This window comes from Schistocerca americana, chromosome 1, assembly GCF_021461395.2.
Source record: "Schistocerca americana isolate TAMUIC-IGC-003095 chromosome 1, iqSchAmer2.1, whole genome shotgun sequence".
Lineage (NCBI taxonomy): Eukaryota > Metazoa > Arthropoda > Insecta > Orthoptera > Acrididae > Schistocerca > Schistocerca americana.
Genome location: NC_060119.1, coordinates 792,573,243 through 793,726,675, shown reverse-complemented (window position 1 = coordinate 793,726,675; position 1,153,433 = coordinate 792,573,243). Strand labels below are relative to the sequence as shown.

The 1,153,433-nt window shown below is 42.8% G+C and overlaps 3 protein-coding genes and 4 non-coding genes across 9 annotated transcripts in view; 3 read left to right on the top strand and 4 right to left on the bottom strand.

Moving 5' to 3' along the window:
* Positions 1–205,137: 205,137 nt before the first annotated feature.
* On the top strand, positions 205,138–876,258 carry LOC124612495. The gene is made up of 9 exons (XM_047140735.1): positions 205,138–205,404; positions 654,878–654,947; positions 818,535–818,660; positions 860,889–861,197; positions 864,958–865,072; positions 867,545–867,667; positions 868,795–869,009; positions 872,256–872,462; positions 874,562–876,258. The coding sequence occupies exons 2-9, from the start codon at positions 654,909–654,911 to the stop codon at positions 875,081–875,083; spliced, it is 1,656 nt and encodes a 551-aa protein (XP_046996691.1). The 5' UTR covers positions 205,138–205,404; positions 654,878–654,908; the 3' UTR covers positions 875,084–876,258.
* Positions 360,723–360,796, bottom strand: Trnat-ugu. Its single transcript has one exon. It is a non-coding gene; the product is annotated as a tRNA-Thr (tRNA).
* Trnat-ugu lies at positions 361,373–361,446 on the top strand. The gene has a single exon. It is a non-coding gene; the product is annotated as a tRNA-Thr (tRNA).
* On the bottom strand, positions 429,906–429,989 carry Trnas-gga. The gene is given in 2 exon segments: positions 429,906–429,940; positions 429,950–429,989. It is a non-coding gene; the product is annotated as a tRNA-Ser (tRNA).
* Trnas-cga lies at positions 738,469–738,543 on the bottom strand. The gene has a single exon. It is a non-coding gene; the product is annotated as a tRNA-Ser (tRNA).
* On the bottom strand, positions 873,938–1,104,735 carry LOC124612477. Of its 2 annotated transcripts, none has more exons than XM_047140715.1 (14): positions 1,104,604–1,104,735; positions 1,076,775–1,079,141; positions 1,048,787–1,048,844; positions 1,039,952–1,040,063; positions 1,020,341–1,020,574; positions 1,001,722–1,001,955; positions 978,466–978,669; positions 965,959–966,173; positions 945,694–945,892; positions 937,753–937,875; positions 925,210–925,428; positions 887,015–887,143; positions 886,790–886,918; positions 873,938–875,057 (listed from the first exon to the last, which is right to left on the bottom strand). In XM_047140715.1, exons 2-13 carry the CDS (start codon positions 1,078,996–1,078,998, stop codon positions 886,805–886,807), a joined length of 4,065 nt encoding a protein of 1,354 aa, XP_046996671.1. In that variant the 5' UTR covers positions 1,078,999–1,079,141; positions 1,104,604–1,104,735; the 3' UTR covers positions 873,938–875,057; positions 886,790–886,804. The 2 variants fall into 2 exon arrangements, with proteins under 2 accessions (XP_046996671.1, XP_046996678.1); XM_047140722.1 differs by having other exon boundaries at positions 1,039,952–1,040,060.
* A 46,200-nt stretch (positions 1,104,736–1,150,935) lies between these two features.
* LOC124612464 overlaps positions 1,150,936–1,153,433 on the top strand; it is a 134,966-nt gene continuing 132,468 nt past the window's right edge. The window contains exon 1 of one of the 2 annotated variants that reach the window (XM_047140695.1): positions 1,150,936–1,151,106. In XM_047140695.1, the coding sequence (XP_046996651.1) occupies positions 1,151,031–1,151,106 (76 nt within the window). In that variant the 5' untranslated portion in view covers positions 1,150,936–1,151,030. The remainder of the gene's footprint in view (positions 1,151,107–1,153,433) is intronic. The other variant, XM_047140703.1, reaches the window with a different exon arrangement.

Sequence of the window (1,153,433 nt, the reverse complement as noted above, 5' to 3'; positions counted from 1 at the left end):
GACAGGCCACCTGAATAACTCAGCCACTTTTAGTGATAGAAGAAATTCCTTCAAACAGAACCTGCTTAGCTTGAGAGCGGACATATGTTGTGTTCATAATTTTTTCGTACGTGGAAGGGTAGAGGAGATATGATAGTTAAACATTGTTATTTTGAATAGATTGGCCTGTTGTATTACTTACCATTTTTATTAATACATTTGGAACAAGTACAATGCATTAGATTGCATTGGGTTTGATTGTGTACGAGGATCCGTTAGCCATCCAGTATCAGTGACAAGGAACAGATACACAACGTGGATGCTTTAGTGTACGGGATAGTGTTTTTATCTGTTGCACGGTGGTGGTGGTTAGTGTTTAACGTCCCGTCGACATCGAGGTCATTAGAGACGGAGCGCAAGCTCGGGTTAGGGAAGGATTGGGAAGGAAATCGGCCGTGCCCTTTCAAAGGAACCATCCCGGCATTTGCCTGAAACGATTTAGGGAAATCACGGAAAACCTAAATCAGGATGGCCGGAGACGGGATTGAACCGTCGTCCTCCCGAATGCGAGTCCAGTGTGCTAACCACTGCGCCACCTCGCTCGGTCTGTTGCACGAAGACCATCGAATGTAAACAACATTCCACTCACCCAGCTACGCGTATTTGCTGCATGAAGACTATTAGCCTGTAGTCTGGCGCCGTAGTGAGTGACGACGTCTTCGTAAAGTTATCAGATCTTCACAGTGCTCAACGCAAAACCAGAGATAGTTGATATTCTTTATATTTACGGCAAATGTCACCAAAATACGAGAGAAGCAGTGCGCTTGTACGCTGAGAGATATTCGGGCGGTTCTGTTAAGCCAAGTAGCAGACAAGCTGATTGTGAGACAGACAGGGGATCTCAATTGGGAATTAATGGGATGGGGTTACAAGTTTCGGCATACACCTTACAACTAAGTGAAACCTTCCGAAAAGCTTAGTCGCAAACGGGGGACTGGAACCATGTTAATTTATTTCTAGGACAACGTACATCGATTAGAACGTGCAACACGTTGGCGATCTACCTTTGCAAACGTAGTACAAACATTTCAGGAAACAGGAGACGTCGATAATAAAAGGACGCAAGCAGCTTAAATCGACAACCGAAGAGCGACGTGCAGTTGACATCTTGGCGGCTGTAGCACACATTCCACATGCTAGTACAAAACAGATCGAAAGTGAAGGCGGAACCAGTCAACGAAGCGTTCTGCGAATACTAAATTCCAATAATTTTCACCCATACCATATATCACTTCATCAGGAGCTCCGTGGCAATGACTTTCAACGGGGGGTACAGTTCTGTGAATGGGGGCTACGGATACTGCGAACAGATGACATATTCTTCACGAAGATGTCATTTACAGATAAAGCGCTATTTACAAATCATAGTAACGTTAATCTTCGCAACATGCATTACTGGTCGTCTGAAATGCGACAGTGGTTGACAGAATGGACAAACAAACATGTTGGTCAGTCAATATTTGGTACTATAATAACCGAATTATTGGTCCCCATTTTATTGATGAGAACTTAAATAGTACGAAATATTTTGACTTCTTAACAGGTGCACGGCCGCTATTGCTAGAAGACATCCCACTGGACATACGAAAAGACACATAGTACTAACACGATGGATGTCTTGAACATCTTGTACGGAGAATCCCAATGATTCTGAATAACGGTTTTGAAGATCGTTGGATTGGTGGTACGTCAACAGTATATGGCCTGAACATTCGCCAGACCTAACGCCTCTAGATTTTTATTTGTGGGGTGAACTGAAACGGCAAGTTTACAGTGAAATTTCAACCATTCGCGAAGGAATGAAAGATCGTATTGTAAGTGCTGATAGCAGAACAACGTGGTCTGAAGTAAAATAATTACCGTGAAATCTAATGCAATGTACATGTCTTAAAACATATTATTAAAAGGTAGATAACATAACGTGCCATTTCATTTAAAATGAGAAAGATAACTGTCATATCACCTCTACTCTTCCTCCTACGAACATTTGATGAACAGCACACGGTGTCCTCCTTCAAGCTAAGCAGACCTGAAAGATATTCTTCTGTCACTAAAACCGGCTGAGTTACTCTGGCGGACTGTTTTAGGTGCCTCACTCTGTATATCCTGGGTGAGCCAGAACGCCACCGACAGTCTTTCAGAGGCTCTTCAGGGACAGTTTCTGCATATTTTTATGTAAGAGCGGCTCACTACAGAGTTACTGCATTTCATTTTGTTTCAAGCCCTAATTAACTTTGCAGCTGCATTTCACTGAAAATAGTACACAAGCATGCGGAAGTCGACGGTATGCACCGTGTTTCTTGTTTCTTATTGATGACGAAACCTGCTGTTAACAACAGGAATGTCTTCCTTGCATTCAGTACTGCTCCGTTCTGCTAGGGTTTTGTTTTCCAGCGGTGTTCGTTGTGCATTAACATGGATGCTTAGCAGTGCGATGGATAGGTTTATTGATAAAGAGTTGGCCGATTTGCACCTCTTGTGAGTTCACTGAACGCAACGGAAGAGCAGCATAATGACGCAATGCCCCAACTATTCCCGAGCCAATGGGAATCACATTACCGTACTTTTGGCTTTGTTTGGGGGTTGTTGCGTAACTCTGGATTGTCTGTTACACGTTTTGTTTGTTGCTTATTACAGGCTTCTTTCTGTCATAGTATTTTCGCAGAAACAAGGGTGACATGTAACAAACCGAATAAATCAATTGCATTATTACTCGCTAACGAGTCGACGGAGACCGTGAATCCCTTATACGAAAATTTTCACGAGGTGTTCCTGAGCAACCTCTGAAGATTTGTCGGTGCAGTTCTGGTTCACCCTGTATACGGGGTTTTAAGGGCCATTAATGTGTACCCAGTTCAGTGTGTTAGTTGCTTTTCCTCTGCGTCTAACAGTCTTCCCACAGACACATCACATAATTCATTACCTGACGTTTTCCGCAGGGTCGTAACTTAGCCGCCAAGTGGACTACGCCTGTCAGTATAGACGATCCGTTTTGCGTCCACACTTCTAACCTTCACTGGCTGACCTGCGACACAGAGGAAAATAAACTTTAATGGCTTGTTTCTGCCAAGCGTACTTGGAGGTGCCTTGCAACGTAAGAGCATACTACTCATGACAACTATGATTATTAATTTGCAAATGAAGTGAAGACTGATGTACGTCGTTCAGTACACAGTCCTCAGTCATCGATAAAAGTATCTGCACTTACACTCAGAACAGCTTGTACATACACAGCCTAGTAACATTAATGCGACAGCCGCCTCTGTTCGACGACTACGTGCCGTAAACACTCACAAACGACCAGTGGCAGCTCAGGGAGTGGCGGATATACAGGGTGTAAATTTTAAGTTGACAGACCAGAATAACTCGAAAAACAAGCTTCACACGAAAAAATGTGTAGACTCCAAAGTTGGTTATATTCGAGGGGGACATCTTCTGGTGCTAAAATTAGCCCGCCACCCCAGCCCGCTGGGAGTGGGGCGGGAGGCAACTTCAAAATTTCAAATGGGAACCCTCATTTTTTTTATTGCAGAATCAGATTCTACACAAAAAGCTACATATATTTTGTCTTAAACATTTGTTTTGATTCTTGGTGGTTGGCGCTGTAATTCAAGAAAATCCATATTCTCATTTTTGCGTGGAAAATGGTTACGGATAAATAAAAACTACTTATTTACTTCGTAAGTTTTGATTCGCTGAAACTAAAAGTCTCCCTCTCTCTCCATAGCGTAGGGTTTGAGAGAGAGTAATTAGAGTTTTACAAATGTTGAACATGAAACAAATAAAACTTATCCGAATCTGCGGCAAAAAATTATATGTGGGCCAACATTTTTAAAACTCTAATTCCTCTCTCTCAAACCCCACCATATGGGGAGAGAGGGAGAGTTTTAGTTTTAGCGAATCAAAATTTACGAAGTAAATAAGTATTTTTTATTTATCCGCAACCATTTTCCACGCAAAAATGAGAACATGTATTTTCTTGAATTACATCGCCAACTACCAAGAACCAAAACAAATGTTTACGACAAATGTTTTTTATGTAGAATCTGATTCTGCAGTAAAAAATGGGGGTTTCCATTTGAAATTTTAAAGTTGCCACCCACCCCACCCCCAAGGGGCTGGGGTGGCGGGCTAATTTTAGCACCAGCAGATGACTCCCTCGAAAATAATTAACTTTGGATTCTACACATTTTTTCGTGTGAAGCTTATTTTTCGAGGTAGTCTGGTTTGTCAACTTAAAATTTACACCCTGTATAAAGCGTGTTGTGGGGACGCGCTAAACAAGGCAGCTTTTGTTATAAAGCGGAGCGGAGCGATTTATGTTACGTCCAAAAGGGCATGATCATTGGCTTTCGTGCCAAGGGTGAAAGCATTTGAAAAACGACTAAGTTTGTAAACTGTATACTAACCAACATGATTAAGATACACCGTTCATGGCAAAATGCCGCTATCCAAAAACGGCGCTGAAGCAACTATGGTGCAACAGTGACCATAGATGACAGGGCTATACAACGACTGTGGAGATGTGTCTGAGCGAACAGACGCGCAACTGTTGGGCAACTGACGACCCAGATGAAGAAAGGGGCTACCATCAATGTTTCCTCAATCACCATTCAGCAAAAGTTGGTGCATATGGGCCTCTGCAGCAGGCACCTGGTTCTGCAATTGGATGTCCACTGGCGACCGTTGTCCTTTTTAGATTAATAACGTTCTGTGCTCCATCTAGCAGATGGTTGTTAGCGTGTACGGCTTGAAACATATGAAAACAAGCGTCTCGTAAACAATCGTTGGAGGGTCCCAGGTCAGACAAGGGAGCGTTATGGCCTGGAGAACGTTTTAGTGTCATTCGCTGGGTGATTTCTTCATTCTGGAAGCCACAATGAATCGTCAGAACAATGTATCCATCCTTGGGGAGTATGTCCATCCCTACATCCACTTTGTTTTTCCTCGGCGTGATGGTATCTACCACCAGGACAATGGAATGTGTCACACAGCTCGCAGTGTGCGTGCGTGGTTCAAAGAGCACCAGGATGAATTTACCGTTCTCTCTTGGCCACCAAAGTTGCCGGGTTTAAACCCAATGGATACTCTGTGAGACCACCTCGCTCGGGCTGTTCGCAGCATGGATCCTCAAACGAGAAACCTAGCGCAACTGGCCACAGGACTGGAGGCGGCGTGGCTCCACATTCCAGAACCTCATTGACTTTCTTCCTGCACGTCTCGCAGCGGTTCACGCTGCAAAAGGTAGTTATTCGGGCTTTTGACAGATATTCACATTAATGTGACTGAACAGCGAACATACAATGGTATGTAAGACTTACGGACAAAAGTAACTTTCGCATGATGTGTCACATAGGTGGATGAGCATCTGAAAGAAATACACAATGACACGAACAGAAATTACACTTACATACAGAAACATTAATACTCGTATATACACTACAGGCCATATAAATTGCTACACAGTGAAGATGAACGTGCTACAGAAGCGAAATTTAACCGACAGGAAGAAGATGCTGTGATATGCAAATGATTAGCTTTACAGAGCATTCACACAAGGTTGGCGCCGGTGGCGACACCTACAACGTGCTGACATGAGGAACGTTTCCAACCGATTTCTCATACACAAACAGCAGTTGACCGGCGTTGGCTGGTGAAACGTTGTTGTGATGCCTCGTGTAAGGAGGAGAAATGCGTACCATCAAGTTTCCGACTTTGGTAAAGGTCGGATTGTAGCCTATCGCGATTGCGGTTCATCGTACCGCGACATTGCTGCTCGCATTGGTCGAGATCCAATGGAATATGGAATATAGAATGGAATATGGAATCGGTGGGTTCAGGAGGGTAATACGGAACGCCGTGCTGGATCCCAACGGCCGCGTATCACTAGCAGTCGAGATGGCAGGCATCTTACCCGCATGGCTGTAACGGATCGTGCAGCCACGTCTCGATCCCTGAGTCAACAGATGGGGACGTTTGGAAGACAACAACCATCTGCACGAACAGTTCGACGACGTTTGCACCAGCATGGACTATCAGCTCGGAGACCATGGCTGAGGTTACCCTTGACGCTGCATCACAGACAGGAGCGCCTGCGATGGTGTTCTCAACGACGAACCTGGGTGGACGAATGGCAAAACTTCCTTATTCAGATGAATCCAGGTTCTGTTTACAGCTTCATGATGGTCGCATCTGTGTTTGGCGACGTCGCGCTGAACGCACATTGGAAGCGTGTATTTGTCATCGCCATACTGGCGTATCACCCGGCGTGATGGTATGGGGTGCCATTTTTTACACGTCTCGGTCACCTCTTGTTCGTATTGACGGCACTTTGAACAGTGGATGTTACGTTTCAGATGTGTTACGACCCGTGGCTCTACTCTTTATTCGATCCCTTCGAAACACTACATTTCAGCAGGATAATGCACGACCGCATGTTGCAGGTCCTGTACGGGCCTTTCTGGATACAGAAAATGTTCGACTGCTGCCCTGACCAGCACATTCTCCAGACCTCTCACCAATTGAAAACGTCTGGTCAATGGTGGCCGAGCAACTGGCTCGTCACAATACGCCAGTCACTACTCTTGATGAACTGTGGTAGCGTGTTAAAGCTCCATGGGCAGCTGTACCTATAGAAGCCATCCAAGCTCTGTTTGACTCACAGCCCAGGCGTATCAAGGCCGTTATTACGGCCAGATGTGGTTGTTCTGGGTACTGATTTCTCAGGATCTATGAACTGCGTGAAAACGTAATCACATGTCAGTTCTAGTATAATATATTTGTCCAATGAATACCCGTTTATCATCTGCATTTCTTCTTGGTGTAGCAATTTTAATGGCCAGTAGTGTATTACTAAAATGATCGTTGGGTGGAAGAGAGAGGGTGTAATGACACCCTATCGCCTTCCCTTGGATCCTCGCCTGACTGGGTATCGTGCCAAGGTGGCTGATGAGAGAAAACAACCGCATATCGAGTGCGTCATGTGAGAGAAGTGCAGGAGATGCGAACACCTAGTGTCTCCGTGAGCCATTAAGTGTGTGGCAGACTGGTCCGGAGAGGAGCCCGGCAAGGACGGCGGCGGCGGTGAGGCGGGCAGGTGCGTGCGGCGGCGCGTCAGCGTGCGTGTCGCGGCGGCCGCGGGGTTATCGGCCCCTGTCCGGCCGCCTGCCGCCTGCCGCTGCCGTGGCGCTCTCTGCCCGCTGTTTAAGCCGCCGCCGCCGCGGAATGCGCCGCGCGCGCCGCCCGCCTTATTACTCACGCACACGACGCGTGTTTCCCGGAAACAAACAATAGCCGCGCCGGCGCCGGTTCGCTGATTTGCGGTACAGTTAGCCGCCCGCTACCGCTTTCGCTGGCCCGCCCGGCAAAGACGCGCCCCCACCTGCAGCTCCGAGCCGCCGCCAAAAAGGACCAACTGCAGGGACCCTGCCCGCTATCACACTCCCCTCCCCTGCAGCTAGGCGCCGGCGCCACAGATTACTGTTACTGAAAGTGAAAACTCCAGTCCGCCACTCTTAGGCAACCCTCTTTAACAGAAATACGGGGGGCGTTAAATAAGTAATGCAACACATTTTTTCTTCCGAAAGTAGGTTGGTTTCATTCAGTATATCAGTACACCATGTTATTCCTCACTCTTTTAGCTACAATATCCAATTTTTAACGTAACCTCAGTTCAGTGCGACGGCCTTACTGCACCTCGTATTGTATGATAATCGGGGGCCTAGAGACGACGAAGAGGCTCCGTCCCCTTCGCAAACGCAGTGGACCACAACCCCACGACGACTACCGCAGTCCACTTCACCCCTCCGCCGCCCCACACCGAACCCAGGGTTATTGTGCGGTTCGGCCCCGGTGGACCCCCCTCCGCAGGGAATGCATCACACCACACGAGTGTAACCCCTATGTTTGCGTGGTAGAGTAATGGTGGTGTACACGTCCGTAGAGAACTTATTTGCGCAGCAATCGCCGACATAGTGTAGCTGAGGCGGAATAAGGTGAACCAACCCGCATTCGCCGAGGCAGATAGAAACCGCCTAAAAACCATCCACAGACTGGCCGGCTCACCGGACCTCGACACAAGTCCGCCGGGCGGATTCGTGCCGGGGACCAGGCGCTCCTTCCCACCCGGAAAGCCGTACGTTAGACCGCACGGCTATGCGGGCGGGCTACTCCACCTCACTGTCAGGGCCTGTATGCCCGTGTTGTCAATATCGGAGCCAACATCTTTCTGTATCAATAACCTCCCCATAATCCACATACTGCTTCCCGCGGAATGCATCCTTCATTGGGCCAAACAAATGGAAATCTGAAGGTGCGACGTGTGGACTGTAGGGTGGATGAGGCAGAACAGTCCAGTGAAGTTTTGTAATCTCCTCTCGGGTGCACAGACTTGTGTTACGTCTTGCGTTGTCATTTAGGAGAAGTTCGCTCGCATTTTTGTGGTGACGAATACAACGCAGGAGTCACAGCGACCAGCCGGCACACGGGAAATCGTGAAGATTTTCTCGACCTTGTCGCAATTACGACAGACGCCTCTTCCAACGATTCACCGTGCTTTTGTTCAATGCCAGATCTCAGTAGACATTCTGAAAGCGCCCATGAATATCTGGTTTTCCGCCTAAAGCAACTCTACGACAGGACCCTGCTTAGAACACACGTCCGTTACAGACTCCATCTTTTAGGCTGCGCATAGCACCGCCATCTATGGGAACTTCATGAAACAATAGGTGCTGACGCGGAATTATTCCACGATGTTTCACGGCAAATTTCGCATTTTTTTCAGCCGAAATTGGTCGCGAAAAAAGTGTTACATTATTTATTCAATGACCAAAAATGGTTCAAATGGCTCTAACCACTCAGTCCCCTAGACTTAGAACTACTTAAACCTAACTAACCTAATGACATCACACACATCCATGCCCGAGGCAGGATTCGAACCTGCGACGGTAGTAGCAGCGTGGTTCGGGACTGAAGCGCCTAGAACTGCTCGGCCACAGTGGCCGGTTATTCAATGACCCTTGCACGTGATGTCCGAGGAGTACATTTGGTACAACTGGGAAACAAATAGTAGTTTTATTCGTATCTCTACTTCGAAGCTTGTACGAATGGATTTGAAACAGTAATTTACTTATTATTATGACAAGCGAAGTACCTTTAATTGGAAGCTGAGCTATACTACAAAGTGACACATATACATGACACTAACATTCAATATCACTACCGAGCCGCCGGCCGGAGTGGCCGAGCGGTTCTAGGCGCTACAGTCTGGAACCGCGCGACCGCTACGGTCGCAGGTTCGAATCCTGCCTCGGGCATGATATGTGTGATGTCCTTAGGTTAGTTAGGTTCAAGTAGTTCTAAGTTCTAGGGGACTGATGACCTCAGCAGTTAAGTCCCATAGTGCTCAGAGCCATTTGAACCACTACCGAGACTCTGAAAACAAAGATCGGAACAAATACAAAATGGTTCAAATGACTCTAAGCACTATGCGACTTAATATCTGAGGTCATCAGTCCCCGAACAAATACACTTCTCGGATTTACCGCCGAATAATATTCTGCAAATCCAACCATATTTCATTGATACAACTGCTCTACATCTTCAGGTGGCGGTAATTACTGCAAGACGCCACTGGTGATAATCCTGTTTTTTTGTGTAATTTTCGCTTTATTGTTATGTCGTGCCCCTCGCTGCGTATGCGAGGGAGGTTGGATGTCAGCGGATACAATTTGCCGCTCTTCAGCCACATGAGAGTAAAACTTTTGAAAACATGGTATAAAAACTGGACATGGCAGCTGGCAAAAATGAATGTTTTTCATAATAAAACACAGATGTCAGTTATATAAGTTAAAATATAAAAGGCTGAGTTGCTGATGCGTTAAGATATAGACACAGGTGAACGGAAATTGAGTGTTGCGCACGAACAAACTAACACGGGCACACAGTTGCATATGGTAATAGGCCAATGTGTTGACTGCTTAAAATAGATACGAGGGTTGGAACTTAAATAGTGGAAACTATTTTTTCACAACCAATACAAAAGAGTTGCATGTTTGCACCAATTACTGCCCTTCAAAGTAGTCACCAGCGTTGTGTAGAACCCGTTGCCAGCGATGTGGAAGGCGTAGTATACCGTTAGCGGAGCCTGTTCTGTTGATAGTGCAAATGGAGCGGTCTTAATTTATGGTGATTATCGTGTGCGACTGTGATGGTGTTATCCTAACACATTACGTTCCTCCACGGCAGACCGTCAATGCACAGTATTACTGTTCGTTTTTGGAGCATCACCTGCGACCTGCTTTGCGAAAGAAGCGGCGATACTTTCTGCGCAGCCCACTCATCATTTTGCACAACAATGCGCGGGCGCATAGAGCACAAGCTATGGTTGCTCTGTTCGGTTGATGGGGCTGGGAAGTACTGTACCATCCACCATACTCCGCGGACGTAAGTCCTTGTGACTTTGATTTGATTCCGAATATGAGGGAACCACTTCGTGGCATTCGCTTCAGAGCTGTTCCAGAGATTCGACAGACAGTAGACCGCTCCATTCGCACCATCAACAGAACAGGCTCTGCTAATGCTGTACTACGCCTTCCACATCGCTGGCAACGGGTTCTACACAACGCTGGTGACTACTTTGAAGGACAGTAACAGGTGCAAACATGTAACTCTTTTGTATCGGTTGTGAATAAATAGTTGCCACTATTTAATTTACAACCCTCATACATAGATAAGTGAGGTGATGAGTGGATGTAGACTCAGGATAAGGGTATCATGGGAACATATCATTCAAGGATAGTTGTGTAGGAGGGGATTTGTGTACATGGATGTTTGGAGGAGGTATTTGTGAAGAGTGAAGAGAGATGCGGTTCCGAACAAAGACTTACGAAATTGGTGGAGAGGAGTGGAGGTGAAGATAGCCCCGACAAGGGGAGGGCAGTAGCGATCTCCCAGATCTGGTAGGACGGGTATATAGTCACGGCGAATTTCTTGGCCGGGTAAGAGAAGGCGATTAAAGTTTTGTTGGGAGCGTCCGTGGAGAATGAATTGTTGCGGAAATGTGATGGTAGGCGTGGGGTGACGTGGGAAATTTATCAGGCCTGGAGCAAGAAGTACGCAAACGTGAGAAGGTGCTCATAGTTAATGAAAGCGGGGCGCATATCGCCTCCTGCCGGGAGCTGCAGAAAGGCCTTTGGCGCGTGCGCTGTGGGCAGTGGCTGTGCTGCCAGACGCTCCTGTGGTTAAAAGCTGAATTAAATCTCTGCAGTGCGCAGTGTCCGGCTATGAATCGGACGTTCTTGTTTTACCTCTTTTAATTTAAACGCAGCAAGCCTGGATTCCAAATGGCACTTAATCAAAAATCTGCATCTCTGTTGATAAGTCTGTCCACAGAAAATAGACCCAGAATGATAAGGCTGAGGATAAAACTTCAGCCATCTCGTAAAACAGGGCATGTCCCGTATTCAGCAAATGTTGCGCTTCCGTTGATTTATAAAGTTGGCCCAGGTGTGTATGGAGACGGTGTTCACCACCATAACATTCTTCCACGGTTTGAGATATCTGCCCAATAAGATTTCTCAAGTTGGCATGGGATATTATATCGTCACGTTTCCTTTGGCCAAGATCGTGTGCCGCCACCTGAGGATACCGAACAGCTCTATCGTTAAATATTGTGGGATTTGCACAAAATCATCCGGCGGAAAACCCGAGATGTGTGCTTGCGACAGATCAGTCGGGAAAGCCTGAAAAAAGCCGCAACGATCGGAACGTTCTACCAATCGTTCAATTGTTCGACGACAGAAATCCACTCATAGACCACAGATCCATTCGATAACCACTTTGTGAGCGTCTTTATCATTGGAAAATCTACTTCCTACAACTGTTCTTTCTGTTTGCCGAAGAAATGGAAATTGATTGATGTGAGATCTGAGCTTCTGATCAGCATAACCAACATCTGTGTGGCCTTTTTTTTCAAATTGATGGTACTATTTCACTACAGCTATACATGACACTGTATTTGCTCAATTTACCGCCAGAATTTCACGCTGTATCCATAGTCTAGTATATACATTCACGACACACTCTGTTGCGAAAGTTGTTATCGCTTGACAGCTGGAACGACACTAGCGCTCCAAGCGGTGAGAAAGCAGACAGTCGCATGCGTTGTAAAGAGAATGCCTGTTTTTAATTATTTTCTACTTGATAAACGAAATAGATGTTATATTTTTGCCTTCCATACTTTAGTCATTGTCATCGCAGACACTTTCCTTGACACTTAAAAACTTTTTATGTAGTCTAATGATTCACCTATTCTTACAGAGACGAATGTGCAAAACGCCGGCCGGAGTGGCCGAGCGGTTAAAGGCGCTACAGTCTGGAACCGCACGACCGCTACGGTCGCAGGTTCGAATCCTGCCTCGGGCATGGGTGTGTGTGATGTCCTTAGGTTAGTTAGGTTTAACTAGTTCTAAGTTCTAGGCGACTGATGACCTCAGAAGTTGAGTCCCATAGTGCTCAGAGCCATTTGAACCTATTCTTACACTTCTCTCGACTTTCTAATACACGAATATTTTTTAAATGTAATTGCTTTTCCTTTAAAAGCGAGTGTGTTGAAGATTCTTGCTGCTTGTGGCTCAGGTTCAGTTATGATTTCTCCGGTGTCGCGAAACAAATTATTGCTTATGACTACCTATTATCACGTCTGTGTGGTTTTCCCTTAAGCTAAAGTTGCGGTGGTTTATTTGGTACGTTAAATAATGAAGGTATTACGTTCTATGTAGGTTTCTTACGTTCCACATTCACTATTTTGTCTGAAAGTCTAGCGAGTAAAATTCCACTTCATTGGGTAATGGTTCAAATGGCTCTAGGCACTATGGGACTTAACATCTGAGGTCCTCAGTCCCCTAGACTTAGAACTACTTAAACCTAACTATGGACATCAACACACATCCATGCCCGAGGCAGGATTCGAAACTGCGACCGTAGCAGCAGCGCGGTTCCGCACTGAAGCGCCTAGAACCGCTCGGCCACAGCGGCCGGCTCTGATGTTTATCAGTAATTTTTTGTTATTAAAGGAAAACGACACGATTCATTAAATATATGTACGTTAAAATAAACAGTCCTGTAATGTACCGATTCATACCTCCCAGGGCCTTTAGGAAACTAAATAGTGGCAAATGTGGTATCCTTTTTTAGGTAGTGTCGATTTTTATGGCACTACACACACTCCTTATTGTGAAAACTATGTTACAAATCAATATAAACGTTAGTATTCGCACTCATCCGATAGCGTACTCAGAACTCTGTCACTTGCTGGCCGGTTGGGGCGCTGCCATCGTTGTGGGTAACAAAACCGAGGAGGAGTGTCGCGATTGTTTTGTTAGACTGTGGTGCATCTGTGTTCAGTTTACACCTATTGCCCACATGAATCGTACTGTTCCGCCTATTTCAGCCTTGAAGTAAGTTTCCAGTTGTCACGCCCTTTCAATCGCACGCTGTGACGCACCTGTTACACGTACTGTAACATCCTCTTAGAAAAATTTAGTGACAGTGCTGGAAAACCTCTACGTTATTTGATTTTAAAACAGCTGAGCAAAACTGAACATACTCAGACATTTCTCTCTTTACTTATTCTGATCAACACTAAACTGACACAATATTTTTAGCGCAACGCAGTCTGACTTTCAATAATCCCTACAAAATAATGGCCCTGACTAACAATAACCTATACCTCTCATGAATCACTTACCTCACAAAAATCTTCGTCACTCAAACTACTGCAATACAGCGAGCACCAATACTGCCAACTAAATGAAAGATTCTAACTACTGAAGGCACTAACTACTGATAGACATAGTTAGCAAATGAAAGATTTTGATGGTGAACAAACAATCTATTTACCTTAATAGTGTTCAAAAGTCATAATATACATATCAGTTCATGACATCCAGTCTTACAAATTTCCTTTTTTTGACGGACACACGTCCAGATCGTCTGCTTATAGCAACCTCTCAAAACTCTGCCATCTCTCTCCCCACATCCACCACTGCTAACGGCTCACCTCCAACTGCGCAACGCTACGTGCTGTTCACATCCAACTGCCCAACACTACAGTAGCGAATATTCCAACAATGCAAACCAGCCGCAGACTGCACACAGCACAGTCAGTGATTTTCATACAGAGTACTACGTGGCGTGACCAACACAAAAACCTAAACAGCCTACTTACAGTACTACAACAGAAATACGGCTGCAGGAAACCCGGAACATCTACTGTCTTCTGACAATGTGCCACTCTTTTTTCGCAATGGTCTTAACGTGGGATGAGATGACTTCTGTAACTTACCTTTCTGAAGTGCGCACGTAATGTCTCGCATCTTCCCTTCCCCGTGTTCGCTGGAACAAGTTACAGACTTTCGCCTCTAGCCAGCCCTGTGTCCGCCCCGGTAGCTGAGTGGTCAGCGTGACAGACTGTCAATCCTAAGGGCCCGGGTTCGGTTCCCGGCTGGGTCGGAGATTTTCTCCGCTCAGGGGCCGGGTGTTGTGTTGTCCTAATCACCATCATTTCATCCCCATCGACACGCACGTCGCCGAAGTGGCATTAAATCGAAAGACCTGCACTAGGCGAACGGTCTACCCGACGGGAGGCCCTAGCCACACGACATGCCCGTATCTCGTGGTCGTGCGGTAGCGTTCTCGCTTCCCACGCCCGGGTTCCCGGGTTCGATTCCCGGCGGGGCCAGGGATTTTCTCTGCCTCGTGATGGCTGGGTGTTGTGTGCTGTCCTTAGGTTAGATAGGTTTAAGTAGTTCTAAGTTCTAGGAGACTGATGACCATAGATGTTAAGTCCCATAGTGCTCAGAGCCATTTGAACCATTCTTTCTCACCTTAGATCCGAATGCCTACAACGGCGTATTACGCAACTTCCAGCTGCCGCAGAACCACCCACGTCGCAACCTACAGTGCTACCGGTGACCTATGCCGCTGCTCTGGCTTCTCCTACCACTTTGCAACGTCGCCCGGTCACCACAAACGACGCCACCAACGAGCCCGACCAGACACTGACGGAGAGCGCCTCGGACGACCCGCCGCCTCGGCCGGCCATTGACGCCGCTCCGAAGATGCCGACGCAACCAGACGCTGACCCTGATCTCGGAAACACGATGGAGATCGACTCGCTCATCGTTCCTACAGCGGCCTTTCTGCCAGAACGACGTGACTCCCTTCCGTCGTCGGACACGGAGGGTCGCACAAGGAAACAACGTTCCCCGAAACGTCGCAAGCGAAGACGTCGCACCGTTTCCGGCCAAGAGGAGACGTTACAAGTCGAGGAGGACGTACCCGTCGACCAGCACGAAGCCTCAGAACCCGCTACTGCTGACGAAGACGTCATGAGCGCGGAGACATCTATCGGTGTGCCTGCGCCCCGTGCTGACGCTGAACTAAATCATGAACGTCTCACAGGCGACACGACACCACGCACAATTACCACATCTTCTGAAGACAAAATGGACGATACACCAGTTTCCGCTTCCACGGCGTGGCACGAGGAGGAGGTCACGGAGCAGGAGCCGTTACGGGACCCTGCGCCGTCACGGCCGCACCACTAATCATACTCTCCCCAGACTCCCCTGCGGGCCAGCGGGATAACGTTCCGCTGCGACGCCCACACCCTTGCGCGGACGGCGGAGTGGACCAGCCACCAGCAATCCGACACCAGGCCTACCGGATAGCAACCATCAACACCAACAACATCCGTTCCAGGGTGAAAATCCGCCTTATGCAGGAGATGTTCTGGGCTTCGGATATTGATTTCGCCCTTCTGCAGGAAGTTCACTTGGCTAGTCTCCCGGATATTAATGGCTATACCGCCCACACCTCCGCGAGTGATCCTATGGGCCGCGGGGTGGCCATCTACGTCCGCCACGGGATTTCTGTGACCGATGTCGCCTTCCTTCCATCAGCTCGGGGCATGGCACTCACTGCCATGGGGACACGGATCATTAATGTCTACGCTCCCTCAGGCACCGACCGACGGCATGAAAGAGCCCAGTTTTATTCCGAGGAAATCGCTCCCCTGTTTTTAGGGCGTTATGACCATTGCCTACTAGGAGGTGACTTTAACAGCGTTCTGCATCCTAAAGATCAGATTCCCCACTATACTACATGCCAGGAGCTACGTATAGTGGTGCGAGACCTCCTGCTTCACGATACCTGGGAAGTACAACACGGCGACCTTTCTGGCCATACCTTTCTTACAAGTCATTCCGCAAGCCGACTAGACAGGATATATGTCTCACAAACTCTTAGATCTGCGATACGGGGCGCCGAACACTGGCCGCTGGCCTTTTCCGACCATTGCGCTTACATCTGTACGGTCCTCCTTCCGCCGCAATCAGTATGGCGCAGCCGTGCGCCATGGAAACTCAATACCTCACACTTGCATGACCAGGCGTGTCGCCAACAAGTCACTGACACGTGGACAGCCTGCGAACGACGCCTTCCCCGCTACCGCTCGACATTGACATGGTGGTTGGACTGCGCCAAGCCGGCGATCCGGAGGACACTGATGAGATACGGGAAGGACATGGCCGACTGGCATCGCACCACTGTTGACTTCTATTACGCGATTCTCCGAGATCTGGATGCTCAACCGCCAACCCCGGACAACCAGTTGGAACGGCAAAGAACTAAGGCGAAGATAATTGCGCTGGCACGCCGGAAATTGCAAGGGGTCGTGATACGGACGCGGCGCCACGATCACGCGGATTTAGAAATTCCATCCATGCATGATATAGTGTCCGACAACCGAAGGCGTCGTCGGCAGATCATCAGCACTTTGACAACGCCTCATGGAACGCAGGTGACCACTCAGAATGACATCGTCCGCGCATTCGTCGAGCACTACCGTCGTACTTATAGTGATGACGACTCTGAAACTGCAGAAGACGACTCCATTTTGAATTACGTCACGCGCACCCTCCCCCACACGGAGGCGGATGCTTTGACAGTGGCGGTCACGCTAGACGAAGTCAACAACGCAATCGCCAAAGGTGCAGTCAACAGATCGCCCGGCATTGACGGCTTACCGATTGAGTTTTACCGTACCTTCCGGGACCTCATGGCCCCACGGTGGACGACTATGTATCAAGAACTGATAACATCTGACCAAGCAATCCCACCCGCCTTTGCTGAGGGCATCATTATACCAGTCCACAAACCAGCCCGTGGTTCGATGGTCACGAGTTACAGACCGCTCACCCTCCTCAATGCCGATTACAAGATTTTCGCGCGCTTACTGGCAATGCGGCTCCGAACTACACTCCCTCATATCCTCTCGCCAGAACAAACGACGCCTGGCGGACAGATTAACATACAGACTGCCACAGGGGAATGCCGCGACTTAATTGCGATAGCGGCGGCCTGCAGGCTCCGGGCAGCGGTCGTCGCTATAGACTTCGACAGCGCCTTCGATAAAGTGCGTCATCGTTTCCTGTTTTCGGTGGCAGCCCGAATGGGCATCCCCCCTCCGTTTCTCGACGTCATCCGGCGTCTTTACGACAGTGCCAGTTCACGTGTCCAAGTCAATGGACGTATAGCAGGGCCGGTACCTATCTGCCGTTCGATACGGCAGGGGTGCCCCCTCTCTACCCTCCTGTATGCTATTGCCCTTGAGCCCCTTATTGGGGGCTTGACGATCAAGCTTTCTGGCCTCACCCTACGCCAACACACTTTTCGCTGTCGGGCATATGCTGATGACCTCCTCCTCCTCATTCGCTCCGGCTCTGAGATTCGGGATGTCCTCGACTTGATTACCCGTTATGGGGCTGCCGCTGGCAGTGCCATGAATGTCGCCAAATCTTCTGCAATGCACATTGGACGAGGCCTCCAGGAGGGTGAAGTGGCACCACTGCCGCTTGTGCGGACTTTCCGGTACCTGGGCATTACCTTTACCCCCACGGTCACACGCACGGCGGCAACGAATTTCCGTCGCCTGTTACACGTCATCCGCAACGACGTCCGCCAGAACCTCTTGCGCCGCCAGGACACACTTCAAAGGGTTGCGTTTATTAATCTTTATGTGGCATCAAAATTGGTTCACATCGCGCAAGTTCTCCCTCTGCCAACTGCAATTGGGCGCAACCTTCAGGCAGCTTTTGGCTATTACCTCACAGCTGGTTCAATGTTTAAAGTCCGTTATGAGACACTTACCCTGCCCACACGGTATGGTGGCGTCGGGCTCGTCAATGTCCGTATGCGATCTGCAGCCTTGTACATGAGTACCATGAGAAAACAGTGGATGGGCCAGGGTACATCTCTAACACGCAGCTTGCTTGAGGTCCTCCTACCAGCTTCCACCTCACCACCAGTGTCTGTCGGCCATATCGTGCCTCATTTGTCCCATCTTTCGACCTTTTTCGTCGACTACAGTTATATACATACCAGTCTCCCAGATACACGGCCACCTAGGACTAAGGATTTTTACAGCCTGTTGCTGCGCTGTGTTCCCCGGAATGTGATGGAGACCAAACACCCCTCCATCCAGTGGCCCATAGTGTGGACTACCGTCCACCAGCCCTTCCTCCCTGCGAACGTCCGGGCGCTGTGGTATCACATAGTCAACAGGAAATTTGCCACGAAGCAGCGCCTGCACAACATTGGCTTGTCAGAATCCCCTCTTTGTCTCCTTTGCCAGCAACTGGACACTGATGAACACCGTCTGACATGCGCCTCATCGCAAGATGTATGGCGCTTCGTGCAGCAAATCATTGCCTGCTATCTCCGGGTGCCACCAGACACAGTCGAGCCTCGAATATTTCTATACCCGGAGGACCGACATTTTCCCGCCGCCAAATGTCATGCTATTACGTGGGTCAAAGGGTGGGCGGTCGCTTATCTCTTTAATGAGGGACCTAAATCCCGCCTCGACTTCTGGACCTATTTACGAACAGCCCATGCAGCTCTCGAAAACACGCCACGTTACCGAACATTATTTGCTAACTATCTTCGAGCGGTCCTTGTTAGACCTCCACTGAGTTGGGGGGTGCCTGGCACAGACGGCACTCTCCCCTCCTCCCCCGGCGGTGTCTGAGTTTCAACCGCCTACGATCTATTCTACTTCTGACCTCCGCGGATGGGAGAGCGCGTCGCAGATTGCGCGGATTTTATTTCTTTTTGCTTTTCCTTTTTCCTTTCTTTTTCTTTACCTAGAATTTATATTTCTTTTATCTTTCGCATATGTGTTCCCATAATTAAAAAAAAAAAAAAGTAAAAAAAAACAAAAAACAAAAAAAAAAAGTGGTCAGCGTGACAGACTGTCAATCCTAAGGGCCCGGGTTCGGTTCCCGGCTGGGTCGGAGATTTTCTCCGCTCAGGGGCCGGGTGTTGTGTTGTCCTAATCATCATCATTTCATCCCCATCGACACGCACGTCGCCGAAGTGGCGTTAAATCGAAAGACCTGCACTAGGCGAACGGTCTACCCGACGGGAGGCCCTAGCCACACGACATTTCCATTTTTTTTGCCAGCCCTGTAATAGAAGCTTAATATATTTTCGTATTCCATTTTTAAATGACAGAATTCGGTTTGTTTCTTTTACAGTTTTTTTCTGAAATTACAAAAATTACTCCGTATGACAAGGTTTTTCCAAATATTCTGTGGTCTTGTACCTTGCAACAAATATTCGATTGAAATTTAAAAGCGATGCAGTCGACAGAATCTCGTCAATACTCTATTTAATAGTCCACCTCCTTCGTTACTCCTCCACTACACACCATGAATCACTAAGTGAAATCGAATTAAGCAGGACTATTATCAAAAAACAGTTACAAGTTCAATACATTTTGAAACAGAAACTATTGGAAATTAACACAAATTTCCACTTTCAAGACAGGTAAAACTGCTAAGATATTAAAGAAACTCAGTTCATTTGGAAGTATCAGACATCCTATGGGAAAAGACCTTTCTTCTGTTTCAAGTTACAAGACAGTGCACGACTGATGAATTATGGCTTTACTATCCACATATGGTATAAATAGTTCTACATGTATCGGTGAGTCGATGAAAAATTTAATTCATTTATTTCAAGAGCATCCAATCTTAATCCCGCTCAGAAAGCAGAAACCGAATGCGAAGAGTAGATCGCAGAACTGAAAACTTAGAGATTTTGAGAGAACAGGGAAAGATTTTTAAAATATAAGCTGAAGAAAAGCATTGTTATGAGTATTCTTTTCTTTAAGTGCTGTATATATTTAGAGGCCAACGCTGATATGAGCGAACATAGTTATAGACCGTCCAGGAGCAATTATTGGCGCGTATGCGTGTATGAGAGTGCACGAACGTCCAAAGACGAGAGAAACAATGACAGAGATAATTGGTTCGTTTAGATATCTCATTGGGAAGGCTCCTCCTCGTAAAGCAAACCTGCCTGATTAGGAGAGATGTATATTTATGTCAGTCTGTGTCAAGGACAGGCGTAAGCAAACGTGAGACAAGACGCGTGCCACCATCGCTGTCAGTTGAGCAGTCTCCGTTGTAACTCATACGCAAAAGGTCTGCTGAACTTCAAGTACCGCGATCAAGAAAGCATCACCACATTAAAAACGATTTTAAAAAGAAAGGATTTAGGCCGATGTATGCGAACGAATTATCTGGCAATGACAATGAGCCTGCTGTGTTTTCATGGCACAATTTCCAAACGCCGCGTCTCACTTAGGACTCTCATTTTCGGGTGAATGTGCGATCTATCGCAGTTTCGCAGTTCGCATAAGAGGACTGTTATTTTGTGGTCCAAGGAAAATTCCCATTCAGAGCATGAGACGGAAACGAGCCCGCCTCATGTTACGATGTGGTTTGCCGGCCGGGGTGGCCGAGCGGTTCTAGGCGCTACGGTCTGGAACCGCGCTACCGCCACGGTCGCAGATTCCAATCCTGCCTCCGGCATTGATGTGTGTGATGTCCTTAGGTTAGTTAGGTTTAAGTAGTTCTAAGTTCTAGGGGACTGATGACCTTAGAAATTAAGTCCCATAGTGCCCAGAGCCATTTGAACCATTTTTTTTTTTTTACGATGTGGTTAGAATGTCATCGCGATGCCCGTTCGGATTCTTTAAAAGGTACGTCGATGGAAATGTGTGGCTACAGCAGGAAGGAGTTCCAGCACACCTTGCTATTCAGGTACTTTAGTTCATTGTCGAACAATGTCGAGGCCAGTGGACTGGGCGCGGTTCAACAATGTCTCTCGTTCCACTAAATTACTACTATGAAGTCCCGACTTTACTATGTCAGACAGCTCCTTATCGAAAACAATAGAGTTCAACATTGATCAATGTCGGTACAAGATTAATGAAGAAACGTGAAAAAGTTTGAGGAAACCTTTGGAAACATAGCTCTTGAGATGTCCATAATGTGTCAAGGAGGACATTAACTCACATAGAACGATTAAGATTGCGTTGTGATGCGTTCTTATTGCACTTAGTGGCAGCTGAAAGCGTCTTTGGTGAATTATTGCTATTTTGTTCAGGATTTCAATGCCTCTCTTGGAATCGACAGCTACATGTGCGTGAAAGTATCGATTTTCGCCGATGCTTATACCAAGGTGTGCTTCTTTTCAGTTCACGGGCTGCTCATTTATTCTGATTGTGGGGTTTCTCGGTCTTTATATATTACTTTTAGTAACATATAAACTGTTTTATGTGCTGCTAGCTAAAGTTAATTTATTTTGTATGCGCCGATCACTAAGTGTTTCGAGAACTGTTCTGCTATTTTCCACTAATTTAGCCCTTGCGTAAGCAGACACTACAATCAGTGTACCGTCCGCAAAGGCGATGCAGTCTGTAGTGTATCCTATTCTGAAGGTGGTTCAGTAATGGCTCAGTGCCAGCATTCCAGGACTCTAGACCACAATCAGAACCCTGAGAGCAGCTTTTGCTGTTTTTTTTTTTCCACCGTTTCTCTCCGAAGCCATATCTGGAAGAAAAAAGCTGAGAAAAAGGAAGGTGTTACAGAAATTAAACGTAAACAAGTACATTTCTCATTACATGTGTTCATGGTGGTAGCTATGTTGAAGGCTGTTCTGCGCTGAGTTGCAAAATAGCACCTTGTCCTGCATTATGAAAACCTGTACGTTTCTTAGATATATTATTGCTCAAGTGTGATTAATATCTGTGAAAATAACTGGATAAATAGCAAGAAATTGCTTGGCATCCGACGTTTGAGGTCCAATGTTGCGACGTTGTCGCAGGTACTTTCTACAGGCAGCTCAAAATGGCTCTGAGCACTATGCGACTTAACTTCTGAGGTTGTCAGTCGCCTAGAACTTAGAACTAATTAAACCTAACTAACCTAAGGACATAACACACATCCATGCCCGAGGCACGATTCGAACCTGCGACCGTAGTGGTCTCTCGGTTCCAGACTGCAGCGCCTAGAACCGCACGGCCACTCTGGCCGGCTCTACAGGCAGCCACCACAGCTTCTCCATTCCCCGCGGCGATAGAAAACCGCTTTAAACTCATCACCCCTCTACCGAAATAGTGATAGATTTGTAGCACGTCTAGCTTTTATGTAGTGCGCTCATTCACCAAACGTAAGGAAAACTGTACTAAAATAAACAGTCCAGTCACATTAATGTGACTACCGCCTATGTCACGTGCAGTAACCACGCTCAAATGGTATCTGACAGTTCTAGCAGTGGAGGGAATATAAAGCGTGTCCGGGGAACGCGGAAAACAATGCAGTCCTTGTCGTAATCCAGAAACGGAGCGAGCTATCCTACGTACAAAATATCATGATCACTAGCTTTCGGGCCAGTGTCGAAGCATTCCCGAAACGGCTAAGTTTGTAAACTGTTTACGTGCCGCTGTGGTTAAAGTTTACCATGCATGACAAGGTCTGCTATCTAAAAAACCGCGCCGGGACAACTGTGTTGCACCACAGGCTGTAGATGACGGGGGTGAACGACGTCTGCGATATGTGTACGGGCGAATAAACGTGCAACAGGTCAGGAACTGGCCACTCAGATCTACGTCTACATGATACTCCGCAAGGCACCGTACGGTGCGTGGCGTATGGTACCCTGTATTACTGCTTGTCATTTCGTTTTCTGTCCCATAAAACGACTGTCTGTGCGCCTCCGTATGAGTCCTAATTTCTCGTATCTTCGTAGTCCTCACGCGCAGTGTGTGCGGGCGGTGGTGGAATCGTTCGCCATTCAGCTTCAAATGCTGGTTCTCTAAATTTTCTCAATAGTATTTCTCGAAAAGAACGTCGTCTTCACTCCATGGATTCCCATTTCAGTTCCTTAAGCATCTCCGTAACACTTATGTGTTATTCCAACGTACTAGTAACAAATCTAGCAGCCGGCCTTTGAATTGCTTCGATGTCTCCATACTATCCGACCTGGTACGGATCCCAAACACTCGAGCACTACTCAAAAATGGGTCGCACCAGCGTCCTATATACGGTCTCCTTTACAAGTGTACCACTCTTTCCTAAAATTCTTCCAATAAACCGAAGTCAAACATTCGCCTTCTCTACCACAGTTCGCAGATGCTCGTTCCAACTCATATCGTTTTGCAACGTTACGCCCGGATACCTAAACGACTTGACTGCGTCAAGCAGGACACTAGTAATACTGTATCCGAACATTACAGGTTTGATATTACTACTCATCCGCATTAACTAACATTTTTCCACATTTATGGCTAGTTGCAATTCATCACACCAATTGGAAATTTTGTCTAAGTTGTCTTGTATCCTCCTGCGGTCACTCAACTTTGACACCTTACCTTACACCACGGCATCGTCAGCAAACAACCGCAGATTGCTGCCCACCCTGTCAGCCAAATCATTTATACATATAGAGGACAACAGCGGTCCTATCACACTTCCCTGGGGCACTCCTGACGATACCCTTGTCTCCGATACACAATTGTCGTAGAGGACAACATACTGGGTTCTGTTCTCATGGTGACTGCTGTCCATCGACGATTAAGGCTGAAATGGGCACCCCAGTACCGCACCTGGATGCCCTCTGAGGGGCGACTGGTGGCCTTTTCAGATGAATCACGTTTTATGCCCTACGACAAACACCCTGCTATAATCGTTGGAAGGGTCCAGGCCGGTGGAGAGAAGTTATGGCCTGGAGAATGTTTTCGTGGCATTCCCTGGGTGATTTTCTCATTATGGAAGCGCAATGAATCAACAGAAGTGTGCATCTACCCTTGGAGACCATTGCAGTTTGTTTCTCCTCGACACGATGGCATCTACCAGCAATACAATGCAACGTATCACACAATTCGCAGTGTACGTGCGTGGTTCGAAGTGCATCAGGATGAGTTTACCGTACTCCACTGTCATCAAATTCCCCATATTTTAACCCAGTTGAAAATATATGGGACCACTTCGATCGGGCTGTCCGCGCCATGGATCATCATCCGAGGAACTTAGCATAGCTGTCTGCGGCACTGGAGTCGGCGTGGCTCCACATTGCTGTCGGTATCTTCCATACCTCACTGACTCACTTCCTGCACGTCTTGCAACGGTCCATGTCTCAAATGGTAGTTATTTACGCTTTTGACAGGTGGTCACATTAATGTGGCTGGAAAGTGTAACTTGATGACACTCTTACCGAGTTTCTCTGAAATCGGCCCTCTCGCAGCTAGACCTAAACACCAAGTCAATACTGTCCCCATTCGCACATGTGATGTATGAAATCACAACTGCACTTGAATCTGCTTCAAATTTTCGATTAGGTGGATGTAGCGTGGTTGTACATTTTTCATTGCCCATCTGTGCTACTACGTCAAGGTATGTCGTATTTGATGGAACTGTTCAGAGACCATACTCAAGATGATTCGTCGGACTAACAGTTCCTTCGTATGAAAATTGTTTCAGAGTTTCCGGACATATTATGAAAGTAAAACATTTCAGTTTACTTTGAAGGTTTATTAGGGTTGACCATGCAATGTTGCTGCTTATTACATTTGAATACTGCGGTGTTGTTAGCCAAGTAGTCACGAAACGACACACGGCAGAGGTGTAATCCCAGGGGAGATCGACACAGCTCTCCCTAGTCATTGTCGAGTCTGGCCACTGTGCACAACGATAACGTCATCACAGTGAGAACAAGAAGCTTATCTTCTGTGCACCAGGTTATGTTTATTATTAATTGTTCGCCTAACCATGGAAAAGATGAGACCTGGTACTTAGGGGGAGAGACAGGATTCGGTGTGGACGTGGCCGCAATCAGTTACCGTTGGTTGCTCGGTTTTTTTTTTTTTTAAATCACGTACACTTTATTTAGAAACAATTGCAAATAAAGCAGACAATAAGGAACAATTATCAAATTTGACTGTTAAGATACAATGTCTAATAAAAAAAAATCTTAAGCAAATTGCACCCACGGCTGAAAGCCTTATTGACCAGAAATTCAAATTATTTGTCGGCTGAAAACCCCAATAGTAATAACTCAAAAAACAATTTGACCGATGAAGGCCTGGATAGTAAATTCGTAAGAACCAATTAAACTTCTCCAAGAGACACTAAAATATTTTTAAAAAAGACAATCATCAAAATTTCACTATTAAGAGACAATATCTAATTAAAAATTCTTAAGACCAATTGCATTCGTGGCTGAAGGCCTTATTGACAAGAAATTCAAATTATTTGTCGGCTGAAGGACCCAACAGTAAAAACTTAAAAAACAATTTGACCGCTGAAGGCCTGGATAGCAAATTTTTGAGAAGCAATTAAACTTCTTCGAGAGATATTTAAAGAACAGTCGTCAACATTTCAGTGTTAAGATATTTTGTCTAATTAAAATTTCTTAAAACAAGTTGCACTCACTGCTGAAGGCCTTATTAACAAGAAATTCAAACTCTTTGTCGTCTGAAGGCCCAAGCAGTAATAATTCAAAATTAAAATATACATATATATTTAAAACACAATCATCACAATCTGACCAAATCAAGAGAGAAGTAGGCCTCAGACAGTGTTCCAAGGATCGACCTGGGAAGGTCACTCAACTTCGTAAACCATGAGACTGGCGACCAAAAGTTGTATTCACTTAACTGGATGGCAACTTAAACTAGTGACAGTTCAAACGCAGACCAACACTCTTGCAAAATCTACCTAACGTCTGATAACCAATACAACGATGCAATAAACCAGGCAAGGCGGAACCGGCGGACAGCACTGCGTCTTCAGAAGCAGGTGTTTAGAACATCTAGAAGCAGAAGGAACCACCACGACCAAAATAGTCCAAAAGAAACAAAATATCCGAACCACAATCAAGGAGACTGTCGAAGTACGCGCCTTACCGAACAGCAGCGGCAAGGCGAGGAAAGGTACACTGCCGCGAAAATACGCTAACCTCCAGGGCAGGTAACTGGGGCGTTAGCGGTCACTGGGCAGAAAAATACCGCAGGTTGAACTTCGCCAATAATAACACAAGGAATTCAATGATTATTAATAAGAAGTGGAGGACAGCTAATTAATTTCGCCAACGCCAAACACTCCGCTCGTTGCTCTTTTTCTCAGCAACCCTGCAAGAAGCAACGCGCGAACAAACGACGTGCTCTCAAAATAGTGGCGGTTTCACTACTGGGTTAATGTTCACTCAACTCAAACGTCCTGGGTCCAGTGGACAACGAGGTTGTGGCCCTCGCAACTACAACCCCTCGATCCTGCAGTGCCTGCGTGCTGCCAGCAGTCCTGGCATGTCCTGGCGCTGCCGGACCTCAATGCTGCCTGTCCCAACTGAACTCGCTCAAATACTCTGAACCGGAAAACACTTGACGTCCCTACAAAGATAGTACCACTGTACTAGATATCGATAACCTCTGCTGCTGCCACTCGCAAACAGACAACGCTGGCAAACGTAATGGCGCCAGTAAACACAAGAAGAAAACGAGACGCCACTCTCCCTATCACACGATGCCAACCTACCAACGGGACCAACGCGAGCCGCAACATGGCTCAAAAGTTATAGGTCAGTGTAAAGGATCTTGAGATCGAAGTGAAAACTGAGTTTAACAGATATTTATTTGTTATAATGACTGCCATAAATCACAATAAAATTACTCGAGTCAGGTTACTGAATTATGCTGACACTATGATGAAGTACAAAAAGTGTGAACCACTGTGTGAAGAAAGCGCAACAGGTTGCGAAATCATAATCAGCGATACACTGGACGCCACAATTTATAACCAAATTAAGCACCACAGTTTGGGTGGCAAAGTAAGCAAGCAATAAGCTGCTCAGACTGTAGCTCACGCTACGGCAGCTGCGATACATTTCTAAAGCAACAACTAGTATGCGCGAATCAGCAATAGATGGCTGCCCGCAGAGGGCCAGCGTAGGGCCACAGAGCAGAGTAAAAAAATGGTTCAAATGGCTCTGAGCACTATGGGACTTAACATCTTAGGTCATCAGTCCCCTAGAACTTAGAACTACTTAATGCTAACTAACCTAAGGACATCACACAGATCCATGCCCGAGGCAGGATTCGAACCTGCGACCGTAGCAGTCCCGCGGTTCCGGACTGAAGCGCCTAGAACCGCACGGCCTCCGCGGCCGGTCCAGAGCAGAGTAGCCCAAAATCTTAGTTCACGGACCTCAGATGCCTAATTTTCAAAAATACCATGTGGAGGGGACGACCCGTTGCTACTGTCGATGTGACAGACGCGAATATAGTTTATTTCGTGAAAAAACAGGGACTGCATTGGAAATTTCCAACTCTTCACATACAGAATACTCCAGGTAGGTACTGGGCTGTAGCAGTGTCTTCTCGATTGGTCTGCTTCTTCGTGGCAAGAACTGTGGTAGAGCGGCTCAATTCGTGTGGGTGCACACAGTTTTGAAACGAAAGCAAGCGTTTTTCTCAGGCTAGTAGGGCGCCACTGTGGCGTCTCGGCCACTGTGGCGTCTCGGCCTCTGGTGATCATGCAGGAAAGGCGAAAATGTCAAACTCAATTATTCCGTTGCGTCGGTAATGGCAACGTGCCGCCAACTGCCGTCAGCTGGGTCAGGTTCCGGCGCTACTCATGAAAGCCCAAGGCAGTCCGTAGCCTCACATCCCTGGAAACTGCCTGTCTCCGTGGGGAATGCCTTCAGTCGACAACATAACCCCGAGGCCAGACCAGAAACTCATTTGCTCACACAGCTTTCGCCCAAGCCCATACGTCCAGAACTCTTAATAAAATAGCCATCGAATAGTTGCAGAAAGTGAAATAATATCTTTTAGCGATAAGTGACCGCTATGTATGTCACAACTTGATAGACAAATTAGCAGATGTACTTGCATTAAAGCAAAAGTGAATGCCTATTATTTAACATTTATTACTAACTAGAAATATACCTGTTTTAAATTTTTCGCATGTAAGTACACAAAATACACCTAGGATACAGTTTTCACATCTTATTTCACATTATCTCTCTATTCCCATATCACGTTTTCAGTCTTTTGTAGAGGCCATGTATATTAATAAGGTCCATGTTTTTCTAGAAATAAACAACAATATTTCAGCCAATCGTTGCTCTGCGTAGAATCGAAAATCCGCTTCCAAGATTTATTCCCCTGGTTCTGCTGGGGCTGTTTGCTGGCAGTATCATTATTAACTATTCACCTGCGACTCCATCATATAATAACAGCATCTTTCGACAATAACTGCCCATGCAGTTATATATCAAAGAAAAAAGTAATTTTATAATACTATAATATATTAGAACATTCATTCGTAACTCATTCCCGTTAGTTTACAAAATACGCTGGATGAAAGAAAAAACTGGCAAGGTGTGAGTAGGACTCGCGCACTCACGATTCCGTAGAAATGTAATTACGTCTATAGACAACTTATCGATTCTGGGTATCGAGGAGCCCGACGCTCATAGTATGTTGTCGACATTTATACTAATAAGATATCGGTCGCAGGGATACCAACGTTTTCGAGAATGTTTTAATTTCAAGTATGGCGTCGGGTAACAAATGACAAAAGAAATAACTTTTCGTATGATATAACTACAAATAAATAGATTTCTGATTTTTTCCTTTACTTCCACTGTGAATGTTTCTTCTTGCCGAATTTAATGATTCTACGTCAAGGGAAAGTACCCTGTAGCTTCTGATGAGTGAGTTTGCGAGTATAGACATATGTGATGTAACTGGCACTATCTTTTGATTGCATTGACTTAGAAGCTAACGTTTATTATACCGGCAATGGACCTTAGACGGTCTTAACAGCCGTTAAGAACAGATAAGAAATTACAAAAGAAATATGAGTATTTTTTCGTGTGATATAATTATAAGTTAACAATATTCGTTTTTTTCCTTTTATTTTGTAGTGTGAAATACCCTGTAGGTTTTTCTGTGTGAGTTTGCAAGTATCAAAATACGTGACATAAATGGCTCCTATCTTTTGATTGCATTGACTCAGAACCTTCAATTTTTGCACTGCCACGGGAGCGTAGACCATAATACGTGACAAACTGCAACTTCATACGTCTACACATTCCTGAGAAAAGGGTTCTGAACAGTTGGAGAGACAAACTGGCAGGCAGACGGACAAACAGACAGACAAGAAAGTCATCCTACAAGGGTTCCTTTTTTTACCGATTGAGGTAGGGAACCCTAAAATGAAAGAAAAAAATATGGTGAGTCATTATGTCAGGAGAAAGTACGCTCTGACAAAGTGTCTATCTCTTGCAAAAATCACGTAAAATTCCTGAAATTGACGTATGGAACAGATCTCTGCGGCGTCTCCAAACATGTCAGCAATCGGTTCTCCGTGTGAATTGCAGCCATCGTTGCGATTTTTTCTCTAAGTAGGCCAAACGTTCGCGTCCTGAAAAATTTCCTACTTGACAACTGGCAGGCACAATACTTTGCGCAGTGGAAGTGGACACAAAGAGGAAGCCGACAGCGCTAGACTGCCGTTGGTGTACTGGTGATGGCTGGGAGCTGCACAGCCCGATAGCTGTCAAACGCCAGCTGCAGGTACTTTAAGCAGGAGCGGGCGCCGCGGCCCGGAAACGGAGGAGCAGGCCGGCGACTGCACGCGGCGGCCGTAGAGCAGCGAGCCCTGCGCTGTGGGCCGGGCGCGTCCGACGGGACTCTGCCAGCGATGGCCTCGCTGCTCGTGAAGCCCCCACTGGCGGAACTTAGCGACAGCGCCCTTTCTAAGGGAACCTCACGTCGTACCCCGAGTATTCGCTGTGTCAGTACAGGAATGTGGTAGCATGTCCCTACGAGCTCCAATTCCGTATCCAACTGGGCCAGGCGGGGTGCGGGGGTGGGGGTGGGACGGGGGGAGTGTTAGGGACATGCTACCACGCGCGGGCACACACACACACACACACACACACACACACACACACACACACACAAACACAACAAGCACGCTCGTGCAGAATACATTATAGTGGAACCGTTTATAACTTCACATAAGTCAATTTCCAAAGTTCATTACCAGCTGTCGCAGAATAAAGCAACGTGTAAACTACACGAACTCGAAAATGACAACGAATTCTATAAATTCCCCCCCCCCCCCCCCCCTCATGAAGCATGGACTTTGCCGTTGGTGGGGAGACTTGTGTGCCTCAGCGATACAGATAGCCGTACCGTAGGTGCAAACACAACGGAGGGGTATCTGTTGAGAGGCCAGACAAACGCGTGGTTCCTGAAGAGGGGCAGCAGACTTTTCAGTAGTTGCAGGGGCAACAGTTTGCATGATTGGCTTATCTGGCCCTGTAACACTAACCAAAACGGCCTTGCTGTGCCGGTACTGCGAACGGCTGAAAGCAAGGGGAACTACAGCAGTAATTTTTCCCGAGGGCATGCAGCTTTACTGTATGGTTAAATGATGATGGCGTCCTCTTGGGTAAAATATTCCGGAGGTAAAATAGTCCCCCAATCGGATCTCCGGGCAGGGACTACTCAAGAGGACGTCGTTATCAGGAGAAAGAAAACTGGCGTTGTACGGATCGGAGCGTGGAATGTCAGATCCCTTAATCGGGCAGGTAGGTTAGAAAATTTAAAAAGGGAAATGGATAGGTTAAAGTTAGATATAGTGGGAATTAGTGACGTTCGGTGGTAGGAGGAACAAGACTTTTGGTCAGGTGAATACAGGGTTATAAATACAAAATCAAATAGGGGTAATGCAGGGGTAGGTTCAATAATGAATAAAAAAATAGGAGTGCTGGTAAGCTACTACAAACAGCATAGTGAACACATTATTGTGGCCAAGATAGACACGAATCCCACGCCTAGTACAGTAATACAAGTTTATATGCCAACTAGCTCTGCAGATGACGAAGAAATTGAAGAAATGTATGATGAAATAAAAGAAATTATTCAGATAGTGAAGGGAGACGAAAATTTAGTAGTCATGGGTGACTGGAATTCGGTAGTAGGAAAAGGGAGAGAAGGATACGTAGTAGGTGAATATGGATTGGGGGAAGAAATGAAAGAGGAAGTCGCCTGGTAGAATTTTGCACAGAGCACAACTTAATCATAGCTAACACTTGGTACAAGAATCATAAAAGAAGGTTGTATACATGAAAGAAGCCTGGAGATACTGATAGGTTTCAGATAGATTATATAATGGTGACAGAGATTTAGGAACCAAGTTTTAAATTGTAAGACATTTCCAGAGGCAGATGTGGAATCTGACCACAATCTGTTGGTTATGAACTGTAGGTTAAAACTGAAGAAATTGCAAAAAGGGTGGAATTTAAGGAGATGGGACCTGGATAAACTGACTAAACCAGAGGTTGTACAGAGTTTCAGGGAGAGCATAAGGGAACAATTGACAGGAATGGGGAAAACAAATACAGTAGAAGAAGAATGGGTTGCTTTGAGGGCTGAAGTAGTGAAGGCAGCAGAGGATAAAGTAGGTAAAATCACGAGAGCTACTACAAATCCTTGGGTATCAGAAGAAATACTGAACTTAATTGATGAAAGGAGAAAATATAAAAATGCAGTAAATGAAGCAGGCAAAAAGGAATACAAACGTCTCAAAAATGAGATCGACAGGGAGTGCAAAATGGCTAAGCATGGATGGCTAGAGGACAAATGTAAGGATGTAGAGGCTTATCTCACTAGGGGTAAGATAGATACTGCCTACAGGAAAATTAAAGAGACCTTTGGAGAAAAGAGAACCACTTGCATGAATATCAAGAGCTCAGATGGAAACCCAGTTCTAACCAAAGAAGGGAAAGCTCAAAGGTGGAAGGAGTATATAGAGGGTCTATACAAGGGCGAAGTATTTGAGGACAATATTATGGAAATGGAAGAGGATGTAGATGAAGATGAAATGGGAGCTACGATATTGTGTGAAGAGTTTGACAGAGCACTGAAAAACCTGAGTCGAAACAAGGCCCCGGGAGTAAACAACATTCCATTAGAACTACTGACAGCCTTGGGAGAACCAGTCCTGACAAAACTCTACCATCTAGTGAGCAAGATGTATGAGACAGGCGAAATAACCTCAGGCTTCAAGAAGAATATAATAATTCCAATCCTCAAGAAAGCAGGTGTTGACAGATGCGTAAATTACCGAACTATCAGTTTGATAAGTCACGGCTGCAAAATACTAACGCGAATTCTTTAGAGACGAATGGAAAAACTGGTAGAAGCCGACCTCGGGGAAGATCGTGTGGGGCGGCGGATAGAATTAATGTTGTTAAATGTTCCTATTATTTAGAATGTTGAAACACTTCATTTCCTGTTATTTTTGCTGTCTTTCGCCGTTCTCAACACTGGCTCTCTAACTACAATATTGGCTACCAGAAAGTGATTAGCAAAACGTGAAGCCTGTAATTAGAATTCCTAGTGCCCACTTCATCTGAGAATACACTTATAGTTACAGCTTATAGCTCTGAGGAATTAGGAGATTGTGCGGGATTTATAATCAAAAACGATTTTCTAAATTAGCTGAGTATATTCTGAAAGTTACAGATGAAAAACAAAAGAATCCACACAACCTAACTAACAGAGCAGTTCAGAGCCTAATGCGCTGATGCAACTATAAATGTCCGAATTAAATGTTTAAATGAATGCTCGCCATAATTTGATGATTAGGTTCATCAAACGCCACGCTAAATAGTGGTAGAATGTTTGTCCCGCGACGGCACGTGAAAATACGACAATACGCAAACTGAAGATCGATAATTAAAGTCAACCCAGAATTAACAATTCACTCGCAAATGATTTCATGGTTACGCGTATCTCGAGTAACTTAATACAGCAATCGAGGCTAAGTTAAATATTTTGGGCGAGGGAATTAATTTAATTACACTGCACGCAGTAGACGAGCTCTGAACTGGCCCTTTGGAGATACGCTATCGCTATAGTTTTATAGGTATTCAAATGAAACTTTTCACATCTTTATAGTTATAGCGGATCTCCAACCTACTTAGATATAAACATCCTAGCCTCATTTATTAGCCTACTTAATCTATCTTGCTTCCTTAAGTTTTGAGACGAAAACCAGAAAATCATGAATGTCCACTAAAATTTTAATTTGTAAAATCCAAAGAACTGTTTTTATGAAATTATTATGAAAGATGAATCTACATATAGATTTTTAACACTCTAGCTCTTTTCTGTTGCGCCAATGATTTTTACAGAAAAACGTCCAAATTTCGAAATTGGCTAAGGTTATCGAACTGATATTCAACACATATTAATTTAGTATTATTCCTGACATGCTAGAACCGTTTCAGGTTATTTGCTTGATTTTTAAAGTATTGCGCAACATTTATGACGTCAGAGCTAGTTACAGTGGACTGGCTGGCACACAAGGGAAAGACTGATGTGCATTTATTACGGCGTGAGTAGGCTGCTTCCCTAGATCACCTTCTACTTAAATTTTTTGTTTTTGAATGTTAATGAATGAAAAAAAATTTAATTACGAAAAGGGAAGCAAGAGTACAGCTTAACTCCTTATGAAAAATTAAAATTGAAATGCAAACATGTAGAAACATTAAAAGGAAAACCGATTACCTACTTCAATTATTTAAATTACAGGCATGTTCACTGCCTCTTACACAATATTATTGCTCAAAATTTAAGCAAAATCAACGAAACACTTTGGCATACATATTGCCTTAGCAAACAAACACATAAAAATATGTAAAATTATGAGAATCTTAAATCCATTAAATACATTTTTACATACACAAATTCAAAGAAAATAACAGTTATTCAAGATACATAAACAGATGATAATATCTTAGCAGTCTTTTCTAAACCTGAAAGAAAATTTCACAAATAATTTTTACACACGTGGTTGTAGCCGGTTTGGCTGGCGTCCTACACTTCCATTCACAAGGGTAGAGGAGGGGAAGTTGCTATGGTGTGCGTCCTTCACGTTCACTCTAAATTACATGGGGAAAGGGGAGGGGTCACTGTGAGTTGCGTCCAAGTCACTCCACACTTTCACGCAGCTACCAGGCTGCCATTATCTGGTTTGTCCTGTAGAACAAACGAAAAGAGTGCCTCAGATTCTGTTCACTTAACATCTAAGGGTGGGTCACAATGAAATGGGGATATATACATTTTATCTTTCAAAATTTTGCTGCAACAAAGTTAACAGAACTTTTTCAATTTTACTCTCGACGTTACTTAATTGTCAAAATCGATAAACAAATGGCTCAAAACGCCGTTAGCCACTTACTATAGAAAATCTATGCTCAAGGCATACAATCATAAATCTCAATTTATTATTTCTGGGCCGGAACACTGAACCAATGCTCGGTACATTCCTGACAAATCTGTATTTTATTCACTCAGCTAACTCATTTTTGATTACCTTATTCTCAGAGATAATATGAGTATATTTGATTAGTAGTTTTCTCAGCTTCTTTGTACATATGAGTAACTTTTGGTAATAGTACAATTCTGAGTGTTCAAACACACTACGTTTAGTTGACTACAAAATCCACTTATTGGTCCTCTGCTGTTGTGTCAGTTCCACATCTGCAATTATGTACTTACATACTCGAAGTGTATTTATGCTGAGCTATCAATAATGTTTCACGTCTGTCATTATGTTACTTATTTACTTTGCTAGTGTATGAACTTAAGTAATACTCTATTAATATTTAAAGCATAGGATAGCACATTTATAGTATACCTATAGTGTACTGCAGCTGATCAGTTTGCTCACGTGACAATCCATTTCCACTCGATCGGACGCTGAAACCTCAGGTAGTCTCTCTCGACCTACCACTAAAGTGCATCAAGTACTTATGGACGAGCGTAATGCTAAATTCCTTAAACCTATAGGACAGCATGAGCTGCTGTGTCTCATCTAACATAGGGGTACCTATGGTCGCATTCACGCCTCCAACTCATAACCTCAATACGTGTAGGTGTGTCCTGTCACACACTACACCAAAACAATGGCCAGCTCTAACCTTATAAATACTTCAGGGACGTGTCCTTCACGTCTCAACCACAAACACTGTTCAATTCTATTACACTGCCATTCCTTGCTACACAAGGTGAGTTCATTCTTACAAATTGTCTGCATATTTTTCATAACACTAAGCAATCTCTTTCACTATTAATTAGTTAGCTCTACAGCATACAATAGGTTTCACTGCCACTTCAGATCCTGCTTATACACGAATTTGTATATCTTTTTAAATTACTGTTGGTGGACCATTTCGAATAAAGCAACACTTTGTACTTACAATATTACCAGGGTGCATTACATAATTGTTACTCAAATACATTTGTATCTTATTTACGTCATACTTCTCTATTGTTTACGTCGCTGTTAGGTTTGTCACATTAGGTATTTTCTTCACTAATCGGTGGATAGAATGGTTACAGAACTCATGGCTTGATAGCCATGACGGAAAATTTTAGTATTGGAAAGAAGGGGTCGAAATTTTTTTGTAGATAGGAAAGATGAAGAATGAGTGAGACCTGAAATGGAAAGAAGATCTCACACAGCTGGGACAGCACAGCTGCCACACTGTGTAGAGGTTACAGAACAACCTACTCCCTACAGCATTCATTACTTTAATGCTGGCTTAATAGTCATAACGGAAAATTTAATGTGTTTGAGAGTAAGAGCCGAAATTTTGGTGGATAGGAAAGATGAAGAATGGGTGAGACCTGAAAAGGAAAGAAGATCTCACACAGCTGGGACTGCACAGCTGCCACACTGTGTAGAGGTTACAGAACAACCTCCTCCCTACAGCATTCATTGGTTTCTTATTGACTTGATAACCATACCGGAAAATTTTGTGTTGGAAAGAAGAGGTCGAAATTTTTGTGGATAGGAAAGATGAAGAGTGAGTGAGATCTGAAATGGGAAAGAAGATCTCACACAGCTGGGACTGCACAGCTGCCACACTGTGTAGAGGTTACAGAACAACCTCCTCCGTACAGCCTTCATTAGTTTCAGAAAATTTTCGTATTTGGAAAGAAGAGGTCGAAATTTTAGGTGGATAGAAAAGATGAAGAGTGAGTGAGACCTGAAATGGAAAGAATATCTCACACAGCTGGGACTGCACAGCTGCCACACTGTGTAGAGGTTACAGAACAACCTCCTCCCTACAGCATTCACTGGTTTCAGAAAATTTTCGTATTGGAAATGTAAGTAGGCTGCTTAGGTTTTTTTATTGGTAACGCCACCTCTGTATGAAAATCACTGGCTGTGCTGTGTGCAGTCTGTGGCTAGTTTGCATTGTTATCTGCCATTGTAGTGTTGGGCAGCGGCAGCTGGATGTGAACAGCGCGTAGCGTTGCGCAGTTGGAGGTGAGCCGCCAGCAGTGGTGGATGTGGGGAGAGAGATGGCGGAGTTTTGAAATTTGTCATGAACTGCTATATTTATATATGATGATATCAAGGTAAATACATTGTTTGTTCTCTATTAATATCTTTCATTTGCTAACTATCCCTATCAGTAGTTAGTGCCTTCCGTAGTTTGAATCTTTTATTTAGCTGGCAGTAGTGGCGCTCGCTGTACTGCAGTAGTTCGAGTAATGAAGATTTTTGTGAGGTAAGTGATTTCTGAAAGGTATAGGTTAATGTTAGTCAGGGCCATTCTTTTGTAGGGATTATTGAAAGTCAGATTGCGTTGCGCTAAAAATATTGTATGTCAGTTTAAGGACAGTCGTGTATAATTCTTCTAAGGGGACGTTTCATATGTTGACCCTTAGCCGAGGATACCTCACTGGAATCTTCTGATTTTTTCCTTGTACTTTGTGTAATTAGTGTAGCTTTTGTTTATTGCTAGCGCGTAATTATAGAGAAAATCTCCTTTGTAGTTGCAGACTTTCATTGTTGTACAGTAAAACAGTTGTGGCATGCATGTAGATTTGCACCAAGTATTTCGCAGCTGCAATTAACTAGATATTATTTTCAGTGCTATGTTAATGTGTTCTCTTATTTTTGATCTTCAAATTGTGTTTTTCTGTGTTGTCGTGTGAAATACTGTGACAATAATGGCGTGTGAAAAACGTAATACTAGGCTCCAAAGTAAACTGAGAAATGACAGTGAAAATGAAAGCAGTGTGTTAGCGCCACCGAGTAATGAATTAACTGATGTTCAAAGTAGTAATTTGGTAATTGTGCATAGGGAAATGGAGCGGGCGGCAAACAATGGCGTAGGCAGTGAAACAATTAGTGAACAGGGAAGCATTATCGATCGATCGATCGGCAACAGCTCGCCTCAGGAATCGGGAATGACAGAACACAATATTGCAAATACTGTAGACTCAGGTTTTGGGTTCTCACCGTTTTCTCAAATGAGTCAAGAAACATTTTCTGCTTGTCAAAATGTGAATGTTGAAGGTGCAACTTCACTGCCGAAAAGCACTGAGGAACATGTTTCAGACACCAGTGCATTGTTATTAAATTAATGCAACAAATGGGACAAAAGCTTGAAAAGTTAGACACAATGGAACAACACCAGAGACAAACACAGCAACAGTTAGACACAGTGGAACAAAATGTCAAAAAGTTAGACACAGTGGAACAAAATCTCAAAAAGTTAGACACAATGGAACAAAATCTTCAAAAGTTAGACACTACACTTGAACAAACATGTGAAGATTTAACCACTGAGTTACATAACATCGAATCGAAATGTCAAAAGGTCTGTAATGACGTAAAAACACAAATTTGTGAGCATTTCCAACCTATTTTTTCGCGTCATGAAAATGTATTACAGAATCACGAAGCAGCCATAAAAGAACTGCAAACTATTGTTCATGAAAGTCATGAGATCTTGCAAGCTAAAATTGACTCAGTTGCATCTACCGATTCGGTTACGCAACTTGCAAGAACTCAGGAAAACTTAAAGGACACAGTAGATACCCTGAAAATTGGTTCAGAAAGACACATGGAGGAAATAAGTACACTATCGGAGAAAGTAGCCGAACTTTCGGATCAGGTCACTAACTTATCTACAAAGGTAGATGATGATCTGAATGACACAAGACCCGTAGCCTTCACTGACACAGAAGAGTATGAACAAATTAGAAAATTCAAACAAAATCAAAATCAAATCAATACACAGTACAAAAGAGAAATCCGGGAAGTGCAAGATCAGTTGGCACAAGTAGTACAAGAATTACGTGTTTCAGAGGACACTCGCGCCCCAATACGGGAAGAGGGACATAGAAATACGGAAGAGCCACAAAATAATAACACAGCGCATTTCGGAAATTATGAAAGAAATTGGCAATGTGCACCGAATTTTGAGATTGAACAGCCGACACGACGTAACAATGACTGACATGCGACTCGCCGACATGATGATTTTGACTATAAGCTGTTCATTACTACACGTAAATTCAAAACATTTAAGAATTCCGGCAACGACATTCATCCACAAGCGTGGCTCCATCAATTCTCTCATTGTTTTCCTCCCAACTGGTCATTGGAGCACAGGTTAGAATTTATGTGTGTCTATTTAGAGAATGAACCAGCTGTAAGAATGCGATCGGTCATTCACGATTGTCACAGTGAAGGAGAATTTTACCATGCCTTCCTCTCAGCATATTGGTCTCAAGCTACACAAGACCGAGTAAAACATGGCATCATAATGATGAAACATTTTGAACAATCTGAATTCTCCAGTCTTGTGAAATATTTTGAAGACATGTTGCACAAGAATCAGTACCTGTCAAACCCATACAGCCCCTCAGAACTCTTCCGCATTTGCTTAATCAAATTACCCGAACATTTACGACATATTATTTTGGCAGGACGTTGCAAAGACGACATTGAAGCTTTTCAGGGACTCTTACAAGAATTAGAAATTGACACAGACAGTCGCGGGATGCGAAAACAGGAAAACAATCACTACAGGTCACATCCATCACAATTCCGTGACGACAGAAACAATAACTGAACACGACAAGGCTATTCTTACAACGCAAATCGTGACCAAAACAGACACCACCCATATGACAACCACTGGCAGAGTAATAATAGTTACAGAGAAAGATCGCATTTCCATAGTAATGAATATGACAGAGATTACCTTAGAAACAGACAATATGGGAACCAAAACAATTATTATCAAGGGAGACAGAATAACTTCAGACGCAACAGTTCAGTGCGCAGGTACGATTCAGGGAGAAGTTCTCCACCACATGACCGACACGAAAGAAACTGTGTAAACTACCGACAAAACGACAGACCTGAATTCCATCAGAACTGGCGAGCTTTAAACAGAGCTGGGCCCTCTCGGCAAGGCGAATTTGTGGAAGTTAGGCCTCCTAATCCCAGTAACGACGCGCGGCAACAAAGAGACAGACAATGACTCGCACCGCAGGCATACACGTGCGCCGGCTGGCTCCGAGAAAAATAACATTATATCTGTTACTGCTAATGAGATTTTAATGCAACATTTTGGTTTACTTGAAAATATATTCTGGATTTAAAGTACTTTCTGTGAGATACCAGATGACACAGTGGTTAGTTTATGTGACAGCTACGCGATTTTATCGCGACGCTACTAATGAGTGACAATATACAATGTTGCTTTTGCGGTGTTTCTGTTTTATATCTGCACAGTTTTTCTGTTTTATTCTGGAAAGTAAAACATGTTTTAGTAGTAACTTTTGTGGTATAGCTACAATGAGACTGCCTTTTCCGTAGCACAACAATACGTTACAGCACAGCAATTTCTTCATCACGGCAATAAGCGTAATAACTAAGATATCTATACGCAAAGCATTTCACTTTTGTTTATCATGAGGTAAGTACATTGACTTCTGCAGAACTTAGCTTTCAGAGGACAATAACTACGACACTTTCACAGAGATTATCTTACAGCAAGACGCACATTTAGCGCTACAGGACATGTGTTTGAGTGATTAATTTTATACTTAAATCACTTATTTTTAAAGATATTTGAAGGACAATGATACAAAGGTTTTCCGTAATACATTTCATTCCATTGTTGTAATCTGTAACACCTGAGGGTATAATTACATTAATCCTCAGGGGGGGTACACGTTTACTTTGTGTACCATGTGTTTGGCAAGCACAAGGAGCCCTAGCTAATATGGTATTTGCTTATACAACTTTACACATCGGTACCATATTTCTCTAACACACAAATTACACAGCTATCTGATCATGTAACTGAGAGATAAACTTTTTTTTATTACATCAGTGACAGATGTTTACGCAATTACACAGTTGGATAATTTCACACTTATGAAATTGTATTTTGTCTGTACTTTGTGAAATGCTCATATTTTTTCGGAACCATTGTGATACTATGAGAGCTTTGAATGATATATTTGGTATGGGATCACGATTTTTAAAGTACGTTTGAGGCAGATGACACTTTTGACATGAGCAGAGAATTTTTTTAGGGTTTGAAATTATTGGAGGAAGCTACAACGATTTTGAGAGTTGACTGAGGTGTTATGATGTTATTATTACGATGACTATGTGTATTATGCTGTTGCGGTATGTTTATGATCAGTAAGCTGATGCTATATGAGTTATTTGAGTATGCTACGTATCTGTTATGATGAAATATTGAAGAAGTGTCGACGAATAAGGTAAGGAATAATGAGTAGTGGTTAGGGACTCTGGTTTGTGAAAAGGTTGTTGGAAACCAAGAATCGTACTTTAAGAGTTATGAAATGTATGTAAATGCATGAATGTATAACAATGCCGACGAAAATTTTTTGGACACTGTTATATTTATAGGATTTTGTTTCTATAGATTTGTAACGCAAATTCTTGACCTGTGAAATATTTTTATATGAGACTGTCACTGTAGCGGAAACTGCTGTCATAAATATTTCCGTAAGAAAGTTAAGTGTCCACCTGCACGTACTGAGTCGTGGGCACCCAGCTGTGTCAGATGCCTGGAGAAAAAGCCGTTAGTGTGTGCCTTTTCAGAGGCACAGGTAAAAAAAAAAGGGGGGGAGGCCATTATCCTCGCTATTGACATTTCTTTGTAGAAAGCATCGCAAATACGACACACTCAAACTTGAAAACATATGATTACACTGTGGAGCTCTTAATTTATGATATTTACTGAAATGCCTAATGAAATGATGAGAAACATTTTACATCTATTGTCTTTCTAGTTGAGAGTTTGCTCATTTTGTTTAATATCTAGTTTCTAGCCGCACTGCAGCATTGGTTAAAATAAAATTTAGTAGATGTACTAATATAAATATTTTATGCCTACAGATCCAGTAAATAATTTTATGATCTATTAAAAAAAAAGAAGGAGCATAAAAAGACATTTCCCTTCACAGGAATTGCATCGGAATTTTCTTTTCAACTACTTGGTAATTTTTTTGGTAGCATAACTTCTTGTGGTGTACCACTTTAATTACATAGACATTAAGATGTGAATATACATTTCCCTTATCTGCATTGTTGTTTTTACTGTAATATTTTTTCTGCTTGAGCTATGTCATGTTTAGGTATAAGTTACTGCTGTTTGCCAGGCGTAGTGTTACTGAATTTGACTTTGTGTTACTCTGCTAAGCCAATTTTACTACTCATTTATTTTTCTTGTTGCTGCACATTGGCTCATATTAGTTGTAATGTTGCATTGCTTGGTAATTTAGATTTACTGTAGCTTGCTTTGCAATTTTCCATTTTTTTGGTCATTGCTGTTTGTGTTGCTTATTTTGTGCTGCTGCATTGCCTCGTCCCTTAGTTTAGCATCTGAGCTCAGTAGATTTAAGTTAGCTTAAGAGGGGGTAGCCTCTAAGAGAATGAGTTGCGATGAATTGGAAGAAATGCATTGAGAAGTTATACGAAAAAAAGTACAGAAAACAGGTTTAGGTAGGATTTTCTTGGATATAAATGTTGAGGTAAGAAATGTGTGAACATATAAATACAGAAAGCATGCTTAGATAGAATTTTTTTGGTGGAAACAAAGGATGAAATAAGAGGAAAGATATATGAAGTTTTGGGTTGGACTGCAGTACCAAATGTTACACTGAAAACGAACCCTGTCCTTTCCTATTGGTGTACTCTTGTATATTTGTGTTCTTCCTGTCTTTATGTGTTTATCTGATGAGAGTTACATCGTAGAATTTTTCTGATAATATGTTATTTACTTTGAAAAGATGTTTAGACATTATTTATTCTGTTTTGTTGCTCATATGTGAAGGTGATGTTTCAAAAGTTATTCTGATCTTTATGTACGTACTTATGTCATAATTCCTGTAACACTGATGTATATGTTTATTTCTATTCTTTTGTAAAGCCTGTACTACAAATGTTATCTGTTTTTAATGATGTATTTTGTACCTTTGTAATTATATTTTCGTGTTATAATATTGTAATTGACGCCAGTTAATCAAATTAAGTAACTTGTAAGTTCCATTTCACTGCACACGTTTCTGTTGGCCATAATATATGCACAGTATGTGAGAAGTTGGGACTGTTAGTGTTTGCACGTGTGTTAATAATTCAGCAAGGGACTGGATAACAGCATTGCTGGTTCTAAGGACAATTTCAAAAACTTTGTGAGTGCACGAGTGGTGGTTTATGGACTTGCTATATTGTCCGCAAGACTCTTCGATGGTGATTGTGCACCTGCACAGTCGCAACAGATGGCTGCTGGCCATCTCTACAAGGACTACAGTGGGTCTGCATCTTTGATGGCACACCAGTACCGTAATCTCTACCAGGACTACAGTGGGTCTACTCTGTGATGACCTACCTACCAATATTCTTCAAACCTTTGACTGACTCCGCTGTGGGTTTGCTCTGTTGTGGCCCATTACCTGTCTGCAAGTCGAGAGTCAGCACTGTCTTTCCGTTGGAAGGACAACACTACTTCTTCAAGACTGCATGGAAATCCACTACTTCCGTGTGCATTTTCTTCTACTGCTCAGACTTTGAGAAAAACACTACTATTTTACCATAATGAACGATCAAGGCTGTCTTTATGGACTGTGAGAAAATATGAGCTTTTGACCAACATTGTATCAATAAGTGTGTGCATTTGATATCTTTGTTATTGTAATTATGAAAAATTTTATCAAATCATTATTGGCCACTGGCCAAAACAATTTGTAAAATTTTTTGTGGGGAGCATGGGGGCTATGTAAGTAGGCTGCTTAGGTTTTTTTATTGGTAACGCCACCTCTGTATGAAAATCACTGGCTGTGCTGTGTGCAGTCTGTGGCTAGTTTGCATTGTTGTCTGCCATTGTAGTGTTGGGCAGCGGCAGCTGGATGTGAACAGCGCGTAGCGTTGCGCAGTTGGAGGTGAGCCGCCAGCAGTGGTGGATGTGGGGAGAGAGATGGCGGAGTTTTGAAATTTGTCATGAACTGCTATATTTATATATGATGATATCAAGGTAAATACATTGTTTGTTCTCTATTAATATCTTTCATTTGCTAACTATCCCTATCAGTAGTTAGTGCCTTCCGTAGTTTGAATCTTTTATTTAGCTGGCAGTAGTGGCGCTCGCTGTACTGCAGTAGTTCGAGTAATGAAGATTTTGTGAGGTAAGTGATTTCTGAAAGGTATAGGTTAATGTTAGTCAGGGCCATTCTTTTGTAGGGATTATTGAAAGTCAGATTGCGTTGCGCTAAAAAATATTGTATGTCAGTTTAAGGACAGTCGTGTATAATTCTTCAAAGGGGACGTTTCAGAAAGAAGGGGGTCGAAATTTTTGTGGATAGGAAAGATGAAGAGTGAGTGAGACCTGAAAAGGAAAGAAGATCTCACACAGCTGGGACTGCACAGCTGCCACACTGTGTAGAGGTTGCAGAACAACCTCCTCCCTACAGTAATCATTCATAACCTTTGACCACGCGACATCGATCTGAAAATACCTTATGATACCTTTTTAGAACCTGTCTCAGTTCTTCCTTCTGATTAGCTGAAATTTTATCGATTTCGTGCACTTTAGCTTCTATAATTGCTTCTTCTTCTTCTGTGTTCAGCTTATTGTTACTAAGATTAACACCTTCGTCCCAATACCTCCTATTTTTCAGAACTCGTATAGGCAGCTCCCAATTGTCATCATTAGTTACTACATGTTTATCAATAAAAGGTACCGTAATTACTCCGGTTATTGGCAAGACCATTTTTAATTGGCTTCTTTCAAAGTCAACAACACTCTGATATTTTGACAAGAAATCTATGCCAATTAAAACCTCAATACTGAGATTGTTTACAATTAAATATGGATGATCAATTAAATTACCATTAATGTTAAAGGGCAGCAAAGCTTCTTGCTTTACTGTTTTTGACACCTTGCCAGTAGCACCAATTATTCTTAGTCCTGATACCCTCATTACTGTAAGTTTGTCTTTACCAGGCAATGCACCAAAGAAGGACTGATATATCGCACTGACTTCACTTCCACTGTCTAGGAGACAACGTACATTGATACCCAACGTATTCACTATTATTATAGGGTGGCTTATTCTAGGTTGTACAGGTGGTTCCTCAAACTCATCCAATAGCTCCTTTTGGATTTGTCTCCAACTAAAGTGATCGACATCTGTCTTCACTACATTTAGGTCACAGTGTGTAGGGGTTTCCTGAATTACATTTTCAGCTGCCTTTTCCAGTCGGTCTATTAATTTTAAATCGAAACACCGCACGACTTCATTACATTTAGTTTGCTGAACATAGCCCAAATTACTGTAGTCTGAGCGATTCTGTGCCTCCAGACCGGGCATAACACTAGTTACAGCTAAACCACTTTCACCATTATCGTCGGTTTCCTTCTTAAGTGACAACTGGTCACAGCTACTGGGTTCATCGACCCCCAACAGGCTATCCTCTACATTCTCACTTATCTCCTGTCCTAAATCTATTAGTACATTATCAACATCCTGCACAGGCACTTAAGATAAGAGCACATCATCCTCATCGTAAATATAAGCATGAATTTCTTCTGCTTCTTCACCTGACAATTCAGTATTTTGTTGCTCTTCCCTACTGTTACACTGCTGCGCCTTCTCTTTCTCTTCCCACTTAGAAAGCGTCTCTAACACGGTATCTATCAAATACTGTGAGTGATCTAATATTTCTGTTTTATCCTTAGATGCTACCGACACTTCATCCACCTGTTCAGTTTGAGTATTCTGATTTGTCTTACCAATTCCCGTAACTACTGGCTTAGGAAAAGTAACCGCCTGGTGAGCGCCAGTGTCTTCATAGACGGGAACTAGTTTTCCTGCCTCGGCCTACTACTGTTTGCTTTATTTTCATTATAGTTAACTGGCACAGCATCACTTTCCGTACTGTTGTTTCCATGCATAATTCTGTTCGGAACAAAATTATTATCACTTGAATGCCATTGTTGGTTCTGATAATCATTTCTCCAATTCCTACCTCTCTTAGGATGACGAACACCTATTGTTCTGATGTTTACATTGCCATTCTGCTCGTTCTTAAAGTTACTACTATTGTTATTAGCATTTCTGTTATTACGTGCTTGCTCCTCATTGGCAGCAACACGTTCTACACGTTCCAAATATTCAATGAAACGATCCAGATTGTCTCTAGGGCCAGATATAATTCTAGTTTGCCAATACCATGGCAGTTTGGCTTCAAGACCTAGTATAATCATTTCCGGTTTTAGCTTTTCGCCCAATTGTGACAAACGTGAGATCCATGACCTAGGAAACTCTTTAATAGATTCCTTGCCTGCATTGAAGCGTTTCCACTCCAAAATTCTCTCAACACTTCATTTTGCTTATTGCTAGACCAATACTCATTAATGAAAGCTGTTTTAAACTCCGCTAATGTTTTACAAAAAATGGTTCAAATGGCTCTGAGCACTATGGGACTCAACTGCTGCGGTCATTAGTCCCTTAGAACTTAGAACTAGTTAAACCTAACTAACCTAAGGACATCACAAACATCCATGCCCGAGGCAGGATTCGAACCTGCGACCGTAGCGGTCATGTGGTTCCAGACTGCAGCGCCTTTAACCGCACGGCCACTTCGGCCGGCAATGTTTTACACTTCAACATAACATCAGCTGACCCACGCATGGCGTCACCTGCTAAATGGCTTCTAATAAATGAGATTTTCTCTCGTTCAGACCAAGTTGGTGGAATTACATCTTCAAAATCGTTCCAGAAATCTAGCGGGTGGATATTTTTATCGGGATCGAACCGCAAGAACTGTGACACCCGATAAAAGCGGTATTTGCAGCTACAACTTGTTGTATATTACCATTACCAGAAGTTACTGAAGCTACGTTACTCTCAATGTTATCAATGTTAGTACTGATATTTTCTACTCTCATTTCAACATTATTTACTCTTTGCACAATATGAGTAGTGTCAGTTTTGATTGCATCTACTTCTGCTTGACATATGTTTACTTAACATCTTTAAACCTATCTGAACACAGTTCAGATTCCGCCTCGATGTTTTCTGTTAACTTGTGCTCCAGCTTCGCATCTTCCATTTGGAAGTCTTTGCGAACCTCAGCAACTTCGGATTTTATTGTTTTATACATTTCAGAAAACTGTTGAGCAACCTTTTTCTTAATATCCTCATGATTGTAATCAATTTTATAATTCAAACTGTCTAGATCCTCTTTCAACTTATTGCAACCAGCCTTGAAGGTATCGTCCATTACCTCCAATCGTTTATTAAAATTAGTTTGGCTGGCCATAATCTCATACTTTAATTCAGCATTACTGCTTTTGACCTGTTCACTTATTTCAGACTTTAATTCAGCTGTCATTTTTGCATTACTGGCTGACATTCTTGCATTACTGGCAGCTATTGCTTGTAATATAACATTTAAATCAATAGCCCCAGCATCTTTGGGTTGCTCACTAGCTGGCTTTTTATCACACTCAGGTGACGAAAAACTAGCTCCAACACCAGAATCATCAAAACTAAATGAAACTCTGATTGATCAGTCATATCTAACTTCTCCTGTTTAAACTCTACCACCTCTGATGACTGTTTCGCTTTTAATTCATCAGATAAACTATCATTCGATAAATTAACAATTTCTGATTTCTGCTTTACTACAGGGGTCTCTATTATTGAATCATTGCCCCTTTTCACACTACTGTCAGGAGACAATACTTCATATTTCACTTTAATATTACTACTTTCATGCATATTCACACTTGAACCGTTGTCTGGATTTACAGTCCCCTCAACAGACATAGGTTCCGATTTAAGTTTAACCTCAGTTTCTTTTGGCGGTTCCATCGCCGACAGTCTTTTAGTGCAGGTTAGTAAAATTTTTAACAGCTTTTCACTTAACTTAGTTCCTTCAGCACGACGTATGGCGTCGCCGGCGTGGTGTACCAGGATTACTGATGCGACGCAGCTCGCTGAATTGCAGACGGCACTCCGACGGCTGTTGGGTGTTTGCGTGGCCCGCAACTGCAGGCGCGGCTCCGGCTACTTTGGCGGACGACTGCGGTGTGGCGAAACTAGCTTCTAGCGATGCCGGCAGCGCCGCTAGACTCAGTGCCAGCTCCGTCAATCCAGATACGTCGTTAATCCAATTGCATCGTCCACATTCACATGTAACACTTTCACTGTTCTATTACTCAGTTGCGTGTCGCATTTCACTCGCGAATCCGAATATTTAAAAATCACTTTCACTTTTACTCAGTTTATCTTTCCCGGCCGATGCACCATATGTGGGGCGGCGGGTGGAGTTATTTACTGTTTATATCAATGTTTGAAGAATGAAACACTTCCCGTTCGATGCACCATATGTAGGGTTGCTGGTGAAATTAATTGTTTGTATTATTTAGAATGTTGAAACACTTCGTTTCCTGTTATTTTTGCTGACTTCGCCGTTCTCAACACTGGCTCTCTAACTACAATATTGGCTACCAGAAAGTGATTAGCAAAACGTGAAGCCTGTAATTAGAATTCCTAGTGCCCACTTCACCTGAGAATACACTTATAGTTACAGCTTATAGCTCTGAGGAACTAGGAGATTGTCCGGGATTTATAATCAAAAACGATTTTCTAAAATAGCTTACTATATTCTGAAAGTTACAGATGAAAAACAAAAGAATCCACACAAGCAGTTCAGAGTCTAATGCGCTGATGCAACTATAAATGTCCAAATTAAATGTTTAAATGAATGCTCGCCATTATTTGATGATTAGGTTCATCAAACGCCACGCTAAACAGTGGTAGAATGTTTGTCCCACGACGGCACGTGAAAATACGACAATATGCAAACTGAAGATCGATAATTACAGTCAACCCAGAATTAACAATTCACTCGCAAATGATTTCATGGTTACGCGTATCTCGAGTAACTTAATACGGCATCCGAGGCTGTTTGTAGCAATGATACCGACGCGACGCGGCTCCCGACACAGATGACGTGCTATTCAGCGTCTGGAGAGAACTGGGGCCTTGCTTCCTTGCGCAGCGTTCTTATATACACTCCTGGAAATGGAAATAGAACACATTGACACCGGTGTGTCAGACCCACCATACTTGCTCCGGACACTGCGAGAGGGCTGTACAAGCAATGATCACACGCACGGCACAGCGGACACACCAGGAACCGCGGTGTTGGCCGTCGAATGGCGCTAGCTGCGCAGCATTTGTGCACCGCCGCCGTCAGTGTCAGCCAGTTTGCCGTGGCATACGGAGCTCCATCGCAGTCTTTAACACTGGTAGCATGCCGCGACAGCGTGGACGTGAACCGTATGTGCAGTTGACGGACTTTGAGCGAGGGCGTATAGTGGGCATGCGGGAGGCCGGGTGGACGTACCGCCGAATTGCTCAACACGTGGGGCGTGAGGTCTCCACAGTACATCGATGTTGTCGCCAGTGGTCGGCGGAAGGTGCACGTGCCCGTCGACCTGGGACCGGACCGCAGCGACGCATGGATGCACGCCAAGACCGTAGGATCCTACGCAGTGCCGTAGGGGACCGCACCGCCACTTCCCAGCAAATTAGGGACACTGTTGCTCCTGGGGTATCGGCGAGGACCATTCGCAACCGTCTCCATGAAGCTGGGCTACGGTCCCGCACACCGTTAGGCCGTCTTCCGCTCACGCCCCAACATCGTGCAGCCCACCTCCAGTGGTGTCGCGACAGGTGTGAATTGAGGGACGAATGGAGACGTGTCGTCTTCAGCGATGAGAGTCGCTTCTGCCTTGGTGCCAATTATGGTCGTATGCGTGTTTGGCGCCGTGTAGGTGAGCGCCACAATCAGGACTGCATACGACCGAGGGACACAGGGCCAACACTCGCCATCATGATGTGGGGAGCGATCTCCTACACTGGCCGTACACCACTGGTGATCGTCGAGGGGACACTGAATAGTGCACGGTACATCCAAACCGTCATCGAACACATCGTTCTACCATTCCTAGACCGGCAAGGGAACTTGCTGTTCCAACAGGACAATGCACGTCCGCATGTATCCCGTGCCACCCAACGTGCTCTAGAAGGTGTAAGTCAACTACCCTGGCCAGCAAGATCTCCGGATCTGTCCCCCATTGAGCATGTTGGGGACTGGATGAAGCGTCGTCTCACGCGGTCTGCACGTCCAGCACGAACGCTGGTCCAACTGAGGCGCCAGGTGGAAATGGCATGGGAAGCCGTTCCACAGGACTACATCCAGCATCTCTACGATCGTCTCCATGGGAGAATAGCAGCCTGCATTGCTGCGAAAGGTGGATATACACTGTACCAGTGCCGACATTGTGCATGCTCTGTTGCCTGTGTCTATGTGCCTGTGGTTCTGTCAGTGTGATCATGTGATGTATCTGACCCCAGGAATGTGTCAATAAAGTTTCCCCTTCCTGGGACAATAAATTCACGGTGTTCTTATTTCAATTTCCAGGAGTGTATAAAGCCGCGGTGCGGACGGCTAAGGGAACGCCTGATCAAATCGGCTCTCCCGACTAGCCGCTGGACTAGTAATGCACCACATTAAGTTACCGAATAAATCATAGCTTCTTTTACTGATGGCCGATGAAGCTCTCAATTTAAATGTGCAGTCAGCACACAGGTAAGTATTGATAATAAAATTTTGACGTGGCTAAGTTAAATATTTTGGGCGAGGGAATTAATTTAATTACACTGCACGCAGTAGACGAGCTCTGAACTGGCCCTTTGGAGATACGCTATCGCTATAGTTTTATAGGTATTCAAATGAAACTTTTCACATCTTTATAGTTATAGCGGATCTCCAACCTACTTAGATATAAACATCCTAGCCTCATTTATTAGCCTACTTAATCTATCTTGCTTCCTTAAGTTTTGAGACGAAAACCAGAAAATCATGAATGTCCACTAAAATTTTAATTTGTAAAATCCAAAGAACTGTTTTTATGAAATTATTATGAAAGATGAATCTACATATAGATTTTTAACACTCTAGCTCTTTTCTGTTGCGCCAATGATTTTTACAGAAAAACGTCCAAATTTCGAAAATGGCTAAGGTTATCGAACTGATATTCAACACATATTAATTTAGTATTATTCCTGACATGCTAGAACCGTTTCAGGTTATTTGCTTGATTTTTAAAGTATTGCGCAACATTTATGACGTCAGAGCTAGTTACAGTGGACTGGCTGGCACACAAGGGAAAGACTGATGTGCATTTATTACGGCGTGAGTAGGCTGCTTCCCTACAATCGGTTTGGATTCCGCAGAAATATGGGAACACGTGAGGCAATACTGACCCTACGACTTATCTTAGAAGCTAGATTAAGGAAAGGCAAACCTTCGTTTCTAGCATTTGTAGACTTAGAGAAAGCTTTTGACAATGTTGACTTGAATACTCTCTTTCAAATTCTGAAGGTGACAGGGGTAAAATACAGGGAGCAAGAGGCTATTTACAATTTGTACAGAAACCAGATGGCAGTTATAAGAGTCGAGGGACACAAAATGGAAGCAGTGGTTGGAAAGGGAGTGAGACAGGGTTGTAGCCTCTCCCCGATGTTATTCAATCTGTATATGAACAAGCAGTGAAGGAAACATAAGAAAATTTTGGAATAGGTATTAAAATCCATGGAGAAGAAATAATAACTTTGAGGATCGCCGATGACATTGTAGTTCTGTCAGAGACAGCAAAGGAATTGGAAGAGCAGTTGAACAGAATGGATAGTGTCTTGAAAGGAGGATATAAGATGAACATTAACAGAAGCAAAACGAGGATAATGGAATGTAGTCGAATTAAATCGGGTGATGCTGAGGGAATTATATTATGAAATGAGACACTTAAAGTAGTAAAGGAGTTTCGCTATTTGGGGAGCAAAATAACTGATGATGGTCGAAGTAGAGAGGATATAAAATGTAGACTGGCAATGGCAAGGAAAGCGTTTCTGAAGAAGAGAAATTTGTTAACATCGAGTATAGATTTAAGAGTACAGGAAGTCGTTTCTGAAAGTATTTGTATGGAGTGTAGCCATGTATGGAAATGTCTCAGACGTCAAAATGGCAACCCTTCACGCTCGAAAAATTTCCACCGCTAACAGTCAAAGGTGAAACTGACGATGATCTTTGCGTATGACCTGCATGGCATCATAGCTACAAACAGAGTGCTCTAGGGGACGTGTGTGGCAGGTGCGCACTTCGAGCTGTTTCTGCAAGATGTTTGTCGCCCGAAAATTCGTCAAAGAAGGCCTGGCGTGCTTGCAGCTGGTGTCCTCATTTTTCACGATAATGGAAGACCGCAGACTGCCCTACAGGTGAGAGAAATGTGGATGGGATGTACTTCTCCAAGCACCATAGTATCCTGGTATGGGCCAACCAGACTTCGATTAGTTTCGCGAACTGAAGGAGCAACTCCGTGCGAAACGTTTTGATACAATTGATGAAGCTTTTCGTGAGATCACTCGAGTAATCAGACAGCTCGACAATGAAAGTGCCCTATCCGAAATACAGAAGTTGGCAAAACATTGGGAAGCTGTCATAAACAAAAATGGAGATTTTATTGAAGAATTGTAAAGATATTCTGTAAAACAAATTATTTTCTTCACTTCCGTCTTACAGTGTACAGAACTATCTAAATGACCCTCGTAGAAACTACTTTTAACACAGGGTACTTTTCAGCAGCTTGAGTGAGGGTCTGCCCACGTGGATGAGATTTCGGCGTGACGGATATAGGCTGAACGTGCCTGTCTTCAGCAATAATGCTAACATCGTTGGTGAGTCCAAAGGTAGAATTGGCAAAACACAGGACGTAGAGTAACGGAAGACAGAAAGAACCTCCACCTAGGAGAAAAGAAAACTAAGGAAGGCTGACTTTCCAAATGTAGATGTACACCGGCAGAAACAGTGTTTCCGTCATTTACGCGCTTGCATAGCAATATTCTGCAGACCTTTGATCATAATCCTGGTGCAGACTGAAATGGTGGTAATGACGATTGCACATGCCAATTTTATGTCGTGCAAATTATGACATTATCAGAGCTATGACAGTTTATTGCTGTTAACCTGCATGACATATGTGGGGTAAAGGAAGATATTTTCGTAATACAAGTAATGTCGTGATTCTTTTTTTTTTTATTAACTCAACAGCAACCACTCACCTGGTGGAGGACAACACGCGACTCCAGCTTGTAGTTCTGTGGTACATCACTGTTGGTAGCACGTTGTTGATATGGCTGCAGGCGCTCAGTCGATAGAAAAAAGTTCGTACTTGTGTCTTTGTGCGCCTTGAGATTCAATAGTTGTAACGCCCAGTGGGCTATTTCCGAAAATTTGATATATCCAGTCAATGTAAGAGCAAAAGCTAATTATCAGTTTCTTAGCCAAGCATGTGGCTGATTCGTTATGTATCGCACTTAGTCTTATTACTGACGTGACAGAAGATCCAGCTTAAGTTTTCGAAGGAAGTCTTAGCGTTTGTAAAGGCGAAGTTAACACGTGGTCGACCGTTTTGCGCTTTGTACTTTATGAACACAGTGTACTAAGCAAAATTAGTCGGCTACGTACCTTCACGTTCATGTAAATATTTCTTCGTTTCAGCATATCACGAAATTATCTAACTTAAAGTACTTTCTTCGTATTTCAGGCCATAATATGCCTATGGGGAGGACCAGAGAGAGATACTTGAAGCAGAATAATGTAGGCGGTTAAGTGCAGACAATGTGCAATTTATTGCCGATTGCTCGATACACTGGAGAGCGCATGAGCACACAGCTAATATTCAGAAGACAGAGCAGTATCGGTACTCTGTCCCGGTGACCAAAGGCAATAGATGGTTGCGTAGTCACAGAGCCGAGCGCAGGTACCTCATGAGGGGATGGGAACGGAGGTAACCGTAGGTCGCTACGGATGACATCTTCGCACAAGCGCGTGTGATCTGCCGTGATGTGGCTGCCTGCTGGCGCAGGCCGTTTATTGCCCAGTGCTGCAGAGGACGCGGTGCAGCAGTCTGCGTCGCGTCTTCATACAGTTGATATTGTCTGAGGTGAGGAAGGAGAAGGAGCGATCGGCATCAGCTTCATAGTTGGTCTGCATTGGGGGGAGGTGGGGGCGGCAGGGCGCCAGGCTGTGGCGGTGACGAGATCGTAGTTGGATTTGTATCACTGAAATAGAAGTTGTTTCCTTGCTGCCGTGACAGAAAGGGTTCCATCAGTGGATGTAATCTCTTCTGGGTCGACGTTATTTGGGAGTTTGTAGCTGCAAGTGAACTGACTAGGAAGACATCGTTCGTCAGTCTGCCATTCCCTCTATTATCCTAAGATGACCTTTACCGGCATATCCTATGCTTAATGGTGTGGCTCTCGTCCGATGTATCAGACGCATTGACATCGTCTCAGGCAGTGTGCGAATTGCCATCTGTGTGGGCGGTATCGTCGTCAATTGTACCGGTGCTGTCATAGAGAATCCTCGTGACCTTGAGACGATTCACTGTAACAGTTGTCAGTTTTGTTTGGAGTAGAATATCAAAGGTGTTGTCACGTCGTTTTATAAAGTTGTTGCAAAGTAGGCAGGACTGTTTCATCAATCAGAATGACGTAGTCGCAGTCTTCAAGAGCTTGATGTACAAAGATTTTGTGTGATCTGTGTGCCTGCACGGGTGGTAGCTTGAGATGAGCGATGTTCTGCTTGGCCTTGCGGGCGAATGGGGGGAATTCCTTGTCCATTGGCGGTTGTGCTGGTGATACAATTTCTGCCATTTGTGTGAGAGGCTCATCCTGTAGGATTTCCACTAAGGAGATGTGGAGGTCTGCCTTACATGCTGAACGCAAGCCTAAGAGTACTCCCGCCAGGGGTGCGGTACAGTCAGCTTCTTGAAACATTAGCGCTGTTTTAAGTATGCAGTACCAATGCTCCAGTAAGCCATTGCTTTAAGGGTGATGGAACACCGCACAAGTCGCAGAGTTCGGTGAAGAGTGCCGATTCAAAATGGCGGCCTTCATCAGTCGTGAGAGCGCAGACAAAATGCGAAATTCATGTGTGAACAATGTCCTCGTCGTGGATTCTTCCGTGAGTTTTCGTGCTATAGGTTCACTATCATGCGAGATCATGGTCATCGGAACCTGTGGCAGTAACTTGACTGTGCAGAGTGCATGGTCTGGCATGAGGGATGAGTCGATTAATGTTCGAGAAGGTGTTATGGTGCCTAGTCGCACTTTGTAAATGACTTGGCGTAATTGATGCTCTGGTGTTCTCGCTAACCGATGAAGCCAACCTGCCTTCACCATGTCATATTTGCCTGTAGTTGGAGATGTGTCAGTGATGTCACTGAGTTGGTCAGCGTGCTTACCTATATGGCTCAATAGAATGACGAACTTGAAGCTGTCATCGAAAATGCCTTAGTTGTGTAGGATACACTCGACAACAGTAAGCCATGTTGCTGGTTGTTCCGAACGAAAGGGTGGTATTTGGGAGTTTGATCCCAGTCGATGCGGTAGCTTGCATATGGTGACACGGAAGATCGGAGATTTCAACGGCGGACTAGCTACCCTGTCCAAATGTGGATATTCTAATCCCAAGAGAATGTTGTCGCATGACGTAACTGATGGGTTCGCTAGAAATGTTCCCGACGATAAACTCGGATAGGTGTCTGCGACAGTCCGATGAACAGTGTCTTGTTGGTAGGGAAACGTGTTACACCCATTAACAAAATCATTCAGAAGGTAGGCAGTCACTACATGTAGTTCGTGTACACAAGCGTCATTGGTGCCAACTGTACGGCACAGCAAAGCTTCACTTTCAGGTTTCACAGAAAAAGTAGATTGGTCCTTCTGATTTGTAGCACTAAACAAAACACTACGAAGGCTACTGCCTTGCACTTGGAGTTCACCAAGACTGCAAATGCCTGACGACTCCATTGCTGGCGTGTAGCTGTTGAGACAGAGTATCCTGGTGTCTGTCGCGGGATCGTCAGTGTGAGGAGGATCCAGATAGGGATACTCGAAGCAGAATAACGTAGGTGGTATACTTTATTGCCGGCATCTCGATGCACAAGGGTTCCGTGCGCGCACACGTACTGTTCAGAGTGAACTGCCAATCAAAGACAGTGCCGTAGCAGAACTCTGGCCCCTTTACCAAAGAGTCTGCTAAGGCAATTGATGGTTGAGTCGCCACACGTCAAACGAAAAGACACTATGTCGAAAATATCAGATAAGCGTCCATGTGAGATTTTACCACCCAGCATGGAGTAAGGTGAAGGGAGGTATTTTCTTGATACAGGTAATTTCATAATATTTTTCTGTTAACTCACTGTGACCACAGCTCTTAGATAGGCAACGCATGACTTCAGCTTGAAGGCTCATGAGACATCATCGTTGGCAGAGATCGTTGACCTAGCAGCACTCAAGTAATCTTCTTACAACTATCAAGAAATTTCCTTACACCTATCACGAAATTACCTACACATATGACGAAATTCCGTACCGTGGGCCAGGCAAATGCCCACGGACATTTATAAGTGAGTACTTGCCCGGAAAATTGCTCAAAGCAGTTTTATGTGCCAAAAATCTGTGCATTTATAAAAAGGACTAAAAGTTTTTACTCCTAGAATATACATAATTTATCAGTCAAAGTAAAGAATGGGACGCTACTCCCGATATTAAAAGTTAGTAAATGTTTACATTTAAACCTGCAAATATCATTCATTGCCTTTACCGTTATTAGTATAAACGAAAGGAAAGAGGAGAGAAGCTTATCGTTTATAATGTCCTTTTCCTTTTTACCAGTTTCACTCTTCACTCTCTCTCTCTCTCTCTCTCTCTCTCTCTCTCTCTCTCTCTCACACACACACACACACACACACACACACACACACACACACACACGCACACGCACAGCGTTGAAAAGCTGTATAGTAAGAAGGAAAAAAAAAATAATACAAATGATCGTGTGGTATTGTTGGTCGGGAGACCCCATCTGGGGAAGTTCAGCCGCCGAGTTTCACGTCTTGTTTCAGTCGACGCTGCTTTGGGGGACTTAACGTGCCGGTAACGATGATGAGAACAACACAACACCCAGTCCACGAGCAGCGCAAATCTCCAACCCAGCCGGGAATCGAACCCAGGCCTGCTGCATGGTAAGCAAATACGTTACTACTCAGCTAAACAGGCGGACAGCTGTTTAGTGTTAAGCCGGTAGAAAAAAAAATCCTTAGGTCATCACATCCTAACGTAACACACTTTATAATCTGTATCAAATCTCTGATTGTCATTGATGTATGATTATTGGCGACAAAATTATTACTGAATGTATTAAACAGCGGGCATGTGTTTCTTGATGACAAATGTGTTCCTAAATGTTCAGCTATTTTCAGGGAAGAAGTTTTACTGTCAGATGTAGCGACATTTGAGACGGACTATACTTTAAGTGAATTTTATCCATAGTGGATGCTGTTGAACTCCGTGACTGTTCCTTTATAGGGAGTAGTAAAAGTTCTGCTACCAGTCACAATAGAAGATCATTTATTCGTTACACGACCGGTTTCGGGCTTGTGCCCATCCTTGGGTGTTTATATATTCATGTAATTGTTTATATAGCTGGAGATCACTATTTAAATATAAAGAAAATTGACATCTTGGGTTGTCGGGTGTTCTGCCGGATATCAGCGTCGTACTTGCACGATATTTCGGTCACGCAGCTCGTGACCTTCATCAGGTGCGACCTGAGACTGCTCCTCGAGTGGACCTGGTCCAGTATTTATGCCTATGGCCTTCCCCCTCCACCAACGGCTGCAGGCGCTTCCTCTGTGGTCCGCGCCCATTCCCTGCGACCTGCTGGAGCGTTGCTGCTCCGTTTTCCGTCCGCTGCGCTTCTAGGTGTTCCCTCTGCGGTCCGCGCCCACCAAACCCGCTCCTGGGGGTTTCATCTACGGTCTGCGGTACCAAGCGTTCCCCCTGCTGTCCGCGCCCGTTCACCACGACCTGTTGGAGCGTTGCCGCTCCGTTTTTCGTCCGCTGCGGCTCTGGATGTTCCCTCTGCAGTCCGCGCCCACCAGTCCCACTTCTGGGTGTTCAATCTTCGGTCTGGTGCGCCTGGCAGTCCGTCAGGGGCTCGTTTTCCATCTCCATGTCTCTGGTTCTTCTGTTTGTGCAGTGTTGCAGCTGGCCCCGTTGCTCCTTTAACAATTCCAGAGCCGGATCCCAGGCTCTGCTTAGCTGGTACCCTGTGTCACGGTTCATAAGATCGTCAGTCATTTTAATTTCTATCGATTCTCTTATAACACTGTCCCAAAATCTGGGTGTTTGTGTTAGAATCTTGGTATCCTCATACTTCATGGCATGATCTAGTTCTAGACAGTATTCAGCAATGGCTGACTTAGTCACCTGTCTTAATCTAGTGTGCCTCTGATGTCATTTGCACCTGATCTCCACAGTTCTGTCGTCTGGCCAATGTAAGACATGCCACATTGACAAGGTATATTGTAAATCCCTGGTTTTCGTAACCCCAGGTCGTCTTTGACACTCCACAGCAGTCCCCCGATCTTGTTGGATGGACAGAAAACACACTTGATATTGTGTTTACGGAGGATCCTACTGATTCTGGCAGAAATAGAGCCAGCATAGGGCAGATATGCCACCTTCTTTGCTTCATCTTGGTCTTCTTCAGGAACCTGTGGTATAGTGGCTGGTTGGAGTGCCCTCTCAATCTGTCTGTCCGTGTATCCATTCTTGGAGAAAACTGTTTTGAGACGTTCTATCTCTCTAGGTAGATTCTCTTGGTCTGACAGGGCACGTGCTCTGTGGACCAAAGTCTTCAGAACCCCATTCTTCTGTGCAGGGTGGTGACAGCTGCTGGCCCGCAGATATGAATCAGTGTGTGTTGGTTTTCGGTACACACTGTGGCCAATTGATCCATCTGCTTTCCTCTGGACTAGTACATCCACAAATGGCAGCTGGCCATTCTTCTCCAGTTCCATGGTGAACTTGATATTAGGGTGGCATGAGTTAAGATGTTCAAGAAACTCATTGAGCCTGTCCATCCCATGTGGCCAGATCACGAAGGTGTCATCCACATACCTAAAGAAGAATGTGGGTTTAAATGTGGCTGTCTCCAATGCCCTCTCCTCAAAACTCTCCATAAACATGTTGGCAACCACAGGGGACAGTGGGCTGCCCATAGCTACACCTTCAGTTTGCTCGTAATATTGGTTTCTGTACAGGAAATACGTGGATGTCAGTGTATGACTGAACAGGTCCAACAGAGCACCGTCAAATTTCTCTGCAATCAGTTCTAGTGAGTCCTTCAGTGGGACCCTGGTGAACAGCGATACCACATCAAAACTAACCATGGTGACCGAATCTGTGATGTGCAGTTGCTTGACGCATTGCAGGAAATCTTCTGAGTTGCGGATGTGGTGAATACATTTCCCCACATATAGAGACAGGAGACCTTTCAAGTACTTGGCTGTTGTGTACGTAGGTGCCCCAATATTACTGACAATAGGACGTAGGGGCACGCCCTCCTTGTGTATTTTAGGCAGACCATACAGTCTAGGTGGCACTGGCGCTTTTTCCCATAGTTGTCTGATGATCGTATTGGGAATCCCTGCTACCTTCAAGAGAGCACTAGTCTTCTTGGCCACCTTGTCCGTGGGGTCACACTCCAGAATTCTGTATGCAGGGTCCTCCAGAAGTCGGCGTACTTTCTCATCATAATCCACCCGCTGCAAGATGACAGTGGAGTTCCCTTTGTCTGCTGGCAGTACCACAATGCTGTTGTCTTCCCGGAGTTTCTTGAGTGCAAGCCTCTCCTCCTTTGTGATGTTCGATTTCGGCGGCCTGGCCTTGGTGAGGGCCCTGCAGGTCTCTCGGCGGACTTCCTCTGCCACATTAGGTGGAAGTGTGGCTGCAACTTGCTCTACTGCACTGACGAAACCCGAAATGGGTACGTTTCTAGGGGTCGTAGCAAAGTTGAGACCCTTGCTGAGTACGTTTAAGGTTGTATCATCAAACTGTATGCCACTCAGATTCGTCACAGTGCGTGTCTCTTCCATCTGCTGTGCTTTCTTACTCATGCGGTCAAACTTTGCAGATTGGCAAGATGAGGCATTCCTTCTAGCACACTCAGCTAAAGACCAGGAGGCACGGTCTACCCAATCCCAATCTTCTCTTATTAAGGAGGCTGCCATGTACAGATGAATGTGTAACAGCTCCCTGGCCACAACATCTAACCTGTGGCGCATATCTCGAATCCTCTCTCTCACCAGTGCCATGCTGACTCTGCGTTTTATCTTGTTCGTCGCTCTGGAGTTGATGTGATGTTTAATTCTGGCAAATACTGGTACCACTTCTCCATCTCGTCACCTCAGCAAAAAACTGAGAGAACTCAGCATCTTCCCTTTCTTCTGCCGTAGCTTGTCCAGCTTCTTGGTATTCTGATACATCTCCTCCCCGTAGAGACTTTTGATGTAACTCTTCAGGCTTTCCCGGCGATCTAATGACATCTTGGGTTGTCGGGTGTTCTGCCGGATATCAGCGTCGTACTTGCACGATATTTCGGTCACGTAGCTCGTGACCTTCATCAGGTGCGACCTGAGACTGCTCCTCGAGTGTTTTTTTTTTTTTTTTTTTTTTTTTTTTTTTTTTTTTTTTTTTTTTTTTACTTTATTGTTATTTTAAAACCTGTACAACTCTGCTCCTCGAGTTGACGCTGACGCTGACGCTGCACTGGTGAGGGTTGACCCTCGGCTTGAGACGGAAGTTCTAGCGCCGGGGCGCTTCGCCTTCCTCATGGCGGTGTGGTGAGTGGAGTCGTGGCGGTAGAGAATGGCTTGGTGGTGTGCATGTTGCCTTTTTTTTTTTTTTTTTTTTTTTTTTTTTTTTTTTTTTTTTTTTTTTTTTCACCCAAAGAAGACAGGAGAGAGAGAGAGAGACAGTAGAAGTGGTGGAAATCGAAAGGCCTCATATAGCTGGCCTGGTGTGGTTTTCTTTTTTTTTTTTTTCTTTTTTTTCTTTTTTTTTTTTTTTTAATATGTATATAAAGATAAAAGGATAGTAGAAGGGACAGTAAGAGAAGCAGGAAGACGAAAGGCTCAATTGACAAGCCGGTCGTTGATGAGGTGGAAGAGAAGAAGCAGAAGTGAGAATGACAGATGAAGATTATAAACATGAAGACCAGCAGAGCCGGTTGGCGATTCTGATGGTGAGGCAGACACTCGGAGATGGAGGGGTCGCAGGCAGGAGCAGGTGGCAGGGAAGGGGCAGGAAGAAAGGAAGGGGACACAGGGAGTGAGGAGGGGTAGGGAAAAAATGGAGGGCGACCAGTGATCAGGCGGCAAGGAGGTCAGGCCATCGGGTGGTGGCCAGACGGTGGAGGCGAGTGCCGAGGGAAAGGATAAGAGGATTGGCAGACTGGCGGGAGTTGTGATAGAAGGAAATGGCAGAGGAGGAGACGCGTTCGTGAAGGAGGGGGATTCCAGCAAGAAAATGAAGTTCACGGGTGGGGAAACGGTAAGGGAGGCGGAGGGCAAGGCGGAGAGCACGGTTCTGTACCGTTTGGAGACGGTGGAGATGTGTAGGGGCGGCATTGCCCCACACAACGGAAGCATACTCAAGGATAGGGCGGATCAGGGATGTGTAAAGGAGGACGCCAAGATGCCGGGGAAGGGAGGAGGATGGGTTAATGAAGGGATAGAGCTGACCGAGATGCCCCAAGGCCTTGCGCCGTATGTCCTCGATGTGGGGACGCCAGGTGACAGCCCTGTCCAGGGTGACCCCCAGATATTTGGCGGTCCGAGCCCATGGGGCAGGGGTGCCAAGGACAGTGACGGGGGGATAGTTGATGGGCCAACGGCGCCGACACATGATGAGAGCCTGCGTTTTAGCAGGGTTAAATGCCAGGCGCCATTTTTTGGCATACTCCATGAGAGAGTCGATGGCTGATTGGAGATGCTGTCGGAGGAGGGCCTTGCTCCGGGAGCGAGCATAAACAGCCGTATCGTCAGCATACAGGGCGAGATGAACCCGCGGAGTGGTGGGCGTGTCGGCCGTGAAAAGGCTGTACAGGACAGGGCCAAGCACACTCCCCTGAGGTACGCCCGCCCTGATGCGCCGCCTGGTGGAGGTGCCACCCGGGATTCGGACATGAAAAGTGCGGCCTTCGAGATATGTGGCGATGAGACGGACATGGGAGGTGGAGAAGCCATGCTGAAAGAGCTTGTACAGCAGTCCCTCATGCCAGACTGAGTCGAAGGCCCGGGAGACGTCGAGGAAGATGGCCCCGAAGTACTCCCGACGCTCGATGGCGTCCAGTGCCTCCTCAACGAGGCGGAGGAGCTGGTGTGTGGTGGCATGGCCACGGCGGAAGCCAAATTGAACGTCGGGGAGCACGCGCTCCCGGGCGACATGTATTAGGACTCGCTTGAGGTACAGCCGCTCAAACAGCTTGGAGAGGGCGGGAAGGAGGCTGATGGGACGATAGCTGGAAGGGGAGCGAGGGTCTTTACCAGGTTTAGGGATGGCAATCACCTCCGCATGTTTCCAAGCGGAAGGGAATTGCCCGGTGGAAAGGATGGAATTGAAGGTGGAGGTAAGGATGGGGACAGAGGGCGGGGGAAGCTGTTTGAGAAGCTGGTTGGTCAAGGTGTCAGGGCCGCCAGCTTTCCGAGGATGCAGGTGCCGAAGCTCCCGGGTGACCTCCTCATCGGTGACGGGGGTGATGAAGTCGTCAGGGTCATGGGTGCCGAGGAACCGGTGGACATGAGCCGTGACCAGGCGGACGTGGGCGGGGTCGATGGGATCATCGACCGGTGTGAAGCTGCGCGCGAAAACGTCAGCCAAGGCGTTGGCCTTAGCGTCAGGATCGCACACAGCCTCAGCACTGACCAGGAGGGGGGGAAGATGGGGACGCGCCCGGAGGAACTGAGAGACCAAGCGCCAGGCAGATGCGTCTTGGAGATTGAGAGCAGAGAGCTTTGCTTCCCAGGCAGCATTGCAATGGGCCTGAATGGCGGCCCGTATCTCGTGCTGCATTCGGTTCACTTGCCGCTTGGTGGCAGGGTTGCGAGTGCGTTGCCAGTCGCGGATGGCCCGGTTCTTAGTCGTGATAAGGGCACGGATGGCCGGGGGTAGAGGACGCAAGTGGGAGGGAGGATGAGGGGTATGGGGAGGGGTGGCAGCAACGGCAGCGGCTAGGGCAGCATCCGTGAAGTGCGCGAGGGTGAGGTCAGCCCCCACCCTAGCAGCGTCGGGGATAGTGGGCAGAGCCGCCTCGACGCGCCGCCGATAGGAGTCCCAGTCTATGCCCCGCAAGTCCAAGGAGGCACGGGGGGGCTCCAGAGACCCGACAAGGTCGATGGAGTAGATGACAGGGACGTGGTCAGAGGCTAGGGCGGCTCGAGTGGTGGCGTCAATAGGGAGGGGGAGACCTTTGACGAGGGCGATGTCGAGGACATCCGGAGGGCCACGATGGGGGAAGATGGTGGGGTCGAATGGGCTGACGACGCGGGCACCATGGGCCTCGACCACCCGAAGGAGGCGACGGCCATGGGTGTTGGTGAGGCGACTGTGCCAGGCAGTATGCTTGGCGTTGCAGTCGCCCCCAACGAAGAGGTCGCCGCCTAAAGATAGGACTGTGGCGAAGTCAGGGGCATGGAGGAGGCCACGGGGCCGACGGTAAAGGGCCACAAATGTTATAGGGCCGTGCACAGTGTGCACGACGACGCCGGTGGCCTCAAGGGTGGCAAGGGCGGGGAGAGTAATCGGGTGGTGGCGGAGGGATGCGCGGACATACACTGCGGTTCCGCCAAAGGCGGTTAGGCGGTCGGTCCGGTAGCAGCAGTAATTGGGGACCCGGACACTGACCCCCGGCTTAAGATGGGACTCAGTGAGGAGGCAGATATCGACCCCTTCATCAAGCAGAAACTGCCGGAATTCCCCTTGCTGGCGGTGGATGCCATTGGCATTCCAGACGAGGACGGTGAGGCCATGGAGTCTAACAGCCATGACGGGGGGTGGGGAGGGTGGCGGTGATGGGGGAGAGGGAGTGGGAAAGGGCGGCTGCAATTTGTTGGGGAATGGAATGGAGGAGGGCGTCAAGGGCTCCAGTGATCGCAGACGTCAAAGCGTCCACGACACTGGAGATAAGGTCTCCAAAGACCGGGGGGACAGGGGTGGAGGGGAGAGGGTGGGGGGAAGGACCAGGATTGGCATGGGGAAGGAGGGGAGGGGGCTGGGCGGGAGCTGGGGTGAATGGGACTGTCGGCGGCACGGTAAGGTGGCGGCGAGGCGCCGTCTTGCGGGGGATGGTGAATCCTTCCGCGTCATATGCTGCCTTCTGCTTCTTTCCCCGGGCAGCGGCAGTGGGGGTGGCTTCAGAGTCGGAGGAGGCCTCAGCAGGCTTCCTCTTGCGCGACTCCTGCTCGACCTGCATGACGTCGTCGGCTGCGTCGGCGGCAGCGGCGTGGGGGTAGAGAAACCGCCGAGCTCCCAAAGCGGGGTCAAACGGGAACTCCCCCTCCTCGGCAGCGTCACGGAGAGCGATGAGGTGCTCCTCCAGGCCCTCCACGATTTCGCTGTCGTCCATGTCGCCGCAGTGCGAGTCGCAGTCCGAATGCTCGGAAACATTGACAGCGTCGGAAATGTACGGCATGTCGAGAGCGGACGAGGGACGAAGGGAATTGGAAGCCTGCCTTTGCCTCGGCGCGCGCGGGCTGGTCCCACGTGAAGGGGGCCCTGACGCGCCATGTGCCCTATCTAACCGCCTAAGGGCGGCGGCATCGATTCCTGAATCGATGCCACATCGCCCAGAAGAATCAGCAGAAGACGTCGGCGTCGGCGGCAAGCCGCCAGCGGATGAGGCAGCACTCTCAGGTGAAGGTGCAGAGTCCAAAGAACGAGCCATCGCAGAGTCCGGGTGAATGGGCCGGGTTGTCGTTGGTGGGGGGCCGGATGGGGCCGCTGACGAAGCTAGCTCCGCCAGGCGGCGATCCGCCACACCCTCAGCTTCAGAACACACAACAGTCGCAAGAGACATCGCAGCTCGGAATGCTCCTCGAGTGGACCTGGTCCAGTATTTATGCCTATGGCCTTCCCCCTCCACCAACGGCTGCAGGCGCTTCCTCTGTGGTCCGCGCCCATTCCCTGCGACCTGCTGGAGCGTTGCTGCTCCGTTTTCCGTCCGCTGCGCTTCTAGGTGTTCCCTCTGCGGTCCGCGCCCACCAAACCCGCTCCTGGGGGTTTCATCTACAGTCTGGGGTACCAAGCGTTCCCCCTGCGGTCCGCGCCCGCTCACCACGACCTGTTGGAGCGTTGCCGCTCCGATTTTCGTCCGCTGCGGCTCTGGATGTTCCCTCTGCAGTCCGCGCCCACCAGTCCCACTTCTGGGTGTTCCATCTTCGGTCTGGTGCAAGTACGACGCTGATATCCGGCAGAACACCCGACAACCCAAGATGTCATAAGATCGCCGGGAAAGCCTGAAGAGTTACATAAAGAAAATTATTTGCTGGTGACTAAACAGATACAAGTGGAACAGTTGTAATGGCAAGATAGTATTTTGTCGAAAATATATTTGTACTTACAAAAAGGTGAAGCATCCTTATTATAATTATGCTGTGGTGACAGTTTTTCTACTTGGCTGCACATGTTTTCATTTTGACATCCATGTTTCAGTTTTTTTTTTTTTTAACTAGCTTCATATTTCACTACTATGCACTCGTGATGTACACTGTGTTTACATTCAAGCATGTAGGCTATGCTCAAAGAACTTAGATGTAGGAGAGAGAAAGATGTTCCTCGTACAGAAACATATAGGTTATGGTCAAATAACTTAGCCACTTACGATTGTTCCACTTGTATCTGTTTAACCACCAGCAAATAATTTTCTTTGTATTTAAACAGTGATCTCCAGCTATAGAAACATGTACATGAATGTATAAACACCTGCGGATGGACACAAGCCAGAAACCGGTAGAGTGACGAATAAATAAGCTTCAATTGTGACTGGTAGTGGAATTTTTCCTAAAGACTATACTTTTCTATTCTGCTGCTTTCTGTATCTACTTTCCCATGACTGCACAGGTGTGAAGATAAAATGAGAACACTAACATAAGAAAGATTTAATAACAAAGACTCGATGCCCAAGACGTTCGATTCCGATACTGGTCGATTCCTAGAGAATTGGCGATTCTTGGAATGTGGAATAGGCGTCGACACATCCTTTTTTTTTTACTCTAATTCCAATTATTCTAAATAAATATTAGTGCTATTGCTATTATTGCAAATAGTAGATCAACTTTTGAGTGAGTGACTGGTAATTTCAAGTAATTCATGCAATTCTGTCGGTTGTTTAGTTACTTGGAAATGGCAACAACTGTCTGACTGTCTGACAGCCATTTACGTCTATGTGGTTGACTGAGAAGCAACCTATGCTCGTCTTTGTGCTATTTAAAGTGCTACAGATATCATCTGCAGTGTGATGGTTGGAGCAAACTCAAAAATTAATCCATTATTATCACCATAGTTTCAGAGCCATAACCAGTTTTTGTTGGGTTTGCAATGACTAAAAGCAACAGCCACAATGCCGACTACCTTGGTCACCTTATAACAAGTGATTTTGGATAAGCATGGATGAGAAAAGTTTCTGGTGGTGATAGGTGACAATGCTGCGAACATGAAAGCTGCAGTGAATCTGGTAACGGATGAAGCCCTTCACATCGTTCCACCTGGGTGCCTAGCTCATCTATTAAACTTTTTGTGCTTAGGTATTTTAGGCTGTTAAACAATCAAAACTTTCATGGCAAATCAATAAAAGTTGTCAAAACATTAAAACACAACCACATTAGACAAGCAGTGTTCGATGAAATATCAGCTGAAAAGAATTTCAAAGGTAGGATGTAACTGAAGTATCCAGGAAAGACAAGCTGGGGTAGCCATCTTTTTTGTCTTGAAAGTTTGCAGTCAAAAAAAGTTATCTTACAAACCTTAGTTGTAAACGAAATGTCGCAGTCATATCTGCAGCCTGAAATAAAGAAAACTCGACGATCATGATGATGTTTTTTTTCGGGTTAGAGATGGGAAATTGATAGAACATTATCGTTCATTTACTTGCAGCTTTAGAGTTAAATGAGAGTCACGTTCACAAAAAAGCCACAAAGTTCAATAATTTGGAAGAAGTTCTCATCGAGAAACTGCAGTCCTCTCCACTGCAGTCTGCAGGAGAAAAATCAATCTTATCTAAATTCCAAGCTAGAAAGGAATTCAGTGGGTCTTCTATCCACCTTGCAGCTAATCTTCTTGATCCAGCAGTACACGATAGTAACCTGAAGCTTATCGAGATCGTTGATGCAATAAACTTTGTTTGTGGCACAGCAAAGAACAATGGACAACATGTTATTCAGGTTAGAGAGAACTTGGCTAATTATTGTGACAAACAAGAAATTTGGCTTAAATAATTTGTGTCGAAAGGAGTGGTTCCTCACTCCCAAGAAGATAAAAATCTTGTGTAAATCTTTTTTTGTGTTGGTGAGGTTTTAGAGGAACTTAGGAATTGGGAGAAGTTGTCACAAAAATTGTGGGCACATCAGCTACAACTGCTGCTACAAAGCATTCCTTTAGCACATTGGATGGATCCACAGTAAAAAAGAAATGGGCTCACATCAAAGACAGCTGCAACATTACCTACCTCTCCTGTAACTGAAAGTTTAATGGAGCAGGAACACGGCCTTAGCCTGTTGGTCACAAGGAAAAACCCACACTGAACAGCCCAAGGAAAGGCAAAATGAAAAGGAACCCAGTAGTCATGAGGAATTAGACACAGGAGAATCTGAGGCATAGTTGGAACTTTATGACTCTTCTTTAGCTTATGAAGATCAACAAACTGACTGAGAAAATTTGTACATTTTTTTTGCAATCGTATAGTATAAGTGAAAATACTACCTACAGGCTACTATTTAATGAAAACTATACTTTATTTCAAAAATTAGTTTTAAATTTGAATGTTGTTTTCCTATTTTAATACGTACTACCCCAAGAACTGGCATCATTAAAACGTAAATAGTTGCGTTTACAGTCCAATTTATTTCCCATAATAACTCTCCCCTACCTCTCAAGCAGCTTTTTCAACGTAACCACTAAAGAAGCAGTGTTGCAAAACACTTTTTCCGATACAAAATATCAGCTTAAAATTTTCTTATTAGCGCGGTTTATCAATTAATCTTTAAAATACATAAATGCCCTGACAGTTACGATTTTTGGGCATTTGCCCAGGCATTATTCCTAGGAATTCGTCCGAACTTATAAATGCCTAGGCATTTTACATCGCTACCTGTGTTACTTGGTTCAAAAATGGTTCAAATGGCTCTGAGCACTATGGGACTTAACGTCTGAGGTCATCAGTCCCCTAGAACTTAGAACTACTTAAACCTAACTAAACTAAGGACATCACACACATCCATACCCGAGGCAGGATTCGAACCTGCGACCGCAGCGGTCGCGCGGTTCCAGACTGTAGCGCCTACAACCGCTCGGCCACTCCGGCCGCCTGTTACTTGTCATCATTTTAAATTTCACTTTTATTTGTAATATAAAAATTGTTATATTTCTATTTGTAGTTGATCCTATTAATATGATACACAAGCCATCTCACATAACTCTGCGAACTCATATATTTTCGACATGAAACAGAAGTGAAAAACGCAATCGGCCTAAAATGGACCTATGTCAGAGACTCACACAATGGGCTGGAGCGCACAAACGTAAACAAACATCACTTTCAACACAAAGCTATGTTTCTTTAAATGACAAATGAATATTTTTGTACCGAAACACAAATTAGAGGTACAGTAAGTGATGACAGACTTGGTTTCACTGTACTAAACCTCTTATCCTGACATTGGTCTGTTTACAGCAGGCTTCAGGGCAGGGCAAACAACCCATGTAATGCGATTTACGGCAGAAACTGCGGCACCATTGCCATCCTTTAAAGTCTAAATGTTTCAGAAGATAAAGAGTTTTGGAATAGTGAAAGCAAGTCTTCCATCGCTAATTATACCTCTAATTTGTATTTCAGTAGAAAAAAGTACTTGTGCCATTTAAATAAAGGTAACTTTGTGTTGAAAGTGACATTTGTTTACTTTTATGCAATATGCATTTATGCCCATTGTGTGAGCCGCTGGCATAGGTGCATCGCTGGACAACTGCATTTTTCTCATTTCGAAAATATATAAGGTCGCAGAGTTAAGTGGGACGCTATGTATATAACTGGATCAAATGCTTTCATGACAATGCGTCAAAAATGTTCTAAATGTAAATCTGTCATGGAGATGTTTTTGTTAGATACCTCTTTCTCAACACTCGTTTGGCCCCAGGAACTCGCTACGTACAGTCAACTTTGTAATGGAAATAAATACACTGAAGCGCCAAAGAAACTGGTACAAGCATGCGTGTTCATATACAGAGATATGAGAACAGGCCGAATACGGCGGACGCTGCGGTCGGCAACGCCTATATAAGACAAGAAGCGTCTGGTGCAGTTGTTAGATCGGTTACTGCTGCAACAATGACAGATTATCAAGATCTAAGTGAGTTTGAACGTGGTGTTATAGTCGGCGCACGAGCGACAGGACACAGCATTTCCGAAGTAGCGATGAAGTGAGGATTTTCCGGTACGACTATTTCACGAGTGTACCGTGACTATCGGTCGCCCTGGCTGGCCGAACTGTTCTAGACGCTGCAGTCTGGAACCTCGCGACCGCTCCGGTTGCAGGTTCGAATCCTGCCTCGGGCATGGATGTGTGTGATCGCTCCCGGGATGGCCGATCGGTTCTAGGCGCTGCAGTCTGGAACAGCGCGACCGCTACGATCGCAGTTTCGAATCCTGCCTCGGGCATGGATGTGTGTGATGTCCTTAGGTTAGTTAGGTTTAAGTAGTTCTAAGTTCAAGGGGACTGATGATCTCAGAAGTTAAGTCCCGTTGTGCTCAGAGCCATTTGAAACAGTTGAACCGTGACTATCAGCAACCCGGTAAAACATCAAATTTCCGACGCTGCTGCGGCCGGAGAAAGACGCTGGAGGAACGAGACCAACGGCGACTGAAGAGGGTCGTTCAACGCGACAAGAGTGCAACTCTTCCGCGAATTGCTGCAGATTTCAATGCTGGGGCATCAACAAGTGTCAGTGTGCACACCACTCAACGAAACATCATCGACATGGGCTTTCGGAGCCGACGGCCCATTCGTGTTGAAAGGTGGCTACACTGAGCCACAGCGCCAGAGATTGCGCCAAAGAGTATTCAGCCGTCTCCACTGGCAGTGCTTGTTGAGAACTCGTAGTAGGTAGTGCAGTGCTTGTCGAGAACTGGTAGTAGGCAGTGCTTGCTGAGATGTGGTAGTGAAAGGTTCTTGTAGGGATGTCGCAGTAGTGAGGGCTTGTTCCATGTTTTATGCACTTATTTGATGGGCTAGATAGCAGATGTTGTTCTAATGGAGATGTTGTAATGATTAGAGTGCCTTTCGTCAATATATATGAAGGTAACAAAACTCGGTTTTTTTCTCATTATTTCAATGTCTTGAATAATGCGTCATTACAGGTTCAGTCAACAAAGCATCTGGCTTGTGTTCTTGTATTAGAGTGTGATTCTGGTTTTCTTGCGCAATTATAGTATTTCTATTTTTTAATTACTTCAGTATAAATGATATTTAAAATTTCTTGTCTTATTGAAGAAGAACCGTGCCAGATGCGTACGTTGAATCACACTTCCACACACAGAACAGTTATACTTGTGCTTTGTTGGGTTCGTAGGTTTTATAGTTGCTGGGGACTTAATTAATTAATTGTATTAACGAAAATTTTCTTTCATTCTTTGTTGTTGTTCTATGCAGTCAGATTGCGTACAAAAACTAGTCAGGGCCAACCGTTTACGAGACTTCGTAATCGGACAGACAGCGACTAAAAAATTTTAAAAATTATTTGCAAAAATAATAATTAAGCCCCCATGCAGTGTACCCTCAATGAATGTACGAAACAACGATTTACGCCTCACCTGGGCCCGTCGATACCGAGATTGGACTGTTGATGACTGGAAACATGTTGCCTGGCCGGACGAGTCTCGTTTCAAATTGTATCAAGCGATGGACGTCTACGCGTATGGAGACAACCTCATGAATCCATAGACCCTGCATGTCAGCAAGGGACTTTTCTAGCTAGTGAAGGCTCTGTTCTGGTGTTGGACGTGTGCAGCTGGAGTGATATGGAACCCCTGACACGTCTACATACGGCTCTGACAGGTGACACGTACGTGAGCATCCTGTCTGATCACCTGCATCCATTCATGTCTGCTGTCCATTCCGACGGACTTGGGCAATTCCAGCAGGACAATTCGACACCCCACACGTCCAGAATTTCTACAGAGTGGTTACAAGAAAACTCTTCTGAGTTTAAACACCTTTGCTGGCCACCAAACACCCCAGCCATGAACATTATGGAAAATACCTGGGACGCCTTGCAACGCGCCGTTCAGAAGAGATCTCCTCCCCGTCGTACTCTTATGAATTTATGGACAGCCCTGCAGCATTCATGGTACCAGTTTCCTCCAGCAGTACTTCAGACATTAATCGAGTCCGTGCCACGTCGTGTTCTGCGTGCTCTCGGGGACCCTACAGGATATTAGGCAGGTGCACCAGTTTCTTTGGCTCTTCAGTGTATAAACCTGTACTGTCAGTGCAGTTTGGCAGAGCACGCTCACTGCCGTACACGGGATAATACGCTTGGGCACACTGTTCGAACTCGCAACGTGCCTCCAAGGATCACTTTAAACTCATGACAGTTCGCGCATCGTCACTTTGCTGCAAAAAGGATTTGTCAGGACGCCTACTTGACGTCCACTCAGCGACCTTATTCGAACATTAAATAGCTGTCGTGAGACACAAAACATTAAAACTCTTCCTCGTAGTGAGCACCTGTAGTGAGCGACACAAGCTGATAACTGTTACCTACAAATTATGGGACTTGGGAACCCGAAGAGAATATAAAAGAAAGATGCACTACCTTCTTTGGAGGCAACTGTGACGGCTGTTTTATCAGATATTTACCACAGAGATTTTAGTGGTGGTTAAGTCTGAAACCATCAATGAATTCATGTAGCCTATCCAGAAAGTATTTTTTAGTTTTTCCAGTGCATAAGGTAGAGCTAGTTTTTCTGTGTACTGTACAGATTCTATTAATTCTCTGACGGCGGTGGTTTTATTTATTTCATGAAGGAGGCGATCACCCAGTTTCTCTCTCTCTCTCTCTCTCTCTCTCTCTCTCTCTCTCTCTCTCTCTCTTTCAGTCTGAGATGGACGACGGACAATTATTCCTGGTTCCATCCAAGGAAACGCAAAACAGTGGTTCTAAAGGGATGTGGCCAAATTAAGGAAGGCTGAAATCAGGCAAGCGTCCATATCCAGAAACATCGACACATCGAATTTTCGATAAATCGTGAGTGATATCGAATTTGACGATGTATCCAATGTAAAAATCGACATTTTTGTTCAATCGGACTTTCGGAAAATCGGAAAGACAGGTTACTATTTGAAAAAAAGTTAATAGGTTCGATTAGTATTTAAATTAGTTCTCTAGGAGGTCTGTCGTTGTTGATTTACACCAGAGTTTTTTCTGTAAATTAGTTTTAAATAATTTCATAGGCTGTTAAATGCACTAAACATTAATAATACAGATATCAGAGAAATTTACTCCTGAAATTCAGCTTAACTGTGATAGGCGTAGATGTATACTTAAAGTGCAATGTGGTAATTTGTGCCGGACTAGGACCCGAACCTGGATTTCCCGCTAATCGCGAATGGTCGCCTTACCACTTAGGCTACCCGAGCAACAACCCAAATTTCTGTATGTCACACACCTTTTTATTTCTTCTGACAGATTGTTAATTCATTTACCCACATTCCCATGCAAGGACTTAGAATCAAAACAACGAGAAGTCAAAGACTGTAGTTGTCATCTTCGTCATAGGCCCGTTCTTTGCCTTACATATATTTACATCTAGATGACGAAATACAATATCAAATATTGAAAGTGAAAAGGGATCGATCCCGGTAGGCGGACAATCCGGGTTCGAGTCCCGGTCCAGTAGAAATTTTCATGTGTCGCTTTACGTAGTAGGTCTACACCTGTTACAGTTAAGGTGAACTTGGGAATTAATTCCAATATTTGAAACTCTAGTTGGTCATCGAAATGTATCACAGAGAAAACCGTATAATATTCCTAAGTAAGGGGGTAGGTTGATACAAGACATCCAAAGACGTCAAGAAATAGTAACTATGGCAGTGGATAAACGTGTGGTGACAAAATGTGTAGGAGGCCAAAGCTTGAATACAGTAAACACGGATGGATGTATGGCGCAGTTGCTGCGCACAGATCAAGGGACTTGCACGAAGGAGAATAGCTTTCAGAGCTGCACCAAATCAGCCTACAGACTGAAGACAACATTTTTAACACGATGTATGTGGGTGAGTCAAATGAAAACCTTAAATATTTTTTAAAATATTGTTTATTGTACAGAAGTGGTACAAAGCTGTATCACTTTTCAACATAATTTCCCACACACTCAATGCAAGTCCTCCAGCGCTTACAAAGTGCATAAATTCATTTGGTAGTCTGCGCAATCACTCATGCACCGCGTGGCGTACCTCTTCATCAGAACGGAACTTCTTTCCTCCCATTGCGTCTTTGAGTGGTCAAAACATATGCAAATCACTTGGGGCAAGGTCTGATGATGAGGAATGGCGCCTTTCCTTGCTCGCTCTCTTCGTTTCCGGTTGGTGGAAGTGAACCCAGGTTTCGTCCCCAGTAACGATTTTTGCAAGGAAGCCATCACCTTCTAGTTCAAAGCGCCGAAGAAGTTCTTCATAAGCATCAACACGTCGTTCTCTCATTTCAGGAGTCAGCTGCCGTGGCACCCATCTTGCAGACACTTTGTGAAACTGTAGCACATCGCGCACAATATGGTGTGCTGACCCATGACTAATCTGTAAGCATACTGCAATGTCATTCAGTGTCACTCGGCGGTTTTTCTTCACTATGGCTTCAACTGCTGCAATGTTCTGTGGAGTCACAACTCGTTGTGCCTGACCTGGACGAGGAGCATCTTCCACTGAAGTCACACCATTTGCGAACTTCCTACTCCATTCGTAGACTTGCTGCTGTGACAAACATGCATCACCGTACTAAATCTTCATTCGTCGATGAATTTCAATAGGTTTCACACCTTCACTACGCAAAAACCGAACAACAGAACGCTGTTCTTCCCTGGTGCAAGTCGCAAGTGGGGCGGCCATCTTTATACTGATAACTGCGGCGGTATGAGTGCATCTGCACTATGCTGCCACCTACAGGCCATTCTGCATGCTATTTGTAGCTCGCTTACCAACTTACAGGATAACGGCGCGAAATTTCGATTTGTTATTATAAATTTAAGGTTTTCATTTGACTCGCCCTCGTATAAAGATCGGTAATTACTAACTTTTGGTGTACAGTAAAGACATACACAAACTATAATTAAAATGCACAATATATCGAGTAAATGCCCTGATAATGTTGATGTATAGACGCAAGTTATCGATGTATGAATATTGTTGCTATTTCCTCGAAGTACTAGTGCATCAATTTATCGTCTTTATCTCCAGATGTAGCGAACGGGCTGTCACACGTTGCCAGTAATGTTCTAATGTTCTTGTGTTTATAATAAAGAGCGTATGTGTGTGTAGGGGGGGGGGGGGGGTCTATGGTGTACCTATTGATTACCACGGTGCGCAGTTGTGGAGAGAATCCGGTTTCCTCGTTCTCCCGTAATTAGGAGGTCATGAACGTTCCGGTCGCAGGAAGTCACTGCCTTGCATGATTCTCCCACTGGTGTCCAACAGTCACGCATCACTCTGACAGCAGCTTCTCAGCTGTGACACCTACTACAGAGATTCCTGAGAAGCAGATTTATTTCCCGGCAGAGTGCCGTAATTTTCATCGAGCGAGAGGGAAACAGTATTAAATTATAACTTGCGTTTTTCTCTGATATATTTTAAAGTTGAATTATAAGGTAAAATATAACAGCAGTCTCCGGAGTGCATAATTTTGCTCATAACCGTCACTCACTCTGTATGTGAAAGTTTTGAGGCATCCCACCGCCGGTGGATTAGCGTCCAATTTGCATACTCGTACCTACTTAAATCTTGTTAAAGGCTCGACTCTGAATGAGATGGCGTCTGCTTGTTCGCCGTTTCCCTTGTACGGGAGCCCATCCGGGCCCACGGCGGACCGCAGGCTGGGAATTAACAAAGCTCCCGACACAATGTTATGAGTCAGCGGGACATCACTTCTCATGGAGCCGTCGCAACGATTTGTTTGGGACACTATCTTGAAAAAAAGCTTGGTATTTTTTATCAAGTGCGGCCCACCAATCAAAGTCTCACAGCTGGTAGAGGCAGAAGTATATTCCTTTCATTAATTACCATTTCGGATCCTATACTTACTAAAAAAAAAAAGTTAATCTACTATAAGGTGCGGTTTGTGAACTCGTCGCTTCAGTGACTGGAAACATGTCAACATTCCTAGCGACGAATGGTTGTGATTAACTGAATGATCGAGTCCTTTGCTTTAAAACATTTAAGCTTCATGCCTCCTACTTCGTGCTTTGTACTTCTTCGCCAAAGTAATAATTCAGTTCCTTTGCCAATAATGAAGTGCGCTGTTTTGTTTACGTAAAGTAATAAATTATATTATTGCATTACCAACATCCGCCACCGACAATTATCCAGAAGCTGTCGTACCACCATGAGAACAATCGCAAAGATTTTGTGCTTTACGCCAAAGAGCCTTAAGTGTGGTCTTACTGCTTTTACTGCCATTCTCTATCCCTATGCAGAAAGTTGCGCAAATATTCAGACATATCTGATAAAATTTCAAAGCAGTGCTAAGACTGGCAGCTTTCTTTAAGTATATAGAAATGCAAAATTGTGCACTTAACAAGACATAGAAAATAGTATCCTGTCGGTGAGTCACGGCTGGGATCAGTCAATTCATTGTAAGGAGGGGGTCGCCATGTAAGGAGGGAGCACTAATATTGGATGTAAATGCAACGGTCTGTGGATAAATTTGCATCTGACCCTAATATGCGCGTAAACTCAACGGAAGTAAATAAGCATCTGACCTTAATAAATATGGAAACACAACGGAAATAAATATAGCATCTGATCCTAATGAATATGTAACACAACATAAATGTGCACATAGATGTTTTGTGACTGCATTGGAGGCAATACTACTATCTGCCCTATTATGCTGTAATCAACCTCATATTGGATATTGCAGCATGCCTGCAAATTTCGGACTCAATGTGGGCTCACCTCTGACCTTGATCCTAACAGTTCATACAGTAAAAAGAAATAAAAAGAGTGATTCCTGATCATGTAATGAACTTAGTCCTGACTACGTGGTTACCAAAACAAATAATGGAAATGTTTGGTAAAATTTCTCGACGCAATTGTGCACTGTTCAGATGGAAGGTCTGTTTTAATGAAAATAATAGAAGCTACTGATATAGACGGCTCCTGATGAACAAGAACATTACAGATTCTTATAGGTTAGCAAACATGAGGAAAATAAGTTAGCAAACATGAGGAAAAAATGTGGGATAATTCATTCTGAAAATGCTTTCAGCTGAATGACCTCGTGTTCATTACATCTCACACATGGATCTGCCGGAATAGGACAATCCAATCAAGGGTAAGGGAATCACTAACCAAAATTAACGAAATCTGTATTCATTTTAAGTTTTGTATAAAAAGTCCTACAGACATTTGTCACAAAGGCCTTGGTCATCGAAAAAAAAAAAAAAAAAAAAAAAAGAGAGAAGCGAACTTCTTGAAACTAAATCAAACAGGTATTATTTACGATAGCAGGTAAAACAACATTTGTATCCTCTGAAAGTTAGAAGAATTTTATCGTCTTTAATCAGATCTAACAAAGGACCTTGAGCTCTCTAGCCACCATGCGATATGCAAGCCCATGAAATACGTAATATTTTGCCTTACGGGATGTTATTAATAGAGGTCCGACCAGCGGTAAACTGTCAAATTTTAATTAATTTGATTTTCTACCTGTCAGACTTCTATGTTATTTGGCAAAGGATCTTTTGTAGCGGTGTTCGTAGCGACAAGCAATTCGCTGTAGAAACGGCTTACGAAGTCACCGCCACACTTTTAATAGCGGGCCGACCGGTCCGCTGGAACAGTGAACAGAAAGATGAAAACCCAAACACTCTGATTAATTAAAAGTCGGTACTTATCTTTATTAACGAAGATACAGGAACAGTAGTGAACTCCGTGTCTACAGAGATCTGTCTAGTTCGAGTCGGAGCGGCTAGGTCAGCGTCGGCTGACGACAAACAACAACTCTGCTGCGATGAACACACGACTGACTAGCAAGTACACAATTCGGTGGCGAGTATACAACTGAGCGGCGAATACAGAACTGTCCTAGCGCTCGCGACTCCAGCGCTTGAGAAGCCAGAAGCCAGCGGTGGCGCGCGCAGACTTGCGGCGATTTCCTGTACCGCTGGCGCTGCTTATGCGGACGGCGTCCGGACTTTGATGCTGCCAACCTTTTGGCAGCGGGCTCGGGTGGCATTACTGGCTAGGATATAACAGGATCAATAGTTGTTTCTTGCAGAACACAACTCCTTCCTCAGCCACCAACAACTTTAAAAATGGGTAGTTAATGGGTATTTTTCGTACAGTGTTACAGATATGCACCTCACCGTTCTTCTCAAATTGTGGTGGATTAATTATGACGAATTTCATTAGCGAATATATGAAATGTCATGGTACAGTTAAAATGCGTAGTTCCTTGAACATGTATCTTATGACAACTATGGGTGAACACCATATATTGTTCTTATTGCTCGCTTTTCTGTAATCAGTACTTTCATTCTAAGCGCTGAGTTACCCCAGAAAATTATTCCATAAAACATTATTAAATGCAGCAAGCCTTTTTCATGCCGGTTATATTAAGAATTAGTTATCATTACAACAGGGAAATTTGATATGGAAAATGTTATTGATATCACACAACTCGGTGACTGGCAGTTGGGTGCCCTGTACACTTTGCGTACCTCTCTTTATTACGTCGGCGACAGTTTTAAATGGATTATGAATATCTGGGGTGCGTGTGAATGTGCAGAGGATTGAACTCGAGACAGAGCGAAATGAAACGCTGCGGCGCGCAGGTTCTGACCAGTCGACGGGACCGCAGTTGGGTGGCGTGAGATTAAGGGAAGTGAGGACGAACCAAATTCCCAGAGGTGGCAAGTAATGTCCTCCCACAATGACTGTTGGTGGGTGAGGTTCGGTCATGGTAGGTGTGGGATCACGTGCAGGAGTCAGGGCCACTTTCCTATGTTTTCTGACTCCTTTTGAGGATTAGCAGATGCTGCTCGTATAAAGCGAAGGCCACCAGAAAGAAACACTAGTCCTGCAGTGGCCCTGTCTGAAATTCTCGAACCCGGTTGTGAGGCTATGGACATTGACAGGGGCACGTGCAGTTGGCGTAAAGAAGTGTGATGTCGAATCGCAGCGTTAAAATGAATGTGTTTAGGTGGTAGGATAGAGTTTTCATGTTGTCATTTGAGGTTGGAAAAAACGAGCACTTTTTGGCGGGATCCACTGCTGCAGGGAATCCTCGTGGTTGAACCGCATTGGTGACTGGCACCTTTTTGGTGACAAGGAATACACAGGGCATAAGTGAGCACTGCATCAGACGTTCTTGCCGACAGAACACGAAGGCGGCCACTTCGAAGAAATCCTTTCGTGTAGGACACGAAGGCGTTCGTGTCAGAGAAGCACTTGCGGGTGGGATGCGAAAGTGTCCGGATCAACTTGGCGTAGCAGCGTGGTAGAGGGTGTTGCATCTTGGAGTCTACTCAGGTGCTGCTGATTCCATCTTTGCGAAGAGGACTGCATGTCTGCACCCTGCAGCTCGGTGCATTACAGTTGTGCTTACGGTTAGTATAATTGGCAGCACTGGCAGAGTGCAGAAAATTCGACTGTCTCATCACTTTTGGACTCGTAAAAATTGAGAGGTCTTCTGGATTTTAGTCAACAACATCCATTCACAGTTCCAATCAAGCATTATGAGATTTAATACAGTGAAACGCGTAAGAAACTGGTACAGACAAGCGTATTCAAATACAGAGATATGTAAACAGATCGAATATGGCGCTCAGGTTGGCGACGCCTATATGACAACAAGTGTCTCGCACAGTTGTTAGATTGGTTACTGCTGCTACAGTGGCAGGTTCGCGAGATTTAAGTGAGTTTGATCGTGATGTTATAGTCGGCACACGAGCGGTGGGACACAGCATCTCCGAGGTTGCGATGAAGTGGGGATTTACCCGAACAATCATTTCACGAGTGTTCCGTGAATATCAGTAATCCGGAAAAACATCAAATCTCCGACATCTCTGCGGCCGGAAAAAGATCCTGCAACAACGGGATCAACGACGACTGAAGAGAATCGTTCACCGTGACAGAAGTGCAACTTTTCCGCAAATTGGTGCAGATTTCATTGCTGGACTATCAACAAGTGTCAGTGTGCGAACCATTCAACGAAACATCATCGATATGAGCTTTCGGAGCCATAGACCCACTCGTCTACCTTCGATGACTGCACGACACAAAGATTTACGCCTCGCCTGGGGCCGTCAACACCGACATTGGGCTGTTGATGACTGAAAACATGTTGCCTGGTCGGACGAGTCTCGATTCAAATTGTATCGAACAGATGGACGTGTATGGGTATGGAGACAACTCCATGAATGCATGGACCCTGCATGTCAGCAGGGGACTGTTCAAGCGGGTGGGGGCTCTGTAATGGTGTGGGGCGTATGCTGTTGGAGTGTCATGGGACCCCTGATAAATCTGAGTACGACTCTGACACGTGACACATACGTAAGCATCCTGTCTGATCACCTGCAACCATTCATGTCCTACGGCTGGTCGCAGCGGAGGTTCGAGTCCTCCCTCGGGCATGGGTGTGTGTGTTCGTCCTTAGGATAATCTAGGTTAAGTAGTGTGTAAGCTTAGGGACTGATAACCTTAGCAGGTAAATCCCATAAGATTTCACACACATTTGAACATTTGAACATTCACGTCCACTGTGCATTCCCACGGACTTGGGCAAATCCAGCAGGACAATGCGACACTCTACAAGTCCAGAATTGCTACAGAGAGGCTCCAGTAGCACTCTTATGAGTTTAAACACTTCTGCTGGTCAACAAAATCCCCAGACATGAACTTTGAGGAGCATATCTGGCATGTCTTGCAAGGTGCTGTTCAGAAGAGAACTCCATCACCTCGTACTCTTACAGCACTGCAGGATTCATGGTGTCAGTTTCCTCCAGCACTACTTCAGACATTAGTTGAGTCCATTCCACGTCGTGTTGCGGCACTTCTGCGAGCTCACGGGGGCCCTACACGGTATAAGGCAGATGTAACAGTTTCTATGACTCTTCGGTGTAGTTGTCAGTTAACACTGAACATCGGGAGATAGTAATTTCTTAGGAGGGCAAGAAGTAATAACTGATAGAGGTGTGACACTGCTTTCCATTTAATCTTTATATAAATTCGGATAGAGCTAATTATCATAGGTTTTTATTATTTGTTAATATATTGATCCCATAAATGTTTTATAAGTAAATGTGAATATTGAAATTAATAATTATTTTCTGTTTCATCCTTTCACATACATTAATTTGTAGGCTTATAATCTATATTTTAGAAGATATTAGCAATCAGCTCAAAATCATCACCAACACATTAATCCAGTCTGATAGCGGTAGTCAGAGTGAGATATTTGTTTTGCAAATACACCACTCTAAGAACTATGCCTAGGGCAGTAATTTTCGCATTATTCATTTACCCTTGGGCTCAAACATTTAGAGGTTAGTTCTTAAAGAAGTGGCCTGCACACAGTAAATTCTGGAGGGTTAAGGGAAATTCATCACACTGAAGGTTTTGCAGTTATTGAGTGGAAATATGTAGATTATACCAGTTGGACGATTGGTTTGTTTCCAAGACTAGCAATTATATAAAAAGAGCAAATGTACATCAACTTAATTGTTTGAGAAGATCGATAATATGCTTCTTCCATTTCAAGTTTTCATCGACATGTACAAGCAAAAATTTGATTATTCTACCCTGTTTACTGACTCCTTTTCATATGCTGCATCCATTTTTGATATGACTATGTGTTCGTAGAGTTTCAAGAACCACTGTTTACTGAGAATTCTATGTATGTACTTATGCCCCTACGTGTCGGTGCCGTAGTGACCACAAGAATGCGGTTATGTTTGCTACAGTGCACACAAAGGCATTTAAGCAATCATTCTGACCGTGCTCCACTCGCGACTGGAACAGGAAGAAACCCTAACATGTGATGCAATGTTAAGAACTCTCTTCCATGTTTTTCATAGTGGTTTTTCAGAGTGTTATGTAGACGTAGATGACTGAGGTCTAATTGTATATGTAGATGTAACTGTAGACGATTGATGCCCTCTTGTACACTAGTTGAGCTTGGAGTGACAGTGGCAGGGAAGGTTAATTGGCGTCAGTAAGAGAAAACAGGAAGCAGAAGACTAGGCAATACTTCTCTACATGATGGTCTTCGTTCTAAGTTACAGTGGAATCATTTGTGAAGGAAAACAAATTAACGGTTGAGAATGAGGAATTATTTGTGCTGACACTATAAGTAACGACAGCAAATAAGCAACAGGTCACAAGTGCGCTTTGCAAAAAACTATCTCATACATTCGGAACTCAGAAAGCGTTGTATGCGAGGCAACAGAAACTGATTTCTCATGGTACTTTCCAAACCAGTCCGAGTCATTTAATTGTAGCTGACCATCCAAAGTGTTTGATTGTTTGCCCCTTTAAAAAAAATAAAAATAAAAAAATAAACCGTTGTTATGTGCTTGGGCTGTTTTAAGTCGTGGAAGAGTTTAAATAGTTGACGACAGCCGTAGCTGGGAAAAGAATTTGCTGAAGAGGAAACTTCAATATTTAATTTGATGGTACATTGTGCGTTGCAAAGCGTGGTACAATAATAGATCTTAAGTCATCGACAATGTGCTTTAACCTGTAATTTACATCAGTGGTGCCAATATAAAAACCATACATATTTTTATTTTAAATATAATAGAACGACTGAGTTACGACAGCAATGTCACATGTTCTTTCTGTTCGAAATCTTTAGTTATTTTGATAAATAATTATTACCTGTAAAAATCGAATTTATGTTCACAATCAGAGACCTGTAATTGTGCTCTCATGTTACGATAAGCAATCTGCATGTGTTTTGTACTCAAAATCTTCATGTATGTGAAAAACAAATTTATTTTGATTCAAAGAGCGTATTTTAGAGGCATCTGCTTTCCTCTCTGTGTGTGAAACCTTGCCCATTATTGTGGCCATCTTTACATTCATATATCGTACTCATGAAGATCTCCTGGCGTATTACGAAAATATGTAGAGTAAGTGATACAATCCATTAAAGATGTCCAAATGCCTTCTTCCCCTCTAAAATAGTGCTTGGTCAGTTCGTTTGTCTTCGTCCATGTTGTTTGTGTCCATCTTTTACTTGGGACTTTGCGATTACATCTTGGTATTATTTACAGGTTAATTATGGAATGAGCTTCGCGATTAACTCTTGGTATCATTTAGAATTATGGAATGAAAAAGAAATGCAGTCTGCATACTTTTTAAAGAGTCTTTGCACCACAGTTCTGGTCAGTAAATTTCACCAGCCATCCTTCGAAAGTTCGTTGTTGAGCTACCATCGAAACATATCATTAAAAGCCCTACATCAAATATAATAAAAAGCAATATTAGCGAATCAGTATCATCAATTGTATTTTTCTAGTGTAGAACATGATTCACTATCTTTATGCTCCCTAAGATGGTACTTGGTGAGGTGGCTCATTGCTGAAAAACTTTTAGAAATGCAATGTGCCCATAGTTCAGTCTTTGTGCCACGACTAACATAGCCTCAAAAAAGCCAACGATTAAAATCCCATCACCCTTTATGTTTTTCGATAGATATTTTAGAGGTGGAAACACTATTGTAACATTAAACATAAACATTGAGTTTGTTTTTTTCCTCCTACCTAAAATGGTGCTTGTCCAAGTTTGGTTTTACGCATAGACTCATTTAGGTATAGGATGAAATATCAGCTGCCTATTTCGCATACTACTTCAGCAGAGCACGTGTATTTTGTTCAGTTATAAAAGAATTTAGATGTGAAAATGCTGAAAATTACACCATTTATGCATTTTGACACAGATTTTAGATATGAAAATAACACTTTGTCACTTCACACAAGTAGTGTGTTGCTGATGTATTTTTTACTTACATATTAGATGCTGATTTGATGTGGAAATAGTATAAGTTAGTATCATCATTTACTTTTTTCATGAATACCACAGATCGTTTGGTTACTTTGAACATGACGCCAATTTCTGCAATTTAGATCAAGTTTACATATTTCAATAAATACTAGAAGCCGCTGAGCTACTTTTGAACAAGGCACAAAATTCAAAAGAGTGTGGGGAGGGTTGGGGAGAAGGGGACGTACTTAATTTGATGGCCCATTGTTCCTTACAGTAAGTATATTCACTGAACTAGGCTCACTGATAATTGCAGTTTAAGCTATAAGTTAGTTAACTGGGCCAAGTCACACTAGCTTTGTCAATGTCTTTACTTATTTTTGGTGAATAATGGAATGCATTTCAGCATGGAGCAAATGTACACAAAAGTAAGGTGAAGCTTATGTACTTTTGACATGGAATTCTGTGTGGACTATGATAGCATCTAGACCTTATCCTACAGTAGTACCTACGCCTTGAGCTACAATATAAATTGTCTTATTTATACATCTTATATATTGCAATAGATACTACTTGTCACCTGTAGTGTATATTATTATACTGTTTCATACAATGTTATTAATGCTGTTGCTCGTTTTGTAAGTAGTACGTAAACTTTGGACTACTACGTTGTTTACTCTTATGAATACTCATTAACACTTATCTCATTTTAACTCAACAATTAATTTCAGTTGTTTGACATCAGGTTTTAATTCAAATTTTTAAGTAAGACTCCTAAATCTTCAATTTTTTCAAAAAAGTTTTAATGGCTATTTCAAATTTTTGTGGTGTTACTGATAGATCCCAAAACGATTTGTTTGTATTCGAACTGCAAGTACATCTAAAAAATATTTGAAATGTGGACTGCATGAGGAGCCATGGCTCACTGACAGCTGCCAGTCTAGTCAAGATAGTACCTATCAGAAACCTGCATGTGGTGAAATATTAGCAAGCTACACTGACGGCAAGATAAAATACAAATTAAGGTTTCCATAGTGTCATTTGATCCAAGTGCCCCAAAAAACATAAGGACTTCAAGATTTCTGGCGTTGGTTTGCGCTGACAACACAACCTGCAGAAGTCAAAGCGTGATCTGTTTACGATGAACAGGTGAAGGTCTAAAGAACTTGGGATTACGTATCAAGCTAGAGCTTTAAGAAAATCACTTTATCAGATGGATGAGTACCGACTGTATATTCAGGAGAGGAGCTGGGAAGGTAAAGGAGTGACAGAAAGGAAACAGCATATGATATTCTATAGCAGCCAAAACAAAGATCACATGATTGCTATTGGTTTTATTGCACATAAGAAGAAAAAATCCTATTATTACAGATTTCCAGGCGAAATAACACAGATTGTGGAGACTCAGGATCAGAGAGTGAAGAGTGAAGAAGAGAAGGATGCTTTTTTTAAGAGTTAGATGAAGTATTCACTGGATGTCCAAGAGGAGAAGGAGACTGTAAGATAATTTTTGAAAATATGAATGTTAAAATATGAAAGTAGGTCTTTTATTGGAAAAATGTGCTCTACATGACAATTCAAATGACAAGCGGTCATAATTGTAGACTTTACTTCCCCGAGAAATATGGTAGTGGGCAGTACAATTTTTAACCACAAAGACATACAGTACATAAAATGACGGAGAAATCTTCAGATGTGAATACAGTTAATCAAACTGTCCATCATTAACAGATGTAGGACATCTGTCAAATATAATGAATGTTAGAAGCTATGATGATGATGAGGTCCCATACTTCGAGGAGCATAGGGGACGATGCGGGAGACCGACACCGCCGTACGTGCTAATGTTGGTTGCAACCACTGCCTTGTAAATAACAAGAATCAGAAGTCGAATATCTGATACAAGAACAGTACGTGAATCTCATGTAAGAAAATTCGATACGGATAAGCGCAGGGACCCCGAGACAGCTCACAGATTTTCTGAAGCACTCAAGGAAAAACTGACACACTTTCACGGCAGTGACTGTATCAAAGAAATATGGAAAAACCTAAAAGACATCCTTACCAAAAGCTACTGACGATGGTATAGGGAGAGAAGATTGGGTCATACACAATGGGTGGTTCGATGAAGAATGCAAACAATTGCCAGCAATTAAAAATGAGGCCTTCATGAGAATGCAAAAGGCAAGTCATACCCGAAAACATGTAAGAGGTTTCAGGATAACAAGAAGAGAAGAAAAGAGGTTACACAAAAAGCAAAAGAGAGAACATGACAGGAAAGAACTGGAAATGAAACAGCTGAAAGAGGTGGATGAAGTGAGAGCTTTTATCAAAAGTTGAGTAAGAGCCAAAAGGACTTCCAGCCCAGGGCGAATTTATGTATAAATACAAATGGCTCACTTTTGAGTAGTGATGATTTTTTCCCAAAGCTGCATTATGACTACTATGGCCTGCCATTTTATTACTTTATGCAGACCATCGTGTTCCACACAGACCTGTTAGCCAGTACCCATCATCCCCATCTTCCAGCAGACTTGTGCCACATAGCTGAGGCCGCACACATGGTTGTCCATGTAGCACCATGTGGAGGTGGGGCTGCATGGAGTCCTTTTTTCTGCTCTTTGGCATTATCTTTTATTTAGTTGTAGTAGTTATACTTATCTTTTAAAGAAAAATACGTTAATTTGAAACAAGGAAATTATAAATTTATGACATATTTTAAGAAGAGAACAAAAAGAAGACAGAAAAGAACAGAAAAAATCTCCCTTCACAATGGAAAGAGGGCTTGATATTGAATTACAAATCTGGCATCCAAATGTGGTACTACCCATGTTAGTCTATTATCTGCATGAACATAACTCTTCGGGGAAAACTCGGTATGTTCAGTCCATGTGGATCTAATTTAATCCAGATCAGTGTTGTTTGTTAATGTGCTGTGTGTGTTAATATTTATTAGGCTAAAAAACAACAACTACTGCTAGTTTGGTAAGTAAACAAACTTTACGTGGCTTTGAAACAATATCCTGCAAGATCTACTCTTATTAAGTTACAGACAGAAGTTATGCAGCTGTAGAAAAATTAAATGCCACAACTAACCTGATTATTACACTTGTAAATGCACATTTGTGTAAAAAAATTAGTTTCTCTGAGTAGTGTACTCGCTAATTTTGTATATATTAGTAATATCAATGATGTATCACTGCTGCCTATTAACACTGAATTACTATTGTGTAATTGTATGTTACATTATATTACATGGTTTTGAAAATTATAAATGGTTTCTTGACACCTTGCAACTATGAAGACAATGGGTTTGTTTATAAACAACTTTCCTGCTACCAGTCACGATTTTCTTTCATTCAACTTTTACTTGATGCATTTCGGTATGTGACCCCCATTTTCAAGTGTATTTTCTCTGTGTACTGTGCCATTTTTAAGTAATGTTTTCGACTTGTGCAGTGCTGCTTTGTTTTGTAGACTTTATTGAAATGTATAAAAAACTCACAATTTTTAGTTAGTTATTTATTTTTAGAGGTGAAATTTGGAATAACATTTAACTACAGTTTTTTTTGTTTTTATTTTAATAATTAACAGCCTCAGTTGGACCGTTTACCTAGAATTTACCTAGGTTTCAGTCGGGATAACCCAACCTTCTTTAGAATAACAGTATCTACAGTTTTTCCATAGTAGACATCGTCAAGTTAAAACTACAAATCCATAAACTATCGTCTGACGATAATTTATGGATAATTTAATAAGGTTGGGTTATCCTGACTGAAACCTAGGTAAATTCTAGGTAATTGGTGCAACTGAGGCTGTTAATTATTAAAATTATAATTAAAATTTGCACAGTTGCTGACAGGGCCGCGATATGTTGAAGATATTACAATTTTTAGCGACACAGACAAAAACCGTACATTAGTAGTGATGAAAGAAAAGGAGCACACAGAAAAAAATACTCATTGCATTAATAAATAACGGCCAAAACAATTTCAAAGTAAAATTAAGAAAAATCTAAAGAACAAACATTTCCTGTTGACAGAAACTGAAAAGGAATATTTGACATACATGAATCCAAAGGCACCGTGTCTATAAGCACAGCCAAAAATACACAAAGAAGGTAATCCAATACTCCCATGTTAAACTCTATAAATGACCCAGTACACAAACTGTCGCAGAAACTGAATAACTTACTAATGAAAAATTATACATATGAAAGAACATACTCTGTAAAAAACAGCAAGATACTAGCTGAAGAACGAAAACGCAAAAACTTTCCCAAGCTGCTCAGTTCTTATCACTTGACATTACCGATCCTTACTCAAACGTAATCCAGAAGAACCTTATAAAACATAAGAAACTTGCATACATAGGGGTTATTGAATTTATGAAACTTCTCTATCTAAGGCAATTAAAATACCTTTGAACCAAAAAAAATTCAACAATAAATAGTAAAACAGATTGCAGTTGCCGATTGTTATACTGCTTCCATGGTTGACACAGTCCTAGACAAAGTGCAGAAAGATTCAAACACAAAGTGCACCACAGAAGAAAAAGAAAAAACAATTGTATATCTAGTATCCCATACATTCGCAATATATCACAGAAGATTGCAAATATTTTCATAGATCCCAAAATGAAAGTTTGGTCCTCTACATCTAATAAACTACAACAAAAACTAATATATAATATAAAGTGTAACTGTGATCCATATTCAGACTTTTGAATATACAAAGTAATATGCCAAGAATGCTCCATGTTCTGCCTAGGACAAACAGAAATTCCAACGCCAGCTATATAGAGCACATTAAAGCCTACACATACAACAGACACACAAAATCAGGAATAGCCACACAATACGTTACACAGGACTTTCATTTACAAAAGTAGATCAAAGAGTCAAAGTATTCCATCGACCGAATAAATTGCATAAAATGGATTTGTCAGAAGAGCTGGATATATGGTCACATTACAGAAAATATGAAGAAAAAGTGTTAAATGAAAAACTTGCAAGTGGGTTTCTTCAGATGCTTTGACAGTATAGTTAGATAAAAACAGCAACAAATAGAAATAATCTCCATTTTAAAATAGATATAAGCAAAATTATCATCCAGATTGTTGAGATGAGCATATCACAGTCTGTGGAAGGCCTGTTACATAATCTCTGTTGACATCTAAAAACGACTTTGTAACTGTTTGTTTATATAAGTTATTCTCGATGTAATATGCACTACATCTAAAAACAACTTTGTAACTGTTTGTGTATGTAAGTTATTCTAGCTGTACATTGTGCACAGAATGTGATGTTTACATGAGACTCGGCCAAATATGCCATAAGAAAACTTTAAGTACAAGTAATTCCAAATTTCGCCACTAACTACATATAAAAATGGATAATAACTAAAAATTGCGCGTTTTTATATATTGTGATAAAGTCAACAAAACAAAGCAGATCATCACAAATCGTAAACATTACTAAAACGGCAAAGTACACAGAGAGAACGCACTTGAAAATAGGGTTATTTTCTGAAACGCATCGTATAAAATAAAATCGTGACTAGTACCAGGAAAGTTATTTATAAACAAACCCACACTTTATATTACATTTATATTACAATCAAAACATTTAACGAACTGCTGTATAAGTGTTTAGCTGTGAACCAAGAATCTTACTCCCTGTAAATACAAGGAACTCAGAAGCAGACGGGCCAGCACCAACTTGGGGGCAGTGTTCAAGATACTGAAGAATAATAAAGCTGTAGGAATCCATATAATACTAGGAAAAGTTAAAAACGTGGGAAATGAGTTTTTGAAACATTTCCCATAGCTTCTAATTAAGATATAGACACATGAAAGTACCAGTGTTGAATGGAACCTAGGTGTCATATGCCCAGTACACAAGAAAGATGATACTACAGTGCGGTCTAACTACAGGGGAATTTTTCAGTTCTCAACGGGACTCAGCAGCAGAAGCAGCGTTCTCCTGAAGGTGGCGAACAGTTGGATCGCCGAAATATTGAATCGAGTTGATTTCAGTATCCGACAGGAAACCCAAACAGACTTTCAAGATTTATTACTCCAGGAAAGCCTACGGAGTCACTACAGGGGAATTTGCCTATTAATTACCTACAACATATAAAATATTTCATAGTCTCCAGTATCCTCTTTAGCAGACATGCACCCAATGACGAAAATGCTTTTGGTTACTGTCAATATAGATTTCATAGAGGAACATCCACTGTTGATGAGAGCTTCTCGATAAGGTACGGTACCGGAAAAATGTAAGGAATTTGGGATTGAGACAAGTTACCTCTTTCTAGACTTCAGACCAGCCTATGACGGTGTTGAAAAAAGGGAGCTGTATATAGCAATGGAAAAGTTAGGACTTCCTAATAAATTGATTGCCTTACTGAAAGCTACTATGGAAAACAGAGTCAAGTTAAAACACAGAATTTGTTATCAAGTGCTGTTACCAAAAAAAGGATAAATTGGATAGATACATAATCCTGCCTTTTCTTTACTACAGCCTCGAAAAATGTTGTAAGAGATGTGGGCATCAATATCAGAGGTACTGACTGTCCCATACAAATCAGTTCAGGTGCTGTCTTATGCAGAAGATATTGATATAATTACAACAACGCCAAGAGCAATGAAAGAGACGTTTACAAATCTTGAAAGAGCTGCTATGAAGATGGAGGTACAGATGACTGAAGGCCCAATATGTATCTGTCCATAACTAACAAAGGTTATGCTAATGAGCCGCCATTTATAGAAATTAGTAAACATAACTTTCATGTGTGCACTTTCATTTACCTTGTATCAGAAGTAAACTGTGTGAACACTGTCATCTCTTAAATACAATAAAGCATATTTTCCGCCAGCAAGTGCTACCATGGCCTCAGCAAACATTTGAAATCTAAGCTGATGTTCTGAAAAATTGAAGTTATGATGCATCAGAATTTAGTGAATCCAGTGATTATATACAGTGGTCAAACATGGACACTAACGAAATTCAATAAAAAGCAACTTGGCATATTTTAAAGATGGATCCTGAGACAAATTCTTGTCACGGTGGAAGAAAATGTGGTGCCTGGTGGAGTAGATTCAAGTATGGTTTATATAATCTGTGTAATGAATTAGACATTGTCAGTTACATTAAGATTAAAAGGTTGGAATGGGCAGGACATGTATTGAGAGCTATGAAAGAACGATTAAGAAGATATTAACATATAATTAGAAACCAGGAGATGAGGTAGAAGAAAGGCGTAAGAGAGAACATAAGGAATATAGAAATTCAGAAACGAAGGAGTTTGGCACTAGAGAGGAAAGAATGGAATAATCTTCTGCAGAAGAACACGGCTCACAAAGAGCGATCGTGGCATTGATGATGATGACGATGATGATGATGATACTGATTATGAATTACAGTGCTGCCACTACACGAAAAGCAAGCTGAGGAGCCGCTACGAGCTCTTCTTGAGCTATGACGTTGCATGGGAACTGGAGGATATGGGCGTGCCGTGACGGCTCATCTAGGCTGCGGTGAATTCGCACAGCCCCAGTGCGAGGTCGTCGACGTCGCTTAATGCACTAAAGACGTCTTTATGACCTGCTCGCAGTCCGCCGACCTCTCTGTTCACTCCAGGGCTGATTTTCCATTTGCCGTAATCTGCGTCCCATCTCATCCTTACTTCTTTGATGAGTTTAAAAGCGACCAGCCTGCTCCAGAGGCTCCGAATGCTTGACGCAACAAATGACACGATCCACACGGATAAACTTGTCCATCCAGCCGTAGCGAGCAAACCTTGCTCATGAACTACGACAAACTGCTAATATCAAAGTAGTCAGATTCTCATTAGATGTAATCTATTCTCTGTATGTGGTTTTTCGCTGAGGACAATTTCAAATGTCCGTTTTCTGATAGTGGAGTGGGTAGGGGAGATTGTTGCACCCAGGAACATTTTACGGACTTCCACCTCTAACCAGATTTGTAATACACTGGTGTACGAAACTTAAAGTAATTTCGCGTGTGACCCGTGCGTGGCTCGTGTTCCCGCCATCTCTTATTTTACGTCCTGTTTTTTTTCCCACACTACCACCTTGTTATGATAGTTTCAATTTCTGTTGTCACTGAGTTGCTGCTTTGCCTGCCCGTGAGCGGCAGCAGCAGCGCTTATCGATATTGCCCTGCCGTATTATCTTTGCTGACTGCTATTACTTCCGGGTTGACGTCTGTCGTGCAGCAAGTTAGAACGCGCCTGCAGTGCATTTCGGACCTGGCAGTCGTAGAGTTGGGACGCGGCGGAAGTCGGTCGGGTTGGAGCAGTCGTGAGGCTTGGATAGCCATGACTCACCCGACCGTCGCCGGCACGCATGACTTGAAATGGGGACGGTCTTGGTTGATCGTCGGTTGGTCGTCTTACCAGACGACGTGTATTTGCTCGCCGGTCGCTTATGGATTGGCGGTGTGTGTCTCAACTTGTGGTTCGGCCGTGTCATCGCTCGGTCACTGCTTTTAGCATTGGTTTGTTCTTCGTCCTTGTGTTTGTGAAATTGTGTGTAGCTTGTGATGTTAACTACTCAGTTATTTTAGTGCTGTCTCTGTGCTGGTGTGCGAGGAGTCGGTCAGTTGGTGTGGATCAGCCAGGAAATCTCCGCGCTGCTCAGTGGGCCAGGCCCGCTGGCGGTCTCTACGCAGTGTCGGAGTGTGTGGGAGCTGTTCCGATTGCTACGAGGTTCGTGGCTCAGCGACCCAGGACATTATGGTTGAGTGGTGATTTAATTACCGAAGCCAATCTGTTTACATTGTGCTGTTGGTTTGTATGGTTGGCTGTTGGGGGTATTCCCGTGAGCAACAGCGAGTGTTTCGAGGTGGCGAAAGTTTGGCCACCATCTGGTGGAGTTTAACTGTATTTTGGTTATTTGAAGTCCAAGTGGACCAGCGGAATTTTCTGCCTTCTGGCCGTTAGCGTTCTGGTTACCTGCCCTGGCCGCTGACGTAAAATTCAGGCAGCGTCCTTTCCTCACTGTGTTGTCGCTGTCCAACACGTGTGTATAGTTTTGCCAGTTTATGCATACTTGGTTGTGGGCGGCTACGCCTGTTACGTTTTGGCATTGGAGTTCCTTGTGTACTGATCGAGTGGAAAGCAAGTCGTCTTGTCGGTGGGTCCGTTGACTGTCTCTTGGTTGGGTTGCCGGCCGATCGGATATAGTTGGGCCGACTACCTGTCTCCCCTAAGCGAGGGTTAATATTTCAAGTGCAGACCGACCCCCGGAAACATCTGAGCGCCGCTGTCTGTACTACCTTTTCTTATTGGTGTTCGTGTATTTTAATAGATCATAGCCGATGGTTTCAATTTCTATGCTTTTAGTTGGGTGTTAAATAATGGGCCTGCAGCCGTTTTAAAATTGAAAGTTCCATACTTGTCAAGTCTTGCATTGTTTGGGCCTTCAGCCTCATTTAATACACACACACACACACACACACACACACACACACACACATATATATATATATATATATATATATATATATATATATATATATATATATATACTCCTGAAAATTGAAATAAGAACACCGTGAATTCATTGTCCCAGGAAGGGGAAACTTTATTGACACATTCCTCGGGTCAGATACATCACATGATCACACTGACAGAACCACAGGCACATAGACACAGGCAACAGAGCATGCACAATGTCGGCACTAGTACAATGTATATCCACCTTTCGCAGCAATGCAGGCTGCTATTCTCCCATGGAGACGATCGTAGAGATGCTGGATGTAGTCCTGTGGAATGGCTTGCCATGCCATTTCCACCTGGCGCCTCAGTTGGACCAGCGTTCGTGCTGGACGTGCAGACCGCGTGAGACGACGCTTCATCCAGTCCCAAACATGCTCAATGGGGGACAGATCCGGAGATCTTGCTGGCCAGGGTAGTTGACTTACACCTTCTAGAGCACGTTGGGTGGCACGGGATACATGCGGACGTGCATTGTCCTGTTGGAACAGCATGTTCCCTTGCCGGTCTAGGAATGGTAGAACGATGGGTTCGATGACGGTTTGGATGTACCGTGCACTATTCAGTGTCCCATCGACGATCACCAGTGGTGTACGGCCAGTGTAGGAGATCGCTCCCCACACCATGATGCCGGGTGTTGGCCCTGTGTGCCTCGGTCGTATGCAGTCCTGATTGCGGCGCTCACCTGCACGGCGCCAAACACGCATACGACCATAATTGGCACCAAGGCAGAAGCGACTCTCATCGCTGAAGACGACACGTCTCCATTCGTCCCTCCATTCACGCCTGTCGCGACACCACTGGAGGCGGGCTGCACGATGTTGGGGCGTGAGCGGAAGACGGCCTAACGGTGTGCGGGACCGTAGCCCAGCTTCATGGAGACGGTTGCGAATGGTCCTCGCCGATACCCCAGGAGCAACAGTGTCCCTAATTTGCTGGGAAGTGGCGGTGCGGTCCCCTACGGCACTGCGTAGGATCCTACGGTCTTGGCGTGCATCCGTGCGTCGCTGCGGTCCGGTCCCAGGTCGACTGGCACGTGCACCTTCCGCCGACCACTGGCGACAACATCGATGTACTGTGGAGACCTCACGCCCCACGTGTTGAGCAATTCGGTGGTACGTCCACCCGGCCTCCCGCATGCCCACTATACGCCCTCGCTCAAAGTACGTCAACTGCACATACGGTTCACGTCCACGCTGTCGCGGCATGCTACCAGTGTTAAAGACTGCGATGGAGCTCCGTATGCCACGGAAAACTGACTGACACTGACGGCGGCGGTACACAAATGCTGCGCAGCTAGCGCCATTCGACGGTCAACACCGCGGTTCCTGGTGTGTCCGCTGTGCCGTGCGTGTGATCATTGCTTGTACAGCCCTCTCGCAGTGTCCGGAGCAAGTATGGTGGGTCTGACACACCGGTGTCAATGTGTTCTTTTTTCCATTTCCAGGAGTATATATATATATATATATATATATATATATATATATATATATACAGGGTGTTACAAAAAGGTACGGCCAAACTTTCAGGTAACATTCCTCACACACAAAGAAAGAAAATATGTTATGTGGACATGTGTCCGGAAACGCTTACTTTACCGGTATATATATATATATATATATATATATATATATATATATATATATATATGAAGGAAACACAGTAGGTGAATATGGATTGGGGCTAAGAAATGAAAGAGGAAGCCGCCTAGTAGAATTTTGCGCAGAGCACAACATAATCATAACTAACACTTGGTTTAAGAATCATGAAAGAAGGTTGTATACATGGAAGAACCCTGGAGATACTAAAAGGTATCAGATAGATTATATAATGGTAAGACAGAGATTTAGGAACCAGGTTTTAAATTGTAAGACATTTCCAGGGGCAGATGTGGACTCTGACCACAATCTATTGGTTATGACCTGTAGATTAAAACTGAAGAAACTGCAAAAAGGTGGGAATTTAAGGAGATGGGACCTGGATAAACTGAAAGAACCAGAGGTTGTACAGAGTTTCATGGAGAGCATAAGGGAACAATTGACAGGAATGGGGGAAAGAAATAGAGTAGAAGAAGAATGGATAGCTTTGAGGGACGAAGTAGCGAAGGCAGCAGTGGATCAAGTAGGTAAAAAGACGAGGGCTACTAGAAATCCTTGGGTAACAGAAGAAATATTGAATTTAATTGATGAAAGGAGAAAATACAAAAACGCAGTAAATGAAGCAGGCAAAAAGGAATACAAACGTCTCAAAAATAAGATCGACAGGAAGTGCAAAATGGCTAAGCAGGGATGGCTAGAGGACAAATGTAAGGATGTAGAGGTCTATCTCACTAGGGGTAAGATAGATACTGCCTACAGGAAAATTAAAGAGACCTTTCGAGATAAGAGAACGACTTGTATGAATATGAAGAGCTCAGATGGAAACCCAGTTCTAAGCAAAGAAGGGAAAGCAGAAACGTGGAAGGAGTATATAGAGGGTCTATACAAGGGCGATGTACTTGAGGACAATATTATGGAAATGGAAGAGGATGTAGATGAAGATGAAATGGGAGATATGATACTGCGTGAAGAGTTTGACAGAGCACTGAAAGACCTGAGTCGAAACAAGGCCGCCGGAGTAGACAACATTCCATTGGAACTACTGACGGCCTTGGGAGAGCCAGTCCTGACAAAACTCTACCATCTGGTGAGCAAGATGTATGAAACAGGCGAAATACCCTCAGACTTCAAGAAGAATATAATAATTCCAATCCCAAAGAAAGCAGGTGTTGACAGATGTGAAAATTACCGAACTATCAGTTTAGTAAGTCACAGCTGCAAAATACTAACACGAATTCTTTACAGACGAATGGAAAAACTAGTAGAAGCCAACCTCGGGGAAGATCAGTTTGGATTCCGTAGAAACATTGGAACACGCGAGGCAATACTGACCTTACGACTTATCTTAGAAGAAAGATTAAGGAAAGGCAAACCTACGTTTCTAGCATTTGTAGACTTAGAGAAAGCTTTTGACAATGTTGACTGGAATACTCTCTTTCAAATTCTAAAGGTGGCAGGGGTAAACTACAGGGAGCGAAAGGCTATTTACAATTTGTACAGAAACCAGATGGCAGTTATAAGAGTCGAGGGACATGAAAGGGAAGCAGTGGTTGGGAAGGGAGTAAGACAGGGTTGTAGCCTCTCCCCGACGTTGTTCAATCTGTATATTGAGCAAGCAGTAAAGGAAACAAAAGAAAAATTCGGAGTAGGTATTAAAATTCATGGAGAAGAAATAAAAGCTTTGAGGTTCGCCGATGACATTGTAATTCTGTCAGAGACAGCAAAGGACTTGGAAGAGCAGTTGAATGGAATGGACAGTGTCTTGAAAGGAGGATATAAGATGAACATCAACAAAAGCAAAACATGGATAATGGAATGTAGTCGAATTAAGTCGGGTGATGCTGAGGGAATTAGATTAGGAAATGAGGCACTTAAAGTAGTAAAGGAGTTTTGCTATTTGGGGAGCAAAATAACTGATGATGGTCAAAGTAGAGAGGATATAAAATGTAGGCTGCCAATGGCAAGGAAAGCGTTTCTGAAGAAGAGAAATTTGTTAACATCCAGTATTGATTTAAGTGTCAGGAAGTCATTTCTGAAAGTATTCGTATGGAGTGTAGCCATGTATGGAAGTGAAACATGGACGATAAATAGTTTGGACAAGAAGTGAATAGAAGCTTTCGAAATGTGGTGCTACAGAAGAATGCTGAAGATTAGATGGGTAGATCACATAACTATTGAGGAAGTATTGAATAGGATTGAGGAGAAGAGAATAGAAGCTTTCGAAATGTGGTGCTACAGAAGAATGCTGAAGATTAGATGGGTAGATCACATAACTAATGAGGAAGTATTGAATAGGATTGGGGAGAAGAGAAGTTTGTGGCACAACTTGACCAGAAGAAGGGATCGGTTGGTAGGACATGTTCTGAGGCATCAAGGGATCACCAATTTAGAATTGGAGGGCAGCGTGGAGGGTAAAAATCGTAGAGGGAGACCAAGAGATGAATACACTAAGCAGATTCAGAAGGATGTAGGTTGCAGTAGGTACTGGGAGATGGAAAAGCTTGCACAGGATAGAGTAGCATGGAGAGCTGCATCAAACCAGTCTCAGGACTGAAGACCACAACACACACATACACAGTCCAGCCACATTAATGTGACCACTGCTTATGTCCGACGTCAACGCACAGTGCCCAGGTGGCAGCACTAGCAGTGAAGGATGTATGAAGCGTGTCGGGGGGACGTTGTCGTAATGTGGAAATTTATCTAAAGTCAAAATGGACATGATTGTTGGCTGTCGGGCCAAGAGTGGAGGCAACGACTAAGTTTGTAAACTGGTCGCGTGCCGACGTGGTTAAATTATACCATGCATGGCTAAATGACGCTATCCAAAAGCGGCGCCGAGGTAACTGGTGCACCATGGGCCACAGATGACAAGGGTGAACGACGGCTGCGGAGATGTGTACGGGCGAATAGACGTTCAACTGTTGAGCAATCGACCTCTCAGATGAACCAAGAGGTTACCAATAGTGCCTCCTCAACGACTATGCGGCGAGCGTTGCTGTGTGTGGACCTCGGCAGGAGATGCTTGGTTCGTCCACCCAAGCTGACTGCTGTTCGTCAGCGACGAAGGCTGGATTTGCACGCCAGAACATCAAGTGGATGTCCACCGAGTGTCGACAGGTGGTCGTTTCAGATAGATCAAGGTTTATGCTCCATCGGACAAATGGATATTGGCCTGAACGGCATGAAATGTCTGAAAAGAAACTACCTGTAACAGTGGTTGGAAGGGTCGAGGAGGTTGGAGGACATTTCTTGTCGCGCGGCTTCCCCCCCCCTCCCCCCCCCCCTCCCGTCGGAGGTTCGAATCCTCCCTCCGGCGTGGGGGTGTGTATTGTCCATAGTGTGTAAGTTAGTTTAAGTTAGATTAAGTAGTACGAAAGCCTAGGGAACGATGACCTCAGCAGCTTGGTCCCATAGTCCTTATGGTCCCATAGTCCTTACCACAAATTTCCATATTTTTTGCCATTTCCTGGGTTATCTCGTCATTATGAGGGGGCCAATGAATCAAGACATGTATGCATCTATCCTTGAGGACCATGTCTACCCCTACGTACCGTTTGTTTTTCCTCGACACGATGACATCTACCAGCAGAACAACGCAACGTGTCACAGAGTTTGCAGTGCGTGGTTCAGAGAGCACCAGGATGAGTTTACCGTGCTCTCCTGGCCACCAAACTCCCAAGATTTAAACCCAATCGAGAATCTATGGGACCAGCTAGATCGGACTGTTCGCGCCATCAGTCGTCAACCGAGAAACCTAGCGCAGCTGGCCACAGCACTGGAGTCGGCATAATTCCACATCCCTATGGATACCTTCCAGAACCTCACTGACCCTCTTCCTGCAAATCTCGCAGCGCTCCGCACTGCAAATGGTGATTATTCAGGCTTTTGACTGATCACATTAATGTGACTAGACAGTGTATGTAGAACTAAAAATATTTAGAAATGACGCACAAAAATGGTTCAAATGGCTCTGAGCACGATGGGACTTAACTTCTGAGGTCATCAGTTCCCTAGAACTTAGAACTACTTAAACCTAACTAATCTAAGGACATCACACACATCCATGCCCGAGACAGGATTCGAACCTGCGACCGTAGCGGTCGCGCGGTTCCAGGCTGTAGCGCCTAGAACCGCTCGGCCACCCCGACCGGAGAAATGCAGCACGCAATACAGCTTCACATCTCACAACGATAACAATAGTAGAAAATGCTAGAAAGTGCTTATGGCGGTCTCTGGTGTGCATTCCTTCAAACGATTCTAATATCGGTCACTAGGCTGGCCGCTAACCAAGAAACATGGTGTGTTCATCGGTACGTTATCCTCGAAGTACTATATTCCCTTTAGTACGTCCCACTAGCAGTTACAGCTACAGAATCTGGCGTTCATTTGTTCACACAATAGTAAAGGTACCGAAAGCGAGAAGGAAAAATTGCTCCTGACCGACCTGTGAGCGTTAGGAATTTGAAAAATGAGAAAGTGTTGCGGAGAAAAGAAAGTTGACGTGCAAGAAAACTACATACCTAAAAGAGCCTTCAGCACGTTGGATTCGAATTCGCTAATGCTCTTAATATCTAGAATAGAAACTCGACTGCTTTCCTAAATAGTCGATCAAGAGAAGCTATACAGAGCGCGAACCAGATCGGCGGCCTGACAAAGCGCTAGCCGAACCCGCGCTCTCCTGCTGCACTGGGTGCACCGCCGCCCTCCCACAGTCTCGCTCCCTGCCTCGCCTCTCGTTCTTCTCCATTACGCTGTTTCATAACGACTCTGTACCCGGTATGCAAGTGGGTACTTCTTAACAAATTCAAATCTGCGAACAGAATTTATTGGTCAGGAGTACTTCTGGTTACTGTTCACAGAGATGGGGATTTTTTACGAGGGTCACTCCAAAAGAAATGCACACTATTTTTTTTAAAAAAATGCAGTTTTCAGTCTGCATGTGTGAAAGTTTTACATTGTGTAGATACATCCTTCCCGCTTGTTTTCATACTTAGTTCAACCTGTTTCCGTGAGTGGCGCCGTCAAAGTCTAACATTCTGCGTGGTGTCTCCCTACCACTTTCGCGCAACGACACTCTGAGCGTGTTTTTTAGGAAATTGACTAGTTTGAACCTGGGACCTGTTGCTGGTAAGGAGACGCCAGACCACACATGACATGTAGAGTTCAGAAGAGTTCAGTGAGACTAGCGATGATATAGCCAAATACTTAATGATTTCAGCGTCAGCTCCACTGCACTCCCTGTAAAAGACTGTTAATACTAACTAAATTTAGTGGAAGGGGTTCAAGGCTTTCCTATTTTTAGTTAGCTGGTAAAATAACGTCGAAAAAGCAGTTAAGTTTACCATTGGAAATTTTATTCTACTCACAAAACATTGTTTATAAATTGCACTATTGATAAAAGGAAGTGTTTTAATACAGGATGATAAAAACCAACTGCGTTCAACAAAAATGTGAGCGAATATTCCCTGAATGGGTTTCCAAGTTCTACAATGGATCGAAGGATGACCTATACCATATCACATCTATAATCTAGTTTTAAATTAAGTTTCGCAAAAGAGAAAACTATCAAAATGGTCTACAGTGACCCTCAATTATCTTTAATTACTTATGTAACTTGTCGTAAATTACAGTGACTGATGTGGCTTCTCAATAATTATATAACAGAAAAATCATCGCGTTTCAGATTTTAACTTACGTAGCAAATGTGAATACCATGAGCTTTAATTGACGATCGACACTAGTAATACGTAAAAAGGGGATGTAACAGATGAGACTTCTGCAGTTCTGAGTGAAGCCTTATGCGCTCAAAACTGCGGCATTGGGTGCGTTCATTACGTTGTCGGTGTTCGTCAGGGGGCGGCGGACGCCGCAGCTTTATCCAGCTCGCCGTCTCGGAAGCAACTCCCTCCTAACTTCTCCTTACTACGATTTACCGAAGTTGGTTTTAAAAAAAGAAACTATCTGGCTGTGTTTTCATCTGACCAATCAGGGTCTCAATGTTAACCTTAAGCTCCGCCTACAAAAATTCTGTCTATCCAATGAGAAACGTTATACTTTTCGTGGTGGGGCAATGTTTTTAAAGTTTGCAACGTAACACAGACGCGAAAAAGTCTCACGCTAAAACTTGCGGCTGGTGTGGCCCTTTTAGTGTTATCGTAAAATCTATACTGTTCTTCTGGAGGGCTCTAGCTTTTAACATGGGCTGGGGGGTGGTCCTGGCGGTTACTTTTCGTGGTGGGGCAGTGTTTTTAAAGTTTGCAACGTAACAGAGACGCGAAAAAGTCTCACGCTAAAACTTGCGGCTGGTGTGGCCCTTTTAGTGTTATCGTAAGATCTATACTGTTCTTCTGGAGGGCTCTAGCTTTTAACATGGGCTGGGGGGTGGTCCTGGTGGTTAGCTGGTGACGTGGGTGTCCGTCCCTTATCGTAGGGCCTTCTAGCTTAACACGGTTCTGCTCTCGGCTTCTATTCTCGCTTCTCCCCTCAGAACTGCGTCTGTCTCACGGTGGGAAGGTATGACATGCATTTAGGCATTCTTGTGTTAGTCTGTGGTATTCCATTTGCTCACTCGTTACTCGTATTATTTTGGTTAATTTAATGCCACGATTTATTCGGAGCTATGTGACATACTACTGGATTTGCTTATCATGTCAGGGTTTTCATGGAAGGTGTTGGATTTGCCTGACACCTTACAAAAGCATGTCTTCAAGATGGCTGCTACACTTGACGTTAGTCAGAAGCAACGTGCTGTCATAGAATTCCTGTGCTGTGAAAACGAGACAATGGGAAACATCCACAAGAGGTTGAAAAAGGTGTATGGAGATGCTGCTGTCGATCGCAGTACAGTTAGTCGGAAGGCAAGCAGGTTATGTGATGAAAGCGGGCACGGCAATATTGAGGATTGTCCTCGCAGAGGCAGGCCTCGTACTGCACACACTCCAGACAATGTGCAGATAGTTAACGAATTGGTGACTGCTGACGGACGCATCACAGTAAACGAATTGTCACGCTACGTTGGGATAGGCGAAGGAAGTGTTTGGCGAATACTGAAAGTGTTAAAAAAGGTTTGTGCCAGGTGGGTTCCCAGGATGTTGACAGTGGCTCACAAAGAAACAAGAAAAACGGTATGCAGCGAACTTTTGGAACAGTACGAGAATGGTGGAGATGAATTTCTTGGAAGAGCTGTGACAGGTGATGAAACATGGGACCATCATTTTTCACCAGAGGCGAAGAGACAATCAATGGAGTGGTATCATGCAAATTCACCCAAGAAAAAAAATTCAAAACCACGCCTTCTGCTGGAGAAGTCATGGCTACCGTGTTTTTCGATTCCGAAGGACTCTTGCTTGTGGACATCATGCCAAGTGGAGCCACCATAAATTCTGATGCATATGTGACGACACTGAAGAAACTTCAAGCTCGACTGAGTCGTGTTCGACCACATCGACAAAAGCAGGATGTTATGCTGTTGCACGACAATGCACGGCCACATGTCAGTCAAAAACTCATAGAAGCGATCACAAAACTCGGATGGACAACACTGAAACACCCGCCTTACAGTCCCGACCTGGCTCCATGTGACTATCATCTTTTTGGGAAACTGACTCTTTTCGTGGAACAAGGTTTGAACATGATGAGTCCCTTGTCTACACTGCCAAACAGTGGCTCCAACAGGTTGGTCCAGAATTTTACTGTGCGGGTATACAGGCGCTGGTTCCAAGACGGCGTAAGGCAGTTGAGAGGGATGGAAATCATGTGGAGAAATGAAAATATTGTTCCTAAAGTATGCATCTACACACTGTAAAACTTTCAATCATGTAGAATAAAATATGGATTTAAAAAAAAAAAATAGTGTGCATTTCGTTTGGAGTGAGCCTCGTACATACGTCTTAAAGAAGGCCTCTAGGGTGCTTTACTCCACAGTGAAAATAAAAAGCCCAATTTCGTACGCTGGCTTAACTAGGTATACAGATAACTTGAGACAAATCAGTATCTCGAAAACTCCATGTCGTTCCAAGCGAATGTTCTAGGTATAAAGTGAATGGTAGTAAATGGGAGATCTGTCCGTTCTACAACCGGCCACCCCCTACCCACTTCTCCTGCGTGCGCGGGATCCTGTATTTTCAAACGGACCCCCCCCCCCCCACCACCACCACCATTTTTATTGCGCATTCGGATTCTGCGCCAAAAAAATACGTACGGTTCACTCAAACCATTGTTTTCCATTCGTGGCAGACGGCGCTGTAATCGACAAGTATCAAGTCTGATTTTTTTCAATTAAGAACCAACACATTTGACTCTACATTTCACTTACGATATAAATGTAAATCTTCGTGTTCTAATCGTTGATAGAGTTGTTCAAATGTTAGCTGAGTGTTGCAAATATGACTGTGCAGTAAAAATAATATGGCTAGACGTTGTCATTTCTGGCAAATACGCTACTTGTACGGTAAGGTAGTTTTCTGTTCCCTACGGGAATACTAGCTTTCGATGGTTTCCATCGAATCCCGCCATCAGGGGGATTGATTTCGTTGTGTATTTGCATCCAACTGTCATAACTCTCGCGCTAACCTCCGGAATACAAACTACAACTATTGTAATAACGCTATGAAAAGGTTAGTTGCTACTCACCATACAGCGGAGATGTTGAGTCGCAGATAGGCACAACAAAAAGACTGGTACTTTTGTGCCTATTTGCGACTCAGCATCTACGCTCTATGGCGAGTAGCAACTATCCTTTTCACAATGGAAAATTATCCATCCTGGATTTTCCATTGTTTATCTGTTGTAACAAGATACAATGTCCAAGAAGTGATAGTGACAGGCGCACCTGCCAAGGATACTCACCGAAATCAAGCATCCCATTGGTGAAAGGCAAGGGTACTTAACGAAATCAAGCATTCCAGTGGTGAGAGGCAAGAGGAATCACCGACATCAAGCATCCCGATGGGAACAGAAAACTAGTGCATCCACGTCATATTTCCTAGATAAAGTTAAATGTAGTTTCTAACCGGACATTGAGACGATAACCATATTGTACTGTAAAATCAAATTTGCAACATTAAAGTAAATTTCGAACGCAAATACCAACCGTTAGAACACAGAGGTTTACGTTTACATAGTAAATGAAATGTAGAATCAGTTACATCAGTTCTTAATTTAAAAAACAAGGCAGACTTGATATTTGTCGTTTACAATGGTTTCAGTAAACCATAAGTGCTTTTTGACGTAGAACAAAAATATGCGATTAAAATGGGGGGAGGATTCCCATTTGAAAATACAAAGTTGTCTCTGCCCACGCAGGAGCTGTGCTTAGGAGATGGCCTGTTGCAGCACAGACGAATGTCCCCTTATCTAATGTCAAATTTTCACCTACAACATTTTTTTTCCATAGATGCGTCGTTATCGAGATATTTAGTTGTTTCAAGTTAAAACAAACACCCTGAATGCTGATGAAGGATGCGACGAATTCAGGTATTTGCTATGATGTTGGGAATGCTGGAAGGCTATATGAAGTTAGATGTTTCCCATGGGAGTGGGATATTCGCGACCATAAATCTCACTACATTAAAAGAAAATGGCTGTAATAAAGGTGGAATGTATGCGTAACACATGAGCATGGCAAGATTCTGAATGTTCTTGAAGAAATACTGCTTCCATCGTTTCACACGAAGCTTGGTCTAATGAACCAAGCTGGATATGCCACGAATTCAAGAGGGAGAGTTTCTGCATACCCAGCTGATAAATACTATCGTCTCACAGCTGCACAGATAACAGAAGATTTGTCTCTGAGTCGGAAATTCAAGGAAATTAAGGACGAGTGTGATTTTCAGCAGGCTTAATTTCAAAAGAGAATAGAGGATGTGTTTGTTTCAACAAGGTGACAGGAAACGCCCTTCGAAAAAGAGTTATCAATTAAAATTGGTGAACAGTGATATAATCGGAAGATATCAACGTCTGTGGTCCAAACATTTATCTAAAAGTACTTCGGACTGTTTAACAGAGAGCTATAATGACATATCGTATGAGCATGCTGAAAGATTCGTTAAAGACTTTTTTCCTATGGAAAGATGGAGTGATGGCATGTGATTCAAGAAAAGAGGTACGAAAGAGAAAAAAGAACATGTATAATGCTCTTTATCATGTAGATAAGAATGGCTATTATTCGTCGTTTCTCACTGAATTTTATTTTTGTTTTGTTTTTCGTAACCAAACACGAGTTTTTCAGTTGTTTTAGCATTTGCAGTGGTTTTTTTTTCTCTTAAGTCTCTTGTGTGACCATTGCTGCTAATTTTTTGTAGTAAAATGTTCGCTGACCTGCATTTCACAACAACGAAGTTCCTTCTATTGAGGTTCGTTGTACATGAAATGCAGGAACCGTGGTGTTGCGAATTGCAGTTCGTCTATGAGGTGGCTTGCGTTACGGATGATGTCTGTTAGTATTACTTCATCAGGAGTCCCTCTCTTGCCTCTTGCTTCCAAGAACAGATCAGGTTCATCCGAGATGACCATTTCCGTTTATGTCTTCCGCTATTACTAATGACTGCCTAAGCATATGCATAACACTCGGCAAAATACAATTGTAAGAACAAAGATTTTATAAATGGCGATTTGGAGAAGTTCGGTCACTCACCCGCCTAATAACACTGTATTGTCTGAGCATCTTGTTACGAATGGGAAGAACCTGCAGCGATAGTCTACGTGTCACTGAGGGGAGTAGCAGACAGATAAGTGTACTAGAACCTACGGCAGAAATGTTTCCAACGTTTATTTAACGCGTTTATAGTCATACCTCAGTAGAATTACAGAAATCAAATTATAAAATTAAATGTAAAATGTGTTCTTATTAATAATATTCTAAAAGTAACGATTTGTAAGAAAATATCATTATATGGGGGAGACCGTAATCCCACGGACAAAATTTTGGAGGTTATCCCGGGTTATTTTTCGAGTATTTTGGTTTAAGGGACCCCTCGTTTCCAGTGGTTCGTTAGACAGGAATTACATTTATATGTTTGTTCTGTCACTGTTCATAGTTAAACGTGGCTATGTTACACGGATATGTACAATCTTGACATGGCTCATATGCTATGTCGGAAAATACCGTTTTGATTGCCTGCATGATTTGGAAATGGGTTCAGACATATGTACAATCTTGACATGGCTCATATGCTATGTCGGAAAATACCGTTTTGATTGCCTGCATGATTTGGAAATGGGTTCAGACATTTCTAAATCAGTCATCAAGTAAACAAAAATTGAACCTTACAACTTTGGCTGTTTCTATACCGAAATACATTTCTTATCAATTGAAGACATGAAATCTGTTTATGAGTCCGCGATCATTTTATTTTTAGCACCTTTATTTTTACAAGTCCGCCTTGATCACATAGATTTCTTTACACTTTATGACCGGTTTCGGCTTATCACCATGTTCAGATCTGTTGTATTTATATTGTTGTATTTATATTTACAATAATAATAATAATAATAGAAATACATTTCATTTGATTTTTTACCCATTGTATCGGCATTGCACTGAAAATATCTGCACAACAATGCAAATGTCAACGATATGCACTGTGTGTCTTGTTTGGAGACAAACTTGTTCCGTTCACTCGAGGTACTTGCTGTTGACAACAGTAAGACGTATTTTACTATTTGTGCTCAAGCTTGCATTAAGCACTGCTCGGTCCAGCTGGTTATTTCAGCAGTGTTAGCTGATCGTTAACAGTGTTGGTCAACGGTATGGATAGGTTTATTGATGAAGAATCGAGCGACACGGATCTTGTCTATGGAATCACTGAATGAAATGGAAAATCGGCTTGATGACGCTATGCTCAGCTGTTCCCGCAGCGACGGCAACCAAATCACAGTAGTTTTGCATCTGTACATAGGCGCTGACGAATAACCGGATCCTTTGGTGTTACTCCGTTTTGATGATAGCGTGTTACAAGCCTGTTGACTGTTGTGAAAATATCTTCACAGTAGCATAGATTATTTTGATAACAAAGCTGAAGAAATCACGATTACATTACTACTCCATTACGAGTCGTTGGAGATCACGGGTCTGTTATACCAAAATATCCAGAAAATATCCCTAATAACATCCGAAATTTTGTCAGTGCAGTAGTGGTTTACTCTGTATATCTGCGATATAAAATTAATCTCGTACGCTTTTCAAGAGTGAATCTGGCGATGGTTAATCTCTGAAACAAACGAGTACGAACGAGAAACAAACGATAAAAGTAATTTATAGTGGCGTAATGTACAGTATTTTTTAAATGTATGTTGTTTCATTAGGGACACAAGTTGAAATTTGAAGCGAAAAATGTCGGTTGTAGTTGTGTGTATTTGTGGAAGTGAAATAGTAATCGAGAGTTCCGTTTATCGAGCTGGACAGAGGACAGAAAGTTGGACTGAATTTGTCGCCAGTAAAAGGTGAGCATATTTATAACAGTCGCCAGAACACATTTGTAAGCGCGCTAGTTTATATTAATGAGTGTGTCGCTTGGTGCCAACAAATCCGCAACGCCCAGTGATAAAATCGGCGGCTGCCAACTTTCCAGAAGTGCACCATACGTGAATGAACCAATTAAGCCCTTATTCCCGCCTCACACCGACTGGTGTATACTGCTATACTTTTGGTATATCGGAGCAGTGGTTTCAGTTTCTGTAGGTCCGGGAGACACGCAGAAATGATATTGATCGAATTTATTGAAAACGCGAGATCAAACCTCGCCATACTGCCGTACAATTGTAACGTTTGATAATAAATTGGACCGGACACTTCATTACGTGGACAGCTTATAGCTTCACCAAACTGGTACGCAATAAACACCTGCTGAACACCACAGCACATCTTTGCCCGGCGTGGATTAGCATAACAGGCAACGACGAATGGTGAATTGGCGTATGTTGCAAATTCGAAAGAATAGTTCATCTTTTAATAATTCAAACAATAAAATTAGTTAAGCTTTCAGCATAGTTAAACAATTATGCAACATATATTCAACATTATCCACCGAACTATTTGGACAATGTTAGTCACGGAAATATATTACCCTCTGCCAGGCATTTAAATGTGTTTTGCAGAGTATCCATGTAGATGTAGGTTACAAAACTCATCCTTCTTCTTAGCTTGCTATCTTCAGATAAACTTAAACAAGTGACTAGAAAGAAACGAGAAATGGGATCAGTTTTCAAGCAGCCCGCTCTTTCCTTCGGATTGAGGAATGAGAAATTACAAATTTTAAAAAATGACGACTGTTAAATAAACATCGATTTACTCTGTTACACACACTAACAGATTCACATAGACACATCAGATGTTAATATTTCTGTCCTGTACACATTCTCCCACCTCAGATAAAAGATAACTTCAAACCCATGATTAGGACCAAGGTTTACGGGTGATTTTTGTTGGCTGAAAAGCAAATACTGCAATCCGATATTGCTTTCCCCTAAATATTTCCGTATTGGAAATCACTCTGTCCCAATCGCAGTTCATTCTGATCTGGCATTGAAGTTCAGTCTCAGACAGCCTACATTGCATACCAGGATACAGAATAAAACGTAAGCAAAAACTCGGCCAAGGTAAATATTGTCGACTGGGAACTACTTTGAAATACAGCCTGCTTGCTCTGATTTGGATCCGTCTGGCCTCATGTGAAGGTATCAAAGACCCAGAAACGTTTTGGGAGGTTTTCTTTGGTTATGAGTTAATTATCGTAATTAGAAATCCCCTCTCAAATATTCCTCATTGAAACTTCATCCTCACTCTCTGCTCACTGATATTTGGTCGAAAAGAACATCTTCCATCACAAACAGCTCACCATGTCTTTTCAGGTGGTCAGTGAAACGTACTACAAAAAGGTAAATTGTACATTAAAGAACAATTTATAAATAATCTATATAGTCAATGTGCTCATATTTATTTCGTGTACCTTAATGTTCATTAAATAACGAGGATAACGTAACTTAAATCACATTGCAGTAGTTTTGCAAAGCAAAAGCGAGCAAATTGTAGTGTTTAACAGCAAGTATTTATACGAAGAACGATATACAAAGCTTTAAAGTTAGCAATGCATTCATGCGAGAAAGCTGTACTACTGTGAAAACTGTTCCGAAGTTTGAACCTGACTGACAACATGGACTGTACCCAGTAATCATTTATTTCATAACACCACAGAAAATTCATGCCTACATCTGACTCAGAAATAATTTTTTTCTTTTAGCGCCCTCATTCAAATTTGTGCTTGTATAACTTCGTATTGGTATTCATGTGTACATTGAATACACTAGAAAGTTTCACACGAAACGATCTTGATCTAACTGGTACTCTTGTAACACTATTGTTGATATTCTCTGTAATGGACTTTTCTGTTTGTTTTTACTTAATGTGGCTTCTCTATAACCATGCTCTTTGATGTAACATTCACGTAAATGTTTTAATCATTATTTATGATAATTTAAGTAGTTAATCTATCGAAGTAATTTCAAAATTAGTATATTATCAGAGAAAGAAAATGTTGTAATACTGGTTCATGCATAGAGAAAGTATGTTTATAATCATGTAAAACTTGTAGGGAAGTCCCTCCGCAACTGAAGCGGCTAGGCAGGAATAGAAAAGGTAGATCTGGCAGTGGAGCTGCAAGGCTCCTGTGAGGCGCGAATCAGCCGCTGGTTAGTAGGCGAAGTGGGCGCATCGTGTGATCCTGTGAACTGAACGAGGCGAGGAGAACTGCAACATTTATATATATAGCCTCAGATGTGGACGCAATTTGGCTTATTATTCATGGCATACTTTGGCTGGCTCTGTACCACGAAAATCCGACGCTAAGAAGAGAATTTTCAGAGCTATTTACACAGCAACAGCCATGGATACTTTTTCCGCCTTTTTTGAACAGCACGGGAGACCTACATTGCCATCACCCCCAACTCAAATTACCAGCTAAGTACTGTATAACTGCAAGGACCAGTTACGTGTGTTCTATAAACTTCATGTTGAGCCACCGTATTTTATCCTTAGTAGTTTACCTATACATGGTCCTATTCAAAGTGCCACGGTAATTCCGAGTATCCCATATCACTCAACTGAAAAACAGTTACCTCCCTTAACGAAGGTTAACAAACTTTGTGGATGTGTAAAGAACATAATTGTTCAATGAGCATAAGTTTTGAAATATTCATCATAATAATCTTACAAGTATAGTTAAAGTTTCATCAATTTATAACTGCTAACAGAAGGTTTAAAGTATTGAGTCTAAAGATTGTTTTTATTCAATATATAGTGTTTATAACTTCACATGTCTACATCTACATCTACATCTACATCCATACTCCGCAAGCCACCTGACGGTGTGTGGTGGAGAGTACCTTGAGTACCTCTATCGGTTCTCCCTTCTATTCCAGTCTCGTATTGTTCGTGGAAAGAAGGATTGTCGGTATGCCTCTGTGTGGGCTCTAATCTCTCTGATTTTATCCTCATGGTCTCTTCGCGAGATATACGTAGGAGGGAGCAATATACTGCTTGACTCTTCGGTGAAGGTATGTTCTCGAAACTTTGACAAAAGCCCGTACCGAGCTACTGAGCGTCTCTCCTGCAGAGTCTTCCACTGGAGTTTATCTATCGTCTCCGTAACGCTTTCGCGATTACTAAATGATCCTGTAACGAAGCGCGCTTCTCTCCGTTGGATCTTCTCTATATCTTCTATCAACCCTATCTGGTACGGATCCCACACTGCTGAGCAGTATTCAAGCAGTGGGCGAACAAGCGTACTGTAACCTACTTCCTTTGTTTTCGGATTGCATTTCCTTAGGATTCTTCCAATGAATCTCAGTCTGGCATCTGCTTTACCGACGATCAACATTATATGATCATTCCATTTTAAATCACTCCTAATGCGTACTCCCAGATAATTTATGGTATTAACTGCTTCCAGTTGCTGACCTGCTATTTTGTAGTTAAATGATAAAGGATCTATCTTTCTGTGTATTCGCAGCACATTACACTTGTCTGCATTGAGATTCAATTGCCATTCCCTGCACCATGCGTCAATTCGCTGCAGATCCTCCTGCATTTCAGTACAATTTTCCATTGTTACTGATGTGTCGACAGAAGTGCCGACACAGTGTGGTTTGAGGGGACCGCAATGCACGCTATAAGCTCACGAAGGATGGCGTGAGGTCTGAAACAGGATACGTAATGAATGCTATAAAGAAAAGTACGTAGCTGCTGGAATACTTAACTTTAATCCATCCTTGTTGTACATCGCTATTGACGATACAATTGAGACTCTGTAGATTCAGGCAATAAACTACTAATGGCGCCTTGCTAGGTCGTAGCCATTGAATTAGCTGAAGGCTGTTCTAACTATCTGCTCTGCAAATGAGTGAGGCTTCGTCAGTGTGCATCGCTAGCTACGTCGTCCGTACAACTGGGGCGAGTGCTAGTCCGTCTCTCGAGACCTGCCGTGTGGTGGCGCTCGGTCTGCGATCACTAACAGTGGCGACACGCGGGTCCGACATGTACTAATGGACCGCGGCCGATTTAAAGCTACCACCTAGCAAATGTGGTGTCTGGCGGTGACACCACAGTTACAACCTCTTGATACACCACAGCATCATCCGCAAAAAGCCTCAGTGAACTTCCGATGTCATCCACAAGGTCATTTATGTATATTGTGAATAGCAACGGTCCTATGACACTCCCCTGCGGCACACCTGAAATCACTCTTACTTCGGACGACTTCTCTCCATTGAGAATGACATGCTGCGTCCTGTTATCTAGGAACTCCTCAATCCAATCACACAATTGGTCTGATAGTCCATATGCTCTTACTTTGTTCATTAAACGACTGTGGGGAACTGTATCGAACGCCTTGCGGAAGTCAAGAAACACGGCATCTACCTGTGAACCCGTGTCTATGGCCCTCTGAGTCTCGTGGAAGAATAGCGCGAGCTGGGTTTCACATGACCGTCTTTTTCGAAACCCATGCTGATTCCTACAGAGTAGATTTCTTGCCTCCAGAAAAGTCATTATACTCGAACACAATACGTGTTCCAAAATTCTACAACTGATCGACGTTAGAGATATAGGTGTATAGTTCTGCACATCTGCTCGACGTCCCTTCTTGAAAACGGGGATAACCTGTGCCCTTTTCCAATCCTTTGGAACGCTACCCTCTTCTAGAGACCTACGGTACACCGCTGCAAGAAGGGGGGCAAGTTCCTTCGCGTACTCTGTGTAAAATTGAACTGGTATCCCATCAGGTCCAGAGGCCTTTCCTCTTTTGAGCGATTTTAATTGTTTCTCTATCCCTCTGTCGTCTATTTCGATATCTACCATTTTGTCATCTGCGCGACAATCTAGAGAAGGAACTACAGTGCAATCTTCCTCTGTGAAACAACTTTGGAAAAAGACATTTAGTATTTCGGCCTTTAGTCTGTCATCCTCTGTTTCAGTACCATTTTGGTCACAGAGTGTCTGGACATTTTGTTTTGACCCACCTACCGCTTTGACATAAGACCAAAATTTCTTAGGATTTTCTGCCAAGTCAGGACATAGAACTTTACTTTCGAATTCATTGAACGCCTCTCGCATAGCCCTCCTCACACTACATTTCGCTTCGCGTAATTTTTGTTTGTCTGCAAGGCTTTGGCTATGTTTATGTTTGCTGTGAAGTTCCCTTTGCTTCCGCAGCAGTTTTCTAACTCGGTTGTTGTACCACGGTGGCTCTTTTCCATCTCTTACGATCTTGCTTGGCACATACTCATCTAACGCATTATGTACGACGGTTTTGAACTTTGTCCACTGATCCTCAACACTATCTGTACTTGAGACAAAACTTTTGTGTTCAGCCAACAGGTACTCTGATATCTGCTTTTTGTCACTTTTTCTAAACAGAAAAATCTTCCTACCCTTTTTAATATTCCTATTTACGGCTGAAATCATCGATGCCGTAACCGCTTTATGATCGCTGATTCCCTGTTCTGCGTTAACTTTTTCAAATAGTTCGGGTCTGTTTGTCACCAGAATGTCTAATATGTTATCGCCACGAGTCGGTTCTCTGTTTAACTGCTCAAGGTAGTTTTCAGATAAAGCACTTAAAAAAATTTCACTGGATTCTTTGTCCCTGCCACCCGTTATGAACGTCTGAGTCTCCCAGTCTATATCCGGCAAATTAAAATCTCCACCCAGAACTATAACATGGTGGGGAAATCTACTCGAAATATTTTCTAAATTATCCTTCAGTTGTAGTTCAAAAAATGGCTCTGAGCACTATGGGACTCAACTGCTGCGGTCATTAGTCCCCTAGAACTTAGAACTACTTAAACCTAACTAACCTAAGGACATCACAAACATCCATGCCCGAGGCAGGATTCGAACCTGCGACCGTAGCAGTCGCACGGTTCCGGACTGCGCGCCTAGAACCGCGAGACCACCGCGGCCGGCCTCAGTTGTAGTTAACAGTGTTTCTAATACTACGTTGCGACTAAAATGTTCAGCTTAGATCCGAGTCTAGTGATAGTTTCTGTGTCCTCATGCTAATAGTTGAGGCAGATTTAAATTAGATGTTACAAAAACAGTACTCAAGAAGTGCAGCTTTCACTCTTATAACTGGTGTCTACCACAGTAAGCAAATAGCTACTAAAATTCAAACTATACAGTAGAGTCAGGTATCACATGACCCATCAGAGTTAAATAGTATAAGGAAGTGAATCTCTCTTGAGAATACAAATAATAATCAGTACAAATGAGTCAGGTACTTGAAATCTGTTTGGATGGCAGTAATTTATAATAATCAAACTGACAAAAGAACCTCTTGTCCAAGTTAGTTGTGCTCCACCATTAGTTATCATTTACCTGTAATGATCATTAGTTTCCTGCTGTAATGTACAGATAGTAAGTGTTATTAAAAACCAGTTATTGACTAAATGTATTAATGTTCCTCTTGTGTCGTTCATGTCAAACTACCGTTACATTACTTGCTACATTGCGTTACTGCGTTATATCCTATCAACAAAACAGAATTTCAGTATTACGTAAAGTTAATTCCAATAGTTAACTTTCTTTATGAGCCCTGCTAGTACTTGTTACAACTTTGTCTAATTCGGCTGGCGACCGTTCCCTACTGCATAATTACAGTTTATTTTATTGCTAACAGAATCTTGGTTCGATTCTGATTATTTTGCTATTGTTTCCTCTCATTAGCAATCTTTACAGAGACGAAAACAACCGATACCTTTCCATTGCACACAGTCACATCAAAAAATAAAAATTCTTTCACCGGAGTAAAGTTATAGCGGAATTGCTAATTTAACAGTAGCCGGTAGTGTTAAGTTGTTGTTGTTTCAAAATGCTGAAATGTGGTGTACGTAAAAGCAATGCTTCATGATAAGGAAACAGTAATCAATTGGAATCTGGAAGGACAGAGGATTGTGACTATCGTGAAAATTAAAGTCTCTTTATGTATAAATGTATTTATGTCTTTATGTAAAGTCTCTTTATGTATAAATATTTACAAACTGAAAAATATGTGCACATTTATTTCGCAAACAACTACAATTTGAGAGATGTTAGTGGTAAACAGCCGAAGGCTCACATTACTCGGATGTGTGTGTGTTCACTGCCCGCCTCATGTGTGATGTACAGAGCTAAAGGGACATACGCATTCCATAACTGAACAATAAAGGCAATATGTAAAGTACGAAAAGTGCAGTTTAAGTTCTATTAGGGAACAGCACACTGAGGGGGTCGCCTGGGCTTCCAGAAAGGATTGTTATATACTGAGCTGACAAAAGTCATGGGATACCTCATAATATGGTGTCGGGCCTTCTTTTGCCCGGCGAAGTGCAGCAGTTCGACGTGTCATGGACTCTACAGGTCGTTGTTGTAAGTCCCGTGTAGAAATGCTGAGCCATGATGCTTCTATAGCAATCCATAATTGAGAAAATGTTGCCGGTGCAGGATTTTATGCACGAACTTACCTCTCGATTACGTCCCATGAATATTCGATGTAATTCCTATCTGGCAATCTGAGTGGCCAAATCATTCGCTCGAATTGTCCAGTAAAAATTCTAGTTTGGAAACATGAAGTCCATAAATGACTGCAATAACCATTTACGGTCAACGATCGTTTCAGCTGGACTGGAGAACCCAGTCCATTCCATGTAAACACAGCGCTCACCATTATGGAGCGACCATAAGCTTACACAGTACGTTGTTGACAACCTGTGTAGATGGATTCGTGAGTTTTAAGCACACTCGAACCCTACCCCTACCATCGGCTCTTACGAACTGAAATCGGGTTCATCTGACCAGGCCACGGTTTTCCTGTAGTGTAGGGTACAACCGATATAGTCACGACTCCAGGAGAGACGATACAGACGTGTTAGCGAAGGCACTCGCGTCTGTCGTCTGCTGTCGTAGCCCATTAACGCCAAATTTCCCCGCACTGTCCTAACGGATATGTTCGTCGAACGTCCCACATTGATTTCTGCGGGTATTTCACGTAGTGTTGCTTCTATGTTAATACTGACAATTCTACGCAAATGCCGCTGCTCTCGATCGTCAAGTGAAGACTGTCGGCCACTGTGTCGTCCGTGGTGAGAAGAACAGCCTGAAATTTATGATTCTCGGCGCACTCTTAACACTGTGAATCTCGGAATACTGAATTACCTAACGATTTTTCTAGCGTCAACTACCATTCTACGTTCAAAGCCTGTTAATTCCCATCGTGAGGTCATAATCACGTGTGAAGCCTTTTGACATGGATCACCTCAGTACAAATGATAGCTCCGACAGTACCTTTTATACCTTGTGTACGCAATACTACGGCCATCTATACTGACGCGCCAAAAAAACTGGTATAGGCATGCGCATTCAAATACAGAGATATGTAAACAGGCAGAATAAGGCGCTGCGCTCGGATAAGCCAGTATAAGACAACAAGTGTCTGGCGCATTTGTTAGATCGGTTACGCCTACTACAATGGCAAGTCATCAAGATTTAAGTGGTGTTATAGTATTCGGAACAAGAGTGACCTTCCACGAAGGACCAGACAACTGAAGCTACTATGTCCTGCCTCATGCAGACGGAGCAACGCTAAAGTTGTTTTGGACATATCTGTCGTTTGCAACTGAAAAAGAAAATACTTTCAACGATTACTTGGGACTGCATTTAATCGTCACACACTTGGATTAGAATACATGGCGACAGATAGAACTGGGCCACGCACCACGTGCTAGTGACAATTTGCCACAAAAATTGAAAATTCGGCAAACCAAACTGAAAATTAAATCGCAGAAACTGAATCTGAGAACATCGTTTACTGCTTCGCTACTTTTATACTATGTGAATTACGCAACTGCACTCGATGGAGAACGATGGCCTTTGTAGTCTAGTCCGTTCAACCTCCCATAAACCAACCACTCGATGGAAACTGTTGCCGTGCTTACTAGAAGCTGGCTGCCTCCAGCTTGCCCGAACATCCAGCCACTGAAGAATGACCTTCCATCCGCAGCACAGAACTGTGTGCAAAGAGGGATGGAAGTTCCCTGAACGCACGTCATATGGCTGGCAGAAACTACATTGCTTTCCTGCAAAATTAACACGTACTCTATCGTCCTTTTCTGCAGTTCAAAAGATTCTCCAGCCTTCTGTATGGAAACCATTTCATCTCCAAAGCAACTCTGTCAGTAACTGCAAGAAAGAGAGAGAAAGGGGAGAGGGGGAGACAGAGGTAGGTCGGTGGGGAAGCAGACATACAAATTTACTGGTGCGCAAAAATGTAGACAGCTACCGCGTTTCGTCTGCCACTTGCCTGACGTAAATATTGTAACTATTCGTCACACTGAAATATTGCAGAACTTAAAGGCTACCTTTCAAGCTCTATTAAGCTTTTGTATCACTGTCGATGTACAACAAATTTATACCGTTCTCAGATGTCTGATATATCAGTAAAAGTAGTAAACCACCAATTTTGGTTACGCGTTTTAATCTGGTATTATTTTTCTTGAGTCGTACGCATCCAGTCAAGTGGCAAATGCCACAGTCAATTAGTATAGCAATATCATCAACAGTATACACATACATAACACCGCCACTGCAACTAAATTAAATTTCGTGAAAAATCGACATCTTAAAACGCTTCATCCTGAAAAACCTTTGAAGGACGATTTATAAAAGCAGAGTGACTCTTCGCTGGCTTAGTACTTACACTATATTTTGAATTACAGGGGTCTATCATTTCTGTTGCTTTTCTCCCGTTTTTGAAAAAAAAAACTTGGTTATCAATTCAAATGGCTCTGGGCACTAAGCGACTTAACATCTGAGGTCATCAGTCCCCTAGAACTCATAACTACTTAAATCTAACTAAACTAAGGAGATCACACACATCCATGCCCGAGGCGGGATTCGAACCTGCAACTGTAGCGGTCGCGCGGTTCCAGACTGAAGGTTATCAGTTTTAGATATAACTATTTGTTTACACTGCTCTTAACTGCCTTCTGTAAATTTAGATACTTAATGCCTGCGGTCTCTTGAGTTATCAAGTAGTTCCCAGTGCGTCTTACTATATAACAATGCCTTTTAGTGTGTATTTCGCTTGAGGCAGCAGGTCCTGTCATCTAGTTTAAGTTATTGTGTCCGTACATTGCGAGAAATGAAGCTAAATCATTACAACAACACGGAAAGACATCGTCACGTTCATTACATTGTCTAATTGGACTTCTCGGTTCTTTCATAGATCATTACTAAGGCGATGAATTAGAAGGATGTTCATTTCGAGCTTTCTCTATCACTAATAGAGGATTGTCCAAAGTTGAGGAGACTGCTCCTATGTTTTAAATCGATAAGGTGTGACTAGATGATTCAGATGCGACCTCAATTACCTTTTGAAGACTATCAACGTGAATGAAGGCCAAACGCGCGATCACATTTGAAATCTTCAGGAAGAGCACAATACGTCATTGGATGATCAAAGATTAGATTTGTAAAATATCTGATGTCATAAGGAGCTCAAAGGAAAGAGTGTCATACATTACCACTTTAAGAATATTAACATAAAGAAAATTTTGTGTAAGAGGTATGTCTCAATTTTGGACTGCTGACCAAAAGAAAATGTGAAAACGAATTTCTAAGCAGTTTTAAACCTTTAAAGAATTGCTAAAACTGCTTTTGTGCTTCAATTTGTTAGTGCGTCCACAGACTTACGCCAGAAACGAAAAATCATTAAATTATTGTGTGATACCCAGTGCCTTTGTAACATCGACCGCAAAGTCGTTTTCGCCTGTTGGAAAGATTATCGTCAACACTTTTTGAAATTTTTCTTCTAATTGTCTTGCAAAACGCAAAAATGTAGCTGAGGAAAACTGCACTTGGTTTCTGTTCCACCTTGATAAACTAAGTAGGATGGACTTGCACTAAAAAAGGAAAAGAGAAGAACGAGCACCGTCAAATATCAAGCATCTTCCATTTCTTGCTGACTTGGTTCTTCATCTCCTTCGAATATATATATATATATATATATATATATATATATATATATATATATATGCCCTTTTCTTGTTTCTTATTTTCTCTTCTACTTCTTGATTTTATTCTTTCACGCCTTCTGGCTGATCCATTTAATGGTAACGAAGCGTACATTGTCATCTCCTTTCCTCACGACGTATGTTTTTTTTTTTTTTTTTGTCATTGGCAGTTTATTTGCTCAAAGTAGTAGGACACTGTGTTACACATAAAGCTTCAGATTCCTCCAGATTTAATGCCTAAAAAGTGCCTCTCATTACTTTTACCACACGACTTTCATTCGTAATGATAACTCTTAAACGTATATTTTCATCGCTGTTTTCTCCAGAGTCTCTTCTTAAGCGCAGTTTGCTTCTCCCTTCCAATAAAAAGCATTTTAAAATTTTGCATCTCTGAAATGCAGAACTCAGTAGCTATAGTTCTTTTATACCAAAAACATTTGTAAACCTTACACTAAACATGGGGGAAGTTGGGAGGGTTGATATTTCCCCTAGCTGTTGAGAGAATTTTAATGGCTTAAGTAATATGTCACATATCAATCAACACATTAGTTTTCAATCCCCGCTCGCTATTTTTATAACAGACCTCTGCACCTGGTCAGTCACCATCTTTTTCTTGTAGATTAAGCATTTCGGGCTATTGTTTACTTAAGAGTGAGCGGTACAGTTGACCCACCTCTGTGATCTAGTCGATCTGGGAGTCTCATCAGAAGTTTCCACCAGTTTGAATATACTTCCTTACCTTACCAATGCTCTATCATATATTCGTTTCTTCTTACTGTAATGAGCAGCACATTGGTCTCTTCAATGTTCTATCATATATTCGTTCGTTGTTACTGTAATGAGCAGCCTACTGTCTCTTGTGATTAAATCACTTCTCTCCTGTTGGTGCCCTCTCTCTCTCTCTCTCTCTCTCTCTCTCTCTCTCTCTCTCTCTCTCTCGCTCTCTCCAGAACGTTGTTTATTTCTCCTTCAACTACATTACTGAGCTAGAAGTAAGGATCTTTATTTCTCCATATTATTGCCCGATCCGTCATTTTATGTTGAACATCTTCCTGTGGAACCGAAGGCCGATCTTTCTAATTACTATAGTCAGTCATAAAATAAAAAAAATATCAGCCAACTTTTTATCTTTTGGAAGATCCTCCAGATATGAATTTTTATTGCAGGATAGTCTTACATGTACATTTATCGTGACAATATTACATGAATATTGTCCTGGAGTTAATAATGTTGATTTTACCGCTCACTGTTTGGCCAACGACATCACAGCTCCTCATTCAGAAGTATGAGAATCTTTGCATCTTTTCCTCGTGTCTAGATACTTCATTTATCGCACAGACGTGCTCCCTATTTCATTAAGTTTGCTCCCTTCCACAAATTCTGGATGCGACGTAAGTCCCACAACATTTTCAGTATTTTCCGGGATCTCTGGTTCACTGCCTATTTTTACATATTGCTCTACTTTAACCAAAATCATTACCCTAAATAGTACTGCCACTAGCCGTTGTAAGTGCAGCCGGTTCAAACGCGGCCGCCAGAAGTTATTTGTGATTCTTGAAATATATTTGTAATGTTACTTCCTGTGGGTTAGTACGGGCAGAAGTCATTGTTGGCAACCGGAATAAAATTATAATTGGATCCTTTTACCGACCTCCCAGTTCAGATGATACAGTTGCTGAAAGGTTCAAAGAAGACTTGAGTTTGATTTCAAACACGTAACCGACTCATACGATAATAGTTGGTGGTGACTTTAATTTACCCTCGATATGTTGGCGAAAATACATGTTTAACTCCGGAGGTACGCATAAAATATCATCCGAAATTGTGCTAAACGCATTCTCTGAAAATTATTTCGAGCAGTTAGTACATGAGCTCACGCGAGTAGTAAACCGTTGTGAAAACACACTTGACCTCTTAGCAACAAATAATCCTGAGTTAATAAAGAGCATCAATACGCCTATAACAGTTTCCACAATGAAACTTTGTCTCAAAACCTGGCAGAAAATCCAAAGAGATTCTGGTCGTATGTGAATTTTGTTAGCGGCAAGAAACATGTGTAACGTAGAAGTAAATATCCTCGGAGTAGTGAAGCAACTTAAACCACTTAATAAAAGCAAGTCTTCTGGTCCAGACTGTATACCAATTAGGTTCCTTTCCGAGTATGCTGATGCATTAGCTCCATAGTAAACAATCATATACAACCGTTCGCTCGACGAAATGTCCGTACCCAAAGACTGGAAAGTTGCACAGGTCACACCAATATTCAAGAAAGGTGGTAGGAGTAATCCACTAAATTACAGGCCCATATCTCTAACGTCGATATGCAGCAGGATTTTAGAGCATATATTTTGTTCGAACATTATGAATTACCTCGAAGGTAACGGTCTATTGACACACAGTCAACATGGGTTTAGAAAACATAGCTCTTGTGAAACACAACTAGCTCTTTATTCACACGAAGTGCTGAGTGCTATTGACAAGGAATTTCAGATAGATTTCCGGAAGGCTTTTGACACTGTATCACACAAGCGGCTCGTAGGGAAATTGCGTGCTTATGGAATATCGTCTCAGTTATGTGCCTGGATTTGCGATTTCCTGTCAGAGAGGTTACAGTTCGTAGTAATTGACGGAAAGTCATCGAGTAAAACAGAAGTGATTTCTGGCGTTCCCCACGGTAGTGTTATAGGCCCTTTGCTGTCCCTTGTCTATATAATCGATTTGGGAGACAATCTGAGCAGCCGTCTTCGGTTGTTTGCAGACGACGCTGTCGTTTATCTACTAATAAATTCATAAGAAGATCAAAACAAACTGCAAAACGATTTAGAAAAAACATATTAATGGTGCGAAAAGTGGGAGTTGACCCTAAATAACGAAAAGTGTGAGGTCATCCACATGAGTGCTAAAAGGAACTCGTTAAACATCGGTTACACGATAAATCAGTCTAATCTAAAAGCCGTAAATTCAGCTAAATACCTAGGTATTACAATTACGAACAACTTAAATTGGAAAGAGCACATAGAAAATGTTGTGGGGAAGGCTAACCAAAGACTGCGTTTTATTGGCAGGAAAATGCAACAGACCTACTAAGGAGACTGCCTACACTACGCTTGTCCGTCCTCTTTTAGAATACTGCTGCGCGATGTGGAATCCTTACCAGATAGGACTGACGGAGTACATCGAAAAAGTTCAAAGAAAGGCAGCACTTTTGTATTATCGTGAAATATGGGAGAGAGTGTCGCAGAAATTATACAGGATTTTGGCTGGAAATCATTAAAACAAAGGCGTTTTTCGTTGCGAAGGAATCTTCTCACGAGATTCCAATCACCAACGTTCTCGTCCGAATGCGAAAATATTTCGTTGACGCCGACCTACATAAGGAGGAACGATCACCACGATAAAATAAGGGAAATCAGAGCTCGTACGGAAAGATATATGTGTTCATTCTTTCCGCGCGCTATACGAGATTGGAATAATAGAAAGTTGTGAAGGTGGTTCGATGAACCCTCACTTAAATGTGATTTTCAGAGTATCCGTGTAGATGTATATTCTGGAATATTCGATGTTTGTATAATCGACGAAATTCTGGATTTATTTATTTATTTATTTATTTTAATTTACGTCAATGTCAGTTCCGTACTGGCTGTACTTTGATATCAGCGATAAATGTGCTTTCAGTTCTTAAAGCTCAGCAGCAATTTATTGTTCTTCGCTGACACCTCGTCCTTCTTGTCGAAAGATGCTGTCACATCTACGTCATTTGTCGCCTGGAGATGTCGTTAGGTTATGGTACCGTCGTCTTCCTGTCACAGACGTCAGTTACGAAGTTGTCGAGGTTATTAGGAGTTTCTCACATTTTTTGGAGTAACCACACTATTGATATACACTTTCGCGCCAAGTCTCTTAGTTGCTACCGCTTTTCATAGGAAGCCGCTGTGCGACGGTTTTGCCGCGTTGCCGGTGGCGCGAGGCCTTATCCCCGCTCGGCCACCGCCACGAGCTAGCTTCTGGCGGCTTGTGCATCGCACCGTTCGGTAAGCTCCTGCAGGATATATTGGCCATGTGCAGAACACTCATTTTCGGTCTTCAATTACTTATCTGAAAGCAGCAGTCATCTCAGCTGACTATGGGCTGCAGACCAGTGCAATACGAGTAGAGTATTGTTGCTACTTCTACCGTGCGCAACATGGTATCGAAGTTTTTAAGTAGATGCAGGGAGAGAAGTTCATTGGTATGCAAGTTATAATCGGAATGCCGGCCGGAGTGGCCGTGCGGTTCTAGGCATTACAGTCTGGACCGCTACGGTCGCAAGTTCGAATCCTGCCTCGGGCATGGATGTGTGTGATGTCCTTAGGTTAGTTAGGTTTAATAAGTTCTAAGTTCTAGGCGACTGATGACCTCAGAAGTTAAGTCGCATAGTGCTCAGAGCCATTTGAACCATATAATCGGAATACTTAAATGAGAGAGTCCAGTACTTCCACCACCACTCTGTAGCTAGTCTCAGCGGAACCCTCACTACTACCATCGTTCCCTCCAATGTCCCATCATCTGCCCAACTGTGGTCTAAGCTATTCTGCACGCTCTCTTTCTATACAACGTGACTTCACAACAGGGCCGGCCAGACCAATGAGCTTAGGGAACTGGACTGTGTTTGTCAGAATTTGAGCATTCCACAATGCCTTTTTCTTTTCAAATGTATCCTCATCACATCACCAACATGTTGTTTCTCAACGTGCAGAGTTTTACTGTGGGCAATGCAGAGTCAAGTCCACTTAAAGTGCTGAGTCTGCAATCGATTCTGGGTACTCTATTTTTCGTGCCTGCACTCCTTTTTCATTCATAAATTCAACACTAGGGGTTTTAAATCGAAAAATCGTTCGAGGTGTGCCCCTTGACTCAACCACAGCATTTAGCAGTAATATACAAAGTCTCCTTACTCTTCGTTCGGTTCCTATGAACGTTGCAATTGGCAGGGGATTAATGAGTGCGACTTCAGAAATTTTACTATATTTACCACCAATTACTTCACGTGTTCGATGCAAATTTGGCACAAAGTGCTTCTTGATATACAGGACAATGAATACCGTCTGTTGATCGATATAATTTTTTGTTCACACTGTCAATTAAATCTTTAAAGTCCTTCTACCCGGTATTGTAATGTCGTTTCATAGCAGATTTTCGGTACTCATCTATTATGCGACTGCATAATATTGCGAATTCTTATTTTTCTCTTCTATCAGTTTTAAATGATTGTAACGATAGATCGCTGGACTGCCTCCTGCCTCTTTACGCGCAAACAGCCACTGGACCTGTGAACGTTCTTTATACCAAAAACAAATAGCGAAGGGTAAACAGTGCTGACCCCCCGATTCTTTCGAACTGAAGAGAGTCGTGTCAACCGAAAAATGCCACACCGCAATACTGAATAGAATTCCGCACTGTACCAGTTACTTCCGAGAAGGACCGAACAATTTTCAACTCTCTACAGACAGATATAGGGCTTTATTTAGAGATCTCTCAAGGTACGCTATGCTCACCTGGGGTCTGCGCTCTGAGACACTAGGACTATTTACAAGGGAGAAGTTTCACCTGTATTATCGTACTCCGGTCTGGATAGAAGCCCTAGAGCAACAATACAACCACATCAAAATTAACAGTGCACATTGACTAATCAGTTCAAAGATAGTGAAAGCCCTACGGCTTAGAAGCTGGCCGCAGCCAGCAGATTTATTCAAAGAAACTGAGAAGGGTGAACATAAGTATTGGAGTGTACACGGATGGAAGCAATTCAGGTAGAGGAATGGGTTCAGGAATAGCGTTATTTATCATCCAGAAGGATACTCGACAGTTGTAGCTCGAATTATGCAGTCAATGCTAAAAAAAACCAAGCATAATAATTTCTAGTCTAAATCCCTTTGCGTCAATAACCAACCTAACGAATATTGACAGAATTGCAGCAGTAGACCGACAGAAGGATAACGTTGGGCTAGTTACAAAATACAAATAAGCAGGTATTCTTGACTGAAGGAATATGATGCAAAATTAGAAGATCACAGAAGCCCAACTGGCATGTACATTTCGGATGCCTTGAAGCTCATACAGGGGAATGGGACAATTAATTTGCTAATAATCTAGCTAAGAAACCAGCCTGATCACGAAAAACAGTTACAGCAAATTACTCTAAAACGCATTAAAGAAAGAACTAAGAGAAGAATTTAGAAAGAAATCGGAGATTGACTGGCAACGAACTAAAAACGCGGAAACCGAATATTCCTACGACCAGCCAACGTTTATGAACGAAGTTAGCACAATCGTCGGATTCTACAGCCATGTTAACTGGTCACGGAAACTAAAAACCTGGTATAAACGATTCAAAACAACTGGAGACGCACTGTGCACGTATGATGGAGAAGACAAAACTATTGACCGCCCGGTTTCAGATTGCAGTAATCTGACGATAGAGAGGGAAGCTCTTAGGAAGGAAATAACTGAAAAAGGAGGACGATGGGCTAGCAACAAATCAGACTTAGTTCATAGTTCACAGTAGATTTGTACAACTTATGTCATTCTACAAGATTCTCAGGTGTATGACAATAATTGGTATCGATTACAATTTCATATATGACCTGAAAAATCTGAGTGTATGCTGGAAGCCTAATAGATTTGTACTGCTAACTCATACATTCATGGATTGAGTTATTAGACTGCTTCACAACACAAAGTACACTTATCCATATTTCAGAGCTAATTAAAGTTGTAAATATGTTGAAGACTAAATCTGTATACGTAAATATAATTGTGATCTTTTAGTTACTTGTTAAGTTTTGCCACAATCAAATTTTGTATTTGGAAAGAAAGGCACTTGATAAAACCGCATGAGTTATATCATCCTTGTTGCTCTCAAATTCTACAGATAACATTTCATGTTAACCTTCAGATACATTGACGGAAAAAAAATTAGTACGCCTGGAAAGACAACGTCGCTTTTGATCTGATGAAAGCAAATGCCACCAAAGTGACAATAAATGTAGGGATTAATGGTTTCAGTATCGTCCGCCAACATCTAGCGTAGTGGCACGGCTACCATAGCGCCATCTGTGTCTACCCTTTAACAGAGAAAGCTCACAGCCAGAAGGCTCAGTGTAGTGCAAACATGTCAAGCAAGCAGGCATCGATGCCACAGAGACGCACTCGTACATCCTACAACCATCATCCTGATTTTCGTGTGAATTAATTATCAGGATGTTATATGGCAGCCCATCCACAAACTCTCATGCAACACATTTCATATAGTTGTAAGTTCATACCCATGGTGAATTTAGTCGACACTTTTACACTGCATCACAACTGCAGACAGCATCCAGTGCTACTTGTGACTGCCAAGCTCATTACTTCGCCTCTTCTTTTTCTTTTGTTAGAGTGAGGGGTATCTTTTTTTCTGCAGTCTTGAAAACTTCTTAGCAGGATCACATGATATGAAAGTTTACTTAAAGGAACAGAAGGGGCTATAGGCATGTTCAGAACTGAGACCTGTCCCCCAGAGCAGATTGATAACGCGGAATTCGCTGCAGCCAATCTCTACACACTGCGTGGCCCAAAGGTTGGCATGTCTGTCATAAAACTCCCTTGTAGAACGCCTAAACAAATCCTTTTGGAAAGACAATGTGTGTAGCCAGGTGCAGACGCCAAAGTACGGGATGTGCCGTTACCCTCAGGTCTTTGCAGCAGAGAATGTTAGTTTAAAATACTTACAAAAGGTTCTCTTGTTGGTTCACAAAAATTATTTCTGTAGAACGCCCACTTTCGCGCATATGTATGTGTACGCCATTTGATAATCCAGGGCTTGAAACTTATCATGGATTAGGAGAGATTTTGTGCCTTCCTCCCTACTCCAGGCAGTCATTGGTGTTAAACATGACAAAATTTGTGGGAGTAGAAATTTGTTTAACTTATTTACAAAATCATCATTTGACAGAACTCGCAAGGTCTGACGCAAATGGCCGGTGTGATTGGTACACTGGCAGAAAGAGACGAGTTTCAGAAAGCTAAGTCAGAGGAGACTTGTAGGAAGACGATCCAAGAGACTACACTGGCTGCTGATAAATGGAGAAATAAAGACCTGCTACAGATGTTAGATGGGACGTGACTTGCTGTCATACAGGAGGCTGTCTCCATTTTAATAACGAGTTCAGAGAACAAGCCAGACTCAGAATTTCCAGCCGTTACTGCGGTCGCTTTCCACATTCACTCGTATGAAAATAATAAGAATGAACTGAGAATATAACTGCACAACTTTGAGCTTCGCAGCCAGTTAGGCGTCACTGTGAAGCACTTTGTTGATTCTACTAGTGTTTTTAAACTTATTTTTGCGGGTTCTTTTTTTAATCGACTGACTATACTTGCAGTCATTGGCCGTATCCGTGATTTAGTTTCATGTTTATCCCACCTGTGTCAATTTTAGATTTCACAATTACAATCCTTGCCCATTTGTTAATTGTTCACATGTTTATCTCAGTGGGTAATTCATATTTTGATGCTTTACGGTAATAAGCCAGATTGTTACAGCAGTGACTACTTGTTTCTTTTGTACACATACACCTTAATGTAAAAAGGTAAGCTAATTAAGCTAATGGGTTCATATCCCATTTATAGAGGTAGACAGATGACCCCCTTATTAATATATCCATGTATGGTATGGTACATATTTTCATGCTTGATTGGAACCTCCCTATTAGTTTTCTTTCAGTAAGATGATTCCGTTGCATGACATCATAGTTTTCTTAAATTTCTATGATATTATGGGGAACTCTATGGATCATCAGAGATCGAACTTATTACACGTTAGGGGAATGCTGAAACAGCACCTGAGAAGTAGTGTACAATCCGTAGCTAAAACTACTTTATGTTTACTGTATGATCAAGGAGGTGTCAAAGTAATGACGTGAAAAGTGTATGGTATCAGACTTTACTTGATACATTTATTCCTCCCCCCCCTCCCCCCCAACAACGTAAGCACGCATGCAGAAAAACGTCGTGTTGCATGTTATTACAATATGAACAACAAGTGGCTATGTGACCTGCAATGCATAAATGATAACGGAACTCAAGCCGTCATTAACTATTATCATCCCTACCCTGATCGGTGCCTACACTGGAATACTTTCAAAGACGTAAGTGGGTAGTCCTACATTACCGGTGTTACTTTGAGTACTATGTCTCGCTATTTTAACACGTTATAAGGCAACCATAAGAAAACCTACGTTTGGAACAACTTTGCAATGAGCCTCTTCAGTGTGGCCAAACTGCTAGGCTTTGAGGTCAATCTTCTCCACATACCGTCCCATTTCAATCATGAGGTACAACCGATGCGTCTATTTTGCAAAGTCATTTGACAGTCCAAAATCAAGATAGCTGTCGAGGGCTAGTTCTATGGAAGGCTATCCACTGTGCTACTCTTGTGCTATTGTAGTAGAATCAAAGGCTGCTGAGACAATTAAACACCCGGAGCATACGAACAAGGTAGGATGCTTTCAAGCAGCCGGCGATCTATTTGCATGGTCTCCCAGCCCAATAGCCAGCCGCGTGTTTACCAGTCAGCAGCTCTACAATGCGCGCGTTCAACAATATAAACAAGCGAAAACAAGAGAACTGATGCCACCCCACTGTACAACCTGTTGATTCGCTGTTGCCTGCAAATCGTCTTCTAGAGTATCATAGTGTTTTGAATAACTACCAGTCCACGGGCATCCTGACGTGGGGCTGTTCAGTCATGTTCCAGACTGGGAACGCCGGTTGCCACGTGACAACCGATATAAGATGGCGTGTAGAAGACCATCGCCAGAATCCAACAGTTTCGTCACACTGAAAAAGACCCCTCCAAAGATTGTGGAAACGTCTGTTTTCCTTCTAATTGGTTCAAATGGCTCTGAGCACTATGCGACTTAACTTCTGAGGTCATCAGTCGCCTAGAACTTAGAACTAATTAAACCTAACTAACCTAAGGACATCACACACATCCATGCCCGAGGAAGGATTCGAACCTGCGACCGTAGCGGTCGCTCGGTTCCAGACTGTAGCGCCTAGAACCGCACGGCCACTCCGGCCGGCTCCTTGTAATTACCCGAAGGATTTCACGTACTACAGAAAATGTTTCCTTATAAGAATCGGGACTAATCAAATATGCGATGAAGTGTACGATCAACTGACACGTGTCTGTAAACGTATAGTGTGTTCCCAACAGCAACAGGATCCCCACCAGGTGCGGTGCCGGCATTTCTGTGAGCCGTGTTCCGGAACAGGCTGCTAGCGGCGTTGCGGGTGGTGCGTCTTCCAGGAGCAGGCGTCCCCACTGAATGAGCCGTCGGCCATGACAGTGGCACCGATAGGATTTCACAGATCGCGTGCTCCCCGCTTCACAGGCGAGCGAACAGATTGTGGGGCTTCGTTCTGTGTCAGCTGGTCCAATGATCTGCTCTCTAGGCGAAGCTCCGTCAAATTTGTTGTGGACAGAGTTTCTTGTACGATCACACGGCTACAAGGCGAAAAATACAGGGCAAGAGTCCTGATTGCAAGAGAAAACAAATAATTTAATTAAGTATCTGCAAAGTTGCTTTGAAAGTCAGACACTGGTAAATTTGAAGCACTACGAAGGTAGTCAGGAAATTTTCCGACCTAACAGAGAAATAAGACATTTTTTCTTCAAATTTCTTTTTATTTTCCAATATAATCTCCTTGTAAGTTTATACACTTCTGCCAACGATGCTCCCGTCTCTTTAACCCGATAAAATAATATTTAGTGGCCTCATCTGTAAAATAGTTGCTTATGAAAGTGATGACCTCTTCATTCAATGAAAATTTATGTCCTCCGATCTCAATTTTTAGCCGAGGGAACAATAAAAGTAGCTTGGGGCAAGATAAGGTGAATATGGCCGGTGGTCAAGAAGCTCAAATCGCAGTTTGTGGAATTTTGCCATGGCAACAGCTGAGGCGTGAGACGGCACATTCTTTTGGTGAAACAAATTTTTTTTCTTCTGCTAATATGCCTGTTTTTCCTCAATTTTCACTTTCAGTACGCTAAGTAATGCCACGTAGTGTGGCTCTGAGCACTATGGGACTTAACATCTGAGGTCATCAGTCCCCTAGAACTTGGAACTACTTAAACCTAACTAACCTAAGGACATCACACACGTCCATGCCCAAGGCAGGATTCGAACCTGAGACCGTAGCGGTCGCGCGGCTCCAGACTGTAGCGCCTAGGATCGCTCGGCCACACCGGCCTGCCGCGTAGTATGGTCCTGCAACACTGTTTCCTTTTTCCCTAGCAACGTTTGAGGAACTTGAGCAACGTTATCGTCATTGGTTGCAGTTTCTAGTCGTCCTGAACGTTCATTGTCATCCAAGATGTTAACGCCACATTTAAATTCAGCTGCCCAGAATTTCACGGAGGTAAATGATGATGCAGAATCCTGGTAAAAAGCGTCCAACTCGTGTTTAATCTGTGTAAGCTTACTGCCTTTCAACAACAAAATTCTAATGACAGCTCGATACTCGATTTTGTCCATTTTCACAAAAACACTAGCGTCGACTCACTAAAACGGCAGTCAGACAACAAAGGGCTGAAATTTTGGTGAGTGCCTTACTACGCATGCGCGAACACATTCACTAACTTTTGTTGATAAGTACTATTACCTTCCTGTTGAGGTTGAAAACTTTTCAGACTACTCTCCAAGTGGTTGGAACATCCACCTCATTCATTAAACGTGGCGCTCCGTAAGCTACTCCCATACAAAATTTTGAATCCAATGAAAAAATTGTATCATCCGAATACGATTATTGCGTTTCTAAAATGTGACACCCATACGAAAAAATAAATACAAATAAAAATATAGAAAAAATAAATACAAATAAAAATATAGAAAAAATAAAAACACTCGACAAAGTACATTGACGCAAAAGTGCATTACGTTGAAAAGGGCGTTTATAGACCAAGTCGTGTGGAATACGGGGAATTCAATAAAAAGAAGAGGAAAGACGCGTCAGCGAACATTTCGTCTCTAACAAGAGTTATTTCTCATAGCCATAGACGTGTGATGCGAACTCTATGTACAGGGTGAATCCGTGATGATGTTATAAACTGTCAGAGATGATGGAAAAGAAAAAACGTATCAACTTGAGGCAAGGGACCCCGGTACAGAAACGACCGAGTCGGAAGTTATAAGGGAAAGTCGTTCTGATACCTCCGACAGTGGACCTCTTCTACTGAATGCGCTTTGCTTTCCACGCTTTGGGAGAAGATACTATGGACCAAAACAAGAAAAAATATACGATAAATATGGGCTAAAAACGCACATCTTAAGAGGTATGAGCACATATTCGATAGAAGAGATGTGTTTCATATCGTAAGAGGTGTAAACACTTGTTCGCTAGAAGAGTTGGGCTTCACAATACCGAATACGAATAAGTTCTCACGATATACACGTTAGAGCCCAAGTTTACTCAACTGCCGGCCGCGGTGGCCATGCGGTTCTCGCGCTGCAGTCCGGAACCGCGGGACTGCTACGGTCGCAGGTTCGAATCCTGCCTCGGGCATGGGTGTGTGTGATGTCCTTAGGTTAGTTAGGTTTAAGTAGTTCTAAGTTCTAGCGGACTGATGACCTAAGATGTTGAGTCCCATAGTGCTCAGAGCCATTTGAACCATTTTTTACTGAACTTTTTTCCTTGTTTGGTCCATACTACTACCTCTCAAAATATGGAAGCAAAGAGACTGCAGCAGAAGAGATCCACTGTCGGAGGTATTAGAACAGTTTTCGCTTATAACTTTCGACTTGGTCGTTTCCGTACCAGTGTCCCTTTCCTCAAATTGATGCATGTACACTTCTCGATCATATTTGTAACGTCATCACGGAATCACTCTGTATATACGATGGGTTTTCAAAAAGTAAGTTACACATTGTTATCGTAGAGCAAGTAACTTTCACTGAATGCTGTACTACACTTCATAGTGTAGAAGAATCGGTTCCTTGATCGCATAACCGTCCGAGAACCGTTGTATGAAAGCCCTCATCGTTGGAAAATCTACTTCTCGCAATTGTTCTTAAAGCTTTCTGAAAAGATTGCTGGACATCGTCACCGGTGGCCGATGGTGATGGCCTTCGTTCCCGATCAGTACCACCCAGCTTTACGCTGCCATGATCGAATAGCGGTTTTTTTTTTAATTTTGTTTTTAGTGAAAATTTTGTGTGAAAAATGAACCGTTTTGGCAATGACTTTTATATTATTCAATGAATAGTTATGTGCTCTACAAAACAGCGTGTTTAGTTTTTAATGCGGATTGAACTTTTTTTTCCTTTCAGATCGTTAAAATGGAATGTCAAATTGACACAATACAGCATTTTCGACACCTTTTGCGTTCCACAGAATCTGCTCGAGAGATCTGTGATGTGTACGTCGAAGAAGCGAGGCCTCTTAAGATGGTTCAAAATTGCTTTAAGCGTTTCAGAGACGGCAATTTCGACCTCAAAGACATGTATGATCACCCACGATAAACAAAGCTACCCAGCAGAAACGACCCGACCGGCGACATGGCGTTCTTCTACAGCATAGCAACGCTGTCACATCGCTATAGAAGCCATTCAAATGCCAAGAAGCCAAAGAAGCAGGGAAATGCTGTCGCACCCTATATATTCTCCCGATTTGGAGCCTTCGGATTTCTGTCTGTCCCCATCCGTCCCGAATGCGTTACATGGCGTTTCCTACAATAATGACGTGGAATAGAAGGTTCGGCTGGGCGATTTCTTCGAGTGGAAACCAAATGATTTCAATAGTCTAACACTGAACAGCTTGTTGGACGTTAGGAATAGGTTGCTGACAACAACGTTAAAAAAATATTGATTGATCTGTGATCATTTCTTGTTTATTTTCGTGCAAACCTAAATTTAAAAATAAAACAAAACACTATAACTTATGAGACAACAAAATAATTTCCTCTATTCGACTACTTCTGTAGGCGATATTGCATGTAACCCACATACCCCCAGAATTTCACGGATGTTTGCAACTTAGATGTTTTGCCCGCAAGAATCGTATTGTCCCGAGCACTTCAAGTTTGGAGTACGTTTTCAGTTGCTAAGCAATTTCTCCCGCACACTGTGATGCATCTGTTGTCTGCACTACAACAGAACTGTATCTGAGGGCACCCGACATGTACTATGACAGTGTCCCACTCTTGTTTCGCAGTGGCCTTCACGTAGAATGACATGTGTAACTTACTTTCTAAAGTCCCTAAGAATGTTTCAGAATTCCGAGTAGTGTAGTCTGTAACCAACATATTTGACTTTGGCTCAGTGTATTGCGGTTGGCCGTTGGGTCTTCCTTATATGACCATTGTTCTTCCTTAAAGCATTCTCCTATAATAGTCAGCAAGTAACATGTTCATATAAATCTCTGCTACGCTTTTGCTACCAAGACTGTAAACTCAAATCCTTTCGCTAGAAGCAACATTATTATACCATTGTAGAACGGATATCTGTTTCGCCAAATATTCATCTAACACGCACGTAGCTGAAGGTATTAATATATAATTCTAATTTCGTTTTAGACGGCTGCAGGTCATCAATGGTGTCTGTTCTTTCGGACATGTCCGAAAGAACAGACACCATATCCATATAAGTATATAGTTCTGGCAATACCGGCCATGACTTTCCTCTTCTTTGTGGATGTACACATATTACCCGAACTCTTACGGGACTTGAGTGTGTCGGGTAGAGACACTGCGAATGTAATGTGTGGACATGTAAGGTGAGAATCCGGGTCTCGCGGGAGGCATGCGCGAGATAGTCCCTGCAGTCGCGCTATCCTTTGTGCCGCCGGTGGCTCAGCTGGATAGAGCGTCTGCCCTGTAAGCAAGAGATCGCGGGTTCGAGTCCAGGCCGGGGGCACACATTTTCACCTGCCCCCGTTGGTATATATATCAACGCCCGTCAGCAATTGAAGGTATTAATATATAGTTCTAATTTCGTTCTAGACGGCTGCAAGTTATCAATGGTGTCTGTTCTTTCGGACATGTCCATATAAGTAGATAAAAAGAAGTTCGGAAAGAACATGTAAATCCTTAATAAAAGTTTGCAGTGCTACGTACCACATTTTATGGCTAACTGTAAGTGTAGTTGTTGTTACATGTAACACATAGTCTCTTGTTTATCCTATTTGTACTAAACAGTAAAGAGCAATCAAGTATTACGCCTAGATATTTAGGTTACGGGACGTTGTGTAACAGTGATCCACAGTAATCTATGGTAAGTCTTATGGCGGCGGGCCTGCTCCTAGCGTCGAATACGTACACCTTTGTTTCACTGGTGTTGGGATAGTGCCTCTATTGTAAAAAATATCTATTTAGTGTATCTAGATCCTCTGAGAAAACTTCTCCACCTTGTTCAAAAATTTAGTTCCTGTTTCTACAGCAGTATCGCCTGCGTAGCAAAACATGTTGCTGCCGGTATGTCGCTTATTTATAATTTAAACACGAAGGGCGCCAACTCGGGTCACTGGGGAAGTTCATTTTTGTTGTCTTACATGATTTACTTGAACGTTTTCACACGACGGCTCAGAACGAGCGATTTTTAAGAACAGTCTCCAGTAATTTAGAGAGCTTAGCGAAGCTTATGGTCAGTTTCATCTTAGACAGTAGCCCACCTAGCCATGTAGTGTCGTACGCTACATGTAAATAAAAAAAAAGCAACAGTAGTATTCTGACTTCTTTGTACGCCCGTTTCAATGAATGACGTTAGAGCTAAGATCTGCTCGTAAGAACATCAGTGTAATCTAAATCCAACCATCTCCAGGGAAGCACGCTGCCAGTAATTATTTTGTTGTATGATATGCTCAACAGTGCGATGGGGCGATAAATTGCTAGGCTATTGCTGTGTTGCCCCGGTTTTGTAATCACTAGCGTTTGAGCCATTTTAAACTCTTGTGGGATTCATCCAACAGTGAGGCAGTGGGAGTAGAATTGTGTGGGTCATCTTGTAGCCTGCGAGCCCAAATTTTTAATAAACTCCGAATGAATTGCATCATTTCCTGCAGCCTTTCTAATTTTGAGCATTTTTATTGCTGTTTTAATCTTATCTTCAGTAAAGGGGCGACCAAGATTTTAATTTTGCTTAATTCTTTGCCAATATCTTCCAGTTCTTGCTTAACTATTTTTAATGCAGATCGAGCGGGATTTATACTGCACATTTTCTGATGTGATGAGCTACTTCAGTGGGGGTAATTATATGCTTGGCTTAGCACTGGCTTTAGTGTGTCGAGGCTTCCCGAATTCTGTGGGTGAAGTTTTTGGTTTTCGTCATTCCATCCTATCTAGCTTTCCGAGACTTGTTTATCACCAACAGATTGCAGTATCTGTGTCACTAAATCTTGGTTAAGTCTATGCTGATATATATTGTAAATATTTTACACACTTTGATTTCAACAAGGAGTGTCTGCCTCTCTACATCGGGGAGACATATGTCATTTTGCACAGCACTTATGATGCCTTGAAAGCGATTACAAATTTCTGCGGCTGGTGTCATCCTGCGTAAATATGAGTCAAATTTTGTATAACTCTCCCAGTTTGCCTTTCTAAAATTCCATATAACTTCTAAAATGCTATAACCAAAAACAGTTGAATTCGAATGTTTAACATAACTAGCCAGTAATGAGTGCGTCTGATGGTAGCGATAGATTGGAGCTATCAGTTGTAACACTGCATACATCCGAGTCTGTGACGCTCTGCTACCTTACTGACATGAAAGTAGTTCTGTCTTTGGTAATAAAAAAGAAACAGAACCGTCGCTGTTCTGTCCGGGTCACTAGACGTCCCCCATTTCGGTCATTTATTGCCTGTTCCCATTTTTTGTGTTGTCAACTCATGATTCCAATGTTGATTAAGAGTCTGGAGAGGAATACACAGCGGGTGGTTTATATACTGACGTTATTGTAACTTCAGCTGTCTCAGTGCTGATGATTTTAAACTTGGTGTTGATGAAAGTAGTTAGTTATTTCATGTTCTTCTAAGTCTTCATGAATGTTACTAGGGAGCCATGGATATTTGCTGTAAAGTAATTTGCCCTGGCAGTGAGTTTGATCTATAACTACCATGCTCATACGTTCATTCTTTTCTTTATTCATGCCATCTGTGTTTACCCGCAAGCAGAACCGTACCAAAGGCATAGCGAGATAGGACTCCTTTAAGAGCGCAGCAAAACTCATCAGAAAGTTTAAGAATTAGCCTACACAGCTTGCTCGTGTTCGACAACGGAGTTCTTGCAGCTACTTCGCAACGGTATTTTAGGTTTTCAAAGATCGGCGTGCAGGTGCTGAAGCACATATGCTCTTTGTACGAAGACTTCTTATTTTTGTCGCTTTGTGCCGACTGATGACTGGAGCGAGACGCGAGAATGGAGGAAGCAATCAGAAAAGATGGCGTTTATATGATGTGTACTAATCTCTCCAGCCAGTGCATCTGCTCTGGAACTTGAGCTTCTTGTGTGTCTAATGTTCAAATAACTTACCGGAGCGCAGACGGATAATGTGCTTGACAACTTACAATATTTCTAAAAGTGCACACGTCACTATTTTGAAGGCACAGCACAAACGTGAGAATACTGTGCATGACAACTGGTCTACAAAAGAATGCTGAAGATTAGATGGGTGGATCACTTAACTAATGAGGAAGTGCTGAATAGAACTGAGAAGAAAAGAAATTTATGGCACAACCTGACCAGAGGATGAGATCGGTTGATGGGACACATTCCGAGACAGCAGAGGATCACTAATTTAGTTCTGGAGTTAAGCGTGTGTGTGGACGGGGAGGGGAGGCGGAAAGAGGTGAGGGGGAATCGTAGGGGAGACCAAGGGACAAATACAGTAAACAGATTCAGAAGGATGTTGATTACAGAAGTTATTCGGTGACGAAGAGGATTCTACAGAACACAGAACAGAGTATCTTGGCGAGATGCCTCAAACCTTTCTTCGGACTGAATCCCAATTCCTTACGAGATACCGTCGATTCGTGCAGTCGTTATTGCAAAAGATGTCACCAAAGGCAATCCCTTCGTTAGCGCCACGGCGCTTGGGCTCAGCGTTTAAACCTGTTTACTGTGCGGGAAGGGATGGCACACCTTCGGTAGATCCACCAACGACGCAGCAGAGTGATTCCCGGATTATACAATGGTGCAGGTTGTCTAAACGCCACACTCCAAGATAATTTAATAAAGATTGAGAAATGTCCCTTATGTACTATTCAAGCTAATTTGTAACTCCATCCACTTTGAATGTCTTCTTTGAACGCAGCGTCACAGTATTGGACTTATGGCTGAGATTCCTGTGTACGACAAAGATTGTACAGAGAGATCCAAATCAGCCACAAATGGCGGTGAAAAGCATAACGATTTTCTTACACGATATTTAGACCATATTTTCTTCACAACTTTGTTCAATATAAAATCTTTATCTACGAACGAAGACGTTACTTTTGAAGTACATTGCTGATGGCGAGACAGTGTGATAAAAACATAAAGTGTTCCGGTAAGACATTTAAAAGCGGAGTGTGAGGATGTTATTCGTTGAAACTTCCTGGCAGATTAAAACGGTGTGCCGGACCGAGACTCGAACGCGGGACCTTTACCTTTCGTGGGCAAATGCTCTACCAACTGAGCTACCCAAGCACGACTTACGCCCCGTCCTCACCGCTTTACTTCTGCCTGTACCTCGTCTCCTACCTTCCAAACTTAACAGAAGCTCTCCTGCGAATCTTGCAGAACTATCAAAGGTCCCGAGTTCGAAGTCTCGGTCCGGCACACAGTTTTAATCTGCCAGGAAGTTTCATATCAGCGCACACTCCGCTGCAGAGTGAAAATCTCATTCTGGAAACATCCCCCAGGCTGTGGCTGAGCCATGTCTCCGCAATATCCTTTCTTTCAGGGGTGCTAGTTGTGCAAGGTTCGCAGGTCACACGTCATCCTTATTGTTATACCCATTCCGATCTCACAAGAGCACGTTCAGGTTCAACGTTTTCGTCTATTATTTAAGTTGACGGCCTCCCTAAGCGAGGTCTATCTTCAAAATTTGTGCCAGCGAGAAACTAGTGCTCTTCACAAGGAGTATTCCCTGAAGGCCTGTTTCAACTTTTCACACTTGCAGGTTCGCCAAGTTTAACACAAAACTTGATGGCATTACGTTGCTTTAAGTTATGCTGTTCTTCTTTCATAACACCCAGCAAAAGGCAACTTCACTGATGGCGTTTTCACAAGTCGGAGCTAAAACTTGGACTGAGCATCTGCAAGGGATGAACGCTGCGGTCTATAGAAGTATACCAACGCAGCTTTGCCATATCGCTGGCACTGTTGTCAGTCTCATTACTTTTCTCACACACCTCGTAAGTCTATTATGGTTCGCGTCGCCCACCTTCGTGTAAACGACATGATATGGATTCCACATATTTGGCCAGTACTCCAGTGTTGACCGTACCCCTGTTTCGTAAACAACCTTTTTTATGGACAGATTTCAGTCTTCTTGTCTAATTGGTAAGAATCGAAGTTTACCTTTCTCTGTGCTTCATTGTACCATTGAGCCTTTTCTCATTCCTCCATCTTTGTCATCGCAGGTACTCGTGCCATTTGCTTCCTATCCTAGGCACCATAGGTCCGAAATGACAGATTTAAGAAATCCACAGGAAACACAAAGTTTCGTTGTGATAAGCCTCTGCACTCAGTTTAAGGAGAAGGGGCGACTGTCCGCCTTACTGAAGCCGTTTCTGCTACATTTGCGCCAATGTTCTGTACGAAATACTTGATACTTATAATCCTACGATGAAATCTGTACCAAAAGATGTTCAGTTAATACCAGTCGATACTTCAGCTGGTTGCGAACCAGGTAAATATTATCTACACTCCAGATGCGTCTTACTTCTTAAACTGGAATCGACGTCTGATGATGTTGGAGCCTGCAACAATACACATTCCACAATAAGCCCAGCCTCCTGCAGGTTTTAGCGCTGACAGGAGCTTCAGAGCTCTCGTCGCAGATCCGACACTTTGAGCTAGTCCCAAGCAGCGAGGCTTTCCAACTTTTCCGAAGACTCAGACACGACTGGACGAGCTACCATCAATCCATTCCACACACGTGCGTACCGTTTGTCTGTCTGACATAGAGTGTTACAAAAAGGTACGGTCAAAGTTTCGGGACACAGTACCCACACAGAGAATAAGAAAATGCACTCCCTGACGACCAATTGAAGCACAGGAAAGGGGATGAGAAAACTAAATGAAACTTCGTGGGTTCATATGGAATGTTACGTTATTGCAGTGCTTATAAATCGAAGCACTGTGAACCCATGCTGTACCCTCTATGGATAGATACACTGATTCGCTTAGGAGGAGAGTCATAAAACCGTTGTACGCCCTCCCGAGGCAAGCCGGCCCAGAGCTGTTGCAAGTGGTCCTTGAGATGCTGGGTACTGGCACTGGGACAGAGCTGACGTCCGAGCTGCCCTCACACACGCTCTATCGGGATCAGATCTCGGGCTCTTACGGGTCAGAAGAGTACCTCAACATCACGCAGACAGTTCGTAGAGACACGTGCCGTATGTGGACGAGCACTGTTCTGTTGAAATATGGCACGTCACCGTCGCATGAGAGGTAATTCATGAAGATGCAGAACGTCCGTGACGTACCGTTGTGCCGTCAGAGATCCCTCCATCATTCCTAAGTGCGGCCTGAAGTCATACGCGATAGCTACCCACACCGTGACACGAGGAGTAACACATCTATGTCTCTCGAAAAGCCTTGGAAGAATAAGACCTATTTCGAAGTCGCCGCAATATTTTCCGAAAATGGTCATCCGGGGCAGAAGAGAACTGCGATTCATTTGTGAACACAGTGTGACGTCATTCATCAGCATTACATGCTTTCTGGTCACGGCAACACTTTAAACGTAGCCGTTTCTTTTGTGATGATAACGGCATTCTACGCATGGGACAGCAATTCCATAGTCCGGTTGCTGCTAGTCTCTGACCAGAGGTGCACGATGACAGAATATTTCAGGGCGTACATTACTTGTTCGCGACTGGCAGGCGCAGATGTGAAGGCGCGGCGGTGTGTTTGGTACACCAGATACCAGTCTTCCCTTGTGGTGGTCAGACGTGGTCAACTGGAACTTCAACAACGACTATGCCTGCCATCGCGTTCGCATGCAGTCCAACATCAAACAACTGTCGCTTCCGAATGCTCCACAAATCCGGATATTGCACGATTCGACGAGCCAGAAAAATGATGGCCCAGGAGCTGATAACGCTGTCTCAAACGAGTACACGACATATCCGTATGCCTCACAGTGATCATTCAACATCTCTGTTCAGTCTGCTTGTATAGCCTGCTAACGCTAAACAGAAACAACGTTAATGCACACTGGCGATCATCCCACCTCTCACATATAATTACAACTGTTAATCGTTTGTATACTCACTGATGGTGTATACGTGTACGAAGTTACATTGACATCCGATTATTTCTTGTGGGTCTTTCACTTTTTTGTCATGCAGAGTGTGTTACACAGGGTGTCTCAAATCTTTTGGGTCAAATTGAAGCAGATGGTAGTTGGTCCGCAACTGATTTTATTGAGATAGGGAACCAATGCTCGCAAATGCATATTTAATGAGTTGATCGGAAATGCATATTTATTGTGTTATGGACGTACACTTGCGAGGTGCCGGAGCTAGCAGTGTATTTAACACTAAATTCTTCTAGAACCTACATATGTAAATGATGCTCTAAGCCCCCCCTATTCTAACTCCGACTTTTGCTGGAAAATCCCTATCTGCCAGTGCTGCGGACATACATTACCAAACTGTCTTCTTATCTGCCAGAACACGATCTGGCGTACCGTAGGCGATGGCTGGTTGCTTCGACGTCCTCGACCGAAAGGCGAGAGCCGACCACTACTGAGCACCCGTACAGGCCGAACACAGAGCATTCCCGCCCCCACGACAGTGGCCGTGGTTAAACGTTCCAATCAGCAGCTCGAAAACCGGCGGAAAATTCCACTCCATTGCCGGAGCACTACCATTCCACCAATGGAGATTCTTGGCGCCAATTTCTGCGCTGATTTTGCTACGTCACGGAGCTATGCCCTGAGCAAGCCAATCACAGTAACTATTTTGCAGAAAGCGCGGGAATTTTCCCGCCACAACTGCCTGGGTACACAAGTCATTCCCATGCCTCGCTGGTAGCCCGCCAGAAAGTGTTTTCGCTAAGATTCTGCGAAGTAACGGAACCTCTAGCCCAGCCGCTACTTCAGACCCCTCCGGGCGTGTCTTTTGACAATGTCGGCGTCTGCAAAGCATTCACTTGACTTCCTCACACCCGTCGGCTTAACCCTTTCCAGATGCAGCAGAGCCCGCCTGTCACCGGACCACCCGGGTGACGAGAGACGCTGCGTGGGAAGTCCGCGTGTGAAGGAACAGCAACTTTTCACCGCATGCAATTAGAGACGAAAATCGTAAGATAGAAATATGAGAGGGTCTCATGCCACCTCTCATTGCCCCTACGCCATTTTAGATTGTAAATGGTGAGCGGTTGGCTCACTTAGGAGCAAGGTAGTGAGTCAATCGCCCAAGAACAATCTTACAAACTGACTCCACATGCCGCACTCTATAAAAGAATCACTGCAACCGAAAAATGCAGCTCATAGAGGGAGGATTATTTATGATGTAGCCAACTTCACCTTCTTAATATGGAACACTAACACTCACATCACACATCCATACCCAGGGAGCCCCTTCCAAACATCGATTCACACAGACATTCACGCTCTAAATATGGCTCGGGCATGTGAGCCAAATATGGAGCAGTTTATTCTTTACAATCAGAGTTGGAGTGCTCCGCAATTAAATGCCCAAGATTTTACAACAATTTGAATCATGAAACTAACCTGAACTCACTCACACATGATACTATTTAAGTTAACAATCTCTTTGTGAGCTTTCAGAATCTAGTTACAACCTCCGATTCATTCTGTCTCCCTGCAGCAAGAATAACCTTTAAAAATGTTCCCTGAACTGATGGTCCATTCACAATGACAGTGGTGGTATCAGCTTCAGTTTATGGGGACTTCAGGCACACTGTTTGCATACACACAACAATAAATACAAAATACAAAAAAAACATGGTGTGGAGAACAATACAGTAATTTGTAATAAGAATTACAGTGTAAAACACAAACACATACAAGGTATAACATACACTACAAAAACAACACTAGAGAAAGAAATTTAAGGAAAAAAACAAGGTTCATGGGGCATCAAGCTGTGCATACACATTGCACAATGTTCACGACTGTGCTGAGAATGAGGCACTAAATCACATTGTTAGAAATATTCGAAGCACTTCACAAATTACACATTACTGACATCACATAGGACTAAACGTCGGGTGTTGTTGCTACGTTGTTGCAACGGCAATAGGGTATGCTGGAGCATCTGCAGTACTCTGTTGAGATTGGACCAAGACCCACGCATATGATGACGGCAATATGGTAGGAAAACACAGTGATAGGCTCTCCTCACGTCGATTAATTGTCTCTGAGGTCTACTTGTTGGGATACATCACTAGTCTAGGCCTCTTCTCTCACTGGACAGTACTTTATGTTTCCCAATATTGCAGTTCGACAAGGGATGATGGCACGTGGAGTGACTCCACAAGTGTGTGAGGTCATCCTTACAGGATCGAACTAGGAGCGACGATTGCTAAAACTGCTCTCTAATAGAGAGGAGAAGTTAGAAATGAGACCATACATTTGTTAGTGTGGCACGATACTGCTTTGTGTATGCAGATCGGCCAGTGCTAGTGAGTTGCAAAAACCAAAACAGGTGAATATAGAGCGTCCCTTTCTGTCCTGAGGCACATGAGGCGCAGGTTCTGACATGATATGTGATCTTCTTCGCGTACTCACGACAACGTGGTCTGCCGCAGGGAATCCCTCCAAACGGCTGCCGCGTCCGGAGAGCTAGCAGGCTGTTGCGTGTGGGTCGCGTGTCAGGGTCAACGGCCAGCCTCACTTTCGCTTGTGGCCCGGCGAGGATCCCGCCTAATCCCTCAGGTATACGGCCCGGTGACTGTCAGCTTGCAGGACCGGACGCTCGCCCTCCTGCAGGTAGCCGAAGACCTCTTGTTTTTGCGCTGGCTGGCCTCTGCATTGCCACGATACCCGTCATCTGCACAGTTCTGACAAGAATCTTATGCCTAACTTTTTCCCATGACCTTCTATGTTATAATAAATTTACATCACGATACATTGATGGTCTGTCATTTCAGACACTCTAATTTTAATTTTATAGTTATTTATCTGTAGCTATCATAACAAAAATCATGGAAATAATTTATCTTGATATTTGTGTAGAGACCGATCTCACTATTGTACATGGTGTGTGACGCTATATTGGATGAAGAACTAAATGTGCGGGCCCTTCACTAATATTACTATTAATTATATAGATCGACAGTAGACATGCTCAAGAATTAACTACCATTTGCCAACGGCCTACATTCTATGTCTTTTAATTCAATTATGTTGTTATGCAGGTCTAAGTTTTACTGTGCTATAAGGAACATGCAACTATGCTACTTTCGCTCGCCCGTCGTCCCTCCATCTCGGGTCTGTGGTTTGGTGACCTGAAAAATAGCATCTCAACAGGCGCGCGCCACACTTGGGGTAGAAAACCCCCACAATAATAATCTAGTTATTGTTAAATCCTACAGTTTAACTTATTCTAGTATATCGTACTTTCCCTTTTATTTATTTATTTATTTTATTTTTGTTTGTTTGTTTACCTTATACAATACTCTTACATAATTCCTGTTACGCTGAGATGTCTCGCTGCTCGCCGCTATTGACGACAGTGATGTGCGCGCCGTACGACATGGCCTCCGAGTTCTCACTACGCCTCACTGAAACTCCAGAGACTGGGTTAGCCATGGCTATACAAGACAATAAATTTATAGTTGCAACTTCTTTTTCTATGTTATGCAGTATTCGCGATCAAAGCACACCTTTCCAGAGGCAATGTAATATGACGAAGCCAGGACTGGTTCCTGTTGAGGATTCCGTCGCCCACCACACATCAGCTACACAGTATGTCACGAATTTCCAAGTATAATTCCTTGGTTATTCATCTGTGACAGTCACGAGCAGCACGCTTAATCCCCAACCAGCACATTGGCATGGTAGGCTTTATGCCCGCATTTCTACCGTCTAGGCCCTAGGGCACCACTGGAGTCAAACGCTCACAGGTTCACCCCGACTTGCAAGCCAACGATGCTGGCGCAGCTCTGCAAAAAACTATACTGCCCATATTCATCCTCGAAATCACGCAATATACCACAATCTTGCAGTGCACTGACGCGTGCCTGCAAGCATTGGTATGAACGTCTCACGAACTGGTTGTGGCCGCTATGGAGCGTATCACGACTTCTCAGAACGCTTCTAAGAGCACGTTCTTGTATGCGCCCGTTTGTGCGACATCTCGTCACTCATATTTACCCCTTAACATGGACACCAGATAGGAAAGGACAAAAACATTGCTCATGGAAAGGTAGTGCCTCTTATCGCAACGACAGAGGAGATTCCGAACATACATAAAAAAAGTTAACAGCAGTAAATTCTTATGCGAGAAAACGCAGCGTGTTAATACTTTAACAATCTTAATCTATTAATGCAACACTTATTGTTCCCCGAAGAAAGGTTCATATATTTACCTATTCTACTATGTACACCACTTAAACTACTATTATTCCACAAACTCCTTTATGTGAGAGATGTGGTGGAGTCCTATGGACTTCTTTCCTTTCAGCGTCTCCAATTCATAAGCATTGTGGTGAGCTGCTCTCCGTATACGGTACGGGCCGTTGTAAACAGAATAGAATTTTTGGCATTTCATTTTTTGTTTGTTCGAAAGTCGGAAAGACTTCACGAGCACCTTTTGTCCAATTTGGAAGTGTCGTAGACGAGCTCCCCTGTCGGCACGTCTCTTCCTGACCTCTGCTGCAGCCCGTATCCTCTTGAGAGCCAAATCCACTATGGCTTGGTGCTGCGTTCGCGCCCTTGGTGGGAAGTTTACGACCTCGGTTATCAAGTCCTTAGAAATCTGGTTTTTCAGTACTGTAATGGGTGCCAATTTTGTTATCCCATGGGGTGCCTCATTGATCACCTCCTGGAAGTCTTTAAGGAAAACGTCCCATGCCGTGTGCTGTTTGTTACAGTACAACCGGCACAAGTTTCCGAGTTCCTTAATAACCCGTTCTGCAGCATTCGAGCTCGGATGGTGTGAAGATATAAAAATGGGATCAATTTTACATCCACGCAACGTCTCCTTCCATGTTTTTGACTTAAACTGTGGCCCGTTATCAGAAATAATTTTACTCACATGACCAACCTGTGGTAGGAAATCACGGATTAGGGCTCGTGATACAGTTCGTCCTGTCGCCCTCTTCAGTGGCGTAAAGGTAACGTATTTGGACGTTAGTTCAACAAACACTAATACATAAGTATATCCTCTTCTTGTTCTTGGCAAAGGTCCCATCAAATCTGTTGCTGCTAATTGTCTTAATTTGGTCGGTACGATTGGGTATAATGGTGCCTGCATGCTCACAGCGGTGTGCTTAGCCTTTTGGCAGTCTTTACATACCGACAGTGCCCTCCGTATTCGACGCTCCATGTTTCGAAAGTAACACATGGTTCTTAGCTTGAGATTGCACTTGCGTGGTCCGAAGTGTTCATAACTGAGGTGAGTACGCCATATAACCTTGTTTATTAGGTGTTCAGGGATGCATACCCCCCATTCAGTGTCATTGGCATAATTTCGGTGGAAAATTATGCCTTTCCGCAAGAGGTAGAACTGCCTGATGGTGGCGTGTCTTCTGTCTATCCATTTCTGTTTCAATAACACTAGGGCAGGGTCCTTGTCTTGCTCCTTCTTGATGTCCTGCATACTACAGGTAATAAAATTTTCAAAGGCTACTTTCTGCATATAGAAAAGGCAGTAGTGATTTTCCTCCAGATCTTCTTCCATGTTGTGCTCAAATCCTATCGGTGACCGTGATAAGGCGTCTGCAATAATGTTCTGACTGCCGGGGATATATTCTATCGAAAAGTTGTACTGCTGCAGATATGATGCTCACCTAATGAGCCGCCTGTGATTAAGCTTTGCAGTCATCAAGAACTCGAGTGCCTTGTGGTCTGTGTAGACCCTCGTCTTGCGACCAAACAGAAGGTATCTGAATTTTTCAAACGCCCATACAATAGCCAGCGCCTCTAACTCGGTTACTGAGTAATTCCTCTCACTCTTGGCTAGTACTCTGCTACCAAACGCAATTGTCTTCCACACCCTGTTTCCTTCATGTACATAGTCTTGGAACACCATGACACCCAGACCTGAGTATGAACTGTCCGTTACTATGCAAAGCTTTTCTGCTAAATTAGGGTGTGATAGGATGGGTGCTTGTAATAATGCGAATTTTAATGCTTTCCATTCGGATTCGGCCGCCTCATCCCATTCCCAAGGAATCTTCTTTCCTGTAAGTTGATGCAACCTAGGACTGCTCTGAGTTTTGACATGTATAAAGCGGTTGTAAAAATTTATGATCCCCAAGAACCCCCTTAACTGCTTCTTTGCCGTAGGAATGGGAAACTTTTCAATCGCTTCGATCTTTTCGGGATTTGGCGCAATGCCCTCACCCGTGATGATATGTCCTAGAAATTTGACAGAGGACGTCCCAAAATTCGATTTTCCGATATTGATAGTCACTCCGTATTCCTTGAATGTCGCAAGGAGTTCACCGAGGACCGCATTGTGCTCTCCCCAAGATTTCTCCGCAATCAGCAAATCGTCCACATAGCTGGTGACATGACGTTTCAAATTATCGCTTAGTATGCCGTCCAGCCCCCGAATGAATGCGGCAGATGAAACGTTCAAACCAAATGGTAGACGACGAAACCGGTAACATCTTCCAAATGCTAAAAAGGCTGTGTACTGTCTGCAATTTGGATGGAGCTCGATCTGCCAGAAACTCGATTTTAGATCAACTGATGAGAAGATTGATATTCCATGGAAGTTTTGTAAGAGTTCCTCTAATCGTTCCGGTCTGTCTGTTTCGGGTTCTATTATGATATTAATTTGTCGCGAGTCCAAGACTAAACGAATACTACCATCTGCCTTCTCGACTACTCTTAACGGGTTATTATAGGCTGAAGCCGTAGGTTCTATTATTCCTTCGCTCAGCGTTCGCGTAATTTCAGCTGCTACTTTCTGTCGATATGCCAAGGGGATTGGATAGGGTGGTACACGAAACTGGTTGTGCGGACGTACACGAAATTCATATTGGAAGTTCTTTATTGATCCTGTCTTGGGAAGGAAGACCTCCGCATGTTCTACTAGTAATTTATGAAGTTCTTTGCGGTGGTCGCACCTTATATTGTTTATTGTTTCCACTTTTTCTCCTATTTTCTCCTTTATTTCTCCCATTATTCCGACTTCATTCTCATCCGTGTCCTCTCCCCTACCCGCAACGTCGACCTGTTCTTCCTTTCTGTCTTTCAGTCACGCATAAATGGCTCTGAGCACTATGGGACTCAACTGCTGAGGTCATTAGTCCCCTAGAACTTAGAACTAAGGACATCACAAACATCCATGCCCGCGGCAGGATTCGAACCTGCGACCGTAGCGGTCGTGCGGTTCCAGACTGCAGCGCCTTTAACCTCACGGCCACTTCGGCCGGCTCAGACACGCATAGTTTATCCGTACACAGTTAGACGGTAGTTGAGGTGGGATCAGCTGGTCGTCGAACTTAATGTGGACGGGATTCCCTTTCCTCAAAACCACTTCACCTCGTCCTAGATCAACTATTGCTTCATGTTCATTTAGGAAGTCCGTTCCTATTATCATGTCTATCGACAGATTTGGCACGATCCAGAAGTTAGACTCTATTTTGTGTCCTTGGCAGGAGAATTCCAGTCTTGTTTGTTGGGTGACCTCCGTACATTTACCCGCTAATGCCCCTTTTATTTTGGTTTTCTTAACCGATAGAACAGGCCAGTCCATCTCCTGAGAGCATCTCTTGTATGCTGCCTCAGATATTGCTGTTATGTAGCTTCCACTATCTATTATCGCATTCATACTCTTTTCAGCTATTGCTACTGTGATAAGAGGCTGCCGATCTTGTCGAGAAGTTGCTTTATGTTCCTCGAGCAGGATTTCTGATAAATCTTCGTAATGTATCATCCATAGTTGGCCAGGTCCGAGATTACGTGCGAAATTCCGGCGGCCTGTGTTCGCACTAGTCTGGCGTCAATCCCTTGTTGAGCTCCCCCTCCTCTGACGTGCATTAGGATTTGCGGGTCTAGTTTCAATCTCCTGGTTCCACTGTTGTCCTTGGTTTCGCTCTCTCCAGTTACGGTCGCTTTGCCGTTCGTTATTCCTCCTATCCCAGATTCCTTGTCTAGATTGACCCTGGTCCCTGACGTTCTGGTTTCCGTGTCTTTGGTTTCCATAACCTTGAATAGCGTAACCTTGCCTTCCGTAACCCTGGTTTCCTAACTGACCAGTGCGATTATGCGATCTGTTGTCGTCTTCCCTTCCTGGCCCGTGGTATTTGTTACTTTGCCCCTTCTTCCTGTCCTTTGCGTCTTGTTTATCAAAGACTACTTCGAGTTTGCGCAATAGACTCTTGAATGCTTCTATGTCAGATCCACACTTGCCGACAAGTGTCTGTTGGTACCTAACTGGCAATTTGGAAAAGCAAAATTTAATGATTTCTCCGTTGCTATATGGACGATCTAAAAATTGATTCTTCTTGAGTAAATCATCAAGAAATTTGGTTGCGCTCCTATGCCCGGACACTTCCAGTTCAGGACAAAATATTATTTCCTCTTTAATCCTGTCTTGCGTTTCCTTTGACCAGTAGGTCCGCAGGAATGCACCAACAAATTCCTGATAAGTCCGACACGTCACTGCCACACCCCGCATCTTTTCCGCGGCTTGGCCTTCGATGTGTCCACACATGAATTCTAATTTTGCCTGGGTTGGCCATGATGCCGGTAATGAATTTGTAAACTGCATCACCCAGCTCTTCGGATGCATCGACCCTCCATTTTCTTTGAACTTCTGGAATTTTAGTATCGACAGGAAGTGATTGTGATCAAAATCCTGTCTGATCCTCGCACTGGTGTTGTCACTCGTTTCCGATACTTGCACGTCTGCTGAGTGTCCTGTTCTATCTTGCTGATAACTGTGATGTGCTACCTCTGTATCACAGTGGAAGTGGCACTCAGAATTCACTCTCCTAAGTGGGCTATAATTATTGGAGCTATTACTCGCTGCTTCTGCGTGTGCATTGTTAGTTCCGCACTCGGTCATTGGGCTAGAGCACGGCGGGCTTTTCCTCGGAGACACAATTCTGTGTATTCCGTCACTGGTATCCGAACGCGCAGTGCTCGTGTGCCCGTTTTGCTCTAGTTTTGCTATCCGACTCTCTACTTCTTCCATTCGTTTCGTGGTGTTCGCAACCGCGATATTACCTTGAGTTTTTAAGAATGCTAGGGATTTTGAGTGGGATTGTGTTGTACGTCGCAAGCGCCCTGCGAGTTTAGAAGTTGCTTCCGCGACTTTCATTGCCCCTATTGCTGCCGTTTTGGCCAGGCCTGCTACTTTTTGTGCAGCCATTGACATTTGTTTTGCTTCTCCACATTCTTTCTTTATTGTTAGTAATTCCCCACGGATTACCCCTATATGCGAAATTATAGTCTGAGTGTCCTTCTTACGCTGTTTCTCATCTTCTTCTTTCATTGATCGTAGGAAGCTCAGTGTTGGGTTTACGTCATCTTTTTGATCCTCTTCAAACGTGGGAGATGTAACTCTGGACACCTGGGCGCTAGAGCTCTGACGTGGCCGAGCTAGCCGCTGTCTCCTCTCGTTCGTTTGATTATAAACTTCTGCTACCGTCTCGACCTGTGTGCCTGTCTCTGTTTCATCCTCTACTTCACTATCATAATCACGGCCGCAACGCTGCTCTGAGATCGCGTCCAAATCACCTTCCTCATCAATGACCCTGGCGTCCTGTCCTGCTAAAAAGTGCCCATCTCATCTCCGAACCCATTCCCGTCAGTAAACTGCCCCTTATCCATTATGCGATCCTCTTTTGTTTTAGCATCGCTCGATAATAGTTGTGCCTTACTTCTCGTTATCATTCATGAAAAACAAATTTATCTAAAATGCACACTAAAATTAATCTACTCCACATATTTTTACACATAGACACAAAATTTCAACAACGCTGTTCCAACGCTGTAATTACAAGCACAATTTGATGTGGTACAGAAACCGCACACAAATCCGACAAAGTGCGATGTGGTACGGACACCACATCAACGAAACACAAAAATCAATGAACAAAAAAAATATATACACTGAAAACAAAAACTGTAATCATGCGCCGCTACTTAAAAACTAAACGCGGAACTACCAGAAAAAAAACTTGGGTATTAATCAATAAAAAACTAAGCAAAAAAAATTCTGAGTGTCCCTACTACTAATAATACTTGCTTATCAGCGATTCACAGGAAAGATCCGAGGCTAAGGGTCGCCATTTTATGCGAGGTGCCGGGGCTAGCAGTGTATTTAACACTAAATTCTTCTAGAACCTACATATGTAAATGATGCTCTAAGCCCCCCCCTATTCTAACTCCGACTTTTGCTGTCGCACAAGGATTAAAAAATATACGCGAACTGACTGTAATCAACCCTGCCAGTGGAGCAGAAGAGAGTTTGGCACCTCCAATAATTTAATTTGATAAATAAGTCAAATAAACGAAGGTTTCATTAACATAGTGATGAATGATAGGGTTGCTCTACCGATTAACAGAATGAAAGTTCTGTCCAAAATAACAATATGATTTATTAAGACTAAACACAAAATAATAAACAAAAACACATGAAACATTTACAATACATCAAATTGGCTCAAATTGGATACTCATACAAACACTGTAAAGGTGAAGTTGTCCCTAAACTAGATTGTGAGGTTTAAGACGAAGTGGTATGTGGAGCCAATTCCTTGCCACTCAAATCTTAAGAGAGACCCACAGCTAACCCATCATTAATTGCTGCTACTCAAGACAGAACAACGTTAGAAAAAGACGAACAGGCGCGCTCTGCTGAGCTCTGATTATCACCTAGGAAAATCCCTATCTGCCGGTGCTGCGGACATACATTACCAAACTGTCTTCTTATCTGCCAGAACACGATCTGGCGTACCGTAGGCGATGGCTGGTTGCTTCGACGTCCTCGACCGAAAGGGGAGAGCCGACCACTACTGAGCACCCGTACAGGCCGAACGCAGAACATTCCCGCCCCCACGACAGTGGCCGTGGTTAAACGTTCCAATCAGCAGCTCGAAAACCGGCGGAAAATTCCACTCCATTGCCGGAGCACTACCATTCCACCAATGGAGATTCTTGGCGCCAATTTCTGCGCTGATTTTGCTACGTCACAGAGCTATGCCCTGAGCAAGCCAATCACAGTTACTATTTTGCAGAAAGCGCGGGAATTTTCCCGCCACAACTGCCTGGGTACACAAGTCATTCCCATGCCTCGCTGGTAGCCCGCCAGAAAGTGTTTTCGCTAAGATTCTGCGAAGTAACGGAACCTCTAGCCCAGCCGCTACTTCAGACCCCTCCGGGCGTGTCTTTTGACAATGTCGGCGTCTGCAAAGCATTCACTCGACTTCCTCACACCCATCGGCTTAACCCTTTCCAGATGCAGCAGAGTCCGCCTGTCACCGGACCACCCGGGTGACGAGAGACGCTGCGTGGGAAGTCCGCGTGTGAAGGAACAGCAACTTTTCACTGCATGCAATTAGAGACGAAAATCGTAAGATAGAAATATGAGAGGGGCTCATGCCACCTCTCACACTGTCTACGCCGTATTACAACAACGTAGTTCATAGTAACTGTTCTCAACGCATGAAGCTCTGCCGCACTCTCTCAAAGATTCCTGGTTTCCGCTGTACGAGGAGACAGGCAGCTTGGATCCTAGCAATCAGGTCTTAATCTATTTCCAAGGGGATTTCATACAGCAAAAAGTTGACATAACCCCAGAGAAACAGTCCAGAGGTGTGATATCCGGCGATCGCTCTGGCCGTGGGACAGGGTCTCCCATTCCATTTCAAAGATGAGGGTACGTGTTATTCAGCTGTTCGTGCACAATTTTGTTGAAACCACATCCTTTCTCAGGCAACAACGGGTACACTCTCCAAGAACTGCATGCATTATTGCAGCACAACCATTGAGACTGGTTATTGTCGCTTTGAACAATTACTGTGAGCTACATTGTTGTTATGTGGTGTACACTTTGTATGTCCATATAAATATGCATTTTCGAGTTCTGGTTCCCTATCTCAATATAATAGGTTGTGAACCCACTATCACGTGTATCAATTTGACCAAGAATATTTGAGACACCCAGTATATATGTGGACCAGGAGACATTCTAAATATTTCCATGTACAAGAACATGGCCACATGATGTTCTTTCTTATATCTAATGTTCAAAATGCTCTCCCTTAGTATTGATACTTGTGCTGAGGTATTCGCGGAGGATCGCATTTGGTTTTACAGTCTTTGACAACACGGACCCAAGAACCCTCTGCCTATTGTAGTGGGGATCTATACACTATAGCTTTGAAACGCCTCCACAAATAAGAGGTTTGTGATTTTAGGTCCTGGAGACGTAGAGGCTATGGAACTTGTCTATATTTGTCTATCCATTTGTCACATAATCTGTTATTTTGAAGCAGACTGGTATTAACAGTGAAATGAGGAAGACTCTATCTCGCACGAAGTAGGTGCTTCGTTGCATCGGTGAAGGCACGTGTTGCAGCAAATCAACGTCAGTATCTCTGGCAAAGCACTGCAAGTTCATTCGTCGAGCCTAGGTGACGTGTGGCTGATATGCATCATTAAAAGAATGTTATGAGACGGTCACTGTGTTGTCCAGAGCCGTAGCCTCTAAACGTGGGTGTAAAAACATGTCCTAGCATCTGGATACAATGCCTGCTCTAACACAGAAAATATTCGTTGAATACGTGTTTTAGCAGACGCATGGTGACTGATATCAGCCAACACATGCTGATTGTGCACATATACAATGTGATCAAGCTAAAACGACGTCTCATCCATAACAGCCGCGCTTGATAAGACTTGGTGTTTCATTAAATAAATCATGAGCAGAAGTTTAACCTTGCATGAAAATCACTTGCTGAAAGTGCTGCAGACACTGTAAATCGTGCGGGGAAGTTGGTTATGATCATCTTGCCAGACAATCATACGGTCAACATTTTGCAGCCATTCGTACTTGTCTTGCGCTGACACAAGGATCGTCATTAACTTCATGATAAATTATCTCTTCCGGCTACGGCGTTCTCATCCTTCCATGCCTTCCCCAGTAGCAGGTTCAAATGTCTAGTACTCTTTTAAGATGACTGTCAGTTGCTTTGAACGTCCTCCTGCCGGGACATTTTCAATTTACACACCTCTTACGATACAAATGTCGAGTGGCATATCCATTCGCATGCTCTAATCCATAGATGAAATGGCTATCGGCTTGTCAGCTCCGCAACTGTGTACATTCTATTGCACTGTACTCACAATATCACCCCCGTGACGAACGTTAGTATGCAGTTATGTCCTACCGTAGTGATCACTTAAACCGCTGATGTTACATGTAAGTAAGGCTCTCAAATAAGTCATATGTTAACGAAAACAATTGCGTGGGTCGCAAATTAACATTGCCTTCCGTAAAACGTAAAACAAAACACTGGAGGTGAAGATAAGAATTACTATTAAGCCACATTCTGTTCCTGTACAATTCCCATGGAAGATGCGCTATGAAGAGTTGTAGAAAATCAGTTCTAACTTGTCGCACGTTTTGTAAATGTAGCAGACTGTAGTTCACGGTAAAAACGTGTACATTTTAGATTTTCGTCTTTTCGGTTATTCGTGCAGTATCGGGTCCGTACTAGCCAGGAGAGTCGTAAGCTTGCTCTACTGTGAACAGTAATGGCCCTGATCCAATAAATTTCGGGTGTGGAGGCGCATAAACCGTATTTATTCTCCTAATACTTGGGCTTACATTGACTACCAATTAATCCTAAAGTGGCCACAACGAACAAGGAATAAGGCGTAGAGGGTTTTTAATGCGCATATGCCTAGGACCGCCTGTCAGGTAGACCCGTCTCCCAGTGCAAGTCTTTTTTAGGTGACGCCACTTTGGCGACTTGCGTGTCGTTGAGGAAGAAATGACGATGAAGACAGGACAGCACCCAGTCCTCGAGCAGAGAAACTCTCCAACCCAGTTGGGAAACGAACCAGCGCCCCTCGCATGGCATTCTGCCGCGCTGGCCACTCAGCTATGGAGGCACACTAAAGTTTCTAGTGCACGGCTTTCCTGCCACATGCAGGAAGCCCGTCATCAATATAACAGGTCGGGTCCTCGCCAAGCTCAAAGTTAAAAGTGATTTTTCGCCCTCCACCAAATACGTCAGCACTTTTTGATTCGATCAAAGATGAGTTAGTACTCCGCAAGACTGGGATTTATAACATGCCCTGCGAGTGTTGCCTTTCGTAGGTCGAGCAGGCGACTCGTATAGTCCACGAAAGATGTACCGTACGACGTAGTAACACCCGATTCCTAGTGCTCAATAAATCGGCTGCGGCAGAGCACTGTATCGACACGGGCCACTCTATGCGATGTGCAAATGTCGCAATCATTCGGGGACTAGCTGATAAAATACGCAGTAACAGCTCCTCTGTTGAAGAATTTACGTAATAGAGACAGCGGTTTCAGCTTGGAAAAAGCACGGAATCCGGTGGGCGCCTTCTACCACTGAAGCGCCAAAGAAGGTACGCGTATTCAAATACAGAGACATGTAAACAGGCAGAATACGGCGCTGCAATCGGCAGCGCCTATATAAGACAATAAGAGTCTGGTGCAGTTGTTAGATCGGTCAATGCGCTACAATGGCAGATTATCAATATTTAAGTGAGTTTGACTTGGTGTTAGAGTCGGCGCACGAGTGATGGCACACAGCATCTCCGGGGTAGCGATGAAGTGGGGATTTTCCCGTATGACGATATCACGAGTATACCTTGAATATCAGGAATTCGGTAAAACATCAAATCTCCGACATCGTTGCGACCGGAAAAAGATTCTACACAGAACGGGACCAACGACGACTGGAGAGAATCGTTCAACGTGACGGGAGTGTAACCCTTCCGCAAATTTCAGCAGATTTCAATGCTGAGCCATCAAGAAGTGTTAGCGTGCGAACCATTCAACGAAACATCATCGATATGGGCTTTCAAGGCGAAGGCCCACCCGTGTACTCTTGATGACTGCACGACACAAGGCTTTACACCTCGCCTGGGGCCTTCAACACTGACATGGGACTGTTGATGACTGGAAAAATGTTGTCTGGTCAGATGATTCTGGTTTCAAATTGTATCGAGCGGATGGACGTGTACGGGTATGGAGACTACCTCATGAATCCATGGACCATGCATGTCGGCAAGGGACTGTTAAAGCTGGTGGAGACTCTGTAACAGTGTGGAGCAGGTGCAAAAATGGCTCAAATGGCTCTGAGCACTATGCGACTTAACTTCTGAGGTCATCAGTCACCTAGAACTTAGAACTAATTAAACCTAACTAACCTAAGGACATCACACACATCCATGCCCGAGGCAGTATTCGAACCTGCGACCGGAGCGGTCGCTCGGCTGCAGACTGTAGCGCCCAGAAGCGCACGGCCACTCCGGCCGGCTGAGCTGGTGCCGTTGGAGTGATATGGGAGCCCTGACACTACTAGATACGACTTTGACTGGTGACACTTACGTAAGCATCCTGCCTGATCACCTGCATCCATTCATGTCCATTGTGTATTCCGACGGACTTGGGCAATTCCAGCAGGACAATGCGACAACCCACACGTCCAGAATTGCTACAGAATGGCTCCCGGAACGCTCCTGAGTTTAAACACTTCCGTTGACTACCACACTCTCCATGCATTATTGAGCATATCTGGGATGCATTGCAATGTGCTGTTCTGAAGAGATCTCCACTCCCTCGTACTCTTAAGAATTTATGGACAGCCCCGCAGGATTCATGGTGTCAGTTCTCTCCAGCTCTACTTCAGACATTAGTCGAATCCATTCCACGTTTTGTTGCGGCACTTCTGCGTGCTCACGGGGATCCTACACGATATTAGGGTTGTCGCATTGTCCTGCTGGAATTGCCCAAGTCCGTCGGAATGCACAATGGACATGAATGGATGCAGGTGATCAGGCAGGGTGCTTACGTAAGTGTCACCAGTCAAAGTCGTATCTAGTAGTGTCAGGGCTCCCATATCACTCCAACGGCACCCGCTCAGCCGGCCGGAGTGGCCGTGCGCTTCTGGGCGCTACAGTCTGCAGCCGAGCGACCGCTCCGGTCGCAGGTTCGAATACTGCCTCGGGCATGGATGTGTGTGATGTCCTTAGGTTAGTTAGGTTTAATTAGCAGTTTGTTTGGCTCTTCATCGTATAATAATCTCGTAAGGATGTTGCTACGGTGGTTCTCTTAATGATACTATGATAAACCAGCATGGACCGGCCGTGTAGCCACAGAGACAAGTTTTGCATACTTTTTTGCCGCCAATGAACGTCTCTGGCGCTTACGTATGAATATGCGGCCGCATGGCCAGTGGACCGGTCAGCGGGTTTAAAAAGACGGAGCGACTGCTGTAGCTTCAGTCTGTCGACTCACTCTGAAGATGACAGAAAGGCATACAGCCAAAATATTAGGTGAAGAAATAGGGTTTATGTGGCTGCTCACCTCCTATTTAAAGTATCGTTTATTGCGCCACAAAAACATGAAGATGCACGGTAGTAAGCGAGATATAATTTAAGTAACAGATTGTTGATTACTGAAGCAAAGTCGATCATAACACCTTGCAACAGACTCTTTAATCCTAACCTAACATGATATTAAGTAAATTCTATTTTTGTTATACACAAGACATGTTTCTAACAGCAGCACAACATTGCTGACTGTTTGCTGATTTTTTAGGCATCATACAACATTTCAGAAATTGTATTTTCAGATCCCTGCAAGAAATCCAAATATCAAATGTGAATCCAGTTAAGTTCTTTGACTCATGAACTGAGGATGTATAAGAAGTAAGTACCGTGGTACGATAAAAGGTTTCGTGGGGGATTTACTCTTTGGCCAATTACAAAATTGTATCACATATTGACAAAGGAACCTGTTACGCAATATAAAAATTCAGTTAAAAGAAGTTTTGATAAGTTAAGTTCATTCAACTAACGTTAGAGTGGAAAAAATAATATTTTAAACATAACGGGTGGTGATTATTAAAGAGCAGCTGCTCATGGGGGTCCTTTGTTGGTTGTAATTATCGTATGGCAGCGAAACTTGGTGGATGTGCTAATGCGACAATGCGGAACCAATTTACGCTGCAGAAACTTTAGTTCAAATTTTGGCCACCAGGCGCAAATCTGCTTCTTATCGACGTCTCCGGTGCTAATATTGAAGAATTTTTGTAAGCAGTGGTTGATAATATAATCAACATTATGCCTTTCTCGCTCTTTTAATCTTTTCTGCCCACGTCCCGTTTATAAAGTGACGTAGCACAGAGAAATACGGTGTAGAGTGTCTCCATAATCTGGGAACCGCATGATGTGGCAAGGAAGCGCATGCAAAATTTTTGAATGTAAAATCCGGTTTGAGGTGTAAAATTAGTTTTGAGTTGTATCAGTTTTCACGTACGTAATCTAAATTGTACTGAGTAAAACATTTCTTTTCATATGAGTTACATGCCCTGATACCGCAGGAAAAGGAAGGAAAGCTGTGAAAAATGCTGGTGCCGGAGCACAAAACATGTGGATATGTTCCTATTTATTTCAAAAAAACTATGGCTGATAAGTGGGATGCAAGCTGCCTCATTCTACCTTTGTCAGCACCTTTAAAAATTTGGCCAAAAATGTTGGCATAAGGACATGTTATCGCTTTTGTATAATAAGACAGTAGAAGACAGTCGTAACGGCAAAGAGATGGAAAAGTACAATAGTAAAAACTAGAAGATAGTAGACAGTAGCTGTTTTATAGAAAGAGTGAAGGAGAGACACTGGCAGTGCGAGAGAAATAGGACACTGGCAATGGAACATAGTTGACAGTGACAGAACAGTGCTAGGAAAAGAGTGAAGGAGAATGGTGCAAATGGCTCTGAGCACTATGGGACTTAACATCTGAGGTCATCAGTCTCCTAGAACTTAGAACTACTTAAACCTAACTAACCTAAGGACATCACACACATCCATGCCCGAAGCAGGAATCGAACCTGCGACCGTAGCGGTCGCGCGGTTCCAAACTGAAGCGCCTAGAACCGCTCGGCCACAACGGCCGGCAGTGAAGGAGACAGTGACAGGAGGGGGGGGGGGGGCAATAAAGAGAAAGTCGAAGTGGGGGAGAGCCAGCTATAATAAGAGACAGAGTGTATGACAATGACACCGAGGAAGAGAGAGTTAGTGACAGTGAGAAAAGACAGCAGCAGTGGGAAGGAATGAATGAGATACAACGAAGCGCCAAAAAAACTAGTAAAGACATACGTATTCAAATACAGAGATATGTAAATAGGCAGAATACGGCGCTTCGGTCGGCAATGCCTATATAAGACAACAAGTGACTGGCGCAGTTATCATGTCGGTCACTGCTGCTGCAATGGCAGGTTACCAAGATTTAAGTCAGTCTGAACGTGGTGTTACAGTGGGCTCACGAGCGATGGGTCTAGACATCTCCGAGGTAGCGATGAAGAGCGGATTTTCCTTCATGACCATTTTACGAGTGGACAGTGAATATCAGGAGTCCGGTAAAACATCAGATCTCCGAAATCGCTGCGGCCGGAAAAAGATCCTGCAAAAACGGGACCAACGACGACTTCAACGTGACAAAACGCAACCCTTCCGCAAATTGCTGCAGACTTCAATTCTGGGCCATCAACAAGTATCAGCGTGCGACCCACTAAACGAAACGTCAGCTCGTGTACTCTTGATGACTGCACGACACAAAGCTTCACGCCTCGCCTGGGCCTATCAACACCGACATCGGACTATTGATGGCCGGAAACATGTTGCCTGATCGGACGAATGTCGTTCCAAATTGTATCGTGCGGATGGACGTGTACGGGTATGGAGACAACCTCCTGAATCCATGGAACCTACATGTCAGCAAGGGACTGTTCAAGATACTGGAGGCTCTGTAATGGTGTGAGTAGTGTGCAGTTGGAGTGATATAGGTCCCCTGATACGTTTAGATACGGCTCTCCCAGATAACACGTACGCAAGCATCCTGCCTGATCACCTGCATCCATTCATGTCCATTGTGCATTCCGACGGACTTGGGCAATTGCAGCAGGGCAATGCGACACCCCACACGTCCATAATTGCTACAGAGTGGCTCCAGGAACACTCTTCTGAGTTGAAACACTTCTCCTGACCACCAACATTATTGAGCATATCTGTGATGCCTTGCAATGTGCTGTTCAGAAGAGATCTCCAACTTGTCGCACTATTACGGGTTTATTGACATCCCTGCAGGATTCATTGTGTCAGCTCCCTCCAGCACTACTTCACACATTAGTCGAGTCCATGCCAGTCGTGTTGCTGCACTTCTGCGTGCTCGCGGGGGCTCTACACGATATTAGGCAATTGTATGTTTCCTTGGCTCTTCAGTGTAGTAGCAGTAAGAAAGACCAAGTTGGAGACAATGAGTGAAAGGCGATTGCTGTAGTAGGACAGAACGAAGGGGATGCGACTGCGACACAGCCGACAATGACAGACACAGTGACAATGAGGGAACTTAATGAGTGAGTGAGATTGGGGAAGTGGGAGGGGGTATGAGTTTTTTACAGCGATGGTCCGCAGCTCGTGATCGTGCGGTAGCGTTCTCACTTCCCGCGCCCGGGTTCCCGGGTTCTATTCCCGGCGGGGTCAGGGATTTTCTCTGCCTCGTGATGACTGGGTGTTGTGTGATGTCCTTGGGTTAGTTAGGTTTAAGTAGTTCTAAGTTCTAGGGGACTGATGACCATAGATGTTAAGTCCCATAGTGCTCAGAGCCATTTTTTTTTACAGCGATGGGAGTGAGTGAGGGGAGCTTGTGGGAGTTTGAGGTGAGCTGCGTGTTAAAAAAAAGGGGGAGTATGTTCGCAAGGCAAAATTTTTGGGAAAACTTTTAAAAGTGCTGAGGATATGACAGCTGGTACACAACCTTTCAGTCGTTCTCGTAAACAGGAACCTATTCGCATTTTTTGCGCACTTTTCCGCCGGATGTTTATAGCCTCGAAGTGGTAGGTAACGCCACACGGTCCTGTAACACTTGCTCGGTGTGCCGCAGAGTGGCGAGTGGGCGCTCCGGCGTCGCGGCGGTGCGTAGGTCAGAGACCGCGGCGGCAGTCAGGTGCAGCGCGGCGCGGCGCGTCCCCGCCCTAATCCGTAATGACGAATGCGTGCGCCGAGGCCGGGCCGGGCCCGAGCGATCCTGCGCGTGCCGAGTGCGGATGGCCCGTGGCGGGCCCCCGGCTGCCCTCTGCCTGTGCTGGGGCCTCCGTCGAGGGGCCGCGCCAGCGCCCACCGCTCACCGCGCTCCAGCCGGCGCTGCGTCACCCGTCACAGCAGCTCTGCCGGCCCGTGAAGCCGTCGGCACAAGGTACGAGGCAGCTTACGACGGGATATCCAACGTCACGAGACTCAGCGTCTTCGGAACTCGGCACGAGCCACTTAACACGATTTTGTGTTCTCAGTGCTGTCCAGCGAAAGCTGTCGGCTTTATTTGGCTTGCAAACCGTATAGTTTGTTCACGAAAATGGGCGCGAGTCGGATTCCTCCTTAAGCTCTATGAAAATGCACAATTCCTTTCTTGAACATATATTACTCAAGCTCTTCTGCCTGTGAACTCGTAATAGGGCAAATATGAGAGACACATGTACGTGCAGTAAGGACGTAAGCTTATAAAAGTTCACCAAATCGAACAAACTTTCTCCCAACAAGGAGTGCACTTATATTTACGTATCATCGCATATTACAGAAATTATTTGTATTAATTTCATAGGAAAGTCCCACAATCTTTTATATAAGAGGACGCAAACCTTCTACCGACCCCCCCTCCCCCCCCCCCCCTTTCTGTAACGGGGCTTCACAACCAACTCTGGAGCCGAGCGACCGCTACGGTCGCAGGTTCGAAACCTGCCTCGGGCATGGATGTGTGTGATATCCTTAGATTAGTTACGTTTAATTAGTTCTAAGTTCTAGGCGACTGACGACCTCAGAAGTTAAGTCGCATAGTGCTCAGAGCCATTTGAACCATATGAACCACAACCAACTACGCTATGCTGTAACTCTGCATCTTGCGAGCTCGTATTTTGTTTCAGTTTTCTAAGCGCTTCAGTCTCCAAAAGTGTTATTAATCGACATTTAATTATAACAAATCCTGACCAAAACGAGACGTTTCCATGAATCTTCAACGAAGCGTATCCTTAAAATCGATCTGTCGCACAACACGCGAGTTACAACGCCAAAATAACTAATTATAACAGATAGTACTAATAAAGATTCGTTCTCGAGACAATCAATGCGCTGGTTCAAAAATGGCTCCGAGCACTATGCGACTTAACTGCTGAGGTCATCAGTCGCCTAGAACTTAGAACTAATTAAACCTAACTAACCTAAGGACATCACACACATCCATGCCCGAGGCAGGATTCGAACCTGCGACCGGAGCGGTCACGCGGTTCCAGACTGAAGCGCCTTTAACCGCAACGGCCACACCGGCCGGCTCAATGTGCTGGTGCTAAGGCTGCACATAGGGTGTAACGTATGACGAAAAAACCACGATTATGGGCTTCTGGTGACCACGAGAACCACGGTATGGCGTCTTGTGCTCTTGCTTCCTATTGGTTCCACTATACGTGGCACGTTGCCCAAACATTGCAGAACTTATTTTGTGTTTCATGTGACGAAATGGCTCCTCACCGTGAAGTAGCTGGAACTGACGTCATGAAACACGTAGAGCGCCACGTCAACGGTAGCCAACTCGCCCCCTCGACTCAGGTGCGGTCTCTTATGGGCGGAGCATTCCGCACGTTTCTAAAGCGTACACCAGGCTGCGCGAGACTGCCGTAGCCGACATGTTGCTCTTCGTATCAGGGTGACGTGGGAACTCTAGATGTGTCCGTTGACCATACAGTAGCGAGCATACGTCAGTTAACGTTTGCGACGGGCTTCACTGAGGCTACAGTACTTTGTAGCTTCAGGTTTCCAGTACTTCCACAATAATCTTTAATTAATGCATTTCATTCTCGTGTATTTTTTGAAGATTCGATAATTTTGGTAATTTTTTTCGCGGAGTACTGCTTATTCTTCAGGTTTTCCTGTCCCCGTTAATACATATCCGTAAAACAAACATCGCACCAGATTGATTTGGGGCCGTTTTGTACAACGGGCACGTAAAACTCCGGTTTAAAAATAATTTTGTTTCTAACGATAAACAATCCGACGCCTTACGTCAACGTTTGGCATCGCATGAAAGACTTGATAAGCAGGATTTGTTTGAGCTGACTCCTGCTACACATTTCCAAAAAGAAATTGCAAATATCTGACGAAACATCAAATAAAATGCGCCTGTTGAAATAATTATACGTAGATACGTAGAAGTATAAAAAGCATTATTTCGTCACACCCGCGTTATAACCCGAAAACCGACAAATAGACGGCTTTATCGTCAGAGCAATGAAATGAAGTCTGACATCGAAAAATAACAGTCTAGCCCTTCCTTACCTGTAATTTCCTCTCCTCCCCTGGGAGCACCATTCATTTACCCTCAAATCTCAGAGAAGGAGGTAGAGAGTGTAACAATAGTTAAACCAAGACAAAACTCAACCCACACCGATAATCCCTACAACCGGTCTCATATAGTTACTCGCTACCTTAAAGGTGTAATTCGTGCAATACAAATGGTTTTTCAATCTGTATCCTAATAAACTAAAAAGATTTAAACTCGGGTATTATCTAATATCGAAGTCTTAGTCACTGCAACAATATGCCTTGAAGTTCCGCTGCAACACGAACTTACCCGGCTAGACTAAATTTCATTTAGAAATAATTAAGTGCCATCACTGCTGAAGTCAGATTATTGTCTCTCTGTTTGAAATATAGTGCTAGGGAAATCCAGTTCCATCGAGAACGTAGTTCTTAAATAAACGCATGTAAAGATTCGAATAAAGATCGCCGCGCGGGATTAGCCGAGCGGTCAAAGGCGCTGCAGTCATGGACTGTGCGGCTGGTCCCGGTGGAGGTTCGAGTCCTCCCTCGGGCATGGGTGTGTGTGTGTATTTGTCCTTAGGATAATTTAGGGCAAGTAGTGTGTAAGCTTAGGGACTGATGACACCCAGCGAGGTGGCGCAGTGGTTAGCACACTGGACTCGCATTCGGGAGGACGACGGTTCAATCCCATCTCCAGCCATCCTGATTTAGGTTTTCCGTGATTTCCCTAAATCGTTTCAGGCAAATGCCGGGATGGTTCCTTTGAAAGGGCACTGCCGATTTCCTTCCCAATCCTTCCCTAACCCCAGCTTGCGCTCCGTCTCTAATGACCTCGTTGTCGACGGGACGTTAAACACTAACCACCACCACCATCACTGATGACCTTAGCAGTTAAGTCCCATAAGATTTCACCCACATTTGAACATTTTGAATAAAGATCAGAGGAATGAAAACTATATTCGCAAAAATACCACATTATATCAATACTGAATATATTTTATTCAAAAAAATGAATACAGAATCTCATGTTTCACATGCAAGTTGTGATATTCGCTATTTTTGGCTTCATTAAAACAGCAAATAGTTAATACTTTCAGCCAGAAGGCAAATACTTGTTTATAAAGAATGATTACTGTATAATAAGGCGTCGCATAGCGATGGTGGAATGTCCTAAATAATGTAATTCGTCGTCTATGGGCGGCAACATAAACAGAACAATACGGATAGATATGCGATCCTTCACTGTTTTGTTCGCTGGAGAACAAATGAAGCCTTGAGCGCTAAACACTTGTACTGTTTTTCTTAAGTAAGACGGACGCAGATTTGTGGCAGTCTGATATAATTTTTACTAAATGTATAAAAAACGTGTTACGTCTAAGTTTCAGTGAAGTGTAAAAAGAAGAACTGTTATAACTTATCGTGACGACGCACGGGTGACTCAAAAGGACAATGTCTATATAAAAGAACGCTCAATGGACATGAAACGGACATAAAAATTTACCGTCATTGTAGTACTAAGCATAAAGTACGATATATGTTTTCGTTATAATAACTATTTGTTCTGAAAATATTGAATCATTTAGCAGTGCTCATTCGTATCATCTCCTCAGTATTATTTTCATTTTAATTATGCAGTTTTCTAAAATTACAGATGTGGTGTCACCGCCAGACACCACACTTGCTAGGTGGTAGCTTTAAATCGGCCGCGGTCCATTAGTACATGTCGGACCCGCGTGTCGCCACTGTGTGATCGCAGACCGAGCCCCACCACAAGGCAGGTCTCGAGATACGGACGAGCACTCGCCCCAGTTGTACGGACGACTTTGCTAGCGACTACATGGACGAAGCATTGCTCATTTGCCGAACAGATAGTTAGAATAGCCTTCAGCTAAGTCAATGGCTACGACCTAGCAAGGCGCCATTAGTAACATTGCATGCATCTAAAGAGTCTCACTTGTATCGCCACAATCTCCAGATGTACCAAAAGGATGGATTAAAGTTAAGTATTCCAGAAGCTACGTACTTTTCTTTATAGCATTCATTACTTAATCCTGTTTCAGACCTCACGCACCCTGCTTTGGCTTAGCGCGTGCCTTTCGGCTTCCTCTCATTGTGTCTAGGCTGTCTTGTCTAGACACAACAACAGATACCACGATCAGCAGTCCAATGTGCGTGTTACATTGACAAAAAGAAAACTGTTTTATCGTCTTCTTGCATCAGCTTTAATATTGAATTTCCCTTTTGTGTGATGTTACAGTTGTTTTTGCGCCCTTAAGAACTTTCTGGTCCCTTAGGAAATTGTTTCCTCATAACAATAACTTCACGACCGGGTATGATCGTATCTACGATCATGAAGTAATTATAAAGACGATAATGCAATTTCTTAATCAGTAGCACGCTAGCTGTGACTGCTTCAAGCCACGCGAAACTGCAAGTAAAAACTATTCACATTTCACAATGCAATATTTTATGACAATGGTCGATCCATGATTCTTATGCCAATTGTGATTGATAAAACAGTAAGCAAAATCTCAATTTCCAACTTTTCTATTGAATAACAACATCACTTTTATTTTGTTACATCACAAAGTGCCCTTCGACAGACCGGTGACTTGACATGACCATACATATACAAAAGACAAGGAAAATCACCCTGTATTGGTATTAATGCCCAAATTATTATTTAATTAGTGGAAAAGCAATGAGATACTCAACTTGCAACCCAGATAACTGAAGAGAAACTGGATATTGGTTCCCACGCATTCTATCGAAACCGTGAACTCGACCAAAGAACTAATGTTAACCGCAGTGAATACCACTGCAGATATATCGCGTAAATAAATCTGACGTTACACAATTCAGAAAAAAGAAAATGCAGCGGAAGCAAGCAACCATCTCACCATAATCCACAACCATGTATATTCAAGATGCTCATTTCTTTATCACAAGGCAAAGCCTCTGTACTAAAATGATCAGTACGTTCTCACAGCACCGAATGGAAGAACAGAGTGTGTTGCTTTATCTCCTGACCATCCGGCCCTCGCTAACCGATTCTGTTCACATGGCATTTATATTGCCCCGCTCACATCAGAGTTCCCATCAAAAGATAATCTACTCTAACAGACGAATAAGTGATTAAGTTTCTCTGAGACAGCGAAGTGCTTATCGATGGGCACATGAATACATGGCATGAAAGATGTCCAACAGCAGCCGAGTTTCATACTTCCGCCATCGTCAGTTGTTCGCCTGCTATATTCAGTGTCTCATTTACTAGTCTAATTCCTTCAGCATCGCCTGATTTAATTCCACTACATTCCACTACCGCTGAATCTTGAAGGAGGTGGGGGGGGGGGGGGGGTGCGGACACGTAGGCTATCATTGCTTGTGGAAGCTGAATAAACTTCGCAGTAAAAGTGTGAGATTTCAATATGCACTTTCACTTTAGTTACGGAGTCAAGACCGTAATGTTGTTCCAACAACTACCAAACCACTAATAGCATCAAGCAACGGGCTCTTGTTCGTGAGAAGATCCATTGTAATTTCTGACTCTAGGATTTCGTTTCTGAGGAGTTAGTTCGATTGCAGCTGATGGCTCCGTGGACAATTTCGGCATTTTCTTGGGACTGGCTGGACGGTGCTTCTTGATCGCAGGCTGGCTGAGAATTTCGTTCTGTCACTGTGCAGCACTCGACTACGTTTGAGCCTTTCCATAGCTTGGAATGTGATGTTACATCTCGACGATCTGTGATCAATCTAACGGAGAAACCTTTTCGCGACGTAGCTTTATCCGTGACAGGGAAAGGTATGAACCTCTCTCCAACGCCTAGACTTTTACTAGTTGATGATTTTATAAGTTCTGTCGCAGAGGCTGTTTTTAAATTACCTCCAGACTCTTGACGTTAGGAGAGAATCATGTCGTGTGTTGACTGGGTAACGTTTACCCAAGGGTAGCTTTACAGCGGCTGAGAGGGATGCTTTGCTTTCGCTCAGGGTGGATCCTGATATTATTCTACCCGCTGACGAGGGTAGCGCTGCGATTCTGTTGGACAAGCAGGAATTGTTGAAAAGTTGTACTCATTTGATTTGGACAAACAGGATATTGTTAAAAAGACGTTCTCACTGGATTTCTGAATTTACAAAGCAACCATTTATGCACGTTTGTTGAAGTACACAAAGGTTTTCTTTGTCATTTCTTTTCAAGATTAAACTATTGCGGAGTTTATTCGAATTTAAACATTGAAGGTCAGCTTTTTGAAATTTCAGCCACCCTGTTTTCGTCTAATTGACACTCTCTCCTTGTATGTGCACTTTCGTGTTAGTTATGAAATTTCCAGAGTTATGGTACTTAATAACTCATTGCTAGACATTAGAACTGCTAGACTTCTTCCTCTTCGCTGTGTTTATGACTTTGATCCAATCCTCTGGCACGTAAGGTTCTATACTTTCCTGTTAACTTTTTACGATTATACCAAAATTCTATGATCTTCAAACGTATGGTTTCCGTTCTCAGGTTAGGAGCTTGAGCTAATTTTAACAGAATCAGAGTCATTTAATATTTCGATTTAATCCAATGTACGTGTCTAAAATCAGTGTTACATACTTGATGTTTCGAACGTTATCTTTTACATGCTTGCCGAAACAATATACTGTTGACTTTGCCACCATCTCATTAGACTGTTAAACTCAAAGACTAGTCTCGCTGCGTATTTACAGAACATTTAAACTAAAAAGATATACAATGAATCTTTTAGCGTCATGAAACAAGACTATTGTGGAGTTGGTTCACTTTTGTTGTTGCTATTGCTGTTGTTGTGGTCTTCAGTCTGAACACTGGTCTGATGCAGCTTTCCATGCTAGTTTATCTAGTGCAAGCTTCATCTCCGCTAACTACTACATCTTACACTCATTTTAACCTCCTTACTGCCGGCCGAAGTGGCCGCGCGGTTCTGGCGCTGCAGTCTGGAACCGCGAGACCGCTACGGTCGCAGGTTCGCATCCTGCCTCGGGCATGGATGTGTGTGATGTCCTTAGGTTAGTTAGGTTTAACTAGTTCTAAGTTCTAGGGGACTAATGACCTCAGCAGTTGAGTCCCATAGTGCTCAGAGCCATTTGAACCATTTTTTTTTTTTTTGAACCTCCTTACTGTATTCATGCCATGATATCCCTCTACAATTTTTACTCCCAAACTTTCTTTTATTACCAAACTGAAAATTTCTTGATGCCTCAGGACACATCCCTTCTTTTAGTCAAGATGAGTGTTATGTGGAAGTTCATGCCCAAACTGGCACATTATCAATTTTTGTAATGTAATATGCAGATCCTAATAGTCAGTATAGTCAAGTCTTTAACGCTACATTAAAGCTGCAGACAATATTCGCCACTACCAATGGTGGCACCACTAAATACTCCTTCTCCTTTCTTTCTAATACAGAGAGGAGGACCTGTTTTTTCTGCAACCTTTGGGGCTTCCTTTAGCTGACTCGTGACAGGGAAGCTAATTTTGAAGGACCAGGGTGTCGTAAACTTGTTTGGTGCTGAAAATTGTCTCAGTGGTGAAACAGAACAGGGAAATCCCAACCCTCGTTGGGAAAGGGTGGACTGTGGTCTACAAAAACTGCATTATACAAGATGATAAAAGGAATCTTTTCGGCTAGATAAGATCTGACGGCCAGGAAAAACACACAGCTTCAGACTGCGGGTGTAGCCATTGGATGCTGTCATACTATGCAAGGTGTTTTGTGATTGGCTCGAAGTAATTATTTCGATAAAGGCATGATTTCCCGTGTGTGTCTATATGCAAGACTTTTGACTGGCTGTCTCTGGAAATCTGTCATGTCGTGGGAGAGATTTTCTGCCTTCTTTCCCACGCTGCACATTTATTGATTAACTATGATAAAATCCGTTAGAATAAGAAACTGCTGTCTATAAAATTACTATTAGTCGAAACGCACAAGGTCTGCTGCAATTAGCTCGCAATATTCTGACACTGGCAGAAGCAGCTACGTTTCGTAAAGTCAGAAGACACTTGCGGGAGACGCAATGACTAGTACACTTGTTTCAGGGATGCCATCGAGACCGTACTTCAGCTTACGCAGCTGTAGAAGATACTCACAAGGAGAGGTGCATCTGCCCCTTTAGCTGAGTGGTACAGTCGGCCTTTGGCTGTGGAGCGGTGCGGTGCGGTACGTCCCGGCTACTCCGTGTCGCGTTTCCGGGTCTGTTGTTGTTTACCGCGCCACTGCGTTGGTGTTGAGTGTTATAGTTACGGTCCTGACATTCGTGGGCTCTTTCGTATCAGAAATCATCAAGCTGCGGTTTGACGAAACGTACTCAAGGTGGTTCAAATGGCTCTGAACACTGTGGGACTTAACGTCTGAGGTTATCAGTCCCCTAGACTTAGTACTACTTAAACCTAACTAACCTAAGGACGTCACACACATCCATGCCCGAGGCAGGATTCGAACCTGCGACCGTAGCAGCAGCGCGGTTCCGGACTGAAGCGCCTAGAACCGCTCGGCCACAGCGGTTAGCAAACGTACTATAGACACAAGACCATCGAGTAGAGAAATTTTTACGAGACGTGATACGTGTTGACCTGAAAGAGCTGCTGGTATCCACTGCCTATCGTCTCCAGCGTTGTATATCGATGAAGACTCTGACGATGAAGACTCTGATAAACTTCACAGACGCTCGACGGGAGGTTACAGGTTCTGCCACTCTGACGAAACGTGCATGTTGTAACACTTGAACGTACTGGAGTGGGAATACAAAATGTGCGCGTGTCTGAGCTACCATTTGAAGTTCAGCCATACAGCTGAAAAATGGAAGATCTTCGAAACTTACCCTGTCATTAACGGGGTGTGAAAGGCCGTCTTCAACTGCACCGCCATATACCTTCGTATCTCACGATCGCCGGGTGGTGGTCGATAACTACTTACAACAGTCAGCCGAGGACCTACTCCAGGTCTGTATAGGTGGGCCATGTATGTACAAAATATCTGCAACGCCGTCTTGTACAGACGCCGATAGCGACCTCTGTGCCGATTGTGTATTTTGCGGCGGCGAGACGGGAAACGATCCTTCTCTGTTCGTGCAAGCCTTGGAGGCGCCTGCGACAGTTCCTGAGGAGTCCTCAGCGTCTTGTAGCGCCGATACCTCTGTTGCCCTCTCGTCGAGCCCAGGCGGAACGCACTCACCGCTGCAACGACAAGACGACTTTGTGGTGGTAGTTGAAGATCAGGATACCGCATCCACCCCCTGCTCTTCGTCGAGGTAAGATAGCGTAAACAGAAATCCTCGAAGCGCCAGAAGAAAGAGCGCGTAACTACCGAGGCAGTAGAACGGCCCAACGAAGCAACGATGGTTATGAGGTGCGTCAGCCGGAACACCGATCCGGCACGGCCGATCCTAACGATCCACATGGGCCTATGTCTTCCCCCGCTACTGGCGTGACAGCGCTTTGTGGGGATGCTGGAGATCATCGAGGCTCCGCCCCAGGGATGCACCCACTACTACGTCTCTCTCTCGAGATCCAGTGTCATCGACTTCCCTGTGAGACTGGGCGCAGGAGATGGAGATGCATGATGCTTTTCAGGACCTTGACGACACACCGGTGCCGTTGGCCGCGTCTGCGATGACGGCGAAGGAAGGTGTGGTTTATGCATGACGGAGCTCCTGATGGACAGAGTTTAAAGCATTTTATGTAAATCAACTGTGTTATCAATTTTGAAATATTGTTCTCGTGGCTGGGGCCAGTGCGGAAAGATATTGGCAAGAGAGAAATGATTGTAGAACATAAACACGTGCATTCCTAAGACTACATGGTTCTGCACTTAGTAACGCTGTAATGTTAAAACCACGTTGTTCCCGAAATATTAGTTGTACAAAGTGCAACGCTCTTAATATTCTAATGCAGGACATGTATGTCCAACATCTGGCATATATGCACCCTCCAAGTTCTCTGTCCCTTTCACTACAGTGACAAACTTTAAGATGGTAAAGCTCCATTCTACACCATAGAAAAACGTAGATTCTTTGTGCTACGTGCACAACATAGCTCTCTGGAGGCGGATAGCACCCACGGCTCACATCCAATTACAGTTCACATACTATGCTTGCATCAGTCCTGCCAGCCTGCTCCAATGGACCAATACCTATACACACACATCAAAAAAAGTTTGCATCACCTCAGTTCCTAGAGTTACGGAATCTGTACAGAAAATTGGAATAGAGATCAACATAAACATCGTTTCCGCCCTTTTTATTGCTCATGAAAACCACACATTGCATTTTGTACCACCATACAGCGAGACCTTCAGAGGTGGTGGTCCAAACTGCTGTACACACCAGTATCTCTAATACCCAGTAGCACGTCCTCTTGCATTGATGACCGAGGGAGTTGGTGTAGTGGCTAGCACACTGGACTCGCATTCGGGTGGACGACGGTTCAATCCCGCGTCCGGCCATCCTGATTTAGGTTTTCCATGATTTCCCTGAATCGCTTCAGGCAAATGCCAGGATGGTCCCTTTGAAAGGGCACGGCCGACTTCCTTCCCCATCCTTCCCTAATCCGATGAGATCGATGACCTCGCAGTTTGGTCTCCTTCCCCAAAATCAGCCAACCAATCTTGCATTGATGCATTCCTGTATTTGTCATGGCATACCATCCACAAGTTCAAGGCACTGTTGATCCAGATTGTCCCACCCCTCAATGGCAGTTCGGCGTAGATCCCTCAGAGTGGTTGGTGGGTCACATCGTCCATAAACAGCCCTTTTCAATCTATCACAGGCATGTTTGATAGGATTCATATCTGGAGAAGATGCTGGCCACTCTAGTCGAGCGATGTCGATATCCTGAAGGAAATCATTCACAAGATGTGCTCGATGAAGGCGCGAATTGTCGCCCATGAAGACGAATGCCTTGCCAGTATGCTTCCGATATGGTTGCACTATCGGTCAGAGGATAGCATTCACGTATCGTACAGCCGTTACAGTGCCTGTCTTCCAAGACCACCACCAGCGTACGTCGGCCTCACACAATGCCACCCCAAAACAGCAAGGAACCTCCACCTTGGTGCACTCACTGGACAGTGTGTCTAAGGCATTCAGGCTGACAGGGTTACCTCCAAACACGTCTCCAACGACTTATATGGTTGAGGACATATGCGACACTCATCGATGAAGAGAACGTGATGTCATCCTGAGCGATCCATTCGGCATGTTGTTGAGCACATCTGCACCGCACTGCATGGTGTCGTGGCTGCAAAGATGGACCTCGCCATGGACGTCGGGACTGAAGTTGCGCATCATGCAGCCTATTGTGCAGAGTTTGAGTCGTAACACGACGTCCTGTGGCTGCCCGAAAAGCATTATTCAACATGGTGGCATTGTTGTCAGGGTTTCTCCGAGCCATAAACCATAGGTAGCGATCATCCACTGCCGCCCTTGGGCGGCCTGAGCGAGGCATGTCACTGACAGTTTCAGTCTCTCTGTATCTCCTCCATGTCCAAACAACATCGCTTTGGTTCACTTCGAGACGCTTGGGCACTTCCCTTGTTGAGAGCCCTTCTTTGCACAAAGTAGCAATGCGGACGCGATCGAACCGCGGTATTGACCGTCTAGTCATGGTTGAACTACAGACAACGCGAGCCATGTACTTCCTTCCTGGTGGAATAACTGGAAATGATTGGCTGTCGGACCCCCCCTCCGTCTAACAGGCGCTGCTCATGCATGGTTGTTTACATATCTGGGCGGGCTTAGTGACATCTCTGAACAGTCGAAGGGGCTGTGTCTGTGATACAATATCCAGAGTCAACGTCTATCTTCAGGAGTTCTGGGAACCAGGGTGACGCAAAACTATTTTTGGTGTGTGTATGTAATAGGATTGCAACATATGCTCAATGTCAGCACACAGACAGTGTTTGTCTTTGATATATTTGAAGAGAGGGATGCAATAATATCTTATCGAATTCTGAGAATTGCGAAGTTTTTGTAGCTCGCAGTTTTTGTGTTGTATGGGACAAACTAATGACGATAGAGAGAATGTTTGGGTGACAAACATGAATGAATTGTGAGGGAAGCATCTGCTTAAGACTGCAGTACCTATATGTAGTTAGGAAACGCACTGCAATGCAGTAGCAAAATCCTCGTCCTTCTTCCAGTCCTCATATGATGTGGAGGCTTCCGCCGTCCGGTGTAGCCGAGCGGTTCTAGGCCCTTCAGTCTGGAACCGCGCAGGTTCGAATCCTGCCTCGGGCATGGATGTGTGTGATGTCCTTAGGTTAGTTAGGTTTAAATGGTTCTAAGTTCTAGGGGACTGATGAGCTCAGATGTTAAGCCCCATAGTGCCCAGAGCCATTTTTTGTGGAGTCTTCCTAATTTTCCCGATAAGAAACACCACCATAACTGCTTGTACTGTCTTTTCTGCTGCCTCTGCGTGTATACAGTTGGCTGAGCTTTGCTAACATGATCCCGTTTCCACCAAGTGGTCTAAACATGGTGCTATCACATAAGTTCGTCCTTTCTCTCCACTGGATGTACAAGTTGGTAGATAGCGCTCTCCTGCTTCCAACTTCGTTTGGCCTGGTCTTACACGTTGTACACGATTGGCTGAGCTACGACAACATGTTCCCATTTCGAAAGAGTCGTCAAAACACAGCCATATTGCATTAACTCAGTTCATCTGCATCTCCATGGGACTCAGAAGGTGCTAGATATAGCACACTCCAACTTCCGCACAGTTCCGACTTAAACTTAAACGAGCACATGGACAAAGCCGTAGGAAGGGTGGAGCAGAGACTGAGGAACAGTTAGAAGATGCAGAGTGACTGTCTAGAACCGTGCTGAAGTTTTGTTGCATGGAGCTCTTAGCAGACATGTTCTAAAGAGGTGAATCGTTTCGAGGCATGAGCGTGTCACTAGTGGATGCAATCATTACAAGACATCTCCACAGTATCCAACACAAGAATGTGGTTGAATTGACAGACTTGAATCCAAATTGTAGAGAGCATTTTTACCCGAAAACGTAACACTATAGATCTGAAAAGCCAGGATCTTGTACATTTCTTATGACTTCAGTCTAGCATTGCATTTTTTAAGTGATTCCTGACATAACGCACCATCTACTGTATGTGATCATTCTTAATCAACCATCGTCCTCCCTCGTCTATAGCCCAGTCGATATACTGCAGAACCTCTGTCACACTGCCTACATGGCATCAAGGTAGTGTAGGGAAGCAGCCTACTCATGCCTTATAAAATTATCATCAGTCTTTCCATTGTGTGCCAGCCTAGTCCGCTGTAACTAGCTCTGACGTCATAAATGTTGCGCAATACTTTAAAAATCAAGTAAATAACCTGAAACGGTTCTAGCATGTCAGGAGTAATACTAAATCAATATGTGTTGAATGTCAGTTCAATAACTTTAACCATTTTCGAAATTTGGACGTTTTTCTGTAAAAATCATTGGCGCAACAGGAAAGAGCTACAGACTTAAAAATTTATGTTTAGATTCCTTTTTCATAATAATTTAGTAGAAACAGTATTCTGGATCCCACAAATTAAAATTTTAGTGGAAATTCATGATTTTCGTCTTAAAAATTAAGGAAGCAAGATAGATTAAGTAGGCGAATAAATAAGGCTAGGATGTTTAAATTTAAGTAGAAGGGAGATCCGCTATAATCATAAAGATGTTTGAATTGAATAACTATAAAACTATAGCGATATCGTATCTCCAAAGGGCAAATTCAGAGCTCGTCTACTGCATGTAGTGTAATTAAATTAATTCTCTCGCCCAAAATATTTTACTTAGCCACGTCAGACTTTTATTATGATTACTTACCTGTGTGCTGATTGCACATTTAAATTGAGAGCTTCCTCGGCCATCAGCAAAGGAAGCGATGATTTATTCAATAACTTAAAGTGGTGCATTACTAGCCCAGTGGCTAGTCGGGAGAGCCAATTTGATCAGGCGTTCCCTTAGCCGTCCGCACCGCGGCATTATATGTAAGAACGCTACGCAAGGAAAAAAGGCCCCAGTTCTCTCCAGACGCTGAATAGCACGCCATCTGTGTCGGGAGTCGCGTCGCATCGGTATCATTGCTATAAACAGCCTCGGATGCCGTATTAAGTTACTCGGATACGTGTAACCATGAAATCATTTTCGAGTGAAGTGTTAATTCTGGGATGACTTTAATGATCTATCTTCAGTTTGCGTATGTCGTATTTTCACGTGCCGTCGCGGGACAGACATTCTACCATTATTTAGCGTGGCGTTTGACGAGCATATTCATCAAATTATGGCGAGCATTCACTTAAACATTTAATTTGGACAGTTATAGTTGCATCAGCGCATTAGACTCTGAATTGCTCCGGTAGTTGGATTGTGTGGTTTCTTTTTTTTTTCATCTGTGACTTTCAGAATATAGCGAACGTTTTTACACGATCGTTTTTGATTATGAATCCCAGACAATTTCCTAATTCCTCAGAGCTTTAAGCTGTAGCTATAAGTGTATTTCTCAGATGAAGTGGGCACTAGGAATACTAATTACAGGCTTCACGTTTTACTAATCACTTTCTGGTTGCCAATATTGTAGTTAGAGAGCCAGTGTTGAGAACGGCAAAAGACAGCATAAATAATAGGAACATTTATATAACAATTAATTCCACCCGCCACCCCACATATGGTTAATCGGCCAGGAAATGCATCTACACTACATTACAAACCAAACATTATACAACAACAACATATAATTTCCACCCGCCGCCCCACAATTGGTGCATCGGCCGGGAAATGCATCTTTTCTGCAGTTACATTACATTCTATTATTAACAACAATAAATTCCATCCACCGCCCCTCATATGGTGCATCGGCCGGGAAATGCATCTACATTACATTACAAACCAAACATTATATAACAACAACATATAATTTTTTCCCGTCGCCCCACAATATGGTGCGTCGGCCGGGAAAACAAACTGAGTAAAAGTGAAAGTGATTTTTAAATATTCGGATTCGGGAGTGAAATGCGACACGCAACTGAGTGACAGAACGGTGATAGTGTTACGTGTGCATGTGGACGAAGCAACTGGATTAACAACGCATCTGGATTGACGGAGCTGGCACTTAGTCTAGCGGCGCTGCCGGCATCTCGAGAAGCCAGTTTCGTCTCACCGCAGTCGTCCGCCGGCGCAACCGGAGCCGCGCCTGCAGTTGCAGGCCACGCAAAAGCACAGCAACCGTCGAAGTGCCATCTGCAGTTCTACGCGCTGCGTCGCATCAGTAATCCTGGTACGCTGCGCCGGCAACGCCACACGTCGTGCAGAAGGAACTAAGTTAAATGAAAAACTGTTAAAAATTTTCCTAACCTGCACTAAAAGACTTTCGGCGATGGAACCGCCAAAAGAAACTGAGGTTAAACTTAAATCAGAACCTATGTCTGTTGAGGGAACTGTAAATCCAGACAACGGTTCAAGTGTAAATATACATGAAAATAGTACTGTTAAAGTGAAATATGAAGTATTGTCTCCTGACAGCAGTGTGAAAAGGGGCAGTGATTCAATAATAGAGACCCCTGTAGTAAAGCAAAAATCAGAAATTGTTAATTTATTGGATGATAGTTTATCTGATGAGTTAAAAACGAAACAGTCATCAGAGGTGGTAGAGTTTAAAAAGGATAAGTTAGATATGACTGATCAATCAGAAGTTTCATTTAGTTTTGATGATTCGGGTGTTGGAGCTAGTTTTTCGTCACCTGAGTACAATAAAAAACCAGCTAGTGAGCAACCCAAAGATACTGTGGATATGGATTTAAATGTAATATTACAAGCAATAGCTACCAGTAATGCTTGAATGACAGCTGAATTAAAGTCTGAAAAAAGTGAACAGGTCAAAAGCAGTAATGCTGAATTAAAATCTGATATAATTGAGGTAAATAACAGGATTGTGGCCAGCCAAACCAATTTTAATAAACGATTGGAGGTAATGGACGATACGTTCAAGGCTGGTTGCAATAAGTTGAAAGAGGATCTGGACAATTTAAATTATAAAATTGATTACAACTATGAGGATAATAAGAAAAAGGTTGCTCAACAATTTTCTGAAATGTATAAAACAGTAAAATCCGAAGTTGCTGAGGTTCGCAAAGACTTCCAAATGGAAGATGCGAAGCTGGAGCACAAGTTAACAGAAAAGATCGAGGCGGAATCTGAACTATGCTCAGATAGGTTCAAAGATGTTAATATAAAAGTAAACATATGTCAAGCAGAAGTAGACGCAATCAAAACTGACACTACACATATTGTGCAAAGAGTAGATAATGTTGAAATAGGAGTAGAAAATATTAGTACTAACATTGCTAACATTGAGAGTAAAGTAGCTTCAGTAACTTCTGGTAATGGTAGTATGCAACAAATTGTAGCTGCAAACGCCGCTTTTATCGGGTGTCGGCAGTTCTTGCGGTTCGATCCAGATAAAAATATCCACCCGCTAGATTTCTGGAACGATTTTGAAGATGTGATTCCACCAACTTGGTCTGAACGAGAGAAAATCTCATTTATTAGAAGCATTTTAGCAGGTGACGCCATGCGTTGGTCAGCTGATGTTATGTTGAAGTGTAAAACGTTAGCGGAATTTAAAACAGCTTTCATTAATGAGTATTGGTCTAGTAATAAGCAAAATGAAGTGTTGAGAGAATTTTGGAGTGGAAAACGCTTCAATGTAGGCAAGGAATCTATTAAAGAGTTTGCCAGGTCATGGATCTCACGTTTGTCACATTTGGACGAAAAGCTAAAACCTGAAATGATAATCCTAGGTCTTGAAGCCAAACTGCCATGGTATTGGCAAACTAGAATTATATCTGCCCCTAGAGACAATCTGGATCGTTTCATTGAATATTTCGAACGTGGCGAGCGTGTGGCTGCCAATGAAGAGCAAGCACGTAATAACAGAAATGCTAATAACACTAGTAGTAATTTTAAGAACGAGTAGAACGGCAATGTAAACATCAGAACAGTAGGTGTTCGCCATCCTAAGAGAGGTAGGAATTCGAGAAATAATTATCAGAACCAACAATGGCATCCAAATGATAATAATTTTGTTCCGAACAAAATTATGCAGGTAAACAACAGTGCAGAAAGCAATGGTGTGCCAGTTAATTATAATGGAAATAAAGGAAACAGTAGTAGGCCGAGGCAGGAAAACTAGTTCCCGTCTATGAGGACACTGGCGCTCACCAGGCGGTTCTTTTTCCTAAGCCAGTAGTTACAGTAATTGGTAAGACAGATCAGAATACTCAGACTGAACATGTGGATGAGGGGTAGGTAGCATCTAAGGATACAGCAGAAATATTAGATCACTCACAGTATTTGATAGATACCGTGTTAGAGACGCTTTCTAAGTGGGAAGAGAAAGAGAAGGTGCAGCAGTGTAACGGTAGGGAAGAGCTACAAAATACTGAATTGTCAGGTGAAGAAGCAGAAGAAATTCATGCTTATATTTACGATGAGGATGATGTGCTCTTATCTAAAGTGCCTGTGCAGGATTTTGATACTGTACTAATAGATTTAGGACAGGAGGTAAGTGAGAATGTAGAGGATAGCCTGTTGGGGGTCGATGAACCCAGTAGCTGTGACCAGTTGTCATTTGAGAAGGAACCCGACGATAATAATGAAAGTGGTTTAGCTGTAACTAGTGTTGTGCCCGGTCTGGAGGCGCAGAATCGCTCAGACTACAGTAATTTGGGTCATATTCAGCAAACTACATGTAATGAAGTCGTGCGTTGTTTCGACTTGAAATTAATAGACCGACTGGAAAAGGCAGCTGAAAATGTAATTCAGGAAACCCCTACACACTTTGACCTAAATGTAATGAAGACAGATGTCGATCACTTTAGTTGGAGACAAATCCAAAAGGAACTATTGGATGAGTTTGAGGAACCACCTGTACAACCTAGAATAAGCCACCCTATAATAATATCAATGTACGTTGTCTCTTAGACAGTGGAAGTGAGGTGAGTGCGATATCTCAGTCCTTCTTTGATGCGTTACCTGGTGAAGACAAGCTTACAGTAATGAGGGTATCAGGACTGAGAATAATTGGTGCTACTGGCAAGGTGTCAAAAACAGTAAAGCAAGAAGCTTTGCTGCCCTTTAACATTAATGGTAATTTAATTGATCATCCATGCTTAACTGTAAATAATCTCAGTATTGAGGTTTTAATTGGCATAGATTTCTTGTCGAAATATCAGAGTGTTGTTGACTTTGAAAGAAGCCAGTTAAAAATGGTCTTGCCGATAACTGGAGTAATTACGGAACCTTTTATTGATAAACGTGTAGCAACTAATGATGAAACTTGGGAGCTGCCTATACGGGTTCTGAAAAATAGGAGATATTGGGACAAAGGTGTTAAGCTTAGTAAAAGTAAGCAAAACAAAGAAGAAGCAATTATTTTGGACAAGATAGAAGGTAAATGGAAGGAAATCGATAAAATTTCAACTAATCAGAAGGAAGAAATAAGACAGGTTTTAAAAAGGCATTTTCAAATCGACCTGGCGTGGTCAAAGGTTATGAATGAATGCTGTAGGGAAGAGGTTGTTCTGTAACCTCTACACAGTGTGGCAGCTGTGCAGTCCCAGCTGTGTGAGATCTTTCCATTTCAGATCTCACTCATTCTTCATCTTTCCTATCCACAAAAAAATTTCGACCTCTTCTTTCCAACACATTAAATTTTCCGTTATGGTTATCAAACCAATAATAAACTAATGAATTCTGTAGGGAGGAGGTTGTTCTGTAACCTCTACACAGTGTGGCAGCTGTGCAGTCCCAGCTGTGTGAGATCTTCTTTCCTTTTCAGGTCTCACTCATTCTTCATCTTTCCTATCCACCAAAATTTCGGCTCTTACTCTCAAATACTAAAATATTCCGGTATGACTATCAAGCCAGCATTAAACTAATGAATTCTGTAGGGAGGAGGTTGTTCTGTAACATCTACACAGTGTGGCAGCTGTGCAGTCCCAGCTGTGTGAGATCTTCTTTCCATTTCAGGTCTCACTCATTCTTCATCTTCCCTATCTACAAAAATTTTGACCCCTTCTTTCCAATATGAAAATTTTCTAAAACCAATGAATGCTGTAGGGAGGAGGTTGTTCTGTAACCTCTACACAGTGTGGCAGCTGTGCAGTCCCAGCTGTGTGAGATCTTCATTCCCTTTCAGGTCTCACTCACTCTTCATCTTTCCTATCCACCAAAGTTTCGACTTCTTCTTTGCAATACAAAAATTTTCCGTCATGGCTATCAAGCCATGAGTTCTGTAACCATTCTATCCAGCGATTGGTGAAGAAAATACCTAATGTTACAAACCTAACTGTGACATAAACAACAGAGAAGTATGATGTAATTAAGATGCAAATGTATTTGAGTAACAAGTATGTATAGAACCCTGGTAATACTGTAAGTACAAAGTGTTGTTTTATTGGAAATGGTCCACCGACAATATTTAAATTTAAAAAGATATACAAATTCGTGTACAAGCAGGATCTGAAGTGGCAGTGAAACCTAGTGTATGCATTAGAGCTAACTAATAAATAGTAAAAGAGACTGCTTAGTGTTATGAAAAATATGCAGATAAGTTGTAAAAATGAACTCACCTTGTGTAGCAAGGAATGGAAGTGTAATAGAATTGAACATTGTTTGTGGTTGAGACGTGAAGGACACGTCCCTGAAGTATTTATAAGGTTGGAGCTGGCCATTATTTTGGTGTAGTGTGTGACAGGACACACCTACACGTATTGAGGTTATAAGTTGGAGGCGTTAATGCGACAGAGCAGCTCATGGTGTCCTATAGGTTTAAGGAATTTAGCATTACGCTCGTCCATAATTACTTGATGCACTTTAGTGGTAGGTCGAGAAAGACTACCTGTGGTTTCAGCGGCCGATCGAGTGGAAATGGATTGCCACGTGAGCAAACTTATCAGCTGCAATACGCTATAGATATGAAATAAATGTGCTATCCTATGCTTTAAATGTTAATAGATTGAGTGTTAAATAAGTACATACACTAGCAACATAATTGAGTAACATAATGGCAGACTGGAAACATTATTTATAGCTCAGCATAAATACACTTCGATGAAGTAAGTACATAATTACAGATGTGGAACTGACACAGCAGCAGAGGACGAATAAGTGGATTTAGTAGTCAACTAAACGTAGTGTGTTTTGAACACTCAGAACTGTACTATTACCACAAGTTACTCTCATGTACAAAGAAGCTGAGAAGACAACTACTAATCAAATATACTCGTACTATCTCTAAGAATAAGGTAACTGAAAATGAGTCAGCTAAGTAAATAAAATACAGATGTATCAGGAATGTACCGAGCATTGGTTCAGTGTTCCGGCCCAGAAATAATAAATTGAATAGAATTTATGATTGTATGCCTTGAGCATAAATTTTCTCTAGTACGTCACTAAAGGCGTTTATGACAGTTAAGTAACCACGAGAGTAAAATTGAAAAAGTTCTGTTAACTTTGTTCCAGCAAAATATTGAAAGATAAAATGTGTACATCCCTATTTCATTGTGACCTACCCTTAGATATTAAGTGAACAGGGTCTGAGGCACTCTTTTTGTTTGTTCTACAGGACAAACCAGATAATGGCAGCCTGGTAGCTGCGTGAAAGCGTGGAGTGACTTGGACACAACTCACAGTGACCCCTCCCCTTCCCCCATGTAATTTAGAGTGAACGTGAAGGACGCACACCGTATCAACTTCCTCTCCTCTACCCTTGTGAATGGAAGTGTAGAACGCCAGCCAAAGTGGCTACAACTACGTGTGTAAAAATGAAATTGTCAAGAGTTGTGAAATTCTCTTTCAGATTTAGAAAAGACTGCTAATATATAATCATCTGTTTATGTATCATGAATAACTGTGTTATTTTCTTTGATTTGTGTATGTAAAAATGTATTTAATGGATTTAAGATTTCATAATTTTATATAATTTTCTGTGTTTGTTTGTCTAAGGCAATATGTATGCCAAAGTGTTTCATTGATTTTGCTTAAATTTTGAGGGATACTGTTGCTTAAGAAGCAGTGAACATGCCAGCAACTTAAATAATTGAAGTAGGTAATCAGTTTTCTTTTAATATTTCTATATGTTTACATCTAAATTTTAATTTTCATAGGGAGTTAAGCTGTACTCTTGCTTCCCTTTTTGTAATTAATTTTTTTTCTCGTTCATTAACATTAAAAAAAAATTTAAGTAGAGGGTGATGTAGGGAAGCAGCCTACTCACGCCTTATAAAATTCTCATCAGTCTTTCCATTGTGTGCCAGCCTAGTCCGCTGTAACTAGCTCTGACGTCATAAATGTTGTGCAATACTTTAAAAATCAAGTAAATAACCTGAAACGGTTCTAGCATGTCAGGAGTAATACTAAATCAATATGTGTTGAATGTCAGTTCAATAACTTTAACCATTTTCGAAATTTGGACGTTTTTCTGAAAAATCATTGGCGCAACAGAAAAGAGCTAGAGACTTAAAAATTTATATTTAGATTCCTTTTTCATAATAATTTAGTAGAAACAGTATTCTGGATCTCACAAATTAAAATTTTAGTGGAAATTCATGATTTTCTGGTTTTTGTCTTAAAAATTAAGGAAGCAAGATAGATTAAGTAGGCGAATAAATAAGGCTAGGATGTTTAAATTTAAGTAGAAGGGAGATCCGCTATAATCATAAAGATGTGAGAAGTTTCAATTGAATAACTATAAAACTATAGCGATAGCGTATCTCCAAAAGGCAAGTTCAGAGCTCGTCTACTGCGTGTAGTGTAATTAAATTAATTCTCTCGCCCAAAAATTTTACTTAGCCACGTCAGACTTTTATTATGATTACTTACCTGTGTGCTGATTGCACATTTAAATTGAGAGCTTCATCGGCCATCAGCAAAGGAAGCCATGATTTATTCAATAACTTAAAGTGGTGTGTTACTAGGCCAGCGGCTAGTCGGGAAAGCCGATATGATCAGGCCGTCCCTTAGCCGTCCACACCGCGGCATTGTATATAAGAACGCTGCGCAAGGAAAAAAGGCCCCAGTTCTCTCCAGACGCTGAATAGCACACCATCTGTGTCGGGAGTCGTGTCGCATTGGTATCATTGCTATAAACAGCCTCGGATGTCGTATTAAGTTACTCGGATGCGTGTAACCATGAAATCATTTTCGAGTGAAGTGTTAATTCTGGGATGACTTTAATGATCTATCTTCAGTTTGCGTATGTCGTATTTTCATGTGCCGTCGCGGGACAGACATTCTACCATTATTTAGCGTGGCGTTTGATGAGCATATTCATCAAATTATGGCGAGCATTCACTTAAACATTTAATTTGGACAGTTATAGTTGCATCAGCGCATTAGACTCTGAACTGCTCCGGTAGTTGGATTGTGTGGTTTCTTTTTTTTTTTTCATCTGTGACTTTCAGAATATAGCGAACGTTTTTACACGATCGTTTTTGATTATGAATTCCAGACAATTTCCTAATTCCTCAGAGCTTTAAGCTGTAGCTATAAGTGTATTTCTCAGATTAAGTGGGCACTAGGAATTCTAATTACAGGCTTCACGTTTTGCTAATCACTTTCTGGTTGCCAATATTGTAGTTAGAGAGCCAGTGTTGAGAACGGCAAAAGACAGCATAAATAATAGGAACATTTATATAACAATTAATTCCACCCACCACCCCACATATGGTTAATCGGCCGGGAAATGCATCTACACTACATTACAAACCAAACATTATATAACAACAACATATAATTTCGACCCACCGCCCCACAATTGGTGCATCGGCCGGGAAATGCATCTTTTCTGCAGTTACATTACATTCTATTATTAACAACAATAAATTCCACCTGCCGCCCCTCATATGGTGCATCGGCCAGGAAATGCATCTACATTACATTACAAACCAAACATTATATAACATCAACATATAATTTCCACCCACTGCCCCACAGTAGTATGCGTTACAATGCTGTTCGGTAGTGTGAGAAATATATACCGGTGGCACGAGGGAGCCGCAAATATCGGCTTAATACAAATTCGGTGAGAAGGGTAATTTTATCATCAGCTTACAGTCATGGGCTTGCGCTTCCGCGTTCTCCATCTATATGCAGTGTAGTAGTACTTGTGTGTAAGACCACTTTGATTGGAAGCAATATCTTACCTTGATTTATAAAGCTTGTATAGTTTTTAATCTTGATTCGTTAGCGATACTTGTGTGCATCTGTACAACCAAGACCACTTTTTTGCGGGGTGACAGTAAAGTAGTCGTTAATAGCCAGTTGCTTATCAAACGATTATGTCTCTCCTCCTAAGACACAGTGGTACCAGCCGGCTGCTGTGGCCGAGCGGTTCTAGGTGCTTCAGTCCGGAACCGCGCGGCTGATACGGCCGCAGTTTCGAATAGTGCCTCGAGCATGGATGTGTGTGATGTCCTTAGGTTAGTTAGGTTTAAGTAGTTCTAAGTCTTGGGGACTGATGACCTCAGATATTAAGTCCCATAGTGCTTAGAGCTACTTTTGAACACACTGGTACCATTCGTAAGAAAAATAAACGAGACATGTTCATCCATCACGGATTTGAGCTCAATATTTTTTGGTATCACTGGCATTTAGTTATCGGCGAAGTTTTATACTTAGTAGGTGATGTGTGATAGATTCGCTGTGATCAGCAGGCTTATAAAGTATGTGTTGAGGTGAAAAGTTACTGTGGTCAGTGTTCCAACATGAACAAGGAAAATTAGTATGTCCAATTAAGGGAGGTATGGATTTGACATGGAGAACTGCAATTTTAGCATATAAGTAGTTGTAAGGTAGATGAAAGATTTTACATAGAAAGTTATGTCCAGTCATAAGGAGGATATAGATGTTGATATTTCCAGAGCCACAGCCACAGGAAGTGGTATTTCCGATACTTTGTTCCATTCGTAATATTTAATTGCAATTACAGTAATAAATACGTATCTGCTTTCCTGTGACGACACCGTTTGGAGTGCAGGGCGTGTGGTAGAGGTAGCCGGTGCCCGGCATACATTGACATTTCTGGTTTAAGGTTCGAGCCGTCACAGCACTGGCTGAACTAGACAGGCTGGTGTACAAGTGGGCAGCTGACGTAACCGTGTCGTCCTCTTGGTGGGTGAGTAGCGAAATGATACTCAGTGTGTGTTGTACAGCCTTCTTGATTGCACGTGTTGCGAGTATTCTTCGATGTTTATGTGGAAATTTGGACATATTCGATATGCCGAGTGTTTGCGCTGGAGAATTATTCCCTCCCAAGTAAACCGACCAGTTGACTGCTTGTACTGCCATTCTACACGCTTCCCGTCTTCATTTGGTTGAGAGAACATCGACTGTGATGTGTGTTGTTTGCATCTAGATGGTGAAAAATAGGTGCAAGAAACATTTTCTGGTTCTCTAGGCTTGAGAGACACATACCATTATGAATACTGAATCCATAGCTGATTTTGTAAAGTACAAGATGATCTGGAATCTGTCATATCATTGACATCGGTGCGTGTTAAAATATTCGAAAGGAGGTACCAGTTTCCTCTATTCTCAAGAATTCATGTAGAGGTGTTCACAGACGAGAGAAGTTTGTACTTACTCAGTGGTTTGCAATGTGTCCCACATAATGATCTTGCTAAAGTTTCGGGTTTCTAGAGACATAATTTCCACTCTTTATCTTCGGAATAGTACTGTGCAAACGATCGGTTGGTACTGCTACGTGGTTGATATCTAGAACAGTTGTGTAAATGGTGTGATATTCTGGCTAACCGTGTGAATATACATGAAATTGCGGAAATTTTTGTATGCTGCTCGCTGATTTCAGCATAAAACTGTCATAAATACGTGGTTTTTTACCGTGTAAAACCGGATATTGCAGCTGATATGGATTTCGAGATCGGTAAATGAATTCGCGATTGATGAATCATTTCTCATCGGCAGTGCTCAGAAGTAAATGTCCTGGTAATTCCAGAATCTGGGTTGATTCATTGATTTGTTGGGGGGTTGAAGGGACCAGTCTGCAAAGGCCATCGGCCCCAGAAACTGGGGATGATTGCAACACGTTGCAGAAACCATAACAGCAAGCAGGCCAGATCAGAGACAGTATCGTTAGTGGATGCTTTTGTGCTGGGAGAACGAGTCCAGCCCTTATACACCAGTTTGGAGAGTGACCACTGCCGACAGAGGGTGCTCTGATCACGCATCAGGGCAGCATATGCAGTGTCAGATGCCTCATGACCGTTAGCCATGGGGGATGACTGATTGGCCTCGTGGGAAATATCTAATGCTGCGACTATATACGGTGCATGTGCTTTTGGGATCTTTCTGTCTTCGCAGTATATGAGTGAGTATCTGGTTGTCGATAGCTATACACAGGATGTAGAAGTGATGGTTTTGTATGTGCAGGGTACGAATGGTGTTTACTAAAATGATATGGTATGGTGGTAAAATCTTTTATGGTAATATAGACTGGTTGGAGATCCGCTTCACACCTAAATATTCAATCATTCCTTGACAGCAACCGAACAGTGCAAATGAGGAAATTGTCTTTGGCGATAGTTTCCATATTTCAAGATCTGTAGACCACTTTTGCAGGGTTTAACTGTCACTGCAGTATGACTGCTTATGATTTTCGATCTATGTAAGTTAGTTTGCCTCTGAAATTCTCGTAATTTGTCCACCTGCAGAAAGTGATGGACAGTGTCCCACACCAGCAGCAGCAATTTGGTGGGTAAGTTCAGTGAGGATCAATCGAACAAGACAGGGCCAAGGTATCTACGGAAGTTCCGACATTTGAGGGTTACATGATGTTTTCTTTGTTCGAGTGTTCAGAGACAAGTCCAAGCAGACCAGTATCCTCGAGTTCAGACAGGTGGGATGCTGTTCCCCACCCGGCATTGTGGCTTTAGAGCATCTTCAGACCAGCAGATGTAGGACATCGAAAATTCGTGGAAAATTCCAGCCATTTTTCTGATCTGTAGGATGTTGCATCGAATTATGTTTGTGTTTCTTTTCACGATCTGTTGTGAGTTTCGAAATGTTATGAAATTTTAGATAAGTAATTACTATAATTTTAATGCCATTGCTTAGACACTAGTGTTCTTCGAAAAGCGAGGAAGATAAAACAATAACAGCCTTATCCACCCTGACTCTAGCAGCAGATATAAGCTAAGCCCAGTCAGTGTTTCAGAAAAGTGATGAACACCACAGCAGCTGCAGAACTCAGAAATTTTTCTCTCTCTGGCAGTGCCTTCAAACAAGCAGCTAAAACTGGAAAAGTGGTGAGCATCCTATTTATAGACACTTATCTCGACTTCCAAATACCGTCGTTTTGGCGTATAAAATCAGACACTGCAGCTGATATCGGTTTCGGGATCAGTAAATTTATTCGTGATTGATGGTTCATTGACATAGTTTAAAAAGTAAATATGCACGTAATTTCAGAGTCTGGAGGAGGTCACATGTACAACTACAGCTCTCACAGTGTTTTGTGAAGCGAATTGTTTAATTAATATTTTTTGTGGCACATCTTCTGAAACAGCAGCATTTCGAGAGTTCTGTGATATCTTCAGGATATGTGTGTGACAGTGTACCACACATTGCTTGAACACCAGACATAAGCAATTTGTGTTCAACGACAAGGGGTATCCGCGTGCACAAAGAAAGAAAGTGCACCAGGGGAACGGAAGGCTGGGTTATTTCTCACACGACAGGAAGTGCTTAGTGCTGCCCTGCGGTTGTCACGTGTCAGACCCCGGCCTGTGCTGCAAGCCAAGCGCACGGCTCCTAACAGAGACCGTGACTCCAGTGGGAGAAAGTTTTTCGGATATGTTGTGTTCTGTGACAGTGTAATCACATGGTTCCTTTCGCTATCGCAATAAAAAATGTACCGCAATTGTTTAACTTCATCTACATTGTTTAAACACCAGTGTGAATTTCGAGGTGTACTGCGATTTCAAAATGAAATAAACAATATTCTTAAAAAACTGTTGAAAGGTTGCCTTATGCACGCAATGTTAGCCTATGGTTTTGAGGTCTTACCAGTCTAGCAGCTCAGCAGAGACTGACAGAATTTTCGGCATTTTTTTCCAGGCAGCCATCTAAGATTACGTGCCGGGAGGGAAGGTTGGTGAGGGGGAGAGGAGAGCGAGAGGAGGGGGAGGCGAGGAGGCAGGGAGTTCCCTGAGGGTGAACCATGTGTCAGCTGCGGAACTCCCTTAGCTTCAACAGGGATTGTAATGTAAGTAATTGATCAATTAATTAATTTGCATAATTAATGCATAATAAATATGTTATCAAAATTGCACCAGAAGCCGCTTTGTCCCACTACTAGCGCCACCTCGTCGAACGATCTGTATCAAACGACTGGAGAGTTGCTCATGTCACATCGACACCCAAGAAAGAAAATAGGAGTAATCCACTAAATTACAAACCCGTATCAGTAACATCTATTTTCAGTAGGAATTTCGAACATATACTGTGTCTGAACATTATGACTTACATTGAAGAGAACGATTTATTGACAAATAGCCAACACGGATTAAGAAAATATCGTTCTTGGGAAACACAACTAGCTATTTATTCACGCGAAGCAATGAGTGCTATCGACAGGGATGTCAAATGGATTCCACATTTATAGATTTCCAGAAAGCTTTTGACACTTTTTGTCACGTGCGACTTCTAACCAAATCGCGTTCCTATGGAGTGTTGTCTCAGTTCTACGACTTGATTCGTGATATCCTGTCAGAAAGGTCACAGTTCGTAGTAAATGACGAAAGTCGTTGAGTAAAGCAGAAGTAATGTCTAACTTTCCCCAAAGACGTGTAAATGTCCTCTGTTATTTCTGGGGTATGTCATAGATTTAGGAGGCAATCTGACCATCCCTCTTAGATTGTTTGCAGATGATGCTGTCATATATCGTCTATTAAAGTCATCATATGATCAAAACCAATCGCAATATGATCTAGACAAGATGTTTGTATGGTGCGAAAAATGACAAATGACTCTCTATAATGAAGTGTGAAGTCATCCACCCAAGTACTAAAAGGAATCCGCTAAATTTCAGTTACCCAATAAATCCCACAAATCTAAAGGCTGTGAAGTCAACTAATTACTTAGGGATTACAGTTATGAATAACTTGAACTGGGATAGTCACATAGATAATGTTGTGGGAAAGCTAACCAAAGACGGCGATTTGTTGGTAGAACACTCAGCAGATGCAACAGGTCTAATAAAGAGACTGCCTACAATACGGTTGTCCGTCCTCTTCTGGAGTACTGCTGCGCGGTGGGGATCCGAATTAGATAGGACTGACGGAGGACATCGAAAATCTTCGAAGAAGCACAGCTCGTCTTTTATTACTGTGAAGTAGAGGAGAGAGTGCCACGCATGTGATACTCGAACTGGAGTGGTAATCATTAAAACCAAGGTGCTTATCGTTACGGCAGGATCTCTCATGACATTTGAATCACAAAATTTCTCCTCCGATTATGAAAATATTTTGTTCGCGTCCAGTTAGATAAGGAGAAATGATTACTGTAATGAAATAAGTGAAATCAGAGCTCGCACGGAAAGTTTAAGTGTTCGTTTTTACCGCGCGCTATTCGAGAGTAGAACGGTAAAGAAATAGCTTGAAGGTGTTTCGACGAAACCACTGCCGGACACTTGGTTGTGAATGCAGAGTAATAAAGTAGAAGATAGACATATGCCCAACATTCGCCACTGTAGCACAAATTTATACGCTTACTAGCTCTGCAGATGATGAAGAGACTAAATTAATGTATAATGCAATAAAAGAAATTATTCAGATAGTTAAGGGTGGCTGAAACTTAATTGTGATGGGCGACTGAAATTCGATTATAAGAAAGAGAATGAGAAGGAAAAATAGTAAGACAACAAGAAATGAGGAAAATGAATGAAAGGAGAAGCCGCTCGGAAGAGCTTTGCATCGAGCACAGTTTAATCATTGCAAATACGTCGTTCAAAAGCCACGAAAGAATATTGTATACGTGGAAAAGATTTTAAGATGCCGGGTTTTAAGTAGATTACATAATGATGAGACAGAGATTTCGAAATCATATTTTAAACTGCTAAACATTTCCGGAGACAGATGTGGAGGCTGACCATAATTTAATGGGTATGGAATGCAGGTTAAAACTGAAGCCATTACAAAAAGGTAGGAATTTAGAGAGATAGCTAAGTTGAAAGAACCAGAGGTTGTTCACAGTTTCAGTGGGAGCATTAGGCAACTATGACTGAAACAGGGCAAACAACACAATAGAAGAGGTACCCTCGAGAGACGTAATACTGAAGGCAGCAGATCATAAAATGGACAGAATAACAAATCAAGTACAAATCCTTGAATAACGCACAAGATGTTGAATCTAACTGAGGAAAAGAGAAAATGTAATGACTCAACAAATAAAGAATGCAAACGGAATGCAGCTGTCTAAAAAGAGAGACTGACCGGAACGACTAGACAGAAATTTTGGAAGAGAGTCACTTTGTGTTGGAAGATTGCTGTGCGTGATTTCTTTTAGGGTGAGAGTATTGTCACACTTCAACAAACACACTTTTCTTGATGACCTACGAATTGTGTTCAGTGGCAAGCAGATGCAAAACAAGTGAAGTATTCCTAGCCACTGCAGCCTCCATCCGTCATTCCAGCCTAGATTAGGCTTACTGTCCTAATGCTTGTCCGCCGCCGGGGACTTTCTGTGCCACTGACTATATAGCTGGTTCATCTGTCTATAGGAGACGTTTCCCGCCACAAGTGCGTGCCCTAACCACTATCAGCTTATCTGTCTCTCTCCAAAGCCATTGGCATGGCAGCGAGGGTCTCCCCAAACACTGCAAGCGCTTCCGTGGACAATTTTAATGTGCAAAAGACGTCTCGCCTGAAGATCCTTCGGTAGACAATCTTAAGGTGTTGGTCTGAAACCAAAATAAGCCAGTTAAAAATTTCTCAGTGTGGCATTTGTATCCTGTGAAACGCGATGATTTGCAACTTTCGTATTCTTAAGACAAATCAAAATATGCTCCGTTCTTCAAAATAATTGGCAGCACTTGCCTTTCTGCTTGTTCTATTTGAGCACGCAGTTTATGACTCATACCTCAAGACGCGAGTCATCTGATTTCAAAGTCCAAAAACAAATTTCTCATGTTCGAGCTGGTTATATAAAACGATCTGTAGAATTTTCGTTCAGTCTCGGTGCAAGACACAATGTCTAAATGCAGATCCATAAAAAACGCCCATTATACCCATTGCGCTGAGGCTCGCTCTTCAATACGTGTTGCAAGCAGCAGGTCTTATACAATAGGTTGTAGCGTGGCGGACAATTTTCTCTAGTTTCAAAACAGTTGGAAGAAAACTTCAAAATCGCTTCTGTCGTGTTTTCTAAGTGAAATACGTCCAGCAATCTTATTAAAACGTGGGTCTGAGTACATGCAGTTTGTCACTAACAACCTTCAAATCTTGTGGAAGACCATTTTATGTTGGATGCTGCAACCTCTTTAGAACAGTAATTAGGATGTGATCGCAACAACTGTTGCTTCGTCTGCCGACATTCAGTGACTATATGCTAGAGTTCTTTTAGAAGCCGGCCGTTGTGACCGAGGGGTTCTAGGCGCTTCAGTCCGGAACCGCGCTGCTGCTACGGTCGCAGGTTCGAATCCTACCTCCGGTATGGATGTGTGCGATGTCCTTAGGTTAGTTAGGTTTAAGTAGTTCTAAGTCTAGGGGACTGATGACCTCAGATGCTAAGTCCCATAGTGCTCAGAGTCATTCGAACCATTGAACTGTTCACAGTAACTTGCTGCCTGCCCTATCTTCCTACTCGTAACGAATCGTACTGCCGTTTTACTATTTTCTGCTGCTGTTGATATTACACTATATTCATTTTACCGGAAATCCTTGTCTTCTTTCCACTGCACTTCACAGACACCCACTATATCCAGATTGAGCCCTTGCATTTCCTTTTTCAGATATTCTAGCTCCCCTACCAGGTTCGGTTTTCTGACATTCCACGCCCCGACTCGCTTAACGTTATCCTTTCGTTGGTTATTCAGTCTGTTTCTCATGGCCACGTCCCCCTCGGCAGTCCTCTCCCAGAGATCTGAATGGGGGACTCTTTCGAAATCTTTTGCCGATGGCGATATCATCATGGCAGTTTTTCAATTACAGGCAACATGTCCTGTGGATACACGTTGTGTGGCTTTAATGCAGTGGTTTCCATACTGCATTCTCATACTTCTGATCACTGCTGATTCTTCCACCATTTAGGAGCAGTTTCCCACCCCAAGGGCAAGAGTGTGCCCTGAACCTCTGTCCGCTCCTCTAACCGATTTAACAAGACCGTTGAGAGAATGCGGGTGAATTCTTATGCTGGAAATCTTCGACCGCCGTCTCCGATGATTTTTATTCAAAATTTCAGCAGTGGCGGCGTTCGAATGCAGGACCGATGAAGTTTTGATTAATAAACAAAGACGCTACAAATAGTCCTCTGGTAAATGAAAAATAAACATGTAGAATGTTAATAACGTTTGATTTTCTTAAAAAATTTTAAGAATTTTCACATTGAAAAATTCGGATGCATTGCTTTTCAGCGCGCCCTCGTAATTTGTTACAAGATTAGACTTTCTCAATTTTGCGAAAGTTAAGTCGTTCTGGTTATATCGCTGACCATCTACCAGCCCTTCCGAGTCTCAGTATAAGAGCCAGTATTACAGCGTCCGCCCCGATAGGTGAGTGGACGCCGGCACGGTAGCTCAGCGTGTTCGGTCAGAGGGTTTAGCTACTCTCTGTAATAAAAAAAAAAAAACTGCGTGAACGGATCAACGAACAACCTGAACGAGTGTCATCGGACATCCGCCACGAAGAAAGTCAACAAACAAAACAAAATGAGATTTAAAAAAATAAAAGTGGTCGGCCTGACGGGTTGCCGTCCTACGGGCCCGCGTTCGATTCCCGGCTGGGCCGGGGATTTTCTCCGCTCGGGGACTGGGTGTTATGTTGTCTTTATCATCATATCGTCCCCATCTGGCGCACAGGTCGCCCAATGTGGCGTCGAATATAATAAGATCTGCACCAAGGCGGCCGGATCTGCCCCGTAAGGGGCCTCCCGGCCAATGACACCAAACTCTCATTTCCGTTATTGTATTGAACATCTTTCCTATTTTTTTAATTTCAGTTTTCTTTTCATTATGTTTTGCATCCAAGATATTTTCGCAAATGCTAAGTACAGCAGATAGCGCAAGAAGTTGCATTCCAAAGTTGAATCACTGAAGAACTACGCTACGATAGGTGCAGATCTGTAAGGTGAGCACAGAAAAAATGCGATATTGTCATCCCACCAAAAGATTCAGATTCAAAGTAACTCGAAGACTTCTTGTGGAAGTCATTCATTGCTTCGCTACCAAATACAGTGCGCTTCAGTACTGCATAACGTATTATTACCTTTGATCAAAACAACTAAGCTGAGCTGCACCTCGGGAACCTAAAATATAAAAGGGGAAATGGTAACTGGTTCGCACTGTGTAACATTAAGAGTATGTGGACGAGTTATTTGCGCTCCGAGGCCTGGTATTAAGTAGAATTTTTGTTGCACGACTGAACAATAACGGTCCCGGGGCACAGAGCGCTGTGCAGCAGCGTAGCTAGCTGGCCGGTCTCAGGTGCAGAGACAATGAGCGCTTTGCTGGAAACGGGTAAATCCCAGAGTTGGGGATTTGGACCGCTGACGCTCGCATTGCCTGCATAACATGCTCCAGGAAATGGTGGAATGTCAGACACTCTTAAACATGGCCAAGTTACAGCTCTTTGAGATTCGACAATAGCTCACATCAAATATTGATGCAAATCTGAATACCTTTCCGACCACAGAAAAATGAGGCGCATCCAGTGAACATAACAGTATCTAAATATCTTTGAAATTACAGAACATAGTATTTTACAGTGAATACACATTTTCACAATGAACTTCTGAGTTAATAACTTTTAATAGCTTCATGCTAGTTCAACAAACGATATCTCAGATAATAGCATTGCACTACAGCTATCATCCCTGAAAGCTACGTATCTGTTTCTATTCTATTTATTGATTCGCGACCTCTTTTATGTCTGTTTCATTATGTAAATGTTTGTCAAAACATCGTATCCACCACAATGTCACAGCAAATGAATACAACATGAATACTTCATACTTTGTCATACTTGTGTTTATATTTAATGAGCAGTTTACTGTTTTGCCAGTACCTTTATTTAAAAGTTGATTGCAAGTGCTGTTATAGACTGTGCTAATGTAAAAATGGTCAATCACATGTGTTAGTGGACACCACAATTGAAAAGAGATCAAAAAGGCTCTTCTGTGACACAGGCCTAAATAATTGTTTAAACAATATGTAAGGACAATCTGTAGTCGTTTAACATGAGCTCAGTTACACAAGAATATTGGCTAATTAATTTACGTACAAATCTTTATTTATATTCATTGTGCATGGTCTGAGTATGACAGAATGTTTATAACATTTCTTTATTTAAATATTGTTGTAATATTAGTTTAGTCTGGAACTGGTCAAGATGAGTCAAATTATGTTGGTAGAACCTGAGAACGATGTATATTGGTGGTGACGGCATTCAGCCAATGAGAGTTGGACAGTGGCGTAACACTGGTGGAGTCAAGAGGGGACTGTGACTTTTCGAGTGAAGAGCTCAAGAGAGCGATGGGGACACTTTGTGTCGAGTGCTGGAAGAGCGCAGACCTGGCTGTGGTAACGAGCGTGATTCCATCGTGGAGGTGATTGATTCTAGGTGGTGAAAGGCCGCTACAATACTTTTAACTTCTGAAAGGGCTTTATTCTCGAGAGATTTGAAATTGCTCCAAATTCGACTCAAAGTTCTCCCGCTTGTATTAAGGAACTGAAGATAGACAGTGTGTAAGATGGCAAGAACTATGCCCCTTACATGAAGTCATTAAAGATCACCTAACTCACGCTGAGCGAACAGTAGGGCTGAACAAAATGACTGACAAGGCACAATGCATCCTGTAGAGGGTATAGTAAGAACGTAGTGGAATAATTAATGTTGGGTGATGGTTTTAAAGTAATTCACACGACATGAAAACTTTGTGGAAACGAGTCGATTTACTGGACGCTAGTTTACCCCAGGGAAGTATTTAGAGTTGACCATGGCCGGCTGGGGAACGGCAAAGGGAAGCGACAATAGGCAGCTTAGGGCGGCTCAAGCTCTGAGTAAGCAGTAACGCGGCGCGGCCTCCAGCCACCTTAAGATGAGTGACAGCATTGGTGGTTGACCCCGACCCCATGCTGATGTACCGGGAAGCAGACGGAGAATTTGTACGCCTGTTGATAAATGTCCGTCATTCCGTTTTCAGGGAAACATGCGAGAAAGCCACGTAAAGCTACAGTGGAGCAGTCAACAGAGGTCAAAATATGCGTGTTTGTGACTATAGTAACTTCACGCTGAATTCACGGTCTGCAGAGTTTGAAGTAAATCAGGTGAAGAGCGACAGAATGAAATACGCTGGCCTCTGATGGGAACGAAGGACCAAGGAATTTGAAGTACTCTCCTGGGAGTCAGAATACTGGAAAACATGGTGTTTGTGCAGACGCTAACCTTGATGGGTGGCCTGGCGGGAGCTAGGTATAAGAAATTGAGAGGAAGGGAAATTTTATGGGAATTTGTTCACTTCCCAGAGCAGGCATTGGTCAGCACTGGGAAGCGACACATAATTAACGCGACTTGCGCTGCAATTGGAGTATGTGATTTTGCTGGAGGGGAAACCGAGGCAAAGAGCGGACTGGCAGTAGTCTCAGTAGAGGTCTTCCGTTCCCAGCTTGCCTAGAGTGCGGACGTGGCGTTCTTTACTCAGCTTGCCTGAGAAAGAGTGAGCATCTCTGCAGTTTAGGACTTAGCAAATGGAACGATTGAGCTTGGAGATAGAATGTTTTGGTTCAGCTATATACTGAGCAAGACAGCTAGGAGTGAATGGACGAGCGCAGCCTTGCAGCACCACGAGGTCGGCCGATGTCCGCACTACGACGCCGCTCTGCCACGCTGTATTTGGTGATATTGCACCCGCTCCAGCCACTGATTAATTTGTTGGATCACGTCGGCAAAGTTTCCACGAGGGTTTCATGGTTCATGGGCTGTGTATTGTAGAATTCTTCTCGCACTTCGCACTTCGCATTACGCCTGGGTCAGTCGATAGGAATTACTTTTGAGTTATCACACTTTACTCCACGCAAACGGAATTTATTACCACTGCCTGATAGGAGAGTCATGTAATGTGATGATTGAAGGTCGTGAGTTAAAATAAATCTGTGCTAATCGACTGCATCTGTTTTCAATCAAGTAGTTGAAACCCCAAGTCACTTTCTTAATTAATTTTATGTTCAACATTTGCATCTGTGTTCAATAGTTGAATATAACATCAATGTGCACCCTTTTTTAATTAAAAGTGATCAACTCTGAATAAATTAATGTCAACACTGCCACCGCAGTTCAATCAGGAGTCACAGGGCCATATTACTTTTTTGCGTTATCCGACATTGCGGGAGTTTTGCACTCTCAGTTGATCTGTTAGTCAATTAGTTGGGGTGAACACACGCCAAAACCAGCTAAGTGACGGGTGCGATGTTACAAGTGTATGAGTTACAGTTCTTGATATCGTGAGTGTTAATTTGTGAATCATCTTGTTGATCTCCGAACTGTTTTGAGCTGGTCAATATTTCGTGTGTTGCGATTGCGAAAAGCACTTATCTTTCGTCTATCTTTGATGACCCTTTATGTCGAGTTCTGGAACAAGACATATCGACGTGTTGTGAGGAGCGTGATTCCATCGTGGAGACGTTTGATTCTCGGCGGTGAACGGCCGCTGTCATACTTCTGACGGGACTTCATGATTTAAGAGGAGTGAATCTGCCCCTGCGTAGGACCCTAAAAACATGGCTCCATGCAGTATGGGACTTAACATTTGAGGTCATCAGTCCCCTAGACTTAGAACTACTTAAACCTAACTAACCTAAGCACATCAGACGCATTCATGCCCGAGGAAGGATTCGAACCAGCGACCATAGCAGCAGCGAGTTTCCGGACAGAAGCGCCTAGAACCGCTCGGCCACGGCGGCCGGCTATAGGACCCTTACTTTTTCCTCTTGCAGTACGGAACTGCGCATAGACAGAGTATGAGCTACTGCTCTTTGTATCGCGTGTGTTAATTTGTGAATCATATTGTTGAACTCTGAACTGTTTTGAACTGATGAATCTTTCGTGCATCGAGATCACGAAATGAACTTAGTTTTCGCGAGTCTTTGTTTAGTCTGGGGATTCTGCTACCATTCTCTTAAAGCCCTCAATGTAACTTTACTGCATTTGATAAGGGTATGTTCTGTCTGTCTGTTGTCAGAATATCAAACGCCACTTCTCGTTTTTTTCAGATGTCGTTTCTTGAATAAACATTACTCAACATAATTCTGTCGTCTTCATCAATTCCAGACGTTAGAATAGAACCCATGTTATTCAATTATTCATTTAACTTTTATTTTGTATTTCCGTGTATTTTATTAACCAGCAATTCTAGCCAATGCTATTTGACTACAGGATCACAGTTACATGTCATTATCTGCAGGCAGTTAGCTGCAAGGCATGAAAGCAGACGAGCGCGACTCGATCCTATGACTACATCGATCTATTCTTTTCAAACAGAGACGTGCACAGCCCAAGTACCTAAAGTACGAGTAACCAGAAGTAAAGACGCAGTTGGTTTGCTCGTATGGGATGCTGTTTAGGAAGAACAACTGCACAAGCAGTAACCGTTAGGTATAGTCACAACTGTTTCATTACTTTATGACGAGTGGAAGTCGTTTTAATTTTAATTTTTTATATGCTATCAGCCTGTTACGCACTGGAACATAACCAATGTTGGGAAAACGCAAATAATTTTGTAGTTTTTTTCTACTCGTGGATAGGTTTATGTGAGATCAAAGTCGTCTTCGATTTCACTGAAAATATTCCTAGTAGGAGAATAAAAGTAAAATATATGCCTGTGAATGCTGTCCTGCCTCGAGGGAATTTACTTTCTGAATCTGAGCGGAATAGATCGTACTCTTCTGAATCTCGTAAATATTGTTTTCTACACAACAAGAATTACATGATAATGTGAGACATCACAGCTTTACAGATAAGTGCACCAGAAAGTTATTGGTAATAATTTTAATACTGGAAATCTCAGTTATTTACATGTTTTTAAACTGTATGCAGGGTGGTCATAAACAGTCTGAAAAGTTTGTAAGGCTATTGCAGGATGAACTGTGCTGAGAAATAATTGTTAAGAAAAAATTCGATACGTTGCGCCGTTTCCAAGTTAATTAGCATTAAAGTTAGCCTATCAGGCCGTCGCGCACGCAAATTCAAGTGGGCCACCAAATACAATATGTCTCAATAGTTCTCGTAGCGTATATGATAGCACACCAGATGCTCGGTTTCGATGCTTACTACCGTCCGATGTCCAATTTTTGTATCGCTCTCTCGTTCGGTTTTAGGAAACCAAACGAAGAACACGTTTGGCGACACTGCCTCTGGCGGGCCACGTAAATTTGAGGGTGCAAGGGCCTGACTGGCTAACTTCAATGCTAATTAACTCGGAAAAGGGGCAACGTATCAAATTTTTTTCTTAATAGTTATGTCTAAGCACAAACTGCTTCGCAATACCCTTACAAGCATTTGCTACTGTTTCTGATCACCCTGCACATCTAATTTTAGACGGCACATAACTTATTTTAGTCACAAAGTGCCTTCACTTCATGGTTTCCGCGCAGATATTGCGATATAAATGGCATAGCAGATTTCCATAACTGAAGAATCGGTATCTACATCGTTTTCCCGATCCCGCATGAAATACCAGTGGGGAAGAAGCGAGAACAATGTGCATTGTTGTACACTTAAGAATAAATTCACTAGACTCACTGATAACTTTGCTGTGGAACGAAAGTGGTCATCCAACAGCTATAATCCGTGGACGTGACTCCAAACGTGAAAAACAAAAATGTTTTTAAGTACTTTATCATAGTATCTACTTCCATTTGAAATCTCTAAAAGAGAGCAAGAGATATATTGCATATAAGCTGGCATCACCGGTAACATTTCGCAAATGACATAGAACTCGTGTCTTACACTGCCCTGAACGTACACTGATGAGCCAAAACATTGAGACCACCTGCTTAATAGCTTGTTTGTGCGTCTTTCGAAAGAAAAACGTCACTGATTTTGCATATCAGGCATTCAACTGTTTGTTGGTTGGTTTGTGGAGGTATGTGGCGTCAGATGTCTACCATGTCAGGCCGTTGCAAGCTCAAATTCAAGTGGTGCGCCAGAAGCAGTGTCACGTAGATAACGAGCTGCTGATTTGTTTACGCGACGATGGCGCCCGATAGCGATCCAGAGGGGTTCCATAGGGTTTACAGCAAGCGAACTTGGTCTCCAAGACGTCAACGTGAGTTTACTATAATGTTTCTCACCACAGTAGCAAGATTCTGGCACCGAGATACGGACAATTATACTGCTGAAAGATGACATCGCCTTAGGGGAAGACATCAGTCATGAAGGGATGCAGCGGTCACCGTGTCTTCGATTAGTGACATATGGCGCGCTCCAAGTTTCGCGCCGCTGTTCACCTCGATAACTGCGTTTGTGGAGACGACCATCGACTAAGTATAGCAAAAACCCCAAGAGCCGACACGTTTCCCTTGACTAACGTTCGGATCCCGATGATCTCATGCGCACTGAAATCATAATTGACGATGTCATTGCGTCAGCATGCGAACACGCAGGGGCTGTCTCCTGCAAAGCTCTATATTCAATGTTGTGCGATGGTGTTCTCCGGAACACTTGTGCGTGCACCAGCATTGTGCTCTTTCGGCAGAGATGGCACAGATCACCATCCACCCTAGTTTACTTTATCCTACTATCCGAACTCCACGTTCTGTGAAGGGTCGTGAACTTCCATCCGTTTAGAGGCTAGTGGTAGTTGCACTGTCCCTCTACCTCTTTCTGTAGACGCTCACGATAGTAGCACGTGAACAATCGACCAGCTTCGCCGTTCTCGAAACACTCGTTCGCAAGCTCTGCGTAATAATAATCTGCCCTTTGTCAATGTCGCTTATCTGAATGGATTTTCCCATTTGCACCGCATATTTTCGCTAGCGTGATCCCTCGTTCGTGTCTGCTCCGCTTATACTTTTGTTACCGCGTCATACGCGCGCCATGCCACCAGCCGGCATCCAACGTTGCGATGGGCAGTGATCATAATGTTTTGGCTGATCAGCGTATATTGAACAAGTGTAGTTCAGAATAAAGAAGTCCATAAAAAACTCATTATGCGCCTGTGGGTTACCCAAATCTCATTAGTCACGTGAATGCAGCTCTCTCTCTCTCTCTCTCTCTCTCTCTCTCTCTCTCTCTCTCACACACACACACACACACAAACACACGCACACACACACACACACACGCATTGAAATCATAAAAGAATAGATCTCTAGAAAATATTGGCGGGCGACTCTTTCGCAAATAAATCAACATTCTTCAAGTTTCTGAAATTACTTTTCATCTACTAGTTTTATATGGCAAATTCAATGCGTAGTTCTCCGAACTATCAGAGCAGGATGCTTGAACAACGACATTGATTCATGTTTGGTTCCTCGGATGGTGTGGTTCAACCAGTAGTACAGAATCTAATTAATTTTATCTCGCTAATACTTCAGACGAACTGCGAACTATTGCACCACATACTGTTTTATTTGTTTTTTATTTCTGATTTTCTGGGATATTTCAAAAGACCATAAATGTCTGAGCTACAATGTAATCTGTGAACACTTGCTTCGTAAAACGGTAGCTTTTGTTATGAATAACAACGGCTCCGCCATTTCCCTCTAAGGCACAACAAATCTTAGATGAGTTTCTGAGTACGTATCCACATAATCAAAAGCTGTTTCTTGTTACCATGTTCATTGTAGGCGTTCTTCCACCCAGTGACTTTGGAGTAAACTGAGTGTATCTCAGGAAGAAACAACACTAGCCCGTGACATTACGCCAAAGAAATCACGCACTTTTTTAAATTCAGTGCGACAGGGCCGTTACTGTTCACAATATTTATATAAAACATGTATTGGGTAACGCCGGAATCTCCAAAAGGCTGTTCCCAGGTGATTCAGTTGTCTATAAGAAGGTAGCAACACCAGAAGACTATAGCAATTGCAGGAAGACCTGCAGAGAATCGATGGTTTGTGCAGGGACTGACTGTTCATCGTGAACGTAAGTAAAGGTAGCGTGTTGCGCATAAGTAGACGAAGATTGGTTTATTCGGTGGAAGGGGAACAAAGAGCGAGGTCATCGGTCCCATTGGATTATTGAAGGAAGTCGGCCGTGCACTTGCAATGGAACCATCCCGGCATTCGCCTGAGGCGATTTAGAGAAATCACGGAAAACCTAAATCAGGGTGGCCGGACGCGGGTTTGAACCGTTGTCCTCCCGAATGCGAGCCCAATGCGCTTACCACTGCGCCACCTTGCTCGGTGATAGGAGAAGAAAGCCACTGCTATCCAATTACACTATTGGCGAATAATCGCTGGCAACACTAACGCCAAAGGAATACAAAGTGGAATATCCGCATAAAACTAACTACACTCCTGGAAATGGAAAAAAGAACACATTGACACCGGTGTGTCAGACCCACCATACTTGCTCCGGACACTGCGAGAGGGCTGTACAAGCAATGATCACACGCACGGCACAGCGGACACACCAGGAACCCCGGTGTTGGCCGTCGAATGGCGCTAGCTGCGCAGCATTTGTGCACCGCCGCCGTCAGTGTCAGCCAGTTTGCCGTGGCATACGGAGCTCCATCCCAGTCTTTAACACTGGTAGCATGCCGCAACAGCGTGGACGTGAACCGTATGTGCAGTTGACGGGCTTTGAGCGAGGGCGTATAGTGGGCATGCGGGAGGCCGGGTGGACGTACCGCCGAATTGCTCAACACGTGGGGCGTGAGGTCTCCACAGTACATCGATGTTGTCGCCAGTGGTCGGCGGAAGGTGCACGTGCCCTTCGACCTGGGACCGGACCGCAGCGACGCACGGATGCACGCCAAGACCGTAGGATCCTACGCAGTGCCGTAGGGGACCGCACCGCCACTTCCCAGTAAATTAGGGACACTGTTGCTCCTGGGGTATCGGCGAGGACCATTCGCAACCGTCTCCATGAAGCTGGGCTACGGTCCCGCACACCGTTAGGCCGTCTTCCGCTCACGCCCCAACATCGTGCAGCCCGCCTCCAGTGATGTCGCGACAGGCGTGAATGGAGGGACGAATGGAGACGTGTCGTCTTCAGCGATGAGAGTCGCTTCTGCCTTGGTGCCAATGATGGTCGTATGCGTGTTTGACGCCGTGCAGGTGAGCGCCACAATCAGGACTGCATACGACCGAGGCACACAGGGCCAACACCCGGCATCATGGTGTGGGGAGCGATCTCCTACACTGGCCGTACACCACTGGTGATCGTCGAGGGGACACTGAATAGTGCACGGTACATCCAAACCGTCATCGGACCCATCGTTCTACCATTCCTAGACCGGCAAGGGAACTTGCTGTTCCAACAGGACAATGCACGTCCGCATGTATCCCGTGCCACCCAACGTGCTCTAGAAGGTGTAAGTCAACTACCCTGGCCAGCAAGATCTCCGGATCTGTCCCCCATTGAGCATGTTTGGGACTGGATGAAGCGTCGTCTCACGCGGTCTGCACGTCCAGCACGAACGCTGGTCCAACTGAGGCGCCAGGTGGAAATGGCATGGCAAGCCGTTCCACAGGACTACATCCAGCATCTCTACGATCGTCTCCATGGGAGAATAGCAGCCTGCATTGCTGCGAAAGGTGGATATACACTGTACTAGTGCCGACATTGTACATGCTCTGTTGCCTGTTTGTATGTGCCTGTGGTTCTGTCAGTGTGATCATGTGATGTATCTGACCCCAGGAATGTGTCAATAATGTTTCCCCTTCCTGGGACAATGAATTCACGGTGTTCTTATTTCAATTTCCAGGAGTGTATATACAAACCAGATGCCAAGCTGAGTTTCACTGGAGGAATTTTAACGAAATGTGCGAATAATTCATCTACGAAAGAAGTAGCTTACAAAACAATTGTTCGACAGATTCTTGAGTATTCTGATCCGACTTGGGTCGTTACCAGATTGCCTTAAGAGACAGAGAAGATCCAACAAAGAGCAGCACGTTTCGTCGCAGAAGAGAGTTGCACTCTATCGAATCTGCGGTTCGGTAGTGTTGGTATGTAGTAAATGGTAGGATTAGCTATAGTACTGGTAGCGCGCATAATTAGAACCGATGATGTAGTAAATGGTAGGATTAGCTATAGTACTGGTAGCGCGCATAATTAGAACCGCACATCTTCAGTGTTGGTCCATTGTGTATGTTGTATCCTTAATTGTGCTGTTACTCTGCACTCACTAGCACGAATACTCTTGAAGGAAATTGGTTCTGCTGTCGTGACAATTAATCACTTAGTGCCCGGACACATCTGTCCATCCGTCAGAAATTAAAGCGAGAACATTTCAGAGTTAATCCTACCTGTGACAACAACGTGAACACTTTGACAGTCAGCGTTGATCGACGTTGTACCCACACTGTGGCGGCTAGTGGCTTGTATGCAGGACGAATTGAATTAAAAGCTTTTCTCCAGTACTGGGTCTCTGGCATAACGACGCTTCGAAAGCGTAACCAGTTCTTCTACGTCTGTCAGAAATTCTTGTAGGAATGAATGTGTGCCCGATGAAACAGATGATGTGCTATTCAAGAGACTAGTTCTTTTTTCTTGATCTCTGGTTCCTGTGTAACACGCTTGGTAGATTGTGGACAGAGTTTGCACTACTGAAGGTGATCTCGTAGATGATAAGCTACTGCATTATGATATATAGTTCTACAGTAGTCTCACGTGGCTTCTGACTTGTTTTCGATGGTCATTGTATTGTACAATTCCCATACTTCCAAACGATGACACATGCAGAAGACCGTTGGTCCCTTACTAATGTTCCGCTGGTTACACGATTCTTTATACATCCTCACTTAGTTTCTAGACGAATCTGCGCTTCCGGTTGCTAGGGGAATCTAGTAAGACACTGATCGCACGCGTAAGCAAAGCGATCGAAATGAGGTAACGCCCGATAGATATACAATACATCTAATGTACAGGTAACGCGGACATGGTCTTAGCTTACCAGGTGTATTGGGAAACCTACCGTAGTCTACACGTTCGTCTGATAGTCCACGGTCCGCAGCTCGTGGTCGTGCCGTAGCGTTCTCACTTCCCGCGCCCGGGTTCCCGGGTTCGATTCCCGGCGGGGTCAGGGATTTTCTCTGCCTCGTGATGACTGGGTGTTGTGTGCTGTCCTTAGGTTAGTTAGGTTTAAGTAGTTCTAAGTTCTAGGGGACTGATGACCATAGGTGTTAAGTCCCATAGTGCTCAGAGCCATTTGAACCATTTTTTGATAGTCTACGGTAGACTACGGTCGTTTTATTACTCTGTCACGAAATCACTCCGTCGGTGCCCGTGCGTTACGGAAATGCTCAACGTACTGCAGTGGCAGACACTACAAGAGAGGCATTGTGCATGACGCGGAAATGTTTGCTATTGAATTTCCGAGAGAGTCCTTGCTGGGAAGAGTAGGGCAACATATCACTTCCTCCTACGTACGGCTCGTAAAATGATCACAACAGGAAAGCCCAAGAAATTACATCTCATATGGAGGTTTACCAACAATCGAGTTCCCACAAAACTGTCGCGAATGGAACTGGAAAATGGGGACACACAGCGTTAGGTGGCTTGTAGAGTACAGAAGTAGCTGTAGACGTTATTTTTCCACGTTGGTATACAGTTGAGTCTGTCGGTGGAGACCAATGAATCGCTGCAAACGAGAGACTATTTTAATTTACATCGCTATCTAATGCAGATGTCACCATCTGATTAAGAGCTTGTTAAGGCTTAACAGCTACCTAACTGACTAATAAACGTTTCAAGAGTGAAATAGGTACCGGTTTCTGTCTCCTAGGTAATCATCCTCATACTGTAGACACAAGTTTTGATTTTAGTTAAGAAACTGTGCAAGAATATCAAAAGAAATAAATTTCATTGGTGGGATCTTCTCAGCGCTCATTTGTCAATGTATGAAGAATTAACATATGTGGCTGTAACAGTATCCAGACTTAGTGGTCGGAAAGACGGGGACGCAAACACAGGCAGTGACTGTGTAACGGTAAGCAACGGCATCACATAACCGGAGCCGCCTTTTACGAACTCTGGTAGCGTGTGTGTTCCTCATCCAGCCCGCTGAGATGAGGACGGTTGAACTTGTATTTTGACGGACGAGATACTTGTTAAGTGACATTGACGCCAAATAGGAATAATATCACCGTACGGCATGTCACTTGTGGAGACTTCAACGCACGGTAGGAACAGGAACATTAGCTTCGCACCCATAGTCCGCTCGTGTGGAGAACAGCCCTGCGACGCACATTTCGGGCAAGAACTATCAACATTGCTACGCTGCGGGGCGTGGGGGGCCTCTGGGTTAGGCGGCCTGCCGTGCCCGTGTTGAGTCAGCCGTCGGCGCTCTATTAACCTGCAAGGCAGAAGTACGACCGCGTCGTTGAAGAGCGATAGGGGGGGAGCAGGTGAGAGAGAAAGAGAGAGAGAGAGAGAGAGAGAGAGGAGCAGTAGTGTGAGGAAGGTGGGAGAAGTCTGTCTGTGCTGGGGAGAATGTCTGGAATCCCCTCCCAGCCTCCCAGGGCGCCGAGGTGGGGCAAGGCGTCGTCGACGTGCGCGTTGTTGACGACTCGGCAGCACGGAGGGGGCCGTGCGCGTCTCGCTGTGTGTGTGTGTGTGTGTGTGTGTGTGTGTGTGAAGCCGGCGGCCAGGCCGGCCTGCCGGACGGACGGACGGCCGGAATAATAATTGTGAATTCCTTTCCCCTGGTGGCGGCTGGCTGGCCGCTGGTCGTTGCCCCCTCGCGGCGGGCCGCCTATTGGTCGCCCGCTGGCCGCTCGGCTTCCAGCGACCGGCTCCCGGCTGGCGGCTGGCGGCCGGCGGCTGCGACTGTGCGCAGGCCGCGCCGCGCTCGGCCGCTCAGTCTGTGTCGCGAGCACATGTGGGCCAGTCGGCAGCCGGGCTCCGGGCACCGCGCAGCTACCGCCACCAGTCACTGGCCGCCCGTTATGCGGCACCGCAAGTAGCACACGCAGCTCGCCTCGCACACAGCTCGCGGACGCTCCGCCACGCCACGCGACGAGTGCCGACCACAGCGCGACGTAACGAGCCGACGGAGCAGCAGCGAGCCGCTAAGGACCCAGCCATGCGCCGCAGACATCAGTCGCCGTGCTTCTAACAAGGTAAACTACACATGTCACACGCAGGCGCCCCGCCGGATGCGCCAATACGTGTGCCGACTGCGCAAATAGCTGACACGGCGACGCTCGTCGTTCTCGGTACCGATGACAGCTGCTTCGGGAGTTATTAGGCACTCGAATCACGAACGACACCTAGTTCTGTGGCACCCAGATTGTTACGAAAGTGTTTCCTATATGACCGTGAATTGCACGTGTTAAATACGTACTGAAAAAGCGCCGTTAAAAAGCTAGTGTCTTGCGGGCTGGATCAGTTTGTTGTAAGATGCCATGTGTGGTTTTGTCGTTCACTGACCTCCGCTGCTTACACACTTTCGAGTCACCGAAGCGTACCGTTAATACTTATCGATTTCTGAAAACAAGTTTCTTTGACGTCTTTGGAGCGTTTTACACGCACAGTAGATGTAGTAGCCCACAACACGTTTCACGTCACAGTTTTGTCCAATTTGAGAGCTAGAAAATGTGAAAATAAATTGTAAAATAAAATAGCAGCAGCAAATAGCTCAAGCGGATATATATTTACCTAACTAACGTCGCAACATGTTCCCGTGGAAACTTTTACACTCGTCACCATAGATTCTTGCGTTTAAAATAATGGTTTATGCTTTCTGTAATAGTGATTCACGAGCATAAAATTTCCGTGTAATTTTCGTTTTCAGTCCACCAAGCGGTATGAGCAGCTTCCAACAGTTCTCAAATTTTTACTTTTTCTGTTTTTATCATTGAAATTCGCAATTAAATGTTTCTTATTCCAGTCTTTGATCACAATATCAATTCTTTAATCGATGACCGGTTTCAGTCTGTAATGACCATCCTCAGATCTTTTTACACCATGTCCTAAAGTGATAAGGCCATAACGGCATCGTCAAACCATATAAATATAATCAGCATAGCATCGTCACATAGATCTAAAATAAGGTGGCGATGCTGTGCTGATTGTATTTATGTGTTTTGACGATGTCATTATGACCTTATCACTTTCGAATATGGTGTAAAAAGATCTGAGGATGGTCATTACGGAATGAAACCGGTCACCGTCTAAAGAATTGATATTGTGATCAAAGACTGGGATAAAAAACATCTGACGGTATTGGATGACTGTGCGTATACGCGATTATGTCGCAGTTGATGAAAATCGCAGTTAGTTCTCTGGCCAAAATGATGCGTGTCTCTACTTATCCGTTGACGGTGTTCGTTTTGTAATTTTCTGTGAGGAAGGCTGCAAATTTTGTACTGTCTTACGCCAAAGCAATTCACGAATCTGATATTTCATATTTTCATTTACCTGTGAAATAATTATAAACTTTTAATTTTAATTCATGTACATTAGGTCTCTTTTGGCAGTCCACCTCTTTCTGAGAAGTACCACACTACGTGTTCCTGACGATGCAAACGCAATTTTGGTACGCGGTTTTCGTACAGTCCTGTAACATGTTTGGTCCATTTGTTATGGTAAACATCAGTTTCCGTCGTAACGAATGTGTACCTAATTGTCTTTCGATGTTATAATTTCTCCTCTTATCTCTTTCGGAACAGTCCTTCAGTTCACATACAAACCTCACTTCTGTTGCCTAAATACACACACTTCATTTTCAATAGATTTTTTTTCTGGATTACAGACGGCATCATACTATCAGATGGTCCAGCATTTGAACGCTCTTTCAGGTGGCCTGCATCAGGGACGCTCTCTATACAGTAAACGTAAGTGAAGCGGTAGCAGGTGCTTGTATTGAAACTGACAAGCACGTATGCATCGACTTCGTGCCCAGTCCATAGTGTTCGTACCGTTAATTTCCTCGTGTCTGAATTAAGCGTTTTGCTACCAGAGGAATAAAAAACGTGTAGAGTCACATTAATTCGTTTATTAACAACGGAAAATGTTCCCTCGGCACCGGTGCGACAAGAACATAAGTACTGTGCTGCCAATCCCTTCGCGTTTGTTTCGTGAATTAGCTTATTCGTAAATTGTTTTGCAGCCAGAGTAGTCAGGAAACACTTAGTCACCTAACTTCGGTTGTTAATAATTGAAAACGTGCTTCCGGAACCTATGCTACAAGAACCTACACACCACACGTACTTTTAAAAGCAACTGAGCTGATGATCTGGTCCTGCGGCCCAGTAGCCGTATTAGTACTTGCATTCAGTTATTCGCCGAAGGCACAACTGCCTGATACCGGAGAGGGTGGTGAATGCATAATTCGTCGAAGTGACACGTTTAAGATCACGAATACTGTTGCGCAACGCGGGCCTCCGGAGACGCGTCGGTGAGCCGGAGGGACAGGTGCACGTACGACGTGCGTGGCACGCACCCAGCCGCCAGCAGCGATCCGGCGATTATCGCCGGAGCCCGGAGCCGGAGCCGCCAGTCGCTGTGGGAACGGGCGGCCGCGCGGACGCCACCACACGGCCAGACAGCCCTCGCCAGCACGCGCCCCCGCCGTCTTCACTGCGTACACCAGTCTCGCAGTTGGCAACGAGGTCAGGATACCACACGTAACAACACACTCTGTAAATACCGTTCCGTAATTCAGCGCTGGCGATCTTGTAGTTTTTCATTCTTTGTCTTCTCCGCCGTGCACAGAGTGGCCCGTGGCTGTGTATTCAAATGTCACTATTTTGTTTTTATATCTTTGCTCTGTACGAAGCGATGCGTGGGAGTGCTCTTATCATCAGGTGCCTTTACATTAAATTACGTTTACACGAAAAATGTTTCTGTAACTCAATTCAGTAGCTATGTATCACTTTCGTCCAGTCTGAAGACCATACTGGTCGGAGAATGAAATCGGGTGATCAGCAATGTACTCGTTGTGGCTGACTGTTTACTTTGAAATGTCATAGAAATGGGCTTTCTTATGCCCTGCGCGATCTTGAAACGCAGTATGGCTCTCTTGTCACACATTTAAAAAGGCAAGAACATTATTTGTTTATAATAAAAAGTTACGAATGTGGTAGTTCTTCTTTAGTTTCTTACACTGAAGAACTTCATCGTCTTCAGATGCTTTCGCACAGCTGAAAGTCGCACGTAGTTACGAAAGCAATTATCAAATGGTTCAAATGGCTCTGAGCACTATGGGACTTAACATCTGTGGTCATCAGTCCCCTAGAACTTAGAACTACTTAAACCTAACTAACCTAAGGACATCACACAACACCCAGTCAACACGAGGCAGAGAAAATCCCTGACCCCGCCGGGAATCGAACCCGGGCGCGGGAAGCGAGAACGCTACCGCACAAGCAGTTATCAAGTAAATATAATTTAACGTAGAACCAATTGATGATCACGGAGTGTCAATTAAACGCATCCTACTGATCAAGGAATTAAAATAAAATAGTGCTTCATACCTTTCTCCAACGGCTTCTGTTCTAATACAGTTCAACCTTCAGTCGATAAAAAATATCTCCTCTAATCTCTCTCTCTCTCTCTCTCTCTCTCTCTCTCTCTCTCACTCACACACACACACACACACACACACACACACACACACACACACACACACACACACGGAGAGAGAAAAGACTCATAAGACTGTGTTCTTTTTCATATCTTTGCTGCACGGTAAATGATAACAGCCAAACAGTTGCAAGATAAAGATTTATTAAAATTCTTGACCACGGTTTCGGTATATCTAAATATACCTTCATCAGAAGTAAAATACACCTGAACAGGAAGACACTTTCATTAGCAAAAACTTTGCATCGGAACTGAGAAAGAAAACACACTATAGCTTAAGTAACTGTAAAATTAACAGAGTATTATAAGCACAAAAACTTTTAGTCACTAAAATCACATCCTGCACTGGAGATACATTAAAACAATTGTGCCAAATGCGTTGTCAGTAGTTAAAACATCACCTCCATTTATGCAACATAATTATGGACAGAGGGCTGATGCGAACACAGCATAACAGCATTATCTCGCCTGAACTAGCGTGAAGAGGGTGTGAAAGCCCTAGGGCAGACAGTTTCACCGAGAGAGAGCACTTGTGGCACAATTGGCACAATTGTTCTTATGTATCTCCAGTGCAGGATGTGATTTTGGTGACTAAAAGTTTTTGTCCTTATAATACTCTGGTAATTTTACAGTTACTTAAGCTATAGTGTTTTTTCTTTCTCACTTCCTATGCAAAGTTTTTGCTAATGAAGGTGTCTTCCTGTTCACGTGTATTTTACTTCTGATGAAGGTATATTTAGATATACCGAAACCGTGATCAAGAATGTTAATAAATCTTTATCCTGCAACTATTTTGCTGTTATCATTTACTGTGAAGAATTTCAACAGTTGCTTCCTGCAACTATTTTGCTGTTATCATTTACTGTGAAGAATTTCAACAGTTGCTGTTTCAGCCATGTTTAAAATCTTGCCATATCTTTGCAACTGAAATTCCTACTAAGAACAGAGTGATTTCTTACGCATACGTTCTGATGTGTTACTAGGCCAATTGGATTGTCGAATGGCGAAATCTGCCAATGATCTTAATAAGCAATGTTTTTATCGGCCTTTCCTATGTACCTTTTGAAGCACTGTTAGATCCTTTGGATTTCAGTTACTAATCAAAGCCCTTCTTTGACTTGTTAAAAAGTCTCAAAATCCACATATGTGAATGTTTTGCTACGTCCTCGTACACAGAATCGCAATGTAGTTCTTTCACATGTTTTCCCTGTACATAAACTGGAGGCGCAGTGCTTTGTACAAGCCGAATTTAGAGCGGGCGTGCGGATCTGTGAACACCAGACACACTGCGGTGTCATGGAGGAAGGGGCAGCACGTCATTCACAGATACGCGAGCCTCCGTTTTGACAGCTTAATTAAGCCGCTACAGTCGCAATCTAATTCCCTGGCGATAAAGTTGCGCTTCGAAAAGTAGACTGAATGTTAATAAAAACTCAGTTTTCAAGACAGCTGACAGAATTTTTCAGTACACTATATATCCCATTGTACTACAATGCCGAAACGTGCAATAGATAACCGTAGAATGACTGTTTGACTTCTCCAAATAAATGCAGCGCTCTAACCGTGTTGTTACTGAATACTGTTAAACATGTTTGAGACATCATCTTGTCAGTATCAACATGGATACGTTCCTAATATATTTTCCCTCGTAGGTTCAGTGTTTTCTTATAGTCACATTATTGATGTCATGGCCGAAAGACTGTACTCACAATTTTTCACAAACCAACATTCTGTTCTTGCAAGATGTTGTACGTACTCTATATCGCTCAAATATTGCGCATTTTTTGCGTCCTCCAACTTCCATTTTTTTCCAGCAGAGTTGTAACTCACTTTATTCTGTAGAATTATAATACATTGCTTACAGTACACACACGATATTGCGGCTGTCGATAATCTTCGTTTTCCTCGTTCGATCAGTATCTCCTCAAGATCTCAAATAATAATTCGATTTTTCTCGTTCTATTATATTGTTTCCCGTTACTGTTTGTAATCTTAACGATACTCATGGAACATATTCTAATAATGTCGGTCATTTCTTTAGATAATATATGCGTCACAAAACTCGCCTCAAGCACTATGTCTAGAATCTCACGTTAACAACTGCTTTTAGTTGTGTCTGCTACAGAAATGGTCACGTGATCGTGTTAGACGAAACAAGTGTATCAGAAATTGATTTTGATTTCGTTCGATGCTACTTGTTTAGCTACTCAGTTCAGTTCAAATTTATTTCGTTAAAGAAATGTATTATGTTCACATCTGAATTTTTCAGAACCATTTACTGTTGAAAACTTACGTAGTAAACTATTTGGTATTATTTTAACAGTCCAGATTGATGCAGATATGATTTCAAAGTATTTTTTAATAAGATATAGTTTCGAAGCCAAATCACGCGCATTACGTAACTCGAATTGTAGATGAAATATCACCAGTGGGGTGTTATAAGGGAAATTTGGCTACAGACAATACAGCACTGAGATTTCCAATTGTTCAATCTAAATCTTAATAGGAGTAAACTGACTGCGTAGGGCACGCGACGGAAAATAATTAACAACGCTTAAGAACGGTTTATCTCCATGTTGGACATACATAATTGTTCAAATTCGTCTTTTACACCGTAAGAAGCAGACACCTTCTCTTATCAGTCTAAAAGATTTTGTTACTAAGTTTTATTGTTACCTCTGTTAGCTAGACTTCAGTCACAATAGTTTTATATGCTGATGAGGTAACAAACTTCTGGAAATTTTCATGCATTATTCTCTATTAAATTGTAGCGCAACAGTGTTGAAGATTCTGAAAGAATCGGTACACATTTGTGATCACAAGGGATTACAAGTACGACTGTAATTTTGTACTCTCGGTTTATTGTGGATTTTTCTAAGAAAGTAGCAATTTCTAGTATCTTAATACGTGCACAATGAATATTTCCGAAGCTGTCTACTTGTTTACGACTAATACCACCGACGTCATTATACGGAGTATACGAAACACCGTGCTCTCGCTGTTATGACATTTAGCATCTAGACATCTAGATGCGTATGTTTCGTCAACTCCAAGCAGGAACACCAAAGTCAGCTAAAGACACATAAAAATTACCTGAAGTGGTCCGTACCTGAGAAAGGATATAGATTTGATCCCGTTTCGATGATCTTCGAGTCATTCTGTTTGTTTCGTTATTTGAGTAGCTGCTTAGATCTCCGCAGAAATCTGATCGCCATCCTGTCTGTTCGTCAGCAAGTATCGCCACAACTTTGTGAAATAAATGAATTGTGTCACTTGAGATAAATGCCGCTGGTGTTTTCTGCGGAAGTGTTTTATATAAGCTGTCGGTACAAAACGAATCACAAGCCGGGTAGATTTTATTTTAAAATTCTGTCAACATGACATTGGTTTTCACGTGATATAAAAGATGCAACAGTGTTTCTCAACGCTCATCATCTCGTTTACTTTTGGCTCTTTGTTCAAATTTCGAGACCCTTGTGTCACATTAAGCTATCATTGGGTCTCTCAACGCTGATTGCAGTTTCCTTCGACAGATTCCGTGCGTGTATTGTAAGGAACTTACAGGCATTTACAAAATAAATCTGTTATTAAGATGGCTGAATTGAGCACCACAGAAGCGCTGTCCTATGCCCTTATCTCCCTCTGACTCTAAATCTGACTCATCCAGATGGACCTATAGTCTAGCCTACTGCAGATCTTAGTAATGAGACAGCAGTTTCGATCGTTTAATCGTTTCATATAAGGTTAGTGCTGTTTGCATGATTACCCGTATGTATTTGCTGAAACTGCGGATTCAACGACGTCGGCAAGACGTTAAGCTTTTTTCGAAACGATAATTTTGTCGAATAGTCGTCTAAATATCTTAAAAACTGCGACTGGGGACCTACAAAATGACTACTGAATGAAAACGAGGCATTCCTCGTCATTAGGACCTTAATCCACCGCATTTATCGTCTCGTAAACCGAACAGCATCTTATTATGAAAGTATTATATGTTTTGGCGATGTTTAATGTACCGTATATGTATTTATATAAGTATATTTCAATAAGCAAAACAGCCACAAAGCACTATGCGCGTTATCGAATTCCTAAGACGTTGTCTAATACCTCTTATAGCTGCAACAGTTTAGCGTAATACAACATTTTCAGTGTCAAAAGTTCTTTCTCATTTGATCGCTAATTTTTGTTGCGTGCGCTTACATGAGGATAATCCTTTTTGTTGACAGCTCCGTTGAACACAAGAAGGAACGAGTAACTATTAACATTACTGACGCCAAGAAATACTTCTCCGATCATTTGCGTGTTGTGTCCGTTTTTTAAATCGTTGTTTTCTTTTTAATGCCAATAGCGCAATACTTTAATTGCAGTTGCGTGTCTGTTGTGTTATGATCTTTAAAAGAGGATGAAACAAGACAACATTCAATTTTCACTTTAATTAGGACGAAAACTGAGAGATTTTAAAACTTGTAATAAGTGAAAAAGCTAAAATTAATCTCGAGTGGCAGCAGATCGATTTCCGTCACGCTGTCCACAGACAACGATATATTGTTAAGTATTGGTTTGGTGAACTGTTAGCAAACATACTAGTTGCAGAGCTTTGGACAGCCTGCGACTTACGCATAGTTAACTGGGTTAAAATAGTCACCTGTTGCCGGGAATTCGACGCCGAACAATTTCTCATCGGAAGAGTCAATTGTTGTCTGTGGAATTAAAGGTTATGACTAAATTAAAATACTTTTGACTCCTGCAAAAATCTACCGTATTAATTTTATCTTCTTCCCGTTCATATATTTTGTTGTTATCAGAAGTGGATCACTTAAGTGATGTTTTCCGTAGTGCTTGTGTACGACTCGAAATAATGATTTCAGATTCTGCTAAATCGTACATTGGATTATTCTTTAGTATACGAAACTCGTGAGTTCTGATAGGAAGAGTGCTATATCGTGTTTCCTAAGAAAGGGTAAAAATTTGCGCTACTCAAAAAACGATTGACTTATAATTACTGATGAGAAGCTGGGCGCTTGTAATGTTGCAATAGCTGTTCCACTGTGAGGTCTCGGGATTTATCTCATTTATCAATTCTAGTAATGCCTATATGCGCTAGGAATAGGAAGCTAACTGACACTAGAAGTGAACAGCAGCGAAACCCTAAATTCAGATTGGAATACATTTATATTCGCAGTAACAGGCTTGAACCCAATGTTGGCGGCGTATTTATTACTGTAAAGAAGGCGATGATATCTGGTAAGGTTATTATAGATCCGAATGTACTGTGAATGAAGGTAAGCATCAAAGGCGAGTCATACATGGTAATCGGGTGCTTTTCAGAATACCTGCCTCTGGAGCTATAGGGACAGAATGGTTCAAATGGCTCTGAGCACTATGGGACTTAACAGCTGTGGTCATCAGTCCCCTAGAACTTAGAACTACTTAAACCTAACTAACCTAAGGACATCACACACATCCATGCCCGAGGCAGGATTCGAACCTGCGACCATAGCAGTCGCGCGGTTCCGGACTGCGCGCCTAGAATCGCGAGACCACCGCGGCCGGCAGGGACAGAATCCTTTAGGTAATACCTGAGGAATATAGCGGGTAAATTTCCTGCTCTCCTGTTGCAATAAAGGAAGGCTGCCATGTGCCAGCTACTAAAGCTAGTACAACAGTCGAGAATTCGTGTAAGATTGTTCTGAATGTCGTATATATAGTGTTACGAGTTACGATTTTCTCGTCACCAGAATTTTTATTGTCTGTGCAGCAGTGATCTTTTGCGCCAATGCGTATTGCTCTCTTTCTCTGCTGCCAGTATTTTGTTCATTATCGATTACTCTAAGAAGGGATGAAATATTGGAGCTCTGTATCGATTACTGAAAGATGTTAGATGTGTCCTTACTTGGGCTAGGAGATTGTCCCTTTGATTATTAAAACATCGTATCGAGACTTGTGGACTATAACTGAAAATATCAATAGATGTCTACACTACACTTATGGTGAGACTTATCCCTGTATTACAGCATCCGCATAGTTATTCCGAGATTGGAGGATTACCTGTTTCTATCCTTTCAGGATTAACATTTTTGTCATGATTCATATTGTCAGTTAATGGTGCAGGGATGTCGAAAACCTGCATTCGGTGACGAGTTTAATAGTATTATACCTACTGTTTCCAAATTTTATCCACGACAACCATTACCAGCACAATCGAGCGAGCACTGCACGACACCAGTGACTACAGGCGTTAAAATCAATGTTGAGAAAGGTAGGAAAAAATTTTTGCTTGACATATGTACTAGAAAACAGAATACAGATTATCTGAGCAGTCACATCAAACATTCATCTCTGAGGATGAACTAGTGGAGCACAAATGGACAGAATTCAAAATTTTTGTGCAATATCTTTCAGAGATGTCTCTGCCGAGGAAGACTGCAAGGTGTGAGAAAGATCCGCCGTGGTTCAATAGTCGTGTTAGAAAGTTACTACAAACAAACGAGAATTTTAGAAAGTATTTAAACGAATTCAAAGTCGAGTTAAGAAGGAAAGGCTAAACGAAGGCAAAATTAGAATAAGGAGATCGCCGCGAGAAGTGTTCAGTGATTTCGAAGATAAAATTCTGGTACAGTTCTGCGGTTTTGGTCTCATATAAAGTCAGAGAACGTATAAAAATAAGTTATTCAGTCACTATGTGATCATACTAGTGCCAAAAAGGAAGATATCTGGTAGTGGACAGTAATACCGAACTCCTTCCGAAGATAGTAAATCTATTCCTCCTTTCAGTGTTGGTACAGATGCCGAAAATATTGAGATAAGTGGTCGCGGAATAGAAAATTAATTAAAGTTGCTCAATAGAAGAAATGAAATTGCAACTGATGAAATATCTATAACATTCTACACATATAACGATAAATAACATCGTATGTAGCTGCGGCACTGAAGTCTCCCAAGCAATTGGAAAAAAAACGCAGGTCATTCCCGCTTTCAAGAAGGGTCATCACACAGATGCACATAATTAATATTGCTGACGTCAGCAGGTTCCAGAATTACTGAACACGTTTCATGCTCGCGTGTTACGACGTTTTTTGGAGGACAAAAATCTTCTCTATAGTAAACACATGTATTAAGTAAAACATAAATTATGCGTAGCTGAGCTCGCTCGGATAGAGAGGACGGTAGACAGGTGCGAGTAGATGCCAAGTACCTTGTCTCGTGGAAGGTGTTCCCTACAGTTCCACACTGTCGTTTAGTGAACACAATACGAGCCTTCCGACTGAATTAAGAATCTCCTAGCAGAGATAACCCAACACGTCGTTCTTAACGGAACAAAATCGACACATGTAAAAGTTACCTCGTAAGTAGTCCTAGTGAGTGCTGTTGGGCCGCTCCTATTCATTATATACCAAAGTCCCGTAAGGTTCTTCGCGGATAATTGTGTGGTATGTGGTAAAGTTGCACCAACAGAAAATTGGTAAAATGCAGAAAGACTGCAGAGACAGCAAAATGACATGACTACGTAAAGAAATGTAATATATTGCATGCAAATACTTGGAAAGAGCCATTACTCTGCAGCTGCCATTACTCTGCAACTGTGATAGTTAAATGTCTAGGAGACTGTATGGAAAACCAATGGCAGACTGAGACTCATTGGAAGAATCCAGAATTCTTCTTGTTCGCCGGCCGCGGTGGTCGTGCGATTCTAGGCGCTCCAGTCCGGAGTCGCGCTGCTGCTACGGTCGCAGGTTCGAATCCTGCCTCGGGCATGGATGTGTGTGATGTCCTTAGGTTAGTTAGGTGTAATTAGTTCTAAGTTCTAGGGGACTGATGACCACAGCAGTTAAGGCCCATAGTGCTCAGAGCCATTTGAACCATTTTTCTTCTTGTTCGAATGATCCTCGAATATTGCTCGTCAGTCTTGGACCCCTACCACCAAATACTAATAGAAGAGATAAAGAAGATCGATAGGAAAGCGAGGTGTTTAGTCACGGGTTCGTTTACCAAGCGTTGCGGAGATCAAGCTTCAAACTCCAGGGATAATACAGAACAGACGCTGTCCATCACGGAGAGATTTATCGTTAAAACTCCTAGAGGGTAAGTTACAGGCTGACACCGACAATACACGTCTCGTGAAATAACAACGTAATTAGAGAAATTCAAGGTTTACCGCTGGTCATCCTTCCACGTAGTACTTCGAAGTGGAATAGGAAGGAAAGGAAATGACAGGGATTTCGAAATACCTTTCACCGCACATTGTAAAGTGGTTTGTGGAGTGTTGATACAGACATAGATGTTCTCCTTGAAAGCATGTATGTACCGCTCCGAAGGCCATTGATTGTTATTCCCTAATGTAAAACTAGCAGCTTCTCAAAAGCAAAATATGTCATGAATCTCTTTTTCTGCGGAACTGTTTAAATACCTCATTTGAAGCAGAAAAATGTCACTTCTCTTACGGATATGCTTCATCACGGACGTACCCGTAGATGTTTTAGTAATACTGCGTCTGCGGTCGGTGATCATCATACTATTACGATACGGCGGCGTTTAAATAGCAAATGGCCGTGTCTCCTAACATACCGAATAAGAAATCAAATACATCCAACGCAATTTTCACTGCAGTCGTAAGTATAATCTAGTTGATTTGACAGCACGTGTACGTGCATTTTACGACTTTTTACTTGATTTCATAGTAAAATTGATTCCGCATTGAAGTGAGTAACAGTTGATTCGTATCGAACACCTTCAGCTCATTCAACGATGCGGGTCTGAACAGACGTATATTTAATTATTGTCTGCTCTCAAGTGTTACACGAAATCTACTTGCCTATACACTAGCTTTGTCAGTGGGTTTATGTCTCAAATGTTTTGGTCAACAGCTATCTGCTGATTGACAACAATTATGTTTTCAAAATGTATTATGTCGATCATCGTCGAAAGACAGGTGCTCTACGTATCGGCACTCACAAAACACTGCTGAACGGGTACTGTAGATTTTGTTTCCAAATTTATGTCTGATGTTGATGTAAGTATCTCAGAGATGATATTGTATGCCGAATGTGTCCAACATTAGATCAGAAGCCGGATAAAATATATGATTCCGGTCTCTGAAGTATGTATACCATGTCTCGTATGAGATGTAGTGTTGTTCAATGAAGCTAAGTAATTATAGCATTTATGGGATATTCTGTCAATACATGGAGGAGCATAGGTATATTAAAAACTATAATGCACAGTGCTAATGTACCACAATAACGATTTATTTTATATTTTGTTGTTCTCGGACACACTGATAGCTTTCCTGGCTGCTTATGTGGTATATCTCAACTAGTGATCTTACGTTGAGTTCTAAGATTTACGACTGAGCCAATTGTGTTGTGTTGTGTTTAAACTTGTTCATTAATTTTCTGTAAATGACGGACAGTTGAGCTACGTTAGCAAATTTGATAAGATTTATGAAACATTCTGTCGATACTTGTAGAAGCATATAAGTATTGATAACTGAAATACACAGTATTAGTCTTAATATAAAATAAATATTATTGTGGAATATTAATATAATGTATTTTAGTTTTTAATAAATGATTATTGGCTCTGAGCACTATGGGACTTAACTTCCGAGGTCATCAGTCCCCTAGAACTACTTAAACCTAACTGACCTAAGGACGTCACACACATCCACGCCCGAGGCAGGATTCGAACCTGCGACCGTAGCGGTCGCGCGGTTCCAGACTGTAGCGCCCAGAACCGCTCGGCCACTCCAGCCGGCAATAAATGATTATTGTTTTGTTGCTTTTGCAATAGTTCAGGGCACCTAAAGTATGTAATCCTCGATTAGCAAAATTATTCCAACAGCAACCAACCGTCGTTTAATGCTTTATTAAACTGGTGACAGTTTCGCTCTTAGGCTTTTAAACAGAGGTAGCGAATAGAATGGTCAGTAATATGGAGTTTCTTTTAGCTAGGATACCAATTTCCATTCATTCAGGTAACCGGTAATGTTCATTATCGTGCGTAAACCTTCTTCCTGGTCTTCCTGCATTCGTTCATTCGAGTTAAACGTAAGCAAGATACCGGTATCGGTTAGGTAAATTAACTTTATAACATGATGGTGATTGACTGCTGGAACACCTATCACCTTCACTGTATGTGTGCCATGAAGGTCATCGTACTGTTTCGTAGGAAAACTACATTGTGCTATTATGCACTACAATGGATGGACATACACCCAACGTTGAGTTGAGCGAAAGATTGCACTTGTGAAAATCCAAATGGCCCGTACTATAAGAGGACAATTGACTGACCATAACACATAAAAACTTTCAGCCATGGCCGAGGTCGCTACTACACGCCTAAGCAGTGGCGTTCGACTCGGAGGTAAGTGGGTTCGAATCTTGGTGGTGGATCATTTTCACTGTCAGTATTTGGCCGGCAAGGGAAGGAGAAGTGATAGTGTAAAGTTTCCGATCACCAGGCTTTGTGCGAATGTCCTGGATTAAATTCCAAAGATCTTGGCAGCGTCTCATAAAGTGAGGGCATGTGATACTGTTGACGGGCATCCGTCCGTTGGAGGGGGACGTTGAGCTCGACGGCACCCTTGGTGTTATTCGAGAGGAGTAGGATACCTGCCGGCATCGGATTTCACCTTCTCCCTCCCCTTCAACCATAATAACACTAAAGCATCTCTACACTATACAAGCACTGATCAGCAACACACACACACACACACACACACACACACACACACACACACACTTACTTTATACTTAATAACAGAGCAGATGAAGGCAACGCCAAACAATCTCCACTAGGACCTTGCCTAGAACTGTGGTGCAGATTTCTTGCATGTTCTCTCTTACGCTCATTCCCTGACCATTCGACTACTTTGACTTGAACGTACATAAGAGGAAATTTACGCTTGCGGTAACACCTAAGTAGTTAATTTATTCACTTTGCATGTTCGTCATAATGGATTTCTTCACAGAAGTAATTTTGTGAGCATCGCATTGACCTAAGCAGTTAAGTCCACATTTATACACTGTCGTTTCTCTTAATTTCAGTATCTCCTCAGCAAGATCTCCGGCCTCGATAGCATCCTTTATTTTTCGCAATATCCCGTTGCATAAGAAACGTTCACCGTCTGCGTAAACTGTGTCTTATTAAAGGTGCTTACTTTTCAGTGTGGTCTGTGTACTTTATATAGCCTTGCAGTGTAAAAGCCGTTGGCACGTCTGTAACTTTGGAAGCAGTGATGTTCGCAATCTTATTTACAGCCACCCCACACGGAAGCCATAAATTTAAATGAAACGTGTAGAGTATCCTGCCTCTCCGTTTTATGAGTTTACCTAAGAAAGTGTAAGATATAGTATTTATATGTAGCTACAGCTCTAGAAACAATCTTCAGGTAATACACTGTTGCACAAATCTTGATACATCTACATCTACATTTATACTCCGCAAGCCACCCAACGGTGTATGGCGGAGGGCACTTTACGTGCCACTGTCATTACCTCCCTTTCCTGTTCCAGTCGCGTATGGTTCGCGGGAAGAACGACTGTCTGAAAGCCTCCGTGCGCGCTCTAATCTCTCTAATTTTACATTCGTGATCTCCTCGGGAGGTATAAGTAGGGGGAAGCAATATATTCGATACCTCATCCAGAAACGCACCCTCTCGAAACCTGGCGAGCAAGCTACACCGCGATGCAGAGCGCCTCTCTTGGACCACACATAGAAAGAACTACTAAAGTATGTGCAGACGGAGAGAATGTGAGATAGATAGATAGAGAGAGAAAAGGTAACTGAAAAAAATATGGAATCATGAGAACAGAGATTACACTTTTATTCAAATACAGTAATTACATTGAAGTCACCACGATTTATGATGGTCCCCTGGACATAACAAAAGGTGTGGTATAGTTCTTAATAGAAGGTGTGACCACCACGGATAGTAACGCATGTTCTGCAACATGCTGCCCTGCCGGCCACATTGGTTAGCAAGCAGTTCTTGTGGTAGAGCGTTTCATTCCTCCTCCAGCTCGCGCTCGCATACGTCATCCACATATGTGAAGTCAGAGCCGAATGCACCCCTGAAAGACGCGCACGGCGGAGGGGTACTGTGTCATAGTAACGTTGACCGGTGAATGTACCGTGGTCAAAGGTCTGGAGGTCAGTACATCCATGCAACATTATGCCTCCCCACACTTGTACCCAGCCGGCCGCTGTGGACGAGCGGCTCCAGGCGCTTCAGTCCGGAACCGCGCTGCTGCTGCGATCGCAGGTTCGAATGCTGCTTCGGGCATGGATGTGTGTGATGTCCTTAGTTTAGTTAGCTTTAAGTAGTTCTAAGTGTAGGGGAATGATGACCTCAGATGTTAAGTTCCATAGTGGTTGGAGCCATTTTTTGAACATTTGCATCACCAAAAGGATCATGTAAATTCAACTAAATACCTAGGTATTGCAATTATGAACAACGTAAATTGGAAAGAACACATAGAAAATGTTGTGGGGAAGGCTAACCAAAGGCTGCGTTTTATTGGCAGGACACTTAGAAAATGCAACAGACCTTCTAAGGAGACTGCCTACACTACGCTTGTCCGTCCTCTTTTAGAATACTGCTGCGCGTTGTGGGATCCTCACCAGGTAGGACTGACAGGGTACACCGAAAAAGTTCAAAGAAAGGCAGCACGTTTTGTACTATCGCGAAATATGGGAGAGAGTGTTACAGAAATGATACGGGATTTGGGCTGGAAATCATTACGATCACCACGATAAAATAAGGGAAATCAGAGCTCGTACGGAAAGATATAGGTGTTCATTCTTTCCGCGCGCTATACGAGATAGGAATAAGAGAAAATTGTGAAGGTGGTTTGATGAACCCTCTGCCAGGCACTTAAATGTGATTTGCAGAGTATCCATGTACATGTTCGACAGTGTTCCTGGGTGCATTACGTATCCCCACCTCTCGCCATTAGAGGGAACGTCCACAATCACTACTGAGACTGAATCCGCTCTCATCCGCGAAGAGCACGCAACTTCACCCCTCGTTGGCTCAACCCCGACGCTCTTCGCACCTCGCAAACGCTGCGGACGATATGTGGGTGTTAACGGAACATAACACACTGGTCGCACAAAGAGAACACCCGCATGGAGCCGGCGTGCCACTGTGCAGCGTGATATTGCATGCCTGTTAAATTAGGTTGCAATTGCACCAGCTGTTTCACGTGGGTCCCTTCTTGCCGGCAGCATAACGTGAAGGTCATCTGCTGCTGTAGCTGGCGGTCGTGAAATACCTCATCTCCTTCGGACAGCAGTGCCTGTGGTTCGCCACGCTCCCTATACACGTGAAACAGTGCTGTGAGCAATACCAAACTCTCCTGCTACATTCCACACACTTGCGGAGCGGCACGTTTCTTTTTACCGCCCTGCCAGTGTCCAGCAATGTTCATTTGTCTAGCCAAAAGCTGTAGTAGAAAATACTAGACCACTACTGTCTATTGCAGGTCGCAACATACATAGAATTGTCCGGTAAACGGGATATGGTTAGTACTGAAATAACAGTTTTAACTTGGCAATGTAAATTTTCAGTTGTATTTTTACGATAAAGATCGCAGTTAATACTGCAAAGTCCGTACTAAGTGTCTACACAATGTAAAGTTCCCACGCACACCACAATCACACACGTAGCCAGTTTATGGTTTTTACACGCGTTACCGAAGTTAATAGATATCACCGGATCGTTTAGTTATGAGAATGCTCGCTCAAATGTTGTGCACTCTGCTCCACACGTAATACCTGTTCCAGTCTTGGATCGCACAACACGCCACGCGGTTTTAACTAACAGTAAAAAGCAATAATTTTGATATTCCGTCCGAAATTGCACACGACTTCCACTATACGGTTCACTTAAATACGCTTTGTACTACTTCGCGACCTCGTAATTAGCATTTTTCCGCGATTTTACAGTACTTTCGTCGGAGCTGCTTTCATTGACTTGTTACTAGTTCGAACCCTCAGCCCCGACTTCCCTAGATAACACCAAAGGCTTTGTTCCCAGCATAGATTGGCGCGAGCCAGTATTTTTCCTATTGGCTGATATCACAAACAGCAAATCAGGTTGCAGTATTATCCCGCGCTAACCCGCGCTTTACTTCAGTGACCAATCATAATGAAACATTTCTTTCTACGGCAATTCTTAAATAAATAAATTTAGAAAAGTATCAAATATCAAATTACTCCTTCTGAAATTACCGATTAATTTATGGTCTACTCACGATTTATTATTACCATAAGTTGACTGCACATTTAATTATAGTAAATCCCCTGTATAGTTTAATTGGTACTTAGTGAATAAACAAAAAAATTTTCATTTACTTCTGTTTTCACTTATACAACACTCACACTGCTAATTACTACACATATAAAACAATTATAATTATGCAAATACATTAAATATTCATCATACATAACTTTACAACATTGTTTTGACTACGACTGCTAGCACTGTCCGTCAACTGCTGACCTCTGCCACCTACTAGTACAATTACATGCAGCTCTGTAACTCAGGTCCATGTCAGCTGGTGACATCTGTCGATGACTCATGCCTATTACGATATCGTCCTAACAAGTGACAGGAGCGATGCGAAGGCGCAACGCCTCACACTTGTCCACCTTCCGTTTTCACGGTGATTCGTCTCCGTGTGAAGTCATCGATTGTTGTCTCCGTGTCATGCTGTAATGAAGAAAACCACCGCTGTGCACAGCAACTGCTCGTTGATTGGCACACACTGTCTTTTCCCGTTCCTTCAACTACCTCGTGTTGTGAGGCCAGGCTCATTTGGCGCTTTAGTCTCCCCACGCGACGTCTAACTTTCTGTGCGCGACTGGGAGACATGTGGCAACATGCTCCCGCACATTTCTATGTTTCCACCGAGTAGTGTGTTAGTTACTTTATCTAGTTCGTCTTTAAGTGTTGCAGTACAGTGTGCATGCGACCTTTACATTCATTTAAGTTATTGCTACATGTCACAGAAGTTCCGAAAAGAACATTTTCTTTCGTAGAGAGAAATCAGCCAATTCAAGTAATGACATGTGTTAACGAAAATGAAATTTGTTTTTCTCGTCACACTGCTACGATTTGCTACATAGCAGTTACTAAAATGACCACACCTGATCACACAGTCCTCCGAAGCTGAGTAAAAGGATCAGACGAAAGCAACAGTTGAGAGTGCGGTAAAATAGCAATTTGCGGCTAGCGTTTGAATCAAGTCTGGCGCCTCAGTTGCGTCTTTGTGTGATCACATAAAAAGTTGACCAATGGCTGTTCACAGTTCGATAGCGTAATCGCATTCGTGATAAGTTTTCATTCGATTATTTTTGTTGGCGTAGACGGTGGACAAGACTAGATTCAGATGCTCACCCAGCCTTCTGACTGTACGTATATATTTTTTCCTGAAATGATTTATGTCGAAATATATTGTGCGTAACTTTCACACGATTTCGGTCAGATCCTTCGCTCCGTTAATATGTGAGTGAGATAGAGCAATGAATTTGTTGTTGATATAACATTACATACATGTAACAGGCTGCCTTTCTGTAATTATACCGTTCCTGCAAATAAGTTATGTATGCAGTAGCAAAATATTCCCAGGTTTATTACTGGAGTGAAATCCGCGACGGCTTTAAGACGCTAACTCAAGTGGAATTGAGTTCTTCAATGAAAGTCGGCGGCAAGGTCATTATCATTATCGCCGCAGCGCAAGCTGGACCAGAAGTGGAGAAGAAAAGCGGAATGTTCTTTTCAAGGGAATCGTGCCGCTAGTCATCGTGGAGGGAAACCAAGAAAAAGCTTTATTTGGATGACTGCTCAGAGATTTGAAACTCACTCCTCAGGAATAGCAGTCCAGTGCTTGGTGTTGGACGACTGCTCTCCTCGGCCCTGGCGAGCTCCAAGACGAACAACCAGCAGCCTATAGCTGTTCTTGCGCCTTTCATTTCATTTCGAAACTAGTAATAACACGAGAAGCAGCTGTGCCCAGCGTAAAGAAACTATCCGGGTCATGTTTCCTAATTTGGATACTGTAGTTATACAATTGAAGTTACGTTTATTTCTTTGTACGATTGTTTCATAATTTCCAAGGAGTTTTCGCGAATACACGGAAATAAAAAAAAATTCCATACTTCACTAAAAATCAGGTTTATTTTTTTCCGTTATCTAACAGAAAATTGGAAAACTGAATATCTGTTCAGCGCCGAGTTTGTCATCTAGTCTTCATATAACTGAGAGGTGCAGGCTAGGTTAAAGACTGAAATGTATGTGGTCCGACCAAGATTCGTGCCGTAACATTTCGGTTTCCAGGCGCGCACCTTACCAGTAGATCCCCAGGCCCCACTCCGAACAGGTACTTCGGTGTCTCGCAGCCACAGTCATTCTAATATTGCGTTTCGACTGTTTCGGTAGTGGCTGAATTAGTCGTCTTTCTGCAGCTGTTTTGTCTTGCTAGCGAAAGTTGCTCTTGTTTACTTGCACTCTGACAAGGGGAGGCCAAGACGGTGAGATCACAGACTTACTTCAAACTTTGTACACCTTTAGTCAGCTAGTAAGGTTCCCTGCTCTGGCAATTCCGAGAAAATCGCAAGGGAAATTTTACTCGTCTATTATGTAAGTGAAGTACCTGTGCGAAGATACTTCCCGTACGAAGTTATTGTGGTCAAGTAGTAACCGGCACGGTAGCTCAGCTTGTTCGGTCAGAGGGATAGTTGCCCTCTGTAATAAAAAAACTGAGTGAATAGATCAGCGATGAACTTGATCGGTTATCATGGGGCGTCCGCCCCGAACAAATGCGACGAACAATGACGAACAAAATGAGATCAACAAAGGAAAAAAAAAGTGGTTAGCGTTTGCGATGTGCAAAAGTGTCTTGGGCGAGACGACGGTTCGAATCCTGCTAGCACTTACTTTTTAATCTGCTATTTTTTCTCCTAACATTTCGACAATAGAAAGTACTTCTCCAAATGTCATTGTATCTGCAGAAATCGTAGGTGATTGCTCTGTATCAATAAGATCATCCTCTTGAAGAATTTCACAGTACACGAACGCTTCTTTTAACAGACTTTTTGTAACTGCATCATGCATCGGATCCTCATGACATTCATGAACTGCAATAGTCGAAGAGCAGGGAATCACCTTCATTTTTGTTGTACAAGTGTAAATTCTGTAATATTCAAAAAATTTGCACCTACACCATTCGTTCTTGCTACGCTAGCAACGTCTCACCGCTACGCATGTTAACTGCTTAATGGGGGTCTGCCTCTGTATCTGCAACTCGAAGCGTCGAGGTGCAAAGTAATTCCAGGTGCCTTACCAGACAGCATATATAAGGGATTTTGCAAATCACGACAGGCATAATTTTTCAAGAAAAATCTATGCGTGTCTTCGTTTACATCTTTACTTGTCGATAATTATAAATATATTTGTTCTAATATATACATTGAATTAAAAATAATAAGTTATCAAATAAAACGAAATTCATTGTAACTTCATCTAAATACACGAGTTTTTTTAAAATTATATTGCCTCTCAAATGAAGTATAAATTAAAAGATAGACAAGTAGCGCAGAAAATATAGGTTAAAAATTAAGTCTCAGGGAGGGTCGAACTGTCACCACATCCACATTCGCTTTACGAATCTCGAACGCTAACCGCTTCACCACCATAAACTCTAAAGCCCGGCACCGCCCACAGATACATTAGTTAACACATAGTAGCCGCGTAAAACGTCTCTCGTGATTTTCTCGGAATTGCCAGAGTAGTGCACCTTCCTACTTGCAGATTATGTTGTTTTAATGGCCTACTGAAGCTTTACAAAGTTGAAGTAAATCTGTGATCCCAACATTGTGTTCTCCCCTAGTGAGATAAATCTGATAGGGAAACCGTCCTTTCGTTAGGTCAGCGTGGTTTACCTCTCTTCTTATCTTGCGACTAACTTAATTGTTTGGACAAATCATTGATGTTAGAACAAAAAATGAATTCTCCGTATTTGAAGAGCCCTCCTTTGTGGTCCTATAAACAGGCTCGATAGAGAAACAGCACTATGTGGCTAAGTATCTTTTCAGTATCTCACAAGAATGAAATCACTCTAATTTCTCTTCAGAAGAGTCAGAAAGCGGTTACGGATAGGAATCGGTTGCCATAAATTTGTTGTTTAGGACATCGCCTTAATAAAGGCCGGAAATGATTCGTTTGCTATTTTTGTTTCGGGATTGCAGGCGGAAAACGTCGACTTCTTGCTACAATATTTCGACTGACAACCATTTTGCCATCTTCAGGTGAGTGTTTAGCACTGGAGGTTGCTACCTGACATCGAAAAGTTCATACCAACAAATTGGGCGGAGACGAATGCGCAAAGGCAGCCGCTAATTTCACGCGTTCTCCGAATATTGCTACATGTTGCACAAACATATTTGTAGGCGTGTAGGGTTCCCATTCTCTACCTTACGTGAACTGCCAGCCATGTAGTGTCTCCAGCCAAGAACCAGCCTAGCCTGCGCTGTCAGGATTATCCGAGGATGGGTTTACCGTTTTTAACCGTTTACCGTTCGCGGACAAAGCCGTTTCCTGGACGGACTAATAGTGTTTTCCAGGTATCCTGTGACCGTATATGTTTGTGTTCCCTCTCTGTTTTGGCAATTTCCTCCGAGCAGTAGCAAGTACGAGTGGTACAAGGGAGAAGTTCCACAATAGATGTAGTCGCAACTCTAGCGGTATACTATCTTACAACCACTCGTTCAGAGAAAAGCTCGTTCCAGCTCAAGTCTATCACGTGGTGATGACATCTGTAATATCGTGCGACCCAAGTGTGACAACATATAGCTTCGACAATTTGTGGATGTAGGAGATCATCACACTTTTACTTCTTTGGGAAAAAGAGTAAATCGCGTTCAAGAGAAACTCTTATCATATTTTGTGAATGGTAGATCGTAAAGGCGTACACTGGATTCAGTGGAGAGATTTCTTGGAGTATGACCGCACTAGTAATCTATAAGTCTGTACACAGCAAACCACCTCACGGTGTTTGGCGGAGCGTATGTAGTGAACGGCATCACCTCCGTCCCTCCTTTTTTCGTTCGCAGATGGCACTCCGTAGAGATACAATCTGTACTCCTCTGTATGACCCCAAATCTCTCTTATATTTCCTCCGACGTCCTCGTTACGTGAGATGTTTGTCTTATCTAATACTTCAAATAAATCAGGCAGCGGTTCTAGGCGCGTCAGGCTGGAACCGACTGCCCGCTACGGTCGCAGGTTCGAATACTGCCACGGGCATGGATATGTGTGGTGTCCTTAGGTTAGTTAGGTTTACGTAGTTCTAAGTTCTAGGAGACTGATGACCTCAGAAGTTAAGTCCCATAGTGCTCAGAACCATTTGAACCATTTTTGTACTTGAAATAAATCATTTATGCAGAATACATTATCTTCTTAGGCTAAGGCCTTGTTGCAGTGGATACACCGGTTCCCGTCAGATCACCGAAGTTAACCGCTGTCCGGCACTTTGATGGGTGACCATCCGGGCCGCCATGCACTGTTGCCATTTTTCGGGGTGCACTCAGCCTCGTGATGCCAATTCTACTCGACCGAATAGTAGCGGCTCCGGTCAAAGAAAACCATCATAAAGACCGGGAGAGCGGTGTGCTGACCTCACGCCCCTCCTATCCGCATCCTCAGCTGAGGATGACACGGCGGTCGGATGGTCCCGATGCGCCACTTGTGGTCTGAAGACAGAGTACGCGTTACACCATCGTATTAAAAGTATCCGGTCACTTATTAGTGGACATTAATGTACCGTCTGTCTACTATTCGCCTTTATGATTACTTGAAGTCTGCTGGGGACACTTTCAGTGAGGTGCCCGAATATCTGTGGAGGAGTGGCAGCCCCTTCTTTCTCAAGAGCCGAAAACAGAGGAGGTAGTGATGTCGGACGCTGGGGTCTGGAGCAAAGCCTCTGTTATAACTTATGCCAGAGGTTTCCCATTGTGATCTGGTCGGGACTTTCGAGAGAGCAGTACATTTCAGGGATGCTATTGTCCACACAGCACTGCCTTACAGATGCTGCTTTATGGTGGGCTGCACTGTAATGCTCATGTAAGTAGTCTTCGTCTCTATACTATTCATCTACTATACACAGTACACAATGCTGTAAAATGTGTTTATATCCGTCCGCATTTAGCGCTTTCTTAAGCACAAAAAGGGAACACAACCATACCACGAGAAAAAAAAAATGAAATGATCGTATGGCATTGCTGGCCGGGACGCCACACTGGACGACTCGCGTGCCGCCGATGAGGATGAAATGACGATGAGAACAACACAACACCGAGTCTACGAGCAGAGAATATCTCCAGCCTGGCCGGGAATTGAACCCGGGCCCGCTGCATGGGAGGCAAGCACGTAACCACTCAGCTAAGCAGTCGAACATTACCACGAGAAACACCTTCATGCTGTAACACCACGGCCTTAGTACTTCATTATTGGCAACGGGGAACGTTCTCCAGACATTCGCCAAACCCAGACCCTTCCATCGGATGCCACACAGAACACTACTGGCAATTAAAATTGCTACACCACGAAGATGACGTGCTACAGACGCTACGTAACCGACAGGAAAAAGATGCTGTGATATGCAAATGATTAGCTTTTCAGAGCATTTACACAAGGCTGGCGCCGTTGGCGACACCTACAACGTGCTGACATGAGGAAAGTTTCCAACCGATTTCTCATACACAAACAGCAGTTGACCGGCGTTGCCTGGTGAAACGTTGTTGTGATGCCTCGTGTAAGGAGGAGAAATGCGTACCATCAAGTTTCCGACTTTGATAAAGGTCGGATTGTAGCCTATCGCGATTGCGGTTTATCGTATCGCGACATTGCTGTTCGCGTTGGTCGAGATCCAATGACTGTTAGCAGAATATGGAATCGGTGGGTTCAGGAGGGTAATACGGAACGCCGTGCTGGATCCCAACGGCCTCGTATCACTAGGAGTCGAGATGGCAAGCATCTTATCCGCATGGCTGTAACGGATAGTGCAGCCACGTCTCGATTCCTGAGTCAACATATGGGGACGTTTGCAAGACAACAACCATCTGCACGAACAGTTCGACAACGTTTGTGGCAGCATGGACTATCAGCTCGGAGACAATGGCTGCCGTTGCCCTTGACGCTGCATCACAGACAGGAGCGACTGCAATGGTGTTGTCAACGACGAACTTGGGTGCACGAATGGTAAGACGTCATTTTTTCGGATGAATCCAGGTTCTGTTTACAGCATCATGATGGTGCGTGTATTCGTCATCGCCATACTGGGGTATCACCCGGCGAGATGGTATGGGGTGCCACTGGTTACACGTCTCGATCACTTCTTGTTCGCATTCACGGCACTTTCAACAGTGGACGTTACATTTCAGATGTGTTACGACCCGTGGCTCTACCCTTCATTCGACCCCCGCGAAACCCCACATTTCAGCAGGATAATGCACGACCGCATGTTGCAGGTCCTGTACGGGCCTTTCTGGATACAGAAAATGTTCGACTGCTGCCCTGGCCAGCACATTCTCCAGATCTCTCTCCAATTGAAAAGGCCTGGTCAATGGTGGCCGAGCAACTGGCTCGTCACAATACGCCTGTCACTACTCTTGATGAACTGTGGTATCGTGTTGAAGTTGCATGGGCAGCTGTACCTGTACACGCCATCCAAGCTCTGTTTGACTCAATGCCCAGGTGTATGAAGGCCGTTATTACGGCCAGATGTGGTTGTTCTGGGTACTGATTTCTCAGGATCTATGCACCCAAATTGCGTGAAAATGTAATCACATGTCAGTTCTAGTATAATATATTTGTCCAGTGAGTACCCGTTTATCATCTGCATTTCTTCTTGGTGTATCAATTTTAATGGCCAGTAATGTAATGGCGGCCGGAGTGGCCGAGCGGTTCAAGGCGCTTCAGTACGGTACCGCACGGCTGCTACGGTCGCAGGTTCGAATCCTGCCTCGGGCATGGATGAGTGTGATGTCCTTAGGTCAGTTAGGTTTAAGTAGTTCTAAGTTCTAGGGGACTGATGACCTCAGATGTTAAGTCCCATAGTGCCCAGAGCCATTTGAACCATTTAGTAATGTATTAGCGAGATTCGTCAGACCAAATCACTCGTCCCCAATTGTCCGCTGTCCACAGCCATCGCTCTTTATACCAGCTCCACCGTTTCTTAGCAATGACTACTGAAATTTGTGGCTTATAAAGAGCTGCTCGACCACGTAATGCGGTCTTTTTAACTCCCTGTGTGCAGTCATTGTACTAGCTAGACTACTGGTATCGCTTTGAAACTCACTACTGATTCATTCCACCGATTTCGTGGATTTTTTACAACCACTCTCCGCAGTGCCCGACGGTACCTGTCCATCTGTAAATGATGTATGCTTGGTATTGGTTTATCTGTGCTGGTTCCGCCGCGCCTCGACTTAGCAACAGTCAGTTTGGGTAGCTTTAGAAGGTTTGAAATGATCTGACTGATTTGTTTATCAGGTAACGTATAATGACTAGTCCACGTTCGAAGTCGTTGAGCTCTCACCACTGACCCATTCTACTGTTGCTCCTGATAACATAATAACTTCCGCCTCATTTTATACTGTGCGGACCGCCTCCCGTGACATCTACTTGTCAATTCCACATTGCATAGCAGTGTCGGATACTTTTGATCAGATAGTCTATCTGTCCAACACAAGTATTAGACTGACGCTGAATTCACACTCCCGAGTCTTAGTATTCAGGTAAATTGGTAAACTGTGGAGCGAGTAGCTAGTGAACTGTGCTTTTAGTTTGTTTTTCAGTATTTCTAGATTTTAAATTTCCTACCTGGTGTCCATCAGCAACCTATTATAGATTTTCGCATCGGAATATAGAAAACTCCATTTGAACCCTAGTCAGGAATGCATAACTTATATCGACATTACTTTCCCTTTTAGTGCTGTGATCGTGAATTGCAGATTTCATTATAAATTCGCAGTAAGTAAATGAAAGCTGACATCGTAGTAAAACGATTTCGGATGACTTCGAGTGTTTACGCTCATTACAGTAAATTGATTTATGCTTAAAGTCAGCTGCTAATCATTGTACCAGGCTCTGCAGACCTATCTGCATTTCGTAACTTTGTTGTCGATGGCAGTTCCCTGTACACAGTTGTGGCGTATGCTAACAGTGTCTCAGGGTATCCCAGGAGACGAAACAGTTCACAGCAGCCTACTACACTGTAAATACTCCAAATGCCAGTGCATAGTCCTACTAAAATGGTCTCGACAGATTAGACAGATTATACGGTGGCATGGCGATACAAAGCAGGACAAATTATCCTACCGTTCGTGTTTAAGTTTGGAGTATCGTGATAACCGATAAGACGGGCGGCTTTTAGACGAAACAGCTATTTCCAAGTGTTCAGTATGCGGTGTCATACCAGTGTGATACTGTGGAACGCCATCAGCTACCAGTGGATTGTGATTAAAATTGAGGCGCATGCACCTTTCAGATAAACCTCTGAAATGGAGCCATTTCAAACAGTCCACTGAAATATATGTGTCTTTCAAAAACGTACCTCAGAATTTAAATTAGTAAGAAGCGTTTAGAATATTTTCCACGTGAATTTAAATACTAGCACTCAAATTTTTTGATACTGTTTACATCGAGTGATGTATTTCAAACAGGTAATAGCCAGTCATAAGACTGCGCCTTGAAATAATGATTAGCTCCATGTAGCAGAGATTTGTTGGCGTGACTTCTACAGACAACAGTTCTTATGTGCTTGTAGAAGGTTCAGCTAGCTGAACATAAGGCATCATAGGATTTTCACGTTCCAATGTTTGAAACGAAGGGGAATCAACAGAGAGGCTAGACATTCACTCGCGAATTCTTGTCTCTGTATGTCTCTATCATACAGGATGTTTCAAAAAGAATGACCCGATTTCAAAACTCCATATTTATGGATAAAAAAACTACAACCATGGGATGGATTGCAAAATACTCACAAAATCGTAAAGTTTTAGCTATGCTGTTACAAACGCTGTATATGTCCACCAGCGGCAGCATGAACAACATCTAGACGATAGCTACATCTACATCTATCTACATTGATACTCCGCAAGCCACCCAACGGTGTGTGGCGGAGGGCACTTTACGTGCCACTGTCATTACCTCCCTTTCCTGTTCCAGTCGCGTATGGTTCGCGGGAAGAACGACTGTCTGAAAGCCTCCGTGCGCGCTCTAATCTCTCTAATTTTACATTCGTGATCTCCTCGGGAAGTATAAGTAGGGGGAAGCAATATATTCGATACCTCATCCAGAAACGCACCCTCTCGAAACCTGGCGAGCAAGCTACACCGCGATGCAGAGCGCCTCTCTTGCAGAGTCTGCCACTTGAGTTTATTAAACATCTCCGTAACTCTATCACGGTTACCAAATAACCCAGTGACGAAACGCGCCGCTCTTCTTTGGATCTTCTCTATCTCCTCCGTCAACCCGACCTGGTACGGATCCCACACTGATGAGCAATACTCAAGTATAGGTCGAACGAGTGTTTTGTAAGCCACCTCCTTTGTTGATGGACTACATTTTCTAAGCACTCTCCCAATGAATCTCAACCTGGTACCCGCCTTACCAACAATTAGTTTTATATGATCATTCCACTTCAAATCGTTCCGTACGCATACTCCCAGATATTTTACAGAAGTAACTGCTACCAGTGTTTGTTCCGCTATCATATAATCATACAATAAAGGATCCTTCTTTCTATGTATTCGCAATACATTACATTTGTCTATGTTAAGGGTCAGTTGCCACTCCCTGCACCAAGTGCCTATCCGCTGCAGATCTTCCTGTATTTCGCTACAATTTTCTAATGCAGCAACTTCTCTGTATACTACAGCATCATCCGCGAAAAGCCGCATGGAACTTCCGACACTATCTACTAAGTCATTTATATATATTGTGAAAAGCAATGGTCCCATAACACTCCCCTGTGGCACGCCAGAGGTTACTTTAACGTCTGTAGACGTCTCTCCATTGATAACAACATGCTGTGTTCTGTTTGCCAAAAACTCCTCAATCCAGCCACACAGCTGGTCTGATATTCCGTAGGCTCTTACTTTGCTTATCAGGCGACAGTGCGGAACTGTATCGAACGCCTTCCGGAAGTCAAGAAAAATAGCATCTACCTGGGAGCCTGTATCTAATATTTTCTGGGTCTCATGAACAAATAAGGCGAGTTGGGTCTCACACGATCGCTGTTTCCGGAATCCATGTTGATTCCTACATAGTAGATTCTGGGTTTCCAGAAATGACATGATACGCGAGCAAAAAACATGTTCTAAAATTCTACAAGAGATCGACGTAAGAGATATAGGTCTATAGTTTTGCGCATCTGCTCGACGACCCTTCTTGAAGACTGGGACTATCTGTGCTCTTTTCCAATCATTTGGAACCCTCCGTTCCTCTAGAGACTTGCGGTACACGGCTGTTAGAAGGAGGGCAAGTTCTTTCGCGTACTCTGTGTAGAATCGAATTGGTATCCCGTCAGGTCCAGTGGACTTTCCTCTATTGAGTGATTCCAGTTGCTTTTCTATTCCTTGGACACTTATTTCGATGTCAGCCATTTTTTCGTTTGTGCGAGGATTTAGAGAAGGAACTGCAGTGCGGTCTTCCTCTGTGAAACAGCTTTGGAAAAAGGTGTTTAGTATTTCAGCTTTACGCGTGTCATCCTCTGTTTCAATGCCATCATCATCCCGTAGTGTCTGGATATGCTGTTTCGAGCCACTTACTGATTTAACGTAGGACCAGAACTTCCTAGGATTTTCTGTCAAGTCGGTACATAGAATTTTACTTTCGAATTCAATGAACGCTTCACGCATAGCCCTCCTTACGCTAACTTTGACATCGTTTAGCTTCTGTTTGTCTGAGAGGTTTTGACTGCGTTTAAACTTGGAGTGGAGCTCTCTTTGCTTTCGCAGTAGTTTCCTAACTTTGTTGTTGTACCACGGTGGGTTTTTCCCGTCCCTCACAGTTTTACTCGGCACGTACCTGTCTAAAACGCATTTTACGATTGCCTTGAACTTTTTCCATAAACACTCAACATTGTCAGTGTCGGAACAGAAATTTTCGTATTGATCTGTTAGGTAGTCTGAAATCTGCCTTCTATTACTCTTGCTAAACAGATAAACCTTCCTCCCTTTTTTTATATTCCTATTAACTTCCATATTCAGGGATGCTGCAACGGCCTTATGATCACTGATTCCCTGTTCTGTACATACAGATTCGAAAAGTTCGGGTCTGTTTGTTATCAGTAGGTCCAATATGTTATCTCCACGAGTCGCTTCTCTGTTTAATTGTTCGAGGTAATTTTCGGATAGTGCACTCAGTATAATGTCACTCGATGCTCTGTCCCTACCACCCGTCCTAAACATCTGAGTGTCCCAGTCTATATCTGGTAAATTGAAATCTCCACCTAAGACTATAACATGCTGAGAAAATTTATGTGAAATGTATTCCAAATTTTCTCTCAGTTGTTCTGCCACTAATGCTGCTGAGTCGGGAGGTCGGTAAAAGGAGCCAATTATTAACCTAGTTCGGTTGTTTAGTGTAACCTCCACCCATAATAATTCACAGGAACTATCCACTTCTACTTCACTACAGGATAAACTACTACTAACAGCGATGAACACTCCACCACCGGTTGCATGCAATCTATCCTTTCTAAACACCGTCTGTACCTTTGTAAAAATTTCGGCAGAATTTATCTCTGGCTTAAGCCAGCTTTCTGTACCTATAACGATTTCAGCTTCGGTGCTTTCTATCAGCGCTTGAAGTTCCGGTACTTTACCAACGCAGCTTCGACAGTTGACAATTACAATACCGATTGCTGCTTGGTCCCCGCATGTCCTGACTTTGCCCCGCACCCGTTGAGGCTGTTGCCCTTTCTGTACTTGCCCAAGGCCATCTAACCTAAAAAACCGCCCAGCCCACGCCACACAACCCCTGCTACCCGTGTAGCCGCTTGTTGCGTGTAGTGGACTCCTGACCTATCCAGCGGAACCCGAAACCCCACCACCCTATGGCGCAAGTCGAGGAATCTGCAGCCCACACGGTCGCAGAACCGTCTCAGCCTCTGATTCAGACCCTCCACTCGGCTCTGTACCAAAGGTCCGCAGTCAGTCCTGTCGACGATGCTGCAGATGGTGAGCTCTGCTTTCATCCCGCTAGCGATACTGGCAGTCTTCACCAAATCAGATAGCCGCCGGAAGCCAGAGAGGATTTCCTCCGATCCATAGCGACACACATCATTGGTGCCGACATGAGCGACCACCTGCAGATGGGTGCACCCTGTACCCTTCATGGCATCCGGAAGGACCCTTTCCACATCTGGAATGACTCCCCCCGGTATGCACACGGAGTGCACATTGGTTTTCTTCCCCTCTCTTGCTGCCATTTCCCTAAGGGGCCCCATTACGCGCCTGACGTTGGAGCTCCCAACTACCAGTAAGCCCACCCTCTGCGACTGCCCGGATCTTGCAGACTGAGGGGCAACCTCTGGAACAGGACAAGCAGCCATGTCAGGCCGAAGATCAGTATCAGCCTGAGACAGAGCCTGAAACCGGTTCGTCAGACAAACTGGAGAGGCTTTCCGTTCAGCCCTCCGGAATGTCTTTCGCCCCCTGCCACACCTTGAGATGACCTCCCACTCTACCACAGGTGAGGGATCAGCCTCAATGCGGGCAGTATCCTGGGCAGCCACAGTCGTAGTCCGATCAGGGGATGCGTGGGACGAGCTGGCCGTCCCCGACAAACCCCCATCCCGACCCCCACAGTGATGCCCATTGGCAACAGCCTCAAGCTGTGTGACCGAAGCCAACACTGCCTGAAGCTGGGAGCGAAGGGATGCCAACTCAGCCTGCATCCGAACACAGCAGTTGCAGTCCCTATCCATGCTAAAAACTGTTTTGCTAAGAACGTCTGAACTAATCTACAGAGAGCGCAAACAAATCGACAAAATTTAAACGGTTATTAAAATACAAGATTGCCTAGTAAATGCAGTAATGCTGCTACTTGCGCACTGCTGACACTGCTCGGCGGCGGAAGGAGACTAAGCGAAATTACACTATTCAGGTACTAAAACACGATGCTACACTCTCAAATACTATAATACGCCCGAAATTTATGAATTAAACAATGCAAGTACGAAAAACACGCAAAGAAATTAAGAATTAAACTATGTAACAAATGAGTGAGCTAGGAGTATACGACTTGCTGCTCAGCTGCTTATCCAACGGCGGCAGGGAGCACACTGACTGCGACCAACCGACACTGGCCGTTCAAAACAAAACAGTAGACAAACGACTACGCGAATTTACACTATTCAGGTACTAAAACGCGATGGTACAACTCTCAAATACTATAATACGCTCGAAATTTATGAATTAAACAATGCAAGTACGAAAAACACGCAAAGAAATTAAGAATTAAACTATGTAACAAATGAGTGAGCTAGGAGTATACGACTTGCTGCTGCAGCTGCTTATCCAACGGCGGCAGGGGGCACACTGACTGCGACCAACCGACACTGGCCGTTCAAAACAAAACAGTAGACAAACGACTACGCGAATTTACACTATTCAGGTACTAAAACGCGATGCTACAACTCTCAAATACTATAATACGCCCGAAATTTATGAATTACACAATGCAAGTACGAAAAACACGCAAAGAAATTAAGAATTAAACTATGTAACAAATGAGTGAGCTAGGAGTATACGACTTGCTGCTGCAGCTGCTTATCCAACGGCGGCAGGGGGCACACTGACTGCGACCAACCGACACTGGCCGTTCAAAACAAAACAGTAGACAAACGACTACGCGAATTTACACTATTCAGGTACTAAAACGCGATGCTACAACTCTCAAATACTATAATACGCTCGAAATTTATGAATTAAACAATGCAAGTACGAAAAACACGCAAAGAAATTAAGAATTAAACTATGTAACAAATGAGTGAGCTAGGAGTATACGACTTGCTGCTGCAGCTGCTTATCCAACGGCGGCAGGGGGCACACTGACTGCGACCAACCGACACTAAGTTCTTCATGAGCTTTACATAATGTAACACCATTTACAGAAGCTACGGTGGCTGTTATTCTGTTCTTCAGTTCTTCAGTGTCTCGAGGTAAAGGAGAGATGAACACACTTTTCTTCACATATCCCCACAGTAAAAACTCGCGTGGTCTCATGTCTGGCGAATTTGGAGACCAAGAATGCAAGGCTGTGCCTCGGGGTCCCGTGCGCCCTATCCAGCAGTGTCATTGAGAAACTGACATACATTGTTGTGCCAGTGTGGTGGAGTTCCATCCTGTTCGAAAACGAAGTCATCGGAGTCCTCCTGAAATTGTGGAAAGAGCCAGTTCTGCAAGCAATTGAAGATAACTCATCCCAGTGTTTTCCTCAAAAAAGAAGGAACTGTACACTTTTTCATGAGAAATGGCACAAAAAGTTCACTTTAGATGAGTCTCCCCCACGCTCAGTAATATGAGGATTCTGGAGTCCCCATATGCTCACATTATATTGGTTTACTTCACCACTAACATGAAATGTTGCTTCATCACTGAAAATTAACCATGATACAATTGTGTCGCCTTCCATGTCTTCTTGCAGAGCACTCCTGACAACAACCCATTTCCTTTTATCGTCAATCTGAATACTTTGCACTGTGTATAGTCTGTATGGTTTATAGACCAAACGATGCCTTAACACTCACGAAACAGCTCACCAGACAGTTGTATGAGGCACTGCCAGTTCTCTGCTTGCGTGATGAGTAGATTTTCTTGGACTCCGCTCAAACGTTTACCGAATTCTTCCAATCATGTCGTTAGAAGCAAGAGGTCGACCTATACTCTTACCTTTGCACAAGCATCCTTGGCGATACCAACGACAAATATTTTTCGCTGCAGGCGGATCAGTGCCAAAATGCCGATGAAAAGTTTGCTGTACCGAAATCATTGACCCACGCTTTGCGAACTGCAGCACAGAAAACGCCTTCTGTTGAACGGTCGTCATCTTACTTCTGACTGACTCCAAACTGAGAACACGCTTTGAGTGACATCTAACGGCGATTTTATGAAACTCTAGGTCACGCCCATACAAGCAACACACATTTCCTTGACGGTACGGCCCATGTTTCGTAATTATTACCGTCCAAAATCAAATAATTCTTTTTGAAACATCCTATACTTTTTCATGTTTCTGGCACTGGCAGATGTCTGCTGCAATAAAAGCATGTTAAGTTTGGAAATGTCTCGCTGAAGTTCTCTAGAATGCAGTAACATATTGTAATCGCATTCCGAAAGGATTAGATGTAACAAGGGCGTGAAACGTTTGTATACTATCGTTATTTTCAGTTACCAGCAAGTTCCTCGCTTGCTAACGGCCTTTGCTTGATAAATCGCATTATTTTCACGTTTCTTTTTCTTGCTTTGTGCATTTTGACGTTTTTCGCAACGTGTGCATTTAATGGAACTCTCAAAAACACAAATTTTGAAACAGAATTGAAGGGGACAAAATATCTCTCCAACATTCGCGAATTCGACTATGTTGGTAACGGATTTGCACCGTTCCCCAGGATGGAATCCACGAGCTGCGTCTGTAAAAATTTGTCCATACAAAAGAAGTAACCGTATAGAGAACTATATTTACCTCAGATTTAAAGCGTGGTCAGCTACCGGTATGATGTTTTATTTTGTTGATAAAAAGCAACAAAAAATTTGGTGTCATCTATTTGAGCTACCAGCGCGTCTAATGGTAGTCAGTTCTTTTAGTTTGTAACGGTGTACATTATTATTGTTTTTGTGATGGGTTACTTTATCTGATTTCATTAGCAAATGAATAGTTTGGAAATTGCTATTGGTATATATAACTCTTCGAATCTAAGACCGTCAGAGTACATTTAATGTTGAAACGGTAGCTTAAATATTGATTTTAGGAAGGGTCTTGTAATAATTTTTATATTTTTGTAGGTTTAGTTCCGTCTTTGTATCACCTGTTTGCTTGCGGCAGTTGGTACGGCGTGCACAAGTGCGTAATTGCTTTGTTCAGGTAAGCGCGCAGCAGTAGCCATGGAGGCTCCACAGCAGATGTTGTGTGTGCTTTCTCTCGCTGGGCTAAAGTTTGTTACACTGGTACAACATCGTGAGTACGGACTACGACCAACTGACGATCTTCCCACTTACGTAACAGTCAAGAAATGGGACAACCGTCTTCGGGAAACTGGTAGTTTGCTTTCGATGTCGGGCCACGAGGCCAAGCACGCAGTTCCAGAGGCTGTTGCTGAATTAATCCGTACGTCCTTCCAGCGGAGCTCTCGTAAGTCATTCCGACAAGCAAGTAGGCAGTTGCAGGTACCTTGTTCGACAGTACACGATGTAACCCATAAAAGGCTGCAACTAAAAGACTACAAAATGCAGTTTCATCACAAAATCAAGTCTGAGGACAGGACACGGTGAAGGCATTCGTGGACACAATCCTAGCAAAAATGGATGAAAAGGAGGCGTTTCTCGACTTCATCTGTTTCTCGTTGGAGGCAACATCTCAGACGTCCGGCACGGTAAACAGGCGCAATTGTCGCCTTGGGGAACTGAGCCCCCTACCTAGTTATAGAGTGCGAACGTGACTCTCCGAAAGTGAACGAACGTGAATCTCCGAAAGTGAACACGTGGTGTGAATTGTTGAAGGACGGGATTAGAGGCCCATTCTTCTTCACAGAACCGACAGTTAATTGCACAACGTACGGAGACACGTTGGAGCTATATAATGTGCCATAATTCACTCGTGACGTATGTTTCAACAAGATGTTGCACCATGCCATTGTGCGAACATTGTGAGGCGCTTCTTGGGTCATGAGTTCCCAGATCGCTGAACTGTCAAAGGTATTTCATCTATTGCTTGACCCCTAGAAGCCCAGACACTACACTGCTTGGTTTTTTTTATTCTGTGTATCAATAATCAGGTGCACCAGACACCAGTTCGTAATGTACCAGGTGTGCGCCATTGTGTTCGAGCAGCTATCGCATATGTCACGACTGCTGTGTTGCAAAACACTGGAGAGAAGTGGAACACAGAATCGATATCCGTTGCGCCACTAATGCTGCGCATATCGAAGTGTTTTAGGTGTGTCAAAAACGTTTTGAGTTACCATACTTGTAGAAACATACCGTTAATAAATACACTGACGGAAAAAACATCACAACACCGAGGAGGAGTTGTGCGGCATTAACGAAAGCTGTTAGATACGTTTCTACATCTGAAAGAGGATGTCCACTCAAAGTTCGCGCCAGTCGTATAACAGTAGCGCTAATAGCGCCACTATGAGGATGCAAATCAAGTTTGCTTCAAATATACGGTGTAACGGCTGCGAGCGTTAGTTACCTTCGAGATTGGACGTGATTATTTAATGTTAGTGGAGAATGCTTTGAAGGCGACAAAGACACCGTTGTCAACACCTCACTGAGTTTGATGGTTCAAATGGCTCTGAGCACTATGGGAGTTAACATCTGAGGTCATCAGTCCCCTAGACTTAGAACTACTTAAACCTAACTAACCTAAGGACATGACACGCATCCATGCCCGAGACAGGATTCGAACCTGCGACCGTAGCAGCAGCGGGTTTCCGGACTGAAGTGCCTAGAACCGCTCGGCCACAACGGCCGACACTGAGTTTGAACAAGAAGCTGGATGTTCCTTCTGCGATATTGCAGGAAGACTTGGCAGGAAAGTAGACACTCTACATGATTTGTGGCAGCGGCGGTCACGAGAATGTAAGGTCGCAAGCGGACCGGTCTTCGGACTGCGAATTGGCATGACCGACAGAAAAGACTATCGTGTTTGGCACATGGCTCCGGCACATCGTGCTGCAGCTGCAGCTGCAGCAGCAATTTGAGATGTTACAAATTGCTTACCTCAAGGACAGGTGCTAGCCAGACGCCCTGTAGCGTTCATTCCACTGACCCCAAACCAACGCGATTTGCGACTTCAGTGGTGTCAAGCGAGAGCTCATTGAAGGGCAGGGTGGAGGTCAGCTGTGTTTTCAGATGAAAGCAGGTTCTGCCTCAGTGTGTTGGTTAGACGGAGGCCAATTGAGGGCTTGGAATCTACCTGTCTATGTGCTGAACACACAGGACGTAGGCCTACACCTGTAGTTATAGTTTGGGGTGTCATTTCTGATGAGTATACTTATGGCTATCCCACCAACCTGACTGGAAATTTGTACGCCAGTCTGGTGATTCGACCAGTTGTGCTGCCATTCATGAATAGCATTCCGCTGGGTGTTTTCCAGCAGGATAACGCTCGTCCACATACCCCTGTTGTCGACATGTTGCCTTTGCCTGCTCGACCATCAGACCTGTCTCTAATCGAGCACATACGGAACATTATCGGACGACAACTCCACCGTCATCCACAAACAGCATTAATCGGTCCTGTACTGACCGACCAAGTGCCACAGGCATGGAACTCGATCGCACATACTTCCAGCACCTGTACAACACAATACTTGCACCTTTGCATGTTTTCATTCAACATTCTGGTGGTTACAGCAGTTATTAATGTACCAGCACTTCACATTTGCGATGGCTTTTGTCGCGCTAACATTAAATTGTGATCTTGCAATGTTAATCACTTAAATATGTTACCTAGACATACGTATTCCCGGAATTCCATTAACTCTAAATTAATAATTTTTTTGGTGTTGCGATTTTTTTTCCCGTCAGTGTACTACAATACTAGTTTCCACATTTTATATTATTGTATGTTTAACCCAGGCATCCCTTATAACTGATTTTGATCGTTCTTGAATGGAACTGTGATTCACCCGCCGCGGTGTGAATACCCAACCTGGAATTCCATTCGTAAGGTCAGTATTTGGCCCCGAGGTGTGAGGGGTTATCGGCCCATTGAGGTGCCCACACTGGAAGAACCGTTGGGTCTGACTGACCATCCAGCGGAAAAAAGAAAGCTAACTCGGGGCAAAAAGAAGAGCAAGAGCGCCCCCGGAGTCGGCGTTTTCGCCGCTCCCAGGCGGGCGGCCGGGCACGCCAGCGCCAGACACCGTCATCTCGGCCGGCGCAGCCCGCGGCAAGCAAATTTTGTGGTCGGCGCTTTTGGTGCCCTTATTGGCAGGCCGGGGTGCAGCCTCTGCACCGCGGCGCGCCGGCCGCCGGAAGTGCAGCACCGGCGCACACACAGTCACCTCTCTGCGTCGCCTCACCTGTAGCTGACCGCCAGGGAGCAGGAAAAAGCAACTACCTTGCTCACTGCTGCTAACGATTCGGTACCGCAAAAGTCAGGGGCCGACAGCTGTAAATACTACCAGTTTAAAACAGAAGAATAGAAAAAGTGGTAAAAACTTACCTCGAAGAAGTCCAGTTTGTGTTTCACGTAGGTACAAGCGAAGCAATACTGGCCCTACGGCTTGTCTTAGAAGATAGGTTGAAGGAAGCTAAACCCATGTTAATAGCATTTGTAGATTTAGATAAAGCTTTCTGTCAAAAGCATTTTCTAAATTTACAAAGTTCATTGCGTTGATTGCACCACAGTCTTTGCAATTTTGAAGGTTGCACGGAAAAAATGCATGGAGCAAAAAGTTACTTGCAGCTTGTACAAAAAGCAGATTGCTGTTATAAGAGTCGAAGGAAGTGGTAGGAAAGCAATGTATGAGTACGGAGACAGGGTGCTAACCTATCCGCGATGTTAGCCTATACACTGAGTAAGCACTAAAGATAAACAAAGAGAATAAAAATTCAAAGAGAAGAAATAAAAACTTTCAGGTTTTTCGATGACATTGTAATTCTGTCACAGACGGCAATGGGCTTGACGGATTAGTTAAACAAGATTATAAGATGAACATCGACAGAAGTAAAACAAAGGTAATTGAGGGTAGTCGAAATAGGGTTGGACCCTAAAAGTAGTAGATGAGTTTTGCTATTTGCGGAGCACGAAAATAATTTCTGAAAATAGGATTTTTTTTACATCTAATATAAATTTAAATGTTAAACAATGGAAAGTCCGGGTTGGAATATGAACGATATTATGAAAAAGATAGACTGATACCATAATGATGACACGTTGAGTTGCAGACAGGCACAACGAAAAAACTGTAACAGACTGAGCATTCGACCAAAGCCTTCTTCAGAAAATAAAATAGAACACACAAATCTTCACAAAGGCAAGCACACCTCACGTATACGTGACTGCTCCCTCCAACCGCTGCTGCCAGAGTATATGAAGCCACACACAAGACAGTGCATATACAGTATAGCTTAAGGACGGGAACACCGTCCGTTCACTACAACACCTCATCATACCATGTGCGAACCACAATTACTGTGGTTCATCACACGGTATGATATGGTGTTGTAGTGAAAGGACAGTGTTTTCGTCCTTAAGGTATGCTGTAAATGGTTTGTTTCGTGCGTGGATTCATATGTGGATTGATAATTTATTTTGTATCTCACATTAAGTGGCGATGTGGTGCATATTGTTAAGGTATACGTGCTAGATAATAAGATGGTAGTCGAAACTGGCCAATCGAACAACAAATAAATGAAGATACAGTCTACAACGAACACTGTTTCTTGTTCATTTATAAAATAAGAGCGTCTAACGCAGAACGTTGTCTCTATTGTGCGTTTTCAATGAGACCAAGTCCTAGCATAACAGTTCATTACAGATATAATAAAATTTGTTCTCGCATTACGTGGGAACAGAGAAAATTTCTCTGTCCAGTACAAATATGGCGTTATGTAAATGAATTATTTTAGTTGTGTCGACAGTTGTCGCGCAGTAGTGTAAGTCAGGTGCCAATTCGAACTGTGGAAAAGTTTTGTTTAAACGGCTTTTGAAAGTATTCCTATTGTTTCTCAATCAAGTTGATCACCTAAAATACAGTCTCGTCACAAAATTATTTCTTTTGAACAGTTTAGCGTGAACAGAAGTACATCCAAAGATGTCAATTTACGTCCTCCTCACTCCAACAGTGAAGAAACAGGTGGCTGAACTCAAACGTAATAGCAGTACTCTTGACGGTTATGACTTCTCTAGATGGGTATCTTGAAGAGCTGGAGGACTGGCCGTTGATGGATGCGATCTGCCCATAGAAAAATTATTGGTCGAAGTACACGTGTTGAACAAAAATATGTAAACACCACGAGACATTCGTACTTGAACACAATTGCAAGATGCTAGGCCAGGCTGCAGACTGCACTGTTGTATTTGATAACGAACTGCACCTGCGCAATGTCCTCAAAGCGTAACAAGTGCCAGTCGTGATCAGTTACGAGTGCACTGCGTCGTAACTAAGTGAATTCGAACGTGGGCGATCTGTTGGTGCTCGAGTGATGAGGACTTCCGTAACCAAAGGAGTCAAAGTGTTTCGTGTTTTAAGAGGCACCGTACCTAAGGATTATACCGCATACGGGGAAAACGGTAAAACATGATGTACTAAATGACAACGCGGTCGAAAGTGTGTGCTGTGTGATCGTGACACATGGTCATTGAAGTCGATTGTGACGAAAAATTAGAAGACGACAGCTGCAAAATTGCTCTAAACTGAACGTCGCACTCGCGCACCCTGCCACCACCAAAAAACTCGAAGCGACCTTCATGAGCAGGAAACCGCTGGAATTTTGAAACCAGTCATCAGTGATGCAAATTCCCGTAACCGAAAACTTTGGTGTCGAAACAATAAAACCTGGACTATGGAGCAATGGAAGAAAGTCATATGGTCGTATGAGTTTTCTGTTGCACTGTTTCCAACTTCTAGCCGAGTTTACGTCTCAAGAGTGAAATACGGCGGGGGTTCGGGTGATGATTTCGGTAGGCATATCGTCGTATTTCATCAGCCCCATCGGTATACTGCAAGGTAACATTACTGCCAAGGTTTATGTAACCACTTCTGCTGATCAGGTCCATCCCGTAGTACAACTTTTGTTCCGCAATGGAGATGCTGTGTTCAACGTCGACAGAGCCCCTGATCTAACAGCTCGCATCGTCCAGGGCTGGTTTCGTGAGCACGAGGATGAAGTCCTTCACTTCACGATTTAAAATTTGAAATTTCCTGGCTGATTAAAACTGTGTGTCGGACCAATACTCGAACTCGGGACCTTTACCGTTCACGGCCAAGTGCTCTACCGAGTGAGCTCCCCAAGCGCGACTCACGACCCGTCCTCACAGCTCTACTTGCCCCAGTACCTCGTCTCCTACCTTTACGACTTTTCCAGACTGTTCCTAAAATGAATATTTTTTATTAATGAAAAAATTGTGTAATTAATGACATTGCATAAACACATATGAAGAGGGCTTTTAAAGCTCAAAATATTGAGCTACAAAATTTCGAAAATCACCATAATAAAATCCGTATTATCCTCGTGCACTGGACTCTGAGTAAAATATCCTGAAACTGGAAGCCATCTTTACGCTTCTGTGTAGCTGTGAAGTCTATAACCACGTATTTCACAACGTTTCCCTGTGAGCATAAATAAAGATAGCTTTTAAACTTCAAAATAATGAATTACAAAATTTTGAAGATCTCCAATAATACGTAAAATCTCGCGTATACGAGTGCACTGGACTTTGACTAAAATATCCAGAAACTTGAAGTCATTTTATAGTTTCTGGGTAGTTATGAAGTCTAACCACATATTTAACAACAGTTTCCTGTGAACAACAAGCTTGTAGAAGGTGGCTGAGAACAGTGGATGTATTTATCTCGTACCACTGGCGAGCACTCATCGCGCAACTGACGAATTGTCGTCCCTTTCAGCCTCTAATGAAGAAACATCACATCCTTCTTCCTGCGCTGCTAAATTCGATGTCAAACTCAGGACCACTATAGTAACCAGTTTTTGAAATGATTACATAAAAAACAATAACGGAAATAATATTAAAGCGTTCGTTTTGCTGTCGAGTATCCAAAGCTGTCCACAGTAGAGAAAATATGATGGCAACCTCCTCAACACGTGACAGCCAGGCTACAAATGTAGTACCAGATGCTCTCTGGCAGCCGAACACGTAATTAACACTGCTGCAAAAGATTCAAAAGAGGTTTTATCTTTTCTAAGGTCTCTTGTTAAGTTGCTCGAGTATACAGGGATTTGAAGTTTCTGTCAAAGTAATAAAAACGAGGTAACTCGGGGTTTTATGTCAAGGAGTTAACTGTCGCATCTCTCCGGGCCACCACAGTTATCAGCTCAATGTTCATCTACATCTACATTTATACTCCGCAAGCCACCCAACGGTGTGTGGCGGAGGGCACTTTACGTGCCACTGTCATTACCTCCCTTTCCTGTTCCAGTCGCGTATGGTTCGCGGGAAGAACGACTGTCTGAAAGCCTCCGTGCGCGCTCTGATCTCTCTAATTTTACATTCGTGATCTCCTCGGGAGGTATAAGTAGGGGGAAGCAATATATTCGATACCTCATCCAGAAACGCACCCTCTCGAAACCTGGCGCGCAAGCTACACCGCGATGCAGAGCGCCTCTCTTGCAGAGTCTGCCACTTGAGTTTGTTAAACATCTCCGTAACACTATCACGGTTACCAAATAACCCTGTGACGAAACGCGCCGCTCTTCTTTGGATCTTCTCTATCTCCTCCGTCAACCCGACCTGGTACGGATCCCACACTGATGAGCAATACTCAAGTATAGGTCGAACGAGTGTTTTGTAAGCCACCTCCTTTGTTGATGGACTACATTTTCTAAGGACTCTCCCAATGAATCTCAACCTGGTACCCGCCTTAACAATAATTAATTTTATATGATCATTCCACTTCAAATCGTTCCGCACGCATACTCCCAGATATTTTACAGAAGTAACTGCTACCAGTGTTTGTTCCGCTATCATATAATCATACAATAAAGGATCCTTCTTTCTATGTATTCGCAATACATTACATTTGTCTATGTTAAGGGACAGTTGCCACTCCCTGCACCAAGTGCCTATCCGCTGCAGATCTTCCTGCATTTCGCTACAATTTTCTAATGCTGCAACTTCCCTGTATACTACAGCATCAACCGCGAAAAGCCGCATGGAACTTCCGACACTATCTACTAGGTCATTTATATATATTGTGAAAAGCAATGGTCCCACAACACTCCCCTGTGGCACGCCAGAGGTCGCTTTAACGTCTGTAGTCGTCTCTCCATTGATAGCAACATGCTGTGTTCTGTTTGCTAAAAACTCTTCAATCCAGCCACACAGCTGGTCTGATATTCCGTAGGCTCTTACTTTATCAGGCGACAATGCGGAACTGTATCGAACGCCTTCCGGAAGTCAAGAAAAATAGCATCTACCTGGGAGCCTGTATCTAATATTTTCTGGGTCTCATGAACAAATAAGGCGAGTTGGGTCTCACACGATCGCTGTTTCCGGAATCCATGTTGATTCCTACATAGTAGATTCTGGGTTTCCAAAAACGACATGATACTCGAGCAAAAAACATGTTCTAAAATTCTACAACAGATCGACGTCAGAGATATAGGTCTATGTTACTGAGCTTTCGTGCTCTACTTTGCAGAGAAAGGTGCATGACTGCTATCCACCTCCATGATCGTTTCCTGCACTTGTCACTGTTTTGCAAGATTAATGGTACACGACTCCCTTGAAAACAGAGGACCTCTTTTTATCCAGTCTCTGTACGTCCATCTTTTCAGATATGGTTGCTGGACTCGCTGTTCGATACAGGATGTCATATCAAACACCTTTCAGCCGTCTAGTTTCCAAACTTATTTTATTTGGCTACCAGTTTTGGCGATTTACTTCACCATCAATAGGCCCCTGACCGACGTGTAGCAAGATTCCCCCTCGGTTCTGGTCAAAACAGGGGCCAGCAATGCTCGTATTATCAGATCTCTGCTTCCTATAGCGATCACTTCAACCATCATCTGCCGACTCGGCAAGATTCAACCTCGGTTCCGATCGAAACAGCGGCCAGCAATACTGATATTAGTAGATTTCTGCCTGCTATAGCGGCCACTTCAACCATCATCTGCCGACGTGGCAGATGATGTTTGAAGTGATCGCTAAAGCAAGCAGAAATCTACTAATACCAGTATTGCTGGCCGCTGTTTTGACCAGAAACAAGGTAGAATCTTCCTACACGTCGGTCAGGGGCCGGAAGATGCCGTAGTAGATCACCGAAACTGGCAGCCAAATAAAATAAGTTTCGAAACTAGATGGCTGAAAGGTGTTTGTTCGAGTTGACATCCACCTTTTCTCCATTCCGAGGCGTTTGGAAGCTACATTGAAGCGCCAAAGAAACAGCTATAGGCATGCGTATCGAAATACAGAGATTTGTAAGTAAGCAGAATACGGCGCTGCGGTCGGCAACGCAAATATACAAGTGTCTGGCGCAGTTGTTATATCGGTTACTGCTGCTACAATGACAGGTTATCAATATTTAAGGGAGTTTTAACGTGGTGTTACGGGCGGCACACGAGCGATGTGAGGCAGCATTTCCGAGGTAGCGATGAAGTGCAGATTTTCCCGTACGACCATTTCACGAGTGTACCGTGAATATCAGGAATCCGGTAAAACATCAAATCTCCGACATCGCTGTGCAGGGAAAAAGATCCTGCAAGAACGGGACCAACGACGACTGAAGAGAATAGTTCAAAGTGACAGAAGTGCTGGACCATCAACAAGTGTCAGCGTGCGAACCTTTCAACGAACATCATCGATGTGGGCTTTCGGGTTTGACGCCTCGTCTGGGACCGTCAACACCGACATTGGACTGTTGATGACTGGAAACATGTTGCCTGGTTGGACGAGTCTTGTCTTAAATTGTATCGAGCCGATGGACACGTACGGGTATGGAGACAACCTCATGAATCTATGGACCCTGCATGTCAGCAGGGGACTGTTCAAGATGGTGGAGGCTCTGTAATGGTGTGGGGCGTGTGCAGTTGGAATGATATATGCGCCTGTTAGTCTAGATGCGACTCTGACAGGTAACGCTTACGTAAGCATCCTGTCTGATGAACTGCATCCATTCATGTACATTGTGCATTCCTACGGGCAATTCCAGCAGGACAATGCGACACCTCACAGGTCCAGAATTGCTAAAGACTGGTTCCCGGGATACTCTTCTGAGTTTAAACACTTCCGCTGGCCACCAAACTCCCTAGATATGAACATTATTGAGCATATTTGTGACGCCTTGCAACGTGCTGTTCAGCAGAGATCTCCACGCCCTCGTACTCTTACGGATTTGTAGACAGCGCTGCAGAAATCATGGTGTCAGTTTCCGCCAGCACTACTTCAGACATTAGTCGAGTCCATGCCACGTCGTGCTGCGACAGTTCTGCATGCTCGCGGGGGCCGTACATGATAATAAGCAAGTGTACGAGTTTCTTTGGCTCTTCTGTGTATTTTACATGCCAACGGTTTACTAACACCGTATTAGGCGTGGTAATGTGTTGTGTTTTTTATTTTTCCATCTTTTTGTCCCACTCCTATACACTGACTAGAAAACTACGTCGAAATATAAGTCCTTTTCACCTAAAATCGACAATCTTTCTGTGCGTGGTACATCATGTTCAACCTGTTGTAAACCTAGAGGTGCTTTCGAATACGAATTGTAGTGTAACACGAAATTTTTCTGATACGAGAGATTAAGTGGCGACGAGTAATAGAAAGAAATCGTCGCATTGACCGGAGGTCGAAACACGAACTTTGGACATTCTACCCCGTTGTAATCAAGTTGATGTTGTGGCGATGATGGATGGAAGCGTCGTAAATCCATCCATTCCAGGCCCCGGTGCAAGAAGCTGCTGGTCCGTCTCCCGGTAACAGCAAAGAGGAGAGACCGGCGGTGATAGTGTCGGGTTCACGGTCGCCTCGACTTCTTTGGCGGCTGGCTGGCCGTGCCGTGTGGGAACTGCGGCCAGCCGGTACGTCCCGTCGTCTGCGGCGCGCCCGCCTGACTCGAATGCGCAACGAGCGCTACCGGGGAAAGCGACCGTCGCCTCCTGCTCAACATTTCCTGCGCACTGCTCGTTCGCGTCTAGTGCAAGTTTTTCCCTAAATATTACCATTTCCTGCTGGACGTCTGCGTCGAGAATATCTGAAAGTGATTAGCGACCGCGAAGTCGCCTTCGCTCGAGCGGGGCGCTGCAGCCCGTAAGTGCGTTTCTGTTGTCAGTATCTCGCGTTATACTTGTCTAACATCATTATCTAAATAACAGAGCTGTCAGAAACGAAGTGCCAGAGGAAAAGGCCTAGATTGAAAATTACCGCTAAGCTAGTCCGCTGCAGCTAAACAAAATAAAGCTACGATATGAGGCGGTATGCACCGTCTGTCCGGAGTGTTTCGCGACTGGATTAACAAAAATAGATAAAGTTAACACGATGATTTTAAAGCTTCGCCCATTCTACAGAGTCTCTTCCCACATGTGAACATCTCACAGAACTATCATTCAAACATCTGAAACTGTCAGAAGAGTCGTTCTTCGGGATTTTGTTCAACCCTCGCGGCACACTGTTTTATACAGCGTCTCCAGGGAATGAGTCCCACATTTCAAAATTAAATATCTCGAACACTGAGATCAGTAGATGAGTGTAAGAAAAGATGTGTTTATTGTGAAAGCTGTAAGAATTGTATACAGAAGTTATACAGAAGTACTTCGAAGAGCCACAAGCAGATGGCGCTGTGCGATGTCCTGGTCGTACAGAAATGTCCACCACTCGCAGTACGGTGGTAGCGCAAGCAGAAAATGAAATTTTCCATCTGATCCCGTGGTGTCTCAACCGAAATGGATTCAGACGCCACACAAATTGTCGATTCAGGTTCGTCCAGGGTCGTGGGACGGCTCTGGTAAACAGTGTCTTTCAATGTGCCCCACAAAAAGATAGTCACAAGGAGTCAGATCGGGCGAGTATGGTGGCCAATCCATCCCTGCACCAGAAAATTTGTAATAATCCAAGGCAGTACTCATCGAGAAAGTGAAGTCTTACAATCACAGAGAGTCTCTGTGCTCTTTCAACGTTTTTGAAGTTGCGTTCCGTTTTGGAAGTCTTGACTCTTGAATTCCTTTGTTGTAATATAATTCACAGCCGTTAATTTGTTGTTTTCATTTCTATGAGACGTTAATGTGATATCTCGCCTGCTCTCACTATTCATCACATTTACTTGCGATGGTAACGTTTTCTTATCACGTGACTCTTATTCTATAACCAATGTACAGTATGACAACTGCCAAGACTACGGAAAGAGAACAAAAATTTCAGTGATCAGAGTTCATGGGGAATGACCTGGAAATTAAGTTCCGCATTTGTAACTGTCGGTTATATAGAATATACAGTAATGAAAATTTTTTTATCATGGAGATTCAAAGATCCTTTGAGCTTGACGTGTCCCTTGAACAATGATCTCCATCTCAGAGTAGGAAATGCTTCATTGATAAAAAATGCTCGTTTTAAACCAGCAAATGCAACGACAAAGAATCGTCTAAGCTACGTTTTAAAGAAATGAACTGAACAAGATGAAGAGAAAACTTTTTCATTTGGCTATCGTTCCTACTAACGTACTCGTTGACAAATAGAAGCATCTTAGTTTCTTGGCAAGCTAAAAACAAGACATGTTTTCGAAGAGGTTTAGTTACTCATTAATAAACAGTTAAAAAAGACCGTTGTTAACAATGAGTTAATTATGTAACTAAAGTTTTGTTGTTTACCTATAAGGAAAAAATAGTCACGTTAAGGCCTCTCACACATTCAGCCGTACAAAGTGTGCTGAACGTTTGTCTGCTACAGCATATTCCAGAATCTGGGCTCGCAACATTTATCCCGCTGATCAACACAAGACGCGTGGTATTATTACGTAAGTTAGTACAATGCTCTCCTCCCATTTGTAACCAATATTCTTCTAACGTTCTATTATCAGTCAAATCACCATTTCATGTCAAATTTTAGATATGCAATATAGCGAAAGCAATACAATCACTGAATAACCAACTTTTTTTTTTTTAGTCGATGTTGTAAGATCGCTGCCAGTTGAGAGAAGATTAGCAAGATCGCTGGTCTACCGTAACAAATGAACGTATTCTTTGCCTTTTTCAGAAGTGTGATCTCGTGTTTAGTATTTAATTTATAAGATCAGAACTTTGCGGCAGAGTTGCTGCTCTAAATACATAAGCTGCACATCAATACCCAAAATACATGGTGGTCTCGAAAAACATTGTGATATCAAGGCGCGGATTAGCTTGCGCTTCTGAATGGCGTACACGATTTCTTGATGAACTGTTACGTTAACGAGGAACAAGGAACACAGATTATTTATGATCGACTTATTTTCATGGCCAAGTGATGGGACAGATACATAACAGGGAGGATAGAGGATACGGAACAGAAGATGGGATTCTGTAAGTTTACTATGTTGTTTTACATTTTTGCTGCCATTCTATTGGAAGCTACATGTCGGGTTAAAGAGAGATATTCGATAAGAGTCGTCGGCTTTGACGCGTGCCATAGGAAACATGCGGCAAACGGTGTAAATAACGTGGCGATTAAAACATGTTACCAGGTGCGATTTGTTCATAACATTCTGTCACCACAACTCGTATTTTTAGCTTCACATTCGTTTGCTTCTCGAACTCACAACCAAAGTGTCATCTTCCCACCTATCCTAGACCTCTGGCTAAGCTACAGTTCAGTCTGTCACCACAACCAGGTTTTTATGCGTTCACACTCGTTGGCTTCGCCAACAACAATACTGTGAATGTACCAAAATATGACGTCTCAGCTGCCATTAACATTACGTCACTGGACAAAGCCAACAACTCGTATCGAATATTCCTCTTGACCCACATTTCGAACGATTCAATTACTATAATGCTATTTCGTCTCGAATTATGTGATCCGGTGAACGTGTTGTCCCTGTCTAAGAACCAGAAGGAATCCTTGTTTCTTTCTTTCTTTCTTTCTTTCTTTCTTTCTTTCTTTCTTTACGATCAATCTTAACGGAAAGCAGAACCATTTTTCTCGCAGGTAATAAGGCGATCTACCATATAAAAATATTGTTTTTTGTACGTTATTCCCCGTCATTAGTGATCTGTACAAAGCGTGTTTATAGTTCCTTTCAGTCTTTTTTTCGGATTACTTTAAAAAGCTTCAAGATAATAACTACAACAGTCAAGATGGCTGTCGGCGACAGACGTCGCATATGGCAGGACTGGTGCAATGGCAATGATTTATTCTGTGTATGTTACTAGTTGATTAATCACTTAGTATGAACGAGTCGTACAAATTTCGTCTTTCCTATAACAATTTCATGAATCTTTTTGCCCCTCACTCCAATTATTAAGCTTACGCTCTCGTGCAAAGTCTCATCAAACATGAAAACTTAGTCCTGGCAGTAGTAACGCGACCACATTAGGAAACAAATCTGGTGAACGTTCTGTGAAGCGAATAAGCTAAGTAAATTCTAGATAATACTTGTCAGGATTGTATGTAACATTTGAGAAATGTTACATACCAAATAGCGTCTTGCGTAGCAAAGTGATTATTCGAGAACATGCGCGAGCGGAAGATGAAAAGAGCTTGGGGTCTGTGTGAAACTGGGAAGGCAGCAACCGGCACTTGTGTAGGCACTCCTGAATGAAATATGTAATTGCCTTATATTACTGGCGCGCAGGTCGGAGCATTATATCTCAGCTGTCATTGGGAGCTGGTCTGCACTGAAGTTCTTTGCTTACTATATCTACGGAATAATCACTCGCCCTCTGACGCACGATATTTCTTGCGTCCAGTTTACATGGATGGCTGACGTGGGCGAAAACTGTGTTGAGTGAGATGAAAGCCTGCCGACACTCTAACTCCTCGCCTCTGTTTCATGTAGTGTCGTGTAACAAATCGTGTACTCCGTGCTTCATTCAGCAGCAGGCAATTCCTCCATTGCGTGTGATAAGCTCGACTAAGAGGGGACATGGCGCACGTGTCCTGTTTCAGAACGAATCTTTCACTCTGCGGTAATGGAAGTTCCTGACGGATATCACCGTGTGCTGGGCATAGGCTACTTTATGGAGTGGGCTTCTATTTCGGGCAAGGACGCGGAAGTCGTGTTGAATAATTGAGCCTGTGAATTGAGCGCCGATGATTTCTCCGATAGCTCAGTTGGTAAGAACGTCGCCCGCGAATGCAAGCGTCCGTTTTTCAGTTCCGGTCCAGAAACACATTTCATTTCTTAGATTGGCGGCTCAGTGGTCAGATACAAGACTCGCTTTCAAAGCTTCTGAAAGGCTGTATTACCGTAAACGGGCACATCTGGACGAAAGCTAACGACATTAGTGAATTGCTTTCTGACGTTTCAGTGGACGATCGTCCTACACGCACCGACGAAAACAGGAATGTGAACTTATGAGGAAAAGGTTGTCAAAAAAAAACAGAAACTAACATGGCGAGGCAGTCATGACGAGAATGACGGAGAGACAAGAATATCACTCTGCTTGCAAGTGGATTTCCTTTATTTATTTTATTTATTTATTTATAGCACTTACGCTACACCCACGACTAAGAAAAACCAGGAGAGATGGTTACGCTAGCAGAATATGCAACGTTATGAATATCACGAACGTAATGCGAACATTTTAGGTTAGGCTTTATCGTGACTGTTATTGACATTAAATGAAACAACAAGTTTACTGTTACCAGTCACCGTTTTATTTATTTCCACGACGCAATTCAAAGTTTTAAACCTCCATCATCGGGTGGATTTACATTAGTTAGTATCACATTTGTGTGTGTGTTGTCTTACGATCCTTTGGAGGAATTTGTGGCACTGTCTAGTGGAGAAACAAGACACTATTTCAGAAAATGGTTCAGAAGAAACCCAAAACCATGTTCTGAAATAGTGTCTTGTTTCTCCACTAGACAGTGCCACAAGTTCCTCCAAAAATAAATAAAACGGTTACTGGTAACAGTAAACTTGTTTTTTCATTTAATCACGAACGTACCTTTATTTCATCTCTTCCAATAACGAAAAGATACAAAAGTGGCGCAAGACGCTGGTGTTAGGAGTCAGTGTAGAACGAGACTTTTAAAGTAGAAGCATAATATTTTACTTTTTATTACTTTTCTTTTTGCAGCAACTCAGTTAAGTTCCAAGAAGTCGCTTTCATTTACCTTACATTACGCCTGTAGTTTGTTGTCATTTTCGAACGAGGTATCGGCAGAGGCTCTTCGGTTCCAGTTAGAAGGATTTCTGCACATGCCGCGCAAGTAATGTAAGTGAACGACGATGACTCCAGACCGAAGAAGGCGTCTCTGGGGAACGAAAGGAAGTGCTGAAGGGGAGTGGGAACACAAAAAAAGGTGATAAAGTGTCTGACTATAGATCCAAAGCTCTCGGGTTCGATACCCAATCATTCCTACCGACCGAGGTGGCGCAGTGGTCAGCATACTGGACTACCCAGATTTAGGTTTTTCTTGGTTTCCCTAAAACGCTCAAGTCAAATGGTGTGGCGGCTCCTTTGAATGGCACGGCAGATTTCCTATCCCATACTTGACACAGTTTGAGCATGTGCTCCATCTCTAATGACTTCGATGTCGACGGCACGTTAAACCTAATCTCCCATTCTTCCCAGTCATTCCTACGATTTTTGTGTTTCGCTTAACACTTTTTTCACCTCTGGAAATGTTTGTTGATGTGGAAAATGTTAGGTTGCATCACGGTTCGAAGAAGACGTTAATATAATGTCTCCTTATAACCGGCTGTGTATGTCAGTTGGAAGGTCGGAGGAAGCAATGGTATTCCACCTCCTGTTAGAGCATGCTTCGTAAAGCAGTGGAAGACACGGTAAAGCAATTTTATTCAAATCACTTCGTGTCGCCAAGGCCTAAAAAATGGCCAGGTGCGAACGGATTCTCAAACTGAGGGCTCCGTACAAACTAAATTATGTATACATACTGTTCATCCACTCCGGGAGTCCAAGATCTCGGCAATTTTTGCCTGTTATCGGCATTCATGCTAGTGAGATACCGGTCCCATGGATTCTAAGACTTTCGAGGATGTTTTAATTTCAAGTTTGAAGCCTGATATCCAGTGAAAAAAGAAATAGTTTTTCGTGTGATATAGCTATAAATTAACAGTTTTCGGGTTTTTTCCTGTGATTGTATTAATAAACTTTGCTTCTTGCCGAATTTCATGATTCTAGGTCAACGGAAATACCCTGTAAGTTTTGATGACTGAGCTTGCGAGTATCAAAATATGTGATAAATGGCCGGGTCTTTTGACAGAATTCGCTTAGAAGCTGACGTTTATTACACCGCTAAGGGACCGTAGGCCTTATTATGCGACGTAAATTTCAACTTCACACGTCTACCCTTTCCTGAGAAAAGGTTTTTGAACAGTCGGACAGCCAGACAGGCAGACGGGACAAAGTGATGATATAAGTGTCCCATTTTTACCTGTTGAGGTACGGAACCCTAAAAATATTTGAAACTAGTCAAGAAAGTGTCTTTTATTATTTATCTGGAGATACGCTCTGCAGTGATACTTATCGTACGTAAACTTTTCTTACTAAAAATCAATTTTTTATATTTAAAGCAAATGAATTATTTCTTCTAGGCTTGTGAGAAGCGCCTACATCTCCGTATATGTATAATGTTCTCCAGCCACAGTATATGCCATGGTGCAGTGTTTTCGGCACCACTATCAGCCATTCACTGTCCTATGCCATTATCTGTGCATAGAATGAGGAAAAAGTAACGGTTTACTTTCTCTGTGCGCACCCTAAGCCCTGTTGTGTTATTCTGTTACTCCCTAGCCGCGATATGCGAGGAAACAGCAGAATTCTTGCACAGTCTCTCTCGAATATAGATCTTTTAAGCTTACGCAATAACGCTTCGTTTCAACATCGCAGTTTTTTAGAGCTCACCTTTAAACGTTACCTGAGATTTGTTACTACGCTTTCGCTTGGACTACATCGCTATGCTGTGATGCTAGAATCTGATACACCTTTTCCTTACCATACATCCTGAACTTTCCCAGAAACTTCCGACCGTTTTAACCCCTATAGTTGCTTTCCCTATTGCTGACTTTACTTAGTTTTGTGGCCTTGACTCTAGACATTTAAACTACGAGGCGGAACCAGACGTTTATCCCTGATCTTGTAATAAAATATTATCAATTTCTTTCTCTTTTTTATGGTTCACCATTCTCACTTTAAGAATATTACTATTCAGCACACAAAATGGAGATATTGTTTCCGTCGTTCTGCACTTCCTCAAACCCAATTACGCTTTTTTGTGACAAAGCTTTGTTACTTTCGTTTGTATAGTACATTGTTCAGTATGATGAATTGAGATATATATGTTAGAAATTGGAAGTTATGGCCGCGCGGGATTAGCCGAGCGGTCTCAGGCGCTGCAGTCATGGACTGTGCGGTTGGTCCCGGCGGAGGTTCGAGTCCTCCCTCGGGCATGGGTGTGTGTGTTTGTCCTTAGGATAATTTAGGTTAAGTAGTGTGTAAGCTTAGGGACTGATGACCTTAGCAGTTAAGTCCATAAGATTGCACACACATTTTTTTGGAAGTTATGCTGCTGTTGATGAAATTCGAAACCAACGAGTACGTGACGTCTCCGTGTTCTTCACAGTGATCACGAAGCTTCTGACTCTGCTCGCACTGCTAAAATCACTATACACGAACAATACAAATGTACTCTGGTGAACGATGTTTTGCCACTATGTCTGTATTCAAGCAAGTAATTTATCTTTTAGATCCGTACAAGAAAAAATATTAATAGGAACAAGACCTGTTTTCCATATATGGTCAATCTTAGTGTTTCCCGACTTCGACGACTCACCGCATCATATATAAAATTACTTCATTGAAAGTTCTCTGCAGTTCTGCGTAGAGTTTTGAGAAATAACAGCATGGCGTGTGTCAAACTAATCCGTCGATGCCAGGCATACGAAAAATATTTCCCCACCTGTGCACCTTCTCATAGTTTTCCTTGGCGGTTTCTTCGGCCGTTATTCTATCGTGCCACATGGGATAGCGAAGATTTTTAAGCGTGTTTCGGATCACAAGTACGCCTAACTTATTAACACAAACGCACACAGTACAGCGAACAGTATATGAAGAGGATAAACTTTTTGTGAATCCCAGAATCATAACTGAAAGCAGAGTAAGTGCGTATTAGTTCCATTCCGAACCTAGGATAGTAACATGTGGCCTTTAAAAGCAGAAACCTCGTGTTCCGTCACTTTTACTTGAGACGAAAGTCGTGCCCAAGTAATGGATCGTAGTAATTACTGTTCATACTATTATTATGTAGAGAAAATTAATTATATTCATCATGTGGACTTGTTCATGTGTATGCCGTGTTTGCAGTTAAAATTATTGGATATAAGGTCCACTTCTTACGCGAAACACTGTTTTTTTTGCGTGTCCACGCGGCTCACAGGAAAAACCCTTGTTTTGCATGGCAGACGGACCTTATACTCAGTAAAATTAATCATAACGTTTCTACAATTTTTTGATTTTGTATAACTTTGAGTCTTCATGATCATGGTCACCACCATATTAATTTGAGGAGTGCCGCCTTTCAGCCGAAGTAATCCGCAGTTGCTGATCACCAGCTTCTACGGTACAGAATCTGATTCCCCAGCTCATCCAAAATAGCGCTGTGTGTACTATTGTCTCGTCTCCATTCCTCGAGTATACTGTGTGAACAAAGCTCTTGTCCAAAGACACCAGCCACGGAAATATTTGCACCTAGGACAACGTTTAGTCTTCGGAGCGAACTTACAACTAAGTTCTTAAGACGGAATTTGTAGACTTTTTCTTGTACCGCGAGGAACAGCTTATTGGTTTTGTACGTCATCAACGCTGTAGATATCTCAAAACTGCTCGGTGTGCTTCAGATCCAGGCTTTAAGCAGGTACATCCAGTTAGCCTACATGAGTTTCATAGAACCGTGTTGAAAAGGATGGAGAAGTGTATTACCATGCTCACGCAGAAAATATCTGATTCGAGGGGTTGTCAGATTTCAGCAAGTAAACCATTATCTGAAATATCCTAATGCATCTAAAACGGTTGTCATTCAGAAAAACCATTGTTCCGGGCCCAAGCGAAGCATCATATCAGATCCCACTCGCCGTACGAAAGCTCCGTCGTATACTATGATTCGTGAATTTGCATAAGCTTCGAGTGTTATTTACTTCACTTAAGGGACGTTAATTCTTCCTTCTTATACTGCAGACATAAAGCTAAAAAGATTTAATAGGAGCTTTGGAAGGGAAAACTACTGCTTGAGCTAGGAAGAGCATGTGTCCGGAAACACATGGCGAATCGTGAAAAAAGTACTATTACGAATATCTTACAAACAACACCCTGACTGAAGGTCGTTAGCTGTTCTATGAACTGCGAGACAGAATAAAAATTCATCTTGAGGTGAAAGCTCACTTTTTGTGTCCGTGTTTCCTTTAACAAATAAGGATTGAATATTTCGTATAGAGGGGCATAATGTGCGTTTGAAAGTACAGTTTGACAGTCGTGTCAACGTCGAAAACACGTGGAAGACATGGAAAAACAAGAAATAAAGAAACCCTACTGATGATGGTAAATGATCACTGAAATTTGAACTGGTGAAAAAAAGATGTGTTTTCCAAGGCGGAACGTTTTCAACAAAAGTTTATTAGAGTTAAACTGTTTTTACTGCAACTCCAATGATAAAAGCCTGTAACAATCAAATTCCCTTCAGAATTATTCCGAGATCTAATCATGGAACTGATGTAGCCCCACTTCTGGAAATACTCTGTGTTACTCTGATGAACTAATAGCGAACTAATGACTGTTTTGGTTGAGGGAGTGAACGCGGCCTCGTTTGTTAATGTAGGAATAAACTATTTGATTGTTGTATCACTTTTTGACTCTTGTACTTTAAACCACTTTTCTTTCATGAAATACAAGGAAGTTCTAAGAACTTCTAGGAGAATTAAGTGAAAACTGTTAGAGACCTATAATATATACTCTAGTGGGCGGATGTGACGTTCTGAGTACAGCCAGATAGTAATGGGTCGCACATCAGCGGCGTAGAATTTGAAACTGATTAACCTTCTCTCTGTGTCAAAGCGAGGCTGGCGGCACTTACTGAAGTAATTTCACTAGAACAGGCGGATAGAAAGAAATTCCAGAGGCGCCAATGAAATATTTCCCGTGATGAATTTAGGTTAATTACGCGCAATAAGAAGGGAAGAATCGCAAGATAAGAATTCAGCATGTCTGGTTGACACGCGGATGACCCGATTCGATCGTAGGTACTAAAATATACTTTTCCTTGGTGAATGAACTGGAACGGCCCCATTCAGCTCTCTGAGCAAGAGTGAGGAACTATGTGAAGAAGAACAGTTAAGAAGAACAGTAATGCCGTCGTCCATTAACGTCCTGGGGCTGAGGATGAGGAAGCGTCGTTCCTCAGCCTTGATCGCAAACATAGTAATATATATATTTTTTTTTACTACTGTGCTATACTCCACTGACAGAAAATAAAACTATGACCGTTCTTTCTGTGTATGCAGTTATATATTATTTTTATTCGTGGACAGATTATCAAGAAATAAATATAGTTAATGCTATAAACGTCTACCGAAGAAGGTCCGCTTAACATGTCCACGTGTCGTACCCTGAGTGTCGAGTATTCAAACCGTAGGCTTAACACAGATGTGGGCCTTGAGAACTGATTTATACGCTGTGCTGGGTACGCCTGGCGTGTACGCAACTGTTTCTCCCCGTCTCGACGAGCTCACTCTTCCGGTCGTAAAGCCACGTCTTCTTGTCCCGTTAAACGAGGCGGCGGGAAAGATCGTGGGCCCGGAATTTACGGAGAGGAAAATTAAAAGTTAAAATAAACGTAGACGAGAGAAAAATCATAAATCCTGGTTGCCCAAAAGCACGTCCCCTTGGGTAAACACGCGACGGCGTCGGGAATCCGGGTTCGCCTGCGCCGATCGTCAAACAGCGGCGCGGTCTGCGAGCAAACAACGTGACGAGCGAGTTGCTCGCTGCTCTGTCTGGTCTGCCGCGCTGGCTTCCAGCACCTCCACCCTGGCCGGGAATGGCTCATATACTGCCTAATATCGTGTAGGGCCCCCGCGAGAACGCAGAAGTGTTCCGGCGAACGCGACGTGACATGGTCTCGACTAAAGTCTGAAGTAGTGCTGGAGGGAACTGACACTATGAATCCTGCAGGGCTGTCCATAAATCCGTAAGAGTACGAAGGGGTGGAGATCTCATCTAAACAGCACGTTGCAAGGTATCCCTGATATGCTCAATAATATTCAGCCGGCCGAAGTGGCCGTGCGGTTAAAGGCGCTGCAGTCTAGAACCGCAAGACCGCTACGGTCGCAGGTTCGAATCCTGCCTCGGGCATGGCAGTTTGTGATGTCCTTAGGTTAGTTAGGTTTAACTAGTTCTAAGTTCTAGGGGACTAATGACCTCAGCAGTTGAGTCCCATAGTGCTCAGAGCCATTTGAACCATTTTGAATAATATTCATGTCTGGGGTGTTTCGTGGCCAAAGAAAGTGTTTAAAATCAGAACAGTGTTCCTGGAGCCACTCTGTAGCAATTCTGAACGTGGGGTGTCGCATTGTCCTGCTTGAATTGCAAAAGTCCGTCGGAATGTACAATAGACATGAATGGACGCAGGTGATCAGGCAGAATGGTTATGTACGTGTCATGTTTCAGAGTCGTATCTAGACGTATCAGGGGTCCCATATCATTCCAACTGCACTCGCCCCAGACCATTACAGAGCCTCCACCAGCTTGGAACAGTCCCCTGCCGACATATAGGGTCCATGGATTCATGAGGTTGTCCCCATACCTGTACACGTCCATCGGCTCGATACAATTTGAAACGAGACTCGTCCGAACAGGCAACATGTTTCCAGTCACCAGCAGTCCGATGTCGATGCTGACGGGCCCAGGGGAGGCGTAAAGTTTTGAGTCGTGCAGCCATCAAGGATATACGAGTGGGCCATCGGCTCCGAAAGCCAATGTCGATGATGTTTCGTTGAATGGTTCACACTCTGACACTTGTTGAAGGCCCAGCATTGAAATGTGCTGGAATTTGTGGAACGGTTGCACTTCTGTCACGTTGATCGATTCTCTTCAGTCGTCGTCGGTCCCGTTCTTGCAGGATCTTTTTCCGGCCACAGCGATGTCGGAGATTTGATGTTTTCCCGGATTCCTGATATTCACGGTACACTCGTGAAATGGTCGTACGGGAAAATCCCCACTCCATTGCTACTTCGAAGATGATGTGTCGCATCGCTCGTGCGCCAACTATAACAACACGTTCAAAGTCACTTAAATCTTGATAACCTGCCATTGTAGCAGCAGTAACCGATCCAACAACTGCGGCAGGCACTTCTTGTCTTGTATAGGCGTTTGCGACCAAAGCGCCGTATTCTGCCTCTTAAAATGTCTCTGTATTTGAATGCGCATGCCTATACCAGTTTCTTCGGCGCCTCAGTGTAGCACTTCCCATGCGAAGTCCGCAGCTCGTGGTCTTGCGGTAGCGTTCTCGCTCCTCGCACACGGGGTCCATGGTTCGATTTCGGCGGGGTCAGGGATTTTCCCTGTCGAGACGACTGGGTGTTGTTGTGTCGTCTTCATCAAGATCATTCATCCTCATTACGGTCGGAGGAAGGCAATGGCAAACCACCTCCGCTAAGACCTTGCCTAGTATGGCGGCGCGCGTTTCCCGCAATGTCCCCTACGCTCCTCGGAGTATGGGATCTCATCGTCATTCCTTACGAACATGTGACCTCTGGTTAACTAGTTCAGGACCACGTATCAATGAGGTCATATCAATTTCCCAGGGAACAGCGGTCAAATCTAGCGAGGTGTCACACTGTTTAAGACACAGGATTGCAGTTGGACGTATGGTGGTTCAAAACCTCGTTCAGTCTTCCAGGTTTAATTTTTCCGCAGTTTCGCTGAATCTCTTAAAGCAAGTAGATGGTCCTTTTGAAAAGAACACCGGGCGCTTTGCTTCCCCACCCTTTTTCTAACCGCGCTTGTCCTCCGATTCTCATTATATCCTCGTCGACAGAATTTCAAATCCTTATCTTTCCATATCTTCATCAGGTTACCTTCCATTAGGAAAGTGAGTGTACTCAGCGACTGTTATGTGATTTATAAATGATAGAGCACAGCAATCAGTCGTACTTTTTTTTTCTTTACAGGTTTTACTACGCAAATCCAGATTTCGGCTACTGTCTAGCCATTACCAATGCACTATTTTTTAAACTTGATGCATGTTAGTTCCCTGTTGTTCGGGCGTCAGTCACAGTTCTTTGAATACTACTGTCTAGGCACTCGCCGAAATTTGGATTTGCGTAATAAAACCCGCAAAAAATAAAGAAGACGACTGATTGCTGCGCTCTATCATTTATAAATTAGATACCATATCTTCCTTCTTTTCCCCTATCATTTGACAGGATGATGTGTTGCTTACCGATAGTTCCTCTGTCATAGGTAACAAATTCTCGAAAAGAGTACTAATCAGTCATGGTACTGCAAATACACGGCCCAGTAACATTAATGTGGTCAGTTCCTATGTTCGACGTCAATGTACAGTAACCGCTCACGGACGGCAGTTGGCAGCAGTAACATTGGAGGATATATAAAGCGTGTCCGGGGGGGGGGACACGCGGTAAACCACGACGGGCCGTTAATGACAGGGGTAATCGACAGCTGCGGAAGTGTGTTCGGGCGGTTAGAAGTGCAGTTGTTGAGCACATTACCACCCAGATGAACCAAGGGGCTATCAACAGTGTCTCGTCAATGACCGCACAGGGGACGTTGCTGTGTATGGGCCTCCGCAGCAGCCACCTGTTTCATGTGCCCATATTGAGTGCTGTTCATCGGCGACGAAGGCTAGAAGTTCCACGCCAATACCGCAACTGAACATCCACTGCTTGGCGGCGGGTAGTTTTTTCAAATGAAACACATTTTATGCTCCATTGGACAGTTGAATGTTCGCTGTGCGGTCTCAAATGTCTGAAAACAAAGGCCCCAGCCGGAGGAGGATACAATCTAGGGAATGTTTTCGTGGTATTCCCTGGGTGATCACGTCATTCTGGAAAGCACAATGGATCAACACAAGTAGGCATCTATGCTTGGGGACCGTGACCACCACTACAAGCAGTTTGTTTTTCCTCGGCATGGTAGCATCTACCAGCAGGACAATGCAACTTGGCACACAACTCTCAGTGTACGCACGTAGTTCGAAGAGCAGCAGCCATCGAATTCCCCATATTTGAAGCCAGTAGAGAGTGTGTGGTAGCATCTCGATCACGCTGTTCACACCATGAATCCTAAACCGACAAACCTAGCCCAGCTGTCCACGGCACTGGAGTCAGCGTCGCTCTACGTCTCTGATGATACCTACCAGAACCTCACTCACTCTATTCCTGCAGGTCTCGCAGAGGTCCGCGCTGCGAAAGCTGGTTAAGGTGGTTATTCAGGCTTTTGACAGGTGGTCACATTAATGGGACTGGAAAGTGTAGTAGTGTCTAGTACTCCTCGTTTAAAGTGATAGCTTATTTTCTAGGAACACCAGACCACCTCTGGAGATTTCCTTGTCACGTACCGTCCACAACGTTTGAGATGTGGAAAGTTTTGTTATGTGCGTTTAAGAAGGCCGAAATTTCTCGCGCAGTTTACATATTTTCACAATCGCGTCTGTAAGCGACTATGTAGACTGGCTGCGAGTTCCTCAGGATAACCCGTTCCGCCCTGGGTGTTGTCTCGTTAAGAGTAGGAAGCCTGTCTCAGTATGCAGCCTGGAAGGTGACGTCACTGTGTCTACAGTGCTCTCTCTGGCGGTGCTCGCGAAGGAAAAGAAAAAGAAAGAATGTATGTCATGCCTGTAAAAAAGGAGGGGTCTCAGTTACCGCAGAGACCTCCAATATTTTGCAGACAGTTGAGCATATATTTGCTTTTAGTAACGATATACACAGTACGTAACTCAAAATTTCTCGACCTCTAGCAGAACGCGGCCTGCATGAATCATGCATAGCGTCCGCGCATATATTAAACGTTCGACTAACAATTGTTCCGCGTACTTGTTTTAGCAGCCGCAGAGCATTACTGTGTTCTACCTGCTGTGTACTGCAAGGGCTTTTCACAGCATTTTAAATAGAGACACCCAAATCCCAGATTCGATAGATTATTTGGTACCGACGCGAATACCTAAAATTGTATCGATGTCTTCACAATACCGTAACAAAAGTATCGATACAGACGATATTGCAAAGACCTGGCTGATTGTGTGTTTTTAAACTATTCGTGAGTACAAACGGGCTTACTTTTAATACAAGGCGAAATGTGAAAATTACGCTACTCATACTTCAATATGTCCGAGCTAGTGGTCTCGCGGTAGCGTTCTCGCTTCCCGAGCACGGGGTCAGGGATTTTCACCTGCCCCGAGATGACTGGGAGTTGTCGTCTTCACCATCATCATCATTCATCCCCATTACGGTCGGAGGAAGGCAACGGCAAACCACCTCTATTAGGACCTAGCCGCGTACGGCGGTGCGGGTCTCCCGCATCGTTCCCCTACGCTCTGTCAAGAAGCGTGGGACTTCATTTCCATACTTCAATATAAAAGTAAATACAAACGTAGAGAGTAAAGGACAAGTACTTCTGCCGTAAACAAAATAAGGCCCTTGACATAAAATTTATGGCATCAATACGCGCTATTATTAATTTAAATCGTCAGCAGCTAGTGGTCTTGTGGTTAGCGTTGCTGACTGTCAACTCGGGGCCCCCCGTTCGATTCCCAGCCGGGTGCGGGATTTCTCCGATAGGGACTGAGTGTGTGTTTTGTCTTCATCAGTATCATCGATGCGCAAGTCGCCGAAGTGGCAATAACTAAAAAGACTTGCACCAGACGGCCGAATTCCCCGGAAGGGGATCTCAGCACAAATCCCATAAGCACATCTCATTTTTCTGTACACCAATACGTTCTCTTTTAGACAAAAGCTTTATTTAAAATAATTTATTTATTCAAAAAACGCTCATTTTGAATATGAGGGAAAATATGGGAAGTTTGCTATGTTTGCATGTACCGACTCGGTTATCAAGCCGCGAGCCATTTCCCCAAGACAGTGCACTCACACTTAATATTATTGTTGTGTGTTGATGAAATCTGCTATGTTCGTTGTAGACTGGGCACGGTTTGTATTTTTGTTGTAAACTTTTTTCCTGTATATTACGTAGATGCTGTATACACAGTTCTCGTTGAACAACAATTATCATTGAGATATTATTAATTCCCAAACTTCATTAGTTACTTTCTTTACCGGTAATGTGATATTTCTTACCACGTTATGAAATTATAGAATACTTGATATCCATACCGGTCCAAAGGTGTGGAATTATTAACATCAATATTTCATTATATCAATAATACCCGTGTTTCTATACATAACGACAGGGTGGGGTGCATTCACAATAAACATTCTGGAAACTGATAAATACTGCGTGTCTTTTATGACAAAGTTTACACAGCTGCAGCTGCATTTTTCATAACATCCTATCATGCTAGTTGGTACACATCCATTATTCTCTTTCCACTAAAGCCAGAATCGACGAGTCTGTCGATTTTGTTGCCATGGCTTTTTACGTAAGTTACAGTTTTAATAAAATCCGCCCTGATTCAGTTATCACTTTATTTAAATGCGTCATTAGTTTTACGACACTTTAATCGCTATCGCCCGATAGACGATAGCAATTACTTCAAGCTTCGCTTCCCCGTTTTAACACTCAGCCGATTGTCGTACTCTTTAACTCGAACTTTGACGAATCTTTCACTTCTATCGTGAATATTAATTGCCGATACTCCCGTATAGGTATTCGTTTCAGATGTTTCTGTCAAAACTTTACAGCTATCTCCTTTTTCATCTTGCCCGGCGGTTTATGCGTCTCACGTTTCCGACCGTCGATTTTGGTTTACAATATTGACCTACGAATAAATCACCCGTGTCCTCGCGTCATATGATCTGTACACTAAAAACTGTCAGTTCAAAATACAACAGCATGCTCGTAACTCCTCAGAAATGCTTCCGCTATTTTTAGGGATTCAGTCGATTCACTCATTCGCTTGCATTCAGTCCTACCGCTAACTGACTCTCAGTGACGTAAAATCATCGTGAACTATAGTGGAGATCGACTAGTAACTGGTGATTCACAGAAAAAAATTCTTTTACTCGTGATGGTGTATACTTTGACGGATTAAAAACTACAATGGTGTGCGCATGATGTCTCACTGCCAAGTAACATAGCTCGATGAAACTTGGACTATACAGGGTGGTCCATGATCGTGATCGGACCAAATATCTCACGAAATAAGTGTCAAACGAAAAAACTACAAACAACGAAAATTGTCTAGCTTGAAGGGGGAAACCAGATGGCGCTGTGGTTGGCCCGCTAGATGGTGCTTCCATTGGTCAAAGGGATATCAACTGTATTTTTTTTTTAATAGGAACCCCCATTTTTATTACGTATTCGTGTAGTACGTAAAGAAATATGAGTGTTTTAGTTGGAGCACTTTTTTCGCTTTGTGATAGATGGCGCTGTAATAGTCACAAACGTATAAGTACGTGGTATCACGTAATATTCCGCCAGTGCGGACGGTATTTGCTTCGTGATACATTATCCGTGTTAAAATGGACCGTTTACGAATTGCGGAAAAGGTCTATATCGTGTTGATGTATGGCTATTGTGATCAAAATGCCCAACGGGCGTGTGCTACGTATGCTGTTCGGTATCCTGGACGACATCATCCAAGTGTCCGGACCGTTCGCCGGATAGTTACGTTATTTAAGGAAACAGGAACTGTTCAGCCACATGTGAAATGTCAACCACGACCTGCAGCAAATGATGATGTCCAAGTAGGTGTTTTAGCTACTGTCGCCGCTAATCTGCACATCAGTAGCACACAAATTGTGCGAGAATCGGGAATCTCAAAAATGTCAGTGTTGAGAACGGTACATCAACATCGATTGCACCCGTACCATATTTCTATGCACCAGGAATTGCATGGCGACGACTCTGAACGTCTTGTGCAGTTCTGCCACTGGGCGCAAGAGAAATTACGGGACGAAGACAGATTTTTTGCACGCGTTTTATTTAGCGACGAAGCGTCATTCACCAACAGCGGTAACGTAAACCGGCATAATATGCACTATTGGGCAACGGAAAATCCACGATGGCTGCGACAAGTAGAACATCAGCGACCTTGGTGGGTTAATGTAGGGTGTGGCAATATGGGAGGAAGGATAATTGGCCCCCATTTTATCAATGGCAATCTAAATGGTGCAATGTATGCTGACTTCCTACGTAATGTTCTACCGATGTTACTACAAGATGTTTCACTGCATGACGGAATGGCGAGGTACTTCCAACATGATGGATGTCCGGCACATAGCTCGCGTGCGGTTGAAGCGGTATTGAATAGCATATTTCATGACAGGTGGATTGGTCTTCGAAGCACCATACCATGGCCCGCACGTTCACCGGATCTGACGTCCCCGGATTTCTTTCTGTGGGGAAAGTTGAAGGAAATTTGCTATCGTGATCCACCGACAACGCCTGACGACATGAGTCAGCGCATTGTCAATGCATGTGCGAACGTTACGGAAGGCGAACTACTCGCTGTTGAGAGGAATGTCATTACACGTATTGCCAAATGCATTGAGGTTGACGGACATCATTTTGAGCATTTATTGCATTAATGTGGTATTTACAGGTCATCACGCTGTAACAGCATGCGTTCTCAGAAATGATAAGTTCACAAAGTTACATGTATCACATTGGAACAACCGAAATAAAATGTTCAAATGTACCTACGTTCTGTATTTTAATTTAAAAAACCTACCTGTTACCAACTGTTCGTCTAAAATTGTGAGCCCTATGTTTGTGACTGTTACAGCACCATCTATCACAAAGCAAAAAAAGTGGTCCAACTGAAACATTTATATTTCTTTACGTACTACACGAATATGTAATAAAAAATGTGGGGGTTCCTACTTTAAAAAAACGCAGTTGATATCCGTTTGACCTATGGCAGCGCCATCTAGCGGGGCAACCATAGCGTCATCTGTTTTCCCCCTTCAAGCTAGACAAGTTTCGTTCTTTGTAGTTTTTTAGTTTGGCGCTTATTTCGTGAGATATTTGGCCCGGTCACTATCAATGGACCACCCTGTATATGAAGATAGATGTGGAACTACCAGAAGACCATCATTGCAATCGAGGGCGTGCAGTAGTGTACGCAGACTTCTAGTTGTTAATTCCAAGTACTGAGAACGTCGGCACGGGTGTTCCCAGCGATAACAGCTTACTTGCAGCCGTGACAAGTGAGAGCCGTGTGTACAGCCTGCGCGGTGTTACTGCAGGCCGCACACACAGGATAGTGCACGGCTCTTCCTTTTTCCTCTCCGCTAACGACGGGCGAGCGCGCTGTTTCCTGCGGCCTGCTCTTAACAGCCCAATTTGCATTTTGGGCAAACAAGCCGCGCAACACCGCCTCCCGCCCGCGTGTTAACGCCGCGCCGCACAGAGTCCTAGGCACGGATTCACACCGCACCGGGCTCCACACTCTGCGGTATCCGGCATCAGACCAGCACACACGCATCTTCACGATCACTGTCTGCTTCCGCTCGGGAACAAATTTCCTGCTGACATCGGCGTAAACTGTCACTCGTATCACAGATGGGTCTGCAGATGTCGTGACAGCTTATAGCGGTATCCGCATCATGAACTAGCAACATACCTTAAGTAATACGGTAGATAGTTGCCGCTAGGACTTTGTTACTTGTGTTGCGCCTGCGCAGTGGATACATTCTTCTTACCGTGCCCTTTCCGTCTGACAGCCAATGTTTTGAAAGCGACCATAGTATGTCGTTGTTATGCCTGGTTGTAGTTGCAAATCGTAGCTTACAAGATACTTGAGCTGTTTGTCTTCGCGTACTACTCGTCTGACAAGCTGAGACTCTGAAAAGTTCTCGGCATGGAAGGATAGAAATAAGTTTGTTTTTAAGTAAAAATGCACTTACCTTTCGGCAAACTCTTCTTTGAGACGTAACGTTTCTCCAGAGACTGTAAATCCATTCGAAAACATAGATTGGGTAAAATCTGCGACATACCTATGTACGAGGGCTATCCACAAAGTACATTACGTTTTAGAATTAAAAATAAATAAAGTATTGGAATTTTTTTTATTATATACTGATGAAAGCCACACTTAAATACTACTTTTCTACATAGTTGCCATTTAAATTAAGGCACTTATCGTAGCGATGGACGAGCTTGGAAATTCCTTCGTCGTAAAATTCGGCTGCCTGCGCCTTCAACCACGTAATGACTGTCTTTTGGGACAGAAAAGGTGTGATTTTTGTGGATTTACTGGAAAGAGGCACTACAATAAACTCTCACAGGTATTGCCAAACTCTGCACTACCTCAGAATAGCAATACAAAACAAGCACAGGGGAAAGTTGGGCTCAAAGATCTTGCTGATTCACGACAACGCCAGGGCCCACACGGCAAATGCCACTCGTGAAGTTCTCGAATCTTTTAAGTGGGAGTTGTTTCCTCATCCGCCGTACAGTCCCGACCTGGCACCGAGCGACTTCCACTTATTCCCAGCAATGAAGAAGTGGTTGGCTATGCAGCGTTTTGATGACGACGCACAGCTTCAAGAAGAGGTAACCACGTGGTTGAAGGCGCAGGCGACCGAATTTTACGACGAAGGAATTTCCAAGCTCGTCCATCGCTACGGTAAGTGCCTTAATTTAAATGGCAACTATGTAGAAAAGTAGTATTTAAGTGTGGCTTTCATCTGTATATAATTAAAAAAATTTCCAATACTTTATTTATTTTTAAGTCCAAAACGTAATGTACTTTGTGGATAGCCCTCGTATGTTGCCATTACCTTTTCAGCTGCCTGAAAAGATGTTCCAGGCACAAATTTCGTCACATGTGGGGAAAGGTGGAGGTGTGTCAGTACCATGTCTGGTGATATATCAACAACCTGAACTTCAAGTAGGTTGCATCGTTTTCTCATTTGCGAGGTACCCATTCGGCAGCTGCACTGCTCTAAAGAAAGATGTCTTTTATTATTCGTTTGTCAATTCAAATGCCTTGTTCTTGATACAGTATAACTTGTATTTACGTTCCAGACGCATCTCACCTGTTATAAAAAAGGCACCGTCAACTGATTTAATCTGGAATAATGCAGGTTTGTTTTTACGTGTGATTCTTATATATACGAAACAATTACACCATAATTTGTCCTGTAATTAAAATTTTATTCGTGTAAAAATCATGGTGAGAACTGTTTCGAAGTACGACTTGCAAAATAAAACTGCATTATCGCAGATTAACCCTAGCAATACCTAGGCATTTCCCATAACGTGCATTGCGAAAGGGGGGGGTGGGGGGGGAGGGAGTCCTTCATACCCAACCTAAACGAAATTTTAGAAAAGGAAATTCGTGAAATTTTGTTGAACTTTGTATTAACAACGTGATTTTTAAAGAGGTACTGATGTGTAAGTAGGACCCCGAACCTGAAGACAGCTTTTAGCACAGTCTTAGCAATATCAAGTACTACCGACTTACGACCACCACAAAAAAAGATTATTAAAAATGCAAATTTCATTCACTGGTGTTGACTTACTTCCAGCATACTTGCTAAAGAATTCTGATGTATAAGTAAGCCGTGGAAATTCTGAATACGGCATTTGCTGAGGAAAGTGACGTCTACTAATTAAACTTAAATTTTTGTGTTGGATTTAACTGAAAAATTTAAAACATACAAAGAATTTGGTAGTAGAATTCATTAAAAACGATAAATATGATTTCAGAATTTTAAATTATAAAGTAGCCCATTATATGACAGTAGTTTATAAAAAGTGCGCATAAGTATCTTCCCACCCCCACCCCTTGATACTGCGAGGCTTAAATCCACTGAAGATGCCTTTATTACGAAAGACAAAATGCGTCCGCAATGTTCAAAAACGGCTCTGAGCACTATGGGACTTAACTTTTGAGGTCATCAGTCCCCTAGAACTACTTAAACCTAACTAACCTAAGGACATCACACACATCCATGCCCAAGGCAGAATTCGAACCTGCGACCGTAGCGGTCGCGCGGTTACAGACTGTAACGCCTAGAACCGCTCGGCCACACCGGCCGGCGTCGTCCGGAATGTACGTAAACACTGTATTGCAGTAGTAAAATGACGTTTGAATTTACAAAACTAATGCTTTTTCTCTTATTGCAGAAAATGGCCATGTCAACAACGGTGTCTTTGCTTTCTCATTCGACGCCTTTTCTCAAGTTTTCTTCAGCCAATTGTTTGACTCTCGTAATCTTACCATTTTATGTACTTTCTGTCATTTTTCGTCACTAAATTAATTATTAGTATCTGCTTAATGTGCCAACGGCCATGCCGCAGTGGTAACATCAGTTCCCGTCAGATTACAGAAATTAAGCGCTGTCGGGCTGGGTTAGCAGTTGGATGGGTGACCATCCAGTCTGCCGAGCGCTGTTCGCAAGGGGGGTGCACTGAACCCTTGTGAGGCAAGCTGAGGCGCTACTTGATTGAGAAGTAGCGGCTCCGGTCTGGTAAACTGACATACGGACCAGAGAGCTGTGTGCTGACCGCATGCCCCTCCATACCCGCATCCATTGACGCCTGTGGGCTGAGGATGACACGACAGCCGGTCGGTAACTTTGGGCATATATGGCTCTTGCGAGCGGAGTTCAGTTTCAGTTTTATCTGCTTAATGTAAAAGTTTCGTGTTGCGTCTAAATAAAATGCTTTTTGGTTGCCAGACGCGTTTTGCTTTTTTCCTGTACCGTAGTCAGTTGCCTCTGTGGCAACTTCGTGTGGTCCTTTCTAGAGATACGTGCCGCGATGGAACTGCGTTTCGATGTCTTTTACCGAGCAGGGTGTCCTGTTCTTGGTGTTTGCGTATTCAGTTCACTACATATACTTCGCGTTTTCACAAGCATGTTTTTAGAAACGTGTATTTACTCTGTGTTCCACCGCCAAACACAGTTCCATCGCGCTACATGTGTGAAGAAATGACCACGGTGAACGATCTCTGAGGCTGCTTCGAAAGTAAAAGAGCGAAACGTGTCTGGCAATCAACGAGCAGCATCTCATTTTCTCGCAAAAACAGAATTTATACCCCAAGCACGTATTACTAATTAGGTTGCGTAATGTTCTCTATACATTGTTCATGGAAGTGAATCATGGACTTCGGAAAAGCTGGAAAAAAGGAAAAGCGAAGTGTTCGAGATGTGGTGTCACAGAAAGGTGCTGAAAATTAAATCGCCTGATAACGTAAGAAATGAAGAGGTTCACTGCTAGCACTGCCTAGAATCCTGTATGGATGACAGTATATACACTGATCATCCAAAGCCGTAAGACAACTTGCTCAGCAGCATGTGGGTCCACCTTTGGAACGTAAAGTAGTAGCATTTCGGTGTAGTATGGATCCGACAGTTCTTTCTATGTATACGAAGGTATGGGACATCAGATATCTACTCACAGGTCACGTAATTCCCGTAAATTACAAATCAATGACTTTTGGGCCTGGAGCTGACGCCCGACAGCGTCTTAGATACGGTCCATCAGGTTACGATTAAGCGAATTTAGCGGCTATGTCACCATCGTAGTTCGCTGTCAAGCTCCTCAAACTACCGTAGTCCGTTTCTGGCCTTGTGACGAGGGCAGTAATCCTGCTAGAAGATCTTATCGCCGCTGGGGAAGACATCAAGCATGAAGGGATCCATATGGTGTGCGATAATGTTCAGTAGTCCACAACTGTCATGGTGCCTCCGACTACTGCTACGGTTTCCACAGAAGCCCAGCTAAATGTCCATCGTGGCGTAATACTACTTCCACCGCCCTGCATCCGTAGCGCGTTGTGTTTCAAACAGCACTTTGCTTGAATAACGGCATATCCAAACACGATCATCGTTATATTGTCTTTTGATGGACGCTCCTATTTCAGTGATCTTGTGCCCGCTGCAGTTGTAATTGACGATCTCGTTGGGTCAACATGGAACTGGGAGAGTTCGTCTGCAGCGTAGCTCTACATTCAACAACGTGTGCTTAACAGTCTGCTCCGAAACTTTGGGATTGTGCAAGCACTGTCATGTCTTCCACAGATCGTCGCCTATCCTAGTTTACAGAGCGGGAAAGACTCCGAGCTCCACATTCTGTGACCAGGTGTGGACGTTCAACGTTTTATTACCTCCTCGTGGCTTCGACGTCCTTCATACTCTTCCATTGATGTTCACGACAGAAGCACGTGAGCAGTCGATCAGCTTCGCCGTTTCCGAGATGCTCCTGCGCAGGGGCCAGAACGTAGAATTCTGGTTTTTGTGAAAGTCTTTCTCGTCAGTGGATTTTGACGCTTACACAGGGTGTCCCACGTTGCAACAATCTTCGAATAGTTGTAGAGGGCGTCAGGAAGTCGAGGATAGGAAACCTTTTCTGGAAACGTCATCCAGCGACGCTACAGTGCGGCGAAATTATAGGTGCCTGCTGCTGCCATTAGGCCATCTCTTCGGCAGCAAATGTGACTTCGTACGCTGGCGGACGATAAACGGAAAGTCTCGCATTGTTGTTTTTCAGTGATCGCAACTGATTGCCAGTGACGGGCAGTGGAGAAATGGAGCCAGCTGCTGCATAGAAAGGCCTTGTATCCTATGAATGCGATGCTCTGTTTCCATGGTGAATGACTGTTTTTTTTCCTATTTACCGAAAATGCTGGAGATTTTAGATGGTTCCAGGAGAAAAATAAACTGCAGATGAAAACCCGTGTCCAAAACCGTCATACACCAAGGCAACGGAGCTTCGCACTAGGATACAAGGCCTTTCAATCTAGCCCCGATGACCATCGACGATGTAACTGAAGACGCCCCGGAAAGCGATGGGTAACAACTTAACTGTTACCCACTGTACGAGCTGACAATCAGGAGTGGTCAGGAGTGGTGGTTTGTGGTACCATTTCACTTCATAGCAGGATCCCTTTGGCTTTCATGCACAGCACAGTTACAGCACAACGGTACTTCGACGATATCCTACAGCTCGTTTTGTTGCTCTAAATGGCTAGCCATCGTGGGCTTAAATTTCAGTACACAGCTTGTATTTGTGCTTGCAAAACCCTACATTGGCCAGCAAGGCCACCAGATCTCTCCCCACCTGAAAAAATTTGAAGGATTATGGGCGGGATCTTCCAAATAGTTCGGGATTTTTAACATTCTGATGTGTCAATTGGACAGAATTCTGTATGATATTCCTCAAGAGGACATCCAACAACTCTGTCAATCAAGCCATGCTGAATAATTGCTTGCTTAGGGACCGGAGGTGATCCCATGAGTTACTGGCTAGTTCAATTTGGGAAACTCTTTCTCTTAAGTATATCATACATTTTTTTCTGAAATTGTTATAATTTGTTCGTCTGAAAATGTACATCACGTCTATCAATTGCTGTCTCATTCAAGTAATTCCTTTGTTGATGATGTTTGGTTTGTGAGGCGCTCAACTGTGCGGTCATCAGCGCCAGCACAAAGTTGCAATTTTTAACAAAGTTTAATTTTTGCTCAATCCAATCTAGCCACTGTCACGAATGATATGATGACATGATGAGGACAAAACAAAGACCCAGTCCCCAGGCAGAGAAAATCCCCAACCCAGCTGGGAATCGAACCTGGGACCCCGTGATCCAGAGGCAGCCAATGCTGGCCCCTAGACCACGAGCTGGGGACATCATTCCTTTGTGGTGCATTGTTTTCTTTTTTCTTTTTCTTAGATTGTATTATTCTAGTATTTTTATGGTTGATTTGCAGACTTACTTTCAAACTCCACTTGCTGAACTCTTCCATCGATGGCAGTTAGCTCCATCTTCTCTACTGGCAATCGCAGCAATTAGTCGCGATCACTGAATAACAGAACAACACTGCGAGGCTTTCCACCTACTGTCTGTCAGCGTACAAAGCCACGTTTGCTGCCTAGGGGTGGCCTAATACCACGCGCCGGCGTCTATAACTTCGACGCTCTGTAGCGGTGTTGGACGATATTTCCGGAAACGGGTTGCTATTCTCGATTTGTTCCTCAAGACACCACTCTACTACCCCTCCAAGTCTGTCGCAACATTTCTGGGACATCCTGTACACCTTTCTTATTGCATGACGCCCTACAATGCCACCAGGCAGCATTCGGTCTCGTGTTTGGCGGTAGTCATAGCATTCGCTTCAGAATTGTTCCAGAGTTTCGAGGCAGCAGACCGCTTCATTCGCACCATCAACAGAACAGGCTCTGCTAATGGTATACTACACATTCCATATCGCTGGCTACGGGTCCTACACAACGCTGGTGACTACTTTGAAGGACAGTAACAGGTGCCAACGTGTAACTCTTTTGTATCGGTTGTGAATAAATAGTTGCCACTATTTAAGTTCCAAACCTCGTATAAGCTTCCGAATTGCATCGCTACCAGTAATTGAACTACGTGTTCTCTATAGAACGAAGTCTGTAAACAAAAAAAGAAGGGGCAAGAGAAAAGAAACACAAACTGAGAACAGCTTTTGCTTTGTTACAGCTAGGATAATAATTTTGTAGCTTCTACGTATACAACAAATCAAATCGACAAAAGATGTTCGCCAACATTTGTCGACCACTTTTGGGGTATTTCCTAACATTTGCGGCCCCAAGTGTCTTATATTAACTTATTTGCCTCAGCATCACCTACATCGCTTCGTGAGTTTTTAAACGTTAATAATAATCATCCTGTTTACATTCAATATCCTCTGTTAGTCGTGTTCGGTATAGGCCCCACACACTTTAGCAAAATCATACCGTAGGCTGCGTCACACAACTATTTTGGTAGCAGTGTTCTTTTAGACTAATTGGAATTTTGCAGTATTCTGCGGTTGTGCCGAAGTCTGCCACCTGCTTTGCCTACATTTAAGTGTATGTACTCGTTTCATTTCATATCCCTACAAATGATTGCACCCAGTAATTTGTGCGAATCGAGTTTAATAGTGACACGTTGATATTGTAGTCATTGGATTTCACATTCTTCTGTTTTGTGTAATGCACTCTTTTACATATCAGAGCATTCAAAGGAAATTAACAATCTCTGCATCACTTCGAATTTTTATTAAGATCTGACAATGCCTGTGCAGCTTTTTTTTCAGACAGTTGTTCGTTACAAATAAATGTACCACCTGTGAACAATCTGGGGGTACTATCTATGTTGTACGCCAGGTAATTAGCATACGACATGAACAGCAACGGTGCCACCGTCACGCCTGAGGTTACTTCTGCTTCTGTCGGTTACTCCACATCCGAGACGGTATACTCTGTCCTCCCTAACAAGAACTCCTCAATCCAGCCACGAATTTTATTTGCCATACGATCAAATTTCCGTTAATAACCATTGGCGTATTATTGAGCCAGAAGCTTTACGGAAGAAATATCATACCTGCCAGACTGCCTTGATCAATGGCTTTCTGTCCGCCCGCGGTAGCTGAATGGTTAGCGTGACGGATTGTCAATCCTCTGGGCCCCGGTTCGATTCCCGGCTGGGTCGGGGAATTTTATCCGCCCAGGGATTGCGTGTTGTGCTGTCCTCATCATCATCCTATCGACTGCAGGTCGCCGAAGTGGCGTCAACTTGAAAGACCGGCACCCGGCGAACGGTCTGCCCGACGGGGAGCCCTAGCCATACGATTAAATAAATTAAATGGAAATGGCTTTCTGGATGTGATACGAGAAAAGAAAGGGCTGGGTTTCACATGTCCGATGTTTTGCAAATCCATGCGGGTTGAATTGGAAAAGGTCATTCTGTTATACTTCGTTATCTTTGAGGTCAGAATAGGTTACAAGGTGTACAATAAAATACGATCTCATTCTCCACGTGTGAAGTGCACCGCAACAGCCATTGCTAAATTAGGGATGTCTTAGAAACAGGAGAATTGTCTCCTTCAGGCAACTACACATTCCTCAATTTAGTATGATGGTCACACGCAGTGAGTACAGCTTAGCGTCGTGGCCTGTTCGTTCGTCCGACGTGTCACTTACAGAATACGCTTATGTTATGGATGGTCACCACCTCGTTCGCCACCGTCGTCCAGGAACCAGTTTGATTCATTGTGGGCAATCTGCGTGAACGGACATTCCTCAGGGATGCACAAGCCCTCTCTCATTCAGCTCTCGGTATTTAGAGGCTGCTCATTGTAGCACTTGACAGCCTCATATTGTACTGAATTCTCAGAGTCTCATATAATATACAATTGTGACATCATTATCATTTCTGTATTATCATAGACATAATCTATAATGTAAAGGTCATATCGGTTACAACCATCCTTCTTGGTATTGAAATTTTCCAAAATTTCCATGGATTACTACAGCCACAAACAAAATACGTCCTCACATCTAAGGAACCAGCATGTCGAAACTAATACGTGTTTTAAGATTTAGGCAGTGTGGTTCCGTGAAAACTTTAAATTAATCAAATCGATATGCGCCACGACGTTCGACCTGTGGACAGCGTTTCTATTTGAGATAAACCTTGAGGAGAAATCACTTCTCTGTTTGTAAAGGAGTCCCAACGATCTCGCCAACTCGATCTTGAACACGTGTATTCCGAGCTGGAGCTGTGCTAAGTGCTGACGAACTAATGCGTCTTGATGATGAGAACCTACATCCCATGCAACTTGTTGCCTGCTCAATACTTTAAACTCACATGTCCTAAGTGTGTCTCTGTGATTCACAGTGCTTCATTTGTATTTGACTGTAACAACGCCAATATTCCACTATATTGCGTCCGCCTGGTTGTATAAGTTGAAATCACGCTGGATATGCTTTACAGCTTGAACACAATCGAATAAAATAGTTGGGATTTTCAATGTCAACACATCTTTTCGTTTCTGTACAATTAGTTATGCGTGTAACCCTCTCCGCGCAGTATCAGTGAAGGTATTGGGCAGAATGTTACATTGTTACACCATACGATATATTCTGGAACATATTGTAGTGTCATCTTGGCTTAGTTTCATATTAAGAAATAGTTAACTAAACTAAAACGAAGTACAGAACACATCCATCTATGTTCCCTAATCTCCCTGTGTTGCCATTGGTGTCAATAATCTTACATTGTCCTACGATCATTGTCACGATACGAATAAGGCCAACAGAAATAGTATCTCCGAAATTGTAATGATGGGCTACAAACAATACAGAACGTCCTCGATCGTAACTTTGAAACGCAGCATTTGAGATCTCCCTTTCTATATACTATGCAAGGAATGTTATCTTGCTCATTGCTTTTAACCGTGTGCTGCAAAAGATTTTCCAAGAGTGATTTTTATTCTCTAGATGCTTGGTGCAGCTGTCGAACAGAAGGTAACATAAACCATCCACGCAAGTTTCTGCACGAAGGATATATTACCGGCCAATGAAAAACACAGAACAGAGAGACTTCCCCGGGAAGAGCCATTAATTGCGATCTCAGACATCTGGCGACAAACGCTTCTTATGTCAGTCACGTAGTTAGTACCACCTGCCCTAAGATACATCGACTCAGAAAAAACCGTTAGCTGTGGTTCCCTCAGCGCTGTCGTCTCTAACGGAACAGTGACTTCTGCGTAAAAGCCAATGAAGGAAACCATTCCCCGTTATCACCATAAGCTCCTTGTTCCCCGTTCTCGTTCTTGCTTTGTAGGACCTAAGGCATCTTTCCGGAAGTCTAAATTGGAAATTCCGAAGAAATATTGCGACCATTTTACAGTTTTTTTATTTATCAAAAGTTCGACGACTACATATTGACTAGACGGCCTAATGAAAGTTCCTAAAATGGCTAGAGAAACTCCACAAGGAAAAATTTCTATACTAATACACACATTTTAACTAGGGGAAAATATAAACTCGCATTTGGATCTAGAATTCTTGTTTTTACAGTTCTCGATATCTATCACCCCAAAGCCGTCCTCTCACGGGACGTGGAAAAAGCAAGTCAACGAGGAGCTGATGACAGTACATTGTGGAGCATGAAGTAAAGAATCGGGCACGACCGATTTTTACCTCGTGCAGAGGAATCCGGCCAATGAGATGCGATATAGTTTTCCGTAACAAGCAGAACAAAGGATCCGCCATATTGTAGGACTTTAAGCATCGTGTTTTGCGGGTTCTCTATGAGAAAGAGTATTTGGTATGAATATAAGCTGCTCCAGAGCATTAGCAAATTGAGGATCTCTCGATAATGCATCGTTTTAGCTACGGTTCGTTATGATAAAATAACAGAAAAACTACACATCGCTAGCTAAAGGCTTCCTGTAGTTGACTTTTTTAGTGTTATAACTTATGTGTTACGAAGTATATCTTTTCAATGCTAGGGCATAATGATGATCTATCAAAACCGCGTCTTTTTGGTACAATTTGCGTATTAAATACTAGTAATGATATTTGTTGATATTGTCGTTGGACGCTGTATATTATATACGGAAGGGTGGAAGCCGTGTTGAAGCTGTAGCTTGGTTGATAGCGTCATGAGTTGAAAGGCAAAATGTTGCAGGTTCGCGTTCATCTCCTTCCAAAACTTTTTTTTGTTTATCTTTTGTTTCGCAAAAGATTCTGGATCTTTCTTATTAACGTAATAGAAGTACTACCTGCAGCAGCCGATGTTATTTGTTATAAATAGCGTATTTGCTTTCATTCCTCTTGGAAAGGTCAACGACTGGGATGTTTCCCCAGTGGAAAGAAATTTTCAAATGACTGCCAGTCTATATCAGAAAGTAAACACGAGTTACACAGTGGAAGTTTTTGGTATTACGAAACATTCTGTAAAGTTTATATACGTATCTCTGGGTTTAAGGAGTGGACCATGTTTGCACCTTGCCGGTAATTATCTTTTTCAGTGATGGTGAGCAGCTTCAGAAAAATCTCCTCTACCATTCGAATGAAATTACGAAACGAATCTTCGATCTTTATGTATGTTACTGATGTTACTCTTTTCATTCTCCACTCCCAGGAGTGGAGCGGACTGTTCGAGATGCGGCCCATTAAGAGTCGCGTTTGTATTCAGCCAGTTATCAGACAAGCTGATAGTGAAGCAATGGAGGATCCCAACTGGTGTGTAAATGGGAAGGGCTTACCAGTTCCGCCATACGCCTTACAACCAAGACAATCCTCCCGCCAACCTTGGTCGGAAGTGGGGTAGTGCAACTATATTATTTTATTTCTGGAACATCATCCTTCGTTGAGGATGTTGTTCCAGCCAAAAATTAAAATGCTGTGTATGTGTGAGGAGTTCGTGTGTGTGTGTGTGTGTGTGTGTGTGTGTGTGTGTGTGAGAGAGAGAGAGAGAGAGAGAGAGAGAGAGAGAGAGAGAGAGAGAGAGTTTTACTGATGTGTTGTTGGTGTGAAATATATATGATGAAGCACGTTATTTCAGTGTTGTTAGTCAATGCAACATTGAGGATATGGATATTACGCATGCCAAACTGTCATTAGACGCTATACCTTAATTATATTACATTTAAAACTGAAAATGGGATGAAAATTCAGTTAAGTCAACGAATCACCTGTGTTATTAGTATGTATCTCAGATCACTATACAGTGTTATGTTGTATTCCTCTATCAGAAATTCGATGTTTCTAGCCATCCAGTTCAGACTGTTCTAAGAGGTTTCATTCGCCCTTCTTCGACAATCGCTAACAGAGTTGACGCACCCATTTCATGCGTGTTCACTTTCGTAAAGAAAACTATATATATTTATATCCATATACAGAGAGTTTCCACCCGTGTCCTACCCTAACGAGAAATACAAAACCACGTCAGCGTGTTTCATGCTATACGCGCGTACGTGTTAAACGAGGCAGTCCACGTGTCGTACTCTCATTTGGATGTGATGCTGCGCTCGTGTCTGCAGTGACTCAGTAATTCTTTCAACCGTCGCTGGATCGTATTCTAAATCTTAACAACACTGCATAATTCGCTGTTTCAGCTCTTTAACTTTTTCATTAGGAGTGCTGTACAATTCGCTTCTAATATGACCTCAAATATAATAATACAGATGATCATGAAGGCTAAGATCCTGCTCGACCTCCCATCTCGGACTATACCGTCGTGTTAGCTGTCGTCTTACGTCAGAAGCAAAATGTGCCGGAGATCTGATATACATGTTCCACATTCCGCAACCAAGGACCATGAGTGCAATATGAGTCTGATTCGACGGTGACTTAATCTGAAGGTATACGTTTCAAACACATTTGTACTACCTAGGGCAATACTTTGCACTGAAGTCAATGGCGGCGAGTAACCACAAATTCGTAGTTATCGCGCAAACAGCTCGCTCTGGACCCATGTTTACTGGAACATCTGTGCTTCTATTAACGTATACTTCCAACAGTGTCAGTTTTATGATATTAACTGTGGTTCAAAGTGTGTGTTCTGTAAGCAACTGTAATGATACTTTGTACCAACATTAGCCTCTTTCTTCGTTGGTATTTCTTCGTCTGTATCTTCACATTACAGTGCCCTTCAAACGTGTATGGACGTCGTAATGTTGATACAGACACTGCATAAACATAAGCATTGTAACCATCAATGATGTATCCATGAATCGAAGGGCTAAAATGACGATAAAATATTTGTCTCCCTCTGTGAAGGAATCACGAAACGTGTGAAGGTAAGAGTTATGGACGCCGTGACGTCTGTCCTGGTGGTGTGCACGGGTAGCCGAAGTAATTAAGTTGAACGCTCGCTGTAAGCGGGATATCTGTGTTCGAGTATGGGTGAGACACAATGTTTCATCTGCCACAAACAGCTGACGTCAATCCGGATTTGCAAAATTCGAATCAATTTCGTAATACTCTGAAACCGCTCTGCATTAGTACCTTCTTGATAAGAACACCAAATATTGGAACGCTATTGTAGAGCAGGTCGTACTTATGCATGTATTACCCTTAGCAGGTGCACTGTACTTTCCCCGAGTCTTCCTAATAAAACTGTTTCTTCATTCGCTTTCTCTGCTACTGATCTCGCTGTAGGCTGCTTTTCGCCTTGTTGCATTACCCTCAAGTTTCTTAACGATGTGACATAGTTTTACCTGATACATGTTTTTCTCTTGTCTGTTGGGTTGTTTGGGGGGAGGGGACCAAACAGCGAGGTCATCGGTCTCGTCGGATTAGGGAAGGAAGTTGGCCGTGCCCTTTCAAAGGAACCATACCGGCATTTGCCTGTAGCGATTTAGGCAAATAACGGAAAACCTAAATCAGAATGGCCACACGCGGGATTGAGTCGTCGTCCTCCCGAACACGAGTCCAGTGTGCTAACCACTGCGCCACCTCGCTCGCTTTTCTCTTGCCTGTGTGAATTGTCTTGCATTTCTCTACATTTAAAGTGTAGAAACACTATGTCGTTCTGCATTTCCTTATTTTTACACAGCGCCTTGTATGATGGGATTGAGATTCGACTGAAACACTACTAAAGTTGTCATTCTTGAATTAAATATTCTCAGTTCATCTTTTAACCATCACGTTAGCGACTCCTTGTCAGTTCTGCCAAACCCAAGTACTCTCCTAGTTTTCTTGATGGGCTGTTACCTTTGGTGAACGTCGTCCCTAACATATGGATACATCTGAGAGTTGGAACTTAAATAGTGGCAACTATTTACACACAACCGATACAAAAGAGTTACATGTTTGTACCTGTTACTGTCCTTGAAAGTTATCACCAGGTTGTGTAGAGCTCTTTGCCAGCGATGTGGAAGGCGTAGTATACCGTTAGCAGAGACTGTTCTGTTGATGGTGCGAATGGAGCGGTCTACTGCCTGTCGAATCTCTGGAACAGTTCTGAAGCGAATGCCACGAAGTGATTCCTTCATCTTCGGAATCAAATGAAAGTCACAAGGACTTAAGTCCGGGGAGTATGGTGGATGGTACAACACTTCCCAGTCCCATCGACCGAACGGAGCAGCCACAGGTTGCGCTGTATGCGCCCGCGCATTCTCATGCAAAATGATGGGTGGGTTGTGCAGAAAGTGTCGCCGCTGCTTTCGCAAAGCTGGTCGCAGGTGACGCTCCAAAAACGAACAGTAATACTATAGTTTGAGCGAATCCCGTGACGAATCGAGCCGTTCGTCTTTGGATCTTCTCCATATCTTCTATCACTCCCACGTGGTACCTATCCCAGATAGATGAATGATACTCAAGAATAGGTCAAACAATCGCCTTGTATGCCACTTCCTTCGTGGATGAGTTCCATTTCCTTAAGCTGGGATCTGCTTTTCCTACTATTTGTTTTATGTGATCGCTCCACTTAAGGTCGCTCTGGATAGTTACTTCTACAAATTTTACTGTAAATGCTCTTTCCAGGAATTTGTCATCAATAGTGTAGTTGTGCAGTAGTAGATTTCCTTTCCTATGTATGAGCAATACGTTACATTTATTTACGTTTACGGTCAGCCGCCGTAATGTCCTTGTAACGTCACGGCGATAACGAAGTCAGTATACACTGGGTACTAGCTGAGTAAGTTTAAAAAAATGGTCAGAGCCATGGTTGAATCAAGCATACCGGTATTAACCGAGGAAAGCATGAAATGGAAGAGTTGACACAGCAATCGAGTTCTGTATGTATTCAGCTCGACTCTGCTGTCTCAACAACTGAGCCACATCGCTTGGTGTATTTTTTCAGAAACGTTATAACGCGGTTGTAGCACAAACGCTCTTCTGTTACATGGTACCTGCCGGTAGGAAAGAGAATCGACGGGAGAACCGTTCACCATTCACCGTTGTCACACGCTTTATTCCCGTTAGGTGACAAAGACAGACAGACAGAGAGAGAGGGAGAGAGATGGCGTTTAGGACTTGTCGTGGCGGTGGCAGGCGTGGCCTGGGATATTCTTCACTTGCTGTCGCGCAGGAGCCGCCCTAAGCGCAGCGGACTCCCTTCTTACAGTGACCGTTCGCGGAAGCAGACTGCAGCCCGAAAAACTGAAGTCGCCGCAAAAAGACTCCGTCACGCGTGTGAGTACTGTGCGTCGTTTTGAGCTACCGCGAAATTTCCACTGGTGGCATCTAAATCGCGTAAGCAGAATTAGTAAATGGCACTTTTCTGGAAACTGCCCCTTCTAGTGGAACAGATCGGCAGATTCTTGCGCTTCCGCAAAAACTCTCAGGACTATTTACTTTACAGCAGCGGTCCATTCGAAGCGTGGCGTAAATTTACTGCGGGAGGAATAAACTGCTTGATACATGATCGGATTGAGAGAACTACGGTGTTTGGAATGTTCTTTAACACACATCAATTCTGATCAAGAATCATTCCTCAAACTTAAGGAGAAACAGAAGTTATTGTTCTTCCCTGTATTCAGTAGCCTGTCAGTGCCAAAGTCACATTAGTTTTAACGCTGGAACCATCGTTCCGACATTTACGACATGGGGACGTGCATTATCATTAAGCAGCAGCACGGAACTTGGCACACATCATTCCACAACTGTGATTTTGACAGACATGCTGCCCCATGCACATTCTTCATCCTCCGATGGATATCTACAGGTGTTCGTACTAATAATAATAAGTTTATTGCAGCCAAATAGACATACAAATTCAATGTACAGTGATAATAACAAGATAAATTAGAAATTTCACATATTGTGATTTGCATAGTCACTTATTGTTCGTGTCCTTTTGGTACAGAGCTCTATATGGTAACGTTTCCAAATTTGGTGACACAGTTTACACTCACACATTTCGTTTGGTTCATGATATGACGTGTTGTAGCAAATAAGGAGGCGGAAACCATGGACTGCCAATCTGGTGATCACGTGTCTCATTTCGAAGTTTTCCTTTGTCCATGTTCGGTCAATCATGTCACCTGTGCTGTAAAATTCTGGAGGTATGTCTTCCCTTTTTTCCTTCAGTGTTTTAAGTAGACTTTCCAAGGCGCTGCTATTGGGTAGCATCAGGATTGTCCGAAGGTCTTCAATGAGTTAGGGTTCCCTCGCCAGCAGGTATATAAGTCTCGATCGTGTTGTTTTGGACACTCCTATTGCTTTCTTTATATAGGTCGCCTTCACTCTTTCTAGTGTTGTTAGGTTGTTCACTGTAAGATGTGGTCCAATAATTTCTACGCCATACGTCAGTATTGGGAAGATTTTGGCTCTGAATAGTGCCATTGCTGTCTCTAGGCTAAGGGATCTGATGTATTGTATTTCATGTATTGCCATTATCGCTTGCATTGCTTTCTCTGTTACATGTTTGGTGAAACATTTTGCAGTTGTTTGTATTGTGACCCCTAGGTACTTGTAGTCCGGTACAATCTTCAGTTTTCTCTCTCGTATGAAGATCTCAGCTGACGCAGGTGTTCTTCCTCCATTTCTGAGTACCATCATTTCTGTTTTCGCCACATTTATTTCAAAGCCGTGTTCAATAAACCAATCTTCCATATCGTTTATCACTTCTTGTAACTTTGCAATATTCTTTGCACCTATTACAATATCGTCTGCATATGCATATGAGACTACATCCTCCCTTTGGGGTATTCTTACAATTTCTTCCGCTGCAAGGATAAATAACAGAGGACTCAGTGTGTCTCCCTGTAGTACTCCGTTTGATTGGAGTATCGGCTCCGATAGGGAGAGATTGTCTGATATTCTTACTCCGTTCCATTGCAGTATTGCGCTTATAATTCGTGTCCAGATGTTTTTTCCCAGGGTTTCCTCTAGTTTTTTGGTCATTAATTTTCTTTTTATAAAGTCAAAGGCTTTTGTAAAATCTATGAATACTACATAGAACTTTTCTCTGTCTTCAAGGGCTTCCCATATGCTCTTTAGGTTCTAAGGAAGTGAAAAAAAGAATAATAGCACGTTGGTCGTGTTTGGACGCCTTTGGTAGTAACGTCGCCATAGTTCACGTTTCTGCACTCACCGCACGCGCGTCGGAAAGACAAGAGTGCCACACTGATCCCGTGCCAGTAAGTCGGTGCACATATACCCGCATCGGAGTCGCGTTACGTTGCATGTACGCTGCAGAAACGAACTCAAGTGGAAACTCTTTGACCGCCCCTTCTTCTGAAATCGCTTCGCCATCTGCGTATGTACACTGCTGATTGCTGTGAGGTGTCCGGCAGAGCGTGTATATTCCCTTAGTGAGGACGGCATGTAATGTTTGTATGCCTGTGCGAGAGCTGTCACTGGCTGGATTATTTCAAATGGACTAAAGAATATTTCTGCACGGATTCCTGATATATTCTTGGGATGTCGAACGAGCTGTTCGGAAGGTAATTGTTCATTCTTATTCAAATTCTAGCAGTCGAAACTGTTCATCATTTCTATGATACTCACTTTCGAGACAAGTTTTGATGGTTCTGTTCATACAATCACTGTTTCACAGTTACAACCTAATGCTTACCTACCCATTCAGTCAGTATTTCATTATAGGCCACGCATTGTTCTCATCGATACTTGTATGATAGGAGCGATTCAGTGACTACTGACGCGATTCACTCATCCTCTTGTCAGTACTTTACCACCATCCCACAACAGCTTTACTGCGCATTAGATCTCGGACATCATTTGTAGCTATGAGCATTAGACTCCATTTGTATCAAAATGGAAACAAAATGTGTGAGTCCCTAAGGGACCAAACTGCTGAGGTCATCGGTCCCTAGACTTACACACTACTTAAACTTACTTCAACTAACTTACGCCAAGAACAACAGACACACACACACACACACACACACACACACACACACGCCCATGCCCGAGGGAGCACTCGAAACTGCGGCGGGAGGGGCCGCGCAATCCGTGACATGGCGCCTCAAACCACACGGCCACTCCGCGCTGCAAATGGAAACAATTTTAACAACAAAAAAGTAGTGATTCAGTCTACCTAATCTTCTTTTGTGCTCTGTGAATTACTACGAAATTTACGGCAGAGTTGAGTCTTCTTTCATTACATGTAAGAGGTTTTTCGCGTTGCACTCACATCTGGTGTGTGGAGAAAATGATTACATAATATGTTTCAGTGTATGTTGATATCAATCTCAATTTTTCTTCGCGCTCTCTGCCGGAAACTATATTTGGGGGCTGAAGCACATTCGTAGACTGCGCTCTGCAAATCCGTTATTGAAACGTCTCCACAGCCAAAAGTGCAGTGGATTAGGTTCGGAAGACTTCACAGCCTAATGTCTGCCCCTGGTAGCTGAGTGGTCAGCGCCACGGAATGTCATGCCCACCGGTCCGGGTTCGATTCCCGGATGGGTCGGAGATTTTCTCCGCTCAGGGACTGGGTGTTGTGTTGTCCTTATCATTTCATCCCCATCAAGACGCAAGTCTCCGAAGTGGCGTAAACTCGAAAGACTTGCACCAGGGGAACGGTCTACACGACGGGAGGCCCTAGCCACAAGGCATTTCCATTACAGCCTAATGCACTGGATCTCTGCACTCGACCACCACATGGAACAGTGTCGTCTAAAACCCGGTGAATACTAAGGTGGCAAACTTCATGGGATAGCGATACGCTCGTATATAGACGGCGGTAGTATCGCGTAGACAATGGATACAAAGGCAGTGCATTGCCGGAGCTGTCTTCTGGACTCAGGTGATTTATGTGAAAAGGTGTCCGACGTGATTATGGTCGCATTAACAGACCACTGGAATGGTAGTTGGAGCTAGTCGCATGGGACATTCCATTTCGGAAACTGTAAGAGAATTCAATACTCCGAGAACCCACAGTGTCAAGAGTATTCCGAGAACGCTAGATTTCAGGCATTACTTCTCACCGCGGACAACACACTGGCAGACAGCCTTCATTTAACGACCGAGAGCAGCGACGTTCGTGCAGATTAGTCATTACTAACAGATGAGCAAAACTTCGTGAAATAACCATAGAGATCAGTGTGGAACGTACGACGAACGTATCCGTTAGGACAGCGTGATGAAATTTGGCGTTAATGGGTTATGGCAGCAGATGACCGACGGGAATGCCTTTGATGACAGCACGACATCGCCTGCAGCGCCTCTTCTGGGCACGTGACCACATCGATTGGACGGAACACGAAGCAATGGACCCAAGTTGTCAACAATGCACTGTCCAAGACGGTGGTGGTTTCATAATGGTGCGGGCTGTGTTTACGCCGAATGGACTGGGTCGTCTGGATCTTCGGCTGTTTGGAGACCATTTGGTGTCATTCATGGACTTCATGTTTCCAAACAAAGGTGGAATTTTGTACATGACACTGCCTCATGTCATCGGGCCACAATTGTTTGCAATCGGTCTGAAGAACATTCTGGACAATTCGAGTGAATGGTTTGGCCACCCACATCGCCCGACGTGAATCCCATCGAAGATTTATGGGGTATAATCGAGAGGTGGAGAGGTCAATTTGTGCACTAAGTCCTGCACCTGCATTTATGGACGGCTATAGAGACATTGTGGCGTAGTATTTCTGAAGGGGACCTACAACGGCTTATTGAGGCCGTACCACGTCGAGTCGCTGCAGTATGTCGGGCGAAAGGAGGTCCGACACGCTGTTGGGTGGTATCCCATGACTTTTGTCATCTTGGTGTGCATCCAAACCGAAGTGCGCTGAGGCCCTGTCATGCATGAATCTCATAGACTGGACCACCGAACTGCTGAGCGCACGTGATCGAGTAGTATAGGAAACGAGAATACAGTCGATTCATTCGTCGGTTTAATATACATGGGCAATGAAGTGGTAATGGATAACAGCTCATCACAGATACAGTCCGAATGAGTATTGATTAGCGAAAGCCACAATGCTTTAGATAACATAATCAGATCGAAATAGAAAAAAACTTTAACATCAGCATGACTCGATGTACAGGGATTTATCCCTCTACGGCAAATGACCATGGTCATTCTCCAGTTGAACGTGGAGATTATATCCCATTGTTAGTTTAAACAAGTCTTAGCAACGTGACTAAATATTAAACTGCAACATAAAAACAGTGAAACATTTAAGTTGCTCTGACGTCGATACTTGCAATTCCCCCGTGTGCAGTGACTGCGTTACATGCGACACCTCATCACACCAGAGCCACGCGATGCAGCCACAGCCGGTAGCACGCCGCCAAAGATTGCTAGCGTGACTGTCAACTCAAAGAAGTTTGTGTACCCGAGCTCCTTCCATTGTTTCCTTTTCTCGATCCTGTTTTTGAATTTCAACTCTTTCAGAAGGTTCCACAATATTTCACTCTTTGGAACTCGTTCAGTGTTCAGTCCATGAGATTCTGACTCTGCATTTAGTTATTTCGCTCCGGTTTCGTTCAGTGTCCGTGAACTCGAATCTTCTCGTTTTGCCGTCATGGGCTTTTTATAAGACACAGACACGGAGAAGTAATACATTGCTTGGATGTTGTAGCAATGTACGCTCTCAGAATTTAAACGATAAACCACAGTGTGATTGACAGTTCCATGCCTCTAGCGCCTGCCTCTGGAGTTGGCTGAACATCTCCCTGACGCCTTCTAACCGAGTGCACGACGAAGCATACAGCATATCTTTGGATCTTTTCACTTTCTTCTTCTGTCCTACATGGTGAGGGTCCCAAACAGTGAAGAAGAAGTCAAGTATCGATCGAAGGAGGGTTTTATAAGTTATTGTACTTCTTTCGTGGGTAGACTATCATAAGTGCTTACAGCCCATCGTCGTTAATTCTGAGACTGTAGCAGGTATGCATGCTCTTGACACTGTTGAGCTTTCCGTGAACCAGCTTTATCAATGCTGTACACCTACATTGTATATATAGGTATGAACATTTTCGAAAAGCTATTTCGCCAATTTATCTGATACTCATCTCCATCTGGGCCCAAAGCACAAATTTTCATTGTTGTAAGAACTCTCACTGGTTACACTGACGCCCATTTCTTCATAAAAGCTGCACGCTCTCGTAGGAACGCCCATCATAATCTGACGTTTCATGCTGTCAGCATTCCAGTCAGTAAAATGGGCGCTGCAGATTTCAGATTTTTTAAGAATGTTATGGTCGTCACGATCAAACCAGAACTTAATGTTCGTGGCAAGAATGCACATTTCAGGAATTTTACATTGATGAAGTGTTCACCAAGTTGTCGGGGACTGTTGTTTATATTAACATATTCTTCTTTAAAGTTGTGGGAGGCTATCGTTTTCTTCAAGTCACATCGAAGGAGAACACAATTTGTTACATCCTCACAATTTATAGATGCCTTGCAAAATCAAGCGCCCTAATACGAAAGTGGAAGAAAGTATCAACCTTGAAATACGAAGACCTAACAGAACTATTTGATCAAGCTTGAAACAAATAGACTTAACAGAACTACCAGATTTTATGCCTGAAGTGAACAGCCATTTCTATCTGAACCTCAAGCCAGAGAATGTGCTTAATGTAAATAATGATAACGACGACCATGAAGCATTAGGATATGTCATGATTGTGTGTGTGGTAGATTTAGTATCCGTTCTTTACGCTGTGATTCTAGTTGCACATTAATTGCGAACTACGTCGCAGTAAAAAAGACGCTATTTCCACTGTCCTATATAAGAAAATTTTGTGGAGTAACATTAATAATAATAATCCTGAATATTAACTAAAATTTCATAACATAAAGTGGGTCAATTATTTTTTGTAGGAAATATAGGGTGTTGAACTTGGTTGAAAAACAGGTCAAGCCTGTGGCACAAATTTGATTATCATAAGCATCTATTTTTCTCAAAACTCTGTGTCTATGCTTTTGCCCCTCGTGGTTCTCACAAGGGAACATCCCCATCGCACCCCACTCAGATTTAGTTATAAGTTGGCACAGTGGATAGGCCTTGAAAAACTGAACACAGATCAAACGAAAAAAGGAAGAAGTTGTGTGTAACTATGGAAAAAATAAGCAAAATATACAAACTGAGTAGTCCATGCGCAACATAGGCAATATCAAGGAGCGCCGTGGTCCCGTGGTTAGCGTGAGCAACTGCGGAACGATAGGTTGTTGGTTCAAGTCTGCCCTCGAGTGAAAAGTTTAATTTTTTTATTTTCAGACTTATCAAAGTTCAGGCACTCAGACATAATCAACTTTGCTCTCCAAAATTCCAGGACATGTTCAGATTTGCTTGGACATATGCAGGATTTGACGGTCGACACACGGAAAAATTTGAAAACGTTAAAAACACATGTTTTGACAGAGCACAGGGAAAACTGTGCGACTGTGAAACTGTTGCATTCATTTGTTACAGTTTATGTGACAAACTCTTATGTTTTCATAACTTTTTTGGGAGTGATTATCACATCCACAAGAAAACCTAAATCGGGCAAGGTAGAAGAATTTTTTTACCCATTCGCCAAGTTTACAAGTTAGGTGGGTCGACAACAAATTCCTGTCATGTGACGCACATGCCGTCGCCAGTGTCGTATAGAATAAATCAGACGTGTTTTCCTCTGGAGGAATCGGTTGACCTATGACCTTGCGATCAAATGTTTTCGGTTCCCATTGGAGAGGCACGTCCTTTCGTCTACTAACCGCACGGTTTTGCGGTGCGGTCGCAAAACACAGACACTAAGCTTATTACAGTGAACAGAGACGTCAATGAACGAACGGACATAACATAACTTTGCGAAAATAAAGAAAGTAAACTTTTCACTCGAGGGAAGACTTGAATCAAGGACCTCTCGTTCCGCAGCTGCTCACGCTAACCGCGGGACCACGGCGCTCCTGAGCTCACACTGTCGTTGATGTTGCCTATCTTGCGTATGGACTACTCAGTTTGTATATTTTACTTATTTTTTTCATAGTTCCACACAACTTCTTCCTGTTTTCCCCATTTATCTGTGTTCAGTTTTTCAAGGCCTATCCACTGTGCCAACTTAATCTGAGGGGGGTGCGATGGGGAGGTTCCCTTGTCAGTGTCTCAGTTAGTTTTCAAATGGCTCAAATGGCTCTGAGCACTATGGGACTTAACATCTATGGTCATCAGTCCCCTAGAACTTAGAACTACTTAAACCTAACTAACCTAAGGACAGCACAGAACACCCAGCCATCACGAGGCAGAGAAAATCCCTGACCCCGCCGGGAATCGAACCCGGGAACCCGGGCGTGGGAAGCGAGAACGCTACCGCACGACCACGAGATGCGGGCTCAGTTAGTTTTCTGAGGTCATTCCACCGCAGATCGCTTCATAAGCATACGCTCAGATATTTGGCAGATGTGAGAGTTTGCAGCGATTGTTCTGCAATCGTATAATCAAAAATAATGGACTTCACGCCAAGACTGTGGCAGCTTTGAGTTGCCTTAGTAGCATGCATCTTACGACTGAGATCGATAGGCACCTTACTGGCGTGCGTTGCCAGAGTTCTGTGAATGAGGCGGCGTAGTGAGCTACAAGGCTCAGTAAAGGGAGAGCTGTTCAGAACGGTGTACAGCTTGACAGAGGAGACATGTGGTGCGTGGCGAGTGCGGCGAGCAGCGAAAAGCGGCAGATGGCGGGATGCAGGTGAGGCGGGGCGGGCTGAGGAATGTGGGACAGGCCTGGGAGCTGCGGCAGCATTCCTGGCGGCGCACACACGGCCAGGCCTCCCCTCTCTCACACACACACCGGGGGCCAGGCCGGGGCCGGCCCATTTTTTCTCTTTGGCCGCAGCGCCACCGTAGCGCCTTGCGCCTCTGCAGCCTAGACGCTACACGCCTCATTACTCTATAGCCACCGCTGCTGCGGCCGCGGCGTGGCCGCGTGAGCCGCGCCGGATCATTCTGACGCGAACCCGCCTTCCAAATCACAGCGCCCCCACAGGCATTTCACCAGTCATTCTTCCCGCACCGCGTACGCGAAGGGAATGGAAATATACCCTAATACGCGCTACAATGGGAAGTACCTTCTGCCATCAACTTTACACTAGTTTCCTGGTTACGAGTGCATGTCTAAAGAGCCGGCCGGTGTGGCCAAGCGGTTCTAGGCGCTGCAGTCTGGAACCGCGCGACCACTACGGTCGCAGGTTCGAATCCTGCCTCGGGCATGGATGTGTGTGATGTCCTTAGGTTAGTTAGGTTTAAGCAGCTGTAAGTTCTAGGAGACTGATGATCTCAGATGTTAAGTCGCATAGTGCTCAGTGCCATTTGAACCATCATCTGGGATGGCCTGATACAGCTTAAACCTTTTCCACAGCGGCCGAAAACGAATGACAGCGCGATACTGCGCTTTATCGATGACCTGCGTCATTTTGTTTTTGCTGCTCTAATGGAGTATTAAGGTACGTGTGGCGTAGGGATTTTAGTGTGTACCAAGACTGTAGACATGTAACTGGAAACAAAGAATTGTGATTCTTGAAATATTCCTTGCGTAATGCCAACCTTGAAATACGAAGATCTAACAAAAGCTTGAAACTGATAGACTTAACAGAACTACCAGATTTTATGCCTGAAGTGAATAGCCATGAAGTATTGGGGTTGTAGCCGGATGACATCGACTCGTTGCCACGATATTTCGGCTGACAACCATTCAGCCAGCTTCAAGTGAATGTTTTGTGCTGGAGATGCTAGCCTTTTTTTTTTAATGTGATTTCATCCCTCTCGGCCCACATTGGCTGGAGATGGGGGGTGGGGAGGGGATCTACCAGCGGTACATTCAACCCATCCTTCAGCCAGGGGACTACACACACTTAGCCGCTGATACCTAAGCATGAACACAGAATGACAACGATTTTAAAATGCTGGTGAAATATGAGAATTGTGAAAGACTAACGCAATAAGGGTGGTGAATAGTGACATGCTATTTCACATCCCTGATTTTATACCAAGAATTGGAGCGAAGACGCATGCGCAAGGGCAGCCGCTCTGTGAGTGACCTCTATCGAGTTACTCGCCCTCGTAGCATTCCAACAGCGCGCACATGTAGAATCACCATTACGCATGCACCTGCGCGCAGTATTCGAAGAGTGCGCGAAACTCGGCGGAGGTCGCTCACGTAGCGGCTGCCATTGCGCATGCGTCTCCGCGCCAGTTTTTGCGATGTGAGCTAGCAATCTCCAATGCATAACTTGCCTGAAGATTATTAATAAGCTTATCCATGCCCGCCCGGTTAGCCGAGCGATCTAACTCACGGCTTTCTGGGGTGGGAAGGAGCGCCTTGTCCCCGGCGCGAATCCGCCCGGCGGACTTATGTCGAGGTCCAGTGTGCCGGCCAGTCTGTGGATGGTTTTTTGGCGGTTTTCCATCTGCCTCGGCGAATGCGGGCTGGTTACGCTTATTTCGCCTCAGCTACAATATGTCGGCGATTGCTGCGCAAACAAATTCTCCACGTACGCGTACACCACCATTATTCTACCACGCAAACATATGGGTTACACTCGTCTGGTGTGAGGCGTTCCTTGGGGGGTCCACCGGGGGCGAACCGCACAATAACCCTGGGGTCGGAATGGGGCGACGGAGGGGTGAAGTGGACCGAGGTAGTCGTCGTGGGGTTGTGGATCACTGAGGCTGCGGCGGGGACGGAGCCTCTCCGTCTTTTCTAGGTCCCCTGTTAACACGCAATGCAATACAATACAAGCTTATCCATTAGGGATATTTTATAACCCGTGACTGTTAACTGAATGTACATTCGAATAACTGCAACCAGTCACTTTTTTTGAATAGTTATTTATTATTCCATAAACTGGTTTTAGAACCTTTCCAGGTCCATCCTCAGATGGTTTATCGGAAGTTACATATCCATTTGTAGTAGCACCCAGCATTATGTTAGAAATAGATATGTAGCTTCCGGAAAACCATCTGAGGATGAACCTGAAAAGGTTCGAAAACCGGTTCATCGAATAATAAATAACTAGTCAAAAAAGTGAATGGTCGCAGTTTCATGTATTTACATTCACCCGAAGATGGCTGAATGGTTGTCAGTCGAAATATCATGGCAAGAACATGATACCATCCGGCTGCAATCCCGAAACTTCATGGAATAAACAAAAAAATTAATTACGTAACTTCATTTTCTCGAGGTGACAGTTGGAAATGGACATGGCGTGTGGCTAGTGTTCGCCTGGTGCAAGTCTTTCGATTTGACGCCACTTCGGCGACTTGCGCGTCGATGGGGATGAAATGATGATGATAAGGACAACACAACATCCAGTCCCTGAGCGGAGAAAATCTCCGACCCAGCCGGGAATCGAATCCGGGCCGTTAGGTATGACATTCGTTGCTCTGACCACTCAGCTACCAGGGGTGACAGAGGTGGGAGTTAAAACTGTATGACTGCCCTTCGTACGATGGTCAGGGATTGCAGCACGCACCATAAAATAGCACCTTCCCAGTGCCGAAAATGGTGAACAGGACAGACGTTTCTACAATTCGTACTTCATTCGAATTATCAAAACACTATTCTTTCTCCTTTTAGAATATTTTATTTTGCAATCTTAAGCTCTCCTATTTCTTTGCCCTGTTTTTGTTTTACCATTTGCAAGGTAATCGGCAAACATTTTTTTTCGTCCTATTAAATGCCGGTCATCCTTTCTTTCAAGTAAAATGTATTTTTCAGCACCATTCAACAAATCCAGCATTCAAGTAGCAAAAACTTCTCTAATAGTTTATTCTTCATATAAAACGCGCCGTACTCTTTCTCAACTACAGTTCTGTGGACAAGTACTTATTCTATTTTAAACACTCAGTGCCCATCATCACAGTTTGCACATCCTTGATATTTTCATCTGCAGAACTTCATGAATGATAGAGACGGGCTTGAACGTACATACGTGTAGACTGTAGAGCATGTCGACATTCCCTAAATGACCTCAAAATAAACAAACAAAGCTTTGTGATAGCAACGCAACATGTAAAAAATTTCTAGCAATGAACCTAAAACGCAAACGCAAAAGCCAGAAGTAACGGTAGAATTCGTGCAAATACAACGAAAAAATTACTGGATACAAAGTCCGCCTGTTATCCGAAACACTGGTTTTCCATATATACATATCGCGACACCACTGTGACATTCTCAGTCGATCATACTTTATCACAACACTGTGTAATTTTTGTTGTATGTCTGTGTAATTTTTGTTGTGCGTCCAGTCTGAGACTGTGCTTCTCAACAACTCAAGAGAATGCACGTTAAAAAGGTATGCGACAACTAAGTATGAAAAGCTAGCAGTACACGATAATGTACAGCCTATAAACACCCTATAAAGTAAAATTAAGATTTAGATAAAGAAAACCCACTGAGGGTGACTCAAACGTGATGAAACATGTTTAGGTCTATATGAAAAAAAAATATTTTGCGTAACAGGCGGACTTTATGCCCAATAATTTTCACCTGCAAACACGGGCAAGGCAGGAGCAGCAAAACCTGACGATGAATAAATACAACAAAGTATTAAGAATCGATACTCCCGAAGACTACGCCTGCAAAACGAATGGGAAAGCTACTGGAGTGCTGCGAAACTGAAACAGCAGGAGTCAATGGGGAGTCATTGCGCACTAACAGCTCCGCGCGTGCGACAGGTGTAAACTAGGCGACCAGTTCACAGACAGGCAAGCGGACGCCTGTAAGAGCCAGAAACTTACTAAACACAAACATAACAATAACAACCGGTAAGTCTGTCTCATCATTCGACGTGTTTCGTGCACCCAAAAAACTACCGTACCAATATACTACGGGAACGAGCAAAGAAGTGTTGTTCGTGTGGCGGCCTGTGCTTTCTACGGAATAACAGCTGCTGCATTGCTGGTTTACCCGTAAGAGCATTTCCTCACTGTAGTCTACAGATGTCCTTCACGTGAATCAAATCCAAGAGGAACAGCCTTGTCTGAATTCAGTCGCATGTTTCTTAGCTGTTGAAAACGCAGACTTTTTATAAACCGCACCATTTCTGGTTGCATATTCTTTGGTGATAAATAGCACAAAACAAAATGTTTTATTATAGCGTGCGGGCTTTCGCGGGCGGTATTTGTGATGTTGCTGATATCTGTATTATACCCATTCGGCCGTGATCCAAAGGCATAATTCGCTTCCTAACGTTTCGTCTTCCAGTGCTGGAGACGTCATCTGAGGCAATGACGACTCAGAAAGCAGTTAAAATAGACCGAAACAGGCTTGCTGAGATTGTTGGAGACTGTACCTGTTTTCTGAGTCGTTATAGCCTTTGATGATATCGCTGGCATTGGAAGACGAAACTTTAGGCAGAGAATTATGCCTTAAAGGACGGCCTAATGCCCTCATACAAACATCAGCAATGAAGTATTTCATGTATCCAGACATCCACCTTGACGAAAAAAAAGATTTCTTTATAAAGCCATATTAAACCTAGCACACTAAAGGGGGAAAAATGTTACCATCAGTACTAAGCCATCGTAAATATTACAACTCCAAATTTTATTCAAAGAAAGACATTCCTTATAGGTTATGCATTACTTAACTACAGTTATTAGATGTCCAGTGGTATGTTACATACGACATTAACTACAAAATGTCCCGTCTTATACCCTAATGCAATCGTAAATTTTACAAGGGTTTAGTAATCTAGGGTTAAGAAAAGAGTATGAGACAGTTGATGGAAAAGCACTGCGAGTATGGGAAAGATCTGCTGATGACATTTCTTGACTTAGTGAAGGCTTATGATAGCCTCCCCAGAGAACAGGTTTGTGAAACCTTGGAGAGAAAGAGTGCTGGAAAACAAACAATTGAAATGCTTCAAGCGATGTATGACAAAAGCTTCAGCTGTGTCCAGACCCAAGTTTGAAGAATTGATTGGTTTAGGAATGTTACGGGGTTGAGGCAAGGAAGTGTAGTGTCTTCACTATTATTTGTAATGGCGACGGGTGAAATTGTGAAAGAGACAAAGGAAGATCATAGAGCAAGGGAGATGAAGTTATTGCTATTTGCCGATGATGTTGTGGTGTGGGGAACTAACACTAAGGAGATGCAAGAACAAATAGACATTTTAAATGAAACAATCGAGAGTTACGGAATGAAATGCAATGTGGAGAAAAGCAAGAGTATAGTGGTAAGCAGAGGAGAGAGAGAAGGCAAGGAAGAAATCAACAATAAAGGACAGGATACTAATATTGTGTATAACTTTAAAGATATAGGAAGTGTGATGCTGAAAAATGCAAGAATAGAAGCAGAAGTTTGCAAAATAGCGAAAGAATACAACAGAGCAATGCATTTTACTAGTGTGTGAGGGCTTAGTCTGAGGAAGGGAGGTGCCAATTAAGTGCAAGGAAGCGCTGTACAAGACATCCTTTACACCAATTCTGGTATATCATCAGAGACCTGGACAGTGACAAGAAGAGAGGAGAGTAGACTCCAAACCAGTGAAATGAAATTCCTAGGAAGTATATTAGGGAAAACGAGAAGAGGCAGAGTGAGAAATGAAAACTTTAGGAACGAAATTGAAGTAGAAATTTAAAGTGGTGTGGACATGTAAAGCGAAAGGAAGATGGAAGAATACCAAAGCGAACCATGGAGACCAAGTTTGAGGGCGAGAAAGAAAATTACAGCAAAATGGATGGACCCAACAAAGGTGAGTTTGAGAAGAAGAAATCTGGACTGGAAGAAAACAGTTATAGGATAAGAATATTGGGAAGACATAAGAAAGTGGAGAAGTACCATGAATGTCCAACCTGGCCTAATGCTGGATAAAGGAAACAAAGTAAATGACGATTAAGAAAACCAATCGCAGTTCAAACATGTTTTTGCCAACATAATTAACAAACTTTCAGTGATATCGAATTCATCTCTGTTCCAAATGAAAAATTTCCTCGTTTTTCTGTTGATAAGACTCCACAGCACCCGTTCGGGTAGCCACCTCAGCTACATGATTCGCAAACGTTTCGAAAACGTACTCACAGTTCCACGTGGAATAACACTAGACGCAGACGGATTGGGTACACAAAATTCAATCCCAGTAGGGAATGGGTGGGCACAGGAAGGACACTCAATCACACTTTGCCACTAACATTGCCAAATCCAGAATGAAATGCTGGTCCCTTGAAGACACGGGATTTTCCCAGGAAAACCAAGAAATATTTAGCAACCAAATCGTTTTTGTGAACTGCGCGCTTCTAGTTCTGTAATTCTTTCGTGTAGTTTGTAGCCGCTGGCGGATAAGGTAGTAATTTCACGTGTTCGTATCGAAAGACCGCCCTGTATATAATAACTAGGATCATACTGAGTTGTAAGTAGCTCGCTAATATGCTTCACATAATATGTGATTTTTCACATTTGTTTTATAATTCTGTAACTTTTATTCATAAAATTTTAATACGGGCAGTGAGCTCTATAGGGTCATATTTTTTATGCTCACTTGACTTGTCGGCTGACAACAACTGCTTGAAACTGGCGCGCTAGCTACCGAATTTTCATCATAGAAGAATCTATAGCATTCGGAACCCAAAGAGATAGGACAGACTTGTTCCGTTATGTTTATAAGCTTGTTTGTCGGACTCGTATCCATTAATACGTGGATGGCATGTTTCTCCCTCGTCAGAGATCTAATACATGTTTCCAGTCGACCAATACAGATTACTGGTTAGGCGCCTTATTAATACTGCAGCGTTCCATTAATTCTCATGTACGTGTATTCAGAACTTAAAGGAACCTCCCTCCGAAGCACTATGCTCTCGCACGACTTTCATTTATACTAAAGTCTCTCCGTTATTAGAGGCTCGCTTGTCTTTCTAATAATAGTTTGCAGCCATTTCTTGTGGCTGCCGTTAAGCGATTGCGCGCGAAAACAGGTACTTCTGCGTATTACTAATGCCACAGCTATCACTGCACCCGTCTGCTATTACAAAACGCGCATAGCTGTTGCGCAAGGACGTGACCCTGCTTAGCTGGCTGAACTTGTTCCTAGTCTGCTGAAAGTCAGCGCGCCATTTGACTCCTAGGAGTTTCTCTATTTGTAACTCGGACGTGAGGAAAACGTGCCGCCAGCCGCCGTGTTACAACTTGTCTAATCTTTTACATGCCGCATACGCTGCTGGAGCGCGCGTGTTTGCAAACGCGCCGTTAAGGAACAAGAAAAGATGTTGAATGAGCGTGTCTGTGCAGAGGCAGCAGACGGCTAAATGAAAAACAAATGCCCCACGCAGTTAACACAGACGCCTGAGCGCCGGCGGTAAGTAAATAATGCGGAGAACAGATGAATGCGAACGTACTTGTCCGAGACGCGGCTGGATATGAATGGGAAATTCCATGCTGCGCGCGCATCAGCCGAAGCTGCTGAGTCTGCGTGACAGATGGGTTTAGCTCTGTTCCTGGTGCGACCGGCCGCCCCCTGAATTCCCACGGTTATCCCAAATCTTTCAAAAATAAAAAAAATCATAATGGATAGTTCCGATTAATGTGGCGTGGCGCCTCGACCCTGCTGTGTTTGTCAAGTTCGCTTCAGAAAGGGAATTCGGAATATGTAAGGAGTAGCAAAAGAGCTAAAATAAGCTGTAGAAAACATATTTGCAGATCAGATTGTCTAAATTACACCTTTTTTGTGATACTGATAATCCACAGATTACCAAGATGGCAGTGGAGTTAATGTTTCATCATTTTTCAAGATATTTCGCCAGGCTATCTGTCCATCTCCTTCATGACTGCTCGATTGTCTCCACCCCAGTCACACTGCGAATTTAGTCCACTCCAAACACCACCTTTTACAACAACGATTGTTCTCCGGTGTCGAAATAGCGTTTTATTTCAAACCTGCGAACGAGACTTTTTTCCGTTATAATAGTGATGTGGTTTCTGACGAGATCCATGTAATTTAGCGCTGGATACCACGCTTTCCTTAAACGAACGTCTCCGACACTATTGATTAAATAATCCAACATCAGAATCTCGATCGACTCCTATATTAACTGTGTCAGGCTTTCTCGTATTGGAAATAAAACTGTTAGTTAAATCATTAACTCACGAATAGTGATGGTCCTATAACAATTTTCTTCGAGGAAATACCAAATGTTATTTCTACATGTAAATCTACATTTATACTAAGAAAGCCACTTTATGGTTTCTTGGATAGTACACCGTGTATCCTCTGTTGCTTATCTCTGTACCGAGTCCAGTTGGGAACGGTTTTCGGAAAGAACGATTGCTGGGAAGCCTCGTGATTCAAGCAAAAGGACACAATATGTTGGTCGACTCTTCTGGAAACGTCAGATCTGGGTATTTTAGCAGTAGATCAGACACTGATGCACAACATCACTCTGGTCGACTTTTCTGGAAACGTCAGCACTGGGTATTTTAACAATAGATCACACGTGATGCACACCACTCTTGTAGTTTCTGCCAAATGAAACTGGATGAGCATTTTCGTGACACGTTCGTGCTTATTAAACAAAAATTTGACTAAAGGCGCTACTCTTCTTCGGATCTTCTGTTTCCTCCACCAAACGTATTTGGTACGGATCTAAGAGTGGTGTGCAATACTCAAGTAACAATCGCGAAATTTGTGCTAAAAAAGAAAAAAAAAAAGAAAAACCCTGTCTTCATTTAGTTGCATAGACGGAATATACTTCCACGAATTTTCAAGCAACTAAGGAACTACGGAAAACAGAAAAATTGACGAATATATTTTCTTTAGTAGAGGTCGGTGTGGTATGCGGTCGGAAGCCTAGGGCACACAGTTTGTCTGGTTACTCTGTCTTTGGTATCTACAACGTAGTTTGCGGGGAACGAGAGTTAGGCATCGAACACTCAACGTTTGCAGCACTACTTATACTAATTAATACATCGAAGAGCCAAAACGTTACGATCACCACTTTAACAGCGTGTTAATCCATCTTTGAAACGCAATATAACAAAGATTCCCGAGGTATGTCGTATTAAATGTCTACTAAAAGGCCACAAAATTCCCGTAAATGGCGGGTTGGCAGTTTGTGGGGGCGGAGCTGGCGCCCGATAGCTTTCCGGGTGTGTTCTATCGGCTTCAGAAATGCAAATTTGGTGTCCAAGACGTCGACATGAGTTCAGTATTATGCTCCCCTAACCAGTAGAACGATTCAGGCGTTGTAACACGGGGAGTTACTCTCCTGGTAGATGCCACTGCATTCAGGCAACAAAGTAACCTTGTAGGGATGGAGGTGGGCAGCAATAATATTCATGCAGTCCACTACTGTCACGGTGGCTTCGATTAATACCACAGGTCCCAGTGACAGCCAGATGAATTTCTCCCATAGCATAATACTGCCCCCCATCAGCCTGTCTGTGGAGCAGTGTATGTTTTGAGAAGTCGTTCGCCTGGATCGTAGCATATCCGGCCACGATCACCAACCTGGTGCAACTAGAATTATGGTTCATCCGACCAGGCGACGAGTCTCCGTTGATCGCTGTCCAATATTGATGTCGCGCGTCCACTGCAGTCGTTACTGACAATATCGTTGTTTATAGGGGAGGGGGTTGCAAGTCTCTGGCTCCCACGTTCTGTAAATACTTCCAATATCTTGTCACCTACGTCTGGTTTCACCGTTCTTCAGCCACTTTCCGTAGATGCGCATGACGGCAGCATTCAACACAGTCAATCAGCTTCGCCCTTTCCGAGATACTCGCTCCCAGGCACCGGGACATAACAATCTGCCCTTTGCCAAAGCCTCTTTTGCTGGCAGATTTCCATATTTCTGACCTGTTTTGTCACTACAAGAAGTCCCAATTGTTTTCTGCTTCGTTTATACAGGGTGTAACTGGTATAAGTGGAGATATTTGTATTGGTGACTGAGGATGGTATACTGAAAACATTACATCATTATTTCCGTCATTTACAGACTAATAATTGTTACTAGCTATTACAAAACGTACGTTTTTAGGTTGGTTAGTACTTCCAAATAGCCGGCCGGGGTGGCCGAGCGGTTCTAGGCGCTACAGTCTGGAACTGCGCGACCGCTACGGTCGCAGGTTCGAATCCTGCTTCGGGCATGGATGTGTGTGATGTCCTTAGGTTAGTTAAGTTTAAGTAGTTCTAAGTTCTAGGGGACTGATGACCTCAGAAGTTAAGTCCCATAGTGCCCAGAGCCATTTTTGAACTTCCAAATACTTGTACCAAGAGCAAGTCATTAATGCTTATAATTATTCCCCTAGATAGCAGGTCGCTTGTTAGACCCGCCAGGGTACCAGAGAACGCTGACGCATTGCTTCCTGGACTCGGGTAGGCGCGCCGGCCCCGCATCGAATCCGCCCGGTGGATTAACGACAAGGGCCGATGTGCCGGCCAGCCTGGATGTAGTTTTTAGGCGGTTTTCCACATCCCGCTAGGTGAATACCGGGCTGGTCCCCATGTTCCACCTCAGTTACACGGCTCGCAGGCATCTGAACACTTTCGCACTATTCCATGGATTCCACTCGACGCAGACAGTTTGGGTACACTAATTCCGTCCCAGGGGGTATGGGGTGGTGGCAGGAAGGGCATCTGGGCACCCCTTAAACATTAACATGCCAAATCCGATTAACGATGGCTGACCCTGCGTAACTGCAGGACAAGGCTCAAGCGATAGATAGACAGCTTGTTGAAGTGTGTACATGTGGATACAAAAGGGTTAGCTTATACTGACAGATGTAGTCCACTTAGGGTTGCAGCTATGACTGTGCAGAAAACATCAGGTAGTAACTTACATGACGCGTGTGCGGGAGGACTGTTAGACACAGAGGAAAAACAACCAACACACTGCTGTGGGAACATATTAAGATACCACTCATAAAAATATCTGTAGTTATACTTGTTATATCCTGTACACTTCCTTTACCACATCACGTGCTTTTAACGCCACCAGGCGGCAGTGTTCACAGTATTCTGACTGATCAGTGGGTGCCACTTGTATTTGTAACAGCGCGTCAGTTCAAGGTGCTCACTTCTATTGATACTGCTTGCGTAGGTACGTTCAACATTTGGAACACCATTCCTGAAACGTGTAGAATAATTATGCAAGTGACAAAGCAGATTTTAATTATTCACTCTTTGTTTTCTTGTGGAGTGGTTCTACTGATTTTTTCAGCTTCAGTGCTAGATTTTACCATTACTGGAAGACGTGCGTTTGCTAAAAGCCGAGGCATAGGTTAACATAGGTTCCACTCTTCGAGGGGGTATACATTGCAGTGCACATTTTTGTTGCAAGTTAAAGCTGTGTGCCGAATCGGGACTCGAGCTTTGGATCACTGTCTTTCGTAGACAGTGTACGACCTGCGGGCCTACTTAAAGCTTCATCTACTTGTTATCTTTCAAAATGCACACACGTCATGTCGCAGTCTCCCCATACTCTTTCTCCCAAAATTTTAGCAGCATCTTGGGAGATGCTCTCGAACATTGAAAGGTAAGAAGGTGTACTGGCAATTATCGTCTGTGACACGTGATAGGATGACGCAATGTACTGCGCGCGAAAGACAGGGATCAAGTTTTGAACTCATTCCAACAGACAGTTTTAATGGTCACAAATATTCTACTCTAATCATGTTCTCCCAGCATGACGACTCATCCTGTCATTCACGTCAGCTAAGTCTAAAATTCATGGATCAATAATTCGGAGATCACACCGACTGGCCATTTAATTTCCCAAGTATTTCTGTATTAGATTTTTTAGTGGGAGAACAGATAATAGCTATATCATACAAAGACAAACGAAACACGACACGCACTGGTTGTTTCCTGTTCTCACAAATGAACTTCAGGAAAATTTCGAAAAGGCGCCCTAACAACGTCAGAAAATTTCAGAACAGCATCAGAGGCTGTAACGAACTACAAAAGAAATTAATTTAAAATACTTTGTAAATACTCGACACTACCTGGATCAATGAATAATTTCCACAACTTTTTCAAAAAATGGCTCTGAGCACTATGGGACTTAACATCTAAGGTCATCAGTCCACGTGAACTTAGATCTACTTAAACCTAACTAACCTAAGGACATCACACACATCCATGCCCGAGGCAGGATTCGAACCTCCAGCCGTAGCGGTCGCGCGGTTCCAGACGAAGCGCCTAGAACCGCTCGGTCACAACAGACCGGCACAACTTTTTCAACATTTTATAAAATTTCCTTTTATTACAAAGTTACCGTGTTTTTCGAAAGTTGTCTACATATGCATCTGAAGGTTTATAAGTAATGGAAACTAAATATTTAGCCCTGTTAGGTGCATGAAGGACCATTCCGTTTTTACTGCTCTCGTATTCGTCAGGAAATTATCAAAGCTGCTTGATACTTGAATTCTCCGACAGTAAACCGATTTTTAAAGTGAGAGACAAACAGCATTTTTATAACAATTTAGTTCTCATATTCAGACACCATATCCTTTCTTTGCACAGTTATCGAAGCCCAGTTCGAGGTAAAATACTTTTATAGCTATCATGAGTCCTCAGACAGCTGTAGAGCGACTATTGTGTCGAATTAAGGAACGAAGAAAAAAAGATTTGACTTTAGCGTCCCGTCCATGAAGATATCATAAGGGGCGGGACGCAAGTACAGAGTGGTAACCACTGTGTCTTTCTGTTCAGTCACCACTGTGAGAAGAAACTTTCTCAAGGAGATTGTTTTTAAGCTTGTACGTTGACTGCCACTTTTCTTCCTAACGCAGCATGATAATGATTTGGATACGAGTAAGAACAATGCTCGCTGTGATTGTTTTCTTTGGCTTTAGTTACATGAATTTGACTTCCCTGCACGTGGTCAGAGAATGATAGTTCCATATATCGCACACATGTTGTAAAAGAACTCGTTTCAGAGGCCAAACTTTAACTTTCCGTCTTTTCAGACGCGAGCAGGTGTCACTTCGTGACGGGGTCTGCCCTGACTTTGGCAGAACATTGCGTCTGCGCAGCAGCCAGGTTCACTCTAGAGTCTAGAACTTATCGCGAAGTAAACGAAGTCCTGAAGGCCTACCGCTGTCCAGGAAAACGAGTTGTGGTGAAGTCTTAAAGCTTTCCATAGCCGCCCTGTTAGATTTGTGAGATCTCAAAATGCTGAAAAGAAGATCTGTGGAAGATTAGAGGACCTTTTTTCATTTCATTTGGATTTGAGCTTTGAGGCTGTGTGTATCTACGGTTTCATAACTTCGATACATCGGTATGTGTGTTCAACTGTTACATTCGTCCCACCTGATTCTTTAACAGGATTTACCACTGCGTCAGGAAGGAAAACAAAAGCAAAAGATTGTTCACGCTACTGGACGTATACCCCCACGGTTAAGGCAACGGCAGAAACTACTGACGTAGAACGGCAAAATCTTAGACAGACGTAAGACTTCGAGAACAGAAAGTGGTCGTTGCCTTTAGACGTGTGTCTGGAAATAAAATCTAGAGAAGTTAACACGTCTACATGTATACTCTATAAGCCATCTTACAGTGTGAGGTGTACGGTACTTTTAGTACCACTGTATGATCCGCTCTTTCCTGCTCCATTTCCGAATGGCGCGTGAGAAGCATGAATGTCGGTAAAACTTTTTTTATTCATATTGTGCCATATATTTCTTTTTTCACCAAATCGAATCACTACTTCTTCATTAGTTACTCCGTCTGGTTGTGTAATCTCCAGCATTCTTCTACAGCATCAAATTTCAAAAGTTTTTATTCTGTTCCTATCTGAATGCCTTATCATTCATGTTACACCGCCGCGAAAGGCTTCAATCCAAAGAAAATACCTTCAGAAAAGACTTCCTATCACTTAAATTTATATTAGGGTATCGACCAGCCCCGGCTTCGCTCGGGTAACACTAGGAATCTGGCTTGTTTATAATATGTAGTGATGTACACATACCTTATTCGTGAATCATTCTATCTCTTAGTGAAAACTGAATCAAAATCTCTACACTAGTTCCCGAGATTAGCACCAACATACAGACAGAAACTGCAGTGGGGGACTTTAATTTCTAATACGTATAGGTAGATATAGAAGAAGACATGTGTAGAAGACAGATGTTAACAAATTACTATTTTTCAGAAATGCTTTTCTTGCTACACCCAATCTGCAAAAGCTTCCTATAAATCTACAGATGCCATTAACATAAGATTGCCTTTCTTCAGCCTGTCTTCCAAGACGAGTCGTAGAGTCAGTATTGCCTCGCATATTCTTCTGCTTCTCCAAAACCCAAACTGATCTTCCCCGAGGTCGGTTTCTACGAATTTTTCCATTCTTCTGTAAGTAATTCGTGTCAGTATTTTGAAACCGTTGACTTATTAAACTGACGATTCTGTATTTTTCACACCTTTCAAGACCTGCGTTCTTTGGAACTGGTGTTAATACATTCTTCTTGCAGTCTAGGGTATTTCAGCTGTCTCATATATTCGGCGCACTTCAGCTGAGACCTAATTTCTCTGATTTTCTCTTTGTGATCATTTCTTGGAAACGAAGAATTTGGAGCAAATAATGTCTTGCCCGACTCTTCCCGGAACATACTCTCTTGGAACTGCAAAAGTAAACCTCTCCGTGAAGTGCAACGCCTCTTCAGCGGCGTCTGCCACTGCAATCTGTTGAGTATCTACGTAACACTCACGCGACGACTAAACGGTTCTGTCGCTAAACTTGCGGCTCTTCGTTGGATCATGTCTATCTCTTCAATTAATCGAATCTGCTGAGGGTCGCAGACTAATGAGCAAGACCAAAGTTTCCGCCGAACAAGTGTTCTGTAATCCACTTCTTTCATGGATGAATTACATTTCTTTTTAAAATTATTCACCTTGGCGTCTGCTTTTCCTAAAATTTGTTTTATTTTGTCATTACACTTTAGGTCTCTCCCGACGTATGATTTTCCTATAGTTTGTTTTATGTTCTCATTACACTTCAGGTCGCTCCTCACTTTAGGTAACTCCAAGATATGTTACTGTAGTTACTTTTTTCGCGCCGGCCGGAGTGGCCGAGCGGTTCTAGCCGGCACGGTAGCTCAGCGTGTTCGGTCAGAGGGTTACGTGCCCTCTGTAATAAAAAAACCGAGTCAATCGATCAACAGCGAACATAAATGGATGTCTTACGGCGTCCGCCCCGAGCAGACACAACAAACACAAGCGAAAAAAAAAATGAGATTAAAAAAAAAAAAAAAAAAAAAAGCGGTTCTAGGCGCTACAGTCTGGAACCGCGCGACCGCTACGGTCGCAGGTTCGAATCCTGCCTCGGGCATGGATGTGTGTGATTTCCTTAGGTTAGTTACGTTTAAGTAGCTCTAAGTTCTAGGGGACTCATGACCTCAGAAGTTAAGTTCCATAGTGCTCAGAGCCATTTCAATCATTTTTTTTTACTTTTTTCAATGATCTGTTGCCAAACGCGTAATCGTACGGTAGCGCATTTCTTCGCTTATTGATGCGCAACACGTAACATTTGTTTACGTTCAGGGTCACATTGTAGCACGTCATTTCGAAAGAGCAGCTGCTGCCCTCTCTCATAATAGTTATAACATAGATATCAGTCTGCTAGTTAAATACATTAACTGTAATTTGACAGAGCAGCTAGTCATCCCAGTAAACTCTCCCTTATTTCTGCTGTGTTGCGTGTAGTGCGATACTGACAGAGCATCTTCTGTAAAGTAGCAACGTTGCGAATAAGGGCGGGAAATGTGCCTAGGAAGGCTTACGCCAGTAAAAGCGGCCCAGGTTTGGCCGTTAGGCTGAGGGAAGCACTACAGTTCCAACAACGTGGCGTAATGGGCCCCAAACACTATACCCGTCCACTGCCTTTGGCACTGCCTGGCCACGTATTCCCAGCCGTAGAGGATGCTAACCATTGGCTTATGGTAGGGAAGTTGCCGCTGCGTTTCTCTCAGGTCACGCCCCTCTTGTTTTGGTATTAGAGCCGGCGGTGGAAGTCTGACTCAACGGAAAATTCTAACCTAGAGCAAATTCGAGCCACAGACAACTGTTGTCTCTCTCATTTTGTACCAGTTTTTCGCGCAGACGAAGTCGAGTTACGTGACCGTCCACGGTGCGTCTCCGTCCCTGGTGCGGCAACTTGTGAACAGCTTCCAAGAGGTGAGCCTTCCCGTCATTACTCTCCTTGCAGCATAGCAGCATATTCAGTAATTTCCAGTAGGTTTAGACTTTTCTTAAAGTGATTCACAGGGTGACTAGCTACAGTGGGGCAAGTGGGGCTATGTGCTGGATCTAGTTTCTGCTGTTCAATCTGTTCGCGCGCGCTCATCCTAATGTGTGCAGGTGCGCTCCTTTGTAATGTTTTATTCAGATTCAAAGCACCCTTTGCCAACAGCTAGGCGCTAACGTAAAAGAATTGAACTAGGTTCTTTTAATACAATGATTTACTCATTGCTAAACTCCGTAATAAACTTCAGGTACTTGTTTCTTAATGACAAAGTTATCTTCTTACTGTGTTCAGAAACGTCGGTCGGAAGTAGTTACCTTATTCCTTGCAAGATACGGTCACTAACAGTAAAATGGCAGGACGCGATCATCTCCTGCTAGCAGGAAAACAATTCCGCATTGCCTGTGCAAGGGATACATTACACTGACAAGGGAACCTCCCGATCGCACCCCCTTCAGATTTAGTTATAAGTTGGCACAGTGGATAGGCCTTGACAAACTGAACACAGATCAATCGAGAAAACAGGAAGAAGTTGTGTGGAACTATGAAAAAATAAGCAAAATATACAAAGTGAGTAGTCCATGGGCAACATAGGCAACATCAAGGAGGTTGTAGGCTCAGTAGCGCCGTGGTACCGTCGTTAGCGTGAGCAGCTGTAGAACGAGAGGTACTTGGTTCAAGTCTTCCCTCGAGTAAAAATTTTAATTTTTTATTTTCAGACAATTATCAAAGTTCAGGCACTCACACATAATCAACATCGCTCTCCAAAATTCCAGGACATGTTCAGATTTGCTTGGACATATGCAGGATTTGACGGTCTATACACGGAAAAACTTTAAAACGTTAAAAACATATGTTTTGACAGAGCACAGAGAAAACTGTGCGACTGTGAAACTGTTGCATTCATTTGTTGCAGTTTATGTGACACACTCTTATGTTTTCATTACTTTTTTGGAAGTGATTATCACATCCACAAAAGAACCTAAATCGGGGAAGGCAGAAGAATCTTTTTACCCATTCGCCAAGTGTGCAAGTTAGGTGGGTCGACAACATACTCCTGTCATGTGACGCTCATGCCGTCACCAGTGTCGTATAGAATACATCAGACGTGTTTTCCTGTGGAGGAATCGGTTGACCTATGACCTTCCGATCAAATGTTTTAGGTTCCCATGGGAGAGGCACGTCCTTTCGTCTACTAATCACACGGTTTTGCGGTGCGGTCGCAACATACAGACACTAAACTTATTACAGTGAACGGAGACGTCAATGAACGAATGGACAGATCATAACTTTGCAAAAATAGTAATTAAACTTTTCGCTCGAGGGAAGGCTTGAACCAAGGACCTTTCGCTCAGCAGCTGCGTACGCTAACCACAAGACCACGGCACACTTATGCTCACTTTTTCCTTGATATTGCCTATGTTGCCCATGGACTACTCAGTTTGTATATTTTGCTTATTTTTTCGTAGTTCCACACAACTTCTTCCTGTTTTCTCGATTGATCTGTGTTCAGTTTTACAAGGCCTATCCACTGTGCCAAATTATAAGTAAATCTGAGGGGGGTGCGATGGGGAGGTGCATTTGTGAGGTGACAAAAGTCGTGGGGTACCTCCTAATATCGTGGCGGACCTCCTTCTGCCCGGCGTAGCGCAGAAACTCGACGTGGCATGGACTCAACAAGTCGTTGGAAGTCCCCTGCAGAAATACTGAGCCATGCTGGCTCTATAGCCGTCCATAACCGCGAAGCCGTTGCTGGCGCAAGGTTTTGTGTGCGAACTGACCTCTAGATTGTGTTCCGTAAATGTTCAATTAGATTCACGTGGAGCGATTTAGCTGACTAAATCATTCGCTCGAATCGTCCAGAATGTTCATCAAACCAATCGCAAACAACTGTATCCCGATGACATGGCGCATTGTCATCCATAAAAATTCCCACATTTTTTGGCAACATGAAGCTCATGAATGGCTGCAGATGGTCTCCAAGTAGCCAAACATAACCATTTCCAGTCAATAACCGTTTCAGTTGGACCAGAGGACCCAGTCCATTCCATGTAAACACAGCCCATGGAACTACCGCCAGCTTGACAGTGCCTTGTTGACTACTTGGGTCCATTGCTTAGTGGGATATGCGCCACACTCGAGCCCGACCATCAGCTCTTACCAACTGGAATCGGGACTCATCTGACCAGACCGCGATTTCCAGTCGTCTAGGGTCCAAACGATGTGGTCACTAACCCAAGAGAGGTGCTGGCAGGCGATGTCGTGCTATTACCAAAGGCACTCGCATTGGTCGTCTGCTGCCATAGCACATTAACGTCGAGTTTCGCCGCACTGTCCTAACGGATACGTTCGTCGTTCATCCAACACTGATTTCTGCGGTTATTTCGTGCGATGTTGCTTGTCTGTTAGCACTGACAACTCTACGCAAACGCCTATGCTCTCGGTCGTTAAGTGAACGCCTTCGGCCCCAGGGTTTCCTGTGGTGAGAGATAATGCCTGAAATTTGATGTTCTCGACACCCTTGATGCCGTGGACCTCGGGATATTGAATTACCTAACGATTTCGGAAAGATAATGTCGCATGCGTTGAAAGTGCGTTAATCCCCATCGTGCGGCCATAATCCATAAACACGTCGTAAACCTTTTCACGTGAATCGGCTGGTTACAAATGACAGCTTCGCCAATGCACTGCCCTTTTATATTTTGTATGCGCGATGCTACCGCCATTTGCATATGTGCATATCACTATCCGTGACTTTTGTCAGCTCAGTGTATTTCATCATACTAGCTATGTGTGAGTTTATTCCACTTGCACAACATCTTCATCAGTACCATCCATCTAATCAATTCCCTCTCCTCCCACGCTCGCGCTACTGCTATCCTTTGCTGGTCTTCCTGTAATTCGATTCGGTCTCATGACGTTGCTACCTTCTCCGAAGTAGCTGCATCGCTTAGTGTAGATACTGTTGCGGGTATTACACATTTTGTAGTGCACTCCAGAAAAACATATGCTCTCACCGCACCAGTGGTAACCAATGTGGCGAAGAATGCCAGTGCTGGGCACTATGTAGCGTTTATCCAGAGGAGCGCAGCCGGCTCCCCTGCGCGTTGTGCACGTGCATTACCTCCGACAACATTGGCTGACTCATTCGCTATGCATACTAACAGGCCGTTCTTGCGCTGGTGCTTATGCGCGCAGCGAAATATCCATTATCTAGTTCGTTGTAGACTGCAAATCAGCTCGTACTGCCAAACAGTAAAATTACAGTATTCGGCGACAATAGATCACCGACAAATAGTCATTATCGACCTTGAAGAACGCGGGCGCGTAGGGAAAGTAACTGCCGCCAAAGTCATTAATAATACTTGACAGCAGCTTTACAAACAGCTTTAGCATCACGAGGAAGTGTGTGCTTTACGTCGCCTCTCTATGTGCTTATCCTCAGTAATTGTGCATTTACGTTGGCTGTGCGCTAATTTATGCTCAGTCTCGTTACAAAGTGATACCTCCGATATTAACACCAGCTCGTTTTGTTACACCGTCGTTGCGCATACCTTATTGGCAAAGGGTCTTTCCAGGTGAGCAAAAGGAAGCAAATCAAAATAGATGGCTCTTTAGTCTCGGATTTTCGATGATTATCAATTCTTTCCCACGGAAATATGGCGCAAATGGCTGAAAATTGCCGTAATGCATAGCGATCCATAACTAAGCGTATCCCTGACTCTTTTTCCATGCACTAATCAACAGCTGGTTCAGAGATTCGCAACATGACTGCATCGTGTCTTATTGCTAAGATATGGCGTGTTGCACTTTTCTGTGCACGGCGACGTTGTGCAATGTTTAAGACGTTCGAGTCGTATTTAGATTTCGAATCTCCTTTCTGTCCTCCTGATTTATGTTCTCCATAGTTTCCCCTTCAACAGCTCGCGACAGTATTCATCATTCGTTATACAAAGTCAACGAGCGAGTTGGCGCAGTCGTGAGTCACGGGACTCGTACTCTGGAGGACAACGGTTCGAAGCCCATCCAGTCATCCCAATTTAGGTTTTCTGTAATTTCCCGAAACCGCTTGAGGTAAACTCTGGGATTATTTAGTTCAAATCGCCACAATTGGTTTCCTCCCCCACCTCCCCTAATTCGATTACTTCTTTATTTTGAAAGCCAGAGCCGATTTCCTTCCTCATAAATGGTTCAAATGGCTCTGAGCACTATGAGACTCAACTGCTGAGGTCATTAGTCCCCTAGAACTTAGAACTAGTTAAACCTAACTAACCTAAGGACATCGCAAACATCCATGCCCGAGGCAGGATTCGAACCTGCGACCGTAGCGGTCTTGCGGTTCCAGACTGCAGCGCCTTTAACCGCACGGCCACTTCGGCCGGCTCCTTCCTCATATCGCGTGGTTATAATTATGATACTCACAGAACTCCAGTGTGGGCTATAATTATCGCATGGCAGCGAAACTTGGTAGGAATGGTAATGAGTTAATGCGGAACCAATTTGCCCTGGAAAAAATTAGTTCCAACTGTGGCCACCAGGAACAAATCTAGCGCTGTACTCTGTGTGACGGTCATTTGACAAGCCATAACGTGAGTGGGCAGCATAGCTAGCGAGAAGAGAGACCATACGCTGTTAGTGAGACTGTTTTATGTGAGCGGCAGGAACTACAGTGATGCATTGAGAGAGTCTCGCCAGCTGAAAGGTCTGAGGATTGACCCGAGATCATCAAATGCTTTAAAGAAGGTGACACGTAAATTCGAAAATGCGACTGGTCTTGTTGTGGCACCTGGAAAAGGAAGTAGTCCTGCCCTTTGGAAGTTATTGACGATGTCGCTGTTGCGGGAACTGACCATGCAGCACGTGTCTCGGGTAGCGCTAGTACTCTGCTGTGCCACGAGAACTGCCCATTCCACTGTCAACAGTACGGAAAGTTTTGCGGTCTATTTTACACTGGTGTCGGTACAATATCCAGACGGTGCAGAAACCTCATGATCCGCAGCAATGTTCTGGATTTGCTCTCCTGTCTCTGGTACGGATCGGATTGGCTGGGCAATTTTCTTAGGAGTGACGTGACGCATTTTACACTACTGACTGCAGTGAATACACAAAACTGCCGAATTTGAGGTAGTGTTAAATCGCGTGTTGCACACAAAGAACCATTGCACCTGCCCCACGTGACTGTACACAAGTACTTTTATTCGCGGTTCGTTCTTCTTTGAAGAGAATAGGACCTGTCAGGCGTACCGTGACGTCTGCCCGTTATCGAGACCTCCTTGTACCGCATGTGGTTCCTGCTTTGGAAGAATGCAGCTGCGCGGAAACCACTGTTTTCGTGCGCCTCCTGTCGCTCACCATAATAGACGTACTTAATACAGCCTGCTACGGACGTGTTATCTCCAGGAGTTTTCCATATGATGGCCTGCGACATCACGTGACATGAATCTGTGTGAAGTTTGGTTCTGGGGATACCTAAAAAAAAACGCGTTACCAGGTACACGTTCGATCTCTACCTCATCTGAAGGCTAGTCCGTATACGGGATTACGTTGCACAGATTCCACCGGAAGATCTTATTGAACAAAATGTTTAAGCAGCGATTAATAACAATATCAGCCTTTCTCAAATGTTTCACCTTGTCTGCCCACATCCCGTTCCTACTCCATTACATATGAAAACATTTCTATACATCTTTCTTGCGTTCACAGCGCCAGATATGCACCTGGTGTCCAAAACTGGAAGTAATGTTTTTTTTCTTTTTTTTTCAGCGTAAATCGCTGAAATAGTAAGAAGTTTCGCTGTCATGCGGTTATTACAGCCTACACTGGACCTCTATGAGTAGCTGCACTTTAATTAGAACCACCCGATACGTACCGGAACGAGCTATCTTCTTCGTTACAGTGTTATGTGCGAAAATGAGACGCCTTGACAAATTGCATAGTTTGGTGCTCCTAGGTTAACCTAACTTCGTACGTTTCAGCGACCAGTGTGCTCATCATAGACAAGATCCCTAATCGAAGCAAACCAATCAGACACCTAATTTTCGACTTCTTCGTAGGAATCGAAGTGTTCCTCAGCCAATGCGTGTCTCATTGATGAAAACAAATGGTAGTCGGAAGGGGCAAAGTCTGGTGAACACGGCGGGTGGGGTAGCAGCTCCCAGCCAAATATTTTGATTGTATCCTGAACCAGTTTTGCTTTGAGTGCAGGTGCATTATCGTGTTAAAAATTACTTTGCCATGTCTTCTGGACCATTCTGTTCTTTTTTCGATCAATGCATAGTTCAAATTGACCATTTGTTGTCTGTAGCGATTAGTATTCAGTTTCACCGGGTTTTAGAAACTCATGATACACCACACCTTTGCAGTCGATGTTGATGGTTGTCCCGGATTAACCCATGATTTTTCCCGTTTAGGATTCTTAAAATAAATCCATATTTCATCGCCAGTAACAATTCGATGCAAAATTGATTTTCTTTCATGTCTTTGAAGCAAAATTTGACAAATGGTTTTTCGGTTTTCCATCTGTCTTTCATTCAATTCATTTGGCACCCATTTACCACACTTTTGGATCTTTCCCATAGCTTTCAAACGGTCAGAAATTGTTTGTTGTGCAACATAGAGCATTGCTGCCATTTGCTTCTGACTCAAAGTATCATCTTCATCCAATATTGCTTGCAATTCGGCGTCTCCGAACTTTTTTACCCGTTACAAAATTCTAGGGCTTGTAGAGGGGAGTGAGTAGATAATATTTTGAATTGGAACTCATGTCCGGAAACGTACAGATTCCGTACTACAACTATTTGAATTAACCTGACAAGTAATTGATTGGGAATGACCCATATATCACTTGTTTAACAGTTTTACTCATTAACAGCCAAAGAAATTGCACTTGTACTCGTTTACGGATTCGTTTCAACGTTATGCAATACGGCCACATCCAATTCGGGTGTGCGGCGTCTCCTTGGAGTACCACAGTCACGCCTGCTGATGGTGAATGTACCCCTTCTGGAAACCGTTCAGTAATTCTGGCGAAAAGGGTATGTGATGGAATCTGACGTTGTGGAGAACTATCTTGATAAAGGCGACGAACAACACTTCCATTAACGTGAGCTTCGATATTCAGAAATGTGATGTTGGTGTATTCTGTAAACATGTGCTGAACTATGCTCCGCTACCACTAACAGGCATGTGAATAAGGCTCCAAACACGCCAGAGAAGTAGGATAGACGTTAAATTGCATCAGCCGACGTAGCCACCCACCAACGTGACTACCCTGTTGGATACCTACGTAACAAATGTCTTCCCAATCGACTGTATGACGAAAAGAGTATGTTTCTGGAGATGGGTTTCTATTCTAATTATTATGTACTCTCTTCCCTCTACAAGTGCTAAAAGTTTACAACGGGAATTTTCGAACAATCTGTATAGGGACTGAAAATTTTATGTGAAACGATAGATAGTTCTGGTGGCTGTCGTACAAAGTGACTAAACTCCAATAATTCTCTCCTGTGTTGTCTTATTCCTTAAGAGGATGCAAGACAAGCGCAACTTCACCTCCTCGCTTATTCTCTAATTTGTTTCAATTTTTACAGGTGGGGAAAAATGGACAACGTTTCGTGCATTCTCGATAAGTGAATTTTAATACAGCTCACGGTGAAAACACACACACACACACAGTATGAACCACATCCTGAGACTTCGTGTGACAGCAGCCACTCGTACCAAACAGCGCATCCGCTGTGAGACACACCGCTCGTCAGATTACATGTGTATTGCTGACCCACTGCTGCTCAGGAGCAGGATTTGCACAGAATTCTTCGTCGAAAACTAGCTAATGGAGAAGAACCACGTATAAGTGAACTGCATGATGGAGCACGCAACGGGTAGCCCCACATACAGTATCATGATTTAGAAGAAATAGTCGATTTAGGGATCTTGTCTATGGTGAGCACACTGGTCGCTGAAACGTACGAAGTTACGTTTACCTAGGAGCACCAAACTAGGCAATTTGTCTGAGCGTCTCATTTTCGCACATGACACTGTAACGAAGGAGATGGCTTACATCCAAAACTGTATTTTAAGCTGTGTCACCGTAGGCAGTAAAACATGACTACAGTATGTCGAACGAAGGAGTGGCACTGCGCCGAAGAAACTGATATCGGAACAAATCGTTCCAAGCAGGAAAATTATGCACTCACTTTTTATGAGAAAGAGTACTGTGGATATTTTTTTTAGATGAAAGCACTTGAATATTTGCGACATCTCAAAACTTTGTGAACGGAACTCTTCGCCCTAGTTCTCTTCAATACTGCGAATCTCGCAAGAGGCTCTCCCGCCATTCAGTGAGGATACAATCCCCGAAAGAAGCAAGAAACGTAGAGCCGACCGCACGTTCAGTTTATTGTTCTCTGAGGCGACGCAACGAGGTGTGACTAGTAGCAACAAGTAAAAGATATGTGTGCGCTAAATTCAGCCGTCCGAGTTAGTTCCCAACTCGCCACACGGTTTCCAGGCGTCACAACTACCGAGCGCGTGCTACGAAACGGAAACAGGAAGGTAGATTACACTGCAAAGTCTTGACTCTCTTGAAATCTTTGGGGACGGTTCAGTGGCTCGTTCCGGTACGTATCGGGTGGTTCTAATTAAAGTGCATTTCTATTGGCGTGGTGTCCACAAATTGTCAGAAAGGTGGTCAAAATGTATAGAAAGTAATGGTCAGTACTTTGAATAAAATGTTTTTACTTTTCAAATCAAAATTAGTGTTTCATTTTCACAAAAAAACCCTCATTTCATAACGGTACACCTGGTAGAAGACATGTAATAGTGACAGAAATTGTGAATTCTCGATTCACGAACAATTCCTAAAATCCTCGAACTTATATCAGATCAGCAGCAGTGTGGAGTGTTAAAAGCCTGGTATGTAGCATAAGCTAAAGCACTGAATGCATCCGTAGTTTACATAATTCTCGTACGCAGGCAGTTCTAGCATACGGTATGAATGTATGGACATTCTGAAGGACATCAAGTTGCTAGAGCTTAGTTTATTTCTATTTTCGTGATTGTGTCTTTGATTAGTGAGATAATCAGAAATTTTTCGTCGCCCGCAGCTGTATCGGCCTTCCTTGGATAGCTGTTTTGCGAATGGAAGAAATCAGAATGTATTTACGCTGGTCAGCGCAGCCGTGTCCTTTTGATAAAACTCTGTCTTGAAAGATTGCCTTGGGCGCGGTACATAATTTTGAATGAGACGGGGACCTAGGGGTCTATCATTCATCCAGAGATTGGAAAATGCTGCTAACTTGTTCCAAATCGATATCTGTTGCCGTAAAACATACTAAAATTATAACGTATCATTCACCTTATTCCTCAGTGTAGACTGCAGAGTGCTCGTTTGTGTAGTGTAGAGAGTTGCGCGGAGTATTGTAGTATTTGATGGATGATTATGCAAATGAAGCGCAAGAAGAGGATGAAACCGTAACCAGGCACACGGCGTCTCGAACAGCTCGGTGTGCCCACGAAGCCTGACATCTCCCTGCATCAAACGGGCCGCCATCAACAGTATCTTATGACCTCACTCCGTGAGACGCTATGGAGGCGATTGTGATGTAACCCAACACGCTGACGCTCAGCACTTCTCCCTTCTCACGCTTACTACATTGAAGAGGCAGAGAAACTGGTACACATGCCTAATACCGTGTAGGGACCCCGCGAGCACGCAGAAGTGCCGCAGCACGACCTGTCATGGACTCGACTAGTGTCTGACGTAGTGCCGGAGGGAACTGACACCATGAATCATGCAGGGCTGTCCATAAATCCGTAAGAGTATGAGGGGGTGGAACAGCACGTTGCAATGCATCCCACATATGCTCAATATTGTTCATATTTGGGGAGTCTGGTGGCCAGCGGAAGTGTTTAAACTCAGAATAGTGTTCCTGGAGCCACTCTGTACCAACTCTGGACGTGTGGGGTGTCGCATTGTCCTGCTGGAATTGCCCAAGTCCGTCGGAATGCACAATGGTTCAAATGGCTCTGAGCACTATGGGACTCAACATTTTAGTTCATAAGTCCCCTAGAACTTAGAACTACTTAAACCTAACTAACCTAAGGACATCACACACACCCATGCCCGAGGCAGGATTCGAACCTGCGACCGTAGCAGTCGCGCGGTTCCGGACTGCAGCGCCAGAACCGGGAATGCACAATGGACATGAATCAATGCACGTGATCACATAGGATGCTTACGTACGTTTCACCTGTCTGAGTCGTATCTAGACGTATCAGCGGTCCCATATCACTCAAACTGCACACCCCCTACACCAGTCTCCACCAGCTTAACCAGTCCCCTGCTGACGTACAGGGTCCATGGATTCATGAGGTACACGTACATCCGCTCGATACAGCTTGAAACGAGACTTGTCCGACCAAGCAACATGTTTCCAGTCACCAACAGTCCAATGTCGGTGGTGAAGGGCCCAGGCGAGGCGTAAACTCCGTGTCGTGCAGTCATCAAGGGTACACGAGTGGACCTTCGACAATTATAGTTGGTGGTGACTTCAATCGACTCTGGATATTATACGTTTAAAGCCGGCGGCAGGCATAAAACATCATCCGAAATTGTACTGAATGCTTTCTCAGAAAATTATTTTGAACAATTAGTTCATGAGCCCAGTTGAAGCGTAAATGGTTGCGCTTTCGCTTGACCGCTTAGCAACAAATAATCCTGAACAAATAGGGAGTATCATGACGAATACAGGGATTAGTGACCACAGGGCAGTTGCTGCTAGGCTGAATACCGTAACATCTACAACCATTAAAAAGAAATCTATTTACGCCAGCCCGGTTAGCGGTGCGGTCTAACGCATGGCTTTCCGTATTGGGAAGGAGCGCCTGGTCACCGGCACGAATCCGCCCGTTGGACTCGTGTCGAGGTCCGGTGAGCCGGCCAGTCTGCGGATGGTTTTTAGGTGGTTTTCCATCTGCCTCGGCGAATGCGGGCTGGTTCCCCTTATTCCGCCTCAGCTACACTATGTTTGCTGCGCAAACAAGTTCTCCTCGCACGCGTACACCACGCAAACATAGGGTTGGGTTTACACTCGTCTGGTGTGAGACGTTTCCTGTGGGGCGGCGGAGGGGTGAAGTGGACTGTGGTAGTCGTCATGGTTGTGCGGCTGGTCTCGGCGGAGGTTCGAGTCCTCCCTCGGCCATGAGTGTGTGTGTTTGTCCTTAGGATAATTTAGGTTAAGTACTGTGTAAGCTTAGGGACTGATGACCTTAGCAGTTAAGTCCCATAAGATTTCCCACACATTTGAACATTTGAGTCGTCATGGGGTTGTGGACCACTGCGGCTGCGCCGGGGACGGAGCCTCTCCGTCGTTTCTAGGCCTCTGGTTAATATACAATACAAAATCTATGTAACAAATCTGATAAAAATGCTCTTAATGCGTTTTTGAGAGACAGTCTCCACTCCTTCAGACCTGATCACGTAAACGCAGGAAAGATGTGGAACAGTTTCAACGAGATAGTATCGACGGCAATTGAGAGATATGTACCACATAAATTAATAAGTGATGATACTGAACCCCACATGGTACATAAAACGGATCAGATCGCTGTTGCAGAAGCAACGAAAAAAGCATCCCAAACTTAAAGAATCCAAAATCTCGAAGATTGGCAAAGTTTTGCAAAAGTTCGAAATATAGCGCGTACTTCAATGCGAGATGCTTTTAATAAGTTCCGCAACGGTACTCTGTGTTGGAATCTAGCAGAAAACCCAGAGAGATTCTGGTCATACATAAAGCACACAGGTGGCAAAACGCAATCAATACCTTCACTGCGTGATAACAACATTAAGTCAGTGATGACAGTGCCACTAAAGCAGAGTAATTAAACAAGGTTTTCCGAAACTCCTTCACCAAAGAAGACGAAGTAAATATTCCTGAATTACAATCAAGAACAACTGCCAAGATGAGAAACATAGTAGTAGATATCCTCGACGTAGCAAAGCAGCCTAAACCAATTCATAAAGACAAGGCTTCCGGTCCAGGTTGTATATCAGTCAGGTTTGTTACAGAGTACGCTAATACAATAGCTCCATATTTCGCAATTATATACAACCGCTCGCTCACAGAAAGTTCCGTACCTAAAGACTGGAAAAGCTCGTCACACGAATACCCGAAAACGGAAATAGGAGTAATCCGCTGAATTACAGGCCAGTATCACTAACATCGATTTGCAGTAGGGTTTTGGAACATATACTGTGTTCCAACATTTGAATTACCTCGGAAAAAAAACGATTTATTGACACCTAGTCATCAAGGATTCAGAAAACATCGTTCTTGTGAGACACAGCTAGCTCTTTATGCTCATGATGTAATGAGTGCTATCGACAGGGGATGTCAATTTGATTCCATATTTTTAGATTTCCAGAAGACTTCAGACACCGTTCCTCACAAGCGTCTTCTAACCAAACTGCGTGTCTATGGAATATCGCCTTAGTTGTGCGACTGGATTCGTGATTTCCTGTCAGAAACGCCACAGTTCGTACTAATAGATGGAAAGTCATCGGGTAAAACAGAAGTAATATCCGGCGTTCCCCAAGGAAGTGTTATAGGCCCTCTATTGTCCCAGATCTATATTAACGACATAGGAGATAATCTGAGTAGTCGTCTTAGATTGTTTGCAGATGATGCTTTCATTTACCGTCTTCTGAAGTCATCAGATGACCAAAAACGAATTGCAAAATGATTTAGATAAGATATCTATATGGTGCGAAAAGTGGCAGTTGACCCTGAATAAAGAAAAGTGTGAAGTTATTCTCTTGAGTACTACAAGAAATCGGCTAAATTTTGATTACGTAATAAGTCATACAAATCTGAAGGCTGTCAATTCAACTAAATACTTGGGGATTACAATTACATACAATCTTAATTGGAACGATCACATTGATAATGTTGTGGGTAGAGCAAACCAAAGACTGCAATTCATTGGCAGAACATTTAGAAGGTCCAACAGATCTACTAAAGAGACTGCTTACATTACACTTGTTCGCCCTATTCTGGAGTATTGCAGTGCGGTGTGGGATCCGTATCAGGTGGGACTGACGGATGAAATTGAAAAAGTTCAAAGAAGGATGGCTCGTTTTGTATTATCGCGAATTAGGGAAGATAGTGCCATAGACATGATACGTGAATTGGAGTGGCAATCGTTAAAACAAAGGCGTTTTTCGTTGCGACGGGATCTTCTCATAAAATTTCAATCATCAGTTTTCTCCTCCGATTGCGAAAACATTCTGTTGGCACCCACCTACATAGGGAGAAATGATCATCCCAATAAAATAAGAGAAATCAGGGCTCGCACAGAAAAGTTGAAGTGCTCGTTTACCCCGCGCGCCTTTCGAGAGTGGAACGGTGGTGAGACAGCTTGAAGGTGGTTCATTGGACCCTCAGCCAGGCACTTTATTGTGAACAGCATAGTACCACGTAGATGTAGATGTTTCGTTTAATGGTTCGCACGCTGACACTTGTTAATGACCCAGGATTGAAATCTGCACCAATTTGCGGAAGGGTTGCACTTCTGTGACGTTGACTGTTTCTTTAGTCGTCGTTGGTCCTGTTCTTGCAGGATCTTTTTCCGTCCACAGCGACCGGATTCCTGATATTGATGGTACACTCGCGGGAAGGTCGTACGGGAAAATCCCCACTTCATCACAACCTCGGAATGCTGTGTCCCATCGCTCGTGTGTCTACTGTAACACCACGTTCAAACTCGCTTAAATCTTGGCAACCTGTCATTGTAGCAGCAGTAACCGATCTAAAAAAACTGCGCCAGACATTTGTCGCCTTGTGTAGGCGTTGCCGACCGCAGCGCCGTATTCTGCCTGTTTACATGTCTCTGCATTTGAATACGTTTGCCTACACTAGTTTCTTTGGCGCTTCAGTGTATGTTATAAAAACGTTTTCCATCTCGTGTATTCACATCGGCTACCCCCAGTTCGAGGGTCACCACGTTATCGAAGGCGGCAACTCCGTCAATACAGAAACAGAGTTGAGACCGTTACCGTACCTGTTCTCAGACAGAAATTGTAAAAATAATTAAGATCTTAGGGTAAAATCCAGATATTTGAACACAACTATTATACCTACCGAGGTGATCCAATGGTTTATACGATGGCCTCGCGTTCTAGAGGATGAAGGTTGACATGTAAATCTACATCTATATTGCGCAGGCCTGTCACTGTCGACTTTCACCTGTTGCATTCGGGAATGGTGCACAAGGAAACTACTCCGTAATGAACTAAAATTTCTGATTTTCCCATCATAGCTATTTCGAAAGCTATTTGTGGGAGGAAGTAACATGTCGCCCGACTCTTTAAGTTTCTCGCGATGCGCAGCACCTCTCTTGCAGCATCTTTCAGAACGCGTGCCTAAACGAGCCGCTACTCTTCGGACCTTCTGTATTTTAACTTCTAATCCTGCCTGGTAGAGGTCCCAGATTGCCAAGTAATACTATATAATCGGTTAATTACATTGTTCTAGAAGTACTATAATGAATCAGTGTGTCACTTTTCGAGTCTATTGCACTTTAGCTCGCTTCGCGCTTTCTCTTCCGTCCGTACAGATTTGGATTTTCGTGGTAAAAAAAAAAAAAAAAAGAAAAAAAACTGTGATGCTGGGTCTTATGTTTCGAAAAGGACAGGGTTTATTTACTTCTCCATCCTTGTCCATTCCGCCCTATGTCTCACAAACGATAGGCGCTGATGAATAGACTGATATCGTCTTTCTGCATTTCACAAAGGCGTTCGACATTGTGTCACAATACTTATTGATAGTAACGATGCATCATGCGCCAATGTTATCTCAGATATGCGACTGGTCACAGTTCAAGGGGGCGTTCAATATGAAATGCAATATATATATATTTTTGGTCAATTTCAGTTGAAAATCGCGGTTGCGGAGGAATCGTGGATTATTCCCGCTTGAGCCCCTATACTTTCATGGCGTTCCGGTAGGTGGCTGCGCTATACATAGTCTTCAAAATGGCGTCTGTAATAGAGGTGCGTTCCAAGCGGAGAGCTGTCACTGAGTTTTCTTTAGAGGAAAACCAGAATGTCGCAGGTATTCATGGACGCTTGCATAATCTCTACGGAGACCTAGCAGTGAACTAAAGCACGGTGAGTCGTTAGGGGAGGCGTCTATCATCATCGCGAGAAGGTCGCGCAAACCTGTCTGATCTCCCGCCTGCTGGGCGACCACACACAGCTGTGACGTCTGCACTGTTGGAACGTGTGGACACTCGCATTCGAGGTGATCGACGTATCACAATCAAACACCTCCCTTCTCAAATGGACGGCTATGTTGTTAGTGCTCACACTCTCGTCGACCATAGGGCACGCAGGATTCTTCTCTGCCCAACAAAAGACCATAAAGAGCCACGAAGACATCTGTGCGGAATTGTTTGCGCGTTACGCGGCTGATCGTGAAAATTTTTAGTCGATCATCGTCACAGGCTCCGACCAGTAGAGTGGTACCATTCGGGCATAAAGGCCCTCCCAGTAAGGTGGCGCAAGGCTCTCGCGTTGAGCACACATTATGTGGAAAAATAGGGTATTCCAGCCAAAAGAGTGAGGAATAATATGATTTATTGGAATCCTGAATAAAACCAGCTTTTTTTAAAAGTCTTCCATTACTTACTGAACGCCCCTCGTATTTAGAATTGACAGAACCCGTTACTTAAAAGTGGGCAACAAGTTCAAGAACAGTAAAAATAAAATCGTGTGTGCCCTACAGAAGAAAAATAGAACGACAGATGTACTCACCATAGATAAACAATTTGTAGGATGGATACAGGAGCGAGGAGCGCGTCCAGATTGTTCCTTGACGATGCTGTTACCTTCGGGAGAGTATTTCCAATTGACTGATCTGAGGAAATGACGTAACATTCCGAAATCCAAATGAAAATATTCTCTCTCTGTCTTAATAAATGTACGTAAAGCCCATAAAAAGTCAAAAAGGCAGGCAGTATGGGATTACAAAATCGAAGCGTTATTGAAAGAACTCGTGAATTCGGTAATAGGGAAGTCGAATGGAAGATATTTACCAGCGGCTTGTTGTAGACTACTGCTTAATTTTTTGAACTTCTCATTAAGTATGCATGACAACAGACATTGTAGGAGACCTGCTAGAACAGTAATAGTTCAAAGTTCAACGCAGCCCTCACAAATGTGTAAGTACAGTTTTGTCTCTGCATACCAGCAGCCGGCCGGGGTGGCCGAGCGGTTCTAGGCGCTACAGTATGGAACCGCTACGGTCGCAGGTTCGAATCCATCCTCGCGCATGGATGTGTGTGATGTCCTTAGATTAGTTAGTTTTAAGTAGTTCTAAGTTCTAGGGGACTGATGACCACAGATGTTAAGTCCCATAGTGCTCAGAGCCATTTGAACCATTTTTTAAGCCCCATAGTGCTCAGAGCCATTTGCATACCAGCTAATGGAAAAAGTGGTAGAATCTGAACTCAGGGAATGATCAGTTTGGATTCCGTAGGAAAAAGGAAAACCTACGTTTCCAGCATTTGTAGACTTAGAGAAAGCTTTTGACAATGTTGACTGGAATACTCTCTTTCAAATTCTGAAGGTGGCAGGGGTCAAATCGTCGTCGTCATCGTCGTCGGCTGATACTCGTATCCGAGTTTTCATTTCTCTCCTGAGATTTCCTTTGTCACGGTTCAGGCGTGGAAGTGTCGTTGATGGCTTAGCAATCCAATCCTAGCGTGGAACAGGCAGCCACAGACATTACAGCTGATGGAAGGTGGAGGGCGTGGCTGAGCCTGGAGGAGTTTACGTCTCTGGCGTTTGTCATTCTCCATTCTTCGACGTTCCAGCTCAAAGTTTTGAAGAGCATTTGAGGTAACTGAGCGCCAGCGACTTCGGTCTTCTGCTATTGTGGACCAGTTACTCGGATCGATGTTCAAGTTTTTCAGATTTTTCTTGTACTGATCCTTATAACGTTTGAGAGGGGCACCTCGTGACCTTTTACCTGTGCTCACTTCGCTGTACAGCATTTGGCGTGGAAGTCTGTCATTTTTCATCCGCTGGACATGTCCGACCCATCTGAGTTGATGCCCAATGATAAGAGCTTCCATGCTATGCATTTTTGCTTTCCCTAGAACAGCCGTGTTGGATATGAAGTCATCCCATTTCAGGTTCATGATATATCTTAGCTTCTGTTGGTTGAAGCGTTCTAGTTTCTTCAGATTGCAGCGATATAACGTCCAGGTTTCGCAACCATATAGCAGGGTGGAAATGACTACAGCTTTGTACACCATCAGTTTGGTGTACAGTGTTAGGTCTTTATTCAGGAAGACACGCTTTGTAAGACGACCAAATGCTACATGTGCAGCACGTAATCTATTCTCCACATCTTTTCTAGATGAGCAGTTGGATGACAGTATGCTTCCCAGGTAGAGGAAATGGTCCACTTGTTCCAAGGGTGTATCATAGGTGGATATGCTGAAGTCAGGAACGGAGGAGCCAGGAGTTGGCTGCGCCATCACCTTTGTCTTTGGAATATTGATGGAGAGACCAAATCGTTCGTACGCCCTGCTGAAGGAATCAACTGACAGCTGCAACTCTGCAGGTGAATGAGCTGGAGAGGCATTGTCATCAGCATACTGCAGCTCTGTCACACGAGTGGTACTGGTGAACCTTTTTGAATGGAGTCTGGACTGGTTGAATAATCCTCCATCAAACCTGTACTTTAGTTCTATTCCTGCATTGTTTACGGTTGTCTCGTAAAGCATAGCTGCCAGATACAATGCAAATAATGTTGGTGCCAGAACGCATCCTTGTTTAAGCCCACTTGTTATTGGGAATTCACCAGTCATTTCATTCTGGCAGAGGACCTGTCCAGTCATATCAACGTGGAGAGCTTCAATCAGGTCAACAAAATGTTCAGGGCAGCCGAAGCGTTTTAAGACCATCCACATGGCTTCTCTGGGAACTGTATCAAAGGCCTTTTCTAGATCGTAGAAAACAAGTAGTAAAGGCTTTTGCTGTTCTCTGCACTTCTCCTGTAGTTGTCGTGCACAGAAGATCATGTCAGTTGTCCCTCTTGAAGGTCGAAACCCGTATTGAGACCCAGGTAGTATAGTCTCTGAAAGTGTCTGGAGGCGATTTAAAAGGACTCTTGCAAAAAATTTTCCAGTGACAGAGAGTAGAGATATTCCCCGGTAGTTACCACAGACGCTTCTGTCGCCCTTTTTGAAGATGGTGACAATTGTGGAGTTCTTCAAGTCAGCTGGTACCTTGCGGGTTTCCCACATTAATATAATAAGTGAGAAGAGTCTAGTTTTTAGAGGCAAGCCGCCACCCTCAATAAGCTCCATCGGGATGCTGTCAGGTCCAGGAGCCTTCCCAGGTTTCACACTCTTGAGTGCCTTGCAAAATTCTTGAAAAGTTGGAGGATCAGCCAGCCAGGGTTTTGGAGGGTGCTGTGGGACATTTTTGAGAAAATCTCCAGTGGCAGTAGAAGGGCTGTTTAACAGTGAGCTGAAGTGCTCTTTACAACGATTTAAGATGTCCTGACTTTCAGTAAGAATGGTGCAGTTGTCAGCAGCTTTCAGTGCTCCTGATGAGGAGCGGATAGGTCCATACAGCTCTTTAATACCAGCGTAAAAGCCACGCAGGTTCCTTGCATCAGAAAGATTTTGGAGTTCTGTGGCTTTCTGTTGCCACCATTTGTTCTTGATTACTCGTATTTCACTTTGACATTTCTGCTTGAGTTCTTGAAAGTGTGCTTTCTTTTCTGCGCAGGATGGATCTTGAGCAAGGGATAGGTAAGCATCCCGCTTTGCATTGATGATGACTTGGATTTCTCCGTGGTTGTCATCAAACCAGTCACTTCTTTTCCGTGCACTACAACCAACAACATTTTCAGCAGTTTCTTTGATGATGTTCTTTAATGTGGTCCATTCTTGTTCGACGTCATCTGTGGTTGCTGGAGCTTTGTTAAGTTGTTCAGACAGTATGTCTTGGAAGTGTGAGCGAACGTTTTTGTTGTTCAGGTTGCTTATGTTGAATTTTCTGCGTGGTGGGTTTGAAAAGTGGGATCGTGGCTTGCGATACTTTGGTACTCTCAAACGGCTGACTAAAAGTCTATGGTCCGTCCAGCACTCATCGATGTTTAGTGCTGCTTTTGTGATGAGGATGTCTTTCTTGTCACGCTGTCGCGTAATAACGTAGTCTATAAGATGTCAATGTTTGGAGCGTGGGTGCATCCATGTGGTCTTATAGCGGTTACGCAAACGGAATTGGGTATTGGAGATGAAAAGCTCGTGCTCAGCACATAGACCAAGAAGTAGCAACCCATTTGCATTGCAGTTTCCCACCCCTTGTTTACCCATGACATCTCTCCAAAAACGGTTGTCCCTTCCCACTGGCATTGAAATCACCAAGTAAAATTAATTTATCTTGAATGGGTATTTTAGAGAGAGTACTGTTCAGTTGGTGGTAGAACTGATTCTTTGTGTCTTCATCACTGTCTAAAGTAGGAGCATATGCAGAGACGAAGGTGATGAATCTGTGTGAACCAAGGGGTACTCTAAGAGTCATCAGTCTTTCATTAATTGAGGCAGGTGTAAGTCGAAGATCTTTCACTATTTTCGTTTTTACGGCAAATCCTGCACCATGGATGCGTGGTTCTCCTGCATCCTTTCCCTTCCAGAAGATGGTGTACCCTGAACGTACCTCACTAATGTGTCCCTCACCTGAGAGTCTTGTCTCACTCAAGGCAGCTATGTCTATATCTAGACGGGCTAGTTCTTGGGTGATAAGAGCGGTTCTTCTCTCTGGTCTGTAATTGTTCACGTCCAGGAGGGTCCTGACATTCCATGTCCCTATTGTCATAATCATTTCATTCTTCTTTTGTTTACGTCCGCAGTATAAGGAGTGACCTACTGGGTGCGGATTCCCAGCCCGGTTCAAGTGTGACTTCCGATGTTTAGCCCACATTTTCTAGGGCCTTCCCCATTCAGGGTGGGCAGCGGTCATCCTAAATAGGCCTGCCCAGTCGCAGATGCAGGACCGGATTCCCGAGTAGTCACACGGGTTCTCAGGAAGGCGACCATCACACACCTGCCGCCAGTGTGCAGGTCCAGACTAGTAGCTTCCAGCCTCACTCGGAGCCTGCTACCATCGTCCTTATCCCATCGCCATTGGCCTTTAGAGAAAATGACAGGAGAAATTGCCATTTGCGTGAATTTCTTTAAGGTGGATTACAGCTTGCGAGGAAGTGACCCACACACTATGATTCTAGAACAATTCATCACGGCACATATGTATGTGACATGTGACTTCAGGTATCAGAACTGCAACGAACTGCCGCGAGCTCAATGATGGCTGAGCGGCGCCTTTACAGCCAGTTCGTCTGGCATGACCTCTTCCGCCTCCACGATCTTTGAGAACCTGGGATATAAGATTCTTCTTCCGCTCGCTTCGCCGTTGGGTCGAAGGGTAGATAATAGATACTAGAGAGGAAAGTGAAAGACACCCTTGGGCCTCGGAAACCTAATACCGTTGGGGTCGAAGAAACCAAGAGTTGGCCGAGGGGAGCCGGATAGGAAAGGAAACAGGAGAAGCCTGACACAAGTAAGTGGAAGTAATGCTAGGCTTAGCTAAGGGCTCGTGTGGTTGCCACCCACATACTCCCAAGACGGGAGCCCCCTGCGGGACAGGGGTCTAATACAGAGAGCGAAAGGCTATTTACAATTTGTATAGAAATCAGATGGCAGTTATACCAGTCGAGGAAAGCAGTGGCTGAGAAGGGAGCGAGACAGGTTTGTAGCCTATCCCCGATTTTATACAATCTGTATATTAAGCAAGCAGTAAAGAAAACAAAAGAAAAATTCGGAGTAGGAATTAAAGTCCAGGGCGAAGAAATAAAAACTTTGAAGTTTGCCGATGATATTGTAATTCTGTCAGAGACAGCAAAGGATCTGGAAGAGCAGTTCAACGGAATGGACAGTATCTTGAAAGGAAAATGGGACACTTAAAGTAGTAGATGAGTTTCGCTATTTGGGGAGCAAAATAACCGATGATGGTCGAAGTAGAGAGGATATAAAATGTAGACTGGCGATGGCAAGGAAAGCGTTTCTGAAGAAGAGAAATTTTTTAACATCGAGTATAGATTTAAGTGTCAGGAAGTCTTTTCTGAAAGTATTTGTATGGAGTATAGCCATGTATGGGAGTGAAACATGAACGATATACAGTTTAGACAAGTTGAGAATAGAAGCTTTCGAATTGTGGTTCTACAGAAGCATGCTGAAGATTAGATAAGTAGATCATGTAACTAATGAAGAAGTACTGGATAGAATTGGAGTGAAGAGGAATTTGTGGCACAACTTGATTAGAAGAAGGGATCGATATGTAGGACATCTTCTGAGGCATCAAGGGATCACCAGTTTAGTATTGGAGGGAAGCGTGGAGGGCAAAAATCGTAGAGGGAGACCAAGAGGTGAATACACTAAGCAGATTCAGAAGGACGTAGGTTGCAGTAGCTACTCGGAGATGAAGAAGCTCGCACAGGATAGAGTAGCATGGAGAGCTGCATCAAACCAGTCTCTGGATTGATGACCACAACAACAAAACATCGGCTAATCCACATCTATGGCTCTTGTCAAAAGATATTGTTGATGATGAGCCGTACTGTTGAGCGAAACGGCAGGATTGGCGGCGACACAGTATTGTTCGATTCGCTGTGTGCCTGTATGGCCTTTAAGTGTAATCATCAACCAAAACACTACAGTATTCGTCTCATGACAATTATCTATGTTCACAGCTGCGCACTCTACAGTCTATGCTGGCAAACGGTGGTCTCTGAAGAGAGCCGACGGAACAAGAATAGGCACGAACGGCTACAACAGAGAGATAGCTACGCACTCAGTAGTACGTGAGGATGTGCGTCTAGTACACAGAGAGCGCTTGCGGAAAAGGGAGCACGGCAAGCGATTTGTGACATGGGCACCAACGTAATCTTTGGTCGTATGGGGAGCAACCGCGTCCGTTAGTCCGAACGCCATAGACGGACTCCCTCTAGCTTCGTAATCTCACGAAATTAATTTACCAATTGTTAGCTATCTGCCGGCGTAAAAAAAAGATTATTCGAAAGATTCTTTTAAAGAAATGATACGGAACGAGCACGTTTACATAATATGTATAACTCTTGAAAGCCTGAAGTTTTATGAAGAGCAATGAATATCGGGTTGCGATAGATTTCGTGGTGATCTGACAACATTCTATAACATGTCAATTGTCGCTTGTGCTGTGTTCTTTCGATTTTGCAATTGCTCATAATCGTTCAAATGGCTCTGAGCACTATGGGACTTAACTTCTGAGGTCACCAGTGCCCTAGATCTTAGAACTACTTAAACTATCCAACCTAAGGACACTACACACATCCATGCCCGAGGCAGGATTCGAACCTGCGACCGTAGCGGTCGCGCGGCTCCAGACTGTAGCGCCTAGAACCGCTCGGTCACTCCTGCTCATAATCGACAAAGCCTAAAATAGTTTCTCCAGAAACATCACATACGAGGTACTGCGTCCGAAAGCACTGTCCGTAGATGTAGTTGATTATTCCAATATATCTCAATTTATTGATGAGGTAGATAATTGTTTTTCTAGTATAAATAGTACATTTGACTTCCGATCAGAGAGATTGATATAAATCAAGAAAAACGACTCCAGTGAGACACCCCGCATTGTTGGGACACTAGGACGTCTTTTCTAGACACTGACGTTTAGTGCTAGAATATTTTGACTGTTTTTAAAGGTTCGATACCCGACGCATTGTCTTAAATGTATTTGCTACAGTATATTAATAGTGGTTTTGCAACTTTGTTAAGTTTAAGCATCAATCCACGGTAAGGTAACAGGAGTCTCACTAAACAAGTAGCTTTATTTCTTTTCAGTTCAATATGTTGACGAAGTGTCACGTCTTAGGTACCAAATGAACCAACGCCACAACGCTTTGAAACAACATTGTTGCCTTCCTTTTTACACTGAAGAGCCAAAGAAACTAGTATAGGCATGCGTATTCAAATAGAGAGGTATGTAAACAAGGAGAATACGACTGCGGTCAGCTGCTTCAATGGCAGGCTATCAAGATGTAAGTGAGTTTTAACGTGGTGTTATAGTTGGCGCACGAGCGATGGGACACAGCATTCCGAGGTAGCGAGGAAATGGGGATTTTCCCTTACGACCATTCACAAGTGTACCGTGAATATCAGGAATCCGGTAAAATATCAATTCTCCGACATAGCCGCGCCCGGACAAAAATCTTGCAACAACGGGACCAACGACGACTGAAGAGAATCGTTCAGTATTGCGTAATGGAACCCTTACGCAAATTTCTGCAGATTTCAGTGCTGGACCATCAACAAGTGTCCAAGTGTCAGCGTGCGAACGATTCAACGAAACATCTTCTATATGGGCTTTCGGAGCCGAAGGCCTACTCCTGTACCCTTGAAGACTGCACAACACAAAGCTTTATGCCTCGACTGGGACCGTCAACACCGACTTGGGACTGTTGATGACTGGAAACATCTTGCGTAGCCGGACGAGCCTCATTTCAAATAGTATCGAGCGGATGCACGTGTACGGGTATGCCAACAACCTCATGAATCCATGGACCCTGCATGTCAGCAGGGGACTGTTCAAGCTGGTGGAGGCTCTGTAATGGTGTAGGCGTGTGCAGTTGGAGTGATATGGGATCCATGATACTTCTAGATGCGACTCTGACACATACGTAAACATCCTGTCTGATCAGCTGCATCCATTCATGTCCATTGTGCATTCCGACGGACTTGGAAAATTCCAGCAGGACACTGCGACACCACAAACGTCCATAATTGCTACAAAGTGGCTACCGGAACACTGTTCCGAGTTTAAACACTTCCGCTGGCCACCAAACTTCTCAGACATGAACATTATTGACGATATCTGGGATGCCTTACAACCCATTCGTACTCTTACGGATTTATGAACAACGCTGCAGGATTCATGGTGTCAACTGTCTCTAGTACTACTTCAGACATTAGTCTAGTCCAGGCCACGTCGTGTTGAGGCACTTCTGCGTGCTTGCGAGGGACCTACACGATATTATGTATGTGTACCAGTTTATTTGGCTCTTCAGTGTATATTAAACTGAGACGTCTACATTTCAAATAAGTCTTATCTTAAGCGGTATAAACGAGACATGTGTTAAAACAAACGTAAACTGATAGCACTTACAGGCGTTCTGAATCGCATATGTGTCTCATAATCTTTGCTGGATAGTGGTCATCAACCGTAGGCAATGTTGAACTCTGTGGGCGTCAAACAAGCGTGTTATGTCCGTGGCAGTGCGTGTTTGCCTTCCTGCACATGAAAACTGGCTGATTCAAGCATTTATAAGAGGGTTTAAATTAACAGGGAACTCGAATCGCGGAGCAAATTAATGTTTTTACACACAGGAAATATTGCCAGGATAAAAGTGATATTAACTACCAGAGAAGAATCGCACCGAAGACGAATAGATTTGTAGCCCACATTAAACCGTGCAGCTTGTAAGACGTAGTAATACGAGTATTAAGCAGATTATTGCTTCCAGTTCTTGCCGGAGGGGGATCTGTTATGTTTTAGTACTGCATCCGCAACGCCAGTTCTTCAGCTGTTTTCAAAGTATCCTGTCTAGCGACATCAGCCTCTAATTGGTCAAGATCTATGTGGTACGTGGTTCAGTAATTATCTTGTTACAGGCCATCGACGATTTGCTGAATTTGTGCCCTTAGCTCCTGTTTCTGTTTCTACAGTAAATAAGCGTAATTGGGCAGTTATAGCGAACTCTGATCATGAGTGTACGCTGTGTGTTTCGTGATCTGTACACCGAGCGAGGCAGCGGAGTGGTGACACACTGGAAACGCATTGGGCCTGGGGGCGGTTCGATTCCCCGTCCGGCCATCCAAATTTAGGTTTTCTGTAGTTTCAGAAAATCGCGCAAGACGAACATCGGAATGTTTCCTCTGAAAACCGTCAGAAGCAGAACCACGGTTGGATTCTGAGGGGTCACAGTTTCTTACTTCCTTCTCCTCTTCCCCTTTCTACTTCTCCCCCCCCCTTGCCCCTCCTCCTCCCCCTGCCCCTCCTCCTCCCCCTGCCCCTCCTCCTCCTTCTCCTCCTCCTCCTTCTTCTCCTCCTCCTTCTTCTCCTTACCCTCAATGTAATTTCGTGTCATCATTACTGTACCTAGCGGCTTAATATGAGATGTTTTTTAATATAATAATAATAATTTGTTTATATTAACTTGCAAGAAATTGCAGTTCAGAATAACATACTGTTTTAAATGTATAGTATATTTAGCTTGCGGTGGTAAGCGCAGGATATTACTGAACCTGCTAGTGCCCGCCTTGCTAGGCAGTCAGGTTTTACATCTGTTTGCAGCGAAACTTCCATAGATGGCTGCATCGCTTAGTTTTCCTCAATTTGGTGGCTAGGCGATCGGCTTCACAGTCTCTATATGGTGAAGTGGAACGTCTACTGCTTGTTGGAGAGTGACATCGTGCAGGGTATGGTGTTGGACTTCGTCGCATAGGTCGACTACAGTAGTCTCCAGCTGACTGGCATGAATAGATTATTGTGATGATTGACACTTGGTGGTGTAGAAGTCGTCGTGAGCATCCACACTGACAACTGACTGGCATATTCTCCCCCGTCCTCCAAATGTTCAAATGGTTCAAATGGCTCTGAGCACTATGGGACTTAACATCTATGGTCATCAGTCCCCTAGAACTTAGAACTACTTAAACCTAACTAACCTAAGGACATCACACACATCCATGCCCGAGGCGGGATTCGAACCTGCGACCGTAGCAGTCGCGCGGTTCTGGACTGAGCGCCTTAACCGCGAGACCACCGCGGCCGACCCTCCAAATGTCTTTTCTTCTGTGGAGCGTTTTTCTTGGTTGAGGAAATGGTTCTATCTGCGTAGGTCGGTTTCTCGCTGGTCGTTTGTCAGCAGCGTTGATTCCGTATTGGCCAAGTCCATTGTTCTGCATTTGACTGATGGTGGAGACTGGTGCCAAAGATTGATACACCTCTTCTTCGACATTCTCTATTACCTCCTGACGTATGGCATTCGTGGTTGTTGTCCCTTATGTACTCGACCTGACAGTTCTGGCTGCTATAAAATGCTGTATCACTTCCGTTGCAACCTCGCGTACGAGAGAAGCGAGATCATGGTGTCCCACAACTGCCATAAAGCCCACATTCGGCAGACGATCATACTCCTTTCAGCTCACTACCTTCTGCTGCATTACCTCGATTCGCTGCCACCACCTGATGATTCTTCTGTTGTCGAGACATCCTTTACCATAAGAGTTTGGTACGTGTCAAATGTGACTTCTTTCATCAAATGTTAGATTTAGTTGATTTCTCATATGAATTCACAATATTGTAAAAAGCCAAAGTATTTTATATGCATGAGTGCGTTGTTTCGCCATGACAATGGGCCTGTTCTTCAATTGTTGCTCTGCTAAGCAGACTTGCTATAAAATGTCACCAAATGTTTTCTTAAGTTCGGCCAGGAATCTGTCTCAGCTATTGAGCTTCTCTTCCTTGTTTATGAGGAGGATAACGCATGTTTCAACGCAACTGTTTGAAGAGCTATAGTAATAAAATATCACAACACGGGCAATCTCATAATTTACGCGACACAAAATCGAAGTGTGCATTAGCTGTTTTCAGTACTGCACTTAACATTGCGATTGTGGACACAGGTGTGCAGACTATGGCTATACTTACGTAAGGTACGTGCGTGAGCTCAGTCCACAGGCTTTGGCGACCCTTCGGTACTGACCGACCGCCGTGTATTCCTTTGCCAACAGCGTCATTGGATGCGGTAAGGCGGGGTGTGTTGTCAGTTTTTGTGACGAGCAGCCGCTGCTACTCTGTCAAGTAGCTCCTCAGTTGACATCACGAGGCTGAGTGCATCCTGTTAGTGCTCCCACAAACCCTTGGCAGATCTGGGAATCAAACCCGGATCCTCAGCATGGCAAATGGAAACGCTGACCACTCAGCTACGGAGGCGTATAGAGTAAGGCTATGTGAGCGTGTAAATTTGGGGGGGGGGGGGGGCGGAGGGCATGCTGCTTCTTTGTGAACTTCCGTTCGAGAAAGGTAGTGTTTCTCTCTCTCTCTCTCTCTCTCTCTCTCTCTCTCTCTCTCTCTCTCTCTCTCTCTCTCCTGCTTTTTTTGCGGGCTTTCCATTTTGTCTGCTTTTCTCAACTTGCTGTGTTTTGTTGGTTCTGTCTGTGGATTCACGAATCGTGTCCTATTTATTGTTGGCGGCAGCTATAGCCAATCTGTGAATGGGCGCCTTTCCGTGGCTGGGATGTTCTCTGCAGCCGGCCAGGACGCAAGCGCGTCTGTGTATGCTAGCAACCGGAAATAATACCATGTTAAAAGGAGACTACAATTTTCTAGTACTTCTTGCCACTGCAGGTCTCTTGGTTTTCATACTACTTTCGTTTCTGAGTATTAGCTCAGAAACTTGAAAACTGATATTCACTGAGGTGACAAAAATCATGGGATACCTCCTAATATGGTGTCGGACCTCCTTTTGCCCGACGCAGTCCAGCAACTTGACGTGGCATGGACTAAACAAGATGTTGGAAGTCCCCTACAGAAATATTGAGCCATGCTGCCTTTATAGCCGACCATAACAGCGAAAGCGTTGCCGGTGCAAGATTTTGTGCACGAACTGGCCTCCAGATTGTGGCCCATAATGTTCAATAGGATTCATGACGGGAGATCTGGGTAACCAAATCACTCGCTCGAACTGTCCAGATAGTTCATCAAACCATTCGCGAACAGTTGTGGCTTGCTGACGTGACACATTGTTATCGATACAAATTCCAGCGGTATTTGGGAACACGAAGCTCATGAATGCTGCAGATGGGCTCGAAGTCAATAATCGGTTGAATTGGACCAGAGGACCCAATCCATTCCATACAAACACAGCCCACACCATTATGGAGCTAGTGCTACCTTGCACAGTACCTTGTTGAAAGCTTTGATCAATTGCTCAGTGGGGTTTGCGCCACATTCTAACCCTACCATCAGCTCTTACCAACTGAAATAGGGGCTCCTGTGACTAGGCTACGATTTCCAGTCGCCTAGGCAGTGCAGCCGATATGGCCACGAGCCCAGGAGAGATGCTGCAGGCGATATCGTGCTGTTAGCAAACGCACTCGCACGGTCGTGCACTGCCGCAGTAGATTAATGCCAAATTTCGCGCTCCGGGGCAAATCCACAGCCCTTATTCGGTCACATATTATGTTAGACGGCGAGGTGTACACGCTACAGTGTTGGACGGGAGACGGGCGTTTGTTGACGGGCAGCGGCAGTGGCGAATGTGTGAAGGCGCGCCGCGGCCATTGAGCGCAGGTGTAGTTGCCGCAGGCGGCCGCCGCGGGCGCGCAGATCGCGCCCGATACCCGGCCGGCCCGTGTAATGCCCGCGCTAATCGCCGCTGACGTCAGCCGCCAGCCCACTACAAACAAACCGCGGCCATTACGGACCGCTAGCCGCTACCAGGACCACGTGTGCCTTCAGCAGCCCGTACTCGCGATGTACGCCGACACATTTCATAGAGCTGTTTCCAAGCATTCCTTCCGAGGAACTCTTATTCAGAAATGTCTGTTAAGAGACTTGAATTCCACTTCTCTTTGCACGAGACAAAAGTAAAAAGTACGTAAAAGGTGACGTTCTTTTACTTAACCATTTTATATTCTTTTGAGAAGACAGTTTTCATGCCTGAATTTAAGAGCTCCGCGCTACGTAGTGCGCTAAAGTGTTGTCTTACGTGACCTACAGAACAGGCAAGAACGGCGTGGCACAACTGAGATGGAGACGTCTTCGACGGAAGTGCCCGTTCCTGGAGATACGAACTATGTCGCCGACTTTGTGGGCGCTTAGTATTTAATATACACTGAAGCACCAAAGAAACTCATATAAGCATGCATATTCAAATAGAGAGATAGGTAAACAGGCAGAATATGGCGCTGTGGTCGGCAGCACCTATATGAAACAAGTGTCTGGCGCAGTTGTTAGATCGGTTATTGCTGCTACAATGGCAGGTCATCAAGATTTAAGTAAGTTTGAACGTGCAATGGAGCACAGCATCTTCGAGGTAGCGATGAAGTGGGGATTTTCCCGTACGACCTTTTCGCGAGTATACCATGAATATTAGGAACCCGGTAAAACATCAAATCTGCGGCCGGAAAAATACCCTGTAAGAATGGGACCAACAACGACTGAAAAGTGTCATTCAGCGTGACAGAAGTGTAACCCTTCTGCAAGTTGCTGCACATTTCAATGCTGGGTCATCAACAAGTGTCAGCGTGCGAACCATTCAACGAAACGTAGTCGATATGGGCTTTCGGAGCCAAAGGCTCACTCGTGTACCCTTGATGACTCCACGACTCAAAGCTTTACGCCTCACCTACCCCCGTCAAAACACCGATATTGGACTGTTGATGACTGGAAACTTGTTGCCTGTCGACTTCATGCATCATCATCTTCTCTACGGGTGAAGTATTCATCCTGTCTGAATTCATCGTTACCACTGAAATTACTATATAATATGTTATTCTCTGAAATTTTTGGACCGAGCGAGGTGGCGCAGTGGTTAGACACTGGACTCGCATTCGGGAGGACGACGGTTCAATCCCGCGTCCGGCCATCCTGATTTAGGTTTTCCGTGATTTCCCTAAATCACTCCAGGCAAATGCCGGGATGGTTCCTCTGAAAGGGCACGGCCGACGTCCTTCCCCACCCTTCCCTAATCCTATGAGACCGATGACCACGCTGTCTGGTCTCCTTCCCCAAACCAACCAACCAAATTTTTGGGCCTACCCTTGATGCATTTTTTTCATCCCTAAATTAGTGTCGGCAACAATTTCGGCTTCATGACACAACTTGTATTCTAAAAACGCATATAATGTGTTTCTATAGACAGTGAAATTATATTCATTTTAAATGCTGTTTCATGTTGCTGCCGGCCGTGGTGGCCGTGCGGTTCTAGGCGCTGCAGTCTGGAACCGAGCGACCGCTACGGTCTCAGGTTCGAATCCTGCCTCGGGCATGGATGTGTGTGATGTCCTTAGGTTTAAGTAGTTCTATGTTCTAGGGGACTGATGACCTCAGATGTTAAGTCCCATAGTGCTCAGAGCCATTTGAACCATCTTGTTGCTGCTGATGTGTTTCAATATGTCAGTAAGATACTTTTTCCTCCTTTTTCCTTTACTTACAAAATTCAGCAGCTCACTGAAATTCCTGTACTAAACCGAAGCTACAAACGTCACCGTAGCATGAGCTTAGGACTAGTAGCGCTAGACGCACATAGTGTATAAAAATTTCACCTGCACTGATGATTTCCATTGCAATGGAACAAATGCGTCGTTATGGTTATGAATATAGCTTATGGTAGTAACAGTCAGGTTATTTCGGTACTATTTATCTGGAAATACGTATTTTATCGACCCAGACAGGTGAAATATACACATATTTGTTGGCAGGCGTATGCATCCATTTTGTTAACTGCAGTAACGTAGTGGAGATGTGTACTTCAGCAAGACAATGTCCGCACCCGGTAGATGAGTGGTCAGCTCGACAGAATGTCAATCCTAAGGTCTCGGGTTCGATTCCCGGCTGGGTCGGAGATTTTCTCCGCTCAGGGACTGGGTGTTCTACTCATCATCATTTCATCCCCCTCGACGCGCAAGTAGCCGAAGTGGTGTCAAATCGAAAGACTTGCACCCGGCGAACGGTCTACCCGGCGGAAGGTCATAGTCAGACGACATTTACATTTTAGCAAGACAACGCACGTTCCTACCTCTTTGTGCCGGAGTTGAGCTTTCCTGCGATAGTTGCGTGGTATTACATATCTTCTGGCCCCGAAAAAATTTAGCTCAGGTATAGGCGGCGCGTATGCGTTGCGTCTAAACCGATGTACCTCTGTGAGTTAGTGGAGAGCACACGTAGAGCAGTGGTATTAGACGATTCTGAACGTACGCTCATATAGCAAGAGTTGGGAACACGCATTGAGCCCAGGAGCATTGTCGAACTTGATAGTTTTGGTGGCCAAAGTGTTATGGTGTGAAGGGGCATAATGTTGCATCGGCGTACTGACCTCCAAATCCCTAAAAACGGAATATCGCTGGTCAACGTTATTGTGACACCGCACTCCCCGTATGCGCCTATTAAAGGTGCGTTGGGTCTTGGCTTATATGGACGACAAAGCGCGGCCTCGTGCAACGGCGCAGGTGGAGCAGCTCTTGAGACGAGAGGATTTTTGGCGAAGGGACTTGCGTGCCCGTTCCCCCGGCTTCAATCCCATCGAGCACGAGTGGAATGCATATTGTAGCACGCCCACATGCACCAACGAGCGTCCAGCAGTTGTCAGCTGGGGGAGAAAGGAAACGCCCGACCACAAGAACTTCTTACCAAGCTGTGGCTGGCGTGAGAGCATGTTGCAGAGCATAATCTGCCGTCCGTGGTGATCACACACACTATCAAGAAACATTTATTACCTTTTTTAATGTCCAGGGGACCATCATAAATTGGGGCGACTTCAGTGGAAAAATTGTCTTTGAATGAAAGTATCATTTCTGTTCGTCTCATTGAATATTTCTTTCAATTACCTTCTATGTTATATTGTAGCAGTTCTTTATATGTATGGTCCTAAGTTTCATCGAGCTCTGTTACTTGACTGTGACACAACATGCGAAAGGGAATGCAGGCTTCCTCGACGGATTTCATTGATGAAATTTCTCGGGTTATTAGCCGAGTTGTGGCGTCCTGTTGTTGCGAGAAGATTTTTATCACCGAAGAATTTAGTAAATTTTAAGTTAACAAGTATGTCGAGCCCAACACGAGTACGCTGGTGTCCAAAATTAAAGTAACAAATGGAAATTTTGCAAGGTTGCGTTGATTTTCCTACAAAACGGTATAAAAAGGTATAGCAAACTAGAACCAATATAAAGAATACAGAATGTAAATATCTACAACATGCATAACAGTAGACGAAAATGTTCCTCTTTTTTCCAACTTTACAGATTTGCACTCTGATTCCGACAGCTGAATGTGCTCACTAGTCGCCGAAGTGGCGTCAGATCGAAAGACTTGCACCCGGCGAACGGTCTACTCGACGGGAGGCCCTGTGAATAACGTCATCAATGTCATGTTGAGGTAGTAACGCCCATTCTTCCTGCACAGTTGGTCGCAAGTCTTGAGGAGTGTTTGGTGGATGCTGTCGTGATGCAACCCGTCTCCCAAGTGCAGCCCAGAAACGCTCTATGGGATTCAAATCGTGAGAGTGAGCAGGCCACGCCATTCATGCAGTATCTTCCATTTCCAAGAAAAAGCCGACCACTCATTCTCTATGAGGTGGAGCACGATTGTCCATTGGTACGACGTCTGGACGCACAGCATCTCGCAACAACCATACACGAGGTCCCAAGACTTCGTCACGATACCTGACAGCAGTTAAACCTTTCCGGTTCACCCGTACAATATCATGATGGGGTGTTCGAGCGGTCAACATAATCCCTTCGCACACCATTAGCAATCCTCTTCGATATCGGTCTCTTTCCACGAAGTTTGGGTCTCTAAATCGTGTTCCATGTTCTCTTCAGATGCTAATACGTCCAAAATAACTCTCCATACCAAATCGGGACTCATCCTTGAAAAGAACGTTGGCCCACTATTCGACTGTCCACGTGGCATGTTGACGACTCCATTCTAGACGTTCTCTTCTGTGAAGACGCTTCAGAGGCACACATACACCAGGTTTCCGCCAATAAATGCCACTCTGTCAAAGCCTTCTCTACACAGTCTGTCTCGATGCAACACGTCCAGTGGATACTGCGAGGTCAGATGCCAGATGCTGCGCAGTACTACGGCTGTACCGTCGTGCCCTTACAGCAAATCAGCAAATAACTCTCTCTGATGTCACACGTGGTCGGCCATGCCCTGCTCTTCGGAATACAGTTTCGGTCTCTATAAACTGTCGCCACATTCAAGAAACGACAGGGCGATTCACGTTAAGCCATGGGGTCACATGAGTTTGCCACTGACCTACTTCCATTCTTCCTATGGCGCTCGACAACAATCCTGACAAACACTACACCGTTTGATAGGTGCCCTGAAGTCATCGTTGGAGTGGTTTTCCGGTGACCGAAATGCCATTTTCCATGCAGAACACGATCGTACGACATCAGTTGGCATTTTGTGTGATTATACAGTGAATTATACACAGGACGGGGAAACAGCGGTTTGTTGCCTTAATTTTGGACACCAGTGTACATTACTCTCTGAGTAATACGTGTCACTCTCTCCTAAGGCTCCAGTAAATTTGCTGCTTCGTAATGCAGTTATTTAAGCATAACAGTAAAATGCAAAAATGGGGCGCCCATGCCCCAGATGACATGCTGTATGAGGAAACGGACCATGTAGCGAAGCAAATCTTATTTGTATCCCGCAATAATGGATGATATGTATTGCTCAACAGAAATTATGAAAAGAATTGCAATGGCAAAAGAAGGATTGAAGAGGAAACAGAAATTACTTTGTGGACCACTAAACAAAGATCTGAGGAAAAGACTTGCCAAATGTTACATCTGGAGCGTTGAACCATATGGTGCGGATACTTGGACATTGAGGAAGGAATATGAAAGAAGATTGGAGGCACTAAAGATGTGGTATGGAGAAGAATGGAAGAAGTGAAATGGGAAGACAGTGTTAGGAATGAAGAAGTATTAAGAAGAGTTGGAGAAGAAAGAAACATGCTGAAAGTTATCAGAAAGAGGAAACGGAACTGGATTGGACATTGTTTGAGGAGGGACTGTTTATAGAAGGAATGGTGGAGGGAAAAAGGGGAAGAGGAAAAAGAAGATATCAAATGCTGGACAATATGAAAGGAGACAAATATTCAGAAATGAAAAGACTGACTATGGACAGACAAAACTGGAAGAGGCTTAACCTACCACAAGACCTGCCGTAAGGCAGAATACCATACTACTACTACCAAATGGCATAGAAGCCAAAATTTAACATGAATTAACTTACGAAATTTGACCAAAATGGTGCCTTTTTCGGTTTCAAAACACTGAGGCCATGTTCTTTTTTGCCCGAATTGTGATTTTGAGTGTTCTGGAAGATAGGGAATATGTGTGACGCCACTGTGAAAACTGTCTTTTTGCCTCAGGCGTGTACAACAGAGCTCAGAAAATCCTCCCTTTCAACTGAAGTCGCTCAAGGAACTCGCGAGCACTATTGACGCGATTTTTCCCGTGCTTCTCTATCAGCTGCTTTGGGGCCCGCCTCGCGCAGTTTCCGGTGTCCCAGCGTTGCTGTGAGTGTCTCGTATGAGAGAGTCCTGTAGACTCGTGGAATAAACACTGCAGAAATTTTATCCACTTTCAATCGGCGGTCTTCACGAACAGTTTCCTCGAGTTTTTGCATCAACTCATCAGTTAAAATGGAATGTCTTCCACTCCTCTGTTCGTTATGAACATTTGTTCTGCCTCCACTAAACTCCCTACACCACTTAAGCATACTCGTTGTGTTAATAACATCTTCGCCGTAAACCGTCCTGATTCGCGAAAAACTTTCGGTAGGTGTTATTCCTTCCGCGAGTAGGAAGCGGATTGCAGCACGTGGCGCAAAGTTCACCACAGCGTGAGTGTACCTACTGCTGTGTTCCTGCGATTCTCGTTGTACTCGGGGGATCCCCCTCTACAACTCATTATTGCCAAACCTCAAGAGACAAAAAACCACAGCCCATTACGGTCACAGTACGCTCTCTTTCTGAACATGCCTCGTACTATTTTTGAGTGCTATTCAGGTAGCTACCCTTAAAACTAGTTTTTTGCAGGCCACCAGCTGTTCAAATAAAAATTCGATTACGAACAGATGGAGTTATCCAGAAGAAGAGATTTTAGGTTACATTTAAAAATTGCTTTACTACCTATCAGCCATTTTATGTTGTTGGGAAAATGATCAAAAATTTTGTTAATGCAATTGAACTCCTTTGTGAGCTATAGACATCTTTACTAATAAGTAATACGAGTAATTTTCTTTCTTCTACCGTTGTACGTATGTTCCTTTAATAACACACTGTTGCTGACATAAGCAAGTCCGTCCCGACCCAAGAATTTCTAATTGAATTTAATCGCTCTATTCAACCGTTTCGATTCGGCAAATAACTCAAACAGGTCGCGAAGCTCTAGGATAAATGATCTAATAAGATATCTTCACGATTCTTCATCTGTTCCTTTGTCTATCTGTGGCATTCGGTGTGTCGTTACATTGGAAAAAGCATTTAAATGTCGTCGCCAGATATTTGATAAAAATGTGTGCCTTTGGTTTTTTATCGCAGGTTTTTCGGTCAAATGAGTCAAATGTTGTCGGATCTTTTCATTCGTTCACTCTCCTTAAATTGTGCTTTTCTATACTTTTTTTACATTCATAGTCAACTGCTAGACAGTACATCATGATTCTTGGATTCATTTAAGTTTCCGTGTGAAAGTAACGCTGTTCTATTAAGGACGAAATTATCTACAACTTACCTGTATATTGTCTACCTCACTTGTATAACGAATGAATGAATGCACTCCTTTTGTCACTCTTTTATGCAGCACGTTTGTAGCATTATGTTTGTTGTCAGCGGCATACTTACTTCTTCCCAGCGATAACCCTTCAGTCCAACAGCTAAGTTGGCCACATATACCGCACTCATATTTCTTTAGTAGGCTACAGTACGGATTTAGCAGAAAGACATTCCAGATAACTCAGACTGAACTCTCACATCTGCAGCTGTCTCAAACTACATTCGATGAGCAGTCCTTAAATATTTGCAGGGGCTCCTCAAGAAATTCTCAGACCAATACTGCTGAGGAATTGCTGAATGCTGTCGAATAGCGGGCATGCCTCGGATCGTTTGCGCAACTAGCTACAACTCGAGCAATGTCATTTTCACCAGATTTGTAGAACACTACGAGGTTGATATCATAGGAGCGAAAATTGTCTATCGCATGTCTGCAACAAGTTGACTAATTGATAAAAGGTCTGCAGCTGAGCATCCATTCGCAAAGTCGTGCTACAGCCCAGGTTATTAATGGGTACCGTACGGTAAACTGCTGTTCAAAAGACGGCACGCTATGTTACTTACTCAGCGTAAATCCTTACAGGGGAGCCCAGGTAATCTGCAGGTTCTCTCTGCTAGAGTCTTTGACCTTGGCGATGTTCATGCTGTATCCATGGTAACTTACCCTTACAATGAGGGCGATAAGTAACTTTGACGTCTTGTTAAGTTTTATTTGTTATAGTGCTAGCATTGCGGTGTCGACCACATGTTAAGATTAATTTCTAGTTTGCTGATACTATCGCGAGTAACTTATTTGTGTTCATCATTACATAGCAACTCCAGTGGTTACTTAACTTCACCTTGGAAATCACACAAAAAGGAAATTGGAACTGTCATTCTGTCACAAATAAGTTTATAATTGGTTACCTAAAACTGACAGACAGTTCACTGTGCAGCTACACTGAATGGAAATTATTGTTGGACGAACAATGATTATGAATTAATGTTTCCCGCCTCGCACCAAAGACTGAATGTTATTCACCTAGCACCCTTGTCGTTAATATAGGAGTCAAGAAATTAAATTGGGCCATTTCATTATTTCATTTTCCTGTTTATAGTGTTAATGTTTCTATTCTTGCCTCCGTCCAGGTTTTATTACTTTGTTTCTCTCGAAGCTCAGGTAAACTTGTTTGGAAACACCGTTGCCGCTGCAACACGGACGTGATTCAGATCTTCCTTTACTGCTAATGTTGCTACGTTGTCAGCAAGCGGTATCGTGTCGATCTGTTCTTAATGAACCGACAACCGCGTGTGTAAGTTGCCCTAGGCTGTGGCTCGACTCTGCTCTGCCAGTCTGCATATTTTAAGCAAGTGCTGATGATAATCACCTGCTTGTAACGCCTCCGTCCGGTTTCACCCGGACTGCATTTAATGGCACGTATCTGATCGATTTATTTCGTTTCATCTCAGAAGTAATAGACACCACGAGCCGCGCCGCCGTTCTGTTTTCAGTATAATTACATTTGAAAATGCCTGCGCCCGCGCCCCACTCGGCCGGCGTCTTGCAAACGAGTTTGATTCGTATTCCGACGTAGCTCGGCTCGAAGCCAGTCCCTGTCCAACTTATTTACATCTTACGCGAAATTTCTTTGCGTTGCTTAATGAGAATTCCGGAATGAATTCGTATCAAAAGCAGCCACAGATTTTCTACTTAGCGCAAACAAATTGTCTCGTTAACACCCCCCCTCTCTACCGAACCCGTCCAGAACACTTGCGGAAATCCTGCAGTTTCAGTGTAAGCGATTGATCTGGAAAGGTGATCTGAAGGTGCAGAGATAAGGACAAATCCGCCTGGATTTCTAGCAAATTGCTTTCGTTCGCAGCTATCTTATAATGCCGTTCGGCTGACTTGCTGTTTTTTTTTTTTTTTTTTTTTTTTTTTTTTTTTTTTATCATGAGATCCATTTCTGTAAACTTATGTATTTCTACTATACATATTTTCGGTTTTATTTTGTGTGATAGTGATGTGGTGTTTGTAGAGATGTTTCACAGAGTTTATCGATTAAAATAACAAAAATATACATTATACTCGATCTCTACATCAACAATGAACAGTCCAGGCTAACTACTGACTTGGAGGTCTTAGCAAAAAACAGTTCGCCCTTAGTCACATCTTTTTAGTTGATAATGTGATCAAATTCCAGAGACACCGTCACTGTAAGTCGTTGTTTACGTAGACAATGTAGACAAATTTGTCCACATTAAGTTGTATATGGCTGCAGATGACAAACTGTGAAAGAAAGCAGGCACTATAAAAAATAATACATCAGGAAAACCACACCCTATGGTATAAAGGTATGAATACATAATTTTATGTGTTCTTGAAAAACCTGTAATTACTATTTTAAGAACTAATATTTACATGTATTCAAACAGTAAAGAACATCCTTTATGTGGTTCAAATGGCTCTGAGCACTATGCGACTTAACTTCTGAGGTCAATCAGTCGCCTAGAACTTAGAACTAATTAAACCTAACTAACCTAAGGACATCACACACATCCATGCCCGAGGCAGGATTCGAACCTGCGACCGTAGCGGTCACGCGGTTCCAGACTGAAGCGCCTTTAACCGCACGGCCATCCTTTATGTTTAACAGCCATATAATAAAAGCCCACTGATGATGTTGCAACTGCAGTGAAACATGTTTGAGATAAAAAACATGCTAAAGGCGGACCCCCTCCAAAAACATACGTATTGTAAAGCAAACACGGACAAAAGAGCTTCAACCTCGAGATCATTATGTCATGGCGAAGTTCGTTTGCATTGTTGTGGTGACGAACACGCTGAAGTCGTTTCTCCAATTTGCTGAGTGAGGGTATCACGGTACACTTCAGACTTTATCGTTGAACTATGACGGAGGGCATTTAACAAAATAATCCCTTCAGAGTCCTAGACGACCGTTGCCATGACTTTATTGGCTGAGGGTGCGGCTTTGTACTTTTGCTCTGGAGGAGAGATGGTGTGGCGCCACTCCGTGAATTACCGTTTTGTTTCCAGTTCGAAGTGATGAATCCATGTTTCATCGCCTGTGACGATGTCTGGCAAAAATTGTCACGATTGGTCTCGTAACGTGGAAGCAACTCCGCACAGACGACCCTCCGTTGCCCTTAATAGTCTTCTTTTAAAATGTTATCGGTAGTGCTGAGCCACAATCATTTTTTGAAAGAATAAACCGCCATTTGACGGTATATCACTATATTTTTCTTCTGTATTATTTAGATTTAAGCTTTTACGCCACTATCGAGTACAATGTTAAAAGTTTTAAAGGTCTAAGAACTATTAGCATTGTACTCGATAACTGCACAAAAGCCGAAATCTATATAGTATTTAAGAAAAATACAATAATATACAGTCAAATGGCAGTGTAATTCTTTTAAAAAAAACTCTTCTGTTTTGCGGTGTCGAACCTAGCGGGCATACACATATGAATACCCCAACTGGTGAATGAGTGTGTCAGCATTACCAACAGAGACGTCCAACTGTGCAGCCACATCTTTGATTGCGATCCGTCGATCACCTCGAATGAGTGTGTCCGCACGTTCCATCATTGCAGCAGTGCCAGCTGCGTGCGGGCGGCCGGCATGTGGGTGATCGGACCTTGTTGCGTTGATGACAGACGCTTCACCCAACGACTCATAGTGCTTTTGTTCACTGTCATGTCTACGTAGACAGTCTGCAACTGACTATGAATATCTGCGGTGTTGTGGTTTTCCGCCAAAAGAAACTCAACAGCAGGTGTCAGGTTGGAACGCACTTCCGTTCAGACGCCATTTTTAAGACTACGTATAGCGCCGCCACCTATCGGAACTTCATGAAACTGCGGGGCTGAAGCTGAAGTATTCCGCGATGTCCCACCGTAAATTCCGCATTTGTTCAACCGAAATAGGCCGAGAAAAAAAGTGTTACATTATTTATTGTTGTCCGTAGCTCGTGATCGCGCGGTAGCGTTCTCGCTTCCCACGCCCGGGTTCGATTCCCGGCGGGGTCAGGGATTTTCTCTGCCTCGTGATGACTGGGTGTTGTGTGATGTCCTTAGGTTAGTTACGTTTAAGTAGTTCTAAGTTCTAGGGGACTGATGACCATAGATGTTAAGTCCCATAGTGCTCAGAGCCATTTATTGTTCAAATGTGTGTGAAATCTTATGGGACTTAACTGCTAAGGTCATCAGTCCCTAAGCTTACACACTACTTAACGTAAATTATCCTAAGGACAAACACACACACCCATGGCCGAGGGAGGACTCGAACCTCCGGCGGGACCAGCCGCACAGTCCATGACTGCAGCGCGTTAGACTGCTCGGCTAATCCCGCGCGGCTTTGCATTATTTATTGAACGTCCCTTTTTTTGTTAGTGTATATTCCACGTGTGTTCAACAGAAATATACATTATGAATAGTTAAGAGCCGGTCTACTGGCCTAAGGTCTGTTGTTCGACTCCCCGGTCAGTTCTTGGATTTTTATCTGTCACGTTACTTGTTTTCTTACTCGCCATGCTTATTAATGAAAAATACCTAGTTGCGTCGTGATAACAGGTTCTCTTTAAACTGTAGGTCCCTCTATGACTGGCTCTGTAAGTAACTTCAGAGGTAGGAGGAAGGTGAGGGAACACATTGTCCTATAGGACCATGCCTAGTACAGAACTGTAGTGTCCAAACCAACGTTCGGCTTGATGACAGCTGTAGTATGTATGAGTAAGAGTAACATTTATTTGGCGACATCGTTCTAGAACAAAACATCCTTAGTTTTCTTGCAACATTTAATTTTCGAGAAATGTCTATGTGAAAATGATATCTCCACAATTTTGAAGGTACAAATGTAAATCGTTTACAACATACAACAGTGGTGTAGTGGAAGTCGAGACGAACGTTTTGATATAGAACACTTGCAGTCTATCAGTCTGGGAAATAACCTCAAACTAACTTGCGAAAGCTGCAGAGCGAATGCGCGCTGCGCAAGATTTTCAGCTCCCTCTTGGCGCGATCACTCAGGAGACTTGAAATAATACATACACAACTTTTCGCATTCGTAGCATTGTTTCCGGCTGAGAAAAAAAAATGCGGTGCATTACTTTCTGGGCAACCCTCGTGCTATTCACTGAAGTAAACAGATAATCGTCACGGAGGAAAAGAAAACCCCACGTAATAGTCGACCGACCGCCGTGTCATTCTCAGTCATTGATCATCGGACTTGATATGGAGGGGCTTGGGGTGAGCATACCGCACTCCCGCCCGTTGTTGGCGTCACGACTTTGGAGGCGCTGCCTCTGAATCAGGCACCCTCTCAGTTGGCATCACGGGGCCGTGAGCACACCGGTACAGTCCACCCACTCGTCGCAGTACCAAGAATCGAACCTGGTTTCTTCCTCCCGCACATGAGGGTCTTTTGCGTTGATCACTCTGCTACGGAGGTGGGCAAAGCAGTCATAATTATTATTTTTAGTATTTTATTTACACGTCAAGTTCTGTAGGACAAAATTGAGGAGGAAAGCTCCAAGGTCATGGAACGTGTTAGTACATGAAATTACAACATAAAAGTAATAACAGATAAAAATAAATGTTCATGAACTTGAAAAAAGTTAGTCTATAAGTTTAAGTAAACGCTATCATCAATACAATAAGAATCAGCTTAATTTTTCAAGGAACTCCTCGACAGAATAGAACGAGTGACCCATGAGGAAACTCTTCAGTTTCGATTTGAAACCGCGTGGATTACTGCTAAGATTTTTGAATTCGAGTGGCAGCTTATTGAAAATGGGTGCAGCAGTATACTGAACACCTTTTTGCACAAGAGTTAAGGAAGTCCGATCCAAATGCAGGTTTGATTTGTGCCGAGTATTAACCGTGTGATAGCTGCTTATTCTTGGGAATAAACTAATATTGGTAACAAGAAACGACAATAAGGAATATACATATTGAGAGGCCAATATCAAAATACCCAGACTCGTGAACAGAGGTCGACAAGAGGTTCGTGAACTCACACCATTTATTGTCCGAACTGCCCGTTTCTGGGCTAAAAATATCCTTGTAGAATGTATCCTAGTTACCCCAAAACATAATACCATACGACATAAGCGAATGAAAATAAGCGAAGTAGAGTAATTTTCGTGTCGAAGTATCACTCACATCTGATACCGTTCGAATAGTAAAAATGGCAGTATTAAGTCTTTGAACAAGATCCTGAACGTGGGCTTTCCATGACAGCTTACTATCTATCTGAACACCTAGAAATAGAACTGTTCAGTTTCACTAATCATATGCCCGTTCTGTGAAATTAAAACGTCATTTTTTCTTGAATAGTGTGTTAGAAACTGTAAAAACTGAGTCTTACTGTGATTGAACGTTAGTTTATTTTCTACGAGCCATAAACTGAGATCATGTACTGCTCTATTTGAAACCGAGCCAATGTTGCACACATCCTTTACTACCAAGCTAGTGTCATCAGCAAACAGAAATATTTTAGTTACCCGTAATACTGTAGGGCATCAAAATATTTTACATTGTTCATGATAACTAACAATTTGTTATTATTATATTTTAATATTGGTTGTATTTTTATTGTTATTATTATTAAAATAGTTCACATCTAAGATAGGTTGAAAGTGAGAGGGTGGTGGGAGGATAACCGACTCCCCCCCTTCCCCCCGTCGAGTACACTAACCCAAAAAGAAGAACTGACACCTCCAGAAACGTCTTTATCACAGATGTTGTCCGAGCTCAGCTTGCTGCTACTATCTCGACGCCAATGAACGAATGTGGCCTTCCCAGTTGTTTCCTCACACGCGCCTTAAGCGACCCTACTTTCACGCGTTCAGTTGTCAGATACGTCCTGATAAGGAAGCGGAATGTAGCGTTGCATGTTTACGCGTGACAATTTTCTGCAGGAGTGCCATGATAACAACAGACTGAGCTTCACGCCAGCCGCCATTTCCTTCCCCAGGGTAATGCTGTTCCTTTGATTGTTTCTTATTTACGTGATCAGTGTGGTATTACATCTGTCTAGTCGCAAGTGTGTCGGCTATACTAGCAGCATAGCCCGTAGAACAGCCAAGTTTGCTGCCGGAAGTATCTCGTGCTGAGCATCGACATGACTGGAGCAGGGGCAGCGGCCGGGCCGCATTCTTGCGCCAGATAATTGTGGGAGCCGTCCTCCGTTCTCCCCATGCGCGCCGCTGGCAGCAGCACGAGCCGGCCTGGACGCGTCCTCGCACTCAGTAGCGCGGCGACAATGGTGGGACGCGCTCACAATTCCCCGTGCCTCACGGTATGATTAACACTGCGCTGACAAGGCACCGAGCACACCACGGCTGCACCCGCCGCGGTCTCCATCGCACGCGCACGCTGCGTCTATGCGAACTGCCGGACGTACATGGTGGTTCTAATTAGTCTTTCGCTACTTGAGACAGTGGAGACGGAAAACTATTCACCGTATTCAACGTTATAGGAATGATGTCCAGACTGTGCACTGCAGGATTTCGGCTGTTAATGGTGTTAGTGTCATCACTTTCCGCCGGGTGCCGGTGCTGGTTGAACACAAGCATCAGTGTGCATTGCAGTAGCAAACAGTCAACATGCGTCTGGACAAGGTTGGCAGGGCCTCACTCGTAGAACTGTTTTATCAAAACAACAGCCGTAGTGCTGCTACTCTTCGCGCGTATCCGCGAATTAAAGGAATATGGAGACATCCTCTTCCCGTACCGAGGGTTGACGACATTAGTCCTGGGAGAGGCCGACGACCAATTGCGCCACAAATTGTTCAAGAAGTTACTGTTGCAATAGCTGAAAATGCTGGACGCCGAATGCGATCTTCAAACCGTGCACGAGCCGTGCCGCACAACTGAACTTTGCATCGTCCTCCGTTGCTTCGGACAGCAGTAGAGTAATATCTGGTACGGTTCAGGGCTGTTGTGGATGCAGGTAGTCATCTTACTGAGCAAAGTTTGTAGCCTGGAACGTAAACATGGTAAGCAATTAACAAATGTTACCCTTTTGTGTTTTTTATTCGTTATTTCTCCTCTGCATGTCCTTACAAATGTTTCATTGTCGGCCGGCCGCAGTGGCCGTGCGGTTCTAGGCGCTTCAATCTGGAACCGCGCGACCGCTACGGTCGCAGGTTCGAATCCTGCCTCGGGCATGGATGTGTGTGATGTTCTTAGGTTAGTTAGGTTTAAGTAGTTCTAAGTTCTAGGGGACTGATGACCTCAGATGTTAAGTCCCATAGTGCTCAGAGCCATTTGAACCATTTTTTTGCTCAAAAAATTAATACAACCTTACAGGAAAATGTCTAAATCACAAAAGTTCCTGAAAGTAGCTTCCATTACTTGATTCGTATAATTGAAAACGACGTTGCATGTTCTTAAACATATATGTACTCATCTGTAGAGGAATTATCGCAACACATCGTTCGATTTATTTTTGCAATTCGAAAATAGTATGAGCGTCAGCACTGGAAGCAGCATCCTTAAGGCATCTCGTCAAGAACAATTCGCATGGAGATAAATAGAGAGAGAGCTTCAGCCCATTCGAAAGCAGCGGTGACGAAAACACCGATTCAGCACAGACACGGTGTAGTTCAAATGATTCAAGCACAATGCGACTTAATATCTGAGATCATGAGTCCCCTAGACTTAGAACTACTTAAACCTAACTAACCTAAGGACACCACACACATCCATGCCCGAGGCAGGATTCGAAACTGCGACTGTACCAGCAGCGCGGTTCCAGACTGTCTAGTATTTTGCGGATGAAGCCACGTGTGCTTCAGCTGCTATTCGCGTGTAGTTCTTATACATTGTAACATTTGCACGTGGCACTCGGTGTTAATCCTGCACTGGAAGAATGTGAAGAACATTCGTCTACGTGAGAATACACACCAAACATTTAAATTTCATACCTGCCATCGATGTGAGTCAAATGGCTCTGAGCTCTATGGGACTCAACTGCTGTGGTCATTAGTCCCCTAGAACTTAGAACTACTTAAACCTAACTAACCTAAAGACATCACATACATCCATGCCCGAGGCAGGATTCGAACCTGCGACCGTAGCAGTCGCACGGTTCCTGACTGCGCGCCTAGAACCGCGAGACCACCGCGGCCGGCCTGATGTGAGTCGCCGTGTCCCAAATGCGTCAGTTCTGCCATTCACATCTCTTTCAGAAAACGCATGACATAAAACTGTGACGGTCTCTCTTTGTTATTGCTACCGGTTTCGGTAGTAAAAAAACCGACTTCCTCATGTCTGCGTCAACGAAAGGATAAAACCATCTATTGAAAAAACGTGCATAAACATTGGTAGGTTAATGGGTAAAAACAGAGTATTACAAAAAAGACTAATATTACTCAGCTGACATGGAGAATCACATTTTAACTCTCAAATCTGAATAATGGTGTATCTTTACACAATAGTAAATGTTCTAACACAGGAGGCTATGGAGTAACTCATTAGACATCAATAACAAATGATGGTAATGTAGTGAGCATAAAAGTCAAATCACATACCAAAGATGATCGATCATGGAAGTTAACAGTGCAGAGATGTAACATATAATAGTTCACAAAGTCGATTTTACACTCTGCATGATCGATCACTACATTACGATCAGTTTTAATTGTCATATAATGGGTTACTGTTTACCGCATGTTAAAAGATTTACCATTGTGGCGAAGATGCGCCATTATGAAGAGTTCTTGGCTAAAATGTAGTTCTACATGTCAGTATGTATAACGACAAAAATGGCTCTGAGCACTATGGGACTTAACATCTTAGGTCATCAGTCCCCTAGAACTTAGAACTACTTAAACCTAACTAACCTAAGGACATCACACACATCCATGCCCGAGGCAGGATTCGAACCTGCGACCGTAGCAGCGTATAACGACATCTGGGTCGTTTAATGTGTTACTTTGTATTTATCACTTAATCTAACGATGTTTGTATATATTTTTTCTGTGATTGGATTTCTCTTTATCGTTGATACAGACATCGAGAAGATGGTATTTTACCGAAACCTACAGTAACAATAAAGAAAGATTAACATAGCTTTGTGTCATGCGTTTCCTCAACTATATTATGGCTGATGGAAGTCAACTGAAAAAAAGTACCGTCACATGTCCATCAAGATGGTACCGTGTTTCGTCAGATGAAAAGAAACCACATTGTTCTTCTCCTTATAGTGTTACGGATGACATCAGCCATTGATAGAAAGCTACTCATTGTATACTGTCTTAAAGTAATAATTCATAAACAGGTCCTAATCTACGGATGCATCTTTAAACACCTGCACTGTACCTTGTCGGCATTATCAACGGAGACACCACATTAGCTAGATAGGGGCCGTAAAGACTTCACGGTACGCACGGAACATGTTACTTGCACGTCGATCAACTTTTCTGTCGTTAGCACTTTCGGTCGAACACTTTTGGCACCATCTGTTAGGAGTACATTTTCTGTCCTCTGTAACTTCTGGAGGAACTGTTTCGTGCGTTCTTACCAGACTTTTCTGCGAATCCATTCCGAGCCTTAGCATTAATGTCAAATTTAATGTGCCGGGGACCAAAGGATTCGTTCTGCTCTAATTTGCCACCCATTTGTTTATCAGTTAATCACGGTATCGTACCTATAAAACAGTTGTTCTTTAGGAACTTCTCTTAAGGCTGTGCTCCCCTTATTTCACCATGACCATTTTTTTGTAGCCGGCGGGATCACCGTTCAGATGCCTATCTAGCCTACCCAATTTGAGCATTCTGTACTTTCCTTATATCACTTCAGGCGGACATTGTAATCGTTCCTCGAGCAAGGCCGCGCTCCATTACCATCCATGTCCTTGTCCAATATGGACTTATATTTTAACTCTAATGGGTTGACGGAAAATTAAATTATGCAATTGCCCCTCTTTTATCCTGTTTCATATCTAACAGCAATGTGAAGCTCCTGTTTGTTCTATGAAAAACGTTTCACGAAACGTGCCAAACGATGTCGGCAAACTTCAGTGCAGGTGGATTGTGTATTACTGCCGTTCCTGTTTTATCAGTTGACTGGCTGCCACGGGTTACGTATTCGGCGCTTCAGCTTTAAATGACCTTCCCTCACCCTAAACAGTCGACACCCATACACGTATTTCCTGCCGTGCGCCTCTCCGCCCCCCTCCCCCTCCCTCTCACCGATAGCCTTATCCGGTCGTGTGCTTTCGCGTTTTACAGAATAGTCCCTTCATGCAGTCGTTGTTTTTACCTTCTCAGGCACAACGAGCCATTTCACTATCTGCTCCGTAACATTTAAAAATTTCTGATTTATGCTAACTACTGCCTTTATATGGATTGTATACTATAACTTCAACATTGCTAATTCTTACTCTCGTTCCTCGAAGCCCTGCTGTTTCTGTCACACATGACAAGCTGGTATCTTGCTATTACTCTTAATAGTTCACATATTGCAACGCTGTCTAGTCTTATTGAGTCACATATGTTTTGGGCACAAAACCGAAACTCAGAATAATAGCCGGCCGGTGTGGCCGTGCGGTTAAAGGCGCTTCAGTCTGGAACCGCGTGACCGCTACGGTCGCAGGTTCGAATCCTGCTTCGGGCATGGATGTGTGTGATGTCCTTAGGTTAGTTAGGTTTAAGTAGTTCTAAGTTCTAGGGGAGTGATGACCTCAGATGTTAAATCCCATAGTGCTCAGAGCCATTTGAACCATTTCCAAATGGATGTCTCACCTGATACTGCGGCCGTTACATTACTTCAAAGAATACAATAGTTGTTGATGGTATAAACTGAAGTAACTTCTGGGAACTAAAGTGCAACAAAATGTGGTTGAGGATTCATCAAGAAGTGCACTTGTGTGCAGTACTGTAACGTACACTGTTCGTGTCTTAAAAAGACGCAATATAGCAGCGATTCTGCGTGCCATGGATTCTACAAGTCGTTGGTAGACTTCCGGAGGTATGTGGCACTTAGTGTCTGCTCACAAGTTTTGTAGGCATGGAAGTTGTGTCCCATGGTGTCCCAAATGTGTGCCATCGGGTTCAGATCAGGCAAATTTAGTGGCCAAAGCATCAGCGTAAGTTCACTATAATCCTTCTTAAACTGGTGTAGCATGATCCTCGCCTTGTGATACCATCACCACCCACCATGCACAAAGATGGTTGGAAATAAAATTCAGGTAATCCACAGCTGTTCAAATGGTTGAAATGGCTCTGAGCACTATGGGACTTAACTGCTGAGGTCATCAGTGCTCTAGACTTAGAACTACTTAAACCTAACTAACCTAAGGACAACACACACATCCATGCCTGAGGCAGCATTCGAACCTGCGACCGTAGTGGTCGCGCGGTTCCAGACTGCAGCGCCTAAAACCGCTCGGCCACTCCGGCCGGCCTCCACAGCTGTCATAATGCCCTCAAGTACACCCTATTCTACGTGTCTTACACTATTTTTCCACACAGTCCCCACACCGGTTCACACATTTTTCCTATTACAGAACTAAATTTGAGATGCCCCTGTGGTATACTTCGTCCGGCTGACTATGGAACCACCGCCGGACTGCTGTCTTGGTTTCATCGCTACTTTTGAACCGCTGTCCTGCCAAGAACTTCTTCAGCAGTCCGAAAATATGGAAATCACTAGTGGTGAGGTCTGGACTGTATGATGGGTGGCCAAGAAATCTCCTAGTATAATGCCTGGAGCTTCTCGGCAGTCTTGATTGCCACATGTGGTTTCGTATTGTCATGGAGCCGAGTCACGTTGTCCACACAGAGAATCCCTCGTTGCCTTCGCCTGATGGTACCCCTCAGACGGGACAGTATGGAACAATAACAGTCGGCACTGATGATTGCACCTTGTCGCATGAAATCCAGCAGTAGTGATTCACAGCTATCCCAGATGGTCGTTAACATCAGTTTCCCAAAAGATGGCGCCGAACGGCATTTCTTTGTCAAAAAACCCATATGTTTGCACACCATGCTCTGCTGCTTGGATTCCAGCGGGAAATGCAGCGTCAACGTTTCATCGCCAGTAACAATGCGGACCAGGAAACCTTCACCCTCCCTGTTCCAGATGATTCAGTGAAAACATCATTCATTTGCCTTTGATCATGTCATAAAACTGCTTAGGTACCCACCAACCTGAACATTCCGGTACCCTAAGGCCCAGTGAACGATGTCGTAAGCACTCCCACACGATATGTCAAGCTCCCGGAAATGGCCGTGATGTACACACGCTGATCTGCTTTCACCATTGCATCCACGCGCGCCATGTTGCCGTCAGTCAGCAACGAACGCGGGCTCCCCGACCTCTCATTGTCATGCGAGACTTCAAGGCCTTTGTCAAACTCACAACACCACCACTTCACAGTTCTCAAAGGAAGACAGTTTACCCATATGTGAACTGCATTTCCCTGTAGATCTCCATTGGCGTTCCTCCCCTGCTCCATAGAAAACGAATCACACTTCGTTGCTCAAACGCCATGGACGTGTGAAGCACAACCGCGTTCATCTTTAATAACTGGCAGCAGCGCCGTGTAGCGGAGCTACCAGCAGATACGGCCGGCACGATGCTGTAAATGGAAATGTTGACTTCGCATTTGCAGCCTTAATTTGGCTAAAATAAACAGGGGCAAAAACTTTCTGATTTGCCCTCGTATTACCGCAGGTCCCATGGAAACCCAGGTGAATGACCCCCGAAGTATAGAACTGCGCTCATTGGCCTCCGTCAATCGCGCGGAGCTTATTTCCAGCAGCAGTTTGCCTGGATGACGACGTATCTGGACACAACCATCGAACTGGAGTGAGAAGAAACGTGGTTCTCACGACTAGGCGACACACATACAGTGATCCACGGTCTAATCTTGAGGATCCAATGCCTACTCCAATCGTAATTGACAGTATATACGAAGACAGTAACTATTCTCGAAAGAACAGAATACTGTCGATGACCGTGCAGCTTTCCCCTGGAATAAATGATGACTAACTGAAACCCTCAGCTGCCGACAAGTGTTGTTGATATACCTCGATGTGGACAGCTGAAAATGTGTGCCCCGACCGGGACTCGAACCCGGGATCTCCTGCTTACATGGCAGACGCTCTATCCATCTGAGCCACCGAGGACACAGATGAATAGCGCAACTGCAGGGACTTATCCCTTGCGCGCTTCCCGTGAAACTCACATTCGCAACTGTCCACAATTCTACATATGTAATGTACCTTATAGACATTTGCCCATTCACTCATTACTCGCCCACGATTTGGCGATTCCCGTAAGAGTTTGGGCAACCTGTGCGCATCCGCACAGATCCCGGGTTCGAGTACCGGTCGAGGCACACATTTTCAGTTGTCCACATCGAGGCATATCAACAACACCTGTCGGCAGCTAACGGTTTCAGTTAGTTATCATTTATTCCAGGGAAAAGCTGCACGGTCATCGACAGTATTCTGTTCTTTCATGAACAGTTACTGTCTTCATATATATAGTTAAAGGCTACCCAGCCATTGACCTTCGTCTGTGCGAATGCGCACAGGTTGCCCAAACTCTTACGGAAATCGCCAAAGCGTGCGCGAGTAATAAGTGAATGGGCAAATGTCTATAAGGTACATTACGTATGTAGAATTGTGAACAGTTGGGAATGTGAGTCTAAGGGGAAGCGTGCAAGGGATAAGTCCCTGCAGTCGCGCTATTCATCTGTGTCCTCGGTGGCTCAGGTGGATAGAGCGTCTGCCATGTAAGCAGTAGATCCCGGGTTCGAGTCCCGGTCGGGGCACACATTTTCAGCTGCCCACATCGAAGTATATCAACAACACATGTCGGCAGCTGAGGGTTTCAGTTAGTTGTAATTGACAGTGTCATTGGGACAACACGGAAACGCGTAGAAGTCGTTCGCTGCGGAATGCTTTGAACGGTGTGTTCCGAAACACTATCTCTGTACACTGTCGCAAGATATGCTATACAGATTGTTGTCTACCCTGTTTCACGGAGCGGCCGAGCTTCCAACCTCCACCTTCTGAGATGAGTCGTGGACGTCCAACTCCTTGTCGCTTACTCGAGGTTTGACAGCGCTACTACCACTTTTCACAGATGGTCACGACAGTAGCACTCGAACAACCGATCACTTCCGCACTTTCCGAGATGCTCGTACCCAGGCGTCGAGCTATAACAATTTGCCCTTTGTCCAAGTCGGTAATGCCAGTAGATATTCCCATTTGCGGGCTGTAACGTCTCTAGAATGATACCCCGTTGGTCGCTGCTGCGCTGCTATGCTTTACTTATTGTGCTTCTTTCTCTCAACGCCACCAGGCAGCATTCAGATTCGCGTTGGGCAGTGGTCATAAGGTTTTGGCTCATCAGTGTACATTATTCATAGAAACTGGAACAGGCATAAATCTTTCATGAACCAGTGTTTTTGTTGTTTATTGAAGTAATAATTTAGAAAATTCGTTTGATGTAATTTTTACGCTAGTCTATCCTGTGAAAGTCACTTCATACCTTCATAGCTACCTCAACCAGAATCCACTTCATCGTGCTTGCTGTAGTCAAGCTTTGGACCACTTTTCAATTAAATTCTCCTCATTCTATCCTACATAACCCAGATTAAATACTCCTTGTTTCGCACAATCCGCCCATTTTAGTCAGTCTGTTACACACAGCTCTTTTCTCCGCATTTCGATTCATTGCCTCTTCATTGTTATTCGAATCAGTAGATAGGCCCATACACGAGGGGGGTGCAATTAGTAATACAACACGTTTCTTTCTCTAACAATTTCGGTTGAAAACGCAGAATTTGTTGTGGGATATCGTGGAATATTCCCGCTTCAGCCCCCAGTATTTCATGAAGTTCTGATACGTGGTGGCGCTATATGTAGCCTTCAAAATGGCGTCTGTAAGAGAGGTTCGTTCGAAGCAGAGAGCTGTCATTGAGTTTCTTTAAGAGGAAAACCAGAGTATCGCAAATATTCAGAGGCGTTTGCAGAATGTTTACGTAGACCTGGCAGTCAACAAAAGCACGGTGAGTCATAGGGCGATGTGTCTGTCATCACCGCAACAAGGTTGCGCAAACCTGCCCGATCTCTTGTGTGCTGTCCGGCCGCACACATCTACGACTCTTGCACTGTTGGAACGTGCGGATACTTTCATTCGAGGTGAGCAACTGATGACAATCAAACATTACGCTGCCGGCCGAAGTGGCCGTGCGGTTAATGGCGCTGCAGTCTGGAACCGCACGACCGCTACGGTCGAAGGTTCGAATCCTGCCTCGGGCGTGGATGTTTGTGATGTCCTTAGGTTAGTTAGGTTTAACTAGTTCTAAGTTCTAGGGGACTAATGACCTCAGCAGTTGAGTCCCATAGTGCTCAGAGCCATTTGAACCATTTTTTTTGAAACATTACGCTGCCTAACTGGACGTCTCTATTGGTAGTGCTGACACACTAATCCACCAGTTCAGGTACTCAAAAGTATGTGCCCGCTGTGATCCTAGCACCCCAACAGAAGACCATAAAAAACAATGATGGATCATCTGTGCAGAACTGCTTGCGCGTTACGAGGTTGATCGTGAAAATTTTTTGTCGAACATCGTCACAGGCGGCAAACATGGATTCACCACTATGAATAGGAAACACAACGTCAGTCCATGGAGTGGCACCTCACAATCTCTCCTCTGAAGAAACTATTCAAAGTCGCACCCTCAGCCGATAAAGTCATGGCGACTGTCTTCTGGGACTGTGAAGGAGTTACTATGCTTGATGTCCTCCCTCTGCGTGCAACTATCAACTGTGAAGTGTTTGTGCTACCCTCAGGACATTGAAGAAACGACTTCAGCGTGTTCGTCGCCACAAATGTACTTCTCCTTCTCCAGAACGCACTGTTCTTTCTCATCCGCCTACCGCCCGGATTTCGCACCTTTCGACTTCCGTCTGTTTGACCCAACGAAGGACTCGCTGTGCGGGAAGCAGTACGTTTATGATGAGGAGGTTATTGATTTAGTAAGATGTTGGTTCCGAGGTTTACCACTAGAGTGGTACAATGCGGGCATAGAGGCCCTCTCAGTAAGGTTGCGTACGCCCGCCGCAATTAACGGAGATTATGTTGAAAAATAGGATTTTGTGGCCAAAGGAGTGGAGAATAAGATGGTGTAGTGGAATGCTGAATAAAACCAATGTGGTTTCAGAGAAAAAGTGTTGAACTACTTACTGAATGCCCCTCGTAGTTACGTGATCACCTCAGTCGGCATAGTTACTTTGTACTATTGGTTTCCAAGCGCTACCTCCTCGTGGAGTATTATCAGAAGTACTTAAGTCAAGCAGACAGGACTTATTCGGACTGTCAGTTATTCGTACTGTTTGCTGGCGAGCCGACCTACTGCTCCAGTGACGACCTCTTATGAAGGTCGCCAGCACCATACGCCATATCTACCTGCCCGTGCAATTTCAGTGTCGCTGCTTCCTGGTGATAAACTTTCTGCCTATTGGGCTCGCTACCGCTCTTTGCACGCTAACCTCTCACGGGCTGTCACTGTGAGAATGGTATGTTTACCTCTTATAAAAAATTGCCTCATAAAAATTTGCCTCTGTGCTGGTTAATGAATTAATACTTCACGGGTTAAGGCACTTAAGTCGTAACTCCACTTTAATTTTTATGAATGGTAAGCAAATTTTATTGCATGTTTAATCGTTTCAACTCTTCTATCAACTGGGCTAATGAAGCAAGTACTTTACAAGGCAATATATCTCTTTAACACCATTCGAAAGCTCTTTAAAAGACGAGTACACTGACATACATACGCATCTACTTTTATATCATACTCCGCGAGTCACCTAATGGTGTGTGGCGGAGGGTACTTTTTGTACCACTAACTGAGCCCTCCAACCCTCACCCAGTCGCGAATAGCGCTTGGGGAGAATGATTATCGGTAAGCCTCTGGCTCTAATTTCTCGAATTTTCTCCTCATGGCGTGTTTGGGGGAAAGTAATAAGTTGTTCGACTCTTCTCGGAAAGTGCTCTCTGAAATTTCAGTAGTAAATCTCTCCGTGATGCACAACGTCTCTCTTGTAATGTCTTCCAATGACGATTGCTGAGGACCTCCGTAACGCTCTCGTGCCGACTAAACGATCCCGTGACGAAACGTGCCGCTCCACGTTGGACCTTCCCTATCTCTTCTGTCAAACCTATCTGGCAGCGATACCAAATAGAACCATATAAGCCGCTTCCTTCGTGGATGAGTTACATTCTCATAAGGATTGTTAATGTCGGAACTGAAAAGTTTAGCAAGAGTATCCGAGAAATATACCAAAAACTGAAAAGTGAGTGCCGGAATCGACTACTGCAAGTCTACGTTATTATATGCAATAAGAAAATAAGGCATAGGCTATCAAGGCAAAAGACTGGCCCTCTTTATACGACATAGATACTGCGTCAGCATCCATTTTTGTAAGTGGAACTATATGCTAACTTCTGGCGTACCAGAACGAACGTGGAGAAATTATTTAAAATGAGTGTACGTACTCATGCTTAAGTGAATAGCTTTTGCGAAAAAAAGTAAAACAATGGAGGCTCTAGCTGGCGGTGTTTACACCACAATAGCAGTTTCCGACCGTCTTGTCTTTCAATTTTAGCACATTTATCGGATATTTTTGTATGGAATTTCAACGGCAACATTAATAAGCCTGGCGCTTACTCATGTTTTCAAGCGCTTTCGTTTGCTCTTAAGAGATGTATATCGTTCCGTTTAAAAATACCATACGTGCTTTAGTATCTCGGTTGATATAAGGGTTAAATCGGCTAAACATCCAACACAGTTATATATTTCGCTGTGTTTTGTGATTTACCGATAACCTAATCACATTACTTCAAATCGTTCACGAAAGAAAAGGCGAATTGCGTATTACGCGACTCACCTTGCATATTATAAAGGTTAAAGCCTGCGTATATTGCTTAATACATAAATCTTTTGAGTTTTTCCCATTGCATCATTTTTTGAAACATGTGAATTTCAAAACCGGTTCAACATACCCCAGACAGTCACACTCTCCGAGTCTTTCATAGCTTCGACGCATTAATATACTCGAAATTATATGAGAAATGAAGTGTTGAGATGAAAAGATAAAACTGTTCTTTTCTACGCACGCAACGACGTCAAATAACATTTAAAAATCGATGAAGCGTTCCAGTTCGTTCACAGTGGTTTCTGGAAATAGCTCGCAGTTCCCAGCGAGAGGCATAACAGTTACCAACGTTATAATGTCACTATACTTTACCGAGTTATGAATGACTAAAGTAAAATGATTTGAAAGTTCTGCTTCAGTGTAATGTGGTGACAAACAAATGAGACCTGAATCGCCGTCACAAGACAGTCTTTCTTTTTTGAACGGGAGGAGTCGGCTCTAGAACATGTCTGGCGCCAGCGCGATCGGCATAAGTTATCCCGGGAAGCGGAAGGGAGCCCCGCGGCGAAGCCGTGGGAAGCGTGGAATCTTTCGTCACACAGCTGTTCTCAAACTGTTACAGCTCTAGCAGCGGAGCTATTCTCTTTGCTGACGTTATGATTCTTTCACTGCTCGTGAGGTAAAAACAGGAGACGACAGACACGTCTATAATCTCTTTTCAGAATAAAAGCAGTCTTAGTTCTAAGTTATTTAATATGAATAATGCATTTCGCTTCTTTTGGGGCATCATCAGATTGTGTAAAAGTCGCTGGATACCTAACCCATTCGTCATAAAATTATATAGAATGGAAACTGGACCTTAAGCACACCAGGAGACTGCGCCATAGCGTCGATTATGTCGGATACTAACTGAACTGGGAGTTATCTGTTGAGTGTGCATATGTTTATGTCACTCTATATTATCCGGAAAAGTGTTCATTGTTCAGGAATACACAGTTTCAACAACTTGCCATCATCCGTAAAATTATCAATAGAACACAGTTTAAAGGGAGACTTAATGATTGTTTAGTGGTCAACTCTTACTACTCCGTTACTGACTTTTGCAGTACAACGAACTGAATGTATACTTTATTACTCAGAAGGGCCAAAGAAACTGGTACACCTGCCTAATAGCGTGTAGGATCCTCGCGAGCACGCAGAAATGCCGCAACTCGACGTAGCATGAACTCGACTAACGTCTGAAGTAGTGCTGGAGGGAATTGACGCCATGAACGACGCAGGACTGTCCATAAATCCGTAAGAGTGCGAGGGAGTGGAGATCTCTTCTGAACAACACGTTGCAAGGCATTCCAGATATGTTCAATAATGTTCATGTCTGAGGCGTTTGGTGGCCAGTGGAAGTGTTTAAACTCAGAAGATTGTTCCTGGAGCCACTCTGTAGCAATTCTGGATGTGTGGGGTGTCGCATTGTCTTATTGGAATTGCCCAATTCTGTCGGTATCCACAATGGACATGAATAGACACAGATGATCATACAGGATGCTTACGTAGGTGTCACCTATCAGAGTCGTATCTAGACGTATCTATCAGGGGCCATATATCACTCCAACTGCACACATCCCACACAGTTACAGGGCCACCACCAGACTGATCAGTCCCCTGTTGTTACGCAGGGTCCATGGATTCATGAGGTTGTCTCCATACCTATACAGGTCCATCCGCTCGATTCAATTTGAAACGTAACTCGTTCGACAAAGCAACATGTTTCCAGTCATCAAAAGTCTGTCGATGTTGACGGGCTCAGGCTAGGCGTAAAGCTTTGTATCATGCAGTCATCAATGATACACGAGTGGGCCTTCGACTCCGAAAGCCCATGTCGAAGATATTTCGTTGAATGTTTCGCACGCTGACACATGTTGATGGCCTTGCACTGAAATCTGCAGCAATTTGAGGAATGGTTGCGCTTGTCTCACGCTGAACGATTCACTTCAATCGCCGGTGGACCCGTTCTTGCATGATCTTTTTTCGGCCACAGTGATGTCGGGGCTTTGATGTTTTACGAGGTTCCTGGTATTCGCGGTACACTTGTTAAACGTTCGTATGGGAATATCCTCGCTTCATCGCTACCTCGGAGATGCTGTCTCCCATCGCTCGTGCGCCCACTACAATACCACGTTCAAGCTCACTTAAATGTTGATAACCTGCCTTATATAGGCGTTGCCGACCGCAGCGCCGTATAGCGCCTGTTTACATATCTCTGTATTTGAATACGACTGCCCTGTACCAGTTTCTTTGGCGCTTCAGTGTAGCTATGTCACAGAACGTAAAAGTTATTTAATACTTAATTTCAGCACAGCTCCACTGAACTAATGCGATCTGTTTTATACACCACATAATGTTGTTGCGAATTCGGTCCGACCTGTAGCTCTCCACGCCACTCACATTGTTATCCCATACAGAACAGCTGCCTGTTCTCCGGGAAATTTTATTTGATGGTTGATTTGCGCGTAGCTTCATTGCAGCAGTACGATCTGTGTAAGTAAGCCTTGACTAGAGGCTTTCTTGAACGATACTTGACTACAATAGCCTAAGAAGCATCACATGCACTGAAAATATTTACATTAAATATTTCTTATGAACGTTTTAATGAACCATAAATGAAAACATGTTTAAAACTATTCACATATTGATAACCACCTGACATAGGGCCCATGAAAGAGTTACGAGCTTATCTGTTCTTTTGTAAATGTGCTTCACGTGTTTTGTGTTGGTCCACATTCCCAAGGATCTTCTCACTGGGATTATACGGGACGAACTATGTATCTAACCAAATTCCAGTTAATCCGTTCTATTTTACGGTAGTGTCTGTCCAGTGATTGTCCACAGATTTAAAATTCTTTGTCCTGCTGATTACATCACCAATCTCCATCCCTTGTGTACTAGTTTGTTCCGCAGTAAAATATGCTTGGAAATGTTAGAAATGTTCTGAATCACACCGTATCCTTAACGAAGCATTTCCTCACTCTGAACCGGTCTGTTTCCCTGAGATTTTGATGGGAGGGGGGGGGGGGGCGCCCTGGAGATAACAGTGGAACAAGGCAGCCGTTTTTTACCGGCTAGTCGGCGAAGCCCGGGAAGCTATTGGATAGAACGTGTCGTGTTAGCACGTAAAAGCCTTTCCGTGTCACTGTCCGGTAACAGGATTCTTGACGTATCGGTCCACTCTTTTTTATAAAACTTGTAAAAGAAATCTTGTTGCTATTCTGCCTGTTGTCTCCCAGATATTTCTGTCAGCGAGTGTTCCGATGACGCCTTCATCGACCCTCGTATAATGAATGCCCTGTGGCATCCGTGGCAGCAGAGGGTGCTGTGGCGCCACAGGCAGACTTTAATCTCATTATTATGTTTATCTCAAACTACACACATCACATTTTCCTAGGACTGGTGTAAAACATCCCGTTTCCACAGAGAACTGCTCTTTGTCTGAAAACGATGTAGCGTCCAAATGTTTGAGTTATTTTGATTATCGCCAACTGCGACATTTTATGAAGCCAGTATATCTTTTCTCGTATTAGTGTGTAGTTCATTTCGCAACCGCTACATCTGGCTTCGTGGACCACCTCTTGCGATCACGCTGCAATGTTTACAATATGTTAGCGAATAAATGCGCCGATCGCACTTCACTCCGCTGTCTACGTAGAAGATTCTTATACAACTTTTATCGCATTACAACTGTCTGATACAGGCTACAAGTTACAAGCAAAAGATAATGTTACATAATTATTGTAAATACTATCAACGGTTATTTGGTAATTACAGCTACAGCCACGAAGAATTCCTTTCAGTATTCATTGTTTGAAATAAAGACTATGATACGATTTAACAAATAATTTGTCTTTCTTTTGATACTGGAACACATGAATCAAGCTGTTTGTACTTGTTTCTGTAACTATTCCAATTATTTTCAAATTCATACAGTTATTATTTTCAAATTCATACAGTTGTTATGGTTCTAGTTTCGATTTTCTAGTTATTTTCACTCAAAAATTTCGAAACACATTAGACAAAAATGGTTCAAATGGCTCTGAGCACTATGTGACTTAACATCTGAGGTCATCAGTCCCGTAGAACTTAGAACTACTAAAACCTAACTAACCTAAGGACATCACACACATCCATGCCCGAGGCAGGATTCGAACCTGCGACCGTAGCGGTCGCGCTGTTCCAAACTGAAGGGCCTAGAATCGCTCGGCCACACCGGCCGGCCACACATTAGACAAAGGGGAAGATATTTACATAGCAATTCGTAACGTTTCAGTTATGAAAAGTCATAAAAATCAATTCTGATGGGACGTTTGGCGACAAAAACGTTGTCTGTTGTTTGACATGTGCAGTACTACTGCTATTGGAGTTTGCAGCAAATCTACTGCGAGAAGTACTAGTAATATCTATTGCGTGAATTTAATCGTTGTCCTAACAGCGCAGCGTACCGATTCAGTCACACAAAAATACGCTTTCTTTAAGTGCAATACAGTCATTAACTCTGCAGCTGTCATGACTAAAATATGTATTACAGTAGACGGTGTGTCAGAAGGAATAGTAAATAGTTTAGGAGGTGATAGCATGGACTAACTAGAATAATACATTCCATAAAAGATATGCCCATTTTTTATTGGTTACAGAGAAGCAGGCTACACTGATATGTGTTCATTTCGTATGTTAGTACTCTAACTGCTATGGGTTTATTCATCCATTACCATCGGAATTGTCACGTTCTGGCCCGATTAGAGAAGTTAACCGACGGGTCCGGTTAGAACTAGGATGGGTGACTGACTGCGAACATCGAGCGCCATTGGCTCAGGACAGGCATGTCGCCGTAGTGGCGTGCAACTGAAGGACTTGCACGGGGCCTTACAGCCCTATCACATTACTAATAATTAAAGATTGTATTTTTGTTTTTGTTCAAGATGTGAAGCTGTGCTTGAGTTTACGTAATTGAAATTCTAACTGCGATTCTGATTTGTTGGCCAATTCTACTGCATCGTTTACGCATGCTTCAGGTATCTACAAATGCTGAGTACGAAATGCCAACATGGTATGTGTTTACGGCTGTTATAATGGAAACGCTGATGCTTGGAGAGAATACAGTAGACGATTTCATAACCGCAAAATACTATATTCGAGAGTGTTTATTCGTGTTTTCATGTGTTAATTGATGTAGTGCATCAGAACGTGCACCTGGACAGTGTGGGAGGAAGCAGATGACTTTATTCAGTTGCCAGGGAGTAGTCTTTTAAGAATCTCAGTCGGAATTTCCATAGGTATTGGTGCCCAAAATACAAGAACATAGCAGACATTACATGCGCACGGCATCTATACTTATCGTTCACCGCATCACCTCCGAGAAGGAGATGAAAAAGTAAAGGGAAGGAAGTAATTTCTTTAAGTTTACTCGTGCAGCCGCGCGGGATTAGCCGAGCGGTCTATGGGCGCTTCAGTCATGGACTGTGCGGAGGTTCGAGTCCTTCCTCGGGCATGGGTGTGTGTGTTTGTCCTTATGATAATTTAGGTTAAGTAGTGTGTAAGCTTAGGGACTGATGACCTCAGTAGTTACGTCCCATAAGATTTCACATACATTTTGACATTTTTTTCTTTTACTCATGCAGGCGTGAAAGTATCAATAACAGTCGTAACTCACGTCGGTGGTCCAACGAATACCTACACGTCTCTGCGGAGACACATTTTCAAGAACTCTCTTAAAATGTGGGGTGCGGTATGATAGACAATCACTTGTTTGGGAATTTTGTGTTACCGCATCGTCTTACAAGACCCAGACACTTATTCTTGAAAACAAGCTTCCATCATTATTGGAAGAGGTTGCTTTGCTACATGGGTTGCTATATTCTTCCAGCATCACGGAGGCCACGCATATTCTTGTCGTCAGGAGACATTTAACTCTGACATTCCCTGGGAGATGGATCGTCAGAAATACTCGCTTTTCTTGGCCACCAAGGACCCAGATCTATTCCCATGTAGATTTTTGCCTATGGCGATGGATGAAATTCGAAGTCTACAAAGAAAAAGCAAACACAAGAGACGAACTGATCGATCGCGCTATGAATAATGGTGTTCTTAAAAAAGAACACCAGGACGATCTCAGAAGGTTTTGTCAAGAAAATTCGAAAAAGCATTGAGGCCGTGAGTGGAATATATGAAAACCAATTCTAAAATTAATAACTGCCTTTATTTAAGGCATTCTGCGAGTGTTTGTTGCGGTTTCATTCTATCGGTTGTGTCTTTATATTCACTAAAACCAAGACAGATGTTATATGGAATGTTTGATTGTATTTGTTATTCTTCCTTAGACATCACGTACAGCGGCTTTCTTTCTTATCTCCGTCTCTAGTGACACAGTACCGCAGCAACCCGAAGCAATGGTTAGACCAATAAGAAAATAAAAAAGGAATCAACTTACCCTATGGTTCAGAGTCCACGATAAACTATAGGTCTCCTGCAACATTGTGTTTAAGTGTAAACTGATTTTAAAGTTAGCTCGGATTACATGTGATTTGGGGAGCAAATTGTATGTGGCCTTGTTTGAGGAACAGGCCTGCCATTCCACCGCAGTAGTTTAGAAAACCATGGAGAACCTAAATCTGGATGACCAACCAGAGATGTGAACCACTCCCCCACAGATAACGACTCCTGTGTCAGCCACCGCCCCAGGTCTACCAGAGTCTCTCTCTTTTTTTTTTTTTTTTTTTTCTTCTTCTTGGAAATAAGACGAAATATTAGTACGGAAAGCTGCTTTATTTCTGACGAGAAATCCGAGATCTGTCACATTCTGTGCATTTAATTTTTGTAGCTCAGTCAAGAAAGTGTCGACATTGAGTTGTTACCACGGACATACTTAATACGTCAGGAAGGTTACTAATAACACCGTTTCACGACAGGAAATGTCAGATTACTCTCTGAGAAACAGCTACGTAATGCGAGTGAAATGGAAGACGAATAAGTGCACGGTCACCTCTTTATGCTTGCTAAGGGAAGAACTGGTGCACCTTCTCCCAGAGGCCTTTACTGCAGTAAACTACACGAACAAGTACCCGAACGACATAAAGCAACATAGTTCCTTATATCGTTTATGTTGCCTTCGTCCAAAACGCCTCTGATGACAGTTGCTTCTGTGAATGTGGAGGTTAAAGAAATCTACTTATGCAGAAACATTTGTTATTATAATAACGAAGTTGCTTGAAGATCGTGACTGCATCAGCATATTCTTCTGTTAGTGAGCGGCAAGTATAATGCAGCCAATTTTCCTATGGCCACTATGTACGGATCGCAATGCATTATCTCTGTCACTGCGTTATCTCTGGCCCGCAGCAGCAGCTAGGCCTAGCAAAACGTCCTCTCCTTCGTAAAAACAATAAGTTTCTGTCGGATTTCAGAGACGACGATGTTGTTAATAAAAAAAAAGGGAAACCATCCAGAAGACACGTACACACTATCGAAGAATATGTAAATGATACTCTAGCGGTTCTAGCGCTCAGTCCGGAGCCGCGCGACTGCTACGGTCGCAGGTTCGAATCCTGCCTCGGGCATGGATGTGTGTGATGTCCTTAGGTTAGTTAGGTATAAGTAGTTCTAAGTTCTAGGGGAGTGATGACCATAGATTTTAAGTCCCATAGTGCTCAGAGCCATTTTTTTTGTAAATGATACCAGTTGAAATTCTCTGTGACAGGTAGAACGACCACTAGAGTGGATTAGTGTCGATAGTGCTTAGTGTTGTTACCAGACCTGGTAGAACATATAAGGGACGTGAGCAGCGTCAGATGTTGAGTGATCGCTGTGAAGAACACAGACATGCCACATATTGGTGTGAGTCAGCGATAAAAGCACGTGGCAGAGTTTGAAAGCTGCGTCATTGTGGGTCTCTGTCCGTCTGGCTGGTCGAACCATGCAATATCAGATTTTTGGGGTATTCAGACGTGCCAGGGGCCCGATGTTGAACTGCTTGGGAATCTGAGAGCAGGCAGGCATACGCGTCTGACCACCACAAGGCAAGGGAGGACCGCCCTAATGTGCACAAAGCACACCGTAAACTCTTCGCATTTGCACGTACCGTCCGAGACAAGTAACGGACACGATACGATATGACATTGTCTGTATTATTCCGATTTACGACGCAAATCCGGGTTCTAGTCCTAGTCCGGCACAAATCTTCATTGTCATTATTCGCCGGCCGCGGTGGCCGTGCGGTTCTAGGCGCTGCAGTCCGGAACCGCGGGACTGCTACGGTCGCAGGTTCGAATCCTGCCTCGGGCATGGATGTGTGTGATGTGCTTAGGTTAGTTAGGTTTAAGTAGTTCTAAGTTCTAGGCGACTGATGACCTAAGATGGTCCCATAGTGCTCAGAGCCATTGTCATTATTCCATTCTACAACTGATGGTTGTCAACATACGCCATTACGAATACATTTAATGTGCAAGTAATGGACTCCCTACAACATGCGTCTCCATTAACCTACCCCATATTCTTTAAAAAATCGAACTTCCATGTGCAAAAAGCTTCCAGCGCCTGATTACTTTACGAATGAGTTATTGCGTCAAACGTTAAGCATGTAAGGTCCATTTTAAGAAAAGCTAATATTTCACGCAGCATAGCAATTGAACTATGTGTCGTGCAATGATTTAATTTTGCAGCTACATTCAGAGGTATATCTAGATACGGTCAGCAAAATTCCTTGCGAATCTACATCTACATGGATACTCTGAAAATCACATTTAAGTGCCTGGCAAGTCTCTATTATTCTAATCTCGTATAGCGCGCGGAAAGAATGAACACCTATATTTTTCCGTACGAGCTCTGATTTCCCTTATTTTATCGTGGTGATAGTTCCTCCCTATGTAAGTCGGTGTCAACAAAATATTTTCGCATTCGGAGAAGAAAGTTGGAGATTGAAATTTCGCGAGAAGATTCCGTCGCAACGAAAAACGCCTTTCTTTTAATGATTTCCAGCCCAAATCCTGTATCATTTCTGTTACACTCCCATATTTCGCGATAATAGAAAACGTAGTAGTGAAGAAGTAACAAATTAAAACGTCAGCCTGATACTGAAGTTTTATTGATGAACAGCGAAAATGTCATAAGCGACAATTTTTTTTTACTTTCATTATTTTGTGGTAATTGCAAGCAAGAAAAAGTTTTAAAAAGGTTGGAAATTATGTCTAAATTTTGCAGGAAGTCGCAAAGTGCTCTCATTCTCAAATACTTGTTGACTGTAGACTGGGAAACTTGTACGCCCGAGATACACTGCCTTAAGACAAGTACACAGTTTCTACCTTCAGTACTTGTTACGAGGGTCACTCCAAAAGAAATGCACACTATTTTTGTAAAAATACAGTTTTCATTCTGCATGTGTGAAAGTTTTACATTGTGTGGATACACCCTTCCCGCTTGTTTTCAAACTTAGTTCAACCTGTTCCCGTGAGTGGCGCCGTCACAGCATGTCTTCAAGATGGCTGCTACACTTGACGTTCGTCAGAAGCAACGTGCTGTCATAGAATTCCTGTGCTGTGAAAACGAGACAGTGGGAAACATCCAAAAGAGGTTGAAAAAGGTGTATGGAGATGCTGCTGTCGATCGCAGTACAGTTAGTCGGTGGGCAAGCAGGTTACGTATGAAAGTGGGCACGGCAATATTGAGGATTGTCCTCGCAGCAGCAGGCCTCGTACTGCACATACTCCAGACAACACGCAGAGAGTTACCGAATTGGTGACTGCTGACATATGCATCACAGTGAACGAATTGCCAAGCTACGTTGAGATAGAGGAAGGAAGTGTTAGCAGAATACTGAAAGTGTTGGCGTTAAAAAAGATTTGTGCCAACTGGGTTCCCAGGATGTTGACAGTGGCTCACAAAGAAACAAGAAAAACGGTATGTAGCGAACTTTTGGAACAGTACGAGAATGTGGAGATGAATTTATTGGAAGAATTGTGACAGGTGATGATACATGGTTCCATCATTTTTCACCAGAGACGAAGAGGCAGCCAATGGAATGGCATCATGCAAATTCACCCAAGAAAAAAAAAATTCAAAACCACACCTTCTGCTGGAAAAGTTATGGCTACAGTGTTTTTCGATTCTGAAGGACTCTTGCTTGTGCACATCATGCCATGTGGAACCACCATAAATCCTGATGCATATGTGATGACACTGAAGAAACTTAAAGCTCGACTGAGTCGTGTTAGACCACATCGGCAAAAGCAGGATGTTTTGCTGTTGCACGACAATGCACGGCCACATGTCAGTCAAAAAACCATGGAAGCGATCACGAAACTTGGATGGACAACACTGAAACACTCGCCTTACAGTCCTGACCTGGCTCCATGTGACTATCATCTCTTTCGGAAACTGAAAGACTCTCTTCGTGGAACAAGGTTTGAGAATGATGACTCCTTTGTGCACGCTGGCAAACAGTGGCTCCAACAGGTTGTATACCGTGCGGGTATACAGGCGCTGGTTCCAAGATGGCGTAAGGCAGTTGAGAGGAAATGAAAATATTGTTCCTAAAGGAAGTATCTACACACTGTAAAACTTTCAAACATGTAGAATAAAAGATGGATTAAAAAAAAGTGTATTTCTTTTGGAGTGACCCCCGTATCTTAAACCTGCAACTATAGACTGTACCTCTGAATGAGCGGAGTGTGAAAGCATTTTAAATTTCTAAATTCGGTCAATAATTATATGAAATACTGAAAATCAATTTCTTTCTGCCACTGGAAACAGGTAGTTGGACATTTTGCACTTGAGATAGTGTACCGTGCATCGGGTTAGCCATCTATTGACACAACGTGCGTGATAATAAAAATCCTTTTTGGCGCATTAAGATATTTTATGCAGTAGTTAAATTGCCGGAATCTGGCAACATCTGGATTCCGACCCTACCTGCGTGAGAATGATAATATCCTTGTCCACCTTTTTCAGCATGGCGCTACGAAATCAGGTGGGTTTGATGGATGTGGATCCGAATCACACCGAGCGGTTTTGGATATGTACACGTTCATCATGTTCAAAACAGGTACCCTGCTCATCGCGGTCCAAGAAAAATGGATATAAATTCCGTTTTCTGACTCTAGTGAAAGGCTGCTCCGAAGACTAAACGCTGCTGTAGGTGCAAATAATACCGTGGTTGGTGTGCGTGAACAATGTATCTGCGGACACTTTTCGTCATTTCGTACGCGCGGGTGATGATGAAGGGACGATGAGACTCTGAGCAACATTCTCTACGCGCTAGAAGTTAGTGGACGCCAGCTGCCTAATACTTCGCTGAAAGGCGGTACTCCTCAAAATAAGATTATGATGACGATGACTGAAAGTTAGCCAAAAGCAAAAAGTGGTAGAAACATTATCTAAGAAACTTTCTTTGGATGGTAACAATGTGAAGAGTAATCAATAGGCTCCATTACTCACTCAGGACTTTCGGTTCAGTAAATCTGATGGAAAAATGTGGTTTCTGTTTTTAAAGAATCTAAAACAGCTGTGCTAGACTAGGAAAGGAACTAATATACGTTTACTTTGCTGCCAGTTGTAATTCTTAGATTCACAGAACATTTATTCTCTTCGTATAGTATTCGTTGTACTGTTCACATATCTTAATTAATTAGGCGTACTTGAAACCTGGATAGCATTAAAACTGTTCGTTACCCCAATAGGACTTCGGCCGAAGAGATGGCCAATGCAAAAATACGAGAAGGCAGCAACAGCGGAGCAGGTGGAGAAATATTTTTCAGTATTCCGGATACCACCGGATTAATTTCACACACACCGCGCTACAGGTTTTTCTTAAAACTCTACGCAGAATTGTAAAAGATTTTAAATGATGTAATTTAATACACGACACGTTGAGACGCCGCAGACCAGAATCACTAAAATTGGCCAAATGTAACCAAGTCATGTTCTCGATTAGTATTTGGATCTTGCACATGTCTAGAAGCTAAATTATTTGCGTGAATACATACTCAAAGGCAAATAAAATTAAAGCACCCAGAAGTTATAGTCTGATGTCTATATACACTGACATGACAAACAAATGGTACACCTGCCTAATCTCGTGTAGGGCCCCCACGAGCACACAAGTGCCGCAACACGACGTGGCATGGACTCGACTAATGTCTCAGGTAGTGCTGGAATTGGCGCCATGAATCCTGCAGGGCTGTGCATAAATCCGTAAGAATGCGAGGGGGTGGAGATCTCATCTGAAAAGCACGTTGCAAGGCATCCCAGATATGCTCAATAATGTTAACGTCTGGGGAGTTTAGTGGCCAACGGAAGTGTTTAAGCCTAGAAGAGTGTTCCTGGAGCCTCTGTGTAGCAATTCTGGAAATGTGGAGTGTCGCTTCGTCCTTCTGGAATTCCCCAAGTCCGTCGGAATGCACAATGGACATGAATGGATGCAGGTGATCAGGCAGGATGCTTACGAACGTGTCACCTGCCACAGTCGTATCTAGACGTATCGGGAGTCATATATCACTCCGACTGCACACGCCCCATGCCATTACAGAGCCTCCACCAGCTTGAATAGTCTGCTGCTGACATGCAGGGACCATGCATTCATGAGGTTGTCTCCATACCCATACACTTCCATCCTCTCGATACAATTTGAAATGAGACTCGTCCGACCAGGCAACATGTTTCCAGTCATCAACAGTCCAATGACGGTGTTGACGGACCCAGGCGAGGCGTTAAGCACTGTATCGTGCAGTCATCAAGGGTAGAAAAGTGAGCCTTCGGCTCCGAAAGCCCTTATCGATGATGTTTCGTTGAATGATTCGCACTCTGACAATTGTTGATGACCCAGCATTGAAATCTGTTGCAATATGCGGAAACGTTGCACTTCTGTCACTTTCAACGATTCTCTTCAATCGTCGTTGGTCCCGTTCTTGCATGATCTTTTACCGGCCGCAGTGATGTCGGAGATTTGATGTTTTACTGCATTCCTGATATTCACGGTACACTTGTGGAATGGTCGTACTGGAAAATCTTTGCTTCATCGCTACCTCGGAGATGCTGTCTCCTATCGCTCGTGCGCCGGCATAGCACCACGTTCAAACTCACTAAAATCTTGATAACCTGCCATTGCAGCAGCAGTAAACGATCATACAGGCGTATTCTGCCTGTTTACATCTCTCTGTATTTGAATACGTATGCCTATACCAATTTCTTTGGCGCTTCAGTGTAACTTCGTTTACACGTGTACAACATCGACGCGTGTGTAAACGATTAGAGCTACAATTCTCTGTGACTGGTAGGCAGGCTACCAAAGTACCGTAGTGGTGGTCGTGTTCAGCGTTGTTATCTTTGGTATATAAGGGGCACGAACAGAGTCACATGTTGAGTGACCACTGAAGGACACGGAGATGCAGCGTACTCGTGTTGCGCAGCGTTATCAGTACCTGGCATAGTTTGAAACGGGCCTCACTCTGGGTTTCGATTTGGCGATCTAGTCGAATCGTGCAGTATTTAGATTAAAGGGGCATTCGGATGTGATAGTGGTCTCATGTTGAGCTGCATGGGAACGTGAGGGCAGACACACTCGTCGTCAAGGTTCCGATCGACCACGTCTACTCACCACAATGGAAGACCCCCGTATTGCGCACCGAGCACATCCTCACCCAGTCACATTTGCAACGTCCAGTCGAGAACAAGTAATGAAAGTCTGCAACACTGTGACATCTCGCACCATTGGTGGAGACCAGCAGCAGCCGGACTAGGAAATCACCGTCCCATCGTAGGTTGCCGTTAACACCACAACACAAACGGCAGAGTTCGGAGTTCGGAGTTCGGAGTGCGGAGTGGTGAAGGAAGCACGGTCTGATGTTGAATGGCGTCGCATTGTGTTCAGCGAAGAATCACAGTTCTTCTCTACTCCGGTTGACTATCGTCAGCGAGTATTGTAACGACATGAGATGAGGTCCCATTCTTCCAATTTTTTCGACAGGTACAATGTTACCCCTGGTGCCATGGCGTGGAGAGCCATCGCGTATGGCTTCAGGTCGCGGAACTTTGACGGCATAACGGTACGTCGCAGAGATCTGCCGTCCTCGTGTGTTACCTTCCATGTGACGGTATCCTCATACCATTTCTTACAAGGGAACCTCCCCATCGCACCCCCCTCAGATTTAGTTATAAGTTGGCACAGTGGATAGGCCTTGAAAAACTGAACACAGATCAATCGAGAAAACAGGAAGAAGTTGTGTGGAACTATGAAAAAAATTAGTAAAATATACAAACTGAGTAGTCCATGCGAAGATAGGCAACATCAAGCACAATGGGAGTTTAGGAGCGCCGTGGTCCTGTGGTTAGCGAGAGCAGCTACGGAACGAGAAGTCCTAGGTTCAAGTCTTCCCTCGAGTGAAAAGTTTAATTTTTTATTTTCAGTTTATGTGACAAACTCTTATGTTTTCATCACTTTTTTTGCGAGTGATTATCACATCCACGAGAAAACCTAAATGAGGCAAGGTAGAAGAATCTTTTTACCCATGTACAAGTTAGGTGGGTCGACAACATATTCCTGTCATGTGACGCACATGCCGTCACCAGTGTCGTATAGAATATATCAGACGTGTTTCCCTGTGGAGGAATCGGTTGACCTATGACCTTGCGATCAAATGTTTTCGGTTCCCATTGGAGAGGCACGTCCTTTCGTCTACTAATCGCACGGTTTTGCGGTGCGGTCACAAAACACAGACACTAAACTTATTGCAGTGAACAGAGACGTCAATGAACGAACGGACAGATCATAACTTTGCGAAAATAAAGAAAGTAAAATTTTCAGTTGAAGGAAGACTTGAACCCAGGACGTCACGTTCCGCAGCTACTCACGCTAACCACGGGACCACGGCGCACCTGAGGTCACTTTTCCTTGATGTTGCTTATCTTGCGCATATATATGTATATATATATTTTGTTTGTATATTTTATTAATTTTTTTCATAATTCCACACAACTTCTTCCTGTTTTCTCGATTGATCTGTGTTCAATTTTTCAAGGCCTATCCACTGTGCCAACTTATAACTAAATCTGAGGGGGGTGCGATGGGGAGCTTCCCTTGTTAGAAGGTTGAAGCTCGTCCACAAATGGCACGTGTCTCTATGAACTGTGTACGTGATGCTGAGGTACTCCTATGGCCAGTAAGATACGCAGATCTTTCCCCTATATAACATGTGTGGGACCAGCTCTCACGCCAACTCCGTTCCAGGGCCAGTAACAAGGATGTAAAGAGCCAGATATAGCGGTTGTGGGCCGGAGAGTATACAACGGCTTTATGACATTCTTCCCGCGAACCAGTGCATGCATCCAGATCAGAGGGGGGTCTAACATCATACTGATATGTGGGCTCGTACAGCAAAGGTTTCTTTGTAAATTCGACTCGATTCTGTAATCACTAAAATAACATCAAATACCTTCTCAACCCGTGAAGTTTCATTTCGTTTCCTCCTCCCCTTCCGGGTGCTTTACTTTTTCGTTAGGTCGCACGAATCCGTCAGTTAAATTCTGCGCATCTTACGTTTTTACTAAGAAAATAGTTCTGACGAAATTTCTCTCTCCTGTTAAGATCGCAAATTTTGTACACCTTACGTGAACAGAAGCTTATGTTGGAGTTTCTGCACCGTTTTGTTCAATGATAGTCTGAAGGACACCGAGGGAATCGAAGAATGTGAGAAAGTTCCAGTCACGATCACCTGTCATCGCTCGCAGTAACTACCACGACGATTACATAGAGATCTTCAGTGAAGACTGTAAAGTCATCAGGTAGATGGAACCTCAACACGCTGCCAGAGAAAAGGTCTGTGATGCTTGGAACCGTCAACGTTAATGACACTAAAATATTGTGTTCATTTAAAAATGCACAGAACTTAATCAGAGTTGCATATTTTTGGTAGTTCGGCAAATTAAAAAATTACCTGGTCCTCGCTAATAGCCAAGGCGGGTGGTTAGTATGTTGTATTGTACAGCCTTAGTATAGTGAGACCTAAGTTTTCGTGAAACAATAACAAGGAAGACCCGGTTGCATTCAAAACGCTACCACTGAGACACTTAGGAATGCTTCCAGTTTCTAAGTGTTCTAACCATCTAAGTTTCTCGTTAATACGGGGTCGAGTTCTCTTTCTTGTCCTGTAAATAGAAAACTGTGCTCCTCAGTCGCAACGTTGATTTTCTGTAGCAAGAAGTGTGACGCTTAACACACACACACCCTAGAAGATATTGTTTCATGCGAGCATTTTTTTGAAACCACAGTGCCGTCTCGAGATCGGAAATATTGTTTGGGAAGGAGATATTGCTATTTAGCTGGATGGCAACCACGAAACCTCTGATTATGTATTTTTCACAGAATGTTACACCGCAAGGTAGTATCATAGAACTTTTCAATAAAGAAATAAATAAACATATTAATTGCTGTCAGCGCACAAATGCCGCCTCTAACAGCGCCGCGTTGTCAAGTGTTGAGTGATCTCTTCTAAACATACACTGAATATTGTTTTATTAGCTTCCTGCTAACAAGGCCTCCATGCTAAATGACAACAAATCATAGGCGGCGCTGTTATATTTAGAATTTGGCGAACTGAAATTAAGATAGCTTTTACCAGTCGATTCTCCATGAAAAACCTATATGAAGAAGGACCGATGTTCGTATTTTATGTCAGTTTATGGAAGTTCCTATCCATTATATAGGCGACATCTGTGGTGTGATTGTCTTATCAATTACGTGGGTGGATGACGTTACCTTATCTCTACATCTAATTTTTTTTAGTGACTCCCTCTTACTTATTGATTGTGCGGAACTGTTGATGGACGACTTTCTTTCACTGTCCTTAACTAACTAGACCTGTAGTAATCAAGTAGCTTGCGTTGTTCCCGTCGTTGGATAGTCTTGGAAACAAAATAGCGGCGTCTATCTTCCTGTGATCACTGAACGGCAATCGTCATTTTACCAGAGTGGCACGGTAGCTGAAGAGTGTTCTTAATGACTTCGAAATGAAAGACCCTCCACAGTCTATTGAATCACCGTACAGCCATCACTAGTCTCCATCCCAACGTGTTCCGGCGTCAGCGGAGTCTGCTTCATCAACTCTTAGAAGGCGAATTTTTTTGCGATTTCTTCTGTCTTCTTGCCAGAGACCAACAATATTATAGCCTCACTTAAGGATTTAACTTTTTTCACGGTAGTATATTAGACTATTCGAAGGAACACTCGTCTCCATAAATACGTAGTGATCTTTCACGTCCGCAGCTCGTGGTCGTGCGGTAGCGTTCTCGCTTCCCACGCCCGTGTTCCCGGGTTCGATTCCCGGCGGGGTCAGGGATTTTCTCTGCCTCTTGATGACTGGGTGGTGTGTGATGTCCTTAGGTTAGTTAGGTTTAAGTAGTTCTAAGTTCTAGGGGACTGATGACCATAGATGTTAAGTCCCATAGTGCTCAGAGCCATTTGAACCATTTTTTTGATCTTTCACGCACTGTATTTTTCGCCAATAGCTTTTTAGATTTTTCTGTAATATGGAACATGTTAAATCTACTGGTGCCATTTCAGACAATGATGTGGGAGAGTGACTACACGGAATTAAATCATACAGTTCATGCCCTATCAGTTCCTTTCATTGCAGCTTTCAACGCAGCTCACGTACTCCGGTTCCAGACTTCAGAAGCTACGTCTGAACCTACATCTAAAATCCGCAAGCCACCTCAATGTGTGTGGTGAAGGGTACTTTGTGAACCAGTGCCATTTTTCCGTTTTCCTTTTCTAGACGCATACGGTTCGCGGGAAGAACGATTGTCGGTAAGCCGTCGTGTGGACTCGAATCTGTCTCATTTATCTTGATGGCCTTTTCGAGAGATATACGTAGGAGGAAGCAATATATTGGTCAACTCTTCTAGGAACGGACACTCTCGGAACTTTAAAAGTAGAACATACCGTGATGCGGAACGCCTCTCTTGCAGCATCGCCACTGGAGTTGGTCGAGGATCTTCGTGACGTTTTCGTGTTTACTAAATGAACGGCCGGTCTTCGTTGGATCTCCTCTATTTCCTCTGTCAGACCTGTCTGGTACACATCCCTCACTGACGAGGAATGTTCATGTATTGAACGAAGGAATGTTTTGTAATATGCATCCATTGTCGATGGACTACATTTTGAGACTATTCTTCCAATGAATCTCACGTATCTCAGTGTAGCATCTGCCTTTGAACACGTTGCTGGGAGTGTGAGAAGGGGGGGGAGGGGGAGGCAGCGACACAGCTTCCATTACACAACGGACTGTGTCGCTGTCCTGATTAAAGCTAGCTGAAGCTATCTGCAGACAGGTTTCTATTTGATCGGTTGGGGAGCGCGTCACAGATGCGAGATAAACTCCAGCGGGAGAGTACGAGGAAGGCGTCGTGCATGGCGTGAGGAGCTGCTTGCAACGCTGCGACAGTCTGTCTTCGAAACACTTGTTGGTCACACAAACACACGTAACGCGGTGACGTTCGATGTTAACATCGGAGCGTACGCATTGGCGCCCACTTGGTCGATTTCCCCGTGCAGCTCACTAAGGAAGGAAGATTAGAGGTCACCGTTCCGCGTTCAGCAAGGTCATTTGCGACAGGACATAAGCTCGCTTCGGGAAGAATAATAGAAGAAATTAGCCTTGCTGTTTTCCAGATGACTTACGGAATCCCCAGCTTAAGGAGGATGCCAGGATAATGGTTTAAATGCCGGTACTTCCGAAAATGAGTCTAATGTCAGTTGGCTCACTTTATCACAGCATCTGAGAGCACTTTACTAGCACCAGATACTGAAAGTGGAACACCAAGGTGTGCAGTGTCAGTGCACAGGTGTATCATTTATAATGAATAATTCCACTATTCTCTATTTTTTTCTTACATCTCTAACGTAATTCTTCCTTGGCGAGAGAGAGAGAGCTATTGTGATGTTTAAAAAAGCATAAGATTTTGGCAGATCTGAAGCTGCGAAGGCATGTTGTAACTCTTTCCTGGATTCTCGAGCTGGTCGACGTCCAAAGCGCGATGTTACAACTGACGCACTCTTGCCGACGCTGGCAGTTCTGAAAATGGCCCACTTCGAGGGAAATCGATGATTACAGTTAAATAAAAAAAACATGATCGAGACGTTTTTGTTCATAAAATTAAAAACACCAGATTTGTGTCACAATGCTGCTTTTCTGTTAATACATTCTATGGTGGTGGTGGTGGTTAGTGTTTAACGTCCCATCGACATCGAGGTCATTAGAGACGGAGCGCAAGCTCGGGTTCGGAAAGGATTGGGATGAAAATCGGCCGTGCCCTTTCAAAGGAACCATCCCGGCATTTGCCTGAAACGATTTAGGGAAATCACGGAAAACCTAAATCAGGATGGCCGGAGACGGGATTGAACCGTCGTCCTCCCGAATGCGAGTCCAGTGTGCTAAACATTCTATGAAACGGTGGTTAATTATTGTATAAACGTAATGAAAATTTCCGCCTTTATTTGAACGACAAGTTTCTTCCGATGCACATTTTCAATTAACCTAGCTCTTTCCGAACTGTTGTGAACAAATTTGTATGAAAAAACGTACCAATGAACAAAATTACCACAGTATAGAAAATATAAAAATAGAAAAAAAATTATATCTGAAGGAAGGAAAGACAAATGGTTCAAATGGCTCTGAGCACTATGGGATTCAAGTTCTGAGGTCATTAGTCCCCTAGAACTTAGAACTAGTTAAACTTAACTAACCTAAGGACATCACAAACATCCATGCCCGAGGCAGGATTCGAACCTGCGACCGTAGCGGTCTTGCGGTTCCAGACTGCAGCGCCTTTAACCGCACGGCCACTTCGGCCGGCTGAAGCAAAGACAACACTAACTACATTAAATATTGTATGTATATACTCAGCTGTAGATCGAGCCACTGCTGTACGTAGTCTGTATAGCGATACCCACGTTGAAAAGGTCTCTTCGCTTCCGGGTGGAAGTTCTTCGGAAGGCCCCAACCAATGTATCAGATGATCGTTGTATGTTCGCAGCAGTTCCAACCTGATCTACTGGACTGACTGAGGCAGATGTAAATTTGAATGCATAAACCTTGCGCTGCTTCAACCCAAATGTCAGGAAGTGCTTCTTCGACGTGAATGCCATGGTTTGTGTTGCTTACATGTATTTTGTTGTGTGGTAGTATTCTGACTGGGTTCAGTCCCTTTCATTTTGCAGAGTTCTTGATGTTTGTTTGTTTCTTAGTTGGAAAACACAGCAGTGGGTTTTGGGATGGATGGTTTGGAAATAGTTCATTGTTCTAATAGCACGTTGTCCGTTCTATTAAGGCTTCGTACAGCTTTTTTGTCGACACTTTCGAAATTTTCTGCCCGTGCTGTAATAGTACGATCGTCTGCATAAATGAAGCTCTGCATCTACACTCCGAAAGCTACCTTACGCTGTTTGGCGGAGGGTACTTCTGTAATCACTATCGGCCCCCCTTCCCTGTTCCATTCGCGAATGTCGCGTCGGGAGAACGATTATCTATAAACCTCTGTGTTAGCTCCAGTTTTTTTGATTTCTTCGTTGTAGTTATTTCGCGAGACGTATGTGGGAGGGAGTAATCTGCTTCCCGACTCTTCCGGGAATGCACTCTCTTGTAAGTGCAGTAGTAAAAGTCTCCGTGTTGCACAGTGCCTCTCTTGTATTCTCTGCCACTGGAGTTTTTTTCATCTACGCAACGATATCGCGCCGACTGCCGACTTCACGATCCTGTGGTGAAAGGCTCCACTCTTCGTTGGATCCTCTCTGCTTCTACTACTAGCCCAATCGGTAAGGGTCCCAGACTCGTGAACAACATTCAAGAATAAATCGAACAAGTGACGAAATGATTGATGTTTTCGAGCTGCAATAATTGGCCAATTAAATTTCTGGAAAGCAGCTGCATAAACTCTATTTATTTATTTTTTCTAATATTTCCACCTCTCAGTTACAGTTCGCTACAGTACTTGTTTCGCCGACTTAAACCACAGAAACACAAGAGTCAGAAACGTTGAGCAATGTCAAAGAATATGCATAAATTGAATCTGTGGCTACGCGGTCGATCCATGTTGCGATTTCGATGTGTCAGGGTTTATTACAGAAATCTACGGATTCCATAATTAATGTAAGTTGAAGCCGTTGTCTTTGCTAATTAATACCTCGCCAAATGGATTTCAACTGATTCTTTTGCCACCGAGTCCCAGAAAGATGGAAGTCGATGCTAGAAATCCGACATTTTCATACCGTATAGAGTGACTAGTATCGATGAAATGCTCTGCTACAGCTGATTTATTGGGCAGGAAGTCTCGAGTGTACCTACGGTGTTCCATGCATCTTCCCTGGATCGTAAGAGTCGTCTGCCCGATATAAGGCCGAACTATTGGAAGAAGAAGAAGAAGAAGAAGAAGAAACAGTGTTTATGCGGCTGAAATCCCGAAATTTAAATGATCAAATGTTTTGTAAGCTACTTCCTTCTTGGGGAATTACCTTTATTCAAGATTCTTCATGTGGATCTCACGCCAGTATCTGCTTTTCCTATAAATTTTGTGTAGTCATTTCACATCAGTTCACTCCCGTTAGTTGCCCCAGGGTATTGTACAGTAGTTACCGTTTTCAGTGATTTGTCGTCTGTAATAATGCCATATAGCTCACTGAAAATTTTTCAGTTGGACACTACTTCGGCGACTTATGTGTCCCTGAGCTAACGGCACCTGGCGCACCCAGACTGTCGCAGAGCAAAGTAGATACTAAACAGGTCAGGCGTTGCTTAATGTTTGTGATCGGGCGGTAATCGGCGTTTCCAACGAGGCAAGGCCGTTTGTTGCCAGTAGCGTAAACGTACAGTAGTGGATTTCTTTGCTTATCTAGACGCAGTACATTACACTTAGTGACGTTGAGTTTCAGCTGCCAGTCCGTTCGTCAACCATCGATCCTAGGTGTTCTTGCAATTCGCGACTGTTGTCAGGCGCTACTGCCGTCTTATTGACAATTATATTGTTAGCAGACAGCCTCATAGAGCTTCCGACGTTGTCCACTATATCGTTTGTCATTCAGCTGCCCCTACCACTGGATTTTATGCAGCCCGCAACGCCTTCCAATACCGAGTGCAAGATCTTGATACTCTCTCGCTTACTACGTGCAAACTATTAGTCGTATAGGAAAAAAGAAGAGACACTTTTTGTAGGAAATTTAATGTAGTTAAATTTTGTACTGGGTACTTTTTCGCTGGAGGCCGTGGTTTTAGAGTTATTCAAGATAAACGTTTTTGGAGGTCACTTTTGTAGGTTTCTCTTGAATAACTCGAAAACTGCGGCCTCTAGCGAAAACATATCCCCTTACATTAAATTTCGTACAAAAGCGTCACGTTCATTTTTTCTATAGGACTCATAGTTTGCACATAGCGAGTAAGACAATACGAAATTCTTAGGTGTGATATTTGAAGGCGTTGGGGGCTGCATATATCTCAGGGGTTGAGGGATACCTAGTCACCCAGTATAATATATGCAGTAATGGTCCTATCACTCTTCCGTGGGAACTGCTAAAATTATTTTTGCATCTGTGATTTCATTATGTTAAGAGTGACATATTGAGTTCTACGTGCGAGGAAATTCTGTGTCGGGTCACAAATCTGATCTAAAACTCGGTAAGTTCGTACATCGTTCTCTGTTCAGTTTCCGACGGTGCAGACGCTTGACCTGAACGCCATATCAGCGGAAAGTGCCAGACACGCAGAAATTCTAGTTACGCCGCACCGCGTCGCGTCGGCGCAGGAAAAGCGAACCAGAAGGGGAGAAGGGTAGAGAGACGCGCGGCTGCTTCTGCGCCCGCCGTGCCGCCATTACGGAAAACAACGAGGCACCGCCATTACGGAAGCCGGTAATTGCTCGAGTCCGAGCACATTACTCAGTTATGGGCTTAATAACAGTTTCGCACGCCGGCTCGCTAATGAAGCTATTTTCCAAACCTGCCGCTTGTAATCAGCTCCCAAACAGAAAACAAACGGAGGAAACATTTACCCTCCGCAAATTAAGTTTCGTAACCGCCGCTGCCGCCGTCGCCGGCTTCGAAAAACCACTGGCACGGCGCGCCTGACTCTTCCGTAAGTTCTTGTTTCCTGTAAGTGTATTCATCACGCGAAGCAGTTCCCAGGACCGACATATATGTTTGCTTCTTGGAACCCCGCGTGTTCAACATTTTCCGATCATTTTAACCGAGGTAACAAAAAATAACGAATTTGCGGCCTACACCGCAGCATATAACTTGATTCTTGTTTCAGTTAATTAGGGACTAACATCGAAAAATTACTTCGCAATTTTCGGCGCGGGATGTATTTGGATACGTGTGACCTCACAGTTCGAGGAAGAAGCGCGAGTGTCTAGCGTGGTTGCCCTCGGCAAAATACAAGCAGAAATCGCCTATAGTTACTTCATCGGAGCATTGGAAACGCCGAGTCATGATTGTTTACATCTGCCTGTGGAGTCTGAAAGCCACTGTGTGGTGTGCAGGCGCGGGTCTTCCAGTGCTCGATTCCGGGTGGAGGGTGCGAGGGTACTGTTTCTTACTGCCCCCCCCCCCCCAAGTATAACTTCCCGTCATCTTGGCGTTTAAATCGACACATATACGTAAGACTTTAAAATAATAACAATACGCCAATATACTATTATTAGTATTGTGTTAAACAGTTTACATAGTTTTTTTCGACCAGTACGTAGTACACTGCTTAAGTATAACTTCCAAGAAATTGCAATTGAGCTACTTACACTATTCATCAAAAGTATCCGGACACTCATTAGTGAGTATTCAAAATGGTTCAAATGGCTCTGAGCACTATGGGACTTAACATCTATGGTCATCAGTCCCCTAGAACTTAGAACTACTTAAACCTAACTAACCTAAGGACAGCACACAACACCCAGCCATCACGAGGCAGAGAAAATCCCTGATCCCGCCGGGAATCGAACCCGGGAACCCGGGCGTGGGAAGCGAGAACGCTACCGCACGACCACGAGATGCGGGCTAGTGAGTATTAATTTGGGGTATGTCCACCGCCCTTATGACGGCTTGAACTGTGCTGAGGGCACAGTCAGTGAGGCAATAAAGTGTTTCAATACCTGTGGGGGAATGGCAGCACATTCTTCCTCAAGAGGATAAAAAAACAGAAAAGGTAGTGGTGTAGGACAGTGTGGTCTGGAGCGAAGTCTGCGCTCTAAGTCTCACCAACGGTACTTGATTGAGTTCAGGTGGGCAGGTAGGTTCATTTCAAGAATGTTATTGTTCAAATGGCTCTGAGCACTATGGGACTCAACATCTTAGGTCATAAGTCCCCTAGAACTTATAACTACTTAAACCTAACTAACCTAAGGACATCACACACACCCATGCCCGAGGCAGGATTCGAACCTGCGACCGTAGCAGTCCCGCGGTTCCGGACTGCAGCGCCAGAACCGCTAGACCACCGCGGCCGGCAATGTTATTGTTCACAACACACATTATTGCCTCACAGATGCTGCTTTATGACAGGGTGCATTCTCATGCTGATACAAACAGTTCTCTCCGAACTGTTTCTCTTCTATAAGCAGTTCATAGAGCTGTAAAATGTGTTTATACATGGCGGCGTGTAACGTTTCCAAGGGCCCATTAGAGAACGGCAGTGTGAACGTCCTTATCATTCGAAAAATCTCGTTCAGTCCCAGATGTTCTTTCAGTTTGCCGAAAAGATGGAAATCGCATGGCGCGAGTTCTGGGCTTCCCGACCGGCTCCATCCATGTTTGTGCAGCCTTGGCCAAACTGTACGCATCATCTCACTACGGATGGGCGCGACGTTGCATTTGTTACACACCGCCTGAATTTCAAGGTGAACCTGTCCACAATATAGATTTTTTTCCCACAAGAATCTTACTGTCCCACGCACCTCCAATTTGAAGTTTTTTTTCCAACTGGCATGCCATTTTACTTGCTAGAGAACTGTGTCGGCAGTAAATGTTGAACACGTATTATTTTCTGACACACAACCTGGGCTTCGCTATCTAAACCTATTTGGCGTTTGTGATAAAACTAACCAATTTGAGTTTCACTCAACGGATGCTGACGTAAAACGAAACTCCGTCCGAACAGGCCTTGGAAGGGCAAACGATACCGACCGGCCGCCGTGTCATCCTCAACCAACAGGCGTCACTGGATTCGGATATGGAGAAGTATGTATCAGCACACCGCTCTCTCGGTCGTAATTCTGACATAATCCGTAATAAATATGTTCCATAAGTCTACAACAAATACACTATGTGAGCAAAAGTAGTCGGACACCTGGCTGAAAATGACTTACAAGTTCTGGAATTCAATATGGTGTTGGCCCACCCTAAGCCTTGATGGCAGCTTCCATTCTCGCAGGCATACGTTCAATGAGATGCTGGAAGGTTCCTTAGGGATGGCAGTCCATTCTTCACGTAGTGCTGCACTGAGGAGAGGTATCGATGTCGGTCGGTGAGCCCTGACATGAAGTCGACGTTCGAAAACATCCCAAAGGTGTACTATAGGATTCAGGTCAGGACTCTCTGCGGGCCAGTCCATTACAGGGATGTTATTGTCGTGTAACAGCTCCAGCACAGGCCGTGCATTATGAACAGGTGCTCGATCGTCTTGAAAGATGCAATCGCCATCCTCGAATTGCTCTTCAACAGTGGGAAGCAAGAAGGTGCTTAAATCATCACTGTAGGCCTGTGCTGTGATAGTGCCACGCAAAACAACAAGGAGTGCAAGCACCCTCCATGGAAAACACGACCAAACCATAACACTACCGCCTCCGAATTTTGCTGTTGACACTACACACGCTGGCAGATGACGTTCACTGGGCATTCGCCATGTCCACAACCTGCCATCGGTTCGCCACATTGTATACAGTGATTCGTCACTCCACACAACGTTTTTCCACTGTTGAATCGTCCAATGTTTACACTCCTTACACCAAGCAAGCCGTCGTTTGGCATTTACTGGCGTGATGTGTGGCTTATGAGCAGCCGCTCGACCATGCAATGTTATGTTTTCTCACCTCCCGCCAACTGGCATAGTGCTTAAAGTGGATCCTTATGCAATTTGGAATTCCTGTGTAATGGTCTTGATAGACGTCTGACTATTACACACTACGACCCTCTTTAACTGCCGGCGGTCTCTGTCAGTCAACAGACCAGGTCGGCCTGTAAGCTTTTGTGCTGTACGTGTCCCATCAGGATTCCACTTCACTATCACATGGGAAACAGTGGACCTAGGGATGTTTAGGAGTGTGGAAATCTCGCATACAGACGTATGACACAAATGCACCGAATCACCTGACCACGTTCGAAGTCCGTTGAGTTCCGCGGAGCGCCCCATTCTGCTCTCTCACGATGTCTAATGAGGTCGCTGATATGGAATACCTGGCAGTAGATGGCACCAAAATACACCTAATATCATAAACGTAGGTTTTTGGGGGTGTCGGCATACTTTGGATCACATAGTGTAGTTCTAATGAGAAAAGTTTGTAATGGCCCTTTTGTATTGAGATGTTTTTGAAGATGGAACGACCAGCGGCTTCTTGCAATCAAATGACACGATCCTTGTTCCAGTGACGTACAGCTGGCTGTTGCTAGAAGAGGAGCCCATTCCTTCGCATTTACGGCACACAAATTTAAAGCAGAGTGGCCTTCCCACGACTTCACCCGAATTCTGAATTCATTCACCTCTAAACAGTTTTCGCATTTGTCCTATGGGTAGATGAATAAAGTATCTTTCTTTCTCTCTATAGTGAATTGTGATAGGTACATTTCGATACAACACTGTACCTCATATGTGTTGTTTTAGATAAGAATGAAAATCGGGATGAGAAGATAAGTGAGTCCAATACTGGTATGCAGAGCATCCCTGCTGAAAAGCACAGAACCTGCTCACCGATGAAATATCCTCATTTGAAAAGTGAAGTGCCACTACCAGTCATCCATGCGCGTACTCTACGATATGCTGATTTAATTCGTGTTGCCGGCAACAATATAAGTATTAGCAAGTGTCAACCAGTGGTGTTATCTCCCAGGCAAATAGCAGTGCCGCCTTTCTTCCCCTTTAAGAGTATTCCGTTGTCCTGTTTTCGTGGTAAGTGTCGCATTGTCTCAGTGCCTACGCAGGTCTCCCGTGTTCGCATCCCAACAGCAATTTCAGAAATTCTAGATGATGAAATGCTTTGTTAGACGGAAAACACGATTTTTTGAGGTCTACCCCAAGTGGCAGTGGTTAGAAGTATAATTCGCTCAAAGTAATGTGTTTCGAATCTAATCGCGAACAGTTCCACTATGTAATACATGAACAACGTTCGTCTACTTATCATACAGCAAAACAAAATGTCAATACTCTGAGAAGGGTCGATAAATTGAAGTGCCATCTCTTTCCCTACTTAAAAACAGAGTAACTGTTGACGAAAGACGTCTTCCTCTCTCTATCGTTTTCTCGGTTTTCTTGTTTCTTTAGCCTAATGGTGTGATGAAGTATTGGTTCCCAATTTAGGAATAAGCGGGTCGAATTCCGACACAGCCAAGCTCTTGACGGAAAAACCTGCCAACTTTTATAGGTTCCGCATAGTTCATTCAGGAACTTCTCTGCTGGATCCGATTTCTATTCTTTTCGAATGTTCCCACTTATCGCTATTTCCTGTTTATAATTTGTCATTATGCCGATAGTAAAGTTTCTAATAATGAAACAACCATTCATGTATCCGAATCAAGTCTTCCCACCGTGGCAATGTAGATGGGGACTCATGTGTTGTTGCGCGAAGGTGGTGACGTAATCATATGTAACCCAGAGAGTTACACTGTCATTACCTACATCTACCAATTCACCTCCTTCACCAAACCTCCGCTGTGGATTTGATATGAAGACAGTTTTGACGAGAATATTTTCTTGTCTCCCAGCAGAGCATTTTCACCGCTGTCTATAAGCTGTCTCGAAATTTAAATCGTGTAGGCTAAAACAATTATTAAAATTGTGTGATATTTATTTTATGTACTACCAAACGTTGGCAGCAACTAAAACTTTATTCTGCTGCATAACTGAAGTTACGCAGACAACCAGAACTCCACCGATAAAACTTCAGGGGTTGTTCAGGGGTAATTTCCGAATCATTTGATACACTATGTGATCAAAAGTATACGGACACCCCTAAAACATACGTTTATCATATTACGTGCATTTTTCTGCCACCTACTGCCAGATAGTCTATATAACGAACTCAGTAACCATTAGACATCGTAGGGCGCTCCGCGGAACTCACGGACTTCGAACGTGGTCAGGTGATTGGATGTAACTTGTGTCATAGGTCTCTACGGGAGGTTTCCACGCTCCTAAACATCCCTAGGTCCACTGTTTCCGATGTGATAGGGTGGTGGAAACGTGGAGGGCCACGCACAGCACAAAAGCGTACAAAGCCGACCTCGTCTGTTGACTGACAGAGAACGCCGACAGTTGAAGGGGGTCGTAATGTGTAATAGGCAGACATATATCCAGACTATCACACAGGAATTCCAAATTGCATCATGATGCACTGCAAGTACTGTGATAGTTAGGTGGGAGGTGAGAAAACTTAGATTTCATGGTCGAGCGGCTGCCCATAAGCCACACATCACGCCAGTAAATGCCAAACGACGGCTTGCTTGGTGTAAGGAGTGTAAACATTGGACGATTCAACAGTGGAAAAACGTTGTGTGGAGTGACGAATCACTGTATACAATGTGGCGAACCGATGGCAGGTTGTGGACATGGCGAATGCCCAGTGAACGTCATCTGCCAGCGTGTGTAATGTCAACAGCAAAATTCGGAGGCGGTAGTGTTATGGTTTGGTCGTGTTTTCCATGGAGGGTGCTCGCACTCCTTGTTGTTTTGCGTGGCACTATCACAGCACAGGCCTACAGTGATGATTTAAGCACCTTCTTGCTTCCCACTGTTGAAGAGCAATTCGAGGATGGCGATTGCATCTTCCAAGACGATCGAGCACCTGTTCATAATGCACGGCCTGTGCTGGAGCTGCTACACGACAATAACATCCCTGTAATGGACTGGCCCGCACAGAGTCCTGACCTGAATCCTATAGTACACCTTTGGGATGTTTTCGAACGTCGACTTCGTGTCTGGGCTCACCGACCGACATCGATACCTCTCCTCCTACGTGAAGAATGGACTGCCATCCCTAAGGAACCTTCCAGCATCTGATTGAACGTATGCCTGCGAGAATGGGAGCTGTCGTCAACGCTTAGGGTGGGCCAACACCATATTGAATTCCAGCATTACCGAAGGAGGGTGCCATGACCTTGTAAAAGTCATTTTCAGCCAGGTGTCCGGATACTTTTGATCACATAATGTATAAGGGACCCGTGGCCTCCGGTGACTCATTACATAGTTAGTAAGCTTTGTTTTACTTCTACCCCCATTTTATCTTGTTTTGTACTGAAAATATATACCCAGTAGCGCAAATGTCAACATTATGCTTAAGTTATAATTCACCCCATTTCTCTAAGCTCACCGGACAAAATTACCCACGGACTTGAAAGAGTACACTGATCGCTTTGGTGCCAGGAGATAATATGACCCTCCAATGGCAGCGAAGTGGTGTGCGTCCTTTAGTAGATTGTAACGAATCAGCTCAGTAAAATGGGCCTGTGTAGAGATTTGATACAATGGCAGAAAGGAGGTATTGTGTATCGACGTGCGGAATTTCTCTTTTCAGTGGATGTGTAACACTGTTATTCAATCAGTCATCTAATTTATAAAAAATCTGTTTGCTTTAGTTTTTCGTAATATAACTGTGATATGCAAAGACTATAAGGAATGTGTGATATATATGATGTTAGAGTGCTTTGGTAATGTATGTTTGTAACTTAAGTAAAGAAATATGTGAAATATATCATTTACTTACTAATATTTTGTCGTGGATTAAGGAAATCAAAATGTTCGTGTATGTAATTTTGTATATTTGTGCAAGTTGTCATTTGTATGAAATGGTACACGCTTAGGGAAGAAGTATAGCCCTTTTGTACTGTACGGAAGTCACTGTGGGAAACGTAAAAGGTGGCTTGGGTTTTTGCCGCGCTACCTGAAGAGCGAGCGGGAACGAAAAGACACAATCTGTAGGCAGAAGTAAAGAGGCAACACTCGGACGGAGTAGCTGATGCCTTGCCTGGAAATTGTTGAACAGTAGCTTTGAATGGCGATTGCTGAATTTTTACGACTTTGGTATAAGTTGATGAGCTATGTTAGGGACGTTAAAACGGCGCCAAGAGGAATTCATGGGTAGTATAGCCGCCATTACTATCCGCCACACACAATTACCACAGCCAACAGGTTATGAACTGCATAATTAGAATCGCAGAAGCGTGAACCTTTAACTCAAAATTAACTTTTTTTGAATAATTATCGTGATAAACATATAATTTGGTTCACTTATTTTATTCCTAATCATTCACTTATATAGGGTCCTTTCCTGTTTCATTATTGAGAGTAAACCTGTTATAAAAACATTTGAAGTCCTTTACTCAATATCTACAAGCACTAATTTTCGTCTTTGAATAAATGCCTGAAAATAATTGTTGTAGACTTACTTTTAAAGCGTAGGTGAAAGTACTGTATGATTTACATAGTAGAAGTACTGCAGTGAAATTCTGCTTAAGTACTGAAGTAGATATTTTCAAACAAATTTAACGATTTTAATAGTCTTACTCTCTTTGTGGTAATAAGTAGTGTGAAAGTGAGGAAATAATTTTTGCTAAAAAGATGAACTTGTCACTCACGAATACCGAGGTTGTGCAAGCTTAAGTTTTGAGTAAAGTAAAGATAATATTTTATTCAGTTATGAATGAAATTCAATAAAGTACGAAGCGTTATAAAAAGGAAATTACTTGTGTGGCTCAGTAACACTGAAGTGGGGTTGCAAAAAAATACTGAACGACAATATAGAGTGACCGCACCCTACTTATGGCTTATGACTGATCATTTATTAAGATGTAATATATTGATTATTCCTTTCTACTGTAGTGTTATCTTGAAGCTGTGAGAAAGGAGGACCCTCGCTCCAAGACGCGGAAGCAGAGACGATGCTGAGGGCTGACGAAACTAGGAGAGATATTGTTACATCAAGTAAACCGTAAGCCTTGTGAAAATGCAGACGCCCCCAGACGCGGTCCCAGGGCGCTAGTTACTCTTCAAGGAATTAACATGTAACTTCATATGTCGTCTAGATGCTGTGGTAGGTTGCCACCGTAGAACTTTGTAACCAACAGGCACGTATTAACGTATAAAGGCAGCTTGATTCCAGCCCTGAGAACAGCAACGTCAGTAGGCTCACAAGGGTTAGAAAGATAGCGACAACGCCAAAAAACTGTTGACCTAGCAGTCCCTACTCCGGGGAGCCCGAGGGACGGGGCTAAGTGACGTATAACAATAATGTTGCAAGCCTTATTTGGCAGAGCAGTTACGTTTAGATTTCAGCTGAACAATGTTGATACCAAATACAGACTTAGTTAGTACAACTGTATTAACAAACCCGTCTTAGGAGCAGTAGAGGGAACGTAACTAAACCGTGTTTGGCAGGCGCCTGCGAGAGACCTGCGAGATTGGCTGGGTGGCTTTAAGTGGGAAAAACAGTGCCCCTACGCGACTCTTTAAAACCCCTAGATTCCGCATATTGGCTGAGTTCTCAGTCAGACGATCTAGGCGCCGAATCCGCGTTCGTCGACTCCAGCCTCGGTCCAGCTCCGCGTTAAGTCTGCTCTCTCACTTGGAGTGCCTCAGTGAGCAGTGTCACATTCAGTATGTTTCATTTTGCAGATAAGTTGTTGCCTTAAGATGCTGCTAGTGTTTGCTACTGTAGTTAGCATCCACTCCTGGGACTTCTGCACTGGCTTCTATTGTAACAGTGTTATTCATGCTTTTACGAACCCTAGAACTAGCCTCCAGTATATTAGTTAGTCCTGTCTGGAATAAATAACTATTTCAAAATCTTGTTTGTCCAAGAGTCTCCACAACGAGTTCTCTACCATGTCTCACCACCTGCATTTCTAGTGAATGCCTGTACCAATGTTGGCTCAGATAGAAGAAAACAATAAAATGCCTTCACTGTGAATTGTCCTTCTGCCTTCTGCTCTGTACCGCTCGGGGGCGCAGACTGACCAGTAACCCCTTTTCTCCCTCTCCCACCTATGTCAGGACACGAGAAAGAGAAAGGTATAAGCAAAGTGTCTTAATAAATTTAAATGTGTTTTTATGATATTAGAATTTTCAAGTATTTGTTGGTTATACAAAATGCAAACATAGAAGTCCCCTCCCACTGGCAAATTCTTTTTAGCACATAGTGATGATTAGAAATTCGTGGCCTTTCTAAATTAAAACTACGTATGTATGTGGGTGTAGTAGCTAAAAAATTCCTGTATCTTCTTCAGAACATATCCTAAAAAGTCATATTTATTTGTGAAGTTATGTTAGGCAGCAGCAGGAAAGAAGACCACATTTACTTCTCCAGTTTTGCTGAAATATAATCATTTCTTTGCCTACGCCGCAAATCCATTAGGCAAACCAATTAATGAACTTGATACAGAAAGGTCCTAGATTAAGTATCATTCCATTTTTGCTGCATTTCTTTATAACAGCTGGAAGCCTCTTAGGAAAGAACTAATAGTCTGATTTCCATATCCATTAGTCATACATCAAGGACAAATCCTGTAAAAGGGGTAACATTATACCACACTTGTGGAAAGTAGGCGCGTTTATGACGGGTATGCTACACGCACCATTCCCCGTATAACAGTGTTATATGATGCTTTTTCCACTACAGGACTATTTGTTATAAGCATAGGTCCGTCTCAACTAGTTTCCAAACGAACATTGCCCAGGTAAATGTACGCAATGGACGTTTGGAACCTTGTACCTCGCAAAAGATCAGGGCTTTTTTTTTTTTTTTTTTTTTTTAAAAAAAAAAAACTCGAGTCCCCTCGTTCAGGTTAACGTGAACATGAACCAGAATGTATATTCCAACATTCATAGTAGCTAAATGTTGCACATAAACACGAAAACAACTCCGTCTGTTACGTTTTCACCGCTAAAGCACAGAATCAATTTGGTTGAAATTTGATATGAAGATAGCTTGAACCCTGAAGAAGGACACAGGCTATTTTAGAATGTATGTAGTATAAGATATTTACTGATTTCAAGAATATTACACAAATTAGGGAAAAATATTTAATCGTTGAAAAAGCTATTCACTTTTTGCCTTTTGAAGTTTACCATATTTGTGAAAACACTTTCGTTAGTTGATTGTTCTCATTCAATGTAATGAATACAATACTTATACGAGGATGAGTCAAATGAAAACCTTAAATTTGTAATAACAAATCAAAATCTCGCACCGTTATCCAGTAAGTTGGTAAGCGTGCTACAAGCAGCGTGCAGAGTGGCCTGTAGTTGGCAGCATAGTGCAACTGCACACATACCGTCGCACTATCATATAAAGATGGCCGCCCCACTTGCGACTTGCACGATGGTAGAACAGCGTTCTGTTTTTCGGTTTTTGCGTAGTGAAGGTGTGAAACCTACTGAAATTCATCGACGAATGAAGGTTCAGTGCGGTGATGCATCTTTGTCACAGCAGCAAGTCTATAAATGGAGTAGGAAGTTTGCAAATGGTGTGACTTCAATGGTAGATACTCTTCGTCCAGGTCAGGCACAACGAGTTGTGACTCCACAGAACATTGCAGCAGTTGAAGCCATATTGAAGGAAAACCGCAGAGTGACACTGAATGACATTGCAGCATGTTTATAGATTAGTCATGGTTCAGCACATCACATTGTGCTTGATGTGCTCCAGTTTCAAAAAGTGTCTTCATGATGGGTGCCACGGCAGCTGACTTCTGAAATGAGAGAGCGACATGTTGATGCTTGTGAAGAACTTCTTCGGCGCTTTGAACGAGAAGGTGATGGCTTCCTTGCAAGAATCTTTATTGGGGACGAAATCTGGGTTCACTTCCACCAACCGGAAACGAAGAGAGCGAGCAAGGAATGGCGCAATTCCTCATCACCAAACCAAAGAAGTTTCGAACAGAACCATCAGCAGGGAAGGTTATGCTGAGTCTCTTTTGGGACGAAAAAGGCGTCATTTTGGAGCATTACATGCCTAGAGGGACCACTGTCACCAGTGCATCATACACAGATCTCCTAAAAAATTCATCTGCGGCCTGCAATCAAATCAAAGCGACGTGGATTGCTGTCAGCAGGTGTCCTTTTGCAACATGACAATGCAAGGCCCCACACTGCCCGTACAACAGTTGCAACAATCACAAACCTGCATTCTGAGTGTCTTTCTCATCCACCATACTCACCAGGGCTTGCCCCAAGTGATTTCCATATGTTTGGACCACTCGAAGTCGCAGTGGGAGGAAAGAATTTCTGTTCTGATGAAGAGGTACGCCACGCGGTGCATGAGTGGTTGCGCGGACTACCAAAAGAATTTTTTTTCTAAAGGAATTTATGCACTTTGTAAGCACTGGAAGACTTGCATTGAACATGGGGGAGATTATGTTGAAAAGTGATACAGCTTTAAGGTTTTCATTTGAATCACCCTCGTACAATCCACAACTTGTTTAATCCATATCTTGATACTAATATTATTAAACGCGAAAGTAACTCTGTCTGTTACGTTTTCATGACTAACAAGTAAAGCGCTGAATCGATTTTGATGAAATTTGGCATGGAGATAGCCTGAAGCCTGATCAAAAAGATTGGCTATTTCAGAAAGTAGAGCTATATAGCGTGAACATTAATAAAAACGACAAACAGCAGGGTCGGATTCTTGACTGAAAACGGAGGAGAAAAGGTCCTATGAATGTGTTTCCGGAAATGCATCGTTGCCACGGTAGACGGCGCTGACGAATGACTGTTCCTTAGACTACGTGCCGTGTGTTCCTTGTGTGCTGCAGGCTAAGTGATTGACGCATATTACTGTAAGTGGCAGAATGTTTCGATGGAAAAGAGGAATGATGATAGAAATCTCATTATGGTAACGGTCTGGTGCAAACACTATCGACAAAATCTTTCCTGCAGAGTGAAATCCGCTGCTGATAACCTTTGCACTCGTTGCGGTTGTCATGCATGACACTCTAATCGTACTTCGGCGTACACCATGTTCGTGGGAGACTTGCCTGGAGGTTGTACTAGGGTTCGTCTCAATATCCTGTAAAATCTGGTCCTCCATATCTGGTGTACTCGCATTCCGCCGCCTCCCTGCAAGGATCCATGATTCCACAAACACCCAAAAAGGACTTAAAATGTTGTGTGTATAGCTATACCGACCGTTTCCACACCTTCACCGTACACAAACACCATTTTGGCTTGTTTCCGACACGAATAGCGGACCATTCTGTTGCTTATAGTACGATGTGTCAATCACACAACACGCAATGCACAAGGAACACACGGCACATGGTCAGAGGAACTGTCATTCTTCAGCGCCAGTTACAGTGGAAACTATGCACTTCCGGACACATGTTCATAGGACTTATTTTCTTTCATTTCCAGTATGAAAACCGTCCCTGGAGTTTGTCGATTTTATTAATGTTCGCCCTATATATACACATGTCGAATCGCGCTTTTCGGCAAATGTTAGAGCGTCGAGGGGCATGTGTGTGTTTGGTTAATGTTTTTAGCGCTAGTATCAACTGAAGTATTGAAATAAGTACTGTTTTTTAAATGGAACCGTATACTTTTTATAACTGCATTCGATAGCTCTTGAGAAGACAAACACAGTGATATAGCGTTTGTTAATGTTGACGCGTCGCAAAAAACATTCGAGAAATGTGCTAGAATGTGAGAGGACGGTGGCTGGAAACGGCATTTGCGGTGCAAACGCTGCCAGGCAAGCGTCTCGGACCAGGCTGCGCAGTTGTTTACCGAAAGGTAGACCCGCGCTACGAGAATAAAGCTTTATTTCTCGTTAAACCAACTTACTGCCTAGATGTAGGTACACCTACGAATGTTATATATGAAAATACGACATAGGCTAGACACTAGTGTATCATAAAGGGCTTAGGAAAACTATTTCTCATTTGTGTGTCCTCCCAGTTTCACGTGAGCTGAAAAAGAGAAATCAACGGTTCATTCCTCAGAAATAAAGAGGCTTTATGCGCAGCAAAAAGCAACTGATATATTAAACATCTAAATGTTAGAAGGAAGATATGACCTATTTTTTTCTGCACATTGCTGTATGCTTCTTATAGGTAAAATATACGCTATCGGACAACTGTCTGTACCTACACTGCTCTAAATTTTATCATATGGGATATATTCGTTGAACTAAACATTTTGTTAAAAATACTTTGGTGACCACCTGTACACCGCAGAATAAATATTCTTCTTAAGGAAACGTCGTTTCATGCTGAACGTAAGCGCGTAATGACAGTATTACCAGCAACGTGCAATACACGCTGTCGACTTATCTGATACTGCAATGAAACTTCGTACACACGTAAATGAAATAAACAGTTTACTACTAACATTGATTTGGTAATCACACAAATCATATAATATAAATTTTGTTTTCTAATGCTTTTTCGCTCCCTAAAACCATAACATAAATTTTATTTTCCAAGTCGTATAACAAAAACTTTTATTTGCAAAAAAAAAAAAAAAAATAAAAATAAAGTAAAATAAAATAAATAAATAAATTGTTCTTTATTTAAGCGTGTGTTCAGATTGTCGATCATGGATTCAAAAGCCACATCTGCAATCGCCGTTCGAAAGAACGATGAACAGCTTTAATTACAGTGGATGATATGGTTGAGCATGCACTGGCGGTTCGACGACATATCGTCTGGCGTAGTGGGGACTTCGTCGTAAACTGCATCTTTGAGTGATACCCAAAGAAAGAAATCAAGAGGAGTGAAATCGGAGAACCTCGCACGCCATTTGACGACACAATTTCGTCCTAGTCATGTCCAGAAAACTTCTTGTTCGGTATTAACTGAAGGGCAAACAGACAAAATTCTGTACGATCCTCGATTGCCTGATATAATGAGAGACGATAGGGATGGAAATTCTGTCGATGCAGGAAGCGAATGACACTTGTCTGGCTAATTTCACATTCCTTGGAAATATGTCTCGTAGTGCGGATTTATTGGCGTTTCAGCCAAAACAGCTTCTTTGTGTTCTCTGTAAGTTGCAGTCTTCTTTCCAGTCCTCTTTTTGACGTTAAAGAACCCTGTCCGCACTAGCGTCTTAATAATTCGTACAAAGCCGGCCTCCGTGGCCAAGCGTTTCTAGGCGCTTCAGTACGGAACCGCGCAACTGCTACGATCGCAGGTTCGAATCCTGCCTCGGGCATGGATGTGTGTGATGTCCTTAGGTTAGTTAGGTTTACGTAGTTCTAAGTTCTAGGGGACTGATGACCTCAGATGTTAAGTCCCATAGTGCTCAGAGCCATTTGAACCAATAATTCGTACAAATGAATTCGGGCAAATAAAAGTGGACCGGAGAACATAGTTCCAGGTACAAAGGAACGCAGCAAAGGGAAGGAAGTACCTTATAACGTGACTGTAGCAAATGTTGAAAGCGACCACCATTTATCTCTAGGCACTTTTGGGCCTTGGTCAGCAAGTTGCTGAACGCGGATCGAAGCTGGACTGTTGGAATTGCTGCATTTCTTGAAGACTACGAGGATTGTTGAGATAAGCCTTAGACTTGAGAGCTCCCTATACAAAGTAATCGCGCACTGACAGATCAAGTGATCTGGGTGGTCAGATAGGACCGGACCAGACAGCTGGTCCAAGTGGAGTATTCGTCTCTATGGTCGACGTGATATGCCAGTCTCTTGCGATAGGCGTCATGCTGTTTTGGTAGAGCTGTGAAAGATTTTCTCGTGAACTGCAGCTACATTTTCTGATGCGCAGGCATGTTGCGGAATGTTTCTTGAATGTTCAAAACAGATCCTGTCTGGCGCCATTTTCGGACCAAGCCTTGCATGACACTCTTTGTTATTTTGACACTATTAAACTTTTCAGCAAACAACTGGTCGTACCGTTTCGACAACTATTTTGTCAGGTAACTTTCCACAGCGACCGTCCGTTGTTCCACTTTGAGTACGATCGTCCCCTTTGCAGCACTCTAGTCACACTGACACAGCCCGTACTACTTTCTGATCCGGTGTGGGTCACGTGGAGGGTGTACACGTAGTGTGCGCGTCACGCCCTTAAGAGGGTGAAGTCGGGAACGGAACATGTTTTTTAGATCAGTCAACGTATACCATGATAAAAAATTATTAATTTGTTGCTTAATGTACACGTTGTATAAGGTACAGCTACACTACTTGCCATTAAAATTGCTACACTACGAAGATGACGTGCTACAGACGCGAAATTCAACCGACAGGAAGAAGATGCTGTGATATGCAAATGATTAGCTTTTCAGAGTACTCACACAAGGCTGGCAGTGGTGGCGACACATACAACGTGCTGACATGAGGAAAGTTTCCAACCGATTTCTCATACACAAACAGCAGTTGACCGGCGTTGCCTGGTGAAACGTTGTTGTGATGCCTCGTGTAAGGAGGAGAAATGCGTACCATCACGTTTCCGACTTTGATAAAGGTCGGATTGTAGCCTATCGCGATTGCGGTTTATCTTATCGCGACATTGCTGCTCGCGTTGGTCGAGATCCAATGAATGTTAGCAGAATATGGAATCGGTGGGTTCAGGAGGGTAATACGGAACGCCGTGCTGGATCCCAACGGCCTCGTATCACTAGCAGTCGAGATGACAGGCATCTTATCCGCACGGCTGTAACGGATCGTGCAGCCACGTCTGGATCCCTGAGTCAACAGATGGGGACGTTTGCAAGACAACAACCATCTGCACGAACAGTTCGACGACGTTTGCAGCAGCATGGACTATCAGCTCGGAGACCATGGCTGCGGTTACCCTTGACGCTGCATCACAGACGGGAGCGCCTGCGATGGTGAACTCAACGACGAACCTGGGTGCACGAATGGCAAAACGTCATTTTTTCGGATGAATCCAGGTTCTGTTTACAGCATCATGATGGTCGCATCCGTCTTTGGCGATATGACAGTGAACGAACATCGGAAGCGTGTATTCATCATCGCCATACTGGCCTATCACCCGGCGTGATGGTATGGGGTGCCACTGGTTACACGTCTCGGTGACCTCTTGTTCGCATTGACGGCACTTTGAACAATGGACGTTATATTTCAGATGTGTTACGACCCGTGGCTCTACCCTTCATTCGATCCCTGCGAAACCTTGCATTTCAGCAGGATAATGCACGACCGCATGTTGTAGGTCCTCTACGGACCTTTCTGGATACAGAAAATGTTCGACTGCTGCCCTGGCCAGCACATTCTCCAGATTTCTCACCAACTGAAAACGTCTGTTCAGTGGTGGCCGAGCAACTGGCTCGTCACAATACGCCAGGCACTACTCTTGATGAACTGTGGTATCGTGTTGAAGCTGCATGGGCAGCTGTACCTGTACACGCCACCCAAGTTCTGTTTGACTCAATGCCCAGGCGTATCAAGGCCGTTATTACGGCCAGAGGTGGTTGTTCTGGGTACTCATTTCTCTGGATCTATGCCCCCAAATTGCGTGCAAATGTAATCACATGTCAGTTCTAGTATAATATATTTGTCCAATGAATACCCGTTTATCATCTGCATTTCTTCTTGGTGTAGCAATCGTAATGGCCAGTAGTGTACTGTAATAGCACGATACACAGATGCGTGCTCCTGCCCACGCCGCAACGCGCACCGCTGGGCAACGACGCTGCGCGTGCCACCGCGCCGTGCGCTGGGGCAGCTGGAGGGCGCACATCAGGAGCTACGATTCCCTGAACAGACGAACGCGCGAAGGCAGCTGACATTATTGTACATACAACAGTTTACTTATTCACCATCTCTTATCATAATAAAACTGTTGATATACGAGCTAAACTGCAGGTAACAGCTGGTCGTAAGTATAATATAACAGTTCCTGCAATAAATGAAGGTATTCTTTTTCCACCTACTCTTCTTAGTATTCTCGAAAAATAATCTCAAGGTTTTCTAAATGTATTGACACTTAAAGGCCGCAGCTGCAGAGGCGGACCAGTAATTCAGACGCTGAACTCGTGCTAGGGAAGAGCAGGATTGTAATCGCCGACCACCAGTCTCGATTTACTTTTACTGCGATTTCACTAAATCACTTCAAGTGAATGCCGAAGTGGTTGCTTCAAACGTACTCCGGTTGATTCCTTCTTTCTCGATATAGTGCTCCGCTGCTAACGCCGTCTCCATCGATGAGACGTTGGGCATTAACTTCCTGTCCTGCTCTCTTTCATTACACATAGTACGATGTAATTTTTAATATCGTCTTTTCAGCATTATTTCTCTGTAACACCTTTTCTTCTTCCTTTACAGGTGAGCATTCGGAGACAAATGGCAGATTTCAAGCAACTTCTAATGGTAAGCATAGGAGAAAACGAAACATAGTCAATAACTAATTTCAGAACTACGTACTTGATCAGCAGTTGGGAAATTTATTCGAGTGACATCCATTACAAAAGAAAAACTCATCTTCTTCTAATGAGCTCTTAAACTGTCGACATAAATCATCTATATTCATTTTATTGTTTCTACAGGCACAAATAAGAAACTGGCATCCATGTACGAAGTAACTTCCTCTAAACGAATTTCTTTCTAATGATACACAGCGCTTACGGTGGGGAGGGGGGTGGGTGGGGTGGGGGGTGGAGAGGAGGTAACGGGATATTAAGACCATGAAGTAATTATCGAAACAGAATGAATTTTGTAACAAATACGAGTAAAAGTTACACAAATACGTGGTTAAATAAGTATTGTCACAAAACTAGAACACTTTTACGTCATCTCTATACAAGACATAAACGGACCCCATCGATAAAGTTCCGGAGGCTTTTCGAGGATATTTTCTGAACATTTTGGTGTAAGGCACAAGTGATCATCGGTGGCTCGTTACGGAGTAGTTGCTCTTCATTTCATTCGTTATTTCAACTTGTCTTTGTATCAGTTTTTCGCGGAAAATATGGTATATGCACAGCAGTGCAAATGTATACTTGTTGCCGACAACAGTAAGGCACAATTTGCTCTTTGCTCAGTCCTGGGTTTCCTTGTTAATTTTTCAGAGATTGTTAGTTGTACGTTAAAAGTGATACACAGCAGTGCAGGCAAGTTTTTGATGAAGAATTGGCTGATATGCACCTCATGTATGGGTTCACTGAATTTAACGGAAGAGCGGCACAGAGACGCTATCTATGTTCAGCAACAGGAACTGCAGGTCAGTGCTTCTGCATCTGTACATAGACGCCTAGTCCGGACAGCCAGTGAAAAGTGAGGTGGTGCTCCATCATGCTGAAACCACATTTCCTAACGAACATTCAATGGCACAGCTTCTAAGAACAGCCGGCCGCGGTGGCCGTGCGGTTCTGGCGCTGCAGTCCGGAACCGCGGGACTGCTGCGGTCGCAGGTTCGAATCCTGCCTCGGGCATGGATGTGTGTGATGTCTTTAGGTTAGTTAGGTTTAAGTAGTTCTAAGTTCTAGGGGACTGATGACCTCAGCAGTTCAGTCCGATAGTGAACCATTTGAACCATTTTTGACAGGACACACATCCATGCCCGAGGCAGGATTCGAACCTGCGACCGTAGCGGTCACGCGGTTCCAGACTGAAGCGCCTAGAACCGCACGGCCACACCGGCCGGCTTGCCTTGTACTCCATAATTCTGATTATTCGCAGATATTGCTAAGTATTCGGAGAGCTGCTATCAAACAGTCCCGCAGAAAGATTTTTTGAGCTACGCCAACAACGTAAAATGTATAAGGTGGCCAAAACAATGTGAATCGACTGTACGTAAGTGGCTATGCCCTAGACGCACGTGTAAGATTCAGTCAGGGGTAGGCCCGTCATTATGACACCGAAATGATACAGAAACAAGTAGGAACACGAGCGGCGCCGAGATTGCGGTCAGGCTGGTGCCGCCTGTGACGTAGGCACTCCTCTCGCGGAACCAGCAGGCCCTGTAGGCGTGACACGAAACCGTGCCGGCGCTGCTGCGCGGCCAGCGTCGCGTGTCGGGCCAGACGGTAAGTTACCTTATTTACGCCGAACGGCGCGTCGCATTTGCGCCGTGGGGCGGAACTAATGACAGGAAGCGTACCGCAATAAACGTAATTGGGGTAACAAGGCACACTCGCCGAGGAACGATTTCAATTTGGCATCCCACAGCGCAAAACGAAACACGCAGACGGCTCTTCCGTCTCGCCGAGGCGCGAAGTCCAGGATAGCGGGAGCTGCGGGCTGGAAGTGGTCTTGTAGGAACTGATGCTGCACAAACGGCGCTGACCCTCAGTCTGGGATCCTGACTGGGTTTAGACAGTGGCGGCTGTCGAGCGAGAGCAGAAGAGCACGTGAACACCCCCAACTTTTGATACCTTCCAGATTTATTGGCTATTTTTCTTTGACTCTTAAACGTAATGTAGATGCGGTAATCTGAAATACACGGCACCATATCCACCGCGCTGTGCTACATATTGCTCCACTATACTCGGTGAAACTTGGCATCAGGGTCGTGAGCACACCTTCACTTGTGCACGTTTTACGGAGATTCTGCGGATGCAGCCGGCCGGAGTGGCCGAGCGGTTAAAGGCGCTACAGTCTGGAACCGCACGACCGCTACGGTCGCAGGTTCGAATCCTGCCTCGGGCATGGATGTGTGTGATGTCCTTAGGTTAGTTAGGTTTAAGTAGTTCTAAGTTCTAGGGGACTTATGACCACAGCAGTTGAGTCCCATAGTGCTCAGAGCCATTTGAACCATTTGTTCTGCGGATGCGCAAATGGCATGACGTAATTGCCTTACAGGCCAAATACATACAGATTTGATAAACGATGTGCACGGTTCATGGCATGCACTACTGGCCTTTACCATTCAACTACTAGTTTATGTCAATGCCACCAGGTGGTAGCACACTCCACAGATCTGCGAATTCACACACTATATACTAAAATTAGATCGAACATCAGTGCATGTTACACTTATACTGAGAGAAAAGCTTATTTCGTGGGATTCTGAATATGGTACATGTAGTTTTGGATTTTATCACAGAGAAATCCATTTGAGGTTCCTCAAGCACATCATTGACGATTGTGAGACTGTAGCATTTTTTCGTGGTTCTGACATCTATTTATCTTATGGTTTATCTGTACTGTAGGCCCACATTCTACACATATTTGAACATTCACGTAAAACTGTCTCATTGGTTTCTCTGATATTAAACTTAAAACAAAGGGGGGCATCGAAGAGGACGTGCTTTTTGGCCTTATGTCTCTCCGCGCCTCATTTGTGTTCTAGTCGAGTGACCTTTCTGGTAGACGGTACTACTTGAATTTAACCATTTCCGCAAACGGCAGCTTGTGTTTGGAGTTTGTGTGCAGGAATCCGATTTCCTGTGCAGTGTCAACGTGAACTCTGTTGAACATTGTATTAAGCGCTAACCGAAAAGAAAATTACCAGGAAAAGTTAGCCGCAAAGAAACTAGGGCATTCCAGACCAGATTCGCAGTCTGAGAAAGTGACGAAATCAAATAAGCGTCATTATAAGCGAACATTTAACAAATAAGTGTATAGTAAACGTAGGAATGCCTTTTCTCCAACCCAGACGTTAATTCGTTAACTAATATCATGAATTAGGGATCTTGTGAATTTGTTCGAATAAATAAAAAAGCACTAAAAGTCCCACTTACACAAAAATGCGAAACGGAAAATAGCGAAAGCTTAAACATCATTTCGTTCTCGCCATAAACTGTATTTAATTATGTGCAAGACAACAAAATTCCACAAAATCCATAGCTCTTTTTTTCAGACAACTTAATATGCATATTATTATTATTATTATTATTATTATTATTATTACTGCTATTATTGACAGCGGCTGAAGATGTATAAATATGTTGATGAGCATAACTGTTATTCAGCAGATGCTATTAATTTCTGTCTCTCATATTTATCTGAATTTAAAAATTTGTGAACATCCAGAATGTATATCTGCGCGCCGCCACTGGGCTTAGACTCTGTAAATAAACCGATTTCGAGAGATATACTTTGCGAAATATTCACCGTGAATTTATGCAAACTTTTTGCGTGCAAAAACGTGATGAAGTAAATTTTGATTATTTTAGACTCAAAAGAACCGGTTCGCCTACTGAAGCTAATAAAATGAACTGTATCAGAAGTTGGTTAGCAAACTCGAAAGTATAAGTAGTACTTTGTAAAGGACAGTGGAACAAGCTGCTCAAATGTAACTACGAGAAACAAATAAATCCGCATGCGGTCCTGAGTTTGCTGTAGTACGAAAATTTATAGAATGGAAAAATAGCCTTCGTAGCTACACAGCTGTGAAATTTGAAGTTCCCACCTACTGTCTGCCTGGAATGAATGGTAAGCGAGCAGCTTTAGTTTTATTGGCTGGCGCTCGGAAATTAATGGCGGACGGCAGAGATCACACAACCTACAATATGTCGTAGCAAACCATGTAAATTCTTCCAATGGAAATACTGCGCATATATTGATCAAGTGCTTGTAAGACTCGCGGTCTGAGGGTTCCGTACAGACTTATTTATGTTAATTCAAATGGCTCTGAGCACTATGGGACTTAACATCTGTGGTCATCAGTCCCCTAGAACTTAGAACTACTTAAACCTAACTACCCTAAGGACGTCACACACATCCATGCCCGAGGCGGGATTCGAACCTGCGACCGTAGCAGTTGCGCGGTTCCGGACTGAAACGCCTAGAACCGCTCGGCAACACCAGCCGGCATATTTATGTTAATTCAAATAATCAACAACCAATTGCAAAAAAATGAATTTTATTTTATTTTCCTATTTTAGGCATCTACTGCCCTTCTTCAAAAGGTTTTAACCATTGCATCATCTGCTAGTGTCAAAAATACGATGCATGCAGCACATTTCTGTGGTCATATCGTTCATATTGCCGGTGCAAATATGATGACACCAAACAACAAGGACAAACATGGCTTGAGAGCTGTATACACACAGTTCACCCATCCCGGGAATCGAGAAAATCATGACGATTTTTGCCTGTTATCGACACTGACACTGGTAGGATATCGGTCTCGGGAATTCCAATACTTTGGAGAATGTTTTAATTTTAAGTTGGAAGCTGGGTAACAAATGACAAAAGAAATATGTTTTCATCTGATATTTTCACAAATTGACCTTTTTTTTGTCTTTACGTGTTGTCTGAAACCTTGCTTCTTGCCACATTTAGTACCCTATAGGTTTTTATGTGTGTTTGCATCAAAATATGTGACATAAATGGTCGTATCTTTTGATTGCCAAGGGACAGTAGACCTTAATCTATGATATAAATTTCAACTTGATATTCGTACCCTTTCCTGAGAAAGAGGGTTTTTAACAGTCGGACATAGACAAACGCATTACAGAGTGATCCTGTAAAGGTTCCGTTTTCATCGACTGAGGTACGGAACCCTAAAGACACATGCAATAACAACTACAATAAAATAAAAGAGAAAGGTGGAAGAGGTAAATATCAATGACTACACTTCATAGAATTCAGCAGTTTCAACACTAATGATGAACACCCTCACCGAGAACTATATTTATTTACAGAAAAGCCTATGATTGCCAAGGTTCATTACGAAGAGAAGAAATTACAACTGAAACTATTTTAAGAGTCTTGACAGAGAGAGTGAGCGAGAGCTTTGCTTGCAGCTTAACTGCTCGTGTGGTCGGCGAGATGCGACGCCAACGGCGGGTCGTCGGTGATGGCGGCTTAATTAAAGTAGTTCCATCAGTCGTGAAATTGCAATGGATACATCCTCTCGCTTGGTATACGACTCTCCATGCGGTAATATCATCCTCCATGGGGTAACATTATCCTTCGCGGCACTCCTTTGGTAACAAATTGGTCGAAGGCAATTGTTGCTGTATGGGTGTAAGATCGAATGTGTACGACTATAATGCACACGTTGCTTCTATTAACATCCAGTACACAGTTTTGTAATGGTGTAAAATATACTTTAACTCGGCGATCGCGAAACTACAGTCAGTCTGCTTTCAACATGCACGTCACGATCGCGAATACATAATTTTGGCGAGCCAGCTTCACATATATTATACAGTTTCAATGTTTCGAAAATGTCGGTTAACGTTCAGCTCCTTAAACTGCAAATAAAGTAGTTTGTGCAATTCGATTAGATGGAAACAATATCATTCTAATAACAACAATCACAGTTCACTCAAGTGTACATTGTCACTGCTGTTTATAGCACTCAACGAACCTCGCAGTATTCATTCTAACATTTTCCTTCATATCGTTCACCTTCGTATATAGTCCAAGCTCAATCCGAAACAAAAGAACTCAACCGTAGCTTTTCATGTGGTTCTGTCCGACACGTTATATAAGGGACGATCCAAAAATTATCGTTAGAGGTGCAGCATATATGCAACGTAGCGTGATTCAGATGTGGGTATAAAAGCACCGACATGTAGGTAAGGGATTAGTGAATTACTGAGGCAGAAAGATTAACTATGCATCACCAAATGCATCCCAATCGAACCAACGTGCAGTTATTCTTTCCTTGGCTGCCGAAGGGTAAACACCGGTTGACATCGATCGGGCGGTAGACATCTATCGGACCAATGAGGGCAGCATGTCTGTCGAAAACCATCGTTCTGGAATGGTGTGCCAAGGTTCGTGCTGGTTGAGACTCGAGACAAGACGCGGGCATTTCTGGAAGGCCATATATTACGGACAATAACTCAAGTGGGATACACACGAGCACCCTCCCTATACACCTGATCTCTTCCTATGATATTATGGCGACTTCGGTCTCTTAAAAAAGAACTTGAAGGATCGAAGATTCCTGTCCGACAAGGATGTGCAGCAGGCAGCTGCGGACTTATCCACGCACCAGGACACAGTATTTTACCAAACGGGTATCTTAACCTGGTGCGTCGGTGAATGATTGCCTCAGCGCTCACGATGATTTTGCCTGAGGTATATTGGCTTCTAACGAAAACTTTGATCGCCCCCTTATACTAGCACGTTACCCTATGTTCTCGTCTATCCACGCCACTGCGCGCACACTGGCTCTCTTTGTCCTACTGCGACTATCAGTATCGCTCTCGCATCGCAATTCGTATAACAGTTTTGCATATTGCGTTTAATTTTACGTGGTCCATTTTACAAAAGCATTACAAAAAAGATAAAAAAGGAATTGAAATTTTTGCGCACTCAATTAGTAAGAGGTTCGCGTAGCAACATAAACAAAGTAAAACGTAGTTACATTTCATACTATAGACCAAAACAAAAAGTGTTCTAAACCATCAAAATTATATAAATGAAGTTAAAAGAAACGAAAGAAAAAGAAAGGAAAAAAAATCATTATCATACAGAGTTAGCAATGTCTTCACGACTGGCGGAGTAGCGAGAGCGTATCTGTACGACTCGTCACAGATCTGTTTAGCCAACGGAAGACACGGTCATGATTTCAGGTAAAGAACAGAAGAACAGGCGGGGTAGCTACCAAAAACGTGATTCTCCATAGGGTGCAATAAAGCAACGAAAATCGGCCCTCGGTTTTATACCCCACGTAGAATGGGATACACAGGGAGGAGACAAACAACCCGATGATAACGTCAGTGGACGGCCAGCAAAAGCGAATCGAGCAAAATTTTTCAAATAAGTATCGGCTGGAAATGTAGCGTTGTAGAGCTACTAACATCAATCTACAGCCAATCAGCGATATTTGTCCGGTAAGCGAGTGTGTTTGGGTCTGACCAGCAGTGTGATTTTGTCCGACTAAACTGCTGCTACCTTATGCTCTTGGCGATTCAGCAACGTAGCGATGTTAGGAGACACGCATTTCGTACGTTTACTGAAAAAATGCGATTTGACAAAAAAGACGGATTAAAATTTAATTTCTGTTCTCTTCTATCATTATTGCCGTAATTGACACATACTAGTCTTCACTACTTGTTACATTAAAAGTTCATTCACGTTCTCTGTACATTATCAAAATTTAAAACACTTGGTATTAGATTTCATTATTAACACCATTCCGTCTTAAAGTTCTATGTGTCGACTGCCATGCTGTTGTTTCTGTAGTGCAGCTAATCGTCTTACAAAATTTGTGGCATTACGGTACTCTGAGCACAGTTCAGAGTAATTGCGAAGCTTTCCTAGTAAACATCACGTAAGATTAGCGTCTAACGAAACTAGCCATGCATATGAATGTAATGGTTGCCTAGCTTTGACTTTTCAGCTGAAACCAACATCATCAGCGAATTTAATTAGTGATTGCGGTCCTTATCATAACAAATATTAGCTAGGACACGCCAGTCCGTAACTGGCTGTAGTTACAAATTATTACCAAGTTGTTTTTCTCCAACCTGCATAATCAAGATTGTCACTCGACTCGAAAATTGTAAGAGTTTGGAAAGGAAACCCTATAGATTTACGCATTCGCCACTAGTATATCAGAATTGATACAGCCAAATGAATGCATATACATATAAATTCAGCATTCGTCACCGAAATGATGAAATCAAGTCCCCAAGTGTTTTCAGCATCCACGATGTCCTTTTGTGATTTATAATTGGAAACCTATACTTAAATGCTGAAAACACAAGGGCACTTGAAAGCGGATCCTAAATGTTATCGCACACTACTTAAAATAAAGTTATTTTTGTGACTGAAGGCTGTATTTGTACACACATTAATCTGATTACTTTAGTCATTGCTGTTTGTAACATAATGGATAAAGTTCACAATTAGTTCAGCATGAAGGTTTTCAGTTACGAATGTAATACTGAAGTGGAAAGATGAATTTAAGAAAAAATTTTTTTGTAGAGGAGTGTCAGAGACATCGAATTTGGGGGGAAGGAGACGGTGATCATACGCTTTTCGTTTAGTGAAATGAGCAGGGATAGGCTCTTGGAAGAAATCGTGGATTTACCCTAAAGCTGCTTACCACGTCAGTCCAAAAAGTTTCGAGGCTGCATTAATAAAAAAAAAAAGAGAGAAAAGCTACGATGATGGTTTTAATGCTTCCCCTCTTGATTACGAAGCACTGAACTTTCGAACAACTAAGTCAAAATGTCAGAAAAGTCCTTCTTTGGGATGTTGTACAACTCACGTGTCACATGTGCTTGAATATCGATCATATCGTCAAAGTGAATTTCTGCACTGCGTCGTTCTGTGATAGGTTCGTATCGGCAACACCAAATCACGTCACCCGTGATGATTTTTTGCACACAATAACTATCCGAGTTTTACATTTCACTCAATTCGCGGCAGGCGTCCACATGTTGTTTTTGTTCGGGTGTCAAGGTGTCAGGTACAAACTTCATAGGCGCTTTTCTCTTCTTCAAAACATTCTAGAGAATGACTTGAATGCTCCCAACAGACTGGTCGAATGCGCATTTATAGTTTGCAGTTGTTAGTTCAAACTGCCACCGTAGTTATTGCGCTGAAGTCGCACATACGCCAGGAATAAAATGTTATGAGCGGACCGTGTAAAAGCCCAACGACGATACTTGGCTTCATTGATTATCATCAAATGTACAAATAACTAAACAACAGATATCTATTGTGTATATGTTTATGTATAGTTCCTAGTAAATGTTTCTGAGGGGAAATATGGGAACCGGCCTGGTATTCACCTAGTGGGATGTGGGAAGCCGCCTAAAAACCATATCCAGGCCCGTCAGCACATCGACGCCCTGTCGTTAATCCCCCTGGCGGATTCGATCCAGGGCAGGCATGCGTGAGAGAGAGAGAGAGAGAGAGAGAGAGAGAGAGAGAGAGAGAGAGGGAGAAGAAGGCTCACCAATTAAAAGTATGCTTAGTTGTAAGGATAGTAGTGTACATCACAGAATGGGTTATCTTTAAAATTCTAGAACAGAACGAGCCAGGAAACATTACTTTGTGCCATAAAAACAACTCCCTAATAGCCACGACAGTAAAAATAGACAAATCTTGGCGTATAATTTGAATTTCGTACGAACTATCCGCGAACGGAAAAGTAAGGTTGGAATGTTATACTGATAAACATCGCACCCTCCAACACTCCATACACGATGACCTATGGACTACAAATGTGGTATCGAGAAAGTGCCATAAATCTCGTAACCGTTCGAACTCGTTCGAATCACGGTGTTGGAGAGTAATTGGTCTGTGAAAACAGGACATAATGAGGAATTAATAGCACCATCTGTGATTACCCTTAACAACCTTTTCAATCCTATGGACTAATACGAGGACAGAGTGAGAAGTTCTCGGCTTGCCAGTGAAGTATTGTGGCCCTCGTTGGGCAAAACATTCAGCTATTTTTCGACATGTTACAGTACAATGCAGTTCTGCCAGAGCTGTAAAATAACTAGTTATGGCTGCCATAGCTCTTTATTCGACTCTGAACGTTTTCTAACCGCAAATCGCTTTCTAATGTTGGATGCCAAAAGGTGGGAAATGTGCGGCATAAAGTGTGCCGTAACTAAATTCCCTCAGTTTTCTCGTTGCCCAATCACCTCTCTGGCAGATGCATTGTTCTGATGATGCGCTTTTTCCTTTAATCAAGGGCCCCTTTAATGCATGTTCCCCTTTAATGTATGTTTTCATCCAGTTAGTAGCAAGGAGTCACACAGTATTCGTCGGTTATAATTTTTCCATTTACATGGAATAAGTAATAAGAAATAGTTTATCCTAACTGAAATCGAGACTCACGACACAGTTGATGGACAACAGCGATAACAAAACAGCTACACTTGCAAGGAATTTTATTAGTATAACCAGTATTTACCTTAACAAGATAATTTCAAATGACAGCAGATACCAGAACAAGAAATAGGGAACACATGTAGTATAAATAAACAAAAACATAAGGGAGATTGAGATATACAATCGGAATAACAAGTAAAAATCCACAGCATGTTCAGACTAGCGGTAAGCGCCAGTAATGTAAAGTACGTAAAATTGAAAAAGTATCGTGATATGCTTAAAACTGCGAACTAAAAATAGATTAGAAATATCTTGCACCTAACTTCGAGGAGTGCTACTCCGAGCCCCAGTTCAGCACATAGTTTGAATTTGACAGGAAAGTATAGCAAGAAATTATGTTAAAATAAGTTGCAATCAACTCACCAAGATAATGCATCAAGAAGTACGTCTATAGCGCAACGGAAAGTGCAAATCTTCGCCATTTTAAGGGGACTGCTGATCAACAGGGAACTGTACTTTTTCTTGTGGATCTATCTGTGTCTTCATACACACTACCTGTCAACAAAGGGCAGCAGGATGTCAATTTAACTTCGTACACGTACATACCATTGACGGGTATGTAAATGATCCGAGTTACAACTCTCCGTGACAGGCAGAACGGCCGCTAGAATGCCTTAGCTCTGTTCGCCCGTAATATTGCTACCAGGCGTGGTAAGGGTATGGGGGCATGAACAGTGTCACATGTTGAGTTTCGCTGTGAAGGGTGTGTGAGACAGCGTTGTCAGAACCTGAAAGGGGCATCATTGTGGGTCTTCATTTGGCCTGCTGGTCGAATCGCGCAGTATCCAAATTTGTCGCGTGTTCTCACATGACACTGACCCGATGTTGGACTGCATAGGCATGTGAAGGCAGGCGCACTCATCGTCGAGATTCCGTTCGACAACGTCTGACCACCACAAGGAAGGATCGCCACATTGTGCACAAATCACATCGTAACACATTCATTTCTGCAGCTGCCATCTGAGAACAAGTAATAGGCTTCCAGCAAATTTCTGTGTCATCGTACACCATTGGTTGGAGACTAGAAATAGCCGGTCTAGGCAATTACCTTTACCTGTGTAAACTGCCATTAACACCACAACAGAAACGACTGCGTCTGGAACTGTGCCGAGACTAGATAACATGGGCTAGTGACAAATGGCTCGCATTGTGCTCAGCGATGAATTGGGGTTCTGGATCATCGTTGGCGAATATGGTGATGACCTGGGAAAGGTCGCGTTTTTCCAATGCTTTCAGAGACGCACAACTGTGTTACATCTGGTATCGTGGTGTGGGGAGCCCTTGGTTATGATTTCAGATCACGGCTGTTTGCTATTGAGATAACTCTGACGACAAAACGGTACGTTACGGACATCGTGTGTCCCCATGTGTTACCGCTCGCTCAGCAGTATCGTGCTGCCATTATTCAACACGACAGTAAGAGTCTACACATACCACAGGTCTCTATGAAATGTTTGCATGAGTCTGAGGTACTCCTGTGACCAAGAAGAACCGCAGGTCTCTCCCCAATAGGACGGGTGTTGTACTAGCCCCTCCTAGTGCCAGTATCAACAGCTGCGAGCCTTCTTGCCTCAGGAGTGGAAGCTCAACCGCATCAGTGCATTCATCCTGGCCATAGCAGGTATAACGCCATATTGATAAGTGGGCGCATACTGCCAAGTTATTTGTAAAACTAACTCGATTTTGTAATGACTGCAGTAACATCACACACCCATTCAACCCGTGAAGTCTCATTTCGTTTCTTCCTCTCTTCTAGCTGTGCTTTTTTTTTCAGGCAATGTATATTCTGCAAGACAAGCGCATTGCGTGACCGAGCGTACTTTGTCGCAATTTAGACACCTTTCGCCAGTTTGTTTCTCGTTTTAACCGAGAGAAAACGCCTCCGTACACTTCATAATCTCTCTTACATTATTTCCGCGATCCCTACGCCAGATACACGCCAGCGGCAGTTAAACTGTTGACAGTCTACCTCAAATACCGGTTCTCTAAATTTATTTGACGTGCTATCGCAGTAACTTAGTCCGCTATTCAGAGTTCCCTTTGTAAATTCCCAGAGGATCTTTGTTACATCTTCATATGAGCTACACTGACCTGTTACTATCGGAGCTGCGCTTCCTACAATGGATACGGTATCTGCAGGACTTGGTAATGACTCCAAACATTGGGACACAGCCTAGGAAACGTATCACTAGCGTTTTACCACCATTTCAGTAGATTATAACTTGCCCTCTGCCAGAAATCCCCCAGCAAATCTGTTTCGCAATCATCTTCTTACGACTGATATTAGGTATTCGTTCAGTTTCGTATCGCTTCGCAGTAGAATCCTTGTTGCTGTTGCTGTTGTTGCTGTTGCTGTTGCAGTAGCCTTTACTCCGAAGACTGGTATGATTCAGCTCTGCATGCGAGCGTGTCCTGTGTAAACCTCTCCGTCGCCGAATAATTATTGTAAGCCACGCCCATTTGAACCTACTTACTGTGTTCATCCTTCGTTCTTCTTCTCCAATTTGTATCCTCCACACTTGTCCCCATTTCCTTGCAACCGCAGGATGAGCCCTGTCAGCTGATCCCTTTTTTAGGCAGGTTGTACTATGGGAATTACTTTTTTCTCTAATTCGATTCAGTATCTCCTCATTATTAATCCAATCTACCCATCTAATCGTCAGCATTATCTTGTTACGCCACGTTTTAAAAGCATCTATTCTCTTCTTGTCTGAAGTGTTTATGGCCCACGTTTCACTTCGCAACGAGGCTACATTCCAAACAAATGCCTTAAGGAAGTGTTTTCTAACTTATTATTATTATGCGTGGGTATTTAAACATTGTGACAAACCCCAGAAGCTTAACATTAGTGGTACAACCTGATACTGGCTCATTCTTTCTCTTGTTCGTGGTCATCATCTTGCTTTTATCCACATTAAGAGACAGCTGAATTCCCATATATACTTTCATGTAAGCAATAGCGTTGTAAAGGTAAGCGAGGACAGACATACCAAACTTCACAAAGAAAGGTCGTTGTTATCTGTAAGGAATGATCTACATCCGAATCTCTGTCCAAACTCCACAAGCCACGTTATGGTGTGTGGCGGAGGACACTTTGTGTACCAATATCACGTCCCCCGTTTCCCGTTCCAGTGGCGATTGGTCCGCGAATGATAAGCCTCGGGGTGAGCTCGAAGCTGAATAATTTTACGTTCACGACCTTTTCACGAGATATACGAAGGGTAAAAATATTGGCTGACTTTAAAGTACGCTCTCGGAACTTCAATAGTAAACCACACCGTGGTGCACAACACTTCTGTTGTTGCGTCTGCCACTGAGTTTTACTGAACACCTGCGTGACGCTTTCTCGCGTTCTAACTGAACCCGTAAGGATACACTCTCGTCTTGTTTGCGTTTTCTCCATTTCCTGTTCGGTTCTATCTGGTACGGAAGCAGTATTGAAGTATTAGTTGAATGACGGTTTTGTAAACTACTTCCATTGTGAATGGACTAGCTTTTCTGAGGATCCTTCCACTGAATCTGTCTGGCATCTGCCTTACCTGCGATTAGTTTCACGTAGTCGTACACTTATATTATATTTAATAGTTGTGACTGATTACAGTTCTTGTGGTCATACGCTAATTGTTGTTTTGTCTATTTACGGGCGATAAGTGACTTGTATTTACGTTGAGGGTCAACCGCCAATCTCTACATCTATCTTCTGCAGGTCTCTGCGCATTTCAGTACAATTTTCTAGCATACCGACCTCCCTGTATGCAACAGCATCATCCGTGAAAAGCTTCATGGGACTGCCGATGTTATATATATACATACCCTGTCCGAACAGGACTCTGAAAGTGGAGTGATACCGACCGACCACCGTGTCATTCTCAGCCGAAGGCGTCACTGGATGCGGATATGGAAGGGCATTTCCCCGGTCGCTGTCAGGTTTCGTGACTGGTACCGCTACTTCCCAACCAAGTAGCTCCTCAATTGGCCTCACAAGGGCTGAGTGCACCCAGTTTACTAACAGAGCTCGCCACACCTGAATGGTCACCTATCCGAGTGCTAGCCTCAGCCAGACAGCGCTTAACTTAGGCGATCTGACGGAAACCGGGGTTACCGCTACGGCAAGACCATTGTCACCCACATTTATATATCGTGTGGAAAGTAATGATCCTATGAAAATCCTCTGGAGTACACCCAAAATTACTTTTACGTCTGTCGGGTTTACTCTGTTAACAGTAGCGTAGTGTGTCCTGTATGCCAGGAACTCTTCAATCCAGTCACACAGGTGGTTTCATATTCCGTAAGCTCGTATTTTGTTCATTAGGAGGCAGTGCAGAGCTGTATCGAACGCCCCTGCATGGGGTCTATATTGGGCTTCGCCGGCCGTTGTGTCCGAGCGGTTCTAGGCGCTTCAGTCCGGAACCGCGCTGCTGCTACGGTCGCAGGTTCGAATCCTACCTTGGGAATGTATGTGTGTGATGTCCTTAGGTTACTTAGGTTTCAGTAATTCTAGGTCTAGGGGACCGATGACCTCAGATGTTGAGTCCCATTGTGCTCAGAGGCATTTTAACCATTTGAACTGGGTTTCACACGACGTTTGTCTGGGAATACATGTGAATTCGTACAAATGGGATTTTTGGTCTACAGAAATGTCATAATGCATGAGCGTAAAACAGGTTACAAGTTTCTACAACAGACCGACGTTAGTGATGTAGGCCTGTAGCTCTATCCATTTATTTGACGACTCTTTTGGAAATCAGGAATGACCTGCGTTTTTTTTCCAGCCATCAGGAACGCTTCGCTTCTACAGCGACCTACAGTACACTTATGCCAGAAGAAGAGTAAGATATTATTTCACATAATCCATTTAGAACAGTACTGGTGTCTCATCAGGCCCACTGGCCTCTCCTCTGTTCAGCGATTTCAGTTGATTTTCCATCCCGTGTTCAATTATTTCGATAGCTGTTATTTTGACGCTCCTGCTACGATTTAAAGGAAGGACCGTATTACGATATTCCTCGGTGAAACATTTTTGGAAGAAGGAGTTTGGTATTTCTACCTTATGCCATTAACAACGTTAACTGTAGTACCAGGGATGCAGTAAGTGGTATGAAGCTTGGTGGAATACTCGGAAGTATGAGGTATTCCGTGTATAAGAGTGTGATCAAAAAGTAACGGGAATTTTTGTTTCTCTTAAAAAATCTTTGTTTATAGATCTACATCAGCTTTGAAACTTCCTGGCAGATTAAAACTGTGTGCCCGACCGAGACTCGAACTCGGGACCTTTGCCTTTCGCGGGCAAGTGCTCTACCGAAGCACGACTCACGCCCGGTCCTCACAGCTTTACTTCTGCCAGTATCTCGTCTCCTACCTTCCAAACTTTACTGAAGTTCTCCGCAGTTTGGAAGGTAGGAGACGAGATACTGGCAGAAGTAAAGCTGTTCCACCAAGATAAAAATTTGAAAATCCGATGTATAAAGCCCGCGAAATTAAAACATTCCCCTTACTTTTTGATCATATCTCGTACGTAGGGGATATTGTCCTACTTTCCGAAAGAAACTCTTCATGAAGACGATTCAGAGATAGTGGGATGATTAAATGCTGCGGCGCCACTGCGTGGTTTTTATTGAAATGGTGAGGAGTAAGCGGTGTAAACTTGTAAGAAGTTCTGCGCAGCCAGCGCCCACGCGTAGGACGTCGACGTAAATATCCTACCACAGAATAATTACAGTACTATACGCCTAAATGTCGAAACCCTATACTGTTAAAGGAAATCGATAATTTTATACGTATTACCGTTAGCTGAAATAATCAGAATCTGCCTTTACTAATATTCCAGATCATGATATTGTAAGAAGAGAAATACGTTAGCAGTTCGTTTGAAGTCCTGTTCTTGTGTTTAAAATATTATTTTCATGGTCATACAAACAGATGCAGTTCATTAAAAATACTGTAACTTTTATACATATGTATTACCTTTAGCTGAAGCAAGCAGAATCTGCCTTTACTTACATTCCAGATCATGTTCTTGTAAGAATAAAAATAAGTCAACAGTTCATTTGTAGTTTTTTTTTTTTAAATATAAAGTTGATGGTCATACAAACAGCAGCAGTTGACGTTAGTTCTATAACCTTGTATTATTTTATTCCTGGGCATTCATGTTAATGCCACTCTTGATTAACGTATTTGTCCATAAACAGACTGTGTTATACGCACATAAAAAAAAAGTTTTGCATCACCTCGGTTCCGAGAGTTCTGGAACCTGTACAGAAAACTGGAAAAGAGATCAACATAAATTCCGCCCTTTTTATTGCTCATGAAAACCACACATTGCATGTTGTACCACCATACAGCGAGACCACCAGAGGTGGTAGTCTAGATTGCTGTACACACCGTTACCTCTAATACCCAGTAGCATGTCCTCTTGCATTGATGCACGCCTGTATTCGTCGTCGCATACTATCCACAAGTTCATCAAGGCACTGTTTGTCCAGATTCTCCCGCTCTTCAACGGCGACTCGGCGTAGATCCCTCAGAGTGGTTCGAGAGTCACGCCGTCCATAAAGAGCCCTTTTCAACTTATCCCAGGCATGTTCGACAGGGTTCATGTCTGGAGAACATGCTGGCCGCTCTAGTCGAGCGATGTCGTAATCCTGAAAGAAGATGGGGGCGCGAATTGTCATCCATGAAGACGAAAGCCTCGCCAATATGCTGCCGATATGGTTGCACTATCGGTCGGAGGATAGCATTCACGTATCGTACAGCCCTTACGGCGCCTTCCATGACCAGCAGCGGCGTACGTCGGCCTCACATGGTGCCACCCCAGAACATCAGCGAACCTCCACCTTGCTGCACTCGTTGGATAGTGTGTCCAAGGTGTTCAACCTGACCGGGTTGCTCCAAACACTTCTCCTACGATTGTCTGGTCGAAGGCACATGCTACACTCATCGGTGAAGAGAACGTGACGCCAGTCCTCAGCGGTCCATTCGGCATGTTGTTGGGCCCATGTGTACCGCGCTGCATGGTGTCGCCGTTGGAATGATGAACTTCGCCATGGACGTCGGTAGTGAAGTTGCCCATCATGCAGCCTATTGCGCACAGTTTGAGTCGTAACACGACGTCCTGTGGCTGCACGAAAAGCATTATTCAACATGGTGGGGTTGCTGTCAGGGTTCTTTCAAGCCACAATTCGTAGGTAGCGGTCATCCGCTGCAGTAGTAGCCCTTGGGCGGTCTGAGCGAGGCATGTTATCCACAGTTCCTGCGTCTCTGTTGTCTCCTCCATGTCCGAACAACATTGCTTTGGTTCACTCCCAGACGCCTGGACACTTCCCTTGTTGAGAGCCCTTCCTGGCAGAAAGTAACAATGCGGACGCGATCGAACCGCGGTATTGCATAGGAGAATGGAATCGTCAACCTGAAAATACGCCTTCAACCACGTACATTAGCAAACTCTTAGAAATCCCAGCTGTATCTAAGTTTAAAACGTCTTAATTACTCACGATTACACTTTTCGTAAGCTGGATGCGAGTTTCTTTCTAAATTTGTTTCATAAAGATGTTACGCTGCTTTATCGTCGCCGCCTCAACTTTGTCGTCGTCTTCACTTACAGATGCCGGCCGGGGTGGCCGAGCGGTTCTAGGCGCTACAGTCTGGAACCGCGCTACCGCTACGGTCGCAGGTTCGAATCCTGCCTCGGGCATGGGTGTGTGTGATGTCCTTACGTTAGTTAGGTTTAAGTAGTTCTAAGTTCTAGGAGACTGATGACCTCAGAAGTTAAGTCCCATAGTGCGCAGAGCCATTCACTTACAGATATTCTTTCAATTACTCAGAGCAGTGGAATTCAATTTGTGTGATATTTCAGTCGTACTGTGTCGGCGCTTAGCGGATCTCACGAGAAGAGTTGGTAGCAATTCTTGTGTCCTTCGCCCCGTTTGCGGACGGACGTCGGCATGCACCAGATCCTTTTTGCTTACTTTGGCCTATCTATTAGGCCAAATTTAGCTTAAGTTGATACTTCATTAAAGACATATCTTTAATCTCCACTGCTAAAACCACTTAACCTTGTGCTGAATCCTTGCTATTGTCACTACTGCTGAATCTTTTACGGGAAACTGTTTCACCGCACTCGAAAAAGCTACTTTCTCGATAAACTCCCTTTAAACTGCGTAAAATATTTACATTCATACGCTTATTCGAATTCATGACAAGATTACTAAATGGAATTGTGACAGAATGTAACCGTATGGTAATTTGCGTATCGAATGCATGCAGTAACGGAGAATAAAAACTATTGTGTCTGGAATTAAAATATTATATTAATCATATATTTCCCCGCATTCAGTTACTTTGAAATCCAAGCGAACAGTCGAGATCGTTGCTTGGATGTAACGTTAGATACTAGTATAAACCAAGTTTTGCCTGCGAGAAAGCTCTTTGCATCCGGTGTAGCAGACCAAAGGTTTAAGCTAGTTACAATACCTTCTACTGCTAAGTCTCTCTTGAAATAGTTAACTGACTATAATAAATAATTCGGGCAGCATATAGTCAACTAAGCACTTCCACTAGATTAATAATAATTTTCACTAGGAAATATAATAGCAATATTTGCGTCCATTCTGTGACAGTTTGCTTTTCATCCGCAATGTTTTCGTTATTATTTTGACTGGGTGACCGGCAATGTAGTTTTTTACTTAGCTCACGTCACTGGTTGCTGTGGCGTAAAGCTGCGTTATCATTGGTCCTCTTCGGTCGTTGTCCGTTACAAATGACGGCCTTTGGCAGCCATTTTACACAAATTACGTTTAAGATTACAGCATACGAAAATCTTGCTCCTGGATGACAAACATATGCAGAATAAGAGTTTTAAATGATCGAAAGGATGAGGTTAAATGAGATGTTACTAGAAAAACATAAGGTTGTACACGCCTGCTTGTATTTATTTGTTAAAAGATGTGAACAATTCGGTTGGTAGCTCTCGTTCAGTACAAACCTCCGCTGTCGTTGCTCCTAAGAAAAGCAAAACGTTAGGGCGGACTACAGCTAGGCATAGTAGTCTGGACAGGCAGGCTTAGGGATTGATCCTTAAAGGTACTCTCTAGGCGTATGTCGAGTCGAAATTGCACTGCGTGCATTGAATCCGGTGATAACTCAGTAAAGTTTGATCTGGAAATCCAACCAATAATTGTTGTTGTTGTTGTTGTTGTTGTCCTCAGACTGAAGACTGGTTTGATACAGCTCTCCATGTTACCTTACGTTGTGCAAGCCTCTTCATCTCCGGATAACTACTGTAACAAACATCTTTCTGATTCTGGTTACTGTATTCACCTCTCAGTCTCCCTCTACGATTTTTACCAACCACACTTCCCTCCAATACTACATTGGTGATCCGTTGATTTCTCAGAAAGTGTCCTCTCAACCGATCCCTTCTTTTGATTATGTTGTGCCACAGATTTCTTGTCTCCCCAATTCTATGCAATACTTAATCATTAGTTACGTGATCGACCCACATAATCTACAGCATTCCTCAATAGCCCGACATTTCAGAAGCTTCTGTTCTCTCCTTATCTAAAATGTTCATTGTCTATGTTTCACTTCCATACATGGCTAACCTCCAGACAAATACCTACAGAAAATACTTCCTAACACCTAAAAAAATCGTTGTTCGGCGTTAACAATTTCTCTTCTTCAAAAATGCTTTTGTTGCCATTGCAGTCTACGTTTTATATCTTCTCTACTTTGGCCATATTTTGTTTTCCCTGATGACATCCTCCTGTGTAGTCAACGCCCGGAGATTGGAATGGGGGACCGGAATACTTACTCAAGAGGACGCCATCATCATTTGATCATACAGTAAAGCTGCATGTCCTAGGAAAAAATTAAGGTTCTAGTTTTCCCTTGCTTTCAGCCGTTTCCAGTACCAGCACAGCAAGGCCGTTTTCGTTTATGTTACAAGACGAGATAAGTTAGTCATCCAAATTATTGCCCCTGCAACTACTGAAGCAGCTGCTGCCCCTCTTCAGGAACCACAAGTTTGTCTGGCTCCTCAACAGATATCCAGGCACGCAAGCCACCCCGCCGATGGCCAGGACCTTGATTCATGGGGGGCTGCATGTATTAGTTTTGATATCTTAAGGCCTTACATCATGCGAATCTCTTATTCCAATACTTCTTAAGACTTTCTTCATTCTAACAATTAAATTGATGAAATCCGTCCGAGCACGCCACAGAAGAAAGGTATGTAGAGATACTGTGATAAGCTTTGCATATTACTTATCACGGACACACCTGTTTGTAGATGGACCATCATGTATTATGTCACGTTCGGCTTCATTTTCTTGGACATCGATGGTTCTACACATTTTTTTCCCCTTTGGAAACGTCACGTCACCAATTGTGGATGTGAGAACAATTTTTTTGTCTCTTCATATAAACTTCCACATCGGGAATTAATATCTATACTGTTCTGTTTAGAGTAAATCGACTACACAGACGCCCTTGTCAGCCTATGCGTACTGTCACATGCTGTCTTTATGATACACATGGTATGTTTGTATCAGATAGGCGTCCGTTTCCCTATCGACACACTTACAGAATTACAGACCGCGTGGATAGGTTAAAATTTTATTATATAGACGAAATAGAATAATGCGTTACCAAACAAAATTCAGAACTGGTTATGACTGAAAACCACGTCTGATACCATAGCATAACATCATTAGTCCACTGAGTGCCTGCTTGACTACCCCAAATGTTCTTGGTCTTGTCAGCTGTATTGGAGGCGACCTCAGAATATAAACACTGGTGTTCTTCTTGTTACAAATGATCTGAAGATGTCGATTTCTTTTCGCTGTAACTAGTAATCACTGTGTATTTTTTGTTCGATCTGGGGAATAAACTTCTGTAATAAGAAGAACAACCGTGTTCTAACTGTCAAACACCTTCTGACTTCACACTTAGACACCGCCTGAGGTATAACCACAATGAATTATGTGTACACATGTATTTGCATTGTATGGCTAATGCCAGTATAAAATTTACTCTATGTCGCGTTGTCATTAATAGGCTCTCACTGTTACGCTTATACGAATCCCACTTCTATCAACTGGACGAAGTGTGTGTAGCATCTTAGGCAGCCATGGGTAACCTATTGAATTCAAAATTATGCTTCTGCCCTATATAAGTTTACTTTTTACCCATTCAAATGACATCTTGTCCACTACAGCATTTGAGTGTTTCATGTGATCAACACAACAGGTCCTTAATAGAGTATAAACTTTTAGGTTTCGTAATAATTATTACAAATTTGTTAAGTGGAAATACGATCGATAAATGATGTCTCAACAGTTTTTAATACTATACTGGTCACATACAGATATGTAATGATAATTATTTCAATGTAACGCAGTTGAACATCTGGCTTTTCAAAAAAGTAAATATAGATATCGTAATGTTACATTTTGTATAGTATGATAAACTATGTGTCTGCTGTATCTAGGGGCCGAAGATGGTGAATTGTATCACCGAAACCGGACGTAAACAAATAAACCTAATCCATGCACCTGAAGCTATTGTCATTATTGCAGATGCAATGTAATGTGATCGATTGTGGAGAAAAGCAGACCTTACATGAAAATTAAACGAGATTTTAACAAGAAACAGAAACGAATTTGTTTTAGTGGTTGCACAACTGACTAAAACAGGAGTGAAAATCCTAGTATAGAATTTTAAAACCCACAGGCTCGTTTTTCCTTCATTCTGCAAGTGAAAATGGTATTTAATGAACATTGCAGGCCATTAGGATACGCCGCTGCCAGCCTGCGTGTCGTTCTTGACGCTTCGCTGGTCATGCGCCAGTCTTTTTCTGGGGTTTCTTCTTCCTTCGACAGTCGTCAGCTTTGTAACCGGGTTATGTTCACATAATCACTGACCGTCAGATGCGCGCTAAATCTCCGAAGATAATAAAATAAAATGGTTAACGACCTAAGGCACAACCGCCAGAATGTTGTAAGACACGCTTTAGGTACGTATGTGTTGCTGCTTAAGGCTAACATATTTAACACTTTACTGCGAGTTCAGAGGGAGCTTCGTCGGAGATTCAGTCAGAGCCGAAGCCTTGCTGGAAAATGGAAGCACAGAAAAGTTTTAACGAGCATCGGGACGCTCTTGTCAGAATCCTTTAATAATTTCAGAATGCACTGAAAAAGGTTTGATCAGCAGTGAGGCTCGTTAACAGGTAAATATCATCCATCCAGTAGTGCATTCAGCATACCGGAACAACAACGAAACATGACAGGAAGCTCAAATACTAAACTCTGTGTTCGGAAATTCTGTTGTTGAATAACATGACATTGTAATTGCACCTTCGTTACGTACATAGACGCAAAAGCAACACAGAGGTTGCTATTAAAAAATCGAAAACAACTCAATTCGCTCGATAGGATATGTGCGAGGGGCCTTGAATAAGTAACGCTACACTTTTTTCTGAAATCAGATTAGTTTTTTCAGGTTTTCAGTACAACATATTATTCACAACTGTTTTGGCTACAAAACCCTATTTTTCAACATAATCTCCGTTCAATGCGACGCCCTTACGACGCCTTACTGGAAAGGTCTGTATGCCTCCACGCTACCACTCTATTGATCGACGTCGAAACCAGCGTCTTGCAGCATCAATAACATTAGCATCTTCCACGTTTTGCTTTCCACGGAGTGCATCCTTCATTGGCCCAAACAGATGGAAGACCTTTATAGCCTTCTGTTAGGCCGTGAAGAACCAAACTGGCACACACCTTTGAGTACGCTAATTGGTGATCGCGTGCGACACAGACGTCCAGTTGAGTAACGTGGTGTTTGATTGTGATCCATCGATCAACTCGAATGAATGTCCGCACCTTACATCATGTAAGGACTGTAGTAGGGAAGGCGAATGGTCGACTTCAGTTTATTGGGAGAATTTTAGGAATGTGGTTCACCTGTGAAGCTGATCGCATATAGAACAGTAGTGCGATGTATTATTCAGTACTGTTCGATTGTTTGGGAACTGCACCAAGTCGGATTAAAGGAAGACATAACATTTATGTGATTGGATTAATATGTGTGTTTTCCTTAACGTTATATTATTGTCAGCGGAGAGTTTAACACCCCCGAAATCACCGATCCAAATAAACTTTACTTTTCCTTACGAGCGGCTGGATGTTAATCCACCTCCAGAAATCGGGCAGTGGCAGTTTGTCGAATTTCGAGGGTAATGTTATTTTAGTTAAATGACGTAGAGGGGCGATCAGTAAACATTTGAGTGTTAAATTGGTTCAAATGGCTCTGAGCACTATGGGACTTAACTGCTGAGGTCATCAGTCCCCTAGAACTTAGAACTACTTAAACCTAACTAACCTAAGGACATCACACACATCCATGCCCGAGGCAGGATTCGAACCTGCGACCGTAGCGGTCGCGCGGTTCCAGGCTGTAGCGCCTAGAACCGCTCGGCCACTCAGGCCGGCATTTGAGTTTTAAAATGAATGTTAAGGCAGGAAACAAAATATTTCTCTTTTGCAAGTGCGACCAGAAACAAGGAAGACGAAATCATCGTTAACTGCCGCATAAGTGACTTTTAGGTATTACCTGAACACTTGACGTGAACATTTGTCTGGAGATAAAAAGTGGAGTACTGACGGATAAAATTCAAGCGTTTTTCTGTGTCAGGTAGGTTTATGAGAAATGGGAATCATCCGCTGCGATTTAATAGCCGTGTCATAAAGTTTTTTTGAAATCAAGAAGAGCTGCTACACAAATTGAAACGACATTGACAAACAAAAACTGAAATAAGTCGAAATTAGCGGAAGAGGAATAATACGAGTAGCGATCAATGTGTTCGAAATTAAAGCACTGGGCCGGTGTGGCCGAGCGGTTCTAGGCGCTTTAGTCTGGAACCGCGCGACCGGTACGGTCCCAGGTTCGAATCCTGCCTCAGGCATGGATGTGTGTGATGTCCTTAGGTTAGTTAGGTTTAAGTAGTTCTAAGTTCTAGGGGACTGATGACCTCAGATGTTAAGTCCCATAGTGCTCAGAGCCATTTGAACCATTAAAGTACTGTCTACCAATGCGACGAAAATAAACAGACCGAAGTTCTACATATGGCCGCTTAATGATCACATTGATACCGAACCAGAGGACGAAACACGAAATACTGAAATACAGAAATTGTCCTTCGTCACTTTTTTCAATGAAAATCCTATTACAGTTCCTCATTTAATTCGTCACACGAACCCCGAAGTGACGGGTATTGTTATAAAAAGACACGAAATAAAGAAACACAAATAAAACGAAAACAAAAAACAAATTATCGCTCAAGAGGAATGGCAACTGGATCTGCTGTGATGCTAGTACGATTCTGTATAGATGATTAGGAAAGAAATTGCTTTCCTTTCCAGCAGCAGTGTTTCGTAGGTCGCTTAAACAACGAAACGTTCAGATCGATTGAAATAAGTTGCAGGTCAAGTAGGGTCGTCGGACAGTTTCACAAAACTATTCGTCTATGTCGCTGATGTCAATAAGTCGTATATTTACGAAACAAGCTTTACGTTCTTGTCTTAAGATTCTTCTAAAGAGTGAAAGTCACCTCTTCGGGAATGGACATGAACTCCACAAACAGCAGTCTCCTGAAGCTCAGCTCACAACGTTCGTACGTGACAGCCAACGGCAGCAGACAACGGCCCCAAGCTCATGACGCATTCCTCGTCTTTTGGAAGGTGTTTGATACATTTCTGCACTGCCACCTAATTAGCAAAATAATTGCGTACGTAATATCACTCCATCTTTGTGATTGAACTGAAGACTTCAAGACTCCCTATCATACAGAGCTTAATATGTTGTTTTTAGCGCGGAGAAATCGTCAGATGTAAATACAGCTTCGGGCACATTCCAAGTATTATAGCAGCTTTAAGGTTGACGACGTATTGTTCCAATGGCTCTGAGCACTATGGGACTTAACTTCTGCGGTCATCAGTCCCCTAGAACTGAGAACTACTTAAACCTAACTAACCTAAGGACATCCAGGCTGTAGCACCTAGAACCACTCGACCACACCGGCCGGCTGGTTCACGACGTATGTAAAAGGTTTGGTGGACTACGTTACAGTTTGCAGGAGACTGTCCACTGAAGATGCTGTTGTGTGTTGGTAACTCACAAAGCGTCAACGTTGTGGCAAAATGCAGTAAGATGCGAAAGGGAGTGCTGTTTTGTGGAAGGACGGGCGACGTGAACATAATTAGTATTAATCACAAGAATTTCAATCGTTTAATATGTAGCAGTATCCGTCAGGAGAGATACATTGTAATTTGAATGAAGCAGTTAATAAAATTATAGATATCACACCAGACATAAATGCAGATATTTCTTAGGGAAATCAAAATAGCCTGTTCTTGACATTAGTAATTTTATGCAACGCCTTTGTTCCTTTTCTTCACACTTCCTCTATATGATGCCTGAGTTACAGCGTCCATCTAGGAACAAAGGCGAATTACTCCTTACTGCGCATCTTTAAAGCGTTACAGCATTTAATATTATTTTAGGATTTTACTGAGAGGCTGGTTGTTGCAGATGGTACGCAATCATTTGACGTGCTACTGATAGTTTGATGTTTTGCACCGCCATTTGAGTCCAAGAAGTGTAACGTTACATACATCTTCTACAGTTACAGTCGACTAGAGAGTGTCAGGTTTATATCTTGCCATCGGTCATTTCTCCTGTAGGTCGTTTCCCATGTTTGCAAAGTGTGCAAGAGTCCAGCATACCTCGACTATAAGCTCAGCAGGTAACTGACTGAAAAGAAGAGGGCTCTTCAACGGCTTGAACCTTGAGCAGCCTGCTCTAACATTTGGGGTAGAGAATGGAACATGATTAAAGTACATGACGCAAAGCAATGTCAATAATGCTCGACGCTGCCAGCGCGTTAGAACTGCGGCGATTTTAGAGTCCCGTATTCTTCGTAGAATCAACGCCCGATTTGCAGTATTATCGACGGTGCATTGCTAGTGCTTTTAAAACGAATCACTAAACGCAGTTATCTGATATAGAACTTTTATTGTTTGTAGAGGAAATGTAAAGCTTTAAGAGGGTTATAAGTGAAGGAGCAAATGGACTCAGAGACATGTAGTATTAAAATTTTATATGTATTATAAGGAGCAATCGTCTCACTTTCAATGATCTTAATGATTCTGGGGGAATGTTTGCTGTTCAAGGTGCCCTTTTACGAACAGATGTTTCAATGATTTGTAAAATTCTTCTCGCAGTATACATCATCCAGTTCCTCTCCCCTTCCCATAAAACTGTTATGAAGGCTGTGTCCATTTTTCTCGTATATATTCCTTTCACCATACTGTCTTCTTTTCCTTGCTTAATACTTGCTCTCCGTCTGTTTACACACACTCTTCCCTTTCCTCAAAAGTTTCTTTAATTTTCTTTCTATAGGGGACATCTACCTTTCCTACATTCACGCATATTTCTACAATTGTGCATTTGTCCTCTAAACAGTCCTATTTTGCAACTTTGCACTTCCCATCGACGTCCTATTTTAGGCATCCACTCGTGTATTCTACTTTTCCTGTTTCAAATCGTGAATTCTTATATTTTCTCCTTTCATCAATCAAATTTTAGTAACTCCCACGTCATTAACGGTTCCATCATGGGGCTTGTCTTTTTACTTAGTTCTTCGTATGCTAATTTTCCTAAACCTCTTAAAGCTACCCATTCCTCTTCTATTGTATTCCTTTTTTTATTCCAGTTAATGGTTGCCTAATGCACTGTTTGATACGCTCCACGGTCTCTGGTTCTTTTAACATATCTAAGTCCCATCTCGTATTAACTAAATGAAACACTTTTTTGCGTAGTTCCACTAACTTTATTATTATTGTACGACCTAGGTTTCGCGTTACAAGCCCATTTTATAGTATATAACTGATCCCAAATATGACAGCCTAGAGGAGATAAACACGTCAACTTCTTGATATATTAATTATTGAGTTAAACTATTTAAGTGAAAGATTATTGTTTAATGTCCCAGCGACAGCGAGATCGTTGGAAACGGAGGAGCACAAGCTCGGATTCGGAAAGGACGGAGAAGGAAACCGGCCGTGACCTTTTCGAAAGAACCGTCCCGGCAGTTGCCTTATGCGAGTTAGGGAAATCACGGAAAATCTTATCTGAATGGCCGGATGGGGATCTGAACAGTCGTTCTCCCGAATGCGGGTCCAGTGTCTGAACCAGTACGCCACCTCGCTTGTTACTGGTCCATGTTTTCTTATTTCTCCTTCCTTTTTCTTTCCAACTATCGAATTTCTGTTCCCCGTCAAGATTAAAGCTTCGCCTATTTTAACGTAGCGAGCAATTTCTTTATTTCCTGATGCATTTTTAATCTTTTCATCGTCTGTGGCGCCGACAGGGATGAGTTAATGTTGCGGGTAGTGACCTTGTGCCTGTTCTGAAGGTGATAAGCCTCTCACTGCCTCTATCGACTCTGAAACTGAATATGTCGAATGTGATTGCGCGAGCTCCTTTATGCTTCAATTACGCTAAACGGTAGGTGTAGCGAGATGTACGGAATTGGCAAAACAAAACTGATCCAGAAAGTATTTATTAGACTGATGAGGAATTGACCCTTGTTAATGAGCAAAATTCTGGAAACCGAGATTTCGATACACCAATCAGTTGCTGTCAGATAAGCATTCGCATCCTCCACACGCTTTGTCCCGAGCACTTCGCTGTGTCACTGCGTTTGAATGAGTGAGAGGCGGAGAGTGTTTCGTGACCAGTTGAATGCAACACAGAATGATTCTCATGACAAAACTTAGCTTGTTCATTGAGAAATGTTATGGAAAGCCCAGTTCGTGGGAAACGTGTGCGGAACTGTGTGCGCAAGCGTTTAAGAATGAAAGTGATTCGGCAAAACCTCCAGCAAAGTCTGCAGTGCTAAATTTAGAGCCGTAATAGCGCGAATAGGCTCAGTATCGAATATAAACCGTAACTATTCGAAAAGATCTATTGATCTGGTGTAGTTACATTTTCTTGGAGAGATACTGATCCTCAACTGTATCTGCGATAAGGGTAAAAGCTGCAGTAATGAATTGAAATCTCTGCCAAGGCTGGGACTTGAAACCAGGTCTCGTACTTACTAGGCAGATGCGCTATCCACCACACCACCCTGGCATTATTCCTAATGCAGCTGCATAGAATACACTAGTCCGGTGCCCTCCGTAACACAAACTTCAAATCACATCTCAGCCCATCTTCACTTTTCCCCTTCTTAAATCGCCAGTACTGCTGAGGCTCTTCTATATTGGAATAGCTCAAAATGTTCAACTGTGTGTGAAGTCCTAGGGGATCAAACTGCTAAGGTCATCGGTCCCTAGTCTTACACACTACTTAAATTAACTTATGCTAAGAACAACACACACACCCATGCCCGAGGGAGGACTCGAATCTGCGACGGGACGGGCCGCGCAGTCCGTGACATGGCGCCCTAAACCACTCGGCCACTCCGCGCGGCATTGGTACAGCATTGTACGTAATGAGGAAATTCTACCTGTACATTAGGGTGCGTAATCTATTGATACGATGTAATTACATTTACCGTGAGGCATATTCAGTCTCAATTTTATCTTCAATGAGGATGGGAGCTGAAGTAGCGATTCAAAACTTGTGCCAAGGCCGGGACTTGAACGTGGGTCTCCTGTTAAGTTAAAAGTTGTATTAGGGAAGGCACTGGACGAAGCTATTCCCTGCAGCTCTCTTAGACACAAAGCCAGGGAGGTATAGTGTCTACCGCTTCTGCCTCGTAAGCAGTAGCCTGGGTTAAAGGCGCAGCCTTTGCACAAATTTTAATTTATTACTTCAGCTTCTATCCTTGTCCCGAAAACCGTTTGAAAATATGAGAATACGACTCAAGTGAACGAAAGCCTGGAACAAAACCCGATGAATTCTTGGCACATCGGAAAATTAAGAGGTCATCGTGTCGAAACATTATCAAAAACGACCAGTAACTACGTCTTTACAAATTTACTGTTGTTCGCGAGTTAGCGTTCAGACGAACTTCCACATGTTAAGTTGTGCCTGTGATTTCTGAGTGAAGTTGAACCAGAACTTTTTGATCCACAGTTTTTTTCTTCAAATGAGGCCCGGTTCAGCCTGTCAGGGTATGTGAACTCACAGCTTCATTACGTAACAGAAAATTCCCATCAGTACTTTGAAGAACCATCGCATAGTCTCGAGAAAGGTGTTTGGTGCGCAATGTCTGGTATCCACACCGTATACGACGATTCTTTCACCAAACTTTTAATGCTAACCAATATGCCCAGAAACTGTGCAATCCATATGTGGATCGACTCGCAGAAGATAAAACAAAAAGCAAATCTTCACATTCTGGCCCAGATGGGTCAATCGCAACCGATTGGCCGCCACGTCACCATTTGTCAATAGCGTCATTTAGATGCGGTATGAAGGTGCGTGGGTCAGCACACAGCTCTCCCGGCCGTTGTCGACTTTCGTAACCTTGGAGCCCCTACTTGTAATTCAAGTTGTTGCTCAGATGGTATCACGAGGCTGAGTGCACCAACTTCCAGGCCCCCCACCAAGAAAAAACTCCCTGGCAGTACGGTGTATCGAACCCGAGTCCTCGATTTAGCACCCAGACGTGCTGATCACAGAGTTAGAGAGTCGGCCACAGAATTTAAATGACTCAATGGATGTCTTCAGCATGACAGAGCAACAGCGCACACCATCTTGTCAACCTTGTCACGAGTGCGTGAGGTATTCCGTGAGGAGAGGACAGTCAGCAGAGGGAGTGCAGTCTCCTGGCCAGCTTGATTGACTGATCTCTCTCCATGCTGATTTTTACCAGTGGAGAAAGTTGAAGGGTCGGGTGTACTGAGTAATCCTCACACACTGGAAGAGCTACGTGACATTGAAAACACTATTGCTGCTATCCCTCTGTCGGCGTACTACGCGTGTCTCACAGTTTAATAAATCGAACACAGTGCTGCATCGACTTCAACGGTGAGCATTTCCGGCATCTTCTGTGATGATAGTTAATAAGAGTCAGTTCTGTGTCAGTCTAATTGTAAGTATTTTCCGGGCGAGTTTTATATTGCCCAGACTGTACAAAAGTGTTCCAGTGCGGAGAAGAGCTGGCAGGGTAACGAACGCGGCCAGCCCTTATCGGGGCGCGCGCACGCGCAGACACGCGTGACGACGGTTCTTCCGGAGGCCTAATGACTTGGGCTAATTGCCGCCGTCGCTACGGAAACAGCCGCAGGCTGCGTAGTATGACCGCGGCAGGCTTCTGATTTCCCGTCACAAAAGGACTGTGCGCGCTAACAACCTTGTAGGCTTTGTGGCTTATATTGTCGAGTCACATTATAATCCCTCCCCCCCCTCCCCCCTCTAAGTGGGCCGTTTACGGGTTGCAGTCGAGACGTCCACCGTCTTGCAAGAGGCACATAGGCAGTCAGTAACGTTCAAAACCAACTTGCAGGGATTCGGCTCGATCACCTCTTCGATAACCACCGACTTTTCGACAGGTGAACCCATTGGCATTTTCAAGACACAAATGACAGGGTGTTCAGTTATAGAAACACACGGTCGAGTCACATTAATGTGATCTTCTGCAGCGCTGACGAGCAAGAAGAGAGTCAGTGAGGTTCTGGAAGGAAGTCATGCCGCCTCCAGTGTCGTACGTAGCCAGCTGCACGTTTCTCGTTTGACGAAACATGACACGAATCGGCCGATCTAGGTGGTCCTACATATCCCGATTGGGTTTTAATGCGGGGATTTTAGTGGTCAGGTGAGTGTGGTAAACTCATCCTGATGTTCTTCGAACCATTCACGTACTCTGCGAGCTGTGTGACACGGCGCATTGTCCTCATGGTAGACGCCAAACTGCATGGAGGGGTTAGACATGGTTCCGAAGGATAGATGCATGCTTGTGTTAATCCATTGTGCCTTCCAGAATGACGAGATCACTCAGGTAATGTCAGAAAAAAAAATCCTTTCCTGTGGCCTGGACTCCCTTGCTTCCAGATGTTGCACGCCGTACACCCCAACGGCCGTCAGTCCGATGGAGCATAAAATGGGATTCACCTAAAAACGCCACCTATGGCCAATCAGTGGACGTCCAGTTGCCGTATTGGCGTACAAATTCCAGCCGTCGACTGTTTTCTGTTCTTCCTCCAGTCTTGTCACTGCTAGTCGGCAGCTGCAGCTTACGATAAAGCGATTAGAGGCAAGGACTGAGAAGACGGGTTTTACCTTTTCTGCAGACAAATGTGTGTGTGTTCATTTTAATCGTTCTCGACGTGCTTTTACCTCCCCTGAATTGCGTCTGAGGGACACCATTCTTCCTTTTAGAGACACTGTGAGGTTCCTGGGCCTCACTTTTGATTCCAAGTTGTCGTGGTTGCCGCACCTTAAAGACCTCAAAGTGCGGGCCCTCAAGGCGCTGAATATTTTGAAGTGTCTGAGCCATCGGTCCTGGGGAGCAGATAGGGCGCGTCTGCTGCAGTTTTATAGGGCTTTCGTCCGGTCGCGTCTTGACTATGGATGCACTGTGTATGGGTCAGCGAGGCCTTCGTGTCTGAAGATTCTTGACGCAGTACACCATGAGGGTATCAGGCTGACTACTGGTGCCTTCCGTACCAGTCCCATCCTCAGCCTGTGTGCTGAGGCAGGGGAACCGCCGCTCGCCATCCGGCGGAAAATCCTCATGGTGCGACGGGTGTGTCAATTCCTTGCCTGTCCTACCTCCCCTGCATACCCTACTGTTGCCCGACCGCCTATGGAACGTCTCTTTTCCAGTCGTCCAAGGGCAACGAGACCATTTGGGATTCGTGCCAAGCATTTGCTTGAGTCCCTTGGTGTGGAGCGGGCTCCAGAGGCCCAGCGTCTTTTTAGACTTGTCAGAGTACCGGAGGAGCTGCACTCCTGCGTTTGTTTTTACCTCCTTATTTTATGATATTTTAAACCAGCATGCCGACCATGTACCAGTATTTACGGATGGCTCTAAACAGGGGGACTCTGTTGGTTGTGCTGTTGTTTTCCCTGATCGAGTCGTCAAGTTACGGCTTCCTGCAGCGTTTACCATCTTTGATGCCGAATTGTTTGCGATCTTGCGGGCATTGGAGCAGATGAGATGTGTTCCCAGTCTTAAGTTTCTCATCTGTTCTGACTCCCTGAGTGCCCTTCAGACCATGCAACACTTGTACCCAGCGGATACGGTCGTCCAGAACATCCATGATGCCCTACTCCACCTGCAACGGCAGGGGAAGGAGGTTTCTTTCTGCTGGGTGCCGGGGCACGTGGGTATTGGGGGAAACGAACTGGCGGATGTGGCTGCCAAAGATGCATGTTCCCTCCCTCACGTTGTTGAATGTGCCGTCCCCCTCCATGCTGTTACCTCCCTTTTGCGTTTTCGTGTTATGCGTCAATGGGAAGAGGAGTGGCTGGCAGTCGGTGAAAATAAGCTGCGTTTGGTCAAGGCCACCACCGGTCATGGCGTACGTCCTACCAGTCATGCAGGCGGGATGAGGTTCTCCTCACTCGCCTCCGCATCGGGCACAGTCCCTTAACGCACGGTTTTTTACTCCGGCGGGAGGACCCCCCAATTTGCAGTGCTTGTGGCGTCCAGATAACTGTCCGCCACATTTTACTTGACTGTCCTTTATTCTCTGACCAGAGGGCGGTGGTTTCCTTGCCACCGGATTTGCCCTCTATTTTGCAAGACGACGCAACGACTGTGGTTAAGGTCTTACGGTTTTGTGTCCTGTCCAATTTGTTGCCTCGGATTTTAGGGAGAGGATTTTAATGTGCTGCTGGGTGACTGGCTCACCCAGGCTTTAGGTAAGAGGTCCGCCAGTCACGATTACCTACTTGTTTCACTTCGATTGCTGTTCTCTTTTCCTTGTGTTTCCTTTCCTTTTTTAGTGCGTTTCTTCTCCTCTTTTTTTGCCTCTGTATGTGAGGATTTCTAACTGCGTCAGGCCTGTGTCTTTTAGCCGTTCTCCTTGTTCGCTGTCCGTCTTCGTCCCTTCACCGCATGTGTTCCTGTTTCTATGCGTTTGGGCGCTGATGACCACGCTGTTTAGCGCCCGAAAACCTCAAACCACACACACACACTCCGATAAGCAGCAGTCATAATGGGTGCATGAAGCGGACGCCTGTTGCAGAGGCAAGTGTGCACAACATTCGCTGAACGGCTATTGAGGCGACACTGTTGGTAATTCCTTTTTTCATCTGGGGGTCAGTTGCTCTACATTTGCACGTCTGTTCGCCCGTACACATCTCCGCAGCTATCGTTCAGTCCCCGTCATCTGTGGCCGGTGGTTTGCCACATTTGCCTCGACGCCGGTTCTGGATAGTGCCATATTGCCATGCACGGTGTATTTCAACCACGGCAGCACACGAGCAATTTACAAATTCAGCCATTTCGGAATGCTTCCAGCTTTGGCCCAAAAGCCACTGATGATGCCCATTTGGACGACAGGTAAATCGCTCCGTTTTCGCGTTACGACAACGACCCCACTGTTTTCCTAGTGTCCCGGACACGCTTCATGTACCCTGCACTACTAGTGCTGCTACCTGTCACCTGTGAGTAGTAATTGGCGATAGACGTCGAACATAGTGACTGGACCGTGTAACAGCGGTTGTCGAAGACTTCACCCATTTGCATTCCCGTAAGCTGTTTCAACATTTTAACTCAAATCAATACATGTCTTTCTGCGCCTCCCATATTGTCGCTTCCTGCGTCACGCTCTTCGTCTCGTATACTGCTTCCGCGTTCCCTCTGCCACACTCATTCGTTATCAGCTAATTAAGCTCCCGCCCCTCCCCAAATTCTCAGAACTACTTCTTTATCATCAACTTTTTCTTCTTTTTCTTTTTCTTCTTCTTCTTTTGCCTTTTCCATTGTCTCTACGGGGCAGTATATTTCGGTTCTGGAAATGTTGGAGTTGGTGGCCGAAAACTCTCAGATTCCCGGAACATCTCAGGGTATCCTATACAATCCTCAAGCACGAACAGGGAAACCTCGTCGTTGGATCACACTTAATGTAACCGAGATCACTGACGCACCTCTGCGAACATTAAGACATACGGAGGTTTATAAGATGACGCTCCACTCGGAGGTGATGGCTTTGAGGCCTGGTGTTGAAATACTTATCGTCGTCAGTATTTGGGCAGTAATGGGAGGAGAGGTGGTGGCAGAACTATTGGAAAATTTCGTGATAAATGTAAATTCGCCAATCGAAATTTGTGCACCATCTCTAATAATCTCAGAGTCACCTTCCTTAACTGTAGAATTTGAGTAGACAGAATCCTTCTAAGCCTTGACTAACTTTTTGATGACTATCGATTGGTGACACACTGCCCAAAACAATAAACTTTATGACTACATGTATTTTATTTTATTGATTTCAACTAAACACACCCGGTTATACTACATTAAAAGGTGTTTAAACGGACGAAACTGACACGTGACTAGTGTATTTTTGCAACGTATGCCAACACGAACTTTTATCGACATCGGCGCCGTTACTGTATGAGGGCGGGAAGTTTTCACATTGTTCGCGTGGTCGCCTGTAATCTGTCCCCTACGCACGCTTCAACTGCTCACTGTAACTGAAGAATCCGATCCCGAGCGGGAAATAATTGTTATAAAAATCCTTGCGGAGGCTATCAGTGAAATCCCATTGGCTAATAAAGCATGCTTGTTTGCTGTAGAAACGTTCTGTAAATTAACGCTCACGTCAATGTACATTTTTGCGGCGGATCGGTAGCCGCGCCTATAGCCCTAGCTTCCACTTATTTTCCTTTTCACAGTACATTTTGTGCTAGTTTATGAGTGAGAAAAGAGACTCTGAAGTTCCTGCAGTGTTAATTTTTCGTGTTTATAGCTCCAACAATTGAGACGGGTCTGATATACGTTGAACTTCAAAAAGTAAGTTCTGGATTATTATAGCAGGCCAGGAAACTTTAATTGAATGCTGCACTACACTTCAAAGTAACACAGACTCATAACACCATTTTTCGACATAAATACCAAGACCCTGCAGATTATGGCCGGAACCTTATGTCAATCGTCCATTTTCTCGACAAATAATTCTGCTCTACAGTCACCGAGCCATTCCAGAACCCGTGTGTGAACGTCCTCATTGATGGAAAGTCTGCGAGTGCTGCGAATCATTTCCTCGATTGCTGAACGTCGACGTCTGTGGTCGGTGTCGATCGCTTTCCTTTCCGATCACCGTCACTCATTCCTGTGGACCCTTGGTTAAATTGCTGACATCATTTCTCTACGGCTGGATGTCACATTGCATTTTGTCCACGCACTGCCAAAATTTCACAATGAATCTGTGTGAAATTTGGATGTTTTGCCCACAAGAATCGTATTTCCCGTTACTTCAGCTTCGGAGTACGTTTTCAGTTGCTGCTCCATTCCATTTCCACACTGCGATGCATCTGTTGTCCGCCAGCAGCGGAACTGTTTCTGCAGCAAACCTGTAACATGTACTCTCATCTGACAACGCGCCATTCTTGTTGCGCAATGATCTTAGCGTGGGAATTCCCTTCATACATACTGTTCGTCACCTTAGTCAATCGCTGTTCCATGAGGACCGTGTGTGCCGTAAGTCGGTTACCAGATAAAATGACAACGCTTGGTTCTCCTGCGCTGCACATGTATCTTAGTATATCGTTAGAGTTATCTGAAAATATAATTGTCATTATGTAGAAAAATAAAATCCATTTTCAGAATTACCGCAATCACTGTCGCATCCGGATGCTAAAATGTCGTACTTTAAAAAATGTGTATTGTAGGACATTCGGAAATATTATCTTGTTCGACCAACCAGCGACAAACGAATACTTTCATATTATTGCGAAACCTATTTTACCGACAAACTCCGATTTACATTTTTATGAATATTCTACGTGATGAAGTTACTGTAGGTATGTACGACCTTTTTTTATGTTCCATACGCTCGCGAAATGGTAACCATAGCGAAAATCAAAACTATTTCATTTGCAACATTTAGCTATACCTTCCAACTACTTCTCTACATAGTTACCACTCCGACTCAAGACAGTTGTTGTAGGGTGGCACCAAATTTCCAATACCGTCATCATAAAAGGCAGCCGCCTGTGCTTTCTACCAACTCTCTACGTTGGTCAGCAGATCGTTTTCTGTTCCAAAATACTGTTCTCGGAGCCAGAGGTTCACGTGATCAAAGAAATGAAAATCAGAGGGAGCCAAGTCTGGGCTGTGTGGTGGACGATCACTAAACAACGCAAACGCTGCAGGAGCGTTTTTGTTGCAGCTGCGGTGTGCGACCGAACATTTTCATGAAAAAAAGGCAGTACCTGATGGCAACACTCCTCTTTCCTTGCCCTGAATTCGCCATCGTAGACAATTTTCTCGAATCTCCCGATCCACTTGCTGAACGAGGTCGTGGGGTGAGACTCACTTCCTTCTTTGGCCGCCTACATCATGAACGTCTGTACGTTCTGCACCATTCCTGCAAAATGGCTCAAATGGCTCTGAGCACTATGGGACTTAACTGCTGAGGTCATCAGTCCCCTAGAGCTTAGGACTACTTAAACCTAACTATAACCTAAGGACATCACACACATCGATGCCCGAGGCAAGATTCGAACCTGCGACCGTAGCGATCGCGTGGTACCAGACTGTAGCGCCTAGAACCGCTCGGCCACTGCGGCCGGCCATTCCTGCACCATTGTCACACTTTTTGTCACGCATGACAGTTATGTAGACTGCATGAAACCAGGCGGAACCACTCATCCTGAAGGAATCGAATGATTGTACGCACTTAAAACTTACACGCTCGCTGCTCGCTCGGAACTGAGAAGTCGTACGTCATGCGGTCGACGGGCAAACGAGTGACACTGTGCAACACATCCACGCAGAGCTTCGTCGGATTTTCACTGTAGTACCGTCATTCTTGAAGCGACTTTACGTCACACACCTGTATCGAAGCCACATCATGCCGTTAAGGAGACCAGGTTTTCAGAGTACGTAAAAAGAGCAGTCTTATTTTCCCGGCTTAACAATATAGTCACGACTGATTGCTTGTAGTATTGTACTATAGTTTTATCCCAAAGCAACTATGTACCCTGTTGCACAAAAAGGATCGTGCTAAAGGAGTGTCACGAACGTTAACGGGAAGCCATAAACACTATTTACTAGTTACGTAGCAGAGGTTACTGCAGCCACGGGTAATTATGAACACCATTAGATCGCCTCGTTATTGGTTCCCACCATTCGCACTCACTAATAACTTTCGTCATGCGGCACTTAGCTTAATGAGGGTTCCAAAAGGACTTACTTACCTGGCACATCGATGCTTATTTTTTTCCTTTCAGCTACCGTTCTTTGACTCGCTAAGGCTGGAATGGGTAAACCCATTATAGGAATTGGTTAATTAGTTTATTACAGACAACAGGTAGGTCTCAAGTGTCGAGACGCCCTTCATACGGAGCAGCCTCAAGTAAAGTGTGGCCGCTTACGAATTCAGTCGCCCACTTCATAACTGTTGAGAATGAAGGAGCGCGTCCTTAAGAACCTTCTCCAGGTATTGATGAATTTCCGTAGACGACAAACAGTCAAAAACAAAATAATTGATGATTGCACGGTTTTCAAAAAATCTACTTCAACGAAACACGCACACAATGATTGGAAACAGTAAAATATGGCAGTATGTCTAGGAATGGAGCAAGGTGAATTAGAACTAACACACAAAATTTCTTGCAGGGCAAGTACGTGCTAGACTAAGATTAACTGAAAGAACACAATGAAATGTAATTTACCCATGAGAGTATTAGTCATCAAAACCATTGATAAATCAATGCTTCAGTATTATTCACCAATCTGAGTCCTTTAAGAGGAAGAGTTAATAGGGTAGATACATATCTAAAGAAGAGCTGCTTGTTTTGAGATCGTGATGAACGCGAGAGAACGTTGCATAGACGCTTATCTAACTCCACTAATAGAAGCCATAAGAAAGGGATTATGCGTCACGGAAAAGGTTGAAGTGATTCCTTTCGTGCCACTCATTTAATTTCCAAGGCAACAGTATTTTTAAAAGTACACATCGGAAGAATCCACTTCAGCAGTAGTGGAACAGAAATGCTTTACTTTCCACATCTAATCAGGAATTGGAATTTTAATTAGTTTTCTTAAAATTTCTTGTAAATTATTTATGTATTTCTTTTCGATCAAAAGATTGAAATTACAGGCCAGATGTCAATGTTGGTTGTCGGTATGTATAGAGATGTGTGACCCTCTAAGTAAATTAATATTCACACGTAGGAAAATGTTTTGAAAAAAGATTATCGGACTCCGTAATAAAATTGCGGGCTCGACTTTCAGTAATGAACTAGCTAACGACAGAGCATTGATCGCGCTTGAAATGTCAGCCCAGGAAGGCTTGCCACGGAGGGCAACAAAACGGAGTGTAGAATAACGTTGACGTACCACTGTGTTATAAGGGTGCCATGGATGACAATCAAAGTGGTCCTGCTATGAAACGAAATGGCACACCAGGACACCACTTCTGAATGTGAGGCCGTAAGGCGGGTGATCCAGGTTGGTATCCCACAGGTGTCCGGACAGCAGTGGGGTATCAATCTGTCACCCGCCATACGGCTAGAAAAACAGAAGTGACGCGCAGGTGTGCCATCTCTTTTTGTAACAGAACCCCCCTGGTTGTCATCCGCAACGCACTTAACATAGTTGTATGCCGACGATACTCCACGCCCTTCATGAGAAACCTTCCTGGGCTTACATTCCAGCAAGACAATACCCGCCTGCTCGCAGCGAGGGTTTCCACTGCTTGTCTTCCTGCTTGCCAAATCCTACCTTGGCCAGCGTGATCACTGGATCCCTCCCCAACTGAGAACGTTTGGGCATTGTGGGCAAGGTTATCCAACCAGCTCGGGATGCTGACGACCCAACGCGCCAATAGGTTAGTTTGGCCCCTCAGGAGGACACCCAACAACCGATTTCTCATACACAAACAGAAGTTGACCGGCGTTGCCTGGTTAAACGTTGTTGTGATGCCTCGTGTAAGGAGGAGAAATGCGTACCATCACGTTTACGACTTTGAAAAAGGTCGGATTGTAGCCTATCGCGATTGCGGTTTATCGTATCGCGACATAGCTGCTCGCGCTGGTCGAGATCCAATGACTGTTAGCAGAATATGGAATTGGTGGGTTCAGGAGGGTAATACGCAATGCCGTGCTGGATCCCAACGGCCTCGTATCACTAGCAGTCGAGATGACGGGCATCTTATCCGCATGGCTGTAACGGATCGTGCAGCCACGTCTCGATCACTGAGTCAACAGATGGGGACGTTTGCAAGACAACAACCGCCTGCACAAACAGTTCGACGACGTTTGCAGCAGCATGGACTATCAGCTCGGAGACGGTGGCTGCGGTTACCCTTGACGCTGCATCACAGACAGGAGCGCCTGCGATGGTGTACTCAACGACGAACCTGGGTGCACAAATGGCAAAACGTCATATTTTCGGATGAATCCAGGTTCTGTTTACAGCATCATGATGGTCGTATCCGTGTTTGGCGACATCCATGTGAACACACATGGGAAGCGTGTATTCGTCATCACCATACTGGCGTATTACCCGGCGTGATGCTACGGGGTGCCATTGGTTACACGTCTCAGTCACCTCTTGTTCACACTGACGGCACTTTGAACAGTCGACGTTATATTTCAGATGTGTTACGACCTGTGTCTCTACCCTTCATTCGATCCCTGTGAAACCCTACATTTCAGCAGGATAATGTACGACCGCAAGTTGCAGGTCCTGTACGGACCTTTCTGGATACAGAAAATGTTTGACTGCTGCCCTGGCCAGCACATTCTCCAGATCTCTCACCAATTGAAAATGTCTGGTCAATGGTGGCCGCGCAACTGGCTCGTCACAATACGCCAGTCTCTACTCTTGATGAACTGTGGTATCGTGTTGAAGCTGCATGGGCAGCTGTACCTGTACACGCCATCCAAGCTCTGTTTGACTCAATGTCCAGGCGTATCAATTCCGTTATTACGGCCAGAGGTGGTTGTTCTGGGTACTGTTTTCTCAGGACCTATGCACCCAAATTGCGTGAAAATGTAAACACATGTCAGTTGTAGTATAATATATTTGTCCAATGAAAACCCGTTTATAATCTGCATTTCTTCATGGTGTAGCAATTTTAATGGCCAGTAGTGTATGAAGCTCTTTCTCTTGAATATCCAGTTTTTTGAAATCGTAATTACTTGTTTCTTTTTGTTTTTTTGTTTTTTTTTGTTTTTGTTTTGGTTTTTATATGTACATCGCATATACCGATTTACGTCTCTATCGGGTAATCCCTCTGCAATGTGTCGTTTCTTTGTCTTAGAGCGAATTCTCATTACTCAATTAGCATAAAGGGAATGCACATAATGGATGTACGAATACAGGTCATAGACGCATGGTTGACGACAAATGAAAGTTTGGGTTTCGCCGTGGGTCGTGCAGGGATAGCCAAATGGTAAGGCGACCGCTCGCTATAAACGGGAAATCCGTATTCGAATCCCGGGCTATCACAAATTTTCACTGTCGTCATTCCATTCTACAGCTGACGGTAGTCCTTATTCGCATCTGCCAATTCATTTGGTGTGAAAAGCTTGACTGGTTTGCGAAGTAATACAGACTTGAATTAAATAGAACTTTATTATTCATAAAAATCATATACCGCCAAGAAATTATTTATGTAGCATTAAGCGTCGAGAAAGAGAAGTAGGAATACTTAAAAACAATCTAACAGTGTTTGTTCTCTCTTTTTTACACAAATAATCATTACTCGAAAATGCGGTTGACGTAACATCGCATACGCTACTAGCTTACTGTTGGAATTCCGAGAGCGTACATCCTAGTAGAAGAGTCAGACAACATATTACTTTCTCCCATATAAACACTGTGAAGGTAGAACTGTCGAAACTAGCACAAATACAGATGCTTACTGACGGTCGTTTTTCCAGCTCATCATTCATGAATGGATCAGGAAAGGGGAAAATTACTGAAATAAAAATTAATTTTTAATATAACACGTTTTTAAACTGGACTGAGAAGTATAAAATAATTTAATCTAGTCTTACATCGATTTCAAATCCCGATCAGATACTCCTGAAAATTTATGATTGTTAATTTTCGTAGCCCCCCCCCCCCCCCTGAACCATGGACTTTGCCGTTGGTGGGGAGGCTTGCGTGCAACCACAACGGAGGGGTATCTGTTGAGAGGCCAGACAAACGTGTGGTTCCTGAAGAGGGGCAGCAGCCTTTTCAGTAGTTGCGGGGGCAACAGTCTGGATGATTGACTGATCTGGCCTTGTAACACTAACCAAAACGGCCTTGCTGTGCTGGTACTGCGAACGGCTGAAAGCAAGGGGAAACTAAAGCCGTAATTTTTCCCGAGGGCATGCAGCTTTACTGTATGGTTAAATGATGATGGCGTCCTCTTGGGTTAAATATTCCGGAGGTTAAATAGTCCCCCATTCGGATCTCCGGGCGGGGACTACTCAGGAGGACGTCGTTATCAGAAGAAAGTAAACTGGCGTTCTACGGATCGGAGCATGGAATGTCAGATCCCTTAATCGGGCAGGTAGGTTAGAAAATTTAAAAAGGGAAATGGATAGGTTAAAGTTAGATATAGTGGGAATTAGTGAAGTTAGGTGGCAGGAGGAACAAGACTTTTGGTCAGACGAATACAGGGTTATAAATACGAAATCAAAACGGGGGAATGCAGGAGTAGGTTTAATAATGAATAAAACAATAGGAGTGCGGGTAAAAAAATAGGAGTACGGGTAAGCTACTACAAACAGCATAGTGAACGCATATTGTGGCCAAGATAGACACGAAGCCCACGCCTACCACAGTAGTACAAGTTTATATGCCAACTAGCTCTGCAGATGACGAAGAAATTGAAGAAATGTGTGATGAAATAAAAGAAATTATTCAGATAGTGAAGGGAGACGAAAATTTAATAGTCATGGGTGACTGGAATTCGGTAGTAGGAAAAGGAAGAGAAGGAAACGTAGTAGGTGAATATGGATTGGGGGGAAGAAATCAAAGAGGAAGCCGCCTGATAGAATTTTGCACAGAGCACAACTTAATGATAGCTAACACTTGGTTCAAGAATTATTAAAGAAGGTTGTATACATGGAAGAAGCCTGGAGATACTGACAGGTTTCAGATAGATTATATAATGGTAAGACAGAGATTTAGGAACCAGGTTTTAAATTGTAAGACGTTTCCAGGGGACTCTGACCACAATCTATTGGTTATGAACTGTAGATTAAAACTGAAGAAACTGCAAAAAGGTGGGAATTTAAGGAGATGGGACCTGGATAAACAGAAAGAACCAGAGGTTGTACAGAGTTTCAAGGAGAACATAAGGGAACAATTGACAGGAATGTGGGAAAGAAATACAGTAGAAGAAGAATGGGTAGCTCTGAGGGATGAAGTAGTGAAGGCAGCAGAGGATCAAGTAGGCAGAAAGACAAGGGCTAGTAGAAATCCTTGGGTAACAGAAGAAATACTGAACTTAATTGATCAAAGGAGAAAATATAAAAATGCAGTAAATGAAGCAGGCAAAAAGAAATACAAACGTCTCACAAATGAGATCGACAGGAAGTGCAAAATGGCTAAGCAGGGATGGCTAGAGGACAAATGTAAGGATGTAGAGGCTTGTCTCACCAGGGGTAAGATAGATACTGCCTACAGGAAAATTAAAGAGACCTTTGGAGAAAAGAGAACCACTTGTATGAATATCAAGAGCTCAGATGGAAACCCAGTTCTAAGCAAAGAAGGGAAAGCAGAAAGGTGGAAGGAGTATATAGAGGGTCTATACAAGGGTGATGTGCTTGAGGACAATATTATGGAAAATGAAGAGGTTTAGATGAAGATGAAATGGGAGATATGATACTGCGTGAAGAGTTTGACAGAGCACTGAAAGACCTAAGTCGAAACAAGGCCCCGGGAGTAGACAACATTCCATTAGAACTACTGACAGCCTTGGGAGAGCCAGTCCTGACAAAACTCTACCATCTGGTGAGCAAGATATATGAGACAGGCGAAATACCCTCAGACTTCAAGAAGAATATAATAATTCCAATCCCTAAGAAAGCAGGTGTTGACAGATGTGAAAATTACCGAACTATCAGTTTAATAAGTCACGGCTGCAAAATACTAACACGAATTCTTTACAGACGAATGGAAAAACTAGTAGAAGCCGACCTCGGGGAACATCAGTTTGGCTTCCGTAGAAATATAGGAACACGTGAGGCAATATTGACCGTACGACTTATCTTAGAAGCTAGGTTAAGGAAAGGCAAACCTACGTTTCTAGCATTTGTAGACTTAGAGAAAGCTCTTGACAATGTTGACTGGAATACTCCCTTTCAAATTCTAAAGGTGGCAGAGGTAAAATACAGGGATCGAAAGACTATTTACAACTTGTACAGAAACCAGATGGCAGTTATAAGAGTCGAAGGACATGAAAGGGAAGCAGTGGTTGGGAAGGGAGTGAGACAGGGTTTTAGCCTCTCCCCGATGTTGTTCAATCTGTATATTGAGCAAGCAGTGAAGGAAACAAAAGAAAAATTCGGAGTAGGTATTAAAATCCATGGAGAAGAAATAAAAACATTGAGGTTCGCCGATGACATTGTAATTCTGTCAGAGACAGCAAAGGACTTGGAAGAGCAGTTGAACGGAATGGACATTGTCTTGAAAGGAGGATATAAGATGAACATCAACAAAAGTAAAACGAGGATAATGGAATGTAGTCGAATAAAGTCGGGTGATGCTGAGGGAATTAGATTAGGAAATGATACACTTAAAGTAGTAAAGGAGTTTTGCTATTTGGGGAGCAAAATAACTGATGATGGTCGAAGTAGAGAGGATATAAAATGTAGACTGGCAATGGCAAGGAAATTGTTTCTGAAGAAGAGAAATTTGTTAACGTCGAGTATAGATTTAAGTGTCAGGAAGTCGTTTCTGAAAGTATTTGTATGGAGTGTAGCCATGTACGGAAGTGAAACATGGACGATAAATAGTTTGGACAAGAAGAGAATAGAAGCTTTTGAAATGTGGTGCCACAGAAGAATGCTGAAGATTAGATGGGTAGATCACATAACTAATGAGGAGGTATTGAATAGGATTGGGGAGAAGAGAAATTTGTGGCACAACTTTAGTAGAAGGGATCGATTGGTAGGACATGTTCTGAGGCATCAAGGGATCACCAATTTAGTATTGGAGGGCAGCGTGGAGGGTAAAAATCGTAGAGGGAGACCAAGAGATGAATACACTAAGCAGATTCAGAAGGATTTAGGTTGCAGTAGTTACTGGGAGATGAAGCAGCTTGCACAGGATAGAGTAGCATGAAGAGCTGCATCAAACCAGTCTCAGGACTGAAGACCACAACAACAACAACAACAATTTTCGTAACTCTGACAGTACTTGTAAGATTTATAACGAAAAACATATATAACAGCTTGTTAAACGAAGCTTCGCTAATGTATGCTTATGTTACATATAATGAATACACAGCCTCCTAACCTTCTCTTTGTGTATCTCTGCCGGCCGCGGTGGGCGAGCGATTCTAGGCGCTTCAGTCCGGAACCGCGCGACTGCTTCGAATCCTGGCTCGGTATGGATGTGTATGATGTCCTTAGGTTAGTTAGGTTTAAGTAGTTCTAAGTTATAGGGGACTGATAACCTCAGGTGTTAAGTCCCGTAGTGCTCAGAGCCATTTCGTTTTGTGTGTCTCACCTTTTCCCCATCCCTCTGCGCAGCCGTACCTGTCTGGTCTCATACCATTTGGAACGCGTTACCACACAACTCGTACGACAAGCCAGTCCTGTAGACTGATTCACTGACTCATCATCGCCCAGCCCAAACCACTAAGGATAGAAACTTGAACTTTGGAGAGAGTGTGAATCGTATACTGTAGGCGTCGTTTAAAAAAGGGATTGAAAGGGATTGCCCGGAATTCCAGTCTTAAGAGAGTGAAATATGGGAATCGAGACGTCGGGCGTTAACCATCTTTTTCAACCCTACACACACACACACACACACACACACACACACACACACACACACACCGAACATACTGACAAGAAATCGAGTTAATATTACATTCCCATCTAGTTCCGAACTATATTTTAATTTTCAGGTCCCTAGCTCATCGGAAATTTAGCTTAAAATCAACTGCAAAATTTGTACCGAGCAGACAGATGGAAAAGAAAGCGATAATAAAAATTTGTTAACATGATAGTGGTCGTAGACGAGGTACTTTCTGACAGCAACTGTAATTTGGCTTGCGGAACTTAGCTGTAGATGTAGATAACGGCTGTGTTTTTATTTCTCGAAAAGGCTCGTGCACTCGGGACTGAGCCTGTGTCTGACTACAGGTAGTTGTCACGTAATGCACACGCCGGGGGAAGCGTTTGTCGGTGTGCTGGAACACTGCGCACTGCAGCGTGGGCTGTCGTGCGCCTGGGAAGTGTCCCGCAGGAAGGCGGCCATTAATTTCGCAAAGCGGGCTTCATGGGCGGCGCGACTTAATTCGCCGTCGTTTTGTCGACTAGGCGTATCGCGGCGCGTCTGCAGCAGCGCCCAGAAAAACGACGCGGTGACAGCAGTGGCAGCGGCAGCGGCAGCAGGAGCGCAGACGGGCTGGCCGGCGCGCCGGTCTCGTTAGTCTAGGGCCGGGTAATAACTGCGGCCAGACAAAGGCCAGACGGAGACCGAGGCGCAGGTCACCCGCAAAAAGTTGAGTCTCCACTCGGCACACCGGCTGCGAGGCGTTCTCACCAGCGTCTGGCCGGTCGCCGCCGCCGCCGCCGCCGCCGCCGCACCACTTTCCTCCGTTACGCTCCCAGCCGTCCTCGGGGCCTGCTTTCGTCCTCCGTTCCAGAGAATCTCGCGCTCGACCCTGCGACGTCAGCACAATTCTCATCTTACGAGGGCTCTTACGGACTGGCTCTCTTCGATTTCCTTCGCACTAGCAGAACCTTAAGGCTACGCCCGAACATCAGTTTCGTAAAGTCATACACACACTTTAAAATAATAAATTTAAAAAAATCGAAAAAAACGCATTTGAAGTTTTGAAGATTTCGAAGCACTGTTGATTACAAAATACTTATAATTAAATTTTTCGCTACTTCATAGAACCCCAATGAAAGCGAATGATCGTAGGACAATGATTTTTTGTTGAAACATCTACATACAATTCGACATCTATATCATATTACGCAAGCCACCTAATGATGTGTGGCGAAGTGTACATCTACATCTACATTTATACTCCGCAAGCCACCCAACGGTGTGTGGCGGAGGGCACTTTCGTGCCACTGTCATTACCTCACTTCCCTGTTCCAGTCACGTATGGTTCGCGGGAAGAACGACTGCCGGAAAGCCTCCGTGCGCGCTCGAATGTCTCTGATTTTACATTCGTGATCTCCTCGGGAGGTATAAGTAAGGGGAAGCAATATATTCGATACCTCATCCAGAAACGCACCCTCTCGAAACCTGGACAGCAAGCTACACCGCGATGCACAGTCTGCCACTTGAGTTTGCTAAACATCTCCGTAACGCTATCACGCTTACCAAGTAGCCCTGTGACAAAATGCGCCGCTCTTCTTTGGATCTTCTCTATCTCTTCTATCTTCTCTATCTTTAGTAAGAGGTAGCAGGAAATGAATACAAATTTGAGAACTGTGGTCTCAGTTTAGTCAATGGTAATGAACACACACATGAGGATAAAAAAGCGAGATTTTGAAAAATGAAGAAACTGCAGGACAAGTGCGTAATCCACAACTTTTTCTTGGGTACACGACTGGTTTTGGAACACTTGAATTTCCGTCATTTGATGTTAAAGTGAGATGGTACCACTAACTGATACCCCCAACCCTCCACCAGTCGCGAATGGTGCGTGGAAAGAATGAATTTGGTAAGCCTCTGTATTGGTCTATTTTCTCGAATTTTTTCGTCGTGGTCGTTACTCGAGATGTAAGTCGCAGGACGAAATATTTTTTCCGACTCATTGTCGCTGATGTAACCTAGATTTTGGCTGGAAATTCGTCTGATCCCAAGGGAGGGTTTCTCTAACCTAAAAAAAAAAAAAAAAAAAAAAAAAAAATCCCCATGTGCACGCCACACGTACACGGCTGTTCTAGTAGCCACTTCCTGCATGTCGTGCACACCTGACCTATTAAGGGGAACCGTAAAGTTCTGCAGCCGGTAGCGAAGGTTGACAATTCGCATCCGATACCGTCGCAGAGTCGTCTGATCCTGTGGATTAGACTCTCCACGCTGTTCCAAACTAGAGGACCGCGATCAACCCTGGGTACGATGCTACAAATAGACAGCATTGCCTACACCCAGCGTGCGATGCTAGTTGCCTTCACCATATCAGCCATCCGTTGAAAGGAAGTGAGGATGATTCGTGCTGACTTGTGCCACTGTCTGCAGCCGGTTGCACTTGATTGCAGCCGATTGCATGCAGTGCGCTCTATTTGTAAGTACATGCGGAACAGAAATATTGAAAAATCATTAAAAAACACATTTTAATTTCCACATAAGAGTATAACATTTGTTAAATGTGCGTCACGTTTTCGATCCGGGTTGGAAACGTTGTTCATTGCGACGACCATCCGCATTGACGACTGCTTGAAAGTGCACTGGAGATTTGCAGGATAATCGCTCGTAGCGCTTATCAAACAGTGGGCCATGTCACAGCTTGTGCACTGCTTAAAGGTCGCACTTTGCGTCAAGCATTCTCAGCCACGGCAACAGTAACTTCTTCAACAGTTCGCGGCGCAATTGGCCGTCGGCTTCTCCCAACAGCAATTTCCAAATCGCCAGATAATTCTAACTCCCGAATCACATTCTTCAACCCCGGTACAAAAAAATGACCTCTCCGTATAGCTTTAATGCATCGAAAATCGCGAAGAGCAGCAACATTATTGGTCTTGTTTTGATGAAAAAGCTTTACGAGTAAAGCCCGGCTCACCTTGTTTCCTCCCATGTTGACTGTCTGTAACAGTTTTACACATTTATGCTTGTGTTTCATTCCTATGTCGCCGCACCTGTCACGGCACCTAACGACGATTCATGAGACTAACACTGCTAACGACACAAATCGTGCAGCGCACAATCAACATTGTTCCTATAACGTTGCGTACCCATACCGTAAATATTTTTCCATCTACATTGGCTCAAGTAGGGAAAGTTTAGTTATAATCTTGTATTTCGAACATTTTCTATCGCCGCAGGTATTCTGTCACAGTACAGTTCTCCTTTTGGCTTTCTCTAACTTACATCCAAAAGCAGTTCAAATAGAGCACAAAGAAAATGTTCTGCAAGAAGAACTTAAATCAGTTTATGTTATATAAAAAAATTATATTCTACGGATGCAAATATACACTGGTATTGGCCCGCTTTGTTCTTGCTATATGTCTCGAAATCTGGTAGAAAACCCAAAGAGATTCTGGTCATACATAAAGCACACCAGTGGAAAGACGCAACCAATTCCTTCACTGCGCCAGCCGGGGTGGCCGAGCGGTTCTAGGCGCTACAGTATGGAACCGCGCGACCGCTACGGTCACAGGTTCGAATCCTGCCTCGGGCATGGATGTATGTGATGTCCTTAGCTTAGTTAGGTTTAAGTAGTTGTAAGTCCTAGGGGACTGATGACCTCAGAAGTTAAGTCCCATAGTGCTCAGAGCCAAACCGCCAAGATGAGAAACATAGAAATAGATATCCACGGTATAGCTAAGCAGCTTAAATCGCTCAATAAAGACTCCTCTCAGAATTTTCTGATACAATAGCTCCATATTTAGCAGTTACATACAACCGCTCGTTCACAGAAAGATCCGTACCTAAAGACAGGAAAATTGCTCAGCTCACACCAATACCCAAAAAGGGAAGTAGGAGTAATGAGTTGAATTACAGGCCCATATCACTAACGTCGATTTGCAGTAGGGCTTTGGAACATACACTGTATTCGAACATTATGAAGTACCTCGAACAAAACAATCTATGGACACACAGTCAACACGGATTCAGAAAATATCGTTCTTGTGAAACACAACTAGTTCTTTATAGTCATGAAGTAATGAGTGCTATCGACCGAGAATGTCAAATTGATTGCATATTTTTAGATTCCAGAAGGCTTTCGATACCGTTCCTCACAAGCGTCTACTAACCAAACTGCGTGCCTATGGAATATCGATTAAGTTGTGCGACTGGATTCGTGATTTCCTGTCAGAACGGTCACAGTTCGTAGTAATAAACGGAAAGTCATCGAGTAAAACAGAAGTAATAACCGGCGTTTCCCAGGGAAATGTGATAGGCCCTGTATTGTTCCTGCCGGCCGGTGTGGCCAAGCGGTTAAAGGCGCTACAGTCGCAGGATCGAATCCTGCCTCGGGCATGGATGTGTGTTATTCCTTAGGTTAGTTAGGTTTAAGTAGTTCTAAGTTCTAGGGGACTGATGACCTTAGAAGTTAAGTCCCATAGTGCTCAGAGCCATTTGAACCATTTTTTTGTATTGTTCCTGATGTATAATAACGACATAGGAGACAATCCGAGTAGCTGTCTTTGTTTGTTGTAAAGTCATAAGATGACCAAAACGAATTGCAAAATAATTTAGATATCTGTAAGGTGTGAAAAGTGGCAGTTGACCCTGAATAAAGAAAAGCCTGAACTTATTCAAATGTGTATTACAAGAAATCTACTAAATTTCGATTATGCGATAAGTCACAAAAGCCTTAAGTCTGTAAATTCAACTAAATACTTAGGGAGTACAGTTACAAATACCCTAAACTGGAACGATCACATAGATAATGTTGTGAGTAGAGCAAACCAAAGACTGCGATTCATTGGTAGAATACTTACAAGGTGGAACAGGTCTACTAAAGCGACTGCTTACACCACTCTTGTCCACACTATTCTGGAGTATTGCTGTGCAATGTGGGATCCGCATCAGATGGGACTGACGGATGACATCGAAAAGTACAAAGATAGGCAGTTCGTTTTGTATTATCGCGAAGTAGGGGAGGTAGTGCCACAGACATGATACATGAATTGGAGTGGCAATCATTAAAACAATGACGTTTTTCGTTACGACGGGATCTTATCGTGAAATTTCAATCAACATTTTTCTCATTCGATTGCGAAAACATTCTTTTGGCACCCACCTACATAGGTAGAAATGATCATCACGATAAAACAAGAGAAATCAGGGTTTGCACAGATAAATTTAAGTGCTCGTTTTCCCGTGCGCTGTTCGAGAGTGAAACGGTAGAGAGACACCTTGAAGGTGGTTCATTGAACCCTCTGCCAGGCACTTTATTGTGAATAGTAGAGTAATCACGTAGATGTAGATGTTGTTTCTTTCTTTAATTTGTTTAAAGTATATGCTTCACTAATGTAGTAATTTGAAGGATATGTTGATAGTAATTGAGTTTTGGGCAAACATTTGTACAACGTAATAATTCATTGCATTTCAGCTCAATAAAAGCTTTTAGTTTAAAAAAGTAGCTGAGAGCATAGCCTATAAGTCTTATAATTATCCGAGTGGGACTGAAATGGGTAGATTTGATGTAAAAGTACAGAGAAACAAATGATTACGATTTCAGAAAAGTTGGACGAGTTATTTGTGGTGTCACCGCCAGACACCACACTTGCTAGGTGGTAGCCTTTAAATCGGCCGCGGTCCGTTAGTATACGTCGGACCCGAGCGCCGCCACACGGCAGGTCTAGAGAGACTTCCTAGCACTCGCCCCAGTTGTACAACCGACTTTGCTAGCGATGGTTCACTGACAAAATACGCTCTCATTTGCCGAGACGATAGTTAGCATAGCCTTCAGCTACGTCATTTGCTACGACCTAGCAAGGCGCCATTACCAGTTACTATTGATTCTGAGCCATGTACAGTCAAGAGCGACGCTCATCATTAATGGATTAAAGTTAAGTATTCCATCAGCTACGCCCGTTTTTCTAAAGTCTGATTTCCTTGTCCTGTTCCAGACCTCACGCCAGCCTGCGTGAGCTAAAACGCGTGCCTTTCGGCTTCCTCTAGTACCCGGTGTTGGCTCTCCTGCCAACCCACAACATTATTCAAGCGAAACAGCTTCACAACACGAGCAACTCAATAACGTGTTGGTCCACCTCTAGCCCTTATGCAAGCATTTTGTCATTGATTAAGAGAGTTGCTGGATGTTCTATTGAGGGATATCGTGCAAAATTTTCATATTGGCACGTTGAATCGTCAAAATCGCAATGCTCTCAAAACGTTTCCAGTTGGGGAGATATGCCGCGACCTTGCTGGCCAAAATAGTGTTTGGCAAGTACAAAGACATGTAGAAGAAACTCTCGCCATGTGCGGACGCCCAATACCTTGATGAAACGTAAGACCAGGATGACTTGCCGTGAACGGGAACAAGACGGGACGTAGAATATCGGGCACGTACCGCTGCACTGTAAATATGTTAAAATATTCGAACTCTATTTTACTTACCTGTGCGCAATCAAATTATATATGATGGGTAAAAAAATGGCTCAGAAAATTTTTATCTTACAGCAGGCAACCCAATTTACACCATCCGCATCTAGGACAAATGATGTAGGATGGGTTTCCAACCTTAAGGTGCACGAAATTTCTTCTGGATCAGCTGCATTTTGCCAAACCTCTGTAAACAATAAGTAAATCGAAGGTAGCCATTGACATGGTGCCTTCAATACTGTCGCCCAGAGAGAGGGCAGTCATACGGCACAGTTGCTCTTCCTCTGTCGAGTTTTTTTTTTCTGTTGTTTTTCCAGTTGGCAATGTCTTCACTCATTATATGTCGTTTCGGCGATCGTTGGTTGATGCTAATGTGTCTCCTTATTGTCATCTCAAGCAATGGCTGTAGGAGAAGTTCGATTATCACCTACTACCTGGTGTCCATCTTCCTATTACACCAGCTGGCCACGTTGGCTCTGGAGATTATAGCAGTATGTTGCCTTCCCGACTACCGCTACATGTGAATGCGTATCCGCATACATGGTGTCAGCGGTATGGCCTTACCATCCAACCTAATGATACTGTCGCCCGCATCTCGTGGTCGTGCGGTAGCGTTCTCGCTTCCCACGCCCGGGTTCCCGGGTTCGATTCCCGGCGGGGTCAGGGATTTTCTCTGCCTCGTGATGGCTGGGTGTTGTGTGATGTCCTTATGTTAGTTAGGTTTAAGTAGTTCTAAGTTCTAGGGGACTGATGACCATAGATGTTAAGTCCCATAGTGCTCAGAGCCATTTGAACCATTTTTGATACTGTCGTGTCTGTCATATGGTCTGACCCCAATCGTACTTTCAATTCCCTAGTGTCTTAATCTTTGCCGTTGGGCGAAAATTTTCAGATTTTGTAAGGGCTATCAGTTACCCATCATTCTACATGAGAATGATTACTTTGATTAAAAAAGTAAACTTATATTGTCAGTTTTACTATTTGTTCCCAAAGCAGATCAATGATACTTATGGGTCTGAAGTCGGCGGTCTAGCAGTAAAGCGCGTACCTGAAAAGAAGCCGCAGGATCTAAGCCCACCTTCAATCTAGCCTCCACAACAATGTGTGGAGACGACAGGAACGAAACGTGGTTGGGATTCGGCGTTAAACGGTAGGTCCCTTTTCCTCCGTTGGATGAGTGGGGTAAGTTGTGGACATCCAGTCAGTGAAGTGGTGTCCAATAGAAAGACTTGCACTGGCCCTTGAGCACACGCTAGTATTATTATTATAGTTGTAAAACATTTTTCCTTGTTTAATCAAAAATAACTCTCACTTTAAAGGTGTCCTGTACGTTATTCGAGTCAGAAGAATCAAAAAGACTGGAGAAATATTAGGCTTCAGCTTTATTCAGCAAATTAACTTATATTTGATGTGTTTTATAGTAACAGAAATTGGTCATTGTTCAAGTAGTAAATATAATAGCGACATGTGTATCGATAACACTTAAATATTAAAAAGAAAAGAATAAAAAGCTTTGCGATCTCTTGCTGCTAAATAAAATCCTGCCATACTGTACGGAGTAGCTATGTGTCAGCTACACAATGGCTGCAGGTGGGAAATTAATTGAAACCCTGCTATGTACACATCACTATTATTATTATTATTGTACAGCGAAAAAGAACACATGTAAGGCGAGATCAAAAAGTTTCCGTTTGAGGGCTTTCCTGCAGCGTGTATGAAACCCAGTGCAACTCCTATGCGGGTATGTAAGCACAGACATATAGACAAGGAGTCTTCGAACGGAAACTTTTTGATCGCCCTTCGTACTTACACAATGAATTTATATAATAACTAGCGACCCGCCCTCAGCGGTAGCCTTAAGTAGCTATGGCGGACGACCTTTTTGTAATATAAAATGATATATACAAACCTTTTTTGTGAATCAGTCTATGGATTAGTGAAGACGATATCAAAATCTCTGTAGTAGTTCTTGAGAGCAGCCTTCACACAGAGGCAGAAAAATGCAGCGGGGGACTTTATAATACGTACAGATTTTAAAATTTGACAACCAGAATGCAACAGTCCGTGTCAATTTATGCAAGGCTTTCAAACCAGCTTCAAAAGCGCGGAGCGGGCAGTACTCCTGAGTATGTATCGCTGTCTGCTCGTCCTCACCATTGTCACACACAGCACTTTCGCAGTAATCTCACTTCTTCAACATGTATCCATATCGCACTTGTCCCGTTCAAGTGCGAAAGAGCCTGGTTCATTCGCGACGGGGAAGATGAAACCCTACAGCCTTCCTTGAGATTTGAATTAGATGGGCGTTAGGGGGCGGATGTTCAGTTTAGCGTTTTTTCCACTTCTCGTGACGTCGTAAAGGTCTGTGACACGGGGAGTGACTAAAGGTGACTTGCCTTACTTCAGGCCTATGGCTGATTTATTCTGAGAAGTGTCATTTAGAAGAAAAAAACTTACTAGACTATTTTCTTAAAAATTTGCGTCTTGCCAGTCTTTCTTCTGAGGTCTGTAAGAATAATATTAGACAGAACAAGCAACCACTGAATATGAGTAGCTCACAGGGCCTGTAATGGTTCTCACGGTCTCATTCGTATGTACGTACGTCCGCTGTTTTCCAAGCAGGTGGACAATATTCTTCTGAGTACATAAGTGAAACTGCATCACTGCGTAGCGTGTCAATATTTGCTCCCAACCTGTTTTCAGCTTTTTATAGAATAGAGTTACTCTTGAGCCTAGCTTCTTTGACAGGTTCATGCAGAACGACTTAAATGAAATTAAAAGTTTCTCGGGCTTCCAGCCGTGTCAAGTGGTTTAAATTCCAGAAACTTTTATTAGTACATTTCGCCGTGAAACTATGCACTCCTATATGACATTGTCTGTTCGTGGGTCACACATCGATAGTTAGGGAAGGATTTATGAGAAATTTCGACCCCGTCAAATAACACGCGTGACTTTCTGTGTGCCTCCTTGTTATGGAAATGTAACGCTGTTACCTCACGATTTCTGAGCCAAAGTGACACACATCATTGATACCGACATGAGCCACCACCTGCAGTTGGCTGCACCCTGCGCTCTTCATGCCATTCGGGGGGACCCGTTCCACATCTGAAATGACTCCCCCTGGTATGCACATGGAGTGTACATTGGCTTTCTTTCCCTTCTTGGCAGACATGTCCCAAAGGGACCCCATAACGCGCCTAAAGTTGGAGCTCCCAACTAGCAATAAATCCACCATTTGTGATTGTGCGGATCTTGCAGGCAGAGAGGTTTCCTGTGAAACAGGAAAGGCGACGGCATCTGACTCAGCGACAGGCCGGGTTCCCGGGTTCGATTCCCGGCGGGGTCAGGGATTTTCTCTGCCTCGTGATGGCTGGGTGTGTGTGATGTCCTTAGGTTAGTTAGGTTTCAGTAGTTCTAAGTTCTAGGGGACTGATGACCATAGATGTTAAGTCCCATAGTGCTCAGAGCCATTTGAACCATTTTTTTCAGCGACAGGGTCAGCCACAGACAGCACCTGGAACCTGTTTGTCAGACTAACCAGGGAGGCCTTTCGTGCAGCTCCCTGGGAAGTCATTCGCCTCCTGCTACGCCCTGGGGCGACCTCCCACTCGACCATTGGTGACGGGTCAAACTCAGTGCGAGCAGTAACTGGGCTGGCCACTGGTGAGGACCAATCGGAGGACGTCCATTGGATCCTCATGGCCGGCCCACAACAGTGGTGACCGTCCTCTACAGCTTCAAGCTGTGTAACCGAAGCCACCACAGCCTGAAGCTGAGAGCGAAGTGTCACCAACTCGGCTCGCATCCGCACACAACAATCACAGTCCCTATCCTTACTAAAGACTGAGGAAAACTAAACTACCCAGATAAACAGACTATCGCCACGTGCTGCGGAACTCTACTGTAGACACTAGTGAAAACATAGGAACTGTGTCTGATATATTAGATTAATACGCAGAGATTCAAAAACCTAACTACGAAGCAGTCAGGTGAAACTAAATAATTCCCCCCGATTAGGAACTTGTAATATGTCACAAAATCGGTTTACCTTCTGACACAAAAGAAGACACGAGAACTGGGGCCATTATATATTAAATTAACACTCATAAAATTAAGAAACCAAATTATTAATTCACACAGATGATATTATAAAATTCGCTCCTAGTTATGAACTCGTAAAAATCACAAGATCGGTTACTTCCTTGTCGCTGCTTCTCTCTCGGCCGGCTGCTGCTGCCCGACTGAGTCAGTTAACGCTATTACGTTTCCACATACCTGTCTTAGTTGTCTTGATATTCTTGCTCATATCACACGCAAACTGATTCAGTGACGTCCATTGTATCCGGTGCATCAATAGTCGTACAAGTATTAATATATATTACTCTTTCTAGATGTCTTAACACTTGAAGCGAACACAGACAGAGGCGGTGCAGTAGTGAAGATGCTAGACTATTACTAGGAACGGGTGAAACTGAAATCATCGAACGGCAGTCTCGCTTTATGTTCACCTCACTTTCATTAAATCGCTTCAAGTGAATGGCGGATTGGTTTCTTCAAATATACCGAGCGCCATTCCCTCTCCCCATCGCTGTTCATCTGAGTTCAAGCTCCCTGTCCAGCGCCCTCTACACAGACGAGACGTTGAATGATACCATCCTATCTGCTTCCATTCTCTAGATATATTACGATGTAACCTTTAACATTGTTATTTAAGCATGAATTTTTTCTAACATCTTTTCTTTTTCTTTTACAGGTGAGCATATCGAGACAGGCGGCAGACTTCCCGCAACTTGTTATGGTAAGCAAAAGAGGCAACGGAACTCAATCAATAACTAATTTCAGTTCTACACATTTAGTGAACATTTGGCCAATTTTTCGAGAGTCATACATTAAAAGATATCATACGCTTTTAATCAACGGTTTAACTGCCGACTTGAATCCACAATATTCATTTCAGTGTTAATGCAGCAACTAATCCTTGGATCAAATCTTTGGATCAATTCGTATTTGTTTAAACGCACTGGGGAAATGAATTGCAACACTAAGAGTTAATTAATGAAACTGAGAGAAAAATATGGCAAATATTTCACACAATTACAAAAATAGATGCTTACAATTTTTGTATATCGTGGAACAGAGATAGAGAGAGAGGAAAGGAGAGAGAGAGAGAGAGAGAGAGAGAGAGAGAGAGAGAGAGAGAGAGAGAGAGAGCGAGAGGGAGGGAGATCACAGCACAGATTTCATACTTGTTCTACAGACGGTTGCGAATGTGTAGGCAGTTGTAAAAGCCGTACCTGCAAGACAGCGAGGAATGCTTGATTGATTGTGCTGTTTGGTGAAACCTAACACCAGTCATGTACAGGCTAGGCCTTTCCCCTATCGCAGGAATTGTTTTCAAATTATTTTGATACATAAAGATACTAAACAGAGCCATAGTTGCCGATCATCCTGTACGATGCCTCAAAACCTATACTAACACGCAGCACTCTAGCTCGGACGTGTCACACGGCGATGTTATGTGATTAAGTTGTAAGTTCTACTAGCGAGGAATTATCTGGAACTCGGAGTAGATAGTCGTGTCTCGTCCAAATGAGTCAGAATGCGATTGCAATTTGGACAATGGTTTTGAACAATCAGAACATCTTACATCACTGTCGCTGGGTACTACCGCTTATGACAGCTATCACAAATTACGTGCCGGCCGCGGTGGTCTCGCGGTTCTAGGCGCTCAGTCCGGAACCGCGAGACTACTACGGTCGCAGGTTCGAATCCTGCCTCGGGCATGGATGTGTGTGATGTCCTTAGGTTAGTTAGGTTTAAGTAATTCTAAGTTCTATGGGACTGATAACCACAGATGTTAAGTCCCATAGTGCTCAGAGCCATTTGAACCATTTGAACAAATTACGTCTTCTCTCACCAGCAGGATACTCTACAGGCCACAGTAATTGATAACCTTTCTTCATCACATTTGTGGGGACATAGATTAGAGTGTTTCCTGCGAAGTGCTCTGATGAATGACAGACGAGAAATACAAACGTTCAGAGTTCGATCCTAAGCGGGCTATAGAGTTTTTCCCTCCAAGGAACGTGACATTGGTTTATGTGCGGAAAAGTGAAGGCATTGTGGTTTCGATTCCAAATTAAACTGTTGAACCTGTTGTAAATTATCCAGGGTACCAGTTAACCGATCCAAAGAGATTCTGGTCGTATGTGAAGTATGCTAGCGATAAGACACGATCAATGCCATCTCTGCGCGATAGCAATGGATATACTATCTAACACAGTGCTGCCAAAGCAGAGTAACTAAACACAGCCTTCCAAAACGCCTTCACAAAAGAAGACGAAGTAAATATTCCAGAATTCAAATTAAGAACAGCTGCCAACATCAGTAACGTAGAAGTAAATATCCTCAAAGTAGTGAATCAACTTAAATCACTTAATTAAAGCAAGTCTTCTGATCCAGAATGTATACCAATTAGACTCCTTTCAGAGTATGCTGATGCAATAGCTCCATACTTAACAATCTTATACAACCGTTCGCTCGACGAAAGATCCGTACCCAGAGAGTGGAAACTTGCACAGGTCACATCAATATTCAAGAACTGTAGGAGGAGTAATCCACTAAATTACAGGCCCATATCGTTAGCGTCGATATGCAGCAGGATTTTGGAACAGATATTGTGTTCGAACATTATGAATTATCTCAAAGAAAACGGTCTGTTCACACACAGTCAACATGGGTTTAGAAAACATCGTTTCTATGAAACACAACTAGCGCTTTATTCACATGAAGTGGTGAGTGTTACTGACAAGAGATTTCAGATTGATTCCGTATTTCTGGATTTGCGGGAGGTTTTTGGCACTGTACCACACAAGTGGCTTGCAGTGAAACTGCGTGCTTATGGAATATCGTCTCACATATGTGACTGGATTCGGCGCTTCCTGTCAGAGAGGTCACAGTTCGTAGTAATTGACGGAAAGTCATCGAGTAAAACAGAAGTGATTTCTGGCATTCCCCAAGCTAGCGCTATAGGGCCTTTGCTGTTCCTTATCTATATAAACGATTTGAAAGACAATCTGAGCAGTCGTCTTAGGTTGTTTGCGGATGATGCTACTGTTTATCGACTAATAGAGTCATCAGAAGATAAAAACAAATTGAAAAACGATTTTGAAAAGAATGTACTTATCTCTTTCAATAGACGTATGCCTAGAAAAGTATTAAGGAGTTGAGAGCAGTTGTAGAGTTAAGGAGTCCTATCCTCATCTCACTTGATAATAAATTAGAATGGGCACTCATCTTCCATTGCAGCCTAGCAGATTGCGTTCATACTGGCTCTCGACTGGTCGAGCACATGTGTGGGGTACAGTGACGTGACAACTGCTGGTTAAGCATATGGGTGGCGTACAATAAAGTGATAATTAACTTACACTCTAACACAAAAAAACAAAGGGCACAATATCGCTGACGTAGCGCTATGCTGCAGGGATGACGCAGATGACAAACAATGGGGTCCTACTGTGAAATAAAATGTCATCGAACACCGTGACTCGTGTCAGGCCATATGGAGACAGACAGACAGACAGGCAGGCAGGCTGGTAGGTATCCCACAGCCGTCCGGGACGTCTCCAGACACGTCATCGGGACATTTCGAAGTAGGCCTCATCACTGAAGCCAGTTATACTCAGTCAATACGATTCCAGGACGAATATGCCCAACAAACACTTAAAACAGGCTTATTGGCGTTTATAGGTCAATGGTAGTCGACCCAAGAGCCGGCTTATTTGAGCCCAACTACACCTTCTCTCTCAAATGCTGACATCTATGTGTATTAGAATTATATACTAATACCTTCACCTGCTGACGGGAGTTGATATATATCAACGGGGACAGGTCAAAATGTGTACCCCGACTGGGACTCAAACCCTGGATATCCTGCTTACATGGTAGACGATCTATCCAGCTGAGCTACCGATTGCACAGAGGATAGTGCGACTGCTGGGACTATCTCGCGCACGCCTCCCGCGAGACCCACATTCTCACTTTATATGTCCACACACTACACTCGTAGTGTCCCTACCCAATACACTCATTACTCATGGAAGACATTCTTACCGAGTTTGGGTAATATGTGTGCATTCGCACAGAAGAAGAAGGTCATGGTCGGTATTGCCAGAACTATATACTTTTCTAATTTCGGACATGTCCGAAAGAACAGACACCATATCCATATAAAGTATATACCGAGTGATCAAAAAGTGAGTTTAAATGTGAAAACTTAATAAACCACGGAATAATGTAGATATAGAGGTAAAAATTGACACACATGCTTGGAATGATATGGGGTTTCATTAGGACAAAAAAAACACCCCATATTGCTAGACGCATGAAAGATCTCTTGCGCGCGTCGTTTGGTGATGATCGTGTGCTCAGCCGCCACTTTCGTCATGCTTGGCCTCCCAGGTCCCCAGACCTCAGTCTGTGCGATTATTGGCTTTGGGGTTACCTGAAGTTGCAAGTGTATCGTGATCGACCGACATCTCGAGGGGTGCTGAAAGACAACATCCGACGCCAATGCCTCGCCATAACTCCGGACATCCTTTACAGTGCTGTTCACAACATTATTCCTCGACTACAGCTATTGTTGAGGAATGATGGTGGACATATTGAGCATTTCCTGTGAAGAACATCATCTTTGCTTTGTCTTACTTTGTTATGCTAATTATCGCTCTTCTGATCAGATGAAGCGCCATCTGTCGGACATTTTTTTAACGTTTGTATTTTTTTGGTTCTAATAAAACCCCATGTCATTCCAAGGATGTGTGTCAATTTGTACCTCTCTATCTACATTATTCCGTGATTTATTCAGTTTTCAAATTTATACTGAGTTTGTGATCACCCGATGGTTCTGGAAATACCGATCATGACCTTCTTCTGTGCGCATGTACACATATTACCCGAAATCTTACGCGACTTGGTAAGAATGTCTTCCACGAGTAATGAGTGTGTTAGGTAGGGACACTACGAATGTAGTGTGTGGACATATAAGGTGAGAATGTGGGTCTCGCGGGAGGCGTGCCCGAGATAGTCCCTGCAGTCGCACTATCCTCTGTGCCCTCGGTGGCTCAGATGGTTCTGGTTGGCCTCTGTAATAAAAAAAAACTGAGTGAAAGGATCAACAATGAACTTGGAGGGATGTCATGTGACGTCCACAACGACCAAACACAACGATCAACATCGAACAAAAATGAAAAAGGAAAAAGAAAAAAAAAAAAAGGTGGATAGAGCGTATGCCATGTAAGCAGGAGATCCCGGGTTCGAGTCCCGATCGGGGCACACAAAATGGTTCAAATGGCTCTGATCACTATGCGACTTAACTTCTGAGGTCATCAGTCGCCTAGAACTTAGAACTAATTAAACCTAACTAACCTAAGGACATCACACACATCCATGCCCGAGGCAGGATTCGAACCTGCGACCGTAGCGGTCGCTCGGTTCCAGACTGTAGCGCCCAGAACCGCACGGCCACTCCGGCCGGCTCGGGGCACACATTTTCACCTGTCCCCGTTGATATATATCAACGTCCGTCAGCAGATGAAGGTATCGGACATGTCCGAAAGAACAGACACCATATCCAAATAAAGTATCTGTGAATATTCTTCACCCTCCTGCCTGCGAGGCATAGTTGCTGTCCAACTCAGCACATGAAACGAAATTCGCAAGAACACTGGTATCGACTTGTCCCCTGATTATTGTCCTTTCCAGCTGAGCGGCGAAATTGCTCTGCAGCGTTAATGTTCATCCACCGAACACCAAAGTTCACAATTTTACATTTCCCGTCGATGCCTGTGTGAATATCAGTTCGTGACGGATTTGCATAACTCCATCATGGTGCGTCGTTTTTTTATCTCAGAGTGTGCCAGTAACATTTCTGGCTCTGTATTATCGAAGCTCACCATGTCGTACTGGAGGAGGGAATTTGTTGCAACTGAGAGACAGTGCGTTAGATCTGCAACAATCAGTTCGCGACAGTGATCCTGCGATGTTACGTAGGACTCTTCGTAATAAACAAGACTTAATCTTCATGAATTATTAGTATACAATTATGCAACTGACTCCTTCAACGACTTGGCTGGACGACAACAACAAGGTAAGAGAGTTTCGTAACGTTAGGAGGCACTGGATAACAGCTGTTAAGTATTCTTTGAATGTCATGGTTTATCACACCTCTTGATAGGAAATAATCTTTATTACACAACCGGTTTCAGTCCGCTATCGACCTTCATTAGGTGTCATAAAGAGTCCACATACTTATCTGAGCTCTAAAGGTTTATTGCTACTATTAGTAAGTGTCGAAATGTCCAAAGAAGTGATCATATATGTGAGTTGCAATAACATCCTAATCAGCACTGTGCAACGTGGAACGTGTTGTAAACAGTATGAAAAACTAGGGTCGTGTACGTGAAGATGCAGACAGCCATTTTACGTCACTCAATTTGCGAATCTAACATAAATACGTAAGATTTTTCAAATTTTTCGATTCGGTTTTACAGCGTGAATAATCGCATACCTCAGCATACAGTGGCATCACGAAGTCCTGATTTTGTAACGGGTGTGTGATGTTTTAAGAGTCCACTAAATACATAACCGTTGTAAGGTTGAGAACAGAGCGCAATCATTCCGATTTGACGCCACACCAGTGGATAATGTTACAGTTGGCGAATTATTTACTCCTATTCAGTTTTCCACACGGGGCCACGAATACCGTTTTCCAGACCTACCAATTCCAGAACCGTCTGGACTCCATAAATCAAACCCGCGTGCTCCTCCTCTTCTTTACCGATGGCTGACTTTATCACTAGACTACGGAGTTGCTGAGTTGTTTCTTTACATCAGTTGGTAATGTGAAGCATTACCTCATTGTTCTCTACAGGCTGTTTCATGTATGATCTGTGCATGGCTTTGATCGTTAACCAGCACCGGGCAGGCAGATTCCGAGCACCGCATCGCTCCGATGGACTCCTGGGACTTTTGACAGGTGGAAATGGAACTTTCGACGTGTTAGGAGCGGCTTTGGAAAGATGTCGTAGAGAATTGTTGTGCCATTTATCACTTCAGACTGGTGAGTCGGCAGTGTATCCTCACAGTGACACGTTCAAGTGCAGATTGAAACCTTACAAAACAACGGTAGTGCGTCGACTAACCAACTCAGATACTGTTGCTCGATGTGAGTATTGTAACTAGCGACTGCATTCTGTGCGTGATGGATAGGTTGACCCTGAAAAGCACGTTTTTCTTCGAAACACGACTGCATTTCTCGTGGTACATGACTCCCAGAAGAATGGACGCTGGATTTCTGAAAATCACCATAAGTTATACCAAGAGTGCTGTGTGCATTTAGTGCAACACGAAATACTGGAGCTATCGTTTTCCACCGAACCATAAATTCTGATAGACATGTAAACAATGAACTGCAACTTTTTTTCCCTGAGAACTAACAACTAACGAAAATATCTGCAGGTACTTTATACCGGACAATGCAAAGGTTGAAAGCGCCAATGCAGGCGGGTAGCGAAGGATTCAGTTCTTGGATGGGGGTTTAAACTCTGTTACGATCTCTGCCTCCACTCCCCCCCCCCCCCCCCCCCCCCCGACTCCCTCCCCCAATATAATTTGCAGCGCCCTTGCTTCCAACATGCCGTAGTTCTGTAACTATTTAATAATAACAGTATACAACAATAATATTATAATACTATGTTGCTTAGGTACCACAGAGTACATAAAATATTTCAATGTAATAGTAAAAATTTGCTTACATCAGTAAACAGAACATTCCAGAATGAAATTTTCACTCTGCAGCGGAGTGTGCGCTGATACGAAACTTCCTGGCAGGTTAAAACTGTCTTTCGGACCGAAATTCGAACTCGGGACGAAGTTCGAATCTCGGTCCGGCACATAGTTTTAACCTGATAGGAAGTTTCAAATAGAACATTCCTTTAGTATAATGTCCTAGAAAAAATAGTTTAGAAAAATTTAGCCTTTGAAAGACATACGTCCGAAAATTTCACCGATTTACTTCATATTTTCACACTATACTCTAATAAACACCCGGACGGTCATAGGCTACATTTGTTTTAATACATTTTGTATATAAGTATGAGTAAATGGGCAGAGTTGTTAGCAAAAATTTCGAAAAGTCAGTGACCGATTTACTTCAGATTTTGACACAATCTTATAAACCTTCGGACGGACACAGGCACACTATTTTTTTTAAATATATGTGGTATATAAACATATATTCAAAATCTATACTTCTGTATAAAGACATGTTGATGTTTAACGTTGTTACCAAAAATATCGATTTACTGACATTTTTGTTCTGTATTCTAATAAACATTCAGGCAGACAGAGGCTCCATATTTTTAAAATATATGTGGTATATAAATATATATTCTAAACTTATAGTACTTTATAAAAACAAGTTGATGGACATAGAGAGGCGGAAGGAGGAGTTGGACAGAGAGAGGAGAGAGCAGGATATGGAGAAAGATACGGGGAGGGGGATATAGACAGGGAGAGGTGGGAGAAGAAGATCAGGGCGTGTTCAGCAATTCCGAAGTGCGCACTCACAGCTGTTAGCATTTACGGATGTGAACACTTGTCAGCTAAGGGAATACGTTCGTATAAATGAGGAGAATGCTTTGTTTCAGATGTCTATGTTCAGTAAGACAGATTTTTCTTTGATGTTAGGTTCACGTATAGCGCGCACAACGAACAAATTTGTTAAACCGCAGCTGTATTCATAAGTTATTATGAGCAATTTTCACGGTGTGTGAACTGAGAAATGAATGGGGCAGAGTTTAGCACGTGCGTGGCCCCCGTGAGTCACGGAGCATCCGCAGCGCGAGGCACGTCCACGCCGCGACGTCGCTGCCGTCCACCATACGGTATGTCACGCGGGGTAAACAGTGTGCAAGATTAATTTTCCTCTCTGCCTTTTCTGTAGGAGGATACAAGATGACTTAGACAGAACTTCTTTTAGCTGTGATGAATGGCATCTTGCTCTAAATGGGGGAAAGGCAGATAAGTATGAAAAACAACCCTGTAATGTGTAATACATTATTAATAGTTTACTTATTGACACATGACGTCTGTTAAATAGCAAGGCGTAGTAACGCTGCAAGGCGATATGAAACATAATGAGCATGTCCGGTCGGTAGGAGGGAACGAGTATGCTCAACTTCTGTTAATTGGAGGATTTTAGGAAAAGGTAGTTCATCTATTAATGAGATCGCATATACAACAACAGAACCATTACTGAAAAGTGAAATAATATTTGGGATGCCCTCTATGTCGAACTGAAGGAAGACGGGGAGGCCGGCCGAAGTGGCCGTGCGGTTAAAGGCGCTACAGTCTGGAACCGCAAGACCGCTACGGTCGCAGATTCGAATCCTGCCTCGGGCATGGATGTTTGTGATGTCCTTAGAACTAGTTAAACCTAACTAACCTAAGTTCTAGGGGACTAATGACCTCAGCAGTTGAGTCCCACAGTGCTCAGAGCCATTTGAACCATTTGAAGACGGGGAGGTGTCGTCGTTGAGTGACTGTAGGAGGATACAAGATGACTTGGACAGGATTTGTGTTTGGTGTAAAGAATGGCAGCTAACTATAAATATAGATAAATGTAAATTAATGCAGATGAATAGGAAAAAGAATCCTGTAGTGTTTGAATACTCCGTTAGTAGTGTAGCGCTTGACACAGCCACGTCGATTAAATATTTGGGCGTAACATTGCAGAGCGATATGAAGTGGGACAAGCATGTAATGGCAGTTGTGGGGAAGGCGGATAGTCGTCTTCGGTTCATTGGTAGAATTTTGGGAAGATGTATTCTTGAGTACTGCTCGAGCGTTTGGGATCCCTATGAGGTCGGATTGAGGGAGGACATAGAAGCAATTCAGAGGCGGGCTGCTAGATTTGTTACTGGTAGGTCCGATCATCAAGCGAGTGTTACGGAAATGCTTCAGGAACTCGGGTGGGAGTCCCTGGAGGAAAGGAGACGTTCTTTTCGTGAATCGCTACTGAGGAAATTTAGAGAACCAGCATTTGAGGCTGATTGCAGTACAATTTTACTGCCGCCAACTTATATTTCGCGGAAAGACCACAAAGATAAGATAAGAGAGATTAGGGCTCGTACAGAGGCATATAGGCAGTCATTTTTCCCTCGTTCTGTTTGGGAGTGGAACAGGGAGAGAAGATGCTAGTTGTGGTGCGAGGTACCCTCCGCCATGCACCGTATGGTGGATTGTGGAGTATGTATGTGTAGCTGTAGATGTAGACATCGAAGCATTCAGAAGCATGGTTTTAGATTTGTTACCCGTATTTTCGAACAAAACTCTAGTATTACGGAGATGCTTTCTGAACTCAAATGAGAATTTCTGGGAGAGAAGATGACGTTCTTCTAGCGAAACGTTACTGAGAGAGTTTGGACAGAACGATCCCACCACCATCAACTTACATTTTGCGTAAGGACCGAGAAGGCAAAATGGGAGAAATTAGGACTCGTACCGAAGCGTCTAGACAGTCGTTTCTCCATCGTTCCATTTGTGAGTGTATCACGAAGGACTTCACAAATCCTGGCACAAGGAACTGTCTGTCGCGCCGTATGGTGGTTTGTGGAATACGCACGTAGATGTAGATATTCCACTTGTAGCTGGTATGCGGAAGAAAGTCTACCGGTAGCTCTTTGTGCGGGCCCGAACCTGTCTAATTTTGGTGCCGTGGTCATTAAGCGAGATGTATTATAACTATTTCGCAGATCATGGGCAGTAGGGATGAAAAAGAACTCCTTTCTTATGGTGTACGTGACGCTGAGACAACTCCAGCGTGTTTTTTAATTAGTAACATGGTCCAAAGAATATTTCACGATTTTTTGTTGAAATAATATGGAACGAGTTGGTTTATGGGATATGTATGCATTACTGATATCTGTGATCACTGGCAATTTACAAGTCCCTAAATGGCTCACTGGCTGAATTTAAGCCTGTGGCGCATAGCGTCCACTACAGTGGACAGCTGTTAATGGTCACCTCTTTGGCATTTTCAATCAGTCAGTGAGACTGCAAATGCACACAGTTCACTGCAGTGAGCACTCCCTACTGGTGGTGTGTCCTGCATGCATTTTCAGCCTCATGACTGACTGAAAACGCCAGAGAACTGACCGTTAAAAGTCGTCCACTGCAGTGAAATTCGTGCACCACAGAGTTAACAGTAATGAACACATTTTTCAGTCCTCTTCATGCAATTACACTTAAAATAAATTTTTCCCTCAACCTGCCGGCGTTTATTCTGTGAAGTAGGAGGAGTTGTTCAGAAAAAATGGTTTTAGGTTAGACTTATTAAAATATTTTGTGCTGATTGGACTACTTGTGTCGCTCCAGTGGTCAGACAGGAAGACCAGTCACAGGAGTGACAGTCGCGAATGTGTGTGAGACTACGCTTGTAACGAAGCTTTGCCGATCCCCACCTGCCGGCAGGTTGGCAACACTGAAGTGTGATAAATATTCGTTTTAGCTATGTGTATCAACAGAGTCAGTAAAACACGAAGACTAATTAGTACTCCAGCAGCAACAGCACCACCCTAACCTGCGCCGATCGCTACCGCCTTGCAGCAGTGCTGCTCAGTCGCTTACAGAGTACTGTTTATTCTCTGTGTTTTACTGTCCATGTTAATGCACATAGATAAAACAAATATTGCGCTGCAGTTATTTGGGATGGCTCTATCGAATGGGCACGTAAAATTGTTTGTAACGGGAAACAGAGGCTTTCCAGCGACGTCGAAAACAAAATGAGAAGTGTTTATTTAGGCTGACTCCAGCTACACATTCCAAAAACGAAATTGCAAGTAGCTGGCAAAATAAGAAGAGTGAATGCACCGGACGACTTCTTGGAGGAACACCCTCAGTTAACTTTCGGAGAACAAAGTAGCATGAAAACTAAGTGTTTCGAAAAAAGCTAGCAATTGTAGAACTTACAAGCTGCGTTAAGTACGAGATACTTTTCAGTTGCTTGCTTGAAGACTCTTCGACGTGGACGGCCTCGCGGCTTAACCGCCTCCTGCGATCATTTCAGCCAGGAAAAGGCTACCATTTACGGGCTGACCGTACATGCTGCCAACAACAAATCCGACACGGTTTGAGAGGCCACAAGCAGAGAAGACAAACCACAACAATTTGAGTAAGGGAAGCCAGAACGCGACAGATCCTACACACATACACACACACAAACGCTCGCGCGCACACATACTGACTTACCGGACGGAGGCGGACACACACACACACACACACACACACACACACACACACACTCGCGCGCGCACACGCACTGACTTACCGGACGGAGGCGGAAACGACTGAAAGATATAGCATTCCCCACATATCACATATACAAGCTCACTTAAGCCGTAGTCTTTAGATCCGAGTTCACAAACGTAGTGCCAGAGGAAATACAAGGGTCGCACAAAAATATGGAAACACAGCGAGAGCCGGCCCTTTGTGGCTGAGCGGTCCTAGGCGCTTCAGTTTGGAACCGCGCGACCGCTACGGTTTCAGGTTCGAATCCTACCTCGGGCGTGGCTGTGAGTGATGTCCTTAGGTTAGTTAGGTTTAAGTAGTTCTAAGTTCTAGGGGATTGATGACCTCAGATGTTAAGTCCCATAGTGCTCAGAGCCACTTGAACCATTTGAAAACCGCGAGAGATGCACGCTTGAACATAACAGCAGATGCTAGCGAAGCCTCTAGATTGCACTGTTACATTTGATGGCGAACATCGCCTGTGCAGTGTTTAATACATTGGAAGTGTTCTGTGTAGTTGTGAGTACATTATATAGGAGCTAACTGACTCTGAACGTAGGGAAGTTGTTGGCGCTTATACGGTGAGCGCTTTCGTAACGAAGGTAACCGTAGTGTTTTGTGTTTCAAGAGGCACCATATCGAAGATTTATACCGCATACAGGAAAAGCGGAAAAAATGTCACCTCCTAACTCACGACGCGGGCGACAGGGTATGTTGAAGAGGACTGTGACGGAAATTAAGAGGACGGCAGCTGCAAAAGTCGCCGCAGAACTGACTTCTCACTAACAGTATGGGAGTTCCAGAAGCACGGAATTGCAAGACGAGCTGCAATTCCAAAACCACTCATCAATGCTGCAGACGTCCGTAACAGCAAAATGTGGTGCCGACGCCATAAAACCCGGACCATGGACAATGAAGGAATCTCATTTGATCGGATGAGACTTGTTTCAGACTGTTTCCAACTTCTGGCCGAGTTTACATCCCAACAGTGAAACACGTTAGCTGATTTAAGCAGCCATTTCGTTGTACTCTTGGTTTCTCTGCAAGATCGCATTACTGCCAAGGGTTATGTGACCATTTTCGCGCCGGCCGGAGTGGCCGTGCGGTTCTGGGCGCTACAGTCTGGACCCGAGCGACCGCTACGGTCGCAGGTTCGAATCCTGCCTCGGGCATGGATGTGTGTGATGTCCTTAGGTTAGTTAGGTTTAATTAGTTCTAAGTTCTAAGCGACTGATGACCTCAGCAGTTAAGTCGCATAGTGCTCAGAGCCATTTGAACCATCTTCGCTGATCAGGTCCACCCCAAGATATAATGTTGGCCCCCCGTGCTCACGCTGAATTCCAAGACTACAGGACCCCTATACACACAGCTCGCGTTGTCCTGCACAGGTTTTATGGGCACGAGGGTGAATTGTCGCAGCTCCCATGATTACCACTGTCACCATATCTCAGTATTATGGAGTCTTTGTGGTCTACTTTGGAGAGCAGGGTGCGCGATTACTAATCAATTCCATGAGCGTTACCTGAACTGCATATATTTTGCAGGTAGAATTGCAAGTATGAGATTCCCTTGAAAACCGAACACGACCTGAATTTATTCGCTCCGAGGAGACTTGTTAGGCATGGTAATATGCTGTCTTTTTGGTGTTCCCATATTTTTGTCTTCCTCCTGTAATAATAATGCTGAGTGAACAATTCCAAATTATGTCCTGTAAATTAGGACGTAGTCAACAGTGACTGTTTGTTGCTATTACATGACTCATGTATTTCTCAAATTTTCGGGTTTCTCTGAAGTGCAGTTTCTCAGAACTTCTACTAAAGCGATGTACTGACTGTTATATTGCTAGAGAAGGCCGAAATGCACGCTATAAGCTCACGCAGGATGGCGTGAGGTCTGAAACAGGATACGTAATGACTGCTATAAAGAAAAGTACGTAGCTTCTGGAATACTTAACTTTAATCCATCATTTGTATACATCGTTCTTGATGAGACATGCTTCATACGATAACTATCAATTGCTATGGCGCCTTGCTAGGTCGTAGCCATTGACTTAGCTGAAGGCTATTCTAACTATCTTCTCTGCAAATAAACGAGGCTTCGTCAGTATTGCATCGCTAGCTAAGTCGTCCGTACAACTGGCGCGAGTGCTAGTACGTCTCTCGAGACCTGCCGTGTGGTGGCGCTCGGTCTGCGATCACTGACAGTGGCGACACGCGGGTCCGACATGTACTAATGGACCGCGGCCGATTTAAAGCTACCACCTAGCAAGTGTGGTGTCTGGCGGTGACACCACACTGACTAGTGACGTAAACAAATTATCATTATCACATTAAAACAATTTATATATTATATTGTAATTAAACAATTTATTATTATTGTATTAAAGAATTTTACGTCTTATGCTATCATTACGATCGTCGACATGTGTGGCACATTAGAAAAAATTGGTGGGAAGTTATATTGCGAAGGGAAGAAACAATAACAAACTGTAGCCCCATTATTCCCAGAAACAAGTCCTCGATCCGTGCCCCTGATGAATATTGCTACTGCCGCTGTCCCCACTTCTGCTACGTAAGCAGTCTCGGTTTGTGCTGCCTCTCCCCAGGAATTCCTGTTGTTATTGTTTATAACACAGCACCCTCAAAAGTTCCCCCAATGTCATGAGAAACCTATTGAGATCTAGACCAGTTTAGAAACGCTCTCTTTGGCACTCGTTTTGGTTGCCAGGACGCCTCAAATGAACAAACTCTACTCGCGTTAGGGAAAAACCTCGTCTTCTAACATTAGCCGAAAAGCAAAGCATCCTACAACCGGAAAGGGCTTGAAAGCGTTCTTGCCGACCATGGCCGTTCGCAGCCTCAGTCACAAGAAAATGTGTCCTCATTCCGGAGTATTCACGGGCCACACTTTGTGTAAAATCAATCCTCAAATTAAAATTCCGATCGCACATTTCCTACTACGTTTACTTGTTCCCACAAGGCTTGAAAATGAGTTACTTTGCTTTGGAGTAGTCAGGTGCTGTGTCTTGCATTAAATTATCAGGACATATCTCCCTCACGACGTTAAATGACGCCTGCTATCGTCAAGTCTCCGTGAAATTGCAGTCTGAGCGCGGTAAAAATTTGCAAATAGCCCAACTACTCCTGCATGCATCTGTTATCATCGTGCTTGGTTCCGTATGTTAGAATATTCCATCATAACCGTTGATACCAGTGTGCGATTTCCTTTCGGTAACGGTTAAGGCGGTTCTTAAACTACAGAATCGCTGATGTGAACTGCAATAATAATAATGATAATAATAACCTGAATGAAAAATGCGCCTATCATACCACAAGAAAGGCAAAAATGGCGTGTCCTGTACAGATTTCGGAATGGAAAGGAAAGAACTAGCTTTTCGATTTATCTTGCACCTTCAAAGACATTTACATCAAAACATCCTGACATATTGGCGCTTTTGTACTTGTAGGTATCAGTACCCATGTCATGTAATATAATGCTTCGTGTCGCGTAAATTTAACATGATACATTATATCATGTCGTATAACATGACATATGCTATCGCGTCATGCTTACTAAGGATGGAGAATCCTCTGGATTTTGTGTACAGGAGCTTATAAATTACAAGAAGCAGGTTGCCAACACCTTGCAGCTAAGAGAGCTCACTGCGCTCGGGAAGTAGGATTAACTCTTAAAAAAGCGCCAGTATGTCAAGCTGTTTTGATTTAAATGTATTTGAAGCTGTCAGATAAGTCGGAAAGCTCGTTCCTTCTTTTACATTCCTAACTCTGTCCATGAGATATTCGCCTTTTTTGCGCTATGATAGGAGTATTTTTCATTCTGGTTTCCAACTTTTACTCTGTCATAATTTTAACTTTAGGCCGCCGTAGCTTGGTAACCGATGTAGATTTTCGTTGACTCCAGCGCGATTGATCCGGTACGCGATTGATCCAATATAGACTTTTTTACTATGTTTTGAAATATGTTCCTTGTTTAAAGTTTTCACAAAATGACAGGATGACCATTAATTACATGTATCTGCCTACCGTCTTACAAAATTTGAACTGATTAGCACAAGTTTGGAAAACAGAAGTGGCGCTTGCAAAAAAGCTCATAAAAACGTGTTTTTTCAAGGTAAATCCGAATCTAGATCTCTGAAAGCGAATTTCCAATTTTATCGTAAAAATGAATTTTTTTTATTTATTTGATTGACTTTAAATCGTTTCCGCGGATTCAACTCACGTAACAACGAATTTTATATGTTACACTTAGCTCGACTTTAAACCATCATAGCTCGACAACGGATAAAGATTATTGAATAAAAAATATGCTTTGATTTTATCCATTTATCTGCCTTCGAGCAAATTTTGAATCGACTCGTACACGTTTAAAGTTTAGAAATGGCGCCCCTCAAAAACCACCCAAAAGACGGGTTAAATCCAAACGAAGCACGATTTTTTCAAATGGTTATAACTCATTTTAAGCCATGGTCTGATACATCGATGGACCAAATTTGAACCATCATTCCTGCGCGTAAGTTAAAATCTATCACAAATTTCTATTTTCGTTCATGAAGAAGACACGATCTGAGTGAAAAAGGATGAACCAGAAAAATTTTCCACTCCCAGTTTTATCAACAATCGAACTTCCATGGCCGGACACGGTGGCCGTGCGGTTCTAGGCGCTGCAGTCCGGAACCGCGGGACTGCTACGGTCGCAGGTTCGAATCCTGCCTCGGGCGTGGATGTGTGTGATGTCCTTAGGTTAGTTAGGTTTAAGTAGTTCTAAGTTCTAGGGGACTGATGACCTAAGATGTTAAGTCCCATAGTGCTCAGACCCATTTGAACCATTTGAACTTCCACGTATAAAATGTCATATCTTCCGGACTTTGAGTCGTACAACGATATACTTTTGGAAGTACATTCACTGGCATGCAAGTACACTCAGTGGCACATGTGAATACTGTCTGGAAACTGTGTGGCGAGTCGAGTAAGTAGTAAAGAAGTGAGAAATTAAATGTCATGCCTAATGCAGCTATTTTACCACATGAACGGAGAAAATGTAGTAAGCGATGAACTTCTTTCCTTTCTTCATTTTACGGCAACTTTCAGCGAGAAAAAGATTCTCAAAGGTTTGAAATTATGTGTAAAGTTAGTTGGAAGTCGTTAGGTGCTGTCATTCTCAAATACTGGGTGAATATACTCTGGGTAATTTGCGCGCCATCAATACCTACAGGGTGGTCAGAAACAGTGTAAAAGCTTTTAAGAGAGTTACAGGGCCAGATGTGCTGATAAGTAATTGTTTCCGTAGCGTTTAAGATAGCCAATCAGGCCGTTGCAAGCGTATTTAAGCGGTTCGCCGGAGACAGTCGCCAAATATGCCCTTCTTTTCGTTTCCTAAAACGGAACAAGAGGCCGATATAAAAATTGGACGTAGAAAATGTTCTAGCGTAAAGACAAGCGCCGCCACGAAGACCAAGAACGATACAGCAGAGACGGCTGTGAGACGACGTCAGCCAGGACGTCACCACGACAGGAGCGGCCTCTACAAGAAGAGAATGAAAGAGACGTGCTGCCTAGCTTCGGCCGCACTTGAAGACGAACAGTGACTAATGAACTTGCTATTTATTGCTTACAGGGAAACTGTATACATCGAAGGACATAGATAATTTGCATGTCAAAATGGTTCAAATGGCTCTGAGCACTATGGGACTTAACATCTGAGGTCATCAGTCCCCTAGAACTACTTAAACGTAACTGACCTAAGGACATCACACACATCCATGCCCGAGGCTGGATTCGAACCTGCGACCGTAGCGGTCGCGCGGTTCCAGACTGAAGCGCCTAGAACCGCTCGGCGACACCGGCCGGCCATTTGCATGTCAGTAACTGCTTGCGATACATAATTGTACATCCGCTAAGTTAAATATTATCTACTCAGTTACCGTAATAAACTCCATTAATGTGTGTTGTTTAGCTATCCGAGAAAACAGCTTCCTAGGCACCCTATATTACACGAGTGGGCAGGATTTCACAGAAGGTAATAAGAAATAAACCCCAGGCAAAAGCTGAGCAGTCTCTTACTCTATCACCTGCGCTATGAAAACAACTGACACAAATTGTATCTGGCAGGCTGCTTTAATTTGCGCTCGCAGCGACCTGATTGGCTAACTTTCACGTTGAATAGATCGGAACCGGCGTAACGTATCGAATTTTTTCCCTAACAGGTACTTCTCAGCGCAACCTTAGTTCCAACACCCTTACAAACTTTTGAGAGTGTTTTGACCACCCTGTATACACATTTTCTAAATGTAATACTTCAGTTATTGTGGTCAGCCTCTAAGGTCAGCCTCTAAGGTCTCAATGAGTATACTATGAGAGCATTTTAGATGGATGTATATACGAGGAGCGTTCATTAAGAAGTGCAACACATTTTTTCTGAAAGCAAATTGGTTTTATTCAGGATCCCAGTATACCAAATTATTCCTCATTCTTTTGGTTACAAAAACCTACTTTTCAACGTAATATCCGTTCGATATGACGGCTTTACGCCACCTTACTGGGAGGGCCTGTATGCCCGACTAGTGCCATTCTACTGGTCGACGTCCTCCTACACCTTACCATCATCCAAGTACTGCTTCCAGCAGAGGATGGAAGTCGAATGTGGAATATCCACTCTGTAGGATAGATAAGGAAGAACACGCCAACGAAGTTTCGGGTGTGCAAGCTCGTGTAAGGTCTAGTGTTGTCATGGAGAAGTTCGTTTGCATTTTTGTGGTGACGAACACATGATGTCGTTTCTTCTGGTTCCTGAGGCTAGCACAGTATACCTGAGAGTTGATCGTTCCACCTTAACAGAGCACACGGAACAGAATAACCCCTTCAGAGCCCCAGAAGACCGTGTCCATGACCTTACCGACTGAGGGTGCGGCGCTGAACTTCATCTTCGGATGAGAACATTGCAGGAGTCAGAACTGTGTACAACCTGCCGGCACGCAGGAGATCGGACAGGCTTGCAAGAACCTATTGCGATGATGACAAACGCCTCGCCGACCGACTCGTCGTGCTTTTGTTCATTGCCCAGTATCCGTAGAAATTCTGAAAGCGCCTGCAAATATTTGCGATACTCTGGTTTTGCGCCGGGAGAAGTTGAGTGACAGCTCTATGCTTGGAACGCACCTACGTTATAGACGCCGTTTTGAAGGGTACGCTTGGAGCCGCGAACTATCGTAACTTCATGAAATAATAGGGGCTCATATTCCATAATGTACCACGAGAAATTCTGTAAATTTTTCAGTCGAAATTGACCGAGAAAAAAATGGTTTGCGTTACTTTTTGGACGTCTCTTTCATATACTACTGGCAATTATAATCGCTACACTACGAAGATGACGTGCTACAGACGCGAAATTTAACCGACAGGAAGAAGATGCTGTGATATGCAAATGATTAGCTTTTCAGAGCATTCACACGAAGCTGGCGCCTGTGGCGACACCTACAACGTGCTGACATGAGGAAGGTTTCCAACCGATTTCTCATACACAAACAGCAGTTGACCGCCGTTGCCTGGTGAAACGTTGTTGTGATGCCTCGTGTAAGAAGAAGAAATGCGTACCATCACGTTTCCGACTTTGATAAAGGTCGGATTGTAGCCTGTCGCGATTGCGGTTTATCGTATCGCGACATTGCTGCTCGCGTTGGTCGAGATCCAATGACTAAGCAGAATATGGAATCAGTGGGTTCAGGAGGGTAATACGGAACGCCGTGATGGATCGTATCACTAGCAGTCGAGATGACAGGCATCTTATCCGCATGGCTGTAACGGATCGTGCAGCCACGTCTCGATCCCTGAGTCAACAGATGGGGACCTTTGCAAGACAACAACCATCTGCACGAACAGTTCGAAGACGTTTGCAGCGGCATGGACTATCAGCTCGGAGACCATGGCTGCGGTTACCCTTGACGCTGCATCACAGACAGGAGCGCCTGCGATGGTGTACTCAACGACGAACCTGGGTGCACGAATTGAAAAACGTCATATTTTCGGATGAATCCAGGTTCTGTTTACAGCATCATGATGGTCGCATCCGTGTTTGGCGACATCGCGGTGAACGCACATTGGAAGCGTGTATTCGTCATCGCTATACTGGCGTATCACCCGGCGTGATGGTATGGGGTGCATTGGTTACACGTCTCGGTCACCTCTTGTTCGCATTGACGGCACTTTGAACAGTGGACGTTACATTTCAGACGTGTTACGACCCGTAGCTCTACCCTTCATTGGATCCCTGTGAAACCCTACATTTCAGTAGGATAATGCACGACCGCAAGTTGCAGGTCCTGTACGGACCTCTCTGGATACAGAAAATATTCGACTGCTGCCCTGGCCAGCACATTCTCCAAATCTCTCACCAATTGTAAACGTCTGGTCAATGGTGGCCGAGCAACTGGCTCGTCACAATACGCTAGTCACTAATCTTGATGAACTGTGGTAAATGCACCTGTAAACGCCATCCAAGCACTGTTTGACTCAATCCCCAGGCGTATCAATGCCGTTATTACGGCCAGAGGTGGTTGCTCTTGGTATTGATTTCTCAGGATCTATGCACTCAAATTGCGTGAAAATGTAATCGCATGTCAGTTGTAGTATAATATATTTGTCCAATGAATACCCGTTTATCATCTGCATCTCTTGTTGGTGCAGCAATTGTAATGGCCATATATATGCCCCTGAAAGCCGTTACAGACGCAACCTGCATCTAGGGTCGTGCCCCTGTTGAGTAATATGGATGTTTTAGAACTGCGTTGTACTTCCTACACGAGAGTCGCTTCGAGAGCGGAACTAGGTTAGGGACTGGCTATGGTGACGTTTCTGCGTCGCCGGCCGGGAAGTGGAGGGAGGGCGCTGGGAGCGGAGCGGTGCCGGACAGTACAGTACAGTACAGTACGGTGCCGTGGTGCGGCGCGCGCGGGGCCGGAATGCCACGAGGTCGGGGGTCGCAGTGGCCAGCGGCGCGTCACACGCGCATGCGCGGCCGGGGTCAAGGGCACGCCGCCGGCCGGCCTCGCCTCACCTAGCCTGCGCGCATCCGGGAAGGCGGCGCGACACGCCGCGACACTCCACGGGGGCAGAGCGCTCTGCCCTGTCGTACTGCGACCGGAGCGGCAGCTGCTGCGTGGCTGTCCGGAGCTACGCTGCTGCGACACCTCCCACAGCTGTCGGGGGTATCTAACGGAGGCGCCCTACAGCAAACGCAAACAACAGATGCATATATCTGTGGATGTATTTTCTAGCTTACCCACCTGCGCCAATATGCTGACGACACAGTTTACCTAACTACACAGTACACCTCCCAACTCTGGGGTGGCTGCCTTTAACGTCACGTGTGCCTCCTTGCCGAGTGGTGTAACAAATGGAAACTACAGCAAACTCTCTGAGCAGCCATGTTACCTTCCTTAGCTGTATCACTCGGCTATTCCGACGTCCCAACTTCCACTTCTCCATGTTCAATCAGCTCAGTAATCTCAGTAACAAAATCAGCACTTGGAGCTAATCATTCATAGAAAATTAACGTCCGCAGCTCTTGGTCTTGCGATAGCGTTCTCGCTTCCCGCGAACGGGCTCCCGAGTTCGATTCCCGGCGAGGTCGGGGATTTTCCTTACGTCGAGATGACTGGGTGTTGTTGTGTCGTCTTCATCATCATCATTCATCCCCATTACGTTCGGAGGAATGCAATGGCAAACCACCTCCGCTAGGACTTGCCTAGTCGGCGGTGCAGGTCTCCCACATCGTCCACTACGCTCCTCGGGGTATGGGACCTCAACATCATAATCAGAAAATTAACCTGGGATGCATACTGCCTCACCATCCAACACAAAGCCCGAACTGGCAGAAAGTACTAACGACCTGCATCTAGAGTGTACATCGCTGGCGGCTGGTTATCATGAGCTAATGTACTCAGCACACTGTAAACATAGCGCTAAAACTACGCCATTCCTTTTCGAATGAGAACTGGAAACCGCACTAAAATCGCTCAGTTTATCTTTGAACGCGAACCAGAAATCGCACTACAGTTACCCCATTTATCTTCAGATGCGTGCTAGTATGCGCTGTCTTTGCAATAACAAGTAACCAGTGTCGAGTGGCGAAATGATGGACAGTCGTGCTACGATCAACTCAGAGAGTAGCATGGTCTGATGTGACGTCATCCCTTCCACCACAGCAAGTCCTAGGTTGCTCGCAGCACCAAGTCAGTATTTTTCTTTGCAACTGCGTGTAGCGTATTATGCAAATGTAGATTATGTGGAGTTTGTGAGGAGCCTTTGTCATATTGGTGCCATGACCAAGTGCTATAGTGCACTGACTGGCTTTTCGTCGACTCTGTTCGATTCCCTCCGTTACCAATATTTCCCACTAATTTATTTTATTCCACGCAATGTTAAACTATCAGTTACAAAATTTGAATACACATGAGAAGTAAAGTTTATACACATAAAATCAAAAAATTCAATTTAGTTACGATTAGTAGCGTTGTCAGTCATAAGGCTCTAGACCACCAAATTGTAGCGCATTGATAAAATTTTGCACGAGCCGCCACTGGCTTACATCCTACTGATATCTCAGTGGACGCCTCAGAATACAACTACATAACGGTCGGGACGAAGATGCAGGTTGAGTTTACGGAAAGCCATTTGTTGCTTCACAATAGTTGGTAATCCTATATTTAACAAGGTATACTAAAAACATCAATAACATATAAATCAATAGTAACTGTTTGATTTCAGGTTGACAAACCAGAGAGACAAGAATTACAATAAATATTTTTTGTCTTTTTCAGGAAAAGTAATGACTACTTAAAATAACAAGTTCTACATCCATAAAAATACAACTCTAGAGCCCTTTAAGCACTCGTAAAATTTCAACCAGGCAAGTGTGACTTCTCCACAATTACAGAAAGAGCATTATCATAACAATTTGAGAACACTCATTAGACAGTAAACTTGAGACAGGAAGGTGGCCCTTGTTTAGAAAAATTTTACAAGTTCAAGTTTACGATTAAAATAACTTAGTGCGCTTTTGGCGCTAGCAATTTGCAAACTGAAGGATAACCCCTTTCTTTTTTAAAAAAAATTTACAGGTTCAGCGTTTCACAAAACTGGAGGCGCTCTTTGACATCAGCAAATTTTCAAACAGGAAGATAACAATATTCAAAATTTTACAAGTTCAGCAGTTGACAATACTTTAAAATTTACAGGCCCAGAATTACGATAAAAGATTTGTAGTGCCCTTTGGGCACTGACAGTTTTGGAACAGAATGGTAACAACGATTCTATAATTTACAGCAATCTACAAATAAGAATTGAAAGATCTTCAAATCAAGCAAACGCTAAGGCAGCAATAACAAGACAAGAATGGACAGGCGGAAGCAAGGCTTGTCTAGAATGGTTTACGGTAGCGGTCACTTTGAATTAAGTCCGGATGCCATATTGATTAAGAATTTAACCTATAGAGAGATGCTGTAGCAAGCATGGAGACCGCCCCGCCTCAGTGTCTACCGCAAGACGATACGCGGAACACCACGCCGCACACGCGTACACAGCCGACGTGGACGCTCCACGCCCGGTGGATCGGCAGGTACCAGACAACACGCCGGAGCCAGCGGCTCCAAGGCTACGAATAACTCGGGAAGCCGAGGGCAAACAAACAGACATAATTCATGCAAGACTGAGCAACAAAATAAGTAATTCTCCAGGCCCGATCCAATAATACAAAACGCAAACCCCTCCAGATATCGACCAAAATCTAGGTGTTACGATGACTGCATAAGTCAAACAAAGATTAACCGGTTAATCGTTTAAGAGTAATAACCAAACACAGGAATCAATTTGATTAAACATCCAACTGCTAACAAGACCCCCAAAAAAACAAATTCACGTAAGTAAGTTTAAAAGTAAGAAGAAATGCTTAAACGCTAAGACGTAAGCAAGAAATCACGGTAGTAATAATGAATACAATAGTAAAACAATAAATTCCTTCTTTTAAGTGAACTACTGGGTCTCACCAAGACCTTCCAAAGTGATCACAGAAAACGAGCCAACATTCAGCGGGCCGCTGGCGTTTGCTTGTCACGACCATGCCCGATGTTACGATTCATACTTAAGTCGGGCAACCATGAACTTCCCACCTTAGTCAGGCTCGATATTCGACCTCAGTAGTCGCTAATACAGTCCTAGAACATATTGCAACCAAATTAATTTAATACCTAAGCAACAATGACAAGATTACCGGAATGCTGAACAAATTACATTAAAAGGAAAACGTAGTTTAAATACACTCAAATGTATACTGCATAAGGGGAGATCACACATAGAGGGGAGACAAATTTAGTAGCTTGAGTACAGAGTGACGGAGAACAGCGGGCAAACCAGCCTAACGGGAGCAAGTCCAGCACCGGAGCACACACGTGGCAAAATACATAAAAAGATGTACCCTACCCAGAAGTAAGGTAGGGCGGGCTGCTACCAGAGAAAAACAACGTGATCACAACGCCCACGTCAGCAGATGGCAGCTCCCAAATCCAGATAGTCAATCGGGCGCAACAGCGTACAGTCCAACTCTCCACATCAACACGGCCCCGTACAAGTAGCTGCTGACTTGGACGAGCGACCGCCGATCTGGCTCCGTAATCGCACGCTCACAGTTCGTCACCCGTTCCTCTCGCTCACTGCTCCACAATCCGTCAGCAATGTCCTCCAACCAAAGAGCCAACTACAAGGCGATCGAAGCGCCACCCGGTGGCGTGACAGGAAAACGGATTGCGCCAGTACGAAAGATATAACAGCTCGGAAACCAGCCGACACGGCTCACCTACCATTATCCTCATCTATACAAGGAGTAGTCAAAATATTTTTATTATCACCACAAAGAATTACACTTACGTAATCAATGTTTTGCGTTTTTGCATGTACGTGAATGCAGTCCTGATACGTATTGAAATCCCCGTGCCACAGTACTGTAGCACGTTTATAGAACAGCCGAAATAAAATGTTTCAGCTCATACATGAAATGGAATTAGCTTCTTCATAGCGATAATGCCATCTAGTTCAGGGTGTGTTGTAGTCACGATTTGGTAAATTTATTTCATTTAACTTTGCTCCCGGATATGCCGCGCGGGATTAGCCGAGCGGTCTGAGGCGGTGCAGTCATGAACTGTGCGGCTGGTCCCGGCGGAGGTTCGAGTCCTCCCTCGGGCATGGGTGTGTCTGGGTTTGTCCTTAGGATAATTTAGGTTAAGTAGTGTGTAAGCTTAGGGACTGATGACCTTAGCAGTTAAGTCCCATAAGATTTCACACACATTTGAACATTTTGAACTTGCCACTCTTTATTCATTAAGATGCAAAGTAATTCGTTTTGCTGACCATACAAGTATCGTAATCACACTCAACAAACAAGAATCAGCTGAGGAAATTGTAAATAATGTCTTTCAGAGAATTATGAAGTGGTTCTCATCAAATGAATTCTCACTAAATTTTAAGAAAACACAGTTCATACAGTTCTGTACAGTAAATGGCATAACACAATTGATAAATATGGACTATGAGCAGGAGTCGGTCGCTAAGGCAGAATATTCAAAATTTCTGGATGTGTGCACTGATGAGAAATTGAACTGGGAGAAATACATCGATGATCTGCTGAAAGGGTTAGCTTCAGCTACTTATGCTATTAGGGTTATTGCAAATTTTGGTGATAAACATATCAGTCAATTAGCGTACTATGCCTATTTTTATTCACAACTTTCGTATGGCGTCATATTTTGGGGAAATTCGTCATTAAGAGAGAAAGTATTCATTGCACAAAAGCGTGTAACCCGAATAACAGCTGGAGCCCACCCAAGATCACTTTGCAGACATTTATTTAAGGAACTCGGGATATTCACAGTATCTTCGCAATACATTTATTCACTTATGAAGTCTGTTATTAATAACCCATCCCAATTAAAAAAAAAAAAAAAAGCAGCGAAGTGCATAGCTACAACACTAGAAGAAAGGATGATCTTCACTATTCTGGACTAAAAGTCACTTTGGCACAGAAAGGGGTGAAATGGAAATTTGTGGTAAGGTCTTATGGGACCAAACTGCTGAGGTCATCGGTCCCTAAGCTTACACACTATTTAATCTAACTAACACTAAGGACGACAAACACAAACACACACACACACACACACACACACACACACACACACATGCCCGAGGGAGGACTCGAACCTCCGACGGCAGAAAGGAGTGAATTATGCTGCCACAAAACTCTTTGGTCATTTGCCAAATAGCATAAAAGTCTGACAGATAGCCAACCAACGTTTAAAAGCAAATTAAAAGAATTTCTGAATGACAACTTCTTCTACTCAATAGGTTAATCTTTAAATGTGAAATAGTAACAGTAAAAAAATTAATTAATTAATTTGTGTAAAGAAAACTTATGTTAAAATGACACGTTCCACATCATTACAAAATGTCGTATTCATGATCTATGTCGATAAGCTCTATAAAAGAAAATTATAACTGGGCGCTACTCCAGTTTATTTGTTTTACTGAACACATACATCGTACTTCCTTTAAAAAAAGCAGAATAAACGACGAATTCTGCAGACTTAAATTATTGCACAACGTATACACACATAATAACACTAAACCTAACTGGCATCAGTCCTATCTCTGTGACGGACCGAGAAGTTTTCAACGTTCCGCCGTAAACCTGGCTGTTTACCTATGAAAGGGAGAAATCTAGAGGCAGATTCCTTCAATAGGACCGGGTTCAGCAGAGCAGCTGAGAATTAACGTGTTACGCGGAACAAAACCAGAAGCGTTTCGCAGACGACCGATGTCTGCGCCGGAGTATTCGTCGTATGACGCATCGCGACCCCGCCACCTCCTATTGTCCGGCGGCCACAAAGACGCACGTGCCCCCAAACGTGCTTCACTTCTCTTCTCTTGCACGTAGAATAGAGAAAGCATCACCTGAATGGGAGAGAGCATCCTTTGCACTTGGAATCGGAAAATCCGAACTGCAATATCCCGCCGAAATGAATGACAATGCCGGATTGTATAGAGTAATGTGACAAACGGGAGATCATGACGCCCACTAGCACTATTCTGAACGTTGAGAGGGACTGTGAGCTTTCTCTTCAGAGATCGGGAGAAAGAAAGGTGCCGCCCACGCGTCTTTTTTCGATACCGGAGTCAACATTTTTCCACAAGTAGTCACTGCATTTGCGCAAGTGTCGTGAATACGTTGTTAATGTTTAACGCTTCACTAGTAAGGAAACGTTCCTGTTAAGTAGTGATTACTATTCAGTAGCACGGCTTTTTCTTAGAGAGAAATCATAGTCTGAGACGATAAAGCTCCTATAATTCTCTTAATTTCGGAAAAATAGTACCGAATACGAATAGCTACCGCCCCTGCTTACAAAACTAGTGTGTACGGCGGCGCCGAATGCATAGCTTCTATACAGATTCTAACACAGTGGTACTGTTCTCCGTCTGGCGAGTGCTAATCGATGCCGCTGTGGTAGGACAAATTTATTTTCTTGTGATCCATTCTTACCGAAAAAAATGGCTGTAAGCACTATGGGACTTAACATCTGAGGTCATCAGTCCCCTAGACTACTTAAACCTAACAAACATAAGGACATCACACACATCCATGCCCGAGGCAGCAGTCGAACCTGCGACCGTAGCAGCAGCGCGGTTCCGGACTGAAGTGCCTAGAACCGCTCGGCCACAGCGGCCGGCTCTCTTACCGAACCTGTACTTTCTATAGCTGATACAAATTTTAAAACGCTTCTAAAAGAGAAGTTTTATTGCGCAGATCGCAGGTGATACGTACCCCGATTACAGATTTCAACAAAATTATATTGCTATCTTCAGGTCATCGGTTACTTGAATTATAATGCCCCTACGTGTTGCACATTGCCATCTGGTCATTGAAAACATGGACGTAAACTCATAAAAAAGACACTCCCGTGCAATACTAAGTACACTACAATAAAAGCCATAACTGTATGAGCAAGCCTTAGAGTGCCAAACACATCAGATAGAGAACATCCACTGCTCTCAGATGTGTGTATTTTGATAACCGGTAGAGTTACTTTGCTGAAACTGGTAATCAGGATATGAATTAACTGCGATGTGGGCAATACAATTTCTATTCTGGATGCTTTTTTACACTGATACAGAGATCTTTCTCCTCCTGGCAACGTCAGGTAATGATCGTGAAGAGGATGTAAATATTATTGTTGAAGAAAGAAAAATGACGAAGATGACACACGATCAGAAGTTATGTTTGCAACACGATACTTCTGACTTGCTTGCCAAAGTGCCTCTACAATTGAATGCGCTTGCGACCTGGCCGCTTGCGGAAACCATTCCGCCATTTAGCGTGACACATCCAGCAATTTATACACACTGTCGTCTGTTAACTACACCAACACAAGCAGCTTCTGGATTCTTCCAGTTAAATATGTATTAAACCATTTGTGCACTGTCCCACTCATACCACAATACTTCAGCCTATCTAGAAGAATTTCATGATTCCCACAATCAAAAAGCCTTTGAGAGATCACAAAATATCCCAATGGGTGATGTTCGGTTATTTAATGCATTTAATACTCGTATTTGATCAGTGAAAGCATATATCGCATTTTCTGTTGAAAAGCCTTTCTGAAAATCAAGCTGACATTTTATTAGTAGTACATTTTTACAAAAATGTGATGCCACTCTTGAATACATTACTTTTTTAAGGATTTTCTATAAAGCTGTCAGAAATGAGAGTGGGCGGTAATTGTTAGCATCATATCTATCCCCTTTTTTATGCAATGCTTTAACAATAGCGTATGTCAGTCTATCTGGAAAAATGGCCTGTTTCAGTGAGCTACTGCATATGTGACTGAGAATCCTACTTACTTGTTGCGAATAAGCTTTTAGTACTCTGTTGAAAATGCCATCAATTCCATGTGTGCTTTATCTTTGGGTGAATTTATTATTTTCCTAATTTCAGTAGGAGAGCTGAGTTGAATTTCAATTTTATCAAATTGCGTAGTATTGGCTCTTCCATATGCTGCCTTGAACTTTCTAATGAGAAACTGGATCCAATTTTCTCCACAACACTTAAAAAGTGATTATTAAAAATGTTTTCTACTTCTGACTTCTTGTTAACAAACTTTTCATTGAACTGGCAGCGAAAATTTGCCCAAAGCTGAACAAATCTTATGAGGATTCTGGTTGTTCATCTCTGACAATTATGAAATTCATACGTGGGCGTAATTCTCCTGAAGATGATCAACAAGAAGTACGTCCGAAAACTGCAAGCACGTATGAAACCATCCAGGAAGTGCGCAACATGAAACTTATCCGCTATGAACACTGTTGAATATCGGCTGTGTTAAGTGACTTTTAACTTTAAATATTTATGACCTGTCAGTTCTGAAATATTGCGTTATTTTAGTTTGCTAATTTTCGATCCATTTCAGGCTCATCTTTAGACGAGGCATAAAAAATTCCTATAGCAGGCTTTTTTAGGGGCTGTAGAGAGGACTTAGTAGGTAAAGTGCTGATAGGGAACCCAAGTCCGGAAACATACCGTTTCGATTAAAATAAGTTTGAAGATCGCTTCGCAGTACGCACACAAACTGAGAAGAGGGCGCCATCGTCTGTCCCTGTTGTAACTGAAGGGTTATCATGCTAACGCGGCTGAGTAACTTCCTAAGTTATTCACAATAACCTTCATAACGTCTATGTAAATATGCATTAACTCCAGGTTAACACTTACTCTTTGACTTTAGGAAAGTAAGCTATCACTTGAAATGATCCAAATAAGAAATAAACACTGACTTTTCTAAATAAATTTGCACTGAATTGCTAGACGGGCTAAGTCCACCAAACAAGTTTTGTGATATTTCTACGTCTAGTAATCATTTTACTGTTCAGTCTTGGCACAATTCACTACACTGTTTGTGCACCTTAGGCATGTATTCCGTCCTACTTTTGATGTCTCTTTTCTTCACTGAAGACAATCGTTTTGGACCAATGGCCACATTAATGAATGCAATTTTTTTGATACGTACATTTCGCCACCATTTTTTCAACATTCTTACCATTTTCCATCCATTGCACCAAATGTCATTTTTATATGACTTACCCTAGGCATGGTTATTTTAATCCATGAATTAGAACTTATATTAACCTTAGTTATGTAAATGATCATATCAGTCGCTTGCCAAAAGTCCGTATAATAATTGCCTCTAATCTGAATAAAATGGCTCTGAGCACTATGGGACTCAACTGCTGTGGTCATAAGTCCCCTAGAACTTAGAACTACTTAAACCTAACTAACCTAAAGACATCACACACACACACCGAGCGAGGTGGCGCAGTGGTTAGACACTGGACTCGCATTCGGAAGGACGACGGTTCAATCCCGCGTCCGGCCATCCTGATTTAGGTTTTCCGTGATTTCCCTAAATCACTCCAGGCAAATGCCGGGATGGTTCATCTGAAAGGGCACGGCCGACTTCCTTCCCCATCCTTCCCTAATCCGATGAGACCGATGACCACGCTGTCTGGTCTTCCCCAAACCAACCAACCAACCAACATCACACACATCCATGCCCGAGGCAGGATTCGAACCTGCGAGCGTAGCGGTCGCGCGGTTCCAGACTGTAGCGCCCAGAACCTTTCGGCCACTCCGGCCAGCGTAATCTGAATAACTTTAAGTGGTTGGTTACAGAAACAAAATGCTTGCCCACTTTTTTTTCAATGACTGACCTCTTTAAGAGTTACCAATTTGTCTGTTTTCTGAATTATTCATACTGTTTACAGCCAATGAAGACACGCAATAGACAGGCCAGAAAACAGCAGGGTTAACAGAAGTGTATATGCTCTAAGTTCGGTATAGCCAACTCGTGCAATGCATTCTACACTCAACCCATTTACCATGAACAAGCCATAGGGACGACCTCTCATGCCATCTACTGACATTCTTAGCACTTACATAAGCTATTTTTGGAGACAGCCTTCTGGTATGTAAAAGCCATGTTCGCATACCACCTTACGAAGTAGGAAACACATTTTGTTACAAAACTGGCGCTTAGCCCCCTTAGTGTGATAAACTTCCAATTATGATATCACATACCATATACGTCCGATTACAAGTGGTACGTTCGCAACTAGGAGGGTCGGTTGACTGTGGTGCTGCACGAACGAGCCGCATTCCCGACTTTGAAGAGGTCGTACTTCGTCACATAGAAAAGAACTCAACAACGAATACTCGAAAGACTGTAGATGCCATGGACTCCGTAGAGCGCACACGCCGGAGTTCATTGTCTGACTGTCAACCATCTGTGATTACTTTGCAAAGCACTTACTGCCATGTTTGTTATAAAGCTCATGCACTTTCAATGTCGATAACCTCAATTCAAATAATTAATTTCTTTTACATTTGAACTGTTCATATAGTATTTCTGCATTTTCATTCAGTGTTCACTATTAGTATTGTTTGTAGCCTCGGTAGGTCAGGCTTGAGAATGAACCAGTTGGTTCGAAACCAGTAGCTAAACATACAGTTGTATTCCAACTGTGACAGATTTGTTAGTAAACGATTCATGAAATATTAAGAAAGGTTGCTGGGCCTGTGTTAGCAAAATGTTGAAACTTAAAAAAAATGCGTTTACTATTGGCGTCATGATGTAGGAAGCCACTGGATATGTTTTCATTTCACGGCTGATAGTGTCTGGAATAACTCCGACAGTAAAATGGTAATCACGAACAGCCTGCGTTCTTATGTGTTTTCTGTCATTTGACAGTGCTGTGATACCATTTTTCAACCGGAAAATACTCTTTCACACAAGGCACGTGTCTCTTTGAACTGTATACGTCATATTGCAGGACCCTCGTGGCCAGCAATACGCTCAGATCTCTCCCCGATAGAACATCTGCACGACCAGCTCCGATATCAACCCTGTTGTATACGAGTATCGAGGATATTAAGGACCATGTACAACAGTTGTGGACCAGGTTACCTCAGGAGAAGATACAACAGCTTTGTGACACCCTTCCCAACCGAATGGGTGAGTGAAGTGATACGTCATAGTGATAATTGGGCTAATACTGCCAATTTCTTTATAAATTTGACTCTGTTATCGCAACACGTGAAGTTTCACTTCGTTTCCTCCTTCCCTTCCGCTTGCTTCACTTTTGTGTCAGGTATTGTGTATAGATCCAGTCGAGACTATAGAAAGAGGGGTGGAGTCCCGCAAGACTCAAGAACGATGGCACAAATACGGTGAAAAACATTTCGGTGAACGTTCAGGTGGTATTTGTGTTTTGCAAAACCAGACGAATTACGTTTTTAAGTTGTTATAAATGGCAGTCAGATGAAAACCGATCACCCACCACAAAGGATCATCGAATGGTTCCATTGAAACGTAATCACCACAAGCGTTAAGACATTTACTCCGCTGGCAAACGAGAGAATCAATTCCTGCTTCGTAGAACGCGGTCGGCCACTGACTGATCTACAACCATACCCAGTTATGCACTTTCTCGTCCGACTGAAACCGACGTCCACGAAAATCTTTCTTCAGATGGTCAAAGATGTGAAAATCACACGGTGAAGTACGTAGGACGTTGCAGTGTTTTCGGGCCACATTGCTGAAACGTAGCCTCGTCCGATAGGCAGTGTGGGGGCGGGTTTAATCATCTAACTTGATGATTTCGTCAGACAGCATTGTTGGGCGCCTGCTGCGCAATGTTTCTCGGTTGAGTATCGGTGGCATGCACAGAATCATCGAGATGGTCCCACAAATTCTCGATGGAGTTTGATGGCCAGGGTAGTACAGTAACTCATCCTGGCGCAGATCTAAGCATGCTCATACACTGTAAGCTGTGTGACACGTTGCATTGCCCTGTTAGTAAATCCCATCGTCCTGAGGAAAAAGAACCTGCATGTAAGGGTGGACGTTGTCCCCAAGGACGGACGCATACTTTTGTTAATCCACTATGCCTTCCAGAATGTTGGTTGTTGAGTCCCCTCCCAGAGGTGAAACCGTCAATGCAATACGATACTATGAAACACTGAGAAGACTTCGGCGTGCGGTTAGAAAAAAAATGCTTTTAATTTACTTACTTTCGGTTCGTGCCCATGCAGCCATGTCAGTAGTGGAAAGACGATACGACAGTGTTTCTGAGGCAACTTTCGTGTCAGTAATGGAAATATGAGTGTAGGGACAACGCCCAGTCCCTGAGCGGAGAATATCTCCCACCTACCAGGATTCGACCCCGGGCCCCTTCAGCTAGCGACCTGCGGCGCTGACCCCGCACCTCCCACGGTGGACTGTTGTGTTTCTTCACGAGAACGCCCGTCCCCGTTCTGCTGGTGTCACGCAAAACCTCATTCAGCATTTCGGTTGGGAGCAGTTGGATCACCCACCGTACAGTCCCAGTCTCGCACCTTCTGACTACCACTTGTTCTTGAAGTTGAAGCGTGATTTTGGAGGAAGCCGCTCTCACAGCGATGGAGACGCAAAAAAAAAAAAAAAACGGTGTTCAGGAGTGGCTGGCAGCATCTTGGTGAAATGAACAGGCTGACAAAGCCGCGAAAGAGGCCATCAGGGAACACACCGTTACAGAATGCGCCATTCGCTTGGACTGAGTCATTTCGCTAGTGGGTCATAAATCCCTGCAGTCATGGGAGGAAGAGTGGGAGGCGGTGATGGAAAATAAGCTGCAGTTAGTGACGGCAACTGTCCGGCCATGGAGGTCGTGCCGGTCGCCCCGGTGCGGTGAGGTGACCCTGACCCGCCTCCGCATTGGGCACTATCTCATCACGCATGGCTTTTTACTCCAGCGAGAGGACCCTCCTGCCCGCGATGACTGTGACGTGCAAGTCAGCGTACGCCACATTTTAAATGAGAGATTTTATTTCATGATGGAAGGGCAGACGCAAATTTAAGTGGGGGACCTGCCCTGTATTTTATCTGATGATGAGACGACTGTGATGAAGATTTTAAAACTTTCTGACATACCGGGTGATCAAAAAGTCAGCATAAATTTGCAAACTGAATAAATCACGGAATAATGTATATAGAGAGGTACAAATTGACACACATGCCTGGAATGACATGGGGTTTTATTAGAACAAATAAATACAAAAGTTCAAAAAATGTCCGACAGATGGCGCTTCATCTGATTAGAATAGCAATAATTAGGATAACAAAGTAAGACAAAGCAAAGATGATGTTCTTTACAGGAAATGCTCAATATGTCCACCATCATTCCCCAACATTAGCTGTAGTCGAGGAATAATGTTGTGAACAGCACTGTAAAGCATGTCCGGGGCTATGGTGAGGCATGGCGTCGGATGTTGTCTTTCAGCATCCCTAGAGATGTCGGTCGATCACGATACATTTGCGACTTCAGGTAACCCCAAAGCCAATAATCGCACGGAATGAGGTCGCGAGGCGGAGCATGACGAAAGTGGCGACTGAGCACACGATCATCACCAAACGACGCACGCAAGAGATCTTTCACGCGTCTAGCAATACGGGGTGGAGCGCCATCCTGCATTTTAGTTCTAATAAAACCCCATGTCATTCCAAGCATGTGTGTCAATTTTTACCTCTCTATCTACATTATTCCGTGGTATATTAAGTTTTCAAATTTATACTGACTTTTTGATCACTCGGTATCTAGACTCTGTCCCAAACTTTTAGGCTGTAGACTTTAGCGTGTTGCAGACTAGCTCGTTCGCACCCTTTTCTCCCAGCAATTAGCCAACAGCAGTTATCTGCTGTGTTCTTTCAATTCTTTACACTGCTTTCTCCCTCTTTTACCTTATGTTGGATTTGACACTGTGATGTGTGTGTGTGTGTGTGTGTGTGTGTGTGTGTGTGTGTGTGTGTGTGTTTAATTTTACGTTTTTATTCATAGTTCTCATGTTTGTAGTTTTATGACATTCCTCCACACTCGTCTCATTACGTTTTATTACAGGCGCTAAGGATCTCGCTGTCGTGCGCTCTCAATCTCTTATCATCATCATCATCTATGAAGAGGACGTAGAAAAGTTGCTTTCCCGCTATCACAGATGTCTGAACAGTAGTGGCAACTATGTAGAAAAATAGTTTTAGAAATGTTCTTTCTTCTAAAAATAAATTTTGGTTTGGTAAATATTTTTGTGAGGTTTTTTTTCTCAAAACGGTATTTCCTTTCCGGACATGCCTCGGAATATGATTCCGGCGCTCAGAGGCTGTTCATTGGTCGGGCGGAAGCTGCCCAGTGGGTCCCGTTGAGCTCGCGTGCGGCTCGCCTGCCAGTAGCCGCTAGCCAGCACGCGCCACCGGCCGCTAGCTCGCCCGCTTATCACCGCCACTTGCTCTTACCGGCTGACAGCGCCACGCACTGCCCATTCTCCCGCTACGCGAATAGCGGCCCACACATCCGCCCCACAGGTGGACACTTCCGTACATCCTACAGCCTACTAACAAAGTCCAGTTTTAACCTACTTATTTTTTTAACATAGTTCGCGTATTCGCAGTTTCTAGGAACGTTGATAAATGACCCAGAACTACCGTACACAATAACTCAGAATAATGTACTGATCCAAAAGGCTTCCTCTCCCTTACCAGCGTCCCGGCAGTAACACTAAAAGCCAAACCGATTAATCTGTTCTAGCGAGAAATGCCATGGACAGCCATGTGCACATATACAGATGGTGTTAATATAGTATCGTCCACACAAGGTATACAAGGACGATGCGTTGGCAAAGCAGTCATTTGTACTCAGGTAATTCATGTGAAAAGGTTTCCGACGTAGTTATGTTCAAATGTGTATGAATTCCTAAGGGACCAAACAGCTGAGGTCATCGGTCCCTAGACTTACACACTGCTTAAACTAATTTATGCTAAGAACACACACACACACCCAACTCGAACCTCCGGCGGGAGGGGCCGCGCAATCCGTGACATGGCGCCTCTAACCGCGCGGTCACTCCGCGCGGCGACATTGTTATGGCCGCACGACAGGAATAAACGGACTTTGAACGCGGGGACATTTCATTTCGAAAATCGTCAGAGAATTCAATGTTCCGAGATCCACAGTATTAAGAGTATGCCGAGAATATCACATTTGACGCAGTGGCGGACGGCCTTGACTTAACGACCGAGAGTAACGGGTGTTTGCGTAAATTTGTAAGTGCTAACAGACAAGTAACACTACGTGAAATAACCGCAGAAATCGATGAGGGGTGTACGACGAACGTATCCGTTAGGATACTGAGAAGAAATTTGGCGCTGGCCGGGGTGGCAGAGCGGTTCTACACGCTGCAGTCTGTAACCGCGCGACGGTTACGGTCGCAGGTTCGAATCCTGCCTCGGGCATGGATGTGTGTGATGTCCTTAGGTTAGTTAGGTTTAACTAGTTCTAAGGTCTAGGGGACTGATGACCTCAGAAGTTAAGTCCCATAGTGCTCAGAGCCACTTGAACCATTTTGAACGAAATTTGGCGTTAATGGGCTATGGCAGCAGTCGATCGACGCGGGTACCTTTGCTAACAATGGGACTTCGCATGCAGCGCCTTTCCTGGGCTAATGAATATATCGGTTGCACCCTAGATGACCGAAAAACCGTGGACTGGTCAGATGACGCCTGATTTCAGTTGGTATGAGCTGATGACAGGTTTCGAGTGTGGCGCAGACCTCACGAAACCATGGACTCAAATTGTGAAGAAGGCACTGTGCAAGCTGGTGGTGTCTCCATATTGGTGTTGTCTGGAACGGACTGGGCCCTCTGGTCCAACTGAAACCATCATTGACTGGAAATGGTTATCTTCGGCTACTTTGAGACCACCTGTAGCCGTTCATGAACTCGATGTTCCCAAAAATGCCATCGGGTTATAATTGTTCACGATTGGTTTGAACAGTCTGGACAGTTCGAACGAATGATTTAGCCACCCAGGTAGCCCAGCATGAATGCCATCGAATATCTGTGGCTCGTAATCGAGGGGTCATTCGAACACATAATCCTGCACCATTAATACTTTCGTAATTATGGATGGCTGTCGAGGCTGCATGGTTCAGTATTTCTGTAGGGGACTTCCAGTGACTTGTTGAGTTCGTGCCACCACGTCAAGTTACTGCACTATGCCGGACTAAAGGTGGTCCGACATGATATTAGGAAATTTGGAAAATAAGGTCTTACGGGACCAAACTGCTGAGGTCATCGGTCGCTAAGCTTACAAACTACTTAATCTAACTTAACTAACTTACGCTAAGGACGACACACACACCCATGCCCGAGGGGGGACTCGAACCTCCGACGGAGGACCGTGACAAGACGCCTCAGACCTCTCAGCTACCCCGCGCGGCCCATGATATTAGGAGGTGTCCCTTGACTGGCTCTTATCGTGACATGCTCGGCCTACAAGTGACTATTTCAGTTACGGTACATGCAGAATTGCCAGTTTTCAGCATTACAGCAAGCATAAGTACAGCCTGGGTGAATTGCAAAAAGCCCAAAATTGCTACAAACCTGGTTGTCGGAAAAGCTCAGCAAAGCTAATGATCGTAACAGTTGGATGACAGCGTCTAAGTGACTGAGAAACTATCACAGCCACCAAACAAAACAAAATATTCAGAGTTACTGGTACCCCAAGAGCTTAGCTGAACATCACCACAAGCATCAATCATTAATAACATAACTGATAGTTTGAAACTTACCGGAATATTAAAATTCTATGCCAGACCGAAACTCGAACTAGAACCTTTGCCTTTCGTGGGTACGTACTGTCTGTTCAAATGTTCAAATGTGTGTGAAATCTGATGGGACTTAACTGCTAAGGTCATCAGTCCCTAAGCGTACAGACTACTTAACCTAAATTATCCTAAGGACAAACACAGACACACCCATGCCGGAGGGAGGACTCGAACCTCCGCCGGGACCAGCCGCACAGTCCATGACTGCAGCACCCTAGACCGCTCGGCTAATCCCGGCTGTCTGTTATCGAATGGTGGTACAGTCTGCCATTGTCCACTTGTGACAGCCCCCTCAGCAGCGCAGGTAGCTGGATAAACTCAAAGTAAACTCGCACTCACACCTGTAGCAGCGCTTTAGTCCACATTCCCACACCACAAGAAGATATCGTATTAATTGGAAATATTTTATAAGATGCCTTGAAAGTCCATTAAGATAATTATCGCAAATAGCTTCAGATACTCTATCTGAAATAACAACCCTGCGATTATTGTGCACTGCAACGTATTAAATGTTAAAGAACAGGTGATAGTTTGGAAGCCTGTGACAAAAAATTGGCAACTATTCTATACTGCTTGGTGTTTTAATATATTTTTACTGACGACTTAACCAACAAAAGCCAGTTACCAGAAAGGTTGTATTTTGGGACATGCAATACCCACACAGTTTCAAACCTGTCATAAAATGAATGTCCGTTAACTACCTTTACCATTTAAAACTGTTTGTATGCTTATTAAAATTATAAATCATTGATATAAATAGTCAGCAAGCTGTATACTAGTCAAATAATATGCATTCTAACGAATGTTACTATTAATAGCAATACTGCGTTGTAAATCTTAAAAAAATATGTTGATAATAGATTTTTGTTTATTATCATAAATATTTAAATAATCAGCTGAGAAAAAAGTACTATATAAATAAAAAACTTAGAATAAAAAGTAGGAAAACTTAGGTGCGGCCGGTATCGAGCGCTCATTTTCACATCGGAATCCCAAAAAATTTCTGTTTCGTAATTTTTTTATAATAATATGACGAGAAAAGAAGCAAAAGACAGAGGTTTCGCAGAGTATAAAATGGTTGCACTACATAAATTTTTGACTCACAGGGTGCTGACGGCTTTAGCCGCAGTTAGGTGCTTGCTGACTTATCAATTTGTATTGCGAACAATGCACAAAAAAACGTTTTAGCTAGTGTAAAGCAGCTTCGGAACATTACATTTTACGACACGTTTAATGTGCTTGGGGGTCGCATGTTCCACAATCCAAACTTTTTGATGATAGCATTTTGTGTTTTAATTAGTCAACAATAACATATAAAACACCGTGTAGTACAGTAGATCTGCCAAGCGCTATCGGCAGGCGAGGTGCAGTCAGCCCCTGTGAGACCAATTGAGGAGCCACTTGACTGAGAAGTAGCGGCTTCGCTGATGAAAACTGACAACGGCCGGGAAAGCCGTGTGCTGACCACAAGCCTCTCCATATCTGCACCCAGTGATGCCTGTCGGCTGAAGATGACACGGCGACCGATCGGTACCGTTGGGCCTTCCGAGACCTGTTCGTACGGAGTTTTATTATTGTCTCGGAAGTCTCCTTTGGGTCTTCTAGCTAAGATGAATCTCTCTTTTGCTTTCTAACATCGAGACTTATAAACGATACAACAAAGCTTAAGGCCACTTCTTGGCGTTAAAATACAGTGTTACGTAAAACAGAAATATGCAGTAAGAAAACATTAATAAAACTCTTTCGCTTTGGCTTAGTCAAAAGAAAGTTTTTTTCGTATTGAATGTGAAAAAAGAAGGGTTTTTGTTTTCAAAAATACTTAATTCATGATTTAGTACAATTTTCTATCTTAAAAAAACTTCTGCCTTACGACAGGTTTTGTCATGGGGGAAGCCTCGTCTGCGAGGTCCACCGCAGGAGCGTCTAGGGAAGTGATTCCAGTGGTGGTTTCCTGTTGCCTACCACTGATGATGATGTAATGATAATGAGGACAACACAACGCCCAGTCCCTGAGCGGAGAAAATCTCCGGCCCAGCCGGGAATCGAACCCGGGCCCCTTGGCGTGACAGACCGCCGCACTGACCAGTCAGCTATCGGGGCGGACTTCTATCTTAAAGTTACTTCAAAAATTTGTTATAGTTTCTCTTGTAGTTTTCGGCCTTTGGTATTAGAGGGAGTTGTCTTGCAATATGCATTCAGAACTCCTTCTTACTTTTGGTTACTTCTGAGACAAAGTAGCGATCGTGTGAGACCCAACTCGCTTTATTTGTTCATGAGACCCAGAAAATATTAGATACAGGCTCCCAGGTAGATGCCATTTTCCATGACTTCCGGAAGGCATTCGATACAGTTCCGCACTGTCGCCTGATAAACAAAGTAAGAGGCTACGGAATATCAGACCAGCTGTGTGGCTGGATTGAAGAGTTTTTAGCAAACAGAACACAGCATGTTGTTCCCAATGGAGAGACGTCTGCAGACGTTGAAGTAACCTCTGGCGTGCCACAGGGGAGTGTTATGGGACAATTGCTTTTCACAATATATAAAAATTAGCTAATAGATAGTGTCGGAAGTTCCATGCGGTTTTTCGCGGATGATGCTGTAGTATACAGAGAAGTTGCAGCATTAGAAAATTGCACCGAAATGCAGGAAGATTTGCAGCGGATAGGCACTTGGTGCAGGGAGTGGCAACTGACCTTTAACACAGACAAATGTAATGTATTGCGAATACATAGAAAGAAGGATCCTTTATTGTATGATTATATGATAGCGGAACAAGCACTGGTAGCAGTTACTTCTGTAAAATATCTGGTAGTATGCGTGCTGAACGATTTGTAGTGGAATGATCATATAAAATTAATTGTTGGTAAGGCGGGTGCCAGGTTGAGATTCATTGGGAGAGTCCTTAGAAAATTTAGTCCATCAACAAAGGAGGTGGCTTACAAAACACTCGTTCGACCTATACTTGAGTATTGCTCATCAGTGTGGGATCCGTACCAGGTCGGGTTGACAGAGGAGATAGAGAAGATCCAAATAAGAGCGGCGCGTTTCGTCACCGAGTTTTTTGGTAAGCGTGATAGCGTTACGGAAATGTTTAGCAAACTCAAGTGGCAGACTCTGGAAGAGAGGTGCTCTGCATTGCAGTGTAGCTTGCTGTCCAGGTTTCGAGAGGGTGCGTTTCTGGATGAGGTATGGAATATATTGCTTCCTCCTACTTATACCTCCCGAGGACATCACGAATGTAAAATTAGATAGATTCGAGCGCGCACGGAGGCTTTCCGGCAGTCGTTCTTCCCGCGAACCATACGCGACTGGAACAGGAAAGGGAGGTAATGACAGTGGCACGTAAAGTGCCCTCCGCCACACACCGTTGGGTGGCTTGCGGAGTATAAATGTGGATGTACATGTAGATGTAGATTGAATCCCAAACGGCACTGTCTTCGTTTGCGGGATGCTTCCGTGGTCCACATTGCAACGCAACCGTGGAGAGCTGCTTCCGCGGCGAGCAATCTGCTCGAGGTGTCCCATTTCCAGGGTGCTGCGTACGTATGTCCCGTTGAGCGAAAAGCAGCGGACACGGTTCCGTGAGTTCCGTTTGCAGGCGCGTCCGTCACGTCACGGGGCGATGCCAGGAATAGCGAGCAGCGAGCGGCGGCCGGCGACTCGCGAGCGCGCCACGGGCTGCGGCCACAAGCTGCCTCTGCCGGCCACACGACGACAGGCAACTGGGCCGAAGCCTCCCAGCCGAGATCGCGACCAGGTAAGCAGCAGCCGTCGTACCATTACGTTAACGAGCTGTGCGTCGTCAGGCGTGTGGCTGCTGTCCGTAGAAAGCAAAGGGAGGCCGCTCAGTGCTTAAAGTCTGGTTAACAGCGCGGTAACAGACGAGTGCAAAATCTAATCGATAAGCGTGGGGATCGCAGTATTTCTGGAGGAACCATACAGGTTTTTACCTCGTGTAATTTAGGGAAACCGTTAGAAAATCTAAATTAGGAACACCAAACTGGGATTTATACCACATATCTCTCGAATACAGATGCAGAGTCTTAACTAAAACACCAACCTGTTCGATGAGGGCCTGTAAACGCAATTCCATTCTCTGAGGAGTCATCATTATACTTATTCAATGACAATTTCTTCAAAATTTCCGTAATATCAAATTCGTACGCATGTATTTTTTGTCTCTTACACTCTACTTCGGGTGAAACGTGGTCGAGCGGTTCTAGGCGCTTCATTCGGGAACCACGCGACTGCTACGGTCGCAGGTTCGAATCCTGCCTCGGGCATGCATGTGTGTGATGTCCTTAGGTTAGGTAGGTTTAAGTAGTTCTAAGTTCTAGGGGACTGATGACCTCAGATGTTAAGTCCCATAGTGCTTAGAGCCATTTGAACCATTCGGGTGAAACATTAACATAACATTCGTTTTGATGAACATTCAGACGGCTCAAAAACCAGCTTGTCAGATGGGCTCATTGAAACCGGGCCTCCTGAGAACTTTATCTTCATCCAACTCATAATTCACTCTCGCTGTCAGCCAACAGCGAACTCTGAACGCTACACGCATTCTCCCTAGTACTACCTTGACACTGCATACACCAAACTTGGAATGGTATTAACAAGATGTTGTCGTAATGGCCTAGTGATCAGAGGACTAGATTTTGGCCCTGCAGCTTCTGGGTTCCATCCAGGATAGGTGCAAAGAGTTTTCCTCGTTCCAGTCCCTCCAGGACGGTCCCACGTGTAGTCAGCCTGTTATCGAATGAGTTCCGAGGTAAAACGCGACCAGGTCGATGAGTCCGTGACTCTATCCCTCTTAGTGCCGCAGCGAAGAGAGGCTGTATTCTATCTAGTTAGGCCAATAACCAGGACACGGTCTTCATGCCTCCATTTTTTTAACGTATTGAGAACATTAGGAGAGCTCCAGTGCAGTGATAGTTCAGATGGCTGTGAGCACCATGGGACTTAACATGTGAGGTCATCAGTCCCCTAGAACTTAGAACTACTTAAACCTAACTAACCTAAGGACATCACACACATCCACGCCCGAGGCAGGATTCCAACCTGGGACCGTAGCAGTCGCGCCGTTCCAGACTGAAGCGCCTAGAACCACTCGGCCACAGCGGCCGGCTCGTGATTCGTGAACTGTTACTAGTTTTTGCTAAGCCAAACATAGCGCGTACAGTTACTTATAAAAGTTTTCGTCAGAACTCCGTCCGAACAGGCCTCGGAAGGTCCAACGGTACCGACCGACTGCCGTGTCATCCTCTGCCAATGGGTATCACTGGATGCGGATGGAGCAGCATGTGGTCTGTACGCCGCTCTCCGTTGTCAGTTTTCGTGACCGGAGTCGCTACTTATCAATCAAGTAGCACCTCAGTCGACATCACAAGGGTTCAGTGCATCCCGCTTGGCAACAGTGCTCGGCAGACCCGGACGGTGACCCATCCAAGTGCTAGCCAAGCCCACCAGCGCTTAACTTCGGTGATCTGACGGGAATCGGTGTTGCCACTGTGGCTTGGCCGTTGGATTTTTGTCATAACGCGATGCCGATATACACATTGAACATTAACAAAACCGACAAACTGCAAATACGTATTTCTGACTGGAAATGGAGGAAAAAACACGTATTCGGAAATGCGTCGTCGACACAGTATATGGCGCTGATGAATGACTGTTCCTCTGACCACGTGCTGTGTCTTCCTTGTGTGTTGCAGGCTGTGTGTCTGACGTAGCGCACTGCAAGCTGCTGAATGATCCGGTATTGATGTCGGGAACAAGCCGAGATTGTGTTTGGGTACGGCCAAGCAGACGGAAGCGGTCGAGAGGCAGCATGACTATACCAAAACAAGTATGTTCAGACAGCATCCACATCACACAACATTTCAAGCCCTTTTTGGGCGTCTGTGTGATCATGGGGCCTTTGAGTAGGACGAACGTACACGGAGGTGGCAGACGGTGCGTGCACCACATTAAGAAAACGGGGTTCTGCAGGCCACAGAAAAATGGCCCGGCAACGTGGTGTTCGCCAAAGTACGATTATGTGTATGCTGGATGACAACCGCTACTATTCCTATCATCTGCAATTGCATGGAAGCCACTCTGAACATCTGTTGTGACGTGGATGCAATGCAGCTCTGTACTGTTTTCTGTGAACGATTTGTTGTCGTTGCACGCACACCGTCCATTTCCGGAAAAATGTTTATAGGACATTTTCCTTCCATTTACATTCAGGAATCCGTCCCTTTGCCAACAGCCTTGCCCCAGTGGTAAAGCCGGTTCCCGTCAGATCACCGAAGTTAAGCGCTGTCGGGCTGGGCTAGCACTTCGATGGGCTACCGTCCGGTCTGCCGAGCTCTGTTGGCAAGCGGGCTGCACTCAGACCTTGTGAGGCAGACTGAGGAGCTACTTGATTGAGAAGTAGCGGCTCCGGTCTCGGAAACTGACATACGGCCGGGAGAGCGGCGTGCTGACCACATGCCCCTCCATATCCGCATCCAGTGACGCCGGTGGGCTTGAGGATGACACGGCGGCCAACCGGTACCTGTGGGCCTTTATGGCCTGTGCGGGAGGAGTTTAGTGTTTTAGTTTAATCCGTCCCTACAGTTCGTCGGTTTTATTAATGTTCACGTTGTATGTTTGATGTACGTCTCACGTTATAATGTGCATTACCTCTTGTGTAGGTAGTTTAAAAAAAAGAGTAGAAAGTGCCAGGAACGATACGGGTACTGACTACCTGCTGCTCGGAGCGGTTCAAATCACCCTAGTAGGTCAATGACTCTATAATAATCCAGGGCCAAACCTCCACTCACTGAAAAGCTGACTATTTCCTAAGACCTGTAGCAGGAGGTAACTAACACCGCAAGACGTTTGGATGCCGCAAGGGCTCTTTACTGGGAGATTATAACCTCCCCCCTCCCTAATCCTAATAGCAAGACTTTTTCTCCTTCGTATGACACAAATTCAGTCTCACAAAAGTTGTTTTGTTTCATTTGGCTGGAGAACATCCCGTAATTACGTTCAGCACTGATTCGTAAATAACTTTAATTAAATGTGATAAGTAGTTAGATGATTCGTTGTCGGAGATGATGTGAAATTCAGTGGAGCTGACGCTGGGAGTTATGATCGACAGCTTTTATAAGGTGAGAGGGCCTTTTACAGAAGAGGGATGTGGAGTAAGAGGACCACAGGCAAGAGAATCAGTTTGTCGGTAGTAGAGGTAGAGGTCAGAAATTATAAGATACACAGAGGTGCTTTTCTTCAGTATCATCGGCATTGGCTTAACGAATTAAGACTACATTTGTGACACTTTGTCCGATAACCATGATACCTTGTGCAGGCACATTGCCTATGCTACTTTCTCAATTGAGAATTTCGACGATCTTGACAATTTTGATAACGTATTTTTAGTCGATGATATACACTTCCCTGTGGGTGGTCAAACACGTAAGAGATCCTTAAATGTCTTATATCTGTCATTATTTAACTTGAATGACGGGCGTATAAGTAATGCTATGTTTCAGTGAATAGCTTCGTTATTATACAGAGAGTGTACTGAACGGTATATATATAATATATATTATATATATATATATATATATATATATATATATATATATATGTATATATGTGTGTGTGTGTGTGTGTGTGTGTGTGTGTGTGTGTGTGTGTGTGTGTGCGTGCGTGCGCTGTGATTCGTATTAGCATTAAGTGTATAAAGAGGCTAAATGCCATATTTAAGAAAGATTAGATATTTCATTAGGAATGTGTTGTTTGTCCATCAAAATGGCTATGGCTAATGGTGGAGGATGCAATCATGACGATCTCCAGGTGGCAGTGAGATCAAGTCCCTTGACTCGTACCTAAGAAAGAATCGCTTCTATTTGTTTGTTGGTTTTCCTCGTCATTTCAGATAATAAGAACGTGAAAGAAGAATCTGCTAGTAATATTTCTTTGCCTCTTATAAGAAGGTTGGAACAATTGCTTTCGTCGTTGCAACTCTGCTGTCGTCTTAACAAAGAGAACAATGGTAGTCACGAAGGTCTTTATACCAGGCGATTTAGATGTATCGGAGAAGGATCTTTACATTGTTAAATCATTTAAAGTCATTTACAAACACGGCAAAAATTTCTTATATGTCCAGTTCTTATAATTACAGGTTGCACCTGTAGTTTGTGTCATCATCAAGTTTCACTGTTAACCATCTGCTCCGTAGTGTCGCATCGAATTAGTTCGCGCCTGCAGATAGGCAACCCACTGAAAAATTCCGAAGAGCAAGCTGCTGTCGCGCCTTCGCGGACAATTAGTGTCAATGAATTTCATGCACGTACTCACACTTGTCGCGTAACAAACGGTTCCCATAATGAGTAACTGTAACGCGCATTACAAACCTATACAGACAGTCTATCCACTATGTGTGTCCGACTTCTATACGCCATGCTTTCGCGCAGTCGCCTTCTCTCACCCAGGAGATTCCTGTGAATATCTCCCTCACTCCCCCCCCACCCCCCCCCCCCCCCCCACCCCGCATGGGAAAAAGAAACGGTGAGAAATAGCTTTTTTTCATATTGTTACTTCTGTTACGACATTAATTGAAATAGTTGTACATTAATGGCTTTTATATTGAAAAAAATTGTTAGTGAAAATGGCTACAAAAGATCTAATAATTTCCAAAGCCATCATCAGCATCATTTATGAGCCATGAGATTTATGCAGTGACGTATACTGTCTATAAGAGTCGTTTGGAGATAAAAGCACTCGAAATATATCAGAACACCTGAAGCTTTTTCATCACTAAAGTTACTTACAAACAGAAAAATGCCCTTGATTCCCTAGATGCCCCGGAAAGTGCACTAAGGACTGTGGTCTCTGAAATGTGGGATGTAGTTGCGGCACACAACAGATATTACAGTTCACGTTATAGCTTTGATAAATTTCAGTATTTGGTTCAAATGGCTCTGAGCACTATTGGAATTAACATCTATGGTCATCAGTCCCCTAGAACTTAGAACTACTTAAACCTAACCAACCTAAGGACATCACACAACACCCAGTCATCACGAGGCAGAGAAAATCCCTGACCCCGCCGGGAATCGAACCCGGGAACCCGGTCGTGGGAAGTGAGATCAGTATTTGGATTCTGATCGGTGATAGCACACTGTAAGACAAAAAAAAATCGACGCACCAAGAGGGAATTATTCGAATGGGACGGAAGTCGGTAGATGCGGTATACATGACCGACAAACAAATGATTATAATTTCATAAAAACTGGGAAATTTAATCAAGAGAAAAAGCTTCACAAATTGGGCAAGTCAATAAGCCGTTGGTCCACCCTTGGCATTTATTCAACTTGGTATTGATTGGTATAGTTGATGGACGTCCTCCTGAGGGATATCGTGCCAAATTCTATCCAACTGGCGCGTTAGATCGTCAAACTGCAAAGTTGGTTGGAGAGCCCTGCCCATAATGCTCCAAAGGATCTCGGTTGGGAAGAGATCTGGCAACTTTGCTGGCCAGGGTAGGATTTGACAAGCACGAAGACAAGGAGTAGAAACACTGACCGTGTGCGGGAAGCCATTATCTTGCTGCAATGTAAGCCTAATATGGCTTGCCACGGAAGGCACTAAGACGGGGCATAGAGTCTCGTCGACGTACTGCTGTGCTGTAACCAAAGGGGTCGTGTTATAAAATGAAGTGGCACCCCAGACCATCGCTCCTGGCTGTGGCGCCACACGGAGGGCGACAATGAGGCTGGTACCCCACCACTGCCGGGGCATCTCCAGATGCTGGTCACCTCAGTTCGAAGCGGGAGTCTTCACTGAAGACAGTTTCACTCTGCCGGTCAGATTGCAGATCGATGACAAAGCAGCCTTACAGCATAGCGGTACGCCGAGGATATTCTACGGCCTGTTTTGTTGCCTTTCAGGGCAAGCCGTTGTGGGCTTACGTTTCAGCAAGATAATGCCCGCCCGCACACGGTGAGAGACTTTTTCTACTGCTTGTCTTCGTGCTTGCCAAACGTTGCCTTGGCCAGCAAGGGAGCCGGATCTCACCCCAATTGAGAACGTTTGGAGCATCACATCTATCGATTTCCGCTTCATCGGATAATACTTCTGTGGCGCGTCATTTTTCCGTCTTGGAGTGTATATTGACTTCCTCAGACCGTGAACAAAGTTTGTTTATGTATCTATTATTCAGTCTCAGAAAATTACTTAAAAAAGCACTCCGTCTTCAGTCCACAAGTGGCCCATCGGGACCATCCGACCGCCGTATCATCCTCAGCTGAAGACGCGGATAGGAGGGGCGTGAGGTCAGCACACCGCTCTTCCAGTCGTTATGATGGTTTTCTTTGACCGGAGCCGCTACTATTCGGTCGAGTACCTCCACAATTGGCATCACGAGGCTGAGTGCACCCCTAAAAATGGCAACAGCGCATGGCGGCCCAGATGGTCACCCATCCAAGTGACAGCCACGCCCGACAGCGCTTAACTTTGGTCAACTGACGAGAACCGGTGTATCCACTACGGCAAGGCCGTTGCCTAGAAAATTACGAAACGATAAAATATGCAGGGTTTCCAGAATAACCGGTACTCAAACCCGGTCCGGCACAGAGCTTCAACCTGCGAGGAAGTTTCGGATCCACGACTTGTTTATTGTAACTTACAGTGATATTTTGCAACTTTTTATCGTGATTAGTACCTTTACGTGAACCTCGGTTGAAATCTATTCAGGGAAAGAAACACTAATTTTACATAACTGCTGCGTTAATGATCATAAAGTTCCTAGGTTCTATTGAGTCGTATCTTGTTGCCAAATTCCCGAGAAGTCCCTAAGGTGGTTTATCGCTTAAATTGAAACACATGTTCTGTTCGAAGGCAGTTGCACTACCTGACTCTGCTCTCTTGCACAGCTGTTGCACTAGAAGAAGCGTGCCCCAGTTTTAGGGAGCGGTAAATGTTAACTGGCCGCCAGTATTTAAAATTGATTTCCTATTCATTATCAGCTTCGTAAGGCTTCAGCAACGTTGGTACTTGAAGGGAGCTCCTGATTTGTTTGGATACTGGCAACCACCAATAATAAATCAGAGGTGAGGAAAATGGAATATTGGTTCAAATGGCTCTGAGCACTATGCGACTTAACTTCTGAGGTCATCAGTCGGCTAGAACTTAGAACTAATTAAACTTAACCAACCTAAGGACATCACACACATCCATGCCCGAGGCGGTCGCTCGGTTCTAGACTGTAGCGCCTAGAACCGCACTGCGACTCCGGCCGGCAAAATAGAATATTAAGCCGAGGGCAGTGTTCACTGATGTTACACGGCGACGAACGACTCAAAGAACGTGTATTGAATCAGATCTAAATACAAAGGACTGCGATCTAATCTGAGACAGAATGTTACTCTATGAGAAACAGATGAAGGTGACAGAGGAGGAAATTTTGGTGAATCTTAGCACATGACTGGCGCCACTGGTTTGTCGCGTAGTACTGGAGTGGCGTTATTGTTTTCTGAACAAAATAATGAATAGCTATACTGAGCTTAAACTGATTGGGCCAGATTCGATGACCAGTCCTGTTACGAGCTGACTAGTGTCGCACTCCGATAGTTAAGAAAAAGAGCCATTGCCAACTACGTGGGATGTCAAGGGGCCGATGCTGCCTGCTGAGGCATAGTAGATGACCACATCCCCTTTTTCTGATAGAGGTTTCCTACACTGGCCAAGTTTCTTATACTGTCACCGTTTTGAGTAATTTATTGAGTCCTCTCAGAACGACAGCAGCTAAAATTTGTTTCCAGATTTCGGTTCTATGCATGTTAGGAATATTTAACATGAAGTTTCTTTTCTCTGGGAATTTTGCTAAGGGGGGTAGGACGTCAAACGGGACGACTTGGAGCAGGAGAGAGAACACAGGAATTTTCAATTTCCATTGTTTATACTTTTAAAAATAAATTCATAAAACTTTGTCAGAATGACCAGAAAGGAGTCAGGATTTACCCTTATAGTGGTGGAAGTTCAAAAATAAGAAAATATTTTTTTCTTTTTTACATTTGTATGTCACCATTTGTTCACTTACCATTGGCAGCATTTGTTGCTATAGGTACACTTTTCTTCATAAGCAAGGGAGATTCTTCGATGAATTTTGCACAGCATACAAACCATACTTACAGGTGTATGAAACTCTACAATTTTCCAAACCTATTAAAAAGTGTGGTAAAAATTGAGATAATTAACTATAAAATTTGAGTTTTTTCTAAGCATGAAGTTTAAAATGTAACAGCACATTCATTTTTTCATAAATTAAATAATTTCTAGAGTTTCATACATCTGTAAGTGTAGTTTGTATGCTGTGCAAAATTTATCGAAGAATCTCTCTTACGTATGAAGAAACGTGTTCCTATAGCAACAAACGCAGCCAATAGAAGTGAAAAAATGATGAACTTTCACATGTAAAAAAAATTTTTTTTGTAATTTTTTTGAACTTCCACTGCTATGATTGTGAATCCTGAATCCTTCCTGGTAATGCTGACAAAGTTTTATGAATTTATTCGTAAAAGTATAGACAGTGGAAATTGACGTACTACTCCCTTAAAGGTTTAAATCGCGACTGAATTTTCAAATAACTCGAGATAAATTTTAAAGGGAAATTGTGGATACACCAGTAGGTGGTTCATTACCGAAGGGTCTTGAATTTGTCACGTGATTGATTACTTATTCATTGTTATTCAACCCTTTCTCTGCATTCGGCCTCGAGCGGCCACCCACGCGGTTGTCTCGGCGTTTGGCCGGTTCGGAAGATTCGTGATATCTGGTGTTACGAAGTGTTGGAGCAGGCAGCTTCGGTCTCAGAGAAAAGGCCTTCCTGGCGTCTGAGTGCGGGTAGCGTTGGCGGCTTGCGCGCGCGCCGGTTAGCGGTGCGCTGCGTGTCGTGTCGCGGCGTGTGGTGGCGTGTGTCCAGCAGCGTGCGCCGCGCCGGCTTCCGCTGGAGCGACGGAGGGAAGTCGCTGCGCCAGAGGTCACGCGGTCGCGGCCCGCGCTCCTCTCCCACCACTTCCTCACACACTCTTTCTCTCCCATCACTTCCTCACACACTCCTTCTCTCCCATCATTTCTTCACTCACTTCCAGGGCTACGTACTACCCCTGCACCTTACGTCTGCTTTAACGTTTACATCGCAAGCCACCTTACCACAATCGTGTTCTTCTTTTCCTTTTCCGTCAACGTATGGTTCGTGGAAGAAACGGCTATCGGCAAGCCGCTATCTCCTTATTTCTTTAGTGTATCTGTCTTATGACAGGTTTCAACGGGAGGCTCTCCACCGTGTCGTCTTCCTTCATCTCTTTGTATATTACGGCAAGAAAAAGGAATAAAAGTGAGATAGTGGTAATACTTTCATCCTTCTTTACCTCCTCTGCATTACTGCAGATGATGTGTCACTGAGCACATTTGTACTGTGTGGAATACATCAGTTCTTGTACACTTCACTAACCTGCTGTCTTCATGATGATGATGTCCCCAGCGCATAAAACAGCACGCAGGTCGTGGATTCTTTTTCTTGAGGCTGAAATTAACTTCGCAAGGAACTGCTGCTACGAATAAACTATAACTCATTTGGGATGCCACTCGCGTTTTTATTGATATAGACTCGAGAAACTATTCTTGGTCACAACGTATTGAACATATCTTTCCACGGTCATTATATCTGGCTAAAATAACACGAAATACATCCTGCCACAGACAACATGTCTGTCTACTGGAACCATCAGAACTGGAGAATAAAATTACATGAATCAAATATTACTATTACAGACAACATGTCTGTACCTAGCGACGGTCGGAACTGTAGTAAATAAAATTGCATGAAACAAATACTGCTGTAACAGACAACATGGCTGTCTACTGGAACGGTCAGAACTGGAGATCCGGACTGCTCGAGACACTTCGCTCGCCATGCCAGCAAGGCGTGACCCGAACGCCACCGAAGTGCATCGGCAGTAATATCGTCAGTCTTTTGTTTTAGTAATACTTTGATTTTAATAATTTTGAAATGACTGATTGATAGCTGGCTGTTGAGAGATGTTTATTTAAAAAATGAAGTAATTTGGATGACAGGTTTAATTAATAATAGCAACTAAAGTTTAACGTTTTGGCACCCTACCGCCGAACACAGCAGCCAATCACAGAGCAGCAGCATCATGCAGGCGGTCTTTCTCACGGGAATGGTATCGAATCTAACATCTGTCACCGGTACCTCATCCCACATTGCGTCATCTCTATGCTTCTTGCATCTCCACTGCCCTGGGAATAGCTTCCTCGAGCCTAATATGATGGCTGAATAAGCCAGAAGTATTACAATATTCGTCCTCTTCTAATATCGTCCATCATTTCAGTCGTCTTCCCATCTCCTCCTCTTATACCGTCCATTTTTCCCTCTATAATTCTTTGTTGCAGAGAATTCCTACACAGTACATGTCCTAGGCAACATTTTTTCCTCTTGCTGATCACTTTCAGTAATCTTTCTTCCCCTACTTTGTCCGCCCCAAGGTTACTGAGTGATCAGCGCCACAGAATGTCAATCCTCAGGGCTCGGGTTCGATTCCCGGCTGGGTCGGAGATTTTCTCCCCTCAGGGACTGGCTGTTGTGTTGTCCTAATCATCATCATTTCATCCCCATCGACGTGCAAGTCGCCGAAGTGGCGTCAAATCGAAAAATTTGCACCCGGCGAACGGTCTACCCGACGGGAGGCCCTAGTCACACGACACTTACTTACTTCCCCTACTTCGTTCGTTAATTCTTCATTATCAGTCTGTCAGTCCACTTCACTTTAAGCAGTCCTCTCCATATCCACATTTCAATACTTTCTAAATATTTTCCTTATTTCTTTTTAACTGTCCATGATTCACTGCTGTACAACACTACTCTCCAAACATAACATCTAGCACATCGCTCCATTGGAATTTTTATAGCTGTTCTTAACTGCCTCACCTTTTCAAATGCTCTTTTTCCCATATACTCTCCTTCTTATTTCTTCTGTACAGCTTGCATTCCATGTCATTAAATTTCCCAGGGGCAGAAAGGATTTTACTTGTTCTGTCTTTTTTCGATTTAAGAAAATGTTAAGTGGCACTTCCTTCTTGCTTATTCTCATCGCTTTTCTCTTTCCTGTATTTATCTTCACAACATACTCCTCACCCCTTTTTGTAATACTTTTCTATATCTGGTGTTACTCCTGATTCCCCTAGTACTGTTTGATCATCTGCGTATTTCATAGTCTTTATCCTTTCTCCTCTATGTCCTATGAGTTCTTCGCCATGTATGTTGATCGGTTTGGTGACAGTGAGAATCTTTGCCTTACACACTTCCAGTGCTCATCTGTTTCGTCTCCTCATACCCTACATCTCCTTCGCAAATTTTCTAGCTTTTCATTCTACTCTGACATCTTTTAAAATTCTCAATAGTATACTCCAGTTAACTCTATCGAATGCCTTCTCCCAGTCGATAAAACCAATATACACCTCATTGTTAATTTCCATCATTCTTTCTCTAGTCGTCCTCAGAAAGTCTATAGCATATTTTATTCCTTCCATACGAGCTGTAATGTCTCTGGCTATCCTACCATCGTCATTTTACGAGATTTATGTACGAAGAAGTAAAGTGGAGCCACACTGTTTTTGGAACACAGGTTCCAGTAATTTAAACAGTAAACATCTAAGAGCTGCATTACGCCTCCCTTTACGTGTCTACCAGTGAAGTTCGGTGAAATTTCTGTAACGCTCACTCACTTACTTAATAAACGTGACTCTTATGTATTTCTTGTATTAATCCTACCTGGAAGGCTACCAGACTGGCGGCCAATTGAAGCGATTCCGCCAGTTTTTGGCTGGCTCGTTTCACTCAGATCAATCTCTACCTCTGTTCCTTGAGGAATTCCCACCTCTCTGAATAGGAAAAGAGGGAGCAAGGTAATAAAAAATAGGAGAAACAAATGATAGCGATCATTAAGTATGACTTTCCTCAACCCATCTTCCGACTGTTTTTTAGTTGCGTCACCTGTGTGTACAGTTCTTGTAAATGAGGGCGCAGTTCTTATTACTCGCTATAAAAGGAGTTTTGTTCTCGTAACTAGATGACCGCTTTCGGCTTTACACTAACCCCGGGGTTAACCCACGGCTGGCTCAGGACAGGGAGGAGGTGGGCGGGGGAGGGGAGGGGGTGAACCGAAATGTATTCCTCCCACACTCTGTGCAGAGAATATACCCCGGTATCTCTGGCATGCGCCATCCTCAAAGGGGTTCATTTCACAACCGGCGGCGGAATGTCTCCCTTTCAGTATCAGTGTTGAGTGAGGTGGCTCGGGAAACAGACATTCTCCAAGTGTCTTGCCGACCGACGCTAGAAAGTCGCGAGGCAAACGTTTCAGGTCACTCAGGATGGTTGTTCCCAGACAGTTTACGATTGTTTCTGTTTCCAGTTGTTACAGTTATCAGTAATTTATCGTCTATAGTATAATCGAACAGAAAATGACCTTTCCGCCTATTTACAAACAATACATTTAGGATCAGTTGCAAGCCTCTGCATCAGCTGTCGATGCTCTGCAGGTGTTCCTGTATTTTGCTACCGGTTTTTTCACGTTGGAACTTTGCTGTAGACAACAGCATCGTAAACGAGCAATCTCACGGACATTGTGCCGTTACGCACTCGATCAAATCATCTGCGAAACTGTATGGAAGGCCGCTCCCTATGGTTTTCTGGATATCGTGCACGAATAGAGCGAGCTTAGTTTCGTATCATCTCTGCTTGAGAAAAGGATATAGGGTCCAGTAGAGAAGATTTTCTTTTTCCGAAAACGTCATTATAATTGAGCAGAAAATTTGTTCTACAATTCCTCAGCAGACCGATGTCAGCGGCATAGGCCAATAATTATGTACATCTTTCCGACGGCTTTTCTTGGGAAAGACAATGACCTCAACTTCTTTGCCGAAAGCTTGGTATTTTTAATTGCTCCAGCGAACTAACCAGTTTCCTTCACGCAATCTGTATAATACTGCAGTTGGTCGTTTACCAATTGCCGAGCGGTTCTAGGCGCTTCAGTCTAGAACCGCGCTGCTGCTACGGTCGCAGGTTCGAATCCTGCCTCGGGCATGGATGTATGTGATGTCCTTAGGTTAGTTACATTTAAGTAGTTCTAAGTCTGGGGACTGATGACCTCATATGTTACGTCCCATGGCGCTCAGAGCCATTTGAACCATTTGAGTTTACCAATTCATTTTAGCAAACATACAACACTACTGTGATTCAAAATGGGATTTGAGTAATAGGATGGAATTGAATACCTCGGAATGGTGTTTTGTTATAAAATTGGTAAAATTATTAATATTCTAATTGATAGAAATAGTGCAATATTACCAGATATCTCACCAGATCCAAATGACTTCCCTCTGTTAAATGATTTTAATCGATTTTCTATACTGCGACTACTTATACATGCAATTTCGACATTCGTGCAGTGATCATCCCTATAGCAAGCAGAAATCTACTAATACCAGCATTGCTAACTTCTGTTTTGACCAGAACTGAGGTGAAATCTTCCTGCACGTGAGTCAGGGGCGTAGTAAATCGCTGAAATTGGTAGCCAAATAAAATAAGTTTGCAAACTACACGGCTGAAGGGTGTTTATTTTGACATCCTGTATCGAACAGCCGAGTCCCCCAAACATCACTGTGTGATCAATGGTAATGGCAGATCAGTGGTGGCGTGGACCTCTCGGTGACCACATATTTTCAGTGGCCGAGAGATATGGAGAACGTGTTGACCACAGCAACAACCGAGCAACCTCTGTATTCAGACAGGTTAAGACAGCGTGGGCAACATCCGGTCTTGCGTTAACTTGTTGAAAAACGTCACAGAGACCTCCAGCTAGAGCACAAGCTCCAACTTTAACATGTCAGAATGGAACGACTGCTGTCCAAATCACTGGCTATACGAAACAGATGTAATATTGTGTATCAGGTACCACCATGGCAAGTGCTGAGTCTGTATGGAGATGACAAATGCAATCTGGGAACGTTCGTTCCCCACGCAGGTTCCACACACATGCCTGTTGCGATGTTGTACGCAGAACTAGGACTCAACTTAAAAAAATAAAAACAAAAAAATAAAAAAAATACTGCTACTCATCTGTCCAGTGTTGTAGAGCGGACGACTGTCGGCGTGCTTCTCTCTGCGTTCGCGTCAGATGAACAAGCAACAAACAATATTGACCATCCCAACAATCGGAGGTGATCCAGCCGACTTCGCATTGTCCTTGCTGCAAACGAACCCAGATCCTGGCTCAAGGTACGTGACGTATTTGTACGACCCTGCACAGCAGATGGAACAATACGTTTCTCCCCTCGGGCGCTAGTCACGTGTGGCCGTTAAGGTCCTGCATGGCAGTGAGTATAGCCTTTCTGAACCCATCGATACGAATTGGAATAACAGTCATGGGATCCCGACCAACGCGAGCAGTAATATCACGGAACGATAAACCGCGGTATCAATGTGCTACTATCCTGTCTAATTTCGATACGACATGGTAGACGTTTGTTCTTCTGACAAGAGACATAACACGATCTGTCACAAACAACATTCAAATCCGACTTCTGAATTAGAAACCTGCTGATTAATCTTCCTTTGTATACCGATTGTAGATAGTGTTACTCGTATCTACTTTATGCAATTGCACTGTAATGCTAACCATTCCCATATCCAAGCATGTCGTATACTTCGTTACGATTTAACTGTTGCCACATGATTCCTTTATGGTGTTGGTATTTTAATGGCCAACGATGTAATAACCTTATATCCAGTAGAAGGTACTGTAGTGGCGCGCAGCTGTGAGTTACCACAGTCAAAGCTTCCACCCTGTCAAGATTAAATGTTCGAGGGGCATTCAAGATGTAACGCAAAACATTTGTTCTGAAAGCAGGTCGGGTTTATTCAGTATTCCAATAAACCATATTATTTACCATTCTTCTGGCTACGAAACCCTGTTTTTCAACATAATCTCCGTTCCATGTGACGGCATTACCCTACCTTACTGGGAGGGCCTGTGTGCCCGCATGGTACCACTCTACTGGTGGATGTTGGATCCAACACCTTGCTGCATCAATAACCTCTCCATGATTCACGTACTGCTTCCCGCAGAATGCATCCCTGACTGCGCCAAAGAGAAGTCAGAAAGAGCGAGATCCGGGCTGTAGGGTCGATGAGGAAGCACAGTCAATGAAGCTTTGTGAGCTCCTGTGTGTCAGCACTACCGACAGAGACGTCCAGTAGAGTAGTGAGGTGTTTGATTGTGATCCGTCGATCACCCTGAATGAGACTGTCCACACGTTCCAACGTTGCAGGAGTCATAGATTTGTACGGCTGGTCGGCAAGCGGTAGTTCGATGAGGTTTGCGAGACCTTGTTGCGACGATGACAGATGCCTCGTCCAACGAGTCACTGTGCGTTTTTCACTGCCAGGTCTCCACAGCCATTATGCAAGCGCCTATGAATATCTGCTACGGTCTGGATTTTCGCCAAAAGAGATGACATGCGCCTCCGTTACAGATGCCATTTTGAAGGATACCCGCCACCTGTCGGAGTTTCATGAAACTTCAGTGTAGAAGCGGGAATATTCAACGGTGTCCCATAATGAATTTCGCATTTTTTTGAGCCGAGTTGGCCAAGGAGAAATATGTGCGGCATCATTTGTTAAACGCCCCTCCTATTTCATCTCCGGTGACAGATTAATTAGGAAGAAAGCATCAGCCCACTTAGACGAGGAGTCAGTCTCGACGTTGTCGAGAAAGCCGACGCAACAGTCACGGCAGGGGGGATTAATGGGTATCGCCGAGAGGAGGCTCCCTTCGAAGGCGCCGAGGCGACGACAGTGTTTTAACCTCCGCGCCGCGAGGGTCAGTATCGGACGCTCCATTCAGGCGGTGTCAGCCGGCGTGCCGATTTGGCGGTGACTGCAGCTGGGAGCGCGCACCGTATTTCACGGCGGACAGGGCGCCATACATTACTGTCGCGCCTCGACTGCCGCCGCCGGCCGCCGGCCGCGCTCGCCGCCAGCGCCGCACTGCGGCCGTGAGCGGCCCGCAATCGGCGTGACAGCGTAATGACACCGTGAAACGCCGTAACCACCGCCTGCGCCGCGACTCTGCGGCGCGCTAGCCGACGCCGCGCCGCCACAATCGCGCGCGCCGCGACCTACGCCAGCCGCTCGCGCAGTCCCCTCCTGCCGAAAATAAACATCGCCGACAAACCTGCAAACGCCTCTCCACACGTCTCGCAGCAATGGCGCACCAATCCGTTCGCCAAAGAGATCTACAAAAAAATGGTTCAAATGGCTCTGAGCACTATGGGACTTAATTACTGTGGTCATCAGTCCCATAGAATTTAGAGCTACTTAAACCTAACTAACCTAAAGCCATCACACACATCCATGCCCGAGGCAGGATTCGAACCTGCGACCGTAGCGGTCGCGCGGTTCCAGACTGTAGCGCCTAGAACCGCATAGCCACTCCCGCCGGCCTGAGGTCTACACTGAAGCGCCAAAGATACTGGTATAGGCATGCGTATTCAAATACAGAGATAAGCAAACAGGCAGAATACGGCGCTGCGGTCGGCAACGCCTGTATAAGACAACAAGTGTGTGGCGCAGTTGTTACTCGTAGATCGTTTACTGCTCCTACAATAATTATTTAGAATCTTATCCTTTGATTCTCGACATTCTGATGAGCCCAGGAGACGAACGTTTGAGATTGATTGCTCAGGTAATCTACAGTCTGTATCATACGCTCTTGTTGAGCAGAAATATTGTCCTACAATTTTTTTACATTCTTTTAAACATACACTACTGACCATTAAAATTGCTACACCACGAAGATGACGTGCTACAGTCGCGAAATTTAACCGACACGAAGAAGATGCTGTGAAACGCAAATGATTAGCTTTTCAGAGCATTCACACAAGGTTGGCGCCGGTGGCGACACCTACAACGTGCTGACATGAAAACCGATTTCCCATACACAAACAGCAGTTGACCGGCATTGCTTGCTGAAACGTCGTTGTGATGCCTCGTGTAAGGAGGAGAAATGCGTACCATCACGTTTCCGACTTTGAAAAAGGTCGGATTGTAGCCTATCGCGATTGCGGTTTATCGTATCGCGACATTGCTGCTCCCCTTGGTCGAGGTCCAATGACTGTTAGGCGAACATGGAATCGGTGGGTTCAGGAGGGTAATACGGAACGCCGTGCTGGATCCCAACGGCCTCGTATCACTAGCAGTCGAGATGACAGGCATCTTATCCGCATGGCTGTAACGGATCGTGCAGCCACGTCTCGATCCCTGAGTCAACAGATGGGGATGTTTGCAAGACAACAACCATCTGCACGAACAGTTCAACGTTTGCAGCAGCATGGACTACCAGTTCGGAGACCATGGCTGCGGTTACCCTTGACACTGCATCACTAACAGGAGCGCCTGCGATGGTGTACTCAACAACGAACCTGGGTGCACGAATGGCAAAACGTCCTTTCTTCGGATGAATCCAGGTTCTGTTTACAGCATCATGATGGTCGCATCTGTGTTTGGCGACATCGCGGTTAACGGACATTGGTAGCGTGTGTTCGTCATCGCCATACTGGCGTATCACCCAGCGTGATGGAATGGGGTGCCATTGGTTACACGTCTCGGTAACCTCTTGTTCGCATTGACGGCACTTTGAACAGTGAACGTTTCATTTCAGATGTGTTACGACCCGTGGCTCTACCCTTCATTCGATCCCTGCGAAACCCTATATTTCAGCAGGATAATTCACGACCGCATGTTGCAGGTCCTGTACGGGTCTTTCTGGATACAGAAAATTCCAGCACATTCTCCAGATCTCTCACCAATTGAAAACGTCTGGTCAATGGTGGCCGAGCAACTGGCTCGTCAGAATACGCCAGTCACTACTCTTGATGAACTGTGGTATCGTGTTGAAGCTGCACGGGCAGCTGTACCTGTACACGCCATCCAAGCTCTGTTTGACTCAATGCCCAGGCGTATCAAGGCCGTTATTACGGCCAGAGGTGGTTGTTCTGGGTACTGATTTCTCAGGATATATGCACCCAAATTGCGTGAAAATGTAATCACATGTCAGTTGTAGTATAATATATTTGTCCAATGAATACCCGTTTATCATCTGCATTTCTTCTTGGTGTAGCAATTTTAATGGCCAGTAGTGTATGTAGCCATGGACGTTACGGAAGGCAAATGGTCGTTAATTCTCTTTCCGACGTTAACTGACTCGAAAGTTTCTTTCCTGTCAAAATAATCAGAGAAATGTAAATTGAATAGTAGCCCTGGGCAACCTTAGACTGGTTGGCCTTTTTCCTATGAATGTACTTATAGATGCAGTATTGTTGAGTTTCAGCTTGTGTTTATTCTTTGTTGTTATCCTCTGATGCAACGTAACTGTGCAGACAGCAGACTGAGACCGAATACGTATCATTCCGAGCCAATGTGCTGAACTTATTTAATGCACATCTTACGTGTGCATTAAATTCTGTCTTTCTAACAATTTACATTATTGAAGGTTTCAAATACGTTCTTAATAAATAAGTTAGAAATAAAAAGTTTTCGTCATCTACGAGTACACGAGGAAAACGTATGTGTATACCCGCCACTTGCTTCATAGACAGAATACTTTACTTTTTACAGCAATGCTGAATTAACAGAAACAACTATCTTTATCTCTTCACAGTGACATTAAGACATGTCATTTTACAGCACTACAACGATGTATTGTTCCTCGTCTGAACTACACACTTTTGTACGATATTAGTACTTTTTAACTAAAACGGAAGCCAGACTGCACTAAAACTAGTGCAGCATGTTTCTAGAAGAGAGCAACCACAAAGGATCGTACACACAAATCTATCACGCCCTGCGTCACTTTGGGACATCGTCAACCACCGCGATAATCGATGCCAGTGTGGACACACAAGGAGTATTCTATGGGTGATGTGCATAAACGTTCCACGAGGCAACTTCTTTTTCGATGTTATAAAAATTATAAACAACAGCAAGACGCACCAATACTGTGTTGAACTACACAACTTCCTTTGAATGAAGGTAGACTTTAAATATAGGAGGAAACAATAAATTACTGTGTCACTGGGATCCAATCTGACGACACAGCAGAACAGGGATGCGTCCAGTCACAAATAGAGGAGGAGGGGGGGGGGGGGGGGGAGGAGTCATAGTTTCTAAGCCAGAGTTTTACAAGAAAAGATAACGTCAGAGTTAAAACAGCAGAATTAACGTTTTACAATAACAATACTTAAGTCTTCTTGGTCAGCCACGGTTTTATCCAGCATCAGAACCGGAGTTGCTTATTTCGAATCTTGCATTTGTTCAGCACTCTTCTTTTTAGCATTTAAACAAGTAATATCGTAGGCCGGCCGCTGGTGGCCGAGCGGTTCTAGGCGCTTCAGTCTGGAACCGCGCGACCGCTACGGTCGCAGGTTCGAATCCTGCCTCGGGCATGGATGTATTTGATGTCTTTAGGCTAGTTAGGTTTTAGTAGTTCTAAGTTATAGGGGGCTGATAACCTGAGATGTTATGTCCCATAGTGCTCAGAGCCATTTGAACCAAGTAATATCGTATGATCTCTGCTTAAAATTTTAGCTCATACTATAAAAATGTGAGAGAATGTCTGGATGACATTCTTTGATACCATGAAACGTCAAACATAGTAATCTCAAGGGGCAGTATCAAACAAAATAATTACAATTTGTGCCTGTCCGAGGAGAAGACATGTCCACGGTTTCACTTCCTAATCTAATTCCTTCAGCATACCCTGATTTAATTTGACTATATTCCATTACCATTGTTTTACTTTGGTTTATATTCGTCTTATAACTTATTTTAAAGACACTGTCCACTGTGCTGAGCTGCTCTTTCAACCCTTTGACGTCTCTGACAGAATCGTTATGTCATCGGCAAATCTTCATTTCTTCCCCCTGAATTTTAATTCACTTTCCAAATTTCTCTGGCTCAAAGTACAGAATCAAAGGTTTAGGTGATAGACTACAGCCCTATCTCAGTTCCTTCTCAACAACTGCCTTCCTTTGACTCTTACAATTACAGTCTTGTTTCTGTACAAGTCAAGAGCAGTTCATCAAATAGTTTTCTATATACTGCCGCTTACTCGTATTGTCGTCCGATTATCTTCTCTTTTCATAAAACTATTTACAAGAGCCTGCAATTGGCGTTTTTACTGCTGTGTCAAATAAAATAAAAGCCATACTACGTCACATCTGTCAGTAGTGAAACACATTATACCGTCAACACTGACGCGGTTACTCAGTTTTCGTACACTGTCATAATCAAGTTCCACGTTTCCGTGTGAGGTGTGCTCTGCATACTGATGCATTTTACTAGTGGAGGCAGTGACGCAACGTGGCTTTTATTTTATGTAATGCCACAGCAAAAATGTTGCTATACAGGATGTTGTAAATAATTTTATGATGCCTGAATATGATAGAAATCGGTAGTTTAATTCATGAGATACTTTGAATTTTTTAGTCTCAATATTCCAGTCAACATTCTGAAACGCTGTCTCTAAATTTTCAAGTGCTACAAACGTAGGATGGGTATTGGCTCCTGTGTTGTTACATATCTCTGCAACTCATTACTGATCATCCCCGGGGTTGGTTTTTGTCAGTCTTCCGTTGTCATATCGCTACAGAAACTGTTTCTGGATAGTGTCGATTTAATACAGCAGACAACAGAGAAAAACAGTCTATTTTCATTCTTGAAGCAACAAGGCAGCCACTAGTGCGATCATTTACTAGAGTAGCGGTTGTTGTCGATACCACTGTGTAGCTTGCCCGGATGGTCACCGATTCAAGTTTGTGTTCGAAAACTGTTATGACAAGAAGACACGTACACGAACTCAGACCTCTCCCAGCGGCAGACGTCCTGCCGGCTGAGCAGAGGTGTCCGGGAACGACTCTCGGAAACACACAACTGTTCATCCACGTCTCTCGCGGCTAACCGCAACAGCCGTAACCATGTGAGGAGTGAGTTTTACAGCTAAGCCTTCATAGAAGAACACCTGCCACTGTGTACACAACCGTCACTCTCACTCTCACTGGTTGCCTTAAGGGGTTCCGGAAAGGCTCAAAATCATGAAAAGTTCAATTTTTACTTTTTTGCGTTTTCTGAATCTGCAGACTATTACCTTTTAATAGATATATAATTTATTCAATTCCGAAGACTACAACTATTTTTAAATTTTTTTTGAAATGTGTTCTACATGGGCGTGACCCACTGTGGCGCTGTTAAACTGCTCTCAAATGGTGTTATTATTAACTTCCGTGTTCATCAGGTACATTTTAGTGATGTGAGATAAAGTATGTGTTGTGGCTAACCTGTGATGGTTCAATATATATCGCTGGTGTGATTGTCGATTGTTTCATGTTTATTTACTCTGTCGTTATCTCGAAAATATTCGTAATTAATTCTGTTTCTCGAGTCTCTGTTTTGTTGAAGTATAATAATGAGTAAAAGTAAAGTTATTAGAAATCCTCTGAAGGCTTTTAAGAAAAGGAGAAATGTTGGAAAGCCAAAGGTATGTGTTATTACTGTAAACAATAAAGACGATAGCCAAGTGAGTGAACCTAACCTCTCAAGTACACCTGCCCATAGCAGTCAAAGTGGGAAAGAAAATACTTCACAGAAGAAGCTTGGTTCAATGAGTGAAAACTATGAATGTTTTGTGGGCGAATCGGATGTGAATGAAATATTTGATATGTCGGTTCTCAAAGGAATTTTTTCAAACTGTGTAAGATGTATTCATTGTAGTGAAGTTGGTCTGGAACTCTCCATAATAAAGCACGTAGGACTTGCTAGTGAAATACAACTGAAATGTGATAAGTGTTCATACATGACCACCTTTTGGAACAGTGTTGCAGTGACTGCAACTGAAGAAGATGGTAGCAAAATCTACGAACACAACAACGAGCGATGCTTGCTTTAGACAAGGAACGCCTTCGGGCTGCAGACAGGGCTGTAAAGAGTCTAGAAATACAAGCAAGAGTAAACAGGAGGAGGAACAAGAGGAAGCTGGAGGAGGAGTTTGCAGAGGATGAAGATAATCCATCCTATGGACCTGGAATGCACTAAAAAGTTAATCCAATCTTTGTCGCTCGATTCCCAAAACTTTTATTTTCTCATACTAATTACATGTTTTCTAAGGATCTTCCAAACATATTTGTTTCAAACTTTCAGTAAATGTTACACAGTACCTTCTGCATAATTTAACACAGCCTTTTTCCAAAAAACTGTATATTTTTGAATATATAAATAAAAAATTGCAAAAAAATGTTGTGAATTTTCATTACAATTGAAAAAAAATCATCTTTAATAACTGAACTAAAATTTTGTAAAATCCCTGTGTTAAGTTGTAGCCCATATTCCAATAAATAATCTGTAAAAAGTTCAACTTCCTACCTCAAATACTTTGTGAGGAAAGATGTAATTTATAAGCGTTATTTTAATATTGCAAGTATAGGGCGTTCCGGAGCCCCTTAAATCCCTAGCGCCAGCTATTTACTCACTACGTTTACATGCGACACATCTTCCGAAAACCGAACTTCGGAAACCGTTTTTCGCTGTCGCGTTTACTCGCTAAGGTCTGAAACGGGTTTACTAGCCTAGTTAAATATGGCGCCAGGAAAACAGCTCTTATAGTTTATAATTTAGTCAGCACAATCGCTGTTTCTCTTCAATTGGACAAGGTGTAAACGGCTTCAGTCTACTATTTCTATTTATCCTCCACTGTACAAAAAGCCATACCGTCCGTAGCAGCAGAAAATTTTTAAAAACCTGACAGACCAAGCACGTCTCAAAATCGGTTTCGTTTACGTGGGAGCTAAAATCGATTGCGGAAAACCGGCAACCAGATGCGGATTTCCAAAATCGATTTTGAAGTGACTACAAGACCACCGAGAATCGATATAGGGAAGTGGTTTCCCGAAATCCTGTTTTTATAGGAGCCCCATATAAACGGGATGACTGTGTGGTGTGGCGTCTAATTGCCGTTCCTATGTGTTTAAGCGACACGATTACGATTGATTTTATTCCTTGAGGAATACGCTAGTGAAAGTTATGAAAAATCAGTTGCAGTGGCCATCACTTTGACTTTCCGAGTAACACACCGCGTTATATGGCAAGCACGCAGTGCCCAAATCAGCCTCTATTGCCCCTTAAAACCAACTGAAGACATTTTGTGTCCTAGAATAATGGTCCAGATGTTAAAATGAAGGTTATGTTACAAAAGGACAACAAGGGTTTTAAGTAAACATAGCCGCTTTTGAGAAGGGTACACATCAGGCAATACTGGCCCTACGACGTATCTTAGAAAATAGATTAAGGAAACGAAACCTACGTTTCTAGCATTTTTAGACTTAGAGAAGCTTTTGGCAATGTTGATTGCAATACTCTCTTTCAAATTCTGAAGGTGGCAGTTGTAAAATACAGGGAGCGAAAGGCTATTTACAATTTGTACAGAAACCTAATGGCAGTTAAAAGACTCGAGGGGCATGAAAGGGAAGCAGTGATTGCGAAGAGAGTGAGACAGGGTTGTAGCCTATCCCCGATGTTATTCAATCTGTATATTGAGCAAACAGTAAAGGAAACAAAAGAAACATTCGGAGTAGGTATTAAAACCCATGGAGAAGAAATAAAAACTTTGAGGTTCGCCGATGACTTTGTAATTCTGTCAGTGACAACAAAGGACCTGGATGGGCAGCTGAACGGAATGGGCAGTGTCTTGAGAGGAGGATATAAGATGAACATCAACAAAAGCAAAACGAGGATAATGGAATGTAGTCGAACTAAGTCGGGTGATGCTGAGAGAATTAGATTAGGAAATGAGATGCTTAAAGTAGTAAAGGAGTTTTGCTACTTGGGGAGCAAAATAACTGATGATGGTCGAGGTAGAGAGGATATAAAATGTACACTGGCAATGGCAAGGAAAGCGTTTTTGAAAAAGAGAAATTTGTTAACATCGAGTATAGATTTTAGTGTCAGGAAGTCGTTTCTGAAAGTATTTGTACGGAGTGTAGCCATGTAGGGAAGTGAAACGTGGACGATAAATAGTTTAGACAAGAAGAGAATAGAAGCTTTCGAAATGTGGTGATACAGAGGAATGCTGAAGATTAGATGGATAGATCACATAACTAATGAGGAGGTATTGAATAGAATTGGAGAGAAGAGGAGTTTGTGGCACAACTTGACTAGAAGAAGGGATCGGTTGGTAGGACATGTTCTGAGGCTTCAAGGGATCACCAATTTAGTATTGGAGGGCAGCGTGGAGGGTAAAAATCGTAGAGGGAGACTAAGAGATGAATACACTAAATAGATTCAGAAGGATGTAGGTACTGGGAGATGAAGAAGCGGAGAGCTGCATCAAACCAGTCTCTGGACTGAAGACCACAACAGCAACAACTAATCCGGACGTCGTTGACTGTGAACAGGATGCCGAATCCCCTACGCTGTCAGAATTGAGCTAGCAGACCACTAATAATAGGGAAAATGTTCTGTGGCCCTCGGTTACATAGTTTGTTATATACGACGGTGTTCATCAACTGATCACGAACGGAAAACTGTAGCGTAGTATTATCCGAAGATCACCAGAAATACTCCCCATCTTCTCTTGTCCTGTCTTTTTTTCGCGGCGTTGTTGCCCGTTGTATTGTTGGCGAACACAACGCGTTACGAGCGAATCCACCTCCTTAAATTACCTGTGCATGGCTGTATCTGCGTTTTGCAAGCGATTAACTTGCGTTGCTATAAGTAACTACGTCGCGAATTAATTTTTGATTCTGCCGTTTACACTTCCTTAAATTCTTATTATGTATCTCAGCCTGACGTTTTTGGGCCGTGCGTGGAACCCTTCCGAAAGGCATTTTGTGTTTTCCTGACTATGTGCCCCTCTGATGGAGTCGGTGGTGGTACAGATTCCCTTCGCCAGAGCGGCACGAGAAAGGTGGCGAGCCAGGTCGGAGCTCGGAACATCGGTGATCGTGTCGTAAAATGTCCTGTCTGTACCCGTAATGACAGTGCGGCGTCGTTGGGGTTGAGGGCCGTTTGTTTGAAAAGAACTCAGCATCCAAAACGTATGCGTCACGCGCAGTCATCACTTGGTCAACCGCCGTTTCGAAGCTAAAATTGCGAAACGTGGTTCCTCGGTATGTTCTTGAGCTATCGCAGCAACAATCTATACACTAGAAGCGTCTCACTTCAGTCAGGCGTTTGCATACGTTATTGAATCATTCTCCCGACTGTGCGCGCTAACTTGGCATTATTGTTGTTTACTATATTCATTCGTTGCTGTCTTGCTTAACACTTCGTCTGTTAAAATAAGCTCTCGCAACACGAAAGGCCATCGCAGTACTGGTAGTTGGCGTTATGTTACGATTATATGGGAACTTTTAATATTTTTTTGTGGGATCAAAAATTTTAAAAAGAATCTCTCACACCGGCCTGATTTAGCTTCACTGATCAGGATAGTAAAAACATGCGTATGTTAAGGGAATTTTCATTCACAAAGCAGGCTTATCACATTCATACAACTAAATATTGTTGTATCCTGATTAAATTGAGCTTAACTTAAATTCCATAAGGCAGTGAAGCAATTTCGAAGTCTCGGTGCGACGAAAATTGTCAGTCAATCTCCTGGAAACGTTTGTAATAATTATTAACTTTCGGTGATCACATGGGGAAGACCGGAGATCTGCCGGTAAGACCGTGTTAGCCTATTTATTTGAAGTAACTGGATATCTTGAGCATACAAAACGGCAGGTTCGTCCAGTGTAAATCAGACGTTCCCCACTGATCCCGTGCAGCACAGCGTAGTAAGCAGACGCTGTCAATAATAATCAGTTAAATAATACGCGAACACACTTACTTTAGTTTAGTTCATGTATTAAATTCCTTCTCATACCCAGAATCTCATCAAGATGGCGACTAGCTCAACAATACATACATATACATCCTCTTTCTTTCACGACTAATCGGCAAGAATTCCTTCATTCTTTTCATAAGAGAAAACATAGATAGCAGAGAAGCTATTCCATGGAGTAAATGGACGCTCCAAGGAATAATTGGGCTTGAAACTATTTTGCATTGATAATCGGTAAGATAAGAAGAGATATTTCGAGATATGTACTGAGTTATATAATTTATAAAATTTCGGAAAATATCGCGGAGAGACCGCTGCAAGAGACATTACAAACTGATTTAGTAGGCTGGTTCATATGGCTCTGAGCACTATGGGACTTAACATCTGTGGTCATTAGTCCCCTAGAACTTAGAACGACTTAAACCTAACTAACCTAAGGACATCACACACATCCATGCCCGAGGCAGGATTCGAACCTGCGACCGTAGCGGTCGCGCGGTTCCAGACTGAAGCACCTAGAACCGCTCGGCCACCAGAGGCCTGATTTAGTAGGCATCTCTTCTTTGCATTAGAACTCGACGGAAATACTATCTTCTCTGTTCTTAAAGAGTGTGAAAAGTTTAGTTTTGTCATTAGCAACATCTTGAGTTTCCTGAAAAGTTGTCAGTTGCTTTTTCTTCCTGTCGTCTCTGATATTCTCTTTCTTCTTCGCTTAGTCGATGTTTGAGCTGATGTGGTAGAACTTAAAACGTTCACGGTTACGATTCTCAGTCTAATCTGTGAAGAAAGAATGCTATTTTCATAACTAATTTGCTGGTTTTTGCTATAACTGAAGTATTTCATAATTTTTTTAGCTTCAGGATAGAATGTAGAAAACGTAGCGTCAGTCCAAGAACGTAGTGGCAGTGCTGCTCTTTGCATTAATTGTGTTGACTTAACTGGCTGACCTGACAGACCTTGCGATGTCCGGATATTCAATTTGGCAATTTTCTGTTAGCAACTAAAACAAAAACTGAACAGTGTTTCTAGTGAGATACGGAAAAAATTTCATTTCCGTGTATTCGTACAAACACCTTTCAAATTTATGAAACAATCCTACAATGAAATTGCAGAATGTACAAATGTATAAGTGCAGTATCCAAATTAAGAAACATGATCCGGGGCCGGCCGAAGTGGCCGTGCGGTTAAAGGCGCTGCAGTCTGGAACCGCAAGACCGCTACGGTCGCAGGTTCGAATCCTGCCTCGGGCATGGATGTTTGTGATGTCCTTAGGTTAGTTAGGTTTAACTAGTTCTAAGTTCTAGGGGACTAATGACCTCAGAAGTTGAGTCCCATAGTGCTCAGAGCCATTTGAACCATGATCCGGGACAGCAGCTGTTTTGTTCGTCTGCAACGCGATTTTGTCAATGTCTTCACAGCTCTATAGGCAGCTATCGTCTTCGTCTACAGCCGTTAGCGCTTCGCAGTTGAAAGCTGTCGTAAACGCAACCAGATGTCGGGGATTTCCGTAAGTTGAGTCTGCTGCAGGGGTGTCTTAGTAGTAAAGAATAAATGTATTAAAACTTCAAACATGCTGCACATTTTTTTCACATATCTCAGTGTTTATGACCTCATATCTCCTGAGGTATGCGTGGTCCATGATATACTTTTGTAGGTGAATTTAGCGGCGCCGAAGTAATACATTTAAACTCCAAGCATGATACAGCATTTTCTCACGTATCGCATTATTTACGACGCCATATCTTCTGAACTGTGATAGGTAGGTGGTTCTTACCTTCACAAAGATTGTTGCCTGACGGCTTTGTTTGAAATAGGTCCAGTGTTTTGCATAGACACTTACATACGTTGTTTATAATACGTGTAGATGTTAGGGTTTTGCGTTAGTACAGTTTGCAAGTGCAGCCTGGAGATACAATTCTCGGTAAGGATGTGGATCCTGGACTGATTAAAAACAGTCCACAATGGTCACCTCCAGCTGAAAAGTCTACGGGCACCCACTGCCAATGTCCGATTTTTACGAAGAGCATTTCTACAGCTCCATGTTGTAGTCTAGTGAATTACTTCTACATGGAACATCTGCCAATGTGATGCCGTACATGTTGTCTCCGAGAAGGCCTTCAATACAGTTCCATGATGTCATCTGATAAACGGAGCATATGCTTACGGAATGTCGCGACACTTGTGCGATCGTAATAAAGGCTGCGTAGCACTCGGTTCGTCGTACGTAATGGGGATGCATCGCCAGAGTAAATAAATTACCGGACAGACAACGTTTGTAGCTCTCTGGAGCTGTTACGAAGCTGCTGTCTAAAGCGAGTGCACATAGTTACAAAATTGTAAAAAATTACGAAAGGGCATGCAAAAGACAAATGTCATGTGCCAAGACTAGCAGCTTCAACAAAATTAAATCATATCTAATACATACCAGCAGACGGGAGGTATCGATTCTGTTAGAGTACACGATTGTTGATTAGTCACTGGACTCAGCCACAGTCTCCAAATATGTAAAAGCACCTATTCAGAGCGACTTGAAATGAAAGAACAGCATAAATCAACCCGTCGGTAAGGCAAATTTGACTAAATGGTAAAACACTCGTCATTATCGCCAAAATGTTTTTTTATCATCTGATAACACGTCTCTGGAGAAGCCTATCATCAGACCTATTAAAATCAATACAGAGTATATTGTCGCTTCCTACTCCCACCACCCAAGACGCTGTTATGGAATGGAGTAGAAAGCAACAACTTGCTCTCTATTGATTTTAACAGAACTGATTATGTGGTTATACCAAAACACGTCATGAGATGACAAAATTGTTATAGATATCAAGACAAGTGTTTCATCATTTAGTGCCACTATAGTCGCAGATCTCCTTTGGAGGCTTTTAAAGTGCTATCACTGATATGGTAGAAGCTGTAGAAAATGGCAAGGCGGCGGGCTAACATTAATTGAGACATTTTTTTAAAACAAATTTATTAACAAGAAATTCCGATTTAACCTTAACAAAAAACATATATTGCCCAACCCCCTCCCCCCTTTCCTTTAGAGGTAACCAGTACGCTACCCTGTATTAAATACTAACCCCGATGCAATATTGATGGCAAATTGTAGTGATACAATGATATCGAATTTAAGCTCAAGACAATTATGACGACATCAGTTAAATGTTTTAACTGAAACTAGGTAAGTACTTGAAATTAAAATTTAAATCGCCAAACCTATCTTAAAAATGCATATAGTAAATCCTGAAACAAAATTTATAATGGTAAACTGACATCAGTTCTAATTTCAAAACAATCTTCAGATAAAATAAATTTAGCAACAGAACTTAAAATACACAATAACAGTTAAAGCAAGAGCCCTACTCACAAGTTTCATGCACACCAGTATCACTCGTGGCACAATTTTAGATTTCCTAAAGGACTGTACGGAAGTACCAGACAGCTTCAAAACAAGCTAAGACACGGAGCGCCTTCAGATGAACGCCAAATAAGGAAGCGCGAATTGTTCAATTACAAAAGGTGATTAGTTTTGCAGTTCATGCACGGCTACCTCAGTAAGTTTACAGTGAAGTAAGCTTGGGATCATATTTTATTTCACGCTTCAGTCCCGCGTACACTTCTTGGCTACACATTATACACGTCATTAAATTCGTATGATAAAACCTGGAACATAAATCAGATATCACTGGTCTCACACATACACACAAGTGGCGCCTACATGAGCAGACCCAATAACAGCCTTCACAGCACGAACAGATAAAATAAACATATCACCGGCTATTGAATAGTAGAGCTACTCGGTTTGGCGCGGGGTGAACGAGTACTCTTCCATAAATGCTACCAGGGTACAGCGACAGAGAAGTGAAGGCTGTACGAACCTTCGAGCTTTGCTTTGACCAACAACCTCTCCCGTGCAACGGATACAGGATCCGAAAGTGTAGACACTGTTCACTATCAACACGTCTACGAAAAGCAAAACAGTGCGACCAGCGAACACTTGAATCTAAGACATTTAGAAGTATTACTTCTGTGCAACTGCATTCGCAATAAATTTCACAGGCAGAATCGACATCTGCTCCTAAATACACCTACAAAAGTATATCATTGTACCACACATAGCTCAGGAGATATGACGTTATAAACACTGAGATATGTGAAAAAATGCTGCATCATATATGAAGCTTTAATACGTTTATTCGTTACTACTAAGATCTTCTAAAGCAGATTCAACTTAAGGAAATCCCCGACATCTGGTAGTGCTTCTGACAGCTTTCAACTGCGAAACGCTAACGGCTGTACGCGAAAACGATAGCCGTCTATAGTGCTGTGAAGACATTCACCAAATCGCGCTCTAGGCCCACGAAGCAGCTGCTGTCTGTGATCACGTTTCTTAATTTGGGAACTGCTCTTGTACATTTATACATCATGCATATTTCTTTGTAGTACTGTTTCATAATTTCAAAGGTGTTTCCAAGAATACACGGAAATGAAATTTTTTCCGTATTTCATTCCAAACACTGTTCATTTTTTGTTTTAGTTGCTAACAGAAAATTAGCAAATTGAATATCCGGGCAGTGCCATGTTTGTCAGCTAGTAAGTCAACACAATTCGTGCAAAGCGCAGCACTGCCGTTACGTTCTTGGTCTGACACGCTACGTTTCCCACATTTCATCTTCAAATAAAAAAAAAATTGTTAAATACTTCAGTTATAGCAATAATCAGCAAATTAATTATGGAAATAACATTCTTAGTCCACAGACTACACTAAGAATTGTAACCGTGAACGTTAAGTCAGTTCTACCAGATCAGCTCAAGTATCGACTAAGCAAAGAAGAATGAGAATATCAGAGACGACAGGAAGAAAAAGCAATTGTCATTTTTTATCTTACAACCTCTCAGCATTCTGAAATAGTTGCTAATAGTAAAATAAACCCTTTGACACTTTTTAAGAACTGAGAAGATTGTATTTCCGACGAGTTCTCATGCAGAGAAGAGATGCCCACTAAATCAGTTCCCACATACTCGTAACATAACGCCAACTACCGGGACTGCGATGGGGTTTCGTGTTGCTAGAGCTTATCTTAACAGACAAAGTGTTAAGCAAGACAGCAACGAGTGAATACAGTAAACAATAATAATGCCTGGTTACAGCGCACAGTCAGGAAAATGACGCAATAACGTATGCAAATGCCTGACTGAAGTGAGACGCTACTAGTGTGTAGATTGTTGCTGCGATATCTCAAGAAAATACCGAGGCGCCACGTTTCGCGATTTTAGCTTCGAAACGGCGGTTCACCAAGTGATGACTGCGCGTGACGCTAACGTATCGAGCGCTGAGTGATATGCAACAGGACATGGCGGGTCGCTGCTGAACTCGTGGCTCCTCATGACACTGCACGTCAGCGCGGATATACTAAAATACTCCAGATATTAGCCCATCTCAGTCAGCTGAGTTTATGTACACGCCTCGTCTAGTGTGGCTTTCCACCCTACTAGACCGCAGCGTTTGAAGATTCAGGGGATCAACGGCGAGACTATTAGAGTCCTGTTTATCTGTGACGTGTGGTATGTACTGACATACATATCCATATGATCGTTTTTAGTTCAGGTCTTAAGGACATGCGTGTGATATAACATTACTTAGAGAGTGCCACAGAAGATGGGCTATATGACAGAACAAAATTTTAAAAATAAATTGTTAATTTATATTTGGTCTTCATCCAACAATACCGTCCGTGTAAATGCCCTTTGATTCATGAATTATGACGTAGACAATGAATTTTTTAAGTAGAACCAATTTAGACACAAAGGGGCTATTGTTGCTGAGTTCTGGTATAAGCTCGGAGTGTGTCTTCTATCGACGTCTGTTAGGTGAGACTTCTTGGTAATTTTAGGTTGGAGAAATGTTAGAGCTGTTGTACTGTACTGGAGTGATTTGTTGACTTACAATATAAATAAGTAAAACGTCGATGGTTTCCTTGGAAGTGATGAATCACCATCCATCAAAGAAGTAATTCTCAAACGGTGAACCTATGGACTTGAAAACCTGGACTGGGCGTCTCAGCTCAAGATACATATTGTTACCTGTTGTGCAGGCGGACAAATCTGCACTTGGAGATTTACCAGATATGTTTCGTCATTTCGAACATCATAGTTCTGATGCAAATTATTATCGTTTTAGAAAGGCTGCATTGAAATGTACAGTGTAAGTAAATCCCGTGAGATTGCAATAGTTCGCGTAATTCCTTTTTTACATCACCGTGGCTTTGATTTTCAAACATGACACACAGTCATCCAAGTAATCTAAAGCCCATGTAGGTAAATGTCGAAAATGGGTTATCTTAATCTTGGTAGAGGGGGGATTGGTAACGAATGCATAGCCACGCTTCTCCTTTGTCCTGTCCTTGAGGATTTCGACGCTGCATTAAATTCTGACATCAGAACTGTCTGTAAACATCGCACCGAAGAAAAAATGTTATTCCACCTCATTTTCAAATACTAACAGCCTGCATCTCGTCTTTGTACCATACTGACAAGGGAAGTACCCTAACTCGAAAGAGTTAAAACTGAGTTGCTTTTAAGATACGTAGATGTGTCTGTTCTGCTACCCATCAAGATCTTTACTCTGTACATCTCTCCATTTATGTGCAATCGGTGTTTGAACGTTAAAGAATCTAAAGATAATAGATGCAAAAGTCGCTGGAGAATGAAACGGCGTCACAACAACTACGACTAGAGGATTCACGAGGCTCATAACGCAAGCACTATTTACCAGAAAGCAAAACACGATGTACGTCAACAATGGGTCATGAGTTCAGAGTTATATTTCAGCAAACAGACGTTCCTGTGTTGTTGTGCATTCGTCCCTCATTCATCGAAGTCCATAGGGACATAGATTGCAGAGAGTCGGAGTACATGCTCGCCAGGCATCGCCCCCTCTTAGATGATCGAGAAGATCATTGCAAGCAAACGAAATCACTGAATATCAGTTGGGAGTATCCCCAACTAAAGTTTATAGAGGACCATTATTAATCAAAGCATTTACACACTTTATTTCTTTTTTTTAATTTTCTTATGCCAAGTGTAGTTTCAAAAACTGGTTCAAATGGCTCTAAGCACTATGGGGCTTAACATCTGAGGTAACCAGTCCCCTAGAGTCAGAGCTACTTAAACCTAACTAACCTAAGGACATCACACACATCCACGCCCGAGGCAGGATTCGAACCTGCGACCGTAGCGGTCACGCGGTTCCAAACTGAAGCGCTTAGAACTGCACGGCCACACTGGCCGGCGTTCTCAGAAATGATAAGTTCACAAAGGTACATGTATCACATTGGAACAACCGAAATAAAATGTTCAAACGTACCTACGTTCTGTATTTTAATTTAAAAACCTACCTGTTACCAACTGTTCGTCTAAAATTGTGAGCCATATGTTTGTGACTATTACAGCGCCATCTATCACAAAGCAAAAAAAGTGGTCCAACTAAAACATTTATATTTCTTTACGTGCTACACGAATATGTAATAAAAATGGGGGTTCCTATTTTAAAAAAACGCAGTTGATATCCGTTTGACCTATGGCAGCGCCATCTAGCGGGACAACCATAGCGTCATCTGTTTTCCCCCTTCAAGCTAGACAAGTTCTTTCTTTGTAGTTTTTTCGTTTGACGCTTATTTCGTGAGATATTTGGCCCGGTCACGATCAATGGACCACCCTTTATATTTAAATTGCACCACATGGGCTATAGCACCACACTTAATTCTCGAAGTCAGAAGTCATGTACAGTTTCGTAATCCTACATCTTACCTGTACTAAAAAGTTCATTTCAGATACGTGAATCGTCAAGAAATTAGATCTCCGTCATACTAACGATATGGCAAAATGTACATTTAATGCTTTTTCATTATTTTATTTTTTTCTTCCGTTAATACGAACTGATCGGAGCGGAACTTCTATATTGCTTCCCTATAGACTGTCCGCTAAGATCTCGAAATGTAGCTATCACAGCTGTGTTTGATCCATTCATTCTGATTTGCGTACGCATTTCATAAACGACTGGAAGCTGGCAAGATTGTACCGTCAACAGAGTCAGCAATAGCTGCTTCTCCATTCTTTGTAAGGATGATCTCGAGATCGAGAGTTACGTACAACGTGCGTTTTACTAGACCTCTGAAAACAAACAAGTCGTGTAGACACCTATAAAAGTTCTGCTCCTTGTCTAACTATCTTATCGCCAAAGCGATGTCGTGACCCAGTCATCTATCCTCCATTTCATCGCCACATCTGGATACTGCTGCATAAACGCCAACGCTGCTCCCAATGGTTTTGTTTTGAGGACGGTCGTCACGTCTTGACATTCACCTGGCACTCAATTTTCGAAACAACGGTAAGTATCTGCAGAACCTCGTAATTTTAAAGAGGTGGTTCTCTATAATGCGAAATTGCACGTGCTTCTTCGTTTAAAGGGACGGCGGCACGCTGCGCTTTTGATTGTGGACAGTTTGTCCAAACATTGCTCCAACGACCCAAAAATTCGATCGATGTTACGATCTATAAATTGAAAAAACTTTATAGCACACTTAACCTCACAGGTGGCCGAAGTAGGCACGGTTTTGTTTGATCGCTGTCCTTTTGTTTGTGAAGAACAGTGATTGGGTAATCCCTACTGGTTAACATTATTTCTATTGTATCAAAAAAAAAAAAAAAAAAAATGGTTCAAATGGCTCTGAGCACTATGGGACTTAACTGCTGAGGTCATCAGTCCCCTAAGAACTACTTAAACCTAACTAACTTAAGGACATCACACACATCCATGCCCGAGGCAGCATTCGAACCTGCGATCACAGCGGTCGCGCGGTTCCAGACCGTAGCGCCTAGAACCGCACGGCCACCCCGGCCGGCTCTATTGTATCAACAGCATTTCCAGGTAGCAAGAAGAAGCAGACAGTTCAAAATAAGAACAGGGGAATACACTATCTGACAAGAAATGTGGAGCACCCAGAAGTGAGGAGAAATAAAATGAAGCTTCAAGGCGTGAGAAGATATGTGATGTTATTTCAATGATTAGATAATCTACATGTAGTCATACTTACAAAATAAGTTGGCAGTGTGAGGTCATTTATTAGCATGATGTACCACCCCCTCTGGTCTGGGTGCATGCACTTAATTGGTTGGAAAATGTGTCATAAGGTCGTTGTATCCTCCCCTAAGTCAAGCTGGCACACGACTGTTGATATGCTGGATATTGGGGCTGGGACGGAGTTTACATCCGATCAGGTATATAATATATATATATTGCCGGCCACGGGAGTACATCACGAAGACGTTTCACAGAGACACGTGCCGTGCTTGGATGAGCAATGTCCCGTCCAAGTACGGCACCACAGTGCTACCGCATGAGAAGTAACACATGAGGATCCAGGATGTACGTGGGTACCGCTGTGCCGTTAAAGTTCCCGCAGTCACTACCATCTGTGACCTGAAGTCATACCCGATTGCCCACCACACCATGACTCTGGGAGTAACACCACTACGCGCTCCAAAAATATTCAAGTTGCTGTTATAGTTGCCGACGATGATCATCCTGAGTTGTTCAGAACTGCCATTCATCGATGAACTCAATGTGACGCCATTCATCGGCAGCCAGTGCTTCCCGGTCGCGGCACCACTCCATAGGCGTCTGTATTGTGGTGGTAACAGCAGCCTGTATATAAGACGGTTCTTGCAGAGTACAGCTGCTGCCCATCTCTGATCAATGAGTTCTGCACGCAGCCCATTAGTTGGTCTCGGAGGGCAGGCGCGGATGTGAAGGGTTACGATGTGGTTGGTACACAATACCGCTATGGTCTTTGGTGGTTGTCAGGCGCAGTCAACTGAAACCTTCACGACGAGTATGACTGTCCTCACGTTACTGTACTGTCCAATATTTGGCCACGGTCACGTCCGAATGCCCCGCGAATATGGATATTACACTATTCTTCCAGGCGGCCGTATGGAGACTTACAATAAAGCGCCTCTAATACACTGTCAGATACTAATAACGCTATCTCTCAGGAGTAGCGGCACCTCCGTGTCCTTCACAGGGGTCACTCCATATCCGATGCTGTTCACGCCTCTTCTATACCCCATCAGGGCTGGTAACAACACAGAACACGAGTAACTATATAATGCACTCTGGTGAGCGCTGTAACTGTCCCAGAGAAGTGCGACTCTATCATTTACTTATCCGCCGATGGCGTGTAGGTGTACGAAGTTACACTGACGTCTGGCATTGTCTTCTGCGCGTTTCACTTCATTTGCTAGACAGTGTAATTAGAAGTATTAAAAGTTATGCGATCAGAAAGCTAGAACAGTACACTTGGGATAGGTAGAGAAGAAAAGCAACATGTGTGCTGCATTTATGCTAGCATATCTATAAAAAATATTTAAAAATGCGAAACGAGAAAATTTCAGTCAAGACAGAAGATCGCTCCGAATGACGCATACGAGTCTCTCAGCTGAGTGCTCTCGCCTTCTTAAAGCTGTTCCCACTCTGGACGAGTTAGCTAACTCTGACGTGGAGCTAAATAACTGGTGGTGGCTCCAAAATGTGGTGGGATGTATTTAATTGGAATGCACTGACTCCTATGGTCGAATTGAACCTATTATTGACTGGATGTGGCGACCCAGATCACCCGGCATGAATTCTGTCGAACATTTATGAGACGCAATCGAGAGTTCAGTTCGTGCGCAAAATCCTGCACCGGCAACACTTTCTCAACAACGAACGGCTATAGACGCAGCATGGCTTAATACACTATGTGATCAAAACTATCCGGACACATGGCTGAAAATGACTTACAAGTTCGTGGCGTCCTGCATCGGTAATGCTGGAATACAATATAGTGTTGGCCACCCTTAGCCTTGATGACAGCTTCCAATCTCGCAGCCATACGTTCGATCAGCTGCCCATTCTTCACGGAGTGCTGCACTGAGGAGAGGTATCGATGTCGGTCGGTGAGGCCTGGCACGAAGTCGGCGTTCCAAAACGTCCCAAAGGTGTTCTACAGAATTCAGGTCCGGACCTCGTGCAGGCCAGTCCATTACAGGGATGTTATTGTCGTGTACCCACTCCGCCACAGGCCGTGCATTATGAACAGGTGCTCGAACGCGTTGAAAGATGCAGTCGCCATCCCCGAATTGTTCTTCAACAGTGGGGAGCAAGAAGGTGCTTAAAACATCAATGTAGGCCTGTGCTGTGATAGTGCCACGCAAAGCAACAAGGGGTGCAAGCCCCTCCGTGAAAAACGCGATCAAACCATAATTTTACTGCCGGCCGGTGTGGCCAAGCGGTTAAAGGCGCTACAGTCTGGAACCGCGTGACCGCTACGGTCGCAGGTTCGAATCCTGCCTCGGGCATGGATGTGTGTGATGTCCTTAGGTTAGTTAGGTTTAATTAGTTCTAAGTTCTAGGGGACTGATGACCACAGATGTTAAGTCCCATAGTGCTCAGAGCCATTTGAACCATAATTTTACTGTTGGCACTTCAGACGCTTGTAGATGACGTTCACCGGGCTTTTGCCATGCCCATACCCTGTCTTCGGATCGCCACATTGTGTACCGTGATTCGTCATTCCACACAACGTTTTGCCATTGTTAAATCGTCCAGTGTTTACGCTCCTTAAACCAAGCGAGGTGGCGTTTGACATTCACCGGCGTGATGTGTGGCGTATGAGCAGCCACTCGACCGTGAAATCCAAGTTTTATTGCCTCCTGCGTAACTGTCAAAGTATCTGCACTGGATCCTGATGCAGTTTGGAATTGCTATGTGATGGTCTGGATAGATGTCTGCCTATTACACATTACGACCCTCTTCCACTGTCGGCAGTCTCTGTCAGTCAACAGACGAGGTCGGCCTGTATGCTTTTGTGCTGTACGTGTCCCTTCACGTTTCCACTTCACTACCACATCGGAAACAGTGGACCTAGGGATGTTTAGGAGTGTAAAAATCTCGCGTTCAGACGTATGACACAAGTGACACTCAATCACCTGGCCACGTTCGACGTCTGTGAGTTTCGCAGAGCGCCCCATTCTGCTCTCTCACGATGTCTAATGACTACTGAGATCGCTGATATGGAGTACCTGGCAGTAAGTAGCAGCACAATGCACCTAATATGAGAAACGTATGCTTCTGGGAGTGCCCGGATACGATTTATCACATAGTGTATTTCCGCAGGGGACTTCCAATGACTTGATGAGTATATCCCACGTGGAGTTGTTGCACTAAGCCGGGCGGAAGGACACGGTGTTAGAAGGTACCTCTTGACTTCTGTCAATTTAGTGTATACTATACGCAAGAGCAACATGGCCAGCATATGGAAATGGGGGAAAATGTGCGCTTTAGTAGAGCTAACGTAGGAATTTTACGAGCATCTATGTTCGTAAACTGCCGCGCGGGATTAGCCGAGCGGTCTGGGCCGCTGCAGTCATGGACTGTGCGGCTGGTCCCGGCGGAGGTTCGAGTCCTCCCTCGGACATGGGTGTGTGTGTTTGTCCTTAGAATAATTTAGGTTAAGTACTGTGTAAGCTTAGAAACTGATGACCTTAGCAGTGAAGTCCCATAAGATTTCACACACATTTGAACATATGTTCGTAAACAAACTGCACATTTTGAGAGCCAGATACAGCAGCCGCTTGATAGCGCTACAGCGGCAAATCACATTAATTAGCACGCCCCGTGTGACGATAGCAACGTGTCTGGTGAGGTCGACTTCCCGCCGGTGTCCTAGCCAACATTAGCTGTCTCGTCCCGTTTGAGGACGGCTTAACGAATGGCCTACCATATTTTGCCAATGTTTGAGATTTACTTCCCGGACAATTGGCGTATAACGCATTCGATGCGGGAGGGATGTTACTTGTGGAAGAGATGGAGGTGCGCGAGCCGGTGTGTGGGTAACCGTATGGAGAGGGGCGGAGTGGGCAGTGGGCAGCGGGCTGCACCGTTAGGGCCTCTTAGCTTTGCGGCGCGTGGGAAGCCGCCCGGCGCCCACCGCGCCAGCCCGCAGGTCGTGCTCGCCGGATAACATCGCCGCCAATAAGCCCGCCGCGTCTATAGCCGCCGCTCTAAATTAATGTGTGCTCCTCTGCCGATAGGCAATTACTCCCGCTGCGAACGTGCAAAGTCAAGTGACGGTGCCGCGCCACTGTCCAGTGGGGATACCCCCCGTGGTAATTCGGCGTATCACCTGCGAAGCTTCGCCCTCGCTCGAGCGCGCTGGAATCTCCCCTTCGCCAGATGTGCGCGATACAGTGTCCCACGTGGATCTGCCAGAGTAGATTTCTATCAGCGGCTGATCTCTACTATGTACTCCAGGTCTCTGACGCTTGCCTGTGCGGTGGCGCTCGATTCCAAGATAGCTGGTCGGTTCGTGGTAGTGGAATAAATTTTCAGCACAGGCCTCTGACTGGCAAGGAGAGGAGAGACGATGGCGTAAAGTCTATGATTCCCCGACTTTGGCCGGCCAGTGTGGTCGTGCGGTTCTAGGCACTTCAGTCTGGAACCGCGCCACCGCTACGGTCGCAGGTTCGAATCCTGCCTCGGGCATGGATGTGTGTGATGTCCTTAGGTTAGTTAGGTTTAAGTAGTTATAAGTTCTACCCCTGACCTCAGATGTTAAGTCCCATAGTGCTCAGAGCCATTTAAACCAATTTGAACCCCGACTTTGCTCCAATCTCCTGGATTACACTCCACACCTCGCCGCAGGATCTTACTGAGTGAGGGCCTGTGACTGCCAATCGGGATCTGTTAGCTGAAATCGGACGTCACGCTAGGGATGGGAAAAACCGACCGGATGAAACCGATACCGATATTTTAGTCCTGAATAACCGGAATATTTCCGTATTTGTTTAGTCTCGGTTACTACCGCTGATTTTTTAAAAAAATTTTCCTGATAATAGGGTAAGAAAACCGAAATATCAGTTACCCACATGAGCAGAGCTAAAAATTTTCGTTTTTAAATAAACCTGTTTTTAAAGTAAAAAAGAGTAATTTTTATCCCTGAAATCTGCATTGATTTGAAATATTGCTTCATTATAGAACATGGGAGAAGCGATGAGTGCTATTTTAGTAACACTGCCGACAGAAACGAGCAACAAAAACGCAGCATAAGAATTGGTACAGCGTTGCTGAGACAATAATGTTCCTTTTTCCGTGCGTCGTGGCGTCCTGTACGCGTTTACGTGCTGTGTTCGAGCTTTGCCCCCACCTGATATACGCGGTAGTTCTTCGCTGTAGTTGCCGGACATCCGTCGTATTGCAGAATGGCAGCAGCCCTAGTTGCGAAATATTTTTATCAAGCGTCGTAACGATGAAGTACAATACCTCATTTGCTTCAAGAGATTAAAGATTTGTCTGCATTTCTGTGAAATAATAGAAAAAGGAAACTGTGGTAGCAATAACAAATTAAATATATAACAATTCATTCAAAGTATACAGTAAAAATAGAAAGGAGTAGATCTGCTGCCTGTGTTTATATAATAGGCCTTTAGCAGCTTGTAGCCCTTGAAAACGAACGACTTAACAAGAATAACAGAGTTTTACCTTACTTTTCATCCTTGAGCAAAGAGTGTTCGTAAGACTCAAATAGAGATATGATGCCCGATTCCATTCTTAAACAGAATTTCAAAAATTATAATCAATTGGAGATTTTTTGTAGCATTCGGCCACTTACTACTTTTCGAGAAAAGCAACGAGCAGTGGCAAATTAAGTTTCATTCCATTTGCTTATTTAATTTAATATTTTACTTCAATGCATCTTGAGACTGAAAGAGCCGAAATTTTTCAGTCTTGTTCAATTTATACGTTTATTCAGGAAATAACAGGAAAAACCGAAAATCTGTTGTTTCGGAAGCCGGTTATTTTGAACAGTTTTAATAGTCACATTAAACTGGCTTCGAATAATACCGATATAACTGAAAACCGGTATTTCAGCGATAGCAGCAAATCCTACGCTACGGCCGCCGGTCACTTCGCTGCTTTCCGAGAGAGGAGTGTGCTATGGTGTTTTACACTCTCCCACTCACCACAGTCACCTACACTTGCTAAAAAGGCTTGGGACACGACTCTCATACACCGCGAGAAGAAAAGCCATTGCACGTCGAAGAAGAAACGTCTTTCCGATTAACCAACAATGCCAAACATTTCTGTCTTTATCGGTGCTTATGAAGAGTATAAAAAAAACGGCTCTGAGCACTATGGGACTTAACATCTGAGGTCATCAGTCCCCTAGAACTTAGAACTACTTAAACCTAACCAACCTAAGGACATCACACACATCCATACCCGAGGCAGGATTCGAACCTGCGACCGTAGCGGTCGCGCGGTTCCAGACTGACGCGCCTAGAGCCGCTCGGCCACCTCGGCCGGCTGAAGAGTATAGCTCATCTTATGTTGTTACATGATAAAACTGGATTTCATACTGCTAGATTTCCAGAAGGCTTTTGGCACCGTTCGTCAAAAGCTACTTCTAATCAAATTGCGTGTCTTCGAGGTATCGTCTCAGTTGTGCGACTGAATTCGTAATTTTCTGTTAGAGAGGTCACAATCCGTGGTAACTGATGGAAAGTCGTCGAGTAAAACAGAAGTAATATTTGGTGTTCCCCAAGGAAGTGTTACAAGCCCTCTCCTGTTCCTGGTCTATATAAAAGACTTAGCAGACAGTCTGAGCAGCTCTCTTAAATTGATTACAGATGGTGCTGTCATTTACATCTCGTAAAGTCATTAGACGACCAAAACCAATTGCAAAATGATTTAGAAACGATATCTGTATGGCGTGAAAAGTGGCAATTGACACTAAATAATGAAAAAGGTACAGTCATCCACTTCAGCACTAAAAGGATTCTGCTGAATTTCGGTTACGCGGTAAGTCACACAAATCTAATACTTACGGACAAAAGTTACGAATAACTTAAACTGAACGATCATATAGACAATTTTGTGAGGAAAGGAAACCACAGACTGCCATTTATTGGCAGAACACTTAGAAAGAGAAACAGGTCTATTAAAGATACTGCCTACATTTCGCTTGTCCGTGCTCTTCTGGATTATTGGTGCTCGGTGTGGGTTTCACATCAGAAAGGGTTAACAGAGGATAGCGAAGAATTCAGAGAAGCGCAGCTCACTTTGTATTATCGCGATATAGGGAAGGGAGTGTCACAGATATGATTGAGGCATGAGGTGGCAATCATTAAAACAAAGGCGTTTTTCGATGCGGTAGGATCTTCTCATGTAATTTCAATCATCAACTTTCTCCTCCGAATGCGAAAATATTTTGTAGGCCTCCACTTACACAGCGAGAAATGATCGTCTTCATAAAATAAGAGAAATAAGAACTCGAGCGTAAAGATTTAAGTGTTCGTTTTCCCCTCGCGCTGTTCGAAGGTGGAACGGTAGAAAAAATGGTTCAGATGGCTCCGAGCGCTATGGGACTTAACATCTGAGGTCATCAGTCCCCTAGAACTTAGAACTACTTAAACCTAACTAACCTAACGACATCACACACATCCATGCCCGAGGCAGGATTCGAACCCGCGACTGTAGCGGTCGCGCGGTTCCAGACTGAAGCGCCTAGAACAGCATGGCCACTCCGGCCGGCTGGAACGGTAGAGAAATAGCTTGAATGTGATTCGATGAACCCTTTATCAGACTTAATTACTTACCTGTGGCTTGGGCCTTTGTGACCATACGCCTGCTCCACATTCCTCCTCCATCGTTCCCGGTTGCGAGCCTCCTGCCACCACTCGGCCGCTCCTAGTCCCATTGTCTCGGTGTCCTTGTCAATATTGTCCTTCCATCTTGTCCGCGGTCGTCCCCGGTACCTCCTTCCAGCTACAGCTCCCAAAAACACATCATGGGGTTTTCTCGCTTCATTCATCCTTGCTACATGTCCAGCCCAGGTTATCCTTCTTCTTCTTATTCTTTTTATAATATCAGGCTGTGCGTAAAGCTCTTTTAATTCTTTGTTTTTTCGAATTCTCCATTCCTCTGTTTGTGAATCTATCACAGGACCATATATTTTTCGGAGTATTTTTCGTTCGAAAACAAGTAGTCAGACATTTAGCTTTAAATTGTAGAGTAATCATGTAGATGTAGATGTAAATGCATTGCGTAAATGTATGAATTTCTGCTTAAAAGATCCAAAAAACAATAATTATGTTGTTAATAAACAGTAGTCATCAAATGATTTAAATCAGTAAGTGAAAGGCGGCACTAGTTGCGCCAACTAATACAGAGAGCGTATACATATTTTTGACGTTATGCATACCGAATAGCGAACAGCTGTATCAAAAGATAAATTTGTAAACGATCAGCATATCTTGAAACTAAATTTTTTTAAGTGAATGTTATATGTTTCTGTTTTAAAAGCACAATAGCACCTTTTTTGCTGAAGAATCGTCCTGAGATTCCCGTGATACCGCTGAGAATCGTGCTCACCTCTGTTACTGATATTCTTGTGTGCTTGTTTCGAGCTTATGCACTCGCGTGTCGTTTCGAGACTTCCGGAACACGCTGCTGCAGTAGGAAATATTATCCAGGTGCGGACGGCATTCTTTTGCTATTACGTATTGAATAACAGATCACCAACAAGCGAATGTTTTGGATGTATAACTGTATCTGCGCGTTTCTTCGGCGTATTCTTTTTTTCCTCAGTTGCGAGCAACCGCATGCGAAAGGATTGGATTGCTAGGTGGTACTGGAAAGAAAGCGCGCTGTAGTTTTATGCTAGCCGCACTTTAGAAGCTTCAGTTGCCCTTTATAAGGTATCAGATTACCGAGACTAATGAGTGGGTGCACGTTGGAAGAAGGGAGTGGACGGGGCAGGAGGGAAATGTGGTATGTCGTAAATTCTACAATAAAACACATTACATTGCTTCTTTATTTTTTCAATGAGGAGGATTCGCATTACAAAACATGTTTATTAGTGTAACAAATATAGAAGTTCTTGAGTGACATTTGTAAGCAGCCTGTTTTACATGTTACGGTCAGCGGACTTCTCGTAAACCCTGTGCCGGCAGTAGTTAAGCCATCCTATATTAGGTACGTCCAGAAAAACAGAATATTGTAGATAACATTCACACCTGCACGAAAACAATAAGTTTTAGTAATGTATCTCAGTTTTCTTTATTGTTTTGAAGATGGTCTCAAATATATGGCAACTTTCAAATATGTGGCAACTCTTTGCCAGAGGTACACATAATTGCAGATAAATAAATGACAATTTTATAAATTAACATATTTCTGCAACAACTGAGTCAAGGAAAATGCAAAATGTGAGGCTCATGGCTCATACTTTGTTCTTCATGTACAGATCAACCTCGATTCATCAGTAAGTCGGTTGTTAAATTATCTTATACCAATTCATTATATGGCGACATTATTAACACATGCTTACGAAGGAATTACCAAAATTTTCGACTTTACTAGTCATTAGGAGCAAATGAAATCCATAAAAATTAAATATTTTTATTTTATGCCAGATAATAAATGCCATAACTGTTTTCGTGTTTTCCTCTTCAGATCTCTACAACTGAAGCGAAAGAGAATGAACTGAAAAAAGCATAATTAACATAATAGTGATAAAATGTAGGAGCAGGCCAGACGTTTAATTGTTACCGAATATATTTAAAGTCACTTTTAACAACCTCCTTCAGTGCTTTGTTCCCTGTATTTCCGGCACTATGTGTAATTTATTTATTTTGCTAAGACATAAAACGCACTCGCTCAAGTGCGCTGGCAAAGTAACTGCTTTTCGAACAGTTATCAGAATAATTTACGAACCTCAAAGGCTCCTAAATGGCTAAGATCTGGAAAGTGGTTTGATCGCATCCAAAATGAAGTCATTTGGCTTAAAATAACACAAATGTTTGAGATACTGACAGTAATGTTAGAGTTATCACCAATATAACAAATCAGAAATAAAAGGCTCACATAGATTTATGTGCACTGGCCAATCTAGAAGGAACGAAAGCAGAACTGAGGCTGGAAGGAATCCATGACATGTAGAATAAATAGTACGCGGCTTTAAAAGTACCAATCTAAATGGCACTATAACATTACAGTAATATCTTTCAACTCATAGCAGATAGCATAGCAAAGGCTCTGGAGATCCCAAAGATATTAGGTGCACATGTCATACGACTCCACCGGAAATCTGAGCTTTTAGGTACAGTATGTAGTCACGTTAATGTGACCAACTGTCAGATGTCTGAATAATCTCCGTTTGCAGCGCGGACGTACAATAAGAGAGTCACTGAGTTCCTATAAGGTACCAATACGGATGTGGAGCCATGCAGACTCCAGTGTCGTGCCAAGCTGCTATAGGTTGCTCGGTTAAAGATCCATTGCGCGAACAGTCCGAGCGAGATGGTCCCACAGATTCTCTATTGGGTTTAATTTCGGGGAGTTATTGGCCAGTTGACTTTGGTAAACTTATCCCGGTGCTCTTCGAGCCACGGACGCACAGTGGGAACTGTGTGACACATTGCAGTGTCCGGCTGGTAGATGCCATCGTACCGAGGGAAAACAAATCGAATGTAGGAATGGACAGGGTCCTCAAGGATAGATGTACAGTTGCGATGATCCACTGTGCCTTCCAGAATGACGAGATCATCCAAGGAAAGCCACCAAAACTTTCCCCAGACCACAACGCTCCCTCCTCCAGCCTGGATCAATCCGACGATTGTTGCAGTGCATGTTGCTTACAGACGTTTCACGCTGTGTCACACAGACAAGAAGACGTGATTCGTCTGAAAAGGCCATGATTATTCTGATAACTGTTCGAAAAGCAGTTACTTTGCCAACGCACTTGAGCGAGTGCGTTTTATGTCTTAGCAAAATAAATAAATTACACATAGTGCCGGAAATACAGGGAACAAAGCACTGAAGGAGGTTGTTAAAAGTGACTTTGAATATATTCAGTAACAATTAAACGTCTGGCCTGCTCCTACAGTTTATCACTATTATGTTAATTATGCCATTCGGTGGACGTCCTTGCGATACTGGCGTGCAAAATCCAGCATTCGCCACCAATGAAGAGCAGGATCAGGCGCCTTCTGCGGAGACCCAGACGCAGCAACGTTCGCTGATCGATCATTGAGGAGACACTGTTGTTAGCTCCTTGGTTCATCTGCATGGTCAGCCGCTCAACAGTTTCACGTCTGCTAGCCCGTACGCATCTCCGCAGCCGTTATTCACCACTGTCATCTATGGCTCGTAGTGCAGTGCAGTTGCCTCAGTGCGGGTTTTGTATAGCGCCACTTAACCATGCACGGCGTACTTCAACCACGGTGACACGCGAACGGTTTACAATCTTAGCCGTTTCGGAATTGCTTTCACGCTTGGCCGGATAGCCACTGATATGCACTTTTGGATGTCGGATAAATCGCACCATTTCAGCATTACGAAAACGACTGCAGACTGCACTATTACCCTCGTCCCCCGACACGCTTTATATAGCCTCCACTACTAGTGCTGCCAGACGTGAGTGGTTATTGCACGTTGACGTCGAACATAGGTCGTGGTCACATTAATGTAACTGGGCCGTGTGTGTTATCCATCCGCCACATGACATTGTGAGCATGTTCGTATACATACCTCACTCATTGTGTAGAAATTTCTGCACCGAGTTTATATAGAATAAATGTATTTCATTAAGAACATTTAAAGTAACATTTAAGCTCGTGATGAATCACTTTATAATGCCAGAATGCATGAAATTTATAGCATTATTGTTATTTTTGAGGGGCTATTTTATATTGGGACTGTGGCGCAAACAGTCATGAATGAAATATAGAAAAGTATATCTACATCTACATATATACTCCGCTAGCTACCAAGCGGTGTGTAGCGGAGGGCACAATTCTCGCCAAAGTCATATTCCTCCCCCCCCCCCCCACCCCCCACCCCCCTCTCTGTTCCACTCGCGGGTCGCACGAGGGAAAAACGACTATCTGAACGCCTCAGTACGAGCTCTAATTTCCCTTACCTTTGAATAGTGATCATGGCGCGATTTGAAAGTTGGTGGTAATAATATATGCTCTACATCCAAGGCGAAGATCGAATTTCGGAATTTAGTGAGCAGCCCTTTCCGTTTAGCGCGTCGTCTGTCTGCAAGTTTATCCCCCTTCAAACTTTCTATGAGATTTGTAAGGGTCACGCTATGGCTAAATGTACCAGTCACGAATCTTGCCGCTCTTCTTTGGACTTTCTCAGTCTCTTGAATCAGACCCAACTGATAAGGGCGCCATACAGACGAACAATACTCTAAGACTGGACGAACTAACGTATTGTAAGCAATTTCCTTTGTTGAAGGACTGCATCGCTTCAGGATTCTACCAATAAACCGCAATCTAGAGTCCGCCTTGCCCTTTACTTGTGTAATCTGATCATTCAACTTGTGATCATTTCGAATAGTCACACCCATATACTTGACGGATGTTACCGCTTCCAAAGACTGGACATTTATTTTGTACTCGTACATTAATGGGGATTTTCGCCTTGTTATACGCAGTAGGTTATACTTACTAATACTGAGAGATAACTGCCAGTGGTTACACCGTGCCGGCCGCGGTGGCCGTGCGGTTCTGGCGCTGCAGTCCGGAACCGCGGGACTGCTAAGGTCGCAGGTTCGAATCCTGCCTCGGGCATGGATGTGTGTGATTTCCTTAGATTAGTTAGGTTTAAGTAGTTCTAAGTTCTAGGGGTTTTATGACCTAAGATGTTGAGTCCCATAGTGCTCAGAGCCATTTGAACCATTTTGATTACACCGCGCATTTATTTTCTGCGAATCCTCATTGATTTGTTCACAAGTTTCGTGTGATACTACTTTCCTATAGACTACAGCATCATCGGCAGACAGTCTAATTCCGCTGTTAATACCATCAACCAGATCGTTTATGTAAACCGTAAAAAGCAGCGGATCTATTACGCTGCCCTGGGGCACACCTGAAGTTTCGCTTGTTTCTGTTGAAGTCACCCCATTCAGGACGACATACTGCTCTGTCTCTGTTAGAAAACTTTCTGTCCAATCGAATATGTCAACGGATAGACCGTAAGCTCGCACTTTTTGGAGCAAGCGACAGTGCGGAACTGAGTCGGACGCCTTTCGAAAGTCGATAAATATGGCATCAACCTCGGAGCCGGTATCTAGAGCCTGTTGTACATCGTGCACAAAGAGAGCCAGCTGTGTCAAGCATGACCACTGCTTCCTAAAACCGTACTGGTTTCTGCAGATGAGCTTCTCAGAGTCTAAAAGGTCATTATGTCTGAACACAAAATATGTTCCATGATTCTACAACAAATCTTATGTCAGTGAAATTGGCCGGTAATTATGTGCATCCGATTTTCTACCTTTTTTATAGATTGATATGACCTGGGCCTTCTTGCAGTCCCGTGGAACTTTCCGCTGTTCCAGTGATCTCTGATAGATGATGGATAAGAATGGTGCTATATTTGTAGCATAGTCAACATATAATCTTACGGGGATGCCGTCTGGGCCAGATGCTTTCCTGGCGTCTAAGGGTCTTAACTGTTTTACAATCCCAAATACACTAAGTACTATTTCAGCCATCCTTGCGTTTGTTCGATAATTGAAAAGGGGAATCGGGTTGCAGTCCTCTACCGTAAACGAATTTTTGAATGCTAGGTTTTGAATTTCGGCCTTCTGTTTATCATCATCCGTTACATTACCCGTAGTGTTAGCAAGAGGAGGTATTGAGTTATCTTTAGACAGTGAGTTTTCTTCGCCACCAACCGCAAACATTTCAATAAGTCATGATTTACACTAAAACTGACAAAGAACTGAACCATTACATCAGCGACCAGAGCGCGAAAAGTGCACTAAATTTTATGTGCAGATTTTGCAGCTACCAGTGTTTTTACAATATAGGTGCCAACGTGTTATATGGTGCCAGAGAATATGTTGCTATATAAACTGTTCCAATATCGACATAGAGGAACGAGGGACTTAAGAAAGTCATATCTCTGTTCCTTGGTTTGTGCCATTGCCCGACGCTCACTCAATATAATGGAAGATGAGGACGACACGACACCAAGATCCCAATGACGACAGCACATCTAAATATATCAGTACACATACTCTGGTGAGCCAAAGCGTTATGACAAATTATACAATCCACGCTTTCAGGGCCGCATTTGCGCCCAATTCCACCAAATTCCTTTCTCCGGTACTATGGTTTTATTTAGATACAGTAATTAGATGGGGGGAGGGGGGAAGCATACAAGGATGTACAGAGAGATCATAGAAATTCAAAAGCAGTAAAATTACTTCAATAGAAAAAAAGGCCTGACATTAGACAAGTTGTAGACCTTAGTGCTGAATAAAGTTAACAGCTCCACACACACGTCGGCGCTATTCCGCGATCTTAATGTGGCCACAGACGTAATTTCATGCTTGACAAACACGCGCGCACAAAGATTGCTTGTCTTAGTATGCCTGAGCGTGTGCAAGATAAATTTGTGCAAGCATCAGGCCTGTGCAAGCAGCTTGATTCTTGATCGAATTTCGGTTAAGCAAATGCGGTTATGCTTACGCAAGCGTATGCATACTTGAGTGTGTGTACCGAGAATAGAAAGGCTTTTGAATGTATTGTTCAGTGATTTGATTCGATTCAATTTTTTATTTGGTCCTGTTAAATTACATTCTGTATGGAGGATGTACTGTAATGTTGGACAAGTCAAAGAATACAATATTACACGAAGAAAAAGTAAAGTAAAGCAGCAATACTGTGAGACAGCTTCCGTAGCTTATCTATTGCAAATAGTTACTATGGGAATAATATTTTCGTTTCTTAACGAATATTTATTCCATCTGTCCTGTTTCCCCCCTTTTTATTCGTGACATAATCAAGAAGGTTGCGAAAGCCAGCGCGTTGTCGACTGAACTCTACATTTTCTGGTTAACAGACTGATACTTGTGTAGTGTTGGCAGTTAGCCAACACTACGCACACTAATTGAGAGGGGAGGCCGAAATGCACGCGTTAAACTCACGCAGGCTGGCGTGAGGTCTGAAACAGGATACGGAATGAATGCTATAAAGAAAAGTACGTAGCTGTTGGAATACTTAACTTTAATCCATCATTTGTAACATCGTTCTTGACGGTACGGTATAAATAATAGCAACTGTTAATGGCGCCTTGCTAGGTCGTAGCCATTGACTTAGCTGAAGGCTATTCTAACTATCTTCTCTGCAAATAAGCGAGGCTTCGTCAGTGTTGCATCGCTAGCTAAGTCGTCCGTTCAACTGGGGCGAGTGCCAGTAAGTCTCTCGAGACCTGCCGTGTGGTGGCGCTCGGTCTGCGATCACTGACAGTGGCGACACGCGGGTCCGACATGTACTAATGGACCGCGGCCGATTTAAAGCTACCACCTAGCAAGTGTGGTGTCTGGCGGTGACACCACAACTTGTACATGCATGTTTGAGCCGTGTGAAGGCGCAAGAAATTTGTGAGTGCTTGCGCAAGCACGTCTGCGCATGCGTGCTTGTCAACGTGTGTGGCCACTTTTAGGCAACGGTCTGAATGCACCGTTGCGTGGATTTGTTTGGCTACTGAGTTTGCTTAAGACTGTTTGGGTTTTCTGAGTTGTAGTAGCCCCTGATGATGTCTCCAGCACTGGAAGGCGAAATGTTAGGCAAATAATATGCCTTGGATCACGGCCTTATGCTAATAAAATAAAAATCATTATGAGCACTGCCCATCACGAGAGAGAATGTCGTCTGGCCTAGCTGCGGGAACGTGGCGCTTTAAGGGAAGTATATAAGCGGAGCAGAGAATCATTATAGCAACGATACAAGCCGGAAACGTGGAAATCCACCGAAATAAGAGACTTTGACAAAGGGCAAAGTGCTATGCCTCAGGGCCTGGGAACGAGCATGGCAGAAACGGCAAAGCTGAGAGGCTGTTTGCCTGCTACTGCCACGAGCATCAGTGGAAGGCGGTTGAAGGACGATAAAACTACGAGTAGTGGAGAGGGTCTTGGACGTCCATGGCTCGTCACAGGACGTGGAAGTCGGAGGTTTGCGTGCTCTGTAAATTAGGAAAGGAGCTATGAGTGGTAGAACTGACGACAGAGTACAGTGCTCATATAGGTAGAAGTGTTTTGCAGCACTCCGTTCAGCACACGCTCAGACAACCCCTACCTGTTCCCATGTTGACACAACGACATCGTCAGTCACAATTGCAGTGGCACAAGATCATCGAGATGGGATGGTGGGTCTACATCTACATGTACATGGTTACTCTGCTATTCATATTTAAGTGCCTGGCAGAGGGTTCATCGAACCATTTCCATACTACTTCTCTACCATCCCACTCTCGAATGGCGCATGGGAAAAAGGAAGACCTAAATCCTTCCGTTCGAGCTCTGATTTTTCTTATTTTATTATGATGATCATTTCTCCCTACGTAGTTGGGTGTCAACAAAATATTTTCGTATTCGGAAGAGAAAGTTGGTAATTGAAATTTCGTAAACAGATCTGGCCGCAGAGAAAACCGCCTTTGCTTCAATGTCTGCCACCCTAACTCGCGTATCATATCAGAGACACTCTCACCCCTACTGCGCGATAACACGAAACGAGCTGCCGTTCTTTGCACTTTTTCGTTGTCCTCCGTCAATCCTACCTGATAAGGATCCCACACCGTGCAGAAATATTCCAGAAGAGAACGGACAAGTGTAATGTAGGCTGTCTCTTTAGTGGGTTTCTGGCATCTTCTAACTGTTCTGCCAACAAACCGCAGTCTTTGTTTCGCCTTCCCCACAATGTTATCTATGTAGCCTTTCCAATTTAAGTTGCTCGTAATTGTAATTCCTAGGTATTTAGTCGAATTGACAACCTTTAGATTTGTGCGATTTATCGTATACCCAAAATTTATCGGATTTCTTTTAGAACCCATGTGGATGACCTCGCACTTTTCTTTGTTTAGTGCCAATTGCCACTTTTCACCCCATACAGAAATTCTCGCTATATCATTTTGTAATTGGAATTGATCGTCTGATGGTTTTACTAGACGGTAAATTTCAGGGTCATCTGCAAGCAATCTAAGAGGGCTGCTAAGATTATCACCTAGATCATTTATGTAAATCAGGAACAGCAAAGGCCCTATGACACTACCTTGCGGAACGCCAGATATCAATTCTATTCTAATCGATGATTTACCGTCTATCACTACGAACTGTGACCTCTCTGAGAGGAAATCACGAATCCAGTCACACAACTGAGACGATACTCCATATGCACGCAATTTGATTGATAGTCGCTTATGAGGAACAGTATCAAAAGCCTTTTGGAAATCTAAGAATTTGAAATCGATCTGAGATCCCTTGTCGACAGCACTCATTGCTTTATGAGAATAAAGAGCTAGCTGTGTTGCACAAGAACGATATTCTCTGAATCCGTGTTGGTTATGTATCAATAAGTCATTTTCTTCAAGGTGATTCATTATGTTCGAGTACAGTATATGCTCCAAAATGCTACTGCAAATTGAGGTCAGTGATATGGGTCCGTAATTCGATGCGTTACTCCTATTTCCTTTCTTGAATATTGATGTGACCTGTCCTACTTTCCAGTCTTTAGGAACAGACCTTTCGTCAAGTGTGCGGCTGTATATGATTGCTAAGAAAGGCGCTATTGTGTCTGCATACTCTGAAAGGAACCTGATTGGTATACCATTTGGACCGGAAGACTTGCCTTTCTTAAGTGATTTGTTTCGCAACACCTAAGATATCTACTTTTATGTCACTCATGCTAACAGCTGCTCTGGTTTCGAATTCTGGAATATTTACTTCGTCTTCTTTTGAGAAGGAATTGCGGAAAACTGTATTTAGTAACTCCGCTTTAGTGGCACCATCATCGGTAACATTTCCATCGATATCGCGCAGTGACGGTATTGACTGTGTTTTACCACTGGTGTACTTTACATACGACCACAACAGAAACGTGTAGCCTAGTCGGTTGAATCAATTACATTTCTTGTTACACCAAGTCAGAGGCCGTGTCCGTCCGTCACGGAAACTACTCCTCGAGACATCCACCGTGCCACAGGCTCCTGGTGGCGGGGACAGTATTATGCTTTGGCAGAACTTCACTGGGGCTCTCATGGGACCTGTGGTAGTAATCCAAGGCACCATGACAGGTGTGACTATATAAACATTAAAGCAGACTACCTGCATCCCTTCACGTTTGAAGTTTCCCCGACGGCTATGGCATCTTCCAGGAAGACAACTGTCTATGTTTCACCGATAATCGTGCGACAGTGGTTTGAGAAGTATGCTGGTGAACTCATGTTGATGTTTCAGCCATTAAATTCGACCAATCTGACCCCATGGAATACATCTGGGATACTGTCAGGCACCAGCTTCGCTCCCACAAACCACCGGCCCGCAATCCAAGAAAACGGCGTGAGCTGAGTGGACATGTGACGCCTCCTACCTCCGGAAACCAAGCAAACACTTGTCGAATCCACGCCACCTAAAATCGCTGCCGTATTGTATTTCCAAAGCCTACCAATACGCTGTTAAGCAGGTCGCCATAATGTTTTGGCTTATCGATGTGGTTATGCAAAATGCAGAAGCAAAAGGCAGTTATTCACGTTAGTTTACACAAATCAGAACTCACAAAAGAGATATGCTACCTGACAAAATTTTTCGATCGCTTATCACAACTATGGATTTGTCACTGAAATAGGAATTTCTTTTTGAATATTCTATCATATTCCCGTTCTGATAATAAAACGAGCATAAACATATAAAGACTGAGTGCCCCTGTTGTGTATTTGACCGGTTGTACGCAATGAGGGGTGCGAACGTGCCTTTACCTACGACTGTTCTATTCAAGTATGACAAGCTGTCTGTGTAGAAACCAGATCGCATTAGTTTACAGTACACTGTGTGCATCTAGCAGTGTGTTCGTATACACGATCAGCTTCATACCGTATTATCTCATAATGGGACGGAAGTAGGAGAGCTGAATTGAAAAAAATCTTGCTGTAATTGTAGCTCTGCGGCCGGCCGAAGTGGCCGCGCGGTTCTGGCGCTGCAGTCTGGAACCGCGAGACCGCTACGGTCGCAGGTTCGAATCCTGCCTCGGGCATGGATGTGTGTGATGTCCTTAGGTTAGTTAGGTTTAACTAGTTCTAAGTTCTAGGGGACTAATGACCTCAGCAGTTGAGTCCCATAGTGCTCAGAGCCATTTTTTTGTAGCTCTGCATTAGGAAGACTATTCTAGTAGGACAGTAGCAACAGAAAATGCCATAGCCCAATTTACAATGATGTATACATTGCATCGGTTCAAGCAAACTGGCGCAAATGCAAGTGTTTCACGAGCTAGAAGACCAGAAGAGCACAGTACAGGGAAGATCAGTTCATATGTGTACAGAGTAAACATAAGAGGATTCGTACTGCACCTGAAATTCGCAAAGAAATAAATAATGTGCTAGTGTTCCTATATCTGTCTCAACAGTGCAACGACGTCTTCGTGAACAAGTTTTAAAAGGATGGGGCAAGAAACCTTTATTACGCAGACAAAATAAAGCGAAAAGTTTGCAGTGGGCTCTGTAACATAAAAATTGGAGTGTGCAGCAATGATCCAAAGTATTATTTACGGATAATTCTAAGTCTGAGGTTTTTGGAAGCAATCGTCGAACATTTGTTCGTCGACTTTGTGGAGAACATGTGAAGAGACAGTGAGTAACACCAATGGTGAGGCATGGTGGACGTTCGCTCATGCTGTGTGGAAGTTTTACGGGTGATAAAGTCGGTGATCTAGTGAGAATTAATGATACATTAAAAAATGAGGGATACCACATAATGCTGATCACAATGCAGTTCCTTCTGCCAAGGGATGTCTTGTCGTGGGTTTGTTCTGCAGCTGTAGAATAATCAAAGACTTACTTACAAATTATGATATGAATAGAAAAGAGAAATATGGTGAACTGAAGAATATGTTAAATCCCATTGAACTCTTATGGGATGACCTTGGCAAGGAGGTCAGAAAACTAAGTTCATCTAATATTGAACATCTATAGAATATTTTACAGACATATTGAACTTCAGTATCTGCAAAAACACTACAAAATCTTGCCTCTAGAATGCCAAGAATTCGTGCAACTGTTCTGAGGACTAAAGGTGGATACTTTGTAGAGACTAAAATCTAAACCATATTATACCGCACTTAATGATAGGGAGAGAAAATATTTATTTCCTTGGTTTATTTAATCTGTGCGATGCGTTTGTACATTGAAATAAAGTGTATAGTTCTATCATGGGTGGTGGAAAACTCGTGACCGCTAGTGTAACTCTAATAATCAAGACATCGAGCTGGCAAATCAAAGAGCTGTCTGATATTCGGCCGTCGAACTTCTTGAATAAAAGCGTCATAGACTGTAGGGGCATAACGACCTACGTATAAAACAACTTACGTCACCTCCATTACACTTGTCTGTCACGTTTCTACGTAAGAAATAGTGGATGGCTCCGTCTACTTATACGTTAAATATCTCACACATGAGGCACCCATTCAACAGGTGTTTGATGGATGTTAACGGGCCACAACATCTCACTAAAACAAAACACGTCCATTGACACTTTGCTAGCTAAACCGGAGCAGATTCACGAAGAAACAGTTATCCATTGACCTGCACCCGACAATACAAGTAAGTTCGCCAACTGTTAACGATTCCTGACGTGAGGATCAGTTAACGGTACACACGTAGCTGGTCATTACTCACACATATCACCTTCATGAAATATTCTGAACACAGTGCTCGACGATATCGACATTCCGGTGGCAGGTGCAGGGTAGTCAGTAGACGCGAATAGATCACAATTCAGCTGATTCGAATGCATAACGGCAAATACGGGTCACCCACGAATGCTATAGGCCTTTGCCAGCCCTCACTACGTATTCTGAATTTACACCCAGGTTTCGGTATGGTATGTGCACCGCTCGCTGCGTCAGGACGGTAAATATTGTATAAGAATTACAATTAGGTAACAAACGTCATGGGATAGCAACATGCACATGTACAGGTAGTGGTAGTGTCGGGTACGTAAGGTATAAAAATGCCGTGCACTGGCGGAGCTGTTATTTGTCTCAGTTGATCCGCGTGAAAAGATTTCCGACGTGATTGTCTGCACGTCGGGAATTAACAGACAGTGAACTCGGAATGGTAGCTGGAGCTAAACGCATGGCACGTCCTTTATCGGAAATCGTTAGGGAATTCAATATTCCGAGATCCACAGTGACAAGAGTGCGCCCAGAGTACCAGATTTGAGGTATTACCTCACACCAAGGACGACCCAGTGACTGATGGCCTTCACTTAACGACCGAGAGCAGAGGCGTTTGTGTAGAGTTGTCAGAGCTAGCAGACAAACAACACTGCATGAAATAACCGGAGATATCAATGTGGGACGTACGACGAACGAATCTGTTAGGTCAGTGAGGCATAATCTGGCGTTAATGAGCTATGGCAGCAGACGACCGACCGACACGAGTACTTTTGCTAACAGCATGACGTCACCTACAGCGCGGCCCCGAGGCTCGTCACCATACCTCTTTTATCCTGGACGACGGGAAAACCGTGGCCTTGCCAGATGAGTCCCGATTTCAGTTGGAAAGGGCTGATGTTAGGGTTCGAGTGTGGTGCAGACCCCATGAAGCCATGGACCCATCTTGCCTACATGGGACTGTGCAAGCTAGTGGTGGCTCCATAATGGTGTGGGCTGTCTTTACCCGGAACAGACTGGGTCCTCCGGTCCAACTGAACCGGCCACTGACTACAAATGGTTATATTTGGCTACTTGGAAACTATTTGCAGCCATTCATGGCCTTCATGTTCCCGAACAGCTACGGAGTTTTTATGGATGACAATGCGCTATTTTACCGGGCCATGATTGTTCGCAACTGGTTTGAAGAACATTCTGGACAATTAGAGCGTATGATTTGTTCACCCAAGTAGCCCGACATCATCCCTTCGAATATTTACGGGACATAATCGAGAGCTCAGTTCGTGCACATAATACTGCACCGGCAACACTTTCGAAATTATGGACGGCTTTAGAGACAGTATGGCTCACTATAATATTTTCTGCACGGGACTTCCAAGCCGGTTGTGGTGGCCGAGCGGTTCTAGGCGCTACAGTTTGGAACAGCGCGACCGCTACGGTCGCAGGTTCGAATCCTGCCTCGGGCATGGATGTGTGTGATGTCCTTAGGTTGGTTAGGTTTAAGTAGTTATAAGTTCTAGGGGACTGATGACCTCAGCAGTGAAGTCCCATAGTGCTCAGAGCTTTTTTTTCCGAATGGCTTGTTAAGTCCATTGCACGTCGCGTTGCTGCACTACGCCAGGGAAATGGAAGTCCGACAATTACTTTTGTCACCTCATTGTATTTACTACGGGATATGAATGCTGGAAGAAGTAATGAGTTCCTAGATTCGTAATCGAATGTGGATTCTCGATAATTTAAGAAGTAAAACACCTTCGTGCAACGCTTTCTTTTGCAGCGTTTTCGATTAGAGTTTGTTGGACGTTTCTGTGGCGCGCTCGAACTGTCCAAATAATCACGTGTCGTAATGCGCAGCTCTTCGTTTATTCTTCTCCATTAGTTCCGTCAAACTGGCTCGGTAAGCGGCCACAAAAGTAGTCAAGAGTTAGTCGAACAACGATCTTGTAACGGGACTCTTTGTGTATTTTGTGAAGTAATGCTCTTCGCGTTGTACAACGCCATTTTCCCTGCGTTTTTATGAGAGTTTGTTGAACATTTCTTAGCCGCCCTCGCGCTGTCCAAATAATCACGTGTCGAAGTGAGCGACTCTTTATTGATTCTTCTCTTAACCGTTAAACCAACTGGATACGCGTGCAGAAATCAATCGTTATCCGAACAAGGATCCTGTAATGGACCGTTTTTTGTCAATTACAGCTCTCTTCGATTGTTCCGACAAGTCTGTCTGGTATTTTCCTTGGTCACGTAAGTTTATATAATCGTCCCACTGTAATCGTAGACAGTCGATGGCACTTCTTGTATGTTTATACGCATTACATCACATTTATTTTATACAACCATCCATTTCTGGGTTAACTTTCCACCAATCTATCCTCGGGCCCCCAAATGGAGTTTCTTCGGTAGATGTCTCTTTGATGACATTCGACCACACTAGCTTTCAGGCTAACAACGCCGGCAGCCGCCCTTCTCCCAAACGTGCCATGTTCAGTTACATATAGACGCTGCATGTAGATTATATCTATATTATGTTTTTATTTAGCACTACTGAAAAAAATGAAACGAATTTCTGTGTTAAGTGCTGTGTTTTAGAGGAGATATTCGACACGTATCTGTCCCACCCCAGAAAAGACTTGCCATCCAATCCAGCTAACATATTTCTTCTTGTTTTCCCTTTTCCAGCGTCACAGGTTTGATTTCTGTTTCTTTTATGGCATGAAATAGGGATCAGATCTCATCCACTGTGCTAAATCAGCGTACGACAACATATTTTTACACATATTGCAGAGAAATTGGGTTTTTTCAGTTACTTTGGTCAGTACTGTGACATTAATTTTAGATAAAACTTGCTTCTGATACGACGTCCGAAAGAACTATTTCTTATAGGTTTATTCACTCTTCGCACAATTCCACACTGTGCGCACAAAAATTGTGTAAATCTAGTTGACGTCTGACTACCGCTATTGCTAAGCACCTGTCAACTTAATTTCATTTCATAACTTCATTCTTATCTTCGCCATTAGTGTGCCCTGCCTTGTTAAATACAATTCTTATTTCCAGCATTGTAGCACTATTCTCAATATGGTTACTAATCTATTTTAACCAGCATGTTAAGGTTCGAGGGTGTGCTAAAGAGTAATGCCTCCGAATTTTTTTGTGAAAAGTTTTACAGTTTTTAAATAAAACTAACGTTATCAACATTCTACATCTTTATTCTCCATGTCTACATGTTTGCAGTTCTCTGCCACTAGAGGGCTTCATATTGAAGCATGTAACATGGCGGTGTGCACGTAACTATATCGTTGCGCGAAAACAGAGTGCTGTAATCGAGTTTCTAACGACAGTAAACGTCCACACATGAAGCGCCATCTTCTTCAGTGTGACAATGCCAGACGACACACGGGGGCTTCGATATCTATAACGTTCCGACGCCTTGGGTTTACTGTTATCTATCATCTTTCATGCAGTCCCGACTTGGTCCCATCCAATTTTCATCATTTTCCAAAACTCAAAGAACACCTACAAAATCTTCAAAAATGATTCAAATGGCTCTGAGCACTATGGGACTTCTGAGGTCATCAGTCCCCTAGAACTTAGAACTACTTAAACCTAACTAACCTAAGGACATCACACACATCCATGCCCGAGGCAGAATTCGAACCTGCGACCGTAACGGTCGCGCGGTTCCAGACTGTAGCGCCTAGAACCGCTCGGCCACCCCGGCCGGCAAAATCTTCAATTTGGTAATGATTAAGCGATGCAAACAAAGGTGAGGTTGTGTCACCGTCAACAAAGTTTAACATTCTACAGTGACAGCATCAACAAACTGGTCTCTCGATTAATAGAAATATGTTCGTCGCCAGGGTGACTATGTGGAGAAAGTACAAACATGCAGAGTGTTAAGAATGTTTGTTCTATTTAAAAAGCTTTAAGATTTTTCACATAAAAATTCTGAAGCATTGCTTTTCAGCACGCCCTCATATGTTCATTATTGGGTGTCAGAAAGTCCTAAAGTCATGGTTGGTTGGTTGATTTGGGGAAGGGGACCAAACAGCTAGGTCATTGGTCCCATCGGATTAGGGAAGGATGGAGAAGGAGGTCGGCCGTGCCCTTTCAGAGCAATCATCCAGGCATTTGCCTGAAGCGATTTAGGGAAATCAGGGAAAACCTAAATCACGGTGGCTGGACGCGGGTTTGAACCGTCGTCCTCCCGAATGCGAGTCCAGTGTGCTAACCATTGCTCCACCTCGCTCGGTCTAAAGTCTGGTATGAAGAACGTCGCCTACCAATGGAGGTGTGAGTGGATGCTGGTTTCCGTGGATACGTTTGCGCTATTAGGGTCAGTGAGTTGTTATAAGGTCAGTGAATGTATCAACGTTCTTCTGAAGTGTGTTAACAAGTACACACTGCAACACTTATTACATAGGAAAGTACAATATGTTAAAATAACCTTAATTTATGGTGAATTAATATATACACTCCTGGAAATTGAAATAAGAACACCGTGAATTCATTGTCCCAGGAAGGGGAAACTTTATTGACACATTCCTGGGGTCAGATACATCACATGATCACACTGACAGAACCACAGGCACATAGACACAGGCAACAGAGCATGCACAATGTCGGCACTAGTACAGTGTATATCCACCTTTCGCAGCAATGCAGGCTGCTATTCTCCCATGGAGACGATCGTAGAGATGCTGGATGTAGTCCTGTGGAACGGCTTGCCATGCCATTTCCACCTGGCACCTCAGTTGGACCAGCGTTCGTGCTGGACGTGCAGACCGCGTGAGACGACGCTTTATCCAGTCCCAAACATGCTCAATGGGGGACAGATCCGGAGATCTTGCTGGCCAGGGTAGTTGACTTACACCTTCTAGAGCACGTTGGGTGGCACGGGATACATGCGGACGTGCATTGTCCTGTTGAAACAGCAAGTTCCCTTGCCGGTCTAGGAATGGTAGAACGATGGGTTCGATGACGGTTTGGATGTACCGTGCACTATTCAGTGTCCCCTCGACGATCACCAGTGGTGTACGGCCAGTGTAGGAGATCGCTCCCCACACCATGATGCCGGGTGTTGGCCCTGTGTGCCTCGGTCGTATGCAGTCCTGATTGTGGCGCTCACCTGCACGGCGCCAAACACGCATACGACCATCATTGGCACCAAGGCAGAAGCGACTCTCATCGCTGAAGACGACACGTCTCCATTCGTCCCTCCATTCACGCCTGTCACGACACCACTGGAGGCGGGCTGCACGATGTTGGGGCGTGAGCGGAAGACGGCCTAACGGTGTGCGGGACCGTAGCCCAGCTTCATGGAGACGGTTGCGAATGGTCCTCGCCGATACCCCAGGAGCAACAGTGTCCCTAATTTGCTGGGAAGTGGCGGTGTGGTCCCCTACGGCACTGCGTAGGATCCTACGGTCTTGGCGTGCATCCGTGCGTCGCTGCGGTCCGGTCCCAGCTCGACGGGCACGTGCACCTTCCGCCGACCACTGGCGACAACATCGATGTACTGTGGAGACCTCACGCCCCACGTGTTGAGCAATTCGGCGGTACGTCCACCCGGCCTCCCGCATGCCCACTATACGCCCTCGCTCAAAGTCCGTCAACTGCACATACGGTTCACGTCCACGCTGTCGCGGCATGCTACCAGTGTTAAAGACTGCGATGGAGCTCCGTATGCCACGGCAAACTGGCTGACACTGACGGCGGCGGTGCACAAATGCTGCGCAGCTAGCGCCATTCGACGGCCAACACCGCGGTTCCTGGTGTGTCCGCTGTGCCGTGCGTGTGATCATTGCTTGTACAGCCCTCTCGCAGTGTCCGGAGCAAGTATGGTGGGTCTGACACACCGGTGTCAATGTGTTCTTTTTTCCATTTCCAGGAGTGTATTTAAGTAACGCCCTACATGACTAACATTTAACAGAATGCAAGACGGAAAATTGTAATATGACTTCATCTGACTTTCCCGTGCTGTGAAAATGAACCAAGAAAATTTCGCAAATTCTCCTTCAGTAATTACGACAGAAAACTGTAACCTACGAAGTGTATCAAGAATGTGACACCTTTTCTGCTCCACCTTTTCTGTTGTCACCTACACGCTGCTTGCGACGAATTATTTAACCGTTAAGGACTTTTACTTCTTGTCTATTTGCTGTTGTGGCCTTGTGTCGCCACGCCGGAGGTGCAAATCGAAGTCTAACCAACAACTACACGAACCCGCATAAATCTTCATTCACTTAAAGTATTCTATTAAATACTATTGTTCAATTGCAGATTCTTTTCGCTAACAATAACGAGACACAGGCATAATTTTGGAGGTGAAATGTTGAATTCCGTTCGTGGCACAAAGTTTGCTGTTTTCTGAAACACAGGAAGTATCAGTCAATCCACATTCACACAGTCCATTAATCTCTGGAGGCAATGTCGTACTTCATGCACATTTCGAATAAAAGTTCCTTTCGTAAAGCCTTATCGCAGTCCATAAGCGTCTAAATAACTGCCCACAATTTAATATAACTATTTGAACTTCGTTAGTATAGGTACAATACCTACATTCACTTCAGATACGAATCTTAGAGATAACACGCTCACTAAGAATCAGGATAATAACAGTTAAAAATCTGTTATAGTGGGTTTTAAGGATAGCAGCAAACATATAACAGGCACGGTTCGATTGTATACGTTCTTCACCAAAGCGTAACTACGGTTAATAGGTGAATTCAGATCAGTCGGTGTAACTCGCATTTACTAAATTCATAACTTCCGTAAGATAGTTTTTTGGTTTCCTTTTACTGTTAATTCTCTATTAGTGAGTGTCACTTCTTCGAAAGTTTAGTACATGACTGCATACTGACGTGCAAAATAAGTAAAAATTTTGTGGTAATTTGTGTTAAGTTCCTATGGGACCAAACTGCTGAGGTCATCGGTCCCTAGGCTTACACACTACTTAATCTAACTTACGCTGAGGACAACACACACACACCCACGCTCGAGGGAGGACTCGATCGTCCGACGTGGGGAGCCGCGCGAACCGTGTCAAGGCTCCCAAGACCCAGCGGCTACCCCACGCGGCGCGAAATAAGTAATCGAGTTTTGTTACTAATAACCGTCAAGACATTATTTTCACTTCCGAACACGCACAGTGTGTAATAGCATTGTAATAGCATTTACTGTCATTAAACTTCCATTTAGCTTCTTTACGGCTCCATATGAGCTATGAGAATTTCCATTAAAGTTTCTTAGCGAATCTTCCTGCAACTAGAAACTCTCAAAATTAAATATCCTCCTATTTCGTACCTCTCCTATCCGAGATATCACTATATTTCTTCTGAGCAAATCTCATGTACATTCAGCATACTGGACTCGCATTCGGGAGGACGACGGTTCAATCCCGTCTCCGGCCATCCTGATTTAGGTTTTCCGTGATTTCCCTAAATCGCTTCAGGCAAATGCCGGGATGGTTCCTCTGAAAGGGCACGGCCGATTTCCTTCCCCATCCTTCCCTAATCCGAGCTTGTGCACCGACTCTAATGACCTCGTTGTCGACGGGACGTTAAACACTAATCTCCTCCTCCTCCTCCTCATGTACATTGAATTACCAATAGACACATATTTGGTAGAATGTAACTTTTTAATGTTCACCATTAGGCGTCAGATACAACAGTGGCTACAGTTCCATCATTCCATTTATTTAGCAAGACATTTTAATAATCAAGAGTGAGACTCGACAACATCTGCAGATCGTCTGCCGTCCAGTACTCGTTGGTTGGACTCCAATAGCGCCCAGTATACCCGTTGCCGCATCATCAGAACAGCGCTGGAACACCTTATCTGAGCTCGATCGTTGAGCATGAAATACAGAACAAACACGGCATTTTAGTTCAACAATTCATGCGACGTCTATAGTGCAAAATTATAACACCTATTTATATTTATCTGACGTCGCTCAGCGGACCATATCAGCATTTACATCTACATCTACACTCCGCAAGCCACCTGACGGTGTGTGGCGGAAGTGTGAGCTCTAATCTCTCAGATTTTATCCTCATGGTCTCTTCGCGAGATATACGTAGGGGGGGGGGGGGGGGGGCAATATACTGCTTGACTACTCGGTGAAGGTGTATTCTCGAAATTTCAACAAAAGCCCGTACCGAGCTACTGAGCTTCTCTCCTGCAAACTCTTCCACTGTAGTTTATCTATCATCTCCGTAACGCTTTCACGATTACTAAATGATCCTGTAACGAAGCGCGCTGCTCTCCGTTGGATCTCCTCTATCTCCTCTATCAAACCTATCTGGTACGGATCCCACACTGGTGAGCAATATTCAAGCAGTGGGCGATCAAGTGTACTGTAACCTACTTCCTTTGTTTTCGGATTGCATTTCCTTAGGATTCTTCAACGAATCTCAGTCTGGCATCTGCTTTACCGACGATCAACTTTATATGATCATTCCATTTTAAATCACTCCTAATGCCTACTCCCAGATAATTTATGGAATTAACTGCTTCCAGTTGCTGACCTGCTATATTGTAGCTAAATGATAAAGAATCTTTCTTTCTCTGTATTCGCAGCACATTACACTTATGTACATTGAGATTCAATTGCCACACGGGATACGTTATTATTAAGTGTGGTCATGATTGCTCTCTACTTTAGTCATCAGTGAGACATAAATTACGTCAGATTTCAGTAGACGAAAATATAGGCCTGGCGGAAACTTTAAGCTGGTGTTCCGGCGTACTGAAGGAGATTAAACTGGTTCACAAAATTTTTAATATCCGCGGATCCGCGGATGCGTGCCCGCAAATGTCTACCCATAGAGTGAACGGAAGCGTCACAACGCGGCCTGGTAGCAGACAGAGCCGTAGGTGCGCTGTGACAGAGCAGAGGTCCCAACACAGTCCCCCGAGGAGCAGCGGCGGCAGGACACGTAACGGCGCGGGTCGGCCGGGCCGCTGCCAGCTGGCAAACCGCCGCGCCGCGATGCGACGCTCTGCGGTCACCCGTGCGCTACTAGGGGAGCGCGACGCGAGGCATTCTGCACACACACTCACACACACACACACACACACTCGGCCAATGCCCTGCTCTCGGGCGCGCAGCTTCCGGGAGTCTCATCCCGGATTACAATGAATGTCATACACACAGCGGTTCTTCAGAAAGTAGCGTCTCACCGTAACTGTCAAGACCGTAAAGGATGCATGTGACTGAAATGAATCGCACGCTGCAGATCCGGTTCAAGACAACAGACACACGCGTAGGATTACAGGACTTCCGACTTCGTGAACTCGGTGTAGTGTGACGAGCCCCACATACTGCAGTCGGAATCTCTATTGTGGCATGCAACGGATGAGGTCCTCGATGTGTTTCCTTCGCGTCGTTTACTTGCGTCTCCCCACTGATGTTGCTAGAGGTAGTCACTGTGATTCATTACAACAGTGGTGGAACCTTTGTCTGCAAGTAGGATGATAAGGTCAGGATCTTTTTTTTAAGATGATGTATGGCTGTTCTTTCTTCTTCTGGAAGTTTAATGTAAGAATAAACCTGGGGAAGGCTAGTGAGGGCCACCTGGAGGTAAGAAATTCCTGGAAGGTGACCAGTGGGTGGGTCGTTAATTGGGAGGGGGACGATACGTCTGGATACTGGTATGAATTGGTAGAGGCAGGATTCAATGATGGAAGTAGGTTGGCTTTGGTTGAAGAGATTGGTGGCAAGAAAGTGTTTTCTTTGCAGGGATCGGAAGAAGGACAGTAGGTCTCTGGCAAGTCTAGCATGGTTTAATTTTGGTTTAGAGCTAAAGGTGAGGGGTAAACATGCAAACCAGAACAGTAGTTGTACCTGTATTCGAAGCTGTGCATGTTACTCGTCATTGTTGGCCACGCATTATCCTACTGAAATATGTCGTGTGCAGTTACCTCGTAGAGGAGTACCACCCCCGTCCTCTAAAGCCAAGTAGATGCTTCGGTTGCTGTTCACATTACTTTTAATACGTAGAAATCGTGGGCATATATTATATTCCACGATATCCTGAAATTATCACAGCGCTTGTATGCTGGGTTCCAGACACCATACTTACTCGTATGTGGACAGTACCACAGAACTGGCTGTATTGAGACTCGCCCTAAACACTATGCTTAGGCACTCAGCACGCTGGGGACGGTGTTCACATGCCCGCCACAGCCAGTTGTTAGTTTTGGTCCGTGGAGATGGTGCAATGGCATATGTACTACCAACCCAGCGCGTATTAAAACCGTCAATATAGACCGGTTCACATACGGTAAAACTTTCGAACGTCGAGCCAAGTGTGTGGAAGGAGCTATAGAATCTGTAATAGCTATCACGTTCAATGAGGTTGGGGCCCCATAATAACCTTAGAGTGGGGTTGAATCGTCCGGGGTGTCAGTAGTCTAAAAGGATTTCGAGTACGTCGTCCTGTTGCACATCGCATTGGAAACTATCGTTTTCGATAGCAAAATGTGTGAAAATGGAAAGCGTGGTTTCATTGACATCCTTTATGCCTCCTCCTGAGGCCTTTCGTCTCGATTCTGAGCGGCAGGAGTCTAAAATTTTTTCCTCAGTCACCCATAAGAAAAGATTTCAACACTGGTCGTTGCTTTCTGACCTTAAACGCAGAGGTGTCAGAAGAAGGGGTGAAGTGATGGTAAGAAGAGGTGTGACGACCTTCCAATCGTGTGACTCGTCCACGGTGGTGTTTGGCAGAACTGCGCTAAAATTTGGTGCCAATGTGATATCATTAATACCCCTTACGCCTGATATGAGCTTCTGAGCTCTGACCTTTTCTTCTTCTTCTTCTTCTTTTTTGCATGTGTCGACAGTTTGCTGCCTGAAACGTTACCGAGCCAGAGGATGACGTCACAGGACGTCACGCTTTTGCATCGTTACAGAGAAAGGTTTTAGATAGATTTAACACTTCTGCGTCGCAATGAGAGAAAATTACGGGGTTTCAAACAAGTTTCCCTGTAATTGCGTTGGGTAGTGTGTTTGCTTAATATCAGGTAAAAGCATGATGGTCATTTCAAATGTTCTGCACAGTGTAAGAATTTATGAAAACCATTTATTTTACAAGATACTTCTAAAGACCTTCAATACAATCTCTATTCCTGCTCATGACAGCTTCCCAACGTTTTGGCAACTTCTATATTCCGGGTAAGGCATCTTCATTGTTGAGCTGTCTGATTACTCGAGTCACGACACCGAAAGCATCAGTTGTGTCAAAACATTTTCGATGGAGTCGTTTATTCAGTTTAGGAAAAAAACATAGTTTGGTGGACAGATATCAGGGGTGGATGGGAAAGTATTTCGCATCCATATTTGTCGAGTGCCTCTCACACTGGTAGGGCAACATGCAGTCTTGCATATAGTGCAAAATTAGGGTACCAGCAGCAAGCGCTTTAGGTCTTCTTTGACGAATTTTCGGGCGCAAAACATTTGGCAGAAACGGCTTGTAGTACGCGCCTGTTACAGATGTCACTTGGGGCGCTCTATTTGTAGCTACGACTCCATTCGTGTCATACGCAAATATCATCTTCAGTTTCTTGTTTGAGTATTGGCGGCGGATGTTTCCGGGTGTGGAGACGCGGAAATTTTCAATTGCGAACACTGGGACGTCAGTTCTGACTCAAAATCTCGCATCCAGGGATCATCAAGTGCAATAATCCTTTTCAGAAGCTGTTCTCCTTATGTTCAATAACCTTGAAGCATTTCCTCTTTAACTTTTCAGTTATGGTTCTGTAAACTGAAGTGACAGACATTCTGGCATCATATGCAATTTCCTTACACGTTTTTCGTATATTTTCCCTCAAAATGTCATTAATAATAACGTGAGAGGCGTAGTCTTTTGAAGTTGATGGGCTTCTACTTCTTGGGTTGTCCTCAATGCTTACTCAACACCCACGGACACGAGCAGACCACCGTGATACTGTGCTAAGATCCACTACACTATTCCCACACATATCTCTCAAGGCACTGTAAATTACCATTCGCTTCTTTCGATGTAGGTATTCGATTGTGATATAAGTACGCTGGCGACTACAAGTAATCCGATCTGACTGGATTTCCACTTCCATTTTAAAACTGAATTACTCACGACTTGCCACGCGAACCAGGAAATACATATACGACCGCCACACATAAAGTCCTCGCTCACAGTTGACATGAATTTCAACTTTATTTCGCCACCATGACGGTCGCGCATTCGCAGTGTGCAGGACTTCTGAAATGATCCCCGTAGTCTGTGTTTTAGCGCCCTCAATGGTGCTGGACCATAACTATGGTGACAGTTTGAATGATGTATGGCGGAAGCATACTACAGTCCGTAGTATGTGCGACCTCTATAACATCTATGCGTAACTACACGGTGGCACACGGTTGAGTGGCTTTGCAGTATGGCGATTTCTGTGTGTGCGTTTGTATACCTTATTTACTGATGGACGCAGTGCACTCTGTTCATGGTACTCCACAATTTAAAAGCAAATATCACTGACAACTAAATTACGACTCAATTACGGTGCTGTTTACATGTAGCGAGTATCAGATCATGAAAATCTGGCAGCCAAATCAGCAGGTCCAGAACCGACGATAGAATGTTTACATTACCATCCAGAAACGGTATTGGCACATCGGTTCGCACGAGGCTGTTCGGAAAGTAAGATCCGATCGGTCATGAAGACCACATTGGAAATCAAAAATTTTTTATTCGCAACAGTTAGCCACACCCTCCAGCTGGTTTTCTAAATAGTCGCTGCCCCGACTTAAACATTCGTCGTGGCGTTGAACAAACTTTCCAGTACCCTCTTCACGGAAAGGAGCCCCCTGTGCTTTCTCTCAATTCTCTACGCTGGTCTGCCTTTCGTTGTTTGTGCCAAAATTTTGTCATCGTAGGCAGTGGTTCATGTGAGCAGAGACGGCCAACAGAGGGAGCCAATTAAGGGCTGCATTGTGGGCGATCAAACACTTCCCATCGAAAATGGCTCAGGAGCGTCTTCATTACCCCTGCAGAATGCGGCTGAAAATTATCTTCAAGAAAGAAACGCATGGCATTTATGTTATGTGAGCTACATAGCTTCAGGCGCAAGCTCTTACCAGATCTGCATAGTTGGCAGGGGACACTGTTGTTTTAGACATTTCTGCATGATCACTTCGCGCTCAGAACTGAAAAGAGCGACGTGAAGCGATCTACAGGCATACTAAAGACACTGACCAACACATCTGTGCAAGGTTACATTGGATTTTGACAATGGTTTCGAATTCGCACCTAATCAGACCTTACTTTCCGAATACGCCTCGTATGAAACATTAATCGTTGCGAGTAGAGTTGCGATCTATCAAAAATAGGATTTGGTAGTTTTGCCACAGTACATAAAAGATGAAGTAAACAGTAGGATTACCGGTGGTATTGGCAGCGTTGGTAGGGAACCAAAGGATAGTGTAAGAAAGAAACTGGGAACAGACGACTTGTCCTTCTTTGTTTGGTTCATAATTAAAACCGTACATCGTTCAGTAGTAGTCCATTGTGTATTTTATATCCATACGAAATATAAATTGCATTTCGTAAGGAATAAAAATTTTATAATCACGTAACTTCCCCTTTTTTATGCAACCAATTACTTTTGTTTTTCAATTTTTTTGAGGAAATTACGTTTGATATCGCTGTTTGATAACTACCTGTTATTGTTTTTATTGTTACTTCAACATCCACCTGCTTCACTTTCAGATCAACAATTTTCGAATAATATCTGAATGAAACATTGACAATTTCAACTGTGCTATAAATACTGTTTATTTTTAAGAAACAGACAGGAAGAGAACTATGTAGAACAGAATTTTTCTGTACGTTACAGAGCCCTTTATACACTGAAGAGCCTAAGAAACTGGTACACCTGCCTTATACCGTGTAGGTCCTCCACGATCACGCAAAAGTATCGCAACACGAAGTGACATGGACTCGACAAATGTCTTAAGTAGTTCTGGAGGAAACTGACACCATGAATCCTGCAGGATTGCCCATAAATCCTTAAGAGCACGTTGCAAGGCATCCCAGATATGCTCAATACTGTTCACGTCTGGGGAGATGGTGGCCAGCGGAATTGTTTAAACTCAGAAGAATGTTCGTGGAGCCACTCTGCAGCAATTCTGGACATATGTGGTGCCACGTTGTCTTGCTGGAATTGTCCAAGTCCATCGAAATGGACAATGGACATGAATGGATTCAGGTGATCAGACAGGATGCTTACGTACGTGTCACCTGTCAGAGTCGTAAGTAGATGTATCAGGGGCCCAATATCACTCCAACTGCACGCGCCCCACACCATTACAGAGTCTCCACCACTTCGTACAGTCTCCTGCTGACATACAGGATCCTTGGATTTACGATGTTGTCTCCATACCCGTTCTCGCCCATCCGCTCGATAAAATTTGAAACGAGAGTCGTACGACCAGTCAACGTGTTTCCAGTCATCAACAGTTCAGTGTCGGTGTTAACTGACCCAGGCGAGGCTTAAAGCTTTGTGTCGTGCTATCATCGAGGGTACACGAGTGGGCCATGGGTTCCGAATGCCCATATCGATGATGTTCCGTTGAATAGTTCGGAAGCTGACACTTGTTGACGGCCCAGCATTGAAATCTGCAGCAATTTGCGGAAGGGTTGCACTTCTGTCACGTTGGATGATTCTCTTCAGTCGTCGTCGGTCCAGTTCTTGCAGGATCTTTTATCGGCAGCGATGTCGAAGGATTGGTGTTTTACCAGATTGCTGATATTCAAGGTACACTCGTGAAATGCACTTCATCGCTATCTCGGAGATGTTGTGACCCATCGCTCTTGCACCGACTATAACACCACGTTAAAACTCACTTAAATCTTAATAACCTGCCATGGTAGCAGCAGGCACTTGTTGCCTTATATAGACGTTGCCAATCGCAGAGCTGTATTCTGCCTATTTACATATCTCTGTATTTGAATACGCATGTTTGTTTTGCGCTTCAGTGTATATCCTCATTCAGTTTCTAGATTGTTCATCACTTCCGGTTACTCGGGGAATTAAGTAAAGCACTGATCGCATACATAAATAAAGCGGTCGACATGATGTAACGCCCATTAGGTATGCAACACATCTCTCGTGCAGGTAATGCGTGTACGATCTTAACTGATCAAGGTTATTAGGAAAACTACCTTACGCTATGCTTACTACACTACTGGCCATTAAAATTGCTACACCAACAAGAAATGCAGATGATAAACAGGTATTCATTGGACAAATATATTAAACTAGAACAGACATGTGATTACATTTTCACGCAATTTGGGTGCATAGATCCTGAGAAATCAGTACCCAGAACAACCACCTCTGGCCGTAATAACGGCCTTGATACGCCTGAGCATTGAGTCAAACAGAGCTTGAATGGCGTGTACAGGTACAGCTGCCCATGCACCTTCAACACGATACCACAGTTCATCAAGAGTAGTGACTGGCGTATTGTGACGAGCCAGTTGCTCGGCCACCATCGACCAGACGTTTTCAGTTGGTGAGAGATCTGAAGAATGTGCTGGCCAGGGCAGCAGTCGAACATTTTCTGTATCCAGAAAGGCCCGTACAGGACCTGCAACATGAGGTCGTGCATTATCCTGCTGAAATGTAGTGTTTCGCAGGGATCGAATGAAGGGTAGAGCCACGGGTCGTAACACATCTGAAATGTAACGTTCACTGTTCAAAGTGCCGTCAATGCGAAGAAGACATGACTGAGAAGTGTAACCAATGGCACCCCATAACATCACGCCGGTTGATACGCCAGTATAGCGATGACAAATACACGCTTCCAATGTGCGTTCACCGCGATGTCGCCAAACACGGATGCGACCATCATGATGCTGTAAACAGAACCTGGATTCTTCCGAAAAAAATGACGTTTTGCCATTCGCGCACCCAGGTTCGTCGTTGAGTACACCATCGCAGGCGCTCCTGTCTATGATGCAGTGTCAAGGGTAACCGCAGCCAGGGTCTCCGAGCTGATAGTCCATGCTGCTGCAGACGTCGTCGAACTGTTGGTGCAGCTGGTTGTCGTCTTGCAAACGTCCCCATCTGTTGACTCAGGGATTGAGACGTGGCTGCACGATCCGTTACAGCCATGCCTATATCTCGACTGCTAGTGATACGAGGGCGTTGGGATCCAGCACGGCGTTCCGTATTATCCTCCTGAACCCACCGATTCTATATTCTGCTAACAGTCATTGGATCCCGACCAACGCGAGCAGCAATGTCGCGATACGATAAACCGCAATCGCGATACGCTACAATCCGACCTTTATCAAAGACGGAAACGTGATGGTACGCATTTCTCCTCCTTACACGAGGCATCACAACAACGTTTCAGCAGGCAACGCCGGTCAACTGCTGTTTGTGTATGAGAAATCGGTTGGAAACTTTCCTCATGTCAGCACGTTGTAGGTGTCGCCACTGGCGCCAACCTTGTGTGAATGCTCTGAAAAGCTAATCATTTGCATATCACATCATCTTCTTCCTGTCGGTTAAATTTCACGTCTGTAGCACGTCAGCTTCGTGATGTAGCAATTTTAATGGCCAGTAGTGTAAATAAAGTCGTCGGTATGATGTAACGCCCATTACGTATGCAACACATCTATCGTGCAGGTAACGCGGGTACGATGTTAACTGATCAAGGCTATTAGGAAAACTACCTTAGGCTACTACGCCTACTAATTATAGTCTACGGTAGCCTACGGTAGTTTTACAACTCTAGTTGCGAGTTATACCCAGGATACGACTACAGCGAATGAATGCCATCGTGATGCTGTGGGTGGTTTCTAAGTGCTAGGTGGGGGCCGAGTGGGCTGCTGGGAGGGGGGGGGGGGGGGGGGGGAGGCTGGGGCGGTCGCGTGCCGCGAAACCTGAGTGGATCGGGCAGGCGGTCGCGAAACCCGAGACGTAGCGTCACGCACAGGTGCTGCCACCGCCAGCTGTGGCGCCCCACTGGCCCACAGAACACACCCGCACTCCGTCGTTGCTGCCTACTCCCGTCCTCCGTCCACTGATGACTCACTTCTCGTCTCCTCAGCTCGTATTCCCTGCCCGATCAGTACAGGGTGAGCCAGAAAAGAAAGAACATATTTCAATCGTTTGTTACAGACAAACTGCGAAAGACAGAAACACATTGCACTTACAGCTGGATAGAGGAAGGTTCAAAGTTTTATGTTCGCACAGACACTATAACATACGTTCAGAATGAGCACCATGCGTTGCTCGAGAAACATCGAAGTGGTAGTCCGTTCAGAGGCAGAAATAACCTTTTTTTTTTTTTTTTTTTGAAATACTACAATGGTGCAAATTTGCAACACACCAGATTACTTTAAACTAAAAATTTTAACAACTAACACAAACACATAAACTATGCACCCCGTAGGAGGGATGGAAATGGTACAAAACACATCAAAAAAAATTACTTTCCACCGAAAGTGCAACTTGTTTTTAAAAGAAAACTCTTACGGCCGGCCGCGGTGGCCGTGCGGTTCTGGCTCTGCTGTCCGGAACCGCGGGACTGCTACGGTCGCAGGTTCGAATCCTGCCTCGGGCATGGATGTGTGTGATGTCCGTAGGTTAGTTAGGTTTAAGTAATTCTAAGTTCTAGGGGACTGATGGCCTAAGATGTTAAGTCCCATAGTGCTCAGAGCCATTTGAACCAAAACTCTTACGGTGGAAGGGTAGCAACTTTGTATACTAAAATGACCATTTAAATAAAAACCCATGAAATGCAGTCTTACATAAAATATACAAACATGCTCTATATTACACGTATACTGCCTCTCAAGATGATAGACAAGATAAAAACATATTTCAGGAATTCGGCCTTTACACCTTAAGCAATAAATTCGTTAACACCGAATCCGACAAACATGACAGAGGCAGCTATTAACGTACGGCAGACCGACAGACAGACAGACAGACAGACACTAACTGCCTAACAAATGCGGACGAGAGACAGACGAGGAAGCAGACGACGATAGACTGACCAAGAAAACAAGTAGAATTTAACAAGTAAATGAAACAACATATCACGAATCACTTAACGTCTAACAAACTGCGATGTCTGGCGAAGACCTGGCGTAGCACCCCCGAAATGCTCTCCAGAACCGTCCAGTGCCAGTCGCTTCAACGGACGCAGGAAGGCGCGCAGATCTTCCGTCTCACGGCGTCGCAGCTCGCGCCGGCCAGGCCGATGTCGTGGGTTGACTCCTGTTGCTCTCGTGTCGGCCACGAAGCCACTACCCCTCGCTGTACGGCGCGGCCCACTGGACTCACGTGGCGACCTCACATGCGCCGACAATCAAGACGGACCAGTCATCTTGTGTCCCAGTGCGCGATAGATCCAACCGCCAATGACCATTGCCTGAACAAACTCAAGCAGACTGACGGCCTAACACATACTAGCACTCCTGACGACAGACAGACACTGACTGCCCCACAATGACCCGGCTGACCAGCTGACCAGACTCGCCGAGACTGACAGACTGACCAACTGCCGAGCTCATAGCGCACCTTAAATGCACGTGAACAGGCAACCTTTCCCCTTTCCCACCAGGGGGAGACACCAAAGCTGCGGTTGCCACAACGGCACCACCGCCAGAAACGGAGGGCGACTGCTTCACACTACGCGCTGCAGCGCGCACTACAAAACAACAAATTTTACCACGGCTCAAGCTCCAGCAATTTGATTTCTCAGAAGAGCAGCTACAAAAGGCGGGACAAAGACTGTGTCTTTTATGTACCCACACAGAACCAAAATCGCAAGGTGTGAAGTCTGGTGACTAGGGAAGTCAAAACCAATGAACAAGATCTTGTTGTTCACCTCTTCCAATCCAACATAGTGCGGGGATGTCGTTAAGACAACGCCGCACCTCAAGGTAAAATTGAGGCGGGGCTCTGTCACGCTTAAAAATGAAATCATTGGAATCTTAAGTGGAGTTGAGGAATCGAACAGTTTTGCAGAATGTCCAGGTATGACACTGTTCCCGCCGGAAAAAGGATAGATTCATAAACTTTGTGAACAGAAACGGCACAAGACACATTCAGTTTCGATTGAGTCTCTTTCATGTTCAACGACGAGACCAGGATTTTGTGACCTATAAATTCTTACATCATGGCAGTTTCCTTTACCCTATACATGAATCGTCGATTTTTCCGAAATGATGAGTCGTTGGGAAAGTGTCCTCTGCCATATCCTGGAGAAATGAAATGCAAAATTCGTACCTTCTGTTATGTCGTCGGGACGCAACTGCTGCAGTGAATGCAACTTGTATGGCTTCATATGCGGACGTCTTTTCAGAACACGCCACGTCGTTGAGGGAGCTGAAGTTCCTGGCCTACCCGTCTTGTGGACTTTCGAGGGCTCCGTGTGAACACATCTAGGATATACTGACATTTTCATCAGAACTTGCGTGGCGGACCAGTGCTTTGCGGTTTCTTTTAATTTTTTTTAGGAATTTGCGTTTTTTAGCGCTATATCATAAGTGTGATTCTTCAATTTCTCCAGGCGTATTTTATGACGAAATAAATCTCGGGTGAAAAGCCTGGTATGAGTATGCATAGGACACGCTGTATCATAAATCTGTATTCTTGTTTTATTTTTACTACATCATCCCTCCGTTCTACGTTACAAATCAACAATGTATGAAACATATGCAACCAACTTCCAAGAAAATTTTTTGCCACCCACAAACCTGCTTGTGCAGAGGCGGCTCGCTGTCGAATCGCAGAGGAATGCACGTTGTACTTGAACAGTTGACTGACTTCGTGCAAACTGCAACACACAAAATGATTTCTCTTGTGGTGTAATCGCCATGATGCTACAAACAACAGCGCAGCTTGTGTCAGAACTTTGGACCTTCCTCTACCTAGTGACATACGCAACGCATCTATCTTCTATAGTTTGTCTGTAACAAACAACTGAAATGTGTTCTTTCTTTTTGAATCACCAGGTTCTGTGGAACAACCTGTATACAGTGTGAGGCGCTAAGGCGCCCAACTTCTTCAGCTCAAATAACTTTTGACTGCTTACAGATACTTCCAATGTTGAACGTAGAGGAAGCAGGAAGCGAAGCGTATCCCCCCCCCCCCCCCTCCCCCCCGCTACAGATGAATACCTAAATAGAAGTTGCCTATTGGTTCAAAGTGCAATTAATATCTCTGAAACAGACAAACTGTACTAGTCGTCACTAGACTAGGCCAGCAAGCCAAGGTCATCTCACCTTCTAACAGTATTGCCAGTTAGTGATGGTTTCAAATGTTATACAAAATTCCGAAAAAATATGTGGAAGCTCTATTTTTAGTCTGGTATGACGGAGTACTTTACACCTGAAAATCCTTAACAGTCGTTTCGAAAAAAAAATAGAAACTAATGTTACAAGAAATTTCCAAGAAAAATCTTTTTTTTACTTCATCGCGTGCGAAAAAACGGAAACACTAACGTATTTCGACTGAGAAAATGTAACGAAGTTCTCAAAGTTTATAAGTGCATGTGATACATGTTTTGCCATGGAAACATAAAAATATTCCGAAGTACGGTAAAAAATAAAATAAAGTAAGATGTGTGAAACAGTTATGCTTGTATAAAATATCCCTCACGAATTTGCCGTCTGTTGGACTTTGTAAAAATTTCTGGCAAGAAAGTTATAGGACTATAAAATCAATCTTGTTAACATCTGAGACATAAATCCTCGGAGTTTCGTGGCGATCGGAGTACGGTAAAATCATCCTGGTGCTCTTAGAACCACCCACGTAGACTGCAAGCTATGTGACAGGTTCCGTTGTGCTGCCGGTAGACACCAGCGTGCCGAGGAAAACCAAACTGCAAGTAGGGGTAAACATAGGCTCCAAGAATAGGTGCATACTTGTCTTGATCCATTGTTCCTCCCAGAACGACAAGATCACCCAAGGAACGCCAAAAAAACATTCACCGTACAGTATTGCTCCCTCCTCTGGCCCAGTACGTTTGCTTTCACCCGTTTCATTCCTTACAGGCCAATGACCATGTCCGATACAGCATAAAACGTGATTTATCTTATAAGGTCGTCTTTCGCCACTCATTAGAGTAGCGTGCAAATTCCAGCCTTCATCGCCGATAAACGGCAGTCAGCATGGCTACAGGAACCAGGGGCCCACTGTGCAGGAAGGTTCGCTGAATTGTCATTGAGGAGACATTGTTGTGTGTTCAAATGTGTGTGAATTCCTAAGGGACCAAACTGCTGAAGTCATGGTCCCTAGTCTTACACGATACTTAAACTAACTTATGCTAAGAACAACACACACACCCATGCCCGAGGGAGGACTCGAACCTCCGGCGGGAAGTAGCCCCTTGGTTCATCTGGGCGAACAGTTGCTCAACAGTTGCACTCCTAATCGCCAGTACACACTCCGCAGCGGTCTTTCATGCCTGTCATCTAAGTCCCGTACTGCACCACAGTTGCCTCAACGCCCGTTTTGGCTATCGCCATTTTGCCATGCACGGTATACTTTAATCACGGCGGCACGCGAACAGTTTACAAACATGACAGTTTCGGAAATTCTTCCACCCTTGCCTTAAATCCAATGAAAGGCCCTTTTGAACGTCACATAAATCACTTCTTTTCTGCATTACGACAACGAATACACTGTTTTTCGCGTCGTCCAACACGCTTTATATACCCTCCACTGCTAGTGCTGCCACCTGCCGTCTCTGAATGGTTGTTGCATGTTGACGTCGAACACCGGCGGTGGTCACGTTAGTGTGACTGGACCGTGTACTTGCGAGACATTCCATGCGCAGCAGCGCGCGAATACTTACACTACGTGATCAAAAGTATCCGGACACCCCCAAAAACATATTAGGTGTATTGTGCTGCCACCTACTGCCAGGTACTCCATATCAGCGATCTCAGTAGTCATTAGACATCGTGAGAGAGCAGAATGGGGCGCTCCGCGGAACTCACGGACTTCGAACGTGGTCAGGTGATTGGGTGTCTCTTGTGTCATACATCTGTACCCGAGATTTCCACACCCCTAAGCATCCCCAGTTGCACTGTTTCCGATGTGATAGTGAAGTGGAGACGTGAAAGGACACGTACAGCACAAAAGCGTACAGGCCGACCTCGTCTTTTGACAGACAGGGACCGCCGACGGTTGAAGACGGCCGTAATGTGTAGTAGGCAGACATCTATCCAGACCACCACACAGGAATTCCAAACGGCATCAGGATCCGCTGCAAGTACTGTGACAGTTACGCGGGAGGTGAGAAAACTCGGATTTCATGGTGGAGCGGCTGCTCATAAGCCACACATCCCGCCGGTAAATGCCAAACGACACCTCGCTTGGTGTAAGTACTTCAAACATTGAACGATTGAGCATTGGAGAAACGTTGAGTGGAGTGACAAATCACGGTACACAATGTGGCGATGCGATGGCAGGGTGTGGGTATAACTAATGCCCGGTGAACGTCATCTGCCAGCGTGTGTAGTGCCAACAGTAAAATTCGGAGGCTGTGGTGTTATGGTGTGGTCGTGTTTTTCATGGACGGGGCTTGCACCCATTGTTGTTTTGCGTGGCACTATCACAGCACAGGCCTACATTCATGTTTTAAGCACCTTCTGTTGAAGAGCAATTCGGGGATGGTGATTGCATTTTTCAACATGATCGAGCACCTGTTCATAATGCGCGGCATGTGGCGAGTGGTTAGAAGACAATAGCACCCCTGTAATGGTCTGGCCTGAACAGAGTCTTGACCTGAATCCTATAGAACACCTTTGGGATGTTTTGAAACGCCGACTTCTTGCCAGGCCTCACCGACCGACATCGATACCTCTCCTCAGTGCAACACTCCTTGAAGAATGGGCTGCCATTCCCCCAAGAACCTTCCAGCACCTGAGTGAAAGTATGCGTGCGAGAGTGGAAGCTGTCATCAGAGCTAAAAGTGGATCAACACCATATTGAATTCCAGCATTGCCGACGGAGGGCACCACGAACTTTTAAGTCATTGTCAGCCAGGTGTCCGGATACATTTGATCACATAGTGTATATGCCCCCGAAAAGATTTTTGTCTCGACAACTCGCCTAAGTAGGTCCGAGGATATTCCATAGCTCTCGAAAATTTTTTATTTGAAGCTGTTAAAGATTCTTCATCATTGAACTATCACCCAAAACCAGATATAAGCTGCACAAAAGTAACTGCAGTCCACTATTTCTGCTGAAGTCTAACAAAATATATTTGTCCGTAAAATTTAGTAAAACCCAAATTTTATAGGAAAGTACAACAGGACTATTATCCTCTGCATACAATAAGTGCAGTTTACGCAAAAACTCTGCTCTTGCTGTTGCAATGTCTGTTCATTCTATTAAAATTTTTCGTCCATCATTGCACTGTCTGAATCGAAAACCAAGTGAGCGGAGAAGACAAAGGACGGAGGTCTTTGAACCACTTTTTTTTCTAGCCGTGGTATACTCTCCTCCATCTTAGGAACCAAGCACAGTCTACACATCATCTTTTTGTTGAAATCATCAAATACACTGTTGGTCAGTAAAAACTTCAATATTTGATAGGACAATTATACACTCCTGGAAATGGAAAAAAGAACACATTGACACCGGTGTGTCAGACCCACCATACTTGCTCCGGACACTGCGAGAGGGCTGTACAAGCAATGATCACACGCACGGCACAGCGGACACACCAGGAACCGCGGTGTTGGCCGTCGAATGGCGCTAGCTGCGCAGAATTTGTGCACCGCCGCCGTCAGTGTCAGCCAGTTTGCCGTGGCATACGGAGCTCCATCGCAGTCTTTAACACTGGTAGCACGCCGCGACAGCGTGGACGTGAACCGTATGTGCAGTTGACGGACTTTGAGCGAGGGCGTATAGTGGGCATGCGGGAGGCCGGGTGGACGTACCGCCGAATTGCTCAACACGTGGGGCGTGAGGTCTCCACAGTACATCGATGTTGTCGCCAGTGGTCGGCGGAAGGTGCACGTGCCCGTCGACCTGGGACCGGACCGCAGCGACGCACGGATGCACGCCAAGACCGTAGGATCCTACGCAGTGCCGTAGGGGACCGCACCGCCACCTCCCAGCAAATTAGGGACACTGTTGCTCCTGGGGTATCGGCGAGGACCATTCGCAACCGTCTCCATGAAGCTGGGCTACGGTCCCGCACACTGTTAGGCCGTCTTCCGCTCACGCCCCAACATCGTGCAGCCCGCCTCCAGTGGTGTCGCGACAGGCGTGAATGGAGGGACGAATGGAGACGTGTCGTCTTCAGCGATGAGAGTCGCTTCTGCCTTGGTGCCAATGATGGTCGTATGCGTGTTTGGCGCCGTGCAGGTGAGCGCCACAATCAGGACTGCATACGACCGAGGCACACAGGGCCAACACCCGGCATCATGGTGTGGGGAGCGATCTCCTACACTGGCCGTATACCACTGGTGATCGTCGAGGGGACACTGAATAGTGCACGGTACATCCAAACCGTCATCGAACCCATCGTTCTACCATTCCTAGACCGGCAAGGGAACTTGCTGTTCCAACAGGACAATGCACGTCCGCATGTATCCCGTGCCACCCAACGTGCTCTAGAAGGTGTAAGTCAACTACCCTGGCCAGCAAGATCTCCGGATCTGTCCCCCATTGAGCATGTTTGGGACTGGATGAAGCGTCGTCTCACGCGGTCTGCACGTCCAGCACGAACGCTGGTCCAACTGAGGCGCCAGGTGGAAATGGCATGGCAAGCCGTTCCACAGGACTACATCCAGCATCTCTACGATCGTCTCCATGGGAGAATAGCAGCCTGCATTGCTGCGAAAGGTGGATATACACTGTACTAGTGCCGACATTGTGCATGCTCTGTTGCCTGTGTCTATGTGCCTGTGGTTCTGTCAGTGTGATCATGTGATGTATCTGACCCCAGGAATGTGTCAATAAAGTTTCCCCTTCCTGGGACAATGAATTCACGGTGTTCTTATTTCAATTTCCAGGAGTGTAGTTTGTTTTACTCTGTCTTGCTCTTTACGAATACCGACCGGTGTAGGCACTTGCTCTGCATCACACTCACTAAAAAACGCAAGTCTCTGCGGTAGACTCATGCCACATGTGAACACGCGATATTGCATGGGAACACTGAACATATAGTTGGCGCTCGTCTCAATCGCTCCTGCAGTGTGTATGTGGCAACAAAGCTGTGAAGCGAACAAATCACAGCGCGACGTCACGCAGCGGGTATCCCCTTCTTCCGTCTATTCTTAGTGACTATAGTAGGAACTGTAGTCACTATTGTAGCAACACTTGAGTACAATAACAACCATTTACTGAAAGAATATACATCACAACATAGATACTCATCGTTTGCTTTGTGATACTGTTTGGCAATGAGATGATTTCTATCTAATCTAACTGAAGTTCTGAAAGTTTAAGTTCTGTCCCTGAACAAGTAGACACTTTGTCCAACACGTAAAGAATGTTAGACACTCGGCATAACACTGACGGGCGACTAAAACACTCGGCACTGCAGGTAACTTGTAGGCAACTGTAGATATCTGCGGCGATGACTGACTACTGACTTTGATAATTGCTATATCTCAATGATTAACAGAACTGGAACTAATGAGAAATGGCTGAGTGTCGGCGTCCAGGCACTCAAATGATGCACTGGGCGTATAAATGTCATTCTGTGAACTATCTGGCGGATGCTTCAAATAGTTCCGGGTTTCAGAGCTCTCTGTGATGGCTGAAGTATTGCCGGATGCAAGGCCTATTTGAATGTCTTGTAGTGGAACCACAAAGTAGTTCTTAGTATGGGTACACTTTTCCTCCAGACTGCACCACAGGTAAGTCACTAGCAGTTACATCTGGCGAATGTTCGCGTCGACACCGTCTGCTGCAGGCCTGACTGGTCGTATGCCACAGCGGCGGCCCCCATTGCCCGGAAACCTCAAACGCCTCAGAGTGCAAGGGCAAGTGAAAGCCGGCACTGCTATATGGTAACATGTTATGTTTTCTGATGAGCTCACTTCAACCTGTCTTAGAGTAATATTCAAAAAAACGTTAGACGCCGCCGCTAAGGCTTTCTCCAACAGTTGAAGAACTGCGGCATACGTGTTGTTTTGGAGTACCGCTATCGTTGGGAACTACTTGGGATCTCCTCTCCTACTGCCGGCCGCTGTGGCCGAGCGGTTCTAGGCGCTTCAGTCTGGAACCGCACGACCACTACGGTCGCAGGTTCGAATCCTGCCTCGGGCATGGATGTTTATGCTGTCTTTTGGTTAGTTAGGTTTAAGTAGTTCTAAGTTCTAGGGGACTGATGACCTCAGAAGTTAAGTCCCACAGTGCTCAGAGCCATTTCAACAATTTTTTGAATCTCCTAGTACGGAGGGCAATCAGGGCAGCTTGCATAAGAAATCCTTTAGATTGTGAGGTACTAATCCTCCTCCAGACAAGTGCACAATGTATAAATCAGGAGGACAATGCTCCAAATATGTGTAGAGGATTAGCAGACCTTCTCTAAAGAACAACGGATATCACTGCTTTCCTGGCCTAATATAATAATTTTCCGTCCCCGAATCAGTAACATTTTAGAAAGCATTACTCGTGCGATCGCCAGCTTACTGTTTTCGGGCATGTTATACTGCGAACCATGTATGAAGGGCAGCAGCCTAATTCCATATTCCTAGAGTCCTTAAAAGCTATTGACACGGTCCCCCACAGCAAACTGTTAACGAAGGTAGGAGCGTACGGCATAGCTTCCCAGACACTTGAGTTGCTCGAAGACTTCTCAAGTGACAGAACCCAGTGCGTTGTCCTCGACGGCTAGTGTTCATTAGAGACAAGGGTATCGTCAGAAGTGCCCCATATAAGTGTAATAGGACCGCTGTTATTTTCTAAATACATAAATGTTTTGGCGGACAGAGAGAGCAGCAATCTGCTGTTGTTTGTTGATGATGCTGTGATGCACGGGAAAGCGTCGTCGTCGAGTGACTGTAAGAAGATACAAGATGACTTAGACAAAATTTCTGGTTGGAGGGATGAATGGCAGCTAGCTCTAAATGTAGAAAAATGTAAGTTAATTCAGATAAGTAGGACAAACAAACGCGCAACGTGTGGATTCAGCATTGACAGTGTGCTGTTTGACACAGCCACAGCGATTAAATGCCTAGGATTAATGTTGCAAAGCGATGTGAAATGGAACGAGGATGTGAAGACTGCACCAGGGAAGCGAGTGGTCCACTTCGCTTTATTGGGAGAATTTTATGAAAGTGTGGTTCTTGTAAAGGAGACCGCATATGGGACAGTAGTTCGACCCATTTTTGAGTACTTCTCGAGTGTTTGGGATCCGCACCAAGTCCCATTAAAGGAAAACATCGAAGCAATTCAGAGGCGGGTAGGTTCGAACAACACGCAAGATGCTGCGGGAACTCAAATTTGAATCCCCGGAGGGAATGCGACGCTCTTTTCGAGAAACACTGTTGAGATAACTAAGTGAACCGAGGCTGGAGCTGACTGCATAACTATTCTTCTGCCGAAAACATACATTCCGCGTAAGGAGCACGAAAGTAAGTGAAATTATGGCTAGTACGGGGGCATTTAGACAGTCGTATCTCCCTCGCTCTGATTGTGAGTGGAACAGGAAAGGAAATGGCTAATAATGGTATAAGCTACTCACCGTCAGGCACCGTACCGTGGTTTGCGGAGTATGTATGTTGCTGTAGATGTAAAGTAACCCATTGTATTACGGGCATGGAACCCGAAATTTAATGCGTTATTCATTACGCCGCGAGAAATTTCAAATGCACATAGATGTACGAGGGTAACCCAAAAGTAAGGTCTCCTATTTTTTTATAACTACAGAACTCTGTTTTGTGTGGCAGTTGGTCACATTGTTATGAAGAGTGCCGGCCGCGGTGGTCTCGCGGTTCTAGGCGCGCAGTCCAGAACCGTGCGACTGCTACGGTCGCAGGTTCGAATCCTGCCTCGGGCATGGATGTGTGTGATGTCCTTAGGTTATTTAGGTTTAAGTAGTTCTAAGTTCTAGGGGACTGATAACCACAGCAGTTGAGTCCCATAGTGCTCAGAGCCATTTGAACCATTTGTTATGAAGAGTGCTTCACGCACTGTGTGTAAACATTCGCACGCCGCGCTGAGGCGCTCAATCTTGACTTGGCAGCCGTTGAGAATGGAGCTCCCGTTGGATGTTATCGCCAAGTGCGAATTGAGCGCTCTCCTGCAACAGTTTCAGTGGAACATGATCACCCACCCATCCTATAGTGGATTAGATTAGTACTTGTTCCATAGACCATGAATACGACACTTGGTAATGATGTGGAACGTGTCAGGTTAATAAAAGCTGTCTGTACAAGATATTACGTTACACAAAATATTACATGACACTTATTATTTTTAATTTTTTTTGTGGGGGTGGGGGAATTACCCCCTTACTACATCCAAAAATTCATCTAATGAGTAGAAGGAGTTGCCATTAAGAAATTCTTTTAATTTCCTTTTAAATGCTATATGGCTATCTGTCAGACTTTTGATGCTATGAGGTGAGTGGCCAAAGACTTTTGTGGGAGCGTAATTTACTCCCTTCTGAGCCAAAGTTAGATTTAACCTTGAGTAGTGAAGATCATCCTTTCTCCTAGTGTTGTAGCCAAGTACACTGCTATTACTTTCGAATTCGGATTGTTAATAACAAATTTCATAAGTGAATATTTACATTGTGAGGCTACAGTGAATATCTCTAGCTCTTTAAATAAGTGTCTGCAGGATGATCTTGGATGAGCTCCGCTTGGCGCCCAGTGACTGTCACCTGTTCCCTAGGTTAAAAGAACATTTGGCCGGAAAGCGATTCAGCTCCGACGACGAGGTGAAAGAAGAGGTTCGTAACTTTCTGAACAGCATGGCGGCGAGCTGGTTTGACATGGGAATACAAAAACTGCCACAGCGTCTACAAAACTGCGTCGACCGAAATGGTGATTATGTCGAAAAATAGCCAAATGTTCAAGCTGTAAACTGATGTAAACCATTGTAGAAATAAACAGGTCTATGTACTTATAAAAAAATAGAAGACCTTACTTTTGGGATTACCCTCGCAATAGTGTTTACCTGACGCGTCTCTCATCGTACGTATCTGGAATATGGTTAGTCGGCAACATGCACGTCACGGTCCTTCAGCAATAATAGTCTCCACTCTATTGATTCACATACCGCACGCTTCGAGAGAGATTTTAAAGGCCCTCTTTTATTCCCCATAACAGTGCTTTAGAGATTCGTATAGCAAACACGTGTGCACTTCACGACACAACTTACTCTCAGACTCAAAGGTCATGTACAGTTCTTTATCCTAGTTTGTGCATTGTCTTGCATCTAAACTGTGCTATAAAGTTTACTTCTGTCACACGTGTCCTCCTCGGCGCTGTACGTTTCACAATGTTTAGTGTAAGTCTCGCGCAGAGAAACGCTTTGTGAGCCAGTCTGCTGAGAAGACACCGGTTGGCTACTCCGCGGAGCCTCGGGCTGCCAATAGACGGCGCATGCCATCGGCGTGCGATGCCGGAGGTAGGCCGCGAGCCTGTGTTTGGCGACCGCCGCTGACCCCCGGGTCGGGGGTCCCGCGTCGCCGCTGTGAGAACTCGGACGGCGGCCCGCGCCCGCTCCTCGCCTCACCTCTGCCTGTAACGAGCCGACTGCACCAGGGCCTCCGCTGGACGGACACTGCACGCGGCCAACACCTGCTGCCGAATCCCACGGCCTGTCTCCCAGATAAAGTCATTTCTCGTTCTCGTTACCACGCCACTGTAATCGCGCTGCCGCTCCAGCGGCATCTATCAATGACCCATGCTTTACTTCTGATTGGTATACTTAAAAAAAAAACTAACTTCATTACGCATTAAGGGGTCTATTCTCCACAGACAGCCTATAAAACTAGCGATTTTTACGAACTTGTTTTCGAAAAAGTAATGAAGGAATCATTAAAATTGTTGCACCAAGAAGAAATGCAGATGATAAACGGGTATTCATTGGACAGATATATTATACTAGAACTGGCATGTGATTACATTTTCACGCAATTTGGGTGCATAGATCCTGAGAAATCAGTACCCAGAACAACCACCTCTGGTCGTAATAACGGCCTTGATACGCCTGGGCATTGAGTCACATAGAGCTTGGATGGCGAGTACAGGTACAGCTGCCCATGCAGCTTCAACACGATACCACAGTTCATCAAGAGTAGCGACTGGCGTATTGTGACGCGCCAGTTGCTCGACCACCGTTGACCAGACGTTTTCAATTGGTAAGAGATCTGCAGAATGTGCTGGTCATGGCAGCAGTCGAACATTTTCTGTATCCAGAAAGGCCCGTACAGGACCTGCGACATGTGGTCGTGCATTATCCTGCTGAAATGTAGGGTTCCGAAGGGATCGAATGAAGGGTAGAACCACGGATCATAACACATCTGAAATGTAACGTCCACTGTTCAAAGTGCCGACAATGCGAACAAGAGGTGACCGAGACATGTAACCAGTGGCACCCAATACCATCACGCCGGGTGATACGCCAGTATGGCGATAACGAATACACGCTTCCAATGTGCGTTCACCGCGATGTCACCAAACACGGATGGGACTATCATGATGCTGTAAACAGAACCTGGATTCGCCCGAAAAAATGACGTTTTGCCATTCGTCCACCCAGGTTCGTCGTTGAGTACACCATCGCAGGCGCTCCTGTCTGTGATGGAGCGTCAAGAGTAACCGCAGCCATGGTCTCCGAGCTGATAGTCCAAGCTGCTGCAAACGTCGTCGAACTGCTGGTGCAGATGGTTGTTGTCTTGCAAACGTCCCCATGTGTTGACTCAGGGATCGCGACGTGGCTGCATCATCCGTTACAGCCATGCGGATAAGATGCCTGTCATCTCGACTGCTAGTAATACGAGACCGTTGGGATCCAGCACGGCGTTCCGTATTACCCTCCTGAACCCACCGATTCCATATTCTGCTAACAGTCATTGGATCTAGACCAACGGGAGCAGCAATGTCGCGATACGATAAACCGCAATCGCGATAGGCTACAATCCGACCTTTATCAAAGTCTGAAACGTGATGGTACGCATTTCTCCTCCTTACACGAGGCATCACAACAACATTTCACCAGGCAACGCCGGTCAACTTCTGTTTGTGTATGAGAAATCGCTTGGAAACTTTCCTGATGTCAGCACGTTGTAGGTGTCGCCATCGACGCCAACCTTGTGTGAATGCTCTGAAAATCTAATGTTTTGCATATCACAGCATCTTGTTCCTGTCGGTTACATTTCGCGTCTGTAGCACGTCATCTTCGTGGTGTAGCAATCTTAATGGCCAGTAGTGTATTTGATTCTTGGGCAACATTTTCTATTTTTTTTAAAAAAAGAAAGTCAGTCCTCATTCAGCCCCGTCCGAGGAGTTACAGTTGCTCTATCCAAAATGAGGACCGAGTGACGTGGCGCAGTGGTTAGCACACTGAACTCGCCTTCGGGAGGACAGCAGTTCAAACCCGCCATCCTTATTTTAGTTTTCCGTAATTTCCCTAAATCGCTTTAGGCAACTACCGGAATGATTTCTTTGAAAGGGCACGGCCGACTTCCTTCCCCATCCTTTCCTAATCCGATCAGACCGATGACCTTGTTATTTGGTCCCTCCTCCAAGTCAATCAACCAACCAAAATGAGGTGTGTCCATGACGAAAGTCCTGCAGTCTGCTAATATTATCTGAAATCAAAAAGTAAACCATTAACTTAATCTACAGGGTATTGTGCACGAAGTAATAGCACAGCTCTTTCAAGTCTGAAAAAATAATAAAATGGTGAACGCTCGAAGCGAAGATTTAGTTTTGTCGTGTGCTTTTGGTCACTTTTTTTTGCGATAACTAATGAATAAATTGAAATGAAAGAATTAAACTTATTACTCCTTGGTGACATGCCCGAAGAGTAATTAAGCCAAATTTCAGAAATTTCTTTTTTATATTGTGCCCACAATGGATTCCGTCAGCAGGCCGGTGTAGCCGAGCAGTTCTAGGCGCTTCAGTCTGGAACCGCGCGACCGCTATGGTCGCAGGTTCGAATCCTGCCTCGGGCATGGATGTGTGTGATGTCCTTAGGTTAGTTAGGTTTAAGTAGTTCTAAGTTCTAGAGGACTGATGACCTCAGATGTTGAACCATTTGGTTTCCGTCAGCTTGAGATACAGTGAATACACTGTATAGACAGTGTCTATATATCTTTGTTTTAAATGTCCGTCGTTTTCTTATTTTTCAAATTTAAAAAAACCTGTGCTATTACTCCACATGTAATATCTATAGATTAAGAATTTTTTTACTGTGTTTTTTAAGATAAGTCCTGCATGGATGACTTTCTCAGAAAGGTCACAAAATGTTCTCCAAAAACCAATTAATAATGTGCAAAATATCCACAAGGGAAACGTGGTGTACATATCATTCCAGTACGGGACCGTTTACTGTGCTTGCAGCAGTCCGCCTGAGTTTTGAGTATTCAGTTTTGGTTATTCAGATTCAGACAGCGTGTTGAGGGCGTTCCCGCGTAGTATTCGATTCGTAGGCACAACAGACGCAGCTGGAGACATTATGCATGACCAGGTCAGGTCATTTTGTTGAATTTCAATCAATTAATGAACGATGACGTATTATTTATACAGGGTGTTACAAGAAGGTACGGCCAAACTTTCAGGAAACGTTCCTCACACACAAAGAACGAAAATATGTTATGTGGACATGTGTCCGGAAACGCTTACTTTCCATGTTAGAGCTCATTTTATTACTTCTCTTCAAATCACATTAATCATGGAATGCAAACACGTAGCAACAGTACGTACCAGCGTGACTTCAAACACTTTGTTACAGTAAATGTTCAAAATGTCCTCCGTTAGCGAGGATACATGCATCCACCCTCCGTCGCATGGAATCCCTGATGCGCTGATGCAGCCCTGGAGAATGGCGTATTGTATCACAGCCGTCCACAATACGAGCACGAAGAGTCTCTACATTTGGTAGAGTTTGCGTAGACAAATGAAAGTCAAGAGGGTTGAGGTCAGTAGAGCGTGGAGGCCATGGAATTGGTCCACCTCTACCAATCCATCGGTCACCGAATCTGTTGTTGAGAAGCGTACGAACACGTCGACTGAAATGTGCAGGAGCTCCATCGTGCATGAACCACATGTTGTGTCGTACTTGTAAAGGCACATGTTCTAGCAGCACAGCTAGAGTATCCCGTATGAAATCATGATAACGTGCTCCATTGAGCGTAGGTGGAAGAGCATGGCGCCCAATCAAGACATCACCAACAATGCCATCCCAAACGTTCACAGAAAATCTGTGTTGATGACGTGATTGCACAATTGCGTGCGGATTCTCGTCAGCCCACACATGTTGATTGTGAAAATTTACAATTTGATGACGTTGGAATGAAGCCTCATCCGTAAAGAGAACATTTGCACTGAAATGAGGATTGACACATTGTTGGATGAACCATTCGCAGAAGTGTACCCGTGGAGGCCAATCAGCTGCTGATAGTGCCTGCACACGCTGTACATAGTACGGAAACTACTGGTTCTCCCGTAGCACTCTCCAAACAGTGACGTGGTCAACGTTACCTCGTACAGCAGCAACTTCTCTGACGCTGACGTTAGGGTTATATCAACTGCACGAAGAATTGCCTCGTCCATTGCAGGTGTCCTCGTCGTTCTAGGTCTTCCCCAGTCGCGAGTCATAGGCTGGAATGTTCCGTGCTCCCTAAGGCGCCGATCAGTTGCTTCGAACGTCTTCCTGTCGGAACACCTTCGTTCTGGAAATCTGTCTCGATACAAACGTACCGCGTCTATTGCCCCGTGCTAATCCATACATCAAATTCGCATCTGCCAACTCCGCATTTGTAAACATTGCACTGACTGTAAAACCACGTTCGTGACGAACACTAACCTGTTGATGCTACGTACTGATGTGCTTGATGCTAGTACTGTAGAGCAGTGAGTCGCATGTCAACACAAGCACCGAAGTCAACATTACCTTCCTTCAATTGGTCCAACTGGCGGTGAATCGAGGAAGTACAGTACATACTGACGAAACTAAAATGAGCTCTAACACGGAAATTAAGCGTTTCCGGACACATGTCCACATAATATCTTTTCTTTATTTGTGTGTGCGGAATGTTTCCTGAAAGTTCGGCCGTACCTTTTTGTAACACCCTGTATATGAGCATGGTCGGCTGGTGGCTGTGAAAGCAACGAGCTTGCCTCGCCTGGAGAAACGATTGCTACTCCACGGGCAAGGAAGGAGAGCGGGTTGTCGTTTTTGCCGTCACAACCTGATGTTTTGTTTCTCCTGTCCCTCTGTTTCTCCATGCCGACTAGAACTCGGCATCAAGAAGAAAACTGGCTGTTTACTAAAATTAAAGGTTACTGGTAGTCGGATTCATTATTTACTTACAGGTATGGGGGTTGTTTTCCAGAATATAGCTGTGGCTGGGATAAGTGCACAGCTGAAAATGAGGGAGCACAACAAACTAATATAACAAGTTGAATGACAAATGGAAAATAACTGGATTGTATTCTTCAATAAACAATGAGACTGATCCAAAAAGAGAGATACCGTAAAAATATAGTACCTGCGTACTGTGCAAAACAGGTAGTGTATGTTAATAATTTACGGGAATAATTAACGGAAAAATTTGTATTGTATTGTATGGAACTGGGGACTTGGAAACGACGGAGAGGCTTCGTCTCCGCCTTAGCCCTCAGTGGTTCACAACCCCACAACAGGCTACAGCAGTCCACTCACCCCACCGCCACCCCATACTGAACCCAGGGTTATTGTGCGGTTCGCCAACATAGCCTACGACTTCGTATTGAAAACTGTTGGGTATCTATTTTTCATTTCAAGTGTTCAACACAGTCAGTAAACATTTGTCGCTATTTTGGTTGGAAAATTGAGAATGAGAAAAGTGACAGAGACGGAACAACATGAAAGCTGAAGTCATGTGTGGAACAGATAACAGAAGTACGAGTGCTTTAGAATCATTATCTTCTTGCAGAGGTGATCCGTCTATGAAAGCAATTAAAAGGCTGTATAAAAACTGTTAAGGCTTTCGTGACCACTTGTTGACAAAATACTTGTCGGCTGCTGTCTCAAGATCTTCAGCCGACGTTGGTTTGATGATTTTTTTTTTTTTTCACGTTTCAACAGAACGAGTGAGTGGCATTGTCAAAGCTATACCCTCCATTGCCGGCGAATCGTCAGAAAAATCATGAAACCAACTTCGGACGAAGAACCCAAGACAGAAGGCAACAGACAAGTTGTCAAAATACTGTTTGTTCTAGTGTCATACACGTTACGCTTCCTTTTATTTGCAAAAGCATGCTCAGTCAAGCATTTACAAAGCCTATATGTTTGTTCTATGTAGAAATGTGTTGTGGAATGCATCAAGGTATGTTACTACTTGTATATTACAGTTTTTTCGGTATTCTCTTATTAATAGGTAAGAAACAACTTTTTTGGAGCTCATGTTTAGTAAGGTTAATTTGGCCCGCCCGGTTGGCCGTGCGGTCTAACGCACCGTTTTCCTGGCGGGAAGGAGCGCCTGGTCCTCGGCACGAATCCACCCGGCGGATTTGTGTCAAGGTCCGGTGAACCGGCCAGTCTGGATGGTTTTTAGGCGGTTTTCCATCTACCTCGGCAAATGCAGGCTGGTTCCCCTTATTCCGCCTCAGTTACACTATGTCGGCGATTGCTGCGCAAACAAGTTCTCCACGTACGCATGCACCACCATTACTGTACCACGCAAACATAGGGGTTACACTTGTCTGGTGTGAGACGTTCCCTGGGGGGTCCACCGGAGGCCGAACCGCACAATAACCCTGGGTTCGGTGTGGGGCGACTGAGGGGTGAAGTGGACTGCGGTAGTCGTTGTGGGGTTGCGGACCACTGCGTCTGTGGCGGGGATGGAGCCTCTCCGTCGTTTCTAGGTCCCCGGTTCACATACAATATAATACAATACAATGCAAGGTTAATTTGCTATTGGTTCTCCTTACGGTTTTTGAGATCTTTTTATCATATACGCATTGACCTGGAATTGTGCTTCGGTGTCCCGTCTATACGAAGATGTCCGATTTCCGGTGTTTGCGACTATATTTCACTTAGATATTTCATATACTCTGAGTGGTATTTAAAAACGTATGTTAGTTGTTTGTTTACTGTTTATAGTGTTGCCAAATATCGCTACGTCTTGTTTGCACTGTGGTGTCGTAAGCTGTTTACTGTTCATTTGTTTGTTATATTGGTTCGTGAGTTATTGTGCGTTTTAGGGGAAGCTCTGGGAAAAATGCGGAACGTGAGGAAATTGCAAATGCTAGGTATTTTTCTTATTTCTTTCATGTGTGTGTGTGTGTGTGTGTGTGTGTGTGTGTGTGTGTGTGTGTGTGTGTGTGTGTGTGTGCGTGCGCGCGCGCGCTTTCCATGTGGATGAAAGTGCCAGTGATGAGGAATTGAGTAAGTGAGTTACTATTTGTCTGGTTATGCTGTTTGTTATTGTTTTAGTGGTTAAAACCATGAGTGAGTTGTTACTTACATTAATTTGCTCATTTATTACTTTCTTGTTCATTGCAAGGGCTCTTTGTATGTTAACAGTTTCCTGTAATGTCAGAATTTTTCTGTTGTCGTTGCCCATTCTAGTGATTTTTATATCCTGATCCATGCTAGACTGTTGAGGATTTCTGTCACAAATGGATCTTTTACTATTTTCATGACAGCTCCCCAGAAGCAGAAAATTTTTGATACAACACGCTGCTATGCTACAATGTTTTCTGGTGATCCCACGTTAGAACTAGCAGTTTTTCTCGACACAAACGCTCAACTTGAGCGCAGCCGTAGCTGGTGGTAATGAGAACAGTCATGCAAGAGGCAGACAGAGCTGCAGTAGCACCACGGCGAGGCAGGCCACGCAGCAGAGGACGCGCCGCCGGCCACAGGCGTGGTGCCGCGCCGCGCCGCGACGGCCGCTGCTGTCCTGTCGTGTCGTGTCGTGACGGGCCGGCCTGACCCCTGCTCCCGGTCTCCGTTACCCCGTGTCGCAACTCCGGACACAGTCGCGCTAACCCTCACCGGCTGTCCTGCTTTCGTTTCACAGTCCAGCACACACCATATCTTATCGTAGTTGCCGGCTCACGGCAAAGGGCAAGCAGAAAATACCAACCTGACAATGAAACCCCGGAAATTTTGCTGATAAAAAGGCGCGTATTTTCATATTAGTCCACTTTTTCGATTAGCGTGTTTGTCCAACGTTTTACGAGTAAGTAGGTTCCTTTCTTGTGTGGTGTCGTTAGACACATGTATTGTACACATCTCCTCTTCCCTCCTCTTCAATCTCCTCCAATCCCTCTCTACCACCACATCTTCCGCCCCTTCCCTCTGCCTATATCCTATTCTCCCCTCCCCCCTCTGTCCATATTCTCCTCCCCTCTTCCTTTTCCATCTGCCCACTTTGTCCATCTCATCCTTCCACTCGTTTTCTGTCCATACCCTTCCCCTCTCTCAATGCCGATCGCTTCCTCTCCCCTGTCTGTCCAACATCATTTTCCTCCTCTCTCTGTCCACTTCATACATTTATCTCCTTCCCCCTCTACTCAGCCGTGCCAACATGTACACGTAACCCAGTGAGGTGGCGCTGTGGTTAGCACACTGGACTCGCATTCGGCAGGACGACGGTTCAAACCCGCCTCTGGCCATCCTGATTTAGGTTTTCCGCAATTACCCTTAGTCGCTTCAGGCAAATGCCAGGGAGTTACTTTGAAAGGGCATGGCCGACTTCCTTCCCCATCCATCCCTAATCTGATGTTAGTGATTATCTCAATGCTTGGTTCCCTCCCGCAGATCAACCAACCAACCAACCAAACAACCTCCACATGTAGCCCCTGCAGGGCGCTTCAGTACCACCTGCACAACACATCTTCGCCCCTCTCTGTCCATATCCTCTTCATCCTCTCTTTGACCAAATCGTCGTCCCCCTTTCTCTGTTCATCTCATTCTCCCCTCTCTCTCTCTCTCTGCCTGTTCCCTCCTGATCCTCCTCTTTCTTTGTCCCCTCCTCCCCACTCTCTCCCTATCCATGCCCTCCTCTATCCACCTCAGCTGTGCCCATCCACACTTGTAGCCTCTGCCTGTCGTGCAGGTCAACCTTCTTCACTGGAAGAAGCCGAACAGTATCACGTTGAAGAGAACCCGTCAACAAGAATAGGAGCAATTTATTTGGCTGTTAATGGGTGCAACTGCAAACCAAGTGACGTACTGCGTCACGCCTAATCAATTATTAGTACAAATGATCGCGAGCACGGGAAGAGTACGTCTCTGAAATGGGTTCCAATTCAAAATATTATCTCCTTACTCCCCTCTACGAGCCCTTAATGGTTATAACGGGAAATTTCGAACATCATGTAAACGAAGCTATTTCGAAGATCAGAGACTCTGAGAAAAGTCATTCAGTTGCAGCGAAATTTGCTTTATCAGTTCACAAGGGAAACAAACCTATGTCTGTATACTAAAGAATATCTATGTCAACGCTACTTCTTCCTTCATTGGGATAGTTAGGAATTCAAAATTCTGACAGTCTTCAGCCAAGGAGACTCCATGTCACGAAAACTATTCTCAACAGTCCTAAAAGAAGTTTTCAGACAGGTCAACTGGGAAAAGCAAGAGGAATTATAATTCCTTTGTTAACCGAACGTATGTGAGTTGTCTCTGCCTTGCTGATAATGTTGATGAACTGTTTTCTGTAGAGCAGATAAATTTCAACGTTGAATGAAAAAGCTTAACATTTTCTGTTTAAAATAGGCTTAAAATCAATTAAATTAAAATCTACATTAAAGTATAATGAATATATGGAAAATAAGTAGAACAAGTTAACAATGAAATCATAGGACAATGTCAAGGTTCAAAATTAATATTGTGATGGATTTGTCAACAATCAAGAATATTATTAATCTTGACATATGGCATGCTACAATTCAGTTTAGTGTATCTGCATGTTCCAGGGATCGTAGTTGTAACCTCTCGGTGCTATGTGGAATGGGTCAATTTTATAATGACAATAGTACACTTTCCCACTGAAATATTTTAATGTGTTCATTTATGTAATTGTCTTGAACTTCTAATTTTATTTTATTACATACAGTGAATTGTACTTAATTACAGACTTAAAAATGTGAAAACTTTCTGAAACCAAGCATAGTTCAGTGAGCAACAGAAAGACACATATTGTCAGTTTTATCAGAACAAGTAAATAAAGCTGATACTACTACCACTATGCACCTGTTGTGCAGGGCAGCCTACACCTGAAGGCCCCATAAACCATTTTCTTACTCCTGACATGTATGCTGCCGTGCAAAGCGGGTCTTTAAGGCAAGCCTGTGCTAGACAACACATCTGTTGTGCAGGGCAGCCTTGAATTTAGTGTAGTCTGATGATGGTACTCGGTACCAAAAGAGGTAGTCATTAGACAAAATGAAAACGCAGTTATAGATTAAAGCAAATAATGTTTTTCTGTCTGCATTTGTCACTGCTGTAACCAACAATATTTCAGGAACATGTAATTCTCATTATAATGTAATGTGACAGTTTTAAGTGCTGTGTTTGCGATCTGTGATGCTGCATTATTCCAATGACTTTAGAAGTTCTAGTGTCCCGTTACGTAAAAAGTTTACAAATATTATACAAGGGCTATTCGGAAAGTTAGGTCTGATCGGTTGCGAAGTAGAAACGACAATGAAAAATCCAATGAAGCTTTAGGCAGTGCCTCTAGTATGCCAGTCGATTGCTTCAAGTCACTCTTTGCAGTTCTCAGCACACAGTGAGCACATAAAGATGTCTAGAATAATAGAGTCTCCTGTCAAGTATGGGTGGTCGCTAGGAGGTTTCGCCTGATTTCATGCAACCCCACATAACGTAAATGTCGTGCATTTCCTTCTTTGTGACAATTCTTGGCCGCACACTGCAGGTGTAATGAGGACACCCCTGCGTCGTATTCGGATGGAAGTGCCTGATCACTCATCATACAGCCTGGACTTCGCTCCCCCAGAGGGTATTGGAAAGTTTGTACAATGCTATGACAAATATCGAAATCGGAGCGGTGACTACATAGAGAAGTAGCTGGAAGGTGTAGTGAAATAATGCAAAAAAAAATTCACTGTGGTTTTAAACGTAAAAAAGTCGGAAACCTCTCTGACTCTTAGGATGGTTGATCGTTGGTACACCGTTTGTGGAAATATGGGTGTCGCAAGTTACCAGCGTGCTCTTGCTTGTATGTATTTGGTGCAACAGTGTACAACATGATGACGATATACACGACTCGTGTCAAGAGTACATCAACGATAACCGATATTTAGCGCTGGGGTTTTTGTGTTTGAGTAAAAAGGTGGAAGTAAAGCGAGAAGAATGATATCACAAGTCAATTAGAACTGCAGGAAATTTGTTTCTACAATTACAGTGTGACACGAGCTGTATAAACTGCGTATTGAAAGAAGAAAGCGCTACTAGCACGCAAATGATGCATAGAAAGGACGGTATAGATAAAACATGATTGAGGAACAGTAATACGCCCAGGTAGGACCGAGCGAGGTGGCGCAGTGGTTATCACACTGGACTTGCGTTCAAAGTCGCGTCCGACCATCTTGATTTAGGTTTTCCATGATATCCCTAAATCGCTTCAGGCAAATGCTGGGATGGTTCCTTTGAAAGGGCACGGCCGACTTCCTTCCCCATCCCTCCCTCATCCAATGGGACCGATGACCTCGCTGTCTGATCCCTTCCCCCGCACCAATCAACCCTGATGGGTCTCCCTCAACCTTGTTTCATACAGCAGACCGAGCACACAGATGGTGACTTTTTTCGGAATGCCTAGTTCGTACAGCTAGCCACAGGTGTAACTGTAAATTTTATATAGTTGGTGATCCATAGATTGTAAGTATGCTATGACACACAGATTAAGCTGCTGCTCGAATAAAAATCACATGGATCATCATCAGGCCCAAAAAAATCAAGTGAATGTATTTAACAATAGTTAATATTAGGTATCAGATGTCGACAGTAAGATAAAATAAAATTTTTCTATCGTTTCTGTAGTGTATAAAAGATATAAAGAAATGGAAGACTATGCTCACCCAAATTCGCACTGCAGATACTGTTAAGGTTTGTTCTGATGCAGATCAGCATCAACAGCCAGTCCCATCCCCGTCTGCCCCCCCTCCCCCCCCCCCTCCCGCCGAAAGAACAGAGAACAGACATCACACATATAAAAATGCATAGATATTTTGCTACCTACAATGATGGAAACTGGTGCCGTATTCCATGACCTGTAAGTAAGGTTCCTTCAGTCACTTAAGGAACCCTACACATTCATTCTGTGATGAGTATGCTGGCTACAGATGTCTCAGGGTCTCATTAATTTTATCCAAGTTTCTTCGATAACTAGTTTCAAGTCCAGCTACATCACACATCACCATATCCAAAAATGATGGGTGACGTCCTAGTAGCCGGATGCCATGGAGTGGAGCGCCTTTTGTGTCATGCCCTACTATCATTGGTTTTCATTACACTCACTTTGACGTCTCCCTCCATCAGTGGAACTGTCGTTTATAACTCTGTGTAAACATGACAACAAACTGCTACCGCCCAAACATCTCGCTTCATTACAACGAAAACACAGCCAAAGTTGCAATTCTTTTTATTTCCGCGATGATTAGTTTGGGCCGAGACCCATCAGCAAATCATCGTAACTGATAGTCAAATTGGTATTTCCGAAAATACAAAAACCACATTTTTGACATGTTTTTTGCAATTTCGGTAATATCAATTTGACTACCTGTTGCAATGATTTGAAAATGGGTTCCGGGCTGAAACTAGTCATCTAGTGAGTAAAAAAAGTGAAACTTGCAACAGGCTGGTTTTTCGTTGTACTGATTAACAGTGGTTGCTGACCTACAATTATTCCAGTATGTGGGAAGTTCGTAAAAATCTCGCTTCATTTTTACTACTGACCACACCGACAGATCTATCCACGAGAGGAAATTTGGAGAATTCATTAGAGATGCACCGCTAACCACTAACGTGTACAAACTACGCTCGTAAAATCAACCTATCTGGGTGTAGGATGGGAATGGTGAGACACTGGACTCACATTCGGGAGCACGGTAGGTCGGATCCTTGTCCGGTCAGCCATTTTAGGTTTTCCGTCGAGCGCTCAAAGCAAATTTCGTGGTAGCTCGTTTGAAAAGGACACGGACGACATCCTTCCTCATTCTTATCCTTTCCACGCTTATATTCAATCTCTATCTCCACTGTCGTCAACGGGTCTTTAAACCTTAATTATCCTTTTTAGAACACCAGAGTGCCCAAGCACATCCGAGAGTCACCCTGACACTGCAGTCTAATATCATTACAATGCTCCTATTACGCGGCAAAAGTTTCTCGCCGGTGCGCTGTCATCCAGGTACCATGAGATAGTGGGTGTTCACCTCAACAATTTGTGAGTGCCGCTTACATCTCCTTCTTATTCATTGTAACATCACGCAAAATTGTTCTTTATTGCCCTTGTCCATAAGATTTACGGGAGTGTTCTCTACCATATGTTAATACTTGTAGAACATACGTCTTTTTTTGCAGGTAATCTGTTGCATGGTACTGACTATGAACGCTGGATTTTCCCGTAATGTGTTATTTATGACATGATGCGACTCCGGTGAGTACATTTTTCATTACGGTTTCATCTTAGGTTTGGGATTATATACTTTTCTACGTAATTGATTTTCCCCTTAAATACAGTTTTGTATCTGAAGATGCAGCTGTAAGTGCTGTGAAACCGATAGTGCCTAAGACTATAAGGATTTAACAGCTGAAGCGTTTTTATTTCCAAACATGATTTGTTTGACTGTGGTTAGCGAGATTATAAAGTTCCTCGAATGAGGTCGGTAAAAGTGATATACAATTTAGCCGAGGATAGGCTGTGTTTCTAAATCCACGCTAAACTGTAGGTTCCCCTATAACTGGTTGAATAAATCTTTTCAAAGATCGGAGCAAAGGCAGGATCTATTAACTTCAGTTTGGCCATCTCTATCAAAACAAAGCGGTGTTCAAACCAACCGTCGGGCCTTGGGCAGCTTCTGATAAGACAACAAGGGGCTGTTTTGGAGTTTTATATGGTCATCGCTCAGTGGTAAATCAGTGACGGCGACGCCTGCAGAGCAGTTGGTGACCCTGCGGGCAAAGTACTCAGCGCTGGCGGCAGACACGGCTGCATTCCGGAGGAAATTGTGTGGCGCATAGCTGAGCTTCCAAGCGGCGACCGTCGGCGGGAGACACGACCAGGGGCTGCAGTGTCGGCAGAAACCTCCGCACAATCCACTGGCACCGTACCCGAATCAACTAGGAGCTCCTACGTCTTCAGCCGCGATCTCGTTGCTACAAGGCTCTATAACAGACCGTCTCCAATTCTGTCTATTCCTATGTTTCTCTTGGCTCACAGAAAAGGAATTCACGAAGGTTACATAATTCTACTTCTAAAATTTGGTTAATTAGAGCTGGAAAAGCTCAGAACGGCGCATTAAATCGGCAATGACTTTGTTCGCCTCAAGTGAATTAGGTACAAAAAGGCACTCCCGAATATGTGAATGACTATATTGGCGATATAGAGGGATATAGACTCCATTACTTCAGGGTCACAGATTCAGTATTTTAATTACAGCACCACCAAAGTATTTTATTTAAACTGTGCTAAGTGAGCAGTTGCTATAGGAGCCACTGATTGAGCTCGAAAGCCTAATTAGGATGCTTCGCAGTGCGATCTATCTGCAAAATAAGGGCGCTTTCTACTTGAGTCAGCTGGACGGTAGTCGGATCTTTCACAGTGGGCCCTGCACATACCTAAGAGCCACGTGATCACATCGCAGACCACTGAGTCACGGCGGTCGGAAATTCCGTTCGCGTCCTCGCTGCGGAAGATGGCATGCTGCGATCTGGCCCGCGGGAAACACAGGCTGCGTTACTCCGGACAATGCGAGAATTCGCAAGAGGGGGAGGCGGGAGTCGGCATCAACAAGGGCACATTACCGCCCCCCACCCCCTCCCCCTTCCCAGGAATCTGGAGTACGTAGTCTTTGTATTTCATTCCAGAATTCACATACGCTTCAATGCTCTGGGATATTATAACTCTTTTCTGTCACCTATAAAATGTAGTTCTTTTGCAAGACATGTTTCGAAACTTACCAACTCATATAAAAAACTGCAATTTTAGAGTCTCGTCCCCCCTTCCCCACCTTTGATAAATTTCTGCGGACCCCCGAAGCTTCATGTAGCGTCCTGTAATAACTTGAGATCCTGTAACTTGGGAAAGCAGATTCTGAGATTAAATGCTCAGGGTGACCTGAATCCGTGGACATTGAGGCACTGTTAACTGCTAAGCTCTTCCTTAAAGCCTTTTCGCTTTACGCTGCAAGCCACTCCAGAAGTCTTTGGAACGTTTTATTGGCTTTATTAGCATATCTCGATATTGCTACTAGTGTTGCGCATTCATTTACAAATATATACTGGCTGTATACAATAGATTTCTTAGTCCATCACTGTGCTGACAGGAATCCAGAAACTATTGACCCAATACTAGCAGACACTTAAGGTTTAGCCTATGTGTAGATCCTAATTTGCGTTTTAAGGCACCACTGCTATTACCTAAAAAGAAGCGGCATGGGAAAAGATTAAACAAACCATCGTAGTCTTATTAGAAAGGGGTCTTTGAGAGCAGTGTACATCAATACTTACTACAATTACTGTTGAGGAAAAATATTACAAATGACGTCAAGATAGGTTCTTCGAATCGTCAAATCACTATGATTTAGGACAATCAAGTTGTGTTATTGACAATATTGTGAAATTTTAATGCTCAGTGTGGATGAAACGAGAAGTATAGGTAGACAAAACAGCTCTCCGAGCGTTGCTCGCAAATAACCCAGCGCAAGGCAAAGGGGCAAAACATGAGCTCAAAAATGGCTGACTTGAAGCTACCGGCGACCACAAGACGCGTGGGACAAAAAAAAAAAAAAAAAAAAAAAAAAAAAAAAAAAAAAAAAAAAAAAAAAAACGAAAACTTCGTATTCCCTTTGTATATGCAACCAACTTTCGAGAATTTTGTATGCCAGTTATAAATCTGCTTGCGCAGAGGCGGCTTCTTGCTGAGTCAACGGCGGAATGCACGCTACACTTGAACAACGAATTGAGTTCGCGCAAATTCCAACACACAAAATGATTTTTCTTGTGGTGTAGTAGTCATGTTGATGTAAACAGCAGCGCAGATATGTCCACTTTGAACCTCCCCCTATCCAGTGACATACCCAATGTGTTTCTATCTTTTATAGTGTGTAATAAACAACTAAAATCTGTTCTTCCTTTTTGAATCACCCGGTAATACAAATGCGAAAGTTCGTGTGTGTGTGTGTGTGTGTGTGTGTGTGTGTGTGTGTGTGTGTGTGTGTGTGTGTGTGTGTGTGTACTGTACTAACTCACTGTGTGTGAGTTAGTATGTTTCTTAGTCCTTCACACTACTAATTGCATTCACGTCACATTTTGAAGACAATATTGACTTATAGCACTGAATGTCTCAACAGAGGTATATCATCGTACGACATATATTTCAACAGATGGAAATGGAAATGAAGTCCCATGCTTCTTTACAGAGCGTAGGATATGACGTCATAAACACTCAGATGGGTGAAAACTGTCGCATCATTCATGACGTTTAAACTCATTACATCTTTACTACGAACTCTATTCACAACTAACTCTATTCACATACAGCAGCCGCATATACCATTGGATGTACCTGCAAAATTATATCATTGTACAACACACAGTTCTGGAGATACGACTTCATAAGTGTTGAACTGAGTGAAAATGAAGCTGCAGGGTTAAATTCGCTACAGATAGACGTGAAATATGCGTACAAAACGTGTGAAATGTGTTAAACACATGTGAAATATGTTTGAAACCTGTGTAAGTGGGCAATGACGTGGGTAAAAAGTTCACCCTAAATTCCTGAAACGATTTAAAACCAATTTGTTACACATATTAGTTACGATATGGAAGGAATTACAGTGGGCGTAAGAATGTCCAGCCTCCTTTTTGGGATGGAGGTGATAACCTGGAGAGAGAAGGGAAGAAGGGGAGATGGATAGAGAGAGAGAGGGGGAAGGAGGAGATGGGAGGAGGAAAAGGGCAGAGAGGGAAGAGGAGTAGATCGACGGTGAGAGGGGTATGGGAGAGATCCACATAGAAAGGAAAGCGGAGTAGATGAACAGAGAGAGGAGGGAGGAGGAATTGAATAGCTAGAGGAGGTAGCAGAAGATGGAAGAGAGGGAGGAAGCAGGAGATGGAGTAATAAAAGACTGGAAGAAATTCATTCCAGGATATTTTTTTCTAAATTAATGTTTATCCGCGGGTAACACCGCGGGGCAGAGTTTTTAGAGTAGTATTCCAACCAGCGGTCTGCATCCATGACGCAGTGTATACTTCAAACAGCCGTGATGTTCAAAATGTTCAAATGTGTGTGAAATCTTACGGGACTTAACTGCTTACACACTACTTAACCTAAATTATCCTAAGGACAAACACACACACCCATGCCCGATGGAGTACTCGAACCTCCGCCAGGACCAGCCGCATAGTCCATGACTGCTGCGCCCTAGACCGCTCGGCTAATCCCGCGCGGCAAACAGCCGTGTTGACGCTGTGTCCTGTGTTCACTACAAATCCCGGAGGTGATTATGAGTAACGCTGCATTTTCCTTACCGTGACAAAATCGTCAATGGAAAAAAACACACCTGTTGTTTTTATTGTCGTTGGCGTCAATGTCCTCTCTGGCCACAGATGGCATTATACGTCATTTACATCCTTGTGATTCCGTTTCTTTGATTGTCAGCTACTTTTCTGATGAAGACAATGGTGCATATTATCGAAAGGTGGGATTTTTATAAAGAACTAATACAACTAGTGTACTGAAAACGTTTACCACAACAGATCCGTCGCGAAGGACTTTGTAGTTTTACTTTGTTGATTCCATTACAGAAATCAAGAGAATCTCAAAAAATTTGTGATGAACGTTAATCGAAGTATCAGATACATCACAAGAAGCACGCAAAATATATTAGTCCAGTTAGGAAACAGGATAGAACGTAGAACTCATTGGATAATACAAGGGCGCGCTGGAAAGCAATGCCTCCGAATTTTTTGTGTGAAAATTCCTAAAGCTTTTTGAATAAAGCAAACGTCATTAACATTCTCGATCTTTATTCTTCAAGTCTACATATTTGCAAGCCCTCCACTGCTAGAGGACTCCGAACTGTAATATGTAACATGGTATTGTGTAACGTAATTATTCTGGTGCGTGAGTTCGCCCATACATGCAACATCCCCTCCTTGAGCAGGACAATGGCAGACCACACAAGAGCGCCGCAACAACACGACGCTTTGGGTTCACTGTCATCGAACATCTTCCACACAGTCCCGATTTGGCCCCATCCGATTTGCATCTGTTTCCCAAACAAAGAAATAGTTTGAGGCCTTCATTTTAATAATGATGAAGCGCTTCAAACACACGAGTTGTTATGATTCCGTCAATCAAGTCAAGCATTCCAGAGTAACAGTATCACCAACTGCTCTCTCATTGGGAGAAGCATGTTCGTCGCCAGGGTGTCAATGTTGAGAAATAAATATGTAGACATGGAGAATAAAAATGTAGAATGTTAGTAACGCCCGTTTTATTCTAAAAGTTTTAAGGGTTCTCGCACAATAAATTCAGCAACACTGCCTCTCACGGCAACACAGAATATGCAGCAAGGTGTGATGCCGCCAACAGTAGCGTGTTAGCGATGCAGAGAACGACTGCCGTAGCTCTTGCGATGTTGCTCTCAGCGCAGAAGTTATGGGGGGCAACACAAACAGGTCCATTGGAAGTCGGGTCCTGGCACCGGCCTGTGCAATATATGCTACGAGCAGCTCGACGACGTAGATATTCGTACATGGAACAAGTCCTGCTCGGTCAGTCGTTGTTGCCTTGTAGTATGAAATCACAGCCTGTTGCGCCGTCGTCGATAGACCTACATACACATATTTCTACACTGAATGACGTGGAAATTCGTGTGTTCTCTAAAAAGTAGTATATCACCACCCACACACACAAATACTGCCGCCTCTGGACGGTCGGACGGAGATTAGAACCAACGACTTCCCGAATGCGAGTCCAGTCTCTTAACTACTTTGTCATCTCACCCGATGCAAGCAACGCTCATCATAGCCCTTTTTCACTTATAATTAAATATTCTGGATACTCAGTCCGGTGCTAGAAATTGTTTTCGAAGTGCATGAACAACATAAAATGCAACATTTGACCAGCTGGTCACCGACGTGAATTAGATCTGCCCTTCTTTTATTTTTTATTGCATTTATTTGTCAGGGTTTTTGGACCATTTGAGCCAAACATACTTGGGCATGGAACGAGCTGTACGTAGTTTACAGAATACTGATTACAAAATTTAGACATAAAAAGCTAAAGTATCAGTAAAATACTGAAAAGGTATGAGAGAGCAAATGAATAAACATACTGCAGAGAAAAAGTTCTTAACTACTTCGAAGAGCTACTGTACATAATAGAAGTGTGCCACAAGGAAACATTTCTACTTAGATCTGAAGACTTCGAGTTTATCACTCGTCTTATTCAGCTCTATAATGTGTCATTCTCACTATAAGAGAGCTTTCCGTTCAATTAAAATTTATTGGCGTTATTTTTTGGTCGATTTCCGTACAGATAATCCATATCCATTACCTCTGTAGGACACTCAAAGACATTATAAAAGTGACATAATGTTCATCGCACTACAAGACAGTAACGTCCATTTTACATGGAGACAATATTTCAGTGATACCATACCCCCTATTTACTATCCCAGCTGTCTTCGCTGCCCTACTGCTAAACACGAGCCAGTGGACTACGTAGTAGTGACGCTAGCGAATTTGAGCGCTCTTAGTTTTCATGTAGCAGAGTAGTACACCAGTAGTGCAGTCTGCCAGAGCTGTGTCTTCAGCAGCCTGTTTCAGAGTTCAGAATCGCTGCAAGGGGAGAGCCTGCGGCCACTAGTGTTTCGCATCCATCTACTTCCGAAATCCGGGGCAATTTTCAGTATTTCATACAACCATTGACCGAATTTAAAAATTTTAATCCTACTCATTAAGATCTACAATCTTATGTTAAAGGTTTAGCGCAGTAATACCAGTATTACAGTTAAAAATCAGTATATGTGTTGAGGCAACGTAAATCACGGCGTGTAACTTACCCAGATTATGTTCAGTTTCAAACGTTTACGAAAATTTTTCTCACTAGCACGTCTAACAAAACGACGAAAAGAAGAGAAGAAAAGAGAGCTTACTAAATTTTTGCTGTTCATGCAGTAAAAAGTTTTAATTTTTTATTTCTTTACTGCTAAATCTGTTCGTAATTTTGCTTAAAACTGAGTGCAAATTACCCAGACTATACTCACTCAGTACTTTATAATGAGAGCACTTAGCGACTTCCAGCAAAACATTTTCTAAACTCGGTCTCCCTTTTATGGCTAAAAAGAAATATTTAACACATTAAATCATTTGTAAAACAATCAGACTTTAGAAACTGTTTTACACACGGAAGTTCAATACTTTTAAGAATTAGGGGTGGACAGTTTACTGGTGTAAATCTAAATGTAGATGGCCGGAAGGAGATCTGAACCACCGTCCTTCGTGATTTCCCTAAATCACTCCAGGCAAATGCCGGGATGGTTCCTCTGAAAGGGCACGGCCGACTTCCTTCCCAATCCTTCCCTAATCCGATGAGACCGATGACCACGCTGTCTGGTCTCCTTCTCCAAACCAACCAACCAACCAACCAACCACCGTCCTTCCGACTGCATATCCGTCTTCTTCCGACAGGCACCTCACTCGGTCCCTTCTTCAAGCGTATTTGCTTTGAGCCACACACTAGCCGCAAATATGCTGTAGCGGTAGCACTGCGTGAGAGAGAGAGAAAAGATAAGTGGTTGTTCCTTTCCCACTGCAGTGTACGTGCCGCTTGAAGCTTCCTCTCCCCTCCCTCCTCCCACCCTCTAAAAGAATCAAAGTATACAGGCTGAACTGAAATAACATGTCAACTGCGTAAGTCACTGTTCTTATTTTATGGAATCTATACACAGCCGGAAATTTCAGGACACCTCGAAAGACAACTTCGATTTTGATCCGATGACGACGTATGCCACCTTAGGGATAGTAGACGTACTGTTAATGGTTTCGACGTCCTCCACCAACAGATAGCGTAGTGGCTTAGCTACCAGAGCACCATCTGTGTCTACTGGTTAATAGGGAATGCTCACAGCCAGAAGGCTCAGTGTGGTGCTCACACGTCTTGCCCGTCTTGCATTCACGCCACAGCATCGACGTGCACGGCTCAACTGGTGCTGTCAGAGGATCACTTGGAAGATGGAATTCCGCGCCGTGGTCGTCAGTGATGAAAGCAGATCCTGCCTGAACGCAAGTGATGGTCGTTTGCGGGTACGACGTAGACCTGTCTCGTAAAGGGAATTCGTCCAAAACACACTGGACCCACCTCAGGTCTTATGATCCGAGCTGCGATAAGCTACAACTCTCGTGCACTTTTGGTGTTTCTGGAGGGAACGTTTAACAGCGCTCGGTACGTGCAGAATGTTGATAGACCCGTTCTTGCAACGGGAACGTGATATGTAGTTGCAGAAGGACATTGCTCGCCCACACACAGCCCGTGGAGCTCAATGTGCTCTGCAAAACGTGCAGCAGTCTCCCTGGCAAACACGATCTGCGGACTTGTCTCCAATCGAGCACTTGTGGGATATGGTGGGACGAGTGCGTCTCGTCAGCCAACAACTCCTACAAAACTACGTGAACAGGTTGATCAGGCGTCGTATAACGTATCCCAGGACAGTATTCGCCATCTGTATGATCGACTGGATGCCGGAGCCAGCGCGTGCATCGACGCTCGTGGAGGCTACACCACGTACTAATATGGGTGTTTCAGCATGGCCCATAACCGGTACCTCAGAACAGCTTCTGCTATCAATCTGTAACTGCAATCATTTCATGTACTCCATGTGCACTGTTGCAACAATAAATCTTGAATGAACTGGAAACCTCTAGAAGGGTGTACTAATTTTTTTCCGGCAGTGTAGAAATCAGAATACATTTATGCCGTAGCACGCCGTCATGAGCCAAAAATGGTCCCGCGATGCAGGTCGTGTTAGATACTGTACTTAGGTTCTAGTTGGCCGCTGCAACAGAAACGTCACGCTTCCTTACGTCGCGACCATCCTGGAACGCAGTGGCTCCGCTTAATGCGCCTTCCGCAGCAGTCGTGTGTCGTCCTCGCTGCCGTCCACTCTCCAGTGGCAGTGTGGGCACAGCTGCGCCAGTGATTGTGGGCCGGGCGGCGGCGGCGATCCGCGACTGCCTCTCGGTTTCGCTTCTGCGCGCCCAGCGGGTCGGAACCGGGGCCTCTCCACTCTACTCGGCTGCACACAGCTTGCCGACAGCCAGTTACTAAGGCGGCACTGCGTCTGTTGCCTGTGGGAGCACATGCTGACGTAACCTGCGGCTTTTGTGAACTGTCGGTCTCATCACTAAAGTGCTGGAGAGGAGAGGCGGACTTTAATACATTTCAAATTACTCGGCGTATGTGAAGACAGCCTTTGTGTCTCCCCTCCCCTCCCCTCCTCTCCCTCCTTCCACTAAGAAGATGGAATGATGACTTTTCTTCAAGGCACTGATAACCATGATGTTGAGCGCCCCACATCCAAAATCGTTAGCACTATCATCAGCATAAACTGTTGCCATACGCGACACAACGCAGCAGAGCGTCGATAGAGATCAACTCTAATAAAACCATAAGGTTATTATTGACGAGTAGTCTACGGGAATTACCCGTATAGCGCTATCGAAAATCGGGCTATACCAATTTTGGGTGGGTGACGGCCAAAACTCCGGTGCCTTGTGCCAGAGGCCTTCGTACTGCCGGCCTAAGTAGTGTTCGCCTCGGCTCGAGCAATGTTACCGCTTTGGCGATGGGGCACTGTGCAGTTCCGACAACAACCACGGTGGCCTGGTGCTTGCCAGGCAGTGCGCTAGACACTGTTCTGGCATTTGGTAATAATTGCCTTGCACTGACAGATCCAGAAGGAGCACCACTGTCGGCTGTGGCTTCCGTCTCCAACGACCGCAGTGTCTACCTTTCCTTTTTTTTGTACTGTATGTTGCACCTAGTGTCGCAGTAGTCTCCCCTTGAGTGCTTCGAGTAATCGCAACGCTAGGTCACAGAATTCGGTAGAGTTCTCCTAATTCTTTCTTTCACTTTAGGTGATACGCTGCTTGCCAATTGCTAAGGAACAGAGACATTGATGGTCAGGAATAACACCAGGAAATGATGGACGACATGAAACACTGTATAAACGTAATAGAGATGGAGTGGTATATTTATAACGAAAAATGCTACAGATTTCACTACATGGGAAACCAGGATAACAGACGTTAACGTTTGACATAAATCAGACTCCCAACATAAAGTTCAATATCGGACTCTCAGTAAGGATAATGCTCTCCTCGAGGACTAATGCACATTTTGCACCTGCTATTCACGCTGGCTACCAAACTATTGGGGAATCCTTGGGGGATAGTCTTCCATTCCTCTCTGAAGGCAATTTTCAGTTGTAGCAAGGTTCAAGGACGGGATGTTCTTTGAAAAACACCCCCACAAACCAATCATCATCATCTTTGAGAAACAACTCTACATCCCAGGCATGCCCTATAGGGTTTAGTTCTGGGGAGTACGCAGACCATTCAATACGTTCAATATCTTCACTTTCCAGTATGTTTGACACCTCAGCGGTCTTGTAAGGAAGGGCATTGTCGTCCATAAACAGGAAGTCAGTACATACCGCACCCCTAAACAGACGGCACGACCTAGAACAATCTCCTTGCAGTAACGCTGTGCTGTAACGGTACTTCGCGCCAACATACGCAGCGATGTTCGCCCATTCTGCATAATGCCTGCCCACACTATAATGCCTAGGCCACACCGATGATGTTCATGAACTTTCTGAGGTGTGTAACGGGTCTCCCTCTCTCTCCACACTAATTGGTGGCCAGAATCACTTGCCAAAGTGAGGCAGGATTCGTCGGAGAACATCACTGGTTTACCGTTGCTAACCCTGACCAACGTGATCCCTACACCAACGAACTCTTTCTCGACGATGGCGCGGTTGAAGTGAGATGCATTTTACAGGCTTCCAAGCCTACAAACCAGCGTGATTTAATCACCGCGATTTGGTTCTGGCAGAGGCACGTATACCGCTAGCGGCTGCAAAGTCTGTGACGATCTGCCTGGGAGTGACTTGTCTGTTCCTTTTCGCGACTAGGGCTACGTATCTATTCTCTTGCGGTATGGTGGGCCGTTTACGACCACCAGCATACTTTCGCAAGGCATTTACACCATCAGCGGCCTCTTTGAATCGTGAGAAGACACTTTCCAGCATACCCATTATTGAGGCCACAGCAGTGACACATTGATCGACTTGGAGGAGTCCATGGTCGGATGTTCTGTAGGAATTGTCAGTTGTTCTTTAGCGATTGGTAGTTGCTCATCAGCTAGTGTCAGTTGTTCACTAGCAAATTATCAAGCAGTGTATTGTGGAACACATACATATCAATAAAGAGACAATTACTGCACAGATCGTAAGCTATTAATCTTTGTACTCAGATGTACTTCCCGAAAATACTATGAAACGCCGTTTTACCTTACACTAGATCAGAAAGTAAGTCACATGTCCCACGCTAAGACCATTGGCCAGTACATTAAAGCTCTTTCTCTTGAATAAGTCATCCACTTTTTTTCGAAATTGTTATCATTTGTTCATCTGTACATGTACATCACAACTACCGATTTCGGTCCCATTCTGATAATTTCTTCGTAGGGGATCGGGGGCATATGTTGTGCTTGATTGTATATAACTTACTTTTTGAAGTCCCCTCGTACTATTGCTACTGCTCACGTCCAGTCTTTTGCATCTGTGCTTTACTAAATGTGTTAAACGACCTGAAACGCTGAAGGAATATATCTTCAGCATTTACAACGCCTCAAAAATCAAATATCAGGTAGATGCCTTAGTGATTTCGCCACAAACAAGGTCCATAGAATTCCATACGTCGTGCTTCACTTGCAGATTGTCAACGGCCGTGCCGAGATGAATAAACCGTTGCCCGTCGAATCACCGAAGCTAAGCATCGTCGGGAGTGGCCAGTTATTGGATGCGTGCTGTTGACAATTTTCCATTTGCCTTTACAGCAGAGGTGACGGTAGGGATGGTGACGTAAAGTTCCTTAATACCAGTGTTTGCGCCGAGGTCCTACATTAAATTCCAAACTCCTGCGCAGTGCCACACTGTTGATGGTGAGCTGTCCGTCAGATTGTGACGATAAGCTCAGGGGTTCCCTTGGTGCTGTTCCAGAGCCACCGCACCGGCTTTCATCCTCGCCCTTCTCTCTTCATCTCCAACAAGAACATGGCACTATACTACACACACACACACACACACACACACACAAATACACACTCTTCTGTTTCTCACCTGTCGAGGGAGGTACATTCGTGAAAAAGTGCGTGCTGATAGGCAATAGGTAAATTTCACAACATGCACGAAGGCTTGGTTGTGGTATTTAATAAAAAAGATACTATGTAACACTTAAGTATCACCGTTGATTAGTCTGTATTCAGTCTGTCTGTATTTCCGCCGTTCTTAACATTTTCACTTGCAACTCATGAACTTAAATCACGCTCGCAAGGGAGGTGTAAACTCTTAGCAGAACGGTAAGAACACACTTGAAAATTAGTATTCATTTTGCTTTTGATCAGCCTTCAATTTATGCGGCACGCATCTTTTACACATATTTCTCATGCTTAATTTTTCGTTTAAAATGTTCCTCACTCTTTTTTTTCATATGTTTATGGCTTCAGCTACTTCGTATAACAACAACTGGTCGTGCCTTTTTTCTATTACATCATTCGTTGACGCAGTTATTGGGTATCCTTCACGTGGATTATCGTCAAGCGTTCGCCCACGTTTCGTTACAGCTGTCCATTCCTTAGCATTATTGAAGATATTTCAGTTCCGTCTGTGCACCCAGAAGAGAAGCCAGAGGAACAGTCCTTTTACAAAGCGGCACGTACCCATTAAGCGGCGGTAAATGTGTGGGGCTGCATATCTGGTCACGGTAGAGCACGCGACTCGATGGACCATTCTGCAACAGAAATTGTGGGATGGCCAATGGCCCGTGGCGGACTACCGCAGCAGCCGTACTACGTGTCTCTGCCACACATCAAGGAGCACCGACGTCTTGTTTGTGTCAGTTTCCGATTTGATGTGAAATATATCATTTAACTGAGGCATAATCCCCACTTCCCTACAGATTTAGAACGCTGTTTCATTTGTTTCGTATTGTAAAGTTTCAGGGGATTTTGAGCGCCAATTTATTACCGTGCATGAAATGTTATTTCACCAATTCAAGCCCAAAACGAAACAGTAACCCAGGCAGTTTTCTCTTCTATAGCCGAAGTTGATTTCATCTGCTAGAAAGATTACACGCAGTTTTCTGAGATTTATAAGGGATTCTGTTACTGAATACCTTGCAAGCGGTAAAAAAAAATACTTGATGTATACCAAGCCTTCCATACCAACAGGATGAAAAATACGTGACAAAGGGTATCGATACCAAAGGGAAAAAAGTATAGGATACCGACCTTCATCGAAAGAATTAATTTGCCCACAAAGTTGCTTTGCCAGTGGGACATCGAGTCTGTACACAATATTTAGCAGCATTGTCCTTACATTCAGTCACTCATTTAAAAAAAGAAAAATGTGGCTATGCGCACTCATGTTGCTCTTGGATATTTCCCAACGTTATCTGCGCACGTTTCATAAGGTCGTCTTCTCAGTCTTTCCTTATCTCATAGAATCAACCATAAGGACTTCCTTTAACCATTTACCATCCATTCACTCTTAATTGTAGACTTCCTTGCCTTGGCAGTAGGTCAGTTTTGAAAGCTTTATGTAGTTCAACAAATGCAGTCCTACGTTTCTACTCTGTCCATCCAGTAGTTGTCTGTAAAAACGTTTTGTTCTCTTTCCACTGTAAAAGTTGGTGCATAGGAATAGTATGTGGCAATATGTACAACACAAACAGGACGAAACTTTGAAATAATGCGTTGGGTTTACGTTACCATCTGTCACACATTTGCGAGTTGGTAATAATACTTACCTCTACACACGTTCAGCTTTCCACTTCCGTAACTATGGTCAGTGGTTTAAATTACGCTGTAACTGTAAACATAATGGCGTGGCACATTTTTCACGTATTTACACAAAGTGTCGACAAGATATTACGTTTTTTAATGAATTTTTAAATCCCTTAATACGAGGGATAGTAAAAGATTTAATTCCGTCCTCAATCAAATAAAGCTACGTACTTAATTTTTTGTGTGTACTAGTTCACACTGAAATCACAGCGCCACAGTACTGCAGCATGCCAAACGAAAACGGTGTAGCCCGTTGGTATAAAGTGGACTATCCTTGCGGTAATTCATTATCTGCATTTGAATGGCAACAACGCCGCAACAATCCATGCTGTTTTAGTGGAAGTTCACGGCAAAAATGCACCAAAATATGACTCAGTGGTTATCTGGTGCACACGCTTCCAGTGTCATCAGACAAATCTGAACTACGAAGAACGAAGTGCACACCATATCTCTATAAAGAACAGTAAACGCAAGAGGAGTAGAGGCTCTGCTGACAGCAGTATCGCAGCTGAGGCGATAGTGGAAAAAGGAAAAGAAAACAGTTATGGACCAGTTTTGAAGTCTTGCACGACATTTTCAACATGATAAAAGTCGCCGCCTACTCAGTTCTGCGAGTGGTCACACCCATTCAAAAACCCCGTAGAACCGAGCCAACAGTGGAAATACTGCAGCCGTGTCGGTCCGTCCCAGATGTCTTTTTTAGCCTCCTTATTACATAGTCTAGTGATGGATGCACCTTTATGATATCGATACAAAGGAGCAAAAGAAGCAATGGAACATGTAAATTCACCACCGCCGAAAAAGGCGAAGACCCACCAGTCATCGCCCAAGTTGATGCTGAGTGTGCTTTTTCGTCTGCCATAGCATGTGCTAATAGATTACACTCATAAATTTCAAACAAGAGAGTACTACCGAAATCTTCTGATTAGGTTACGGGAGATTATCAAGACGAAGTGTCTTGGGAAGCTGTCCAAGTGGATGTTTGTGCTCCATGGCACCACGCCAGCTCACTCTGCACAGGACACAGTAACGCATGCCGCATCTCTGCGCTATCGCATTTTGCCTCAACCTCTTATTCTCCTGACATGACACTCAACTGACTGCTTCCTCTTTCCGTGGGTGAAGTAACCACTGCGTGGCGGACATTCCAGGTCGGAGCAAGGGCCGGTCCAAGGCTCAAACTACACAAGCCATGGCTTGGGGCGCATAGGTTCAAATGGTTCTAAGTACTATGGGGCTTAACATCTGAGGTCGTCAGTCCCCTACACTTAGAACTACTTAAACCTAACTAACCTAAGGACATCACACACATCCATGCCCGAGGCAGGATTCGAACCTGCGACCTCAAGAGCATCGGCGTTCCGGACTGAAGCGCCTAGAACCGCTCGGCCACAGAGGCCGGCTGCGCGTAGGTGAGAGAAGCGCCAGAGACTTCACATTTCTAAGATTTCTTTACAGGACGTACCACAATTAGTAGCGGCCGCTTCAGGTGCCAACCTGAGCGTCCAGGTGCAAGATTTGTATATAGTGCATATATCAATTAGCAACGAGAACTGACGTGGGTGAAGGGTAAATTGGTGGAGTCGGGTGTGGAGCCAATTGATAAGTACACTACTGGCTATTAAAACTGCTAAACCAAGAAGAAATGCAGATGATAAACGGGTACTCATTGGACAAATATATTATACTAGAACTGACATGTGATTACATTTTCATGCGATTTTGGGTTCATAGACCCTGAGAAATCAGTAGCCAGAACAACCACGTCTTGCCGTAAAACGGCCATGATACGCCTGGGCATTGAGTCAAACAGAGCTTGGATGGCGTGCACAGTTCTTCAAGAGTAGTGACTGGCGTATTCTGACGAGCCAATTGCTCGGCCACCATTGACCAGACATTTTCAGATGGTGAGAGATCTGGAGAATGTGCTGGCCGGGGCAGCAGTCGAACATTTTCTGTATCCAGAATCGCCCGTACAGGACTTGCAACATGCGGTCGTGCATTATCCTGCTGAAATGTAGGGTTTCGCAGAGATCGAATGAAGGGTAGAGCCACGGGTCGTAACACATCTTAAATGTAACGTCCACTATTCAAAGTTCCGTCAATGCGAACTAGAGGTGACGAAGACGTGTAACCAATGGCACCCCATACCATCAAGCTGGGTGATACGCCAGTATGGCGATATCGAATACATGTTTCCAATGTGCGTTCACCGCGATGTCGACAAACAGGGATGCGACCATCATGATGCTGTAAACGGAACCTGGATTCATACGAAAAAATGACGTTTTGCCATTCGTGCACCCAGGTTCATCGTTGAGCACACCATCGCAGGCGCTCCTGTCTGTGATGCAGCGTCAGGGGTAACTGCAGCCATGGTCTCCGAGCTGATAGACCATGCTGCTGCAAAAGTCGTCGAACTGTTCGTGCAGATGGTTGTTGTCTTGCAAACGTCCCCATCTGTTGACTCAGGGATCGAGACGTGGCTGCACGATCCGTCACAGCCATGCGGATACGATGCCTGTTATCTCGACTGCTAGTGATACGAGGCCGTTGGGACCCAGCACGGCTTTCCGTATTACCCTCCTGAACCCACTGATTCCATATTCTGCTAACAGTCATTGCATCTCGACCAACGCGAGCAGCAATGTAGCGATACGATAAACCGCAGTCGCGATAGGCTACAATCCGACCTTTAACAAAGTCGGAATCGTGATGGTACGCATTTCTCCTCCTTACACGAGGCATCCCAACAACGTTTCACCAGGCAACGCCGGTCAACTGCTGTTTGTGTATGAGAAATCGGTTGGAAACTTTCCTCATGTCAGTACTATGTAGGTGTTGCCACCGGCGCCAACCTTGTGTGAACGCTCTGAAAAGGTAATCATTTGCATATCACAGCATCTTATTCCTGTCGGTTAAATTTGACGTCTGTAGCAGGTTATCTTCGTGGTGCAGCAATTTTAATGGTCAGTAGAGTATCATTTATTAAGAAGTATTCTCGAACCGGCCCTCACTGAAACCACTCTTGAACAACAAAATTGCAGACTTCTACAACCGAGGTCTGTCCCAATGGATCCATCGTTGGGAAATATCTGTCCTACTGAACGGCGAATATGTAGAGGGGGACTGGTTAAATCCACATGACTATCAAAAAATGGTTCTGAGCACTATGCAACATCTGAGGTCATCAGTCGCCTAGAACTTAGAACTAATTAAACCTAACTAACCTAAGGACATCACACACATCTACGCCCGAGGCAGGATTCTAACCTGCGACCGTAGCGGTTGCTCGGCTCCAGACTGTAGCGCTCAGAACCACATGGCCACTCCGGCCGGGTATATGACTATCACTGCTCCTTACAAACGTAATTTTCTGTAACTGATTTCCTAAACGAACTACGATGTTTAGTTGAGTCATTCACTGTCCTGTTATAAGAGATCAGTGACGATGTTTCACAGTCCAAAGTGTTGCTACAACTTAGCACTCTCTTTTCCGCTTATGTTCGCTGGCTCTATGAACGGAAATTAGCTTAAAGCGCAGGTAATGCAAATGTGTCAGTTGATGGCAAGACAACGGAGATGGCCTACAGAGTACATAACTGCCGGAGATGTAACGCAGGAGCACTGCAGACGTGGGAGGAGTCTGAGGCGGCCGCCTCCCGGAAGTGAGCCGAGTGTTTCCGGATGTGAGGCTGCACCGCCCTCGGCCTCGGGCCTGTGTGGCGCGCCTACCGCCACATGCAAATGCCAGCCATGCATATGCATGAATTATGTATGCCACGCCGCCAGCCGTAAGGCACTCCATTAGCGACGACGTCCCGTGCCCTATATTTGCAAATAACCCGGCGTTTCTTAGCGCGCAGCCCTCCGCCCGATCCTGCTACCCACTGCGCTGAAGGCTCGTCGAGCTGGAAACGGCACTCGCCTGGGGATTGTCTTCCCACGACGCTCATAACCCCGCCACGACCGGGCGCGGCCTGTCCCGGCGTCCCTCGATAAAGGCGCCCGTCGTAAAAGAATGATGGATCGCCAATAGACCGGTTGTCGTAAACAGAAAGGACGACTGCGTAATTTCCTAGAGTTACCCGGAACACACCAAGCGAGCCTCCACTGCGCAAAATCATTTCCTACGCTAATGTACAGCAACGTCAGTGACAATGGAACAACAAAAACCACGCTTTACAATTGTAATGGTTCTTTATTTACGTGACCATTACGGCACTCCAACCCCAGTTCTCGATACCATTAATATCGTACTACTTTTCTACGAAGTAGCAGTGTTGTGTTGGCAGAAGAGCCAACACCGTGTTATGAATGGAGGCCGAAATGCACGCGTTTTAGCTCACGCAGGCTGGCGTGAAGAGGGGAGAACTATACTGACGTGAGGTCTGGAATATGACAAGGAATCAGAATTCAGAAAGCGGACATAATTAGTTTGATACTTAACTTTAATCCATTAATGATGAACGTCGCTCTTGACGGTACATGATTCACAATATTTCTGTTCAGGATACATAGTAACTGAATATGGCGCCTTGCTAGGTCGTAGTAAATGACGTAGCTGAAGGCTATGCTAAACTGTCGTCTCTGCAAATGAGAGCGTATGTAGACAGTGAACCATCGCTAGCAAAGTCGGCTGTACAACTGGGGCGAGTGCTAGGGAGTCTCTCTACACTAGACCTGCCTTGTGGCGGCGCTCGGTCTGCAATCACTGATAGTGGCGACACGCGGGTCCGACGTATACTAACGGACCGCGGCCGATTTAGAGGCTACCACCTAGGAAGTGTGGTGTTTGGCGGTGACACCACAAACAGACATATTTTTGTGACAATATTCACATTTGGTTTTATTAATGTATAGGTACTCCGATGTATCGATATATTACAGTGATATGGTTCTTGTGTGTATTCATTTCTGTGAGACTGTCATAATCTTTGACTGACTTGTAAACGTTTTGGCGTGAATGCGCACTGAGCAGTCTTTGTTTCACTTTGCAGAAGTTAAGTTGTTATTTCGCTTTGTAAAAGAACAGTCAAGTGTTGTGTTTAGTTAAAGTGCAAATTAAACATATGAAAATTGATACAAAACTGTTTCCTTGATGATGTGACAATTAAGAAGAAGTATATGTGAATTTACAAGAAGTTCAATAAAAATGTGGATCGTGAACAGCAAGTCAAAAATTATTTCTACCATACCATTGTTCTGATCTGGGATTGTTTGATCATTAAGAATTTCGTGAAAAACGCGTTTGTTAGATCTTCATATACTGCTAAAATACAGATCTGGACCTTCTAGCAGTCAAAGTGGGATCACCCTAGAATCAACGAGATGAGCCATAACAACTTCGACGAAATCTACGTGGGAATCCATTCAAAATAAGTGCCAAAATTAATGACTTTTTTACAGTGACTTCATTATTTCCATTCTGACGATACCATCCACAGTCAATAACTTTGTTGTTGCTCGATAAAGCGAACATATGCTGCGTGAGCAACATTATTAATCTGATTTCTAACCTACTTTGCAAGTGGTGGTATTGTTAGACAATGTAATTAAATTTTTGATTGGAATATCATCATGTACAATAGCTCTATTCCACTTTGTTTCGAACAACCATTTTCGGTCAATCAACAAACAATTCTCGAATATAAAAACCATCAGTTATCGAATAAGTGTCAAACTATGACAACTTGCATCTTGATCAATGCTATAGATCAACTGCATCAAAACCGTGGAATGCATAATTTTTCTACACATACACAAAGTAATACACGGGATGGGTCAGATAAAAAACCCGGCCGAGTGGATACGATTGAACGTGAATGTATGGGTGTAACCACACCACACAGGAGGGAAGCTTGAAACACAGTTACGCAATATCCACGCCTGACAGAGTTGTCAACAGAGCTTAGTCTGGTCGCGGCTCTAGCTGACCACCCAGGCCACCTGATCTGTCAGTGTGCGATTACTTTGAGTTGGGGGCCCTCCAGTCTAAAATGTATCGCCACAATCCTCGTGGTCTTCAAGAACTGCAGCAAAAGATTTCGGATGGGATTCCAGCAATTCCAGCAGTCCTGCTTCGATCCGCCTTCAGCAACTGCTGGCCAAGGCTCAGAAGTCCCAAGAGAGTCAGTTTTAGCATGTGCTATAGTTACGTTAGTACTGTATTTCCTTTCCTCTGCTGTTTTTCTTTGTACCCTGGAACTCTGTTCTCTCAACCACTTTTATTTTCTCTACTCTGTACTAACAGGATGAAGCACATGGCTGGACTCCCAATCAGACTGTGTATGTGTCTCACCCCAGTAACAGTCTCGCCATGTGCTTTGTCTTATTAACAGTATGGCCATATGTGTCACTCCATAAAACAGTCTGTCAATGTGCTTCACTCCATTAACAGTCCAGTAATGTGCTTTCCCACATTAATAGTCTTTCTGTGTGCTTTGTCCCATTAACAGTCTGGCCATGTGCTTTGCTCCATTAACAGTCTGGCCATGTGCTTTGCTCCATTAACAGTCTGGCCATGTGCTTTGCTCCATTAACATTCTGGTCATGTGTGCTTTCACCGTTAACAGTGTCACCATGTACTTCGACCCATTAACATATACCTTATGTGTGAGTTAGGTGCTTTCCTACATTTTGTAGTTTTCAGGCAGTTGGTCTATATCGTTGATTTTGATACCAGATCTCATGATTTGACACATGTCCTGTAGCTGATGGCCTGTTGTTCGACTGAAACTGGTTGTTTTTAATAAAGTAACATACAGATATTGTGCAAATCATGATTTTACATAAAATATTTAGAAGCTGTAAATAATCACCTCCTTCAAACAGTAGAATTAAATTTATACTATATATGAGATACACGAAAATAGTCTAATCACAGGGGTAGGAATAAGTACAATACATGAGTAAAGCCTCCAAAATGATTAGTAACAGTAGAATTGAAATTTGGCGACGGGCACGAAATATTTGTTTGTTTATTTGTAGCTTAAACACAGAGTAGGAAAACAGTCTCTAAAACTTGCTTATTTATGATAAACGATACGGTTTACAGAAATATACATGATCTCAGACCCTGAAAATTCGGAATCATGTCAAGCCACCCCGTGCTGCAATCATGACAAACAACAACATTGAAGAGGATCCGGGTATGACGTACTGTGCGAGTCAAATACGCACATACAATCGCTGCTGGCGAAACATGACTCAAACTTCGTGGCAGATTAAAAATATGTATAGACAGCGATTCGAATTCGGAACAGCGCCTTTTGCGGACGATGCTCTTAGGACTCACTACTGATCCTCACAGCTTCTGCCAGTACTTCTGTCCTATTTCCCAAACTTCACAAAAGCTCCCCTACATACCTTTCCGGGTTAGCACTCCTGGAAGAAATGATATCACAGAGAAATGGCTACTAGAACTGACGCTGTAAGGACATGTCGGGACAACGCGCAGTCACATTAGCAGTGGTACGCATCGTTCTTCGAACAAGGCTTGCACATAATCACTACATATATCAGTGCAATATACTGAAATGGGGACGGTATCTAAACCCTGCGACGTTTTTCTCGACATTCGGGTTTCCACCAATATGTACGAGTAGAGATCGAAGGGTGTATCCCACATCGCTATCAGCCATCAAGGTTGTATTTGACCGCTACGCCCCTTAACAGCGCAGGCTGCCTCAGTGACATCTGTCACATATGCGACAACCAGTGTGGAACAGTCTGAAGAGGGACTCGTCAGGCAAGAGCATATTTTGCCTCTTTGCGCTTCAACGACGGCTATCACATGTCTATAACAGACTGAAACGTTTATGCTTTCTGGAGGATGCATCATGCCGCGTGGCATCCGTGTAAAGTATTCAGTCCGAAACAGAAAATAACGAACAGTCGACGCAGACAGGTACACAGTACACAACCAGTGCCAGTATTGAACTAACGCAGTCCATTAAGGCCCTGAGGAAAAGTTAATGAGTATCTTGTACAATGGTCATTTTGTGTGATTTTGTACCCTCGCGACGTACGGCTGTCATATCCGCTGTTTCCACGCACGTAGCACTTAATGGCAGAATGATGTGTACGAACCAAAGTGTCACGGTATGATAAACCCATTGCACCGGGAACGATCAGTCATCTCCGTACACACAGTTGACCGAGCGCAATGGTAATACACTGGACTCACGTACAGGAAGACAACAGTTCGGCCTTGCAGATTTTGGTTTTCCTTGGTTTCCCTACATCGCTTATGGCAAAGGCGGAGATGATTCCACTGAAAAGGACACGACCGATTTCCTAGCTGGTCCTTCCACAAACCCAAGGTTGTGCTACATCTCTAATGACCTCGTCATTTACGGATGGTCAAACCCTAATTTTTCTTCCTTCCGTCGATACCATCAGGCGCTCGTACACTGACGGTAAAAAAATTGGAACACAAAAAATAATTAACTTAGAGTAATGAAATCTCTGGTAAACATTTGTCTAGGAAACATATTTAAGTGATTAACATTGCAGGATCACAGGTTAATGCAAGAGCAACATAAGCCACTGAAAATGTGAAAGCCTGGTACATTAATAATCGGTGTAACCGCCAGAATGTTGAACGCAAGCCTGCAAATGTGCATGTATTGTGTTGTACAGGTGTCGGATGTCAGTTTGTGGAATGGATTCCCACGCCTGTTACACCTGGACGATCAATATGGGGTCGGTTAGTGCTGTTTGTGGATGACACTGGAGCTGTCGTCCGATGATGTATCATATGTGCTCGATTGGAGACAGACCTGGTGGTTCAGCGGGCCAAGGCAACATTTCGACATCCTGTAGAGCATGGTGGGCTGCAACAGCGGTACGTAGGCGAGCGTTATTCCATTGGAAAACACCCCGTGGAATGCTGTTCATGAATGGCAGCAAAGCTAACGCAGATCGAACCACCAGACTAACGTACAAATTTGTAGTCAGGGTGCGCGGTATTACCACGAGAGTGCTACTGCTGTCATACGAAATCGTACCACAGACCACAGCTCCACGTGTAGCTCCTGTGTGTCTAACACGCAGACGGGTTGGTTGCAGGCCCTCAACTGGCCTCCTAACCAACACACGGCAGTCACTGGCACCGAGGCAGAACCAGCTTTCATCAGAAAACACAACAGACTTCCATCCTGCCCTCCAATGAGCTCTCGCTTGACACGATAGAAGTCATAAACGGCGGTGGTTTGGGATCAGATGCACGCTGCAGGGCGTCTGGCTCGGAGCTGTGCTTGAAGTATCCGATTTGTTACAGTTCGTTGTGTCACTGAGGTGCCAACTGCTGCTAAAATTGCTCTTGCAGATGCGGTACGATGTACCAGAGCCACACGCCGAACAACGATGGTGTTCTTTCTCGGTAGTACCATGTGGCCGTCCGAAGCCTGGTCTTCTTCCGACAGTACACTCTCGTGACCACCGCTGCTACCAGTCATGTACAGGGGCTACGTTCCTGCCAAATCTTTCTGCAGTATCGCAGAAGGAACATCCAGCTTCTCGCATCCCTATTACACGACCTCATTCAAACTCAGCAAAGTATCGATAATGGCGCCTTTGTCGGCTTAAAGGCGTTGTTGACTAACATCAACTCACCATGCCCAATCTAAAAGGTGACTGCCGGCCGAAGTGGCCGTGCGGTTAAAGGCGCTGCAGTCTGGAACCGCAAGACCGCTACGGTCGCAGGTTCGAATCCTGCCTCGGGCATGGATGTTTGTGATGTCTTTAGGTTAGTTAGGTTTAACTAGTTCTAAGTTCTAGGGGACTAATGACCTCAGCAGTTGAGTCCCATAGTGCTCAGAGCCATTTGAACCATTAAAAGGTGACTAACGACGTTTCAGCGTGTATTTAAAGCAAAACTGATTTCCATCCTCGTAGCAAGGTTGCTAGTCCCACTCCCATGCGACTGGCGCTAAATTTGAATAACTTCATTATTCAGATGTAGAAACACGCCTACCAACTTTCGTTTACACTTAAAACGAAAGACAATACCGGCCGTGAAAGCTTACATTGTTTGATCAACTTTCGTTTATGTCGCACAATTCCTTCTTGACGTTGCGATGTTTTCTTTTTTTCCATGAGTCTATTTAACCTTCGACTTCAACACTTGCTCTTAGCTTTGCATTTGGTTTGATGTATCTTTAGCTGCGAACAGAATTTCGCAGTAGCTCCTGGCAAGGACACTGCTGCGAATACATGTACACCGCCCTACTCAGTAACTGCTGATACACATATCCTCTGAATCTGTGGGTGTTAGAGGCAGCACAATGTTTAATACACGATTTGCAGCTCTCATTTACTATTTTTTAGTGTGTCTAGATAGGTTGAGGGACCTAAAGTGCTACAAAGCAAGATTCTGCAGGCCATTGCTGCTTCCAGCTCGTAGATTGTCAACTAATGATGTAGCTGTTTAGTTGATTAAAATGGACGCATCGCGTGCCGCCACGGATTTCAATCTCTGTTCAGCCTCCGCCGCTGCCCCATAGACGCATTCACCGCGTACAGGAAATGCCGAGGCGCACCTCGCTAATTTTCCGCTGAATTCTGAGAACTGGGTCCCCGGCAGAGTTATAATGAGCCGCTACAACACCGAACTGAAATCCGCAGTACTTTGGTAGGCTCGAAATAAAAACAGGGCAATTGAGGAAAGTGCGAGGTCGAGCGGAAAACCGACAAAGGCAGCCGCGGAAGGAACATGTGACGTACCGCGGGAAAAACTACTGTACCTAAAGGGCGCGCGAGGGTAACAGTGTGTTACACGACCAGATACATCCGGGTGTACAATGAAATAATGAAACTGAAAAGAATTCAATTAAGATGTGACGAGACGCAATGTATGGTAATGTTTTTCAATACATATGAATCATGAATTTAGTGTCCTGAAAATGAAGTACGACTGGAAGTTAAGGCTCAGTAACTGAACTGCATAAATAATTACCTATGTAGTTTATGTTATGAACTTTGTAAAGGAACAGGTCAATAGCAAAAAAATGGCTCTGAGCACTATGGGACTTAACATCTATGGTCATCAGTCCCCTAGAACTTAGAACTACTTAAACCTAACTAACCTAAGGACATCACACAACACCCAGTCATCACGGTCAATAGCACACCTTCCGCAAAGTACAGTACTTTTTGGTACATTGAAAGAAATTGATTATTTGATGCATATTATAAATTTGCTACCGATACCCCCCCTGCCAAGTTCGAAGTTGTAATTTCGCATACCATACAGTTACAAACAGAATATGTGTTCAGATATTAAATCCAACATAAATATATTGATTTTATTATTGTTCAAAATAATAATTTTTTGCATGTTGAATTTACTTATTCCATTTTAATCCATCTAAAATCATAGACATTAAAATTAGTTATAAACTTTAAAGAAAAGACTTCGAAGAACAGGTTATAGATAGGTATTTCATTTGTTGTGTAAAATAATTTTTTTTACACATGTTGATGTCTGTTCTTGTTGGCGAGTTGTGGTGACAAAGTTGGTGGGAAGTTATTGTTCTGTGTGAGTCCTATGCTAATCTGAATTTCTGACATATTTGAATGTTGAAATTGTGATGTCTCGTAGTGGAGAGAATTGAAGCTCTATATGAAAAGTAAAGTAGTTGCAACATGTTATCTTAACATACATATTTTAAACAAAAAACCTGATGTGTCCCCTACAAGGAGAAATATACGTATATAGTTGTCAAGTGAATATAACTCCGAATATGGACAGTAAGTTAAATAACGAAAATTACTGAATTAATTTTTGTCACAATCTTTATTTTGTGAATAATTTAACCTCTACTTGTCTGTTTTCTCAGTGACCGAACATATCACGGGAACAGATGCAAAGAAAAATTTGCGAGGTTTGTTATAAAATTAAGTATTGGATACGAGAAGAAGAGACAGGAACTTGCGGCAAGGTGAAGGTTCGAATCGGTTCGTGAAGTGTGCTCAGCTCGTTATAAGCAGTTTTTGGCTTATTTTTGGAAATATTGTCACCTTCATTATTGCCATCAGTGCGGCATTGTTGGCTGGAAGACTAAGAGGGATGGGTTCAGCTGACTAATGTGAAATGATTTTCTTCATCCAAACACAGTGACCGCTCTCCTATCGTTGTTTTTACCGAGCGAGGTGGCGCAGTGGTTAGCACACTGGACTCACATTCGGAAGGACGACGGTTCAATCCCGCGTCCGGCCATCCTGATTTAGATTTTCCGTTATTTCCCTAAATCACTCCAGGCAAATGCCGGGATGGTTCCTTTGAAAGGGCACGGCCGACTTCCTTCCCTATCCTTCCCTAATCCTATGAGACCGATGACCTCGCTGTTTGTTCTCTTCTCCCAATCCAACCCTAGCGTTGTTTGAGTTGTGTTGTAAATGTATCTAGAGAGTATAGATGATTGCAGTGCATGCGTGCGCGCGCGCGCTCGTGTGTGTGTGGGGGGGGGAGGGGGGGGGGAGGGGGCGGCGGCCGTGGTGCCGAGCGGTTCTAGGCGCTTCAGTCCGGAGCCGCGCGACTGCTACGGTCACAGGTTCGAATCCTGCCTCGGCCATGGATGTGTGTCATGTCCTTAGGTTAGTTAGGTTTGTTCTAAGTTCTAGGAGACAGATGACCTCAGATGTGTCCCATAGTACTCAGAGCCATTTGAACCATTTTTGTGTGTGTGTGTGTGTGTGTGTGTGTGTGTGTGTGTGTGTGTGTGTGTGTGTGTAGTATGGTGGCATGATTGTGTCGTATGGCACCGGTGTAGGAAGAGGCCTACTTCTCTCAAATACCATCATGGGGCCCGCCGAGCAGTTGTCCCCACCCAACGGACGAACTACCCACCGTCAACTGTGATACGTGCCCAAACCTCATGAGATGTTGACGCGAGGTTTCGAATTTAATACAGGACGTTGTTGCAAAGTTTGGACATCAGAACTTTATGTCATCACCACTCCTACCTTTGCCGTTGAAAACTTTTTCCAACACCAAGGTTCGATCTGAATACTTCCCCCATCCCCCACCTCACGCCATTAGCCCAAGTCAACGGCCACCTCACAAGCTTGATTCAGCCACCTCGACTGCCGAGACGGTTGTTGTCCTCAGCATTCTTGTCCTTACGACAGTAATTTTGTGCCACTTATTCTTATCAATTGACTAAACCAGTTCAAATGGCTCTGAGCACTATGGGACTTAACTACCGAGGTCATCAGTCCCCTAGAACTTAGAACTACTTAAACCTAACTAACCTAAGGACATCACACACATCCATGTCCGAGGCAGGATTCTAACCTGCGACCGTAGCGGTCACGCGGTTCCAAACTGACGCGCTTAGAACCGCACGGCCACACCGGCCGGCGACAAAACCAGTATGTAGCGTCATATTTGGATGCGAAATTAGCTATAAGAGAGTGACTCAGAAGCCTGAACTTTCAACGTTTTTGTTTGGCTCATGACGTGACAGCTTGACCGTTGGTACACTAATCTCGTCAATTATAATAAACTGAAAAATAGGTACATAAACGTAATCACCTCCAACTTATAAACAGAAAGGGAGAGTGAATGGAGATTAAAGCTCTGTCGACAAGGAGGTCATTAAAGACGGAAGACAAGTGTGAGTTGATGAGGTTTGGGGACAGAATTGGACGGCGTGACTTTCAAAGGCATCATTTCTAGATTTTGCTTCAACAACTTAAGGAAACTGCGGAAAACTTAAATGGTCGTGCGAGGCTCTGAACGCCGATCCTCCCGAATATTAGTCCAGAGCCGTAAATAACGCTCTCAATGCAGAACCAGTAACACATGGGTCATTAAACTAGAGAAACAGTCACTGTGGGTGCTTTGTAAATGCAGTAGGTAAAGCGAAATGCTTCTCGCTAAAATTGTGAAAACTTTAATTCAGTTGTGAGTTCGACGCGGCACGTAAACAGTTTTACGGGAGCTGTCTGGACAGGAAAGTGCTAGAGAGGACGACCAGCAGGTGGGGGGGGGGGGGGGGGGGGGGAGTTGCAGGAAGTGGGGCGGGATTAAGAGCGAAACCTTCTTGCCGCTAAGAGCGCAGCTGCTCAGTAGCCATCCAGCGGGGCAAGTGCTAAGCTTGTGCCGGCACTCTTCCACCTACAAACAGTATGACGAATAATTCACGTGTTCTGCTGTGCATTAACGACCTTAACGGGATTCTTGATCAAAACATCGAATGGTAAGTCAGGCGCTGGATAAACAATGTATTTTCCGATTGTGTACTCACTCCAACTTGAAATCGATGCTATAATGATCTCAGCATAGGGAAGGAGTGAGGCTCGCTACTTACGTCGCTGATTGTTCAATAAAGAAAACACTTTTGAGCAGAACACTGTCTTACACGATTTCACGATTTTCACATTTACTCGAACGCGTTTCTGTAGTCTTGCACCATCAACCGCATTTTTTTGTTTTTTGTTATTTACATGTTCCATAGGTCATTTAAACTATTCCTCTATCGAAATCACGTGGAACGAGTAAAACGTAGAGTACATCGACAATTATGAATAGATAAGCATATGATCACAATTTTCGTTGCAAGTTTTTGCAAAAACTATCTCTCAGCTCTACACTTTATTATTGTTGTGTTTCTCTGTCTTCGGTGTAACTGTTTTCCAATATACTATGTACTCCGCAATAATCATGTTTTCCGTTTAACATACCTTCTGTGATAAATATTATGAATAAAACTCGTAAAACTCAAATTACCCCAAAGTGTTTGTCTAATTACTTTTTGGCACTGATGCTGCGGTTTACTTTTTCTTTTTTATCGTGTTACCATGAAAACTCTACAATTTTTTTTGTTCATACTAATCGCATTACCACTGAAACTCTACGATTTTTGTATTCATACTAAGCTCTAAACGATTTAGTATCGCCCAAAAACTTCAAATATCGTCACTGAAGTCTAAAATACAGAATTTTACGAAGAGTGAGCTTGCACATTCGTTAACCGTCATAAATGCCTCAATGTTAGTGGTGATTATAGAGCAACATTGTAGCTTTAAACAGTAGTTAGTGAAATTTCTGTATCCTTATCAGAGTTGAATTTATAGCCAAACTGACTCTGCTATCTAGATAGCATTTGTACTGCTGATTTTAATGATTTGCGGAGCTCCAGCAGAAAAATACAAACGACGATAATATTCTTGTCGGGTGTGCAGCCGGATCATAACGTCATCTTGACACAAGAATATTATCAATTATTACGCCGGGAAAGCCTTCGCAATCAAACGACGATAGTTAAACTGTGTGGTCAGCGGCCGACACCTCGTATATTTTCTTTTCTGGTTTCTCATGGAAATAGATTTTTGGGTAGACGTATGGCTCAAAAAATGGTGTATTGCCGTAACACGTACAGCCATCCAGGTATCCCACGAAGTAGCTGAAGTTGCTTACTGTTCTGTAGTGAAAGGAACAGAGTATCGTTAAGAAATGGCGAAAAACACATTGTGTGTAATGTTTTTGAAATTTTTGAGAAGATCATCTTTTACTACCGACACAGCAGATGTGCCTGAAACTACATTAGCAATCGGTTGACTCGAGGGACAATCCCTGTCGTAGTTAGCCTATCTAATGTCTTTCAGAGGCAATAAAATTTTAATTTTCAGTGACTCATGTAACGAGTGACCGCATTTAGAAAATTGGGAAAATGTCATAATCTACTTATTAAGAAATATAATCTTACGTTTAAGGTTTAACACAATAAGATACATATTACAGTAAAAACTGTTTTTATGTCTTGACATAGTCTTAACTAATGGCGTGAAAATTATCCAGCTTGTGTTCACCCAATAGCTGAGAATGTTCAAAAGTCACGGTTTTATTACACAACTACTGTCCGTCATAAACAGGCCATATTGAGCTGTATTGCGACATAGTATTCAGACGTGACAAGCCGTAACCGCTATTAAGCATCAAGTGAAAAAGCAGATCAGCTGGAAACGTGGGGCACATGTAACAACAGCACATATGGCATACAGCACCTTTTGTGAAGACTTTTCTAACCATTTTCTTGCTTACACGGTTAACGTCAAATATTTAACACTAACTCATTTGTAAAGTAATCAGAGTTTTGAAGCTGTTTTATACTCGGGAGTTCGATTCTTTAAAGTGTCTGGGTGACGGGAGAGGGTTGCTAGTATGAACATAACAGGAGTAAGCTGTCAAGCAGCTATAACAAATGAGGTACTTCAACAGGTAAATAACAAATGGCCTGCTCATACTTTCAACTAATTATTGAATTATGTTAATTGTCATTTATTAAGTAGGAAACAATATAGCTAACACAGAAAGATGACAGTTCCTTGTGTTACATTCATGACTTGAAGCGCAATGAAGTAAGGATTTATTAACCTGCTGAGACTTTAGTTAACCCAAAGATGTAACGTAAAATATAGACTGCCAAACAGTGACTGGTAAGATACAAGCTTTTGCTGTTGGTCTATAATAGCGAATAAAAACTCTGACGGAAAAATATGGAAGATTAATAACATATACCTAGCAACTGAACTTTCATGAAGGATCTTCACTTGATTTTAGAACCTAGAATAGACCTAGAGATGAATAACAAAAGACAAATGGTGATCCGTTTCAAAAATGGTTCTGTAATGTAATATCCATATTAGAGCCCTCCAGCGTTATACTCCACTGACGACAGTAGTTAAACACCTAGCAGGAATGACCCGATGAAGACGTACTTTCATACAAATACGTGCCATCAGAGGGCATGTAACTGATTGGAGTAGCAATGATCCGAGCCGGGCAGAAGTGCTAACAGAATGCAACTGTGTAGTCACCAAATAACTCCGTTTTCAGCCCTCACAGGTTGTGCCAAGTATACACGAAAACCATCTACATTATTTTGGGATCTGCTCACAGCTATTTTCTGTTCTACTATAAGGTTCATTTTGTCTTCTGTGACTCGTTAACAGAGTAATCGCATTTTCTTTGATTTCTTACCACCATCTGCCTTTATATTTGCACAACATTACAGATTTATGTGGTATGCGCGGTGTGTCTTGTTTGGAAACATACCTGTTCCATTCACTCACGGAACTTACCGACCACAATATTATTGCGCTAGGACTCCAGTGGCCGTTATCGGTAACACGAAATTACGTTAGAGTAAACAGGTAGAGTGGAATTATTTCAAATTACTTGTGCATATACTCTCAAGTGACCCGGCATGCCCCCGTGAAATATCACGATAAAAACTCACGATAAGTCGACCAAAGCGCCCCCATTCCCAGGTGCAATAATACTGTGGTCAGCTATTACTAGCTGTTGTCGACTGTTTACTCTTCAACCTCAAGTTTGTCTTCAGTAACTGCTCGTTTGTCTCCGGGACTCTTTTCGCAGCAGTGATACACAGCAGTGTGGGTAGGTTTATTGATGAAGAGTTTGCCGATATACATCTCGTGTACAGGTTTTCTTCCGCCAGAGAAAAAACTCTTACTTAGGCATCGAAAAAATATGATTACAATGTGAAGAAAACACAAAATGCATCTTTGCAGATATAAGAGCTCATGCTGTCACGATTTTGTCGACCATAAATTGTTGACAAACCGATTTAGAAGTAAATTAGACAGTTTTGATCTATCAATTCCCACGATTTCTGCAATTTTATCACAAGCCAAACATAAAAATGAAATACTGTACCATTTAAACCTACAGATTTTGTCCAATACTCTTCAGGAAATTAAGAGTTACTTTATGAAGGCGAATCTCTTTGGTAAATAAAAGACGCGAAGTTTATAGAGGGAGGTGTATATCCCTTACTTTACAATGTTTTCAAAAAGTTCAACCTCTCACAGACGAACGTGGGACACGAAAACAATGCGTGGTTTAATATCAGCTTCCGAGACAGAGTCACTCAACCTGCTGGGGAACTGGAAATGTTGATGCGATTTAAAGGAAGAAGGAAAGAGGCGTGGTTGAAGCGGAGTGGAATGATAGTGGAATCGTGTGTGACTTCACTGGAAATGAGCGTTCGGCGTCATTGGCCGGGAGGCCCCTGACGGGGCAGGTCCGGCCGCCGTGGTGCAGGTCTTATTACATTCGACGCCACATTGGTTGACCTGCGCGCCGGATGGGGATGAAATGATGATGAAGACAACACAACATCCAGTCCCTGAGCTGAGAAAATCCCCGACCGAGCCGGTAATCAAACCCGGGCCCGTCACGCTGACCACTCAGCTATCGGGGCGGACTGTGAGTTCATTGATACAGTGACAGCGTAGAATCACAACGCTGCACCTAGTTGTTTCTGGAGCGACGGGACCACGTCATACCACTGTTGTATACTTACATAGGCGCCTACAGAAACTGGATCCTCGTGTGTTACGGAGATCGCAATATTACAGACCTTGTCACTTTTGTTGCTCTACATCCGTGTGTAATGGTCCTGCTCGTATAGCGTAACGCACAGAATGCTAACTTGCTTGGCAGGGAGATCAGCCAGACCCGGATCGGATCCGCGCGGCTAAGAGCACCGGCCAGCCTTATTGTAGTTTTCAGGCGGTTTTCTACGAATGATTGGGCAAATACCGGACTGCTCCCCTATTTACGCCTCAGAAAGTACAACACACAAATAATTACAATACGATCACATTAAGAGCAAAGTTTACACAATTCACAGAGAGCGCACGTGACTTTACTCTGACGACTGCGGCGACAGATAAGGCATCGGAAGGCAATATTAAATAAAAAAATAAACTTACAAGATCCCGCGTGTAATTGAGTCCACAGTAGATGGGGATTGCCAGTAATTGAAAGAGGTTCGAATCCTGCCTCGGGCATGGATGTGTGTGATGTCCTTAGGGTAGTTAGGTTTAAGTAGTTCTAAGTTCTAGGGGACTGATGACCTCAGATGTAAAGTCCCATAATGCTCAGAGCCATTTGAACCATTTAATTCAGCTACCCGTACCGCTGGGCCTTATGCAACCTGCAGTACCTTCAGATACCACATGCAGTGGTTTTCATAGTTTCTTGCTCGCGTAACCCAAACTATTAGTCCTACAGAAACAATGAATAAGACGTATTTGCAGGAAATTTAGTGTAGTTGAATTTTTCAGTGGGATATGTTTCCCCTAGGTGACCTTGAGTAACTCGAAAACCGTGGCCTCCAAAACGTATCCCAGTCCAAAATTTAACTACATTAAATTCTCTACAATAAGGTCCTTTTAATTTCCGCTTCCCGTTCATCCCAAATTGCCAACTTATCGCACATTACATACCTAGTGAGCTCATCCATTACCCTCACTGTTAGTAGCCTCACGCTTATTTCCGCAAGAGGTCGGTTGAAGAATGCATCTGCACTGAATGATCATTAAGAAAGAACAGACACCACACGCATAAACTTATGTGCTATGAATCGCAGTTAAAGATCCTTCAGCGCAGATGCTCTTCGTGCGACGTCTTGCGTGAATCAACGTGAGCCTGCGAGCAATGTGAATAATGGACAGGGGATGCTATGTATGGAGTGTGTGACGTGCTGGGAATTTTGGTTGAGCGGGAAGCGTGCTCGGATACCCGAAGCAGTTACAGCGACCGCTCGCGTAAAGCGGGAAATACTGGTTCGAGTCGCGCTCTGGAGCAAAGTTTCGCTTGTCGTCATTGAATTTATTTCCATTCCCGCTTGCGACTAATGTTGGAATTCAATTTCGTCATCTAATCTTTCTTCTTTTACTCAAAAATCTTGAAAAAAACAAAACATCATAAAGTGTCGATCAAACTTCAGTTAAGGTGGAATTACGTAAACAAGTTGAAGCTTAAGTAGTAAACGTAGCTTGTCGATGAAAGAATAAAGGCTTCGTGAGTTGTTGTCGTTACGTTAGAGCCGTACCATCTGATCTGAATGCAGTGACGTAACAGGAAATGCAGGGGGATAGGTGGCATAATGTTGACTTCTATATCAAGCTTGCAATGGGCCAGTAATAATTAGTTACCAAAGCCGCACCTGTGTGCAGATTTTTTTGTTTCCACAAGCTAAGTAGTATGAAACAAGCTTTTGCATTCCAAGCAAGGGGCTATTTTTCAGATACAGAGACATTTCACAGAAACGAAAATAGCGACAAATATCAGAACAGGTAAATGGTAAGTAATAGAAATGCACCCCAAACCTTCTACATATGCGTCTCCATCTATACTCTGCAAGCCCCTGTGTTCGGCCTTCCTGATTTAGGTTTTCCGTGATTTCCCTAACTCGCAAATGCCAGTGTTTCTTTGGAAGGGCACTGCCGACTTTCATCCGTATCCTTCCCTAAGCCGATGAGACCGATGACCTCGCTGTTTGGTCGCCTTCCCCAAACCAACCAACCACCTAACCAACTCTGCGAACAACTGTGAGGAGCATGGAAAAGAGTACGATCCACACTACCAGTTACTATGACTTTTTCCAGTTCCATTCGCGTATGACATGTCCGTGACGCTGTTCCACGGCTCAAACAAGCCTATGACCGTTTGTGCCGCCCTTCTCTATAAACGTTCAATATCTCCTATTAGTCCTGTTTGGTACAGGTTTCCCATAAATGAGCAGTATTCCAGAATGGGTGATTTCTGAGCTATCTCCTTTGTAGACTGATTACATTTCCCGTGTATTCCACCAATAAACCGTGGTCTGCTACCTGCTTTTATCACGAGTGTGCCTGTGATCCTCCTATTTTGTGTCCCTACCGAATGTTATACCCATATATTTGTATCAGTTTACAGCTTTCAGCTGTGACACTCTCATATTACACTACTGTCCACTAAAATTGCTACATCACGAAGATGACGTGCTACAGACGCGAAATTTAACTGACAGGATGAAGATGCTGTGATATGCAAATGATTAGTTTTTCAGACCATTCATACAAGGCTGGCGCCGGTGGCGACACCTACAACGTGCTGACATGAGGAAAGTTTCCAACCGATTTCTCATACACAAACAGCAGTTAACCGGCGTTGCCTGTGAAACGTTGTTGTGATGCCTCGTGTAAGGAGGAGAAACGCGTACCATCACGTTTCCGACTTTGATAAAGGTTGGATTGTAGCCTATCGCGATTGCGGTTTATCGTATCGCGACATTGCTGCTCCCGTTGGTCAAGATCCAATGACTGTTAGTAGAATATGGAATCGGTGGTTTCAGGAGGGTAATACGGAACGCCGTACTGTATCCCAACGGCCTCGTATCACTAGCAGTCGAGATAACAGGCATCTTATCCGCTTGGCTGTAACGGATTATGCAGCCATGTCTCGATCCCTGAGTCAACAGATGGGGACGTTTGCAAGACAACAACCATCTGCACGAACAGTTCGACGACGTTTGCAGCAGCATGGACTATCAGCTCGGAGACCATGTCTGGGGTTACCCTTGACGCTGGAACACAGACAGGAGCGCCTGCGATGGTGTACTCAACGACGAACCTGGGTGCACGAATGGCAAAACGTCATTTTTTCGGATGTATCCAGGTACGTTTTACAGCATGTAACCTCCCCCTCACTTATCGACCTTAATGACAGTGAAAAATGAAACCGCGTGTACCTAATGGGAATTTTGGAAAAGCAATCGTCACAGAAGTTGACCTGTCGGTAAAGAGGGAGGAAAGGGTTACATCTAAATGAAAGGAAAAATGCAAGTGAAACTGGTGGAAATTAATTTTGAAATAGGGATAAAGTTAATAAAGAAAGTAAATGTGCGGCCGTTACGTTAACAATCAACTAGCGGTAATTAGATATTTGAGATTTGGGGGAAATTACGGTCGCCAGTCCTATGGACAATTACTATAATAACTGAAAAAGAAAGGTTATTACACGTATAATTAGCACTAGAAGCGTGGCAACTGAAGGTTGACACGTGCAGTGTGAAAACTGAAAGTTTGTCAGAAGTAATAAATTTCGCTACACTCTGACTTAATTTAGCAAAAGAATTAATAAAACCGGAAAATCGAAAGTTAATTTAGTGACTGAAGTTAATAGTGAGCTTTCTTTCTGAAGCACATCGAAACTCAGTAAAATACGGTTAGTCTTGGACTACCTCAACAATCATTTCTAAAGCTACTTGAATCTACGCAATTTAGAAAGAAGAGATTTAACTTTGAACTTGAATTAAACGATTCTGAACAATTAACAATAGTAAAATTTAGTACGTACCAAGATGAGCTGCAGTCACAGGTAAGCTAAAATACGGTAACAAAACTCGCACTCTTAATTTGTGCTTGTGTAATCTAACTATTGTAGCCAGCTATGAATACTTAAATTGAACTTTGAAATTAAAGCAGTGAAATGGAATTATGCTGGCGTTTGAATTTCAACGACACTCGGGTTCATTTCGGAAAAGGAAGGGACCCTGCTTGGCAATGCAATTGGGACAATGAGCAACAAAGGTTCATGCTAAGTTGCTGTAATTTTGCGAGGCAAATGGACCAATTTGAAAAGCTGAGGTCTGCCATACAGTTCTGAAACTTTACGTGCTTTTAGTCTTCCTTGTTGGTTGATTGAAGGTTTGAAGCCGTCGATCGAGGAGGTGGCGACAGTCACTCATTGTCGGCCGTCGCTGTTGCAGAAGCTGGATGTTGGCGCGCCTTCTTCTTGACACGGTCACCAGGCGAAACGGGCTCTTGATGTGCGCCAGCTAATGCTTCCCGTCCGCGACACCATGTCAGAAACTATCATCGGGAGTCGAGCGCAATTACATGCTGCCAAACCCCGAAAGCGCGGCAACTCGCGGGAGCGTCACACAACACACCTGCTCCACTCGCTACTCCAGCCAGACTCCCACAGCTCTGCCCGCGCTCAACGCGGCAGAGTTAACACTACCAAAGATCCTACACACTTTGAGTCTTCACACGACCTATCGATGTAATCGTTCGATAGCAGTTTTCCCTAGGCAAGACCCAGCGTAAAAATACAAATAATATTTACGAAACAAACCAATTATACATCGACATAAATGCATAAATATATATATACAAATAGTAAAACAATTACAATATGTAAAGACACAGAAATGTCATATATTCAGGTAACAAAAATAAGGAAAACAAATTATAGTACAATAGATGGAAATAGGAGGATATGCATTTCCGGCGTTACAAGCATCATGATGGTCGCATCCGTGTTTGGCGACTTCGCGGTGCACGCACATTGGAAGCGTGTATTCCTCATCGCCATACTGGCGCATCACTCGGAGTGATGGTATGGGTTGCCATTGGTTACACGTCTCGGTCACCTCTTGTTCGCATTGACGGCACTTTGAACAGTGGATGTTACGTTTCAGACGTGTTACGACCCGTGGCCCTACCCTTCATTCGATCCTTGCGAAACCCTACATTTCAGCAGGATAATGCACGACCGCATGTTGCAGGTGCTGTACGGGCCTTTCTGGATACAGAAAATGCTCGACTGCTGCCCTGGCCAGCACATTCGCCAGATCTCTCACCAATTGAAAACGTGTGGTCAATGGTGGCCGAGCAACTCGCTCGTCACAATACGCCAGTGAACTGTGGTATCGTGTTGAAGCTGCATGGGCAGCTGTACCTGTACACGCCATCCAAGCTCTGTTTGGCTCAATGCCCTGGCGTATCAAGGCCGTTATTACGGCCAGAGATGGTTGTTCTGGGTACTGATTTCTCAGGATCTATGCACCCAAATTGCGTGAAAGTGTAATCACATTTCAGTTCTAGTATAACATATTTGTCCAATGAATACCCGTTTATCATCTGCATTTCTTCTTGGTGTAACAATTTTAGTGGCCAGTAGTCTACATTCATCGGAGAATATGTTTCTTCGCTTAGCGAAGTGCACAATTTTACATGTATGAACATTTAAAGGAAGTTGTCAGTATTTGCGCCACTTTGAAATCTTATCAAGGTAGGACTCAATATTTGAACAATTTCATCAAGACTGCACTTCACTGTAGATAACCGCATCATCTGCTAAAAATCTGAGGTCACTATGAATATTGTCTGCAAGACCATTAATATACAATATGAACAGTAAGGGACTCAACATACTTGGGTATCAAATGAAACTGTTTGGTTCCATAGATCTTTTCACGTCTCAGACATCTGACATGTATATATACAGACCCATGCGATGAATGATGGCTGGTATTCGAACCTGGATCTCCTGCTTATTAGGTAGACATGCTAACCACTACGCCACTCTGCTACGGTGGCTTTGCACAGGTGCACGGTCTATCCTAACACAGCCTCCCACGTCAATCCACTTGGTATTCCCCCTAAACTCGAACGGCCTAGGTTTCAAGGAGGATCTCTCATTTCGTTGATGCTAATGTTCTATTCCAGTAGAACTAGAGAAACTTTGCAACGCTGTGCGATTGTACGGGGAATACCAAGTGGGCTGAGGCGTGAATGGGAATTTGGATTGAGAAGGGACGTGTACTAGGGTAGTCCTTGCAGTTGTGCAAAGCCGCTGTTCCAGAGTGGTTTAGTGGTGGTTGGCCGTGCGGTTCTAGGCGCTTCAGTCCGGAACTGCGTAACTGCTACGGTCGCAGGTTCGAATCTCGCGTCGGGCATGTGTGTGTGTGATGTCCTTAGGTTAGTTAGGTTTAAGTAGTTCTAAGTTCTAGGGGACTGATGACCTCAGAAGTTAAGTCCCATAGTGCTCAGAGCCATTTTTGTAGTCGTGGTTAGCACATCTGGTTGCTGGTACGAATCGCAGCCTTCGTACATATTTTCATTCGTCACTTCAGTCTACATACATACACTCGCGTATACACTTAGCCACCAGTCTGCCAGGGCATAATAACAACTATTTGGCTGTGGAGCTGTTGTCGACGTGTGGGTTGTCGCAGTGGTTATTGTTAAGTTCTGATAGCTTACGCTAAGGAAACTTTTTTAATAAGGTCCCCAGACACGCTCGTTTCTTCATCCTTCTTTTATTGCTGATTGAAACCAGTGCGCATACATTGATCCGAAAGGCATGTGGCTGGAACTCTGTGGGCACGGCCCTCCCGTGCAAGCGAGCGGTGCAGGGCCTCGGCGGCTATTAAGCCACCTGCGAAACGGAGGCGAGTAGCGCTTTGTCCGCGGAGCGGCAGGTGTGACGTCACGAGGCGGCGGTCGCCCGCGGCGCCGGCGTGGATCAGCGTGCGTGTAACGGAGAGCAGAGGAAGGGAGAGACAGCGAGAGGGAGAGAGATGGGAGGCTGCCAGGTGTGGCCCGCAGCTGCGCTCCCACGGCAGCCTCTGCACAGCCTGCTGATTCACGAGGCCCCAGACCGCGGGCCGCTCTTAAAGGCCACAGACTCACTCCTCACTCCTGCTCGCAAACAATTCCCTGTGCCCACTCACCTCTCAGCCTTCCGGTATATCGTATCGTGGCAACCCCCATATACAGGTATTACGCGACTTAACAATAGTAGGAGAACGTGAGTTATACCACTCCGTCTACAGGCCACAAGTGGCCCATCGGGACCATCCGACCGCCGTGTCATCCTCAAGGAGGATGCGGATAGGAGGGGCACGGGGTCAGCACACCGCTCTCCCGGTCGTTTGATGGTATTCTTGACTGAAGCCGTTACTATTCGATCGAGTAGCTCCTCAATTGGCATCATGAGGCTGAGTCCACCCCGAAAAAAGGCAACAGCGCATGGCGGCCTGGATGGTCCCATCCAAGTGACGACCACGCCCGGCAGCGCTTAACTTCGGCGATCTCACGGGAACCGGAGTATCCACTGCGGCAAGGCCGTTGCCCTGAGTTATACGCATCCTCTGAAGTAATACCTAAATTTCAGTATAAGGGAGGAGAAGCAACTAATGCCGCGGAAAAAGATATTTTTTGTAGTTGCTCCTGTTGTGAGTGTCCTCAGGAACTCTAAGATAAGTGTAGCAAGAGTGCTTGTGGTGCTCCGGCTGTCTTAGTGTATCGGCTCAGAGAGTCGTGGGAGCTCCACTACTATAACTGGTAGATAACACGCTTGCGGTAGCATGGGCGTTGTACCATTACTGCGAAAATGCCACGACCGAGAGAGTGACCAGGGTGTGACCTAAGGAGTCTTCATAGAAAAAATGCTTCAAATGGCCCTAAGCACTATGGGACTTAACATGTGAGGTTATCAGTCCCCTAGAACTTAGAACTGATTAAACCTAACTAACCTAAGGACATCACACACATCCATGCCCGAGGCAGGATTCGAATCTGCGACCGTAGCGGTCGCGCGGTTGCAGACTGAAGCGCCTAGAACCGCTCGGCCACCTCGGCCGGCTAACCTAAGGACGTCACACACATCCATGCTCGAGGCAGGATTCGAACATGCGACGTAGCAGCCGCGTGGTTCCGGACTGAAGCGCCTAGAACCGCTCGGCCACAGCGGCCGGCTCTTCATAGGAGAAGATTTGCACAGGAGAACATATACTCTAATCACGGACGTATGTTGGTTTACTTCCGTATCTGGGAGTTAGGTAACTGTATAAGGAGAGGGGGAGGGGTGGCGGTAGTATCAGAGACGAGAGAAAGACTTGAACAAAGGTTGGGAACTGGCGAGCGGGACAGCGAAGACACTGGAGAAATGATGACAAAACGCAGGCTTGGGCATCCGAAAGTAAACTACTAAATCATTTCGTCTGTATTAGACACATGTGTTCTGGTGTGGAATACTGAGGCGTTGTAGCGTAGGAGAGACTAGTAACAGAGAACTGTCAAATAGTTTTTCGATCGCAGAGAATCACGCGCTTCGGCTGAAATACGTTTCCAGTGCGATAGCGGCGCTCGTAAGCCCGACAAAAAGCGTGATTACGTAAGGGGCGATAAAAAAGTTTCCTTTAGCAGGTCGTACCATCCAGAATCGGTTCGCCAATCAGGCACAATCCCCATAAGCACTGAGACAATTATCCCATCGACGCACCAGGATGAAGATGCCCTGTTGCGTGAAGAAGTCCACAACTGCCTGCTGCACGTCCTCGGCCGACAGGGACCATCTACCCTGCAAGGCCTTTGTCAAGGCATCGAAGATGTGATAATCACATGGGGAGAGATCAGGACTATATGCGCGTGCTCGAGTGTCTGCCACTTGAGTTGGCGTAACTTCTACATTACGACATTTGCTATATGGGTGCCTGTGTTATCACCCTTTTCGCAGTTTTCCACAACGGTGGTCTTCGAAAGACATGCGACCCCGTACACATCTTCCGACGGATGCCTACAGACATTTGTCCTTCAGCAGCCACGACAGGAAAAACAACACGTTGGTCCAGTTAGAACGCATCTGATAACAATGTCTCCATATATCACGTTTCCGCATTTTTCGCACACATGTCGAAAAGACACGAATGCCACATTAATCTCTTGCCTATATTTCGGTGCTTATGTACCAGCATTGGAGTCGCGATACGTTGCATATACGCTGCAGCAACGCACTCGAGCGGCAACATTTTGATCGCCCCGTATACTTTTCTAAGTCGAAATGGTCCCCAGGTGTTTTAAAGTAAATAAAGGTTATTTCGTAGTTCTATTCATATTCATGTGTTCCCTTCACAGCAGTTCTGTTGTAGTACAAGAAAACTGAATCTTGCAACCAACAAAAGTAGTAGGTCCTTGCAGTAGCTCCTGTTGTCCAGTTTCGGTCACTTGAGTTTTTATAACCTTTATTGTGCTGAGGATGTCAAATTGACAATCTCCCTGCATTCCACCGATCCAATGAACGGACTGCGGATCATCGAGTGACAAGGCCGATCATTTAGCTACAATATAACAGGTCAGCAACTGGAAGCAGTCAATTCCGTGAATTATCTGGAAGGAGGCATTAGGAGTGATTTAAAATGGAATGATCATATAAAGTTGTTCGTTGGTAAAGCAGATGCCAGACGGAGATTCATCGGAAGAATCCTATGGAAATGCAATCCGAAAACAAAGGAAGTAGGTTACAGCACGCTTGTTCGCCCACTGCTTGAATACTGCTCACCAGTGTGGGATCCGTACCAGATAGGCTTGATAGAAGAGATAGAGAAGATCCAACGGAGAGCAGCGCGCTTCGTTACAGGATCATTCAGCAATCGCGAAAGCGTTACGGAGATGATAGATAAAGTACAGTGGAAGACTCTACAGAAGAGACGCTCAGTAGCTCGGTACGGGCTTTTGTTGAAGTTTCGAGAACATACCTTCACCGAAGAGTCAAGCAGTATATTGCTCCCTCCTACGTATATCTCGCGAAGAGACCATGAGGATAAAATCAGAGCGATTAGAGCCCACACAGAAGCATACCAACAATCCTTCTTTCCACGAACAATACGAGACTGCAATAGAAGGGAGAACCGATAGAGGTACTCAAGGTACCCTCCGCCACACACCGTCAGTTGGCTTGCGGAGTATGGATGTAGATGTAGAGTGCTGCGAATTCCTCACGAGGGATCACAGATAACCAACCGCACGACGCTTGTTTATAGCGAGGCACGGGACAGAATGCACGCGGGGAGAGTTATGTTGTCCCGGTTGCCTCTTGTAATATCTTAGTTGTGCACCTGGAAGAGTGAAGGTGTTCAGCACGAGCCTGATAGAAGTCAGTCGGAAAGAGTTGTTTTCCGTCATTAGGCTGCCGCGAACCTCGCGGATACATGTAGTGATTTTTCCATCGTTAATGCGCCGAATGAAATACGTTTTTTGAATGAATACAGTGTTCTTCCGTAAGTAACATATGACGAGTACTGTATGTTCTTTGTAGTAATTAGCTCGTCTATTTATGCCGTAGTAACTAGTTATTGTTTGTTGTGTCATATCTTTCAGGTGCATAATCTGAATAATGGAGGATGTACACCCTTCGACTAGCGCTGTAATATATAGTTGGGAGCCTGTCACAGACGATTGAAAGCGGGAAGTTTCCGGCGACGTGTTTTGGTCTGTAAAAGTGTTGCAAGACAGATGCATTATCAATGCTCTACTGGAAGCAGGCAGTTCTGTTCCTCGGCGTTCGAGAAATTTATTTGCCTACCTTAATATTATCATTCCTTATTGATTTACTTACCTTATTAACCCTCCTATCCCTATCAATTGAGATATGGAAAAATACAAACGAAAAGAAGAATATCCGCTAAGTTTCTTCGAGATTCAAACCCGGGTTCTCCGAATCCCAGACAATTACTTTGGCTGTTCCGGTATTTTTTTATTGTTCTCGTTTTGTTCGATTCATTTGTTCGGTGCGGATGTCCCATGACACCCGTTAAAGTTCAGTGTTGAGCCGTTGACTCAGTTTTTTATTACAGAGGGTAGCTAACCTTCTGACCGAACACGCTGAGCTACCGTGCCCGCGACTATCGGTGTTGTCGGCGAAAAGCGTTTACCATGTGGGTACAGAAGCGGCAGTTGTAAAAGTTTCTTACCTCGATTTCTGGAAAAGTATGCGTTTTCGGACCCCATATCTGATGATGAAAAACGCTCTATTTACAATTATCTATCGATCCCGCCAACTTTGAGTCGATTGCTCGTCATAATCTTTAGAGGTGATTTTCTCAAAAACGCGGGGGTATTGACCCAAAATATCTTAGATTCCTTCGTTTTAGGTTGTACACAAGCGACCTGCCAAATTTGAGCCGAATCGGTTGCCCGTGTCTGAGGCCTTCCCTTGTTAGAGCTTTTTTACTTGGCAGTGACGCAATATGCGAAAGTTACTTTCGCCCTGAAGTTGAACACACCAGTGGGTGACCAAGTCCAAATTAATTTGAAGCTACAATAGTAGATGTCTTGTAATATCATTCAACACAAACATACAGCGCGGTAAAAGAAGGTATTCCAGAGTTTGTGAGATGGTAGTGTGAGCTAAAACAAGAAAAAGTTTCCGGTATACTTGTACTCTATAGTACGTCGCTTAAGAGTAATGAGGACTTGTTCATCTTCGCTAGTGTGAAACGGAACTACTCTACTGAAAAGTGCTCGTAACTCTTAACGTATGCATCTTAGAGCCCATGCTTACTGGCCATTTTTTCCTTGTTCTGGTTCATACTACCACCTCTCAAAATATGGAATACTTAACACGCTGCACAATTGGTTAACGGTAATACGTCCCTGCCACGCATAATGCCTCATACGATTTAGTTGTAGACATAACGAAAAGAAGAAGACCTGACAGCAATCCCAAATCTTTCCCCAAGCGATGTTTCTCTACACACAACCTTACTTAGGGTAAGCTTTAATTTGACACTGACATATTATTGTTGTATGTTACGCACCTGATGATAAGGGGAACCCACACCAAAAGAGACATTTAACGCAATTACAACGTTATCATAACCAGTAGCGACTTGAGTTAATAATCGTGATATTGAGGTGAGTGGTTCCGTTGTAAATGTATTACCATGTGTCTGAAACAAATCTTATTACTGTGTTACCCGCATTCGATAATACATTTAGTTATTGCATCAAACGGTACATCAAAAGAGAGCCATACAAAAGGTGATTACTTTCTGCAGTGTTGTGGCACAGTGAAAATCCGATGAATTTTGTACAGATGTGATGGACAGTGTCTCTAGTATACCCGTCGATCGCGTTACGTCGTTCTTTTTAGTTCTGAGCACACAGGGAGCACATTAAGATACCTAGAACAGTAGTGTCTCCCGCCCAGTACGAGGGCCTGGTGAGAAATTTCGCCTGAGCTACGCAACCAACATTACATAGCTGTCGTGCGTTTTCTTCTTCAAGACAATTCTCAGCCGCATTCTGCAGGGGCAATGCAGATGCTCCTGTTTCGTTTCCTATTGGAAATGTTTGATTCCCACGATACAGCCCGTAGTTGTCTCTGAGTTTCATCTCTGCTCACATGAGCCGCTGGCTATGAAGACAACTTTTTGGCTTAGACAACGAGCTGTGGGCCAGCGTAGGGAAATCGCGGAAAGCACTGGCGGCGGCCTTCTATGACGAGGGTATTGGAAAGTTGGTACAGCGCTACGACAAATGTACAAGTAGGAAGTATCTGGAAAGTGTAGCTAACTCTTGCAAATAAAATGTTTTTGATTTTCACTGTGGTTTCCATTTAGCGACCGATCTGAACTTACTTTCTGGACAACCCTTGTATAGCAACGAATCAACAGTGTCAAAAAGTGAAAAAAAGCTGGATGGTTGTAACATATTTTACGATTAGAAATTATCTTGTTTCGTGACCAGAAAGGCATACATAACTATGAGTAGTCATGATAACTCCATATGCCCCCGCGAGATGCTACTCATAGAAATATGATCTGTTGTAATGTGGTCACCCTTGTCTATCACCAAGAGTGAATTAGCTCAGACAAAAAGTCTGAGCCGTATAGTTATCAAACCATACTGGAGTATACTGAACCGATACACTTGCAGTGGTAAAAACACATCGAAGAAGCGTTAAGGTACCGGAAGACGATGCCGTAGTTGCTTCGAAATCTAAAGGAGAGAAATAAAAGCAACAAACACAGATAAGAGGACGAAACAGTAACAATGATAACGATTTTTACCCATATTATCGCAAAATAGGGTAGTCAACGCAAAGGACGTAATACGTGAAGTGGTATGGCTGCCATTAAATCAGAGGCGTTTTTCGTTGCGGCAGGATCTTCTCCTGAAATGTCAACCGCCAACTTCCTCCTCCCATTGCGAAAATATGTTGTTGGCACCCACCTACGCAGTTTTTTTTTTTTTTAAAAAAGGTAACTAAGGTTACTGGACTGTAATTATACGTGTCCGTTCTTTTACCTATCTTATATACAGTAATCAGCTGGGCTTTTTTCCAGTCGCTTGGGACTTCTCACGATGTTGTCAGAGCGCCATTTAGTGTACATAATATCGCCGAGCGCCACATTATTTCGTAAATATTGGAGGTTCCCCGACTTGCGCGCTGAGTATAGGTATTGGTTACTCACACTGCGACGAAGATAGTGCCTTTCACGGCACTCCAGTAGTCTGTTAACTTGGTATCCCTGCTTCGACAGTGAATGGCGAGCTGAGCCCCACAGCTGGCTGGGCCTGACACTAGGCTTTACTCGGGTTACGGCGCAGAACCGGCGGCCGTAAACGTAGCTAACCGCTGACCGTCAGCCGAGCGGGTCGTAGCTGCGGGGCGCCGCCGCGCATCGACTGGGTGCGTGGCGAGGCGAGAGGACGGCAGCAGCGGCCGGGGACAGGTTGAGGCTGGGCTGCGTCCCCAGACAAATGTGAGGAGTCGCCGCGGGCCAGACCCGCGTTTCCGGGACGTACATCACCGTCCCAGCCGCGCATTCCCGCCTGACACCACTGTTACGCGCTTCCCTAAAGTTCAGCCTCCGAGAGCGCCAATAAGGAAACAGAACCTCGAGCCAATGACCCGGAAGCTATAGCAGCTCGACTACGTTTCTCGGCGCTGTGACTGAAGAGTAAAATACCCGATGGATTGGTTGTACTGTCTTCAATAAGTACGGACAGTCGTACGCGCGTTATACTCGTTTACGATTTGCTTCACCGTGAAGGAAGCTCTCTGGGAGGATGAAAACGGCGGAGCCCTTGCTGTTACCGTCTTTTTTTAATTCTGGTACGTAAGCCTTCGGTGCAGTTTCGCACTGTTGTCTAGTTAAGGGGGGTAGGACGTCAAACGGGCCGACTTGGAGCAGGAGAGGCATCACGCGAAATTTTAATTTCCACTGTCTATACTTTTACAAGTAAATTCATAAAACTTTGTCAGCATGACCAGGAAGGATTCAGGATACACACTCGTAGCAGCGGAAGTTAAAAACATAACAAAATAATTTTTTTTTACACGTGAAATTTCATCAATTTTTCACTTACTATTGGCTGCATTTGTTGCTATAGGTACACTTTTCTTAATAAGTAAGAGAGACCTGTAAGTATGGTTTGTATGCTGTGCAAAATTCATCAAAGAATCTCTCTTACTTGTGAAGAAATATGTACCTATAGCAACAAATGCAGCCAACAGTAAGTGAAAAAATGATGAAATTTCATACCTAAAAAAAAATTATTTTGTTATGTTTTTGCACTTCCACTGCTATGAGTGTGAATCCTGAACCCTTCCTGGTCATGTTGACAAAGTTTTATGAATTTATTTGTAAAAGTATAGACAGCAGAAAATAAAATGTCCTGTGGCGCCTCTCCTGCTCCAAGTCGGCCCGTTTGACGTCCTACCCCCCTTAAACAGAATGAGTGCACACGGAATACAAAAACGCGCATCCGATTCCATTGCAGACGTCATGTGTATCAAAGTAACTCATTATCTCGATCTTAATTAACAGTGGGTATTACAAGCAATGGAAGTAGCAGTCTGTATAACAAAACCGCTGTCCCGGAACCCTATATGAGTTGAAGGTTGCCTAACGGCTTTGAGGAGCAACAAAAACTTGATTTTCTGCATTTCACGTAGTTTTCGACTGAATTTAGAAAACTGGTGCCATAAACTACTCATTAAGAGGTATCGTACTCTACCAAGTTTAACACGATAAGAGAAATGTTTGCCGGCCGCGACGGCCGAGCAGTTTCTACGCGCTTCAGTCCGGAATCACGCGACTGCTACGGCCGCAGGTTCGAATCCTGCCCCGGGCATGGATGTGTGTGATGTCCTTAGGTTAGTTAGGTTTAAGTAGTTCTAAGTTCTAGGGGACTGATGACCTCAGTCCCGTTGTGGTCAGAGCCATTTGAAGCATTTTGAGAAGTGTTTACCAGTAGAAACTGTGTGTGTTTCTGTCTTCCGGCAAAAAACTGGCTGCGCCCAAATACCCAGACTATATTCAGCACGTACTCGTATTTTGATGATCCGCCCGGATAGCAGTGCATGTCCAAGTGCGGCGAGATACGCGGCCGCGGATCGGATCAGCCCGGCGGATTGACGATGAGGGTCAGTGTGCTAGCCAACTTGGGTGTGGCTTTTAGGCTGTTTTCCACAACCGACAAGGTGAATACCGGTCTGGTACCCAACTCTCGCCTCAGTTATACGATTCTCAAACGTTTAGATGAGCTTCTGCACATTTTCACTCGCACAACTTTACACAAATGGGAGGGGGGGGGGGGGATGAGGCGGCGTAGGAAGGACATCTGGGCAACGTCTTAAAGTAACCATGCCACAGCTGTTAATAACGATACCGACTCTGTGCAGATGCAGGACAAAGGGGCAAGAAAAAGAAGGAGATATTCATCCAATGTTTGACAATGACAGCACTTGCCCACTTCGAATAAGCTTTACACATAATTTTAAACATTTTCGCTGTTCATGCAATAAAACATCAGCCTCATGCATGAAACTTTAATTTATTATTTGTTTACTACTAACTATTCGCAACACACTTTGCAAACAGTGTGTAGGAGGACGTGATGAAAAGTAATACTACCGAATTTTTCGTGTAAAAACACTTAACGCTTTATAAAGAAAACGATCGTTATTAAATTTTACATATTTATTCTTCATGTCTACACATTTATTTCTCAACGTAGTCACCCTGGCAGTGAACACGTTTCTACCAACGAGAGACCAGTTTGTTAGTATCGTCAGTGTAGAAAGTTTGACTGCGTTGGCGGTGCCACGACCTCACCACTGCCAGCACTGCTTCAGCACTATCAAACAGAAGTCCTTTAAGTTTCGGAAACAGGTGAAAATCGGGTGGAGGCTAATCGATGACAGTGAAAGCAAGGCCTCGGATTGTTGAAGGTGTCACAGCGCTCGTGCGTGGTTTGGCGTTATGCTGAACGAGAGGGTGCTCCACGTGCGAACGAATTCTTCGAACTCGGAACTCGACTACAGCACGCTGTTTCTCACGGACGGAAATAGTTACGGTACACACCGCCATGTTACACGCTACAACTAGCAGCCCTCTAGCGGTAGAGGATTGCAAATATGTAGACATGCAGAATAAAGATGTAGAATGCTAATAACGTTTGTTTTATCTAAAAAGCTTCAAGAGTTTTCTCCAATTCGGAAGAATTACTTTTCAGCACGGCCTCGTACAAATATCGCTGAATGTACCTGCAAAAGCGTGTCATTGTACGACACGTGGCTCAGGAGGTATGACGTCGTGTACATTGAGATGCGTGAAAATCTTGCTTCTGCTTGAAATGGAGCGCAGGTTACGCAGAATGTATTCATCCAGTGTTTGACAATGAGAGCACTCAGTGACTTCCAACAGACTTTAAGCCCGATTGCAAATCTTTTCCTAAACTTTTGTCGCTTACGTGCTTATAGAGTCAAAGAGCACATTAACTCATTTGTAAAGTAATAAAACGTTCGAAGCTGTTTTATACGTGTGAGTCCGATTCTTTTACAGAATGAGGACGTTCACTGGTACATGCTGATGGGGCAAAACATTATAACCATTGCCAACAGCATGACTGAATGACGCCTGGTGGCGTTTATGGCATGTGGCGCTGTAAGCAACAAATATAAGGGGAGCAGAGACGGTTAGGGAATCATTCCAGAGGCGATGCGGGGCACAAGTGGGGAAATCCATTGACATAAGCGACTTTGGCACTTTTACGGATCTCAGACTATATCTACGTCTACATATATACTCCGCTAGCTACCAAGCGGTGTGTGGCGGAGGGCACAATTCGCGCCAAAGTCATATTCCCCCACTCCCCTCCCCCTCCCCCCACCCCCTGTTCCACTTGCGGATCGCGCTATGGAAAAACGACTGTCTGAACGCCTCAGTACGAGCTCTGATTTCCCTTATCTTTTAATGGTAATCATTGCGCGATTTGAAAGTTGGTGGTAATATATGCTCTACATCCTCGGTGAAGATCGGATGTCGGAATTTAGTGAGCAGCCCCTTCCGTTCAGCGCACCGTCTATCTGCAAGTGTGTCCCACTTCAAACTTTCTATGAGATTTGTAACGCTCTCGCGATGGTTAAATGTACCAGTCACGAATCTTGCCGTTCTTCTTTGGACCTTCTCAATATCTTGAATCAGACCCAACTGGTAAGGGTCCCATACAACGGACAATACTCTAGGGCTGGACGAACTAATATATTGTAAGCTATTTCCTTCGTTGAAGGATTGCATAGCTTCAGGATTCTACCAATAAACCGCAATCTAGAGTTTGCCTTACCCGTTAATTTTGTAATCTGATCATTCCATGTGAGATCATTTCGAATAGTCACACCCAGATACCTGACGGATGTTGCCGCTTCCAAAGACTGGGCATTTATTTTGTACTCGTACTTTAATGGGGATTTTCGCCTTGTTATACGCAGTAGGTTACACTTAATAATATTGAGAGATAACTGTCAGTCATTACACCACGCATTTATTTTCTATAAATCCTCATTGGTTTGTTAACAACTTTCGTGTGATACTACTTTCGCGTAGACTACAGCATCATCGGCAAACAGTCTAATGCCGCTGTCAATACCATCAACTAGATCGTTTATGTAAATCGTAAAAAGCAGCGGACCTATTACACTGCCCTGGGGCAAATCTGAAAGTTACGCACGTATAATATGAAAGTGTCTGACTACAACACTGGCTGCCATTTTTTTTCGATAAAGAGAAGGCGTACGACCGGGTCTGGCGTAACAAACTGATCGCTAAATTGTATTACCCACATGTCCTTCTTGACTACTGCAGCAAACTAATCGTGAGCTTTCTCCAGGACGGGAAGATAACAGTCAAGATACGAGGACAACGCTGCAGTCTCAAACACCTCTCGGAATGCATTCCATAGGGATCGGTTTTGTCACCAGTTATCTTTGCTATCTACGTTAAGGACCCTCCAGCTCTGCTGTTAGTGGTGCTTACCCAATTTGCTGATGATTCGGCTTTGTTGACCGGTAGCCGACAAGTCAATGCCGCCATCAACAGCCGCCAGCGCAACTGACGTTAACTGAACAATGACGCCGGAAAACTGTATCAAAGTCAATTCAGGAAAGACGAAGGCCGTGATGATTACACGCCGACGCCCGATCCCGTGGTCGCATGATTGTGCACAGTCGACCACTCAGCTAGATGGACAGAGATAAATATTTTGGTATTACCCTGGACAACAAGTTACCTTTTAACACTCATGTACGAGAGAAACGAAGCAAGATGCTACGCCTTCTCCACAGGTCTACCCAACACTGGCCAGCACGTAACTACGGACCAGGACCAACCTCCGCCTTTATTGTGCAATAATCCTCCCGGCGTTACTGCTCGACATGGAACACTCTTTGCCCCACATCCTTAAGCCTCCTCCAGGCAGCCAGGATTGGTGTTGGGCCATACTCCACACTCCGCCGTGGTCCCGGATCCAGGACCTCCACCGTGAACTTGACATGCTGCCCCTTAGCGAACAGATTCGGATATCCATTATGAAACTCCTCAACAAAGTTGGACTATTACTTCCGACGTTCCCCAGGGTGCCACACGGTCGAGATACGCCGAATCATCGTAGAAGATCTGCCATAATGACGTCTACTGGAAGCCAAGTGAAGGCAAAGAAAATAAAATAGAAAGTTAAAATAAATCAGGAACCACCACCTCAACAGGTTCTACAGACCTAGAGTCAAAGACCCTGCTTAAGAATAATAAAGATGGAATTTGATCCATTTACATGCACCTCAGAAGTCCAGCCACTCGGAGGGAACGCGACACACACACACACACACACACACACACACACACACACAAAAACGCAAGCTTCTTTGGCAAAGGATATTATGGCCCGGCGCCTCGGAGCGGGTACCTCGCAAAAAACTGTTGGCAGTTCGCATGCTGCTGTCGCGAGAACTTAGGAAAGAGGTTAAGAACAGAGAAATCTCTAGTAGACTAAAAGCTGCTGGCCATCCACTCCATATCACAGACTGTGGAGGTCGGACTCTTGACCGCTCTGATCGGCAGGATAGGCGAAATCTGTGGCAGACTTGACGACACAGTACAATGCTGGTGCAGGCATAAGTGTTTCTGAAGACACGACCTCTTTCGGGGATTTGCAGTGCCCTACAACAGAAAAGCGCAGCTAACGACTTTAATTACGCACTATTTTCTCAGAGTATTACAATTTATAAGCGGCGACAGCTTTTGTCTAGTTGAATGAAATACGCTTGGGGATACAAGAATATAGATTTGTACTAACGAATCAAACTATAATTTAGCTTGAAGCACACTAACGCGATGTGATATAACTTAGCGGAACGCCACTGAGCGTCTCTTCTATCCCTTTTTTGAGCGTGTGGCCTGTTCCTCACCACCGTTTTCTTGTGTCTTTTAACAAGTGCGAATATATGCCTCCTGCCTGAATGGAAATAAGCTCCATTAGCAGAATTCAGCTTTAAAGAACTAAAAAAAATCAACGCTTAAAGAACAGTGTTCACCTATCTCTCTCTCTCTCGCCATGCTTTGTATTTTATTTTTCGACAACTTAAATTATATATGTATACACTTTGTGGCGTATTATCAAATAATTTCTTTTCTTCCTGTTTGCAGGTATGTACAACGCAACATCAGAGCTGTCCGGATGGGGCTGGCTGTAAATAATTCATCGACGAAGGTGGAGGTAAGGTTGGCTTAAAAAATCAACGGGAATAACCAAACATTTTTTTAGGTCTGCTACTTCCTCTACATATAGACTTTGTTATTATTTCTGAGTGACAGAATGTTCACTTATTCACAGTATAGTTAATAAAAGGTTGCATGCCATCTGCTGAAAATAACAATAAGGCTGAATAACATCTACAGAAATTCTGTTGCGAAATGAGAACGATATGTAATCTTCAGTTCCGCCCTTAACAATACTCTCCCTACACAGGGCAAGCTGGCGAGAGAGTGTGCTTTTTAGGGCACAAATGCACTTCTTTCGATGTAGTCCGCTTTTAAAACAAAGCACTTTGTTTAGTGTTTTTGAGGAGATATCATTCTTAAAGCAAGATTTTCGAATGTCTACTGCGTACAGAACTGTGCTCGACATCGAAACTACATTGGACGCAAGACAGTTGCCAATCCTAACTTTTCTTATACAGGAGGGGTGTAAGACGAAGTCAGAAGATTCCGAATGCACTCCGGATGTCTCATTTTTCCCATTGCCAAAGCACACCTGATAAAAGGTTCTTTTATAAAATATATTTACAAGGGCCATGACCCATTTGTCTTCCACAACCACGAATATGTAGTCTTCCTGTTCTGCTGCCCTGTTGTGATTGTACTGTCGATTTGGTCTAGTCTGATTTGATTAGCCGCAGAAGCAGATGTATGTGTGGTGGCCTGTGTTTTCGCCGATCAACGGTACATGTGCCAAATCTCGGACCAAATATATATATGCTTTATTTATAAGAAATAATGGGGTTCAGAATTTTAGATGAAACACCTGTCTTAGGGTCTTGCATTAGGATGGATGTTATCTTCAATGTTTTGGCCTATTCAGATTACACGTCATCGTGATGGAAAGGTCAGTTTTTCCGTAATTTTTTTGCATTTGTCAATGCGTCTTGTGTCTTTTTGTGTATATATACTGCATCTCTTGTAACAGCTGATGGCATTATTACCAATTGTTGCTACGTTTTTCTGAATGCAAGGCATCCTGCAAGAGAACAAAATTTTCGACGCGCAATTTCGCTTTATTGGAACGTATAAACGTCAGATGTTTCGATTTGGCGTGGCCTGATAGTCGGGTGTCCTTAGCCTGTCACAATTAGATCGAAAAAAGCATCGTTTCCATGGCAGCAGAGATTTTTATTTATCACGGTTCTGCCAATTTGCACAAAATTTTTTATAAAACATATACGCAAACCTCCCTCGTAAATCAGTCTATTGCGGAAAACCGTATCAAAATCCCTAGAGAAGTTCCTCAGATTAGCCTAAATTTACAGACAGACAGCGAGCACAGGACATCAGTTTACGAGGGCGTGCTGAAAAGCAGTTTCTCTTACGTGAAAACAGAACGAACGTTATTAATATTCTTCTCCTTTATTCTTCAAGTCTCTTTATTCCTCAGTATAGTCTCCTTGGGGACGAACACAACACAACGGGAGACCTGTTTGTCGATACCGTCATTGTAGAATGTTTGACCTTATTGACGGAGTAACGCTCTCACCTCCGCGTGCACCGCTTAATCAGTGTCAAAGTAAAGTCCTCGAGGGCATTCCTTAAGTTTTGGAATCGGATGAAAATCGAATAGGATCATCTCGAGACTGTATTGAGGACGATCGACGACAGTGAAACCAAGGCGTCAGATTTTTCCAGATGTCGCAGCGCTCGAGTGTGGTCTGGAACTCGATTACAGCACGCTGTTTCTCACCCACAGACATAGTTTTGTTACACATCACCGTTTTTAAGCGCTACAATTCGGAGCTCTCTAGCGGTGGAGGGCCGAAAATATGTAGACATGAGGAATAAAGATATATATACAGGGTGGTCCATTGATAGTGACCGGGCCAAATATCTCACGAAATAAGCGTCAAACGAAAAAACTACAAAGAACGAAACTTGTCTAGCTTGAAGGGGGAAACCAGATGGCGCCATGGTTGGCCCGCTAGATGGCGCTGTCATAGGTCAAACGGATATCAACTGCGTTTTTTAAAATAGGAACCCCCATTTTTATTCCATATTCGTGTAGTACGCAAAAAAGTATGAATGTTTTAGTTGGACCACTTTTTTCGCTTTGTGATAAATGGCGCTTTAATAGTCACAAACATGTGGCTCACAATTTTAGACGAACAGTTGGTAACAGGTAGGTTTTTTTAAATTAAAATACAGAACGTAGGTACGTTTGAATATTTTATTTCGGTTGTTCCAATGTGATACATGTACCTTCGTGAACTTATCATTTCTGAGAACGCATGCTGTTATATTGTGATTACATGTAAATACCACATTAATGCAATAAATGCTAGCCGGCCGCGGTGGCCGTGCGGTTCTGGCGCTGCAGTCCGGAACCGCGGGACTGCTACGGTCGCAGGTTCGAATCCTGCCTCGGGCATGGGCGTGTGTGATGTCCTTAGGTTAGTTAGGTTTAAGTAGTTCTAAGTTCTAGGGGACTTATGACCTAAGATGTTGAGTCCCATAGTGCTCAGAGCCATTTGAACCATTTGAACCAATAAATGCTCAAAATGATGTCCGTCAACCTCAGTGCATTTGGCAATACGTGTAACGACATTCCGTTCAACAGCAAGTAGTTCGCCTTCCGTAACGTTCGCACATGCATTGACAATGCGCTGATGCATGTCGTCAGACGTTGTTGGTGGATCACGATAGCAAATATCCTTCAACTTTCCCCACAGAAAGAAATCCGGGGACGTCAGATCCAGCGAACGTGCAGGCCGTGGTATGGTGCTTCGACGACCAATTCACCTGTCATGTAATATGCTATTCAATACCGCTTCAACCGCACGCGAGCTATGTGCCGGACATCCATCATGTTGGAAGTACATCACCATTCTGTCATGGAGTGAAACATCTTATAGTAACATTGGTAGAACATTACATAGGAAATCAGCATACATTGCACCATTTAGATTGCCATCGGTAAAAATGGGGCCAATTATCCTTCTTGCCATAATGCCACACCATACATTAACCCGCCAAGGTCGCTGATGTTGCACTTGTCGCAGCCATCGTGGATTTTCCGTTGCCCAATAGTGCATATTATGCCGGTTTACGTTACCGTTGTTGGTGAATGACGCTTCGTCGCTAAATAGAACGCGTGCAAAAAATCTGTCATCGTCCCGTAATTTCTCTTGTGCCCAGTGGCAGAACTGCACACGACGTTCAAAGTCGTCGCCATACAATTTCTTGTGCATAGAAATATGGCACGGGTGCAATAGATGTTGATGTAGAATTCTCAACACCGACGTTTTTGAGATTCCCGATGCTCGCGCAGTTTGTGTGGATAAGCCGCGACAGCAGCTAAAACACCTACTTGGGCATCATCATTTGTTGCACGTCGTGGTTGACGTTTCACATGTGGCTGAACATTTCCTGTTTCCTTAAATAACGTAACTATCCGACGAACGGTCCGGACACTTGGATGATGTCGTCCAGGATACCGAGCAGCATACATAACACACGCCCGTTGGGCAATTTTGATCACAATAGCCATACATCAACACGATATCGACCTTTTCCACAATTAGTAAACGGTCAATTTTAACACGGGTAACGTATCACGAAGCAAATACCGTCCGCACTGGCGGAATGTTACGTGATACCACGTACTTATACGTTTGTGACTATTACAGCGCCATTTGTCACAAAGCGAAAAAAGTGGTCCAACTAAATCATTCATATTTCTTTACGTGCTACACGAATATGTAAAAAAAATATGGGGGTTCCTATTTAAAAAAACGCAGTTGATATCCGTTTGATCTATGGCAGTGTAATCTAGCGGGCCAACCATAGTGCCTTCTGGTTTCCCCCTTGACGAGTTTCGTTCTTTGTAGTTTTTTCGTTTGATGCTTATTTCTTGAGATATTCGGCCCGGTCACTATCAATGGACTACCCTGTAAACAAGAAAAGATGGTTAGTTTTCCATCTACATAAGAGGATAATCTGTGGGTCATTGTGGCACTGTGGTACTCAGATGAGAGATAGAGATGCGTTCTTGATGAAGAATACTTTTTTAAAGAAAAAGTTCAGCAGTATCTCTCTTCCTTCCTATAACTTTTCACCTACCTGTCACAGTTTGTCAATTTTTTTCCCCGCGACTGCCGTTCTTTGTGTCCCGTCTTTTATCACAAGGAAAGATGTAGAAGCGCCCGCCCTCCTTTCCTGCGCGAGCATGGCTGTGTGAGGGGCACGCGCACGCACGTATCCGCCGCGGACCGGATTCCGGTCCATAGCGCGTGTGGCGCGGCTACCTGCTCAAGACGTTGGCTGGCGTCAGGTGGCTGTGCTTTCTTCCGCACAGCGGGATCTCGGCTATCTGCCGCCGGTAAGTAATGAACACGCAGACAGCCGGCAGACATAAATTGCCGCCATCTGCCGCCGCCCATTGTGAGGAATCGTTCCCTCGCTTTTGTGGTTCTCCGCTGCCAGCCGCGAGATCCGGCCGCACGCCACATTCGGGTTACGTGTCCATACGACATGTAAATCTACATCTACATATATACTTTTAGATTAGATTAGATTAGTACTTGTTCCATAGATCATGAATACGACACTTCGTAATGATGTAGAACGTGTAAGGTTAATAAAAGGTGTCTATACAAGATATTACATTAGACAAAATATTAAATGACATTCAATATTTTTTTTTTTTTTTTTTTTTTTTTTTTTTTTTTTTTTTGTGGAGGTTGGGAAATTACCTACTTCCTATATCCAAAAATTCATCTAATGAGTAGAAGGAGTTGTCATTAAGAAATTCTTTTAATTTCCATTTAAATGCTATATGGCTATCTGTCAGACTTTTGATGCTATTAGGTAAGTGACCAAAGACTTTTGTGGGAGCATAATTTACCCCCTTCTGAGCCAAAGTTAGATTTAACCTTGAGTAGTGAAGATCATCCTATCTCCTAGTGTTGTAGCCATGTACACTGCTATTACTTTTCAATTCGTTCGGATTGTTAATATCAAATTTCATAAGTGAATATATATATTGTGAGGCTACAGTGAAGATTTCTAGCTCTTTAAATAAGTGTCTGCAGAATGATCTTGGATGAGCTCCAGCAATTATTCTGATTACATGCTTTCGTGCAATGAACACTCTTTTACTAAATGATGAGTTACCCCAGAATATGATGCCATACGAAAGCAGAGAATGAAAATAGGCGTGGTAAGCTAATTTACTCAGATGTATATCGCCAACATTTGCAATGACCCTAATAGCATAAGCAGCTGAACTCAAACGTTTCAGCAGATCTTCAGTGTGTTTTTTCCAGTTCAACCCCTCATCAGTGCATTCACCTAGAAATTTTGAATATTCTACCTTAGCTACTGATTTCTGATCGAAGTCTATATTTATTAATGGGGTTATTCCATTTACTGTGTGGAACTGTATATACTGTGTTTTGTCAAAGTTTAATGAGAGCCCATTTGCAGAGAACCACTTAATGATTTTCTGAAAAACACGTGGTGCATGGCGGAGCATACCTGATACCACTACTAGTACTACTCGCAAATGGAGCTTGTGAAAAACGAGTGTCTTTGTCCTCCGTACGAGTCTTAAATTCTCTTTTTTTGTCTTGGAGGGCCTTAGGCGAAATATGTGCTCACAGCATCAGAATATTTGTGTAGTCAGCCGCAAATTCCAGTTTTCTAAATTTCCTTGACATGTTTTGCAAGAAGAACTTCGCCTTCCCTCCAGAGGTACCCGTTTGAACTCACGAAACATCTCCGTAATACCCGTGTGTTGATCTAACCTGCCTGCAACAAATGTAGCAGCACGCCTCTGAGATTCTTCAATGTCATCTCTTAACACGACCTGGTGGCGATCCCAGACACTGGTGCACTACTCAAGAACGAATAAACGATCTACTTTGTATGTGAATGACGTTTTTCCAAAATTCTCCAATAAACACAGGTCTATCATTCGCCCTCCCACCCACAATCCTCGTTCCATGTCACATCGCTTTGCAACGTTACGCCTAAATACTCAACTGTCGTGATTCTGCCAAGCATCACACTACCCATAAAGTATTTGAACTTCAGAAGATTGTTTTTCCTTCTCATTTAAATGAACTCACATTTTTTCGGCATTTAGAGCAAACTACCACTCATCACAACAAATAAAAATTCTGTCCTTCATCCTTTATTCCACTTCAATCACACAGGGACGACTCTTTCCCGTTCATAGTGTCATCAGCAAACAGTCGCAGACTGGTGATCACACTTTCCTTCAGAGCATTTATAAATATAGAGAACAACAGCGGTCCTATCGCACTTTCGTGTGGCACTCCTGACCATATCCTTACCTCTGTTCAACACTCGCTCTGCAGGAAATCGTACTGGGTTCTACCGTTTACAAACTCTCCGAGCCACTCGTACATCGGGGAAGCTAATCCATATACTCGGACCTTCATTGACAGCCTGTGGTGGGACACTGTGTCAACTGCTTTCCTGAATTCTAGGAATATGGGATCTGCCTGCTGCCCTTCATCAATGGTTCATAGAGTAGAGTATCGTGTGAGAAAAGGGCAAGCTCATTTTCGCATGAGAGATCCTTTTATTCACGCCTTCCCGCTGCTGTTCACTTTATTATAATAGTAATTCTTACTGCCTGATTCCCACTCTTCCCTATTTGTTTAGTAGAGAAAATTATAACATCGAGAAAGAATGACTCGAAAGTGCCCAATCCTTCAGGGTATGTAGATTAATACAGGGTGGAGCAATAAAAGTGGCCCAGAGAACAGAGTTCCAGGGTGCTAAGAAACACAGTAGAGGAAAGGAAATGTGTTCTAACCTGACTATAGCAGACGCTGAAAGTGGCCACTATTCATCTCTTGGCACTTTTGGGCCCTGGTCAGTAAGTTACTGAAGGCGGATTGAAGCTGGACTGCTGGAACTGCTGCAGTCTCATCCAAAATGTTCTTGAAGACTATCAGAATCGTAAGATCAGCGTTCTTGCTGCACATCTTAAACTTGAGGGGTGCGCACACAAATAATCTCCCACTGACAGATCAGGTGACCTGGGTGGCCAGCTAGGGCCGCTACCAGACTGGTAACAACTCTGTGACGCGTGAAGATTGTGTAAATGTGCTCCAAGGTTGGGTTGGCTATATGGGCAATTGCTCCCTGTTGGAAGCAACTCTCGGTCTTTTCCTCCTCCGTTAATGCTACCACAAATGATCTGAAAATGTTCGGGCCACTTTTATTTGCTACGTCCTGTACGTGCTGTCAAGTTCCCTGAAAGGTGTTACACCAACAACCTTATAGTTTCATTCCTGACTATCAGTTCTCACACTCTACCGCTCCTTCACCAACACATCCGCTACAATCTCGGACCTATACACTCTCTATATCTTATCCTAAATAAACCATCTTCCCCTACTTGAACGCGAAATTCGTCCAGAGATCTCCCCATGCTTCCAGCTTTAACAAAACAGTACTTTCCCTCCCCACGTCAGGATTCCTCTTCTCACCGGTCTGCCCTCTCCCATTTCAATAGATTTGTTCAGAACCCATTTCCCCATCTTTTCCATCCCATATCCTGACTGGCGAGGTAATAAAATGAAGATAAAATGAAAAAAGAATAAGATATGGTGCTGAGACAGATTAGCTGGGCCACCCCTTGTGTGACTGGAGAGCTCGCTGTTACGCCAATCTCGGATAGTAAGGGGCCCTGAAATGATGGGAGAGCGTGAGAGCAATTGGTGGATGACTCTTCCAGGTCACAGCTTGTGAGTATAGATGGAGTAGATGATCGAACACTCACAAACGGGCCTGCCACATCATGACGTTTGAGTTGCACTGGACATTCCGCTGTGAGATTCGTGTGTGTGCGTGTAGATGTAGTGAATAAAGGGGGATCGCACACAGGATTAGGCTTCGTCCATAGTGTTAATCGACGCCGGCACACCGTAGTGAGCGCGGAGTTGTGTGTGTCGATGATTCGAAGCGTTCTGAGACGTGATGGACTTTAAGCATGCACTGAGATGCGCCATTTCTGGTAGTAACGTTTTCATACGAGTACTACAGCTTGGAGAAAAAAGACTGATAATAAGTCTAGGAGGCGTAGAACCGAGAAACAGGCTGGTGTTGCACCGTAGTGGAGCTACGCCCATAAAACAACAGCCAATCATCGATGAGAGCGCGAAAAATTGTCTGGTAAGGGAACTTATTGGAGTGTGTCTATCAATACGCTTTCGCAGGACCATACTCCTGCTGAACTCGTTGGAACAGAAATGTAAACAAACCACTTGGACATTATCAAAAATTAAAACACGTGGTCTTTCAAAATTTAATTGTTAATAACATTGTACCATACAGATCACCCTTTTACAGCGCTGATTTTGCACTCCAGCTTGTTACATTAAAAAATTAGTGGAACCGCGGTAGTTTTAGCGTAGTTGATTTAATATTCAAGGTACTCATCTTGTTTTGAAATTCACTTTTTATCCGTGTTTGCTTTCACGAATAGAATGTCGTCGTCCCTCCAGGGATTCCCATTTAAGTTAGGAAATATCTCTGTAACAATCGCATTTTGCCGGAAACTGCTAAAAACAAATCTAGCAGCACGCTTCTGAATTTCCTCGATGTCTTCCTTTATCCCAACCTGGTGGGGATCCCAAACGCCTCGAGCTGTACTCAAGAATCGGCCGCACAAGTGTTCTACGTGTAGTCTCCATTATACCTGAGTTACAATTCGCTAACATTCTCCCAATAAACTGTAGTCGAACATTCACCCACTCTATTACCGACCTTTCGTACTCGTACAATTTCACACCTCTTTGCAGCGTTGCGTCTACGTATTTAATCGAAGTGACTGTCTTAAGCACCGCAACACTAATACCGTATTCAAAGACAAGGTGCCCACAAATACCCACCATCTGACGGTGAGCCTACGGTGGCATGAAAGCTAAGGCGAAGAAAAAAGTGTAAAAACATTATATAGCGGCTGGTTGGATTTCCGATAGAAATCATCCGCTATTGTGTTCTATGACGAGTCCTCATTAAATCTGCTCCAAGACAGTGGCGGATACATATGGGGGCCGCGCAGAGCGCCCCTCCCCCCCCCCCCCCCCCTGCCCCCCTCCTGCGTGGCCGAACGCATTGCCACCCGCGTCGCCCCGCCAGCCAGCCCGCAGACTCTTCGTTCGTTTCTTTCGTCAGTCGACTCGACTGAATCGAGTTATCGAGTAGTTGTGCTTCCCAGCAGCACGCGCGTCCGCGTCATCGTTTTTTATACGTTTCTGTCTGACACAGAGATAGCTAACACATATCTACGACAAAAGTCGCGGTCATTCCAATGATCTCGATACGTTATTCTGTCTGGCATTTGCTCGAGAAAAGTCGCGAATATTCTACTGTTTTCTTGTACAGAGAACCTTCGATACGTAGCGTTATAAATACGGAATATTTGCAGAATTTCGCTATTTTGTATTCAGAAGCAGAAATATTAAGACTGAAGGTTGAATAAGTAAAAAGTCCTAGTTGTAGCAAGTGCAAGTGTGAAGATTAGTCAAGAGTGAGAATGATCAGTTGATTGTGAAGTATTAATTATAGTAATTCATAGTAATTTCTCAGCAAAAGTATTCGTAACAATATACGAGCATTGCAACGAGTCTCGTAACAGACTCGAAACAATATTTTTACTAATAACGTAAGAATAGTTTCACATGCCTAACTCGTAATACTAGTTAGGTATGGGAAACTACCTCCGGTAACAGTGACTTTCGAGAAGATTTCTAAAAACGCATTGTTACAATATACGCGCTCTATCGAATGCACTAGAAAGGAACGGAATCGACAATAAAAGTTCCACACACATAAATTGCCGGATCACGTCATCATTGGAAACTCGCCCTTATATTATACGTCGTAAGATGCATAATAGCTTGTCGCTTTCACAGTAGGTAGTTTTTCACACTCCGTAAAAAATCTGGAAGCGAATATCCTGGCAGCGAATGTTCTCGAAACAACCGAGCCACACATATAAGAGAAGCAGAGTCGCTGCCAGGTAGTCAGTTTGAAAGCTACGATCGTCGCGATAACTTGGAAGAGATAAAATGTGAACAACTGCGATTATTGGCTGTTACCATGGACTTCAGCCAGTGTTGTGCTTAGTGATATTAGAAATATGCGGAGTGTGACCATGTGTGTTTAAGAGCTAAGTGTACTAGTGTTGCATTTTTCAGTGCGAATAAAGTGTTTATTCGAGAATAATTGGCATCTAATTCATCTACGTCGTAATAATATAATGAAAGGGATCATTATGTAATAAGAAAAAGTAGAAGCTTTTGAAGATTCCGGTCACAATTCAACCGCAAAAACACCACCAGATGTACAGGCAGAGCCCAGCACTTCATCGAAAGTTCCACAACAAAGTTCATCGACTGATTCCTTTAATCCCAAGGATATTGACAATTATTTGGGTATATTAGCGCCAGGAAAAAATAGTGATGATATAAAACACAAGCTTCTCACAGCTCCAAGGAAACCTGATAAAGGTTATATCTTTCCTACTTCCGAGTACAACAAGAGGGGTCGGTTTGCGCGCAGACAAGTGCACGATAAATCACTTTGAACAGTATCCATGGCTGGTGTTCTCACACGTTAAAAAGAGACATCTTTGCATTAACTGTTCAATTTTTGTGAATAATAAAATGGTTGGAGGAAAGAAATTCATTATTGCCAAGAAACTTGTGACTGAACCGATAACAAAGTTTGCCAACTTACTGGTAAAGATGGTGACCTTGAGACCCACTCTCGGCTCAAGTACCACGTTGAAGCGTCAACAGATCCAAAATTATTTTTGGCGACACGAGACAACCGCGATCTTGAGGTCATAAATGAATTGTCAAGACAGAGAATGGAAAGCATTAGGGAAAACAGAGACCGTCTTGCATCTATAATAAAAACAATCATATTTAATGGAAAGCAAAGTATTCCTCTGCGGGGGCATGGAGATGATGGGAGTCTGTTAGAAAACGAAATTCGTCATGAAAGTACAGTGAGTAACGAGGGAAAATTTAGAGCCCTCCTAAGATTTATAATTGACGCTGAAGACTTGCAACTAAAACATCACCTTGATACCACTAAAGTGAACGTCACTTACATAAATAAAACAACGTGTAACGAACTTATTTCATGCTGTGAAACAGTGATGTTATCGAGAATACTGGAGGAAATCAAAGATTCTCGTTATTACAGCATAATCTTCGACGAGACTACGGACATAGCGCACTTTGCCCAACTGAATTTAGCTGCAAGATATGTTGATGGTGACGGCAAATTACAAGAAAGATTTTTGGATGTCATTGACATCCGTAAAGACAATTATTGTAGTGGAAACAACGACGATGAACCTCAAGAGAGTCAAGATGAAGAGCGTAGCGTTACTGGTGAAGTATTAGGTACTACGATTCTAAGGAGAATGGAAAGCCTTTCTCTGTCACTGGAGAACTGTGTGGGATTGGATTTGATGGTTGCTCAGTTAATATGTCAGAATTGAAAGGAGCTGTGGCTACAATAAAAAAGAAAGCTATCAACGCGCAAGTAACACTGTGTCGAAGTCATCGGCTCAACCTCGCTGTGTCTTCCAGTTGCAAAAGTTAGATGTGTGAGAAACTCACTTGGTACTATTGAAGAAGTAGTATTGTTCTTTACAGCGTCTAGCACGCGATTCGCAACATTGAAGAGTCACCTAAAACACTCGCTGCAGATGGGTTGAGCGACATGATACTGTTATTCAATTCGCAGCTGATCTCGGAACAGTTTGCAAAGTTCTTAAAGAAATACAGTGTTGGAGGGATAGGACAACGGCTGCGAAAGCCAATATTCTCCTTCGTGCTCTCTGTAATTGCGGGTTTATTATCAGTCTGTTTACACTGAGTGACATTACGAGCATAACATATCCAGTCAGCAAAATCTTACGAGACCCTAGCTTGGACATCGCGATGGCAAAATCAAAATTAGATTCGACGCTCAAGGTGTACGACGGCATGAGAGCTAATGCTGAGAGACACTTTGCTCTTATTGTTGAAGAGGCGAGGGCAGTTATGGAAGAGTTAGACGTGGAGATGAGTGTTCCTCGTGTTACAGACAGACAAAGACACAGGGAAAAGTGGGATCATAATGATGATGCTATGACATATTGGAAAAGAACTGTTTTTACTCCAACACTGGACAATGTTACGTCTGACATGAGAGGACGTTTTGCTGAAGAAAATATTTATCATTTAAAATTCAACATACTTCTGCCCTCACAACTACTGAAACAGGACGGTAATGATCTGGCGCATAAACTGAATTAGTGCTCCACTGAACTACTGTTCTTTGAAGAAGAATCACTCTTTGTGATTAAATAGAGACGAATGGGAGAGATTCTTCAATACAAGCAAACGATCATAAACTCCCCTAATGATCGTGATTCTATTATGCAAGCGTTATCTGTTTGTCCTAGATCTGACTAACCTAGGTTACATATGCTGTACAAAATATTTGCTTGTCTACCTTTATCTATTGGTACAGTAGAAAGACGTTTTTCAGCACTGCGGCGTACAAAGACATGGCTGAGGTCGACAATGAAGGGGGATCGACTTCATGGCTTAGCCCTGTAGAACACTGACCCTGACATTGATTGTTCTATTGAAGATGTAACTAACCAATTTGCCAGGATGAATAGGTGCATAGAATTCATAATTTAAGGAAGATAACCACAATTGCAACTTTTTTATGTCATAAGATGGCATTGTCTTGTATATGTGTATAATCAGTTTGAATAAAAATTTCTTAAACTTTGCATGTGACTTGATTATTTTTTATTACGGTAAAAGTAAAGGCAGCTCAAGAAATTTTAAGCGCCACCTGTATACGCCAATGCTGTATACGCCAATGCTGTATACGCATTGGTCAAGCACAACTTTTTTCGTGAAGAAACTGTCAGTTGTTGAAATGGCAACGGATTTCGTGTGGCGAGTGAGTGTTATATTCCTCTTTTTTCCAGATTTTAGTTCTTACAAACAGCTTCTCTGGTGCGTCACTCTCACCCTGAGACAATGGATCAAGTGTAAACCAATGACAGTCCTACTTTGCGGTAGTTATTTGAACTTATAAGTAGCCTAATAAAACTATGGAATGCAGCAAGTTTGTTTTTGCGACACACGATTCCAGAACTCCACAACCAGCTTCTGTATTCAAAGCTGATGTTTCACGTTATGAGACTTCAGAAAGACATTGTTCACAAAGTTGCCAAAGCTTTTGCTGAGTGCTATTGTTGTAATACATCCATGGGACTCTAGAGTGACTGCAAGGAATGAAAGAAACAAACGCCGTCTTCTGTGCCGCGCATTGTCTGCCCGCGACACAGCACGCATAGGCAACAGCTAACGGACACCGCCAGCATTGGGGCTGCTTACTGATGGAATCCGACTACAATCCGTTCTCTACGTCGACCTTCAATATCACTGCAATGGCTCATCGGGTAGTAACGAACACATACACTGACGATTTTATAGTGCAGACGGCTAGAAAATTAAATTTGCAGTATTCGTACTAGCGCTATGTGTAGTGAAATGATGACAGCAACCGCCTACCACTGTAACTACATTGCTTGATTCACCCAGAATACATGATCGGGTGTAAATGTAACTTTGTACACACCATCGGCGGGTGTGTAAACGATTAGAGTTGCACTTGTCTTCCATAGGTAGAGCGGTCATAAGAGTGCACTAATTTCGTTCGTGTTTAGTTTTGTGATCAGATCTGATAGGGTATATAATGGGCGTGAAGAGCGTAAGATGTTGTGTGATCAATGTGAAGGAGACAGAGATGCAGTGTACACGTGTGAGACTGCGTTATCAGCACCTAACAGAGTTAGAAAGGGACCTCATTAAGAGCCTCCAATTGGCCAGCTGGTGGAATTGTGCAATGTCCAGATTTGTAGGGCCTTTGGGTGTGGCAATGGCCCCATGTTGGACTGCCTGAGAACGTGAGAGCAAGTATATTTGCCGTCAAGCTTCTAGTCGACTATGACTGACCACCACAAGGGAGGATCCCGGTATTATGGACCAGGTACATGATAACCACTTCATATCTGTGCCTGCAATCCAAGAACAAGTAATGAGCTTCCTGCAACATTCTCTGCCATCTGCACCACTGGTCGGAAACTGGCTGCAGCCGAGTAGGGAATTACCGTCTCATGCGCAGGCTGCGTCAATACCACAACACACTTAGCTGGGTTTGGAGAGGTGCCGCGACCGGGAAGCATGGACTGCCGATCAGTGGCGTCGCGCTGTGTTCAGCGATGAATCGCGGAACTTCGTTACCCCGGTAGACATTCGTCGGCAAGTATGGCGGTGATCTGGGGAGAGGAACCTTTCTTCCTATGTTTTGGAGAGACACAGCGGCATTACTCGTGGCGCTCATGTTGTGGAATGCCATAAGGTACGACTATAGGTCACGGCTGGCTGTGATCGACTATAGACTGACGGTACAACGGTACGTCATGGATGTACTACGTCTCCTTGTGTTACATCTCATGCGACACTATCGTGGTGCCATTTTGTAACAGGACAATGCTCGTACACATATGGCACGTTTCTCTGTGAACTGTCTGTGTGATGTTGAACTTTCCCCGTGACTAGCAAGGCCACCAGATCTGGCCCCGACAGAACACGTGTGGGACCAATTTGGACGTCAACTCCGCCCCAATGCCAGTATCCAGAATATCAAGGACCAGTTACGACAGTTGTTGGTCTGCTTTCCTCAGGACTGAATACGACAGTTTTCAAAAATGGCTCTGAGCACTATGGGACTCAACTGCTGAGGTCATTAGTCCCCTAGAACGTAGAACTAGTTAAACCTAACTAACCTAAGGACATCACAAACATCCATGCCCGAGGCAGGATTCGAACCTGCGACCGTAGCGGTCTTGCGGTTGCAGACTGCAGCGCCTTTAACCGCACGGCCACTTCGGCCGGCTACAACAGTTTTATGACACCCTTCCGAACCGAATCAGTGTATGAATCCAGTCCAGAGGAAGCGCAACTTCGTACTGGTATGTGGACTCATACTTCCAGATTCTTTGTAAATGGGACTCGAAGTTATAATCACCGAAATTACATCGTATACGCTCTCAACCCGTTTCCTTACCCCCTCTGGGTGCTTCTCTTTTTTGAACAGCAGTGTATTATTTAATTCTCGCTAATGGCCAGTTTGAGCTATTACGCCATTTCCAAGCGGTAGGCAATGCCTTAGTAAGCAATAATTCGATAATTTTCCTTTGGGCAGATATTAAAGTCGTACAAAATTTTCAAAATGACAGTATTTTTCACCTTCGTCTGTAATTATTATGTTGTGTGACTGTGGTATCTGCCTAGAAGAAAGGACTTCGACTTTGGATAGTATTTCAGTATCGAACGATGGTGGATAGATGTGAACCGTCATACTACAAACAAGAAGCATCTTACTAACCATCGCCGTTTTGCCTTTCGTTCGGGCGTAGTCTGCTATCATATACAAGAACGTTCTCTTTATAGAAATGATCAAAGCCTTTTGTGGATCACTTGCACCAGTCACCAAGAGGGAAACTTAGTACTCTCACAATGGTAGCTAAAGGAACACATCTTCATTGGTGCATAGGAAGTCCCGTCCCTTCAATACTGTGAGAAGAAATACCTCAAATTCATTAATTTCGTAATTTTGTCGGCTATGCACGATGGATCAGAACTTCACGTGCTGGCACGTTGATTTGTTGTTCTAATTGCGAGTTACACTTATCTACCCAGTACACAGCTCTTAATGTTATTGATATACGAACACTGATGATTTATTAAAAGAATTTGTTTTGTACCATATTTTATGTATATAGATTAAAAATGTTCTATAGCTTTCTATAACTTTCCATTTTTCTAAGTTTTAACTTTTTCAGCGTTATTGTGGAATTGTTTTGTACAGCGAAATGTCTTTTTAGTGTCGATCTCTACATTCCACTTGTTGCTCTTTGTATTAAGTGCACCTTGCTCACACTGCCATGCAGTTAACCTGTTCAGACATCACCTGAAAGTACTGTATGTAACTCTTCGCATCGGTTTATTATACCCTCTAGCGTTGTTTTTCAATTTTAACCTGATTGACGTATTTTTGTCAATGAGGGTGTCGATAGCTGCGTTTCTGTGTTTCCATTTTCGTAATATGTAGACTGCTTTTGTTCGAGTTTCGTAAGTGCCAAATGTATTGCTCTTGACATTTACATTTCATTTTTGCGGTTATAGTTACATTTGTGACTCTTGCTTCATTTACAATGATACAGGTGTCGGATGAAGGTTTGGAACCGAAACAAAAAACAAAATACACTTTTTGGTATGAATTTTGTGAAACGTATTTGCGCTGTTGACAACGGCCTGAAGAAAATGCTCAAAATTTCGGAGGGTTTACAGGGATATTTTCTGAGCACTTTGTTATAAGGGACCGTAGCCTCCGATGTCTCGCTTGCATTTCGTTTTATGTCCTACACCCGTCTATGTTTGTATCTGTATTGCACTGAAAATACGTGCACATCAGAGTTAATGAAATGTCGACGGTATAAAGTTTCCGCCTTGTTTGTGAACAAAATTGATCCATTCTTCGCTGTACTTGGGGTTCAAAACAGGAACGTCCAATTTACTCTTTGCCGTCAAGCTTGTCTTCAAGGCTCTTTTTCTTAGATTTGTTTTTTTCGGCAGTGTTAGTTGTTCGTCAATAAAAGAGATGGCCGATGTGCATGCACCTAGTGTATGGGTTTGCTGACTGCATTGGGAGAAAAGCACAACGACGCAATGAGGGAAGCCACATCGCACTGCTTTTGCATCTGAGTGTTCTTGAATTACTCTTTTTTTTTTTGTTTTTTTGCTGTGCGTTTTAGCAATTCCATAAGAGAAAAAGAAGAGTACAATTTGCTCAAGAAGGTGATAGTAACGGAGTTGTTATTTAATCTTCTACTAGCTTTTCAGTGTGCCATGATTGCAGGAATCTTATTAAAGTCTCCATCTATAGATATGTTGTGGCAGTTTCTGTGTAAACACAAAAAAAGCGTGGCAACAAAGGCAAGCTGTACTTATTTTTCTTAAGATCGGTGGTGCTATAAAAAGTTCCCCGGCTATGTAACATGTTGCACAGAACTCTGAAATGTTGGTTAGTATATACTGATAAGTAACACATTAATGTGGGATTGCGAGGAACTCCTGTGCAGAATGAAAAATTGTACTAAAAGGAAGGCTTTCAAGATGTATTCGGAAATCTAGTGTTCATAGGTGACACTGTTCAGTTATGCTGGAAATCCTTGGAATGGAAGTTGCAGAATTGTGCGTGATTTTCTACAGTGATTAAAAATATTTTATTCAGTTGAAAAAACCATAATTATTATATTATTACGTTGTAACGAGCCACCGGGACCATGGTTCCCGCTGTATTGTCTCTACTGGATACCTAGCTTTGAAGTATTAGAGCTGTACAAAGTACAGTACATCCCGGTCTGTTTTGTTAATTGTAATTTCTTTGTAAGTAACTGTGAAATTCTTACAATGAACCACATGTTTACCTGAGGAGACCTTGTAGCTGACAAAAAGCTGGTGAGGGAGTGGAGATATTTCCGCCGTGTCAAAGTTAAAGATAAATTATTCAAGGATTTTCGGAGCGTATCATTACATAACGAAGAAAACAGGCTGTGTAAAAACTGGCAATGACGTTAGCATCTTCACATCAGGACTGGTTGCATCTTCTTCGGACGATTTTGGGAATCGGGAAACTTACACTGAAATTTAAGAAGAACCAAGTTGGAATTCACAATTCTCAAGGCGACTGCCAGTTCTCAGAACGATTAGGAAGTAGGATGGTCTGCTTGTTTTGTAATGCAGATTACATCTGTGCAAAAAAGCAGAAATCTGATTCAGTAATGTTTATGAAGGTTCAGAAATGAATTAGGTTGATATCTATAAAAGAGTTTAATTTCTGTTAATTATATCTTCTGCCTAATATTATTGGTAAGTGATAAACGGCGCTTAATTGAAAAACGTGTTTCGTACTGAAACATAATTTACTGCACATGAATTGCTCCAAGGGGACCTTTAAGGTAACAGTCTCTATCCTATGGACAATCCGCACACTCTTAGCTCATTACCCGCTTTTGATGAGTTTTTGTATTTAATCTGGTCCAGTGATAGAAAACTATACATCGTCGCCTTCCCAGTTAAAAACTGGAAAATTTTCAATGAACATAATTTTGAAATTGTGTTATTTAGTACCACGCGCTGGTGCATCTGCCTCTGGTACCTTATGAACATAACGACGTGGCTATTCGTAACGGACACACTAAAGTTTTGACAAGCAATTGCACTGCTTGTAACGTTCAAACTGGAGACCAGTGGGAAACGAAGGACCAATTAAAAATTTTATTTCTTACCTTTGCGTATGACTTGTCTTAAACCAGCTTAAAATTTGGAGGACTACAAAAAGAACCAACGCCCTTCAGACTAAATGCACTCAATTAATCAGACAACAGTTGGTAAAAATGACGAAAAATTATCGTACTGGTACCGTTATGAAACTGCATGCGCGCACACGCCCCCGCCCCCCCCCCCCCCCCCCCCCCACACACGTACATCTGCACACAATCCAGAAGAGAGTTGAACAGTCCTATAAATGATTCACAGCAAAACTTTTAAAACTGAGTCTCACAATAACTCATATTGCGCAATTTCATACAAGTCAAAATAGAGTCAAGAAATAGATAAACTAATAAAGAAACTTAGTTCGGCATGTTCTACAGTAATGAGTTAATGGAAGATGTCTTAGCTTCATTTAGTTACATTCTACTGTATTGTGGAATTATTTTCTGGGGCAATGCAGCTACAGCAAAGAAATTAATTACTCAACAAAATCGAAACCCAAGAAAATCGTTTGAAGATGACAGGACATTTTCCAAAAGCTTCTTCTTTAACCTAGGAATTCTGACCACAGATGCCATTAATTTATTTGTTATTACTATTTTAGCTAATAATAAGAATTAGTTTCAGATGAACTATGACTCACACAAACTTTACGTGGTTCAATAATTATTATTATGTACACTGTCAACTAGTCTACGGTTTAGAATGACATTCTACTTTCTGTTGCGAATCTACCATCAGACGTAAAGTAATAAATTTGGAAATTCAACTAAAGCTAAAAACCCAATCCTGTTGTCCAATCTTTTTGCAAATTGATAGGTTACACAGTTAGTTAATTGTGTTCCGTAGACCGTTTAATAAAAATGAACGTATTAGTATTAGACACCATTCATGTAACTTAGATTTAGCTTTCTTTTATTAGCTACGCACACTGCCAGTTGTAGTTTTATTATTCAACCAAATAAATGTAATCTTCATAAATCAAATTTATTTACTTTCTTGTGTATTTCGGAGTAAGATGTAAGTAGGGAAATGACATCTAGACAATAGAAGTACCCGTTAGTTTCACGATACATAGAAATCTGTGCAACAGACCATTTTCATGGTGTGAGGATAACTGTCGTTCTGTAAACTGGAAGTCTTCTACCCAGTCACTCGTCGCCTGTCCGCCCCCGGTAGCTGAGTGGTCAGGGCGACAGAATGTCAGTCCTAAAGGCCCGGGTTCAATTTCCGGCTGGGTCGGATATTTTCTCCGCTCAGGAACTGGGTCTGGTGTCGTCCTAATCGTCGTCATTTCATCCCCATCGACGCGAAAGTCGCCGAAGTGGCGTCAAATCGAAAGACTTGCACAAGTCGAACGGTCTACCCGACAGGAGGACCTAGTCATACGACATTTTACTCGTCACCCAGGCTGGTGTGGCAATAGAAGACAGAAAAAGGAAAGCTGAAATTTTAAATTTCGCGTTTAAGAAAACATTCACGCAGGAGGATCGTACAGAGATATCGTTGTTTGACTGTTGCCTAGACTCGCCATGAAGGACATAGAAGTGCGCATACCTACCGGAGAGAAGCAACTGAAAGAGTTGAAAACAAATAAGTCACCAGGTCCAGATGGAATCTCAATTAGAGTTTTAAAGAGAGTACTCTACGGCCCCTTACCTATGTTGCGCTTATCGCGAATCTCTCGCCCAAGGCAAAGTCCCCAGCGGCTGGAAAAAGCGCAAGTGTCTCCTCTATAAAGAAATGTAAAAGAACGAAAAAAAATGTGTGTGAAATCTTATGGGACTTAACTGCTAAGGTTATCAGTCCCTTAGCTTACACACTACTTAATCTAAATTGTCCTAAGGACAAACACACACATCCATGCCCGAGGGAGGACTCGAACCTCCGCCGGGACCAGCCGCACAGTCCATGACTGCAGCGCCTGAGACCTCTCGGCTAATCCCGCGCGGAGTAAAAGAACGGACCCGCATAATTACAGACGAGTATCCTCAACGTAAGTTTCTTGCAGAACCTTGAAAACATTTTGAGTGTGAATATAATAAATTTTCTTGAGAAAAGCTTCTGTCCACAAATCAACACTGATTTAGAAATTATTGCTTGTGCGAAACTAAGCTTACCTCTTTCTCACATAATATCCTACAAATCCTAGATGGAGGGCAACATGCATATTCCACATTTCTAGATTTCCGGAGAAAGTTCGACACAGTATTAGAACCCAGTACGTTGTCCTCGACGACGAGTGTTCGACAGAAACAAAGGTGATGCCAGGAGTACCCCAGGGAATTGTTGTAGGACCGCTATTATTCTCTTTATACAAAAGAGATATGGCGAACAGGGTGAACAACAATTTACGCTGTTTGCTGACGGCGTCGTCCTTGAATGATTGTTGGGGATACAAGATGACTTAGACGGAATTTCTAGTTTATGTAATGAATGGCAGCTTGTTCTATATGTAGACAAATGCGAATGAGTAGGAAAAACAGATGGTATAGCATTTGCCCGCGAAAGGCAAAGTTCCAGAGTTCGAATCTCGGTCCGGCACACAGTTTTAATCTGCCAGGAAGTTTCAAAAACAGCGCACACTCCGCTGCAGAGTGAACACTTCATTCTGGAAACATCCCGAAGGCTCTGGCCAAGCCATGTCTCCGCAATGTCCTTTCTTCCAGTACTGCTAGTCCTGCAAGTTTCGCAGGAGAACTTCGGTGAAGTTTAGAAGGTAGGAGACGAGGTACTGGCCGAAGTAAAATTGTGAGGACGGGTCGTGAGTCGTGCTTGGGTAGTTCAGTTGGACGTGGGTACGATAGCTTAGCGTGATCGGTCAGAGAGCCGGTTGGCCTTTGTAATGAAAGAACTAAGTGGAAGGATAAGCAAACGAACTTGAACGGATGTCATGTGACCTCCGCAACGATCAAACACAACGATCAACAACGAAAAAAAAAAATTGGTAGAGCACTTGCCCGCGGAAGGCAAAGGTTCCGAATTCGAGTCTCGGTTGGGCACACAGTTTTAATCTGCCAGGAAGTTTCAAAACCAGCGCACTCCGCTGCAGAGTGAACATTTCTTTCTGGAGTCCAGTAACGTTCGAAAACAGCATTTGTAAAGTGGCGCTTCACACAGTTACATCAATTAAATATCTTGGCGTAAAGTTCCATAGCTACATGAAATGGAATGAACACGTCAGGGTGGTAGTCGGGAAAATGACTCGATTTCGTTTTATTAGGAGAATTTTGAGATAGTGTAGCTCATCTGTAAACGAGACCGCATATAGAACGATAGTGCGACCCATTCTTGTCTACTGCTCGGGTGTTTGGGATGCCCACTAGGTCGGATTAAAGGAAGACATCGAAGCAATTCAGGGACGTGCTGCTAGATTTGCTACCGATAGGTTCGATCAATACCCAAGTATTACGGAAATGCTTCGTGAATTCAAATGGGAATCCCTGGATGAAAGACGACGCTCTTTTCGAGAGAACCGACGTTTTAGGCCGACTGCAGATGGATCCTCTTGCCGCCAACTTACATTTCGCGGAAGAACCAAGAAGATAGAAATTACGGCTCGTAGGTAGACTTATAGATGGTCGTTTTTTCCTAGTTCTATTTGCGAAAGAAACAGGAAAGGAAATGACCAGTAGCTGCACATGGTAGCACTCACCTTGCACCGTACGATAGTTTGCAGAATATGTACACAGAAGCAAATTAAATAAACAGCAAGCTTGTAGTAAATGAACAGCGACTGTTTGACACAACTGAGGTTACTGCAACGTTTTGGTAACAGTTGGCTTTCCTGCTAAATTTGCTGAGTCTTTTTTATACTGTTTAAGCACAAATAGATTATAACAGCTGAAGGCGATTAATTATTCATGTAATTCCGGCCGTTTATTCTTTTTTGGTTTGCCTGAACTCGTTCCACATCAATGAATGTGGAGTTTAAGGCCAGGGATGATGACCTATTTATAAGACAGAATTGCTTCAACGTTTCGTGGCTGAGAAATTACAGTTACATAGTGGCATGTTGAGAGGGACACCTAAAAGCTACAATACACAGATCATTATTTGTTGTTGTCGTGGTCTTCAGTCCTGAGACTGGTTTGATGCAGCTGTCCATGCTACTCTATCCTGTGCAAGCTTCTTCATCTCCCAGTACCTACTGCAACCTACATCCCTCTGAATCTGCTTAGTGTATTCATCTCTTGGTCTCCCTCTACGATTTTTACCCTCCACGCTGTCCTCCAATACTAAATTGGTGATCCCTTGATGCCTCAGAACATGTCCTACCAACCGATCCCTTCTTCTAGTCAAGTTGTGCCACAAACTCCTCTTCTCCCCAATTCTATTCAATATCTCGTCATTAGTTATGTGATCTACCCATGTAATCTTCAGCATTCTTCTGAAGTACCAAATTTCGAAAGCTTCTATTCTCGTCTTTTCTAAACTATTTATCGTCCATGTTTCACTTCCATACATGGCTACACTCCACACAAATACTTTCAGAAACGATTTCATGACACTTAAATCTATGCTCGATGTTAACAAATTTCTCTTCTTCAGAAACGCTTTCCTTGTCATTGCCAGTCTACATTTTATATCCTCTCTACTACGACCATCATCAGTTATTTTGCTCCCCAAATAGCAAAACTCCTTTACTACTTTAAGTGTATCATTTCCTAATCGAATTCCCTCAGCATCACCCGACTTAATTAGACTACATTCCGTTATCCTCGTTTTGCTTTTGTTGGTGTTCATCTTATACCCTCCTTTCAAGACACCTTCCATTCCGTTCAACTGCTCTTCCAAGTCCTTTGCAGTCTCTGACAGAATTACAATGTCATCGGCGAACGTCAAAGTTTTTATTTCTTCTCCATGGATTTTAATACCTACTCCGAATTTTTCTTTTGTTTCCTTCACTGCTTGCTCAATATCCAGATTTAATAACATAGGGGAGAGGCTACAACCCTGTCTCACACCCTTCCCAACCACTGCTTCCCTTTCATGCCTCTCGACTCTTATAACTGCCATCTGGTTTCTGTACAAATGGTAAATAGCCTTTTACTCCCTATATTTTACCCCTGCCACCTTCAGAATTTGAAAGAGAGTATTCCAGTCAACATTATCAAAAGCTTTCTCTAAGTCTACAAATGCTAGAAACGTAGGTTTGCCCTTCCTAATCTTTCTTCTAAGATAAGTCGTAAGGTCAGTATTGCCTCGCGTGTTCCAATATTTCTACGGAATCCAAACTGATGTTCCCCGAGGTCGGCTTCGACTAGTTTTTCCATTCGTCTGTAAAAAATTCGCGTTAGTATTTTGCAGCCGTGACTTATTAAACTGATAGTTCGGTAATTTTCACATCTGTCAACACCTGCTTTCTTTGGGAATGGAATTATTATATTCTTCTTGAAGTCTGAGGGTATTTCGCCTGTCCCATACATCTTGCTCACCAGCTGGTAGAGTTTTGTCAGGACTGGCTCTCCCAAGGCTGTCAGTAGTTCTAATGGAATATTGTCTATTCCTGGGGCCTTGTTTCGATTTATATCTTTCCGTGTTCACACAGATAATTTCATAACAGAACATACAGAACGCGATAAACGAATGAGTGAATGGATTGGGCAAAATGTTGCGATGATGGCTTTAAGCGTCTCTTAAATGTCGAGACTGAAACATCCAGGAACCGAGTAAAAAGGCGGCAGTGGCATTTTGGGGAACCAGCGAAATACTCGCCCGAAGTGATTGATGGGAATCTTCGTCAGAATGGTTGAACGCTGAATTTAAAGCCCGGTTCTGCCGATCGAGAGTGCGGTACGCTAACCACTGCGCCAGCTCTGAGTTGGCGCCGGCTGATGTAGGCTAGGTGTGCGCGGAAGCGCTGGCGGCATTCCGCGGCCAACAGTCACGCCACGCGAGCGCTGGCTGCCGCCCAGGCACAACGGCGGGGCTGGCCGCTGCCCGCATGACGATGCCGTCGACGTAGCGGTACAGGCCGGCCAGCGCTGCTCAGCGCTCCACAGACCGCGCACTTAAGAGCCCCACGTACGAATGACAAAACTAATCTCACTTCCACAGGATACGGAATCTACACAGAGAAACACTGTTTCTTGGCGACATTATGCGGGTTTGTTTGTAGCGCGGATGACACGGAAGCACAAGACGCTCAGTAGTGGTCACACCAATACAAATCAGCTGACCGGGGGAACATAAACCCAAAGGGTCACAACATTTGTTCATATTTATCGCTACTGTAAACGTACGTTTACACCCGTGCAGCTGTGCTTGCCCCAAATGCAAGTAGAGGCCCGTGTCTTGTGGTATGGTATGGGAAGACTCCTTTGCCTCCGTTCGCATTGTTCAGAGGTATGCGCTACTTTGCACCGTTGCATGCGCCTCCTTGCCTCTTCGCGCAATGGCTGCATGCGTCTATTGCGCACGGAAAGTCACACAGGTGTGAATTTCGATATGACGAATGTCGCCGTAGGATGTTGCACTTCTCACATCGAGAATTCGTGGTTCAGGATCTATTAAGTACCCTACGAGAGACCCAGTCGTCCAGCAACACCGTTAGCGCAATCTGCCGATAGGGTGTCAGGCTACAAGTCTCCCGTACTTCGTCCGGATCACGTCATTTTTTCCTAATATTGTATCGCTACAATGAATCATGTTTTTTTTTCAGAAAATAACAATCATAATAATAATCATCATCTTCATTGTTGTTGTGGTGGTATGTTCATCGTGAGATATAAGCAAGATATAATACGAAATATATCGATACATTCACGCGGCTTCATAGTGTACTCATATTCCACTATTCCTGCTTTGAATAGCTTACATTTTATTTGCTATTGGCCTATGAATGTGCTGATAAAAGAAGTTCATTCCATCATGATTCCTTAATATACCTCGATTTCCACGCCACAGACGAATTTCAATAATTATCATACGTTGTTGTTATTATTATTATTATTATTATTATTATTATCATCGTTATTATTCCTTTGTGAAAAAAATGTGCTTCGTTGTGTCCACAAAAGTGTTCGGTGAAAAACTAGGTAAGTAAAAAAGTAAAAAATGAAGTAACGTGACTCGGCCGGCCGGTGTGGCCGAGCGGTTCTAGGCGCTACAGCTGGAACCGCGCGACTGCTACGGTCGCAGGTCCGAATCCTGCCTCGGGCATGGATGTGTGTGATGTCCTTAGCTTAGTTAGGTTTAAGTAATTCTAACTTCTAGGGGACTGATGACATCAGCAGTTCCATAGTGCTCAGAGCCATTTGAACCATTTAACGTGACTCGAATGCAGTGCGGGCACACCTCTATTATGTAGCCTTATTCAGCTGGCCTGCTCTATGGCTGACGCTCTCGTATCGTATTCAACAGGCTCGTAAAACTTTTGAACCACGATTTCTCGAAAACGCTTGATAAGTGCATCGTTCTAGAACAGCATTCGTTATATGTGGGAAACGACTACAGTCGTGTGACACATCAGCAAAATCGCTGATCCTTTGGGTGCATGATTTCCTTGTAAGTATCGGCGTAATATTCCGCTTGAGCGCATCATTGGCAAATCAGAGGCCGACAACATGAGGACCCCAAGTGTTGTATGGAGTTGGAAGTGCCAAAACACGGCTGTCGAGGGGGTTCCAGAAGGGAGGTAACATACGAGGACAGAACAAGCAACATCGTCTACAGCCCACCACCAAGATCGTTGCCTTAAATTGTGCAGACGTCCACTACATAACTCCCTCTCTTGAAATCAGGTCATATATCTCCCGTCAGACTGAAAACTTCGGGAGTTTACTTTGTACGTATGTCCGACACCTCATCACACGAACTCCCTTCATGCATTGGGCCCGCTCGGACATCTAATGCCTCGTCTCACTCGGTACAAATAACGCTCAGGAACAATTGGTTGTGTCGTATCCACAGATAAGCCTCACATTTGCCTAGAGAGAGATTCTTTCCCTCTGTTCATCTGGCTCTTCCATGAATGACCGTCTGTTTAGCGGTGCCAGTGAACTCGTCTGGGGCGTCATGATGCTAGCAGCATACATGCTGTGTATCGTAACGTTACTGTGACGGGTGCTGTCTATTGGTCCTGCAACGGCATGTGCACGTTCTTGTACTTATACTTCTGCTTCTACGTCGATAATACGCAATCCGCCTTACGGCTCTTGGTGGACGGGACCCTGTACCATTAGTAATCATTTCCTTTCTTGTTCCATTTGCAAACAGAACGAAGTAAAAACGACTGTCTATATGCCTCCGCATGAACCACAACTTCTCGTAATCTTCCTGGTCCTTACTCGCAGTGTATGTTGGAGGCAACAGAACCGTTCTGCAGTCAGTTTCGAGTGCCGCATCTCTAAATGTTTTCAATAGCGCTCCTCGAATATAATGCCGCCTTCGCTCCAGGGGTTCCCATTTGCATTCCCGAAGCACCTCCGTAATACTGTAATCTTGTTCAAACCTACCAGTAACAAATCTGGCAGCCCGCCTATGAATTACTTCCATGTCTTTCTTTAATCCGACCTGCTAAGGATCCCAAACACACGAGCAGTTCTCAAGAATAGGTCGCACTAGCGTTCTATATGCCGTCTCCTTTACAGATGAACCACACTTTCCCAGAATTCTCCCAATAAACCTATGTCGATCATTCGCCTTTCCTAACGCAATCCTCACATGCTCGTTCCATTTTATATCACTTTGCAGTGTTACGCCCAGATATTTAAACGACCTGACTGTGTCAAGCAGGACACCACTAATGCTGTATCAGAACATTACAGGTTAGTTTCTCCTACTCATCCGCATTAACTTCATCCTAACATTTCTGTCATCCACACATGTGACATATTCCGGGTTTAGGTTTGTCATTAACTGACCACCCTTTTCTGAGTCTTGGTTGGTGCTGTAGTTATCACATATAGTCTTCCTACTCATGCCCTCAGTGACAGTTATCAGTCTACTGACATCTTCAAAATTATTTGATTTTAAGGACAGGCCAGCCAAATGTTTGTCATAATACGCTCCGAAATTTATGTGACTAACGGCATATATTTTGGTACGATACTTTGCAGGTTTATTTTCTATGTACTGCAAAAATCCACAACGGCCTCCAGAAGCTACAGTATTTAGTTAACTTTAAAAAATTAGCTGACAGAGTGAACATATTCTGTCATCTACCCTGCTACAACTGAGCATGTGATCATTCCATATCATATCAGTTTATTTCATTTCCCTACAGACTATTACACCCAGGTATTTGTATGGCTTGACTGATTCCATTTGTGACTCACTGACGAAGTCGCAGAATATCACATTTAATGTTTCATGTAGTGCACAGTTTTACATTTCAGAGAGTTTAAAGCAAACTGGCAATGTTTGTACTTAATTAAAATCTTTGTAATGTCTGATTGGATATTTGCGCAGCTTTTTTCAGATAGTACTTCATTGGAGATAATTGTATTATCCGCAAAATGTCTGAAGTTACTATTAATATTGAATGAGGAGAGCGTATTGCCGGCATGACTGAGGAAATTACTGTAACAGTCCTGGATTCTGTTTCAACTGCTATGCATTTACGTATGGTTAGAAAATATTTCATATTACAGTGGGAATTAATATTTTCAAAGTAAGGTCTGTTCTTTCATATGTAAAAAGTTTAATTTACACTAAGAAAACACTGAAACAGTTATCAGATGCCCATTCGTTCCTCGTTTGAAGTGAATTCCATCTGCACTGGCAGTGAATCAGAGGTGTTGTCAATATTGTTTGAAATAATGCGTGTGACGCACCAGACAGCATGCAGGTTTAATCATATAATCCGAGTGTGGCTGATGTTTATGTGTTTTTGCATCTCATGTGCAAATTTACACATTGTCCAGTCACATTAATGCCACCATCTGTAAAATGTCCGAATAATCACGATTTGCAGTGCTGACCACTGAAAACATACAGGAAGAGAGTCCATGAGGTTTTGGTAAGAACCAACAGTGATTGTGACCCATACCAACTCCAGTGCCACAGACATTAGCACGAGATTTCTCAACTGAGGATCTGTGGCGAGAGCAGCCCGATCAAGGTGGGCTCACAGATTCCCGATTAGCTTTAAATTTGGGAACTTTGGTAGCCAGGGGCGTTTGGTAAATTCATACCGGTGCTCTTCAAATCATGCGTGTACACACGTGCCAAGGAAAAGCGGGGATGGACGTGAAACCCAACGATAGCTGCATCCACTGTGCTTTACAGAAATACAAGATCACTCAGACAAGGTCACAGAAGAATTTCGCAGACCATAATGCTCACTCCTCCTTCCAAGGATTGCTGCATGGTGATTGGATTTGTCCAGTGGGGAATAAAACGTTATTCATCCGAAAAGACCACCTGTCGCCACTCAGGGGCATCCAGGTGCGGCACTAGCTTGCAAATTCCAGCCTTCGTCGCTAAGGAACTACACTACTGGCCATTAAAATTGCTACACCAAGAAGAAGTGCAGATGATAAACGGGTATTCATTGGACAAATATATTATACTAGAACTTACATGTGATTACATTTTCAAGCAATTTGGGTGCATAGATCCTGACAAATCAGTACCCAGAACAATCACCTCTGGCCGTAATAACGGCCTTGGTATGCCTGGACATTGAGTCAAACAGAGCTTGGATGGCGTGTACAGGTACAGCTGCCCATGCAGCTTCAACACGATACCACAGTTCATCAAGAGTGGTGTATTGTGAGGAGCCAGTTACTCGGCCACCGTTGACCAGACGTTTCCAATTGGTGAGAGATCTGGAGTATGTGCTGGCCAGGGCAGCAGTCGAATATTTTCTGTATCGCAAAGGCCCGTACAGGACCTGCAACATGCGGTCGTGCATTATCCTGCTGAAATGTAGGGTTTCGCAGGGATCGAATGAAGGGTAGAGCCACGGGTCGTAACACATCTGAAATGTAACGTCCACTGTTCAAAGTGCCGTCAATGCGAACAAGTGGTGACCGAGACGTGTAACCAATGCACCCCATACCATCACTCCGGGTGATACGCCGGTATAGCGATGACGAATACACGCTTCCAATGTGCGTTCACCGCGATGTCGCCAAACACGAATGCGACCATCATGATGCTGTAAACAGAACCTGGATTCATCCGAAAAAATGACGTTTTGCCATTCGTGCACCCAGGTTTGTCATTGAGTACACCATCGCAGGCGCTCCTGTCTGTGATGCAGCGTCAAGGGTAACCGCAGCCATGGTCTCCGAGCTGACAGTCCATGCTGCTGCAAACGTCGTCGAACTGTTCGTGCAGACGGTTGTTGTCTTGCAAACGTCCCCATCTGTTGACTCGGGGATCGAGACGTGGCTGCACGATCCGTTACAGCCATGCGGATAAGATGCCTATCATCTCGACTGCTAGTAATACGAGGCCGTTGGGATCCAGCCCGGCGTTCCATATTACCCTCCTGAACCCACCGATTCCATATTCTGCTAACAGTCATTGGATCTCGACCAACGCGACCAGCAATGTCACGATACGATAAACCGCAATCGCGATAGGCTACAATCCGACCTTTATCAAAGTCGGAAACTTGATGGTACGCATTTCTCCTCCTTATACGAGGCATCACAAGAACGTTTCATCAGGCAACGCCGGTCAACTACTGTTTGTGTATGGGAAATCGGTTGGAAACTTTTTTCATACCAGCACGTTGTAGGTGTCGCCACCGGCGCCAACCTTGTGTGAATGCTCTGAAAAGCTAATCATTTGTGTATCACAGCATCTTCTTCCTGTCGGTTAAATTTCGCGTCTGTAGCACGTCATCTTCGTGGTGTAGCAATTGTAATGGCCTGTAGTGTACATTCAGCTTGGGTGCATGAACCAAGAACCTGTTGCGGAGGCCTGTACACAGCAATGCTCACTGAAGAAGCACTGTTGGTAGCCTCTTGGTTCATCTGAGCGCTCTGCTGCTCAACAGTTGCCTGTATATTCGCTCGTACACATCTCTTCAGTCGTCGTTCACCTGTTATCTATGGCCCATAGTGCACCACAGTTGCCTCAGAGAAGGTTTTGGACTGCACCTGTTGCCATGCATGGTATACCTTAACCGCGGCAGCACGCGAACAGTTTACAAACCTAGCCGTTTCGGAAATACTTCCAACCCCGGTCCGAATGCCAGTGATCATGTCCTTTTGGACGTCAGATAAATTTTCCCGTTCCCACATTACAACAACTGCATTTTTCCGCCGCCCCCCTCCCGCCTCCACCTGACACACTTCATATATTCCCCACAGCTACTGATGCAACGTGCCGCCCGTGAGTGGTTATTGCAAACAGAGATTAAACGCAGGCGCTGGTCATATTTATGTGACTGGACCACGTGTTGCACGTCAACATTACACTAGGACAGAACGTGACCTTCCAAGAATTTTCTCAAGTGTGTTCGCGACTGAGGGCTGTGTTTTTCAGAATTTTGTATTATACAACAGTCGCTGATTGACACCCATATTTTCTCGAGTGTTTTTCATGTTGCACTTGGATTTCGGTACCATATAATGGAACGTGATGCCCGACCACGTAAGACTGACATGGCGGAGGAGTTCCCGCAACACGCGGACATCATACGTCTAGAGTGGCCAGCTAGATCCCAGCATTAATTTTTTTTTAAAAATATAAGTACAGTATCTGTTAGGAGTAACTTCGTTGCCGCGGACCACAGCTGACCGCTAGAGGACTCGTCTTCTATAGAGCAGGGCGTTACTGCAAGCCATGCTTGGCGGCCCAATCCACAAAAGAGGAACCCGTGTGCATTCTCTATCACCGCGCGAGGTTGTTTTACATTATGTGATCAATTAGGTTTTCGGCTCTTGGGCGCCACACAGTAAAATGCACAGTATGGGCACAGGCCATGGTCGGTTTGGCCATATACCTGAATCACATGCCACGATAATCTCAGGGTAACTTTAAATGCCTTGAGTTCTTTCATGAATCTAAAAAAAAAACAGAGTGTATGTGCTATTGTGTGCAATGTCTCTAGACTTGTGTAAATTTTACAGCCGGAAGGCCAAAAGCAGAATGATTACAAAGACAGCGAACATTCTAAATGCTTTATCATAGAGATGGCATGAATATACCAAAAATTGTCATTCCTGGAATGTAAGAGGTTCTAGATAGTGCACTGTGAATTTTCAAAGACGATTGCCAGTTGTCTGGCTTTGGTAATCTTCGATAAATGGAGATTACAAAATCTTTGCCATATCATTGAGGTCATACGGAAAGTATTCTTCTGCACCTTCATTGTATTTGTGATCATCCTCGTCGACGGATTATTCATGTGATTTTAGCTACGCGTGGATTATATCCACTTATTCAGAGCTAAGCCTAGTAGTACGACAGTTGTTTGATGGAATACAGCGGAGGTGCAATGAAGATCTCTGCATATTTTCTGCTGTGCCTACAAGTCGGGTCAATCAGGCTGGATTTTCATCGCAGCTTATTCCGCACCTGTACTGCTTTTTATTTATTTATTTATTTTTTGTCAATAGTCTTAAGACACCTGCAGGAGAGACTGAAAATTTTAAGGTGTACACTGGACTGAGACAAGGGGATGCCATCTCACCTAATCTATTTAATATTATCTTAGAGAAGATTGATAGAGAATTCACCAAAGCTAATCCACAAGGGATCCAACTGCAGGGACAGAACATTACTAGACTTGCTTATGCAGATGATGTAGCCTTAATAAGCACTTCAAAAGCTGAATTAATCAGGATGATGCAAAATTATTACAAAATAGCTGAGAAAGCTGGACTTCATGTGAATGAAGAAAAGACAGAATATCTAGTCATAAGTAAAAAACTCCAAAAGATTACACCACTGACCGTAAATGGTCTCACTTTCAAGGCAGTTGACCACTTCAAGTACTTAGGGAGTCTTTTTAGCAGAGACAATAGAGCAGAAATAGAAATAGACGCCCGTCTAGCAGCAGCTAATTGAACTTTTTACAGCTGTATCAAAATTTTAAGGATGAGATCACTTAGTACTGAATTCAAAATCCGTTTTTATCAGTCAACTATTGTACCAGTAGCATTATATGGATGTGAAGCTATTACATTCAGGAAAAAAGATGAAGATAAACTGTTGATATTTGAAAGAAAAATATTAAGAAAAATATTTGGACCAATCTTCGATGAAAATGTCATGGAGTGGAGGATAAGGAAAAATGAAGAACTACGAGAGCTGTACAAACATAGTACCATTGTGGAAATGTTAAAGAAGAGAAGACTGAACTGGGCTGGTCATGTAGCAAGGATGCCAGAGAACAGACTACCCAAAATAGCATCCACTAAGAAATTAGAAGGAAAGAGAAGAAGAGGAAGACCTCGAATTAGGTGGATGGAGAATATCCGGGAAGATGCAGCTAGGATGGGCATCAACTCTGATTGGACAACAATTTCCCTGGATAGAAATAATTGGAAGAGGCTCGTAGAGCAGGTGTATGGTCGATAAGGCCTTAGCCACGTGTAAAGTAAAGTAAAGTAAAGTAAAGTCTTCTGACTGGTTTGATGCGGCCCGCCACGAATTCCTCTCCTGTGCTAACCTCTTCATCTCAGAGTAGCACTTGCTACCTACGTCCTCAGTTATTTGCTGGATGTATTCTAATCTCTGTCTTCCTTTACAGTTTTTGCCCACTACAGCTCCCTCTAGTACCACGGAAGTCATTCCCTCATGTCTTAACAGATGTCCTATCATCCTGTCCCTTCTCCTTATCAGTGTTTTCCACATATTCCTTTCCTCCCCGGTTCTGCACGGAATCTCCTGATTCCTTACCTTACCAGTCCACTTAATTTCCAACATTCGTCTGTAGCACCACATCTCAAATGCTTAGATTCTCTTCTGTTCCGGTTTTCCCACAGTCCATCCTGTCAAATGGTTTAAATGGTTCTGAGCACTATGGCACTTAACATCTGAGGTCATCAGTCCCGTAGAACTTAGAACTACATAAACCTAACTAACCTAACGACATCACACACATCCATGCCCGAGGCAGGATTCGAACCTACGACCGTAGCGGTCGCGCGGTTCCACACTGAAGCGCCTAGAACCTCTCAGCTACAGTGGCCGCCTCCATGCAGTCCTCCAGCCGTACATTTTCAGAAATTTCACCCTCAAATTAAGGCACATATTTGATATTAGTAGACTTCTCTTGGCCAGGAGTGCCCTTTTTGCCGTTGCTAGTCTGATTTTGATGTCCTCCTTGCTCCGTCCGTCACTCGTTATTTTACTACCTAGGTAGCAGAACTCCTTAACTTCATCTACTTCGTGACCATCGATCCCGCTATTAAGTTTCTCGCTGTTGTCATTTCTACAACTTCCCAATCCCTTGGTATTTCTTCGATTTACTCTCAGTCCATACTCTATACTTATTAGAATGTTCATTCCACTCAGCAGGTCATGTACTGGTAATTTTTCTTCACTTTCACTCAGGAAAGCAATGTAAACAGCGAATCGTATCATTGCTATTGACAGGATGGACTGTGGGAAAACCGGAACAGAAGAGAATCGAAGCATTTGAGATGTGGTGCTACAGACGAATGTTGGAAATTAAGTGGACTGGTAAGGTAAGGAATCAGGACATTCTGTGCAGAACCGGGGAGGAAAGGAATGTGTGGAAAACACTGATAAGGAGAAGGGACAGGATGATAGGACATCTGTTAAGATATTTTATGCATATATTGCATATTGTATTATTCCCTTTTGGGTTTTATGCATATTGTATATGACCCGTCTCTCCCTATAGCTTACCCCTACTTTTCTTGCACCATTCTACAATGTCGAACGCTTCTTCTATGTCGACAAATCCTATGAACGTGTCTTCATTTTTCTTTAGTCTTACTTCCTCTTTCGAATTCTGATTCTAATACCGGGTTCCCTATCTCTTCTAAATGAAATCCTGTTTCTTCTTCTATCACATCAGATAAATCTTCACCCTCATAGAGGCTTTCAATGTATTCTTTCCACCTATCCGCTTTCTACTCTGCATTTAACTGTGGAATTCCCGTTGCTCTCTTAATGCTGCCACCCTTGCTTTTCATGTCACCGAAGGTTGTTTTGACTTTCCTGTATGCTCAATCAGTCCTACCGACAATCATTTCTTATTCGATTTCTTCACATTTTTAATGAAGCCATTTCGTCTTAGCTTCCCTGCAGTTCCTATTCAATTCATTCCTCAGTGACTTGTATTTATGTGTTCCTGAGTCTCCCGGGACATTTTTTTACTTCCTCTTTTTATCGATCAATTGAAGTATTACTTCTGTCACCCATGGTTTCTTTGCAGTTACCTTCTTTGTACCTATGTTTTCCTTCCCAACTTCTGTTATCGCCCTTTTCAGAATGTTAATTCCTCTTCAATTGTACTACCTACGGAGCTATTGCTTATTGCTGTATCTATAGTCTTAGAGAACTTCAAGCTTATCTCGTCATTCCTTAGTACTTCCTTATCCCACTTCTTTGCTTATTGATTCTTCCTGACCAGTGTCTTAAACTTCAGCCCATTCTTCATCACTACTATGTTGTGATCTGAGTCTATATCTGCTCCTGGGCGCGCCTTACAATCCAGTATCTGATTTTCGAATCTGTGTCTGACCATGATGTAATCTAACTGAAATCTTCCCGTATCACCCGCTCTTTTCCAAGTATACCTCCTCCTCTTGTGATTCCTGAACAGAGGTTTCGCTATTACTAGCTAAAGTTTATTACAGAACTCAATTAATCTTTCTCCTCTCTCATTCCTTGTCCCAAGCCCATATTCTCCTGTAACCTTTTCTTCTACTCCTTCCAGTACAGCTGCAGTCCAGTCCCCCACGACTATTAGATTTCCATCTCCCTTTACATACTGTATTATCCTTTCAATATCCTCATACACTTTCTGTATCTCTCCATCTTCAGTTTGCGACGTCGGCACGTATACCTGAACTACGTAACGTATTTGCAAGATTTTGGTTGAAAACAATAGCGGAAGTCCGACTGAAGAACAGCCAGGAGCTAAAATTCACCTGTACTTTATCTTCACTGGTAGGTAGTGTGGCGACATGCGTCCTAACAGCTACATGGGAAGCTAAATTTTGGTGAAGAGTTTCGTTCCTAGTGCACAAGAAAGTACATCTGTCTATCATAGACCTGTTGTATTAGTCCTGATATGCATTCTGTCCTCACCATCTAACCGAAGGACGCTTCTACAGCTGTGTCAAAATCAAGATTACTAGGTGAGGAACCAGTGGAAAAAATGTTCACAATCGCTTTTTTAAAAATTTTTTTTCGTATTTTAGGTCTGTTAGGAGAGTATCTGCTGTGAGTATTCTTGTGACAGTATCAATCGCAATACTAAGGAGAAAATAATGTTACCTGACTTTTAGAAAAGTTACGTGCACAATTCATATAGGCTTTCCGGACAGTTCTTGATAACCGTTTGAATGAAAAACCACTGACGTTGTCTTCGACCAGCTGTAGGTGGAACATCTAGAATATCTTATCGTGCGCCAGTTAATTTACGCGACAGTTTGGATTCTGCTGAATTGAACGAATGACGTTTCTTATTGTAGCTGTGTATTGCGTTCATTGCTGTTGGAAAATGAAGCAAAATGCAGCAAACAAGTCTACTTCACCTATGGGAAAACCACCCCGGAAACATACAAAATGACAAAGCCGTACCGCAATGACCATACCGAAAGTACTGTGTACGAGTAGTATAATCAATTTCATTTAGGGCGTCTGGCGTTGAATGATGACTCAAGGAGTGGGCGTCCTTGCGCTAGCAGTATGCTCACTATGCTTAATATGAGTATGAGTAATGTTCTCTTGCAATATCTATGGTTGGCATGTCAAGCAATTGCAATTTCACGATGGGAAAAAAGAGTGCACACCACTGGCGATTAGCTGGAAACAGAAAGCACCGCATACTTCATCGATGCTGCAGTTGAGGCACTGGTATCGCACTTGGTAGTAGCAGAACTTTAACCCTCACCCGAGAACAAAGAAAGAGTTTTACTGACATAGTTTTTTCTGAAAAGAGTGATTCTGAAATTTTGTGCCGTTCATGAACAATCTGAGCTTATACGTTGTCTCTAATGACCGGTTTTCCTCGTATTTCCCCTGAGACGTCTTCTTCGAACGTTTATCCGTGGATTGACGTACTTTATTTTTTGTTATTCCTTAAAATGATCACGAAGCTGTTGGATGCCCATACTTTTTCATGTGCTTCAGTAAGAAACGCCGACAGTCCCGGCGCAGCGCGCTTCGCGAGGGCAGGCAGTTACTGAAGCGACCACGTAAGTTGCAGTCTGCAGCGGGGGAGTGTGTCGCATGGTTGTATGCCATGCAGGGGCCCCTGTTCGCGTTGCCTCAAGCCTTCACACAGCGCTGCATTACTACTGCGTCCCCACGTCTTGTAGAACACAAGATGTAAAATAGGATAGAGTCTGTACTATCATATTACGCGCTATTGACAAAGCCATCTCGTGCGGAAAATTACTCAAAATTAAAATTTTCGTTAAAATTCCAGCAAGACAATATCGGTTAAAGTTTCTCGCGACCAGCATAAGTAATTCTGGGTTGCGTCTATATACTCCCACGAGACTACTACAATTCCTGACAAATGCACTGAACAAAAAAAAAGATTTTTTCCTTCATTAGACATATTGTCATATAATATCGACGATACTTTATACCTCTTAATTTTATCCATATTTTCCATCTGTGAAGGCGACTGAAAGCGTTTTTATTCAAACTTACTGTAGACTCTATACTGTTAGAAACGTGAGCAATGTTCAATTTTATTCATTTTGTAGTTTAAAATCTTAGGAATCGTAGTTTATTTTTACAAAATGTTATTCTTGGTATAGTTTACACGACAATACTTGTATTTGCTTTAGGGACAAGACGAAGCGTATACCTTGAACTCTGTTTCACTTAATTTAAAAATTTCAGTTTTAAATTCACGTAAAGTGCACATATTTTGTAATTATCATAACTCAGAAAAAAAGCAAAAAGGCAAAGGTATAGCCAGCAACACTTAATCACCCGCATACCTGACCTTTCATTGTGGGCACGTTTTCATTAAATTTAATGGACGTAATGAGAAAAGGTCATTATAACAGTGTCTTCTAATGTTATGGGAAAAGGCCGCCGAGCAGTTGGATGAAGAACATTACCGAAAGCGTAATTTCTATCCTAACCTAAGGACATCACACACATCCAAGCCCGAGGCAGGATTCGAACCTGCGACCGTAGAGGTCGCGCGGTTCCAGGCTGTAGCGCCTGGCCGACCGTTTTTATTCTGTTTCATATGAAAAAAGTGTGGTGTACTGAAGCCACAGAAACAAAATCACACTGACAGAAATTATAGAAACAAACAACACTATATCATCTTTGGATATGAAGATTTTTCTTGTAAGCATGTCGTACATCACTCGTTCTGCTCTCATCAAAGTATATCACTGATAACTCATTTCACTAATAATGGTGATGTATGTGGGGTGGGTATGTGACCGCACCATGACGTGATGCGGTCGCATATCCAGAAGAGTTTTATTGAAATGGACTCAGGCAGTGAAAACCAGTGCTATGATACTTCATTTGTTTTGTCACTCCATGAAGACTAAGTGCGTCTAAAACCTTTGGTGCACGGCTTCATAAACCTAAGATAACAGAAATACTAATAAAACACCCCCACCTGCCTTCAAATAATTTCCCATTGACCTCAGTTCAATCTGGGAAACATTTATAAAGTTACAGGAAACTGCCGGTAGAGACTTCATGTCGAATATACAGAAACACAGATGTTGCACGTCTTTGGATGCTCATTTGAATACGAAACAAAAGCTGTGTTCTTCGGACGTGAAGGTTTTCTATTTCGGTCCTAACTAGTTTCGTATGATCGCATCTTCTATGATGACAGTATCCGAGAAACACAGACCTTGCTCACACGTGTGAATGAAAGTTCTAGCATTTTCTATTCTGTACAATTTCGAGATCACATTGACATTGAAAAGTTACATGCTCTCCGTCGCCATTTTGCTAAATTTTTAACATAAGAATGTCAATGCTTTGCACTCGTCCCATAAGAGATTTTGGTTCGCCGTGCTGTGTCAGCGTCATCACCATCATCATCATCATCGTCGTCGTCGTCATTATTATGTTACTTCATTACAGTAAGACATGAGTCATCATGTTCACTCTGATCGACTGGCAATAGCAAACCTTCAGCTGAATGTGTGTAGGATTTCTATGTTCATGGACTCTTTTCTAGTACTAGTTTCGCAATTAGGTAATAATCGACATATTGACAACTTTAGACGCACCTTGTACTACATAGAGACCTTAAAACAAGTAATGTATCATGTCAGGCATAAAGATGACCTACAATCGGTTCCTAGACGGCTCTCAAAACTGCCCCCTGAGATATCACCGTTAACTTTAATCTCACATCCACATAATGCTGAAGGAATTCTGCCTTGTAAATAAACGATTGCTTCAACTGAAGAAAAATTGCGATTCGGGTGTTGTCAATGACTTTCATCTTGAGTGGAATGAGCACGCGGTCTTCCATACACTGTGGTATAGCTAGGGTCCCCCCGTTTCACCGATCGACACAACTTCTCTGGAGACATTTAGGAAATCCATCAAGTCTATGTGACTTATGGTATTTCAGAGAGATCACACGACCGCGGGAAACTAGCGGCGCTGTTCTATTCTCCTTGGTATATCGTTATTATTAATAATGTATGTCCCACTCTTGATGAGTCCGACATCTGTGAGTAGTACTACACAAAAATAATTATCTGTTGTAAAATAGCCCCGTCGGAAATTGGTTACTGCTTTCTGATGTGTTGTCAATGAATCGTAGAACGTAATCTTTTACAGCTGAATCTAACTGCTTCTCCAATCGAAGGCTTCTGAGTCCCTTGCTTTCAGCGGAGCTAGCACACTGATCTTTATAGCCGAGGTCGTCACTGGGACCTTTATACCAACGCCCGATTGGAAGGTAACTTATAACCTTTTTTTAGAAGGTTTCTTCGTTTGCGGCTTTTGGCAGGCCTTTGGCACTCGTGAAAAATCGGTGCCGACCGCCAATCTTCGAGATTTTGCTTTCGTTTAAATTTGGCATGCTTTTTTTCGTTGTTTCTGCAACAATGTTCTGACCTGTTTTGTGCACCATGGATGATTAGCTCCGTCTTTCGTTAATTTATTTGGCTATCAATAACATTTCTACACCTAGTATTAATTTGCAACGAATGGAGATTGTCTCTCAGGAACGCGTCAAGCGAATTTTATCTGCTCTTTTTGAATAGATATATTTTCTTTTATTTTGGGTAGATTTGGGAATTATGGTATTCAGTCTCGCTACGACAATCCCGTAACCGCATTGATGCTCTTTATAAGCTCAAGATTATTTGTTGCTAAGTGGTCAAGTGTCCTATGAACTAACTGCTCGAAATAATTTTCAAAGAATTAGTTTAGCACAATTTCTGATGATATTCTATTCGTATCTCCAGATTTAAACATGTATTTTCGCCAACATATCGAGGGTAAACTGAAGTTACCACCAACTGCATGGATCGCGTACGTGTTTGAAATTAGAGTCAAGTTTTCTGTGAACTTTTCAGCTATTGTATCATTTGAGAAGGGAGGTCAGTAAAAGGATCCAATTATTGTTTTATACCGGTTGTCAAGAATGACATCTACCCATACTAGCTCACAGGAACCACCTACTTTAATTTCGCTACAAGATAACCTACTTCTAACAGCAACAAACACATCTTTCTGAACGCCATTACGTCATTCGCAAAAAAATTCGGCTGAACTTATCTCCCGCTTTAACCAGCTCTCAGTGCCTATAATTCGAGCATCAGTGCTTTCTATTAGCGGTTAGAGCTCTGGTACTTTTCTAACAGAGCTACGAGAGTTTACAACTGTTATATCGATGGTCTCTAGATTCTTTCTGTGTTTGACCTGCATCGTTTGAGGCTGAATCCCTTTTTGTGTTTCCCCGTTGTGGGATTCTTAACAAATAGGATTAACGGAGTACATCGATAAAGTTCAACGAAGGGGAACACGTTTTTATCATCGAGAAATAGGGGAGAGTGTGTTATGGACATAATACAAGATTTTGGGTGGAAATCATTAAAACAAAGCCGTTTTTCTCTGCGGCGGGATCTTCTCAAGAAATTTCAATCACCAACTTTCCCTTCCGAATGCGTAGATATTTTGTTGAGCTTACCTACTTAGAGAGAAATGATCATCATAATAAAATAAGGGTAACCAGAGCTGGCACGGAAAAATATAGGTGTTCGCTTCTTCCGTGCATGTTCGAGAGTGGAATAATAGAGAAATATTGTGAAGGTGGTTCGATGAACCCTCTATCAGTTTCATCATTTGCAGAGCAGCTATCTAGATGCAGATGTATGTCGAAAAACAAATGCTTTTTCGACCAAAAAACGCCATCTTTTTAGTCGCACGGCGAAAAGATTTCATAGTGCCCGAGTATTTCATGACAGTGTTACTGAGCCTTGTTATTTAGAGATGAGCACCGCTACCACTACTCCCTTTTTCAACTAAATCGTGGCGACGATAAATTATTCATCATTCGCACTCTGGAACCGACATCCTTACTCAGGCGTCACTGCATTTTAACGAGCTCGGTCGCAGTGGCGCTGTACGCTAACTAAACTGACGATTACGTCGCCACACGCTAGTCTGCTAGTTCCCAGAACGGCCTACGCAGTGAATACCGCCTACTACTTACCACGGCATCCGTTAGCAATATTCTGTAAATGCTGCAGTTTCATCAATTCGTTCCGCCATGCCGTGCGCGGCCGGCGCTTTTTGCCGGCTGCGAAGACCAGGGTATTCTCTTAATGGGACGCTCGACAGCGCGCTTAGCATAAAAACAAAAAGCCGACCGGCGTCGTCCGGCGGGTACGATATGATTTGTGGCGGAGGGCGGCTAATGGGAGACACTAAGAGACGACCGCGGTGCAGTATTTCACATTAGCAGCCGCTAATTGGCACTTCTCATCCAGGGCGCGTCCCTGCGTGCCGTACCGTGCAGATGGGTGCCGGATAGCGCCGCCAATAATTGCAATTTATACGTCAACAGAGCCGGCGCCGGTCGTTAGGCGTCCGCATCTGCGCATGCGCAGGCCCATGTCCCGGCCTTGTTAGGAGCGCCAGTGACTTAGGAGCTAACTCACTTCCTGCGGAGGAACCCCGGCACCGCCGTTGCCAGCGGGGCTACACGCAGTGAGCTAACTCTAAGCTGACGGATCCGCTCCCTAGACTTCAGTCTGTAGAAGTCGGGAGGCTTCGGCCGGTAGTCACTTGTTCTTGATTGTAGCCAACGTCACCAACTGATAGTACTGCGCGAGGCAGCCAACGTGGTCTGCGGTGTTACTATTTTGCACTTCACTCTGTTTGACGCTGTTTCAGTTCCTTGTGATAAGTGTGTAATTCTGCAGTTAGGATCTTCAATGAACATGTCAATAAATAAGATCATTGCAGTTTCAATTACGTATAACATTTAAATGATTTTTACCGTATATATATATATATATATATATATATATATATATATATATATATATGATTATTTATATTACTTTAATTTTTGTTGAACTGAATTGAGATAGATGGAAATACTTAAAAAATATGTGAATATATTTAAACCATGATAAGGTGGCATCGGACATATACTTTGAGAATTTCCTCGCCGTAAGAAGGAGGTTTATGGGCCACATTATTTCTGAGCTAAAATGAGATAAATACTGAAAATACAGTTTACATATAATGTTGAAATTTTAGGATCATGGATTAAACAAATAATGAAATCACAATTTGCCACAGGGCGTCCAGAACGTTCAGCATAACTTGTGCCCAAATGGCCTCTCCGAAAAGTTTGAAATCACTTATAAAGTGTTCTAATCGAAGGTGCAGAGTCACCGTAATGTTTATCAAGCTTCTCTTTAGTCTCCTGAGGCGTTTTGCCTTTCATAAAGTAATATTTAATCCCCACAGGAAATTCTTTTTCGTCCATTTTTTGACGATCACTCGACTTCCTTGATTCATACGAATGACAAACACAAAGAAATAGACCAATATGGCTGAAACTTGGTGTGCGTTCTTTCAAAAGAACATGACCACGATAGGCGCCGGTGGTGCCATCTCTCGGACTTTGCACGGACTTTTCAAGCGCCCCTCGTATGCGGAAGGAGCGATTAAACTATCAATGAAAAACGCCATCATGGCGAAAATTAGTAACTTACGAATTATTTGCTATTTGGCATTCCTCATCCATCCTCGCAACATAGGAGGCGTTCAGTAAGTAATGTAACACTTCTTTTTCTCGGACATTTTTGAGTGAAAAAATGTGGTATTTGTTGTGGGACATTGAGGAATAGTCCCGCTTCAGCCTCTACAGCTTCATGAAGTTCCAGTAGGGGCGGCACGATAAGTAGCCTTCAAAATGGCATCTGCAACGGAGGAGTGTCCTAAACAGAAAGCTGTCATTGAGTTACTTTTGGGAGAAAATTAGAGCATCGCAGATATTCATAAGCGCTTACAGAACTACCTACACGTGAAAGTAACAAAAGCACGGTGAGCCGTTAAGCGAGGCGTCTGCCATCATCGCAACAATGCCGCGCAAACCTGTCAGTATCCTGTGAGCTGGCCGGCAGCACAGTGCTGTAACCCCTGCAATGTTGTGACTTGCGGACACTCATAAGAGGTGATCGACGAATCATAATCACACACCACGCTGCTACCGAGCGAGGCGGCGCAGTGGTTAGACACTGGACTCGCATTCGGGAGGGCGACGGTTCAATCCCGCGTCCGGCCATCCTGATTTAGGTTTTCCGTGATTTCCCTAAATCGCTCCAGGCAAATGCCGGGATGGTTCCTTTGAAAGGGCACGGCCGACTTCCTTCCCCATCCTTCCCTAATCCACCGGGGGCCGAACCGCACAATAGCCCTGAAAGAGTGGTTCGGTGTGGGGCGGCAGAGGGGTGAAGTGGACTGCGGTAGTCGTCGTCAGGTTGTGTACCACTCAGGGCTACGGCGGGGACGAAGCCTCTCCGTCGTTTCTAGACCCCCGGATAACATACAATATAATACAATATTGAACGCCCCTCATACATAAAATCACAAATCAAATTACAGACAAAATTAATTCTTTGAAACAGGTACCAGGTGGTTATAATTAAAGTTCAACTACTCGCAGTATGATCTGTAATTATCGTATAGCAGAGAAACTTGGTAGATATTCTTATGCGTTTATCCAGAACCGATTTACGCAGGGAAAAAATTAGTTCCAATTCTGACCACCAGGTACAAATCTGGCTCTGTACATCATCTTGTCGACGTCTCCACTGCTCATATTGAACAAATTGCTCGACTATTGTACTGCGATTTTTGCATAAGTCTGAACATTGTCGTGACAATCTTTTCGTGCCTCTCAGTGACATTAGTACAGGATGTTGGAATGTATTTGTCCACCGTAGTTTAATTGTATGCTGTAAATGATTCTCCTTGTGATAGTGTTGTAGCGTAGCTTTGGCAATTCTATAGTTCACTTAACTATGTCTCAAGTCACATTTTAACATGGAAGCACTAATATTGGAACAACGTTTGCTGACCGTTAAGAGACTTCACGCAAATTCCGGACGTATCGTTGTGGTGAGGCAGGCGTTCTACAACACATTTGGTCCAAGAATAGCACCATCCAGCCGGCCGAAGTGGCCGTGCGGTTAAAGGCGCTGCAGTCTGGAACCGCAAGACCGCTACGGTCGCAGGTTCGAATCCTGCCTCGGGCATGGATGTTTGTGATGTCCTTAGGTTAGTTAGGTTTAACTCGTTCTAAGTTCTAGGGGACTAATGACCTCAGCAGTTGAGTCCCATAGTGCTCAGAGCCATTTTTAGCACCATCCAGAATAACCATTCCTCGATGAGATTTCAGTACAAAACTGAAGTCAAACTGTGATGACAAAATTTAAGTATCCTCTGATGCACGTTTTGTATGATTTTATTCATGTTTTTTAACAGACTGATGAACTGTTTTGAAAAGAACATATCCCTACATGATACCAGGAAGGGCCAGTCAACAGTTGTAACCATGGAGAATTTGGAACGAGTGCGCACCTTATTCAATGAGGATCGCATTACATCAGCAAGAACACGTGCAGCACAGCAACTGAGGATACTACGACGGTCCCTCTAGAGGATCGTGAAAGAGAAACTTAATCTTTTCCCTCGAAAAATTCAACGATGCCAACCTTTGAAAGACAGGGATTTGGAGCGACGATATTTTTTTGAAAATGAAACGACGGAGGCCTTTTAAAAATGAAGCAATCGATGCGCATTTTATCTGGATTAGTGATGAGGCACACTTCCGTCGCCATGGATACCCCAACAAACAGAACTTATGTCACTGGGCTACTGAGAATCCACACATTCAAGCTCCTGCTCCACCTCTTCAACAAAACGTTTGGTGCGCAGTCAGTGCATAATGCATTATTGGGCCCATTCTTATTGACGGACCTGTCATAGCGGAAAAATACAGACGCGTACTGGAACATGAATTTGCACCTGCTGCACAACGCGGCCGAATGCCCCTAAACTACTGGTTCACGCAGGATGGAACATGCACACGTCGTACTGCCGACGTCTTTGTTTTCTTTCGGGGGACATTCAAAGGTCAGATCGTTCCTCTGAACGCCTTAGCATTCACTGAAGATGACGCAGACTGGCCTCCATACATCCCGATCTGAACCCGTGTGATTATTTCTAATGGAGTTATCTGATTGAGAGCGTCTTCAAAGATGAATCTGCAACACTCCAGGATACTGTTACTGCAATATCGACAGAGGTTCACGCAGCCTAAAATAATGTTCCTCAAAACGGAATCACGGAATTCAGTCCAAGGCTCTACACACTCAGTGCTGCAGAAGGAAAGCACTTTCAAACCCTTCTTTATTAAATTTCAGGTTGTGTGCAATAGCATAAATATGAAAACAAGAATATATTAAACTTCCTGGCAGGTTCGCAGGAGAGCTTCTGTAAAGTTTGGAAGGTAGGAGACGAGGTACTGGCAGAAGTAAAGCTGTGAGTACCGGGCGTGAGTCGTGCTTCGGTAGCTCAGTTGGTAGAGCACTTGCCCGCGAAAGGCAAAGGTCCCGACTTCGAGTCTCGGTCGGGCACACAGTTTTAATCTGCCAGGAAGTTTCATATCAGCGCATACTCCGCTGCAGAGTGAAAATCTCATTCTGGAAACATCCCCCAGGCTGTAGCTAAGCCATGTCTCCGCAATATCCTTTCTTTCAGGAGTGCTTGTTCTGCAAGGTTCGCAGGAGAGCTTCTGTAAAGTTTGGAAGGTAGGAGACGAGGTACTGGCAGAAGTAAAGCTGTGAGTACCGGGCGTGAGTCGTGCTTCGGTAGCTCAGTTGGTAGAGCACTTGCCCGCGAAAGGCAAAGGTCCCGAGTTCGAGTCTCGGTCGGGCACACAGTTTTAATCTGCCAGGAAGTTTCATATCAGCGCATACTCCGCTGCAGAGTGAAAATCTCATTCAAGAATATATTACGCTATATCATCTTGTAGAAGACAAAAACTTTGTAACAGCTATTTTGCGCCACGCTGTAGATGTTGTGGAATCAGAATGGTGTTCGAAGCCCAGCTCCCGTGGAACACAAATCTCGTCCGGCCTGGGCTCCGCTGCGTGCTTTTGCTGGCAGTGCGGGCCCGCGGCGGTTAGAGAGGTGAGAGGTGGGGTTTCGCACACGCTAGCTGCCTCAGCAGCCGGGCCGCACTTCCTGCTGGCTGGGCTGCCGATGTCGGCGCGTTCTCACGGCTCCCACACGTCTGCCGTCCGCGGAGTCGGATGCCGCGTCCAATCGCAGCCAATTACGTCATGTGCATTCTTCTCCACCTCCCTCCTCTCTCTCTCTCTCTCTGCCTACCTACCCCCTCCCCTCTCCCCACTCTCTCTCGCATCATCAATTATTTCTTTCGGACATGGGAAATACTTGTTGACACATTGTCAGCCTGCTTGAAACATAGAGTAGCAAGGTGGAGCTTCCACAACTATGATGCCACCCATTAAATAATCGTTTTCTTATCTGATACCCTTTTCTGCACGTAAGACTAAATGCTTATTCGCGTAATACTTAACTGAACTTTATTGTATTTTCTTATTTATATTATTGCATGTAGTTTTCAGAATACTGTTGATAACAGTATAATTCGTTTCTGAGGAAAAAGTATATTTAAAAAATAGTCACGATATAAGACTGACGTAAACTGTGAGCACTTCAAAACTCGACTACAATACAGTTATTTGTTTTATGATTGACATATCTTATTTAAAAGCCCTATTGCCCTCTTTCTAGCAGTGAAAAGCAACGGTCCTACGACACTCCCCTGCGGCACACCTGAAATCACTCTTACTTCGGAAGACTTCTCTCCATTGAGAATGACATGCTGCGTTCTGTTATCTAGGAACTCTTCAATCGAATCACACAATTGGTCTGATAGTCCATATGCTCTTACTTTCTTCATTAAACGACTGTGGGGAACTGTATCTAACGCCTTGCTGAAGTCAATAAACACGGAATCTACCTGGGAACCCGTGTCTATGGCCCTCTGAGTCTCGTGGACGAATAGCGCGAACTGGGTTTCACACGATAGTCTTTTTCGAAACCCATGCTGATTCCTACAGAGTAGATTTCTAGTCTCCAGAAAAGTCATTATACTCGAACGTAATACGTGTTCCAAAATTCTACAACTGCAACTATCTGGGAGTAAGCATTAGGAGTGATTTAAAATGGAATGATCATATAAAGTTGATCGTCGGTAAAGCAGATGCCAGACTGAGATTCATTGGAAGAATCCTAAGGAAATGCAATCCGAAAACAAAGGAAGTAGGTTACAGTACGCTTGTTCGCCCACTGCTTGAATACTGCCCAGCAGTGTGGGATCCGTACCAGATAGGGTTGATAGAAGAGATAGAGAAGATCCAACGGAGAGCAGCACGCTTCGTTACAGGATCATTTAGTAATCGCGAAAGCGTTACGGAGATGATAGATAAACTCCAGTGGAAGACTCTGCAGTAGAGACGCTCAGCAGCTCGGTACGGGCTTTTGTTCAAGTTTAGAGAACATAACTTCACCGAGGAGTCAAGCAGTATATTGCTCCCTCCTACGTATATCTCGCGAAGAGACCATGAGGATAAAATCAGGGAGATTAGAGCCCACACAGTGCCATACCGACAATCCTTCTTTCCACGAACAATACCACACGAATAGAAGGGAGAACCGATAGAGGTACTCAAGGTACCCTCCGCCACACACCGTCAGGTGGCTTGCAGAGTATGGATGTAGATGTAGATGTTTTGCGTTTCTCGGAAACTCAGTATTTCAGCAGTTATTCCTGTATAAAATTATGGTATTCTGGAATGTTCGAATTTTAAAATGCAACCTTTCCAATATTTCAGTGTGTCTTCCAGGCCTAACCTTTCTGATTTCAAAATGTAAAATTTTCCTAAAATAACATGTTAGTTAATGAAATATTCAAATTAGAAAATTTCACTTTCCAGGAAATTCTTGTCAGCCTATTCTAGATTTAAGAGCATTCCAAAACTTCTTCCCTATAAAATACATCCATTATTTGTACTAGTTTAAAAACACATGTGCAATAGTCAATCAAAACAGTGTCTGTGCCTAATGTGTTTATGTACTTTTTACTTTTCTTGCCTTTTATGCTGTAATTGAATATATAATAATAATGGTTTTATCATTTTGTAAGAACAGTTTTACGTGCGTCTTTGAATAAGCATCGTGCACAAAGCCAGCCTCATTCGACAATTGACATCCAAAGACAGAACTTATAATGTTAGTCAGTCTGAGTAGTTAAGTCATATTTTCATCACATTCAAATTAGTAAGTTATTTGTTTAGTTGTGGACAGCCACTCATTAAATTTTGCTAGTTACTTGGAACCTACATGAGCTGCTTAGATGAGTTAAGTCCAATGTACTACCAGCAAACTTACCATTGTGTGTTTAAGAGTAATAAATGCGAATAAAATGAAAAGTAAGATCGACAGTATCGTGTTTAATCATTATTAATTGTTTGAAGCACGTAATAATCATCGAAAGGATAGCTGTAGCAGAAGATCTAAAACAGAGATGGCTAAGAATTCTGCACATGTGCAGAACCCTTGCTCACATGCGGAGCTCTGTCACCCGAGTGCACATGTCTTCCACTACTATTCCATGCTGTCTGAGTGGGAAAAGGGAAAAGAGAGGAGAAACTGGAATGCGCTGCAGTTTTCGGTATTATTTAATCACATTTGGCACGCTGAAGACATAATAAAAAAATTATATCTTGCACAAACTTTCGGCATACGGACAGATGTAGATAATTTCGCAGATTTTGACAGTCAGGTTGCCACGTTATCGTGACTTATCTCATTTCATAGTCGAAAAAAGCCTTCCACGTACATATCTTGATCGAAACTTTGTGTGACGTTTGAAACTTCAGTATGGCAACGTGAAACGACTCCCTGAGGAAAACAACAGAAAACTCCTGGACATAATGATGATGATTGTGTGGCACTAATGACCTGGAGTGCCCACCAGAGTAAGTTCGGCCGCCGAGTTGCAATTGCACTTGACGCCATTTTGAGTGTCGATGATGATGAAATGATGATGACCACAACACAACACCCAGCCTCTGAGCGGAGAAAATCTCTGAACCGGCCCGGAATCGACCCCGGTCCCGCTGCATGACAGTCGGACGTGCTGACTACTCAGCTAAGGACGCGGACACTCCTGGGCAGTTTTAATGTAAAATACTTCGTCTTTTTTTAAAAGCAAGTTACACTGCAGATCGATGAGTTCCGTCTGCGTTTATGCGGCGGCTCTCTCAGCTGAAAGGGCAAATGGTGTCGAAAATAGCTCAAAAAAACATGTAAGATTAACAATGTCCTCAAAACTCTTAGGAATCCACCCTTGTAATTCTTTCAACCCTACAATGAATTCTTAAAAATTCGCTTTTTTATTTTATTTATTTATTTTTTTTTTTTTTTTTTTTGTTTTGAAGTGGACGTGTTTTATCTCAGAAGTTTTCCCTTCCACAATGTGATTTTCTTTTTAAATGCAGCCCCATCAAATCAGAAATAAGTTGTTTCTTACCATATAAAGTCGTACTGTCGGCAGTATACAGTAACGTCCACTTAAAATACAATGTCTGAAATCCATTCCAGACATTTTAATTTTCCTCCCTGCTTTTCATTTCCGTTCATAAATACAAAAATTGCGGGTCTTAATTGGATTAAGGGAACCCGGAACCTAAAAATAATGAAATTTTGGGTTTTCAGTTTATTGTGAAATAAAATACTACAGATCTTCCTCTTTAAAATGAGATATTAATCTTACCTGTAGCTCAACGTCAAGTATTGAAAATATTATTTTCAATAATGTGCTGTAGAGGGCATGTCGCGACATTGAATTTCCATGGATACATGTTCATTGAAAACATCGTTTTTCAAAACTTCCGGTCTTTCCAAAGACTTTGGATACTGTTGTTTACATTGAGCATTTGGTGGTTATTGCACGATTTGTCTTGTATTTCCATTGCGTAACTGGAACTTATCAAATACGCCTCGATTTAGTAACAGAGTTTACAAGAGGAAGAAGCCTCCTCCGAGGTACACTAGTGGAACTGTGACAATTTCTCCGACCTTGGAAAATGATTCTGAAAATAGTGAGGTTATTCATGAAGTGAAATCTACTCCTGTCTCTAGCACAAGCAAGAAGTTGCATGGATCAACTGAAAAATACTGCAGTTTATTGGAGAGGTGTCGTGAGGATAATGTGAACGAAATAATTAACATTTCATTGCTCTCAAAGGTGACTGAGAGTTCAGTGCTGTGTAAGGAATGTTGCAAATTGAGTATGTCAGTAAATGTCAAGCGACACATAGGAATTGCAGCAGAAATCTGTCTCCATTGTACTAGTTGTCATTACAGTGTTTCATTTTGGAACTCAGAATATGTCGAAATAGGCCAAGGTGAAACTGATAGCGAGAAAAGCAAGTACTATGGTGTAAATATTAGATGTGTTTATGCTCTAAGGTCAATCGGTAAGGGATACTCTGCTGGTCAAATGTTTTGTGGTGTAATGAATCTACCACCACCACCAACGAAATTCTCAAAATATAACTCGGTTGTTGGATCCTGTGTTGAAGATATTGCCCAAGAATCCATGAAAGAAGCAGTGGAGGAGGCTGTGGCGGTGAATGAAGAAATTCCAGATGTTCAGAATCCTCGGGACCTAACTGTCGCACTAGATGGTACGTGGCAGAAGCGCGGGCACACTTCACATAATGTGGTAATAACGGCAACAAGTGCTGATACTACAAAAGTTATAGACGTTGTAATTAAATCCAAGCACTGTAGGTGTCCTAAAAGAGTGAAGGATGAGCATGCAGAAAACTGTCGAAGGAATTACAGTGGGTCTAGTGGGGCCATGGAAGTTTCCTGTGTGAAAGACATTTTCAGTCGCTCTCTTGTATGGTACAAGGTCAGGTACCTACAGTTGCTGAAACCTTATGGAAATGATGTTACCATTACTAAACAGGAGTGTATAGGTCACGTTCAGAAACGTATGGGAACAAGGCTGCGTCGACTGAAGACCACAATGAAAAGCCAAGTGATGGAAAACCTATGGGTGGAGCTAAAAGATTGACAGACGAGGTAATCAACAGATTGCAGAGAGACTATGGACTGGCAATAAGACAAAATACTCACAGTGTTGATAAAATGGAAAAGGCTGTAATGGCACTTTACTACCACACCTTATCGACTGACGAGGAACCACTACATGGACTATGCCCACAGGGACTCAATTCCTGGTGCAAGTACAACAAATATCAGGGATCTGAACGTGCATACACGCATCATCACAGTCTACCAGAAACTGTCATGAAGGCTATAAAACCAATTTTAAGAGATCTTTCTGCAACTGAACATTTGAAGAAATGTCTCCATGGACGTACACAAAATCAAAATGAGAGTGTGAATAATGTAATTTGGATCCCAAAAAATGTGTTTGTGGAAGTTCACACTCTTCATTTTGGAATATATGATGCCATTGCTACGTACAACAAAGGTAACATTATAAAGTGCAATGTGCTGCAGAAGTTGGATGTGATGCACGGGAAGTACATGGTGAGTGCAATGATGTCGATAGACAAGGAGAGGAAACGATATGCTGAAAGGAAAGAAAATGAGTGTGACAGGCAAGCCAGACAAAGAATGAAAGGTGTGAAAAGAAGGCTAGATGAGGAGATGTCTAGCGACAGTGAAAACCCCTCTTATGATGCTGGACTCCACTAAAATGTTAGTGAAACTTTGAAACTCGTTTTCCACAAGTTCACCTTTTTGCCATATAAGGAACATTTTCTGCTAAACTATTAGAGATAAAGACTTAAAATTTTCAAGGAATGTAAACAGTGCCAATACACACCTTGTATCATAGCCTTTTTGTGATACATAATTGATAACAGATTTTATTTCGAAGATACTATGCCAAAAAATGTGTCAATTATTTTCAGTAACAAAATAATTAATATCTTCCCAAAAAAACACCAATAAATTAAAACCCATATGGTACATGGTATTAAATATATGTAATATTATACTGTAAAAGTTTCAACATTCTGATGTTAATAGTTCTTAAGAAAATGTTCCTTACATTTAACATTCGAGGTATAGGACGTTCCGGGGTTAATCGTTCCAGGCATGACCCTCCACTTAACCACCTCACTTTACAGTAATACGCACACAACGTAATCGCATATAACGTCTCCATACTACTCATTCAATTCCATGAAGAACAGTTCTTGCAACTGAGAGTATAATAATGCTTGCGACTTCCAAAAATTTACTATTCGTGTCACAAGTATCATCAGATGCTCCATCCCTGCAAATTTAGCAGAAAGCTCTTCTTGGTGTACAAAACAATGAATCCTGTGCAAATGGTCTGTCGATATTTGTAATTTTTTGTTCTTTCATCGTCAGCCAAAACTTTAATTCTTTTCTACATTGTAATGTAATGTCGTTCCATAGAAAATCTGCTATATCTATCGATTAACCGACTGCATAATAGGTACCGAGAATTCTCGTCCTTCTGTTCTGCGATACCCATTAATTTTTAAAAGCTTGTGACGATATATCGCTGTACTGTCTCTTCTTGTGCAAACAGCCACTGAATCTGTGACCTTCATTTACACGGTAGAGCCAAAGAAGCTGGTACATCTGCCTAATATCGTGTAGGGTCCCCGCGAACATGCAGAAGTGCTGCAGCACGATGTGGCATGGACTCGACTAATGTCTGAAGTAGTGCTGGAGGGGACTGACACCATGAATCCTGCAGTGCTGTCCATAAATCACTAAGAGTACGAGGGGTGGAGATCTCTTCTGCACAGTACATTGCAAGGCATCTCAGGTATGCCCAATGATGTTCATATCTAGGGGGTCTGGTGGCCAGCGGTAGTGTTTAAACTCAGAAGAGTGTTTTTCTGGAGCCATTCTGCAGCAACTCTGAATGTGTGTGGTGTCACAGTGTCCTGCTAGAATTGTCAGAGTCCGTCGGAAGGTACAATGTACATGAATGGATGCAGGTGATCAGACAGGATGCTTACGTACGTGTCACCTATCAGAGTCGTATCTGCACGTATCAGGGGTCCAACTGCAGACGCCCCACACCATTGCAGAGCCTCTACCAGCTTGAATAATCCCCTGCTGACACGCTGGGTCCATGGATTCATGAAGTTGTCTCGATAGTCGTACACGTACATCTGCGCGATACAATTTGAAACGAGACCAGGCAACATGTTTCCAGTCATCAACAGCCCAATGTCGGTGTTGACGGGACCAGGTGAGGCGAATGTGTGTGAGTTCTTAAGGGACGAAACTGAAGAGGTCGTCGGTCATTAGACTTACATACTACGTAAAGTAACTTAAACTAACCTCTGTTAAGAACAACACGCACACCCATGCCCGAGGGAGGACTCGAACCGCGCAGTCAGTGACATGGTGCCTCTGACCGCGCGGCCACTCCGCGCGGCCCAGGTTAGGCGTAAAGCTTTGTGTCGCGCAGTCATCAAGGGTACACGAGTAGCCCTTCGGCTAGTAAGTCCATGTCGATGATGTTTTTTCGAATGGTTCGCACGCTGACACTAGGATTAATGAGAGACGTTGCACATCACGAAGAGCTGCTGAAATTCCGAGAGCATAATACGTCCAGGAAGACTCGGGTGGAATATTCCTTTTTCACACGTAAGTCTCCCGAAGCGCCCACGGTGAGGAATCAAAGAATTTGGGCTCATTCGCAGCTTTACTGACAATCATTACTCACGAATCGAACAGGAAAGGGGCCAAACAAATAACGATGCGAGAAACACCCTCCGCCACTCAGTATAAGGTAACATGTGGAGTACAGATGCTGACGTACACAGCGGCGTCTTCAGAGGCGGGGCACAGGCTCGTATAATATACGGACAGATAAGGAAATCGTCCGTATCCCGTCTAAAAGGAACCAGTGCAGCATTCGCCTTTATAGAATTAGGACAACCATGGAAAACCTCTCTTGGTGCGCGTACTGGCGAGGCCGCTCGGGCGACCGCCTGCCCATGTCAAGTCAACAGGGCGGCCTGGCTCATCGTATGGGTCTGGGAAGAACATCGCACGTGCCACTAGTATCTCCGACGACGATGGAACCAAATCGAAAGGATATCTGCATTGTTATTTGTACCTGGAATTTGACAACGATCAGATTGAACAAATCACGGTTAGTGGCTATCGTATCGATTGAACATTATCCTCATTCACGCACCTGGTTTGAAAAATGGAGATGTCAAACTTTCACACTGTTACGTAGTATCCAACAAAATCACTGTGTAGCTCACGTAATTACACTTCCGTAATTCATTCATTCTCTTACACCCGTAATAACTTCTTCCCCCCCCCCCTTTTTTTTCATGGTCAGTTGGTTTCACACAACAGAGTTCGGTTTTGCCTCTAATACAACCCTCTCAATTGTGTTCCTCCATTTTTGTTATTAACTGCCTTGAATCGTTATTTGAACACGATTTTTCACTTCAGCAACGTCTCCTCGATCGTCTACACGGTCGAATTATAGCATTTCACCACTTACTAATACAGAGAATAATTAGCGTTTGCAACACGCACAGTAAGTACACGAACTAGCCATGTGGGAGGCACATGATCTTTATTATAAAATCCATCCCCCCAACGAAAGTTGCGCTTCTCCAATGGGACAAACAAAGTGACTTAGGACTCCTCTTTTAGGTTACCTTGAATATGAGCCAATATGTTCATTTCAGCGACCTCGGTAACCAGCTGTTACATTTTTCTCTACATCTTTATGATGAGTATGATGCAGTGGAAATTCCCGTCTCGCAAGATATCAATAGCCGTGTTCACGGGGATGGAGGAAAGCATTCCTCGTCTGACGAACACTCACGCTCCTCGGCTGGTTCGCTAAATAACCCGATCTTAATCCCATAGAAAATGTCTGAGACTATTAGTAACAGCTGGTGAAACGTAGCAAAGATGTACTGTGCTTCAGTCATATCTCGCACTAGCAAACACCAATTCTAGAATACCTTGAATCTGAGCTGAATAATTTCGCCATCACCCATCAAAGAAGTATCTCATGAAAATATGAAACACATTTTCGTTTCTTAACACAAGGCACAGGTCAAACACCATTTTATGAGTGCAGTTTGCATATCACAATATTTACATCTGCCAGCGATAGCAAAGCGGGGACGAACCTCTATTACTTTCAACTTTGTCGCTAGAAGGTAAAGTCCCATTTCCGCTGCTGTTTTGCAAGGAGGTTGATGCCAACATACATTCTGCAGCAGAATGTAAGACAATGAAATGACTAACAGATGGGTAAGCCATTCTGCTCCGTAATTTTCCCATCAGTGCATTGGAACATCAACGCACTTACGCAGTAGAGACATCGTGGAGCTCGGAAATTAAGAAGGCGTGTTCTGTGGAGTTGAAGTCTTAGGTCGGACCTGAGAGGAGCTCACAGCGTTGTTAATGAAAGACTCAGAGTTTCATCTCAGTGCCGACAAAACGTGAAACTTCATCCAGTCAGGAATCCTCGCATCACTCGGATGCATAACGTAGCCTTCACTTGAAGGCCAGTCCATCTTGAAACAATTTGTATTCTTCTTAATTCTTTTTGTGTAATTTAAATAATGTGGTAATAATCAAAAGTGATGACGAAAAGGATTTGAACGATTTATTAATGAAGTATTTATATTTCTGGATACTAGATGAACATGCCTCAGTGTATTAAATGAAAAGAATCACATTTAACAAATGAAAATAAAAGATGGTTAACAGAGACATCATAGCTAACACTTGGTTCAAGAATCATGAAAGAAGGTTGTATACATGGAAGAACCCTGGAGATTCTAAAAGGTTTCAGATAGATTATATAATGGTAAGACACAGATTTAGGAACCAGATTTTAAATTGTAAGACATTTCCAGGGGCAGATGTGGACTCTGACCACAATCTATTGGTTATGAACTGTAGATTAAAACTGAAGAAACTGCAAAAAGGTGGGAATTTAAGGAGATGGGACCTGGATAAACTGAAAGAACCAGAGGTTGTACAGAGTTTCAGGGAGAGCATAAGGGAACAATTGACAGGAATGGGGGAAAGAAATACAGTAGAAGAAGAATGGGTAGCTTTTAGGAATGAAATAGTGAAGGCAGCAGAGGATCAAGTAGGTAAAAAGACGAGGGCTAGTAGACATCCTTGGGTAACAGAAGAGATACTGAATTGATGAAAGGAGAAAATACAAAAATGCAATAAGTGAAGCAGGCAAAAAGGAATACAAACGTCTCAAAAATGAGATCGACAAGAAGTGCAAAATGGCTAAGCAGGGATGGCTAGAGGACAAATGTAAGGATGTAGAGGCTTATCTCACTAGGGGTAAGATAGATACTGCCTACAGGAAAATTAAAGAGACCTGTGGAGAAAAGAGAACCACTTGCATAAATATCAAGAGCTCAGATGGAAACCCAGTTCTAAGCAAAGAAGGTTCAAATGGCTCTGAGCACTATGGGACTCAACTGCTGAGGTCATTAGTCCCCTGGAATTTAGAACTAGTTAAACCTAACTAACCTAAGGACATCACAAACATCCATGCCCGAGGCAGGATTCGAACCTGCGACCGTAGCGGTCTTGCGGTTCCAGACTACAGCGCCTTTAACCGCACGGCCACTTCGGCCGGCTAAGCAGAGAAGGGAAAGCAGAAAGGTGGAAGGAGTATATAGATGGTCTATACAGGGGCGATGTTCTTGAAGACAATATTATGGAAATGGAAGAGGAGGTAGATGAAGATGAAATGGGAGATATTATACTGCGTGAAGAGTTTGACAGAGCACTGAAAGACCTAAGTCGAAACAAGGCCCCACGAGTAGACAACATTCCATTAGAACTACTGACAGCCTTGGGGGAGCCAGTCTTAACAAAACTCTACCATCTGGTGAGTAAGATGTATGAGACAGACGAAATTCCCTCAGACTTCAAGAAGAATGTGGTAATTCCGATCCCAAAGAAAGCAGGTGTTGACAGATGTGAAAATTACCGAACTATCAGTTTAATAAGTCATGGCTGCAAAATACTAACGCGAATTCTTTACAGACGAATGGAAAAACTGGTAGAAGCTGGCCTCGGGGAAGATCAGTTTGGATTCCGTAGAAATGTTGAAACACGTGAGGCAATACTGACCCTGCGACTTACCTTAGAAGCTAGACTAAGGAAAGGCAAACCTACATTTCTAGCATTTGTAGACTTAGAGAAAGCGTTTGATAATGTTGACTGGAATACTCTCTTTCAAATTCTGAAGGTGGAAGGGGTAAAATACAGGGAGCGAAAGGCTATTTACAATTTGTACAGAAACCAGATGGCAGTTATAAGAATCGAGGGGCATGAAAGGGAAGCAGTGGCTGGGAAGGGAGTGAGACAGGGTTGCAGCCTCTCCCCGATGTTATTCAATCTGTATATTGAGCAAGCAGTAAAGGAAACAAAAGAAAAGTTCGGAGTAGGTATTAAAATCCATGGAGAAGAAATAAAAACTTTGAGGTTTGCCGACGACATTGTAATTCTGTCAGAGACTGCAAAGGACTTGGAAGAGCAGTAGAACGGAATGGACAATATCTTGAAAGGAGGGTATAAGATGAACATCAACAAAAGCAAAACGAGGATAATGGAATGTAGTCGAATTAAGTCGGGTGATGCTGAAGGAATTAGATTAGGAAATGAGACACTTAATGTAGTAACGGAGTTTTGCTATTTGGGGAGCAAAATAACTGATGATGGTCGAAGTAGAGAGGATATGAAATGTAGACTGGCAATGGGAAGGAAAGTGTTTCTGAAGAAGAGAAATTTGTTAACATCGAGTATAGATTAAAGTGTCAGGCAGTCGTTTCTGAAAGTATTTGTATGGAGTGTAGCCATGTATGGAAGTGAAGCATGGACGATAAATAGTTTAGACAAGAAGAGAATAGAAGCTTTCAAAATGTGGTGCTACAGAAGAATGCTGAAGATTAGATGGGTAGATCACATAACTAATGAGGAGGTATTGAACAGAATTGGGGAGAAGAGGAGTTTGTGGCACAACTTGACTAGAAGAAGGGACCGGTTGGTAGGACATGTTCTGAGGCATCAAGGGATCACCAATTCGGTACTGGAGGGCAGCGTGGAGGGTAAAAATCGTAGAGGGAGACCAAGAGATGAATACACTAAGCAGATTCAGAGGGGTGTAGGTTGCAGTAGGTACTGGGAGATGAAGAAACTTGCACAGGATAGAGTAGCATGGAGAGCTGCATCAAACCAGTCTCAGGACTGAAGACCACAACAACAACAACAACAACAACAGAGACATATTTGATAAAGATTACATGCGCCAAACAGTGTTACCTAGGGCCACTACCAGTGGTGACCTTAATTGAAATTGTAGAGGAGAAGTAGTTTTCAGTCCGTAGCACTCGCGCACTGTGCAGGGTGTGACACATTTGTCGGGACTTACTGTCGGGCGTAGGCGTCGGTGGTCTGTACACAGGCGCGCTGTGACGGCGACAGTCTGGTGTCTGGCAGCGGCGCCACACCTCTCGTAGGCGGTGGCTCTTTCCTCACTCTAGGACTCTCTTCTGTTGACCACCGGCAGAAAAGACATCCCTCACTTCCGTTACTCTCCCATCGAAGTGCAATTCATTAGAGATGGAGAACAACTTCCAATCGGAAAACCGGTGGAGATGGAAACGGACCTTGTCCTTTTCAAAGGTGAAATCCCTACTTCCGCCATAAGAGGTTGAGATACATCAAGTTCGATCTACACTTGGATGGCTGTACAGAAATATGAAATCCTCTCTTCATGAATGCGAGTTTAGTGCCTAACTCAGTGCACCACTTTGCACGATAGTAAAGGGGAAAAATGGACATTAGGGTTAAAAGCCTCATCGATGACTAGACAATTATGTATGGAACAAAATCTCAGATCGAGGAAGGATGGGAATGAAAATGAGCTATGGTGTTTCAAAATAATTGTCACGACATTCGCCTTAATTTACGTAGGGAAGTCACGGAAGACTTATCAGCAGGAACAAGAAATATGTAGTCACTGTGTTCTTCACTGGAACTTATTTCATTTTCCAATCATTTTTCTTGATTCATAATGGAATTTGCACTCTGCAGCGGAGCGTGCGCTGGTATGAAACTTCCTGGCAAATTAAAGTTGTGTGCTGGTCCGAGACTCGAACTCAGAGCTTTGCCTTTCGGGGTTAACTGCTCTAACGACTGAGTTACCCAAGCACGACTCACGACCCGTCCTCACAGCCTCAATTCTGCCAGTACCTCGTCCCCTACCCTAGGAAACCGCCACCGGACGTTCGAAACATTGTAAAATGCGCCGTTTCCGTATATACCCCAGTGAAGTTTGAAAGGTAGGAGACGAGGTACTCGCAGACTTGAGGCTGCGAGGACGGGTCCTGAGTCGTGGTTGGGTAGCTCAATCGACAGAGCATTTGCCAGCGAAAGGCAAAGAGCCCGAGTTTGAGTCTCGGTCTGGCACACAGTTTTAATCGACCAGGAAGTTTCATTTTTCTTGATGCTGATGGCAGAGGTCAGCGTAGACTGTCGCAGGTAACAACAGTGGGTCAAACTGCTCGTCAAACCAGTGCTTAACAATACTAACTGGTGAGGAGTCATACTATCCAGATCCACCTCCTCGCTTATGATGTGCGTAAAAGTCAGCACCCAAAACGCGTGTCCCTGGTCGCCACAGAACAGAAAAACGATGGGCTTAGGAGAAACGCCACTGGAGGTTCTAAACAATTTAAAATGCGCCGTTTCAGAATATACATGCTAGTATACGCCGATAACACGATGCAGCTGTGCCTACGTCGAAAGCCACATGAGGCGATACATCCAGTTTCCCAACAGGCAAATGTTGGAGATGCTATCGTAGGGGAAATGTTTACATGGGATGAGCTGGGGACTTTGATGGGTCTGCCGCAGTCCCGTATCGGCGAACTCTACAAGGAACGATCGATTTGTCCACTTACATCATTCCAAAGATCGCCTCTGTGCTTACTTTCAGCAAGGCCCATCGCTCTGTGTTTGTATGATAATGGTATAATCAGCACTCCACGAATGTGACAGTGCTTCCATGGTTACCAAGGATGCCTAATGTCAGTCCTGTTGAGCTCATTTCTAACATCATTGGGGGAGATGTGTGCATCTGGCACTCATATATAACAAATATGCGCTGGTTGTTGACGGCTACCGGCCGCTGTGGACGAGCGGTTCTAGGCGCTTCAGTCTGGAACCCCGCGACCACTACGGTCGCAGGTTCGAATCCTGTCTCGGGCATGGATGTGTGTGACGTCCTTAGGTTGGTTAGGTTTAACTAGTTCTAAGTTCTAGGGGACTGATGACCTCAGATGTTAAGTCCCATAGTGCTCAGAGCCATTTGAACCATTTGTTGACGGCTCTAGGACGGTCGTGGAACAGGATGATTCCCGTCATCGTTTCTTTAGTCCCCCGCCTAAATAGCGAACATCGCTACGAAAATGGCCGCCTCTGGTCGCAAGGGGTGGAATCGATGTGTCAGGTAGCCCGCGCCTCTTACACGAAATAGGCCAGTAGGGGCGGCCGGTCACCTTTCGTTCCGTGTATGAAGTACCCAGGGTCCATCATCCTATCGCTACGGCTTCGACGACCCTGCTTGTTTCTGGGCTGTCTTGGTATCGCTATTGGTACGCATTCAGTCCGCAGCTTACAACGACTATTCTGTTTACGATTTTGACTTCCGCATCGGACATGGACAAAAAAGGTACAGCGTCTGGTAGACTCCATGCCACACGTGTCTCCAACGTGTTCAGCACAAAGAGGATTGTTAAGGAGTATGTTGACAATCCCAAGAGTGAGCACACAAGACCCCTTTCTCTTAAATAAGCTCCGTCACAAGGAGCACATACAGGCTATTTCCCAATGTTATACCAGGCTTTTCGCGTCGCTGCTTTTAACTCAAAGGTGTCGCAGTACTTAGAGGTGCTGGTGAGCTTTTATTTTACGCTAAATGCCTTAAAACTACTCAAAAAACGGGATCATGTCGCCTGCTTTCGCAACAGAGCGTTGCTGACTGTTATAGTGTTGTCCCGGAAGAGGTCAGCTCCCCCACCATGCACGCTGATCGATCTTCAGTGTTCAAATGGTTCAAATGGCTCTGAGCACTATGGGACTTAACAGCTGAGGTCATCAGTCCCCTAGAACTTAGAACTACTTAAACCTAACTAACCTAAGGACATCACACACATCCATGCCCGAGGCAGGACTCGAACCTGCGACCGTAGAAGTTGCGCGGTTCCGGACTGAGCGCCTAGAACCGCTAGACCACCGCGGCCGGCAATCTTCAGTGTACATACGGTCTCTCTGTTTCAGTTCCTAATTATTGTTGGGAGAAACGAATGACAAATATGCTGGGGAAAATATTTTAGTGTACCAATGCGAAAGTGGAATTTCCGAAATGTCTCGTCTCTAAGATCTACATCTACATACATACTCCTCGTACCACAACTAGCATCTTCTCTCCCTGTTCCACTCCCAAACAGAACGAGGGAAAATTGACTGCCTATATGCCTCCTTATGAGCCCTAATCTCTCTTATCTTATCTTTGTGGTCTTTCCGCGAAATACAAGTTGGCGGCAGTAAAATTGTACTGCAGTCAGCCTCAAATGCTGGTTATCTAAATTTCCTCAATAGCGATTCACGAAAAGAACGCCTCCTTTCCTCCAGCGACTCCCATCCGAGTTTCTGAAGCATTTCCGTAACACTCGCGTGATGATCAGACCTACCGGTAACAAATCTAGCAGCCCGCCTCTGAATTGCTTGTATGTCCTCCCTCAATCCGACCTGATAGGGATCCCAAACGCTCGAGCAGCGTATACAGATGGGGTCAAGTATATCCTGATCCCTGTAAGTCACAGCATTCAGACAGTGAGTGATACAAGGGTCTTGGGGACGGATTTCGTGCGTTCTGCTACACACTTATAAACAACGAGTTCTGATAACTGTTAAGTGGTACTGGTCCGCTTTTGAAATCATAGTGCCACCCCGCGTTTGTGGGTTAGGCACTTGGACGTCATGGATCCGCTGAAGCAGCGGTGCCGGCGGCGGTGCCGCGGGCGATGGGCAAATTACCCCGTGACGTGACGTGACGTCTTGTTCCAGCGGGCGGCTCGCTTTGCATAATTCCCCCGTCAGCACTAGCGTGAGCGCGGCTTCTTTGTTTTCCAAGGCCATTTACACGCCGCGATGAAAGCCTGCGCCCGCTGTCTCCTTGGACGGCCAGCGCAACCTCTGCCGCCTTGCGGGGGTGCCGCATCTGTTAAACACCCATCCTGGTCTTCTTGCTGTGCCACTGCTCTGTTACTACGCTCACAGACCTTCTAAGGTCTCGAACGTGGAGGGGCGAAATACCTTGAGCTGGCTGTGTTACAATCTGTTTCTCACGTCCCAAATGTAGGCTACTTATTTTGACGTTATCTTCTAAATAAAACGGTTCAAATGACTCTGAGCACTATGGGACTTAACATCTGTCATCAGTCCCCTGCAACATAGAATTACTTAAACCTAACTAACCTAAGGACATCACTCACATCCATGCCCGAGGCAGGATTCGAACCTGCGACCGTAGCGGTCACGCGGTTCCAGACTGAAGCGCCTAGAACCGCTCAGCCACACCAGCCGACCCGTTGTCTTCTTTTAGGTAAAATAAAGAGATGGTGTTGCCAGTTGACAGACCCAGTGTTCTCTCCTCTGGCGCACAAAAGCCCCTTTCCACCATGTGCATGAGGGTCGTGGCGTAAGTATAGTTGTTGAGTATAGCTTACTGTAATGGAAGTGTATACAGGATAAGCCAGGAGGAAAGGTACGTGCTTTGAGGGGTAATAGTATTAATGGTTCTGGGCATAAAGCATCACGTGAACATACATCCAGGTTTTAACAGTTTCGACGGAAACTAACCAAATCAGTGGGGAACAGGATAAATGCAAGTGACAGTAATGAAAAAATTTAATCTAATTTTTTGCTTAATTTGGTACATTTCCTCGCAGAAGGTGTTCAAACAGTCCATCGTCAACTGCAACTCATTTTGCAGCTCTTGTAGACAGCTACTGTGCTGCTGGTTAGAGCTTATTCTTACGGTCCTTTACTTGAGTACACACGCGTAAAATACGAGCGTCAGGTTCCTCCTCCTTTGTGTCTACTCTGCACTTGTAGACCTCTCTCGTAAGCTAACTCCACATAATGGGGTAAGACTGGGTGACCTCTGTGGCCAAGAAACAACTCGAAGACGACCGATCCAATGCGCAGGATACGTTTCTGTGAGGTAGTGTCACTGGCCGTACGGAATGTGCAGGAGCTCCGTCGTGCTGAAATTACATACGACGTCGTGCTGCCATAATGAATATCCTCCAAGTATTCTGCTAACACATTTTGAAGGTCCCAATGTATTTCGAACACTGATGGTGCAGTTCACTTGTGAAGTAACTGCTATCTTTGGAGGCAGTACACGGTTGACTCTTGCTTTTGTCTGGGGCAGTCATGCTGTTATGATGGCCTTGAAGCTTTCCCTGATGGAAATATAGTTATGTGGAAGACCTGGAGTGTAACTGAGAGTTCTAGGATATTAGGTAAGATTCCTTATGGTACTTTGGTCCCCAATAAGCCATTTGTCTTGTCAACAAGAAAGAAGAATAAATTGAACGTCGATGCATATTTATTTATCTGGGCCAAAATTGGTAATGGAAATTGTAAAATAAAAATATTTGGTGACTGCATGTTGTATTATAGACAGTAAATGCAATTTCCTTATCTCCGTTTTGCGAATTCCTTATAAAACTGAACATTAAAACAAACATATGTCGGATACAATTAAGAAAAGGGCATATCTTAATTTGAAGCTTTTTGTTCAGAATCACCAATATTACCACCCCTCAAAGCACGTAATTTCCTCCTGACTCACCCTGTTAAAATATGATGTCAGGTATGTATTAAATGATGGTGAGAGAAGAGAGAGGGTGGAGCGCGGTAACTGCACGTAGCCTACTCCTTTCGAATAGCAGCAAGGGGCCCGTCGAGGTTAAGATCTCCTACTGACAAACCGAAATTAATCCAGGACGTTGGTGCAACGTCTGCTGATCAGAAACTGAACGCCAAACACTTCTCTTCCTCTTTCCGTCTAAAGACTGGTTGTGAAAATTTCTTCCAGCGCCTGGATTCAAACCAAATGCCTCGCATCCGAGCGCCGCAGCACAGGAAAGCTCTAGCGACCTCGACCAAGAAGGTAGATTCCTTCCAGGTTAATGCTCTTTTCCCAACGGTCTTCTCGTGCATAGATTCCGTCTTTGAAATGTGGTTCTGGAGGGCTTTCAGAACACCTATCTGAAGCTACCGTTACCTCGTCGTTGGACTGAAAAAGTGTTCCAGTCGTAAATTTCTTAGACGTGACAATTGGTAGAAATCAGAGAGGGCCAAATTAAGTGGTTGGGGTGGATGGAAAAACTATTTGTATCTTCAGTCAACCAATTTACCTACTGTCAGTGTACCTTTGAGCAAACAAGTACCTCATTCTGATGTAATCAGTGCCCAGTTTCTGGCATCTTTGGACCGTTTTCGTAGAGACGAATGTTCAGAATTATTATTTCACCTTTATTAATACAACCAATTACAAGAATCCCTTTTTCACCATGTAAACCTCTGCTGATAACCTTTCCAGCAGGTGAAATCGAATTCGCCTTCATTTGTTCAAGACCGCTGGCATCATGTGGTGGGTCCACTCTTCCCATCCTCAGAAACTTGTCTTGCTACAAAAACAATTGCATCATTTTTAAAACGAACCCAATCTTGCAGAGAAATTCGCTTTCATATTTGTTTTTTTGGCAGCACTTTGGCCGACTTTTTTCTAGTAGTTTTCCTGACACTTTGCTAACACGAGTGGGTGACATTGTCGAACGTCACCCTCCATTTGCTGATGGTAATCTGGGATCGAGCCCGCGGCCGGAGATTGTACGTTCCTGTCGCGCAAAGGGTCTTTTCCTGGCTGTTGCTGTGGAGAAGAGCTACAACGGCTGCTTGTAAGCAGAAAGCTATAGAAATTCACAAACATGACAGTAGTTTAACAAGAAAGAAGGAAGTTTCAATGTAAAAGGCGCTGAATTCCCGTGCTGTAGCGAACGACCGTCGCAGGTAGCAAGGGGAGATTCACAGCGGTAAAGATTAACGAAAGCCACCATTGATGGCGCGACAGGTACTTCCAATCTGCGACCGCATGCTCCATTCCAATCAGCCACTCTAGCAGTGGCGGGTGAAGCTCTGAAAATATCAGCCACTCGTGGTGGCGAAACGTCAGAAACATCGTCAGCAGACGTCGGACGAAGATCTTGAGACAAAAGCCAACCATCAATACATCAATAAGTGGCCACGAAACCTCAACAATTTTTTAGCATTCTCAGTTAACATTTCGTGCAAAATGGACCGTACTCTTTCCTCTGAAAGCCCTTTGATGTCACCTATTCATCCTCATTGCTTTTAGCACCGTTTGCAATTTTGAGACGAACTTCACGTTCATCATCTTCGAGTGAAGTTATGCCTCATTTAAAGTTTTAACTTCGATATAAAGGTTGTTTTTGCGATGAGAACGGAAAATCAAACGATCTACGGAGAGTGCTGAAAGGAATCGAAATTTTATGTAACTAATATTTATCAAGCTGTTATTAGTGTAGCTCAAAAGTGACAACTCAGAAGAAGATGAAACCAATTCATGCGTAAAATGATTTTTTTCTGTGTTACCAAACGGTTAACCTGGGATACAGGCACAGTTGTAGTTCGCGAATCTAACCAATTCTAGGGACAACAAAAATTCGATTTTCAGTATTTCACACAGTTAATGACCGAATTTAAAATTTTAGAATTCTGTCGAAATCTACTCAGTAAGAGTTATATTAAGTCAAGTTTATAGTTAAAAATTGGTTGTATGTCTTCAGCTGACATAGCTCACGATGCGCAAATTACCCGGACCATATTCAACCAGTATTTCAGAATGAGAGTACTCAGCGACTTCCAACAAACTTTACAAATAATTTCAAACATATTCGAAACTTTTTCTCGCTGATACCACGGAAAATTATGGAAGAAAAAAGTATCGCTTTCTTCATTTCAGCTTTTACTTCAGTAAAACTGCCCCATCAGACATGAAGTTTTAATTTATTACTTCCTTTCTACAAAATCTATTCGCAACAAAGTTTGCAGAAAGTATCCACATAAACACTGCATGTACCTGCAAATTTATATATTTGTAGGACACATAGTGCAAGAGCTGTGATGTCATTAACATTCTCATGAGTGAAAAACTAGCTTTCGCTTACTACAGAGGGCAAATTAGGATATACTAATTCAGCGCTTGATAACGAGAGCAGTTATCGATTTGTAAAAAAACATGTAATATCGAATCTTCTTTCCCGTTACGTGCTTAATGTCAAACATTTAACATATTAACTGACTTCTAGTCAGACAGTTGAAGCTGTTTTACACATTTGAGCTCTATTCTTTAACCAATCGAGGAGAGGGGAATACTAGTTATAAAGATTTGACGGAGCTGTTTCATCTAAACGAAGCACTGGTCGTAAAATACTTCGTCTACAAGAAGTACGTTTAGCGGATAACCCACAGAAGGTTTCAGTAGTGAAGCAACAGGAAGGACAACTGTAACGATGAAAACTTTCCCTCCGGGCTCGACTGGAAGCGTTACTTGGTGTTTGTAGTCTAGCGAATGTGGCATATTTTTCCTTGTACGTGTCCGCCGTATATCGTCTACACGAACCAGCAAATGCCACTAGTTGTATTTGTCCTGACATCCAGACGCGGCTGCCTATTCCATTCAGAGCCGGTTCTTGAAGGTCCTTCCTACACAGAAAAATTACATTAATTATTATCTAAACCGGTTGCCAAACAAAAAAATATAGAACAGGTTTTTTTTCGTTTGGAAATTATCTGCATACATTATTTGGTTCTGATTCTACATAGATGACGCACAGTTCATGCAACTATGGAACGCACACTCGTGGCAGACTTGTGGCTTCCATTTTAAGAGTCAGTGACGATACTAAATACCAAAAAGTCCAAAATTTTTGGCACTTCAGAATCGTCGGAAAAAACTTACAAGAAACTCAGGACACGCAACGACTCGAAATAAATGGTGAAAACTAGTAAATTGCTCACGGATTGTTTACGTTACTGTACGCAGTCCTTTGGACTAAGCAGTCATCAGAATGCTTTAGCCTTTTTTTCGGAGGAATCGCTACGCCTCACCGAGCCGGAAGGCGCAATAAAAATATGAGCGAACTACAGACAGCGCAGCTGGACCGGCAATGGGCCTGTCACGTTGCTGTGCGTCCGTGTCGTGGCGCCTCGGCTGTGCTGTGCTTGTATCAGGGGTCGGGCGAATGGAGCTTCCGTCAATGGAGCGTAAAATGTGACGCCGCCACGGCTTGCCAAGCATCTGATTTACTCGCCAGTGAGAAACAGCGTCGATTCTTGTTTGGAGCTACGATGAAGTTGGGGCATCAGTACAGGTTATCTGTTTTCACGCTTCGACGGTGCCTTCTGAGCAGTGACTACGTGCAGAAATTGCTATGAAGCATGAACCGTCAACCCGCCTTCGCAACCGAGCTTGCTAACTTAACGTTACGTCGGTGGTCCCCGTTCCAGACGTAGCTCGTTCCAACCCTGGTGGTCTGAGAAACTTCTATAACGACCATCTAACTTCCAAGGGAAAACGAGGTTGTTTTCTGTAGCCCCTGATCACGAAACTGTACACCAGCGCTGTGAGTCAGATCCCAGTCCTCTGTGAAATATCTGCTGGAATGAGGCTATGCTGTGTGTCTAAATGACAGATAAATCCTAACAACGGAAAAATGCTCCTATCGGAGCACAGAAAATATGAATACGTTCCTGTTTGTTTAAAAGACTCTGGATGGAAAATGGGGTGCCAGCTGCCTAATCCTATCTTCTTCAGCACTTTAAAAAAATTTCCAAAAATTTTAGCGTGCGAACATATTCGTGCTTTTTTACATGCAACTCACCTCAAACTCCCCTAACTGCAACTGACTCACATCCACTAGGCCATTGCTGCAAGTCGCCCACATCCATCTACTCCCCGCGTCCCTCTCTCTCATCGAGCCCAACTCATTGTCATTATCTCTTTGACACAGGAGGCAATGACTGGGAGAGCCAGCCGGAGTGGCCATGCGGTTCTAGGCGCTACAGTCTGGAACCGCGCGACCGCTACGGTCGCAGGTTCGAATCCTGCCTCGGGCATGGATGTGTGTGGTGTCCTTAGGTTAGTTAGGTTTAAGTAGTTCTAAGTTCTAGGGGACTGATGACCACAGTAGTTAAGTCCCATAGTGCTCAGAGCCATTTGAACCATTTGAACCAATGACTGGGAGCCACACAGTTACAGTCCCCTTTGTTCTGTCCACGATTACTCTTTCCTCTCAGTGTCACTATCTTCCTGTTACTGTGTCTTACTGCTACTGTATCATTCATTGTTGCTGCCTCTCCTCACTGCCACTGCCTCTGTTTGCCTTGTTGCCATTGTCATACGCACTGTTTCTCATTACCACTGGCTCTCACCCACTTCCTTCTCTTCGTTCCTGCCCTACTGACACTATCTGCTTCACGGTTTTCCTAGCACTATCCTCTAAATGTCTGCTATGTTCCACTGCCACTTTGTCCCTCTCTTTCTCTGACACTGCCATTGTCTCCTTCGCTCTTTCTATACCACAACCACTGTCTACGATGTTGCAGTATTCATTACTTTTCCGTGTATTTCTCACTGATTCAAATGGCTCTGAGCACTGTGGGACTTAACATCTAAGGTCATCAGTCCCCTATAACTTAGAACTACTTTAACCTAACTAACATAAGGACATCACACACATCCATGTCCGAGGCAGGATTCGAACCTGCACCCGTAGCGGTCGTGCGGTTCCAGACTGAAGCGCCTAGAACCGCTCGGCCACAGTGGCCGGCGTATTTCCCACTATCACCGTCTCCTTCTCTCTCAGCATAAAAAAGCGTAAATATGTTCACATGCCAAAACTTTTGGGTACATTTTTTTAAAGGTGCTGAGGAAGGTAGAACGAGGCAGCTGGTAGCCCACTTTTCAGTCAGTCTCTTCAACAAGAGTACATTCGCCTTTTTTTGTCTTCCGATAGGTACATTTTTTCCCGGTTGTGCTCTTTTCCCTGCTATAACAGGGTATGTCACCCATATGAAAGTAACTTCCTTGGTCGATAAAATTTCGATAGTTTACTTATGCGAAACTGAAAGCGCAAACCTAATTTGACATCTCAGAGGATTTTACGTGCAAAAAAATATTTTTTGTACTTCGGGACTACAACAAGGGGTTTCCAGATGATAAAGGAGACACTTAACAGCCTATTTCTCGCTGCTACGTCAGTTTATAAACTATGTTTCCGCCTCACGCCCGATTTTATGTGTGAAGTAGGATAAATTTGAATCTCTGTATCTCGGAAACGGATAAAGATATGAAGAAAGTTTTCAACCTTGTTCGAAATTGGGACCTTAGAAACACATCGTAAAAATTATAGCCATTTGCTGTGCGTGGCTGTCACGGAATCCTCGGCTGGATTTTCATCCGCTGGTGACGGCGAAACTATAGTAAAAATTAAATAAATCAATAAAAACTTTTGCTTGTGGTTTTCCGGGTAACCGCCCATGAACTAATGGTGTGTCCATAAGTCCCGTCAAGCCCCCGTAGACCACATCAACTGCAAAAATACACAACCGATTTGTTCCATTTGCCTAAGCAGGAGGAAGTGCGTAATACTCATACTCCGACCCTGTACTGTAGGTTAGTGACACTAAGACGTTCCTTGTGTTTAGTATACAGATGATACTTAGCCCAATGGCTATCCAAAACCGTTAACCGTATCTTTTTATCACCAATGGAACCCGCAGTATTAGCAACGGAAAATCCCGTTTTTATGTGCGGCGTTCTGGAACATGCTAGGTACGCATGCTGTTGCATGCTTACCTATAAGAAAGAGAGAAGACTCGACAGCAACCGATTACAAGATTAGTGGTCAACATCTTGATCATATAAAATCATGTATGTACACATGGGTAACACTAAGAAGGAGCTATATAAACTTTGAGGAACATGTGAAATCAGTAGTAGGGAAGGGGAAAGCACGACTGGTTAGTTGGGAGGGTTCTGTGAAGGTGCAGTGCACCTACAAAGAAATTGCCTATAAGATACTAAGGAAACAATTCTAGATTTTTGTTCCAATGTTTGGAATCCCTTCAGATGTACTTGGTAACACACATCGAACCAGGTCAGAGTCGCTGCTAGTATCGTAACATGACGGTGAAGCCTTTATGAGTGTGCAACGGAAATCCTTAGTGAACTTAAAAGGGAATCTTAGGTTCAAATGGCTCTGAGCACTATGGGACTTAACATCTATGGTCATCAGTCCCCTATAACTTAGAACTACTTAAACCTAACTAACCTAAGGACAGCACACAACACCCAGTCATCACGAGGCAGAGAAAATCCCTGACCCCGCCGGGAATCGAACCCGGGAACTGGGGCGTGGGAAGCGAGAATCTTACCCCACGACCACGAGCTGGGGAATCTTAGGAAGAAACGCATAGTATTTCTCGTGTAAGCCTGTCGGGTAAATTTAGAGAGCCTCTTGGAAGACCGTTCTACCATTCTGCCGACGCCAACGTATATCTCGCGTAGGGTTCGCGAGAGTAAGACGAGATCAAGGCAGGCTTAAAGGGAGACAGAAAATTGCTTTTTCTTGACTCAGTGGGTGAATGTAATAGGATAAGAAAGTCGCTAATTTTGTTATGAAGAGCCCTTCATTATCCGGTATACAGTGGCTTGTGGAGCTTGTACAGTATCCGATCAAGAATATCCGGACAACCATATGTAGTGCGGAATTGACAACAATGTGTCATTAGAAGTTGACCCGCTACAATAAAAGTAGGCTGGGAATACTGAGTCAGTAGGGAGCAGTAACAGCAGAATGGAGTGGTCAGGAGAGCTCAGTGATTTTGAACGTGAACTAGTCATTGAATGTCACCTGAATAACAAATCCATCAAGTCATACAATTAAGGCTTTCACCACCGGATGTTTCCTCTGCCGAGAATTCTTCCGGGTTGTATGACCGTGGTCCATGGAACTCTTCTATCCCTGACGTTTCGTCCAAAGCTACGTTGGGCATCTTCTGAAGTGCCCCTGGTTGTGCTGTGAGTCTTGTCGACTAACGATTCGGACGTCGAATAACGGACTAAATACCGTGGAAAGTAGGCGTGGTCTGGATTTCACGTGATAGCAGAGATAAACTTTGTCAAGGATAAAATATAACTATCGATCGTAGTACGTCAAAGATAAAAACTTCTCATCGATTCTGTAGCTCGACTGTTCATATATTGCTGAGTTTCATGGTTTCTTCTTTTCTGTTAAAATTATCCCCGTGTTTATATATTTCGATGGCTTCTCTATATAGCCGTGGATAATAGTTCGTCATAATACATAAAACTTCAGTTTCCAAAAATTTCACTACGTGATCACCCGACTGAAGAGCATGTTCCACCACAGCTGACTTGTCTGTTTTCCTTGTCGGCAAAGACTTTTATGTTACTTCAACCGTGTATCACATTTCTCTTTGTAGTTCCAATGTAGACCCTACCACATGTACACGGAATCTTTTATACACCACTTGCAGACATGGGGGGGACGTTTATCCTTAACGGAACGAAGTGCTTGGCCTATTTTCTTAGTTGGGCTGAAAATCGGTCAGACGTTATGTTTCCTTAAAATCTTGCCGCTTTGATCCGTTACTTTTTTGATGAAGGGTAGAGAAACCGTGTTCTTCCATCGCTGTGTCCTATCGTTGTCCTTAGGCCTCCTCTTATATTAGTAAGGAAGTAGAGTTTTGTGACCGAATAACTTTTCGTAATGCCAATTGAGGAGCTACTCGACCGAATAGTAGCGGCTCCGATCAAAGAAAATTATCATAACGACCGGGAGAGCGGTGTGCTGACCCCACGCCCCTCCTATCCGCATCCTCAGCTGAGGATGATACAGCGGTTGGATGGTCTCGATGGGCCACTTGTGGCCTGAAGACGGAGTGCTTGAGTGCTAACTCACACTACACAGGCTTTGTCGTATGTACTCGTTACAGCTGTGAAATGTTAAACAGAAACATTTCTTGGTTGCATTGGACACAACTATCATAGAATGAAAACATGGAACTGAAAGACAGGCCAAGGAGTCTATACTATATGTCTCTGTTTATCCCTGAGATCACATTTAGATACATCGGGGTGACATATATGTATTAAATAATGTGCTTTGACAATTTGTGTGGAAGTATAGAATGAACAAAGTATATTATTGTAAAATACATATAAAGTTATATAAGCTGATGTTGATTGTTATGATCATCATATTAAGATGGCCATGATGTAAAATCTGTGTCCACCATATAACAAGGTTTTCTACTCGGAGATTGATGTAGTGGTGAAGCAACGTATCATGTTGGGAACCACCTCCGTCTCCTGCATGAAAAATTGAGTAATCTGACATGATATGTTGGTTCACCATTAGATCCATGTCCGAACTGATTGACAACTGCATTATATGGTAGACACAGATTTTTCATCATGGCCATCTTAATATGATGTTTATGACAGTTAACAATTTATAACTTTATTTGGATTTTACAATTATACGCTTTGTATATTCTATACTTACATACTGTCAAAGTCCAGTATTTAATATATATGTCACAGACGTATCTAAATGTGATCTCAGGGAGACACGTAACATAGACTCTGGCCTATCAGTCAGTTCCAAGTTTTTATTCTATGACAATTAGACACAATTGTCATAGAATGAAAACTTGGAACTGACGGATAGGCCAGCGTGTATGTTACGTGTGTTCGTATTGTGTCCAATATGACGAATAAAATTCACAGTTTAACATTTGACAACTGTAACGACTATGTACCGCAACCTATGTAGTGTGACGTAGGATACTTGTCACATACTATCGTAATCACATAGAAGTAGCTACAATTACATTTTAAATATCTACAGGGTTGTAATTTTCTAGACGGTCATCCATTTTTACTTCATAAATAATTTATAATTGATAAGCATCTCATTTGATATAGAGGTACATAATTTGTGAGTATATTTATGTTTCCGCTTTTACGTGTATATACAAATGTTATGTTGTCGATATCGATATGCATACAATTGTTTGCTGATCCTCTGTATCAGATGCCACTGAAGATGAATTGTACACCCGAATACGGGTTTGGCTATTCAGAATTTTACATGCAGATCCTGGGGTTTTGAAGATGTCTTTTAAATGACACTGACAAACGCGGAACACCAAGCACGCAAGATTTTCGAAATACACTGACGGAAAAAAAGAAGGAAAAAAAGAAGAAGTTTTGTGATACAAACGAGAGAAGGCGTGTTTCTACATCTGAAAGATGATGCCTATTCAAATTTCGATCCAGTCGCATAAGAGTGGCGCTAGGTTTGCTTTCAGTCAGGTTTGCTTTAAATACACACTGTAACGGTCTTGAGCGTTAGTTCCGCTTGAGATTGAACATGGTGAACTGAAGTTAGACAAAAATGTCTTTAAGGCGACAAAGACGCCATTATCAACACCTTACTGAGTTTGTTCGAGGTTGTTAATAGGGCAAAGGAGATGCTGGGTGTTCCTTCCGCGATACTGCAGGAAGACTTGGCTGGAATGTAGCCATTGTACATGATTGTTGGCAGCGGTGGTCACGAAAATGTACGATCGCAAGAAGACCAGACTCTGTACGGCCACGTAGCACTGCCGAGAGGGAAGACCATTGCGGTTGGCTTATGGTTCCGCCGCATCGTACTGGATGTCCAGCAGAAATCTTAGCAGCAGTTGGCACCACAGTGATACAACGATCTGTTACCAATCGGTTACTTCAAAGACAGGTCCGAGACAGGTGCCCTGTAGCATGCATTCCACTGACCCCAAACTACCGCTGTTTGCGACTTCAGTGGTGTCAAGCGAAAGCTCATTGGAGAGCAGGGAGGAAGCCTGTTGTGTTTTTTTTATGAAAACTGGTTCTGTCTCGGTACCAGTGATGGCCGTGTCGGGATTAGAAGGAGAGCAGTTGAGGGCCTGCAAACAAGCTATCTGCGTGCTAGACACACTGGACCTAAACCTGGAGTTACGGTCTGGGGTGCAGTTTCGTATGAGGGCAGGAGCTTTCTTGTAGTTACCCCAAGTGTCCTGACTGCAAAATTCTATGTCAATCGGATGATCCGACCTGTTTTGCTGGCATTCATGAACAGCATTTCGGGGGATGTTTTCCAACAAGATAACGCTCGCCTATACACCTCTGTTGTAATCAAACATGCTCTATAGAGTGTCGACATATCGCCTTAGCCTGCTCGTTCAACAGATCTGTCTCCAATCGAGCACATATGGGACATCATCGGACGATAGCTTTAGCGTCATCCACAAACAGCATTAACCGTCCTTGTATTGACCAATAAAGTTTTATTGATGGGCGACTCCATAGTGTCCTGTGCACTACGACCAGATAATGGGTATACTTGGAAGGAGAGACAGCCTTGGTCGTATATTTTTGTTTATTATCGCAAAATCGATTTTCGGTCACTTAGTGACCATCTTCAGTGCTGTAATATATAACTTAAATTAGTAAGCACTGGTGTCAATAAGCTTGACACCAGTGCTTACTAATTTAAGTTATATATTACAGCACTGAAGATGGTCACTAAGTGATCGAAAATCGATTTTGCGATAATAAACAAAAATATACGACCAAGGCTGTCTCTCCTTCCAAGTAGACCAATAAAGTGCAACAGGGATGGAACTCAACTCCACAAACTAACAACCGGCATCTGTACAACACAATGCAAATCGTTTGCATGCTTGCATTCAATATTCTGGCGGTTATTAACGTACCAGCATCTCACATTTGCAGTGGCTTAACTCGCGCTTACATTAACCTGTGATCTAGCAACGTTAATCACTTAAATATGTTACCTAGACAAATGTATTTCCGAAATTTCATTACTCTATATTAATTATATTTGGTGTTGCGTTTTTATTCGTCATTGTAATTATTTTACAGATTCCGTACGATTTTAGGGACTCGAAGTTTCCATGATACTTTACCCCCCGAAAGTTATCTGAGAAATTTGGAAGTGGATATAGTATAAAAGTGAACAGTTTCATCCCTGCCCTGGACCAGCGCCTGTTCACGCAGAGCGTTTGTTGTCAGCTACTTTGCGGACAGAGGCGCGAAAGGCGCGGCTCGGACCTGCCTGCACAGCAGCTGTTTACGAGGCGGCGGGCTTATCTGCAGCCCACTGAGGAGGGCAGCCTTGCTGCTGGTCAGCGCTCTGGCCACTGGGCTACAAAGGCACTTGCCTGGGCCGTCGACTCCAATCTCTTCGGCAGGAACCGGTTTCGTTTGCCGGTCTGGCTATACCAATTCAGCTTACCCGTGGTCTTCGGACACCGGCCCAGTCAAATTTCGCAATAGTCCTACGGAGGAGAGTGTTTCCTCCGCAGCCGTTCTGAAACAAGGAGAAAGTACTGTATATCCCTTCCATTGACTTCATTGTTTCGTTGTCTTGTCACATTCAGCATTCTACCTATATCAAATCGCTGCACTATAGTGTCACGCACTACGCACTACCGTCTGGAGAGCAGTGAGGCATACCTTCCAATGCTATCCGTACAAAATCCAGCGTCATCATGAAACGTTAGGCACTAATTTTGTGACGCGGGGAACATCTGCAGTCTAAGCATTTAAAAAGTGGGAGAAGATGACAATTGGTTGTCAAAAGTGTTGTGGACCACCGAAGCCCATTTCACACTACGAGGACCTGTCAATACCAACAACTGCACAATTTGGGCTACCGAAAATCCTAGAACTGTCGTGGAAACTCCATTGCATGATGGAAGTTACGGTGAAGTGCGGGTTTACCTCATCAATCGTGATCGGATCCTTTTTCTTCTAGGAAATGCAGGGTGCTGTCTCGCTGATAAACATCTACTAGAATCTTCGACTTTCATGCATTATGACGCTTCAGCTTATATTGCTACACGTGTAAAAGACTTTTTGAGTATGTCGTCTGGTGAGAACAGCGTGCTTCCGTTATGATTGGCCTCCCAAGTTTCCAGAACTCAATCGCTTGAAGTCGCAAGTCTGTCACAAACGTCTGACCCCATTAGGAATGCTATAGGACAACATCCGACGGCAATTTCTCACAATACATACTGATATGCTGTGGAGTGCTGTTAACAACATTCTCCCACTACTGCAGGTATTGTCCATGACTGACAGTCGATAAGTACAGCATTTGTTATAAAGAACATCGTCTTTGCTAAAAGTCAGTTGTTGCTTTTGTATCATATGAAGCGCCAACTACTGGTCATTTTGTGCACTTTTTTTCAATAAAACCCCATGTCATGTCAAGCCTGTGTGTAAATTTTTGCCCCTCTACCCATCTTACCGTGAAGTACTGAATTTTCAAATGTTAAGAGACTTTTGGGTCAGTCTGCATACGTTGGCCATTCCGGGTGTCTGCCTCCTATATCGCTCGTCCAAAAACTTTCGAGACTGATTATATCCCTGGTTTATAAGCAATGTCAGGGCAGTAACGACGGTGAAAGCTTGAACTAACAACAGCGAACCACAGATGTGCATTCGAACAATCAGTCGTGAGCAGGGGGTGTTAGTGAGCAGGGGGTGGTTGTGGACGTGCGGCCGGAATGTGTCAAAGTTGTTGTCTCACAAATCGCAATGGAGCAACGTCTCTCAATCAAGTGTTCAAGAAATTTTCCAAAATGTTTTGAAGAAGAGAAAGGTGTGTGCAAAGCTTATCCCGCACATCTTGACTCCAAACAGTGAGAAGACTTTTCTTGACAGTTTCACATCGTTGTGTGAGCGTTGTAGGCGTTGTACTCAAGTGGGAAGAGACTACGTACAACACCTGAAGCATTAAAATCGTCAGCTTAACTCTTCCCTATTTTTTATTAATCCAGCCTCGAAGCTGTTTGGACTGATGAGGTACGCTGCGTATCGATCAAATTTCTTGATAAACGCCAGAAATGATAATAGCGAACGCTGTTCAGCGTGGTAACAAAAATGGTTCAAATGGCTCTGAGCACAATGGGACTTAACATCTCAGGTCAGCAGTCCCCTAGAACTTAGAACTACTTAAAGGTAACTAACCTAAGGGCATCACACACATCCATGCCCGAGGCAGGATTCGAACCTGCGACCGTAGCGGTCTCGCGGTTCCAGACTGAAGCGCCTAGAACTGCTCGGCCACTCCGGCCGGCTAGCGTGGTAACAGTTTTCGACTATTGTCACTACTATCTCGATCTTGCATCCATCTTTCAGTACTTCTGCTGTACTACAAGGAACCCAGAAGAGTTACTTTCTACAGGTAGAAGGCGGTCCTCCACTTAATTGCCTGTCAGCCCTCTAGGCAAAGAAACAGCAGAAATCTTGAGCGCTATAGTGAGCTGCCGTCCAAAGAAAAAAGTATTCTAGTTTTTATTGACAAGTCGTTTTCTAATATTAACTTTAGAGAAATTTACTCATACGTTCCCATAACTTTATAGCACGTACGGGTAAGAATTTAGCGTACTTAGAGAAGCTAGACTGTATGTGTGTACTGTGCCAGAAACGACAAAAACCGGAAAACAGAAACCGCCTTTTTTTCATAAGGCTTATTATTAGCTACCTGAATGTTACGTCTCCTACATCGCCTATCACACAGATGCTTTGGAGAAGGTTAAATAAAGAATCGCAGAGCATAAGTTGTGTAATCTCACTGCAAAAATAAAAGTCCGACACCATAGATGAGTGATCAACGCGTAAGAATGCCGTACGAGGCGCCCGGGTTCGATTCCCGGCCGGTTCGGAGATTTTCTCCGCTCGGGGACAGGATGTTGTGTTATCTTCATAGTTATTGAATCCTAATCGATACACAAGTCGTCAAAATGGCACCAACTCAAAAGACTTGCACCGGGCGGCGGCGCTCCCAGCCTAGCCAAACGCATTGTTACTGGTATCAGGCAAGCGGCTACGGAAGGCGCTAATGGGACAATCAACCCGTATAGTAAATTCGAACTATTCAGATTTTAATGGATTTAGCGTCAATTAAAACCGAGGAAGACCTAAGGAGAAATAAGGCTGCATTCAGAATTCGTCTCCGTTTCGAGACTGCAAGGAACCACTCATTCTGTTTAACATGTGGTAAGCTACACGTCTTCACCGAACAGATTCCGAGATTCTAGCAGGATACTTTAGTATTACGACCCCCAACACCCCGTAACAGTTGTGTATAGCCGGAGATAGCAGCGCTTTTAAGACACTGCAGTTGTTTACAATAATTAGCTGACTGCGCTCGGCTGGGCATATGTAAACACCTGTTCTGCACTGCTACGCCGCAACAGCCGATTCATGGCTGGCGCAATCAAGTTATCGTAACTCGGCGCAGCTCTTGTCTTCTGTTCGCGCCGCTTTTTACATTCTACCTCGCTCCTCCTCTACTGCTGACTCTCGCTCGTGCGCAAACACGAGCGCACGAGCACGTTTTATCGTTTCTCCGCGGAGTACCCATGAAATGCCTCCAGCCTAATAAATGTGAAGAAGAGTGTAAGCACTAAGTGCTGTTAAGACGTTAATGCTACTAAAGTTCTCGCGACGCGCGGCGACTGCGGCCTGTGGTTTTAACTGTAGTTAGCTTAAGAGACAGACCGCCTGCTCGTTTCCTGTCCACTGGGGCGTCTATCATCCACAAATGCCAGTCGTAGGTTCACTGGGCGCTCTCGTCCTGGGGAATAAATGCCAGCTTGGTCAGCGCCATGGATAAAAGAATATGCATTTGGAATTTTTCGTCAGAACGTAAAAAGCCCGTTGAAGCTCGTAGCACTATGTTGTTGTTATTGTTGTTGTTACGGTCTACAGCTTGAGGACTGGTTTGGTGCACTTCTTCACGCAAGTCTGTCCTGTGCAAGTCTCTTCATCTGCACATAACTACAGCAACCTACATTGATTTGAACCTGGTTACAGACGTTGAAGTAACCTCTGGCGTGCCACAGGGGAGTGTTATGGGACCATTGCTTTTCACAATATATATAAATGACCTGGTAGGTAGTGTCGGAAGTTGCATGCGGCTTTTCGCGGACGATGCTGTAGTATACAGAGAAGTTGCAGCATTAGAAAATTGCAGCGAAATGCAGGAAGATCTGCAGCGGATAGGCACTTGGTGCAGGGAGTGGCAACTGACCCTTAACATAGCCAAATGTAATGTATTGCGAATACATAGAAAGAAAGATCCTTTACTGTATGATTATATGATAGCGGAACAAACACTGGTAGCAGTTACTTCTGTAAAATATCTGGGGGTATGCGTACGGAACGATTTGTAGTGGAATGATCATATAAAATTAGTTGTTGGTAAGGCGGGTGCCAGGTTGAGATTCATTGGGAGAGTCTTTAGAAAAGGTAGTCCATCAGCAAAGGAGGTGGCTTACAAAACACTCGTTCGACCTATACTTGAGTACTGCTCATCAGTGTGGGATCCGTACCAGATCGGGTTGACAGAGGAGATAGAGAAGATCCAAAGAAGAGCGGCGCGTTTCGTCACAGAGTTATTTGGTAAGCGTGATAGCGTTACGGAGATGTTTAGCAAACTCAAGTGGCAGACTCCGCAAGAGAGGTGCTCTGCATCGCGGTGTAGCTTGCTGTCCGGTTTTCGAGAGGGTGCGTTTCTGAATGAGGTATCGAATATATTGCTTCCCCCTACTTATACCTCCCGAGGAGATCACGAATGTAAAGTTGGAGAGATTCGAGCGCGCACGGAGGCAGTCGTTCTTCCCGCGAACCATACGCGACTGGAACGGGAAAGGGAGGTAATGACAGTGGCACGTAAAGTGCCCTCCACCACACACCGTTGGGTGGCTTGCGGAGTATAAATGTAGATGTACCGTATTCCAACCTTGGTCTCCCTCCACCTATCGATCAATACCTTTTTTTTTAGTCAAGTTGTGCCTACATTCGTTTTCTTCCAGATTCGATTTAGTATCTCTTCATTAGTTATCCGATCTACCCATCTCATCTTCAGGATTCTTCTGTTGGATCACATTTCAAAAGCTTTTATAAGAGGGCGAGCAAAAAGTTCCCGTTCGATGGCCGTACAGTCCAGAATTGGTATGCCAATCAGACAAAATCACCGTGAGCGTTGAGGCAGTCGTCCCACCGACGGATCAGCTTGAAGATATTCGTTTGGTGGAACACCATATCCTCCTGCGTGAAGAAGCCCGTAACTGCCGGCTGCACGTCCTCGCCCGACAGGATTGTTGATCCGTCAAGGCGTTTTTTAAGGGACGGAAGGCGTGATAATCGCATGGGAGAGATCAGGAGTACAGGGCGGGTGCTCGAGTGTCTTCCACTTGACTTGGCGTCACTTCTGCCTTACATCTGAAATACGGAGACTGCGTTATCATGAAGCAGCAGCACGGAACTGGCCGTGCCATTGCACAACGATGATTTTCGACAGACATGCTCCCGCATTCTTCTTTCTTCGGTGCATGTCTACCGTTGTTCGTTCTTCGGTAGGCAAGAATAACAGCACGTTGGTCCTGTTTGGACGCGTTTCGTAATAACGTCTCTATAGTTCACGTTCCCGCACGTCGGAAAGACATAAATGGCACACTAATTCCTTGCCTACATGTCTTTTCTTATATGAACGCACCAAACTCGCGCTGCGCTGCACATACCGTGCAGCAACGGCCCCATGCCGAAATTTTTGATCGCCCCTTATACTCTGAGGCGCTAAAGGAACTGGATAGGCATGCGTATTCAAATACAGTGATATGTAATCGCCTATATAAGACAACAAGTGCCTGTCGCAGTTGTTAGATAGTTTGCTGCTGCTATAATGACAGTTTATCAAGATTTAGCTGAGTTTAAACGTGGTGTTGCAGTCGGCGCACGAGTGATGTGACACAGCATCTCCGAGGTAGCGATAAAGTGGGGATTTTCCCGTACGATCATTTCACGAGTGTACCGTTAATATCAGGAAACCGGGAAACCATCAAATCTCCGACATCGCTGCGGCCGGAAAAAGATCCTGCAAGAACGGGACCAATGACGACTGAAGAGAAATGCTCAACGTGACAGAAGTGCAAACCCTCCGTAAATTGCAGCAGATTTCAATGGACTCGGACAGTTCCAGCAGGGCAAAGCGATACACCACGCGTCCAGAATTGCTACAGAGTGGCTCCAGGAGTGTTGTTCTGAGTTTAAACACTTCCGCTGCCCAAAAAACTCCCCAGACACGAACATCTGGGATGGCTTGCAAAGTGCTGTTGAGAAGATATCTCCACCCTCCCGTTCTCTTAGGGATTTATGGACAGCCTTGCAGGATTCGTTGTGTCAATTCCCTCCAGAACTGCTTGAGACATTAGTCGAGTCCATGCCACGTTGTGTTGCGGCACTTCTGCGTGATCGCAGGGCCTTTCACGTTATTAGGCAGGTGTACCAGTTTCTTTGGCTCTTCAGTGTAGAATACGAGGTCATACCTTCGGAATTAAAAACAAAGCGTGAAATTAACCAGCGTTGTCTCCTGAATAGAACTAAATTCAAATTAGGAAAGTATTAAGTATAGTGAAGAACACAAATGATTTGCTAAAGACTTAGGAGAACTACCCAAAAACTATGATAGCTGCTGATGACTGATAAAAAGTCTAAACACGTCCATACTAGACACAGATAGAAGAACTCTGGAACGGACTTATATCAGATTTGTAGCAAAGAGCTTACATCGTGAATGAGATTTTCACTCTGCAGCGCAGTGTGCGCTGATATGAAACATCCTCGCAGGTTATAACTGTGTGCCATACCGAGACCCGAACTCGGGACCTTTGCCTTTCGCGGGCAACTGCTCTACCAAGCGAGCTACCCAAGCAAGACTCACGACCCCTCTCCGCAATATCCTTTCTTCCGGTAGTGCCGGTTCTGCGAGGTTTCGCAGAAGAGCTTCTGTGAAATTTGGAAGGTAGGAGACGAGATACTGGCAGAATTGAAGCTGTAAGGAGGGCTTGTGAATCGTGCCTGGGTAGCTCATGTGGTAGAGCACTTGCCCGCGAAAGGCAAAGGTCCCGAGTTCGAGTCTCGATCCGGCACACAGTCTTAATCTGCCAGTAAGCTTCAGCTTACCTCTTAATTTTACAAACTAATAACAATGACGTGCATTTCCAACTATTAAAAATGACTTGCAAGTACGACAAGCAGAGATCAAAGGGCGCACACTAAATGCAACTCTGTGTATAAAATTCCTAGTGTCCAGATAGTTAGTAGACACTAGTACATTAACTAGCCAACCAAGAAGCTTAGTTTTGTCTGCTTTGCACTTATAAATCTTTCTCATGGTGCTGACATCCAAACGGGATTATCTATTCAATTCCCAGGGATTATCTTCAGTTCCCAGCCAAGGTTTAGTTTGCAATAACAATGAATGCGAATCAAGAAAGAGGAAAAGAGGTGATGGACAATAAAGAAGGGGTAGGAGATAGACAGAGAGAGGAGGAATAGGGAATGAACAGAGAGAGGGCGAGGAGGGGATGGACAGAAAGAGGAGGAGAAGGGGATTAGGACGTATATTCAGTTCCTATACACATTCACCAATAGCGAAGCATTGCCGGGTTCGCTAGTGTTGTAACAAGTTCGCTAACCGAGAATTTTAAAAGCCGCTTGACGGACCTTGAGGTTTCTTCACTCACCTTCCAAATCGTTTACTACCGAGTGAAATACGTGATTAATGATAAGAACACATTTTGTATGAAATGTGATACTTGCAAGCCCAATACTTATAAGGTCAAAATAATTTACATATAGACTTTGCGGCTTGATCATGACGTTTTCTATTCTGATGAAAACTTATTAGCAGCATGTGGTTCCGGCAAAATCAAGGCAGAAAGTCAAAATCCGCAGATATTCAGAAGTAAAGGAACAGAATACCTAATTAGCCATTCACTCTAAAATTTATTACAATAGCAGTACTTCGCGATGTATATTGTAGTTAACTGTAATACCCATATGAAACATGTTTTAAGTTTCCAGTATACGAGTATAGATTTCTGATACTATTCTCCGAAATCGGTAAAGATATAGAAAAAGCAATGTGGCAAGATAAAAGCAGTCGCTTACTAGAATGAGATTTTCACTCTGCAGCGAAGTGTGCGCTGATATGAAACTTCCTGGCAGATTAAAACTGTGTGCCGGGCCGAGACTCGAACTCGGGACCTTTGCCTTTCGCGGGCAAGTGCTCTACCAACTGAGCTACCCAAGCACGACTCACGCCTCGTCCTCACAGATTTACTTCTGCCAGTACCTCGTCTCCTACCTTCCAAACTTTACAGAAGCTCTCCTGCGAAACTTGCAGAACTAGCACTCCTGAAAGAAAGGATACTGCGGAGACATGGCTTAGTCACAGCCTGGGGATATTTCCAGAATGAGATTTTCACTCTGCAGCGGAGTGTGCGCTGATATGAAACTTCCTGACAGATTAAAACTGTGTACCGGGCCGTGTTTTGAGGCGCCTCCAGACAGCAGCAGTCTAACAATGTAAGATTAAGTCTTCAAAATACAATGTAAAGAATTTCATATTTCTTATAACATATACATAAAGTGGTAAACTGTTAACGTTACAGTGATAATTTCATCGTACATGGAGATTAAAAATATGAAAATCGTATTATGTGACTTGCAATGATATATCTTCAATGATCACCGAATGTGTGTTAAGCAGCTCGAGGTCTATGTCATGGTCAAATGTATTAAGGCTGTTATCTGAGTCATGATCATCGTTACGATAAGTATAGCATATTGACGCATTATGTAAAACGTTCTGTGCAAAACGCGCTGGTGAGCCCTATTTTAATCTATTGCGGCATCTTGAAGCGTAATATCACGTGTAATTGTGTAACAGATAAAAATATATAAAAAAATACCAATGTGGTACATAAAAAACATTGCAAAGCTTGCCTGCAATGGTTGTTCCTCCATGTTGCTGTATAACTTCACTCGTTTCTACGTTCCTGAAGCCTCTTACTCATGATGGAATTGACGGAACTCGGCTTATGACTGATGAACGATGAGATCGAGCACATGCAAAGTGCCTCACAGTAGCTTACTATCATATTTACAGTATAAATTGTTTGAAGATGCTAACATGTACCTTTGAAAAAAACTCACGTGATGCATTAGTATTATTTCACAAATTCAAAAAAAAAACTCAATAACAAGCAATACGCCTTCCATTCAATAGAAAACGTCATGAAAGTAGAATTACGAGGGTGTGCTTAAAAGTAATGCCTTCGACTTTTTTACGCGGAAGCTCTTAAAGATTTTTAAATGAAACAGACTTTATTAACATTCTGTATCTTTATTCTTCATGTCTGCATACTTATTTCTCAATATAGTCACCTTGGTGACGAACATACTTCTCCCAAAGAGAGACCAGTTTGTAGATACGTCACTGTAGAATGTTTGACTCTGTCAACAGAGTCACAAGTTCGGCTTTACTTGCATCGCTTCATCATTATTAAAGTGAAGTCATCGAGATGTTATTTAAGTTTTGGAAACGAGTATAAATCGGATGGAGCCACATCGGGGTTGTATGGAGAATGATCAGTGACAATGAACCCAAGGCTACGGATTGTTGCAGATGTCGCGGGGCTCGTGTATGTTCTGGCATTGTCGTAGTGATGTGTCCTAGTGAAGGAGAGGATGTTCCATATGTGGGCGAACTCTTCGAATCCGTGCTTTCAGTTTCCTGAGTTGTTTATCACGCACCGACATAGTTACGTTACTACAATTTGAAGTCCGCTAGCAGCAGAGGTTTGCATCTTACGTTAGTAAAGTGGGGAAGTCGGCCGAGTAATATGCACGACATGTAATACCTCGACTGATTTTCAGAACAGAACATTCGGAGATACTGTATTACTATTTAGCACGCCCTCGTAATTTTTGACCGCTAAATTCTATTCTGGGATAATCTTTTGTCACTATTATAACAGGCGTCCCATTTCACCATTACTTGATAGTCTCTGTGATATCCGTAACACTCGAGGCTACATGGAAAATATGTAGGATATTAACACCAGATTTCAAACGCAGCCACTCGTTTGCTTGCTTGAGACCACTAAATAAGTCGGGTGAGCATCGAACAGATAATGCGATCTCGTTAGAGAGTACGGCTGACATACAGGGGTTGGACTAAAATATGGAAACATGGCGAGAAAAGCGTGTTTGAACGTAAATGCATAGCCTGTTGGTTGTTCTGTTGTGGTTGACTACGAACACCACCTGTGCAGTGTCCTCAGTACGTTGTAAATGTCAGTCGTGGTCAGAACACTGTTCTGTGTACTTGCGAGTTCCACGTTTATGATGCTTGAGTTAATGCTATGGACCCTCATGAAAGCCCTTTTAATTGAACAATTAAATTTAATTGATGTTGGTGGCTTACACTTTGTAAGAACTGTTAACGTATATGATTTAAGTTCCATTAACGTGATATAGCATTCATAACGGCTCATTACAGTACTTATTAACTCCTTTGGCTTAAGACTGAGTGTGTTTTTTTGCGTTAGTAGCAGGTTAGTTACTCCCTTTAGTAGTTACGCATTAAGATACCACTTACATCTGGTTTCGATCAAGGAGTACATTAACCGATCTGTATTTTGATTTCAATGAATTCCTTCATCTTGACGAAGGTACTAAGATATAGATTTCATAACCTCTCTACTATATTTGTTTCTGTATGAAATTTAGCCCAACTTTACCTCCCACTATGTATTCACAAACTGTTATCCAACTTACACTCATATGCTAACCTTTGACTAAGCTGAACCTAATTTGAACTGAACTGTAACTAATCTGAATGCAGCTTGTCTTTGAATTAAACGCACAACGGAAGTAAAAACAATTGTTTGGCCCTAATCAAAATTTCCACGTATCTCGAGTCTTGACAACATTGTTGCAGATCTCTAGAAAGCACAACAGGAAACAGAAAGCAGGCAGCGGCTAAGCTACATATCTGTTTCTAAATACACATTCAAACTGTTGCATGAGGTAATGCGTAATGATAAACAGTGTGGTGGGAAGAGTAACTATTCCTATGAAATGATATTCCAAGACAACGATTTTAGAATGAAATATATATTTAAAAAGACAGAGTAAAGCTTCGCGTGATCTTCATACGTAACATTGGTCTGAACATTACTATGCTTAACAAAGTGAACAATTATTTAAAGAGGGTACAATGTTAACAGAGAATTTCTATAAAAACCAAACAGCTTAATCATTTAATATGTTAATACATGACTCAGGGAAGCGGGGTGATCTTTCTTTCAGGGCTGAGCAAGTTAACTAGCTGGCGATAATCATTCCGACAAATTAGGTGTGCAGTGGTGCAGTCTTACCTCACTCTTCTTCTCTTCAAGAACAATCACATTCTTCAAAATTAATATTCCTTTCACCTCTCATTATATACATTATACGCGTAATCATCCTTGCTGTCATGTCTTTGTCTGACAGACACAATCGCAAGTCCACACAGCACTACTAAATACTTCCATCAGCTACCGCACTTCGTCTAAGAATGTGTAAGACTGCGCAGAAGCGAAGACTGTGCCACGACAAGACCAAAGATACCAAAGATTGTTTAACAGTAACGTAACTTCTTCTCTCTCTGACGTGCACATCGATGACATAACATACACTACTGGCCATTAAAATTGCAACACCAAGAAGAAATGCAGATGATAAACGGGTATTCATTGCACAAATATATTATACTAGAACTGATACGTGATTACATTTTCACGCAGTTTGGATGCATAGATCCTGAGAAATCAGTACCCAGAACAACCACCTCTGGCCGTAATAACGGCCTTGATACGCCTGGGCATTGAGTCAGAGCCTGGATGGCGTGTGCCCATGCAGCTTCAACATGATACCACAGTTCATCAAGAGTAGTGACTGGCGTATTGTGACGAGCCAGTTGCTCGGCCACCAGACGTTTTCAATTGGTGAGAGATCTGGAGAATGTGCTGGCCAGAGCAGCAGTCGAACATTTTCTGTATCCAGCAAGGTCCGTATAGGACCTGCAACATGCGGTCGTGCATTACCCTGCTGAAATGTAGGGTTTCGCAGGAGTCGAATGAATGATAGAGCCACGGATCGTAACACATCTGGAATGTAACGTCCACTGTTCAAAGTGTCGTCAATGCAAACAAGAGGTGACAGAGATGTGTAACCAATGGCCCCCCATACCATCACGCCGGTTGATACGCCAGTATGGCGATGACGAATACATGCTTCCAGTGTGCGTTCACAGCGATGTCGCCAAACACGGATGCGACCATCATGATGCTGTAAACAGAACCTGGATTCATACGAAAAAATGACGTTTTGCCATTCGTGCACCCAGGTTCGTCGTTGAGTACACCATCGCAGACGCTGCTGTCTGTGATGCAGCGTCAAGGGTAACTGCAGCCACGGTCTCCGAGCTGATAGTCCATGCTGCTGCAAACGTCTTCGAACTGTTCGTGCAGATGGTTGTTGTCTTGCAAAGGTCCCCATCTGTTGACTCAGGGATCGCGACGTGGTTGCACCATCCGTTACAGCCATTCGGATAAGATGCCTGTCATTTCGACTGCTAGTGATACGAGGCCGTTGGGATCCAGCACGGCGTTCCGTATTACCCTCCTGAACCCACCGATTCCATATTCTGCTAACAGTCATTGGATCTCGGCCAACGCGAGCAGCAATGTCGCAATACGATAAACCGCAATCGCGATAGGCTACAATCCGATCTTTATCAAAGTCCGAAACGTGATGCTACGCATTTCTCCTCCTTACACGAGGCATCACAACAACGTTTCACCAGGCAACGCCGGTCAGCTGCTGTTTGTGTATGAGAAATCGGTTGGAAACTTTCCTCACGTCAGCACGTTGTAGGTGTCGCCACCTTGTGTGAATGCTCTGAAAAGCTAATCATTTGCATATCACAGCATCTTCTTCGTGTCGGTTAAATTTCGCCTCTATAGCACGTCAACTTCGTGGTGTAGCAATTTTAATGGCCGTTAGTGTACAATACAAAATGGCATGACCACCTTACATTATAATTTGTACTGTTTAAGCCGAGCATGCTTCTGCGCTGTGTGTTGGTAGAGATACCCATTCCTATAAGTGTCGTATAGAGTAGGAACGGCATTTTTTATAATGTGACAGAGATGTTAATGCCATGGCTGTGATAGATTACTTCATAACAAGCCGAATGGGTGTAGTGCTTTCATATTCATGCACTCATATTTTGTAATTAATAATAATAATTGCACTTTCGTCTATTCTGCTTTGTGGAGATCTGATGATGTCTTTACATCTACTAGAATAAAGACAATTTTAAGGTGTAACCTGTCAATTATTAATAACAGTAGAATCACCTTCGTCTTGTGAGACCAAAATGTTATTTGATAAAGGTAAATTCGTATGTGTGACGTAAGCTCATCGGACAAAAAATTAGTAGCCCCTAGAAAAATCATTACGAGCATCATTTAACAGCCTGTGCTTCCGCCCCTGGACTTGATTATCATCTGAATTCGATTAGGAAGTGATTCCACAAGGTTCTGCAGGTACGTCGTGTCCAGCTTAAGCCATTCGCTGAGGATTTGATAGCGCAATTCCACCAAATTATGCGGATGCTGATGTCTGCGTTTTACATATTGTTGCAACACGTCCTACAGATTTTCTACGCGATTCACGTCAGTTGATACTGCACGCTGATCGAGATGTAATTGCTTGGGGAGTGTTCAGAAAACCGTTCACATTTTCTTGCAGTCTGATGAACTTTGCTGCTTTCGTCTTTATATACCTGTGTGAGCAATGGCTTCTTGCAAGGTAACCGACTCCAAATGTTCTTTGTGTGCAGTTTCCGTTTCAGTGTTCTCTCGCTAACAGGCAGCAGTTCCTTCGGGTTTGCAAGTGACCTTGATTCATAAGCCGTGATACGCTTCTCCGGTCCCTCTCAGTCAGAATCTTTTTCCGACCATAGTTCTAACACCGTGTTTCGTTGCCACGTATGTTACATCACTGATTGTGGACACGAACAATCCGTTGGGGAATACCAACAAATCCAGCAACTTCACACTCTGTAAGGCCAGGGGCACGGCCAAGCACTATTTTCTTTTTTTGCCATTCTGTGACGTTTATGTACAATGTCCGTCTGAAACACGAATGTCTTACCGATAGTGTCTGATGCTCACGTAGAGGAAGTGCGCGCACGGTTGGCGACGTGACGTGACCGCTGCGCCATCTGTAAACGCTTAACAATTCGTCTGCTCGTGCACACTGGGATGACAAATTTTTTGTCCGGAGAGCTTATTTCTCTTTTTTAGGAGAGCTTTTCTTACTATTGCCTGTATGTATACTACATTCTTTATCTCTGCCATCGTCTGTTATTTTAATCCGAAAAAAGCAAAACTCCGAAAATAGCAAAAAAACGGCGTAGCTCCAGTATGTCATTTCCTCGTGTACCGGGTGAGGTGGACCAGTGGTAAGACAATAGATTCGTATTCGGTAGGACCACGGCTCAAATATGGCGTATGGCCATACAGATGTTGATTTTTTCATCATTTCCCTAAATCGCTAAAGGCGAATGTCGGGATGGCTCCTTTCAGAGATTGTGCCCCATCATCAATGACCTGATCGGCGATGGGACATTAAAGTCAGATCTTGCTCCCCTCACTTCATTTTCTAATCCTATTCCCTCAGCATCAACACACTTAGTTGCACTCTGTTACCCATGCTTTATTATACACTGAAGCGCCAAAGAAACTGGTATAGGCACGCGTCTTCAAATACAGGTGTATGTAAACAGGCAGAATATGCTCTGCGGGCGGCAACGCCTGTATAAGACAACTAGTGTCTGGCACAGTTGTTAGGTCTGATACTGCTACCACAATGGCAGGTTATTAAGATTTAAGTGAGTTTGAACGTGGTGTTATAGTCGGCGCACTAGCGATGGGACACTGGTAGCGATGAAGTGGGGATTTTCCCGTACGACCAGTTCACGTTACCGTGAATATCAGAAATCAGGTAAAACATCAAATCTCCGACATCACTGTGGCCGGAAAAAATCCTGCAAGAATGGGGCCAACGACGATTGAAGAGAATCGTTCAACGTGACAGAAGAGCAACTCTTTCGCAAATTGCTGTAGATTTCAGTGGTGGGCCAACAGCAAGTGTAAGCGTGCGAACAATCCAACGAAACATCGTCGATATGGGCTTTCGGAGCCGAAGGCCCACTCGTGTACTCTTGATGACTGCACGATACAAAGCTTTACGCCTCGCCTGGGCCCGTCAACACCGACACTGGACTGTTGATGACTGGAAACATGTAGCCTGGTCGGACGAGTCTCATTTAAAATTGTATCGAGTGTACGGGTATGGAGACAACCTCATCAATCCATGGGCCCTGCATGTCATCAGGTGACTGTTAAAGCTAGTGGAGGCTCAGTAATAGTGCAGTTGGAGTGATATGGGACCCCTGATACGTCTAGATACGACTCTGACGGGTGACATGTACGTAAGCATCCTGTCTGATCACTTGCATCCATTCATGTCCATTGTGCATTCCGACGGACATGGGCAATTCCAGCAGGACACTACGGCACACAACACGTCCAGAATTGCTACAGAGTGGCTTCAGGAACACTCTTCTGATTTTAAACGCTTTCGCTGGCCCCCAAACTCCCTAGACATGAACATTATAAAACTTATCTGGGATGCCTCGCAACGTGCTGTTCAGAAGAGATATCCATCTCCTCGTACTCTTACTGAATTATGGACAGCTCTGCAGGCTTCATGGTGTCAATTCTCTCCACACTACTTCAGACCCTAATCGAGTCCATGACACGTCGTGTTTCGGCACTTCTGGGTGCTCGCGGGAAACTTACACGATATTAGGCAGGTCCACCAGTTTCTTTGACTCTTCAGTGTATTTATTTCTCAACATAGTCACCCTGGCGACGAGCGCATTTCTCCCAACGAGAAACTAGTTTTTTGACACCGTCACTGTCGAACGATTGACTTTATTGACGGAGCTACAACCTCAGAGTTGCACCGCTTCAGCACTACCAAACTGAAGTCCTCGTAGGTATTTGGTTCAAATGGCTCTGAGCACTATGGGACTTAACATCTGTGGTCATCAGTCCCCTAGAACTTAGAACTACTTAAACCTAACTAACCTAAGGACATCACACACATCCATGCCCGAGGCAGGTTTCGAACCTGCTACCGTAGCGGTCACGCGGTTCCAGACTGAAGTGCCTAGAACCACACGGCCACACTGGCCGGCTGTCGTAGATATTCCCTAAGTTTTGGGGACAGATGAAAATCGGATAAAGCCAAGTCGGGACTGTATGAGGGATGATCGATGACAGCCACGCAAGGTGCCGGATTGTTGCAGATGTCATGGTGAAGGACAAGGTGATCCGTGTGCGGACGACCTCTTCGAATTCGAAACTAGATTACAGCACGCTGTTTCTCACGCTGCCATGTTACACCCTACAATCGGGAGCCCTCTGGTGGCAGAAGGGTTGAAATATGTAGGCATGAAGAATAAAGATGTAGAATGTTAATGACGCTTGTTTTATTTAAAAAAAGTTTTCACATGAAAAATTCGGAGGCGTTACTTTTCAACACTCCCTCGCAGTATACTGTGAAACTATAATGAAAACGCAGAACTGCTCTGCTAGAACACATAGATGCAAATTTCGTATGTGTGCAGTGAATAGTTTGTCTGCTTGAGACAGTTGAAGGGAACGTAAGATTAATCTTGCGGTACGTGAGAATGGATAATGGAATGTAGTCGAATTAAGTCGGGTGATGCTGAGGGAATTAGATTAGGAAATAAGACACTTAAAGTAGTAAAGGAGTTTTGCTATTTGGGGAGCAAAATAACTGATGATGGTCGAAGTAGAGAGAGTATAAAAAGTAGACTGGCAATGGCAAGGAAAGCGTTTCTGAAGAAGAGAAATTTGTTAACATCGAGTATAGATTTAAGTGTCAGGAAGTCGTTTCTGAAAGTATTTGTATGGAGTGTAGCCATGTATGGAAGTGAAACATGGACGATAAATAGTTTAGACAAGAAGAGAATAGAAGCTTTCGAAATGTGGTGCTACAGAAGAATGCTGAAGATTCGACGGGTAGATCACATAACTAATGAGGAGGTGTTGAATAGGATTGGGGAGAAGTTTGTGACACAACTTCACAAGAAGAAGGGACCGGTTGGTAGGACATGTTCTGAGGCATCAAGGGATCACAAATTTAGTACTGGAGGGCAGCGTGGAGGGTAAAAATCGTAGAGGGAGACCAAGAGATGAATACACTAAGCAGATTCAGAAGGATGTAGGTTGCAGTAAGTACTGGGAGATGAAGAAGCTTGCACAGGATAGAGTAGCATGGAGAGCTGCATCAAACCAGTCTCAGGACTGAAGACCACAACAACAACAACAACGTGACAACTCTGCTCTGTACCTCTACGTGGTTCTGCGGAACTGTCAACCCTGAAGTAATTTTGAACATACTTTAAAATAGGCGTTGCTGATTGTAATATCTGAGTCTGGCTGAACGGTTAGTGTCCGGAGAAAGTTAATAAACACGACGAGACAGGGTTGTGCGGTGTGCTCCGGAAGCTGCAGTGCGGTGTGACGTCAGCGCGTCTTCCTGTGTGAGGCACGCGCGGCGGCGGCTGACAACTGTCGATGGGCGATGGGAGCCGTGCCACAGGGGGGGGGGGGGGGGGGGGGGGGGGGGGGGGCAGACGTCCAATTAGTGAGGAATGCGGGGGCAGAGCCTCGGGAGCCTTAACGGTGCCACGCCGGGGCCCGGCCGCCGCGCCGCACGCTCTCTGATTGCGGGCCTCCTTCACACTCATTGACAGGGGCGCCCGCCAGAGTGCGTAGCGTACGAGTCATTCGTAAAAGTAAACACTTGTCCCGGCAGTAGGCAGAACCACGTAAATACGTTGGTCGCGCGATTATGTACAGCCACGTTCTAGTGCTTTATCATCTCACAATGGAGGCGCAAGCAGTGGTCGCGGAAGACATCGAGCCCTATATGATCCTCATTAAATTTACTGCCAATAAGGAGAAAGGAGCGACGTTTTTCCAACAGAGATGGCGTGGACCGAGGGACGTGCTTACAAAATGTTAAAGTTGGCCGAGTGACGATGTCTAAATCCCATGGAGCCGCAACCGAGTATCTGCCCCAAAGACTCGGAGCTATCAGAGTCGTCAGGTATGCACAGGGAAGGGAGACCCATCGTGGTTTAAGAGCCGCGTTAGAAAACAGCTATTAATCAAAGACAGCTTCATCACAGGTGACAGACAAATGCTGAACGAAGCGAAAATGAGCGTAAGGAGAACAATGAGAGAAGCGTTCATTGACATTGAAAATAAAATTTTGTCAACTGACCCTAGTAAAAACCTAAGAGGTTTTGGTCGTACGTAAAATCAGTAAATGGTTCGAAATCCTCTATTCATTATCTACGATAAGCGATCGCGCAATACGAAAGCAACTACAATCGCTTGATAGTGGAAACGCATCAGGACCAGATGAGATATCTGTACCATTCTAGAAAGATTATCCGAAAGAACTTGCTCCCCTTCTAACATTCGTTTTTTATAGCTCGCTGGAGCGACGAATGGTACCTAGCGATAAGAAAAAAAGCGCAGGTCATTCCCGTTTTCAAGCAGGATCGTAGGACAGATGCACATAATCTTAGACCAGTAGAGTTATGGGACATTGTTTCATGTTCAAGAATTATGACCAAAATCTCCTCTATAAAAATCAACATGGATACCGTAAACACAGATCGTGTAAAACTCAGCTCGCTTTGTTCCTCGATGAGAAACACAGAGATGCAGACAACGGCGCTCGGGTCATTACCGTATCCCTTGACTTCAGGAAGGATTTCGACACTGCCCAGCACTACCCTTTAGTGAAAAAATAGTACGAGCCTACAGATATCGGAGCAGATTTGCGACTGAATTCAAGAATTCCTTGCAGGTAGAACCCAATACGTCTACATCTACATCTACTTGATTACTCTGCAATTCACATTTAAGTGCTTGGCGGAGGGTGCATCTAACCACAATCATACTATCTCTCAACCATTCCACTCCCGAACAGCGCGCGGGAAAAACGAACACCTAAACCATTTTGTTCGAGCTCTGATTTCTCTTATTTTATTTTGATGATCATTCCTACCTATGTAGGTTGGGCTCAACAAAATATTTTCGCATTCGGAAGAGAAAGTTGGTAACTGAAATTTCGTAAATAGTTCTCGCCGCGACAAAAACGTCTTTGCTTTAATGACTTCCATCCCAACTCGCGTATCATATCTGCCACACTCTGTCCCCTTTTTTTGCACCCTCTCGATGTCCTCCGTCAATCCCACCTGGTAAGGATCCCACACCGCGCAGCAATATTCTAACAGAGGACGAACGAGTGTAGTGTAAGCTCTCTCTTTAGTGGACTTGTTGCATCTTCTAAGTGTCCTGCCAATGAAACGCAACCTTTGGCTCGCCTTCCGCACAATATTATCTATGTGGTCTTTCCAACTGAAGTTGTTCGTGATTTTAACACCCAGGTACTTAGTTGAATTGACAGCCTTGAGAATTGTACTATTTATCGAGTAATCGAATTTCAACGGATTTCTTTTGGAACTCATGTGGATCATCTCACACTTTTCGTTATTTAGCGTCAACTGCCACCTGCCACACCATACAGCAATCTTTTCCAAATCGCTTTGCAACTGATACTGGTCTTCGGATGACCTTACTAGACGGTAAATTACGAGTACAGCATCATCTGCGAACAACCTAAGAGAACTGCTCAGATTGTCACCCAGGTCATTTATATAGATCAGGAACAGCAGAAGTCCCAGGACGCTTCCCTGGGGAACACCTGATATCACTTCAATTTTACTCGATGATTTGCCGTCTATTACTACGAACTGCGACCTTCCTGACAGGAAATCACGAATCCAGTCGCACAACTGAGACGATACCCCATAGGCCCGCAGCTTGATTAGAAGTCGCTTGTGAGAAATGGTGTCAAAAGCTTTCCGGAAATATAGACGTACAGAATCAATTTGAGATCCCCTGTCGATAGTCCCCTATGACGAAACAAAATCGCGATGTAAAGGTTATTTCCGGAGTCCCTGAAGAAAGCGTGAGAGAACCTTTACTGTTTAAAATATACATAAGTGATCTAGAAGAAAGTATCGAATGCTCTTAAGACTGTTCATAGGTACTGCGGTTGTCTATAACAAACAAGCAACGCCAGAAGGCAATACTGATTTGGTGAATGGCCAACAGAGGATTGTTAGTAGACCCTGAACGAGAATAAATGTAACCCACTACTATACAACTGCACCGGTGACAAATTGCTGGGAACTGTAGCGCAATCCACACACGATGGAGGTAACTCCCAAAATCCTCTCTGGACAGGTACTTGAGCACTGCTCGTCAACCCGGGACTCCATCGGCTCTCGTCCTCCAATGGAACGACCATTCAGAAATGCACAACGAGCGACTTGTCCATGCTGGTTTCGCACGCAACAGGGCCCAGTTGTTCTTAACGCGGATCGTATCTCTGTGCTTTATCGTGGTTGGAGTCGTTCGCCACCCTGGTTAATAAGAAGACACAGAGTTATTTTTAGATTTATCAGTGTACAAAATGAATTATGCCCTGGACTATGTTTTTTAAAACGACGTTTTACTTATTTTATCCGAACACTGTGTATGTTATAGTTTGCGCTCATGGGTCTAAGCAAGTGAAATCCATAGGCTGCGCTGTGCTTTTTCCAGAGCATGGCAAGATGAGCTTAGCTAATAGGCACACAGTGTATGGCTCTGAATTATGTGCTTTATTGAGATCACTGGAATAGATACGATGTAAATATGCTACCAAATACCTCATCTGGACCGAGTTCCTAAGTACCCTTGAGGCTATTCATCACCGTGCACACAGCAGAAAACTTCATTCAGATGATTCTCGGCACCATTTTCCAGTTACAAAGGACGTGTCGTTCTGCTGGGTACCATTCCACGCGTGAATTCGGGATAATGAAGCAGCTAAGAATGCCTGCTTGGAAAATACAGTTTCCGAATTTCCTACCCCTGTACATGCAGTTACCTCGCTGTCGAGACTCAGGATCATGCGTCTGTGGGAGGAGTTTGAGGAACAACAAGCTGAAGTCGATGAAACGAACAACACAGCTGTGGCGTTCCTCCTTCCGGCTGTTGTTGCGGCAGGAGGTACTCCTAACGCGCCTCCGGTTAGGGCACTGTCCTCTGAGGCGTTGATTCATGGATTCCTCCTCTGGCGGAAGGAGCCAAAGACTGCAGTGCTTGTGGTGCACAGACGCCGGTATACCACATTTCAGCAGAAGAGTTTTATACCAAGATATGACTCCAACTGTCTTCCCAGGTGACCTGCCCGGTATTTTATAAGACGATGAATCGAACTGGTTCGTGTTTTAAGAGTCTGGGTGATGTTCGACCTTCTAAATACTTTCTTAGGTTGTAACACCCCACCCGTCATTTATCTGGTTTTGGCGTGTGTTCACCCCAGCTAATTACTAACACATCAACAGAGAATGCAAAACTGCCGTAATATCGGATAACGCAAAGAAAGTAATAAGGCCCTGTGACTCCTGATTGAACTGCGGTGGCAGTGTTGACATTAATTGATCCAGAATTGATCACTTTTAATTAAAAAGGGGTGCACATTCACGTTATATGCAGCTATTGAACACCAGATGCAAATGTTGAACATAAAATTAATTAAGAAAGTGACTTGGGATTTCAACTACTTGATTGAAAACAGATGCAGTCGATTATCACAAATTTATTTTAACTCACGTCCTTCAATCATCACATTACATGACTCTCCTACCAGGCAGTGGTAATAAATTGCGTTTGCGTGGAGTAAAGCTCGATAACTCAAAAGTAATTCCTATCGACTGACCCAGGCGTAATGCGAAGTGCGAGAAGAATTCTACAGTACACGGTCCATGAAACCCTCGTGGAAACTTTGCCAACGTGATCCAACAAATTAAACAGTGGCCAGAGCGGGCGCAATATCACCGAATACAGTGTGGTGGAGTGGCGTCGTTGTGTGGACGTCGGCCGGCCTCGTGGTGCTGCAAGGCTGCACTCGTCTATTCACTCCTAGCTATCTTGCTCAGTACATAGCTGAACCAAAACTTTCTATCTCCAAGCTTAATCGTTCCATTTGCTAAGTCCTAAACTGCAGAGATGCTCACTCTTTCTCAGGCAAGCTGAGTAAAGAACGCCACGTCCACACTCTAGGCAAGCTGGGAACGGAAGACCTCTACTGAGACTTCTGCCAGTCCGCTCTTCGCCTCTGTTTCCCCTCCAGCAAAATCACTTACGCCAATTGCAGCGCAAGTCGCGTTAATCATGCGTCGCTTCCCAGTGCCGACCAATGGCTGTTCTGGGAATTTCCCTTCCTCTCAACTTCTTCTATTTAGCTCCCCCCAGGCCACCCATCAAGGTTAGCATCTGCACAAACACCAAGTTCTCCAGAATTCTTACTCCCAGGAGAGTACTTCAAATTCCTTGGTCCTACGTTCCCATCGGAGGCCGGCGTATTTCATGCTGTCGCTCTTTACCTGATTTACTTCAGGCTCTGCGGACTGTGAATTCAGTGTGAAGTTGCTATAGTCATGAACACGCATATTTTGACCTCTGTTGTCCGCTCCACCGTAGCTTTGCGCGATTTTGTCGCATGTTTCACAGAAGACGGGACGATGGACATTTATCAACAGGTGTACAAGCTCTCCATCTGTTTCCCGGTACACCAGCATGGAGTTGGGGTCAACCACCCACTCACTGTCACTCATCTTAAGGCGGCTGGAGGCCGCGTGGCGTTTCTGCTTTCTCAGAGCTTGAGCCACCCTAAGCTGCCTATTGTCGCTTCCCTTCGCCGTTCCCCAGCCGGCCACGGTCAACTCTAAATGCTTCCCTTGCGTAAACTAGCGTCCAGTAAATCGACTTGTTTCCACAAAGTTTTCGTGTAATGTGAATTACTTTAAAACCATCACCCAAAATTAATTATTCCAATATGTCCTTACTATACCGTCTACAAGATGCATTGTGCCTTGTCAGTCATTTTTTGTTCAGCCCTACTGTTCGCTCAACGTGAGTTAGGTGATCTTTAATGACTTCATGTAAGGGGCATAGTTCTTGCCATCTTACAAGGTGTAAGAATGTAATGTGTTTCCATGGTGACTGTTTCATCAATACTTTCACACGAGCTGTGACCTGTGGTGTTACATGCAGTTAAGCGATTATTTATGAAGAAATTTTAATGCCAGAAAACATTATCTAAGCGTATGCACCACCATAAAATTTCTCTTTTGGAGATATCAAGCGCGAGCCACTTTCCGCCCAGCAAACAATGCGATGTCGAAAAAGTATTTGAAACGATGGGAGAAGCTGACAATACATGTCAATCACGACTTAGTCGTTTACTTAAGGAACAAAATTTTCCGTGACGAAGTAGCGAATTACAAAATGTGTCAGGAAAGGGAATGAATATTTCGCGACTGTTAGCGACATGACTAGCACGGAAAAGATGATAATTGTCTTGTTGTGTATATATCATAATCAGATCCAACCACACTAAAAGCCCTCCACGTTCTACATGTAAAGGCACGACGTCTCTGTCGTATAGGATTTAAATGGCATCGTCTCTGAAGCTATAAGATACCCCTGATAATCAGCGACTAAAATGCAATGGGCTTGTATGAAAAAATGGATTAAACGCTTTGAGCGTCTCAGGAGCTATACTGAAGAGCCAAAGAAACTGGTACACCTGCCTAATATCGCGTAGAGCCCCGCAAGCACGCAGAAGTTCCGCAACACGACGTGGCATGGACTCGACTAATGTCTGAAGTAGTGCTGAAGGGAATTGGCACCAGGAATCCTGCAGGGCTGTTCACAAATCCGTAAAAGTAAGAGGGATGGAGATCTCTTATTAATAGCATGTTGCAAGGCATCCCTGATATGCTCAATAATGAACATATCTGGTGAGTTTGGTGGCCAAGAGGTGTGTTTAAACTCAGAAGAGTGTTCCTGGAGCCACTCTGTAGCAATTGAACGTGTGGGGTGTCGCATTGTCCTGCTGGAATTGCCCAAGTCCGTCGGAACGCACAAGGGAGATGAATGGATGCAGGTTATCAGACAGGATGCTTACGTACGTATCTAGACGTATCAGGGTACCCATATCACTCAAACTGCACACGTCCCACAACATTACAGGGCCTCCACCAGCTTCATCAATCCCCTGCTGACATGTAGCGTCCATGGATTCATGAGGTTGTCTCCATACCCGTACAGGTCCATCTGTTCGATATAATTTGAAACAAGACTTGTCTGACCAGGCAACATGTTTCAGTCATCAACAATCCAATTTCGGTGTTGACGGGCACAGGCGAGGAGTCAATCTTTGTTTCGTATAATCATCAAGGGTACAGGATTGGGCCTTTGGCTCCAAAAGCCCATATCGATGGTGTTTCGTTGAATGGTGTGCACACTGACACTTGTTGATGGCCCAGCATCGAAATCTGCAGCAATTTGCGGAAGGGTTGCACTTCCGTCACGTTGAACGATTCTCTTCAGTCGTTGTTGGTCCCGTTCTTGCAGGATCTTTTTCCGGCCGTAGCGATGTCGGAGATTTGATGGTTTCCCGGATTCCTGATATTCACGGTACACCCGTGAAATGATCGCACGGGAAAATCCCCACTTCATCACTACCTCGGAGATGCTGTGTGCCATCGCTCGTGCGCCGGCTATAAAGTTCAATCATGATAACCTGCCATTGTGGCAGCTGTAACCGATATAACAATTGCGGCACACAGTTTTTGTTTGATATAGGCGTTGCCGACAGCATATTTCTGTATGTGAATACGCATGCCTATACCAATTTCTTTGGCGCTTCAGTGTATAAGATATGCCTGACGCTCAATGCCTAAAATGCAACGGTCTTGTGTGGAAGTACAGATTTAACACCTTGAAGACTCTATAAGCATTCAGTTCGTTACGTTGAATTGTATTATGTAGGTCACACTAAACAATAAAAATATTTACACAAATACTGTATAGTTCAAAAGTCAAAGAATAAATAGATTTTTGTAAGAGTAATTATTGTTCCACATTTCGCATTACATTCTCCAAATCAATAAAGATCTTGTACTACACACTTAAAAGCGACCTACGTGTTCATTCAGGGTAAAAGTTGATTCTATTCCAAATTTCTTCCAAATCCATGCAGCCGCGTGAAGGAGTAACAAACATATTAACACACAAACTTCCACGTATATCTATATAAACAAAAATCAATTGCCGTATGTTTGAAAGATCATCAGCTGAGAACGGCTTGACCGATTTGGTTGATATTTTCTGTTGCGTTCGTTATTGTCAGAGCAAGATTTATATGAAGGAAAATTTTTCGAAAATCCACTGGAAAAGTCGGAAATTAAAATCAATTGTGGAAGATGATCACTTGAGAACGACTCGACCGATTTTTTTTTTTCGTTTTTCATAACTGTGGATGGTATTGGTGTTTTTTGCATGAAAAAGAAAATGTAAATAAATTGCGCTCAGTTTGACAGTTCTGCTGTCACTCGTTTTCATAATTAAAAAATCGTTTTGACTTCATAATATAATATATAAATTCATACTTAATATACAGGGTTATTACAAATGATTGAAGCGATTTCACAGCTCTACAATAACTTTATTACTTGAGATATTTTCACAATGCTTTGCAAACACATACAAAAACTCAAAAAGTTTCTTTAGGCATTGACAAATGTTCGATATGTGCCCCTTCAGTGATTCGGCAGACATCAAGCCGATAATCAAGTTCCTCCCACACTCGGCGCAGCATGTCCCCATCAATGAGTTCGAAAGCATCGTTGATGCGAGCTCGCAGTTCTGGCACGTTTCTTGGTAGAGGAGGTTTAAACACTGAATCTTTCACATAACTCCACAGAAAGAAATCGCACTGGGTTAAGTCGGGAGAGTGTAGAGGCCATGACATGAATTGCTGATCATGATCTCCACCACGACCGATCCATCGGTTTTCCAATCTCCTGTTTACGAAATGCCGAACATCATGATGGAAGTGCGGTGGAGCACCATCCTGTTGAAAGAATAAATCGGCGCTGTCGGTCTCCAGTTGTGGCATGAGCCAGTTTTCCAGCATGTCCAGATACACGTGTCCTGTAACGTTTTTTTCGCAGAAGAAAAAGGGGCCGTAAACTTTAAACCGTGAGATTGCACAAAACACGTCAAGTTTTGGTGAATTGCGAATTTGCTGCACGAATGCGTGAGGATTCTCTACCGCCCAGATTCGCACATTGTGTCTGTTCACTTCACCATTAAGAAAAAATGTTGCTTCATCACCATGGGACTTAACATCTGAGGCCATAAGTCCCCTAGAACTTAGAACTACTTAAACATAACTAACCTAAGGACATCACACACATCCATGCCCGAGGCAGGGTTCGAACCTGCGACCGTAGCGGTCGCGCGGTTCCAGAATGAAGCGCCTAGAACCGCTCGGCCACTCCGGCCGGCCATCTGAAGCATACGAGGTCGATTAGAAAAGTATTTTTTTTTTCTTGTCGATATCGTCAGCTGCTGGAAAGCAGCAGTTAAGTGAGGCTTTCATTGCAAGGGAAATGACGGAACTACTGTAGTAGCGCATATTTTATCAAATTTTGGCAGTAACTGGGCGACGGCCAGGCGGAAACCATTGGAAAGGTTCAGACGCCTTTCAGAGACGATACTGTGGGCGTTACACACATTAAGGAGTGGTTCAACTGGTTTATAGACGGCTGCACATCGGTGGAGCGCGGGCCACACATCAACATACCGAAATGACTTGGTCATTGCCAAATTGAACGCTGTGGTGATTCAGGACTATCAGAGAAACTGAGGAAGAGGTGAGCATCAGCATTTTTTCGGCACATTTCATTCTGACCTAAGATTCGGCCATGAAGAGAGTGTTGGCGTAATTCGTGCCGAAGCTGCTGATAGCGGAGCAAAAGCATTTTCATGTTGAAGTCTCACGGAACATGCTGGACTCCACAAACAGTGGAAGACACCAGAATCACTGGCGACGAGTCCTGAGTGTACTGGTACGACCCGGAAACCAAATCCCAGTTGTCACAGTGGAAGCATTCCTCGGCCCTAAGACCAAAGAAGGTCCGCCAATTTCGCAGGATCGTCAAAGTGATGTTGACGCCCGCGGTGTGGCACTCCGCGAGTACACACCACTGAGTTAAACGATCACCAGAGTATTACAGGGATGTTCTCCGGCGCCAACGTGATGCTGTGCTGCGCAAGAGGCCGGACTAGGGTTCAGTAGGAAATCGGCGCCTCCATCGCAACAGTGACCTATCACATTCCACGCAACTGATTCAGACTTTTTTGCGAAAAACGACATTCCTGAGCTTCAGTAGGCTCCTCACTCTCTTGATATGTCTCCCTGTGACTTCTGGCTGTTGCCCAAACTCAAGAGGTGATTGAAAGGGACGCAGTTTTAGACAAGAGAGGACATCATGGCAGCAACGCTAGCCGAGCTAAACTCCATTCCGAAAGAGGCATTTTCGGCGTGCTTTCAACAATGATGGCACCGCTGGGAGAAATGTGTGGAGTCCCAGGGCAACTACATTGAGGGTGATAAGGTATCCAGCGCTACAGGTAGGTCTCTTTTGTCCCAGCTAAACGTGGGTTCTTTTCTAACAGACCCTGTACACAGCTTTAGGCGATCTGGCACTGCCTTAGTCAGATGGGCCGGCCACGGTGGCTGTGCGGTTCTAGGCGCTACGGTCGCAGGTTCGAATCCTGCCTCGGGCATGGTTGTGTGTGATGTCCTTAGGTTAGGTTTAAGTAGTTTTAAGTTCTAGGGGACTGATGACCTAAGATGTTAAGTCCCATAGTGCTCAGAGCCATTTGAACCATTTAGTCAGATGGTGATAGGTTGTATCTATTCTGCAAGCCTTCTTACGGCGTATAATGTATAATATTGTTGGTACCGTCATTATCAACCGCCTGCAACCCCGTGCTTCAATTCTGTATTGATCACGGGATGAGCGACTGACACCGGTAATCTTCAGTGTGATCTAGAATATCTCTGACTTTCCCAATCTGGCCATTACAACAGATGTTTGTGGGACGAAGCAACATGTTGCCTAACACTCATTGCAACATACGCATTTGGGATTATAGTCTCAACAGTAAATATTTCTGTGATGAACAATGTTTTTCTTGTTGCTTCTGCCCCAGTAGTTCGAAAATCATCTCAGTGACGCTCTCACGGTTACCAGACTAACGCAGTCGAGACCTCGCCGATCTCCATTGGACCTCCTTTATCGACTTTATTAGTACTACCTGGCGCCAATCCCAAACTGATGAACTACGCGCAAGAATCGGCCGAACGAGGGTTACACACCCCGTTCCATTCGTGAGTGGATTACATTTCCTTAGCGTTCTTCCAGTTTAAACCAGTCTGGCACCCGCTTTCCCTGCAACCAGTTTTATTCCACTTTCAGTCGCTCCGGGCGCATACAGCTAGATATATGACGGTAGTTACTGTTTTAGGCTTTGATATCCATTCATATTATCGAAGAATAATGGGTTTTATCTATTGATGCACAAGTACATACCCTGAAGGCCAACAGTTCTCTGGTGTTACAACTGCTCTGCATACAACAGCGTCATCCGTAGGCAGCCGCGGGGAGATTCCGACGCTGTACAGCGCTTTATTTATACAGGATAGTCCGAAACAATCCGAAAATCTTGAAAGGTGGTTACAGAGTAGGGTATGGTGCGAACTAATTGTTAAGAAAAAATTCGATACGTTCCGCCATTTCCGAGTTAATTAGCACTGAAGTTAGCCAGTTAGGTTTTCGCGCACGCCGGCCGCTGTGGCCGAGTGGTTCTAGGCGCTTCAGTCCGGAACCGAGTTGCTGCTACGGTCGCAGGTTCGAATACTGCCTCATGCGTGGATGTGTGTGATGTCCTTAGGTTAGTTAGGTTTAAGTAGTTCTAAGTTCTAGGGGACTGAATTTGTGCGCTCAAAGGCCTGATTCGCTAACTTCAGTGCTAATTATCTCGAAAAGGGGCAATGTGTCGAATTTTTTTCTTAATAATTCTCGGTATAACCTATCCTGCAACCCTCGACGTACCCAGAAATTACTTTCACATTTGAGCATTTTTCCCCATTAAGGACGACGCATTCAGTGCCATCTGTTAGGATGTTTCGAATGCAGTCAAAGAACTGGTCGTTTTTTTTTTTTTTTAACTAGGCAAGACAGTGAGCTGTATCGAATGCCTTTCGCAAATTAAGGCATTCAACGCGGTCGCTGGTGGCGAAAAGTAGTGTTTTCGGGAAAGTCGAACTTCGCTTTGAGCGGCGTATCGGATAACCGGCAACTTCTGAACGCCATTGGCTTCAACTTGCAACCTCAATTCTTGTGTATTGAGGGCACGCTGAACAGTAAACACATTATCATCAAGTTTTAGATCCCCAGGAATTATTGCACAGCTGGATTTTTAAAATCTTTGTAAAGAAACCACGGACGCTATGGCTATACAAATGAAGAATTTAATGACAGCCCTTATACGTTCGTGAATAACCCAACTCTCGCTTAGCAGCTCTCAGGGAAAAATCAAGCTGTTCTGACAGCGAGGGAATCAGGTATTCCGAGTGGCTCCCGCGCTAGCGATTTAAATGGAATCCTGGAACAGCGTTTTCTTTTTTCTTCAGGAAGAAGGCACTCGGCTAAGTGGCGGCGTGATGTTGGAGCGGAACTGCGTAAGAAGCTGCTACCGCGCCGCAAGCATGCACGCCTCGTATTGGGAGACGGGCCCTGGGCGTTTCCCGGTGTGTTTGTGTGCTCAGCCATATCTGCCCAGCGCCGCAAACACGCCTAATGCCGGCCGGCATTAGCACACAGACGCCCAAACCCTATCCAAACATCCGCAGCCCAACGGCGCGCCTGCGTCTCCTGGCTTCCCGTCTCCACCGGCGTCCGCCGCGGTCCGCCACTTCAGCACCGGCGACAGTCTTCTGTCTACAGGCTTGCCAACTGCTGACAGCTTTCGCGATCGCTGTCGTCTACACTAATCATGAAACTGTAAATCCGTACAACGAAAACATTTGCCAAAAACTGATTGCGGGTGGTATAGGCAAGTAACAGGATACAACAAAACTATCTTCAAAAACTTCACCTGTCTGTTTGAACACTCTAGTCTCCAAAACTAAAGTCAAATTTTCATGGCGTTTTCACAGGTAATTTGAGCGCAATTTGGGGCAACATACAGGCTTCATTTCATCAAAATCGGATCACGAAAAGAAAAAATATCTTAAGTAACACTTTAAGAAGTCTCATCAGTTTAGTATCTCGAATGTTTACCTAAGTGACACGATTATCATGGAGTAGTACATCAAAGAACCAACAGACAGAAGTATTTTCGGAAGTTTACGTCTGTGACAGGATTAAGCAGCGCATTATTATCTTTCCGTTCGCAGCTCGTGGCCTCGCGGTCGCGTTCTCGTTTCCCGAGCACGGGGTCCCGGGTTCGATTCCCGGCGAGGTTAGGGATTTTCACCTGCCTCGAGATGACTGGGTGTTTGTGTTGTCTTCATCATCATTCATGAAACTGGCGAGATTGGTCTGAGCAAAGGTTGGGAATCTGTACAGCCGCTGATAACCGTGCAGTTGAGAGCCCCACAAACCAAACATCATCATATTATCTTTCCGAATACAAACCAACATTGAATTTACTTGGCTAGAGTATACAGATTTACTGATTTTGTTTCATGTGTTAGAAGCTTAACGACATTGCTTTGCTTCTTCGATAGATTATATTTATATATTTGACTTCTTGGCTAGGACTCACGTACTTACTTATTACATTTTGATTCCACTCTGTTTACAAACAAAAATGCCTAGAAAATGGTCGAGTCTTTCTCGATACACTAGAACGGCTAAAAGACTGAGGACCATACTATCTCAAGAATTCATGACAGATCGTGAGGTGGGACATGCTGTGGCTCAATAATATCACGCTGTAACTCGCTCTGTGGAATCTCCTTCCGAAAACGAGGCGCAGTGTAACTCTGGTTAAGAGCGTCATGCATTATCTCGTTGTTTACTATGCATTATATACAAGTTATTCGGCGATAGATATTTAGTACTCACTGTGCAGAGCTGGAGTGGGTTGCTAGTTTATACCAAAAATCGCTAGTAAATAGTGACAGTGTTTCTTCGTCTCTTAGAGATCACCGAAATGATATACTATGGAAATTCGACCCTAATTTCAACGAGTGACAACGCTTAGATAGCTGATTCTAAACGAGAAGTTGTAAGCGTTTTGAAGTTAATATTTGGTGCTCACTAACAAAGAATAACGCTTCTAGCAGGAATGCTATTGCTAAAGCGCATTCCACCAGCTATACACGGTAATTCTGGAGGAACAGTAAATATTTTAGGAGGTGTCAGTGTAGATTACTTAAATAAAACATTCCATACAACATGTGTCCAGTTTTCACTGAGTAGAGAAATACAGCTGTTAGAACAAAGCAAAACACTCATAGAAACTGTTAAAGAAAGGCAAATGATTGATTTAAAAGTTTATTTTCATAAATTTCACCTCCTGCTTCACTGCTCTTTGTAATCATCTGCGTAAAACCATGCGTAGCCGTTCTGGCGCCCTTTTGTGTGGGCAGCACATTCATAATCGGAACGATCCATTCGTCTTTTGGGTTTAGATTATGTGTCATCCGACAACGCGAATGTATATGGTCCCGGTATCTTGGAAGAACATACCCATCCTTCTGGCCAAAGGAACGTCTTCCCATAATGGTGGAAGCTAGTTTCCAAGAAAGTCTAGATAACGGAGGCTCCCTAAGACAACGCAGTAGCACAAAAGACCCAATCACCTGATTGTCTATAATACCATACAACACATTTACAGATAACCATTGTTAAAAATGTTTATGCTGAAAGGCGCGTCGTTTTCGTCGTACTACCGATGTGAGTTACGAGTGTTATTGACGCTGTCACTAGGGACAGTGGCTTCATTGGTAAACAACGTTAATGCTGTCACTCAACGGTTTCCAACTAGCCAACGACTAAATTGCAATTATTTCGATTCATGCCGTGCATACTAGATGTTCGCCATATGCTTCTACCTGTACTTGGAACACGATACGTACAGAAATTCTGTGTGTTCTACCAATTGAACAATGCCTTCTAATTCATCCACACTCTGTTCATTTGCAGTTCGTATCGTATAGGACTGCTGGACACTGCACCAATCTCACGCAGTTTAACGAAAACATGGTTTAACAAGCTTGAATCTGATACTCTGTGGTTAGTAAATCGTTTACCGTGTACACCAGACGCAGCAGCAGCGATTCCATTACAAAACCCGCACACAAAAACCATATTGGTATACTCACCATCTGTAAATACGTGCGGGATGCTTGGCCGGTACAATAGAATTGGCCAAAAATGATAATCACAGTCATAGTTGAAAAATTCATTTACGTCAACTCAACCACAGCTTGAAACAAAAACGGCGATCGACAAATATACCCATAGCAACTGGAGTACCAACAGGCGAAATGAAAACTTATCTCTGTAACCAACTGTATGTGTGTAACAAATAAAAATTTGACGCATGTTATGTGGACTGCTTTATTCGAATTAGTCTACAAGGTGGTCATAAACAGTCTGAAAATCTTGTAAAGGCTTTACAGAGGAGTGTGTGCTCAGAAATAATAGTTATGAAAAATTAGATACGTTGCACCGTTTTCGAGTTATTTATCACTGAAGTTTTTTAATTTTTTAATTGGCCTTAGGGCGATGCCCATACAGCCGTCTCAGCAGTGGAATGTCAATTACGACGACACGAACGTTAGGATAACACAACATCCAGTCCCCTCGCGGAGAAAACCTCCGACTCGGCCGGGAATCGAACCCGACCCATTCGGTTAGCAGTCTGCCGCGCTGACCGCGCATCTGCCTAGGCGGAGTAGCATTGATGTTAGCCAATCTGGTCGTCGTCACGCGGGGCGGTAGAGTGAGGGTGTGTGTGCTTAGACCTGTGTTGGGTTGATTTAGTCGAAGAGACCAAACAGCGAGGTCATCGGTCTCATCGGATTGGGGAAGGATGAGGAAGGGAGTCGGCCGTGTCCTTTCAAAGGAACCATCCCGGCATTTGCCAGAAGCAATTTAAGGAAATCACGGAAAACCCAAATCAGGATGGCCGAACGCTGGATTGAACCGTCGTCCTCCCGAATGCGAGTCCAGTGTGCTAACCACTGCGCCACCTCGCTCGGTCTTAGACCTGGGGATATGGAGTTTTTTTAATATTTTGGATGACGAATGGCGACTTATAGGTGCTCATAAAAAACTTCCAGTTCCAACCCTGTTAAAAACTTGCGGATAAACGACTTTTAAATTATTTTCTTGGAAGACAAGCACCTGACTCCAATACATACGGTGTTTGGAAATTCCCGTCACTAACTTCCAGGACATGTAGAAGGGACTGAGTAGATAATGTTCTGAATTGGAACCCATATGCGGTTTGAAAACATCTTTGTAACGCGACTTTTACAAGTAATTTATTGGGCATGACCCAGCACGTCACTTATTTACGAGTTCCGCTCATTAATGACCAAAGAAACAAAGAGGAAACTGAATCAGTGTCGTCCTAGCCAAATAGTAAAGCGACCGCTCGCGATAAGCGGGAAATCGGGGTTCGAGTCCCAGTCCGACACAAATTTGCATTGTCGTCATTTCGCTGCACAGCTGGAGGTAGACCATATTCGCAAGTGCGAATACATTTCATGTCTTTGTTTTCTCTTTTCCGTGAGAGCAGGGGGGAGGGGGGAGGGACTTGCATGGGCGCCCTTGTACAAAAGCGCATTTTATGTTGTAACAGGCTGCCCAAGATACATTTTCATATGCGAGAAAAAGTATTCGGTTTACTAAGGTTTCATCGCAATAAATCAGTATCCCTTGCTGACGACGCTCGCAGATTTCATGTAATTTCGTGTTACTGTCCCAGTGCTAGATTTAGATTGTAGATCGTAAGATGATACTTTCGTGTAAAGCTAACGCCCAGTGATCTCCTGAAACTGCTAACAAGTACCATTTGGTAAAATAGTTTCTTAATCGTTGCTTTTTTCATATAGGGAATAAACTTTCTGCTATCCCACTGTGACAGGCATGAATTATGTGATGTGAATGTATTATCTTTGGTACAAACACAGATCATATCTACGTAAATTTTTATGTCATACCATCACTTACTTAGAAACTGCTGCACTTTTGTTTTTTGTTCCCTGAAATTTGGATGGTTTAGACGTGTTCGGCCGAACAAAAAGCACTTCAAATGTTAGTTCTCCCATATTTTAGAAGGTATATTTGAGAATTTCATTTCTTTAACTATATATCTGCGACTGAATTAGTCGTATTTTCAAGTACTCTTACGAATGGCCCTAGACGTGTTTACTAACTGGACCCCAACTCCATCAGACATAACACGTGCAGTTTACAGTCACAAGGTGCCTTTGTAAGGGGAAATCATCAGGTCGGCCAAAATGCGTGAACAAACGTTAAGATAGTACAGATGATTTTCCTAAGTATCTACCGACTTCAAGATTTGGCAGGTTTTACGAAGAAGACTGAAGTACAAACGTTTCCGCCTACCACTGCTTTAATATCGGCCATTGAAACATAATGTTCGACGTTTTACGAGTTTTATACAAATGAATTTCTAGTGAAAATTTGCTTGTGTGAAGATAAATTTCTTTATGAAACTTTAAAGATTACGGGCCCGCATTTTGCTCAGAACAGACCTATATCTTGCCAGGTTGAATAGATAAAAACGTTTATTACAATATACTAGAAAATTGACTCATGTCCCAGCCAGGAGCCAACAGAGACTTCATCTACCAAAAGGATGGTGCCTCGCCCCCTTCCTCCCCCCCCCCCCCCCCACACAATTTCTCTTTCATCCCCCCATGTCAGACTTGGCACCGAGTGACTACCACTTGTTGCCTAAGTTGAAGGAACATTGATCGGGAAGGCAATTCTGCTCCGACGACGAGGTAAAAGATGAGGTTCAACTCTTTCTGAAGGATCTGATGTCGAGCTGGTATGACACAGACATTATAAAACAGCTTCAGGGGCCACAAAAATGCGTCGACCGAAATGAACATTGCGCACAAAAATAAAGCATTCCTCAAACTTTAAAACTAAGTAATTTCTATAGAAAATAAACGTTTGTTTGTACAGCTAAAAGTGTAGGAAACCTAACTTTTGGGATTGAACTCGTAATTAGGTGGCAGCAAATAATACCACGATTTCGGCCCCCTCGTTAGTTTAACAGTGCATACGAACGAGAAGACATATTTCAACATTCTCCGTGAATTACTGTTGTCCTTTGTTGTACAAGCCTTGGACATCCCGTCTTGCAAGATGACAACGGCCTTCAGCAAGCAAGAACAGCGATCAGTCGCGCACAATCTGAATTTTATTGCAGATTGCTTTCAACTATACAATAATGCTCATCACTATTAAAACAATACAAAAGACATAAATCAGTAAAGTAACAGCCCTTACAACCAATGTCTCACAACCATACAAGGTACAGTATATGTAAAAGACAATTTATCGTAAAACACGTAGTGTTGTCAAATTTATACGGGGTGTTACAAAGAGGTACGGCCAAACTTTCAGGAAACATTCCTCACACACAAAGAAAGAAAATATATTATGAGGACATGTGTCCGGAAACGCTTACTTTCCATGTTAGAGCTCATTTTATTACTTCTCTTCAAATCACATTAATCATGGAATGGAAACACACAGCAACAGAACGTACCAGCGTGACTTGAAACACTTTGTTACAGGAAATGTTCCAAATGTCCTCCGTTAGCGAGGATACATGCATCCACCCTCCGTCGCATAGAATCCCTGATGCGCTGATGCAGCCCTGGAGAATGGCGTATTGTATCACAGCCGTCCACAATACGAGCACGAAGAGTCTCTACATTTGCTAGAGGTTGCGTAGACAAATGAAAGTCAAGAGGGTTGAGGTCAGGAGAGCGTGGAGGCCATGGAATTGGTCCGCCTCTACCAATCCATCGGTCACCGAATCTGTTGTTGAGAAGCGTACGAACACTTCGGCTGAAATGTGCAGGAGCTCCATCGCGCATGAACCACATGTTGTGTCGTACTTGTAAAGGCACATGTTCTAGCAGCACAGGTAGAGTATCCCGTATGAACTCATGATAACGTACTCCATTGAGCGTAGGTGGACGAAACTAAAATGAGCTCTAACATGGAAATTAAGCGTTTCCGGACACATGTCCACATAACATATTTTCTTTATTTGTGTGTGTAAGGAATGTTTCATGAAAGTTTGGCCGTACCTTTTTGTAACACCCTGTATAAGCTTCAGGTGCATGTAGACCACAATTTTCATACAGAAGTACATGTATCAATCTTTATAAAAGATACAACCAATGGAACCAAAGTTGTGGAAGTCTTAATACAAAACTGAAAGCTGTTGCTTACAAAAGTCTGCAACGGCCTCTCATTCCGTCATATGCGAACATCCATGCCCTCTATACGGGCTTACCATTAATTTCGACAAATCAAACAACTTTATTCTAAACGAATTATAAAAATCAATGCATATTTATTGCATCAAAATATAGACGTATAATACTGTGAAATGTTTTTGAAATACATAAAACTAATAAACAATTAAAACTGAAAATTTTAACAGCTAAAACATACTGGAATAAAAATTGCATGAATCGAATATGCACGCCCTCTATACGGGCAAATCATTAATTATGCCAAATCAAACTATTTTACTGTAAACAAATTAGACAAAACAGTCGGCATTAACTGCAACAACATCCTTCTCTAAAGCTTTCACTTCTCTCTCTACCTTGCAGTGCCTTTCCTGTAATCCTTCGCAGATTTTTTCATTTCTGTGGTTCCCAAAAGTCTTTTTGTTTTTGATGTTTGCGGTCTTCTCTCAGCTGTGTATGTCATAATTGGTCTCACTAATGTTTTACATATTCTAGCATTTGCATCTTTTCGAATATTCTCGCTTTTCGAAATAGTATCATTTAAACACCCTGCCACTTTATTTGGTTTTGTTACTTGTTCTCTACCTTCCTTTCTGACATTTCCACCGCTATAAAGTTCAATACCAAGTTATTTAAGCGTAATTACCTGTTGAATAATTTTGCTGTTCACTTCCATTTGCATCTAATTAGTTCCACAAACGTGATCATACGTCTGATTTTTTTGAGTGGATATGGCCACATCTAGGTTTCTGTCTGCCACGTTAAATATATGAAAAAGTTTCTGCAGGTTATCTGTTTGCCATCAGAAACTCATCGTCTGCGTAACAAATGATTTTTATTTCTTCGTTCCTATAACCATTTCCAGCCAATACCTTCTTCATCACCTCGTTAGTGACTACATTAAAAAGTAGCGGGCTCAAAGAGTCAACTTGTCTAATACCATTTTTAACTGCTATGTAGATAATTGACCTAGGACTAATTTTCGCCTGGAAGTAGTTTTTGGGATAAATGTCTTGAATTGTTTTTATTAAGTTGGAAGCATTCCTCCGACTGTAGAGCAGGTCTACCACATATGTTAACTAAATACTATCAATCAATAATACAAAGATAAGATGGTCTGTCGTATTCGATGAAATTGTGTTCAACCTGTCTAAGAAGGAATACCACCTTTTGTGCATGACCTATCGGATCTAAAATCTTACTTATTGTTTTATTGCCTTTTAATTTTGTCATGAGTGTAAGAACTGAAGTGAGTAGATTTTGGATTGGTCTTTCTTATCTACTTTTTTGTACGCTGGAATTGTAATACTAGTTCTCCATTCGTTTGGGATTTTATTACAAGTTATAACATCGTTAATCAACTTAGTTAATTGTTCAGATATAGGTTATCCTCCGTATTTCAGTAACTCATTGGGGATCCCGTATTTACCTGGAGACTTCCTACTTTTAACAGAATCACAGAAAATGTCTGAAACGTTTTGGAACCGCGGGTGAAATGTAGCAGTTTTAGAAACATTTGGTCTCAGACATGGCGACTGAGACCAAATGTTTCTAAAACCGAGGTAAGCCTGTTCCACCTCTCTAATCGCCTTTCATCAGAAAAGATCAGTCCACAGTTCGGCCCTCTTGACACAGTCAGATACAACGAAAGCCCAAAATACCTGGGAGTCACTCTGGGCAGAACTTTAACATACAAAAAACACCTTTCCAACTTGGCCAAGAATATACAAACACGAGTGACCTTGTGAGAAAGTTGGCAGGCAGTACATGGGGAGCAACGACATCAGTCCTCCGAGGAGCATCCCTTCCACTGGTATACTCTGCAGCAGAATATTGTGCACCAGGATGGCTCCGAAGCGCCCACGTAGTGAAAGTAGACGGCCAACTGAACACAGTTATGAGAGGAATTAGTGGTACAGTCCGGTCTACACCTACTTGCTGGCTACCAATGCTTTCAAACATCTGTCCACCAGACCTCCGTCGATGGGCTACTCTTTACAACCTCTGTCAGCAAGTTTCTGAAAACAACTCGATCCCTCTTCATGACGATTTGCTATCACTGCCCAGGAAACGCCTCAAATCTAGAAGACCAGCATATGAAATGGGAGTCCAAATGCTATCCACAGGATTCGACCAGGACGCAGAGTGGAAGCGTGAGTGGCAAGCTACAAGAACCCGAAACGACAAACTTGTAGACAATCCGACAGTTCCAGTTCCAGGCTTCCTCCAACCAAGGGAGGTGTGGGTGCAGTTAAACAGATATCGGACTGAAGAGGGTAGGTGTAAATACAACATGCACAAGTGGGGCTTTTCAAGTGACAGTGTGTGTGACTGTGGTGACACCCAAACAATGAGCCACATTGTGAATGAATGTCCAATCAGATGCTTTCCTGGTGGCATTGAGAAACTCCAACAAACATCCCACGAGGCACTCCGCTGGATCGAGTCCATCAACATCCGAGTGTAAAAATGGTTCAAATGGCTCTGAGCACTATGGGACTCAACTGCTGTGGTCATTAGTTCCCTAGAACTTAGAACTACTTAAACCTAACTAACCTAAGGACATCACACACATCCATGCCCGAGGCAGGATTCGAACCTGCGACCGTAGCAGTCGCACGGTTCCGGACTGCGCGCCTAGAACCGCGAGACCACCGCGGCCGGCCATCCGAGTGTAGTCTGAGCCGTTTTAAAAATTGTGTACTGTATATAATTTCACATGTTCATTTTATATATATTTCTTTGTTTTGCTAAATGTGTGTTACAGTAATTGATGCATACAATAATAATAATAATAACCACCTTAGAAAATAGTAGCGTTGTGCGATCCAATCATCAATGAGCGGCATACCAGATGAAACTTAAAGGACTCACTTCCTCGCCGAATTGAGCCCATTATCAAGGCCGGACGGGGTGCTACGCAGTATAGTTTGCTTATTAGTCTAACCAGGTACGATAACTAGGAGCGAGGTGTTAAGAATGAGGTAATGTGCTCTGCGAGAGAAGAGTTGCTGTCCGAGTGGTGGCGCCTGCGTGTGGCCAGGCAGGCGGGCAGCGGCCGCGGTGCGTGGCAGACGGCTGCGTGTAACGGACCGCGCAAACCGGCTACTCTCGTTTTTCTCGCGGTTCCTGGAAGCGGGGACTTTCTACTGTCATCGCCCTGCCCCTGGCGCTGCCGTGCCGTACCGCACTGAGCTGGGCTGCAGACGTTCCCACACCCGCCGTGGCCGGCCGCGGCAGCAGGGGGGCGCTGCCCGCCGCTCTGTCCCACACCGTCCCGAGGCTGCGCTGCAGGAGGCGTTTTGGGAGCGAAGCGATGCGATGCGTTGCGTCTGCCCCGAGGGGCCCTAGCAGCTAACGGCAGATCTATGTCAGCGAAGCACGAAAACTGGGAACTCCTACTTTAAGTTGCGCCTACCGCTCCGCATTCGTCTAACACTCTGGGGAACACAGCCAAGTACTTAGTTGTCCACTAGATAAATATTTAAATTAGGAACACACTAGAAAATGGTTCAAATGGCTCTAAGCATTATGGGACTTAACTTCTGAGGTCATCAGTCCCCTAGAACTTGGAACTACTTAAACCTAACTAACCTAAGGACATCACACACATCCCTGCCCGAGGCAGGATTCGAACCTGCGACCGTAGCGGTCGCGCAGTTCCAGACTGTAGCGCCTAGAACTGCTCGGCCACTCCGGCCGGCGAACACACTAGACAGAGACGTTAAGCAAAATAGGTAGGTGACTGTAGAAGGATACAAGTTGACTTAGACAAAATTCTTAGTTGGTGTGATGAATGACAGGTAACTCTAAATGTAGGTTCGGATACAGCATTAATGTGTCGTGCTGGCCACAGTCACGTCGTTCAAGTATCTGTGCGTAAAGTTGCAAAGCGATATGAAATGGATCGAGCATGTGGGGATTGTGGTAGGGAAGGCTGTGATGTCGTCAGCCGTACGACCACACGGCCGCCTGAGAGATCAATCCCCCGGATGCGATTCTCTCGATAAACGGAGCAGAAGAACGGCTGTGTTAGCCAAAGAGTAACACAGCCAGTCGCAGTACTTATGCTCGCCGCGAGGCGCCGCTAGGCCACTTCATGTGCAGCAGGAGAGTAGTGCAGTTGTGCCAGTCTACAGTTCGTAGCCGCGCTCAGTGGTCAGCCAGCGCCGATGTCAGTCATCGTCTGCAGCTCAGCCATTGCTGCCATCAAGTCTTTGTAGTTCCGCTCCAAGTTAGTCTTCAAATTCACCGGATTCGACATTCAAGTTTACGAGAGATTAATTCGTCACTGCAAGATTTGTGACTTGCAAATTATGTCATTCTACATACGCTCAGTCTACTCGCGTCTTCTATAATTGTCAACCAACTGACCATGGACTACTTTCTTATTATGTACTCCTGCTAATTAATTGTGTTTTCCTGTTGTAGCTACTAAGCAGTCTTGGCATAGTAGAACCCACGTTTCCACCTCCTTGGCTACCTCATATTTGCCACTCATGTTGATGGACTAGATTATGGTGGAAGATCGAGAGCCATCAAAGGCGAATGATCGACTTTGGTTTATTGGATGGATTCTAGGAACGTGTGGTGCATCTGCAAAGAACAACGCATATAGGACGCTAGTGGCACCTATTTCTGACTACTGCTCAACTTTTTGGGGTCCGTACCAGGTCGGATTAGAGGATGACCTCGAAGCAATTCGGTGACGGGTTGCTAGATTTGTTACTGGTAGGTTCAAACACCGCGCAAGTGTTACGGAGATGTTTCGGGAACTCAGATAGAAGGCGACGTTCTTTTCATGGAATACTATTGAGAAAATTTACAGAACCGGAACTTGAAGCTGACTGCAGAACGATTCTGTTGCTTCCAACACTGTTGCACATAAGGACCACGAAGGTAAGATACGAGAAATTAGGGCTCATGCGGAGGCTTCTAGACAGTAGTTTTTCCGTCGTTCTATTTGCGAGTCGAACAGGAATTATCGATGTAGATGCAGATGCACATGTAAGGAAAAGACAAGCGTTAGCCTGTGCAGTTCAAGGTAGAATTGAAGAGTGTAGCAATAGCATAGCAATCCATACATACAAAACCTTTATTCGGGCAATTCTAGAGTACGGTGCAACAGCTCTAGCGGGTATGACACGCACCATAGCCAACAAACGGTACTGTACCAATAAGACGCTCCTGAGAAGCTTCATGAGGTTGAACAACACTACACTGAGGGAAGAAGCGTATGAAGCAGCAACAGTGATCTCACTACAAACACGGTTAACCAAGCTCGGAGCAAAATACGCACCCTAGAAAATAGGCCGGATTTAGAATACTTACTATCGCACAAACTAACAAAGACCGAGAACCCAAATACAAGTACACGCGCCCAAACAGAACTGTAACACAAAACACTACAAAACTCTTCCCAGAATTTACGCTAACAATGCTCCCCTTAACTCAAAACGGAGAAACACCACCATATGTAGATGAAATAACGTAAAACAACGAGATCTACAAAACAACAGGAAGCACAACAACAAGACACCATAATAAGCGAAATACTAATATTGTATAAATTTCAAACAAAATGTATATGTAAAAAATACAAAAATAAAGTCGGTAAATAAATGTATGTAAAACTACATGGCTGAATAGAGCATATTGCTCTCAAGCAACCCGCCCTCTTCTCATCAGGGATTGGGAATGAAAAGATTTAAAATATGAAAAAAATGAACAAAAGAATCTGGCCCCGATAGTTTTGTCGCGGAGCTTTAGCGAAGGTGAAAAAATAAATCAGTGTGTTAGCTATCGACATCAAAATCAAAACCTCGAATCGCAGCAACAACGTTGCCAGCCACATATAATGCGCATACATAGGGGCAGAAATCCATTCCAGTACGATTATGCCATAGGTGGTAAATCATTGGAAGCGGTAACGACCATAAAATACTTAGGAGTTACTATCCGGAGCGATCTGAAGTGGAATGATCACATAAAACAAATAGTGGGAAAAGCAGGCGCCAGGTTGAGATTCATAGGAAGAATTCTAAGAAAATGTGACTCATCGACGAAAGAAGTAGCTTACAAAACGCTTGTTCGTCCGATTCTTGAGTATTGCTCATCAGTATGGGACCCTTACCAGGTTGGATTAATAGAAGAGATAGACATGATCCAGCGAAAAGCAGCGCGATTCGTCATGGGGACATTTAGTCAGCGCGAGAGCGTTACGGAGATGCTGAACAAGCTCCAGTGGCGGACACTTCAAGAAAGGCGTTACGCAATACGGAGAGGTTTATTATCGAAATTACGAGAGAGCACATTCCGGGAAGAGATGGGCAACATATTACTACCGCCCACATATATCTCGCGTAATGATCACAACGAAAAGATCCGAGAAATTAGAGCAAATACGGAGACTTACAAGCAGTCGTTCTTCCCACGCACAATTCGCGAATGGAACAGGGAAGGGGGGATCAGATAGTGGTACAATAAGTACCCTCCGCCACACACCGTAAGGTGGCTCGCGGAGTATAGATGTAGATGTAGATGTAGATCCCGGGCGGTCGACAGACGCTCCTGTCTCCCGAATTATCTCAGTAAGGGCCGGCTGAAGGGTCGAGCGACACAGCGGTCGCCTAGGGTGCCAACTTAAGTCAGAGATGCCCCTAGTGCAAGATTTGCGTACAACCTGTATCATAATTAGAGGCGGAAACAACCCGTATCCGCGATCACTAGATTTAAATTTATTTTTAAATGTCTTAGAAGGAGCCCAAGGAACATCAACTTATGTGGGAGGGAGCGAAAGGGGCGAGGAGGCGCCAAATGATATGTCGCTTATGTGGAAAAATGGAGGGCACCAAATCATACGTCGTTTGCGTGGAAAAATGTTCTCAAACCGGCCCTGATCTAAGCCCACCACAAAGTAATACCACTGTTTGTGTATGACGACGATGGGCAGTTGTAAAGTTTTAATTATTACCTCAGAAAAATTAAGTTGCGTTATTTTTTGTTTGTTTGTTTGTTTGCAGGTACACGTCTGCAGTCGTGGTACACATTGATACCCCCGCGTCATATTACCGTAGCACGTCACTAGAGAGGCCAACCAATACGTCGCAGGCGGCTAATAAAGCAGACTAGCGTCCGGTAATTCGCTTTGTGGTAAAGAAGTCATCCGGGTTAGCCTAACACCGCTGCAGCATTTCGCATCTGTCAAAAGCGAAATACCGCACGAGACTCCAATTTGTTGTAATGGGCTGTGCCATTTTATTTTGATCCTTCAGAGGCGTACTACGGTAATATGGCGCGGGGATTTCAATGTATGTCAGGTCTGTAGACATGCACTTGCATACCGATATTAAATTAATTACTTATTAAAATTTTTTCGTGATAATTAAAATTTTTATGACTACCCTTTTCACTTGAAACGTCCTGGCAGATTAAAACTGTGTTCCGGAACGAGAATCGAACTCGGGACCTTTGCCTTTCGCAGGAAAGTGCTCTACCACCTAAGCTACCCAAGCACGACTCACGCCCCGTCCACACAGCTGTACTTCCTCCAGTACCTCGTCTCCTACTTTCCAAACTTCACAGAAGCTCTCCTGCATATCTTGCAGAACTAGCACTCCCTAGAAGAAAGGATATTGCGGAGACATGGCTTAGCCACAGCCTGGGGGATGTTTCCAGAATGAGATTTTCATTTCGCAGCGGAGTGAGCGCTGATATGAAACTTCCTGGCAGGTTAAAACTGTGTTCCGGAACGAGACTCGACCTCGTTCTGGAACACAGTTTTAATCTACCAAGAAGTTTCATATCAGCGCTCTCTCTGCTGCAGAGTGAAAATCTCATTCTGGAAACACCCTTTTTACTTGTATGCTAGCAAACGTTAGGTACGACCATTCGCTTCTGAAGGATAGATACATCTCAATAAATCGATAACAATTCTCCAAACATTCGAAATGTGGAAGTGATGGTAATACCAACATTTTATCAGTATTTCCCTCAATTCCCGCTCTGCAAGATAGTAAACTACAAACAAGTCACAAATTGAAAACAAAAGTAAGTACTACTGAAAAATTACATTCAGAGTTTGATGAATGGCTTTCCTCTGTTATATCCCAAGTTCATCGGCGGTGCATCGAATAAGTTAAGAAAATGGTCTCCTATTCGGAGGAAATGAGATTTAATTTCCCGTTCAACCATGATGATCCAAACGATTGGTCTCGGTAAAACGCGCAACCTATAGAATTGCCTCCCCCCCTCCCCCTCCAATAACTCTCCACCAGTCATGGAAGATAGGGTAGGCCGGGGGCTGCACCGCGGCCTGCTGTAATGTGTATCGATACTTACAGGGAACAATGTGACACCAGGCGAGACAAAAGCTAAGTATGGCATTTCGATAGAGTTGGTTCAAAAGCTTCACTCCACAAGGCCAGTAAAAATTTCTATCCATTCCTTATCCTACAACACCTGATTTTAAGCCTAAAATTGATCCCCACCCTACACATATTTCTCTTTCCAGAATCCATTCCCACCCGCATCATTGTCTCACCAAATCACGACCATCAAAGAAGCCTCTTGCGTCTACCTCGCCCCCAACCTTATTTTCAGCTAACGGTTAGCCTCGTGATGCTCAGCACTCGCTCCTTTACCGACCTCACTACCAACGTCGTATGACTTCGTCCACAAATCACAAGGGGGAAAGGAAAGGCATATTCTCACTCGCTTACTGATGATGAAGACTGGTCCCCCCCCCCCCCCCACCCACCCACCCATTCTATAAAGTAAACCTGATTCGACTCGCTAATGGTGTTTCGGGTGTTGGAATCGTTATGCTACCGACCTTTGTACAGTTAAATGTTGAAAAAATCGACTTTCTGTAAATGTAAAATGTATTGACGTATTATAGACTCCGTTTTATTTCTTTGGGACACAATCAAAAAGACTCATTCTCCGTTTCGGTCATTCATTGGCCATTTTCAGTGTTCATGCGTCATAGACGATATAAGAACAACTGCCCACGATATGTGTTGTTGCACTATGTTGTTCACAGTTTTCTTAACATACGCACTGCACCTTCCCAGAATTTAATCCATGTATCCAACTTCCCAATCGCGTTCCCAGCTATTACGTTCACGTGTTAGCATTCGACATTTAAATTAAGTGATTTACTGCTAATTATGTAACCACAAACCATCGGGTCCTTTTTCTGGTTTATGGCGGTTATATTGCGTTTATCCACATACAAAAAGAGCTGCTATTCAGTGTGCAAGTGAAAATGCCGTATACGCCGTTCTGCATTTCTTAACAATAATTGAGCGACAATATTTCCCTTTAGACAGTAGCATCGTTGAGGCTGCTGTTGATTTTGTCTGAAACATGGTTTGAGGATGATAACATAGACGAACTTGATTCACTTCCCACTGACACATCCGATATTACTTTCATTTCTGATGAGCATTTGCTGTCCATTTTATAATCTTCTGTGTTCTGTTAGTAAAAAAAGAATATTTGAACCCAGAAGGTAGTACATATGACCATGTCTTCGTTATAGTACGACGATGTGAGGCAATGTCAAGCTACTGTCGAAAATTACAGGAATATGGAATATTTGCAACATGTATGCGAAAAGGAAGATATAGCTCAAACAATTGGTGTTTCCTGAACGTGTATTACTTCCTCGAAATATACGCCCTTGTATATAGGGACCAGTACATAGCATTCGTCAATGGCAGAAGTAAAACTTTTCTCACGAAAGTAAGAAGAAGAATACTGGGGAACGAGTGAAATATGAGTTCGACGTCGGGTGGCACAGCACAGGTTCAGGGCAACCAGGCTGTGTTAACAAGGGAGTGCGCTGAAACACTAATCGCCGCTCACACATTTAGCATAACCATTTTCAGAATTACATGGTCTAGACTACCAATCATTTTATAGCTCTGTACTGCTCTGGTGTTTACAACACGTGCTTCGTTAAATTACAGAAAAAATCTCATCATTGTACCAGTGTATGAAATTTGAATTATTAACTGTACAGCAAAATTCTATATTTTTGCGCGGTTACAAAATATTAAGCGTATTCTGACTTACATGATTCATCCCGTATATCTCTGTCATTTCTAATGTCTTCCGTTATTACAGATGTGAAACTGCTTACAATAGTCGATGATATTTTTTTGAAAATGAATATCTTCCGTCTGAACTTTAGAATCACACAATAAGTTAACACTGTGTTTGCACCACTCCATTCATCATTTAGAATTTAAACTTTAAAACAATGTACTATATTAATAGTGAGTGTACAATTGTACTAGATGTTATGCGTTCAATCTGTAATTAAAAAATGGTTACTGCATTTTCTGGCCGCGACTAGCGGTATTTGGACGCTGTGAATAAATATAGCATGTCAGTGCTAACGAAAACGGTTGTGGTCGCTGAAAGACAATCTTCCTGATGGCATTTTCCTTTCTGTGTCAGTAGTCACGCATTTCTTACGTTCCAGTATTTATCGAAAAGAGGCTGTCGACCTGTCCCGTTATCTGACACCATTCCTGAGAGTTCAGCATTTATCGTCCACGCTAGTGGAGAATATGGCGTTAAGCCGCGTCGACACGGGGTATGTGACAACTGTATTTCCTGCCCCGACCGTTCCACCTACTGTACGTTATTTACCCTCTCTCAGAAAGATGAAAACATTTATGAGAGGCAATCCTTTCCCGCTGGCGACACGGGAGATATTTTATTCTCCTGCTGCACTACCGCTTGTAGGTTGCCACCCATGGCCGAACGCCTGGCGTGCTGCACGATGCAGCGTGCACAGCCCGCCTGCCGTGCAGTGAAGTCTGCCTGACGTCATCAGGCGAGATACGCTCCCTAACTTTCCGTACCTGCTCGGGAAAGCAAATACCGATTCACTTGAAGCTGGGAAAGCGGCTTAGCACAGATGTTTTAATTGTACGACAGACTCTTTTTTTAAGACTCAGACACCATTTCCTTAACTAAAATTCTTTATTAATTACTAAATTACTTGGTATGCGTGAAGAAAGGCAAAAAGCGGTGATGGCATTTGTAGAATAGGGAAAACTTTTGACGATGTGCTACCTTTCACGTCAGTTGCTTTATATCTGTCAAAGCTGTTCTATGAATTTCTCTAATCTAAGGAACCAGAGTACAATTAGTGTACTCTGTGCAGAACTTGCACGAGTTGAATGATTCCGCCGATGCTTAACGGCAGATGCTGCCTATTCATACACTAGTTTTACTTGCTTCACTAATCCGTAAGAGAGATAGCAGTCATCCAGTCCTCCTGTTCCCCGCAGGACTATAAACCTTTTCAATACGTTCTGGCCTCGTTCAAGGGCGTTGATTTGTGATCATCTACCGTCATTAACCACATAGCTTTGTTAATTGTCATCAAGTACGTAACCAAATGCTCTCTCTCTCTCTCTCTCTCTCTCTCTCTCTCTTTGACAAACTTAGCTTCTGATTTTCACAGTATCCAACTAAGCGCCATTTCACTGATGCCTTTTCGTACGCTTTTCTTGAGTTTTCAAAGAACATCATTTTCATTTGATTTGACATTTGGCCACTTCACATCAACGATGTAACGGAGACATTTGGTACAAAAGTTTACAATTTTACTCACTTTTTTCGCTGTCCTGTTCCGTATTCATAGAGGAGGTCATTTCTCCAGGAAATCGTTAACTTCGTAGTTCCGTGAAGGCTGCTCGTGCTTCGTAGTTTCTGCTTTTGACGTCTTATTTAACGCCTAAGCCACTGTTACGGTATTGCTGACTAAACAAAAAGTGTGTTGGACTCTTTCCAATTCCCACGAGAGCTTCAATGTAGGGATTTCACACCTCTCCTCCACCATCCCAAAGTGTTGCTGAAGACATCGTCCTATACGACTGGAAACATCATCGGAGAGAGCTAGTACTCATTAAAGAATTCAATAATGTTAATCTTAAAACAATCTAATTGAACTAGACATCCGCCGGCCGGAGTGGCCGAACGGTTCTAGGCGCTACAGTCTGGAACCGCGCGACCGCTACGGTCGCAGGTTCGACTCCTGCCTCGGGCATGGATGTGTGTGGTGTTCTTAGGTTGGTTAAGTTTAAGTAGTTCTAAGTTCTAGGGGGCTGATGACCTCAGAAGTTACCGATTGCGGTTTACAAACAATCAGCATCAGATATAAGAAAGAAAACGAAAAACTGCTCCATAAAACATACAAAATTTCAAAAAAGGTTAAAACTTTAAATACAGTTGTGATTGGTACCTGAGGGATCATACAGTGTTAGCAACCTCAAAATTGTTAAGTATGATTGACTTGTCAAAATATCCAAAATGTGTACAGGAAACGTTTGTCGCCAAATACACATAGAATCGAAAGGAGACTGATCACCCGCCTGCATGCCTGTCATCATCATGGTTTGGCAGTTAGTATCGACCAATGGCGCACAAGGGCATACATAGTTACAAATTTAAGATTCGAACAGAAATAGCTACCATTACGACAAAATTTATAAAGTTACTGAGCCAGTTACAGAATTGTACATCAATTTAATAAACTAAATAGAAATAGAAGACTCATGAAAACTGTGTCGAGACTGTATCTTGTCAGCCGTTAGCTACCTAAAATGTACGAAAGACGAATGCAAAACAGAAAGTAATACGAACAAATGTAACTGCCATGTTTTGAATGAATGCGTTCAAATAATGGCGTTGCTTCACTCAAATATTGAAACTGCTGTAAATCGACGGATGTCGTACACAGTAGCTGGGCGCCACATCACTGCGGGTGTGTTTAGGAGGGCCGATGTCGTAGCGTGAGAGCAGGAAGCCGTGAAGAAGATTGCGACTCTGTGCTGCCAGTCTTTTCCGAGATCTGCAGATCGTTGTCAGCCCACCGAAGCCGGTTATTTAATTAATATTAGACTGGATTTTGACCAAGAGTATCAACATCCATACATATTATAAAATGAATGTGTGTGTGTGTGTGTGTGTGTGTGTGTGTGTGTGTGAGTGAGAGAGAGAGAGAGTGTGTGTTTTGCGCATCTTCTCCTAAACCACTGGGCCGGTTTCGACTAAACTTGGCTCACACCCCTTACTGCCGCGCGGAAATCCCAGTGGGGTAAAAACCGAGTATCTATCAAAGTTCACGAGATATGACGCCATAAACAATGAGACGCGTGGAAAAATCCCCCCGCGTCTTGCATGATGTATTAAGTCGAGTACGTTTATTCTTTATTACTAACAAGGGAACCTCCCCATCGCACCCCCCTCAGATTTAGTTATATGTTGGCACAGTGGATAGGCCTTGAAACTGAACACAGATCAACTGAGAAAACAGGAAGAAGTTGTGTGGAACTATGAAAAAAATAAGCAAATTATACAAACTGAGTAGTCCATGCGCAAGATAGGCAACATCAAGGATAATGTGAGCTTAGGAGCGCCGTGGTCCCGTGGTTAGCGTGAGCAGCTGCGGAACGAGAGGTCCTTGGTTCAAGTCTTCCCTCGAGTGAAAAGTTTAATTTTTTATTTTTAGACAATTATCATAGTTCAGGCACTCACACGTAATCGACTTGGCTCTCCAAAATTCCAGGACATGTTCAGATTTGCTTGGACATATGCAGGATTTGACGGTCTACACACGGAAAAATTTGAAAACGTTAAAAACATATGTTTTGACAGAGCACAGGGAAAACTGTGCGTCTGTGAAACTGTTGCATTCATTTGTTGCAGTTTATGTGACAAACTCATGTTTTCATCACTTTTTTTGGGAGTGATTATCATATCCACAAGAAAACCTAAATCGGGCAAGATAGAAGAATCTTTTTACCCATTCGCCAAGTGTACAAGTTAGGTGGGTCGACAACATATTCCTGTCATGTAACGCACATGCCGTCACCAGTGTCGTATAGAATATATCGGACGTGTTTTCCTGTGGAAAATCGGTTGGCCTATGACCTTGCGATCAAATGTTTTCGGTTCCCACTGGAGAGGCACGTCTTTTCGTCTACTAATCGCACCGTTTTGCGATGCGGTCGCAAAACATAGACACTAAACTTATTACAGTGAACAGAGACGTCAATGAACGAGCGGGTCCGATCATAACTTTGCGAAAATAAAGTAAGTAAACTTTTGACTCGAGGGAAGACTTGAACCAAGGACCTCTCGTTCCGCAGCTGCTCACGCTAACCACGGGACCACGGCGCTCAAGAGCTCACACACTCCTTGATGTTACCTATCTTGCGCATGGACTACTCTGTTTGTATATTTTGCTTATTTTTTTCATAGTTCCACACAACTTCTCCCTGTTTTCCCGATTGATCTGTGTTCAGCTTTTGAAGGCCTATCCACTGTGCCAACTTATAACTAAATCTGAAGGGGTGCGATGGGGAGGTTTCCTTGTAAGACACTCCTGCAGTCTAGTCAACGTAAGGAAATCCCCTGACACCAGGCAGAACTTTTGACAGACGGTTGTAGGCGAGAACAATAGCCGTTACCATGGAGACGTTTACAAAATCGGGTTCTAGACACACGAAGCAGCTGCGGCCAGCATGCAGATACTGTCCAGGATCATGTGTCTTAATTTCGATACCGTACTTATACATTTGTACATCACGCATATTTCTTTGTACGACTGTTTCGTAATTTCTAAGGTGTTTTCCCGAATGCATGTAAATGAAATTTTTTCGATACTTCACTTCAAACGTAATTAATTTTTTTTTGTTTCTAATGGAAAACTAGCAAAATGAATACCCGGACAATGCTGGTTTTGTCAGCTAGTATGTAATAAATGATACAGATCGCTGCGTCTCCTTCAACAGACGTGGGGTTTTGTAAAGAGCTGGAATTGGTAGTGGCGGTAATCTGTAGGCCTAGGAACCTGGAACAAAGCTGTGTGTGTGTGTGTGTGTGTGTGTGTGTGTGTGTGTGTGTGTGTGTGTGTGTGTGAGAGAGAGAGAGAGAGAGAGAGAGAGAGAGAGAGACTGAGTGTGTTTTGCGCATCTTCTTCTAAACCACGGGGCCGGTTTCAATCAAACTTGGCACACATCCCTTACTGCCGCGCGGAAATCCCAGTGGGGTAAAAACCGAGTATCTATCAAAGATCACGAGATATGACGCCATAAACAATGAGACGCGTAGAAAAATCCCGCGTCATGCATGGAGTATTAAGTCGGGTATGTTTATGCTTTATTACTAAGACACTTCTGCAGTCTAGTCAACGTAAGGAAATCGCCTGACACCACGCAGAGCTTTTGACAAACGGTTGTAGGCGAGAACAATAGCCGTTACCATGGAGACGTTTACAAAATCGTGTTGCAGACACACGAAGCAGCTGCGGCCAGCATGCAGATACTGTCCAGGATCATGTGTCTTAATTTCGATACCGTACTTATACATTTGTACATCACGCATATTTCTTTGTACGACTGTTTCGTAATTTCAAAGGCATTTTCCCGAATGCATGGAAATGAAATTTTTTCGGTACTTCACTACACACGCGATTAATTTTTTGTTTTGAATGGAAAACTAGCAAAATGAATACCCGGACAATGCTGGTTTTGTCAGCTAGTATGTAATAAATGATACAGATCGCTGCGTCTCCTTCAACAGACGTGTGGTTTTGCAAAGAGCTGGAATTGGTAGTGGCGGTAATCTGCAGTGAAAGGAACCTGGAACAAAGCTGTGCGTGCGTGTGTGTGTGTGTGTGTGTGTGTGTGTGTGTGTGTGTGTGTGTGTGTGTGTGTGCGTGTGTGTGTGTGTGACATTTGGAGAGGGCGCGGCGCGGCGCGGCACGGCACAGCACGAGCGCGGTGTCCAGCAGAGGCGGTGGATGGGCCAGACGCCGTTAGCTGTACCGCTGCGCGCAGCTAGCCACGGCCCCGGGACCTTACCGCCGGCGACACGTCCTCCCAACACGCTAGCTGACGCCAAACTGCTCCAGCAGAAATCGCGGAGCGAAAGAAAGGTTACGCACAACTTGTGTAGAAACTAAGCTGCAGTAATAAGAGTCGGACGTTGCGAAAGAGAAGCAGTTGTTGAAAAGAGAAGGGTTGTAGCCTATCTCCGATGTCCTTCAGTCTGTACGTCGAATAATCCCCGAAGGAAACAGAAACAGAATTTGAAAAAGAAATCACAGTTGAAGGAGAAGAAATCTAGATACTGAAGTTTATCGATAGCATTATAATTCTGTCAGAGACCGCAAACGACTAGGAAGAGCAGTTTGACGGAATGGATAGTGTCTGAAAAACAGGTTATCAAACTAACATCAACCAGGGTGATACAAGAGTAGTGCGATGTAGTCGAAATAAATCAGGCAACGTTAATGGAATTAGACTAGCAGATGGCACAATAAAATTAGTAAACGGGTTTTTCTATTTGGAAAGCGAAATAACTGTCGATGGCCGAATTAGAGAGGGTGTAAAATGTAGAACGCTAATAGCAAGAAAATCATTTCTGTAAAAGAGATGCCGGCCGGAGTGGCCGTGCGGTTCTGGGCGCTACAGTCTGGAGCCGAGCGACCACTACGGTCGCAGGTTGGAATCCTGCCTCGAGCATGGATGTGTGTGATGTCCTTAGGTTAGTTAGGTTTAATTAGTTCTAAGTTCTAGGCGACTGATGACCTCAGAAGTTAAGTCGCATAGTGCTCAGAGCCATTTTGTAAAAGAGATGTATGTAAACATATAATATGAATTTAAGTTTTTTCTGAAGTTACATTACTAAAAAAGTTATTACTTTTGCGAAACTCTGTAATTGTCTCCAGTTGCGAAGCATAAGGTTGAAATCTGGTTCAAAGGTGCCTACAACATTCCTCTACAATGGTGTAAAAGTGCGGCGCCCTACGGCATCACCCTCTGGTTAGGCGATGTTTCAAAACAGCAAGGTGTCGAAACGTGTAAAAAGTAAAGGCCACAGCTCAGAAGTTTATGAGAGATGTAAGGGTTAATGATGTCACAATGAAACCAAATTTCACCACAATTCCACTCAACGCCTTACTGGACGTGTCAGAAGATTGAAAGGTCGTCACAACTCCTGTTACCCACATTTCACCCCTCCTTTTGACATCTCTGCGACACCGAGTGTCGGAATCACGTGATTTTCTTATGGGTGACCGAGAAAAACATTTCACACACACCGCCGTTCAGAATCGACATAAAAGGCCCTCAGGAGATGGCATATAGGGCGTCAATAAAACCATCCGTCCCCTTGGGGCGTTGATTCCCACACATTTTGCAGTGCGGTGAGCCACTACACGTACACGACATTGCTGACAACATTCGACACCGGTGATACCCTCCGCATGATTCAGCTCTACTCTGAAGTCATCGTGGGCGCCCCTTCGACACCCTTTAAGTGAGACTGTTTGCTCTCAGGCGCTGGAGCACCTGCAAGGCAGCATTCAGCTGCGTAGAAGTGTATGACAGGCACATTTTTAACGTGCCCAACAAATGTGCATGAGCGACACCGAACTGTGCCGGTGGAGGTATCTGTTCCACCTTATCTGTATGGCATGTGTGAAGAAAGACTATCGATAATCCCCCATATATGCTCTAATTCCTCTTACTTTGTCGAGTTGTCGGTTCACGAGATGTATGTGGAGGGAAGTAATACGTCACTAGACTCTTCTCGGAACGTATGCTTTGCAGATTCCTCCAGTAAATTTCTGCAGCCCGTCATTTGAAGCGTCTGCGTCTGGTGTTTGGTGGGTATCCTGGTAACACTCCTGCGCTTACTAAACGATGCCGTGGCAAACCGCTCAGCTGCTCTTTGGGTCCTTTGTTACTCCCACCTGGTAAGAGCCTAGGTTGACGAGCAACATTCGAGCACTGCTCGAAAGAGTGGTTTGTAAGCGACTTCTTTCGTGGGTGAACTACAGTTTCTTAGTATTCTTCTGATAAATCTCAGCATAGTATCTGCTTTTCCTAAGATTGGTATTATTGGTATTTCCAGTTCAAGTCGCTCTGAACAGCTACTCCTATTTATTTTTGGATGTTACTATTTGCAGTGATTTATCGACAATTGTGCAATCGTACAGTAATTGATGTTTCCGCTTACTTAAGTGTAATACGTTATTTTATTTATGTTTGGACTCACCTACTTGTTCTGCACCACTCATTGGTCATCTGTATGCATTTCGAAATAGATTTGTGATTTCGTAGTCTCCTTGTGCATAGCTGTTTGTCCTTGAATAGGTTCAGAGAATGGTTCAAATGGCTCTGAGCACTATGGGACTTAACATCTATGGTCATCAGTCCCCTAGAACTTAGAACTACTTAAACCTAACTAACCTAAGGACAGCACACAACACCCAGCCATCACGAGGCAGAGAAAATCCCTGGCCCCGCCGGGAATCGAACCCGGGAACCCGGGCGTGGGAAGCGAGAACGCTACCGCACGACCACGAGATGCGGGCGGTTCAGAGATTTATCCACAATACGCACCAGGTACGTTGCGAGTACTAACAACCCAATTACATTTCTGTAGACATTCGACGCTACTTTCGCTTTCCACGATGTCTGTCCCCCGAAAAGGCCATCTTCAGCACTGTTTTCTAAGGAACCTTCACTCCTTAGCGTATCTCGTTACCGTTTGCTAAAGCGTCAACTGCATCAAACGTTTACTGGGAAACAAGAAAAATGGCAACAACTCAGCTACAAAATCTTTAACTGTCGCTCACCTTGCAAGTCCTGAAAGAGGATTGATTTTTCATATAACCACCTTTTGCAGAATCTATGTTGACCTTTGTCCAGCAATTGTTATATTAAAAAAGAAACTATTAAACGAGAGCAACAAACATGTTGCAAAATTCTAATATGAATGGAACATCAACTGTTGAAAGCTGATTGCTATCATTGTAAAAAAATTTGCCAATTAGGTGTTAAAACTGTACTATGCATTCCAAAAGGGTCACCATTTGTGTCAAGAGATTTTTTATGTCACAGGAGAAGATGTGTTGATAGTCTTTTGCAGTAGGTAAAGATTAACCCATCTCCTTCGGCGAAGTCGCTAAAGCACGGCTTTGATTTAAGGTGTTCTACTCGATATGTGCGTAACGTAGATGGAAATCTCTTCATTTCCACATCAGTTGAAGAAACGATGGGTCAGACTAGTACAATTATTAAAGCTCATTTCTGTATTTCTTTTACGGGACCAGTTCAGCTGTTTCCGTCGCCTCATTCTTCCTCAAGAAACTTTTACATCAGTTGATTTTTCGTATTTCGTGGACAATTTCCAGTTGGAAGGGGTCTCTTCTGTTAGGAAAGTTCTGCTGATCTGCATGTGGCTTCTTATCTCGAAAATGATTCGTTTGCGTGTGTGTGTTTGTGTGTGTGTGTGTGTCAGTAAGCTCCAAACTTGCGCGAGCAGCCCGCATTTATCTTCCTCAATGTATGACACAAAACCTCTGACGACACTTGGAGGAACTTGGCGTATACAAAGTGTCTGGTCGTAAGACACCGTAATTTGGTAGAATTATTCTGCAGTTTATTGACCGGAGTGTGTATTTCTCACAAAGAATCATCATCAGAGAATAATCTTATACGCCTCCTTCCATCTTCACGGGGAATACAGAGATGTCGGTTCTGCTTATGTACTGGATGTATAAAATTTTCCGTCGTTCGTGACGGAGAAACGGGAACCAACGCTCAATGCCACAGTGTGCTTACCAGCAAACTTCTCAGCACCAAGAAAATTCGCCACTATTAACCAATTCTCATTTTTTTCAACCGTGTTTCTCTACTAGGTGCAGAACACGATCTCGTTTTGTGATTCGATACTCTCTGTGTCTGGATACTTTATCTCGACCCACCCGCTGTTGTTTAGTTAATCCGACGGCAACATGTATTATTTACAAGGAGAGATGGAGTAAACCTCCTTCACCTGCCCATGAACCGGTAAGTTCTAATCTGTTGCCTACTATGTACATGCGACAGGAGAAAGAGTGTAGTATTCCATCCCAGAATACGCCCGACAGCAGTGCAACAGTACCCACATTTCGTCATATGCGGCTCACCTCGCCGCCCTGGGACCCCGACGTGTAAATCAGTCAATTAACAATGCGGACCAGCCGGTTCCAAGGAACTATAATTAACGCCACAGCGATGCTCTCACGTTGTGTGCTTCATTAATATGAGAACGAGCGACACAAGACACGGGTGGCCCAATCCTAATGAATGTGTGCCATTAAATCGATACCCATTGGCCAGACTGACTGAAACTTCTGCTACGGAACCTCTCTTTTCCTTGATACATGAGAGACGCGTGCGGTCAGGAAATTATGTAAATGGTTCCCAAGAATATTCCGCAGCACGGTAATAGTTCACAAGCTGTGCTTTGTCCTGCGATGTTGTCAGCCTTCACAACGTAGTTTAATAAACATTTACTTTTGTAGTTCGAACAAATCGTCCTTCTATACACCATATATACGTAGTCTGACAAAAAAGTGAAGTACCAGGTGGACGTGGTCGGATGGCAATGTAACGTTCCACACAGACTCACCGTCGGCAGGTACGTAAACGATTAGAATTGCAGCTCTCTCTGTGCAAGTTAAGACTGACACCAGAGTGCAGTAGGGTAGTTACAACGCCGGTAGGATATACAAGGTGTCACACCTAACTCGGCCACCTCATATCCGAAAAAAAAGGAAATGCGAAAAGTGCGGTTGGACAGGAATGCACCTACGTCAGGGGCTCACACAATTGGCAGAAATGCACAATCCGTAAATGTAAACAAACATCACTTTCTACACAAAGATACTGTTTTTATTTTTATTTAATTATTTTTTTTAATTGCACATATATAAGATGACAATTATTGAGCTATATGAAATAAAATCATCATAACTTCTGAACGGTTTGCGTTAGGACTTCAGACTGTATGTTGGCCGCGGGGCATGATATGAATTAGTATGCACATGCGCATGCGCATGTTTGGCTTAGCGACAAAGTCCACTTTCACTTGGATTGGTTCGTCAATAAGCAAAAATGGCGCATTTGGGGGACTGAGAATCCGCATTTCGCGATCGAGAAGTCTCTTCACCCTCAACAGGTGACTGTGCGGTGTGCAATGTCCAGTAACGGAATGATCGGTGGAATATTATCTGATGGCACGGTGACTACCGAACGGTACGTGAAGATTTTGGAAAATGATTTCATCCCGATTATCCAAAGTGACCCTGATTTCGACAAGATGTGGTTCCTGCAAGACGGAGCTTGACCGCATTGTAGCAGGAGAGTGTTTTATGTCCTGGAGGAGCACTTTGGGGGCAGAATTCTGGCGCTTGGGTAACAATTTTATTTCAAAAACGTTAATGTATTCTTATTTTAATTAATGTCTTAGTCATATGTAAGAAATGGAAAGAATATTTCCCGCCGTTTCGTTTTCAAGGGGTCTCGGGGGGTGGGGGTAGGTCATACAGGATTATTCACAAGTGCGAGGGCTGTTCAGAAACTAAGGTCCTTTTGGGCCCAAAACGGAAACCACAGTGAAAATCCAATGAAGCTTTGCACAGATGTGTTGGGTAATGCCTGTCAATCGCGTGACTTTGCTCTTTTCAGTTCTGAGTACACGTTGAGCACTCAAAGATGCCTAGAAAATAGTGTCTCCCGCCAAGTTTGAGAGGCTGGTGAGAGATTTCGCCTGATGTCATGCAGTCGTGCGTCGTGCGTTTTCTTCTGCATGACAATTCTCGCCCACACTCTGCAGGAGCAACGAAAAGCTCCTGCAGCGTTTCTGACGGGAAGTGTTGATCTCCCATAAGACAACCCGTAATTGCTCCCTCTCTCTTGCTCAAATGAACCGCTGGGTATGAAAACAACATTTGGGCACAGACAACGAGCTGTAGACCAGCGTAGAGAATTGGCGGAAAGATCAGGCGGCTGCCTTCTAGGACGAGGGTATTGGAAAGTTCGTACAACGCTACAACAAATGCCTAAGTCGGAGCGGCGACTCTGGGAGGTGTAGCTAACTATTGCAAATGATACATTTTTAATTTTCACCGTGGTTTCTATGTCGCGACCGATCGGACGCTACTTTCCGAATAGCTCTTGTACATTCAAGGTTTCAGGAGAGGACTGCATGACACACTAAACACAGATACGCATCAGTGGACAGAGCATGTCTGCAAGCGTGTAGCTCACACTACAGATGCTCAAAATGGGCTTCGTTTGTTACGTGGCAAGCGTCAGTTCGTGGGTGCAAGTCGTTGACACGACACGATGTGTCCGGGAAGACACGAAGACAGCCTGTTAAATGGGTTGCCCATCTGCAGGAGCAAACTAATTCGATGTGACAATACGGAAACGAGGATTAACGGTTAAATTTGAGTACAGCACAGTCTATAAGTGCAGTCTGTAATTATAAGAATTCTGCTTTGCTTCACCAGTTGGACATTGTAACATAGTAATAATATACAACAAATTCCAGTTGTTTCTCTGATAACCTTGGTAGTCAAAGTGTTACGACAGAAACTGTGGCACCGTTTCCATTATTTAAAGTCGAAGTATTCCAGAAGGTATAGGGTTCAGAGCGATGAAACCAATTCTGCCATCACTAATTATACTTCTAGTTTTCATTTCCGTGGAAAAACATACATGTACCATTAAAAAAACATAGCTGTATTAAAAATGGTCTTCGTTTACTTCTAGGGATTGTGCATTCCACCAAATGTGCGAACCCCTAACACAGTACATCCCTGGCCAGTTGCATTTTTAATATTTTGTTTTATTCAGGAAATATATGAAGTGGAAAAGTTAGGTGGGACATCCTGAATAAGAGGCGTGAACAATGTCAGATGTTGAGTTATCACTGTGAAGCATACAGAGTTGCCGAGTACTTATATGAAACAGCGATATCAGCACCTGTCACACTTCGAAAGGGGGCTTCATTATGAATCTCCGTTTGGCCATATGGTCGAATCTAGCAATCTTGAGATTTGTGGGACATTCTGATGTAGCAATAGCCTGAGGTTAGGCTGCATGGGAACGTGAGGGCAGGGCAGGGCAAGGAAGGCATTCAGGGTTTCGGTCAAATACCTATGACCGCCACAAGGGACGGTCGCCGTAGCGGGCACCAAGCACGTAGTAACCCGTTCAGATCTGCGGCTACCGTCCGAGAACAAGTACTGGCTTGCCTGCAACACTCTTGTGTCGTCCCACGCAGTTGATCGCGGACTTCCTGTGCTTGGGCTGCAGATATCACCATAACGGCGGCCGTGACCGGGAAGCATGGACTCCTGGTGAATGGCGTCACAATATTTTCTGTGATGAATAGCGGTTCTGAACAATCCCAGATGACGATCGTCGGCGATTATGACGGCAACATGTGGAGAGGTTTCATTCTTTCAATGTACTGGTGAGCCACAACAGTGTTAATCCTGGTATAACGATGAGGGGAGTCATCAGATATGACATCAGGGCACGGCTGGTAGTTATCGAGGGAACTGTGACGGCACTACGAGACGTCAAGTACATACTGCGTCCTCGTGCGTTACCTGTAACGCCGGAAATGCATATCCTCCTATTTCCATCTATTGCACTGCAAATTTTTTTCCTTATTTTGTTACCTGAAGATATAACATTTCTGTGTCTTTGTACATTGTAATTGTTTTACTATTTGTATATATTTATGCATTTATGTCGATGCATAATTGGTTTGTCTTGTAAATATTATTTGTATTTTTACGCTGGGTCTGGCCTAGGGAAAACTATGCTATCGAACAAATACATCGATAGGTCGTGTGGAGAACCAAAGTGTTTAGGATCTTTGGTAGTGTTAACTCTGCCGCGTGGAGGGCGGGCAGAGCAGAGGGAGTCTGGCTGGGGTGCTGCAGTGGAGCAGGTGTGTTGTGTGAAGCTCCCGCGAGTTGCCGCGCTTTCGGGGTTTGGCAGCATGTAATTGCGCTCGACTTGCGATGATAGTTTCTGACATGGTGTCGCGGACGGGAAGCATTAGCTGGCGCACATCAAGAGCCCGTTTCGTCTGGTGACCGTGTCGAGAAGAAGGCGCGCCAACATCCAGCTTCTGCAACAGCGACAGCCGACAATGAGTGACTGTCGCCACCTCCTCGATCGACGGCTTCAAACCTTCAATCAGCCAACAAGGAAGACTGGAAGCGCGTAAAGTTTTAGAACTGTATGGCAGACCTCAGCTTTTCAAACTTTTAAAATTGTTGCATCACAAAATTACAGTAACTTAGCATGAACCTTTGTTGCTCATTGTCCCAATTGCATTGCCAAGCAGGGTCCCTTCCATTTCCGAAATGAGCCCGAGTGTCGTTGAAATTCAAACGCCAGCATCATTCGATTTCACTGCTTTAATTTCAAAGTTCAGTTAAGGTATTCATAGCTGGCTACAATATTTAGATTGCACAAGCACAAATTAAGAGTGCGAGTTTTGTTACCGTATTTTAGTTACCTGTGACTGCAGCTCAGCTTGGTATGTACTAAATTTTACTATTGTTAATTGTTCAGAATCATTTCATTCAAGTTCAAAGTTAAATCTCTTATTTCTAAATTGCGTAGATTCAAGTAGCTTTTGAAATGATTGTTGAGGTATTCCAAGACTAACCGTATTTTACTGAATTTCGATGTGCTTCAGAAAGAAAGCTCACTATTAACTTCAGTCACTAAATTAACTTTCGATTTTCCGGTTTTATTAATTCTTTTGCTAAATTAAGTCAGAGTGTAGCGAAATTTATTACTTCTGACAAACTTTCAGTTTTCACACAACACGTGTCAACCTTCAGTTGCCACGCTTCTAGTGCTAATTGTATGTGTAATAACCTTTCTTTTTTCAGTTACTATAGTAATTGTCCTTAGGACTGGCGACCGTAATTTCCCCCAAATCTCAAATATCCAATTACCGCTAGTTAATTGTTAACGTAACGGCCGCACATTTACTTTCTTTATTAACTTTACCCCTTTTCAAAATTAATTTCCACCAGTTTCATTTGCATTTTTCCTTTCATTTAGATGTAACCCTTTCCTCCCTCTTTACCGACAAATTGACTTCGGTGACGATTAATTTTCCCAAATTTCCATTAGGTACACGTGGTTTAATTTTTCACTGTCATTAAGGTCGATAAGTAAGGGGGAGGTTACATACCCTTTTTGATTTGGGAATGAACCACTGCGTCCTTCTTATAAGATGAATATAGCTGGTGACGACTCTACGTATAGTATGCGAAAGAACTTGCTCCTCTTCGAGGAGCAGTGTACCACTGGTCTCTGGAGGAAAGAAGCGTTTCTTATGATTCGAAAGAAAAGCAGATCATTCCCGTTTTCAAGAAAGATCGTCGAACAGACGCACAAAAACCATGGGCCTATATCTGTGATGTCAGTGTGTTGTATAATTTTGGAACACTTGTTATGCTCGCTTATTATGACATTTCTGGAGATCTAAAATCTCTGTAAGAGTCAACTTGGTTCCGAAAAAAAAACAATCGTCTGAAACCCAGCTCGCTCTGTTCGTCCACGTGTCCCAGAAGCCTGGGTCGATATAGTGTTCTTTGTCTTCCGGAAGGTACTCGACACAGTTTCACACTGTCCTAATGAACCAAATACGGGAGTGTGGAATATCAGATCCGCTGACTGGTGATATTGAAGGGTTTCTAGCAAACACAACACATCAATGCATTCTCAATGGAAAGAAATCTTCAGACGTATAAGTAACTTCGGGCCTACCCTGAGGGAGTGTTATACAACAAGTAGTTTTCTAAATATTCAGGGTGTCTCAGAAATGTTGCAACAGACTACCAGGGGTAGTAGAGGGTGCATGAGGAGCAAATCGAGGATAGAAACCCATGTCCTGAATCGTCAGCCAAAGACGCTACAGAGCGGCGAAGCTATAGACAGACCCTGGCGCGTGCCAATAGGCCACCCCTTCGACAAATGGTTCAAATGGCTGTGAGCACTATGGAACTTAACTTCTGAGGTCATCAGTCCCCTAGAACTTAGAACTACTAACTAACCTAAGGACATCACACACATCCATGCCCGAGGCTGGATTCGAACCTGTGACCGTAGCGGTCGCGCGGTTCCAGACTGAAGCGCCTAGAACCGCTCGGCCACTTCGGCCGGCCCCCTTCGACAGCGAAGGTGACTATATACATGAGGTACCGTAGGCGAAACGTCCCGCAATGTTGTTTGTTATTCAGTGATCGCGACAGATTTCCTCGATCTCCAATTTAGAAGATAGCTGCTGCGTAGACAGGCCTTGTGTCCTACGAATGCGATGCCCTGTTGCCTTGGTGGACGATGGTTTCAGACATAGGTTTCAATCTGCAGTTTATTTGTGTCCTGTCTACCGAAAAACACTGGAGGTTTTGTTAAGTTGTGGGAGAAAAGTAAACTGCGAATGGAAACCCGTGTCCGAAACCGTCGCAATCACTATATAACGAACTACACTGCGAGACGTTCCGCCTACGGTTCGTCAGCGTACAAAGTCATGTTTGTTGCTGAAGGGATGGCCTAATGGTGGGCGCCGGAGCGTATTACTGCGACGGTCTGTAGCGTTGTTGGATGACACGGCTTGCCATCCCCGATTTGTTTCTCAAAACACCCTCTCCAACCCATCGAAGTCTGACGCAACGTTTCTGAAACATCTGCAAACAGGTTGAGCCAGAAGTACTCCGAGAAACCTTCAGAGGTAGTACTATGGACCAAAACAATAAAAAATGTACGGTAAACATGGGCGCTAAAATACACATCTTAAGAGCTATGAGCACTTATTCAGTAGAAGAGATTTTTTTAGTGTCAATTGACCCTCAAAATAAACAAATAAACATAAATACATAAATACATAAATAAACATAAATAGGGGCAGAAATCCATTCCAGTACGATTATGCCATAGGTGGTAGGTCATTGGAAGCGGTAACGACCGTAAAATACTTAGGAGTTACTATCCGGAGCGATCTGAAGTGGAATGATCACATAAAACAAATAGTGGGAAAAGCAGGCGCCAGGTTGAGATTCATAGGAAGAATTCTAAGAAAATGTGACTCATCGACGAAAGAAGTAGCTTAAAAAACGCTTGTTCGTCCGATTCTTGAGTATTGCTCATCAGTATGGGACCCTTACCAGGTTGGATTAATAGAAGAGATAGACATGATCCAGCGAAAAGCAGCGCGATTCGTCATGGGGACATTTAGTCAGCGCGAGAGCGTTACGGAGATGCTGAACAAGCTCCAGTGGCGGACACTTCAAGAAAGGCGTTACGCAATACGGAGAGGTTTATTATCGAAATTACGAGAGAGCACATTCCGGGAAGAGATGGGCAACATATTACTACCGCCCACATATATCTCGCGTAATGATCACAACGAAAAGATACGAGAAATTAGAGCAAATACGGAGAATTACAAGCAGTCGTTCTTCCCACGCACAATTCGTGAATGGAACAGGGAAGGGGGGATCAGATAGTGGTACAATAAGTACCCTCCGCCACACACCGTAAGGTGGCTCGCGGAGTATAGATGTAGATGTAAACAGGCGGAAAAACTCATTATTGTGCGATTCCACGATTGCAGTGAAATCACCGGAAACAGTAACTTCCATAAAATGTCTAAGAGTGTTCACTGGAAGAATACACAGGAAATGTAGCTTACGAAACACTCTCCAACCAGCACTTGAATTAATGCTCGTCAGTCTGGAATCTATAGCAGTCAGGATTGATAGAGGAAACAGAGAAGATCCAAGGAAGAACAGCGCGTTTCGTTATAGGCTCCTTCAGTAAGCGCGCGAAGGAGCGACGGAAATGCTGAGTCAATTCCAGAGGCCGATGATGCAAGAGAGGCGTTGTGTGTCATGGCGTGTTTTTGAAAGCGTACTCTCCTAGAAGAGCCAACCAATATACAGGGTGGTCAGAAACTGTCTGAAAAACTTGTAAGATTGTTGCGGGGAATATTGTGCTGATAAATAATTTTTAAGAAAAAATCGGTACTTTGCACCGTTTCCAAGTTATTCAGCATTGAAGTTAGCCAATCAGGTAGTCGCGAGCGCAAATTCAAGCACCTGCACGCGATGAGAAGCGGTAATGCGTAGACACCCGTGGGTCCGTGAGTAACCACTTGATGAAATGCTCCTCACCGGTTAACATGTGCCTTTTTCGGAAATGATAAATTTAAGCTAGGTAATCAAAAGCTACGTTTATTCGTTAAGAGGAAACAAAACAAAGAACACGTTTATAGACACCGTCTCTGACAGGCTGCTTGAATCTGCGCGCGCGACGCCCTGATTGGCTAACTTCTGTCCTAAATAATTCGGAAACAACCTCTGTTGAAACACTATTGTAAGCTTTTCATATGTTTCTGACTACCCTGTAAGTGTTCCACCAATGTATATCTTGCGAAAAGACCACGAACGTAACGGTAAGGAGATTAGGACTCACACGGAGGCTTCCCAACGGTTTTTCTTCCTGTGAACCATTCGCGACCGGAACAGGAAAAGGGGAGAGAAACAGTGGTACACAAAGTACCCTTCGCCACACACCATAAGATGACTTGCGGAGTAAAGATGTAGACGGTAGATGTAGAAACCGGTAATTTTGTAGCTGAAATAATAAATACGATTGTGGTGGAACTTACACTATTTGAAAACAGTGCAAAATCACTTTTTTTTTTAATTTGATCTTTTTTTTGGTGGGTAGTTGAACCACAAGACTGACTCCCTTTGGGAGTTTGTTCGTGGTGCATGATCGGGACACACATTTTATGTCACTTTATTTAACAATTTACTGTACACTTTGTTAGATAAGTGGACGGTCATTGTATCCATTGCTCTTCTAATAAGGTAACATTTTTCTTTACGATATAGGTATTTGTTGTAGTAGGGGACCTTTCATCAGTTCGTTCCACGAGCCATGGTAGTCACAGCTTTTCGATGATTGGTGCACCAGGTTATGGCAGGTGCGAGCGGACGAAGGTCCGTGGCATTTTGTGCTTACGGCAGCGCCGGGGTTAAATGTTGCCTAATAGCCGAATCTGGGGTATTTCGTCGCTTAAGTGATCCACTTTGGTGAAGAGCTTCGTGGCAGAGTCCGTTATGTTTTCGTGCATGTATTTCTGCTTTAGGACTTAGTGCAGCTTCCTGGTTCTCGTCAATCGGAGATCCCCCAGCGTCCACCGTAGGCATCAGTTCTGTATTAGTTGGAGTGCACCTTTATTGGTATCACGCGCTGCGCAGCCGTAGAGGCGTTTTGGCTGGACTGTCGATATGTAGGGTTGGTACTAGGTCTTGGCGTTGAGATGGGTGCTGATGAAGAATGGTATCAGTACGTGTACCATCTTCATAGTGTCCTTCTTTCGTTCCTGTATATATATATATATATATATATATATATATATATATATATATATATATATATTGAAGGTCAGGGACTTATCCAGAATGATCTCCAGATATTTAGTCGAGAGTGTGATCAAGGGATAGGCTGGTCTAGCACCCTTAGTGGCTAACGTAGTACCGGTAGCCTCTTGTTAGTAAAGAGCACTGTAGCAATCTTAGTGGATTTTATTAGCTGGTCCAAGTTGCGGCCCGTCGTGTCAAAGGCAGTATCGTCGGGAAATGAACTGCAGATCACGAGGGGAAACGTTGGCAGGTATTTATACACCGAAGAGTCAAAGAAACTGGTACACCTGCCTCATATCGTGTAGAACCCCCGCGAGCACGCAGAAGTGCCGCAGCACGACGTGGTATGGACTCGACTAATGTCTGAAGTAGTGCTGGACGGAACTGACGCCATGAATCCTGTAGGGTTTTTCATAAATTCGTAAGAGTTCAAGGGGGTGGAGATCTCTCTGAGCAGCATTTTGCAAGGCCTGGCAGATAAGCTCAGTAATGTTGATGTGTGGGGAGTTTGGTAGTGGGCGGAAGTGTTTAAATTCATAAGAGTGTTCCTGGAGACACTCTGTAGCAATTCTGCACGAACGGGGTGTCGCGTTGTCCTGCTGGAATTGCCCTAGTCCGTCGGAATGCACAATGGACATGAATGGATGCAGATGATCAGACAGGGTGCTTACGTACGTGTCACCTGTCAGAGTCGTCTCTAGATGTACTAGGAGTCTCATATCACGCCAACTGCACACGCCCCACACCACTGCAGAGCCTCCACCAGCTTGAACAGTCCCCTGCTGGCAAGCAGGGTCCATGGATTTATGAGGTTGTCTCCATATCCGTACAGGTCCATCCTGCTCGATATAATTTGAAACGAGACTGCCGGGCGGTGTGGCCGAGCGGTTCTAGGCGCTTCAGTCTGGAACCGCGCGACCGCTACAGTCGCAGGTTCTAATCAAAATGATTCAAATGGCCATAAGCACTATGGGACTTAATATCTGAGGTCATCAGTCCCCTAGAACTTAGAACTACTTAAACCTAAGGACATCACACACATCCATGCCCGAGGCAGGATTCGAATCTGCGACCTCGTCCAACCAGGCATCATTTTCCAGTCCTCAACAGCGCGAAGTCGGTGTTGACAGGCCCATGCGAAGCATGTGTCGTGCAGTCATAAGGGTACACGAGGGGGCCTTCTGCTCCGAAAGCCCATATCGATGATGTTTCATTTACGAAAGGGTTGCACTTCTGTCACGTTGAATGATTCTCTTCAGTCGTCATTGGTCCCGTTCTTGCAGGATCTTTTTCCGGCCGCAGCGATGTCGGAGATTTGATGTTTTACCGGATACCTGGTATTCACAGTACACTCGTGAAATGCTCATGCGGGAAAATTCCCGTTTCATCGCTACCTCGGAGGTGCTGGGTCCCATCGCTCGTACGCCCACTGTAACACGATGTTCAAACTCATTTAAATCTTGATAATCGCCAGCGTAGCAGCAGTAACCGATCAAACAACTGCGCCAGACACTTGTTGTCTTATATAGGTGTTGCCGCTGTAGCGTCGTATTCTGCCCGTTTGCATATTTCTGTATTTCAGTACGCATACGTATACGTTTATTTGGCGCTTTAGTGTATACACGTCGAACGTAGTGGTAGATAACAGATCCCTGACGTTTGTAGTACGAAGGAAATATCATTATAATTCTTTGCAAAAAAAATGTTTTCTTCGCAACCAAAGGGAAGATAGTTACCGAGCTGCCCTAGTACTGAGGGGGCGACTGCTCGTCGTGAACTACAAACGACGAAGAAATTGCGGGAAAGAGCGGCAGGTGAGGGACGGCGGGCAGTGGTGAGCGCGGGCGGAGGAGGCAGCGGCGGCGGCAGAGGCAGGAGGTGGAAGCCGGCCGGACAGTGTCGGCGAGCGGCCTAGCCGCTTCTTGCGCCGCCGCGCCGTCCGCGGCAGTCGTCTAGGCGAGCCGAGCCGGCCGACGCGCCGTGTTCGCTCCTAATATAGCGCCGGCCGCTGCTCACTTTATTGCGCTGTTTCAGGAATCAGAAGTGACCGACCGCGGCAGTCGCGTCAGCGCAAAATTCCTGTCGGGCTGCGTCTCGTCGCGTCCCCAGGCCGGGACGAACACGCCGTTTGTCTGAGGCAGGGAGCGGCCGAGCCGGCGGCAGCGGGCCGGGGATCCGGCACACGGCCGACGCCGCCTGCCGCCTCGCCGATATCGCGCCTCACTCGAAGCCTCGGGGCTACTCATACGCTCTAAGAATTCTTCAGTGCTAATCCCAACATCCGGTTAGACACTTCTAGCCACAGCATTAGACGCGCTTTAATGCAATGTTAATTGCTGCAAATCACAACCATCATCCCCGAAGCTTCGATAACGAGCTCGCTGCTATAGCCTAGCCTATTTTACGAGCGGTAGCCATAACGTCATAACTGTTGTTGTTGTTGTTGTTGTTGTTGTGGTCTTCAGTCCTGAGACTAGTTTGATGCAGCTCTCCATGCTACTCTATTCTGTGCAAGCTGCTTCATCTCCCAGTACGTACTGCAGCCTACATCCCTCTGAATCTGCTTAGTGTATTCATCTCTTGGTCTCCCTTTACAATTTTTACCCTCCACGCTGTCCTCCAATACTAAATTGGTGATCCCTTGATGCCTCAGAACATCTCCCACCAACCTATCCCTTCTTCTAGTCAAGTTGTGCCACAAACTTCTCTTCTCCTCAGTCCTATTCAATACCTCTTCATTAGTTATCTGATCTACCCATCTAATCTTCAGCACTCTTCTGTAGCACCACATTTCAAAAGCTTCTATTCTCTTCTTGTCCAAACTACTTACCGTCCATGTTTCACTTCCATACATGGCTACACTCCATACAAATACTTTCAGAAACGACTTCCTGACACTTAAATGTATACTCGATGTTAACAAATTCCTCTTCTTCAGAAACGCTTTCCTTGCCATTGCCAGTCTACATTTTATATCCTCTCTACTTCGACCATCATCAGTTATTTTGCTCCCCAAATAGCAAAACTCATAACTACTTTAAGTGTCTCATTTCCTAATCTAATTCCCTCAGCATCGCCCGACTTAATTCGACTACATTCCATTATCCTCGTTTTGCTTTTGTTGATGTTCATCTTATATCCTCCTTTCAAGACACTGTCCATTCCGTTCAACTGCTCTTCCAAGTCTTTTGCTGTCTCTGACAGAATTACAACGTCATCGGCGAAACTCAAAGATTTTATTTCTTCTCCATGGATTTTAATAACTACTCCGAATTTTTCTTTTCTTTTCTTTCCTTTACTGCTTGCTCAATATACAGATTGAATAACATCGGGGAGAGGCTACAAACATGTCTCACTCCCTTCCCAACCACTGCTTCTCTTTCATGTCCCTCGACTCTTATAACTGCCATCTGGTTACTGTACAAATTATAAATAGCCTTTCGCTCCCTGTATTTTACCCCTGCCACGCCGGCCGAAGTGGCCGTGCGGTTAAAGGCGCTGCAGTCTGGAACCGCAAGACCGCTACGGTCGCAGGTTCGAATCCTGCCTCGGGCATGGATGTTTGTGATGTCCTTAGGTTAGTTAGGTTTAACTAGTTCTAAGTTCTAGGGGACTAATGACCTCAACAGTTGAGTACCATAGTGCTCAGAGCCATTTGAACCACCCCTGCAACCTTCAGAATTTTAAAGAGAGTATTCCAGTCAACGTTATAATTATCAACTCGAAAAAGTAAAAAAAATGGTTCAGATGGCTCTGAGCACTATGGGACTTAACATCTGAGGTCATCAGTCCTCTAGAACTTAGAACTACTTCAACCTCACTAACCTAAGGACATCACACACATCCATGCCCGAGGCAGAATTCGAACCTGCGACCGTAGTGGTCGCGCGGTTCCAGACTGAAGCGCCTAGAACCGCACGGCCATACCTGACGGCTCGAAAAAGTAAATGGAAATGAAGTCCCATGGTCCTTGACAGTCCGTAGGGGAACGATGCGGGAGACCCATACCGCTGCACTAGGCAAGGTCCTAATGGAGGTGGTTTGCCGTTGCCTTCCTCCGACCGTAATGGGGATGAATGGTGATGATGATCAAGACGACACAACAACACCCAGTCATCTCGGGGCAGGTGAAAATCCCTGACCCCGCCGGGAATCGAACCCCGGACGCTACCGCGAGACCACGAGCGGCGGACGAAAAAACGAAGTTCGAAGATTTCCCCCCCCCCCCCCCCCTCCAGTTACAACCTGCAATCCTAGTTCACACTGAAGTTCCTGATCCACAGTAGTGTAACATGCCGCTGTAGGAGCCAAAATAAAATGATGCTGCACTTTCATAAATTGGAGAACCATGCGGTAATTCGTTTCCTCCCTATTTGAACGGGAACAGCGCTGCAAAAATACACGCTGAGTAGGTAGAAGCACGGATACTAGAATACGCACAGGGATCACGAGGTGTATGCGCGGTAGCAAACCCCACCGCTGACATCAGAGTGAACCCAACCAGCGCTCAGTATCCCGCGACTGCCGTGAAGTATCACGTGGTAACTGCTCTTACCAATGAAAACAAGACTGTTTACGGCAGTGTGAATTTTTATTAGTTTCTGGCGATTGAGTACAGAGTGACGCTGTAATTACCGGTATGTTGAGGAACCTTTTGAGTAAGTTTTGAAAGGAAAAATAATGATTTGCTGCGCGATCGTCAGTTGTTCTAACCACAACTTTCAACAAAATAAGCTAGGACTTGAGTTCCACACATGTCCTGAAAACAATTATACGAAACGAAAATGGATAATTGCTTGTAAACATGCAGATCCGTTTCCAGCTGAAAATACTCGTGTCCAGTTGAAAATGCTCGTGTCTGTTCAACACATTTTACTGATTCGGATTCTGAAAGGGATTCGAAATGCAAGTTGAAGACTGATGCTGTTTCAGTTATAAATGTACCATCCTCCAGAGCAATGACAGGAATACTTGAGCACAAAAACGAAGATACCTTAAAGAAGTATAAGATATTTTACAGGTCAATATATTACTAATGAAGAAATTACTACTAGACAAAACGTTAACCGTGGAAACAAACACAGCTGTGAATGTGTCAGTGCGTGCTTACGTCAGCACTTAGAAATTATGAAAACAGAAATAAAAGTTCTTGGGTAAAATAATGTAGATTTACAGGATCGTCTCTCTCGAAGTAGAACTGAGTCACTGAAATTAAAACATGGTCAAAATGTGATGCAAAACTCATTTTCTGTCAACAGCAAGTGGTTATGAAAGGACCGTGTGCCAACTGGTCATCTGAAGATATTGCAAAGGCTGCGACTTTACGTCGCCTATCTTGTGAAGTACTATCCTTTGTCAGGGCTTTACTGTAATGTGTTTTGTAAAGACACGCACTTTGATCAGAATGGAAGCTATCAACAAAGCAAGAAAATGCAAAGGTAGTAAGTGAACTGAGAGTGAACAAAGATAAAAACTGAAAAAGTTGTAACATAACTTTCCAGGACAGAAAAAGAAAACCTGTTAATACAGTTAGAGTTTGAAATGACATTATAGGGAGCTTCTCTGTACTAGAGCCTGTGTGAGTCTCTTCCCAGAACAAAAGTAGTGCCCTCTGACATGGGGAGAGAGGTTGACGTCCTTCAGAGGCTTTACACTAGAGAAAGTAGTTTATTGATGTAAAGCTTAATAATAATAACAGTAATACACTAAAACATGGAAAATCTAGATTACATTCATACATGCAATGAGTTAAACCCAAGTGCCAATAAGCTCCAATAACATCCGTGGATGGAAGTGTACGCCAACAATGATTGCGTGTCACAGATGCTCCCAGCGTAGAGTTCTATACTATAAAAAGTAAGCGTAGACTACGGTAGCTTTCCTAAAAGCATTGGTCAGTTAAGATGCCAGCTGCGTTACCTGGACGCCAAGCGTGTTGCATACCTATTGGGCGTCGCCTCATTTCGATCGCGTTGCCTCCGTATCCGACAAGTGTCTGGAAGCGGTGAACCGCCTAGAAAGTGAGTGAGGGTATATAAAGGGCTGCATAACCTATGGAACATTTTTGTTCTACATAGCTATCCTCCTGTCTTTTACTTAAAAATAAGCAGTATATATTGCAAAATTGAAATTGTCAATCTTTAATTTAGGTTTTAGTCGAAAACTGTTAATGGGATGTTGTAGTAAAAATAAAGAAATAATACAGATATGTCACGTAGCGCAGAAAATGAAATTTCTTGGAAAAAAAGGTAAAGCTGAAAAAATTCGAAAAGAAGCATATCAGGCATCACTTCAGTGCTTCGTCGAGCTTTAGAGGACATGTTTCTGCTATTCGTTAACAGCTTTCACACTTATCAATAATAACAGAAAACTCTTGCTTTTGATCATTATGAAGAACGTTCTTTTAAGTACAAAATAACAACAATAATTACGTAGATTTTTTATGTTTGTGCATGTAAACTGTACTTGCGTCAGAAGTAACTGTTTTGGTTGCGTAAAACCGCAAAAGTTACACGATCCACTAATTTTTATTACTTATAAAATGCAACTTATGTTTTATACGGACGTAAAATGCACAATGGACAAAAAAGAAGTCGTCGACTCCCTGTTTCTCACACACATGCAATTACGTTTCTTTCTTTACCATTGCTACCAATAATACCGGCAATCCTACCATTCAATACGTCATTTATGTACTGTATCAAAACTACAGACCTGTAGTTTTGGTAGAACGCAACTCTTTTCCATTGCGACCACACCACTCTGAATGACGAAGAACGAAGTAGCAAACCATTTCTCTGTGGAAAAGTTGGAGTCACAAGGTGACTGTAAACTTTGATGCTCAAAGGCAGGCGTATAACAATCGATGCGATAGTGGGAAAACTGTAAATCACTCGTGGATCGGGTTTCAACATCTTACACGACATTCTGAACATAACAAGGATCGCCACCCGCTGAGTTCACCGACTGTTCACATTCTGGCGAGGAAACCATTACGAGGCAAGTATTTCCAGAACGACCACACGTTATTATTTTCGAAGCAAAACGGTTCCTGGAAAACCTAAATTCAGACTTCTACAACCTCGGTTTCCGGCAGCTTACCTGTCGTTGGGAAGACTGAGTCGTATTGGAAGGTGTATGTGTAGAGAATGACTACCACCCCCACAGCTTGATTTTTCTGAAGTGACAATTAAAACTGTTACCCCACGTACACTGATAAAGCAGGTATAGTTTTATTTGCAGAATTATACAAGGGTTCTAATCAAGCCCGGTAGAAACGCATTAGAATAAAGGGCGAAAGATCAAGTCATCATCATCTTTAAGGTTTAGGCCTCTGAACCTGTTCCTTCGTCAAGGGAAGTTCCTATTATATTATGTCGTCCATCGGACTCTGAAATTCTGTTATTGTCCCTCCGTTGAATACTTTCATTACATTTTAGTCTATTATCCGTAATTTATCCATTATTGGTTGATAACCCATACAGTACAACAAGTGTTTAAATACTGGTGTTAAAATTGTTAAAATACAAAACTGAATGAAAAGTCCAATAGTCCGCTGTAGCTGTATGTATTTAAATCGATTAGAGACCCAACAACCGGTTTCGCAACTTTTATGCTGCATCTTCTAGTGCATGTCTGTACAGAAAATTTTGTTAATTAATGTTTTGATAATGGAGAAATGAAGTTATCTGAGATATCTTAAAGCGCTGAGTGAACAGTTTTAAACGAGGAAGAAAATATTATGCATCTAGTTAGGAAACTAGGTGTGGATCACATACGCCCCATAAAGAATGGGCCCATACGTATTTAATGAAGAAGGTTTGTAATTTCATACCAAAAGAAGGTTACTTACAAATGCTATGTCATATGGTATAGGGAACTGTTACAGACTGCCGGAGAGTAGCGATTGGCGTGGCTGGGAAAGTTCTCAGCCTGCCTCAATTGATAAAAACCATCACAATGATGAATGTCCAGTCGAAAAAACAAAGGGATATAATTAGGAATCAGAAACTAGTCCTTGATTAAAAACAGTGAAGCAGTAATTAGAATGAAAAAGAGATGGGGCAATCGCCATGTAATGTAGAGCAACTGCCAAAAAAGGGACTGACTTGAGTTGAAATCACGAACTGTTACTACTTCACGGATTAAAATATGTTCTGCCGGCCTATGTCAAGCAACGCCTCTCGTAAATGTTATCCACAAAGTATAGGGTCCTGTATCGATTGAAAAATAAAATGAAAACTAATAAAATTAATTTGTAAGTAACCTTCTTTTGGTATGAAATTACAAATCTTATGTACTAAACACGTTAAGGCCTGTTCTTTGTGGGGTGTATGTGATCCGCACCTAGTTTCCTAACTAGATGCGTAATATTTTCTTCTTTGTTTAAGTCTATTCACTCAGTACTTTAAGATATCTCAGAAAACTTCATTTACCTATTATCAAAACATTAATCCATAAAATTTTCTGTACAGATATACACCAAAAGATGCAACTTAAAAGTTGTGAAACCGATTGTGTGGGTCTCTCATAGACTTAAATAATTATAGCTACAGCGGATTATTGGACATTTCATTCAGATCTATATTTTAATAGTTTCAACACCTGTATTTAAACACATGTGGTACTGTATGAATTGTAAATCAGCTATGTGCAACTATTTTAGCTGTGGCTGCCCCATTTTTAAAATAATGCGTAATTTATCATTTATATTGAAAATATCCATTGCCTTCCGTGCATCAGCACTACTCATTTTCTATCCTGCCACAGATCTCAACAATCTCTTTTCGGCAGTATCTAATTTCCTCTTCTCTGACTGGCTTATCGTAAATTTCTTTTCATCTTATCATAGGAAGTGCCATTATCTTGTAGAACTTTAATTATGTTGATTTCTGGGTTTCCACCGTGATAGTCTTGTTAAAGGTGCCCACATTCTTTGCAATTTGCGTGTGATTTGCTAGTCATTCTCTAGCAGTAATACTACACACATCAAAAAAAGTTTTGCATCGCCCCAGTTCCCAGAACTCCTGAAAATTGACATTGACTGTGGATATTGTATCACAGACACTGTTCAGAGATGTCACTAAACCCGCCCAAAGATGTAAACAACTACGCATGAGCAGCGCCTATTAGAAGGAGGGGGGCCGACAGCCGATCAGATCCAGTCACTCCACCAGGAAGGAGGTACACGACTACGACTCGTGTTGTCTGTAGTTCAACCATGCCTAGACGGTCAGTACCGCGGTACGATCGTGTCGGCATTGTTGCTTTGTGCCAGGAAAGGCTCTCAACAAGGGAAGTGTCCGGACGTCTCGGAGTGAATCAAAGCGATGTTGTTCGGACATAGAGGAGATACAGAGAGACAGGAACTGTCGATGACATGCCTCGCTCAGGCCGCCAGAGGCTACTGCTGTAGTCGATGACCGCTACCTGCGGATTATGGCTCGGAGGAACCCTGGTAGCAACGCCGCCGTGTTGAATAATGCTTTTCGTGCAGCCACAGGTCGTCGTGTTACGACTCAAACTGTGCGCAATAGGCTGAATGATGCGCAACTTCACTGCCGACGTCCATGGCGAGGTCCACCTTTGCAACCACGACACCATGCAGCGCGGTACAGATGGGCCCAACAACATACCGAATGGACCGTTCAGGATTGGCATCACGTTCTCTTCACCGACGTATGTCGCATTTGCCTTCAAGCAGACAATCGTTGGAGACGTGTATGTAGGCAACCCGGTCAGGCTTAACGCCTTAGACACACTGTCCAGCGAGTGCAGCATGATGAAGGTTCCCTGCTGTTTTGGAGTGGCATTATGTGGGGCCGATGTACGCCGCTGGTGGTCGTGGAAGGCGCCGTAACGGCTGTATGATATGTCAGTGCCACCCTCCGACAGATAGTGCAACAATATAGGCACCATATTGGCGAGGCACCACACGTAAAAGTCTTAGAGAGTGTTCTGAAAAAAGCCCTTGTAGTCGGCACGTGTAAGATATGCTGTTAGAACATATGGATCTATGACTGTAGTCACCTAAGATTCCGACCCAATCATTAATCTCACATTCATAAAAAAATATAAAGATTTAAAAGAACGTAAAGTAAATTCTGTACTGTTTAAGTTATAATCATAACCTTGTGCGTTAATATTGGGAAATGTAATATTCGTGATTGTTACAGCATACAGGTCTCCACTAGGGAATTGGGAAATTTTCATGAAAGAGTTTGGTACGTTATTGTGTTGTCATAGAGAGGAAAGGGATTATTAATTTGTGGTGTTTTTAATGTAAATTTCTTGGAGGAATATGATAGGAAAAATGATCTAGAGATGCTGCTAGCGCCGGCCGGAGTGGCCCAGCGGTTCTAGGCGCTTCAGTCTGGAACCGCAAGACCGCTACGGTCGCAGGTTCGAGTTCTGCCTCAGGCATGGATGTGTGTGATGTCCGTGGGTTAGTTAGGTCTAAGTTGTTCGAAGTTCTATGAGACTGATGATCTCCGATGTTAAGTCCCATACTGCTCAGAGCCATTTCTTTGATGTTGTTAGCGACGAATAATTTAGCATCAGTCGTAAATTTCCATACCCGAGATGCTCAGGGCGGTAGTAACCTTACACATAATGTATTCATACAACAAGCCTAAGTTTTGGAGACGCATGCCTTTTCTGTGGTAAACAGATTGTCACATCACATAACTTAGATCTACGCACAGTTCAGAAACGCTGAACGAAAACAGTGCGGCTGATCAATGATAAAACTATTGAACACTGAACACTTCAAAGAACGTTTAAAGGATACCGACAGGTATGATATTTACAATGAGCCTAATGCCAGATCTAAATCCAAAATATTTATTAATGAGTTTGTGTCCATTTCTTAAAGTAGTTTTCCTAAAATGACAATTAAATGTAGTAATTGGATGTCGTTAAAGAAACCTTGCAGCATTACAGGTATCAGAGTATCTTCACAACGAAAAAAGGATTTGTTCAACATAGTCAGAACACGTAATGATCTAGAAACACTGTCATATTTTAAACAATACTGTAACACATTAAGAAAAGTTGTACAAAATTCCAAAAGTCTGAAATTAATAGATCAGACAATCAAATCGAGTCAGTACGGAACATTGTTAAAAGAAAGACAGGGAAAAAAGTCAAAGAAGATTACATAATTTCTGTCAAAGCGAATGAAAGCATTGTAAACATCGGTCCATGTGTAGCAGATGTTTCAAGTAATTACTTTTTAAAAATAGGTGAGAAAAACGGGTGCAAACATTTCTGAAGATAAAGGAAACAGTAAACAGAGGAAACAATGTAGAGGACACAAAAATTAATCTCACATCCCAAACTGATACGAGGAATATTTCAAAATTTCATATGGGCTGAATAATTACCTCCGCTGAGACGCTAAAAATGTTGTGGCCCTATAATATGTAATGTACTTAATCACCGATGTAATAATTAATTTAGAATGTTTTCCCAAGCAGACTGAAATATGCCATCGTTAGGCCTAACGTGAAGGGTGGCCCCACAGATGTCAACAGTCACCGCCCAGGTACTTCACAGTTACTACCCATCTGCATAATAATGGAATACTTATGCAATCACAGACTCAGTTCCAAAAGGGCCAGTGTTCTGATTCAGCCGGCCGCGGTGACCGTGCGGTTCTGGCGCTGCAGTCCGGAACCGCGGGACTGCTACGGTCGCAGGTTCGAATCCTGCCTCGGGCATGGGTGTGTGTGATGTCCTTAGGTTAGTTAGGTTTAAGTAGTTCTAAGTTCTAGGGAACTTATGACCTAAGATGTTGAGTCCCATAGTGCTCAGAGCCATTTGCACCTTCTGATTCAGCTATTTATATTACGGTCATCAAAAAAATGAGCTGGACGCTGTAAAATAGAAACCGCTGAAGAGATCGTAATGCAGTTGCCTACGGAAGAAGATTTGCTATCTCTCAGAGCGCTGAGGCCGCAAACTCGGCGCTAGAGGGACATGGGCGCACGCCCACGTGACGACAGAGCCAGCACACCCTCGCGACGATCTTCCACTGCATTTAGTCATGTGGAAAACAAAAACAGAGGCTGCAAAAGAAGACAGCAGGAGTACGCGGAACGGAAATCCATCACAGAATAGTACTAGTATACGGTGAGCACTGCATGTCCGTTACAGGTGTCAAGGCGTGGCACAAGGGATTCGAGGAAGACAGATATCGTCGGCCGATGATGCACCATCTGGAGCGCCACTCTGCATTACCGATACCATTGGCCAACAGGTCGGACTGAGTGTCGCAGCTGCAATGAAGGGTCCTAGTGGAGGTGATCTGTCGTTACCTTCATCTGACCTGTGTCAGCGTGTATCTGTGTCGTGCGAATGATTTTGATGAGTGCTTTTACAGTGTAGTATTGGGTTTATGTTGTTATGAATGAAGGGAAGGGGGAAGGTAGAACACTGTGCCGGCACGTAGCATATTTCTCCCGAATGGCGCCACGGAGTTCGCCGAGCTTAACGTTCCCATCCGACGGATGGATCACCATCAACAGTGTCACATGTCCCCACTTCATGAACCACTGCGGAGGGTTTTGGAATTTAAGTCGGGACACTGGCGCGAAAGACTGGTATCAGGTACTTCGCGCCACTACATGTCCTCCCCTTGGCGACCAAATACTGGCAATGAAAATTTCCCACCACCAGGATTCGGAGCGGCTTATCTCCGAGTCGAGAGCCACAGCAAAGGAGCGCGTTAGCGATCTAGGTTACGGAGGCAGGTCTTATTAGGATAGTCCGATTTAAATATTCTCTACGTTTCATGTCAGCTGCGTGTTTCCATTGTGGAAACCCAGCTTCCACAGCAGTAGTGAACTATGAGAGAACAAGAAAAAAGAAAGATGCAATCATTTGTGGGTTGTGGAAAGTCTGAGAAGAACACTGTTATGTCGTGCTTGCAGTACGTTGTGCAAACACTGTTTACAGAGTCTGGCAGAAAACAAATGAGGCTGCTTATGAACTACTCGAATTTGCCGTGCCATATCAGAGCGTAATTGTTGTTGTATGTTGAATGGCATACTTACGCTGTCGGTAAGCTTCGTCAAAACGATCAGTGCCAGTGAACTATGAGTTTACTTCAAGCTGAAACGTTTCTTCGCCTCGTCCTCGCAGAAGTAAAAGCCTCATTTACGCCGTCGGTCGCTAATAGCGCGATCTCGGCGCGCGAGACACTTGTCACTACGAAGATCAAATAGGACACGTATGGTGGCGGACTCGGATTAATTCTCGGCAGGGGTACTCTACTATAACTACTGTGAATAACTGTTGCCAGTCTCGCTTTGACCAACGTGATACGGTTATCCTAATCAGAACTCCGAAATCATGAACTCCCTCAATGAAACCGAGATAGATGGAAAAATGTAAGTAAACTAACTGTTCATTATTTCAAATGTTATCACCATAACCGTTCATTCATTTATTCCACAGTGAGACAAGACAGTCAGTGCCTTCAAGGGAACATGTTTGCGGTTGCCTATGTAACCATGATTGTACCCAAGCGTACACTTCTTCTTCCGAAGCAAATCGATGGCCGGAAATGTCAGGACTCCAAAAATATGGAGATCGCACGGGGAGAGATCGGAAGTGTATGGAGGATATGTAAGAACTTCCAGCGAAACTTCTCCAGCGTAGTCTAAAAAATCTTGACGACATATGGGCCTATCCACATTGCAGAAGTTTCGCTGGGAAGCTCTTACAAAAAAAAAAAAAAAAATGGTCAAATGTGTGTGTGAAATCTTATGGGACTTAACTGCTAAGGTCATCAGTCCCTAAGTTTACACACTACTTAAATTATCCTAAGGACAAACACACACACACATGCCCAAGGGAGGACTCGACCCTCCGCCGGGATCAGTCGCAGAGTCCATGACTGCAGCGCCCAGGACCGCTCGGCTAATCCCGAGCGGCAAGCCCTTACACATCCTCCACAGAGTCCCTATCTCTCCCCATGCGATTTCCGTATTTCTGAGGCCCTGAAGAGGGACGTCTGTGGCCGTCAATTTGCTTCGAACGAAATGGTGCAGGCGTGGGTAGAATCAGAGTTTGTTAGGTAATGGCAAACATTTCTCCATGAAAGCATTGACCTTCTTGTCTCACAGTGAGATGTACGCATTAATAGTTACAGGAGGCATCGTTCGTAAGAAACTCAGCTTGCCCTCTTCTCACATGAGATGAAGGGCAACAGACGGATTCCATTTCCCACATTTCCGTAAAGCATCTGACACGGTACCACATTGTCGACTGTTAACGGAAGTACAGGTGTAAGAAATAGATTGCCAGGTGTGTGAGTGGCTCGAAGACTTCTTAAATAACAGAACCCAGTGTGTTGTCGCGGACAGCGAGTGTTCATCAGAGACAAGGGTACCGTCAGGAGTACCCCAGGGAAGTGTGACAGGACCGCTGTTATTTTCTAAATACATAATGATCTGGCGGACAGGGTAAGCAGCAGTCTGCGGATGTTTACTGATGATGTTGTGTTGTATGGGAAGATGACGTCGTTGAGTGAGTGTGGAAGGATACAAGATGATTTAGACAAAATTTATAGTTGGTGTGGTGAATGGCAGTTAGTTCTTAACGTAGAAAAATGTAAGTTACTACATATGAGTAGAAAAACAAACCCATAATGTTCGAATACTGTATTACTAAAGTGCTGCTTGACAGAGTCACGTCGATTAAATATCAAGGCGTAACGTTGTAAAGCAATATGAAATGCAGTGAGCATGTAAGAACTGTAGTATGGAAGGCGAATGGTCGACATCGGTTTATTGAGAGAATTTTAGGAAAGTAACTTTCATATAGCACACTAGTGCGACCACTTGTTGAGTACTGTTCGAGTGTTTGGGAGTCGCACCATGTCGGATTACAGAGAGACTACGAAGCAATTCAGAGGCGGGCTGCTAGATTTGTTACCGGTAGATTCGAACAACGCAAGTATGAGGAGATGCCTCTGGAACTCAAATGAGAATGACTGGAGGGAAAATTACTCTTTTCGTGAGGCACTATTAAGAAAATTTAGAGAAGCGGCATTTGAGGCTGACTGCAGGGCGATTCTACTGCCGCCAACGTGCATTTCGCGAAAGGATCATGAAGGTAAGGTTAGAGAGCTTACGGCTCTTCCGGAGGCATATACACAGTCGTTTATCCCTCGCGCTATTTGCGAATGCAACAGAAAACGAAATGAGTAGTGGTGTAGAATACCCTAAATAGTAAAAAGTAACTTACTTTTCTCCATCTGTCTAGTTTTCTTTTGACGGTCTCTTATAACTCCATTCAGCAAAAGAATCCGAGATCCAATCACTCGACACCGCTAACAGTCAATACAGCGCCTGCAGTTGGTTTCTACCAACTTCAGCCGATAACATCTTCGAAGCGAAACAGATGACATTACAATCAATAAGATAAAAGACACACGAAAACACAAGACGTAAGTTTCCTCCGGAAATGGTGTGACTACAGTTATAGTTCACCAAGTTCGACATTTTAATTTTACACCACCTCTAGGCCACGCTTTCTTATGGGGTCTCTTCGTAACTAATGGGAGCACGCTCATTACATTGCAGTACTCGCCTAGAAAACAGGAAAATGACTAACCGGAATTCGATGCCTGCGCTTGGGAACACACTTTCGAGTTACTGTAGGCTTTCCACACAGGAAAAGTAACTTCTCTGATTGCGAATCGGTTAAACTCTTTAAAACACCATCTGTGCCCCAAAAGGCACATGATTCCCTCCCTGCATGTGGGAGGATTGCCAGCACACTCCTCGATTTCGCGAGCTTCATGCAGTTCCACGAAATTGCTTCGGCATTCAGAGCTTTCAGCGAACTGCCCCCAGCGTCAGAAGACGAGCACTTTGATTAGCTGTTTCCTGTTCCCGCTGGTAGCACTTCTCTGAATACTTCAACTTCCTGCGAGGACTTTACAGAGATTTACTTTAACAGCTACTACTTTCATGGGTAACTCCCTAAACCTTAAGCGAAGCTAGTAGGTTCCGACCGTAGACCGCTTAGACATAATTGGCAAGACCAGCTAATCATCTCCAAACCGACAATGTCTTCTTCCACCGGAAGCTGGGAAGTAGCTGCGGCCTTCTCAATAGCCGAGGGGACACACGGCCTCACTATGTGCCCAGTAACAACACATTACAAAACGTACTTTTGCAGCATCTCGTCTAAGATTTCTGACTCGCCAGGAAAGAGGTTGATCTTGTGAAATTGTGAACTTAGTAACTATTTCTGGCCGAGCGGTCTAAGGCGCTGCAGTCATGGACACCTGTGGCTGGTCCCGGCGGAGGTTCGAGTCCTCCCTAAGGCATGGGTGTGTGTGTTTGTCTTTAGGATAATGTAGGTTAAGTAGTGTGTAAGCTTAGGGACTGATAACCTTAACAGTTAAGTCCCATAGGATTCCACTGACGTCTGAACTATTTCTGAACAACCTCTAACATATACGGTCGATCCCCCCAAATGTTCAAATGTGTGTGAATTCCTAAGAGACCAAACTGCTGAGATCATCGGTCCCTAGACCTACACAATACTTAAACTAACTTGAACTAACTTAACGCTCCTCCGTCGGGAGCAGCCGCGCAATCCGTAACATGGCGCGTCAAACCCCGCGGCCACTCCACACGGCTCAATACCATCGATGATCACTTTCAAAGTAATACCAATTCAGACTACACGCGTCTGCATTCGTTCCTTCTGCACCAAAACTTTAGCGGAACTACACTAAAACTATTGCCTTCTGACTGAGTGCAATAAAACGTGTGTTGTGAATGGATCGTCCAGTGCCAATCAGCTAATCGATTTGAATGAAAAGTTTCACACTATAGGAACACGGTATATGGTCAAAAACCAGTGACGCATTAATCACCATAACAAATGCATGACTGGTCATTAAAATTGCTACACCAAGAAGAAATGCAGATGATAAACGGGTATTCATTGGACAAATATATTATACTAGAACTGACATGTGATTACATTTTCACACCATTTGGGTGCATAGATCCTGAGAAATCAGTACCCAGAACAACCACATCTGGCCGTAATAACGGCCTTGATACGCCTGGGCATTGAGCCAAACAGAGCTTGGATGGCGTGTACAGGTACAGCTGCCCATGCAGCTTCAACACGATACCACAATTCATCAAGAGTAGTGACTGGCGTATTGGGACGAGCCAGCTGCTCGGCTACCATTGACCAGACGTTTTCAATTGGTGAGAGATCTGGAGAATGTGCTGGCCAGGGCAGCAGCCGAACATTTTCTGTATCCAGAAAGGCGCGTACAGGACCTGAAACATGCGGTCGTGAATTATCCTGCTGAAATGTAGGGTTTCGCAGGGATCGAATGAACGGTAGAGCCACGGGTCGTAACACATCTGAAATGTAACGTCCACTGTTCAAAGTGCCGTCAATGCGACCAAGAGGTGACCGAGACGTGCAACCAATGGCACCCCATACCATCACGCAGGGTGATACGCCAGCATCGCGATGACGAATACACGCTTCCAATGTGCGTTCACCGCGATGTCGACAAACACGGATGCGACCATCATGATACTGTAAACAGAGCCTGGATTCATCCAGAAAATGACGTATTGCCATTCGTGCACCCAGGTTCGTCGTTGAGTGCACCATCGCAGGCTCTCCTGTCTGTGATGCAGCGTCAAGGATCGGTCTCCGAGCTGATAGTCCATGCTGCTGCAAACGTCGTTGAACTGTTCGTGCAGATGGTTGTTGTCTTGCATACGTCCCCATCTGTTGACTCAGGGATCGAGACGTGGCTGCACGATCCGTTACAGCCATGCGGATAAGATGCCTGTCATCTCGACTGCTAGTGATACGAGGCCGTAGGGATCCAGCCCGGCGTTCTGTATTACCCTCCTGAACCCACCGATTCCGTATTCTGCTAACAGTCATTGGATCTCGACCAACGCGAGCACCAATGTCGCGATACGATAAACCGAAATCGCGATAGGCTACAATCCGACCTTTATCAAAGTCGGAAACGTGATGGTACGCATTTCTCCTCCTTACACGAGGCATCACAACAACGTTTCACCAGGTAACGCCGGTCAACTGCTGTTTGTGTATGAGAAATCGGTTGGCAACTTTCCTCATGTCAGCACGTTGAAGGTGTCGCCACCGGCGCCAACCTTGTGCGAATGCTCTGAAACGCTAATCATTTGCATATCACAGCATCTTCTTCCTGTCAGTTAAATTTCACGTCTGTAGCACGTCATCTTCTTGGTGTAGCAATTTTAATGGCCAGTAGTGTAGTTAGTTCCAAATACTATCGGTAAATATCCACCTCCCCTCTCTCCCTTCAGCGATCCTTCAAAGAATCGAACTGCAATGTACAAAATCGCTTCAAACTTTACAAATGAGTTAAGGTGTTTAATATTTTACGTTAAGTATGTAACGCAGAAAAAAAAAGTTTGAAACGAAGTTTAAACAGTTCGTTGGAAGTCGCTATGTGCCGTCATTATTAAATACTGAATGAATATACTCTGGGTAATTTGCGCTACGTTTTAAGTACAAACAAGTTTTTCACGCATCGCAATATTCATGACGTGATGCTTTCCGAACTGCGTCGTACATCGATACAGTTTTTCAGGTGCATTCGGTGGTATATGTGGATACTGTCTGCAAAAGTGTTGCGAACAGAGTTAGTGAAAAAGAAGTAACAAACTTAAACGTCAGTGTTGAGTTGTGCTCTACCAAAATTCCGGTTTGCTAGTTTTGGTACTGTACATAAACGACGCAGAAAAAACACGTTTACTGGTAGCACTTGTGGCATTGGTAGGGAAACAAACATAAGTGAATTTTATTTTGCATATAATTAGAACTGCACATCATTCAGTGTCAGTCCATTAAGTACAGAATATAAATCGCACTTTCGTTTTACAGGTAATAAAAATTAGTTGCTTACATAACTTCTGGACTTTACGTGGCCAAACCGATTACTTTTAATGCAGGTACAGTTTACATGCACAAAAAGCATGTATATGTAGTTCTTATTTTGCACTCAATGGAACGTTCATCATGATCAAGAACAAGTTTTTCCAGTTATTATTGATAAATACAAAAGTTGTTTATGAATAAGAAACATATTTTATATACGTTCGACAAAGTATTGAAAAGATGTTTGAAATATATTTGTTTTTAGTTTTTTTAGTTTTACCTTTTTTCAGGAAACTGCATTTCCTATTGCTATGTTATAAATGTGTATGTTTTGTTTATTTTCACTACAACAACCCCGTCTTTCACATTACAAATCAACAATTCTCGAATAAAACATGGGATTAAACATTTAAAATTTCAATTTTGTTACAAATACTGCTTATTCTTTAAGTAACAGGTAGGAGGATAACTATGTAGAACAAAAATGTTCTGTAGGTTACCCAGCCAATGATATATCCTGACTCAGTTTCTAGACGGTTCACCACTTCCAGTTTCTAGGGGAATGTCGTAAGACACTGATCTAAATAAAGAAAGTGATCATTATGAGGTATCGCCCGACAGGTATGCAACACACCCAACATATAGGTAATGCGGGTACGAACTTAACTGACCAAAACTACTAGGAAAGCAACAGTAGTCTTTGGGTAATTTTGATAGTCTACGGTAGCCTACGATAGTACAGTGTGTGATGCGACACTTTTACTGCAGAACATCGAAATTATAAGTGTATCAAATGACAGGAAATGAGTTCTACTACGAAAAGAAATGCCAGACTACGGCTCCTGGATGATTATCCCACTGCTGTCCAGGCCGTCTTCAGACACGTCTTCGCTGGTCATCGGGGCTCAGTTCGAAGCGGGACTCATCACTTATGAGTTAAGACAAAACTACTTCAGTCAGCGAGATCCCAGACCGAAGACAAGTCTGGAGACAACCCTAAATAGTAGTGGGATACCAACCTGACTGTCGCTCTCCATGCAGCCCGACAATCGGGAGTGTTAGTGCGGCGTGCCATTTCTTTTCGTAGCAGAACCCTTTGGTTATCATCCGCGGCACCCTTGCAGTACATCGGTACGTCCGTTGACGATATTCTACACCCTATTTTCTTGCTCTTCACGGCAAACCATTGTGGGCTTACAAGATAAGGGCCTCCCACACACGGCGAGAGTTTCTACTGCTTGCCTTCGTGCCTGCCAAACTCTACGTTGGCCTGAAAGGTCGCGGATCTCTCATCAATTGAGAAAGCTTAGAGTATTATGGGCAGGGGCCTCCAACCAGCTCAGGATTTTGACGATCTAGCGCGGCAGTTGGACAGAATGTGGCACAATATCCCTCAGTAGGACGTTCAACAAGTCTGTCAATCAATGCCAAGCCGAATATATGCTTGCATAATGGCCCTTGCTGGACAAACACATTATTGACTTTTCATAACTGGAATTCAGAATCATGTGAAATTTCTTGAAATGTGTCAGCTTGTACACTACTGGCCATTAAAATTGCTACATCACGAAGATGACGAGCTACAGACGCGAAATTTAACTGACAGGATGCTGTGATATGCAAATGATTAGCTTTTCAGAGCATTCACACGAGGTTGGCGCCGGTGGCGACACCTACAACGTGCTGACATGAGGAAAATTTCCTACCAATTTCTCATACACAAACAGCAGTTGACCGGCGTTACCTGGTGAAACGTTGTTGTGATGCCTCGTTAAGGAGGAGATATGCGTACCATCACGTTTCCGACTTTGATAAAGGTCGGATTGTAGCCTATCGCGATTTCGGTTTATCGTATCGCGACATTGCTGCTCGCGTTGGTCGAGATCCAATGACTGTTAGCAGAATACGGAATCGGTGGGTTCAGAAGGGTAATACGGAACGCCGTGCTGGATCCCAACTGCCTCGTATTACTAGCAGTCGAGTTGACAGGCATCTTATCCGCATGGCTATAACGGATCGTGCAGCCACGTCTCGATCCCTGAGTCAACTGCTGGGGACGTTTGCAAGACACAACCACCTGCACGAACAGTTCGACGAAGTTTGCAGCAGCATGGACTATCAGCTCGGAGACAATGGCTGCGGGTACCATTGACGCTGCATCACAGACAGGAGAGCCTGCGATGGTGTACTCAACGACGAACCTGGGTGCACGAAATGCAAAACGTCATTTTTTCGGATGAATCCAGGTTCTGTTTACAGCATCATGATGGTCGCATCCATGTTTGGCGACAATGGTGAACGCATATTGGAAGCGTGTATTCGTCATCGCCATACTGGCGTATCACCCGGCGTCATGGTATGGGGTGCCATTGGTTACACGTCTCGGTCACCTCTTGTTCGCATTGACGGCACTTTGAACAGTGGATGTTACGTTTCAGACGTGTTACGACCCGTGGCCCTACCCTTCATTCGATCCTTGCGAAACCCTACATTTCAGCAGGATAATGCACGACCGCATGTTGCAGGTGCTGTACGGGCCTTTCTGGATACAGAAAATGCTCGACTGCTGCCCTGGCCAGCACATTCGCCAGATCTCTCACCAATTGAAAACGTGTGGTCAATGGTGGCCGAGCAACTCGCTCGTCACAACACGCCAGTGAACTGTGGTATCGTGTTGAAGCTGCATGGGCAGCTGTACCTGTACACGCCATCCAATCTATGTTTGACTCAATGCCCAGGCGTATCAAGGCCGTTATTACGGCCAGATGTGGTTGTTCAGGGTACTGATTTCTCAGGAACTATGCACTCAAATTGTGTGAAAATGTAATCACACGTCAGTTTCAGTATAATATATTTGTCCAATGAATACCCGTTTATCATCTGCATTTCTTCTTGGTGTAGCAATTTTAATGGCCAGTAGTGTATAAAGCAGACATGGCTTAAAGCCAAAACATTTGTACTTGATAATGGCCTAAGGCCGAAATTGCAATAGTAGAAATAAAACGTTTAACAGTCACTGGCGTAAACATGATGTCTTTCAAGACATTATTGACTTGCTCATTTTGTGAAGTGCTTTCCCTTGAATAAATGACACAATTTTCCTGAAATTTGTTTATCTGTACGTGTGCATCACATCCACAGATTTCCATCTCCTTCGGAAAGTTGCTTCGTGGTGGGTTGGTTTTTCTGTCCTTGAATGTATAGACGAGTGTCGTTTCTAACTGTGTACATGTGGATGATTACAGAGGAATTTGAGCCACACGTGACTGCTTGTTGCAGAGCGAGGCTGCGGCTACGATGAGGAGCGGCGTGACGGAGTGGCGGCCCCGCACGCTGGCCGCCTCCGCGGCCCTGCAGCCCGGCCCCTGCCTCCGCCTCTGCCTGCTGGCGCTGCTCCTTGCCGCGGTGAGTGCTGCCCTGCCAGAGCCTGCTGCTAACCCTCACCACACTCACGTGGGAACCTCCCCATCGCACCCCCCTCAGATTTAGTTATAAGTTGGCGCAGTGGATAGGCCTTGAAAAACTGAACACAGATCAATCGAGAAAACAGGAAGAAGTTGTGTGGAACTATGAAAAAAATAAGTAAAATATACAAACTGAGTAGTCCATGCGAAGATATGCAACATCGAGGACAATGAGAGTTACGGAGCGCCGTGGTCCCGTGGCTAGCGAGAACAGCTACGGAACTAGAGGTCCTAGGTTCAAGTCTTCCCGCGAGTAAAAAGTTTAATTTTTTATTTTCAGTTTGTGTGACAAGCTCTTATGTTCTCATCCCTTTTTTGGGAGTGATTATCACATTTACAAGAAAACCTAAATCGGGCAAGGTAGAAGAATCTTTTTACCCATTCGCCAAGTGTACAAGTTAGGTGGGTCGACAACATATTCCTGTCATGTGACGCACATGCCGTCACCAGTGTCGTATAGAATATATCAGACGTGTTTTCCTGTGGAGGAATCGGTTGACCTATGACCTTGCAATCAAATGTTTTCGGTTCCCATTGGAGAGGCACGTCCTTTCGTCTACTGATCGCACGGTTTTGCGGTGCGGTCGCAAAACATACACTAAACTTATTACAGTGAACAGAGACGTGAATGAACGAACGGACAGATCATAACTTTGCAAAAATAAAGAAAGTAAAATTTTCAGTTGAGGGAAGACTTGAACCATGGATCTCTCGTTCCGCGGCTCCTCACGCTAACCACGGGACCACGGCGCTCCTGAGCCCATATTCTCATTGATATTGCCTATCTTCCCCATGGACTACTCAGTTTGTATATTTCGCTTATTTTTTCATAGTTCCACACAACTTCTTTCTGTTTTCTCGATTGATCTGTGTTCAGTTTTTCAGGGCCTATCCACTGTGCCAATGTATAACTAAATCTGAGGGGGGTGCGATGGGGAGGTTCCCTTGTCAGCAGCACTGCTCACGCTGCGTACACACACTCTCTTCTCTCTGACACCGCAGTACGTACTCCAACTGCAGGTGACAGTACCGTCTACAAGCCGACCAGTCGATGATGTGTGAAACTGTCTGAATTTTCCTCATTCCTCGACAAGCACTGCTACGCCTTGTCTCAGCAAATCGTGACACCTGTGCGTCACCATGCATTCACCAGCTAATGTCGAATGTCTTTTGGAATCAGTTATTGATTACTGAAGACATCACACAACGGTGATGTGAGTCGCAGGTAATTTATTATTCTCGAGTCAGAAACATACAAATTTACAGTAGCCATACATATCAATAAATATGTACATACATATATACAAATTGTATTTATATTACATGTGCCCAGTACTTGGCAACCTCCAAGGCGCTTGGACTGGCTTGCAGGAGATCAATCTTCGTGCAGGATGTAGGGCACAAAAGGCACTGGAGCATGTGGCTTGTGGTTTGTTCTGGTCCAAAATCACAGGACGTATCTTCTGTTATGAAGCCCCATCTCTTCAGGTTGTCTTTGGATCGTCCAACTCCTGATCATAATCTGTTTAAAGATTTCCACACCAGCCAGCTCTCGTTGTGTCCAGGTGGTAGTTCTTCAGCTTCTGGCGTCTGCAGGTGAGGCGTCGACTTCTTCCATAACTCCAGCCTTGCCTTCTCAGGTGAAATGGTGAGCTTTTCGGATGTTCTCAGGAAGCTTTTTCGCGATCTCAGCCGTTGCTGTGGTGGATTATGTCCGTGCAGTGGATGGGCACTGTCCTGTTCCACTTTCAGTCTCTTCTTGTTGGCAGCCACTGTTCTGCGTACCCATGGTGGCGCTATTCCAGCCAGGCAGTAGAGCTTATCAGTTGGGGTAGGTCATAAGCAACCTGTGATCAACCTACAGGTTTCGTTGAGAGCAATGTCTACTTGTCTGGCATGAGATGACCTGTACCAGACTGGAGAAGCATATTCAGCAGTAGAAAAGCACAGTGCCATTGCAGAACAGCGAATAGTTTGTGGATGTGATTCCCACTGTGTCCCCGCTAGTTTGCGAATTAGGTAACTGAAACCTGTCGATTTGCTTTAGCGACACGGCCATTTCATTTTAAGCAAAAGCAGTTTTATTTTTAAACTACCGCTCGTGAAATCTGCTGCACACTTAAAAGACGCCAGCTACAAAATACTTGTTGTTCATAAATCATTACAAATATTACTTAAGCTACAGAAAGATAAAATCATGGATGTGATGCAAGAAATTGAAATTTACTTCCATCTAAAGGACCAATCAGCATAGTTTTAAATGAACAAAACACCCGCAAAATGGAAAATTCCTAGATAACTTTTTACTAGTTCTGCGATGAAGCATTATAGAATCATAGGATGTCTAATCAGCGCTATTCTCGTTAATAAATGTGATTGCAGTGCGAAAATCACACAACCATAAAGCTAGTCGGAGGAGGTTTTACTCGATTTTCATCGTTTTCAATATTGTTTCATTACTGTAATGTGGTCGACTTATATGATATTCGTGACAACTGGTCGAAAATGACGTGCTCCCACAGAATAGAACAAAAGGTTACAAGCAATTTTGAGGAAATTACATGCAATCATATTTACACCAGTGATGGACGGTAATTAAATATAGTTGATAACAAAGACATATATAGCTGAATTAACGAATTTCTGTAAAATAATCACAATCTTTCTAATGTAAAGATGTTAAAAACCTCGGCTTTAGAACATTGCAACAACTGCTCAACAGTAACATGCTCCTAAAAAACGAAAAACTATTTATAATTTATTTTTTGACAATTACATGCAATCATAAGAGCAAAGACGTGTATGGCATAATATACCAGAATAGATCATGAAGTAAATTACAATCCTCCTAATATATCTTGTGATATTGCTTGTCCGTATGTTAAATTCATAAGTGATACTAACTCATCCGATGTATGATGCTTCTGATTAAGATACTTCAAGATGGCCTAAGGCCGAAATTGTACAACCGTACATCAAATAAAGAAAATGTCAGCTGAAGCCATCACGAAATCATTCAAAAAATTCATCACGGCTACAGACCCAATCGCACTGAAGATTATATCAGTAAAAATTAAATGATAAAATTTTGATTAATACACTCAAACTACAAATTTACTTGCTTAAAATCTGTCGTGACATCGACAGCTGTATATTAAGGAACACGCAGTCTGTATATGTTTGGCAAAGTCGGTTTTGTCACATAACAGAGCGAGGTGGCGCAGCTCTTAGCACACTGCGGTCGAATCTCGAGTTTACTCGTGTTTTGCCCGCCATCCGTTTTGGAAGGATATCACGATAACTCGCATTTTCCTTATGCTGTCTGTAGATGCCGTCAGCTTTGATATAATTTAACTATTTCGTTTATTTAGGTGTTTATATAGCAAGCGCCAATGTATTTAACTTGATTGCTTTCATGTATTTTTTTTTTAGCATTTTGATTGCATTTTGATATATCAAATAGTTAGTATTTCAGGTCTTGACGTTTTTCCTATTTGTAGAGATGGACCTGTTCATAAAACGGAAGGAAATGAACAAAATTAAAGTACTTTCTGGCGCTTTTACGATGCGATGTTTCGTTGTAACTACTGAGAACAAAGATCCGGATGACTGTATAAATGAATGTTTCTTATGATTCTGACGCCCATTCCAATGACAGTAACATCATTAAACCTGTAAAGAAGCGGAAGGTGGCAGTGCTTTCAAGTAATTTTGATAGGAACGATGAAGGTGATTCCGCTATTGTTAATGATTTGTTTTGTCATAATGCTAACCATTTGGAGGCGGTATCCGAATCTCTTTCGCCGCGCAGGATTAGCCGAGCGGTCTGAGGCGCTGCGTTTTGGAAGGATATCACGATAACTCGCATTTTCCTTATGCTGTCTGTAGATGCCGTCAGCCCGGCGGAGGTTCGAGTCCTCCCTCGGGCATGGGTGTGTGTGTTTGTCTTTAGGATAATTTAGGTTAAGTAGTGTGTAAGCTTAGGGACTGATGACCTTAGCAGTTAAGTCCCGTAAGATTTCACACACATTTGAACAATCTCTTTCGACTCGGATTTTGAAGGCCAGTAATTTAAATTCTCGTCTGATCCATACAGTTCACGTTTTCTGTAGTTTTTCTGAATTGTTCAAGGCAAATATCGAGACGGGCTCTTCCCTCTTTCCGAGCTTGTGCTCCGTTACAATGACATCGTCGTTGAATCTGCGTTAAACCATAATCTTCCTTCCTTCCTTCCTTCCTTCCTTCCTTCTACCAAAAAGACGTGTTAGGCAGTCGTGTAAGATGCCACAGTACAGGAGAATCAAATGTTGGATAGAAATCCAGAAAATAACAATAACAAATTGTGTTTTTCGTTTGTTTACATTGTTAGAGAATTTGCCTCCTGAGCAGAATTACAATACAAACTCTTACTTTTGTGGCGCCACATGCCAGCCACAATCAGTTCGCCTCGATACCGGTATACGCCAGTCGATAATGCCCTAATAGCAACTGGCATGCTTGTACTGTTTTGCCGTCACAATATTGGATAATGTTTCGTTCGGTCCCATTCATTATAGATTGCAACAGTTCGAAGAAAAACACCTCCATGATTGTCTCACTTGTTTAATTAGGTATGTTTACTTGATCCTTTTTCTACCATCGAATCTCACAAATTACTACTAAATACAATACTACGCCGCGCGGGATTAGCCGAGCGGTCTAAGGGCGCTGCAGTCATGGACTGTGCGGCTGGTCCCGGCGGAGGTTCGAGTCCTCCCTCGAGCATGGGCGTGTGTGTTTGTCCTTAGGTTAATTGAGGTTAAGTAGTGTGTAAGCTTAGGGACTGATGACCTTAGCAGTTAATTCCCATACGATTTAACACACATTTGAACATTTTGTACAATACAATGAAGTTAATATTTGGAAGGCGAGGGGGGGGGGGGGGCGGAGGCATTCAAACTGGGGGACGACAGGGAGAGGGGAGCGCCAAGGAGTATAAATATGTAAAGCCAGTTCTGATATCTGGATGCCAGTGGACACATTATGTGCAAAAGAGTTCCTACATCTGTTGAGTTACTTGTATCTTGGCAATCGATAAAGTCGTGAACATATTTTGGTTTTTGTTTCTCCAATGAGTAAAAGGTTATTTCGTGTGAAAAAGTTAGGCACCCCAGTAACGATCTCACCACAATTTCTCGAGATATCCTAGACGCCACTTCCAATTCTGACGAAGTATTCGTATAAAGAACAATGTACGGAATTCTGTTTTTTCGAGAAAGTTCATTCGTAACGCTGTTCCGATATTCCCCAAGCACCTGTTTTATTTACGAGATGGCGGTGCAAAATAGCATCAAATGCCTCTAAGAAATCAAGGAGCGTGGCATCAAATAGGGACCCCTCTATTAATTACCGTCTGGCTAATGAACGTGCAGAGATACGAGAGGTAGTAGTAAAGTTGTAATTATCACCTTAAAAGAAAAGAATCTTGGTGATGGGTATTAGTCGTCTATGCATTCACCTACCAATGTGGCACACTTTTCCCAAAGACAAATGACTTGAAGGGCAACTTGCTTGAAGAAGTCTGAAATTTGTTTGTTCACGAGCGGTTTTACCTCTAAAATGACATTGTAGACGCTCTGTAAATGGCTACCACGAAATGGTTTTTTGAACCGAGGAAAGAGGAAGAAGCTGATTACTATGTCAGGAGAAAATGCGGTAGGGTCGGAAGGGGGCGGGGCAGGAGGGGGGAGGAGGAATCAACATTTTATGGGTCAAAGAACGAGCATATGCTTCTGCATTCTTGTGCAGGATGAGACGTTGTCGTGTAGAATAAAGAGTTCCGCGACATTTTATCTTGACAGCCTCCCGTAACACCGACAGGGGATTTCGGTACTATGCACCAGTACGGTTTGCCCCCTTAAGAGCACAATCTGTCAGTAGCATACATTTTTCTGCTGTTTGTTTTTCTCCTTTGTCACGGGGTTAAAACGATCCTAACTTCTTCTTTACTTTGACCGATTCCGATTTACCACTGCTTTTCAGTTAAGACTGTTTTTATGGAAAGTTGAAGGGATTGTCATTCGGTTACGTGTTCTATAATACTTTCCACCGTGTTCTACAAGTAAATATGCAGGTGGTACATTTCCCCTATCTTGTCAATTTGCTTGTAATATCTTAAAGCTCCTTACCGCACATATCCCATAGAGATTCCGCTGCAACATGTTCACCAAAACACCGAAGAAATCGTCATGATTAAAGCGCTACGTATCTGTCCATTTAATCCAACTCTAAGCAGACTGTTTCTGTCCTGGACTACTATCTCTCTACTTTCTGTAGGTAGCATGTATCTCCAAGAAAGAAAGACTGAGTTGCTGGTAAGGTACACAAGCACATTCAATCACATACTAAATAAATACGTGTGAGACACAAAAACAGATAAAAGTCCATAAATATTATTTGCGTAAATGGTGGTGCCGCAATAAATAACTTTGGCTTACTGATTGCTAAGGAAGATAGATATGTGGGTAGTCAGTGCGACTTCGTTATACGAAAACGTCTTTCACCAAGTTGGCAAATCTGAGGCGTATTGGCATATTACTGTAAACAACTTAGGTCTGATAGTATTCAGAATGTCCTTGGTGGGAAACTTTAATTACTAAGCAGTGCAATCGACTAACAAGCAAATAACATAAAATTGTTCAATATTTACTCCAGTATCTTAAAAATATAGTTAGTCAATTTATGTATTTGGTATTACCACGAATTAACAAAGTAAGAGAGAACTAATGTCTTCATCAAAAACGCTATGTCAGCTCACTTTGTCATGTGACAACTACGTAAAGTCCTGACAATGAAGTAGGCCTTGACAGCACAAATGTAATTTTAATTTGAGATGTTACTGGAGGAGAGGTGGTGAAAGATAAATCGAGAACTGACTTGAATCTATGTAGCATGCTTCAATAATATTTGTCTACAAGAGTTTCTTTGTATTCATGCCCAGAAGCAGTGAAACTTCAGCCGACAGTCGATAGTGTGATTGCAGAAATGTGCGTGCTGCAGCTTCTTACCCGAGACGACTGCTGTATGATCCCTGGTGTCGACGTTCTGTTGTCTCGTTGATCGCTGGTCCGTCAAAATAAACAACAAACTTTCCCTGTTTCTGCAAGCGGAATGGAGCGGGGCTAGTCAGGTTAGTTGACGACTGGTCGAATATCAACTCTGACGTGCAGTCCGCCCGTTTATTTACACTGTTCAGAAGCCATGCCCTCATAGATTCCGATACAGTTTCGGGCGTAGCCACCCAGACAATACACAACTTAATACCACTAATGACAATAGTCCGTTTTACTCGTGGTATACCATTCCACTTACAGTTGCCACTCTCCATAGCTCACCATCGCTCCTCATGTGTCTCTTCGTAACATTGTTCACAGATATTAATTTTCCTAAAGGATCAAAGCTCTTAAAATTACAAAGAAATTACATACACACATGGAAATAACATTACACAATAAATAACACTGTTTATTTTCCAGCTTTTTCATCCCATAGGAAAAATGGGCTCTGTCAAACTCTGCAAAATACTCGTTGACTGCAACTATCACTTCCGTTTGATGTAAATTTCTTCTCAGCAAGCCAAAGTATCAAGTTAGGGCACGGGAAGAAGTCACTTGGGCTAAGTCTGGTGAACACCGTGTATGATGAACCAGTTCAAAGCCCAGTCCACGCACTTTTGTCATTGTTGCCGCTGCTGCGTGGGATTGTGCATTAACTGCCAATCGTGGTCGTTCTGCAGCCAGCGCAAGTTTCAAATGATCCAACAATGAAGCATAATAGGATCCACTTACGAGTCTACCTTTTACCAAGTAATCTACGAGGATTAAGCCTTGGGAGTCAAAAAAGACAATGGACAACGTCTTACCAGCTGACAAAATGGTCCTTACCTTCTTCGGTGCACTTTCACCAGCCTAAGTCCATTGTTTTGGCTGCCGTTTTAACTCTGGTGTGAAATGATAAATCAAGGTTTCGTCAACAGTCACAAATTGGCGCAAAGAATCTTACGGATTGCTATTAAACATCGCCAGCATTTCGAAATGTTGTGCCGGATGAGCAACCGCGGCACACACCTTGCGCACAGCTTCTTCATAGTCAACTCTCCGTGTAGGATATTATGACGAGCCTAGAGTCTCAGCACTCTCATGAATTTTTATTTGTCTGTCTTGCATTACCATATCACGGATTTTGTCAGTGATTTCCTTTGTAGTGAAGGCAAGTGTACTCGTGCGTATCCAGCCACATTTGAATCCGTAAATCCAAAGTAAATAGTCTTCGAATCCTGCCTCGGGCCTGGATGTGTGTGATGTCCTTAGGTTAGTTAGGTTTAAGCAGTTCTAAGTTCTAGGGGACTGATGACCACAGATGTTAAGTCCCATAGTGCTCAGAGCCATTTGAACCATTGAATAGTCTTCAGTGATGGTGCAGGGCCTGCATGAACTTCATCCAGTCTGTTTGGATTTGTGCAACAGTCCAACACTTCAAATGAAAATGTTTAATAACAGCACAGAATTCTGCTTTCTCCATTTTCAATTGCAGTCGCCACTCTGACCAATTCAGACGGCTGTCAACAATGAACAGTATGCAAATCAGTATTGGAATTCGATATAGATTCTTGTATTAATCAAGCTTACCAACCATGAAGGCGTACCGAAAATGTTCCATTGTTTCATGGAAATTTACCAGACATATCAAACCACCTTCGTAAGTCCGTTATATGATCATAGTGATATGCTCACCGCTAGTCAATGGTAATTAGGCCGATAAAGAGGTCATCTGAATTGACCTGTTACACCTGCAATATTTCCGCTGTTATCTCGATTCGGCGGGTTGGGGAACTCAGCTGGCTTCGACATTTCGCATGTTCAGAATTTCATGGAAGATGCTGGAAACAGATTTTAAATTTGTCTGCTATTGCTTCGATTGTGACACATCGGTATTAGAGCACCAGGCTTCCATTTTTCTAATGATTCCTGGTTCTTCAAAGAGCATACTGTTTTACAGCACTGGAAGCGTCAGTGTCACTTAATCGCTATGTTACGTGATGGTGCGTTGTTACCGTATACTTCCAACTTTTGCTGCGTTGTTCTACTTCAAATAGAGAAAACAAATTACTGCACGATACTCCTCTTCATGAATTGGCTGTGCCAGTTCGCCAATCTCCTGTAGCGGCGTGCTAAGATACCATGGCGCGGGTATTTCAATGTATACCTCGAATGCAGACAAGTACCTGCAACCAAACAAAAAATTAATTGCGTAACTTTATTTTTTCGAGGTGTCTATTCGCCGTAGCTGGGTGTCGTACGATCGGTGCTTCACGAATCCGCGTCCAAAACTTGAGTTTAATCGGGGATTGAGCGAGAGGGACTTGCCAGGAGTGAATTAGCCGGTCGGACAATGTGAGAGGAAGTCTTGACCTAGCTGTTACTCCTTGCAAAATATGATAAGGGCCGGAACGTAGTCTGAAATGATCTCCACAAGAAGCGCGTTACAGTTTCTAGTGCATTTCCTAAGCTTCTGTTCTGCTACTCTTACTAGTTGGGCTTCGTACCCGCAAAGAGACTAAATGCTTATACCGAGACGGCGGTTTGATGGCACTGTTCCGTCTATACTGAGTATCAGTGTTAACTGGGAATGCACCCACTCCACGACAAACACAGTTCCTGATTCTCAGACTTTCTGATACTATTTCTACTACTCTCAGGCCCTGTTAATGGGGTGGCCAACTTTCCTGTCTTTTCTGGGATCTCCCGTATTATAGTAATATTTTCTTAATTCTCCCGGCTCCGTTATTGACAGCCTTTTCTCGCGTATATTTCGTCAGCGAACACCGTTGTTACAGTAGTCTTGCGATGTACTCTCGATCGTTCAAGTTCCTTGGCCGACAGATGACGAAAAGTTTTCGTATTATAATCGGTACTGTTGTCGACATATAGTCTTTTTTTCAGTTCGTATAATACAAGGGAATGCGAGGAGGGGAGAAATAATGGCATAGCCTACAAGTATAGAGGGGCCGTGAGAGGGGGAGTGCTTTCTTGTTTCTCGGTTGGTACTGTACTGGCAACGCATGAGTGCGCTCGCCACGTACCGCTCAGCAGCTGTCTTACAAATAACTCACGGAAGTAACAAAGACTCACGAAAGACGATTATAGAGACGTTCATGTTTAAATATGCTTATTATGTTACTTACTTCTCGATTGACTCACACAACACGAGAACATTTCGCAACGCTTCGAAAGAATTATTTCTCTTACAAACAATAAGTGAACTGTTCAGAAAAACAGCAGCAGACTAAGTCAGAGCTTGCGATTGAAATCAGTTTGGAATATAATTGCAATAGTACTTTCAACTTGCACAGGAAGATAAAAGCCAGCAGGGCTCTGCAACTTCTGCAAATAAGTAATTGTAGCAGGGCACACATAATAGATATGTCCAAACTAATTAAACTTTATTGTAATTATATTAGTGTATTATGTGCGATGAACAAATAAATTGTTTTGTTTGCAGAAATTACATCCACTTTTCATTGCACAGACCCAAAATTGAGAGGTTACTCGTAGGTGTGGAACATGTTAGAAAATATAACATAATAAACGTATTTCGAAAACATGAGTGTCATACTCATTTCTGAGTTTACACTACAAATGAGTCTTATTACACGCTTTTGCACCTCAAAAACTGTTTCTCGGCTTGTGGAGTTACCCCAAAGTATGATACCATATGACATAATAGAGCAAAAGTAAGAAAAATGCTCCAGTTGTTTCTATATTTATGTCTACATTGTCAGCAATTACAAGAAAATTCATCGTTGTTGTGCAGTTGAAACCTCCCTTAAAATCATGGTCAGATGTTGGTAATCTCCCTTCAAATAATGAGCAAATGTTGGTCACCCTAACTGCTCCTTCCGTGTTTTGTTCAGCCTTTCCCCTTCATCCCACTCTGTCTCTGAGATGAAGTGGTGCTGAAGACGTCGCCTTCTCATTGGCTCTCATTTGCCCTCGTCCTTAGTAGCTTTCTAGATGCTGGGTTTTTAGCATGTCATCTGCTTCACGTGACCTATAGGTTCCCTTCCCAGAACACCCCTCTCTGTTTTATGCTAGCCCTGTGCTCGCCGTTACTTCTGAAAACTTTCCGATGCCTCATTTTTACCTAGTTGTGTACTGAGCATACTTTGCGAGGATACAATGTAATGCTGTTGTGTTCACATCCAGTCCGGTGGTCGTCGCCGATCTGGCGCCGGCTGTGAATTCGTCGTGGCGTGACGCCTGGCAGGGTGCCGATTCTCGCTACCGCATCGGATTTGATTTACAAGACTTTACCTTTTTTCTGTGGATACAACACTATAGTGTATTCAGTGAGCAGGGAAAATACATAAACAGTTTCACGCGACTGACCACCACCCGTTCCAGTGAAAGCAGGGGTTTCGAAAATCCTCGTGAACACTGTGCAGTTGGCCGCCGGGCAGTCGTGAAGCGAAGCGTGCGTCGCTCGTGAGAAACCCTTTATTGTGAACTTTGACCACTGTGATGAAAGAAATTGTAAAAAACCGACAGGCGGCATAGCAAATTCAAAAAGGAGCGATTTTAATAACAACACCAGTTTACAATAATGTTAAAGGAAAGATAAAACTAATTTCATTCTCTCGAACTCAAATTATTTACATTCAAGTTTACAACAAAACGCTCTTCTCTTTCCTCTATAATGCAGTCTAATTTCCACGTCTGAGTTGCAACTTTTTCCACCTCATGGAGGACACATTTGTTCCACTCTTCTGCACTCACTGTTCTTACCGGTTGTTCTAATACTTTTTTTGACTTCCGACATTTTGTATGTACTATATTTTGCTGCGACATACCTTTTGATTCTGACCCAAACTAACTCGGTGGTGTTTAATTCGCAGTAGTACAGAGGAATTCGAAGAACAGTTTTCCCTGAATTTTTATCTACTTCATCAACTGCATGTTCTATGTGTGCCATCCTGTTTTCTTCAACGATTTCTACCTTCAACACACTGTCTTCAGCAGCGATATTTTGAATTTTAGCCATTCTGATATGTCTTGCTTGTTGTAATTCCCATTAGGAACTTTTTCTTTTCGTCGAGAAAGGTACGGCGCCTTATCAAGAACAATAACTGCGTTTTCCTGAAGCCGAGAAGAACATCTTTAAACCACTTCTCGAAGATATCGACGCACATCTCCTCATGATAATCTCCACTCTTCTTGGATTCGAAAATCAACAAACAGTATTCAACGAAATCTGCTTTGCCACCAATGTGTGTGATAATTGGACGTTTACCTTTACCTGGTGGGCCCTCGTATCCAGTGGATAATCCGGACAGAAAAGTCTGTTAAGAGGATATTATAGCTTTATCTACCCCTGCATTCAACTCAAATGGTTCTGAGCTCTATGGGATTAACAGCTGAGGTCATCAGTCGCATAGAACTTAGAACTACTTAAACCTGACTAAACTAAGGACATCACACACATCCATGCCCGAGGCAGGATTCGAACCTGCGACCGTAGCAGTCGCGCCTGCATTCAACTGTCTCGTCAAAATAGTAAATACGTGTTCCTTCATCTATCAACAATTTAATGGGTCGTAGATAATGCCGCCTCCATAAAATAATGTCATCATCGTCTATTGGCAGCGTCCACGCCGAACAAATTTGAAATTCATTGCTTTTAATAATTATAAAATGTAGTTCTCCGAAAATTGCCAAAATCTGGATCTTCGTTCACAGCACCAAGGACTTTGTCAATTGTTGGCAATTCGTTACGAAAAAAAAATTCAATTACTTTCAGGCGTATTGCATTTCTTTCGAAGTTCAACACTTTCTGAAAGCTTCCGTCGTGATTTTTCCTTCTTGGGAGATTTTAAAGGGAGTGTATGTAGCCTTATATTCACTTACCACACGATACATTGAAGAAAGACAAATACCTGTAGATGCAACTGTTTTCAAAACACTGTCAGACATTGACTGCTCTGGATACAAGCTCCGTTTTATACACGTTATGAACCACGCGATTCTTTGCAGAATTTAATGACTTCTCCTTCGATCGCTTCTTGAACGGACTCAAAACTAACACGTCGATCTCGCTCGCTGTATCCGTGGATGATGACATAGCGAGTTTACTGGTACGTGATACTAATCGGAGAAAAAAGAAAAGGAATTGGGTGGGCACAGAAACAATCAATGGTGAATTTAATTACGAACACTGATGCGCTAATAATCAAAAGTGTTTCAAACGTGTTAAACTTTACGGTCGGATTCTGAGGACCTATACACTCGCAACCGATGCGGCCACACTGGGCGAGCGCTCCCTGTATTGTTCACCTCTCGCCGACAGCGCTGCGATGAGTTCCTTGATGTGTTTACAGTCTGCCTCTCGTTTCAGTGAATAGAGTGTACAGACTAGAGATGTTCGGTCAAATGGGGCAGCAAGTGTAGAAAGAGGCAGCGGTTGCAGGCGAGTGTAGAGCTGGTAGTGCGTGAGGCAGCTCGCGGGCAGGTGGCGGAGTGGCCGCAGGCGAAAGCTGCGATCGCGGCGCACGTGGGCGGCCGCGGCCTGCGGGCAGCTCCAAAAGGAGGAGCGCCGCCTTTATCGGGCGGCGAGGCGCGCAAAAAGGCTGTCCGCGCTGAGAAGGCGGCGGCGGCCAGGTGCGCGCGCCACCCCACCCCACACCACACCACACGCTGCGCTCCCACGGCCTCACCGCGAAGCGCACACACAGCCCAGCCCCACTCCCCGAGGCCCGACGCTTCCAGCCTGATCTCCGAACAGATACAGAAACCTTCTCTCACGGCGAGTAAATTGAGCGTCGCCTCCTAGAGTTTCGTGTGGAGGTCGCTGCTCACTTGTGTATCTATGTATCGCTTACAACTTCAGGTGGAGCCGTGGGCGTCCGCAGAAAATCATCCAAGAGGGGCAAGATTTTACAATTGCCATTTTAATACAATTGAATTGAGGACTTTAAGAATACCTTAATCTTATTGTACCTCATACCCACTTAAATGACAAATCTCGTGGAAAAAATGGTTCAAGTGGCTCTGAGCACTATGGGACTTAACTTCTGAGGTCATCAGTCCCCTATAACTTAGAACTACTTAAACCTAACTAACCTAAGGACATCACACACGTCCATGCCCGAGGCAGGATTCGAACCTGCGACCGTAGCGGTCTCGCGGTTCCAGACTGTAGCGCCTAGAACCGCTCGGCCACTTTGGCCGGCCACAAATCTCGTGGAATAGGAGGTATTGAATAGAATTGGGGAGAAGAGGAGTTTGTGGCACAACTTGACTAGAAGAAGGCATCGGTTGGTAGGACATGTTCTGAGGCATCAAGGGATCACCAATTTAGTATTGGAGGGCAGCGTGGAGGGTAAAAATCATAGAGAGAGACCAAGAGATGAATACACTAAGCAGATTCAGAAGGATGTAGGCTACAGTACGTACTGGGAGATGAAGCAGGCTGCACAGGATAGAGTAGCATGGAGAGCTGCATCAAACCAGTCTGAGGACGGAAGACCACAACAACAACAGCAGCAGCAATATGCACATATATAGATGCGGTAGTATCGCATACTCAAAGTATACATGGGCAGTGCATTGGCGGGGCTGTCATTTCTACTCAGGTGATTCATGTGAAAAAGTTTCCGACGTTATTATGACCACACGACGGGAATTAAGGGACATGAACGCAGAATGGTATTGGAGCTAGATGCACGGCACATTCCGTTTCGGAATTCGTTAGAAAATCTAATCCGAGATCAACAGTGTCAAGAGTGTGCCGAGAATACCAAATTTCAGGCATTACCTCTCACCACGGGCAACATAGTGGTCGACGGCCTTCACTCAACGAACGACAGCAGCGGCGTTTGCGTAGAGGTGTCAATGCTAACAGGCAAACAACACTGCGTGGAAGAACCGTGGAAATCAATGTGGGACGTACGACGAACTACCCATCAGGACAATGCGGCGAAATTTGGTGTTGATGGGCTATGGCGGCAAATGACCGATGCAAGTGTCTTCATTAACAGTACGACACAGCCTGCAACGCCTCTCCTGGACTCGTGACCATAATACACTCCTGGAAATGGAAAAAAGAACACATTGACACCGGTGTGTCAGACCCACCATACTTGCTCCGGACACTGCGAGAGGGCTGTACAAGCAATGATCACACGCACGGCACAGCGGACACACCAGGAACCGCGGTGTTGGCCGTCGAATGGCGCTAGCTGCGCAGCATTTGTGCACCGCCGCCGTCAGTGTCAGCCAGTTTGCCGTGGCATACGGAGCTCCATCGCAGTCTTTAACACTGGTAGCATGCCGCGACAGCGTGGACGTGAGCCGTATGTGCAGTTGACGGACTTTGAGCGAGGGCGTATAGTGGGCATGCGGGAGGCCGGGTGGACGTACCGCCGAATTGCTCAACACGTGGGGCGTGAGGTCTCCACAGTACATCGATGTTGTCGCCAGTGGTCGGCGGAAGGTGCACGTGCCCGTCGACCTGGAACCGGACAGCAGCGACGCACGGATGCACGCCAAGACCGTAGGATCCTACGCAGTGCCGTAGGGGACCACACCGCCACTTCCCAGCAAATTAGGGACACTGTTGCTCCTGGGGTATCGGCGAGGACCATTCGCAACCGTCTCCATGAAGCTGGGCTACGGTCCCGCACACCGTTAGGCCGTCTTCCGCTCACGCCCCAACATCGTGCAGCCCGCCTCCAGTGGTGTCGCGACAGGCGTGAATGAAGGGACGAATGGAGACGTGTCGTCTTCAGCGATGAGAGTCGCTTCTGCCTTGGTGCCAATGATGGTCGTATGCGTGTTTGGCGCCGTGCAGGTGAGCGCCACAATCAGGACAACATACGACCGAGGCACACAGGGCCAACACCCGGCATCATGGTGTGGGGAGCGATCTCCTACACTGGCCGTACACCACTGGTGATCGTCGAGGGGACACTGAATAGTGCACAGTACATCCAAACCGTCATCGAACCCATCGTTCTACCATTCCTAGACCGGCAAGGGAACTTGCTGTTCCAACAGGACAATGCACGTCCGCATGTATCCCGTGCCACCCAACGTGCTCTAGAAGGTGTAAGTCAACTACCCTGGCCAGCAAGATCTCCGGATCTGTCCCCCATTGAGCATGTTTGGGACTGGATGAAGCGTCGTCTCACGCGGTCTGCACGTCCAGCACGAACGCTGGTCCAACTGAGGCGCCAGGTGGAAATGGCATGGCAAGCCGTTCCACAGGACTACATCCAGCATCTCTACGATCGTCTCCATGGGAGAATAGCAGCCTGCATTGCTGCGAAAGGTGGATATACACTGTACTAGTGCCGACATTGTGCATGCTCTGTTGCCTGTGTCTATGTGCCTGTGGTTCTGTCAGTGTGATCATGTGATGTATCTGACCCCAGGAATGTGTCAATAAAGTTTCCCCTTCCTGGGACAATGAATTCACGGTGTTCTTATTTCAATTTCCAGGAGTGTAGGTTGGACCATAGAAGACAAGAAAACCGTGGCCTCGTCAGATGAGTCCCGATTTCAGTTGTTAAGAGCTAATGGTAGGGTTTGAGTGTCGCACAAGCCCCGCGGAGCCATGGCCGCGAGTTGTCAACAAGGCATTACGCAAGGTGGTGGGGGCTCCGCAATGGTGTGGAGCTGTGTTTATATGGAATGGACTGGACTGCGTCCCATGGTCCAAGTGAACCGATCATTGACTGGAAATGGTTATGTTCGGTTATTATCAGCCATTCATGAACCTCTGGTTCAACTGAACCGATCGCTGTCTGGCTACTTCGAGACCATTTGCAACCAACCATTCGTGGATTTCAGGTTCCCAAACAACGATGCACCATGTCATTGGGCCACAACTATTCGCAGTTGGTTTGAAGAACATTGTGGACAATTCGAGCGAATGATTTGACCACGCAGATCACTCGATAGGAATAGCATCGAACATTTGTGGGACATAATCGAGAGGTCAGTTCGTGCACAAAATGCAGCACCGGCTACGCTTTCGCAATTATGTGCGGCTATAGAGGGAGCATGGCTCACTATTTCTGCAGGGGACTTCCAACGACATGTTGAGTCCATGCCAAGTCGAGATGCTGCACTACGTCCGGCAAGAGGAGGTCCGACACGATATTAGGTTCCCCATGACTTTTGTTACCTTAGTGTCTCTTCGATAGTTATCCTCTCAGTATGAAGTTTAATACAAGATTGCTTTCATACCTAAAAGATATGCGTATTTCTTTAGTATCGGCGTAATACCCTTTCTTTATTACTATTGCCCAACAAGTTACAAAATAAAGCTCGAAAATCTTTGCAAATCGCATTATTATTCATACGTGAGTAATGTGTTGTTACTGAAAGAAATCGTATTAGAGATAGTGAAAATGTCCAGCAAAAAATTCTCTGTCTGATGCTCGTCTAAGTGGAGGAATAGCAACTAAGGTAATAAAACATAGCACTGATGAACTTTAGTATCATCAGTTCTGCTTACAGAGATTCCCATGTAGTCATTCCATTGCTTTTATTTCATTATTTCCATGGCTTCTATTGTTTGACGTTGATTGTCATAACAAAAGTTCAACAAAATATGATTTGAAAGCTACATTTTTTGGCTTGTTCAGAAACTGACTGGTAGAAATGACTTAACAGTTTAGGGTTGAACGAATACAGTCCTCATCTCATCAATTTCATACGTTGTTGAGCAATCATGTCAAATGTGCTACACGAATGGTAACACCATGCCTGTTTCTTGGACTGTTTTGTGAAGACTGGAGACTATATATCAGCAATGACCTCTAATGGTCACCACATCCGCCACTACTGTAAAAGAGCGCCGAAACCTCCGCGGCGCCAAGGAAACGCTATAATGTACCGTCAACGTTCGGACAACCAGATGAGCCCAAGTAACGCAGTACTTGATAAAGCCACAACGTTCCCCTTGCCACTTAGCATTGCTAGATCTGCGGTCTAGTAGCAGCACAGACAATCATTTGGAGAAAAGAGCGAGAATCCCGTTATGAATAAGTTGTAAGTGATTCACATTCCAGGAGGGGGACCTGCCCCATCTTCCCCCCCCCCCCCCCCTTTCCCTCACCCACACTTGCGGACGCCTATGGGAGGATCTCAGTGCTGTCCTTGACTTCTGAGATAGACAGTTCTTATTCGATCCCATCTAATACCAGGAGCGGATGCAAAAGGTGGTTTGGATGGGGGACCATGACCTCACCCCTCCCCCCTTCCCGTCCTCTGCCCCTCCACCGTCCACCCTTCCCCCTCGCCGCAAAAAAAATCAGAAACGGCGTTTGTATTATTACATATAACAATTTCCAAATCTCTCAGTAAACTATTTACAACAAATTAGCGTGAAAACAAAGCGTCTCAAAAATGGCAAGGGATTTTACAAATTAAAAGCTCGTTAAACGCGAGATACTTCTCAGTTGCTTGCAAGATGGCCCGCCCGGGTGGATGCACTTTCAGAGCAAATTACAGCCAGAAAAAGGCGTATATTCACAGTACGACCGAACCTGCTATCAGCTACGGTTTGTGAGTCCCCACGTAGAACCAGCAAACCATGATAGGATGAGTACAGCAAGACAAAAAGACACTCCACAAGGAAAAAATAACAGAAAGACTGACTTCTCGCAGGTAGGGCCGCGCGGAATTAGCCGAGCGGTCTAGGGGCGCTGCAGTCATGGACTGCGCGGCTGGTCCCAGCGGAGGTTCGAGTCCTCCCTCGGGCATGCGTGTGTGTGTTTGTCCTTAGGATAATTTAGGTTAAGTAGTGTGTAAGCTTAGGGACTGATGACCTTAGCAGTTAAGTCCCATAAGATTTCACACACATTTGAACTTTTTTTTTTTTTTCTTCGAAGGTAGGTGGAAGCTATTAAAAGAAACAGTATTCCATTCATTTACCCAATTGCATAGCCATAGTCTGCAGACCTATGTTCGGAAACGTTGTTAAGTTAATCGAACTTTCGCATTGTGGCCGTAGACGGGCTAAACGGGCCCGACTGATCACCGTGTCATCCTCTGGCAGTGGTGTTACTGGACGCGATATGGAGGGGCATATGGTGAGCACACCGCTCTTCTGGTCATTGTCGCGTTGCTTGTATAGATCATAAACAGAGCGAGTAAAAGTCTAGTGTTGCGGGTTCCATACGTGACGTATCAAGGCGCCGCTGTTACATCAGTGTGAACAGGCTTACTTCGGGCCGCTGTATTTCAGCGAGTATGACGAGTCTGGGACTGTGGCGCTGCGGTCGCTACACCCTCGTCGACTCCCTTCTCTCTTACTGTAGCATGCAGGACTGTAAGGCTAGTACACCACCTTGCCACAGTGAAGTAGTGTTGACGACGCGAAGTGACCGATTGTTCAGATCAGATGGCCTTTCACGAAGCTGTGTTTTGCGAGACTGTGGACAGTGTAAAACAAAACTTACTTGATACAGTGTACGTACTTATAAATGGGTTCCATTAGAGAGGAAGTGATATCTGGAGTAAGGCCTATGCTATAGTCCATGCTTAAGATGGCAAACATACCATTTTTGTCCAATGCAAACAAAATGGTTGTGTTCTTGTTTATTTCACCTCCACTACGAGAAAACAAAGGTGCTGTGTCAAACGAAATCTGGGCACAGATCAAATTCACTGTTATATCCCTGCAATCTCTAAGCGAGCTATTTCTTTTCTTTTGTTTTCTTTTCTTTTCTTTTGTCATGCCAACCTCTATTCATGGGCTAACAGCGAGTTGTACAGCTTACTATTTGTTCCTGTAAATTTTTCGAAGGCTGTTATAAATCTGTTTTAATAACTACTAATGACCATTTAGAGACTGCTCTTCACCCTCGTGCCATATTTTCTGGTACTGTCGCTACAGACTCGGTAACGTCTCGAAAATATGCGTTTACCAACGTAATTATTAGACATTCTTTGAATAGATACTAAATATTCAAATAAATTTACAGCAGTCTTCAGAAATGTATCATATCTCTCTCTCTCTCTTTCTCTCTCTCTCTCTCTCTCACACACACACACACACACACACACACACACACACACACACACACACAGAGAGAGAGAGAGAGAGAGAGAGAGAGAGAGAGAGAGAGAGAGGTTTTTGTGTGTGTGTGTGTGTGTGTGTGTGTTTGTAAAATATAAATATACATCTGTGTAAATGTATGTCTAAAACAAACGATGTTTACTGCTAACTTGGTTCAAATAGCTCTGAGCACTATGGGACTTAACATCTATGGTCATCAGTCCCCTATAACTTAGAACTACTTAAACCTAACTAACCTAAGGACATCACACAACACCCAGTCATCACGAGGCAGAGAAAATCCCTGACCCCGCAGGGAATCGAACCCGGGCGCGGGAAGCGAGAACGCTACCGGACGACCACGAGCTGCTACTGCTAACTAATCACTCATTGGTATATAATAATCGTCATGACCAATGGCTGTTTATGTCATCTAAGCAGATCGGAGATTTTGTGCCATTTCAACTTGCACTTGAGAATGATTATAAATCTGAAACCACAAAAATGAAATAAATGAATAGCAATTTTATTGCTGTTTCCGTTTTCCGCACAGTATTTCGACGACCGACCCACCCGACTTCTACAGGTGCTGCGAGTTTGTTGTTATGCGTGCTCGCTGTCTGGACTCCAACCAGACTGTGAGATATCATTCGTCTCACGTCGCTATTTATGGCCACGTTCGATTCCCGACGCTCACTGCACCTTTTGTTTGTCTTTTGTTTTATCTAGCACGCACTGATACGCAAATTCCCTCAGCGTTTTCCAGCTCTGATGGATGTGACGGTCGGTGAGATTTTAATAAATTCAGTGCCTGACCCCAGATGTTACTTAAATTGAAACCTCCATCCCTATTTATTACTTCCAAAGATAGAAAACCGCCTCTGTTTCAAGTATTTTATTCATAGCGACGCGTTTCGCGTGGTTAGTGCATCTTCAGATTATCTTTAATTACTAATAATTCTTATTACATATCAGTTTATTCGTGAACCTGTCTAACACCGGTAAATGGGATAGCTAAGCTAAAGGTGAGAAGTAAAGTGATTCACTTGCCTTAAGCAGCGGAGACAGTGTTAGTCATATTTAAAAGCCACTGATATATTGGCGTTAAAGCGATGGCCGCAGTCGTCAAATGTAAACATAGGAAAGCCTGAAATGGCAAGTGAAAACCACTAAGTTAAAAGCGTAAAATTACAACATTTAGAAGAAATTAAATCAGTGTGAGCGCATGATTACAAACCATAAAGAAATTCACTAAATCATGGCAACATCCAGTGCAAAGATAGGTTAGCGATCACTGCCATGACTCACAGTGGCAAACAGCTACGGCTCTAGAAAACGTACGTCTATATGCTGAAGCGAGTGGGCCACGCAGTAGACTTATTTGAGAACGAAACTTATCGTTAAGCGCCGCTGGTGCTGATTGTAAAAGGGAATCGAAGTGAAGTAAGTACTGGACAGAACCAATTAAAATGTTGTAGCACAATAAAATACTCTTAAAAATTAAAAATAGGCCAACTAGTAGTGGCATGGAAAGTAACTATTTCAGTGAACTGACAAGGATTAAGATGGAACGAAATGCCGTTCTAAGTGGATTGGGAAAAGGAGGAGGGCAGAAGGGGGGGGGGGGGGGAGGGGGAGGAGATGAGAAGGAAAAGGTTGGGAGATGGTAAACGTATGGAGGGACAGGGTGGGGGGAGGAAAAAGTTAAAAAACACAAAGGCTTAAAAAATATTGGGGTGATGTGGAAACCGAACACAAAGCCACTGTGGGGAGACAAAGGCAGAAACTGTGAGGAGCAGACCCAACAGTCTCAAAGAGAAGAGAGATAACTATCTAAATTTGACGAAGCTCACATCCTGGTACCAAAAATATTGGCTTTTAGTGACCAATTGACGATCAAGGCTAAAGTTTCCTAACCGCTTGAGAAATTTGGTTATCTCAAACTCTTCTACCGTTAATTTTTTTCCCTCTACGTACTGCATGTAGGATGTGGAGGGACTCGAGCGTTTGTTCAAAATGGCCACTATCTCTAAGATGTTCGGCGAAAAACTTACAGCGTCCTTTTCAGTGAGAAGGTGCTCCCGAAACATTATTTCAACCTCGCGACCTGTTTGTCTACATATGTACGAGGGCACTGTACAGAAGTGAGTCTGTAGATTTCTGGGTCGAAAAAGAAATCTGACTGACAGTTCATTGTGAATGAGCCAGTACTGGATTCGATCTCGGGCAGATCGTTGTTCCAAAACAATGTACTGCGCGGCCCACTCGCTTCAGTGTATAGAGAGTTCGTTGTCTAGAGCAGTGTTTGTTTACCACTGTGGCTCATGGCTGCGACCTCTAACCTATCTCTGCATCGCATATTGCCGCGGTTTGGTGAGTTTCTTTTTGGTTCTTAGTCATGCGCTTACGTAAACTACTGGCCATTCAAATTGCTACACCAAGAAGAAATGCAGATGATAAACGGGTATTCATTGGACAAATATACAGGGTGATTCAAAAAGAATACCACAACTTTAGGAATTTAAAACTCTGCAACGACAAAAGGCAGAGCTAAGCACTATTTGTCGGCGAATTAAGGGACCTATAAAGTTTCATTTAGTTGCACATTTGTTCGCTTGAGGCGCTGCTGACTAGGCGTCAGCGTCAGTTGATGCTAAGATGGCGACCGCTCAACAGAAAGCTTTTTGTGTTATTGAGTACGGCAGAAGTGAATCGACGACAGTTGTTCAGCGTGCATTTCGAACGAAGTATGGTGTTAAACCTCCTGATAGGTGGTGTATTAAACGTTGGTATAAACAGTTTACAGAGAATGTGTGTTTGTGCAAAGGGAAAAGTTCTGGACGGGCGAGAACGAGTGATGAAAATGTAGCACGCATCCAGCAAGCATTTGTTCGCAGCCCAGGAAAATCGACTCGCAGAGCTAGCAGAGAGCTGAAAATTCCACAATCAACTGTATGGAGAGTCCTACGAAAAAGGTTGGCACTTATCTGTCCGTAACTACCTGAACGTCAACTACCCGAGGCGATGGATCGGCCGCCAGGCAGCCCGTGACAGAGCACTTCATCACTGACCTCCAAGAAGCCCTGATCTTACCCCCTGCGATTTTTTCTTATGGGGGTATGTTAAGGATATGGTGTTTCGGCCACCTCTCCCAGCCACCATTGATGATTTGAAACGAGAAATAACAGCAGGAGAGTGTGGAACGAGTTGGAGTATCGGGTTGATATTGCTCGAGTGTCTGGAGGGGGCCATATTGAACATCTCTGAACTTGTTTTTGAGTGAAAAAAAACCTTTTTAAATACTCTTTGTAATGATGTATAACAGGAGGTTATATTATGTTTCTTTCATTAAATACACATTTTTAAAGTTGTGGTATTCTTTTTGAATCACCCTGTATTATACTAGAACTGACATGTGATTACATTTTCACGCAATTTGGGTGCATAGATCCTGAGAAATCAGTACCCAGAACAACCACCTCTGGCCGTACTAACGGCCCTGATACGCCTGGGCATTGAGTCAAACAGACCTTGGATGGCGTGTACAGGTACAGCTGCCCATGCAGCTTCAACCCGATACCACAGTTCATCAAGAGCAGTGACTGGCGTATTGTGACGAGCCAGTTGCTCGGCCACCATTGACCAGACGTTTTCAATTGGTGAGAGATCTGGAGAACGTGCTGGCCAGGGCAGCAGCCGAACATTTTCTGTATCCAGAAAGTCCCGCACACGACCTCCAACGTGTGGCCGTGCATTATCCTGCTGAAATGTAGGGTTTCGCAGGGATCGTATGAAGGGTAGAGCCACGGGTCGTAACACACCTGGAATGTAACGTCCACTGTTCAAAGTGTCGTCAATGCGAACAAGACGTGACCGACACGTGTAACCAATAGCACCCCATACCATCAAGCCGGGTGATACGCCAGTATGGCGATGACAAATACACGCTTCCAATGAGCGTTCACAGCGATATCGCCAAGCACGGATGCGACCATAATGATGCAGTAAACAGAACCTGGATCCATCCGAAAAAATGACGTTTTGGCTTTCGTGCACCCAGGTTCGTCGTTGAGTACACCATCGCAGGCGCTCCTGTCTGTGATACAGCATCAAGGTTAACTGCAGCCATAGTCTCCGAGCTGATAGTCCATGCTGCTGCAAACGTCGTCGAACTGTTCGTGCAGATGGTTGTTGTCTTGCAAACGTCCCCATCTGTTGACTCAGGGATCGCGACGTGGCTGCACCATCCGTTACAGCCATGCGGATTAGATGCCTGTCATTTCGACTGCTAGTAATATGAGGCCGTTGGGATCCAGCACGGCGTTCCGTATTACCCTCCTGAACTCACCGATTCCATGTTCTGCTAACAGTCATTGGATCTCGACCAACGCGAGCAGCAGTTCGCGATACGATAAACCGCAATCGCCATAGGCTACAATCCGACCTTTGTCAAAGTCGGAAACGTGATGGTACGCATTTCTCCTCCTTACACAAGGCATCACAACAACGTTTCACCAGGCAACGCCGGACAACTGCTGTTTGTGTATGAGAAATCGGTTGGAAACTTCCCTCATGTCAGCACGTTGTAGGTGTCGCCACCGCCGCCAGCCTTGTGTGAATACTCTGAAAAGTTAATCATTTGCATATCACAGCATCTTCTTCCTGTGGCTTAAATTTCGCGTATGTAGCACGTCATCTTCGTGGTGTAGCAATTTTAATGGCCAGTAGTGTAGATTTCAATTCTTATTATTGTTGTAAGTTTACGCTTATAACGTAAAGGTTTTCATATTCCATTTCAGGCTTTCCTGTTTTTATATTTGACTACTGAAGCCTTCGCTTTAACGCCATTATATAAGTGATTTTTTAATATGACTAATGCGGACTCCTCTGCTCAAGGCAAGTGATTCACTTTACTTCTCACCTTTAGCAAAGCTACCCATTAACCGGCGCTAGATAGGTTAACGAATACACTATCATGCAAAAAGATGGTTATTACTAATTACAGATAATCTGGAGATGCGCTAATCGTGCGAAACGCATCAGTTTCAATAAAACACTTGCAACAGAGAATGAAGCGGAGTAATTTGTTCTCGTTTATCAGGTTTTCTGCCATCTTTATTTCGATAGAATCCTTAATTATGCAGTCCCAGAAACTTGATGTTTACATTACGGTATTGGCCTCATCTTACTTCATTTCATGACAATATTCTAAGCAGTGCTCGGCGACCACTGATTTGCTTGTCTGTTTTAGTCGGATGTGTTGCTGATGTTCCCTGCATCTCTCCTCGACTATTCTGATAGTCCGGTCTCGTAAACTGACATATGGCAGGGAGAGCCGTGTACTGACCATATGCCCCTCCATATCCGTACCCAATGACGCCTGTGGACTGAAGATGACACGGCAGTCCTTAGAAAATGTAATCCATCAACAAAGGAGGTGGCTTACAAAACACTCGTTCGACCTATACTTGAGTATTGCTCATCAGTGTGGGATCCGTACCAGATCGGGTTGACGAAGGAGTAGAGAAGATCCAAAGAAGAGCGGCGCGTTTCGTCACAGGGTTATCTGGTAAGCGTGATAGCGTTACGAAGATGTTTAGCAAACTCAAGTGGCAGACTCTGCAAGAGAGGCGCTCTGCTTCGCGGTGTAGCTTGCTGTCCACGTTTCGAGAGGGTGCGTTTCTGGATGAGGTATCGAATATATTGCTTCCCCCTACTTGTACCTCCCGAGGAGATCACGAATGTAAAATTAGAGAGATTCGAGCGCCTACAGAGGCTTTCCGGCAGTCGTTCTTCCCGCGAACCATACGCGACTGGAACAGGAAAGGGAGGTAATGACAGTGGCACGTAAAGTGCCCTCCGCCACACACCGTTGGGTGGCTTGCGGAGTATAAATGTAGATGTAGTGTCGATCGATACCGTTGAGCCTTCCAAGACCTGTTCGGACGGAGTTTAGTTTACTTTATGCCACGTCGTGTTACGGCTGCGTGCTCGCGGGGGCCCTACACGTTATTAGGCAGGTGTACCAGTTTCTTTGGCTCTTCTGTATAGTTGCGAACTCGTGTACTTGCTCTCGTTTCTATGCGGGACGAATCCACGTCCACCCAACAAGAGAATTAAATGACGAGTGGGCGGCAGCGAAGACTGACGAGGCGAGTCTCCGAATTATGACGTCATAGAACCCTCTGGTGAGTGTGAAGCGGGTATACGGAGCTCATTTCTGATCTCTAGTTTCTTGACTTTGAAACCGCTACTACTCGATCAAATCCCTGATAGTACCGAGGATCGAACCAGATTCCTCACAAGGCAGTCAGCCGCGCTGACCACTCAGCTACAGAGGCGGACACATTTGTTATGTTACAGTAATATACCGACATCCAGGCCTCAACACTTTGTAACTAAAAGTCTAAGAAGCCGACCTTGCCTGGGGTATCGGACGGGTCACGGGTGGCGGATAGTGAACGTTCCACCAGATATGGTGGACAGCTGCGAATACAGACTTAGCAGTCCCGGACCGAGGCAAAACAAGACCAATCCACTTTGCGTCCGTCTTGTAGCAAGCAGCAAATTGTTCTGCGTCTGATCACCAGTGGTGCGGCTGAAATTTATATTCTGGAACTAACCCTTCCAGCCTTAACACTTTGAGTTCACTCAGGGAGTCTACTCAACCCCACCTGATTCCAGGTACAATCATCATAGAGCATTTTGATAAACGCAGTATTACTACAGATGTTCAATCCACCGCCAGTATTACTCGCGCAACTCGTCTTTCGGATTGTGGGGCGGCCAGGTTAAAATGCAATGTGATTCAGCATAGGAAGTCGGAGTCCTTTGCAAACACTTTTGCAACCAAGTGAACTTCATAAATTCGAAGATACATTAAAAGAACAGAAGATTCAAATTTTGGCACATCGAGAAACACGAATAACGGACACTAACGCCATGGATTTCGGCAATTATCGTCTTTTTCAAAGTAAAACTGATAAAAGAATATTTAATAACACACTACACCTGGGAGTTACTTTTGCAGTCTACAAAAATGTTTTAAATTCAATAACGGAGGTAAACCCATTATAATGGACTAATGACAATTTCTGTTAAGTGCGCAAATAAAGCATACACTGTAATTAGTACCCATGTGCCAGTCAATGAGGACAACCGTAAGAAAAAACCTGAAAAAGTTAATGAAGCTAGGTAAACGTTAGAAAACATCTCGAAAATTCCCTCAAACCATGTGAAAATTTTAATGGGTGATTTTAATGCTCAATTAGGTAAAAAGAAAAAAATACAAGAAAACGGTGGGTGGATTTCCTGCGCATAAATGGACAAACACTTGTTGAAACATGAAAAAACTTTAAGCTTAACATCATATCGACACATTTTAAAAAGAACCCTTCTATACAAAAAAACCTGGTGGCCACCCGATACATTTATTGGGGAATTTCAAATCGATCACTAGCAATTTTATACCATAACTACAAAGAAATGTTAAACGTCCGACTTAGGAAAGGGGCTAATGTTCCTTATGACCATTATTTAACGCGAATAAAAGTAAAAGTTCGACCTCAAAAACTCTTGACAACAAAAAATGCTATCCCAAAATTTGACATAGCTAAAATAACCCCAATTCTAACAAGCGAATTTGACAAAAGCAATCCAACAATTCGCAAAGTCTAAAAGAAAATTTCATCAAAACTGAATAGAAATAGAAAGTGAGATTATTAGGAAAATACTAGGCCCCAAAATTTCTAATAGAGAAGCTTATAGGCTGAGAAGTAATAACGAAATAGAAGAGTACACAGACATACACGGTGACATCAGAAAGCGAAGACTTAAATATTATGGGCACAGTAAAAGAATGGGGCTAAAAGAATGGGGCCCACTAGGTTGACAAAACAAATAGTAGAATTCTAGGAAGTAAGATCAAAACTGAGCAGATTAAATGGAACGCTGCGATTAAGGAGAATCTTAAAGTAACCGGTATAACTCAGACAGACGTTACCGATAGAAAAACATTCAGGCAAAAGATGTGTTTGGAAAGTTGGTCAGAGGGAAATTAGAAAACGGAGTGGAATACAGTAATCTAATGAAAGAAAGAGACTTCATTCTGAAAGGATGAAACAAATTTGGATACAAAGGAAGGCCAACCATCAAAAGCGACATTGATTGGTTGTACCTCACGTGGTCCTGTTGGTTCCATACGTGAGTATAATATACTGATAATCGGTATTTTACATTATGACATTGTCAAAGTGACGCGAGTTCATTGCTATTGCAGTGTTTAAATCGATTGCACGGCGCATTGTACTTCTTAAATTTTCGGATGCTTTTCAGATGCTGTATTTCTCTGGATTGTGATTTTTTTTTTTCCTTTTTTGAGGTTATGCTAAAGCTGTGTACTGAGCACTGATGTAAATAAATTAATATTAAAATATTTTATTGTAATTAAACAGTTTCGTATTATTACATTAAAACCTTTAAATATTTTATTGTTATTATAATTAAAATGATAGGCATCCATGGTACGTCCAAAGCCTTGTGGTTTCAAGTTATATTTAGGGGGAGGGGGTAGCACTAAGAAACTGTCTCTCCCTCCCCGGCCACCACAACCGAACCCTGGACGCGCACCTGGTTTTGTTTGCTACAAACAAACATGCCCTGACAAAAGAAAAATTTTATTTCATCCTGACTCTTACCGGGATCTCCTGCTGCTTGCGAGCAGTATCCTTAACCACTGAGCCTACGGTTACGACTGGCGACTGATGTTTCCTCCTGTTACTACGGAACCGCATAGTCAAGGTTCTGCCACGAGGTATCTAACGATAGCATTTTTGGGGGAAAGGATTTGGTGATCCATGACAGGAACAGGAACAAAAACGTTTATACCAACGTATGTCCCAAAATGGATGAAGAGTTTGTAATAATGTTGTTAGTACTAGTATATTATCTTACACATTAGACGGCATTAATTTCCTCCATGTAACAAAAGGTGTTGGTAGTGGCCGCCATGATATGCAATGCAAGCGTTCTCTTGCTGCAGTGTGAGTTGCCTCACTCTCTCGTATTATTCCAGGCTGCAGCCGAATAGCGTCGCAGGCTACACGCAAGACCACCTACAATGTGTTGTAGGTGGTCTTGCTACACGGATACGCTTTTCAAGGATCTGCAAAACAACTCGTTTCAGATGCCCCGGTGTTTTAGTCCAGTATCCTTTCCCTGGGAAAGATTTTGCTAAAGCAGTGACGAATGATAATATGAGAGTCGATTGGTTTTTCACCCTGGACTAGCCACATTATCTGTCATATTGTCAAATACACATTCTTCAGAAAAAGGGACAGAGTTTTCTACAGGAATTCCAAGCACAGTTATGCGTCTACGGTAAGGCATTGAGGTAAGCCAAGTGGTCCAAACCTGCTTGTTCTGAAATTGTCGCCCAATCATTGAGCTAAACCGTTTGTGATGTAATTCCAACGGCCCACACTTGACCACTTTGTAGGATTATGATGTCATCTTTATCAAAGGTCGCTTCATCGGTGAAGAGTACTGGCGACAGATATCCTGTAATGATGGTGGTCTGTTGCAACAGCCAGCGCCAAAACCTTTCTCGTGGAGGAAAATTTTCTGTCAACAATACCTGCATACGTAGCAGGTGACAGGGAGAACCTCGGTTTTCATGCAAGATACACAACGCCATCTTCAGCTTACTACATGTTGGCGGACCGCGTTTCTAGTGATGGGAACAACTGAATGAAAACTATCGATTCATTCGATTGTTGGAAAATAATCGACTCATTCAGTTGCAGTTATATCTCGTGATAGGAACAAACGAATGAAAACAATCGATTCATCCGGTTGCTGGAAAACAATCTACCCATTTTGATACGTATCGTTTGATTTTTCATTCGTTCTTTTGAGTCTACGCGAGCAAGCGAAAGAAAACACTCGCTAGACTATTCTAGGGAGCAAATGAAAACAATCGCTTCAGTCGGTTGTAGTTTTACCTAGCGGTTGGATTATAATTCGTTTATCTTTTTCGAGTGAAAGCAGTTAGTGGGAGCAATCGGATGAAAAGATTCGACACCGTTGTAACTTTGCGTATTGACTGAATTATTCATTCTTTCTTTTGAAGTGAGAACAATCAGTAGTTTCTCTCATACAGTGTACGCTTTCACGGCCGGTATTGTCTTCACTTAAGACTTCCGGGCTAATAGGTCGCTTTACCTCGAGGGGTTTCTCCCACAGTGGGAGACGAAACGTAAGGTGAGAGTTTTGTACATCGACCACGGCCTATCACGCCGGAAGTTTCAAGTGGAGTAGTTTCTCTATCATGTACTCATTCTTTTAACTCAAACTGCTCTTTAGTGTTTTAGCTGACAAAACTATACATTTATTCTTCTGAGAGAAACTCGCTTGCAATACTTTAATTAGCTGAACTGAAGCAGTGCTACATTATACTGACAGAGGGTGGTCCAAAGTGAAGACGTGTCTCGGGAGTATGCCAAATTTAAAATAAGCGCTATACCTGTTCATTTAATTATGTACTGAATAGCGTACTTTTTCTTTTCATCTTTTAAAACTGATTCATGTATTGTTGTGGACTAAATTGTTCCAGGTGCCATTAACACCTAACTAATTAACCTGATGCATCCCTGGGGCATGCCTGCCGTCACTTAAATTACCGACATCAGACAAAAACTTCGAAAACCCCCGACATGTGGGTCAAATCGGTTTATTTTCTCTAACACAACCAGTCTGTAGACGATAAGTTGCTCGAGGCCACGATGTTGCGCGAGAAAAGGGGGAATGTGTTCTCGCTTGCGTTTCAGTGCCGACAACGCCAGCGGGCAAACGCCTCGATCCGACCTCAAGAGAGTGACAAGGATTTGTGAAAGCGCGTAATAGAAATGTTCATGTTCAGACGTAGTACTAATTTGCGGTAAGGAATATGAACGCAAATGAAATCAGTTTTATACAGTTCAATGAGTTGAAGCCAAATTACATATGACATTTAAGATATTTAGTTTTCTGGCGGGTAGGGTGGCGTCGCGGTATATGCGACCGCCCATTGTCGACAGCTTCTCATTGTCTCAAAAATGGCTCTGAGCACTATGGGACTTAAACATTGTGGTCATCAGTCACCTAGAACTTAGAACTACTTGAACCTAACTAACCTAAGGACATCACACACATCCATGCCCGAGGCAGGACTCGAACCTGCGACCGTAGCGGTCACGCGGTTCCAGACTGACGCGCCTAGAACCGCACGGCCACACCGGCCGGCTCTCATTGTCTCACTAAAATAGTATGAAAAATACAGCGTGCTCCAAAATTGTCCTTACAACTTTAATCTCATATATTTCAGAAATGGGGATAGGTACAAAAGCGCGGTTTTCGGCATAATGTTCATACATACATACATAAGGTTCTATTGGCCGCTTAACAGAGTTCAGTGTCTTAGGGTGACCATATTTTCTAGAGCTAAATTCGAGACACACAAATTCTGATATTGCAAAAGTCTTAATTGAATGTAATAAACGCGAGCTAACACTTTAACTTGTTACAAAAAGTACATTAATTTATATTTTATTAATACCTTCTAAGATGAAGAAGTGCGAGCAGACATACGGGATTCATCTGTGCTGTATATTCATCATGTCTGTATTCTTCAACAACCTTATGAAAACATTAAACTCAAATTTCATAGTAAATCACTCCAGTCACTAACATTGCTTTCGCAGTTTCTACAACAAGCCGTGTTTTGTCACTACTCCATACGTTACTCATTAGGGATAATACCCTTTCAGTAACAGCATACCGATACAGGTGAAATGAACATACAAGTCAGGGTAAATGGTTTCATAATTGCTAAATCTGGGGCAAATAAGTTTCCCGACTTACTTCTGAAAAAATTGGGACAGAGCTAGAAAAATCGTGACTGTCACGAAGAAAGTGGAGGCGGAGAGTCGGATGGTCACCTTTAATGGATGCGCCGTCTGCAGCAGTCATGTTATCTAAGCGATATTCCAATTCCACGTCCGGCCTAGGATGTCCTCATTAAAGTGCTGTTCTGATACGGGCTCACAGTTCGTGCAAGTCCTGCCCAAAGAAAAAATGTAAAGGGATTCCGCAAGACCTGGGTGACAGATCTGATCTGTACAAATCATTACCCACACTGTGTCAACTGTCGTAGGATGGTCAGTCGCCGGCCTGGGTGGCCGAGAGGTTCTAGGCGCTACAGTCTGGAACCGCACGACCGTTACGATCGCAGGTTCGAATCCTGCCTCGGGCATGGGTGTGTGTGATGTCCTTAGTTAGTTAGGGTTAAGTAGTTCTAAGTTCTAGGAGACTGATGACCTCAGAAGTTAAGTCCCATAGTGCTCAGAGCCATTTGAACCATTTTTTTGATGGTCAGTCAATAACTAATATCGGAAAACAAGAAGAAGAGAAAAGCTTTAGGCGTGTGTGAACATTACGCCACAAATCAGACCTTTCTACCTATTCCCATTTCTAAAATATACTTAATCGAAGTTGTAAAGACAATTTTGGAACATGCTGTTTCCGCATAGGAGAGCAGGTTTATTCCAATCAATCGAATTTCGTCAGTCACAAATAAAGGTTCAGGTTTACCCCGGACACTTGTATAAAAATCCCTCCAGCACACTTCTGTACGCCTTTAAAACTAGGACCAATCCCGGGAAATCCGGACGTACTGCAGCCCTAGTTGGGGTGCAAAGGTGGACGCAATGGTTCTCTTGAAGAAGAATGGAACCTTGCCTCGTTTTAGCTACAGTTTGCTTTCCGTTTTATAAGAAATGTGTGATGATGTCCACAAATGCAAAATCATTTGAATTTCCAGCCATTTGTTTGTGTGGAAAGAAAATATTTTGTACAGAAAACTACGTCACCACGTTTTCAGTTTCACAGTAGTGTCAAAACTATTAAAAATTTACAAGCACAAATTTTCAGGACTATCTGTATGGCATTAGGAAGCCTAATGGGGCTAGGAGAGATAATTTAATATTTACCAGTCCGTTTTAAAACCGCGATACATTAAAAAGTTTTTCTATTTAAATAGTTATTTTCTACTTTTTAGTCTTGTGTGCATGAAATTTTTCAGTTGATTTCAACCGTTTTGATGAGATTACAGCAGGACGAGTGGTAAACTTCAGGTTTATTTCAATTTCTCTTCAAATAAGTCAACCAATGTACTGCTTCCGCGTTGGCATATCTAGCAAGAAGACCACGAATGTAAAAACTGAGGAGAATCGAGCTGACAAGGAAGCTTTGCAGCTGTAGTTCTTAAGTGCGAAACATTCGGACTGGAACAGGAAATCAGGGAAATAGCAGTGGTACACCAAGTACCTACTCTCCGCCACGCGCTAGAAAAGGCAGCGAGTAAATATTGCAGTCATCCAGTTCTGAGCTGAGTTGAAAGCTTTAGAGCTATAACTTATGAGGATGTTAGCTTAAAATCAATTGCAAAATTTGTACCGAACACACAGAGACTGGCAGACCGAAAGACAAAGTACCCTCCGCCGCACACCCAGACTCAATGGGAGTTAATATTACAGTGTCATCCAGTTCTGAGCTATGTTACAAGTTTCAAGTCTCTAGTTTAATAGGAAAGTAGCTTTAAATAAATTTAAAAATTTGTAGCAAAAAAAAACAGACAAGAAACCGACCTAAAAAACGTATTAAAAAGTGATTTTTCATTTATATATGCACAAATTAACAGTGCACCACCAGATACTAATTTTTTAAGACCAGCCAAATAATCGACTGACCAATCGATTGTTAAAAACAGTCAATTGTCTTGTCACTAGTTTCTGTAGCTTGTACTGACATCGGTCTCATATAGTGTGGAACATGTAGTTCCAGAGATGCTGTACGAACACCCGCAGCCGCCCAGGTTATTCTTCTCCGTGAAACGATTCAAGGTCGTTCATGTCCCTCAGATGACGCATGGTCATACAAACATTGAAAAATTGATGCGAACGTTTTGTCAGCTAGACGACCTCTCGACCGTTTCCACGTATTTGACTCTAGAGGAAAACCATTTCGACTTGTTATTGGGATGAGTAACATACCATTATTGTTCGACTTGCTGAAATCACACAACCTATAACACAGAGAATAATGTTATTCATCGGTGTCACCTACTCAGTAAATGCATATTTAACAATCTTCATAAATGACGCCATGTCTTAGGAACTGTGCCCTTCCCTTATAATAAATGAACAAATACCGTCCGGATCTCAACTTTTTATATACCGACAACCGGTTTCATTCTGCGTTGTATATCACCTTCAGGTCTGGCGCCACAAAGAGCAGTTCGTTAACGTCGTGTGAGTCACAGACCCGAAAATGATCTGCAACGCAGATTGAAACCGGTTGTCAGTACATAAAAAGTTGTGATCGAGACGATGTTTGCTTATTTATCATGCGTTAATTACATGATAAATTAATACCACATAATGTGCCACATAACTAACTGCTTTGTTGCAGACTCGCTGTCCATTTCGAGAGATACATGGTGTCTCTAAAGGTACGGTACAAATTTAATGTATTATAGCATCCAAACTAATTAAGATATTCACACTATGTTTGACTTATGTGGCACACAATCTCACAAAGTTTTTATGCTATTCAATCAATTTCAACATACGCGCCTTACGTGACACGCGCAACATCTAGTCTTTATTCAGGCTCTATCCACACTCGGTGCAACGTATCCGCATCATCTTTGGCAATGGCAGCAACGACTCGGTTCTTTAAATCGTTGATGTGGTTGACAGGAGTTTAGTAGACGCTGTCCTTCACATACCTCCGTAGAAAGAAGTCCGTCGGTGTGATGCGAGGCGACCTAAGAGGCCAAGGAATCGGACCACCCCTCTCAATCCAGCGATCTGGAAACATCTGGTATAGAACATCCGCACAACCTTACTCCTTTGTGGCGGTGCACCATCTCGTTGGAAAACGACTGTCTTGGCACGGCTGTCTTGGTGGTCAGCCAGTTGCGGCAGCGCAAACAGCTCCAGCATATCAAGGTAGTTGTTACGATTAACGGTTTTTTCTGAGAAGAAAACGATAGACCATCAAACAACACCACACATTCATTTTTGGGTTGCCATGTACCTCTTCCGTCACAGTATGCGGATTGGTCGTGCCCCAGTTTACCTTCATACACACGTGGAAAATTACTTTGTCAGAGAAAGCTAGACGGTTAGAAAATTTCCAACGTCCTCTAAACGGTGAAGAACGTCCACAGCGAACTGCTTACGTTGTGGCTTGCCGTCTGGTTTCAACGCGTGCAACAGTTGCAGACAGTATGGAAGACAGCGGCACGTAAAGTGCCCTCCGCCACACACCGTTGGGTGGCTTGAGGAGTATAGATGTAGATGTAGACGTAGACGTAGATACTTCTGTAAACGTTTCCGAAGGACCCGGTGCATGGTCGCAAGAGGGATTTGCAGCTCCTGCGATGCCCTCCGAGCAGACTTCTGCTAAGAACGTTCTGTGTCGGCTTCACTTCTTCCAGATCGTCCAGTATGATGATCCATATCAACACTTCCCGTCTGCATGTAATTCCTGTACCAGCGACGTACCGACGTTCGCGAGGGTTAGTGCTTCCTACACCGTGGTTAGAAGTGCCTTTGAATCAGCATGTTCGATTTGGTATGAATAAACCATTCTACACACTGAGCCCTTTCTTGAACCGTTGTCATTATGCTTCTCTCACGACAATCTGAAACATACACAAACAAAACTTTGTGACCAGAATGAGATTTTCACTCTGCAGCGGAGTGTGCGCTGATATGAAACTTCCTGGCAGATTAAAACTGTGTGCGCCGACCGAGACTCGAACTCGGGACCTTTGCCTTTCGCGGGCAAGTGCTCTACCATCTGAGCTACCGAAGCACGACTCACGCCCGGCCCTCACAGCTTCACTTCTGCCAGTATCTCGTCTCCTACCTTCCAAACTTTACAGAAGCTCTCCTGCGAACCTTGCAGAACTAGCACTCCTGAAAGAAAGGATATTGCGGTGACATGGCTTAGCCACAGCCTGGGGGATGTTTCCAGAATGAGATTTTCACTCTGCAGCGAAGTTTTCATATCAGCACACACTCCGCTGCAGAGTGAAAATCTCATTCTGGAAACATCCCCCAGGCTGTGGCTAAGCCATGTCTCCGCAATATCCTTTCTTTCAGGAGTGCTAGTTCTGCAAGGTTCGCACGAGAGCTTCTGTAATGTTTGGAAGGTAGGAGACGAGATACTGGCAGAAGTAAGGCTGTGAGGGCCGGGCGTGAGTCGTGCTTCGGTAGCTCAGATGGTAGAGCACCTGCCCGCGAAAGGCAAAGGTCCCGAGTTCGAGTCTCGGTCGGCGCACACAGTTTTAATCTGCCAGGAAGTTTCAAAACTTTGTGAGTTTGTGTGTCGTCACACAAGCCAATCAAGGTGTGAATATCTTAATTTATTTGAGTGCAACAGCACATCGAAGTTTTTGCGTACTATTTGAGATATCCTGCACGTTGACATGAACTTCTTGGTTCTTTTTCCTGTCAAGAACCAACTTCTGCAGTTATATTTTCACAGTAGAATTGCATTTTCGGAACATTGATTTTGGCACTCAACTGTAAAGATATGAGGTTCCTTTTATTCCAACTTCTATTTCGATACTTACGTCTTTCCCGGGTGGTTCTGCAGTCTTGAAGTTTGACGGAGTAAATTTTTTTGGCCCATTGTGGTTCCATTTTAGATTATGCGCTGTCCTAAATCACTCCAATTAAGTTTAATATGATTCTAAAGAAGGGACATGTTGGCAGGAGACATCCCGACGCCTCGAAATTAATTTGGTTGCAGAAGGAAGAGTGGAAGGTGAAAAGTGTAGAGAGAAACTCAAGGCTTTAATGCAGTAAGAAGATTAAAATGAACATAGAACGCAGTAGTTGTGCAGATATGAAAACAGTTGTAGAGCTGGACTTGCATGAAGAGCTGCATCAATCCGGCTTCAGACTGATGACTGAAACAGTATAAAAGACATATGAATTGTTCGAGGGTAGTCCTTTGCAGCCTTTATCATCTTCACAAAACTTTCCCCGGTATAAGATTACGCCATCATGTTGTTTTGTAAAGATTCCAACAATGACTTAAACGTTTGTCTATAAAACAACGTGAGGCACAGTTACACAGGCGAAAAAGTTTTTTTGGGGATTATATGAACCGCATTTTAAGTATTCACGTACTAATATGATATTGCAGAACCATTTGAGAGTGGCATACAAGCTGAAGCTTGTCGTGAAATAAATTGGTCATCATATCTCTTAGAGTCATCGGACGAATTGCTATTTTACGAATGAAAAATATTTTCACTATAGCCCACATGTTCGTCTCGAGAGAGACAGTGACTGTATTGATAGTTAAAATAATGCTCATTTATTCTTCAGTATCAGTTGTACATTTGTAATTACACGATATGTTTCCATCACTCTCGATCATCTTCAGATCTAAGTTGTTGTACCGTTATGTCTGTTCAGAAACTGATATCTGAGTATTGTAAAGAGTGCATATGATCCAGAATTATCGAAACATGTCAAGTAATTAAAATGTGCAACTGAGACTGAAGAATAAATAAAAATTATTTTGAATAATATTTAGTTCTGGAAAATTTTTCATTCCTCACATGTTCGCTACATTGCACGTCAAGCATTTATCGGTGGACTTCACTGATATCATTTAACATCACTGATTTAAATTATTTCAGTTTATTTAATTCAGTGTGTGTAGCGACGCATCGGAACGAACGTTTCACGAAGATGCTTTGAGTCTCATCTTTATTTGGCAATGGTAATAATTTACAGCCACAGGATCCCTCTGCAAGGGGAAATCAACGGGTCAACCAACAGTGACTGAAAAAAACAGTTGAACGAACGAAGATGCATTTCCTACGCATCCAGAATGGTGAACCGACACAATGATCTCGGAAAGCTAAACATTCCACAATCGACGATTTAGAATATTTTATAGAAACGCTGAAGTATGAATATCAGCATGTACGATAGCTAACGCTCTGGCACTCAAATGAGCGACTTTCAGTTTATTGCTAGTGCAACTCCACTACGTAGGAGTAAAGGGTTTTAGGGGGAAAAAATTTGTTTGAGCTCACCAAGAGCTAATGTGTTCCATGTGACCTCACAATGCAAAGTTTACAGACACATTTGCCTTCGTGGAACCTTTGCAGGACACAAATATCTGGACTTGCAGCAAAGCAGATTCAAATGGCTCTGAGCACTAAGCGACTTAACTTCTGAGGTCATCAGTCGGCTAGAACTTAGAACTAATTAAACCTAACTAACCTAAGGAGATCACACACATCCATGCCCGAGGCAGGATTCGAACCTGCGACCGTAGCGGTCGTTCGGCTCCAGACTGTAGCGCCTTAAACCGCACGGCCACTCCGGCCGGCAAGCAGATTCATGTCAAAGCTAGAGATTTCCAGAGTGAACTTCATATACCAACTTAATCATGCTCCATCCAGCTTTCATCTCGAAGTTCATGAATCTTCGAACATTGATTTTCGTGTAGCATTATATTTAACACTATTACCATTGCCAAAACTAAGAGTTCCCATCAAAAATGCCTTACAACAGATTTATGTGAAGATAGTAGGTCGATTGAGTGGTGAGGTCAATTATAGACTGAAACCTACAAAATCAGCAAGGACGAAAACAATAAGCACGTACAACGAAATATTTATACGTTTCTCTGTGTGACTGCAGTGTTCCGCAACATTTTGCAGAATTCCAGCGGTGATACATTCGGAAACCAATCTTTCGTAAAAACCCTCTACAGGAGCATCTACGGCAGTTAAATTTTTGTTTCGTTACAATGACTCCCGTGTCAAATTTTCCACTTAAAAAAAAAAAAAAAAAGTCGGTTTCATGATCGATGTGGTGCGGTTCGCCATGGATTTCCTCTCCTGTGCCAAATTCTTCATCTAATGGGACTGAACAACAAAATAATAGTATGCCAGTTGTCAACCACTGGGATCTGACTTGTCAAGCAAAACATTTTTACTGCGAAACAGAATTAGAACCCAAGACAGATGCGCATAATTTCTTTACACAAATGTGTTAAGAAACCATCCCCATCTTGTGATTGCCGAGAACTACAGATCATCAGGCACATCACCGAATAATGCCCTCTATAAGATCATTCGATGGCAGAGCAGAGCTTCAAATGTTTCTCTGTAAGATTTTATGTTGTTAAGTATTATACAGAATTATTTGTTGCAGAAGGGGTAACCAAAGTTTCAGTTATCATCTCGTAAAAATAAAACTGCGGCCGTGGAACTTGGTGACGGTGCTGGCCCTTCTCTACACTGACGTCCCTCAATGAGACATTTTCCCAACGGCGGATGACTCGACAGACAAATTTTAAAACATTTCACCTCGATAATCATCTCTTCGTAATTCTCTAAAAGCCAGCAACACAATGGTTTCTTCATGCGAGGAAAGAGGAAGAAGTCAGTGGATGTCTTGTCAGGAGAACATGGGGGTGAAACAAAATTTAATAGTACACCCACTCAGAGAGCTTCCTACCACACGTCGTCTTAGCAGTCTCCCTTACTACGTCTGGAGATTTCAGTAGTATGCTGCTATGCCGATTAGCCCATTACGAACATAATCCGTTGGCACCACACCATGGCAGTCCCAAAAAAACACCCAACATCAACTTGTCTGGTGACTGCTGGGTTTTCGCCTTTTTCGGCGATGGTTTGATGATCAGGACCTTCCCACCACCGCATCTCCTTCCCTCACAAGCCAAAATACTAATGACGAAAATTTCCTCCACCTCAAATATCGGACATGCTACCTCAGAATTGGGCACCATCGTGCAGGCGCTCATCAGCGACATGTCCGGCCCCGGTAGCTGAGTGGTCAGCGTGACGGAATGTCAAGCCTAAGGTCCCGGGTTCGATTCCCGGCTGGGTCGGAGGTTTTCTCCGCTCAGGGATTGGGTGTTGTGTTGTCCTAATCATCATCATTTCATCCCCATCGACGCGCAGATCGCCGAAGTGGCGTCAAATCGAAAGACCTGCACCAGGCGAACGGTCTACCCGACGGGGGGCCTTAGCCACACGACATTTCATTTCATTTCATTTCATCAGCGACATTCGCTACGAAGGCGGGTACTTCAGAACACGCTGTAATGGCACATTTACAACACTGTTCCTCTTTTAAAAAATAAGCTACTGCTAATATTGTCAAAATAGTTTAACACTAGTTGGCCGATTATGTATATGCTCCAGTCTTCTATTAATCGACCTCCTTCTTCCCCCTCTCTGTGTCCATCTTCTCCTGCCCCCTAATTCCATCTCCTCCTCCTCCTCTCTTCTTCTCAATCACGCTCGACCGAGTAGGAGGGTGGTGGTTCTTACGCCCAGCGTGTTTCTTTCCAGAGTGTTAACTAATATCTGTACCATATTTGGTTGAAATCGTTCTAGGGGTTTAGGATGAGCTTTTGTTCTTGGCTTTGCCCACGTACGCAAATGTCAAAAACATTTCACATATACACTACTCGCCATTAAAATTGCTACACCACGAAGATGACGTGCTACAGACGCGAAATTTGACAGGAAGAAGATGCTGTGATATGCGAATGATTAGCTTTTCAGAGCATTCACACAAGGTTGGCACCGGTGGCGACACCAACAACGTGCTGACATGAGGAAAGTTTCCAACCGATTTCTCATACACAAACAGTAGTTGACCGGCGTTGCCTGGTGGAAACGTCGTTGTGATGCCTCATGTAAGCACATTCTCCATATCTCTCACCAATTGAAAACGTCTGGTCAATGGTGGCCGAGCAGCTGGCTCGTCACAATACGCCAGTCACTACTCTTGATGAACTGTGGTATCGTGTTGAAGCTACATGGGCAACTGTACCTGTACACGCCATCCAAGCTCTGTTTGACTCAATGCCCAGGCATATCAAGGGCGTTATTACGGCCGGAGGTGGTTGTTCTGGATACTGATTTTTCAGGATCTATGCACCCAAATTGCGAAAAAATGTAATCACATGTCAGTTCTAGTATGATATATTTGTCCAATGAATACCCGTTTATCATCTGCATTTCTTCTTGGTGTAACAATTTTAATAGCCAGTAGTGTATTTACCAAATTTCACACGTTTTTGTACACACGTTTCACCTGTATCTTAACCGAATTTCGCCCTGCAGTTTCCTTTACACGCAGATCAATGTTTATGACTCAGTACCTCGTGCAGTATGTGTCATACAATGACAATTTTGTAGGTACATCCAGTTTTTGAGAAAACAGTTAGTAGCAAAGGAGTAACAAATGAAAAAGTCATGCATGATGCGGCAATTTTCCATCCATTTCAGTGTTTGTGACATCTCTCCTGAACAGTGTTCGACCAATGGTATATATTTTTTAGCTACATTCGGCGGGCATACGTGGATACAGTCTGCGAACTCTGTCACGAATAGAGATAGTGGTAAAGAAGTAATAGATTAAAACATACACGATGCAGCAGTTTTTCACGCATCACAGTATTTGACTTCATATCTCCTGAGTTATATGTCGAACGGTGATATAATTTTGCAGATATAGTAGTATATTTGAATACTGTTTGTAAAATCCGTCGCGAATAAAGTTAGTAATGAAGAAGTAATAAATTAAAACGTCATGCTACATGTAGCAGTATTACTGTGGGGGTCGTCAGCGTGAAAAAGTTTCGTAAAGGTTTGAAATTATGTGTAAACTTTGTTGCAAGTCGCTAAGATTTGACAAATAATGGATTCTCTTTCACCCCCACCACTTTGATCTTAGGTGGTTCTTACCCAAACAGTGATTCTTTCCAGACAGTTAGTGAGATGTGAACCAAGTTCGGGTGAAATCGGTCGAGTGTTTCCGAGGAGATATAGAGCATAGTCATATATACGTACATCCATTTTATTGTACGTATTGATAACATAGATACCTGTAATGCGCTGTTTAGAGCGCCTTTTCAAGTAATATATGTGTAAGTTTCTGATTGGGTGCTGCAGGGCGCACAGGCGAGCTCGGACCTGTGGCCGCTGGAGAGGCCGGAGGGCATGCCGGCCATCCAGTCGCTGGAGGTGATGTGCGGCAAGGACCACATGGACGTGCACCTGTCCTTCACGCAGCCGTTCGAGGGCATCGTGTCGTCCAAGGGGCAGTACGCAGACCCGCGCTGCGTCTACGTGCCGCCCTCCACTGGCAAGACCTTCTTCTCGTTCCGCATCGCGTACGAGCGCTGCGGCACCAAGCCAGACCTGCACGGCCAGTTCTATGAGAACACAGTCGTCGTGCAGTACGACAAGGACCTGCTCGAGGTGCGTAAGGGATTACTCACTTATATCACTCACCAAAGGTGCCTTTAGAACAGAGGGTGCTGAAGTTCCCCACACCTATATATATATATATATATTTTTTTTTTTTGACTGTTTGCTATAGTCGTCAATTTGTTACTCTGCTAGTTTGTAATCTACAGTGGTCATATACTACATCGTTCATCCATGTTTAAAACAATCAGGCCATTACGTCAGTAATTTTCAGTATACAAGGTTATCAAATACACTGTAAGACAAAGAAAACGACGCACCACGAAGGAATTATCCGAATGGGAGTGCAATTGCTAGATGTGACCAACAATTACAGATAAACAAATCATTACAATTTCATAAACATTGTATGATTTATTCAAGAGAAATAACTTCACAATGAGCATGTCAAAAATGCGTTGGTCCACCTCTGGCCCTTATGCAATCAGTTATTTGGCTTGGCACCGACTGATAGTGTCGTTGGATGTTTTCCTGAGAGATATTGTTCCAAATTCTGTCCAATTTGCGCGTTAGATCGTCAAAATCTCGAGCTGGTTGGAGAGACCTACCCATAATTTTCCAAACATTCTCAGCTTGGGAGAGATCTGGCGACCTCACTGGCAAAGATACGGTTTGGCATGTGCCAAGACTATCACTAAAAACTCACGCCTCGTGCAGGAGGGCATTATTTTGCTGAAATGTAAACCAACGATGGCTTTCAATGAAGGTGAACAAAACGGGATGTAGAATATTGTCGACGTACTGCTGTCGCTGTCTTGAAAGGTTTCTGAGGATAACGACCAAAGGCGTTCTGCTACGAAAAGAAACGAAACCCAGACCATCACTCGTGGTTGTGTGGCTATATTTAGGGCGACAGTCACGCCTGTATCCCACAACAGTTCAGAGTTGTCTCCACACACGTCTTCGGTCTGTAATCTCATTGACTGAAGAAGAATTGCCGTAAGTGATGAGTCGCACTTCAAACTGAGCCCTGATGACCAGTGAAGAGGTGTCTGGAGATCCCCCAGACAGCGGTCAGATACCAAACTGACAGTCCTGCATTTTCCTGCTGGCAGATGCCCTCGTGCAAAAGAAAACTAAACTTCATGTAGGAGTGGACACAGTCCCCAATGACAGATGCACACTTGTGTGATCCACTGTGCCTTCCAGAGTGACGGGATCATCCAGGGAATGCCACGAAAACATTCAGCAAATCATAACACTCCCTCCTCCAGCTTGAGCCATTCCGACGACTGTTGCGGGATGTTCGCTTGTGGACATTTAACGCTGATAGAAAATAAAATGTGATTCATCTGGAAAGGCTAGTTGTTGCCATTCAGCAAATGTACTGTTGTGATACTGGTGTGCAAATTCCAGCCTTTGTTGCTGATGAAAAGCAGTCAGCATGGCTGCATGTACCAGGCACCTGCTGCAGAGACTCATTAGCAGTAATGTTCACTGAACAGTCACTGAGGAGAAACAGTTGAAAGCCCCTTCATTCATCTGGGTGGTCAGCTGCTCAACAGTTGCGTGTCTACTCAACTGTACACATTTCCACAGCTGACATTCACTTCTGTCATCAGTGGCCTGTGGTGCACCACAGTTGCCGAGGTGCTGGTTTTTCATAGCCCCAGTTTTCAACACAGCACGTGAACAGTTTATAGAATTAGCCATTTTCGAAATGCTTCCACCCTTGGCCTTATACCCAACGATCATACCTGTTTGGACATCACATAAATCACCCCATTTCTGCAGTATGACGATGACTGCACTGTTTTCCACATATCCCAGACACGTTTTATATACCCTCCACTGATAGTTCTGCCACCTTTGAGTGGTTATAGCATGTTGACATCAAACATAGGCAGTGGTCAAATTGTTGTGACAGTTCTGTGTGCTTTCAATGCAGCTGCACAATAATGTACAACCGCTTGCAGGAATACAGTAGGGGTGCAAGTGAAGAGAAATAATGGACAGGGGCATTTGGAGATTTGGGTGGTATGGGGAAGGTGCTCGGATAGCTGAAGCAGTTAAGGTGAGTGCTGACAAAAACTAGGAAATATGGTTTTGAATCCTGGACCAGTACAAATTATCATCTGTCACCACAGAGTTATCTCAATGCCCTAATGTACCAGAAATCAAATTTTTCTTAGTGCAGATGCACAATAATGTCCGACCTCTCATGGGAACACAGTAGGGCTGTGAATGACAAACTGATACATGTTGGATAAATATTCTTTGGCCTTCAAACTGCTCTGACCATTTCAATTTTAACATCATTTCGGCTGTGTGGACCTTAAAACAACAGAAAATGATGAGTGGGCATTGCAGTTTTCATCCAGGACCTTGAAATGAACGTTCAGTGAGACTAGCCTTAATTCCATGTAAATGGATCTACAACAACTGTAGAATATTGTTGAAATAGAGAGAGAGAGACAGAGGAGTGACATGCTGTATTTAAGAAACAAAGCTCCATTATTAAAGAGAATATTGAGACAAACCAGATTCTGTAGTTAAAGGTTATCTCTGCTATCATTTAACTGTTATACTTAAGAAACAATAAATGAAATGAATCAGAATGTCCAAACAGGAAAATAAGTGCAATAGAAATTAACACCAATCTTACAGTGTGCATAAGACAAGGTTCTTTGGGCTGTAATCAAGAGGGACATACAAATACAGTGGAATAGAATGAACAATGTATTTACCACAGAATCTGAATGAAGGACAAACAAAACTAAAACAAAAATGTTGAAGAATAGCACACGTGAGAACTGTGATTGCTAAACATTGAAACTTGGGAAGGAACTGTTGGAAGAAATGGAAAAAAATATCATCTTTCTGAGAAACAGTATTAAAAAATGTTCAATGGAGATAAGATATCAAAAACATATTGGCACAAAAAACTTTCTACAGTTGAAAAGCTCTACCAGCATCAGATATTGGCTTGGAGTTGAGGAAGAAGTTTCTGACACCATACACCAAATTTGGGAGTAAAATGTGAAAAGCAGCAAAAAATGTGAAGAATAACTGCAAACATCTGAAATATGGGTGGTAGAATTAAGCGGACAGAAAATGTACAATATGAAGAGATTATAGAAAAATAGGCAAAAAAAGTTCTACAGAAACCACACAGTTAGCTTGGCAGTAAAAATGACAAACTGTAAAGGTGGACACAAATTAGAATATGTAAAATAGGTTATGTATATATTCGGTTTAGTACATATGTTGAAATGTCTGAGGTTAGACAACATAGAAACAGATGGAGTCTGGCATCAAACTTGTCAAAAGAATTATTACAACTGTTGAAATAGGAGGATGATGCTGTTGCACTGTGCAATTCCCCAGTTTATGCACTTAGGCTAAGCAGCTATCAAACACATAAATGCTGATTTCTTTGTTTAACTCCACCAACACTTCACAATGTGCTCTTGCATGTTGGATGGACTCATTTTGACATAATAACTTTGGAATGGGAACTTTCTGTATTAAGATTTCTCTACCTTCGCTACATTAATTTTTGATAGGAAAAGGGAAAACATTATGCCAATTAAAGCAGTGGTGTGTTAGTTGTAACATTTGGGTTAACAACTGATTTACTTCCACCTCTTCAGTGAAAATAGAGCTTGTTACCTAACCACAATTTTGTTAATAGCATGTTAACTTAAAGATCTTAAATTCTTATTTTCACTCTTTATTGGAGACTAAAATGTAAGTAGAACACTTCCCTGAATAACTCTTGTTCTAAACCACATTGATGCTCTGCCCTCAGGTGTGGGATGAAGCGAAGCGTCTGCGCTGTGAGTGGTTCAATGACTACGAGAAGACAGCATCCAAACCACCTATGGTCATCGCTGACCTAGATGTCATCCAGCTTGACTTTCGTGGTAGGTGGCACTTACTGTCATAATTCACTCATACTCAATAAAGTTATTTATATAAACATTCCCTTCTGAAGAATAACAAAAGTGAAAATAAAGATTATATTTAAATTGAAACATCAGACACAAGAGTACACAGTTACTACTAAAAGTAATATCTGTCTGCTGCATATATGATCAATTAAGCAGTCTAATACTACCACAAAATGTTTCTCTTTCTTCACAAAATTTTCTAAGATGGAATTATTTTTATATGAAGTGTGATAACAGTGTCTGTCTGTTTGCATTGCTCCTCATTTCAGAGCATTATTCTTGAGCGAGCCATTTCTCAGTTGAGCTCATCCCTCACCTTTTTTGAATCCAAGAGATAGGTAGTCGTCCATTGGCCAAGAGATATCAGTGGCATAAATTACCATTTATTTCCAAATCTATTTCCATACCTTATTGAAATCACACAAATCACCTGTAGCCTGTAAGAAAAATACTCACTCTTTTGCAATTTAAGTAACTGCATGAGAAATTTCAGATTCAGCTCTTAAATGTTACTACCATGCACATGTGTAATTTAAGTTTTGAGGAGCTGAAATAATCACATGCCATGCAATTACTTTCACATATGAATGAAAAAGCCATTTTAATTATCATAAACTAGAAATTTTTACTGCTGGTCTATCCTTAATCTTGTATTATTCATTTTGTTTACCTATTCAGTGAATGGCCTAACCTGTTCTTAAAAAAACATGTCAGTGAAGCTGGTCTAATACTAGCCATACAAACTACTAATGTGACTTCGAGTGAAGGCTGTGCATATGATTCATCACATTGTTCAAAATCTATAGACAGAGGACATTTTTCTGATAGCGGTAAATCATGAACTGAGCCCTAGAATGCTCAGTATTAGGTAAAACGTTGTTCCTGATACTAAATATTTAAATAAACTTCTCTCGAATTCACATAACACTGAATTAGTTCTTTTTGCAAATGGCTTTTCTGCTGGTCCATTATAGATTTGCAGCAGCTGCATCGTCTGAAATAAAGTACATGTGAACAATAATGTGTGGGACCTTCTTTGCTGCTCTTACAGCAAATTCAATAATTTAGGCAGCCCCACTAAAATGGTATAAGTTTAATTGTGTCCTTTCTTGCTGAAATATGGTCAATAATTGTCAGATTTTGTAGCCAATTGATTTGGCAAGCAAGCAACATTGTAGTTAATCACAAAAGTGTGACATGTTTGGGACTGTAGACCCCTATTATTTTGCCTGATTCAGATTGATTCAATATCTTTGAATGAACAAATCAAACACATCCTCCCGACGTAGTTCAAACCATGACACAGCAGTCATAGCTTTGCAGACAAGAGCGTTATCTTGCTCATACTGAACAGACAAACTCCTGAAATAGTGCTGGAAGCATTATCTAAAATGTTTTTTATGGACACTTGCATCATTTTGCCATTTATTGAAATTAGTGGTCTGGACATAAACTTGGAAGAACAGTCCCACACAATCTATACTGAATTTTACTGCTGCTATTAACACTCTTGGGTAAATACCATTCATCAGGTGTTCACCAACTCTACACTTTTCCACTTGAGTGTCACGCTGGATAGTTCCACTGCTCCGCAGACCAAGGACACAGTTGACTCCACGTGCACTTTCACTGTAGTGGTTCTGAGCAGCAGCGCAATCATGAAAACAAAGTCTTTGAATGACACTGATCTCTGTACTCCACTTGTAAAAAGCTGTCATAGCTTGACAAGGACGTTTGAGAACTGTGTGGTACAGTGTGATTTAGGAAAAGAAAAGGGGATTAGTTAATGTATCATTCATGACAACATCATCAGAGATGGAGCACAAGCTGAAGCTGCAAAAGGATGGGAAAAGAAATCAGCCATGTTTGTTTCAAATGTGATTTAGGGAAATCACAGAAAATATAAATATGGATGGCCAGACTGTGAATTCTGAGAAGACTGCAATAGCTTTCTAAGTTCTGCGATGTCCACAGACGTTTAGCCATACAGTGTGCAACAACAATATATGCCTGATAAAATCTCATTATATTTTTTATGTATGTTTTGTAAAATAAAATAAAAAATACCTGCAATATTCATATATTACAAGTGCTAGTTATACAGTCTGAATTCAAATACAGTTACATATTAAATTTTTTGGTACATGTCTACAGTCCTGGTGCATACTGTAATCCCCACGCCATAGTACCGTAACCATAAAACACTGCCAGAATGGCCAAAGGAAAATGATACAATCCATATCATTGTGATTTGTCTCCTCTGGCAGTGTGCTACGGTTCTGAGGCAAGGGTCCCGTGTGTACCAGAACTTCATTTTTCCAAGGTGGTGATTAAAACTTTATGACTACCACCCATAGACTGACCATATTATATTATATATAGAATTATATCCTTAATATAGTGCATAAGTGTCTTCGAAAAATTGTTTCTATAATATGTTTTTAGGGGACAATGTTGACTGCTGGATGGAAATACAGCATGGAAAGGGTCCTTGGGCACCACCTGTAAGTGGTATTGTTCCATTAGGATCAACACTAACACTTGTTGTGGCTATAAACGATTATAGAGGTGAGCATACTTTAGTTGTACATTGTGTTAGTAAGATAATTTAAAAAGAAATAAATAGCTGCATAACTACTGCTATAGCTTATTCACAGCTTCAATTTATTGTTATTTATGGTATCCATCTTCAATCATTATATCCCCACAAATTTTCCATTATCAGCAGATAAATCATACAGAAACCAAGAAAACAGCTAACTGGCATTTTGAGTAAACAGTTAATTTGTCTTTCAAATAGTAGAAAATAAAAAAAAACTGAGAGGCTAATAGCAGTTACCAAACTGAACAAGAAATTGAGACTTCATAGCAGTTTATTTGGTTTGCAGAGGGATTGGAAGGGATAGGAAAAGCAAAAGTGAGATGGGAATGGCAGATGACATTGTTACAGTTTCCTCAAAAATTAATACATCTACACACAACATTACATGTCAAACAGCAGTGACATAACAGTCCATTCCATTGAAAATTGTCTTTTAGAGCATACTATTACTGACAGAAAGCGAAATAGTGGTTACAGTATTTACAGCAAATTATAGTACTTCTTATTTAAACTTACTTTACTATTTGTGGAATAAGCAACAAATCTTATGTAGCTGAATGTATACCTCAAATACAATAACTTTGTGACTGACAGGTTTCTGTGGTGGTCGCGATAGTGATGGTGGGGATGTACTTAAAGTTGTGGTCTGGCACATAGTTTTAATACAACAGTAATTTTCACATAAAACTAATAGTAGGAAAAGCAGGCACCAGGATGAGATTCAATGGATGACTCCCATTAAAATCCAAGAATGTACATCCCAAGAAAGGTCAGGTGACATTACTTCCACATGTATATCTCAGAATGACAACAAAATCAGACACATTCAGACTCATACAGAAGCATACCAACAGCAGTTCTACCTGCATGCACACCACTCACAAAAGGAATAGATAAGGAAGGATTCAATAGTGGTTCCTAAAGTATCCTCAGCTGCATACAGTAAAGTGGCTTGCATAGTTTGGATACTGATATAATATTTTTCAAGAATGTTATAATTCTTGACATTTATTACACTGTTTATGCTCTTACATAATAAAATGCATCACAGTTTTGTAGTTCAACCTGATATATTGTTTTTGCATTTTTTTAGGTGAATTTGATATGAGGGTGAAGTCCTGTGTAGCATCAGATGGAGGAGGCCATGTTATTCAGCTCTCAGATGAGCATGGGTGTGTACTTAGGCCAAAAATGATTTCAAGATTTTTGAAGGCACGTACAGCAGATGAGAGGGCTACAGTCATCACATATGCCTTCTTTCATGCCTTCAAATTCCCTGATGCTCTGAGTGTTCACATAAAATGCAAGGTAAGAGTGATAATTAGTGTTTCAGCTGGTTAGTTGACATAACTTGTTGCCTTTATCAGGAACTCAGGACATTGCAACAACTATTGCATTAACTGGAAAAAGAAGTATACTCTTATGCTATTGCAATCCAGTAACAGTGAATTAATGCAGTATATAACAGTTCTCACATAAATATCAGCATTTACATAATTTGTTATACAAATTATGTTCGGTTCAGTTTTTTTTGTACTGTTGTGTCCTGACGGACTAGAGAAAGTGTATGAGAACTTGAAAAAAGTGCCAGGTCATTTTACAATTTCTGAATGGTCAGAAACAAATATAGAAAGACACAGTTCCGGTGATGGCATATGATTGATCATATCAGCACCAAACAGCCACAGTGCACCTACTTAAAGGTGCAGATTTTGCGACTTGGTAAGGATACTTGCAACAGACTCAACAAACTCAAAGGTCTGAATAATACCTGTTTATTGCATTCAGATTAAACCATTACACTGAAGGCAACGTCTAGACATGAGAAAAAGCAAATGGCTCAACTGTAAAAACAACAAAAGTTAGCATCTGAGCTCAAGGGGCAAGAAGTAACAGAATTTAGCAATCACTAGCAGCATATTAAAATGCAAGCATTAGAGAGCAGCAGTCTAAGGGAGAATCCATGTCAAACTGGAGTTTACCCAAGGTTGGCATCAAGCCAGATGTCCAAACACTCTAATTCAAGACTACTTTGAATATGAAAATCTGGTGATTTTGAAGGGTTCTGGTGCTGAACTGGCTCTCCTCTGCAGTAAGATCACTAACACTACCAGCACTGTACAGACATCGGGCAATCTGACATGGAGCCCTGTGCCTCCTTGGTGCCTCCAGCCAACCACATTCAGGTCATTTCCCTTCTCTCATTCTGTAGGTGAGGTATTCATGACTTTTGCAACAATAATCTCCTTGTTTGGCAGCAACAGTGTTCAGCTGAAAGCTAAACATCATTGCCCTTCCTTGTGTGGCTAGCAACAACAGTGCTTTACGTCATTCTGCTCCGTCCTATGGGCGGAGACTTCTTGCTCCTGAATGGAGACTGCTTTTGCAGCAGTTTCACCCACTTTCCATCTCGCTCTTAGCTGTACCAACCCACTCACTTTGCAGCTCTCAGGAGCAATAATCATACCCCTGCAAATGCTAAGGTGTGCCTGTTTGCAACTACAGTCCAAACTGCCATCTTTTGGAAGTATCTAACCAGTGTATGGAGTTACCAGCTAATGCCCTGAGCTGAAACTTCTGCCCTGGAACAGCTGCACAGAGCAATTGCAATTCATACTCTTCTTCAGTTACTGTTTTCCTCGTGTAACCTGAATTCTACCAACTGTGCGTGCCACTTGCATTAAGCCTCAGGTTTCCTGCCTTGGAGTACTCTCAGTTGCTTCCAACAACCTCAAGCTTAACAATGAATAAGTCAGTATGTAGTCACTGCACTATAATACTTCTTAAAAATCTTAATGGATTCTCTGTTTTTAAACAATTATGAATGGTAAGTTCTAAACACTGATAATAGCGCAACAGTACTTCAAGTAAAATAAGTAAATCAAGTGAAAAAAAAAATGCCTGAATGTTAATTCAACCTGTGTGTGTGTGTGTGTGTGTGTGTGTTTGTGTAAGGGGGGGGGGTCAAAACTGGATTGTTATAATATATTCCAGCGATTAACACTAAAGTTACAAGAGATGGTATGTTGCTCCTTCAGTATCTTAATACAAGAACATTTCTTCACACAGATATAGGGCAACACACATGGTAATGCTTAAATGATATGAAATAAACGTAGTTATAAGTACATATGGTGGTAGCTTTCGCAGCCAGTTTTTCACATATTATTGCTTGCTGACTTTCATCTCGGGATCTTTGGCCAATTTTTCTGATGTTTCATCAGCGTGAGAGGCTGACATTGTAAAATATAACCCTCTGCCACCAACATTGGATGGTGAATCTTTGACAGTACCAGCCAGTTGTGCTGGCAAAATATCAGAAAAGTCACTAAACAAACAACATCAGCAGAAGATCCGGAGACAAAAGCCGACAGGTCATATCTCATATCTTAGTTTTGCCAACTGGAAATGGACTTTGAAATGCCTCATCTCTCAGTTAACTTCATACTCACACTTTGTAATACCACAGGTCATTTAGCTTTCACACACTTGCCTGAAGCAAAGTCCCACACATTTCTCCCTCCTTTTTATAAATAATTTTCAGAATCTATTAAAAGTTATTTGTTCCCCTCAACACTCTTTACTAATTCAGTTTTTAACAACCTCCTGTGCCATTAAGTTTCTTACATTTTTCACTGGTCAGTACTGTTTCCCTGTAGTACTGTACACAGGAATATTTCAGAAACCCCAATTTGTAATACCAGTAGTCCCCTTCCCTCCCAAAGTAGAGGTTCTTTTTCATAACCATCTTTTTCTTCTTTTTCTCTTCCTTACTCTAGCCTCCTTGCATTCTTATGCCCCACTTACAACTTCTTCTGCATCTTCTACAATTTAAATGTTTACTAATCTTAGTTTGACATCACACAATTGCTTTCACCTTTTTCTGTTTATCTTTAACTGAATTTTGTCCCAGTGCCCTAGCTATGCTATTTAAAAGTCCTGGTAGTGCTTTCATATTTTCAGAAAGAATGGCAAGATCATCAGTAAACCTTATTTGCTTGTGCCATTTTCTTTTCCGTATTTGTATATTATGGTGCACAATACCCCCTTTTTTCCCACTTTGTCTGTAGGTCAGCCTTACAACCTCAGAATCCTGAAAATTTTACGAAGCACAAAATGAAAGACATTTCTTTATTTTAACAGAGGCCATAAAGGTAACATGATATTTGTTCATTATCCATCCATTATTAATTTAAAAATGTGCACTGCATTTTTTGTTGGACTCAAAGCAAGAACTGTGTGCCATTTTCAACCATGGGCCAATAATGATTTTCCAGAAACTGAATCAAAAGTCTCCAACTTTATGGGATTGAAGGCACTACGTTGCTAATGTCTAGTTTTAGCTCAGCTTTTTAGTATTCTATGAAACAGCGCAAAAGTGCTGCATCATCGATCCATTTCTGTTTAACAATGACTTAGCATGTGCTATTTGTGAATGTAGTGTGTCTGTCTAGTGTTGGCATGAAGACTGTTTCTAGCATTATTATTTACATATATCTCGGACTACGTCCAACTATCACACATCATCACAACTATGCATAAATTATGTTCTAGGTGGAGATATGCCGCCATGGGTGTCCAGAGCACTGCCAACATGGTCCATCTGAGAGACGTGACACTGCCGTCCCTGCTCCGTCCGCACCACCTGAATTACTGTTGTATGATGAGCTGGTGTCTGATGGAACACCTGCTTTTGCAGATGAGCCGGCAGTGCACATGGCAGGCAACAAGGGAGCAACAATTCCAAGGCAACCTTTTCAGGTTTGTATTTGATATTGTTTTCTGACTGTTTCATGGAGAAACAAATATTTTTGCAAGATGAACTACAAATTACGTCAGTTTACATGAACAGCAAGAACAAACATGGCTTTCACAACATCCTATTTCCAATATACCAGATATTTCTGAATAGCAATCACAGCAGCATTTGAAGTATGAAGTAACGGAATGTGGATGCAACTGGTATTTTACTCAAATGTTTGTACGAACTTACAATTCTTTCCTGAAGAAGTATTTCATTATTTCTTTAAAATGATGGATGGGGAGGGCGGGATTAAACTTTCTATGATAGAAACGGCAGTTTGCGAGGTAAAGATTAGGGGGGAGAAGGAAAAATGTAAATTGGACAGAATAATGCATTAAAAAGATCTGAGATGTGACTTATTGAGAGTTTTTGTGACTTGTTTGTGTAATTAAGAAAGTAAATACTGTGTTCTAAATCAAAATTTTCTATTTCACTTATCTTCTATTTACAAATTTGTATTTTCTCTTTCTGATCAAATTATTTTATACAAAATGCCAATGAAAAAGTTCATGCAGGTATTTCCCCCTCACATCAGTTACATAACAACAGCCACAAAAAATATTTAAGAAACTTATCACAATATTCATGAATTAAAGATCCCCATTGCTGCATTTATGCATGTGTCAAACTGAATACCAACTTACTGTACCACCACTTTTCCATACTTTACATTTGGGGTTGGACTATTTCTCCTTGCTATGAATATGTACAAAATTACACTAAACAGTCAGTCAGAGTAGAAGCATTTGGAAATGCATGTATCTATCTATCAAAGGGAACATGGGAACAGCAAGTTTGGAAAGGATATAGCTGTCTCATCAACAGATATTGTTACTGCAGAAAATCATTATCGTGTACTGAAACAATAATTCTTATAATCCATGCATGTAACACCTGAATTGTGTATATGTTTGAAGAATTTCCTTCGGTAAAATTTTTCATTCTTTGTAGAGTTCTAGCACATTTCCCCACAGTTCTTCAAGTAAATCCCCAACAGGAGTGCTAGAGAATTCACGTTATCTTCCTTTTATAGCTATAAATAATGGTAGAAGTAAAACTAACATCTTACTGTACAGAGTAATTTGTATTATGCATTAGATAAACACATTTCCCAAAAGTTAAACACTGCCGTTCCCTTTCAATCTGGAATTCTGACCCAGAGCAATTACTTGTATTCATTCCCAGGATTTTCTGTGTATTCACATATCTAAGTGACAAATCATGAAGACAAAATAAGATCTGATAGAACACTTATTTTTAAGTGAGGACAACTAACATGTAATTAACAGCATTAAAAAATCACAGTCCACTAACATTTCATGCAAAACTTTATTTAATTTAAATATATAGATCATAAATATACATGTAACAGAAGTTTATAAGACAACTGTGTATTTTACTGTACACTCTTGTTATGAACTTTACTGTACACTCTTGTTATGAACTTTTACATGTGATGGTTACTGGTTAAAAACAAGTATAAAGAAGTAGAAAACAATACATCCACGGGCTTGACTGTATAAAAGAACTGGATGAGAGAGAGAGAGAGAGAGAGAGAGAGAGAGAGAGAGAGAGAGAGAGAAGGAGAAGGAATACGTAAATATCGGCGAATACAGTTTAATTTTACTATTAATAAAAGATGAAATGCTACAAAATATTATCAATGTAGGAAGCACTTTGTGAAAAATAAAAATAAATAATACTAACACTTATTACATCACTATATCACAATTTCAGTTCTGAACAGGGCAATTTATAGTACACAGTAGCAACAATGCAACAAGAACATTTTATCAAGAAAACAACAATCAGTTTCCTTTAAAAGGTTATTGCATATGTACCAGTAATTTTTAACTTCATCAGAGTACAAGAAGTAAACAATCTATTTGAGTTGCAAAAAATAGTACAGCTAATTTAATGATCTTATGATCACAAAAGTCTGAAACATTTTGTTTGATGGGATTCTTATGCAGTCATAACTGAATAGATATGAGTGGTAATTTAATGCTGCTTCAGTGGAAATGACATTTTTAGTATTTGAAATAAATCATTTCAGGAACAGCCACATCCTGGACACCGTGATGGTCAAGAACGTTTTCCACACGGGCCTCGCACTCTCAGAAGCACCGGATTTGCAAGACCACGCCGTTCTGTAGCTGTACCAGCAGGAGGCAATGCTGATGTTGGTGTCAGTGGGCTGTATGATGTCGTGTCAGAGGCAGACCTAGCCTTTACACCTGACTCACGACCCGAGGCAGTAACAGTATTTCAAGGACGAACACGTGAAGAGGAGGTAGTGTATGGAGTCTGCCTGCCTGTGCCAGGATTTGGAGCACTGTTTGCACTGGCAGCCCTTTCCGCTGTAGCAGCTGCTTTAGTCGCTGGGGCTTTGCTATACCGGTACCAGGTGCGGCGTGAGACTGCGGCAGCAGCCCAAACATCAGGCAGCAACAATACAGGAGGACGTAGCATTGGCCGCCAGGCAAATGGCGTGCCACTTGATGCTCTCGGTCCACAGCCACAGGCACATGTGCAGAGAGCACACCGATCTTCTGGACAGTCAGAAACAAGTGGTTGAATAGTACAGTGTGTAACTGTGTCTGAATCACAATTAAAACATGTCGCAGTACTGCAGTACACACAACAGATGAAGAGCGCAAAAAACATTGATTCCAATTAACATAAACTGCATTATGTGAACTGGTGTGACTGAAATACTCTTTGTGTCAGTACAGCATCAAAATAAGCAGCCAGTATCTTATATTATTGGACAGGAGATAAGGCTGCCAATAAGAGACGTGCACATAATTTATGACAAAGCCAAATCCTTACACAAAAAGTAGATGTTTGTACAGAACTTTCAAAGATGTAGAAAATTAAAATCAGTTATATGCGTGTATATATTATATATTTACCTCTAATGTAAACGTCAATCTATCTCCCCCCCCCCCCCCCCCCTCTCTCTCTCTCTCTCTCTCTCTCTCTCTCTCTCTCTCTCTCTCTCTCTCTCCCTCCCTCTCTCCCTCCCCCCACCACCACCACCCCCACAATATGGGAATCATTCTTATTATGACTGCCAGTAACCATTTCACAAGTGAATGACTTAAACTTTACCAAGGATTTCATACAAGAATAGCATTGGTATGATATTACAAAACTTACATGACAAACATTTACTGTTGAATAACAGAATATAGATGAAAACAACATTTGACAGAAGATGCAGCTAGTGATGAATATTTTATGCTGGTTAGACACTTTTTTGTGTGGTTTTAATGGTTTGTAATAGATATATGCTTTCATAGCAATTGTTAGCAAAAAGGATACAATACTCCTCTTCTCTACTACACACATCATCCTAACACTAATGGTCACTTACCTAGGACACACCTTTGCATGGTGATATGACAAAGCTTGACTTGGTATTAACTATCTGGATACCACTAGCAAACGGGGGAAAAGTCTAGGATTAATTGCTGAACATTACAGGCAAACTATAAAAAGTTCTGTGATGCAGTTTTTAATCATCAGACTGTGCACCAATGCCACAAATTTCGATCTTCTCTGTGATCTCTCATGGATACTGATGACCTCACTATTTATGAGTCATTCATTACTCTCACTCTGCCTCTGGTAGCTGAGTGGTCAGCGCGATGTAATGTCATACCTAACAGCCCGGGTTCGATTCCCAGCTGGGTCAGAGATTTTTTTCCAATCAGGGACTGGGTGTCGTGTTGTCCTTACCATCATCATTTCATCCCCATCGATACACAATTCGCTGAAGTGGCATCAACTCGAAAGACTTGCACCAGGCCAACAGTCTACCCGAAGGGAGGCACTAGCCACATGGCATTTCCATTTCCATTATTCTCAAAAGAAAGAGTGTGTGTGTGAAAGAAACAGAGAGAGAGATAGAGAGGGAACTGCATCTTTCTTCCAGGTCACTGCCATAAAATTAGTTTGTCATGGCAGAGTCCATATTCTGCTCACTGAAAAGTTGAGGTATTAGCCTCTTTTCAATGTATCCATTTTTCTTTGTAGAGCAAACTATGATACATTTCTCTAACACTTACTGGTGCTGATCCAGAACCAGAGTCCATGCAGTAATATAATTTAATACACAGAGTCACAAAGTGAAATATATAACTTTCACAGTCTCTCGTCAGAGAATTATTTGGTGTTCTTCAGTCACTTTCACTGAAAAGTGTGTGCTCTGTGGGGCCAGTAAAATGGTGCACAAAACAGTGCTCACTAGTATCACTTTTCTGTTTCTCCACTTTCAAACAGGGAAGTTGAAATACAAATATATTTTACTATTCCTTCACGACTTTTCATTTAATCATAAGGTTTAGATCAAGGATAAAGTGTATTTATAAATGTTTACTCAGTTCAGTTAGTACTGTAAATGATTACTTTTGTCAATGTTTGTTGAGATGACAGTTTTGCAAAAACAATCTGGTGCTACTGAACATGGTGTCTGTTGACAGGGTTAACAGGGAAACAATGGACATTAATGTTAACCTGTAAGGCACCACACGACCAAATCATTTGTGTATAAATGTATATTACTCATTTTAAATATTAGTATTTAATCAAAAATAATGCCTTAATAATGTCATAGTCATTATTGTGAATTTTTATTTGTGCTCAAGATTTAGTTTTTAAAAAATGTAACCAGGAGATATAGTTCTGAAAAGAAATACTCCAAAAGATAAGCAAATACAATATTTACAAATATTATTGTGTCCTTATGGAAGATTCTGGTAATATATAACAATTGTTCCCCCATAGGACATTTAGTCCATGAATAATAAGTTTGGGACGGAATAAAGCTATTAACTACCATGTTTCATTACAATACATGAATTATTAGTCACTCAGTAATAATGTTACAGCAGGCATTTATCAACAACAAAAAACTCATTTTATATAGTTCTGAAATAAGTCTTGACAAATGTAAAGACAGTCTTCCAAATCAGAAAGTTTGTTACTTAATATGAGATTTACCATTCCTTTCAAAATAAGGTATAAAATGTTAAATGTATATAGAAATTTTTGAACAGAAGGTTTCACTGATCAGTTCAATTCGTTTTACTCAGTTTACATTTCCTTATCAACATGTCAACTATAACCAATTTCTTGACTTATGTGAATGGTTTGAGTCTTCCTTTTTACCAAATCATGTCATCTAATAAATGAATCATTACATATTTATCAGTATTTCTTCCATAACTGTGGATGTTCAGTCTACAGCAATATATATGAACACATCAAGAGGTGCTTTATCATGATTGTTAAACAATTTTATCTGCAGCAAAACAAACACCTTGTTTCCACTCAAAGATGTTTGTCAAGATATTTATGTACTGCCAACCATATGGGATAAGATTACAAGTTAATGAATACCTATTAATTTGTACTGTTTTATGAATCCTTTATAATGCAACATACCCTCAGCACACATTAGTTTTGTAATTTTGATACAGAATTCAAGAAAAAATTTAAGCTACAATTATTTTCTAACAATCCTGACGAGATATTGAGCCAATATGAACAATTATGATGAAAAAAAATCAATCAATCAATCAGGAGGAATATGACATAAAAAGTTCACACAAACCTTATTGCATGTAATTCTATGACAAACACGTCAAAAGAATTGAAACAATATTTCTGAACATCGTTAAGATTAAATTTTCAAGGAGAATCTACAGTTAAGGCAGAAACTTTATAAGTTGAATTTTTTGCATTTTTGTGTACTTTTTTGGGTTTAAAGTAATTTATGGTATTAGTCCAAAGTATGGTTAAAAGTACTAATAACAGTAAAAGCATTAGTTTATTTCTTGTCACGGCATTTTTGACAAAAACGTAAGTAGTCCAACACACAGATTATCAACAAATACTGATACACTAGTTTGTTACAGGCAGTCAACTTGGATTATATTACTGTTGCCTGTGGAAATGTGAACCACCACCATGAATTATATTTTTGTTTTACGCTAATAACGATAGAGAAATAATGAACAGAAAATTTTTGAAGCTAAATATTTAAAGTCCAAGAGATAGAAAAGTGTTCTCCCAAAGTCTGCAGCTGCAACAGTAATATGATGGTTTATGTTGTTCAGATAATTTGCATTGTACCCAAGTCAAAAACTGCTTCAGTAATAGTTCAGCTTTGCAAATCAGAGCCATTGGATTATTCTATATGTCAGTTGCAGCTTCTCAGGGATACCAAATCATATGTATAAATTTCTGAATATGGAAGATACTGTGCTGGTGTATCTCCTGTGTTTTATGGCAAGGGTTCATGAAAATTTTTTGTTCCTGACACTTTGTCCAGAGCTGTGTTGGACATGGAGGCGCACCTACAAAGATATCCAAAGCTGCCTTGGAGAAAACACTGGGAATGAAAAAGTTTCATGAACCATGGATATGCAACCCAAAAGATTCACCAGCAGCTAAGACAACCGGTTTTGAAAGCCTTTATTGTATGAAAACATACTTAGCAAAATCAGCAAAGTAATGAACGGTTATGTGTTTCTCTACACATTAAATACTAACAAAGAGATAGAGGGGCTGGCCAGTACTTACCTCAGCTCAGTACAGCCGATAGCTACACATAAAACAGAACTGAAAATTTACATTCCTAGCTTTCGGAACTTTGTTCCTTCATCAGGGAGGAGAGAGGGGAAAAAAGGGAAGAAGGGAAAGTGGATTCAGTTACTCACAACCCAGGTTATGAAGCAACAGGGAAAGGTAAACAGGGAGGGTAGCAAGGATGGAGGCATGGTTGTCAGAGGGAAGCCAAAGATATTCTGCTGTAAGTACTGTGCCAGCTTCAAACCAAAGAGGATGCATACAGAAGTAAAGAGGTATATAGTATAAAGATAAACACAACTATGTAGGATGAAAAGATGCATGAATGGCTAAAGAGGAAAGGGAAAGAGGAGAAGACTGAATGGGAGTGAGGTTGTTTAACGTAGGTTCAGTCCAGGGGGATGGCGGGATGAAAGGATGTGTTGGAGTGCAAGTTCCCATCTCCGCAGTTCAGAGGGACTGGTGTTGGGTGGGAGAAGCCAAATGGCACATACGGTGTAGCAGGTTCCTAGGTCCCTAGAATTATGCTGGAGGGCATGCTCCGCTACTGGGTATTGGGCATCTCCTAGGCGGACAGTTCGTCTGTGTCCGTTCATGCGCTCAGCCAGTTTGGTTGTTGTCATGCCGATGTAAAAGGCTGTGCAGTGCAGGCATGTCAGTTGATAAATGACATGTGTAGTTTCACACGTAGCCCTGCCTTGAATTGTGTATGTTTTACCAGTAGCAGGGCTGGAGTAGGTGGTTGTGGTGGGATGCATGGGGCAGGTTTTGCAGCGGGGTCGGTTACAGGGGTAGGAACCACTGGGTAGAGAAGGTAGTCTGGGAATATTGTAGGGTTTAACAAGGATGTTACGGAGGTTAGGGGGGCGACGAAAGGCAACTCTGGGTGGTGTGGGGAGAATTTTGTCAAGGGATGATCTCATTTCAGGGGTTGACTTGAGAAAGTCATATCCCTGGCGGAGTAATTTGTTGATGTTTTCGAGGCCAGGATAATATTGGGTGACAAGGGGGATGCTTCTGTGTGGTCTGGGGGTAGGAACATTGTTGTTGGACGGGGAGGAATGTATTGCTCGGGAAATCTGTTTGTGGACAAGGTCTGCAGGATAGTTGCGGGAGAGGAAAGCACTGGTCGGGTTATTGGTGTAGTTGTTGAGGGATTCGTCACTGGAGCAGATACGTTTACCACGAATATCTAGGCTGTAGGGAAGGGAGCGTTTGATGTGGAAAGGATGGCAGCTATCAAAGTGAAGGTACTGTTGTTTGTTTGTGGGTTTGATATGGACAGACGTGTGGATGTGAGCTTCAACAAGATGAAGGTCAACATCCAGGAAGGTGGCTTGGGTTTTGGAGAAGGACCAGGTGAAATTCAGATTCGAAAAGGAGTTTAGGTTATGGAGGAAATTAAGGAGTGTTGGATGTTGACCTTCATCTTGTTGAAGCTCACATCCACACCTCTGTCCATATCAAACCCACAAACAAACAACAGTACCTTCATGTTGATAGCTGCCATCCTTTCCACATCAAACGCTCCCTTCCCTACAGTCTAGGTATTCGTGGCAAACGTATCTGCTCCAGTGACGAATCCCTCAACAATTACACCAATAACCTGACCAGTGCTTTCCTCTCCCGCAACTATCCTGCAGACCTTGTCCACAAACAGATTTCCCGAGCAATACATTCCTCCCCGTCCAACAACAATGTTCCTACCCCCAGACCACACAGAAGCATCCCCCTTGTCACCCAATATTATCCTGGCCTCGAAAACATCAACAAATTACTCCGCCAGGGATATGACTTTCTCAAGTCAACCCCTGAAATGAGATCATCCCTTGACAAAATTCTCCCCACACCACCCAGAGTTGCCTTTCGTCGCCCCCCTAACCTCCGTAACATCCTTGTTAAACCCTACAATATTCCCAGACTACCTTCTCTACCCAGTGGTTCCTACCCCTGTAACCGACCCCGCTGCAAAACCTGCCCCATGCATCCCACCACAACCACCTACTCCAGCCCTGCTACTGGTAAAACATACACAATTCAAGGCAGGGCTACGTGTGAAACTACACATGTCATTTATCAACTGACATGCCTGCACTGCACAGCCTTTTACATCGGCATGACAACAACCAAACTGGCTGAGCGCATGAACGGACACAGACGAACTGTCCGCCTAGGAGATGCCCAATACCCAGTAGCGGAGCATGCCCTCCAGCATAATTCTAGGGACCTAGGAACCTGCTACACCGTATGTGCCATTTGGCTTCTCCCACCCAACACCAGTCCCTCTGAACTGCGGAGATGGGAACTTGCACTCCAACACATCCTTTCATCCCGCCATCCCCCTGGACTGAACCTACGTTAAACAACCTCACTCCCATTCAGTCTTCTCCTCTTTCCCTTTCCTCTTTAGCCATTCACGCATCTTTTCATCCTACATAGTTGTGTTTATCTTTATACTATATACCTCTTTACTTCTGTATGCATCCTCTTTGGTTTGAAGCTGGCACAGTACTTACAGCAGAATATCTTTGGCTTCCCTCTGACAACCATGCCTCCATCCTTGCTACCCTCCCTGTTTACCTTTCCCTGTTGCTTCATAACCTGGGTTGTGAGTAACTGAATCCACTTTCCCTTCTTCCCTTTTTCCCCCTCTCTCCTCCCTGATGAAGGAACAAAGTTCCGAAAGCTAGGAATGTAAATTTTCAGTTCTGTTTTATGTGTATCTATCGGCTGTACTGAGCTGAGGTAAGTACTGGCCAGCCCCTTTATCTCTTTGTTAGTATTTGTTTCACATCTTATATGAGATTTTCCATTAATCATTTAGATCTCTACACATTAACTAAATTATATTGTAGACATTTTATATGATCTTGATATTCAAAAGTTACAATGAATTTTGTATAGAAATTCTAGGTTTCAGTTACAGACTCCCAAAAGGGCTTACAATGGAAAATGGCTCTATGTACATAAACATTCAAAATTGAATTCTGGTGTATACTGAAATAATCAAGAATATTGGCAAATGTTGTTACCGAGTATATTGATGTCACAATTAAATGCAGTTAGAGGCATGTATTCATTTCGATATTGCTATCTTTTCCCAAGTGATAAAATGCAAGTTTTTTTAAATTATAAAGAAGTCTTTTTAAATACAATGTAGTCTATTGATTTAACCATATCTCTGATCTTGCATTAATAATTCACAAACATATATATTAATGAGACGATAGCACTTTAAATGCAACTTGCATTTTGAACTTTTAAGATTGAAATGTGCCTTTCATTTAATGACTTTTCCTTAGTATGTTACACTGTCATATTCTTCTGCGTGTATTTGTGTAAATTCACATTCATAAATACTTTGACCAGCATTTAAAAAAAAGGAACTTTATATCTTAACATTTTCTGCAAAGCACCTGCAAACACCCCCCCCCCCCCCCCCTCCTCATCCACCACCACCACCACCACCACCACCACCACCACCTCCTCCTCCTCCTCCTCCTCCTGCTTCTTCTTCTTCTTCTTCTTCACAGTCTTTCTATATGCTTTCAATCGTAAATCACAGTTCGCACTCTTGACATATTTTTTCTTTCAAAATTTGTATTACATGGTTTTTTTTTTTTTTCATTATAATACCCTGTAATCACGAGTAAATCCTCTATGTGATTACACAACATGACAGCTTCTTCAATTGACACAGTTATCTTACACTAAACATTATTTACTTTTTTATAAGTGCCATACAATTTCTGTCATGTAATTATACTAGATCATATTTGTAAGCCATCCACAATTCAGACTGGTTTTGTTGTAAGATTACTTCCACAAAGAGACTGAATACCATTGTCAGTCATTTTTATCCTCTTCATAAACAACAATAGTCATGCTCAGTATGTCGCCATTTTACACAGATAATTTTTCTGTACTAAATACTTGGTCACTTCATTCCATTGGTTTATTTCAATAACATTTTACTGTACAAAATACTGACACACATTCGTCAAAACTTATCAGGCATAAAACACAAATATAATTTCCTGAAATGTGGCATAGCAACAATATAATTTTTTTGTGTTCCTAATATTAAGTTGAATAAGGTCCACTCCAGTTTCTTTTCAAAAAATGCACATCTCTGCAATGAAGTACATGTCTATACATTCCCAGCAGCTCCTTGTGCCACAGCAGGTGTCATTTGTAGTCATGCCAGAAATGTTTATATTTGTACTGAGTCATCAGAATGGTCAATTTGTGACTACAAAGCATTAAGCAATAGGGAAGTTTTGTATTTGGATCAGGCTGTTCACAAATGGGAGAACGAATGTTCTAGATGGAGTAATGCTGCTATTTGTAATTCCAGCTGACCAGATTCCTCAGTAAATCCAACCCAAGAAACTAAAAATTTCAACACTGTCATTGGAATGTTTATATGTTTTGGCAAGAGCTTACCCATGATCTAAGCTGGGAAGAGGCAGGGAGTGGGAGTACTTATATTAGTTTCATGAAAGAGAAGGGGCGGAGAATTAAGCACAATTTCTTAAAAAATGACACTCAAAAATATTGAAAAACTGTTTTCCTTAATCCCCAAAAATAATAATGCTGTCACCATGTAATAGATAACAGCATGTACTGTCTACAGTTCACTTTCAAGATAGTATGAGATCTGTATCTTTGCCATCAAGCAGGTGATGTTCAGACACATGCATATAGTTTCTATGTATATGTTATTAATAATTTTTATATTTGCTAGTAACATAAAAAAAATTGCACATTGAAGATTTCTTCCAACTTATAGTGAACTGACATGTCAGCCTGTTTGATGAGGCTAAATACAAGTTTGGTTGGCAAAGATGATCCGAGCCCTTCCTGTGATTCTATTTGGAACTCTACACTGGAGTTGGAAAGGGTAAAGTGGACCTATATAGGTCAACCCTCTGGCTAGTGCCCAGGATAACAACTACTGTAATCAAGAGAAAAATAGCAGCAACTGCTAGTCACTATCACTCTTTCCTACTGAGATTAGTGGAGCCATCTCTGGATGTTACCATGTAGTTACATACTCACTTAAAATTTCATGAAATTTAATATTGGAAGCTTCATATCAAATATGAGGCTCATAAACATAATCAAATCTTGTGGAATCCCATCCTTCTAACCCTACTATATCCTTTCATGAGTTGTCACTACTGTGTTGCTACAGCAGTTTTGAAACAAGAACAAAAAATTGGAAAAATGTCAATGAATGAGCATTGGAATGGACTCCTCAATGTGGATTTCAAGTTATTAGTGGCAATAGTAAAAACTATTATGCTTAAGATACTTCTTTAAGGGAAGTCTTCTGTTTGTCAGACAAAACCTTGTCAAACCAACAGCTAAAAACACTTCTATGGTAGAAAGGATGTAAAGAATACAGGTAGAAGACCACAGGTGTACCATTAATGAAACCTCAAAAATATATTGTGCCTCCAGGTAGTACTGAAAGCACTTTTGATATAAAAAGTATGCCTGTTCTATGCAGCCTTTGTATGAAGGCCTACTGTGCAGCTGGCTCCACCAAGATCAGGTTGCTGTTGGTGAGACAATATCTAACAAAAGAATGCTCAAACCAGCTTAATTGGTCTCTAGAATCCAGGTTAGGTGATGATTTACCATTCACTCCAACGTATATCCTGCACAAGCTAAACAGCAAAGTATGAGGAACATTTGATTCTCCTCCACTTGGAGGAAGGTGAACAAAATTGTCTCTCTCCAAGAGTTTGGATATTGTCTACCAGCCATACATTATGCAAAAAGTTTTAGAAGGATTTTTGTTGGCACACCATCAAGTTGCCTAAGTGTTTTGTTAATTATTCAGCCATGATAAGATGTAGTATCACGAACATCACACAGAACCAAATCTACAGTTCGAGACATGGACAGAGATTGAATTGTTGCCGGTTGCAAGTGACAGCTGCGGTAAGCACATACGCGTGCTCTGAATTTGAAGCTTGGAGAGAGAATTTGTTGCTTGCCACCAGCATCAACCATGATAAATTGCAACAAATGGAATAAAAATTCACTAAATAACTTGCTACGATCACATTTATAGCAAGCAATGATCAAGACATTCACATCAGAACATCATAGAATGCTCAGTGGGTGTTGGAGAACATATGGCGTAGAAGCACAGAACAAGCTTAAACTTGACTGCCATCGTTCGTGACTCCAAATGTAACTCCCACTTTGAAAAAAATTGTCATTAAATGACCTGCTGTTCAGCCTACTCCTACCAAAAATTAGTTAATGCAAATGAAGTGCCAGATTCATGCAGCAATAATCTTCACAAAATGCTCCATCACTGTATGGTCGATGTCACCAGACGTTTCATAGGATCCTTGCACTGCAGTCAATAGAAATGTTTAAAATGACACCATCTTCAGACATCTGTAGCTGTATTGTATTACTGCAAAACTACATATATCTGAAGATTATAACATTTAAAAAATCTCCAGGTAGTGTTTAGAGACCCTACTTCAGGTCCACTGCTAGACCTAACCTACTGTGTTTTTCAGTGGCTTCCTATACTCATGCTGAGCTAGTTGAATATCTGGAATGCTCAGAGATACTCGCAATGGCCAGTTCTTGCTCGCTTTGATAGTTTCAAAACTCACTGGAGCATGGTCCTTGTGACCTGAAAGGCTTCAAAGGTCCTCTACAATTAGCTAGTACTTTATTTTTGAAGAGCCTTTTAACTGCCACTGAACAGCATTTCTCTATCAACCAGGTATGGGGGGGGGGGGGGGGGGGGGGGGCAGGGGGGGGCGAAAGGGGGGGGGGAGGAGTGGTGGCTGATAACAAAATTCAATAGCACATTATGCACATTTAAATCCTCACTGAGGAAGATGGAAGAGCTCTTTGCCTGCAGTATCATTAGCAGATATATAATCACAATACATACAGACTCACACTACTTCAGAGGCTGCCTGTGTATTGATCATGAAGGGGAGAGATAAGGAGAGCAAATTTCTTTAATTAAGCTGGCTATACTACTTTTAGCTGTCTCCCTATTAATGTCATCCTTTTGGTACAGACCATAGCCTCTTCACAATGGTACACCAGTACATTTAAGAGGAGTCCCTTTGAGACAATGGTCCAGTGTCTCCCCAAAGTGAATGGTATGGTTTCTTAACTTGCCCTGAATAAGTTACAACTGCAAAATCTGGGGCATTTTATCAGTTATGTCTGACTTTTTCTCTGCCTAATTTTCCTTGCTGCTCACGTATGGCAACTGAAAGTTCAGAGGGACTGTTTGGTTCCCTCCGGCAGACTTCACAGTCCATTAATTCCATGGAAAGGAATATTGTGGAATGGTCAGACAATTTCTGACATACTTTTTTCTGAAAATAGTCTTCATTCAGTGTTTTCTGAACTCCTCCTCCAGTACTGTTTACAGACCACAAATAGTAAATGGATGGTGGGGAATGCAACTTCCACCTGTATCATAATCACTTGGTTCTGATCGATTTTGTAAATCTTCTGTCCATTCTTCAGTGTTACAGAATTTTAGTGTTAGACAAATTAACATTCTCCTTCCAACAGTTTACGCAGATTTCGAAGCTCTTGTAAACAAGTGAGAAATCTGAATTTAGATTAGTTAAGTAATTTTTATGCCAAATTACAAAGTTCAAACTTAAGCTACATAATGTCTTACCATAATATAATGGTGCTATTTCCATGGAGGTTTATTACTCTTCATATTTCGTGTACCTTTAACTGTGTCGTAAACATCTCTAGATATCATACCCAGCTGCGATGTACTAGCAACAGATGAAATGGAAGCCTGTAATAATGAATAAGAATAAAGCATGTGAAGCTTGCCAAACATGCAACATTTGCCACAACTGTACAAATTACAATTAAATGACAAAAAATCAACCTGATCAGTGCCAACTGGTTCCCATACAGGAACAGAGCTGACTGGATGTTCCATTTCTTTGTCAATATCCCTCTCTGCTGATTCTTGAGTAACTTCTTGTGTAGGATTTCCTGGTGATCTATCCAAAAGCTGAAATACGTAAAATAGAGGTAATGTTACATTCCTTGTATCACATTTTTTCTGGATTTCCAAATGGGTTGTGTAGCTCTACACTGTTGTAATGGTCTAATACTTCATTTACACATGTGAGTATTGGACAGAATTTCATGCTTTTACGATCAGGGTGGAGACGTGTCTCAACACATGCACCAGTGAGAATTTCTCATACACCTGAGGTTATTGCACAACTACTTGGCCTGGCATGGAAAGAGATGGACGATGGTAATGAAAGAATTTCCAGGGGTAGCAAGAACTTACAATGTACAGAACTGTTTAAAAAATTGTAATTTCTAAGTGAAATGGGAATAAGTGATGTGAAAACTCAAAAAGCATCAATTGCAGCCATAAAAAAATCCTCTTACCAACAACAAAAACTGATTCAAGTAAATTTGGCATTTCATCCTGGAAAAACATGGAAGTCTCATGGAAATCTGTTGATGACACAAAGTCATCACCCTGATGATGTTATGTTCACGTAATGCTGGATCTGTTTTGAGCAGTGCAAAACAAACAAAATTTTACTTTCATTAAATAAAAAAAATAGCAGCTGTTGGTATGTCCCGCAGCCTAAGGCATTTGAGTGTGTGGATCACAAGTTTCTCCATTCCATATCAAGTTTTACAGAATTGATAGTATAGCCAACCAATGGATAATGTAGGAATAATTCAACCAATGTAAGCAGGGGAGAAATTCTCATAACCTCTCCTCCTATAGAAAAGACACTGACCATTTCCTCCACTGAGTTCCCATAATTCAAGTTCCTCTACCACTCAGTGCCTCGCACTATTGATGCCACCTCCCTCTACACTAACATCCCTAATGCCCATGGCTTTGCCACTCGTGAAAACTACCACCGCCCAGATGATTTCAAACCTACAACCTCCTTCCTAGTCATCATGACCTTACCCACAATTACTCCACCTTCGAATGCATCATCTACAAGCAAATCCACAGGACAGAAATGGCCACCCACTTGCCACCATCCAATGCCAACCTATTCATAGACTGTCTAAAGGAATTCCATCCTAACCACCCAGAATCCCAAACCCTGATGACATCTTCATGATCTGAACCTTATCCAAATTCCTCCAAAACTTTAACACCTTTTCTCCCATTTGCTTTACCTGGTCCTCTTCAACCCAATAAGCCACCTTATTCAATGTTGACACCCAACTCAAAGACAGTTACATGAGTACCACTGTCCATATTAAACCTACCAACCGTCAGCAGTACCTTCATTTCGACTTCTGCCACCTTTTCCGCACAGCCTAGCTGACCATCTGTAGTGATGAGCAATCCCTCTCAAAATATACCAAGGGTCTTGCCCAAGCCTTCACAGACGAAATTACCTTCCCAACACTGTACAGAAACAAATCTCCCAGAATCTGTCTCTTCAGTCATTTACCACCTCCCAGAGTTTCACCAGCCGCAAAGGAACACTCCCCTGATGACTCGGTACCACCCAGGACTGGAGTAACTAAATCACTTTTTTCACCAGGGTTTCGACTGTCTCTTGTCATGCCCTGAAATGAGGAATATCCTACCCACTATCCTTCCCACCCCTCCCACAACGGCATTCCACCACCCACCAAACCTATACAGTACCCCATTCATCTCTACTCCAGTCTGTGACATCTGGATATTGCCTACCAACACCAGCTTTTCTGAATTGGACAGGTGGGAATTGTCCTTGTAATGTATCTTACATTCCCATAACACCCTGACCTCAACAGTCATTAGTTCCTATCCTTCATCCACCTATCCCCTTCCTTGCTCCCATTCCAGCATCACACAGCTTTCTATTCTACCTAACGCACCCACAAGTCTTTTTTCCACCCTCCACCACTTATCTGCTACCACATCTCCCGCTACCTCCCCCCCTCCCCCTCCCCAAAACTTCCAACTGCACCCAGCTGCCCTACCCTGTCCCTTGCGAATGGTCCAACAAGCAGCACTTTGCTATCCCCACCCCTACCCCACTGCCCTCTCCTTCTCACTGACCTCAAGAACTGAACCATGATTTTGGCAGAGGAAATGGCAATACGTTAAAGATTACAGAAAGACAAGCCCTTAATGGAAGAAGGTGAAAGATTAATCAGGAAAAATGTGAGTGAGAAGTAGTTTCTCAAAGTTAATCTAAGAAAATTATAAACTATTTCACAATACAAAAGTACTGAAATCTATATAAAAAATACAATAATGAAAGCACTACATCAGTGATCTGTAGATAACATCACAAGGACTTCAGATTCTTGAGAAGTAATGTATGGAATCTACATGTAACATCACTGCAAGTTCGTTGCAATGGTCAAGGTGTGGCACAAGTGATTCAAGGAAGAACACATCATTAGCTGATTACATATGATCTTGAATGCCACACCGCATTACTGATACCATTGTCCAGCAGGTGGATACCCTCACTATTGCAGACCAGTTAGTTATAGTGGCAGCCATTGTCCTGGAGGTCAGATTGAGCACTGGACTTGCAATGGACATTCAGTGGCCTCCATACAGTTGTGCCATTCTTTGAGGAATTTTCATTCTCTGCACCCCTTTCACTGTAAGGAAACACACTACCCCTCCCCCAATGCTCTTCTTTTAAAGCCTACATTTCTGTTTTCAGCATAGCCAACACATGCATGTGCTTGCTCTGTCACACCTGTTGACACATGCACATGCCCACTCCGTCCACATGTGGGCGTGCGCCCATGTCCCTAGCAGAGTGTTAGGAGCCACCTTACTCTTATAGTGAACATACCTTCTTCTGCAGGCAATGGCATTACGATCCCTTCAACAGTTTTCATTTTACAGTCTCCAGTTCATTTCTTTCTGAATAACTCAATTACATCAGAACATTAAATCCAAGATCTTATGAAGATGGACAATATGGACTAAAAGACAAAATAATTTAATCTATAACAGTTGCCTAGCAATGATGAGAGACTGAAATCAATATTTATCTTTATCTTAATCATATATGAAAAAACTTACAACATGGTTAGAGAAAACCTACTCACCAAGTGGCAGCAAATGGAAATAAACAGAAATTCAATACAGTTTTGCACTGTCATTTAGTGAGCAAAATATGAGCTTAATGAGTATCCAACCACACATGCGACTTCCTAGCACATAAATCAGTTAGGTTCTTAACAGGACTAAACTGACATATGTAACGATGATTTTAGAAGTACCCAAAGGAAGTGCTATAGGGCCATTAGAGTTCACAATACATATAATAAATGATCTACTGGATAATGTCAGAAGCTTTGTGAAGCTGTTTACAGATGATGCTGTTGTCTATAGGGAGGTTTCAATAACAGAAGACTGTAGCAAAACGCAGGAAGACTAGTAGAGGATTGACAACTGGCTTGGCTGTTGACCCTGAACAGAAATAAATGTACAACATATTGTGCATAAACAGGTAAAGACACACTTTACTATTTCATTTTGGTACTGGTAATAAATTGCTGGGATAGTAACAACTGTACATCTGAAATGGAATGTCCACATAAAACTAACTGTAGGAAAAACAGATGCTAGGCTGAGACTCACTGGAAAGTATTATAGGAATGTAATTCATTAACAAAACAAGTGGCTCAAAAGCATTTGTTTGATTGATTCCTCAATATTGCTCTTCAGTCTGAATATCTTACCACAATGGAATAATAAGAGAGATAGGAAAGACCCAATGAAGAGCAGCACATTTCATGATCATTTAGGAAGTGTACGAGCATTATGGATAGGCTCAACAAAATCCAATGGAAGACACTATAAGAGATACACTGAGCATCATGGTGAGGTTTACTATTGTAAATGTAAGATCATATGTTCTAAGAACCAACACATTATTTACTCCCACATACAATTTGCAAATGGAACAGGGGAGGGAGGAATTCATAGTGGTACCAAAAGTATCCCCCACCATGTATCAATAGGTGGCTCATAGAGCATAGATGTAGATGTAGAATGACAAAAAGCTGCTAGGTTTTGTAACCAGGGGCTACTTCTGCTGGAGTCATATATCCTCCTTTCTAAACAGTGTAAAATAATTTAGTTACAAATACAGTGTGATGATGGAAGACAACTGTTTGTCACATATGGGAAATCGATTTCTCCACTACTAAAAGAATAAAAATTGCATATTCTATTTTATAAAGTAATATCATAATTTCTATTCAAATTGTCGCCTAAAATTACCAATCAAGAAAATTTATGTATCCAAGTTTTCTTCAGCTTGTAACAACAAGTCACTATCAACATTTATTAACTTTTTACTCATCATGCAAACAGAACAAAACAAGACACTTAGTGCCGCTGCATCAAACATCTACATCAATACCCAGCAAATCGCTGCAAAATGCACGATAGAGGATATTTTGTACTGTTATTTGTCCCTTGCTTTCCTCTTTCAGCTCGAATGGAGTGTGGAGAAAAAATTTAATATTTTTATGCCTCCATATGTACCTAAACTTTATCTTGTTTCTATGGTTCTTCTACATTTTGTGAAAAATGTTTTCAAAGAATCCCAAGCAAGATTACAGAGACTCTTGGCGACTATCTTGTGCTGACAAACTGCTAGTTATAAAATCTAGCAGAATATCTCTGAATTACTTTGACTGCATCATTTAACAGCTGGCAAGTATCTCAAACAAAGTAACATTACTTAAGAACATGTCACAAAAGGATCTTCTATGCAGTCTCCTTCGCACCTGGTCTATATTTTTCCGCAATTATCTTAATAAGTATAAGTAGATCATTTACACTCTCGGTATTATTTTTGTATGTTTGTCTCAGTTCAGCTCCCATATGAGATGTCAGTAGCAACTGTTTGCTATTTTTTATTTTTTGATAAATTTCAATATTTGTTTCACACTTTGTCAAATTGTGTATTTAATACTTTAGCTACAAACAATTTGCTAGTTAGTTCTCATTTGTTTCATTTTTTTGCAAGGTGAAATATCTTCAGCATTTACATTCCAGTGTACATAGTCACCTGTTATTCAGTTGCAGTTTTGTTGTGCAGCTCACTGTACGATAGTACTGTTTCTTGTCTAGTATTCAGTAGTTCTTTCTTAACAGCAATTTAAATGTAGGTTGGTGTTTTCCTGACATTATAAAATTAGTGTCATGTATGATAAAAGCAGATGTTGCAGTAAGTTATAAAGCCTGGGAAAATGTGAAAATTGTCTGTTATTTTTTCACTGGGGTAAGCTTAGTGGAGAAGTTAATGAAGTATCAGATGAGGCTCTTCCATGAAATTTCAGATTATGCAGGCTGGACAAGGAATGAAAGATTTGTGACCTTTAATAGAATTAGAAAGAGCTTATTTTCAATTAAATTGGCAGAGGAGAGAGAGAATGGGAATTGGGACAGAGCAACAAATAAAAAGCAAAAGAAGAAAAAGCTGAAAATCACATTTGAAATTCCAATTAGCAACCATTCTGACTTCTCTGAAACAGATTTAAATCAAAGTATGGTGAATCAGAAACATAGACGCAACATTAAAGTTGCTGTAATTAGGAAAGAACAAGGGTTTGTTGCTATGCTGCATTCATTGCAATGTGCAAGCCAGCTACTACACGAAAAGCTAGGTGTAGGATTCTACATCATAAGCAACATCAAACATATGTAAAATATAAACATATAGTAACAAATATTGAAATAAACAGTGACCGTGTAGCTTGAAACTAGAAGCATGTGGTTGCGTGTTGTTACTGTAGGAGTATTTCTCAGGTAATAATTGTAATGATCATCGTGAATTAGGAAACTTTCACATATTTAAGAGAACACTAGACTCATTTCATAGTTTGTGGAGATTTCAATATGGATGACTTAAAATTTTTCTGACAAATCCAATCCGATTTCAGTGGTGACTTTTCCAACTATAGTGTGCAGTAACAATTAATAGGTAAAAATATTTATCCTATCGTTAATATACTATCTAGCCAGGATGCCAAGGCACAATTAATGAGGATGAAAAATGTAGCACATCGTACAGTCCTGAGACACAACAATGAGGCTCATTAATGATTCTAAGATGCACTGCAATATTTTACAAATAAGATAAGAAGAGATGGAATGAGATATTGCATATATGCAGACAGAAATTAATGTGAAATTTTAATATTGCATGAAAAATTTGTATCAATGTTTGAAATTAGCTTCCCTAGAAGTCAGCCAGAAAGTCCATAAAAAATAAAACATGGATAACTAAAGATATTAAAATACCATACAAAAAGAAAAAAGAAATTTCCATGAAAGGCAGAACTAATAAAGATACTGTATAAATTGTATATAAAATATTTATTATTTTAAGAACATTTATTAAAATGTTCCAGAAATAAATATATCATGAGAAATTATTTGTTACTAATAATGGAATTAAAACTTTATGAAATATTATGAAATGAGAGAGAACACAACTAGTCAGTGCACAAGATACTATCACAACTTAACTGAATGACTTTGTTGTGACTTGTAACAAATACATTGTTCAAGTATTTTTTATAATCACCTTCAAAATGCAATAACAAAAGAAGGATCAAATAGCTCAATTCAAGAAGCAAGCAAATACTTTAATATCACTCCATACCCTGACTGTGTTGCAGGCTTATACTCTTATGTTGCTGTCAAGCCAAGCAGACACACACGACACATTTTTTAAAAAACAGTAAATGACATTATTGAGAAAGTTGTTAACTAATTTCACACAAATGAGTCAGATTTAAATTTTGAAAAATAAAAGGGGGGGGGGGGGGGGGGGGGGGGGAGAAAAGTGTGTGTGTGTGTGTGTGTGTGTGTGTGTGTGTGTGTGTGTGTGTGTGTGTGAGAGAGAGAGAGAGAGAGAGAGAGAGAGAGAGAGAGAGAGAGAGAAAGGGGGCATTCTACCTTTGTTCTGGTTCTGGAAATAAATTTATCTCTTGCTCTATAATCATAGATAGAGCCACTTGATATGTATAATCTAGAGGTATTTGCAAAAGTAAAGCTGTGAGGGTGGGTTGCGAGTTGTGTGTTCACGGACAGCTCAGTCGGTAGAGCACTTGTCCACAAAATACAAAGGTCCCATGTTCGAGTCCCAGTGTAGGACACAGTTTAATCTGCCAGGAAGTTTTAAATTAAATTTATATTACAAAACAAATGAAAAATTATATCAGAGTATCAAGCTGTTCAAAAAACTGACCAAAGAGATTGAAGAGCTAATTAAACGTAACGTAAAAAAGGAGTTAAAGTATATTTCTTAAATAATACATACTAAATGTAAAGGATTATTTAGGTAAAACAAAGTGTGGAATGATAAAATGCAATGCAAATTAATACCAAAATACATATGTCATTCTTCAGTATACTTTGGACAGTGCAATGCGTGTTATTGGAAAAGTGTATGCACAAGAACTGTGAAGGATAATGCTAACCTCCTTTCACCTTTTTGAGATTAACATTCTCTCCATTGTGTTGGGATGCCGACTCAGTTGAAAAGGTAGGGCTATAATAATGGAATTTATACCAGTGGAAAGGCTGTATGTGTGAGTAATGATAATCCTGATCAAGCTTTGTGTGTGTGTGTGTGTGTGTGTGTGTGTGTGTGTGTGTGTTTGAAAGAAAGAAAGAGAGAGAGAGAGAGAGAGAGAGAGAGAGATTATGAAAGATGTGTGGATGAGCAAATAACTAATTAAGGAAGTAACTAACTTACTTGCTAATTGACAGATGAAGTATGTTGGAATGCATATTTAAGTTGTTTCTCCTTAATAAAGCCTCCTACGCTATGGATAAATTTCTCAACAGACAAAAGTAGTCTACAGAAAACCTGTAAAAGGCCAGCATGTAGCCACATAATTTTGAGATACTGGAGTTGGATAAAAATGTGAAAACACCATGAGAAATGCATGCTTGAACATAAATGCAGATGCTAGCCTAGCCTGTGGGTTGTGCTGTTCTTTCTGACTACGAACGACACCTGTGCAATGTCCTCAATATGTTGCAAGAGTCAGCCACGGTCAGAACAGTTGTTCCGTGTAGTTGTGAATGCATTGTGTCATAGCTCATTGCAGTCGAACGTAGGCAAATTGTTTGTAGTCATACAGTCATATTGAATATTTAAACGGCCTACAGGGAAAGCAGAAAAATGTCACCCACTAAGTCACAATGCATACAAAAGCGTGTGTTCGATGATCATGACAACCGGTCATGGAAGACGATTGTGGCAAAAATTATGATGAAGACAGTTGCTAAATCACTGCAGAACTGAATGTCACACTCACACAAAACCACTAATCAGTGACACAAATACCAGAAACAGGAAAACATCATGCAAAAGCCATAATACCTGGACTATGGTGCAATGGAAGAAAGTCATTTGGTTAGACAACCCTTGTTTCACACTGTTTCCAGCTTCCGGCCGAGTTTAGGTCCCAAGAGTGAAACAGGCACAGGGTTCATTGACGACTGTTCATTGGATTCCATGGGCCCCCGTGGTTACTCGGCAAGGTCACATTACTGCTAAGGATTATGTGACCATTTTGGGTGATCAGGCATATCCCATGGTACAATGTATGTTCTTCAATGGTGATGCTGTGTTCCAAGATGACAACGCCCTTGTTCAAGCCAGTCAATGTTACCTGAACTTGCCACCATTCTACAAGAACCTTGAAAATATACAGGACCTGTATTTATCCACTCATAGATGTGTGGTTGTTCTGAATGCCAACTGGTTTCCTACACCACATTACGCATGGTAATATGTTGTGTTTATGGTGTTCCCACAATTATGTCAAAAATCTGTATGTATGCAACTTTTGTTTTGTTGATACATTCTCCATCATATCATTTGTCATTAATAATGATACATATATGATGTTTAACTAATTAATTAAATATGACAGTTCTGATGTAAAAAGTTTTGGAAATTTGTGGTAAGGTCTTGAGACCAAACTGATGAGGTCATCGGTCCCTAAGCTTACACACTATTTAATCTAACTTAAACTAACTTAAGCTAAGGACAACACACACACCCATGCCCGAGGGAGGACTCGAACCTCTGATGGGGGTAGCCGCCCAGACTGGGACAAGAGGCATCAGACCACGCGGCTACCCCGTGCAGCTGTCCTGATGTAAGAAATTATCTGTTAGACAACTATGAACAAAACAATAATGCCCCTGAAGCCTATTTGAAGTGGGATTATACTATTTAAAGCAGCAGTAAAATCTATGTCTAATGAAGAAGTTTTATACACCACTTTTATTTGTGGGTAATGTTTAAATTTTTTGTCTGCTTACAGAATACTTTTGTGGTCTACTGGTAGCAGTGTTGGTTGCTGACTTGGGAATTCCATTGCTGGTAGTCACCACTGATTTTACTGTGGAGAGAAAGGGCGGATTGTGGTACACTCAGCCATGTGTTATCAAACAAAAACTTCGTTACCAAAAATGCAGCGAAACAGTCTGACTCCGCCAAAGTGGCGTCAAATGAAAAGCCTAGTATAAGGCAGAGAGCCACACACCTATTTATCAGCTCCCTGACTAAACTGTATCATCTGTTATGAGTGAACTTCATTCAACTTACATAGTTTGGAGAGAGAAAAAGAGTCGTGGGAAGGTGGTGCCATTGTACTGGGTAGGAAAAAAAAAAGAAAAAAATAAGCACAGAGTATTCCTGAGAAACAAATTACCAGATGAATGAACGTAGATGGCTCAATGACTTGGGGAGCAACATTGGTACCAATCTGACGAGGATTTTTAAATTGTATAATGCTCTTCGTTGGATATTCATGATAGATAGCTAAATACAGATTTTAACGAGAGTGCACAAAATCTGGATTTTTTATAGCAGGGTTGAGGAAATGCTCCTTTAATGCAACGAACTGTCAAACATATTCTTTAGCAATTACTAATAAACTTTCATTAAGAAAGACAATGTAGCTGTCCTGCCGTCAAGCAGCAAAATGTCTCCCTGGACAAAGGTGGAGTAACATGGTTAATACAAAGCTCTATGATGATTGTGCACTTACAAGGCATGTGTGCAACTGACAGAAAATGGCATAGCAAGCTGGAAGTTGATAGCTGGCTGCACCAAGAGGAAATCAATACAAAAAGATAAATTCATGCAGATCAGTGCATGTTGATTGTTGATTTTTATTGGAAGTTGTTGAGTATCAGGCTACCGGGCATATACAGGGTAGTATGTACATTTGGAGCCACCCTTCTAATACAAAAACTGCTGGATAAACGAAAATTGAAAAATCAAGTGGTATGAGATGGGAGAGTGAAAAATCCCTGAGCCATTTTGGAAGCCACCTTGTTGGTTGCAAATCTTGATTTTTCAAATGAAAAAGGGGTCATGTGACATTAAATAGAAAATTAAATAATAAAAACCATTATGCCTTTCATTTGAAAGTAGTCTCAGTCAGTTCTGAGTTATTATTGATGTGTCTCCCTTAAAGACGCTGTGAAAACTGATGGCATTAACACAACCCAAGTGGATTGAGACAGCTGAGTAAAAACCATCACTCTCCCAGTGACATACTTTTTACAGATGATCTCTATGTGAATGGTGATGTAACTGAAGAAAATCACAGATAATAGTCAGGTGTCAACCAGCACAGGATGGATCCATCAAAGGTAGTCGGAGCATCAAAAGTGATGGTCTTGTGTGGAATATGGGGCTACCCTATTGCTATGTCATAGATGTTAACAGAGGTCCAGTGGAATGGCCACCATATTCTCCAGATTTAAATCCATTAGATTTCTCTCTGTAGAACACGTGAAGGCGACTGTGTATGAAACCACAGTGGTTTCAGCTCTCTGAGACTGCAGACGTGTGAGCAAGTTGCATTTGCAGGAGTGTGTGTGTGTGCGCGTGTGTGTATGTGTGTCGACTGCTGACAAAGGCCTTAAAGGCCAAAAGCTATAATTGTGTGAATCTTTTTGTTGTGCCTATCGCGACTCAGCATCTCCGCTATATGGTGAGTAACATGTTGCATCAAAGATGGTAGCTTGCAAAATGATTGCCATGTTAGTAATACAGTCCCAGGTTTCCCCCATCTCCCATTTCATACTACTTGACTTTAAATTTCTGTTTATCCATCAGTTTTTGTTTTATAATGGTGGTTCTACACCTATGGGAAACACTGCAGACCATACAAAGGTTTAAAAAGACTGAAGATGGTTTTCTTTTTCTTTTAAGTTGAATAAGATCTGAGGTCAAGGTGGTGAGCATATAATTTAACAGCCCCAATCTGCAATAGAGGGTTGCTTGATACACATTCATTTAACAGCAGTTCTCTTTATGTCATATTTTAATGGCCTTCAGTAGTGGGTAAAAAATTAGATGTATTTCTTCTACTATACTGGTTTTCAAACTGTAGCTATTTAGAATATGAGTGTAGAGCATGTCCTTTGTACCACACAATGCAGTATGAACAGCACACAAATGTCACTACACCAACCAGAATGAGGTAGTTTTATGTCATACCTGAAATTAATAAGGTGTGTATCACATTCAGAATGTGCTTTTCATTTGGCATCATTTAGGAGCATTTGTGACTTCTGGACTGCTACAAACATGGTGAATATTATTCACAGTTCATAAATAAATAGTCTTTACAAAAATAATGGAATGTTCCATATTATTATCCATTCCTAACACATATGTTGAACATAGGCACAATAAAACTGGTTGCTTGCAGTCTTTACAAAAATAAACAAAATTTAATAAAATCTAAATTCTGACTACTGATGATGAAGCTACTCCATAGTATATATTACACATGATCATATGAATACCAAAGACCTTCGATTATCACATTTAATAAACTGTTTTGATTTGGAAATTCAATTAACTGTAACAATAAAAAAAATCCACCACAACCACCACTACTACTACTACATATATTGATTGTATAGTCCAGAAAACCAATGAATCCATTACTGACAAATTCAAAAGCATAAATGCCATAAAAGCAAGTCTCTATGAAGAAAACAATATTTATCACCTACATTTAATTTAATATATGTATAACCAAAAAAAGACGACCAGAGTTTTCAATGAAAACTTTAAAGACAGTAACAATAACTGCACAAAGTGCCAAAAAGAGCTCTCTTAACATATCAGAAATGACACTACAAGTGAAAGAAACACATAATTTAATTTAATTAGTGGTTAACTAATTTTCCCTCTTTGAGATTTATAAAGTGCCATTATATATATATAAAAAACACAGATGATGTGACTTACCGAACGAAAGTGCTGGCAGGTCGATACACACACAAACATACACACAAAATTCAAGCTTTCGCAACAAACTGTTGCCTCATCAGGAAAGAGGGAAGGAGAGGGAAAGACGAAAGGATGTGGGTTTTAAGGGAGAGGGTAAGGAGTCATTCCAATCCCGGGAGCGGAAAGACTTACCTTAGGGGGAAAAAAGGACAGGTATAGACTCGCGCACACACACACATATCCATCCGCACATACACATACACAGACTGTGTATGTGCGGATGGATATGTGTGTGTGTGCGCGAGTCTATACCTGTCCTTTTTTCCCCCCTAAGGTAAGTCTTTCCGCTCCCGGGATTGGAATGACTCCTTACCCTCTCCTTTAAAACCCACATCCTTTCGTCTTTCCCTCTCCTTCCCTCTTTCCTGATGAAGCAACTGTTTGTTGCGAAAGCTTGAATTTTGTGTGTATGTTTGTGTTTGTTTGTGTGTCTATCGACCTGCCAGCACTTTCGTTTGGTAAGTCACATCATCTTTGTTTTTAGATATATTTTTCCCACATGGAATGTTTCCCTCTATTATATATATGTTAAATGCTTTCAACATTTCATGATTTTCACACCAATGTGAACAGTTCATCATGTAATGGCTTCCTCAACAAGAATGTAGTACTACCATAGTTGGTATAAGCACACCTGTCAGACAGAACTTCACATATGTGATAGTTCTGCCCATACTTAGTATGATTCTACATTATTGTTTTGTGTAATATCACTTGATAATGTCCAAGGGAATGAAATTAGCTTACCAGTAATGAAATAAAATGTTTATTTCAAATAAAAGAAACCAACTTCATGCAGGAAATGATTTCTATATAAACTGATGTCCAAAATTAAAGCAACAAATGGGAATTTTGTAAGGTTGCATCTATTTTGCTGAAAAATAGTATAAACAGGTGACAGAAAAGTAAAAACAATGTAATGAATACAGAATGTAAACGACTACAACACACATAACAGTAGACAAAAATGTTCTTCGCCTTTTCCAACTTAACTGATTTGCACACACATCTGACAACTAGTTGATGAGCTCAGTATGGGATGTGACCACCTCTGGCAGCAATACAGGCCTGACAATGATAGGGCACACTGTCAATGTTGCCATCAATTTCTTTCTGAACAGCTGCTCACAGGTCTGGGAGAGTGCTTAGTGGATGCTGACGTGCACCCCGTCCCCTTAGTGCATTCTAGATATGCTCTATAGGATTCAAATTGGGAGAGCAAACAGGCCATGCAGTATCTTCCATTTCCGAGGAAACATCAGGCACCCAGGCTCTATGAGGTCGAGCATTATCGTCCATCAGTATGAAGTCTAGGCACACAGTATCTCTCAATAACCGCACACAGATGTCCCAAGATCTCGTCACAATACCCGACAGCAGTTAAACCTTACTAATTCACCTGCAAAATTTCATTGAGAGTTGTTTGAGTGGTCAACATGATCCCTGCTTACACAATAAGGGATCCTCCTCAAAAAATTAGCCCACGGTTTGACCATCCTTGTAGCATGTTGATGACTCCACTCTAGACGTTCCCTTCTGTGAAGATATATTGCAGGTACACATACAGCAGATTTGTGGCAATAAAGGCCACTCTGCTGAAGCCTTCTGTACACTGTTTGCCTCAATACAACACATCCAGGGAGGCTGCGAGGTCAGATGCCAGTTGCAGTGCAGTACTAAGGCGGTACCATCGTGCCCTTACAACCAATTAACGGTCCTCTATTTCTGATGTCACACATTGTCGGCCCTTGTCCTGGTCTTCAGGATACAGTTTTGGTCTCTATAAACTGCCGCTACATCCGAGAAACAACATAACAATTCACATTAATCCATCTGGCCACATCAGTTTGTGACTGTCCTGCTTCCATTCTTCCTATGGACACCCACAGCAGTCTCGTAAGCATCTTATCTGTGCCACACTGCAACATCTGTGATAAGTGTACACAGTGACTGTAGATGTGGTACTACCCGGCAAACAATACCCCATTTGATAGGTGCCCTGATGTCATCATTGGCGTCATAGTCAGTTGACTGGAATGCTACCTTCCCTGCAAAACACGATCGAAGGGACATTTGTTGACAGTTCGTATGATTATGTCCGAATTAGAGATAGAATGCCAGTGCTTTAATTCTGGACACCAGTGTATATACTATGGGCAGTATATGTTACATCTAGTATCTTTTGAATATCTCTCATTCACATTAATTTATATGACCACACAATATCCCCACAAGTATTAATTAATAGTTAGTTCACATTACTCGATATTCCTATACAGAGCAAGGCAGAAATACTGTAAAAAATAAATAAATAAATATTCACTCATTTGAAGGCAAATAAACATATACCAAAATAAGGAACAAAAAAATCCTTCATAAAAATCATAAACATAAATTAGTTCTCAACCCAAAGATTGGTTTGACTGTACAGTGCTTTGCTACAACCAATTTTAGGAGGAAGTATGTGCTTGTTTCCATTAGAGTGGCTCATCTACCCGGTACAGACATCCTCAACTAAAATTCAAATGAAATAAAGGAGGCATCAAAGAAAGTGTCCAGTTTTCACAGAAAACAATTGCTTCTCAGACTGTACCAGTTACATTCAGGGTGCATACATACGACAGGAAAGCTCTCAGAAATTACGTTCATAATGAAAAGAATGAGTTAGATCCAATCAAGGAAAACATGACAATGCAGATATCATGCCCTAAGATCACATCTTGGAGGATCTGGAAGGTTCGCATACTGCTCATGTACCAGGAAAGCCATCAAGTCTGCAAATAATAGTGTCTTCCGATAGTCAGCCAACCTCTGTGTCATCTGCAGCATATTTTGACTCATCATGCTGTGTGCAGTGCCGGCTGTCCGCAGTAAAGCACTTCATCAACAGTTGCATGATGTGTATTAACAGCTGCCTGACACGAACATATGGTTTTGACACTGGAATCTCCTTTTATAGTACAGATTAGTGCAATTCCTAGTGTGATACACAGTTTGAATTATAATCGATCTGCCAAGTATAAAATGTAATATAAATAGGTATTATATTGTGATTGGATGCATATTCCTTTTTGTCATCAATTCCAATGACGGCGATAGCTGAAAAGCATAAAACTGTATACGGAGCTTAAATACATTTGCTACCTGTGAGAGGTGTTCAATATACAATGTAAAATTTTTTTCTGAAAGTGGGTTGGTTTTATTCAGGATTCCAATACACCATATTATTCCACACACTTCTGGTTACAAAACTCTATTTTTCAACATAATCTCCGTTCAATGTGACAGTCTTTTGCCAGTTTACTGGGAGGGCCTGTACACCTGCATGGTGCCATTATTCTGGTCAACAGTGAAGACAACATCTTGCTGCATCAATGAGTTCCCCATCACACAAGTATTGCTTCCCACAGGATTCATCCTTCATTGGGCCAAATAGATGGAAGTCAGAAGGTGCGAGATCCGGGTTGTAGGGTGGGTGAGGAAGAGCAGTTCAATGAACAATGAAATTTTTTAAGCTCTTCTCAGGTGAGCCCTTGCATTGTCATGGAGGAGGAGAAGTTTGTTTGCATTTTTGTGGTGATGAACATGCTGAACTCGTTTCTTCAATTTCCTGTGGGTTGCACAAAATACTTTAGAGTTGATTGTTGTACCATGAGGGAGGACATCAAATAAAATAACTCCTTCAGAGTCCCAGAAGAAACTTAAGTGGCTGAGGGTGCAGCTTTGGACTTTTTCTTTAGAGGAGAGGTATCTGCACATTCCAACATTAAAGGAGTCACAGCTTTGTGCAACCGGCCAGGAGATCGGACAGTTTTGTGCGAGCATGTTGTGATGGTGACAGGTGCCCTACTTAATGGCTCACCACTTTGCTCACTGCCAGGTCTCTGTAGACATTCTGCAGGTGCCTATGAATATCAGTGATGCTCTGGTTTTCCACCAAAAGAAACTAAGTAACAATCATTGCTTGGAAAGTATCTCCATTACAGACACCATTCTGAAGGCTATATATAGCATATCCACCTACTAGAACTTAATGAAACTATAGGGGCTGAGGCAGGACCATTCCACGATGTCCCACAACAAACTCCGCATTTTCTCAACCAAAATTTGGCGTGAAAAAAAACTCTGAATGAGAAAAAATCTCTTTGATTGAACATTGGTTTTAAAATCTAGATATGGGAAGGTAGCATACAGTTATGATACTTTTCCATATTGAACTTCTTTTATACTTCTACTATTTCTCTTTGTTCATGTGCACAATTTTTCAATCACACCACTGGCATAAAATTGTAATGCCAATAGGGATAGCAAATAACACATCATTCTACTAACTGTGTGGGTATAGTACAGTAATGGTACGTCACTCCACGATGCTTCTACTCTATGCCAGAATTCATCAAACACAGTGGCTGGCAAGTTGAGACATGCCAGTCTCTCAGCCATGCATAACCAGATGTTTTCAGTGAGTGAGAGATCTGGAGAATGTGAATGCTAGGGCAACAATCCGATCAGGATAGCACAAGAAAACATCAACAGAGACCTTGAAGATAGGGCACAGGAGCTGACCTTGACAACATCACAAATATCACTCTTGCTATCCAAATTACCAGCTATGCAAACAAGAGATTATGTGCTGTGTACATAATAGCACTCCATATTATCATACCTGCTGCTGGGCCCTTATGACAATGACAAATGTAATCTGGCAATCTTTATTCCCCTTGAAGCCTTCATACACAGGTATGTCTACTGTGAAGGTGTACTGATACTGGTGTTTGTGCGTGGCTATCAACCTCTATCTACTGACACATCAGGAGACTGCACAACAATGGTAGCCATGATTACAGTCCATTGCGCTCAAGAGGTCATTGCACTGTCTATGTGGATGCTATCTTGCTGTAAACAAGCCCATTTCCAGACTCAAGATATGTGACATGGCTGTACAATCCTGCATGGACAAGTGAATACTATGTATATTCTCATGGACTAAAGTTGTGTGGGGCCACTGATTTCCTGTGTGACATTGAATAAGGCCCTCGTGATCACAACAGTTCCATATTCTCACAACAGTTCCATATTCACACGACAGTCGTCATGGGATCCTGACCTATGATGAGCAGCAACAACATGTAACGATAAACCACTGTCTTCATAGACCGCGACCCAGCCCTGTCGAGTTCCAACACATGCTGGTTGATTTTTCTGCTCACACAAGGTGTAACACAACTCTCTCGCAGATTACAAATATCCTAATGTGATTTATGAATGAGTAACTCATTGCATAACATTTTTCTTATACACAGAATGTAGACAGTGTCATTCTAACCTACTTTGAACAGCTGTGCTAAAATTCTGTTCTAACTAATTGTACAGATAAGCATGCACTACACTTAATGTCAATTGGTTGTTTGTTGCATGCCATCTTCATGTTAGTGCAATTTTAATGCCCAGCAGAATAATTTGGCTTTGTAGCCACTGCTTGTATCTATCCTGAATGTGTGCAGTTCTGGCTGAAGAGGATTTTGAAGTGAGTTCAGTGAGTATACACTGTGTAGCATACTCCAAATGCCCTACATACTTGTAACTCCTTGGACAAAAAGATGAACTGTCTTTGGTCAGTGAATGTGTGTTTTACAAGTGCTCTAATATGCATCATCGTTAGAGTCTGCGCAAGATACAGTCTCTAGAAGAGCGTAGCGTTCCAAAGGATTGGAAAAGGGCACAGGTCATCCCCGTTTTCAAGAAGGGACGTCGAACAGATGTGCAGAACTATAGACCTATATCTCTAACGTCGATCAGTTGTAGAATTTTGGAACACGTATTGTGTTCGAGTATAATGACTTTTCTGGAGACTAGAAATCTACTCTGTAGGAATCAGTATGGGTTTCGAGAAAGACGGTCATGTGAAACCCAGCTCGCGCTATTCGTCCACGAGACTCAGAGGGCCATAGACACGGGTTCACAGGTAGATGCCGTGTTTCTTGACTTCCGCAAGGCGTTCGATACAGTTCCCCACAGTCGTTTAATGAACAAAGAAAGAGCATATGGACTATCAGACCAATTTTGTGATTGGATTGAGGAGTTCCTAGCTAACAGGACGCAGCATGTCATTCTCAATGGAGAGAAGTCTTCCGAAGTAAGAGTGATTTCAGGTGTGCCGCAGGGGAGTGTCATAGGACCGTTGCTATTCACAATATACATAAATGACCTTGTGGATGACATCGGAAGTTCACTGAGGCTTTTTGCAGATGATGCTGTGGTGTATCGAGAGGTTGTAACAATGGAAAATTGTACTGAAATGCAGGAGGATCTGCAGCGAATTGACGCATGGTGCAGGGAATGGCAATTGAATCTCAATGTAGACAAGTGTAATGTGCTGCGAATACACAGAAAGATAGATCCTTTATCATTTAGCTACAAAATAGCAGGTCAGCAACTGGAAGCAGTTAATACCATAAATTATCTGGGAGTACGCATTAGGAGTGATTTAAAATGGAACGATCATATAATGTTGATCGTCGGTAAAGCAGATGCCAGACTGAGATTCATTGGAAGAATCCTAAGGAAATGCAATCCGAAAACAAAGGAAGTAGGTTACAGTACGCTTGTTCGCCCACTGCTTGAATACTGCTCAGCAGTGTAGGATCCGTACCAGATAGGGTTGATAAAAGATATAGAGAAGATCCAACGGAGAGCAGCGCGCTTCGTTACAGGATCATTTAGTAATCGCGAAAGCGTTACGGAGATGATAGATAAACTCCAGTGGAAGACTCTGCAGGAGAGACACTCAGTAGCTCGGTACGGGCTTTTGTCAAAGTTTCGAGAACATACCTTCACCGAAGAGTCAAGCAGTATATTGCTCCCTCCTACGTATATCTCGCGAAGAGACCATGAGGATAAAATCAGAGAGATTAGAGCCCACACAGAGGCATACCGACAATCCTTCTTTCCACGAACAATACGAGACTGGAATAGAAGGGAGAACCGATAGAGGTACTCAAGGTACCCTCCGCCACACACCGACAGGTGGCTTGCAGAGTGTGGATGTAGATGTAGATGTAGATGTAGACCGATGAGCAGTGACCAATTTGCATCCAGACTACTTGGCAAGATCATTCGTGTGTTTGGAAAGGGAGGCCAACAGTGTTCGCCCCCTTTTGGTCAGTTGGTGACACAGAACTGAGGCGCATGCTCTGCAATTTTCACGAACAATTTTACAGAAACTATCCAGTAAAAAAAATTTATTTTTGCATTACTTATAGCTTTATATATCAGCTTCAAAGTCATATGCCCATCATTTTGTTAATGACCATAGTTATTATGATATTTGTATGTAAGTAAGTCACTGGGCCAAATTCAAAAAAGATTGCAATGAAAAACAGGAGCCACTATGATTTTGGATTTGGTTCATGTAACATAGTATGTTGTTGTGTATGAAATTTAGCTGACATCAAATTTTTCTTTAGACTTGGGTGGAGATCTCTATCTGTCAACTATCTCGAGAAAATTGATCTGATGTAGCATACTCATTTGTGATCACACATACCAGTAGTACAGCTAGAGTGAAATATCCACAACGTTCCTCACATTTCATGAACGGTTTGAGATACTGACATGAGCTTTTGGCATGTGCTAGCACGCAAAGAGGAACATATTTTGCCACATGGTTATTAAGCAGGACTTCATTATCTACTGTATTATTCCACTGACTACAGACTCTTTCGATAAAAGAATGTAATTTTTAAGGACTATGGACAGCTGGTGAAACAAGAAATGCTACGGGTTTTGGAACAATGTAAGTGAAGACATTTCACATTTATTTCTGCATTGAGGATGTGCTTTTTCATAAGCTATTGACCTTACTTTTCCCCACTTCCGCACTTAATAAACCACTGTTTCAGAATTTTCTCACAATTGCATCTGCACTGTGTTTTGGCAAAAGAAACAAATTTTAACATGGCAACATGAAAAATGTGTAGGTTTTACACAAAATTTGCCACTCATAACGCTTCTCTGAAAGTTACAAATGGTTAACAAGTCAAGTGAAAATAAATCACTATTTTGTTGCATTTTCAGTGGAATTCTTTTCAGATACTAACAAAAGCAGAGATGACAGTAGATCTTTCTGGATGGCCACCATGCAAGTGTGGGTGTGGAGGGGTTCCACTTAATATTTAGTAAAGATGTGAGTGTTGGCTTCAGTTTAGAACAGCACTTGCCCTGCAGCTCTCAACATTTCCCCTACAGCATTGCCTGTAACCCGTACTATTGCCACTCTCCTAATGCATGTCCTGCCAACTGCACGTCTACCGGCTATGTTATTCTGTGCTCACTCAACATGTTGGAACTTCAAGAGATCAAAGAAATTTAGTGTCCTTATGCTCTATGCTGAATGGTGTGTTGAACAATGCAAATAGCTCTTCAACATTAGTTTCATGCCATCAGAAAATAAAAATATGACATCAACATCATCCGAAAGTATATTACTATATTTTAAACCCTATTTTTTCCTTGTAAAAACTAAATATCTGTTTTTGTTGTGGTCTTCAGGCCTGAGACTGGTTTGATGCAGCTCTCCATGCTACCCTATCCTGTGCAAGCTTCATCATCTCCCAGTACCTACTGCAACCTACATCCTTCTGAAACTGTTTAGTGTATTCATTTCTTGGTCTCCCTCTACGATTTTTACCCTCCACACTGAACTCCAATACTAAATTGGAGATCTCTTGATACCTTAGAACATGTCTTACCAACCAATCCCTTCTTCTAGTCAAGTTGTGCCACAAACTTCTTTTTTCCCCAATCCTATTCTATACCTCCTCATTAGTTATGTGATCTACCCATCTAATCTTCAGCATTCTTCTGTAGCACAACATTTCAGAAGCTTCTATTTTCTTGTCCAAACTAGTTATAGTCCATGTTTCACTTCCATACATGGCTACACTCCATACAAATACTTTCAGAAACGACTTCCTGACATTTAAATCTATACTCGAAGTTAACAAATTTCTCTTCTTCAGAAACGCTTTCTTTGCCATTGCCAGTCTACAATTTATATCCTCTCTACTTCGACCATGATTAGTTATTTTGCTCCCCAAATAGCAAAACTCCTTTACTACTTTAAGTGTCTCATTTCCTAATCTAATTCCCTCAGCATCGCCCGACTTAATTCAACTACATTCCATTATCCTCGTTTTGCTTTTGTTGATGTTCATCTTATATCCTCCTTTCAAGACACAATCCATTCCGTTCAACTGCTCTTCCAAGTCCTTTGCAGTCTCTGACAGAATTACAATGTCATCGGCAAACCTCAAAGTTTTTATTTCTTCTCCATGGATTTTAATACCTACTCCGAATTTTTCTTCTGTTTCCTTCACTGCTTGCTCAATATACAGATTGAATACCATCGGGGATAGGCTACAACCCTGTCTCACTTCCTTCCCAACCACTGCTTCCCTCTCATGTCCCTCGTCTCTTATATCTGCCATCTGGTTTCTGTACAAATTGTAAATAGCCTTTCACTCCATTTATTTTATCCCTGCCACCTTCAGAATTTGAGAGAGAGTATTCCAGTCAACATTGTCACAAGCTTCCTCTACGTCTACAAATGCTAGAAATGTAGGTTTGCCTTTCCTTAATCTACCTTCTAAGATAAGTCGTAGGGTCAGTATTTCCTCACATGTTCCAATATTTCTAAGGAATCCAAACTGATCTTCCCCGAGGTCGGCTTCTACCTGTTTTTCCATTCGTCTGCAAAGAATTCGCGTTAGTATTTTGCATCCGTGACTTATTAAACTGATAGTTCGGTAATTTTCACATCTGTTAGCACCTGCTTTCTTTGGGATAGGACTTATTATATTCTTCTTGAAGTCTGAGGGAATTTCGCCTATCTCTTACATCTTGCTCACCAGATGGTAGAGTTTTGTCAGGACTGGCTCTCCCAAGGCTGTCAGTAGTTCTAATGGAATGTTGTCTACTCCCGGGGCCTTGTTTCTACTCAGGTCTTTCAGTGCTCTGTCAAACTCTTCACGCAGTATCGTATCTCCCATTTCATCTTCATCTACATCCTCTTCCATTTCCATAATTTTGTCCTCAAGAACATCGCCCCTGTATAGAGCCTCTATATACTCCTTCCACCTTTCTACTTTCCCTTCTTTGCTTAGAACTGGGTTTCCATCTGGGCTCTTGATATTCGTGCAAGTGATTCTCTTTTCTCCAAAGGTCTCTCTAATTTTCCTGTAGGCAGTATCTATCTTACCCCTGGTGAGATAAGCCTCTACATCCTTACATTTGGCCTCTAGCCATCCCTGCTCAGGCATTTTGCACTTCCCGTCGATCTCATTTTTGAGACGTTTGTATTCCTTTTTGCCTGCTTCACTTACTGCATTTTTGTATTTTCTCCTTTCATCAATTAAATTCAGTATCTCTTCTTTTACCCAAGGATTTCTACAAGCCCTTGTCTTTTTACCTACTTGATCCTCTGCTGCCTTCACTATTTCATTCCTCAAAGCTACCCATTCTTCTTCTACTGTATTTCTTTCCCCCATTCCTGTCAATTGTTCCCTTATGCTCTCCCTGAAACTCTGTACAACCTGTGGTTTAGTCAGTTTACCCAGGTCCCATCTTCTTAAATTCCCAACTTTTTGCAGTTTCTTCAGTTTTAATCTACAGTTCATAACCAATAGATTGTGGTCAGAGTCCACATCTGCCCCTGCAAATTTCTTACAATTTAAAACCTGGTTCCTAAATCTGTCTTACCATTATAATCTATCTGAAACCTGTCAGTATCTCCAGGCTTCTTGCATGTATACAACCTTCTTTTATGATTCTTGAACCAAGTGTTAGCTATGATTAAGTTGTGCTCTGTGCAAAATTCTATCAGGCGGCTTCCTCTTTAATTTCTTACACCCAATCCATATTCACCTACTACGTATCCTTCTCTCCCTTTTCCTACTACTGAATTCCAGTCACCCATGACTATTAAATTTTCATCTCCCTTCACTATCTGAATAATTTCTTTTATTTCATCATACATTTCTTCAATTTCTTCGTCATCTGCAGAGCTAGTTGGCATATAAACTTGTACTACTGTAGTAGGTGTGAGCTTCGTGTCTATCTTTGCCACAATAATGCGTTCACTATGCTGTTTGTAGTAGCTTACCCGTACTCCTATTTTTTTTATTATTATTAAACCTACTCCTGCATTACCCCTATTTGATTTTGTGTTTATAACCCAGTATTCCCCTGACCAAAAGTCTTGTTCCTCCTGCCAGCAAACTTCACTAATTCCTACTATATGTAACTTTAATCTATCCATTTCCCTTTCTAAAGTTTCTAGCCTACCTGCTCGATTAAAGGATCTGACATTCCACAATCCAATCCGTAGAACGCCAGTTTTCTTTCTCCTGATAACGACGTCCTCCTGAGTAGTCCCCGCCCTGAGATCCGAATGGGGGACTATTTTACCTCCGGAATATTTTACCCAAGAGGACGCCATCATCATTTAACCATACAGTAAAGCTGCATGCCCTCGGGAAAAATTACGGTTGTAGTTTCCCCTTGCTTTCAGCTGTTCGCAGTATCAGCATAGCAAGGCTGTTTTGGTTAGTGTTACAAGGCCAAATCAGTCAATCATCCAGACTGTTGCCCCTGCAGCTACCGATAAGGCTGCTGCCCCTCTTCAGGAACCACATGTTTGTCTGGCCTCTCAACAAATACCCCCCCGTTGTGGTTGCACCTACGGTACGGCTATCTGCATCGCTGAGGCACGCAAGCGTCCCCACCAACGGCAAGGTCCATGGCTCTTGGGGGGAACGCTAAATATCTATCTGAGATGATTTAATGTAGGGGAAGCAGGTCCCAGACTCAGATTTATTAGTACATCTCAATGAAAAGTTAATTTGTGTACAGGTGGGCCTAGCAAAATATTCTTGTTTGACCAATTCTCCATAATTTTTCAACAATCTAGCATCCCTAATTTGTTGAACTATCAGATGGGATAGCAAGTATTCAGAGAGAAGCTGTGCGGTGCATTTAGTAACTGGCAAGAATGGCACAGAAATGCGCAACAAATTGCAGTTGGGGACAACAAGAAAAGCAATTTGCATTATTGAACAGTATACTAACAATATTCTGAGGGCCCAAAGACTGACAAATGTAAAGACACGATACTCCTTCCAAGCTATATCTTTCACAATGACTAAAATAATTAGAGAAATACAGGCTTATTAAGAAGGAGTACCAACAATCTTCCTTCCCATTTATCATCCTCAAACAAAATAGGGAGTATAGACATATTCTGTAAATGGTAAATAAAAATGAAAGAGGAAGAGACAGAAGTCAGTAAGTCTCCATTGACCTTTGGTTCTTGGTGACTTTTCCAAACTCTCCCCATTTCCTAAGCCTCGTCAGTCTTTTTTATTCAGCCCTCTTTCTTCCCCTTCAACCTTTCTGCCAGAAGAAGGAGACACTGGTTCTGAAAGCTTTCAAATGTTCTTAACCTCTATATATACGTGTATTCTCCCGCTGTCACTTGGTGGTACACTTCTTAAAGAAAAACGTTAAGGATCATACACACAGTTGCAGAAGGGAAAGAAGAGTCATTCCAAAATCTGGACCAGAAAAATAAAAAAAGCACAAAGAAAGATTCAAATAGTTTATTTCAAACCATTTCCCAAACTTTGTGTTGACTTTTCCTTACCTTCAGCATTATCTGTAAATCCTTTCGTTTTCTCATTGCTCATGTTTATTCCAATACAGCATGGCGAGAATTTAAAATGCTATGCACTGGACAGTATTTTTAAATATACTCTTCCACAGAAAATATTTTCAGCGTAATTTTTTACTTTCAATTTAAACAGGTGCCCATTTGTATTTTCAAATAAGACTTTCTGTAGTATGTCAATCAGGGTGAGGTATAGCAAAAACATTTATTTACTGGAGATGGTTACTTTTTAACATGTACATCTGAGAAAAAATAGGTATACTGACATCATAAGTGAAAGGAAAGATGTGTTCACACAAGGAGACAGCAATAATAATAACCAGAGTTCACCCACAAAAGCCAGAAGTCTTGGGCAGTGAAAATATAGTATCTTTCCAAGTGTTTAAGAGGTGAAAAGATACTTTTAAAATTAGGCACCATATTTCAATAACGCACTGCTATCAAAACAACTGGTAACATTGGATTGGAAGAACTGACGGAGCCAGTGTGAGAGAACTGGGGAACTGTATTCGGGTGAAAAATCAAACTGTGTGTCACACTATAGCAAATTATACGTGAGTTTCATATTTCATATTCGTCCTGGATGATGTTCTGTGCTCCAACTGTGGTCAAAATTATAGTTGGGGGTGGGGGGTTCCATCTAGGACAAGAGTACTGATGAATAAAACTTTCCTTCATGCAATGGTCCTTGAAAGAACTGTGGTCCTCATTCCAAATACCTGCAAGTGTAACTGCAGTGGAAACCAATTTTTCACTGTCAAACTGAATAAACATTTGCACATGGCCTAAGATAATGAAAAGGGCATTTATAATGTTTGTTTATAACAAAAAAATAACAGTATGACAACCTCATCCTTCAAATTTGTAAGAGGTGTCACTGAAATTTAAAACAATGATGTTAATGTACTTGCTAAATGCAGATCCCTGTTATGTGTAAACAACATACCTGAAAACATGGTTTCCATCACTGGCAAAATTCAATAAGATCCTTCATTATTGTCAAAAGAAATTTTGCTTTGGTGACATTAGTAAGCTGAGGACAGAAAATTGCACAAATTCAAAGACTGTAAATGGCTGCAAGAATTCTGTCATTGTAGAACAAGAAACATAATTGTAAATTCTGGTGGTTCCTGTTGGGATGACACTTCCTAACTACTTCTAGATCCTAGCATATGCCCACAGTGAATACAAGTGACATGAAATTTGAGATAGGTCATCCAGAAAGAAAAAAAATTACTGTTGTGGGGATACAATAACTTACATTTGTGGTGTTGTAAGAGAACTGCTTTAGCTAAGAATATGTACTGTTTGCATTTTGTTGTAAGCAGTACATAATTGATATAGTCATTTCATGTAACATTCAAGCCATGATTAATTGTTCAAATGGATGAATGCTGCAGCAGATTATAACACAAAATATATGACATTTACAGAGACAAAACACAACGTAAACCAATGACTCACAGATGGGCAACACTGCCCGATATAGAGCATGTATGTTGTCACAATGAAAACCAAGTGACACAGACATTGGTCAAAAGGGCCTAAGAAGCAAAAACTGGAGAAATGGATTTTTCAATAAGTGCAATAATCTGTCACATGCTGGCTAACATCTCACAGCAAAATTATACACCAATGTACAAATCAGAACAAGCTGACTATAATCTGTTCATCATAAGAATAAACCTAACGTAAACAAACATAAACATCATGACTGGTCAGAAGCCGTAGCGCACACACACACTGGTGTTGTTATGCTCTTGGAAGTAGGTCCTACTTATGTATTAGATATATTATTACTAAGTTACAAAAAATGAATCTTTATGATATTGACAGCCATCAACGTTTTTCTTAATCACACTTCAGCTACATAGTTTTTATTTCAAAAATCGTGTACAGCCACAGTCTCTGCAGTGTTGTGCTCTGATTGTCGCTCTGTTAATGCGCAGAATTAAAATGGCTGAGGCTGCTTTCTGTACCATAGTGAAATATGCTGTGGAATATGGTAAAGTGCTGAGACATAGGTTGTTCTTGATGTTTTTCATAAACTTATGGAGGTACTTGGCTTTGAAGTTTTCCCACCCACTGTATGTAACACACCTGATGTAATTATTTACTTGCCCCGTATGTGTAGGGCAGTCGGTAGCGTACTGGAATGTTAGCCAAGTACAGATTAAGCTTCGCTGGTTCAAGTCTCCCCAGTTTAATTTTTTTTTCCTTGTTCAACTTGAAATACCTACATCTCTTTACTGTATGGTAAAATGATGATGGCGTCCTCTTGGGTAAAACATTCCGGAGGTAAAATAGTCCCCCATTCGGATCTCAGGGCGGGGACTACTCAGGAGGACGTCGTTATCAGGAGAAAGAAAACTGGCATCCTATGGATCGGAGCGTGGAATGTCAGATCCCTTAATCGGGCAGGTAGGTTAGATAATTTAAAAAGGGAAATGGATAGGTTAAAGTTAGATATAATGGGAATTAGTGAAGTTCGGTGGCAGAAGGAACAAGACTTTTGGTCAGGTGAATACAGGGTTATAAATACAAAATCAAACAGGGGTAATGCAGGAGTAGGTTTAATAATGAATAAAAAAAATAGGAGTGCAGGTAAGTTACTACAAACAGCATAGTGAACGCATTATTGTGGCCAAGATAGACAGGAAGCCCACGCCTACTACAGTAATACAAGTTTATATGCCAACTAGCTCGGCAGGATGATGAAGAAATTGATGAAATGTATGATGAGATAAAAGAAATTATTCAGGTAGCGAAGGGAGACAAAAATTTAATAGTCATGGGTGACTGGAATTCGACAGTAGGAAAAGGGAGAGAAGGAAACATAGTAGGTGAATATGGATTGGTGGTAAGAAATTAAAGAGGAAGCCGTCTGGTAGAATTTTGCACAGAGCATAACCTAATCATAGCTAACACTTGGTTTAAGAATCATAAAAGAAGGTTGTATACATAGAAGAATCCTGGAGATACTGGAAGGTATCAGATAGATTATATAATGGTAAGACAGAGATTTAGGAACCAGGTTTTAAATTGTAAGACATTTCCAGGGGCAGATGTGGACTCTGACCACAATCTATTGGTTATGAACTGTAGATCAAAACTGATGAAACTGCAAAAAGGTGGGAATTTAAGGAGATGGGACGTGGATAAATTGAAAGAACCAGAGGTTGTAGAGAGTTTCAGGAAGAGCATTAGAACACGATTGACAAGAATGGGGGAAAGAAATGCAGCAGAAGAAGAATGGGTAGCTTTGAGAGATGAAATAGTGAAAGCAGCAGAGGATCAAGGAGGTAAAAAGACGGGGGCTAGTAGAAATCCTTGGGTAACAGAAGAAATATTAAACTTAATTGATGAAAGGAGAAAATATAAAAATGCAGTAAATGAAGCAGGCAAAAATGAATACAAACGACTCAAAAATGCGATCAACAGGAAGTGCAAAATGGCTAAGCAGGGATGGCTAGAGGATAAATGTAAGGATGTAGAGGCTTTTCTCACTAGGAGTAATATAGATATTGCCTACAGGAAAATTAAAGAGACCTTTGGAGAAAAGAGAGCCAGTTGTATGAATATCAAGAGCTCAGATGGAAACCCAGTTCTAAGCAAAGAAGGGAAAGCAGAAAGGTGGAAGGAGTATATCGAGGGTCTATACAAGAGCGATGTACTTCAGGACAATATTATGGAAACGGAAGAGAATGTAGATGACGATGAAATGGGAGATACGATACTGTGTGAAGAGTTTCACAGAGCACTGAAAGACCTGAGTCGAAACAAGGTGGGAAAATTACCGAACTATCAGTTTAATAAGTCACAGCTGCAAAATACTAACGCGAATTCTTTAGAGACGAATGGAAAAACTGGTAGAAGCCGACCTCGGAGAAGATCAGTTTGGATTCCGTAGAAATGTTGGAACACGTGAGGCAATACTGACCTTACGACTTATCTTGGAAGAAAGATTAAGGAAAGGCAAACCTACGTTTCTAGCATTTGTAGACTTAGAGAAAGCTTGTGACAATGTTGACGGGAATACTCTCTTTCAAATTCTGAAGGTGGCAGGGGAAAAATACAGGGAACGAATGGCTATTTACAATTTGTACAGAAACCAGATGGCAGATATAAGAGACGAGGGACATGAAAGGGAAGCAGTGGTTGGGAAGGGAGTGAGACAGGGTTGTAGCCTGTCCCCGATGTTATTCAATCTGTATCTTGAGCAAGCAGTGAAGGAAACAAATGAAAAATTCGGAGTAGGTATTAAAACCCATGGAGAAGAAATAAAAACTTTGAGGTTCGCCGATGACATTGTAATTCTGTCAGAGACTGCAAAGGACTTGGAAGAGCAGTTGAACGGAATGGACAGTGTCTTGAAAGGAGGATATAAGATGAACATCAACAAAAGCAAAACAAGGATAATGGAATGTAGTCAAATTAAGTCGGGTGATGCTGAGGGAATTAGATTAGGAAATGAGACACTTAAAGTAGTGAAGGAGTTTTGCTATTTGGGGAGCAAAATAACTGATGATGGTCGAAGTAGAGAGGATATAAAATGTAGACTGGCAATGGCAAGGAAAGCATTTCTGAAGAAGAGAAATTTGTTAACATTGAGTGTAGATTTAAGGGGAAGTCATTTCTGAAAGTATTTGTATGGAGTGTATGGAAATGAAACATGGACGATAAATAGTTTGGACAAGAAGAGAATAGAAGCTTTTGAAATGTGGTGCTACAGAAGAATGCTGAAGATTAGATGGGTAGATCACATAACTAATGAGGAGGTATTGAGTAGAATTGGGGAAAAGAGGAGTTTGTGGCACAACTTGACAAGAAGAAGGGATCGGTTAGTAGGACATGTTCTGAGGCATCAGGGGATCAGAAATTTAGCATTGGAGGGCAGCATGGAGGGTAAAAATCATAGAGGGAGACCAAGAGATGAATACACTAAGCAGATTCAGAAGGATGTAGGCTGCAGTAGGTACTGGGAGATGAAGAAGCTTGCACAGGATAGAGTAGCATGGAGAGCTGCATCAAACTAGTCTCAGGTCTGAAGACCACAACAACAACTATAACAACGTATCATAATTAGAAAATCATCATCATTTGTAATGAACAATGCGTGTCTTCTTGTTTCTAATTACATATTGGATGCGAAATTCCTGCTTTCATTTCGAATACAAATTCTGAATTAGCGGTGTTTTATGAAAGACTTCATAAAAGTTGCTTAAAATAAGACACCATAACCATTTAATTTTTTAACACAAAAATGAATAAGCAAATCCTCTTCATTTACACTATTCCATTGTTTTATACCACAGAGGTAGATAAGTATTGTAGAAATACGAAAAACAATCATTTTCACAGCATGGAGCACATCATACAAATGCTGCATTTTTACATTTGCTAATGTACCATTACAATATGAACCTAAAAGAACTGATCTGGAGCCAAGTTGCGGGGTTTGGCCCAAGAAGTAACAAGACTGTTAAGCTGCCAGACGTAATGTAACTAATGCATGCAGCATTTTCACATGTCACTGCCAAACGCTGGCGGGATATAGAACGGCTCCTCGTAAAAGAAGAAGAGAATGTGCGGCGCCTGGTTGGCTTCGTGGATTCTGTTGTTGATAGGCTCGTTATCAATGTAGCAGGTGACACTTGCAGAACTGAAATGTATTTCTCGGATTTGGATAACGAAGGTGCTAGGAGATTACCAGATGACTGACTGTAATTAATACCTTCAGTGGTTTCAGTATTCAACAGTACGGTGAAATCCCTGCCGTATGCTTTTGCATTACACACAGCTCTCTCACAAAAATTACCCTATGTTTAAGTTAGAAATTTTCATCACTCTTGTTTGTAATTACAGTACTGTGTCAGGTGAGAATGAATGCATTTTATGCTTTCTGTCTGGTCACCTAAGAAGTGTGTGGTAGTGCTGGAGTTTCTCCAAATATTATTTCAGTCTCTTTAAAAATTAAATGACATTCAAAGGTATATTGTTTCTTTGCTCGTCTCTTTTTACATCTGAACTGCAACTCACATCACTGCAAGTTAGTTGGACTGTTGGCTTGCCAGTGCTGCCCAAGTTTAATGTGCTGATAAAGCTGTTGTCCCACATTATCACTCAGTCTATGTGCATGTAACACAGCACAAAACGTATCCTTTAGATTGTACTTGACTGTAATGTTCACAACTTGGCTTCTGTTCCATGTGAAACGAAATCCAATGAGATTCAAGCAAATGCGGAAGAATACGTGAGGTAATGTTTGCATCAGGTTTATTCTTATGATGAATAGAGTATAGCCCTAGTGTTTTTGTCATTTGAATTAAAGGAGTATGTAACTACAATATCACACACAGACCACAAAGCTCAATTATTTGATGTTTGTTGATGGGCAACTGCTAAGTGTAACATTCAAATAACTCATTCATGTAGCTGCTTTCATGGATGAGGGCATCAACAACAGCCATAGCTTACATCTGTGGTGTGACAAAAATCCAAATGTCACCCGAAAAAATATTTTCTGTGTCATTACTATGTAAACTTTAAGTATGATGTGGTATGTAATTAGTTAGTTAGGTCCATTGCCCTAACTAACTTTCTTACAGAACACAATAAGTGTACTTCCTGCAAAGTGAATTGCCACTGTTATTGGATAAGGTTCCTTTCACTACAGGGGTGGGCATTTTCTCTCTGCACATTTTAACCACTAGATAACGTATCATCTAAATGTAACGTTTCTCAGACCTGACTTCAATACATTTTTATATATGTGGATGGATGGAAAATGAAGTTATAGGAAAAAACTAACACAAGGCAGAATTTGCCACAAAACAGAATTACAAGTGCACCGAAAGACACTCAGAATAACTAAGTGTAACACTGTGATGGGATGTGAAGAGTTGTTTTAAAAAAATAACCTATTCTGTTCTACACCATTCATGTTATTTCTGCTGACTAGGTGCACATTGCACTTGTGCCAGTGAGGATATCAGAGATGGGGCTACACTAGGCATGGTCTACATATCAACAGGACTAGGAGAGGAAGACTGATGGGGTTTATTTACTGAGAGTATAGCAGAAGGGTGTAGGGCCACACATGGTCAAATACCTGTCACTGTGGCTTTACAATAAACCACGCAACAGACTCCCCTGCCTTAGATGTATTTCAACTAATTTAGAGATTTCTTCACTGAGTACAGAGAAGAGAGAATGTACCACACCAGAGTTCACAATGATCAGAGAAATTTACTAGGAATCATCTTTCTTCATAAGAATGCACAGTCTATTAAAAATAAAGTACACCAGCTTGAAACTGAATTACAGTCTTTGAGCAGCATTGTGCTATGCATTACAGAGCACTGGTGCAAAAGAAAATCAAACACAGGATATAACGCATATGTGGTATGAAGGTGCAAGTTGCTACTGTAGAACTACTTTAAATGATGGGCTATTGTGTATTTATATCAGAATTAGCACACATCTTTAAGTTAGAAATGATCTGATCACACTTAATGTAGATAAACATGGCAGCCACTGAAATAACAAAGCTAATCATTCTGCATGTGTACCATTCACCTATTTGTAGAGCTGACACTTTCTTTAACAAATCTCAACACAAAATGCTGAATAATATGCGGAGACATGAATACTAACGCAGGTTTACAGGTGTTCTGGGCAGAGGAGAATCCAGGGGGGAAGAAAGGGTGGCTATAGGGCTGCAACTGCAGCCTTCCCAGACCTAAAAAAATGTAGCTTTGTTTACTCTACAGAATTCAGAGACAGTGCAGTGATATACGTGACTCAGTTTTTCACGTGGACCGACAGGAATCATGGCAAGTGTAAAGGCTTGAAGTCAGCTTTCCAGCCAATTTGGAGTTGGTGCAAGGGGCATAGCAACAAGTTTACAGTGCTGGAGTCACCAGTAGATGTAGTTCAGGTGTGCAGTAATGATGAGAAAAACTGTGTTCACATCAAAGAATATTGTACAACAAGGACCAATTGAATGAGGCAGCGCAGTTGTTCATACGCTGATCTCATATTCAGGAAAGCATACTTCCAAGGGAGGATCGGAAAATAACACAAAATAATTTTTTTCTCCCCTGATATTTCAGCTTGAATGTTGAAATTTCTTGACAATATAATCTGAAGTCTGTGCTACACAAAATATTTTGCTTTCATGCGCAGCTCTAGCAAGAGTAGCCTGAACATGGCGTGCATGCTACTGTCAACTTGTGAATAGTGGAGAAGTGTAATCTGATATTTGTGGGCCAAAGGGCATAAACTGAGTGAAATTCACAGGGATATGCGTGATATGTATGGGGACAACTGTATGGACTGTATCAGTGTCTCCAGGTGGTGTGCATTCTTTCAAGATCTGAGCCTTGTGAACCTTAGTGATTTGCCATGCTCTGGGCAGCTGGTAACAGCTGCAACACCACAGAATATCAGAGCCATTGAGGCAGCAATTTTGAACAACCAGCATTTGGAAATGTGAACATTATCACAACAGTTCAACATTTCCTATGGTGCAGTGTGTGACACTGATCATGAGACACTGAGAAACTTCGTAAAGTCAGTGCTCACTGGGTGCCTAAGTGAGTGACTGATGACAAGCTTGGATCACTTAACACATTACGCTGCAGAAGGGCATCATCAGGAATCATCACTGGTAATGAGTCATGGGCGTATCACTAAACACTCAAAACCAAGCAGGCCTCTTTGGAGTGGAAAGATAATGGTTCCCCAGTACGAAAAAAAATTCAAAGTGCCTCAGTCTGATAGGGAACTGTTTGTGATAGTGTTCTGGGATAGGCATCATGTGTTACTTGTGGGCTTTGCTGAACAGGAGACCAACGTGAATGAAGCAGCCTACATGAAAACTTTGGTTCAGTTGTATCACACTCTTTATGACAAATGCCACAACATTAATGCTGTGTAAAACTTCTTCATGACAATGCTAGCCCCCATGTTGCTGCCCCTGTTTTTGAAAAAGCTGCCAAATTTGGGTGTATAGTGCTCCAGCATCCTCCATACAGTCCGTCTTGTACTATCAGATGTTCATCTGTTTGGTCCCACGAAGAAATTTCCGGCCGGCCAACACTTTGCAACATATGTGGCAATGAATCAGCAGTCCACTGATGGCTGTACTCCAACCAAATAGACTTCTCTAAAAAGAGCATATTGAAACTGGTACCGCGATGGGAGAAATGTGTTGAGAAAATTGGTGATTGTGTACAAAAAATAGGTAAACGATGTAAGTACATTTGTGATTTTTTTCTTTTTGTTACCTATTAAGCTTCTTGGCAGTAAAATTATTGCGCTTTACTTCCCTCATAGATTCTGCGCATGCGTGTATAATTTTTTGAGCCACTTATTGTCAGTGTATTATGATGACAAGTCCAATATCATTGTAAAGATGATCCCTGGATGAATAAATAAATAAATAATAACAATAATAATAATAATAATACTGTTTCAGTAAGTTATCTGTGCATTCTTGCTCATTATTGTGAGATCTTTTTATGAACAATATTCAAACAGCTATAACTTTGCAAAAACTGGGAATTATATTTCTAAGAATTGTTACATTTCAAGTTGTTCTGAAATATTTACTGCACTTCCTGAAAATGCTGTATTTAATTTCCAACCCAAGTATGATGAAATATGCAAATACCTGTTACGATCTAAAAGCCTGCAAGCAAGAAATAAAATAAGAACAGTGAAATTAGGTAAACAGATCAACGGGGATGAAATGAAGGAAGGTGCAATCACCTGAAATAATATTAGTGGAATCCATTCCACCTGCAGTATCATGAATGTGTAGTGACAACTGAAAACTTGTGCCAATCCAGGACTACAACCCAAATTTCCTGTTTGTCATGAGCAGCCACCTTAACAATTAGCTACGTGAGCATGGCTCCAGGCCTGGTTCAAACTTTCATTGTGTTCACAGCTCAGAGAAGCAAACATGACTGAGGATGAATTTTTCAGTCAGGCGTGGAAGCATGCAAAATAGCCTAGGCATGTTTCTGCGAACTGCAGACCAAGATTCTGCTAAGTCTGTTAATGTCTACAAGGTAAACATCAAGGTAAATATCCATAAGCTCTTTTACAACACAGTACAGTGTACTCTAGATTGCCCACAGTAATTGGCGACTTGAAAATCATGGATAATTGAATTCTGCAGATAACCAACACTTAAAGTACGTGGTAATGTATTAGAGTTGTTCAAAAACAAAAATTAATCACAATGTCATAATTAAAATCACTCAAATAATGTTTAAAATAAATTATATTTTATTTATCATATTACACATGAGAATACAGCACTTACAAAGCATAGAGTGGCAAGTTAGTTTCACATTACACTGCACTACTTTGAAACAAAATATTCTTGAATTGACTTCTGTCTCAATGAGGTACACCTTCTTTAACATAACATGCTATGAATTTTACACAACACCAACTTGTCAGAAAGGGGATCATGTCCTTGCAGTTCCAGACTGTCCAATAACCCTTCAGCCCATTCAAGTGCTGATGCATGACTGATTACTGTTTCTGGAATTAGACAAATGTTGTTATCTTTGTCACTGTCATTCTCCCCCCCCCCCCCCCCCCCCCCAGATTTCCCTTGTACTTGGTAACAGTAGCAATGTCACTCAACATCCCATGACCTAGTTCTATGCAGTCCACATCAAACAATTCAGAAAAACCTTCTTTGTCAAGTTTCACACCCCAGAGTACTTTTCAAAACAGCAGCTAACATTCTCTGTGTGTTCCAAATCAAATCAAACAGAAATACTTTCTTTGTCAAGTTTCACACTCTGGAGTACTTTTCAAAACAGGAGCTAATGTTGCTAATGAGCAGTCTTCATCATCATTGGAATCACCAATTTCATCAATTTCAGGATTAATGTTTTTCCATGAATTGGCTGTAGCTGATTGTTTTACCTTAGACTACACCTTCCACACTTCATAAATTGCAAAGTCAATTGTTTCCAAAATGTTTGAAGACTGCTGCCCTCATCAATAAGTTTTTGTAGCAGATTTCCTCCATATATTTTCTTCATAGCAGCACTGACACCATGAACCATTGGCTGAATTAAAGCTGTCACATTAGGTGGTAAGTATTTTACAAATATCATCCTGTTTCCAATTTCAGAGCAAGTTCATTCAGATGCAAGCAGGTAGACCCTTCAAAGTTAAATGTTCTCGGACCTGTAGCATGGAGCACTTATGGAACCATGTTTGAAATATTCTGCAGTCCATTCAGGTCTCTTTCTGGTGAAAATAATGGACACATACATGTACATTTCTTTTTCTTTGAAACAGAGCAGTTTTTTTCACTTTACCTATTATACCAAACTTAACTTTATACAATCTTGTATCATTAGCACAATACAACACAGTTATCCTTTTTTTATTTGATTTATAACCAGGCACACTACGCTCTGTCTCGAAAGCTTAAGTCTTTGGTGGTAGACACTTCCAAAACAGCCCAGTTTCGCCCTTGTTGTTTATTTGCTCCAGTTCTAAATTTTCTCATACTGTACACTCATGGGAATCATAACAAAATTCAGAAGCAAGCTTATTATCTGCTTTTAGCTTTTCTCCTCAGATGGCAATCTCCTGGATACCATGACACTGTTTAAATCTACTTAGCCAGCTGGAAGATGCATTAAAATGTCCTTCAATCCCCAAGGTTTTGAAGAAAAACTGGGCCTGTTTGGCACTTATTGAGCCAGATACTAGTGTGCCCTCTGTTCTTTTCTGATGAAACCATTACAGCTTGGCTTTATCCAGTTCTGTGTTTGTAGATATTTTCATAGCCTTTCACTTTGACAAACCTTGAAATGAGTCAGACATGCTAGCAAATTTGTTTTTCCAAATGTCACAGATCACAATTTCACCCACATTGTAAATCAGTTCCAGGTTCCACGAATCAATACTGTCTTCCTCAAGTTTGTGTATTATCTCCAGCTTCTGCTGTACTGTTAGCACAACACATTTTCACTTTTCAGACATTGTTCAGCACTAACAGAAATCAAATGACTACAATATTCACCACAGCAATGCAATCCAGCACTTGAGGTGTTAGAGCAGCACACTGTTAACTAGTGTTGTAACGTGACATTATCATTCAATGGCAACTGCTCCAACATAAAAGAAAAATTTTCAGCAACCATAAAAGAACTGGGAGAAATAGGCTGCAGGTAATCTGCAAAGCGGATAATAATTGAGAGTTTACTGTACCAATAAGTTGTGCATAGATAAACAACTCTGCACTGTTATAATTTATTTCATGTTCTTCGGCAATCCAACATTTTACAACAGTTGACATACTGAACTACACGAGCTATATATGATTCTAGTGTTACATTTTGGAGTGTGAATACTGTCTTGTCAACATGTGCTATGCCACATTTGGAAGGAATAAGGTAAATGCCTAGCCTGAGAAGGCCATGATGATCAATCACAAGGAGCAGTTCATAGCCTCAACTGGAGAGCAAATATGCATTGCAGACAATGAATAAATCAATATAGAAGATTTCAAGAGAATAACAGACAGAAAAGTGCCTTTCACCTACTCTTAGACTAACATAACGCAAAGCAGTGCATGCCACAGTGTGTGTGTGTGTGTGTGTGTGTGTGTGTGTGTGTGTGTGTGTGTGTGTGTGTGTGTGTGGTTATCTTGTCTATTGACACATGAGTGGGCAACCATATTGCGCGTGTTAGTGTATCAGACATTTCACGTGCCACCAATTTATGTCAAAGAATCATGAAAGTTCTGTAATTTCATCTGACCTGTACTCAGGAACTATACACAAGTGCAAATAATGTCCTTAATCGTGTCTAAATATGTCAATTTATGATTTTAATTCTGATAACAATGCCCTATATATATGTATACAGGAAAATGCCTGAATTATGGATCATACATAAAAATGAAATAATTACTGATCTTGACTATATGAACTGTGTGTGCCTCTCCCACCTCCAATAAACAACTTTCAGTGATAGGCTTTCCCAGTCCATTACCTGTTGAATATATTTCCTGAGTTCTTCTCCTGGACTAACAGAATGCTGCTTGTTTTCCTGTACTCTGTACGTAAGTTGGTCTTCTTTACTAAAAGGCTCATCGTCTACAGTCGATGCTGCACTTGATGTAGGAAGAGTCAATGGAGGGATATCAGAGTGATATGCCTCCTGGAAAGCTGCAGCATTTTTAACAGTATCCAACATCTTTGCAAACTGGTACTGTGAATGGAGAACAAAAGAATACACACAACATTACGTCTTATTTTTTCAACATGTGCACCCGTCTTTCTCAGTTGCTACTTAAATAATCTTTATCTTGTAGATTAGAATAGCTAATAACTATTGCTATTTTTTTCAATCAAATTTTATTTTTTGTCCTTAACCAAACATGATTCGTTTACAGCTAAGTGTTTTAAGCTCTTCAGTTATCTCTCTCTCTCTCTCTCTCTCTCTCTCTCTCTCTCTCTCTCTCCCCCCCCCCCCCCCCCCCCTATATTTTATGTATTTCATTGATTCTTCTGTTAGCATGTTCACACACAAAATTCCTTGTACAGATATTTGCACTGAGCTGCATTTTGTTATTACTGCACTTATCCCTGCTCTCAGTGTAATGACACACAGCTCAGTGTCAACATTTATAAAAGGAAGTGAGAGTCTGGAAATGCTAATAAAAGAGCAAATTACGATAGATCAAATAGAAAACATAGATCAAATAACACAAACCACTGAAGATGCATAAAACAATAAAATGAAATTTCAGAAACAAAAGTAAAATTCAGTTGCAAAAGATAAGTAGCATAATAATTTTCCCTGAAAGATGAACAACACAACACCTTGTGTATCATTCTTCCACATGCAGCAGATTAGGAATACCAACCATACAGAATGATGTAAACAACAACACAAAACAATTAAAGATGAATAAGCTTTACACAATTTCTTGCTTGCACAGAGAAGAAAGGCTGCAGAAAGATTGCACATGCACCAAACAAAAATAAATGTTCAGGATGCTCAATCAAGAAAGAGAAATAAAATAAACAAACAGGCACTGACAATGAAATCATGTGTTGTATATGTGAATGGCTGTGACTGCAACATTTTTCTTTTTTTCTTCTTCTCTACAGTCTTGGCTTGTGAGTGCGTACTACTGCAGTATGTTGTTGATTATTCACATGCAAACACTAAACGTAATATTACAATGTCTGTGGCTTATTTGTAGTATAACTCAAACCCATATTTAACAGGTCAGAGCCCTGTACCTTACTTGTCAGATTACCACAAAGATTATCGGCAACTGAATTCACAAATAATAGGGTATTCCTAATATCTCTGAACCTTGAACGTAAGTAATAGTAACCATTCAATAGTGGGGCAAAAGGGTCAAGACAAACACTAATAAGTGAGAATATTTTCTTCTTACGCCAGTAACTGTTGTTCCCACTTATGGAGTTTATTTCTCAGCAATATTTCCTGTTTTACATACCAATCTAAGAAGTCAGTTGCATAGCTGGTGAGTAGGAGCTTTTTATCATTTAAACATGATGCAAATCACACTTTTCTTAAACAACAACAATCATGGAAATTCCTGGATGGAACATACGTACACCAAGGGAAAGGCAACCAGCCATCGTTAGCAGACTGATGTGTGGAACATAGCAACAAATAACAGAAAACAGTATTCACACAAGCTGTCATGAGCCTATTCTTTTTCTAGTAAAAACAGACACACTTAAACCACAGACACACTTAAACCACAACCACACAGACACCCAAACACACATTCCTATGACTGTGGTGAGACTGGTGATTATGATCAATTATTAAATCAATTTCCTGAGCAGATGGAAATTGAGATGAGGTGGGGAGGACACACGAGGCAAAGAGGGGGTAGCAGGATAGAGCAAGACCAGTAGTCTTTCAACAGATGACTCAGCAGTTGCACAACATGACGAAAGGAGTTAAAACCACAGAGCATGAGAGAGAGCAAGGGGGGGGGGGGGGGGGGGGGGGGAATGTGAGGATGAAGAAGGAGGCAGGGAGGGGAGAGAGAAAGGGAAAAGTGTGTGTGTGTGTGTGTGTGTGTGTGTGAGAGAGAGAGAGAGAGAGAGAGAGACCATGTGGAAGGAGCAAGTAGTGGCAGAAGACAGTACACAATCTGGATGGTTAAAGAGTGATGTGGCCGGAAGAAAGAGGGCAAAAGGGAAAAGGTGATGTGAAGCAGTGGGAAACATGTTAGCAGACGTTTAGGCCGGGGGGATTGCAAGAGTACAGGATATACTGGAGAAAGACTTTTCATCTCCGAAGTTTGGAGAAACTTGTGCTGGAAGGGATACCCAAATGGCCTGCCTAATGAAGCAGCTGTTGAAGTCATTTGTGTTGTGGTGTGTAGCATATCTGGCAACTGGGTGGTCTAGTTTGCAGTGTGCCAGAGTTTGTTGGTGACCATTTGTATTGTGGTGTGTAGAATATCTGGCAACTGGATGGTCTAGTTTGCAGTTTGCCGGAGATTGTTGGTGACCATTCATGTGAGTAGATGGCTGGTTGGTTACTTGTCACGCCCACATAGAATGTCACACAGTAATAGCAGCATAGCTGATATATAATGTGACTGCTTTCGTATGTGGTCCTGCCTTTCACTATGTAAGAAATACCTGTTACTGGACTGAAGTAGGAGATAGTGAGTGGGTGTATGGGCCAAGTTTGGCACCTGTGATGATCACAAGGAAATGACTCATGGCGTGTAGGTCTGGGATAAGGATAGACTATGACATTCTGTAATTCGGTAGCTGGTAGAACACTAGTTTGGGTGATGTGAGCAGGATTTTGGGAAGGATATCTCTCATCTCAGGGCATGATGAGAGATAGTTGAAGATCTGGTGACATGTAGTTGAACTATTCAAGACTGGGATGTGACTGGAGTTATACGAGTGCTGGTTGCTAGCTGGTAAACAGGTTTACTAGTATCAGGGGAAGAGATGTTATGGGAGATATGTTTATGAGTGGGGTGCTCTTGCCAATAAAGGCGCTAATACGGTCATCAGTATATTTTGACAACTTGTGCTTTCTGCTGCAGATAGGGCAACCTCAGTTGGTGAGGCTGTAAGGAAGAGACTTTCTGACATGACCTGTCAAAGAGAAGATACTGTTATGGTTGATGTGCTGGTACAAGCAGATATATTTATGGAGATGGACATCTAGGGAGGTAGCTTGTTGAGCTGAGAAGGACCAGGTAAAAGAGATTTGGGAGTAGGTGTTGAGGTAATAGAGGAAAAAGCAAAGGTTGTGCTTGCCACAAGTACAGATCATGCAAATGTCATCAACAAATCTGAACGAGAAAATCAGTTTAAGGCATTGACTTGATAGGAAAGATCTCTCCGGATGGTCCATAAATAAGTTGTCATAGGTTGATGCCATGTGGGTACCAGTAGCAGTTCCATGAATTTGTTTATAGATTTGGCCTTCACAAGTGAAATAATTCTGGGTCACGATTTGGTTGGCTAGCAAAATTAGGAAAGAGGCGGTGGTTTTGGTATCAGGATGGTGTTGGGAAAGGTAGTGTTCCATGGTCTCAAACTTGGGCAAGAGGGATGTTTGTGTACAAGGATGACACATCCATAGTGACTAACAAGGAGCCTGGTGGTAACTGTGGAGAGACGGTGAAGGAAGTGAGCAGGGTCTTGAAGGTAGGATAAGTGGTTATGGACAACAGTTAGGACATGTTAACAAAGGCGGAAGTTCATTCTGTGGGAGCATTGTGTCCAGTGACAATGGACAAGTAATGGTGAGACCTATGGTGTTGGGTTTGTGGAGTAGGTAAATGGTAGGAATGTGTGGGGTCGCTTATGTGGGGAGGGAAATGAATTCAACTGTCAGATTTTAGGATGGACTTAAGGCTTCAAGGAGCTGCTGGAAGTCACTTCAGACTTCTGGGAGGGGATCATGGTCATTAAGGTTTGTATGCAGAGGTGACAGAAAATTGGCAGAGACTCTCAACTACAGAGTCACCATGATTCATGACTATTGTCGTGGAGCCTTTCCCCACAGTAAAGATGAATGGTCTGGATTGGTTTTAAGGTTACACATAACTGTACGTTCCATAGAAGTGATGTTAGGTTCATTGAGGAGGTATTTAGGAAAGAAAGTTAAGGCCAAGTTAGAAGTGAGGAGTTCCTGAAATATTACCAGGGGATGATAATGTGGAAGGGTAGGAGGATAATGGTTGGAGGGAGGTTGGAACTGTTTTAAACAGGGTTCTACATGGCGTAATGGTTGGTTTACATGGTTGCTACCAAAGGATGACAGGGCAGCACTGCTCGATAGCTTGTAGGCTGCTCAAGGAGTCAGTACACAGGAGAAATGACTTGCATGGGCATGAGCAGATGTGCTCAAGAGCACGAGATATGGTCGCCAGCTCTGCAGTGAAAACACTGCAGCCAGCTGGTAAGGGGTGCTGTTCTATGTCCCCCATGAACATAACCAAAGTCAATGCGACCATCAGCCATCGAGCCATCAGTATAAACCACTTCATCGCGCCAGTACATGTCAAGAATCGAGAGTAAGTGACAGCAGAGGGTCGCAGGGTTAAGTGAGTCCTTAGGGCCTTGTGAGAGGTCCAGGTAAAGCCATGGCCTAGGTGTACACCATGGAAGTGTTCATGAATGAACCTAAAGTGTATGTGGTAAAGGCAAGGACTCCAGTTCGGAGAGAAGGGATCGCACACAAACTGCAATTGTAAGCCCTGATCTGGGCCACCGATGAGGGAGATGAACGGCCGTGAGTGGGAAAAGGAGATGGTAATTCGGATGCAGAGGAGAACTACAAATGTGTGCAACATAACTGGAGAGCAACTGTGCATGCCTAACCTGCCTCCACCAGGACACTGGTCACTGGACTCATTCTAAAAGCTCCTGTTGCTAGGTGAATGCCACAGTGCTGCACTGGGTCGAGTAAACGCAACACTGAGGGTGCCACCGAACCATAAACCACACTCCCATTGTCAAGGCGGGATTGAACAAGGGCTCTGTAGAGCTGCAGCAGCGTAGAGCGATCTGCATCGAAGTTGGTGTTGCTCAGGCAGCAGAGGGCATTGAGGTGCTGCCAGCACTTCTGCTTAAGCTGATGGAGGTGAGAAAGCCAAGTCAATCTGGCATCGAAAACCAGTCCTAAGAATAGGTATGTCTCCACTATGGTGAGTGGATCATCATTAAGGTAAAATTCTGGTTCAGGATGAACGGCACGACGCTGACACAAGTGCATAACACAAGACTTTGTGGCCGAAAACTGGAAACCGTGGGCTACAGCCCATGACTGCGTCTTGTGGATGGCTCCTTGTAGATGCCGCTCAGCAACACCAATACTGGTGGAGCAGTATGAAATGCAGAAGTCATCTGCATACAGAGAAGGTGAGACGGACGGCCCTACAGCTGCTGCTAGACCATTAATGGCCACTAAAAATAGAGATACACTCAATAAGGAGCCATGCGGGATCCCATTCTCCTGGATATGGGGGGAACTAAGGAAGGCACCAACTTGGACATGAAAAGTATGAAGCAACAGGAAATTGTGGATAAAAATCGGGAGCGGACCTCGGAGACCCCACTCGTATAATGTGGTAAGGATATGATGTCACCAGGTCATGTCATAAGCTTTTTGTAAATCAAAAAAGACAGTAACCAGGTGTTGGGGTCTGGAAAAGACTGTTCAGATGGCAAGACTCGAGGGACACAAGATTATCAATGGTACAGCGAGCCCGGCGGAAGCCACCCTGACATGGAGTCAGTACGCCACGTGACTCCAGGACCCAACCCAACCGCCAACATACCATACATTCCAGCAGCTTACAAAGAACATTGGTGAGGCTGATGGGCCGATAGCTACCCACATCAAGTGGGTTTTTACTGGGTTTAAGCACCGGAATGATAGTGCTTTTCCACCATTGTGACGGAAAGACGACATCGCACCAGATACTGTTGAAGATGATGAGGAGATGTCGCTTGTAGTCAGATGAGAGATGTTTAATTATCTGACTGTGGATCCAATCTGGCCCAGGAGCTGTGTCGGGGCAATGTGCAAGGGCACTGAGGAGTTCCCACTCTGTAAATGGGGTGTTATAGGCTTCACTGTGGCATGTAGCGTGTGAGAGGACTTTTCTTTCCATCCGCCGTTTGAGGGTGCGAGAGGCTGGGGATAGTTCTCTGACGTAACGGCTCGAGCATAGTGCTCAGAAATTGCATTTGCATCGGTAGATAACATGCCATTGATGTTAATGCCAGGGACACCTGTAGGTATCTGGTACCCAAAAAGACGTCTGATCTTCATCCAGACTTGAAAATGTGACATATGGCACCCAATGGGTGAGACGTTTGTCTCCCAATACTGCGCTCCAGGGAAGGGTGCCACTTATGCCACTGTAGAGCTCCTCGACGCTCCTTAACTGTCTCAGCAATTTCCGGCAACCACCAAGGGACCGCCTTTCGCCGAGGGCACCCTAAGGAGTCATGGATCGCGTTTTTCCGCCACAGTAACAATTGTTGTTGTCACCTGCTCAACTGTCACAGCGATGTTACTGTGTGGGGAAGAGTCGATGGTGACCGCAGAGGTGAAAGTTTCCCAGTCTGCCTTGTTTAAAGCCCATCTGGACAGGCATGCATGGGCCTGATGCAGGGGCAGTGGCAGGAAGATGGGGAAGTGGTCACTACCACACAGGTCGTCATGTGTTCTCCAGTGGATAGATGGGAGAAGTCCTGGGCTGTAAACGGATAAATCAATGGTCGAGTAACTACCACGAGCCACACTGAAATGTGCGGCGGCCCCAGTATTTAAGAGGCAGAGGTCGAACTGAGACAGTAAACTTTCGACATCTCTGCCTCGGCCAGTACGCATGGTGCCACCCTACAAGGGGTTATGGGCATCAAAATCTCCCAAAAGTAGGAAAGGTTTAGGGAGTTGATCAATCAGTGCAGCTAATACATTTAGGGGTACTGCACCGTCTGGAGGAAGATATACATTGCAGACAGTTATTTCCTGTGTCATCCTTATTCTGACAGCCACAGCTTCAAGAGGGGTTTGAAGGGGTGCAGTTTCACTACAGACTCAGTTTGGGACATAAACTCAAACTCTACCTGACACTCAATTATAGTCGCTACGGTTCCTGTAATATCCCTTATAGTCGTGAAGGGCAGGGGCCCGCATTTCCGGGAACCAGGTTTCCTGGAGGGCAATGCAGAAAGCAGGTGTAAAGCTTAACAGTTGCCGCAGCTCAGCCAGGTGGTGGAAAAACTGCTCCAATTCCACTGGAGGATGACATCATCGTGAGACTGGGAAGGCATGGAACATTCAATGAGGTAGTTAACGCCTCAGGGTCACCTGCTGCCACTGACTTATTGCTTGAACAGTCTATATCCATTGTGTCTGAGGGTCCAGCAAGATCTAGGACCTCAGCGGACGCCAGAATCTCCACCTTATCCATAGATGCAGAGCTTGTAGGTAGCGGTGGTGTGGGTGCCACCACAATTTCCTTAACCTTAGGGGTCTTCTTTTTGGACTTTTCTCGCTGCTCCTTGGGTTTCTCTGGCTGGGAGGGCTTCATTGATTCAGTCTCTGGGACTGAGGATGATTGTGAAGCCCTACGACCAGCTGCTTTTGGGCGCTTCAGCCACTGGCAGGCGTCATCTTTCCCATTAGCAGAAACCTGGGAAGGGAGTGACCCAAGGGACCCCTTCGTGACAAGAGGAGCCAAAGAAGACTTACGCTTCTCTGGCTCAGAAGTGGGGACTGGTATCCCCAATTCCCCAATGGTTGGGGGGGGGGGGGGGGCAGTGCTTCTGAGGTAGGTGGTGCGGGAGTTACAAGGGGGGGGGGGGGGGGTACGTGCCCCCCCCACATACCATCAAAGAGGCAGGTGTAGCCTTATGGTTCTGAGAGTCGACTGGAATTTGCGGAACTGATGAGGCTGCAACTGTTCTCGTAGCGGTGGTGTATGAGAAGACCATAGCCACAGGATGTAGGCGCTCATATTTTCTCTTAGCTACAGTGTAGGTCAGTCGGTCCAGAGTCTTGTATTCCATGATTTCTTCTCTTTCTTTAAAATCCTGCAGTCGGGTGAGCAAGGTGAATGATGCTCTCCGTAGTTGACACAGATGTGAGGCGGGGCACATGGATTATTGGGATGGGATGGACGTCCACAATCTCAACATGTGATGCTGTAAGTACAGCAGGAAGACATATGGCCGAACGTCCAGCACTTAAAGCACTGCATCGGGGAGGGATATATGGCTTGACATCACAGCGGTTGACCATCGCCTTGACCTTCTCGGGTAAGGTGCCACCCTCGAAGGCCAACATGGAGGCACTGGTGGCAACCTGATTATCCCTCGGGTCCCGATGGACACACCACATGAAATGAACACCTCGCCACTATAAATTGGCACACAGCTCGTCGTCAGACTGCAAAAGAAAGTCCCTGTGGAAGATAATACCCTGGACCATATTAAGCTCTTATGTGGTGTGATGGTGCCAGAAACAACCCCCAACTTGTTACAAGCCAGTAAAGTCCGTGACTGGGCAGAGGATGCTGTTTTTATCAAGACTGACCCAGATCGCATTTTGGACAAACCCTCCACCTCCCCAAACTTGTCTTCTAAATGCTCTACAAAAAACTGTGGCTTCATTGAAACAAAGGAGTCCCATCAGCTCTCGTACATACGAGGTACCGGGGTGAATAAGGTTCGCTGCCATCCTTAGCCTGGCATTCCTCCCATAGTGTGGCTAGGGAGGGGAATGATTCAGTGTTGTACTTTCTTCCATTGTACTGAGACTTGGAACGCTTTGAGACTGCTGGTCTTTGATCACCAGCAAGTGATGAAGTGGTATGCTTCATCACGTGTCATCCGCCCTGATGCCACCGGCCCCGACCAGGGGCCCTCACCACAGGTGCCACCCAGCCGCAACAAAGGCCACATGACAGGATGGCCATTGCTGGGCGTCCCAATGCCCCAGAATGACGGGCATCTACTCCTTGGCATACGTGGGGAGTTATTGGCGCAGGCATCAGCAGAGCGATTCCTGTGTTGTCAGAGGGCTACAACCAACAGGGTACATGGCGGCCCCACCACGACGGACTGGCTACCATGCTGGATATGAGGTGCAAAGAAGTCCATGGTCATCGTCAGCACAAAAAGCAACACTGAATCGTGCATGGTGGAAAACACATCCATGAAGGCGTCCTCACCCAAGAGATGGAGAATGAGCTGGACTGCAGTGTGACAATGAGAAAGTGGGCTAAAATCTCAAGGCACGATGGACACGATGCACCACTTAAGGCGCCGTTCCCCAGCTGGCTCGCTGTTCGGGAAAATTTTGAAAAATGGAGGTCAAACCCTGCAGGGGACCATCACATAAAGGCCAAAATGTGTGAGACTCCTTTTAGTCGCCTCTTATGACAGGCAGGAATACCTCGGGCCTATTCTAATTCCCAGACCTGCAAGGCAGGACTAAAAGGATTTTGCAATAGGACCAGAGGCTGTCAAGTACAGTTTGAGCTTCGATTGTGTGACTGTGAAGGCCTGGATTAGTGAGGGCAAAGACTACCAGAAAGGTGAAGGTTCTTGCAGTAGGATGGGTGACAGCCAGAGATGACAATTTTAATGGTAAGTAAATCAGGTGGATATCATGTGCCAGACAAGATTTCAGAAAGAGGATATGTGGCTAGTTTTGCTATAACAAAGGAGAGTTTTCAGAATTCATGAAGGAAGAATGAGGAGGGCTTCGTGGTTGGAAGGTCAGGAGACAACAGGAGTGGTTGAAAAAATAGTTATAAAGGCTGAAAATAAGGAGCTGAAAACTTCTTGTTGAAGGGTTATAACAGAAATAAATGGTAGGTACTATATGGAGATAAGAACTACTCGTACATAGGAAGTTAGAAGGGAGGTCAGAAAAAATGCATGAGGTAGTAGGTACGCTTGTAAATAAATATGCTCAATCTCAAATTGATACGAGCAACAGTAAGAAACATGTGAGATAGTACAATCTGTTCATAAATAAACATATAAGACAAACTAACAGTTGGGCAGCATGAATTAGCTGTAGAGAACATCGTGAGGGTAAGGAGTTGTAGCGTGGCACTTATTAGTGTGGAGGGCCATTGAAACAGTGAGTGTTCACACTGCACAACAGAAGGTGGCTGGTGCACGCTTTGAAGGCAGATGCTGAAGAGGAGAAGAAAGGATAAACATCTTAATTAATAAAGAAATGGACAATGAGTTGTGGGTAAGTGAGTAAAGACAGCAACAAAACTAAAAGGGTATGGGAAGCGAAAGAGTCAAAAAAGCAATGTATAACAATAAAGAAATTCCTGGATGGGACAATTAAGGGAAAGGCAACCAGTCACTTAAAGCTGACACTCACTTGTGGAGTATAGCAACACATAACAGTAGCTTACACACACACACACACACACACACACACAGTCTCTCTCTCTCTCTCTCTCTCTCTCTCTCTCTCTCTCTCTCCCTCTCTCCCCCCCCCCCCCCCCCCCCAAAAAAAAATCACTCCCTTTTCCACTCCTCTTCCCTTCTCTCCTCCTTCCTGTTTCTCTCTCCACCTTGACCCTTCTCATCTTTGCCCCCTCCCTATATCGCTTATATGCTCTACCCTCCCCTTTCATCTTGCTGTGCAGCTGATGAGTCACCTGTCAAAAGACCTGCCTTACTCTTACGCCACTGGCCACTCCTTGCCTCATGCATCCTTCCATAACCCTCACTGCAATCACCAGCCCAGCCTACTGCTTCCCATAATTGATGGTCAGTAGCCAGTCTCACATTGACCATGCGGCTGTGCATTTGGTGTTTGTACTTTTACTAGATAAACAGCAAGAGCAGGAAAGCTAGAGTTAATAGCTTTTCTGTTATGTGTTGCAACACTCCACACATCAGTCCACTGTAGATGAGTGGCCGACTTTCCTTTATTTTACGTATTATTTTTAAATAAATCTACGAATGGTAATAAAGTACTATGTGAAAAAAATGGAAACTATACCGTTAACAACAATATGGGTACACAGCGAGGTGACTAAAGCCATGGGATACTTCCTAATATTGTGTTGGACCTTCTTTTGCCTGGCGTAGCACAGGAAGTTCCCTGCAGAAATAGTGATCCATACTGCCTCTATAGTCATTCATAATTGTAAAAGTGTTTCCAGTGCAGGATTTTGTGCACAAACTGACCTCTCGATTATGTCCCATAAATGTTTGAGGGGATTCATGTTAGGTGATCTCGGTGGCCATATCATTCACTCGAACTGTGCAGTGTGTTCCGCGAATCAGTTGTGAACAATTGTGGCCAATAACATGGTGCATTGTCATCCAAAAAATGAAATTCATGAGTGGCTGAAAATCGTCTCCAAGTAGTCAAACATAACCATTTTGTTTCAGCTGGACCAGAGGGCCCAGTCCATTCCATGTAAACACAGCCCACACCATTATGGAGCCACCATCCCAGCTTGCACAATGCCTTGTTGTCAACTTAGGTCCACAGCTTCATGGGGTCTGCACCACAATATAACCCTACAATCAGCTCTTACCAACTTAAAAAGGGGCTCATCTAACCAGACCATGGTCATTCAGTCATCTAGGGTCCAATGATATGGTTAGGAGCCGAGAGGTCTGCAGGCGATGTTGTGCTGTTAGCGTAGGCACTTGCTTTGCTCATCTGCTGCCATAGCCCATTAACATCAAATTTTGCTGCACTGTCCTAATGGATACATTTGTCATACATCCTACATTGATTTCTGCGGTTATTTCACACAGTATGGCTTATCTGTTATCACGGACATCTCTACGCAAACTTCGCTGCATTTGGTGGTTATGTAAAGTCCATCTGCTACTGTGTTGTCCACAATGAGAGGTAATGCCTGAAATTTGGTATTCTCAGCACACTCTTGACACTGTGGATCTCAGAATACTGAATTCCCTCATGATTTCTGAAATGGAATGCCCCACGCATCTAGCTCCAACTACCATTCGACATTCAAAGTCAGTCAATTTCTGTCATGCGGCCATAACCATACTGGAAACCTTTTCACATGAATCACCTAAGTACAAATGGCAGCTCTGCCAATGCACTGCCCTCTTGCACCTTGTGTACACGGTACTACCACTATGAGTATAAGTGCATATTGTTCTTCCATGACTTTTGTCACCTCTGTGTACTTTCTAAAGGTTCAGTGTAGTCTTTCAAGAGCTGAAAGATGGGAGTCAAGAATTCAGAAGTATCACAAAACAGGATGATAGTTTGAAGATAATCATAATAAGAGTATTGAGGGATTAAATGCCATCAATGGTCTCTAAATATGTAACATTTATGATAAATGCTACAAGCAAGTGATGAAAGTGAAGGTAACAATCCACAACAAATAGCACATGTCTGGGGATACTAAACGCAATTACAGAAACAGCATATTACAAGAATAACCAAGCAAATAAAAAAAATTATTTGCAGCTGCAACTTGTATAAAATATGTAAGATTTATATGCTTTTGTAACGTACCTTGTCAATAGCCGTAGTTTCAGGCAATGAAACAGGATTGTCCTTTGTAGATGGGGATTTTCTGTGAGAGGGGCTGTCCACATCATTAAAATGACTTGTAGTCCATGCATCACCTTTACCTTGCTGTTGGCAGAATAAAGGTTACGGCACTTTACTTCAGAAACTCAAAACATAGTAAGTAATTGCTAAATACTAAGCAAGTCTTTGGACCACAATGAGACAATAAGAAAATCCATTTTCATACTATATAAGAACAGACAACTTCACAAAACAACTACACATTTATGTACATAATTAATACGGTACACATTGCTAATTACAGAAAATATATAAAACTGCTCAAAAATGGCAAATGAAATCTCCTGGCTAAGAATCAGTTTCTGTTAGTCTGTGAAGTGGATTTAGCAGTACGCTGTCAGCATATAGCTACTAAAATTAGTCAGTTCACAGTGTCAATGCTTTGAGATTGTTTCAAGTGTAGAGTAAAGCATGGCACACCACAGCACATCAGTCTTCTCTAGTATAATGGAAATTTTTAAGACAGAATTCTGAAATTTAGAGAAACAAATAAAATACTGAATTACACCTAGCACGGATTCAGAAAATCTACAACATAACAGCTGCAGATGTAATATCTCACTTAATACCAACCCTTGATGAAAAGTCCATGGTTATTTCCTTGGTCTTTCAAAGAAATCTGACGGTGTTTGTTACAGCAAATAAACATAAAAACATAGTTGCACAAGCGTAGGTTATCATAAATAATTTGTGGTAAACTACAAGCAGTGAGTGAAAATAAAGGTGTAAACTCTATAATACTAGTGTCAACAGTCACTCAATATTTGCAGGATTTGAAGTATGGTGTACTTCAGGGGTCATGAGAATTATTTTGCAAATGAAAACAAGACATCACACAAGCAGATACATGCAAAGACATGGTGGAGTCTTAAGCTTGGAGACAGGGTCCCAAAAAATCTGTGTATTCAAACTGACAAACATTTGACAGAGGCATACCATATAAATGAAATTTAGTTCAAAATATGCACTACCACATCCCTCATGAAGGAGGTATCTGTTACAGTAACTGCACACAGACTTTAACAATGCACTGTGGCCTATTCTCTCTCGATTTACCTTACTAAATCACAATGCAGAAGCAATGCAGTCTATATTCACACAAGGAGGTAAAAAAAAGCTACCAGATGAAAGATATCAGATGCATTAAAAACTTACTCCGAAAACTTTCCTGCAGAAGTTTTTAGAGCACCTAGTACCACAGACAATAGAAAGCACTGACAAGACTATCTATATTTATTTGAGCATCAAATATGCATTGATAAATGATGACGACAAGATAAGAAACACAATTCATATTAGTAAAAATTTGAACAGCAAGGATCTCAGTTTAGAAAGCAATTGTATGGCATATGTATTGAATAACTTTTGTTGATCAACAGGAAGTGCAAAATGGCTAAGCAGGGATGGCTAGAGGATAAATGTAAGGATGTAGAGACTTATCTCACTAGGGGTAAGATAGATACTGCCTACAGGAAAATTAAAGAGACCTTTGGAGATAAGAGAACCACTTGCATGAACATCAAGAGCTCAGATGAAAACCCAGTTCTAAGCAAAGAAGGGAAAGCAGAAAGGTGGAAGGGGTATATAAAAGGCCTATACAAGGGCGATGTACTTGAGGACAATATTATGGAAATGGAAGAAGATGTAGATGAAGATGAAATGGGAGATACGATACTGCGTGAAGAGTTTGACAGAGCACTGAAAGACCTGAGTTGAAACAAAGCCCCGGGAGTAGATGTGAAAATTACCGAACTATCAGTAAGTCATGGCTGCAAAATACTAACGCGAATTCTTTACAGACGAATGGAAAAACTAGTAGAAGCCGTCCTTGGGGAAGATCAGTTTGGATTCCGTAGAAATGTTGGAACACGTGAGGCAATACTGACCCTACGACTCATCTTAGAAGCTAGATTAAGGAAGGGCAAACCTACATTTCTAGCATTTGTAGACTTAGAGAAAGCTTTGGACAATGTTGATTGGAATACTCTCTTTCAAATTCTGAAGGTGGCAGGGGTAAAATACAGGGAGCGAAAGGCTATTTACAATTTGTGCAGAAACTAGATGGCAGTTATAAGAATCGAGGAGCATGAAAGGGAAGCAGTGGTTGGGAAGGGAGTGAGACAGGGCTGTAGCCTATCCCCGATGTTATTCAATCTGTATATTGAGCAAGCAGTGAAGGAAACAAAAGAAAAATTCGGAGTAGGTATTAAAATCCGTGGAGAAGAAATGAAAGCTCTGAGGTTCGCCGATGACATTGTAATTCTGTCAGAGACAGCAAAGGACTTGGAAGAGCAGTTGAATGAATGGATAGTGTCTTGAAAGGAGGATATAAGATGAACATCAACAAAAGCAAAACGAGGATAATGGAATGTAGTCGAATTAAGTCGGGTGATGCTGAGGGAATTAGATTAGGAAATGAGACACTTAAAGTAGTAAAGGAGTTTTGCTATTTGGGGAGCAAAATAACTGATGATGGTCGAAGTAGAGAGGATATAAAATGTAGACTGGCAATGGCAAGGAAAGCGTTTCTGAAGAAAAGAAACTTGTTAACCTCGAGTATAGATTTAAGTGTCAGGAAGTCATTTCTGAAAGTATTTGTATGGAGTGTAGCCATGCATGGAAGTGAAACATGAGACACTAAATAGTTTGGACAAGAGGAGAATAGAAGCTTTTGAAACGTGATGCTACAGAAGAATGGTGAAGATTAGATGGGTTGATCACATAACTAATGAGGAAGTATTGAATAGGATTGGGGAGAAGAGAAGTTTGTGGCACAACTTGACTAGAAGAAGGGATCGGTTGGTAGGACATGTTCTGAGGCATCAAGGGATCACCAATTTAGTATTGGAGGGCAGCGTGGAGGGTAAAAATCGTAGAGGGCGACCAAGAGATGAATACACTAAGCAGATTCAGAAGGATGTAGGTTGTGGTAGGTACTGGGAGATGATGAAGCTTGCACAGGATAGAGTGGCATGGAGAGCTGCATCAAACCAGTCTCTGGACTGAAGACCACAACAACAACAACAACAACAACTTTTGTTTGCATGTTGTCATGCCTTTATTACTGAACAGACATTGTGGGAATAAGTAAAACACTTTGTCCTCTCTTTGTGTACTTTGACTTCCAGGAGTATATTAATTTTATTTACCATTAGATCATTGTGCAAACAGTCTGAGGCACGTTAACTTACACAGAAACATATACACACATTATTGGCATAACTGAACTACAACTACATTTCAATGTTATTATAATTTACTCTCAAAAGACTCACTGATTTATTTGTACATCACCCCGCTTTACTCAGTAACTTCTGTTATATGTAAATGGAGGTGAGCTCAGGTCGTCACGCAATTTATAAAACAATATAATTTGGCTCACCCAAACAGATTTAGTAACAGGAATCAAATTTCAGTCTACGTGTTTCAAGAAAAAGGAGCTCTCTTCATCACGAAAGGCATACAAAAATATTCACAGTATTAAAAGTGCTTGCAACTTTTAAAACAATTAAAATGTTGGAGCAAACAGTCACTGAAATACTTTAAAATGAGAGTGGCTTCTTACACTACAGACTCTGTCAAATAGTGTTTTCTCCCACTGGCTGGCTAACATACACATTTAAGAGTGTGCTTGTGTATTAATAGTACACCTACAACCTGACCTACAACCTCAGCATGATTCAGCAGTCTATTGAGCCACTTGCTGTTGTTATGCCAGTGACATGACAACATAGCCACACTTGAAGGTTCTTTTACGCCTATCCTGAAGTGAGTGCTTGTTTTGAACTGTGATTCCTACCATTAAATGTGTAGTTGGAACAAATTGCATCATTTCATATATCACTCACCATATTTCCTCCACTAAAAGCCTTGCTTCAGCAGTCTGTTCTATATTTTAACTTTTATGTTTTGAGTCACACATTTTGCACATTATTGCATAGTATTTCTTTTTTTACACATATTTCAAATTGAAGCACTGCAATTTGTGTTTTTCATAAAGATGCATAATCTTCAAAGTGTCACATATCTTTGGAAACAACAGTCTTTTTCCAGATAGCAGCTGTTGCAGATGATGTGTGAACTGCCTGCACCGGCTCAGGTTGTCCGACGATGGCCAACAAATTGAGTTCACAACAAAACATAAAATAAAGGTTGTTGTGGAATGTTAACAATTTGTGTATCAATTTTCTTTTAAATGCCATTAAGGAGTAACAGTATTGCCGCAGGGGTAAATATAACAAGGTCCAGGAAGAGACAGCAAACATCACAGATTTTGATAAGTCCTCCAGCTGAAATGTATCAGAACTCCCCTGGTAGCAACATAACTCTTTCAATTAATTTTACGCAACTTCTGATCTTTATTTTTCTCAGAAGTATTCTTTATTGTCAAATAGGTGCTCACCTGCGCAATTTTCTCTCTGCTGCCATCTCTTTTCTTGGCTGATTTGACATAAATGAAAACATTAAGAGACAGACATCATTTGTGATCTCCAGGGAGTTGTGCCACACCTATAGAGTAACAGTTGAATGGTCTCTATAAGATACAAGCTATGTAATGTCACATAGTACTCAGCTGTCGGACCTAACTTCTTAAACCAAAGAAACATGTACATTTGTCTGCTAGCTAAAATTCAAAAGTTGATGTAACACAGAGATTTTTCACATGGCAGTTTTAAGTGTTGGGTGTTTTGAACTGTGGTTGCATCAAATACAGCTAGAAGTCAAGCCTTAACTATCTTGTTTACAACACACAGCCAATCTCAGTAAGCAATTGCATAACAGCCTTTCCCTGGCTCGTGGTTTTTCTTTTCTTAATCTGAAATGAGTGAAAAGACTAATCTTGATCCATCATGTAATATGATTGTCACAACACCAAAAAGGATCAGTGATACCCGTGACCACGTACAGTCTGCTTTCACAGAAATGTAAAGAATACTTGTACACTACTGCCCTGCCAGAGGGAGGCGGGACTTGTTTCTTTGCCCCGCTCCTATCCCCTCTTGTGGTCAAAATTCTGATTTGCTTACACTCCCAGCCATCTTTCAATTTATAGTGTCTGCACTCCGCACTGTAGCAACTGCAAAACAAAACCTGTCGGCCTATTTTGACCGTGGCAAAATCTTCCCCCTAATGTCCAAATAGAGTTATTTTCAGTTCTACTTCTACACTAAATGCCTCTTTGGTTCTATGTGTAGCACTGTCAAGTATGGATACCATGGCTATGAATGCTCATGAAGGGTCAAAATTAATATTCTGCCAATTTTGTAATTATGGAATTGGCCAGGAAGATAATGCCGAGAACCACCTTAAATCAGACACACATTCAGTTCAGCAGCAGAACAATGTTGCTGCTTCTCAACAGAATAAAGATTTATTGAAAGCTTAAATACAGGAAAAAGAACAACACAAAAGTCATCTCAGGGGAAAAAAAACTGTTGAAGTTTATGCAAAAGCAAACTTTCCAGTCAAAAAGTTCCCCAAGCACCATTTCTTAAGGGGGGTTTTATTATCTTTTGGTTCAAAAAATGATTTTTTTAAATTTCATTTTTGGACCCATAAAAATGTTTAGAATCCACCCCTGAAATGGTTTTTCCAAATACGGCTGAACAAAAACATGCACCTGCCTGAAATCGGCCTTTTTCACACACCAGTTGTTTTCTTTTGGAGGACGAGTTATTGTACCGGTGCTTGGGAGGAAACACACAAAATTCAAATGAAAGTTTGAGCACGTGTGTTTGGAAGTTAGCTCCCAAGCATTCGCATTCTGGTGTGAAGACTGGGGAGATTGCGACTTTACTGGCAGTGAGCAGCTTCAACGAAGGGTATTCAATTCTGAACACCATGACAACGATGTACGTCACCCTGGGACTCTATTCAATGCAGTTCACCAAGCATTCGGACGACCACCGGATTCAAGCGGCCGAAAACCACTTGTCATCAGCTGTACGAGCGGCTCTGGAGCAGCGCAGGATGGCCCAGATCGAGCAGAGCTCCCTCTATGAGGAAGAGGAAGGTCTAGGTTATAGACCTGGAATAGCAGATTGAACATACGTTGCATAATATTGCATTTATATGTAGTCAAAACTTCAAACACATTTTTCTCGAAATGATATCTTTTTTATCGTGCGGTATGGTAACTTCAAACTACTGAACCGATTGGCATGATTCTTTGTTTCCGACAAAACTAACTAAATTGTCTAGGAGTTGTACCACTTTTATTTTGATCAATCAACTATAAATATTTTTAACTTGGCCGACAAAGTCGAAAAATCGATGAAAAAAAACCTTATTTTTATCCAAATAACTTAAGCGAGGTACAACTCCTAAAGAATCTTATATACTTTGCTAACGTCAACTGAATTTTGATTTTAGACGATCCGGCTGACCTGTGACGTACCGTGCATAGAGGTCTACATTGAAATTTTGTTTCGTTCTGAGAGCATTCCCGCCTTTGATCTTCAACATTTCTGCTCGAAAAATTCCAGTTGGTAGAGGAAATATCAATAAACATTTTGACCACATGTGACATTGATATCTATAACACATCCCGAGAAAAAAATTCTCAAAGAACATGCTTTTTACGGGCCAAAGATAGTAAACCTCCCCTTAAAAAAAACCACAGGTAGTTTCAAAGCACTAGGCTTTGTCTACACACATTAGTGTGACAATCTTTTAAATTTGTGTTGCTTATCAAATCATTTACAAAAAAAATTAGATGCGAATTTTGCTGAAAATAAATGTGACTTTTGATGAAAATAGATGCAGTTTTCACCAAAAACAGATGCTACATTTTCTGGTCCATAGCTATCATGTATTCCTCCACAGAAACCGGTGGCTCACTATGTAAATATGACCCACACTGTATAACTCTTTTAAACAAATGCAATGAGGCACAATGTGATTGTTTGGAGGAAAAAGACCAAACAGCGAGGTCACCGGTCTCATCGGATTAGGGAAGGACGGGGAAGGAAGGAAATCGGCCGTGCCCTTTCAAAGGAACCATCCCGGCATTTGCCTGGAGCGATTTAGGGAAATCACGGAAAACCCAAATCAGGATAGCCGGACGCAGGATTGAATAGTCGTCCTCCCTAAAGCAAGTCCAGTGTGCTAACCACCTCATTCGGTAATGAGGGACGATGTGCAATTGACCCATGGACTCTTATGGTTCATGCAAAACACCTACCATGAGAGCCTCCTTAATAGGCACAGGTGCACTGCACATAATAAGAATGGTTACATAGCTATGTCAACAGTTATATCAGCTTATTCCTTACACAGAGGAAGTGGTTGATCCTTGAAATGAGTTCAAATTGTAAATAAACGTTGCTAGAATAACGAGAATATTTTTAAAAAAAATAAATAAATAAAAAAAAAACCTAGTTTCAATATTTTAGCAAACGGAAAATTCACTTGAGAAAATTTTAAGACACACCTTCAGAAGGCAAAATTCTTACTACTCTTGACAGTTACATAAAACTAGTTTTGGGAGTAACAGTAAACTCTTGAGAGACGAGAGAGAGAGAGAGAGAGAGAGATTTTGTGTGTGTGTGTGTGTGTGTGTGTGTGTGTGTGTGTGTGTGTGTGTGTGTGTGTGTGTGTGCGCGCGTGCGTGTATACGTTTCCTGAAAAACTTAAGTAAGCATAGCAGCTGTAAAGTCAACTGATTATTAGAAACAACATGATGAAAGGCTGTATTTACAGTACGTTAAATATAAAAATACTGCATTCATTGCTCTTAATTATATATGGTTTCCTCAGATGCTTTCTGTTTCATTCAAATTCCCTGGAAGCTACACACCAATCTGAATAAAAAACATACTGCTGGAATCAAGTTGGGCGTCATTTAAAAATTTTGAGACTCACCACCATACGTAAAGCCTCCTGCCACTGAGCCTCCATTGCATCATGAAGTTGCTCCAAAAGTTCATTTCGATGTTTAGTTTGCAATTGAAGCTGTGCCTGTAATTTTGCAAGCTGCTGATTTGCCTGTGCTAGTTGTATCTTATACAACTTCATTTCCTCTTGTTGTTTCTCTTCTAGTAGTTTTACTTCCATCTGATATCTACAAATCAGAAACAGAGTATTCATCAACAATTTTAACCCATAACTGGAAATACTTGTACAAACAACAAAACCAGTCATCACTTTCTATACTAAATCAATTAAGACATTTTTGATCAGTGTTGTACATTCAGGGTGTGGCAAAACAAGTGCTGTATGATTTGTGAGACACAGAGGTGAGCGAGTGTACCAGGACTTACTCCAGTTCACTGCTACTAGCGCATCATCATCATCATCATAGCGCACGTGTGTGTAGCATACAAAGTATTGCACCATGATCTAAGAATGAAATTAAAAATTAAAGTAACTTTTCCAAACTTTGTCAATATTATCGGGAATATTATTATGTGAGTGCATATGAACTTTTACTGAATATATTAATCAGTTAGAACTCAAAACATTTATTTATCGTCATAGTTCCTGATCCTGCTGTGGAAATAGAGAGCAAAAAAATTTTCTTACAGGGAGCACAAGAAGAATGTGGACTTACAGACTGGAAATTATGGTCAGTATGTTCTTTATTGGCTTCTTGTTGACCACAAAAATAGTTTCCAGGCTCTTGTAAAAAACTGCGACGAATATTTATATATTCTATACTATTATCCACCTGCCGCCCCACACATGGTTTTAATTGGTCAGGAAATTTCAGTGAAAGTGATCAGCACGAAACGGGGAGCTCGGTAGGCACTAACGGGATACTGCAGTGAAATATGCTGAAACCAGTACGAGAACAGTGCCAAGATTTACTCACACATGTGGAAACTAAACTGTGAACGTTAGCCACAGTAACCTTGATTGTGACAGAAGGGGGGGGGGGGGGGGGGGGCAAGAAGACACCACCAGATCATGACTACCACCAGTGCTGAGGTTAGAAGAAGACAGCGCATCATGTGTGGACCTGTGAGCTATCTGCAACCTACTGCACGGGCTCACCGGGCTCACCAGCTCCCCCTGGAGCTACTGCAGTAAGTGTTACTCGCTGCCATCCTCTCCACCACAGCTGCTACTGCTACATGCATTACTTTGTGACGCATCACATCATGTTCGCTGGTACACCTCACTGGCACTTTTTGCCGAGGTCAACCAATTAAGTCAAGAATATTTGAAGTATTTGTTAATTTATTTTAACAGGCTACTGAAAATGGAATGTATTGGTAAGAATAGTGCAAAAGTTAAGATGGAACCAGTCTCTGACAATGAATCTTCAGAATTCAAAACTGAAATTAATGACGATGGTTCAGTCAGAGTAATAAATCCAGAATTCGAAGTAAATTTTTAATGTTACTGCGAAGTTAGGACCAGTTTCTGATGATGTGGTGCTTGAAGTAGAGGTCAAAAAAGAAGAAGTAGAATTAATAAAGTTATCAGATAATGAAACTGAGTTCAATATGTCTGAAATTCAGCCAAATCAGGGAATGCTAGGAACTCCTTTAAAACTGGTGGAAACGCCAAGTGGCAATGTAGAGGCACCAAATTGGATGCAAATTATTGTTTTCTAAACTTGAATCACACAACATAGAACTGAACAATAAGATGGAATCCAATAATAAACAGTTACGTAGTAGGACTGAGTCTAGTAATATAGAACTAAAGGATAGTAATAACAACCTAAAAGATAGTAATATAGAACTTAACAGTAAGATTGAATTTATTTGTAAAGAGCTAAAGGGTGAAATGTGCTCAAAACTGAACAACTTAAATTAAAAAAATTGATTCAGACCTGCAAGTCAAAGTAGGGCAACAGCTAAATAAATTGCATAGTATTTTCAAATCCAAAATTAAGGAAGTTCGCAAAGCTTTTAAAAGGATGCAGATGAACTTAGGGAAGGCAGGTTGTCAGAATTAGTAGGCAATGAATCCACACTTCGCTCTAATTGATTTGAAGAAGTAACTACTAAAGTAAATGCTTGTCAAAAAGATATTAAGAAAGTAAAATCTGATTGTGAGTAATAATGTGAGGATGTTGATAAAAGATTTTCTGGCAGAGTGCAAGCAGTACAACTACTTGTAGAAGACCTAAATACTAGTATTACTAACATAGAAAATAGAGTAACCTCTGGTAGTTCTTGTAATACTACTGTACAGCATGTTACCTCAGTTGACGTCACTTTTATTGGATGTCGTCAATTTTTAGGTTTTGATCCAAACAAATTTCACACATTGGAGTTCTGTGCCAAATGCATGGTCAGAACAAGAGAAAATTTCTTTCAGAAGAAGTCATTTGTCAGGGAATGCTTTCTGTGGTCAGATGATGTAATGATTAGATGCAAAACTCTATCTAAATTTAAAACTGCATTTCTTAATGAGTACTAGTCATACAACAAACAAAACAATGTCTTGAGAGAGGTTTGGAGTGGTAAAAAGTTTGTTCCAGGTCGTGAACCAGTAAAAGAGAACTCTGGAAAGGGGGGCTGTCACATTTGACAGAAAAGCTGAAACCGGAAATGATTATCATGGGATTAGAAGGTAAGCTGCCTTGGTATTGCCAGAAAAGAACCATTTCCATACCTAGTGATAATGTGGATGGGTTAACTAGGTACCTGGAGTGAGTAGAAAGAGTAGCTGCTGTTTATGAGCAGATGTAAAATAATAAGTCTTCTAACAATCAATTAAACAACAGAAATAACGACAGTGGTAACATGAATGTTAGAAGTGTGGAGGTTCAGAATACAAAATCTAATTATCGTGGTCAAGGCTGTGGTAGAGGAGGAGGGGGTTGACAGCCACCTCGCTGTCGCAATAATTATTATGATGAAAGCAGAAATGTACATAATGAGTCAATGAGACAAGACAGAGAGCAGTATTCTGCCCCATGTGATTCTGTATCTAATGAACACAACAGGCTGCATGTGGAAAACTAAGTCCCGTCTATGAGGAAACTGGTGCTCACAAGGCGGAAACCGTAACACAGCCAGTAACAGAAACACTTATCACAGTCCGTCAGTACATGCAAACTGATAGCAAGGATGATGAAATAGGAACAGACAGTACCACTGATGTGCTAAATCACTCACATTACATATATTGACAGCATTTTGGAAACATTAGGAAAATGGGTCAAGGAGGAGAAAGAAAATACTACAGATAATAGGAAGGAACAAATTAACAGGTTGGAATTGAATAAGGACGAAGATGAAATAAAGGCTAGCACCTTTGACGATAATGGCAATCTGCAGGCTAAAGTTTCGGTAGAGGAGGTAGAGTCAGTTTTGCAAGGCTTTGAAGAGGAGCAGTTGAGATACCAAGGGGGAGGTAATAATAATGAGGGCAAGGAACCTATTAGCTGTGTTGACTTGCCACAAACTATAAAAGCCAATGACATTGTTATAGATAGCAATGTTGCAAAGGGATGCAGTTGCTCAGAGAGAGAGAGAGAGAGAGAGAGAGAGAGAGAGAGAGAGAGTAGTTTAGCTGATGTGCAGCAAATGAAAGTAGAGGAATTGGCCAAGTGCTCTGATTTAAAACTGGTGGACAGGTTGGAAAAGACAGCTGAGAATGGAGAGATTGATGACCCTGTGAATCTAAATGCGAATGTACGTGCAACTGAACAAAACTACTTTAGCTGGAAACAGACTGAAAAGGATTTATTAGAAAACTTTTATGAGGAACCTGCTAAAACTATAATAACTCACCCTATTATAATTAAACTAACATCTCAGGAGTAACAGAGTGTTATCTTCTTGATAATGGCAGTGAAGTAAGTGCTTTATCCCAAGCATTTTTTGATTCTATTCTCAATAAGAGTGAATTAACTGACATGAAAGTAAGTGGCTTAAGAATAATAGGTGCCACTGGAAAAGTTTCTAGAGCAGTACAGCATGAGTTTTTGATACCAATAGGTACAAGCGGCGTAATAATAGATTATCCAAACAAAGATGTTTATGCATGTTTATCAAGGACCATTCGGGATAATAGGTACGCCTCAGGCAAACGCATACCATTTTGAACACCCAAAAAGTAAGAAAGAACTAGGTATTATGAAACATTGTAAATCTTTAGGGAGTTTGCCCTCTCTGGCAGATACACAGTTTGGCCTGTTGTGCGGTCCCAGGTGTATGAAACTTTATATTCGTTCTCCTTTCATGTTTCATTCTCTTCTTCTGTCCTATCTATACCAGTTTCTGTAAGGAGTCGGCCACTCTTTGGCAGATATACAGCTTGACGTAATGTGTGGTCCCAACTGGATGAAACTTTATTCCCCTTTCCAGTTTCATTCTCTTCTTCTGTCCTACCTATAGTAAATAAGTGATATATGTTTTCATATTGTACATATGTTATTAGTTTTTAATGTGTTCCTAGTGAGTAAGAATGATCCCCGAGAATGACTATATCCGATTGATGACTTACAAGATAATATGAGAGGTACTTTTGAGTACCATAGAAAAATTATGGCTTAAGTAAATAAATAATAAATAAGATCCATAAAAAGGATTAGTAACTGTAAAATACATATACTTTGCAGTAAGGAAAGTAACTGAAGCTGAAAATTTCTAAAATCTGAAACAATAAGCTCTGCAAAATTAATAATTTACAGTTGGGAGAAAATTTTTCTGAAGGTAAGAGAGAGTAATAAAATGATTCCACTAGATGCAAGCCAAAGCATTTTAATATTAATTAAAGGAAATATGTGGAAGTGGTGTGAGGATCACACTAAAATTATATGTAAATAATTAGGTTGGTAGGCTGACAAAGATAAAAGGAAGAACAAAGCGTCAAAATACACGAATAAATGAAAATAAAGAGGAAGAAGGGTAATGAAGTCAGTAGGTTAACATTCACGGTGAATTAACAGAAAATGGGTGTGAGAAATTCCTCCCATCTCATAAAAATGTTTGAGAAAACACGTGATCTTGCTCAAGGCAGATAGTCAGTTAACAGATAAAAACTGACACATGGAGACAACAATGCAAATAAATGAATGTGTTAAGAAATGCACATTGTAGAATATGGGTATGTTATAATAAAAGCAGCTTTTTGATCATGTGTGTGAAAAAGCAAAGTAACTGCTGTCGAACAAACAACTTCTTTAGCATACTAATCCATATGATAATTGAGCCATAGGAAGATAGAACTTACAAAGGTTACTCAATTTTCTAAGTACATCAACATCTAAAGTAATAAAGTACACTGCAAACTAGCCCAAAATGTGACTATTTAAGAAGATATATTGACTTCCAGAACCCAATATCCATGGTTTATACATATTACAAAAATAACAAAAGAAACAAAATAAAAGCAAAGTTTGTGATTCAGGCTTAATAATGAAGTAAACTGTCATAATTTTATTAAGTAATGTATTGCCAATAATCATTCTGAGAAGGTTACTAACAATTTTCCAAATACTAAAAGGAAGAAATTCTTCCTGGTACCTTCTGAATTATTTATTTAAATTATAGAAGAAAAATAGATTGTAGAATGTGTATGTCCTCCCTTAGATGTAAGTTGAGAACAGAAGCTTAGGCTATGTCATCTGTTTCTCAGGGACATGGGGGCTTCATGAAAGGTAGTCTACAAGCTGTATTGGAGAAGGAAGCAAGGTCACAAGTTATAGTGAAACCTCACTTTTCCATTTTATAATCAAATATCATGGAGAACACCATAAAGTGACTTCCCACCCTCTGTCTCAAATGTTTTCATGAAAGACGTACGTATGGACGTTCACAGAAGTGCCCACAATTTACAGTAACTTCATTTGTTTCTATCATTTAATTTTGTTCAACAATAATTTTTTCACAAAAATAAATAGGGTATGATGTGACGAAACAAGAACTGTACCATTTGAGAGATACAGAGGCGAGCGAGTGTGCTAGGACTTATCCCAGTTCACAGCTACTAGCGCCACATCATCATAACGCACCTGTGCGTAGCATATAAAGTATTGCGCCATAATCTAAGCATAAAATTAAAAATTAAAGTAACTTTTCCAAAATTTGTCAATATATGCTTCAGTATATTAATGTTAAAGTAGTTAAATCTCAGAATGATCAGATGAATATGTTTCACCCCGTACATTGCTTTAAGAAAAAAAAGGCACTAAATAATAAAGCTAGAATGCTAAAAATTGTTCAGTACATGCCAAATGTATGTCACAATCAACTGTTCCAAGTCTCAACTTGATCGGAGCAATATTTTGGTCAAAATTGGCATTTACGAAAAATTGAAGGCACTAAATATTAGGCACAGAAAGATGAAAATTCATTTGTGGCCTCAGTTTTGTATAAAAACATTAACTATGTGACTTCATTAAGTTACCTCTAGTAGTTTTCAAATAATTTAATAAAAACTACGTTGGAACAAAAACGTTCTTATTCGTAATAGATTAAGGATCATATGTATTAATGACAGAAAATACTAATTACAGCACTTTGTTATATCCATTAAATAACACTACAATACCCAGTTTCAAGACTTTAATGTAAATAATAATCAATACAAGGACTCTTAAAGAAGTAGTTTGGAGGTCATGTTCTAGTGTCAGTTCTATTATAAAAATTCTAGCTGCCAAAGTTTAAATTCAATCGCACTGAAACTTTTCCAGTAACTGAGCCAACTTAACTTTAATTATATAAAAATTATGAATATTGTAAACTGATATACAACAGAGTTATTAAATAACACGTGTCCAAGAAAGTGGTAATTTAGACGACCTACCTGGACAGAGAGCGATAGACAGCAGATGTTACGTTCAGCTGTCTGTTGCACTCAGATATTAACACAGCCAGAGAGGCAGTGAAGACACACTTTGCAATGAGCTACCAACCAGTCCACGTCAGTCAAATGCCGGCACACTTTGTGTCTCGGATGACACCACAACCAGGCAGCTACCAAATGTATGTTTTTGGTAAAAGTAAGAAGTGCACTCAGGAGGACTGTATACCATCCTGGACTGCTGAGATTTCATGGAAGTAACTGTTCGGGTACTGCCCCTAATGTTGACAAAACTGCATGATACATGGTGAGATGATTTTCCACTTTTGTGGCGAGTTATTAACTTTCATGATTAAAAGTCAGGGGAAAGACTATTCTAATTGGAATTTACCACAGAGGTCACCTCTAAACTGCTCAAAGTGCTGTTTATGATAGGGACATCATTATTATTATTATTATTATTATTATTATTATTGAATTTTTCTCAGACGTTATGTCTGGTTAAAAGTGGAAAGTGACGCAGACCTTGATCAAGCATGACTTCCTTCTAACTGTACGGTATATGTTACATTGCATTTAGGAACTTTTGGGTAATTGAACATGTATCAATAATTATAATAATTAATTGTATATATACGTTTGGATGTAGCTGTATTGTGTTGATGTACTGGTGGATATTGTGTGGTATGACTCCTGTAATTGCTTGCATAATTGGTATAATGTCGACTTTATCCTGATGCCACATGTCCTTGACTTCCTCAGCCAGTTGGATGTATTTTTCAATTTTTTCTCCTGTTTTCTACTGTATATTTGTTGTATTGGGTATGGATATTTCGATTATTTGTGTTAATTTCTTCTTTTTATTGGCAAGTATGACGTCAGGTTTGTTATGTGGTGGTGTTTTATCTGTTATAACGGTTCTGTTCCAGTATAATTTGTATTCATCATTCTCCAGTACATTTTGTGGTGCATACTTGCATGTAGGAACGTGTTGTTTTATTAGTTTATGTTGTATGGCAAGTTGTTGATGTATTATTTTTGCTACATTGTCATGTCTTATGGTGTATTCTGTATTTGCTAGCATTGTACATCCACTTGTGGTGTGATCTACTGTTTTATTTGTTGTTTGCAAAGTCTGCATTTATCTGTAGTGGTATCGGGATCTTTAATAATATGCTTGCTGTAATATCTGATGTTTATTGTGTTTATTATTATTATTATTATTATTATTATTATCAGGAATATTATTGTGTGTGCGCGCCTGTGAACTTTTACTGAATTCATTAATCAGTTAGAACTCAAAACTTTATTTACAGTCATATTTCCTGGTCCCGCTGCGTAAATACTGAGCAGAAACTTTTTCTTTCAGTGAGAACAAAAAGAATGTGGACTTATTGACTGGAAATTATGGTCAGTACATTCTCCATCACTTTCTGGCTGACCGCAAAAATAGTTTTTAGGCTCTTGTATAAGACAACGATGAATATTTATAAGAGGGTTGGAACTTAAATAGTGGCAACTATTTATTCACAACCGATACAAAAGAGTTACATGTTTGCACATGTTACTGCCCTCCATAGTAGTCACCAGCATTGTGTAGAAGCCATTGCCAGCAATGTGGAAGGCGTAGTATGTAGTTAACAGAGCCTGTTCTGTAGATTGTGCGAGTGGAGTGGTCTACTACCTGTAAAATCTCTGGAACAGTTCTGAAGCGAATGCAACGAAGTGGTTCCTTCATCTTCGGAATCAAATCACAGCCACAAGGACTTAAGTCTGGGGAGTATGGTGGATGGTACAGTACTTGCCAGTCCCATCAACCGAACAGAGCATATTGTCATGCAAAATGATGGGTAGGTTTCGCAGAAAATGTCGCTGCTTCTTTCGCAAAGCTGGTCCCAGGTAATGCTCCAAAAACGAACAGTAATACAGTCCTTGTGACTGATTTGATTCTGAAGATGATGGAACCACTTCATGGCATTCGCTTCAGAACTGTTAGAGAAATTTGACAGGCAGTAGACCGTTCCATTCACACCATCAACAGAACAGACTCTGCTAATGGTATGCTACGCTTTCCACATTGCTGGCAACAGGTTCTACACAAAGCTGGTGACTACTTTGAAGGACAGTAACAGGTGCAAACATGTAGCTCTTTTGTATCAGTTGTGAATAAATAGTTGTCACTATTTAAGTTCCCACCCTCGTATATTCTGTATTATTATCCACCCGTTGGACCACAATGGGCTATTGAGTCAGGTTAAAATAGTTTTCATAATAAGATTAGGAAAGATAATGATTTTACATTCTTGAACATCAGATTGTACAACTCTAAGACTCCTTAAAAAGTGAGAATTTTTCTGAACACTACCTTCATATTAAGGGCATCAGTATGCATGGGCTACCAGTATGTTCCAAAATGCCATGCATGGAAATGGGATTTTTACTCTGAGTATCCTACAGTACAGGTAGGGTCAAAGTTTGAATACTGTATTACACTCTTCCTCCAGCTTAGGCAAATGGAGCAAATCAGTTGGCCCTTTATACATTAGATGTGGTCTATAGTGCCCCTTAAGGGGCTTATGGAGGCACCATTTAATTCACGGGTGGCTCTTCAGAGAACCTGAAAAACATTTTTCACCATATTTTCTCTGTCAGCACCAAATATCTAAATCACTAACAGCAGCAAATTGCTCAAATTTTAACAGTATGTTCTCTACGTATTTATCTAAAAGTGCCATCTTCCAGTTTTCAAAAATCTTTATCTGTTTTTGAGAAACACACCAAAAAACATGATTTCGGGTACCAAAACCAAGTCGCAGATTCCAAGACGGCTATACACACAAAATGGCTGTAATTTTTGTGACACTTTCCTAAGAACTCTATCACAAACAACCTTGAAAGTTTCTTTGATATTTTTATCCATTTCCGAGATACATAAGTTCAAAGTTATACTACTTGTACATTATGTAAAATACACAAGTAAAATCCAGTATGAGGCAAAAATGTAGTTTATGAAGTGACACAGCATGGAGAAATATGATGTAATGTGTGTTGTTATCATCATAAGGGTTCTGGGAACCCCACATTCTAGCACTATATCACATGCAAAATTTTTGTGCAGGTAAAACATGGTCTGAGGTGTAAAATTAGTTTTGCATTATTTCAACTTCATGTAAGCAAATTATCTAAATTTTGCTGACCCATAAATTCTTTTCATGTGGGTGACATGCATGCTGTAGCAGTGAAAAGAAGGGAATCAGTAGAAAAATATTCATATTGGAGCATAAAAAAAGGTAAATATACTCCTGTTTAAAAGACTGACTGAAAAGTGGAGTATGAGCTGCCTCATTCCTTCCCTAGCATCCCCCAGTAATGATGGAATTCAGTATGGTGTTGGCCCAGCCTTAACCTTGATTACAGCTTCCACTCTCACAGGCATACATTCAATCAGGTGCTGGAAGGTTTCTTGGGGAATGGCAGCCCATTCTTCACAGAGTGCTGCACTGAGGAGAGGTATCGATGTAGGTAGATGAGGCCTGGCATGAAGTTGGCATTCCAAAATATCCCAAAGGTGTTCAACAGGATTCATGTCAGGGCTCTGTGCACGCTGGTCCATTACAGGGATGTTATTGTCATGTAACCACTCCACCACAAGCCATGCATTATGACCAGGTGCTCGATCATGTTGAACGATGCAATCACTATCCCCGAATTGCTCTTCAACAGTGGGAAGCAAGAAGGTGCTTAAACATCAATGTAGGCCTGTGCTGTGATAGTGCCACACTAAACAAGGTGTGCAAGCCCCCTCCATGAAAAACACAACCACACCATAACACCACCACCTCCGAATTTTACTTTTGGCAATACACACGCTGACAGATGACGTTCACCAGGCATTTGTCATACCTAAACCCTGCTATTATATCGCCACATTGTACATTATGCACTGTGATTCGTCACTCCACACAACATTTTTCCACTGTTCAATCATCCAATGTTTATGCTCCTTACACCAAGCGAGATGTCATTTGGCATTTACTTGTGTGATGTGTGGCTTATGAGCAGCCGCTCGACCATGAAATCCAAGTTTTCTCACCTCCCATATAACTGTCTTAGTACATGCAGTGGATCCTGATGCAGTTTTCAAATCCTGTGTGATGGTCTGAATAGATGTCTGCCTATTACACATTACGACCCTCTTCAGCTGTCTGCGGTCTCTGTCAGTCAAAAGATGAGGTCGGCCTGTATGCTTTTGTGCTGTACATGTCCCTTCATATTTCCACTTCACTATCACATCGGAAACAGTGAACCTAGAGATGCTTAGGAGTGTGGAAATCTCACGTACAGATGTATGACACTAGTGACATCCAATCACGTGACCACATTCGAAATCTGCGAGTTCCGTGGAGCACCCCATTCTGCTCTCTCATGACGTCTAATGACTACTGAGGTCGCTGATATGGAGTACCTGGCAGTAGGTGGCACCACAATGAACCTAATATGAAAAATGTATGTTTTTGGGGATAGCATGTGATACACAGGAAGAAACTTCAAAATCTCCTGTAATCACACACAAACAAAATGTAATAAGATTGCTTGTAGAGATTTTACGCAGGATACACAGGCATAAATATATGTCATGTAGTCAGACTTGCCTTGAAACAATTTTATCTATGGTGGTTCAAGAACACGTTGTTATCGTAAATATCACTGAAGCAAAATCTGTAGTCCGTCATATTTTCTGAATGGATGATTTATTTCACCATAACTATTTTTATACCTTTTCCATGAATGTAAAATGTGAAGACCTTGTATCAGGCAGTTGTAATTAAAGTGCTGCTACTCACAGAGGTCCAGTGTGAGATGTAATTATTGTATGGCAGCAAATCTTCGTACATATGGTAAGGAGTTAATGCAGAACTGATTACTGTTGGGAAAAAAAAATTAGTTCCAGCTGTGGTCACCAGGTGCAAATTTGGTGCTGTACACTGGTTGTATGACAGTATGACATCCATACTTTGATTTGGCAAGCCATAGCATGAGTGAACAGTATGGCTATTGAGAAGAGAGACCATGTGCTTTTAGCAAAACTGTTTCATGTGAATGGCAGCAATCACAGTGCAGCACTGAGAGGTCTGAGGAGAGGCCCATTGTCATTGAATGGTTTAAAGAAGATGACATTAAAACACAGGTGAGCCTAGTGTGGCACTTGGAAGAGAATGTAAGTTCTTGATGAGATTGATGTTGCTGTAACTGACCATGCTGTAGTGCAAGTGCTCGTGCAGTGTCACGAAAACTGACCATCCCATGATCAACAGAATGGAGAGTTTTGAGATCCATTTTACAATGGACCCTGAACAAGATGAAGATACTGCAGCAACTGAAAACTCATGATCTGCAACAAGATTCAGAATTTGCTCTTCAGTTTCTGACACTGATCTAAATGGCTGAACAATATTCTATGGAGTGAAAAGGCACATTCTACACTACAGGGTGCAGTGAATACAAAGAACTGATGAATTTGGGGCACTGTTACACCATGTGTTTCTCTTAAGCTGTCGGTGGTGCCTAAATTTTTTTGCCCCCACCCCATTACCTCCTCCATGCCCAACAAGGTAAAGGCCAAGTTGCAGTGTTGGCAGGATCAGAGCATCATTTCTCCTGTTTAATCAAGTCAGTGGGCCATCCATTTGGTGGTGATTCAGAACCCTGACAGCACCATGAACCTTTGAGGTGAGTTCAAACAGATGGTCAATGCACATTGTGTCAAGGAGGGTTGGTTTGTTTGGAGGAGGAGACCAGGCAGCGAGGTCATCGGTCACACTGGACTAGGCAAAGAAGGGGAAGGAAGTCGGCCATGCCCTTTCAAAGGAAACATCCCAGCATTTGCCTGGAGTGATTTAGGGAAATCACGGAAAACCTAAATCAGGATGGTCGGACGAGGGATTGAACCGTCGTCCTCCCGAATGCGAGTCCTGTGTCTAACCACTGCGCCACCTCGCTCGGTATTGTGTCAAGGACTCATATCCAATTCCACAAATGCAAGAATTTTTGGCAAAGCCGTCAGGGAGACCAGTATTTTTCACGAAACTTGTACAATGTATACCTGCAGCTGCCGTTGGACACAGTTTCTCAGACTTTCTTAGTACTCAACACTCCCTTTGGGCATTGCCCATTTAATAACTTGTCTTTTGAAAGCTCATCTGCCCCTGAATTTATCACAATATTTGTAGCAGTATACTCAGGAAATTCCCTGTTGCGTGAACTACATCAATGACATCTGTGTTATGGGCTCTACACAAGAGGAGCATTTATGAAATCTACAGATGTTTTTCCAGTGTCTTCTGGGGAATGGCCTCCATTGCAAGCTGGAAAAGTGCAGCTTTTGCTCCTCAACAGTGCATTTTTGGGACAGGCTTAGCAAAGAGGGCTTCATCCCTATGGATGAACAAATTGCAGCCCTTGACAGCACCCAAGAACCTGAAGGAGCTCCCGTCTTTTTTGGGCACGATTTCGTATTATGCCAAGTTCATTCCATTGGCCATGCACATCTACCAGCCCCTTAATTGGCTTTGGCAAATGGGCTTTAACTTTGTCCACTGTCAACGGACTTTTCAGTCCCTCAGTAGTGTTTGTGCTCTGCTCTCTATTTGGCTTCTTTTACAATGGGTAAACCTTTAACCCTGACCATGAACATGTCCCAATATGGCACTGGCAAGATTCTGTCCCATTGGAACATGGATGGCACCGAACAGCCAGTCACTTATGCATCAAAGACATTACCTGCAGGACAACTTAATTATTCATAGGTGGAGAAGGAGACACCAGAATTAAAAGTTTCAAGTTTTCTGGTACAGAGTAAGTTTTCTCCTCATTATCAACCACAAGCGGATGGTTAACTTATTTTGTTCTTCCATCAGACAGGACTGACCACTGACTGCACAGGTGGGCCCTCTTTGTTAGTAATTATTGCTCTGACATTTTTACTGCTCCTCCAATCAGCATGAAAATGCTGATGCACTACCACCTGTGGAGCCCAATCGTTCAATCAGCACAAGGCTCTAGTGTTCACATTGAATGATACCTTGCAGCAAACCTTGCTGAATATTCTATTGACAGCATAAGAGGTTGCAACCACCATAGCTGCCGACTCATTTTTCCAGAAAATGGTTTCGGCTGTCTTGGTGAGGTTGCAGGAACGTCTCTCTTTGGGTGCAGATTGAGCGTTTTTTCGCCTCTGAGATCGACTCAACATTGTCCAAGGGGTCCTCTTGCTCGTCATGCTCGTCATGCCCGCCATGGAGGAGCAAAGCTGTTGGGTGGTAGTCCCCCTAGCACTGCATCCTCACAAACTCCAGCTGCTGCACATGTCACACAGGGGTATGACTTGTATGAAGGCATTGGCATGACATTGTGTCCACAAGCCAGTGATTTATTGCCACATTGAATACCCGGTGTTCGTTCACTTGCAGGGCATGAGCACAGAACCAGGCTACACCGTTGCAAAAGTTTACCTCTTGGCCATTCCTGGAGCACCCTTGGGATAGCATGCGGCTCCGTTTTTTGGGCAGCATGTGCTTGTTAGTGTCTTGTTAAACTTCCCGTAAATAGCCAAGCTGTTCTTCACGTCATCAACAGACACTATTTGCACATTGCTGTCATTTTTTTCCATTACTTTTGTGTTCACAACACTATCTGTCTTCTGACTATTGCCCTATCTTACCTGGCTTCTAACATGAAGGTGGAGCATTTTGTGCATACTTAAGACCCAAATGAAGATGTCAGTGTCTTATTACGGTATATTAATAATTTTTACTTATGGACCGTCTGACAGCAACTGAATAAAACACAATTTTAGTGCCACACGCGTTTCGCCTTTATTTTCTGCAAGGCATCATCAGTGGCCTGGAATATGTACATATGTTAGCTATTTTATTTACATTTTTGTCATTGTGGCTATAGGTTGTAAACAGTTCTGGTGGTTGGTATTTCCTATTAAGTAGTAATGTTTTGAACTGTACTTACAGGTTGCGTGGACAATTTCCTACATATTACGCTCCTGTTGCATTTTTGGCGTTGTTCTTCTTCTTATGAACGCCAATTTGCAGTTTTTTTCCCCCATTCCACAACACTATGCACTGAACGCTTGTTTTAAAGCAATGTTTTGGTTTCTGTTGCCGACTGTCAAATGTTTTTGCCAAAGATCGAATGTTATTGACAAACTTATGAGTGTAACTATTGAAGTATCTGTGGTCTGTTCGTGTATGCATTTGTGTGTGTGTGCGTGTGTGTGTGTGTGTGTGTGTGTGTGTGTGTGTGTGTGTGTGTGTTTTTGGTGTGATATATATTTTTTTGTGCTGCGTGTGTAAAAATTATTAATATACTGTAATATTACACGCAACTGAGGAAGACAGGACTATAAAAGTTGAAGATGTCAATACAGCTATGTCAAGCATTCCCTGTCAACGTGTACAGCAGGTTCAAGAAAATACATCTGAGACTCCATACGACGATACAGCATATAAAATTCAACAAAACATGCAAAAAGAATGATTTAATTCCAAGTTACACTAATGTAAAGGTTAAAAACAGTTCTACAGTGGCACAAAAGTCGAAATCATTTGCAGAACGATATTGGTTACTACATGAAATTAAGATGCTCTATTCGAAAAAACAGCACCTAAACATGATGCTCTAAGAGACTCATCTAGAATTGGCAAAAAACGTAGGAAACGCCGCAGTTTTCATAGCACTAGTAGAAAAAACTGAACACAACACATACACAGCAATGAAACATTTACAAACCAAACATAAACAGAAGATAATGAAACTAACAGTAAAAAAGACGCAAAAACACATTTACATTTTAAATGTGAAACCACATGAACACCAACACACATTCCATCCACGCTTAGTTAACCTAACAGAGACAGAACTACACGAAAACGAAAAAATGCTCTTGGAAAAAGGTTTGAAACACTGCACCAATAGCAAAGTGAACAATCAATACATAGAAAATCTCATAGTAGAAACCGAACACATCCTTACACGTGAAGAACAACAAAATAATTGTGAAATAAACATAGGACTGACAAGAGAACTAGTAAAAGAAGAAATAAAAGGCATATTAAAACAAACACAGCAGACACACAGTAAGAACAACCAAACAGAAGCAGCTACTATGAAAAGGTTAAGACAAAAGTTAACAGACAATAACGTATTAATAACAAGAGCAGACAAGGGAAATGTAACAGTACTCATGGATAAAGAGCAATTCATCACAAAAACCAAGGAATACATAAACACCAACGCCATACAAAAACTGAAGTCAGATCCAACTACACGATTCCAGGCAAATGTGAAACGAACACTGAAAAACATTGAACACACACTCACAGACAAACAGAAATACTACTTAACACAGAAAAACCCACAAGCACCGACACTCCGCAGTCAACCGAAAGTACATACAGACGGAATGCCAATGAGAGCTGTTATCATCTTCAAGAAAGCCCCAACATACCACATAGCCAAACACCTCCAAAAGTTAGTTACAAAACACTATAAAGTAGAAAACAACAGAACAGTGATAAACACAGGAAACCTAATAGAAAACATACAGAACATACAGGTACCACACACAGCATCAATGATTTCATTCGATATAGAAAATATGTATACCTCCATCCCTATCACAGAAACAATAGAAATCATAGAACAAAATCTCTCATCCCACAGCAACCTCACCACAGATGCAATAAAAGAAATAACAGATATGCTCAGATTGACAACTGAACAAAACTACTTTCAGTTTGAGAAAGAATATTATCTACAAACTGATGGACTGCCAATGGGATCCCCAATATCAGGAACACTAGCAAACATTTTCATCAGTCACCTAGAAAATCAGATATTTGATAAGATAACCACAAATGAAAGTTTCAAAATCATATATTGGTACAGATACGTGGATGACATTATTTGTCTGGTAGATGAGCCAAGTGAAAAAGTAGATGAACTCCATTCAGAAATAAACAAAGCTCATCAGAACATAAAATTCACACTTGAAAAAGAAAAAGAAAATAAAATAAATTTTCTTGACATTACAATTAAAAAAGAAAATGGTAAACATACATTTAACATCTTTAGAAAACCAACAGCCACAGACACAATAATACATTCCACATCCAACCACCCCCACAGCCAGAAACTTGCAGCACTAAGACACATGTTACATAGATTAAACAGAATCCCACTCAGCAAGAGAAACTATGAACAAGAAATGAGTACAATCATACAAATAGCTAGGAACAACGGGTATGACACACATGTGGTACACAAGCTCAATCAAAAAATAAAAACACAAATAAAAAACAAACACAACAGTCCCACAATACAAAAGAACTCACAAGCTGAAAACTTACAAACACACTCAACAAACACACACAATGACAACACCACACAGAAAAGAACCAGATGGTACACCATGACCTACACACATAAACTAACACACGGAGTTGCAAACATCCTAAAGAGATAGGGCTTCAAAATAGCATATAAGCCTGGGCAAACCCTTCAATCACACCTAAGCCAGCCAGCTACCAAGAGAGACAAATTCCAACAATCAGGAATATATAAACTTGAACGTCAAAGTTGTGATGCAGTATACATAGGCATGACATGCAGGAATTTTCAAACAAGATACAAAGAACATATCAGATGTTTGAAGTATGAAACAGACCATACCAAATTTTGCAGAGCATTTAAAACACTACAACCATCATCCTACAAACATGGAACAAGAAATGAAAATAATGAGAATAAGCAACCATGACAAACATCTTATACAAATGCAGGAAAACTTTCACATCCAGAAAGCCATAGCAGAAAACCAACATGTGATAAATGAACAAACACACATCAGCACAGGCTGCCTTCTACACTTAGTAAAGGAAATGATAACATAAAACAAAAAATAATAAAAGAAAAAGAAAAAGAAAACTCTTCCTCACATCATCTGGAGACACACACACACACACACACACACACACACACACACACACACAGCACAAAAAAATATATATCACACCAAAAAAACCACACACACACACACACACACACACACAGCACAAAAAAATATATATCACACCAAAAACACACACACAAATGCATACACGAACAGACCACAGATACTTCAATAGTTACACTCATAAGTTTGGCAATAACATTCGATCTTTGGCAAAAACATTTGACAGTCGGCAACAGAAACCAAAACATTGCTTTAAAACAAGCGTTCAGTGCATAGTGTTGTGGAATGGGGGAAAAAAACTGCAAATTGGCGTTCATAAGAAGAAGAACAACACCAAAAATGCAACAGGAGCGTAATATGTAGGAAATTGTCCACGCAACCTGTAAGTACAGTTCAAAACATTACTACTTAATAGGAAATACCAACCACCAGAACTGTTTATAACCTATAGGCACAATGACAAAAATGTAAATAAAATAGCTAACACATGTACATATTCCAGGCCACTGATGATGCCTTGCAGAAAATAAAGGCGAAACGCGTATGGCACTAAAATTGTGTTTTATTCAGTTGCTGTCAGACGGTCCATAAGCAAAATTATTAATATACCGTAATATTACACGCAACTGAGGAAGACAGGACTATAAAAGTTGAAGATGTCAGTGTCTGCCTCTTCCCTTGTCAATGGGTAGTCAAGTTTTCTGGTTATGTACCGGGCGACGCCAGTCAGTGGGTGCAGTCTGGCATTAGCCGTTGGGTCTCCTCAGTTCACTGTACATTGGGTCACATTACTTGTACCACCTTGGCCAACCACACTCTCTCTCCAGAACTGCTGTTAGGGTCCAGTCTTTCAGTCAGCAGCATGGGTGGCTGCCAGGTGTCATAGTGAGTCATGAAAGTTGGCATTTGTTTGTGGTGGATGTAGGTCAGGAGCATCTGGTCCATCATGCAAATCAGTGTTGCCTCAGCCTCCACACTGCTCCACCCCTCCAACACAGCCAGCAGCATCAGCGTTGTCTTCTTTGGTGGTTGGTCCGCTGCTCTGTTCTATGGTGCTCTCTTTAGTTGTGCATCAGATGTCACGGTGCATGCCTGGTCATTTTCAGCCTATGTGGCCTTTTCAGGGAGGAAGGAGTTAGTATCCCCACCAGTGGAAACTGGAGGCAGATGAGCTGGCATGTACACTGCAGCAGACTAGTGTGACAACTGCCATGGGAATTGCATGCAACGCATAGTATGGGCTGACCAGCTGACTGAACTATTTATCCATCGGTGATGGTAAGCCAGACAGAGTAGTTCTAATGCTGAGCACTACCATCTGGTAGTAAACTATTGTATGATTTTGAAACCCCATTAACTAAGAACTTAGAATAACAAAATACTTTTTTCATTCATGGATCAAGCGAAAACTCCAATATCCATTCCACCACATGTTTCCTCACAGTTCCTTTCATAGATATGTTCTGCTTGGTTCGCCGACTTCTTTTTATTTCAATGTTTTGTCAAAATATGGAAGTCTATTACCTTTCTGGTATCTATATTGGTCACCGTAGAAACAGAATTCTCAGAACTTCTACAACAATACTATATTGTTTTCTAAAGTGGCTTCCAATATACACATTTATTAAGAAAGTTGCAAATTTTATATTGGGATAAAAATTCAAAAATGTAAAAATTTTATCCTAATGCCCGTCAACTCCAAGTACGTTTTGTAAGCATTCATGTTAGGTTGCTGATTCATTATGTGTAGTGAACACATTGCAAGCTGCAGGCAAGAATTGTGTGACAGTGCAACTGTATTTAAAGAACATTGGTCTCTGTTGTACAGAATGACACACACAAATGGTTCTTATTATAACAATTTTCATGTGGAGCAAGTGCAGTGAGGAATGTTGCACTTTTTCCAGGTGGAAATATCATCTTTAAGGAGGACAGTGCATCTAGAAATTGTGCAGTACCTTGAGAAATCTACATGTCTACAAGACCTAAATATTATAGAGCACATGCCAGAATTCACAGAATGGAACATCAAGTCACACTGCAGTTGGCCATTACCCAGTGCTACTCAATATTCCTTATGGTACTGCTGTGTCAAGTTTTGTTGTTACACACAAAGCAAAAGGGAGGTGTAAAAGTTGTTAAATACATAACAACATTTCAGTGACTAGACTGTACACTTTCCAGCTCTAAGTAAATTGAAATAAATACTGCTCTACAAGAGGCAGGCATTTAACTTTCAAAGTAAGTCAAAATGAAGAGAAACAATGACACCAAAAATTAGTGTACTCTAAGACAGTACAGTCCACAAATATTATAGACACTGCCACAAGTCTTTGAAACTTCCCTTCCAGAGAATAAAATGGCTAAGAAAAAGCAATCAAAATTTAACTCACTTTTCTGTGAGAAGTTTGATTTGCTGTGACGTCATTTCAGCAAGTGTTTTCTCTCGTTGCTCCAAAGCTGTCTCAGCAGCATCCAGCTGTGACTGGAATTCTTGGACTTTCTCACGGACTAATGTTTCTACCTGCTGCTGGTATGAATCACGAAGTTTTAGCTTCTCTTGCTTCATTTGTTCCACAACTTCCTTCAGTTCACTCTGTCTCTCCTTCTGCATGTATGCAAAAGAAAAGTGGTGAGTTTTAAAAAGGTTCAACAACATATTCACAGTTTAATTTAGACAGTTACATTTAAATCTGTAGTGAAGATAAATCAGAGCAAAAGAAGAAACGTTACTCGAGTATCAAATGAGGCCTTGATACACCTTTTTGGTACACTTTAATTTCACAGCAGAGGAAGGAAGGAAGGAAAGACCAAACCAGGAAAGAAGACAAGTTTAATGATGGGGTTACTGGATATAGATTACAAATACCAACTGAACCATAATGCAGAAGAAAGTCTGCTATGTCTTTTTCAGAAAATCTATTTCAGCAACTGCCTCACATAATTTAGAGAAACCATGAGAAACTTAAATGTGAATAGCTATATGGGGATTTTAATCTCATTCCTGAATGCAAGTCCATTGTGTTAACCATGACACCCCATCTCTCAAGTTTCATAATGCAAAAGAATATGAAACTGTCACTGTTAGAAATGAAAGGACAGCAAAGCTGTAACTATCCTGAAGGAAATATCAATTTGGGACAATTCAAGTCCCAATACTTGTAAAAAGACTATTAAAAGAATTATTTTCATTTGAATATGATGCATCTCATTAGATTATTTCTTCACACACTTTTCGAGATTATACTCTAAGAAAATAAAAGGATGTCAAGTTGCAAATAGGGCAACTGATCTCAGAGATTACAATCAAACTACTTATATCTGTACAACTAACCTCAAAGTCCAAGCTATTAAAACAGCATTCCTTAATCTTTGTGGTTATAAACTCATGTTTGTGGCAGTGCAGTATATTATGTTTCAGTTCTCTCTCTCTCTCTCTCTCTCTCTCTCTCTCTCTCTCTCTCTCAGATGCAGTATCAATCATATTTAACACTAAAATAAATTATGGCAGTGCTGTTGGTCTATTAACCTGTTGTCTGTTGAGCAGGCTCCATCCCAATTACTCCTTCACTCACATGCATCACCAAACTGCAGCCGCCATGACAGAGCACAGAAACATGTTTGTTATCACTGATTACCCCATAGCAAGTGAGGCATTTGATGTCATTCACTTTCCCCAAGCATGGCAGATGTAACAAGAAAATTCAGTGGCAATTGATTAATATATCTACTCTCATTTACATGAGCAATTATAAAGTGAAACAATGGTCCCACGAATTCCACAAGGGACAATGACATTCTTGATGAAGATGGCACTGAGGAAATCTACTATGAACAACAATCTTATGCCAGACTCAGACAGTTGGTTCAACAAAAACACTGATTCACTGCGGGCAAACTATCAGATGACCTGCCTAAACACAGGTACAGCAAAGCATGTTACTTGTGTTATGGAACTAAGCGAAAACCAACACCAGGCACAACATGGGAGAGCACCACCAATGATTCTTCACATTATAAGGATGCTACAATTTAGGAAGCACTAAGAAGTGCTGTCTGTCAATTCAATGGCTCTTTTTATGACTGTACATGCAGGCATTATGAGAGGCAAAGTTTAAATTATAGCACTGAAAAAGTTATATAATTAATTTTTTCTGTTTGCAGTTACACATTGAACTACCCACATCACAGTACCACTGGATAAGGCAAATCAAAATGGTACAGCCATTAATAAAGAGGAATATCATGCAGTGCAATCTGCTTTCAGCACCAGTGGAAACACTGCAGCTGTGTCAGATGAACACAGATGGCTAAAGAAATCATTGAGCTTGGCTTGATGCAGGTGCAATATTTCCACTGCTGCCGAACGCAGATTACTATACTTTATCAGTGGGCTGCACCATTTTGTTTTAGTTCTTCTGGTGGCATGCCACATTACTGTGACATAGGAATCCAAACGTCTACCAGAATTGCAGACCTGTTCCACGAAATAAACAAAAAATTAATCAATCAACGAAAATTATCAATTTTTGAAAATATAATGCAATTGGATAGATAAAAAAATTCCCTCACCAAGCAGTGGCAGGAGAACACATGTATAAACTGTATTATGTATGTAAGCTTTCCGAGCCAGTGGCTCCTCCTTCTGGCGGAAGATTTAAAGGGAAAGGAAGAGGGGTGAAAAAAAAGGAATAGTGAGGTTTAGGAAAAGGGGTAGAGTTTGTGAAAGTCACCCAGAACTCGTGGTCAGGGGAGACTTACTATGCGGGATGAGAAGGAAAGACTGATTGTTGGGGACTGCACTGGGCGAGATTTGAAAACATGAAAGCTTAAAGGTGGAAGATACAGTAATATGCAAGACAGATGTTACTGCTAAAACATCATGCAAGAGTTAATCTCGATTTGCATATTACCCTAACCTGTACATGTTGTTTTAGCAGTAATCTCTGTCTTGCAGATTACACTATCTTCCACCTTTAAGCCCTCAGGTTTTCAAATCTCATCCGATGCAGTCCCCAACTATCAGACATATCTTCTCATCCTGTCCGGTAGTCTCCTCTGACCTGGGTTCTGGGCAACTTCTTCAAAATCTACCTCATCAGCGCTTTTCCTTCACCCTTCTTCTTTCTCCTTCAACCCTTCTGCCAGCAGAAGGTGCCACTGGCTCTGAAAGCTTGCATACATAATACTATTTATATGTGCATTCTCTCGTCACCACTTCGTGAGTAGATTTTTTTTATCTATCCAATTACAAAAAATTCATTACGTAACTTTATTTCTTTTAGGTGATAAGTCAAACTTCATGAATAGCCATTATAAAATGATACAGCTGGAAAATTTCATTAGAAACAAAGCAACTAGCAGAGTGTGAGAAGTTTCAAGCCAGACTGAAGGATGGCTGTGTACCTTCATGCCAGCATGCTACGTAAATACTATCAGTAGGCTGCTATGATTAATGTTCCTGTTGAGGTGGCCATAAATTGTAACAAATCATTGCTTTTAAAACTGATTTTTCACTTGTTTTTGTGGTAGCATGCATAGCCCTCGAAGTTCATATTGTTTGATCTTTGAAAACATAATCGTATCAGCGACTGTGATTTCATTGTTCTCCCTTTAAACTACTGAAAATCATTTGGTTCTTGCAAGTCATTCTTTTTATACTTCCCTGTGTGTGGGGCTGAAGGAACGAATTATATTCCCTTCTATACACCTAAGGGGTGCACATGCCTACACAATGTGCTATTTAAGAAAACAGCAGTAAATGAAGGAGCGCACTGGAAGGGCAATGCGGACTGGTTCTAACATACTAACCCAAAAGCTAACGACTACAGTAACATCCAAAACAATGGGCTAATACATCTCAAGAAGCGTCTGGACCGGACAGATCAAGGCTGGCTTGCAATCTTTGTTCAGAGTAGTCTGGCAGTGTGGGAAAAACCGCTTCAATGGCAAGAACTGCCAAAAGGGACGGGGATAAGAAAGTAATAAATCGGCTTGGTAGTCCTGGTGCACACTGCAGTCCACTGCACTATTTGCACTACACTGCAAGCAGTATTCCAATTGCTGATACCAGGGGGGACAAGCTGGGCATCCGGCATCAGGCTTTGTTCTAATGCAGTCAGCACAACCGCCTCGAGAAGATGCAGCTTGGGAAAGCGGTGTGGAATAAACGCAGTAGCACTCCTCTCATTAAATAGACCAACACAGGACAACCAGCAACGAGTGTGGGATAAGAGTTCTGCAGTTCCCACATGCCCTGGCAAAATGCAGTGAGCAATGACACAGGCCAAGTGGCATTGTGCGGGCGACCTGCCGAGAGCACAACTGGATATGTTGCCTCGTCAAAGCGGAACAAGAGACTGCTCAAGCGATGGTTCGGCATGCCTAGTGTCCAGAAAATGTGGGCGTCTTAAGTGCTCCCCTGGCGGAAGTGACCAGCGAGGGTGTTATGAAGGTAGCAGGCAGCAGACATTAAACTGGCATGAAGTATATCAGCTGCTTGAATATATTTTCTTTATACGGAAAGATTACATACCGGTTTCTCACTCAGAAACTTTATGTGGATGTCAGTCGTGTAGATGAAAATCATATTATGCCTCCTCATGTATGTCTACCAGCATGCGTCAGAATTCAACTGTGGTCTATTGAAATTGTGGTTTCTGAGTATTGTTCCATGATAATGCTGCTTGTGTTGGTTGGGACTCCATGACTGTCACATGTATGCAGGCAGAATCAATGGTTTCAGGAGGCCCACACTCAGTGCCAAGAAGGATCTCAATGACCACACCTGACTAGCACCCAAGAGCACAAACATATTGATCACTTGGCTTTGCAGGACTCTATAGCTAGGCAATGTACCTTGAATCAGGAAATTGGCTCATTTGGAGCGAGAAAAATATCCACATGTATAGTGCAACAACATCTGCAGCACCAAGCACTACCAGTACTGTGATCAGCATTAAGGCTTTCCTTGAAGTGACAGCAGAGAAAGGAATGCCGACAACATTGGACACACCAGAAGCACCATGACACCATCTCAGGCAAGTCATTGATTAGCATACAACATTACAATGTCTGTATCCATCAGACTACCTTCCACTAGGAAAGTGGAATGTGTTCCACAACTCTGATGTAACATTCAAAACGATAAAGAGCAGCAACCAGTCATTGTTTCCATTTTAAATTGATTAAAGCGGATCCAGCTTTTTGCTAGTAACTAGCTGTTACCAATGCCAAAAAATACAGTAAGCAGATAATCAAGCATAGTACAGAAAAATTTACAACTCGTGGTATAACCTATATTGCTTGTACATTAAATTACATACCAGTATTTTGGAGTTGTTATACATGCCCCATACATCTGCACCTGTTGTTTAGGTTCTTGTGACAGTCCATTCAAGACTACGGTGTAATGAAGATAGGCTTTGCAGAGAACACATTGGTTGGCTTTGTGGTGCCCTCTATATGAACTACATAATACATAACCTCCAAGAGTAAAGCAATATGGTCTCCAAGGAAATTTATAAAATTTGCATAAGAATAAAATACAAGTAAAATTATTGACATTGTTGTACTGACTTGTTGCCACATTTAACAGTTAACATTAGAAGAAATAAAAAATCCCAGCTTCACTCCTCGTGAGCCAATTATTTTGTTAATGTTTAAAAGCATAGGTAAAATCAGTTTCATAAAATTTACGAATAGCTAGGAAGCACATGATGTCTGCTGTGACTGTCAGAATTAATTTGAATATTTTTCTTTTATACTTTATTTAACCATTGTGACGAGGTATGTGGTTCGTATTAGTTATTGAATAGTTCATAGGTGGCACCAGGTGTTACTAAGATAGATTGTTGGTGTGATTTGCCAATCCGTAGCGGATGTAGGGACTCTTCATACAGATTTTTAATTATAAGTACAATAAAAACAGGATACGAAATTACTGTTACTAATAATGTACATGCCTCTAAGTCAATAGAACATTGACTCTGATATCTGATGTGAGGGTGCTGCCTAAGGGTGAGAAGGGCAGGTTCCTCGACTTCCTAGAAGAGCTGGAGAGCTTTTGACATCAGAAAAATTTTAGCTGCAACCTGATTAATGATCATGTTATTATGAAAAATGCCCATTTTTTGGGAATTATTTGAAAACCGCTTTCTTAGAAGCATTGAAAAACACAACCCAAGGTGTACAAAATAGGTCCCCACTTCTTGCTAATATGTAGCAGCCACTGACATAAAACTGTACGAATACAAGTTATAACATTGGACCTACGTAACTGTTTCCCTGTTATATTGGTATAGAAGCTTGTACATTGTTAATAATAAAAATTCTGTATCTTATTTTATTGTACTTATAATTAAAAATCTGTATGAAGTGCCAAAGAGATCAATACGATCTACATTATCTACAGACCTACAAATGACACCACATCTATCTTGGTGATATCTGGCACTATCTATGAATTATTCAATATGTAATACGAGCCACATACCTTGCCACGGTGATTTAAAAAAAGTATTAAAGAAAAATATTCAACTCAATTCCAATAGTCACAGTATATATCATGTGCCTCCTGGTTGTCTGTAAATTTTATAAAAAAAATTTATTAACACTTTGTCATTCGATGACAGCACAGTGGTGTCGTGCGCGAGATAGTGGTTAATGACTGCCGACACAACAGTGGTGTTGTGAGCATAAAATCGTGCAGCGGCCAGTGACAGCAGTTTTTTTTTTGTTTTTCATTCTATTGGTGTTTTGTTTACGTAACAATAAGTTACAGATGTCAACAAGTTTTTTTGTTTTTATAAGTACTTGTGCACTTTCATCATGGCAGACGAAAGAGAGAGTACGATTATTTATGCTGAGTGCACGGACATCTTGTCTGACATTCCGGACAATTTGGCCGATTGGATATAAAAAAAATTAAAGTGAAGCAGAACCATCAGAAGATAATGAAATACGTCCAAGAAGAATTCGGCGAATGCTACAGTTGCCAACTGATTCAGATGAATCAGTTGAAGAAGACAGACTATGATTTGCTGAGGACCAATAGAAGATTTGAAGGATCTCAGGGTCCACACACATTTTCCAACAATACACAGAGTGTCCTGGATATCGTAGAATTATATATTGGGAACGATCTATTTGAATATATTTGCAACGAATCCAACAAGTATTACAGTCAAAATTGCAATAGACGGAAACTGGATTAAAAAAAAAAAAAATGCCAAATTTGTCGACGTTACTGGACCAAAACTTAGAAAATGATTTGGGCTTGCTATCCTTATAGGAATTGTAAAAAAAACAGGGAGCAATGATTACTGGTCAATGAATCTGTTGATAGACACACCAATATTTCGCAAAAGGATGTCCCGCGGCAGATTTAGACAAAAATTATCATTTTTACATTTTTCCAACAACAACAACAACCAACCCGATAATGCCAACCAGCTTTTCAAAGTGCAATTCGTAATTGATTATTTTTCCAAAACGTTTAAAGAAACGTTTAATCTAAGTCAAAACATCTCAAATGATGAAGGAATGATACCATGGCGTGGATAGTTAAATTTTAAAGTTTACAATCCATCGAAAATTATGAAATATGGCATACTCATTTGGATCCTGTGAGATTCGAGTACGGGATACATTTCCTCATTCAAGATATATTCTGGCGCAGGACAACCTTTAGCAGAAACCAAGACAGAACTACTGACACCTTCTTATGGAAAGTGGCACCACCTCTACATGGATAATTATTATAACAGTGTAGAACATGCAGAGAAGTTACTTGAAAAGAAAATTTGAGTTTGTGGAATGATACAGCAAAATAGAGGAATTCCGGAAAAATTAAAGCACGCAAAAGTCAATGTGTTTGAAGCTTGTCATCAACAGAAAGGTGACAAGCAGCCGGCGACAAGCCAAGTAATCCGAATTAGCACTGCCGGCGCCAAGTGAATAAATTTGTACGAGACATGCAGACGGCAAAGTGTTAAACTGATTTTACTTTTGCTTTTAAAGATAAACAAAATAATTGGCTCACAAGGAGTGAATCTGGGATTTTTTATTTCTTCTAATGTTAACTGTTAAATGTGGCAAAAGTGAGAAAGGAAAGGAAAGGGAAGATACTCATGATGTCAGCTGCATCGAGACTTCATGTGGAGTCAGCAGAACCAAGAAAAAACTTATGTTGGACCAGGATTCAAACCTGCAATCTCCTGCTTACTAAGCAGTTGCGTCAACCACTGCTCCATCTGGACACACAGTTCTTTGCAAATGCACAAGCTATCTACGCTTGCTCCCCAGCTGATTCCCATTCCCACCTAGCACCACCTATCCGCAGTCCCTGCTCAAGTCCTCCATTCTTGCTAATTTTAGATTACTGCTGGAAGTCAAAGAATATTGTGCACGTACACTGAAGGTTGTGGATTCATTGCCCATTGAATTGAATCAATTATACGAATGTGTGGTGTTTGCTCTTGCAGACATGTTCGAAATGAGACACCAGGCATTCATATAACTGAGTCGCCTCAATGGTCAATGAATCCACCACCTTCAGTATGCAAACACAATCACATTTGACCTCCTGTGAGAATCTCAAAGTAGTGAGTATGGAGGACATGGAAAGGGACTGCGGACAGGTGGTGCTGGGTGGGAATGTGGGCCGGCCAAGCAGTATACCAAGACAAACCACGCAACTGCGATAAACTCTGTGTCCAGATAGCACACTGGTTAATGTAACTGACTTGTAAGCACACTGCCCCAGTCTGAATCTCAGTATGACATACATTTTCACTCAGCACTGCAGACTCCACAAAGTCCTGATACCGCCGACATCATAAGTTCATTCCTTTCCCTCCCCTTCCCTTTCTGCCCCATCGCCCCAACTTCCCACCTTCAATTTACATAAACTTTAACACAGCTGCAGATTCCACACGGTATCTGTCCTTTCGGACATGTCTGAAACAACAGAAACCATGCATTCATATCATGCAACTACACTTAAAAACAATATTTTTATGCATGCTACCAGTTTTTAAACAGAAGTTCATCCATAGAATAGAAGGAGTTGTCCACAAGAAATGAATTTATGTTAGATTTAAAATCTGCTTTGCTGCCTGTCAGACATTCTAGGTTATGGAATAGATTCACATATTGGGAATATATGTTGATGCCAGCTGTTTGGAAAGCACAAAAATTTGTGTCAGACTTGGGACTCAAACAAAGATTTCCCACTTATCACAAGCAGGCCCCTTAACCATCCATCTATGTAAGCATGTCTACAGGACTGAACCAAAATTCCATCTGTCATATAGTCAAAACCCTTATGCTTGTACAGAGCATCATTCCCACACAGGAAGACAAATATTTTATCGTCATTTAGCCCATCAGGGCACGGATGCATCATTGATGATTACAATGCCTATATCTTCACAACATAACGTGGAGGTATGCTTGGACAGCCAAATTACTTTAAGTGACCACTCAGCATAAGCAGGAAATCTAAATTCAAGTTCCAGGCTGACACAAATCTTCATTTAATGCCAACAACTGACATCAATGCATAGCTGCAATACGTAAATCTATTTCATAATGTTTCCCACAGCCATAATTTTCAGTGACAGTGACTTATTTTGAAGATAAATAAAACAAAGACATTATATCCATCAGTGATATTTTGTGTTATTGGGCAAATGATCAAATTTTTTGTTGCTGAGCCACTGACAGCTTTAATAATGGGAAATAAAGGTCATTTTCCCCCTCCAGGATAGTAGGCATGGATCTCATTGTTCTTAAATTTTGGTGGATTATTTATGTCGAATTCCATTGATGAATTTACGTAGTGTGGCAGAACAGTTAAAATGCCTAATATCTTGAGTTGAACACATAATATTCTTATTGCTCATTTTTGTGCATTCAATACTTCTTTCCATACGGTGAGCTACGCCAGAAAAGTATTCCATAACACATTAGCATGTGGACATATGCAAAAGGTGTCAGGAGGTTCATTCGTTTGTTTACAAGATAAGCAATGACATGAAGAGCAAAAGTAGCTGAAGTAAGGTTTGAGAAGTTCAGTAATACGCTTCTTCTAGTTAAAAGTTTTCATCAATATGTAGACCCAGAAATCTGGAGCATTCTACACCATTTACTGACTTCTGCTCATGTGCTACAACTGTTGGTATTATTATTTGTTGCACAAAAGTTTAAATTTAGGGAGAGTTCATTTTTTGATAGCTACTTAATAATTCTTTGAAATACGTAATTAACAATTTCTTCCGTTACTTTCTCTCTAATGGGATTTATTATAAATTAGTATCGTCAACAAAAAGTACCAATTCTGTTTGTTGAATGTTAAGTGTATGGTCATATAAAAATAAAAGAAATAGGAGAGGACCCAAAATTGAACTGTGAGCTTCCCACTCACTAAATTTTCTACCCTTCAAACAGATTCAAACCATCTGTGGGTAAAGCAGCCCAGGATTTTCTACAGCTAAAAAATTTTCCTGTTCTTAGAGCATGCGACTGATTTCCAAACATGCGAAGAATTTTGTAAAGGCTTTTTTTTAGTTATACAAGTATGATTTTGTACTTTGTAATTAATAGTTCACCTTCTGTGAAGAAAAGTTATCTGTTCAGCCCCAATTTGTCAAGACTCAGTCAGTTTTGCAAACAATATCATTACATTTAAGTCTCAATTTCTGTCACTTTGAACACTAATATGAAATATTCTTCATTCATCATGTACATACCATGCAACTAAACAATGTGTACTGGCTGTAAGCAAACTCACTCACTCACTCACCTCCCCCTCCCCCCCCCCCCCCTCTCTCTCTCTCTCTCTCCAACTGAAGAGAGAATATTGTACAGTTTCTTATCTCTCTTTAGAATTTAATATGCCTTTGTATTAAAAAAGACTGTTACGTGACAACTCTACCTTTACAAAAACAAATGTTAAGTATTCTCAACTTCTAGTTACACGAAAAGATAATTTATCCCTTGAACAATGTAACGAATAAGCTGAGAAAAACATATCTTTATGAGTAGCAATTTAGTATAATATTATGCAAAAGTGGCTGCCGGAAATACGGGGTTATTACAAATGATTGAAGCGATTTCACAGCTCTACAATAACTTTATTATTTGAGATATTTTCACAATGCTTTGCACACACATACAAAAACTCAAAAAGTTTTTTTAGGCATTCACAAATGTTCGATATGTGCCCCTTTAGAGATTCGGCAGACATCAAGCCGATAATCAAGTTCCTCCCACACTCAGCGCAGCATGTCCCCATCAATGAGTTCGAAAGCATCGTTGATGCAAGCTCGCAGTTCCGGCACGTTTCTTGGTAGAGGAGGTTTAAACACTGAATCTTTCACATAACCCCACAGAAAAAAATCGCATGGGGTTAAGTCGGGAGAGCATGGAGGCCATGACATGAATTGCTGATCATTATCTCCACCATGACCGATCCATCGGTTTTCCAATCTCCTGTTTAAGAAATGCCGAACATCATGATGGAAGTGTGGTGGAGCACCATCCTGTTGAAAGATGAAGTCGGCGCTGTCGGTCTCCAGTTGTGGCATGAGCCAATTTTCCAGCATGTCCAGATACACGTGTCCTGTAATGTTTTTTTCGCAGATGAAAAAGGGGATGTAAACTTTAAACTGTGAGATTGCACAAAACACGTTAACTTTTGGTGAATTGCGAATTTGCTGCACGAATGCGTGAGGATTCTCTACCGCCCAGATTCGCACATTGTGTCTGTTCACTTCACCATTAAGAAAAAATGTTGCTTCATCACTGAAAACAAGTTTCGCACTGAACGCATCCTCTTCCATGAGCTGTTGCAACCGCGCCAAAAATTCAAAGTGTTTGACTTTGTCATCGGGTGTCAGGGCTTGTAGCAATTGTAAACGGTAAGGCTTCTGCTTTAGCCCTTTCCGTAAGATTTTCCAAACCGTCGGCTGTGGTACGTTTAGCTCCCTCCTTGCTTTATTCATCGACTTCCGTGGGCTACGCTTGAAACTTGGCCGCACGCGTTCAACCGTTTCTTCGCTCACTGCAGGCCGACCCGTTGATTTCCCCTTACAGAGGCATCCAAAAGCTTTAAACTGCGCATACCATCGCCGAATGGAGTTAGCAGTTGGTGGATCTTTGTTGAACTTTGTCCTGAAGTGTCGTTGCACTGTTATGACTGACTGATGTGAGTGCATTTCAAGCACGACATATGCTTTCTCGGCTCCTGTCGCCATTTTGTCTCACTGCGCTCTCGAGCGCTCTGGCGGCAGAAACCTGAAGTGCAGCTTCAGCCGAACAAAACTTTATGAATTTTTCTATGTATCTGTAGTGTGTCGTGACCATATGTCAATGAATGGAGCTACAGTGAATTTATGAAATCGCTTCAATCATTTGTAATAGCCCTGTATTCTTCCGATTATATTAATCTTGTGAACATATGTAACTCAATCAGCTTCTGTCTCTCAGTCAATACAGACTCGAAGGATACTGTAAATATTGTATGCTCTGCATTTCTCCATTCATCAAGCTGCAGCTTCACCTCACATAAATTTAACTTTCTTATCCTCTAAGCCTGTACACACTACACAAAAATTAAAAGTAATTTATTTACATATTACTCTGTTGCCACAAAACCATAATGCAAAGTATTGCATCCAGTGGATGACTTGTTCATAACAAATATTTACAATTTTGAACTTATTTCTGTTATTTTAAAATGAGGCCACATAATATGTATACACAATAACTGAACCACAATAATTTATAGCTTCTTTGAACAGAACTCTCCAACACAGGTCTCAAAACAGTTAAAATCTTTTTAAAAATCATCAAGAAGCAGCAACTACAAAATGAATATGTCCAGGCATCAAGATTACCTCCTTCTTTTTAGTTTCTTCCAAGGCCTTTTGAACAGCTGTCTTACTATTCTCCAATAGCTGATTCTTTGACTTTGCCTCATTTAACCTTAGCAGTAATGTTTCACTTTGCTGCTTGAGAGAATGAATTTCTGCCTCTTGGTTCGTCATTGTATCTTGCATTTTCTTCATTTCTGCCTCAGCATCCTTCAGTAGGCTTCTATCCTGTCAGAAGAATTAATGGCATGTACAAAAAGCCTCTGAAACAAGCAAAACTGGACGGAGAGGGGGGGGGGGGGGGGGGATGAGGAGGAGCGGGAGCAGGCGATTAACAACCTCTCAAAAACAAATTTCAGTACTACTTTTGTCAAGTGATAAGGAAGAAATAAGCAATGGCTGTATTTTCTCAAGTGATTTGAGGTAAACGTAGAAAAATTAAATTAGCACTACCAGAGCTATTACTAAGATTTTTGATTATTTCAAGTGATATTTCCAGAAACTGAACAATCTGGAAGCCACAGTGTAGTATGTTATATAATGTTTTCACAATAGCACAAAAAAGAATCACAACTTTTGATTAGTGTATGTAACAAATATTTGAATTAAATAATGTCTAATATCAAAGATGCATCTCAGAGGCAGCCCTGTTACGCTGTCTTCTTTATATAGTCTTTGTCTATTAAGGCTATCTCAGCATTCTCCAAAAACCATTCACATCTTTAATACTATGAAAAGGATCGATAGCTGCTCACCATATAACAGAGATGTTGAGTCGCAACAGGCACAACAAAAAGATTCGTAAACAGGTAAGCTCTGGCCAAAAGGCCCCCTTCTGGATCACACACACACACACACACACACAAATGCAACTCACGCACATGACCACTGTGTCTGGCTGTCGAGGTCTGGCCTTCACAGCCAGAGACCTGCCCCACCCTGAACTGCATTTTAAAAAAATTGTGGTACTATGTTGCACCTGTAGAGAATATAGAGAAAATGAAATGAACAGAGTAAAGGAATTACTATCCTTACAATGTTTTGGGTGCTGAATTGACAGTGTTCAGATGTTATTCACCACTTAATATTCCAGTTGAACCCCTTCAACTTCAATAAACATCTGAAGTTCTGTCACCTCCTCTCAGGCAGCATACATTACCTTAGATACTTGGCATCGGATCACGCCAGTTTTCTTGCACTGTCTATTTTACTTCCACCTATACGTTTAACATAAGGTCCAAGTATTTTGCAGTATATGGTCAGTCAAGATGAATAATCTTATTTTGTTCTATAAATCCCATGCACTATCACTGACAGTCTAATGTGGCAATATTTACATAAGAAAACTACAAAACCAGAAAAACATTGAAATCTGGATGATGTTACCCTATAAGGAAGTTAAGCATTTTTGCCTTTCCACATTTGTTCACATAGACCTCTTTTACTAACATTTTATTGTGAAATTTGATCGTAATTTATACTCTGTAAGGATCAGAAAGTGATTTATTTGATTACAATTCCATCTTTTCTACAAACTGAATCATGAATGTGTTCGACATGTTGTAGTTTAGTCCATGGACTGGTTAGTGCAGATTTTCATGCTAGTATATCTTGTGCAAGCCTCTTCATCTCTGCATAACAACTGCAACCTACATCCATTTGAACTAACTGCATTCAAGCCTTGGTCTCCTCCTGTAATTTTTACATTCCATATTTCCTTCCATTATCTAACTGACTATTCCATGATGACTCATGATGTGTTGTACAACTGATCCCTTCTCTTGGTCGACTATTGCCATAAATTTCTGTTTTTCTCCAAACTCGATTCAGTTGCTCCATGAACCCATCTAATCCTGAACTTTTATTTATTTTTTTATTTATTTTTTCATAGTACATTTCAAAAGCTACTACTCTCTTCTCCGAAATGTTTCTCATCCAAGTTTCACATCTGTAAAAGCCTACACTCCAGACAAATACTCCTCAACATTTAAATTCATACCTGATGTTAACAAATCTATCTTTCTCAGATATGCTTTTCTTGAAATTGTCATCTAGCATTTTATATCCTTTCTACTTCTGCTACCATCAGTTACTTTTGCTGTCCACATATCAAAAGTCATCTACTACTTTAGGGGCTCATTTCCGAATGTTTCCCTCAAGATCACCTGATTTAATTCACCTAAATTCCATTACCTTTGTTTTACATTTATTGATGTCCATCTTATTGCCTCTTTTCAAGACAGTATCAATTCCACTCAATTCTCTTCTAAGTATTTTATCATCTCTGACAGAATTACGATGCCATCAGTTTCAAAACTGTTACTACTTCCTGAATTTTTAATACCCTTTTCAAATTTATCCTTGGTTTCTGATGCAGCCTGCTCAATGTACAGACTGAATAACATCAGTTATAGGCTAAAAATTTGTCTAACTACCTTCGCAACCATTGCTTCCCTTTTCATGTTCTTTGACTTTTATGGCTGCTGCCTGGTTTTCTACAAGTTGCAGATAACCTTTCGCTCCTTGTATTTTATCATTACAACCTTCAGGATTCAAAAATGTAAGCTAGTCAACACTGCTAAAAGCTTTCTCTAAAACTACAAATGCTAAACACAAAAGGTAAACCTTTCTTCAATTCATTTTTAAAGATAACTCTTAGGGTTAATAATGTCTCACACCTTAATACATTTATCTGGAACCCAAATTGATCTTCTCCAAGGTTGCATTCTACCAGTTTTTCCATTCTTCTGTAAATAATTTGTGTCAGTATTCTGAAACCATGGCTTATTAAACTAAGAGTTCACAGGAAAATACATACCCGTCAGCATGCACCTGCTTTCCTTGTAACGTCTTCTTTAAGTGCGAGGGCACTTCCCCTGTCACACACATCTTGCACACCAGGTGGAAGAGTTTTGTCATGGCTGGTTCTCCCGAAGTTCTCGATAATTCTGAGGGAATATCATCTAGTCCAGAGGCCTTGTTTCCACTTTGGTATTTCAGTTACCTGACAATTCTTCTCAAAAGTATCATATCTCCCACTTCATCTTCAACTACCTAATTGTTTTCAAGTTCACTTTCCTTTGACAGCCCTTGTATATATCCCTTCCACCCTTCAACTTTCCCTTCTTCACTTAATACTGGCTTACCCTCTGAGCTCCTAATTTTCATACAGCTTACCTTTTCTTCAAATTTTCCTATAAGTGGCACCTAAATTCCCACTAGTCACACACACCTCTACAGCCTTGGATTTGATCTATTTCTTTTTATCTGTTGAGATTTTCCTCAATACAAAGGTTTTTTTCCCAACATAACAAATATCCAGAAATTATTACACCTGTTACATAAGATCTTAATTTATCTCCACAGGAAATCCCTCCTGGTGTTCCAATCTAGTATATCTTCTTCCTCTGTACCAAGTCTTCTCATTGTTAACTGTACATTTTGGATTCAGGTGGTCATAGGGACTCCTCTTCTCTTCTTTCCCTCCAGTTACCATTCCAGAATCATTTTCTGGCTTCCTCCAGTTTCCTTACATGGTTGTATCATCGTAACTTCCTTCTATCCATCATATCATGTATTCTTTCTCTTATTTCCATTCTCTCCATTATTTCACCTTTTTTAAATTTTCTCTTTTATAGAAATTCTTAGTACCAATTTATATATGACTCTTTTGGTTCACCTTATTACATTTCTGCTCCATAAGATTGAGTTGAGCATCCCAATGATCTTCCTTCCACTGCTAATTCTTCTATTAACTTCTACTTCTGATTTTCCCTCACTCTCTAAAATGGCCCCTAATATCAGAAAATGTTGACCACCTTAATTACCTTTCCCTCTGTGTATAAGTCATCTGGATCATTTGTGAAGTATTCCATTTCCTGATAATTAATCTTCAATCCTGAGTTTCTGTATTCCATTCTAACTGGTTACATATATAATTTGCATCCTCTCCACCTTGTGCTATAACTACTTGATCATCAGCAAATAGTAAGTGATGTAAACAAACTTCACCTTTAATTTCTAGACCGATCTCACTGGATTTACGAGACTGTGTCTTAGGACTTGTGTCTATACAGATTTTAAATAATGTTGGTGACAGGCTGCACCATGTATTTCCTCTTACCTGCTTCATTTACTGCATTTTTGATGATTAAGGTCCATATCTCCAGTGTAATTTCCAAGGATTACTACTTGGCCTTGTCTTTTTCCTATATGATCCTCTGCTGCCCGCAATATTTCATGCCTCAAAGTTACCGGTTCATCTTCTATTGTATTCTTTTCTTCTGTTTCAGTTAATCATTGCCTAATGATCCCTTTGAAACTCTCAACAATTTCTGGTATTTTTAATTATATTCTTAGATCACCTTGATAAAATACGGAAAGTCAGAGCTCGTACAGAAAGGTATAGGCGTTCGTTCTTTCCACGTCCTATACGAGATTGGAAGAATAGAGAATTGTGAAGATGGTTCGATGAACCCTCTGCCAGGCACTTAAATGTGATTTGTAGAGTGTCCATGTAGATGTAGATGTCTTACCTTTCTTCAGTTTCTTCACTTTTAATGTACACTTCGGAAATTGTGGTCAGTGTCCACATCCGCAACCCTGGAAATGTCTTAAGAGTTTAAAATCTAGAGTCAAAATCTCTTTCTTACCATTATATAATCAAACTGAGACCTGGTGTCTCCAGGTCTCTTTCCCACATACAGCCTTCTTTCATGATTCTTAAACCAAGTGTTAGCAATGATTACATTATGCTCTGTGCAAAATGTTTTGCCAGGTCATTTCCCCTCTCATTCCTTTCTTCCCCAGTCCATATTCTCTTACTATTTTTCCTTTTCTTTGGTTTCCTACAATCGAATTCCAGGTCCTCACCACAATAAAATTTTCATCTCCCTCAACTACCTGAATAATTCCTTTTATCTCGTCATACAGTTTTTCAGTCTCTTCATCTGTGGTGCTAGCTGGCATATAAACTTTGACTATTGTGATGTTTGCTTTGTCTTGGCTACAATAAAGAGTTCACAACTCTGTTCCTAGAAGTTTACCCAAATTTCTATTTTCTTATTCACTTTAGACCCATTCATGCATTACCCCCACTTGATTTTGTATTTATAACCTCGTGCTCACCGAGCAGAAGTTCTGTTCTTCTTGCCACTAAATTCCTCTATTTCCTACTATATCTAACATCAACTTACCAATTTCTCTTTTTAAATTCTCTACCTAACTTCACAATCAAGGGATCTTATATTTCACAATCAGACCCATAGAGTACTAGTTTTGATTTTGCTGATGATGTACTCCTGAGTAGTCTCTGCCCTGAACTCCAAACAGAAGATCATTTTACATTCCGATATTTTACCCTAGATGGTTACACGATTATTAAGCCATGCAGTACAGTTACAGGCCCTCAGGAAGAATAATGGCTGTAGTCTCTACTTGCAACATAACAAAGTCGTGTTAGTACACTGTGGATGTGTTCCATGTGCCATCTATTGCAGATAGACCACAAGATAACTCATGTACTATATACTGCCTTAGACTTTGTCTAGTTAGGTGTTTCAGCAAATGTGACTGCCTGTGGGTACATTTTGCATATACAGCATTATGAGTGTATTTCGATATTTCAAATAGTTACCATTTCCGGTTTGCAGTTCTTCCTGCTTTTAAGGATGTTCCTATCCAGAAAACAGAAGGAAATGGATGACTAAAATATTTTCGGAGGTTTTTGCCAACATGTATCCAGATTCCCCTAGTGAGATGAAGATCTTGAGGATTGAATGAAGGAGTGTATTTATAGTTCTGAGGACAGGTCAAGTTCCAGTGAAATTTTATACCTGTAAATACGTGTTACAGTGGTAGTGTTGGCAAGTGATTCTCACAATAAAGATGAAAGTGATTCTATTTGTATTTCATGTTAATAATTCATGATAACAATAACTGATGTGAAATTGACATACAGACACACCTGTAACCATTGATGGTCATCCTGGGGGCATGACATTTCAAACAGAATGTGACTCTGTAGACTCTGTGATTAGCCTTTGGTGACAACTTGTTTGAACTATTGTGCATGGAGCTGTGCACCTATTATGATCAGCCTTCAGTGAAACATAAAATGTCACCTAAAACACTGAAGTGATCTCCTGTTACACTAAGAGATATGAAGAAATTCCTTGACCCGATTCTTATAATGGGACAAACACTAAAAGAAGATGGAAAGATTAATGGTCAACAGATCCTCTAATAGCTACCCCAGTATTTTCTCAAACTAAGAATTACAATATATCTGAACAGATTTGGACATTCTGACTCTTCAGTGACAACACTAAATTGACTGGGAGACTATCTGAAGCTCAAGTTGTGCTGGGTTATTTCTGCAAGAAATTCAGGACTCTTTACAAACTAAAGAAAAACTTGTCTTTGTAAGAGATGAGTCCACTGAGAGGACGCCAGATGTTTTGAACGTACAACCCTGGGAAGACTACTTATTAGGATGGTGTGCAAGAGTAACAAAGGCTTTATCTGCAATACGGTGATTTACAATGCTGAAGGGCAGAAACTGGAAAAATTTGTGCTCTCAGTTCTTTGCCCCTATTTTGGTACGTGGCACGAACTTTGCCAGGATAATTATTGTAACAATACCTCTGCCACAGAGGTACTCTGGAAAAAAAAAAAAGGTCTGTGGTATTATTAGGGCGAACAGAGATTTACTGCAAATTCTGGAAGTCAAAGCATCACGAATCAAGAAAGGTGACACAGTTTTCTGTAGAAAATGAATTCTTCTCCCTGCACAGAAAGGCAAGTGTGATGTCACAATAATATCAATTCACGATCTTTTGGCTCAAATACAGAAAAGAAAAACAGAAAAACCAGAGAGGATACATTTAAGCCTGTATGTGCAAATCAACACAATGCCCTCACGAAAGGAGTTGATCGTGCAGCTCAGTACATTACTTACTACGCTATTCTACGGAAATCAATGAAATGGACAAAAAAGTCATACTTTATCTAAGAAACAGTGAACTCTTAAATTATTTATAATTTTAAGTGCCTTGAACCCAGAGAAAAAGAAAGTTGAAGTAGTTTCTCCTTTCAGTGGCAAAATACTGGATTGTCAACAGGTGATAATGAAGGCTCTCCGGACCCCGAGAGAGAGATGCCCAGCACCATACCATACTGCAACCAGGAGGACACTATGTGAAGGCTGTCATGTCTAAAGGAGCATCATCAACTTGCGTATTTCAGCCAATGAAAAAAGAAATTTCCTACAAGAGCCCTGTAGAGTTTCTGCTGTCCACAGAAAAAGAAGTGAAACAAGGTATATTTGCCTATTTCACTCAGTTCCCCTAGATAACAAGGAATATTTGATGCAGAACAATTCATTAAAAAAGTACTAGTAACCTTTTTACTCGTATAGGCTCTAAGCTAAATACAATACTCGAAATAACAGTAACTGAGCAGGATGACATTTCCTCGATAAATCAAACCAAAAGACTCGGGGACAATATTTGAAAGTTGTCTGTGTATGTCAATGCAGTGTTACATACATATAAAAATAGTAAATTTTATAACAAAGGAACAGATCAGCATACGGACACTGCAGACATATGTGTATCTTTTTGTTTGTAAGATATAATGCCGACCTCGGGGAAGATCAGTTTGGATTCTGGAGAACTGTAGAAGATGTGAGGCACTACTGACTGTGCGACTTCTCTTAGAAAACAGGTTAAGGAAAGGCAAATCTATGTTTATATCATCAGTAGGCTTAGAGAAAGCTTTTGACAATTTTGACTTTAATACTCTATTTGAAATTCTGAAGCTAGTAGGGAGCAAAAGGATATTTACACCGTTTACAGAAACCAGACGGCAGTTATAAGACTCGAGGGGCATCGAAGAGAAGCAGTGGTTGGGAAGGAAGTGGGAAAGGGTTGAGCCTATCCTCAATGCTTCTCAATTTGTACACTGAGCAAGCGTGTTATGAAAACAAAGGAAGGTCAGGAATAGGAATTAAAGTTCAGGGAGAAGATAAAAACTTTGAGATTTGCCAATGACACTGTAATTCCATCACAGCAAGAAAAGGACTTGGAAGAGCAGTTGAACAGAAGAGACAGTGTCTTGGAAGGAGAATATAAGATGAACATCAACAAAAGCTTAAAAAGAATAATAGAATATAGTCAAATCAGGTGATGCTGAGGGAGTTAGATTAGGAAATGAGATACTTAAAGTAGTAAATGAGGTTTGCTATTTGGACAGTAAAATGACTGATGATGGTCAAAGTAGGGAAGATATAAAATGTAGAATGGCAATGGCAAGAAAAATATTTCTGAAGAAGAGAAGTTTGTTAACACTGAATAGGTTTAAGTGTTTAGAAAGCCTTTTCTGAAGATATTTCTCTGGAATGTAGCCATATATGGAGATGAAACATGGACAATGAACAGTTTAGACAAGAAAAGAATAGAGGCTTTTGAAATGTAGTGCTACAGAAAAATGTTGAAAATTAGATGGGTAGATTGCGTAACTAATGAGGAGTTACTGAATTGAATTGGGGAGCACAATTTGGCTAAAAGACAGGATCGGTCGACAGGACACATCCTGAGACACCAAGGGATCACCAATTTAGTACAAGAGGGAAGTGAGTATATAAACACACAAATTTCAAGATTTCGCAGCCCAAAGTTGCTTCATCAGGAAAGAGGGAAGGAGAGGGAAAGACGAAACGATGCGGGTTTTAAGGGAGAGGGCAAGGAGTCATTCCAATCCCGGGAGCGGAAAGACTTACCTTAGGCGGAAAAAAGGACTGGTATACACTCGCGCGCGCGCACGCTCGCTCGCACACACACACACATCCACCTGCACATATACAGACACAGGCAGACATATGTAAATGCAAAGAGGTTGGGCAGAGATGTCAGTCGAGGCGGAAGTACAGAGGCAAAGATGTTGTTGAATGACAGGTGAGGTATAAGTGGCGGCAACTAGAAATTAGCGGAGGTTGAGGCCTGGTGGGTAACGGGAAGAGAGAATATATTGAAGGGCAAGTATCTCTGGAGTTCTGATAGGCTGGCGTCAGTGGGAAGTATCCAGATAACCCGGACGGTGTAACACTGCACCAAGATGTGCTGGCCGTGCACCAAGGCATGTTTAGCCACAGGGTGATCCTCATTACCAACAAACACTGTCTGCCTGTGTCCATTCATGCGAATGGACAGTTTGTTGCTGCTCATTCCCACATAGAAGGCTTCACAGTGTAGGCATGTCAGTTGGTAAATCACGTGGGTGCTTTCACACGAGGCTCTGCCTTTGATCGTGTACACCTTCCGGGTTACAGGACTGGAGTAGGTGGTGGTGGGAGGGTGCATGGGACAGGTCTTACACCGGGGGCGGTTACAAGGGTAGGAATCCCTATGAAATCCCCAAACCACCTTCCCTACCTCTGGCTCCTTTTTTCTAAAAGGTGTTGGAGTCTGTCAAGTATAAGTGTTTAAATTTATTCATCAGTATGATTTTCCTTTTTCTACCTCTAGTACACTGGACACTAATTTTATATTTATTACAAATTTGGTTTAATCAAAGGAGAGACTCTTGTCCTGGTTTCAAAAGCATCTGATATCTACCCATAAATTTTATTACGGTAGTCGTGTAGACTTGTTGGTTGTACCTACTGAGACTTCATTTTAAAGATTATACAAGTCTTGGATATGGTTCTTGTCAAAAGTAAGTTTTAACCTGTAGGTAGCTTTGTCCAGTTATCTTGATTTTTCCAGAAGTTCCATTTTTTGCAAGCACGCTGCCTTTGCCACAAAACCACATCACATTCACAGGTCCAACACAGATGTTTATTTGGTTTTGTTAGTTTGGCTGCTTTGTTGGCTGTCTTGACTAGTGACTTGCAATTGCTCCCCATTATCTGGCTCTTGGGACTCCAGTTTCTGGACAAACTCTTTGACACCTCTGAGCTGCTCTATGTTGAACCTGCTAATTTTTCTCTGTTGGGCATGCACTGTGCTCCTTGGTAGACTCTTAACTTACATCTATAAGAGAAATTGATATGAATCGAGATTTGCACCTCTCAGAACTTCAGTATTTTGGACTCCCACTGCACTCTCTGTATGATAAAAACATGCTCCTCTTGGAGGAAAGGGACCCTCACAACCATCTGAACAGCATTTGGCAAAAACCTGGCATGCAAAGGTTCTGCACAGTGACATAGACTTGTTCACTAACTCAAAAATGAACTGCCAGAATTAAGTCCAACAATCAGCACAAGATGCTAACATCACATGTGATAGCAGCCTCCAGACAGTGCTCTCTATCAACCACATAGTACTTTGCCATATCAAACAGCGATTTAACATATGGCATGCAATATTTAACACACAAGCCCAGCATTTGCTCTGTTTTCTGGAAGTATATATCTAATCTATGCACAGTCATAATTTATTTCACTTGCTGACATTCCAGTGCAAAATTATTTTTACAACAGTGATCTTGGTTAGCTGTCCACTTCTGAACATCTTCTGCTACAGAGCTCTTTGGAACATTCACTGATTTTAGGATTCTGTTCACATTGCAGCAATCACCTCTGATCATTTCAGTTGAAATGCTACACTGTTGAATGAGTTAAAATAGAGGCTGCTATTAATAAACTGTATAATAAATTGAATGCTGTGCATGAGCAAGTTTGGTGGAAATGCAGACACACTATTTGGTTAAGAGATGCACAAAGAAGTTCACAAAGAACTTTAGCTGACCAAATGTAATACAGTAAGAAGCAACCTCAATTATATTCAGTCCTGCTGATTTTGGAAGTTACCTAAGAGTAGAAGCATGCAAGAATTTCATGGCTGCTAATGCCAGTGATAGGAAATTTTGACACACAGACTGCCAAGTTATCAATGTGACATTTTTGATTATGTGATTCAGCAGGAGAAATTTTAAAGTGTGTAATCTGCCACCATGATTATAATTTAGCTGACAATTTTAACAGAGTATACATTTATAATCAGCAGCTCACATCAAAAGTAACTGAAAAACAAGTTTGGCTTAAATGTCACAACACAGTAAGGTACTGTACATATTTGACTTCAAAACAGATTAATGCAGAAACAAAAATGCAAGTATGAACAAATTTGTTATTGTGGAATGCCAACATTTATTACTGCCCAATCTACTACAGAAAAATGATACCAGTCAGTTTGTTCAGTTATTCTGTAATTTTTCTCATGTTGTTTGTTCCCTAGCTGATGAACAAAGTCAAATTACTGTCACTGGAGGTACATGTTTTCAGAGATTTTGTTTTTAGTTAAATAGCTTGGTATTCCGAAAGCAGACACCTATGACTGCTGCTTCTTCTACAACTTCTGAATCTTACTGTAAATAAAATGTCACAACAGGAAATTATTCAATATTGCTCTTAGCTATTTTACTATGACAAGTAGTGTACAGGTAAGAAGAACTGCTTACCTGAACTATAACAGTATTCAGTATGTCATCTGAAGATGAAATTAAATTACTATTAGTGGTACCTATTGTGCCACATTCAGCCACAGATGAGGCACTAATTAGGGTAACAAGTGTTTTTTCAATTACATCTTGGTAATTTTACACTAATGTTCTGATAGCCTAAGAGGCATTGTCAGTGTGTAATTATCAGATACTAAATAAGGAAATTCAGTGTCAAAATCATACAATTCTCGGCAGTTATACTGCTGCAGCTACATAAAACGAATACTGGAGACTGGAACTTTCTATACAATACTTCCCTGCATCCCACACCATCCTGGACTTAACCTCCAATACTGTTGTGGCCAGCAGTCAGAAGAGTGGTTTGATGCAGTTGTATGTGCTAATCTACCTTGTGCAAAGTTCTTCACCTCAGAATAATTACTGCAACCTACATCCCTTTGAAGCTATTTACTTTACTTTTATTCATGCCTTGGTCACCCTCTACAATTCTCTCTCTCTCTCTCTCTCTCTCTCTCTCTCTCTCTCTCTCTCTCTCTCTCTCTCCACACTTTCCTCCATTACCAACTGATGACTATTTGGGATGCTCGGGATGTGTCTTTTCAATCAGTACCTTCTTTCAGTCAAGTTGTAGCATAAATCTCTTTTTATCTCTGATTTGATTCAGTACCTCCTCATCAGTTACTCAATCTACTAATCTAATATCCAGCATTATTGTTAGCACCACATTTCAAAAGTTTCTCTTCTCTTCTTGTCTGCACTACTTACCATCCATGTTTCACTTCCATACAAGGCTACTCTCCAAACAAATACCTTCAGAAAACAGTTCCCAATGTTTAAACTGATATCAGTTGTTAACAAATTCCTCTTTTTCAGAAATACTTCTCTTGCTATAGCCAGTCTACATTTTATATCCTCTAGTTCAGTCATCTTCATTGATTAATAACAGCCAAACACATCTATTACTTTCAGCGTATCATTTTCTAATTACTTCCACCACCATCGTCGTCAGCATTGTCATCTTCAACAGTTTCCAGCCTCAGGCTGGGTCTGATTGGATTGCAAGCCTCACCATCTAGTCCTGTTTTCCCACCATCTTTCTGTGTTCCAGTCCTTGACTCTTTTTTCAGTGCACTACTCCACTTCTTTCAGCCATCTATCCCTTGGCCTCTTGGTCATTTCCTCCACACCTCCATTTCATGTATCTTCTTGGGAATCCTCTTGTTTCCCATTCTCTTTTAGTGCCCATATCATCTTGGCCTTGATGTTTCTATCCTGTTCTGCAAGGGTTCGTCTTTCACTATTTCCCTTACTTCTTCATTCTTCATTTTATCCCTACCTGTTATTCCTATCTTACTTCTGAGGAACTTCATTTAACATGCCTGTCATCTGCTAATATCTTTTTTCTTCATTAGCCATGTTTCAGATTCATAAGTCAGTATTGGGACATAGTAAGTTCATTATATTATTTCTTTGCTTTTCTGTGGGACGTCATTATCCCACACCAGGCTCCTAACACTTTGCAGGAATGCTTCTGCCTATCTGCCGCATTCGTTGATCTCTTTCTTATTTTTTCAATTTTCCTCCGCCAAACTTCTCAAGTATTTGACACTTTCCACCTTCTTCAGTTGTTCACACCCAATCCTTATTACACTAGCTGGTCTATTTTTCTTCCCTTAAGCATCGCCCAATTTAATTTGACTGCCTTCCATTACTTTTGCTTTTCTTCTACTGATGGTCTGATTCAAAGCCTTTTTTTGTAATATTTCTTTTTATACTCATTGTTATTTTTTAAGTTTTTTCTCCCCCCCCCCCCCCCCCTTTCAGTTTTTCTAAATCTCTTTTCCTCCTGGTTATTAACAGCACTATTTATTTCTCTTCCTCTTAATTCAACTTTATCATTCTTTCTTTTGTCATCTCTGGGAAAGAGCTAGTACACTGGTTACCAGCACACAATTTTTGCCCTCCTACTGCCTCCCCCTTCATTTTTGTCTCGCCCCATCCTCCCTACAGGCGGGTCTCTCTCAACTTGACATCTGAGTGACCAGCCCTGCCTTTCTGGAAGAATCAACCCCTCCTTTCTCCCCGGGGAAGACATTACCAGTTGCAAAAACTATTTAAATATTCCTACTTATCTACTATCAGCATATTTTGGAATTCTGATTCCTAATGGTAAGCACTAGTCAAGCATTATATCTCCTTGAAATTTTTCAGTGTTATTTCTTGTAGTTGTCATTCCTATCCCACATCAGTGGGATAGCAGTAAGTAGCTAGTTGTGAATTTCTAGGTTGCTGTTAGTTTTATTACACTTGTCACCAGAAGTAAATTTCTGTGAACATCCACCACATCATTTCTGTGAACATCCACCACATCATTTCTGTGAACATCCATCACATCATTTCTTCTAGAGTAAGAAAGCAACTGCAATATTATCATACACAAGTAGTGTGATTCATATAGTACTGCAGAGATCATAACAGATACTCATTTGTCAAGTCACAAAAAAGTACCTTGTATAAAAAAGGTAAGAAGAAGCAGCCAAATCTGGAGTTGCACCTACAAATATCTCCATGAAACTTCCATTCAACTATAGAGACTAGAGGTGAACATTTTTTTTCTACATTACTATAATGCATAGTTTGATAATAAGAGCATATCCAACTGGCAGGATTGGTCTCCCCCCCCCCCCCCCTTTCCCCCTTGGTGTAGGTATAGATTACTTGAGGTCCAATTTCACGCATTTCAGACACATCAGTAGTGCAGTGAACTAACTCTGGACTTGATTTCCACAAGTGAACTACTGCTCTCAGGTGAGACAGTGTTGGTTGCAAATGGATGTTTGTGATATCCCAGATCTGCAAACAGTTGTACGCTGTTATCAGAACTCAGAAGTTGTTGCCTTTAGAGCTACAGTTCTCTGATCTGAGTTTTCTTTCACTTATCTCAATTTCTGTTACTATATCAACATGTCTTGTCATACGAAACGAAACAAGTAAAACACTATGGAGAATTAAATAAAATTACCTATGCTAGTTTAGGAAACATTCAACTGTTTCAAGTACTTTTTTCCACTTAACGAGAAACTTGTCCTTTCTGGCTGTTTTGGTTGTACCTATAACCTACTAAACCGTGGAACAAATTCGTAATTCAATAAATTCCTTTAAGATGCTCAGAATATCTGCATAGTCCTTTTAATACAGTGGAATAAATGTTTCACAATTTCCTAGTCCTCAAAGTCAAAGAGTGACTTACAGTTTGACAGCTGAATGGGATCTTGCAGTCATGAGTTGGAGAACGAAGAATTTAGTGCACAATTGTCTGCTTCAAATAATTAGTAGGTAGAATGTGAAAGTCCTTTTCATGTATTGTTTCCTAAAATGCTACATAACAATGGCAGTGAGCAAAATTTCATTTCGTAAACACCAATATTGCAAATCTCAATTTGTAGAAGGTGTTGGGAATGAGGATGAGAAGTGAGAACAGATATGCATATATGAGTACAAATAAAAAAGTAAAGGCTCTATAGATCTGGAAATTTGCCTTCAGTCCACATTTCTTTATAAAAGGATCAAGAAAGTTTTCTCAAAAATTTTGGTTAAGGTGTTTCTGCATACCATAATTGCACAAATCTGGCACAGGAGAAGAATGGTGAGCTGTAAAAGTGTGCTATCCAGTTTCAACATTGAGAAGGCAAAGGTGCGGACCAGGCTGTTCCAGCTTGAGTGTTCACCTAAGGGAAGCCAGTGGCCACTGGCAGCAGCGGGCAAACAGCTGGTGCACAGGTGTTCAGGCTGCAGCCTGTGTGTTCATGCTGCCCCGACTGAGCACCCACAGGTACAGGTAGTGAAATGTATCGTGCATGCACAGAGCAATTCTATCTGGCACGTAGCCTATGCTAAGGCTGCGTTCACACTGCCGGCCGGGCCGGGCCGGGCTGACGCGTACTGGCTCGGCTCGTGCCTAGCCAGCTCAGGCCGACGTGTAGTGCATTCACATTGCGCGCCGCGCCGAGCCGGGACGGCGAAATGGGGGAAAATCCACTTCTCCGATTTTCATGTTTTAAAAATTCTTAGCGGTATATAAGACTTCGCCACATCGTTTCATGAACTTATTTTTTCCTTAAAAGCTTTACTTACGTCGTGAAAGAAGAAAAAGTCTACTTTTCGTTTCGCGTGATTTCTTAGTTTCGTAACGCTTCCCAACCGATTTTGAAGAAAGTATGCGGCTAAAGAATCTGATTTTTGTACACGTGGTAGTGCAACATCTTAGCTTCGTATTGAGTCATTTATCTTTCCATATTTCTTAACAGTCATTGTGAAATGATGCTATTTGTCAACGTTGTGCACTTGATTTACAAATCTTGTAGTGAAAAAGTTATGTAGCGGGTAGCTTACTGTTAGATCCGTTTTAGACCATACATTGTTGGGAATGAAATGTAGCTAAAAGTACCAAAAAGTTTTTGAAATGATAATGATACTGATATCTATCTCTGGTCTCAAGTAATGCGAGCTATTCAGTGGCGTCAGTGCCGCGTCCGCAAGCCACGGAGTTCGCGCGGTTACAGCTTGGTTTAGTGTAGTTATATAATGCAGCACAGAAAAAAAAACTAATTACTAGTGATCAGCGGAGACCTAGTGCCGGCCCCTCTTATTATTTTAATGGTCTCATTCTCTAGATAAATCCAAATGTATAAGAATTTTTCCCTCGGCTACTGGACAATCATCTGCTATGCTTTTATAATTGGCCACACGTTGCATCACAAAAGACAAACAATTATTTGTCATCAACATCCTACAATTAGTATGATGTACATTTCGTATTTCGAACTAAAAGATAACTGAAGCGCAATTCTGTAGTCTCGTTGTCTACTTTGGCAGAAAAAATAATGGAGAGTTAATGAAACTACTATAGATCGGCACAGATGTGCGTTTCATTGTTCTTCATTGTTTTTTTTTTTCTTCCTTGGCGGGCTGCGCTGCACTGTCAAGGTAATCCCCACTCTTTGGCTAAATGGCTGGCGGGAAGCCAAATAAATAAATTTAAAAAGATCCCCACCCTTCGACAGCTGACAAGCAAGTCAGTAGAAAACGCAGCTGCAGTCGACAGTTGCTCACCTTTAGCTAGTCTGTGCTGTCGTGTAGAACAATGTCCTCACTCTTTTATTGGTATTGTTTTGACTCTGCAGTAACTCGTCGAGTTTTGAAGTACAGAAGAACTAGGAGGTTATGGATTCATCCCATAAATAGCGACAGACATTTAGGAGGGTTTTTTTTCTTTATATGAAGAACTTAAAAACTAGCCTGAAAAATTTTATTCAAATTACAGAATGAATCATAATACATTTCAGTATGTGCTGCAGAACATTCAAGACAAAATTTCTAAACAGAACACAAATTTTCGCAGAAGTATAACAGCAGAAGAAAAATTGTGTATAACGATAAGGTAAGATTCGTTAGTACACACTTTTTGGTTTGCAGTAGAACTTTGTACAGCATTCACTACCTCCAATTAATTGTAGTCATGCTTTTGTATTTTAAATTTCACCGCCCGCATCTCGTGGTCGTGCGGTAGCGTTCTCGCTTCCCACGCCCGGGTTCCCGGGTTCGATTCCTGGCGGGGCCAGGGATTTTCTCTGCCTCGTGATGGCTGGGTGTTGTGTGCTGTCCTTAGGTTAGTTAGGTTTAATTAGTTCTAAGTTCTAGGCGACTAATGACCTCAGCAGTTGAGTCACATAGTGCTCAGAGCCATTTTTAAATTTCACAAACGCTTACCTCTGAGGGGAAGAGTGTTTATGGGACTCCTGAGAATCATTAGGAAGTAATTAACTTCGTCATTTTGGGTAATGTCTTGCTGTGCCTTCAACGAAGAATCGCAGAAATACTCCTTCAGAATTTTCCAACTTTTTACTTCATGATGCAGCGCTTGGCAGTGGTAATGGTTCATCATGTGGAGCCACTGATGACCTCACAGAATTCTTTTCATTTCCTTGTAAGATAGACAGATTGATAGGCGAAGAGTTTTGAGATAATGCCCTTTAACTTAGTGGTTCTATTTCCGCTGATAAGGAACTGCCACAGCATGACTTTACAATGCATTATCATCTGGTAGGGACACATTTCCGTCCCTCAGTGACACTCACATCTGTCTCCGTTTACAAGTAAATGCGAACTATTCAGTGGCGGCAGTGCCGCGATCGCTGGCAAGCTATTGTTGTAAATGCATGTAAATACGGTAGATTAAATAAATGAAATAAAAGTAATTTCGCATGTATCATTATAATAAACGTAATTTTTCCTCACTGATTGTGAAATGTGAGGTAACATCTTAAAATAAAAGACGTGTGCAGTCACACTTGTGATGAAAGCAGAAGGGAGACGTGTGATGCGTGTACTGCAGAAGCTGTAGTGCTGCTCCACAGGCTCGCGCCTGCGGTCGGCTCGCGCCGGCAATATTAAACACTCGGGATGTCGCCGGCTCGGCTCCGGGAGGCTCACGCTGTGTCGGCGCGGCCCGGCCGCCAGTGTGAACACCGCAATTCAAAACCATGTGTTTGATATCGAAGCGGGCGGCGGCCCGGCCAGGCTCGGCTCGGCCCGGCCGGCAGTGTGAACGCAGCCTAACTGTCCCTGCTTGCAGCTGAGCTGACAGATACTAGCAGGAGTTCGTGGCACATGAGGCAGCATTGGAAAACTCTGGTATAGACTGCTTCATTGTAGTGCACCTGGAACCCTTCTTGTTCTCTTTAATGGTTCACAAGGGGGTTTTTCCTCACTAACCAAAAGGTGGCAAGGTTCTGTGCACAGTTGTCTTAAATCTTCACAGCAGTGCCTGCCTGTCACTTGCAGCAACTGACACCAATAGTTCCACCCCTCTAAAGGATATGGTGATCTGAAGATTCCACTATGGATGGAACCTGTCAGAGTAGATGGCATTAGTATTGTGATCTGCCCCATCTCAAATATGTCTTGGCATTCCAAAGCAACCAGTTTACCCAAAAACTGGAAAATTATCACTTGAGTGAAGGTCATCTACTAACTCCCCATGAGCAGACTGTGACCCTGAAGTACAAACTACATTAAGAAGGCATATAGGTTAGTGTTTTTTAACGTCCCGTCGACAACGAGGTCATTAGAGACGGAGCACAAGCTCGGGTTAGGGAAAGATGGGGAAGGAAATAGGCCGTGCCCTTTCAAAGGAACCATCCCAGCATTTGCCTGAAACGATTTACGGAAATCACAGAAAACCTAAAAAGGCATACATTTTCTGAACAAAATTTGCCTTCAATTACTCAATTCCATGGGTAAGCAAACTTATGGTCTCAAGGACCACAACATCCGCTGAACTCCCCAAATGGGAGAAATGGTGTGGAGTGCTGGTTGACCAGCTTTATTGTCACCTCACTACTCCTGCAGCAAAAAATAAATTGAGTATGTTACAAAGAGAGGCAGTTGCAATTGTATTTCAACTGCCTGTAGGGAGTGTGTTGTTGTTTTTGAATAGTACCACAGAAATATTTGTTGTCTGTTTAAGGTTGTCATTTCCACATAACACAGAGTTTGGCAGAATGCAACAATGAAGGAAACAGTTGTACTTGAGATATTGGTGCTGGTTACCAGCAGTTTTTATGAAGACTTCCACACATAAATATGGAAATGAAAGAGGGACCTTTTTAAATTATAGCTGGCATTGTAAATGATATTTCATTATGAAGCTAATAAAAATTAGGAGAAAATTGGTGCTATTATTTACAATGTTATTATGATATGCTTCAGTAGTAGTCTCCATATCAATCACATACAGCATGAAAGTTGTGTAAACTGTGACTGGTCACAGAATACTGAGAAATAAAGAATTTTCAAGGTCTTCTTCAGATGAATGTTGAATATAATGAAAAAGAAAATCAATTACTTAGTTTTATAGTGTTTATTTATTTGTATTGGAATGCACAATGAAAAGCATATTATTCAACAGGCATCAAAGAGGACTGGAAAAATAATGAAATGAACGAATAGTGAAAATTACTCTCTTTACTACATAACAATAACAAAATTTTATGTTGAAAACTGAAAGTAAATATGAAGTACTAAATTTTACAAATTTATTTAACTTTTAATTAAAGACTACATGGTAGCCTTGCATATCAATCTGTTCTTCTCAGCTGAACTACTCCAAGTTCTACAAGATGGAAACTATTACCTACTATGCCTCATTAGCTATCCAACTGGCCATCACAGGCATTCATCAGTCATCAGCTAACAGGGGCGTATGTCAACAACCCTCCACATGAACTTGTAATTGCACCAAATAAACAGAAGAGACCACATAATTGTCAAAAGCATCAATTACATTACCCTATCATATTTGATGGGACACATGCCCTACTAATGCAATATACAGCTATGAGCACTGGAATGTCTATGTCCAGTCTCTGTCTCATTCTAACACATAAAGAGAAACTTTTGAAACTTGGAGAAAAATACTGCACACCTTGGGCTGGATATATAGAGTGTCGTACACAATCAAACGGGCTGGTGTATGTTTATAGCTGGCATTGTGCATATGTTCTACGCAACTTAAGTGAAATCACCATCTTCTCAATTCCAAGAATGTCTCATGTGAGTAACTGTCTCTCATTATACAATATACAGATTGTTTTGAAACATTACTATACTCCACAGTAATTTCTGGACGTTACATAATTTGTAATCAATAGGATGTATATCTCCAAGCAAACTTCAAAATTTATATTAAAAACTTTGTATGTGATATTTTATACTTTTCATAGCCATGAAAATAATGTGTTTTGGTACTCACTTGTTATGCTTTCTTCTTGTTTATCATTCTGGTAAAGCCTCTCAACAAACAAAACTTTAACTTTAAAAATTCTAGATTCAAATGAAAATGTGGATTTAGTTAAGCTCATGGGAAACATGGGTACCACCATACGGAGTCGTGTGTGTGTGTGTGTGTGTGTGTGTGTGTGTGTGTGTGTGTGTGTGTGAGTGAGAGAGAGAGAGAGAGAGAGATCTATTGTTGACGAAGGCCTTAATGGCTGAAAGCTTTAATTGTAAGAGTCTTTTTGTTGTGCCTCTCCGCTATATGGTGAGGGGCAACTTTCCTTTTCACAATATTAGTACCAACATACTGGTTTTTTAAACTGATTACCATAATTTTTTGTCAGTGAAAGTGTAATACTGATCACAAAAGAAGACAGTTTTTCATCTTTTATTTATAAAATGTGTGTAAATCAGTTTTAAATATTGTCACAGAAGAAGCTGAGCTGCACAGTCACTGTAGTGTAGTGGTTACGATACTAGGTTGTTGCATGGAGAGTCGTTACTTTAAAACTCACCTGAACTCTAAAATTTTAATTTCTATATGCGCTTTGAGTACATTCGAGAAGTATCCACAAATACTAGATGTGCAAGTGCGGAATAAACTTTCGTTAAGTGAAGTTAGTGTTCGTCATTCATCTAACTACACCTTCTACTACGTGACAATATGAAAGGGTTAATAAAACAGTGGGTTACAGTTGTAACCAAGATTGTGATAACCAGCCAGCTTTGTATCCCTAATGGGGGGAAGGGGTTGTTTATTGCCCATTTCTGGATTCATCATGGGCTCTACGAACAACATCCTTGAATGCTGTGTATCTCAGATACAGACAGTTGCATGTCTAAAGCTCATGATTTCTATAAATTTCTTTTTAATTTAATTTCCATAGTAAGCGACATCTACCGATAGCCATCTGATTGTCATGTACACTGAAGAGACAAAGAAACTGGCACACCTGCCTATTATTGTGTAGGGCCGCTGCTAGCACCCAGAAGTGCCGCAACACGACGTGGCATGGACTCAACTAATGTCTAAGTAGTGCTGGAGGGAATTGACACCATGAATCCTGCAGGGTTGTCCATAAATCCATAAGAGTACGAATGGCTGAAAATCTCTTCTGAACAGCACATTGCAAGGCATCCCAGATATGCTCAATAATGTTCATGTCTGGGGAGTTTGGTAGCCATCGGAAGTGTTTAAACTCAGAACAGTGTTCCTGGAGCCACTCTGTAGCAATTCTGGATGTGTGTGGGTGTCGCACTGTCCTGCTGGAATTGCCCGAGTCTGTCAGAATACGCAATGGACATGAATGGGCACAGGCAACCAGACAGAATGCTTACATACATTTCACCTGTCACAGTCGTATCTAGATGTATCAGAGGTCCCATGTCACTCCAACTGCACACTGCACACACCACACACCATTAGAGAGGCTCTACCACTTTGAACAGTCCCCTGCTGACATGCAGGGCCCATGGATTCATAAGGTTGTCTCCATACCCATACATGTCCATCCGTTCGATACAATTTGAAACGAGACTTGTCTGACCAAGCAACATGTTTCCAGTCATCAACAATCCAATGTCGGTCTTGACAGGCTCAGGCGAGGCGTAAAGCTTTGTGTCGTGCAGTCATCAAGGATATACGAGAGGGCCATCGGCTCTGAAAGCCCATATCAATAGTGTTTCGTTGAATGGTACGCACGCTGACACTTGTTGATGGCCCAGCAATGAAATCTGCTGCAATTTGCGGAAAGGTTGCACTTCTGTCACACTGAAGGATTCTCTTTAGACATCATTTGTCCCATTCTTGCAAGATCTTTTTCCGGCCACAGCAATGTCAGGGGATATGACGTTTTACTGGATTCCTGATATTCACGGTACACTTGTTAAATGGTCATATAGGAAAATTCCCACTTCATCGCTACCCCAGAGATGCTGTGTCCCATCGATCGTGCGCCAACTATAACACCACATTCAAAGTCATTTAAATCTTGATAAACTGCCTTTGTAGCAGCAGTAACAAATCTAAGAACTGTGCCAGACACTTTTCGTCTTATATAGGCATTGCCAACTGCAGCACCGTATTCTGCCTGTTACATATCTATGTATTTGAATATGCAGGCCTATACCAGTTTCTTTGGTGCATCGGTGTATGTGCCCAAATCCCAGTAAGTGGTTTGGGGTACCCACTTCGCATCTTTTAGTTCTGTCTTACACACCTGCTAGAGTCTCAACATATCAAGAATGGTGTGCTTATACAGGTATAGGCCTCTCTGCTACACAGCCCACATTTGATATTCCAGCAGAATAATGTCTGGACCAATTCTAATTTCATTACTAAAAACTGTCGCCTCAATAGTGCTCTTTGCTTGACCTACTTATTCTCCTGATACATTAATTACTGAATGTGAGTAGAACTTGCTTTCCAGAGACTATGGTCTTCGCAACATCAAAGAGTACTGGCCGTATCAGGTCCGAAGCCTCTTCCCTATAATATCGCCTCACACGCAAGTTCATGCTAGTGTGCTGGAATTTTCATTCACAACTAAATTTCTCATCACATGCCATGTAAACTATTTAAATAAAGGGAGTAGCCATTTTACTTCATTTGCCCTTGATCAGTTATTTTCATAAACTCCAATGTTCATAAATAAAAGTGTAATATGACTTTTAAGTTGCCCAACTGCAAGTCAGTAGAGATGTTCTCTCTCACTGTGTATAAGCTACTATCTTTCTGCACTTCATTTCCACATATCCATGCTATATACCCAATTTTCAAATGAAATGTTCATGAGTTTTTCACACCAATTTTCTCAGTTCCCCCCCCCCCCCCCCCCCCCCCCCCTACCTTGCCAAATACTTACACTACATACTTAAATATTGGCTGAAATATTTATTATACAGCTAAAATTTTCTTAAGTAAAGCGAAAAGCCCCTCTTCATGAATAAAAAAGGTTTTTTTTTTTTTTTTTTTTTTACCTTTGTTATGGCTGTTTCAACATCAGATACACGTGTCAACAACCGGTCCCTTTCAGCAGTAATAGAAGCAATTTCATTGTTCAGATTTAGCATCTTTGCTTCACTGAGAGCCACCGTAGCCTCTGTACTGCTCTTTGCTTTGACCAATTCACATTCCATTTCGGAACATCTAGTCTGATAACCCTGTGCGAGTTCCAGAGCTCTTGAAAGTTCTCTCTCCACAGACTTCACTTTCTGTAAGAGACAAAATGTAGAATAGTAATAATAATAATAATAATAATAATAATAACAATAATAATAATAAGCAAACAAATAAATATAGTATATAAAGGTAGTTGAAATACCACAATGGAAACATTTGTTGAAAATAACTACAAACTATCCAGAGGAAAAGTGTTTTAATCAGAAATAATAGAAATTTAAGGTATTGGCACTACAGCAGAATAATGACTTGACATTTCAGAAAGGGTTTTACTTAGAAATCAAGCCTATCACTGTCACTAAAGAAGCAGAAAAGGTGCATATGCAAAATAAATGTCATCTGCAAACAGTTGTAATCAGCTGGAGAGGCACCTGCGTCACATTGAAGGAAATGATGAGATTCCTACTCTTTAGGAGGCGAATAAATTCTTTTTTCACTTGCTAAAACGAAGAGGAAGACTGGGAAATTGTAAATAACATTAAAAAAATGTTTTTTAGTATCATGATTTTCCTCTTCTTAAGGCTGAAGCACACTTTTGTGTCCCTTTTTGACAACAACTACATTTGATTTTGGACAGTTTACACACTTTTCTAGACAGACATGTAGGGCTGAAGTTGTAGCAGTATCTGTGGCAATTTTTGTAGCAAATATATAAACATCCTTTTAAACAATGGAAACCCCATGTACAAATCATAACATGTAGGCTTCCATTGCCGGTGTCTTCATTAATTAAAACCTCCGGGCTAAGAGGCCGTGGTTGAACAGTAGAAATTCTTCCTCTTGACATTTTGTTGCCAACTGTGGGCAACATCTACCGAGATGAGCCAACGACTGGCTGCTAGACTGTGGAGGTCCCTTTTACGTAGAACACATAGAGGGCGCCACAATTTGTCACATGTTGTCGACAGCGAAACTATCTTTGATTAATGTCATTACTCTCGATCAAAGGTAATCGATTGTCAGCAGTTAGATAAGATATGGTGGTCGACTTCGTAGCAAAGATGTGACAACCGATTACCTTTGATCAAGAGTAATGGTGTTAGTCAGAGATAGTTTCACTGTCAACTGCATGTGAGGAGTGGTGGCACCCTTTATGCGCTCTATATAAACAGGACCTCCACAGTCTAGTAGCCGGTCATTGACTCACCTCGGAAGATGTTGCCCACAGTTGGCAACAAAACATCACGAGGAAGAATTTCTGCTGTTCAACCACAGCCTCTTAGCCTGGAGGAGTTATTTAATGAACCACTTAGGAATAACAACAATGTAGGAAAATACAGATTGCTACTTACTGTAAAGGAGATGCATTAAGTTGCAGACAAGCACAATTAAAAGACATTCACACAAAGCTTTCAGCTACAACCTTCATCAGCAGAAGAGAAACAGAGACACACACACACACACACACACCAGCCATACAACAAACAAAGAAGCACTCCTCATGCACACATGACCACCAACTCCAGCAGCTGAGGCCAGAATGCTAGGACTGAACTGCCAGAGTTGCGTTTGTGTGCATGTGGAGTGCTTGCTTGTGTGTATGAATGATATGTGTTTCTCTGTTTCTCTTTTGCTGATGAAGGCTGCAGGTGAAATCTTTGTATGAGTGTCTTGTTACTGTTCCTGTCTGGAACTTAACATGTCTTGTTTACGGTAAGTAGCAATCTATCTTTTCCTACAATATAAATATCCTTTTAATTACTTCAGAACCTTTCTCTTGCTATGATGTTACACTTACTTATGTTCTAGGCATATTTCTAAAAATAAGTCATGGATTACACAAGGAATAAAGTTGTCATGTGGGACAAAAAGGAAACTGTATCTACTATCTAGGAACAGCTCTGATGTTAGCACTGTAATGCATTACATAGAATACTGTAAAATACTGAAGCAAGAAATTCAGAAATCTAAGCAGTTTTATTATGAGAGAAGGATAATGACATCAGGCAACAAAATGGAAACTACATGGATTGTAGTGAAGACAGAGACAGGTGGGCCAGAGAGCAAGATGAACAGAGAGCTCTAAAAATAAATGAAACATTGGTAACAAGGGCATGCAGTGTTGCAAACACCTTAAACAAGTATTTTGTTTCCATTACTGGTAGCCTGAGATCATCAAGTTCAGTAAAGAGTGCAATAGACTACTTGAGATCACTCTCTGTAAATAACTCCAGTAAAATGGAAATGACACTCACTTCTCCCAAAGATGTAGCATCCTTCATAAAATCTTTAAACTCAAAGTATTTTGACGGTTATGACAACATATAAACAAACGTAATTAAAAAGTGTTCATGTCAGTTGAGTTTTTTCTTAAGTTGTGTGTGTAATCAATCTCTTATCAGTGGAACATTTCCAGACTGACTAAAAATATGCTGAAGTTAAGCCCCTTTAAAAGAAGGGGGATAAAGAGATACCACCAAACTATCAACCCAATTCACATTTTCTCACTTTTTCAAAAATAATTGAAAGGTTGTATTCCAGTATCTTCTCAAGCATCTGACTGCATATAATATATTGTCCAAATCACAGTTTGGCTTTCTTAAGGGTTCCGCTGTAGAGAAGGGCATTTTCACATACAGTGAGAATGTACTTAATTCATTAGATAGCAAATTAGAGGCTACTGGCATTTTCTGTGATCTGTCAAAGGCCTTCATGTGGATTACAGCATTCTCTTAAGTAAATTAGATTGTTATGGTGTTGCTGGCTCACAGTGCTGCAAATGGTTTAAGTCTTACCTAACTACCAGAAAAAAAGGGTGTGTCATGAAACACCTGTGGAGTAAGCATTCAGTCTTCATCTTATTGGGAATAAATTACATGTAGTGTTCCTCAAGGTTCCATCTTAGGTCCACTGCTTTTTCTTGTGTACATTAATGACGTCTCGTCTGTTACATTGGCAGATGCTAAGTCTGTTTTATAATTGCGTAGGCTTCCGCGGCCAGAGTGTCGACATAAAAGTTTTCTGGGTACGATACCGTGTCATAATGTATAAAACTACTGCTGCTGGAGAAAAACCAACGTTTCAGCTGCTGCAACCATGGCTGAAACATTGATTTTTCTCCAGCAGCAGTAGTTTTATACATTATGATGCAGTACCACACCCAGAAAACTTTTATGTCGACTAAGTTTGTTTTGTTTGCACAGGATACAACATTGCAATAAATAGCAAGTCAAGTACAGATGGCTGTTAATCAAATTATCACTGACATTAATAAGGGGTTTAAAGCTAATTCACTGTCATTAAACTCTGAAAAGACCCACTATATGCAGTTCAGAACCTGTAAGAGATTTCCTTCCAGCACATACATAGCATATGAAGATGTGCAGATTGAAGAGGCTGACAGTGTTTAATTTCTGGTATTACAGCTCAATAATAAACTCAGTTGGGAACAGTATATCACAGAATTTCTGAAGTACCTAAACAAGTCTGTATTTGCAATGTGATTGATATCAAATGTAGGAGATATAAATATATATATTAAAAAAACCTGTGTGCTTTGCTTACTTTCATTCCATTATGCTATACAGGATCATATTCTGCGATAACTCATCAAACCGAGCAAAAGTTTTTCGAGTGCAAAAGTGTATCATAATACTCATTTGTGGTGTTAATTCAAGAATATTATGCAGAAACCTGATCAAGGAACTGTGTATTCTAGACACTGCTTCTCAGTGTATTTATTCCTTAATGAAATTTGTTGCAAATAATACGCCTATTTCCAACCAATTGCTCAATACGTAGTACCAGTACTCAACAATGGAAAATTCAGGATAGATAACGACAATATTACGAAAAGGATAGTTGTTATTTACCATATAGTGGAGATGCTGAGTCACAGATAGGCACAACAAAATGATTTGTCAGAAAGTAAGCTTCCAGCCAACAAGACCTTCATCAGAAATCCCCAGGAGAGATCACGTTAATACCTTGCAATACTGCCTCTGGCCTTCATAATGGCCCCATTTCGGCAAGAAACAGTGTTCACAAGTTTATTCAGGTATGCCACAGCCAGTTGATGCCAATCATTAATGAACAGATCCCATCAAGTTACTAAATTGTGAAATTGTTGATTGCTACATTTCATCTACTTTTCCTAATACTCCAAACATTTTCCTTGCGATTAAGTTAAGGTGATTCAGAAGGACAGGCATTGTGCACTAGGGAGTACAGGTGTTTGTCAATACATGAAAGTATGCAGACAGTCCTTGCGAACACAGCTATTGTAAGCTTGGTAGACACGAACCTCTGCAGCATACTCATCAATGAAGATGTAGAAGAACGGGCCAACACTCTGTTACCGAGAATGTCAAAATAAATATTCCAGTTCATCTTTGTGATAACCTGAATGAATTGGCTGACCCATTTCATGGTGCAAAAAGTATCTCCAGAACCCCACAGAACTACCTGCAGGATTAAAATACCCTTCGCACAATGCAGGTTGAACGCCTCATATGGCTATCTGTGCACTAGACACCTTGCATCATTTGAAAAGAGACAAAATGGTGACTCATTGCACCACACTACGTTTCTCTGCTGATCAGTTGTTTGGGCCACTGAAGATGTGCACCTTTATGTGCCGCTATGGGCGATGGACTTTTGTGAGGAACCTAACTCTAGATGTCCAGTGCTTGCATTCCCTCAGAAACTTGTTTAGATCGACCCGAATTCCGCAACAGTAGCAATTCCTTTCAGGTTCAAAACCAATTGTCATTGACAAGGTGTGATACTCGTCTCCAGTCCCAGTCAGCTAGGGTTTTTTTTTTTTTTTTTTTTTTTTTTTTTATGGCCACTGTTCTTAAGCTGTGCTACGTGGCTGCAAGTACACTAATCATCATATGTATTTTGAACAGTCCACATTGACACATCAACAAATTTGGCAACTTCATTCGTGAAGTGTGCATGGGCACATTCAAATACAATAGTTTCTTTCTGCTATTCTGTCAAGTCTCTATGTTTACCCATCTTACTGCACAGATACCACACCACTTCACTGCCACAACTTATGGCAGTGGCAGAAGATCACGCGGGCAACTGGTAGAAGTCATACATCATTTATGGTGCTACAAAGGGAGCTGCGTGACTAATATTTTATCCGGCAAGCTGATCAATGCCTTAAGATATATAACAATTTGCATCGGTTGGACTTGACAGAAGTGCAAAAATGTAATACAACTCACATCCTGACAATGCTGAGTCATGAGATTAGATTAGATTAGTACTTGTTCCCTAGATCATGAATACGACACTTCGTAATGATGAGGTTTACAGCATCCATGTACATTTATTTTTATGAAACGTAATTGTGTTACTGCAAGAAAATGTAATACATCATGTACTTCATGATACCAGGCATTGCAAGTGCCATCACAAAATCTGAAGCTGTAACTGACAATCCTTACATTCAGTAAAGTATTGCTAAATTATGACAAAAACTGATAAATGAGGCATAATCATGGTGAAGGATACAGAAATCCTCTTTATAATATTTTAAGAATATTTAACAGTCTTTAATCAAAAAACTCACCACATGGCAGAGATGTTGAGTTGTAGATGGACACAGCAAAAGAACTGTCAAATAAAGTAAGCTTTCAGCCAAAGAGTCCTTCATCGGGATTTCACGTGCATGTGCTTGTCGCCTAGTTCCAATGAGGCCCTTTTTGGCCAAAAGTTTACTTTCTCGACAGTCTTTCTGTTGTGCTCATCTGTGATTAAACATTTCCGCTGTATGGAGAGTAGTAATCTATCCTTCTCATATTACTGTTATTTTTCCAGCCTGGATTTTCCATTGTTTAATCAAAAACTTTTTTGTTTGATGACTGCCATCTATAAAATCATCCTCAGACATTTCTTTAAAAAAGTGCAAATTTATCAGTGAAACTATTATAATAGCACACAACAGTACTGGGAAAATCATTTATATAATTTATATGAAAATCACTGACGTAACATACCTTTGATTGGAAACTATTACATGAACATAAAAAAAACCTGTAGCCAAGATAGGTACAGCGAAAAGACATAAAAACATAGTCAATATGCACTATAAACATTAGCATGATTTGTCCATGTGTACCACTGCAGCTACACAACCAACCCCCACAGTCCTATGGCAGTTATATGGTTCGGTAGCCTACTATCCCCCCATCCATTAAGGAGGTTATGGTTTGGAGCTGTAGGAGTTAGGTTCAAAGATATGGAAGTCAAAGAGAGCATCACACCAAAGGGCTTCTTGTGGGAAGTCAGTGAAGCAAAAGGGAATTGAATGCCAAGACTGACCAGAATGTTCCTTCTAGAATGTTATAGAATCTTTCAAAAGGTACCAGAATTTACTAGAGTCTCCAGAATGTTCCAGGATTTTCTTGAACATTCTGTTATTCTGTTGTGGGGATACATTCCAGCACAGAAAGGTATACATAGGTGATGGCGAGATTTGTCTGTAATGTTCTTGAGTTTTTAGGAATATTCTCGAATATTAACGAACATTTTCAAATATTCTAAAATCAGGGTGCATTTACAGACAAGGAAAAACAAAATTTCACTATTTCTCGGTTAACAATACACATTTTCCTGGGTGAAAATACACTTTCTCCATGTTAAGTGACAGTATTCCCTCTGAACTGCAAAACTTGTCAATCCTTTAAATTGTAAACGTTTTATGCATCGGCATAAAACTTCCCGGCACTTTAGGAAAAGAACCCAGCAAAAAAATAACATGTCTTGGGAAGATCTTTGATGCGCAGCAACATTTGCACTGCATATTTTTGTATTACGAAGTGTAACTACAAATTCCATCACACACAGCATGTTAGTTTCCATAGCACTGAAATCGAGATTGCAATGTGCTTCTGTCAAACTCTTGTCATGTAATCTGAAAAGCAAATGACAGCAGATATTCAGAGTATACGGCACGTAATAGTCAGCCAACAGCAATATCACTGTTAACCAGCACAAGCACACAAATAGAAAAAGTTTACGGTTTAAATCAATAGACATATAACATAGCTACAACAAAAGCTAAGCTTATAATATCGGTCTTTTTTTGCACGTGTTACCCTTTGAGATATTATCAAACACAAATGCGCCAGTAAAATTTTAAATGATGACATAAACGTCTGGTCTTCTGGTCCCAAAATTTTTCTAGGTGGCTGGTCCACTAAGTGTTCAGTTTTGAATGATAGTCAAATGCTCTGAGATTTAAGAAATTCATTGCACATTCTCACACTTATAATTTATCTTGTGTAAAAGGAAATTTACTTTGAAAGTAACACTTCTCAAACCACAATTTGCAATATTCACCCACGACCTGTTAGCAATAGGTTCGTTTGAGCAGTTGCCAGAGAATGCTAGAAGACAGGTGTTATTTCGCATCTACAGTTATGATGATGTAGGAAGCTTACCGTAAAGAAGATGTGTTAAGTTGCAGACAAGCACAATTAAAAGACACTTACATAAAAAGAGAGAATGTCGTGTGTGTGTGTGTGTGTGTGTGTGTGTGTCTTTACTGATGAAGGCTGTGGCCAAAAGTTATAAGTAGATGTCTTTTAATCGTGCCTGTCTGTGTCTTCTTTACCGTAAGTAGCAATCTGTTTTTTCCTACATTGTTGACATTGCTACGTGGAGTTTCCATTGTTTGAAAATATTATCAGATTTCCTGGTTGTCCCAGGACATATACACCCTGAAAATATTCTTGAATGCCCTGGAGCAAAATTTTTCTCTATATCTTCAACCAGCATTTGAAGCTGTATATCCAGACTCATCACGTATCCACAGAACAAGCAGATGTCATTGAAGGAAAAGGAACTCTTGGACAGACTCTCAACATACAATGGATAATCGGGAAATCACAAGAGTTTGGTGTTCCTCTTTTCATCTTCTTCCTTGACTATAGGAAAGCCTTTGACTGTGTTGTCTGAGAACAGTTGTGGCAGCTGCTTGCAGAGCTTGGCGTCCCACCACACTTCACAGCAGTAATCAGAAGTCCATACAAAAATCACCTTGCAGTTGTGAAGACAAGTGCTGGCATGTCTGATTTCTTCCATATATCAAAAGGTGTCAAATTCGGTTGTGTTCTCTCTCCTCAGCTGTACATTTCATTAGGAATGCTCTTGATGGATGGACTAAGGATATCTCAATTGACAGAAGAACTGTTAACATGCTGAGCCCCAAACAAAAGTAAAGGATTTAAGTCTATCATATGGATTAGGCATCAATCTTAGTAAGTCCGAACTCATGATTATTGATCCACAAGCACAAGTTCAACTCACATGTTTATTAATGGAACTAGAAGTAATAATTTTTTTTCATCTATTTTGGATCAACCACCAGTGACGCAGAAAAGAGCGAAGGTGAGATGATAAGACGGATTGTGCTAGGACAAGTGACTATGAAACAGCTCACCAAGATTTGTCAGAACAGGGTGATGACAAACACTGCAAAAGTCCAGCTTGTTGAAACACTCGTGTTTCCTGTCTTCATCTACAGTTGTGAAATATGGACCATTAAGGCCATTTACAAGCAGCATATTGATGCGTCTGAGCTATGGTGCTGGCACAAGATGCTATGCATAAAATGGATCAAAAGGAAAATGATTGTGTCCATAACTGAGCAACTGAATATCTCCAGGCACCTTTCTTCACATGTCAGTCAAAAAAATTCTTCATTTCTTTGGCCATATAGTATGACAAAAAAAGAGAAAAACAAGCAGTAATCACAGAATGGAAGATTGAGGGCAAAACACTGAGGGGAGAACAGTGAGCAGGTAGATCAAATCACAAAGATCTCTGGTCTACTTCTTTAGCAGGTTCATGGGGTTCAGGGGGTCACGGCACACCGCAATCAGCACAACTTGTGGTGGTGGTGGTGGTGGTGGTGGTGGTGATGTCAATGGATGATGATCTAAATTAACCCACAGTAGTATTCTACAACTTTTCAGACGTTCTTGATTACTTTAGAATGTTCTCGGTGTTCCGTAAAGAAATGGAAAAGTGAATGACTGAACAATATTTCAAAATTAGGTTACTGTTGGAACACTTAAATGGGTTTATGAGTACTGAAGAGTATTTTTCAGCATTTAAGAGTTTTTGACTGTGAAATTCTAACATTTTTATGACTTTTTTGAATGTTCAGTTTTACAACGTTTTTGAGTAATAACACAGATGTTGTGACTTACCGAACGAAAGTGCTGGAAGGTCGATAGACACACAAACAAACACAAACATAAACATGAAATTCAAGCTTTCGCAACAAACTGTTGCCTCATCAGGAAAGAGGGAAGAAGGGAAGGAGAGGGAAAGACGAAAGGATGTGGGTTTTAAGGGAGAGGGTAAGGAGTCATTCCAATCCCGGGAGCGGAAAGACTTACCTTAGGGGGAAAAAAGGACAGGTATACACTCGCACACACACTCATATCCATCCGCACATACACAGACACAAGCGGATGGATATGAGTGTGTGTGCGAGTGTATACCTGTCCTTTTTTCCCCCTAAGGTAAGTCTTTCCGCTCCCGGGATTGGAATGACTCCTTACCCTCTCCCTTAAAACCCACATCCTTTCGTCTTTCCCTCTCCTTCCCTCTTTCCTGATGAGGCAACAGTTTGTTGCGAAAGCTTGAATTTTGTGTGTATGTTTGTGTGTCTATCAACGTGCCAGCGCTTTCGTTTGGTAAGTCACATCATCTTTGTTTTTAGGTGTGTGTGTGTGTGTGTGTGTGTGTGTGTGTGTGTGTGTGTGTGTGTGTGTGTGTGTCTATATATAGAGAGTTGGGTCACTTGGAGGGCACTTTGCTGGGATCCATAAGCCCTCAGCCACTGAAATGGTTTAGATACATTGATGACATCTTTGCCACATGGACTGACCTGTTTCCATGCCACTCTCCTTGATGTTGATCTCATCCTCACTGAAGGCCAGCTACACACTTGTGCCTGAAGAAAATCGATGGCCACAAATGTCTTCCTTCAGGGCTCCAAAAATAAGGAATTGTTTTGATTGTACTGCAGAAGTTTCACTGGAAAGTGCTTACACATTTACACAGTCTCTCTCCACACAATTTATATATTTTTGTGGTTAGAGGAATGACATCCGTGGCCTTCGATTTGCTATGGGTGGAGAGGTGTATGCCTGGGTATAATCACGGTTCTGTAGGCAAATGAAACCATTTTTCCAGGAAGGTGTTTATCATCTTGTCTCATAGTGGGAGCAATGGATTAACAGTTTTGGAAATTACTTTTGAAACAAACAATAATATATTTCTTCCATCTGTCTCATTTTCATTTGACTGCCCCTAATAGGTTCAGCGAACATACATCCACAGAACAAGATCATATTCGGATTACATCTTACAGAACACAACTACAGATAACGACTTGCAAGTACTGCACACTGCACCAAAAGGTCAGTTACTGAATCTCTTAGAACTACAGATCTATGGACACAAGAAACACTGCCCTAACAAAATTCTGAATGAACAAAACAAATTTACACTGAATGCTTCTCTTTCATTATCTGACAGTAATTCTAGCATACTTACAATCTTTCTGACCCAACTCCTTTTAATTTCTGTTCCCAGCCACACACCACCCGCATCCAAACCAGTCAGAGAAGCATGCACCACTGTCCAATATCAGTGAGGTCACATATTTTGGCACCTCCTTGGCTTTTTTTTTTCGCATGCTCATTGTGTATTCTGTTTCTTTTGATGGTTGGTCTGCTGCTTCCAAAGCAATACGTAGTATACAATACATATCTTAAATACATCCATTTTAAAATTGTAGCTAGTACGAGGGTCGTTCAAAAAGTATTGCCCCATATTTAAAAAAAAAAAAAAAAAAAAAAAGTCGTTAATATACACAGACAAACGTCCCTGTTGGTGCTTCACATCTGATGTTTGTTCTGCGCACTGATGAAGTTTCGAACCATTCTGGCAGATGGCAGAGCTGTAGTACAGTGTCAAAATGGCGTCCACATACGACTCACATTACGAGCAGTGTGCTATTATTAAATTCTTGGGTGCAGAAAAAGAAACCATGGTAAACATCCATAAACGTTTGTGTGCAGGTGTAGCAATGCTACAGTTGATAGGAGTACAGTTGGCGATGAGTAAAGAAAGTTACAGCCTCAGGAAATGCAGAAACAGAGCTCCATGATCAGCCACACTCGGGACGTCCTGTCACAGCCACTGCTCCAGACCTACTGAATCATGTGGATGCCATTATGTGTCAACTGGCACACCACAACTCGACAATTGGCTCTACAGTTGTCAGTCAGCATTGGATGTGTGTCTGCAATGATCGAGACTCTCATATATTCAAAGAAGTGTTCACAATGGGTTCCACGAATACACTCAGTGGACCACACGATTCAAAGAAAAGCTATTCCATCTGAATTGTTGGAGCATTTTGAGACCAACAGAGAGGCCTTTCTGTCATGGATCGTTACGGGGGACGTAAGTTGGGTGCACCACTTTGCACTGGGAAAAAAAAGGCGGTCCATGGAGTGGCATCATCCTCATTCACCTCAAAAGAAGAAATTCAAGACAACCCCGCCTCTGCCAGAAAAGTCATGGTGACAGTCTTCTGCGATTGTGATCACGTCATTCTCGTGGATGTAATGCCAAGAGGGTCAACCATCAATTCAGAGGCATACATGAAGACTCTGAATAAACTCAAGAATCGTTTCTGACGCGTTCGATCGGACAAGATCCAGCAGAAACCTTGCTCCAACATGATAATGTACACCCACACACAAGTCTGAAAACCCTGAAACACATTGCCAAATTGGGTTAGACATCATTGCCTCATCCACCCTACAGTCCAGACCCGACAGCCTCGGGTTTCCATATCTTTGGGCCGCTTAAAGATTCTCTACAGGGAACACACTTGTATTAGTCATGCAGTGAAAAGGTGGCTATGCCTACAGGACAAGAGCTTTTATCAGCTGGGAATACATGCTCTTCCACAACATTGTCGTACGACCATAGAACGTGATGAGGACTACGTAGAAAAATAGGACACGGACAAGACATGTTGATGTATATTATCACCATATTCTGACTCTTAACAATAAATATGTTCTGAGAAAAAAAAATGTCGGGCATTACTTACTGAACGACCCTCGTACTTTATCGACACAGGCCTAATTATATAGTTCAAGTACTACTTCCATTTTATTATTAGCTCACAGGTGTTTCATTTATGCATATTTTGCTATCCATGATAATGTTGTTTTAATATATGACTGTCAGCTGTGCTCAGATGGAGTGACATTTGGTGGCCAATCCCTTCAGTTGCCTGCACCATAGCTGCAAGTACTTTATGCTGACAGTGCCCTCACACTAAAGGTTGTCTGTGTTTGTATGTTATAATTTCTATTATGTTTTAACATCTTTTGACACAGCTTATCTGTCTAGAAGTTTTTTGTGCTTATATAACAGTTTCGAACGAAAGGCGTGTTGGCTCTAAACAGACTTTCAAATAATTTACATAAATGCTTTATGCATTACTATTTTATACTACTGTAATGATCTCTCTGAAAAAATTGCACCTATTAAGACATACCTGAAGACAGATTGAAACCAGTCAGAGAATAAAAGAAAAACATTGGCATCAAAGACTGTTTAAAATCCTACAAGTATGATGAAAATTAATGGAAATGACAACCATATGAACCCTAAGGACAGTGCGGCAAAAATCTACAGCTGAGTGTGGATATATATCTTGTCCCAGAAGGGGTATACACCATAAAACTTCATATAGACATGTGCCCGATTCCGAATGGTTTCCAAGATAGAAAACATTTAATGAATATTGTTATTTATTTTCTGTATTACTCCATATTGTGAAGTTTACTTATGTACAGAGTGGTTATAATTAAACTTTAGCTACTTGAGCCAGTGTAGAAAGAAAACTGTTTAAGAATGATGCTCAGACTGTATTCTACAGAATATATATTGCCAGTAGTGTTGGTCTTATGACTTCCCATTTGCCACTGGTACCGACATGTTTGACGTGGGAGGATCTCAAACACCAAGAACCAAGGACATGCAGCACAAACAGCACACATTACTCTGATCTGCTTCATAGACTTATCATTCATACACTTATCATCCCTGATCTATGGGAGAGAGGTGCTTTGCATTCAATTGTTCTGATGCACACGGAGCTCCACATCACACTGCTCATGACGTCAATTCGTTACACTGTAACCCATCTGGAGAAAACCAAATCATTGGCCTATCATTCCAAACTGCATGCTACCACAACAACCAGATTGGAACCTAGGTGATTTTTGGCTATTGGGTTACCTGAAGAACAGTGTTTATCAATGGCACACAGGCACACGTTGGAGGTCGAATATGAGCATAGCGAGGGAGGTAGCCAACATTCCACCTGAGATGTTTTGGGCAGTAATAGAGCAATCTCTAGAGCAGTGCCAGGCTGTCACACATGCAGATGGTCCTCCCACTGAGCATTTGTAACCTGGAATGTAAACTTGGTACACACATCCTTACAAATATTCCCATAAATATTCATTGTCCTATGAGATCACTTGCTTTTCGTGGGGGCCCTCTCAAGTAGTGAAAGTTCAATTATAACCACCCTGTACAACAGTTAATAAGCATTACAACATGCATTTTACAAAGTATCAGCATCATCATACACATCACATTACAGCTGTTGTATAGTTCATAATAAATGTTTGAATATAACCACCACCAACTTCAATGTATTTGTGCAGTATTGGGAGAACATGTCGCCTGAGTGCCTCTGCACGATCCCTAATGAGAGCAACACTGTCCATGATTTGACCAAACAGTTCATCTTACGCATTCACCTTTCATTTGTACACCCCAGACTTCATCCAACCTCATAAACAAAAATCTAATGGCATAAGATTTAGTGATCTTGGTGGCGAGCTGATTATGCTACTAATCCAGAGATAGGGCAAGTGCAAATAAGATATTCCCTTACACATCTGGTAAAATGTGTAAGTTCTCCATTATGCTGAAAATTGCAGTCAGCTTGGCCGAAGGAATGTTCTCAAGGTGTTCAACAAAGTAATGTTCCAACAATGCAAGTAATTCTGTCCCGTCATTCACTCGTAAAAAATGACTGGACCTAGCAACATGTTCTATTCACACTGCACCAATCATTGATCAAAAAAGTGAATGTGGAGCTCGGTTTCCACTGAAGTGTGCAAATTTTCCAGTGACCATAGATGATTATTATGTTCACAGTTAATTCCATTCCATGTAAACATGGCTTCATCAACGAACAGTATTAACGGAAGCAAATGATGACTGTCATTTAAACAAAAACAAAATTCAAGTCGTGAGGCATTGTCACCAATGTGAAGGCTGCGGGAAATGGGTACAAGATTTTTGCACGTAATATTCACCATACATGTGTTCATGGGATGTTGCCACATCCACAGTACTGAGATGCAGTTGGTAATAAGACTACACTGCACCATTTCAACAATGGGTTGCTGTTCCTGAACAGGTTGTTGAACTACACGTTCAGAAGAAAATTGGGAACTTGTAAGAATACATGTTTCACGAAAGATGTTGAAAACTGTGGTAAGTACTGTAAAATCAAGAATTCAACATATTGGAAAGCGCTTTAGGTAGTTTTCGACAGCAGCAGGAGTGCTACCATCACATAAGCAGTAAAAATACACCATATCTGCATATTCTAAATTAGTGTAGGTGTGTGGCATTTTAGCCAGCACGTGTACAAACACAGTTAACAGAAGTTTCTCTCTGATACACTCTCCGTCCCTTGCACTACTTTACTCACAACACATAAAGGGCAACTGAGTGTTGGACGAGCTAGTTTAATGGCAGAAAGACATTCCAAGGAAAGAGATTGAAAGCAACCAGGTAGTTGGGTTAGAACAAAATGTCAGACAGGTTAAGACACAAATGTGCATGCCACTAGTCCAAAAACAAATGTACATTAAATGTGTTCTATTTCAGAAACCATTTAGAACAGGGCATACATCCATATGAATGAGTGTTCTTGCATGTCATAGCCCCAAATATTGATCATTTCTTCAATGACGCCCCATACTGTTGTCTGATTGACTTAACTGATGTGAATCTACAAAATTTGCAACTGAAACATAACTGTATAAGACAGTTTTGTACATTTTGCCAAAAAAGTAGTTTGTTACTATGAATGTTTTTAATGAAATATACCTTGGGCACTATGGAAATAAAGAGAGTTATGTTACCATATTAAACATAGGGCTCAGTAATTAATCTAACTGATTAACACTTATTATTCCATTAGATGCTCCAAATTTTCATGTGTATGAGAGTGCAAATTTTGCTAACTCAGTAATATTGCCGAATGAGGTCTTGAGCGTGTTGCCAGAGTAAATTTTGTGGGGTCCACTATGCAATGAGAGAAATTCACAAGACTGAAATGAATCATTGGGGGATGTGGATAAAATTTCTGGAAACCGTGTACTTGACTGGGTGGCACTTTCAGTTTCTGAACAAAGAGTAAGAAAATGCATTGTAGCAATTTAAATCATGATAAGCTTGTATTCTTGCAAGAGTTAAAACTCTTAGAATAGTGTAAAATATAGTGTTCATGGGATCCTAAGCATAATTTCATCAACAGCTTGCATCCTGTGTCCTTTTTAGTTAACTGAAGCAGAAAGACTTAAGAGTGAACAGTACAGTTTCTATCATGATTAAACTGCAGCCATCAAAACCTCATAATACGTACAGAAGACAAAGCTAAGGTTTCTAAATGTTATAATAATAATAATTATTATTATTATTATAGTAAATCATTAAATGCATGTGTTGGTGATCCTCACTTATACTGTAATGACTTTTCTTTCAAGCTGAATAACTTTTGTTTCTCTGTTATGTCAAAGAAGTGATTGTTAAATAGGCATGACAGCTGTTATGGACCATTTCAGAGTTTTATTTAGTTACTAAACATGGAAGCATACACAAAATGGGTTACCAATTTTGTTCAACTTTTGCATGGTTGTAGTAGATACTTAGACATAACAAAGGCTGCTCTATTATGACAGGCTTCTTAAGTGTGTCTGAGAAATTCAGGTTCCACGTTTTACAAGCCTGTTGAATACCGCATGAAAGTGCCAGCCACAGAGGAGCAACATTAGTGCAAGTGGCAAAGGTGGCTGACAAGAAATCTCTAGGCATGTTTGAGTCACATCATTTTATATTTATCTCCTCTTTTTCAAGTAAGCATTGAATCACTACAATAAATGTTTTTAAGGTATAATAATAATAATAATTGTTCTGATATATTTGTGGTGAGGTATAATGAAGATATTATAAGGAACTGTGACAGAATGATCATTTATTTATTGATACAGTCATGTGAGTATGGCAGTGAAGGCATACCAGGCTAATGGTGCCACCAACATACGTCTCATGTAGGGATCATAAGAAGAAGATAAGAGAGATTAGGGCCCATATGGAAGCATTTTGGCAGGTACTTTACTTTTCCATCCATTCAATATGCAAATGGAATAGAAAATAAATTAGATAATATTGGTATGATGTACCCTTTGTGATGCAAAGTGCAGTGGTTAACACAATATTTATGTAGATGTGGACAAAAAAAATATCCATCACTGTATTTGCAATATGTTCAAAATATTATCAATATGTAAACTATCATTTCATCAATAATCCTTATTATACCTGATTATACCTTATCAGGAATGTACCACAATGTTTATCATTATTATTATTATCAACATCATTCCTTTTCAGTGAGACAGGGTTTGTAGTGATGCAAGTATTTGGTGGAAGATTGGTGGTAAGAGGAAAAAAGGAATTTTAACACAATACAGCAGATTTCTACATAGTCTGCTGCCTTCATCAGTTGTGCTACCACCACTGCTCAAGGGCTAGCATTCTTGTATGGTACGCAACAGGATTGTGAAACACTGAACCTCAATTTCTCTGAAACACTTTATAAGTGCATCATACTAGAGCAGCATTTCTTGTATTTAAGAATGTATGATATTAATGCAAAAGAAAAGCAATAACTGGCGACTCATTCTGTGTGTGCTCCAAGAAGCATGACAATTTCTATAATTTGAAATATGAAAGCAATTCTAAATCCATTCTTATCTTGACCGTACTGTACAGATCTCTCTTTCAGCTACAATATATTTTAATGTATTGTTGGGTTGGGTTGTTTGGGAGAAGAGACCGAACAGCGAGGTCATCAGTCTCATCGGATTAGGGAAGGACGGGGAAGGAAGTCGGCCGTGCCCTTTCAAAGGAACCATCCCGGCATTTGCCTGGAGCGATTTAGGGAAATTACGGAAAACCTAAATCAGGATGGCCGGACGCGGGATTGAACCGTCGTCCTCCTGAAATGTATTGTTATTCAGGGCTTCTTTGATTCACTACTGACATCACATTTTACTTGGTGCCATATTTTACTGTTTAAGCTGAGAACCAGTTGTCAATAGTAGACTCAAATTTACTTAGAAATGCATCACATTAAAAGTTTACATTGACCACTATATAACCTTAAAAAAAAAAAAAAAATCTCCACAACCACTTTCATTTCCTCAGATTAATTTAAAAACACAGTATGAGGAAGAAAGTCATCACAATAAGCAGAAATTGAGCACACTGCATATACTGAATAATTATACGCCATTATCGAAAGTGGATTGTCTCTTGTCTTCAATGTGAGCCATTGGGATCACAACCTAGAGCACCAGAAATTTAGATTCTGGTTGATCCATATTTAACTCCTCACTACGTCCAATGCCTTAAACACTTATCCAGAAAAGGCCTCAAATAACTACTTTTCAAGTGCACCAGTTTCTGGATCCATAAAAGAATAAACCACTTCATTCATGTCCCACATCAGTTAAACATCAGTGAAGCATCAATAAAACTACAAAACCAAGAAAATAACTTTATGCAGTGAAGTAAGTAACAATAAAATATACAACAATGTAAGAAAAGGCAGATTGCTGTTTATGGTAAAGAAGACATGTTAAACTGCCGACAGGCACAATTAGATGACACTCACATTAAGCTTCCAGCCACAGCCTTCATCAGCAAAAGAGAGACACATACACCATTCATACACACAAGAAAGCACACCTCATGCACACATGACCACCAACTCCAGCATATCAGGTCAGAATACCTGGCGTTCCAGCTCGAGATGCTAGAGTTGGCACCATGTGTGCATGAGGTGAGCTTGCTTGTTTGTATGAATGGTGTGTGGATCTATCTTTTGTTGATGAAGGCTGTGGCCACAAGCTTCATTTATGTGTCTCCTAATTATGCCCGCAATTTAACAAGTTCTGTTTATGGTAAGTATCAATCTGTCTTTTCCTACACTGTTAATATTCCTACCTGGAGTCTCCACTGTTTAATAAAATCACACAGAATTACCTCTTGTAGCTCAGTAACCTCCTGGGCAGCAGTGATTTTATGGTCTTGCAGCTGCTGTGCAAGCTCATTACGCTCGTCCTCAAGATCGTGCCAATGGCCAACCAACTTTTCCCAAGCAGTCTGTAATTGGGAAATGGCATAGTCCTTGCTCTCATCAACTCTCATGGCGACTGCAAGCTTCTCACGTTCCTCCAACAGCTGCCGTTGTAATTCTTGAACAAGACGTTCACAGTGCTGCAATAGTAACAGTACTGGCTCTTACGGGGCTGACATCTAAAAAAGTATTTTACATCTACAGGCTGCAACATTTCGATCTGAATTGGAGACCAAACAGGATAGGCAGGGATTACAGAGGTACAGACCAAGTGATAAAATCAATGTTTGTGTTATATTTCAATATATCAACTTAAAATAATGAATAATCAAATCTACAGCACATGCATCAGGCTAATGTCAAATATACTGACCTGACGAAAGAAGAAGGGGGGAAAAAATATTCTGGAAACTAAATTGCTATCCAAGACTCACTCCATTCAGCGGTCCTCGTAGAAACTATGTTGCAAAACTGTCCTAAGACAGAAAATTTTACTTGCATTTACATTCCATCATTTTTTAATTACTGGAAAACATCTGAGAGTTATTTAACATCTGATCATAAATGAGATATCATGAAGAATGATTTCATGGTGAAATCTTCTACATATAATTCCATAATTTATTGGTTTTGTTTAAAATGTTGCCAACAGCAAAATCAATACATACAAGACATTAACAGTCTCCTGATAATGAAGCAAACAGAAACATTGTGGCTTTCCACTGGGAGCTATATCAGAATTCATTTGAAATGATGAAATGCAAATAGAGACAAGTGAAATTCATATAGCTGGCCACCATTCACAGTAAGTTCCACAATACATCAGTGTCTTTAAAGTTGTGTCACTGAGCACAGATGAACTCTCCACAGCTAAACTGTATCAGCTGAATACCCAATTCCAGGAGTGCAGTTGAGTAGCAAGACTGGAGTGCAGGGTTGTTGGGTTGGCTGAGGTCAGTGATGGTACCAAAGAGGCAGTGAGTGAGACGGAGGATTGAGGAAATGTGGCTGATGGTACAGAGGAAGGCATCAGGTCTGGGAGAGAGGAATGCGGGAGGAAGAGGCACTAGGTGCACAATGCAGGGGTTTGATGCATTGGCACTGGAGCTGCTGTGTTCATAAAGTGCACAATGATGACGAATTGAGAGTGCGGATTGAGAGGGTCGATAGATCAGAGGAAGGGGTTACTGGAAAAGAGAACTTGGGTGCACGGAGTTAATAAAGATTTAGGCCAGGAGGACTGTGGAAACAACAAAGGATGAGTTGCAAGGAAACTCTCATCTATGTGGTTCCAAAAAGCTGAACTGATGCCGATAGATGGAGCAGACATTTATTTGGGATGGGTGCAAGACCTGCCACATTCAACCACTCAGCACACCCTACTCTACTCTCACGAAAGACTTATCCTATCTCATCAGGACAGGGATACCTGCAAAAGTAGCCATGCCATATACCAGCTCTGCTGCAGTTCCTGCACAGTATTTTACACGGGCACGACCACAGCCCTCTCGGGTGCCTGTGCGTCACATCCAATCGCACTTCATATCGCGTGTACCTGCTGCCTCTTACTCTCCCTCTGAGCTACCCTCCCTTAATGCTCCCACTCCTGCTCATCATCTCTTTTCTCCCCTCATCCACCCAGCCCAACAGGAGACCTCATCACACTCTACCTGCCAAACTGCAGTCCTGGCATGGGTATTCAGCCAGCACAATGTTACCCTACATACTATCCATGGCTGGCACCTTGATACCAACAACAAACCATACAGCAGTGTTTCCTTACAATGACAGACCATGTATTCAACCGTACCTTCAAGAACTGTTATCGAGTGGTCCAGTTTCTAATTAGATCATGACGATCTTTCAGCTGCATTCGTTCAGATTTTCAGTTGCTACTCAGAACCTAACATTAAGGTGTATTCTCTGGGACAGTAATAAAGTAGGCATCTCTCTCTCTCTCTCTCTCCTGGTACCATGCATCACTCATATCACAGAATACAGAATCACATGTAATGCAAAATTGTCCACTAAATGTCATGAGAGGCAGCCCCCCCCCCCCCCCCCCTCCAGTATGAAAGGAGGCAGGGAGTATTGTGTTGTCAATAGAGAAGCAGTCACAGCAGAATTTGTCATGAGAGCTCTGCAACTTCAAACATGTATGAGGCATTGGATGTCAGCTGAGTAACAGATCCTTTTAAAGTTCAGCAACACCAAGACCACGTACATCTTATGTACTGATAGACAAGGTCCATCGAGTGTTGCAGAGGGTGGTTGTAAAGCATTGCATGAAACCAGTAGAAGAAATCACTTGAGTACCAAAGTGCTACCAGCAGTCCAGTTAGCACAATGTCAGTGCATAGAAAGTTAAAAAGAATGGGGTTCCATAGACAAGTGCTCCTCATTAACCACTCATTTCTAAAGTCAGTGCTTAACAACACTTGAGGTGGTGTAAAGAGCGGCGCCTCTGGATAGTGGATGACTAGAAATGAGTGATTTTAAGTTATGAATCATGCTATCGAGCATCACTATCTTCTCTGGTTTCAGTTCTTGAAAAAGAATGGGCCGTCATTCCTCATGGACATTCAGACACCTCACTGAAAGAGTCTATAACAGAGTTCCAGCCACCATAAAGGTCAAGTGTGGACACACCTCATGGTAATGTCCACAAATAGGTGTCCAGATATTTTTGATAAAACACTGTGCAAGTACTGTATGAAAAAGGACTTGTCAGAAAGCTAGCAAAGTTTCACTACTTCATGTGTTCCTGTTGACAACTCGCATACACGCATAACACTTTGACACAACCACTTCTTATATCGAGTACAGTTCTGAATTACTCACACAAATGAGGAAAGCCAGATTTTATGACTCAAGGAAAGGCTGTAGCATTAAACTATCAAAACATTACCTGTATTGTAATAATGGGTAGCTCAGAAGACCAATCTTGGAACCATATTTTCTACTAAAGTGAGGGCACATTCTGCCAGGGCAACCACAAGTTCCTGCAGATTATTTGTCAAGAGATTTTCTTGCTCTTTCCTATGGCTCCATGTTCAATCTTAGTCTTCACCACTGGTTTTCACAGTATTATAAGCCATCGTAAACAGCCCAATGCCACATCGGAAGATAGGAGGTAGTAGTTTCCCAATTACTGGCTTCAATTTTGTAATTTTTTTTAAGTGTTGCTCAAGAATGTCTTTGTACCATTTCAGTTACCCTCCTTGCTTTCCTTGTCCATTTTTGAGTTGGGGATAAATTATCTGTTTTGGTATATGTATGTCAGGCATGCTGATAAAATGACCGTCCATCAAAGTTGGTGTTTGATGATAATGGCCTCCATGCTAATAGTATTTGTTTCCTATAGAATAATAATATTGCTAAGCCAATCTCACCATTTAAGTTTTCTACTGAGGCATTGCTGATGATACTTCTCGAGGAGCGTCACATGTCTTTTATAGGTGGTCCAGACCTCAACTCATAAGTGACAGTTGGTACAATGATAATTTGATAGACAAAGAGCTTAGTGTGAATGCTGAAGCCATGGTTATTGAAGACTCTGTTCCACAAATGGCCAAAAGTTGCACTAGTACATCTTATGTGATACTGGATTTCAGTATCAATATTTGTGTTATTTGAAAGATGGCTGCAAAGGAATGAAAAATGCTCAACATTTCACAGGATTTCACTACTGTGTGTTACAGTTGCATTTTTACAGTTAATATCCGGTGAAGGCTGATGCAAAATTTGTGTTTTCCTGATGTTGACATTCAGGCTGATGCTTATTATGCATTCGAAATAGCGTGAAGCGCTTCCTCCAAGTTAGCCATTACAAAATTATCATCTGGATACTGGAGTTCGATGACAGAGGTTGTGATTACCTTGGCTGTGGGTAAGAGAGGTAATAGACAGCACAATAAAGAGGGAGACCAGTGGCTCTCAACAAAAGTAGAAAATAAGTACTGAAAATGTGACATACAAAACTAATTTGATATGTAGGGAGTATAAGTACAAGGTTTGGCTAAAGGATCAATTGTGTAGAAAACAACAGGAGAGGGAATGTAAGCATAAACAGATGACAGTAAGAAGTAATCAAACAGAGGTCTAGTTCAGCACAGTTGCAAGAACAGAAGATATTCTGGGGGAAAAGTTCCCATCTACCTAGTTCGGAGGAACTGATACTCTGGTGAGAAGTGGTGGAAAGGAAATCAAAACAGCTTACAGGCTGGCATTGTGGTGTCCTGCATGTTTATCAACAGAGTGGTCATTCATCTGACTGAAGAACTGGCTAGTTGCTCTTGTAGTTTTCACAGCATACCAAGTACTCAGCGATTGGTGGTTATAGTCAATAGTCATTTACTTTTAAGCAAAATATTTCAACTGGATATCTGCCAGAGAGCTTTAGGCAAATCACCGAAGAATGGCACACACTTCCATGGAGCACTGTTAATTGGTATACTCTACATAATTTCAGCATGGGAAATGATTGTAATAACAAGACCGTCCACACTACCTACATTTGGATAAGAATAAAAAAGTGATTGACAGCTAGTTTATTATAGGACAGCTACCACAGTAACAAACAATCTGAGCATGAGTTTGGTCACATCTTCCATCCTGTGGACAACTGTCATATCGCTCTGCTACCTTAGTTGACCATTACCACTTATCGGTGGACAACAATTGGGTTTGTTGGGTAACTGTTGTGATTTGTTCTTATATGCTTTGTTTCTCGGTGCAGCATGTTTCTCTTACCGAATTTATGAAGATAATTATGAAATTGAGTAGGAAAGTGATAGGACTATCACAATCTTACAAAAAGAATTCATGTGAGCGTAATCAGTATGAAACTACACAGCTGCTGCTACTGGAGCTATATTGAGCTTGTACATAATATAGTGAAGCAACAAAATCCTCTCTTTCATATTCAACTGTCAGCCGCATTGTAATGGTGATATACAGACAATAGCAATGCCATTGACGGTGGACGTGCAAACTTCAGCTGTTCAAAGGACTGTTGCATTCCGTGGGTTTCAGTTTATTCTATTTTTGATCACGTTACATCTAATACGGTTTCAGCAATGCACATCTCTACGGCTCTCTAACAATGGAGCCAGAAAATGACGTCGTTGCAACAAATATTTTTAAAGTATGTATTCTGCTGAATATGGAGACACAGGGCTCAGCTACAGCAGACTTGTTGGGATTTATATTCACTGCAACACTTTTTCACAGTGTATATTGTCTGACTGATAGAAGCCACATCATACTAACAAGGTATTTTATAAACTCCAGTCTTCTGCAGTAGTTAATCATCAAGTATCAATTTCAGAATGGCTGCGCTTAAGGAGGTAGCTGGAAAATAACTTAAATTCAAAATCATCGAAGCTTAAGACAGCACATTACTAAAGATAACCAAATTCTCCGGAGAGCCACCATTTTTATGTCTGACTACAATGTCCATGAACAGTAAATAACTGTCTTTTCTATTTCTATGCAAAATGTATATTCTTATGACTAGAATTAAGACGTCATAAAAAACTCCAATAAGTTTCCACATAGGGTCACAATATGAAAGTATTGTCACTATACCTCCAAAAATGAGGTTTTACTTAAAAGCACATCTGTACGAACTTTTCAATAATGGAGTCTCAAAACACTGTTGCTGCAGCTAAAATTATAGTTTCCTCATATTCTAGTCAAGGCCTAATGGAAATACAGAGCTCACCAATAGCAGGCTCAACAGGTTGCAGCTCTCTCCTCAAACTCCTACATAAAAAAGCTGGATGCAAAGGTATAAAGATGGATTCCAACGGTACCTGCCAACCTTTCAAATAAACTCATGAGTACATATAAATTCGGGAAGCATTACCAGAATAAAGCAGTGATGCCCATCTGAAATTTTATGATAACCAATGCTAAAGACTCTGCAAGTATGATGGTTGGGAATAGTGAGACCTTATCAACACCAAGTGAAGTGAGCTGTTTCGATGGAAGGCCCCAAGTCTAAGCAATGTCTCTGCTATATTCTTTTTTCCACAACTGCTCCTCCTGCAATTTTCGCATGAGAACTTCTGTGAAATTTAGAAGGTAGGAAATGAGGCACTGGGGGGAGTAATCCTGTGAGGACAGGTTATGAACTGTGCTGGGTAGCTCACAGGGTAGATCACTTGCCGACGAAAGTCCCAAGTTTGAGTCTAGGTCTGGCACAGAGTTTTAATCTGCCACGAAGTTTCATATCAGTGCATACCCTGCTGCAAAGTGAAAATTTGATTCTACTGATGAAGTCCACCACGTTGTATATATGTATTTGTTACAGTGAACACCAACACTGCACTCACCTGCTGCAAACCACCTATTGGTGAGCACTTTATATCCATTAGACATTGACTGGAATATGAGGAAACTGTAATTTAGCTACAGCAACAGTTTTTTGAGACTTCATTATTAAAAAGTTCGTACAGAAATGCTTTGCAGTAAACATTATTAACCATGGTAGCAGTGATCAACTGAATATTGCATGGAATCTGAAAATTTTCATGAAGTCCTCAAAGAACGTTTAACAGAATAAGGCCACAACAGGAAGCACTTAAAAAGATATGAAAGGAAGATTGGGGTTCAACATTACACTGATTATAACATCCTTAGAAATGGAGCCATAGCTCAGACTGGGGAAGAAAATCACCACTCTCCTTTTCAGAGGTGCTATCCCAGCATTTGCATTAAGTGATTTTAAGGAAACAATGAGAAACCTAAACCAGGATGGCACAATGGACATTTGAAACACCAGCCTCCCAAATGTTATTCCAGTGACTTAGCACAGTACCACTTCAGTCAGTACCCCATCAAGTAGCTGAGTTTCATCACGGCACTCTTGGTGCTGTTTGTGTCAGAGGGTGGTGTGGATAGCCTTAAAAATAAGCACGACAGCTGTGCACAACACATAGTTTTCTAATAAATAGTGCAACATGGGAGCCTCTCCAGTTTTTGTTGACCAAAAGATGGATGGCAGGTGTCCAGTTGAAATATCATGCTTGTATGTAAGTGATGATCTGCTGCAAACATGAAATATTATACAGTATTGAATATGCTGGAGAAAAATCACAATCCACAATCAGCTAGTTGTCTATCCATATTAAATTTGTCATGATAATTTGATCACTACAGAGCATGGTATTGTATGACAGTGAAACACAGACTGTGGGAAAACCCAAACAAAAGAGAATCAAAGCATTTGAGATGCAGTGCTACAGAAGACTGTTGAAAATTAGGTGAACTGGTAAGGGAAGGAATGAGGTGGTTCTTGGCAGAATCAGCAAAGAATGGAATATATGGAAAACACTGACAAGAAGAAGGGGCAGGACAGTAGGACATCTGTTAAGAGATCACAAAATAGCTTCTATAGTACTAGAGGGAACTGCAGAGGAAGAAAAACTGTAGAGGAATGCAGAGATTGGAATACATCCAGTAAATATAAGGGAGGATCAGAAAGTAACACATAATAATTTTTTTCCTCCCCTGGTATTGCAGCTGGAATGTTGAAATTTCATGACAATATAGTTTGAAGTTTGCACTACAGAGGATATTTTAATTTCATGTGGAGCTCTAGCGAGAGAAGCCTGAAATACAAAGCAAAAATAATGTGCATGTTATTGTCTTCAACTTGTGAAGAGCAGCAAAGTGCAGTTCGATATTTGTGGGCCACAGGACATAAACCAAGTGAAATTCACAGGGACTTTCATGGTGTGTATGAGGAAAACTGTTTGGACTGTAGCAGTGTTTACAGGTGGTGCACATATTCCCAAGTGGTGATGTGAACCTTCGTGATTCGCTATGCACCAAGCGGCCAGTAACAGCTGCAAGCCCACAGAATGTCAGAGCCACTGAGGTAGCAATTTTGAACCTTATAGCAGTGGTTCAACATTTCCTACGGTGCAGTGAATGATATTGTTCATTCCATGCTGAAATTTCATAAAGTCAGTGCTCGCTGGGCGCCACAGAACATGACAACAACCCCAAGGACCCATGAATGATGATAAGCTTGGATCACTTAATGCATTACACCACAGAAGGACACAACTTTCTGAAAGGAATCATCTCTGATGATGAGTCATAAACATATCACTATAAGCCCGAAACCAAGCAGGCCTCTACGGAGTGGAAACATGCTGGTTCTCCAGTATGAAAAAAATACAAAGTTAATCAATCTGCTAGGAAATTACTCTGCTAGGAAAGTGCTTCTAGCAGTGTCCTGGGATATGCATAATGTGTTATTGGTGGACTTTGCTGAACACAAGACCACTGTGGATGCTACAGCCTACATTAAAACTTCGGTTAAGTTGTGCTGCGCCCTTTGTGACAAACACAACAATAATTCTGATGCTGTCAAACTTCATGAGACTGATCACGCCCATGTTGGTGCTCCTGCTTGTGATAAAATCGTCAAATTTGGGTGTGAGGTGCTCCAGCAGCCACCATACAGTCCGGACTTTACACCATTGGACTTTCACCTGTCTGGTCCAAAAAAGAGATTGCTGGCCAACCAATACCTTGCAACAGATGTGGAAGCAAAATCAGCAGTCCACAAATGGATATACTCCAAACAAATGGACTTCTACGAAAAGAGCATACTGAACCTGGTGCCATGATGGGAGAAATGTGTTCAAAACATTGAAGACTATGTAGAAAAATTGGTAAAAGCTATAAGTTCATCTGTGATTTTTTTTTAATTTTGTTACCTATTAAACTTTTTGGTAGTATTACTTTCCAATCTTCCCTCGTAATTGAGGATGTAGGTTGCAAGTGCTACTCTGAACTGAAAAGTAGTGGCAGAGGAGAGGAATTCATTGCAAGCTGCATCATATCAGTCAGAAGACTGATGACTCAAAAATAAATAAATAAAATAAAATAAAATAATATAAAATTATTCAACTACAGTTTTGTCAAAACAGGTGACAGATGAAGCAAACATTCCATTTTCTATCTATATTTTTCAGGCGAGGAAAAAATGTCTAAATCATATCATCTTGATCTTCTTCTGAATTACATTTTTTATTTTGCCTTCTGAAGATACACGAAACTTCCAGTGGCCTCACATTGCAGATACTGCAGCCTAACAACACACTTTTTTTTGTGAGATACAGTCCTCAATGAGAAAGGAAATTTTTGTTATAAAATCTTCCTATAACAACTGTTCATGCTTCCTGTCCTCTACTATTGTTTGATTCAATGACACTCAAGTGTAGTTTGACATTCAAGAAATTCAGCATGCTGAAGTTTTGGCTCTCACGCATCAAGAAAGTTAATACAGAGTTTGACATTGCCCTCTGACAAGAAATTCAGTGTGTTGAAGTTATTGCTCTCATGCATACAGAAAGTAAGTACAGAGCTGTGAACCTGAGCTTCTGATGTACTGAGTCCATCACTGTAAAATGCATTGAAAGTCAACTATTCTATTTGCTGTGGAGTGCTACTGCATAACTACTGTAAACTCTTAAGTTTAAGTTTTCTTCGCAGGAGGTCTGAAGTACCACTGAAGAACTTTCTTTGCGTTAAATATTAACAATTTTTCTTCGTTGCAAATGTGATGAAATGTGCTGTATGTTGTTAGAAGAAATAATAGCTCTACCCCTGTGTTGTTGTACATCAGCAACTTGATTCTTCTTATTCAAAATTAAGGAGAAAGTCTGAATGTTAGCAAAAGAGAATGGCTTCTAATGAAAAAGAGTTAAGTTATCTGATTTAACAGTTTCTGTAGTGACCATGTTTGCTGTATTGCAGCACCAACTGGAAGGATTAGCCAGTGGTTCACTGTTGCCCAGGGGATGCCCAAATGGGAATATTATGATTAGTGCACTCTTCTGGGAGGCTCCTCCACTTTCTGTGGCCCGTCATATGTAGGAAGCATATCATGACAGAAATTTTGTTCTGATCTGTGCTTCCATATGAAATTAAAAATAAATCTCTCACCAAATGTTGCTTGTTTTTTTAGTGGTGAAGCAATTGAGATAATCACTTCTTTCTGTCACATCTTTACAACTCCTTTATGCTTGGGAGAATAGGTCCATGAGTGGTTTATTTTGTAAATTATTTTTCTGATTGTTAGCTGAATAACTGAAATATTTTTGATGCAATGAAGAGATACATTTACCCTTGCTGAGCATGTTGCCTGAAGAGTACTTTTAATTCACAGATTGTTCTCATTTTCTTAAATGAAATTTTATTTGCACAACCAATTCGATCTTGTCATTAACATCAGTAGTAGAAATCTGCTTTTATCAAATGTATCACAGATTGAACAAGTAGCACATTGGGCACACCCAGACAGGATACTGTAACTATTATATATTAATCATTAGAGTCTGGGCCAAAGAAATGAGATACTCTCATAGAAAAAGTTTGTGCATCATCTTTACTGCAATATTTCAGGCAGATATTGCTCATATAGAGACTAATGGAGTGAAAAATTCCTGGTTGAGACGTTCAAAAAGCTCTCTGCAAAGCCAGGAACTGCACAGAATCTGTTATTGAATTTGGTTTGAACACTTTTTTCGGGCTGGTTTACATTTTCTTTGTCCATCAGCCTTGAAAGCATCGCTCTTCCCTCCCCGCTCCCCCCCCCCCCCCGGTCTCTCCCCCCCCTCCCCCCCCCCCCCTCCCACTCTCTCTACCCCCACCCCCCACCCTTCCCAATCATGGAACACTGATTTCAGAATACATTACAAAATCACAACCACAGACTTAAAACAGACAACGGTCATTGTCAATGGCAGGCTGTTTTCTGTGAGAAACATTTGGGGAGGAGTTGTTTTTGTTGAACCCAACATATTTTTAAGCGGCAATAATTCAGCATTTTAGTTATATTTGAGAAATGATAACAGTGAGTTTTAGCCATTGCTATCAAAATTGTGCCAATATCATAAATAGGATTAAAAAGAATGATCTTGTTATAAATTTCTGAACTTTTATTCTATGTGGTGTCTATAAGTGTGGCTCATCAGAAAAAAATGGGGCTAGTATTCAGCTACAATTGCCTGTGAACAACAAGCAGAAAACACAACACAATACTAACAAAGCCCATCATATCCTGTCTCATCTTTTTCCATTAGATGAAACTTGTGTCAAAGTTAGTTCTTGCATATCTAGAGTAATAAGCAACTATCCTGGAACTCGGTATCAGTTGCAGATTGCCTATCTAATTGCTTTCAGAGGCATCAAAAGTTGGTTTTCAATATTTCAGATAATTATTAACCAAATTCAAAAATTTGAAATGTATCATAATTATTCATTAAGAGATATAATCTTAAGTCAAAAGTTTAACAGAGTAAGACAAATATTACAGTCAAAAACTGTGTGTCTTGAGGCTGCATAACTGATGGTGCGCAAATACCCAGACTTTACTCATCCAGTATTTGATAATGAAAGAACTTGGCAACTTCCAACAAACTTTACACATAATTGTAAACCTTTACAGAATTTTTTTCTCACTCTGAAATTCACCACAAAATTATGAAAGGAAAAAAGTTTATCACTTCCTATATTTTCATTGTTCATGCAGCAACACTTCAGCATCAGACACGTTTTAATTTGTTACTTCTTCACTACCAGTTCTATTCATAATACAGTTTGCAGACAGTACGCATACATACCACTGAATATACCTGCAAAATTACATCATTGTATGACACACAATTCAGGGGATATACGAGATGTGTGGAAAACTTGCTTTTCCTTAAAATAGAGCACAAATTACCCAGAGTATATTCATCCAGTATTTCATAATGGGAGCACTTAGCAACTTATAACAAATTTTAAGTATAATTTCAAACATTTTGTAAACTTTTTCTTGCTTACATGCTTAATGTCAGATATTTACCACCTCAACTCATCTGTAAAGAAATCCAATGTTGAAATCTGTTTCAAACATGAGAGTTCGATTCTTTAAAGAATCGGGAGTTTACTGGTCATCTATAAAGAAGAAGCTACATGGACCAGCCAAGGAAAAGATGACTAGTGGATCATCCCTGACAACGGCACTTAATCTGTTATGGGTGTGATGATGATAACATGCTGTATGTCCATTTCACTTATTTGTACACTGTACCCATTCAGTTCAAACGGCTCTGAGCACTATGGGACTCAACTGCTGAGGTCAATAGTCTACCCATTCAGTTGCTTGAGAGCTAACATGTTGGTGAAGCTGTTAAGGTGTACAATATGACGAAGTTTCAGGTTTCAGAGAGAGAGAGAGAGAGAGAGAGAGAGAGAGAGAGAGAGAGAACATCAAAATAATTATTTATTTCACACCATTCAAAGGAAACTACCATGAATGCTTGCACATCTTTTTAGTGTCAGTTCCAGTGTAAACCATAAATAGATAAACAAAAGACTAATTCTTCCACAGCAGACCTATAATTTTTACAGAATTTACATTTCACTGCGTGCCTTACAGCCACACTGTATTTGTGATTAGTCTTATTCTGTTATGTAGCAAAGTTATGTAATACCCAACTTTTCATTTAAAAAAGTAATTTTGTTCTGTTTAAATATAATGAGTTTTGTGTGAAAACTGTATGCTGTCTTATGCATCAGAATCAAATAACAGATAGAAAAATTGACAAAATAGTAGCTTGAGGTGGAAGTTACAAATCTTAATATGTATCAAATCTTACAAATTATTAATTTATTTTTAATTTTTTCCTTCAAATAAAATCCACTTTAATATAGTCTTGCATGTTAATTTTGTGCTGCAATACTAGATTATTTACTTTTATAAAAAAGACTGCAGAAGTAGAGCTGAGCTAGTAAGTGAGCGGCAAAAGTTGTGATTTTATTCCCTCTTCTATAAGTGATCTACATCTGAACCAACAAGGGGCGTTCAAAAATAAACGAGCCAAGAGGCATAATTACAGAAACCACTACCTGTATGTGTAGAAGTATTGACCCTGGCTGTTGAGACACTTGTCCCACTGTGACACAAGGCGGTAAATGGCTGTCTCATAAAATTCCAGGAGCTGCGATGTTAACCAGTTCCACATGTACAGCTGGACATTGTCATCCATAGTGAATCCTTTGCCCCTCGGAGCCTTTTTAAGGTGACTCCCTTCTGATTCACTTCCTGCAGCATGGGACAATAGTTAATGCCCAGCGTCACTCGCAAACCTTGACCACCCTTCACCAAGCGATCACATCAAAACGACCAGGCGATCTCACTCATCGGTTCATTCTGCTTGAGGACAATGCAAAGCCTCATATGGCCAACACAGTCACAGCACTCCTGCAGAAATTCAAATGGGAGGTTCTCGTCCACCCTCCACACAGTCCGGACGTCTCTCCCTGTGATTACACCATTTTTGGTCCCTTTAAAAACGCTCTGAGGGGCAAACAATTCACCTCGGACGACAATGTCCAGCTGTACGTGCAGAACTGGCTAACATCGCAGCCATTCACTGCCTCGTGTCACACTTCTAACATACAGGTACTGTTTTCTGTAATTATGCCTCCGGCTCATTTCTTTTTTAATGCCCCTTATAAATCTACATGGATACACTGCAAATCACACATAAGTGCTCGCAGAGGGTTCATAGAACTACCTTGACAATAATTGTCTATTATTCCACTCTCAAACAGCGTGCAGAAAAAACCAACACCTATATATTTCCACATGAGCTCTGATTTCCCTTATTTTATTACGATGATTGTTTCTCACTATGTAGGTTGGTGTCCACAAAATATTTTCGTATTCGGAGGTGAAAGTTGGGAAGTAAAATTTAACGGGAAGTTTCCACCGCAATGATAAATGCCTTTGTTTTAATTATGTCTGCCCCAAATTCTGTATCACGTCCGTGTCACTCTCTCCCCTATATCTCTTCTTTGAACTTCCTTGATGTACTAACTTAATTCTACCCAGTAAGGATTGCACACCGTGCAGCAGTGCTCCAAAAGAGGATGGACAAGTGAAGTGTAGGCAGTCTCTTTAGTAAGTCTGTTGCACCTTCTAAGTGTTCTGCCTATAAAACGCATTCTTCGGTTTTCCTTCACCACAGCATTTTCTATGTATTCTTTCCAATTTGTTTGTAATTGTAATTCCTAGGTATTTAGTTGAATTTACACCATTTAGATTTGACTGATTTACCAAAGTTTAATGGATTCCTTTCAGCATGCATGTGGATGATCTCACATTTTTCATTATTTAGGGTCAACTGCCAATTTTCGCACTATACACATATCTTTTCTCAATAATTTTACAATTTGTTCTGATCTTGTGAGGATTTTACTAGACAATAAATGGCAGCATCATCTACAAACAACCTAAGACAGCTGCTCAGATTGTCTCCTAAATCGTTTATATAAATAAGGTACGCAGAGGGCCTGTAACACTACCTCGGGGAACATCAGAAATCACTTCTGTTTTACTTGATGACTTTGCCAATTACTATGAACTGTGACCTCTCTGACAGGAAACCACGAATCCATTCACATAACTTGAGACGATATTCCATAAGCATGCAATATGACTACAAGTCGCTTGCGAGGTACAGCCTTTGGAAATCTAGAAATATGGAATCAATCTGTAATCCCTTGTCGATAGAACTCAAAACTTTGTATGATTAAAGAGCTAGTCGTATTTCGCAAGAACGAAGTTTTCTAAAAGCATGTTGACTGTGTGTCAATAGACTGTTCTGTTCGATGTAATTCATAATGTTTGAACACAATATATGTTCCAACATCCTGCTGCATATCGACATTAATGATACGGGCCTGTAATTAGGTGGATTACTCCTATTGTCTTTCTTGAATATTGGTATGACCTGTGCAATCTTCCAGTCTTTGGGTATGGATCATTTGTTGAGCAAGCAGTTATATATGATTGTTAAGTGTGGGGCTATTGCATCAGCATACTCTGAATACTCTGAAAGGAATCTAAATGGTATACAGTCTGGACTGGATGACTTGCTTTTCTTAAGTGACTTAAGTTGCTTCACTACTCCAAGGATATCTACCTCTAAGTTAGGTACATTGACAGTCATTCTTGATTCAAATTCTGGAATATTTACTTTGTCGCCTTTGGTGAAGATAACAAAACAGTTCAAAGTCAGATGTCTTTACCACCAGGCTTCTTCTTACAAGAGAAACTTTGTGTCATATTATGTGTTTCAGTTGACACATTCTGCTCACCTTATTTTACAATAATAGGCTGCACATTCACAATTTTCATTTTTCACTTTGTGTTTCATTTAAAAATATCTTCCTCTGCATTTTTTGGCAAGTTACATTCTTCAGAATGGTTCTGGGCTCTTCACTTGGTGTACACTGCAAATTTTACACTCCAGTACAGTGAGTTGAGATATATAGCTAATCCTTCACATATGATATCATTTAGTATTCAGTATTGATTTTAAACTGTTCTCTTCCTGGTTTTGTACATTCCATGTATTCCCAATTTAATACCCTTTTTCTTGTAGACGTCTCATTGTCTTACTTTTCCAGTGCTTTTCCACATCACTTATGTCATGGCATCTGTGCACAACTAAATCAGCACCATGGTATCGACAATAATCAGCAAATACATTCACATAAATCAACCTAATGTTTCTGCAAACAGCAAACTCATTCAAGGTAACAACTTCTATCAAATATGTAATTCACAGTACAAGACTACCACCTCCCAGATTACATCTTCACTATGCAATTATTCACCAATAGATACGCAAAACTATGTACTCAATGCAGAGAGAAAACACAATAAAATGAGGAACATGAAAACAAAATTGTCTTTAGGTGCAACAAGATTATGGTTAAAAAAATCTAGGACTCTACTATTGCACAACAGTAGTACAGTAAATATAGTGGGGTACAGCTACCTACTTTTCTCACTGATCCACAATACCGACGACAAAAATTACTATGAAAGAGTGTGACAGAGAATATGACAGCACTGGAGTTGTGCCCAATCCAAATTTTGCACTTGAATTGCAGTTCATATCCATAAACTTTATATGGCAAATTGTAATGTTTGGATGTTTACATTATCCAATTTTAAAATCAGGAGACAATAGTTCAGATGCATACGATAACTAAAATAGGCAAGTAAAAGCTACTACAGATTACATCTATCAGGCTAACAACCACTCATCAGAGTGCTTACAGCATAGAACACAAAGATATCAACAAGTTTCAGATCATAAAGCATGCAATCTGGTGAAACTCACAAAATATCGCTTAAGGAATATGACTTCTGTTCATTTCTATTGGTAAAAGTATACTGTTACCTTTAATTTGCATTTGTAAGGGCAGTAACATATTACATCTGGACTCTTGCTCATTCCAAATTCAACTAGGATTCAGTCACAAAAAATATATTATCACTATCAAATCTTCACACTTAATTTCCGAAGATGTAAATGAAAAATAGTATTACTGAGAAGCTCAAATCATTTTTCATAAGCAATCAGTATTAAATTTACTAAGGCATCCAAAGTGACGCCAGTGTAAAAAAAAAAGTCAAAATATTAATTACAACTTAATATAGGAAAAGAGTTTACATAAATTATTCTAGCCAGAGAATACAAAAGGAAAGAGGCTCTGAATCAAAGAATCATTCCTGTCTGCTATGCTATCCCCAAAAGAAAAAAAACTGAATACCTTAAAATTATAAACAATGAAAATAAGAGGAAGGCTGTTTATAAAACTGACTAGTATATTTCTACTCGCACAAATCTAGAAATATTGTACTTATCCTCACCTCAAAAATATCTATCTCAAGTATTTGGTAAATGAAAAGTAAATAAAAGTACTACTGGTGGGAGCAATGGGTAGAATGGTACCGACAGCTAACACAGCACTGAAATTTCCTTCTGTTTTCCTTTTTCTTTAACAAAAGAAAGGGGGGAGACACAATATTAAGATTTTTCGGCTACAATACAAGTCCTGTACACTATTTTTATTGTTTACACTTTGTCTACTGATAAGCCACAGAAACCTTCCTTATTGTTGTGGACTCTGCAACATAATTTAGGAGAGGATCACTGGTTTGACACATTTCTATTACCAGTTCTTCCAGAGTACAACCTAGGTTGTGCTGCCTACAACTCAAGATTTTCTTATGAATACATTTGTAGTGATTGTATGTTGCAATGACGATTATAGTGACACAACACAGTGCGCAAAGATTTATGTTTAGTGATACGTTCATTGACAGACGTTAATTCTTTGCTTCAGAGTAGTTAATTATTCCTTGCTCCTGTTGAATAAATGTTGTATGCTACTTGGATATGATGCTTTAAAAGTATTGATGCCTCATGGTAACTCTAATGAACAACACTTCTATCAAGAGTACAGATAATTTGGTTCACAATATTAATGACACTGTTTTGCTTTAATAAAGTCACAAAAAGATAAATAATTTTCAAAACAAAATTTACAATATTCAGATATATATGGGCTGAAGTGAACCTTCAGAACACAGCACAATCAATCCACAAGATTTGTTGGATGTTTCACAAAAAGGCATCTGTTTTTAAAGAGCAAAGATACGGGTTTGGTCCCACTGTGGTGCAAATTTTTAATCAGTCAAGAGGATTAAAATAAGCAAATAACTGTCAAGTAGAAACACATCTATGGGCAAAAACTCATTTTACAATCACAAAATTGGTTAGAAATGTGAACACACAGACCACATGCACAGACTAGGCAGAAGACTAGCAGGAAGGAGGTGAGCATCAAATAATAGAAGAGGGAAAGCAATGGTTGAGACAGGTTTGAGACAAGGTTGTAGCACATCTCTGATCTTATTCCATCTGTATATTGAGCAAGCAGTAAAGGAAACAAAAGAAAAGTTCGGAGTAGGTATTAAAATCCATGGAGAAGAAATAAAAACTTCGCCGATGACATAGTAATTCTGTCAGAGACAGCAAAGGACTTGGAAAAGCAGTTGAACGGAATGGACAGTGTCTTGAAAGAAGGGTATAAGATGAACATCAACAAAAGCAAAACGAGGATAATGGAATGTAGTCGAATTAAATCGCGTGATGCTGAGGGAATTAGATAAGGAAATGAACACTTAAAGTAGCAAATGAGTTTCGGTATTTGGGAAGCAAAAAACTGATGATGGTCAAAGTAGAGAGGATATAAAATGTAGACTGGCAATGGCAAGGAAAGCGTTTCTGCAGGAGAGTAGTTTGTTAACATCGAGTATAGATTTAAGTGTCCGGAAATCTTTTCTGAAAGTATTTGTATGGAGTGTAGCCATGTATGGAAGTGAAACATGGACGATAAATAGTTTAGACAAGAAGAGAATAGAAGCTTTCGAAATGTGGTGCTACAGAAGAATGCTGACGATTAGATGGGTAGATCACATAACTAATGAGGAGGTACTGAATAGAACAGGGGAGAAGAGGAATTTGTGGCGCAACTTGACTAGAAGAAGGGATTGGTTGATGGGACATGTTCTGAAGCATAATGGATCACCAATTTAGTATTGGAGGGAAGCATGCAGGGTAAAAATCGTAAAGGGAGACCAAGGGATGAATACACTAAGCAGATTCAGAAGAATGTAGGTTGCAGTAGTCATTTCGAGATGAAGAGGCTTGCACAGGATGGAGTAGCATGGAGAGCTGCATCAAGCCAGTCTCTGGACTGAAGACCACAACAACAACAAACAAAACCATTATTCAGTCTACAAATGCTGAAAGGAAGACAAGTATCATCCTCTCATGATGACTACAATATAACTATTACTGATGCTTTGTCAAAAAAGCAAAAAACATCCATGTCGAAGAGTTTTCAACTTTCAATAAGGTAAAGACAGAGAGAACCAAAAATAACAATAAGTTACCTATTGTTACCAATCTGAGCTCGATTCTGATTGCCTCTGCGGTGCCTCACAGTCAGCACAGGATGTCATTACACAAGCCTCTGTTCAGCAATTATTTTTTGTAGTTTTCACCAATGTGGAAGCCACTGTCTTACTGAAAATTTACTGTAAAAATTACTTACGTGACTTTGTACTAATATGAAAGAAGAGAAGCCAAATTATAGAAAAGTGATGACAATATAGAATATATACATTCTGCAGTAATTAAGTACTGCTAGGTGGATATTTGGCAAGAATGCTGGGCACTACAGCAGTGGCAAATAATTTTTTTAGTTTCGTACTGTCCTCTATCTGCTTCTATGTTGCACCAAAACTTTAATCTCTACATATCTATTACATATTGTACCTCATCACTTGTTTTGCATATTCTAATATCTGCCTACTGCAGCAATATTTCCCTGTTTTTACCTTCTAGTACCAAGTTAAACATTACTAAATACTATTTAAAATGTTGCACTAGCATTGTCCTACTTGTAGAAAACTTCCTTCTTCCTCTGTACAATCTAGTACATTTTGGCATAAATGTTAATAAATGTCACTTTCATATTTAATGACAATACAAGTGAAGATAGCAAACCATGATAATATACCTTAAATAAAGTAGTAAGTACATCACATAATAGTTATCTGATAAATGAGGACTTACCTGTCGACGATATACTTCTTCTTCAAGACGTTGTTCTATATTTGACGATTTTCGATTATGCCCGCTACTTTCACTACCCCACAATTCTGACAGACTCAATAATGGCCCACTACTGCAACAAAAATAGGTGAATTATTCAATGAAGGATTAAATTTTAGAGTAGTTCAAATTTAAATGGACTGTGATAATATTTTTCTAAATTATCAGCATTTTTCTAAATTATCAGCATTTTTCTAATTTCTAATATTAACAATGGTGTTTTCAAAGCACCCAAAGCATGTTAGCTTATTGCTATAGTGTGAGACCTGGTGTTATTATGTCAGAGCAAATAAGTTCTGACATGGGTGCACATAGTGCCTTTTGACTTGTAGGCAATTCAACCTTAATGAAGATCACAGAATCAGGCAATACTAATGTTGTCATGCTCCTTTTGGAAATTATTAGCAGATTGTGTACACTACTTCAGAGCACAGTGGCCAAGGCTTTCCAAGCAGAAATCAGCACCAGCTTTCAGTGAAAATCCCTTGTAACTTCATACTGGCTCTCCATTTAAAGAGGTAATGACTATTCCTAGTCTCATGACAAGATCATTTCTGCAAAAAAGCATTATCCCCTTGCCACATAATGTGAAATGCAAGTGATTGCAACTCATCAAGGCACCAACATTTTAGGTGAAGTTGAAGAGAGATTTGAAGCACTGTTAAATGCCAAAATTCTATAATAGGCCCAATATTCTGCCCTACCATGTCTGTTTACAGAAGCAAGGGCTCTGATACGGTTTCAAAGAGATGCTGTCCTCTCTCAAACTAATTACAACAAAGCATTCTTTTCCCATAGTTTGAGGATAAACCAACATATTTAAAAACTAGTAAAACCTTCATTCACAAGAAACTGTAAACCATGTTGCATAATTCCAGGGTGCACCTCTCACTAACAGTACTGGATGGAGGCCGAGGTTTGCAACAAAGATCCGTGCTTTCTTCCAGAAAAACCCCTGTATTTTCCCTGGCTACCACCTCAAAATGTTTCATTTATATGTGACTTGCCCTTGTGATAATGAAATGAAAGCATTTGCCCCAAAATAAGGGAATAAGTTTGCAGAAATCTGTAAATTTGTCTTGCAAAACTGAAAAATATTAATTGATAACTGAATAAATTTTGGGTATCAAAATGAAGAAATTTACAATATTTAATTACTTCTACTTAGTTAATGTACCAGAAGTAATCGGCAAACTCCATTGTCTGCTTCTGTAAATAAAGCTGTGGCCCCAATGCAGCCCAGTCACTTTCGTATCATCTGGCGTCTTCTATCTGCCTGGTGTACTCAATTGAAATATATGTGATAGAACAGAATTTACTACTCTCAGCATTATTTGGAATTGTTCTTGTACCCCGTTGACTTTTACAAGCCTTGAAACTGGAACAGAGAGGCCTTGTTTCGAAACCTTTGTGTTTTTTGACTAATGATAATTAGCCTGGGATGGCTGTCAATTTTCTGGATGTAATACAATTCATACATGGGACTTTAATGTATACAAATAAAAACCAATATCTAGGCAGACCATAAACTGCAAGGATTCAGTCCAATTCAGTTAGTGGTGTAACATTATTTACACAGAGCAGTACAATGGAATCAATAACAAATAAGCAGGCTGCAGGAGAAACCACATACAGAGTTCTACTTATAGTAGCTGCATACATTTGCAGAGCATCATCTGCTGACAGGATCTTAACCACCATTTGTTCCATCACAGTTTAATATCCTCACCAGCAGACAACATCAATAACAGCATGAAGGCATTACAGCTCTTGAAAACAGAGTATCATCAGAGGCAAGTCACTTGGGTTCAGCTGCTCTCTCAGAACAGGACAAGCAAGCAGCTGCAGCTCAGTCTTAAATAGCAGGCCGCATGACCTCTTTCGAATTTCGCATAGCTGCTATTTGAAAATACCTGCCTGTGGACTTGGATATTTTGGTTATCGCTGTTGGCATTCCTTCTGTGTTCTGCTCATGACGAACCTGACTTGTTTATGGATTACGCGTTCGTATCAGGCACATCACAAAACAGAGAAGTCAAGAATAGGAGCATTTACCTGCAATGTCATCAGCTTCACTATCAGGCGCATAATGTAACAGATCATGGTGTCACTATTCTTTTATTTTATTGTGATCTAACCCTTGCATATTGTGTTTGTTTTGTACACGAAACACCTTGCCCAATACCAGACCTCTAGAATTTTTGGTAATCTGTAGTTCACTGAGTTACTTTATTACAAGAAAACCCACTAGATGGAAAATGGCACCATCAAAAATGACCTGGTCTGCTACATAGACCCTGAACAGCCTGAATTGGCCTAAGTTAGTACTTAAGCTCATTGCTTTGAACCAGAAATGTAACTACTGTTATGCATATTCATTCATTCATTCATTCATTCAAGACGTGGTCAGTTACCAATTTCTAAAGTTTCAGTTCATTATATGTCCACAGGGTTGTGAGTGTAATTTAAGAAGGCTGAGGTAGAAGCTATATCTGGCACTCTGCACCATTCTTCCTCTATAGTACAGTCAACAACTTTTCCCTCAGCACCATCGGTTTACCGACAACCACCGAGCATTCAATTTTCACCACGAGACATCAAACTTTTCGGTGAGCAAAATGACATACCACGTTTCAAAACCACACCACTTCACCCTGAAGCAAATGGTCTCACTGAAAGCATTGTAAGCATATTCAAATCTCATATAACAAAAGCCAACACAGCAGTACAATAAGGATAATGCACTATTAATTTTTCTTTCACAATAAAGAGGCACTCCACATGATACAAAATCTCCAGTAGAAAAATTGTGTGGAAGACTGCACTGTACACTAATGTCAATACTAAAGCCACTCATTCATCTACAGACCAACCACACTCAGCCAAGAATAAAGTTTTTCAAAGTCACTGATCAAGTACTCATTACAAAAATGGAAAGAAATAGTGGGTACCAGCCAAGGTGATATATTTCTGAACATAATGTACAGGGTCAGAACTAACAACAGTGTCACAACACGGCATAGAAACCAAATGAAGCCACAATGTGTGCATGCACATATAGCTGGAGCTCCTGGGCCGTTTCTTTTACAGACTCATATGACTAAGATGCAGCCGGCTGTCTTGGTGGAATTACAATTGCAGCCAGCAGTTCTCCCCAACTTCACCACAAGCAGTGAGACCCAGATGCAGCAAACCAACGTCCTGATGGAGGATAGCATAGTGCCTCACCCCACAGACAGAGATATGATGTTGACGCAGCGGATTAGCTGGACCAAGTACCCATCACCCAGGTTTTAGGTAGAGCTTTCCTCAGCTGCAGGGGGCAAATGCAAGAGGGAGCAGCAAGTGTGTATCTACTATAATTCGGATGGTGGTAGTCCCTACAAAACATGAAACAATCTTTGTCAACACCCCATTTCTCAGCCAACAAGGGAAGCTGTATCCTCCAGAAAATATAGTATACAGCCTACATAGATGAGCAATGAGCTGCTTATGACTCAAGAGCCAAGGACTATATCACATCCAGCCGCCAAACATTAATATAAGCATACAAACAGTTCCACTCATCTTGGAATACCTCAAAACAATCAGACAGAATCAGAACAGTGTCGTAGGACTCGTCTGCACTCTCCACCAAGAAGAGGCAAACTGGACATTACACAAGTGACAGTAGTCACTGTTCACTACACCAGTATTGAAAGATGGATCAGTACAAGTGAACTTTGAACTACATTACTATCAGTAAATCATTGTAAATTGTTGATCATCTGTACTGTAACCTATTTTTGCCATTGCTGTTGTCTAACTTTACTTGGTCTCATGACGAATCTGTATAGTTGCTGCATGCAAGCAAACCACCACATAACATTAACTACTTTGGTAGTAGGGAGGGATGGAGAGGGTTATCTTCCTGTCACATTTGTATGTTTGAAGTAAAGTGCATTTGGTGAATACAACAGGAGACTAGCTTTAAGAAACAGTACTGCTAATGTCAATTTTGTGGGATGTAATATTCTACTAAATACAGAGGCAAAACATTATGGCCACAAGCCACCGCGTGGTCGAATGGTGGTGCTACGGGCATGTGGCACAATAAAGAAAGCATAAGTAAAGCAAGTTAAAAAGCAATCATTCTAATGATGATACAGGTCATAAATGGGAAAATCCACCACCATGAGTGACTTTGACAAAGCATAGACTGTTTTGGTCCATCGCATGGGAACGAGCACCTTGAAAATGGCAAAGCTGGTTGGCTAGCTACCTGCTACTGCCATGAGAATCTATGGAAAGTAGCTGAATGACAGTGAAACCATGTGTGTTCGACAACAAGCTGTACATTCACACCTCAGCACAGAACCTGATGGTTGGAGGTCTGCACACTCTGTAAACCAGGACAGGTGGCAATCTGCGGCAGATCTGGTGACAAAATTCATTGCTGGTGCACACACAAGTATTTAGGAGCACACCGTTGAGTGCACACTGTTGATCAAGGAGTTCAGCAACAGGCGACACCTATGTGTTCCCATGCTGACAATGACATCATCACTTACAATAGCAGATGGCACAGGATCATCGAAACTGGAAAATGGATCAATTGAAAGGTGTCATCTCTTCAGATCAACCACATTTCTTGTTACACCAAGTCAATGGTTATATCCAGATACGCACCGGTACAGCTGAACGTCTGCTTGAAATGTGCACTGTGCCATGGACAGACTGGTGGGACAATATTATACTTTGAGGACCATTCAACTTGGCTTCCTTGGGATCTGCGATAGTAATTGGAGGCACCATGACAGAACTGAATTATGTGAACATTATTGTTGACCACACATCCCCTATCATACCTGAGGTATTTCCTGATGGCAATGGCATCTTCCAGCAGGATACCTGTCCATACCATCAGGCCAAATCATCTACAGGAGTTTGAGGAGCATAACAATGAATTAATATTGGTGTCTTGGCCACCAGATTCATCCAGTCTGAATGCAATGGAACCAACACACCATTAAGCATGTGATCACTATACTTTAGCTTGTCAGTGTATATTCAGTCTCAAAAAGTGACTTTTCCACTCAATGGCAGAATCAGACAGGCATTTGGGTTTGTACAGTCCTTTCCAGATCACTTATGTGAGATAAGATACGGACATCTGGACCACACTACACTGAAAATGAACTGGGGTAACTAATGTAACAGGTCACTGAGCTGCTGCAGTATGAAATAGTGAATGCTAGTGTTGTGATGGATGTTTCCCAAATTATACTTAGAAGATGTTACAGCTACATTCTAGCCTAGTCTTTTCTACAGCTATCCTTTAGCATCAAAATACAAGACTTTTGACATTAAGGTAAAGTCTGTAGTGCACATTTTACACTAACTTTCTGTGTTTGAGAACCAGTCATAAAACTTGGAACAAATATATAAAAATACTTGTTGAGGTGTGGACCATTTTACTCATGCCAAAAAGCACTCATTGGAATGATCTGTCTTTCTGGTGATGGTCATTGCTATCTTATTGATGGTGAGTATTTCTACTTAGCACTATCACTGTCTTGCAGTTGTCACTAAGCAATTGTCACCTACATCAGCCTCTCCTTATATATCATTTGAGGTTGTGCTCGCATCAAAAGAAGATTAGTTATTCTCTGGAATGAGAATAACATAAACACTAAAACAGAGTTCTGTTATTTCATATGGGAAATTGTAAACATCGTATTCGACAGTCAATATGGTGTAGCCAACAGCATTAATCGACAGGTACCCTACGTATCATGTACACTAAATGACATGTACAATACTGCATTGCATCTTAAAAAAATTCAGCGCACTGTCACTGCAATTTGCAGACATAGGATCATTCACAATAAGGAGAAAGCATTGGAGCAGACCTTGCACAGCTCTCAAACTGGAAATGGAGGAGCTAGATCTGCAATGAATAGAAGATGACTCTGGAAAAGGTGTGGAAGGAATTGGATCTGCCACTCTTACATCCCCAGTTCTGCACAAGTATTTATTTTAACGATATCATTTACAATGTGAACAAATAGTCAGGCTCCATCAAACTGCAATTTTGTCAACAGAGTCTAAGATGCAGCATAGGACGTGCAGGATTCACACACACTGAGATGATAAATATTGACAATAATCACATATGGGCAGATGTAAATCTTTGAGAAACCACGGAAGAAAGGCATCGGGTCACTTTGGACAGGAATTCCCAGAGATACAGTCACAGGACAAAACACCTTTCCAGATAAATTAACAAGTACTGTTTACTATAAATTATCTGTACTACTGGAGAACATTATCATTGAAAAAACCCATAAATGTTTAGATGACAAGTGAATGCTCAAGAAAGTCCAGTAGCATGGCCTCCACATTCACTCCTCCTCAATCACTTAGATTTCTGCTATGGGGACCTTTAAAAGCACTACTGTGTTCCACATTCATCAACAACATGGACACATTACAAGACTGTGTGTCCAAGCATGTCACCAAATCTGAGGGCAGTCAAGTGTGCTCACAAGACCTCATGATTCTTGAATGAAAAGGCCTGAAACATGTGTAACAATGAGTGGTAACCACACTGAGTATCTCATGTAGTGTCATCAGACAGAGGAAAGGAAAAAGATATGAAACACTCAGTGAGAAAATGAAGCACACTTGTGAAGCCAAAAGTTGATTGTTAAAACTTATTTTCAATACTGTGTTGTGAAAGAAAGGATATTTCTTTTCAGCACTAAATTTTACTGTAGCTGTGAACATCCATGAAGTTCAAAAACATTATACTGGAAAGTTCCTGTGAAACTGTGAATGCCATCATAAGTTTCATTAAGCCTTGAAGAACATTACTTACCTATTGCATAAAATATACATTCAACAACGATCATATGATCATGGCACCATTCCATCATTTTACCACCAGTAGACTGTAACTCCAATCGAACAGTTCAATGCATTACAAGTAATCCTCAGTAGGCACTGTTTATACTGCAACTGTCACTTATGTAATGGCCAACACATTTCTGATGTAAATTGAAGTGACTTAATAAACTGCCTGTAATACTGTCACTAAGCAACTGTCACCTACATCAGCCACTCCTTATATATCATTTGAGGTTGTGCTGGCATCAAAAGAAGATTAGTTATTCTCTGGAATGTGAATAACATAAACACTAAAACAGAGTTCTGTTATTTCATATGGGAAATTGTAAACATCGTATTCGACAGTCAATATGGTGTAGCCATGTTTCAACAATAATCTAATTTTCCTATAAAAACTGATCAAAACCATAAGAAGATCAATCCTCTTCTGTACCCTGTCATTAGGTATGTTCACTTCCAAAACACATTTATGATGTAAAATTACTGTGGTAGCAATTTCCAAACAAGCTGTGTGGTTTCCGTTTGATTATTTAAATAACTTCGATATGTCAGTAGTAGTTTTATTTAATGAAGAATTATGGTTTTTTTTTCCAAAATATTCAACACAACTGACATTGAAATACTCATGTAAATTCCCTGGCTTTTCATCTGGATATTACATGGGTTCAGCTGAGAAAGTTAGCAACAAGAATTTCTACAAGTTTCCAGAACAGCCTCAAGAGTTGCTTCTGAAATGGAAAAGTTTTGTAAAGTGTCACCTGATGTGAACTGTGATAATTATTTTGTTTGAGGAGATCATTTTTTCGAAGAAGATTCTATGAATAAAACTAGGCACAGGCTAAACAGGGGTATGTTTCCAAAACATGTCGCAGGTGTTCCCTGTGAAATTGCTAATATCAGTAGTGAATCAGGTGAAACAGTTGTTAATAGAAAATTAGGCTTACCAAGCACTAGTGGTGCTATGGCAAGTGTTCATTATACAGCTGCTAATACAAGAAGTGAAACTGGTGTTAATGAACTACAAAGCTTTAGTTGTGCTGGGGCAAGTAGTTCTCATGCAGCTGTACGACAGATAAAAGAAAATTTTTATTGTGTGCTTGAGGAATAAAAAGTAAGTTTTGTTTTCATTTCACTGTTTTTATCCACCTTTCCTACTTTTGGTACTTAGTATTGATGTCTTCTTTTTGTGTTGAAGCATTTACAATCTTAAGATGTAGGAACATTTTTTTAAGAAACTAATGGTCAGTAGTACAACTTCCCTGGGTATTTACTCACAAATTACAGTCCTGAGCATAGTTGAAACAAATTTTAGAATTCTTCATTAATTAACACAGTGATATAAGATTTCTTAATTGAACCTCTTTAACTGCCAATTATTCTCTTAATAATAGTTTTCTACCGCTGTATTCTAATGTGCTATAGCTGTGTTTAAATTGTTTTTTTATGATGCTAGCCAATAATTACATAGAATGCTCAGGAAACTGAGATAAGAAAATTAATAAGCTAGGAGGGATGCAATCTGCAATGCTTATTCTTTTTTAGTTCATGATCATACCACTAGAGGCGCTGCTATCAGTTTGTTTTTACCTTCATGGAAGTTGTGTTTCTCTTTTCTTGTTTTTCTGTGGTGGCACCTACCTTTAAATATCTTGCTATGTGTTTAAATAATTTAATGTTTTATGGCAGTCTACAACATCATTCCGATCACGTGATTTTTAGCAAGCTTGGGTACATAACACAATAGCTACTGGTATAATATGTGTTTTACTTAATGATTTATAATGTTCACTATTCTTTTTTACATATCTCAAGCCCAAAATAAACCAATACTCCAATAATTTTACACGCAGAAATTTACCAGATGCCCTTGTGTTCTAATTCTAACTTCACAGACATATCAAATCTTACCTTGTTGAAGTGTTATCATAATGGCCACTCCTCCTCATTTGGAATACATTTGACCCACCTGAAAATTATTGTTGCAAAAATGTGACTACAACTGCTAATACAATGTGATTATTTCAGATTTAACTATAATCAGACTACTAACAAGATTTCCAAAATTAATTTACTTTAAAATAGAGGACGTACGTCATCCTTTCCTGATGTGCGAATCATAGCATTACAGTTTTCTACCAAGGCCACTAGCTAACAAAAAAAAAAAAAAAAAGACATTTTAATACAAAGTACACTAAATTCGATAAAAATGCCACTATATTATGGGAGGTACAAAAGCAACACAAAGCTGCAAATCTTCAATGGGCCAGACACACAGATACTGTACAGTAGATGGCTGGAAGGATGTAGTATGGTCTGATGAGTTGTGATTTTGCCCCTTCTCAAACAACACAAGGTGCTGAGTGCACCAACTGCCCATGTAACTCGCATGTGTGGAGAATGTAATTCAATCTGGAGGTGATCCTTTCACACTTCGGGGTGTTGTTTTCCATACCATGACTTGGGATCACCCATTCAGATTGTCACGAAAATGAACCACAATATTTGTTTCTATATTCTTGATAAGGATATGGGAGATGTTAGTGAGGAGCAAGGAGAGCATTTTCACCAGGGCATTAAAGTGGTGGAAAAACGCTACCAAGGCCGCTGGGGACTACTTTTGGTCACTTCACCGAGAAGTTCAACAAGCAACTCATTGTAGAAGAAGCTACACAAGAAGCTTCAAAGAAAAAAGAGAAATAAAATACAAACCAATTCCAGCTGACAAGTGAAACCTCTATTAACACACATCATTGTTTTAAGTAGCTTACTGTAAATACAAACCATGCTTATGTTGTAACAAAGTGTTTCATTAATTTCCCCGTTTACCGTGTAGCATAGGATTTTTATACTAAAGGCTAGATATGGATTCAGCTCATAAAAATCTATAAAGATCAGCTATCAAAGTAAAAAAAGTTTTTCAAAAAAAGTTTTTCGTTGGCCTGTGTTATTGATATAACCACTCCAAGGCAAGTAACAATGAATGGTCCAATAAATTAGGACAGATACATTCATGCACAGCCTTCAGAGCACAAGACATTCTGCCGTGCTGCCATTCTGTCTGTGTCAACGAATCAGACAGAATGACACTCTAATGAGTTTCAGTGAAACCATGACAAGCTCTTGGATGATGGCCAGCATGCTATCTGCTTGCTGACTGCAACACTGAGGCAGCCAAACATGATGTATACAACAGCCATGATCTGGCACTGCTGGCTACTTGGTCACTGCAGATGACAAGACTGGTGAGTGGCCAGCCCTCCTCCACTACTGGGTCACTGCAGATAATCTGCAAGCCACCATTTATGCATTGAATGGGCAAAGTGCTTCCCCACAGCCTCCTTGCTGATTCGTGAGAATGCTGCAGTTTCAGTCAATCCCACAGTGGTGACTGGAGCCACTCCACACAACCAGCATTTTTGTCCACAGGCAGCAGACTGCACCTTCAAGAGTGCTGAAGTGGTATCTGACCTGGGTAACTGCAGTACACCAGGCAGGCCATACCTGCCTTGCCTGCTACTGTTGCAAGCACCGCACGCAGCCGAGTCTCTGACCTGCGGAGTGACGTCGTGTCGTGATGTCGAGACATCAGCATTCCTCCACAGCACGTAAAACCGCACCCCACCTCTGCCTGCAGCTTTGAAGATGCTTTAGCTTTGTAAACTTGTCTGACTGATAATTGTAATTACAGATAATACTGTATCATTGACATCTCGAGGTGTGCATCGAACCACTCACCGTCACACTTTGCTCAACCTCTTGATTACAGCATGAACCGAGCCCCAGGTCACAATGCATACACCGAAAATGACATATAAGAAGTGCTGAAATGAAATGATGACATCCTTAAGCATGCGAACAAAGGCAAAGGGTAAATGTACCAGAAAACACATTAAACACCAAGCCAGACTGATGCCAGTAAAGAGGCATTCAGGAAACAGAGAATAAGGGCTAAGTATAGACAATATTGCATTGGAACCTGAAAATGTTCAGCTTAGACCAATACTGTGGTATATAACACCCATGAGCTGGAAAACAAGAGAATATCATGATCAAAAAGAAAGGGAAAAAAGCCATGATTACAGACAACTACAGTGATGGACATAAAATTGTTCCTAATTACAACACTTCATATGGTAATAGAAGACTTCTATTGCAGGAAATTATACCAGATTATGTAAAGATTATCTATATGTGAATGCTATTTCCAACATTCAGTGGTTCACGCAAGAAAGGCAACAATTTAATCAGACACGTTGTATTCACTGATTACTATGTTTGTAGCCATAAAAACAAAGATCTAATTTCAAACAATAAATATAATTAAATGTAGAATAAATGACATAGGCCCACAGACAGGTGCTCCTTGTGAACGTGAAACAGATTAAATGAAAAAACTTCATGTTTCACATATGAATTAGTATGATATGTTCATTCCACTAATCTCAAGTGAAGGATGCGAAATGCATCGAAAAATTTAAATTACTATTTACATATTTTTGATATGAATATAATAGAGGGAGACATTCCACGTAGGAAAAAACATATCTACCAGCGCTTTCTTGTTTGGTAAGTCACAATATATTTACATATTTTCATTTACATACCACTAAAATAATTGTTATAAATATAAAATGACAAATGCAAAGTCCATACAATCATTCCTAAGCTGCAGTATCTAAGTGAAAGTTCATAGTGTTAACTTCTTCTGATTGTTTTACCACACTTACGATGTGTGAAAAATCAAGTATTACATACAACTTACATGTTCTTGGACTCAAAATACTTGAACTTAGCTTCAGAAATTATAATATCATAAGTCATTATGAAATGAAAGTAAAATAAGCAATGATACCCTTTCTTTTGTCCAAATGTGGCATTGCCAATAAAAATTTGTTAAGACATTTCTATGCTGTGGAATACCCCTCCCAGTAGAATCTCTCTCTCTCTCTCTCTCTCTCTCTCTCTCTCTCTCTCTCTCTCTCTCTCTCTCTCTTTTTTTTTTTTTTTTTTTTTTGCGCTCAACTACTGAGGTCGTTAGTGCCCAGTCACAATTGTTAGAGCACATAGAATCTAGTAAAACTCAAGGGGGGGGGGGGGGACGACACCAGAAAGTTCTTACAAAGATGCAAATAAAATAAGTGAAGGAGTTAGATGTCTTTGGACAAGCCAGTCAAAGTAATGAAACGAAGAACACGAGCAGCTGCTCAAGCATCATCAGCTAAAATATCCTGTAAAGTAGATGGCGGAGACACGACAACACGAGATTGACTAAAACTGGGACACGACAATAAAACATGGCGCACTGTTAATGCATGACCACAAGGGTACTGCGGGGCTGGGTCACCGGAGAGCAGGTAGCGGTGGCTAAGCCGGCAATGCCCAATCCGCAACCTGGTCAGAAGGACCTCTTCTCGCCGAGATGGTCGGGGGGAGGTTTTCCAAGCAGTTGGGAACGGTTTTACTGCCCGGAGCTTGTTTCCTTGACGTGATGACCAAGTATCCCACCACAAAGACACAAGCCTCTTACAAACAACCAAACTAATGTCAGAGGACGGGACACAACGGGAGGCCGGCCAAGGCAGGAGGACTGCAGCCTTGGCTGCAGCATCAGCAGCCTCATTCCCAGGCACTCCTACATGGTCGGGAACCCACAGAAAGCTGAGAGGAGAGCCATCAGCAGCAGAAGAATGGAGGGACTGCTGGATCCGTTGCACCAAGGGATGGACCGGATATGGAGCTCCAAGGCTCTGAAGAGCACTGAGTGAATCAGAGCAGAGTACATACTATGAATGGCGGTTGCGGCGGGCATACTGAACAGCCTGATGGAGAGCAAAAAGCTCGGCCGTAAAGCTGGAAGACTGGTCGAGGAGCCGGTATTTAAAGGTGCCGGCCCCGACGACAAAGGCACAGCCGACACCATCGTCAGTTTTGGAGCCATGAGTGTAAATAGAGGTGTGACTGGCAAGTCGCGCACGAAGTTCAACAAACCGTGAGCAATACACTGCAGCCGGAGTACCCTCCTTCGGGAGCGAGCTGAGGTCGAGATGGATATGAACCGGAGCCTGGAGCCACAGTGGTGTCGGGCTCTCACCCTCTCTGAAGGTGGTAGGGAGGGCAAAATCCAATTGTCAAAGCAGGCGACGAAAGCAGACTCCAGGGGGCAGCAGGGCAGACACATACAACCCATACTGACGGTCGAGAGAATCGGCGAAGAAGGACTGATAAGAGGGGTGGTCGGGCACTGACAACAGCCGGCAGGCATACTGACAAAGCAGTACGTCGCGCCGGTAGGTCAATGGTAATTTGGCAGCTTCAGCATAAAGACTCTCGACGGGACTAGTGTAGAATGCTCCGGTCGCAAGACGTAACCCCCAATGGTGGATGGAGTTGAGACGGCGTAAGAGGGATGGCCCAGCAGACGAGTAGACGAGGCTCCCATAATCCAGCTTTGATCGGACTATGGACCGATACAAGCGAAGCAGGACAGTGCGATCCGCTCCCCAAGATGAACCACTAAGAACTCTGAGGACATTAAGGGAACGTGTACAACGGGCAGCCAAATAAGAGACGTGCGGAGACCAACAAAGTTTCCTGTCCAGTGAGAGCCCTAGAAACTTAGTTGTTTCCACGAATGGGAGAACAACGGGACCGAGATGTAAGGATGGCGGAAGGAATGCTTTATATCGCCAAAAGTTGATGCAAACCGTCTTCTCTTCAGAGAACCGGAAGCCATTTGCCACACTCCATGAGTATAGGCTGTCTAGACAACGCTGAAGGCAGCACTCCAGGAGGCACGTTCTCTGGGCACTGCAGTAGATCGCGAAGTCATCGACAAAAAGAGAGCCTGAGACATTAGGTGGAATGCAATCCATAATTGGATTGATCGCTATGGCAAAAAGGGCTACGCTCAAGACGGAGCCCTGAGGCACTCTGTTCTCCTGGAGGAAGATGTCGGACAATACGGAACCCACACGTACCCTAAACTTTCGATCTGTTAAAAAGGAATCAATAAAAAGGGGCAGGCGACCGCATAGACCCCACCTGTGCATAGTGCGGAGGATACCTCCTCTCCAACAGGTATCATAAGCCTTCTCCAAATCGAAGAACACGGCTACCGTTTGGCGCTTCGCAAAAAGTTGTTCATGATGAATGTCGACAAGGTCACAAGATGGTCAACAGCGGAGCGGCGGTGATGAAAGCCGCATTGAACATTGGTAAGTAGCCGTCGAGATTCAAGAACCCAAACCAACCGAGCGTTAACCATGCGCTCCATCACCTTACAGACACAGCTTGTAAGAGAAATGGGGCGGTAACTAGAAGGAAGGTGTCTATCCTTCCCGGGTTTGGGTATAGGAACAACGACGGCGTCACGCCAACGCATGGGGACTTGACCTTCGGTCCAGACGCGATTGTAGGTACGAAGAAGGAAGCTTTTGCCTGCCGGAGAAAGGTGGGCCAGCATCTGAACGTGAATGGCATGTGGCCCCGGAGCAGAGGACCGGGACAGTGCAAGTGCACATTCGAGTTCCCGCATAGTAAAGGGGGCATTATAATTCTCCAGATTCAGCGAGTGGAAGGAAAGTCGCCGAGCCTCTTCTGCCTCTTTCCTGGGAAGGAAGGCAGGGTGGTAATGGGCGGAGCTTGAAACCTCCGCGAAAAAGCGGCCGAAGGCGTTGGAGACATCCACAGGATCAACAAGGACCTCATTACCTGAAGTCAGGCCAGGTACCGAGGAGTGGGCCTTAATGCCCGACAGCTGGCGCAGGCCACCCCAGATGACAGAAGAGGGAGTAAAACTGTTAAAGGACCTGGTGAAAGAGGCCCAACAAGCTTTTTTGCTGTCTTTGATGGCTCTACGGCACTGTGCTCGAAGTCGTTTGTATCCAATACAATTCGCCAACGTAGGATGGCGGCGAAAGGTGTGTAAAGCACGTCGTCGAGCACGGATAGCGTCTCTACAAGCCTCATTCCACCAGGGGACGGAAACGCGACTTGAAGAAGAGGTAGTACGAGGAATGGAACGTTCGGCAGCATGGATGATAACAGCCGTGAGGTATTCGACCTGACTGTCACAACTGAGAAAATCGTGGTCCGGAAAGGTCGCCAGGGAGGAGTAAAGTCCCCAGTCAGCTTTCGGTATGTTCCAGCTCGAAGGACGTGGGGATGGGGTGTGGTGCAGGAGACGAATGACACAGGGGAAGTGGTCGCTCGAATAGGTGTCAGAAAGGACATACCACTCGAACCGACGGGCAAGAGTGGTAACACAGATCGAGAGGTCCAAGTGGGAGTAGATATGAGTAGAGTCCGAGAGTAAAGTCGGGGCGCCAGTATTGAGGCAGACAAGATTGAGATGGTTGAAGACATCTGCCAAGAGGGAGCCTCTCTGACAGGATGCAGGAGAGCCCCAAAGGGGATGATGGGCATTGAAGTCGCCAAACAATAAAAACGGCGGAGGAAGCTGAACAATCAGGTGCATCATGTCAGCCCTACTAAATGCGGATGACGATGGATTGTAGACGGTACAAACGGAAAAAGTAAAGGCAGAAAGAGTAATACGGACAGCTATTGCTTGGAGTGGGGTGGTCAATGGGATGGGATGGTAATAGACATCGTCCCGAATGAGCAACATGACCCCACCATGAGCTGGAATACCGTCCACTGGGGTAAGGTCAGACCGCTCCGACGTATAGTGGGGAAAAGCAATACGGTCAGTTGGGCGCAACTTGGTTTCCTGGAGACCAAGGACGAGCGGACAGTGCAGGCGGAGGAGCAGATGTAATTCCTCCCGATTAGATCGAATACCTCTTATGTTCCAATGTAACAAAGCCATCACTAGTCAGAAAAAAGGGGGAACGAAACGGGTGAAGAGCTGGTCACCTCGACAGCCGCAGAGGGCCAGGTTTCGAGGGATCAACGCTACAACCGGCGGGAGGCGGATCCTGTTCCATCGAGTCGTCGCCAACTGCGGCCGCTTTCCCGGGTTGCGTAGGAGGGGCAGAATTATTCGCCGCCGAGAGGCCAGCTGAGCGCCTGGCAGCAGAGCGTCCCGACGAAACTGAGGACGGCCGGGAGCAGCGACTCACGGATGGAGCGTCAGACGAAACGTGCCGGGGTGGAGAGGGGGATAAAGACTTCTTCTTGGAGGCCTTCTGGGAAGTCCGATGAGGCACGGGGATGGGGGGCTGGACCCGAAGAAGGTCCTCATGCGTGGGGTCCATTTTGGAACGCCGGACCTCGGAAGCCGGGGTCCGGAACGTTTCCCCGATGGACGACTGGGAAGAGGATCGCTTCTCAGGCGGCGGAGGGGGAGGAGGAGGAAGGGTGGCCCCTGGGGCAGAGGGGGCAGGGGCCGCGAGGGAGGATGATTTGGAAGGGAGGGATTTGGGAGGTGGAGGCATAGACCCCAGATGGGGTGAGGAGGTGGAGGGGGGACAGGATAGGGGTGAGGATACTGTGGAAGGAGTGGACATGACTGAGGCAAACGAAGTTGTCAACATCACGGGATGGAGGCGGTCATACTTCTTCCTGGCCTCAGAATAAGAGAGGCGATCCAAAGTTTTTAATTCTTGAATCTTCTTCTCCGTCTGATATGTGGGGCAGTCTAAAGATCTAGGCGAGTGGATGCCAGGACAATTGACGCACCGAGGTGGTGGGGTGCATGTATGTTCCTCACGAAGAGGACGTCCACAATCGCCACAAAGGGGCTCAGCCTCACACCGTGACGACATGTGCCCAAAGCGCAAACACCGAAATCAGAGCATAGGAGGCGGGACTTAAGGTCGCACGTCGCACCGGTAGCACATCACCTTTACCTTCTCCGGGAGAACGTCCCCCTCGAAGGCGAGGATAAAGGCCCCGGTGTCGATGCGACGGTCTTTGGGGCCGCGCTGGACTCGCCGGACGAAATGCATGCCTCGGCGCTCCAGGTTGGCCCTGAGCTCCTCATCAGATTGCAGCAGGAGGTCCCGATGAAAAATAACCCCCTGCGTCCTATTCAGTGCCAGATGCGGAACAATGGACACTGGGTTGTCCCGTAGTCGGTCGCACGCCTGGTGCGCCGCCGACTGAGTTGCGGAGGTGGTCTTTATAAGAACGGACCCCAAACGCATTTTACTGAGAGCCTCGATTTCCCCGAAGATGTCTTCGATGTGCTGGACAAATAACATGGGCTTGGAGGTGGCGAACGTCCCCCCATCGGTCCAAGAACAGACTAAATTGCGGGGGAAGTACTTCGCCCCAAGCCGGCGGGCCTGTCCTTCCTCCCAGGGAGTGGCCAAGGGAGAAAGGGCAGGAGAACCAGAACCAGAGACAGTACCTTTCATTTTAAAAGACTCGGCCGCAGAGCGACCCGATACATGTTGACGTTTCATCTGCGAAACGTCCGCCCCAATAACACCCACTCCGACCAGGGGCTCTCCCCATGGGCGCCACCCAGCCTCAGCAAGGGCCACCTGGCAGGATGACTGTTGCCGGGAGTCCTGATGCCCCAAGGAGACGGGCATCTACTCCTTGGCCGACGTGGGGAGGGTGCAGCTCAGGTATCGGCAGTACGATCCCTGTGTTGTCAGGGAGCTGCAACCTAGAGGGTACATGACGACCCCACCACAACGGGCTGGCTACCGTGCTGTATTTCGGGTGCCATGGAAAGTCCATCATGATCGTAGGTGCAGATGGGGACGCACTATGGGCGTAACTTGTGCAACCTATCAGGCGTTTAGGCCCAATTTGAGGAATAGTGGGTGTGGTTACAACGCCGTTACAATGCTGAGTGCCAAGGCCTTAGTGCACCGAGGACCAGTGAGACACCACGTAAAGCGTCCTTCCCCAAAAGGCTCGTACTTCTGTAGAATTTTGAAAAATGGATGTCAAACCCCAAGGGGGACCATCACATGGAAGGCCGAAACAGTTGAAACTCCTTTTAGTCGCCTCTTACGACAGGCAGGAATACCTCGGGCCTATTCTTACCCCGGACCCGCAGGGGGGCCAGTAGAATCTGTCATCAACTTGTAATACCATGAGCTTATCTTTGTGCCCACATATTTTACATGTAAACTCTATGTAAACTTTTTAGAGATTCAGAAAAGCATACAGTGAGTCTTTCCAGTGTTTAATCAGAATGTATTCCTCACAAGAATCCACAAAAAATCCACTATCAGCTCTTTCTTAAAAATAGAAAGATTTTAATTTTGTTACCAACTACAATGTTGCTTATAAAAAAACTTAACATCTGAGAATGTTATTGATAAGAAGACATTAAAATCACGAGAAACTCCAATGGATATTGGAGGGCACTGCATCGGAATTGCAATTACACTCAATAACAAAAGAAATAAATCAATACTATCTGCCAATAACAAGCAGATCATAGTCTCCTTTCAAAAAAATTTAAAAGAACAGCATACTTTTGTTTCATAACACAGCTCATAAAACATTGATGTTTCAAAGAAGTAAAACTAAAGTGAATCTTCAAAGATAATAGCTATTATGAAATCAAAAATGCTTAAATGATACCTGACTTGAGAACATATCAAGGGACAACTGTCTTGGATGTCTTATATTTGAATGCTAGGTAAATAAAGGGAAATTTGATATGTAACACAATTAGGACAGCATCCAAACACTGCTGTCGAAAAAAACAACATTAAATTTTAAAATAATATTGGTACACCTTTGGGAAATGACAAAAAGGGATAAAACAGAGCATTAAGTGCAGTCAGTGTTTATGCCTGGGGGGCCTCATTCCAAATGCTGATGAGGCTGTTCTGATAGCCATTAATGGATTGTATGTTGGGACGAACAATGCGTATTGTTTGGGTCCACAGTCATACTTGATCTAGTGATGGCAGACAAGGCGGAGAAGATGAGACTTGAAATGACACATTTTCAGAGACTACTGGTCTCACACAGGTATGATTTTATCTATTTTAGGTTTACATATTGCAGCATCAATTGAAAATTTGTATCAAGGCTGGGAATTCAACCCAGGTCTCCTGATTACTAGGCAGGTGCATTAGCCACTAAGCCACATGGGCACAGTGGTTTGCACAACTGCACAGATTACACTGGCACACCTCCCTCCTCGACACAAATTCTCACTGCTGCCCCAGTTCCTTTAAATTACCCCTTACACATGAACACAATTGGCGAGGCTCTCCACGTTCTGCCTAGTAAGCAGGAGATCCGTGTTCGATTCCCCGCCCTGGTACAAATTTTCACTGGTCAAAGTTTCTGAAACTGTGTCATTTCATTTGTGAAGTACCTGCTCCCAGGTTTGAGGCTGGATCCCCCATTTATGAAAAATTCTGAGGTAAAATTCCAGAACTTTGAGATCCTTGGCAATTCTGTTCATGTGTACGGTGGAATTTAAAATAGACTGGGGTGACAGAATTTGGACTTAGGAGGGAGGCATGCCACGGTAATCTGTGCAGTTGTGTGAACTGCTGTGCCAAGGTAGCTTAGTTGCTAACATACCTGCCTAGTAAGTAGGATACTCGGGTTCAACTCTCAGGCTTTGTAAAAATTTTCAATTGCCGCTTCAGTCTACATACATAAAAAGAGGAGACTTGGTCACAGAGTTCCAACAAAGTTCACAATTTGCAGCATTTTAACAGAACTGGCCATGGCCCCTTGGTTCTGAGTGAGTTGAATGGAACTGTAGTGCCCCCCCTAAATAGGTCATATGTGCGCTACACATCAGTGTTTGTTACCTAGGTAGCTGACTGTGCCTATGGGGTGCATATGAGGGCCTTTTTTTTTTTTAGACTAGGAGACTGTCCACCCAGTCCAGATGACAGCCGTAAGAGACCCATGAGTATCGGTGTAAAATTCAAAGAAATGCACCCACAGGAGAGAGTATTTAAGACCTAGCGATTAACTAAAACAGCAACATGCTCCTAAAAAGCAGTTGGCTCCCATAATGCTAAGTACAGAAAGCTGGTTAAATCTCAAACGGTTTTTGGGGTAATTTAAGTGTGTACCAACAGGATAGGCTAATGGGAAATGGAGTGGGTGTATTTGTCACAACAAACGAGAAACTCAAAGCCAACAAGACAGAGACTGAAACTGCATGTGAGCCTGTCAGGCTGTCTGGGTAACACTCAGTATCATGGGTGAGCAGAAACTTATAACTGGGTCCTTCTATTGACTGCCATAGTCAACCCCCCCTCCCAAAAAAAAAAAAAAAAAAAAAAAAAAAAAAAAAAAAACTTTAAAGAAAATCTCTGTTGCTAGTACATAAAACCCCATTAATAATATCGTCAGAGGAGGCATTAACTATCCAATAATCAATTGGGAAAACTACGTTTTGTAAGAGGTGAGTGTGCCAGTGTGGAACATCAGTGAATCACTTCTCTAAAGACTACCTAGAATAGATAATTCTGAAGCTGACTCCTCTAACGGCAACAAATAGACATGGTCTATTTGGGACGATGACAACAATGATTAACACAGCACAAGGGGAGCTAAAATAAGAAGAAGGATTTACATCTTTATACAAGTAGATAAACAGGCAGTAGTGTTACATCTCAATAAGGAACATGAAACACTTAACTCTTGGCAGGAGCACATAGAAGAATTGTGGCTGAGGCATTGTAGAATAGTCGAGCAAGCACTTAATATATGTGTACATAGGGAACAGCCCCCCCCCCCTCCCCCATGAACCATGGACCTTGCCGTTGGTGGGGAGGCTTGCGTGCCTCAACGACACAGATAGCCATACCGTAGGTGCAACCACAACGAAGGGGTATCTGTTGAGAGGCCAGACAAACGTGTGGTTCCTGAAGAGGGGCAGCAGCCTTTTCAGTAGTTGCAGGGGCAACAGTCTGGATCATTGACTGATCTGGCCTTGTAACACTAACCAAAATGGCCTTGCTGTGCTGGTACTGCGAACGGCTGAAAGCAAGGGGAAACTACAGCCGTAATTTTTCCTGAGGGCATGCACCTTTACTGTATGATTAAATGATGGTGGCGTCCTCTTGGGTAAAATATTTCGGATCTCCGGGTGGGGACTACTCAGGAGAATGTCGTTATCAGGAGAACGAAAACTGGTGTTTTACGGATCAGAGTGTGGAATGTCTGATCCCTTAATTGGGCAGGTAGGTTAGAAAATTTAAAAAGGGAAATGGATAGATTAAAGTTAGATATAGTGGGAATTAGTGAAGTTCGGTGGCAGGAGGAACAAGACTTTTGGTCAGGTGAATACAGGGTTATAAATACAAAATCAAATAGGGGTAATGCAGGAGTAGGTTTAATAATGAATAAAAAAAATAGGAGTACAGGTAAGCTACTACAAACAGCATAGTGAACACACTATTGTGGCCAAGATAGACATGAAGCCCACACCTACTACAGTAGTACAAGTTTATATGCCAACTAGCTCGGCAGGATGACGAAGAAATTGATGAAATGTATGATGAGATAAAAGAAATTATTCAGGTAGCGAAGGGAGACAAAAATTTAATAGTCATGGGTGACTGGAATTCGACAGTAGGAGAAGGAAGAGAAGGAAACTTAGTAGGTGAATATGGATTGGGGCTAAGAAATGGAAGAGGAAGCCGCCTGGTAGAATTTTGCACAAAGCATAACTTAATCATAGCTAACACTTGGTTCAAGAATCATGAAAGAAGGTTGTATACCTGGAAGAATCCTGGAGATACTAAAAGGTATCAGATAGATTACATAATGGTAAGACAGAGATTTAGGAACCAGGTTTTAAATTGTAAGACATTTCCAGGGGCAGATGTGGACTCTGACCACAATCTATTGGTTATGAACTGTAGATAAAAACTGAAGAAACTGCAAAAAAGTGGGAATTTCAGGAAATGGGACCTGCATAAACTGAAAGAACCAGATGTTGTACAGAGTTTCAGGAAGAGCATAAGGGAACAATTGACATGAATGGGGGAAAGAAACACAGTAGAAGAAGAATGGATAGCTTTGAGGAATGAAATAGTGAAGGCAGCAGAGGATCAAGTAGGTAAAAAGACGAGGGCTAGTAGAAATCCTTGGGTAACAGAAGAGATAATGAATTTAAGTGATGAAAGGAGAAAATACAAAAATGCAGTAAGTGAAGCAGGCAAAAAGGAATACAAACGTCTCAAAAATGAGATCGACAGGAAGTGCAAAATGGCTGAGCAGGGATGGCTAGAGGACAAATGTAAGGATGTAGAGGCTTATCTCACCAGGGGTAAGATAGATACTGCCTACAGGAAAATTAAAGAGACCTTTGGAGAAAAGAGAATCACTTGCACGAATATCAAGAGCCCAGATGGAAACCCAGTTCTAAGCAAAGAAGGGAAATTAGAAAGGTGGAAGGAGTATATAGAGGCTCTACACAGGGGCGATGTTCTTGAGGACAAAATTATGGAAATGGAAGAGGATGTGGATGAAGATGAAATGGGAGATATGATACTGCATGAAGAGTTTGACAGAGCACTGAAAGACCTGAGTGGAAACAAGGCCCTGGGAGTAGACAATATTCCATTAGAACTACTGACAGCCTTGGGAGAGCCAGTCCTGACAAAACTCTACCATCTGGTGAGCAAGATGTATGAGATAGGCGAAATTCCCTCAGACTTCAAGAAGAGTATAATAATTCCAATCCCAAAGAAAGCAGGTGTTAACAGATGTGAAAATTACCGAACTATCAATTTAATAAGTCACAGCTGCAAAATACTAACGCAAATTCTTTATAGACGAATGGAAAAATTGGTAGAAGCCGACCTCGGGGAAGATCAGTTTGGATTCCGTAGAAATGTTGGAACTCGTGAGGCAATACTGACTATGACTAATCTTAGAAGAAAGATTAAGGAAAGTCAATCCTATGTTTCTAGCATTTGTAGACTTAGAGAAACCTTTTGACAATGTTGACTGGAATACTCTCTTTCAAATTCTGAAGGTGGCAGGGGTAAAATACAGGGAGCGAAAGGCTATTTACAATTTGTACAGAAAGCAGATGGCAGTCACACCAGTCGAGGGGTATGACAGGGAAGCAGTGGTTGGGAAGGGAGTGAGACAGGGTAGTAGCCTATCCCCGATGCTATTCAATCTGTATATTGAGCAAGCAGAAAAGGAAACAAATGAGGTTTGCCGATGACATTGTAATTCTGTCAGAGACAGCAAAGGACTTGGAAGAGCAGTTGAATGGAATGGACAGTGTCTTGGAAGGAGGGTATAAGATGAACATCAACAAAAGCAAAACGAGGATAATGGAATGTAGTCGAATTAAGTCGGGTGATGCTGAGGGAATTAGATTAGGAAATGACACACTTAAAGTAGTAAAGGAGTTTTGCTATTTGGGGAGCAAAATAACTGATGATGGTCGAAGTAGAGAGGATATAAAATGTACACTGGCAATGGCAAGGAAAGCGTTTGTGAAGAAGAGAAATTTGTTAACATTGAGTATTGATTTAGTGTCAGGAAGTCGTTTCTGAAAGAATTTGTAGGGAGTGTAGCCATGTATTGGAGTGAAACATGGACGATAAATAGTTTAGACAAGAAGAGATTAGAAGCTTTCAAAATGTGGTGCTACAGAAGAATGCTGAAGATTAGATGGGTAGATCACATAACCAATGAGAAGGTATTGAATAGGATTGGGGAGAAGAGGAGTTTGTGGCACAACTTGACTAGAAAAAGGGATCGGTTGGTAGGACATTTTCTGAGGCATCAAGGGATCACCAATTTAGTACTGGAGAGCAGCATGGAGGGTAAAAATCGTAGAGGGAGACCAAGTAATGAATACACTAAGCAGATTCAGAAGGATGTAGGCTGCAGTAGGTACTGGGAGATGAAGAAGCTTGCATAGGATAGAGTAGCATGGAGAGTTGGATTAAACCAGTCTCAGGACTGAAGACCACAACAACAACAACAGGGGAACAGTTCATGATGAGAGGAAGCCTCCCTGGTACAAAGTCAATGTATAGGATTTCGTAAGGAAAAAGACTACTGTATAATAGGTGTAAAAGAAAGCACAAGCTTATAGACAGAGAGATGCTGAATGAAAAGCATTTGCCTCTCAATACAGCAATGTATGAAACCTTCAATGACTAGCATAACAAGATATTATTGACGGATCTCTCAAAATTTCAAAGAAATTCTTGTCATATGTAAAGCCTGTTAAGAGATTCCAAAGTTAAGTGTCCAGACACTCATGGGTGAGAAAGAAACTGCAACTGAGTATAACAAAACCATAAGTGGAACTGGTGAATTCCATTCTCAAACATTCGTTTACAGGACAATATCCAGGAGTATTGCCCCAATTTAATTTTCACATCACTGCACGGATGAGTGATATACACTATGTGATCAAAAGTATCTGGACACCTGGCTGAAAATGACTGATAAGCTCATGGTGCCCTCCAGCAGTAATGCTGGAATTCAATATGGTGTTCAATCAGGTACTGGAAAGTTTCTTGGGGAATGGCATCCCATTCTTCGTGGGGTGCTGCACTGAGGAGAGGTATCGATGTCGGTCGGTGAGGCCTGGCATGAAGTCGGCGTTCCAAAACATCCCAAAGGTGTTCAATAGGATTCATGTCAGGACTCTGTGCAGGCTGGTCGATTACAGGGATGTTATTGTCATGTAACCACTCCACCACAGACCATGCATTATGAACAGGTGCTTGATCGTTTTGAAAGATGTAATCACCATCCCCGAATTGCTTTTCGACAGTGGGAAGCAAGAAGGTGCTTAAAACATCAATGTAGGCCTGTGCTGTGATAGTGCCACACTTAACAACAAAGGGTGCAAGCCCCCTCCATGAAAGACACGACCGCACCATAACACCACCACCTCCGGATTTTACTGTTGGTACTACAAACGCTGGCATATGACATTCACTGGGCATTCACCATACCCACAACCTGCCAACGGATCACCACATTGTGTACCATGATTCGTCAGTCCACACAACTTTTTCACTGTTCAATCGTCTAATGTTTACACTCCTTACACAACGCGAGGTGTCATTTGGCATTTACCGACCGGCATGATAAGTGGCTTATGAGCAGCCGCTCGACCATGAAATCCAAGTTTTCCTTACCAACCACCTAATTGTCATAGTACTTGTAGTGGATCCTCATGCAGTTTGGAATTCCTGTGCAATGGTCAGGACAGATGTCTGCTTATTACACATTACAACCATCTTCAATGGTCAGCGGTCTCTGTCAGTCAACAGATGTGGTTGGCCTGTACGCTTTTGTGCTGTACATGTCCCTTCACGTTTCCACTTCACTATCACATCAGAAACAGTTGACCTAGTGATGTTTAGGATTGTGGAAATCTCACGTACAGACATATGACACAAGTGACACCCAATCACCTGACCATGTTCGAAGTCTGTGAATTCCGCAGAGTGCCCCATTCTGCTCTCTCACGAGGTCTAATAACTACTGAGGTCACTGATATGGACTACCTGGCAGTAGGTGGCAGCACAATGCCCCTAATATGAAAAACATATGTTTTTGTGGGTGTCCAGTCACTTTCGATCACATAGTGTAGGTATTAGTGTCAGTGGTGTAAAACAAACTGAAATCCCTAAAACTGAAAAGGGTTTCAGCACCTGAAGGATTCCCTATCAGATTCTATACCAAATTTGCCGCTGAGTTACCCACTATTTTAACCACAATACACTACAGATCCCACGAACAAAGGAAAACTATGCCCAGTAGTTGGAAGAAACCATAAATCACACACTTCTACAAGAAAGGTAGCAGAAGTGATCCACAAAGTTACTGCCCAATATCCTTGATGTCCATCTGTTGTAGAATCTTAGAACATGTTCTGAGCACAAACATAATGAGGTATCTCGAACAGAATGATCTCACTGCCAAACTACTGGAGTTCCAGAAACATCAATCGTGTGAAACTCAAGTCGCACTTTTCTCGCATGGTATCCTGAAAGTCATGTGTCAAGGCAGCTAGGTAGATGCTGTACTTCTTGACTTCCAAAAAGCATTTCACCCTGTACCACACCTACACTTATAATCAAAAGTTTGGCTGTATGGGTTATTAAGCAAAATTTGTGACTCGACTGAGGTTTACTTATTAGGGAGGATGCAGCATTTTATCTTGGATGGAGATTCACTGTCAGATTTATAAGTAACTTCAGTTGTGCCCCATGTAGACCCCTGCTGTTCATGATGAATGTTAATGACAAATACATATATACTCCATAAGCCTTCACACAGCTCATTGCAGATTGTATCTTGTACCACTACTAGATGTTCCCTTTCCTGTTCCTCTTGCAAATGAAGCGAGAGAAAAACAACTGTCCATGTGTCTCCATAAGAGTCCTAATTTCTCTTATCTCTTCCTCATTATCCTTAAGTGAAGTATATGTTGGCAGCAGTACAATCATTCTGAAGTTAACCACAAATACTGGTCCTTAGACTTTTTCAACAGTGACACATGAAAAAAAAAAATGTCGTCTTCCCTTCAGAGTTTCCCATTTGAATTCACAAGACTCACGTATTGATCAAAACTGCTGCTGATAACAAACCTAGCAGCAACAGTACAAACTGCTTCGATATCTTCCTTTAACCTGACCTGACAGGGATCTCAGACACACTAGCAGTATTAAAGAATTAGTCACACTAGTGTACTATGTCTCCTTTATAGATGAGCTACACTTGCATAAACTTCTCCAAATAAATAAGTCTATCATGTGCCTTACCTACTGCTGACATTACATGCTCGTTCCATTTCATATCATTCTGCAATGTTACAACCACATATCTGATCACCATTACTGTATCACGCAGCAACAACCAACATCGTATTTAAACATTACAGGGTTGTTCCTCCTACTCACCTGCATTAACTTACATTTTTCTACATTTAGATCAAGCTGCTATTAATCTCATCTTATAGGAATTCTGTCTAAATCATCCTGTATCCTCCCCACATTACAATGACACTTCCCCATATCCTACAAAGTCATCAACAAACAGCCACAGATTGTTGCTCACCCTATCCATCAGAACGTTTAGGTGTATAGAGAACAAGAGTGGTCTTATCACATTTCTCTGGGGGCACTCATGAAGTAGCCTTGTCTTTGATGAACACTTGTTATCGAGGACAACATATTGGGTTCTATTACATACGAAGTCTTCAAGCCACTCACATATCTGGGAACCTATTCCATAAGCTAGAGCCTTAATTACCAGTCTGTAGTGGGGCACAGAGTCAAACATTTTCTGGAAATCTAGGAATATGGAATCTGCCTGTTGCCCATAATGGCGTGCTGGATATCATGTGAGAAAATGGCAATCTGAGTTCCACACATTTTAATATCACTGATTTTCTTCAGTATGAGGCACAGTGTTCCATCCATTATTAGTTGACCACAATGTTATTACACCTTTGTTATTGCACTTTGGTTGGCTTCTGTGTTTGCCTGTGCACCTGAAGCCGATCAGAATGTGCTGTGCTGTTTTAACTATCGAACAACTTGCTCTTGAAGCTACTGAGACTTCCACCATGTATATGATGGTTAAAAAGCTGATGCTGTTTTTGTTCACTGTAATGTCACTGCATGTTTCTGATAACGGCCACGAAAGGCCAAGTGCAATAATATTATGGTAGGGTAGTACAGTCATACAGTAAGCTTTCATTTTATTTCTATCATTATTTCATTTGTAATGTCCCACTGTTAGAATTGGATTTTCAGTGAATAGTCTGTGCTCAAATATTTTTGATTGATTATTGTAGCATGGGGTGCAATTCATATCCTGATTAACCCTTTTGACTGCTGTTCACAAGTTTACTCTGCTGGCCCCAAGTGCTGACGATGAGTATAGATGCGCCGCTACCTGAGTGCCGATGATGAAATAAGTTGCACAGCAGACTTCCTGCCCCACGTCTCATAGTATTTCGCAATTGTGGACACTAGTTTGTCATCTGATTCTTTGTCTGTCGTGAGCCTAGGCTTCACACTATCACACTACAGTTCACTGTTCATCGGAATTTACATCTGCGTTCTTCGCATCCTAAACTTTACAAAACAAATGGCATGACGTCATGGGCGCATTGAGGGAGAAATCATGGAGATTCATACGAGGAGTGACAGTGAGAATGAACTACTTCATTTTGATGAAAGTGATAGCTCTCCTACAGAACAGGGAAGCTGTAGTCATAAACCGTCCGCATCAGCAGGGGACACTACACAGTCTCATGTTTCAACAAGAGATGCTAGTTGTTCTGAGTCTGAAGTATCAAAAATTGATAGTGAAATGCCTATGAAGAAATCACATCTTGGCAAAAAATTTGACTGGAAAGAAAATGATTTTCAGCCAGTTAATCATGCATTTGATGATAACCTATCGGGACATGTGTGTCAATCAGGGAATGAGCCAAGTGTTCTGTCAGTTTTCATGTTATTCTTTACAGAAAAACTGATGAAGTATATAGCTTATGAAATGAATCAGTTTTACTTATTCACCAATGAGGATACTCCAGAAACAGTGCATTCTCGCATATCAAAGAGGAAAGATACTGGATATTAAGAAATGTATTGTTTCATACCCCCCATGAACCATGGACCTTGCCGTTGGTGGGAGGCTTGCGTGCCTCAACGATACAGATAGCCGTACCGTAGGTGCAACCACAACGGAGGGGTATCTGTTGAGAGGCCAGACAAACGTGTGGTTCCTGAAGAGGGGCAGCAGCCTTTTCAGTAGTTGCAGGGGCAACAGTCTGGATGATTGACTGATCTGGCTTGTAAGCTAACCAAAATGGCCTTGCTGTTCTGGTACTGCGAATGGCTGAAAGCAAAGGGAAACTACAGCCGTAATTTTTCCCGAGGGCATGCAGCTTTACTGTATGGTTAAATGATGATGGCGTCCTCTTGGGTAAAATATTCTGGAGGTAAAATAGTCCCCCATTCAGATCTCCGGGCGGGGACTACTCAAGGGCACTTCGTTATCAGGAGAAAGAAAACTGGTGTTCTACGGATTGGAGCGTGTAATGTCAGATTCCTTAATCGGGCAGATAGGTTAGAAAATTTAAAAAGGGAAATGGATAGGTTAAAGTTAGATATAGTGGGAATTAGTGAAGTTCGGTGGCAGGAGGAACAAGACTTTTGGTCAGGTGAATACAGGGTTATAAATACAAAATCAAATAGGGGTAATGCAGGAGTAGGTTTAATAATGAATTAAAAAAAATAGGAGTACAGGTAAGCTACTACAAACAGCATAGTGAACACACTATTGTGGCCAAGATAGACATGAAGCCCACACCTACTACAGTAGTACAAGTTTATATGCCAACTAGCTCGGCAGGATGACGAAGAAATTGATGAAATGTATGATGAGATAAAAGAAATTATTCAGGTAGCGAAGGGAGACAAAAGTTTAATAGTCATGGGTGACTGGAATTCGACAGTAGGAGAAGGAAGAGAAGGAAACTTAGTAGGTGAATATGGATTGGGGCTAAGAAATGGAAGAGGAAGCCGCCTGGTAGAATTTTGCACAGAGCATAACTTAATCACAGCTAACACTTGGTTCAAGAATCATGAAAGAAGGTTGTATACGTGGAAGAATCCTGGAGATACTAGAAGGTTTCAGATAGATTATATAATGGTAAGATTGAGGTTTAGGTACCAGGTTTTAAATTGTAACACATTTCCAGTGGCACATGTGGACTCTGACCACAATCTATTGGTTATGAACTGTAGATAAAAACTGAAAAAACTGCAAAAAAGTGGGAATTTAAGGAGATGGGACCTGCATAAACTGAAAGAACCAGAGGTTGTACAGAGTTTCAGGGAGAGCATAAGGGAACAATTGACAGGAATGGGGGAAAGAAATACAGTAGAAGAAGAATGGGTAGCTTTGAGGAATGAAATAGTGAAGGCAGCAGAGGATCAAGTAGGTAAAAAGACGTGGGCTAGTAGAAATCCTTGGGTAACAGAAGAGATACTGAATTTAACTGATGAAAGGAGAAAATACAACAATGCAGCAAGTGAAGCAGGCAAAAAGGAATACAAACGTCTCAAAAATGAGATCGACAGGAAGTGCAAAATGGCTGAGCAGGGATGGCTAGAGGACAAATGTAAGGATGTAGAGGCTTATCTCACCAGGGGTAAGATACATACTGCCTACAGGAAAATTAAAGAGACCTTTGGAGAAAAGAGAATCACTTGCACGAATATCAAGAGCCCAGATGGAAACCCAGTTCTAAGCAAAGAAGGGAAAGTAGAAAGGTGAAAGGAGTCTATAGAGGCTCTATATAGGAGTGATGTTCTTGAGGACAAGATTATGGAAATGGAAGAGGATGTAGATGAAGATGAAATGGGAGATATGATACTGCGTGAAGAGTTTGACAGAGCACTGAAAGACCTGAGTAGAAACAAGGCCCCGGGAGTAGACAACATTCCATTAGAACTACTGACAGCCTTGGGAGAGCCAGTCCTGACAAAACTCTACCATCTGGTGAGCAAGATGTATGAGATAGGCGCAATTCCCTCAGACTTCAAGAAGAGTATAATAATTCCAATTCCAAAGAAAGCAGGTGTTAACAGATGTGACAATTACCGAACTATCAGTTTAATAAGTCACAGCTGCAAAATACTAACGCAAATTCTTTATAGACGAATGGAAAAATTGGTAGAAGCCGACCTCGGGGAAGATCAGTTTGGATTCCGTAGAAATGTTGGAACTCGTGAGGCAATACTGACCCTACGACTAATCTTAGAAGAAAGATTAAGGAAAGTCAAACCTATGTTTCTAGCATTTGTAGACTTAGAGAAAGCTTTTGACAATGTTGACTGAATTACTCTGTTTCAAATTCTGAAGGTGGCAGGGGTAAAATACAGGGAGCGAAAGGCTATTTACAATTTGTACAGAAAGCAGATGGCAGTCATACGAGTCGAGGGGTATGAAAGGGAAGCAGTGGTTGGGAAGGGAATGAGACAGGGTTGTAGCCTAACCCCGATGCTATTCAATCTGTATATTGAACAAGCAATAAAGGAAACAAAAGAAAAGTTCGGAGTAGGTATTAAAATCCATGGAGAAGAAATAAAAACTTTGAGGTTCACCGAAGACATTGTAATACTGTCAGAGACAGCAAAGGACTTGGAAGAGCAGTTGAATGGAATGGACAGTGTCTTGAAAGGAGGGTATAAGATGAACATCAACCAAAGTAAAACGAGGATAATGGAATGTAGTCGAATTAAGTCGGGTGATGCTGAGGGAATTAGATTAGGAAATGATACACTCAAAGTAGTAAAGGAGTTTTGCTATTTGGGGAGCAAAATAACTGATGATGGTCGAAGTAGAGAGGATATAAAATGTACACTGGCAATGGCAAGGAAAGCGTTTGTGAAGAAGAGAAATTTGTTAACATCGAGTATAGATTTAATTGTCAGGAAGTCGTTTCTGAAAGTATTTGTATGGAGTGTAGCCATGTATGGAAGTGAAACGTGGATGATAAATAGTTTAGACAAGAAGAGAGTAGGAGCTTTCAAAATGTGGTGCTACAGAAGAATGCTGAAGATTAGATGGGTAGATCACATAACTAATGAGGAGGTATTGAATAGAATTGGGGAGAAGAGAAGCTTGTGGCACAACTTGACTAGAAGAAAGGATCGGTTGGTAGGACATGCTCTGAGACATCGAGGGATCACCAATTTAGTATTGGAGGGCAGCGTGGAGGGTAAAAATCGTAAAGGGAGACCAAGAGATGAATACACTAAGCAGATTCAGAAGGATGTAGGCTGCAGTAGGTACTGGGAGATGAAGAAGCTTGCACAGGATAGAGTAGCATGGAGAGCTGCAGCAAACCAGTGTCAGGACTGAAAACAACAACATTGTTTCATAGCTGTTTGTCTTCTGATGTGTAGTGTGAAATAACTGAACATTAGCGAATACTAGACCAGAGATGATGTTCTAAATGCTCCAATCCTTAGTGAACATTTATCAGGAGACTATTTTTTGTTACTTGTGACAACGTTACATTTCAATGACAACTCTGCCAATACTGAAGGAGACAGATTACTCAAAATTAGGAACATTGTCAATAAAGTCTGTACAGCTTTGTGTTATGTATTTAATACACATTAGAAATTCCGAATTCATGTTTGTTATCATTCAAAGGACTCTTATCTTTCAGACAATTCATTCCATCGAAACAGAGTAGATTCAGAATAAAAACATTTGTGTTATTTGATTGTAAGACTGGCTGTGTCTTAGATTTCCTTGTTTATACAGGGACATCAACAGAAACAGAGTTCCACAATTTGGGGAAAACTGGTGATGTAGTGGCTACTTGTATAAAGTCCTACTTAGAATTGACATACCCTCTACCTCGATAATTGGTACTCAAGCCCACACTTATTTTCCTTGCTGCGTACTCATGGTTCAAACACACCTTTTCTTTTCATATAGTTCAATAATTGTCACCTTGTACCATCGTGCCGAGGAAAAACAAACTGCTTGTGGAGCTGGACATAGTCCCCAAGGATATATGCATATTTGTGTTTATATGTTTATCCATTACCGAACTATCAGTTTAATAAGTCACAGCTGCAAAATACTAACGCTAATTCTTTACAGACGAATGGAAAAATTGGTAGAAGCCGACCTCGGGGAAGATCAGCTTGGATTCCGTAGAAATGTTGGAACACGTGAGGCAATACTGACCTTACGACTTATCTTAGAAGAAAGATTAAGAAAAGGCAAACCTACGTTTCTAGCATTTGTAGACTTAGAGAAAGCTTTTGACAATGTTGAATGGAATACTCTCTTTCAAATTCTGAAGGTGGCAGGGGTAAAATACAGGGAGCGAAAGGCTATTTACAATTTGTACAGAAACCAGATGGCAGTTATAAGAGTCGAGGGGCATGAAAGGGAAGCAGTGGTTGGGAAAGGAGTGAGACAGGGTTGTAACCTATCCCCGATGTTATTCAATCTGTATATTGAGCAAGCAGTAAAGGAAACAAAAGAAAAATTCGGAGTAGGTATTAAAATTCATGGAGAAGAAGTAAAAACTTTGAGGTTCGCCGATGACATTGTAATTCTGTCAGAGACAGCAAAGGACTTGGAAGAGCAGTTGAACGGAATGGACAGTGTCTTGAAAGGAGGGTATAAGATGAACATCAACAAAAGCAAAACGAGGATAATGGAATGTAGTCAAATTAAGTCGGGTGATGCTGAGGGAATTAGATTAGGAAATGAGACACTTAAAGTAGTAAAGGAGTTTTGCTATTTAGGGAGTAAAATAACCGATGATGGTCAAAGTAGAGAGGATATAAAAAGTAGACTGGCAATGGCAAGGAAAGCGTTTCTCAAGAAGAGAAATTTGTTAACATCGAGTATAGATTTAAGTGTCAGGAAGTCGTTTCTGAAAGTATTTGTATGGAGTGTAGCCACGTATGGAAGTGAAACATGGACGATAAGTAGTTTGGACAAGAAGAGAATAGAAGCTTTCGAAATGTGGTGCTACAGAAGAATGCTGAAGATTAGGTGGGTAGATCACGTAACTAATGAGGAGGTATTGAATAGGATTGGGGAGAAGAGAAGTTTGTGGCACAACTTGACTAGAAGAAGGGATCGGTTGGTAGGACATGTTTTGAGGGATCAAGGGATCACAAATTTAGCATTGGAGGGCAGTGTGGAGGGTAAAAATCGTAGAGGGAGACCAAGAGATGAATACACTAAGCAGATTCAGAAGGATGTAGGTTGCAGTAGGTACTGGGAGATGAAGAAGCTTGCACAGGATAGGGTAGCATGGAGAGCTGCATCAAACCAGTCTCAGGACTGAAGACAACAACAACAACAACAACAACAACAACAACATGTTTATCCATTGCGAAGATCACGTGGGGAATGCCAAGAAAACTTTCCCCCTGCCATTATACTCTCCTCTGGCCTGGACCCTTCTGAAGATTGTTTCAGGGTGTTTACTTTCAGACATTTCACCCTTTACGCACCAATGGCCATGTGTCTGATGGAACACAAAAAAATGATTAATTAATTAATTAATTAATGCCACATAGTCGCCAATAATGGCAGTCATATCAAACATGTCAAAACCTACATCCGAATATCTGCAGTGATGTTTACATGTTGAATAAAGTGTGTGCACACCGTAGTTTACAACAGTAGATGAAACTCTGCTATCGACATTTTACGATGTGTTAGTGACCTGTTTGGGACATGAGCATTTGTTATAAACTACGGTGTGCACACACAATTTATTCAACATGTAAACATCACTACAGATATTCGAATTTAGGTTCTGAGATGTTTGATATGACTGCCATTATTGGTAATGATGTGGCACAGACGAATAGAGAAATTCTGCATGACTCACTGAAGTGTCGGAACATTGATGCTGTCAATGACCACCTGAATGGCTGTTTTTAGCTCAGCAATGGTTTTGGGGTTACTGCTGTACACTTTGTCTTTAATATAGCCCCACAAAAAGGAGTCGCACGTGTTCAGATCCGGAGAATATGGCTCCAATCAAGGCCCACGCCAGTGGCCTCTGTATATCCCAGAGCCAGAATGCAGTACCCAAAGTGCTCCTCCAGGACATCAAATACTTTCATGCTTCGATGGGGTTGAGCACCATATTGCATGAACCACATCTTGTCAGAATCAGGTAACTTTGGATAATGACGACGAAATCATCTTCCAATATCTTCACGTACCATTCGGTAGTCACCATGCCAACAAGGAATATTGCACCAATTATTCCATGACTGGAAATTGCACACCATAGTCACCTGTTGAGGATGAAGAGACTAATCGTGAACTGTGTATTATCAGTCCCCCAAAGTGCCAATTTTGTTTATTAACAAACTCATCCAAATGAAAGAGGGCTTCGTCACTAACCCAAATGCGCATGTACATACTAACTCCCATTATGCCCCACGGCCAACCGTGCAGTTTGAATGTCCTAACACAAACTGTTCAGAAGTCATGATGATTTTATTTAATATAGTTCAATAACTGTCACCCTGGATCTACCACCAGGACAACACATGTCAAACAGCTAGTAGTGTACAAGCATTGCTCAAAGAGCACCAGGATGAGTTTGCCATATTCCCCTGGCTACAAAACTCCCCACATTTAAACCCAACTGAGAATCTGTGGAATAAACTCGATTGGGCTGTTTATGTCATGGATCTTCAACGAAGACACTGGAGTTGGCTTGACTCCACACCTCTGTCAGTATCTTCCAGAATCTCATCAACTCCTTTGCTGTACATCTTGCAGCAGTCCGCACTGTGAGAGGTGGTTATTCAGACTTTTGACAGGTGGTCACATTCGTGTATATCCCAAGTACAAATTATCTAAGTAGTTATTATCTGCACCACATTATTACTGGTACCTTTGTTATCATCTTTCAACATATCCACTCATAACATTTTGTTCTCTGTAATAGGTGGCTTGTGAAAACGGGCAAAGCCAGAAACTACATTGCCAATAAATAAATAAATAGTACCTTTGGTGTAAACAATTAAAAATGTCTTTTCTTCAATATCCGAGAGCTGCAGGAAGCAAAATACTGAAAACCATTAGAAACAGTAGTAGGTCACATGGCCAAGTATGGTTAAGGAAATCGGCAGCAATCCTGCTGATGCTACCTGCCATTTGAATGTATCAGCAGTCACTTGTAATGCCTTATGGTAAAGGCACATAGTCAAATGTTCCTTATTGCTTCTGATTTAATGTTAAGGTTTCTCAATAGCTGCTGAAACAACTAAAAATATTTAACCAAACACAGACGATCAGTGTAGAGTTCAAGAGATTCTATGGAATCAAAGGTCTTCCCAGGCACTTCTTTTCAAATCTGTGAAAGCCAAAGAAATTTGGGAGTGATTTCTGCCCCAGATTGAAAGAATTAACTTACATGACCAGCCTATAGCTCACCTTGAGACTGAACAAAACCAAATTTGAGTTACATCCACTCATAATCAATGAAATATGTATGGAATTTATTGTATTTAGGAGCTGATGCCTTTAACTAGATCTTAAAATGCCTCAATTTGCTGTCACTCATAGGATATGTGCCTTTTTTTATAGGAAGAATATCAACCAAACGGCTTCCATTTTTCTTGCTGGCCTGTTACAGAAACTTACATTTCCATTAGCAGCATTGTACTACAAAAGAAAAATTATTACATCAACAATAAAACGTAAAGACTATACTTTTTAAGGTAATTTTCTTTCTATTGCAAAATAAGGATATGAGTTTCACATTATGCCAAGTCCTAAAATAAGTTGTACCACTGACTCATCAAGATGTTACATTCCAGATTTTGAACTAATCATGGTTAAAATATTCAAATTCAAATTTAAATGTGACGAGTTAAAAATTTTAACTGTATCAGGATTTACCGCCAATGAAAACTATTTTAGGACTTGTTATAGTATGAGAGTTAAAATATTCAAATACTTTGAATATTCTAGGGCTTTAAATAATATATTTGTAAGCTTATTTTATGATATAAGGAAAATGAATAAAAAAACAATGTGTGTGTATCTTTTACTTTACATTACTGGCATAACTTTAGTTATCATTGTGCAGTGCTGGTAATGGAAATATAAGTTCCAAAGCAAGTCTGCAAATAAAGTTCAAAGAAAAAATGCAGCTGTTATGTGGATATTTTTCCCCTGTAAAATGGATCACACAGCTCAGACCAAACTCAAGTATCCAACATGTGAAAATGCATCAAGATATGTGTCACTTAAAAGAATATCATAAAAACACCAACATTACTCCTATGATCGAGAGTGGAAGCAAAGCAGCATCCAAAATTAGGAACAATAGATCAACCTAAATGACTAGTTTATAACTGTAACATCCAGTACTCACATAGTACATGCACTGTCAACAAAAGAAAACAGAAATGTACTTCATGCAATAAAATATTTGATTGATTTTAATTCTTACCATCAGTCCAAGATCCTGATTTGCCTTTGATGTGAGTGTTAGAGGATTCCCTGGAAAATTCAACTTTCTTCTTCATGAATTTCCCAGAATATGTATGACCACTGAAATCCATCCTCCTGCTAGGCATTTCCCTCACTCTTCTGTTTGTAATAGTGTCTGTATCATCATTTGAGTTCCTTCCACTATTAACAGCCTGGTCCATTTGTTTCACAACACCAGAATCAACTTGCTCACCACATTTTGTCATATTGTGGAAGCCCTGATATTCATTGGGAACAATCTTATCTCCCACATTGTTCATGGAGGAGGTAGCAATACCAAATGGTTGCTGCAACTTACTTCTGTTATCTTCTGTGTAACATTCTGTTTGATTCTTGCTATTTTTTTCATCAATTTCAAGTATGTTGGTGAAATGTCTTGAAGTAACTCGCATTGAACCATGAGAGGGTGGCTGGTATGGTTTATCCAGTATTTGACATAATACTTCATTTTCTTTATTGCTGGACTGCACTGTCAGTCTGCCTTCACTGCTTACCGGTAGGGTTACATCGGTTTTATTACTTGCACCTGATGTATTTGTAGGGTTCGTGCTGGGTAAATGGTTCAACGATTCACTCATACTTATTAAAGTAGTATGACTAGCTAGGATATTTGCACTTGCAATACTGTTTCTCTCATCAGTTGAAACATTCTGTGTTGGTGGGTGGTTTGCATTCTCTGAATGCTGCATCATTAAGTTTTGAACACCATATTCTGAGTCTGGCACTGAGCCAATATTATCCCTAAGCATAGAAGCACACATTGATGATTCTTCTGTGGCATATTGTTTAGGAACTTCATTTCCTTTTACACATATATTTCTACTTGTAACGTGTCCTCTCTGATCAGCTGAATTAGTTAGCAGTGTCTCGTGACCTGCACTGCTTGATGGCTGCATCATTATGTTTCGAACACTATATCCTAAGTCAGGTACGGAACAAATATTATCACCTACAACGGATAATTTTTTAGATACTGACATTTTCTCTACTTCTTCTTTCTCAAGAGATTTTTTGCCTTCTGTGCATACATCACGTGCAGCAGGTAGCATTTCATCATTCACCTCTTTCCATCTGCCATTGGAATTTACAGTTCCATCATAACTTTGAGAGTCAGGTACTGAAAATTTACTGCAATTTCTATCATCAGACTGCTTTCTGCTATCAGAAAATATGGAAGACGGTCTATCACAACTGTATGACACAGGCACTGAAGAGTGATAAGAAGGTCTACCAAGTTTTAATTTTTGCTCTATTTCAGACTGTTTTTTCTCCATTTCCAAAAGTAGTTTATCAACATCAGACAATGTTAACCTTTTCGTATCATAAACAATAGAATTCACATCAGGGTGGAATAATGAAGAAGGCTTGTTCATACTGTCAAATTCTATAAAGCTGCTACCCTTTTTATTACTGTTTATATTGTTCTTTTCCAGTTTACTTTTAAGGTCATTGTTTGCCATGAGACCAGATGTAATCTCATGTTCTCGTGAAACTGCTCTTTTACTTTCAAGGAATTCATCAATTTCACTCAAGAAACTCAAGTCTTGATAAGACATTGTTCTTTGGTCATCTGGTTCTGAGAATAGAGGGTAACTATCACTGCTGTCAGATAACACAGTCCGAGCTGAATCATTTTTTGGTAAATTGTCTGCAAGTGATGTGCTGCTCTTTATTCTGTCGTCAGGAATTCTATTTCCTGCACATGAACGAATATTATCTCGTCCATGAATTGAGTTTGTGTAAGAATGTCCTAAAATATCAGGTATTAGCTGAAGCCTCTGGTGATGGGTGCTTGGAGTAGTAGGGAGCGACTGGGGCTTCTGCTTCCAAGATGTACGCAGTGCACTTCTGTTACAATCTAAACTGGTTCCAAATCTATAACCTGTTGATGTCATTGAATAGAAACTAAGAGCCACATCACCGTGCTTTATATCTGCAGAGTCGACGGCCACTGAGCAGTCAAGACTTCTGCCATTTGAAACTAGATTTTCCTTACTTTCAATTGTACACACTCTGGACTCAAGCTGATTAACATGATTAACCAGGTCTTGCACAATGTGACGACTGATGTCAGAGTCTCTTCTGATAACCGAAAATTCTGAGTCTTCAGAATCAGATGAGCGCACATTAAAAAAATCTGGAGGAATAATCAAAAGGAGATCAGTATCATCAGTGTCACTCATATCTTTTGCCGTGGATGCCTGCAATCATATTCCATGAAAAATAAAAACACTGCATTCTTCTCACTGATTAAGTTGAGAACTATTAAGCTGTAGTTCGTATTCCTCCCAATTATGTTTATAACCATGCCATACAAGAAGCACACCTGAAAAATAATTATATTCTGTAATTAGCAATGTTACCAAACTAAACACAAGCAATAAAAGTGTTATAGTATTGTCATATCGTGTATGGAATGCGAATGGTCATCAGCCACCTCTAGGATAAAAGACATACTGGCTGACAGGTACATAATACCTAGTGATGTCTAATAATATTTTGAAATTCTTGTACTTTTTCACAGCAGGTAGTCCAAACATACAGGAAATTCTAAGTCCACTTTACTAGTGATGAGTGTGCTGATACGGGAAGCGGAAGATGGAGAGAACACAGAAGTCAAGGGAAGAAAGTTGGTCAAATAATGTGCATATTCAAGACAGGGGCAGGACACAGTAACAGAGATTAATGGACTTTCCTTCGGGTGACTGATGGTGGCAGGGTGGAGGGACAGGGGAGTAACAGGGAAAAGGAAATAACTGAAAGGAGAAGGAAGGAGAGCAGAGAAAAGGAAGAAACAGGAATTAAGTGATGGGCAATCAAACCTAAAGAGAAGAAACAAACCACATAAGATAGCATTAAGCAAATATCAATGCACACTTCCAGTTTTTATAACATGTAACTACTGATATTGAAATGTCTATGCAGAAAGGTAAAAAATGAGAAAACATATACAACAATAAGTGTATTTGTGACGTAGCATATATGCAATGCACATTATAATAAAATGGTATCAATCTCACAAAAATAATAAGAACAACAGGAGTTACACATAAATTTAAAAACCACTAACTAGTAATCAAAATAGCACTTAGCAGAAAGAAACAGGGGAAAGGTTTAAGGCCATGTCTCATTACATTAAGCGGTATTTGCAAATAAGTGCCATAATTCACTTTTCAACTGAACTATAGGTTGGTTCACAAGTCGTATGAATATACCAGAATCATGCACAACACAGAAGAGCTGTTTGTCATTAATGACCTCAATGTGAATCAGATTGTAATCTCCTCCGTGAGTAAGAAACCACATTTTCCAAACCTAATTTTGGATTTAACACAGATTCTTTTTTCTTCTTAAACCAGATATGCTTTTTTAAAAAAACCATTTGCTTGTACTCTCGAAATCCGTTGTGAAATTTTGGTTTCTCTAATGCTTCATTCATTGTTATTCATGAAATTCATTAAATACAAAATGGAAGCACTATGAATTCTTAGCAGTGACCTCCATCTAATCAGGTGTTGAAGTACAGCTGTCTGAGTGTGCTGTGTGTCCTATTTGGTAGCTGTCATGCTGAAGTTAGGCAAGAAAAAAGTGTTAACAGAACAAAAAAAGACAATACTTTCCAATTCTGTACCCAAACAGATTTATTACACTGGAAGTTTCAGATTTCTGGAGAACAAACTGAACTTGTTCAAAACTGTTACGAAAAAGGGTGACAGCTCTATTTATAATTCCAAAACTTACATGTAATCTGCACATAGGCAAGCTGATAATAAAGTAAAATTTGTTTTATTTTCACTTATGCTTTACTTATTCATTCCATTTTTGTGTAAAACCACCTCATGAGATGCAGCAGAAATCATTAAATTAGCGGCATCCGGCGAGCCGTGAGGACGCACAGCAGAGCAGCAGCAGCAGCAGCAGCACTTGTGTGGTAAACTGTAAATTAATTTAGTCTGTTTTTTGTTCACGTACTTCTGCAAAGAAGTCAACTGTACGTGTGTATTTTACTGTGTAGACAAGTGGTTAGAAAATTAATCATAGTTTTTGTTTTTGCGTAAGCCTTGTGAATATCCTTGTGCAGGGCGGCTTCCTATTGTAAATTTTCCATGTAGAGAAATTTATTTCTGTTTAATAGTGTTACCTTATTCTCCTTCAGTATATTTTCAAACACAGTAGTGCCATTTGAGACCTTATATCTATTTTATACACAGTACGATATGGCTAGGGACTGTGCTTGTTGTGAGTGGACACAAGGAGAGTTGGCTGTTGTCTGTAAACATCTGGAAGCTGCATTGGCTACCGTCAGCAAGCTTCTAGCTAATGCTCGAAGTTGTGGTGACATCGGGGCACCAGTGACGAGACCTTTGGTGCCACTGGAATCCCTGGTGACACAGATGTCGCTGCAGCTTCCGATACACATCTGACTGGTCCATCCTCACTCCAGAGTGGGTGGCAGACAGTGGTGGGTTCGCATATCACTGGGCTGAAGGCGAAAGAGGTAGCAGGCCGCACAGCTGCCTCCCTACATCTCAGCAACAGGTATGAGGTGCTTCCCAGTGTTGATGATAACTCCAAACCAGCACGGGATGCCTCTCCCCGTTGGGCCAGTGGTCGATTTACCTGCCGAGTCCGGACAAGTACAAAGGGATGGTATGCTAGTCATTGGGAGCTCCAACATTAAGCGGCTGATGGAGCCCCTCTGGGAGATAGCAGGCAAGGCGGGAAAGAATTCCAGTGTGCATTCAGTATGCTTGACAGGAGGTCTCATCCATGAGCGCACTGGGTGCAACCAGCTGCATGTAGTGGCACATGTCAGCACAAGTGACGCCTGCCACTTGGCTTCTGAGGCCATCCTCATCTCCTTTCGACGGCTGGATGATTCGGTGAAGGCAACTAGCAATGCACGCGGGGTTCACGACAAGCTGTCTATTTGTAGCATTGCACCCCGAGCTGATCGCGGTCCTCTGGTTTGGAGCAGACTGTAAGGTCTAAACCAGAGGCAAAGCGGTTCTCTGATGGTATTGGATGCAAATTTCTTGACCTCCACTATAGGGTGCAGAATTTTACTGTTCCCCTTAATAGGTCAGGTGTGCACTACACACAGGAAGCAGCTACTAGGGTAACGGAATATGTGTGGAGTGCACATGGGGTCTTTTTTAGGTTAGAGGACCCCTCCCTCGGGAAAGACGATTTGCCTGTTAAATCAGCCACAGAAACCTCAGAGAATCTTGGTCCCCACAGACCAGAGATAGAAAAGATTAATATGATGTTAGTAAACTGCAGGAGCATCCAAGGAAAGGTCCCAGAATTAGTATCACTTACAGAAGGTTATAATGCACAGATAGTATTGGGAACAGACAGCTGGTTGAAGCCAGACGTCAATGACATTGAAATCCTAAGTTCGGACTGGAATGTTTATCGTAACGGTAGGTTAGCCGCCAATGGCGGCGGCGTGTTCATTGCAGTAAAAAATTCGTTAAAATCAAGCTAGGTTATCAAAGATTCTGAATGTTAATTAATCTGGGTGAAACTGAGCATCAAAGAATGGTCAAAAATGGTGATTGGGTGCCTTTCAGACCACCTGGGTCAGGATCTGTAGTTGTAGAGCGCTTCAGAATATAATTAGTAATGTCCACCTCTGAAGTGCAGTAGTAGTATTACCGTGTACCACACAAGGAGGACCGGGTTTGATTCCTGGAAGGAGACTGGGTGTTGTGTGTCCATCATCATTGACATGCAAGTTGCCGAAGTGGTGTCACCTAAAAAGACTTGTAATATGGTGGCCGAACCCCGAAGGGGATATCCTGGCCAATAAATGCCATACGATCATTTCGTCATTAGTAATTTTCCTGATCATGCCATTACAATAGGGGGTGACTTCAATTTGCCAGGTATAGGTTGGGAGTGTTATGCCATCAAAACTGGTGCCAGAAACAGGGAATCATGTGGCATTGTTTTGGATGTCTTGTCCGAAAATTACATTGAGCACATAGACAGAGAACCAACATGCAAGGGTAATGTCTTAGACCTCCTGGCAACAAACAGACCTGAACTTATCAAATCAGTAAATGTAGAGGAAGTACCATCCAGGACTGGAGCAACTGAATTGCGTTCTCCGCCAGGGCTTCGATTACCTCTCGTCGTGCCCTGAAATGAGAAATGTCCTACCCACTATCCTTCCCACCCCTCCTACCGTGGTATTCCACCGTACATCGAACCTACATAATACACTCATCCATCCTTACACAACCCCTGCTCCCAATCCCTTACCTCATGGCTCATACCCCTGTAACGGACCCAGATCCAAGACCTGTCCCATACATCCTCCTACCACCACCTACTCCAGTTCGGTCACTAACATTACCTATCACATCAAAGGCAGGGCTACCTCTAAAACCAGTCATGTGATCTACAAGCTGAGCTGCAACCACTGTGCTGCGTTCTACATGGGCATGACAACCAACAAGCTGTCTGTCCGCATGAACAGCCACTGACAAACTGTGGCCAAAAAACAAGTGGACCACCCTGTAGCTGAACACGCTGCCAAACATGATACCCCTAATCTCAGTGACTGCATCACAGCCTGTGCCACATGGATCCTTCCCACCAACACCAGCTTTTCTGAACTGCGCAGGTGGGATCTTTCCCTGCAATACATCCTATGTTCCCGTAAACCTCCTGGCCTGAACCCTCGTTAGTCACTGTCCTCACCCATCCAACCCCCTCCCTGTTCCCATTCCAGCACTACAAAGCCATCATTTCACTGCCACACCCAGTCTTTTACTTTTACTTCTTTCCTTTCCGCTACTTACCCCCTCCCCCCTTCGCACCTTCTCTCCTACCCTCCCTCTAAACTGTAACACTTCAGTGTCTGCCACTCCCACCATACTATCCCTCCCCCTCCCCACCCCAGCCTCCTCCTTACCCCCACCCAGTCGCCACTCCCATCATGCACTGGTGCTGCTGCTCGCGGTGTAGTTTCAGCTATCTGAGACTGCAGATGTGTGTGCAAGTTGCACTTGCGTGTGTGTGTGTGTGTGTGTGTGTGTGTGTGTGTGTGTGTGTGTGTGTGTGTGTGTGCGCGCGCGCGCGCGCGCGCGCGCGCACACACACGCGCTCGCACAACGCTCCAGTCACTTGGTGTTGTAAGAAACCGTTTCTGGTTGCACTCTCTACTACTGAGGCAGAATACATATCTGCTGCTCAATGTTGTTAAGAGACGAAGGTTTTGAAGACTTTCATAGAATAATTGCTGAATAAAAACATTAAAATGACACATTGTATGGATAACAAAAGTTATAGCAATGATAAAAGCAAGCCAAATGTCAAGAAGAAACAAGCACATTGATGTGAAGTAGCATTTCATCAGTGATGAACTGAATCTTGGCTGGTTCAAATACAATACCATCAAACTTTTTGACCAACTTGCTGTTTTTCTAACAAAACATCACAGTACTGCTTTTAAAAGACAGAAAGAAAAGTTGATTATTAATTTAATGTAAAATCTTTTATTTGTTTAAAAGATACATTTTCAGAGAGATTGTTACAAATTTTTGTGAGATTAAAAAAATATATATTGTTTTGTTTCAGGGAGTATGTTGAGATTTAAAGAAAGAGAACATAGTAAGCAAAAGTAATACGCCTGTGTTACTGCATGGCTGTGGTTGGTACATACTGCAGGCAGTATGAGTGGGTTGCTACTTAAAATAAATGAAGTCTGTCGTTTCCTGTAGCCTTGTTTTCTAACACGTAATTTTTAACAAAAAGACAATTGTCAGACTTTACAAGTTATCTTGGCAATGAATACATAGATTAGCATACAAATCGCTATAACAAAGTTAATACATGCACTGTGTAGTTCAGGTATTTTTCCAGAATACCTGAAGCATGAAATAGTTGTTTCCTTACTAAAAAAAGGTAACTCTGCAAGTATAGAAAACTACAATCCAGTTTCACTACAGTCAGCATTCTTAAAAACAAATGAATCAATCATGAGAGCTAGATTAATGAGTTACATGAATAAATTAAAACTTTTAACTAAGCATGAATAAATTAAAAATTTTAACGAAGCAAAGATTGATTTCCAAAACGGGAGAAGTAAATCACTGGCTGTTACGCAGTTAACAAAAGTGGTACTTGAAGCTCTTGACAAGGATAACTGTGTTACAGACATATTCTTAGACTTGTCCAAGGCTTTTGACAGCATTCACCACAAAATACTACTAAACAAGGTAGAAGTATTAGATTTAAGAGGAATATCAAGTGAGTGGTTCCAGGCTTAACTGGAAAATAGGGTGCAAAGGTTGAGTGTATTTATATCTGCTTATGATAAATCTTTAGCAAAACAATTGTCAGACAAGAAACACACTAACTTAGGTGTGCTTCAGGATACTGCATTGGGGCCAATTCTTTCTTAACCCTTAACTCACAAGGTGTGGTCTCTCAGACTGTATGAAAATTTTTGAACTCACTCTCCATGACCAGTTCTAGAAGAATGCTACCATACACCCCTACCTTCCTTATATCGCAAGTCCTATAACGTCTTGTCATCGGTTGCACGATCCCCTTCTTTGTTTGCTGATGACGCGTGTTGTTGACACATGTTGTGGTCTCCTAGACAGCACCTCATGAATTACATACCTGTTTTCTTCCATATAGTACAAAATGTTCACAGAAACATGTCAGTTTTAATTATGCTAAGCCTGATGAAATTGTTAATCAGTGGATGGATGAAGATGACAGTGATACAGATCAAGAAGTAGATGAAATGGATGATTTCACAATATCCAGTGGTCACAGTTATGATAGCGAACAGGATGGTGGTTCAGACGAAGAACTTCAGGACATAAACATTCAGATTTTGTTTCTATCTTTTTTACTTTGGAAGCAAGAAGTTTGAAATCTGTTCCTTCTTTTTGAATAGCCCTGATATCAACAACTTTCCAGAGAATTAAGACCTGGAGAAAATGTTCTGTGTGTTGATGATAGCAAAACCACAGTAACAGATAAAACACCATAACTCCAAACAGAGAAATCATATGAAACCCTTAATGAGGTTTGCAAGTGAGCAATACGTAACAAAGTAACACTGAACATAAAGGAAACAAGTATCTTGCATTTCAGCACAAAGAGGAGAAACAGCTCTGTCACATTGAGCATAGATGATAAGCCTACTGATTATGTAACAAACACAAATTTTTTAGGAACGAACATTGATTGTCAATTAAAATGTAATGAACACTCGAAGATGTTTGCAAAAAAGATCATCAGCACATTAAATGGTTATGGTATTCTTTTCCAAGGATCAAAGGTGCAAAACATGGACACAGTTTACAATCTGGGGAAAAGTGTCATACGAACAACACTGGTCTGTGTCATTTTTGAGTTCATAGTTTTGTAAGTTAATTCTTAATATTACACTGCATGCCAAACCCAGAAATGCAACTCATTTTGTTGAGTCAGGTCAGGTTTCATTGCTATTTCACTTCTTAAAATATGACATTTCAGAAATTTTTTATATATAATATATATGCTGTTTATGGATTCAAAACAGTAGCTTTTGGATTAAGTCTAAATTATGTAATAAGATCATACACTAAAATAATTTTATGGAAGAAAGTCTTTTTTTGAAGGCTTTCGTAAGTGTTCTGCATTTGGAATGCCTCTCTTGAGGCAGGAGCAATAGTCCACAAGCATTTTCACATCCAATTGTCCCTGGTAACTCTCCTCAATCACTCTATCACTTTGAAAATGCTTAGCCTGCTCCTTGCTATAATCTCCACATTTGTCTGGAAAGTAATCTAAATGTGAGCTCAGAAAGTGCATCTTTTATTGACATACAAGCACCAAAAACCTGGAAGTTTTGAAGTAGCTCCTCGATAGCATTTTCAAACTCTGGGCTCCTATAGTTGCCAAGAAAGTTGCTTGTTATTGATTTCAATGCTAAACAAGCCTTTCTCTCTGTATCCTCCATACTCTCACCAAATTTTGGATCTTTCATAAGCTCCCTGATCTGAGGTCCATCAAAAATACCTACATTAAGTTTGGCCTCACCAATACATGGAAATAAATGTTTTAAGAAAGTAAAAGCCCTATTTTCTTTGTTCACTGCCTTTATAAAGGATTTCATCAGACCAATTTTAACATGCTGCAGTGGAAACAGAATTTTCTAATGCTCTCTGAAAGCTTGTGGTTGGTTGTTTTAAAAGAGGGAGGGGCGGGGGAAGGGGGCAACTGGCGGGATGGACGCTACCAAAGGATGACAAGGGTAGTACTGGTCGATAGCTTTCAAGGAGTCAGTACAGAAAAGAAAAGACTCCCCAGGGCATGAATGGAGATACCGAAGTGCACGAGATATGGCCACCAGCTCTGCAGTGAATACACTACAGCCATCGGGTAAGGAATACTGTCCAATATGGCCACCATGAACATAGGCAAAGCCAACACGACCATCAGCCATCGAGCCGTTGGTGTAAACCACATCAGAGCCCTGGAACAGATCAAGAATCAAGAGGAAGTGACAGCGGAGAGCCACAGGGTTAACGGAGTCCTTACGGCCACATGAAAGGTCCAGGCGAAGCTTCGGCCTAGGGCGACACCATGGAGGTGTACATGAATCAACCTCGAGGATAGGTGGTAAAGGCATGGACTCCAGTTAAGACAGAAGCGATCGCATGTGAACCACAATCGTTAGCCCTGACCTGGGCTGCCCATGCGGGAGGTGACCCGCCGTGGTTGGGAAAAGTACATAGTAATTAGGATGTTCAGTAGAGCTATGAATGTGTGCAATGTAACTGGCGAGCAGTTGCGCACCTCTGATCTTCAATGGAGGGACTCCAGCCTCCACCAGTACGCTGGTCATTGGAATCGTCCTAAAAGCTCCTGTTGCCAGTCAAACTCGGCAGTGGCGCAATAGGTCAATCAAACGCAATGCTGAGAGCGCCACCAAACCATAAACCACACTCCCATAGTCAATGCGGGATTGGAAAAGGGCTCTGTAGAACCGCAGCAACGTGGAGTGATCTGCACCCCAGTTGGTGTTGCTCAGGCAGCGGAGGGCATGGAGGTGCTGCCAACATTTTCATTTAAGCTGATGAAGATGAGGAATCCAAGTCAAACGAGCATCGAAAATCAGGCCTAAGAATTGATGGGTCTCCACGACAGTGAGTGGATCGTCATTAAGATAAAGTGCTGGTTCCGGATGAACGGAACGACAGTGACAGAAATGCACGACACACGTCTTCACGGCTGAAAATTGGAAGCCATGGGCTAGAGCCCATGACTGCACCTTGTGGATGGCTCCCTGTCGGTGATGCACAGCAACACCAATACTGGTGGAGCAGTAAGAAATGCAGAAGTCATCTGCATACAGAGAGGATGAGACGGACGGCCCTACAGCTGCTGCTAGACCGTTAGTGGCCACTAAAAATAGAGACACTCAATACAGAGCCCTGTGGGACCCCATTCTCCTGGATATGGGTGGAACTATGGGAGGCACCAACTTGGACATGGAAAGTACGGAGCAACAGAAAATTTTGGAGAAAAATCAGAAGCGGGCCTCGGAAACCACACTTGTATAATGTGGCAAGGATATGGTGTCGCCAGATGGTATCATACGCTTTCCGTAAACCAAAAAAGATGGCAACCAGGTGTTGGTGTCTGGAAAAAGCTATTCAGATGGCAGACTCGAGGAACACAAGATTGTCAGTGGTAGAGTGACCCTGGTGAAAGCTGCCCTGACATGTAGCCAGTAGGCCACGTGACTCCAGGACCCGACCCAACCCAACCGCCGACACACCACACATTCCAGCAGCTTGCAAAGAACGTTGGTGAGGCTGATAGGCCGAAAGCTATCAACATCAAGCGGGTTTTTACAGGGTTTAAGCACCAGAATGACAGTGCTCTCCTGCCACTGCAATGGAAAGACATAATCACACCAGATCCAGTTGAAGATGACGAGGAGACGTCGTTTGTAGTCAGATGAGAGATGTTTAATCATCTGTCCGTGGATCTGATCTGGGCCAGGTGCTGTGTCGGGGCAATGTGCAAGGGCACTGAGGAGCTCCCACTCTGTAAATGGGGCGTGTAGTGAATGAGAGGACTTTCCCTTCCAGCCGCTGTTTAAGAGTGCGAAAGGCGAGAGGGGGGTGGGGGGGAGGTGGAATTTCTCCAACGCAGAGGCTCGAGCAAAGCGCTCAGCAATCGCATTTGCGTTGGTAGATAACACGCCACTTATGGTAAAACAAGGAACACCTGTTGGGGTCTGGTGCCCGAAAAGATGTTTGATCTTTGCCCAGACTTGGGAAGGTGATGTGTGGCACCCAATAATCGAGACATATCTCTTCCAACACTCCTGGATCTGTTGTTTGATAAGTTGGCGAACGCGGGCACGGAGCCATTTAAAGGCTATGAGATGCTCCACGGAAGTGTGTCACTTATGTCGCTGTAGACCTCGCTGACGCTCCTTAATTGCTTCAGCAACTTCAGGTGACCACCAAGGGACTGCCTTACACCAGGGACACTCTAAAGAGTGAGGGATCGCAGTTTCTGCCACAGAAACAATTGTAGTCACCTGCTCAACCATCACATCGATGTTACCGTGTGGGGGAGATTCAATGGTTACAGCAGAGGTGAAAGTTCCCCAGACTGCCTTGTTTAAAGCCCATCTGGGCAGGCGTCCATGGGCCTGACGCCAGAGCAACAACAGGAAGATGGGGAAGTGGTCACTACCACACAGGTCGTCATGTGCTCTCCAGTGGATAGATGGAATATGTCCCGGGCTGCAAATTGATAAATCAATGGGCGAGTAACTACCAAGAGCCACACTGAAATGCGTGGCGGCCCCAGTATTTAAGAGACAGAGGTCGAACTGAGACAGTAAACTTTCAACATCTCTGCCTCGGCCCGTAAGCATGGTGCCACCCCACAAGGGGTTATGGGCGTTAAAATCTCTCAAAAGTAAGAAAGGTTTAGGGAGTCAATCAATTAGTGCAGCTAATACGTTCAGGGGTACTGCACCATCTGGAGGAAGATATACATTGGAGACAATTATTTCCTGTGTCATCATTATTTTGATAGCCACAGCTTCAAGAGGGGTTTGAAGGGGCACAGTGCCACTACAGACTGAGTTTAGGCATAAACGCAAACTCCACCTGACACTCGATTGTAGTCGATTCAGTTCTTGTAATATCCCCTACAGCCACAGCGGGCGGGGGTCCGCATTGCCGGGAACCAAGTTTCCTGGAGGGCAATCCATATAGCAGGTGTAAAGCATAACAGTTGCCGTCGCTCAGCCTAGCGGTGGAAAAAACCGCTACAATTCTACTGGAGGACGACGTCATTGTGAGGCTAGGAAAGCATGGAACATTCAATGAGGCGGTTTATGCCTCAGAGTCACCTGCTGCCACCGACTTATTGCCTGAGCAGTCTATATCCATTGTGTCTGAGGGTCTGGCGAGATCTAGGTCCTCAGCAGACACCAGAATCTCCACTCCGTCCTCAGATGCAGGGCTTGTAGACAGCGGTGGTGTGAGTACCACTGCAATTTCCTTGGTCTTAGAGGTCTTCTTTTTGGATTTCTCTCGCTGCTCCTTGGGTTTCCCTGGCTGGGATGACTTCACTGGCTCAGTCTCCAGGACTGAGGATGAGCGTGAAGTCCTACAACCAGCTGCTTTTGAGCTCTTAAGCCACTGGTGGGTGTCATCTTTCCCACTAGCAGAAACCTGGGAAGGGAGTGACCCAAGGGACTCCTTCCTAGCGAGAGAAGCCGAAGAAGACTTACGCTTCTCCGCCACAGAAGTGGGGACTGATGTCCCCATGGTTTGGGGGGGGGGGGGGGTGTTGCTCCCTAAGTAGGTGGTGTGAGAGCAAAAGGGAGGGAAATGCCCCCTCCCCCCACCATCAAGAGGATAGGTGTAGTCTTCCGGCTCTGAGAGGTGACTCGGGTTGGGGGAGCTGATTGGGCCAGAACTGTTGTAGCGGGGGCGTAAGACGATGGCATACGTACAGGATGCAAGCATTCAAAATTTTCTCTTAGCCTCTGTGTGTGTAAGTTGGTCCAGGGTCTTGTACTCCATGATTTTCCTTTCTTCCTGGAGAATCCCGCAGTCTGGCAACAAGGAAGGCGAATGGTGCTCTCCGCAGCTGACACAGATGGGAGGTGGGCACATGGAGTATTGGGATGTGACGGGCATCTGCAATCTCGACATGTGATGCTGGAAGTACAGTGGGAAGATATATGGCCGAACTTCCAGCATTTAAAGTACCGCATTGGGGGAGGGATATAGGGCTTGACATTACAATGGTTGACCTTCTCTGGTAAGGTGTCACCTTCAAAGGCCAAGATGAAAGCACCGGTGGCAACCTGACTATCCCTCGGACCCCGGTGGACACGCCGGACGAAATTTACACTCCACTGCTCTAAATTGACATGCAGCTCATCGTCAGACCGCAAAAGAAGGTCCCTGTAAAATATGATAGCCTGGACCATATTTAAGCTCTTATGGGGCATGATGGTTACAAAAACATCCCCCAGCTTGTCACAAGCAAGTAACATGTAAGACTGGGCAGAGGATGCTGTTTTGATCAAGACTGACCCAGATCTCATTTTGGACAACCCCTCCACCTCCCTAAACTTGTCCTCTAAAGAGTTATCCCTTAATATATATCAAACACAAATGTACAGGTAAAATTGTAAATAACGACATAAATGGCTGGTCTTCTGGCCCTGAAATTTTTCTACATGGCTGGTCCTCAAAGCGTTAACTTTTGAATGCAAGTCAAACACTCCTTGATTTTACAAATTCATCATACAATCTGCCATGTAACACAATTTATCTTGTGTAACAGGAAATTTAGTCGAAGTAACACTTCTCAAACCATAATTCACAATATTTTCTCATGACCTGTTTGAAACGTAAACTATTGTGACATCCCGTTCATTGAAATTGGTCTGTTGTTGTTGAGTATTGCATAGTTTTCGTCATAAGACGTTTGACACATTTTGCTATTGGTAGATGCTTGTGTGTGCATCGTGTTTTGTTGCTGTTGTAAATGGCTAATTTTCTTTGCAATGTTTTTTTGGGTGTCATTCTCTTGTGTATGTTTTATTACTACACTATTATTCTACAGTCGTGGCATAAAGTGAAATTATTTGTTAGAGTATCAGTTCGTACCAGTCAAAATTATAAACATTTACCTGAAATCTAAAACAACAAAAAGTTCCTGGTATTCTTAAAAATTCCCAAGTGTTTTCCAATGAAAAGGTTCTCAAGTTCTGCCCGGTTCTCCTGGGGCACTCGGCAATGAATACGTAGGTTGAAGCACAAAGCTCTGCAACCACTTGTGTATTGTTAGTTGTACTGTAACTTGGGTTGATTGTGTGTGTACTGTTTGAGCAATAAATTACTATGTTCTGGGTTTAGAATACTTTTTGGCAATGTGTGCAGTATTCGATTCCGTGTGTTCCACATCAGTCATTAGTCCTTTGACTTTAGATTTCAAGGCAGTGCTTAAATCCCTTCTCGGGCAACAGCAGGTGCTGAGAATTGCTATTTCCAGTTTAATGATTACATTGGCACAACCTGTGGTCTGATCAACAACATATCCACCATCCTTCCCTGCGTATGACAGTGCAGCAGAAGACTAGGATGCTTATGAAAAATGGCTGCAACAACATTTCCAGCTCCATCATTTGGAGTAATAGACTTAAACATGTGCAAGACGGATTTCACTTCACGGGTATCAGTTGTTGGGTCAACTCGCCACCTTACAAGAACCTTCAAGTCTTTCTTTTGAAAAGTGCTCAAGTTATTTCTGCTCATGTGGAATTCTACCACTGCCAAAAGCGGCCAAACAGTCGTGCAGGGCACGGGCAGCAGAACTACATGGACTTAGACGTTGTTTGAATTTTGTGACAAATGTTCATAAGGAATCCTATGCCAATCATATGGTTTGTGATGTATCACACATTTTGCTCCTAATAGGAACATTTGAGAGTGAGCGCTACAGTGTGAAATTCTTACGCTTATGGAATTACTGAACATAGCTCAGTCATTTGAAGTTTCACGGGCTGCAGGTAATCGGATACAAGCCTGGCCTGAAGTTTCCGAAATCAGTTCCTTTCATCCTTCCCACCCTTCAGTTAGTTCACAAGGGAAAACAGGTAATTGACATTCAGCCTCTTGCTCTGCCGCCTTTACGCCCATACTACTTCACTCAACAAAAATGGACCATGTGTCCCAAGAACTGGGCAATGTGTAATAAGTGCCATAAGAAAGGACATATTGCTTCTGTTTGTAATCCTTTCCAAACCTGAGTATGACAAAATTAACATGAATGTGAACAGTGTGTCAGCAGTGACAGTGTCTTAAAGCAAGTTATACAATGAACTGCGTGTAGTTAACAAGTCACTGAAAATGAAGGTGGATATGGGTGCAGCAGCAACATTGGTGAATTCTCAGACTTACGTGGACCTTGGTTCTCCCCCTCTGACTCCAGTGTCATGGAGGCTGGCGAGTCATAACAAAAACAGGTTCCCATCATGGGCACTTGTGGTTGTTCACCATTCCTAGTTTTGAACAATACTTACACTGAAAATGTTTGGTCTGGATGATTTTAAAGTCTTTGAATCCTCCATCAATGATGAAGTGCATTTGGTTTCTGGTCAAGTGTATTTGGTTTCTGGTTAAGTTCCATATCAACAATTAGATGCCCTCTTTGCTGACTTTCCCTTTCTATTTTCTCCAGGACTAGGTTGTGCAACAGAATTTCAGGCTCGTATTATGATGAAACAGTCTGCCTGCCCTTGTTTTTTCAAGGACCAAATGGTACCAGTACCTTTATAGGAGCAAGTAAAGGCAGAATTAGATCATCTTCAAGCACTTTATGTTATTAGACTTCCTTCTTCCAGTGAAAGGCCAGTTCCACTGGTGACAGTAAAAAAAACCTACCTGCAGTGATTTTAAAAAAATATATTAACACACAGTCAATCACTGATACCTACCTTTTGCCGCACCCTGATGGGCTGTTAGCAGAATTACCAGGGAGCCATTATTTTTCAAAAATACACTTAACAGAGACATATTTACTGCTGCTACTCAACGAGAAATTTAAATGACTTCTAGTTAGCAATAGTCCACCGGGCTTTATCAATATCAGCATTTTACTTTTGGAGTGGTAAGTGCACCAGCTATTTTTTTAATCCTTTTTAGAGCAACTTATTGCATCAGTTCCAGGCTGCACCATCTATTTAGATGACATACTGGTGTCTGGTGCCTCTAAAGAGAAACATTTACAGAACCTTTGTGTTCTATTTTCTATCTTACGGTCTGCAAGGCTTAAGTACAATTTGGACAAGACACAGTTTTTTCAACCCTCCATTATTTATTTGAGTTATGAAGTGTCGCATCCTGGCATTAAACCACTGTGCCAACATATTGAAGCTATTGCCACATTGCCACTCTCATCTGTCAAGGAGTTACAGGCAGTTTTAGGCAAAATTGTGTACTACAACAAATTCATACCAGACACTGCTGCTGTGGCCCAACCACTCCACGCATTATTACGGAAAGATGTTCCTTACCACTAATCCCTGACTTGCAAGCAAGCATTCAAGTTGATGAAATCTAAACTGTAGTTGGTTTCCTGTTTGGTCACTTTTCAGCTGGTAGAGCAACTTAAGTTAGCTACGGACGTGTCTCAGTTTGACCTCGGCATCAGCCTTGCTCATACGTATGCAGACGGTTCTGAATGCCCTGTTGCATATGCCTCTAAATCCTTAAATTCAGTGCAAACAGCATTATTCTCAGATAGAGAAATAGGGTTTGACAATTGTGTATGCCCTAAAAGAATTTCACGCTTTTCTATAAGGGTCTAAGTTTCTCCAAATCATAGGCTACAAAACCACTGATGTCTGTTTTTAACATTTCGTTGTCTTTGCCAGACAACACTGCACATCGCTTACAGCAGTGGGTTATTTTCCTATCTCGATACAATTAAGATATTCATTTTCAACCTGTGACACAACACATTGATTAGTCCAGATCCAGAGTTTAATAAAGAATAATTACTTTGTTTTCATTTAGATGTGAAAGCTCAAAATGTTGTTGATATTTTCCCACGAGTGGCATTACAATTGCAGCCACAGTATCAGTGAACCCTGCTTTAAGTAAAGTTGTTTCTTTTACGCAACACAACTGGTCAGACAAACATTTAGGCCATACTTTTGATCCTTTCAGAAATTATTTTGCACTACAAAATCTTCTTTCTGTTTGGGACAGAGTGCTGCCATGAGTTACGGCAGACACAGCTCCTCGGGTTCTAGTCCCATCAGCCTTTCGGTGTAAGGTTATGCATTTGTTACACGTAGACCACTGGATTGTCTCACGTACAAAGGTGTTAGCATATAGACGTGTTCTCTCGCCAGGCATGGTTGGGGAAATAACGTGAGTTGTTGCAGTCTGCCCACAGTGTGCCACCCATCAGGTGGCTCCCCGTGGTTCTTCGTAACCATGGCCAGATCCACAGCAACCTCGGGAACAAATTCATGTACATTTTGTGGGACTTTTTTTCAGTTTCTACTGCCTTGTAACTGATGCTTATTCTAAGTTTCCATATGTACAGTGTTATTACAAATGATTGGAGCGATTTCACAGCTCTACAATAACTTTGTTATTTGAGATATTTTCACAATGCTTTGCACACACATACAAAAACTCAAGAAGTTTTTTTAGGCATTCACAAATGTTCGATATGTGCCCCTTTAGTGATTCGGCAGACATCAAGCCGATAATCAAGTTCCTCCCACACTTGGCGCAGCATGTCCCCATCAATGAGTTCGAAAGCATCGTTGATGCGAGCTCGCAGTTCTGGCACATTTCTTGGTAGAGGAGGTTTAAACACTGAATCTTTCACATAACCCCACAGAAAGAAATTGCATGGGGTTAAGTCGGGAGAGCGTGGAGGCCATGACATGAATTGCTGATCATGATCTCCACCACGACCGATCCATCGGTTTTCCAATCTCCTGTTTAAGAAATGCCGAACATCATGATGGAAGTGCGGTGGAGCACCATCCTGTGGTACGTTTAGCTCCCTGCTTGCTTTATTCATCGACTTCTGTGGGCTACGCGTTAAACTTGCCCGCACGTGTTCAACCGTTTCTTCGCTCACTGCAGGCCGACCCGTTGATTTCCCCTTACAGAGGCATCCAGAAGCTTTAAACTGCGAATTCCATTGCCGAATGGAGTTAGCAGTTGGTGGATCTTTGTTGAACTTCGTCCTGAAGTGTCGTTGCACTGTTATGACTGACTGATGTGAGTGCATTTCAAGCACGACATACGCTTTCTCGGCTCCTGTCGCCATTTTGTCTCACTGCGCTCTCGAATGCTCTGGCGGCAGAAACCTGAAGTATGGCTTCAGCCAAACAAAACTTTATGACTTTTTCTACGTATCTGTAGTGTGTCGTGACCATATGTCAATGAATGGAGCTACAGTGAATTTATGACATCGCTTCAATCATTTGTAATAGCCCTGTATTGTGTTGGCTGCATTGTCAAAATTTTTTGCAAATGGAAGATCTTCTACATATGTTAGTTATCAACAACGGCTCCAGTTCATGTATCAGGAATTTGAAGATTTTTGTAAAAAAAATTAATGTTCGCCATGCCACAGCTCCTCCTTTCTACCATCAAACAAATGGAAAAGCAGATCTACTAGTACGAACATTTAAGACTCAGATGAAAAAATACATTTTGGATGTGTAACCAGAAACAGATCTTGACCAGTTCCTCAGTTCTTATAGGTTCACCCCTGTTGGCAATAAGAGCCCAGCAGAATCGATGCACAGTCATCAGCACCAGACTCTACTACATCTGCTTCAGGCAACACCAGGCCATCCACCGGCACCAGTGCTTCAACACTTCTGGTGTGGCACAGCTGTTTGAACTTGTAGATTTGGCTGCCAGCTAAAATGGGTGCCAGCGGTAATCGATAGTACCAATGGTTGATGCCTCTATGACGTTCGCACAACTCAGGAGGGGGCATCATAACACGTTGACCAACTATGACATTGTGTATGGGTCTACGTACCTGGTGCACCTCTCCCGCCCTTGTGTGCCCCTCATGCCCCATGTCTTCCATCTGCCTGCATGTCTCCTACATTGCAGCCGGTGTCCTTATCTTCTCCACCACTGCTGCCAATGTTTACACAGCTGTCTCCTCTGCTGTGGGTGACCCCTTCAGCTGTCGGGAGCCACAGTGGGATCCCAGCTTTCATGCTGTGACAGCTAATGCCTCCGTTGCTGCCGCCACCATCGCAGCTGGCACTGCCTGTTCCGCCCGCCACAACCTGCTTCCTTGGGGATGGACTGAGAGGTGAAAATGGACACTGCACCAGTCTCACCTGTCCTACCATAGGGCCCCTCGCTGGGAGGCAACCGCCGCACCTGTCTGTGCTCGTATCACTTCCACAACTATGTACCAGTGATAGAGCGTCACGACTCAACAAGCTATGTCGATCACAGAAGAAATGGACATGAGGACAGTGCTCAAACAAACGCAGAGGAGATCTGAAACTACCAATTATGTGGGTGCGCCATTTCATAGTTCGTGCTTGAAGTTTGTGCTTCATTTGGCCACTAGAGGCCACCCGACCGGCTAATATGACAGCAGCTGCATGCACAGCCTGCCAGGTGCATCCCTGTTGGCCAGAGCATAAGGCTCTGTGGGCCACTTGTGTATTGCTAAATGTATTGTACCTTGTCTTCCACAAAGGTGTACTGTTCGAGCAATTAATCAGTGTGTTCTTGGGTTAGAACATTAAGCATACACTGTGATAAGCTCAAAAACTAACTTTGTCTCCACCTATCTTCCATTTGTGATGATCATATTTCAGAGCTGTTCAGAGATCTTCCATACTACAGTGGGTTTCAATCAACTGCATTGAATGAACGACTGGAAGAGAAGCTATCACATTGCACATGGCGAGCGGTTCAGCTTTCAAACTTCTGCTTGATGAATCTATGAAAAGCCACCATTCAACGTAATTCTCAGACAGATAAAAAAAAAGTCTACTCACCAAATGGCGGCAGGAACTCACACATTAAAAAAAAAAAAAAGTTTTACTTAAAGCTTTCAGAGCCAGTGGCTCTTTCCTCCAGCAGAAGGGTTGTAGGGGAAGGAAGAGGACTGAAGTGAAAGGAACTGGGGAGGTTAGGAAAATGGGTAGAGTTTTTTTTTTACTAGCATTCCAACTTGCTGTACCAAGAAAGCGCACACACACACACACACACACACACACACACACACAGTGCTAAGACAGTATAAAAAAAATTTGTCCTTGGGTCATCGCTTTGTAAAGTAACACACTGTAATCTGCGACAAATCTCTGAATATTACGGAAGAATGATTATTGTTAAAATTATTACTGAACATATTAAACACCTGGCACGTGTTTCTTGATAAATGTATTCTTAAATGTTAAACTATCCTCAGGGAAAGAAAAAAAGGCTTTGTCAGATGGAGTGACATTTGAGACAGACTGTAGTTTTCTATTCTGCTCTTTTCTTTATCTACTTTCGTATGACTGCACTGCTATGAAGATAAAATGAGAATACTAACATAAAAAAGATTTAATTGCAAAGAACTGATACTGAAGACACTGGAATCATTTGATTCTGGTACTAGTAGATTCCCACAGAATCAGCGATTCTTTGACTTGTGAATTAGGAATCGGCACAAGACTCACCCCTATTTAAAATCATTATGGATAAACTTTTTTAACTCTGATATTTTTTCAGGAGTACAGTGTAAGTAAGATTACAAAATACAGCCTGCCTACTTGATATAAACTATAGTTTATTTCAAGAATTACTTTTTAAACTTGAGTTTTGTTTTCTTTTTTTATTATGGTAATTACTACCCGAAGAACTGACCTCATTAATAATGTATAGTTACGTTTACACTCGAATTTAATTCCCCTAATAAATCTTCCCTAACACTCATGCAGATTTTTCAATTTGGTTGCCTAACCACTACAGAAACATTGTTGCAAAGCACCTTTCCCAATACCAAATATCAATTTAATTTTTTTTTATTAGTGCCGCTCATCAAATAATCTTTAAAATGCCTAGGCATTTATGAATTCCAGGCATTTACCCCGGGAATTTGCCCCAGCTTATACATGGCCAGGCATTTTACATCACTAGGTACATCCAAAAAACGACACTTCTGCTGCTTTTTTCTCCAACACCATAAACTTTCAACACACTTTTTACAGCATATGTGTTGTGCGAAGGGCTTGTCCTAATCACTAAGTCCAAAGTATGCATAATACATTTTCCTTACAAAAGGAGTAATTTTTAACTTCCTAGGTGGTATGATAACTTTACCACAACAAGAGAAATCAGTTGAAATGAGTCTTGCACTTTCGATTCATTTTGTAACAATGTTGCTTTCACTCAGAGAGCTCAAGTCACGTTGCTACAAGCTAGAAGCAAGATCAGCTCAACCCCCACAATTCTCTCCCACCGAGATGCCACCTCCATCTCTCTATACAGAGTAGCCAGCTATGGCTGTACCTCTACATCTACATTTATACTCCGCAAGCCACCCAACGGTGTGTGGCGGAGGGCACTTTACGTGCCACTGTCATTACCTCCCTTTCCTGTTCCAGTCGCATATGGTTCACGGGAAGAACGACTGTCTGAAAGCCTCCGTGCGCGCTCTAATCTCTCTAATTTTACATTCGTGATCTCCTTGGGAGGTATAAGTAGGGGGAAGCAATATATTCGATACCTCATCCAGAAACGCACCCTCCCGAAACCTGCACAGCAAGCTACACCGCGATGCAGAGCGCCTCTCTTGCAGAGTCTGCCACTTGAGTTTGTTAAACATCTCCGTAACGGATCTGGTACGGATCCCACACTGATGAGCAATACTCAAGTATAGGTCGAACGAGTGTTTTGTAAGCCACCTCCTTTGTTGATGGACTACATTTTCTAAGGACTCTCCCAATGAATCTCAACCTGGTACCCGCCTTACCAACAGTTAATTTTATATGATCATTCCACTTCAAATCATTCTGTACACATACTCCCAGATATTTTACAGAAGTAACTGCTACCAGTGTTTGTTCCGCTACCATATAATCATACAATAAAGGATCGCAATACATTACATTTGTCTATGTTAAGGGTCAGTTGCCACTCCCCGCACCAAGTGCCTATCCGCTGCAGATCTTCCTGCATTTCGCTACAATTTTCTAATGCTGCAACTTCTCTGTATACTACAGCATCATCCGCGAAAAGCGGCATGGAACTTCCGACACTATCTACTAGGTCATTTATATATATTGTGAAACACAATGGTCCCATAACACTCCCCTGTGGCATGCCAGAGGTTACTTTAACGTCTGTAGACGTCTCTCCATTGATAACAACATGCTGTGTTCTGTGTCATTTTCAACGTCTTAAACAAAACACAGATAATTAGAAGTATATTTTCATCCTTCTTACTTACATTTACTTATATTTATTTGAATATGATACATTTAATGTAGCTATACAATTCGGACATAATTTTGATTGCGATAATAAACTTAAAAATTTTAAACATTTGGATGGATTATATATCTAGCGGACTACTACTGTTACTAGTACTACTACTTAAATATTGAGGCAGTAATGAAATGTGACCTGACTGAGCAACATGAGTTACATTTTGAATTCACTATACCCCAAATATAAAAGATCACGTAAAAAACCTATAAAAAGTTTTGAAACACAGACCAGTGCAATAATTAATAGTAGCTGTAGAGGTAATTTTAAAGAATTATGTGACAATTATGTATCCTTATGCACCATCTACATCTACATCCACACTCCGCAAGCCACCCAACGGTGTGTGGCAGAGGGCACTTTACGTGCCACTGTCATTACCTCCCTTTTCCGTTCCAGTCGTGTATGGTTCGCGGGAAGAACGACTGCCGGAAAGCCTCTGTGCACACTCGAATCTCTCTAATTTTAGATTCGTGATCTCCTCGGGAGGTATAAGTAGGGAGACGCAATATATTCGATACCTTATCCAGAAACGCACCCTCTCGAAACCTGGACAGCAAGCTACACCGCGGTGCAGAGCGCCTCTCTTGCAGAGTCTGCCACTTCAGTTTGCTAAACATCTCCATGACGCTATCACACTTACCAAATAGCCCTGTGACGAAATGCGCCACTCTTCTTTGGATCTTCTCTATCAACCCGACCTGGTATGGATCCCACACTGATGAGGAATACTCAAGTATAGGTCGAACGAGAGTTTTGTAAGCCACCTTCTTTGTTGATGGACTACATTTTCTAAGGACTCTCCCAATGAATCTCAACCTGGCACCCACCTTATCAACAATTAATTTTATATGATCATTCCACTTCAAATCGTTCCGCACGCATACTCCCAGATATTTTACAGAAGTAACTGCTACCAGTGTTTGTTCCGCTATCATATAATCATACAATAAAGGATCCTTCTTTCTATGTATTCGCAATACATTACATTTATCTATGTTAAGGGTCAGTTGCCACTCCCTGCACCAAGTGCCAAACAGCTGCAGATCTTCCTGCATTTCACTGCAATATTCTAATGCTGCAACTTCTCTGTATACTACAGCATCATCCGCAAAAAGCTGCATGGAACTTCCGACACTATCTACTAGGTCATTTATAAATATTGTGAAAAGCAATGGTCCCATAACACTCCCCTGTGGCACGTCAGAGGTTACTTTAATGTCTGTAGACGTCTCTCCAATGAGAACAACATGCTGTGTTCTGTTTGCTAAAAACTCTTCAATCCAGCCACACAGCTGATCTGATATTCCGTAGTCTCTTACTTTGTTTACCAGGTGACAGTGCGGAACTGTATCGAACGCCTTCCAGATTGGATTGGATTGGTTGCGGAAAGAGACCAAACAGCGAGGTCATCGGTCTCATTGGATTAGGAAAGGAAGTCGGCCGTGCCCTTTCAAAGGAACCATCCGGGCATTTGCCTGGAGCGATTTAGGGAAATCACGGAAAACCTAAATCAGGATGGCCGGACGCAGGATTGAACCGTCGTCCTCCCGAATGCGAGTCCAGTGTGCTAACCACCGCGCCACCTCGCTTGGTGAACGCCTTCCAGAAGTCAAGGAAAATTGCATCTACCTGGGAACCTGTATCTAATGTTTTCTGGGTCTCATGAACAAATAAAGCAAGTTGGGTCTCTCACGATCGCTGTTTCTGGAATCCATGTTGATTCCTACAGAGTAGATTCTGGGTTTCCAGGAATGACATGATACGCGAGCAAAAAACACGTTCTAAAATTCTAGAACAGATCGATGTCAGAGATATAGGCCTATAGTTATGCACAACTGCTTGACGGCCCTTCTTGAAAACTGGAACTATCTGTGCTCTTTTCCAATCATTTGGAACATTCCAATTCTCTAGAGACTTGCGGTACACAGCTGTTAGAAGGGGTTTTCGTTTGTGCGAGAATTTAGAGAAGGAACTTCAGTGCGGTCTTCCTCTGTGAAACAGCTTTGGAAAAAGGTGTTTAGTATTTCAGCTTTACGCGTGTCATCCTCTGTTTCAATGCCATTATCATCCCAGACTGTCTGGATATGCTGTTTCGAGAGCCACTTACCGATTTAACGTAAGACCAGAACTTCCTAGGATTTTCTGTCAAGTCGGTAAATATAATTTTACTTTTGAATTCACTGAACGTTTCAGGCATAGCCCCCCTTACACTGACTTTGACATCGTTTAGCTTCTGTTTGTCTGAGAGGCTTTGGCTGCGTTTAAATTTGCATTGAAGCTCTCTCTGCTTTCGCAGTAGTTTCCGAACTTTGTTGTTGAACCATGGTGGGTTTTCCTTGTCCCTCACAGTTTTACCCGGCACATACCTGTCTAAAATGCATTTTACGATTGTCTTGAACTTTTTCCATAAACACTCAACATTGTCAGTGTCGGAACAGAAATTTTCATTTTAATCTGTTGGGTAGTCTGAAATCTGCCTTCTATTACTCTTGCTAAACAGATAAACCTTCCTCCCTTTTTTTATATTCCTATTTACTTCCATATTCAGGGATGCTGCAACGGCCTTATGCTCACCGATTCTCTGTTCTGTGCTTACAGAGTAGAAAAAGTTCGGGTCTATTTGTTATCAGTAGGTCCAAGATGTTATCTCCACGAGTCTGTTTAATTACTCAAGGTAATTTTCAGATAGTGCACTCAGTATAATCTCACTTGATGCTCTGTCCCTAAACATCTGAGTGCCCCAGTCTATATCTGGTAAATTGAAATCTCTGCCTAAGACTATAACATGCTGAGGAAATTTATGTGAAATGTATTCCAGATTTTTCTCTCAGTTGTTCAGCCACTAATGCTACTGAGTCGGGAGGTCGGTAAAAGGAGCCAATTATTAACCTAGCTCGGTTGTTGACTATAACCTCCACCCACAATAATTCACAGGAACTATCCACTTCTATTTCACTACAGGATAAACTACTATTAACGGCGACAAACATGCCACCACCGGTTGCATGCAAACTATCCTTTCTAAACACCATCAGCGCCTTTGTAAAAATTTCGGCAGAATTTATTTCTGGCTTCAGCCAGCTTTCCGTACCTATAACGATTTCAGCATCGGTGCTTTCTATCAGAGCTTGAAGTCCCGGTACTTTATCATAGCAGCTTCGACAGTTTCCAATTACAATACCAATTGCTGCTTGGTCCCTGCATGTCCTGACTTTGTCCCACAGCCTTTGAGGCTGTTGCCCTTTCTGTACTTACCCGAGGCCATCTAACCTAAAAAACCGCCCAGTCCACACCACACAACCCCTGCTACCCGTGTAGCCGCCTACTGTGTGTAGTGGACTCCTGACCTATCCAGCGGAATCTGAAACCCCACCACCCTATGGCGCAAGTCGAGGAAACTGCAGCCCAAATGAGTACACCTATCAATCTGTTTGCACATCACAGAAAACATTACCACATAGTTCACTAACAGCTCTATACATAATCATGGAACAAAAGCCAATTTGGACTTATTTACAGTACCAAGGAAACATGAACAAAAAATCTGAAACAGCATTTTTCCACCAGAGAATAAAACAACGTAATAAATCGCCAAAGAGTTAAAAAGTACCTAAAATACATTTCTTATGTAATGCACACTACAAAATTAAAGGTGAGATACAGGACTCACAGTACGGAATAATAATGAAAACAGAGAACTACAACACCCTGTCACATTACCATCATAATACCAATGTAATGCTTTTACAAGTGAATATGCCTTGATATATAGTGCATAATACTAATGTCTTGTCATTCTCCTGATCTTTACAACTCACACATGTACCAAAACAACAGTAACTATAGAAATACTGTTCAAAAAATGACAAATAAGTTTTTGCAGCACATGACCTTTTGAAATACAATAAATTGAAGTACTAAGACGATACAAGCAACTTATAAGGCAACTCTACTGAATGAGATTGCCTGCATAAACAAACACCGACTTTCACAAACTCACAACACACTATGGAACGCCCAGACATGTGCTTTGATCTTCCAAAATGAACCACTGGTTCCATGTAGCACAATATGCTGTCTCTCAAGTTGGTGGAACTCTCTTAATAACAGGCATATTGACATCCTATCGACATTCCTTTAGGCTCTATTAAATCATATTGAGCAATAGCAATAGACAACAATATCATACTCCCTGAAAAAACAATAAAAAATATCTAAATGGTCACTTACGTTTTCAGTTTTCTAGCAGCAGGAATCCACTTCGAGTCGCTTCAAGAGTGTCATTTGTCCCTGTTTGTCTCTGGCAATCTGTTGTGCACTTAAGTAATTCTTCAATTGCAAATAATAGTCATCCAGTGGCTCTGCTTACTGTGCGAGAATAGGGGAAAAAATAGAATAATATTTAGGTGTGTGTTACTGACACTAATTGATTGTGTTGAAATAGTGTGTACCTACCCCATGCAAAAGTTTTACTTATTAAATGTTCTAGTACTTACAAGTGTATATAACGTTTTATTACATGAAAACATTCACACACGGTACAGTGGTAATTCGAAACAATAGCTGGTTACAAAGCAAAGTGCCGAACGCTTTAGTGTAACTTAACGAAAAATTGGAATTGTATTTTATCTATAGGCCTCTACTTCCCTGAAATTTGGGTTTTGGTGATAACCTATCCACCGCAGCGACACATGGATTAGGGCAGAAGTGGCAATATGTTTGAAAGTAAGCGAATCCAACAAATATTGAGCGTATAGTAACAGATAAATCAAAATGGTTCAAATGGCCCTGAGCACTATGGGACTTAACGTCTGAGGTCATCAGTCCCCTAGAACTTAGAACTACTTAAACCTAACTAACCTAAGGACATCACACACACCCATGCCCAAGGCAGGATTCGAACCTGCGACCGTAGCGGTAGCGTGGTTCCAGACTGTAGCGCCTAGAACCGCTCGGCCACTGCGGCCGGCAACAGATAAATCAGAACCGTACGGCTATAGTTACATATCCGTTGCATTTAATGCACTTTTCCGTATGTCTGAAACTACTATACGGTACATTTAGAAATAAATAACAGAAAAAATCAAGACGTAATTTGATGCATATAATGTACTAACAAGGCCCGAAGAGGCACTATGTATTAACTCTAATCATTTTCGTCTACAGAAATGAGTCATTGCTACCACCTACTTAGATGTATATTAACGTTACTTTTTCTGCTTTACAATAATGCTGCAATAAATACACGTTCTTCTCCAAAAATATTACTGTTCGCGATGTAAACAGAGCATATCATGAAATATAGACACAATAATCAATCAATTACAAGCGATATCTACTGAGTTTCTGATGCAGACTATCGTCTCATTACCGATCTATTTAATCTCAGAATCACCACGAAATCAGGCACATATCAGGCTGAATGTATCTTGACAAGTGCAAAAAATTAACTACACGTTCACTCATCACTTCAGGCATGTTTACAAGTTCAATGTCGGTAGTACTGTGGTAGTTATAATAATTTATCTTTCTTAATTACTTCCCACTCTATTTACTATGTATTTGCTTACATTAGCACTTGCGCGTACGTTTGAAATTGACGCATAGCACCCGTAAACAACATGTTACCAAAGTACTTCGAAAGTATAGACAACGTGGAAGTAACACTTCGCCAGTGCCCACCGTTTCACGATTGCATTCACAAATTTAGATTGACTTGGATACAAAATACTGTATCAAAGAAAAGAATAACGCTTGTGTTAAGACAAGAACAAAACCGAAAGAATAAAAACAAAAACAACAAACGGGAAAAAGTTATATCTCCTCAATTTAATTAAGGGAGTGAATACTTTGTAGGATAATTCGAAGGAAGGACGGAAGAAACAACACTGGCAACAGAGATGTCTAATGAATATTTTCCGGTTAGATACACTTGAAAACATGTTTAACGTTAGAGTACACTAAGCTTCTAATTGTTCCTCTCATTCCATAATGGGACATAATACGAAATGAAAGAGAAGTTATCCTGTGACCAGTGCAGTTATGTGTCTCCTACTTTCACCTTCTGTCTCAGGATGGTATATGGGGTTTAACGTCCCGTTGACAACGAGGTCATTGGAGATGAAGCACAAGTTTGGGTTGGGAAACGATAGGGAAGGAAATCGGTCGTGTCCTTTTTAAATGAATGACTATGGCATTTACCTTAAATGATTTTAGGAAATCAGAGAAAACCAAAATCTACAAGTACAGAAACATTCCGTTCTCAAACCAATGTAAAGTGGATGGCAGTGGCAACCTCCCACTGTGCCATATATCGTGATTTCTTCCCAATACATTCACGTGTACGGAACATGGGGAGAGTGATCACTTAAACGCCACTGTACACACTTCTACAGCTAGATCGCTTGACGGGGATTTTAACCGCCGCTCTTCCACGTCAGTTTCAGATGTCTTAATCCCTGCACTACCTTTCTGTTTGAATGCTTTGTAGCCGCCTGCTGAGTGATTGTCCAAAAAACAGTTTTTCAACATCTGGAAGTACGTCCTCTTGAGATCGTCTGAATTTAACAACTGTAGACGAAGAAGAAAGAAAAAAGAGGCAACTGTAAGGCACCTGCAGGTGCCATAGTTAACAGATTTGAAACTTCGAATATCCCTCGCAGAGAGCATACTGTGATGCAGTAATGCTGAGTTCTAACTGGTAGTGGCTGCAAGCTCCACACGCAGTTCAGAAACACTTTAAGAAAAAAAGAAACGTGATTAAAGTCCAATACACACTGGTCATCACGTCAAATCACGTCACATCATGGCACTCGCCAGTCAGGAGGTAATCAAGCAATTAGCAAGTCTGGTTCTGTTCAGAGAATCACTGACATCAGTATTTTTTTCCATTGTCAGCATCTGGTGTCAGATTACCGACAAGGTAATTGTATGACTTATTTTCAACATCACTTCCCCTCCCCTCTTCTCCAACCCCACCTCACACTCCATCAGCCCTCCACTCCACACCCCTACCCCACTTTATCTCAGCCAATTGTGTTACGTCAGTAGCATGATACTAAAGCCTAGTTTACACGACGACATTGGGTTGCGCCACTCGTTGAGTGGAATGAGTTACACGGAAGTGGTTTCATATATGACTGTAGACACTGCGACACCAGTATACACTTCAGTTTCGTCGTTTTGTGGATCCGTGAGTCGTGTCTGAAATGAACATTTAGGCAGCTGCATGTCGCACAGTCGTGATGGAGTTAAAGCTTGTTGCGTGGAATCGCTGCATAAGAAAAAAAAAAAGAAAAGAAACATGTTTGTATTCGTGACTGGACTTCACCTCGGTTGCTCAGCATCCTTGCTGAAATAATTTATGACAGAAGATCCAAGAAGTTCTTTTAATTATCTTAGCATGTCCCCACAACTGTTCACGTTTCTTGTAAATAAAGTTCATTATGCGATAAGGAATTAAGGTACTATAATGTATGAAGCACTGTCGCCAGAATTGAAAGTTCATGTCATATTGTGTGCATTACAATCGAGAACACTCGGCATGTTATAAGGAACAGTTTTAGTTGGTGATGACGCTATTTCATTAACACCAATAATTATTAACATTAACAGTAATAATGATGTTTCCAGAATGAGATTTTCACTCTGCAGCGGAGTGTGCGCTGATATGAAACTTCCTGGCAGATTAAAACTGTGTGCCCGACCGAGACTCGAACTCGGGACCTTTGCCTTTCGCGGGCAAGTGCTCTACCATCTGAGCTACCGAAGCACGACTCGCGCCCGGTACTCACAGCTATACTTCTGCCAGTATCTCGTCTCCTACCTTCCAAACTTTACAGAAGCTCTCCTGCGAGTTCGAGTCTCGGTCGGGCACACAGTTTTAATCTGCCAGGAAGTTTCAGTAATAATGATTATCATTAGCAACAATAATTACTCGAAGTAGGCCGCATTAAGAAGAGAATAGTTTGCAATATTTCAAAATTCTAACATATGTGAATGGGGAGCACTGCAGCGACGTTTTAAATAATTGAACATTGAATAAAGAATGCAGCTTCTTGAATTTGTATAGTATTCCCTCCTGTCAACAATATACCAAGCGAGGTGGCGCAGTGGTTAGCACACTGGACTCGATTTCGGGAGGACGACGGTTCAATCCCGCGTCCGGCCATCCTGATTTAGATTTTCCGTGATTTCCCTAAATCGTTTCAGGCAAATGCTGGGATGGTTCCTTAGAAAGGGTACAGCCGATTTCCTTCCCCATCCTTCCCTAATCCGAGCTTATCCTCCGTCTCTAATAACCTCGTTGTCGACGGGACCTTAACAGTAATCTCCTCCTCCTCCTCCTCCTCTGTCAACAATATTCCTTAACAAAGAGTTGGTCAACTCGAACGATGGGATCTTAGTCTTGTAGACGAGAGCATTGCCACAGCTAGAATTACACTTGCTTTTATTTTTCTTAATTCAGTTGTATATATGCGCCTAACTCAATAAATTTTACCCTGCAGCTCAGATATTGTCAAACCATCCGTGTTATGATCGGACATGACGGTCTCAGTGGCAGCGATATGTTGCTTATTTTTGTAATCAGCATCGCTGAAATCCAACAAACACCTATGCAAAGCATAGATATCCAAAAAGAGAACATTATTCTCCGTTCCCTATTTCATATTTCGGTTTGTCTCATGGAGGTAAAAATAGAGGGAGACGCCGTGACGTCACAGCTGCGAAGCTATGTGAAGCCGAGGGTAGCCATCTCAATCCGACCAAAACATGGCTGCTGTAAGCTTGTGTGCATGGGCTTGACGCTCGCTTTTGGAAGGATTTTGCGCTATTATGGTGATTTGTGTGGCGTTCGGGTGTACGAATCGTTCTGATTGTGACGCGAAATCGAAGGGAATAACATTACATGTGTAAGTTGTCTCGCTAAATGTGATTTTACAACTTCATTGTGAACGAACGTGTACTACATCTCTATTTGTACTATAGCGTATTTTTCTCCTTTATGATTTTAGATTTCCTAAAGATGAAAGTCGGAAAGCTCTGTGGGAGAATGCCGTGAGGAGGAAGAAATGGTGTGCGTCTAAATGGAGCACTATATGTTCTCAGCATTTTCGAGAAGGGGTCTAGTGTAGCAGGGGATACAACCCGTCGGCTTTGAACAATGACGTCACAAGTCGCCAGAGAGCATGTATTACAAAGATGAAAGAGCTGAGGAGAATGTTGAGAAACAAAGGAATGCGAGAGAGATAAACTTTATTTCACATATGTAAGGGCCAGTAGTGTTTTCACGCTAACGATATCGCGTGTTTGTATCTTAGTATTTCTCCGCAAAATACAATGGAAAGAAATGAATTAAATTACTAGCAAAGAATACATCACGTTACATGTATGTCAGTTGTATCTCGAAAGTCTTTCGAACTGTATTGCTTAAGTGCAGTACGGGATACAAGTTCAGCGTAGTCGATTTCTTAGTTTCAGCTAGCATTGCTGTCCTGTTGTTCACTTGAACTATGTATCCCCTGCTTCACCAAACCGCAAATGAAACACCCGATACAAATTAAAAGCTCATTCGAAGTGTGTTGCTTAAGTACAGTCCGGAATACGAGTATGTCGTAAGGCGATTTCTTCGTTTTGGCTACCATTACTGTCCTGTTCTTCACCTGAACGATGTATCCTCCGCTTCAGTAAACCCTAAGTGGAACACGGGATACAAATTGTAGATGTGCTGTTTATTTCGTCTCCGCTATTACTAACAGTCTTTTCTTACGTACATATCAGTATTACTGATGACAGAAGGACCTACGTATGTAATATATGTATACCAGACTTCCATTGACCTCGACATATGTACACTGGCAACGAATAGGTGGAAATACACGTACGTTACATTTGCAACCGGTTTCATTTTATATGCTTTGATTGTTTATTTAATCTTTGCGTTTCACTTGTTGAAAGGGAATCTTGTCAAAAGCCGAGAAGCGATTCTTCTTAGTGTTGTAGCTCCCTTCAGTAGCTGATAAGTGTTATTTGGCTTTTTAAAAAAAAATCTCACGAGATAGAATAAACTGATCCTAAGATACAGATGCTTCAGTAGCTGATAAGTGTTTTTTGGCTACTTCATTAAGCAATCAATAAAAAAACTAAACTAAAACATAACAGCAAAAGACTTCGTAATCTATTCTATTTTCAGTTTACCATTTTCGCTTTTGCTGTTATGTTTTAGTTTAGTTTTTTTATTGATTGGTTAATGCAGTAGGATCAGTTTATTCAATCTCATGAGATTTTTTTTAAAAAAAGCCAAAAAACACTTATCAGCTACTGAAGCATATTGGTGGAGTAAGAAAGTGAAATATGGCAAAATAGTGAAATATAGATAAATGATCGCTTTTAGATTCACATTCAATTATTTTAATGATGGCGCTTATTAGAACACAGAACTGCTTTATTATCTATGCCTCGAAGTGAAGACATTACTATCTATGACTAAGGAATGACGTCATTGTTCAAAGCCGACGGGTTGCATTCCCTGCTTCACTAGACCCGACCGAACTTCCCTTTCAACAGTAAGGCACCGAGAAAATGCTCTACCATCAGTTTTCCCTACACACCCAAAACATTTGCAAAAGGTATGTTAATTCAAAGAATAAAATTCTTAATTTTCAAGTTCACGTTTCAGTATAATACATACGTATCGTCGATAATCGAACTGTTGCGTAACTCACTTTGTCTTCATCATGCACGAAATTAAAAGCTAACACTATATTAACTGGCGTAAAGTAAAGGCATAAACAGGACACTGTGTAGATTTGTCACTCTATGTACCGTATTTCAGTAAATATTGGTGGTAATGAACAGTGTTTCCCAGTAGTGTAACGTAACTGAAATGTTCCAGTACATATTACAAACAAGATGTATTTATGGGGCTTTGGAGGGAGGGTATAGCTAACTTAGTTTTCAGTTTCTATTATTTAGCTCGATCTCGGAAAGTAATTGAATACACATGTGAAGCAAATGTTATCAGTTATGTGAATTTACCACTGTAAATACCTGTCAGATTGACAAGAAAGGCTTGCATTTAAAAGAATGAAAATTATAAAATAGGGAATGACATAAACAAAGCTCAATGTAAAATGGTTTATGCCTAAGCTATCTAAAAACATTGGGATATTGTTGCCTTGTTAAGAAATCTCTTTCATACCACAATAAGAAATTGGAACCTAAGGTAAGTAAGCAATAAGTAGAACTCCTTACTAAGTAAATGACTCCCATGACAGATGAAAATTGGAACACTGTTATACTGCCTTGGCTAACAGACATGTCATGTAAGTGCTGCTGCCGCAGTTGATTTGTTAGTTACTAAATAAATGTGCCCTAGTCTCATACTAGAGCTGCTGCAGACCACTTAAGAGAAGAAATGTGGGTATGTGTTGAAGTGTGTATGAACTGTATGGCAAAGAGTTTTGTTTTCTTCCTCAGGGTCAATGTTATCCAAACTGAAAGTACCTTTCTTGTGTATAACAAACACCTAATTTATATTTCTTGGGATTCTCCGCGGTTCTATTCCACTTGACAACAGAATGAAGTTGTGCACAATGTGACAGGTTGTTGGCTAAACATTAACTCACATTGAGTTATTTTATCAGACTTATTTATCTGCTGCTTCATTGTTTGAATAATTAACAACAAAGAGAGATCATTTGGTTACCTCTTCAGATACGTGTGGTGGTCAGAACCATAATCAGTCTGTTACACATTAGTAAATAGCTGCTACAATACATCATTCTGAACTCAAACAACTGAAAAGTTTTAGTTTGTATGTCACGAAAATAGGAAAAGACGTCGTCACTTTTCGTAAATCTGGCATTGCTTCGTCCAATCAGATGGTTATATCAGATGATTGTAAGAATAAGTAAAGAAAGAACCCGAGTCTGTGATACACGTTTAATACTGAATTAACAAAATTGTATCGTTTACATTGAAGACCGGCATAAACTACTAACTATTCATAATATTACATTAAAAACTATTTTTAATCAGAAGAAACGCGGAATTTCGCCTGTACGAGATTTTATTTTAAACAAAAACTTTGAAACAACCAATTTGATGATATTATATACGTATATGGTGAAATTAGCAACTTTAATACACACAGCGCTATAGCACACTGCCAATGTTTTGGTCAGTGTGTCGTGGCAGCTAGCCACGCCCCCATGCCTTCAAAACGTAGTACGCCTGGGATACGTAGCACCATCTCCCCTTATTCTTACCTCCATGGTTTGTCTACACTCGACGAATACACATAACCTCGAAACGCAAGCAACTAGTGACGCCAACGTTGGAACAGGCCTAAAAGTGTTTAGTTTCACCAACGAGATGCGCAAACGCGTGGGGAGAACGCGCAGTGGTCGGTAGCACAGTTGCCTGCAACCTAGTGTCGTAGTGTAAACTTGCTTATGTCCAATAGCACGGCCGCCTGTATTAGAGGCCAGAGCACTGAAATGTGGCAACGTTACGTTAAGGCCTACCGCATGGCTGTGACTATAAGGTAGCGAATGGAAGCAGTTGTTTACGTACTTTCGCGGTGTCTGTTTTATCCGACATTACAGTGTAATTATGCTATACTGGACTCTGAAAAAATTATAGCAAGTAGTCGTGACTACAGTCAAAGATATAACACAATGTAAGTATACAATTCTGTGAAGTTTGTACTGTTTTTACATATATATGTGCAAGTGTGCTACATGAACGACTTCCGTCTACACAATTGCAACAAAAGCTCTACTATATTCTAGATACAATTTGAAAATATCTTGACAAATTTTTGGCTTGGTTAGAGAGATAGAGGGCTTTGGACACTACCAGTTGTCTGCCCACAGACGCACATCAAGCATTGTATCAGAGTACTACTGTTATTTCAGAAGTTGTTGAATATTCTTTCAGTGGTGTAGGTGTGCAGTATCTTCTGACGGGAAAACTACAAACTGATCATTTGGAATCATGGTTTAGTAGGTATCGTCAATTATTGGGTGGAAACTACAATGTTTTTGTAACCCAGGTATTTGAATCAGAAAAGAAGTTGCGTATAATGAGTGTTTTGGGAATAAAGTCTGCAAAATATGGCCCAGTACAATTTTCTCCAGAAATAATGAATGACGTAAGCATCTGAGATGTAATGTCTACGGGTGTTGATGTGAATTCGTTTGTAACTATTTTGAACAACATAGGCAATGAAAATGTTGATGTACACCAATCTGTGGTTCTGTATGTTTGTGGTTATGCAGCACACAAAACAACACAATTCCTCAGTTGTAGAACATGCACTGATTTTGTTTTAGGCACACACACCACAGATAAATATTTTGATAACCTTGTCCGAAGTGGATTGACTGTGCCATCAGATATTGTTGTGGAACTTGGCACTTTTGTATATACAATTATGCAGCTTTTAATATCTGAAGAGTATGGAACAAAATTCCTCACTTGTCAAAATCAAAAGCAGTTACTACTCAATCTGGTTGCCAAGGAGCTGAATCACATGTTTCTCTGCAAATATTTGTAACAGATTCATGTCTCTGTGGAAGGCCACTTATTGATATCTACAAAAGGCTGGTTTCCATTATGTGTAACATATTTTTAAATAATTATACCAAACTCCAAAATGATCATTTAATATGTTCCAAGAAGGAGGGAGTTAATAGAAAATTGAAAACATTACGTAACTTTTGACACAAAATTATGAAACTTCTTTCTTACCCTTAACCTCAGTCCTTAAATGCTCTGCTTAGTACTGGCAAGAAGGAGGTGGCCACTATGAAAAAAACTTTGATGCACTGATAAATTTCAGCCATGCTTCTTATGCAAATCCTACAGCAAACTCCCAGTTCATTCTGTCTCAGAAAGATGTGTGAAACTATTTAAATAGATAGTGTATGACCTGTGATTTTAAAAAAATCTAACATACTAATGAACAATACACAAAAAACGTTCGTTAAAAATTATTATTATTATGGCGCCCTCATATATAAAGGTGTGAAAGATATGCTGCAGCCATCAGAAACTTTTATATTAGTTTGTCATTTATATACATTGCAAATAACAGACTGAAATAATTGCAAGTCTGCAAATAATGTTAGTAGGCACTTCACAAAATTGTTTGGTAAACTTGTATCTCCAAATCTCGAGTAAGAAAGGTCATAATATAGTGCTATGAAGCACATGTGAGTTATTGAAAAGATCATCGTTGCAAGGAAACGAGAATAAAATGCGTAATTCTGACATAAAGTCGGCGTAATACTGCGAGAAATTAGCTTTTCTAGGTTACTGTGTTATTTATAGGGACCAAATCTACAAAAAAAGAAAGTGATGGCGTATTTATATCTGACACGTCGTCTGCATTGACAAAATCTAAACTTCAGTCTCGGTCTAGCTGGTCACGCTAGCCGGCCTACTGACGTCACAGGGTACAACGTTGTCAGCTTGATGACTCCCGCCTCTAATACAGGTGGCCATGCCAATAGCCACAGAGCCCCACTAATCTCAACTAAAAGGGGTCATAACAGACCTGCGTTTTTTAGTAAGAGGGTCAGGTAATCAGTATTAATAACAACAAATTAATTTTATTATTATTGTTTCAATTATGTGGGTTTAGTCATTTGAGACCTGTACATCATAGTTAAATGATCACACAATGTGTCATCACCATGGGCCAGCCACTATCTACAGCCAGAATAAAAAGCAAAAGGAGACAGTTCGATTTGAGAGGAAGTATCTGTGCATCAGACCATGACTACTTTGGTTAATTGCAGGAAACAGGCTAATACAAAATTGGCAAATTGTTAAGAGAGGCCAAAAATTGGCAGACTGACGTGGTGCTAAATGCAGAAATTGACAAATTTCTGGGATAGGTTGTAAAATTGGAAAATTGGTAGAAGAGGCCAAAATGCAGATGTACCTGCCAAAAACTGAACACTTTATACAAAAAGGTAGCCAATGTGACTGTAATTAATTAGACTAAATGTTCGCCTTTAAGTGCTGTATCTTAATTAGCACCTTTACAAACAAATTATTGGTATTTTTCCTGTAAGCACTCCACCTCCCATTGTAATACGAAGACAGGCCAATCGCCTTATATAAAAATAGTGTAAAATAAATTAATTTTATTATTATTCCAATTACACAATCTTCTTCATTCAAGGTATTTATACTGTACTGAGAAGATTATCAACTGTAGAGTTATCCTTGTTAAATATGGCGCCAAATATTATCATAATTCATGATATAAGATGCTTTTATATTACAGTGAGTGTGTGTGTGGGGGGGGGGGGGTAAATTCGTGATGTAATGCCATATTCTGCAACAGATTTTGGAAAGGTTGTTGCATGTGTGCAGTGTGATGTGTCTGTAGTGTGATGTGACTTTTCTGGTGTATCACACACAGATCTTGCTACACAGAAGTGCACCTCATGTGCCCACCCAGATTGGATTATGCATACCTCAGCAGGTCTCTATCCAGACATTAATATGAGATCTCTCTCCTTGTGTGTGTAAACAAGTGAATGACAAGTGTGTCAGCCAGTGCTCTCAGGCAAAACAAAAAAAGAGTAGGAAGACCTGTAAGAACACTTAACACACAACAACACGATATTGAAAGAAACTTACTATTTCTATATGCCAAAACTACATCACCCCTACTTTATTAGTGTGTGTGTGATGCCATAATCTGTGTTAAAACAAGCCTGAGTTCATAATGACACATTTATTATATTTTAATTATGTCATAGTTTTTCCTGTAAGCACTACAAAGCATGATCACTGCCAGTTATTCCTAAACACATACAAAAATACGAGATGGTTGAATGTTTAACAAATTTCATAATGCACAGCAAGACTGAACGATTATCACACTATTAGTGCTATGTCTCTATAAGACTACTCTAGTGTACTCATGAATAATAAATAATAGAAAATTTGAGTGTGTCCAACCACTACACACTGATATTTACACGATTTCATTTATTTGTTTTCTTCACAGTATTCTAAAGATGCAAGTAAAAAAATAGGGCTTGTCAACATGCGCACTGCAGTATTTAAAACTATTGCTACCAATAACAGCCATTCAAATATTATGAGACACAACATATACCTTAATTACTGAGGGAGGAAATGCAGACAGTGTATACACTTCAGCAGAGGCAGCAGTGTGACAGTCTATCTAATATACAACATTATCGACTTCATCATCAACATTTGTCACACCTCTACCATGATATGCCTAACCTCTGAAAATGATGTTTCCTATAACTTACAACCTAAGTGTGAGTGGTAGTAAACATTTTTTGCAGGTTTAACCTCAAAATACAAAAGTTCAAAAAATGTCCGACAGATGGCACTTCATCTGATCAGAATAGCAATAATTAGCATAACAAAGTAAGGCAAAGCAAAGATGATGTTCTTTACAGGAAATGCTCAAAATGTCCACCGTTATTCCTCAACAATAGCTGTAGTCGAGGTACAATGTTGTGAACATCATTGTAAAGCATGTCCGGAGTTATGGTGAGGCACTGGCATCAGATGTTGTCTTTCAGCATCCCTAGAGATGTCAGTCGAGCACGATACACTTGCGACTTCAGGTAACCCCAAAGCCAATAATCGCATGCACTGAGGTCTGGGGACCTGGGAGGCCAAGCATGACGAAAGTGGCAGCTGAGCACACGGTCGTCACCAAACGACGCACGCAAGAGATCTTTCACGCGTCTAGCAATATCGGGTGGAGCACCATCCTGCATAAACATCGTACATTTCAGCAAGTGTTTATCAGCCAGGCTGGGGATGATGCGATTCTGTAACATATCGGCGTACCTATCACCCGATAACGGTAGATGCGACAAATCCAACCCATACCGTGACTTTCTCGTCATGCAATGGAGTTTCCACGACAGTTCTAGGATTTTCGGTAGCTCAAATTCTGCAGTTGTGGGCGTTGACAGACCCTCGGATCGTGAAATGAACTTCGTTGGTCCAATACATGTTACTCAACCAATCGTCATCTTCCGCCATCTTTTGAAACGCCCACATCGCAAATGCCCTCCGCTTCACTAAATCGCCTGGTAACAGTTCATGATGCCGATGGATTTTGTACAGATAGCATCGGAGGGTACGCCTAAGTGCCAACCAAACAGTAGTGTATGGAATGCCGGTGCGATGTGCGACTTTCCCGTGCATAGACGAACCTGCTAGTCTCAATTTCTTCCTGAACTGACTCAGCAGCATTATGCCTTGTGCTCGTCTAAACAACCCGTGGCTTCTAACTTCGAAATCATTCTCGCCACAGCTGCGTTTGTCAACAGACCTTTACCCATACGAATCCCCTTCCTATGGCGATAGGATCGTAACGCTGAACTAGCACATTGCCCATTCTGACAATACAGCTTCACTAAAAGCACCTTTTCAGGCAATGTCAACATACTGTGACTGCTGGCGCATCTGATACTCTCTCTCATTACAGCTCCTTTTATACACGATTGTCATGTGCAGTCACTGATGTTTTGCTGTCCAGCGCCATTTGTCGGACATTTTGTGAACTTTGTTTTTTTTTGTTCTAATAAAACCCCATGTCATTCCAAGCATGTGTGTCAATTTTTACCTCTCTATCTACATTATTCCGTGGTTTATTTAGTTTTCAAATTTATACTGATTTTTTGATCACCTGGTATATCTGCAATGTTCAATAAACAAATATCTCACACTTAGTTACAGGAACCAACATTCAAAAAACACTTACTGTGTACTAGCTCAACAGCGCAGTATGCTGTGAATGAGCATCTCTAGTAGAATGAATAAGTCAACGGATTGTTAAGAAATATATGGTACACACTGACAGAGCTTAACCGCCACAATACATGGGGTGTTTTTGCAAAGAATTTCCGTAACTATCATGCATATGTACGCAACATATATGGCGCATTGTCACTACTTGCCTTAAATAATGAGAATAAATTCAGAAATAAAGTGTCATTTACAATCTGCGTACTAGGAAAGGTCTCCTATCTTGTTTCTTATTGGTCATTAGAGCAGCAAGAGATCTCACAACACCCCATCTAGAGCAGTGCCACTGAAGATGAAGTGCAAATCAGCTAATATCCGAGTCATTGCGACCTGCGTAAGTCTATTCGATACATGGTCCCACTATTTCTGTAAAAAATATTTACCAAGTGGCTGTTTCGTGGCTGCAACTAGAATGACTGCCACAGCAGTCGACAGGGTACACTGTACAGACAGTACCAACTGCCAGGTAGCAGCCGAGATAACGAATGCTAGCAGATTTCGTCTTGTCAGAGCACATACAGAGTATGCAGATAACCTAAAAAAATATTTTTATGGCACATATCTCTCTGAATATTTTCAGTAATGACGTATTATTAACAATATATGCACTAGCAATATCTCCATTACATCAAACATTTTGGTTAATTGCGTTCCACTGGAAAAAAACATGTCCCTTTACGTTAATATACATTAATTACCAGGTGTTTTCGGTGTATGGCTGTGTGTCAATTATACCACAGTGCTGGCAGTATGTTTTTTTTTTCTTTTTATTGCTATGGTGATGTGGTGCTGTCGAGATTAAATCATTTATGCCACTGGGCATTTCTGTGAGCTAATACAGTCTTCCACTGTAAGTATTTGTGTTTAATTCGTCATGAAGTTTTCTTCCACTTACTAACTTTGTCATCTGTTTCTATTCTACGATGTGACGTCACTATAGGGATGTCTTAGAGACGTGCATCAGGTTTAAATTGCTGGAGGCCAAGATTTACCAAGAATACTCCTACCTGCATGTTTCTCATGTGCTGAGAGTACAGTAAGAACACTGACAACACTCCATCTACGACAATATCATTTTAAGATGAAACAAAAATCTGTTAATATTCGAGTTCTAGGGACTTACCTAAGTGTATTCGACACATTACATCAAACAGATGTTTCGCAATATTACCGACAGAAAAAATGTATTCCAAATACTTTCCGGCCTGTTAAACGACTACCAAATTGTGATGAGACAATGTCATTATCTGACAGAATGTTGAACTACGTACAAAATGATTTTAAGTAGTCATTCTATACAGCGATCCAAAAATTAATAATCCAATTTGATATTCATTTAATCGATATACATTAACAAGTACATCAAAAATCATGAATAATAGACATTACCTCCAGTATATATGTATCTAGATACAGATTGTCAGTCATAAACATCAGGAGTATATTTCAGTTGGAACGCATCTTTGTATGGCATTAACAATAAGAGGCGTTCTTTACTGCAGTTCTTCTAGGCAAGAGCATGTACGGATTTTAATTTTACCTCTTATTTCCTGCATAATACAACTCATAAAACAGCCCATATGTTACTTACTGTATGCTGACAGTTCTCCCATCCTGTACAACAGTGAATCCTCTCCTTTATTGATCATCGCCATTTAACATTTTTTAGACTGATTTTCACCAAAATACCAGCATTTCCATTTTAGGAAGGTATGTAAGCAAATACAATTTGTGACATATTCTGCGAAATATCGAAAAATTGTAGTCCTCTCGGTGAATTATGTATAACCACAGCATATCCTCCAATATCATAATGCGATTTTTTGGTAGTAGTCTAATTATAAATTCGAACTGCAGCATTTGTAACCAAAAGTGACATCATGATCACGTGATATATTGCCACTTGTATGGCTTGAGAAATAGATCCTGTAATCAGCCTGGAACATAGTTTTGTACTGTGGTAGGCATTGCATTCTACAGTATTCTCAGTTGCAACTTCACCTGAAGTTACCTGAGTCTTAGCAGATATAAAGCACTATAAATTCATCAAATATCCATTTATATATGACTATTGTAATATTTATCCCAAGAATTTATTCTGATAAACATATTCAAGAGCCTTCCAACCCAACGAAATACCATTCCAAAAAACATAGCTTATACTTTGCATTTAACTACGTTTTCTACTCACAGAATCAATTAAAATTTTAATGACATCTGTTGACTTCCATGCACCAACCTTTTGTGTGGACAATGACTACATTTAAACTATATGAATCGTCTGATAAACCTATAAAATCTACACATTTAAGTAGCCCCTTGAAATTTAGCAAACACCTTCTTAAATAAAGTACAACTGAGCTTCCTCACTTTCTTAAACAACGAAACTAATTATGGTCTGCTAACCACAGCACATCAAGATTTGTCTGGCCAATATTTACTCCTCCTTGCACAAAATTGTGCCGCCATACTTCATCACATATATCGTAAATTAGCAAACAAGAATTCTTTTACAAAACAGAAATAACTCCAAAATTCTTACATACGATGGTGGTTTGAAAAGTTCTCGGAATCACCACGAAAGGTCAGCGCTAGCGCAACGAGTTGTTCACATGATATTCGTTAGACTTTCGCCTGTAAACATGTGTCACGTCAGTGTTCTTGGAAGAGAGCTTTATCAGTGATGTGGCTCTGTTGTTGTTCCTGCGTAGTGATTTGCGGAGATGGAAAAAATCGAGATTCAAGCAATGATTAAATACTTCATAAACAATCATATGAAAACAATGGACATTCATGCCGATTTCCAGAATAAACTGGGGGACTCTGCTCCTCATATTCAACTGTTACCAAGTGGGCAACTGAATTTAAATTTGGTCGGGAGAGCTTAGTGATGATCCACGCAGTGGTCGCCCAAGATGTGTCGCTACTCCATAAATCATTGCAAAATTGCACAAAACGGTCATGGAGGATCGCCAATTGGGAGTGCGTGAAATTGCTCACATTTGCCACATGTCATCTAAAAGGCACATCACATTTTGACTGAAGAATTAGAAACGAAAAAATTATCTGCAAGGTGGGTGCCGCAACTCTTGATGCTGTATCAAAAACATGTGCCATTGCCATGGCAGAATTACAGGAACTAAGGTATGAACTGTTGCCACACCCGCCTTATTCACCTGATACGGCTCTGTCAGACTTCCATCTCTTCCCAAAACTGAAAATTTTTCTTTGAGGACGATGATTCACTTGTAACGAAGAATTGATAGCCAGAGTTGACAACTATTTCCCAGGCCTGGATGAAACTCATTTTCGAGATGGGATTAAGGTACTGGAACATCGTTGGACCAAGTGCATTAATCTACAAGGAGACTATATTGAAAAATCAAAAAAACTCAGTGATGTAGGTACTTTTTTCCTATTCCATTCTGAGAACTTTTCAGACCACCCTCATAATATATATAATACTACGCTTAAATACATACTTACATGGTGTGTTCTTCTTTCTCTGATGCCATTACCTCTTACAACATTTTTCTCTCCATGGTTAGTACCGTTTGAAACTCACTTTTTTACACTTTTTTATCTGCTCAAAGTAGAGGCCACTCTCCTCATCCGCCAATGGACTCATTCATTTACAACATACTTTTTGACTACCGCTGGAACAGTACTTTTAGACATGAGAAATGTGCACTAACTTTCTTCATAAACGTCATCTCCCAAACCAATATTTTCCTCATTAACCGTTTCTATATTTTCCCATTACTTCTAAATCATGTGTAGAATCATTTCATCGTCTTCTTTAGCATTATACATATTATTTCCTTCCTCCAAACTAACGGTGTTATAGCTGAAAAATCATCACAATTAACCACTCAACTTACAAATTCATCTCCCTTAACCAAAACCTCATTTTGTTTGCGCCAAATGACTAAAAACTTCCTCACAATTAACTACATTAACATCTCCTGAAATCCAATAAGCTTCAGTACTTAAATTTTCCTTTACATCCGTCGGTTCACTATAAAAACCACAACCGATAACTTCATCAGCCTCCATTAATACACCACACAAACTGCTGCCCACATTGCACCATGTCATATTCACAGTGCCCTCAAATCCGCCACATATGGATGTGATGCTGTTTTCATTACATTTTCTCTCCTCTCGGACTCCCCTACCACCTTACATTTTGACCGCCGCCTAAAAGATTATTTCTTAAATGTCCATTCATACTTCATGTTTCCATCAAGAGCCATTGCTTCACTTCTTTCAGTAGAAATAAATGCACACATTACTTCCTCAGAGATATCTAAATCTGTAGCTTCAACTTTCGCATTTTCAGCACCTAAAACATCACTTTTACCTCCTATTAACAATAAATCACCAACTTCCACTGACACGTAATGGAATTCATCACGAGCTGGCAAGACTGCCACTATGCCACCATCAGAAATATCTTCACATATTTCCACTGATGCAACAGAAAATTCATTTCCATCTAACGAGACTATCACTACATGACCTTTGCAGATACCTTCATCAACTTCTACCAATACAAAATCATCTATATTACTTTCATCTACATTATCATAATTTTTGTAGTGATTAGTGCCTTATCAGAATTCATCATACATCCCATGCCCAACAAATTCAAATCCACAGCAGCCCTTCTTCTGATCACAGAATTTTCCATCAAACATACATTAAGTTCATCTGTTACTTCCCTTTCACAAGGCCGGCCGGTGTAGCTGAGCTGTTCTAGGCGCTACAGTCTGGAACCGCGTGACCGCTACGGTCGCAGGTTCGAATCCTGCATCGGGCATAGATGTGTGTGATGTTCTTAGGTTAGTTGGGTTTAATTAGTTCTAAGTCCCATAGTGCTCAGAGCCATTTGAACAACCCTTTCACAAAATAAATTTTTCAGAACCACATAATCATTATTAAATTTCTTAACACATTTTACAGTATTTACTGATCTCTGTCTCTCTCTCTCTCTCTCTCTCTCTATGGTTGTGCTGCTTAAAATTATTACCCTTTTTACTCTTAGTTTTTACTACCTCCATTCCAACATTTGTGGCTTCTTCTTCGAATTTTCGACAACCACAGCATTTTTAAAATAATGCGTCCTTTTCAACGCCAATTTATTTTTCCATCTCTGAAACTGAGGTTGGAGAGCTCTAGCTCCCTGACCTCTTGTTCTGATGTCGCTTTTCTCCAGGTGCCTGTCCATCATATCTGACTTCCCAGTTTTGCTTCCCATACATATTATAATAATATTTCATTTAAGGCATATTATAAACATTGAGTTAAACTCAGATCATTTGCAATAAATAGACAATAATTTCTCATACACAAATAAGACGAGATCCTTGCTTTTGTACACTCAGGTTAAATGGCAGTAAAATGTTGTTCAATATTGTTTAAACATTTTCTTATGTCTGCTTGATAGAAGCGGCTTTAGGCATCCTTTTCAATGGTGGTATCAGCTGACAGATGTGACTGGCCACTTTAAATTACCATGATTTTTAATATCGATTGAAATAACATTTAAATAAAGTTAAAGGCAAAAATACGAACATATCCCTTAAATAACTTCACAGCTATGTTACGATATGAGGGTTTCATGTTGCACTTAGTTACTGTATTGTTGTGGAGGATACATTGTTCTGACTAACATTTAAATAATGAGAATGTCATAAATGCATAATAAAACAATAATGGACATAGATACAGATGTGTAGCTTTCAGGTATGATAACTGTAGTGCAATACTATCGTATGTTGTATCATCTGTTGAAATCGCTTGAAGTGTTTAAAAGTTGTTAATTCCAAAGTTCATTGTGAAATTATTTATTCACTGTAAAACATTACATTTTGTTCTTTTTAACTTATTGAAAAATTACAATGTCATTGCTTGTGCCCAATTTCCTAACACTGCAGATGTATTCAGATTTTTATTATCGCATAACTGTAATTTATTATTGAATTTGTAATAGCCATAAGTATTCATATTGTCACGTAGAAGAAGATGTAATTAGATGGATGATGAACACTAACTTCACTTAACAAAGGTTTATTGACCACTTGCACATACGAGAGTGCAGAGCGAACTGCCTCAGGCCAGAACACATACGGTATAGATACAGTTACAGAACATTTCAGTACAATGATTCTTGACATTTGTGTATACTTCTAGAATGTACTCGAACTAAATATAGAAATTAAAATTTTACAGTTCTGACGAGTTTTGAATTCACAACCCTCCTTGCAACAATCTTATACCATAGCCACTACACCAAGGTGACTCTAATACTCACTTTCTTCAGTGACAATATTTATGCCTGCTTTATACTCTGCACTGTATCTTCTGTCCTCTAGCTAACTCAGCATCTGCTGACCATATGGCTTTGGATTTACCCACATCCTAGCATACACTCCTCACTTTTGTAGCTGGGCTGAACAGTAGCAGTTGGGTCAGTTGCGACGGGCGTGCTCCACCCTGAGCCCTCAGCTGAGCAGGTGGCAATCAATTGTACAAACAAATTAACCATTCTTCATACCAGTTCTAGGGGCTGAAAAACTCGCCTAAGTACATGTAACGTTACACAATTACTATAGATGAGGAATGAAAAGAATGGTGATAATTTTACATGGTATGTTCTGTAAAAAATGTTTGCAACAAACACACGTCCATCCCATTTAAATAAATAACAAAACACAAGAAATACATACCATACCAAGTATACATTATCAGATTGTGACATCGATATACGATTGCCTCACATATTCTCATAAATAGATGTTCGAGAAAAAAATTAAAAATTTACATTGTAAAAGAACAATTACCCTTATCAGCATAGGATGGAAACAGAGAGGACAATTACTTTATTTAAAAGAAATTAAGATGCTAGAGACCTGTATGTAATCATCCAAACTTGAGTTACCTGGTAGCAGACTGGGAAGACGCTGCCTCAGTCACTTGTCGTCACGCCAGCTGCTGCTGTCTCGAACATATGTATGTGTAACCAATGGCTGGTATGACAATTTGTCAATTTCTGGAATCTTAACAATTTGCCAATTTTATGGCTATTTTTATGACATAACCTGCAAATTTGCCAACTTTTACAGTGAATATGACCAATTTCTGGATTTGGTGTCACTGAACTGACATTTTCCCGCCATTTTGTAGAATCTGAAATGCAATTTGTCTTCTTCAGAAACGATTTCTTGCCATTGCCAGGCTACATTTCATATTCTCTGTTTAAAAAAATGGTTCAAATGGCTCTGAGCACTATGGGACTTAACATCTGAGGTCATCAGTCCCCTAGTACTTAGCACATCCATGCCCGAGGCAGTATTCTAACCTGCAACCATACCGGACTCGCGGTTCCAGACTGTAGCACCCAGAATCACTCGGCCAGCTCTGTTTCTGCTGTCATCAGTTATTTTGCATCACAAATAGCAGAATTCATCTGTTACTTTCAGGGTCTTGTTTCCTAATCTAATTTCCTAATTTAATTCGACTACAGTCCATTATTCTTGTTTTCTTTTTTTTTATAGATTCATCTTATATCTTCCCTCAAGACACTGTCCATTCCTTTTAGCTGGTCTGCCAAGACCTTTTGAAGTTTAATTCCTATTCCAAATTTTTCTTTGGTTTCCTTTACTACTTACTCAATGTACAGATTGAATGACATCGGGGATTGTCTACTACCCTGTTTCACTATCTTCTTAACCACTGATTTCCTTTCATGCCCCTTGACTCATATAACTGCTGTTTTGTATCTTTACACGTTGTAAATAGCCTTTTGCTCCCAGTATTTTACCCATGCTAACTACAGAATTTCAATGAGAATATTCCAATCAACATTGTCAAAAGCTTCCTCCAAGTCTACAACTACCATAATATAGGTTTGCCTTTCCTTAAACTGTCTTCTCAGAAAGTAATAGGTCAGTACTGGCTTACGTGTTCCTACATTTGTTCAGAATCCAAACTGATCTTCCCCGAGGTCAGCTTCCACCAGTTTTTCTCTAAAATCCAAACTTATCTTACCTGAGTTTAGCTTCTACCAGTTTTTCCATTCTTCTGTAAAGAATTAATGTTAGTACACTCCTGGAAATGGAAAAAAGAACACATTGACACCGGTGTGTCAGACCCACCATACTTGCTCCGGACACTGCGAGAGGGCTGTACAAGCAATGATCACACGCACGGCACAGCGGACATACCAGGAACCGCGGTGTTGGCCGTCGAATGGCGCTAGCTGCGCAGCATTTGTGCACCGCCGCCGTCAGTGTCAGCCAGTTTGCCGTGGCATACGGAGCTCCATCGCAGTCTTTAACACTGGTAGCATGCCGCGACAGCGTGGACGTGAACCGTATGTGCAGTTGACGGACTTTGAGCGAGGGCGTATAGTGGGCATGCGGGAGGCCGGGTGGACGTACCGCCGAATTGCTCAACACGTGGGGCGTGAGGTCTCCACAGTACATCGATGTTGTCGCCAGTGGTCGGCGGAAGGTGCACGTGCCCGTCGACCTGGGACCGGACCGCAGCGACGCACGGATGCACGCCAAGACTGTAGGATCCTACGAAGTGCCGTAGGGGACCGCACCGCCACTTCCCAGCAAATTAGGGACACTGTTGCTCCTGGGGTATCGGCGAGGACCATTCGCAACCGTCTCCATGAAGCTGGGCTACGGTCCCGCACACCGTTAGGCCGTCTTCCGCTCACGCCCCAACATCGTGCAGCCCGCCTCCAATGGTGTCGCGACAGGCGTGAACGGAGGGACGAATAGAGACGTGTCGTCTTCAGCGATGAGAGTCGCTTCTGCCTTGGTGCCAATGATGGTCGTATGCGTGTTTGGCGCCGTGCAGGTGAGCGCCACAATCAGGACTGCATACGACCGAGGCACACAGGGCCAACACCCGGCATCATGGCGTGGGGAGCGATCTCCTACACCGGCCGTACACCACTGGTGATCGTCGAAGGGACACTGAATAGTGCACGGTACATCCAAACCGTCATCGAACCCATCGTTCTACCATTCCTAGACCGGCAAGGGAACTTGCTGTTCCAACAGGACAATGCACGTCCGCATGTATCCCGTGCCACCCAACGTGCTCTAGAAGGTGTATGTCAACTACCCTGGCCAGCAAGATCTCCGGATCTGTCCCCCATTGAGCATGTTTGGGACTGGATGAAGCGTCGTCTCACGCGGTCTGCACGTCCAGCACGAACGCTGGTCCAACTGAGGCGCCAGGTGGAAATGGCATGGCAAGCCATTCCACAGGACTACATCCAGCATCTCTACGATCGTCTCCATGGGAGAATAGCAGCCTGCATTGCTGCGAAAGGTGGATATACACTGTACTAGTGCCGACATTGTGCATGCTCTGTTGGCTGTGTCTATGTGCCTGTGGTTCTGTCAGTGTGATCATGTGATGTATCTGACCCCAGGAATGTGTCAATAAAGTTTCCCCTTCCTGGGACAATGAATTCACGGTGTTCTTATTTCAGTTTCCAGGAGTGTATTTTGCAGCTATGACTTAGGTAGGCAATTTTTACATTTGTCAACAATAGATTTCTTTGGAATCGGAATTATTACATTCTTCTCTAAGTCTGAGAGTAATTCCCCTGTCTCATATATCTAGCGCATCTTATGGAAAAGTTTTGTCATGGCTGGCTCTCCCAAGGCTTTCACTGTTTCTGAAGGAATGTTGTCTGCTCCCAGGGCCTTGTTTTAACTTATGTCGTTCAATACTCCATCATATGCTTCTCGCAGTATCATATTTCCCAGCTTATCTTCATCTACATGATCTTCCATTTCTATAATATTGTCCCAGAAGAAGCTGAGTAGCACCGTGGTGTTGTGGTTATGATAGTAAACTGTTGCATGGATGTTCATGAGTTCAAAACCCACATGGACTTTAGAATTTCCATTTCTATATTCGGTTCGAGAACATTATAGAAGTATTCACAAATGTCAAGAATCATTGACTGGAATGTTCTGTAGCTGTATATATACTGTATGTGTTCTGGCCGGTGGCAGTTTGCTCTGCACTCTTGTATGTGCAAGTGCTGAATAAACCTTCGTTAAGTGAAGCTACTGTTTGTTATTCGTCTAATTGCGCCTTCTTCTACGTGATATTATTGTATTTGAACTTGTGATAGCACACATTATCGACGCACAGTGGCTCCCAACAGGCCCCGACAGAGCGGCCTTTTACGTGGCGAGAAACCCGAGTTCGGGCCATATTCAACAGTTCGCAATCTATCGGAGACAGAAGAAGAAGAGAACCCTAAGATGACAGTAACTGTGTGCCAGCACATGAGACATCCTTCTGGGTTCTCCGGTGACGATGGCCAATGTCCAATCATGTAGCTGAAGGTATATGAGCATATAGCCAAATTTAAGAAATGGGATGACACTATGTGTTTGGCTAACGTATTTTTCTACTTGGAGGGCACTGCCAAGCAATGGCTTGAGAACTACGAGGAGAAGTTCACAAGCTGGGAAGTATTCCAGGCAGAACTGCGCAAGTATTTCGGCGACACACAACGACAGAAGTGCAAGGCTAAGCCGGACGTTGTGGCCAAACGGTTCTAGGCGCTCCAGTCTGGAACCGCGCGACTGCTACAGACGCAGGTTCGAATCCTGCCTCGGGCATGGACGTGTGTGATGTCCTTAGGTTAGTTAGATTTAAGTAGTTCTAAGTTCTAGGGGACTGATGACCTCAGATGTTAAGTCCCATAGTGCTCAGAGCCATTTGAACCATTTTGCAAGGCTAAAGATAAATTAAAGTGCATGGCATAGCTGCAGGAGAAACTACAGCATCATAAATTCAAGACGTCTTAGATCTGTATAAAATAATGGATCCTAGAATGAAGGAGGAAGATAATGTTGCACATCTCATGAAGGGTGTTGCTGAGGACATGTATCAAGCCCTACTCCTGAAGGAGATTTCGACAGCAGACAGCTTCATAAAATGGTGTCAGTATATCGAGACAATGCATGAAAAAAGAATTACACGCATGAAGATTGAATGGCTTCCAAACGTCGTATCGATGTCTGTGACGGAGGAAGCAACTGATTTCACAGTGTTCTTCGTCAGATAGTGAAAGAGGAAGTTCAGAAGGTACCTGGCTTGCACAGCGAGCAAAAAACCGAGACGCTTCAAGAGGTCATAAGGGAGGAAGTGGAACAGACATTGAACCCAAATTCTCGTCCTTCATGTCTCTTTAAAACGGTGAAAAAGTCAAGACCCAGGCGGAGGTACGTTCTACAATGCCGTATGAGGGACATGTTTGGGCAGCAAGGAAGACAGACGTCTGGAGGACCCAGGATAAGCAACCAGTATGTTTCCACTGTGGACGACCGGGACATGTGGTGCGCTACTCTCGAGAAAGGCGGCGGATATTCGATGACGCCCGCGCCAGAAGACAGCAGACCCATCTTAGCCGACACCAACTCCAGAACGACGAAGATGAACAAGAAGATGTGGCTGCAGGACGAAGTAGGTCACCATCGCCGCAAGCTAGCCGCTGGAGAGGACGCTCCCCAACATGCCTATCAAGGTCTCCATCGCCGTTTAGAAGCTCCAGCTGGTCACCTAGCCGACGCAACTCGGAAAACAAAAGGGTACGACCTTCCATGGAGGTGAGGCCACCGAAGAGAAAAATCCTCCGCCGTCGATCACTACAAAAATGATAGGAAACTACGTCGATATCCTCATGGATGGTCGACCAGCCCAAGCTCTTGTGAACTCTGGAGCATCATATTCAGTCATTTCGGAGAAGTACCGTCGCCAGTTGTTGAAAACCATATTCTTCGACAGCAAAACGTCTCTGCTGAAAGTGGCTAAATGGGAAGTAGGTAAAACTTACTGGAAGATGTTCATTCGTGTGTATATAAGTGGCCAAACGCAGCCCTTAGAATTCATCGTCTTACAAGAGTGTAGTCATAACGTCATTCTCGGATGGGACTTTTTGAAAGAATCTCAGGCAATTATAGACTGTGATCGCTCGAAGAATATGCTAGACAAGATGTGATATGTGGACAGGAAGATGCCCATCCGAGTGTGTTGAGACTAAGTGTGCTGGATGATGTGATCATTCCTGCAGTCAGCGCTAGAAAGGTGACTGTAATGCATCATGCCATGCATCAACCCATGGATCTTGTACTGGAATGTAAGAGAAGCATACCGCTGTAGAATAACTTGGTCATCCCAGCCTCTGTCATCTCGTTTAAGAATGGATTCGGTGGATTGTGGATAGTTAACTGTCACCGAGAACTGCAGACCATTCCAAGGCGCAAGTGCATAGCAAACTTTGAGCCGTTAATTGAAGAACAGCTGAGCATCATAGAAACCTTCCATGCCGAGTCTGTGCGCGAAATTAGCGCTACCACTACGTGACAAGAACATCTAGCTCGACTATCACCAGATCTCACAAAGGAACAACAGAAGAAGCTACTTGCCATTATTCAAGAGTTCTCTGAACGCTTCAGTCCACAGGTGAAGAACAAATGAGACAAATCGGCGGTGAAGCACCAGATTAGCACTGGAGACCATCAACCAATAAGCCAGAGAGCATACCATGTGTCAGCAATGGAACGTCGAATAATTCGCGACGAGGTAGAGAAAATGATGAAGAATGACGTCATTCAGCCTTCGCAGAGACCATGGTCATCACCAGTGGTCCTCGTCAGGAAGAAGGATGGCAGTTGGCGCTTTTGCGTTGATTACAGGAAGCTTAATAAGGTAACTGAAAAGGATGTTTACCCTCTTTCAAAAATTGATGATACACTAAATTGTCTGAAGGGGGCTAAGTTTTTCTCAACAATTGGCATGTACTCGGGATACTGGCAAATCGAAGTAGATGAGGCTGATAGGGAGAAAACTGCATTCATCATCCCTGAGGCCCTGTATGAGTTTAAGGTAATGCCATTTGGTTTGTGTAATGCACCAGCAACTTTTGAACGGACGATGGATAATCTTCTAAGTCAACTGAAGTGGACCGTGTGTGTTTGTTATTTAGATGACATTATAATGTTCTCAGAGACATTTGATCAACATATAAAAAGACTGAGTGCCGTTCTTAAGTGTCTCCAACAAGGCGGACTGAAACTTAATCCAAGAAAGTGTGTCTCGCTGAACGTATGACGCGAGTCACTGCCCTGTTGTCTACCAGCCTGGTGGCCTCGTCTGGATCTTCACTCCTGTTCGCAAGGTTGGTCTCTCTGAGAAGCTTCTCAGGTGCTACTTTGGACATTATAAGGTTGTAAGACAGTTGTCTGATGTTATTATGAAGTTGAGGATTTCGACCCTGACACAAGAACAGAGATACGGTCCACATCCTTCGATCCTATAAGGATCCTGCAACCCAGGGTAAATTCGAAGCTCCAGCAACAGACAACAAGAGGGAAGGTGACGAAGAGCATAGCAGCAAAAGAAGTTCTAAGAAGATCACCTCCAGGTCAAGAATCATTCATCAGGAGTGGGCGTATGCAGGACCAATGAGTCGTTCCTGGATTAGGATGAAGTAACGCTGAGACGCTGTTCTCTTAAGGTGGGTGCAATGTCGCAGAAGAAGATGAGTAGCACAGTCACCATTGTGTAATGGTTATTGTACTGAACTGTTGCACGCAGGGTCGTGAGTTCAAAACTGATGTTTACTGTACAGTTTTAATTTCTATATTCTGTTTGAGTACTTTCTAGAAGTATCCACATATGTCAAGAATCATTGTACTGGAATGTTCTGTAGCTGTATATACTCTGTAGGTGTTCTGGCCAGAGGCAGTTTGCTCCGCGCTCTTGTTTGTGCAAGTCCAGATTAAACCTTAGTTAAGGGAAGTTAGTGTTCGTCATTCATCTAATTACACCTTCTTCTACGTGACAATATTGCTTTCAAGTTCATCTTTCTTTTATAGACTCACTATATACTCCTTCATCCTCTCAGCTTTCCCTTCTTTGGTTATGAATGGCTTTGCGTCTGAGCTCTTGATATTCATACAGCTGCTTCTCTTTTCTCCAAAGGCCTCTTTAATTTTTCTGTATGCGGCATCTATCTATCCCCTAGTGAAATATGCTTCCAAATCCTTATATTTGTCTTCTAGAAACTTCCTTTTAGCCATTTAGCACTTTCTGTCACTCTCATTTTTTAGAAATTTGTATTCCTTTCCTCCTGATTCATTTGCTGCATTTTTATATCTGCTTCTGTCATCAGTTAAATTCAATATCTCGTATGTTACGCAAGAATTTTTACTGGGTCTCGTCTTTTCACCTATTTGTTCCTCTACTGCCTTCACTATTTCGCCTCTTAAAAACACTCATTCGTCTTCCATGGTATTCCTTTCCCTTGCTCTTTTCAACTGTTGACTAATGCTCCCTCTGAAACTCTTCAACAGCTTCTGGTTCTTTCAGCTAATCCAGGTTCAATCTCCTTGATTTCAATTTCTTCAGTTTTAGTCTACAGCTCATAATCAATAAACTGTGGTCAGAGTTCTCGCTGCTTCTAGAAATGACTTACAATTAAAAATATGGTTTCAAAATCTTTGTCACACCATTGTATAATCAATCTGAAACCTTCCGATGTCTCTGGGCCTTTTCCACATATATAATTCCTTTCATGATTCTTAAACAAGTAATAGGGATGATTAAATTATGCTCTGTGCAAAATTCTTCCTCTTTCCTTCCTTTCTCCCAGTCCACGTTCAACCACTATTTTTCTTCTCTTCCTTTTTCTAATATAGAATTCCAATCCCCAATCGCAATTAAATTTTCGTATGCCCTAACTACCAAAATAATTTATTTTATCTCATCAGAAATTTCTTCAATCTGTTCATCATCTGCGGAGCTAGTTGGCATATGAACTTGTACTATTGCATGTGCTGACTGTGTGTATCTTGGCTACAATAATTCGTTTGCTATGCTGTTACATAGTACCTCACCCACATTCCTATTTCATTATTTACTATCAAGGACACTCCTACATTACCTCCATTTGATTTTGTATTTATAACACTGTATTCACCTGACCATAAGCCCTGTACCTCCTCTCATCGAAATTCACTAATTACCACTATTCCTAACTTCAGCCTGTCCATTTCCCTTTTTAAATTTTCTAACCTTCCTGCCCAATTTAGGAATCCATCATCCCATGCTCTGGTCGTGGAATGCCAGTTTTGTCTCTCCAATTACATCTTCCTGAGTAATCCCCACTGGAGATCTGAATAAGGTACTATTTTACCTCTGTAATATTTTAAGAAGATGCCATCATCTATTAATCATACAGTACAAATGTACGTTATCATTGTTATGTGGTCATGGAGTGATATCTTTTGTATTTTTTGTAAGAATCAGTAAGCATGAAACTGTATTTAAGAAATATAGTCACCAATCCACATATATATATATATATATATATATATATATATATATATACATATATATACAGGGGGGTCCATTGATAGTGACTGGGCCAAATATCTCACGAAATAAGCATAAAACGAAAAAACTACAGAAAACGAAACTCGTCTACTTGAAGGGGGAAATCAGATGGTGCTATGGTTGGCCCGCTAGATGGTGCTGCCATAGGTCAAACGGATATCAACTGCGTTTTTGTAAATAGGAACCCCCATTTTTATTACATATTCGTGTAGTACGTAAAGAACTATGAATGTTTTAGTTGGACAACTTTTTTCGCTTTGTGATAGATGGCGCTGTAATAGTCGCAAACATGTAAGTACGTGGTATCACGTAACATTCCGCCAGTGCGGACGGTATTTACTTCGTGATACATTACCCCTGTTAAAATGGACCGTTTACCAATTGTGCAAAAGGTCGATATCGTGTTGCTGTATGGCTATTGTGATCAAAATGTCCAACGGGCGTGTGCTATGTATGCTGCTCGGTATACTGGACGACATCATCCAAGTGACTGGACCGTTCGCCGGATAGTTACTTTACTTAAGGAAACAGGAAGTGTTCAGCCACATGTGAAACGTCAACCACGACCTGCAAACAAATGATGATACCAAAGTAGGTGTTTTAGATGCTGTCGCTGCTAATCCGCACCTCAGTAGCAGACAAATTGTGCGAAAATCGGGAATCTCGAAAACGTCGATGCTGAGAATGCTACATCAACATCGACTGCACCCGTACCATATTTCTATCCACCAGGAACTGCATGGCGACGACTTTCAACGTCGTGTACAGTTCTGCCACTGGGCACAAGAGACATTACGGGACGATGACAGCCTTTTTGCACGCGTCCTATTTAGCGACGAAGCGTCATTTACCAACAGCGGTAACGTAAACCGGCATAATATGCTCTATTGGCCAACGGAAAATCCACGATGGCTGCGACAAGTGGAACATCAGCGACCTTGGCGGTTTAATGTAGGGTGCGGCATTATGGGAGGAAGGATAATTGGCCCCCATTTTATCGATGGCAGTCTAAATGGTGCAATGTATGCTGATTTCGTACGTAGTGTTCTACCGATGCTACTACAAGACCTTTCACTGCATGACAGAATGGCGATGCACTTCCAACATGATACATGTCCGGCACATAGCTCGCATGCGGTTGAAGCGGCACTTAATAGCATATTTCATGACGGGTGGATTGGTCGTCGAAGCACCATACCATGGCCCGCACGTTCACCGAATCTCACGTCCCCGGATTTCTTTCTGTGGGGAAAGTTGAAGGATATTTGCTATTGTGATCCACCGACAACGCCTAACATCTTGCGTCAGCGCATTGTCAATGCGTGTGCGAACATTACGAAAGGCGAACTACTCGCTGTTGAGAGGAATGTCGTTACACGTATTGCCAAATGCGTTCAGGTTGAAGGACATCATTTTGAGCATTTATTGCATTAATGTAGTATTTACAGGTAATCACGCTGTAACAGCATGCGTTCTCAGAAACGATAAGTTCGCAATGGTACATCTATCAAATTGGAACAACCGAAATAAAATGTTCAAACATACCTACGTTCTGTATTTTAATTTAAAAAACCTACCTGTTACCACCTGTTCGTCTAAAATTGTGAGCCATATGTTTGTGACTATTACAGCGCCATCTGTCACAAAGTGAAAAAAGTGGTCCAATTAAAACATTCATAGTTCTTTACGTACTACACGAATATGTAATAAAAATGGGGGTTCCTATTTAAAAAAACGCAGTTGATATCCGTTTGACCTATGGTAGCGCCATCTAGCAGGCCAACCATAGCGCCATCTGGTTTCCCCCTTCAAGCTAGATCAGTTTCGTTTTTTGTGGTTTTTTCGTTTGACGCTTATTTCGCGAGATATTTGGCCTGGTCACGATCAATGGACCACCCTGCATATATATATATATATATATATATATATATATATATATATATATATATATGTGTGTGTGTGTGTGTGTGTGTGTGTGTGTGTGTGTGTACGTGTGTGTTCCAGCGTATATATAAGTGTTGGCATTTGTATCTATCAATTTGCCAATTTCTGGGTTTGGTGTTCTACCAGTTTGCCAGTTGATGGTCAGTTTCATAATGTATTCAGTCAATTTTCCAGTTTTACAGCTAATTTTAGCAATTTCTGGTAGAATAGCACACAGTCACTCACAAGTTACCAAGAAATTTTTAAGTTATTTTTTGTGGTGTATTACAGGCTGCAATAATTTCTCATCAGCCTGTGGCCCTTGACTGGTTGTATTCATCACATACCAATAATGCAGCAGTAGTTCTCTGTTGATAGTGTACATTAGATAATAGGTAACTATCATTAACATCTTAATAGTAGAGTCCTTTACTTTGGTATATTTATCAGTTAAATGTGGGAGGATATAAATGCATTGGATAGAACCTACAAATGCAAATACTTTGAAAATTTATCCTCTTAAAATTCTATTACATCATTCAACAAATGTCTTCACATTTGAAGAAGCAGAATAATGACAAATTCATTCTCTTCATTAAAGGTCTACCACTTTAAAAAAAAGGAAGAGAAAGAAACACAATCAGACACTGAAGACAACACAATAGTCGACCGACTGCCATATCATCTTCAGTCATCCATCATCAGATGTGGTACACAGGGGCCTTGGGGTCAGCACACAGCACTATAATCGTTGTAGATGATTTTACCTATGAGCCTCTATCAACTAGCACCTCATTTGGCATGATGAGGCTGAGTGCACCGTGGTCAGTCTTTTGACAAAGGAGAAACCCTGGGAATACCAGGATATATATATATATATATATATATGGGTTTCCCCAGCTATGAATTTCTTACACATGTAGCCCCTCACCACCAACCTTAAAAACACATTAGCATATCTATAAACTGGAGTTGGAACCACTACTTACATTACTTTCAAGATGAAGGCAAGTGAAACTATTCATACAGGAGTTGTGCAGTTTTTAGCTAATGAGCTTATAGTGACGTCGAGGAAGATGAAACTGACTCTCAGTTGTTGGATATCGAAATGAGCATCTTATAGAAATCATTTGGGCACAAGAAATAGGCTAATAAGTTGTTTTCTTAAGAGGAGACGTTTCATTCGAAAATTACTTTCGAATGAGTAAAACCAATTTTGCAATCTTTTTGAGCCATATTTCTGGTCTGTACAAACATTTAATACATGTGTGTGAGATGGTGTGCCAGCTTGTATTAAATTACTAGTAATGCTGCAATATATGGGAACTGGAGTTACTGCAATAGAAGTGTTGCATTCCAAAGAACACTAATTCTAAATTTTTATGTTATCTACAATGTACTGGAGGTACACTGAAAACTAAGGCTTTTGTTTCTACAGTTATGCTTTTTTTCAGGGTTATTCAAGGTGTTCATCTGTCACAGGTGCTATTTATATTATTTCTGTTTCGCTGGTATGGTACTTAATTTTGTAACCAAACTTTGTATTACTGTGCAGATGAGTCATTACTGTTAGATACAGAAACTGATATCAACATTTTTTTGGTTTCTCCTTTGTGTTATAATTACTTGGTGGTCATTATGTGTTCTGGGGGGTTTAGTTGTTGTTATGGACGTACTGATTAATTATTAAAACATTGTTTCAGGAGACTTTCATGTTTATGTTAAAAAATGCCAACAGAATGTTATTGGCCCAGACACAGGTGTTGAAGTAAGGTTTTATAAATGTTAAAATCGAATTCGTGTGCGTAAATCCAGAGCCGGTTAGAAGTTCGGCGTGTGCCGACTATTAATATTTTGCCCATTAATTATTCTTGCGTGCAGACTACCGAAATTTTTTTCTCTCACTCAAAGCTAAAAATAAGTGGTACAGCCTCAACTGAACTTCCAGTGGTTGAAAAGTTGATCGGGCATGAAAATTTCCCAATGTAAAATTTTGCAATGAAGGTGTATTTGGTCCATTACGAACTGTGGGATGTTGTTGAAATGGGACAGTTCTTGGAAGAAGAGAGACAAAAAGAAACATTTCCTAATTATACTTTTCGTCGACAACATGAATTATTCCCATGAGAAAGAGAAACACAGACGGTAGCAGAAGCTTGGATGCTCATGAATAAGGCATTTGAAGACTCAGGACTCACACATAGAGTGAACTTACTTATATAATTAATCACTATCAAATTAGATAAATGCAAGTCAGTAGACAACTACTGCATCGATAATAACGACCGCGTTTAAGTTAAATGAAATGAAGTTTGTGAATGAAGAGTGGATATGAACTTTGCTTCTGGCTGGATTACCTGATCATTATCAGCCTATGATCATGCCACTTTAAAACAGTGGCATACGTATCACGGGAGGTTCTATCAAACTGATACTGCAACAAGACGACAAACACAAATACGCAGATGGAAATGAAGAATCTGTTCTATATACAAATAAGAAGAGGGCTACAAAACATATTATTAAATGCTACAAGTGCAATAAACCGAATCATATTGCTAAATAAACTTTTAGACAACATAGTTGTATGGAGATTAACAGCAATTAATTTACTTATAATCAATTATTCAGAATGACAGTCACAATAGCATTATTTATTTTGCTGCCAACTGGTTTCAACCCAGGACAGGGTTGGTAGTTACCAACCATCCACAGACAAGGTGATGACTCCTGCAAGCGACCAAATGGTGTAAATTGCCCTGAAGATGACCCCATCACAGCTTGAAACCGGTTGCCGGCAAAAGAAATTATGCGAGTGTGACTGTTATGTTTAATAATTGATATTGCTAAATATTGTTCTAGCAAGGACAAAAAAGGAAGAAGATCGTTGAAAAATAACAATGACAGATATGTATTTAGGAAACAGACACAAAAAGCTTTTCTTGCTGTTAATGGTAAACAGTCTCACGAATAGCATGTGTGGTGTTTATATACCTGTGCCTCGACTCATATTACTAATGATGGAAAGAAGCTTCATATTGACAAGCCATGTAATAGTTCAGTGACCAGTGTGGGAAGTGTTGGCTTAGTAGCAGAGACTACTGGGTGTGTTGATCTGACCTTCTATACTTGTGATAAAACAGTAGAACTAAAGCATCTGATGTCATTCATATCGCAAACTCAACTGTAGATTTGCTCTCAGTTAGTAAAATTGTAAGCAAAGGCCACGAAATGACTTTTAACAAAAACGGTTGTTTCATCCACGATGCAGAACGTGAACTAATTGCCAAATCGTTGCCTAACAATTTCATCTATTGTCTACATGCAAGTGAAATGAAACAGTGCTACTATATTAAAGATAGTGGATTCTTATAGCATCGCAGGTTAGGACATAGGAATCGCTAAAGTATTCTGAAGTTGTCAAAGATTTCGACAGGACTAAATGAAGATGTTGCGGTTAAGGATCCCTATGAGTTGTGCATGACAAGAAAACAATAACGTCTTTCATTCAAACACAACAAAGACTATTCGAAACATATCTTAGACTTAGTACATTTTGAATTATGTGGCCAAATGGAGACAGACTCTCTTGGTGAAAATCATTATTTTCTCACATTTCAAAATTTTCTTGGAGAAAAATCTGAGGTAACACAGATATTTAAAAATTTCAAAGCCATAGAGGGAAAGCAGACAGGCAGAAAAATCAAGAAGTTGCGGTCTGACAAGGAAATGACTATTTCAACAATGAACTAAAAGGATTTCTGGCTTCTGAGGCTATCATCCACCAGCTTACATTATGTTACAGTCCACAGCAAAATGGTGTTGCTGAGAGATCTAACAGAACATCGGTTGAAAAGGTTTGTAGTATGATGTGCGTTGGTAATCTACCAAAGGAGAATTGGACTGAAGCTGTGTCTACAGCTGAGTACCTATCATATCGTTCACCATCCAACCACACTTGGAGATAAGATGGCATATGAACTTTGTCGTAGGAGAAAGCCTTGTTTATCACATCTGAGAATTTTTGGCTGCAGTATGATGGTTCACTTTCCAAAACCCCATCGCAAGAAGTGGGGTAAAAAGGCACAGAAACTGACATTTTTAGGCTATGTCAGGCACCCCAAGGCCATCGATTCATCATGCGTGTTTTTTCAAGTTGAAAAAAAGAGGAAATTAAGACCACAAATGCCTTAAGATTGAAACAAGAAGCAGTTCTTTAAGACAATAATACTTCACAAACTGAAGAAGTAGTTAAATCAGAAGACAGTGACAATGAACCCTTTCATGGCTTTGACAGAGACTCAGTAGGAACTGAAGCTCAAGAAGAGGTTCATGAGATTAAAAACATATCTAGAAGATCAAACAGAGAACCAATACCCCAGACGTGGCCTGATCATGTTACTTACTATCTGAAAGAAGGATTTCCAGATGAAGACACTAATGTCAAATAAGCTTTGGAAGGGCAAATAACGAAGAAAGGAAAATAGAAATGAAGAAAGAATTCTCATCTCTAGTTCATAATAGCACATTTGAAGAAGTAGAGATACCCAGGGAACACAAACCACTCAAGACTAAGTATTAAAAAATAGAGCCTGGGACTAGCAGGACACCAGACACATTTAAAGCACACCTAGTGGTAGAAAGATGTGCTCAAGTTCAAGGTGTTGATTATCAAGAAACCTTTGCACCAATGGTCAGGCATGTATCCATTAGATACCTCTTGTCGATGGCAGCTCGAGATGACCTGGAGATCGACCATGTTGACATCACTACTGCTTACGTGTATGGAGACTTAAATGAAAAAATGTATGTCATTCCACTAGAAAACTTTGCAACTCTTGGAAAAGTATGTAGGCTGAAGAAATCTGTTTATGGACTCAAACAGGTTGGGAGTAATTGGAATAAAAAAATTGAAGAAGTGTTAATAATACCGAAATTCAACAGATCACACACTGATCTATGTATCTGTTTTCACAGAGATGGCATCAAAGTACTCATCATAGTTTTTAATGTCGATGATACATTATTATTCTCAAATGACAGTAGTGTTTTGGATTAATTCAAATGTTCTTTGAAGAGATTTTTTGAGAGAAATATTTGCCAATGCCTAGGCATGGAAATTACGTGGGATTGTGATAAAGGAAAAATCTGGATCTCTCAGAAATCCTTTGCGAAAAAAGTTCTGAAGAAATTTGGAGTAAGTGAAACCAAGACAGTGACAACCCCACTTGAACTTTGTTTGGATTTTGAAGCAGTCGAATGAGGTGATATCAAGGCACCATATCAAGAAGCAATAGGCAGTCTTCTATATCTATTCCAAATCTCCAAATCTGATATGTGTTTCACTGTAAATCTCCTTAGCAGATATAATCATTGATTTAAAAAGATTCATTGGTTGTTGGTAAAAACATTCTCTATATATTTAAAGGGAACCATGGACTACAAGGTAGAACTTTCTAGATATGGTAACAGAGAAATAATGGCCTTCAGTGATGCAGACTGGGAAAATAAAATCAATGGCAGACATTCTGTAACTGGTTCATGCATAAAATATCAAAACTCTTTAATTTCATGGTTTAGTGGAAGACAAAGAACTATTGCACTCTCTACTTGTGGAGCTGAATATATGACCTTGGCATCAACTGTTCAGGATTTACTGTGGCTAAAACTACTTATTTTCGAGGTAAATCCAAGCAGTGTCATAAAGCCATTAAGAGTGTATTGTGAAAATAAAGGAGCCATTCAGTTAGCCAAGAATCTAGTGACAAACTCTAGATCAAAGCATATAGATATAAAGTATCATTTTATAAGAAGGCATGTTGAGTCAGGTGTTATCAATGTTGAACATCTGCCTTCTGGAGAAACGGTAATTAATGGTTCCACAAAACCAATAAGCAATGCCAGACATAAAACATGTGTAAGAAACTGTGGCCTTGTGAAATAAGTGAAGGCTTGACTTTACATTTAGACTTAATACTGTGTGTCGATGTAAGTTTAAGGGGATGTGTTAATATATGTAAATTGTATACTCTATTTTGCTATAATTACTCAGTGGCTGTTATGTGCTCTGATGTGCATAGTTGTTGTTATGCACATACTGATTAACTAATAAAACGTTGTTTCAGAAAGCTTTCACATTTATATTAAAAATACTCGGAAAACTTCCGATTTCACTGGCGCTTGAGCATCACTATGATTTCTGTGCTATGGTCTTAACGCTATTTTCACCTCAGCAAACGAATAACCATTATTGAGGAATGCAGTGGTGAGGTGTTTTAATTCTGCGCCAAGCTGCTCTGATTCACAGATTTTCCTTACTCTATCTGCCGAAGTTTTTATGATGCCTCACTGTTGTTGTGGGTGGTGGTTAGAATTCCAATGCAGGTAATGGTCTCTGTGCATGGGTTCTCAGTAGACTGTGTGGCCCAAGCTACCATCTTCTTTCTTGAATACTAGTACATCAAGAAAATTTCATCTTCTGCCTGGCTCCTCCTCCTTGGTAAACTGAATCTTCGGATTGATCCTGTTCAGATGTTCCCACCTGCCATTATCCACGTAACGGAACCAAATATTCGGTTTCTTGTTGGCAGTTTCCAATACCTGATCATCGAATTTTTCCATAAAGAAGTTCGCTATTATCAGGCTTAAGGGGCTCGCCATAGCAACACCATCTGTCTGTTCATAGAACTCTTCGTTCCATTTGAAATACGTGGTTGTGAGGCAATATTTAAACAGTTCCTCAATATCGGAACGAAAAATATGATTCAGCTGTTGCAAGACTTCATTGAGTGGAACCATACAACTATTCAGAAATTAACAGATTGACAGATCAGCTGTTGTGGAACATGCTTTACAGCCAGGAGACCACCACATTCACTTTGACCATACTCAAGTACTGGCAGCCACAAACGGATACCATCAAAGGCTATACAGAGAGGCCATAGAGATTGTGAAACACCCAGAAATTTTAATAGGAAGGAGAAAGGCGTGAAATTGAATGAAATTTGGATTTAGGTGCTGAAGAAGATGTACACCAGTCTTCCATCATGGGATGATAGTAACACCGGACGACGTCAGTCAACAACGGCCAGTTGTGCTCGCGTATTCAAAACTTTTGACATCACACCACTGCGCGGAGGCCGCGGAAGTGGAATTTTGCTGTAGTCAGTAACAAGCCAGGGTGTGAATCGGATATTCAACAAAGTTACGATCCCTCTTGAAAATGTCCTCCGCACATGAAGACGAAACGTCGGGTTTTGAAGTGAAATCCTTTAGACTGTGGCATAATAGCCCAGATTATTTCATTATCTACGACAATTCCATCTGTGAAAGTTTACATTTTACAATTACTCAATGACAACGGCAATACGAAACTGTTATACACTCCTGGAAATTGAAATAAGAACACCGTGAATTCATTGTCCCAGGAAGGGGAAACTTTATTGACACATTCCTGGGGTCAGATACATCACATGATCACACTGACAGAACCACAGGCACATAGACACAGGCAACAGAGCATGCACAATGCCGGCACTAGTACAGTGTATATCCACCTTTCGCAGCAATGCAGGCTGCTATTCTCCCATGGAGACGATCGTAGAGATGCTGGATGTAGTCCTGTGGAACGGCTTGCCATGCCATTTCCACCTGGCACCTCATTTGGACCAGCGTTCGTGCTGGACGTGCAGACCGCGTGAGACGACGCTTCATCCAGTCCCAAACATGCTCAATGGGGGACAGATCCGGAGATCTTGCTGGCCAGGGTAGTTGACATACACCTTCTAGAGCACGTTGGGTGGTACAGGATACATGCGGACGTGCATTGACCTGTTGGAACAGCAAGTTCCCTTGCCGGTCTAGGAATGGTAGAACGATGGGTTCGATGACGGTTTGGATGTACCGTGCACTATTCAGTGTCCCCTCGACGATCACCAGTGGTGTACGGCCAGTGTAGGAGATCGATCCCCACACCATGATGCCGGGTGTTGGCCCTGTGTGCCTCGGTCGTATGCAGTCCTGATTGTGGCGCTCACCTGCACGGCGCCAAACACGCATACGACCATCATTGGCACCAAGGCAGAAGCGACTCTCATCGCTGAAGACGACACGTCTCCATTCGTCCCTCCATTCACGCCTGTCGCGACACCACTGGAGGCGGGCTGCACGATGTTGGGGCGTGAGCGGAAGACGGCCTAACGGTGTGCGGGACCGTAGCCCAGCTTCATGGAGACGGTTGCGAATGGTCCTCGCCGATACCCCAGGAGCAACAGTGTCCCTAATTTGCTGGGAAGTGGCGGTGCGGTCCCCTACGGCACTGCGTAGGATCCTACGGTCTTGGCGTGCATCCGTGCGTCGCTGCGGTCCGGTCCCAGGTCGACGGGCACGTGCACCTTCCGCCAACCACTGGCGACAACATCGATGTACTGTGGAGACCTCACGCCCCACGTGTTGAGCAATTCGGCGGTACGTCCACCCGGCCTCCCGCATGCCCACTATACGCCCTCGCTCAAAGTCTGTCAACTGTACATATGGTTCACGTCCACGCTGTCGCGGCATGCTACCAGTGTTAAAGACTGCGATGGAGCTCCGTATGCCACGGCAAACTGGCTGACACTGACGGCGGCGGTGCACAAATGCTGCGCAGCTAGCGCCATTCGACGGCCAACACCGCGGTTCCTGGTATGTCCGCTGTGCCGTGCGTGTGATCATTGCTTGTACAGCCCTCTCGCAGTGTCCGGAGCAAGTATGGTGGGTCTGACACACCGGTGTCAATGTGTTCTTTTTTCCTTTTCCAGGAGTGCATTTACATTGGATTTTAATAAGTTTCCAGAATAAGTTTAAATATCTAAAGAAACAAATAAATTTCTGTTCCACAGTAACAATTACAATCAAAGAGTGAAGCAAAAAATTATTGTAAATACACTGAAATAAAAAATTCCTTTGCAGTATTGACTGTTCTGTCGTAATACGAACCTCAGAAAGTTCACATATTCAGTTGCAATACTTTTTAACCCACTTCGCCACCTCAAACGATGATGTGCTAAGGGATTGTAAGGAGTTGCTGAATGCTAGGATGATACTTCTATCGCACTGTCCATCATGGCACCGTCACGTCACGCTGTTCTTCACGTCAAGTCAATTCAGGTCACATGATTTCAACTCGCATGGCTATCCTCAACTGTCTCTTCGCGAGATGAATTTCAACTGTTACTATGCTTGAAATGTACATACACCCCGTGGTACTTCATATACGTGGAGGCTTGATATGCAGATTGGTACGCAAATGACACTTATTGGATTCAAATGCTTTCCAGCTTTCAGGGATAGTCTGTATATTAGAGAAGGAAGAAGTACAAAACACCACAGAGAAAAGTGTGGGTTCGAAAAATATCGTTACGTGGTACAGAAAGTGACTTTCACACACTATACAAGAAGCTAGGTCAGGTTTTGTTATTAGTCCAGTGAAAATCTTTGTGCAGTGGTCATATCTTCCTCAATACCTTTCCCTTCAAGATCTGTAGGTTTTCCTTACGTTTTGTGTTTGTTTCTTAATAGTTCAAGTGCCATATTTATACTGGGGTTATATAGTGAAACCATGTAAACATTGACAGCTGATGGCTGCAAAACTGTTTAACCCAGAATCCAGAGAGCAATTTAACAATAAATAAGCTTGCCACAAATACATATTTAAATAAATAACTTGTACTGTCTGAAGTTTTCAGTCCATTTCGTTACAAAACCCTGCAGATTCCTGATTATATACAAATAAATTCCACCTACTAATCCATCTGTTTCTATCTACAGTACTTTTTTCACTCCAAGTTGCACCCATATTGCGTACATTTCATTGTAAAATATTAAATACTGCACCGGTAAATATAAAAATCCATTTTATAAATGTATTAGAGGGTGAGTAATTTAGTACACTAATACCATACAACTCAGACTGCTGCCTCACTGCTTCAATTAATCTATCGTCATTTATCGTAAATTTTAACAACAGAAATAATGACACAACCAAAAAAACTGGTATAGCAACTAAGGAGCAGCTAATCCAAATATAGACATCTGCTAGACATCTGTGCATAGTCGTACACTGGGAGGAACGGACGACGTCAGCTGTAAAAATTTCTTGCCTAGAAACTTTGATGCTGCCATAATGTGACGTGATGGGATGGCCAGTGTGAATGCTGCCATTTGAAATGCACTGTTGAATTTGTTGACGGTACGGAACGTGACGGCCACTGTGAATTGGCCTTAATAACATTTTGCCACTTTACAAAGTATTTATTTACTTTGTTGAAGACTAAGCGCTTTAATGTGACATGATGCTGATTTTCCACGTACATAAAGAAACGACCCTTGATCTGTGCTATCGAAGGAACCTGACGAGGATCAGAACCGATCCACCTAATGGCAGTTGCCGGGACTCGTGCACGAGTGTGGTGAAGCGACATCCAACTATCGTAAATTACGAGTAAAAGTTGCCATGACAGTGTACAATTTGGGTGCTTCCACATGTAAATTGACTTACGCTACTGGTGGTGGGGGTATGCACCTATAAAGGCCGCTGTAAGCGATCAAACGTGTTTGACAAGACCGATCTTATCCAGCCATGGATTTGCCAAGCCAACTCGTACACATTCATACAAGTTCGTTATTTTAACCTGACTTTCAAGCAGATGATGTTCGTGTTCGTGTGCATTTTGAGAGAAGTGAGAACGGTCACAAATGCAGACAAAGCAGTCCTGGCATTCCACTTCGTCACTGTGTTTAAAGAACAAGAATAAAAAATTGCTTGAGATGAGAAACATAGCCATGAGAATATACTAAAGGAAATTTTACTCTCAGAGCCCGGTGATTACATAAACTTTCTTCGAATGGACATTGAAACTTTTTAAATCTTTTCAAGTCTCTCCTAAAACAGCATACTTGCCTTTCAAGTTCGCTTTTATCTAGGCACGGATTTGTCAAACAAACCCATACACGTACTAAGAAACCTTGTCAATTTAATCTTGCGTTTGATGCAGACACTTCGTGTGTATTTCGGCAATAGTGGGAATGTCCACTAATGCAGATAAAGCATTTCTAACATTACCTCTGTCAGTGTGTTTAAAGAACAAGGAAACAAGACGCTGGTCCTAGGAATGGTTTAAAATGAGAAGTATACAACTGTAAACCTGTTAATGGCAATGTTTCACTCAGAACTTGATGGTTTCATCAACTTTCTGCGCATGGACAGTGACACGTTTAATACTTGTTTATCATTATTTCACCCACACATTGAAAAAGAAGACACTAGTATGCTAAAATTTATTTTGTTTTGTCCTCTAATGACAGGTCATACCGCAACGTGGGAACATATAACCCATGGCGGCGTGGAAAAACCGAAGACCTTCGATTTCTTTAATTTCATTCCACTCCGCGTGTATGCTGCCGTATGTATAGAATATTGATTGTGTTCATAACCTCTTCAAGCGTAATAAATGGGTCGGAAAGATGTGGTACCTGTACCGTTATACTTGATCGCAGTTTTCATTTACTTGATCATAGTTCACAGTACAGTGGGATAAACTGTAATAAAAAATTTTCACTAAACATATGAAGCGGTGGTTCATGGTGTGGGTTCCTGTAGTCATGTCCTAGTTCATGAACCACGGGCAACGTATGAGTGGCCAAGTAAGTGGTCCCGACAGTCGGGATACCAGTTACTTTGGAATAAGGCTGGGCACCTCGGACATATTCTGAGTCGTGGTCACCTTTATGCTCATATGGCAAAGACTACCAAATCCACCAGTTAGTCCCTCAACCGCTAGGGGTAAAACTCAATAGGACTCGGGGCAAGTAAGGCTAGCAACCTGCTTCCCTGGTACTTTAAATATGATGCTGGCAACAATCCGAGCAAAATGCCTCGGACCTTTGGAGGTGACGGAGTCCCACCTCTAACTGACAAACCAGGGACTCCTAAGATATGACTTGGCAAACAAATGGTAATGAGATGGGGAGCTATTAATATCAATGGGGGCTACTCTGGGAAGAAGGTAGAGCTGGCAGAGGCTGCAAGTAAGATGGGGCTGGACGTTTTAGCTGTTAGAGACATTCGGGTAAGGGGTGAGAAAGAAGAGGAAGTGGGAGAATACAAGGTCTACCTGTCAGGAGTCAAAGCAGGAATAGCACAATGGGGTGTAGGGCTTTACATCAGGAAAGAAATGGATCCCAGCGTAGTTGCAATAAGGTATGTAAACGAACGACTGATGTGGATAGATTTGACAGTGTCTAGCAAGAAAATTAGGATTGTGTCAGTATATTCGCATTGTGAAGGGACAGATCAAGATAAGATGGATAGTTTTTATGAGGCACCCAGTGATGTAGTTGTTAGAGTAAAGGACAAGGACAGTGTTCTGCTCATGGGTGATTTTAATGCCAGGATTGGAAATCGATCAGAAGGGTATGAAAAGGTTATGGGTAAATTTGGAGAGGATATGGAGGCCAACAGGAACGGGAAACAACTCTTGGATTTCTGTGCCAGTATGGGCTTAGTAATCACAAACTCCTTTTTTAAACATAAGAACATTCACCGGTATACTTGGGAAGGCAGGGGAACCAGATCTGTCATTGACTATATAATAACAGATCAGGAATTCAGGAACGCTGTGAGGGACACACGTGTATTCAGGGGATTCTTTGATGACACTGATCATTATTTAATCTGCAGTGAAATTGGGATTGTGAGGCCGAAAGTGCAGGAGGTCAGGTCCATATGTAGGAGGATAAGAGCGGAGAAACTTTAGGATAAGGAAATCAGGCACAAGTACATAACAGCGATCTCAGAAAGGTACCAGTTAGTTGAATGTAGTCAATTACAGTCACTGGAAAAGGAATGGACAAGGTACAGGAACACAGTACTAGAAGTGGCTAAAGAATGTCTTGGAACAGTAGAGTGTAAAAGTAGGATGAAGCAAACAGCTTGGTGGAATGACACAGTCAAGGCAGCCTGTAAAAGGAAAAAGAAGGCATATCAAAAATGGTTACATACTAGAACTCAGGTAGAAAGAGAAAGTTATGTTGCAGAAAGAAACAAAGACAAACAGATAATTGCAGCATCCAAGAAGAAATCTTGGGAAGACTTTGGAAACAGGTTGGAGACTATGGGTCAAGCTGCTGGAAAACCATTCTGGAGTGTAATTAGCAGTCTTCGAAAGGGAGGTAAGAAGGAAATGACAAGTATTTTGGACAGGTCAGGAAAACTGCTGGTGAATCCTGTGGATGTCTTGGGCAGATGGAGGGAATATTTTGAAGAGTTGCTCAATGTAGGTGAAAATGCGATCAGTAATGTTTCAGATTTCGAGGTAGAATGGGATAGGAATGATGATGGAAATAGGATCACATTTGAGGAAGTGGAGAAAATGGTCAATAGATTGCAGTGCAATAAAGCAGCTGGGGTGGATGAAATTAAGTCGGAACTCATTAAATACAGTGGAATGTCAGGTCTTAAATGGCTGCACAGGATAATTGAAATGGCCTGGGAGTCGGGACAGGTTCCATCAGACTGGACAAAAGCAGTAATCACACCAATCTTTAAACATGGAAACAGAAAAGATCGTAACAACTACAGAGGTATCTCTTTAATCAGCGTTGTGGGTAAAATCTTCTCAGGTATTGTTGAAAGAAAAGTGCGAGTATTAGTTGAGGAACAATTGGATGAAAATCAGTGTGGGTTTAGGCCTCTTAGAGGTTGTCAGGACCAGATCTTTAGCTTACGACAAATAATGGAGAAGTGTTATGAGTGGAACAGGGAATTGTATCTATGCTTTATAGATCTAGAAAGGCATATGACCGGGTTCCTAGGAGGAAGTTATTGTCTGTTGTACGAGATTATGGAATAGGAGGCAAACTTTTGCAAGCAATTAAAGGTCTTAACATGGATAGTCAGGCAGCAGTTAGAGTTGACGGTAAATTGAGTTCATGGTTCAGAGTAGTTTCAGAGGTAAGACAAGGCTGCAACCTGCCTCCACTGTTGTTCATATTATTTATGGATCATATGTTGAAAACAATAGACTGGCTGGGTGAGATTAAGATATGTGAACACAAAATAAGCAGTCTTGCATATGCGGATGACTTAGTTGTGATGGCAGATTCGATTGGAAGTTTGCAAAGTAATATTTCAGAGCTAGATCAGAAATGTAAGGACTATGGTATGAAGATTAGCATCTCCAAAACGAAAGTAATGTCAGTGGGAAAGAAATATAAACGGATTGAGTGCCAAATAGGAAGAACAAAGTTAGAACAGTTGGACGGTTTCAAGTACTTAGGATGCATATTCTCACAGGATGGCAACATAATGAAAGAACTGGAAGCGAGGTGTAGCAAAGCTAATGCAGTGAGCGCTCAGCTACGATCTACTCTCTTCTGCAAGAAGGAAGTCAGTACCAAGACTAAGTTATCTGTACACCGTTCAATCTTTCGACCAACTTTGTTGTATGGTAGCGAAAGCTGGGTGGATTCAGGTTACCTTATTAACAAGGTTGAGGTTACGGATATGAAAGTAGCTAGGATGATTGCAGGTACTAGTAGATGGGAACAATGGCAGGAGGGTGTCCACAATGAGGAAATAAAAGAAAAACTGGGAATGAACTCTATAGATGTAGCAGTCAGGGCGAACAGGCTTAGATGGTGGGGTCATGTTACGCGCATGGGAGAAGCAAGGTTACCCAAGAGACTCATGGGCTCAGCAGTAGAGAGTAGGAGGAGTCGCAGCAGACCAAGGAGAAGGTACCTGGATTAGCTTAAGAATGATTTTGAAGTGATAGGTTTAACATCAGGAGAGGCACCAATGTTAGCACTGAATAGGGGATCATGGAGGAATTTTATAAGGGGACTATGCTCCAGACTGAACGCTGAAAGACATAATCAGTCTTAAATGATGATGATGATGATGATGACATATGAAGCGAAACGTTTTCACAAACAACGACTGTCATCTTGTCAAACTTTCTGTCAATCAAAATTTCTCGTACAGAAGTCAAAGGCAATCTGTGCTTGACAATTACGTCAAGCTGCACCTTGAAATGTCAAATATTTGGCATGTATGGTTCAGTTTGACAAAATGTCTGATCGTTTACAAGGGCCTCAAGAAATTCATGCGCATGGAAACCCAGCTTTTAGCAGTTTCAATCCGAAGACAAATTTATGTATGAAAATGGTGAAATGTTTCTTTAATAAATTTATGAAGCCTTTTAATTTGTGAGGACTAATAAGAACTATGGTAAAGGCAGAAAAAAGAGAATAGAATGACATATATCTTTGCATTACATAGTTGCAGTTTACATTGTTTGCATCTTTGGTACATCGGAAGATTGTATCGTCTACAGCTGTGGAGTCTACAGCGTAAACTGAAGAAGGTCTTTGAGAGTTGACAATATCTGCGCGGAGTGTTTGTATGTGTGTTTCAGTGAATAATGCCAAGAAAAACAAAATTTTTCCACGGAGCGAATAAGGAGGAAGATGAAGCATCTGTGAATAGTGAATTACGAGGTTCGGTAATCTTTTCTCAAAATGTGTGTTTTGTGAATTACAGATTTGTCTTGTGAGATATGCATATTGAAGTATTTAAACTATTGTGTCAACTGTATATGTATGACAACATCCGCCCCCATTTTCACCGTTTACGGTTAGGTCTTGAGTCTGGAGCTGCTTCAGAGACCTTATTACCAGTTATTATCGTTATATTAAGTAGTATACTTGTGTCGATTCGATGTTAGTAAATCGTATTGGTTTTTGCAGGGGTTAACATTTTCCTAACGGATAGGGACATCACGTAATTATTTTGGCATGATTAGATTTATCGTTCAGCTTTGTTGACAAACAGTTATACACAGCTCGAAGTAAATATTTGGTTACTGTTGAAACATCGTACGCGTATACCAGATAGAATTCCCATAGCAATATGCAAATTGTGATAGATTTGATCTCTTCATGTCATAATATTATATTATTTTGAGAAATTACGGGTAAAAGTACATAATGGACGCTACTGTCTCGTTAATGTAAACAACCGGGTATCTGAAACGAGTGAGTTTCATATCTTTGTCAGACAATTGCGGTTTCATTTTTCTGTGTCTGTTGTAAATCTTGTTTTTATTTTATTTATTTATTCATTTATTTTTGTTAACACACTCATAGACAATAGTGAGGCCTTTTCAATCCCCACCAGGCCATCCAAATTTAGATTTTCAATTACTATATTGGATTCAGGTTATTTATATGCCTACTTTTTGTTCCATACATCCATAATGAGGAAGTCTTCAAGGATGTCGAACATGTCATAAAAAAAGACATATAATGGTCATATAACATACAACATCAAAAAAGAGATATGCGCATGTACCTCCCACAGATGCAAAATGAAATAAATCTCATTATTGCAGACTCAGTCAGAAATGTAGGATATTGAGATTTAAGAGGAGACAACAAACTTGTCACAAATCTTGTAGGTATATGAATCTACAGCAGGGTACACTGAGGTGCGTATAATTCTTAGGCCATTGAAGCTGTATGACATCAAACATAAAATAAGTTAAAATCAGTTATTTACCTTGATCACATTGCATATATATATATATATATATATACACACACACACACACACACACACACACACACACACCTGTCCTCCCCCCCCCATCCTTTCGTCTTTCCCTCTCCTTCCCTATTTCTTGATGAAGCAACCAGGGGTTGCGAAAGCTTGAATATTTGTGTTTGTGTTTTTTATTGTGTCTATCAACGCCTTCTCGTTTGGTAAGTTAAAGCATCTTTGTTGATTATATGATTAGAATGAGCTGATTTGAATTCCACAGCCTGTGATCTATTTTCCAAGTAAGATTGAAACCACTTGTTTTCTATCCCTTTTACCCTCTTTGCCTCCAAATTATCTACATTTCATGACTAACAGTGCCAAAAGCTTTAGAAATGTCTAAATTATGTCCCACAACACTGCCGTCGTTATCAAAATCTCTAACTATTTCATCTGTGTAATCCATTATTACTGTTTCTGTACTTCTAACTGTTCAGAACCCATCTTGATTATTATTCAGTAGATTGTTTATCATTTAACTACTTGGTAATTTGTTATTTCATTCATCTTAAAATTACTTTATAGAATGTTGAGAGGAGTGAAATGGGTCGATAATTTTCAGTCTCATGCATTTTACCATGCTTGAATAAAGCTTTTTAAGCTGTGAGGAGGTAACACTCCCTCAGTGAATGAAAATTAACAATATGAGCCAAGCACTTTGCAGTCTGCAAAATAGTGTGGAATATAAGTGATGTTGGTACATCATCTGCACCTTCTGAAATTTTGCATTTGTGGCTTTTAATTGCCTTGACTACTTCATGTTCACTAGTTAGAAGTAATCTCGTGCTGTAGCAGGTGTACGATAACTAAGTTTATCCTGATTTGAAAATTTTACTATAAAAATACAGCGACCAGCCACTGACAGTGTTCGTATGTGAACAAAAACTGTCAGTCGGCAACATGGCGAATAATGCTGTACGCCTGTGTAAAATACGTAACAAAAGTGTTTGTGTTGTTACAAAAAAAGAAGAAAAGCCAAGAAAAAACAAGGAGAGGAGAATGCCAGCTGCAGCATCCAAACTGCTGTCGAGATTGTACCACTGTAGAAACTGAAGATACATGTAATTTGCCAGCTGAAGATGGGTGCAAACCCGAAATGCATATTGGCATAAATAAAACGCATTAAAAAAGTTTGTATTTTTATAGTAAAATATCATTATCCACGGCCACAGAGCTCAACAGTCCAAATAAAATGGACAAATTGTTATTGAAAATTTTAAGCTAAGTG

Bases quoted from the DNA above. Each gene is read 5' to 3' on its own strand.
- LOC124612495 (XM_047140735.1), top strand. From the start codon at position 654,909: ATGGGGCTGGCTGTAAATAATTCATCGACGAAGGTGGAG. The intron at 861,198-864,957 runs GTGCGTAAGGGA...CTCTGCCCTCAG, and splicing joins ACGACAAGGACCTGCTCGAG to GTGTGGGATGAAGCGAAGCG. The intron at 867,668-868,794 runs GTGAGCATACTT...GCATTTTTTTAG, and splicing joins GGCTATAAACGATTATAGAG to GTGAATTTGATATGAGGGTG.
- LOC124612477 (XM_047140715.1), bottom strand. From the start codon at position 1,078,998: ATGAGTGACACTGATGATACTGATCTCCTTTTGATTATTCCTCCAGAT. The intron at 1,020,575-1,039,951 runs GTAAGTCCTCAT...TTACTATTGCAG, and splicing joins AAGAAGTATATCGTCGACAG to CACTGTGAACGTCTTGTTCA. The intron at 937,876-945,693 runs GTGAGTCTCAAA...TTCTGCCAACAG, and splicing joins AGGAGGCTTTACGTATGGTG to CAAGGTAAAGGTGATGCATG.